Source organism: Cynocephalus volans, chromosome 1 (genome assembly GCF_027409185.1).
Source record: "Cynocephalus volans isolate mCynVol1 chromosome 1, mCynVol1.pri, whole genome shotgun sequence".
Taxonomy (NCBI): domain Eukaryota; kingdom Metazoa; phylum Chordata; class Mammalia; order Dermoptera; family Cynocephalidae; genus Cynocephalus; species Cynocephalus volans.
The window spans coordinates 78,979,463-80,132,895 of NC_084460.1; the positions used below are offsets into that span (position 1 = coordinate 78,979,463).

A 1,153,433-nucleotide genomic window follows, 5' to 3' on the forward strand; every position below is an offset into this window, starting at 1 on the left:
TTACGACAACAGGTTCATTCTCTCTTCTGGCAAGCCACCTCCTGACATATATTCCATTCTTCATGTTCCCATGTGAATGCAACCATCTCCAATTTGGAAATATTTTCTCTTGCTATTGGGAAGGCAGCATAGTGTAGTTGAAGAGAACCACTGACTTGGACCCATGTCAATACCCCTCTGTTGCAATTGGTTTGAATTTTGTAGTCTATCTCTATTCCAGAGGAATATTTCAATATTTATTTCATTTATTTAATGTGGAGTAGTTCAGAAGTTATGAAAAAAATGTATGTGTATATACAATTGATATTTTTTCCTGCTATTCTAGGGATAAGGTAAGGAAAGAATTCTTGAAATAATAATGTTTAATGTATCAAATTTTAATTTTATAAAACGAAAAGTAATTCGTAGTATGCACTTATTAAGCATTTAAGATTTGTTGTGAAAGTAGCAAATAGGTAAGACTTTTTAGGCAGAGTGATTTTCTGTTGTTTGCAACCAGAAACTGTTACCTGGGTTTCTGCTCAAGGTCCTGTTCAAAAACTACCTAGCTTTGTATTGCACAGAGAATCCAGCCCACAGTAACCAGTTTGACTTTCAGAACCACCATATATGCCTGAAAAAAATACATAGAATTTAAGATGGCACTGTAAGATCTGACAAGGAAAATCTAAAACCTGCTGCCAGTAATTAGCATTTTCAAGCTTCTCTTATAGAACTTTTCTTATAATTCTCAAAGCTAATTGACAGCAAACCTTGGTGACCTGGGGAGGGGGGAGATAAAAAATAATAATAGAATAAAGAAACAGAAAAGAAGTGTGATCCAAATAGGTATACAAGGCTATCATTTTAGAATTTTTGATATGCCTAAGATTCAAAATGTGCAATCTCTTAGAAAGTTGATTTTCAAACTATTAGGTTGAAGAGTGGAGTTTTGGCTTTGTGTTGGGTTTAAGCTCATTATGCCAGCCACCTATCCCACCCCAGTGTGGTCACCAAGTTGTATTGCACTCCAGTGAAGCAACATTAGAGACTTTCTTTAGAAAACTAATTATTATATAGTACCTATTAATACTTTTGCTTCATAGATTTGCTTCATAGTTTTGCTTCATAGATTAAAGAAAATAACCTTAATGTAATAGCCCTGCCTCATCACTTTTCTCTACCCAACCAATTCACAAAACATAATTCTAGGAAGTAAGCAGGTATTGGGTATGTATAGGGTAAGACAGGAGTGATGAGTGTGCAACCTAGATTATTAGATTGACTTTTATTATTTACTTTGGTATTGATTTTGTATTCTCCTTAGGTAAAAATCCTATATTGAAATGTTCTAGTATGGGGAGAATATAATCATATATCCTCCTGTTTGTACTTATGAATAAGGTAAATTTTATCATTTAACTGGTGATGATTGAAATATCTGTCTCTGAGTGGTTAACCTAGCTGCAATGCAATGATCCCCAGCTCGTCTTAACCACAGAACTCTTTATTTACATGGAATTTTATGCTAAAGACTTGTATATAAAATATATAAAAGTGGAACTCCTTGTGTCCAACTAGGATATCAAGGACCTTCTGTTTGCTCTTTCTCAACCTGATATTTTCTGTACCCCCATTCCCCCTCTTACACAGTTACCCCCCATGAAACTCATGGGGTCTAAGAGCTGAGGGTTTCAGATGTCTGACTTTGACGTAGATGTCATAGCATTTGAATATATATATTTTTAATTCAGTAATTTTTTTATTATGCAACACAACATAAGCTTGTAAGCAGTGCACTATAATGTAAAACATGTTTTATTTATTTGTTTAATTATTACACAATGTAAACATTTTTTGTGGCCCTATACCAATTTCTCCCTAACCCCCCATCCCATCCCCCTTTCCCACCTCTGGTGGTATCATTTCCATTCCCTCCTTTTGAAAGTTCAAGGAATTATTGTGATTGCTGTATCTTTTTTTCTGACTTTCTTTTTCATTTATTTTTTTCAGCTCCCACTTATGAGTGAGGACATGCATATTTTTCTTTCTGTACTTGGCTCATTTCACTTAACATATTTTCTCTAAGTTCATCCATATTGCTGCAAATGGCAGAATTTCATTCCTTTTCATGGGTGAGTAGTATTCCATTGTGTATATATATCACATTTTCCTTATCCAGTCATCTGTTGATAGACACTTAGGTTGGTTCCATATCTTGGCTATTGTAAATAGAGCTGCAATAAACACGGTAGTGCAGGTATCCCTTCGACATGATGATTTCCATTCCTTTGGGTATACACCCAGCAGTGGGATTGCTGGACAATATGACAGTTCTATCTGCAGTTGTCTGAAAATCTCCATACTGTAAAACATGTTTCAATATAGACTGCTGTCAATGAAAAAAATCCATATATTTTCCATTATTTGTTCTACATATTTTTATCAAGTTTGTCTGGTCTTTTTGTTTAAAGCATCTAGAATGCCAGTTCATAACTGAAAGCCACTGAGAAGTTAGCGAAAAGAGAGAGAGAAATCACAGGACACTGCAGAGGGAGTCTCACATCCGGGGCTGCCTTACTGGCCATGTAACCTTTGGATGCATTTCCTCCTCTCTGAAGAAATGAATCTGGGCTCAAAGTTTCCATGTTTCCCAATGTTTCCTAATGATAAGGGTCATCTGTGGTACTTGTGCTTGCTAAAAGTACAAATTCCCAGACTCATTCCAAACCCAGTAAATCAGAATTTTCAGGAGAGGACCTGGGAAGCTGTGAGTTTGACAGGACCTCCAGGTGATTTGCATCATTGGAATGTTTGGAAACCAATGAACTCAACACCTCTAACACCCACTCTAATTTGGAAAGTCTCTGATTCTCTTCATCTTTGGACTATGGAGTTTGAAATAGAGATGGAGGCAGAAGGAAAAAATTATTCCTTTAAAGGGAAGATAATGTTAAATTTAGTATTTTCCATGAGAAATTAAAATCATTTTATAATATTGAATAGTTAGAAGTTAGATTTTATCTGATCTTCTCTATGTCTCTTCTTTTTTCCTTTTCTTTTTTATGTTGTGTGTTGCTTTATATTGTGTGTTTCTTTTTGCATTTTTTGTTACAATAGTTTTTTATTGCATCTTTGCTTTTAAAATCTGATCATTATCCTTATAAATCTGTAAAAAGGATGCTACAATTTCTTTCAAGAACCATGTTACAGATTTTCTGCAATCTTTTGCCAGAAAATTTCCCCTAAGTAACATTGAAGTTGAATTAATCTTTCAAAGCAACGCAGCATGTCTGCGTGCTTCACTCACTTATGTGCACGTGTCAAAGTGGAAAAAACTTAATCTCAGTCAATTTGGGGATCCCCTCTATTTTCTCTAGGTTCTTATTCTGTTTGGAGTGTTGTGGGGACTAAGGAATAGGTGGATATCTGGCTCTGAAAGGCATCTATTCAAATTAACATCTTCAGATACAGCTATTTACTTATTTAGAAGGTAGCCATCAGTCCTCAGATGTTACCAATAAGATGCCATTCATTCTTGGTGTCATGGCTCCCTCAAAGATGGCTGCTGCTTTCCTTGTTTCTCCTCTGCAACTACTGGGAGTGTAGAGATTGTTCTACAGCTCCTGGGGACCAGGAATTCTCTGTGAACTTGCCTAGGGTCCCATGTAACTAGACATAACTTATTTCCTTTTTGGAGACTTGTCCCCTTCTTGGATATCCACCCTAAAAGCAATGCATAGATTCCTTTATTCTTGAACCCCACGAAATCACCCAGGATTTTTTCTAAAAGCTATCTTAAAATGCTGTTTTGCATTTAATTCATTTTTTAAAATGACCGAGCTGAAATATAGATGCAATGTGTTATGCTAACCCTTATTTGTAATATGCGATGGACATAAGTACATGCTTTTTTCTACCTAAATCTTAATTGCAACAAATACTTTTTAAGTAACTCTTTTTAAAAAAGGATAACTAAATATTTTTCCCCTGTTAACTTGAATTGCCAATTTGTTTAATAGGCTCTCTAAAGCTTCATTTTAAATACCTCAAGGATTTCATCACAACTTAAATATAGCAAAATGTTATAATATATGTTTATGGTATAGTAATCTAAGGATTAATCAGCTGGTTTATCTCAAAGTTTTCTGAAATGACTTCAGGATAGAGAAATTAATTTCACACATAAATTTAATATGCAAGTGTCCATTTAGAAGCATGTACATATTATCATTGACTACCTATAAAAATGTCAGTAGCACTCTGAAAAGTTCAAAGTATTGCATAATTTGTTCCATGGCTTATTTTTTACTTTCTAAATTTATGACTTATTTGTCTTCCATGACTTTGGAAGCAATTACTTTAATTCATTTTATTTCTTAGAGAAATTCCTGATGTTTTTCTTGAAATGTTAACTTTTATTTTATATTTTACATCGTGTTTGTGATACTAGAGACATCATATTTTTAACTGAACTAAACAACATAGTGAGAGCCACAGAAGACCACATAGCGTAAATCAATAGTTTTCCTTTTCTACTTTTCTTCAGTTTTTCCCCACATGCTTAAATAAACGTACTTCTAACAACAGTATGTATTCTATTTTTTAACATAATATTATAAGCACTTTTCATATTACTACCTGGTCTTTACTTATTATTATAATAGCTATATAATATACCAACAGTCACTTTGCCATAATTTAAGCAGTTCCAAAATTGTGACACTTTGGAAATATCCAGTTTTTTGATATTATAAAGAACAGTGTAATAAAAACTTTCACATATATACATTTTATGAGAAATGGAAGGAGATGATATTACTGGTCTAAAGAATGCTAAGGGTTTTACAGCTCAAGCCATCTGTAAATGACTTTACAATTAAACCATCAATTTTTAAGTATAGCAATTTTAACATATACTAACCAGGATATGTTTTACAAATTTCACATATGTAAAATGATGCTTCATTATTTTAATTTTCATTTATCTCATAACTATGTATAAAAAGTAACTAATAGTATCTCCTACTGTGTAAATGAATATTGGTTTCCTTGTATACCTAGCATAGATGTTGCTATAAAAATTCTAATATAAAAAGACAAAATACTAAAGAGAATTAAATGCATGTTAAAACAACCATTTTTATATGAATAAATATTATTATTTCACATGTGTAATGAATAAACATTAAATTACATACATGAATTTTCTTTGCTTTGAACTCATCCTTACATTTAAAAATTTTCCTATAGAATTTTCTAGTCAAACTTATAAAGGTATTTTTGGCATAACTTCCTTTTATTTAAAAATCATCCATGGAGGGCCGAGCCCGTGGCGCACTCGGTAGAGTGCTGCGCTGGGAGCGCGGCGACGCTCCTGCCGCGGGTTCGGATCCTATATAGGAATGACCGGTGCACTCACTGGCTGAGTGCCAGTCACGAAAAAACGACAAAAAAAAAAAAAAAAAAAAAATCATCCATGGAGTTTTCTAATATAATACTCTTTTCTAAGTGTTGAAAGAATATAAGGTGATAAAGTTGGCATAATTAGTGTGATAATTATAATGCTATTGGGATTAGAAACCACAGTATTACTGTCCATCACCTTACAAGTTAAAACCTTAGTTTTGTCTTTATGTTTATTTTTAATAAATGCTTTACCTCACAAATTGCCTTGCAATATCAGAGAATTAAGCTGTCAAATGTCAGAATTAGATTGGCTTGACTGCCTAATTAAATACAGATTCATCTGGAAAAGTGTTCTCCTGCTCTCACATTTCAATCTAATATCCACTCAAATTCAGAATGACCCCTACATGACCTAAACTTTAGAACAAGGACAGACAAAATTACCAACCCTCTCCTGTGTTGCTGTTTAGTCAATTCTTGACCTGAGAAAAATAGTGGTAACTTAATATAAGTGGAAAGACAAATGTGGAGGGAGAGAGGGCACCCCCAAAATGGGAGAGTCTTATGCCAGCATGACTCAACAATAGGGAGTCAGAATGTACCATGTCTTGCTCTCTCAACAGTCCCCATTTTTTCCAGGACTGTTACAATATGCTGGGAAGGAGGAGAAAATGGTGACTGCCAGTCTTGAAGATTCTTGCCTGGGGATATTACGCAGAACATGGGAGCAGCTGGAATGGAGAGGAAAGGACTCTGAGTCAGAAAACGTAAACTCTAGCTCCACGTCTGCTCTTTAGTCACTGCATGGGGTCAGAGAAGCCACTCTACTTCTCTGGAATTAAGTTTCTTTCCCTGAGAAATGAGAGTTGGTCTACATGAGCTATTAGATGCCTAATGGTTCCAAATTTCCCAGATTCTCTGATCACCCACAGATTAAAATTTAATTTCTTGAATGCTTTGGCTAGCTTTATGATATTGTAAAAAATAGCAGCAAGGCTGAGCCATATATATGAGCTAAATAAGCTTAGCAGTTTCTTTCTCAGGCTAGCTGAAAGTGGAAGATTCAGTGCCACAGCAATCAGCCTGAAGAAAAATCTATCATCTCTACAATGTATGTAAAGAGAAAAATATTAGGAACAAGCTGGGAGATGAGAAATGGTTTTTGGAGTGGCAAAAATAAAAGTCACCCTGTAAAAAGATATCGATTTGTATGGCACCACTAGTGAGACACATCTGATTGTTCCTGAGAAGGCCAAGCTGAGACAATGTGCTGTCTACACTTTGACATGGCCAATGACTGTTCTCTTTCTGTTAACCTAATAATAGTGGAGAGGGCACCACACAGTGAGAAGAAAGTTCTACTGTGTGTCTTCTCTGCTGGGCACCAGGCTAGCCACTTTGCTTCTCAAAGTCAAGTCAACTATTGTATTTTAAATTTTTCATAATAATCAAGTGCTTTACACGCAGGTAAGAAAGTTAGCAAAAACTCAGTATCTAGCTTAAAACATCTAGTTTCAACATTTTATTGAAAAGGACAAAGTAGAACCCACCCATATTATCCTCTCTTTTAAATAAGTTGGAGTGAGGCGGGAGAGACAATAATCAATGTGTCTGATTTATAAGTAATGACTAATCAGGAACTACGTAATTGCTAGGCTTGTATGGTTCTTGAGCAAAACAAGGTACTTTTACATTGACAGATCTATTCAATTTCCTCTAAATACAGTGAGTAAAGATTAGGCATTTTTATATTTTAAAACAAGTAGAGAATAAATGTTTATAACATATAAAATTATAAATCACATGCAGATTAGCAAATGGTAGGCGAATCTTGTGATTATATTTATTCCATCCTAGTTTAATAATTGACCTCTACTGGGCTTTTCTTTTTCTTTTTTTTTTTCCTTTAGAATCTATTCCAGTGAACAGTAGGCTTTAAAAGAATTTTTCAAAATTGATACAGCATAAAATGCAAAGAAAAATATCCACTGAAGGCCTATAACCTATTGAGGGCCTGATAATACTTAAGACGCCAAAGAATTAAAGGACAACATCATCATCATAATAATGGTAAAAAGTTAAATTAATTCAGGAAACATACATTGTTTTACATATCATATAGAACAAACAGTTGGCAACTTCGATTTATTAAACTACATATTAGACACTACTGCTTATGATCTGTGTGGATGTGGACAACTTATTTAGTCTTTCTCTGCCTTGATTTCCACTTTGTACAACAAGTTTCATAAGATGTACTATATAGGGTTTTTGTTCGGATTAGATGAAATCAACATGGAAAGTCTTACAACTGACACATATAAAGAATTCAGTGATCAGTGCCTTTAAAATACCATGAAGAAAAGTACACATCAGCGGGAGATCTCTAAAATCTCGGCTTGGCCCTGTACCAACATTATATAACCTTGGGCAAATTACTTTACCTCTCTGGATGTGGTTTCCTTATCTGTAGAATGAGTTAAAAATATCCAGCATGCAGTGTTGTTTCAAACATAAATGATAGTACATATAAAGCACTAGCTCAGTATTCAGTAAATGCACCTTGTAAGTGACAACAAATTATACATGTATAAATCAAAAATGTTATACACATATAAATTCATGAAAATGAAAATGTGCAATTATACGAATTATAAAAAATGTGTTGAGATTTTTACACTCTGGAATTCAAAAATATTTTAAATATTAGTGCATCATTTTAATAAGTGTAATTATTTGCATATTCTTTGCTAATGAGGTAAAAATGTAATAAGCTTATTAAAAAGAATAATTTAGTAGTGATACCATTTCTGCAGTTGGAAAGAAAATAGATGAGGGTTTAGCTTAATGATTTTTCCCCCAAGTTTTTTTTTTATATACTTATCAATTAGTCTGCAAAAACAAATGGATAAAAACAAAGTGAAGAAAAGTCCAATTACTCATTTTTCTTCACACTTGCACCTTAGCATATTGCTTCCAAATGAGAAGGTTGGGGCTTTTGGTGTTTGGTGTTGGTTTGGCAAATGGCTGAGACTCCAACCAGGGAGAAAATGTGTAACCTCACACATGCTGTTTTATAAACACCTGGCTTGGTGTTTGAGGGTATCCTCTTTGAAATACTCTTGATGTTGTTTCAAACTTCCAGGAAAACCCATTGGGTTATGAGGAATTTGGCTTTTCTCATCTCAGCAAGAGATAACTCAGACCTGGTATTTTCCTTGAAATAGGATGCTGATAAGAAACAGGATGCTCATACACGCCATTGTAATGGAGAGAGCAGAACCAACCTAATTTATGAATTTTCTGTTTTGCTGATTTGGTCAAACAAATCATATTTATAATTGATGCTGAATTATTTTCTGTAATGGTGGCTCTCAAACATTTTCACAACAGGGACAACTTCAACAAGGACAAATGACATTTTCAGACTAGCATCAGGCAAATGTACCTTCACTTCCCTTTTAAAATAAATACAACAATTACTCTTGATACTCTGCTAGGTATGTTACATTTGGTATCTCATTAAACTCTAACCTCAAGTCCAAATTCTCTCTCTGCTAATTGCTCCAACCCATCCCTAACCAATGATTCTTCCTGAAACCTCACTAGGGTGGTGATCTTGTTTTACTTATTCCCATCTTATATGCATCTATTGTTTTGGTTTACACAATCTCTTCAGCCAGCAATTCTACTCCTATATATGTTCTTATCCAAATGCCACATTGTTATTTGGGCTTTGACTTCCAATAGGGAGCTTTTCTAATTGCTCCAGCTGCAAGTGATCTTCCTGAGTAAATTCCTGGAATTCTTTTCTTTGGAAGAATCTATATTACATGTTCTTCTGCCTGTTATTCCATTTATTTGTGTATCTATCTTCCCCATTGTAAGCCACTAAGAAATTAGAACGTCTTATATGTTTTTTTTTCTAGCACAACCCCAGCATATACATGGCAATCAATAAATAAATGCTAAATTAGTGAATTCTTCAAACCAACACATTTCCTTAAGAATCACTTTTCTCTTGATAGATTTTGATTCTTTTGAAAGGATTTATTGGAATATCCCCTGAGTAGAAAAACATTTTCAAATGCTCTTTGCCTATGCCTTAGATTCTAATCTAATCACCTTCCATAAAAACGGCTTCCCCCATCCCACTGCCATCTGTGAATTTTGTGGAGACAACAGTCAAATGACTATCCACAGTGGGTTTAGAAGAATGATTCGGGATCAAGCCAGAGTTTTTCACATAACCATTAAATGTGTTTAGAAATAATTTCTCTCTCTTTAAAACAATATAATGTATTTCCAACTTGGGAGTACATAACACAAATGTGAGTATTTGAAACTGCACTTACTGCCCTGGATCTTGAAAATGGGTTAAATAGTAGTATTTAGATAGTAGTGCTGTTTGAATATGCTCATTCGGCTGACACCATCTATTCTTCTCTAGTTAAATTAGAGAGGAAATAAATGCAAGTATTTTGTCTCAGAACAGTTTTGCTTTTAATTCGGGAAAGATCTCATTATATTTTTGTATTGCAGGTTCAAGAATTAATCTCTGTCAGAAAAATAACAACGAATACATTACCAACTTTCTGTCACACTTAAATTTGCTTTTCTGCTGTCACTTTTTATGATACAATGAAAGAAGAAACAATTAGACTCCAAATTCATCAGTATTCTTTGCAAGACCAGTGATAAGCTTTTCTGACCACCTTCTAGGTGATCTAATTATATGGACATGGAGCTCCAATGAAGAATTCTGAATTCTACTGTCAACTTTTTACCCCAGTCAATCAGTTCTTCTCTTATATTTTTGAGACCTTGGACAAAATATTTTACCTATGTGGTTTAGTTTTCACCAATTGATAGCATAGAAACTATAATGTCTTTTAATAATTTTACTAAAAAATTTTAGGCAAAAGTTATGAGTAATATTTATATACATTTATGCATATGTATTCCAACATTTAAATGGCCCTACAGGTTTTCAGAAATATATAACTGCTCAGCGATTGCTTCCTTTGATATTTTTAAATACTAAGATGAAAATATGAATTTTTCTGAAAAAATTATTCCTCAAATATTTTCTAATCTTCTTGCTTAAACTAAATGGACCACTCTTTATTTATTATAATATTTAAAGTAAATTAAATATAGTTAGAAATGTATTTTCTAATGCTAGAAACAAGCATATAAGCCACCATTGACCTAACAAAGTTTGAACAAACAATGGTATTATTACCAGAAACGGGAAATCAGGAGAGTTTTTCTTTTGGGGGAGGAAAGATAACGAGTTCTGTAGTTACACGAATTGGATGCTTATATTTTAATAAGAAATGCAATTGTTAATTATTTGTAGGTCATGCTGAGAAACTGTGCAATTTACTTACTTGCTGTGGCTTTAGAGTTTTAGAACAGTACTATGGAATGATGGATATTATCATTCTGATAGTTTTCCTCTGTATTAGCTCTTGCAATGATAGCGAAACAATGGAATGATTGACTAGACCATTAGCCTTGTTCTTCTTTTGGATTTTGATGAAAACACTCGATAACTACATCTATCTTCTTTTTTTTAGGCCATTGCTTCTTTTCTGTTTCTTTCCTCCTCAGTTCATCATTCCCAGTTACCATTTACTTATTTGAGACTGAATGTGTTTGCCCAGGTTATCTTGCTTGACTTTACATGCTATGTTAGATTCATTTAAGGTCTAATTTATTAGTTTATCATTTAAAAAAACAATTCAATTAGATTCCATGAGTATTTATGAAATTGCTGGAAAGGTTGCCAATAGGCAAACATCACAAGAAAGGTTTTATTTCTGGTGAAATTTCTTTGTGCTTATACGACTTGACATTGTGGGGACCCAGTCAGATCCCCAGATTTGACATGAAGATTATTTTAAACCGAAGTCATTTGAGATTTAACAGATGCAGAAAGAAGCCTTCTTGAGCTTCTCTTATCTCATTAAAAGCAAAAAGTTCTGAAAGTGAGGCTAGGGAGAGTTTTATGGCCATGAAGAAAAAATTGGAGAACACTCACATCTGCCTAAATGAACATTATCACAAATTTTCTTGTCTCTTTTTATTTACCTAGAAACCCACTTGTTCTTCCCCTAGAAGACTTTTCTCCCATCCCTCACCCCTATTATGTATATAAGCCCCTAACTATAGTGATTTAGTGAATTGTGTATTAATGTATCATATGAATAAACTGTTTTTTTTCCCTTGTTGGTGGGTCTATTGTCAGTTAAATTCACAGGCCCCCATTCACTAAATCTCAGAGGGTAGAAGAAAAGTATTCCTCCTAGATGTCATTCTATATATACAATGGATTTCAGTACACCAGTTACTTCCAGGAGAAGTAACGTTAAGAAAGTGATTTATGAAATTTATCACCAAAGACATATATAATTAATATTTATTTATTTTTTATTGAAGCATAATTCCTTATACATATTTGTGTGGTACAAAGTTGACTATCAACACTTGTGTACAATATGTGATGGTTAAATCAGGATAGTTAATTTGTTCATCATTACAACACATAATTATTCTTTGTATCCATTAACCAATTTCTCATTAATTTCTCATTAACCCTCTCCCCTCCCCATTTCCACTTCTAGTAACCACAGTTCTGTCCTCTCCTGAAAGTTCAGTGTATATTCGGTGGTTGTTTCTTTCTCTCTTTCTTGTTTGTTTGTTTGTTTGTTTTTGGCTCCCACTTGTGAGTGAGGACATGTGGTATTTCTCTTTCTGTGCTTGGCTCATTTCTCGTAACATAATTTTCTCCAAGCTCATCCATGTTGCTGTGAATGGCAGAATTTCATTCTTTTTTATGGCTGAGTAGTATTCTAATCATGTATGTATACCACATTTTTCTTACTCAGTCACCTGTTGATGGCTATTTAGGTTGGTTCCATATCTCGGCTATTGTAAATAGAGCTGTGATGAACATGGGAGTGCAGGTCTCCCTTCAGTGTGATGATTTCCCTTCCTTTGCGTATAAATACAGTAGTGGGATTGCTGGATTGTATGATAGTTGTATCTGTAGTTATTTAAAGAACCTCCATACTGTTTTCCATAATGGCTGTGCTATGCATCTGACAAGGGATTAATATCCAGAATATACAAGGAACTCAGACAACTTAACAGTAAAAAAAAAACAAAACTCCAATTAAAAAATGGGCAAAGGAGCTGAATAGGCATCTCTCAAAGGAGGACATAAAAATGGCCAACAGGTATATGAAAAAATGCTAAACATCACTCAACATCAGGGAAATGCAAATCAAAGTCACTTTGAGACATCATCTCACCCCGGTTAGACTAGCTATTATCAAAAATAGAAAAACACAAATGCTGTCAAGGATGTGGAGAAAGGAGAACCCTTCTGCAAAATCAATATTATGCCTCATATTTTGTAAATATTGTCTCCTATATTTTTAGAGTTATGGTTACTTCAAGCTTTGTGAACTTTGTTAAAATGTGTTTTGGTTCAAAAATATAGAGAGGAGAAAAGAAAGGGAAAATTATAAAATTATTGCTAATCATTGATTAGTTTTAAAAATATCAAGCTAAAAATTATACTAACTCTATGCCTTATTCAATATGCTGTAGGCACATGTTCACATGGATTAAAGCAGAAGAGTAGCTTCATAAAATGGAAGATCATGGGTTTAGAATTTTGGTATAGCACCATCAGAAATGTTAAGTGATTATAAGAATTTCCACTTACTGAATAGATAATAGAGCCTGAATCTGTTCTCCACATCTGTGTGGAGTAAAGTGAGTTACAATAATTTCCTTAGAGTTATTCATAAGTGATAGGTCGTGCATACATTTGAAGGGTATAGTTGAGTACCCGGTGCTTAATTGATTAAGAACCAGTGGATAGGTGTATTTTTGAACATCCACTTCCCTGTTAATTTCTCCAGTTTCCCTTCTTATATGCACATGTTCAATAATGAAGATTACCTATGACATGGTATGTATGGATTCCTTTGAAAATTTTGTTAATAAGAAGTCAACACAGTAATTTTGATAGCAAAAAAATGTTTTTAATGCTTGATCTTTAGTACAGTCTGATGATTAGGATAGTATCAAGCACATTTATGATATGTAAATGTTGATTAATGATTATAATATAACATTAAAAGTCTTATAGCAGAAATACTATTGACTTTTTCTTATCATGTAGCTTTGGGCAACTTGCTTTCCATAGCACACACAGATTTATGTTGTATTTTTGCTTTGAAGGATTTATATTTCTACTTTCACCACTTGTTTTATTCTTCAGTGGACCACTTTTGAGCCACTGACATTTTTTGTAAATGGAATATGCCTTGGGTTGTATGTCCCCCCAAAACTTAATTCCCAGTATTACTGTTAAGGGTGGGAAATCCTATTGTGAAAATTGAAAGATGGGACCTTGAAAAGGTGATTAGACTGTAGGGCCATGCCCTAGTGAATGGATTAATAATGGTGGTCAGGGGCATGGTCCCTAGAGTTTTTAAAGAAGAGCACATGAGAAGTTTGATCTCTCTGCTCAACCATTTTCTATATGTGAGACCCCTGCATTGCTGTAAAGCCACCATCAAAGAAGGCCCTCACCATAAGTGTTCCCTAGACTTTGGGCTTCTCCAAAACTGTAAGCAATAAATTTCATTTTCTTAATAAAGTACCCAGTTCCATGTATACAAAATATATGTCAACAATAAAATGAATATCTAACAAATATTAAAAATATAAATATAAAAAATATTTTAAAATATTAAACAACAATAGGCAAGAGACATGAAATAGTTGAGCTAGTGAAACCCTTTGTACTCTTGCCCATTAACCATGTATTAGAAGAGAAGAATGAAGCAATGCAATCCATGCGGTGTTGAGATGGGGCCAAACCTGGCCCACAAATGTGTGTTCTTTGGCTTGCATAGGACTGGCCCACATGTGTTCTGAATTTGGTTTACTTGCCAACATATATATTAAAAGAGTTTGCCTAGACATCCAGACTTATGGCTACTTTCTAAAAATATATTTTTGTATATACATATATACTATACATATAATAAAGCATAGTTAAATATTAAGTAATATAGAGATGTATTATAAATACATATTTTCTATATTAAAATATATGATATTATATAACAATATGATATAATATATCTTGAATTCCTACATGGCAACAACTAGCTGAGCTGCTTAGCATCTTTCCTCTTTAGGGAGAATGTGCGCTCCAAGTCTTCACAGTTCCCTCCCTTCCTGTTTCTCCTCAACACTGAAAAACAAGTTATAGACAACATGCTTTATTCATACACATGATCTGCCTGGTCTTTGCAGGAGCTTTTATTTTAATTCCCTGTAATACAAGCATACTTTTTAAAAAAAAATGTAATAGTCATAACAGCAATGATTTTTTGTAAAAATTATTTTACATTCCGAATTTCTGAAATATGTGTGAATGAAATCGTTTATTACTTCACTTTCTAAAACAACTCAACTACTCTGGACCACTTGGTCACTCTATGGAGACCACTGGTGTTCTGTGGATCCCACTTTGAAAAACACTGGTTTATGGAATAAAGTACTACTTCCTTAGCATTGCATAAAAGGTCAAATATCATTTGATGTCTCCTTCCCTTTGCAACCCTGATTCATACAAAATCTAACTCTCACCGAAACCTTATTCCCAAACCATAAGGTAAGACGTGCAATCATCAGAATTTGCATGCTTGATGACAAGTCCATTTGCTTATGCACTCCTTTTTCCAGCAGTTTTACTCACTCCCTTGTCAATCTGGCAAGATAGTTTTGGCTTATACGTCAGTTTCCTAACTTATTTGTCAACTTAAAGAACAAGGAACATTCTTATTTGCCTTTTTATGTCCAGCATTTTCTTAGTTCCTGGAACAAATTAGATATCAGTTAATTTAAAATATGCTTATTGAATGAACGAAAGAATGAATATGTTGCAGTGACCAGTTTCAATCAAAAACGAAAACAACAGTTTAAATCAAAACCTAATCAACAGATGTGGTGATTTGTAGAAAGACAATTCATATTGAGTGTTTTTTCTCAGAAGGTAACCTAAGAAAGAACAAAATGGGTGGGGGACCATTTGTTTCAAGATAACACTCACATGGGAGGATTTTCTTTTCCTGTCTCATTATGCAGAGAACTATATTGCCAAATTAATGCAAAAAATTCTGCAGAAACCTAATATTTTCTCCTGTTAGTTGCTTTGGAATTAATGAAGTCAATTGGAGTTTTAGGCTCTGCAAATACTTAAGCAGTTAAGACCTCTACAGAACATTAGTTTGTAGCCATTTAAGCCTGTGTTTAATTTTGTTACAACTTTACTAACAGAACCAAAACTGAAATGCTTTGTTTTGCACTCCCAGTTCTAAAAGATGTTTCATAAAAAGTTATGGAGCTGTTAGAAGAGCTTAAACAATCAAAACAGAAATTATCTGTATTAAAAACCTTCATGAATATTGTGGCTTTGAGCAGAGACTTCACAAAGAGATTCTAGGGGGTGTTTTGTTGTTGTTGTTTTAATTACCTGGGCTTTTCCACTTTAAGAACTGACTCATTGACCATCAACACCACCCTTGCAAAGGTGTGAATGGTTTTCAGTGATTGTTAACACTGATTAGAGGACATCTTCCACACACTTTTGGCTCTTTACGTCCTGAAATTAGTTGAATAAATATTGCCTTTTAATGCAACTGATTTTGAAGTGAAAGGCAAAGGAAAACATCTATTATCTTTATTGCTTATCTGTTAAGCTCATTTTTCTCTCCTTTCTTTTTCCAATAAAGAGTTGGAGCTATTGGTAAAATGTGCAGCAATCAACAATAACAACAGAAGTATGTTTTCCACCTGTCTAATATTTTCTGGGAATATGGAGCAGTTGAACAGTGAAGAAACCTAAGGCTTTCTCTTCCATCTTCCCCTTTGCTTTTCCCTGACTGCTCAACAGCAGTGGAAGCAGGTGGAATCTCTGTGTCCTCTGGAGATTCTCATCTTCAACACCTGGGCTTTCCTCTTTGAAGGTGGGGGAAAGGCTCTCTTGAGGGCCAGGGAAGGTCTTTTAATGCCAGGGCAGCTTTTAAGTTGGAAGAAAATTCTTCAGCCCTCCAAATGTCATCAGAATACCTGCTATGTGATGGCAACTTACTGTGAACAGTTATACTCTGCTTTCTTTCTTTCATTTTCCTTAAATAAATTTATTTATTATAATGATTATTATTTTACATTCTAAGATGTTGCAGAGCAGTTGGTGAGGAGGGGGAGGGGGGATTAGGGTGAGAGGAGGAGAGGTGTGGTTGAGGCCCGTGGCACCCCCTCATTCAGGCAGGGGAGCCCAGGGGACTTCCAGCAGTGGCTTGGTCATAGCTGTGCTGGATGCAGATGTGGGGGGGGGGTGTGGCTGAGGCCCTCAGCCCCCCAACTCCAGTTTGGGAGCTCAGGATGCTGCCAGCGGCAGCCTGGTGGTCATCACTGGGCTGGATGAGGACATAGGGAGGTGTGGCTGAGGCCTTCAGCCCCCCACTGCCCCAGCTTGGAAGCCCAGGATGCTTCTGGTGGTGTCCTGCTGGTCATCACTGGGCTGGATGCAGATGTTGTTGGGGCATGGCTGAGGCCCTCAGCCCTCCCTCTATCCCACCATGGAAGCCTGGGGGCTTTCAGTCCTTTTAGGTTTTATAGGTATGCTTTGGTGGTATTAGACCTTAGTTAGTTAATATCAGAACTTTGTATCTGATCAGTAGGTTTTTTGTGTTTTCTTTCAGCTCTGCGTTGGGTTATTTGCTGTTCCTACCACTTAAACTCTGCACTGGAACTCATTTGTTGTCCTTTGCTTACTTCTAAAATGACGAAACTTCCTGTGGGGACCAGACCCTGTGGTTGAACTAAATTGTTGCTTTGCTGCAGATTCCCAGGGGAAGGCTTTTTGTGCAGCTCAGGTTTTAATGGTTGACCTCATAAGCACTTCCAGGTCTTGTGAGGTCCGGTGCACCTGGGTTATATGGAAACTCTGGTCTGGACTTCAGTCTTTTCAGCAAACTGTACCCCCTACAGTTCCATATTCCTGACCAGTGTCCACTCAGTGGGCCTATGCTAATTGCAGAGCAGATCAGCTGTCCATGCTGTGCCCCAGTATTCCCCCAGTGGCCTGTCTTCCCCCACACTCCAAACACTTCCCATGGGACGGGTGTGTGCTGGTCCCTTGCAATGACTCACCAGCCTCTGAGCGGCTCCTTTTTTCTGTTGTCCATGGGAATCCCGTTAGTGGTCTTGCTAGCCTGGGGTCCACCAAGGCCCTCTTCTTCCCTGCAGCCTGCAAGCAACTTCACATGAGGTGCACAGCAGTGGCTTTTGTCAGCTCCTGCTCTCTGTGCTCACCAGGGTGAGCTTTGAAGTGGTTGGGGCTCGAAACAATCAGAGCAGTCCTTTCTCTTGTCGAGGCTTCTCCCTCCTTCATGTACACCGTAGGTCTCTGCTCCTCTTCCCCTGAGCTCTAGAGGCCCAAGCGTGGCTGTCATTGCTTTTTAATAGTTGTAAATCGGTTGACTGTGGGAGAGGGTGGTGCTGGGGACTGTCTATCCCACCATCTTGATCGAAGTCTGTACTCTGCTTTCAATAACTGAAACAACATTTATCTGAAAGATAGTTAATTTGAGCTTTAGTTTTGGTGATGGCAAAATTAACCTTTCAGGGAGATATACTATATAGAAATTGAAGATCAAATGCAGATTTGGTGCAAAAATCTCTTTTAGTGAAAACAGCTGGAGTTATACATGGGCAAAGTCTTTAGAAATTACTTATTACAATGTATCACAGAAGTAGATGAATTAAGCAAATAAGGGAGTACTTCAAAAACACAATATTTAAATGAAGGCTAGGAAAAATAAACATTTTCATTTGTCACATTTACTAACTATAGTGAAGAATACATCTACTTGCATCAATTTGAAATGGCTGCATCACCCAATCTCATTAAGAATGAATGTGCTATAATCAGTGCTCTGAGAAACAATTCTTCATTTAGGGCACCAGTTGGTCTGGGGAAGCACCAATAAAAACTAGTCTGACATGGTGATATTCTATCATCCAGCCATGGGATACATTTTACCAGAGGGAGCAAATAAATATCAGTGAATCAAAATTGTTTAAGCTGGCATTGAAATATATATTTATCTCATTTATTTCTTCAAATTATGCCAAGATCAAATAAATGGAGTGAAATATTATTGAATATGAACTGAATTATAGTATAACAAGTAAGATCATATTTCCCCAAACATGTAATCCATCACTGAACTATTTGATACAGTATAGTCCACTTAGAAGAAATCCATTCTTCAAAATCTATATATTTAAAAGAACTCTCTTTAATCATAACTGACACATACCAATGTGGGTGGCAGTAAAGGAAAAAAAAAAAAACCCAAAAGTTTTCCAGTGTTTGGTCACATAGTTAAAACATGTTTAAAAATAGAAACTTGATCAAGCAGTCACATTATTCTCTTATCTTTTTGGTGTGGATTCCATCTGTACTTGGGAACAGATGCATCACCATAGTGTAAATTTAAATACGTTGTTTAGAGTTGGAAAAAGGGGAAACACTAGATTCAGTGATATTTTCAGTAGGAAATATGAAAGAAATGATAATTGTCACTAAATATCTAGAGGTAACCCTTTTTGGTCAGGGTATCCAAGAACCTCAGCACATTTTCGTGCAATCCTAGAGTTGTGTGGAAAAAAATTTATACAACCGACAAACCCAGTTCCATAAAAGTTTCTTTTTTACACTTTTTTTCTTTTTTTCTCTAAGAAAAAACTTCCTTGAAAAGAAACACAATGGAAAGATAACAAATAGCTCTTGATGATTAACCTTTAAGATATAAAAGGAACTTTTAAAAGAAAAGGAACACTATTTAGGGTAGAGACATTCTGTCTTATCTTGACAGGAAGGAAGTGGCTGCTCAGTCTGTCTTCCCTGGAGAGCTGCAGAGGAGATAATGGCCTGTCAAAAGCTGTAGAAAGGTTACTTGTGTAAGAGTCAGGAAATCCAGAGGACGTCGTATTCACCTTTTCTGGGGCTCTAGTCCCCATGAATTTCTTTTAATAGTTTTCTCCTTCTTTCCCCTGCCTAGTCCCTGAATAAATTAAAGAACCTTACGAAGCTGCCCCACACTAAGGAACTACCATTTCTTAACATGCTGACCTGTGGAGGAGCCACGAATTCAACATGATACAGCAACATGGACGCCTGTCTGATTCTGCTCTGGTCTTTCTCATGGGCTCTCTATCCAATTTATATATAGTCTAATACAGTTATCATAGAACAACTTGACTTCTTCATTTATTCAGCAAAACCTTTCTTCAGGAACTCCTATGTGTGAGACATGCTGCTGGGGCAGGAAGGTCAGTAATGAACTGAACAAAAACAACCTGCTACCTTGGTGTTTATATTCCATTGCTCAGGTATGTACTCTTATATCTCCTAGAAAAGGTAAGTTCTCTTTTGAATAAAAGTACGCAGTTTCTTAGGTGACCTCCCCTTCTCTGTTTCTTTCCCTGAGATGATTTCCTGGTATGTAAGTAGAGGGTATGTGCTTATATGGACTCATAACAGAAGTGAAGATTCAGTGTTTTTATATATGACTCCTGGTCTCTGGTGTGATGTCCCTTGTCTATTAGTGAGAAAGACAGACAAATCAGCAGGGAATTAGACTACAGTGTGGTTAGCATTGTGGTAAATTTACAGTTATTGACTAAGACCATGAAGTGCGAATAATTTCCCAGGGAGAAGATGGCTGTTTATGTCTTTTGGATAAAAACATTGCAATTATTTGATAAAAAGTTACCGATAAAATGCAAATATACAAAACATATTTTGTATACAGGGTGTTATAGGCTTCTGGAAGAGGGAGAAATTGGTGGTAGTTTCTACCCACCCACATTTAGTACATGCATATGTAACTGTAAGCAACATATTGCATTGAATTGTGAGTTTTGCACATTTTATAAATGGTATCATGCTGTCCATAATTATTACTCTGTGATTTGTCTTTTTCTCACTGATTTAACCACTTTGACACCTATTAATCTAATTCATTTATTTAACTGCTTTATGGTATACCATGTGAAATACCAATTTATCTAGCTTCTTTTTATCTGTGTTATTTTTAATATATTATTTGTGTTAAGAAGCTATAACAAGCATGCCTGTACATGGTTCCCTGTGTACCTGTGCAAGAGTTTATCCAAACTGTACTTAGAAGTTGCTAAGTCAAAGCATTTGAGCATGTTTAACTTATTACACATTTCCAAATTACCCTCCTAAGTTATTCGACCAACTTATTCTCCAATGAACATTATGTCAGATTTACTTCACATTCTCTCTAACACTTGGCAGTATCAAACCTTTAAATTTTTGCCAATTAAATGAATGTGAAATGCTGTCATTATTGTTTTAATTTGGATGTTCTTGTTCATTTATGAGTGTATTTTTTCTTCTGTTTATTGGTCACTTGGATACCTTAGTCTCTGGATTTTATATGTTTTGTCAATTTATTGATTTGGTGATTTGTATTTTCTCTATTGATTGATATAAACTCTCTATATATTATAATAATCTTCCATTCCTTATAGATCAAGCAAACATTTTTCCATTTTGTGCTTATCTCTTACCTTTATTTATGATAGCTTTGATAAAGTAAATCAGTTCTTTCTTTTATGTTACTGTTTTACTTAGTCTTATCTATGAAATCTTTTCTATCCCACAAGATTAATAAATATATTCTTCTAAGTTTTCCTCTACATATTTCTAAATTTCTGCTTTTAAGTTTGAGTGTTTAGGCCATCTGAAATTTCTTTGTTTGGGGTGAAGATTAAAGTTTTTTTTCATAATAAGAACAAAATTTTAAATACCATTTTTAATAATCCAGCCATGAGTTATACATAATGCCATTTCTGTCATATTGCGAACTTCCATATATGCAGGACTCTCCATAATGTTTCATTGTGGTATTTATTTATCCCTCTGTCAATACTACACTTTTAATTATTGTAGCTTTATAATAAGCTTTGATATTAGATAAAGAGCTCATGATATAAATTCTTCCTTCTCTTCCAAAATATATTGGTTATTCTTGCCCTTTTCTTCTTTCATGTCATTCTGAGATTACCTATGAAATTTCTATGGGGAGAGGGGGGATATATACTAATATATCTAATGTATACTAATATGCATAATTTATAGACAAATGTGGGTATAACTTCTTTTGAAGAAATAAACAATTGAAAAAGAAGAACTGCTTTATCTTACTAGATTGTAGTATCATTGGTCAGGGGGACAGGGCAAATTCCTATTTCCCTTTCTACCAATGGCCAGCAGATGCTAAATAAATGTTCTTTGATTAACTAACAGAAAGACAGAATGAATAAAAAGTGAATATAAGTTTCTTTATGATCTTGCTGGTAGTGAAGCTAAATTATATATATAATAAATGACTTACAGAGAATAAGGATGGCTTATTTCCTTGATTCCTTAATCCATTATGGTAGACCTCATTATTCCTGCTGACAGTAGCAAGATATTCTTTGAAAACTAAATTTATAAAGGTTTTGGTATTTCCTTCTAAAGAAGCCTTTGATATGCAGGGTGTGAGTCTTAGAAACAACTTGCATATCTATCCATGCCACCTCTTTTATTGAATACCTCCTAAGTTGCAAGTATTCTTTAGGTACTTGTGATACAGCAGTGAGCAAAGGAAACAAAAGTCTCTGCTTTTGTGGGGCTTGCATTCCAGAGGAGGTGGAGACTAAAAGCATAATAAGTAACCCAATTACATTGTGCATCAGAGTCACTGTAAGAGGGAAAAAGTAAAGTAGGGAGGAAAAGGGTGAGATGATGATGAGGGGATTGCAATTTTATGTAGGATAAAGGCAGACCTCAAAAAGTAGGTGACAATGACTTGAAGGAGGGAACAGACATGAAAACATCTGGAGAAAGAGTGTTTTGGGTAGAGGGAGAAAGCAATGCAAAATTCAGAAGCAGGACTTCACCTAGTGTGTCTGAAGAATAACAAAGAGCCCAGTGTAACTAATGTGAAACAATCAGGGGAAGAACTGTAGGACAGGGAGGACTGGGTACATAGCATAGATCATTGTGAGGATTTTGGATTTCAGCTTGTTGGGCTGCACGAAATGCTTTCCAGTGAGAACTGTCTTTGCAAAGTTATTATTCTTCTAAAGGAGGTTTCATAGTTTTTGCCCATTAGATAAATGTTGTTTTAAAACAATTCTTAAAAGAATTTTGAAAAACTGTATCATTGTACTTGTTTTTAAGTTAATTTCCAAACTTCTTTATAATTATTTTTAAAAGTTGCAAAGAACATAACTTCTGGCATATTGTAAATATTTAAAATCAACTGTTATATTATTCTTTCTAATGCAGTAGACTCCTAATGCCTTAGCAATTTGTGACTGTCATCATACCTTTAAATGATACATGAATAAGCTCTCTAACAGTTGAAAACTTTACATGACTTCATCTCCTTGAATTGCGATTTCATTCTACATCTCCTGCAGAATTTTCTCTTTATGTAGCATAAAATTATGCTTTGTTATTTCACTGATCATCTTAGATTATTTTGCTACATCAAAATATCCATATATACATATATAAATTTAGGGTATTATTATTATTATTATTCCTGTGACCATAATGCCCTAAGTGTTACGATGTGTTTTCAGGATGAAGTTACATTTACAATGGTAAAAATGTATATTTAATCAAAACAAAATAGATTGGAAGTAAGTTTTGATAGAGTAACATTTAACATAGAGTATAATTTTATTGCAAATGATTTTGAGATCAGTGGGTTGCTTCTTAAAATGAGACAGGTTCAGCATCAGTTTCATTGCTATTTTTCCTTTTCAATTTTTTTAGGGGAGAAGTCAAATTAGGAGAAATTGATTACAAATTTAGGGAATAAAATTTTGTTAGGACAGTGTTCCTCATCCACTTGAATTTCTTCAGAACTATATGCCAAAATCATGTACTGACATATCATAAGCAATTTCATGATCTGTCAATAGGCAATTTATTTGGATTCTCCTTCCAGTTTGTTGAAAGCAAATAATTGGTAAAAACTCACATTACAAACAAATTTTTAAAACCCCGTTTTTAGAGTAATTCACATTCTCAAAACCAACACCAATATATGAAAATATTCCTTTGTTTGCAGTCAGAGCTCTTTTTTTCTTGGTACAATGCATCACATTAAGCTTCGAGGTGGATGTGAAGGACAGTGATAAAGAAGGTATCAAGTGGAAGAAGGACAGATGCAAAAGGAGAAAGGGAAAAGAATGACACTCCTACTCCAGGAACGCTCACAGACAGACCAGACTGAGGATGAAGGTTCACATGGCAGTTAAAGATTTGGAATTTGATTTCCTTAAACTATCTGTGAGCTTGTTTAGCACCTGTGGAAACTTTCTGTACCTCTAGAGGTTATGCATATGTCAGATGAAGACCACTGCATTGAATTATTTCTTTTCCCAGCCACTGAGGTAAGAACGCAATGCCAATTGTGTCACTTTGATTATTTCAAAAGTGGAGAAAAGTTTTGTCATCAAGTGATATGGAACACTGTGGGAACGTAGTACAGGAGTAAAGGAAATGATTGATATCATTTATTTTTATTGTAAATATTGGCACATCATTCAATAAATACAAATCTAAAAGATTTGTATTTCCTGCTGATCAGACTTTCTAGAAAATCACACTGGATGTTATGCTACCAGTGTCAACTTATTTTCAATCTTGAAATCAAATGAACACTGTTTCAGAAATCTGTTAATAGAAAAGACTGCATACTTTTCCTCAAATAGTCAACTTATTTCCACATATGACCTTTTAATGCAATTATGAAGGTGAAAAATACTCTCTTAGGACAAGTGTATTCACCAGGTTTCAAGCAATCAAATACAGAAGAAAATGGGATGCTTTTCCAGGAAAACAAAATATTGGAAATATTTCCTAATTTGCTGAAACAGAAACTGAATGTCGCTCAAATATAGACAGTCCTTTGTGTGTTTGCATACATATGTTGTGGGGGTGTTATAGAGTCTAATATATGAATATTCTGAGTAGTTAACAAGTTCCTGTTTATTACAGATATCCCTGAGAGGAACTATAAGGATCTTTCAAAACCTAAAGCCCGTTGTTTTGAGAGCTCTCCATAGGGCTAAGCTGAGCTTCTTTTCTGTGAGTCTCTGCTGTGATATGTGCGACAGGATACAGAAGGAAAAGGAAGCAGAGGATGATGGGGAAGCTCACATTTCACAGAACCCTACAGCTTTATCAGTCTTCTCTTGCTTCCACCTCGTTCACCAACTACCCTCTTCTTCTGGGAGAACCACCATAATGCATTCCCCAGGAATTCCAAAGTTTTCCTGAATTTTCCTTACAAATGCTAACAAATACTGAGGTTTACATAGTAATTTTATTTTTAATGTCATTAAAAATAAAACATATTTAGATCAACCAGCTCTAGTTTGCAACTACTTAAAACATGATAACTTCTGAAGCATATTTTTAAATTTTGAATTAACCATTTACTTACACTGAGCAGAATATTGTTATAACATATATCATAGTGACTTCATAATAAATAGTCTTGTAATAAAATTTAAAACTCCCAACTTGACTTTTTTTTTTTTTTTTGTCTTTTTCGTGACCAGCACTCAGCCAGTGAGTGCACCAGCCATTCCTATATAGGATCCGAACCCGCGGCAGGAGCGTCACTGTGCTCCCAGCGCCGCACTCTCCCGAGTGCACCACGGGCTCGGCCCCCAACTTGACTTTTTAAACCTAAGGCCCTTTAGCGTTGAATTCTAAATACCTTTTCAATGTTCAATGCCATTTTCCCTAACCCTCACAACTTTCTAGATTCACTTACCTCTTTTTAATTCTTCATCCTTGCCAAGATGTTTTCCATCTCAGGACACTCTTACTCCCATATCCAGAAATGATGGTTCACTGGTTCTTCACTTAAACAAGCCCTCTGTTAAGTTCTAGCTCAGATGCTGGTGCTAAAACTTTGGAGACCTTTCTTGACCATCCCTTCTAAAGGAGTCCCCCCAACTACTATCTAGGTACTCTAATTATTTCCATTATAGAAATGCACAATCTGAAGTAGTTCATTAATTTGTTCCTATGTTTATTATCTTTTTCTAAGTGGAGAAAGACCTCATCTGTTGTGTTTTTTCCTGTATGCTCAGTGTGTAGAATAATGCCTGACCCAAAGAAGGTAGTCAAAACTACTGGTGCATGAGTGAAGGAAAAATAAAATGATTAGACCAAAGCTGGTGCAAGCAATACAGATTTATGCAAATGAGATAGTGGGTTTTCAAACACTGAAAAATGTGGGGTTTTTAAAATTTAAATCTGTTTTCTCATATTGTAACATCCATCTCCTAACCTGCAGAGTTCATACATCTCTGCAGTTGAGATAGCAGCTGTGTGCTGGGCGGTATACTGAACATGGCCTATACGAGTGGGCAAGTATTTCCATAGGAAAAGATGAACCCCCTCCTACTCCCATCTCAGATGGCTCTGGCATCTATTTTTCCACCTCAGTGATAAAAACATTTAATCACAGATGGCCTTATAGGGAGAGTACTGACATCTTCAGGAAGAACTTTGGCTTGGCATATAATTAATGCCCCCAAGTTTGGGTCAGGAAAATGAATACCTAATTTTGTAGCTATTGCTGAGTTGCTTTTAAAAACATAATATGCTAAAATCAACCAAATAAGATTCTTGATTCACCCTCCTTTATACTACGAAGTAGACAAAATTCAAGACAAAATGCAGACTGATGGTCCAACCTGCCCATTGTTGTTAATAACTAAGTAGAAAGGCTCTATTATGAAAGATGGATGATTTTGCTGGCCTGTTTTCCTTCTCTTCTGGATAATATAAATCCCTCTCACTCTAGCTGGTGAAGAGAGTTAATCTCTTTGTCTAAGTCTCAGCATTTTCGCCTACAAGTGGCTCTACAAAAACTCTTCAAATAATTACATACCTTAGGAATAATAAATTATTAAAGCCAAAAATTATGCTTCTAAAGTATTACTTATGTAGGTTTCATTAAATTTTCAGCAGGGACTAATAACTTAATTTGAGCTTCTCCTTCTTTACATAGTTTATGAACATTGTATTCTTTATGGGAAAATGCCAGAAAGTTACTTCCATTTTTATTTTTAAATTAAAGGTATTAGTTATTTTAGAAAGTCACATTTTTATTCATTAAAGGCTTAGGGCACCTTATGAAGTAATAGAAGAAACATTATTTTGGGTCTATAATGGATAGATCTCTGAATGCCATATTACCTCATTGTTAAGTCTCAGGTTCCAAAATTCAAGCGACTTTAGTATATTTTAGGGTTGTTAACCAAAATTGCTCTCCTCACAATCTTTTCAGTAAAGGCCAAAACAAAACAAAACAAAGATCCCTGAGAAATTAATCACACAGATTTTTTTTTCATTAGTCTCTTAACATTTTGTGCTGTGTATGTTTGTTTCAGAGAAAGAAAGATTTTTTTCCAGTACTTATTTGATAATTGAAATTATTTTGATTGCCAGTATTCGGAGTTTTACTTTTTCTTTTCTATTTATAGCATCAAAGTCAGAAGAGTAAGGGAAAAATATAAGTAGGAATTTATATTTTAAAGTTAACTTTTTGAACACCATACATTTTAACTTTAAATATATGACTAGTAATACATGCCAAACCAACGTAAACAGATATAAGCTATCACTAATATGACAACAAAGCCAAGGCTTTATATCTTTTGTGAACTGCTTTCTGTGTCAGTGTTTTCACATAACTTCCTCATGCCCATAGATAAACTTAAAACCAATAGGTATATGCAGATATATGAATCATAGAGATGTAGTAGTGTTACCAGTCTTAGCATCTGGCCTAGGTTGCTGAATTCATTTGCCACACCAATCATTAAGATAGCCTTTATTATCTAGCTTCTCACTTTATACTTAAAGTCTTGAATCTTGTCCAAAATTTGGAGGTTTTCAGTCACTGGAAGTTATTACCTAATGTTTTTTTAAAGTAAATTGTTTAAAATATATTCAACTATTTAAAATAATGGCTGAATTTAAACATATTTATATTACATTAGATGACACTAAACAGCTTTTAATGGGTGTGTTGTACTCTGTTCTACCTGAAACTGTACATACCTGATTGAAAGCTCCTTCAGGAAGCACACAGAGTAACTAGTCACCAAGTTGTTAATTGACATACAGTTCCTTCAAAGCACCTGACTAAAATGGCACATTAAAATATTTCCAAGTAAGAGAATACAATGATAAAATTACCCCAGTTTTGGGGCACTGCAAACCTGGCTTTACATATTTAATCATGACAGTAACCCTAGATAATAACTATTATCTTCCATTCTGTGGATAAAGAAACTGAGGACCAGAGAGGTATAGAAGTTTTGTCAGAGTCTCACAATTGATACTAGCCAAAGTCGAGATCTAAACCCAAATCTTTTGATTCTGACCCAAAATATAACTCTGCCTCCCTCATAATTTATTTAATTCCTTTTCTCAAGGAGACCAGTCAAATACCATGGAAGCATAAGGGTAGACAGTTTTAATTCTGAGCCAAAACACCTGTCCCTTCTTCCTCCAGAAAGTCTGAAAACTATACTGTACTTTGAGACTGAGGGGGAGGGCAATTAGTCCAATCACACTAAAAAGAAGGTACACTGAGCAGCCAATTTAAGAGGAGTGTCCCCACACTTGTGAAGGTTCAAAAGCACAGAAGTTGGGCAATGTAACTTATTTTACAAAATATCTGTTATTTAATATCAGGTTGTAATTGAAGCTAATTTAGTCTCTCATGCATATTTTGGAATAGAAAACATGTTCATTATCAACTGTGATTGTTTAAATGTGTTCCCCAAAGCTCATGCATTGGAAACTTAATACCCAATGCAACAATGTTTGGGGATGTGGCCTAATAACAGGTGATGGATTAATGTTGCAATTACGGGAATCAATTAGTAATAGCCAGGGGGGTTGCTGTGAAAGCAAGCTTGGCCCCCTCTTGCTCTCTTGCACAATTGCTCTCTTGCTGTTCTGCCTTCCACCGTGGATGAATCAGCAAGAAGTCCCTCCTCAGGTGCTGAGCAGTGGTGCCATGCCCTTGGACTTTCCAGCCTCCAGAACTGTGAGCCAAATAAATTTCTTTTTCTTTTCTTTCTTTTCTTTTTTTAAATAATTTAACCAGTCTGCAGTATTTTGTTATAGCAACATGAAATAGACTAAGACATTGACTGACCTCTTTTACAGTTATTTTACTGTACACGACTAAAAATCTTGTTTGATTCATTTTCTTCAGAGGTGAACAAAGCACAGTTCTATCTTCAAGCCACAAAAAGATACTAATACTATAATTTGAAGAGACTTCTAATGTCTAAACTGTCCTTAGAATAGATAACTTTATGCCATGCAAAGGTCAAGCCACAACTGGGTCTTCATCTTCCCATTATGTGCTTATATTTTCTATGTAACACTTGATAATGTGTTACATAGAAAAGTACAAAGAGGACTCTCTACTTTTGCCACTGAAGAACAAAGAGGACCTTTGTTTTGAAAATATAATTACAAAAGACGAACAAACTAAAACAAAAACAGCTTCTTTGACAACTCAGTAGGAGATATTTGCTACTTCTCTTCCCAACATTTGCTGAGTTTTATCTCTCCTCCTCCCTGTTTTTATACTTGAATGGTGTGTGGTAGGCTAAATAATGACCCCCATAGATACCCAGGTCCCAATCCCTGGCATCTGTGAAAGCTATTTTATGTGGCAAAAGTGATTTTTCAATTGGAATTAAGTTAAGGATCTTGATATGAAGAGATTATCCTGCATTATCTGGGTGGGTCTTAAATGTCATTACAAATGTTCTTATATGAGGAGATTTACTCATATAAGAGATATATAGAGATTTACTATAGAACAAGGCAATGTCATCACTAAAGAAAGATATTGATGCTGCTGGCTTTGAAGATGGAGAAGGGGGCCAGGGGCCAAGAGCCAAGGAATGCAGCTCTGGGAGCTAGAAAGGCAAACAAGTGATTCTCCCCTAGAGCCTCTGGAGAGAGCACGGACTTGCCAACACCTTGATTTTTGCCCAGTAAAACTGATTTTGGACTTGTGTCTTCAAGAACGACAAGAAAATAAATGTGTGTTTTATTAAGCCATCAAGTTCGCAGTTATTTTTAGAGCAGCCATAGGAAACTAATACAGATGGGGTTCAGGGGTGGAACATGGGTCTGGATTAATCAATATATACCATCCTCCTATCCACAATTGTAGATTGCTTGGTAGTAGTTTCTATCACCCAGACAGAAGTAAAAGTAAGCATTCACCAGGAATTCCGGGAAGAGACATGAGAATTCTCCCACTAGGCTGAATCTTAGAGGGTGTGAGATCAGGAAAGCCGAAGCCGTCCCTGTTCACAGGAGGAAAACCTGCGTAGTAAGTATGAAGTCACGTGGAGACCTGGAGGAGATGCGAAAGTGGCGGGAGAAAAGAGAGAAGCCAGGAGAAGCGAGGAGAGAAGAGAGGAGAGCAAAGGCGGGAGGGGGCGGCTGCTGGGTGCGGGTGATATTTGATATCTCAAGGACCTCAAGATGCATCTCAAGCTGCCCTCCCCTGTAGTGCTTGGGTAGGTGAATCAGCTCCCTCTTTTCTTAAACTAGATTGCGCTGCATTTTCTGCCATTTGTGAGTGAAAGTGCTCTCTTCGAACACAATTTTAGATGTACGTTTTTAGGTTTTTTTTTTTTTTTTGAAGTAAAAATCAGCAGCACAATTGTGTGACTGGTAACGTGTACTTCATTAAGTAAACATAATTAGAGACCACATCAACAGCCACACCTTATATATTTAAGGGATAAGGGATAAGGCAATAAATATGAGATCTGGCTGAATAATCATTAGGGAGAGAACTGGGAAGACAAATTCTGAGAGGGGACTAATTTACTTGGGTAGGATTCCAGCGGTGTTTAGTTAGGGATCCTCTTGCCAAATTCTGTTACGGAATTCTCATACCTAAAGTATCCAGACACAGTATCCAGTCCTAAACTGTTTTTTCTTATGAATAAAATGTTTCCTTAAGTGGTCTTGTCTTTTTTTTCTGATATTAAACAGCAGTCTAGGAATTCCTTTTGGTACTGCTTGGTTATCACTATCTTTCAGTTCTAGAGTAAATAGAGATTTTCTCCTCCCCACCTGCCACTTAAAACCAGCATAGACCATTTGTCTTCTGTGAAAAGAACTAAAAGTCTACAGTCTGATATAGGCTTTGGTATCGTAAAGTTACTATGGTGAAGTAAATTACTTGATGTGAAAGTGTTGGATATGTTCCGTATTAGGTAAAAAAACAGGGACGAATTCACAGATTGTACCTGCAATTTTTGTAGGACACAGTCATATCAGGGATTGTTTCTATATTATCTCCAAGAGGCAATTGTTCTAAGTAAAAATAATGAGAATAAAGTGATAGGAATGGCCAAGATATAAATATGATTGTCTTAAAACTTTGCTTGAAAATATAAGTATTATATAAGCCAGTCACTCATAGATGGCTCTTAATTTTCCCAGATGATTTGACTTTCTGATGTAGTAGCTGCTTTGCGAAATGTATATGACAGCGACTATTAGTAAATGATAACAGCTATTCCACCCCCAAAATTACAATTAAGTTTTCCATTCTAAATCTTCGATTTGAGGCTGTTTCTATTGATAAAAATTTAATAATGTGGCAATCAATTTTTTCTATGAAAATATAACTGTAACTGACCTGATGTAATGTCTAGATAGACAATTCATGACTGGTGACTAGTTGGAGCCTTCACCTGAAGAAGGGGCGGAGGCTGGTGAGCACGGGTCCATGGCCAGTCAGGGTTCGCTCAAGGGTGGTTGCATAATTGTGTTGGTTCCACTTTCTTTGTACAGGAAGAAGAGTATATTTTTACTGAAGTACAATCACTCTGGCAGAAAAGATGGAACCCAGAGTAGTTAGGAATTTCCTGTTAACGCAGAACTATTTTATATCCTTAAAATATTAAACCTATCTTGTTTTTGCCTCCATATGCTTAAGTGAATTGCTCTCTCTCCCTCTCATTAGCTGATAGATCTTAATGCTTTCATTAAACACAGAGAAATAATTAATTGTTTTTCATATCTACTTAAAGGTGACCCCCAGACTAGCTAATACCAGAGATATGATTTACCAGCTTCATTACCAGGAGGCTTTGTGACATGCTAACTTGCCAGTTCTTGGAAACCTCTTCTAAGTTTTGTGATTTTTTTTTCATTTGAGACTTAGTAAGTGCAGTTTTATTATTCCTTTTTCTGACTAAAGTTTGTACTATAAATAAAAACTTCAAATGATAAATGATGAGCATCTCTAAATCACCAAAGAAATATTCGTAAATACATAGTCTGTAAAAATTAATTCCTTCTTGACCCAAATACAGCATGCAAAGCTCTTCATGTATTAAATAGAAGAGTAAAAAAACATAGAATGTGATTAAAACAGCAGTCAACCGCATATCAATGGCATATATTTTGCAGTTGTAAACAATCTTAAAAATGCTTTATGCATAACTGATGAAGAATCAGTAGCAGTATAATGATTCATTATAACAAAATTGACTCCATCCTCAAGAAACATCAAAATGAGTCTCTTTTAATTTAGATTTTCTATACCTAAATTCATTCAAAATCTTATTTCACTAATTTACTTTTCTGCAACCTGAGAAAATTTTTTAAAAAATCACTTATCAAAAGAAAAAATGTTAGGATTTTTCCACTTATGCCCTAGATTAGATACATATCCATTACAGTCTCTTCCAGTTTCTATTTATATAACCAAAGTTGACATTTGTAAGACTGAACCTGAATCACTGTTGAGTATTGAATCATCAGAAATAAAATTACTTTCTCTGCACAGTATGCTAATGCTGCTTTAAAAAAATCAGTAAGGACTTCAATTTAAAAAATGCAATCTGTACTTTTGCCTTTGATGATATTTAATTTTTATTAATTTTCTTTTTTTTTTTTTTTTACCATAGCCACTCACACAAGCAGGTAAAACAAACACATAGTGCAAAAAGACCTGTAGACAAAATAGTAATCCCTTGATCAAGTTTATCAAATGTTAAATTCTTCTTGTCAGGGGAAAAGAAAAACAACTTTCAAGTTTTAAAGTTTTTTCTTAAGGTATTTTTTCAACATTTAATAACATTCATAGGGCTGATTTCTTTATTGTAGGCCTTATCTATTGGCTTCTTTTAGGTATTGAGTATTTACTTCTTTTAGTACTACCCCCATCCCATGCTCTTTTTCTTACCCTTACAAACTAGGCATACCATATTTTAAAATTAAATTACTAGTCCATCTTTACTTTATTACATGTATGCAGTTTTGTTCACTGTGTTTCCAATCCTATCATTTATAAATTTTCATTTTGGAATTAATAATAGACTTTTTAAAACAATTTGCTTAACTTTCTATGTATTTATGGTAAATTGTTTTTCCTAAGTTTTCTAACACATCACTAAATATTTAGTAGCAATTTTTCTAAACATTCACTCATCAGATAATATGTTAGTTCTATAAGCTTTTCATCTGGACCATTTTCTTCATTTATCCATCCTTCCTGCTCCAAATTACACTGATTTCTTTCTGGATCTGGTACATTTTGGTAGCTTCTAAGAAAAAAATTCATGGAAGATTTATTTTTCAGACATTGTATCTCTGAAAATGTCTTTATTCTCTCCTCACACTTGAATGACAGTTTAGCTGGGCATAGAATTTCAAGTTCAAAAACCATTTTCCCTCAGAACTTTAGGGCATTGCTTCCCTTTCTTCTGATCAGAGCTGCTAATAATGACAATGACATTTGACATTTGATTTTATTGCTCTACATGTATTCTTTTCCCACCTCTGGAAACTCATAGGAGCTCCACTTTGTACCTTGTTTTCTGAACTTTTACAAGGATGTAACTTGATTGTTTTTTCATGTCTGGTGCTGATAATTTGTGTCTTTTATTCTGGGGATTCATAGTCTTCAATTTCCTCCCCTCCACTTTCTTCATTGTCTCTTTCTTGAACACTTATCATTTCAATGTTGGACCTGCTGGATTAAGTTGAGCCACTATTCTTCTCTTTTCTCTCCTACTTCATACCTCTGTATCTTTTTCTCCCTACCTAGATGATATTTCTTTGAATTAATCTTCCCAAACTCCTATTAAAATATTTTAAACATATACTATTATACACAATAGATCCAATAAATCTTTATTATTCTATTATTCTTTTCATGGGATTAAATTTATTTTTACAAGCATAATACTTCTCTTTACTCACTGAATATATTATAGTTTTACTTTTCTTTTATGTTTTTCTTTTGATTCTTTTACTGTCTTTGTCCCTTGTTTGGTTTTTTATGTTCATTTGTTTAAGTTCATTTGGTTTCATCCATTCTTTTGGACTGAAGACCTTCCTTAAGTGATTGGCGACTCTTGGCTATATATTCAGATTTGAAATTGAGAAATGGCAGTATCTGGAAATGTTTTATTTGAGAAAGGAATAGGGTTGAAGGGAGGACCTTTTGGATCTCTAGAGACGAATCAATGAATCATCTGCTTAGAGTGGGAGCTGAGGTGTGAGGGAAGGGATGAGGGGAATACATGCAGCCTGCTAGAGTGCTTACAAAGTGGCCAAAGGTCCATGAGTTTACATTATAGTTTCTGAACTAGTCTTCATGCTACCAGACCTGATGTCACCACAGGTTTCCATTTAACCTGGGTTTCCAGGTTCAGAGTTTCAGAGTTGGGTGTCACCAGGGAGAGGCAAAATGTTTGGGAGAGGTGGCTTCCTCACTGTGTAGAGCGACGATGGAGATGTGGAACTCCAAACTTAGGTCTTCTCTCCTCCACCATGCAGACTTTTAACAAATACCCCTGTTCTCACTCACTCTTTTAGTACCTGGTGTTTCCAAATGATCACCCTGTTAGTAATAAATTTATTTGCTTCCTGTGGAAGTTCTAAACTTCAATACAGCTTTCTTTCCTTTGCTAAATAATTAACACCATTTCCAGAAATTTGTTTAAAGCTCTCATCCCTTAATGTCTCATCTTTCATTCTTTTTACCCTTTGTGGGCTAATATTATTTTTATTCTTTAGTACTATTTTAACAGCATATTGAAAATAAAAGGAGGCATCCACAATATTTAAAGAGAATGCTCTATAATACTTTAACCATTAACTGTGGTTAAATTTTTAAAAGTAGACTTTAAGTTTTAGAGTAGTTTTAGGTGCACAGCCATACTTAGCATAAAGTACAGAGAATTCCCATATACCTGCTGGGCCCCCATACATACAACCTCTTTCACCATCGACATCCCACACCAAAATAGTACATTTGTTACACCTGATGAACCTGTATTAACACATCATTATCACCCTAAGTCTATAGTGTACACCACAGTTCACTCTTGATGCAATACATTATAAGCATTTGGACAAATTTATGATAACATATATCTACCATTATAGTATCACACTGAATAGATTCACTGCCCTAAAGCTCCTCTGTGCTCTGCCTATTCATCCCTCTTTCCCCACTAACCTCTGGTAAGCACTGATCTTTCACTGTCTTCATAGTTCTTCCTTTTTCAAAATGTCATATAGTTGAAATTGTATGGCAGATAGCCTTTTCAGATTGGCTTCTTTCACTTATTAATACACATTTAAAGATTCTCCATGTCTTTTCATGGCTTGAAAGCTCATTTGTTTTTAGTGTTGAATAATATTCCATTCTCTAGCTGTACCACAGTTTATTTATCCATTCACATACTGAAGGACATCTTGGTTGCTTCCAAGTTTTGGAAGTCATGATAAAGCTGCTGTAAACAATCTTGTTCGGTATTTTGTGTGAACATAAGTTTTCAACCAAGGAGTGCAACAGCTGGATCAAATGGTAAGAGTTTATATTCTGTTTTGTAGGTAACTGACAAAATATTGTCCAAAGTGGCTGTACCATTTTGCATTCCCACCAGCAAAGAATGAGAGCTCCTGTTGCTCCACATCCTCACTGACACTGACGTTGCTGGTGTTTTGGATTTTGGCCACTGTAATAGGTGTATAGTGGCAGCTCACTGTTTCAATTTGCAATTCCCTAATGACATATGATGTCGAACATCTTTTCATATGCTTATTTGCTATCTGAATATCTTTTTTGGTGAGATGTCTGTTCAGATATTCACCTATTTTTTAAAAATTGATTGGTTTCTTTAAGAGTTTAAAGTTCTTTGTCTGTTTTGGGTAACAGTCCTTTATCAGATGTCTTTTTCAAATATTTTCTCCCAGACTTGTCTTGTCTTCTTATTCTTTTGACAGTGTCTTTCACAGAGCTAAAGTTTTTAATTTTAACAAAGTCCATCCAATCAATTATTTCCTTCATGGATTATGCCCTTGACATTGTATTTAGAAAGTTATCACTATATCCAAAATTGTCTAGATTTTCTTCTATGTTATTGTCTAAAAAATTACAGTTTTGGATTTTACATTTAGGTCTATGATCCATTTAGAGTTAATCTTTGTAAAGTGTGTAAGAGAGAATTTGTAAGAGTTCTCATTTAGCATACAGAGTAATACAAACTAGTAGATGTTAAATCTATCATTTTCCACCTCTTCTTCCTCACTCCAGAGTTTCCCCAGTGCTGACCGTAAAACAGGATGCTTCCCATCAGACAAGGTAGGAGGAGAGAGAGTTTGAGCACTTGAAAAACAATGTCGTGAAAGTAAATCTTTGAATATTATAGGGAGGTTAAAAATGTATACAAATAAACATTATATCATTATCCTTGAATATAAAACACATATAAGCATGCACACACACACACAGCATCAGTTCTTCAGTTTAAAGGATGAATAAAATTGAAACGTCAGGACAGTGAAGGAAGTAAATGTCATGAAGAAAGATTGAGAAGCCAGAATAACTAAGAATACATGGGAAATAAAAGTATGACTTGATAAAAGGATAGAGTTTAGAAAGGGAGCCTTGCAGCTGTTATAAACAGCCTTGAAAAATCTTAATAAAATGGGAAGAAAATGTAAGCCATTTGAGCACAGAAAACATGATGAAGGTTCCATTTTAGGAAAAACAAAGAGAATGAAAAGTATTTTTGTTGCATACTGATTTATGCTATCTACTTCGTTATTGTTGTGTTTCAAAAGAAGTAGCCTATAATAGAATAATAATCCAAATTCCATGTTATTAAGTACCTATACAGTAAATAGTAAAAATTAGTAATCAGGGAACACTTTCCTCATAGATGTTTCATAAAGAGTACATTATTGACTGGGTATAGAATCTCAAATACCTAAATAATTTTTCTTGGAAAGCACAACATTTTAAAACAACACTCACTTAAATTTACATAGCAATGGTTTTTCCAAATAGCTCAAAGTGCAAGTCTGTCATCTAATTCTCAAAATATCCCAAGAGATGGTTAGATATAGAAATTAATACTCCCGATTTACAGACAAAGAAACTGTGCATAAAGAGGGTAAGTGCTTGTTGTCAGGAGGTAGGAAAGTTAAGGCTAGAATCCAGTATTGATTCTAGATATTTGTGTACCAAGGTTTTGGAGTTCTAGACAATTCTATCATTCCTGAAAAGCAATCTAAGTTTATATTTAAAATATCTCATCTTGGGGGACGGCCCGTGGCTCACTCGGGAGAGTGTGGTGCTGATAACACCAAGGCCACGGGTTCGGATCCCATATAGGGATGGCCGGTTGCTCACTGGCTGAGCGTGGTGCTGACAACACCAAGTCAAGGGTTAAGATCCCCTTACCGGTCATCTTTAAAAAAAAAAATAATAATAAAAAAAAATAAAATAAAATAAAATATCTCATCTTGTTAACTGTCTCTATATAAAAAAATAATTCACAGGAGAAGAGACATAAGAGTTGTGAACTATATTATGAGTTCAAATTGCTGAGTTTGGAGAAGCAAAATTTATGGATTACCGAGTAAGAATGGAGAATTATTAGATCATTATTGGCAGACTCTTTTTACTGAGGATAAAAGGGAAACTTCAATCATTTTCAAAGAGCTTTACACTATGAAGTCTTGATGTCTTTAACTGCTATAAATCACAAAAATATATAATATTGAGATTCCATTATTGAGAAAAAGCAAGCATCACATTGAGAGACTGAGTTGCTTACACTAGAATAGGAGACAGTCATTCCGCCATAGCTGCCTTTGTGCCCCACAGGAAATAGGCCAGAGAGAACCAATTTGTGTGTCCCCTTCTAGTTTTCTTAATTTGATACCATTACAGGCAAGCCACGGGATTACCCCTCATATCTTCAATACATTGAACCTAATGAATTCCATTTACTCATAATCCACAATTTGGCAAATGAAATAGTGTTTGTGTACTAATGTCTATTTTTCATATGAAATATTTTATCTTTATATATTTCCTGTCATAAATGGCATTTAAGAGTACCACACTTATGTATGCATTTATTACTCTACCCCAACCAATAATCTGCATGGCTTTGAAAATCAATATCTTACATTTTCTTTTCTCTTTAACTCTTCCTTCCTCCTCTTCTCTGTAATGTGGTTTACCCATCCTTTTCTATAATGTGGTTTTTCCCACTTGGCACGTCCTCCTGTCTCCTTCACTCATTTACAGGCTTTTGCATTTCTGCTCTCCTAGAAGGACTTTATCCCCATGATTAGGACTTTTGGATCCGTTCTCTTCTTTTTAATGAGAACCATTGGATTTTTATTTAAACCTCCATCTTGCCTGCTCCTCCCAGCTCCCTTGCTGTGACTCCTTCGGTTAATAAACTCAGCCATCTTGCTCCAAATCTTTTCCAATGATGCCTTCCATTATTAGGAGGTACTTCATCCTTACATGCTTCTTTTGGAGAACTGCCATATCTCCTGTATTGATTTTAATTAGGAGTTTTGGGGTTTTTACAAAACTTTTTGTGCGGTATCTCTGCTTTGACCTAGTTTTATTTCCTGCAGCTTCTAGATGAGTTTTTTCATACATTCATCATCAAATTCAGCAGCTTCTTATTTGGGGGTATGTATTTACTTTGACTTTTCCTTGTATTTAACTTCCCTATATTCCTTTCTAAGTTTATGATCTTTGCCTTGATCTCAGTGCGTTTATTTTCCCTAATCTATTTTTTTTTCACGTTTTCCATTTCCATAAAACCCTACTCTTCTGCAGTGACTACCTTTTCATTACTCCTAAAGATTTAGTGAGGAATAATGTAAAGCACTGTGGAATTGACACAGTAAATGCTCATTAAATATCTGCTATTATTTTTATACCTATCTTGGTGATGGCTGTGAATAGACACTACACCCTAAACCACTGAGCTTAGCTTGCCCTATTTGCAAAAACAACTATTTATAACTTCTCATTATGTTCACTTTCCTATTTCCAATTTCCAGTTTATCTTTGGATCTTCATCATATTTTTCATATAAATATTTTCTGCTCTTCTTTTTGGTTTAATGGCTCTTATTACAACTTCTCATGTTGGTTATTGATGTATTTTTAAATATTTGTTCCTTGTGTTTTTACTGTCTTTATTATTTCACCTTTGTCCTTTTAATGGATTCAAATTAAATATCCCTTTCATTTTGTATTTTACATGCTAATTATTTTATGTTTAATTTTTTAAAAATTTCATGTAGAACCATATCAAAATACCTCATACTCATGTATCTGTCATGCTGATTCCTTTTGATCCGATAACTTCTATGCAGGGAATGTTAGAATATAAAGTTTTTGCAGTAGCATACTGAAGGCATAAGAGCTTTCTTTCTGTCTGTTATTGTAAGAAAATCATGGTTTACCTGATTCAAGTTCTTCATCTAAACTTAGCCGATAAACCATCTGGCTCTTTTCATCCTTTTACATTGCTTCTCTGTATTTTGTGTATCAAGGCCCCTGCTGTTGCAATGCCAGTGGACTCTAGTTTTCTTTCTTTTGCACTTTCAACGATATTATTGGTATCCTGTTACCCTTAAGAAAATGGTAAGATATGCATATATATTGATAGGAAGGCAGAACGCAATCATATATGACCCCATTTATGATATATGAGGGTACTTCAAAAAGCTCACAAAAAATGGAATTGAAAGACAATGTGAATCTTTTCCTGAACTTTTTGAGGACCCCTTGAACATATAAATATATTCACATGAATATAGTTGGAGACAAAAAACTCTGGATGAATAGATGTTAACAATGGTTGCTTCAGTGTATGGAATCTTATATGTTTTTCTGTATTTGTGTGTGTGTGTGTGTGTGGGTGGGTGGGTGGGTGGGTCTTACCTGCAATAGCTATTTTCTTCCCACAATAACTCCTATTCTTTGGTAATTAGCTGAGTCATTTCTATTAGAAATGAAATATATTTTTTAAATGATAAAATGATTCGTGAGTCTCTTTATTTCTTCATCTTGTCATTCTAGTACTCTCCCATAAGCCATAATAGGAAACAAAGTCAGTTCAGGCAATCTACAAAAGGGATTTAGCTGACGTCTTGAACTAGAAACATTTTTATCTCTAAAAATGACATCACATCATTCACCTGATATTAACTCTAAGCCTACACTGAAGCCTAAACCTAAGCCTACCCTAACTGAAGTCCGATATGATGATGGATGGTGAACTCTGACAATAATTAAATCCTTTGTTTCTTCGATGGTGTCACCTAGCAGTAAGCCACGGCTTTCCTAATCACATTTTACATTTTCCACACCATAATCAATAGTCCTTTTCCTTCTCTTATTGAAGAGCCACATCAAGTCCCTCTTCCTTTTCAGTCCTACTGCTTTTTATAACACGCTCACACACACACAAAGTATAAGTTTACACACACGTATGCTTTTCATCTCAGGGTGCTCTAGTCAGCGTTCTGAGGCCTTACATTATTCTTATTACATATTACATCTTTAAGTTCTGCTTTATACAGGCTTCTTTGATGGCCAACTTTCCTTTAACCACTGACTTTCTTTCCCTCTCCTCATTGCCCAAAGATTTATATCTCATTTTCTCATCCACCTCCTCATATTTCACCAGATACCACATTTCTCATATATCAGTTTCCTCGTATTAACGTTTCACATTTAGTTTACTTATTTACGCTTCAGTGGAGCATCTCACAGATACATTTATTCATGCCGCGAAGTACACGGCACCTACCCAGGCGTGCGGCGATGTCCCACGTGCCCCTATGACACACGTGCTTGTACGTGCCGAGGACGCTCCCCGCGTGCGCACTCCAAGCTCAGCTGCTTGACGGTGACCGTCACAGGCGCGGGACTCCAGCCGTCCAAAGCTTTACTACTTTTATCAGCACTACTGATTTTATACATGATGAAGCCCGTTAACCCCGTTCCAACCCAAATCTTCTGGTAAACTTGGGTACAGTAGGGCCTCTAGGGATCCAAACGTTTTTAATGACACTTTGAAGCACCTCTGCACAAGTCCACGGCCAACTAGGTGCGTCCAGAGTGCGCAGGCGCCGCGCAGGCCTGCCCGGAAGTGTGCGTGCTCTACCTAATGCTGCATATTTACGTCTAAAAGGATGGTTAAGGATATTTTATTCATTTTCTAGGGTCTTTCTCTCCATGAAGAACTGGGGGGAGGGGGGGAGCGGAGAAAGAATGAAAGAAAGAAAAAAAGAAAGAAATGGGTTTCTTTTCCTTCCTTATACGTTAACTCTAAGTACTTCTAACCAAAATAGTCTTTGGTGAGGCGAGGAGAGCTCATTTTCTTTCCTCGTCCCCAGAGGACTCCCGGACCTACCTCTTGCCCGTCCTGCCTTCTGTGTCGGTTTCCCTTTGCTTTTCCCCCCACGACAACCTGAGCTGCGACTTCTGCTTTATTTCTCCATCCGCTCTTGAGATGCCTGTCCCATGTCCTTCCTCTCTCTCAGAGCCTCACATTCTGTTCCTGCGTTGATTTTGAGCAGATGTTACCGGCAGCAGACGTGAGCAGCTCTTTCGTTTTCCCTCTCGTTGATCATAACATGCTCTTGGGTGAATACTATAAACGTGACCTTCCTCCCCAGAGCACTGTATATAATTTTTCCTTTCCTTTTTAACTAAGACCACCAACCGTATCCTCCATTCCTAAACCACTTTTCCTTACTTACTGCACACTAATTTTATGTCTTTCTAATGTCTATTTTTGGCACATCTCTCCTCCCCATTTGCCTGTCTCTAAATGAAAATAATTTGGTCAGTAGTTAAGCTCAGCTTCCCCTTGCCACAGCTGTCCTTAACACATACATTTTCAAATCGAAACCCCCGTCAGTCTGTCAGGTTTATTGGTGATGCTAATCTCGAGTAAACTGTAATGTCTCCTTCAGCCAAGGTTTCATGCCTGTGGAGAATAAATAGAAGTTTTACCTGTGACTGGTTAATGTGACCACCGCAAAGATTTTCCAGCCTTGCTTTCCACTTTCTCCTGAGGTGCGCTCATTCTCTAAATCAAATTCAATTTCCTTGCTGCTCTGAAGCTCATGTCAAACTTCTTATCTTCATGGAATCAAATTGCTGTAAATATGTCCCTTGGGTTCCTCCCAACTGAATTAATAATTAAGGTCCCAGTAGCAATTAAATGCCCTGGGGCTGGTTTTTGTGATGGAAGCAGAACCTCATAACTTACTTGTTTGAAGGAAGCTTTCCATTTTCCTAGCAGTAATGCCAAGATTCTTTTTTTCCTTTCTTTCACACTTTCCTCCTCACGCCCTTGACAAAGACAAAATAGATGAGACAACAGCATTTTTCTGCCTTCTCCCTCCTTAGTTCATTCATTCTTCTCAGTTCTGTTATTTTCTTTGTAGATCTCTTCTTTGGTGTACTTATTGGTATTAATTCTCACCAACCTTTTCACCAAAGACAGGCAGAAGAATGCAGTAGGCTCCCAGGGCCTGCACTCATCTCTCTGGGAGCTCTGTTTTCCCTACCAGGCTCTGGATGGCCACAGGCAAAATTCTCCATCCTGGGGAACTTATGGTTGGTCTGTCACAACTGCATTTCTAGAAATCCTTCTTTTCCTCTTTTTCCCTCCGCTCCCCACCAATCATATCCATGGTCACATTGCCTTCTACATCAGAGAAGTTAAAGATTTCATTAGTTAATCACATCCTCCCTGCCCCAGTATCCCGTTTTAAGAGAAGTATCTGACCATTCTCTTCTCTTTTCTTGGAGTCTGTCTCTCAGCCCTGATAGTTTGGCCCACCCCCTTCTCCTCCAGGCCAAAGTGAACTAGACAATGTCATTCAGATTCTTTCCTCGGGAATTTATCATTGGAAGTAATGCTAGGCTTTGAGTAGCCAAGTTGAGTCATGCCCACACAGGAAGAGAGAAAACTGATCAGCAGAGAGAGGGAAAGGAAAGGAAGGTATGGAAGGAGGGAAAGAAAGTAAAGTAAGTAGTTGAACAGAGAAAGGTAGAGAACAGAAATCTTTGTCTTTGGAGAAGTAGAAAGAGTAGTCAAAATCCTTGATTTTCAGGTTCCTATGCCCACTTCCTTTTGAAACTCATACTCCTTTACCCTTCCAATAAAGTCACTTGATTTGCTCAAACTGGTTTTGATTTCTTACATCCAAATGCCCTTTTATCAAGATACATCCATTAAGGTAAAAACAATGAGTGGATTATAAATAATGATAATCATAATAATAAATGCTACCATTTATTTTGCATGTGTTATGTTCTAAGCACAATCCTAAACATTTTACATATATGAGCACATTCTCACAGCTATCTTGTGATATAGGAGTTATTTGATAGAAACATTGACACAGGACAGGTTTGGCATCACTGGTAAGTAGCCCTAACTGATCTTTGAACCCAGTTCTGCCTTCTTCTCCAAGTCCATGTGCTTAACTATGTACCATGAGCTAATACTAATACATGAAAAGCATTTTGAACAGTGCAAACCTTTAAGGTGTGTTAGTCTTGACTGGGAGCAGCTACAGCATTTTTAAATTGGCATAGCAAGGCAATGTCAGGCAAGATCATATACAACCTTGCTACTCAGAGGGCAGTGGTCAGATGAGGAGCCTGAACATCAAAGGAAACTTGTTAGAAATGCAAAGTCTTGGGTCCCACTCTATTCCTACAACTGCATTTTAGGAAGATCCCCTAGGTGATCCGTATGCACATTTAAGTTTGACAGACTATGATGAGACTCAAAGTAGGCATTGCCAGTGAAGAAGATGGTATTTTACTTACCTAGTTATCATCACTATGATGCAATCTCTAATATAAATAGTTAGCTGCAGTATTAGGTTTCTAGAATTAAGTCTGAAAGATGAAGAAAAGCCAAAAAAATTTGAGGCTTTATCATTGAAAATGTAAGAATATATCAAGAAGCAACTGATTAATTTTTTGGCTGAAGCATTACCTATCTCTATTTCATTTCATTTTCAACTACAAATAACTGTTTCTATATTGATTTGCATTTCATTTTATTTCTATACACAATGGATAAGGAGTATTTCTCCTTAGTTGGGTGACTCACTGAGTGCTGTGTTTGGCTACCCAGATATCTTTCCAGAACAGTATCTAAAGTTTGACTTGTAGGAAAACTGTCTGGGATTGGCCTATCCTGCTGGCCTGCCACCTTTCTACAAAAATCTGAACTAAGGGGAACAACAGAAACATCTACAAAAATTGATACAATGCTCATCTATTTAAAGTTCGTTCACATTTTGGATGTTACTGGTGAAAATTTGTTACCAACTCTTCAGAGAGCCAAATTCCAAAATCTGAAACATGACATCAACTGCTACTAACTCCAATCTTGAAACATGTGAAATGTTCAGGACATAATTGAGATCAATATCCCAGGAGTGAGCTGATGGAAAATGTAAGTTACATGAGAAAAATGGGCATTTCTTTATTTTTACACAAATTTTAATCTGCCTATTTGGAATTTAACTTACATATTTAAAATATAGATGCACCAAAAGTCAATAATTTATTTTGATGGCTATAATAACGATGACAAATAGCTGTCAAATAATGTTATATTCTTATCCTTTGTGGTACCATGGAAACCCTTCATGGGTTCAGGATTATGGCACAAGACCTCAGATTTGGGTAACTAGCTCGGAAGATATTTGTCCACCCACAGGCTTTATGAATATTTATTTCGCCGTCTTCTTAAAAAGCTAAGTGTACAGAGAGATTGTAAAAACACTGTCATGTCTAATAGGATTTCTAATCTGTTATCAGTAAATGTTCCAAGACGTGCCTTTGTGAAAACAGAGGCGTCAGAAACAAAGCAAGCAAAGGGAGTGTTTTTCACACAAGTTTGGTTAGAGAAAGACCGAGGCCACAACCAGGACTAGAGTTTTTTTATTCTGGATTTAACAAAAATGCTTTCGAAAGAATTGTAAAGCACCCAAGACTAGGGACTAGAGCTTCATGCGGATGGGGATAAGGCAAGTAAATATTTAAAAAGGGAATATATGAAAGCATTACCCTTGACTGCTCTCTCAATTTCTGGGAGCAAGAAACTTTCTAAAGATGGAAGAAGGATTAAATGGATTGGGATTTTTACAGGTTCTTGCAAACGATAGGGCACCGATGGAAAACCTAGATCAATGTTATATGCCCAGGGGCAAGTACTCAGTAGGGACATTACTCTGACCACAGGACCATGTGGCCTGCATCATAACACAACTCCCAGACCCTGCACCCCTCCACACACACCCAGATTTAAACCTAAATAATGGAAAAGCTATGCTCAGTGAGATTTCTAAAGGTGTCTTCCCGCTTCTGTGCAAGTACCTTGCTTTCCCTTCTCCAGTCCTCCTGCACCTGCACTGTATCCCCTCCTGCACTGCCCTCTTCTATTTCCCTCTCCCTTTCCGTCTTCTTCATTTCCTTCTCCTCTCTCTTCCCTCTGGCCTCTCTTATGCTCCTCACACTTTTCTTCACTCCAACCTTGGATCAACCCCACTGTCCGTATTCCGTCCTATACCCCTGCTGTGATTCTTAATGAAATAAATTTCAGGCAGCCTGCTGATTGGATCCATGACAAGTGTATAATTTATAGGAGCAGCTGGGCCCTCCTTGGCACAGGACAATCCTTTAATTCTTTCTAGTATGCTCGTGCATTAGTCAGTTTTCTGTGGCTCCTAACAGAATACATGAAACTGAGTAATTTATGAAAAAATTAAATTTGTTTCTTACAGTTTTGGAGGCTGGAATATCCAAGTTCCAGGGGGCACACATCTGATGAGGGCTTTCTTCTTGGTGGGAACTCTTCATACAGTCCTGTGGCAGTGCAGGATATCACAAACACTCAACCCACATCAGCTGCCTTTCCAATTCCGCTCCACCTTAGCCCTCTCTTCTTCTCCTACGTCATTGGAGGACACCAGCTGGGAACTCCTTAGTCTTCTTTTTTCTCTGATTTTTTTTGGGAGGGAAGGGAAGGGTCTCCTCAAATTCCTAAGATGCATCTGAGAAGTTATCACACCTTAGTTATTACACTTAGAAGGATCTGCCAAAGGATCCCCTTATCTCCTAAATCAAGGTCCCATGGTCTCTTACCTGCAAATCTTAACATCTATCCTGCCCATTGGCTTTCCCTTCTTTTACACTGCCACCAGAATTAGGTTTGGCATTTGTGGTATGATATTAATTTAGTGAAACCTCATCTTTCTTGGTCTCTACTTCAAAGTTAGGAGATATTATATTTTATGTTTCTCAGATGTTTTGGTTTTCTTTTTTCTGCTCGTGGTCTTCAATTAAAATTTTTTCAGTGATCTTCCTGTCCTCAATGATTGTTGAATATTCTCTGACTTTAAAGAAGGAAAAAAGAAAGATTTTCTAAAGATGGAGTTGAGTATTTTCGTAAGCACAAGAAGGGCAGCCTCTCTATTTATGTTTTTATGAGTCTAAGACTGAACAGATCTGACTTCCCAATAATTGTCTGTCTTTCTCAGATTGTATATAAATTGTTGGCTGTTTTTTAAAAACCTAGGTAGAGAGAGAAGTAGAACATTTGGGAAGCTTCTGAGATACTCAGACTAAAAATACCTTCAACATCTGGCTCAGAATTTTCTCCCCCGATAGACGGTTTATGGGAATAACCCTTTCTACATTCAATCTATACTAGCCACTAAAAGTTAACTTTTCTATCAGTGCCCTGTACTTGTTTGTATTTCACCATAGGATAGTGGTTAAGTACACGGGCTTTAGGAATAGATGGCCTAAGTTTAAATCCTAGTTTCTACTCTGTGACTATGGGTGAGCTACTTAACCTTTCTGTGCCTTAGTTTCATCTCCTACAGGATGAGGATACAATTATCAACTATCACCATGGCATATTTTTAAGAATTAAAGGAGATAATCCTTTTTAGGTGTGCACAGTGCTGAGTATATAGGAAAGGCCTATTATTATTGCTGTCGTTATATGTTATTATTATGGTTAGCTTTGTAAATTCTTTGCTTTTCCAACTAAATTGTAGACCTCTTCAAGTCATGTGCTTACATTCTTACTCAAATACAATACAAATTAACACAGAATGTTTGAGGCAAGTCATTCAAAGACATGTGGCATATTCTCTACATACCTTTAAGACATTTATAATTGGTACTCAAACATGAATAAATACTGACACATTATTGGGTCTTAGATAATATTTTATTTTTTCCTTCATTAAATCTAGTTCAATGCTTTACAAGTAGAAAGTTATCAATAAATGATTACTGAATACATGTAACATTCCAACAAGGCACAATTTTGAATTAAAATATAACCTGAATACCTTATAAATATGTAGTGAAATATGATGAATATAAAAGACATGTTTACAAAATTTAGTTTTTTAAATATCATTAAAAAAAGTTTGTGATGCAGGTAGGACAGCTATCTCCTCCAAATTCCTAGTAAAGTGTCAGTTTTCCGAAAGTACTTAATGGTATTTGGGCTAAGGTTATACATATCAAAACATTCACATTATGAGTTAATGCATTTGTGATGGACTTCTGAATGACATTACATATTGCTTAGAGGGCAAATGAAAAATGCAAAGGAATGAGGAGTTAAGACCTATTGAGTACCCATGGAACGCTTAATGGTCTTGCTTCCTTTAACCTCTTGAAAGTCTACCACCCCAGCTAATACCATCCTAATCAAACAACATAAAAAATGTTTCAGGTTAAGGCTCAGAATTATAGAACCATATAATTTGGGGACTGGAAGGAAACATAAAAGATTATCAAGTCCAACTCCTTCATTTTATAGATGAGAAAACTGAGGCCTATAGCATTTTCAATTAGGAGTGTTTTCAAGACAGCAACATTCATGCCTTTTACTTGACTTATTTTCTCTAGTTTTATGATTTATCTTCATACTGTTCAACTCACCACAATTCGAAATACCAGTGTATTCATGATGCCATGTGCTTGTATATGGCCCTTTCTGTATGTGTTCTTCTAAAGGACAGTCTTGGTCCTGGAGGATATTTTCCCTTGTGTTATCAATGCCAGGAACTTGTGGTTTTCCTTTGAGTATTTTTTAAGGGAATACTATCATGCAACATTTGGGGCCAGAAAGAAATCTTTATGGTATATATTTTAGATACTTTCTTCTTGGATCATTTTTCCTCTAAGAGAAACACCTTCATTAATGTTTCACATAAAATATATTGTTAATTAGTAAATTGTCAAGAAGTGCTAGGTTCTCCCGACAGCTGAAAATTCATTTATTTTCCCATTAAGCTTATTCAAACACATTTTTTAAATTTGCTTAAAAATGTGATATATTCAGAACAAGAAAATGAGTTTTTCAATAACTGCAGTAATTAAGGAAGTCCACAATCTATATTTTTAAGATACTTACTAGAGGTAATAGACACTAATCACTTTGACTTAAAGAAATGGGGTTGGTAATAAAACCCCCAAACCATACTTTAATCACTTTGGAGTTTTTTTAATTATAAATTGCCTTTTACATCTATCTATATAAAGCTGTATTTAATACTCAAGCTTAAAAAAATGATTTTGAATTATTTTTTCATTACAGTCTCTGTCTTTAGTGAAATGTAAAGTACAGGAGGATTTAGGGCGCTTGCCCTGTCTGGTATGATAGGTACTAATAAATTTCAGTCAAATTGTGCTGAGGCAATGCGCAGTATCCACTAAGACTTTTACAAAGACTTTACAGTACCGGGAAAAAAAGAAAAAAGAGAGTACGAGACGGGCAGAAAGAGACTCCCCCTCCCCCCAACCCCCCTCCGCGGGAGGATCGCGCCCTCTTGGAGTAGCAGGTTCCTGCATGTGCCAGGAATCTGGTTCCGACGAAGCGAGGCGCTCTGCAACGCCAGGGCGCTCCAAGCTGGGGACTGCTGGCTGCTTGGAACCTGCAAACACCTGGCGTGGTTCTTGGGGGCCCTGGAGACTGCTGCTCGAATTGGTCGGCTCTGGGGCTAAAGGCTCTGAGCGGTCGGAAGGGTTTCCTGTGTGTCAGCAACTTCACTTTGCCTCGATAGCTGGCGGAAAAGCGAAAGGGCACTCACGGGCCAATCGCTCGCCCGCAGCCACCTCTGATCACACGCACCGCTAGCCCTCGTCGAGCGCACCCAACCCCGGCGCAGACCCGCTCCCCAGAAGACGCCGCCGGCTCCCCGCGGCGCCCCGGAGAGCGCGGGCGGCCTGCCGGGCGGGCTCGGCCGAGGCACGCCCCTGGCCTCCCCGCGGCGTGCGACTCGCCCGGGAGCCCAAACTCCGCCCACCCTCGCGGGGAGCCCTGCTCTCCTGCCTGCCCTTGCACTTGGGACTCGGCCGGGCCTCAGGAAGGGCCCCGAGTTGCGGCCACGCGCGCTCCGATGGCCCCCAGAGGCTGAGCGCAGGGTGGGCGGAGGGAGCCGCGCGGCATCCCGAGGACGGTCTGCTTACTTCCAAGGCAGGAAGGAGGAAGATGCGCAAACGAAGTTGATCTTCGGGGGAAGGAGACCGGGGAGCACCCTCCCGTCGCCGGAACGCCGCGGAGCGAATTTGACTCGACCTCGCTGCGCCTCGAGCGCGCTCTGCAGCGCGGACCCGCGGCCCCTCGGGAAAGCGCAATCGGAAAGTTGCCGGCGGCGGTGCCCTGCGCGCCCTGTTGTGTAACCTCGGCGCTGCCAGCCGGACGGGGAAGTTGCCGGCCCCGGGCGGATTTCATGGCCCGCGGCGCACGCGGGGCCAGAGCCGGCGTGGGTGAGTCCCCGCGCGTCCGCTCCCGCAGGGACCCCCCGAGCCCGCTCCCTTCCGCTCGCCGGCTTTTCCGATGCTCGCTGCTCCCCGTGTCGCCGCCGCCCTCTCGCCGCCGCTTGCCCCTCGGAGGCGCAGCTTAAGTCGGGGAGGAGAGAATGACCGAGGTGCTGTGGTTGGCAGTCCCCAACGGGACGGACTCTGCCTTCCTGGCCGGCCCGGGCTCGCCATGGGGGAACAGCACGGTCGCCTCCACCGCCGCCGTCGCCGCCTCGTTTAAATGCGCCCTGACCAAGACGGGCTTCCAGTTCTACTACCTGCCGGCTGTGTATATCCTGGTGTTCATCATCGGCTTCCTGGGCAACAGCGTGGCCATCTGGATGTTCGTCTTCCATATGAAACCGTGGAGCGGCATCTCCGTGTACATGTTCAACTTGGCTCTGGCCGACTTCTTGTACGTGCTGACTCTGCCAGCCCTCATCTTTTACTACTTCAATAAGACGGACTGGATCTTTGGGGATGCCATGTGCAAACTGCAGAGATTCATCTTCCACGTGAACCTCTACGGCAGCATCTTATTCCTGACGTGCATCAGCGCGCACCGGTACAGCGGCGTGGTGTACCCGCTCAAGTCTCTGGGCCGGCTCAAGAAGAAGAACGCGGTGTATATCAGCGTGCTGGTGTGGCTCATCGTGGTGGTGGCGATCTCCCCTATTCTCTTCTATTCGGGCACCGGGGTCCGGAAAAACAGGACCGTCACCTGCTATGACACCACCTCAGACGAGTACCTGCGAAGTTATTTCATCTACAGTATGTGCACGACTGTGGCCATGTTCTGTGTCCCCTTGGTGCTGATTCTGGGCTGTTATGGATTAATTGTGAGAGCTTTGATTTACAACGACCTGGACAACTCGCCTCTAAGGAGGAAATCGATTTACCTGGTGATTATTGTACTGACCGTTTTTGCTGTGTCTTACATCCCTTTCCATGTGATGAAAACAATGAACTTGAGGGCCCGGCTGGATTTTCAGACCCCAGCAATGTGTGCGTTCAATGACAGAGTTTATGCCACTTATCAGGTGACAAGAGGTCTAGCAAGTCTCAACAGTTGTGTGGATCCCATTCTCTATTTCTTGGCGGGAGATACTTTCAGAAGGAGACTCTCCCGGGCGACCAGGAAAGCGTCCAGAAGAAGTGAGGCAAATTTGCAATCCAAGAGTGAAGACATGACCCTCAATATTTTATCCGAGTTCAAGCAGAATGGAGATACAAGCTTGTGAGGGCACAGGAATCCCCAAATATCATGGTAGGATGCTTAAAAGAGCCACGTGCTTTTTTTCTGCTTTAAGTAAACTAACTAGAAGCAAGTTTAGAGAAAATTCAAACGAAGAAAGTAGTTGAGCTAAAAAGAAACAAGTAGAAATGACCACATCCACACTTACCTTGTTTAGGTTTGCTTTGAAACTCTCCTTTTATTGTCTGACTAGAAGTATATATAATAAAATAATGCTATCTAGTTCAACGTTTACTTTCTCTTCTGCCTTTAAAATTTACAAGCTTTTCTGTGTAAAGTGTGTGTGCACATTAGTACTGGAGTTATTTTGATATTAATAATTTCTCCAAGAAAACTAGGCACCTGAAACTTGAGTTTGTGATTTGTCTAATCTTTACTGTTTTTAATAATCTGTGGTAAGAACAAATGGAAAATCCACATTCTCAAAAATGTTTAGTATAGTATAACAACATACTAAACCCAGTTCATTCAACACCAGATGAACAGATTTCCAAGCTCGATGTCTTTTCTGGTGTCTTATAAGCATAGATAGTAGCTGAGTTTCTTTGGGGAATTGAATAGAAAAGTAAAGTTAATGAATTTAAAAGCCAACAGTGATTATTTTCCAGTTATTTCTGGAAAACTGCTCATTATACGTTGGTTGCTAAATGTTGGGGGAAGCCTGCATGTGTTATCTTACTGGTAAAATACCTTCAAAGTAATCAAAGTGCATGTATTTTCTTTGTAAACACCATGAACTCTCTTAGACTTCCTGTGATAAAGAGCATTTACTTGCCCCACTGCTGTGCAATGCCTTAGGACTTTGTGTTCCAGGACAAGTACTTACTCACATCTGTAAAAACAATTTTTAAAAAATCACAGATATATTAGAAACCAAAGTTTGAATAAGGTTGGATAACTGTTAGCAAGTTGAGGGATATTGGGCAGGAGGATAGTATTTTCAGAAGGGGATGTTTGACAATCATTCACAACGTGTAGCCTACAAGTATACTCTTAGATGTATGAGGCAACTGGGAATTGGGAGAAGACATTTTAGAATAAGGACTTTGGTTTAAATTAAAATCATGCTGGAAAACACTCTTTTTGTTTCTTCAAAATGCTTGAAAACATTAAACGCAATATGGAAAGAAGGAGAAGTAGGCAGAATTTGAACAGGTTGTGTTGATAGAATGGGGAAGCTGTAATCTTTTAGTGAATCTTACATTCTAATATTTAAAGAAAAAAACATATACGGAAAGAGAAATATGGAAAATTAAATTTAAGTACTTAAGATACCACAGCACTGAAAAGTAAGCTGTAGAAAGTACTAATCAAACTACTAATAGTTAAAGAGAAGACTTCTGGTTAGTGTTTTCTATTTATTCTCTGCCAGGCATTAATGAAAATTTTGTGTGATATTTCAACAACTGTAATAATAATCTTCAATGATATTGAATTGCTGCATTTCTAGCCCTTGAAATCGTCAAATTCTATATAATGAGAATAATGAGGTAAGGTTAACACAATTAATAACCCCAAACAAACCCCCAAAAAATCCAGTGTCAAAGGAATTTTTAGGGGTGAAAGCTAGCCCCGATAAAGCTGTCATCATAGTTTGCAAGTGATGGTAAACTAACTTGTCTGAAAACATCTTATAAGTAAAGAAATGTGAGCTGTATGTAAGATAAGAAAGAACCTTAGTGCCCTTTGGGACATAATGACAGGAAATTCAGGGCTTGATTTAAGTTCTTACAATGCCCAGGTAGATGGAGGATTTGTGAGATCTTCAGAGTTGCTTTAATTTACCCAATCTCTGACCACCAAGATCAATGAAGAAAATCTGTGTTTGGCTTTCCTAAACCGTGGGGTTTTTTACATGTTGAGTCTTAGTGCATAAGATTATAGAAACCAAATCAAGGAGAAACCTATGACACCTCCTTTTGAGGAAAGAGGGTTAGCAAAGTTTTCACTTGATCAGGCTCACACAACATAGTCTGTTTTAGAATCCTAATAGACAAAATCTAAAATATATCAATACTGTATTGACTCTGTCAAATGTATGTTCAGTGAGACAATATCAGTATCATTAAACTGACCAAAATGGAAATTCCAGAGCCTGTACCATCCATACTTGAACTCACAGCCTGATGGTATACATTTCTGTATTTCCTCACCATTTACTTTAGTTTTCTCCTTTTAGGTCTCAGGATGCACAGCCTGGTTTAGAGTATGTGTTAAATACATTGTTTCAGCTTCCAGAGAACTTTCTTTGGGTGTGTGGATCCAGTAAGGCAGTGGACAATGACTACAAATGCCCTTTTACTACTTGGCATGTTCCTTCCAAAGTGTTTCTTTATCTTCATTCACCACATAGTGGACAACAATGACATGTGAATGCATGCTAAATAGTAACAAGAATGATCTTGCCAACTCCTTCCAGGCCAAAAGTAGTCTCTGGAAGATCTGTGCAAACATACAGAGGGTCAGGAGGAAGCCGTGATCTATTGGCTGAAAAGTTGGTTCATGCCATAGGATGATATGAGTTAGTATTTTAATAGTAAAGGCAGAAATCTGTTGGCATTGGGATGAAATAGCTAAAACTGTAGAACTTATTGACTAAATTTTACAATACAAAATATTTTAATGCCAAGGTCAAGGTATTTTATGGCTTACAAATTGACATCTTTGATTTTTGGAACATCAATTTGTGCTTACATTGAAAAAATAGAAAGACAAACTAAGAAGAAATAGAGCATGTGAGTCGGGATTCAGAGTTAAAACCATGACGTTGCCACTCTGCTAGCGGTTGGATTCTTGACCCTTTCAAGACCATTCTTCATGGATTGAGAAGGTGGGGCATCCATTTGTTGGGGCCTTAGGGGATGTGGTAAAGCAAGAAAACTAGACAGCCAGGAATGCATGAAATCTGCCACTGTATTTTCCAGGACTTTTCAATCTAGTTTGGCTAAAAAATCTTACAAGATTGGCTCATCAATTGTGATGTGGACCTGTGACCTATAAGCCTTCTCCATCTACTCAGACAAGATGCTAAACTGTCTCTGGATACTACAGATGTCAGTGCATAAAGCAGCTGGAATTTGGTTAGTGACAGTACTTAAATGTGTGATACTAGTTAGGATCTATTGAGGCTTTAACTTTGCTGGTCAAATTATAACTATCATAATAGTATTTATTGATGAAACTCACAGTACTTCAGTTGTACAGATTGAAAAACTTTCTTGAAAGATCCAATATACTGATGTAAATTATATTTATTACAATGTACAATATTAATGTCACACTGGTGTATTTTACATAATATATGATACATATATAAAATGAGAGTTATGTGTTATGTTGCTTTTCAAATGCCAAAATCTTGAAATGTTTAAATCTTCAGAGTTCTTTTGGTCTAATATATGAAAATTTGTTTCATGATACAAGTGATTAATTTTCTCCAGAAATGCTTTTGCATGTTTACCTTTTTATTTAGGATTTTTCTCACTATTTGGTGTCAGACTATCATAAGATGAATAGTGAATATAAAACATATTAGCCAGACTGGGTCTTGTATTGCCTACATTTTATATACATCATAGGAAAGTTCATATTGTCTTAAGGTTTGGAATTTTGCACCCAAATATGGTCAGAGCTTCCATTTCCAAATGCCAAAGGCTGGTCTTACATTCAAAGTTGATGTCTTTTGTTTTAGAAGTTTAGTGGGATGGGCATTATAGGTACAGGATTAGAATTTAAGAACTTTAGGGAGATGGGGAGAGGCAGCAGGTGCAGTTACTGCTCTCACTTCAACTTACATTTTTGCATTGTGTTTCTTCTTAAGGTAAAATAGTGCACTCTTAATTTCTTTAACATGGAGTTTTAAGTAACATTAAGTAACACTACCAGCAATTCAACACTCTTATTGATTTTAATCTGTTTTCTTTATTCAGTTGGTAACTTTAATTCCAAGTTTTGTAGTGATAATTGTGTATTATTTGGCTGCTGAATTCTGTTACAGTTTTTTATTCTGTTGTATGTTGTATTACACACACCATCACAAATTAATATGAAGGGGAATACATGTTACTTGTCAAAATTTGTGAAATTGAATTGTAGTATGTTTTAGTGCTTTTCCAAAAAATGTTTATTTTTATATTGCAGTGATTTTAATATAGATAATTGAACTAGATTTCTTTGTGATTAATATTGCCATTGATTGAGCGATATGGAAACAGTGTTACTTGACATTTTGAGTTTTCTCAGGTTTATCTAAATCAGTGGTAGCTTAATGAAATCCAGAGTAATTGTGTAATTGTGTTTTTAGTAAAAAGAAAGTGCATTTCTTATAATACTGTAGTATTGTTTGCATGCAGGAATATGCCTAATATTGTGTGTGTGTGTGTGTGTGTGTGTGTGTGTGTGTGTGTGTCTAAGCACGGCAGCCAACTTTGTATCTGCTATTAATAGTAACAGCAGAACTTCCTAATTGTGGTCACTAGAATTGTACTTACCATAGACAATTAAAACTGAAAAAGACTCAATAAAATTATGAAACATAGTTTGATGTCTTTGATGTTATTACAGTGTTAATACTCAAAGGTTTCCCCAAATTTTAACACATAATGTTATACAGACTGGCAAGTACTGTAGAACACATTGAACTAACTTACATATTTTTAAAGGTACAGACTGGACTGTAAATACTATAGTGTTAAGGAAAGGATTGTGGTGCAAGATAATTGATAAGATTATCACTATTTGATATTTAATTACCAATGGGGATGTGATCTAATTCTTTAAAGCAAACTACTGAATGCTTTACATTACATACACCTTATTTCTCATACTAGTGTTCTGTGTTTAGTGTTGGCTGTAATCTTTTCTTATGTAATTTTTAATCCATGGAGGTAATCATACTAATAATCTTTTGTGGTTTCTATTTATTAGCCTACATTGCCTGGTTCCTCCAGGTTTGTTTAAAAAAAAATGTATCTGGTGCTGCAGTGAAAAACAGTGTATAATGGAATGGAAGCATACTTAAAGAATTACCTTATTTTTCTCTGTGGAGAAGGTAAGTGCACAATAGTCCTGTGTTGGGTTTTCAGGTTGTCTGCTGAGATAGATGCCCTGTAACAGAAACCTGTGGGTAGAAAATGCAAATTTCTTGCAGCCCTTAAGATAGGTATCAGTCAGTATTAACTCTTTAATTAGATGTACTCTCCAGACTTCACCCTTTGGAAATTCTTACTTATTAACATCAACTTTGGTAGAGTTTTGTGGATGTGTATTTGTGTGTGTGTGTCTTTATTTAGTGCATTTATAGAATTTATACAGATAATCATCTTTCTGATTTAAGAAGAATTTACCCTAAAGCTTTGAGCACCTTTTGATTTTCTAAATCACTTGCAGATTAGACTCCAAGAATCTTTTCTCTCCACAAGTTAATATGCATTTTAATTTCCTCTCACTATAATGAACTAGAAAATTTATACTGTATTTTTAAGAGGTTTAGAATTTTTCCCCCAAATGTGGTCAGAGCTTCCATTTCCAAATGTCCTAAATTCAAAGTAATCTATTATGGTTTAGAAATCTGAGGGCATTATAGTCACCAGAAATTCATGTCAATATTAACCCTGTGCTTACTTGCTTAACCCTGCAAGATTATACTGCTTTGCATTGGGTTCTGCTGTCTGACATCCCCAGCCAGCCTGGCTGATGGGACCCACAGCCCACACAGCAGCGGTGGATGGAGTCAAGACTCCTGGACTGAGCAACTGGCAGCACTGCAGCCCCTTAGGAATGGAAGTGGGTGGGGGCTAGGGGCATGGGAGCAAAGTGGGGTACTGCAAAGAGGGAAGAAATGAACTGCCTTTCCTGATTACCTGGTGGAGAGAAATTGCCTGTGTGAAGGTGGAACGTCCTTGATGATAGACTAAAACAGGTAGAGACCCTGGGATAATCCAATTCCATCATCTTGGTTTGCAAGTGAGAGCAAAATTTTCACATTTAAAGGTGGAGCTAGTGAGAAGGCAGTATTCTCACTCCTACCAAAACATTCCTCCCACCTCCCAAGGCTCTTCAAACTATTGGTCTTGACCCAATAATAGGTGATGAAATCACAAAATGAAATTTAATAGAACAGAGCAGAATCCATAACTCAGTGAGTAAGGCTTTGTGACTTTAATTTTAGACACATACATACACAATACAATACATATGAGTATATAGGTATTTACAGGTACTTGCTTCCTGAGTCAAATCGGACATTTTCATATTGTGGACATGGTCAAAAAAGTTTGAAAATTCTCCACTACTCTACTTAGTGAACAGTGGCATGTAGTTAAAAGAATTTTGAATGACGGAGTGTTTTTCAAAACTATTTTTAAATAAAGGCAAAGATTCTTAGTTGCTAATTTTGTTACATGTAGTTATTCTCTTTTTCTTTTAATGTTATTTTTTTCTGAAGATTTGATTTGGAATTCCAAAAGAAATTATTAAAGCGTCATCTAGACTACATCTAAGGATGGCTATTTGTAGTTAAAGACAGTGTAATTGAAACTCACATATATGTAAACTTTGATAACTTACTTTCTTATACTATTTCCTCTGGTTTGAACAGTTAACAGCAGAATAGCAAACTTCCACTGTGTTTAAGAGTATTCAGTCTGCAGTCAAAAAGCCTTAGGTTTAAACCCACCTCTGTTACTTACTACCTATATACCCTGGGCACGTTATTTAAACCCTTGCAGCTGCTTGTGCCTCAACTATAACATGGGCATCATAATATGTGGTTCATAGGATGCTGGAAGAATAAAATGAAATAAAATATGCAAAGCATGCCACATAATACATACTCAATAAATGGTGGGTGTGCCTTTCTTGAAGCCACTAAAGATTTTGTCAGTCCATCTGCTGTTTTGTTGTTATTGTTCTAAATTTCAATTGTCCTAGAAATCCATGTTGGATTGAGAGATTGTTTGGGTACTTTAAATTGTTCTTTTTGACACTCCATTGGTTGTCTAAGGTCAGATAATAAGCACGTATTCAACTTTTCAATACTTTGTTATATGTTGTTATTGTTCTAAATTTCAATTGTCCTAGAAATCCATGTTGGATTGAGAGATTGTTTGGGTACTTTAAATTGTTCTTTTTGACACTCCATTGGTTGTCTAAGGTCAGATAATAAGCACGTATTCAACTTTTCGATACTTTGTTATATGCACTATGTGGGACAAAGACTCATAAGACAAAGTCTGTACAGCTAAAAATATATTAATGAGAAGGTCTGTTGGCCTCTTTTTCTGGACCTCACCCTGAGGTTCACAGTTTATTTTCAGTCACACAGTCTAGAGTCTGGTCTTCAGTTTTTCAGGTCCAGAGACTTGATCTCAAAAGTTCACCTACAGTTCACCAACTCTGGAGGACTGATTCACACCAAGGAAACTGACAAGAAAATCATTTACTAACAGATTGCCATTTTATGAGTATGCAATGGCTATATGCCAGTCACAATAACAGATATCTGCCTTTTTGTTCAAAGGGATCTTATTATGAATCAGAAGGTTGCCCACAGATCTTAAAGTAAGAATAAAGAGAAGTGGTATTCTTGAAAAGCATTTTCAGTAAGATAGAGCAGCTGAAAGAATTACCTGTCTCTGGAGATGTTAGTCTTGATCATCAGCATCTACCCAGTACTCTGCCTGCCTGGGACAGCTTAGCAGCACATGGACTGAACATTTCACGTTTGCTTATTTTCTTTTAAAATTGGTCACCACCATCATTACTTCTTTGCATGCAAATTATGTTTCAGTAATATCTCCCACCTGGTGAGTGTGGGACAGGGTGGTGGCAGAGAGGGATGCAGGGCCTGCTGGACTGGAGATACTTGAAAGCCATCCAGTTGGAAAGGTGCAATATGGCATTGCAAATGCCGTTTCAGAGTTCAGGGCAAAGTTGCAGCAAGAGATCGAGGTTTGGGAATGTCCGTGTGAATCACAGCTGTAACCAAGGAAACAGGTGCAGTCATCCAGGGAGTATTTGGAGACACAGAAGGAAAAAGGGGCAACAAAGGAGGAGGGGACAGTGAGCTATGAGCAACACTACCAGCAAGGGTGGGATGGACAGAGAACACTGAAAAGTAAGAATTGGAGTCATGGAAAATCCAGGACAGCCCCCTGAAGAAATCAGTCTCAGGAGAGAATTTTAGGGAAGAGGTAATTCTGTATCACTTTTTACCAAAAGACCACAAACTGTCTGATTTGTTGATTATATAGCATTGGTGCTATTGAGGACACACATAACTATTAAAAATAGTAATTATTACTGATTACTGAAGAAGTATTTTGGTGAAGAGAAGAAGGATTATAGATTAGTAGCTTGAGGCAGAGAGAGAGATTAGAAATAGAAAAAGGGATAAAGAGGGGGATTGCTTGAAGATGCTAGAGCAAACAAGCTCCCTGTGGAAACTGCAGTAGATGGACGAGGTCAACAGGACAAAGCAGAAGGGGTAGTCTAGGAAAAGGGTCTCTGTGGTTACTGAAGTTGAATGGCAGTAAAGGCCATCAAGAGCAGAGGAGAGCCCTAAATACAAGGTGAGGACATTGGATGGATCACTGAGTGACAGGAAGAGTGTAGGAGCTGAGTAGAGGACACTGATTCGAAGCTTGGTGGATGAGAGCATGAGTTAGGAGGCAGCCAACAAGGATTAGTTGCCATTCTCAAGAGACATTTATGTGGAGTGGAAGAAGCATAAGAGTCACGCAGTGGTGGAAGAATGCCTGTCCCTTTTCTGGTGTGCAGAGGTAGCAAGAGAGCAGAAATGGTGTCTATTGGGAAAAGGAAAGAGGGAAATATTTTCCTGGGGAGTTGTCAGGAGGTTTTGGTAAGAGAAAGTTGAGGATACAGAAGTTTCCTTTGGAAAGAATTGTGTCTCCAGAATACATACAAAGAGAGGGTAAGAAGTGGGGTCAGCAGAGGTGGGAAATGGGGAGGAGAGATTAGCAAGAAATTCATGAAGGGCCACAAAGGATGATTACATTGTATATTGTTGAATATACTAATTATCCTCATTTGAGCATCACATATTGCACACAGGTATTGATAGTCAATGCTGTACCCTGCAGACACATACCATCAATCATATTTCAATAAAAAAAGGAAGAAGAAGATGTGGGGTCAGGAAAGGGAGACAAGCCTGGAACGGTGATGAGAGGGGAATGAACTGGATGGAGATAACGAGATTATAGTTTTGTTATAAGCAAACTTGTGCCAAGGATGTCATACTAGATCATGGGGATAAAAGACAAATTTTAGAAAGATCTCAGTATGAGAATAACTGACACCTCAATAGGAACTTGGCAATAAGTGTTCCCGTAATCCAGGCAGATTGTCTATCCTCGGATGAATGGAGTCAGGGACAGGGAAACAGATTGGCTTCAGGCACTGACTGAAAGCTTCTGTAATAGTTCTAAAACATGGCTCTAAATTCATTGGCATTCTCTCCATCAAGAGTTGGGATTGATGGTTCTTCCTCTTGAATCTGAGGCAGTTTGTGACTGCTTTGACCAACACAATATAGCAGAAGTGATGTGTTGTGACTTCTGAGTCTAGGTCATAAAAAGCCATATAGCTGTGTTGGTTGTTACATCCTCTCTTGGCTCTGAGCTGCCATATAAGAAACTGGCTACCCTAAGACCGCATGCTAGAAAAGCCACACAGAGAGATGAATTATTTGGTAAGGCCCTGAAAAAAAGGTGTGTGTGTGTATGAGAGAGAGAGAACCAAAAAGCCTCTAGCCACTCAAATCATACCTGCCCAGGCACCAGATATGTGCATGAAGAGACTGACTCAAACACCTAGGCATTCTAGTCTCCCCAGCGACATGAGTCCTCTCAGCTCAGGCCTTAGAAATCTTGTAACAAAGACAAGACATCCTTATTGAGATTTTTGTGAATTTCTGACCCACAAAATCTATGAGGAAAACAAGATTATTGCTATTTTATGCCCTGAATTTTGGGGTAGCTTGTTGCATAGCAATAGACAACTGGAATAGCCTAAGACAGACTATAGCTGGGGCTGAAGATGTGCTGACATCTCCCAGTGTTATTGCTTTCTTTGTCCTCATGTAAGGATGAACAGGGTAAGGGTGGATGTTGGGGGTAGGGTTGATTTAGTAATATATGGTATATCCCTGTATTAGTCCATTTTGTGTTGCTGTAACAGAATGCCTGAGACTGGGTAATTTATAAAGAACAGAATTTTATTTGGCTTACCATTCTGGGACAGCTGAATCTGGCGTGGGCCTCAGGCTGCTTCTACTCATGGCAGAAAGTGGCAGGCAGTCAGCAGGTGCAAGCAGATCACAAGGCGAGAGGAAGAGAGAGAGAGAGGAGGTGCTGGGGTCTTTTAAACAACCAGCTCTCGTGGAAAGTAATAGAGAAGAACTCACTCACTACCCCTACCCTCCAGGGTGAGCATTAATCCATTCATGAGGGATCCACCCTCCTGACTCAAACAGCTTCCAACACTGCCACATTGGGGATCAAATTTCCACATGAGTTCTGGGAGGTCAATACATTCAAGCCCCATCGATCCCGAACTGGGGCTGATGTTCAACAGGTACAGAGTACTGTATTATTGGTCAGATGTCCATTCAGATTGGTTAAAGTTAGTCACTAACTGTGGCTAAGTATTTCTATTATAATCCCTGCCTCAAAAACAGTGTCAGGGATCTAGCAGGCACTTAAATTGTCACAAGACAATTCACAAATGGGGAATAGTTAAGAAATAAATTGTACCAAGGAGCTATGAGTGTAAAAGGATTTCACAGAGAAGAGAGCTTTGGTTGAACTAGAGTAGACGGAGAAAGTATATTCATAGAGGAAATTGTTATTAAGTTGGGTTTAAAGGTAGGATAGAATTTAATATTTAGGGGTAAGAAAGGCAGGTATTCCAGGCTTACTTTTTATTGGAGGTTGGGGTTGGGGGCTCAAATTCAGTGGAAAGAGGATGGACTTGGGTAGAAGAAAGGGAGAAAATATATTCACTGTGGCTTCATGGATAAGAGAAGTTAAGTTTAATTAGGCAGAATAAAACTACACTATAAAGGAACAGCAGAGAGGTTTGCATTCCTTGCAGTAGACAATAAAAAGCCATGAAAAGTTTTAAATCAGGAGAGTGACACAGAAGATCTGGCAGAGGGAGCAAGGAGACCTGCTAAGACATTTGTTCTACGGAGGACATTCAAAGAATAATGGTAGCGGTAAAGCATAAAATATTTTTTAAGAGGAAATAGCCAGCTGTGGTGTTAATACAGTGGAGAAAAGGAAAAGTCAAAGATAACTGAAGTTCCATCTGGTAAATCAAGAATAATTGTAGTGATTCTTAGAGAAATAGGGTATTGGGAAGAAGAGCAGGAGAGTATAAGAAAAACATGAAAAAGGTGTGTGAGTTTCTCAGGCCCTGTGCAAGAACAATCACTCTTATTTTTCTATAACTCAACTCAATTATTTTGAGTCTCTATTCTGCTGAACTGGCAGAAATTTAATTTCATTCAGTTCATTTCCCCCACCCTTCCTGTATTTGTGACTGAAGACCATAAAAGAGTCAAGTTGTTGAGATGAGGGAAGCTGGTTCACATTGCCATCTCTCAGTACTGACAACGTATGAGGTAGCCTATACCTATGCAATGTGCTTCTTGGTCACTCCCTGTTGCCATTCACAAAAGCCCTTCATTTCTGGCTGAGTGGACTCCATTACCTTCTTGGGCTAACAGCTTGTTATTGCTGGGCAGAGAGCAGCATGGGACACCCTGAGAGCTCTCCCAGGATGTGCCCTTGTATACCACGTAGTCATTTCTATTCAGGGGGTTTTCTGCCTCCATGGGTCACACCTAAGAGAAAAGGTTCAGATCTCTTCTGCTTTCAGAGTCCCCCAAGCCAACATATTGTTTCTGCCATCTTCTCCCCATAACCCAGGATGTGGCCCAAGTAAGGGTCAGGTCATAGGCCTATTTGTATCTCCATAAATGGCTAAGTTTGAAGGGATGATGGGACTATTTACAATGAGGAAAAGTCCTGTAGGAAAGCCAAAAGAGAAATTTCTACCTCTGGGAAGATGGAGATGGAGCAGACATACCTTCCCCTATATCTGCTACCAGGTACAAGTAAAAACCCTAGATGATATATATGAAACAAACACAAGAAGACTATGCAAGGCAGAGAGAATAAGGCAAACCAACTAGGGGTCTCAAGAGCTAAGGAATGACATAGTGGTAAGTTCCCTGACTTTGCCTCATAAACATCAGTCTTGTGATTAAAGAAACCATTAACCTGGACATGCCAATGGCATAGACAAAAAAGCCCCAACAAAACCTTGCTCTCTAACTAAAGGGATGGGGTAGGAGCAACATAGCAAATGGAAAACTTTTGAACAGTAACTGCTCCACTCCAGCCAAACAACCCAGGAAAAAAAAAAAAAGTGGCTCCACATCCATCCATGCCAGCAGAGGTCAAGTGGAGATCCTTAACTTCCACCCTTTCCAGGCTACAAAGAAGCATACAAACACCTTTGTCAAGATGATACCAGAGGAGGTCATATAGGACCTTGGAGGGCTGTGAAAGCCTAAACCCTCATTCTTCCCCTCAGCAACAGCGAAGGGCTAGAGGAGAGTCATGACTTTCACTAATACCCAGTGGCAAAGAGGCTACTCCTTCTATGGAAGTAACCCACAGAAATCCAAGAAAAGAAAACAGAAAATGAAAAATAGAGTGATAGACTTAAGCCCTAACATATCAATAATTACATTAAATTTAAATGGTGTAAATAGACCAAATAAAAGACACAGATTGCAGACAGGATTAAAAACAAGGGACAAATTTTATGCAGTCTTTAAGAAACTCCAAATATAACAATATTAAGGGACAAAATAAAATAAGCAAAGAAAATTAGCAGAGACAGAAAGAAACATTGTATAATTATAAATGCATCAATTCCAACAGAAAGGACATTTTTGGGTGGGAGGGAGGAGAGCGAGGAGGGAGGGAGGTTTCGGTAATGGACCACAATAATCAACCACATTGTATATCGACAAAATAAAATTTAAAAAATAAATAAATAAAATAAATAAATAAATAAATGCATCAATTCACCTAAAAATCATAACAATAATAAGTATGTAAGTATCAAACACCACAGTTGCAAAATATGTGAAGCAAGAACTTATGGAACTCAAAGAAGAAATGAACAAATTCAAAATTATAGTTGGAGAATTCAATACCCCTCTTGCAATGATTGATAAGACTACCAGACAGAAAATCAGCAAGGATGTAAAAGAACTCAAGTACACAATCACCAAGAAGATCTGATTGACATTCTTAAAATACTCTACCCTGCAACAGCAGAATACATATTTTTTTCAAGTGCTCATAGCCTGAGCCATATCCTGGTCTATAAAGCAAACCTCAACAAATTCAAAAGAATTGAAGTTATACAGAATATAGATTCAAACTAGAAATTAATAAGAGAAAGATAACAGGAGGATCTCCAAGCCCTTGAAAACTAGCAATGAACTTCAGTAATCCATTGATCCAAATGGAAGTCTCAAGGGAAATAAAAGTCAAAAAGTAGATTGAACTGAATAAAAATGAAAATGCAACATAGAGGACCCAAAGAGCATCTAATTAAAAAACAAAGAAATCACAGCTTACATTATACTTAATGGTGAAAAACTGAATGCTTTACCCCTAAGATTAGAAAAGGCAAAAGCAGTGTTAAAGCAACTCTGAGAGGGGCATTTATACCATTAAATTTTCAGTTAGAAAAGAGAAAAGGCCTCAAATCAATAATTTAAGTTCCCACTCAAGAATCTAGAAAAAGAGCAAAATAAACTCAAAACAATCAGAAGGAAAGAAATAAGAAAGATATGAACAAAAGTCAACGAAATTGAAAACAGAAAATTAACAGAAAAATCAGTAATAAGTGTTTAGGTGGTAGATATGCTAACTATTCTGATTAGATCATTATACAATATATGCATGTATTAAAACAAAAAATTGTACCCCCCAAAACACATACAATGAAAAAAAAATTAAAATTAAAAAATAATGAAAAAAGAGAGCTCTTTTAAATATCACTAAAATTGACAAATGTTCTAGCAAAACTGACAAAGAAAAAATAGACAACAATGAGCAATATGAAGAGTGAAACAAAGAATAAAATACAGATTCTTCTGACATAAAATAGAAAATACTACAAACAATTTCACACAAAGATTTGATAAGTTATGTACATATAGGGTGAAATTCCTTATGAAATAAAATTTCAGAAATGAATTTTCTCTGACAAAACAATCTTAATATAACTCACCCAATGTGAAATAAAGAATTTGAATAGCCCTGCAACTGTTAAGGAAAGTGAATTTGTAACTTAAAAAACCCTAAAATAGAAATCTCTTGGCCTAGTAGATTTCACTGGAGAAGCCAACTAGATGTTTAAAGAAAAATTCACACCTATTCTACACAACTTTTCCCAGAAAATAGAAGAGGGGAGAACAAATCCCAATTCATTATATAAAACTAGTATTACCCTGATACCAAATCCAGGTAAAGACTACAAAATAAATAAAACTACAGAAAATATCTGTAATTAATGTGGACACAAAAACGCTTTAACAAAATATTAGCAAATAGAATTCAGCAAAATATAAAAAGAGTTATTGTAACCAAGTGGGATTTATTCCTGGGATTCAAGGCTGACTCAATATGCAGAAGTCCATAAATGTAATTATGATATTAAAAGGTTAAAGAAGAAAAAATCAAATGATTATATTAGTGTATCAGAAAGGCATTTAACAAGATAAAACATACATTCATAATAAAAACTCTGAAAAATAGGAACAGAGGGTAGCTTCTTCAACTTGATAAAGAGCATCTGTTAGAAACCCACAGCTGTGCTTCCCCCCTAAGATTAAGAACAAGACAAAATTGTCCACTCTTACCAGTCTTTCTCAACACAGTGCTGAAAATTCCAGCCAGTGTAAAGGTGAGAAAAGCAAATAAAAGACATACATATTGAAAAGAAAGTAACTAAACTCTTTCCCTATTTGTAGGTGTCATGATTGCCCATGTAAAAAATCCCAAGCAATCTCCAAAATAATAATCCTGGTACTATTGAGTTCAGCACAGTCACAAGATACAAGATAAACATACAAATATCAATTGCATATCTATATACTAACAATGAATATGCAGATGCTGAAATTAAAAATACAGTACTATGGGCTGGCCCCGCGGCTCACTCGGGAGAGTGCAGCGCTGGTAGCACTGAGGCCGTGGGTTCAGATCCTATGTAGGGATGGCTGGTGCGCTCACTGGCTGAGTGCGGCACAGACCACACCATGCCGAGGGTTGTGATCCCCTTACCAGTCCAAAAAAAAAAAAAAAATACAGTACCATTTACATTAGCTCAAAAAATGAAATAGGTGTAAATCTATGAAAACATGTACAAGACTTGTATGTTTAAAATACACAATGCTGATGAAAGAAATCAAAGTGCTAAATAAATGAAGAGACATGCCATGTTAATGGATGAGAAGACTCTTCAAGTGAAGATATCAATATTTCCTAAACTGATATGCAGGTTTAATACAATCTATCAAAATCCCATTAAGACTTTTACAGAGATAAACAAAATGATTCTAAATGATTCTAAAATTTACATAGAAAAGCAAAAGAACTAGAATAACTAAACAATTTTCAGAAAGAAGAATAAAGTGAGAGCAATCAAGACTATCCAACTATAGGTATAGTAATCAAGACTGTGTGGTATTGACAGAAGGATAAACACATAAATAAATGGAGCAGGTTAGAGAACCCTAAAAATACCCAACTGATTCCTGACAAAGGTGCAAAAGCAATTAAATGGAAGGAAGATAGACTTTTCAACCAATGATGCTGAAGCAAATGGACATTCATAGCCAAAATCACAAAACTAAACAGAACAAAACCTAAACCCATCAATCTAAACTTCAGATTTTAGGAAAAAATTAACTGAAAATGGAGCATGAGCTTAAATTTAAAACGTACATCTATGAAACGTTAGAAAAATCACAGAAGATCTTCAAAATGTAGGACTAAGGAAAAGTTCTAGGTGTTACCAAAAGCATGATCCAAAGAAGGAATAACTATAAATTGGGTTTCACCAACTTAAAAATAAAATGTTCTATCCGTGAAAGACCCTGTTAAGAGGATGAAAAGACATACTACACCTTGGGAGAAAATATTTGCTAACCTTATTATCTGACAAAAGGCTGGTATCTGTAATAGATTAAAACTTCTCAAAATTCAATAGCGAAAACAAATAACCCAAGCAGAAAGTAAGCAAAAGATGTAAGAATTTAAAGATGGCAAATAAGCCAAGAAAAGATGTTCATCATTATTAGCCATTATGGAAATGCAAATTAAAACTACAATGAGATATCACTACACACTTATCAAATGGCTGAAACAAAAAATAGTGACAACACCAAATACTAGTGAGGATGTGGTGAAACTGAATTACTTGTGCATTGGTGGTGGAAACGTAAAATGGTACAGCTAATCTGGTAAATACTTTGACAGGTTTAAAAAGAAGTACTCAGCATGCAACTACCACATGATCCTTAAATTGCCCTCTGAACATTTATTCCTGAGTAATGAAAACCTATAGTCACATAAAAACCTCTACAAAAATGTTTACACAAAGTTTGTTCATAGTAGCCAAAAATTGGGAGTAACACAAATATCTTTCTGTGGATGACAGTTAAAGAAACTTTGACTCAACTATATCACAGAATACTATGCAGCAATAAAAGGAACATACTATAGATACAGCCAATGACTTGGACGAATCTCCAGAGAATTATACTGAGTGGAAAAAAAAAATCCCCAAAGGATATATACTGTATTATTCTGTTTAAATAATGTTCTTGAGATTAGAAAATTATAAAACCGGAGAACAGATTAATGGTTGTTAGGTATTAAGGAGGGAGTGGGAGAGGGCGGAGAGTGTAACTATACAACGACAACATGAGGGATTCTTGCAGTGACGGAAATGTATCTAGAATGTATCAATGTCAGTATCCTGTTTGTGATATTGCATTATAGTTTCACAAGATGTTACTTATTAGAAGAAACTAGGTAAAGGTACATAGGATCTCTCTGTATTATCTCTTACAATTGCATGTGAATCTACAATTATCTCAAAATAAAAAATTTTTAGTAAAAAAACTTTTTAAAAGTTTAAGTATTTAATAAAACATTTAAGTTTAAATAAAATTAAAAAGGTGAATGAGAATAGTCAAACCCGAAAATAACTCAAAAATCCATCAACAGATGAATGAAAAAACAAATTGTATAGATCTTTACAATGGAATACTATTTAGCAAAAAGAAGGAACAATCGACTGATATACACAGTTTGGATCAATCTATGGTATGCTGAGAAAAAGCACCCAGACACAAAAGAATTCGTTCTAGATTATTATATTATGATATATTCTGGAACAGGAAAAACTAACTTGTAGTGACAGAGAGCAGATCACTAATTGCCAAGGACCTAAATTGTGCGAGGATGAGGGATTGACTGCGAAATTGTGTAAGGAAATTTCTGGAGTTATGAATCTGTTTTATATTATGATTACAGTGATTGTTATGGGTCTCTGTCTACATTTGTCAGCACTCATCAAACTGTACTCTTAATGTGAGTGTATTTTATTGTATATACAGTCGTTTCTTGGTATCCATGAGAGATTGGTTCCAGGACTCCCCGTTGATATCAGAATCTGCTGATGCTCAAGTCCCTGGTATAAAAAGGTGTAGTATTTGCATATGACCTGTGCATGTCCTCCTGTATGCTTTAAGTCATCTCTAGGTTTCTTAAAATACCTAATAATATGTAAATAGTTGTTATACTGTATTGTTTAGGGAATAATGACAAGAATAAAATCTGTTCATGTTCATTGCAGAAGCAATTTTTCCTGAAGATTGTTGATCTCTGGTTGCTTGAATCCATAGATGCAGAACCCATGGATATGGACGGGAGACTGTTCATTATTTCTCAACAAAGTTGATTTTAAAGAAAGGGAGAGAATGAGTGCAACTGAGAAATTAGAGCTGATATTGTAATTTATTTTATTTTACTTCTTTTTGGTCAGAGCTGCAGTGAGAGAGAAATGAATCCCTTTTGAGTAGAGTGGCAAGACTCAGAGCAGGATAGGGCTGGATATATTTGAAAGTGATTAGAAAGTCATGAAAATGGATGAGTTCTGTTTTAGTCAGTTTCATGTTGCTATAACAGAATTACCTGAGACTGGGTAATTTATAAGGAAAAGAGGTTTATTTGGCTTATGATTCTAGGACAGCTGCATCTGGTGCGGGCCTCAGGCTGCTTCTAGTCATGGCAGAAAATAGCAGGCTGCGGGTGGGTATGAGCAGATCACATGGTGACAGGAAGCAAGAGAGAGGAAGCAAGAGAGAGAGAGAAGGTGACAGGGTCTTTTTAAGCGACGAGCTCTCACCAGAACTAATCCAGCGAGAACTCACTCATTAATCCCCCCTCCCCCAGGGAGAGCATTAATCCATTCATGAGGGATCCGCCCCCATGACTCAATCAGTTTCCAACACTGCCATATTGGGGATCAAATTTCCACATGAGTTTTAGAGGGGACAACACATCCAAACTCCATCAAGTCCCTAAGGAGATTTATGCAAAAGATAAGAGTGAAAGGTAAGATCTTGGCAAATACACAAGTTTCAAGGGGTAGTGAAGAAAGCCTGTAGTCTTCTAGGATCAGCTTGGCCTGTTAACCTCAGAGTGAAAAATACACTGAGACGCTGAGGGTTAAAGCAGTTGTCCATTCATAAGGAAGACATGGGGAAGGTAGGGCAAGCAGAAGGCCCAGTGAGATTGATGTTCACAAGTACAAGCAAATCATCTGGGAGGAGGCTAGGTTTTAACTCTTGGCACCTATGAGGACAACCAGCCAGGGATGGAACAGCAAAGGCAAAATCAGGTTTGCAGCTGACCCAGAACCATAGGTTGAAAGGAAACCCGAGAGGAAGCTATCCAATAGCACAAGTATGACCACAGCCAAGACAGCACACTAGAGAAGAGATCTGGCTCATGAGAGCCAATCGGACCAGGTCAGGAGAAAGCTAGCACAGGCCAGAAAGGAGGGCATTGTAACGAAGTCTGTGGCATCATATCTGTCACAAAGCTCAGTGGTGACACTCATGCTGAGACTGAATGGTTCCTTTTGCAAGTCCAGCCTCAACTTCTCCCCAGCTTGAGGAGTTAGTCCTACAGCAAGGACTTTACTGGGTTAGTTTGTGAGCCACTACCTGTCAGCTTATGATGGCCTCCAGATCCTGGACTTTTGTTGTAGGACAGGACTCTGCACACCAAATGTCTGGAAGGTGCAAAGAAAAGCTAGATACTGCATATTCTTCTCCTGCCTGACTTTCCCTGGTCTCCTTTGGCCAGGCCAACAGGAAGGAGAGTAATTGGGTTACAACGCAGAAACTCAGGCATTGAGGAACCCAGTTACAGAGGGGCAATACAGAATGGAAACTGTCTATGAATGAAGCAGAAACACTCATACCATAAGGTCAGAGGAAGTCTTGTCATATGAGTGCTTAACAAATTAGGGGCCAATATTCTGTAGTCTTTCAGACTTAGACCCAATTGGATTCAAATCCCAACACAGACACTAACTATGAGAAACTGGGAAGGATACTTCACCTTTCTGAGCCCCAGTTTTCTCATGCAAAAAAGTGTGGTTGATAATAACCGATCTCATTAGATTCTCGTGAGGTGTAAAGGAGATCATTTGTGTGAAGCTCTTTGTATAACTGCCTGGCACTTTCTAAGTGCTCAGCGAATGGTGTTTATCAATGGTGAATTAATAATGTGAAGCTGGGAACCTAAGAAATGGAGTCGGGCAGAGTCTTCCTGAAAAGGTTAGTGGAATCAGCTATTGGGAAAGGGAAACTTGAGTGGCTTGGAGTCACACTAAAAAGACTCAGCTGAAGAAACCAAGACGGAATGCCAAGAGAAGCAAAGAAGAGAAGGGGAAACAGGGTGTCTAAGAAACCCAGAAGGAAATAGTGGTCAGCAGGGTTAACTGAGGAAAGAGAACGAGCATGAAGGGAGACCAGCGTGGTGGACCTGGCAATGAGATGGTTAGTGTGGAGGGGCATGAAGTTAGAGGGCAGAGGGTCGAGAAGGAAACCTTAAGGAACATTGTGTTCTCAGGGACAGATTAAGAGAACCAGTTGCTTTGAAAAGCGAAGTAGCAAAATGTGTTTATTCTAAAGTATGATGTTGTTGAGTGTGTGTCTTTGTTTATACTGTTGTTGTTGTTCAAGTCTCAAACTCTAAAAGAACAAGCAGCCTGTGGTTGCCAGGATGTATTATTACTCCTGCTGCTTCCAAATCCAATTCTGGCAAGCACAGCCACTCCCCATGGTATTCCTGTTAGCATTCGTGCAGTACTCATTAGGACCTGAAATCTTTTCAGCCTTGTCAAATTCCATTATATGGCAAAACAAATCTTAACTTGTAGATTGTAGTATTTCTTTTAACTTCAACTCAGTTTTAAAATCAACTGCTGAAAGTCATATTAATCTCTTTGTGCTTTTATACTGAAATTTTTCTCTATAATAAGAAAATGATCACTATTGGATGTTTAGCAATTTTTAAAAATCCTCCTTGTACATTTCAAAAACAATTAAAATAACAATAGTGGGGTTTTCAACTCATCTGCATGTAAATTTATAAGTATTTTGACTATCCCATTGTTTTCTATATATTTACTTCACATCAGAAATATCCAATCATCTCTTTTGGATCTGTCAGACGAGCAAGTAAATAAAAATAACCATAATTTTTCTTACCACAAGTATCTAGAAGTCTTAAAATTGCTTTCTTTGCATGAAAACAAATAATTTTGGGTACAACTAGAGTTGATCATAATTATATGTAAGATATAAAACTGCCTCATTACACCATTTGAACAATGTGAATTTCTCACAAGGCATTGAACTCCACGTTACTACTGTTATACCTTTCAGTATGACTTAAAACGTAGTCTGCCTTTGTTATGAAAAGTACCCTCAAGTCATTTTCTCTTTTCAATTGTTTTTTAAGGAATATTTGACAATCATTCTTAAAATACTACATTGCAACAACAGCAGCAGAACATTTTCTTCAGTACAAATTGTATTATTAAATTGAAACCACTTCGCAGTTGTCAAATCTATAACAAAATAAAAGTTTAAATTGTGTTTAATTTTTTTTGCAGCTATGTTTGATACCATTTAGAAAATCTATCAAATTCTCTGAATGTTAATGTATCTCAGTGATCCCTTTGACCTTTTGTGGGAATAAAATGTATTCTTTTTAAAAAACTGAAAATTATGCTTGACATCTGTTTGTCTAAAGATCTGTACATTTTTAACAATGATATCTAGAATTTTTTCTATGATTTCTTAGCATGATTCTTTCTTTAAAATATTGCTAAAACATGAGAAATTTAAACTACATTTTAAAGTAAGACAAATTTTGTTTTTAGAGCCAAAATAGTATTCTGAATTCAACAAAATATATTGCGTACATATTCGCTGAGGCATGATGGGATTGAAACTTAAGTGGGCACCATTGTGCATGTCAAGAGAAGATATTTAGGAGGCACAATCCACAGGATTCATTCATTGTGGAGGAGATGAGGGACAGGGAGCTGTCTAGGCCTCAGACAACTTCCAAATTTCTTGCTTGAGCAATGAATGGGGTGAATGGTAGAGCCATTCACCAGGTCTATGACAAAGAATGTGGAATTGATGACTTTCTCTTTTGATTAATTGGGCCCAAAACTGGAACTCTAATAAATATTCTTTTATATTTTCCATCCTAACCATTTGCTTTTATTTAAAAGTGTCTGGATATAAGTAGAGCAACATTTAAATATGGAGAAAAAATATTGTTTAGAGGGTAGTTGAAATTGTCATGTGGTTGCTAAATATGATTGCTGGAGTCATCTGGCTCAGAACTGAGCTACATGTCCCATTTTGTCAAGCAATGAAATATTTTATGCATTCAACAGATAGATTATGAGTGGCCACTGTGTATCTGGCACCATTCGTTTAAGAGCTGTGGATATAGTAGGAGGTCAAGACACAATTCCTGCTCTCAGTGTTTGCAGTCTACTGGGGGAATATAAATGATGAGTAGAACATACATGATGAAGATGCATTAATCTCAGATAGTGACAGTGCTATGACAAAAATGAAACATAGTAAGGAAAAGACGACGATGGGGGGGGGGGAAGAATATGACTTCCAGCCTCTCTAAAGGGTTAGCATCTGACCTGAGCCTTGCATGACAAGGAGCCAGCTGAGTGGAAATCTGGGAGATCTATGCTTTTAGGCAGTGGACTCCAGACTTTCTATACCAGGGCAGCAATCTAGTGGGAAGAGGTTTGAGAGGACTTTTTGTGAAATAACTTTTGTTTAGAAAACACACTCTTGACTTACAGTGAATATTTATTTGAGATGGGAGGAGCTAACACAAAACAGCAGGTGGCTGAGTGCACCCCTTCATATCCACCAAGCCATACATTGGACAAGCAGTACTTCCAAGCAGAGAGAAGAGCAAATGTAAAGGCACGAAGTCAGTAACCAGCTTGGCCCTGCCAGGGACAGGTATGAGGCCAGCAGGGCTGGAACATGGTGAAGAAATAGAGGAGAAAGTAGAAAGAGATGAGCCCAGGGAGAGAGAGGGGACCACGTCCTGTTTGGCCTGGTGGACAACCGTAGGAGACTGGAGGGTCTTAAACAGAAAACTGGTGGGGTGGGGGTGAGGCTTCTATTTTATATATTAAATCCTCAAGTCATCGTCTGGTGCAATGACTATTATTAGCAGTCGCTGATAGAGAACAATATATTTAGAAAGAAAAAAAGGCAAAATATTTGTTGTTATACTTTAAATGTTTTATGTAAAATACTTAACTTTTTCAGGCTATATCTAAGTCAGAGATGCCATATTACTCTATGTTATTAACAAACACCTTCAAAAGGCATGTATAAAAAGCTATTCTTCAGAAGGAGAAATACAGCATTGTCTCAACATGGCATTGGATAACACTGAATGCTGTATTTTAACCTGTGTTCTGGAGAGATCTTCTGCTCATCACCTACATAATAATAATACCCTTAAGATTTGTTGGCCTCCTAATTAAAGATAACTAGTATAACTAAACCCAGATAGAAAAACAGACAAATTGTGTGATTGGTGAAGCTATATATTTGCCTCAAGACATCAGTAATGCTTTTCCGTTAATGGTACCAATTTTCTGATGATGTTGAAGCATTTTCTTCAGGGCAGGGTAGAAATATTAGATTTTAAAATCGTTCCTTGATTTTTACAAATAAGGGGAAATCTCATCTGCTCTAGCAATTTCTGATCAGTGTGTACAAATAAGAATGTCATGATGGTTTTCTTACATTAAATTGCGAATATAAGAGAAATTTTCTTTTTTTTAAGTTACAGAATCCATAACAAGTGAAAATGTGACCAAGAGTTTAAAAGCAAGAGTTTTTTTTCTCTCTTGAAAAACCTAAACCCAGGGGATTTTAGGGTTGAAAAAAAAAAGTTTTTGAAGTGTGGTTAATGCTTGGTACATGAGCTAATTAATTGATTGGTTCATTGGTTGATTCAATCATTTGTTCGTTTATTCATTCATTCATTTTACAAACAATTACACACCTACTGCTGTTTTGGATGATGTCCAGAAGAAAACAACAAAAGAGTCATTAAATGGATAATCAAATTGTTTACAGTCTAGTTAATGAAGCAAAGCAGAAACATAAATGTTTTCAAGCATGAGAATATAATATAGCAGTAGAAGAAATATCACGAGGCAGCTGAGGTATTTGAATGCAGATCATTCAGGACAGTAGGAGCCTTGAGAAGGCTGAGTTCACTCGATTGGGCTCTCTCCTGTTAGGACATTTTTGAAAAGTTAGCAGACAGGTTTCTTCAACAGCATATACCTCACTGAGGCCAGATTCGGGTTGAAGTTTACATTTGAAGAGTAGAAAATACAGCAGTCCCATGTTAGTTTTACCATAACAGTTCTATAACCTTAAAAGGAAATGTTTTTCCCCTATAATCACAAAGAACTTTGATTTATTCCATGCTCTATTATTTTATCTTTGGTGAACAGACATTTTAAATTGCATACTTGTAAAGCTTCTGAAAGAATCCTTTCAGAAATCCATCATTAGTTTTCTTTCCTTAGCATAACTAGATCCTCCCTCAATGTTCTTTGCTACAGACTCAGGAGGCACTCATAGACAAGCATTAAGAAGATTTATTTAGAAGAATTTTAAAAGCAATTTCTGACCCGTATGTCAAATAGAGGTATGAATTGTGTAAGGATGACTTGATGGCTTCCTTATATAAATAAAATTGAGAAAATATAGGAGAAAATTGATTTTTTAAGTTGAATAATTTTAAAGCTATAAATTTATTGTAACATTGTAATAATTTTGGCTTTTTTCCCCTCTTCTTTCTACATTTCTCCCTTCCCTTCACTTCTCTTTCCTTCCTTACTCCTCTCCCTTCCCCTTCCTAAATAATTTAGTCCTAAAGCCATTAGGTGAGCAGATCAAGGTAGCCTCCATGCCAACCTGGGGAAGATGCGGTGGCAGAGTCTGGTGGGTCGAAAGAGCATCTCCTTCAGGGAGCAGCCTGGCATGGGGCGTCATAGCCTAAGGAGGATGGGGAGGAGGTCCCCAGGGGTGGTTGTCCTTGCATTGCCCAATCAGAAAGAACATAGACATCAAAATAAATAATAAAGATAGTGAAGAACTGTAACCCATTGAACGATACAGGAAAGCACAAGTCCATTCAGGCACAAGTAAATGAATGAATGATTTGAAGGTTTGTGGAGGAACGGAATGGTAACATAGTTTCAAAGTCCTGGCCCACAAAAATACTGATTACAAAAGGAAAAACTAATTTTAAGGTGGAGAAGTTTTGCAGACTCTGTCTTAACTTAGTGTCCAAAGTGAACTTCTTTAGTAATGGAACTAACCAGAATTGCATGCTACCTGAATGCAGCAACACAGCATAGCTTCTGTGATATTCCTGCCAAAGGTGCACAGCCTGAATCTAATCACGGGGAAACATCAGATGAAAGAAAATTGAGAACAAGTCACAAAATAGCTGGCCTTTAAATTTAAAAAGTGCCAAGGTCATGATAGTCAAAGAAAGACTGAGGAGATTGTTGCAGTCAAAGGAAACTGAAGAGACCTGATAAGTAACTACATCATGTGATTCTAAGCTGGATCCTTTTGTTAGAAAGGTCTTTATTAGAACAACTGGTGAAATTTAAATGTCTGAAGATTAAATTTAGTGATCTATTTGTTATAATTTCTTGATTTCAATGATTGCATTGTGGTTGAATAGGAAAATGTTCTTTTTTGTAAGAAATACACACCATACTATTCTGGGATAATGGGGCATCAGGTTGGCAACTTGCTCTCAAATGGTTCAGGAAAATTATATGCTGATTTCCACATTTTTGTTTGCGATTGTTTTAAAAATTGTAATTTAAAATCTGCTTTTAAAATCAATGACAAACCTGCAGTATTGAACGTGCATGTTGTTGCTGTAAATATCATTTTGATATTTGTGTAATCAAATTAGATAATCCAAATGACATTGTAAAGCATTTGTCTGATCACCTGACAAGTGGTGACAGTACATATTGTCATTGGGGTTTCATTAGTATTCATATGGTCATGTCGCACATTCTCTCTCCATTTTGAAAAAGGGAGAAATGTCTTGGTGATCAAGGGCTTTGTTAAATAGAAGACAGGATAATTTATTTTAGTATTATAAATGTATTTTCAGTATTAAAATCCAAATCATGAAAATTTTTTTCAGATAGCAACAGAACAATAGATGCATTCTTGTGGTTCAAAAATAGTTGTTTTTACTCACTGAAGAAATCAGAGGCAGATAAGACATATGTATTGCAACCTTGACTAATTTACTGTCCAATCCAATTTGATAAGTTAATTTTACAATTTCTTTTGTAACTTCAAACTTATTCTTGGTTTTTGCTCTTTTAAAAAGCTTTGAAATTTGACTAAATTGGACCTTTGATGAAAATACCTACCCAAATATATTTAAACAGAAATTTTAACCCCCAAATGAGAGGTAATAGTAATAACTAACATTTATTAAGTGATCACATGTGAGAGAGACATACATACATGCATGTGTGCATATATACATATTTATAATAGTGTAATGCTCACAACATAATGCATTAGATATTATTATTATTATACCCATCTTACAATTGAAGTAAACTGAAACTAACAGGTTGCATAAAGTCATACAAGGTATTAAGTGAAAGGCACACATTGTTATGTGAAACTGTGCTTGGACTGTCCATGCTCCTAAATCTCTTTTCTAACCAGCCTACTGAGGTAGGTAAGGCTGTCTTTAGAATCCGATGGGGCCCACAGCAATTATGCTGCAACAACAACTGTACCTCACCCCTCCCAAACATTAATGTTTCTAAAAAATCTGAGTAAAAACCATATCTAAAGAAATTCAGAGTTGAAAGAAGTAACAGAAGTATAGCACCAAGGATTTTAATACGTGGGGATATGAAATGCCTCATTGGAGGGGTGGTGGAAATTATGGGTTAATTAAATTCATTTGAGTCTTAAATCTTTTTAACAACACCAATGCAGAAATTTTTCCCAGTCAATCACCTCCCTGATTCACTGCCCTAGGCAACAGCAGGGGCCGAAAAGCAAGAGAGCCGAGGTAATCTTCACCTACCCTTGCCCACCCCGATTACCATAGCTGTCTGCATTCACATCAATTGCAGGAGTAAAGAGAAACATTGATTATCCATACAACATCATTTGCAATCTGTCTTAGAAACTATATGATATCAATTTAACTTGAATTAAGCTAAGAATGCTAAAGATATTATGGCCCATATTTAAGAATTTACGTATTTATTGGTTTCCTTTTTAAAATAAACTTTCATGGGTTATTATTTCTATTTAGATCTTAAATTGTTCTGATAAAGTTATTCTTGGATAGACTAAAATTTAGGATAGTTTTATTTTAATCTAATCAGGGGAAAAAGTACTTTCCCAAATTGACCTTCCACTAAAAAAATAAATTCTATGAGATTATATTTAATTCTTAGTTTTACTCTCAAAATCTACTGAAATAACGACTTCTCTTACAAAATCTCAATATTCTTTATGCTATCGCATAAAAAGAAACTTAAGGTTTTTTTCCCCTTGAAAGAGTTGTCACAAATTTCTATTAGAATCATATCTGATGCAAAATATCTTCATAGTACCTCAGTTAAATTAAGAATCTGTGCAGTATTTCAGAAGGATGGTTTTAAAGCTTACAAAATATGAGTTACATCTGATCTGGTAAATGAATCAGCAAGAAGCTAATGAGGTTAGAGAGGGGATGTGACTGGCCCAGTCAGAACTGAAGGCAGAATTGGCTATATTCCAACACAGAATGTCTTGGATTATTATTCTCAGATGTTGTGCAGAATTTGTAAGTGGGTCATCTCTTTCAGACCAAGTTAGTTAGCCAGTTGGGTAATTATTACTCAAGCATGATAAAAATAACGCTAAAAATTCACAGGACTCCAAAATTAAGCAATTGACAACATCTGTGTGCTAACGGCATAGACAGTGCAGGGATAGTAGTTAAGGACAAATGCTTGGAGACAGATGCCTGAGTTAGAAGCCCAGGTTTGCCGCTTCTGCTTATTAAACTGAGGTAACCTTTACACCTTTCAGTCCCCTTACCCGCAAAATGGAGAGGATACTAATATCTACTACTAAGTATAAGTAAATGAATAAATCCACATAAAGCCCTGAGAAAAGGCCCTTGCATGTAATAGTCAATAAATGTCAGCTATGAAAACAGTACAAACTACTCCTCATGTGAGTGCCTATATATTTGTAATGTGCATGGAACAACTTTGTTTCACAAATGATTTCATAACTGACTTTTGTAAGTTTATGTAAATGCAGAAAATTATGACTTTTATATCTCTGGTTAAAGAGCTCATTCCTGCACTTTGCCTCAATAGGTGGGAAAATAGCATGATCTTTGAAAAAGGAATGGTAGGGTACAATGCTGGACTGGCTGGTCTCCATTTACTCCTCCAGATCCATTCTCCCCTCTTCTGTGTCTTTTTATGCTCCAGGAGGTGACCTCTACTCTGTCCAACCCCCAGTCTCTGCCCTCTGGTTTCCAGTGCCTTTGGCCAATGGGAGGCACTGCTAGGAGATTGGAGGGTGGGAAGAGAAAACGATCGTGTTCTTTTTCTCCTCATTCCTTCCCTCCCATATCAAGGTTTTGGCTGTGAACGTGTTTCTCCATCTAAGGGGCAGGCCCCTCAAATGGCCAAGGCTCTTACCTCAGTTTGTAAACCTTCTCCTTTCTCCTCCTGATTTGGGGTTGCTAACATCATCCCACTGTTTGTAGTCTCTGAGTAAGGGTGCTTCACGGTCCTTTGTTACATCCCTATATTTTTATGAAACATGATTCATTGGAGTTTTCTGTTATGAGTTCTGACTGATCCAGATGCCTTCTATCTACTTATAAGTCTTTCTCATTTGTTAGTAGTACTCATAAGAATCACCTTAAATTGTCCTGTTTCTAAGTTACATATTTTAAATCATAACATACCTATTTACAATCATAAAGTTAATTAACTGGAAATTATCATAATGTCCAGATTGTTTAACCTCTTCTCTATTATAGGAATTCTTTAAAGAAAGGATTAACAAAAAATTATAGTTATATCATTTATTACTACCACTCAAGAATGGGGCTGGATGCTAACTAAAAGTCAATTCTAAATCAGAATGCCAGAAACATAGGCAAAGCCTTAAAATGGGAGTATAGCAAACTTTTGCTCTGTCATGAAGTTTAGTTTTGTTTGTTTTTAAAGGACTGGTTCACTCATAATTGTTGGCACCCTCATCATTGGCATTTAATCCATATATCTGTAATCTTATTTCCTCATAAGTAAACTATCACAGTAGACTCTTGAGTATTCTGCCACTTGAAGTTATAGTGTGGAAAATATCAACAGATAAGCATTTTTGGTTTTAAAGGATAGTAGTATAAGGGTATTTTCCTTATATTATGAAGCCAAGAATCTGAATTATTACTATGCAGTAAAAGTGAGGCAAGCACACTGAATTGAGGAAATAGTATGAAACGCAGGTATAACCCCCATGAGAATGGGACTCAGCAAACTAAATGGGCTGACTTCTTGTGTAGGATATTTAACAATATCTCAGAAGAGAGCAGAGCCATAGTATTACTAGAAAGACTGCACATCCCCTCAGCTAAGTTCTTAACCCCAACCCTTGCCACTCTATCCGTCTACTTAAAATAGGTAGAAAAGAAAATATTTCTCAAACAGTAACCAGAAGGGAAAAAAACTTTGTTCAGCTACACTAGGAAGAATCACAAGTGTACAGACTTTATCTCAGCAAAAAAAGAGAATGTCTGAATAGAACTGCTCAGTTACAAGCAATGTGAATGGAAATGCCATGGCAAGTACGCAAACATATTATAGCAAAATAAAACTTACATGCAGGAAAAAAGAAGCAGAAAACTAGAAAGAAGGGAATGTGACTCTTAAAAGATAAAGATCTCAAAACAGAAAATAGCATAAACATACTCCAAATCACAAAAAACATTCATCACATTGCCTTAGAGAATAACTTAACAAGAACATGAATTCAAGAGTTCAAATACAACATGATGCACAATAAAAGGAGGGGGAAATAGGCTGGTTGTAGAATTAAGAAAACAAAAAAGGCTATAAACATAATCACAAAGATAAGTAAAATTTAAAAGACAAAGCATAAAATGGATCACTAAAAATTCACACACACACACACACACACACACACACACACACACACACACACACACACACACACACACACACCCATGGGGAATGATGTTCACCTAAAACAAACAATGACTGCTACCAAATGGTTAAATTCGGAATGGTCAATATTTAAATTTTTAAATATTTATTCTGTTTTCACTTTTATAACTTATTTAAATTGTTATAGTAAACATGTTTCAGTTTTACAGGAAAAAGACTGATTTACCTGAAAAGATTAGGTGGTATATTGAAGCAGACATTGTCAGTGCCCTACCCTCTTCTCTCCAGCCTTTCTGTGGCTCCAGCTGACTCCTGACCACCAGTGTTCCCTTTTTGTGTGCTCACAGCTCCCCTGCCCCAATCCAGGAAGACCCCTGTGTCCCCCTACATACTGACGGGGGTCCAGCAGTGCTGGGAGATTAACACCCACTCCCAGCAACTTTAAATACAGCTGCCTTGAACGTCAGGTGGGATTAGTCCGAGATCTGTGTTCTGTACCATCTCTTCGAGTTCTCTGTGAGGTTGACTCCAGTTACCCACTACAGAAGTGGGCTAAATACTATACTCTTTCTTAGCTGTCTTCCCTTCCCAGTCATTGCCCCACCACCCTGCAGGCATACCTTGCTCATCCTAAATACAGTCCTGTGCTGCATACTGATGTTTTAGTCAAGGACAAATAGCTTATACCATGGTGGTCTGATAAGGTTATAGTGGAGCTGAAAAATGCCTATCACCTACTGACATTGTAGTACAATTATTTTATTATTTTTTATAACTTTAGTGTAGCCTCAGTGTACAGTGTTTATAAAGTCTGCTGTTGTGCACAGTAATGTCCTAGGCCTTCACACCCACTCACCACCCGCTCACTGACTCACCCAGAGCAACTTCTAGTCCTGTGAGCTCCATTCATGCTAAATGCCCTACACAGGGGTACCATTTTTTATATTTTATTCCATATTTTACTGTACATTTTCTATGTTTAGATACACAAATACTTTCCATTGTGTTACAGTTGCCTACAGTGTTCACTACAGTAACATGCTGTACAGGTGTATAGCCCAGCAGCAATAGGCGACACCACACAGTTAGGTGTGTAGCAGGCTACACCATCTAGGTTTGTGTAAGCACACTCTATGATGTTCACACAATGACAAAATCACACAACTACAAAACTGGCTAATGACACATTTCTCAGAAAGTATCCCCATCATTAAGAGATGCATAACTGTAAACTATTTGCGTTCAAATCCTTGTCTTAGAATCAGCTTTTGGAAAAACCCAAACTAATATACACATCATATACAAAAATACAAATATAATAATGAAAATAATAAAGGCTGATAGTTCTAAAGGGTGCCAAAACAATTCTGGGTGGTGAATATAATTATTTTATATGTTTCCTTCACTGTATGTTTTTAAAATTCACAATTATAAGGAGAAAAATTATAGATAAAAACGGAAGCAAAAGATGGAAACCAAAGTAAAACATTGAAGCAGACATTGTCAGTGTACAATAATAACCAATAACTATAACTAAGCAACACTATAAGTTGCCAGAACATTCTGCCTCTTAAAATCATTTCATTTGCACAATACAAATTTTGCATGACAATCCTGGAGGTCAACAGACCACCCACTGTTATCCTCAGAGGGGTTTCTATCTTCCTCCCTATTTTTCTCTCTTTCTCTATAATTGTTTTCATCCAGTTAATCTCTTTGAATTATAATATCACATCTACTTCTGTGCTTAGAAAGTATGTTCTGTATATTGTCAAAGTCTATTTTCCAGGGATACATAAGCAACCTATATAAAATCATAAAGTATGAGAATAGTAAAAAGTTGTGAATATTATTTATTCCAATTTAATAATTTTACAAATTATATCCAGAAACATAATTGGATTCTTTTAAGGTCAAAGCTAGTTAAAAGTAGCCAGGACTAGAACCAAACCAGGTCTCCTGAAGTCCAGCCTAACTATTTTCAAAATAACCCCTCATTCCAAATCTTCTTCCAACCTACTTTCCTATCCAGATGCCTAGTAGACTGTGATGTGAGGTTAACAGCAAACAGGCTGGGGACAGGTGATCAAAGACAAAAGAGATAGAGCTTAAAAAGGTAAAGATCACTGTGGCTTACTCAGGATTGGCTATGATTCACTGATTCCTACTAAAAGCAAATGGGTGGGTCTGATGGGCAGAATGGAAATGTTTGTGCAATAAGTAGCAAGTCTGAACAGGACTGAAGCAAGTGCGTCCATCCACATCTGGCCAGTTTCTCTTCTAGGTTAAGGTTTGGTCGCAGTGCTTGCCACAACTCTCTTCCTCTTTTGTCCCGGAAGTTCAAGGCTCTACAGTTAAGACAACAAATACATCACTAAAACTTTCAGATGCTTTGAAATAAAATATTTCTTCCACAATTTTAATGTCGTCCCAAGGCTGGACTGTTGAGAAATAATTGCGTGCAAATTTAGGATAAGAAAATAAAGTCACAGTTCTCAGTATTTCTGAAGGACCAAGAAAAGCTAAAAGTTAAGATATCTCCAATTCATAAGCTATTTTGTGTTTTGGATACTGTACTTTCATCTTTTTTAGTAGAAGGGAAATAGAAAGAAAATGAAGTTATTATTTATTATATGATTTAAGGTCCAGTGAGGTCACGAGAGTTCACATAAGGAAGGGCACACAGGTGTGATAATATAGCTGCTTATATTTTGCTGCCTGTCATAATCTTCTCAAGCTAAACTTTGAAATCAAAGTTCTCAAGCCAGGAATTCTTTCCACAAATTGTTGAATTATGTACTGTGTACGTAATACAGTGATGGTCGGTATGGACAATTTAGAGATGAATAAAATGCTATTCCTGCAGACAAGGAGTTTACACTTTACTTAGAGAAGGATATAGTTAGCATTAAAAAAATCAAGATAAATAAATGCTGTTTGACGTTGCCAGGTGTTGTGGGGAGGGAGAGATGAATGGGCCAAGCACAGAGGGATTTTAGGGCAGTGACTCTATTTAGTGTGATCTGTAATGACGGATACATGTCACAATACATTTGTTCAGACCCATAGACTGTACACCACCAAAAGTGAACCCTAATGTCAACTGTGGGCTTTGGGTGATTATGATGTGTTGATGTGGGTTTATCAGTTGTAACAAATGTATGGATCTGGTGGGGGATGCTGATGTAATCGGGGACGTTATATATGTGTGGGGGCAGTGGGTATATGGGACACGTCAGTACCTTCCCAATTTTGCAGTGAATCTAAAACTGCTCTAAAAAATAAAGTCTAATAAAAGGGGGATTCACTTAGTATGAATAATATGTATGTGGAAGTATGCTGTATATCTCTTTTACTTTTTGAAATTTATACTATATAAATTTCTTAAAAATAAAATAAAATAATTAAATGCTATTTTAAAAGATGAGCTTTATTAATAAACTCAAAACTTCATGCTGGAGTGAGCCACGTCATCTGATCGCGTGCAATGCACTGTGTCCATTTCCTTCCTGTTTTTCTAGAGTTTGTCTGAATGCACTGTTTTCAAATTTCAGTCTTCACTTGAATGCATTGCCAGAATTAAGGGAAGAACTGAAAAATCCAAACTCAGACCACAATGTTGAAGGGAGAGGATCCCTTTGAGGTCCCCATACTGTTGGCTGTAACATGTAGGAGACGCTCTCACTAGGAAGGTGAATGACTGAAGACCAGATCTCAGAACTATCAAATCTATATTTCAGCAAAATTTTCTTTTCTTTACTCATCTGGTAAAACATGAATTTGCTTTTAATGAAGCAACTACAGATATTTTCATTTTTAGAAAAATGCCTCATGTGCGTACAGAGGAAGAAGTGATTACTTCTAATTGGAGAGTAAAGTGAGGAAGGTTTATCAAAGATTTCAACATTTGGGCTCAGGCTTGAGGAAGAACTTCCACACTGAGAACATGGAAGAGAGAGTCCAGGCTGAGAAAGCAGCACCAGCTAAGGCACAGGGGTGTGAAAAAGACCAACCAGGGAATACCTCAAATGTCCTCAAGGCTGACTGATAATTTTAGTCTGGATAAACTGTGGAGTAATGTGCTGTTAATCAGAATCAGAACCAAGATGATGAATTTTTGTTTGAGGCCTTACAAATTGGGGAAAGTTCAGTGGTGCATTGGAGTCATGCATATCTCCTCCCAGCTGTGCCTTTAGTGATATTAAATTAAGTTAGTAGCTTGAAATAGGCTATAATGAGAGTATTTCCATATAGAAACTGTCAAATGCTACAAATTACTTTTTTTTGAGACCCAGTTTACTAGCACATCACTGGTTGGGGTGGTTGTGGGACACCTCTGTGAAGTTTATCAGTCAGATCAGGGACTCAGGAGACAAGTCAGGGTCAGAAAAAAGGCCTTGTAGCCATTAATCAGAAGAAATATCTAAAGATGTAAAAAAAATTAGATTGGGGCTGGCCCCGTGGCTCACTCGGGAGAGTGCGGCGCTGGTAGCGCCAAGGCCGTGGGTTCGGATCCTATATAGGGATGGCTGGTGCGCTCACTGGCTGAGCGTGGTGCAGACCACACCACACCATGACAAGTGTTAAGATCCCCTTACCGGTCAAAAAAAAAAAAAAATTTAGATTGGGAGAGATTGCATTGTGAGAAACGGAATAGAAACCAGATAGATCCTTGAGGAATTTTTACTTAAAGGGGATAAAAGGATCCCATAAGGGAGAGAGAATTATAGAAGTATAAGAAACATTGAAATACCGAGGTCGAGGGTTCAGATCCCTGTGCCAGCCACCTTTCCACGCCCCCCCAAGAAAAAAAATTATAAAAAAGAAACATTGGAATAGGCTAACCTACCAGTGATAAAAAACAAAAGTATTGGTGGAGCAGGACCAATAGCCATCATCATCACCATTGTCATCACCACCACCATAGCAGCCCACATTCGTTCAACAACTATTATATGCCAAGGAATGTACTACATGTTTTTATGAATTATATAAATTAAATCTCAGAAATCATAAGCAGTAAATACTATTATCTTTACTTGACACAGGAGAAAGCTGAAGTTTAAAGTGCTTAAGTAACCGGTGCAAAAGGAAATAGCTGATTTCCTTTTGAAACTCAGGCTGAGGTTTGTACCTGCCCAAAATTCATCATCTCAGAAACCAACCTGGAATTATTTCAGAGATCATTCAACTGTAACTGACCATTGAAACCTCACTAGCCTTATTTGCTGGTTTTGGCCGTTTCTATGTTCACTAACAAGGGAGATGATAGAAAAATTCAGAGCAGTAGCTATATCATTGTTTTTAGTTTGCAGTTCCAGCCAAAAATAAAGAATGTGGAAACAGAGAGACTTAATAAAACAAGGTTTTAGAGTTTTCCTTCAATATTAATTATACAGGGTACATTTTCTCAACTGTCACAGCTAATTAAAAGTTTGGCTATTATCCACCTATTTATTTATAACAGTCTTCTATATTCTTCATCTGAATGGCTTTGTAATATCATAGAACCTCTCAAGTAGTCTTTGTGAATTTTTAATAAGAAGATTTTAAAACATAACAAGTCTTTTAGTGAATAAGCAATTAAGGAAATGAGCTGATATCTTAAAAGGTTAAATAATAAGCTATGGTGCTCCTATTAAGAGAGAAGAGCTTTCTCGAAATATTAATATCTTTAAAAATTGTATCTTGTAAGATTTTTATTTTATTACTCTTAAACTTTAACCTCTTATAATCTTTCTCCTGCACTTGTTGTGCACATATTGGCCTCTAGTCACATGGGACATAAAACAGACCTGTAATAAATTAAGACTTTCATAGCTCTTTCCATATGCAGGCACTATTCTAAGGACTTTGCATATTTTAAATAATTTGCTACAACCTCCCCATGAGTCAAGTACTCTTTTATTTTCCTCATTATGTAGATGGAAAAACGGAGGCATAATTAAGTAATCAGACCAAGATTTCACTGCTAGTGAGTAGAATAGCAGGATTTAAACCCAGGCAGTCTTCTCAGTAATGCTCTCGTAATAACTACGTATAAAACTTTTTTATAAATTTAAAGCTGTTATTATAACAGCTTACACATAATAGTTAAATATTATTGTGTAATATACAAACTATCCATATTCCTAATGAATTTTAACTTGTAAACATAGCTGAAGTCATAAATTGGAGGAATTCAAAGGTGATTTATCTGATTACCTTTAAATGAACTGGAAGAAATACTCTATGAGCATTTCAAGGGTATCAATTGGTGAATAATTCACTTACTTATTTAAAACTGGTAAAACATATTATAAAAATCTAAAAACTGTTTCTAAAATTTTTTTAGAAAATATTTAGAATATATTCCTTATAATGTGCAACATAAGCATTATTATACCAAGAACTCTCATCCCTGAACTAAACCCACCTTAGTATTTATTATAATTGTTTGTCTTTACTTTTATGACATATTCACAGTTATCTATGACTGACATAATGCTAAGTTTCCAGTCAATAACACAACCCTTCAATTACAGCATTATGCCAACGGCAAAACACAGTTCACTTTACAGTAATTCTGTAAATTCTAGTTTCAAGTCTTCGCTCAACTGTTTTGCCAGAATTAAAGGAAGAAGTAAAAAATCCATCCTCAGAACAAAATATTAAAGGAGAGAAATTCTAGTTTCTCTGTCATCTAAATAAAAAAACAAAAGATCCTTTTGGGCACTTGCATATTTGATATTGTGTTGATGACATATTGTGATAGGATTATATGTTCACTTTTTCTTTGGATATTAGGGATTGGATAGATGCTGTCAACATTTGCTGAAGACTTGTGGTAGAAAGTGTGTTTGAAACACAGCTTCCAAGAAAATGATTCACTTCCACTTTATCTTAGCTGATCTGTGGCTTTCCTGTCACACAACCACAATCACTAGACAGAATCTCTTTTTATTGAGTAATAGTTGCTTGTGCAAAATATCTTACCCTTCTGTGAGTACTGGCAAATGTGGTTAACTGCTAAAGCTAATGACTACCTTCTCAACCCCATCAAGTATCTTCTTTAGATTAATTCTGCATTTGCTGTCAAGTCAACCCTACCTTTTCTGGGCAATGTAAACTGCCACTGAGATTTGGAAGGTGTAAATTTCAATCCTGCTTCTACTATAGATTGTTCAGCTGGGCTGTGTTATGATTTTTGCACCTGCTTTATTTCCTTTGAATTCAAGATATCTCATAGGAGGATTATGAATTGATTCATTATAAGTTCTCTAACTGAATGAATTTCAAGGGCTTTTTTGTAATTATAGGCGTAGTGAGTATATAAGTCACAAACATTTAACCTTTAAAACAACTAAATCACTGAGCAAAAACAGCATTTATAAGTTCAGTAGTACAGGATAAGGCCTGGTAGAAAAATTTTCTTACATTCAGGAATCCAACGTGTGAAACTTCAAAATTCGAGCATCAATCTTTTAATTTTACATTATTTGGTTCTCTGTAATCCTGGTTGTCAAAAGAACCTTGTCTTATATCTCCTGAAAGATAGATTCTTTGCCTTTTTCTTTCTTCACTCATGAAGCTGGGAAAATATGTAGAACTCTATCTTCCCATCCAGGTTCCATTTTATTCTTTATGCTACATCCTCTGCCAATTACACTGAAGGAAGCTAAAAGGTGAACAGAAAAATTCCTGTGAAAGAGAATCACCGTAGGGATCTTGGAATTTACTTGAATACCAAAGTGAGCATTGCCCCATGATTCTCTGTGATATTTGAAGCGATGAGACTGACAGTTTATAGCCCATATATCAATAGTTTGTATAACGTATGAAAGTCCAGAGTGGAACTTAAGAGAAATCTACATGACTCTCTGATAACTCTTCATACACACTGCCAAGGTTATTGCCCTACTATCATAAACATCAAAGACATTGTAAAACAATCTGAAATTGGATGCTTTCCTAGTAGTAGCATACTTGGGAAATGACGTTACATCCACAAGGCTATATTTTAAAAAGGGCACAATATACCAAAGGTGTAACAAGTAACACTGCTTCAGTCTTGGCCCCAACTCTTGGCTTGTCACTTCAATTCTTATACCTGCCTCTGTAACTTCCGGATTTTCTACTCCTGCCATTTTCTACTAGGTTGGTCCCTCTCCCAGCCGCCCCATGATGATTCCCTTAATCTCACTGTCTCTCCTATACTCACAGGCCAGCAGTTGACTTTTTTGTGAAAATAAGAGAGGATTTGGAAATTTCCCCTCATGCTTCATAGACATCTGCCGATAAATATTTCACAAGAAACTTTGATTCAACGTTTTTCAAAACTGAACTTTCTTTCTTTCCAAACAAGCGACATCCTTCTCTTGACTTCTATCTTTCTGACCACGCCACTGCCACTCTTCCTCTTATGCAAACTTCTTTTCCCCTTACTCCTCACAATGGGAAGTCATACATGTTCTACCTAAAAATTCTCACATCCTTTTAGTCTTTCTAATCTAAGCTAATAGCCTCATAACCAGTTTTGCAACCACCAACTTTTACTACTTCAGTCCATTCTGTGAACCACTTCTCAAATAATTCTTTTAAAGAACAGGTCCAATAGCATCGCTTCTTTGATAAGAAATCTTCAGTGTTTCTCATTGCCTACAAAATTAATGTGAATTCCCTCTCTGGCATTCAAATATGTGTGGCACTTACTCATCATGTTCTACCGCTGATGTCAGCCTTAAACTCTCACCAAGCTCAATGCCCCAGTCTTCTCTGAGTCATCCTGAACTTTTCTCCCTTGCTGCCTTTGCCATTTTCTCAGTACGAATGATCATAGTCCCTTCTGTCCAGAATAGCACTCTCCAGTAAACCTTTCTGTGACAAGAGGAATGTTCTAGATTTCTGCACTAACCAATATGGTAGCCAGAAGTCACAAGTAGTTGGCGAAATGTTGACATGGCTAGTGTGACTGAGGAACCAACTTCTCAACTTTATTTGATTTTAATTGATTTAAATTTCTCCATGTGGTTGGTGGCTCCCGGACAATGCAGGTCTGGATCCTCTTCCCATCCCTCAGAATTCTCTCCATCCTACAGTACCCAGGTCCGCCATCTATATTTTTATGCCTCCGCTGATTTCCCTGGTTGGAATCATTCTTTCTTGACCCTTACAACAATTTAAATATATAATTTCACAGCTTTTATTTCTCAACAAGATAATATTTAAAAAACAGTGATTAGAAGTCTGGATTCTGAATGCACGTTCTATATGCTAGCTGTGTAACTCTGGGCAATTTTCCTAATTCCCCTAAGCCTCAGTCTCTTCCTTTGATAGCTGTTAACTCAGAGTAGTAAGGATTAAATTTTTAAAAAAAATTAATTCTTAGATTTATTTTATTATAAGTATTTGTATGGAAATCACTGATTTATTCCTTAGAATTATGAACTCAGCATCTATTCAACAGTCACTCATCACTGAAGGTGCTGAAATAAATAAGATACAGTCCCTGCCATTCTTGAACTTACAGACTAGCATGGAGTTGTTTCCTATCTTATGTGTCCTTCTGGATTTTGAGTCCTGAAGAACAGAAATTGTGTTTTCTTTGTATTTATGGTCTGCTAAGAGCCTTGCAAAACATCGGGTACATAAGAGACTATTAATAAACATTTGTCAAGAACATTAATATCTCCTCTCTCTCTCTCCCTCCTATTATTCTTCACAGTCAGCTTAACATAAGAACATCTGCTACTCCCTCACCCTACCTCCTCCTTTCCCCTCAAGGCCGGTACGTTCCGATAGGGACGTTGGTACAACTTCCCCTGTCCCCCTGTCTCCTACCTTTCTTTCAGGTTGGTATGTTCCAATAAAAACATCTTGTATGAAGCAAAAAATCCTTAGCCTTTACGGATTGCTGAGTGCTCAGAACAGCTGCCCAAACCCCTCCCAGACAAACCCTGTAAAGCCTCTGCTAGTCTGTACATGGGCAGAACACTTATCTTTCAGTTTCCCCTCCAGGTTTGCTAGAGCAAACTCCTTTGCTTGATAAACGTTTGGCTCAGAATCTTTCATCATGTTTGTCTCGCCGACCTAACACCTCCTTTTCTCTCCCCTTTTTGTAAGGGTAGATGGAATTGAGATTGTTAGTTCTCAATGGCATCTATTTCACTCAATCTTGCTTTATGGTTACTGTGTGCACATTTTATTCATCCTCCTAACCCCCAAACAGTAACTAATCAATATACATTTGAAGACAGCATCTATCTTATTGCTTTTGAAGTTTGCATTATACATTCATTGCTTTCTCAGGAACTCAGTAGATGCCTTTCCTCCTTTTCCTTTCTTAATAAATATTTTAATAAAATTTAAAACTTGACAGATGTATGAAGTAGAAAAAGGAATTTCTATTATTCTCTGCACATGTATCCTGTGGGGATTTTAAGCAGGACATTGACTTCACTTATTTCTCTCCCAGACTAACTATGGGATATTTCTCTATGAAATAGAATATCCCCTGGATGGTTCAGAGTAAAACAAATAAATATTTCATTTTTTAAAAAATAATATTTTGAACATTGCTAACATATTGCATGTCATTTTAGACTCCTGTGGATAGCAATGCTCCTACACTATAGCTACAAGTTTGTGTCCCTAAGAATTGAGAATAGAGTATATTTCATATGCTCTTTATACTTTTTTCTGTACAATAATTAATAGCTGTCTAATGTATACCCATTATAAAACTTACTTGTTGAAAGATATTTGGTGAAATGCAGTAATTTGCCTAGTTCTATTTTTTAATCTTATTTTACAGTCATAATTTCTATTATCTGAACCTACAGATAACATTTTTACTATCCATCAATGACATCATCATTATTACTCTTTATAATACCAAGTGCTTCTAAATTATGAAATTCTGTTAAAGCAAAGATTTTTTTCCTAATTTATGATTTAAAGTTATCCTGGATTTTCTGTCTCAGAACTTTAAGAAAGTTGTGAACAACCACTCCCAAATACCTTGTAGCTGATTTTTTTAAAATCTTTAAATTTAAAGGGGAAATGTGATTAAAAGTTTTAAAAAATAAAAATTAAGCTTATAAAAATAAAAATTGAAAGTCATGGTTCTTATGCTTAAAGCCGGAAAAATAGAAGTTTTGAAAGACTATAAGTGTGATTAAGTTATGGATAAAGCATAATTGAAAAGTTCGATTTGTTTTCTATTCATTAGAAGCATATGAAAAAATACATTTAAGCACCAAATAAAAATTTTAGCTTGAGGTTTGGGTAATATTTAAAATTTTTAAATTATTTACAATTACTAAGTAAGTTTTAAACTAGGTAGAATTTAATAAACTTTGGTATAAGCCACTGGTGTTTTTGCAAAATTTAACTAGTGGCACATGGACCTGTCTGACTGAGGCTTTGCACATTTCATACATATTCTTCAGAAAAGATAATTGCACACAGGGAAAGCCCTGTAATCAAGCAAGTGGACTTTTTGAAAACAAATTACTATTAAAATGCAAGGCACTTTTGTCATATTTGCTGGAATACATGTGATTTATGTTGTGCTATACGTTCTCAAGCTCATATTTACAGTACTCTTCAACAGATTGGATAGTTTCTGTATTATAGATTAGGTGACCTTCCAGAATCTATTAGAATTTCTATAACTCCTAAACCTTAAGCTGTGTAATAGCACAAAATTAACAAAAACGTGTCACTTGTGATCATTTGGATAACAACTGACAGAGCTTTTTGTTTCTCAACTGCTTTTATCATTTTTGTTTTGAAATAAAAATGTTTTAAGGGCACATTTTCACTTAGGGAATGTTGAAAGATATATTGCTTCTTTAATATGGGAAACTAGAAGCATATAAAAGATATTGTATTAGTCTGTTTCCGTTGCTTATAACAAAATACACAGGACTGGGTAATTTGTAAGAAAATAAAATTTATTGCTTACAGTTTCAGAGACTGGGAAGTCCAAAGTCCAGAGAATACATCTGGTGAGGGTTATCTTTGGGGGTGGCTTTACAGCAAATGCAGGGGTCTCACATGGCAGAAAATAGCAGAGCAGAGAGAGAGACACCCTCATGTGCTCTCCTTTAAAAACCCTCAGAACGTACCCCTGACCACCATTATTAATCCATTCACTATGACATGGTCCTACTATCCAAACATCTCTTCAAGGCCCAACTTTCAATGACAATAGTAGGATTTTCCACCCTCAACAGTTACAGTGGGAATTAAACTTCTAATATATGAACTTGGGGGAAACAATTCAATCAATCCAAAGCAGATATCTTAAAATACTACATTGGCATTTAGCAGAGAAGTGAGTTAAAAAGGAAATGGGTGGAATTTGATCAAATATACCTAACTCAAAAAACAATCTGCTCAAATTGGCTTTCATATTCCTAGTTACAATATTGTTCATTGAATTGGTTTGTTGTTGAATAATATTTTTAAATGTTCTTTTTTAGTAACTTGAATATGAAGCGACTATAAGAGATTAGAGTTACCAAAGGTAGAGAAAATTTGATTCCCTTGAAATCTCTGATGCTTTTGACTTGGGGTCTCCAATTATCATTTATTTCTGCCTACTTTTCTCAACTCATTTTTCCTAAACCAATTAAAATTACCTAAAACATTTATAGGACTTCAATGCCGAAAGAGCTTATTTGTTCCTGTCCCCTCCATTTACAGAGGATGAAACAGAGGCCCATACAGGTGGAGTGAGCTGATCAAAATATAGGCCTTACATGTGTTACCTCCCACTTCCTTTCTGCTTTTGTAGAACTTTGTCACAAGCTTTTTAATCATTCAACTGCTAATGAGATCTTCTTAATAATTTCTTTGTTTAATTATCTTTATTTTTATTTCTCATTAACTTACTTTCTGAACACACTTGGCTATCTACTCTCAATTTTTTTTCCCTGAATAATATTAGACTCTTCTATTTCCTCTATTGACTTTGACAAATATTAATATTTCACAGTATTTTAAAAATTCACTGCTTTGACTCCAAGCTTACAGCCAAACCTGTATCAGTTGGGTTTGAATTCTGCTGTGTGCTACAAAACAACCCTTCCTAAAACTCAGTGGCTTACAGCAATACGCATTTATTTCTTGCTCACACATCTCACATCTGCAATTTGATGGAACTTGGTTGGCTGTTCTTTGTGCCAAACTGTAGTTCCAGGTCTACTATGGGAACCTCTCATTCCGCTGGGGCTATCTAAGCATGCTATTTTCATGGCCAAAGACAAAAGACTGCATCTCATTTCACAAGCACTTTTCAAGTCTCCACTAGTTTCATGTCACCAACATCCCATTGGCTGAAACAAGTCACATAGCCAAAGCCATCATCAATAGGGCAGGGAAGATATTCCTCCTAAAAAGGCAGGGGCATTGGACAGTAAATGAACATTTGCTAAATGATAATTTGATCTTGCACACAAGTTGGAGAACTACTCCAAACTGTACTGATGCAACATGCTGATCACATATATTCAAATAATTTTCAATAAATACTTACTGAATGCCATCTGTGTGCTAGCACTATTAAAACCCTTGCTTCTGGAACTCTCCCTTCACACTTAAAATTGCCTTTGTTACTGTCCATTTTAGCTAATCCTTTTCTTCTCAAGGTCTATAATTGTTTTCCTTGGCATAGCAGTCAAATCCCTTAGAGTCCATCAACCAAACTTTTCTCTAAGTATTCTTTAGTTAATTTCCTTTCTTCCTCTTCTATTTTAAGCTTTATTCTGTCCAATACCATTTTCTCATTAAAAGTATTCAAACTGGTTATGTCCTTTGCATATTTCTTTTGTCACTCAAAGTGGAGCCGAAAGGTATTTTATCATAGGGCCAACCTAGGCCATTTCATTTTCAACTTAAGCTTAAATATTGCTCGGCAACACCTTATAGTCACCCTAATTTGGTTTGGATGGTGCTATAAATAGGGGTCAAACTGTGTACTCTGGACCCAGACTGCCTGGGTTCAAGTCCTGGCTGTGTCACTTACTCTTAAGCAAGTTACTTAACCAATCTGTGCCTCAGTTTTCTCATTTTAAAATAGCAGTTATAATAGTACCTAACCTTAATATTGTCATGAAGGTTAATAAGCTGATTTACATAAATCTCTTAATATATGTTCTTTGTAGACAATTATAACAAACAGTAATTTTGTATTATTATTAGTAGTAGTAGTATTCCTATTTTTAGACTTAGATGTTGGCAAGTTGCTTAAACTTTCAAGATTCTCAGTTCCTGAGGAACTGAGAATTTCCTAAACTTTATCGTTAACTGGGAACTAATCGTTATTGAGAAAATAAGCAAAGGATTTCATTTAGGTACACACCTCAGATAATTTATTATTTAATCCTCACAACAACCCTGTAAGATAGGTCTTATAACTTCTAACTTACAGAGAAATCTGATTTAGCACATGTAACTTAATTTTCTCAGGATCAAACAGCTATTAGTTACTATTTATATTTATTTCCTTACTTTCTGGCATCTCTATAATTTGTACCATGGTTTGTTTGCATATGATGAAAGAGTCCATCTATTCAATTGATTGTATGTCTTGTCTGTTAGGATCAGAGCTCCTGCCTAGATTTTAAGTTGTAATAATCACATTTATTATGTATGCTTTGTACATAGCGTGCAACTCAATTTGGCCAGGGCTAGAACTCAGCCTTTGAAATGGACCCAAAAGACTAGAACACTTCTTTCAGAATTATCTTAAGTTCAAGCAAGCCATCGAAATTAATCAGCTTATAACACATACAAGTTAACTTTACCTACATAAATAATCACTGTATTCTCCTAGGTGAAGATGAACTTTAGTTAATGTAATGATCTCATGTGTCAATGTCAAAGAACAAACTACAACTAGCAAAGGAGGAAAATATCTTTTTTTTTTTAATTGGACCTGTCTTGAAGTGTGAAACTAAATGAGAAAAAACAAAGATGTACACTTGAGAATTTAGTAACAATCTCTTTGGATTTCCTTCTAGAGGGATTATATGTACAGAATTGAGTGGAAAATAATCAACAATGGAACCAATTTAAACTTAACATTGGGGAGAATTTTACAAGCAGTGTTTGAATTAACCATTAGAGAAAAACAGGAATGATTGTTGGCCTCTTCTCCCCAGAGTAGAGATGTTAAGTCTGTAAGGGCAGGATGGCCTTGCCCGGAGCAGCTGGCCAGTGCCAGCTTCTGCAGCAGTTTTGCAAGCCTAGGAGTACTATACGTCACTGTCCTTTTTGATTGGACGTCGGCATATCTCCCAGCATGCCCTGTCTTACACTTATTTTACAAATATTTCAAATGCATGTAGGTCCCCGAGCAGAATTCTGTGCTTTGCTCACATTGATTTTAGCCTCTCTGATAGTAGGAGGTAAAGTGGAGCCCAGGAGCCCCAAACACTCCTGAGAAGGTCACCTGTTCCCCGACCTCCACATAACATATGATAGGAGTGGAAGGAGGTCTCGGAACTTGGCATGCCCCTGGCAGGATCTCATTCCTTCCCTTCCAGCAAAAATAATTTTGTGTTTTTGTCTCCGTTTATGTCGATAAAGGCAAAAATCCCTGGATTCCTAGATAACTCTTTATCTCTAGATTCTAAAATCAGTGAGATTTAGTGTACAGTGAGCCAACATCCTTTACCCTGCATTTACTCTCCCCTCCCTTTATTTCTTTTTTCCATAGTATTTACTGCCATCTGATGTACCTATTTATTTATTTATTTATTTGGCCATAGTACAGGATTATTATCTAAATGTCAGGTTTATGGCATAAAATGTTTACTAAATGGATGAAGGAACAGATGTCTCCTCTCCTTCTTCCTTCTCCTTCCTATTACCTCCTATTTATTCTTTAGCACTCACCTCTGGTGTCATCTCCTTCAGAAGGCTTTTTCTGATATTTCTGGGCTGGGGTTTTATAAATTAGCTTCTTTTGTGCTTTAGTTAACGAATCACTTTCATGGGAACTAGACAGCATTATATTCAAAGACTATTGGGCAGAACTATCTGTGCTTGGTACAGAGATGAATCTATCTACCTACTTATCTATCTATCCTGTATCTATAACTACATATCTATATCCAGACCAAATTATCCATCTCTTTTCCCATTTTCTGTATGCTATATATTAAATACTCTGTCCACTGAGAAGACCCTTCCTTTGAATTATTGGCATCACTGTTTAAATGTGGTTTAATGTGTCAGTGTAGCAGACTTCATACAAAGTCATAGCCATGTCTCAGATTAAAACTTTGGTGTTCCAGAGCTCAACCACAGAGCTCAACTTCTGCTTCCTATAGGAAGTTCCCCCGATTTTGGAGCTACCCAAAACCACAGACCAGAGACAATCTCAGATATTAACCAGTAAAAGTCTAACACCACCAAACAACATCTATAAAACCTAGAAGAGGTAGCAGTCTCCTCAAATGCCCAATCATCAACATAAAGACACAAAGATCCAGAAAGAACAGAGAAATATAACACCAAAAAAGGAAACAAAGCACCAGCAGTGAACACAGAGGAACAATGGATTTGTGAAATGTCTGACAGAAAATTCAGAATAACCCTCTAAAGAATGTTCATGAATAGATAGAAAGTTAAATGATATCTGGAAAACAATCCAGGAGCAGAACAAGAAACTTGACAAAGCAATTGAATAAATTTAAAAAAAAAAAAGAAAAAGAAATTCTAGAAGTAAAGAATACATTATCTGAACTGAAAAACTCAATAGACAGCTCCAACAGCAGACTTAATCAAACAGAGGAAAGAATCAGTGAACTTGAAGATAGAACATATTAAATTATCAAATCAGAGGAGCAAAAAGAAAAAAGAATAAGAAAAAATGAAACATAAATACAGCAAATACAAAACTCCCTCAAGCAAAATAACCTCCACATAATTGGCATACTTAAAGGAGGGAAAAAATAAGAGATGTAGAAAGCATATTCAAGAAAATAATGGCTGAAAACTTCTCAAGTATGGAGAGAATGACAGCATCCAGGAACAGTAAGCTCAGAAGTTGCAAATCAAATTTAACCCACAGAGGAACACCCCATGGCACAGCATAATCAAATTATCAAAAACCAAAGACAAAGAAAGAATACAGAAAACAGCAAGAGAAAAGAAACATATAACATTCAACAGAGCCCCAGTACATCTCTCAACACACTTCTCAGTGGAAAGCCTACAGGCCAGAGGAGAATGGAAAGGTATATTCAGGGGGCTGAGGAAAAACACTGTCAGCCAAGAATTCTCTACCCAGCAAAACTAACCCTAACTTCAAATATGAAGGAGAAATAAAGTTTATCCAAGACAATCCAAAAGCTGAGGAAATTCATCAATACTAGACCTGCATTATGAGAAATGCTAAAGGAGTCTGAAAAGAAGATATACTAAAGAGCAGAAAGAAAACATTTGAAAGCATATAACTCATTAGTAAAGTAAGTTCACAGACAACCTCAGAATACACCAATGTCATAAGGGTGGTGAAAAAAACCCTTATATCCTTAGTATGAAGACTAATGGACAAACCTAACAAGGCATTAACATATACAACAACCATATAAGAGATAGACAATATTAAAAGAGATAGCTTGAAACAACAAATTGCCAAAAAGTGAGGGGGAACAATGCAAAGGATAGAGTTAGGTTTGGTTTTTTCTTAGATATCAAAGTTAATCTGTTATTAGTCTAAAATAACCTGTTATAACTACAAGATGTTTTTTGTAAACTTTGTGGTAACCATAACACAAAAGCATATGAGACATACAAAAAATAAATAGCAAGAAACCATAATACACTGCTAGAGAAAGCCACTTAATCGCAAAGGAAAACAGTAAGATTGAAAAAAAGGATAAAAGGATCAACAGAACACCAGAAAAAAAGGAACAAAATGTCAGTAACAAGTCCTTATATATCAATAACAACTCTAAATGTAAATGGATTAAATGCCCCAATTAAAAGACACAGAGTGGCTCAATGGATTAGAAAACAAGGACCAACAATTCGCTGCCTACAAAAAACTGACTTCACCTATAAAGAAACACACTGTCTGTAAGTGAAGGGAAGAAAAAGTATATTTCATGCCAATAGAAACCAAAAAAGAGCAGGAGTAGCTATACTTATGTATAACAAAATAAACTTCAAGCCAAAGAAAATAAAAAAAGATGAGGATGTCATTATATAATGATAAAAGGATCAATTCAAAAAGAGTATATAACAATTCTAAATAAATAAATACACACACACACACACACACGCAACTCTGGAGCACCCAGTTATTTATATAAAGCAGTTACTATTAGACCTCATGGGAGAAATAGACTCCAATATAATAATAGTTGGGGACTTTAATACCCCACTAGCAGCAAAGGACGATAGACAAAAACATTAACCAGGACATATCAGAATTAATCTCTACTCTAGGCCTATTGGACCAAGTGGACATATATAGAACATTTCATGCAAAAGCTGCAGTATACACATTCTTCTCAGCAACACATGGAACATTCTCTAGAATAAACCATATATTAGGTCACATAACAAATATCAACAAATTAAAAAAATTTGAAATCATGTCTGGCAATGGAATAAAACTAGAAATCAACAACAAAAAGGATACTAGAAACTGTACAAATATGTGGAAATTAAACAACATTCTCTTAAACAATGAAAGGGTCATCTTAGAAATCGAAAAGGAAATTAAAAAATTCCTGGAGACAAGTGAAAATGAAAACACAACATACCAGAACCTATGGGATACAGCAAAAGCAGTTCTAAGAGGAAAGTTATAGCAATAAATGCCTACATCAAAAAGTAGAAAGACTTCAAATAAACCCTCTAATGTTACACTTCAAGGAATTAGAAAAATAAGACCAAACCAAATCCAAAATTACATTGTGAAAATGTCCATATCACCCAAAACAATCTTTAGATTCAATGCAACCCCCATCAAAATACCAATGACTTTCTTCACAGACATATGAAAAACAATTATATCATTCATATGGAACAACAAAAGACTGCAAATAGCCATATCAACCCTGAGCAAAAAAAATTAATAAAATAAGGCCAGGGGTATTACACTACCTGACTTCAGTTATACCACAAAGCTATAGTAACCATAACAGCATGGTAATGGCATAAAAATAGATGCTCAGACCAGTGGAACAGAGTAGAGAACCCAGAAATCAACCCACAGACTTACAGCTAATTGATATTTGACAAAGGCAACGAAAACATACATTGGGGAAAAGATAGCCTTTTCAGTAAGTCATGCTGGGAAAATTGGATATCCATATGCAGAATGAAAATTAGACCTGCACCTCTTACCATATACCAAAATCAACTCAGAAAGAATTAAAGACTGAAGTATAAGACCTGAAACTGTAAAACTACTAAGGGAAAAGATATGGGAAATACTTCAGGAACTAGGACTGGGCACAGAATTTATGAACAAGAGCCCCAAAGCGTAAGCAACAAAAGAAAGAATAAATATGTGTGATTATATCAAACTAAAAAGCTTCTTCAAGCAAAGGAAACAATCAACAGAGTGAAATTACAACCTACAGAATGGGAGAAAATATTTTCAAATTATACAGCCAACAAGGGATTAATATCCAGAATATACAAGGAACTCAAGCAATTACACAGTAAAAAAAAAAAACAAATAACCCCATTAAAAAATGGGCAAAGGAGCTGAATAGACAGTTTGCTAAGGAAGACATATAAATGGTGAACAGGCAGTTAATAAAATGCTCAAAATCACTAATCATCAAGGAAATGTAAATTAAAACCACATTGATATATCACCTCACCATAGTTAGACTGGCTATAATCAAAAAGATGGGGAATAACAAGTGCTGGCAAGGATGTGGAGAGAAGGGAACACTCCTACACTGTTGGTGGGAATGTAAATTAGTACAACTACTGTGGAAAACAGTATGGAGGTTTCTCAAACAACTACAGAAGGATCTACCATACAATCCAGCAATCCCACTTCTAGGTATATACCCAAAGGAATGGAAATAACCATGTCCAAGGGATATCTGCACTACCATGTTCATCATGCTCTATTTACAATAGCCAAGGTATGGAACCAACCTAAATGTCTATCAACAGATGACTGGATAAGAAAAATGTGGTGTATATATATACCATGGAATACTACTCTGCCATGAAAAAGCATGAAATTCTGCCATTTACAGCACCATGGATGAGCTTGGAGAAAATTATGTTAAGTGAAATAAACCAGGCACACAAGGAAAAATACCACATGTCCTCATTCATAAGTGGGAGCTAAGAGAGAGAAGGAGGGACCTGCAGAGGAAGAGAACATATTTAGGGTTGCGGGGTGGGACTTGTAGAGGGAGAGAACGTACTTAGGGTTACAAGGTGGGATGAAAAAGAGGGGAGGAGGAGGGAGGTCCAAGGATAAATTGGGTGGGGGATGGGGGAATAATTGCAATTTGTGGTAATGTTCATGCTGGTAGTATTGCTCTGGCCATCACATCTTGGGCACAGGTAGTGATGGTCAGCTTTGTACCACACAAATACTCATAATCAATAAAAAATAATTAAAAATATAAAATAAAATAATTAGTAGATGGAGAAAAATAAATATCTGAGTGAAAATAAACAAATTAGAGATTTTAAAAACAATTCAAAAGATTGATGAAGCAAAGAATTGGTTTCTCAAAAAGATGAACAAAGTTTATGAATACCTTTGTCTAAACTAAAAATGAAGGAAAACTCAATGGAATCAGAAATAAAAAAGGAGACATTACAACTCATACCACAGAAACACAAAGGATCATAAGAGACTACTATGAACAACTATATGTGAACAAACTGGAAAACCTAGTAGAAATGGATAAATTCCTGGATACATACAACTTACCAAGGTTGAATCAGGAAGAACTAGAAAACCTAAACAGATCAATAACAAGTATGAGCTTGAAGCAGTAATAAAAAGTCTCACAACAAAGAATACCCCAGGACCAAATGGCTTCACTGCCAAATTCTACCAAACATTTAAAGATGAACTAATACCAATTCTTCTCAAACTCTTCCAAAAAATTAAATAGGAAGGAATACTTCCAAACTCCTACAAGGCCAACATTAACCTTATACCAAAACCAGAAGAAGACACAGCAAAAAATGAAAGCTACAGACCAGTATCCCCAAGGAACACAGATGTATAGATTCTCAATAAAATACTAGCAAACAGAATCCAACAACACATTAAAAGGATCATTCACAATAATCAAGTGGGATTTATTCCAGAGAAACAAGGATGGTTCAACATATGCCAATCAATAAATGTAATACATCACATCAACAGAAGGAAGGAAAAAATATATGAGCATTTCTATAGATGCAGAAAAAGCATTTGATAAAATACAACATCGCTTCATGATAAAAACACTCAACAAATTAGGTATAGAAGGAATGTACCTCACCACAATAGAGGCCATATATGACAAACCCACAGCTAATATCATACCAAATGGGCAAAATTGGAGGCTTTCCCTCTAAGATCTGGAGCAAGACAAGGATGTCCGCTTTCCCCACTCTTATTCAGCATAGTACTAGAAGTTCTGGCCAGAACAATAAGGCAGGAGAAAGCAATAAAGGATATCCAGATCGGAAAGGAGGATGTCAAACTCTCTTTATTTGTAGATGACATGATCATATAAATAGAAAACCCTACCGACTCCACCAAAAAAATTACTAGAATAAATGAATTCAGTAAAGTAGCAGGATACAAAATCAACACACAAAAATCAATAGCCTTCCTATAAGCCAAAAATGAAATAGATGAAGAAGAGATCAAGGAAAGTAATCCCATTCACGATAACTACCCAAAAATATGAAATGCCTAGGAGTAAACTTAACCAAGGAGGTGAAAGACCTCTACAACAAAAACTGTAAAACACTGGTGAGAGAAATTGAAGAGGACAGAAATAAATGATATCCCATGTTCTTGGATTGGAAGAATTAACATCAACAAAATGTCCATATTACCCAAAGCAATGTATACATTCAGTGCAACCCTTATAAAAATACAAATGACAGTCTTCACAGAAACAGAAAAAACAATCTTAAAATTTGTATGGAACCACAAAAGGCCCTATATACATAAAGCAATCTTGAATAAAAAGAACAAAGTTGGAAGCATCTCACTTCCTGACTTCAAAATATACTGTAAAGCTATAGTAACTGAAACAGCATGGTACTGTCATAAAAATAGACAAATAGATGATTGGAACAGAAGAGAGAGTCCAGAAATAAATCCACACACTTATGGCCAACTGATATTTGACAAAGGTGATATGAATACACCATGGGGAAAGAACAGCCTCTTCAATAAATGGTGCTGGGAAAAATTGATATCCACATGCAGAAGATTGAAACTAGACCCCTATCTCTCACCATATGCAAAAATCAACTCAAAATGTATTAAAGACCTCCATTTAAGACCTTGAACTATGTAAATATTAAAAGAAAACACAGGGGAAACATTACACAAAATAAGAGTGGGGACACTTTTTTGAGTGAGACTGCAAAGACATGGGCAACTAAAGCAAAAATACATAAATGGGACTACATCAAACTGAAAAGCTTCTGCCCAGCAAAGGACACCATCAACAAAGTGAAGAGACAACCTACAGAATAGGGGAAAGTGTTTGCAAACTACATGTCAGACAAGGGGCTGAGATCCCAATATATAAGGAAGTGAATTCAGCAGCAAAAAAACCTAAATAACCCAGTTTAAAAATGGGCAAAGGACCTTGTAGTGAGTTGAATTATGTTCCCCCCAAACTCCCTTAAGCTTGATTTGTGTTCCCCAAGTTTTATGTATTAGAAACTAGGCCCCCACTGTGACTGTTAAGAGGGTGGGAAATCCTATTATCGTAATTGAAAGGTTTGGCCTTGAAGAGGTGATTGGATTGTAGGACCATGCAGTAGTGAATCGATTAAAAATGGTGGTCAGGGGCATGGTTCTGAGGGCTTTATAAAAAGAAGAGAGTCTGTCTGTCTCTCTCTGTTCTCTCTGTTCTGCCATCTTGCAATGTGAGACCCCTGGGTCACTGTCGTCAACACCAGATGGACTTTGGACTTCCCAGGCTCAGAAAATGTAAGCAGTAAATTTTGTTTTTCTTTTCAAATCAGCTAGTTTCAGGTATTTTGTATAAGCAACAGAAATGGACTAATACAGAAAAGTGGTACCAGAGAGTTGGGGTGTTGCTTACCACAGATACTTGAAAATGTGGAAGCAGCTTTGGAACTGGGTGTTAGGCAAAAGTTGGAGGAGTTTGGAGGACTCAGAAGAAGACAAAGAGATGAGGGAAAGTTTGGATTGTCTTAGAAACTGGTTATATGGTGGTGAGCAGAATGCTAATGGAAATATGGACTGTATGGATCATTCTAAAGCAGTCTCAGATGTAAATGAGAAGGGACTTATTGGAAACTGGGGCAAAGATCAAACTTGTTATGAACTGGAAAGGAGCTTGGCTGCTTTATGTCCATACCCTAGCACTTTGCGGAAGTTGAAACTTAGGAGTTGTGAACCAGAGTATTTGGCAGAAGAAATTTCTAAGCAGCAAAGCATTAAGGAAGCTGCATGGCTACTTCCAATAGCCTACGCTGAGTTATGGTGGCAAAGGCATGACATAAAGCCAGAATTTAGAGGGAAACAGAGTGTAAAGATTTGGGGAATTTGCAGCCTGGTCATGTGGTAGAGAAGCAGAGAGCATTTTCAGGAAAAAAAAAAAAATTCAGTAGTGCTAAGAAGATAAGGACAAAAGAATGGGATTATCAAGAGAAGGAGGAAAAGATCCTGAAGGCATTGCTGAAGGTTCTGGGGCCAACTCTTCCATTTCAGGCCCAAAGGCCTAGAGAGGCAGAACAGTCTTGGGAAACAGGCATGAGGTACTCTCCACAGGCTCACTGTCCAGTACCACCTGGGGGCATGGCTAAATTGGCCCCAGGTGTGGCTGGACCTGCACCTTTGGACAATGCAAGCTGGAAGCCTTGGCAGAATCCATGTGGTGTTAAATCTTCAGGCTGGCAGAATGCTAGAGCTGTAGAGGCTTGGGAACCTCCACCCAGATTTCAGAGGATGTATGGAAATATCTGGGGGCCCAGGAAGAGATCTGTCACAGGATGGAGTCATCGCAGACAGCCTTGCTAGAGCAATGCCGAGTGGAAACGTGGGGTCAGAGTTGCAGCAGAGAAACCCCAACAGAGCCATGCCTAGCGGAGCTGTGAGAGCAGGACTGCCATGCAGACCCCAGAAATGTGGAGCTACCAGAGTGGAACACCAGCCTGGGAGAGTGGAAGTGTGGCCTGAGATCAGGAAAGCCATAGAAGTGGAGCTGCCTGAGGACTTGGGAACACAATACCCACACCAGCATGTAGAGATTTAATACCTGCCCTGCTGGGTTTCAGACTTGTTTGGGGCCTATTACATCTTTCTTGGCCTATTTCTCCCTTTTGGAATGGGAATATGTACCCTACGGTTGTCCCATCATTGTGTATTGGAAGTAGATAACTTGCTTTGATTTCACAGATGGGACTTCGTACTTTGGACTTTTGAGTTGAAACATTTTAAGACATTGGGGATGAAATGAATGTATTTGCATGAGAAAAGGACGTGAGTTTTGGGGGTCCAGGGGTGGAATATAGTGGATTGAATTATGTTTCACGAAAACTCCCTGAAGCTTGAATTGTGTTCCCCAATTTTTATGTATTAGAAACTTGGCCCCCACTGTGACTGTTAAGAGGGTGGGAAATCCTATTGTGGTAATTGAAAGGTGGAGTCTTGAAGAGGTGATTGGCTTGTAGGACCGTGCAGTAGTGAATGGACTACAAATGGTGGTCAGGGGTGTGGTTCTGAGGGCTTTAAAAGGAGAGGAGAGTCTGTCTCTCTATGTGTCTTTCTCTGCTCCGCCATCTTGCAATGTGAGACCCCTGGGTGACTGTTGCCACCATCAGATGGACTTTGGACTTCCCAGGCTCAGAAAATGTAAGCAATAAATTTTGTTTTCTTTACAAATTACCCAGTTCTGTGTATTTTATTATAAGTAACAGAAGTGGACTAATACAGACCTGAACAGACATTTCTGAAAAGAAGACATAGAAATGGCCAACAAGCAAATGGGAAAATACTCAAAATCACTAATTATCAGGACGATGCAAATTAAAACCACAATGAGATATCATCTCACCCCAGTTAGAATGTCTCTTATCAACAAGACAGAAAAGAACAAATGCTGGTGAGGATGCAGAGAAAAGAGAACCTCCTACATTGTTGGTGAGAATGTAAATTGGTACAGACATTGTGGAAAGCAGTATGGAGTTTCCTCAGAGAACTAAAAATAGATCTACTGTATGCTTTAGCTATCCCACTACTGGGTATATACCCAAAGGAAATGAAATCAATTTATCAAAAAGACACCTGCAACCCCATGTTCATCACAATGCTATTCACAACAGCCAAGAGATGGAATTGACCTAAATGCTGAACAACAGATGAATGGATAGAAAAAACTGTGGTATATATACACAATGGAATACTATTCAGCTATAAAAAGAAATGATATCCTATCATTTGCAGAAACATTGATGGAACTGGAAACCATCATGTTAAGTGAAGTAGTCAGGCACAGAAAGACAAATACCACATGATCTCACTCATATGGAACCTTAAAAAAAACAAACAAACAGTGGTTATCATACAAAAGTAGAGAATAGAATAATGGTTCGGGGTGGGGGGAGAATTGGTGAACTAAAGGGTACGAAAACTATGCTATCTACCCTAACTTAATCATTGTGCAATATATGTATATGTTGAAACAACACACTGTACCCCACAAATATGTACAAGTAAATGTTGAAATAAAATTTTTAAAATTACAAAAAAACAAAAACAAAAACAAAAACAAAAAACAAAGGTGTGGATATGGCATAGAAAAGCCATAGAAGTTAGTGTAATATCCCAGGGTTGATAACATGTTTTCTTCCATAGCCTTACAAGGGTGATGAAAGGCAACAATTAATATGAAACCCAGAAGGAGACAGTCATGTGGAGACAGCCACTTTGACAAGAGCTGTGGCCTTTGCTAGAGGGAAGCAGTCAGTCCAAGGAAACCCCTCAAGAATGAAGTCCAGGGAATAAATGCCCTACATCATCTTTCTTCCCACACACTTGCTATTAAGATCCTCATTCACCAATCCACCTGGAAACCAGAAAAATAGCCCATTGTTGGAATCCACATAGGTCAGCCTCTCTAGGGCACAGCATGGGGTGGAGAAGGCTGGAGAGCAATTCTGATGAGACGCGTCCAAGGTATATGACATACGAAGTAAGAGTACAATGTGCATGCCAGGGGCTTCTTTCTAGTTATAGGTGGAATTATATGGACATTGGGTCACCTCAGTGAATCTCAACTATATATCTGAATTAGTCAATATTTGTCATATTGAGAGTACAAATGTATGACATGAAGGAATAGAAATAAATATAGTATTTTTGTGGATTTAGAAATCGAAATTCAGATTTGTAAGAAATCTCTGAGGGCCTCGAAGACATTTTTCAAGTCATTTAGGAATATCCACTCTATCTTCCCTAGCAGATGACTTTTAGCCTCTGTTTGAATACCTACCTGACACTTATTTTTCTAGTTCTAGTATCAAATATAGTCCTACTTTCTCATCCAATGGCTGAATTATTGGCATGAGAGAATAATTCAAATATAATAATCCTAATGAGAAATTTGGGTTTTCTTATAATAGTCATTTTGACACAAGTTAATGCCTAAAAGTTAGATGGAGTTTATACATCATTTAAAGGTAAAATAAAGTTAGAGGGCCGAGCCCGTGGCGCACTTGGTAGAGTGCTGCGCTGGGAGCGCGGCAGACGCTCCCACCGCGGGTTCGGATCCTATATAGGACTGACCGGTGCACTCACTGGCTGAGTACTGGTCACGAAAAAAAAAAAAAAATAAAAAATAAATAAAAAAATAAAATAAAGTTAGAAGTCACTGGTGCCTTATAAAGATAATCTCCTAGAACAATAAAAATTTTTTTATTAAAAAATTGAACATTGAAGGCACTGATGAAGTACCTTCCATAAAAAAATGTTCCGTTTTGTTAAAATACTCATGGAATAAACCACATATGTTTACACATTTTAGCAAGTAAGTAACATAAAATCTAATTCAATATTAAGGAATGTAATGTTTTCCTCTTCATAAAACTATATGTGTTCATTGTTTGAAATGTGAATAATACAAGTAAATTATAAAGAGGAAAATAACAATTATCTATGACCCCGATGGAATTTTATTAATATGCACACTATGAAAGATATGTGCAAGAGACTTGCATTTATCTGTTTAATGAACAAAATGAGAAGCATACATATTCTTTGTTGTTTTCTCAACATTCATTGTATCTCACAAATTCTTACTTTTCATTAAAAAAATTTAAAACATTTTTAATAGTGGCATAAGATCACATCATGTAATTGGTGCCTATTCTATAATTATTGGATATTTAGACTTAGATTTTCACTATTATTAAATAAAGATATAATCAACATTCTTGTGTATGAGGGCATTTCAAAAAGTTTGTGGAAAAATAGAATTAAAAGATAATATAAATCTTTCCATGAACTTTTTGAAGACCCCTTGTATGTATTGTTTATATCTCAGATTGTTTTTTACACTAGCCTAGAAAAAAATTATTAAATGGCAGCATATAAATTCTTATAAGGCTTATGACGCATTGCAAGGGGGTTTGTTATGCATGTTTATTTGCTTTGTTTTGTTGCAGTACAGAAACAGAATATAACCTGTATAAATTACATTTGCCTTTGTGGCCTAGTATATTTGTTGACCTGCTTTTGTATCTTACTAATATTGATGCTTATTACCAATCTTTTGTATTCTAACTTTCCCATTCTTAAATTCTTAAATTTTAGCTCTCTTTCAATCAGCTACACATATCTTCAAGTAGTTTTTTTTTTAAGTAGTGCAAGTGAGTGAATTGTTTCTGGAAGCTTGGCGTATTTGAACATATCTTCAAGCATCCTACATAAATAACAGCTTCGTTAGGTGTAACCAGCTTCCTTCAGGATGATGTAGATGTGCTCCATTTCCTGCTGGCATTAATTTTTAAATAGAGAATGCTGAAGCCAGGCTAGTTTTTTTTTTTCCTCACAGGTAGCTTGCTTTTTCTATCTGGATGCTTTTAAGACTGTTTTTTTCCTCTTGTTATTCAAAAATTTTTCTGATGTTTTTATTAATCATTCTAGATATGAGCAATTCTCGTGTTACATTGTAAAAAGTAGAATTTAGTCATACTTTTGATTGCTGCTACTGCTTCCGTTGTTTTGATGTCTTCCTAATGAATAGCTAAACCAGTTTACAGCTCTTCCCAACTCACACCCATTCACAGTCAAGACTGTGACTGTTTATGAAGGGCATGTAGCTGCAGCCTGGGGGCCCTTACCTCTTCTCCACTCTGAGACCTCTTACTCTTGTCCCCCTTCTTACCCTATGTACCCTGGTTCTGCTTCTCTGATTGGGTTCTGGTAACCCATGTTTCAGTGAGGCAGACTGGCCCACATTCTGTTGGAGGTCACCCTGCTTACCATCTTACTCTTGGTTCCAATGCCCAAGGCCAAGTCTACCATATCAGATCTTTCTTACCTAGAACAACAATTTAGAGACTCCAAAGAAACATATTACCTGCATATATATTTTTTTATTTGTGAAGTAAATTAAATCAGTAGTTTCTAGTTGTCCTATGTACATGGTATCCTTCCACAAAAATATCCAAACTGTTTTGAAAAATTAATTAAGAAAGACAATTGGTTGTTATAAAAACATTAGATGAATTCACACAACCAATTTTATCCACTTATTAATCAGTTTCTAACCTATTATTTCAAATGACTCATCTAAATTAATGTTTAATTTTCTCTTTTCTGAGATAATCATATGGTTTTTGTCCTTCATTCTGTTGATGTGGTGTATCACATTTTTAGATTTGTGTATGTGGATCCATCCTTGCATCCCTGGGGTAAATCCCATTTGATTTTGGTGAATGATCCTTTTAATGTGCTGTTGAATTTGATTTGTTAGTATTTTGTTTAGAAATTTTGCATCTGTGTTTATCAGGGATATTGGGTTGTAATGTTCTTTTCTTATAGTGTCCTTGTCTGGCTTTGGTGTCAGGGTAATGCTGGTCTTGTAAAATGAATTTGGAAGGGCTCCCTATGCTTCAATTTTTTGGAAAAGTTTGAGGAGAATGGGTATTAAGTGTTCTTTAAATGTTTGGTAGAATTCAGCAGTGAAGTCATCCAAGTCAGCATCCAGGTGCTGGGGTTTTCTTTCATGGGAGACAGTCTTACTTATTCAATCTTCTTACTCATTATTGATCTGTTAGATTTTCTGTTTCCTCATGATTCAGTCTTGGTAGGTTGTATGTGTCTAGGAATTTACCCATTTCTTCTGGGTTACACTATTTGTTGGCATATAATTGTTCATAGTAGTCTTTTATGATTCTTTGTATTTCTGTGGTATCAGTTCTAATGTATCCTTTTTTATTTTTGATTTTATTTGAGTCATCTCTTTTTTTCTTCTAGCTAAAGTTTTATCGATTTTATTTATCAGTATTTAATTTTCAAATGTAGAGTCATAGGCAAAAGGACTCTAGAAACTAGTTTGAGTCAACGGTACATATTCTCACTAATTATTCAATGTTTCTTTAGTACCATTAACCCAGAATTATTTAAAGCTAGTTTGTTTCAGTTCTTCATAACTTGGACTTATAACCTCAGAACCTTATAATTAAGGGTGTTATTTTAGTCAGTCAAGGATGATTTATACAAAATTAATATTTTAGTTTTATCCAATTTTAATGTGGTTATAATACACAGTTGGTGCGTATGTACGTGCATTCATGAGGACCTTTGTTTGTGTGTTTATATGAGTTCCATCTACACTGATAATTTAAAATTCTAAATTTCTTGCCTAAATTCTGCAGTCATACCACAGATCAGCATTTTTAACAATTTTCTAAAAACAAAAATGAAAGTTGCTTGATTTATTCTATTTATCATTAATTTTTAAATTTCAGTATTTAGAATTCCAATATTCGTTGAGGTGATTGCTTTCCATTTATGCCTTATTAGTTATTAATATGTCTTATTGCATTAAAAATATGACACTTTTTTAGCAAATATTAAGCATCTGTGGTTTACTGTGCTCTTCCCACATGCTGAGTAAACAGTAATAAAATAGATAAAGTTGTTTTATTCATGGGGTTTTCATTCTTGTTTATGAAGAAAGATTTAAATACAAAATCAAAGCTAAAAAATTATTCATTTTTTTCAATAGTGAAAAGACTATAAAGAAAATAAAGTAGACACTTCTTTTTTTTTTTTTTTTTCAATTTGCAGCACATCAAGACACTTCTCATTAGGAAGAAAACTTTTAATTCACCAAATACTCATGGCAGAAAAAGAATAAAGAAGTTGTGTTTAATTTTTAATCTGCTTTGCTTGTCAACAATTTCTAGCTCAGTCATTTTATGAGCACTTAGCTGTCCAGCTTTTCATTTAAGAATAACTACTACATAGCTACCCAACTTAGTATTTTGTTACAGGTGTTATAGTTTTTTGCAATTATTTCTGAATAGCAAAGGTAACTGATTGAAAATAAAATTTATTTGGAAATGTAAGTAAAATGAAAGTTTGTTAACTGTAAAAAAAAAAAGACAAGTGGAAAATAAGGGACAGTAAACAACAACGTACTGGGTCCTCTATGTGCCAGTCATTGGGTTTGGTATAGTAGGAGCATATAGTATGATGGCATAGATTCCCTGCCTTCATATTCCTCAGTCTGGTGGGGAAAAAGACAAGCAAACTAACCAAATTATTAAATAGTATGATACCAATATGGTAGGATAATTTATTGAGATATTGGTTTCTGTTTTGTTTCTCATTCCTGGAAAATTGAAAAGTAATTTTTTCCTCCCTGTTCCAAGAGTAGAACAAAGCAAGCCTTTATGTTCTCTTCACCTTCACCAGCTTTGTGTACCAGGACCCCAAACTGTAAGTTTATGGGCAGGTAGAAAACATCATCACCCCAGGTTTTGTTTGCAAATCAAGGAGGAAAATGGACAGTTACTACCCACAACACCAAGAGACACTGGTGGGTTCTCAGTGAGGCCATGAGAGTGAGCATGAAAAGCCCTGGCCTTGGAGGTCATACAAGCATGTGCGAGTGAAACCACTCACCCTCCAGTGGCACATCAGGCTTGGGTTGGAACATTGAACATCTCACGGGCAAACATGATGGACTGAGGTCTATAAGCTCTTCTTCAAATTCTTTCTCTTGGTATAGGCCCTCTGAGACACTTACCCAAATCTGGAGTAGGGGAAGCGAGATTGGTCCCCTAATAATGACTGATAATGGGTTTCTCATTCCTAGATATAAAGTCAAAATTAGATTTAGCATGAATTTTTAAAACAATAAAACAAGGGAATTTTTCTTGTACCCAGCAAGGTAAGGCAAATTCACAACATGCCACACCTATGAAGAGGATATTCAGATGCTGCTCAGAGCAGGACCTCCAAACTCATGCTAGGAGTTTGAGAATCCTGGCGGAAAGCTCCTATATAGCAGTGTTTCTCAATTCTACTGTGGTTGCACAGAGGAATTTGCCTGAGAGCTTTTATACTCTTAATGCCCAACCATATCTCAGACTAATTAAATCAGAATCTTTGGGAATAGGACCCAAGCATCGTTGTAGTTTTGTTTTGAAAACTCTCCAGCCACTGTGCAGCCAAGACAAGAACCACTGTCTTAGAAAAATATACTGAGCTATATGGCAGTTAACAATTGAGCTGTGGGGCAGAGGGAGACAGTGATAGTGTAGACACTCCAAGCAGATGAAACTGTGTGTGCAAAGGATGAGGTCTGAGATTTTAAATGATGTGTTCAAGGAACTACAAATTCACTCGGTGGGTTCTGGAGAGGTGGAGAAAGTGCGGAGCGATGCAGCTGGACTGGCCCAGTAGAGTGTTTGGTATGTCCTTGTTGCCATGCTAAGGAGCTTCGCTTTTATCCCTGAGTGTCCACTGAAAAATTGTAATGTGGTTGCTGGGGAGTTACCAAATTGGATTTGCGTGTGAAAAGGAGCATTTTGGCAGCAGCTTGGAGAGTGAGCTGGAAAGGAAGGCAGTTAAGACTGAGGGCCGAGAGAACAGTAAGCATTCCAGACAGAAGACCATGAGGTTGTACCTAGGGAAACGGATCAGAAAGAAGTCTAATATTATTAGGGAGGTTAAATTGACAGGGTTTGGAAAATGGCAACCATGAAATGCTTTTCTCAGATATCTGCAGTTGGGAATATAATTGATCGATAGCCCCCACTTCTACCGCACTAGTTCTGCCACTTCATTAATGACCATGCTTCCAATGGGCTGCTCCCAGCCAGTGAATGAGCATGGCTGGGAGAACTAGTGCAGACCATTCTTGTAGGGTGCGAGACTCCCATGGGATACAGGACTCCTATAACTAGGGACTCTGGCTCGAGGACCTCCTATTGTTCTGTTTGAAACTTTCTTGTCTTCCTACCCAATCTGTCTTCCTACCTGCCATAGACTGAACATTTGTGTCCCCCCGAATTCCTATGTTGAAATCCTGATCCCCAAAGTGATGGTATCTGGGGATGGGGCCTTTGGGAGTTGATTAGGTCATGAGGGTGGAGCCTGCACAATGGGATTACTGCCTTATAAAAGAGACCACAGAGACATTCCTCATCCCTTCTGCCATGTGTGACACAGTGAGAAGACAGCCATTCCTCTATGAACCAGGAAGATCCAATCTGCCCGTGTCTTGATCTTGGACTTTCCAGCCTCCAAATCTGTGAGAAATAAAAGCATTTGTTGTTTATAAGTCACCAATCCATGGTGTTCTAGTGAAGCAGCCCAAACAGTCTGAGACAGTCCCCTTCCCTCCACAGGCGTCAGAGCAGCATCGCATCTAGAGGCTCTTCCTATCCACTCTCGCTCCCACCTCTGTTCTGCACAGCTGTTTCCCCAATAACCTCCTGTTCATCCCATCCCATCTTGCTGTCAGTGTCTGCTTCTTAAAGATTGCAAACTAACACCGTACTAATTAGGTGTGGGTAAGAGGGACGGAGAAGATGCTAAGAGGATTCTCAGGTTGTTGTGGGGAAATTAAATAAATTCTCATGACAATTACAAGGAGTACGATGAGATGCTGGGAAAGACAAAATCAGCTTTGTATATATCGTTCTTTCAGGATTTTAGGACATTTCCATAGGGAACTGCACATTATGAATAAAGAATTCAGAAGAAAGGTCAGAAATACAGATGTAGATTTAAAAGTCATTATACAAAAGTGGTAGTTTGTCCTGTGACCATGAGCGAGGACATCTAGGATATTGGTTACTGTGCACAGTGATTCAAGTATAAGACTGGAGAAATTATGGAGGATACAATAAAGGAGGCTGAGAAAAGTCTATAAATATGGGGGAAAACACATATACAAACACTAAAATTTTCTTCATAGAAATACCCCTGAGTGTATATACACTTGAGTATATATACCCTCAAGTATGTATACCCCTGAGTGTATATACCCCTGAGTATGTATACCCTAGAGTATGGATACCACTGAGTGTATATATACCTGAGTATATATAACACCGCTGAGTGTATATACCCCTGAATATGTATACCCCTGAGTGTATATACCCCCAAGTATATATACCCCTGAGTGTATACCCATGAGTATATATATGCCTGAATATGTATACTGCAGAGTAAATATACCCCTGACTATGTAAACCCCTTTGTGTATATACCATTGAGTACCACTGAGTATGTATACCCCTGAGTGTATATACCCCTGAGTATGTATATCCCTGAGTATATATAGCCCTGAGTGTTTATACCCCTGAGTGTTTATATCCCTGAGTATTTATAGCCCTGAGTGTTTATACCCCTGAGTATGTATATACCCCTGACTGTGTATACCCCTGAGTATGTATACCCCTGAGTATGTATACCCTTGAGTTTATATACCCCTGAGTGTACATACCACCGAGTGTGCTAGGAAATAAAATGCTTCTTTGGACATCAAGGATGTTAGATTGTAAGAGCTGCTTAGGAAGAGTGATTGTGGAAAATACCAAAATGAAAGACGTTTAAGAGGAAATGGGAAGTGAGGAAGCTACACATTGAGTGCAGATTGTTTTAAAGTGCTGTGGTGTGAAGGAGTGAGAAGAGATAAAATGCTAGTTTGAGATTCTAGAGAGTGTTTCTGTTCCTTTTCGAGATGGAAGAGACTTGAGTGCATTCACAGACAAGCGGCAAGGAGCCAGCACTTAGGATGAGAAATGAAGATAATAGTTTGGAATTGTCCTGAAGAGTTAGGAGGGGATTAGATTAAAAACATAAGTTTTTACATTTAACATTGAGCAAGTGAGCCCGTGGCACTTTCTCTGGGCCAGGTGGTAATGGAGACAGACCCCTAAGTTTCGAGGTGCAGAAGAGGGAAGGTAAGGGTATTTCCACACGTAGCTTCAATTTCTTCTGTGAAGGATAATGCTTAGAGAGGGGTGGTGCTGAAACAGAAAAGGGTGAAGTGCCTTTAGAAAAGGAAGAGATTTTAAAAGGAGGTTGTTGTCTGAGAATGGAATAGAACAGTTTAGGATTTCAGAGTTTCCTAATGATGAGAATGAAAGGCATACTGTCAAACAGGAGATGAAGAAAGCAGGAGGTTGTAATGGATGGCTTGGTCACACGGACATGATTCCCACCGCAATCGGAGGGGAGAGAACACCTAGGCAGCTCCAAAGTCCTCAGTGATGGTGCGATTGTGATAAGGCTGAGAAAAAAGAATAAGACAGGGTTCAGGCTGACGGTGTAAGTCTCAAAACAGGATGAGTGTCTGCAGGAGGAGACACAAATAATGGTCCACCAACAGCAGTGGTAGCTGGGAGAATGCAATCCTCCCACATAGCTCGGAGAACTAAGGCGTTAGGGAGGAGTGGGAGGGTTGCAAAGAAAACCGTGTCCTCCGGGCAGAGCTGGGTTTTAGTTTTAGTTAATAATGATTAGAATGATGATAATATTTATTGACACATTACATTCTAGGCACTGCTCCAAATATTTTTTTATTGATTAACTTCTTTATGGCAAGCATGCAGAGGGGGTGATATGTGAAGAAGTCGAACATATAAAGGTGTTGTTTTTGATGAAATAAGTGAATTCCAGAAGGTACAATGGAAAGAATCCCCAGGTCGGTAGTGGAAGGGCAGAGAAACACTCAGAGCATTGTGATAGTTAAGAGCATTAGTTGGGTTGAGAGTTTGACCTTCAGCGGAGTTTCTGAATCCTGTTTTCTCACAGACAACACTGGTGGATTCCCGAAGAGGGTATATATAAGAACAAGGACCAAGAAAATGGCTGAAATGACACAGTTTGTAACTAACTTAGGTTTCATCCCTAAAGCTTCTGTGTGACTGTAACTATTTGTGAGATAAGATGGATAAATGAGCCATAATGGTTCATTCTTTATTCTGGCTTAGGACTCACCCTAAGCAGAAAGCAAGTCCATCCACTTAACCCTTTTCCTTAGGCCTACGCTACACTCCTATCTCTTAGAAAATGGTGACAAACTTGGAGGCCTGTGATCCAAATCTAGGCTATGTTTTGATCCACAAACTATTTTTAAATTTGAATTAATCCCCAACATTTAAAAAATCAGGGGCTTTTGCACAGGAAAGAAAGGAAGGATGGAAAGAAAGAAAGAAGTTTAAAAATAGCAACAGTTTTTTCCCAGTAAATTGCTAGCATTAGCACTGATAATCCCACCTTACAGAAACCCCCTCAGTTATAGGCAAACTGGGATAGGTGGACAGCCTAGGAGCAGACGCTTTTTTTAGATTGACACATTGTGCTTTGGGATTCACCAGAGTTGCTACCAGACCAGCATTAATTATCTGGCTAGCTCCTGAAGGTCTCTCAGTTTTCTAGATTTTGTCCTATCAAAGGGAAGAGTTATTAGCAGCGGCAGGTTTAATCCTCCCACTCCAAGGCAGTACCTCCCAACAGGGAAGTGACTGACTGACTTAAAGAATCTTAGAAGAGCACGGAAAGAGAAGTAATCCATGTAGGTAAGTGCTTTGAAAGGATGAATACCTGCAGGCCAACCACAGTGTTCGTCAGCTTTTATCCCATTCATTCATTATGCTCTAAGACCTGAGATCAATAATGGCTTACTTTGATTTTTTAGCTTCTTGTGGGTGGACCTACATAGAGAGTTAGCCTTGGGTTCTGTAGGGTGGTTGGACTGCCTGCTTGGGTTTGGTGGCAGTGAGAAAGAAAGGAATCAGAGGTACAAATGCAGTCAATGGGCCAAGTTTCCCTTTGGAACACTGAGTCTAAAGAATCAGCTTGGGGACAGAGGACACTACCTATCAGGGGCTATGTCCAGGTGCTGAGACTGCTTTAGTCCAAAGCTCAGTGTGTGGTTGCTGTTGGTGAAGTCTGATTGCACAGTTCTCCCAGACCTGCCAAGAAAGATACCAACCTTGGCTCATGGACAAAAGAAAACAAAGAGAAATAGTATGTTAGTGTTCCACAAACATCCAGCTCTGGGTAGCCCGGGATTCGTGGAACCTACAAGCTCTGTGTCCTGACTGATCAGTGACTTTCCCCCTTTCAATTCCAGTTTTTGAGATACAAATACTGTACAATGGCCTCTTATATAGTAAATATAGTGTACCTTGAATCATTTACTCGTAAATATCTGTGCTACTATTAGTTACATTAAATTTGACAGTATTTCAACTGAACAGAGGCCCCCCATGTGAAGAAATGTGTGTTATTTTAAAGCTACTCTCAGCACTTTCTCTGAACACAAGTGTGAATGCTGCTTCTCAAAAATAAAACCTTATCAGTTTTATAAATAATAATGCAGATTAAACAGTTACCTCCTGTAAAGTTCAAGAAATCAAGGGGTGTGGTAATAAAGTAACAGTGTGCAAATGCTGGCGTGGCTGAGTAAGTGCTGCAATACACCCTCCTGTCTCCCTAATTCAAGGATCTTGAAGGGGCAGGGTTGACTGTGTTTATCACCCACACCCCTTCCAGCTGTCAGTGAGGCTCCTCAGGCACTTCCGGGACATCTGCCACTTTGGCACCAATGCTGTAGCCCTAGACATTGATTTTCTGTTAGGAAAGAAACTGAGATGCCATAGTTTATATGGGATCTACCAAAGCTAAATGTGCTGTTTACTCTGTCAAGGAAACAAATGAGGGGGTGATTCAGGAAAATAGAATGGATAGTGGGACTCATTCCATAAAAATGAAAACCTATCTTTCTTAAAGCAAATTAGCACCTAGCAAACAGCTGGTAATCTATCAGTATTTGTTGAATTAAATATGTACTGAATAAATTATTTGGCCTTTGGTCAAGTTTTAAGTTTCTGGAACCAATAATTGTTTTAATAATTAAACCCGTTTGAAGGATGAACAAGCTAGAGCTGGTAGACCTGTCTTATTGGAACAATTATTTTTCTGCTTTTTAGCCTAACAACAAATCTAGACACTTAAGATTATTATTACAAGAAATTTTAAGCAAATGCTCTTCTCTTTAATATTAATCTGCCAGTTTAATATCTAGCAGTTGCTGTGCTCTTTTTAATTTTTTCTCATTTCTTATAATGCCAATATTTTAATGTGAGATGAAAATTAGGTAAAGTAGCATCAAAATCACACTAACTAGCAGAATCAATAAAAAATGGAACAAATTTTTTTCAACAAAAATCATCTTACTAAATAGAATCTCACCTTAATAAATAGAAGATCAAGCCAGGAAGAATATCACTGAGAATAAAAGTCTAGGATTCATCAACTTAGAAAAAATAGCTCAATTAAAATATGTGTGTCCAAATCCACATCCTGCACCCACTGGCAGCAACAGGCCCTTTTGCTGGCATTGGTGGTACCAGCAGGCCCAGAGTCCCCCAGCCCTCTATCCAGAGGCAGAAGGCAACCCAGGGCCATATCTTCAGATTTACTATCCAGTATGGAGAGCCATTCAGACCCAGTGACTCCCAGACCTCTACCCAACAGCAGAAGACAACCCAGAGCCCACAGTTCCGGGCAGTCATGGCCCTGTACCCAGTGGTAGAAGCATCTCAGGCAGGTGCTTCTCTCTCCCAGTGACATTGCAGAGGTAGAGTAGAAAGCCCACTAGTGTTTGGCGGCTGTGGGGTGGGCCAAGGAAGCTGATACCAAAAGAAATCAGATGTTGAAGGTACATGAAAAATATTTTCAAGAAGCCATAATATTGCTTAAATGAAAAATTAAAAACTTCCTAGAAACAAATAAAAAATAGAAAACCTCTGCAGAGAAATAGACTTTATTTTTAAAAATGGAAATTATAGAACTGAAAAATACAATAACTCACTGGGACAGCACACCTGGGTTCCTAAGGCAGGAGCTGAGGGCCAGCCACGTCCACCCGGATGATGCAGAGACTGGAAAAAGAAGAGGACGTTTCTCTCGTCAAAGCCCACTGCAGCGTAATAGAAGAAGCAACTGCTCTACCGTGCCAGTGCTGTATTTTTGATCTGAGTAATTTCTGTCTTCTCTCTATTTTTCTTGGTCAGTCTAGATAAAAGTTTGCAAAGTTTTTTGATTTTTTTAAAGAATAATAATTTAAAAAGACTATTAAGCAGTCTGCAAAGGACCATTGATATAAATATTTTAATCAAACATTAACTTTACATAATTCTTTTTGGGTATAATAATCTTTATGTATATTGTATAACTTGTTAAATTTGTAGCTATCATTCATTTTCTTTGACAGACTTTATTATGGGAGATTGAAATCAAGCTCAAAACTCACTTCTCATTATAATATAGGTTTTGTTTTTCTTTATGTCTTTTCTGCATCTCTTCTCTTATGAGAGTTTTGAATTTTCTAAATCAGATAGTTAAGAACATTTTTTATTTTCAAGAGTTCATCATATTACATTTTTATATTATTAAATTTAAAAAGTAAAATAAAATAAAATAAAAAGCCTCACTGAATAGGCTCAATAGTAGAATGAAAATGACAGCAGAAAGAATCAGTGAACTTCAGGACAAATTAATAGAACTTACTGATCTGAACAACAGAAAGCATGTCTATATATATGTTACACACACACACACACACACACACACACACACACACACACACACACACACACACACACACACACACACACACACACACACTAGAAAAGCCTCAGAGAGATGTGGGACAAATAATGAAAGATCTAACATTTTTATCATCAGAGTGTCAGAGAAAGTGCAGAAAGAAAGTGGAAAAGTAATTGAAGAAATAATAGCTGAAAACTTTCCAAATTTGACAAAAGACATGAACATAAAGATTCAAGAAGATGAGCAACCTTAAATAAGATAAACCAAAGAGAATCATGCAAAGATACATCATGATTAAACTTCTGAAAACTGTGACAAAGAAAAAAGTCTTAAAAGGAACCATAGGCAATGTGTGTAGTGGAGCATCAATTCAAATGACAGTGAATTTCTCATCAGAAGCCAGGGCACAGAAGAAAATGGCACAACATTCTTGTGCTGAAAGAAAAAAAATACTGGCAACCTGAATTCAATATCTGGTGAAACTATTTTTCAGAAATAAAGATATTTCAGAAACAAAGGAGAAAAACATTTTTTTTTTCTCTAACAGACCTACGTTTAAATAATAGCTAAAGAAAGCTCACCAACCAGAAAGGAAATGATAATAGAAGCGGGATTAGAACCTCAGAAAGTAAAGAACATGGACTGAGTAAAATTAGGGGTAAATATAATAGACCATCCTTGCTTTCCTCATGAATTTCTTAAGACATTTTTGTTGCTTGAAGCAAAATTATAATACCACCTGCTGTGTGCTCAATGTATCTGGAAATGTTTGAAACAATTATATTTTAAAAATGGAGAGGGTAAAGGATTTAAATGAAAGCTTCTAGTGAAACTTTTAGTACTTCACTACAAATGTAAAATTTAGACAGCAATATGTTGTGATAAGTTGTATATGTATATTGTAATACCTACATTAACCACCAAGAAAACTATACAAAGTGATACTGTCAAAAACATTATAAATAAAACAAGAAAAAAATATAAAAATTGTTCAAATAATTCATGGAAAGACAAGAAGAGAGAAAGAGAAATGCAAACAAGAGGAGACAAAATAAATAATAAAGTGGCAGATTTAAGCTATTTTATTCTATCAATAATTGCTTTAGGGCCGAGCCTGTGGCGCACTCGGGAGAGTGCGGCACTTGGGAGCGCGGCAACGCTCCCGCCGCGGGTTCGGATCCTATATAGTAATGGCCGGTGCACTCACTGGCTGAGTGCCGGTCACGAAAAAGACAAAAAATAAATAAATAAATAATAGTAATAGTAATAATAATTGCTTTAAATGTAAATTGACTAAATAAACTAATTGAAAGACAGATGACAGACTGTTTTCAAAAGTATGACCCAACAATACAATGTCTACAAGAACTCACTTCAGACATAATAAGGTAGGTAGGTTGAAACTAAAAGAATGGAAAAGATATGCTAACACTAATAAAAAATGGAAAGATCATATAAAGAACAGACAAAGTCAGCCTCAGCGCAAAGCAAATTACTATGGAAAGAGAGGAACATTACATAATGATAAAAGAATCAGCCCACCAAGAAAACAGCACTAAACAACTGAGCTTGCTCACAGAGCATTCATCAACATAGACTGTATCCTGGGTCATAAACCGAACTTCAAGCAATTTAAAATAAGTGAAATAATAAAGGGGATATTCTCTGACAATAATGTAATCCAATTAGAAGTCAATATAACAGAAAGACAACAGAAAAATCTTCAAACACTGAATGAAAATGAGTATGCGATATATCAAAATTTGTGGGATGTAGCTATATGAGCACTGAGAGGGAAATTTATAGCATTACATTCTTACATTAGATAAGAAGACAATTACCCGGACAACAAATGTCGTGAGGTGCAGTTCCCAATAAGGTGGACACCACACAAAAATACTTGGGGGTTGAGGAAGGTTTATTTCTCCTGCTGGCCTGCAGCTATCTCCCCAGGCAGTCTGGATAGAGTGCAGCCCCCAGCCTCATTAGGGAAAGGTTCTTATAGGCATAAACCGCATCTTGTTTGGCATACAGGATGTTCTGCAAGAGCAAGCAAGCTGGTTTACAGAAGCCAGAATAAGCAGCTTAAGCCATTTTTATTGGCTCCTCCACCGGTCTCTGGGCAGAGTTTCCTAAATTGGGAGTCTTCTAATAGATGGTTAACTAAGTTACTGTGGTTGTGAGTTAAAACTAGGTAAAAAGGCTTTTTGGGTAAGGGTCTATCACACCTGGGTGCAAGGGCAAGAAATGTGGTTATTTGAGGAGGGGTCTGCTTTAGAGAGCAACTCTGTCTCTCATCTATACAAGAAAGAGCTGGCAGTCTGTGGTTTTCTTGCTAACACAGGAACAGGCTTGTGACCACAGAGCTATAGAGTGTAGAAATGCATTTAGCTGTTTTCACAACTGGGACAAAGATGGAGTTAGCCATGTTACCTTGCAACGTAAGTGCCTAGTCTATTTTCTACAGGAAAGTGTGTTTGAGATTTAAAGCGACTCCAAGGCTATTACCAAAGAGTGAGTAACAACATGCTAAGATGGTAAATTTTTCATCCAGCTGAGAAAGTTTCAAAGAACAGTGGAAGACAAAAAAAAAAAAAAATGTGTTTAGATTAAAATCCAGATGTCATACTTATGCAGCTGGGTAAGTACATAATAACTTTATTTTAAAATGTGTTGTAGGTACTTTATAGATAATTTTAAAATTGTATATTGGTATTAAAAAATCGCTGTTAGTACTAACCTCTAAATATAATTACATTTGCAAATTTGTTCTTATACGATTTTTTCTATGTGTGTATGTATTTTTATCTATCTATTGATGGAAATACATATATCCTTGGAAGATTCTATGTGATCTCTGCTATTTTATGAGCTAAAATGGTATGAACAGTTTTCCATGTCATTAGGCATTTTTTTTTCCATAATGTTTATGACACTGTAATATTTTACTTAATGGGGAGACTCTATAAGTCAGATTCCTATTATGGACATTTCAGTTTTTTCCAGATTTTTCTTTTTTTTCTTTTTTACAGCCATTACACTATCCTGAACATCATTATCTCTATAGCTTGAATCAGAGACAAGATGATTTTTTTCTGGATAAATTCCTAGATATGGAAAGTCATTTCTTTCCTATTTCAACAAATGCTCTGAAATTCCGCAGTCAAAAATCTTATTTTTACCACATCTATTATTATTGAGTTTAATGTTAACTCTTATAATGGCAGTAATAAATTTTTATTTCATCTTAGAGTACAGGTACCAAATAACTGAATGTTTTTTGAGTACAACTTGAGGTTCAGATAAAAATAAAGAATGTGACCATTTTCAAGGTATAAAACCAACCAATTTTCACAACATATGATCAACCTGTTACCTAAAATGGCCTCCAGAGATTAGTGATGAAAGAGATATTCTAAATAAATAAACAATAACAACTCGAGACTTACACCCCTTAGGGATAGTTTAAGAAAACAGGACAGTGAGAACATGCGATTTGATTGTTCTAACATGTGCAAAATCTCCCCAACAGCAATGTGTTTTTTCTTTATTTCAATAATTAAAGTGGATATTCAAAAGTATTAGATGAAGGAACATTAAAATTTACAGTTTTTGTGAAATTTAAGAAAAAAGTGGGATTTCTCCATAAATAATTCAGAAAATTGCCTTGTCTCCTTACTGTGAAAATTTTCTTATAATGTCGTATTATCTTCCTCTTTTAAAAATGCATTTTCCATACATAAGTTAATAGAAGATTTAATAGAAGAAAGGGTTCCATTGTTGAAAATAATACTGTCTTCTGAAATTTGTTTTTTTAAAAAGTAGCCATGTCTTCCAACTCAGAATTACAGGATTGAGAAAAATTGACTATTTGTTAGTGAAACTAAAAAAGGTTTAAAGATTGTAACACATATTTAAAAGGATCACTCATTAATAACAGCATCAACTAAGATGAAGCCTAATGTTGTAGACCTAAGTAGGTGTGATTAAAAATCCATGATAACAAATATAAATTTGTAAAATTCTGCAGTCCAGATCCTTTAAGACCCAGCTGGAAAGCATCATTTTAAGAAGCCCTCAACAATACAGTATTTTAACATAAGTAAATAAATTGGACAAACCCTTATAGCCTGTACTTTATGTGTTTTTATCATTTCTTTCTCACAACAACCCTACAGTGTGGGGGACTATTATTATTCTTTTATTACAGTCGAAGAAAGTGCTCCTCAGAGAGTTCGAATAACATGCTCAGAATCACATTGTTACAAAAGTGTTCAATTGAATCCAGGTGGGTTCTTTACAGAGTTTAAGCTGGTTTTTGTTTTGGAGGAGCTAATTCTTGATCTGTAAAAGATTCTACAATTTTATTGAATCTTCATCAGCCCTTTACTATGTTACAATGTATAGTTCTTTTTTTTTTTTTTTTAATTTTATTTTGTCGATATACATTGTGGCTGATTATTGCTCCCCATCACCAAAACCTCCCTCCCTTCTCCCTCCCCCCTCCCCCCCAACAGTGTCCTTTCTGTTTGCTTGTCGTATCAACTTCAAATAATTGTGGTTGTTATATCTTCTTCCTCCCCCCCGGTTTTGTGTGTGTGTGTGTGTGTGTGTGTGTGTGTGTGTGTGTGAATTTATATATTAATTTTTAGCTCCCACCAATAAGTGAGAACATGTGGTATTTCTCTTTCTGTGCCTGACTTGTTTCACTTAATATAATTCTCTCAAGGTCCATCCATGTTGTTGCAAATGGCAGTATTTCATTCGTTTTTATAGCTGAGTAGTATTCCATTGTGTAGATATACCACATTTTCCGTATCCACTCATCTGATGATGGACATTTGGGCTGGTTCCAACTCTTGGCTATTGTAAAGAGTGCTGCGATGAACACTGGGGAACAGGTATACCTTCGACTTGATGATTCCCATTCCTCTGGGTATATTCCCAACAGTGGGATAGCTGGGTCGTATGGTAGATCTATCTGCAATTGTTTGAGGAACCTCCATACCATTTTCCATAGAGGCTGCACCATTTTGCAGTCCCACCAACAATGTATGAGAGTTCCTTTTTCTCCGCAACCTTGCCAGCATTTATCGTTCAGAGTCTTTTGGATTATAGCCATCCTAACTGGGGTGAGATGGTACCTCATTGTGGTTTTGATTTGCATTTCCCGGATGCTGAGTGATGTTGAGCATTTTTTCATATGTCTGTTGGCCATTTGTATATCTTCCTTAGAGAAATGCCTACTTAGCTCTTTTGCCCATTTTTTAATTGGGTTGCTTGTTTTCTTCTTGTAAAGTTGTTTGAGTTCCTTATATATTCTGGATATTAATCCTTTGTCAGATGTATATTTTGCAAATATTTTCTCCCACTCTGTTGGTTGTCTTTTAACTCTTTTAATTGTTTCTTTTGCTGTGCAGAAGCAATGTATAGTTCTAATGAGTAATAATTAAGGGGTTGTACAAGGCTTTTTAAAGGACTGATTGAAGTGACTGATTTCGAATTACGAGAAAAGAAAGATGGTGCTAAGTAATAGCACTAAGAAAGCAATAAAATGTCATCAACAAAATGTTGCTTCGATTCCTTGTAAGAACTAGAGAAAGTAGCCTTCATCTGCAGGCTGTGGTTTATTTTTAAATGTAAGAGAAGGCAAATCTTAATTATCAAAACTTTCCTCACACTAATCTTGGGAAGAAGACACAAGACAGCAGGAGACCTCAATGAGCCAGTGAGCTGGGTCCCAGTTCTCACCCATCCAGGTTTACTCATATTTATCATGCTAAAATTAAGAGTAACACTACATAATTTCTCAGGGTTCCTACTTTATGCCCGACTTGTATAATCTGTGATTTTTACAAACATACAGAGTCTCTGCCAGCTTTAATAAGGGGGATGGAAATAATAATCACACACACACACACACACACGCATGCACGCACAGACACACACACACAGCAGTTTAGAGTATGGTGTCAGGCTGCTCTTCTATTCCTGTTATCTGGAAATAGCAGAGGGACCTTGGGTGCCCCTGACAATTCTCAAAATGGCATGCCCAGTAGAGTTAAACTTGGCTGACACTCACGGTGATTCAGCAATTTACCAGCAGAGACTGTCTCGGGGAGAAGGAGGGTTTTTCATGTTTGGTTTGGGTAAGGCACATTTTTCGTTGTGCACAAATAAAGAGAGATCTAGAGTTGTTAATTTTATTTTTTATTCTAAAGCTCTACTAAAGTGTGTAACTGGCTGGTTTTAGACGAAAAACGTTATTTGCTTAATTGAGCATTTAGGATGTGGAATCTGATTTTATAAGCTCATAACAGAAGTAAAATAAAATAAAATAAAATGGTGATTACAGAAATGTATCTATATTACATGGCTAAAGACGTGGAAGGATTTTTTTTGAGTTATGAGATGTGTTCTATTTAAATCTAAGAGACATCCGGGAATGACAGATTCATAATTTTGAAGATATGATTTTACAGAAGAAGAAGAGGTGGCAGCAGAATATGGAAGGGCTGATCCTCAGGCTGTGTAGCAGGGTGCAAAGTCAGCATGGCAGTGCTCCCTGAAATCGGACTCGGCCTGTCCTGGTTCATTTGTGTTGCTGTAACAAAATACCACAGATTGGGTAATTTATAAACAATAGAAATGTATTTCTCACAGTTCTAGAGGCTGGAAAGTCCAAGATCAAGGCACTAGTAGGTTCAGGGTCTGGCGAAGGCTGCTCTCTGCTTCCAAAATGACACCTTGTCACTGTGTCCTCCAGAGGGGATGAACACTGTATTCTCACACAGCAGCAGGCAGAAGGTGGAAGGGCAGAAAGGGGCCAAATCCACTCCCACAAACCCTTTAAGAAGGGCACTAATAGTATCCACGAGGGCTCGTCTAATCACCTCCTAAAAGCCCCACCTCTAAATATTGTTGCACTGGGAATTAAGTTTCAACGTGAATTTTGGCTTGAATTCAGACATTCAAGCCATAGCCACGTCTCTCCAAGCAATACCTGTTTTATTAAAATGTAATTTCAACTCCACAGACTGGCAGGTTAAAGACACTAACCTTAACGTGAACCATACCAATCTTTCTACCAAAGGATTCAATGTGGGTGTGGATGGCTCCGTAAAGAAATAACAACAAACGGCCTTCCAAAAGCAACATTTTTAAAGAAAACTTCTGCCTACTAGAATACAACTGTTTTTGACTGCCTGCATATGTGACTTTTTTAAAAGAAAGTGAAGAAAAAAAAAGTGCAACTCTCCAAGAGGAAACTTGAAATCACTAGTAAAGAGAAAAAGAAAGACTTTCAAAGCCTAATTCTAATTTCTTTCTAATTCCTTTCTGAGATTTGCGTGAGCACTTTAGCTCTAGCACAATGTTTCCAGAAACACAATCTATCAATAATGACATTTATAGGTCAATTACTATTACCTGGGGAATTTGGCCTACTCTTATTTTACAGCGTATCTGCCAAAAGAAAATCATATATGGCATGTTTTGACTGGGTTCTAAGCTTTCCCAAAGCTTTTCTTTCTTTTTCAGCTGCAACTCTGAAACTTACCTGCTACCCTATTGGCCCAAAGCCAGTTTATCACTAAATCTACAGTGTGCTGTGTTTCTCTCTGTATTTCAGCCTGCGTCCTATTTCAAGCTTTGGCACAAATAACAAGAGTTCTGATAGTGAAGCCACAAAATGTTAAGATGAGATCATTTGGGAGGAGGCAGGGGAGGAAAAGTGTGGAACTTCTCAGAGCCTGGATCAGGCCAGTCATGCAGAGAAGACTTGGTTGCTGAAGGGAAAGTTCCTTTTAGCCACCACAATGACAAGCCATTGTCTTCACAGTTGCTAAGACAACTTCTTGACCGATAGATTGGGAAGGCCCACTTTCTGGCTTCTGGAAGGTAGGCCAGTGGGGAATCTGCTTCATTATTTATTCATTAATTCCTTTATTCATCCATTTCCTCAGTAACTTATTCAATCAGCCATTTAAGAACAATTTTATTTTTAAAAGTATACAGCAGTGCTTCTAAAAATTTAATGAACATTCAAACTGCCTGGAAATCGTGTTAAAATGCAGTTTCAAATTCACATTCTGCATTTCCACTAAGCTCTCAGGTAATGCTGATGCTGCTCGTCCAAGGGCATGAGAGACATGCCTTATTTCATTTTCCGTTTTCCTAGGTTAGTGGTTTCTAAATGTTAAAAAATGCAAATTCTTGGGCCCAACGTAGACCTACTGAATCTTGGGGTGAGATCCAGTAATCCATGTATTGCCAGCCCCTCCATGTGATTGTGACGTATACTCAAGTTCCAGAACCACTAAGCCTCTAGACCCACAGTTTCCAAAACCTGGCTGCATATTAGAATCACTTGGAAAGCTTGTGGGTTGAATTGTGTCTCATAAAAAAAAGTTTGTCTTAACCCCCATACCTGAGAATGTGACCTTATTTGGAAATAAAGATTTTGCGTATGTTATCAAGTTATGATGAAGTCATACTACATTAGGGTGGGCCCTATATCCAATGACTTGTGTTCTTATAAAGAGAATGAGGTTTGAAGAGGCACAGACACAGGGAAGAAGATCACGCCACAAAGGAGGCAGAAATTGGAGTAACAGCTATAAACCAGAGAATGCCAAGGATCACAGGCAACCACCAGATGCTAAGAAAGAAGCACAGAACAGATTCTTCTCTAGAGTCTTCAGAGGGAGCACGGACTGTGCCAAAACCTTCATTTTAGACGTGTAACCTCCAGAACTGTGAAAGAAAAAAATTTCTGTTTTTCTAAGCCACCAGGTTTGTGGTACTTTATTATGGCAGCTCAGAGCTCTAATACAGAACTCTGCACAAAAACAAAAACAAAACCACACAATGTCTGTTATCCAAGCAATTAAGTCAGAATCTCTGGGGATGGGGCCCTTGCATGGGAATTTAAAATCTCCATCAAGGGATTTCAACAAGTGGTCAGAGTTAAAATCCACAGCTCTTGACATTTTTAGAGAAGAATAGACTGTTTATATTCTATTTTGCAATAAGTCAAAAACATTACGAACAGTTGAATATCCCCATAATGTTACCTGTAAGTTTTGTGCATATCAAAATCAGTTAATAGATAAGACAAACACTATGACAGTTTTTCTAAGAGTTTGGTTAGGAATACACTGGTATTAGAATCATCTGCAGTCTACTAATAAAGTGGGTTACTGTGCTCAATCTCAGACCTAATGACCAGAATCAACCGGGATGGTGCCTGGGTAGTGCAAGTTATCAAACTCCCTTGAGGTGACTCATGCATATCAAAGTTCCAAAGCCATCTGTATAAGAGTGATCCAGCAGGTTTGAACCACAAGGGAGGGAATTGGATGAATGTACAAAGAGAGCATGAGTGAATAATGACATCAGTGGGAATTACTGAAAAACTCAGCTACTGGAGCAAAGGAGGGTCCTTTCTGGAAGCCAGTGGACATCAGGAGGGCTAGTAAGAGAGCGTGGAGAGCTCTGAAAGCCAGTGTGACAAAATAGATTGAAGAAACAGCATCAGCATCATCTAGGGATTTAGCAGAAATGTGAATCTTGGGTGCACTGCAGCCCTTCTGAGTCAGAGACTGCATTTTAACAAGGTAATTTGAGTGTACATTAAAATTTGAGAAGCACTGTCCTGGTGGCAGTAGAGACATGTGGGAAGTTTGGGAACAAGAAAGTGATATAATAAAATTATGCATGAGCAGGACCAGCTTAGTGGGGGTATTTAGAGCAATTTGGGAGGCTTGCAGAGCTCTCCAACAAAAATTGCTGCAATTACGGACATGCTCTACATCTATGCTGTTCAATACAGTAGCTACCAGCCACACGTGGTTATTGAGCACTTGAAATGTTGCTAGTGTAATGGAGAAACTGAATCTTGCATTTTATTTTACTTTAATCAGTTTAAATTGTCATTTAAATAGAAATGTAGCAAGTGGTTACTGTATTAGAGCACACAGGCTGAGAGGCAGGGGACATGAAGACTAGTTAGGAGGCATCTGTCGTGGTTAGAGGATGCTCTGCTTGCACCTGTGGACATGACATTGCCATATGGTATCAAGTGTTAGTCCTCACAACATTTTTTACATGTGCCCAGAAAATCAGAGGCCATCCAATTTTCTGTCGAATAGATAAATGAAGAAATGAATTAGTTATCAACTGCTTACACTTGCTTGCGATCAACTTTCAGTCATAAAAGATTTGATTATCCTATACAGTGCTTATGTCCATTGCTAGTTTCTCTTTTATTTTCATTTTTGCTATTCTTATTGCTTGAATTGTCAGTATTACTTGCCAGAGGGTCAATAGAGACAATAAAACACAAATCGCAAGGGATTTAACTGGTGAAGAAAAGAGACACTATTATTTGCCTGAAATTTTTGTTTGGGGTTTTGTTAGTCAATTTCAGATGTCTGTTGCTCCCCAAACTCATTGTCTTTTTCCTTCATGAATAATCTATTTAATGACGGAATGACAGAAGAGATGTAAGTGACATGCCATTAATTATTTTTAGTGGGGTTTACGAATCATCCCATTATAAGATTGAGAATGGAAGAACACATAGCTCTGAGCCCCGGCAGATTATACATTTTGCTCTGGCCTTTTTAACACATCTTACACATCCCCCTTCTTAATCCATGACTTTTCCTCACCTACTCCATGCTCTGGAAATTGAAACCCATCTCTGAGTCTCTCTGAAGCTTCCTATGTACTTCTTATTCAGTTTCTAGCTTTCTTCAGCTCTGGAACACCTTATTCTCTGTGTGCTGCTTTCTCTTTTTGCCCTCTGCTCCTTATATTCTCCTTCTTCATTGTTAGTCACCAGTTACTGGCTCCTCTCTTCTTGAGCCCTCTCCCCAATGTTTACTTATGTGAAAAGAAATCCTCACTTTCTAGGCATGCCCTGATTCATTTAGAAGATTCCAAGAGTAAGGTCAAGTGGAAATGTCACTGAAGCATCAGTGTAATGGTCCTTCGAGTTGCTATTTTTAAAGATATTTGATTGAAAACAGAGAACTAACTATAAAGATTTTAATAGATTTATTCATTCAAAAAGAGTTTTATTGAACAACTAGACACAGTCCCTCCTTGCATGCAGCTCAAAATCAGTTAGGAAGAGACAGAATACAAAGAAATAACTTTAGTACTCTGTTTGTTCTTACAAAATAGAAAGGATGATTTCGGACACAAAATCATTCAGAAAGGACAGTGAGGATGTCACTGAAAGGGTAACTTTTGACCAAGGTCTTAAAAGATAAGTAAACATTATCTAGGCAGTTGACAGTGAGTTCTGAGAAAGGCAGGCATGGAGACATGGAAAAGTGTGGTGTTGACAGGGAGATTCGAGTAGTTCCACATGCCTTGGACAAAGGGTATGAGAATTATCCTCAATATGTAGGGCCTTAAGCATGGTGCTGAGAAATTGTGACTTTATCTCATTGGTGATGAGGAGCCAAAGAAGGGTTTCAGTAGGGGTTAATAAGCAGATCTTTGCATTTAAAATATTAATATATTTAATGTATTGGAGAGGACAAAACTAGGCTCAGGAAGATGAGTTAATATGTTATTACAACAATCTGGATAAGAAATGAGGAGACCTAAAATTGAGAATAAACTCTTTTTATAGTGTTTTGCTTAAAGTTTGTTTTATCTGATATAAGTATAGCAACTCTTGCTCATTTCACCACTCCTATTTGACATAATACTGGAAGTTCTAGCCAGAGGAATTAGGCAAGAGAAAGAAAGAAACAGCATCCAAATAAGAAAAGACAAATTTAAATAGTCTCTGTTTGCAGATGACATGATCTTATTCACTGAAAAACCTAGACTCCACCAAAAACCTCTTAGAGCTGATGAACAAATTCAATAAAATTGCAGGATACAAAGTTAATATACAAAAGTCAGTAGTGTTTCTATACACCAACAGTGAACTAGCAGAAAAAGAAATCAAGAAAGCAAGACTATTAGCAAGAGCTTTCAAAAAATAAAATACCTAGGAATAAATTCAACCAAGGAAGTGAAAGATTTCAACAATGAAAACTACAAAACACTGGTGAAATAAATTAAAGAGGACATAAAAAAATGGAAAGACATTCCATGTTCACAGTTTGGAAGAATTAATGTGAAAATGTCTATATTACACAAAGCCATGTGCAGATTCAATGTAATCCCCATTAAAATACCAATGGCATTCTCAACAGAGATAGAAAAACAAAATCTTAACATTCACATGGAACAACGAAAGACCCTGAATAGCCAAAACAATTCTGAGCAAAAAAATAAAGCCAGAGGCATAATACTACCCAACTTCAAAATATACTACAAAGTTATAGCAACCAAAACAGCATGATACTGGCATAAAAACAGACACATGGACCAATGGAACAGAATTGAACCCAGAAATTAATCCACGTATTTACAGCCAACTGATCTTCAGCAAAGGTGCCCAGAACATATATTGGGGAGAGGACAGCATCTTCAATAAATGGTGCTGGAAAAACTGTATATCCTGGTGAAGAAGAATGAAACTAGACCCCTATCTCTTGCCATATACAAAAATCAACTCAAATTGGGTTAAATACTTAAATATTTAGACCTGAAACTATAAAACTCCTAGAAGAAAACACAGCGGAAACCCTTCAAGATGTAGGACTGGGGAAAGACTTTATGAATAAAACCTCAAATGCACAGTCAACAAAAGAAAAAATAAACAAATGGGACTATACAAAACTAAAAACCTTCTGTACAGCAAAGGAAACAATTAACAGAGTGAAAAGACAGCCTGTAGAATAGGAGAAAATATTTGCAGACTATGTAACTGACAAGAAATTAATATCCAGAATATACAAGGAACTCAAACAACTTAATAAAAAGGCAAATAATCTGATTAAAAATGGACAAAAGAGTTGAATAGACATTTCTGAGAAGAAGACATACAAATAGCCAAACAGATATATGAAAAAATTCTCAACATCACTTATCATCAGAGAAATGCAAATCAAAACTACATTAAGATGTCATCTCACCCCTGTTAGACTGGCTATTATCAAAAAAGACAGAAAATAACAAATGTTGGCAAGCATGTGGAGAAAGGGGAACTCTTATATAATGTTGGTGGGATTGTAAACAGTACAACCATAATGAAAAACAGTATGGAGGTTTCTCAAACAATACAAATAGAACTACCATACGATCCAGCAGTCCCACTACTGGGTGGAATGGAAAGCATCATGTTGGAGGGATACCTGACGTCCTGTATTTATCACAGCTCTATACACAATAGACGAGGTATGGAATCAACCAAAATGTTCATTGACAGACGACTGAAGAAAATGTTGTATGTATACACAATGGAATATTACATAGCCATAAAAAAGAATGAAATTCTGCAATTTGCAGCAACATGGATGAGCTTGGAGAAAATTATGTTAAGTGAAATAAGCCAGGCACAGAAAGATAAATACCACATGTTCTCACTCATATGTGGCAGTGAAAGAAAGAATGAAAGAAAGAAAGGAAGGAAGGAAGGAAGGAAGGCAAAGAAAGAGGGAAGGAAGGAAAGAAACAATAAAAAGTTGAACTATCAGAAGGAGAGAGCAGAGCTGTGGTTAATAGAGGTGGAGGAGGAGAGGGGATAATGAGAGGTAGTTAATGAACATGTAACAGCTAGAAAGGAAAAATAAGTTTTATGGACGTACAGTCAAGCTAGGAATCTATAATTAACAATAATGTACTGCATGTTATCAAATAGCTAGAAGAGAGAAGATCCAATGTCCTCATCACAAAGAAATGATTGAGTTTTATATTGATGAATAAGATAATTACTCTGATTTGGTCATCACAAATTGTATACATGTATTGATATTCAACTCTGTACCTCACAAATCTGTATGATCAGTACATATGAATAAAAACAAAAACAAAAACAGCAGGGCAAGCATTAAATCTTAAAGCTGGAGAATGATCTCTCTTGACTCTGTATCTGGCATCCTCTGCACACTGGTGTGGGGACTGCCAAGTCCTCAGGCAGCCCTGTTCCTATGGTTTTCCTGGGCTCAGCACATGTTTCAACTCTCCCAGGCTGGTGTTGCATGCTGGTAGCTCCACAATTCTGGGGTCTCAGTGGCAGTCACACTCTCATGACTCTACTAGGCATGGCCCCGATGGGAGTTTTCTGCTGCAACTCCAACCCCACATTTCTGCTCAGTATTGCTCTAGTTGAGGCTCTCTACAGTGACTCTGCTCTGTGACAAATCTCTTCCTTGGCCTCCAGCCTTTTCCATATATCTTTTGAGATCTGGGTGGAGGCTGTCATGTCTCCACAGCTCTTACATTCTGCACGCTGGCAGACTTAACACTACCTGGATACCCCCAACGTTTCCAGCTTATATCTTCCAAAGCAGCAGATCCAAAAGAAGGTGGGGCCAATTTAGCTCCAGCTGAGCAGCTGGCACAGCCATGGTACAGGGAGCAGAATCCTAGGGTAGCCCTGGACAGCGAGCTTGTGGAGGGTGCCCCATGCCTCCCTGAAATTATCCTGTCTTCTTAGGCCTCTGGGCCTGTAACAGGAAGCGAAGTCTTGAAAATCTCTGAAATGCTGTTATGGACTTTCTTCCATTCTACTGATGATTTCTTATTTCTGTACTAATCTCCTCACAGATGGTCACTGGGCTACACCTTTTATTTCTTCTCTTGAACACTTGTTCACTCTTTACATGGCCAGGCTGAGAGTTTTCCAATTTTTTACCCTCTGTTTCCCTTTTAATTATAAATTCCACCTTTACATCATGCCTTTGCTGCCATAACTCAGTTTAGGCTCTTACAGTTAGCCACACAGCTACCTGAACACTTTGCTGCTTAGAAATTTCTTCCACCAAATACCGTGGTTTAGAATTCTTAAGTTCTGCATTCCATAAAGTTCTGTGGCATGGGCACATTCACTGCTGTAGATTGACGGAATTTGTCCCCCAAGGTTCATGTACTGGAAGCTTAATTCCCAGTATAAATGTTGAGAGTGTGAAATCCTATTATGGTAACTGAAAAGTGGGGCCTTGAAGGAGTGATTAGATTGAGGACTATGCAATAGTGAATGGATTAATGATGGGGGTCGGGGTGTGGTTCTGAGGGCTTTAAAAGCACAGCATATGAGGAGGTTAGTCTTTCTCTGCTCTTCCATTCTCACCTGTGACACCCTGCACTGCTGTAGAGTCACCTCACCAGATGAATTCCCCGGACTTTGGACTTCCCAGCCTCTGAAACTGTGAGCAATAAATTTTGTTTTCTTTACAAATTACCCAGTTCTGTGTATTTTGTTATAAGCAACTGAAATGGACAAGTACATTCACCCAAGTTCTTTGCCAGTTCTTAACAGGGTGACTTTTCCTCCAGTTTCCAATATGTTCCTTCCCTTCTACATGTGAGACCTCCTTAGAATCGTCTTTACAGTCCGTATTTCTATTTGCATACTCGTCACCATCATTTACCCAGTCTCCGAGAAGTCCCAAACTTTCCCTGCTCTTCTTGTCTTCTAATCCCTCACCAGAATCTAGGCTTTTTCTAACCTCCTCCCAAATCTTCCAGTCTCTGCCCATCACTCAGTTCCATAGCCACTTCCACATTTTCAGTTTTTTGTTATAAGCAACATCCCACTTCTCAGTACCAATTATCTGTATTAGTCCATTTTCTGTTGCTTATAACAAAATACCTGAAACTGGGTAATTTATAAAGAAATGAAATATATCTCTTACAGTTTTTGGAGGCTGGGAGGTCCACAATCCAGGAGGTGCATCTGGTGGGGGCCTTCTTCTAGGCGGGAACCCTCTACAGTGTCCCATGTTGACACAGGGTATCTCATGGTGAGAATGGCTGGAGCTTATTCACATACTCTCCTTATAAAGCCATAATTCCACACCCGTGATAATTGATTACTACAAAAATGGTATAGTCCTCATGATCCAATCACCTCTTAAAGTCTTCAGCTTTCAAATAATAAAATCAGATTTCCCACTCTCTTAACACTGTTGTAATGGGGATCAAGTTTCCAACACAAGAAATTTTTGGAGACACATTCAACCCATAGCATTCTGCTCCTGGCCCCCAAAGTTCACGTCCTTCTCACATGTAAATACATTAATTTCATTCAGAAAATTTTAACTTGTTTCAACTCAAAAGTCCAAAGTCTCATCTCTAAAACCAAACAAGTGGAAAACACATTAGACCCAGAGCACCTTTCCCCCTGGAAGAAAGGGACAGGGACATACAAATATGAATGCGAGAGGATATAGAAGAATCAAACGGTATTAAGTTTCAACTGGAGATGTACTCAGGATTTTTAAAATATACTTTCTAGTAACAATGAATACACTTAGCTCCAAGATCCTGGCTTCAAAAGCTCACTCCCTAACTAAAAAGAAATAGGGTTCCTTATATAAATAGCTCGTTTTATATCTGTAGAAAGTGAGCCTCATATATTTTGTTGTTCTAAAAGCATATGCGGTTGAAAGATTAATGGGGACATGTCAAAAGAGTACAGCTTGATAGGGTTCCTACACACCAAATTTGGGGAAATTCGATCATCAAACAGAATAATGATGCTAATATGACTATTAAAAAGATCCATCAGTCTACAGTGGTCACAAGAGGGCAGGGAGTGGGAAAAGGAAAGCTGGGGTTTTTTTACAGAAAAATACCAGCCAAGAAAATATCAAACAAATATAGAAAGGATGATTGAATTGGAAATGCATCAGTTTTGAGCCCCAGCGTAATAATTGACTCAGGCAAGAATCCTCATTGATGCTGAAATCATTTAGGGAAATTTTGTTAAGAAACAGGATATTCATATGGCCATAGAGCATTACTCCATAGATTACTTATTAAATACAAAGGGAAACTGATATCTTCCAGTGGAGGTCTGTTCATTGCCACTTTTAAAAAGTAGCCACATTTAGTATCAGCGATAGTGGGACAGCCTGAAATGTGACTCCTGATGTAGTGAGAAGTATACATTATGTATGTGTGTGTGTATGTGTGTGCCAAAACTGTTTAACTTGAATTGAATTATGAGGAAACAATCAGAAAAATGCTAAACAAAAAACATTATGCCAGACAACATGCCGGATCTCTTCATAAAAGTTTTATGTCATGAAAAACAAAGAAAAGCAGGGGGTAGATTAAGTTAGAGTAGATTAAAATAGACTAAATGCAATGTGTGAATATTAATTCAAATTTAAAAAGCAAAAAAACTGTTACAAGACATTTTTGGAATATTAGAGAAATTTAAATATAAACTGCATATTTATAATATTAAATTAATGTTTATTTTTAAAGATGTGATCACAGTATTGGGATTATGTAGAAAAATGTCATTCTTGGGAAGCTAATGTCTGGAGTTTACAATCAAATGGAAAGAAAAAATACATACACACGTATATATGTATATGTATAGAGAAAAAAAGAGAAGGAAAAAATGTTGCAAAATGTTAACAATTAGTGAACATAGATAAAAGATATATGGTTGTTCATTGCACTTTTCTGTAAGTTAGAAATTTTCAAAATAGAAAGTTTGCAAAAAAGAAAGAGAACAGAGCAATGGGAATGGAGAAAGATTTAAGATAATTTAGGAGGTAAGAAAATTAATTATCTAAATTTCAAATAAGATGAGTTTTTCTCGGTAATTTTTTAAAAAGTCATTTTCTAACAAATCTCTGCACTGACAACACAGAGCTGGTGATTGGATGAGGTGGAATGATCTGGACTTTGAAATCAGAGAAGCCTGGACCTGAGACCCAAATTCAACGCCTCCAATCTGGGTGACTTGCAGTCAGATACTTAGCCTATCTCAGTCTCAGTGAACTGAAGGTAATTCCTGCCTTGCAAGATTGTGGGGATGTTTAAACAGAGTATGAAGAATGCCTGGCACATGTGGGTAGCCGATTAATATTAACTCCCTTGCCACTTGCTTTTCCAGTTCTAAAATTCATGACAGTGAATTCTTTAACATAGAAAAAAACAACTTCTCTTTTTGAATTGGCAGACTGAGAGCCTAAAATATATTTTTTAACATAAGCAATCAATTTCTTTCCTTGTAGGATTAGGCCCAGTGCACCACTCTGTAATGAAATCTCCAAGTGACAGTTATGTTAAATGCAACAAAACTGTAGTATGCCTAAAACTGACATATTCTGATCAATATGCTTCTTGTACAAGACATCAGATTCAATAAAGGATTTCAATGCCACTTCCATTGCCAATTGCATTTCTGATAGTAACTGAAAATCCCCAAAGTGGAAACAGTTATTTCGAGCCAAGTGCTGTGCAGAAAGCTGTTCTCTCTTCTCAGAAGCTTTCAGAGATAAGTTTGAATCAAATCTGTCTCTCTGTGTAAGATAAGCAGTGATTAAATATACCAATAGGAAAAGGCTGTAAAAAAAGGGAAATTTAGCATCAATGACTGCTGTAATCATCTTAAAATCATTTTGATGAAAAATTACACCAGGCCAACCTGTCGAGAAACTATTTAAATTAAAGGCTAGTAAGAAGGTTTTGTTTTAATAATGTTTGTCTACGTTTTCTACTATGAAATATAAATAGACGTATCTCTTGGAAGTTAAAACATAATTATACACCTAAGTTGCAAAAGAAAACAAAGACTAAAACAACAACAAAAAGTTTTTCAGAATCTTGTTTGATAATAGTACATACAAAGATGCATTTACAAAATAATAAATATGAGAAAGTTAGGCCTTCAAATATCTGGCACAAATATTGAGCCAGAAATTGCCAAACTATATCCAAAATTTTACCAAAAACTATGACCTGTAGAAACTTTTTGAGATATGAATCTAACACTTTTTTAACCACTCTGTACCTGGTACTATGATGACTACCTTAAATGCATTATCTATTATAATACAGAAATCCATAGTGCTAGGACAGTGCTTCAGAGGGAACATTGAGCCTCAGAGAGTTTAAATAACTTTCCTAAACTCACACAGCTAAAAAATAAGTTTATATGACATTCTTTTAGCTAGAAAGGAGTTTATGTGATTTGCTCAAACTTGCACAGTATTTGAACCCATGGCTATCTAGCTTGAAATTTCTGTTGTTTTCCTTATTTGGGTAGAGTCTTTTAAAGCTTCAGTGTATCACCTGGAAAATGAGAAGGTTGCCTATTTCTATCTCTGGGTGTATGAGTCAGATTCCAACAGGAAATAGGTGTACACGCAAGCTAGGTCATTGAAGATTCTAATAAGCGGACTATTTACCAGAGTGTGAGCAGGTATATGGGAAAAGGGACAGTGCCTTTTGCTGGCAATAGAGGAGAGCTTTTATTATCCTTTGGCCTTAAAGGAAAAGGAAAGAGAGAGATTACTGGAAAAAGAAAGGGAATTGTAGAAAGGGCTTCTGGTCAGCAGATGAGACATTCCATAGGGAAACAGCTGATATCAATGTGACAAAGTAGGGAGGATACTAGGAAGGTTGATATTACCATCACTCTCCTCTCACCTGTGATCTCCTGCGATTGCCTCTCAACTGGGACCATCCTTACACAGTCCATATGGGTCAGCCATTTAGGCCAAGAGCAGGGTAGAGAATGGACCTCGAGGGAAAAACAGAGACTAGCACACTAGGATAAAGTGAGAAAATGTTCTGAGAACATTAAATACACTAGAGATGATATAATAATAATATTAGCTTGAATATTGAGAGCCTATTATGTGCCAGAAATCAGTCTAAGCCCTTTTCTATGTCATATCTATTTATTTTCACTATTCTATGAGATAAGAACTATTATCTTTATTTCCAAAGTGAAGAAACTGCGACTTAAAGAGGTTATATAATCTGGCCAAAGTAATAAATACCAGTGCTGGGATAAGAGTCAAGACCATCAATCTCTAGACCTCACCTTTTTTAGTCACTGCTGCACATGGGTGCATCTAAGGCTTAGGGAATCCTGGCAGGTTATATTAGCAGTATAAAAGGAATCCCTTACATTTGCTTATTCTTGTTAGTTCTCTCTACTATTAACTCTGTGAAGGACTGTTATTTCCATTTTACAGATAAGGAACAGAATTCTTCAGTTGTTCAATTGGCTGAAAATGATACAGGCCATGTAATATTCTAGAACCTTCCCAGACTTCTTACCTTGCTACCTTTTGAACCATGCTGCCTCCCAAAGAGCAATACCTGAACAGTCTGAAGCCATCTGTTTTGCAACCATTCATGAAACATTTACTGAGCACCTGCTATATGAGCTATGCATTTGTCGATCTCTGAAAATATAAAGAAATCAGGGTACCTACTCTCAAGAAGTAGCCATTCCATTCATGGGTCCAAAACCCATCATCATCCCTTCACCTAAAATATTTTAATAACCTCCCAGCTGCTCTCACTGTTTTTGCACTTCCCCTTAGAATCCACTAAACAGCTAGAAAAAAATCTTTGAATTCATAAGTAAGATCATGCCACTCCCGGCATCCCATCTTATTCAGAATAATAGGTCAAACCCCTAATGTGGCCTAGAATGCCCAACATCAGCTGCACATTGGAATCACCATGGGAGCTCTTTAAAAACACCAGTGTCTTCCCTCTTCAAGAGGTGAACTTGAAGTCCACCTGCCACCCCCACTTGAGTACTGCTGTGCTTTGTGAATTACTTTCAGTGAGTAGAGTATAGAAAGGGTGTGGGGAAGAAACTTTACAGTTGAGAGCCTGGGAAACTCTATCTTGGCCCAGTTAGCAAGGTTATCATCATCAGTGACAGGTTATGTTGATAGCACGTACCCTTGATATGCATCATGAGAAGGTTACTTCTGATTACATCATATCAAGTATTCTTCCCCCCAAACACATAACTCTAGTATAAACATGAGAAAAATATTAAACTCAACTGAGAGACATTCTACAAAGCACCTAAATAGTACTCCTCAAAATTGACATGGTCATGAAAAACAGGGAAAGTCTAAGAAACTATCACAGACCAGAGGAGACTATGGAAACATGACTAAGTGTACTGTGGGGCCCTGGTTATGGTACCAGAATTAAATGGCACATCAGCTGAAAAACTGTAAAGTCCTAATAAAGCATGGAGTTTAGCTAATATTAATGTACCAAATGTAACATGGAAATGCAGCATGTTAATAATAGGGGAAATTGAGAGAGGGTATGCAGGAACTCTCTGTTCTATCTTTGCAACTTTTCTGTAAATCTAAAACTCTTCTAGAGTTAGAAGTTTATTAAACTCTGAAATAAAGCTAATAGGAAAACAACATAAACACCTGTTTGTAGGATCCACTCTAAGTCACTTAAATTAAAATCTTTTGGGATGAGACTGTCCTATATTTTTGAATGCACACCAGATGTTTTTAATGCACAGCCTAGTTGAGAACCAGCATCCTACTTGAACATTCTCTTGACAAATTCTCTAATATCAACTCCTGCTACTCTCTCCCTCACATGATGTACAATGGCCACTCTGTCCTTTCTAAACCCCAAGTGTGCCAGGAATATTTGAGTTTCACAACCTTTGCACTTATTGTTTTCTCTTCCTAGAACACAACTTCACTTAAGTATCAGTATTTCTTGCTTTCTTGCTTCAGATCTACGTAAAACCCCCCAAAAAACTGTCATCTCATTATAGGATCTCCCAGGACCATTCTTTTAAAAATATCAACCACTTCCCCACTAGAACTAACTTCTTTCCTGTTTGCCTTACCCTGTTTTCTTTTTTTTTCATAGCACTTAAGATGACCTGGCATTTTATCATATGTTTATGTGTTATTGGTTTTTGTGCCCCCACTGAAAACTAAGCTCCGTGATAACTGGGACTTCATTTTGTTCATTGTTGTATCCTTGGTGACTAGAACAGTGATTGTCATGTAGTGGACGTTCAATAAATATTTGTGGAATGTTTGAATGAATTAATGGATGAATGAATGAATGAGAAATATTGACAAGTAGATCATTGTGATACAGCCTCAAACATGCATAATAAATGGAAGCACAAGGTGCTTGGGCCTTGATGGGCAACTAACTAGTGTAGACTGGGGAAGTTCTTTCAAAGACATATCAGAGAACATGTTTCTGAGGCAAGGTGTAAAGGTCAAGATTGCTGCTCAAGAAAACAGTACTGAGGTTAGAATTTCAAGAATTTTTTTTTTTTTTCTTTTTTGCAACTGGCTGGTATGGGGATCTGAGCCCTGACCTTGGTGTTGTAAGGCTGCGCTCTAAGCAACTGAGCTAACCTAGAATTTCAGACAGAGAATGCATCATAACAAGGGCTCCCGAAGGTCTGGGAGCAGCATAGTTCAAAAGACTGGAGTGTAGAGAAGTGTGCACTGGGGCATAGAACACAAGGTCAGGTTCAAATGGGAGGCTGTGTAGGGGCTTCATGTCAAGGAGTGTGGGCTTTATCCTGAAGGCAATGGGGAACCATTGGACTGTTTTTCACATCAAATGAGAAGTTACCTTGATAGGAAAAATTTATCACATATTCTCTATCATGAAACGGGAAGTAATTATTCATTAGCTTGTTTCAACAATGTTTTTCTGCTAGAATTTTTTTGACAATTGATTTTCAGGATAAGTTTATACCATTACTAGATCTCATTAAGTTTTATGGATTGAAATAGGAAAATATTTTAGGTATTCTCTGTGTTAGGCAACATTTAAGATGAATCCCACAAGAGAAGATTTTTGATAATGTCAATGTCCTTCAAGTAAATATTTTAAAAGATAAAATCAACATTGGGAAAAGGAGACATTGCCTTGAAGACTGCCTTGAAGGCAAACATGAAACTATATTCCTCATTCTTAGTCTTCTCTCCAGGTATCCTGACATGCTTTACACATTATTTAATTATATAGCTAACCCTTTGCATGCATAAGAGATATTTCTGGAGACAAGACTTTGTGAAATCCCCAAATTCACAGGCTCAGAAAAATTTTGGACAAAATTCAGAATAAGATCCAATCTCATTTTCATCAACCATAACCATACATTAAACTAGATTTCAAATTTTACCATCTCCTTTCTTACTCTATGGCCAAGTTTCATAACTAATCAAAAAGTTTCTTTTTTATAAGATAATTTTATGCCAGTTATAACAAATATGACCATGAAGGAAGACAACACAAATGCCTTGAGATGTGGATGCTGGGTAGTCAGCTGGACTCAGGTCCTTACTCGCTTCCAAACCCTCTGGCCTTGCAGCATGTTCAATTCAAATTTATGCCTAAGTAAAATTACAAAATATTACCGGGCAGGGTCTAATAAGCTCGTGCAAGATTACATAGAGCCGGGACTGTTAAATCCAAGAATGTCAAGTCTCTAATGTGTTGCTACTCAGCCCTTATTTACTCTGCAAGGATTAAACTGGACCTGCCCCTAATCTTCATCTCTACACAAATGAAGAGTTACTTTGATTCACATCTCATAGTTAAGACTCAAGCTGTGGGGTGTGATTGAGACAGCCTTAGAAGATCCTAGTTATCCTAATGATTTTATTTCTGATTCAGAACAGTTGGAGTATTGTCCTTGGAGAGATGAACATATACAATATTGCATTCTGGATGTATGTGGGTGAACCCCAAGTCAACTTTCTGTCTAATTCTACTACCTTAAGAGAAAATTGGATTTAGAAAATGTCTCTTTAGTATGTTTATGATTAGAAGAAGTTCTTCCCCTGGAAGATCTAGAGCCTATATGCACATAAGGACGATTTCATATGCTCAAGTTTTATATACTGTAAGGAAAAATAGAGCTCCTTCAAGATTTTTCCTCTGAGGGCTTAGCACACAAAGCATCCTATATCTTTCCTATGTTTTTCTCTTCCTACATCTGGAGACTAAGAAGATTTATCTGAAACACTTTCCCTCAAACAATATTGTCACACAAAATATTGTCCTAAAGTTTGGAGTCCCTTCACTCTTTGCTTGAACTCTTTACTTGATAGTGAGTCTAGGACTGTGAATGTCATTTAGACTGGAGCCAGGATTTGCACTTTTAGTTCAAGCCAATCAACTCAAGAATAAATACTAATTGTCCCAAGAATAAATGGGGGGAACTCCAGTCACTCACCACCACTGCTCTAAAAACAATGAAAAGAACATATTTTCCAGAAGCGGCTATGTTAATTAGTACTTCATTCTATGTGAAGTTCAAAAATTGGGAGCAAAATGAAATGTTTACAGAAGATTGCCATTAAAGATTTCTACAGGTAATTGTTTTCTTAATTGAATAATTTTTTGGTAATGCTACCAATTGTCCACCAAATTGACTGTTTTCAAAGTGCAGTTTTTCTTGGGAAAGCACATGCAGTCATTTCCATAAATCAAGGGTCCCTACCTTTTATTTATTTACTTTTTAAAAGTGGGGAAATTATTTTTATTTTCCTAAAGCTTTGACAGTAAAGTGAAAAAGTGAGGCTGCTGTCAATACAATCAATGAGAGGGCAGAGGTGATGTGTTTGAGTATGGTCATAGCTGCCACTCAGCATTTGACCAGAAAATTGTCACTGTCCAGTTGGGGGGCATTTGTTTTTGGTGTGAAATTATATATCATATTTTTAAAAATTAATCTTATAACTGCTAAAGTTTTCTCACTTCCCACTTACCAAAATTTGGCCCCCTACATCTATCTCCTATTCCATAGGGAACTAATAGAATGACAGAACTAAAATGCCCGATTTATCTCTTGCTTCAAACCCCATCTTCAGCTTCCCTGCCAATAAATTTTTAAAATATTTATTTGGAGGACATTTAGTCCTTCCTTCCAGTGATGGAAAACTTATTACTTCTACAGCATACCATCTATCTGGGCAACTTGGTCTTTCGAAATCTCATCCTTGTGTTAGATCAGCCTCCTTCCTGCTTTGTCCTATTTGTCCTGACCCTGCCATAAACAGAGGATCGTTGTCATCATTATTTTTCTCATCCTCTCCGATACTATATCCTTGGCACTTACCATGTGAAAGATATTGTCCTAAGCGTCTTATTTAATCTTTCTCCAAACATTAGAAGGCAGGTGTTGTTATATCAACTTTACAGATGAGGAACTCTGAGGTTAAATAATTCGAGAGGTGAAGTAATTTGACCAATGTCATATATCAAAGGTGACAAAACTGGTATTTGAACATAAGGCTCTGACATGGATTGAGTTGATTTGACATACTCGGTTCCCAGAAAAATTTTCTGTTTTGTGACCTTTAAATCCATCTACTAGACTACTCTTGTACACATATTTAATTAGACAATCCAATGGCTCTTTTCCTTGATTGTACAACTTGACATTTCCATGTCATCTGACACTGTTGATGACTCCCCAGCCATCAACCATCATTTATATGTCATTCACTACCAAAATGCTACTTATAAGCAAGGACTCTGCTCCTCACTATAGGCATAATTTCAACATATTTTAATTTAGTAACACATAGGTGTCCCAAATTGAAAACATCCAGAAATAATTCCTGTTCATTCTTCCTCCAGTAAACACACCTAGAAACTACCATGTCCTTTGTTCTCTCCCTCCCTGCTAAACTCAATCTCATATCTAATTGGTCATAAAGGGTTGGCCTAGATTACCTTGACTAATGGCAAATGCTCAATAAATGCCCGTTAGATGAATACAGCTGATTATTATAAAAAATAATATGTGGTCCATTTCTCATACTGAAAGTGTTCATTCATACCAGTCTCTAAACATAGATCTTTTCTCTCTCTCTCTCTCTAGAGATCTTTTACATTGACATAATTGATGATATAAAAATATTTTTGGTTAAAAAAGGTTTTTATAAATAATTTCAATGAACTTTTTAAGACTTCTGCTTCTTCTGTTTTTCATTGTTCTTATAGTTATCCTCTCTGCATTTGCAGCGGTTCAAATAAATAGGTATTTAAATTTTGTTTTCAATTTAAGTTTTAGTACACGTTGAGTATCCATTATCCAAAGTGTTTGGGACCAGAAGTGTTTCAGATTTTGAATTTTTTCAGATTTTGGAATATTTGCACATACATAATTAGATATCTTGAGGTTAAGACCCAAGCCTAGACACAAAATTTATTTATGTGTCATATACATCTAATACCCATGGCATGAAATTAATTTTATACAATATTTTTAATAATTCTGTGTGCCTGTCACATGATGTCAGGTGTGCAATTTTCCACTTGTGGTGTCATGTTGGCACTCAAAAAGTTTTGGATTTTGGAGGATTTGGGGTTTCAGATTTTCAGATTAGGGATGCTCAACGTGTACAGAGAAGGAGGAAAAAATTATGCCATTAAGAATAGAGATAAGTCTAATATAATTTCTATGCCACTCTACTTAGAGGTTATATTTGATATTTTGGGGGTTAAAGAATAAAAAATAAAAATAAAAATAACCCCAAAATGAAATAGATTGAAGCAACTCTGAAATATACTTGGTATGTATTTAATTAATAAAAATTAAAAATTAAAATATTCCTAATATGAAATAGTTTTAAACAAACCTGGTTTCTAATTATTTCCTCATCTATTAGACAAGTGAGATAGCTTCTATTCTCAGCAGTTCCAGGCACCAAATTTATTCATTGTCAGTAATTTAGTCATTAATCCTCCAGACAGTTCTTGAGCACCCTGGCCTTGGACGAAGTACAATGCCTATGACAATGAGAGAAACTAACATACTCCCTGTCGTTTTTCAGCTTACAAGTAAGAAGAGCACCCAAATATAAAATTTCACGGTGAAAACTGTTACAAAGGAGAGTTTCATGGCCCTGGGAGAGCATACAAGAGGGAGATGTGAACCAGTAAGGCAGGGTTCCCAGGGGAATTACAGACTGAGATGTGATCTAAAGGAGGAGTGGGAGAGGGGGATGCCCAGGAGAGCCGAGTGTCACAGAAGACAGGGGAGACAGTGGGTCATGGGGAGGAGGTGGCCAGCAGGGTCAAATGACGCTAAGAGGACAAGAAAGGCGAGGACTGGAAACGCTTAATGGATTTAGTAACACGGTGACCTTAACAAGAGAGAGCCTGGTAGAGTCCTGAAACAGAAGCCAGATCAGATAGTCTGAGGAGTGAGCGGAGGAAAGGAACTGCAGACAGGGTGTACGTCCAGTTCTTTTAAGAAGTTTGACGCTAAAAGGGAGGAAAAGTAGAGTAAGCTGGAGAAACATGAGCCGGGAGTGGTTGTTTTGTTTGTTGTTGTTAGTGAAAGAAGCTTGAACCTGTTTAAAAGCATAAAAATATGAAAACAGAGTGCCTGAATTTATAATAGAGAGAAGCGTTGAGTATATGGGATTCAGGAAAAATCGGGAGAGGATGGCCCTGTTTATATTACAAACGGAGGGAGGAAAACAGGCTGGAGCAGCAGACAATACAGTCATATGTTTAGTATCAGGAGTATGAGAAATTCCTATGTGATGGTTTCAATTTTCCATGTAAAGCATGAGATAGGGTCACCTGCTAAGGGAGCAGATGTTGGGATTAGTGGTGAGGGTCAGGGGTTTGAACATAGTGGAGAAGATTTGGAATAATGGCTGGGATGGTGAAAGTGAGTTTCTGAAAGAAATGCAGTAGGATTTTCTACAATTTAGGGCTTATTTGAAGCTGATACCATGTATTTTTAATGAGCCACATCTTTATGTTATGAAATAAAATGTTAATTTTGCTCTCCCACCACTAAAAATATATGAGTTATATTGTGCAGTACCTGGCTCTAAGTATCTCTTAAGTCTCAACATTGAATCTCAAGATTCTCCTCTTTTCACTTTTGACTACACTTCTAGGAATTTTAATCAAAGGTATAATTTGCTTACCATCTACAACGGAGGGGTCCATTGACTTGATGTGGCCAGTCAACTAATCTTTTTTGCTCAAGAAGTGTTTTTTAAATATCTTAAACTGGTTAAAGATTAAGAGAGCTCATATTAAAATCTAGATTTCTGGTTTCTCTTAAAAAATAAAAAATCTGGCAGTGCTGGGCCCCCAGTCCACATCAACAATCTGTTGGAGCTGAGTCCCCACTTGTCCCCTTAGACCAGCATGCTCTCTTCTGCTCCTGACAGTCCCCACCATTCTCAGTTATCCACTTCACCCATTTACTTTGTCTATCCAACAACTGTATCCTGCAGACATTTGCTTTTATAATTCTCAGTCTACAAATCCATGACTCCCAAACATTTCATTTCAGCTCTGATATCTCTCTTGTACTCCATGATACCAATAACCATCTGTTGATTGGACGGTCTTTAGGTAATTGAAACTCAGTGTCTGCAGAGGTCAATGATCTTCCAAACTTGCTGTACCTCCTACAATTTATATCCTGGCTTTGTACCACCATCCATCCTGTTTACCAAACAAAAAACCTGTAAGTCTGCTTTTCGAGTACTTCTCTTTTCTGTTCACTTCCTTCCAGACATTCATCGTTATCTCACCAGCACTATTACCCTCAACTCATAACCTCCACTTTCTCCTCTCTTCTAGTACTTCCACTATACAGCCACATGACTGATCTTTCCAAGTGCAATGTCTTTTCCGGCACATTAACTTGAATTATAGCAAACCTCATAATTTTTTCAATGTGCTGGCACGCTTCACGTGTGCCTCTTGCCAATACCTGCTTTCTTGACCTGGAATGCCTTCTGCCTCTGTCTTTTTGGTGAATCCCTATTTATCCTCTAAGGAGCAGCTCAGGTACCTCCTGCTCCACCAACCCTCACTGCTACAGAGATAACTTAGAGCCAAACAGCACAGCTTTTGCACTTTGGAGGTCCTGGCTTGCATACAAGGGCACCCCCCCACCCAAATAGACCGTGAGCTTGAGGGTAGAGACTGGAGCTTTGTTATCAGCTATCTTCAGTACTTAGTTCTTGGCTATAATTGTCACTCAATAATAATTTTAATAAATGAGTGCCTAAATTCACAGAAACAATGATATCATATCAAGGAAAGGTTTTTTAACTTTAAAAGAAAGAAGATCCTCAGCCCTGCCCTACCCACAGCCTGGCAAGCAACAGAGACAGCCGCCCAAGATCCTGAGACTGGAGTCCAGGGCCAGTCCCGCCCCCTGCCCCCTGCAACATCTTAGAATGTACTCATTAGCCACATGTTTCTTTGGTGTATGTGACCTATCTGCTCATGTCCTTCACCAAATTTCTGCTTAGATTTTTCTAATTCATTTTTAAGAGTTCTTTTTGCATTAAGGAGGCTCAAAAGAATGGTCAACCAGATAGCCTCTGGAAATGATTTAGGAATGATTTTCTAAAGGATTTAAAAATTTGATTAGTAAAAATTATGAAATTCAATAAATAAATAAAGATTACTGATCTATCACAGCTTCTTAACCTCCTGATTCACTCTACAAGAATTGATCCTAAGACTCCAACCAAGAGGATGAAATATGCTATAAAAACATCTGTGGTGTGTGCGTGCATATGTGTGCATGCATGTGTGTGCGTACATGTAGGGGGATGTGTCCTCCACATATGAGAATGATGGTTTTTCAAATTAGGAAGAAAAGAATGGACTTGATATGCTGGCCTGTTTGACTATTTTTTAAAAATCAACTTGGAGCCCTGTATCACATTATGTACTAAAAGAAATTTCAGATGAAATTAAAAGCTAAATTTAAAAATATAAAGCCATAATGGACAGAGAAGGATGCATTAGGAGAGCAGTTATATAAAATCGGTGAGGCGTTTGCCATTCTCAGCAACATACCCAAAGCAGAAAATATAAAATGTTAAAACAATGGCTTTCACAAGATAAAAATATGTATCATTTCTGTAATTTAAAAAAAAGAAAAACTTCTGAACAATTAAATAACAAAGAGGAGAAAATATTTGAAACTTATATAATAGAAAAGTTTTTATTTATGTTCTTACTACATAAAATAGTCAATTGCACCAATAGGAAAAATAAAAATACTAATATAAACCTGAGTTCTCTTAATTAAAATACATTAGCTTAAATAAAACAGATTCCTCAGGAACCTTTTTGATGTAGTACATGTTTTTCTACTGTCTTGTCTGCAACTATTTTTTTTGCCAGATATCTTCTTTTACAGATAGGTAAAGTGGTATAGTAGGTACTGATTTATCTTTGCTTTTGGTTTTTATGTCTGTTTTAAGCAGCTTCATCTGAGACAAAGTGACTATTGGATACATTTGGAAAGCATATAAAATTAAAGAGGTAATTATTTCCTCCTCTGGACACCTGTGTACACAGATGACAGGAGATGACACTCTTTTTGCTTTTGTTCCCACCTATTATTTAACTCACAAAAATTTGGGAAAGATTAATGATAAAGTTATAAGAACCTTTCTGGACATTTTTTCTCTGAAAGAAAACTTTTTAGAGCTTCTGCTCTTCTTGGAGAAAGAATTGCATATGAGGAAGAAGTGTGTGTTTAGAATATTTGATGATATAATAAAGTGGAAAGCAGTGTAAGAATGAAAAGGATAAACAGGATAATGAACAAATAGGATAAGAGAAGGGTGGAATCACCAGAGAGGGTCAACTCAAAATACAAAGGTACTGGGTTTCCTACTGTGGCCTAATTCTGCATGCTAACTCCAGGGTATTGCTGATAGCTCAGGGCTTGGGTTAAATTTGTTTTGCTCCCCACAGTCTGCATTTCTCCTAACAGAGGCTTTAATCTATGGAGGCAGTTTGGAAGCCTCAAGCATTAGGACTCTTAGGTCTGTTGCTCTTCTCTCCATATTCTTTAAAAGAACAAGTCGCAGACTGCAGTTACATGAGTAAGAGAAAAACAAGAACCAAAAACTACTTTAAAAATTAAAAAATAAATTATAAAACTTAAGTTATGGTTTTTAATTAAATTTATTTTTCAGATTAATCTGTTTAGAATCCTTTTTAACATCTTAGAATTCAATCAAGTGCATATGTGTAATTTACTGTGGATATTAAGCTTCTGTGATTATAATATGATTATATAATATCTTCAGAGTAATCGACAAAGCTTTACAGGAAAAAATGTATATGGGAAAGGGGGGCAAAGTAGGTACCTGCTGTCATTTCATACTGTACACAGTAGCCTGAAAATATAGGATAATTATTATTTGTTGGCAGAATAACCCATTATTTCTCATGAATTATTACATTTTTATTCTTAGACTAGAATTTCTACATGTTGAACTTCTAATAATAATAGAGTTTATTTTATTTTTCAAACTACTCCCTGTAAAAGACTAATGTATTGTATTCCCTTGTGACTAACTTAGATGTGAGATTTTACACACCTTCAACCATTTAAAACCCAATGACACACCTGGAATTAAACAAAAAATACCTTTGAGTGGTGATGCCATTGTTAAGCAAACAGTTTTCATAAAGCCACAGCACTTTACTCTAAAGAAGAGATAAAGCTTTCAACATGGAAAATGCCAGATGTAAGAAGTCAATGAATTAGAAACACCATCATAGAAGAAGAGAAACAAATGCCCATGGAATAAGACCCAAAAATTCTAAAAGTCTGATAGAACTACAGAAGCAAAATATGTTGGGTCCATTTAGTCTGGGTAAATCTTTTAGAGCTTTATATCTCAGTCAGTACAGTCCCAGGTTATTACCAAGGACAATGCCTTATGATGATCTTGAGTCATCCTCTAAGGGAAGAAGAGGTGATTATGTTCAGCAAACTCTGCTAGCAAAGCAGTGTAGTATGTCATCTATTTCTGAAAATAGTTCTGATGCAAAAAGGGTATGTTTTAGTTATTTGGAAAATTCATCCATGTGAACCAGTTTCTTGGCAGTGCAGGATAAATGGAACATCATTCCCTATAATTGTTGAAGAGCTAAAGATCTGGCGAAACCCATTGAGTTATCCATTAAAATAAATAGCTCATAAGCAAGTATCCAATCTCACATTTTCTCTGAGTTTTATGATTGCTACTATTTTAATTTTAGGCTTGGAAGATTCGGTTCCTGAATAAAACGTTAATGGAATCTCCCTCGAGACAGTTTTCAGGTTTAAAGAATAGCCCTTGGGATTGACTTTGCTCCAAAATGGAAGACGTATCAGAATATATTATTTTCTCATCAAATGCAGCCGTAATCCAACTTTTGAAAAGCATTACCTGGTAAACATTAACAATCTCCAGCAGCTCAGAGTGGATGTATTTGACTCATAATGTCTTTTCAAATAGATATTATAGCTTACATACAGCTTAATTACCCTTTGATCTCCACATTGACTCTTGCAGAGGCTAAGGAGGCATGCTTTTTGCATTCTGGTGAGAAATTGCTGCTTTCCTTCTCTGTTTCTCCACCACACAGGGAAGTGGCAGGAAGTAAGAGATGTGATGGGTCACGGAGAAGCTGGATTCAGATTCACATCTCTAAGAATTTTGGTTGCTTTGTTCTTTGATTGCCCTTTCTTGTTTGTTTGTTTCCAGAGGCTAATCTGCTTCTGCGGGGAAGAATGAACTAACGTGTCCATTCCTAAATCCAGTGTCTGACATTCCATCTCTTGCTCCCATCCTCTTAACTCTGTCCTTGGAGCCTGTACAGACACATTGTTATTCCATTCTCCTTGGCCCTGGAAAGCTGTTTCCTGCATTTTAATAAAACACAGGCCATCAGGTATATTGTCTAGCATATGCACTATGCTCATAAAACTTTTCAATGATTCAGTTGATATTTTAACTAGAGAATTATGCCGGAATTCATTAGCCTCTAATTTCTACTCGAACTCATTTCTTAAGTAACAAGGGATTATCTGAGGTGACATTTTTTTTTTTAACTCATAATCACTTTTTTAGTGCTGGCAGCCATGTAACTTTTAGTGGCATTCCATATAGCACTTTTCAAATTATTCACCAAAAATGAATCTTTATCCCCTCCCGTCGGTGTCTCTTTTATTGAGACACATCCCACTAATTTTTAACTCTAACTTATTTTTTCCGGCTTTAGCTTGGTTCACTTTGCCAGTAACCTTCTAAATTACAAATTTATTTCAACTAACATGTAATTTTTTAAATCAATTTACATTTACTTAACCAAGTAACTTGATTGGGTCATCTGAAAGCTCTTTGTTGTCCTATTTAATAACTGCTCCCAGGTTCCCTCTAAACATATAGTTTCCTTTTCTAGCTAGCTCCACTCTTATATATCTTCTATTCCTTGGGTTGAATTTAGAATCAATGTCCTTTTTGAACAACACTTATTTTCTGGCTCTTGTACCCACTTTCAAATACCACAGACTAGTTCCTTGCAAAAATTTTCCAAACTCTTCCATTTATTTACTTATTCATTTTGCGTTAATATGTATCAAATGTCTGAGAGTCTACCGTGCTCCAGGAACTGTGCTGGGCACTGGACATACATTAGTGAAAATGACAGACACGATCTATCCTATCATGGACCTTATATTCCAGTGAAGGGGGCAGACCAAAAGCAAACACACAGACATATAAAATAAATAGAAAGTATGATAAATTTTATAAAAGAAACTAGCAAGTAGCTAAGGAAAATGTTGTAGAAGGGGGTTCAGTAACCCTATAGGGTGGTCAGAGATGCCTGTCTCATGTGGAGGAAGACTCTAGCTATGTAAGAGCTAGCTATGTATTATAGGCAGAGGGAATCACAAGTGTAAAGGGCCTGGGGCAAGAGAGCACTTGGTATATGAAAAGAATTCATTTAAGCCTGTGAACGTGGTAAGAAATTGAACAGATGAGAAGCTAGAGCTATGAGATATACCCCAAAATAGATTAGGGGTCTGATCATTGTCTTATCTAATATATCTATAGGTCCCAGTGCTGAAACTAGTGCTAATGAACTCCTGAAGCAAGGAGGTGCCCAAGCCCAGAAGATAAAGGGCTTGGCCAACTTCTGGGAAAACTTTATATCTCAACAGTGAGAACAAGAAATAAATATCTTAATAAATTAGCCTGTGTCATATGATCCCTGTAGTAAAGCAAGTATCCTGTGTAAAACACTAAAATTATATGTTTTCAGAACTGGAAGGGATTTTGAAGATTGTCTACCACAACATCCTTATTTTCCAACATGAAATAGCCTTTTAAAATAATTTAACTTTTGAACTAGGCTATATTCCCTTATAAGATATAGTCATGTTTGAATTTGTGTATTTGAATACCATGTCTATCTAAGAGATACGCCAGTACATCGTTTACCGCAACTTCTAAGAAGTTTCCAGCCACATATTATCCTCCCTGTTGGATATCTCTTCCCAGGCAAGTGGGAGCAAACAATACTGGACCTGTGCTGAGGTCAAGCCTGGGGGGGAAAGATAAGAACTAGAAGCTGGACATTCTCTGTAGAATGAGAGCATGTGCAGTATGAGACTTCAGGACAGAAACCATGGAGCCAAGACAAAGATAAGGAGACAAGGCTCCTGCAGGATTACTAGTCCAAGCTCCTGGAGCAACTTGTCCATGGCTAGGGATGGAACTGTTATGGACATTGACCCAGATCAGGAATCCAGATTTGAGAGCTCAGAAAATGTTTGGCCTCTGGATAAATCTTGTTGTCTATCAGAGCCATGCATGTGCTTTTCCACTGTGATTTCTTAGAGTTCACAGATAAGTTGTGGGACCAGATCAAAATGGATGTGCACACAACTCACACTTCTACTCTATATGTACGTGCCACTCACTTTTTATATGTGTATTACAGCATTTGGATTTTATTTTTTCTTTATTTTTATTATAATTTATCTATAATTACACATACATATCTACAAAACAGAGAGATAAATTGATTTGCCAAAACTGATCCAGCCAATTAATGGCTGAGCTGAAATTTCCACTTAGTCTAGTGTTCTTTCCAAAAGCACTAATTAACATTTTTACCACTGAATTATGGCTGAGTGGGAACTAAGGATTAAAAAGGAGGTTTCGGTAATGGGCCACAATAATCAACCACATTGTATATCGACAAAATAAAATTTTTTTAAAAATAATAATAAATAAATAAATAAATAAATAAGGAGGTTTTGTTGAACTATAAGTGGGCACAATCACAGAAGGCTACTGGGACGCTAGGTGTGTCAAGTGGGAAGGAGAGGATTGACCATGTAATCCAGGAGGTACTCACCACCAAAGCAAATCTCCAACTGTTGACAATTTTTCTTGAGGCTGGCCTGATTATTACAAATAATTATTTCCAATAATGCATTTTACTGTCTAACCATTTCTGCTTGTTTTTTTTTTTCGTGTGTCATTATTTTTCATGTATCATGTAACATTATTCTAAGAACTATCTTGTTTGTGTGCATATTTATATACGTACATATATACCTATAAATATGAAAACTGGGTCTTTTTGAATCTATCACCTTTTAAAAAAATATTATGGGTAATCTAGATGATGGTATCAGTGATGGACATAGCAGTGGTGAGGATAGTTTCTGATGCTTCCATAATTCCTATAAGAAAACAAAAAAAGTTGATAGCAAAATGAAAAACCCAAAGACCATGTTTAGAATAACTAGGAGATGAGGTATCTCCGTGAAGCCAAAAATACACAGGGGTAAGGACAATTCACCAACAGGCACAATACCTGCATGCTAGCAGTAGCTGTGCAGGAGAAAGCAGTGAGAAGCAACCCGGCATCTAAGAAGAGAAGGAATATAAAATAGCCAGCAGGTATTCGCCCTGAAACACAGTGGGCCAGTGTGGAATAGCAGCTGAAACTGTGAAGGATTTTACCCACTCCAGTGGCAGGTGAATGCAAGAGCTTACAGTAGGTTGAAAGGGACTGAAGTTGTCTAGTTTCTGTGAACTCTGAAAACTGGCCCACTATAATTCTCTTCCAAAATGGAGCTCTACACTATGAAGAACTGTTGAGAATGGAATCAAAATGGAATAGGATTAAGGACAATACAGACTATAGAAAGAAGGCCCCAATAAAAGTGGAACAGGAGAAGAGGATCCAGAGAGAAGTAAATATCTTACACATGTGCTATAGGTCAAATGTGTCCCCCAAAAGTTCATGTATTGGAAACTTGACTCCCATTGTAACAGCATTAAGAGGGTGGGAAATACAATTATGGTATTTGAAAGATGGGACCTTTAAGAAGCAATTAGATTACCAGGATTATGCCCTTCTGAACAGACTGATCCATTCATGGAATGATGGGCGTGGTTCTGATGGCTTTATAAGGAGAGTGAGTGGGGCAGTTAGCTCTCTCTTGCTCAGCCCATTCTTGTCATGTGCTACCTTGAGTTGCTGTAGAGAGTCACCCTACTAGAAAGAAGACCTCACCAGATGTGAGGCCTTGGGCTTCCCAGCCTCCAAACTGTAAGAAATAAATTTGATTTCTTTATAAATTACCCAGTTTCAGGTATTCTTTTACAAGCAACAGAGACAGACTAACACATGTGTAAGTGATTAAGTCATTTCCAGAGAGGAATCACTTTTGCTTCTGCATTATTCCTGATGTTACCAACAACAATTACACGACTATGCCAATTGTAAGGTTAGGCAATTCATAACAAAAGCCAAAACCTTTCGTTATTTTAGTTATACTAATTTTCCATTTGTATTGTCAAGGCTAGGGCGCAGACCCTTCAAACCCATTGTACAGACTGGGTCACCAGACTCCTCACCTGCCAGGGTGGGTCACCAGACCCCTCATAAGCAGGTCCATGACAGCTAATTGGGAAAGTTCCCAGGAGCAGTTGGAGGACTACACTAGCTCAGTCCTCAGCAGTAGCAGCAGAAGCAGCAGTGGCGGTGGCCTCTCAGGGCATCCTGGGGACACTGGCAACAGCCTTCAGCAGAAGTAGTGGCTTCCCCATGGATGCCCGGGGACATCCTGAGGGCAGGGTGCCCCATGGATCAGAGCCACTCATCCTTTATACTTCAGTCATAACCCAGGACATCTGTGTGCACATGTGCAAATACATTAGACAATAACCAAGGAACACCTGGCTGTACATACCTATTTACATCAAATGCTTGGCAAGATTCTGAATATCTGAGGGGCCCTGACCATTTTCCTTCATTTTCCCTACAATCCACCCTTTCAGAGTCACTTGCTGTACAGTCTATGTGTTCAGAATCTTCCATGATGTTCCCTTAGCAAGGATAATTGACTTTTGCATTCACATATTACATATTCCATCCCAACAGTCCCAAAAGTCTTTAGCTTGTTGCAGCACCAACTCAAAAGTCAAAAGTCTCATCTGACACTAAAGGCAAAACTCCTTTCAGCTATGAACCTGTAAAGAATCAAAAACAAATTTATCTACTTCCAAGATACAGTGCGACAGACATTGGGTACACATTCCCGTTCCAAAAGAGAGGAATAGACAAGAAAGGAAAAACAGGCCCCAAACAAACCCGAAACCCAAACAGGGCAAACATTAAGCACACTGGGGCATCTGGGCCCCCAAAGCATTGGGCAGCCTCACTCCTACAGCTCTGCCAGGTGCAGCCCATTGAGCTGCCCTGGTGCCCGCAGCTTTTTCAGGCCGGCACTGCATATTGCCAGCATTCCTACAGTTCTGGCCTCTTGGCAGCAGTCCCGCCGTCCTGGCTCCACTAGACATTTCCCCAGTGAGGGCTCTCTCTGGGGGCTCTGATCCCACTCCTATGCTCCACATTGCTCCATAGATGATCTCCTCAGTGGCTCCACACCTGCAGCAGGTCTCTGCCCGAGTCCCCCAGCTTTTTCATACATCTTCTGAAATTTGGATGGAGGCTGCCATGCCTCCACTGCTCTCACATACTGCTGGCCTGCTAATTTAACACAACGTGGCCACCACCAAGGTTTCTGGCTTGTGCTTTCCACAGCTGCTGCATGAACCACACTTGGGGCCATCCGAGACAGGGCTGCTCCAGCCAGAGCTGCTGGGATGCAGGGAGCAGTTTCCCAGGGGCAGTGGTGCCTCAGGTCTATCCTCCCAAACTCAGTTCTCTTAGGCTTCTGGGCCTATGATGGGCACTCTCCCAAACTTCTGAAATGCCTTCAGGGCCTTTTCCCATTGTCTTGGCTATTAGCATCTAGCTGCCCCATCCCTTGCTCTTGAATCACTTGAATCAGCTGAGCTTACACTGGCTATTCACTCACAGTCTCAGGCGGTTCTGCAGCGTTCACCCACACAGTGTGAACAGCTGCATTCACTCATTCCATCAAGGAGTGGCTTCCCTGCGCTGTGCATATCTGTGGCTATCATGTAACTGCTGCCACAGGGACAGGCATGTAGTTAGTGATGGAGGCTAATTTTTCCACCATTTCGCCTGGTGAAAACATACTTGAAATTGTGCAGGGGCACCTGTCCTTGGGTCATCCACCCATCTGCATGTGGCACTCTTTTCTTGGGTTTATACAGCCATCTGCCTTCTTGGGTTTATATGGCACCCAGTGAGCCATAAGGTTTAAGTGGCACTCTCTGAGCCATCTTCCTCTGGACAAATGTGACATGAGTTTACTACATCATCTCCAGAGCATGTTATACCATCCACCCCCAGGTCCCATAGCTGCAGCATCCAGGGGCTCTCCCCATTTCTGCCACTTTACTGTTTCCCTGAGCCAACCAATTTGACATGGGTGTACGGGGCAAAGGTAGTGAACTGTGGGTTGCCTTCTGTTCCACCTGGTCCCATAGACTGCTGGTGCTTCACTTTGAGATGCACAGTCTCTCCCAACTCACCATTGTGTTCATCATACGTCTTCGGTGTCAGAAGCAGGAGTGACCTGTTGCTGTACTTCAGCCTCCAAAGCATGTATTCGCATTTCCAACCTGTCTGCTTTCTTTTGCAAGTCTCAAAACTGTGATGCTTCATGGAATTTCTGGTCCATGTTGGCTCACATTGCAGTGAGCAACAGCCAGACCCCAGGAAAGTGGCCACTGAGCACCACATACTCAAGGGTAGCCATATTTCCTCCCTCTCCCAAGGAGCTTTCTGCTTCTTTATCTGCTTGGCATCCTGCCCATGATGCCAACTGCTGGACACTTTTACTTGCCCAGAATCCTGCCACGACTACACCAATTGTAAAGCTACATGACTACAGCAATTGTAGAGTTAGGCAATTCATAACTAAAGCCAAAACATTTCATTATTTTAGTTATACTGAGTTTCCATTTGTATTGTCAGGGCTAGGGCTCAGATCCTTCAAACCCACTGTGCAGACTGGGTCACCAGACCCCTCACATGCCAGACAGGGTCACCAGACCCCTCACATGCAGGTCCATGCCAGGTAATTGGGAAAGATCCCAAGAGCAGTTGGCAAATGACATTAGCTCTGTCCTCAGCTGCAATAGCAGCAGCTCACGGCAGCAGTAGCAGCAGAAGCAGCAGTGGCAGAGGCTTCTTGGGGTATCCTGGGGGCACTGGCAGCAACAGTTTGCAGCCACAGCCTCCAACAGCAGTATTGACCTCCCTATGGCCCCCCTGGGGGTATCCTGGGAGTGAGGTGCCCCATGGATCAGAGCCACTCATCCTTTACACTTAAGTCATAACCCAGGACACCTGGGCACACATGTGCAATTACATTAGACAGTAACCAAGGGACACCTGGGCTCACGTGCATATTTACATCAAATGCTTGGCAAGATTCTGAACATCTGAGGGGCCCTGACCATTTTCCTTCATTTTGCCTACACCAGGACTACGTCAGAAACTTACTTTTCAGACTGAGGGCTTTTGTGGACACACAGTTAGTGTTAATCCTGTTCCCTGACCCACAAATGTTCATGCCTACAGCCAGTCCCAAGTCATAATGACTGCCTCCTTGGTGATAGTGGTGCGTTTATTTTCCCTAATACATTCTCTATGAAAGTCATGATTTGGAATTTTCTGCTTTACTAAGGTATTTCTGATCTGCCCACCATGCTTCGAGGGCATGAAGCTTTGTTTCCAGATCCAAACACGTGTGGACAGTTAACATCAAGGCTCTGAGCCATCAGGATACCCTCAGATAAGACAAACCCTAAATCTGGCTTACCATTGTGTAGTCACTCTTCATACTTTTTCTGGCCTCTGATTGCTTCTATTAATAGAGCTCAGACAAATTTATTTAAAGTTTATTATATACATATTTTCCTAGCATTTTGGGTCTTCTATACCAGGAGTGCCTTCTCTGGATATTTAGTGTGGCAAATTGCTTAAAATACAAAATGTGTATCTATTTGCCACTGTGCATCCAGACTCATAGCTTTAAATAGACGTCTCCTAAATTGAGATCTCAGTAAAAATCTCTCTGAACTCCAGACTCATCTAATTACTCCCAAACTCACTCCACATATAGTCCTAACATCTCAGGAAATGGCAACTCCAACCTACCGTTGTTCAGGCCAAAAACTTGTAATAATTCTTGTCTTCTTTCTTTCTTGCCTGTCCTTCATCTCATGCATCAGAATCCCTGTTGACTCTGCCTCCTAAACATATTTAGAATTATTACATCACTTGTTACAACCTCAACTGTTACCATCATGATCTAAATCAGCATCAGCTTTCACCTGGATTATTGCAATAACTGATATCCTGCTTCTGACTTTTCCTTCTTACAGTCTCATCTCAATACAACCAGAGTGATGCTGTTGAAACATTGTTAGGTCATATCCCTCGTCTGCTCAACCCCCCCGGTGGCTTATTTGATGCACACTGAAAACCGAAATCCTTACGAGGACCTGTAAGACTGCATCGACACCTCTCTGACCCACCACCTACTACTGTACCCCTTGTTTACTCTGACCCAGACACATAGACCTTCTTCCTACTCTTCACACACACTGGGCACATTTCCACTTCATAATCTGCACTGGCTGCTTCCTCTATCTGTAAAGTTCTTCCTCCTGCTATCCATGTGGCTCTTTTCCTTACCTCTTGAGGTCTTTGCTGAAATGTCACCTTCTCTGTGAAGCCTACACTGTCTACTCTATTTAAATGAATCCCTTACCCCAGCAGCTCCACTCTACCACATTTTATTTTCTGTAGTACGAAACATCTTCTGTCTATACTATATACTATGTAGTGTAGTTATTTCTTATGTTTATTTTCTGTATCTTCATACTAGAATGTAAACTTCATGAGGTCAGGGATATTGCCCTTATTATTTTGTTCTCTGGTGTGCCCACAGAACCTAGAAGAATGCCTGGCCACATTCAAGGCATTCCACAGATATTTGTCGAATGAATGAATGAATGAATGAATGGTATGCTGATGAAAATATGGTGACAGATGAATACACTCTGGCTGTGCAAATTTAAATAGCATGATAAAAAATCTTCTTAAGAGAATATGACATCGATAGAAAAAAGAGAATGATTCATAATGTGGGTCTGTTCAGAAGCTTCAAATCTAGTTAATTTTAAATTTTGGTTAATCATTTTCTGAATAAACTGATTTCTCTATGCTACATTAGATTTCTTGAATTAGAGTGTATATCAAGACACACTTGTAATATGTGTATTGCAGTTCTCAGGAATGGTAGTTAAAGAGGAGAGCTCTGGAGTCAGACTCCCTGGGCTAGAATCCTGACTCCTCTATCTCTTAGCTGAGACTCAGGCAAGCTCTTTTAACCTCTAATTCTCATTTTTCTCTGTTTTGAACATCAAAATTGAGGGGACTAATCTGGACTCTCCAGTAAGGGAGTGGTTTTTTTTCTGAAATGACCCGCATCGTTAGGCAATACTGCAGTTCACTGCCATCTAGCATTTCTTTATCTGCTAGGAATTCCCGGAGATAACCTGCATTCTTTTGGTTAATGTTGTCTCTATATTCAATGGCCTGTTTGCAGAATTACGGAATGTTAGTATTTTTTGATTTATTGATGTTTGAAATTAGGAATACCTAAACGATATCCTTTGTACCAACCTGTCTAGTAAAGCTGTGCACCAGTTTTTACGGGCAGATCTTAAATGTCCTAAGATGCCAATAGGTCATAGCAAGAAGGTAGGAGAAGACATTCAAGTGCAAATATTTCCCAGTTAGAAAAAAAGTTTACAGTTGACCAGCCGACACCTTATCCCCTTAATCCCTTTGGTGGCATGAGGCATTGGATCGTGAAAAGATGGTGAAATACTGCAATGAAAAGGGTATTTGGAGTGATTTACATAAGCCGTTGTATTAGTCTGTTTTCTGACCCTTCTAACAGAATTCCTGAAACTGTGGTAATTCATAAAGAAGTGGAATTTATTTTGTACAGTTTTGGAGGCTAGGACATTTAAGGCCCAGGGGGCACATCTGGTGAGGACTCTCTACAGAGTCCTGTGGCAAAGCAAGTATCACATGACAGGAGACTGAGCAAGAGCGCTCAGCGTGCCCACTTGCTCTCCTTATAAAGCCACTAGTAACCCTCCCATGATAACTCACTCACCCATTAACCCACCGCTCCATTGATTTGTGAATGTATAATCCATTCAGGAGGACACAGCCCTCACTATCCAATCACCGCCCAACGGCCCTACCTCTCAACACTGCCACGTTGGGGATTGACCTTACACATGAGCTTTCAGACCATAGAAGTCATTGTCAAAGTACATACAAGGGTACTTCAAAATTTTGTAGGAAAATAGGATTAAAACATAATATGAATATTTCCACTAACTTTTGTTTTGTAGGTTCATGGGTGACTTTTATTATTATACTTTATAACACACATGTACACTATAGATTTCATATGTATCTACTATTACATAGCTAAGCTTTTTTAAATTTTAACATTTGCTGTACGTATCTGTGGGGTATAATGTGTTGTCTCAATACATGCATACACTACACAATGACTCACCTAGGGTTCATATTTTGGAAACTTTATTCATCCTCTGTCAGTGTATACATCCTTTGCTCTAGTAAAACTGCAGTGTAGCTCTCATGTGGCTGTGGGAAATATGAATTCAACTACTTGAAGATGCCATAAATCACATTTGTCTTTATCTTCTATGCATCAACTTAGGCCAAGTCTGTTGACCAGTTATCAGAATCATACTATGGATTGGCTATTATGTGACTAAATTCATCTTAAAAGATTGCCATTGGACGAAATATTTCTTTTTCTGCTTTTTGGTATATGGGCCAGGTACATTAAACCTCATATGTCATTTTCTAAAGTCATTATGCCTGGAGCCCTGTAGATTTCTTGGCTACTAACCAGTCCAGAAAGTTATTTATATGAGACTTACAGTCAAATTTTCTTTGCATTTTTTTTTTGAGTGGGATTTATTTTATTTTATTTTATTTTATTTTGTCAATATACATTGTGGTTGATTATTGTGGCCCATTACAGAAACCTCCCTCCCTCCACCCTCTCCCCCCTCCCTCCCAACAGTCCCCTTTCTGTTTGCTTGTCATATCAACTTCAAGGAATTGTAATTGTTGTGTCTTCTTCCCTTCTACCCCCCCACCCCCAGTTATTTGTGTATTTATTTATTTATTTTTAGCTCCCACAAATAAGTGAGAACATGTGATATTTCTCTTTCTGTGCCTGACTCGTTTCACTTAATATAATTCTCTCTAGGTCCATCCATGTTTCTGCAAATGGCAGTATTTCATTCTTTTTTATAGCAGAGTAGTATTCCACTGTGTAGATATACCACAGTTTCCATATCCACTCATCTGATGATGGACATTTGAGCTGGTTGCAACTCTTAGCTATTGTAAAGAGTGCTGTGATGAACATTGGGCAACAGGTATACCTTCGACTTGATGATTTCCGTTCCTCTGGGTATATTCTCAGCAGTGGGATAGCTGGGTCATATGGTAGATCTATCTGCAATTGTTCAAGGGACCTCCATCCCATTTTCCATAAAGGCTGCACCATTTTGCAGTCCCACCAACAATGTATGAGAGTTCCTTTTCCTCCACAAACTCGCCAGCATTTATCGTTCTCAGTTTTTTGGATATTAGCCATCCTAATAGGGATGAAAGGGTATCTCAGTGTGATTTTGATTTGCATTTCTGGAATGCCGAGTGATGCTGAGCATTTTTTCATGTGTCTGTGGGCCATTTATATATCTTCCTTTGAGAAATGCCTATTTAGCTCTTTTGCCCATTTTTTCATTGGGTTATTTGTTTTTTTGTTGTAAAGTTGTTTCAGTTCCTTATATATTCTGGATATTAATCCTTTGTCAGATGCATATTTTCAAATATTTTCTCCCACTCTGTTGGTTGTCTTTTAACTCTGTTAATTGTTTCTTTTGCTGTGCAGAAGCTTTTTAGTTTGATATAATCCCATTTGTTTATTTTTCCTTTGGGTGCCCATGCTTTTGGGGTCGTATTCATGAAGTCTGAGTCCAGTCCTACTTCCTGAAGTGTTTCTCCTATGTTTTCTTTAAGAAGTTTTATTGTTTCAGGATGTATATTTAATTCTTTAATCCATTTTGAGTTGATTTGAGTATATGGTGAGAGGTATGGGTCTAGTTTCATTCTCCTGCATATTGATATCCTGTTATCCCAGCACCATTTGCTGAAGAGGCAGTCTCTTCCCCAGTGTATAGGCTTGGTGCCTTTGTCAAAGATCAGATGGCTATAGGTGTGTGGGTTGATTTCTGGATTCTCTATTCTATTCCATTGATCAGTGTATCTGTTTTTATGCTAGTACCATGCTGTTTTGGTTATTATAGCTTTGTAGTATATTTTAAAGTCAGGTAGTGTTATGCCTCCAGCTTTTTTTTTTTCTCTCTCAGAATTGCTTTGGCTATGCATGGTCATTTGTTATTCCATATAAATGTCTGGATAGTTCTTTCCATTTCTGAGAAAAATGTCATTGGAATTTTAATGAGGATTGCATTAAATTTGCATATCATTTTGGGTAGTATGGACATTTTCACAACGTTGATTCTTCCAGTCCAAGAGCATAGGATATCTTTCCATCTTCTTCTGTCCTCTTTAATTTCTCTCAGAAGTGGCTTGTAGTTCCCATTATAGAGATTTTTCACATCCTTGGTTAACTCTATTCCTAAGTATTTTATTTTTTGTATGGCTATTGAAAATAGGCAAGTTTTCTTGATTTCTCTTTCTGCATGTTCACTATTGAAGAATAGAGATGCTACTGATTTTTGTCTGTTGATTTTGTATCCTGCTACTTTGCTGAAATCATTTATCAACTACAAGAGTTTTTTTTTGTAGAGGCTTTAGTCTGTTTGATATATAGTAACATGTCATCTGCAAACAGGGACAGTTTGACTTCATCTTTACCAATCTGGATGCTCTGGCTAGTACTTCCAACACTATGTTGAATAGGAGTGGTGAGAGTGGGCATCCTTGTCTAGTTCCTGTTCTTAAAGGAAAAGCTTTCAGCTTTTCCCCATTTGGGATGATATTGGCAGTGGGTTTATCATATATGGCTTTAATTATGTTGAGATACTTTCCATCTATACCTAACTTGTAGAGAGTCTTTATCATGAGTGAGTGTTGAATTTTATCAAATGCTTTTTCAGCATCCATAGAGATGATCATATGGTCCTTGTGTTTGATTTTATTGATATGGTGTATCACATTTATTGATTTGCATATGTTGAACCAACCTTTCATCCCAGGGATGAATCCCACTTGATCAGGTGTATAATTTTGCATATGTGTTGCTATATTCTGTTAGCTAGTATTTAATTGAGGATTTTTGCATCTATATTCATCAAGGATATTTGCCTGTAGTTTTCTTTTTTAGTTATATCTTTACCTGTTTTTGGTATCAGGGTGATGCTTGCTTCATAGAATGAGTTTGGGAGAATTGTCTCTGTTTCAATCTTTTGGAATAGTTGTAGAGAATTGGTGTCAATTCCTCTTTGAATGTTTGGTAGAATTCTGCTGTGAATCCATTTGGGCTTTTCTTTGTTGAGAGCCTTGTGCTAACAGCTTCAATCTCTTTTATTGTTATTGGTCTGTTCAGATTTTCTACATCATATTGGCTCAGTTTTGGTAGATTGAGTGTGTCCAGAAATTTATCCATTTACTCCAGATTTTCCAATTTTTTGGCATATAGTTGTTTAGTTGTTTATAGTAGTCTCAAATGATTCCTTGTATTTCAGATGTATCAGTTGTACTATTATCTTTTTCATTTCTAATTTTTGTTATTTGAATCTTCTCTCTTCTTTTTTTAGTTAGCCATGCTAATGGTTTGTCAATTTTATTTATCTTTTCAAAACACCAACTTTTTGATTCATTGATCTTTCTTTTGTTTTTTGGGTTTCAATATCATTAAGTTCTGCTCTGATCTTAATGATTTCTTTCCATCTGCTAACTTTGGATTTGGATTGTTCTTCTTTTTCTAGATCTTTAAGGTGAAGTGTTAGGTTGTTCACTTGCCATCTTTCCATTCTTCTGAAGTAAGCACTTTATGTGATAAATTTCCCCCTTAGTACTGCTTTTGCAGTATTCCACAGGTTTTGGTATGATGTATCATTGTTTTTATTAGTTTCAATAAATTTTTTGATTTCCTGCTTGATTTCTTCTTGAACCCATATGTCATTAAGTAGAATGCAGTTTAATTTCTATGTGTTTGTATATTTTCCAGAATTTCATTTGTTATTGATTTCTAATTTTAATCCATTGTGGTCTGAAAAAATGCATGGGATAATTCCAATTTTTTTGAATTTGTTGAGACTTGAATTGTGACCTAACATGTGATCTATCCTGGAGGATGATCCATGTGCTGATGAGAAGAATGAATATTCTGAGGTTGTTGGATGGAATGCTCTGTAGATATCTGCCAAGTCCAATTGGTCTAGAGTGTTGTTTAGATCTTGTGTTTCTCTGAATCTTTGCCTAGATGATCTGTCCAGTATTGATAGCGGGGTGTTCAGGTCCCCTGCTATTATGGTATTAGTCTGTATTTCCTTCTTTAGGTCTAATAGAGTTTGCTTTATAAATCTGGCTGCACCAACATTGGGTGCGTATATATTTAAGATTGTAATTTCTTCTTGATGGATCAATCCTTTTATCATTATGTAGTGGCCCTCATTATCTCTTTTTATAGTTTTTAGTTTAAAGTCTATTTTATTGGATATAAGAATAGCTACTCCAGCTTGTTTTTCATTTCTGTTTGCATGGTAAATCTTTTTTCATCCTTTCACTCTTAGTCTATGTAAGTCTTGATAGGTGAGGTTGGTCTCTTGAAGGCAGCATATAGTTGGGTCTTTCTTTTTAATCCATTCAGTCAGTCTGTGTCTTTTGATTGGGGAATTTAATCCTTTTACAATAAGAGTTGTTATTGAAAAGTGTTAATTTACTCCTAGCATTTTATTGATTTGTGTTTGGATGTCTTAGGTGTCTTTTATTCCTTTCTTTCTGATTTACTGTTTGTCTTCTGTATTTGTTGGTTTCTTGGGTTGTAGATAAACTTTTTTTTTCTCTTCATTTTTGGCATTTTTATTTTACTAGTGGGTTTTGATTTTTCTTGAGTTTTTATGGCAGTGGTAGTTATTTTTCAGGTACCACACCCAGTACCTCCTTGAGAATTTCTTGGAAGGGTGGTCGTGTGATAGTGAAAAACTATAGTTTTTGTTTGTCTGAGAAATATACTATTTGCCCTTCATTTCAGAAGGCTAGCCTTGTAGGGTAGAGTATTCTTGGCTGGCAATCTCTGTCTTTTAGTATTTTGAATATATCATCTCATTCCTTTCTGGCTTTTAGGGATTGTGATGAAAAGTCTGATGTTAGCCTGATTGGGGCTCCCTTATAGGTGATTTGATGCTTCTCTCTTGCAGCTTTTAGGATTCTCTCTTTGTCTTTGAGTTTTGCCAATTTGACTATAACATGTCTTGGAGAAGACCTTTTTGGGTTGAATATATTTGGGGTTCTTTGAGCTTCCTGAATCTGAAAATCTGTGTCTTTTCCTATACCTGGGAAATTTTCTACCACTATTTTGTTGAATATGTTTTCAATGCAATCTCCTTTTTCCTCCCTTTCTGGAATACCCATGACTCAGATATTTGAGCACTTAAGGTTGTCTGATACCTCTCTTAGATTTTCTTCAATGTTTTTAATTATTTTCTTTTTCTCTCTCTTTTTTTTTTTTTTTTTTGTTCTGCCTGTGTTATTTCAAACAGCCCATCTTCAAGGTTAGAAGTTCTCTCTTCTGTTTCTGCAAGCCTGCTGATTACACTCTGTTGTGTTCCTTATTTCATTGAATGAATTCTTCAGCTCAGCAATTTCTGCTACATTCTTTTTCAGGGCATTGATTTCCTTGTACATTTTTTCTTTCAGGTCCTGTATACTTTTCCTCTTTTCATTGTGTTGTGTTGTCTAGTTGAGTTTTCTTGTATCTCATTTAGTTTCCTTAGAATTATCACTTGAAATTCCTTGTCAGACATTTCAAGGGCTTCTTGTTCTACAGGATCTAGAGCTTGAGAGTTATTACCCTTTGGTGGTGTACTTTCTTGATATTTCATATTTTTGTTATCTTTCCTTTGATGTTTAGTCATTGTGGCAAGGGATTTCACAGTCCTGGTTTGACACTACTGTCTGGCTAGGATCCTGCCAGGGCTGTCAATTTGGCATGGCTGCCTCAGTGTCTGCTTGTTTGCCCGCTGGTGCCTCAGGTGTCTGGTTGCTGCGGGTCTTGAGCCCTCCGGAGAGGCATCTCTCTGGTTGGCATGCACTTGGCTGGGCTGGAGATGGGGTCTGGTGGTGGTGAGGCCTACCTGCTCGGTCACATGCTGGTGCCATGGTTAACGTGGTCTTGTGCTTCTCGAGGGAGGTGCCCCTCTGGTCAGCATGCACTCAGCCAGGCTGGGGATGGGGTCTGGTGGCAGTGAGGCCTTGAACAAAATATTTCAAATGATTGCATTTAGATTATGTTGAGTGAGCCTTAAATTTATTTTTGTTTCTGATTAAGTAATATTTAACTTTCAGAAACTCAAGATTATCTTTAAAATAAATGTGTGGATATTTATTACTATTTGCGTCTTATATTCTTTTACTACACCCCAGTTCTGTTTCTAACAAATTCATATTATTGTAATTAATTGCTAATACTTTTCCAGAGATACCAGAATACTCTTAGATGACTTCTGAAATTTTGTGTCACAAAATATGACAAAGGGAAGAATACAAAAATACATCATTATCTATTTGTCATTATTCTGTTTATTATTGCTTTTTTCTATCTAGGTTTAATTGCTACATTTTAATACCAGACTTATTAGAACATTTTTGGGCAAATACTAAATGTAGAATACCTTTGAACAACTCATACAACACTTGAACTCTCAATACTGTTTAATAGGTGCTGAGAGGATCTTCAAAACAAACTTCATATTCATGCAATAAAATATTGTATAACTGATGCCACTTCTCCTAGCCTTTGCTACTTGGACTTAAAGAGGTGTCACATTTCCTTTAGCAGATTTTTCATAATGTCATTGAATGTTACACAATAAAGAGCTGACCCCATCTCTTTTATCTTATATTATGAGCCATTTTAAGCCTGTCAACTTCCAAACTCCAATCCAATGCACAAGACTTCTGCCTGCCTACAGGCTGCAATTTTTCATCATCCAAGTTTATTTGAAATTATTTAGACACAATAAGACAACTTCAGCTGTAGGGTGTGGAAAGAAGCAAAATGCTTGAGCAGTTGAAATGAGAAACTATGATTTTGATTCCCTCTGTATACCTGTTTATGGCCACTAGAGGGGTCTCTATTTATCAGCACAGCCCTCCTCTCCTAACACCTGCTTAATCCTTAAAATGCTAGATCCAGATCTTTCTGTGGCTTATTTTCCCCATTTAAGCCACCAAGTATACCTTCATGCTTAATGGATTGCTGGAAGCAAAAAGTAGCAACACCAACCTTCTGTTGCTTAAATAATAAGATGTTCATTAATTCATTAAAAAGAAACTTCTTTCAATATGTGGTACACACACACACACACATATACATATATATAAAATCATACACAGCAGCAGATATGAGATCCCAGTCTTTGATGTCATGCAAGGCTGTCAGGATGTGGTATCCCCTGTACTTGCCATCAACCTTCTAATGGAGTTGCAACCAAGGAGGTAAAAGTCTGAGCTGATGCTTTGATGATGAGGTGATATGCCATAGTAGACAGGTAACCCAACTAATCTTGCATAAACATAGAAACTTTTGAATCCTATAATAAGAAGTCCAAGAGTAAGACTGGCTAGAGATGGGCCTTAATTCAGGGCCTCCAAGGCCCGATTATCTACATCTCTGAACTTGGCTCTTCTCTATGCATTTTCTTTATTCTCAGGTAGGCTTTCCACTCTTGGTTTCTAGATGGCCATTGAAGCTCCAGAATTTATACTTTTTCAGCTCCTAGTCTACACAATGGAATTCTTCTCTGCTAATGCATACACAAAAGTACCAGGCCTTACTCATTGCCCAAATGTAGTTGCAAGTAAATCCCCAAATCATTCACTCTGGTCAAAGGGATGTTATGTGCTAACTAACTTAGACCACCAAAGGCCCACCCTGAAGGTGAGGGTAAGGAAAATGCCTAAAGCACAAAGCCTAAAATGGAGAATAAAGTGTTTCCACAAAGAAATATGGGGTAACAGAAGATGAATGAGTCTTTATCAGGGCCCTGCATCTGGTAACCGCTCCAGTTTCTTTTCTTGTTTCAGGTTTATAACTTCTGTTGAGTTGACAAGTTCTCCTCAGTATATCAATGAACCATTTATCCAGTGGTCAGTCCAAAACATCATCTATTACAAGCAAAGATGGGGCAATAAGGTGAGCAATGAGAACTGGGATTGGCTACTGTCCTAGCAGTATTGATTACTGTCACAAGTGAGGGAAGTTTACCAAAGAGTTGAGGTTAAAAAAAAAAATGTTTTTGAATTCTTTATAGTTAGCTGAGCCATCTCTGCACTTCCCCTTTTGATAGAGAACCAAGGCCATTTCCACAGTTTCAGAGACTCACTTTTATAAGAGCAAGGCAAGGGTAATGAACCATCCTAGGATTAAATTATGGCCCATGCCAAGCTGTTGTTTTTGTGCATGTGTATATATAACATGTGTGAAATATACCTTTTTAATTACTATATTTTTACAATGCATTTTCTATATGACTATTCAGTGCTTTCCTACAATCTATTTTTTTGTATTGAAATTTCTGTCACACTACCAAATAAATTATAAGGAAATTACATCTAAGTTATGAATTTTAAAACACTAAGGTAACAGTGAATTTTACACATTCAGAAACCTAATTTTGCCTACTGCAATAAGTTGGTGGCTGAGTTTTGTGTCTGAACCTGTCTGGGGAGAATCTATTATCTGGAAGCGGTATGTTTGTCTAAAAGCCAAAGGCACTCCCATTTTAATGTGCCATAAAAATTACTTCTGGAAGGACTAATTTTCCCTACCTTTGTGTGTATGTATTTGTGTGTATGCTTCTGTGTGTGTGCATGTGTGTGTGTATGTGTGTGCCTGTAGAATAGGAGGCAGGCAGGTAGGAAATAATAGAGGGTCTGTATCTGTTTTTATTGTTTTAAGAACTGAATGAAGGACAATGGGAACTACATACAGATAATAGATTTATGGATTACAAATATCCTTTTTTTTTTTTTTTGCTGTTTGTACTATTTATAGTTTTGATACTCTTAAGAGTTTGTGGTGAAGGGGACTTTGGTGAGTAAATATGATTAAACTGTTTCAGTAGAAACCTATCATTACAGAAAGCCTTAACTAGAGCTACTGGAAGAAGTGGTATCCCACATTTTCTCAGGTTACCTAAGTGACATCAGAATGAGGGAACGGAGCGTTCTGTAGAGACTTAGGTGCTTTTCCTACACATAACTGCCAGGGCTAAGACTGACCCCCAGTCTTTCCAGTACTGAACTTGGAAGTCTTTGCTGAGTTGGAAGTGCTCTTTCTCCTTGTCATAAGCAAGCCTAGTTAGCCACTTGTGCAGCTACGACTTTGTGTCTAAACCTGTTGGGCAGAATTTTATTTCTTGGAAATTGCTCTGCTTGCCCATAAACCACTCCCTCCTTATTGTACACGTGGCTCAGCTTCTCACAATTGCCAGAAAGCTCCCTGCAGTGTCCTTACACTGGGAGATATGAAACACTGCGATATGCATTTTAATAAATATTTTATGAGAGCGAAGGTAAAATGATCCCAGAAAATTATCTCTTTGTCAACTTTTGACACCTAGAAAAACCCAGAAAATGACACTGTACTGTTTTGTTTTTTGTTTTTTGAGAGGTGGAGTGTGTGTGTTCACAACTATTTCATCTCTCCCCACGGTGGGCCATGTTGTGAAACCAAATCACAGAAGTATTACCATGAAATCTCCTTGCCTTTATGTGGCAGAGTTGTCTGCCTTTCCAGCCTCATCTGAACCAAGCCCTCTTGTAGCACCACCCTCTGCTGCACAGAGCTACTGATAACCACAGTGCGAACTTGTTCCTGCTGTCCATGCGTCCCAGCTGGCTGAAATGCCCACTCTCCACAGCTCCGATTCAGCCTTCCCATGGTTAACTCCTGTTCCTGAAATAACGAATGACTGGAAGAGTCCCTTTCCAGTCCAAGCAAACACTCCAATAGACCTAGGCACTACTGCTTCCATAAAAAGTTGACACCTCTCCTTTGTAAGAAAGAACAGAGTGCCTCCCCCAAGGATGGTGTCAAAATGCTAACCACTTTTATGCTTTTAAATATCTTCCATAGTTAATTATTTCCAGGATCCCATTGGGGATGTCTATACATATTTGTTGGATGGAGTTTTCCTCTTTCTGATTCTAATTCCCTCATATAATCATCTGGCCAAGAGGGCTTTCTATCAACAATCTTATCTTCCTTATCTTTTCTAAGTATTCCCCAGCCAGCTCCACTTCCAATCATTCTAATTATAAAGACAAAAATTATATTACTTTTCTAATGTTAAATTATGTCACTTCACAACTCCTAAGAATCTATGACCTACCAATAAAATGCAGACTTTCAAGCCACTTTAAAGTTAATTTACATGCTCCCTTGGACCCTTAGGCACTTGCACCATTTATCTCCAGTAATTCCCTACAGCTGTATGTCTGAACCTAAATACAAAAAACACGTTATAGTCAACAATCTGTGTATGTGTTTAAATGTCTATTCCTTTAAAGGGGAGTTTAAAAATAAAACAAACACAACAAACAATTAGCTTGGGAAATAGAAGGAGATAAATTTATCATTTTGCCAAGTTCAATAAACTCAGTTTTGATGTGCTTAAGGCACCTTAATGATTCATCAGTAAATAAACAAATACTCAGAGAACAAGTATCTGCAAAGGTGACACAGTCCTCCGTCCTTTTTTTTAAACTATAGATTGGCAGAAACAATTTCACTTGCACATGAAGGCTTTAGACTTTTGTGCATATGAGTGGTATGGATTTTAATAAATGTGTTGAGAATGTTCAATTATACATGCTTTTACTTAATGGCTACTATATTCTAGGCCCTCAATTATGAGGGGGCAAACAAAGAACTTGTTGGCTAGTAGAGGAGATGTACACAGCAAGAAAGTGAAATACAAATGGCACTTGCAATACCATCTATATTTTGTGTAACACAACGTGTCAAGTGCCATCTATAGGCAAGTGTAAGGATTACAGGAATACAGAAGAGGAAGGAACTTAATTCTACTTGGGGATAGGGAGAAGAGATTTACAGAAAGCTACTGGTTTCAGAATCGACATTCAAGTTGGATGTGAGAGTTGAGTCACAGTTCACCAGAAGCGGAGGAAGGATATTCCAGGCAGAGGAAGCAGCCAAGCAAAGGCTCGGACAGGAAGTGTTGGGAATGGAATGCAATGGTTGGTGGGAATGGAATGCAATGTATGGAGAGGCACTATTGGTGGCAGGGATGAGTGTGTAAGGGTTAGATAGGGCATGATTGTGAAGTGCCTAGGTATTTGACCTGGAGGTCACCATAGAACTGTCAGGAGAGGAATCACGTCTTCTATCTCAGAGATTCCTGGTGGCAGACCTCTGCTAGTGGGAAAGACAGCACTGCTCATTCTAGCATTCACATCTTGGCTTTTCAGCATCTAGTTTGTATTTTGAGCCCCTCAAAAATTTGTAGATTTGGTATCGTTTTCCCCATTTATCCACCTGGCTTGCATAAGAGGACCTGGGGAAGCTCATGTCTTTGGCTCAAGTCAGACATAGTCTATGTCCCCTGTTGGGAAAATGAAGGAAAATGGTCAGGGCCCCTCAAGATGTCCAGAATCTTGCCAGCATTTGATGTAAATATGCACGTGAGCCCAGGTGTTCCTTGGTTATTGTCTAATGTAAGTTCACATGTGTGCCCAGGTGTCCCGGGTTATGGACTTAAGTATAAAGGACGGGTGGCTCTGATCCATGGCCCCACCCCCACCCCAGGATGCCCCCATTACTGCTGCTGGAGGCTGTTGCTGCCAGGGCCCCCAGGACCCTCTGAGAGGCTGCCGCCACCACCAGACCTATAAGCTGCTGTTGCTGCTGAGGACTGAGATTGTGTCATCTGCCAACAGCTCCCGGGATCTTTCCCAATTACCTATCATGGAATTGTGTGTGAGGGGTCTGGTGACACAGTCTGTACAATGGGTTTGAAAGGGCTGAGCCCTAGCCCTGACAATACAAATAGAAACTTAGTATAACTAAAATAATGAAACATTTTGGCTTTAGTTATGAATTTTGCTTTAACAATACTATTGCCTAGCCATACAATTAGCATAATTTCGGTCTTAACCAGACATCTGGCATAGTTGTGTTGCTTTACAGTCCCCTATTATGGTGTGACTGCATTACCCAAAGAAAACATTTCTTTAAACAATGCTTTACAATCATTTGTGTTCAGGAAGGAATAGTTTCTTAGGTCTATTCTTGAAAGCAATCTTGTGTGAAAGGGAGAGGAGAGAGCACCTAGAATGCAGGGCGCTCTTTAGGTAAAGGAAGAGCAGCTCTGTGTGTCTGCACTTTGAGTAAGTCCCCTCTTTTGAGGGCCTTCCAGGCTCATTGTGCTATTTGATTCTTCCTACAAAAGGTGGGCAATTAGCAGGGAAAAGAAGGCCCAGTTGTCCAGTCATCTCCTCCTCCTTTGTAAATAAGATGAGAAGAATTGGGATTTTTCACATACTCCTCTTACTCATAAAGTCAGAAAATAATAAAATGCCATGTCTGTATTGGTCACAGGCATTACATCTATGCCTTGTCAACAGCTGTTTCAAAATCAATCTGTCATTTTGTCTTTGTTGGAATTAAAACACTTAATTTCTTAATTCTATTTCAGCTGTGGGTTTCATGTCACTGTCACTAATGGATGAATGATTCAGACACTGCAGTTGTTTTCATCTTATCACATTAGGAGTGAGAATGACAATACATGGTAATTGTAACACAATGAGCATTTAAATGTGTGGGAAATTACAGGGTGACTGAGTACTTTATAAAGAGAAGAGTTCATTTCCACCACATATGATAAAAATTCAGAACATTTCTTTTAACTAAATATAATTAATTACAGATTCATCAATAAAAATATTTTTATGAAATTTGGTCAGTGTGCAGGGTACCCGTTGATTTATTCCGGTTATTTTAGGAAATTCAGACTACTATTATAATGACTTTTTTGAGACAGGCACTATTGCTTATAGGGTGTCTTAATAAGACATTTCTATATTTAGTAGTTATTGAAGGCATAATATGATCAACCATGTATTAAAAACAATGTATTTTAACAGGGTTTCCCATAAATTCCTTCCTAGAATGAAGGTAATGTGGCCACAGAGCATCAGACCTACCAGAAAGAAAAGTACAGAATCAACATCTGTTAAAGTCAACCAATGTCTAACCTTGTGCTGGATGCTTTAAATATTGTATTTCACTTTTGGCAACACTGCAAGACCAGTAGTATCCCCATTTGCTGTTTAAGAAAGTGAATCTCAGAAAGATTAAGTAATCTACTTATAGGTACACATTTGGGCAGTGTATCTGCCACTATACTTTATCTTTGCAAAAAAATTTATCAGAAAAAGAAGTAACCTAGAATGAGAATGTGTTAAAAACATAGTAAGTAACAAGGCCTGCCCTGTTCTCAGGCAGGAAGATGGGTGGTAAGAAAATAGATAAAGTGTCTTGAAAGGTGGGATTGCTAAATACATAATTTAGGATATTAAGGGGGCCTCAGAAATTCTTGAATCAGAAGACCAACACCAACAGAGTCTGAAAGAGGTTAAGTGATTTGCCAAAAATCAAAAAACTGAGAAGCTGAAAGACATGAAACGATGTCCAGAAGGTACCTAGGGTTTACAAGCTTTGATTAAGGGTTTACTGCATGTACAGTGCTGTGCTAGGGTGTAGAGATAGACAAAAATATAGACTGTACCCCAAGGAGACTTAAGCCTTCCCCTAGGCTGGGGAGGCCTTCCCCTGGGCTGTTCATTAGACACTACTGCCAATGCAGATAGAGCTACATGTTTGATGAAGACATTTGTGGCCCTCCCTTCTCAACACAGCCGACCTGTCACAGAGGAGCTAGTGCCAGTGCATTCGCCATTCACGTACCACTGTGTTGAGATGTTAGCTAGATCAGAACTATCAATTGCCCTCTAATGCTTGTAGTCTATTCAGAGTATTGACCCTGAATTTATTTTATTCTCGTTTTCTTTGAATAGCATCTTTCTGCAAGGTAGGTTTTTATTTCAGCAAGTCACACTATGACTTTTTTGAGTGTGTTTGTGCACATTTACTACTGTCCTCTAGTGGATAGACTCACAGACTGGCTAATGAGCTACTAGTTACCTTCTCATAATAAAACCCAGAACGAACATAGAATAATCTACTTTCAAAGCTCAGGTGAGCCTTAGAAAGCATGATATCAGTACTACCTTCATTATCTCCTTAAGGGGCTTTACAGTGTACTTGGTTAGCATTTTGATTTGTAAGTTCCTTCCTTTTAGACTTTGATGGAGGTGGGAAGGTAGAAATCAGGGAGGAACGAGGCCACCGAGGTTCAGCTGTTCATTTTAAAGCAGAAATTTGGTTAAGACAAAATGTAGGTTGTAGTCTCTCACCAATCCCCACCCCCCACCACGATGCCTCTCTTTCCTAGTCATACTATGACGTCCCTGCACATGAGCTTCTCTCTGTTAACATTTGTGAACCTTTAAAAGTTAAGCTATATTATGAATCATAAATCAATGCAAAACTGACTTTCATGCCTTGATGTGGTGTTTAAAGCTGTTTAGTTCTTCATAGGGGCTTTTCAATGGATATTCAGTTTGGAACCTAATTATCATTGCATGGAATATTGTTATTCACAAGCTATCCTAAAACTTCTTACTTCTACTGTTAAAATAACAAAATTATTTTAAACTTGTAACTGCCTTTTGATCTTTATAGAGATCTTTATAGAAGCATATGGACCCATACGATATTTAACTGATAATCTAATGCTTTCTTGAAGCTCATGTATATCTGGGTTTAAAATAGTTTTAGTCCTTAGAAATAATTCTTAAATCTTTAATTCTCAGGATTTTCCTATGTAAAGCTGCCTTTTGGGTTTTTTTTTAAAGTTTAACAAAAATAAGGGTTTTTTTTGTGTACCTGGCCCCCTTCATAGTACAGCATAAAAGATGCATAAGCAATAGTTTCCCTCTACTCATTAATCCCAGCACCACCAAAACATCATTCTAAAATTCAAAACAATTTTTAATAAACACAGTTGCCAAAATGTTCAAGATACTTGGTAAAAGCAAATCATGAAACACACTTATATGTTCCTACCTACACGTAACTACGGAAGCTGCTGAGAAGCTTGTGATCTCCGTTCTCTTCAAAGATCAAAAGAACTGTACCTAAATTTAAGTGTATGATTTTATGCATTGTTGGATTTTCCTTTCTTTTGTCACTTCTTTAAAACGGTGTCAATTAACAAACAGAAGGCGTGATTTTCTTTAAGTGTTTCTTTAAGCATTTACTATATTCATTTGTTTATGAAAGTACTTTCCCCTTTCCAGACATTTTTTTTCTTTTAATAATTTCAGAAGTTGGTGCAAATCTTAACTGTCCAAGTGACTTTATGAATTTCTGTTTAGTCACATCAATCCTTGTGAAACTTCATGTCATCTGTAATATGGTAACTCTAGGACATCAGATATAAACCTTTGTAAATGATTATCAAAAGTTTTGAAATCATTTCCCAAACTTTCCATTTTAGTACCGAAGAAATCAATCAGAAGATAAAATATGTTGGAAGATCAGAACATAATGTACTACACGCTGCCTTTCAGTTTCAAACAGAACTTTAACAACTTCAGAAAAGCCTACCTGAAAGAAAACATTTTTTAAACAGATGAATTATTTTCACCTGAACTTTGTAATCTAGTGAGCGAGTGAATTATTGGCAAAAGAGCTCTCTGTACTAAAAATAGAACTTCCACATGACCCAGCAATCTCATTGCTGAGTATTCATCCAGAAGAAAGAAAGAAAATCAGAACACCCCATGTTTATTACAGCACTAGTTATGATAGCCAAGATATGGAATAAGCCTAAGTGTCCATCAACAGATGAATGGATAAGGTCAATGTGGTATATATGCACAATGGAATATTACTCAGCCATTAAAAAGAATAAAATCATGTCATTTATGGCAACATGGATGCGTCTGGACATTACATTAAGTGAAATAAGTCAGGCATAGAAAGAGAAACGCCACGTGTTCTCACTCCTATGTGGGAGCTAAAAACAAGTGAGCTCATAGAAGTGAAGAGTAGAATTGAGGTTACTGGAGGCTGGGAAGGGGAGGAGGAGGAGGGGATAAGGAGAGGTTGGTTAATGGATACAGAATTACAGCTAGATGGGAAGAATATGTTTCTAGTATTCTATAGTAGTTCTAGATGTCTATAATTAACAATAATTAATTGCATATTTTCAAATGTGTAGAAGAGAGTTCAAATGTTCTCATCACTAAGAATGACAAATGTTTGCAGTGATGTATATGACAATTAACCTGATATGATCATTACACAGTGTATTCATGTATTGAAATATTACTCTATATCCCATATGTGTCAATTTAAACAATAAAAAAATTAAAAATAAACCCAGCCACCTCTGCATGCCACTGTGTGATTCAGCTCATTCATACATGCTGTCCCCAAAATGTTTACTCTTACAAATAAGGAAATGAAATAATGCTAAAGGTTAACTCTTTATTCATAATATGCTGCCTTAGATCTTAATCTAGGTGAATGTGTGTATTTGAGAGAGGGTGATCATATGTCCAGATTTGTACCTGTTGTCCTAGACTAATTGTTATTAGTTGGCTTTTCATTCTCAAAATTGTCCGTGTTTGATGATAAACTAGAAGGTCACCCTAATTTTTATTAATGAGCCTAATTGCAATTAGCATGTATATTAATTTCAATATAATAGTGGCAGGAAATGAGTGTATGTCATATTCACAACCAAAATGAGGTTGTTGAATGGATTTCTATTTTATTTTTATTCGCAACTCAATAACATTTAGAAATCAGTGGTATTGAACACTTCTTTTTATATAAACCACTTATTCTGTAGTGTCCTTGATACATTTTCAGTGTAAAACATTTAATAAAAGTAAAGCAAGGGGAAAATAAAAATCACCTTTAATTCTAGTCCCTAGAGAGGGTTGTTGACCATTGTTCTCTGTAACTATGTGAATATATATATATATATATATATATATATATATATATATATTTTTTTTTTTTTTTTGCTGGCCTACGATACAGGGATCAAACCCCAAGCCTTGGTGTTATCAGCACCACACTCTAACCAACTGAACAAACCAGCCAGCTTCTAGATAGATATATTTTTGGCAAAATTGCGACTGTACTGTATATACAGTTTTTGTATCCTGCTGTCATGAATATTTTACTGATTAATTATTCTCCAAATTATAATTTGCAATGCCTACACATACAAGGGGACTTTAAAAGGTTTGTAGAAAAATGAAATTAAAAGATAAAAATGAAAAATATAAACTTTATTTCTCAACATAAGCTCCATTTTTTTGTATGTGATGATACCAGCCATTTAGTCTGTCCCTAAAGAACTGAAGGTCCTGGGATGTTAACTATGTGAAAGCATTCTTTTTTTACATTATAAATTGAAAAAGAATGGGTGCTCTATAAAGATTTTTTAAGATCAAGAAACAAAAATAAGTCAGAAGAAGCAAAATCAGGACTGTATGGTGGATGCCTAATAATTTCCCATCAAAACTCTCACCAAATTGCCATTGTTTGATGAGAGAAATGAGCAGGAGCATTATTGCAGTGGAGAAGGACTGTCCGATGAAGCATTCCTGGGCATTTTTCTCAAAATAATAATATCACTTTCATAATAAGCAGATGTTATTGCTCTTTGGTCCTCCAGAAAGTCAAAAAGCAAAATGCCCTGGGCATCCCACAAAGCTGTTGCCATAACCTTTGCTCTTGACTGGTCTGCTTCTGCTTTGACTGCAACACTTCCACCTCCTGGTAGCCATGGTTTTGATTGTGCTTTGTCTTCAGGACTTTTGTGGTAAAGCCATGTTTCATCTCCTGTTACAATTCTTCAAAGAAATGCTTCAGGATCTTGATCCCATTTGCTTAAAATTTTCATCAAAAGTTCTGCTCTTGTCTGCAGCTAATTTGGGTGCAACGGTTTTAGCACCCACCCAGCAGGAGATTTACTCAACTTTAGTTTTTCAACAGAACTGTGTAAGCTGAGCCAATTGAGATGTCTGTGGTGTTGGCTATTGTTTCTGCTGTGGATCATTATTCCTCTTCAATTAGGGCACAAACAAGATGAATTTTTCCTTCACGGATTAATGTGGATGGTCTGCCACTGCAGGCTTCAATCTTCAACAATGTCTTGACCCTTCTTAAAACAAGTTACCCATTTGTAAACTGCTGATTTCTCTGGGATATTGTCCCCATAAGCTTTTGGAAAAGTGTCAACGATTTCACCATTTTTCCACCCAAGCTTCACCATACATTTGATTCGTGTTGCCCTGACAGGGGCTCTTTTCAAATTGATGCCTTATCCTTCTTAGTGCCTCAAACTAGATCCTGTTCAGATATGTTATAACAAGTTAAGATGAGTTTATTTTGGTGCAAAAAAAATTCTGCAATCCATGCATAGTGTCTTCATAACACACTTTTTCCATGAACTTTTTAAAGACGCTTCGTAATGTTCCAAAGTAGGTACATGGTGCTGGTTACATAACCATTGCCCTAATATTGCATATTTAGGTTTCTGCCAATGCTTTCCTATTATATAACTAACTTTCTCTGTACTTGCTTGTATGGAACGTTAATTAGATTAAATCTTTATTTCCTTGATTGCAAAGTAAGACAAAGTACACAATATACCTTTAAAACCATTCAAATAAAATTATACTCTTGGTTTTTTCTTTTGATGGTTAAAGTTTAAAAACTATTTACATATTTTCCCCCACACTTTCATTTGTTTTATTTGTTAATATACAGAGAATGACCTAGCAGACCTTTCTATCTGGATGTCCCGTAGGTGTTCCAGTCTCAAATGCCCAAAATTGACCTAGCATTCATCCAAATCATTTCCTCCCCCCTGTGCCTTGGGAAATTGCACCTTCATCTATTTGTCTTCCCAGGATGGACCCCTGGGCTCAGCCCACCCTCGTTCTCCTAGCAGTTGCCTGCCTCTTTATGCCCTTGGTCAGGCCCTTGTCGTTTCTTGCCAGGACCATTGCAACAGCTTACCAAACTCTCGACCTCTAGCTGAAGTGTTTCTTATTAATTGCCGTCAGACCCGACAAAATGACTTTCCAAAACATAATTCTTATCATCAAATTACCATGTTTAGAATTATCAGTGACTATTAATTGCCTACTAGTAAAATCTAAAGTGCTTTAAAAGGTGTATGAGACCCTTCGTGATACAATTCCTTCCTCCTTATCCACCTCCACCTCCTGCCCTTCTGTTGTGTAAGTAACAACACTGCACATGTGGTTCCACAAATGTTCCAAGTCCTCTCCTGCCATATTTTTCTCTTAAGAATTTCCTCCTCCTCTTTCTATACCTTTCTATACCTTTCTATTTCCTACTTACCCTACAAGTGTGAATCAAATGACTTCTCAGGAAGATCTTGGTGCTTCTTCTCTGACATTTCTTACACTACAGTGTATATATAAATATTACACTCTTTTTTTTTTTTTTGCTGCTGGCTGGCACCTGATACAGGGATCCAAACCCATGACCTTGGTGTTATAAGGCTGCACTATAATATTTTTTATCTTAAATTAAATTTGTACTTCTATTTTGATGTCAGGGACCAATGCTTAGCAAAGTAGATGATCAATAAATGCATGCTAAAAGAATCAATAAATAAATGAATGCATGAAACCTATGACTAAAGAAGGACCTGAGAATTTACTGAGCTTCCCAGGAAATAGCTTGAATATATCCAGCAATGTTAATCTTACTGCCTTTGAAAGCCACTCTTCCTTTTTGAGTTATCATAGATAAGAGCTATCTAATAAAAATATAATGAAAGCCATGTAAGTTATGTCAAATTTTCTAGTGACCATGCTTAAAAAGGTAAAAAGAGACAGGGTAAATTAATTTTAATAATATATTTTATTTGACTCAACATACCCAAAATAGTATAATTTCAAAATGTAAATCAATATCAAAATGTATTAAGATATTTTACATCCTTTTCTTTTGTAGTAAACCTTCACATTTCAGTGTGTGTTTTTAACTCCCAGCCCATTTCAGTTTGGACAGCTAAATTAAAAAAAAAAATTTGATCTGTATTTCAATTTTATAAAATTTACAGTTGAAAAAGTAAACAATTCCCACACCTATGTTGCTCCAAAACAGCTTAAAAGTTTTTAGATACTTAATTGACTATCTATTTAAATTTAAATTTAAATATAAATAATATAAATTCAATAATATTAAAAATTCAGTTCCTCACTCTAAATAGCCATCCATATTCAACTGTTTGATAAAGACATGTGGTTATTGGCTACCATATTAGACAATGTAGTTCTAGAAGTTTTTTCTCAAAAACAGAATCCTCCTCTCCCTCTATTTTGCTCATTATTTCTACTATTTTACGCTGGACAAAACTGCATCTCCAACTTACTTGTATCCTCAGGCAATTTGTAGAGAACAAAGGATAAATATTTTTCAATAAGCTTACTATATATCTGATTAGAATACCATTTGGAAACCTTAGACCTACTTGCCAAATGTCATCAGTTCTTGAGATATGTGGAATACTGTTCAAGAACCTCAGATAATTTACATGATATTTATCAGAAGTTAATCCCAGGAAATAAAAATTTCTTTACAAATCATTCTTTCTAAGATACTTGTTAAAAAGCAATTAATTTAGTAAATTACCAAGCATATCTCTACTGATAGAGTAGCCTCAAATAAGCTACAAAACTACAAGCTTGAAGAAAAAAAATGCTTAATGTGGATGCAAATCCTGTAGACTTGTAGTTGAAATGCCTGTAGGTATCCTGGAAAAGATTGTGGATTCATTTATTGTTACAACAGCTTTTAGCCAGTCCTCCGAGACTCATTCAAGCTGTCCTTGTGTGATCCTTCGTTGATTTGAACCCCAAAACCAGACAGATTAAAAAAGAGGTCTGTGTGGAAGTAAGTGGGCTTTAGAAGACACAGTTGAAACAATAATGAAGCAGCCCTGCCGTCCTCCCTGCTTATTTATCTTCTCTTCTCTTCAAGCCTTTGGAAAAATTGCTTTGAGAATTCTATCTTTCTAGGTTTGGTGAATTCCAAGGTGGGATCAATTAGGTAATAAAAATTAAGTAGAGTTTCATTTAAAAACCCTCTAGCCACACCAGAAGCAACTAATTTGCATAATAGATTAATGACTAACCATCCATGGATTTAGCCATTATAACAGTTATTAAAAGAAATGGTTCAGTTTGAGACAGAGATACAGGTTTTTGGCAAGTGAGATACTACCAAGAAAATGAGAAGGAACCTTAAACAAGAGAATGATATCTGTACTATGTTATATGTAAACAAAGGAAAACAAAACAAATTTCATAAATGTAATAAAACAAAAAAAGAAAAGATAGTCACACTAAACAAACATAGGTTTTAAACTCTGTGATTATTTCTTTAACCCAGTAAGTTTAAAAATATAAAAGATAGCGAACTTTCTTTTGTCTAGAAAAGGGGTTGACGAATTTCTTCTGTTAAGGGTCAGATAGTAAATATATGAGACTTTGCAGGCCACAGAAAATCTCTGTCACCTAGTCTTTGTTATTTCGTTTTGTATTATAATCTTTTAAAAATAAATCAGGGCCGGCCCCGTGGCTCACTCGGGAGAATGCAGTGCTGGTAGCGCCAAGGCCGCAGGTTCAGATCCTATATAGGAATGACCGGTGCACTCACTGGCTGAGCGTGGTGCTGACCACACCATGCTGAGGGTTGCAAAGATCCCCTTACCAGTCAAAAAAAAAAAAAAAAAAAAAATCTATATATAGATATAGATATAGATATAAAATCATAGTTATCTCCAAATCCATACAAAAGGAGGGGCAGCAAGCCACATGTGCTTGCAAGCTGTTGTTTGCCAACACCTAGTCTAGAAAAATTTCTGTCCAGATATCAATAGAACATAAAAATTTTGAGCTGCAGTATTGCTCCATTTTCTGCCCTCACCCAACAGCTACATTTAAAATCATAGCAGTTCTCTAAAAAACATTGTCAGTATGACAAACACCAGTTGGCTTTTCAATTTAATGTTTCATTAGGGCCTCTTTCACCATAATATTACAGAACATTTTTATGAGAAAGTTAAATTGTATACTAAGTAAGAATAAAAATACCTAATAGATGTTGAGTGTTTTGTGTATGCCAGACAATTTACTTAATTATATTATTTATTCCTTACAATAGCTATCTTACAAGATAAGTAGTACTATTATCTTCATTTTAGAGATGAAACAGACACAGAATAGTTACATAATTTGTTCAATGTCATACATCTAGTAAGAGGGTACTTCAAAAAGTTCACAGAAAGATTTGTATTATCTTTCAATTCTATTTTTCCATGAACTTTTTGAAGTACCCTTGAAAATGAAAGAGCCAGCATTAAAATCCATGTCACTTTAGAAGCTATGCACTAGGCCAGGGGTTGACAAATTTTCTCTATAGAAGACCAGATACATTTTTATTCTTGATGGCCATATACCCTCTGTCATGACTCCCCAATTCTGACATTGTAGTGCAAAAGCAGGCATACACAATATGTAAATGAATAGGCATGGCTGTGTTCTAATAAAACTTTATTCACAAAAACAGGCAGTGGGTCAGATTTGGTCTGCAGATCATAGAATCCTGTTCTCTGAACTAGACTGGTACTTCTCAAACTTGAATGTCATGAAAATCACCTGGGGATCTCGTAAAAGTACAGAATCTAATTCATTGCATCTGAGGAAGAACCTGAGATTCTGAATTTAATGCTCCCAGGTGTGCCACTGCTGCTGCTCTATGGACCTTATTTTGAGTAGCAAGTTTCTAGGACACTGTGCTACACTGCCAGGTAAACAAAGGTTTGTAAGAAAACTTGATTTCTTAAGGCATATTATCATCAACTATCTTTTCAAAGCTAACATTTAGTGAGCAGTTGACATGTGTCAGATGTCGTGTCAAGCATTTTGTATCCACTTCAAATGGAACCACCAACCCACCTGTTACTGAAGCCAGAAACCTTGGCGCCGTTCTTTAGACCTGACTCAAGATCACACATCAAGTCTTATGCACTAGCCACCATTTTATTCTACTTTGAACATATCTCAAACCCATCCTTTTTTTTTGTTCCCAGAATTTATCACCACCAACAGCATGTAAGTCATGACTATTTTACATATACTTCTGTAACAGTCTCTTAGTCTCTGTATCACCACATACGATTGGTCTCCTTCAATTCATCCTACATACAGCAGCCTGAGTGGTCTTTTAAAAAGGTAAATTGTATCAAATTGTTCCCTTCCCCGAAACTTCTAAATGGCTTCTACATGGCTTTGATGACCCTTAGACTCAAAGCCAAACTTCTAGAAAGGATGAACAAGATCTGATCTCTGCCTACCTCTCCAAACATTTCCTCCTCTCTCACTTACTTGCCGGCTCACTCACTGTATCTCAGACACACTGACCTTCTTTTAGCTCCTGAAATGCTCCATCCTCTTTCTCATTTAAGGATTTATTAACACACCCTTCCTTCTGTTGGAAATCCCTTCCTTCCACTTTTTCATGTCTCTTTCATGTTTTTTGGTGGCTGGCTGGTAAGGGGATCTGAACCCTTGACCTTGGTGTTACCAGCACCGTGCTCTACCAAGTGAGCTAACTGGCCAGCTCACTTTTTCATGTCGTAATCCTTCTGATTTTTTTTTTTTAATGAATTGGTCTAAATGTTACCTTATTAGAAAAGCTGTTCCTTACCACTCAAACTAAAAGAGGTCCCTTGTTTTTCTCCCATAACACCCTGATCGCTTCTTTCTTAGCTCTTATCCCCATAAGCATTTGGGTTTCTTTGTGTGCTGTGTGCCCTCCCAAGTAAGCACCACAAAAGCAGAGAGAGTTCTTGAAACATCCTACACATTTAATGAATGTTTATTGAATAAATGGTTAAATTAATGAATCTCCCACTGAAATGTTCTCTCTATGCGGGCAGGCTCTTTGCTTCTTTGGTATTGTTGTTTACATAGCTCTCAGCAGTGTCTCCATACAGTAGACACTCAGTAAATATTAGTTGTAGTAAATATCTTGTTTAACATACATAAAACTCTAGAACATTGATACTATTATTATGCCTGTTTTAAAACAAAGAAAAAGGCTGATAAAACTTAAGTAACTTAATCAAGGTCAAAGGGCTATTGGTAGGTAGGCCCACACTTTGAATTCAGGTTTTATTTCCAAAACATGTACCTTTAACTTCCATGTTATATCATATATACTATATATATACAAATGTCATAGTCTCCTTTGGTATCCCAGAAAACCCCATCAGTTTTTTTCTTTCATGCCAGATGGTGAGAGAGATAACATTAGATTATTAACACATCTTTATTTACAAGTTATTTGCAAGTATTCATAGTAACTTCTATTTCCATGTAAAATATCAATTGTGGGACATCTCTTCTTTATTTACTTGGCGCCGTTTGTCATTCCTTTAATTATTCTCCAGTAATTCAGAGCATACATTTTATATACTCGATAAAAGTATAAATGCCTTGAGGATATGATGAGTCTTTGGGGTAACCCACACTAGGCTCAGAGTAAGACACTGGATACAATGTGTTGTTGAATTTCCTTGTATTTTGCTTGTTATTATCATTGTGATTTTCCTGAGTGCTAGTGTGCTTTCTTAATGCTTTTTTCAATCTTCCTCATTGTTCAGGAAAAGCTGTGCCTTAATATGCTCTGCTTTAGTGATTAGAAAAGGTAGAAGATCTTTGAATGAGGGAGTGGAGGGTTTGAAATGCAGACTTTATCTGTGTCCCAGAGCATGTGTACATTTACTCAACCTAATGACATTGGAGCTTTTACTTCAGCAGTGAGAATCCTAGCTCTTCAGCACCTGTGTATTTTGGCAACTTTGTTTCTGAAGCATCATTTGGAGCACTAAATGAACAATTGGTGCTTATAGAAACATTAAAGAAATGTAGATGTTATTCAGTTTTGTGGGGTATTTTTGTTTTATTTTGTTTTTGTGTTTTATTTTGTTTTGTCCCTGTTCAGAAGAAAGTGGAACATTTGAATTGCGTCAGGCTAAAAATGCTAACGACAAAGTCACACTACTAAGTCAATGCATTCAGGGATGTCCCATATGAGAGTGTGGCAGGTGTAATGTTAACATCATTACGACCCTTTGTCCTACTCCAGCTCGATGGCAGAAAAAAAGGGGAGGAGCCAAAGATTTTGAAGTTTTCCAATTCAAAAATACTTACTCTCACTGTTGTATGTGAAATAGTAAAGGAAGCAAGGACGGCTGACCTATAGCATGTGTGTGGCCATGTCTTCCTCCCAGGCCTAAAGCAGACATCATCTATCCGTTATGTCGCTCATTCCTACAAAGCCCAGAGGGAGCCTCAGAATTCTTTTCAATGTGGCCTTAAAGCTACTCACTCCCAAAATTAGAATTGGAACCAAAGGTCAACTCAGAGCTATAGAATTTTTAGTTGCAAATGGAAGCTGGGGGAGGACTTTTAAGCATATCCATATCCAAGCACTGAGCAAAGTGAAGCAATTACATTAACTAATTTCATTTTGCTGATGAAGTAACTGAGTATCTTCTCCAAATATAACCAGTGGGTCATGAGACATTTCAGGTCTTCAGCATCTCTTACTATTTTTTCACTATTCCACATTTCCCTTCATGTCATTTGTCTACACACATTTCTGTGCACATTACATACATTTTTATTTATCTGATATACACTTTAATCAATTGTCAGAAGTGCCTTCTAACAATTCCAAAGATCCTTCCTAATTGTCTATAATTGGGACTAAACATACATTGGCTGCCATAATAATTTTTACTCTACCCAGATTGGAAGCATTTTTCCACTGTTTTAAAATACCACTGATTTATTATTTAAAATCAAGAGAGGCATGCATGAGTGTAATAATGTGCTTCAACTCAATTAAACATAATTACATTCCCCAACTGGAAATGACACAGTAGACAGGAAGTCTGTACTATCATTTACTTTCCTTACTACATGTTTAGCTGTAGGCACTGGAGCATAAAATGGCTAAGTACATTCATTACTGTTTTAGGTTCTGTAGGCTTCTGTTCACAATTTCCACCAGAATGAATATTTAATGGAATAAAGATAAAAGGTACTAAATATCATCATATATTCCCAACACAAGTAGTTCGTAAAGCACAAGTCAGAGATAGAAGTGTGTGTTGTGTGTAATCACATAGAATACAGGTTTTCTTTTGTATACAAACTCTCACTATCTAAATGTTCTTATTTATTATAATGACACTACAGAAAACTTGCAAAATATTCACGATGAAAACCAAACCTTGCTATAATGAATCCACTAATGCAAGTCAGTGAAAACATTTACATTGCGCTAGAGTTCAGTGAGAGAAGTTAGTTGTACCTCAGACATTCTCCTGATGGGATCCTACACATTGCCTCCATCAGCTTCCGCATCCTTTCCCTGATGGATTAGCCTTTCCTAGGGACTAGCTTCTGTCAGCCAGTATATTTTGTGTGTGTGGAAATTAACACAGTCATTGTAAAATTCGTATGGAGACAAAAAAATTAAAAATAACCAAGGCAATCTTGAAGTATAAAACTGTGGACTTTATTAAACTATCAGAGATCAAGACCTAATGTTAAACAATATTCATACAATGTAATATCATTGTAGTGGATTGAATTATGTGCCCCCAAAACTCCCTAAAGCTTGAATTGTGTCCCCAAGTTTTATATACTAGAAACTCAGCCCCCACTGTGACTGTTAAGAGGGTGGGAAATCCTATTATGGTAATTGAAAGGTGGAACCTTCAAGAGATGATTGGACTGTAGGACCATGCACTAGTGAATGGATGAAAAATGGTGGTCAGGGGAGTGGTTCTGAGGGCTTTAAAAAGAGAGTGAATGAAGAGGTTACTCTCTCTCTGCTCCACTATTTTCACAGTGTGATACCCTGCCATCACTGTCGCCACCACCAAGAACTTTACCAGCTGTGTTCCCCGTACTTTAGACTCCCAGCCTCTGAAACTGTAAACAATAAATTTCATTTTCTTGCAAATTACCCAGTTTCAGGTATTTATGTTATAAGCAACAGGAACAGACTAATACAATCACACAACAAAAAAGTGACAATGTGTCACCAAGATGTGCCACCAAGATCCAGCTTCCAAAAAATATTTCTTTTATAAAGAAGGACTTAAAGAGAAACTTTCACTTATCTCAGGGTAGTTAAATATTAATTCAGCTTTTAAATAATTTATATTTATCATATTTCTTTTCTTTTTCTTTTTTAATCCCAACTAGGGATGACTGACCAGTCACTCACCTGTCTACCTCTTCTATGGTCCGCCTCTGCTGCAAGTTGCCCTGCCTATGGTCTGCCCTTGCTAGCACAGCCCACATCTAGGACTGAGCAAGGCAGGAGTATAAATTCTTAGCCATTTCTACTCTGCATAGGACACTGTGATGGGAGATACTCAATGGAGGTTCTGTCAGGCCTGTGTCACAGTTCAACTTCTTTCTCTGCCCAGCATCTGTTTTTAGAGAATCCAACCTCTGATGAATAAATGGTAGGTGAATTGCTCATACATATGTTTGAGCAAAAGAAGCCAGACACAAAAAGTTATATATGAGGGTACTTCAAAATTTCATGGAAGAATAAAATCGAAAGATAATACAAATCTTTCCATGAACTTTTTAAAGTATCCTCCTATTACATGATTCACGCAAATTAATTTCAAAAACAGACAAAAATAAGTCAGGATGATAGAGATCAGAACAATGATTTACTACTTTGAATGACTATCGACTGTGATGGGACATGTGGAAACCTTCCTGTATGCTAGTAATAGTCTATATGTTCATCTTTGTGGTAGTTGCATACATACTTATCTGAAATTATACACATATGTTCAGTATGTGTACTTGGTATGTATTCAGTATATATATATATTTGGGGTATGTGTGTGTGTGTATATATACACACACACACAAGGATACTTCCACAAGTTCATGGAAAGATTTGTATAATCTTTTAATTCTGTTTTCCCACAAACTTTGGAAGTGCTCTTGTGTGTGTGTATGTATATATTCAGATTAAAAAGGACACAAGGAATACCAAAGATATTAGATACGGGAATATTAGATATAATAACCTTTCAGAATAGCAAAGAAAAGGAAACAATTCTAGAAGCTTCCAGAGAGAAAGAACAGTACGCCTACAAATGAATAAGAATCATATTGACAACAAATCTTCCAACAGCAACCCTCGACTCATGAGGACAGTGGAGTTTACAATGAATGATGGATTGTGATTTTTCCAATTCCAAACTGTTAAACTCCTGGAAAAAAATAGAAGGAAATATTACAAACCACTTTACTTTCTTGATCCTCAACCCACTGTAATATCACTATAATATATTTAAGCTTTCAAAATAAAGATGGAGCATAAGCCTCTCCCAAGAACTTTTTTAGTCTCACTGAGGTTATATAATATTTAGAATACTTTTGATGCTGAAATGCCTCATTCAAAATTATTATTCCTTGGAGGTGCATTTGTGCATATATGTACATGCATATATAAGCAGTCTTCAAAAAGTTCATGGAAGGGTTCATATTATCTTTTAATTACATTTTCCCACAAACTTTTAAGTACCCTTATATATATGTGTGTGTATATGTGTAGTTTTCAAATGCCTAAAATAGAATGCACAGGATTACAAAGAAAACCAGTTATATTAACATAGGTCATCAAAATATTTTTTAATGTGCCATATAACGATATAGGTATTTCTTTATTAATGCATAAATAATAAGACCTAGTAACTACAATTATTTTGAAGTAGTCAAGGGCATATACAAGATTTCAATATATGTGTGAAAACTGTAATTTGATATGGAAAATATCCACGAATTCCATTGGTAATTTGTTACCAATATGCGTAACTGAAGGAAATGCTAAATTTCAGTGGGAACTAAATTAAAACAAAGACACTGAAGTTAAAACCAGATGTGAGTTCAAATGCCAGACCTGTTGCTTACTTGTACAAATAAATTAGATTATTATTTAATCTCTTTAAGCCACAGTCTCCTTATATTTAAACAGAGATAATACTTTCTCTTTCGTAGGACTGCTGGGAGGATTATTAGATGATGAAAGGAGAGGATTCTAGCAGTGTCTGAGAGGAGAATCTGCCTACAGTCTGCAGCCCTTTAGATTTCACCCACTCTTTGTGAATAAGCCAAATTGGGGCCTCTCCCTAATCTTTCTTAATCTTAATTCAATTTCAAGTCTTTTCAACCACAAGGTTTCCAAATAAACAAACATATTATGTTCTATAATTTATTTGAAATAGTTTCTGACCTCCACATTGGATTAGAGTATATCCCTGTATATTCTACTTCTAGGAAGAAAAAAGTTTGACAAAGAAACGTGCTGTTGTTTTTGTAAATAGGGATGCTGCCATATTGTTTGAAATAAGTTATTTTACACAAACCTCAGCCTTGATGTAATTATATGTTATGCAAACAAACCTATACACATATAAGAGGCTAGATAACTTAGAATTCTGAACTGACTCTCACACACATATGTTTCTAGCTGAAATCTAGTCATCTGGACCATGAAATTATCATATCTACTACCACCTGGTGGTAGTTTACCCAAATTCCAGGTTACACTTTCTTGTGTATTTTAATACTTTGATCAATACAACTCTCAATCCACAGACCAAAAATATGTTGCCAAACTGAAAACACTTTGGGGAGTACATTTCTAGGTTTTTAGTCCAGATAGCTTCATTTACTTTCCTTAACACAATAAATCATTAACAAATGGAAGTTTCTTTAATGCTTTCACTACAGTACTATTCCAGCCTTATTTCCCATTATGCCCATTCTCACAGTGTGTGCTACTGCAAACTTAGCTGCTTACTGTTTCTCACACATAGCTTTGCTTCTCTGCCCAGCCTGGATGTCCTCTCTCATGCCCATGACTACACATACAAATCAAATATTCTAATGCCACCTCCTCCACAAAATCTTTCTACTTCGCCCACACGTACATACTCTTTTTTTCCTCCTCCTAGCTATTCACTGCCGCATCTGTTCTCGTAGTATGCAGCACTTAGTGCTACAGTGATTTAGTGCTACTAAATAGTGCTACTTCTTCACCCAGTTTCTAAGCAATCACAAAACATGGTTGGTGCACATGACTGTTATATAAATTTATTTTTTTGGTTCAAAAGAACACATCATTTTAGTAAATGTATACTAAGAGTTAGTTTAGGATCAGTGGTTAGGATATGGGATCCACATTCATATCCTAAATCTACCAGTAAATGGCTCTGTGACTTTTAAAATGCCACAGAAATGACTGAAATTTGAACTGCAGGGAGGGTAAGGAATTTGTGCTTGCATATTTTAACATTGTAGTTTCTCAACATGAATAGCCCAAACTTTGCTCCTAATAAATATTTAATACATATTTTTGAATTAATTAATTAAAATTGCATTCCTCTATGCCTAACAACACAAAGGCATAATGAATAATCACTGAATGCATATATGTGTTTGTGTGTATACACACAATATATATATATTATATATATTGTGTGTATACACACATACACATCTCTTTCTCTCTCTCTCTCTCTCTCTCACACACACACACACACACACACACACACACTCACTCACTCACACAGGTGCACACACACACAAGCTATTTATAACCTGAACTCAATTCTTACTTTAATGTAACTCTGTCAATAAATAAATTAATGAGTCAAGGGAACCAAATTAGAAATTAGATGTATTTGAATAAATAAGTAAATAAATGGGTGAAAAGAAATAGCTCTTTCTTACTGAATTATTCTAATTAACAGATGTAGAGGGAATGATGGATACAAAATCAGCATTAGGCAAACTTCACAGTAATAATTGTTTCAGGCAAGATCAATGAAGATATTAAAATCAGTGGGTGAAATTTCAGGAGAAACAGTATGTCAACATAGTTTCAGAGAAACTTTTTGAAGGATTTTTCAATTACAAAAGGGTGAAATAGTGACTGTACAGTGGTGAAACTTGGAAGACACCACTTTAAGCAAGTGATCAAGATTAGCATCTCTCGTAATTAAAACATATCACCATCATGTACCAAGAAAGGGGGGGCAAGATGGCAGACTGGAGGTGCCCAAAGCATGATTGTCCCACAGAAAGGGATGAGAGCAAGGACAGGACAGCTAAATACTGGAGAGAGCACCAATGGGAGAGAAGGAGGGAAGCAAGTCCTGGTGAGGACCCCTTGGAGCACAAAAACCAAGCAGGGTGGTGTAGAGAAAGATGCATGTGGCTTCAGTTGCCACCATGTCTCCCAAACCAGGATCAGCCAGGAGGAATTCTCCCTTATAGCAGAAAGAATCTGCTCAACTGGGAGCACTTCCCAGTACTAACCCTCCTCCTGCTCCTGACCCAGCCTGCCCCCACCACTGCCATGGTTGCCTGTGCCATTGTCTAGTCTGAGAGCTGTGGACCCACTCCTTGCACAGGAGTTCACCATGCGTAGAGCATACAACCATGTGGCCCATGCTGCCTGTGCGGCTCATGCCTTCCAGCCGCCTACATGGCCCCAAATCTCCTGACTGCCAGTGTGGCCTCACCCATCCGCCTGGGCCCAGCTGCCCAGCTGCCCAGCCACCCACACAGCCCCACTTGCCTGCATGGGCCCAGCCATCTAGCAGCCCTTGCAGCCCCAACCACCCAGAAGCCCAAGCAGCTCCACCCACGCACATGACCCCAACTGCCCAACCATCCACGCAGTCCCACCTGCCTGCTTGGGCCCTACCATCTGACTGTCTGCATGATCCCATGCACCCACGTGGGCCCAGCCTCCTGGCCAACTAGATGGTCCCAGACATCCAGCCACCCATGTGATCCCAGTTGCCACAGCCACCCGCATGGTCCCACCTGTACACATAGGCCCAGGCATCCAGCACTTTCATGGCCCCAGCCACCCCAGCTGCCCACGTGGCCCCTGCCCACCTGCACAGGCCATGTATGCAGCCTCAGCCACAAATGTAGCTGTCAGCATTCTCCAGAAATACAAAGTCTACCCAGAACTACCGAGTCTACCTGGAAAAACTGAGTCTACCCAAAACTACTGAAACGACTGAGACTACCCCGGAACCAAAACAAAATATCCCACCCAGTGGGCAATATATAAAAAATCTAAAAAATACATAAAAAGCTCTCTCCTCAAAAGCCACTCCAGAGTAATAGAAGAAGAATAGTAAGCAGATGACTAGGCATCAATGTAGGGATACTAGATATATGAAAAAAAAAAAAAAGAAAATATGACACCACCAAAGAAATACTATAATTCTCAAATACCAGATTTTATAGAACAGAAAACCTTTGAAATGTCTGAAAGAGAATTCTGAGTAACAATCTTAAAGAAACTCAGTGAGATACAAGAAGATTCAGTTAGACAACACAATGAAATGAGAAAAACAATCCAGGACATGAAGAAGGAAATTTACAAAGAGATAAATGTCATAAAAAAGACGGTAGCAGAACTACTGGAACTGAGAGACTCATTCAACAAATGAAAACTACACCTAAAAGCATATGCAGCAGTGTACAACAAGCAGAAGAAAGAATTTCTGATCTCAAAGACAGTCTTTTCAAAATAACCCATGCAGACCAAAACAAAACAAAAAAGAAAAGAATTTTAAAAGATGAAGAAAACCTAAGAAAGAGCTAGAAGACCACCATAAGCACACAAACATCTGAATCATGGGTGTTCTGGAAAGGGAAGAGAAAGGAAAAGGCATTGAAAACATATTCAATGAAATAATAACAGAAAACATCCCAGATATTGGTAGAGATATGGACTTCCAGATCCGAGAGGCTCAAAAGTTCCCAAACAGATTCAGCCTGAAAGGTCCTCACCAAGACATATTGTAGTCAAAATGTCAAAAGTCAAACACAAAAAGAGAATCCTAACTAAAAACAGCAAGAGAAAAGTGTCAAGTCACCTATAAGTGAGTCCCCATCAGACAAACAGCAGAGTTCTGAGCAGAAACCCAACACACCAGAAGAGAATGGGATGACATATCCAAAGCACTAGAAGGAAAAAAACTGCTAGCCAAGAATACTATATCTGGCAAGGTGAACCTTCAGAAACAAAGGCGAAATGCTATATCTCCCAGACAAACAAAAGCTGTGGGAATTCACCACCACATGACCAGCTATACAAAAAATCCTTAAGGGAATCCTCACCTGGAACCCCCAAAATGATAATCATCACCTTGAATAGAATTAAGAACAAATATCACTGGTAGAACCAATATGTAAATGAGAAAGAGAAAGAAACTATGCAACACCACCTCAAAAATCAACAAACACAGAAGACAAACAATAAAAGCAAAAGGAAGGAATGCAAGATATTTAAATCAACCATAAGAAAAGCCATTAAATGTCAAGAGTAAGGCAATACCTTTCAATTACAACCCTATACATAAATAGATTAAATTCCCCACTCAAAAGACACATGACTGATTGGATTAAAAAGCTAGACCTAACTGTATGTTGTCTAGAAGAGACTCACCTGACTTGTGAATACACACACAGACTAAAAGTGAAGGGATGGAAAAAGATATACCATGCAAATGGGAACAAAAAATGAGCAGGAGTAGCTATTCTTAATATTGGATAAAATAGACTTCAAACCAAAAACCAATAAAAGACACAAAGAAGGCCATTATATAATGATAAAGGGATCTATCCAGCAAGAATACATAACAATCATAAATATATATGCACCAAAATCAGAGCACTCCAATATATAAGGCAAACAATATTAGACCTAAAGAAAGAGATAGACCCAGATATGATAATAGTTGGGGACCTGAACACACCTCTGTCAATACTGGACAGATGACCTAGGCAAAAAATCAACAGAGAAACACAGGATTCAAACTACACTTTAGACTAATTGGACTTGGCAGATATCTACAGAACTTTTCATCCAATAACCACAGAATATCCATTCTTCTCCTCAGCATATGGAGTATTCTCTATGATAGACTACAGGGAAGGTCATAAATCAAGTCTCAACAAATTTTAAAAAATTGATATCCTTTCAAGTATCTTTTCAGACCACAACTGATTAAAACTAGAAATCAATAACAAGTGAAATCTGAAAACTACACAAACCCATGGAAATTAAATAACATACTCCTGAATGACCCACGGGGTCCAAGAAGAAATTAAACAAGAAATCAAAAAATTTCTAGAAACTAATGAAAATGAAGACACATCATATCTAAACATGTGGGATAAAGCAAAAGTAGTACTAAGAGAGAAGTTTATTATAATAAACACTTACATTGAAAGAATAGAAAGATTTCAAATAAACAACCTAATGCTACACCTCAAAGAACTAGAAAAATAAGAACAATCCAATCCCCAAATTAGTAGACTGAATGAAATAATTAAGATGAGAGCAGAACTAAATGAAACAGAGACCCCTAAAATGATACAAAAGATCAATGAAACAAAAGGTTGGTTTTCTGAGAAGGTAAACAAAATAGATAAACCATTAGCTACCCTAACCAAAAGAAGAAGAGAGAAGACTGAGATAACAAAAATGAGAAGTGAAAGAAGAGACATTGCAACTGATACTACCGAAATACAAAGAATCATTAGAGACTATAACTACATGCCAACAAATTTGATAACCTGGAGGAAGTGGATAAATTTTTGGATATATACAAATTAACAGGACTGAATCAAGAAAACATAAAGAACCTGAGCTGACCAATAACAAGCAACAAGTCTGAAGCAGTAATCTGCAGCATCCCAACAAAGAAAAGCCCAGGACAGGATGACTTTACTGCTGAATTCCACCAAACCTTTAAAGAGGAATTAATACCAATTCTCTCCACAAAATTGAAACAGATGCCACTCTCCCAAACTCATTCTGTGAGGCCAGCATCAACCTGGTACCAAAACCAGACAAAGATACAACAAAAAAAGAAAACTACAGGCCAATATCTTTGATGAACATAGGTGGAAAAATCCTTAACAAAATATTAGCAAACAGAATACAGCAACACATCAAAAAAATTATACACCATGATCGAGTGGGATTCATCCCAGGGATGCAAGGATGGTTCGACATATGCAAGTCAATAAATGTGATGTGCCATATCAACAAAATCAAGGACAAAAACCATGTAATTACCTCAATAGATGCACAAAAAGCATTTGACAAAATTCAACATCACTTCATTAAAAAGACTGTCAGCAAACTAGGTATAGAAGAAAAATATCTCAACACAATAAAAGCTATATATGAAAATCAAACCCCCAATATCATCCTGAATGGGGAAAGGTTGAAAGCCTTCCCCTTAAGAACAGGAACAAGAAAAAGATGCCTACTCTCACCACTCCTATTTAATATAGTATTGGAAGTACTAGCCAGAGCAATCAAGCAAGACAAAGAAATAAAGGGCATCCAGATTTGAAAAGATGAATTCAAACCATCCCTGTTTGCAGATGACATGATCCTATATAGAGAAAAACCTGAAGACTCTACCAAAAAATTCTCAGCACTGATAAATCATTTCAGTAAAGTTGCAGGATGTAAAATCAACATGAAAAAATCAGTAGCATTCTTGTACTCCAACAACAAAGTAGCAGAAAAAGAAATCAAGAAAGCAGGTACGTTTATAATAGTCACCAAAAAATAAAATACCTAGAAATAAATTTACCCAAGGAGGTGAAAAATTTCTATAATAAGAACTACAAATCACTGCTGAAAAAAAATTAAAGAGGACAAAAAAAGATTTAAAGACATTCCATGCTCTTGGATTGGAAGAATCAATATTGTGAAAATATACATACTACCCAAAGTGATATACTGATTCAATGCAATCACCATGAAAATACTAATGACATTCTTCACAGAAACAGAAAAAACAATTGTAACATTCATATGGAATAACAAAAAATCCTAAATAGCTAAGCTATCTTGAGCAAAAAAATAAAGCTGGAGGCATAACACTACCTGACTTCAAATTATACTACAAAGCTATAGTAACTGAAAAAGCATGGTATTGTCATAAAAACAGACACTTGGACCAAGAGAAAAGAGCAGAGAAACCAGAAACCAAGCCACATACTTACAGCCATCTGATCTTCAACAAAGACACCAAGAACATACACTGGGGAAAAGACTTCCTTTTCAATAAATGGTGCTGGGGAAACTGGACATCCATATGTAGAAGAATGAAACTGGACCTGCACTTCTTCCATATGTCAAAATGAACTTAAAATGGATTAAAGACTTAAGTATAAGACCTGAAACTATAAAACTCCTCAAAGAAAACAGGGGAAACACTTCACGAAGTAGGACTGGACAAAGACTTTATAAATAAGACCTCAAAAGCACAGGCAACAGAAGAAAAAATAAACAAATGGGATTATATCAAACTAAAAAGCTTCTGAACAGGAAAAGAAACAGTTAACAGAGTGAAAAGACAGTGGAGAAAATATTTGCAAACTTTGCATCTGACAAGGGATTAATATCCAGAATATACAAGGAACTCAAACAATTTAACAGTCTAAAATCAAGTAACCTGATTTAAAAATGGGCAAAAGAGTTGAATTGGCTTTTCTCAAAGGGAGATACACAAATGGTCAGCAGACATATGAAAAAATGTTCAACATCACTAAGCATCAGAGAGATGCAAATCAAAACCACATTGAGATATCATCTCAACCCAGTTATACTGGCCATTATTAAAAAGACTGAGAATAAGAAATGCTGGCAAGGATGTGGGGAAAAAGGAACTCTTCTACACCATTGCTGGGACTGTAAGTTAGTACAAACAATATGGAAAATAGTATGGAGGTTTCTCAACTACACATAGAACTACTATACAATCCAGCAATCCCACTATTGGGTGTATACCCAAAGGAATGGAAATCATCATGTCAAAGGGACACTCGCACTTTCATGTTCATCACACCTCTCTTTACAATAGCCAAACTATGGAAAATCAACCTAAGTGTCCATTCATAGATGACTGGATAAGGAAAATGTGGTATACATACTCAGTGGAATACCACTCTGCCATAAAAAAAGAATGAGATTCTGCCATTCACAGCAACATGGATGAACTCAGAGAAAATTATGTTCAGTTAAATAAACCGGGCACAGAAAGAGAAATACCACATCTCCTCACTCATAAGTTGGCACTAAAAAAAATAAACAAATTTTAAAAAAAGAAAAAAAGAAAGATACAGCAATCACAATATGTTGAACTTTTAAAAGGAGAGAACAGAACTGAAGTTACCAAAGATGGGAAAAGGGAAGGGGAAATGGGTTCGGGAGAAATTGGTAAAGGGCCACAAAAAACAATTACATTGTGCAATGTTGAATATAGTCATTATCCTTATTTGAGCACCACATATTGCACACAGGTATTGATATTCAATGCTGTACCCCATAGATATGTATAATCTATTATGTTTCATTAAGAATAAAAAAAATTGGTTACCAAGCATTTAAAAAAAAAAAATCAGGCACCAGCTGATATGATGCACTGAGAAGGATACAGTACAGCTTCCAAGGTATTCTTTCCAAAAATAACTTAAATCTAATCATGAGAAAACATCAGACAAAAGAAAAAAAAGAAAGGAAATTCTATAAAATAACTGACCAGTACTGATCAAGTGTCAAGACAGTGAAAGACAAAGACAGACTGAGAAACTATCACTGTTTGGAGTATACTAAGGAGGTGTACAAGTAAACACAATGTAGGATCCTGGATTGGATCCTAAAATAGTATGCAATTTGTTTTCTATTGGTTTTGAATTGTGAATAAAATGATTCAATCTGTCCTTGAAGGAAATTCTCTTGTCCAGATGGCTGAGTTCCTAAAGAGAAGGGACCGTATTTAGTTCATCTGTGAGTGTCTGTCATAGTGCATATGCTTCCTAATATTTCTTGTGATTTATTGAATGAATGGTGAGAAAGGGAAATAGTAGAGCAAGGGACTGGAAATGAGAAGACCAGAGAGGAGGTGTGAGAGGAAAAAAACAAACATTCAACACAGAATACTTCTGTGACCAGACGTATGTGGGTTTTCTCTACACACCAAACGATTGTCCAGTTGACACCACCTGGGTGTCCTATAACTCAGTTCAATTCTGATACTATCTACCTGGAGATAGTGTCCCCACTTCAGACACCAATAGCAAGTCCTAGGTTGTGACCTGTACTTCTGACTGACTGACTATAAATTGGGGTTCCCACAACCCTCCTCCTTGCTTTTGAAACATTTGCTAGAGTGGCTCACAGAACTCGGGGAAACATTTACTTACCTTTACTGGTTTATTATTAAAGGATATTATAAAGGATACAGATGAACAGCCAGATGAGGAGGTACATAGGGTGAGGTATGAGGGTATGGGGGACTCAGATCAGATCTGCCATGCTTTCTCTGGGCACAGCACCATCCCAGCACCTCCATGTGTTCAACAACCAAGAAGCTCATCAAATCTTACTTTCGAGTTGTTATTGAGCTTGATCTCCAACCCCTTTTCCTCTTTCTTGGAAATTGGTAGGTGGGGCTAAAAGTTCTGATCCTCTAACCCTCTAATCACTTGGTCTTTCTGGTGACCAGTCCCATCCTTAAGCTATGTAGGGGTCCCACCTTAACTAACCTCATTAGCATAAACTCAGGAATTATCAAAGGGGCTCATTACGAATACGAAAAGATACTCCTATCACTAAGGAAACCTCAGGGCTTTGGGAGCTCTATGACAGAAACTAGGGAAAAAACCAAATGTACAGTATTTCATATACCATTGGAGTCTGTTGAACTGGACGCAGTGAGATGTGAAGATGACCGAATTTGAACTAAGTTGAAAGCCATTGAGTAGATGGGATGGATATGAAAGATAACGCAAAGGTAGAATCTATAAAACATAATGAGTGACTAACTGGAGAATAGAAAAGAGGAATAAGTCAAGACTGTTTCACATGTTTGAGCCTAGGTGTTTGGGACAGTAGAGGAGAATGCAGTGCCTTTAACCGAAAATAATCTTAGAAAAGTCCCTTTCCTCCCCTTCCAAAACACACACACACACACACACACACACACACACACACACACACACACAAATTTTTGATGCCCTGGTTTGGACCTACTAATTTTTATAGACCAATTCATGATTGGACAAAAATTTACATCTGAGCTATGTAACTCAATGGTATATTGTTGCTAAAAGACTAACTCTGATAGAGACAGCCCCAGAGAACCATTAGCAAATTTGTGAATTGTGGTTTCTTGGAGCTACTATTTTTAAGGATAAGTGCTCTTTCTAAGTGTTCTGCATTTTTATTAGTGGTACCATTATAACTGAAATTAAAATTGATACCTGCAGATAAGGTGTTGCCATAACAAAATCCTAAAATGTGTGTCATTGGCTTTAGAACTAGTAGCTAGCATAAAGAAGAAAGACCTCAAAGAGATTGTAAATGGAGGCTGGACAGACAGTGAGGATATTGTTATTGAAGACCAAAGAAAAGATTATCCATATTATGTAGTAGCAAAAATTTGGAGACATTCTTACCTTTAGTAGTGTGAAAGATGGAAAATACACTTAATGAAATTATAGACAGGGCTAAGAACATATCAAGGCAGTATCTTTTGAAAGTGCCACATGTTTTATTCTGATTGTGTGTGGTAAAGTAAAAGTGAACTGAAGAAAGAACTGTTCAGTTTTCAAGTAAAATATAGAGGAAACATTTTTAATACCAGAATTACTGGTTTGGAAAATAAAACTTTTTGTCATTCTCAAGCTCCCTGTTCACAAAATATACTCAAAGTAAATTAAAACCTAGAGGCAATGTCAGGGCACTGCCACTAAAACATAGCCTCAGTCAAGATCAGTTTAGGGTTGTGACTGTAAAACCCTTTTTTGGGATCTCAGAAAAATGTAATAGAGTGCTTTGTAGACTCTATCAGCTAGACAATAGAACTTCTAAGAATATTAAGGGTCAAGTCTCATAGACCCTCTTAGTTAGAAAAAATTAGACCTCCAAGAATCATAAAGGCATGGTTCTTATATCCTTTTCATCACACATGAAAGGGGGCTTCTAAGAATCTTCAAGATGTTGTCCCATAGCCCAAGGTAGAGAGGGGACTGCCTGAAAGAAATTTGTATGTGCTGTTGTTGTCTCACAGAGTAGGTTGTAATTTGATACATAGAAAACCCACAATATTTTTAAAAGAATTATGCAAATTTGAATCAAATGATACAAAGACAGTTTAAAATTAAAAGAGTCCTCTGGGTTCCCAAACTCCTATGGGTGGAAAGCAGACTGAGAAAGCAGCTCAACTCTAAACGCAGGCCATTTCTGATGGAAAAGGAAAGACGATTCAGAGGGCAAACTGAAGAGTCCATGGATCATGGGGGATCCAAGATCACAGAATTCACTCCCAGGGAGCAGAACTGCCCTAATCAAGGAATGTGTCCCACCCCTGGAGTCAAAGTAAATGGCAACATATGGCCAGCTGGCTTTGAACTGGTGACTTCCGTGGGCCTTCAATTTTCTCTGTTTTTGAACTATTGCTGTTGTACTCTCCCGTATCAACATTGTAAGGTAGGAGCATGGATGACAGATAATTTATCTTTTAGTTTACAAGTCTCTGCTCCCAAAGAACTGCAATAGCCACACCACACCTGGACTTGATTTAGACCACAGCATCCTGGACTTTGAGCTCTGTCATGACGGGATAAGGCTTTTGGGGGTTTTGGGAAGAGTAAGGGTATTTTGCGTATAGTAAGGTTATAAACTGTTGGGGCCAGAGGAAACTGTGGTAGCTGATCTCCAAAAATGGTCTTTAGCAATTTCTCCCCTTCTTAGATGCATATGCCATTTCCTATATTAACAAGTGAAGCTTATTTTCTGTCCCCTTGAATCTGCACTAAAGTTGTGTCTGGTTTTGACCAATAGAATGCAGCAGACATGACATTCTTAAGCTTCCCAACCCAGATCTTAAGAGCTAAACTAATGATAGTTTCCACTTTCAGCCTCTTAAAACTTGGCTGCCTTGCTGTAGGAATCCCAAAACACACGCAGAGGGCATGTAGAGGAACAAAGACACGCTAAGGCCTCAGCTGAGCTCCCAGCAAGAACCAGCACCCCAGCCATGCGAATGAGCTGACCTGTAACTCCAGCATAGTCACTATCGTTATGTGACTGCAGTCCTGGCCGACATCACGTGCAACAGAAGAACCACACAGCTGAATACCAGCACCCAGCTGAACCCAGTTAACCAACAGAATCACACAATAATAAAATTGTTGTCGTTTTAGGCCTTAAAGTCTTTGAGTGATTTATTGCGTTGCAATGGGTGAATAAAAAGAAATTTGTATTCTGATATTGGATTTTCAGTACAGAATAAATTTGTAAAATTCAAGCATACTTATTAAAGTATATTTTTTATTAAAACTCTATAAAAAATAAATCCTTAATTAGAAAAATTAGTGTAAAAAGGAAAATATAACAAAAAAATTTGTGAACTGCATATCCCTAACTTATTTTCTTGTCAAAATATATAAACACTTTCTCTAAAGTAGCCTACAAAATATTTACTAGATTTTAGTTATCTGGTGTTTACATTGTGATAGTGTGTTTACACTTTATTCTCCTAAGGAAATTTTATTTTTAAGGAAGTGCTAAATTGCTTCATACACTTAAAAGTGTTTTTTAGCCATTATTTACATATTTTTATCATTCTGGGAATGGGGAAGTATTGTAATATCTGACTTAAGAACTAGGAGACTGGGTTGAGTGTTGAGATAACTATGTCATAAGAAATGATGTGCAAGCATGACTTGAATTCCAAGTTTTTGACAGCTTTTTCCCCCACCTTTTTTTTTTTTTTATATATATCTTGAAAAAATAACCAGAGGGCCACCTACCCTGCTACTCATGAAGCATAATGACCCAGGTTCTTTATATTCTTTGACAGCCTGCATACTCAGTAAAGCACAATGGAAATGCTCTGGGAGAATGAGATTCAATTCTTTTCGGCCTCTTCTCTGCTACCACCCACTAGACATATGAGAGAGGTTTTGGCCTAATTCTATCAGAGAGATTGGCTACTTTAGAATTTGAAGAGGCAGGGAAAATTGACATATGAGCTGGCAACAGGCCAGAATTTACAAGTGTCTATTTCCGGGATGTCTCAGACCTGGCTCAGAAAGCAGGACTGCCTGCTGAAAAATACACTGAACAAAAGCCAAAGTTTCAAAAAGAAACTTTGAATCTAATCTGAAAAATTAAATTCACAGTACTACATCCAATGGTAAGGGCCCATCTTACTTAAACTATCAACTGCGTTTCCAAAAGCTCCTTCTTCCTGAAGTACTTTCTTCACTTGGTCTCTAGGACACCAAACTCTTTAGGTTTTTTTCCTCCCTCACTGGCCACTACTTGTCCTAGCTCAGGTAAGTCCCAATTTCTGTTCTTGCCCCAACTCTTAACATCAGGGTGTATTAAGGCTCAGGACTGGGTCCTTGTGACTTCTCAACCACTCACTCTGTGATCTCACCCAGTGTGTTGTTTAAAATATTTTATAATAACCGAACAATCCCCAGATGTCTCCCAAATCTCCAGCATAGATCTCTCCCCAGAACTTCAGACTTCTATAACTCCCTTCTACTTGACATCTATTCTAAGATGTTCTACAGGCATCTCAACTTGACATGTCCAAACCAAGCTCTTGATCTTTCCCTCAACTTGTCCTTCCCACATGGGTGAATGGCAACTATATCCTTCCAGTTCCTCAGGTCAAAAACCCTGGGCTCATCCTGGATTGCTGCCTTGACTTCGGACATCATACATCAATACTTGAGCAAATCGTGTTGCCTCTCTGTTTAGAATATATCCAGAATTTGACCACTTCTCACTATTTTCAAACCAGCAGCATTGCTCCCCTGGAATATTGCAACAACTCTATAATTGGCCTCCTTGCTTCCACCTTGCCCTCGTACAGTCTACTCCCAACACAGCAGCCAGAGTGAAGTGGTTAAACTGTAAGTGAAAGCATATCAGTTCTCTTTTCAAAACCCTATAATCACTCTGCATTTCATTCAGCATAAAAATCTTGCAGTGGCATTCACAACCCTATGTGGTCTGGGCCACCCATCACCTCTTTGTCTTCCTCCTACCATTTGCCCCCTGGATCATCCCACGTTGGCTATACAGACTGCCTTGCTGTTCCTGAAACTTGCCAGGCATTCCTTCGCTGCATGTCTTTGTACTTGCTGTTTCTTCTCTTTGGAAACCTTTTACCCTTAATACCCATGTAAATTGTTCTTTTACCTCTTTTAAGTCTTTGCCAAACATCCCTTTCTCAGGGTGGCTTTCCCTGATAATCCTGTTCACAACTGCAACTCACACCACACCCTGACACTCCCTATCCCCTTTCATGTTTTATTTTTCTCCATAGCATTCACCACCTTCTAGCATTCTGTATAATTCACTTACTTTTTTTTGGAGGTGGGGGTGTGGTTGGCTGGTATGGGGATCTGAAACCTTGACCTCTGGTGTTACAGCACTGTGCTCTAACCGTCCAACTCCACTTAGTTATTTTTTAACTCTATGTCTCCCCCAGCTAGAAAAAAAGATCCACAAGCGTGGAGATATCTGGGGTTTTTTGTTTTTTGTTTTGCTGATGTGCACATACCTCTCTCAATGCTTTATGAACCACAGATGCTCAATAAATGTTTGCTAAATTAATCTTGATTCCATGTTACTGAAGTCCTCCATCTCATCCTTTTGCTCATTAACCAAATTTACCAGTATACTAGTTGCTCAAGAAAATATGTGAAAAAATATATAAACATATTAAAAAAATAAAAAGTCTGTTCTCAAATTGTTCTTAGTATCAGATAAAGTGTCAAGTTTATTCCTGGAAACATGGTGAGCTGAGTTAAAAACTGGTTTCAAAAGTTATGAAAATAAAAACTTATAACTGAAATTAAAACACGACCTCTGTTTAATCAAGCAGTCTTCAAAATACTTTACATACATTACAGCTATTTATTTAATAGTCAGAGCACGGCTTACTGAATAGCTTATTCATGGACTTGCACTTTGTCTCAAGAGGGAGAATTTCCTAAAAATAATGTCACAAAAAATCAAAAGGGATTGACATTAACTCAGATTGCTCTTAGCAAAACCGAATCTGGGTTTTTCATGAACTGTTACAATCTTAATTGAAAGACGTTTTGATACCAACCCATAAAATGAAAGTACAATGACCATGCAGTCAGAAGACACTGGGTTTTAGTCCTTCATCTGGCTTTTCTAAACAAGCACCAGGTTGCCTGAGATGACTGGGTCTGAAGCCTTCACCTGTCTACTTTTGGACTCCAGTCTTTTTTCCAGGTGTGCATGATCATGAACTACAACACTTTCCACTGATGTCCAGGTCAGTGAACACAACCCTCCAGCACGGAGTCCTTGGTGGGACACTTGAAGTCCTTAGGGATGAGAGGAGGGCAAGCCTGGGTTTTCCCAGTCCATGCTTTGCTCCACACAGGAACGTGTTTACCTTTAATGTCAGATCTACACGTGTCTTGAGGAGTGGGGGGACGGTTGTGATGTAGGTTTAAAATATTCTTTTTTATTACCTATTGCATGACTTTGGTGGAAGTGTCCGATCATCTAGAAAATAATAATAATAATTTAAGTTTAAAAATATGTCTATCACCTAAAAATTAGAACTTTGAGAAAACTTCTTACTGCCCAAAGAGAAAATGCCACTTTTCAAAGCAAATTCCCTGTCTTGATAAAAATATATGTAAGTAACTTCTAATCAAAAACAAGTAAGTGTTGCTCTCTGGCCTCAGCCATTCCCAGACCCAGTCTCTAATCCAATTCCTGCAACTCCAGGTGGTATTCCCCAAAGCTTGTGTGCTTTCTAGAACTATGTGCAAGCTTTTCAGGGCATCCTGTAGTGGTACCTGACTGGTCCAGATGTGTCCAGCAGCAACAGTGCTCTGTTCATGGACCTTCTAATTTCTAGCATCAAAATTTACCGTTTTGCATTTCATCCCATTAAATTTATGACTTTTCTTTCCAAGAGGTAATGCTTCTTTTTGGCTTAATGTATTACCTTTCTCAAGGAAACAAACTTCAGTGAGGATTTTCTGGATGCACCACTGTTCTAACCTAAAGAAAGAACCCAATTTCAGGGGATTTAGGCATCAAAAATGACTTCGTTACAGTGAAACGGAACCTTAGATTATGAGTAAGAAGACTTAGGCTTGAGTTCCAGTTCCGTTATTTATTACCTATATGGTCTTGAGCAAGTCACTTAAATTCTTCAAGCACCCTACTCAATGTAATGGAGAGAAGACTAACAGAATCATATATTCCAATAATATTACACAATTCTGTACAAACCTAACTTGCTATTGAATATATGGATGGATTTTGGGGACACAGCCCTTTTGGTGACCTTCAGATCACACTGTCTATGTGCTGCCTACGCCATCCACATTTAGAGCTGTGCCTATGTATGTGTATCAAAAAATAGATTTTGAATAACATGAGTGATTGCCATGATCACAGAGGAACTATTATTAAAAATATTACTTTGATTAAAAATGTCAGTTTTGAGAAGCTTTTAATATCTTCCACCAGTGCTAAACTGACATCAATGACATTTCAATATTAGTTTCTAAAAGTTGGTTTTCATTTGTATCCTTACTTAACTGAGCTTTGCATCTTGTGATTTGTAAAAGACGGTGGATTTCAGTAATCCTTTATTTCTTGAAGAAATTTTTTAAAAATGTTATCATCAACCTTATATATTCTGAACAGAAGTAAACATTTTCTCAGTGGTTGAATGCTCAGAAAGTTTTTCATATAGATCATAGTAACACCATAAATTACTTATAAGGGTAAAGCACATTATTAAATATTAACATTTTTCTCTTCATAGATTAGAATGTGCATTTACTTTTCACTATTCCCAAAGAAGTTCACAGCTCAAAATTAGGCCTTTCATGCTGAAATTGAGATTTTGATCTCCACCTCAGAAAATCAGAGGCTTTGCTATGAAACCAAGAATGAATGATATGTACTCACTCAGCCAATACCTATAAAGCATCTTTTATTTACAGGATTCTTTGCTTGAACAGCAGTGAACAAGATAATCAGTTTCTCACTGAGCTTTTCTCCACTGTGAAAAATATAATTCTAGATGAAGATGTAACCAAATGAGCTCTCTGGAAGCTTGGATGAGTGAGTGTTTGTATACACGTGTGTGCATATATATGTATGCATGTATATGTATATAAATATATGTATATGTACATATGGGTATATATATATATACAGTGTATATATTTATCATTCACTTTTTGAAGCTGAGATAAAGAATATTTTAAGATAAAGTTGGAGAGGAGAAATGGGCTGTAATTTCCTCACATGCAGAAATTATTCCCTTAGAGGTTTATGGTGCTAACCAAAAACTTATTGAGTCATTATTTTTTCCCCTCAACATTCCATCCCCCCAAATCTCTCAAACCTTAAAGCTGACACTTGTCGCAGTACCACAGCCACTCAGTTTTATGGGAAGGCTTTGCTAGATGCAGTACCACACATTTCATTTACGATGCTACATCACTTCCAGGCTCTTTACTAACCATGAAATTTCCATTTAAGTTTCCAAATTTATGTCGACTTCACCCTCCCGCTTTTCTCTACCTGCCATCTGATCTCCCCCTCTCTGTTTCTCTGCAACATGGAGCTCATTTTTGATCTGGTTCATCGACGCTTTTCCTAGGCTCTCTACTCCGGATTTCTGTAAAATCACTTCTCATCTTTCCCATCTCTTCATCTGCCTTAATCTCCAATTTCTTCATCCCTTTATCAAACGCATAAATGTTAAAGATGAAAATAGCAGTTCATTCTCTTGGAGCCATGGGTTACCTGAATGTTGGTAGTGGCGAACCATGACTTTAAAATTGTCACTGACCAGACCATAAGCAGAAGTACCGTCCCCAAATGTCTTTTCTTGGTTAGCTTCAGGACTCAGATAATAAATGGTTCAATAAATGCCATTTCTTCTGTAAATAACTCTTGTAAATCTTACTGACAGTGAGAAAATAACATGGTCAAGAGGAACGCTGGAATCTTTGGGAGTAAATAATTTTAAGAATATGTTCCTCTTATTCAGCCACATTGCTTTACAATTATCTTTCTCAGGCTCTGTTTTTCTTAACAGTAGTAATTACATAATAATTTAAACATAATAACATAGGATTTTATAGTATTTAAAATGTTTTCTTGTACATTTTCTCATAAGAAATAGGGATAGTGATGATGATGGTCAGTCACTACATCTGTTTTCACAGCAGCAACTTGTGTGGCTTGTCTTTGGCCAACTATCTAAGCGGAGGGTACATGAAATCCAAGCCTGAAATGAGAACATGAGGTTACTTTTACTACATTAGCACATGGTGGTGCACAAATTGTTTACAAAACTTTTGGAATATATTATCCCAAATACAAAATGGCTCATTAAAATTCATCCCTTTTGTGCAGGAAATGGAACGTGCCTTTATTGATGTGTGTTTTGTCTGGTCAAGGCAATGGTGATCAAGACTACAAGTGATGGAGTCAGGCTGCCTGGGTTGGACCTCTCCACTCAGCTACTTACGATCTGTGTCACCTTGACAATTGAGACAATTTACTTAACTTTTCTGGGACTCAGTTATCTCAACTATAAAATGGGAATGACAATAGCACCAGTCTAAAAGGTTGCTTTAGGGATTAAATGATGTAATCCGTATTAAACGCTCATTGAACACTAGCTGTTATTGTTGTTGTTGTTTATGATTATTACAATAGCTCATAGCATCTCTTCTATAAACTTTCTTTAACATTTAGCACTCAAATTTATGCTTCTCTTGGTGAATCCAGGTCCAGCAGAATGTGAAGCACTTAGAGTATATTGATATTTTAGTTGGTCTGTATTAGTCTATAATATATAATTCAATACAATAATATACAAATCTATTAAAAATTTTTAGTTAATCCTTTTAAAAATTATTTCTCCCGCAAAAAAAAACTTTGACAATTTGATATTTTTGAAAACAAATGAATAGTGGCAGCCCAGTAAGAATAGTGCCCAGTTTTTCAAATCTCTTTTTCTATAATTTTCAGTCTAACTATAGTTATCTCCAAACACCAAAACTATTTTGACTGTGGCATCACATTTTATCATGACTTTGTGTCATGCACAGTTACGAACCCAGGCAATCATTTAGGTCAGAAATGAGAATTTAATGCTGACAACGCTGCGTTTGCTCTCTCCTGGAGTTATTATTACATATCTCTATAATTAATCAAAATACTTTATCTCTTGTAGTGCAAAGTAAAGTTATCACTATTTTATGAAATTATTATGATCGTAAAGATTCAGTTTCTAGTCTAAGCTCCAGAATTCTTTAGTTATATGAGTAAGGGCAAGTCGTATTTTTTGAGTTGAGGATCTTCACCTGCAAAATGGAGATATTAACCTTCCTGAATCCCTTGAGGGTTACCTCATATTTCATATTTTATTGTGGATGTAAAACAGTGTTAAAGCTTTAAAACTATACATAAATATATGACTTTCGCTGATCTGAACATGTACAACAGTCAGAGTTCTTTCTAACACGCAGGGCAAGTGGCAAAGCAGAACTTTTTTATTTCTAACTTCCAGTGAAAGTTACAAAAGCACACTTCTTTTCCCCTCTTAATCAAATGCCTTCTGGTGCATTTCTTTTAAGAAAAAAAAGCTAAGGTGCCTATGGCTGCCGGAAAAAAGATGCTGCTGTTCTTTTACTGGTTTTCTTTATCTTTTCCACCCAGAAGGCTAACGAGAAAAGCGGGTGCCCATGCTTCATCATGCTTCCATTTCTGTACACTTGTGAATGACTTGCTATCACTTCTCAAAGCCCAAAGGCTACCCTGAAGATCTGACAAAGAAAACTAGAAATAGTCTGAGCTTGTGAATAGACTCCCTCAAATGTTTTTGTTTCTTGGTCATCAGATTGGAAATGATTGGACCAATTCAATGTTTTATCCTCTTTGTCACTTAACTTTATAAGCCAAGGTTCTAGGGAGTTTCCATGAATAGCGCTTGCACATTGCATCGAATTTACCTTGCTTGACCCAGCAATTAGTTGCATTTGTCCCCATCCCTCAGGCCAAATTTCCATTCTTCAACTGTGACAAGATGGACAGCAAGAAATAATTTGCCACTTTAGGATTCAGTAAAATAGAGCTAAACTGAGAAATAATTGGATACTTAGCAGAGTTCGTCTTTCACCTATTTTCGAATCAGTATAGGGTTCATGGAGCAAATTGGCCTTCCTTCTATGATGCCTGAGACTTGGATAGAAATTCTTGATATATAACCATTTGAGATGGATATACACTTATCCTTTGAATGTCTTATTTAAGTTTTTATACTTCTCCAATTACAACAGATAACAACCAGAGTTCTTGTTTGTACATGAGCAGATATTGACCCAGGCTTTCTGTAACAAAAAAGGGATTTATAAGAAATAGAGCAAAAGCTCATAAAGTCAATGGCAGGCTAGAAACAAGATCTGAAAACTGAATAAGAGTTAGGACAGTATCACAGAGTCAAGAAGAGCAGGTAAATCCATTAGCTCCATTTGCTCCATATTCAACGTCCCAGGTAGAAGCATACAGTTGACGGAGGCTCTGTCATGTTCCCATACCAATGTAGCTGGCCAGCAAGTGCTTAAAACAGTTGATTCTCAATAGATGTCGGATGAATGAATGAATGGCTGAGGTTATGGGGTTTATAGCCATAAAAATACTTTTTGCTTGAGCCACGTGTACATGTCAAGACCCTATTCTGAATTTCATTTGATTTTCTTATACCTTCATAGAGCTAATGTGATTCATAGATCATTTTTGCTGTCCTCAGTTGAGTAGGTTATTACAAATATCTTCATTTTACTTCAGCCCCTATATATCCTCCTCCAGAAGGGGAAGTTAGATGATATCAAGAGGAGATAGTATGTAAGTTGCTAAGTTACTAGGTCTGATTTCATTTTTCTCAAAGTTCTCATGAAATTCCACGAGTGATGGGCACAAGCAGCAGCAGGAGAGCATGAAGAAGAGAGTTCTGAGTGCACTGGGGGGGTGTGCAATAAGAATATATATGAAGAGGAAAAGAGAAATATCCTAAGTTGTTTGATGTTTGAAATGGGTGTTTTGCCATGCACAAGACCCTCTCCTTCTACCTAGATCAGATTGAATTTACACACTAGGCTAAAAAGCACCATTTATTTTGAAAATACATTAAGGCCTATGCTGAGTTTTATCCACGGTGACCATTCCAGATGACTACCACCTGGCGAGACAAGACATCCTGTGTTCTTTATTATGCCTCTCTCTGGGTGAGTTCATCCAATCCCCAGGCTATATATACTATCTCTAAACCAGAAACTTCCAACTTCATATTACCAGACTTGTTGCACTCCATAAATACAAGCTCATACTTCTAGTTGCCTGCTTGAGATCTCCAAAATAACACAGTGAAAGCAGTACTCTTGCTTTTCCCCCAAATCTGCTCCTTCCTGAGCCTTCCCAATCTCACCTAGTTGTTCAACACAAAAATTATTGATCCCTTCCTCTTCCTCACTGCAACAACAATCTGGAAGTGAGAACCGTGCCCTCTACCTTGAAAACATACTTTTTAAAATAATAAGTACATTCTAAGATGTTGGGGGAGGTGAGGCAGTGCTGATCCATGGCTGGCTCCATCACTGGCCTGGTTGCAGTGAGCGGTGGGCAAGACTGAGGCCCTTGGTCCCCTGCATCAGGACCAGGGGTTTCTGGCCAAAAACATACTTTTGGTCTAACCAGTTCTTTCCATCTCCAAAGCAACTAGCCAGCCCAAGGTGATACATCTCTTGCCTGAACAACCACGGTAGCCTCTTAACTGGCCTCCTTTCATCCATGCTGTCCCCTAAATTCATCCTCTACCGAGCAGCCAGTGTTATCATTTTCAACTGTGTATTCAATCATATCCCTTCTATAATTCACACCCTTCAGTGACCATCCATTGTACCTAAAATAAAATCAAACTCTCCCTGGCTTTTAAGCTCTGTATCATCTGCACTCAGCTTAGGAATCCAACCCTATTTCATATCATTTTTCACCAAACCCAATTCATACCTGCCTCCTTTTCCCTCTTTAAACCATAGAAACCTTCCTCTTCCTGTTCCCTGTGCCAGCACGCTCTCCTCTCTGAGATCATAGAGCTGGCTCCTTCGTATCACTTCGATCTCAGTTTAAATACCTTCTCCTTGGAGAAATATTCTCTGGACATCCATTCTAAGGTAACCCCTCCATCACTCTCTATCCTATCACATTTAATTTCATCTTATACTACCTGCTCAGTTTGCTAGGGCTGCCATAACAAAGTGCCACAGACGGGTTGGCTTATACAGCAGAAATTTGTTTTTTCAAGATTGTGTGGGCCGAAAGTCCAAGATCAGGGTGTCGGCAGGACTGGTTTCTTCTGAGGCCTCTCTCCTTGGCCTGTAAATGGCTGTCTTCTGCCTGTGTCTTCACATGGTCTTCCCTGTGCACTTGTCTGTCCTAATCTCCTCTTCTGACAAGGACACTTGTCATATTGGATTAGGATCCACCCTAATTACCTCATGTTAACTTAATTACCTCCTTAATGACCCTATTACCAAATGCAATCGGATTTTGAGATACTAGGGGTTAAGATTTCAACATATAAATTTTGGGGAACACAATTCTGCCAAAACATTTATTTGCTTGTAATAAATAGCTCCACACATGTGTACTTCAAATGGAAAATAAATTCCATAAAAACAGAAATAGCGCCTGTCTTGTAAACCATATTTCCTGTACCAAAGTGTGGCTAGTACGTAGTAGGTAAAGTCTAGCACTAAATTGCTAATTATTAATTTATTTATTAGTATAAATATTCCTTTGAAACAGTCTCGACTATTGATAAAGCTGACAATTGTTGATTCATTTACTCCCCACACTGCTTCATAAACTAGGAAAATTAGTCTTTTGATCTAGAGTATGAGGTGCAAATATTTTTGCCAGGGTTTTTTTTTTTTTAGTTTTATTTTATTTTGTCAATATACAATGTGGTTGATTATTGTGACCCATTACCGAAACCTCCCTCCCTCCTCCCTCTCCCCCCTCCCTCCCAACAATCTCCTTTCTGTTCGCTTGTCGTATCAACTTCAAGGAATTGTAATTGTTGAGTCTTCTTCCCCCCCCCCCCCCGGTTATTTGTGTATTTATTTATTTATTTTTAGCTCCCACAAATAAGTGAGAACATGTGATATTTCTCTTTCTGTGCCTGACTCGTTTCACTTAATATAATTCTCTCCGGGTCCATCCATGTCATTGCAAATGGCAGTATTTCATTCTTTTTTACAGCAGAGTAGTATTCCTTTGTGTAGATATACCACAGTTTCCATGTCCACTCAGCTGGTGATGGACATTTGGGCTGGTTCCAACTCTTGGCTATTGTAAACAGCACTGCACTGAACATTGGGGAACAGGTATACCTTCGACTTGATGATTTCCATTCCTCTGGGTATATTCCCAGCAGTGAGATAGCTGGGTCATATGGTAGATCTATCTGCAATTGTTTGAGGAACCTCCATACCATTTTCCATAGAGGCTGCACCATTTTGCAGTCCCACCAACAACGTATGAGAGTTTCTTTTTCTCCACAACCTCGCCAGCATTTATCATTCACAGTCTTTTGGATATTAGCCATCCTAACTGGGGTGAGATGGTATCTCAGTGTGGTTTTGATTTGCATTTCCCAAATGCTGAGTGATGTTGAGCATTTTTTCATGTGTCGGTTTCACCAGGATTTTAATGTGCATTTTGCTTTTGCTATTTTTTTTATTATTGTAACATTTTTTGTTACAATGTGAAAGTTAGTGTGTGTGTGCATGTGTGTGTGTGTTTGTGTGTCCAGATGCACACACATGTAGCCAAATTCATCAATCTTCTATTTTGTGACTTCTGGATTTTAAGCTATAATTAGGACTTCCTCCTCCATGGTTTTAAGGGAATTCTCTCAAGTTTCTTTCTCGGAAGCCACCATGAATAAAAATTATATTCAGAGCATGGAAATAGTGACTACAATGGCAGCTGAGTGAAAGTAGCTCCTTTTAATTCAGCATGTACTGAACACCTACATGGTGTCAAGCAGGTGTATACACAATGAATGACAAGACTCTGGTCCTGTCTTTGAAGTGCATAAAGCCTACTGGGATGTGGTAAGTGATGACAAAAGGGCTTGTGCAGGGTGCTCAGAGTTTAGATATGGTGCACTCTCCCCAACCTGGTGGTCTATGAAGTCTTCCTGGAAGAGAGGAGGATGATTTTTAACTCTAGGGAGAGACAATGTAAGAGATTACTTGTGAAAAGAATGGAGGAAAAAACTAAATCAGCACCGTTGATAAACTACATACAGGCTTCTTAGTGGATGATTTTATTTATATATTAATTCGACACTTGTATCACATGATATGTGTAAATATAACTAGGAATAGGATATATGATCATTTAATGTGTATTATGGGTAAAAGTTTATTCTAAAGCCCTTTTTCTGTTAATAACCTGGATAATCTTCTTTTGACATCTTAGTTCTGTCTCTGATTTGGATTTTCTTGAGTTCCTTCTATAACAGTGACCAGAAAGTCTATCCTGCTTTTTCATGAGGGAAAGTTAATGCTCAGTGACCAAATTTACCCCTTAGCCAGCCATCAAGAAAGCGCAGCTTAGCTGCTATCATTTTCTTGATCAATCCTTTTCTGCTCACTGTAAGTGAATTATAGAATCACTGATAGAAAATGAGATAGTTAGTAAAGAAAATGGGTTTATGAAAAATAAAGAGAAAACAATGCATTTACATATAGAGATGTGGGCTCTGTGAATATGGAACACACAGGTGTCCTATTTCAGATCTGCATCGACCCTCCCACATGCTCCCTCATTGCTCTCTTTAGGGCTGGGGCCCTACCCTCCTCCAGGACATTGTTCTGTCACCTCTAGAGAAGCATTCTCCAACCAATCCCCATCCAAGTCCTCCCTCCCTTTTCATCACCCTATTTGTTGACTACCCATATTGATTTATTTGTATCCATAATTATCTCACTATCCACAATGACCAAGTTTGTTGATTTGGTTGTCTTCTCTCTGCTTTCTTCCACTGGAAGGTAAGCATTCCTGAGAGTTGAGACAAGATCTGGTTTGTTCCCTGCTCTATCCCCAGGGCTTGTCACTGTGCCTGGCACATAGCAGTTTGCTGAGTGAACAAGTACATACACTGCAGTCAAGTGCTTCCCTGTGACATGGCACACACTTTAACTAGGAATAAGGCCACTGCTCCCGTAGGAGGTGCTCTAATATCTGACAAGATTATGACACATCGCATCAAGTTTCAGTTGTGATAAAAATGTCATTCTGATAATGCTTTCTTATTTTTTTCATTACCTATGAGAAATCCTGAAATATAAACCTATGGGTTAGATTACAGTAAAAGCTATTTGTGACAAAATGCAAATTCAGGTTTTCCTTCAATTTCTTTCTTATCTCTTTGGGAAAAAAAAGTTCAATAGGGGACAGGTTTTTTTGCTGTGAATAACAAGCAGCATTTAATTACAGCAGACAGAATGGGAGCAAAGTTATTTACAGTGCAGACACCTGAATTCTCCAATGGTACCTGCCACTTTGCTGTCAGCTCAACAATGCATACTTGGGAGAATGATGAAGCTCTGGGTTCATGCCATTTCTGGTTTTTATGTATATGTATGAAAAATTTGCTCAAATTTTTAAGGGCCCAATCATATGTAAAACAGCAGTGCTCATTTTTTAAAAATAAATTTGACAATTTAAGATAATGAATATAAAGGCCTAATTTATATTTTAAAATATTCTCACACTTACTGCAAAACAATCAGAAAAGTTCATTCTTTTGACATTTACATTAGAAAAGAGACAAAATTGAATTCCAGTTCCAGAGAGGACAGTTAATCATACAGATTACAAAGTATGCAGCTATAAAATAAAATAATCTTTTTCAAATTGATTCTAAATGTTTTTCATGTTTATTTTATTAGAGAATGCCAAAGGAGTAATATAAAATGATTCATGAATTTCTCCACAGTTAAAACTTAATTTGGCAGGTGGTTTGCTAAGTAGCAAGTAGAAATAAGAAATAAATTGGAAAGGATTTTATAGATGAGATGTGGTTAGTGAATCAGAAAATTTCCCTGTTAAAATCATACTTTTATTTACTGTTTGGGCTTTCTGCAGTATGTAAGTTCTTTAAAAAGAAAACAAGATTTTTAAAAAAGAATATAGCATACAAATTACATAACTTACTTAAATTAATATGCTTTTTAATTAAGTAATGTTACCAACATCTAAAAATATAAATGCCAAAGAATAAAAATACAGAAGGGAAAGCTTTTTGACATTGGCCTCGGCAATGATTTCTTGGATATTACACCAAAAGTTCAAGCTAGAAAGGCAACAATAAATAAATGGGACTACATCAAACTAAAAAGCTTCTGTACAGCAAACAACCAGCAAAATGAAAAGGTAACCTATAGATTGGGAGAAAATATTTGTAACCATATATCAGATAAGGAGTTAATATCCAAGATTTATAAAGAACTCATACAACTCAATAGCAAGAAAATATATAACCTGATTAAAAATGGACAAATGACTAGAATAGACATTTCTCCAAAGATGACATGAAAATGGCCAACAGGAACATGAACAGATACAGTGCTCAACATCACTTATCATCAGGGAAATGCAAATCAAAACCACTATGAGATACCACTTCACAATCATTAGGTCAGCAAATATCAAAAAGACAAAAGATAAGAAGTGTTAGTGAGGGTGTGGAGAAAAGAGAACCTTTGTACACTGTTGTTGGAAATGTATGATTGCTGCAGCCATTACGGGAAACAGTATGGATCTCCCTAAAGAAATTAAAATAGAACTACCATATGACCCAGCAATTCCTCTTCTGAATATACCCAAAGGAAATTAAATCTCCACCTAGTAAAGACACCTGCACTCCCATGTTTGGTGCAGCATTATTGACAATAGCCAACATATGGGAACAACATAGGTGTCCATCAATAGATAAATAAATAAACTGTGGTGTGTGTATATGTATATACGTATATGTATATGTATATGCATATGTGTGTGTATATACACAATGGAATATTATTCAGCCTTTAAAAAAGAGGAAATTCTGCCTTTTGCCACATTGATGGACGTGGAGGACGTTATGCTAAGTAAAATAAGCCAGGCACACACACAAAAATACTGCACGATCTCACTTAAATGTGGAATCAAAAAAAGAAAACAAAATATGTAGAGATAGAATATAAAACAGTGGTTACCAGGGGTGGAGTTGTGGGAGAAAAAGAGGAGATACAGGCCAAAGGATACAAAGTAGCAAATATGTAGAATGAACAAGTTGAAAGATCTAATGTAGACCATGAAAACTATAGTTAATAATAGCATATTGTATTCAGAATTTTTGACAAATGAGTATATTATAGCTGCTTTTGCCACAGGGAAGAAAAAAATGGGTAACTATGTGAGATGATGGATACGTTAATTTGTTCCGCTGTAATGATCATCTTACTACACACACGTATGTATCTCATAACATCATGTCGTATACCTTAAATATACACAATAAAATTTATTTTTAAAAAATGAAAATAATTCAGCATGGAATCACATATTCAACTTTTTCTTCCATGTACAGTAAGTACTTAGAGAGCTGAAAACTGGAATGTTTGCCCTTCATTTTGTAAAATGTTGTATACAATGTGTCATTACAAATTATATACTTTGATGGTTTAATCTGCTTCCCATTAATTAGGCCAGTATTTTAATTTCCTTGGTTTTTATAAATCCCGGAAAGCTGCAAACATAGAAGAAAATAAAGTAAGAAAATATGCAAAAGTTAAATAGTGAGTACTTTATCTGATTCAATACTTGATATTCTAATGTCTAAGACTCATATTATGTAGTAAAGCCCCAAATCTTTCTGATAATGTGCAATCTTCACTAAATTCATGATTTTAGGTGTACTAGTTGGGAGCTAACATAGCAGACACCTCTGCATGCATACAAGTCAAACATACTTTTCAGAGATGGGATGTGGAGAAGAAAGGCAGGGAAAGAAAGGTGATGGAACTTGAAGAAAAACAGAAGGCTTACTAAAGTGTCAGTCTGTCTAACAGAGCAATCTAGGCAATAAGGCCAAGGGGTGTTTGGGGAGAGCTGACAAAAGCCTGAAAAGTTCTTTTTGAGAAGAAAGGAGGAAGATGGTTGAATGAAGGCTAAAAATCTAGACTTTAAAAAGTTCCTTAGATTCCCGTTGGACTGCCCAATGCTCCAGGAAAGCATTTTAGATTATTTTACTATCATATTGTCAGAAGTATGATAAAATACTTCCATTAATGAAATATGAACTTTAATCATCTAAACAGAAATTTGCAGCATCTCCCAGCTTGTATCCTGAGAAACACAGAGCAAAGCTTTTCTCGCTCAGAGAAAGCCAATATCCATAAGTGGGAAATATATCTAGATAGATTTCTGTAGCCACCAGGAATCTGGGGTAGTGCTCAACAAACCACCCCAATTTATGGATTAATGCTCTAACTGCTCATGTTGCTCGAGAGCCTGCAGTTTGGACAGAGCTCATGTGTGGCCTGCTGTGGTGTCTAGAAGGGGCGTGAAACCATCCAGTCTCATTCACTCACAGGTCTGGGTGTTGATGCTGGCTGTTGGTGGGGGCCTCAGCTGGGGCTGCTGGCTAGCACTTGTACACATGGCCTCTCCCCTGTGATGCCTCCCTTCCTTACTGCATGGTAGCTGGGTGTGAAGAGCCATTATCCCCAAAGCTACTAGACACTCCCAGGTGGCAGGAGCTGCCAGTTTCTTACGGTGTGCCAGAAACTGGCACAGTGTCACTTATGTGTCTTCTATTAGTCAAGCAGTCACAGAGCCCAGGATCAGAGGCCCCTGCCTCTCAAGGGGAGGACTGTCAAAGAATTTCAAGCCCATTTTTGAAAACATCACCACAGATAGCAATCCTGTTTTCATTCCCTCAAGGATTATGTTGACGTTTTTCTAGAAGGATAAAACATTATCTCCTAAGGTTATTCAATAAATTTTTCAGATGTGTGCTGATGAAATAATATGCATATTATTTTAATCGTTTGATTTCAAGACCAGAGTTGGAAGTCATTGGAAACACTACACCTTACTGGGGCCTCTTACAGTTCAGTTTGTTGAGGTTCTAGGCAAAATACTTCACTGTATTATTAATAATTAAGTAAAGCTGTGCTTCAAGTAGCATATTCTGATTGTTATGATATCTGAGTGCTTAGAACAGTTTCCAAAACGTCAGATTATAAAGTGTTTGGACATCTTCTACCCTTAGGATGGGAATTCGTATCAGAGACATCTTTCATAAGAGACTATATTCTAAAATAATACCTGATGAGACCTACTTTCTCAGAATTTGGAAAATTGCTAGGAATGCATGCTGCCTAGCAAAAAAGGGAAGAGAGCTGAGAGGTGGCCAGTGAACTGCTGAGATATCACAGCTGACTACAAGCTGTGGAAGAACTGTGAAGTATTTGCCTGCAGCTCTGTCCTTTGCATGCTTTCAGAGAAGGCAGAGAATAATTTGGATTTATTCGCCATGATCACTGGAATTGTTGGCAGGGTATTTCTTTGATGACTCCTTTACATAGGGCTGTCAGCCAGAAACAAGAACTACATGTGTGAGAAGCTCAGACATTCATGTATCTGTAATAGTAAGATTTAGGTATTGATGCATTAATCTGAAATCTTAAGCTAATTAATTAATTCTACTTGTACTATATCAGGGTAGGAGAGATGAAAATAATTGATTTGACTCAGAAAATTCTCCTCATGATTATAAAAATGACTATTTTCTGATGTCACAGCATGCCCTTGTACCCTAATTGACTTAAAGCTAATCATCTTTTTTTCTTAAATCTCAGATTTGAAGAATTGTGTTGATCATCAGCCTAGACGACTGATATATCACTCATTAAACAAATTTTTATTGATTACCTACTTTTTATACCTGGAACACTTGTAGACACTTGGGAAACGTCAGTGAACAAAAGATGGCCTCTTGGAACTTTTATTCTAGCAGATAATAAATAATAAATGTATAATATAAACATATTTTATGAATTTATTTATTTATTTATGGCATTAAATATATTTATATATGATGTGTGCTGATTATTCTGTTTGCCCCCACGTGTTCTCCAGAGAACAGAGCCAATAAGTACACATAGACATCTAAGAAGAGATTTATTACGGAAATTGTCTCATGAGATTATGAAGGATGAGACGAATCTTCTTCACCTGCAAACTGAAGAACCAGGAAAACTGGTGGTGGAATTCAGTCTGAATCCAAAGGCCAGAAAGTCCTGACAACCAGGGAGCCACTGGACTAATCTTCAGTCCAAGGTCAAAGGCCTGAGAACCCGGAGGTGGGGATGGGGCGCTGGGGTACATCTCAGAGTCTTAGGGCCTGAAAACCTGGAGCTCTGGTGTTCATGGACAGGAGAAGATGGATGTCCCAGCTCCAGAACAGAGTGAATTCGCTACACTCTCTGCCTTTTTGTCATATCTGGACCCTCACGAGTTGGATGACGCCTGCCCACATTGGGGAAATCTTCTGTACCCGGTCTACTGATTCAAATGTTAATCTTTTCCACAAACACCCTCACAGACACACCCAGAAATAATGTTTTACCAACTATCTGGGTATCCCGTATCCCCCTCAAGCTGACACATAAAATTGACACATAAAATCAACTATCATATCCCCCTCCCCAAATCCAATCCTTTTTGAGCCCTAGGAGCAGTGCTCTGGCTCCCTGGCCATTTGGCTTCTCAGGAGTGGGGCCAGTGTGAGGTGGAAGCTGAGTTACTTCTCTCCCATGTCCTCCCTGCTCTGGGCTGCATTGCTGGCAGAGGCCGTGCGCTTCCCGTCTACAGCTCTCCTTGGGTGCCTTCCTCTTCCAAGGCTCCAGCTCTCTCTAGGCTCCAGTAACACCATCTCCTCACTTTGCTACTTCTTCAGGTCTCCAGGTGTCTCAAGATTCCCTGCCAGTTCCCATGAACTTGACCACAACTCTACAACTAGGCTTTTCATGAAATCCTCTTGAGTTATATTCTGTTTCTGTCATCTGAGGTATTTTGTTTTCTGCCAAGATCCTAACAGGTCATTGTATTACATCTATGGGAAAAGAATAATGAACATAAAACAAGGGGATCTGGAGTTAGAGTGGTCAGAGTAAGCCTCACTGAGAAAAGGAACATTTGAGCAAAGACTTGAAGGAGTACATACATGGTCCCTGTCTAATTTATTTTATCAGTTTCTCTTTAGCCCTGCATGGATAATCCAATTTCTATCCTTTCTTCCCACAGGTAAACACTCTTACGTATTTATGTGTGTTCATCTACATATGAGGACACACACATACATATGTATACACATTTTATAAATATACATATACGCACACATACACACATACATACATATATATCTATGAACAGTGTGATATTTTTAATATGTTTATATGGTATTGGGGTACACCTCATTTTACTTAATTTATAACTCAAACATGTTTTTGAGATTTGTTCTTGATATGTAGATTTAGCTAATTATGTAAACTGTTGTATTCTATCGTTTGCATACAACATTTTATTTCTCTCTTTGTCAACTGATGTATATTTAAATTATTTTTTATTCTTTGTTATTGTACACAATTTTGGTAAACATCCTTGAACATGCCTCTTTGTATATGAGTAATATTTCAATTCTCAAAAAACGTGAAACACTTAACTGAAATAGAATCATTACTAAAAAGACTATTCCAAAAAATAATTTAAAATTAAACAAGAAAACTAATCAATCCCCATTTGGTATATTCCAGGTAAACCAGAGTAGCATTCTTTATTCATTTTTTTACTTTAAAATGCAACCTGCTGCTTCACAGAAAAAGTTCCTCAAATATCAAGTTATCCAGCCAAAACAACTTGAAGCACAAGATGTAAACACAACAAAAAGATTTTCAAATTTTTAACTACCACATAATCAAGAGAAAAGGTGTTTGAGATCAAATGCATTTGAGGAGCTCCAGTTCTCTTTAAGGTGTGTAACATGGGCCAATAATTTAAATTCATCACCACCCGAGACCTTCAAGTTGAATAAAAACCAGTAAATCCTGGAGGAACCCTAGGAAAAAATTTACTTTAAATTTCATACTATGTGTTTCCATCTACAACAGTTTTAAAACAGTGCTTATTGTGATCAGTAATAACCATCTACCCAATTCAAGTGTTTTAAAGTATCTTTAGCATTATTAGCATCTGAAAGGAAAATAAGTCATTGAGTTGTCAACCCAGCGGTTCTTAAATAATTATAACTTAGGCAAACATAAATCAGGCTTCTTATTGAACAATCTGATCGGCAAAAAACAAATATGAAACCAAATATTTCATCATATTAACTTACGGTTTTTCTTCCTATATTCCTTCCACCCTGATCTTAAGCAGTTTGGCAACTGTCTTCTTTGCACCAGGCACACAGCCAAAACCCATTGAAAAGATTATGCTATTTGCCCCCTAGAACTTTTAAGAGAATTAGCAGTTATTGAAAATGCAGAGTTGGGTGGACAAGTGCTATGGGTTGAATGCATCCTTCAAACGGTCATATGTTGGAAACTTGACCCCCATTTTAACAGTGTTAAGAGGATAGGAAGTCTAGTTAAGGTATTTGAAAGATAGAGCCTTTAGCAGGTGATTGGGTCATGAGAGCCCCTGCCCTCATGAATGAATTGATCTATTAATGGGTTAATGTTTTAATGCATTATCAGGGAATGGTTCTGATGGCTGTGTATGGAGAGCAAATGAGAAGTTTAGCTTTCTCACTCTGGCTATTCTTGCCATGTGATACCCTGGTCGCCACAGGACTCTGTAGAGTTCCCACCAAGAAGAAAGCCCTCACTAGATGTGCTCCCTGAGCCTTGGACTTCCCAGCCTCCAAAATTGTAAGAAATAAATTTCATTTCTTTATAAATTATCCAGTTTCACATATTCTGGTATAAGCAACAGAAAATGAACTAGTACAGCAAGAAAGAGGGGTAACACAAGAGTTTGACGGCTCTTCAGGCCAAACGTGTCCAGTGCCATTTGGTGCAGAAAGTAACATGTCTCAAGAGAGGAATGGCTGTGAATGTGCCAGGTAGGGCAGGGAGGACCATAGGCAGCCTTGGCGAAGATGCCCATCCTCAAGAGTGGCACAGAAACAGGACCAGAAGGTGTACGTGAGCTGGTTAACCAATGATGAGGTGGGGCAACCAAGGATGGGTGGGTAACAAGGATGGAGCCAATTAATCAAGGACCATAGATCACCAAGGGCCAGATGGACTCCTTGAGCCCATCCACTTAAGCATTGCAAACAACACAAATGTGAGAATAAGTAAGAGTGGGGCCCCTTGCAACACTGAGGTTATTGTTTGGTGCTTGGGTTCATTATTCCCCCATGCCAGCCAGACAAAAGGGGCAATTTGAATTAGAAATTAAGTGGAGCTATAGAAAAGAAAAAGAATATTGTATTTCTTATACACTTGAGTTTACAGACTAAGAGTTATTCATTCATACTGGGTGATAGTAACCATTGTGTTGATGTTACTCAAGAGTCTCAGTTAGACGCTTCACTGAACTGCCCACCAGACAATCTCCAAAGAGGTGTCAAAGCAAGCAGTTGCCACATCCACAGGCAAGAACACTAAACTAGAGGAATCTAGGCTAACCGCAACAGGCGTTACTTACGTGAATGACACAGAAAACCAGAAACTCCCCTCAGCTCTTAAATGCTTAAACGCTGGGGCCAGAGCTTCATTTTATGTGATGTGCTCAGTACTATGATGTTTGTTCTCTCAGCTCTCTGGACTCCTTGGCCGGTAATTCTCCTTCTAAATGTTCTGAGCCTTCCACTTGCTTTTCCCAGCTCTAAGTCTGAGGTTTGCTGCTGCTTCTACCCTGAGGTCAGCAGCTACAAGTAATCTTTGTGGACCAACGAAATGTGGTTGTCACTTAATTCTTTTCTGAGTTCTTCTCATTTTATTCTGAATCTTCTCGATCTTCCCAGAAGGCATTAACAAATTTCCCTCTCTGGAACTCTGTCACAAAATTTGGCTCATATGTCCCCTGTGACAGTTGGCACATCATCTCTTTCTAAGACTGATGATGTAAAGGCATAATGACATACTTATAATAACCATGGATTACATAAGTGTTCTATTGTACAGTTCCTCCAAATAAAGTATCTGTGCATGATAAATACATAACAGTGAAATTGCTTTTACTCTTGAATCAGTCGGTTTTTTTTCCCACCCACGGATGTCATATATGTCAAATTGCTATTCCTGGATTTCTGTTTACTTGTGAACACTTCTCATCTGTTGGCTTTTTATGCTTCTTCTCTACAGCACTGGATGCTGGCAAACTTCTCAGATATTACTCAAATAGTTCACTTTCTCTTTCTCTTTCACCAATCACTAAGTCACACAACCTCTTCACTTAAAGCACTCTGCATGTAGAAATGAACAGTTAGCAACATTGGCCATCTGATAATAAAACAGCAAGTATAGTTTTATTTCTCCTTAAGAAAAGAAAACATTGCCTATGGAAATATAGTGACAATGACACAGAATCGAGAAGGGCTGACGGCTGTTATGAGGTTGTATGGGAGGATGGGGGAGGAACGCTGTAAGGAGAGAACTGGAGCTTGGCCCTCTGCCCCTCCTCTTCTGCAGGCACAGGCTCCCGCTGGACACGATCGGTCATGTGTGACTTTATTCTAGAAGATTTCATTGGTAGAAACAAACATCCAGAAACTGTCCAGATCATCAGTCCTCTGTATAAAATTACCTGCTAGGTGACTTTCTCTGAGTTTTCCCCAAGCAAACTTGCCAGAATATTTTCACTGTGAGTTAATTTTGTTCAGTAGCTTCTTTCTCTGTCCATTTTCTGAGGTTTAATATGATTGGTTACTTTGTAAATAATTTACTTAGTAGATAATATTGATATTTCTGAGAAGCATTTGATCTTTTCCAATATTTATAGGCTTTAGGATAGTAGCAGCAAGTGCAGGGTTTTATTAATAAACAAGGGAATTTAAAATACCAAAACCAGTTGTGTCATTAAAACTTCAGAGTTCCTATTTCCTTGACTGTGATTTGATTCCATGCCATTTTCAGCCTGTGGGCTGTAGAAAGATTATAGGTCTGCCCTGATGAGCGAGCACCGGAACACAGTTGGGGGCAGAATGTGATAGCACCAGAAATGACAGAGGTTTAGTGATGATCTCCTCAGGGAAGGGAAAGAGCAAAGAAACTGACAGGTGTCTACAATTAATTCCAAAGACTTTGTACAAGATAGAATTGAATTTTAAATCTCTTGATCAGAAGCATCAACAACAGCATGATATTCATCAATAATTCATCATTTCTAAAAATCCTTAGAGCATGTCTAAAGATTCCATCTGGGAGAACCAGTTTGGAAATGAAGTAGTATGGATTTCTATCCTACCTCTAGCATTTACTTAATGTGACTTTTTAATTTTCTGTGCTTCAGTTTTCTAATATTTAAAGAAGAGTTTCTTATATTTCAATGAGACTATGCTTATACTCTGAGTTAATTATAGGGTAATTGATTGCTTTAATGTTTTTATAAGTAATTTGCATTTCTTCTCTGAATCCATTATTTCTTACAAAAATAAAAAAGATTGCTGGGCATTATTCAACAAGTGTATTATTTTTCTTATTTTTCATATGGGTCTCACATCTTTCCACCTAGTCAGGTTGTGAAAATTCACAGATAACAAATATTCAAAATTACAATATAGTCAGTAAAGGTGTTTTATTCGCAAAGGCACAGCTATACTATACAAGTTGTAGAAGACATACTATGTGATTGTTAAATAGCAATTTTATTCATTAGTAGCAGTTATTGAATTAGTACCACCCTGCCAAGTATGGATGTAAATGAAGGAACAAGATGCAAATGGAATAGAAAATATATTTTCTTTCAAAATAATGTAATCCACACTTTTTGACAGATTTCTTAATTCTTTCAATAATAAGGTTGGTTTGTGCTAATGAAACATACCCTGATGATGTTTATTTTTGCTTTACAGACATCGGATCTCTGAATGGCTAATCGGTTCTTCCCAAGAAAAGACACAACATTGGAACTCCTCGTTAATACAAGGTTCTAGAAAAGTTTTTTTTAAATCTGAGATACACTGCATACATATAATGTGTGTGTGTATATATATATACACATATATACATATACATAAACACACATACACGAGGTTCTTCAAAAAGTTCATGGAAACATTCATATTATCTTTCAATTCTATTTTTCCACAAACTTTTTGAGTTCCCTCACATTATAATTATTTAGTGGTATGCATGATATGTCTGAGGAAAATTTCAAAGTGCAGATTTAAATATGTTTTCATGATCCTTTCTACAGAATATGCTCCCTTTTAAAAATAAATTTTAATAAATTTTTAATAAATTGACATTTTTCTTTTACTATGAATGAAGTTAAATTGTTGATAGCTGTAATAATAACTAAACAAGATATAAGTTAATTTTCATCTCACATAAATTAAGCCTAGAGGGAGGTGGTACAGGTTTTATGGAAACTTTTCAAAATCTCAGAACCCAAGCTCCTTGCAGTTCTCTGAACTCCCTCCTCTATGGCTTGACCATCTTCCTCATGCTCCCATGTGACTGCTAGAGCTCCAGCCATCTGTCTCCTCATTCTAGGTAGCAAGATGGAGGAAAGAAAGAAGAATGAAGTCATTTTCTTATAAGACATTACCCAGAAATCCCCACACACCATTTTTGCAACCTTCTTATTGGTTAGAATTTCATCACAAAGCCATATCTAGCTGCAAGTGAGGCAGGGAACTGTAGTCTTTTCCTAGCTATCAATATGTCAAAGTAAAAATAAGGGTTCTGTTACCAAAGAGAAAGGGAGAGGATAGATATTGGGCAGCCACTAGTAATTACTGATACACTGCTATTGAGCATGTTCCCCAATGAAGCTACATTAAAAAAAGAAATCTGGAAAGAAGTAGACTCTCCTAGAGATAATCAGTAGCCATGAATCACACATTGTATTTGCACACATATTCACTGACATTTCCACTTAAATATTCACTTCATACTTCATAAAGTGGATTCATAAATTTTTTCTCAGTTAAAAATAATGTCTTGATAAGAAAGATCTTCTTCATAATAAACATTCTTAAAGATTCTCTTAGTACAGAATATAGACAACCACATGTAAGTCATTAAATTTGGCATGTCTAAAAAACTGAGTCAATAAAATGAGTATAAGGAAAATGGTACAGATTAACCTAAATTTTAAAAAATGAGCAAATTCCCTACTGTATAATATATTATGGATATTACTGTTTTGTGGTCCAACAAAGAATTAAACCTGTGAATGTTTATGAATGTTTATTTATTGTTCTGACCTCAGGATCAGAGTCCTCTAATATTTTTTTGAGAGTCTACACACTAGAAACTGAGCAAGATCCTTTTAACTATAATTTCTCATTTAAAAGTCACAAAATTCTGGAAGGTGATTGTATCAGTCCGTTTCTGTTACCTGGAATTGGGTAGTTTGTAAGAAAACGAAATTCATTGCTTAGTTTTGGAGGCTGGGAAGTCCAAAGTCCAGTAACACTTACGGTGAGGGCTTTCTTTGGTGGTGTCTTTACAGAAACACAGGGTCTTACATGGTAGAAAATGGCAGAGCAGAGAGAGAGAGACTTTCACATGCTCTCCTTTTAAAGCCCTCAGAACCATGCCCATGACCATTATTAACCCGTTCACTATGTCATGATTCTCAGAATCTGATTACCTCTTCAAGGCCCCACCTTTCAATTACCATAATGGGATTTCCCACCCTCAACAGTTACAGTGGGGATTAAACTTCAATGACTTTGCGAGGGCAGTCAATCCTCTGCAGTGACATTACACTTATAGCTAGTGTGAAACCATAGAGAAGTTGACTTACGTTGGCTGAGGTCACACATTTGATGAGTGGTGAAGTTCAAATTCAAATCAGATCCTCTGACATTGTGCACTTTTTTTTAACCCTCAGCCAAACTGCCACTCCACTAATTGACTGATTCAAATGTTGAGCATTGTTCTGGTCTATTTTGTGCTGCCATAACAAAATACCCGAGACTGGGTATTTTTTTAAAACAGAAGTATATTTCCTCCCAGTGCTGGAAGCTGGGAAGTCCCACGTCAAGGTGCCAGCATCTGGTGAAAGCCTTCTTGCTGTGTTATCCCATGGTGGAAGATAAGAGGGTGATAGAAAGAAAGAAAAGGGGACCAAACTTGCCCTTTTACAAAAACACTCCAGTGGAGATCTCATGGACTAATCACTGTCATGAAGCCCCACCTCCCAACACTGGTGCACTGGGGATTAAGTTTCCAGCACATGCTTTTGAGGGGACAAATTCAAACCACAGCAAGCATCTAAAAAACAAGTAGACATACAAATCTAATAGCTCTAAACTATTGGATACAACACGATGGTTGTCCTAAGTCTTAAAACATTTGAAGTGCAATGAGCTGCTTTTATAATGTAACAAACATACCATCCTTGAAGCATGAGGGACTATAACCCTGATTTCAAATAATTGACAGGTTGGTTGGAGGAGAGGAAAGTATTTTATAGTAGAGATTTGCAATAATAAAAAATAAAAATATATTATTTAGTATTTCTCAGTCAAGGATCTTGAAAAATTATATAAGCCTAGGCAGTAAGAGTCAGCAAACTTTGTTTACGAGGGGCCAGATAGTAAACATTTTAGAGTTTGGAGGCTGTACAGTCTTGGTTGCATATTCTTTGTTTTGTTTGTTTGTTTGTTTGCAATCTTTTATAAATGTAAAACAGGCCCAGAACAGATATGACCCTTTGTCGTTTGTCGGTTCCTGCTTAGGGATGTGATTTTCTTGTATTCAAAGAAATTTTAAAAACCAGACTTCTTGGCCTAAGTGAAGAGGTTGAGAAGAAAGTTAACGCTCCCGCCCTAACCACCAAGTGGTGAAGCTAAACTATGAACCATGAGATTGACATCAAAGGTGTCAGTCCTTGCCTCTGCATTGATAGGGGCCGGATACTGGAACCTTTAACTTATGTTCTAGTAAAGACACAGCAACCTTCTTCTGAACTGTCCGCTAGACCCTGGGTTTACTCCTATACATAAGCAGCTTTATTCTCCTGTTATGCATAAAGATAGATTCAGACTTGAAAAATTAAACTACATATTCAAGCTGACATAGACTTTACACAAACGGAAGGCATCGACAGAGAACTAGAGAGAGATAATCCTACGGTGCTCATCTTTCTACCCAGGACCCACCTTCTTAGAGTAGTGTATGATTTTCTTAGTATATATGTATACTTGTGGAAGGTGTGTTTATTTTTTCCAAAGCCTTTAAAAATGACATTTCTCAGACTCTCTCAACTTATTATTATGCACATTTCTATAATTTTTTTTAATGATTGATCTGCTACAGAAAGCAGCTACTATGGAAAAACCTGATTTATGTACTGAATGCCTTAAGCTGTCTGGATGAAGATAACGCAGTCGCAACATCTATTTTCTTTTATTCAATTTACTTGAAAATCAATCACTTAGTGGAGTTCTTATTTTTAGGCTTATCAAACTTCAAAATTCAAAAGGATTTCATTTATTTCAGGTTAGGTGTTAACTAAACCACACGCTCTCTGAAATCTCAAAATTTTGATCTCTCAATGAGAGTAAATTTATAGGTTTCAAAGCACTTAAAAAGCTTTTACTTACAGCATGACAAAATATAGTGGATTATGGGCTTTCGTCAGTTCTCAAAGGTAATTGATTATAATGCAAAGTTATTTTAATTATCGCTAAATTCACTGTGGCTGGAATCAACACAGAGCTACAACCAATAGAAAATTACATGCAATTAATTGAAAAGCTCATAACTATGGACATTATTTTTATCACTTTTGAACTGTAACCATTGTGGTACACAGTAATTAGCAGTGAAGACAAAACCCAATTATGGAGTAATTATACTTCTCATAATAGCTCTATTGTCTCAACTCTGCATCCTACTTTCTAGCTGTTATACTTGAAGCTGACCATATCAAGCAAGACTTAATCAGTAATTGAATCAGGAATATAATGCTATTGTCTTTATTCTAGTTTGTCTTTAATTCAATTTGTCTTTATTCTAATTTATCTTTAATTCAAACGAGAAAATCCAAAAAGCTAATTAACTAGTCTGGGAGGTAAATGCCAAGATCTTCAAAGTCGATGGTTTGGGGGCTTTTTTTCCCCTTTGGAGGCCAACTGCTTAACTTCAGAAGACAGGTAACAGGCATGCAAGGCATAAATCTGGCCATTTATAAAGGACAAAGCAGCAGGAAGCTTACTGATATTCTTCTCTTTCTATTTTCTTCAAGCTGTGGGCTTGACAGCCAGTTTTGCTGAGAATTGATTGCTTAGACAAAAGATGAACTTGAAACATATTCAGCTCTTGATGGGGAGGAAAAAGTGATAAAATATCAAAGGCTGTGCTTATGTGCTGATATTGAATGAAGTCCACAGCAAAGAGTTTCAATCTGAATTGATTTTATGCCTGCATAAAGTACTCATGCACTTTAGGTTGCTATTTCCTTTCCAAGGAGCGACCTTGGGAGAAGTAACCTTTTGCACAAGTGTCTGAAGAGTGGAGGTAATATATGTGACATGGCCAGGTGACTCAAGAGGACAAAGCTGGACCTTCACATTAGGTACGCAGGTCTCGATTCTATTATTCATATCAGTGACCCCACAGAGCAAAAGTATACACAAATGCTTCTATTTTCCTGCGTGTCTACATATTTCCTTAAACTGAAAGGGTGGATAAGCATCGTAGCTAAAATGCTAGCAACCCAGGCCATTTTGAGACCTCAAAATGGAACTGAAGTGTCTTTTCATATGATAACCCATATCTCAACTGGCTAAACTCTCTGCTTCTACCTGCTCTCTCCTCCAATATATTCAAATTGTAGATCTAATCTTTCCAGATCCTTTCCATATCCCTTCCCTGGCATTCAAAGTCATCTTCATTTTGGCCACTGTCTTCTGAAAGGAGTGTGTGAACTGGGAAAAGCACTGAACCAAGAGGCTGGAGTGCAGGGTTTGAGTCCCAGCACAATCTCCAATAACTCTGAGATATTAGGCAATCAATTTACTTCTCTTACTTTCAGTTTCTTCATTTGCAAAATGATCTTAATGAGCATTATAAAAGTTCAAAACTTCTGAGTCCGCTTATGTCTCCCGTGCTGCAGACCTCCACTTCAGTTCCTCTCTGGCCGCTCTGTGTGCTCACCAGACCCACCCACAGACCCAAACTCAAGGGTCATTTAAGAGAGCTTTCCCTTTAAGTCTGCTTTGCAAAACCTGCCCTTCCCAACCCATATTTCCCCAATTAAAGTCTTCTCTGAGTTTCTAATCAGGATTAATTCTCATACCCACACTTTATCCAAGTTATTTTTAGATTTATCAATCATTCCTAGTAAGTCACAAGCTCAGGAAAAGAAGGGACACTATATTTTATATTTAGTCCTAAGCCACCGAGTACAATGTTTTACAATTAATACAATTTCAGGTAAAATTAGTTGACTAAAATTTGACTTATATAATGGATTGGTCAAAAAATATTTACTAAATCTAAAAAACTATTGTTTCAAATAAGTCGTTTTTTGGGGTGGTGGGGGTTGGCTTCTTTATGAAATCTAATGAGAAAAGAATTGAATTGGAATCATTAGTGCTGTGATAATAGCATTAAACATATCATAATTAAGGGCAGTGGCACTTTTAAATCTGATCACTCAGATAGTCTGTTCCATAAAAATCAAATACAGTCATTTTATCACTACTTAGGTCAGAAATTTTAAAAGGACATCAATTCTCTATTTATTCACTTCCAGGCACATGTGCTTATTTGCTTGTGAGCATATGTGTTACTTCAAATACTTCAAAGCTCAGTGTGCCCATTGTGTTGTAACTGCAGGGCCAAGGCAAGACAACACCTTCTACCCCCTGAAGGTTCTCCATTTAAAGTCACCTGATAAACACAGGTTAATACGAAGAAAACGCATAACAAATTTTATTTGATCATAGTTTTGCGTGACACAGGAGCCTTCAGAATGAAGAGCCAAAGACACAGGAAAACCTGTCCGTACTTATGCTTATGTTCTGTGAAGCTGGACGACCAAGCAGAAATGTGATTGGACAAGAAAGTATGATCTAATGCTGACAGACTGAGGGGGAAACCCAGCAAGGCCTGTGTGTTCAGATTCTTCTCGGCCTCTCTGTGTAGCATTTATCCTTCCAGGGTACGGAGCAGGACCCTTTCTGGAACAGGGATCTGTGATGTGCAATCAGACAAGGTGGATGAGAAAATTTGTTTATGGCCAGCTACAAGACAGAAGGGCAGGGAAAGATTGGAATATAACTTTAGTCTTTATGACTGGCTTTGGGAAAGGGGTTCTGGTGTCTATGATCTACCTTAGGGAAGAGGGATTCTAGTTTCTGTGGCTTGCCTCAGGGAGAATGAGGCTGAGAGACAGGAGGGCAGGAGAAGGTCAGAGGAAAACTTTGCTTTTGAGGCTGTTTCTGAGTCCTTCACTCTGGGATGTCACTTTCTGAGCCCAGCATCACCACTGAGATACAAACCACTGGTGGGGGTGAGGGGGGAGATAAGTATCTGTCCGCTATTGCCTTTGCCTCCAAGGTCTTTTCAGCTGCAACCAATCGTCTGTCTGCTTCTTTGTAATTGGTAAATAGGGATTAATCTACCAAATATTGGCACAGTTCCATTGCATTTTCTGTCCCGCTACTAGATGCTGAAGTGAATGTACGCACATGTACATACATGCACACACACTTGTATGTGAGTGAGGCATACAGAGATCCAAATAACATAATTAATAAGGTATATGTAAATATTATATTTGAGCGCTGCTAAAAATTGAGAACAAATCTTTCTTTGCAGTGCTTAGGAAACTTTTAGGAAAATTGACTACATACTGGCTTCAAAATAAGTCCATAAATTTCAGAAAGTAAAAATTATTTTGGAAAGAAATAAAAAAAAGTTAAAAAAAAGTTAAAAACTAACTGAAAAAGCACAAGACTTAGTTTTACCAAAATTTTAAAGAATGAATAAATCCATGCTGTTGCATAGAAAAAGAAGGAAAACTTTACAATTATTTTTGAGAAAGCAAAATTGAAGTCAAAACTAGAAAAAGATTTAAAAGGAAAGAAGGAAGGAAGAAAAGAAAGAAAGAAAGGAGGGAGGAAGGAAGGAACTACAAATTTATCCCAGTAATAAATAGTAATGTAAAACTCCAAAATAAAATATTACAAAGTCGAATCCTGTCGGTCCGCTGCCGGCCGACCCGAACAGCCCTAGCCTCGTTCCTTTCGGTGGGCGAGCGAATGGCCCAGATTCGTCTTTCCCTCCGGTTCCCAGTCCCGGTTGGAAGGAGACGGGGGGAAGAGAGCCGTGAAGAGAGGTGAGCACAGCCGCCAGCCCCAACCAGCCCCGTTTAAAGGACACTCAGACGAGGCGGGGGTTCTGTCCAGCAGTTCCGTTTATTATCACACAAGCACTTGCTTTTAAAGGCAAATGGGTAAGGGAGGTTTTTACATCCTCCAATTAGCTTAAAGGTTAGGAGAGCATGCATCCTGTCTCAATGCCTAGCTATTGCAATCACGCAGTGTTCACAAGTGCAGAAGCGCGGATTTGGCCAATAAGGGCTAAGGCAAGGTTCCCGCAGACACTCCCACCCTACTTCCTCACGGTGCCCTCTTAGGCCGCCACATTAATACACCCTTGTGGGCCTATAATGGCGCCGCTTGTAATGTCACTTAAGGTGGCCTTAGTTTTTAAGGCCAGACAGAATCCAGTAGCTCAGCAAAGAAAATTAAACTGCGTCAAAGAAGTTCATTGTAGAAATGCAAGAATATTTTAATATTACAAAATGCATTAATATTACTGCATATTTTTAGATCTAAGGACAAAAATCTGGCCAGCCAGTTGCTCAGCTGGTTAGCGAACAGAGTTGTAACACCAAGGTCAAGGGTTTGGATCTCCATACAGGCCACCTGCCAAAAAAAAAAAAAAAATTCTATAATATCTTTGTAGTCATTAAAAATACATTTTTAAAAATTTCACATCTGCTCGATGAAAACAGATAATGGAATATGAATAGTATAATATGAATAATATAAACAGATGTGAATAAAATCTGAAAAGGTAAAATGATAGGTTTTATCACCACTCTTAAAGGGGAATCACCCCAAGTGTTCCCACTGAAATCGTTTTGTTCTCAGTCACCACTTTTGCTTAACATTGTCTGGAAGGACGACATATCAGTTAGAAGAGAGAAGTTAGAGGTATAAATGTTGGAGAAGAGAGGAAAATACCACTACTTATTGATTAATAAATTTATTTACTGAATTCTTAGGAATCCCAAGAGAATAGATTAAAAATTCCTATAGGGCCGGTCCATGGCTCACTTGGGAGAGTGTGGTGCTGATAACAACAAGGCCACAGGTTCGGATCCCTGTGTAGGGATGGCCGGTTAGCTGACTTGGGAGAGCGTGGTGCTGACAACACCAAGTCAAGGGTTAAGATCCCTTACCGGTCATCTTTTAAAAGAAGAAAAAAAAAAAAGAAAAAGAAAATTCTTATAAACAATAGTAGAATTCAATAACAAAACTGAGTACATAAATAAAATATAAAAATCAGTAGATTTTTATATATATAAGCAAATACAACATAGCAGATATAATGGAAGAAACTTTACTTAAATAGCAACAAAAATAATAAAATACTTCGAAATAAACTGGAAAAGAAATGAGTAAGTCTCATAAGAAGGAAACTTTAAGACACTTATGAAGAACATACACGAAAATAACTCAAGCAAATGGAAAGGCATACCCTGTTCTTGAATAAGAAAGGCCAGCATTATAAATGTTAATTCTCCCTAAATTAATTTATAAACTTACAGAAACCCCGACAAAACATCAACATTTTTTAACTATTCAAGACGATTCTAAAGTTCATATGGAAAAATAAAACTTATTTTATTTATTATTTATTTATTTAAACTTAGAAATACTTGAATCTGCAAAATCACATACATGCAGTATTGTTTGTGAAAATCAAAACAGAAAAAAAAAAAAGACAAAATAAAAACAAAAAAGAAAGGAAGAAAAAAAAATCCAGAAGAGTATAAACAAGTGTTCATCCGTAAAGTCGTTTAGCTCAGAGAAGAATACTTCTGTCTCACACACTCACGCATGGTCGAGGTTAGGGTGCTCTGCGGTGGATGCCACATTAGATGATCATAACTTGTCCTTACTCCCCCTTTTATGCATGGTAGCTATCCCACCCCGGCCTTCTTTCCCCAAGTCTTTTCTGGTATATGGTGGACAGACTTACTTCTCATTGACTTTCCTGCTTTATTACAGGTTTAGGTTTCACTTTCTACGGTCTTCTAGATCAGCAACCATACATGTGTTGCGTTTTTAGTTTTGAAAATGTGTGCCCCTCTCACCTGCTGTTATAAGTACTCAGGTTTATACATTTAAAAATCCTTTATCATGATTTTTGAATTTTTAGAAAGAAGTGGAAATAAACATCTATCTCTTGGCTGCCATTATAACTTGAAAGGCCTGCTTCCTTTACTATGTCCTAGTAAATGATGCTTTTGATAAGCTACTTTGGAGCTTGCCCACAATCAGCAGCAACCTCTTCAGTCTTTGGTATAAATATTTATTTATTTATTTTTGGAACTGCCTTTTTTTTTTTTTCTACAAGTGGTCTTCAAAAAGCTCATGGAAAGATTTGTCCTATTTTTAATTCTATTTTTCCATGAACTTTTTGGAGTACCTTGCACATTTGCCAGTCCCTCGCCTGCAGGAGTAGTTCCCATTGTCATAGATCACTGTCATGGCTTTAGCAGACTGAATCAGTCACAGCTTCTCCTGCTTCCCAACATTTAATCTGTCTAGACAAGAGGATATAAACTCATGAAAGTGGCTGGGAGTTCTCCCATAATGTCTTCACCCATCTTCAAAATCTGTTCCGTATTACCATCAGTGGACCTACCCTTTCAGGCCAAAAGTCACTCTGCTTGACAGAAAAAAATAAAAAGCAATATAGGAATAAAAGTGTTCTACGTTCTCTTTGTCATTCCCTAACCCTGAATTATTAGTCCCAAGAAATAGGTTATAACTTCCTTATTCTCTTGATTTTTCAAAATATAACTGAAATAGTGCATGTTGCTGTCCTAGCCCATTTGGTAAGCCTCAGGTCATCTAATCATCTAAGGATGATAGCTGGTGTGGTGTGGTCCCTAAGACTAGAGGTTTTAGAGAGAGACTGCCTCAGTTTAAATCCTGGGTCCATCACTTACTAATTGTGTGACTCTGAGCACGTTCGCTAATCTTTGTATCTTCTGCTTCAAAAAAAAGTTTATGGCACCTCTCCTGCAAAAAGAAGTTGATGGCACCTAGGGCTTTTGTGAAATTCTAGTGTATAAACACATAAACCATTTAATTCAGGACCTAGTCAGTAACACAAAAAATAGTTGAGAAAAGATTCAGTAAGAGTGGTTAAGACCTCAGATATCCGCATATTTCAACACAAAGAACATGGCAAATATACAAAGTGCACTTGAAACAGGAGCTTCTAAAAGTTGGTAAGTAACACTTCACAGGCCTCTTTAAGTATTAATGGGATTAGATTTTTTTTTTTTTTTTTTAAAAACCACTACACTATGGAAACTGGGACTAGATTTATAATGGAAATGTGGTGATTGTAGAGTAGTTTGCTAAACCCAAGCAGGCTTCCTTCTGGTGAAGGTACTTTCTTCAATTCAGCCTCCGTGCTTGGCAGTAGCTGGTCCCACACCCATCCCTGGAGGTGGGCCTTGATTAGTTCTAGCATGTACCACCTACCGGCTAAAACGTATTGCCTAAAGACAGCGTGTCACCCAGTTGGACATTGAGACACAAGAAAATGTGTGTTAGGGCCTTTGGGAAAAGAACTTCTTTTCTTTTACTAGAAATCCACAGAGGAATTCTGTCTTACTAGGTGTGAATATGGCCACTAGATATGGTCGAAAGACATTCATAAACCTTTAGGATAAAGCAGCAGCCAAATCACAGGTTACCTTGCTGAGCTGTTAGATCAAGCCTTATCTAGGGCTCAGACTAATTCCTGATTTTATTTTATATGAACCAATAATTTTTTTTTCTTTTTGCTTAATCTAGTTTGAGTTAGAGTTTTTGTTAGTTGATACCAAAAGTATGCTGATACAATGATTAAATAGTATTACCTCCCCAAAAGAACAGAGACAAGTAAGAATCATTTACCACCAGGGATATATCTGTGTGTGTAGAAGTCCACAGATACAAGACTGTATGCATGAAGAAGCATGCACATAAAAAAGCTCATGCTGGTAAGAACAAACAGAGGTGGAACAGAAGTGATATGTTGTAAGTCAGCTGTAAGCTACCCAGTCAGAGGAAGGAAACGGATGCTTCCTTTCTGAAACATATCACTACTTCATTCAGCCTACTGCTAAATATTTCTGTAGATGGAGAATACCAGCAGAGCTTAAAATGACTTCCAGACTGCTGGCTATGTGGGACGGATGACTTCCTGGAGTATACAGTTTATTTGAACTGAATGGAGAAGGGCTTTAAGGAGGAGTTCTAAAACAATAGAAGAGGGCTTTTGTAATATCATTCAAGGATAGGAAAGGAGACAGATTTTTTTTCTTTCTTTTTTTTTTTATCAATGAAATATAGGAGATACATGTGGGAGTTACACTTTGAAAAGTTACTGTCTGGTATTGTTGAGCTGTTTTTGACAATGTTTTGCTTTATCTAATTATATCATTACATCATCTAATTATATCATTAGATCAGAGGTAATGAATGTCCTACTATAGTAGCGAACCTAGCTCAATGTGCTATGGGACAGATGGACATAGCCCAAGGCGCTCTCTAAGGGGAGAAGGATGTGGGGTGGCCTTCATGGCTGCCACTGAGTCAGCACGCAACCAGCATCAGGACTGGGCTACCTGTGGGGCCAGTTTGGACATGAGTGTCCTATAGAAATGCCAAGGAAAACAACCAATAGAGAGTGGCATGTCAGCATACATGCTTTGATTCAGAATTTTTTTAAAAGTTGGATTGCATTTCAAGTGACTAATGGGTGAGAGTATGGATTTGAGGTTTCTCTCATAAATCTCTCTTTAGTGTTAGGCTTAAGAGGATTGAGTTAATGTATGTGAAGAACTTAGAACAGGGTCGAATGCATGATACAAACTATAAGCATCAGCAACTAATATTCTTATTGTAGGCTGAATGCCAGTGGTTGAAAATCCTCTGGGCCATAGTCCTGGACCAGCAGGGCCTTGTCTGTTTTTAGGATCAACCCTACATGATTCCTCAAGATTCCTCTCTCAAAGATGGCCACTCCTTGTCACCAGGCGACCTCCTCTGCGGATGTTAATTTCACAGGCAGAGATGTGAGTACAGATAGATGGAAAGCGTGCCAGGAGGTGGTGGAGGGCCACTTCTTTTCAAGACCATAAAAAGTATCTGGCCATGTACCCCCATAGGGCCTAAGAGCTTAGGCCAGTTGGTCCTGAGTTCTGGGAGCACTCTGCAGGCACAATGCATTGTGTTAAGTCTGGGATTTCTGGAGGAGACTATGGGGTGCAGAGGTCATGAGCACTGCTGGGGGGGAGGGGGTCAGTTCAGACTGCAATTGTCTAACTAGAGCAGTGATAATTAATATCAGTATCATCTTGGTCTCTTGTAAGCATTTAACTGCTCCTTCTCGGGCTCCTGGGACAGGTCCTATGGTGAGGAGTCTCCATCTGGGAGAACGTGGGATGGAAACAAGATGGTGGGTGACTCACCCCAACTGAATTGTGTGAAGGGTGGAAGGAAAGATGAAATCAAATGCTGCAAGCTAAGAGAAAGTGTTTACTCTTCCTTCCAAAAGAGAGGACAAGGGCTAGTCAAAGAAAAATAGCACTGGACGGGGTTTCAGGAATGCCGACCTTTATGGGAGCATCTTAGAAGATGGATCTTTCAGAGAACTTAATGATTCAAGAGACCATAATAAGAAATTGTTTGTCATTGGCAATATATTTGTGTTTCACATGACTTATCATGGTAGTAGAAAAGAAACCTAAAATAGGAGGTGTGTAAATTATTACACACCAACTAAACAGTGTGATTCAAAGTCAGGATGCCTTAGGCTGCTAAGGAGAAGCCGGTAAGTTTAGGGTCAGATTTAAGGAGTGGAAACTGCCCCAGTCCCCATGGCGACATGCCCCAGTCCCCAACCTTTCTATGGCGATGGGCTGGCAGAAATTTTTAGAAACCACTAAACCTCTAGAATCACAATAGAACCAGATAGCCTTGATCTGAACATCCTGTCCATGGTGAGGGCTCCCTTTGGATCCTACTTCACAGTTTGTCCGTGTAGACCGGAAAGCCCCGGGCTCCCAGCTTGAACTCATTTCCGTCAAGTTAGGAATCTTGGGACCTCGATTTTCTTTAGTGCTTTTCAGTTAGGAAACAAAATATCCCATCGTGTCCAGGGGAACCTCTTTCCAAAGAGATTTAGTAGAACTTGCTAAAAACTCTATGGTCAGAGCTGAAAAGACAATAGAGTTAAGAAATTACATTGATTTCCTAGACATCACGCTCAGTTACCTCCTCCCCACTCCCATTTCTTGGCATTTGGGCAGGAGCCTCAGCCGCTCTTTTTCTGTTTGGGTTTTACCTCCTTTTATGTGAAACTAACTCAAAAAAACAAACAAGCAAACAAACAAAAAAATACAACTCAGAATGGGTTTGCCTTCTGGTTATTGTATGCCTTTGGCCTAATACCTTAGGGATCTTACTTGACTTGGCAATAAGTTTTTATCAAATGCTGGAGGTCCACAGATGCAGGAACCAGCATGGAAACCCACAGAGCTTGGATTCTAACGAGGGGCACAGGAGAGAACACCCACAATGAGGTGTGCTGCGTGCTATGACAGGCAGAAGGCAGGGTGTGTGCAAGGAAGCCACAGGGGCACGCAGACTGGGAGTGGTGGCCAGGGAAGCTTCTCGGGAAACTGACATCTAAGTTGATTCTTGGAAAAGGGATAAGAATTACCCAAGGGAAGAACAGAGAGTATCCCAGCTAAAGGTAAAAATTCACTAAGGCCCAGGGTGTGTGTGTGAGAGAGAGAAACTGAGGCTCAGAGTAACCCCCATAATAACCAGATTTATATCTATCTGGAGGTTTTTTTCTCTCCCATTCTTTTTTTATAATTATTCTAAAGCCATATTAAACAGATTTGTCAGTCTAGAAGAAAACAAATTTGTCCTAGACCCTGTCAGATGCACTCTTAAGCCTGAAACCCAACAATATGTCATAATATCTCCCTCTCTTTCTCCCCCACCTCCTGTGAGTGTGTACATGTATGTGCATGTGCATGTGTTATCATGAATTAGTGAATGAATGAATGAATGAATGAATGTGTACATTAAAGCATCGTGATATAGTTGACGTAATGGGACATAGCATAGTATAAATAAGAGCATGGACTTTAAGATTAAATATTCCTAGTTTCAAATTCCAGCTTTGTCAGTTGCAGGTAAGTAACTCTGGGCAGGTTATATTTGCTTTCTAAATCTCCTCATTTATATAATAGGTGTAATATTTATCTCATAAGAATGTTATTATGATTAGATAATAAATATGTAGTACTTAACATGATGCCTGGTAAGAGTTTTCAATATAGCAAGGATTTTTAAAGGGGTAGCAGTTACTAGGCTTCTAGATTGAGATCTTGCATTCAAATCCCAGCCCCACCCATGAACGAAATCTGTGTGGCCTTGGACAATAAACTGAATTAGTCTACCTCAGTTTCTCCCAGAGTCCCCCTCATCCAATAAACAAATTCACATAAGACTCACTGTCCAGTGCCTGGTACACAGGAAGCACTAATAAATTATTATTATGATCATCATCATTATTATTATTATTAATTACAAATATATTTTGTTTGGCACTTGTGCCACATAAATATGTTGTTGATGCTGGAAAGTTTAGCTTTTGGAAAGAAATAAGATTATTCCACAGCTGTAAAACACCTTTTATTTATTCTAAAATATAGTTAGACCATTGCTTTAAAACTTACACCCAATTACAGGTGACTACCACAAGGTGGCGCCAGATCATTTCCATTATTTACCAAGTAGTACATCTTTCAGGAACAGACTTTCAAGCACTACCTTGAGAACTGTGTTTTCATTTGTTTTACAAAGATATATGGCACTATAAAACAAATTCTTCTTCATCGTTTTCTATTTTTCGTCCCGGGTCCTTGATAAAGGTAGGTACAATTTTAATTGAAAAATATATATTTAGACATAGCCCTAAAGATAATTTAACCATGGTTGATATCACACAATCATCATTTTGCTGTATTGATACTGCTGTCTGAAATTGCACCTTGTTTAAATTTGCATCTCTAGTATTTTTACAAATAATTCCAAAAATTTAGTTATTGAGAAATATCAGAATGAGGACTGATTTTTTGTTGTTGTTTTCGTTTAGAAGATTGATTTAAAGACACTTCAGTTTTTCAGTTTTACTTTGTAAGACAAATGAAATTTATGGGGCTCTCAACAATGATGTTTATGATGTTTGCTTTCAAGGTGCAAGTTTCAAAGTGGTTCAGATAAATTTACTTAAGAATGAGTGTGGAAAGGTCCAGGTATAGCAGAACCATCAATTTATTTGGTCTTAAGACTACCTCAGTGTTGCCTTTGTTTACTATGGAATTTCTCAGTTTGAAATGCTACAATCATTAATTTTGTGAAAAAATATTTTCTCATTGATGTCTCCTGAAAGCACAAGTGAGACTCTGACACTGCTGTGAAATCCTCCTCCCAGGCTTACAGCTGGCAGTTTATTTCTGGCATTTTGTTTCTCCTAGAAATCATAGTTCTGCCATATCTCTCTCCCTGGGAAAACTGCAGACTTAAACGTAGCTTACCTCCAGCATGGACTTTTAGATCAACTGCAAAAATGTTTCCCAAATGTTTATTTTTACTTGGCTCTATTAAGAGATTTATGTTATGCATGAATATTTTGTAATATATAATACTTTTACATAACCAAGCCTCCTTCCGAGTAGGACAGTCGGAACACAACACAGACACACACATACATATGTACACACACGTGGGCACGCACCATTTAAATGGCATTTTTACTTTATATCTATGAATTATGCCATCTCATTTATATTTGGATTTGAATTCGAGGTTCATGCAGGACCTCTGGAGAGGATCTGTGCTCCCAGTTTACCACAGGTCTATCTTCTGTCAATTTTCAGCTTCACCCACTTATACATTCTGACTGGACTTATGCATTTGAACATGTGGTCCCTCCTCGGACATTCTGAGTCAGGGCAGGAAGGGCAAGTGCACCACGGGAACGGGAGGTGGGGAAGAGCTTATCTTATGAATGGGTAATTAATTTATAGGGTGGGACTAACTTGGCTCTAAGGACATCAAACAGGACTTTAGAATGCCATGGTCAGAAGCATAAATGAGAGGAAGGATTCTCTCATCTTCTATTTCTGTAACTCTCTCACCCATTTGGCATAGAGCTTAGGCCGGGGAAAGACATGTGTAGTATGGAGAGTCTACACGACAAGGAACATGAAACGGCTGGATACTAGAACCCAACTAAGGGCAGGTAGCGAGGGCTTTCCATAGTACAAGGCGGAAAGCAAGAGGGAGTGCTGTTATTTCTATGCAGTGGAGGAGTCGCTTGGGTTAAAAATCTAGAAGTTTTTCTGCCAAAATCCAGAACAGTATGGGACGTTCTCAGTAAGGGATCCATCAGAGACCTGAAATACTGCACAGACACAGACACTTCATTTCAGGAGAATAAATAGCCAGGGCAAGCATTAAAAAATAAAAAAATACTAATAGGAGAAAGAATTTCATTAACCTTTTTGTAATTCTGAGCACAGGTGGACCTGGACATACACTACTGAGAGCCTAACTCTGAGTAATGGCAGGTGAAGAGAAAGAATTCTCTTTAGCCAGTGATTAAATCAGTGACATAAAAAGTAGCTTAGTTAGGATCAGTTGAGGATATAAATCCAAAGAACAAACAAGAGGGTAGAATATACTGTTTTATCAAGTTAGGCATTTCTCTTTTGTTCATGGGCGTGAGCTTGTATGCACATAAAATATATTGTAAAGCACGCATAGGTTAATTAGCCTAGAAGAGCCCTGATATTCAGAACTCTTATCTCTGTTCGATGCTAAGCTTATTACTAAAAATCACCCAGATGCATCGAATGGAAAAAATAAATAAATAAATACTAGCTATCTCAATTGGATTTCCTTGTCACCTGATTTATGCGTATTCGTAGGTGGCTTATAATATAGAGACACTAAGAATCACAGAACAAAGTTTGTAGGGATTAGGGTGAGGGAAGTAAGGCATAAAATTTAAGGTGACGCTTATTCTCAAGATTGTGCCAGTGCAGGGTCAGCACTTTATATCGAACACCACCTTAAATTTTGCATCCTGAGTAGCTCTCTTGCCTCATCTCAGACCCGATCCAAGCTTAATAGGTTCTCTCGTCACATTCACCATTTTCATGAGTGGGACATAGCTGGTGGTGTTGCCACTATTTGCAGGAGAAAATCTTCCTCACCTGCACCATGGCCAACATGTCTCCTTCCACCACCACCGGCTGTTCAGTGAGACAGAAAGGCGACTTCAGCTGTTTTATTCTGCCCCCACCGCAGCAGCTGCTTGGATCCGCTCCAGGCAGTACACAACAGGTGTGTGTGTGTGTGTGTGTGTATGTGTGTGTACTAGAGAAACGCCTTCAAGATTTGTCATGACCTATCTTTAGACATTTTTCCATAAAATTTCATTATAATGCATCCTTCTTGATATACTTAGATGATGTAACTCTTCTACTTTTCAAAAGTAATTAAAAACACCTATCAGTTGCTCGGTGTTAATGCAGTCTGACATTCCAACCTTGAAAACATGTTTTTCAAAAACCTGAAAAAAATATTTTACTGAATTATGTACTTTGGGAGCTAAAAGAAAATTTAACAAACTTCTATTTCACTTTTTAAATTTTATATATTTTTAAAAGATGCATTTGATTGCAAAATAAAAATTTACCAGAAATACTCTTAGAAATTTTCAAATGTAAATATGTAAAAGTCTACAAGGAACCAGGACAAATGAAACTAGATTTAAGGAAGACACATATATCCTTTCAGAGTTATGGCATTTAGAAAAGAAAAAAAAGACAATTCTAAGACCTAAGTGATATGACTGTAAGGGAGAAATTCAAAAGTTGATGAACCAGTTAAGTCAGAAAAATTGCCCAAACAAAAAATACTCTGACCCCGTAAAGAACAAATATCACTATGAGTGTCTCTATTATCTGAAACCAGATAATGTAAATGTAGGGAAGTAAGCAAAGATTTTTATCTGGGATGATTATGAATCTATTACCTAACAGTATTTTCAGTTGAATTTTTACAGGTACTAAAAGGCAAAAAAGTTAGGATGATAATATATGTTTTCTACATTAAATGAGTTCCTGGAAAGATTGAGTATCTCTTTCCAGGACTCGGGAATCATCTCATAACATTAGTAATTCAACATACTGAAATCAACCTGATAACATAAAAGGTGCCATGAAATAGTAACTAGTGGTAAATGGCTTGGGCCAGCTGCCAAAAAAAAAAAAGAAAAAAGAATGTGCTTTCTTAGGAAGTTTGCAGATGGACAAACCATCTTCCTCTCAGAGAACTATTAGGCCATTTAAAATCAGCATTTTTAAGTTATACTCAATATATTCTCGGATTATTACATATTGAGATAAACAAAATCAACAAAGCAACATATGCATTAGAATGTATTTATAAGAACTTTTGGATTTAAGGTTTAAAAATATTCCTTTGATCACTTCAAATGATAAAAAAAAAAAGGTCTAAAATACTAAGTGAATGTTAATGGCTCAAATTTAAAATAAGGTGAGGTTTTTTCTAGATTATGTAAGTGATACATGCTCATTTTAGAAAATACAGAAATTTAGAAAGGATGGGAGGGGGAGGGAAGGAGAGGGAGGAAGAGAGGGGAGAGAGAGAGGAAGAAAGAAAGGATGGAAGGAAGGAAGGATGGACGGACGGAAAGAAGGAAGGAAGGAAATAAGGAAGGAAGGAAGGAAGGAAGGAAGGAAGGAAGGAAGGAAGGAAGGAAGGAAGGAAGGAAGGAAGGAAGGAAGGAGCACACGTATCCCCACTAGGCAGGTTTGAAGTAGCCTATACATTCTAAACATGGCTAAAACTCATGCACGTATGGATAATTATGCCTTTCAGCCTGTCTGTAAGTCAGAGGGTTTTCTGTTTTTGTTTGTTTACTTTGGGTTTTCTACCGTTTTCTTCTTCCTACTTCTTCCAGATTTGTAGTGTCTCTCTCTATATCACATTTTTATGCAGATTCAAAAATTGTTTAAACAAAAAAGTGAATGCTATAAAGGTAAATTACTGAATTTAGATTCAGGATATGGCAATTCTAAACTTGGGTTGGTCTGTAAATGAGGCCTCCTTTCACAGACCCTTCAGTCTGATACTCAGATTCTTTGGAAACTCGCTAGATCCCTTATAAACTTCATCTGATTTCTTGAAATTATTTTTAGTGTTCTATAGATCATTCATCACTACCTGATATTTTCTTACTTATTTGCTTATTGTTGATATGACCGAACTAGAATATAAACTCCAGGAGATTAGGACCGTCATGCGTCTTGTTCACTGTGACTTATCCAGCATCACTGCTTGATGTGCAGCAAGAGATTAACAAAATCCTCTTAGTACATAAACCTAATATAACCTAAATGTAAGGTGAATTCCCCCCCCCCCCAAATTCCTAGAACAGGAAAAAGCTACATATACTTGAGTCCTTACGAAGTTTCTCATGTTATAGATCACCTTCATAAGCCATAAAATACTGCTTAGGATAACATTAGCCACAGACTACCCTACAATATTTTTTCTACAATTAATGCTAGGTTGGTGCTTTCAAAATTCATCTCTTAAAGTTAGTATAAAAGACAGGCTGGCAAGTTAGCTCACTCAAAAGAGCATGGTGCTAATAACACCAAGGTCAAGGGTTCGGATCCCCGTGCAGGCCAGCTGCCAAATAAATGAATAAAGTTAGTATAAAAGGAGACAAAGAAGGTTAACAATTTCAGTATTTATTCCTGGGTTTTGACATCAAATTTGCAATTGGGAGAGGCCATTATAAACAGGGCTTTCAAAGATTACCTTAAAAAGAATAATGGTTATTGCATTATGAGGGTGAGGAATATAAACCTAGAGAAAGAATAAAAATGAAAATACAACTGTGTGTACACATGTGAATGGGAGCCTCCAGTGTAAACATCACACCTACAAGTGACGCTGCTCTGATGATTTAAAACTAATGAGGAAAAGACTGATGTCGACGATGCATTTGAAGATGTTAAATAGTTTTTTTAAGCATGGCTGGGGAAAAAAAGCAATATTTTTAAATTATTATATTTAGATGACATGTGCATGACTAACAGAATAAATTAAATTCTGTAGGTAGACAATTCACTGTTTCATCCACATCCTTTGAAGTTTAAAGTTTTGCAATAGATAAAAGGCTTATTGGGGGGAATCTTCTCACTGGAATAAACAATAAGTTTATTTTAAAATATATTCTGTTATGTATTATATGGCATTTCAATATGCAATTGTATTCTTTTCAGTTCTGTCTAATTCTAAACCATTAGATCTTCAACTGTTACTTCTCAGCTATTTCTTCTATTCCCTTTTCCAAAAACTCCTAGTAAAGAAGTTTTGGAGCCCCTCTATAGCATGTTTATGTCTCTTAACTGCTATTTCATACGGATTTTCCAATCTCTTATCTTCCTGTGCTGGATTCTGTGTATATTTTTTAGTACCTGTGTCCTAATATTTTTAAAATTTCTCTCCAACTGCATTTAGTCATGAGTTAATTTTGCTCATTAAATCATTTTTTCTATAATATTATTTTTTATTTCCAAAATTTTTACTTGATTCTTTTTTATAAGTGACGGCTTTTGTTTTCACAATTTTTATATTCTTAGGATTGTTATTCTTTATATTGCTGCAAAATCTTGTTAAAATCTTAAACACATATCTTTCCATTTTTCAGATAGCTCTATTATTATCATTTCATCCAGAGTGATTATATTTCCCCATGTTTAATTTTCTTGGTCATCTTTTCAGTTATAATATTTCTGATGTACTTTGGAATTTTGATTTTCAAGCTCATTTTGATGAGAGGGTTTTTTTTCCCCTCCATGTTCTTTGCTTGGTTTTTTTAATGCTTTTTCCTTATACTTTGCTCTTCCAGTGATGCACCACCTAGACCACTAGGGTCTAGACTTTAGTCCAGAACCAGGTCACATATAGGTGACTCGGAGCTTAACCAGGAATGATACTAGGGGCAAATGCAGGGCAGTCACGGCATCAATAGCAAGTTGATTCAAGTGGGTGCAAGGCAGTTTTTACTTTCCTCCTTCTCCTACTTAAGCAACTCTATGTGAGCTGTAACCCCAATTGTTGCTCAAAGACTTTTCTTCCTTTCACAGGATGGGGAGCCCCCCTCTCCCAGAACTTTATTTCAAGCAATGGGCTGGTCTCTGGTCCCCTGTTCTTCTTATACTGCAGGAGCTAAATTATAACCACCTCTCCCAGATTCTGGACCCAGAACCCAGCAGACCCACTTCCATCCCACTATCTTTCCATCAAAGTTATTGATGCTGAATTTGAGCAATGCCCTATCTTTTTAATTTTTCTCTTTATATTATAACTGCTATTTTGAGTTAAGAGTATGAGGGGCAAAAGGGTTTCAGTGATAAACAAGACCAACAAAAGAGATTTGGTGGTATTTGTTTTTAATCAAAAAATAGATGATTTATACTTAAAGTAAATCAACTTTTTCCCAATCTAATTAAAATCCAGGGACTTGTCTTATTCCCTGCTGTATCTTCACTCCAGCTTATAGAATGTACTAAGCGTACAGTAGACCTTAATAAACATTCATTAACTGAGTGATTTGCTGTTCCTCCCTGAGTTAGTGGGGCAAGGAATAGTGAAGGAGAGAGAGATAAAATTAGCACAAGACGGTGTGATGCTGCTCTGTGTGTGTTCATAGTCTAGTCAAAGTGACAACGCCAATACACACAACACCACACAGTCTAAGACAGTATGTAATAAATGTCTCAGCTGGCTCATGCCAACTACAAGTGGTATGGTATTTGATACATTTACAAAGGATATCCAGCTATAAGTCTGATGAAGGAAAGGGCATGGAGAGATGGAAATAATAAATTGCTGCAGATCTTAAAATTGAGAGAATGTTGTGTAAGGAAGGGGAGAATTACTAGCTATTCCATTTAATGTATTTAGTTCTCTCTGGCCAGAGGATGTGGTCACAGCTTGGAGGGAAATAGTGTGTATCTTGGAAAACAGCACAAGGACACTGGAGTGGACCAGAAATGTCAGACGTTAATTTTGGAATGCTACGTCTTTACTAAATGTGGAAGTTCAGAATATAGAAAACTTACTTACAGGCCTGGGTGAATTCATCATGTGATAATTCTTTTCAGAAGACTTTTTTAAAAAATAAGCAGTGTCTCCATGGTAACCACAAAGGCAAATGTCACTTTGTCTGTATTGTATCAACATTAACAGCTGGGACAGGTTGAACAAAAATGGATGGAGGAATTTGAAGACAGACTAAAGAAAATGACAGCACAAACCAGAAGCTGTGTAACTTATGCCTTGATTCATTAGTACCGCATTTGAAGACATCAGAGTTTCAAACCTATATTTTTTTCAGAGATACTTCCTCTCCATCATGTTCAAATCTGAAACTATTATGCCTTTTGTAAAAAAGAAAAGTAAATGACTTGAATTAGGTGTATTTTAAAAATCAGTGGGCTTTGACAAATAAGGACATACTTTAAAAATCAACGTCTTTGACAGGAGCCACACAAAGAAAATGAGAACCAGACATTTATGCACAGATATAGGCTCAGATAATGAATTAATGCAAGAGGGGTGCAGTATCATTGAGGGATTTCTTTTCACACTTCAAAAAAACACTGTATAATGCATGTCCATACAGCACAAAGACATGGTGTTACGGAATCACTCATTAATATATGCACTACGAGCAACATAAGCAATGCACCAATGAACGGTAGATTGTTTTATTTGATGAATGAAACTGTATTTTTGTATTTTATTCTGTGGCTAAAAGTATGTACAGAAATTTTAGTTCATTTTTCCTAGATAGGTGGAAAAATAAGTCTAATTATGATTAATCAGGATAACAGGGTTATCTACAATCATTTTTAATTAAACTTTTCACTTTGAGATAATTGTAGATTCACATGCAGATGTGAGAAATAATATAGAGAGATCCTATGTACCCTTTATGTAATTTCCCCCCAATGAAAACATCTTGCAAAAATATACTACAATATCACAAGCAGGAAACTGACACTGATGCAGTCCATGGATCTTATCCACATTTCTCCACTTTTGCTTATAGTTTGGGGTGTGTGTGTGTGTGTGTGTGTGTGTTTAGTTCCATGTAATTTATCACATATGTAAGTTTGTGCACCTGGTGTTGCTTTCTTTTTTTTTTTTGCTGCTGGCTGGTAAGGAGATCTGAACCCTTGACCTTGGTGTTATAACTGAGCTCTAACCAACTGAGCTAACCAGCCAGCCCCTGGTACTGCCTTTTATAGCCACATCTACTGCCTTCCTGCTCAATTACCTCACCCCTAACCACTGACAACCACTTATCTGTTCTCCATTTCTATAATTTTTGTCATTTCAGAAATGTTATACCACTGAAAGCAGTACCTAACCTTTTGTGAATGGCTTCTTCCACTCAGCGTCACTCCTGTGAGATTTACCCAAGTTGCTGTGTGCGTGGACAGTTCATTCCTTTTTATTGCTGAGTACTTTTCCATGATATGAATGTACCACAGTTTATTTAAGCATTCACCTGCTGAAGAACGTCTGGGTTGTTTCCAGTTTGGGGCTACTGTAAAGAAAGCCACCGTGAACATTTGTGTACAGGTTTTACATGAACACAAGTTTCATTTCTCTGAGCTAGATGCTACAAAAGGTAATTGCCTGGCCATATGGTAATTGCATGTTTAATTTTGTAAGAAATTGCCAAGATGTTTGCAACAATGGCTGTCGAATTTTACATTCAAACCAGCGACATATGAGTGGTTCTTCCTGACATTTTTAACGAGATAATTAAAATAACTATTGTCTCACCAGAGCAAAGAAATTGAGATTGTTTGCTTATTTGCTTGAGTTTTTTTATGCTCAGTCAATCAGGGTTCAAATCCTAATCTGCCATTTGATAGCTGTGTAACCTCTGATACATTATTCTTCTACTCCACCTCAATTTCTCTATCTGTAGAATGGGAATAATAATATACTTGTCTCACAGGTGTGTTGCACAGGTATAACAATTATTATTGTTTGATTTATTATATTTATGAAATACTTGTAAAAAGGTAAAAAGAGCTTTACACAAAGTTAGTGAAAAACACCACTACTTTATTATCATACTCTGACAATGTCTATGTAAGAAAAAGGCTGGCTGGTTAGCTCAGTCAGTGGTAACATCAAGGTCAAGGACTCAGATCCCCATACCCACCAGCTGCCAAAAAAAAAAAAAAAATGATTCTGGGAATGTCTCTTAGCTGTGAGATGAAGATGGTTTTTACACATAAATCCTCTCAGATGACATTTATTATATTTTTGATCACAGTGAAAGTGTCAAAAATAACTATAGTTTTGAAATGGTAGAAAAGTAGCAGAGCTACCTCTCCAAAGTTATATGCCAAATTATAAGGCATACTTTCATAAGCCCGGGGAATAGAGAAGTTCAATTTTATTGAAAGTTGATTAGATGGGAAATAAGATGCCTCTAATGATGAAATGACAGTGATAAAAGATGGCAGGATGACTGATGGTGCTGTCAGAGGATAGATTCCCTCCTGTTCTTAGTTCCTACTTCTAACAAAAGGTGAAGAGCAGAATAAAGTGTTTACTTTTTAAATCTTCAATCAAAAAAAAAAATCATTTCAGAGGAACTGTTAGTGATCAGAATCTTATCTTAAAGGAGCTGTCATTTCTGTTTGTTTTGGTTGTGTGTGTGTGTGTGTGTGTGTGTGCGCGCGCACGCACATGCACTGAGGAAAAATACAATGCAGAAAGCTGTAATTTCCAAGTCTTGCTACATAAATTTAATCCAAATAACTAAAATCAGCACCCCAACTAATTCTGAAAATGTTTCCATCATTTTCATCATTTGGAATTTTTAAAAATAAATCATTTTTATTTTTAATTTCCACTTCAATTTGAAGTTTTATTTATCTATTATTTTTATTGAAACATAGCTGTACATATTGTGGGGTACAGCATTGAATATCAATACTTATGTGCCATATGTGATTCTTAAAACAGGATAATCGATATATTCAAAATCACACAATGTAATCATTTTTTGTGACCCTTTACCAATTTCTCACTAATCCCCCACCCTTCCCCTTTCCCATGTCTGGTAAGCTCAGTTCTGTTCTCTCCTTTTGAAAATTCAAGCAATTATTGTGATTGTTGCAGCACTTTTTTCATTTCTTTTTTTTATTTATTTGTGGGTTTTTTACTCCCATGTATGAGTGAAGACATGCAGTATCTCTCTTTCTGTGCCTGGCTTATTTCACTGAACATAATTTTCTCTAAGTTCATCCATGTTGCTGTGAATGGCAGAATTTCATTCTCTTTATGGCAGAGTAGTGTTCCATTGAGTATACATAGCACATTTTCTTTATCCAGTTGTCTGTCAATGGATACTTAAGTTGGTTCTAACTCTTGGCTATTGTAAATAAGGCTGCAAAAACATGGGAGTGCAGGTAGCCCTTTGACTTGATGATTTCCATTCCTTTGCATATATACCCAGCAGAGGGATTGCTGGATTGTATAGCAATTTTATCTGTAGTTGTTTGAGGAACCTCCATACTGTTTTCCATAACGGCTGCACTAATTTACAGTCGCACCAGCAGTGTAGAAGAGTTCCCCTTTCTCCACGTCCTTGCCAGTATGTGTTATTCTCTGTTTTTTTGATAACGGCCTGTCTAACTGGGATGTGATGATATTTCAATGTGGTTTTGATTTGCATTCCCCTGATGTTTAGTGCTGTTGAGCATTTTTTCATGTGTCTGTTGGCCATTTGTATATTTCCCTTTGAGAAATGCCTATTCAGCTCTTTTGCCCATTTTTTTAGTCGGGTTACTTGTCTTTTGACTGTTAAGTTGTTTGAGTTTCTTGCGTATTCTGTCAGATGAGTAGTATGCAAATATTTTCTCCCATTCTGTAGGTTGTCTTTTTGCCCTGTTAATTATTTCTTTCGCTGTGCAGAAGCTTTTTAGTTTGATTTACTGCCATTTGTTTATTTTTTATTTTGTTGCCTGTGCTTTTGAAGTCTTACTCATAAAGTCTTCCTCCAGTCCTACTTTCTGAAGTGTTTTCCCTATGTTTTCTTTAAGGAGTTTCATACTTTTAGGTCTTATATTTAAGTCTTTAATCCATTTAAGTTCATTTTGGTATATGGTGAGAGGTGTGGGTCCAGTTTCATTCTTCTACACATGGATGTCCAGTTTTCCCAGCACTATTTATTGAAGAGGAAGTCTTTTCTCAAATATATGTTCTTATTGCCTTTGTCAAAGATCAGTTGGCTGTAAGAATGTGGGTTGACTTCTGGGGTCTCTATTCTGTTCCATTGGTCTGTGTGTCTGTTTTTATGCCAGTACCATGCTGGCATGGTTACTACAGATTTGTAGTATAATTGGAAGTCAGGTAGTGTAATGACTGCAACTTTATTTTTTTTGCTCAGGATTGCTTTGGCTGTTTGGGGTCTTTTGTTCTTCCATATGAATGTTAGGATTGTTTTTTCTATTTCTGTGAAGAAGGTCATTAGTATTTTGATGGGGACTACATTGAATGTATAGATTGCTTTGGGTAGTTATGTCCATTTTCACAATGTTAATTCTTCCAACCCAAGAGCATGGAATGTCTTTCTGCTTTTCGTGTCCTCTTTAATTTCTTTCAGCAGTGATTTGTAGTTCTCATTGTAGAAATCTTTCAACTCCTTGGTTAAATTGATTCCTAGGTATTTTATTTTTTTGGTGACTATTGTAAATGGGCTTGCTTTCTTGATTTCTTTTTCTGCTAGTTCCTTCTTGGAGTTTAAAAACACTACTGATTTTGCATGTTGATTTTGTATCCTGCAGCTCTACTGAAATTGTTTATCACCTCTTAGAGTTGGTTTTTTTTGTTTGTTTGTTTGTTTGTTTTTGTAGAGTTTTTAGTTTTTTCTGTATTTGGAATCATGTCATCTGCAAACAGGGACAGTTTGACATCATGTTTTCCAATCTGGACGCATTTGTTTCTTTCTCTTGCCTGATTGCTCCACTTATTACTTCTAGTACTCTGTTAAGTAGGAGTGGTGACAATGGGCATCCTTGTCCTGTTTCTGTTCTTAAAGCTTTTCCCCAGTCAGGATGGTTTTGGTAGTGTCATATAAGGCTTTTATTGTGTTGAGGTACTTGAGGTACTTTCCTTCTATACCTAATTTGCTGAGAGTCTTTACATTGAAGGGATGTTGAAATTTGTCAAAAAAAAAAAAGAAGGAAAGAAAAAGAAAAAAAAAGTTAAAAAATGAAGTTTTGTTTATACTTATTCTGATTTGGTTTACAGAATGTTAAGATAGAGACCTAAAAGATCTATTTATTTATTTTATGGGGAAAACACATTTTGTAATTGAAATTTGCAACTCAGTATGGAAAATTCACATTTGGCAGGAACTAACTATTCTACCTTGAGGCAGGAGAAACAATGTAAATTTGGATTAACTTATATGAATTATAAAAACATGATAGCACCATTCTCAGTAATCAGTAAGCTTAGTGTAACATAGATCCCATATGCTGAAGTTTGGCTTAACAGTTTTTCCATTTGCATGAAAGAGCATTTGAGAAAGTTATTATAGCTTAGTTTTTAAGAATCTATTAAATTATGGCACCTGCAAGTGGTAAGCAGAGTTTCAGTTTTCTTGTCTTTTTTATTGTTCTTTCTATGGAATTTAGTTCCTCCTTGTCTCAATTTAGTGTTTATACGGTTTTGTTAGACTTTTTGTCAATATGCCATTTTTCGACTTTATAAAATGCATGATTACCTCTCTTATTTCTTAAAAACGGATGTTTTTACATTAATTCTCTTTTGCAATAGTGTTTAAACAAATATTTATGATTATAGTATTTATTTGTTATATTTCACTTCCATGTTTTAGTTAACATATTTTCAGTTGCAAGTAACAGAAAAATTATCTCCAAATGACTTATTTTTTTATTATTATTTTTTCCTCAGGATTATTTCTAATCTTCTCCCTTTCCATGTTTTTATTTTATTTTATTTTATTTTATTTAGTTAGTTAGTTAGTTTTATTGTTTATGAATATTCATGGAATACAAGGCAAACGGTCACCACTCGTGCCTAAGATGTGAGGGCCAGATCCATACTGGCAGCATGCCCATTACCACAAATTGTGATTATACCCTGTGTCTCCCACCCAATTATCCCCAACCTCAGTCCCCATCCCCCTTTCCCCACTCCACTTCACATCCGTAGGTATGTTCTCTCCCTCTGCAAGTTCAACACACCGCTGTGATCTTTCTTTCCTTCCTTCTTTTTCTCTTAGCTCCCAGTTATGAGTGCATACATACAGTATTTATCCGTCTGTGCTTGGCTTATTTCACTCAACATAAGTTTTTCCGAGCTCATCCACGTTGTTGCAAATGGGAGAATTTCTTTCTCTTTTATGGCAGAGTAGTATTCCATGGTGTATATATACCACATTTTTCTTATCCAATTGTCCACTGATGGATGGTTAGGTTGGTTCTTTATCTTGGCTATTGTAAACAGAGCTGTGATGAACATGCGAGTGCAGGTATCTCTTTGACATGATGATTTCCTTTCCTCTGGGTATATACCCAGCAGTGGGATTGCTGCATCATATGGAAGATCTATCTGTAGTCATTTGAGAAACCTCCATACTGTTTTCCATAGTGGTTGTACTAATTTACAGTCCCACCAACAGTGCAGAAGTGTTCACTTCTCTCCACATCCTCTCCAGCATCTGTTATTCTCTGTCTTTTTTTTTTTTTTTTAAAGATGACTGGTAAGGGGATCTTAACCCTTGATTTGGTGTCGTCAGCACTACACTCTCCCAAATGAGCTAACCCGCCATCGCTATATAGGGATCCAAACCTGTGGCCTTGGTGTTATCAGCACCACACTCTCCCAAGTGAGCCACAGGCCGGCCCTATTCTCTGTCTTTTTGATCATAGCCAGTCTAACTGGGGTGAAGTGATACGTTGATGTGGTTTTAATTTGCATTTCCCTGATGACTAGAGAAGTTGAGCATTTTTTCATGTACTTGTTGGCCATTTGTACATCTTCCTTTGAAAAACTTCGATTCAGTTCCTTTGTTCTTTTTAAAATTGGGTTATTTGTGTTTTTTACTGTGTAATTGCTTGAGTTCCTTGTATATTCTGGATATTGATCCATTGTCGGATGCATAGTTAGCAAAAATTTTCTCCCACTCTGTAGGTTGTTGTTTCACTCTGTTGATTGTTGCCATTTTTGTGCAGAAACTTTTTAGTTTGATATAGTGCCATTTGTTTATTTTTTCTTTTGTTGCTTGTGCTTTTGGGCTCATGTTCATAAAGTCTGTGCCCAGACCTAGTTCCAGAAGTGTTTCACCTATATTTTCCCTTAGTAATTTTCGAGTTTCAGGTCTTATACTTAAGTCTTTAATCCATTTTGAGTTGATTTTGGTTTATGGTAAGAGGTGCATGTCTAGTTTCATTCTTCTGCATATGGATATCCAATTTTCGCAGCACCACTTATTGAAGAGGCAGTCTTTTCCTCAATGTATGTTTTTGTTCCCTTTATCAAATATCAGATGGCTGTAAGCCTGAGAGGTGATTTCTCTTTTCTGATCCACTGATCCAAGTGTGTATTTTTATGCTGGTACTGTTCTATTTTGGTTACTATAGCTTTGTAGTATAATTTGAAGTCAGGTCGTGTTATGCCTCTGGCTTTATTTTTTTTGCTGAGGATTGCTTTGGCTATTCAAGGTCTTCTGTTTTTCCACATGAATGTTGAGATTGTTTTTTCCATTTCTGTGAAAAATGTCATTGGTATTTTGATGGGGATTACATTGAATCTGTAGTTGGCTTTGGGTAGTATTGACATTTTCACAATGTTAATTCTTCCAGTCCAAGAGCATGGAGTGTCTTTCCATCTTTTTTGTGTATTCTTTAATTTCTTTCAGTAGTGGTTTGTAGTTCTCACTGTAGAGATCTTTCACCTCCTTGGTTAAATTGGTTCCTAGGTATTTTAATTTTTTGTGACTTTTGTAAGTGGGCTTACTTGATTTACCTTTCTTTTAGCTCATTATTAGAAAATATAAATGCAACTGATTTGGGGGCATTTATTTTTTATCCTGCAACGTTACTGAAATTATTAACCAGCTCTAGGAGTTTTTTGTACAGTCTTTAGGTTTTTCTATATATATTATCATGTCATCTGCAAATAGGGACAGTTTGACTTCATCTTTTCCAATCTGGAAGCCCTTTAGTTCTTTCTCTTGACTGATTGCTCCAGCTAGTACCTCCGGTACTGTGTTAAATAGAAGTGGTAAGAGTGGGCATCCTTGTCTTGTTCCTGTTCTTAAGGGAAAGGCCCTCAATTTTTCCCCATTCAGAATGATACTGGTGGTGGGCTTGTCATAGATGGTTTTTATTGTGTTGAGATGCTTTCCTTCTATACCTAATTTTTTGAAAGTCTTTATCATGAAAGGATGTTTAATTTTGTCAAATGCTTTTTCAGCATCTATTGAGATAATCATATGGTTTTTGTCCTTGATTTTATTGATGTGATGCATTACATTTACTGACTTTTGTATGTTGAACCATCTTTTTATCCCTGGGATGAATCCCACTTGACCGTGGTGTATAATTTTTTTTGAGGTGTTGCTGTATCCTGATTGCTAATATTTCACTGAGGATCTTTGCATCTGTGTTCATCAAGAATATTGGCCTGTAGTTTTCTCTTTTTGTTGTGTCTTTGTCTGGTTTTGGTATCAGAGATATGGTGGCCTCATAGAATGAGTTTGGGAGAATGGTTTCTGTTTCAATTTTTTGGAATAGTTTAAGGAGAACTGCTATTAATTCCTCTTTAAGGGTTTGATAGAATTCAGCTGTAAATCCATCTGGACCTAGACTTTTCTTTGTTGGAAGATTGCTGATTACTGCTTCAATCTCATTGCTTATTATTGGTCTGTTCAGGTTTTCTGTCTCTTCTTGGGTCAGTCTGGGTAGTTTGTATGTGTCCAGAAATTAATCCATATCTCCCAGGTTTTCATATTTGTTGTCATACAGTTGTTTATAATAGTCTCTAATGATTCTTTGTATTTCTGTGGTATAGGTTGTAATGTCTCCCTTTTCATTTCTGATTTTTGTTATTTAGGTATTTTCCTTTTTTTTTTTTTTTTTTTTTTTGTTAACCTAGCTAATGGTTTGTCTATTTTATTCATCTTCTCAAAAAACCAACCTTTTGTTTCATTGATCTTTTCTATCATTTTTGGGGTCTCTATTTCATTTAGTTCTTCTCTGATCTTAATTATTTCTTTCTGTCTTCTACCTTTAGGATTGGATTGTTGTTGTTTTTCAAGTTCTTTGAGGCATAGTGTTAGGTTGTTTATTTGAAGTCTTTCCATTCTTTTGATGTAAGCATTTATTGTGATAAATTTGCCTCTTAGTACTGCTTTTGCAGTATCCCACAGGTTTTGGTATAATGTATCTTTATTTTCATTAGTTTCAGGAAATTTTTTGATTTTCTGTTTAATTTCTTCTTGGACTCAAAGGTCATTCAGGGGCCTATTGTTTAGTTTCCATGTGTTTGTATAGTTTCCAGGGTTTTGCTTGTTATTGATTTCCAGTTTTAGTCCATTGTGGTCTGAAAAGATACTTGGAATGATTTCAATTTTTAAAAATTTGCTGGGGCTTTTCAAGATGGCGGCGGCTGCGGTGGCTGGCGCGGAGTAGCTGAGGTGGAAAAGGTGGCCACTGGGCCTCAGGCAGCCGGGAAACTTGTGGACCTTCCTCTCACCATCTCTTAAGGGAGGACTGCTGCTGCTGACCGGTCGTGGGGGGTGACCGCCACTTTGCCCCCCGGCAGGAGAGGCTGCCTCATGTACAGGCAACAGCTTTGAAGTGCGGAGCAGGAAAAGAACTGTTTCTTAGCTGCAAAAGCGAGTCTCGAAACAGGGAACACGGTGCCAGGGCTGCTGTGGATGCAGCCAGGATCCCGGAGGCCGGGGCCGCGCTGAAGGCGGCCAGCTGCCCTATTCAGGATTCGAGGTTTCAGGCCGGCATTAAAGAAGATTCCTGGGAGCGCCTGAGCCGCGCCGCGACTGAACAGCCGGAGGTGGCAGCGGCCGAGAACTGGGAAAGGCGGCAAACCAGAGACAGAGAGCGAGCACCCAACCTGGCACAGCACTGTGAGTGATCCCTGGCACAGCTCTGTTCGGGGAGTGGATGCCCACGTGGCTCCCGCCTGCACCGCCAGGCCACTCACCGCCCGGTGCTGCCTCCATTTTCCCAGGTGTGGGCAGCTCCGCCCTGCTCGGCCATCACTGAGCCCTCCCACTTGCTTGGCCTGGCACCGGGCTTTCCGGAGCCTGCGGACCGACCTCCGCTCCAACTCCCTCCGCGGTTCTCTGGCGGGGCTGGTGGTGGGGGGTGTCCCGGGCCAGTGGCGGAAGGGCAAGGAAGTACGGGCGGGCCGACTGTCACTCCACCATACCCTGGACTCCGGCCCCAGGTAAACTCCCTGCTACTGGGAAGCAGATACCATCTCTGCGGCCACCAGTTTGGAAAAAAGCCTAGCGAATTTCTGGTTGGGAATAGTGTGGTAGGAGAGTTCCCAGGTCCGCTTGAACCGGCCGGAGACCAGGCTGCAGGTGGGCACTAGACTCGGTTTATACTGGGGGGATACAAAGGTGAACAAGACCCGAGAAAGATCTACATAGTGCTACAAAGGCACCCAGAGAGACCAGTCGTCTGTGCCCAGCAGAAACCTGGTAGACTTCCTGGGCGAGGCAGTGCCGAGCAGGGTCTTGAAGGCCCAGCTAATAGACGAGGGGTGCAGAAGACACGCCCCAGCCCAGCACAGTGCGCACAGAGTGAGGAGATGTGTGGCCAGGGAGGCGGAGACTCGACAGAAACCACACACCCGGTGGGGTCCCCACTGCACGATCTAACAGCCTGGGCCAGAGCACACGGAACAGGGAGAAGTCCTGCACGGGAAGTGAAAGCTCAACAGAGATCACACACCCTGTGGTACGTGATCCACCAGCCCAGCAGAGTCCAAGCTGACCAGAAAGGTGGCTCCCCGGAGAAGCCCAAGACCCGAGGCAACCACACACACAAGGCACTAGAGGCCAACTGAGCAGTCACGGAGGGAGCCATATGAAATTGGCAACCACAGCAACATCCTAGTTAGTCATTAGTCTCAAACCGGTGAACTGTGAAACCCCCTGCCACAATGAATAAACACCAAAAAAAAGATACCAGAAATACAAAAAATCAAGAAAGTACACCACCAAAAGTTAATAAATCTCAAACTCTAGATCCTATAGAACAAGAAGCCCTTGAAATGACTGACAAGGAATTTCGAGTGATAATTCTAATGAAACTGAATGAGATACAAGAAAACTCAGCTAGACATCATGATGAAATGAGGAAAAGTATACAGGATCTGAAAGGGGAAATGTACAAGGAAATCAATGTCCTGAAAAAAAATGTAGCAGAACTTGCTGAACTGTAGAAGTTATTCAGCGAAATAAAAAACACAACGGAGAGTTTAACCAGCAGGCTTGTTGAAGTTGAAGAGAGAACCTCTGAACTTGAAGATGGGCTGTTTGAAATAACACAAGCAGACAAAAAGAAAGAAAAAAGAATCAAGGACATTGAAGAAAATCTGAGAGAGATATCAGACAACCATAAGCGATCAAATATCCGAGTCATGGGTATTCCAGAAGGGGAGGAAAATGGAGATTCCATTGAAAACATATTCAACAAAATAGTGGCAGAAAACTTCCCAGGTATAGGAAAAATCACAGATCTTCAGATCCAGGAAGCTCAACGATCTCCAAATGTATTCAACCCAAAAAGACCTTCTCCAAGACATGTCATAGTCAAATTGGCAAAACTCAGAGATAAAGAGAGAATCTTAAAAGCTGCAAGAGAGAAGCATCAAATCACCTATAAGGGAGTCCCAATCAGGTTAACATCAGACTTTTCATCACAAACCCTAAAAGCTAGAAAGGAATGGGATGATATTTTCAAAATACTAAAAGACACAGATTGCCAGCCAAGAATACTCTACCCTGCAAGGCTATCCTTCCGAAATGAGGGGCAAATAGTATATTTCTCAGACAAACAAAAACTGCGGGAGTTCACTACCAGAAGACCACCCTTACAAGAAACCCTCAAGGGAGTACTGGGTTTGGTTCCTGAAAAATAACTACCACTGCCATAAAAACCCAAGAAAAATCAATACCCACTAGTATAATAAAAATGGCATTCATGAAGAGAAAACAAGCTAACAAAAACTCTATCTACAACCTAAGGAACCAACAAACACAGAAAACAAACAGTAAATCAGAAATCAAGGAACAAAAGACACCTAAGACAACCAAACAACCAATAAAATGCTAGGAATAAATCAACACCTTTCAATAACAACTCTTAATGTTAAAGGCTTAAATTCCCCAATTAAAAGACACAGACTGGCTGACTGGATCAAAAAGCAGGACCCAACTATATGCTGCCTACAAGAGACCCACCTCACCCATAAAGATTCACACAGACTAAGAGTGAAAGGATGGAAAAAGATTTACCATGCAAACAGAAAAGAAAAACGAGCTGGAGTGGCTATTCTTATATCTGACAAAATAGACTTTAAACTAAAAACCATAAAAAGAGACAATGAGGGACACTACTTAATGATAAAATGACTGATCCATCAAGAAGACATAACAATCATAAACATGTATGCCCCCAATGTTGGAGCAGCCAGATTTATAAAACAAACTCTATTAGGCCTAAAGAAGGAAATAGACACTAATACCATAATAGCAGGGGACCTGAACACCCCACTGTCAATATTAGACAGATCATCTAGGCAAAGAATCAATAGAGAAACACAAGATCTAAACAAGACTCTAGACCAATTGGAATTGGCAGATATCTACAGAACATTCCACCCAACAACCTCAGAATATTCATTCTTCTCAGCAGCACATGGATCATTCTCCAGGATAGATCACATTTTAGGTCACAAATCAAGTCTCAATAAATTCAAAAAAATTGGAATTATCCCATGTATCTTCTCAGACCACAATGGATTAAAACTAGAAATTAATAACAAACAAAACTCTGGAAAATATACAAACACATGGAAATTAAACAGCATTCTACTTAATGACATATGGGTCCAAGAGGAAATCAAGCAGGAAATCAAAAAATTTATTGAAACTAAATGAAAACAATGATACATCATACCAAAACCTGTGGGATACTGCATAAGCAGTATTGAGGGGAAAATTTATTGCATTAAACGCTCACTTCAGAAGAATAGAAAGATGGCAAGTGAACAACCTAACACTTCACTTTAAAGAACTAGAAAAACAAGAACAATCCAAACCTAAAGTTAGCAGACGGAAAGAAATCATTAAGATCAGAGCAGAACTGAATGAAATTGAAAACCAAAAAACAATTGAAAGATCAACGAATCAAAAAGTTGGTTTTTTGAAAAGATAAATAAAATTGACAAACCATTAGCACGGCTAACAAAAAAAAGAAGAGAGAAGACTCAAATAACAAAAATTAGAAATGAAAAAGGTGATATTACAACTGATTCATCTGAAATACAAGGAATCATTCGAGACTACTATAAACAACTATACGCCAACAAATTTGAAAATCTGGAGGAAATGGATAAATTTCTGGACATACACAAGCTCCCAGAACTGAACCGTGAAGATGTAGAAAATTTGAACAGACCAATAACAATAAAGGAGATTGAAGCTGTTATCAGAAGGCTCCCAACAAAGAAAAGCCCAGGACCAGATGGATTCACAGCAGAATTTTACCAAACATTCAAAGAGGAATTGACACCGATTCTTTACAAACTATTCCAAAAGTTTGAAACGGATGCAAATCTCCCAAACTCATTCTATGAAGCAAACATCATCCTGATACCAAAACCAGGTAAAGATATAACCAAAAAAGAAAACTACAGGCCAATATCCTTGATGAATATAGATGCAAAAATCCTCACTAAATTACTAGCAAACAGAATACAGCAACCCATACGTGAAATTATTCATCACGATCAAGTGGGATTCATCCCAGGGATGCAAGGATGGTTCAACATACGCAAATCAATAAATGTTATACACCATATTAATAAACTCAAACACAAGGACCATATGATCATCTCTATAGATGCTGAAAAAGCATTTGATAAAGTTCAGCACTCATTCATGACAAAGACCCTCTATAAGTTAGGTATAGAGGGAAAGTATCTCAACATAATTAAAGCCATATATGCCAAACCCACAGCCAATATCATCCTGAATGGGGAAAAGCTGAAAGCTTTTCCTTTAAGAACAGGAACTAGACAAGGATGCCCACTCTCACCACTCTTATTCAACATAGTGTTGGAAGTACTAGCCAGAGCAATCAGAGAAGAGAAGGAAATAAAGGGCATCCAGATTGGAAAAGATGAAGTCAAACTGTCCCTGTTTGCAGATGACATGATCCTATATATCGAACAGCCTAAAACCTCTACAAAAAAACTGTTGGAATTGATAAATGATTTCAGCACAGTAGCAGGATACAAAATCAACACACAAAAATCAGTAGCATTTCTTTTCTCCAATAGTGAACATGCAGAAAGAGAAGTCAAGAAAGCCTGCCCATTTACAATAGCCACCAAAAACATAAAATACTTAGGAATTGAGTTAACCAAGGAGGTGATAAATGTCTATAATGAGAACTACAAACCACTGCTGAGAGAAATTAGAGAGGATACAAGAAGATGGAAAGATATCCCATGCTCTTGGATTGGAAGAATCAACATAGTGAAAATGTCCATACTACCCAAAGTGATATACAAATTCAATGCAATCCCCATCAAAATTCCAAAGACATTTTTCTCAGAAATGGAAAAAACTATCCAGACATTTATATGGAACAATAAAAGACCACGCATAGCCAAAGCAATGCTGAGCAAAAAAAATAAAGCTGGAGGCATAACACTACCTGACTTTAAGCTATACTACAAAGCTATAATAACCAAAACAGTATGGTACTGGCATAAAAACAGACATACTGACCAATGGAATAGAATAGAGAATCCAGAAATCAACCCACACACTTACTGCCATCTGATCTTTGACAAAGGCACCAAGCCTATTCAGTGGCGAAGGGACTGCCTCTTCAGCAAATGGTGCTGGGACAACTGGATATCCATATGCAGGAGAATGAAACTAGATCCATACCTCTCGCCGTATACTAAAATCAACTCAAAATGGATTAAGGATTTAAATATACACCCTGAAACAATAAAACTTCTTAAAGAAAACATAGGAGAAACACTTCAGGAAATAGGACTGGGCACAGACTTCATGAATACGACCCCAAAAGCACGGGCAACCAAAGGAAAAATAAACAAATGGGATTATATCAAACTAAAAAGCTTCTGCACAGCAAAAGAAACAATTAAAAGAGTTAAAAGACAACCAACAAAGTGGGAGAAAATATTTGCAAAATATATATCTGACAAAGGATTAATATCCAGAATATATAAGGAACTCAAACAACTGTACAAGAAGAAAACAAGCAACCCGATTAAAAAATGGGCAAAAGAGCTAAGTAGGCATTTCTCTAAGGAAGATATACAAATGGCCAAGAGACTTATGAAAAAATGCTGAGCATCCGGGAAATGCAAATCAAAACCACATTGAGATACCATCTAACCCCAGATAGGATGGCTAAAATCCAAAAGACTATGAATGATAAATGCTGGCAAGGCTGCGGAGAAAAAGGAACTCTCATACATTGTTGGTGGGACTGCAAAATGGTGCGGCCTCTATGGAAAATGGTATGGAGGTTCCTCAAACAATTGCAGATAGATCTACCATATGACCCAGCTATCCCACTGGTGGGTATATACCCAGAGGAATGGAAATCATCAAGTCGAAGGTATACCTGTTTCCCAATGTTTATCGCAGCACTCTTTACAATAGCCAAGAGTTGGAACCAGCCCAAATGCCCATCATCGGATGAGTGGATATGGGAAATGTGGTACATCTACACAATGGAGTACTACTCAGCTATAAAAACGAATGAAATACTGCCATTTGCAACAACATGGGTGGACCTTGAGAGAATTATATTAAGTGAAACAAGTCAGGCACAGAAAGAAAAATACCACATGTTCTCACTTATTGGTGGGAGCTAAAAATTAATATATAAATTCACACACACACACACACACACACACACACACACACACAAACCGGGGGGGGGGGGAAGAAGATATAACAACCACAATTATTTGAAGTTGATATGACAAGCAAACAGAAAGGACATTGTTGGGGGGGAGGGGGGGAGGGAGAAGGGAGGGAGGTTTTGGTGATGGGGAGCAATAATCAGCCACAATGTATATCGACAAAATAAAATTTAAAAAAAAAAAAATGAAATAAAAGGAAAAAAGAAACATTAGGAAGTTCATAGTGAGATGGTAGATTTAAGCCCAGAGCTATCACTAATTACATTAATTATATTATTTATATTAATTATATTACATGTAAATAGACCAAATGTACCAGCTAAAAGATAAAGATTATCAGTTTGGATAATAGGACAAAATTCAGTAATATTCTATTAACAAGTGACACACAGAAAACAGGGTAGAGATAGTTTAAATGTACATGGGTAGGAAAAGATGTACTCAACAAACACTAACCAAAATAATTAATAACAACATTAATATCTAGCCAAAAATATTACCAAAAATAGTCACTTCATAATGACAAAACTATGTTCAGTATTAAAGATTTAATCAATTTTAATTTCTATACACCTAACATAAGATCTTTAGAATATGTAAAGGAATATTTACAGAAGTATATGAATAAATAGACAATAATCATAATACTGGGACATTTTACAAATCTCAGTAATTGATAGAACAGACAACAAATCAGTATGGATAGAGAAGATGTGAACAACACGATTAGCAAATTTGACATATGGACACACATAGAATAGTACTGCCAGCAATAGTACTTCAATATGGGTATATCTTAGTCAAACACACGTTGAAGCTCTACTAAGAGTTATCATATACTGAGCCATAAATAAAGACAATGACATTCTTCAAAAAAATAAAATAAAATAAAATAAAATAAAAATTTGCTGAGACTAGATTTGTGACCTAATATATGGTCTATCCTGGAGAATGTTCCATGTGCTAATGAGAAGAAAGTGTATTCTTCAGTTTTTTGGTGAAATGTTCTGTATATATCTTCCAGGTCCAGTTGGTCTAAGGTGTAGTTTAAATCCTGTGTCTCTATGTTGATTTGTTGCCTGGAAGATCTGTCCCATGCTGAGAGAGGGGTGTTCAGGTCACCCACTATTAATGTATTAGGGCCTATTTCTTTGTTTATGTCTAAGAGTGTTTGCTTTATATATATGGGTGCTCCAGTATTGGATGCAAACAGATTTTTTATTTTTATGTCTTCTAAAGACAGAAGACATAAAAGACAGTAGATCATTTTATCATTATACAATGTTCTTCTTTGTCTCTTTTTATGTTTTTTTGGTTTAAAGTCTATTTTATCTGATATAAGAATAGCTACTTCTGCTCATTTTTGGTTTCTATTTGCATGGCACGTCTTTTTCCATCCCTTCACTTTTAGTCTGTGTGTGTCTCTACAGGTGAGATGGGTCTCTTGAAGACAGTGTATACTTGGGTCTAGTTTTTTGATCCAATCAGACCATCTGTGCCTTGAGTGGGGAGTTTAATCCATTCACATTTAGGGTAGTTATTGACAGGTACTATTTAATTCCTGTCATTTAATTGCTTTTTGTTTAGATGTTTTTAATATCTTTTGATCATTACTTCCCCTTTTATTTCTCTTCTTCAATGTTAGTTGGAAATTTGAGGTGGCATGATTTAGCTTCTTGCTCTTTCTCACCGGCATTTTTGTTTTAACAGCAGGTTTTGCTCTTTCTTGTGTATCTGTGATAGAGGTTATCATTATTCAGATTCCAGATGAAGGACTCCCTTGAGAATTTCTTGCAGGGCTGGTCATGTGGTGGTGAACTCTCACAATTTTCGTTTGTCTGGGAAATACACTATTTCTCCCTCATTTCTGAAGGAGAGCCTTGCTGGGTAAAGAATTCTTGGTTGGCAGTTTTTTTCTTTTAGTATTTTGAATATATCATTCCACTTTCTTCTAGCCTATAGAGTTTCTGTTGAGAAGTCTGCTGTTAGTCTGATGGGGGATCCCTTATAGGCAACCTGATGCTTTTCTCTTGCTGCCTTTAGAATTCCCTCTTTGTCTTTGAGCTTTGCAAATTTGACCATAATGTCTCTTGGAGAGGATCTTTTTGGATTGAATCTGTTTGGGGAACTTTGAGCTTTCTGGATCTGAAAGTCAGCATCTCTCCCTACATCTGGGAAGTTTTCTGTTATTATTTCCTTGAATAAATTTTCAATACCTTTTCCTTTCTCCCCCACTTCTGGAATATCCACAATTCGGATGTTAGAGTGCTTGAGATTGTCTGCTATCTCTCTTAGATTTTCTTCATTATTTTTTCTAAATGATATTTTAAATGAGAGACTTTATTATGTGATAAGAAGTCCAAAGTAGGGCAGTTCCTGGTTGGTTAATCCAATGTCTTGACAATGTCGTAAATGCCCATCTTACAATGTATTCACTTTGTCATCCTTTGTGTGTGAGTTCATTTACCTCATGGACTCAAGAAGACTACAGCAGTTCTAGCCAGGACATTTTCAGAAACCGATGTCGAGAGTCAGAAAAGGGAGCATTTCTTTTTATGTTTCTTTTCATCCAGTATGAGAAAGTTCCAGAAGACCTCTTCTCTATCTTGTTGACCATCAATGGGTCCTATGTCTATCCCTACCAATTCCTTGGTCTAGGCAATGGTACCAAAATGACAAGCTTAGGCAAAACAGGCTTATGAAAGAGGAAAGGCCAGCAAGCATTAGTTTGTAGAAAAGCCACAAATAAACAAATAAAAACTATTTGTTTCTGCCAGATTATTATGGGATTTAAAGCCAGAAAACGTGGATGGGCTTCATTAATGTGTAAACTAAACCTCTGAGCCTCAGTTTTTTTTTAGCCCATCCAATTGTCTTCTTTGTGAAGATATAAAAATTAATATTTAAATAAAACATTTAGTTCATCAGAGAGACACAATACATGTTAGTCTCCTCCCTTTTCCCCAACAAATGTGCAAAATAAATAAAATAAATAAATAAGCAGGTAAATCTTGGTAATATACATTTTAGAGCTTGAATATACTAAATTTTCTTATATTCCATTTTAAACTCTGCAGAGAACTCCTAACATGATTCTGAGGAATCCCTACAGCAATGACAATGTTTTAGTGTATAGAATTCTAAGCAATAAATTTTTTCCTATGAATTACCCAGTTCCAGGTATTTTGTTATAAGAAACAGAAATGGCCTAATACAAGCTGTTAATCTAAATAACAAACAGAGAAAGACTCTCTAAAAGAATAAGTTTAATTGGGACTAAAGCATTGCAAGGGGAATAGACATACCGTAGTAAACTATGTGTGCATTCAGGGAGGTACAGGAAGACAAAGAATTTTAAAGGAAAAATCACAGAGGATTACATAATTGTTTTGGGATAATTATCCTTGGCTACAAGGATCAGTAACAAGGGTGACACCAGTCTGAAGTTGGACAGACAGTTGCTGGACAGATGTCATGGCAGAAGTATCTTTTGGGATAAGGCTGTGGGATAAGGCCTTTGTGCAAGACAGTGGGTTTGTAGAGTCCTTTGTGATTGTTTTTATCAGGCATTCGTGCATGAGAACCATCACTTTGTGGCCTTCCCTGGCTCTATTTGTCAAGGGGTTTTGTTTGTTTACTTTTTTTTTTTTAACACAAACAACTCCATTTCGATTCTGACAGCTTTCACAATACTAATGAATATGAATTTCCTTAATAAGTTCCAAACTAATGCCTTTTCCCTGAAACTCAACCGTTGCATTATTCTAATTTTTCCTATGTAGGTAATACCAAAACCCTAAAAATGTTCCCTCTTTTAGTTGCCTTTCTCCACTTATTCACTAGATGGCACCCAAAGAATCTAATTCTCTCCAACTGACTGGAGAAAAAATACAGGTAAAACAGCAACTGTTCATACTGTAAAAGGGCCACAGTGTCTGCTCTGCATTTATTTTCTATTTCACTTATCTGTTATTTAAGCAAATATATATAGATATTTTTCATTATCACTTAACACTCACAGAATATTTTTAAAATAGTCTTTTCAAGTCCCCTACAATTTTGTAAAGGCCTTTCCTTCACAATAAGTCAGTTTTCTACTCCTTTATCTTATACAACAGTTATTTACCTTACCCTTTTCTTATCCTGATACATACACTGGTCTGCTTCTTCAGAAACACTCGACGCATTCCCTTCTCTTGAGAATAAGTTACAGTCACCATTCCTGCTCTCCTGCTCAGCATCCTGCCAAGACTTGCTGTCAGCGTATCCTGAAAACCCCCATTGCACATCTGCCCGCCAGCTACTGTGGAGTTTCACAACATTTACATCTCCTTCAGGTGTTTGCACCGTGATAAAAGCTAAAGAACCAAAATGTGTTTGCTCTCGGTAAAAAAGGATTCGTCATTTCCCTACCTCTGTTTTGGGAAGAAGGGAAAAATAAAAAAACCCCAAATTATGTTGGCTATGAGTCAAATTCCAACTAAAGAATTACAAAATCTGTGTTTTCCCCTCCATATTTTGTACTAAAACTTGGGAAACTCATCTGTCCATATAATTAGTCAAGGAGACTGATGATTTATTGAAATTATTTTTGTAGGTATATTCTTGAAATACGTGTGCATTTATTCACATTCATGTGAGAGAGAGTACATGTGTATTTACATGAGTATACACACACATGTATGTTACCTTTCTCTGTGTCACCTCCACCCTATGTCACAGCCACTCAACTTTAGAAACAGAGTTCTTCATGGTTTCTGGCTTTATAGAACTTGAATCAAAGTCTTTGATCCTAACCACTTTTTTTTTTCCCTAAGGATTATGCCCTGATCTGAAAGTTCACCCTTTCACTGCTGTATATGGACAGTAATTGTCTGTTGTGCATGAACTGATATTTCTTACAGACAAAATCTTCCTTAGACCCAGAAGTTGCTCCTCCTGCTCTTTCTAAATAGCACAGCCTTGCATGCCTAAGGTGGAGGTAGAGATTCCATACCCATTTATTTGACAAAGTCAGCATACCCGACATTTTTGCTTATTTTTATTTATTTTTGTTATCCATTATATCTCCTGGAGGCTGGGGAATTGGCTTGCACTCAGCTTTTAAACTTATTCACTTAGTTTCTTCATTTCCTTCTTCTGTATATTAGAGAAGATATTAGGTAACCAAAGAAGCAACTGCAATGCTTAAGACTCACCCTTTAGGAAGGGTACAGAGCAAATACAATAGATTCCGCTGACCTTATTTCTCTTTCTCTAATCAATAAGAGAGAAGAGGTCCCCAAGACTACAAACTAGAAAACTTAGAATCAATCATGGGCTGCTTTTATTCAGAAAATCTCTAGAATTGTAGAAACTCCTAGTTGGAAGACATATAGAGTCATAAACTGGTTATCAGCCCTACCTATGCAATAGGATTTCTAGGGAGTTAGAAATTTCTAGGCTCTACCCCAGATTACTGAGTCATAATTTCCAAAGGTGGGCCCAGGAATTTGTACTTTTCAAAGCAATCTTTTAACTGCAGTCAATCTGACCCTCATGCATGGACTGGCATCTGAGAAAGGTAATACTGGACTCTTGAATTACTATCCACAGCAAGTCTGAATCTCTGTGTAATTGTTACTGTATCTTGGCCGAGTGAGTGGTCTCTTGCTGCATGGGGAAGAAATGAGCAAATGCACATTCAGTGTCAAGGACTGTACTGAGAAAGCTGTGGGCATGGCCCTGGGAGCCAAACTTCCTGTGCTTGTGATTCCTGCTCTGCACTTTACTAACTGTGTGACCTTGGGCCCATGATTTAATTTTGTTTGCCTCACTGTCCTGTAAAATGCAGATAACAATAATATCTACGTGCTAGTGTTATCATAAAGATTACATAAATTAATGCATGTAAAGCAGTTAGAATAGTGCTGGCATACTTGTTTAGATTGTTATGATATTCACTGCCCAGGAAGAAACAAACTTATTTTGGTTTGTTTTGAAAGATATTATTATACTAATTTAAGATTAAAAAAAACTGAAGCTCATACAAATCAAATATCTTATTCAAGGTAGTGGAGCTGATAAATTCAAATCTAGACCAGATGACTTCACACCTATACTCCATACACCTTAAGAAGCTACCTGAATACCTCAAGTGATAGCTGAAATACTATTTGTAAAGCCAGGAATTTTATCATTGAATACTTCTGACAAATAATAATAACAGTATGATGATGATTTATGAAACAACTATTTAGCCACTATTTGTCGAATCCTTATCAACACCAGTCATGACACTTAGCACTTTGCACATGCTGACTCCTCTGATCTTTATAATAAGCTTGTGAGTTAGTTATTATTTTGCAGACAGGGAAATTGAGGCTCAGAGTAGTTCAACATCTTGCTAAGCTTATACAGTTAGTACATGGTGGACCAGGTATTTAACCCACGACTTTCTGACTCTATAATTTGTATACTTGACCACTCCCTTGAGCTGCTGCTCCTTGTTTAAAAAGTCTTCCTAACAGTGACCCAAAACACATCCACTGCTTCTGGTTTTCTTTAGGATGCCACAAAATAGAAAACTTAGCTCTCTAGGTCAAGTTAACCTTCTGGGATACTTGGAAAAAGTAACGAAGTCTTATCATTTCTGGGTTAAACTTCCAAGTTCCGTCAACAAATCCAGACAGTTGGTTGTGTTTCCCATCGGCACAGCACTTCCTTACAGGACCTCCCTTTGAAGTCTTTTGCCACTAAAGTCACTCTTCTCTGAATGTGACATCGACATCTTCATCACTCAAACTGTGATCTCCTGAGCTGTACCAGACTGCCCAAGATGAGTGAGCAGCAGGAGGCTGAGTGTGACTCCAGCCCATAGGCAAAGAGTGTTTCTAAATAGGTCAACAAAGAGGATTCAGCACATTAGTGTAGTTGTGTTCTGCTTTCTGTTTTAAAAGGTGTCAAGCTAGGGCTGGGTCTGGAGCTCACAGACCCCTCAAACCTGTTGTCCAGATTGGGTCACAAACCCTTCCCATGCAGGTCTATGAGCTAGGTAACTGGCAAAAAGGTCCTTGGAAGCCATAGGTTTGAGAGCATGGCCACACGGGGTGGACGTCCGAGGCAGTCAACGCCAGCCATGTAGCAGTGCTGCACATGTGCACTAACTCCGCACATACACAACTTATTTACAGAGAATGTGCTGCACCACCCGCAACTGGATGGGCAGGTGAGGGGGCCTGATTAAATTATTCTATTTTCCCAACAATCCACCCCTTCATGGTCCCTCGCCGTACAATCTACGCATTCAGAATCTTCTGCGATGTTCCCTTAGCAAGGATAGATGACCCTTACATTCACATATTACACATTCCATCCCAGTCCCAAGAGTCTTTAGCTTGTTGCAGCACCAACTCAAAAGTCCAAAGTCTCATCTGAGACTAAAGGCAAAACTCCTTTCAGCTGTGAACCTGTAAAGAGTCAAAAACAAGTTTATCTACTTCCAGGATACAGTGGGACACACATTGGGTACACATTCACATTCCAGAAAGGAGGAAAAGAAAGGAAAAAATGGTCCCCAAACAGGGCAAACATTAAGCACACTGGGGCACCTGGACCCCTAAAGCATTGGACAACCTCACTCCTACAGCTCTGCCAGGTGCAGTGCATTGAGCTGCCTGGTGCCTGGTGCCTGGTGCCTGCAGGCTGGCACTGCACATTGCCAGCAGCCCCATGGTTCTGGGCTCCTTGTGGCAGTCCTGCCATCCTGGCTCCACTAGACGTTTCCTCAGTGGGGGTTCTTTGTGGGGACTCTGACCCCACTTTTCTGCTCCACATTGCTCCATAGATGACCTCTGCAGTGGCTCCACTCCTGCAGCAGGTCTCCAGCTGAGTCCCCCAGCTTTTTCATACATCTTCTGAAATCTAGGTGGAGGCTGCCATGCCTGCACTGCTCTCACATACTGCTGGCCTGCAAACTTAACACAATGTGAACGCCACCAAGGTTTTTGGCTTTTGCTCTTCGGACGTTCTGAGGCAGGATTGCTCCAGCCAGAGTGGCTGGGATGCAGGGAGCAATTTGCCAAGGGCAACAGTGTCCCAGGTCTGTCCTCTGGAGAAACTCAGTTCTCCTAGGCCTCTGTGATGGGAAGGGCACTCTCAGGGCCTTTTCATTGTCTTGGCTATTAACATCTAGCTGCCCCATCCCCAACTCCTGAATTACTTGAATCAGCTCGGCTTACACCCGGCTATTCACTCACAGTCTCGGGCAGTTCTGCAGCGTTTGCCCACAGTTGAAACAACTGCATTCACTCAGTCACTCTTTTCTTGGGTTTATAGGGTACCCATCAAGCCATCTGCTTTCTAGGGTTTATACGGCACCCAGCCAGCCATCAGATTTAAGTGGCACCCTCCAAACCTTCTTGGGTTTAGGTGGTACCCGGTGAGCCATCTGCCTTTGGACAAATGCAACATGCATTTACTACATCATCTTCAGAGCCTGTTACACCATCCACCACTAGGTCCTACAGCTGCAGCATCCAGGGGCCCTCCCTGTTTCTGCTGCTTTTCTGTCTCCCGAAGTCAACCAGTTCAGCCTGGGTATATGGGACACAGGTGGTAAACTGGGTCATCTGTGGATCGCCCACTGGTTGTCCATCTGGTCCCATAGGCTGCTTGTGTTTCATTTTCTGATGCACAACAGGTTGTGCCTGGAGATGCCTGGTTTCCCCCAACTCACCACTGGGTTGGTCGTCTTCCCTGGTGTGAGAGGCTGGAGTGGCCAGTTGTCGCATGTCATCCTCCAGGATAATCATCCTTGCTTCCAACAACTCTGCTTTCTGCCACAAATCTCAATCAGTTTGTAGAATAGTGAGCAGCAGCCAGGCTCCAGTCAGCAGAAAAGTTGCCATCAGGCACCACCTGCTGAAGAACAGCCACATTTCCTCCCCCTCCCAAGGGGTTTTCTGCCATAGTGCCTGGTCTATGCTGCCTTGCAGTACCGTGTGCAGCAACCAGATCCCGGTCAACAGGAAGGTGGCCTTAGGGCAGAGCATATTCACAAGCAGCCACATTTCCTCCTTCTTCCAAGGGCTTTTTGCTCCTGTACCTGCTCAGAATCCTGTCACAGACTATACCAGTTGTCGAGCCCTTTTTCCTGCCCATAATCCTGCTGACCAGGCCAATTGTTGAGCTAGGGCTGGGTCTGAAGCCCACAGACCCCTCCATCCTGTTGTCCAGACTGGGTCACAAACCCTTCTCATGCAGGTCTATGAGCTAGGTAACTGGCAAAAAGGTCCTTGGAAGCCATAGGTTTGAGAGCATGGCCACACGGGGTGGACGCCCGAGGCAGTCAACGCCAGCCAAGTGGCAGCACCAGGCATGTGCACTAACTCCACACAAAACTTATTTACAAAGAATGAGCCACATCACCCCCAACTGGACCTAAGGTGAGGGGGCCTGATTAAATTATTATATTTACCAACAAAAGGTAATGTTAAATAAAAATTATAGGGTCCATTGTTTCGGACTAACTTTCTGCACTAAGCCCCCACAGACCTGACTAAAAATGAAAATGGAGTCACCCTTGCTAAAAGTTTGTCACCAAACCCAAACTAAGTTGTGGTCTGTCCTTCAACAGGCAATAGATAAGAGACAATTTCCCAAACAGACTAGCTAAATCTTTAATAGGGACGATAATGAAGTTTCCTCTACTTTAATCCTGACACAAAAGAAGTAACCTGAAGTAATCTAATGTTAACCTCTCAGTTATTTTTCTATTGTTCCATTTCCCTGTTCACACCTTACAAGGAAAGCAACCTTGGAATGACCAATCTGCATTTTGTTCTTTGATTCTGCTTTCTTCAGCCTTTTCTGTCTAAGCCAACCTCTTCCGCTCAGCCCACTGGAATACTTACTCTATTTTATGGAATGAAGAGTTGTCCAATTCTAGAATCGCAATAAAGCCAACTGAGATCTTTAAAGTAAATTTGTTATAATTTTGTCCTTTGACAGTAACATTCTAAAGGAATTGCTTTGTTTTGTTCTTAATTATTTATTTTGTTCTTAATGATTTTGTGGTCTAAATATAGCCTGGGGTAAATCAAAAACCAATATTTGAAATTTTTGTGCTTTCTTCACAAGCAATATTTTGTTCACCCTTAGGTTTTTGAAATAGCAAAACAAGTAATTTTAAAAAGGGGAATACATTTTCCATCCAGATGGGCTATTGAAAAACAAAACTATTTTGATATATTGATAGTTATGTGATAGTTCAGAAACCTGTTTTTACTATTATCTGATGTCCATCTGTACAGAGAAATGCCAGAATATCCAACTGATAAAAATCTTACCATTTTATATTAAATTTTATTGAGTTCCCTTTACTTCTGGAAGACAAATATGTTTAAAGTCCATGTTCCACAGTTTTTGTTCCTACTGGATAAGTGGTAAATTGCTGCTCAGGCTATATCCCTCAGCCCATGAGAATTCTCTTAACTAAGATGTTTGTATTTTATATTACAGAAAGAAAAATCTCTTTATTGGGCATAATAATGTAGTAGTCTTCTTTTTAAAATTTTAGCCTCATTTTAAAATTATATGGAATCGACTCAAACTGCTTTAAAATTGTCATATTAATTATAAAGAAATATTTCATAGCTAAACACAAATGGAGTTATCTTTGGAAATGGGTGAGATGTTGGGGGTAAAAACGACACTGTGATGGATCTGGTGATCTTTTGGATTCTTTCTTAGTATCCCATTCCAGGAGGGCTGTATGTAGGGAAGCAATTTGCCCTGGTTACCTTTTCATGAGAACTTTCATCGATCAATGAGGAAAATGCGTCCAGTAATATGAACGGAGAAAAATAAAAAAACGTATTGAGATTGTTGTTTAGTCTCCATGCCTAATCTAGACCAACTTCAAAACATCACTGAATAATAAACTCTAAAGTACTAAATGAACATCTCCAGAGTTTCTAGAAATTGATTGGGAATTAATGATTAGTAGCTCAAATTCTGTCAATAATCTTTCTGTTTATTTGATGTTTGAATTTAAGATTTGTTTTCAATTTATTTTAAAAAGTATTTTTACTCAGCTGGTTAGAGCGTGGTGTTTTGGGGGGGTATTTTTGGTTTTTGTTTTTGGCAGCTGGCCAGTACCAGAGTGTGGAGCTGATAACACCAAGGTCCAGGGTTCAATCCCTGTACCAGCCAGCAAAAAAAAAAAAAAAAAAAAAAAAAAAAAAAAAGTGTTTTTGTGTGAGAAACTCCAAGACTCTGGTCATTTCCTAACCTACACTTTTGAGTTACACCTCAACATATAGTCCTCCAATTTTTTATGCTAACAGTACCCAGAGGAATTCAATCTGCTTCTCATTTCCAGCAGTACCTGGAATAAGCCCTGATTGATCAACATTTCCCAGCACTAACTCTTCCCTCTCAACAGAGTGATTAGTTCAGGAACAAACACGTGTCTCAAAAAGAGCCAGTGAGACAGAGTGAATCCTAGGGCTTGTGTAGGAATCACAGTCCACTAAAAGCAGTGATGTCTGAGCTTCTGGGAGACACCATGTGGTCTAAAGACAAAGCCAACACTTTAGGAAACACAAAAGAGAAACTGGGACAATGGCGATGCCTCCACTTCTCGACTTATCGGTGATGTGACCAAATAGACCCATTTTATCATTTAGGTCCCCTTGATTCAGCTTTTCTGTAACTTGTAAATAACTCAAGCTTTCTGAGCCTCATTTTCTCATCAGTAAAGGGATGTGACTACTGCACACCTGTGAGGTGTTTGTGGTGACTGAATCAGATAGCATTTGTAAAGCACGTGGTGTATGCTGAGCATTCAGCAACCATCTAATTCTTTTTCCCTTTCTTTTCCTCATGTCCTCTTACAAACTTCTGGGTAGCGATGAGTCAGACCAATGCTCAGTCTATTCAGGGAGTTTTCAGTGTAGGAAGTGGTATAGATAAGGATTGAGGTCATGATTTAAAAGCCACAATTCCCAGTGGCTCCCCTGAGACCTGACTCCACCTACTGCCTCCTCCAGGGGCTGTAGCCGTCAGCCACGCAGGTGCATGTCTGCTAGAGAAACACCACGTTCTTCAAGGCAAGCAGTAAAACAAGGCTAGACAAACTAGATTTGTCTAAGAAGCACATCGCAGAGGGGCAACATTTAACCACCAATAGATATTCTGTTTTCCTAGGATGTGAAACTTACGCAAGACAATAAATCTTGAGTGCAGATATTGAAAGATGATTCTTGTTTTGTTTTGTTTGGGTGGCTGGCTGGTAGATTCTTGTTTTTGATGAGAAAAAATGTAGAGAATTACAGATCAAGAAGACATCCAGTCTAAACTATGATAAACAGTTCTTCACTGTGAGGTAATTTTTTCATTTGGTTGTACAATTTTGGAACAGGAGCTCATTCAAACCCTTGTTTGATAGATGAGTGAACTGAGGCCCAGAGGGTGAGGTGATTTGTTCAAACCCCACAGCCAGCTAGGGCAGAGCCGGGGCTCACAGCCATCGTTCATACAGACTGCACCCTATCCCGGCCACTGCTTGCCAGGCTCCATGTCACTTTCCATTTCAAACCCAGCATCTGACGGGCACGTAAACACCCATCAAGTCTAACAAGCATAGCCGGTTTTCCCAAAGGTAGCACAATTGTCATCTGTGACTCAGCATCAGGCCTCATGGACACATTTCCCTACTGCTGCACAGAGACTGAGCGAGTCATGGGACAGGGCACAGCCAGCGTCTGGGACGGTGTTCCACAATCTCAGCACTCTACATGTTGGTGGAATAATTCCTTGCTTAGCAGCAGAGGGCGAAGTGGAGGGAAGAGGGAGTGTGTTGTAGGATTTAGCAGCATCCCTGCCTGCCACCCGCTAGATACCAGCAGTACGTCTTCAGTATGAACAACTAAAAATGTCTCCAGATATTGTCAAATGTCCCCACGTGTGAGGGTGGGGGTCAAATCAACCCCTTGAGAACAACTGCTTTACAGAAAAGCCTTTCTGGAATGAATAGTCCTAAACCACTTTCTCGTAAATGTAGGAAGGGAAAGATAGGATAAGAAGTAAAGTGTAGGGCTGGTTGGTTAGCTTAGTTGGTTAGAGCATGGTGCTCGTAGCACCAAGGTCATGGGTTCAGGTCTCTCTACTGGCCAGCTGCCAAAAAAAAAAAAGTGATGTGTGCTTGGGATTTAGAGTGTATCTTTCAGGCAAATTAAAATATTGTCAGGCTTCTACAACATACTTTTACTTGACTCTGATATTTTCAGTTTCCATCAATAAGTACTTCCTATGCTCAAGAAGCTTATTTCCACTGTTTATTTAAACTCCTAAGTATGTTAAGAAAAGCAGAGACTTTATTACTTTACTTGATCGTATTTAAGCTGGATAGCAAAGACTGCACCTAAGAGGGACTGATACTTTGTTTATTACCATGCCAATAAGAAATAATACATTAAAAAGAAAAAAATGGGAAAACAACCCCAATAATGCAAATGAAAGACCACAGGGATTCTATGGAAAGTAAGGAATGGAAACTGCTCAAACTACACATCCATCAAATTCCTGGTCATTCTTTTTACTTGGACGTCCTTACCAAAGCAGCACACAAGGTTTTCACTCCCTAGAGTCCCTGCCAAGCTCGTGCACAGTTCAGAGGCAGAAGCTGGGAGAAATAACCAAAGAGAAGGACAACAACAGGGTGTAGAAATGTGGAAAGAGAAACATGAGAGGAAACTGGAGAAAACGATACAAATGAGAAGGAGGCAGGCATAAAGCAAAACTGGCTAGACGATTCTAGCACCAATCCTGGAAAAAACATTTTTTAAAAAAATAGATTTTCTTATTATGGATTATTTTTGTGGACTTAAAAGGGTGGACTTTCACTCTGGAAAACTTAAAATATTTAAAATATTATTTGAAATACTTCTCTTTTTGAAAGTTTGCATCAAAATATCAATTGTGTGTCTGTTGTTCAGAATTCTTAACTATGTCAAATTTACATTATTAAATCTGATAGAATAAGAAATTATATCAAATACTGTTTCAGTCCTACATAATCAGTCTTTGTGAATATCATAATGTTCATGCTTCTATTGGAAGCTGTCCTTGGAAATAGCCGCAGCCCAGCAACATACAAAAGATTTCCTTTCTTCCCTCATAATTCTCTAGGACAACACATTCTTATATTTCATTTTTAATCATCTAAAGCTTTTCAGATACTCCAGAGTATGCCTTCAGTAGTACAATAAATGAGATCCAAGATTTCTAAGAGCCTTATGTTTCTTTCTTCATGTGGTTGATAACACGCTGTTTCTGCCTCATATTGGATACCAGATGTGGAGCAGATAACATAAGCAGAGGAAAATAAGAAGGCTATTCACAAGATGGCCAGATTCATATGAGAGTGAAAATAATTTCCTCAAACCAGGAAGCCTCTTTCTTAAAAAAGTGTATCTATTCAAGGGCTGCGATAAGGCAATTTAGAATGATTTTCACCTTGGCCCAGAAATCTTAAGTGGAAACAGCATTATTAGAAAAGGATTGAATGGCAATTCTCAGTAGGAGGAGAGGGGATCAGAAAGGCAGTAAAAAAAAAAAAAAAAAAAAAAAAAACTCCCAACTCAAAAAATTCTCCAGAATTACAGATTGGATTATGAACATGCTCCCACATTTGGAGAGCTGTCAAATTAATAATGTTACTTTATTTTAAAAGAAATCTCCAGGTTCTGTTTTTCTGTATAAGTAATGAAGATTTGGAATAATAAAAGCAAGATAATAGGGACTTTAGGTAATTACTTTTACTCTAAGTATCTGTAAGTAAAGGAGTAGCCCAGTTGTTCCCTGTTGGGAAAATAGAATAATTTAATCAGGCCCCCTTATCTTAGGTACGGTTGGGAGTGGTGCGGTGCATTCTTTGTAAGCAAATTGTGTGTGGGGTGGAGTTAGTGTGCATGTGCAGTGCTGAGACTTGGCAGGCATTGAGCGCCTCAGGTGGCCACCACATGCAGCCATGCTCTCCAACCTATGGCTTCCAAGTACCTATCTGCCAGTTACCTAGCTCATAGACCTGTGTGTGAGAGGTCTGGTGACCCAGCCCGGCATGTGAAGGGTTTGTGACCAAGTCTGAACAATGGGCTTGAGCGGTCTGTGAGCTCCAGAGCCTGCCCTAGCCCAACAATTGGCCCAGTCAGCAGGATTATGGGCACATAAAATAGCTCTATATTCCCAAATCTGACTGCAATTAAAATGACCTTGGCCTTCTCCCACAGATCCTAATTCAGTAATTCTAGGATGAGGTTTGGAATTATGTCCTTTTTGAATCTTCTTAGATGAATTCTAATGGTTTGTCAGGATTAGAAACCACTGGAGAATTCAAGTTAAGGGATAATTTAAAAAAAAAAAAAAACTCACACATTGTAATAGAGCTATATTTGAAATGACCAAATTTCTCAATATACCTATTTCATCCACAACAAGACTTTATGTGCTCTTGACTTACATACTGTTGACTTTGTGGGGGTCATACAGCTCTTGGCTGATATGAGAAAAACTGCGGACTTTCACTCTGGAAAAATACAAAATGCATGCATAGTTAAAAATTTTGTGTACAATTTTAAGGTGTTCATAGGTTGCTGAGATCCATTTAGGGAGAAAAACCCCTGTTTGAATGATTGCCCTTGTGGTTTGTGAGAATTCATAGTTCAGCAATTTCCCCTCAAGACTTAGCACCTAAAGATAGCCTATGTGTTTCCTGAAAGGAAGTTACTAGAATTAAGAGACCAGGTATAAGAAAGAATCAGGAGAGCCATAGGCTGTAATCCAGGTTACTGCATTTTCTCTTAAGTGGTCTCTCCAGTCCAGAGTGAATCTAGACTTCATCTCACCCATGCATAAAACCCTGTAAAGTCACCTATTACTCAAAGCAGTTCGGGCCAAGACCTCTGTTTGGTCCAGCTTCAATTGTTACTGTAGCCCTGCACTTTGGCATTACCTAGGAAGCTTTGACCAATTACATTAGACTCTTTGGGGGTAAGCAGAAGAATGTCAAAGGGGTTCTGGTTTTTGTTGTTGCTGTTGTTTTATCTTCTCTGGAGGTTTATTTGCACAGAGTCTGGATTCTCTTCTCAAGCCAGTACTGAACTACTTGCTGTTCCAGAACCCACCTTGCTATATCTGACCTCTGGGTTTTTGTACGTATTTCTCCCTTTGCCAACAGCACTTTTTCCTTTCCACCCCTTTACTAGACTAACTGCACTGAAATCAAAATCCCCTATGTCTCCCAGAGCCGGATTTGTCTTCCATAGTATATGTATCCTCTGCTCATCTCTATGATGATCCGAATAGATTCTAAGCAATTTAAAAGCAGTAGGAAGGTTCTGTAGTTTTCGTTTTTTCAGTTCTAGAACTGAGTCTGGCACTAAATGCGCACAATAAGTAGCCACTTAGCAAGAATTGGTTGACTACGAGAGGATTCAGGTTCCACATGTTAGTATTTCCAGATTACACCAGAGTTGGAAGGATTCACATGTGATACATTGACATGGAAACCTGCCAGGTATAGATGAGAAGTTTTCTGTTTGCTCAGACTATCTAGGAATGCAGTGGCCAGTAGCCGGAGGAGGAAAGTTAACTGAGCCTTGTTTGGTGTTCAAACCCTTTTATACTCGTATTATCCTTCTATGACTTGGTTTTGGAAGGTACTATCACTTCTCAGCATCTAAAGAAAGTTAGAAATACTGTAGTTTGTTGCACAGGAACAGTTATTTAAGTGACAGAATGAGTAAATAGATTTTACCTCAATCAATGAAAGTTGGACCTACAAGCATACAGTTGTGATAAAGTAGTGTGCATAGAAAGCATACACTCCCAGTTAACATTCAGTCTGACTTTTCTCTAAAAAGACAACTTGATACTTGTTAGAGTAGGTAACTTTGTACCCATCATGTCACTTTGGCCATTTTCATCTTAGAATAAGTAATAATAGAGAACTTTTATTGAGCACCGTTTATGTGCTATGTACTGTTCCAAAGACTTGTGATGTATTAATTCATTCATTCCTCACAACACTAAAAAGAAGATTCTATTATTATCCCCATTTTACAGATGAGGAAACATAGGCACAAAGAGGTGGTGTAACTTCCCCAAAGGGACATTGCTACCTTAAATAGAAAAGCCAAAGGTCAAACTGGTAGCCCAGCTTCAGAGCCCACGTTTTTAACCACTCTACAGACGGCCTTTCAAAAATAGCAGTGAGAAAAAAAAAGTGAGTTTACAACACTGTTTGTTTTATGTAATGTGTGTTTAATCATCCTGTAATTGAATTTCAAATGTGTGAAGAAGAAACCAAACATTTTCCCTTTGTGGCTTGGCTAAATACAAGGTTGGGTTATTATGGTTTTTTTCTAGAGATACTTTGTCAAAATGTATCTTTTCATAGGCTCTAAAATCTGTAAATAAACCCTCATGATTCTGTGGCCTTATTATTAAATTTCTAGATCGGGGAACACTTTTCATTTTCCCTTCATGACAAAACATCTCACCTTCTTCCTAACTAGAGAGAGACAGTGAAAGAAAGAAGTTAAAAAAAAATAAATAAATAAGGAAGAGTAGAATCTATAAAACTTTTGGAGAACAGAGATCGAAATAGAATCCCTCACTAATGTTTCTTTTAATTATGATTTTAATATCATAATATTTCTGAGGCCCTACAAACCAGTTTAAGTGCTAGGGATCCATTTGTGAACAAAGCTGACAAGGACAATTGCTAATTAACAAGTAATAACAGAGATCACTTCAGCTAGTGATAAGTACTATTAACATGGTGTTTTGGTAAAGAGTAACTAGATGGTGGGGTTATTTTAGATTTGTTACCACTGAATGACTGCGGAAAAAAAGATATAATGTGAATCATTTGGAGTTAAGATTAGTTAAGGGTTTTGATGAGAAGGCATATGTCACTTTCAGTATTGTCTTTAAGTTTTACATGAAACTAACTTTTTCATCAAACTTTAAAATTCTCTTTGCTTTCATAGTCTATACTTTTAAATAAGTATGGCAATCAGATCAATTTGTTTCCTTTCAAATGAAGTGAATTTTATCTGAGAATTTTTCTATCAGTCTGTGAATTTTTCATGGAAATGTTTCAAATAGTAGTATTCCCAATTTTATCAATCTAGCTAGAGACCTGAAGATAACTAAGTGGAAGCAAAACAAGAGAATGGGTATCTTTGCATAGATATTCCTTCAATTTATTTACAGGTCTGAACTAATCCTTTAACATCACTGTAAGACTAACGGAAAACAGAAGATAAAACAAATGATATTTCCTTTTTAAAGTAACTCACAAACTTACAGCTGATATGATTAAAATACAGAAGAATGATATGCCCTTTTTCATAGCTCAATTAAAATTTTCAAGGTATGGATTCGAGTTTAAACTTGAAAAATTGAAAAGGAAACCCCCATGAGTTTTTTTATATTCAGTTGTTTTGTATCGGTGTTTCCTCAACCCATGTTTATGAATCAAAACTGCACCTTTGTTAAACATTTGACACTCGAGCCACTCTCTACCTGAAATTGAATTTCTGTTTTAAATTTCCCATTATTCCTTCCTAAGGCAAATTTTGGCTACACACAAACATGCAGCTTTCATGCTGGTCCCTCTTAGAAGATGAAGTATCATATGTACTCCATGTCTTTAAAATGGTAATAGCAACAAAATAAACATCACCCTCTTCTGGACCACCCGCCCATCCCCATATCATATCAAGAAGGAATTGTTCTCTCTATTTAGGTGATTACAGAGTGTGTTTTGTGAGGTAGCCCTTGAAAATGACTCATAATACTTCCATTTTTTTCCTTGGACTGCAATATATTGCTGGTCATAAAACTGATGAGTTCTACCGAAAACAAAATTGCAAATTGAGCCTGTACAGGGAATGCCATCCAATCTGTCACTGTTTAGAGTTACCACCACTAGTTTTAGTCTATAACTGAGGCTGAGACTCTCTATTAGGCTTCTGACAGGCTGAATACATATTTGCTTGGTAATTACACTGTAGGATGCACAAGTCAGGTGGTATTTTTATTCAATGTATACTGTTTGAAAGTAAGAGCTAACTGAAATTATATAACATCTGACAAATCAAAGGTCTATATGGCAGCACTTTTTCAAGGTTCTTCTCTAGGAAATTAACTAGCATTACTTACTAGGAATTTCAGGTTGTGAAACATAACAACAAAAATAAACACTTATGCAGTACTTTCTAATTTAGAATGTTTTCCTATCCATCTCATTATTTGGGTCTCACATTAATGCTTTGAGACAGGCAGTTTAGTGCCCATTCAGGAAAAGAGAAAGCCAAGACTCATGAACATGTGCTCCAAGTGCCAAATTAGACTATGCCTAGTCCAAGTCGTTCATCCCTACTCGTCAAAGCTCAGAAGTGTACAAATGCCTTATGACCTTTCTAGAATCAAAGATCAACAAAGTTAAGCCTGGAGGCCAACTTGTAATATGCTGGCAGGTTTTAAAGTTTTATTTATCATCTCTTTAAAAAGGAAAGAAGGCAGGAAGGAGGGAAGAGGGAAGGAAGGAAGGAAAGAAAAGTTCTTCACTGCCTGTAAAATGTGAAATTGTTCTAAGCAGTAGGCACTTTGCATTCTAAAAGGCATGGTCTTATTTTCAAGACTTCTAGTGAGATACTGAGTTCTCAGAATGGTTTCTTCCACTGACCCGCCTCCCAGACTTGGAGCCTGTTTTCTCATCTATAAAACTACGCATGTGCATGTGCGTACACACACACACACACACACACACACACACACACACACACACACACACGTAATACATCTCAATACTACTATAAGGAATAACTGAGACAATCTATTTTTTTAAATAGCCTCTTTCCTTCCTTTTGTTTTCTTTTTTGATGTGTACATTTTAAGACTATCCAAACTGAAATGTATCTGTGCATTGTTTCAGTAACAAAGACCTTATTATATAATTACACTTAACTAGTTAAAAAATGATTTTGGTAGTATTCTGCCATGGGACAATCGTCCCCTGCTGCATGTCTCTGAGACCAAAAAATAGTTCTTTGTGGCTGGCTGATTAGCTCAGTTGGCTACAGCACAGCCTTATAAGACCAAGGTAATGGGTTTGGATCCCCATACTACCTGGCCACCAAAAAAAAAAAAAGAAAAGAAAGAAAAGTTCTTTATATGAGGAGTTAGCTGGATAAACATCTATATACCCTGTGGGGTAAGCCTTTGTTTTAAATATGATCTATATGTGTCCATAAATTTAAAAATATTGTGAACTTGTTTAGAGAATGGTGCAATTTAATTCTGAAATTAATTAATTTAATTCTGAAATTAAAACGGTTGTCAATGAAGAGATATTTGTGATTCTAACAACTGAAGCAAACAAGTAAAAGACTGGAGCAGTGACAGAGTGAATGTTCTCTGGAGTAAAAAATTCATCTTTCTCTCCCAGTAGAAAACATTCAGTTGATCACAAGAATTACAGAATTAGTGCTATCATCCAATTTTTAAAAATAATTTAGATCTGTAAAATTGTTTCATTTTTCTCAGAAAATAAGTTATTTTCTGTTCATTTTTTGTTTATAAAAATGTCCTTGTACAAAAGTTTAAAAAATGAACAGTCTTATCCTAAAACCTTTTTAATGTATAAGTTCTTCTTAAGGGTATATAGCTTCACGAGATTCACAAAATTTTCAAGTAGCATCTAACCTCATATTTTTTCATAATCTGCCTTTGTAATGATACCTTTGGACCAGAATCTCTCAAAACTTCAAAACTATTCCTATATCACTACATCTTTATCCTCAAAATACCTCTGGGAGAATGCAGACAGGGTGTTATTACACCCGTTCTACAGATAGGACAACTAAGGTCTAGACTGCTTTGTATCACCTATTGAACTAAGGAATTGAGTCAGCCATTATGTACTAGGTTTAGAATTTTTGCATCCTACCTTCATTTTGAATGTCATGTCATGTACTTTCAGAAAGAAAAGTGTTCTATTTTTGAATCCAGGCTTTGTGAAATGCCAGGTTATTTAATCCTTACTGGTGTCAGTCAGCTTGTTCTCTAGGTCCTCACTATTAGCATATTCTAATTAACTCTGCTCTTTATTTTAGCAAATTTACATATATTTTTATTTTCATAATGATATTATAGTGACTTTTTCTTAATATATTTATATATATATATATTTATTTATGGTAACAATTTAAAAAAATATTCAAAATGAAAATCACCTATTATTCCATCACCTAGAGATATCTACCAATGCTACTTTGTAAACATCTACCCATTTCTTTTTTTACAAAATGCTTTAAGACAGAAAATGGATTGTACCATTTTATATTTTTTTACTTTGGTAATATATACTGAACAACTTTCTATACTATTATTATGCCTTACAACCTTTCTTTTGGTAAATATTATTGAAGTATAGCAGACCTGCAGAAAAGAAAGCCATTGATGAATATTCACAAAAATAAACATCTCCATGCATCTGCCTGAAACCAAGAAACAGAACATGCACAGAATGCCAGAAGCCCTCTTTGCCTGTCTCTAGTCAGGGATCCTCCCAAAGTTAACAACTAGTCGTTTTTGCCTGGTTTTGAACTCTACATAAATTCTATATCTAGTTATATACTCTTTTACGTCTGGCTTTGTTCAGCTTTGTGTTTATTAGGTTCATTCATGCACAAAGTCTTACTAATGGCTGCATGGTATACTACTGGTTACTATAATCAAACTCAAAAGCAAAAAGTACTCTTATGCGAGACATTTAAACTGCTTGTAATTTCTCAGTGTCATAAACAATGCCACTATGAATATTTCTATTGTTTTGTTCACATTCTTGTATAATCTGAAGGATAAGTTCCTAGAAATGGAAATGTTGGTTGCAAAGACACCCACAGTGTAAAGGCTTTTGATGAGTATTACCAGATTGCTTTTAAGAGTAGTGAAAATATTTCCTCCAGTAGCATGTGAATGCCTGTTTCCCGGTATCCTCATCACTACATATTACAATTTTCCTTACTCCTTATGGTTTCTGATGGTTTCTGGTCAGAGCATATTACAGCTATTTAAGGCAATAAATCTCAATTCAAATCTTGAATTATTTCAGAGAGACAAGGACCAATTTTTATTTTTTAAAGCCAAGTATATTTTTATATAATATGATAGTTGTATGAACTACTAAATAAATTTTGCTTAGTTCATTATTTCTCAGTTAATAACTCTTCTTAAAAGATAACAGACATCATGATGTAGGATTCCTTCAATATATGCAACCTGACCTAGCCAAATATTTTACTTCTCAAATATTTACTGTTCCAGAGTGTGAAAAAATTTAAATACTGTGTTCTTTATGCCTATATTTCAATCACTTTCTTTTCTGCTAAGTCTAGAGACTTACTAGTCTAGATAACAATTATTACCGCATGTTTTCATGTAACTTGAATTTTTTCTTCCAATAAGTATTTTTTTAAAAACCTTTTCCTATTGTAAAAGTGACACACAATTGTTTGAAAATACAGATAAATAAGAAGAAAATCAAATCATCTGTGTTCCCACCACATAAAAATCACTCTGTGGGTTTTTTTTTTTTTGCTGTCTTGTTGTAGCCGTTATGATGTACATTTATATAGTTATGTTTCACCAAAAGAAAAGTGAAGTGCACTGCACATTGTGTTTTATAACCTGCTTTTTTCTCTTACCATGTCACAGAAAGTTTTATGTTCAATCGTCCCTTGATCCAAACAACATCATTCAATTAGTGTGTTTATCCATTTACATACTTTCTCTCCAGAATGGTTTTATAAACACCAAACTGTAAAGAAGGTGAGAGTTCCTCCTGATGGAATCATCTCACAGCTATGGTGTTGATTTTGAGAGCGCCCTGGCACCCAGGGGCTCAGGGAGCCCAGGTGACAATGTGTTTACTGATAACATTCTCTTGGCTCTAGCCCATCCCTCCCCTCGTGTTGCTCCTAGCGCCACTGTCCTACCAAAAGGAAAGCATCAACTCCTCCTTCCCGACTTTCATGTGCTCTTCAGTTTCCAGCCAGGAATCTTGAATGCAGGGGTCTGCAATTTCCTTTCATCCTTTCTAAACAAGCTACTTCTGGCCGTCGTATGGCTACATTTGCTTCCCCTTGTGTCACTGCTATTTGAATTTCACTTACAGGCATGCACGCTGTGCTGCTTATCAATTAGAAGTGCTGTTTCCACTCATAAAATGTATGAGCTCATGGTCAATGGTTAGGTAACTAAAAAAATATGTCATCATGGATAGAACATAAAGTTTTAAAATGTTAGGATTTGGAATAGGTCCAGTATTTTTCAAATAAAATATTGTGCGTGGGGGGGCGGGGTAGCTTTTTACTGTAGTTCCACAGGATTGTAATTTTCTAGTTAACCTACCAGAAACTAGTGTATATTTTTTTCTTTTCTTTTCTTCTTCTTCTTTGTTTTTGGGGGTTTTTTTTGGCGCCTGGCCGGTACACGGATCAAACCCTGGACCTTGGCGTCAGCACCATGCTCTAACCTACTGAGCTTACTGGCCAGCTCTAGTGTATATTTTTAATGTGTTGTTATTGTTTGCATTTTGTACACTTCAGCAGGCAGTCCAAGGAGAGATATTAGTATCCTCACTGATTTAAAACTTTCTGCCCAAGATAAGAGAAGTAACTTTATAAAAACTTGGTTAAACCGCTCTTAGCTTCAGTCAGGGAAAAAAAAAAAACTGTGTGTGTGTGTGTGTGTGTGTGTGTGTGTGTGTGTGTGTGTGTGTGTGTGTCACTCTGAGGATCAATTGTGACTTTTTATCACACCCAGTCATTGTTTGAGTGTCTTAAAGAGTATTAAGGGTGACAAAAAGTGTGTGAAAATTTGTCATCTTCATCCTTTGATGGAACTAAATCCACAAATCATTAGGCCTAAAACTAAACTTGAGATGAAAGGTCGTTGCTTTTAATCACCAAGCCACCTAACCTCTCGTTTAAGCACAAATATAAAACCATCTGCTTACCAGGAGGCAGATGAGCACAAAATCCATTAACGCCATATGTATCAACAGAAGTGTGACTTTGGAGCCTCAAACGTTTTCAGGGTTTTTTTCTTCATTATTATCTGCCAGAAACTTAGTTGGGATGGTTTCTCTTTCCTTAAAATGCATTGAATTTCAGTTTAATTATGCAAGTCTCCCTTCCTCCATTAAGTAATATTACACACATTTTCTCATCTGTGTGTCTGTATTTCATAAGTAACTGCTTCATTTCGGTGGAAAAAAATAGAAAACTAACCCCAAAAGGAGGTAAGAAGATTTTATTTGCAGTTTCCTTTCTTTCTCCATAGAAGACCCCTGCATCACAAGATAAAGATGCTGACTCAGTCTCTTAAATCATCCCTGGAGTCTACAGCACAGCCCTTAACGAGAAAGAGTTTGCTGCACAAAGAAAGTTGCTTATATCAAATGAGTGAAAAATAACTTTTCCTCCCTCAAAATTATTCTCAGTGAAATTATTTAAATCTGAGACCAAACCTTCCCATAGCTTATCCCAAAACATAGAGGAGGAAAAACAACAGAAATTCAAAAAGAAAAAATTGTTACTCAGTTGGAAATTGTATTTTGAAAATCTCACCAAAAATAGGAGGTTAACTGTGGTCAACATATTGGATTAAAATGCTTGCCAACTGAATTTTAAAAAAAGGATAAATTGATAAGCCCTTCAGAGGGCAGGAAAGAAAAGGAAGTAAGTGGGGAAGTTTTGAATACAGTTTATGATGAATGTGCCTTATTTATGGGGAGGTAGCTTTGTCTAAATGATAATCCTTTGCATTTGCGGCTTACAGAACCTAAGCATTTTTATATCAGTTACCTCATTTGATGCTCACCACCACCCTGAGAATAAGGCAGGGAATAAATTACCTCCCAAAATTACAGATATGGAATCTGAGGTTCAGAAGTGTTAAATGACTTGTCCAAGATCTTAGTGGCTGGTCAGTGGTGAGTCTCCTGACTGAATGAGCCCTGCCCTACTATTGCCTTTTTTAAAGTAACTGATAGAAAATTATTTACATAGAAGTTCTGAGAATGCTATAGTGACTCAACTCTATGGTCAGAACAAAGGGAAGTTAGGAATTGTTTAAACAGATGCTCTACATAAAATATTAAAAATCCAGGTGGTTAATTTCAGCCTACTCCATCCAGCTCTTTCAAACATGCTTACATTCACGTATAAACCACAAATATTTAAGTTCCTCCTTTTTTTACAACAATGTTGGTTGACTGAAGTTTCACTGATTTTTCTCTTTCCCACTGGCAGAAAAAGCCAGTGGTAGAATAACAGGATAGAAACAGACGAAAATAAAAAAGATCTCTATACTGTATTGTAAAAATTCAAAAATAGAGCTTTGTTATCATTGATTGACCATTAAACAGCATCAGCAGGAGGACTAGTTATTGATCTATTTGCTAACTACAAAATAGCCTCCTACCTTGTATCCCTGCATTTTCTCTCTCCTCCTTCCCTTCATCTTATATTTTGCTGGAAGATTATTCCAATGTGGTTACCTGATGCAAAACCTTCTGTAAGCTGGCTAGAAAAATATAAACTCCTTACCCTAGGATTCAAGACCACTGCAAAATAATAATTCCTACCATTTATTAAAAAAAATTATAGACCATTTGTCTCAAAACAATCCCAGGAAATGTATGATTAGGTCAGTTTTAGAAATGAGAAAACTGAGGTTGAAAGAGGCTAAGTAATTTTTCCTAGGTTGGATATTTAGCAAGTGCTGGAACCAGTGTCCCAACCTGGGCCTGCCTAACTCCAAAGTCCTGCGTGTCTTTCTAGATTTGTTTCTGACCACCAGGACATACACAGGCAACATTACCTTTAGCCTGCAGTGCTAGTCTCGCAAACATTCCTGGCCCCATCACAATTCTGTGCCATTGTAGAGACAGTTTTTCCACCTGGAATGTTCTCCCTAACCCTACTGTCTATGGAAGTATTATTAATTCTCTAGGACTAATCTCAAGCATCACCTCTTTCTTGAAGTCTTTGCTGAATCTTACCTCCAGCAACCTCCCAAACATGAAAAAAATCTCACCCTTCTTTCTTCGAATGCTTTTAGATTTTTGCATAATTCTTATTCTTACTTTACTCTTCTTTTATTGTGGTTATTTTCGTGTCCTCATTAAAACTTTGCAAGCTTCTTGGAGATAGGAATTAGGATTTATTCATTAATAATATATCCTTATAGCCCCTAGCAGGGATTAAATGTTCAGTAAGGATTTGTAATGTTGAATAATAAATACCACCCAGAATAAAGCATATTTCAAACAGAACTTCTTTTCTCCCTGAAATTTCCTCCTCCTTCCCTCTTCTCTAGCTCAGTGAAGGGCCCCCCCAGCCACCCATGAGCCAGCAACTCTAGGTGCCTTTCTTGACTCCTTCCTTTACTTCATCTCATGTCCAAATACAAATTCTGAAAGTGTGCCTTTTAGATGTTTCTCCAATTCATTCATTTTGTTTCTTCACCCATACCACCTAGGCACTCTTGAGAAACACAGGATTGAGTGAAGACACTTGGAGAAAGTCTGCAATATGCTCAATGTACTGGAATTCTTTAACTTCTCATCACCTTTTAAACAAAGTCAATCTCCTCCAAATTTATAAAACAAACTAAAAACAACAAGTCACTAATTTTGTTTTTTTGTGGGTATTTTTTTGGCAGTTGGCTGCTATCGGAATCCGAACGCTTGACCTTGGTTTTACCAACACCGACCTCTAACCAACTGCACTAACCAGCCAGCTCCAAAGTCCCTTAATTTTAATTCCTGTTATAGTTGGCTCGCTATGTTCCTTCTCCTTTGGCACAGTATTCCCCTTCCTTATCTCTCACTCACTTCTGCACCCACTTTATCTGGCTCCCTCCTCCACCATTCAATTTACTCTTCTAACTCCTGAATTGCAAATGACTTCAAGGATATTGGTGTGAGCCACTGGAAAGATGGAGTTGCCATTTTCTTTGGTGCCTGGGGCAAGTTTGATTTTGGAGATGTTAAGCTGGAGATACCTGTTGTACATTGTTGACTAGGCATATATGTATCTGAGTCTGGAACTCAGACATTAGGTTAAAGTTGGACCTGTGAAGGTGGTATTTTTCAATATATGGAGGATTCGTAAGCCCTGGTCCTGGATAAGTTCACTTAAAGCAGTGGTTCACAGCCTTGGTTGCGTATTAAAATCACCTAGTGTGATTAAAACTCCCAAAGCCAGGCCCTACCCTAGGCCAATTTAACCAGATTTTTGAAGGTGGTAACCTAGGTATCAATATTGTTTAAAAATTTTTCTGGGTTATACTTATCTGGACATTGAAGTAGCCAAAAAAAAAAAAAAAAAAAAATAGGGAATGAATAAATTGCTTCTAAACAGTTAGTATTCAGCACAGCCGGAACTTGACTTAAAGGTAGTTTATCAAAATTAGCAGAAAGAATTTTTCACTGTATGACAAAAACTCTCCTGATAACTAAATAGAGTTGGACTTGAGGTTCCAGAATCTTTCCATTCCATTCTCCCAAATTCCTCGCTGCTTAAAAAATTGCAACTGTGGGTTGTTCTGTGAAAGGATAGAACAGAGCAAAGAACATTTATCATTATTCATTCAATATATTTAAGTGCTGAGACACTGTGTTAGTTTCAGGAGACTGAAAACTAAGGCACAGTTTCCACCCCCAGGAGCATACAGTTTAGCCAAGGAAGATAGACTTGTAAACGAATAGGTACAATAATCAAGTGGGCTTTATGGGGGTGTAAAAGTAAAATGTTTAATTTTACGGTGCAGTAGGTGGTAGTCAGCATAGGCTTTACACAGGAGGTGAAGCTCCATGAATCTTGAAAGATAAACTGGTTGATATTTGCAGGCAGTAGAGATCATGGAAGATAACCCCAGGAAGAGAGAGGTATGAGTAAGAAAGCCTGGGGGGATTGAGAAACAGAATAATTAGAGTGGAGAGCATGTTCCACCGTGTAAGGGGTGTGAGGCGGGGGAGGGGAGGGCATAGGGTTGATTAGAGAAATACATCAAGAGGGAGAGGGAAGGACTTTATCCATTGCGTTAAAGCCTTTAAACTTTCTCCAGATGGCTCTCTCCCATAGACAATGTCTTGCAATGGCAGTAACAGGAAGCCACTGAACGCAAGTTGTTTAACCAGAATTGTGTTCTCCATCAAACCCTAGACAGACATCTGATAAATTACCTCTGTAATCTTTGGAAACCACAGTGTAGTCAAATGGAGTGTAGTCATTGCATTTCTATCTAGATATGCAATTTCTAAAGTGCGAAAATGGGATTCCCCACACAGTTGTCTGTCCCTTTTGGCATACTCCTTCCCTCCCTATCCTCCTCTATTCTCCTTCTCTGGTTGAGCAACCACTTGCCCCAGGTGGCTGATTAGCGCAAGATTCCTGGAGATAGTGTCCTAGTAACCACACCTGACTCACTGAGCACACAGGGCCCTTAACTGGCTTGTAGAGAGGGTCCTTATGTTGGGAAATGGAGCCCCTCTCCATCCTCAACCCCTCCAGTGCTGCCTAGGGGGAATTGGCTCTTCCTGTATATTTGTGATGAGCTCTTTTGCACCATACAGCAGCACCACTACCCTAAAAGGAAAGGAGGTTGCTGAGAGGTTCGATTGTGTTAGCATTCAATCCTCAAGAACAGGGGAGAGCAACAAGAGGGTGTCCTGTTTCTCCACCTGTTGCCTGGCCACTACAGCTTTGCATACAACACCTGCAGAGCCACTAGGAGCTGCTGTGGTCAGCAGGATTCAAGAGGTAAATCACAGGCCATTTTCCCACTGGTAGTCTTCTTGTTTAATTCAGAATGCTTCCTCGTACGCTCTTGAACGCAGACAAAGCCTACAAGCTTTAGCCACCTTGTGGAAAGAGCATGGGACCCTTGCTCAGGTAAGATTGTCTTTACCCTCCTTCTGTTTGGAAACACCTGATGCATATATAGGTCTCACCCCACTCTGCAACCATCTGGAAGGGAGGAAACCTATAGCTTTATCTTCAGATCCACTGCTTGACTAGTGAATTTGGCAAGCTGCTCAGCCTCTAGATGCCATAATAGTTCTTTTCACCAGGTATAATGCATATCTCTTACTAACTCCTTGAAATGCTGTGTGAACCCAATTGGAGTTTTTTGGAGGTCATAGTTAAAATACATAGTCTGTTGTTGTAATCAACTAATTTGTCTCAAAATTTTTTAAAAACTTCCTTTTGAAATGGAAAAAAGTTATGTTTTTATGAGAGTCTTCTATGATACCTGTTGAGAATCAATATACCACAACTGTATAAGTTATTAAATATTTATTGGTTCTAAATTAAATACTTGATTAAAAATGGCAACTTTTCAAAATGATGAACATTTACTGCTCTGAGAGCTTCCCAAAAGATATGACAAAATAGAATTCTGGGAAGACTTCTGAGATCCCGACCAAAAGATTTAAACGATATCTCTATGTATTTCCAATGACAAATGAAGCCACAAAATGTAATATTCTACTAACTCTGTGCAGTCAGGTGACCATTACTTTACAGCTCAAAGATGCTCCTAAGTCTATTTCTTCCTAATAAAGACAATTCATTTTTTAAATTTCCTTCTTTTCCTCTCAGAACATGGAAGTTGTGTTCCTAGAAGTGCACTATTAATCTGCTTTTTGCTCAGACCAAACTGAAGCTGTTCTTAAAGACAAGAAAAAGGGCGGAGAGGAGATAGTCAAATAGAATTATGCAGAGGATAGAAAGGTAAGTGGATTTAAAATTGCAGCCTGCCATTGTCTCCTACAAGTCATATAGTAAGAACTGAAAAATAAAATAGCATTTTATCAAAAAAAGCATCAAACCTAACCAGGAGAAAGGACTCTGATTAAAAAAAAAGTGTTATGTTAATTGCCATGGTTACATGGTAGCTTCGATGGCTCAATATGAAGGTATTATATAACACCAGAATTATGGGGGGGGGGGCGGTGTCCCCTAACAGCTGCACTCACTTTCAGGTATTAGAGGTCAAGAATAGCACACCACTGGGGGTGTCTCATGTTCTCAATTTCATGACTGATGCCATTTATTTGTCTCACATTCTTTTGAAAGCACATTATCAAACATTAGCTGATGTATCTTTAAATAACTTTATGGATTTCGAGCTTTTCTCCTATTCATGGCTTAAAAAAAAGAAAAAGGGCAATTGGTCCTCAATGTCCCCAAACAACCCTTTCTGCTCTTTTGACCTCTTACCTTGCCTGACCCACTCATACCACTGTAAAGCAGAGAAAAATCCTAAGATCTTCAATAGGACTATGCTGGGGTTGTACCTATAATAAATAGCTGGAACTCCAGATTGCTGGCTGCATATTTTGACCCAACTTTTTAAGTTTGGCATTAAAAAGCTCACTCACGTACTCATTACCATAAGTCCTATAAATATATCCTATAGACTAAGCTATTTAAATATGCAAGTGACAATAAAGGTCCTGATAATAACTTAAAATCTGACTTTCTCAAGTGGTTAAGTGCTGAAGCAGGGGCCAAAACTTAAGTCCACAGAAGTTAGAATAGGAGGAGAGAAGGGAAGAGAAATACGTACCCTGCATCCCAGACACATTAGTGCAGAAATTCAGTTCTCATGGTTTCATGGGGAGAGCTAATAAAATTAATCTGAAAACTTAAAATTAGAAGAAATCGAGCAGATCTACAAATCATAGTAAAGCAACATACATAATAAGTGGGATACTGTGGACTTTAATGCCATCTATTTTGTATTGAAATGTTTAGGATAGGATAAAATTTCAACAAAAATTGAATTCAGGGGATAGATGGCTCAGGGAATTCTGCAGGGTACATGCAGACTTTTATTTTTAGATTGCTTGTTTGCATAGAATTTTAATCTTTATTTGTCGCTAGTGATTAGTCCACAAGCAGCCAGCCATAGAATGATAGAAAATAGTGGTTTCATTTGAGAGGGGGATGGTGGGGTTGGTCACAAAAGGCTTTATTTTCTGTTAGCAGGGGGAAACAGAGATATGGGTAATTAGGGAGTCAAAAAACTGGATGCAAAAGTTAGGTGATTGCTAAAACACAGCTTTTACAGCTCTTCCTTTCCAACCAAAGATTCAAGTTAAGGAAAACATTAACAGAGAAAAGGAAGACTGGCCCTTTAAAATGATGGGGGTTGAGGATACCACACTGAGGAAGCACTGAATTCCAAAGTTAAAAGGCATCTGATCATTTTAGTCCCTTTAACTATCAATTTCCAAGGATAAGTGCTCTCAGACTACTTGAGGCTGTGTTGATGGTAGATGTTTCTTGCATCAAGTACTTTTCAACTAGTAGCTTGGTGTATATTACCATATTCAACTATGGTTTGGGGTATATTATCACACTAACCTCTCCAAACAGTTTGCTTTAATTTATGAGATTTAGAGTGTTTCCTTAATAACTAACCATGCATGTTCATTCATTCACTCACTCATTCAATTGTTATTCCATTCTTCCCTTCCATAAATCTCTACATACAAGCAGGCACTTTACATACCTGGTGCCAGTAAAAAGAATGACAGACTTCCTGTCCTCCAAAAGCTCATGATCACAGATAGAAATATTCATACATAATTAAAACACCATGTGATGCATTACAATTTTGTACAAATGCAATGGGCCTCTCTCTTTTCTCTCTCAGACTCTGTCTCTTTCTAGATAGATAGACAGATGTATGTGTGCGTGTGCGTGTGTGTATTTAGATTCACATACAGATTTCTATTGCTGAAAATGCATCCTAGAGTTGACATAAGTAAGCTAGTATTGAGGTCATGACTACATCACTCTCAGATTTCCTCATAACAGCTAATACTTTTTCTTTTTTTTTTTTTTACAGAGGACTGGTAAGGGGATCTTAACCCTTGACTTGGTGTTGTCAGCACCACGCTCTCCCAAGTGAGCCATGGGCTGGCCCTAACAGCTAATACTTTTTGATAGTTTAGTATGAGAGAGGTACTGCTGTGTGTTTTATGTATATTAACTTATACAGCCTGTAGTGGATTGAATTACGTCCCCCCAAAATTCACTGAAATTTGAATTGTGTGCCCCAAGTTTTATGTATTAGAAACTTGGCCCCCACTGTGACTGTTAAGAGGGTGAGAAATCCTATTACAGTAATCGAAAGGTGGAGCCTTGAAGAGGTGATTGGATTGTAGGATGATGCGGTAGTGAATGGATTAATACTTGTGGTCAGGGGTGTGGTTCTGAGGACTTTAAAGAACAGAGAGGAGAGTCTGTCTCCCTTTCGCTCTCTCTCTTGCTTCCTCTCGCCATGGGATCTGCTTGTACCCGCCGGCTGCCTGCCACTTTCCACCATGAGTAGAAGCAGCCTGAGGCCTGTGCCAGATGCAGCTGTCCCAGAATCATGAGCCAAATAAGCCTCTGTTCTTTATAAATTACCCAGTCTCAGGTGTTCTGTTCTAGCAACACAAAACAGACTAATACACAGTGCTTACAACCAACCTGTGAAGAGTTTACTGATATTATCCTTATTTAACATATGACACAGATAGGTGAAATAATTCACCAAAGGACATACAGCTTGCCAAGCTTCGAGTACTGGACATGGCCTCTGTGCTTATAATCAGTGCTCTATACAGCCTTTTCAAATAGAATGCTAACAGTGAGTTTATGTATGTATGTATTTATTTAATTATTTATTAATTATTTAGCAACTGGCCGGCAGGGGGATCCGAACCCTTGACCTTGGTGTTACTGGCATCATGCTCTAACCAACTGAGTTAACTGGCCAGCACCTCTGTGAGTTTAAAATTAGGTAATATGTGGAAAAGGATTTTGTAAAATTGAAGCATACAAAAGTGAAAGTATAATTATTAAAGGCTTTTAGATCCAAAACTGCATTGCAGGAAATCACCTAACGTCTGTAGTGTCCTGCTGTGTTTGTTTAGCACCTGTTCCCTTTTTTCTGGGATAAGAATGCCTTGATTTCCTTCCCCCTACTCTCAGTCTCTGTGGGTTGGGTGGGAATGGCCCCACTCCTGCCTCCAAGGATGAAAATAATGAAAACTTGTACACCTGGAAAGTCAAGTCCCTGCAAACTCTAAATTTCTAGGAATGCCTAACCATGGAGAACACTACATTATAAGCAATAAATCAGAAACCTTTGCTTTTCCTCCTGAAGTCTGTCATGAAACAGCTGCTTGGTCTCAGTTTTCCCATCTGTAGTAGCCCTCCAAGTTTCTTTTTTATTGACGGCTGGGAATTAACATAATTATAGATTTAAGGTTCAATACCTATAGGTTGGGTCTAAAAACAAGGGACACATGGGCACGTTCACTTTCAGGAAAGCATATTTTCCTTCTTACTGCTTTTCACCATCCTTGGGCATGTCAAGGAGGAGCAGGGGATTCCTAGCTAGAGATACCCCACAATCTCATATTCCAACCTCATATTCCTCTGAATGGAAGAACAATAGCACTTCCACAGTTGGTCCTGTGAATGAATGAAGCCATTCTGCCAATAGTCATAGAATTACAAAGACGAGATCCCTGATACTACCTCAAGCAAAAACCGAAAGCCACTCTCTTTGGAAGCTCGATACATGTATTCATGACCCTCAGTATGGTCTGGAAAGTACAAGACATTTTTCTGCCATTCGATTTAGTTAAAGTTGACATCCACACTTATACATCACAATGGAATAGATGACCGTTTCAGGTCCACAGATTTCTGCTAATATATCTATCTAAAGAGAGCGTTATTCAAAGAATGCTTTGAGCCAAGACAAACCAGACTGAAGAGGGATTTTCTTCCAGCTGTTGGTTCCCTCTAGCTTTATATTTCTGATTCACTAACCACTATCCTCCCCCATTTGCTCTCACTGTCCACTTTCTTTCCCCCACCCCCGCTTCCTTTCAGTACAGTTCAACTTGAACCGTAGATTTTTCATTCTCTGTGAAAAGGGCAAGATTTAAGGACAACAGCAATGTAATCATATACCACCAAACAGAAGGATACTGTCAACCCTGGAAACTGACATTGCACCAAGTGTACTTGTTCCTCACAGTGATTACATCACTAGCTGGAGCATAAAGAGTCCATTGGCAGCCTTATAGGCTGGAATGCAGTGAAGCTGGAAATATTGCATACAGATCTATTCTTGTTTAACCTGTGAGAGTCCTAAGGTAGATATTCTAGCCCGCCGACTAAAGCAACACTTTCCTTATTGCATTTACTAGAATTTCAACAAGTATGACCTCAAAGATCTCAGAGAGGTCTTCCCATATTTTATAGATACTATTAAATTAAATGGTATGAAAATTTTTCCATTATTATCCATTATTGAGGTGAATTGTTGCTAAATAATTCCTTAACCAAGATTCTCTCTTGGTTCAGGCAAGGCTGCCCCCTGTCCCAGCCCACACAGAACATCTGTACAGAACCTGAGTGTTCCTGGTGCTGACAGCCCTGCTTCTCCCCAAACTGGCACCATCTGGCCATCAGCTGTGCACTTCTGAGAACCCACGCACGCAAATGCCAATCTTTTCTCCCTGGAAGGCTCTGAGCTCAGCATTTCTCCAGGATTCTAGCCCAGAGACTCAAGTGAGTCTAAAGTTGTTTTTTTCCCCAGTACTCCCATTTTTCTAGCCTTTAAAATAATAGCTTACATCCATCAATAAAAAAATATAAAATTTCCTTTTAATTAAAGAAAGTATTTTTAATTTGTCTTACCACCAGATTGAAGGTGAGATATATATTTTTCCTTTAATTTGCTATGTCATATCATGGAAATATAAATAAATTTGCTAAGAATTATGACATTTTTATTTCTGAAGCAGTTAATTTCAACTGGCACATTAAAAATAAAAACCGGATAATATTGCTTTAATCAGAATACTTTATTTTCCTCAATTCTTTCAAAAAAATTTGCCTGCTGAAAAACACAATTCCTTTGGCAGCTTTATACCTTACTTTTTAAACTGTACGTGTAAATTAAAATGTTAGTTCCATCATCTCTTTATTAATTCAGTGACTAATTATTACTAGGTAACAAGCAATTGGCTTAATTAATTAGTTAATTTGAGAAACATTTATCAGGATTTATATTGGGTCAGCATCAAAAATAAAGAGATGCCCAAGATATGGAAACTGCTTTGGAGCTTCAGGCTAAGACAAAGAAAAACAAATACTTTTACTTCGGCTTAAAAAGTAAGACCACAGGGCCAAGCCCGTGGTGCACTCGGGAGAGTGCAGCACTGGGAGCGCAGCGACGCTCCCGCCGCGGGTTCGGATCCTATGTAGGAATGGCCAGTGCACTCACTGGCTGAGTGCCTGTCACGAAAAAAGACAAAAAAAAAAAAAAGTAAGACCACAGAGACACAAAAGCCCTTCAGAGAACAGTGCTTGATTGCTCAACCATTTTGATTTTTTTTAAGACAGGCTGGGTGATTTCAAATTCATATTTGGTTTATCAAGACAACAAAGGCTTTTTGTTCATAAATAAATAATTTAAAAACTCTTACCTTCCTAATACATTTTTTTTTCAAAATTTATTTTTTCTTTGCAGTTGAATTTCATCTATGCAATGGTTCTTAACCTTTTGAATAAATGAATGTGAATGTAGGTCAGAATTAGAATCACATGGGGAGGTTTTTCAACCTCCATGTGATCTTTCCATTCCAGTGTTCACAAACTTTGGTGTGGAGGGTTTATAAAAACACACATCACTGAGCTCAGCTCCAGTTTCTGATGTAAGTCTGGGGTGGAACCTGAGAATCTTCATTTCTACCTAGTACCCAGGTGATACTGATGCTGTTGGTCTGGAAACCCAGCTTTTTGAAAAGCACTGCTCTATCTCATCAGACTATTAAGGAAAGGGTTGCAGTTATGTAAAATCTCCCAGATTGTTGTAATATACCTGTTTCTTAACCACAGGTAAATAAAAATTATAGGAGGCCATTGTTTTGGACTAAGTTCTTGCACTAAACCTCAACAGACGAGACTAAAAATTTAAAATGGAGTCACCCATGCTAAGGTCCCAGGTCACCAAACCCAAACTAAGTTGTTTGACTTTCTGAGAAATCAGCAGAGATAACAGCCAATTTCTCAAACAGGCCAGTTTAAATCTTCAATAGGAATGATAATGAAGTTACCCTTTCTTTAATCCTTATAACAAGGAAGTAACCTGAAATAATCTGTTAAATAATCAGTTATTTTCCTATTGTTCTGTCTCCCTCTCCCCCACCTTACAAGGAAAGTACTTGTTTCTGCTTTCTTCAGTCCTTTTTTTCCTGTCTGTAAAGTCAACCTCTTTTGCTCAGCTCATTGGAACACTTGTCTATTTTATGAAATGAAATGTTGCCTGATTCTAGAATTGCAATAAAGCCAATTGAGATCTTTAAATGTGTTGTAATTTTGTCCTTTCACATAACTAATCAATTCTGAACTTTGTCTACTGACCTCACCAGATCCTTTATTACATTTGGCTCTCATGCTCTTTGTACATTTAGAGAAATTTGTAGTTATGTCTTTATATATATATATATATTTATATATATTTATATATATGTATATATACACACACACACATGCACGCACATCAGATTCTACTGATGCAAAGCTACATATTAGCTTTTTTTCCCCATACTATTGGTGATTTCTGCTTTTCTAATTATAAAATAGAATCAATCAATTTATAGGAGAAATGTCCCATGATTTAATCCAAGTTGAATACAAACTTTAGGACTCTAAGGTGATAAAAGAAAAACTTTAGACAAATTAAATTTAACAAAGTTTAGGGCTGGCTGGTTAGCTCAGTTGGTTAGTGCTCAGTGTTATAACACCTAGGTTAAGGGCTCAGATCCTGGCACCATCCAGTCTGCAAAAATAAATAAATAAATAAAATAAAACAGAAAAAGAAATTTAACAAGGTTTAATTAAGAAAAAAAAAAAAAAAAATCCCCAAATTGGGCAGCCCCTAGAATCAGAACAAATTCAGAGGGTGCTGTGTTAAGATTTATAGAGAGGAAAAAGGAAAGAGAGGTACAGAAACAGCTGGATTGGTTACAGGTGGGTAATTTGCCTTGTTTGAACATGGTTTGAACAGTTGTCTACTTGTGAGTGGTTGAAGTACGGCTGCTGTGATTGGCTGAGACTCAGCTATTGTTATGAAAGCACAATTCTAAGTTAGGTTTTCAGTTCGTTTACCTACTAAGTTAGGTTGCAGTTCGTAGATAAGAACTCACGTATGTGAGTACACAGGCTTTCTCAGGACGAATTTTAGTTTGGTTTAACACCGTGTAAGTTAAAATGTTCGAAGACTGGTAACACGAAGATGACTCCAAATTCTAATACTAAAACTCATCGCATCTCGCCTGCCTCCACCTTGGCAGTACAATGCATAGGGTCTTCTTGTAACTGAGGCAATCTGCCAACAAGTCTTAGCAACTTTTTTTTTTTTGGCAGCTGCCCAGTACCAGGATCTGAACCCTTAAGCTAGGTGTTGACACTGCGCTCTAACCAACTGAGCTAACTGGCCAGCCTCTTTGCAACATGTTAACAAACAAAATTCCCTTACTTGGGTTGAACCATATTGTGCTATTCTGAAGTGCGTATCTGAAGTTTCAACTTAATTTAATCTCCAGACTAAACGATTTTATTAGAATTAACAAGATATAATATATTTTTAAAAGATAGTCTTGTAAAACCCATGTTTCCTGAGGAAGAAACAGTTTTGTTTTGTTTTTTTAATATTTAGCATTCCTATTTAATCAAATTATAATGTCTTAGAGTTTGAAGACAAGGCATGAATTGGATTAATACAATTATAAACAGTTGCAGCTACAAATACTATTTTAAAGTGCCCCCCCAAAACCAAAGGAATCCATCCAGACTGTAGATCAGCTTTGGCCAATAATTGGTCATATGACCTCGAGGGAATAACAACCTCTCAGGCTCTCAATTTCCACATCAGAAGAAAAGAGTGTGCAACCAAATGTATGGAATTTTAGAGACAGAATTACTCTAATGAAAATCTAGTGGTTTCCAACCTGAAGTTCCTGGGCCAGCCAAGTTAATGATGCTTTTTCAATGGAGGACAATGAGCTATTTTCCTCATGGGAGTTTCTCCATTGACCCCTTGCAAAAGGTACCAGGATGCAATATTGCAGAGGCAAGAAAGCAAATGTAACATAAAAGGAAAAAAAAAAAAATCACTTGTAAACTGACCACTTAGAAAAAAAAAAAAAATAGCCCTACGTTATTAGCACTAGATCCAGCCCTGCCTTTGGCTTCAACATCTTTGTTGTCCTTGACAACCACTTGATGCTGGTAACTTTTCAACTACCTAATGCAAATGCAGCACAGAAATCAACTGCAAACTGAAGTCAAAGATCCCGGGCAAGGATGATGGGCTACATGAGAGAAGGATTCGAATAGCAAAGAATTAAGGAGGTCTTGGGACGGCTTAGTGCCTCTATCTCCCTCCCAAAGTGACCCTCTTGCGAAATTGCAGAGAAAGTTAAATGTGAACTGAAGGTTTGTAGAAAAAATGACACCAAAATAAAACTAACAACATTGTCACTCTCTTGATTGTTCTATGGTAACTTGAGTACAGATAGAGCTTTAGCTACATGCATAGGCAAGAAAAAATAAACTTATTTTTATAATTGAAATTGTAACTTTCAACGTAGTGACCCCTGTTTTACATGGGCTCACTTTAAATGGCCAGTTTCTGGAACCAATTAGCCTCATAGAATCAACACTGCCTATATTTTAAAATGCCTGACGGAAATCATAAATTTAACTGCAGTCAACCTGCACAGGTTAACTAAAATATCAAACTTCTTTGGCTTTGGGCAACAGTGTATCCACTCAGTGTGATAATCCTGGATATCTTACACTGATCAGGAGCAGTGATTAATATTTTTTTGTTAATAAAAATCTGAGAATTTATTAGCCATCAGATGTAGTTTGTTTAGCAAGATAGAGAGCCCCTGGTGAGTGAGTGAATAATGAAAGTGCTCCTGATATGGATAGATTGGAACTGGCCAACATACACCAACCTTTAAATTTTACAGAAGCTGCAGCTGAGGCCAAACAAGGTTGCAACTTGCCAAAATCCCTTTCCGACTCTGAATTTTATTTGTCTCGTCAATCTATGCTACGTTCTTTAACCTTAAATATATGACAAGGTTTCATAAATTGCACTAGTGATAAATATATTCAACTTCAATTTCTCCTGGTTCAACTGAAATCCATTTCCTCTGCACGTAAATTCCATTCCATCATACCTTAGGAAAGTGGCTGATTAATTAGAACCATCTCATGGCTTGTATTATAATGGGCCAACATTCCGGCTTGGATACCTTAGCTCAGTAATCTCTACTAGTAAAATATATTTTTAAAAATATTTGCAACATGTGCACTAAATTCCCTTCATAGAACATGAGGCTTTAAATAATTAGAGAAAAAGAGTTTGGCAAAAGCATTTTGTGTTCTGCTGAACCCAGTATGCTGGGCAAATGGTTAATGAAATCTAACTAAGTGCTAGAGCCTACGTTCCTACTTTTCTCTTTCAATTTTTTGTCTTCCTTGAGTACAAAGCTTTTCTTAATTTATAATATTTAGATTCTCAAGGGTGCTTTTATCATTTTCCCCATTTTCTAAGAAGATGGAAAAGAATGTTAATTGAAAACTAAAAAATAAGAAAAATATTCATTTAAAAACACATTTATTATTGTGAGGGGTCTATTTGGAGTTTCCTGATAAATAAGATTAATGCATTTTATTCTTTCTGTGATTCATCTTAACATTCTCACAGAATATTAAAGATTAAAATAAAGAAAAAGAATCCCCTGAAATGCTGCTGTGACTGACCTAAGCCACTTTGATTAGAAAGAACTCTTGAATTGTATCTGACCCTGAAGGACCTTGAATGGGAAAGGGCTGGCTCCTCCCCAACTAATTGGCTACCGCTTTATAATGAAAGCAAACCTCAGACCCAATTTTGCCATATAAACAGACTTTTATTTAACAAACTCTTACTAACAAGCAGGTTCAAAAACAGTTCTTACAACCTGTTCTGTAAACTTGAAGAAGTGCCAGCTCTCTGTTCTTTAGGTATTCTGCATGAAAGTTTACTTGAGATAGATAAAAATAATCCCCAAGCAGGATTCTGTGCTTCATAGACTGCCTTTGACAGCCAATAAATCTCAGAACCAATGAATGTACACGAAATCATCTAGGAGTCCAGCTTCTGGTCCCCACCCTTCCACACAGGTTTTAGGCTTCATTGGATTCATATAAGGGTAGAAAGTGTTTCTAAACTATCTTAGCAATCCATGAATACCTTTAAATTTACCAATGATGGCTCATTTCTAACATTCATCATGCCTATAAATAAACCGTAAATTTTCCTCGATGAAAACCACTTCTGACAGCCAGTATGTTAATTAGCTGAATCTCAGGTGTCAAGACGCAGTAGCTGAAGTACTTGTACTAGTTACCACCAGAAAGTGGCATTTTCTAGTAAATTACTTGCTGACTATCTCTGCAATCTCCATTAACCAGTTAAATAACAAAAGGAAATTTTGTTTAGAATTCTCTTTAATCACATTTCTAAAGCTGTTGGATGTTTTCTTACTTTTGGGAGCTAATTTTTACTTCATCATGTATATGAGGGTATTTCAAAAAGTACATGGAAAAAGTAAATTAAAAGGTAATACAAATCCCTCCATGAACTTTTTGAAGACCCTAGTATTTCTTTTTACCAGCAACCTTTCTCAGTATGAATTGGTGAATACTATTCATGGTAGAGGTCTCCAATAGTTCATTTGCTCTTGTGTTAAATTTGGAGTTCATTATAGTTTCTCTTAATTCCTGCTAATTTAAAGCACTCCCAGATAGAGATGGTTTTATAAACACAATGGTCTTCAAAGGAAAAGGAATGTTACTGTGCTTTTCTTTCCCTTTTTAATGCTAGTTGCTAAGCATTAGAATTGTGAAAACTATTTTTACATTTAAAAGCACTTTAATTATCTTGCTCTTATGAATTCATATATACACAGAGTCTTCTACTGAAACAGTGAACAGTGGTTGACACTGAGAAGAGAGAAATAAGCAATATGGCCAGTCTTCTAAGAAGTGCTTTCCAAAATGGCATTCCAGAAAAACTAGGAGAGCCCGAAAGAGGTTATTTGAATGCTATTATCCTCTAAGATCATAGTGGTAGGGGAACGAAGTTGACATTTGTTGACTCATTGTGTGTGAGACACTGTGCCAAGTACTTTACAGGCACCGTGTTATTAAATGCATTTACAATAATCCTATTAGGTATGGCAGCAGTATGTAGTTGTTCAAAGAACAGGCCTTGGAGTCATGAAGACCTCGGTTCCAATCTTAGCCCCACCATGGTATCTCTGGGATCATTGCCAAATTATCTTCTCTCAGCCTCAGTTTCCTCATCTGTAAATAATAACATTTACCTTATGAGGCTGCTGTGTGTGTGTACGTGCATGCACATGTGTGTACGGGTGTATTGTAATGGCTGGCTAAAAGAAAAAGCTGTTTTTCTATACCCTCAATACTTCTGACACCAACTGTGTTGCTTTCCACATCAAGCAATTCTCTCATTCTCTGTGGACACCAACTGAGTATCCTACAATTTAACCTGGAGTTCCACATGACTGTCACTTCAGATGCCATTTTCAAGTAGTGAATCCTCAGGTTACACACACACCTATCTGACTTGTCTACAAATCAGAGTTTCCATGAACCTCTCCTCAAGTTCAATAATTTGTTATAAAGACACAGTACTCAGAGAAACACTTTACTTACTATTACTGGTCTATTATAAAGGATACAATTCAGGAAGAGCCAAGTGGAAGCTATGCAGAGGACGAGGTGAGGGGAAGAGGGACTTCCACACCCTCTCTGTGTGTCCAGCCCTCCCAGCACCTCCAGGTGTTCACCAGCCTGGAAGCTCTCTGAACAGTTATTTAGTGTTGTTATGGACGGTCCATAACACAGGCATGGTCGAGAAATCATTGGCATTGGTGATTAACTCCATCCCCAGTCTCCTCCGTGCGGTCTAGGGGTGGAGCTGAAAGTTCCAACACTCTAATAACAAGGTTGGTTCCTCTGGCAACCAGCCCTCATCCCCCAAGTGTCACCTTATTAGCATAAACTCAGGTATTGTTGAAAGGGACTTACTATGAATAACAAAAGATGCTCTTTTCATCCTAATCACTGAGGAAATTCCAAGGGTTTTAGAAACTCTTGTGCCAGGAACTGGGAGCAGAGACCCAATATATATTTCTAATTTTGTCACACTGGCATATAGTCATCACTAAAAAGTAGTGTCTATTTTCTTTTTTGTTTGTTTGTTTGTTTTGAAGTTGTTGAAACATAATTGATTGTACGTATCTGTGATGTACGGTGTTGAATATCAATACCTGTGTGCAATATGTGATGCTCAAATCTGGATAATCAGTACATTCAACATTATACAATGTAATCATTTCTGTGGCCCTTTACCGATTTCTTGCTAATCTCCCCTCTGCCTCCCCCTTTCCCTCCTCTGGTAACCTCAGTTCTGTTCTCTCCTTTTGAAAGTTCAACAAATTATTGTGATTTATGTATAATTCTTTCTTTGTTTATTGTTTATTTTTGAGCTCCCACTTATGAGTGCAGACATGCAGTATTTCTCTTTCTGTGCCTGGCTTATTTCCTTTAACGTAATTTTCTCCAAGTTCATCCATGTTTCTGCAAATGGCAGAATTTCATTCTTTTTTATGGCAGAGTAGTATTCCATTATATATACATACCACATCTTCCTTACCCAGTGGTCTGTGGATGGACATTTAGCTTAGTTCCAACTCTTGACTATTGTAAATAGAGCTGTGATAAACACAGCAGTGCAGGTACCACTTTGACATGACGATTTCCACTCCTTTGTGTATATACCCAGTAGTGAGATTGCTGAATCATATAGCAATTCTATCTGTAGCTGTTTGAGGAAACTCTATACTGCATACTCCGTAATGGCTGCACTAATTTAAGTTCCACCAACAGTGTAGGAGAGTTCCCCTTTCTCCACATCCTCACCAGCATTTGTTATTCTCTGTCTTTTTGGTAATAGCCAGTCCAACTGGGGTGAGATGGTATCTCAGTGTGGTTTTGATTTGCATTTCCCTGATGCTTAGTGATGTTGAGCATTTTTTCATGTGTCTGTTGGCCATTTGTATGTCTTCCTTTGAGAAATGCCTATTTAGCTTCTCTTCTCATTTTTTAATTGGGTTACCAGTTTTTTGACTGTTAAGTTGTTTGAGTTCCTTGTATATTCTGGCTATTAATCCATTGTCAGATACACAGTTTGCAAACATTTTCTCCCATTCTGTAGGTTGTATTCTCACTCTGTTGTTTCTTTAGCTGTGCAGAGCTTTTTAGTTTAATATAATCCCATTTGTTTATTTTTTCTTTTGTTGCCTGCCTTGGGTTGAATGTCCCCCCAAAACTTAATCATCATTGTAACTGTTGAGGGTGGGAAATCCTATTATGGTAATTGAAAAGTGGGGCCTTGGGGAGGTGATTGGATTATAGAACCATGCCATAGTGAATGGGTTAATAATGGTGATCACTGGGCATGGTTCTGAGGGCTTTAAAAAGAGAGTGAATGAGGAGGTTAGTTCCTTTTGCTCTCTCTGCTCCACCATTTCACAATGTGATACCTTGCTGTCACTGAAGTCAATACCAAAGAAAGCCTTCACCAGATGTGTTCCTCAAACTTCGAACTTCCCAGCCTCAGCAATTAAGCAATAAATTTTGTTTTCTTACAAATCATCCAGTTTCAGGTATTTTGTTATAAGCAACAGGAAAGGGCTAATACATTGCCTGAGCTTTTGGAATTTTATTTGTAAAGTCTTTGCCCAGTCCTACTTCCTGAAGTGTTTCCCTTATGTTTTCTTTTAAGGGTTTTATAGTTTCTGGTCTTATATTTAAGTCTCTATTTTGTTATTGTTATTAAACTAGCATTTTAAACAAAGAAATATGTTACAAGCTGAATCATGTTCCCCCAATATCATGTTGAAGCCCTAACCCCCAGGACCTCAGAATGTGACTGTATTTGGACACAGGGCCTTTTAGGAGATGATGAACTTAAAACCAGTGGGCCCTAATCCAATTTGACTCATATCCTTATAAGAAGAGGAAATTTGGACACACAGAGACCCCAGAGCATGTACACAGAGGATAGACCACATGAGGACACAGCAAGAAGGCGGCCATCTGCAAGCCATGGAGAGAGGCCTCAGGAGAAAAACCAAACCTCCTGACACACTGACCTTGGACTTCCAACCTCCAGAACTGTGAGAAAATAAATTTCTGTTGTGTAGGTCATCCAGTCTGTGGTATTTGTTATGGCAGCCCTTGCAAATTTGTGAACATGATTATCCATGTTATTGCTACTAACATCGATTTAATTAAATACTTTTAAAATTAAATGTTCCATTATCAAACAAACCCAATGCAAAAGTTAACATAAATTATCATGAAAAAAAGAATTTTTTTTCCATGTGGCAGAATAAGCAAATGGCATACATTTTAAGGAGCCCTTATAAAGTAAGTATAAAAATGGCAAATGAAATTAAGCCTGGGTAGCATTTATTCATTTACTGTGCATGTATTCATCATGAATCTACTGTTCCCTCTGTGCTGAGCCCAGGTGATAGATAAATTTAACACTCCTCTTGCCCTTAAAGAGCTCAGAGGTAAACAGTAAATTATGCAGTTTTATAAAAACGTTCCCAACTGCTCAAAGAGGTAGTGAGTTATGGGTATTGTCATTCCCAGAGGTATAAGGAGAAGGAATATTAGGAGTCTACATCGACTGTTCTATGAAGAGATTGATCCTAGGAACTAGTTAATTTAGTTCACAAAGGTCAACAGAATTCTAATAATATTAATTGTGGCGCTCAAAATAAAACAAAAATATAACCTTGTAAAAAGCTATGGCATCTTTGCATTCTCAGGTGCCTTTATTGCTTCTATCTCTAAATTATATTTTTTAAAAATATATCCACTTGGCTCCAAGTGTATGACTACCCCACTGTCCAAGCCCCTAGTATATCTCTCCTAGACTGCAGTAGTTGTTGGCGTCCAATCTTGCTCCTCTACAATCTATCCTTCATAGAGCAGTCAGGTGATCATCTTAAGTCCTAAATCTGGTCTTGTCATTTCTGTGTTTAAAACATGTCAAAGATTTCCTTTTACAATTAGGAAGGAATTCAAGTTCTTATACCTTTGCCTGTAAGGCCCTATGTAATCTAGCTCTTGTGTATCCCTCTGACCTCATTTCCAATCACTGTCGTTATGCCCACTCCTTTCTATTTTGGAAGCACACCCAGCTTTTCCCATTTAAGGTTTTTGCACTAGATGTTCTACCTCTGCCTGGAGTGCCCTTGCCCTAGGTGCTTATATGCCTGTCACCTTCTTTGCATTTCAGTTTAAACATAATCTCCTTAGAGAAACCTCTTCTGAGTACACAATCTAAGGTTACCCACCAGGTACCACATATCAGACTATTTCACTTTTATCACAGCACTTCTCACTAACTGGCATTTCCTTATTTGTTTCTTTTCTGTTCAGTCCCAGCCCCCTCTAGAATATAAGCTCTCTGAGAGCTGTGACCTTGCCTTCCTTGTTCACTGCTATATCCCAGCATACAAAGTGCCTACCCTACAGTAGGCACTCATTAACCATGTTTTCACTAGCATATTAGGTAAAGATACAAAGGTACAGCAATGATTGAAAACTAATCAATTTACCTGGAAAAGTAAAAGCTGAAGTAAGTATATAAAGAACTCATATATTTAAAGTGTTCTTATAAGTGAACAAATATGATGTTGATGGGTGGGGGGTGGGGGAGAGGCAGAGAGAGAAGGGAGAAAAGGAGGAATTGATAAAGGGGCACGAAAATCAACTACATTGTATATTGATAAATTAAAATAAAAAATAAATAAAAAATAAAGTGTTCTTAGTGTGAGCGTGGACTCTGAACTCTGTTCACACAATTGCTGTGTATTAGGCATAAGAGAAGCACTTCTTAAAAGTGGTGGTTTTATGACAAAAATAATGACTAATAAAAAAATAAAAACTACTTTTACTCAGAAAGCAATCTGAGCACATAGATTCGAAGTGGTTACTTTCTGAGAGATGTAGTCTTTGTGATGACCTGAACTGCCACTTAAAGAAAACATTGGAATAATGTAAGTGCTGGATTCTTTTCTGCAAATGAATGTTTAGTATGTACAGACAAATGAAAGGTAAATTTTAATCCTGAATTCAATTTTCAGAAAAGTTAACCTGAAAAGTCCCTTTTGTCCTTAGGTACTATTTACAGTTGAAGTATATTAAGTTTCACACCATTCATAAAATCTACGAGCTTGATAGTTTTCTGAATTGATCTAAATTGGATTAAAACTAATGCTGGGCTGTCCAGTTAGCTCACTTGGTTAGAGCATGGTGCAGATAACATCAAGGTCAAGGGTTCACATCCCCTTATAGGTCAGCTGCCAAAATAAAAACATCACCACCACCAAAAAACTAAATGTTTATGAAACTTTTCATATTTCAGGCATTTAATTCATTTTCCATGGGAGAATAATTCTCTAGAACTCTTAAAAAGACTTATGTTAGGATACAGAACTCTCAGGTAACTTTTTCATACCTAATTCTATCATTACATCTTGAAGGATATGACATAGAACCAAATATTCAAATATATATATTTTGATATATAAAATATTTGATATATACATCTTTTATATATATTACATATATATATATATATATATATATATATATATATTTTTTTTTTTTTTTTTGCAGCTGGCCAGTATGTGGATCTGAACCTTGACTTTGGTGTTGTAACATCGAGTTCTAACCAACAAAGGTAATTGGCCTGCTCAGTGAGTTAATCAGTGAGTTGGTTTTAATTCACTCATATTTTTAGAGGCTAAAAATGTGACAGTGAACATGGATGTCTGTACTCCACAAACACGTGATTGTCTGCACTAGGTTTGCAAAGAAAACTAATTCATTTTAGCAGTCTTTTACAACTTTACTTCTTTTGCTGATAAAGACTGTTTCATTATATCTGAAAAAAATATGTGGTTATTAAAGGTCATTTTAAGATTTTTCTATCCTCAGTTATGTAAAATATGCCATTTTCATTTAGCATATATGTGCTAGTAACCCTGAATCATCCTGTTCTATTAACTAAATAATTCTTTTGATTTTGTATTTCCTTGTACAGTTTTGTTGATTTGAGAAATATTTTTCTTAGAACCTGCTATGGGTCAAATATGTCCCCCAAAAGTTTGTGTTAATACTTGACCCCCATTGTAACAATGTTAAGAGGGTGGGAGATCTGATTATGGTATTTGAAAGGTGGGGCCTTTAAGAAGTGATTAGATCACAAGGACTGTGCCCTTGTGAATGGATTGATCCATTCAAGGAATAACGGGTTGGTGATTTAATGGGTTGTAATGGGCTGGTTCTGATGACTTTTTAAGGAGAGTGAGAAGGTTAGCTCTTGAGCTCTTGCCATTCTAGCCATGTGATACTCTGTGTTTCTACAGGACCCTGTAGAGAGTTCCCACCCAGAAGAAGGCCCTCACCAGATGTGCCTCCTGGATCATGAACTTCCCAGCCTCCAAAATTGTAAGAAATAAATTTTGTCTCTTTATAAATTACCCAGTTTCAGGTATTTGTTATAAGTAACAGAAATGGACTAATATAGAACCTAATGTAAACATGGAATTTTACTGAGTATTGATTTACTCATTCATTAATTCAGTCACAACCTCATGAGACTTTTCTTTGTTCCAGACACACTTCTGGGTACTAGAAATAGATGAATAAAATATGACTGTCTTTAAACCAAAAGCAATCTTGTAAGAAATCTTTTTTCCTCTTTTGTTGGCTGCTTTTTAATGTCTTAATTCAATGGAAAATTAAACTAGTTTTTTTTTTTTAGCATGATTTATGGTATTTGAACTTATGATGTTGAGGGTTATTTTGTTTTTGTTTAGATATTTGATTTTTTCTCACTGTCATAGACATTTGATTATGGAAATTCTAATATTATTAACTTTGCTATTTATACTTTGGTTCACCCAAATTCAGTTTTGTTTTCTGGGCTAAGAATAGTCCTTTTCTATGGATGACTAAAGGCAATCCAAATTTATAAAGAAATTGGTACAAATAGCTTATTTGTAAGTTAGCTGACTAATCAGAGGGCTGTGAATGCTGTATCACATGCTTTGGTTTGACGCTTAAGCTGGTCTCAAACATACTCAATCCATAGCAGAATTAAATTACTGGTAGTAACAGCACAGGTTTAAATCCAGGCTCCTAGAAGCAGGATGCTGTTTGGAGAAGAAGGAGGAGCAGAAACATTTCCCTACTTTCCTAGTCATAAGGCCTCTATTAGGTGTTATTTGGAAATAAAAAATAATTTTTTAGGGTTGGCCCTGTGGCTCACTTGTCACTCGGGAGAGTGCGGCGCTGGTAGCGCCGAGGCCGCGGGTTCGGATCCTATATAGGGATGGCCGGTGCGCTCACTGGCTGAGCGTGGTGCAGACCACACTGTGCTGAAGGTTGTGATCCCCTTACCGGTCAAAATAATAATAATAATAATAATAATAATTTTTTAGAGCAGGGTTTCTCAGACCTTAAAGAGCATAAAAATCACCTGTGGATTTTGTTAAAATGCAGATTGTGCTTCTTGAGATCCAGGGTGGACCGACCCTGAAATTCTGCATTTCTAATAAGCTCCCAGGTGATACCGTGAGGCTTGGCTGGTTCTCAGACCACATTTTTATTATTTTTTTATTTTTTATTTTATCAATACACAATATAGTTGATTTTTGTGTCTCTTTACCAATTCCTCCATTTCCTCCCTTCCTCTCCCACCTCCTCCCCATCAACATCATACCTGTTTCCTTGTCTTAACAAAATCAAGGAATTGTTGTGATTGTTGTATCAGATCACACTTTTAGTGTTAAGATCTTAAGTACCATAACTAGGCATAAGACTCCCACACTTACAGTGCCTCTGCCCAGGCCCCTCTTTGTTGATTGTTTTCTAAATTTACTGTGACAGCCTGCCTTCTCTCCCCTTAAAATGTTTCCTACTCCCAAATTAACCACAAAATCCCCCATGTCTACAAATAAAGTCAATTTCAGCCAGTGGTTAGGAGAAAAACTACCTAATTTAAATTACTTCCTGTTGGTGTGACTAAGGTCACATTAATCTTAAAAATGTAGTTTGATTGTTTTTTAAAGGGGATGTTTTAGCTAAATGGAGTCTCCGGCTGCAGAAATTTGGAATGTTGAGTTAAAAAAAGAGAAAAGAAAAAGTCACACAGGGTGCTGAGGAAGAGATATTTTTGAGCCAAGCTTGTGGTGGAGCCTGCCGCTTGGAGGTGTGCCTCAGGACTCAATGTCCCAGAGTGATTCCTGCATCTTGCAGGGACTTCCCGTTCTCTATTCTGACTGACAAGGCCTTTGGGCCAACAAATTGACTGTGTATTCATTATTAAGTTCTATTTGAAACAATTGATGTTTTTTTAAGCACCTGCTTTGTAGAAGGCACTGTGATAAATTATTAGATGTACATAAATATGCTCTCAGGAAGTTTATGGCATAAGAGGGCTGCGCTTTTAACTAATTCTTTCCTTAGAGGACACTAAATTCTGCGTATACCCTAGTTTACTCTGCTATTGCCTAACATACTTACACAAAGCTAGCTGTGAAGTTGGGAAAGTCACTGTCTTTGAGATCTTTTATTTTCAAATCCATCGAACCTTCCAGCTTGAGCGCTAGTGTTTTAATAATATCACTTCTGTGTGATCTCTCTTCACCTACTCTGGTCTTCATGGACCTGATCTACAGTGCTGCTCCTGCTCTTTTATTAGATTTATTACTTCTTAAAGTATGCCCTTATATTATCCTGTATCAGTCCTGTGTCAATACCTCTTAGATCAAGCTCCTTTAAAATTTCAAGTTCAAATTTATTAAATCAGGTCAAAAATTGATGGCCTAAAGTGATCTATAGATGTCCTTTTTTATATTTTTATTAACTTATCAAGAATAAGAATGTGAATGAAGAGGGAGGGGGTCAGGAAGAGCAGGAGGAGGATGAGAAGGAGATTGTGAAGAAGAAATTAGACTAGATTTAGGCATTGTCAAGTTTACCACACACCACAGGTTCCACTATTCTCCTAAGTGTAGACCCTCTACCTGTTACCTACTGGCTACATGAAGGCATCTGAATCTCCCATCCCATGCACCTACTATACTTTGTGATATATGGGGATAGATCATAAGTTTAATTGTTCGCCCACTGCCCTGGTACTTTCTATTTAATTTTTGGCAGCTGGCCAGTACAGGGATCGAACCCTGGACCTTGCTGTTATCAGCATTACACTCTCCTGGTACTTTTTAAAGAATTTCTGATGCTGTCTCACTCTGATGTCACTATATAATGTCATGTCTGTCATCTTCTAGTATATCGTTTTTGAGTTTTATCCAGGGTTTTCCAGAGAAACAGAACCAATAGGATTATATATAGATCATAAATAGATACATACATACAAACAAACATACATATATACATACATACATAGAAAAAGAAAAAGAAAGATATTTATTTTAAGAAATTGGCTCACATGAAAATCTCCCCAAATCTCCAAAACCTCCAAAATCTGCCGGGTGGATCAGCATGTTACAGTACAGGTAAGAGCCAATGTTGTGATACAATTTTGAAGGCTGTCTGCAGGCAGAATTGCCTCTTGCTTGGAGAGATCCATTTTTTATTTTATTCAGGCCTTCCACTGATTGAATGAGGCCCACTCACATTATGGAGGGCAGTCTGTTTTACTTTTAATATTCAAATTCATCAATTTAAATGTTCTTCTCTCCAAAAACAGCCTCACAGAAACATCCACAATAATGTTTGATCACATATCTGGATACTGTGACCCAGCCAAGTTGACACATAAAATTAACCATCATAACAGGAGCAGATGTCAAAAACAATTGTGTTCTTTATTCAAAATAGCTGTGGAATGGTGCTCTTATGCATAAGAATTATCCAGATGTTTCCCAGGCTTGAACATTTTGTCCAATGCAACTTTTCTGCCTAGATCCCATTATTTGTGCCCATATAGCCAGGAATTATCAAGCTTATCAAGCTTTATGAGTGCATGTGGGATAGGAATGGGGTAGGAATGGAGGGTGAGGTACAATGTAGTCCTTTTAGGAGAAATTAATGGTTCCCCCCCCCATTATAAAAGATTTTATTCCCATGCTTTTGTTAGAAGTCTTTAAGAGCACTAGAACTATTTTAAAATTTCTTATCTTAAGCTCACATTTCATGTGATAAAACTATAAAACATAATCGTTTAACAGAAGCACTTGTTTTTACTTTGCATGTGTATTTCTGTATTGAATGCTTTGTAACAATCTCCAACTCCTCTTATGTGCAGAAGCTCCTGAGCCATTCGTGCTGACTCTGGGTGGTCCCTTTGTTGCTGCATATTCATTTCATTTGTGATTGTGCCAATTAAAAATTACTTAATCTTTAAGCTTTCATGAAGTGAAAGAAATGACCAGGTTGACATCAAAATGCCTATCAAAATTACACACTACTCTATGTTTGTCTAAACAAAGAATGGGAATTGAAATGATGCACAGAATAAAACGATCACAGATTGTTCCTTTAGCATTCTCTGTTGGGATTTTCAGAATAACATAATTTGGCCTTAAAAGGTCATTGCTTGGTTCATGTATCAGTTTATGTGAAATAGCTTATCACAAAGCTAACATTCAGTTTTTAAGTGTGGAAGAAGTTATCAGACTGTGGACAATGAAAGTCTGTTTCTCATATGTTTCAGTTGGATAAAACTTTGACCCATTAAGATCTGTGCCTCATATGTCAGCTCAAGGAGAGACCATCACCTTATTAACAATGTCCCCTCTTTCGTGGTGCTGTTTTAATACACTGTTCCTGAGTTCCAACAATTTTCCTTTGCAGCATTATTAGTACAGTTTTGCTCAAGTAAATTAATGTTTCTATTTTGACTGATTTGTAGAAACATCAAGTTCACATCCTTTAGAAGGACGAGGCACAGGATAGTGGAAGTAGGGGAGATGAAATTAGCACAGCACACGGCTATGTGAGCACCAGTATTTCAAGTTTTACCAAAAAATTCACTACCTGAGAATAACCTTGCCTTTCTGTCCGCTCACCCCCACCCTATGATCCTCTTATTTAATTTTTGTGTTCAACCTTGACTATTTGCCTGAATTGCATGTGTATTATAGAAATCACTGCTGATATGCATAGAAATGTGTATATTCTACAGAGGTTTTATGATAACAAATGGTACCATGAAAAACTTTCATATATTCAATGCCAGGTAAGAAAATGTGGCTTCTTGTAACTCTTCTCTATGAGTCAGATGCGGAACAGTAAGGGCTGATTCACATGTCTGACTCTCTAACTCCTGGAGGCAGGGCCCAGATCTTACTCAACTTTGTTGAAGCAGGAACTACCATTAGTATAGTGCCTGGCTCACAAAGTAGGTCTTACTGAGAGTAGCTGAATAGAACCTCAAATAAGACTCTAGCATAAGCAATTACTGCAAAATAGCTGTTTTGACCTTTAAGGCAAACTACTTACTATGCTTAATATTCTACCCTCAACACCATTTCACCTTCCAATTCTATTTATTCTCATTGGGATAAAATTTGAAAACTTCAAGTAACAATTTGGAAAAAAGTAACTGGCAATTTCAAGCCATTATACCTACCACATATCAGACAGAACAGTGAGCACAATAATTAATTAAACCTGATAAGTAGGGAAGTAGAAATTATACCCATTTAAGAAATAATTATCTTCTATCTTCAAAGCTTCTTTTCTTCCCTGTATCTTATAATTCCAATTTATATGAAGTCGTTATGTAAAATTATTCTTCCCATATTAAAGATGGGTAGGAAAATTTTTTTATGTTCTAATAAGCCAAATGTGTTCTGACTTCTCTGTAAACACAAAAATGAAAATATTGATATACTAATGCATCTACAATGGTATGTTTAACAGTAAAATTTTGACACATTTCTTACAAGATTTTGATTACATATTAAAGGTCTCTTTTCTCAATGTAGCTATCATATTTTAAGCTCCACACTACTTTATAGATTTTTGTAGAGTGAATGCTTCAATCTTGCCTGCTCAACCTCCTCTCTAGTTTAAAGAAAAAAAAGAGTAATAAACCCTTTATCTATATATTATGAGGGATTAAAAATACAATTAATAATAATCATAGTTATTTTCATAGACTTTTTTTACTTAGAATTTCCCATGTCAAAAAGTACTTTTCTGCAACAATAATCCTTCCTTTCTATAACATTAGATATTTTTCCATAATCAATTTTAATTTACATTTTGTAAATAAAGTCCATGTTGATGGTAAAATTATGTTCTATACATATATTTGGGATTAGATCATGTTAAATGTAAAGTATTTTAATGTTTCCCTATCTATAATACAGATTTTATCATCTGTAATTCTAACATTAGTAACATTTGAAAAATAATCTGATTCTTAAAAGACGTAGAATGAGAAAGTTAAATAAGTGTGTGTGTGTATGTGTACAGGCAGAATAGAAATGGGTTAAAAAATTTACACTCATATAACATGTGTATATAGGTAGGATAGATATATGTTGACAAAATTTATGCTCATACACATATGTATATAGTAAGGATATGTTATATCTCTTTACCTGTCTTTGTTTAGAAGTTATGCAAGGATTTGGCTTTTGTTATTACTCTTTGAATCATTTTGTATTAATTATGTTGTTTTCAATTTACAAATTGTACTGCTCTAGATCTTTTAAAATCTAAATTTAAAAATGCATGTTAAAAATATGACCGCACATTTATACTCAACCTAACACTACATAATTTCAAAGCTTGGCATTTCTATTCTCCAGCCAGTGGATTATTTTTAAAAAGAGGGATAAGAGGAAGCCAGAATAGATAGGCCTTTTTTGACTGAATGTTCAAACTTACAAGCTTCAATATACTCTGTTTTACAGAGATGATGGGTTTTCAGGTCTTCCTTCAATTTAATTAGTTGAAAATGGAAAAGTTAATTACATATAATTATAATGTAATTATAACTCCACTTGAGTATAGGACTTCCATAAAACTGACAGGTGAAAAAAAGTGATTTTTTTTCACTAATATGTATGCTGATTTAGTTGTTGACATCCCAGGAGGGGTTTTATGGTAATGTTTTAGAAAATGTTAACCTAGCTCTATAAACTTGTCAACAAAAGCATACAAAGACTAATAAAATATTTTTAACTCAAAATAAACAAATAATTTTTCTTTCTAATTCAGATCTTACTCCATGAATGTCTCCTAATAAACCAAAACCCCTTGCATATCATGGCTTCTATCTATTACAAACAGCAATAGAAACTTTCAAGGAACAACGGGATTGTGGGTAGAATTTCTCACTATGTGCATATACTCAAGAACACAAAAGAATCAACAAAATGGGGTTAGTGTTGGTCACATAGAGAGCTTGCACCAGAAATATACAGGATATTTCCAAAAGCTGTTGTCCAAAATTTTATTAGTTAAGACAGGTATTTGATGTACAAAAAACATTCTCCACATCATAACAATGCAACACATCAACAAAACTAATGACTTTCTCTTGATCCTCACACTTCCTAACTTGTGTTATGTTTGACTCTCTTATTCACCTACGTTTGATTGTAATTCTCATATAACAGATATTCAAAGACACTGCACTTTGAGATTCTCTTATTTATTGCTTCCTCCTTTCCTTTACTAACTTTCTCTTCCAGGTCCCTTAATTGTGAGCCAATTCCCAGGGCAGATCCCCTTCTTCTCTCTGTTTTTTGTTTTTTTTTTTTTTGATCGTCATCCACATTCTGCCTTAGTGTTATCTGCATGTTAATAATTCACAAATTTCCCTTTTTTTGGATGAGACCCTTATCACATTATTCAGTCCCTCCCCACCTCTCTAGTCAAGTTATTACCTAAAATTTTAACCAGCCTAAAGTGACATATGAGTCCACATCTGAGCAAATCTGGAGGGAGACTTCAAGAAGGGAAACAAACTTGGTGTTTGGAAGAATGGCAAACCGTTCAGTTTGTCTGAAGTATGGTGAGAGAGGAAAATGGAAGGACATAAGACTGGACTAGAAAGTACTATGGGGCCACATTATTTAGGTTCTGGTAGGCCATATATTTTATTAGACCTTTGGATCTTATTCTAAGTATAGTATCTTTGCAGGGTTGGGAAGATGGGAGTGACACATTCTGGTTATATTTTTAAATAATCACTTTGACTTCTGGGTGAAAAATAGGCAGCAGGAAAGGCAAAGGTGGAAGTAGGGAGAACAGCTAGGTTGGAGGTTACTGTGTAGTTCCAGGCAAAAGATTAGGAATGAATGAATGTAAGAGTCGAGGCTAGCCCACACAAGCCTATTTAAACCATCATATGAGTGAAATTGTTTAACTTACAATGGAAAGAAGTATTATTTCTATAATAGTAATTAAATAAAATAGAAAAGCAATACATTTAATATGACTTCTTATTGATCCTCAGTCTTGATGCTGGTATTTGAAGGACAACTGGTTTTATGAAAAGAATACTTAGAGTTACGTGGACATTTGTAAAATGCCTGATGGGAACTTCTGGATACTTTCAAGAACTTTAGAAATCAAATGAAACAGTCCTATATTATATTTAATCTTTAAAACTCACAACTTTCCTTTTCACTGTAAAAGTATAACACGTCACCAATGATTAACATTATCTCTATCTTTTAGATTACAGAGGGAAAGAAGAGAACACAAACATGAGAGAGAGAAAAAAAAAAAAAAAAACAAGAGGTTTTTCCTGAGGTAAAAGAGGAAGAGTTAAAATAAAGCTGAGGGAGGAATGTCATTAAAGAGGGTATTGTGTACATAATAAACACCAGCCACACTGGAATGAACCGAGCTGTGAAAAGTGAATGATAGGAAAAATGGAAGACCACACTTGTGCCTGAAACACCTGCAAGAAGGAAAAAACAGTGTGAAAAAGAAAAAAAAAATGTTTAATGATTGGACGGTGAATGCTTTGCAGCTTTGGAGATGACAGCTGGAGAACCATGCAATAGAATATATAAGTAGCCATTTTATTTTAGTTTTTTAATTAATTTTTCTGGTGGCTGGATGGTACACAGACCCAAACCCTTGACCATGGTATTACAACACCACACTCTAGCCAACTGAGTTAACTGGCCAGCCCAGGTATGTGTTCTAATAGAAGCAATTTCCTTTATTATTTAATATATTCCAAAGTTTATACCTGCCTCTGTGTGTGTGTGCAAAAGGCATATGTCATGTTCTTTCTGGACAGTGATGTTATAATTCGAGCAAGCCCCTGTTTGTGATCTCACTATGATTGCATATAAGTACTCTATATGTAAAACTGGTCGTGAAAATTGAGCTCAAACACATTCATATAAGGTTATACTCTATTAAAATATCATATATACTTTAGATGTTATTACTTCGCATGTTTTTCAATCTAATTCATTATAAAACAGACAAAAAGTTAAATACATGCTAATTGCTCCTGCATATGTAACAGTATAATTTTTCAAAATAATAAACATAAAAAAAACCTTCTGTATTTTTTGGCCAGAGAAATTGTGTTAACAGCATGTTAGCAAGAATCATACCTAATTTTTGCAAACAAGATTTTTATGGCAGTGTAAGCAGGGCCTTAAATACGTTTCTCACTACTGCCTCTATTTTTAATTTGTAATCAACATGGAATTCTCAATTCACTGTCTTTAAGTTGCAGGCTGCTTACAAAGGCTTAGGTGAAACACTAAGCTTTTACAGAGTATTTTATTTCTAACTGTTCTCTTCTCCATGAATAAAATAAAATGGGTCTTTTCCAAAAATGTGGAAAGAATATATCTGGTGAATTTTTTTCTGCAGTATTCAAAATAGATTTCCTGCATCATCAATGACAATGCTCTCTCAACCAAGCAAGTATCAATAAGGGACATTCTGGACATAAATGCACAGGGTTTATCATCCTTAATGTATGAAGGTTAAACAAAGTGAAATCATTTCAAAACAACAGCAAAATTTCTTAATAGAATTAGTTTAGTTGGGTTTTTTTGTTGTTGTTTTGTTTTGTTTCAAGAATGCCTTGATCTCTCTCTCTCTCTCTGGTAAGTTTTCATGCCTGGATTTTGAATTTGTTATTGTTAAAAAGAAATGCATAGCCAGTTGGTATTGTGCAGGGTAGCTCTATTTTTATTTTTATTCAGCATGATTTTGAACATGATGAATAAAACTTACTCACAAGGTTTAAATATCACCCACAGGACACAGTCAACTTTCTATTAAAGTACACAAGACATACATTTAAAGAAGATGTGCATTTTCATTTTTCCCTGTAGACAGGTATGGACTTTTAATAGACTCCATGGCTCTCCTTATATCCTCAGCATGACAAGGAAGCAGCATCCTACAAGGAGAGAATTTTTTAGCAAATGTTTTCCCACAGCTTTATGATGTAATCACTTTCAATTCATATAAACCATGAAGCGCCAAATAAAAGTTATTATTTATGAGATTCTGAGACTTCATTTAAAAAGTGGCCATGAAAAACTAATCTTTGGTGACAGAAGTAGGAATATACCTATTATTTTGGAGTGAAGGTGTCTAGTTACTGGGAAGGAACCTAAGGGGGCTTTTTATTATCTTGTTTTGTGTGGTAATTTCATGGGTGAAATTATACATACATTTCATCTAGCTGTACACCTAAAGTTAGTGCCCTTTAGCCTACATATGTTATATACTTCACAAAAAAATGTACATATGTGTATGCATATGTGTGTATGTACTTGTATATGTATGTGAATGATTGTTCGTATGTATATGTGTGCATATATGTGTGTATCTAAGTATATTTAAGTATACATATATATACACATACATTATTATGCATGATGGTCAAAATTTAACCAAAAAATAGAATTACCATGTGATCCAGCAATCCCAGTTCTGCATATATATTCAGAGGAATTGAAATTCGTATGTTGAAGGAATATCTGCACCCTCATGTTCATTTCAGCATAATTCACAGTAGCCAAGATATGGAAGCAACCTAAGTGTCCATCACCAGATGAATGAATAAAGGAAATACGGCATATATACACAATGGAATACTCTACAGCTTTAAAAAAGAAAGAAATTCTGTCATTAGTGACAACATGGATGGAACTGAAGGACATGACATGATGCTGAGAAAAATAAGCCAAACACAAAAAGGCAAATGCTATATGACCTCATTTATATGTAAAATCTAAACATATCGATCTCCTTAAAACAGAGTATGAAGGTACTTCAAAAAGTTTATCGAAAGAGTCATATTACCTTTTTCTTTTTAAATGTATTTCATTTTAATTAATTAATTATTTTTTAGGGGGGCATCTGGCCTGTACAGGGATCAAAACCGGGACCTTGGTGCTATAACACCACTCTGTAACCAACTTAGCTAACTGGCCAGCCCCAGTAACTTATTGTTAATAGAGATGCCTAACTCAACTGTACACCACTCGAACTTATTTTTCCTATCTAGCTGTTTTGTGTCCATTAACTGACCTCTCATTATCTCCCCTCTCCCTCCCCCTTTCCTGCTTCTAGTAACCACAGTTCTGCTTTCCTTCTGAGAGTTCAACTTGTTATTATTTCTTTCTTCCCACAAACTTTTTGAAGTACCCTCACGGAAAGGTTACCGAAGGCTGGGGGGAGAGGGAGGAATGAGGAAAGGGAGATGCTGGTCAAAGTGTACAAAGTTTCCATTAGACTGGATAAATAAGTTTTAGTGATCTATTGCACTGCATAATGACCACAGTTAATAATAATGTATTATATGCTTCAAAATTACTGAAAGATTTTTAATGTCCTCAACATAGAAAAGAATGATAAGTTGGTGAGGTAATGAATATGTTAATTAGCCTGAATGAATCTGTTTACATAGATCAAATATCACATAGTACCCTCATATATAAACATAATTATTATTTGTCAATTAAAAATAATAAAAAAATTAACCAAAAAGCTTCAGGCTTTTTGTTAAGAATCAGACCCAGTTAGATCATAGACATATATCATTCTGGTTCAACAGTAAATTTTTATTTAACACCAATAACAGTATTTGACTGAAAGTCTATGTTAAGTTTGAATAGACATGTATTAACCTCCTGTCTTGCTTCATTGACCTTAGTCTTTTTTTTTTCTGCATAGTCACTAAAATGTGTTGAGCATATTTTATAAATTTAATTGTTCTCTTACCCCAAAACAAAATGAATCTTGCCATAGCAGTGTCAGTAACCTTTCCTGAAGGAGTTTAGTCTTGACCTCAAAGGCAATAAAGAGTTTTTAAAAGAAAACAAACAAAAAACATCGATTTAAAAAATTGAGTGATAGTGCTCCAAATTTTTACAGGATAGGTGGATGGGGGAAGAAGCAAGAACTGAGAAAAGGCCCATGCTGGTCTGCAACCACTGGCTATACCTGATCACATTTAATTTGCCTCTAAAAATTCTGAGGGGAAGGATAGGATTTCTTCATTCATCACTTCCCTAAAGAACCATAAAATAAAAAGGTGTAAAATTTGCTCAGAAACCCTTGAGCGAATTTGGGCACAGCAGTTACCTTCAATCTTTTCTTCACAGCTATGCGTCTATTTCTTACAAGGCCCAAAGCAGTTAAATAACTGGCTTTCTTCATGGCCACCTCAGGGAGAAATTGGTAGGAAAAATATGAAGGTAAGTTTAAGATCTTCTAAATACATAACTATTTGTAATAGCTCAGGGACACACATGCACGCACACACATGCACACACACACACACACTCTCCATTTGAAATGAGTAAGTACTCTAACCTGCCATTTTAGCTTCCTCAATCCTAAATTTATTTATTTATTTATTTATTTATTTATTTATTTATTTATTTATTCATTTATTTATTTATTTATTTATTCATTCATTCATTCATTCATTCATTCATCCATTCGTTTATTTGGGGTGGCTGGCTGGTAAGGGAATCCAAACACTTGACCTTGGAATCCTAAAATTATGATTGAAAAAAAATGGAGCTGACCAGTTAGCTCAGTGGGTCAGAGTGTAGTGTTATAATACCAAGATCAAGAATCTGGATCCCTGTACCAGCCAGCCACAAAAAAAAAAAAAAAAAAAAAAAAAAAAAATTATGATTGAAAAAATCTCTAAAGTCAGTTAAAAGGTTGAGACAAGCATTTTCCAATGTTTTCCAATGTTCTCCTGTATCTATTTCTCTGTAACAAATTACTCCCCACACTTAGCAGCTTAAAACAACAATAAAAATGAATTATCTCATATAGGATCAGGAAACTCAGAAATGGCTTAGGTGCATGGTCTGCCTCAGATTCTCTAATAAGATGTGGGCCCCGGCTTAAGCAGCTGAAGATCTGACTGGGCCTGGAGTATCTTTTTCAAAGATGGTTCACTTACATGGCTGGCAAATTAGTGTTGGTTGTTGGTGGGAAGCCGTAGTTGCTCCCTACGTGGACCTCACATAGGGTTGCTTGAGTGTCCTTGTGACATGGCTGCTGGTTTCCCCCAGAGCAAGTGACTCAATAGAAAGCAAAGTGGAAACTGCAATGACTTTCTTGATCTAATGTTGAAAGTTATGGTTTGCCATTTGCACAATGTTGTGTTGATTTTAAAGGTCAGTGTTATTCAATGTAGAAGTGGACTATATACAAGGGCATGAATAATAGGAAGTGAAAATCATCAGGGGAATCAACTCAGAGTTTGGCTTCCATAATCCTCCTGGTCTCCGATGATTCATGTACCTCCTTCAGGCAAAAATACATTCACTCCTTCCCAGGGCCCCCAAAAGTCTTATCCCAGTAAAGCGTTAGTTCAAAGTCCAAAATCTTGTCATCTAAGTCAGGTCTCGGTGTTGATGAGGCTGCCACAGGTATAGTTCTTTAATTATAGCTGCTTGAGTACAGTTCCCCCTGCTGAAAGTAAAACTTTAGACACATTACATTTAAAAGAGTTCAACTGAGCAAAGAATGATTTGAGAATTGGGCAGATCCCAGAACCAGAACAGGTTCAGAAGGACTCCAGGGCGGCCACATGGTCATATAACATTTATGGACAGGAAAAGGAAAGTTTTGTAAAGAAAACAGAAATGAAGTATGGAAATAGCTAGATTGGTTACAACTGGGCATTTGCCTTATTTGAACCTGATTTGAACGTTTGGCTTCCTGTGATTGGCTGAGGCCCAGCTACTTGTTACAAGAGTAGGTTACAATCTTTTTACACATCAGGTTAGGTTATAGTTCACTATGTCTGAAGAAACCTTTAGGGCAAACTTAATTTAACACTCCTATGATCCGAAGGCCTAGAGACAAGCTATCTGCCCTGCCCACCACACAATGGTGGAGCAGGCATAGGAAAACTGCTAGAGATACACCCCTTTGTTTTTGTTTTTTGGTAGCTGGCTGGTACAGGGATCTGAACTCATGACCTTGGTGTTATAAGGCTGCACTCTAACCAACTAAACTAACCTGCCAACCTAGACACTCCCTTTTGAAATGGGGGAAACTGGAGGCACGAAAAGAGTCACTGGTCCGTAGCAGTTCTGAAAATCATCCAGGCAAATACTGGAGCTGGAAATTCTTGTATACACTGAATTTGAAATAAAGCTACACTCCATTATTTCTGCAATGTTTTATTGGTTACAGAAGCTAGATCACATTGGTGTGTTGTGCTGGCTACTTCATCTGCAAATGGCAAAGCATGGAAATCTCTTATGTTATAAAAGCTTCTCATTTTTAATTAATTATGTTTTATGTTAAAGGACTTACATATTGCAAATAAGTAAACCAATATTGCTTGTGTACAATAGTATCTGGTAAAGATACCTAGCTAGTAGTTTTAGAATACTAAAAGGAAGGGTATCCAAGCTGTGCAGTTAATTTCTAAGAAATAGCATATATCCTTTGTCCTATAGGTGTAGTTTATTATAAATAACTTGTTCTACTAGCTTTCTATCTGTTGGTAGAATGGCTTCTTCCAGATCATGGTCAAAGAGAGAAGAAAGAAGTTTATTTTTAATGCTTCTTAGTCACCCTGATAAAATGATTCACAGCTATTAGACAGTATACAAAGTGGTTAAGAGCACGGACTTTGGCACCAGAAATTCTTCACTTGGAATCACTGCCCTACCAGTTCCTAGTTATGTGACCTTAAGCAGGTCAGTTTCCTGAGCCTCACACCTGCCTAATAAAGACATTGAGAAGATTAAACGAGATAACGTAGGTAAAGCTTTTAGCACACTGTCTGGCCCAGAGTAAGGCCTCTAATTATTATCATTATTTAAAATTATGGGAATTATCTGTGCATCTCACTACTCTCTGGGTTGAAGTTTTCCCATCTGCAAAATTAGGGGTTGGACTTGATCTCTCAGGTTCCTTGCAGCTCCATCAACCTACAGGCTTTCCGGCTGAGTTGCCCGCAGCAGTCTCCTTTTCATAATAATCACTACATTTGCACGGCACTTTTAACTTCAAAATCCTTTCACATCTACTATCTCTTATCATACTGTCTCAAAGTGATGCATCTCATCCTCACTTTGTGAGGCCAATGTTCGAGGCAGGCAATATTATCCTCATTTGACTGATAGAGAAAATTAAATACTGAGCCGTGGCCTGAGGTAGTTGGTTGCAATGTCAAAACCAGAAGAAACTGGCTCTTATGGGCATCACCCCAGGTTCCTTCCTCCAGGCAACACGGCCTGGCTGAGTGTTTAATCTGCTTTACCTCAACTCAGAAAACATGACAAGTAGAAAGAAGTGCCCAGGAAAGACTGATGAAATTGATTATAAATAACATGGGCAGTTTTGATCAAAACTGGTGGGAGACAGGATGTATGTTTTATCTCCTTTGTCCACACCAATCTGAAAAGGCCAATTTACCATGAACCTTGAATCCCCCTTGTGACACACTCTGATGTTCTAATGCGAGTTTATATTGATACTGTGATGTCATTTCCATGAGCTATGCGTGACTTTTTAACAACAGGATGTGAGTAATCACTTACTTCACTAGTTTTCTTCCTTTGCTGTTGATTGTTTCCAGTGTCAGCCAAGGTTTTCACATTAGAGTGATTACCCTCTTTACTATTTTAATCAGTAGCCCTGTTTGGAAATCAATGACTAGAAAACACATCCAGAGGAAATAAAGGGCGTGTAGTTGGTGAGCCCAGATTGATAACTGAGAAGTGGAAGAGGGTGGGGCTTGCAGTAGATAAAGGAGCTAAAGGAAATGTTTTCAGCAGCCCCTCTCCGATGTGGTCCTCCCCTGAAGTGGGACTCCTGCTCTGTCAGGGGCACTGAGCCAAAACATTGGTCAGATATTGACTTTTCAGTAGCAAGAATATCTGGCCACACCCTGGTTGAGAGTAACAAAGATTTGCTGAAACTACTGGCACAGACCAATTAAGCTTCATTTAGTCAAGGCATTTATTATTTTTTTAGTTCCCAAACAAGATCATCACACCTGTTTTCACAGTATTTATTTGTCATGGTCTTTGAATGATGAACTCCCATGGGTGATGAGACAGCTTTATTTCTGATCTTAGAAATGGTAAAGAACATTCCCAGCTGAAATAATCCTAATTTCAAATAACAATTAATTTCAAATAACAATCTAAAAAAGCTTTAACCATGGTTTACCAAGTCGCTTCAACCTTCGGCATTTTCAGCTTAGTCTTAGGAAATCATCCTTCTTTGTGGAACTCTGGTGGCACAAGTTTTTAAAAATTATAGATACGAGATATATGAGTATATATATTTTAAAACAATAAGAATTACCAGCAACATAGCATTCTTTTCAAGGATCCTGTGCCAAGAAATAATATGTCAAGGGATGGGAAAATTTTAAAGTTGTTATTGAAAAGTCTTGTTTAAAAATTTTAGGTAGCGTCTTTTTAAAACATTTTTAAAAATGTTAACATACATTTTAGGTAGTAAGTGTCTTTTTAAAACATTTGTGTAGAGTTAAAATTCTATGTGTACAAAGCTGTGTTTTATTATTATCCCACTGGGAGGTTTGGGGGGAAACAACTCTAAAACATTTGTCATCCTTAAAGTCTTAAAACCAGCATTTTCTTAGGCCCTATGGAAACACAGTAAATTCATTTTGAAGATCTCTAGATTTCTTTTTTCTGAAGAAGAGTTTTTACTGTTTAGTCACATGTAAAAATGTTGTTGAAAAAGCATTGTAAATGGCAAGATTTGCTCTCACCTTGAATATTACTTTACGATTTATAACCTACATAGGTCTCTATTAGTAACTTCAATGGGCATACCGCATAAATAAAAGCTACATTATATTCTGCCGCTTTGATAAGGAACAGCCAAGTGCCTCGAAATGAGTACTTCTCAAATACCTTGGAGACTTCCACTGAATCTGAATTACCAAGAACTTAAGAGGAGCAAGTTTTCAATTTCTCACCTGGGTTCTCTGCCTCATTTGTAAGTTTATTGAGGTTATGGCACACACAGTTTTTACTTTTTTTAAAGTAGTTCCTATTGCATAGTTTTGGGGGCCACAAAATTGCAGTGCAAAATGCTTGTGAAATTAAGTCAGTTCATTAAACTGATGAGATGGAGCTTAGAGAGAACCCTGTGCACAAATCAGACTCCAGAAAGAAAGCGTCAGCTCAGGACTAACGTCTATTTGCCCTGTGACATCACTGATGAATTTTAGGAAACATAAAGCTGTAACATACTCAGAATGATCAGACCCTTTTATTTTAGTTTTATTTGAGCTCTGGCTTGCCTGTGATTGAGGGCAGCACTGAAGAGTTTTCTTCATTGTTTTCTGTCTCATATATAATTCCCTGCTAGTGCATTATATCAAAGATGTCTGCCTTATTACAACTTAGGAAATGTATTGAAATGTGCTAGAAAAAATATTTTATAATGATTTTTGTTTCCATTTTACATTTGAGGTGCAAGTTATAAAATGTAAATTTTTTCCTTTTCTATTAACGTTATATATTTTTCAGAATGACTTTATCAAAAGAGAATAGCAAAGAAAATTGATTAAATGACAAGTATCTGGTTTTGCAGTTGTGGCATACAGACTTCTTTAGAAGCTATGACATTTGGGAAGATTATCCTCTCAAATAAATGACTGTCTACGCTACGTATGGATGAGTGTTTCTCATTTCCTGGGTATGTCGCAATATCACTCAGAAATGATTTCTCTTTCAGCCAGTCAGCAAATATGTATGGGATGTCTATATGCATACCATTTCCTACTAAGTAAATGACTAGAACATTTTTCACTTGATATTTTCTAAAAAATTTTAGAGGTTTGTTCTGGCCAACAAAATGAATTCAATTGGTGCAATCTTATGAAGTACAGACAAAAGAGATCCAAAATATTGTCATTGCTAATAAAAAAGCATGCATCTGCAGGTATGACAGTAAACAAAATATGTCAGCAGGAGAGAACACAATTTTGCTTTGATTTTACCACGTTCAACACTATCATACAGTGGTATTTAAACAAAAATATTTGAGTACTTTCAGTTTCCTTTTTGTTTAGTTCTAATTCTACAGGGACTTGGAGTAAATTTAAATCCACACTTTAAATTATTTCCTGAGACCTCCTATTAATGGCTTCTTATCTTATTTTGCTTTTTGTTTTGCTCTAGGAGGTCTTGTATTATTTTTAGAGTTAAAAGCATTAGATATATGCTTAAAATGTATTTCTTTCTTAATTCCATAGTTGAAATAGCTACAGAAAATTGGTCAAAGGAAATTCTAGAAAAAAAAATATTGAATGAACTCATAGTCCTTTAAAAGATACTGTTTTCAAAAATCCCTTAAAAGTGACATGTGGTAACCATTGCATTTTAAACATATTGAAATGAAGTCCATCTTCACATATTTCCAGATGCTTTTCTTTATATTCCTTTAAATGGGCAACACCAACCTACCAAATGTTGTAAGTAAGTGTTTTGAAACATATTTAGTGTCTGTAGCAATATTATTCACAAAGGCAAAAATGTGAATTTAGAGAGTTGCATTTAAAATTATTTATTTATTTATATATTTTTAAATGCTTCCACATGTTTTCTTTAGATTTTGACAATAATTAAACCTAATTAAAGCTAAGAGTAAAGAGGGGGAATCAATAACTATACAATTTTATACAAAGGATTAAAATACTAAGTGGGGGTGTGGTAGAGGAAGCAAAGAACATCAACAGGCAACATCGCAACAATTTACCATTGCAGAAACGATTTTTAAAACGAACACTGGGCAACCAGGTGTGGGTGCTAATTTAACAGGGGTGTCTTCCAGGTTGCTGATGCAAGGTAATCAGAGTAACTTTTTGAGTTCCCTGCTTTAATACTGTATCTCCTGGATTAATAACGTTCACCTGTTTGATAGTGTGTAGCACGTGCCTTAACAAAGTTCACTAGTTGGCCAGTAGTTCATTGTCTATACTAAAGGTGTATCTTGAAATGGGAATAAAAATATATTTAATCACAGAGAGGTGTCCAGTATAGTGATATTTATACACTAATGTTTTAAAATGTCTAAAAATAGAGCTGGCCGGTTAGCTCGGTTGGTTAGGGTGTGGTGTTGTAACACCAAGGTCAAGGGTTCAGCCAACTGCCAAAATAATAATAATAATTTAAAAAATTAAAATGTCTAAAAGTATGGCAATGATTAAATAAATGATAGTGGAATATTATGCAGCTAATAAAAATGTTTATAGAGTTTTGAACAGCATGAGAAAATACTTTATATAATGTTTAAAAAAATTGTATAAGTAGGATGCAAACTATATACAAAGACTACAAATAAAACAGAAGTGTTTACTGAGTACTGGGATTACTAAGGATTTTGAGGGGCTTTCAATAGTGTTTTCTAAATTTTCAACAATGAATATATTACTTTTTTTGTGTGGTAAAATATGCAACATAAAACCATCTTAACCATTTTTGAGTGTACAGCTCAGGGGCATTAAGTACTCTCACACTGTTGTGTAACCATCCTACTGTCTATCTCTAGAATTTTGTGGGATTTTTTTACCAAGACCGTACTTATTAAAACCCTTTATAAATTTCAAATATGCACCTATGCTGGGTTATGATTCCTCACTTAAAAACATAAAGAAAACCCACAAAATCAAAGGCATGTATTCTTATAGTTAGACTTACTTTCTGCTTTGAAAATAACACGCATCAATCCAGGTAGCTTAAAACTAAGTTTAAAACCTTTGGGGCTGGCTGGTTAGTTCAGTGGGTTAGAGCATGGTGCTGACAACACCAGGTCCAGGGTTCTATCCCTACACCAGCCAGTCCCCAAAAAAGCATTTAAAACCTTTGGAAGAATTTGGAGATCTTTATTTGTTTCTTGTTGTTACTAATATCCTAGTCAGTGAATCACTTGGCCACTACTCCCAATTTTTTTTTTTTTTTTTTTTTTAGTTTTTATTGAATCATAATTGATTATACACATTTTGGGGGTTCAATGTTGATGCATGTTGGTCAAATCAATATTACTCGTATGTATATTGTTACAATTTGTACTTATTCCTTATGCCCCTTGTCGAATCTCTCCCTGTCCCCCTCACCCTCTGATAACCCTAGATTTCTTCTCTCCTTCTGAAAGCGTAATGGTTACTCTCTTGATTTGTTGCCTAGATGATCTGTCCAATGCTGAGAAGTGCGTTCAGGTCCCCCAAGATTATTGTAGAGCAGATGCTTCTTCTGTCACTCTGGAATGGGCCTTGTGGAGAGAGACATCCTCTTCTTTTCTTTGTTCTCTGCTGGTGACTCAACTTGTGTCAATGCACTCCAGTGGCTGGTGGACCATCTGCATAGTGATTGTGACATCTAGCTACTTTTGTGGCAGCTGTGGTTACTGTGGTGGCTGTGGTGGGCCATCCACATGGAGGTGATGTTTGGCGTGGTTTGTGGCTCTGGTGGTGTGTCTGGCTGTGGGGGGTGTCTGGTCCCCAGATCTATGCCTCAGGACCCTGGGCAGGCCCCGAGGGGCTGGCGGTGTGCCTGGGCCAGAACAAATTTTTTGTCCTTTGCTTACTTCTAAAATGGCGGAACTTCCTGTAGGAACCAGTACTTGAGCTGTGTGGTTGAGCTAAATTGCTGCTTGGCTGTGTTTCCCTAGGGAAGGCTTTTTGTGCTGCTCAGGGTTTAATGGTTGACCTTATAGGTACTTCTGGCTCTCCAGAGACCAGGTGCACCTGGGTTGTGTAGAAACTCTGATCTGGGCCCGAGTCTTTTCATCAAACTGCACCCCATGCAATTCTGCATTCCTGACCAGTCTCCTCTGAGTGATCCTGCGTTGATTGGGGGGCAGATCAGCTCTCCTTGCTGTGTCTTAGTGTTCCCCTAGTTGTCCTGTCTCCCCCACTGCCCATTCTCCAAACACTTCCCATGCGACAGGCCCTGAGGCGGGCCCTGCGCCAGTCCCTTGCAATGACTCACCGGCCTCTGAGTGGCTCCTTTTTTCAGTTGTTGTGGCTCCTCGCTCCTGTGTGGGTCCACGGGAACCCTGGGGGCCACCAAGGCCCCCTTCTCCCCTGCCGCCTCCAAACAACTTCATCTGAAGGGCACACCTGCAGCTTCTGCTAGCTCCTGCTCCATGAGCTCAGCAGCTCCAGCTTTAAAGCAGCCAGAGCCTGAAATGCTCTGAGTAGTTTTTTTCTTTCTCTCATCGTGGCTTCTCCTGCCTTCATGAACTCTGTAGGTCTCTCCTCCTCTTCCCCTGAGCTCTAGTGGCCCCAGTTTGGCTGTTGTTGCTTTTTTATAGTTGTATATGGGTTGATTTGTGGGAGAGAGTGATTCTGAGGACCATCTATTCTACCATCTTCACCAGAAGCCTCTCGAAGAGTTGCATTTTTAACATCAATTTAGTTTTGTCTTTTTTTTCCCCTTGCAAGATGAAAAGACATGACATTGCATATAACCCTTCCACCCTATTTTTCACAGATCTTCAGCCAGGTGATTTCTACCCTTAGCATTTATATTAGGAAGGCTGATAGGACCCTGGAAGCTGTAGGTAGATGGGGCCATCATGAATCCAGGAAGTACAACTAGCCCAGTTACTCCAGATCTTTGAGGACTGCCTCAGAAAATGAGAAGCAGACTCAGAAAACTGGATCATGAAGCTGTTCAGACTCAAAAGAGTCATATCTACCAGAAAATAATTGATTAAATAATGAAATTTTCTTTCATAATTGAGATTTTATTGGTTGTGTTGAGGATCAGTACACAGACTTTCAATTTGTACAAATTTTTTTTTCTTTTTTTCTAAGAGGGGAATTTATTTAATGTAAATTCATATGTGAATAAAAAAGAAAGATCTCAAATCAACTATCACATTTGCACCTTAGGAAACTAGAGAATGAAGAGAAAACTAAGCCCAGACCTCGCAAAGGAAGTAAATAATAAAAATTAGAACATAAATAAAAGAAATAGAGAATATTAAAAAAAGATAAATCAATGAAACCAAAAGTTGGTGCTTTGACGAGATCCACAAAATTGCAAATCTTTACCTAGATGTACTAAGAAAAAAGAGGGAAGACTGAAATAACTAAAATTAGAAATGAAAGAGGACTCATTACAACCAAATTTATAGAAATCAAAAGGGTTCTAAGAAAATACAATGCATAATTGCTCATCAACAAATTAGATCATCTGGATGAAATGAATAAATTCCTAGAAACACACCAGCTATGAAGACTGAATTATGAAAAAACAGAAAGTTTGAACAGAACTATACCTAGTAAGATGAGTGATTATCAGTTTTTGGTTTCCTGATAACTCCCTTGGGGATTTCTTGTGGGGCTGGTCATGTGGTGGTGAACTCCTGCAGTTTTTGTCTGTCTGGAAAATACACTATTTCTCTCTCATTTCTGAAGGATAGCCTTGCTGGGTATAGTATTCTTGGCTGGCAGGATTTTTTTTCTTTTAGTATTTCAAATATATTATCCCATTTTCTTCTGGCCTGTAGAGTTTCTGTTAAGAAGTCTGCTGTTAGTGTGATAGGGGCTCCCTTATAGGTGACTTGATGCTTTTTTCTTGCTTCTTTTAAGATTCTCTCTTTGTCTTTGAGCTTTGCCAGTTTGACTATAATGCGACTTGAAGAGGATCTTTTTGGGTTGAATCTGTTAGGAGATTTTTGAGCTTCCTGGATCTGAATGTTTGTGTTTCTCCCTACACCTGGGAAATTTCCATTTTTATTTTGTTGAATAGATTTTCCACATCTTTTCCTTTCTCCTCCCCTTCTGGAACACCCATCATTCAAATGTTTGTATGTTTAAGGTTGTCTGCTAGCTCTCTTAGAGTTTCTTCATTTTTTAAAAATTTCTTTTTCTTTTTTTTTTTTTGTCCACCTGGGTTATTTAGAGAAGACTACCTTCAAGATCAGAAATTGTTTCTTTTGCTTTTTCTAGTCTGTTGCTTAGGCTCTTGGTTGTGTTTTTTATTTCATTGAGTGAATCTTTCAGTTCCATGAGTTCTGCTACATTCATTTTTAGGGTATTAATCTTTCTGTAAATATCCTCCTTTGTATCCTGGATTTTTGTTTGTTTGTTTCATTATGTTGTCCAACTGAGTCTTCTTGTATCTCAGTTCATTTCCTTGAGATTGTTGAGCAGAATTCCTTTTCAGTCATTTCAAGGGTTTCCTGCTCTATAGGTTCTGGTATTTGAGAATTACTATATTCTTTTGGTGGTGTCATGTTTTCTTGGATTTTAATATTTCTAGTGTCTCTGTGTTGACATCTGGCTATCTGGTAGAACAATTGCTTCTTCTATTACTCTGGAGTTGGCTTTGAGGAGAGAGACATCCTCTTCTTTTTCTGGTCTCTGCTGGTGACTTTCCTTGTGTCAATGCAGTTGAGAATCTGGTAGTCCACCTGCACAGTGGCTGTGGCTACTGCTATGGTGTCAAACTGCTTTTGCAACAGCCATGGCTGTAGCAGTGGCTGTGGTGGGCCACTTGCACAGAAGTGGTGTTTTCAGCATGCTCCTTTCCTGTTTCTGGTTGGGGGATAGTGCTCCCAGCTCTTGCCTAGGATCCTGGGTGTGCTCTCTAACTTATTAATTTAGAATGAGGGGTTTAGAATGTTGAATGTTCAGTTTACAAAAGTCAGATCCCTGGACAGCCCTTTCTTTTCTATTTCTAGATACCAGGGCACCTTAGAGACCATCACTCCAACTTAGAAATTGCTAGGAAATACTTCCAAACTATTGGTATCAGGTTCTGTTTGTTCTAGATTCTAGGGTGTATACTTCTCCACTGTTGCTGGTGTCATGACTACATACCAACCATTGCTCTTTCAGAGGACTGTTATAATCAGCTGGGATTTTTGGTTTCATGGCTTATTTTACATTAATTGCATTCTTATTTTTTATTGTGATATAGCCTCTTAAATGTAAAGCTTGGTAGATTTTACATATGCATATACCCATGTATCCATCACCTGTATCAAAATTTAGAACATGTCCAGTACCCAGAAGGTTTCCTCGTGCCTGTCCCAGGCAATGCCATTACCCAAAGTAAGCGTCTTTACTCTGAATTCTGTTTCCTGGACTAGATGACCATATTTTAACTGGCTTAAACTGATCTCATCTAGGAAAGAGCTAGATTTGGGTCCCAATTCCATTGTAGAATAAATTAATTCTGGGAAATTTTCCTGTAAATGATACCCTTGACTGTACTATGTGGATTCTACCTAAACTAGAAAAATGATATGCATTAAAATTGCCTTTCTAATTTTTTTTTGCTCTCTCCCTGATTTTAATTTCCATTTACCTGCCCCCTGCCCCCTTATCTTATAGCTATCTTCTATCTCCCCTGGTGCTGTAATAAAATCTTGGAGTAGAAGAATTGTGCTTTGTGGCAGAGAGGAAAAATCTAGAGAAAGATGGAAACCAAGAACACTTAAGAGGAATGCAGGGGAGAAGCATGCTTAGAAAAGTAACAGCTGATAACATGGATAACAAAGACAAGGAGTTGAAGATCTATCGAAGGGATAAATTAGTAAAAAAAAGGAAAGTATTGTGAACAAAATTTAATAATTCAAGTCTATAGAGCTCACCAGTCCCAAGTGAGCCAATTCATTCATTGGGCAACATATATTTAATGAATAATTGCTGTCGAGTAGATTGCAGGACCAGCACTAATGCTAAGTGCTGTAGTATGTTTTGGTGTGAGGAACCATTAGCATCTTCTCTCTTATTCATCTTTTTTTATTTGTTTTTTATTAGGGAGTCAACCAAGCTTCTTCTTTTTCATTCTTTCTTTCTTTCTTTCTTTTTTTTTTTTTTTGGCTACTTGCTGTTATGGGGATCTGAACTCTTGACCTTGGTGTTAAAACTCTGCTCTCATAATCAGCTGAGTAAACAGCCAGCCCCAAGCTTCTTAATGCATCTTTTAACACAGAATTTTGTCTTCTCTAAACTGTCTATCCATATCTGCTGCCTAAGCAGGCTTTGCCTTCCAATTTAGAGCACACTATTTGGAAATACTACTAAAAATTATCTTCTAGCTAATCTGTTAGCTGTAGCAGGATCCGTTGATGCTAGAAACTATTTAGAAGTTCTGTAGACAGAGGTCTCCTGATTAGAAAAATTTGGGATCCCTTTCTTTAAAAAAAAAAAAAAGAATAAATATGATCACAAGTATTCAAAGTTCTGGTTTAAATGATTTTCATTTTGAAAACCTGTGAGTTAGAGTATTCCAACAGACTATTAACATCTTTGTGTAAGTTGTTAAGAAGGAAAAATTTTGTAAATAAATGTACAAAGTATAGTTTTTGCTTTATTTTACTTTTGTGCTGCTGCTTCTTTACAGTATTAGTATTTCTCCTAAATTCTACTTTTTAAGTAGAGAACTTAGCCATAAATTAAAACAAAATTAAAGCTGACACAATGTTTTTCTCACTGATTTACACAGAACTTCCTAACTCCAGAGTTTATTTTTGTAATGTTCTAGAAAAACTGCAGGTGAAATTGGTACTATAGAGTAGATGTCATAATATCTACAACTAGATTTTTTAGTAAGTCAAGGGTATCCCCATGCAAATTTGAGAAATTAACAGTTTGTGGGTAAATCAACCTGGTAATTTCCTCATTCAAAATTAAAACTTGGCTCAATGAAACCCTTGGTTAAGCAACTAGGTTGAATGTGGTTGAACTAAGTTAAATGAAAATCTTCAAGAACAATCTTGAAGGGGAGAAAATATCATAAAGGCTTAACATGACCATCTGGAGTCTGTGTATGTGTATGGGAGGAAGATATTCTATTTTTGACTTAGTGATAAGTATTTACAAGCTCTATTAAACTACTTCTCTCCCAATGGCCTCCTCTGTAATTACTTCCCAGCCTCCAAATATTTGATGCATGTGAAAAGAGCTTCCCCCCGTTTGCCATGGGATGAATCTGACTGTAATAGTTTCCTTTACCAATATTGTAAAAGGGTTTAATTGTATGATTGAGAAACTAACAGAAGAGTGGTGACATCTAATATGGTATAACAAATGCTCGCTTTCTATTCCAGGTGGCAGGGAAGTAGAGGTAAAAGATATGCAAAAGAGAATGTGCAGAAGTTTCAGGAAAGAGAGGGAACATAGATAATGCTAAGGAGCTCTTCTTAAAAGGAAAGTGTTCTAGGGACAAAGACTAATGCAAACAGAAAGAGATTAGAGAAAGTGGGGACTAATTATCTGTGGAAAGAACTTAAGAGGCCTTGAAATTTAACTCCAAATGCCAGCAGGTGTGGGATGTGAGTGGACCAGGTAATAACCAATAAGAGTAATTGTTAGAGACATTCCCTTCTGAAGCATGGCCCCTTTCCTGGGCTAGTACAGACTTACTGGGTGCCCCTAGAGCTCTCATGAGAACCCTTATGTTGATAGCTTTCCCTTTGTAAGCACTACACTCCATGTGAGCCAAAATGTACACCTCTTGTGGTAATGGAAATAAAGTACATCGAGTTGCAAATGAATGAAGGTGTGAACACAATTTGGGATAACATTTTGACACTATGTCCTAATTTACGAGAATGTGGCCTGAGGACAGACACAGTGTATGAAACTCATTTTTTAAAAAAAACTGTTGCAAAGAACTCCAGTGAAACTGCCCTGCCTATCCCCTATGACACAAAGCACGGTGTGTTATAGAAACCGATGCTTAGGGAAAGCATGACTCTGCATTACCAAGGCAGAAACTGGACAGGGAGGAAAATCCCCAACGTGTTCTATCAGATCAGCAGTCAGTTTGGCTATAAACAAGTAAGATTGCAATGTTGTGAGGTAATCCTAGTCTGACTCAGTCCTTTATCAGAGCCTCACAGGTCCTTTTCATGAGTCTTTCCGTGAGCAAATAAGTTTCACAATGATGCCATATTTAAATGTTATGTCTCTGCTTATCCAATCCTCTACTTATCCTTTCTTTTATTTACTTTTTTTGAAGTGGATACAGTCATAACATCAAGCAACAGAAAAAAAACAAAAACAAAGGAGGAAGTGGTGTACTCTCCCTCTCTTCAAGTCCTATTTATTCCTCTATCCTTTAAATTTTTTATTTATTTATTTTTTTGGTGGCTGGCTGGTACGGGTATCTGAACCTTTGACCTTGGTGTTAAAAGGTGGTGCTCTAACTAATATCCCTCTATCTGAGGTCACTTTTGCTATAGGAGCAGATAATTGAGGAAGTCGAATGAGAGAGAACAGATAAAGCATTTTAAAGCAGAAGTGATCTTCAAAATCACTTCATTCAATTCCCTAAATTTATAGATGAAAAAAATGAAGACCCAGAGAGGAAGAGTGACTTGCTTTAGGGACATGGCAATTTAGCAGAAGAACCTGAATTAGGACTTCAGTCTTTTGATTCTAACCTTCCTGTCTAAAAGTTTATAAAGCTGAAAGAGGCCTTAGACATTATGGGGCACAAAAAAGTTTTGCACTCTACTGACATTTTGTTCTAAGGAAGTCTTTTTTTAGGGTGCAAACCAGCTACAGGGGTATCTCATTGCTTTTGAATTGGAGCACTGCTCCCAAACAACGTGAAAACCACCAATGTTTCCCAGTGCTTTCATTTTACTGATGAAAATTCTGAGGCCAAGTGAGGCCAAGTGATCTCCCCACTGTCCAGGATACTCAAGAGAAAAATTAGAACAAAGATAGGCTCCTTTCGTGTTTTAAGCAACTTAGAAATTTGAAATAAAGTGGACTTTTGAATTTAGCTCCTGGAAGCTGAAAAGAAAAGCAGGGGTGGGAAACATGACTCACACTGTGCACGTGGAGAAAACACAGCAGCCCCTCAAGGAGAAGTTACAGTGTGCAATGTTGCCTACCTTTCTCCTTCCCTAAAATCAAACACAGAGTTCCCAGTACTGAACATCTCACGAGTCATACACTCAGCTAAAGTGTGAACATGTGAAGCGAGGTTATAGAAATCACCCTATCCCAGAGTGCACATACATGTCTTTTATGTGGGTTTTAGGTTATAAAACTCTAAGGTCATGTAATACATATAAATAAAGACTCTCTCAGTTACTCATCATTCAAAAATGACTGCTCAGATTTCTTTTACGAAACTTGGAGAATATAAACTTGAGATGGTCTGGTTTCTATTACATGCATACCTGAAATTTATTTTAGGGGTCCTAAGGGTCATTCAAATTTATAGCCAGTCACCTTCTTGGAGAGGCCATTGGCTAACCTTCCCTTCCCCACTGAATGCTGAAGACAGACATGCCCTTTGTATTAAGATGCTGCTATGCCCAGTGAGAACACACATGGGACAGCAGCACAGCTCAATAGGAGCTGCAGGGATTCTTCTATTAAACCATGGTCAATAAGTCATCTGACAGCACCAGGTAGACTAGCCAATTTTCCTATGTTTTGATGAATTTAAATAAATGACTTAGGTTTATTATACTCTAGCCTTCCTTTAGTATGACCTGCTCCCTAACACAACTCCAGACCAGAGTACAACCCATTAGCCAGATTTCACCAGAGCAGGGTAAATTCCATATTCATCTCATTATTTGAGTGAGAATATAGCTTTTCTCTTCATGGAATTGCCCCACAAAATAGTGACTCACAGTTATGATGCTGAGACATTGTGCTGTGATTCCCAAATAGCAATTTCCTTTGACATCAAAGTCTCACTCTTCTCTCTGGAACTCTGGAGCTTAATACAAGAGGATTCAGTGTGTACACCAAGTGTGGGGCATGGAGGGGCACCTGAGCACACTCTGGTTAACACGTGTGACAGCTCATCCCCATTTGAATCAGAGAGAAAAGGGACTCTGGAGACTTGGATCTATGTAGCAAATCTCCTAAATCTTAATCAGGGTTAAAAGACACATATATGTACTACTTTTTTTTATTTTTTATTTTTTAGCAGATGGCTGGTACAGGGATCCAAACCCTTGACCTTGGTGTTCCAACACTGCACTCTAACCAATTGAGCTAACCGGCCAGCCCTGCATATATGTGCTACTAACTATAGCTAATTCCTAGGACTTAATTGCTAATGAAAAAGGACTCAAGAACTCTAACATTTCTAGGAGACAGAGTAACTCCAAATAATAGAGAAAGTGTGGGAGCCCGGCCTCCACGTTAGCACAAGGGTGTGATCAATGAAAATCTTTACTAGAGGGCAACATACTGTACCGGGCATGGAAGCTGAAGGGGTCCACCCTTCAGTGGGAGCTGGCATCTGATTCAGAAGTGAAACCGCAGTGGAATCACCAAACTTCTGTATGGGCCTGGCATCATCATATTCTGGAAGCTAGATAGAGCCATCCACAAATTAGAGAGTTCAAGGTAAAAATAAATGTCTGTAAATAGTGCTGTTCCTGTGCGGTGAAAATGCCTTTCTGTGTGTGGCTTATAAACTTGTAAATTGAAGCTCTCAATTATAATAAAAAAATGGGTTTCCACCATCCTGCCTCATCTATAAAGAGGGATATAGATATAAGGTAATGGGCTTCATCCCAGAGTCTGTAGTCCAATTTATTTATTTTATAATCATTTAACAAATATTTATTAAGCTCCTCTTAGTACATCCAGGTAGTTACTGATCTGGGCACTGGGAAGATAGACAATGTCCCTGTTGGCATGTAAGTGAATAGGCAAATTAGTAAATAAAAAAACATAATTACAGATTTGATAAATACAGTAAAACAAGGTAGATGCCATGACATAGACTACATCAGGGAGTGACAAACTTTTCCTTGAAGGGCCACGTAGACCGTATTCCATCTGTGGGCTATTCCATCTGTGTCCAACCCCTCCAACAGGCATGGTTGTGTTCTAATAAGTTTATTTATAGACACTAAATTGGAATTTCTTATACTTCTTGCATCATTAAATATTATTTATTTATTTTATTTTAACCATTAAAAAAAAAAGGTTAAACCCATTCTTAACTTGTGGGCTGTAGAAAAACAGATGGAAAGTCAGATTTGGCCTGCAGACATGCCCTTTACATTAACTCCTGGCTACATGGTTCAGGGAGAAGGGAGTATTTAACTTAGAGGTTGATATGGCTCCTCTGAAGAGGTGGCGGCTTAGTGGATGAGAAGACACCAGCAGTGAGAAGAGCTGGAAGAAGAGCAGGCTGAGGAAAAGACCCTGAAGCAGTTAGAGACCCCAGGAACCCCAGGGTGTACATAAAATTTATTAAGAAATGAACTAGTTAAGCGGAAAACCTTTAAAAATATATGTCTTACTGTATTTGTAGGTATTGATCTCTGGTCATTAGGTGTAAGTGCTGTAAAAAGTCATGGCATAAATGGGGCATAAATAATCCTTTAATGAAATTTCGTATTCTCTTACTTTCATTGTCTCTGGCAAAGAATGTTAGATTGATTTTCTTTTCTTCGTTTATGATTACTTGGCAGAGTAAGAGAATCATTTAAATTCTTTGTGTTGAATAAAATAAATTACCCTGTAGAAATGGCAGACATTTTTCATTGAATGATTTTACTATCTGTCTACGTCAGTGAATATATAACCATATGTTTGCCAGCCAAATGTCTTAATTCATTTGGGTAGGATTTGTACAGTGAAATTGTGTGTAAAGATGAATAAAATATTCTTATTTGTATATAAATTTAGAAGTCTGTTCATCAGCGTTTTACTTTTATATAAAAGGCTTTTATGCTACCCCAGACTTGTCCACTGGCCATCTGGGCAGTATGATTGGAGAACATCCATAAAAATGAATGATGAAAACAAATGTCTAAACACTAGGTTACATAGTGGTTTTTCTGAACCCATACTTCATTTGTGATTTCAAAGCTTGGCAAAGAAAAAAAAAAAAACAGAAAAAGATTACTTGCAGAGTCACCTTATGTGGGAGAGAGATGATTACTTCTGTCTATATTTTAAATCTGTGACAGAACTCCAAATCTTACCCAGATGCTGGTAGAGGGGAACATTTTCTTCATTTTAGAAATAATACCCAGAGAACTCACCCATCTGTCTGCTGTAAGAAAATGTCCAAATCACATGTTTATCAAAAGAATCCGAAGTGTTAGTGGGAGCTAAAATATGCCTCCCCACCACCAAAAAAATCAAATAGTGGTTTAAAATGTGTTTCTGGTAAAATGTTATCTACGGTGTCTGTTACATAAAAAGAACTGCCCAGCATCTTACATTTATGATATTAAAACAGTCTCAGGAAAGATGGTTGTGAGATTCATCTCAGATGTAAAACACAAAAATGTTGAATAATATCATGAAACACTTGGTGTCTACTTCAAATTTTCACCAGGTAAACACACATATCTTAGTTTGTGTGGAAACTTTTACCTTTGTTTCCTCGCATCATTTCATAGTTTAAAGACCTGCAATGTGTAGGAATTTTGAGTATTTTAAGTATTATAATAGTTTATGATTGGCCATAACTTCAATTAAATTTAACAATCACTTATCTAATGCCATACAGGGTTGTAAACATGAAATAAATAGGACTGAAATATTTCCCCAAGATTTCATGTTCATCAGAAAAAATAATCTCAAAGAACTCTGATTTGAAGCTGAGAAGTTAAAAGCTATAGTGGAGGAGATAGTGCTTCAGGAGCAGAAGGAAGAAATGGTTAATTTTACTAGGAGAAGTTTAGGATTTTTCATCGATGAGCTGGCATTTGAACTGGGTCTGCAACAAATAAAGACGCAGGGTAAAGCAGTTAATCCTTGGGAAACTATTTTATGGTTTTGGGCAGGAAGTGTTCTGATCAGTTCTGATTTGCTTTTATTTTTCACATTAAAAAAAAAAATTTTAAAAACCCCCCAAAACAAAAAACTTAGTGCTGGCTGCTTAGCTCAGCTGGTTAGAGCATGATTAGAACGTCCAGGGTTCGATCCCTGTGCTGGCCAGCTGCCAAAAAAATAAAAATAAATAAAAATAAAAATAAAATAAAGTTACAGAAAAGTGCATACATCATAAACGTTTGACTTTAGGATTTTTCTGAAACAAATGCCTGTATGACTCCCTTCCTCCCCCATAAAACACAGAAAGCATTGGCAGAAGCCCAGAACTCCTCCCATCAGGGCCTGGTTCATGGGTGTGCAATGTGAGCAGCTACACAGAGATTAGCACTGATAAGCTCTTTTGGTTCAAGGCTCTACTGTTGTCATTTTGAAATTCATAATAATTTTTGAATAAGGGATGCTACATTCTCATTTGGCACTGAGATCCAAAAATTACACAGCCTTTCTTGCCCCTAACCCTCATTCTGCAACACATCTGTATTAGTCCGTTTCTGTTGCTTATAACATAAATATCTGAAACTGGGTGATTTATAAGGAAAACACAATTTATTGCTTACAGTTTTGGAGGGTGGGAAGTCCATGGTGCAGAGAACACATCTGGTGAGGGTCTTGGTGGTGGCAACAGTGACCCAGGAGTCTCACATGGCAGAAAATGGCAGAGCAGAGAGACACTAACCTCTCATGTGTTTTTCTATTAAAGCCCTCAGAACCATGCCCCTGACCACCATTATTAATCCATTCACTACTGCATGGCCCTACAACCTAATCACATCTTCAAGGCCCCACCTTTCTTTTTAAAAAAAAGAAAAAAAGATAACCAGTAACGGGATCTTAACCCTTGACTTGGTGTCAGCACCACGCTCACCCAGTGAGCTAACTGGCCATCCCTATATAGGATCCAAACCCGTGGCCTTGTTGTTATCAGCACTGCACTCTCCCAAGTGAGCCACAGGCTGGCCCTAAGGCCCCACCTTTCAATTACTATAATAGGATGTCCCACCCTCAACAGTTACAGTGGGGATTAAGCCTCAGTGAGGTTGGGGAGGACATCAATCCGCAGCAACATCCAAATGCGCAGATCTCCCCACCAGTGCTAACCATGATTCTGTGATTGTCTTTATAGTTTACTCTCTAATTGCACATGCCTGAACAAAATAGTCTAATATTGGCTTTTATGAACGTTACTTAAATAGAATCATACAGTATGGATTCTGTTGTGTCTGGCTTTTTTCATTCGACATTATGTCTTTAAGAGTCATCCATATTGTGATTCATTCATTTTCTCAGTTATGTTTTTAAAGAGCTCTATCCAGTAGCATTACATAGGATTGGTTGGAACATGGATGAGAGCAACACTAGAGGCAAAGAGTCCAGTTAGGAGGCTGGGCTAACTGACCATTACAGTGTGAGAGCCTGGGACCCACAAATAATACCACAGGAAAATCTCTGCTCTCTAGAGACCAGTGTTTCAGAACCCTCAGACTTTTAGAACTACTGTAGATGGAGAACAAACCTAAAAATCCAAAACAACGGCAACAACAACAAAAAAGCCTGCTTTGGGGCAAAGAAGCAGGCCCTGAGTATCCAGCAACAAATGTAAGTGAAGACAGTTCAATAAACCAAAAATTATTCCCAACATGTTATACTAACAAGAGAAAAAGGAGTGCTGTAAGTGGATAGAACACACACACATAAATGTGTGTGTGTGTACACATATACAGATATGTGTATATAAGTGTATGTATGCATTTATACACTATTTTTTGGCATGAAAACATTGAGTATAGAAGTAGCCTAAGACAAGAAATAAGGAATAAGAAAGTAATTTTCAAAAAGTAAAAAGAAAAATAGAGATAATTGGAGGCTGTGTAGCAAAGCTGGCAAAAGCTGTGGTCATGGAGTCTGTGATTGGAATGGATAGGGCAGTGGAAAGGGGCAAAGAGCTCAAGACAAAGCGAAATTAGACGGGACAACTCTGCAGAGTATGCAGCAGTCATCTTCACCACCTACTCCCTGAATCACTGATTCAGTGGGGGTGCGTGCCCCTGGTGAGGCATATTTAAAATCACCTGCAGCCTTCTAATGGAAGACAGGACCTAATCACATCAACAGTGCAATAATTTATTTAGTTGGTAGCCCACTGAAGACACTTCAGACACTACCATTCAGCATTCTGGGAAAGACATTCATTACTAAACATAAGTGACCTTAAGGCGCAAAACCATCCCCATTGCAGTAGAGCACCAAGGTGATGCCACAGAGCCAGCTGTGGATGATGACCTGGATTCTACACTAGCACCAGTGAAAAGCAAAGGGCAGTGACATTTTTTAAAAATGTGCTGATCTTAAACAAAACAGGAGTTCTGAAAAGGGTAAATGTGAAAATGATCATGAACAAATAATATTCGTCAAATTAACATTTTCTGTGCTCTTATTATGTTGCAGGAACTGCACTGGGCAGCTTCTCATATATTATCTTATTATCCTCACCAAAATCATTTATTTATAACCCCAGTTTATATGTAGGACATTGAAGTTTAAAGGAGTTGTATTAGCTACCTACTGCTGAATAACAGGTTACTCGAAAACTTAGCAGCTTAAAACAAGAAACATTTATCTAACCGTTTCTGAGGGTCAGGACTCTGGGTGCAGATTAACTGGGCGGATCTGGCTCAGGGTCCCACATGAGGTTGTAGTCAAGCTATGGGCTGGGACAGTGGTCATCAGAATGCAGCAGGATTTGCTTCCAGGGCATTTTCTTGATTGTTGGCAGACCTCAGTTACTCTCGACAGTTGGAACAAGGGCCTCAGTTCCTTTCCACATGGCCTTTTCGACAGGGTTGCCTGGATGTTCAGAAGACACGGCAGCTGGCTTTCCCCAGAGTGAAAAATTTAGGAGAGATAGAGCTCAAGACAGAAGCTGCAGTCTTTTATAACTTAACCTCAGAAGTGACATACCATCACTTCTGTCATGTCTTATCAATCCTACAGGCCAACCCTGATACACAGTAGGCAAGGACACTCCAAAGGTGTGAACACTGGGAGATGGGATGGTTGGGAGCCATCTCAGAGACTGACTGCATAGAAATTAAGTCATCAGCCAGAAAGTCAAATTTTAAAAATAAGTTTGTAAGACACAAAAATCCAATGCTCTCTCTATCTTGTATAAGTTATTGGACAACAGGAGTCAAAAGATGTAAAAAAGTTAATTTTTTCCAGATTTTTGTGTAAAGCAAAGTTGGGTTAACTAAAACTTTTATAGAATGTACACACCAAACTTGAAAACAAGTAAGTCCTTTTAAATGTAATTTTCAATGAAAAGATAAGAGTTCATACCTATCTCTCACCCAGTATTTTATTGAACAGTCATGAAAGGATTATGCTCAAGTTCAGTTGATAGAAAAATACTGAGTTTCTAAAGAGTAGTGTGGTGTTTGGGGTGTACACTGCAGGCTGGCTTACCCAACACCATTCTCCATTTATTTCCCCTTTGTCTTCCTCTACTACAGAAGATGGAAATGTTAGATACTAATTTTCCCAGCCTCCTTTGCAGCTAAAAGGATATTCAGTGCAATACTGGCCAAAATATTAAGTGCAGCCTAAGCATTTCTAATTTTTTCAGTGTGAGATAAATTTAGAAGACATTAAAAATTAAGTCAGCAAATTCTGCAGGGATGAAGGAGGGTGTTAGAAAATTTTTGTGGCTTGTTGAGAGAAATTATTTCTAAACAATTTCCCATGTAACCTAATTTCCTACATTTTGCTGGCTGAAGGGTAAGACAAACACAATCACTTATCTTATTATTATTATTTTGCCTTAGCCTCTAACAACAGTGTAGGAAGTCCAGACCTCCTTAATTCCTTGCAGACAGGGTTCTCCCTGGCCCTTTCCCTGACCAGCCTCCCTGGCTGCTCTGTGGATTGGACCATTGCCTTTGCTCCTGCGTCAGCTCATTATATTTGGGCATTTCCTGCAGCTGCCAATGCCCAAAGTGACTGTTATACTCCTGGTATAAGTGATTGCTTGCTGCTGTGGAGGTTGACCCCAAACCCTCTGTAGCTGCTATAGCCACCAAAGCAGTACACCCTTCGAATGTTGGGCATGAAATGTTAAAGAAGCTATGGGCTCCAGTGCTGCTGGTACCTTGAGATCTCAATAGACAAGAAAACTTGCTGTTCTGTTGCAGTCTCTTTCCCCTAGGTGGACTCATTGGGACCATCCCAATGGATAATCTAAAATGTAAACCCTACATTGGACAAACATCTCCCTTTTACTTTTTATTTGTTTTATTTTTTAAATTTTAATTTATTTATTGAATCAAAATTGATTATACATATATCCCCTTTTACTTTAATAATTTATTCTCTCCTTGAATCACATTTATGAGCCTTAATCATCTCTTACCTCCCGGTGGTAACTTGGACCCTTACAGAATAGTGCATTTCCTGGCTTGATCTGCTGCTCTTCAACCTTCCTTCCCTGGCTTGCCTGCATCTTAGAATGTAACAAGCTTGGCTCAAGCTGCAATTCTTGATACATAAAAGTCATAGAAAGTTGGTCTAATTTAACTTGTAGTTTTCTACATTACAATAAAATTTTATGTGAATTAAATAAAATAAGAATACACTGGCAGTTTAATATTTGGGAAATTGGTCCTAGAGCATCCTAGAGTGTGACCTACTGCTTACAGCAGAAATAATGCTTAGGAAGTCAAAGATAGTCTGTCTCTCTTGTCATACCCCACCTCCTCCCACTATTTTTATTTACATTTAATTAAGAATCTTTTCAAAACCACAGGCTTATCTGAGGATAACAAAACGATCCTGATTTTACACAATTATTCAGCCCACCCAAAGGAAATAGTGGTGGAGTGCTATATGTGAACATTATTTCTATCTCCCAACCACTGAATATTAACTCCTTGGATTGCACTATAGATAAAATGTTATTCAAGATAGGAAATTTTGGGCCGGCCCGTGGCTCACTCAGGAGAGTGTGGTACTGATAACACTGAGGCCATGGGTTCGGATCCCATATAGGGATGGCCGGTTCACTCACTTCGGAGAGTGTGGTGCTGACAACACCAAGTCAGGGGTTAAGATCCCCTTACCGGTCATCTTTTAAAAAAAAAAAAAAAAAAAAAAAAAGATAGGAAATTTTATTGCATAAAAGACTTAATGAAAAAGTAGATTTATCAAGCATGTAATATTCAGGAATTCCCATTCCATTATCACAATAAATATACAATTTTACAATTGCTTTTATGCTCGTTATTCTATTCAAATCAAACACTTAAGAACAGTTTGGAGAAAATTTTAGCCTAAAACCATGTGTCTGGCTAGGCTAAGGCCTGGAATCCTCATAGCACCAATTGTCTAGCTCTTAATCCTGTTCATGACGCCAATTGTCTAACTCCATGACCGTGTTAGTTGTTGGGCTCTTTTACCTGCCAGTCATCCTGCTGACTGGGCCGATTGTCAAGCTAAGGCTGGGTCTGGAGCCCACAGACCCCTCAAGCCCATTTACAGACTGTGTCACAAACCATTCACATGCCAGGCTAGGTCCCCAGATCCCTCACAGGCTAGGGCACCAGACCCCTTCATGCAGGTCTATGAGCTAGGTAACCAGCCAAAACGTCCTTGGAAGCCATAGGTTTAGAAAAGCACGGGTGGCTAATGGCAGCCGCCCCAGGCAGTAAACACCAGCCAAAGTGGCAGCACCATTCAGGCACACTAACTCCCCCACCCCCCACACACAATGTTTACTGAACCACCCCCAACCAGCCCTGAAGGAAGGGGAGCCTGATTAAATTATTCTATTTTCCCAACACAATGTCAGCAAAAGTATTATTATTTTCTTTTTTCTGATAAAGAATTCGCAGACTTGAGAATAAGTCATTTCTCAAACACACTAGGACATACTTTGGAAAGAGTAAGGGGCTGATTTGTTTTAAGTCTCAAGACAAATTTAGGGCAAAAGAGATAGAAGTCTGGGTGCAAACTGACAAAGAAAGCAGAAATGTGTTGGTGATGCAAAAGTCACTGCCTGCAATTTGAATGATGCTGACACATCAAAGGGCACTGTCTGCAACAAAGAGGAAGATCATTTCTGGTAAGTGACAAAAGCATTGGGGAGAATGCAGCTGAAGCCATTGATTCACTAGTTAATTGAGCAGACAGGCAGCCGGGTTCTGCTGCCCCAGAGGTCATGAACCTGTACATGCCTTATCATCCTCCCTACAGGACAAATAGGCAAACACCCCCAAATCAGGCTGGCATCAGGGACCTTGTCAAGAAGACAACTTCCTGGGCAACTTTTGACCTCAGTAGCATTGCAACAACTTTAGCACAAGAGATACAAATATTCCCATCAAAAACCATTAAATAAGAGAGGAAAATTCTTTGACAAAAGATAATTAAGATATCTCATATTTAACTTCTTAAATACTAAGCAGTAATTTATAGAATACCTGAGGCCTAAATTGAGCTGTAAGTTAAAATAGTCACAAGAAAACTAGATCTAATGGAATATATAAAATAATTCTATGATAAAAAGACAGGAAGGCTGTTAAACAAAATGTTAATTTTTTTTGGTTTTGGTCTTATTTTATTCTTTCTGTTTTATTATACATTCCAAATTTATTACAGTATGCACATACTATTTATATAGTGAAAAGAATATAATTTTTCTTATTGTGAGAAAGCACTTCAGACAACAGCAACACTTTCTAGACAAATATTAAGCTACTGAAAATGACTCATTCTCTGCAAGTGCAGATAGTCAAAGTTTTATTGTAATTTAGCATGCAACAGAAAGAGAAACTCAAGAAACTACATGAGACCGTTTTACCGAGTTCATTTAATTTTCCATTGTAATGGAATTTTTAATTACATAAGTCACAGGTTGATGTGCATATTTTCTCTAAGAGTAGGGATATATGGGAGATACATATTTCATTTTGTATGAACTGAGAAAAAGCTTTCAGAAATTTTAATGGAATCTGATCTGACAGACTTAAGGGGGAATTATCACTATCCTTCTTAATAAAAAGAAAACCTGAGTTGGCATCTTCACAAATTCACACCACCCAAGTTTAGCAGCCTGGCAACTTCATGCTTCATGCTGCACAGTCACTGTAGAAACACTTTCATTTCTACTCAGGTTCCCAAACTCACACTTGCAGCTATGGCTTGCCATTTTTATTTATGGAGAGCAGGTTATTTGCAGCGTGAACTCTCAACTTTTCACTTTCTCAGCTCCAGTTTTCAGGTCTCTTGGCCTGTTTGAGAGGGAGGATGCTTCCTCAGCATCAGAGTCCAGAGTCTCAGAGTCCTCCAGAGTCCTCAGACTCCTCTTCTGCCCTTTCCTCAGAAGCTTCTATTCAGAGGACATCCTAAGATGGATATCAATTTCTCCATCTTTACTGATGCTCTCCTTTCAGTTCAAAAGCAAGCAAAATGTAACCATAAAAAAATGAAACCTAAGAATGCTAGAAGAATACACTAGTTGTATAAAATATCTTGCAGTGTGAGATGTCTTCCTATTTGTGGAATGAAATCCACAAAGGAAATTAATAAAGGAAATAAATTTAAAATAAGAATATGACCCCAGTGATCCATGCTATAAAAATAAAAACAGAAATATTTTAAAAATCTCAGTAATAAAAGCATAAACAAATCAAAAATTAATAACAAACTGATAAAATTATTTGCAAGGCATGTAATTGACATAGGACTAGTATACCCTTATATATTATACAACATAATTATAATTCATAATCTACAATTACAAATCAATGAGAAAGAGATAAATCCAATAAAAAGTGGCCAATCCCTTAACTATTGAGAAGAAATTTTACATTATTTGTATAAAAATAGGAACATGAACATTTCATAAATTATATAGAATTAGTCATATCTGTTGATATATATTCACAATCTGAGTGGCATTTTACTATAAGTTTGTGGCCAAGAATCAATAACTACATCTAATGACAAACTAGTAGTTCATTTTGATTAAGAGAGCCTCAAGCAACAAATGAAGAATTTTTTTTTCAGTACATGGTTTAGAAATTTGCAAACTATGGGCCCAAATGCACCTGTTTCCATAAAGAAAGTATTATTGGAACACGGCCATGTCCATTTATTTACATATTGTCATGGCTGCTCTCATGCCACAAGGACAGAATTGAGTAGATGCAAGAGAAGGTATGACCTGCAAAACCTGGAATGTGTGCTGTCTGGCCCTTTACAGAGAAAAGTTTGAACCATTTATTAAGAATATTTAGCTTACAAGAAACACAGAAATATTTGATCAGTTTTTCAGGATCACGAACTATATTCTACAAGGCAATAAGGTTTTTTTAAAGACATAAATTCCTTAACAGAAAGGATTTAGTTTTTATATTTTGGGGTAATATGTCCATATTACAATAACTAAATAATAAAACAGTAATTTCTCTTTTGTACGTTAAGTTTTCAAACAGATTTTTAAAAACTTTTAAAGGAGTTACAAACATCCATGACAGAATTGAATATAACAATCACAAAATTATGTAAATACACTGAATTCTGTAGTTTTGTGTGTTCTCCTTCTAAGTCACCACACGCAGATCCTTTCCTCTGTCTCCTGATTGCTAGATTATATAACTGCCAGTCAAACAAAACCCTCATTAGCACATTCTTTAAACCAAAACCTATTGCTGGTGATAATTTACAAAGGAAACTTCCTTTCCCCCTATATAGACTCTGTCTCCATCAAAACCACAAAGTCTGAAAGACTTATTGGAGCCCCTTCTGCAGAAGGGGTGATAGACTTTGATTGTGCATCAGGGCAGACAGTGGTTTGTTGTCCCTGCAGGAGAAAAGGGGACTTCTTTAATCTAGTGATTCATGAGGGGAAAAAAAAAAAAAGTGAGAGAATTATTTTTAATGGAGCTCAGCAATTTCTCCCATTCTTGCTATATTTGGTTCTCTGGAACAGAAGGTTCTGAGGAGACAAATCTTAAACAGAGTGGGATTTGAAATAGAGCTTTCAACTAAGAAAAACAAGATCAATGAAATCTCTCTAAACTTTCCCTTGAGTGAGAGGACATTCATCATAGAAAAGTCATGCTATAAGCAAATTGTGTTCGTTTCTCTACAGAACAAGGTCTCAGGCAAATCTGAGACCAGACAGAAAAGATCATATCATTTAGCTTAGGAGACTTTCTATTTTTCTTTCCTCTTTTTTGTTTCTAAAATCACGTAAAAGGATGAAAATATGCCAAATCCCTAATAAGACTTTATGTTAGAACTCAAACCTACTGAGTAGTTGTGTGGTATTACCCTAGGGCAGTGTTACACTTTAGCCAAGGGTAAGTTCTTTATGAAAACACGAGTGGATTTCATTATCGAAAATAATACAGTATACTAATGTATACGTTGAGAAAAATATTCAATAAGGAAAATCAAACAACAGCCTTCAGAAAATGGCTACTTTTATTCTTCTATTTTTTTGTTTTGGCCTATCACAAAGTCTGTAGAAAGCTTGAATAATTTTCAGAGGTTATTTAATTTAAAATGTAAGACTCTCTGTATTAGTCCGTTTATGTTGCTTATAACAAAGAACACGGAACTGGGTGATCTATAAAGAAAATGAAATTTATTGCTTAGAGTTTCTGAGGCTGGAAGTCCAAAGTCCATCTGGTGGTGATAACATGACGCACGGGTCTCACATTCCAAGAAGGTGGAAGCAGAGAGAACAGAGAGCAAGACAGACTCTCCTCTCCTTTTAAAGCCCTCAGAACCACGCCCCTGACTACCATTTTTAATCCATTCACTACTACATGGTCCTACAATCCAATCACTCCTTCAAGGCCCCACCTTACAATTACCATAATAGCATTTCCCACCCTCTTAACAGTCACAGTGGGGGCTAAGTTTCTAATACATAAATCTTGGGGGATACAATTCAAGCTTCATTGAGTTTTTGGGGTACATAATTCAATCCACTGCACCCTCCTACACACTTTCCTTTGAAAAATAATTAAAATAGGAAAAAGGAACCAGAATACCAGTGATGTAGGCAGATGCTAAAATTATAAAACTAGGAAGTTCTTTGTCTCTCTTTAGTTATCATGCTAGAGTTTTAGGACATTTTTAAGACATGAAGATCAAAAATCTCATTACAAGTAGGACAAGTCACTAATTCCTACAAGATGGCTATCCAAAGTGTAATATGAACAGAATGTAGTAGTGTGTAATAACACGTAACATGTTGGCTGTTCAAAATGTAATCTGAATAGCGTGAAACAATGATAATGATTTGTTTGACTCACAGAATATTTTTAGAGGAATTACTGGAGATTATTTAAAAAGGATCACTGATAAAATAAAATATCCTAAGTCTGCTAGTGGATATGTGGTTATATTTGTCAAAAGACAAAATTACAGTAAACTTAAAGATCTCAATTGGCTTTATTTTGATTCTAGAATTGGGCAATACTTCATTCAGTAAAACAGAATAAGTGTTCCAACGAGCTGAGTAGAGGTGATTGGTTTTGTAGACAGAAAAGGCTGAAGAAAGCAGAAACAAAGAACAAAAAGTGAACTGGTCATTTGAAAGTTGCTTTCCTTGTAAGGTGGGAACAGGGAGATGGAACAATGGAAAAATACTGATTATTTAAGAACAGGCTATTCTTTCTGTGTAAGGATTAAAGCAGAGAGAACTTCATTATAATGCTTATTGATAGGGTTTATCCACTGAATGCTTTGGTATCTTTCCCCAAGATAACTCTGATTTAGTATTTCCAACCAAATAAATGTAGACTTTGTTCACTCCAGCATCTTTATGACTCAGGGAGACTGAAACATTCGTAAATATTTTTTTTTTTTCCAGCAGCTGGCCAGTACAGTTATCCCAACCCTTGACCTTGGGGTTATCAACACCACGTTCTAACCATCTGAGATAACCAGCCAGCCATTGGTATATACTTTTCTATTGGTCCAGGAATTGTTATGTCTCACCAATGACTGATACAATCTCTTACCACAAAGAGTTTGGAAAAGGAATACAATACTATCCAAACATTCATCAATAAATATTTATTGAGGGCCTCTTAGTGTACTACATGCTATGAGGGAACAAGGTGGCTAAACCAGACATGGATCTGTCCTCAAGTAATTCACATGCAGCTTAGGGTGACCAGATTTAGATATGTAAATAATTATAGTACAGGATAGATAATGATTCATGCTGTAAGCAGGGGTACAAAAAGACTCATAACAGATTTCATTGCAGGAAGTGACCAACCTTAAAAATTTGTACATCAGTAATTTTCATTGTTTCATTTTGAATCCCCAAGTCCCAATGTACATATTTCTGTGGGAGACCATCTGAGCGTAGTAATAAAAATTGCTACTGAAGAATCCCTAATAGAAAGTATTCAAACTGTAGCATCTTTCTGGTACTTAAGAGCCCAACAAGCTTCAATAATACCCATCACTTGGAGTCCTGGTCTCTTCCAGATGTGGCATCAGGCTACCTGGATCTGGGTAGTGAGGTAGTAATTTGATGCATGTAAGAGGTGCTACAGCTTTCAAAGCATGTTTACATCCATTATCTGTTAATTATTATCCCTGCGGACAGCCTGGCACCATACAAAGGGCAGCCAGAACAGCAGGGTTCTAATTCTGCACAGTTTTCTCTGCTGTAAAATGAGGGGTTTGGTGACTAGATTCTCTCCAAGGTTCCTCTTGTGGCTAGTTAGATAGGGAAAATTTTATCATCACCATTTTACAGATAGGGAAACTAAGGTCAGGAGAGCTTAAGGGACTTGCCCAAGGCCCCAGGTAATAACTAAAATACAATACTTGAGATTAGATACCAGACCTCATAAGCAGAAAGTATATTCTTCTATATCATACCGAGAACCACACCTTTTGGGGCAAGAGTATAAATAAGGGTCCACATAACATTAATGTAAGTATTTAAGTTATAAACCAAGATAACACTGTTAAACAAAATATGATCTATTCTTCCACCTTGACAAATACCTGTTCACAAGGACCTGGGCAGTCAGGTGTAAATTACGAATTCTTGGACTCTTCCAAGGGCCAGGCTGGAAAGTGTCAGGGAAGAGAAAGCTGGCCCCAATTAATGTCTCTTTCTGCACCAGGAGGTGCCCAAAGCACCTGGGAGTGCACACCTCAGCGTACAGGTCCAATCACAGTCCACACCCCCAAAAAGAGCCATTTCTTGAACACAGGAGTGAGTACAGAGTCTCAGGTGGATCCTGGAAGTGGGTTTGACAGGATTTGGGCAGGAATTCCAGGGCTGTGACTACCTGGAACACGGTCTAGGAAAGGGTTTAGACTCCTGATGGGCCATCATCTTGACCCTGTGGGAAGAGACACTGCCAGAAAAGAGCCAGAAGGTGGCCACGGGCAGAGGTCCCTCTTGCTTGGGTTTAAGAGCTAGTCTGTTCACACTGCCTCTAGGTTCAACCTAAGAAAGAGTAAAATTCGGGAATTTTCCTGTGAGAAGGCACTAGGCTTAGTGGTTGAGACCCAGCTCTGCAGCCAAACACCTGGGCTAGAATTTAGCTTGGCCACTCTCCAGCTGTGAAATCTCAGGCAAGTTACTGAACATCTCAGGGCCTCAGTTTCCTCATCTTCAAAATGGGTATAACAATAACTATTACAAGGAGTTACTGAGATAGTACGCATAAAACGCTTTGCAGACATTCAACTGGGTAAATGTTGGCGGGGAATCTGCCTCAGAGAGAGGTTTCTTGGAGAATTACAGACACACAATTATTCCCAAGCACCCTGACAGTCAAGGTGAAAGCCCTCTCTTCACCAAATGGCTGGCCGGGCTCGGGGTTGGGCACCACCCACCCCACCCAAGGCGTTGGCTGCTGCCCACGTCCCTCCTGGTCCCGTGCCCAAGGGACGCTGCGGAAGAGCACGTTAGGAGATACAACCAGAGGGCTGGAGAAAGTCACCTCGCAGACGTGGCTGTGAGTCACGGTGGGACTAGGAACTGAAACCAAGTGTTAGCACACTGCCCGGGTTCATCCCTCCCCTACGGACGGTCAAAAAGCGGTGGCAGGGGGGTCGGACAATAAAGGCAGGACAGGGCGCCGGGGCTGACGCCCCCTCCCCAGCCTCCGCCCCCGGGCTCGCGCGCCGGCGCTCAGTCTGCAGACAGGTCCTGACGTCTCTCCTCAGCGAGGAGCGACGAGACTGGGAACAAGTCGGGGCATCTCCCTGGCACCTCCTGAGCGCGAGCCCAGCCGAATCTGGCAACTGCACGCCCCACAGCAAAGACGCTTCCTAAGAGGCAAGCCCGGACATCCCCCACCCCTGTGGCTGAAACCAATTCCAAGTGGCCCATTCCTCATCCTATCCCGTCCCCTCCCTGCAAGAAACTTGGCAACTTTGCTGTTTCTTGAGGAACAAGAACTGTAATCAGCCCTTTCTGCTCCCTTTAAGGGACAGTCGTGACTGGGCACCGAGAAGTCAGACTCTCTCGAAAACACCAACAAAAGACTATATTTAGTTCTGAGCTCTCCGCCTAAATTCCTCTTCTTTTTTCGCTCCTCGCTTCCAAACGACTGGGGTGGGGACGTGGGAGGGAGGGGGCGGGGAGCGGCAGAGAAAGAACAGCTGTGCCTCCGCCTCTCAACTCAGGCTCTATAAATAACCAATCGCGAGCGGAGGCTACTTTTCAGCCAATGAAGCAGCCCAAACTGATAAAACCTTGGCGGCAGCCAATGGGAGCACACTTGGGGGTGTGAGACTCGCGCCCCGGGACCAATGAGTGCGGAGTCTGGGAGAGGTAATTTGAGCAGAAGTGTGGGTGTGCGGTGCGCAAGCTTCCTACTTCCAAACCCGAAACCTGCTCTACGGACTGAGCATGCCCAGAGTAACTGCGGGGGCCGCCGCTGAGGCTTCCGGATTGGGATTACGTCCGACCTCCGGGTTTTGGTCACAGCCGAGTGGGGAGGAGGGCGGGCCCCGTCAGGACCCTGCGAAGAGAATACAGGGTGCCAGAGACTACCGCTGCCCTATTGGGACAGCGTTTCAGGCCCAGGGTTCCTCCTGTTTTCTTTGTCCGGGGGATGCAGGGCGGAAGAGCCGGCCGGAGAGGGCGGCGTAGCGTTTCTGTGGCGAACGGTTTAGAGAGAGCTGTGCGTGGGGGCGGGCATGCACCCTACCCGCTCTCGCCAGCCGCCGCGCCAAAACGCCCTGCGGTTCTCCGCCCCGACCACACCCGCCCGGGGCTCGGGGCATGGCGTCCGCAGGCCTTGGACAACCGGAGTTGGCAAGAACACAGCCCACCCTATCCCTGAGGCGGCTCGCCGCGCCCTCATGATGGTCGGAGAGTTGCCGCCCTGGTGCACGGACCCCACCCCACCCCACCCCCGAGCCGTGTAGAAGGCGGCCTCCGTTTCCCTTCGGAGTGTTCCCAGCCCCACACACTTCTCATCCCGATCCCAGACTCGTGCCGTTCGGAATCCGCTTCTCTGGACCCAAATCGCGAGCCCCGCCCCTCTGGCCCCGCCCCCTCCAGCGCCACGGAAAACCAGGAGCGGAAATTCGGGCGGGGCCGGCCCGCTGCTCACTGGGCATGCTCGCCGGGGCGGGGTGGGCTGGGCTGCGCGCGGCGAGTAGGAAGCCCTTGCCCAGAGGAGGCTGCGGGAGAGAGTGCGATGGGCCGCGGCGGTGGGCACACGTTCTGCGGGGACTCATGCCACGCGCCTCCCGGTCCGACGCGCAATTAGCAGCCGCCTCCGCAGCCCGCCGCCACCGCTTCCCGCCCTTCCGGGCTGCCGCGGCGAGGAGCTCCAGCCGTCGCCTCGCACGGGCTGCCGGCATTGTCCTCCCGGTGTGCAGCCAGGGCTACGGCCGCCGCCACAGCCGAGGACTGCTGCGGGGGCCCCGGGTCCGCGCCCCAGAAACGCACCGCCGCCCGCTGTCGGCCGGCGCGGCGCCCGGCCCCCGCTCGGTGATTCTGGCCCCCGTGCTCCCCGGCCACCCTCTGCTGGGTTTTTCCTGCGGAGCTGAGGAAGAGGAAGAGAGGTCTAGCCGACAAGCTCTGCTTTCCCCGGCTCGCAGCCCCGACGGGGCCCTGGAGGCGCGGCGAGAGCGCTGACGGAGCCATGAGAGAGTACAAAGTGGTGGTGCTAGGCTCGGGCGGCGTGGGCAAGTCCGCGCTCACCGTGCAGTTCGTGACCGGCTCCTTCATCGAGAAGTACGACCCCACCATCGAGGACTTCTACCGCAAGGAGATCGAGGTGGACTCGTCGCCGTCGGTGCTGGAGATCCTGGACACGGCGGGCACGGAGCAGTTTGCGTCCATGCGGGACCTGTACATCAAGAACGGCCAGGGCTTCATCCTCGTCTACAGCCTCGTCAACCAGCAGAGTTTCCAGGACATCAAGCCCATGCGGGACCAGATCATCCGCGTGAAGCGGTACGAGCGGGTGCCCATGATCCTGGTGGGCAACAAGGTGGACCTGGAGGGCGAGCGCGAGGTCTCCTACGGCGAGGGCAAGGCCCTGGCCGAGGAGTGGAGCTGCCCCTTCATGGAGACGTCGGCCAAAAACAAAGCCTCGGTGGACGAGCTGTTCGCCGAGATCGTGCGGCAGATGAACTACGCGGCGCAGCCCAACGGCGACGAGGGCTGCTGCTCGGCCTGCGTGATCCTCTGAGGCGCCGGCCGGCTGCGCGCCGCGCACAAAAGCCAAACGCACCCGACTCTAAATGTGATTTGTCTTCTTGCTTTGAGGTTGGAGACGACTTTGCATCGGCCGGGGTGTCCCGGGAACCCCGCTGGCCTCCGAGGCCGGCATCTCCTGCCTCCGCCCTGTGTCCGAGGGGGTGTCCCGTCTTGACCATCCGAGACCCTGATGGGAATGTGGCTCTTTGCAGCTTGTACGTTTCTCATTCAGTTTTGGTTGACAAGTTATTTCCCCGTTTAAAGTAACCGTTAGGGTACTGCATTAGCAGCTTGATACCCGGCAAGCAAAAGTTTCAGCCTGGGGGGTGGGGGTGGGGGTGGAGAAGATGGAGAAAAAGGAAGAGAAGGTGGAAAGATGTTTTTTTTTATTTTTTATGTTTTGGTCAACAACCGTTTTCTAGTTCTAAGTTTTACATACATGGAAGGAAGTCCGGGAGAACCATATATGAAGGAGCAGGAGCAGAGGAAGAAACTTTTGGTTTTTTCCTTGTTTTCCAGGAGTAGTTGGAAATTAAGATCGGGTTCCTTTTCTGCCAGCTTGGAAGGGCAACCCCATGACTGATTGCGATTCTGAGGATGTCTATGCAAAGTTGGATTCTTGTTACAGTGTATCCAATCTGAAGTATTGCACATCTGAACTGGGACTGTTAACACTGATGCCAATACAGTGTGGGGTGCCAGAAAGTGTCTGCTGATATTTGTGGGGGAAAAAAATCTATTTTGTTTACCTACTGTATTAAAGGGGAGTCTGGGGGATAATGGTAGTATTTTCTTTTTTATCAGCTGTGAAAAAAATGTTACAGACCTGCACATTTTGTGTGTACTATTGTGTGTGTGTATTTTTTTAAGTTTAGCTTTTTGGGTGTTTTTTTTTTTTTTTTTTTTTTTTTTTTTGTGGTTGGCAGTAACAGATTTTAATGACTAGCTTTTTAAAATACAGTACAAAGACTTTGTAAATGTGATTCAGGGCTCCCAGCACCCCTGTGTCTGCAGAGTGCCTTCAAAACTCAGCTGTTCCAGCCGGTGCCAACCTGTGAACTTCCCTCTGTATCCCAGAATCTGCTGTTCCCCAAATCTCTGCCCAATTTCCTTTCAGTAATCTTCCTGAAGGAGCCAGGACAATAGGGCCTGTTGTTCAGTGAATTTCTTTATTATTTTCAGCCTTTAAAATGTAATTTCTGCCTTGCATTGAGCTTTCCCAATTTTTTTGGCTTTATTTTGTTCAAATTTTCAGGTATTCAGCTCCCCTTTTATATTTTAATTTCTTTTGACTGTCTGTTATAGGGTGTTCCTCCAGAAGCAAAGAGCAAAATTTTACTGTTGTGATGTACTAAGAGAATTCTAATTGTAATTTTTAATTCCTTGCGTTTAATCATTGTCTCTTCATTTTATGACTTTTAATACAAATGTCATTTTTAAAGAAACCCAAAACAATTGTTTGTGTTTCTGTGTTTCATATTTAGTGATTCCATACAGTGTCATGGCTGAGGTGGACAAGGGCAGGTGCATGATGCCTTCAGGAGTTGTTTGTCAAATTTACAGAAGTCGCTCCGTGATAAGTTGGGTGACATTACTCCTAGCTTCAATAGTGGAGAAAATAGTTAGGGTCCAGGAAGCCTGGGTATGGCTGTACCATTTAACTACAAGATAAGCAGGTATACTAAGTCTGTTCTGTCATGGAACTAGTTTACCTCACTGTAGGCAGGAAAGGATGAAACCAACTGCTATTACTGCCTTAGAGCTGGGGAAGTACCTATCCATCTAGCAAACTGAGGTGGCACTTTTTATTTCTCCCTCTCTCTTTTATTTTTTTGGTTTACATCATATATTAAGTCAAAAGCATGTTTGGTTGAGGAAGATGATTTCCAATTCTGAAGTCATACCTAGTAGCGTTTTTTGCAGTACATTTGTATGGATTGTAGACAATATCTCAATCCTTTTGAGGTTTTTTGATTTGGATGTAGATAGATTAAAAAATAAAAGAAGCAGGCTATGATGGTTCCCTTGCTCTCAATTACACCACAGTTTGTGGATTGTATTTGACCTTGTAAGTTGTTCCTTCTGACAGTAGGAGGCAGTGTGAGCTTTTTATGTTTTATATTGTTTTTCTTAAGGTAGTCAGAATATAACCTCTACAGAATAAAAGAAAATGTATGTCTATGGAGATCTATGAAGTGTAGCTGAAGTCTGAAGAATCTTTTGACAAAGGGATTTATTCACTTGACAAAGCCAAAGGAAATTATAGTCCATAGATTTCTTTAAAGCTATGCTAACATATCTTGCCTTAAAATGGAGGGGAGGGGGAGTTGTTGTTTTTTGTTTTGGTCCAGGAAATATCTCAGTATTCCAGTGTAGAGGAATAGAGAATTTTGCCTGTGATGATCCTAGTGCCATTTTTTTCCACTCTGATCTCATTTGTTTAATATCAAACACAATTGGAAGGCAACATTATAAGTATTCTAAAAGGAGAAGTGGAGAGAAACCGCTCAAAGTGATGCCTTTGTGAAGATTCATTCTTGAATTAGTAAATTTAGGTGCATTAGTAGTTCTAAAGTTTTGAAAATTCTAGAGATGTGTCAGGTACTGTCTGAAGGATTTTTTAAAAGGTATTTGGTGACTGTTCTCTTATTTTTTATTTTTTGGAGTCCTTTTTACATAAAATGCAGTCAAATATCTAACTAGTTTAAGAAATGTATGCACTCCTGACAGGAAATATTTGAAAGTGGAAAATTGGAAATGAAATAGGTTGCTGGGTGCATTAATCACCTTCACACAGGATTTAGTCACTTGCATGACTAAATTCTTTATAGGCCTAGGATGGCAGAGCAGAAGATTTTAATATGCTTTTACTGAGTACTGTAAAATAAATGCTTTTTAGATTCTCAGCGAAAGCAGTGTTTTGTGTGCCCACAGCAGGAAAATAGTAGTTCTCAGTTTGGGGTGATCTCCATTATTTTCTTGAGGAAATTGAGAGAAATTAGAGACATTCCTTTGTTTTTAATGTTTTTAAGAATATGCCAGTTTACTTGACTAATAAGAACCCCTTCTGGTATTATGGCGTGAAGAGATAAGAGTATTTGTTTTAATGAAAAAGTTGGGTTGACTTAAGAGTGTTAAAGGAAGTGAGTCAGAGAAGGAGAAGCTTGTAAGGCTGTCACCTGCCAAAACAGAAATTGGTTGGGAAAGGAGTCTTTATCTTGGGGAGCAAAAGCTGACTTTTAAACTTGACCCCTGCCGTTTTTTTAACAGCTTTTCCTTTTGGTCCCTGACAGTCATTCAGGTTTTATGTCATTTCAAAGGATTATTTTTGTCCTGTTGTAATAGCCTCAGGAAAGTTTAAGTTATCTTAAGTCTAACACTTTGTCTTCAGGAGTTATGATTCTTAGATAAAACAATTTCCATGTTAGCTGATGAAATAGACTTTAGTGAATCACATTTGGGGACGAGATCTATTTCGGGTTAGAATTCTTTAAATGTATGGGAATGCTTCTTGATTTGTCAATATTTCCTGTAATTGGGAATCCTAAAATGCCTCATCTGTTTGTACTCTTCAGGTAGTTTTATTATTGTATCTCCTTTTAAGTTATATTCCAGTATTTCTCTCGGGAGATGGGAGAGGGAAGGAAAGCTATATGTAGCTGCTGGTCTTGAGAAATAGATGCAAAAGTGCTTACACCTTAACAGCCATATAAGCATAGATTTGTTTTTCACAACAGCTGGAATAAGTTCCTGCATGATAAATATGAAGGGAACCAAGATTTTATTTGGATATCACCACTGTTAGTTAAAATGATATCAAACGTGCCACAGTTAGTCTAGAACTAGCACCATGTTTCATTAAATGCATTAAATCTTTTACCAGACCCTGCATAACTGAGAAAAGCTTGCTAATATAAATTTTGTCTTTGCAAAAATGTAGCAAATTTTTAAGTACTACCAATAAAATGTGGTATTCTTGATTATGATATTTTATTCAGACTACTAGAAAAGATTTAATGCATTTAATGAAATATGGTGCTAGTTCTAGACTAAGTATCTAGAGATATTTGGTCTAGTTACTATAGGATTTTGATGGTTTGAGAAGGCTATAGGAATCATCTAGTCCAGAGGTTCTCAAACTTAACCACGTACCAGAACTACCTGGAGGTTAAAACACATAATGCTGGGCCCCTCCTCCGGTTTCTTATTCAGTGGGTCTGGGGTAGAGTCTCACAATTTTCATTTCTAACAAGTTTCTAAGTGATCATGATGTTGCTTTTCCACGGACCACACTTTGAGAATCAATTATCTAGTCCAAACTCCAACTGAGTAGCATATTGAGAGCCACTTAGATATTTAGACACACAGACTTAAGACTCATGTCACACATTTTAGCATGCTGTCTACCACAGTCATAGAATAATCCAATCTCAATTGAAATCTCCAGTTGAAGAGGACATATACCATTTACACTGAGACTGTTAAACTGTTATGTGTGGAAGGGAATAGACACATTGCAGATAGAGTTTTTGATTATTTTCACATTACTGTTTGAATAGTGGTTTTAAATGTTAATTCAGAAGTTGACTTTTAATGAGAAAGTAATTAGAATAGGGGCGTAACTTAAAAAATCAGAATCGACATCTCTCCCACCCTCCAAAAAACAATTTTGAAAAGAATATCATTGATAAAAGAGAACGCTTTAATTTGTCTTCTCTTTACTTCAAAATTAAAAGGCAAGGATTTTAACTTTTCATGCTTCCTAGCAAAGATTCTAAAAAACTATTGTGTTAGAGAATTTAGATCTTCAGGTTATGGTACACACACATAGACAGACATGTACTCAGTTTGTTAGCCAGACTTGCAGGTGTTAGTTAATTCAGTTTCATGTAGCTGTCCTGTTATCCATTCTGGAAAAATGCATACCACAAAAATGTTCCATGCATTTTGTTTTGTTATGCATCTTAATTCCCACAGAAATTCCCAGAACTGTGTGTTAAAGACCTGGGTTTTAAAGGTAGCTTGAGGGGCTTCTAAAGAGTAGAGATCTAATTACAAATAGTGGAGTTGCTCATTTCAGATTTCTCTTTTACAATTCACATAATTGAGTACTAGTTTACAGGCCAAGGGAATGATAGCTATTATTTAGGTGTTAAGAATAATGTGATCATGTTTGGGTAGGGGAGAAAGGACCTTACTCAAATCTCCTTTTTCATTTTTAATATTTTATGCACTTGGGTTATTTGCTTGCTTTTGCCCCAATATTAATAATAAATATTTTTGGTGAATTTTTTTTTGTTGTTCCAGTCTGTTGTTGCTTTTGTTGTTATTTTCATAGCATAACAGTCTATGGCTCACTGCAGTAGATTAGTAACTATTTGCTAAATAAGTGGAATATGGAATGTTAAATAAGTCTGAAACTATTCTAACAGAAGCCGAACAATGTTGATTGAAGAATGGTAAGTTTTTGTCTTCCTTACCCATGACAGATTTATTAAAATAGTCTTTGGAACTATGTCGTCTGTTTCAACTACACATAAAATGGAAGTTTGTTTAGTTTTCTCATACAGTAAATAAACATTCCTATGTGTTCTGAATCTAAGGTTCACTTTAAAAAGTTACAAACATTTATGGCTGATAGTTTGAGAAGTATGACAGTTTTAAAGGGCTACATAATTGAAAGGCTGTTGCTTGTGATAGTGTAATGAAACCCTTACTTTGGTATAGTATTTTTATCTTGGCTTTCATCTTATGGTCATTCCACTACTGTTAATTTGGATTACTGCTACATGACTTTGTTAAGCTGTTCGAACTTTAGAGTTATGTTTATTTTGGAATAATATATTTTAAAAATGTCCTATGTTATGCAGTTATTTACCATGTCTAAGACAATCAGAACTATTTATAGTTTATTCTAATACTGATTAATATTCTTTAGAACTGAACTAGTTTACATTAAGAGAGTGAAAGAAAAATGGGGTGGCAATTTATTAAGCCTTAATTTGTGAAATTGTTTGTCTTGAGAAGCAGAAATAGCTAAGACAGAGAAGGAAAGCAAAATGGACTCATGGCTTTTGGAATTGTGAGTGTTGATCTGTTTTGTAAATTGGAGGAAACAGCTACTTGTATTTTTTTCCTTGTCCAGTTGACTAAACTTATTCTTATTTATGAATTATCTTGCAAAATTATGTGAGGCTAAGTTTGTCAGAGGTTTGAGAATGTGTGGTCGGTTTATTTGTGGTAATTGTGAACAATTGGAAAAGCAGCAAAATAATTTTTTAAAAAAATAGAAGAGAGAAAGATTATTAATGCATTGGAAATACAGGTACCCCCAAACGGCCTAAGATTGTTCCTTGATTGTTAAAAATATGGTTGCAGCTCAAGTTGGTAAACATAGCTGAAATCAATTCATTCATGATTCAATAAACATTTATTAAGCATGCACTGTTAGCTGTGGTATAAGGACTAATACTTAAATGGGAGGAAGTCAGGCAAAAGAGCAACAACTTTATGCTTTTTTTCACCATAAACTCTGAGAATAGCATATGACGGTATACTGAAAAGTACATCTACATGGGTCATCAATTATAGCACCATGGATCTACTGTAGAGTAGATAAATTTGTTGAAAATTGAGCCTTTTCTTTGAAAGATATGTGGATATTGTAAATAAAAATGAGCTCATGAAGTTTAGATAACCAATAATCATTTTGTTGCATGTGAAACTGTGTAATAAGACTTGCAGTTTCATTTATTTAAGTTTGTGCATTATTTTTAACTTCCTTTTTGAGATTAGCTAAAATTGGACACTTGAAAATCATTTTGCTTTTATATTTTCATGTTGAAAAGGGGTAATGGAGAAAAAAGATTTATGAAATGTATTCAGTCTTTCTTTTTTTTAATGAGGACACAAAAAAGGAAAGAACAATTTAGCTTTTATTCTCAAGGACAAACAATTGCTGGCATACTGTCTTTTGGGGTTCCTTATGTAAAGAAGATTCAGGGCAGGGTATTTCTTTTGAAAAAGATAATCTTGTAAAAATGAGTGCACCAAAGAATTACGCTGATGTTTTGGTTTTGCTAAGCTAATAGTTATTTTATTAAAAAAACCCTCTTGTTCTCATGCCTTTACTGCCTGTTGGAAGGAGGCGACCAGCTCAGAGAAAGAAATATTGGGTAACAAGCTGTAAGAGCTAAAATAATAGCAATTATTGTAAAACCATGTTGAATTGAAGGGTGGAGTTGTGATTATTAACCTCCTACAGTTTTCCAAATGATTTCCAGTGACCATTTTGTGTAGAATTAACAACCTGCTTTTTAAATGTGGAAAGTTACATGATTACAGGGGTAGTGAATAGTTCATGTGATGGTAGTTCATAATCTATTTTTTCTAAAAAAATTGATTACTATAGAAACTTATGAAATGCAAATTTATTACTTACAGTTTTATAGCTTGAGTAAGGATTTTAATATTTTATATTATCTGACCATTTATAAAAAGTTCTTAAAACCTAGTTTTAGTCATGAACTCAGAATATTTTAATGTTATTTAATATTATACATGTTAATGACTATGATATTTTAAATATTCTCTTTAGAGGCTAACATTATATTGAATTATATTTCATTCAAGAAAGAGCCTCCATAGAGATCTGTACTAGTATAATTTTATAAGAATATATATTCAGTACAATAGTTTTGACATTTTAAGTACGTAATAGAATTATGAGTATATTTTTAAGTTTGATTTCAACATTATTCATCACCTAGTAGAAAAAGTCTTGAGGTTGGAGTTCTTTGAGTTTGTTTAGCTTTACTAAAGTAACTACCTGTTATTTTTTCTTTTGCATATCATTTTATTCACCCTTATCTGGTTTATGCAAATAGTTTTCTCTGTCACTAATGTAATCCACATTTTGATAAAAAAAAAAATTAAGAACTGCTTAACCGATGGCTATATAAATGTGTTTTATATGTAGTAGTGTAAAGAGGGAAGTATTTTCCCGCTATATTTGAGGTCCAGACTGAAACAAATCCAACTAGAGAAGGTTGTCCACTAAATAGACATTATCTTTAGGTTTGGGCATAACCTCTGTGTTGTTATAAATACAAAACCCTGATAAATGAAGTTTATAAAAAATGAGTTAGATTGTAGGAGTATTCATTTTAATATATTTAGAATTGCTAAAAAATATTTCCAGAACATCTCTTCTTCTTCACTAATCTTGTGCTGAGGTCAAAAAATGTGACTGCATTCTTTAAGAGAATACTGTATCATGAAAAGCAGAGCCAACAAAAACCAAGAACCTAATCTACAAAGCAAAACTGTTTTCCTGCATTTTTGTACAAACCAGCTTTTATTTTGTTATTGAGGAAGCATAAATAGTGGTAAGGGTCATGACGTGTTTTTCTTAATCATTTTGGTAGCATTCAGCAGGCAGTCTTGCTATTCTTTTCTTCTTACTAGGCATGAGACTGTGTTGGAGCTGGGAGGGGAATGAACTGCAGGCTGAGGTGGAAGTGTTCCTCAGCCTACACACCCTGTGTTCCTCCAATACCAGAGGATTTCCTTGTGTTCCAAGTTGTGATTCATTGTGAGTCAGGATTTATTAAGACTTAGGGCTCTTCCTGGTCATAGAAGAAGCCTATGCGATGGTGTGATAATGCTACTGCAATAAATTGGACTCTTAATCAGGGTTTCTCAACCTCAGCCCTATTAATATTTGGGGCTGGATAATTCGTTGTGGGGGCTTTCCTGTGCATTTTAGGATGTTCAGCAGCAATCCTCGCTTCTACCCACTAGATGCCACCCATCTTCCCCACACCAGTTGTGACAATCAAAAATGTCTGCAGACATTGCCCCTGGGGGTAAAATGGCCCCTAGTTGAGAACCACAACTCTAGACTTGGGATGGAGGAGGCATGAACTAGAGCAGAAGAAGGTGGAACCTAGAGCAAACTAGGAGCAGTTAAGACTTAGCTTATTCCAGAGCATTGCAAAAGCTTCTCTTTTAAATCGTCAATGCTCTCCATTGTGCTTTGGATGATCACTTTGATCGATTCATTAAATCCACACTTAAGAGAAATACACAGCATTCAAGGATTGATAGTTTGAGGGGATTTTGGTTATCTGGAGGGAGTAGGAATATTCAAAGGGAGGGTACATCTGGTTGGAGTGATGAACTTAAATGGCTGGTGATGAACTTGATTGGCAGCCTGATGACCAGGAAGAGGGACCTAGAAGTCCAGAAAGAATCCTGAAAGAACCATGTTGCAGTTTTGTTTTCGGCCCCTTTAAGTGCGCATTGGGAGGCAGCTGGATGGTTTCAGTCTTTACTTGTCTTCCTGTTGTAGTTCACATCACAGCAGAATCCAGGCCCCTGTTCAACACCTGCCCTCCCTACTTTGGGATAGAAAGGATGAATCTTATGCATCTTGTTCTCCTTTATTTTCATTTTTACAATTTCCTTCCTCCCTCCCTCCCTCCCTCCCTCCCTCCTTCCCTTGCTTCCTTCTTTCCTTCCTTCCTTCCAGCAATTGACTGAGCGTGTCCAGGGTGACTCATTTTGTTTAACTGCACACACCTACCTGTACCCTATCCCCTTATTGAGGCTGTCAGGAATGGGGCGGCAGAGGCAAGGATGACTGCACTGTAATGAAGTGCCGCTGGAATCTGGCCGCCTCTAGTTGGCACATATGCTGTGGCTGCCAGTCCCTGGAATACAGCGTTAAGTATCCCGTCATCAAGTTCATTAATATGGAATTAACTCAGTGACCACGGATCTTTAATTTACCCTAAACCATACATGATCGTTTTTGTCCTTAAGTTTTAAATGGAATAGATATTTTAAAACCTATGCAATATACCCCTAAAAACTTTAAGCAACTGGACTATTGGCATCCTACCTTTCAGAACAATTATTAGTCTACGTTTCACAAGGAGCACATTTGGAAATTAAACATTCCTAATATGTAGGGGTTGTCACAGTTTTATAAATGAGCAAGAACAACCTCCAAGCCCACCCAAAGGTTCTAACCAGCTAGTAGAATTTCTATAAGCAAACTAGGCAGTAAATGAAATAATCCTTTACAGTAAACAAAAAACCAGTTTGGTGAAAGTAAGTGATTTGGGTGGGTAGCTGAAACTTGTTTTTCAAATTTAATCTTGTATTAGAATGGATGGTGTTGGTGGAAATGTTTCATTTGTACTATCTTTGTTTAAATTGAAAATTGAGACATCAGATTTAATTTGTAATGTTAAGGTAGAGAAAACTGATTTGATATGTCTAAATTTCCTGTTTTCTGTATACTCTGTTTTCATCTTCTATAATCATCTATGCTGTTTTGCAACATTTTTCTTTTCTTATCTCTAGGTTTTATTGGCTTTGGAAAGTGTTATGTTTTCTTTCTAATTAAAAAGTCTATACCAAGGGAAAATATTCAGTTATGAATCATTGTATCCAGTAGCCAAGAAAGTTTATGTATTCATAAACTTAAATAAATTAATTGTGCAGGATATTTTGCAATGTCATTATTTGCATAGCTTAGAAATGATTTTCAATGTAACATTTTCAGTGGAAAAGAAATTCACCCTTTGATTAATTACCATTTGATTATTTTTTAAATGTAATTTTTTAAAAGTATTATCATGAACTCTCTGGTTTACATTTTGTAGCAAAATTACTAAGAACTTTCTGTTTAAACTTTTTTTGCTCAGAAGAGTAGCACTATGTGAATAAAAACAAAGCATGTATGTGAGTTACCTAAAAGTCACAGAGGAGTTGTTTGGATTTATCATGGTGGTGGTGATTTTAGCAAAATATTTACGCTCTTAATTACAAGTAGTAGAATTGATGCAATAGGGAAGCATCACAAATTCTTGCAGGGTGGAATTGTAGTACCATTTTGGTGTTAACAATTTTGGATAATAAATGGGGTAGATAACATAGAAGAAATAAATAAAAAACTGGCCTCCTAGAAAATATTTTTGTTTATTCATTTTAACATGTAGCTTTTAAAAATCATATGACGAAAATGATCAGTTATGGTAACATCATGCCATACAATAAGAATTTCCAATTTGCATATATTAAAAAGTTTCTCATCACCTAAATGATCTCCTTTTTTTATTTCTCAAGGCTGGCCTACTTTGTTGAAAACACAGTCCTTTTATTGCCAGAGAATATGAACAGATTTTGTTGTCTGCAATAAATTCCAAATGGAGTTTAAAGTATTACATATCAGAGCTTAAATACATTACAAAAACCTGGTTTTTACATTTTTAGTATAAGAATACAAACTTTGTATAGAGTCTAGTTTCATTAAGCAGTAGAGCATTTTCCCAAATTAATCAAATAAAGGATTTAATGGAGAAAATGAGTGAATTTTATGATCACTGTTGATATCAATGCCACTGAAATTTCATTTCCTTATTAAGTTTTTGAAACAAGTGTTTTCTTGGATACTTTTTCATGTGCATTTTATTTTTTTTTCTTTTCGATTTTCTTAATGTGCGTTGTAAAGCAAATACAAAATCTGTATGAAATTTGTCTTTTAAAAATTGATATTGTATAGTGTTTTTCTCTTGGTATTATTCTTTAACATGTAGTTCATCTGAATAGAGTTAAAGCTTTTGTTCAAAATACTAAATTATTGTTCCTATGGCAACTATAATTTACTCTTTCACATAACTCCCTGCTTTATGCCATGGTGAATATATGCAAAATAACTCTAATTAATTTTTATATTTCCTTAGATTAAGTGAGTGGTTTCCAGAAATAGAAGGTAGAGGAAGGTGGGGGGCAATGGGGTGTTCATAGAATCTGCAGATTGAGAACGGGAGGATTGCTAAGTAATAGAGATACCTACTTAGGATTTCAGTCTTAATATTTTACTATGTTTTGAATCAGGAGAAATTATGTTAAATACACGTTTAAATTAATGATATATAGTATGCATGAATGAGGTTTCTTAACTCATTAGATATTATAGATACTGAATGATTTTATTATTGAATTCCCTCACTAGAACATAAGCTTAAAGGGCAAAGGCTTGAACTCACCCTTTTATCCCTGGTGCCTAGAATAGAGCCTGGTGTAAGTCAGTACTCAGTACTGGTTGAATGAATGAATTACTGGTCAGGGGAAAGGAAGTAATTCTGTCTGTATCTCTAAAAATAGGTCACCATTACCAGAAAAATTGTAATATTTCAAAGTTCTGCATAAAGTTCAGGCAAATATTATATAGAATGAAAAGTCATGGGCTGTTCTTTTGTTCATCAATTCTAAAAACTTATAGCTTGGAATGGCAATGCTATTATTGTGTTACTGGGACTTCACATTTTCTGTAAAGTTGTCAAAAGCAAAGTTGAAATAGTTTCAGAACTTTGGGGAAATTAGTATATTGTATCACAAACCTGTGCCCTTCTCTGTATTGGTTTTCCAAATGAAGGTATGCCTTGGTTTATACAGGAGGTATGATTCTGAAAAAGCTATGTATAAAAATTAAATCATATTTAAGATAGAATTAAGACACTTGCAATTTAATGGACCTACCCTTGAGTCATTTGAAAGCAGATGCATTATTTCATAATGCAAATAACCATTAGATAACCATTCGAATTTGTGTTATATCACCGGAATTTTTTTATGTGCCCAATAGGGTATGCTCTGTGGCAGTGGTGCTCAAGGTGGGGTCTTGGGACCAGCAGCATCAGCAGCACCTTGTTAAATATGCAGATTCTCAGGTCCCACCTCAGACATATTCAATCAGAAACACTGGGGGTGGGACCCAATAATCTGAGACTTTCATGTGATTTTTGGTTGTTGCCTATTTTGTAGAAGAGATAAAGACATATGCACTAATGACAGTAATAGCAGAGCAACAATAATAAAAGATTGACATTTGCCATAAAATAGTCATAGATAAAGTGTAATTGGGATTTCAGGGGAGAAGAGATTACTGTACTATGGAGATGATACCCTCAATCATTCATTCATTCATTAAGGCATTCTAGATGCTAGGGCTAAGAAACAGTCCTTGACTTAACAAGCTCCTAAACAGGTGGTTCTACTTGCTAATTATCTCATAACTAGAAGATCACACAATCCAGTGGTCTCCAAAAGTGAGAATGCATCAGAATCAGCCAGTTAGCTTATCAAACCAGGTATTGCTGGACCCCATCTCCAGGCAGGGCCTGGGAAGCAGCATTTCTAACAAATTCTCAGGTGATACAAGTGCTTCTTGGCCAGGGTTCACGATTTAAGAATCACTGACATAGTCAATAACTGCAAGTTAAAGATAATAGTAATTATGCCCAGAAATATGACTTGCCTAACAAAGTCAGATGGGTAAGCCAGAAAGAAAAGCAGATTACCAATTCAATATAACTTCCATTGTAATCTTCCTTTGTGACACCCTGAAAAGAGGACACCTGCTTAATCTCACAGTGATTCTAACATCTACAGTAGTAAAGAATTGATACTTTGATGATACTTTATCTGGCTTTTGCTTATATTGTATTTTAATATCTTATTCCCCAATCAGCCCTGTTCCTGGCATCTACAATTTGATTGTTAACCAAGCATTCCATTTTGTGTATGGATATCTGATCTGTATATAAAAGTAACATTTGAATCACAATATCACCTTTAAAAGGCAATTGTAAAACTTCCTAATATTATCTTCCTGTTAATAGGGGGTCATGAGGACAAAGATCCTCTATTAAAAAACACTTACTTCTCTGTAGTACCTTTTTGTTAGGTGACTGATTGTAAAACTAACAAAAAATTTAAAATGTTTGTTGAGAGTAAGAAATTAAAATTTATACTGGGAGACAATTAATGGAGATAATATGCTGTGAGTTCTTTGCTGGTAATTCACTTCTACTTCAGCAGTGTATATGCTTTATCCAAAAATCCACAATTAAGTTCTCTAATTCTGTAAATTAGAGAAAATATATTAGTCTCTTTTTGAATGGTGATAAAGATAGATTTATCCCAAATTAAATTAATCTACTTTGCATTCTTGAATGATTACATGGAAAACTCAGACCCCTCAGCACAAATCATGTAATTGCATTTTAAATGATAATGTGGAAAAATTGGGCATGGATAAAAATAATATATTCTGAATTGTATTATGACTTCCTTTGACAATTTCAAAATGTATTTTTAATTGCCATCATTTAAAAATCAAGTCTTGCAAGAAAACGATTTTGATTACCTGAAGGTTAGTGCTGAGGAAGGACTAGAAAGGGGGAGGAAGAGTAGAAGCCAGATGGTATCTTAACCTCAGTGGAGAATTCTTATGGATACTGGTGGGCTGATTTGCTTAATCCCATAGTGATTAATGGCCTATCAAAGTATGAGAGAATGTTTTAGATAGTTATTTCATATATATATATATATATATATATATATATATATATATATATGCTAATTTTCTGCCACTAAATATTATCACATAAAGGATAGAGGCAATACCTGTCTCCAGTTCTCTCTTTTCCCTTGTTAATCCCTCCTTTCTCCCATTTTGTCAAATAGAACATAAAAGATATTCAGACTCCAACGCAGTTAAATCTTAGGCACTTTCACTTGTCACAGTCATCATCCAGTCTCCCAAATTAAAGAGCAGCTGTTCAGATTCTCTTGGGTAGGACATGATGAGCCTTATTTCCTACTTCCTGTGGAGCTCAGTTTGAACTATTTCTGATTTTCTAGAACATCAAGTAATCATCCGTTTTTTAAAAGAAGACAAAAACTCAATATTACTTTCTTGAGTAATTTAGATGACCATTTATTGCTTTCATCCTGAGAACACTACTGGTTTACTTTGTCCTCAAATATAGCATTCTTAGAATTGCATTAAAAAGATTATTTCACGTACCTATATTGTGTTGCTAGAAATAGCAAAAGTTTTTGCCCCCCTTTGAAATGAAGCCAAATAATCGCATGATCTCTTTTTAAAAACAGAATTTTTATGCCTTCAACAAACCCACTTTGGTAGAAAACTGTTTTCTAATGCAATTTAGCTTGGTTTCCTGAAATTGGCTTCTCGGCCTCTAAAGAGAAAAGTGATGGTTGAGTGAGAAGGAAGAGGTATTTTAAACTAAGGATGAAATAGATCTCTAATAGATTTTTTCCTCCTGTCTACTTCTCCTGCAGGTGGAGGTTTACAGAAAATTATGGTTTGAAGTGCCTTTCAGCCCAGATTTCCTAGTTTTTAAGTATATGGAGTAATTTCATCACTGAATCAACTTAATTTCATTATTAAGATATAAGAATGAGACATTTCTAATATTATTGTATCAGATTGTTTTACTTTTGCCACAGCTCTAACTTTAATATGCATGTAAATCATCCAGGGATCTCACTAAAATACAGGTTCTGGTTGAGTAGGTTTGAAATTCTGCAATTCTAAAATGCGTCATGATGATGCAGATGGACCTCACTGGCCATGGACCTCACTTTGAATAATATCTGGAATGTGTACAATATAAAGCATGAGTGAGTTTACAACTAGATATCTTCTTCTCTTTACTATCTTTTTTGGTTCACATGGAGACAACTTCTCAGGGTTAAATAATTTTTCTGTAATTCAAGGGTTTATTGTAGAAAAAAAGTGAATATGGAAAAAAACTTAAAAATAATTGTTTTTTAAGGTGGAGAATTTGGGCTTAGAAGGATTTTTTTTTTTTTTTTTTAATAATCAGAAGAAGATACTAATGTTGAAAACGTGGCTTCTCTTTTAAATTAAGAAGTTTGAAAATGTGTCTAATTCCTAATGATTCATTTTGACTATCCAGAATTCTTCAGGTCTCATTTCGAAATGAATGTCAGTGCTTAGAAATGTAGTGTCACTCAAAATCAGATTCCATTTTGTGAATATCAGTGAGTAATTTTAGACTAAAGTTAATTTTAAAATATTATGTTTTAAGAGTCTGGATATCAACTAATATTCCATGGTTGAATGCCAGTTGAATTGTTCAATATGTTTTTATTTTTTCTCAATAAAATATACATTTGGGAAAATATTATTAGGAGCCCAGGAAATTTGGAATGCCAGTGAAAGGATGGCATATTTTACATTCAGTTTATAATTAAATTGTAGACCAAAAATCCTCACAGATAAGATTAAGTCATTTAAATTATTCATATCCATATGGTGATTTATATAAAGATAATAAGTACCAATAAAATTCTACAGATTTTTTAAAGCTGAGGATAATATTTCGATCACTAATGTAAAATAATTTAAGCAAGTACAGCTATGGTGGTTTTCATTTATAACTTATATAAACTCTAAAATGTACACCATAAATTTTAAATGTTTTCATATTAAGAAAGTTATATTTAAAAATAACTATTTTCCATAGTAGCTTAACCATATATGGCTTGAGCAATACACTGTTCATTATATTCTTTTGAAAAAATATTTGCTTTTGATAGAGTACTAAAAAAAGCCTCATTAGTGTGTAACATTAATCAAATTGCATTCAATTTGAAGGTAAATTTATAAAGATTTTGATTGTTCCAATATTTAGAGTTTAGTTACTTGAATGTTTATAATCGAATTAAATCCCTTTAACAGTGTAAGTCTATTCTTTTAAAAACGAGCTGTGTAAATTCTGTATCCTTCCTGTCATATAATCCTCAGTGTTTATTGGTGTAAAAGATTTTTGTTTGTCATTTAAATCTTGACAGCTTCCTGTTCTGCCCTTTCTAACATGCAAGCAGTCTTCTGTTATATTTCTGAGATGATTCACAGACACCTCTAGCTATCAACTGTAACGATCAATTGCAGTGGTTTATTTGGCACCTACTATGTGCTGGTACTCTCTCTATATAAAATCTCATATACTGTAATCCTCAGCATAATCCTACATGTAGATAACATTCCTTCTTTTACAAGCTGAGAAAATTTTAGCTGTCCAGATAAAAAGACATTGAGCTGGTTTTCTCATGTGTCTACTCTCTGTCTTTGAAGATCATGTTCTTACTCTCACATGCCTCCTATATTGCTGCTTCTGAAATACCAACTAATTATAAGTATTTGCATACAATGAATATGACTGATTCATATTGTTACTATTGCAGAAAATAGGCTATATTGCATTCTAATACCAAATAGTTTGGTATGAGTATTGTGGTTTTGATGTTCCCATTCTGTTGTTTTACTTTGTTAATTAAGGGTATTTAAACTTTTTTTTTCATTAGATGACCATTATGGTAATTGTTTTAAAGATGCTAATCCAAGTTTGTAGCTCATGAGAGGCAACCATGACAACTGTCTCTGAGTCTCTGTCCTGGATATAGTTACTGGCATTTCTTCATTATTTTATCGTATAGTTTTTTATTATGAGAGTAGTAAATGCTCAGTTTATAAGTAATTCAAGTATTGATTTATAAGTAAATAGATTCTTTTAAAGTCTAATTTCTCAAATGAAACTATTGTGTTAAAACTAATCTTTTCATAGTGGTTTGTTTCTACGGTCTCCTCTTCAATCCTTCTTAAGGATAAAATGCTTTGTCTAGTTCATTTACAAAACCAAGTATGAGCACACAGTGGCAGGAAGAAAAAGTAATACATGTTATTTTTGGTGAAGCTACTTATATTTTTCTGTTGATTCCTATATTCTGTTCATATCCATTTAAAATCTAACGCTAACTTGTCACACACTGTCTCAATGAACAAAGCTTTTTGTAAACCCCTACCACTATTTCTTGTAATAGCAGAAAAATGGTGAGTTGATTAATTTTCTTATAAATTACTTTATATGTAAATTATATAGTTTTAACTCTTTTTTAAAGGAGACAAATCACTTGTCCAGGAGGGCATTTCTCTAATTTTTTTCCAGGAAACTTTTCCACACACTCATAAAACTTTTATTCAAATCATTCTAGGCGTGCCTAGAATAATTCCCTAGAAGTTTTGTCTGCTTTGCAAACATTAGATGATCACCTATCCTCATGCAGCTGTGAAAGAGGGAAAGTGGAACGCAATATCATAAACATTGTTCAGCAAATTACATTTGCTGACTCACCATCAGACACGTTGATCTAGTGTGATTTTATTCTTTATTCCCCCACTTGTTTGTTAGACTGTCAATTGGTTTTATCATCCTCACTGAAGGAAGATGATATTTGTCACATGTTCACTTAGGCAAGATGCCCATATTCTGGCTCTACATTTAAAGTTTCTTCACTACAGAGGGACTTCCTTTGCATTTATTAGCAAGGTTTTTAAAAAAAAATTTTTAATAAGTTTTTCCACCATATGCTTAATGGAGTTACTGGTAGTTTGCAACAGTCATTTCAGTGCAATAGAGGTGTTCATTGGTAATGCAACAAATGCAAACTTTTTCTAAAAATGAAATTTGGGGTGTTTACCCATCATTAGGGAATGTGTTTCCTCAGCCAGAATCAAAAGATGGAAGTCTTATTTTTTATTATATACTTTGGGTAGATGTTTATAAATGTGACTGAGACTTTTATTGAAGGGTACTTTTCATTTATTCTTCTGTTGAATCAAACTGATGTGCAGTGTTGTAATGAGAGCATAGAATTAGTCAGTTATGCTTTAAGTTGAGAAGAGTAGCAGGAAGTAGGTTATCAAATATTAATCTTCAGAACTCAGTCCATTCAAGCATTTCAGATTTTCACATAATTGGTGTCAAAGTCAGATAATTTTAAAAGATTGCTGTGAAAATGGTAGACATAATCTGAAATAAGACAATGAGATGAATGTTGCAGGTTCCATTTCTGGGAAGTACAGCTGAATGTATTTTCTTAGTTTTTGCATGAGCGAATTGTTTTAATAACTAAAATACAAGTCTCAAAATATAGGTATATTTAATAACATGTTCTAGTTTTTGAAATTGAATATACACAGGAAAATCTTATCTAAAAAAAATCTAAAATATGAGTTTCTTCTGAAGGTTGCAATATGTCAATGTGTCATTAGTAATTATTTACCAATTATATTGTGAAAATTTGAGGATTGGTTACTTTATTTTCTTTACAAAGCAGGGTATAATCAAGGTTGGCCATTTATGGTGGCATTCTTATTCTCACTTACTTGCATTCTGCTGGACTCTTGAAAGGAAAACAAAGGAGCAGAGTTAGAATGAACATTCTAGGCGTTGTGCTTGTGAGTGTGTCTGCAGTGCGAGATCATCACTCGTGAGGGTATCCGCAGAAAAAAGTTGATTGCTGCTCTTATAGGACATATGGACACAGTGAAAGTGCTTTTTAACTTGAAATGTCCTGTTTTATAGAAAACAATGAGAAGCAGGATAGGTTTTATTTTGAGAAAATAAATGCTTACCTTTTACTTTTGATTTATTTTAGTTACCAAAAACAGACTTGAACCTCCCCATTTGGCTTCAGATGAATAAGAAATGAACCACGAGCAGAAGAAAGGCCTTAAATTGACAAATATTTCTTAGGTGAAAATCAGTAAGATTCCAGAAGGGTAAAGTTTATTTTTAAATGTGCTTTAAGCATGCTACTGAAAGGTAAAAGGAAATGTTATCCTTAGTTTTGAATTCTTTCCTTTCAAATATGTTTTAGAATTTGGGGTGAATTGTATTACAGAGAAAGAAAGAAAATATCTGGAGCAAAAGGAAAAGAAATGGGCATTTTTATTGTGTTCTTACGATGGTACATATCCGTATACCCAAAAGTATTTTTGCAATGTACAGAATCTGACTTAAATTGCTGGAAAATGAAATCTTGTGGGAGTGGGTAATAACAGTACAGTGACATTACCTGTTGCTTTGTGAGAAATGAAATGTAATTCTAGGCTAATTTAGGGAGTTGAGAGGATTATCTTGAGCTGTTTTACTGCTCAAGTCTTTATTAACCTCCCTTTCTCCCGTTGTTTCTCAAATACTTGGATAGATTCAGTAAGTACCCAAGGGTACAGCATACCACTTTGACTCCATCGGGAGTTCCCCAGTAGATATATATCAAATCTGGAAAACACAAACCAACCCTAACAACTGATACCAGGTTTTTCAGAAAAGCTTTGCACGTTATCTAATTACAGATATGATTTATTCATAAGCATTAAGAATATGAAAGAAATTCAATTTATGAAGATTGGTGTCTTACTCTGTGCTGTTACATGCAATAAGATATACGGTTAAGTGGCTTATCCTTAGTGACTTGACCTTTCTCTTTATTTTCATTATCTTTGCAATTTGATTTCATTAAAGAAGCATTAAACAAGGCATTTTACGGTGGATAACTCAGGCCTGGCACTTCAGAATTCATCTCGTTGGCTATTAGTTGCAAATATATTAAACTATACATCAGTAACTCCTACAGCACTTAAAATTTTCATTCAAAAATTCTTAAGGCCTTGCTTCATATCAAATTCACTGTTAGAAATTATGGAGTTTTATCTATGATTTTTTTTTTTTTTGTAGTGGCAGAGGGTAAAGGGTTTTGGAAAATCTGATTTATTTTCTTTACCTTGTATTAATCACTAAAAGCAGGAAAATGCATAACAGATGATCTTTGTCCTTAGGACAAAGATATGTTAGGAGAGCAGGTGGTACTACAATCTGCTTTTGTTTTAAAATGATTTTCTACCCAGTGACTTATTCAAGCCTAGCTCCTAAACAAATTTATTTAACCCCAGATAAACCCCATTCTAAAGTTTATAATATCTACTTTGATTCATTATTTTTCTCCGAATATTTCCATTTTTTGTTGTTGTAAATATTAAAAGAGTGGGTTTGGTTGGAATCTAGGACTAAAATCTGTAACCCTCAACATTCTATAGATAACTTGTGTTCTACTGTTTCATAGGTCTGCACTGATATAGACATAGATTCAGGGACCAATCTGTCTGCAAACTGGCTGATGATAATAGCAAGACAAAAAAGTTGGTTTAGGGTTCATAAGGTAATAATGTTAATTTTTTAAAACACTAAAGTATTTCTGAAATCAACATAAATTTTTACATTGAATTAATGTCCTTAGTCATCAAGTTTATTTATTGCATTTTCAAGTTTTATAGTTTTTAAGTCACTGCTTTTCAAATTAGCTTTTAAAAAAATCATTTTTTAAAGCCTTTTTGGCAGTTGGCCATATTTTCACTGACAGATTGCAAATGAACTCTCTTTTTTTTTAAAAAAAATATTATTTTCTCTCTATGGAATAGAGACATAATTATAGAGGATTCATTCATCTATACTATTTTTCATCATTATAATTAAACTGTGACTTGGGATTGGGTTATTTTAATTTGATGAAGACCTTTTTCCACATGGATTTGGGTATCAATAATTATGTCTTTTCAAATTTTTTAATTCATTGAACCATGACTTATAATAATGACAGAGTTCATATACTGTATTTAGGTGTCAATTGTTTATTCCAGCCTTACAGAAAAGTGGTTAGAAATGACTGATGGGGCATTTTTATGGGATGAATTGTGTTTCCTCAAAATTCTTATGGTGAAATTCTGATTCCCAGTACTTCAGAATGTGACCGTTTTTGAGGATGGGCTTTTTATAGAGGTAATTAAGTTAAAATGAGGTCATTAGGGAGGGCCCTAGTTCAATCTGACTGATAGCTTTATAAGAAGGAGAAATTAGGACACAGACACACACAGAGGTAAGACCATGTGAAGACACAAAGAGAAGACAGCCATCTACAAGCCAAGGAGAGAGGCCTTAGAAGAAATGAACCCTGCTGACAGCTTGATCTCAGATTTCTATCCTCCAGAATTGTAAGAAAATAAATTTCTGTTGGTTGAGCCACTCAGTTTGTGACAATTTGTTATGGCAGCACTAACAAACTAATACAGGCATGTTCAGGACCAGAACTGGAATTTCAAAATTTAAATAACATAGTTTCCTTGTTTGTTGCTTTTATTACATAATGATACAATATGAGAGTAAAAGAAGAATTCCAAACTCAGATTTATGTGAGAAGTACTGAGGAGGAATTCGAACTTACTGAAAACTTATCATGTAACTCAGTCAAAACACAGACATCATTTGGAAGCTGAGGCAGATGTAATAATGTAAAATAATCGCTAACATTTATATAATGTTTGTTATGTGCCAGGCCCTGTTCTGAATATTTCGCATTTATCAAGTTAGTTAACCATTATGACAACTCTCAATTCTAGGTACTGTGATTATCTCTGTTTTACAGATGAGGAAACTGAAACGAAAGAGGTTAAATGACTTGCCCAAAGCCATACAGATAGAAAGGGACAGACCCAGATTTGAACTGAAATAATCTAGTTCTAGGGTCTATGCTCTTAACCAATATGAAGTATTACAACAATCATGAACAACCTTAAGTCTCTACTGGCCTTCTCTTCTATAACACTCTGGGAGCTACAGTAGGTGCCATGACAGAAGACAATGGAACGAGGAAAGAGGATAACTAATCTGCGTGTGTATGAGCACCTCTGCTGAAGAAGGTTTAAGCAAGTCTGTGTCTCCAAGGAACGGTGTGGGGTGAGGGATGCGATGAGTGATCGTGTCTCGTGGTACTGGGGACTTGGTAAAACTTTCAGTTACGGATGACATAGTCATCTCGGTGTGGAGGATAGATTCAAGGAGGTCACGCTGGAGGCAGGGAGATGAGTTAGGAAGTTGTTAAAGTGGCCTGGGCTAGTGACTGAGTCACTAAAATCAGAAGCAATGGCAGTGAGGTTAATAAAGACGGCTTCCAACCTGGCCAGAGAAGACCACCAGAGAAGATTCAGTCCTTCCTGGTCTCCCCACAGCTGATTGAACTACTTGCCTTAACTGCTTCTTTTTCTTTTTTTTTTTTTTTTCAGATTTGTTTTTTAACTTTTTTATTGAAACATAGTAGATTGTACATGTCTGTGGGGTATCTTTTACTTTTTAAAACAGGCCCAAGTATTTAGATCTTCTCTGATATCAAGGCAATAACCTGAGTGGAGGGGAGAAAAAAGAGCAACTCTTTACATCTTTCAGTGAATATACTTGCTGAGATTAATTTTGGTGTAAGTCATTTTTTGTTGCTATATTATAAATAAATAAAATGTATAAGTCCCAAGTGAGTGAATCTTCCAGTTTCCCAAGCCAATGCTGCAACAGAAAAAGAACCACTTGATTATTCCAACTATGTGACATTCTGGAAAAGGAAAAACTATGGATACAGTAAAAGGATCAGTGGTTGCCTGGAATTAAGGGGGAGAGAATGACTAGGCAGAGCACAGAGAATTTTTAGGGCAATGAAACTATTTCCCATGATGCCATAATGGTGGATACATGTAGATACATTTGTCAAAACCCATAGAATGTACACCAAGAGTGAACCCTAATGTAAACAATGTGCTTTGGATGACAATGATGAGTCAGTGCAAGTTACTGGACTGTAGCAAATGCACTGCTCTGGTGTGGGATGTTGATAGTTGGGGAGGCTGTGTCAGGGAAGGGGTTGCATGGGAAATCTCTGCACTTTCTCATTTTGTGGTGAAACTAAAACTGCTCTAAAAAAAAAGTCTGTGTACCAGAAACCCCCCAAAACACTAGACTCATTGTTTCCTCATTGGTTCATTCATTCAGTAACTCTACAGACATTTATTGACTGCCTACTGTGTAGCAGGGATCGTTTTAAAGCTTGGCGATAGAGCAGTGAACAAAACCGCAAACCCCTGCATTCATGCAGGTCCTGGGGAAGACAGATGATACGTAGACACGTAAATAACATCAAGTAGTGGTAAGTAATATGGAGAAAAGTTAAGCATCTTAAAAGGATGGAGCAACATGGGTGATGAGGGGAGGTGCTCTTTCAGAATAGGTTTTGGGAAAGGCCTCTCTGAGGAGATCAGCTTTAACAGACACTGGAGAGGAATAGGAGGGGCTGAGCCAGGCCTGAGCTCTGGGGTTAGAACAATTGAGGCAGAAGGATCAGCAAGAGAAAAGGCCCTGAGGCAAGCTAAGATGTGCTTGGTACCTTTGAGGATAATCCGGGAGGCCTGTGAGCCTGGGGCTTGGTGGCGATGGCAGAGCGTGAAGAGAGGAAGTCAGAGAGTTAGCCAGACACCAGATCACACACAGCCTGTCTGCAGGGGTGAAGACACGGGCTTGATTTTTGATTGTGGTAGAAAGACATTGGAGAGTTATGAGCTGGGTTAAGAAACAATCCGACCTAACTTAGGCAGTAAGGACAGAGTGAAAACAGGATAGACAGGGTGGCTACTAAAAGCTGTGTATAGGAATCCACTTGAGATTCTGGTATCTTGGAATAAATTAGTGCATTGAAATTGATGGGAAGTGAGTTGAGCCCAAGATATATTTTTAAGGTGTAGCCAAAGAGATTTGCTGGCAAAAAACCCATGAGTTAAGGACAAGAATCAAGGATGTTACTGGGGCTTGGTTCCGATATTTAGGTGAATGGTGCTATCATTTACTGAGATGGGGAACACTGGGGGAGGATCAAGTCTGAGTGTAAAAATTAAGAGTTTGGTTTAAATTAAAGTCAAGATGCTTGTTAGTATTCAAGAGGAGATGTAGAGGAGGCAGTTGGATATTTGGAGTTCAGGAAAGAGGTCAAGCCTGGAGATGGATGTTTTAATTGTGCTCTATTCTGTTCCAGGTTATCACTATGCTACCATCTTATTTCAGCCACCAGAGAAACTATCAAAATCTGAACTATTTTGAGGTTTAACCATGGATGAGAGAATGCCAGCACATGAAGAACTTGTGAATGTGTTAAATGCCAAGTAAGTGACTATTCAAATATGCTAAAATCCGAGTTGTGAATCAGCAGATATGTAAAGGTGAAGTAATGGTTAATTTATTGTGAGGGGCTTAATTTTTCATAGTTCTAAAGTTTTTGTTAATACTTGCAAATCAGTTCCACCCGGGGAGCTTTAGAAAAATACCAATGCCTGTTTCTACCCCAGACTAACTAGAATTTCTGAAGTATCAACATTTTTCACATTTTTTTATTTCAAAAACTTTAACTTTATTCGGTGAATATTCCCCCACTTCCAATGTATTTTCTGAATTTAAACCAGTCTTGTACTTGCAAGGATTAATAACTGATAGAGAATGACGTGATCTGAAAAGTCTGATGTGGTTATAAAGAGAAGACTCATTGTGTCTTGTTTGTTGACAAAAGGAAAATGAATAAAATCATCTTCAACAGTGGCATAAATATGATTAGAACGACTTGTATCTGACTACAGATGCAAGGAATGAGAACTGATTCCTTTAGGATGGGGAATGTATGTGATTTATATGTTTTCACCAACAGCCTCAGGTTGCACCTATTTTTGTCTTTTTGTCAGGATGTCTATATATCAAATACATATATGCAAATATATATATTTTAAGTTATTGGTATGGAAAATAGAAAAAAATGCCACAAAATTCATAAAACTGTTATTGTTAATCAATCAGAGAATAAGAACATTTGGGTCTAAAAATCAAATGGCAATCTTTGAAGAAACATTCCATGACTAACATTTCCTGCAGGACTACCCTGAGCCTTTCTGAGGAAAATAAAACATCAACTGCTTTCTATTCAAGTCATGTTTTAATACTTGAAATACTGAAAAGTATTTTCAAATCAGTAAGTCTGTACTATTTTAAGGAAAAATCAAAACACTCAAGAAAAACTTCGTATTAGAGATGGAAAGTTGAGGAACTCAGGTGGGATTCTGCCCAGACAAACCTGTGATCCTGTTGCCTTCCCTGCCATTTTTCCCTCCTATGAGAATAAACATAATAGAATTCAACATATTTATTGATTCCATTAGACAGTAGGGCAAATGTTCCTGAAGTTATTCAAGTGACATGTGTTTCTAGAGCTCTGTAAACTAGAGTCACCCCTACAGTGTTACAGATTTTTGGTTACGTAATCATTCTGAAAAACCATGAATTAAGAAGGGCTGGAGAGAAAGGCTGACAGAGTTCAGCCATTGCCACTTTCACCTGTCAGAGAAATGAATCAAGTACATGTCAGGGCAGCTCTGAAACATGTGTTTGTGAAATTCTGAAGCCTTGGCAGACAATGAATGTGGGACACCTTTGCAAAATATATTTTTGGTGTACGGCATGCTCTTCTAAGAACCTCGCCTCTCACAGCCAGTGGGGGTTTCCTAGAGTCTCTATGTATGTATATGTATGTATGTATTATTACTTATTTTTCACAACACTCCCTAGGAGGTTATAATATGCAACCAGGGTTGAGAACCCCTTTTCTCCATGTATATATCACTTTGTGTAGCTGTAATTATTATAAGAAATGCAATATTGTCTTGATCCTTTTCTCCATGTATATATCACTTTGTGTAGCTGTAATTATTATAAGAAATGCAATATTGTCTTGATCCTTTTCATATGTTATATCACAAATATTTCTTTTTTGCAAAATTTTATAATTTGAGACTAGCGTAGTATAATACTGATCTACTATCACATACTTAGCCATTGTTCTATAGTTAAGACTTAGGTTGCATTTTTGAGGGCACTGCAATTAACAATTTTTTACTTGTCATATTGTAGCCTTAAGCAAAATATTAGGACATGATATGCAGTTCATTATATTCAAATTGCTTTCTAAACCTTTAAAATGATTCACAAGTCTCTAGAGTATTTGGGAAATCAGATTCATCACAATCTCACCCAAGTTGAGGTTAAGAATTTTTTTCTTTAAATTGCTAGAGTAATGGATTATATTAATGAGGGCACTTTTTCTTGCAAGCAGTAGAAACCAACTTGAAGCCCCTTAAAACAAAAAAGGGAATTATTTTCTTGTGTGACTAAAAAGTTCAGAGGTTATCTGAATTTTTGGAAGTGATTGATCCAGGGCATCAAATAATGGTGCAGGATTTAATTTCTTTCTCCATTTCAGCATTGCATTTTTCTTTTTTCTTTCTTTCTTTCTTTCTTTCTTTCTTTCTTTCTTTCTTTCTTTCTTTCTTTCTTTCTTTCTTTCTTTCTTTCTTTCTTTCTTTCTTTCTTTCTTTCTTTCTTTCTTTCTATCTGTAGGTCATTATTTGGCTCAAATACTCATTTATGAAATTAAAAATGTAGAATGTCCTGTTGCACATATGGTGTTCTATGTGATAGTTATTCTGAGCATATAATGTGCTCCCACAAGTCATGTCTCTGTTAAGTTGTAGGAGCGGGGGAATATTCAGCAGCTCCCAGGAGTGTTCCTTTTTATTCTGTTGGTGGTTTATTACAAAGAGAAACCATAACTTTAACAAGTTCGTCACCATAATTTTAAAGTTTGCAAAACAAATCAGGAGTCACATATAACTGAATTAGCATTAGTGGTGAAGAATTATTGATCATTTATTAAAGGTGATGGAGCATAACACTTTTGCCTAAAATATTCTTCTTCTGAGAGGAGGATGAGAAAGCAATATAACAATCTCTCCCAAGAACCAGCTTATCATTTATATGGTACAAGGTACAGAGTAAAGGAAAGTGCTTTGTTTATTTCAGAAAGCAGCACTAATACATTAAAATCCAAGATGTGATAAGGACTAGATTAGATCAAATTTTCTCTACAATGGTACTGAAACATTTGGTTACATGAGAAATATATTGTATGCTAAGTTTTATATTTGTTTCTTTCTTTTATTTTCATCTATTAAAATTAATGTGATCTCTAATAGCAGCATGTCATATTCCTATGATACATAAGGTACATCTTAATGTGTTGTAGTAGCAAGAATACTGCCTGGGAAAAGGATTTTTAAAAAAATTGAGGTCAAATGACAAGACAAACAGTGAAAACACAGCAAGGTAGAGAAAGTTTATAATTGTGTCAATGTATAATAATTTGAGACTGTAAATCTTTACTATATTCTTAATATAGGCTGAAAATAACTGATAAAATATATTTGCTACAAATAAATATACAAAAAAAAACTCGTATGAATTCATATTCTTAAAAATCGAGTCTCATAGTAATTTGGCTTTAAACTTTTCTTTAACTCATGAAGTTTACTTGTAATTTATTAGATGTAAAAGTAGTCCAGAGACTAAAATATTTATAAATAAGATTGGCATCAATCTACATAAGAATGAAGACATTCCTCACACTTAGAATTTTTTAAAATGTTTTTTCAAATATTGATTAGACACAGACAAACATCATTATACATGAATTTCTGGATCTTCAGTTCTGTCAAATCATTAGGCCCTACCACACGTTCCATCTTTGTAAATGTCCCTATAATGAACACCATATTTATAGATCTCTACATTTCTATAAATCTAATCTGGGTGCATTTGTGCAAGTTAAGTTTTCCTTAATCTATTCTTAAAATAAGAACTAACACTTACTGGGTATTTCTATATGCCAGTTATTCTTCTAAACCAACCCTTTATCTGGATGTGGGTATCATTTTACAAATGGGGATACTGAGTCAAGGGAAGTTAAGTGTCTTGCCTATAAACACAAGGCTAGTAAATGAAGGCTTTTGGCTCTGACATTCAACACTGTGACATCTCATGAAGCCTTACCACCTGGAGAGTGGAACTTATGTCCTTTGAAAGAGGTAAAGTGTCCATCTATAGTGATACCACAGAGAGGTTAAAGATCTAAAAAGATAGTTGAAGCTTTCTTTCTGTGACAACAATCAATGAACTATGGAGGACATAGGAACTTAAAAACAGGAACCCGTTTTTAAGTTTTGGTTAAATTTTCTCATAAAACATGAAGTCAGGAATTCCTCAAAGATTATTTCTTTTAAGAAGCCAATATTGAAATTAATTGACTCTGTAGAACCTACCTATATAGTAGAATCTTATGAAAGCCTTCAAATGTTTCTTCTAGCATTGTTCTTACTGTGTTGCAAAATTGCCTTGGTGCTATCATACTGATGATTGAAATTCTTTCTCTTTCACTCTCAGTTTTGAAAAATCCTCATAACTATAAAAGTCAAAGTGTCCTTGGAACTTTTTTTATTATAACAAAGCTGACTTTCAGAATTAAGACTAAAAAGCCCATATTAATCAATTTTTGTTGCTTATAACAGAATGCCTGAAACTGGGTAATTTATGAAGAAATAAAATTTATTTCTTATAGTTTTGGAGGCTGGGAAGACCAAAATCCAGGAAAGACATCTAGTGAGGACCTTACTGGTGGCTGTCCTACAGCAACACAGTGGCGAAATGGCTGAGCAAGAGAGAGCTAACCTCACTTGCTCTCCTTTTAAAGTTACCAGAACCATGACCATTATTCCATGAAAGGATCAATCCATTCATGAGGGCACAGTCCTCACAATCTATTCACCTCTTCATGGTCCCTCATTTCAATTACCATAGTAGAATTTCCACCCTCTTAACACTGTCACAGTGGGGGTTAAGTTTCTAATACATGGACCTATGGGGGACATATTCAACATATTATCAAAGCCCATGTAACTAGAATGCTAGTGTCCCAAAACAGTAATAATTAGGAAAATATGAAATTGGAAAAAAGTTATAGCATTAACTGTCTAACATGGCAGTTCTCAAGTATTTTATTCTCAGAACACCTTTTTGCTCTTAAAAATTGAAAATCACAAAACCTTTTGGTTTGCAGATTTTATCTATTAGTATATACCACACTAGAAAACAGGAAAAATTTAAAAAGATATTTAATTAATTTAAAAACAACAAATCACTTAATATTAACATTTATAATGTGCTTTAATGAAGAAATAATATATTTTCTAAAACAATGAGTATAGCTTGTTATATATTTTTGCAAATCTTCTTAGTTCCTGGATTAATAAAAGACATTTGAATTCTTATATCTGTTTCTGGATTCAGTCTGTTGTGATAATGTTGTTTTGATTGAAGTATAAGAAGAAAATCTGGTCTCATCCAGATATGTAGTTAGAAATAGCATTTTAAAAATTTAATTATGCTTATTCTTCTTTGATATTACATCCAGACTTTTCAAATGGTAGTTTCTTAAAGTTTGGTTGCAATGTGAATCTGAAACCTCATCCATGAACTTCTTATCTCTGTTATATTAAAATCCGTTGGCTATCACGGATTTTAAATGGATCGTTACCCATGCATGATTCTGGTCATTTGGAAAATATTGGTTCATAGATTTTGCAGACCTTCCAAATGTTGACACATTTCATCATACAACATCCAAAAATCACATTTGTCAGTATTAACACTAATCTCGTCAGAAAAGTGTTTAACTGTTGGGAAACTGACAAGCTCATAGTGGAGGATACAAGTTTTCAAAACTCTAGATTTTGCTTAAACACTTGAGTTTTATCATCAGTGACACATATTGACAGTTATTTTTCTTGAAGTGACAGTAAAGTGACAAACTTGCCCAGCTGTGCCCAATACCTCCAAGGGTTTGTAGATCTCACTAGGAGAACCCCTGATCTAATAGAATATTGTTTATACAGTACACATCACAAATGTTTGATTTTAATTAAACATTACAACAGTGCTTACTCTTCTGCCTTTTCACTCATAGTCATGGGAGGTGAAGGTCTCCATTCAAAACTATGCTCACCTCTGGAAAAAGTACTTCAAATAACTTAGTGTCTGATTATGAATCACAAGTCCTCTCTTAATATGAGGAAGGGCCAATTGAAAAACAATACTCACTAACTGGGTGATTTGGAGCAAGTTGTTCATCATTCTGTGGCTCAGGTTCCTAGATGGTAAATGAAGCAGTTGGCTTAAATCAGTCATTCACAGTCAGGGAAACACTGCCTCTCTAGGGTTGTAGAAATATGTATGGTGGTGTTTTGTTTTATTTGAATTTGTTGTTTCAGTTGGGAAAGGAGGTTACTGGCATTCAGTACTCCACCATCAGATATGCCAAATTACGTCCCAACCAATAAGTCCTACCCCAATAAAAATAACACCACCTTTGAGAAACACTGTGTATGTTCTCTGACATTCTGTACTCAGATGACAAATGCCTTGATCCTCCAGGAGGAATATGTATCTAGGAACAGTAAGTGCTGTGTCAAAGGAGAAGGAGAAATGACAAGATACTCTGGAAGGTAAATGTGTGAAAGAATGGCACTGAGTTATCTGGCCTTATTGGTAGAATTGTAAAGGATGGAAAGAGGAGAGTTTGATGGCATTGCATGAGAATACCAGGTCTTCCTTGTCACTTACCTTCACTAATTCACATTCCCAGCTCTGGTTAGGATGTCATTACAACAGAGTAAATTGTTAAATTGTTACTTATAATGTGAGACACACACACACACACACACACACACACACACACACACACACACACACACACACACACAAGGGTACTTCAAAAAGTTCATGAAAAAATTCATATTATCTTTTAATTCTATTTTTCCATGAAATGGTTGAACTACCCTGATGTATTGCACATTTCAAAAGATATTTCACCTATATTTCTTTATCATGCAATAAGAGGTAGTAGGAACAAAATTCTAAAACAAAAATAAAATTCTTATTTTTTTAATGCAATCTATCTAAGATAAAACCAAATGACTCACTGTTTTCATAATTTTTACCTAATTAGTTACCATTGTTTAAAAACATACTTCAGAGAGGGAATAGCTTTAGTCAAAATCACTCAGTAGCCAATGAAAGTGATTCCCAGCAAACAAAAATAACTGTAGTTAAAAGGTTATGGCTGGACCAAGTATTTGGAATTTATTTGCATATTAAAGATCTAATTACAATCTAAAACTTTTTAATTATTGCAAACTTGTAATAATGTATGAAGCTCAAGTTTTTTTTTTCAGTTTGTCTTATAAAGCTCATCTTTTTCATTGCAGTGACTATCAGAAGGAATTATTAATTAAAAGAAAGGGTTTTAATATTTCTTTATGCAATTTTGCCATAGAACACTCTCACTTCTCATGGACTTATTTTTTAATTTGTGAATTAACTTTGTCTCCTGCATCTTTCTGCTGTAATATTTAGTCTGTTTCAGGACTCCTAAGACATTATCTACCAATGGGCAGAGAAAGAGCAATATCAATCACTCATTTATTTTCTATTTATTTGGTTGTCTGGTAAAATAAGTGAGGAAAAAAGAGTTTGAAGAATAAACTTTTATCTAATGAATCATCAGTGTACTGTTAAAAGAATAAATTGAGGTAAATTGAATTTAACAAAGTTTAATTTGAGCAAGAAAAGAAAAAAAAAATGGATTCACGAATTAGGCAGTCCATACACTCAGCACAGATTAAGAGGGATTACCACTGAAAATGCATAGGTAGTTAGATTTGTAGACAGGAAAAAGGAAGTGAGGTACAGAACGGGTGGCTGCCTGCAATTGGCTGAGATTCAGCTTTCATCACAGAAGCACACTTCTAAGTCAGGGTTTCAATTGGCCCATGCATTCACATGCTAAGTTAGGTTTTGCTTCATACTTAGGAGCTCAAGAGTGAGTACTAGCCACTGGGTAACTTGGGCAAGTTTCTTAAACTTTCTGGGACTCAAGTTTCTTCATTTGAAAAATAGGGAGTAATACATATTACATAGTTATTGTGAGACAAATTATATTTGGCTTGTAAATTACAATGTTTAAAATAGTAATCATTTGTAAAAATGATCCCCTTTTCTTTAGTTCTCTTTTAAAAAAATAAAGCTAATAAACAAGTCAAACTGTTATGAATATGTACTTAGTTTAAATTACGTTTAACTTTGCTTTGCCCTGGTTTTGATTCAAGGTTCAGTTTCTTTTGAGGTCTTATTTTAAATTTTGGTATTGGCTTGAGTGGATTTGAAGCTTGAGTCTAGGTAATAATTATCCATATTGTTCCTCTTCTGGTGGGGAAAATCTGGATAAAAAGTGCTTTAGAAAGAGGAGACGGGCTCAAGAGGTTCAGGAGGCTCTGTAACTATTCAGTACCACAGCATGTGGCACATGGTGGGGCTCTTGGTAAATACTAGCTGAATAATGAATCCCATTTCTACCTCTCACAGCATGGGCATCTCTGGGTGGAGAGGTAAAGAGAAGCCTTTTTTTAGGGTTTGGTTCAACATTGGACATTTTCTTTATAACTTATTTTATTTGATTATACAAATTATATACAGTGTAGAACCATTAGAAAACACATGTGAGAACAAACAAGAATTTAAAAATAACCCGCAGGACCAACTTTTTCAAGATGGCGGCGGCTGCGGCGGCTGGCGCGGAGTAGCTGAGGTGGAAAAGGTGGCCACTGGGACTCAGGCAGCCGGAAAACTTGTGGTCCTTCCTCTCGCCATCTCTTAAGGGAGGACTGCTGCTGCTGACCGGTCGTGGGGGGTGACCGCCACTTTGCCCCCGGCAGGAGAGGCTGCCTCATTTACAGACAACAGCTTTAAAGTGTGGAGCAGGAAAAGAACTGTTTCTTAGCTGCAAAAGTGAGTCTCGAAACAGGGAACACGGTGCCAGGGCTGCTGTGGATGCAGCCAGGATCCCGGAGGCCGGGGCCGCGCTGAAGGCGGCCAGCTGCCCTATCCAGGATTCGAGGTTTCAGGCCGGCATTAAAGAAGATTCCCGGGAGCGCCCGAGCCGCGCCGCGACTGAACAGCCCGAGGCGGCAGCGGCCGAGAACTGGGAAAGGCGGCAAACCAGAGACAGAGCGAGCACCTGACCTGGCACAGCACTGTGAGTGATCCCTGGCACAGCTCTGTTCGGGGGGTGGATGCCCACGCGGCTCCCGCCTGCACCACCAGCCCACTTACCTCTGGTGCTGCCTCCATTTTCCCAGGTGCGGGCAGCTCCGCCCTGCTCGGCCATCACTGAGCCCTCCCACTTGCTGGCCTGGCGCCAGGCTTTCCGGAGCCTGCGGACCGGCCTTGGCTCCCACTCCCTCCGTGGTTCTCTGGCGGGGCTGGTGGCGGAGGGCGTCCCGGGCCAGTTTCGGGAGGGCAAGGAAGTACGGGCGGGCTGACTGTCACTCCACCATACCCTGGACTCCGGCCCCAGGTAAACTCCCTGTTACTGGGAGGCAGATACCATCTGTGCGGCCACCAGTTTGGAAAAAAGCCTAACGAATTTCTGGTTGGGAATAGTGTGGTAGGAGAGTTCCCAGGTCCGCTTGAACCTGCCGGAGACCAGGCTGCAGGTGGGCGCTAGACTCGGTTTATACTGGGGGGATACAAAGGTGAACAAGACCCGAGAAAGAGCTACATAGTGCCACAAAGGCACCCAGAGAGACCGGTCGTCTGTGCCCAGCAGAAACCTGGTAGACTTCCTGGGCGAGGCGGTGCCGAGCAGGGTCTTGAAGGCCCAGCTGTTAGACGAGGGGTGCAGAAGACACGCCCCAGCCCAGCACAGTGCGCACAGAGTGGGGAGACGTGCGGCCAGGGAGGCGGAGACTCGACAAAAACCACACACCCTGTGGGGTCGCTACTGCACGATCTAACAGCCTGGGTCAGAGCACACGGAACAGGGAGAAGTCCTGCACAGGAAGTGAAAGCTCAACAGAGATCACACACCCTGTGGTGCGTGACCCACCAGCCCAGCAGAGTCCAAGCTGACCAGAAAGGTGGCTCCCCGGAGAAGCCCAAGACCTGAGGCAACCACACACACAAGGCACTAGAGGCCAACTGAGCAGTCACGGAGGGAGCCATACGAAATTGGCAACCACAGCAACATCCTAGTTAGTCATTAGTATCAAATCGGTGGACTGTGAAACCCCCTGCCACAATGAATAAACACCAAAAAAAAGACACCAGAAATACAAAAAATCAAGAAAGTACACCACCAAAAGTTAATAAATCTCATACTCTAGATCCTATAGAACAAGAAGCCCTTGAAATAACTGACAAGGAATTTCGTGTGATAATTCTAAAGAAACTGAATGAGATACAAGAAAACTCAGCTAGACATCATGATGAAATGAGGAAAAGTATACAGGATCTGAAAGAGGAAATATACAAGGAAATCAATGTCCTGAAAAAAAATGTAGCAGAACTTGCTGAACTGAAGAAGTTATTCAGCGAAATAAAAAACACAACGGGGAGTTTAACCAGCAGGCTTGTCGAAGTTGAAGAGAGAACCTCTGAACTTGAAGATGGGCTGTTTGAAATAACACAAGCAGACAAAAAGAAAGAAAAAAGAATCAAGGACATGGAAGAAAATCTGAGAGAGATATCAGACAACCTCAAGCGTTCAAATATCCGAGTCATGGGTATTCCAGAAGGGGAGGAAAATGGAGATTCCATTGAAAACATATTCAACAAAATAGTGGCAGAAAACTTCCCAGGTATAGGAAAAATCACAGATCTTCAGATCCAGGAAGCTCAATGATCTCCAAACGTATTCAACCCAAAAAGGCCTTCTCCAAGACATGTCATAGTCAAATTGGCAAAACTCAGAGACAAAGAGAGAATCTTAAAAGCGGCAAGAGAGAAGCGTCAAATCACCTATAAGGGAGCCCCAATCAGGTTAACATCAGACTTTTCATCACAAACCCTAAAAGCTAGAAAGGAATGGGATGATATTTTCAAAATACTAAAAGACAAAGATTGCCAGCCAAGAATACTCTACCCTGCAAGGCTATCCTTCCGAAATGAGGGGCAAATAGTATATTTCTCAGACAAACAAAAACTGCGGGAGTTCACTACCACAAGACCACCCTTACAAGAAATCCTCAAGGGAGTACTGGGTTTGGTTCCTGAAAAATAACTACCACTGCCATAAAAACCCAAGAAAAATCTAAACCCGCTAGTATAATAAAAATGGCATACATGAAGAGAAAACAGGCTAACAAAAACACTATCTACAACCTAAGGAACCAACAAACACAGAAAACAAACAGTAAATCAGAAAGCAAGGAACAAAAGACACTTAAGACAACCAAACAACCAATAAAATGCTAGGAATAAATCAACACCTTTCAATAACAACTCTTAATGTAAAAGGCTTAAATTCCCCAATTAAAAGACACAGACTGGCTGACTGGATCAAAAAGCAGGACCCAACTATATGCTGTCTACAAGAGACCCACCTCACCCATAAAGATTCAAACAGACTAAGAGTGAAAGGATGGAAAAAGATTTACCATGCAAACAGAAAAGAAAAACGAGCTGGAGTAGCTATTCTTATATCTGACAAAATAGACTTTAAACTAAAAACCATAAAAAGAGACAATGAGGGACACTACTTAATGATAAAAGGACTGATCCATCAAGAAGACATAACAATCATAAATATGTATGCACCCAATGTTGGAGCAGCTAGATTTATAAAACAAACTCTATTAGACCTAAAGAAGGAAATAGACACTAATACCATAATAGCAGGGGACCTGAACACCCCACTGTCAATATTAGACAGATCATCTAGGCAAAGAATCAGTAGAGAAACACAAGATCTAAACAAGACTCTAGACCAATTGGAATTGGCAGATATCTACAGAACATTCCACCCAACAACCTCAGAATATTCATTCTTCTCATCAGCACATGGATCATTCTCCAGGATAGATCACATATTAGGTCACAAATCAAGTCTCAATAAATTCAAAAAAATTGGAATTATCCCATGTATCTTCTCAGACCACAATGGATTAAAACTAGAAATTAATAACAAACAAAACTCTGGAAACTATACAAACACATGGAAATTAAACAGCATTCTACTTAATGACATATGGGTCCAAGAAGAAATCAAACAGGAAATCAAAAAATTTATTGAAACTAATGAAAACAATGATACATCATACCAAAACCTGTGGGATACTGCAAAAGCAGTATTGAGGGGAAAATTTATTGCATTAAACGCTCACTTCAGAAGAATAGAAAGATGGCAAGTGAACAACCTAACACTTCACCTTAAAGAACTAGAAAAACAAGAACAATCCAAACCTAAAGTTAGCAGACGGAAAGAAATCATTAAGATCAGAGCAGAACTGAATGAAATTGAAAACCAAAAAACAATTCAAAAGATCAACGAATCAAAAAGTTGGTATTTTGAAAAGATAAATAAAATTGACAAACCATTAGCATGGCTAACAAAAAAAAGAAGAGAGAAGACTCAAATAACAAAAATTAGAAATGAAAAAGGCGATATTACAACTGATTCATCTGAAATACAAGGAATCATTCGAGACTACTATAAACAACTATACGCCAACAAATTTGAAAATCTGGAGGAAATGGATAAATTTCTGGACACACACAAGCTCCCAAAACTGAACCGTGAAGACGTAGAAGATTTGAACAGACCAATAACAATAAAGGAGATTGAAGCTGTTATCAGAAGGCTCCCAACAAAGAAAAGCCCAGGACCAGATGGATTCACAGCAGAATTTTACCAAACATTCAAACAGGAATTGACACCGATTCTTTACAAACTATTCCAAAAGATTGAAACGGACGCAAATCTCCCAAACTCATTCTATGAAGCAAACATCATCCTGATACCAAAACCAGGTAAAGATATAACCAAAAAAGAAAACTACAGGCCAATATCCCTGATGAATATAGATGCAAAAATCCTCACTAAATTACTAGCAAACAGAATACAGCAACACGTACGAAAAATTATTCATCACGATCAAGTGGGATTCATCCCAGGGATGCAAGGTTGGTTCAACATACGCAAATCAATAAATGTGATACACCATATTAATAAACTCAAACACAAGGACCATATGATCATCTCTATAGATGCTGAAAAAGCATTTGATAAAGTTCAGCACTCATTCATGACAAAGACCCTCTATAAGTTAGGTATAGAGGGAAAGTATCTCAACATAATTAAAGCCATATATGCCAAACCCACAGCCAATATCATCCTGAATGGGGAAAAGCTGAAAGCTTTTCCTTTAAGAACAGGAACTAGACAAGGATGCCCACTCTCACCACTCCTATTCAACATAGTGTTGGAAGTACTAGCCAGAGCAATCAGAGAAGAGAAGGAAATAAAGGGCATCCAGATTGGAAAAGATGAAGTCAAACTGTCCCTGTTTGCAGATGACATGATCCTATATATCGAACAGCCTAAAACCTCTACAAAAAAACTGTTGGAATTGATAAATGATTTCAGCACAGTAGCAGGATACAAAATCAACACTCAAAAATCAGTAGCATTTCTTTTCTCCAATAGTGAACATGCAGAAAGAGAAATCAAGAAAGCCTGCCCATTTACAATAGCCACCAAAAAAATAAAATAGGTAGGAATTGAGTTAACCAAGGAGGTGAAAAATCTCTATAATGAGAACTACAAAACACTGCTCAGAGAAATTAGAGAGGATACAAGAAGATGGAAAGATATCCCATGCTCTTGGATTGGAAGAATCAACATAGTGAAAATGTCCATACTACCCAAAGTGATATACAAATTCAATGCAATCCCCATCAAAATTCCAAAGACATTTTTCTCAGAAATGGAAAAAACTATCCAGACATTTATATGGAACAATAAAAGACCACGCATAGCCAAAGCAATGCTGAGCAAAAAAAATAAAGCTGGAGGCATAACACTACCTGACTTTAAGCTATACTACAAAGCTATAATAACCAAAACAGTATGGTACTGGCATAAAAACAGACACACTGACCAATGGAATAGAATAGAGAATCCAGAAATCAACCCACACACTTACTGTCAGCTGATCTTTGACAAAGGCATCAAGCCTATTCAGTGGCGAAGGGACTGCCTCTTCAGCAAATGGTGCTGGGACAACTGGATATCCATATGCAGGAGAATGAAACTTGATCCATACCTCTCGCCGTATACTAAAATCAACTCAAAATGGATTAAGGATTTAAATATACACCCTGAAACAATAAAACTTGTTAAAGAAAACATAGGAGAAACACTTCAGGAAATAGGACTGGGCACAGACTTCATGAATACGACCCCAAAAGCACAGACAACCAAAGGAAAATTAAACAAATGCGATTATATCAAACTAAAAAGCTTCTGCACAGCAAAAGAAACAATTAAAAGAGTTAAAAGACAACCAACAGAGTGGGAGAAAATATTTGCAAAATATACATCTGACAAAGGATTAATATCCAGAATATATAAGGAACTCAAACAACTGTACAAGAAGAAAACAAGCAACCCAATTAAAAAATGGGCAATAGAGTTAAGTAGGCATTTCTCTAAGGAAGATATACAAATGGCCAACAGACATATGAAAAAATGCTCAACATCACTCAGCATCCGGGAAATGCAAATCAAAACCACATTGAGGTACCATCTAACCCCAGTTAGGATGGCTAAAATCCAAAAGACTATGAACGATAAATGCTGGTGAGGCTGCGGAGAAAAAGGAACTCTCATACATTGTTGGTGAGACTGCAAAATGGTGCAGCCTCTATGGAAAATGGTATGGAGGTTCCTCAAACAATTGCAGATAGATCTACCATACGACCCAGCTATCCCACTGTTGGGAATATACCCAGAAGAATGGAAATCATCAAGTCGAAGGTATACCTGTTTCCCAATGTTCATCGCAGCCCTCTTTACAATAGCCAAGAGTTGGAACCAGCCCAAATGCCCATCATCGGATGAGTGGATACGGAAAATGTGGTACATCTACACAATGGAATACTACTCAGCTATAAAAACGAATGAAATACTGCCATTTGCAACAACATGGATGGACCTTGAGAGAATTATATTAAGTGAAACAAGTCAGGCACAGAAAGAGAAATACCACATGTTCTCACTTATTGGTGGGAGCTAAAAATTAATATATAAATTCACACACACACACACACAGACACACACACACACACACACGCACAAACCGGGGGGGGGGGGAAGAAGATATAACAACCACAATTATTTGAAGTTGATATGACAAGCAAACAGAAAGGACATTGTTGGGGGGGAGGGGGGGAGGGAGAAGGGAGGGAGGTTTTGGTGATGGGGAGCAATAATCAGCCACAATGTATATCGACAAAATAAAATTTAAAAAAAAATAAAAAATAAAAAATAAAAATAAAGCTTCACCAAGAGTAAAAAAAAAAATAAAAAATAAAAAAAAGTAAAAATAAAAATAACCCGCAGTCACAATTCTCAGTAATTTTTTATTATAACCACTTGAACACAGATATATCTTTTAAACAACAAAAAAAGGCCCTGGCATTAAATGTTTAATTTCTACTCAGCTGCTTTTAGGACAAATATTTGAGAACTGGTTACATTAAATGTATACTTTGAAAATCAGAGTTAGTGAGGCAAAATGAAGTTTAATAAAAAGTTCAGAAGGAAATTTGGGGCAGTTTTAAGGCATATGCAGTTCCTAAGAATCCTTTTTAAATTCTTAAAAGATTAACTATTTATTTATAAAAAGCAACATCTAAGAATATCTTATTTATAATTTTTCCAAATCCACACTACTACTATTTACTGAACTATTATTTTTATGAATTATTAAAAGTTGTCTAATACTTTGAGCCTATTCATCTTGAGGACTGAATTCGGTTTTCAATCATTTCTAAGCTTCTACTGAAGTCTAGATTTCCTCCTCCACAGAAAGGAAACAGAAGGTAATGCAGGTCTGAGATAACAAACCTTCACTTGTTTGGCCCCAAGCTTTTAGCGCAAAATTGCTGTCGCCACCAGTGGTGTCAACCCTCATTACACTTGCTTGCGAAAACAGGCAGGGCAGTGGTCAATCAGTCTCGTTACTGACTTCAGGCATCTCACTTCAAAGGTGATTGAGATTTCACCAACTGGTCCACTGTGTGTGAAAACTTTGCTTTGAGGAATTCGGTGACCAACAGTAGGTTGAATGAGAACATTAGCTTTGAAAGTTTACGAAGACTTCCCAGGGCGATGAAAGTGTAAGTTGTGAATCTAGACCCCTCAACTGGCATATGTAACTATTCTTTTAAATTCTAGTGTCAAATTTTAAATATTACATTACAGTTTTTCTAACAATAGTAAATTATGGGAAGGAAAATCTTATCTTTGACTTTTAAACAACAATGAAATAATTTGCATCTAAAATTCTAAATTTGCTTTCCACCTTGGTATGGTCTGCTTGGTTGAATTAGCTAAATACATACACTTCTATACATGCTGACATCCAGAACAGCCCTAGTGATTTTTGGTATTGAGTACCTGTAGCTACATGAGATTCAGAGAAGAGGTAAAAGCTGAATTAGCCATTATTGCCTGATTTTGTGATTATAAATTTGCTTGGAGATTCTTAAAAATTTTAATATGTTTGGTAGCCCAGCCAATTTAAAGAAACAAGAGGACTGTAATGGTGCACTGTTTAATATTAAATTTTCATTGCTTTTTGATGTTAATACTTATCAATTATCTTCATAATTAAATCCAGTTTTCATTTATCATCCAGTCAATCAGCAGCTTTCCCCTTCTCTTCCCTTCCCTTCCCTTTCAAAGAGTATTTTGTCAATCTTCCATTTACTTATCTGTTTTCAAATACCCTGATTCACTCCACAACCTGCCAGATCTCATGAGGATGTGTACAAAATTAAATAATGCCAGAAAGAATTGAGCTTTATAATGACAGAGTATGGACCCTGGGAATGGAGTTTTTTAAATGAATATTCTTTTGTTTTCTTTTACAACTAAAGAATTAAAAAAAAAAAAAAAAGAGAGAGAGAGAGAATTCTGGCTCTGCTTTTCATCTCGTCTACACACAGCCCTTAAGAAGAGCCACTCTGCACCCATCCTGACTGTAAAAACAGCTTCCCAGAGGAGCCTGAGTTTTATTGTTCTCTCCTGTTCCTGCCAGTAATTGATTCAGGAAGCTTCCTTGAAGAATGGAGTTTTCTACTTTATTGTCACTACTGCTGGACACATTACACATGGATTGTCAAAAATTTGAATGTAATAAAACGAATAGCAATAATCTATAATGAATATAATTTAGTCCTTTAGGATGTAGAATTTGCAGTGGTGCAGACATACATTTTGAACATCAATGATAATTACCTCATAGCTATTAAAAAATATAGGAAGTGCACTGAAACGACCTCTGTCCTACAATACTCTGCAAGTCATTTCATGAAAGGAATCTTTTCTGTCACCTGCTAATTTGTCTTTCGTACATAAGGGAAGCTGGAGATGAGGGTTTGGTGAGTGGGAGATAAAGAGAGGAGGGTGTGTGGGTTGCAGTTCAGTATTTGATGAATGTATTACAGTATGTAAGAAACAGAGGTGTTAGCCAGCTTCAACAAGAATGCGCCATGAATATAATCAGAGGCAGGGACAGGCAGCAGGACACCAAGATGAGTTATATGATTGCAGTGATGGGACAATTCCACCGTATTCTCTTTTTTGTTAGGGAGCTTGTCAATCAATGAGTGGGAGGAGACTCGAGCTTAGTCACCCCAGCCATGACCTGAAGGTCAGTTTGCTCTCTCTCTTCCCTTCCTTCCACCCCACAGGGAGTCCTCTGTGGCCCTAGGAACTCAATGCAACCGGAATTGTGCAAAGATAGACACGTCACAGGTCTACAGTGGGGGGCTTGTTGTCATCCTGAGTCGCCTCCTAGGCATGCTGCAGGCGGTGAACCAGTGTGGCAGTTTTTCTCCTCCACATGACTGGGTTTGGAGAGAGCCAACCGCACAGCTTCTGGTCCCTCTTTCTCCTGGCTTGATTCCTTCTCACTCTCCTTCAAAATGTGATTAGAGTTTATCAACTATGTTCCCAGCATTACCACTTTTTTGAGCAGGTAAATCAGGTAAATCTCACAAGCTACAGCTTCCTGCTGAGCTGAGCTCTTTCTCCTGTCAAGTGACTGATGAACGGTGCTGTTCTCAGTAAGTTTGGTTCATATGTGGTTCCTCCAGCTGAGACCATTTGTCTGAGGAATATTTCCATTAGTTACAATTAGATCCTGAAATATTTTCCCTGTAGTATGCTGCAATCTCCTTGAACACTAGAAGGCTTTTCTTTTTCTTCATTTTTTTTTTCCTTAAAAAAGCTTTGTAGTTGCACCAATAGTAGGAAGCCTCCCTCTAAATGAGCAAGACTCAGCAGGTCTGGCACAGCTAACCTTGATCCTTCCTAGCTGGTGTCTTATTGCCGCTTCTTGCCCAGCCTCCCTTCTGTTTTTCAACCTGGCCTCTTCTTTTATGTTCACTTATTTCATTACTTGAAAGGAAACAGCAGGACCTGGAAACTCTAGTCCAGTCATGCTCCTGGACTCCTGTCTTGCCCTGCGGTCTCTTTTGATCTAAATTTCTTTCTCACTGTTACAAATGTGGCAGCTGAGAAACCTGGGGAATCTGGAATAAACCAAGGGTTTGTAGGAGGCCATGTACTAAGTGCGGGAAGAAGGTATGTCTTCTATATATCACTGCCTGATCTCAAGTCGGCTACAATTGCAGATGTTACAGCCTCCCTCCCCACACAGAGGTTTTATGGCCACACAGAAGTGTGAGTTCCTACATTTAATTACAACATATGGTGAGTTACACATGCTCTGGTGCTGGCTTTAACACTTGCGAAGTAATTGGAGGATTGTCCATTCTTAGATATTTAATTGCCTCACGGCTGCAGAAGCAGTATTGCCACAAGCTGGTTTCACGATGAAAGGCCACCTCCGGGGTGCTATGGTTTAGGCTGGCCTGCTTTTCTGGGGCAAAGGCAACATGAACTCCAGCCTGCCTCTGTAATATTCTGCTTTTTCATCTGTATGTTTTGCTTTCTCAGCTGGCTCTTAAGGTAAAAAAGTCAAATTTTAAAAGAAATGGTATTTTAATTGGAAATTGGCCACACACTATTCAGTTAGGGAGGACATATGTGGCATTCTATTAATGGCAATCATATACATATTTTTATTTGAATTCTTATGAGTGGCTGTCTCTTTCTTAAATCTCCTTAATTCATTTAATGAAAATGTTAGCACTTATGATATGCCAGACACCAAGAGTTTTAAATTTCATATCTCATATTGTCTTTTCATGTTGTATATTTAAAATAATATTTTCAGTTTATTTTTATATATTGTTTTCAAGCTGAGCCATTTTGACTTTCCTGAAGACTCCAAGATACAACATATATCTTCATTTTCTGTGAAGAGGAACTATAATAATTTTCATCTCACTTAAAATACTAGGTTTTTAGTTGAGTTGACTTATTTTGTAGACTAATTTTATGTGATCATTAAAATGATTCTTTTATAGATATTTGAGTACATTTTGTTGCTATGGATTCATTTCTCACATCTACTTCTTAATCCTGGAAAAACAATTAAAAAAAAAAATAAGCACATTATATTTCCATCCTGGATGAGACTTAAGGCCTTTCCAGATCCAAATTTTGTTTTCTACTGAAACCAGAAGTTGTGTTTTAGAAGAACATAATTAACCTCCATGATGTCAATTTCAAAAACCAATCAGCTTAAATAAAAAAACTAGAGTTTCTTGGAGAATGGCTGGTTCCAGAGCTGTGGCAGGGAAGGTACAGGATGAGCCTGGGTTGTTTTTGTGCCAGAAAATAAGAAAGTGCTCAAACAAAGATGAGAACGTGTCAAAAGGACACAGAAGCCAGCTAGCTAAAACTGGAATAATTTTAGCAAGACAGAGAGAGCAAGAGAGAGAAATTAATGAATTATAATTAAATAAAATAAGAATTCATAGGTTCGAACTGATAATAAATAAAGAAGGAAGAAAGGAAAGCTGCTGCTTACAGTGAAATGCTGGCTGGTAGAAAGAGAAGGCTAATAGACAAAATGGTGTTAGAAAATTACCATTTTGTGACCATCACACTAATATTGATTCTGGGTAAAATGATCGATAGATGCTAAATCTAGCAGAGGGAATTTTAATGAAGAACAAGATGTGTACATAATCTCAAAATACCTCTCCACAAATTACTTAATAATTACAAAAGGGAAAATAGTATTTAGTGTAGAAGTGGGATAAATCTTACTTAACCAAGTGGGTCAACATTAATGTCACTGACAATAGGCATTGAGCGCTTCCCAGTGTGATACCACGAGAAAGACAAATCACTCATGTAGTAATCCAACCAAAAACGAATCGTCTCTACCTGATCATGAGGAAACATCAGAGAAACACACATCTTAATAGACATATTCTGTAAAATAATTGACCTGTATTCATCAGAAATGTCAATGGCATGAAAGATAAGGGAAGATTGAGGTTCTGCTCCAAATTAAATGAGACTGAAGAGACATGACAACTTAATGCAATATGTGATCCTAGATAGTATCCTAGACTGGACAAAATTCTATAAAAGGTATTTTGGGGACAATTGAAGAAATTGAAATGGACTTTACAGGTTATATCAATGTTAAATGTGCTGGATTTAATTATGATATATTTAGTAATTATTATAAATTTGGTAAGTATACTGTGGTTATGTAAAAGGAAAAAATTTTGTTCTTAGGAAATATCGAGGGGTAAAGAAGTATGATGTGTGTGACCTGCATTTATATGATTCAGCAAAATAGTATATTTTTAAAATGTATAATATATATTAATAGATGCATATAGATAGATGAGAGAGATAAAGCAAATGTTAAAACTTGGTAAATCTGGGTAAAGTGTAATTAGATGTTCTTTGTTGTGTCCTTGCAACTTTTCTGTAAGTTTGAAATTCCCCCAACAAAAATTTAAAACTAAAAACAGGAGATAATCAACCAAATTATCATTTTTTGACTGTTTAATATAGCCCCATTACTCTGTAAAACAAAAAGGAACATAAAACTACCCATTAGAACTTTAAAATCTAGTTGAGAAGACTACATTAGCATGTACAACGATTAAATGAATACATCTTATGTAGTAAATCAGTTAGAACTGCACACGAGTTATGGAATAAACCCATACAAGTTAGAAATGTATTTATTTATCCAAAGACACTTCCCCTGATCCTATGAAATTACAGGGTTCTACCTTTTTTTCTGAAGTCATGTAGACTCCATCTGTTATCTGGACCTTTTTTCTGAAGTTAAGTAGACTCGATTTATTATCTGGACTTTTTTTTTTTTTTTTTTTTTCCTATTTGTCTGTGTGTCAGAAAAGCGTAGCCCTAGGATTCAGGACATTTATTTCCTAGCCCATCTCTGTCATTTAAGAGCTGCTTGACTTTATCAAGTCACTTAACTTTGTGTGGCTTCAGTTTCATCTCCTGTGAGAGGAGGAAGGTGAACTCAATGATCCTTGAGCTCTTTCAGCTTTAAAGGCCTCCGATTCTCCATGGGGTGGAAACCGTAAGAACTGTGGGAAGGAGACAGCTGATGAAAATAGCTGTCTATATTACATCTCCTTTGATGATTTGCAGTTCAGATGCATAAGCAAATGGTCAAAGTTTTATGGAAGCTACACGCATAATAAAAGCATTTTTGATTCTCTTTCTTTTTTTCCTTTTTTTTGGCAGCTGGCCTGTATGGAGATCAGAACCCTTAACCTTGGTATTATAAAAACACTTTCTATTCTAGTGTACCTTTTCTCCCTCAAATGCTCCCATACCTTTAATATTATGTGACATTTCTAGCAAAGCTGCTGCTAGATAAGTAGGACATATGTCATCAACCCAGTTTTTCAAGAAATAAAACTGAGGCACTGAGAGTTTTTTATATCTTCAAATGAATTAATATTTTTTTGATCCTTCTTGATCTATTAACTTCAGAAATTTGGATTCACAATCACATAAAATGAGAAAAATTTTTGTTGTTGTTACTAAAACAACATATAATATGTATTGTTACATATTGATACGTGTAATATGTATCAATATGTATTGATTATACATATTTGTGGGGTACAGAGTTGAATATCAATACCAGTGAACAATATGTGATGATCAAATCAGGATAATTACTATATTCATCATTACAAAAAGTAATCATTCTTCACGATCGTTAACCAATTTCTGGCTAGCCCCCTCCCCCTCCTTCTTTCCCACCTCTAGTAATCAGTTTTGTTTTCTAAAATGAGAAAATTAATGTATCTTATGTTTTCCTCTATGCCTGTTCTACCTATATTTCCCAACTTTTTACATTATCAATGTTTCTATCACTTGGTCTCTGTTATCAATGATTGATTATTCCGTACTTTGCCAATAGGTTGATTAAAAATTTTTAAAAATCAAAACATTTTGTACTATTATAATACTGTGAATGTTATTACATAAGGCACATAGTAGCACGATAGACCTATAAAGAAGGAGATATTATAACTCTGTATTCGTAAACCCTTACTAATTGAAGAAGAATATTTCAAGTGTCAAGATCAAATTAGTTCTTTTCTTCAATTTATTTAAATACCACACAATATTATAGTTTGTTTTATATTTATATTTTTGTTTTATATTTTTTTGTTTATATTTTATTGTTTTATTTTATTGTTTTATTTTTTTGTTTTATATTTTATATCCTTTCAGGTATTTGAAATTTCTAATTAACTTTCTTTTTCTTGTGGACAGAATTATAATATGCTTTCTTCTTGTCATAGATCATCCTGTTTCTTAGTAGGACTATAAGACTATTTCTTCTTGAGGACTTACACTTTAAAGTCCTCTGATTTGCCGTTACTATTTGAACTGTTGATTTTCTAAGCTTGCTGAAACTCTTACCCAATAATTTTCATAGATTTTTTTGATAGATATTCATAGATATTTTTCATAGATTTCTAGGTCAAGTTCATGTTTTTCTTGGCTGCTATGATCTTCTTTTCCCTTGATTACTTTTTATTTTTGCTTTAGTACATTCCCAAATACCTTTTTCCCAGAAAGTATGCATGGGAGGTAAAAAATCTCTAAGCACTTGCAGGTCTAAAAGTGTTTTTTGGATTTGAAAAATAATTTAGATAGGTACATAATTCTAGTTTCATTTTCCATTATCTGCTGGCAACCGGTTTTGCTGGGGAGGAGATTGACACCAGTTTGGTTCTCATTTCTTTGCAGATAACTTATTTCTTCTCTCAGAAAGTTTTGGGCTCTTATCTATTGACATACTGGAGTTTCAGAAAAGGTTCCTAGGTGTGGTTCCTTTCTTCATGTATCATTTGGTGATCATCTTAAGTGAAATCATTCATGTAGTCAACAGAAATATGGAGGCCACCTGTTACATACCAGATACCCACAACAGGGGTCTTAGCCCTTTCACAGGTAGGTTGTTCAGCTTCTTCAGAGAGTATTTCTTTGGTTTTAGTTTAATGAAGGTACTCATCACCCCTGCATGTAGACATGGGAGTAGAGAATAGAGTAAAGTTGGTATAGCTACAGACATTAAACCAATACCCTTGATTTCTGGCTCACTCTCCCCTGGTCTTCTTGCTGGTTCCCAGCTTTGAACTTCCAGCTTTCTTCTGTGGAATTTCTTGGTTGAAGATTCTTTGGCTTTAGTTTATGACAATGAAATCTAACTTTTATTGAGTAGCATTCCAGGAACTGTCCTAAGTGCTTCACATGTATTAATCTGTCTAATCCACACAACAACCCTATGAGGTAGGTACTATAATTACTCACGTTTTATAATGAGGAAACAGAGTTGCTCTAAGTCATGCAGCTCATGATTGGCCAAGTTGACATTTGAATCCCGGTAGTCTATGATCCCATACTCTACCTATCTTGGAGAAATATATAGAAATGTTTGATTTCCTCATCCTGGGATTTATTATGAACTTATTCCCTTTCATATATATTTTTTTAAACAGCAATTTCATTTGAATGTGAGGTAGGTGGAGAGGCTGAGAAGGAAACGCATGTGTTCTGTTTGCAACGTTGAACTGAAATCTACCCATACCTTCTGAATGCTAAAAGCACAGAGGCTGCTGGCCAAGTCCAGGTACAGCCAGCTGCTTATGCTGTGAGTTTATTCAGCACCACAGTGGCAGACAATGAGTAACCAGAGGCTTACTTTTAGAGGTCTAAGACTGCTGTGGTCACGCTTTCCCACTGCTTTAACTACCTTCTGCTGCTGCAGTTCTACTGGAACAACCTCTTGCTGATAGAGCCTGAAGATGCAGCTTAACTCTCCCACTCCTCACCCTGCTCATTCCTCTGTTTGGGCTGGTCTAGGGCTGGTAGAAGGAAGGAGGTAGACCACCAAAGGATAGCAGCACTAGGGCTGAAGGAAGGAGGGAATGAGGGATGGAACTGGTATTGGAAGCTGGGCCTGACTCTTGCTCCTTGTTAATTACTGAATGTCTTCAGTGAGTCATGTGTTGTTCTAGGTGTTCTTTGTATATCATTCTACTTAATTTTTATAATGACCCTGTAGGGAAGACAGTATGCCCATTTTATAGATAAGAACACTAAAGCTCAGAGAAGTTAAGAAATTTGCCCAAGGTTACAAAGGCAGTATGTCCATTTGGCCTTAAAGCCCATGCCAACTCTATTCTGCCATGCTGCCTCTTTACTCTCCAGGGTGGCATGTGGAAGGGAGCTGGCATTTTGTGTGCGTTCATCCCTCCCTCTCTCTCACTACTCATAGACACACACGTGCACACACACACACACACACACACACACACATATTAACTAACTCAACCAATATTTATTGAGTAGTTATGTGCCAGATATTTGGTATAGTCAAGTGATTTGATAACACTCTTCCATGTGTCAAATCACGTCTCTCAAGCACACTGTGGCGACTTTCTGGGGGGGGGGGGGGAGAGGGTGTAGAATCTGTGTTCAGGTGGGCAGCTGCCTATAGGCCAGGACAGGAAGGGCTGTAGAAGAGTCCTTTGCAGAGTGGCTTCTTGTCTGCTACCAGGCTTGGACTTCTGACTCTGGAGCTCAGTTCCCTTGAGGTGAGATATTTTGCCCTATTAAGAAGCAAATCACCTATGAAGAAGCAAATTAGTAGTCCTTTATCACTTCAGTGTGAATTAAATTTATAAGATCTCTTCAAAACGATTTTGTAATAGATTGCAAAGTGGTCACAAGTTACTTATATCCTTGAGTGATTGTCCCTTTGCAGTGGGATTTTTGCCACACCTCCCATCAAAGGCTTGAGCTTATTTTTCTATCCTTTAATCCCGGGGTTGGCCAGGTAACTTGCTTTGGCCAAGTGGACATTAGAAAATGTGCAGGGCTTGAAAAGTGCTTAGGGTTTACCTTCTGCTGCTGGAACCTTTCTGCCACCAGGTGAACTAGCCTCCTCCAGGCAAGAGAACGTGTGAGTGAAGGAAGGCCTTCACCATCCCAGCTGTCCTGGTGGTTTCCCAGACATGAGAGGGAGGCCGTTTTAGATCATGTGTCCCCTGATGAGCTGGCCTAATCCAGAAGCACTAGCCAGATCACCCACAGAAAAATGAGGAATTATACATGATGGCTGTTTGGAGTCACTGTGTTTGTGGCGCTTTGTGGTGAGGCAGAAGCTAGCTGAGGTGGGATGGGGAAGGGAGCCGAACAGAAAAGGAGAGGAGCTGAGTAGAGAGGGCCTTGATGGTCATTTGTGCAACCTAAGGGCCCCGAATGTTTGGGTAGAGGCAGGGAAGCCTCTAAGGAGAGAGCAGTACAGCAAAGGAGGAAGGGAATACAATAAAATGAAAGTTCACTCTTCCTTATGAGTGACCTTTTTACAGCTCCAAGAAGAATCATTGAAAATGTGAGCCTTTTATCCCAGTGTCAGGATTATGCTGTAATTTGAACAATCCAAAAGTCATCTGACACTCCTGTTTATTTTTTGTATGTAATGGTCCGGCAGAGGTAAGTAATTTCTCAATAGATTCATTTGAGTTTCATCTTGACCCAGAACTCTGATCTAAATTCAGCCGTTATCGGAAACTGTGAACCATCAGAAGCAGAGGCCGTCTGTTTGTTCTCTGTCAAATCTCGCTTGAACACTTTATTGCACTGAAGATCATCAGACCCTCATGTTCTAATTCGGCATCACACCCTTGGTTGGATAATATGCATTCTCCCTCCTCTGCCCTCAGTACAATGCTGTCTCTCTCTCTTCTGTGACATAAGAATTCACTGAGCAATCTGGTTGTTTGAATGGATGTCTGTGGTCTTCAAAGACTTTAAGCTATTTGGGGCCAGGAGCCTAGTTTTAGTCATTCATTCTTTGATTAATTTATTCATGCATGAAATGTTTGTTCTGTAATGATGGTTCATTCCTGTCTTTGAAGATCTTATTATCTAAGTAGAAGAGAAAAAACCTTAATTGTTTTTTTCTTTAAAAAATATGTTAATGTTAATGTTAAGTATTTACAAACCGTGGAAGAACAAATAGAAAGAATTGCCTTGACTCATGCACCTACGTCCTAACTCATCTTCCTGCTTCTGCACTTCACCCCTAAAATCCAGTGTGCACTCAAAACAGCCAGAGGGATTCATTAAAATATATTAGAGTATATCAATCCTCTGCTTTAAAACTTTTCAATTTAAACTTCTTACTGGTCTTACAAAGCCCCTGACTGCACCTTAATCATGATGGCTCCTTTTAGTTCTATGGGAACCTGAACTTGCTCTCTTGGCTCAGCACCTTTCAGCCCATAGTGACTGCTGCCTGACGCTATTCATCCTCTCTCTGCACAATTTGCTCCTTCTTATCATTCAGAGCTCAGCTCAGGTGCCTGGATCCCTGACACCTGATATAAGTAACCAGCCGGTCACTGGATGTCATATGACCTTGCATAACACCAGCCAAGATTTGTTAGTGTCTTTCTTTCTCTAGCTTTCCTTCCTTCCTTCCTTCTTTCCATCTTTCCTTCCCTCCCTCCCTCCCTCTTCCCTTCCTTCCCTCTTTCCTTTTTTCCTTCCCTCCTCCATTCTTTCTCAAGGTCGATCAGAACAGTGACCTTATTCTCCCCTAATGTCATGTCTGAATTTTTTTTAGACAGAGAAAATGGCACCATATTCAAAGGCATGAGACAACCAACAAGCACATTAGAAGTATTTGGCATGCCTGGAACACAGGGCATAAGTTAATTTGGGGAGGGAGGGAAATAAAGGAGGTGATACTTGAAAGATGGTCACTTTCCCTTTCTCTCTCTGTCTCTCTCTCTACACACACACACACACACAATGGTTTTCAACCTGAGACCTAGTTTCTTCTATGACACACAGAAATGTAGACTTCTGCTACTTTCTGACATTGTTTCCCTGCAGGAAAGGAATGAAACCAATTTGACAAAAGATACTGACATATCTTGTCTGTTGTAGCAAGCTATTTCAGAGTTTTGACTTTGACTTTTAGTAGGATAATTTTTTTACCATTTTATGAATGGATTGGAAAAATGTTGCTGAACCTGGACAAATGTGGGCAATATGTAGATTATCATTTTGTATCATTTATTAATTCAACTCTTAAAACAAATCACTGCCAGCAGCAGCTTCATTTATGATTTTTTTGTTTGGACTTTATTTGTTTATTATTTGTGAGGTTTAAAAACAATTTTGGGAGACCTGAGGACACTTTCATTAGTTCTGATAGCCTTCTCATCTGTAAAATGGGAGGGATAGTAATATGTATCTCAAAGGCTTAAGTGACTTTAGATGCATTAAGGGCCTAGAGCAATCCTTGGGTTAATAATTGTTAGCCATCATCATCATTGTTTGCTGCGCACATGAAGAGAAACATGAGGTATCTTGACTGAAGGAATTTTACACTCAGTTCAACATTCTGCTGTAAATGCAATTACATTTTGCTGGAGAGACACATTCTGCCATTTGCCATTGTGGAGGCATTGCTCAATAGTGATGATGGATGTCATTTCTTGCATGCTTTTTAAACATGGTGCAGAAGAGGACCACTCAATTAATTACATCAAGTCCATTGTTTTCATGTTTAAAAACAATACAAAGGCCAGACTATGCCAAGGAGGTACTGAGTAAAGATGGAAAGAGAAATCTCAACAGAAGAAGAATTCTCTAACATGAAGAGAGCCTGCTTTCCCTGAGGAGGGCCCTGGCATTTCAATTTATTTCCAGAGCGATTGCAGTTGCCCTGTCTCTGACTCTTGGCTCCAGCCCTTGTCACCAAGACTCTAGGCTAGTTGCGGCCTGTGGTTCTATAACTCAGCTCTTCAGGAGGGCAGGAAGGAAGGGTGGACCCTCTTGAGATTTCCTGTGTCACTGTGAGTCACTGATGCAGGGCACTTCTCTCGCACTCACGGCCTGCTGTCTGGAGAGCAGGACGCAGCTGCGGAAGTTGGCCTCTGCGTCGCTGTCGCCTGGATGACTGCTGTCACCGCCCACATGAGTGCTCTCTGCACCTCTGCAGGGGGCTCCTCTCCCTTCAGAGCCAGAGGCCCAAATAAAGGGCTTTCCATCTCCTGCTGTAAGAAGGCGATGATGAGCTTATGAAAAAGCTCACCCCTGAGTGTCACGTAGGTGCAATGGAGAAAAGACTCATTTTTGAGACAGGAGGTGAGATCTCCAGTTCTGACCCTGCTGGGAAAGACTGGAAGCCTGTCTCCCGTCTGCTTCCCTTGTATTCCTGGCCTGCCTGGGTGCAGACAAACTGAAGTGGGATAGGAGGGTCAGAGATTCCTGTAAGTAAAAGCCTTTTAAATAAAAATTTCAAAGTAATTCTTGCTTGTGGAGTATTATGTGAAAGGGATTAATCTTTGTAGAGACATTGTGTCCAGAGGGAATGATGATAACCCTACTACTTAACTTCTAAGCCTGCAGGAAGATCAATAATAATAATAATAACAACAACAGCAACAACAATAATAATAATGATAATAATAGTAGCTAGTGAGCACTGGTTTTACACTAGATATGATAGTTTATATATATTATTGCTAATCCTCACAACAAGCCCCACGAACTCTCCATTCTACCCACTGCCTTGAACCGAGATGATGTGCCTGACAATGTTTTTGAAGTCTTGAGAACTATATAGCAAACACATTGGTACCATCCTGGTGTGTGCTGAAGCATTAGTTTTCTGTTCAGGCTAACTTTTTATAGACTTGAGCACCACATTATTGTGTTAGGCCTAGAGACTTAGTAAATAAGTGGCAATTTTTTTCCCACAATTTTGGGAGCTTAATATCTTGGGTTTCTAATTACATTTGTACGACTAAAAGTAAAGTATACTTTGCAAAGAAAAGAAACAAAGATTAGAATAAACATTCTTAAATAATAATAAGCTTTTTACTACAAGGTCTTCATTTTCTTACATAGTATCTCCTAACAAAATTCTTACTCTACCTGTAGCTACAATTTCTACTGCTGGAATGGCTCCAGTTATGGGTGGTAGATAAAAATTTGTCTGACAAATTGAAAGCATGATCCTGATAATTATCTTGACTATTACAGTTTCAGGGGCTGATAGAGTAGCATTTCCCTGTGGTAGTTGATATTTATTAAGTAAGTATTTGATAAAGAGTATAAAAGGCATTATCCAGAAATATGAGTCCATGTCTTTAGAAAAGATAGAGAGGGATAAAAGGAAATGAGTGAAATTTAGTGTATCCATCTTTTCTTTTAGGAGCAGTTTAAAAGATCTTTGTATGAACCAAGTTTAACTAATGGGCACAGTGTTTGTTGTAGCTTTTATTATTCATGGATGTCCTGAGGCTATAACTTAAAAGTAATTTAATGCTACTTATATTGCTAAGCTTAACATGAGTTTTTCAATCATGAAAGAGAATTTTTTACTTGTTTAGTTCCTTAAGATAGAATTATTCTTGGACTAAAATGTAAGCTGTGCTTTTTTTTTCCTCTTCATATTTTGGTTATTTGATATCCCTGATCCACAATGTAAGAGGACCCATATCTAAGGAACAGAAATTTGGTGGTGAGTTACATGGAAAATAAGCTTGCGTGTTTTTCAGGGCAAAGGAATTTAACAGTGATGATATAAAATAGGCAAATGCAACCTTGCCTCCCTCCAAGAAATATGTTTTTCTCCCTCCTCCTTAATCTTCCACATATTATGTAAACTAAATTTAGAGAGGTTTGTCATTTTCAAAACAATTATATAAAACACAAGAAGCAACAAAGGGCAATTTTGAAAAGTAAAAAAATTTTTTCTACTTGTTTTCATTAGAAATTCTTCCTTAGGTCCACAGATATCAGTTGAAACTTTTATTGGAGGAGTTAAGAAGGCAGGAAGACCTGGGCCATAAGAGACCTGGTAGAGATTATAGTTCCCACTCAGATCCAGAACTCCAAATTTCCCTTTCAGTTTTAGCTGCTTTGACCCAAAAGTCTGTCTCCCCAGTTGGAGTGAATCATCACTTCACTCCAGCTAAGGTCTTGGCTTTCAGACTCCGAAGTATACTGTCTCAATCCAAACAGGCCTCTCATGCTTTCTAAGACAGAACAACATCGGGGTGCAGTGGTTCTCAAACTTCACTGTGCATTAGAACTGCCTGGCGGCCTTGTTAAAACAGCGTATTTTATTCCAGTCTCATTGAAAGCATTAGAGGAGATGGTGGTAAGAAAAATGCTCTCAGTTGTTTCTGAGTAAGAAATAAAATCCTTTACAAACAAATTCTTAGATCAGAGCTTCCCACATGATGCACAAGAATGGGTTACAGGCATGCGGAGATAGGGGTTCCCTTGGACCTGGGGCATCCACAGCCCTCAGGCGGTCCCTCCTCAGAAGTGTTCCTTTACTCTAGCGTGTCATAAATATACTGCGATTTTCTGCATAGCATGGTATGACAGAGTTTGGGGAACACTCTTAGGTTAAGTAGAACAACTTTTTTCCCTTCGTCCATTCTCTAGTTCTGATATTTTTCATATCAAGTTTATGAAGGAATGAAGGCAGGTATCTGAAAAAGTCTGATTGTGGTATGCTAATTTAGTTTTTAAGATGTCAGCTGAAAGACTGGCAACATTCTTGGTGCAGGAATTTAATAGGGTATGGAAGAGATGATTTGATATCCTTGAAGCCACCTGAGAGAGAGCTCTGCAGTCCAGCACTGTGTCTTTTTTTTTGTTGTATCCCTCAGCCAAACACTGGGCTTTCTCTGGCATGGAACAAGGAATCCAAGGCTGGTGGTTGATGGGGTTCCTGCATGCGTGTGACACGTGTGGTGGCTGGAGTGTGGGGATGGAGACTAGAGAAGAATGGTGCTGAGGTTTTTGCGTGGGACTTTCAAGTTTCCTGAAAGCATAGCTACCACCAGTCTCTGCCTCTTCACTGGAAATTCTGGTTAGGGGCAGAGTATTTCCTGATGTGTCCTCAAGGATTAGAATGGTGCTTGGAACAAGACGGGTGCTCAGAAGATGGCTTTGAATAGCTTGGTAAAGTCTTGACAAGGATAATTAGGTCCCAATCTTCTGTCTGGGAACCTGTATTACATACACAGCATATAGGAGATGCCATAAAGTGGGAAATGGTATGGAACAAAAAGAAACATTTTATTCTACAAACTAAGCGGACTTGTTATTCTACCAAGTTCTCCTGTCTCATCAACTCATAACAACTTGCCTTCTAGGTGATATAATTCCTGATCATTTTTAGAAAAATAGTATTCTGTTATCTTGACTACTAATTGGCCTTCAAATGTTTGTCATCCCAGTCTTTGCATAGTGAATTTATAGAGGATTTTTACTTGCTGAAGCATCGTCTAATTTATTGCTTATGAAATAGTTTAAGCTGACCCATGAGCTCCTAAGAGAGCTGTTCTCCACCAGCAATTGCCTTGTCTGCCTTGAAAAACTTATGTCAAAGCTCTGTAGCATTTAAATTGAAGATAAAATTGTTTTCAAGCAAATATAAATAAGACTAATTTATAAAAACGTACATTTTTGTGATAGCACCTGAAAAAAATAGGGGTAGTGCAATGCATAAAATATTAAACTGATTTTTACCTTCAATTAGCCAATTACTTCTAACAGGAGGAAAACGGGTGATAGCATTGTGGTTAGTCCTTGCAAAAAATAGACAAAGTGCAGAGTGGATATAAGGCCACCCTAGCTACTACATTGGAAAAAAAAAAATGCTTCCCTGGAGCTCAATTCCACTTGATACTTCTTCTAACTTCATTTCTTGGTTTATTACTCATTCCTGATAATTCTATGTTTGACTCTGTTTCGGCTAGATTTTGAAACATGTAACGATGTATTATTTTTATTTGAAGTTGCTTCAGGCTTAAAAGAGTCTGAGGATCACTGTTCTTTGACAGAAGAATCTTCCAGATGTGCATTCCAAAAGGTTTGGAATTCTTTTTCTTTACTGTCTATGTGATTTGTGTGAGCCAGCCTTCCTATCATTGAGATAGACAACCGTCAATTAATATTTTGTGCATGTCTACTCTGCAGAATACTTGCCTGGTTTTCTTGAGAATATTCCTTGTGTTATACTCTTGAATAGGAAAAGCAAGTGTATTGTTATATAATATCTCCTTGCTGAGGCTCACTGCCACCGTCACCATCGTCATCCCCAGAGCTTCACTGTCATCTTACAGCATTTCATTTAGGTCTTGTCTATTTTACCTTTCAACAGGATTTCCAGCTCCTAAAGTTCAGGGATCATGTTATTCATCTTCTGCATCTTTCCCAGGGTTGAATAGAGTACTGAGCATCACATGGGTATTCAGTAAACGTGGTTGAGTCATTTTAAATTGAGTTAAAAATTTCCACACTCCTGGTGCTAATCAAGGAAGTAATGGAAACTATGCCTGCTCTGTACATCGTAAGACTATCATCAAAAGTAACGATTATTAGACAAATTAAAATTTCAGGGAAGGAAAAACCAAAGACCTATGCAAAATAGTATGAAGAAGGGTTAGAAGAGAAATAATTCCCCTTTAACCCAGTCCTGTCTATGCTGCAGAAAGGAGATGTTGGTAAATGTTTGGTAAATGTTACAACACACATGGTGTCTTGTGATTGTCACATGTACCAGCAATATAGAGCAAAATAGCTTTTGAAAAAGAATTTCAGCCTAAAGTTCTAATAAAAAGTTCTGTGTTTATTTCATACCACTATTTAAAAAAATTTTTTTTAGTAAGCTTGTGTATAAATAATACAAGTTACTTCTCCAAGTCCATGACTAATTTCTAAATACTAATTTACTGTTCAGACACTAGTTTTTGCCACACATTCCCCTCTATTGTAAATCTTGTGAGTGTCATGTGCAGGAAGTGAGACTTGGAGAACAGTGTCTTCTGTTTGCTTCTGTTCGCTTTGGTAGCATCACAAGGACTTTCCAGAGGCGGGTGTGCTTGGGCCCCTATTTTACAAGCATGCCCTCATCTTCCTCTAGATGATGCCTTTACTAGCTTCTGACTTTTAAAATCAACTTTTTATCTCTTGCTTGTATAGTTATATTATAAAATCTTTCACTTTGTACATTTTCTGGTGTCCTTCCCAGTACCTAGTGGAGTCATAAGCATCTCGTTTTTATTCAATAAACAATTGTGGGATCATGTTGAATTGAATTTAAAATTTAGAAGGAATTTAAAAATGCTATTCTTTGCTTCCAGGATGAAAGTTTTGCATAGGGTCTATATATTATAAAAATAGTTAAGCTAAATAGTTTATCAGAATTGAGCATTGTGTATAAACACAGTCAAGCCTTGGATATGTCTTGTAACATACTTATTTTATAGCTTTTATATAAAGATGATCTTGGAAAAACATCAACCACATTAAAGAGGAAAAAAATAGTGGAATTTTTTGTTGTGTAATATTGCTTGAGTAGTATTGTATGGGATCCTTTTCTTCTGTTACCTTGGCTTTTGAAAAAGAAAGCTCAATTCTTCGACTGCTTATGGAAGTTACATGGTATGTGATATATATTTGTTCTAGAGATAACCTTACCTGCAGAATTGGTCTTATAATATATTAATTCCTCAACAATATTCTACTGCATTTTGAGGGATACATTGTAATAATGAATTCAACCCTATGACTCAGATCTTCTTACGCAAATGGTGGTATTTTGAACGAACACAAGTGTATAAAGAAGACCAACGGAATAAAATTATACCCATATGAAAGATGCTTTTATCTAAAATATAAAAATTGAATTAGAAAATAACGATGGTGGTTTCAGTTTTCTAAGGCTAAATATTCCCTTTTGTAATCTCATTGGCCCTTATTGAGCAAAATAAAAATTTGAAAATAGTCTTGTTTTATGTAAATATATCAGAACTCAATTAATAGGTCACCATTGTCATTGGTAAAGCTAGAATATTTTATAAAATGTTATTGCACTAGAAGTTTGGCACTGTTTAACAAAATAGCAAAGAGCAGGCAGGTTTTACTGTGCTCACAGAACTCATTAATTGCTATTTTTTATGTATAGCAGGACTAAAAGCAGTGTTTCCCAAGGCATGGTCTGAGAATCACCTGGGAAGCTTGTAAATTATGAAGATTCCCAGGCATATATAGCCGTACCAAATCAGAGCCTCTAGAACCAGGGCATGGCAATCTTCATTAAACAAGTGTCCCAAGGGATTACTAAGCTCAGTAGAGCTGAAAGCCACTGACATTAGACTCATATTTGTTAATTACAAAATATACAACTCATCTTTGGTTAAAAAATTATATATTTTAATGTACCTCTCCACTCAGCATATTTCTGTGTTATTTCCTATTTTCTCTTCCTCTTTTTGCTCTTCTTGCTAAGTTGCATAGGATCTTAGAACTATACATCATTAAAATCCTTTGGTTATAAGCACAGAATCTAATTCTGGATGAGTTAAGCTAAAGCAAAGTGTATTACAATTTTTGTGGTAGATCATAAATAAAAAATAAATCTGAAGGGCCGGCCCGTGGCTCACTCGGTAGAGTGCGGTGCTGATAACACCAAGGCCACGGGTTCGGATCCTATATAGGGATGGCCGGTTAGCTCACTGGCTGAGCGTGGTGCTGACAACACCAAGCCAAGGGTTGAGATCCCCTTACCGGTCATCTTTTTAAAATAAATAAATAAATAAAATAAAATAAATAAATAAATCTGAAGATCCAGTGTTAGGAAAAGACAAGAACTAGAGTAGTTCCAGATATGTAAAGAGTAGGAAGTACCAACCTGTCACTTTATTCAAATGTGAAATTACTTAAAGTGTCAGTTTTGCCCAGCTGGTCATGCATTCATGTCTTGGCCAGGGAAGGAGTGAAGTTGAGGGGAACTCTACAGAAGTATATCCGGGTAGATCTGGAAAACAATGCAGCAGCACTCTACAAGAAGAATGGAGGATTCCTGTGCTGTCAAAACAAGTTCACTGCAATGCAGAAAATTTTAGAACCACTGCAAAAAAGTGTACTCATTTAGTTCATAAGTCAACTATTCCTAAGGATTAGTCAACAGTGTCTGTTACACTCCTAGTACTCTGAGTCAGGTGCTATGTTAGGTGTTAGAGAAATAACAATGGAGTTACCAGAAGGTAAGGCAACAAATTAAGGCAAATAGTAGGTGGGCTAATTTAGATAGCGTATGTTTATAATAGAACCTCTCTAATCAGGACTAAGTAGGAAAGAGCTTGTTTAAATAAATAGAAAAGTCAGAATCAGGACGGCTTTTTATTTACATGGACTGTCCATTAACTAAGGGCAGTGTGTAACCCTTGCTTTTGCCTGCTGAGTGTTCTTATGGGTTCTGCCTTAAAGAGCAGATATGGGAACTTGCAATTTGGGTAATAGTTGGGTTAAATAGTTATTGAGTGAATAAAACTACCTGATTACAAGTTTTTCTCCTTTTTAAGTAGGTGAGTAGTCTGTCTTCAGAGACTACAATATTTTGTCACATTACTTTATTTTACATTATTTACTGAACAGACCCCATCATATTGACCAACTTTTATTGAGCACTTAATATGTACTAGCTACTGGGGATAAAGAAGTTTCTAGCACTTGAGTAGCTCACATTCATTCTCAGGAAGTACTTTTCTTCAGAGATAATGGAAAGACAAATTTCACCCTGGTTTTATATTAATTTAGCACAGGTTTCATGATCTTCCCCTTTATACTTTGTCTTCACACAGGATGTCCTACTGTCAGGAAATCCTCTGCCCCCACCTACCCCCCAATTATCCACATAATAAATATGAACTCATCCTTCACATTTAAGATCAAACAACTCTCTGGTTACAGTCTTCTCTAGCCTCTCTTGGAAACTGAAGAACTTCTCTGTGACATTTTGTGCCAAAACTCAATCTTGCAATTGCTTGCATGCCTTTTTCCTCACTAGTCTCTCAAAAACTTTTCTTCTTAATCTTCCAGGAGCCTAAACCTTTTTCATACATAGCTTCAAGCACCATTTATATAGTGAGAGTGCTCCAAGCTATGTCCCTAGATCAGAAATGTTTGGTGGTTTTTGGAGTTATACAGTAGGCTGCACAGTCAGAATTTCCAAATCTTGTCTTATTGATCTTTCCCTAGAAATTTGTTTCCTCCTCTTGAATTCTCAATATGGATAAAAGGGACTGCCTCCTACCTGGCTTTCCAAGACAGAAAACTGAAATCTCCTGTGACTTCTCCCTTCCCTCCTTCTATGGAATGCAAAGCTGTAGCTCAGACAAGCATGAGTTTTTGCTAGGAGAACTGGAGCAGCTTCTAAATTAGAGCTACTTACCCCTAGGCTAGCCGTGCCTCGTCCATGTTCCAGAAAGACAGCAGGAGCAGACTGTAAAACCACACCATTTTCTCTTACCCCTTTAAAAAGACATTTCAAAAGCTCCCTGTAATACTCAGGGTAAAGTTAAAGTTCTTTGACTTAACATAAAAAGCTCTTCATTAACTATCCCTTCCTTCCAGAGCCTAGCTTCTAGGTGTGCCCAACGTAGCAAGTACTGTTGATGTTATCAATGTCCCACACCCTCCCATCACCGTCCTAGGGCCCTATCATTGTAGTGACTCTGATTCCAACTGCCTGAAGTCTTTCTCCCCCAGCAGCCCTCAAGCAACTAGTGACAAAAGTTGATGCATAAATAAATTCTCCAACTCCCTTACCCTCGGGTTAGATAACTCTGAGGACTGTGTTCTGCATCAACTGCCAGAGGTCCCCAGTGTTGTTAATTTTCATTTACCCATAGTATGAAGAAGCTTGATAAAATATCCTTGTTGGCTGCCTTGCCTTTCCTAGCTTACCTTTCCAAGCCCCTCCCAGTGCTTCCTGGGATCACTTCACCAATAAATAGTTTGCACTTGAATCCTTCTTCACTGCAACTGATTTTGAAGAGGCTAAATAAGATGCCCAACATTGTATCCTTCGTTTCAGTCAAAAAAAGAATTGCATGTATTTTTTTTTTTAAATGTCTTGTTTTTTTCATAGTTCCTCTTCCTTGAATGATTCTGGATCCCACCTCCTTTACCTTGTCAAATTTTACTAATTTCTCAAAATTATGCCCAAGCATTGCCTCTTTGAGGGAAGCTCTTCTTAACACTGAATAGTGGACTGGAAGCTCCATCTCACTGTACCTGAGCATACCCGTATCATGGCAGACCAATTAACCCTTGATTTGTTGGTCTGGCTCCACACATAGACTGTGATCTCCTTGAGTGGGGAACAAGATATATTTGAATTTTCAGTCCAGCCTTAAAAATAATAGGGGAAGATAGCATTGATTAAGCTACTAAATGTTCACTTGAATGAACAGTTTTTATTGAACATATTTATGAATGAATAAGTAAACAAAAAATGAAACCAACAAGGACAGATTTTATTTATGCAACTAATTCCAAAGTTTAAAAGAAATAGTTTTGATTTATTATTGGCACTATCGTTCTTCGCAGTAAATGTGAATAGCAATAACAATAAAACATACACAGTAGTCTCAGATGCTCATACAATCGTAGTCTCAGATGCTGTGTGAGCATCTTAAAGATATTACATATGTAATCCTCCCATTGTATCTAGTGTTACTGTGTTATATTGCACATATTATTATATTATGTAGAATTTATTATTATTACCATTGTTATTGTTAATTCCATTTTACTATGTAAAAGAAATGTTGAGTAAAGAAATGTTCATGCTGATATTTTAAAGCAATTTCTTTTCACAAGGCCAAGAGTCTCAGAAAGTCCCTTTACACTTATCAAGGCAGTGAAGAATAGTAAATTCAAAAGATGAATTGGGGTTGGGAACTCCCTCCTTGTATTAGTCCATTTATGTTGCTGATAACAAAATACACTGAACTAGGTGATTTATAAAGAAAATGAAATTTATTGCTTACATTTTCTGAGGCTGGGAGTTCCAAAGTCCATCTGCTGGTGGTGACAGTGACCCAAGGGTCTCACATTGGGAGATGGTGGAAGCAAAGAGAAGAAAGAAAGAGACAGACTCTCCTCTTCTTTTAAAGCCCTCAGAACCACACCCCTGACCACCATTTTTAATCCATTCACTACTGCACAGTCCTACAATCTAATCACCTCTTCAAGGCTCCACCTTTCAATTACCAAAATAGGCTTTCCTACCCTCTTAACAGTCACAGTGGGGGCTAAGTTTCTAATACATGAAAGTTGGGGGACACAATTCAAGCTTCAGGGAGTTTGGGAGGGACGTAATTTAATCCACTACACTCCTCTTGTCCTCCTAAATACAGAGGGCTAATAATTGCCAGAAACAAGTTCTTGTCTCACACTGTTTTGTGACTTGATGTAGCCAAATAATATCCTTTTGACTATGGACTGGAATTTCCTAAAACCCGTTTCAGAGTTGTATTTTCCAAACACATTTAAAATTTGGGCTTACTGAAAAGTAGTGACTTTTGTTTATTGAATAAATGCTTATTGAATCCTTTTGGTATAGATTGCATGGTGTTAGCTTCTGGAGATACAGACTTTAAGTCAAGATTCTGACCATTGGCATGTAGTAGCTTATCATGAATAATGATTACCTTTGCAACTTTAGGATCAGTGACCAAAATGTACCATCTAAGTCTTTTCTACTGTGTCTGGAATTAAAACTGGAGATTGGCTTGGTCTTTGATAATTTTGTATTTGTTTAGAGCCTTTCTGCAAGGAAGCTCCAGATGCTTTACAGATGCTAATATATTTATCTTGAAATGACTGCTCCTTTTGTGTCATAACTGGGAACCACAATACTTTAATTTTATCTATGAATTCTTTATTGCCTTTTTATTTTTATTTTTTGGCTTACTCAAATGATTTTCTCTTTATAAGAGTACATTATTCAAGGAAAAGTACCATGTTTTATCTATTTTTGTATCCCAGGACCTGACATGGAGTTAGGCACCTTGTAAGCACTGGATAAGTTTTTCTGCAATGAACCCTTTAATATAATGTGTTTTAGTCTGCTTGTGTTGCTATAACAGAAATACCTGAAACTGTGTAATTTATAAAGAACAGAGGTTTATTTGGCTTACAATTCTGGGACAGCTGCATCTGGCACAGGCCTCAGTCTGCTTCTATTCATGGCAGAAAGCAGCAGGCAGCCAGCGGGTACAAGCAGATCACATGGCGAGAGGAAGCAAGAGAGAGAGAGGAGGTGCCAACATCTTTTAAACAACCAGCTCTTGCTGGAACCAACAGAGTTAGATCTCACTCATTAATCCTCCCTCCCCCAAGGAGAGCATTAATCTGTTCATGAGGGATCCACCCCCATAACTCAATCAGTTTCCAACACTGCCACATTGGGGATCAGATTTCTGAATGAGTTTTGGCCAGACAACCTGTCCAAACTCTATCATAATGCTTTAAGCATGAAAAACTAGAAATGTTTTTGCAGAGTGAATTTTATCAATAAATGCATTTTAGTTTAAATTCTATGAACTAATCTGCATCCTTTTGAATCCCCACCCCAATATCTTTTCTTCCAGACATAATTGGAAGTCAGTGATAAATTCCAGTTCATAAATCTAATCTCTACTGTTACATCCTGTCTGCCTCATTCACCAGCTTTCCAACAATAATCTGTAGTAGTCAGTGTGGAGTAATCAGGAAACCTTCCCTGGCGTGCTTCCAAGCCCTAGTCATCTTTTATGAGCCTTTCCACTATTAAGTCACATCAACTTAGGCTCAAACACATGAATGAAAATTCCACCGTATTAAGCCACTATATGCAGGTCCACAATTTACCAAGAGGCTGTTTTTAGGAATCCGTTTTCACGTCTGTATGAGCATTTTCACAAAGTTTCCAAATTAGCCTACCAAATTCTTTTAAAAAACTCATTCAAAAAATAACTGCATCACAATGCTAACAGTTAGAGTCAAAGTTCTGGATGCTGGGTCCCAGACCTCTGGTGCAGGGGACCGGGGAGCAGCAATGAAGTTGTCAGAGGGGGGCGTACATGCTAAATGCCTGCAGAGAGGAGTGTCGCAAAGCCTCCAGTCTCTGCAAATCTGATGCAGTTCCAGATAGGGCACAGACATTTTCCTTGCCTCTAGGTTGCATGTACCTTTTCTGACCCAATGGCAGGAGGAAGGAAGAGGGGTGACTTTCCTATTTCTAGACTCAAGGTTTCCTTTAAATATCCCTGCAAACTTTTTATACAAGAGGACCGGATAGTAAGTGTTTTAGGCTTTTCAAGCCATTTCTGTGACAAATATTCAACTCGCAGCAGTAGGTGATACTTAAACAAATGAACATGGCTGTGTTCGAATAAAACTTTATCAATGGACATTGAAATTTGAATTGTATGTAATTCTCATGTGTTATGAGTATTATTCGCTGGATTTTTTTTTTTCCCAAGCACGTAAAAATGTAGAAAAATTCTTAGCTCACCTGCTGTACAAAAACTATGTTGGGCCATAGTTTGCCAACCTTGCTTTAAAACAAACTACATTTAACCTCAAATTTGCTAATGTCTCCTCTGCCTCTTAGTCCACCTCTCTCATGTGCCCTGTAGTACAATTTTTCTCTAAATCCCGTTTAAAGCATCCCTTGCAGGACTACTGTACTCCAAAGCATCTCCTGCTCTGATGTTTCTAACCTCTCCTTCCCTCCTTTCTCACTTCCTGGGTTTAGATTTCCAGCTAGTTCTTAAGAAAAAGCAAATTTGATTCACTAAGAAGTGCTGCTACTAGAACTGACTTTTGAAAATCCTGTCCCCACATTTCCAGCATTTTCACGCCCTTCCTTTGACTGGAAGTTACAGTTTAATCTCTTAAACAGAGCTCATCAGGTCCTTTGCAATCTTGCCATCATCTTGTTTCTTATCAGCTCTGTAATTTCCATGCCCACTATACACCCTGTGGTCAGACCAAATATTTCCTCCTTGCCAAACAGGGTCTCATACAGACCACTCTTTCCGCAAAGAACACTTTGACCCCTCTACTCTGTGGAACTTCAGTTGACCCTCCAAGGTCTGGCTCTAAAGTCACATTCACAGTGAAGCCTTTGCTAATACTCCTAAGAAATCCCTTTTTAAAAAGATTATAACATATTTTTTATTATGCCATTTAACACATTTTCATGTAACTATTTGTTTACACAACTTTCCTTCCTACCAGATTCTGGCTTCAGGTGAACAGGGATTGTGTTGTCTTCCTTTTGTACTTGCAGGTCCTAGCAGAGTTAGCAAAATTATATATTCCTATGAAAGCTGTTACATTCAACCCTCCCAGAAATATTTTCACTTTTAAAGCATATGTCTGCTAACTCAGTAGCTACCTAATTGGCAGAGTTTCAGGCTATAGTAAAAGGAAGAGAAGGTATTTAGGCAGAAAGAAATAAACAGATATTGGGCTTGCTGGTTAGCTCAGTTGGTTAGAGCATGTTGCTGTCATCAGCAAGGTCCAGTGTTCCATGCCTGTACCAACCAGTTGCCAAAAAGAGAGAGAAATAACTGGATGCTGTTTTAGGGCAGAGGAGCCCACCCCTGGAGCAGGGCAGTTGCCCTCATCTCCCACCCACTTCTGTCCTCACGGTCAGCTTCCCCAAGGGTCCCATATTTTATAGCTCTTATTTCTTTCTGGCCTCTCGGGCTCACCTCTGGCAGAAGAATAAGTAAATTGCAAATTGTCTGAACGCTGGTGACTGAGGAGTACCTGGTTCTACCATGTTTCCTTATCTACCACATCTGAGTAGCAGAGAAGTGTTAAATAAGAGTGACACAGACTCTGAAATATATCGCTTAGGTTTGAACAATTTCATCAAATGCAAAGGCATTAAGGAGAATAAACAAACAGCTTTTATTCCCAAATAAATGCCAGTGGTTCAATGTAGGCCCTGTCAGGACAATAAAATTTTTAAAAGTTCTTTGATTTCTCCTTGGAAACTTCGCAGCCTATTAGACTCACTCGGTCTGATTTTCAAGGAAAAAATGAAAGCACTGTAAAACTATGAGCAACAGAAGGGAATCTAGGATATTTTAAAATGGTTGTTCACTTTCAAATAATAATTCATTAATTATTTTTTTTTTCTGTTTAGCAAAGTAGATTTACTTCAATTGCTATTTTGATTTTGACAGAAACTCTTAAAATTGAGAAGTAGGGATTTGATTATCTATGGATTATAGCAACTTTCCAAATCTGTTTTTATTTCAACGTACTGAACAGGACATCGTGGACTCATTTCATCTTCCCATTGCAGGAATTACAAATTAATTTTAAAATGGGGCTAAAAGAGTAATTCATAACCTGGAAACTGAGGCAACCCTAGCAAGCCAAAAAGAACACAAGATATGCTCTTTGCCTTCTAGGGACGTCCCATTTACTTCCCTGTATTTTATACACTCTGGTCTATTTGTATGTTGCTTATGTATTATTCAGCCTTCCGTTTGCATTGTGTCTGGTTTTCAAAAAATGTTGGCTGAATATTAATAGAGGAAGGAAACCAAGAGTTTGAAGATGCTGGGGGAAAAAAATACTAAATAATGGTGGTCACCAGCAAACTAAACATGAAGGACTCATTTACTATCAATATAGAGAGGTTCTTATTTGAGGAAACAAGTGTATTCAATAGCACAAGGGAGAAGATCAGGTTTAGAAAGAGCCCAGATGAATCCATATTTCTTGGGGCCCCTTCAGATATTTGCATGACTTTACAAGATTAATCTGATGTCTCAAGCAAAGGGAACTTAAACATGGTGAATGGGAAAGAGAAGGGAGAGCAGGACAATTGTCTAGGGGGATAAATAGCATGAAAGAACAAAACTTGGAGAAGAAAAATTACTGAAAATAATTGTCTACTCAATAAGGTTGCCTAACCAAGGGTAAATACCGCAGAGTTTGGGATTTTGGGGTCTTTGGGACACAGAAATGAAACCTCTGTTCTCTCTATCTCTTTTTAATGGAAATAAATGCTGTTAGCTATCAAGCTAATAATTTTTTTGAGAACATTTCTTTCTTTTTTTTTTGTCTGCTGGCTGTTACAGGGATCTTAAACCTTGACCTTGGTGTTATCAACACTATGCTCTAACTGACAGAGCTAACCAGCCAGCCTCATTTCTTGTAATATGAAGTGGATTTTAAAAACTTTAAGGGAACACATTTTGATTCATTTAAGACTGTCAGTTTAACTTTAGATTCTGCCTTGGGTCTCCTTTGAATTGACTTCTCAAAAGCAAAATCTACTTTGTGTCATGTTGGCTTAGAAACTGTTAACACAAACTATTTTGAAAGAATACAGAGCCTGAATGAAATTAGAACTGTAAAGGAATCTAGGACATGATCAGTAACATTTGAATAGCTTTTCTTCAGCAGACCTGCTACATAGTTTAAATAAATTCCTGAAGTAGGTATTGCAGGATCTTTCTGGTTCAGTGCACTAAAATTTGGTTAAATATTTGGTGTTGATATATACGTTTTAAAACACGTAACAGCAGAGAGGAGAGGCCAGATTCCAGCAGTAGCTGCCATGGCCCACTTTTTGAATTTCTGGCAACTGAAGATTATGTGATAAGTATCTTCCACCCAAGATACAAATTCAAAGGTTTTCTTCAATGAAGGTAGAAAACAGACACAAGGGTTTATCTTCTATCAGATGGCACAACTGCTATCTTCAGGGCTGGTGGAGTCAGTGGAGATTAAAAGAAAGGCAGGTATTTAGATAAAGGAGAGTTTATCAGAACAGGAGTCTCACCATTGGACAGTCAATCTAGCTTTTAAAAGTCCAGAAATAATCAATTAAATCACTTTCCCAGTATTACTATGTGGTCTGTATAGAGGGCTGCATATAGTAATGATATATTGCAATGTTCTGTAGATCAAGATCATGAGGAAGACTTTGAAATGAACTCATTAAGACAATGAAATTTCTTTCAATCAATGTCTCCTTTTTTTCCTCTTTAAACAATTCTTATTATTGGTCTTTATGTATATGGTGGCTTCCTTTGTAATATGTTTTGAAAAGTGACAAACATTTTCAATCACAATTGTTTTTAAGTGAATATGTAAGAAGTAATACAAAAAACTATAGATCTCCTATGTAAAAATGTAGATGAATTAATTTATTTTCTGGCTCTTTCTCCTTAACAATGCACCTATATCTTATTTACATGATAATAAATTGTATCAGCTTTATTTTTATTAATATAAAATTACCTCATATATCTAGAGTCTTCATATTTTGGTTTTTAAAGTTACATTATTACTTAACATTATTTCAGAGAAATAATAAGGTTTTTTAGAATGTTTCTGATTTCAGATTCTGTTTTTACAAAAATTGATAAGTAAGTAGAACTAACAGTAAGAGTGATTCTGTATACGTTATATTATTAAGGAGACTGTATAACCTGGCACTATCACAGAAAAAAAACTTGTTCTCTGTAAAGAAGTAACTCAGAAGCACAAGGCGTAATTATGCTATTGTTTTGATTAGTTCTCTTGACTTCTGTACTAATTAACTCATATTGTGAGTTTTACGAATATACAGTGAAAACACAGGAAAGTATAACTCATGGCAGATCTTTAATTTGTTAACAATTGTTCATAGGTCACTGGAGACAAATTTTAATGAGCCTTCACCTCATCTTTTTCAAGAAATTACATTTGGCAGGCTGCTCTGACTCTATACCCATAGCCAACTTTTTTTTCTTAATTACCAACTACGTGTTGTTCCACAGTGCTTTCTTTCTAAGTTGGTGCTGGTATCTTCTCACTAACACTATGAGGGTCATGCATATTTATTAGGTTGAAAGGATCGTTCATATAAAAATAATTATTTACATTTGCTGTATGGAGAGGAGGGGTATAGAGACATTCCATGGCAACTAACAGTGCGATTTCTGAGGTCCTCATTTTTAAATTTTCTCTGACTCTCCAGTAGTAATGATTCCTCTAGGGATCTGGGTGTGCCACCTCCTCATTCCTGTACATATATAATAACAGACAGTTAACTAGCAAGTTCTACCAGAAGGAGCTATTCTAGCTTTTTTTTTTTTTTTAAGAAAATGTAATTACATTAAAATCATTTTTTTACATTCTAGGATGTTGTTGTGGAGCAGTTGGGAGGGAAGGGAGAGAGGAAAGGGGAAAGAAATGGTGTGGAAGAAGGAGGAAGGAGGAGGGGCAGGATTGAGACCCGTGGCAACCTCCTTCATTTCCACAGGGGAGACTGGGGGGCTTCCAGCAGTGGCTTGGTCATTGCCGGGCTGGGTGCAGATGTCAGGGGGGTGTGGCAAAAGCCCTCGCTTCCCACCACCCAAGCTCCAGAACCCGGGGCCCTTCTTGCTGCAGCTTAGTAGTTGTCACTTGGCTGGTTGCACATGTCATGTCAGGGGGGCATGGCTGAGGCCCTCAAACCCCATTGCCCTGGCTCAGGAGAGCCCAGGGCACTTCCTATGGCAGCTTGGTGGTGGCTGCTAGGCTGGCTGTGGGTGTCAGGTTGTGTGACTGAGACCCTTGGTCCCCCACTGCCTGGCTCAAGAGAACCCTGGGCTCTTCCTGTGGTGTCTCAGTGGTCACCACAGGGCTGGCTGCAGGTGTCGGGGGTGTGGCTGATGCCCCCAGCCCTCCCCCATTTCTGTCTTGGTATCCCAGGGGACTTCTGGTCCTTCTAGGTGTTATAGGTGTTCTTTGGTGAAATGACACCTTTACTAGTTAATTACAAATTTTGTCTCTGGTTGCAGGTACTTTGTTTTTTCTTTCAGTTCTGTGTTGGATTATTTGCTGTTCCCACCACTTAAGCTCTGAGCTAGAACTAATTTGTTATCTTTTGCTTACTTCTAAAATGGGGGAACTTCCTGTGGGTACCACCAGTACTTGAGCTCTGTGGTTGAACTAAATTGCTGCTTTGCTGCTGATTCCCTACAGAAGGCTTTTTGTGCAGCTCAGGTTTTAATGGTTGACTTTATAGGTACTTCTGGATCTAGTGAAATCTGGTGCACTTCAGTTGTGTAGAAGGTCTGAGCCTTAGTCTTTTCATCAAATTGCACCCCATGCAATTCTATATTCCTGACCAGTCTCCATTGAGTGGTCCTGTGCTGACTGGGGGCAGATCAGCTGTCCTTGCTGTGCCCCAGTGTTCCCTCAGTGGGCCTGCCCCCCCCACCCCCTCGCCCACACTCCAAACACTTCTCATGGGACGGGCCATGCGCTGGTCCCTTGTGATGACTCACCAGCCTCTGAGTGGTCTCCTCTGCTGCCTCCAAGCAACTTAATCTGAAGGGCACACCTATAACACCTAGAAGGACTGGAAGTCCCCTGGGCTACCAAGCCAGAAAGGGGGGAGGGTCGGGGGCCTCAGCAGTGCCCCTCCCAACACCTGCAATCAATCCCAAGCACAGGGGATGAGGGCCTCAGCCATGAACCCCAACACGCACAGCCAGCTCAGCGACAACCATTGAGTCACTGCAGGAAGTACCCCGTGCTCTCCCAAGCTGGGGTGGTGGGGCCCTCAGGCCTTGGGCTCTGGCCATGTCCCCCTGACATGTGCAACCAGCCCAGCAATGACCACCAAGCCACAGCAAGAAGGGCCCCAGATTCCCAAGCTGGGATGGTGGGGGATGAGGGCTTTTGCCACACCCCACTGACATCTGTATCCATCCCGGTAATGACCAAGCACCCCCTGGAAGACCCCTGGTCTCCCCTGTGGGAATGAGAGGGGTGCCACAGGCCTCAATCCTAACCCTCTTTCTTCCTCCTTCTTCCATCACATTTCCTTCCCCTTTCCCTTCTCCCCTTCCCTCCGAACTGCTCTGCAACAACATCCTAGAATGTAAAAAATAATATTAATAAAATTACATTTTCTTTAAAAAAAAGAAAAGAAGGGGGATTGTTAGTCTTAGGTCAGTTAAAAAGCAATCATCTGTCAAATCTTTGACTATCAGGGAATATAGGTCAATTACCTACAGCAGAGCAGGGCAGGTAAAGAGAGATAGAGATCAAAAGCTAGAGGCCCCCGTGGGCTGATACAGGCTGGAAGAAAGTTCTCTCCGATGAGTGGATTCCAGGAATGCAGGAGCATGGAAGCCTGTCAAGTGTTAAAAACATTAGATTCAGAGCCAGGAGTTCTGGATCTAAGTGTTGGTACTACAAATGCTAACTACATTAGCTTGCGTGAGTTATTTAACCTCCTGGATTTCTTTTTTCTTCTTTTTTAAGAATTTCTTTTTGTCATTCTGGTTTTTGGTGGCTAGCCAGTACGGGGATCTGAACCCTTGACCTTGGTGTTATTAGCACCATGCTTTCCCAAGTGAGTTAACCGGTTAGTCCAATCTCTTGAATTTCCAGCTTTCTTTAAGGCCGGTAGGATTAACTAAGAAGATAGATGTAAATATGCTTTGTCGACTATAAATTGTTAAATACATTTGAACAAAATTAAAAAAATGGACAGTGGGCACAAAATTAGCCAAGCAGGTTGATCTGAGTTCCTGATGTAACACAACAGTAGTGTCCTAGTAGTGGTCAAATGCCATGATGAGTAATCCAGATAAGAGCAAGAGCTGGACTCTTAGACCTCAAGGGCATCTGTGAGCAGTTTTCAGAACTCTAGCTACTGGGCTGGGGTTCAGGTAGAGAGCTCCAGTTGTAAATGTATTAAGATGATGGCAAAACTTTCATTATTTGAAAAGGGGGAGGAGGGAATCTCAGTGCCCAGATACTGGGTCAGAATGTCAGATGGAAAAATAGCAAGAGTTTCATATTCTGTGCCCCATAACTTGGGCTAAAGTGCCTTCAATCCTTTTGGCTAATTTATAGAGCTGAGTCTGCAGATGGTGTTCTAGCCATGGGATAAAAGGGACTCTGCTAAGTCCAGCAACCTGATGCGTGTCTCCCAAACTAATGGGCCACCTATGATTCTTGGATTACAAAAATGAAGACACTTTCAAGTCAGTGGAAAATGAGGACTCAAAGATGACTTTGTGGTTTTCAGCCAGAGTGGCTAGGGCCAAAAATATCTCATTTACAAAGGTATCAGTGTGGGGGTCGAAGTTGAGAAAGAAGAAAAATGGGAGAAGAGTAATGTGCTGGAAAGGCAAGTTGACAATTGGGCAGTCATGAGATGCTGCTGGAACTGTAGGCTGAGAATCTGGAAGGAAAATTAGAACTGGAGGCATGAGTTTTAGAAACTGTCTGTAGAATAGATGCCTCCATCTATTGGAGAGTGTATTGTTTCCTAGGGCTGCTGTAACAAAGTACCACCAACTGGATGACTTAAATTACAGAAATTTATCGTCTCATAGTTCTGGAGCTAGAAGTCCAAAAATCAAGGTGCCAGCAGGACTAATTCCTTCTGAGAACTGTGAGAAAAACTGTTCCATGTCTCTCTCTTAGCTCCCGGTAGCCTCAGGCATTCCTTGGTCTGCAGATGATATTCTTTTTGTGTCCTCACATCATCTTCCCTCTATGCATGTCTGTGTCTGTGTCCAAATTTCTCCCTTTATAAGGGCCCAGTCATATTGGATTAGGATCCACTTTAATGACTTCATCTTAACTTGATCATTGGCAAAGAACCTATTTCCAAATAAGGTCATATTCACAGGTACTGTGGATTAAGACTTCAACATCTTTTTGTGGAACAGAATTCAATCCATGACAGAGAGGATGAGATGGTTCCTGAAGAGTTTAGAATATGCAAAGAGGGAGACTAAAGGAAGACCTTTGAGTGGGAATGAGGAAGGCACAGAAGACCAGAGAAGGAGATACAACTATCTTCATGGAAGTAGAAGGAGAACCATTAAAAGTACAGTCGCCAAAGGAAGGAGAATTTTGTACACAAAGGGGTCATAATTTTAAATGATAGAGAAAAAGTCAGAGAGTAGGATGAAGAATGAGAAAATGTAATTGGACTTGGTAATCAGGAAGCCACTGAAGTCCATTCTAAGAGGTGCCTATGACATAGTGCTTCTGGGGACGAATTCTATGGGCTGAAACCTAAGCTCAGCCATGACCATGGATGTTGGTACATTACTTAAACCCTCTATGTCTCAGTTTCCTCATGTAAAATGGGAATGCTTATAATAGCACCTACCTCATAGAGTTGTTATGAGGATTAAATAAATTGTGCTTAATAATGACTTTGAGTTGTTCTTCATATAAATTTAGTGCATCAAAGGACAAAGAGTAAAAAGACAACTCATAAAATGGGAGAAAATATTGCAAATCTGATAAGGAATTAATATCCAGAATATGTAAAGAACTCCTGCGACTCAACAACATCAAAGAAGCAATCTGATTTAAAAATGGTCAAAGGACTTGAAGAGCCATTTCTCCAAAGAAGATTTACAAATGGCTCATAAACACATGAAAAGATGCTTAACAGCACTAAATCAAACCACAATACGTTACCACTTTATACCCATTAGGATGGCTATTATAAAAAAACCCGAGAAAACAACAAGGATTGGTGAGAATGTGGGAAAATTGAAACACTGGGGGCCGGCCCGTGGCTCACTCGGGAGTGTGCGGTGCTGATAACACCAAGGCCCCAGGTTCGGATCCCATATAGGGATGGCTGGTTCACTCACTGGCTGAACATGGTGCTGACAACACCAAGTCAAGGGTTAAGATCCCCTTACCGGTCATCTTTTTTTTTTTTAAAAAAAAAGAAAATTGAAACACTGGGACATTGCTGGTGGGATGGTAAAATGTTGCAGCTGCTATGGAAAATAGTATGACAGTTCCTTAAGAAACTAAAAATGAATAAATAAAATGTGGTATTACAATTGTGCACTGTATAACGATGTTTTGGTCAACGACGGACAGCATATATGACTGTGGCCCCATAAGATTATAATGGCTAAACCATATAGCCTAGGTGTGTGGTAGGTTATACCATCTAGGTTTGTGTAAGTGCACTCTGTGACATTTGCACAATGATGAAATTGCCTAACATTGTATGTCTTAGAATGTATCCCTGTCGTTAAGCAACACGTTGTTAAGCAACACGTGACGTGACTGTAGGTACGATGAAATTTTATTCAGCTTTAAAAGGGAAGAAAATTATGGCACATGTTACAACATGAATAAACCTTGAAAACATTAAACTAAGTAAAATAAGCCAAACACAAAAAACACAAATATTGCATGATTTCATTTATATGAGGTACCTAAAGCTGTCAAATTCATAGAGACAGAAAGGAAAATAGAGACTTCCAGGAGCCAGGGGTAAGGAGGAATGGGGATTGTTGTTTAATGGGTGCAGAGCTTCAGCTGGGCAAAACAAAAAGTTCTGGCAATGTGTGGTGATTGACAACAATGTGAACTGTGCTTAATGCCACAGATCTGAACACTTAAAAATGATTAAAATGAAACATTTTGTGTTACGTACATTTTGCCACCCTGAACTAAAACAAAACTAGTGTCATGTAAGTGTTACTATTATCTCATGTAAGGCGGATTACAAGGGGTTTAAGGAGTAAATGGGAGACAAGGAAATGGAAGTAGTAAGTGAAATCTACCAGGAAAGTGTAATGGGAAGGAATATAGGACAGTAGCATGAAAAGGCAGGGCAGGATGAGGGACTTCTTTTAAGTACAGAGAGGATAGAGCTTATAGATGGATGAGAGGGAGCAGCTGAGAAGGAGAAATAAAGGCCACAAAAGAGAGTGACAAACAGATGAAATTAGATTTCAGAGACAGCAGTAAGAGAGTCCCAGAGAGGAGACACTTGGAGACAGGGAGGAGTTTGGATAGAGAATTAGGTTTTTATAGTGTATTACCACATAACAGATCTGAAACATTGTTTTGGAAACTTCTAGTTCTTATCTCTTTATTTCCTGGAGAGCAAGTATTAAATACACTTTTTTTTTTTTTTAAGTACATCATTTAACCCATTTGTCTTTTTCTGAAAGAGAGAAGAAAAATGAGTTTCACAGTGAGATTATTTTGTGACAAGGGCATGTTTCTTTGTTTTTGTTTTTTTCTGTGGGGTGGCATAAGGCACTCAGTTTTAGGTGTAAAAAGTTGGTTCATGACTTGCCTAAGATAGGAGAAAATTCTACTGATTTGCTTAAAGTCCAGCACGTAGCTTCCTTAATATCGGCTTCAGAAATAATTGGAGTGGGTTTGACTGATTAGTTGCATCTAAGTAAGTAGTGTCTTAGGCTCTTAAACTCCAAAGTCAAGTATATTCCAAGTAATATGGAAATTAATGTTGATACTTACAAACATTCCTGGCCAAAAACAAAACTGTAAAAACAGTTATCATATGTAACTACCCCCAAGTCTAAGCTTTTGACAGGGTTATTCTGAAGTTGAACCTAAAGAATTAAACTCACCAAATTTGAAAAAGAAATGAAAGCTCTAGGGCTTTAATTATTTGTGAACTCTCATAATTTTGCTAAAATATCTTTTAATTAGAGAGTTAATTAAGATATTTTCAGCTTCTTACTCAACTCAAGTAAAGTGAGTACAGTTCTGCCTTTTTAGTAATTTCACAGGCTTACGTTTGCTGAACTGTGCTGTGAAGGTTAAATCCTCAAATTAGTTTCCAGAGCACTTCATAGTTGTTGAAATATGCTAAAACAATGCTAAGTTTTCTATTTTTAAATATAAGAGGCCATGATGTATTCAAATTTTGTTGGTTAATTTACAACTTAAAGAAAACCATTTATATTGACATGTTTCTGAAAAGTTAGGTTTCCCGAAGGTTACCATTTTGTACTTTCATTTAGTAGAAATAATGACAGGTTCTTTCATCCTATTCTGCCTTTCTAGGAGTAAGATCCTGGATGATCCCACCAGATCTGAAGTCCTACCGAGGTGTAAATGGAATTTAATAGTTTCAGGTGAGATTAGTAATTAGATTTACATTTTCTTTATATTTTTACAATTTCTTTCTTCTTCTTCTTATTACTATTTTTTACATTCTAAGATGTTGTTGTGGAGCAGTTGGGGAAGGGGCTGGGGACAGGGTGGGAGGAAGGGGGGCATGGTCGAGGCCTACATTTAAAAATTTTTTTTATATGATATTGTACGTAGGTTGAATAATGGCTCCCAAAGATATCAGGTCCTAACCTTTAGAACCTTTCCTTTACAGCTATGAGATGGGCAGTGTTTTAGTCAGTGTTCTCCAGAGAGACAGAACCAATACGATATATATTGAGAGATATGAGGCTCTCAAAAAGTTTATGGAAAAATAGAATTGAAAGATAAGACAAATATTTCCAGGAACTTTTTGAAGTACCTTCTTATACGAGAAGAGATTTATTATGGGATTTGGCTCACTTGATTGTAGAGGCTGTTCACAATATATCGTCTGTGAACTGGAGAACCAGGAAAACCAGTAGCATGGCTCAGTCCAAGTCCAAAGCCTGAAGATCAGGAAAGCCAATGGCGTAAATCTCAGTCTGACACCAAAGGCCCAAGTGCCCAGAGGGCTGCTTGTGCAAGTTCTGGAGTCTGAAGGTCAGAGAACCTGGAGTTCTGATGTCCCGGGGCAGGAGAGGAAGGATGCTAAGAATTCATTCACCCTCCTTCTGCCTTTTTGTTCTGCCTGGTGCCCCAGCTGATTGGATGGTGCCCACCCACATTGAGAGCAGATCTTCTCCACTTAGTCCAATGATTTACACTCTATTCACCTCTGGAAACACTCTCAAGGATACATGCAGGGCAGTCTAATCCTTCTAATCAAATGCCAAACTTCTTGTGCTTTCCATTCAACAGAAGAGTCATGGGCTTTGTGCCTTCTGAAGCACTGAGAATAATTTCTGCAAAGATCAAGAATAAATAAATCTTTACCAGCTGTCTGTGTATCCCTTAAATCAGTTGACACCCGAAATCAACCACTGAATGGAGATTTTTCTGGATTGTTTGTGTGGGCCCTAAATACCATCACATGTATCTTTATAAGAGGAAGGCAGAGGGAGCTTTACAACACACAGAGAAGGCCATGTGAAAGCAGAGGCAGTTTAAAGCAAAGGGGCCACAAGCCAAAGAATGTTTGCAGCCACCAGAAGCTGCAAGGAAAGGGCAAGGAATGGATTTTCCCTAGAGCTTCTGGAGAGAGTGCAGCCCTGCTGACACCTTGAATTTGGGCCAGTGATTCTGACTTTGGACTCCTGGCTTCTGGAACTGACAGAGAATAAATTTATGTTGTTTTAAGCCACCCAGAGTGGTAATTTGATACAGCAGGCACAGGAATCCAAAACAAATATAACCCTTTACAGTGAAAATTTTTCACAAAATCATTTTAATGTTGCAGGTAATTCTGATGCTTTGACAAAAACCCCACAGAGGAATAGTTCTTTGAATAGAACTTCACAGATTCCACATTAAGGGATGTTTAAAGAGTAGAAAAAGAATGTTGTTGACATGAGGAATCAGTATAAATCATATTTGTTGCATAAAATATATCATTATAATGGCCTATACAGTGTTTTTGTAAGGCTAAGAAAATGGTTCATAGATGTCAGAGAAATAAATCCAGATTCACTACTTTAATCTTTCTTTCTACTCATTACTTTAAAAATTATTTTCAAAATCATAAAAATAGCATTCTCACATTAAATAACCTCTGCAAAATAGAGAGCAGCAAACTCACATGAAATCCCCAATACAACTACTACCCCATCACTTTGGTATAATCACTTACATTCACTTTCTTTTTATAATGGCAGTAATTAATTATCCAATGCCTACTCTTCTGTATATTGTTTCTTTCTTTTAATAAATATGAAACATTTGCTATTGTTACTTTGTCTTCATAACTATTTTTTTTTAAAGACAGTTTAAGTTGCTATCAAGTGGGTACACAATAACTTGAATATTCTCTTGTCAGGAATATTCATACTGCTTTCTATTTTTGTAATGAACCATAAGTGTCATCTCCTAACAACTCCCTTGTTTAAGATTAAATAAATTGAGACTCGTAGACTAGAGTTTCTCAATGTCAGCATTACTTACATTTTGGGCTGGAAAATTCTTTGTTGGTGGGGGGCGTCCTGTGCGTTGTAGAATGTTTAGCAGCATCTCTGGTTTCTACCCACTTGATGCCAGTAGCTCTCCTCCCACCCAGTTGTGACAAAACAAAAAGTCTTCAGGCATTGCCAAATGTCACCTGGCAAGCAAATTCATCCCTTGTTGCTAATCACTGCCATAGAAGCCATGTTCAAATTCAAATATTGGAGGAAGATCCAAAACTAAAAAGCTTCCTGAATCTAAGTCCAGTGCTTTTTATTTTGCTTTCAATGGTCTTGTGCCACCACTTTTATGGGAACGTTTGAATTCCTGGTGGTAAGATGGCTTCTGTACCTCCAGGCATCATGTACATTCCTGGCAGGAAGGTGGGAGACTGACAAGTTAAAAGTCTAGAATACTCTTTTTTTTTTTTTTTTTTTAAAGATAACCGGTAAGGGGAACTTAACCCTTGACTTGGTATTGTCAGCTCCTCGCTCTCCCAAGTGAGCTAACCAGCCATCCCTATATAGGGATCTGAACCCACGGCCTTGGTACTATCAGCACCTCACTCTCCTAAGTGAGCCATGGGCCAGCCCTTAGAATACTCTTAAAGAGGCTGTTTTTCTATTGAGGAGGGATGCCCTCTCTAGTGACTCTGCCTACATATTATTGGCCAGAATTGTTCACATAGCTCTCCCCTGGTTGTGAAAGAGTCTAGGAGTTCAGATTTTTAGCTTTTCAAACCTCTATAATGGAGTCAGGCAAGGGCTTTAAAGGGTTTTTAAATAGCCCATCGACAACATTTCCTTTATTTCCCATCCTACCTCAGTCACTTTTCTGTGGCAGATAGAAGGGCAGGAATTTGAAAGCTGCTAAAAATATTTAGTCATATATATGTGAAATCCCAGTGTGCTGTGATTTGTTATCTCTGAAGTGCTCCATGAAATCCTTTTCAGCTGATTGATTTGGTGGTTTCTTTATTCTGTTTTTTCTGAATAAGGAAAGTGTATTCATATACAAGTAGTGTCATTGAAGAAACCCAATTAGTTTCATCTAGAAAGGTCACTACTTCAAACCAGCAGTGCTTTTACCAGTTATAATAAATATGCCTATCAATTCATATCATCTACAGGCTGACATTTAGAAGATTCAAATTGGTTTCATGTCATTTCCTATCCAGAAATATTCAGCAGTGACCCCACGTGATAAATGCTGAATCTGAAGATGTAAGTGACGTAGACATAACAGATATACAACAAAGACACAGCAAAAGCAGCAGCAGAATTCACTAGCTAAAAGTAGAACTATTTGTTTCCTTATCTCCCAAGTCACTGAGAAATTTTTTTAATTATGCAGTTTTCTAATTTCCATTCAAAGAAACATGCCTCTACCCAAGTGTTGAGGCTTGAATCATGTCTCCCGAAAAAGATTCTAAGCCCTGGTACCTGTGCATAGGATCTTATTTGGAAATAGGGTCTTTGTACATATAATCAAGCTACGATAATGTCATTAGAGTGAGCTCAAATCTGTTATGACTGTTGCCCTTGTAAGAAGAAAAGAGATAAGGAGACACTCTAGGAGATCACCATGTGACCACAGAGGCAGAAATTGAACTAATGTGTGATAAGCCAAGAAGCACCAAGGATTGCCTGCAACACCAGAGGCTAAGAGAAATGAATGAATGGATTCTCCCCTACAGCCTTCAGAGAGAGCATGGCCCTGCTGACAACTTGATTTCAGACTTTTAGCTTCCAGAACTGTGAGAGGATAAATATCTATTGTTTAAAGCTGCCTAGTTTGTGGTACTTTGTTGCGCAGCTCTAAAAATATGATACACGGTATGGAAAAATAGTAACCACTTGCTATTTGAAAAATCAGTATCTGTTAGGCTCACTTGTTGATTGAAAAATCAGTAGTACTTCCTGTTAGGCTCTTTAAGATAAAATTTTATACAATTCTCTCCTATTCTGCATGTACATCTCCTATCCTTTTATTTGAATGGTCAATTTCTCACTGTTAATTTCTTTTCTTTTTCATTTATTGAATAACAAAATCCTTTCCAAATAGAACCTCATTTAGGAGAAAGGGCAGGTTTGGACCTGGCATTCAATACCAAGGGAATGGTGGCAATGGGAGATGGAGAATCTTTTCCTCTTTACTGGGATGCTTGTGACAGATAGACTTTACTGCAACCAAATGGAACCTCAGAATGGATTGTGTCGGAGTTCGGTACCTGTGTTAGTTGGGGTCCACTGAAAAGCAGACACAAAGCTAGTATTAGTTGTGCAAGAAATACATCAGGGGAAATGCCCTAGAAAAATAAAGGGGAGGAAGCTGGAGAAGTCAGGGAGAGCATTCAAACTACAGTGCTGATCTGACACCTGAGAAGGAGATGGTGAAGGAAGAAAGTTTGGATAGGGAGAGACTCAGGCTACAGCACAGTTCCCAGAAATGTTTGAGCAATCTTGCAGCAAAGGTGCCCACAGGAAGAGTCCCGTGTCCCAGTACTGGGCGTGCACTAGCACCCTCACCAGGCTCACTCCTCAGCTAGGAGCACTCACGGGAAGCACAGCTTGAAGGCAAATGTGGTGGTGGATCCAGAGGGACAGCACCTGGGCCATCAGTCAGCTATGCTCCCAGCAGCAGGACATCTGAGTAGCATATTTTCATAGCTACCACTGTATTCAAAACAAGAATAAATTTTGGTTGTTGCCAGGAGATCACAAGAGGGATAGCATCTCGAGTAATAAGGCAATTTTAGCCTAATTCATTTACTGGTCCTCACAATGACAGTTCCTTTTTGGCAATGGCTGGTCAGAGGCAGTTTTCTTGTGAGCTCACGGAGTGGCTCTGGGTTCCTACCAGTGGCTCCCAGCTGTGATTCTTAGCAGCAGCTCTTGCCAAGGCATCTCCCACTGAGAAGGACTCTTTGTGCAGGCAGGACCTTGGTGAGCCCCACGCTGGGCTGCAGAATGCCTGACAGCGGCAGTGGCTGACTGTAGGGCTCTGCTTGTTTCTTCTGCAGCAGGAGAGGTTTGCTTTGGCAGCCGTTCCTAGTGCCCATCACTCCACCTTTTTTCTTCTGGTTCCCTTGCCCAGGTCACTCCTTTCTTCCTTCTCTGCCCAAACTTCAAAGCTCAGCTCAATGCCACTGACTGCTTATTTCCAGAATTCAAAGACGCATCGTCTGTATAACCCACTCACTATTCATGCAAGGCATTTCCTTGTTCATTAACTTTTCTTGTGGGGGGATGGGGTACCAACTTTCTCTAAGAGTGAATATGATAAATTCTTAAATGGATGGGCCAGGACATATACTTCTCTATGGGGCTGAAAATAATTAGGAAAACACTGACATTGTTGATAATATTCAATAACTATTAGTCCAGTGAACACCTGCAATGACGATGGGCCCTGTCACCCATAATTGTTCCTGGATCCCTAGCTGCAGTTCACGTTTCATGTTTCCAGACTCATGATTCATTGTGAGTTAATATTGCAGTATTCTGGATACTAAAAAGCATTCCAAAATATTTTCTAGTCAAATTAATTATGCAAACATTGGATTAAATAATTAAAAATTATAAAAAATTTTTTTCCTGCAATATATTTGAGAGCCTTTATTTAATATATTCTTTGCTGTTGTGAATCTTAAAAAGTTATAAAGTATGTGGCATTTACCAAATTTCTTTGACCACTGAATTTTTTTTTTTTTTTTTTTTTCCTGAAGCATCTTGAAGGACTAGAAGTATATCCTTTTTGGAAATGCTAGATTAAATATCTAACCTTCCCAGAGGTCATTTTCATTTTTATGAGAAACTCTAGAAGACTAAAAGGACAGGGCTGGCTGGTTAGCTCAGATGGTTAGAGTGCAGTGTTGATAACACCAAGATCGAGGGTTCAGATCCCCATACTGGCCAATCCACTCCTCCCCACACCTCCCAAGACTTCATGATCTAGAAGAGTGATTCTACGATGGTGGAATTTCAAGTACTGATAAGTCAGGAAGGTCATGAAGAGGAGAGACTATTTTGGCATAGGGCTTATGTTTGATAATGTTGACCTTTCCAGTGACCTCATGGAAGCTCACATTAAGAGCTTCAATTATGCAGCCTGCTGTCCCAATTTGGATTCAAACTGAATCATTATATTATTCCCAGACTTCCTGTTATCACTTTTCCCTCCTCTCCCCCGCTTCAGAGCTGAGCTCTTTCCCAGTGAAACGTCTCGTCAAGCCTAGAAAAGCAGTCTGAAAAACTGCGGGACTCCTTCGTTCTCAGAAAAGATATTCTTCATTTTTAGCCAAAAGTCAAGATCCTATCTCAAGAGATTGACATTGCCTGTGTGGTTGGGGACACTACAAGGTTATCAAATCAACAAAAAGCCATTTGTTGAGTGACCAAAATATGCAAAGTCCCATGCTTTATATTTGCCTAAGGTGGTAGTTTTCTCTGTTCTAGGAGGCAGTCTAGATTAATGAAATGAATCTAAACTCGGTAGTCTGATTATTTAATATTTAATTAATGTCATGGTTCTGTTGTTGTTGTTGGTTTCTTTTTAAGCTCTCTTCAAGCTGTGGGAGTCTCTTGTGGAACATAAACCCTTAACTGTTAGACTATGATCACTGGTTCCTTATGGAGTCCCCACAGATAGTAAATGCTAATAAATGTGGCTGATATATTCATTTTAAATAGTCAATATTAAAGAAATTTCATGGATGCTTTTCTGGACTATGTTATTTCCCATTTAAACTTCTTTTGGAGACAACATTATTATTACTATTAATGTAAATTCCTTTTCCCAGAGATCAATAATGTTTGTAGAAATGATTTCACTAACATTGCTTTGTTATATGTATTTTCAGACTCAGGTCAGATGCAATTATCAATTGCACAGAGAAGAGCAATATTCAAACTTTATTTATACACATTCATAATAGCCAAACTTATTAATTGGCCTTGGCAAAGGAAAAATTATCTTTGCTGCCCACCACACCCCCTTCCCCTTACCATTGGGAGGTACACTGATGACTGAGCTGAGACTGGGCTTGCTGCTTGATGGTGTCTTATTTTTGGATTTATTTTGGACATCTGGGCCTGGGTGTGTCTTGGGAGAGGGAGGGCCGGTATGGTGAAGGCTGATGTGTGTGCTGCTGGGGTGAAGCAGGTATACAATGGAGAAGATGCCTAGTCTCCAGCCCAGCCCTGCTGACTAAGTCTGAGGCCTGGAAAGAAAAGGAGGAAACTGAAGAAGCAGTTTTAACCTAAGGGCTGGTGAGGAGCCAGGAGGCAGGCCCCTGCCTGAGGCCCAGGGTGAATAAAGGAATCATACTCGTATACAGGTTGACTATATGTCTCGGTTTGCCTGGGTCTGTGTCCCGGTTTGCCTGGGACAGTGCCAGTTTATCCTCTTGTCTTGGGGTAACAATTAAATCAGAGCCTCCTTTTGATATTGGTCTAGGAACTCCTAACCGGCTTCAACATACCCCATCTCTAGCAGGTTCTTGACTCCACCACAGGAAAGAATTCAAGCACAGAGTGACAGCACAAAGTGAAAACAGGTTTAATGGAACATTGAAGAGGTACAAGTCTCACTGAGAAACCACGGCCTAGCTAAAGAGACTGAGCAGGGTTTGTACCAAGTTTAATATGAAAGTAAAAAATGTATGTTTAGTACAAAGTGCAGTCTGGCTCAAGAGAGTGAGTGACAGTCCCTTAGAAATAAGCTTAACACAAAAGTAAAGTTGCCACACCTCCCCCTGCAAGGTGTGGCTGGCCAGAGAGAGTGAGCCAACGCAGCAGCCCCACCTTCTACAGGATTCAACTTTCATAGTTTCACCATCTAATACATATTCATGCCATCTAGTGAATATTTAACTAAGGGGGTGGTTCCCAGTTATGTAACATAGCATTGCACATGCTCATTTGGTCTCTTTTTAGCACCCACTCATTGGTGGAATTCCAACATACCCATTGGAAAACACCTGGAATGTTCAGCACTCTAGAGCATGTCTAGAGGAAGATCATTCAAAGGATAAACTCCCCTCTACTGAGCATGCCCAGCCACTGGATTTGCATAAGTCAACCCCCTCCAGGTTCCAATTTCCCCATGTAGGTGCCCCAAATAAGCCCAACTTGCAACAATAACTCTTCTCTAGGGGAGGATCTAGAGGAGGGACCTGAGACCTTGGGGAGTGGTTTGAAACCCAGAGGTGTGTCCTGAAATCCGAACCCATGGAAACTGAGCATTGCCTATCTCACTTTCACTCCCAGAGCTGATTGAGTTGAGAAAATATGTATTCACCCTCAGCACAGAGTGAGGAAGAAGAGAGAGACTCCCTCCACCATGCACACAGAAGGCCCCGTGTGCCTCCAGGATCAGAGGGCTGAAGGGAAGGCAGAGACATTTTGGCAACTCTTGGGTTTGTAGCTTTAGCAGCACTGGGATGACCCCTCCCTGATTGTTCTCATGGGGGGCCCGGGTAGTGGTGAGTGTCCCCTGAATGGCTTCATGATTGGTGGGCACCACTAAGAGGGTGCATGGAAGGACTTGAGCTGATTTGTTTGGGAACATGTGGAGAAACCCCTTGAGGACTGTTCAACATTCTGGGGAAAGTCTTCTGTTAGGAGGGAAGTTTTTGTTATGGGACCTCACTTGGTTTCCAAGGCTGGTGAGGCCCAGGGAAATTAATACATGGGTTCTGGCAGTAACTGTAGGTGGAAAATGAGGGCCCATTTTGATTCTGAGAATTTATTTGTTTAATGGACTCAGAAACATTGCAATGGGCAAGACTCAATCACAGGTTCCCCAAGTTAAATAGATCCAAATAATGCAGAACACTTTATCAGGTAGTAGAGTGTAGCAATTTATCAGTCTGAATCTTGGTCTTTTGAAATCCTGTGGCTCCTGTCTTAAGCAGTCACTCAAAAATTCTCATAGTGATGACAAGATGAGACTGATGACTAAGTTTGCTTCCAGGTGTGGAGCCAGTTTTAAAATAACTATAGTGCATTTTTGACTGATTATCTCATGCACTCACTTTAATATGATCATGTCTGTCTGATTTATTTTTATTATGTTATATAACCCAAATCTTTCCTAACACAGAAGTAAAGATAGAACTGCCATAAGTAGGTATGCAGTATTTGTTTTAAGAATGTTTTCATATTTTGTTAGTTCTCAAAAAATTACCTTAAATTTACTTGTGCTTAATCATAATAAATACTGAAGATAAATTACTATACACATTTTTGTTTTTGGTGATTTAACCTTTGCACTAAAATGGAGTGCAAAGGTTAAATCACCCTGAGTTAGTGCCCTGAGTAAATTATTTTTTAAAAGACTCAACTGACCTGAAAGAACTGATGTTTCTTCCCTGGGTGAATAGTCAGTTCTGCTTTTAACTTTTTAAAAAGGAATAGCTTTTTTATTGCTATGTACAGGCTGCTTACTTATAATAACTAATGGAAAGTATTTTTATGCTTTTCTACATTTTTTTCTGTGTGCATAGGACACACTCTCCTAAAGAAAGGCACTTTATTTCCCACAGCACAGTAACTAACAAATATTGATATCTATGGATACATTTTCTATTAAAGTACTTTAATTTTGTATTTTTGTATTTTTGTTTCTTGGGGTGTTGGTGCTAGGTATTCTGATTTATTCTATTTTTGGATAATCTCCTTATTGTATTTCCCTAATGTTTTGGTATGTTTTCTTTTTCCATATTTGTGTATGTTATGTTTCTTTTACCGTTTTCATTGTGTGAGGTTCTAAGCAGAAGAAATAGTATTTATTATTTAAATTTTTTATTGTGACTCCATCCCCAGCCCGGCCTAGTGCGTGCCAATCAGAGAGGCACCCAGCTGGAGAAGTCTAAGATCTGTGGAGAACACGCTCCCTGCGGTGCCAGTGCGTGACCCAGCAGGTAGGCCTCACCGCCACTGCCTGACTCCATCCCCAGCCCCACCAAGTGTGTGCCAATCAGAGAGGCACTCAGCTGGAGAAGCCTAAGATCTGTGGAGACCACGATCCCTGCGGTGCCAGCGCGTGACCCAGAAGGTAGGCCTCAGTGCCGCCACCTGACTCCATCCCCAGCCGAGCTGAATGCATGTTGACCAGAGAGGCGCCTCCCCAAAGAAGCCCAAGACCCAAGGCAACCATGCACCAAGGCACTAGTGGGCAACTGAACAGACACTGAGGCAGCCATACCAAATTGGCAGCCCCAGCAGCATCCTAGCCAGACAATAGTGTTGAAACAGTGGACCGTGAAATCCCCTGCCACAATGACTAACCATCAAAGGAAAGATACCAGAAATATGAAAAATCAAGAAAGTACACCATCAAAAGATAATAACTCTCAAGCTCTAATCCTATAGAGCAAGAAGCTCTTGAAATGTCTGACACGGAATTTTGAGTGATAATTCTAAAGAAACTAAATGAGATACAAGAAAACTCAGCTAGGCAACATGATGAAATGAGGAAAAGTATACAGGACCTGAAAGAAGAAATGTACAAGGAAATCGATGCCCTGAAAAAGAATGTAGCAGAGCTTGCCAAGCTGAAAAATTCATTCAATGAAATAAAAAACACAACAGAGAGTTTAACCAGCAGGCTTGCAGAAGCAGAAGAGAACTTCTGACCTTGAAGATGCGCTGTTTGAAATAACACAGGCAGACAAAAAAAAAAAAAAAAAAGAAAAAGAAAAGGAAAAAAGAATTAAAAACATTGAAGAAAATCTAAGAGAGATATCAGATAACCTTGAGGGCTCAAATATCTGAGGGTTATTCCAGAAGGGGAGGAAAAGGGAGATTGCATTGAAAACATATTCAACAAAATAGTGGCAGAAAACTTCCCAGGTATAGGAAAAGGCACAAATCTTCAGATTCAGGAAGCTCAAAGATCCCTAAATGTATTCAACCCAAAAAGGTCTTCTCCAAGACATGTTATAGTCAAATTGGCAAAACTCAAAGACAAAGAGAGAATCTTAAAAGCTGCAAGAGAGAAGTTTCAAATCACCTATAAGGGAGTCCAATCAGACTAACATCAGACTTTTCAACACAAACCCTAAAAGCCAGAAAGGAATGGGATGATATATTCAAAATACTAAAAGACAGAGATTGCCAGCCAAGAATACTCTACGCTGCAAGGCTATCCTTCTGAAATGAAGGGCAAATAATATATTTCTCAGACAAACAAAAACTGTGGCAGTTCACTACCACATGACCACCCTTACATGAAATTCTCAAGGGAGTACTGCGTTTGGTACCTGAAAAATAACTACTACTGCCATAAAAACTCAAGAAAAACGAAAACCCAATATTTAAATAAAAATGCCAGTAATGAAGAGGAAAAAAAAAAAGTTTCTCTACAACTCAAGGAACCAACAAATACAGAAAACAAACAGTAAATCAGTAAGAAAGGAACAAAAGACACTTAAGACATCCAAACAAAAATCAATAAAATGCTAGGAGTAAATCAACACTTTTCAATAACAACTCTTATTGGAAAAGGATTAAATCCCCAACCAAAAGACACAGACTGGCTGACTGGATTAAAAAGGAGGACCCAACTATATGCTGCCTTCAAGAGACCCACCTCACCTATAAAGACACACATAGACTAAGAGTGAAAGGATGGAAAAAGATTTACCATGCAAATAGAAATGAAAAATGAGCTGGAGTAGCTAGTCTTATATCTGATAAAATAGACTTTAAACTAAAAACCATAAGAAGAGATAATGAGGGCCACTACATAATGATAAAAGGATTGATCCATCAAGAAGAAATAACAATCATAAATATATATGCACCCAATGTTGGAGCAGCCAGATTTTTAAAGCAAAATCTATTAGACCTAAAGAAGGAAATAGACACTAATACCATAATACCATGGGACCTGAACACCCCACTATTAATACTGGACAGATCATCTAGGCAAAGAATCAGAGAAACACAATATCTAAACAACACTCTAAACCAATTACTTGGCAAATATCTACAGAACATTCCATCCAACAAACTCAGAATATTCATTCTTCTCATCAGCACATGGATCATTCTCCAGGAGAGATCACATGTTTGGTCACAAATCAAGTCTCAACAAATTCAAAAAATTGGAATTATCCCATGCATTTTTTCAGACCACAATGGATTAAAATTAGAAATAAATAACAAACAAAGTTCTGGAAACTATACAAACACATAGAAATTAAACAGAATTCTACTTAATGACATATGGGTCCAAGAAGAAATCAAACAGGAAATCAAAAAATTTATTGAAACTAATGAAAACAATGATATATCATACTAAAATTTGTGGGATACTGCAAAAGCAGTACTAAGGGGGAAATTTATCCCATTAAATGCTTACTTCAGAAGAATGGAAAGATGGCAAGTGAACAACCTAATACTTCACCTTAAAGAACTAGAAAAGCAAGAACAATCCAAACCTAAAGTTAGAAGATGGAAAGAAATCATTAAGATCAGAGCAGAACTTACTGAAATTGAAACCCAAAAAATGATACAAAAAAATCAATGAATCAAAAAGTTGGTTTTTTGAAAAGATAAATAAAATTGACAAATCATTAGCATGGCTAACTAAAAAAAGAAGAGAGAAGATTCAAATAACAAAAATTAGAAATGAAAAAGGTGATATTACAACTGATACATCTGAAAAACAAGGAATCATTCAAGACTACTATAAGAAATTATATGACAACAAATTTGAAAATCTGGAGGAAATAGGTAAATCTCTGGACACACACAAACTACCAAAACTGAGACAAGAAGATGTAGAAAATCTGAACAGACCAAGAACCATAAAAGAGATCGAAGCTGTTAGCAGAAGGCGCCCAACAAAGAAAAGCGCAAGACCAGATGCTTTCATAGCAGAATTCTACCAAACATTCAAATAGAAATTGATACCAATTCTCTACAAACTATTCCAAAAGATTGAAACAGAGACAATTCTCCCAAACTCATTCTATGAAGCAAACATCACCCTGATACCAAAACCAGGTAAAGATACAATTGAAAAAGAAAACTACAGGCCAATATCCTTGATGAATGTAGACACAAAAATCTTCAATAAAATACTAGCTAACAGACTACAGCAACACATATGCAAAATTATACACCATGATCAAGTGGGATTCATCCCAGGTATGCAAGGTTTGTTCAACATACGCAAATCAATAAATGTGATACACCATATCAATAAAATCAAACACAAGGACCATACGATTATCTCTATGGATGCTGAAAAAGCATTTGATAAAATTCAACACTCATTCATGATAAAGGCTCTCTATAAGTTAGGTACAGATAGAAAGTATCTCAACATAATTAAAGCCATATATGATAAACCCACTTCCAATATCATTTTGAATGGGGAAAAGCTGGAAGCTTTTCCTTTAAGAACAGGAACTAGACAAGGGTGCCGACTCTCACCACTCCTGTTCAGCATAGTGTTGGAAGTACTAGCCAGAGCAATCTGAGAAGAGAAGGAAATAAATGACATCCAGATTGGAAAAGATGAAGTCAAACTGTCACTGTTTGCAGATGACATGATCCTATATATTGAACAGCCTAAAGCCTCTACGAAAAAACTCTTGGAATTGATAAATGATTTCAGAAAAGTAGCAGGATACAAAATCAACACACAAAAATCAGTAGCATTTCTATATTCTAACAATGAACTGGCAGAAAAAGAAATTGAGAAAGCTTGCCCATTTACAATAGCCACTCAAAAATAAAATACTTAGGAACAGAGTTAACCAAGGATGTGAAAAATCTCTATAATGAGAACTACAAACCACTGCTGAGAGAAATTAAAGAGGACACAAGAAGATGGAAAGATATCCCATGTTCTTCGATCGGAAGAATCAACATTGTGAAAATGTCCATACTACCCAAAGTGATATACAAATTCAATGCAATCCCCATCAAAATTCCAATGACATTTTTCTCAAAAATGGAAAAAACTATCCAGACATTTATATGGAATAACAAAAGACCATGCATAGCTAAAGCAATTCTGAGCAACAAAACAAAACTAAACAAAACAAAAAAACAAAAAAAAACTGGAGGCATAAGCACTACCTGACTTTAAAATATACTACAAAGCTATAATAACCAAAACAGCATAGTACTAGCATAAAAACAGACACACTGATCTATGGAATAGAATAGAGAATCCAGAATTAAGCCATATACCTAAAGCCATCTGATCTTTGACAAAGGCACCAAGTCTATACAGTGGGGAAGAGACTGCCTCTTCAGCAAATGGTGCTGGGATAACTGGATATCCATATGCAGGAGAATGAAACTAGACCCATACCTCTCACCATATAATAAAATCAACTCAAAATGAACTAAAGAATTAATTATACACCCTGAAACAATAAAACTTCTTAAAGAAAACATAGGAGAAACACTTCAGGAAGTAGAACTGGACACAGACTTCATGAATATGACCCCCAAAGCACAGGCAACCAAAGGAAAAATAAACAAATGGGATTATGTCAAACTCAAAATCTTCTGCACAGCAAAAGAAACAATTAACAGAGTTAAAGGACAACCAACAGAGTGGGAGAAAATATTTGCAAAATATGCATCTGACAAAGGATTAATATCCAGCATGTACAAGGAACAAAACAACTTTACAACCAAAAAACAAGTAACCCAATGAAAGAAAAAGTGCTAAACAGGCATTTCTCAAAGGAAGATATACGAATGGCGAAAAGACACATGAAAAAAATACTCAACATCACTCAGCATCCGGGAAATGCAAAGCAAAACCACACTGAGATACCATCTCACCCCAGTTAGGATGGCTAATATCCAAAAGACTGTGAATGATAAATGCTGGCTAGGTTGCAGAGAAAAAGGAACCCTCATACATTTTTGGTGGGACTGCAAATGTTGCAGCCTCTATGGAAAATGGTATGGAGGTTCCTCAAACTATTGCAGATAGATCTACCATATGACCCAGCTATTTCACTGCTGAGAATATATCCAGAGGAATGGAAATCATCAAGTCGAAGGTATACCTATTCCCCAATGTTCATTGCAACACTCTTTGCAATAGCTAAGAGTTGGAACCAGCCCAATTTTTCATCATCAGATGAGTGGATACAGAAAATGTGGTATATCTACACAATGGAATACTACTCTGCTATAAAAAAGAATGAAATACTGCCATTTGCAATGACATGGATGGACCTAGAGAGAATTATATTAAGTGAGACAAGTCAGACACAGAAAGAGAAATACCACATGTTCTCACTTATTGGTGGGAGCTAAAAATTAATATATAAATTCACACACACACACACACACACACACACACACACACACACACACACACACAAACCGGGGGGGGGGGAAGAAGATATAACAACCACAATTATTTGAAGTTGATATGACAAGCAAACAGAAAGGACATTGTTGGGGGGGAGGGGGGGAGGGAGAAGGGAGGGAGGTTTTGGTGATGGGGAGCAATAATCAGCCACAATGTATATCGACAAAATAAAATTTAAAAAAATAAAATAAAATAAAATAAAAAATAAATATATTTAAAGCCAAAAAAAAAAAATATGGAAAGAAATAAGAAATATCTGTGTTAGCAGAGAGTGCAGGTGGCAGTTCTGCTGGACTGACCTAGAAACACTTGACTACTTTTTCTCCCATATACAGTGTGTACTGTGTGTAAAGCCATCCCAGACAGAGGTGTTAGTTACCCTAGTAAAGGTATAACTAGAATTAGTCTTTCTAGAGGCCAAAGTAAATGTGTTTTATAGAGTTACAAAATGCTGGGGAAACTAAGGCCTGGGCTGAGACTAGACCCACCCTAGCAAAACGTTGTAGTCAAGATAAGAAACAGTCACAAGTGAGGTCACCCCAGAATATTCAATGTCATGAAGGCTACCTGTTTAATGATTTTTCTCTCTTCTCTCTCTCTGTCTGCCCCCCTCATCTATATCTATATCCATTAACATCTTTTTTTGTTAACTTATTATAATGGTAAGACTATTGCCAGATATTTCAGCCTATGTAAAATTATCTGTGATGTCAATTACCTGGGAAAATGCCTATAAAATTTTACTTAAATCATTCACATACACAAAATAATAAATACACATATAAATTTTGTCATTTCAAATTTGAGGAAATGTGATATTGATTAAAATTTTTATATATAGAAATTTGCAAAATATATTGGCCAAAAGTGAACCCATGTTTCAACAATTGCCAACTCACAGCCAATCTTGTTTCATTTATACCTTCACCCATTCACCTCCTATATTTTTATGAAAAATCTAGACTTGGTATAATTTATCATAAATATTTTTTTTTTTTTTGCTTTCATAGAGGATAAATATTTCTTTATGTATTTTGAAAAATAAAATAATTTAAAAGCATGACTCCAATAATTCTATTACTATTTTTAAAATTTACTTTTATGATTTACATTTATATTTAGTAACTATAATTAACCAATAAAAAGTTAATTTTTCATTTAGAATGGTAGATCCTGATTTGATTTGTACTCATAAAAAGGACTACTTATTTGAAATTGGTAATTTGTTTCATCTTTCAAAAACATGATAAATTTCTTCTTTAAATTGATTAAATAAGACTACTAGGGTCTCATTAATAGTGTGAATTTGTTTAGGACACCCTTATAACTTATTAATGGGAAAAAATGGTACCCCTGGATTTCCTTTTTGTTGTTTTGTATTAAATTTATTTATTTATTATTATTACTTTTTTACATTCTAAGATGTTGCACAGCAGTTGGGGGAGAGGGGAGGGGAAGGGTAATGGCAGTGGGGAAGGGGGGCTTGGGCTGGTTCACGGCTGGCTCCTTCTCCGGCCTGGTTATGGAGGGTGGGGGGGCATGGGACCCCACCCAACTCTGGTTTAGGAAACTTGGGGTTTTCTGGTGGTGGCACAGTTGTTGCTGGGCTGGATGCAAAAAATAGTCGTTTAGTGTTGATGAAATGAAGTTGGGTATGAAAATTATCTGACTGTTGTATGTTTTTGAAAAATCTATTATCTAGTTATAAAGAAATACATACCTGGCTTTTGGCTTTTCTTATTTATGTAAAGTAACCTGTTCAGCTGTGCTCTTTAACACATCTCCTGCACCTTCCCCAGGACCTTCCTCCACAAAATAGCTCCTTTTCCTGAAAAAGTCAACTCTCTGTTTACTGGCTATTCACTAGCACCATGAACCTTTCTTTATTCATAAAAACAAACAAACAAAAAACGAAAAATCACCACTCTTCCCTTAGCCCTATGACTTCCTTTGCTTTTGCTTTACTACCAAATATCTTGAAAATATTACCCCTGCCTACTTTGCTCGAATAACCTCTCTCTTACCCTGTGACTTTATCTTAGTCTGTGTGTGCTGTTATAACAAAATACCACAGACTGGGTAATTTATTAACAACGGAAATTTATTTCTCACAGTTCTGGAGGCTGCAAAGTCTAAGATCAAGGCTCCAGCATGGTGTCTGGTGAGGGCTGCTCTCTGCTTCCATGACGGTGCCTTGTTGCTGGCCCTCACAGGGAGGAGGGTAGAAGGACGCAGGAGAGAGCCCTTCAACTTCAAGCCCTTCATGTTCAAACCGTAGCAGACTTGCTCAGGTTCCAACAGCCAATTCTCTGATGCACTGCGACAGCCTTGCAATCTCTCTGAACATGTGATGGTATTAACTATATCCTCCCTTTCTTGAAACTGTTTTTCCTCGACATTTGTGGCATGGTCCTGTTCATGATTGCTAGGCCACTTTGAGTTATCACCACTGCCACCAACTTAATATGATATATTCATCCAAACTCTAACTCATCATTTAGGAAAAATAATACTTTAGTTATGTAAACACAACACTAGTGTCTACTAAAAATGGCATAGGACTTTCTTTTTTTTTTTGAATACTTTCACCATCAAAGTTCCTGAAAGTTAAGTTGAAGTTAGTGAGGCTTCTGACTTTGACACCAGGTACCCTGTGGCCTCAGGTCCCTAATTATTGCAGACTAGAACTTTAGTGATTCAGTGGTAGAATTAGCACAAAACTGTAAGAATGCCACACAGTTTTAATCATCCCCCGAGCATTATTATCAGTTATTAAAAGAGATGCTAAGACTTAAATGAAGCCTCTCCATGACTGATGTCAGCTACGTGGGCAGTGTACCCTCTTAAAAATATTTTCAAAGTGATTTAAAGGTTAAAAGCTGCTTATTCTTAATACTTCTGATCCTCTCCACATTGTCCAGTGCTGGCAACCCCTGCACTCATACCCTCTGATGTGCTTCAGGACTTACAACAGCACGATCTCTTTCTCTCCCTAGATTAACATTGTTTCACATCATATTTATTCAATCGACAATTATCGAACACCTACACTATGGGTGAGGCTCTGTACTAGTCACTAACTATGTAAAGGTTAATAAGACATGACTCTTATTCTACCTTGTAGCCCATTAGGGGAGACACACATAATAATAAGATATTCACAAAATACTCAAAGTGATACTTTTGTCTGCACAGTAAATGTGTCTTTGAGAAACAACTCCTCCATTACTCCACATTCACTTTATGGAACTCGGAGATTGATCCAAGTGAGAACATGAGCCAAGAAATTCTAATCAGAGCCCTTTCATAAAATTTAATGCAAAATTACTGGGAGACACAAGATCTGTCTTCCTTTTGGATTACAAATTTGGGACAACCAGCAGCTTCTCATATAGAGAGAGTAGCCTGAGGATGCGAACATATGAGACCTTCCATTCATTGTATCCCACACATCTGGCTCAGTTCCTGACATGCTGTGGGTACTCAACACATTTGCCGTAGAGAATGGTCTTAAGAGTGGGAACACTGCATGTGACCCGCAGTGAGGAATCTTTCTGTACTGAGGTAGATTGTAGAAAGAGATGATAAAAATATGGAAAGAAATAAGAAATATCTGTGGTAGCAGAGAGTGCAGGTGGCAGTTCTGCTGGACTGACCTAGACCTAGAAACACTTGACTACTTTTTCTCCCATATACAGTGTGTACTGTGTGTAAAGCCATCCCAGACAGAGGCGTTAGTTACCCTAGTAAAGGTATAACTAGAATTAGTCTTTCTAGAGGTCAAAGTAAATGTGTTTTATAGAGTTACAAAATGCTGGGGAAACTAAGGCCTGGGCTGAGACTAGACCCACCCTAGCAAAACGTTGTAGTAAAGATAAGAAACAGTTACAAGTGAGGTCACCCCAGAATATTCAGTGTCATGAAGACTACCTGTTTAATGATTTTTCTCTCTTCTCTCTCTCTGTCTGCCCCCCTCATCTATATCTATATCCATTAACATCTTTTTTTGTTAACTTATTATAATACAATGGTAAGACTATTGCCAGATAGTTCAGCCTATGTAAAATTATCTGTGATGTCAATTACCTGGGAAAATGCCTATAAAATTTTACTTAAATCATTCACATACACAAAATAATAAATACACATATAAATTTTGTCATTTCAAATTTGAGGAAATGTGATATTGATTAAAATTTTTATATATAGAAATTTGCAAAAATATACTGGCCAAGAGTGAACCCATGTTTCAACAATTGCCAACTCACAGCCAATCTTGTTTCATTTATACCTTCACCCATTCACCTCCTATATTTTTATGAAAAATCTAGACTTGGTATAATTTATCATAAATATTTCTTTATGTATTTTGAAAAATAAAAAAATTTAAAAGCATGACTCCAATAATTCTATTATTATTTTTAAAATTTACTTTTATGATTTACATTTATATTTAGTAACTATAATTAACCAATAAAAAGTTAATTTTTCATTTAGAATGGTAGATCCTGATTTGATTTGTACTCATAAAAAGGACTGCTTATTTGAAATTGGTAATTTGTTTCATCTTTCAAAAACATGATAAATTTCTTCTTTAAATTGATTAAATAAGACTACTAGGGTCTCATTAATAGTGTGAATTTGTTTAGGACACCCTTATAACTTATTAATGGGAAAAAATGGTACCCCTGGATTTCCTTTTTGTTGTTGTGTATTAAATTTATTTATTTATTATTATTACTTTTTTACATTCTAAGATGTTGCACAGCAGTTGGGGGAGAGGGGAGGGGAAGGGTAATGGCAGTGGGGATGGGGGGGCTGGGCTGGTTCACGGCTGGCTCCTTCTCTGGCCTGGTTATGGAGGGTGGGGGGCATGGGACCCCACCCAACTCTGGCTTAGGAACCTTGGGGTTTTCTGGTGGTGGCACAGTTGTTGCTGGGCTGGATGCAAATGTCAGGCAGCATGACTGAGGCCCTTGGCCCCCTCAACCCCAGCTTGGGGCCAGAGGGCTTCCAGCTCTTCTTGGTTTTATAGGTGTTCTTTGGTGGTTTTAGACCATTACTGGTTAATATCAGAACTTTGTCTCTGATCCGTGGGTTTTTTGTGTTTTCTTTCAGTTCTGTGTTGGATTATTTGCTGTTCCCACCACTTAAACGCTGCCCTGGAACTAATTTGTTGTCCTTTGCTCACTTTGAAAATGGGGGAAATTCCTATGGGGACCAGCACTTGAGCCCTGTGGTTGCGCTAAATTGATACTTTGCTACTGATTCCCTGGGGAAGGCTTTTTGTGCAGCTCAGGTTTTAATTGTTGACCTTGTAAGCACTGCCGGGTCTTGTGAGATCTGGTACACCTGGGTTGTGTAGAAACTCTGGTCTGCACCTCAGACTTCTCAGCAAACTGCACCTCCTGCAGTTCTATATTCCTTACCAGTCTGCACCGAGTGGTCCTGTGCTTACTGGAGAGCAGATCAGCTGTCCATGCTGTGTCCCAATGTTCCCCCAGTGAGCCTGTCTCCCCACGACCCACACTCCAAACACTTCCCATGGGGCAAGCTATGCAATGACTCACTGTCTTCTGAATGCGCTTTTTTTCAGTTGTCTGTGGCCCCTTGCTCCTATATGGGTCCATGGGAACCCTGGCAGTAGTTTTGCTGGCCAGGGGGCTACCAAGGCCCTCTTCTGCCCTGCAGTCTCCAACCAACTTCACAGAAAGGGCACAACAGTGTCTTTTGCCAGCTCTTGCTCCGTGTGCTCAACAGCTCCAGATTTGAAGTGTCCAGGGCTTGAAAAAATCAGAGAGGTCCCTTCTTTCTGTCATCCTGGCTTCTCCCACCTTCATGCCCTCCGTAGGTCTCTCCTCCTCTTCCCCTGAGCTCTAGTGGCCCCAGCTTAGCAGTCTTTGCTTTTTAATAGTTGTAATTGTTTTTTTTTTTTTTTTTTTTTTTTTTTATCTTTTTCGTGACCGGCACTCAGCCAGTGAGTGCACCGGCCAGTCCTATATAGGATCCGAACCCGCGGCGGGAGCGTTGCCGCACTCCCAGCGCCGCACTCTCCCGAGTGCGCCAATAGTTGTAATTGGTTGTTTGTGGGAGAGAGTGACACTGGGGACCATCTATTCTGCCATCTTGCTTCTCTGCCAAGATTTCTTAAGTCTGATGACTTAAAATTCACATCTATAGAGTCATCTAATAATATTCATTCACTCCATGACTTTTGGAGTGTCTTGTACTTTGCATTCTAAAATGTGTTTAAAATATACATTTTACACTTCAGTCCTGCAAATCAGTTATACTAGGTTCATCTCCATTTTAAAAAAGACAGACTGTAGCTCAGAGATGTGAAATGACCAGTGGAAGACCCGAACCAATCTCGAAAACAGGAATTCTGTCTCAAACCTTGAGTACTTTTCACCTAATCACACTATTCCTGTGAAACCTTCTTTTGTCACTCTCCTGCAAACATAGCCATATCTTATATGATCAAACTTTCAAAGCCCTTGGTAAAGGGGAAGGGTAAATATGAGAATGTATCCCACCTTCATAATCTGATTAGGCTGCTGCTCAACACGACATTTCTTTTTCTACACTTCTCTCTCTTCTCTCTCTCTCACACACACACACCCTTAGGACATAGCTTGCAGTGCTGGGCTAGTAATATTGGGATCAGAAGGTGGAATCAGATAAACATCTCTTCCTCTCTAAAGAAAAATGATCTCTTGTCTAACAGGGATTCTTTTTCCAGCAGAAAATTCTTTTCCTTCAGACTTGGCCAAAGTCTTAAGGATCTATAGGTTATATGATTTGCTAAAACAAATAAAGTAACATGATTTTTAAAAAATGTCTAATCTTTCCTGCTGCTCTCTATTTCTTTCTTCCTACCATATTGATAAACCTCATTCCTGACAAATTTATTTTCATCATTTCTGTTTTCAATGACCATTTTATATTTTATTACTGTTGATAGCTATAAGAAGATTTGATTCATATTACAAATCCAGAATCAATTAGTGGAACACTCAGAAATAAGACAAATTGAAATTATGACACTATTCAAAGGCACTATTGCTCCTAATCAAATAAACACTGGAACATGGTGGTTTCATGGAGATGAAAAAATAATTTCTGAATATTGGAGAAGGAACAATTAAATTGACCACTTGAGAACATTTGGGAATTAATATGCTAAATAATTATTGTAATTTATGGTCATTATCAATAGTTTTGTCTGTACCTTCTTTTGGGAATATCATTACTATTCCCTCCCTCCTGTTACATAACTGCAATGAGAACCTCATCATAAGCCTTGATCCTGACTGCTTGGCTAGAGTGATTGGTGGGGCAGGTCCCAGTCTCAGCCTAATCATAGTACCCCACACTCCCAGACACAGTGCTTGGTCTAGGGGTAGACCTGTGACACAATCTATCCGGGAAAAATCCTTCTATGAAGTTTCTGTAGCTGGGGCTATGGAAAAGTGTTTGTTTTCTTTTTGGTCACAGGTGAGTAAGGTGTAAATCAGGAGATTCTGGAAGCCAGATCTGCTACTTCTCAGAAAAGCCTGTCAGAGGATGTAGCCCACCTGCAGAAGGAGGTGGAGAAGAAACCTAGAGAGGGAGAGTCCTGAGAATGTGAGAGCACCTCCTGACCACTCAGCCAGCCCTTCCCCTTCCTAGCCCACATTTTGAATATGTAGCCAGAAATCACTTCCCACCCACTTCATTTTTTTTCTTTTTCTTTTGTCTAAGCTGGTTTAAGTTTTGTCACTTGCAAATAAAAATATCTTGTCTCTAGTACTATACACAATGTTTTATTTCTAACATAGAAGTAGACATAGATTAGAATTATTTGTTAACTGGATATCCTTGGGCAAGTCACTTAAACTCTCCAGTTTGTCATCTGTCATAAGAATAAGATCTGTTCACAATGATTTACTTATGGAGTGGTTGTTTGGGTTAAATGGGATGCTGCAAGGAAAATGCATAACTCTCAGTCTCTAAGTTGTGCTGCTCTTCTGATTTGGTTTATGCACTGAGTTAGAAAATGTGGTTGATTGAATTATTGAGCCTAGTTCTTCACCCCTTGCCGTATTTGTCTCCTTTGTCTGTAGCTTTGCAGTTTTTCCCTCTGAAGAAAGATATACTTCCCCATCCCATTGATTTTGAACTTGGCCACCTGACATATTTTGGCCCATGGGTTGTTAGAAGACTTAACACAAGCACAGACTTGAATGATGCTTGTGTTACAGGGTTTGCTCTCTTGCACTCTGCCCTGAGAACACATCTCAGCGAGTCCTAGGAGGATGTGAGACATGTAGAGCAGAGCTGCCTCAGGGGACTCATAGGCCCTTGAGTAAAATGAATGCTTCCTGTTTTAAGCCTTTGAGATTTTGTGGTTATTAGTCAGCAATGACTGAGTGATACAGAAGTCAATTACCACATTCCGGTAGCTAGATGTTAATCAAACTGATCCTTATGATAGAAAAACATTTAACACTAGTGCATATATTCTACCAATAAAATAAAAACTAATTATTAAAAATACTAGAAAAGAAAGGCTTCATGTCCAAAGATGTAGCAGAGAATGATCAAAGATACTGGTTCTTAACTCAATGCAGTCACGAGTATGATCAGAGCCTTGAACCCTCATGAATCCATCACAAATACAGTATCTTGTATATAGTTACATGGAGCTTGTGGATGCTTTAATGCCCACTGAGTCTATAATCCTCAGATTCAGAGTCTCTGGTCTAGGAACACCGAGAAAGCTATGGAGCATTGAAAGTCTGCAGCTTTGAAAAAATGTCTGAATCTGGGGAATGATATAGAAGTATAGTTTACAAGTGCTGTGAGTTAAACATATATTTTAACTTGACCTTATCTGATATCCTCAAGATTGTTCAGTCTGAAAAATATGTACGTAGTAATTATTTGATTCAATATGTATAGTCTGTTGGTGTTTAGCATGTCATCTTATATTGTATTTAAAAATTTTAGTGTGTGTATATGCTATATGTGTCTCCACATCAATGCTACAAGAGTTCGGCAGAAAGAAGAATGACAAGGTGTTGGGTGTGGTTGAGAAGGCACTAATGATATATAAGTATGACTCAAGTTAGTAGAAAATATGGGAAACACCATTTCATATGAATGTGAATTTGAGCAAATGTGTAGAGAGAAAAGTAGACATGCAATGTGCTATGATGGTGAATTTTATGTATCAACTTGACTGGGCCATGGGGTGTCCAGATATTTGGTTAAACATTATTCTGGGTATGTGTGTGAGGGTGTTTCTGGATGAGATTCACATATGAATGGGCAGACTGAGTGAAGCACATTGCCCTCCCCGGTGTGCCTGGGCCTCACCCAATCTGTGAATGGCCTGAAGAAAGCACAAAGGCCGAGTAACGGGGAACCTGCTCTCTCTGCTTGTCTTTGAGATGGGACATTGGTCTTCTGCCTTCATATTTAAACTTGGACTGGAACTTACACCATGGACTTTCTTGGTTCTTAGACTTTTGAACTTGCATCAGAATGATACCATTGTCTCTCCTGGGTCTCCAGCTTGCCAACTGCAGATTTTGGGACTTAGCATTCACACTTGCCTCATGAGCCAGTTCCTTATAATAGATTAATCTCTTCTCTCCCTCTCTCTGTATATATAAATATACATATAGACATAGATATATGACTATATCTATATCTATATTTATTTCTATATCTATATCTACCTATATCTATATATTTATGTCTATGTCTATATCTATAGCTAACCTATTGGTTCTGTCTCTCTGGAGAACACAGATTAATGCATGTGTCAACTGGGAATTTTTTTTATCAAAATTTGAATCTATTGCATAAGTTGAGGTGAAAAACATCGAGTTTAGCTAGCAGAAATAAAGAAAAGTTAGGCTAATAAATTTAGAAAAAACTGCCTAGAGGTCAGCTAGACTTTGTGGAAGGGAGAGATAAAGCAGTAGAGTAAGCATGTAGACCTCTGGTCTGGCTTGCTTTCTCTTAACCACAGAGTGAGTGTAGCCTAGAGACAGTGGGATTTTGACCAGGTCTAGTTAAATCTTTGTCAAAACCGCTTTGCACATTCTCCTCTTTACCCCACCAATAAGACCTCTTCCTTATGATAATCACATTAAATGTTCAGAAAGTAAACAAAACTTAGGTCAAACTTTGTAGTTTATAAAGATTCCCTTGGAAATGGTTTTTGCCAAAGGCAGAGAAGAGAGAATTTCCAGGCACTGTTGATTTGCTGTTTCTTTTGCTGACTTTGGCTGTGTAATTTTGGGGTAAAGAACCTTGGAGTATTTTACACACATTGTCTTGTCTAGTATCCACTGACTTTAATGTTTATAAAGAAATCCTAAAATTCTGAAACCCAGGACTTGGGAAAAGTGAAAAACCACTCTCTTTGTGCCTACAAATGGGGATTGCTGATTTCTGTAGAGATGTAGAAAGAAATATGGTCAGAGAAATCAGCAAGGGATTGATTGTGCAGGGCCTTGAATAAAAGGTTAACAATCATCAAAAATTTTGTGTGTATATGTTGCTTTGTATTAGAGGAGTTATGTGAAAATCATGACTTAATGATAATCACATGAGAACACGGATTGATGGACTGAAGATCAAAAAATCACATAAAATGGCAGGTGAACCCCACATCATCATTCAGCATTAGTTTATTATGTGCAGAAGACCGTGTCAGAAGATTCAGAAGATGTAAAGATAACAGCAGTTTTTTGCCAGCATGGCATTGGCACACAGAACAGTACCTTTATTATGAGAGAACCTGTATATTCAATACTGTGTTAAAGTGCCTGTTATATACTCAGAAGAAAGTGACAAAGATAGAGAAACCAACGAGTAAGCAACTTCATTGTCTTGAAAAGTTGAGTCACTACAGGGACTAAAAAAAAATGTCATGTGATGATGACTACACATTAGAAGGGTGACCAGAAGTTGGAAGTACAGTGAATTCATCTTTTTGAATAGAGTTGGTGGTGGGAGAAGAGTTAGGAGCAGTTTGCTGTAATGTTTTAATATGCCTGTAGATCAGCAAAGAGGGAGAGTGATAGAAGAAGTGTGAGAAATACAGTTTGAATTGTAGAGATAAAAGCATCGTTTCTTTTGCAATGGGGTAAAATAACAGAGTTTGAGGCACTTAACTGTAAAAGATTTATTCAGATATAGACATAATAAGAAATGTTTCCTATACTGATGGGAAATACAATTAATGGAAAGGGAAAGTAACAAAATGTTGTTTTCTTCTCTTTTTGATTATTTAAAAATTGAATGGAAAGGATTAAGTATGCTATAAATTTCAGGTTCTAAATAAGACTTTTCTATAATAATTTTTAAAAGAAACCATTATTTCCACAATGTTTAAAAGATTTTGAAAATTTATTGATAATATTGACAATGTATTGAATGTTTTTAAAGTGTATAATATTTTATTGCTCCAAATGTAAAGTCTTAGCTCTTAATGTGATGTCATGTGATGGTGTTTTAAATTAATAAGTAATTTACAAAATTAATATGCAAACAAAGAACCAAATTATGCATAACCAAGTTATTTTTTAATGTGCAAAAACACTGAGTTTATGGAATCTTCATTGTTAAGTTAGAAGTTTTTTTCCCCTTAGTATGTTCTTTTAAATCAGGTTAATTTGTGAGGAAGATAGGGAGTTTCACAAAATTTAAAAACTTCATCAACTTCACTTCTTAAAGATTATGACATCTAGAAAAGCATAAAGAAACTTTCTATCACATGAAACACTTTTTGCTGAAGAAAACCTTCATGCAGGAGGCAACTCCCCCTGCTGTGATGTCTGGGAACAGAGAAATAGAAGCCTTCAGTTGTGAGATGTGACTGTGGAGGTTTTGAGATAAGTAATGCTGCTGAGATTAGTCTCTTTTTATGTCCAGGATCAGATGAATAAACACTTTTATTGTCAACATCCTGTTGCCAAAAAGAAAACAGAAGCTATCTTCAACATTTGCATATGAAGCTTTTTCTGTTCCCTTCAAGAGTTCTCTAAGTAGAATGTTGCTTTTGGTTTTATTCTTCCACATAGTGCATATTTCTTCTGCTGCGGCCTCAGTCACATTTAATTCTATTAAAAATTTCCTACTTTGCTGGCAGAGCTTTAGGACAAACCACATTTTCAAAAGAACAGCTGCTTTTGAGTACTGATTGAATTGTTTCAAAATTTCATCTTTTATTTCAGAAAGCAAGTATACATAGTTTAATGATTTTAAAGGTATTGTTAATGGGCCATATAAACAGTCAATAAAGTACCTCTAATATATTCAGAATAAAATGACAGAGGTAGAGAAACAATAGCACATGCAATACAGAATGGGCTCAGTATCTATGGTTATTCAATTTATGAAAATGTCCAGTTTTTCTAAACAATACTTAATACATGCATCTGTGTTCTTCAAAGGCTTTAAACATGCTTATCTTGTGTAACATTACACTTGGATGGCATTGAGAAAAAAAGTATCTTCTTTTGATTTTTCTTTGCAATTATATGGGGCTGATGAATTCGGTTTCTTGTTGGCCCTCTGATTAAGTCAGCAGAGGGAGCCAGAGTTACCTAACCAGTGGTCCTGACCTAGGATGCTTCAATCATGCAAGAAAAAGGGAAGTAGCCAGCAAGCCGCCTTTAATGTTCTAAACAACTGGAACAGGTGAAATGAGGGTAGCAGTTTTCTGAATCAGACATGGCAAGACTTTTGTTAAATGTTTTGATGGTTTATAAAGAAAGGACAACATTTACAAATGAGGCCTTTATGATTTTCCATTATAAAGAGCAAAATCTGTGATGTATGAAAATTACACATTGCATAATCTACTTATAAACAGTCTCATTGAAAATATATCGTAAGTTTGTGGAATTTGTAATTGTTATCTTAGGCACTGATGTGTAAGTTAGTGAACAGAAGTAGTAAATTGCTAGGTTTTGTCTTAGTTCTCATTAAGTTTCCTGTCCAAGCAACTGTTTTCACTTCGCTGGCTGCCTGCAATAGCCTCCTGATGGGTCTCTCTACTTTTGCTCTTATTCTCCTATACTCTGTTTTCAGCATATGAGCCAGAGTGATCTTTTACAAATAGGTCACTCAGTTCAGAAACCTTCCAATGGCTTTCTACTCAAAGAAAATGCAAAGTCATTACAATGGCCTCCAAGATCTTCTGCTATTTGGTGCCTCGTGACTCTCTGACCTCATCACCTTCTGCTTACTCTGCTCCAGCCACCTGCCCCTATAGATCCTTAAACACTCAAGCCCATTTCTTTTCTTTTTTTTTTTTTTTTCTTTTTTTGTGACTGGTAAGGGGATCACAAACCTTGGCTTGGTGTCTTCTGCACCGCGCTCAGCCAGCGAGTGCACCGGCCATCCCTATATAGGATCTGAACTCGCGGCAGGAGCGTCACTGCACTCCCAGCGCTGCACTCTCCCAAGTGAGCCACCGGGTCGGCCCCCCATTTCTGTCTTAGAGGCTTTGCAGTTGCTGTTCCTGCTGTTGAATGTTTTTCCCAGGCAGACACCAACCTCCTGGTCTTTGCTCAAATATCACCTTCTTAATAGACGTTGACTACTCCTGGTCTCTTCACCTGCCATATTTTTTTTCTAAAATAATCACTTTCTAACCTATTAAGTAATTTACTTATTTTCTATGTTTGTTATTGTTTGTCTATTTCCAGCCACTAGAATATAAGCTCCAACAGTGAGGAATTAAACAAAAAAAGAGAGAACACTTTCACTTTTAGATGTTTGTTGATTCACATGCAGCTATAAGAAATAGTACAAAGAGATTCTATATAATAGTCAGCCAGTTGTCTCCCAGTGGAAACGTCTTACAAAGCTATAATACAATGTCACAACCAGAAAATTGGCATTGATAGAATCCATCCACCTTATTCAAATTTCACTAGTTTTACATGTACTCATTTGTGTGTGTATTTACTTTGATGGGATATTATCACATGTGTAGATTTGTGTGACCAATACCACCATTAAGATATAGAACAATCCCCTCAATGATCAAACTTAAGAATTTTTGTTTGTTTGTTTATTCATTGATGTATTCAAAAGCCCTGACACACAGTGAGTGTTCGATAAATATTTGTTTAATAAATAAATCAAGTCATTTTATGCAATATAGTATTTATATAAAAATATAAGCATTGTGTTCTCGAATAATTTAAGAACATACTCAAGGGTTTTTTTACTTGTTCATTTAAAATATATTTATAAGTATTATTCTTTAGAACACAATATTGGTCTATTGTTTCTAAAGTGCTGATTACTATGCTGTGATTGGTGGAAACTGATTTAAAATAAATCCTAAAAGCATTGTTGCTCAAAAGCACAAAGAATTATTAAATATCTTTGATATTCTAACTTTCAATATAAATGCAGGGGTTTTTTTGGAAATAAAAGACAAGTGCTTTACTGATAAACTAATCAAATTTTTAATACATACCAGAAAAATGATATAAGAGAAAGTATGACAGAACTGGCAAGCATCTTTTTAGCTTGATGGACTTTCTCTTTTTTTTTTAAACAAATTTTTACTTTAATACTAAGGCCAGCATTTTACTCAATGGTTTAAAATAATTCAATAGAAGACATAATGGAAGAGATACTCCCGTTTACAATAGCAGCTAAAGGAAGGAGGGAGGGCAAATAAATATGCAAGACTTATATAAAGAAAACTTTAGAAAGCACCTGACCAAAAGCATGATCCAATAGAAAATATCATAGAGTGGGCTTTGTCAAAATTAAGGACTTCTGCTTTTCAAAAGACACTGGTAAGAAAATGAAAATACAAGCTACAGACTAGGAGAAAATATTTGTAAATCATATAGCTGAAAGCAGTATTCCCCAGATTGATCTATAGATTTAATACAACACTTACTAAGCTACATTTTTTTGCAGAAATTGACAAGTTGATCCTAAAATTCATATAGAACTACAAGGGACCCAGAATAGCCAAGCAATCCTAAAAGGGGAGAACAAAGATGGAGGACTCACGTTTCCTCATTTCAAAACTTACTACAAAACAGTACTCAAGACATTGCGGTCCTGGCACAAGAATAGACATATAAAGTGGTGGATTAGGACTGAGACTCCAGAAATGAACCCATCAATTTATGGCCAATTGATTTGCAATAAGGACACCAAGACATCAATGGAATTTTCCACATACAAAAGAGTTAAGTTTAGCTCTACTTCCACACCAGGTACAAAAAATTAACTCCAACTGAATCATAGACCTAAATGTAAGGGCTACAACTATAGAACTCTTAAGGAAATTATAGGGGTAAATCTCTGTGACCTTGGATTAGGTAATGGTTTCTTTGACAATGGCACCAAAAGCACAAACAACAAAAGAAAAAATAGAAAAACAACTTAATCAAAATTAAAGTCTTTGTGTTTCCAAGCACACTATCAAGAAAGTGAAAAGACAGCCCATACAAAGGGAGAAAATAGGCAGATCTATAGAGACAGAGAGTAGGTTAGTGGTTTCCAGACCAGGCTGAAGGGGAAATGAGGAGTGGCTGCTAATAGATATGGGGTTTCTTTTTGGAGAAGTGATGAAACGTTTTAAAATTAGATAGTGTGATGTTTGCACAACTCTGCATATATACTAAAAACCACTGAATTTTGTACATAAAAGAGTAAATTATATGGTATGTGAGTTACATCTCAATAAAGCTTTTTTAAAAAAACCTCACATATCTGATTCAACTGTGTTGGGAAAACTGGACTTCCACATGCAGAAGAATGAAGTTGGATGCCTACCCTACACCATACACAATAATCAACTCAAAATGTATCCAGGGCCTAAATGTAGGAACTAAAACCATAAAACTCATAGAAGAAAACATAGGGGGAAAACTTTATGACATTTGATTTGGATGACCCCCAAAAGCATATGCTATAAAGGAAAAAAACCAAACAAACTGGACTACACGAAAGTTAAAAACTTTTGTGCATCAAAGGACACTAGCAATAGAGCAAAAAGGCAGCCCACAGAATGGGAGAAAACATTTGCAAATCAAACATCTTATAAGGAGATAATATCTAAAACATATTTTTTAAAACTCCTACAACTCAACACCAAAAATCCAACCCAGCTCAAAAATGGGGAAAGGACCTAAACGGACGTTTCTCCAAAGAAAATATACAAATAGCTAACGAGCACATGAAAAAATTTCCTATTATCAAAAAAATAGGAAATAACAGGTGTTGGTGAGGATAGGGAGAAATTGGAACTCTCATGCATTGCTGATAGGAATGCAAAATGGTGCAGTGCCCATGGAAAGCAGTGTGGTGGTTCCTCAAAAATTAAAAATAGTATTATCATATGGTCCAGCCATTTCATTTCTAGTTATAAACTCAAAATAGCTGAATACAGGGACTTGAGCACATATTTGTCTACCCACACTTAGTAGCATTATTCACAATAGTCGAAAGGTGGAAGCTACTCAAGTGTTCATTGATGGAAGGGTAAATAAACAAAATGTGGTGTGTGTGTGTGTGTGTGTGTGTGTATGTGTGTGTGTGTGTACGAAATGGAATATTCAGCCTAAAAAAAGGAAGGAAATTCTGAACATGCTATAACATGGGTGCATTTAGAAGACATTATGCTAAGTGAAATAAGCCAGTCACCAAAGGACTAATACTGTGTGATTCTACTTATATGTGAACCTAAAGCAGTCAATTTGATAGAGACAAAAAGTATAATGGTAGTTGCTAGGAGCTGGGGGAAGGAGGAAAGGGGAATTAATTTTTTTAATGGGTACAGAGTTTCAGGGGAAAATGATAAAGTTCTGGAGGTGCATGGTGGTGATGGTTGCACAATAATGTGAATGTACTTAACACCATAGAACTGTACATTTAAAAATGGTTATAATACTAATGTTTGTTATATATATTTTACCACAATAAAAATTTACCAGACATTCAAACAAGCAACAGAAAAACCAATCAATCATAATTAGAGGTCAGAAATGACACAGATGATAAAACTGGTAGATGAGGACATTAAAGCAGTTATTCAACTATACTTCGTATGTTCAAGAAGGTAGGGGAAATCGAGAGCCTCATGAATAGAGAAATGAAAGATTTAAAAAACCCAAATTAAACTCTAGAGGTGGAAAATACAATATAATATCTCAAGTGAAAAATAAACTCGATGGAACCAATAGCATATCACTTCTGGGATTGCTGCAGAAGGAAAGATTAGTGAACTTAAAGACAGCAATGTGAATTGTCCAAATGAAACACAGAGAAAAAGGGCTGAAAAAGAAATGAACAAAGCATCAGTGATTCATGAGATGACTTCAAGCGGCCTAACTTATCTATGACTGGAGTCCTGAAGGAGAAGTACGGAGCACAGAGAGAAATTATTGGAAAAATAATGGTTGAAATTTTGCCAAGTACAATGAAGACTGTAACTTTACAGATCAAAGTTCAATGAACCCCAAGCAGAAATCTGAAGTAAACCAAGCCAAGTCGTGTCATTATCAAATTGGTGAAAACCCTGTTAAAGAAAAAAATCTTAAGAGCAGCCAGAGAAGACCAAGCACATCACGTGCAGAAGAACAAAGAGTGACAGCAACTTGTTATCAGAAACGGTGCAAGTCAGAATACAACGAAGCAACATGAAGTTCTGAAAGGGGAGAAAATTGTTAAGCTAGAATTCTATACCGAGCAAAAATGTTTCTCAAAAGTAGAAATGAAATAAAGATGTTTGCAGACATACAAAAGCTTAGAGAATTAATTACCAGCTTATCAGTACTACAAGAAGTGGTGAAGAAAGTCCTTCAAGGAGAAGGAAAATGATACCAGATGTAAAAATAGATCTCTGCAAAGGAATGAAGAACATAAGTAGGTAAATATAATAATTTAAAAATAGCTAGGAAACCCTGAAAAAGAAGAGCAATGTGTAGAAACTAGTCATAGTAGCTATTCTTTTATTAATTTAATTTATCAATATATAATATAGTTGATTTTCATGTCCCTTTACCAGTTCCTCCTTTTCCTTCCTCCCTCTTCCCACAAGGAATGTTGTGATTATTGTGTCTTCTTCCCTGTCCCCCCCCCATTAATTTGTATATTTACTTATTTATTTTTAGCTCCCACAAATAAGTGAGAACATGCAATATTACTCTTTCTGTGCCTGGCTTATTTCACTTAATATAATTTTCTTTAAGTCCATCCATGTTGCTGCAAATGGTAGTAGTTCATCTTTTTTTATAGCAGAGTAGAGTTCCATTGTATAGATATACCACATTTTCCTTATCCACTCATCTAATGAGGAGCATTTAGGCTGGTTCCAGCTCCAACTCTTGGCTATTGTAAATAGTGCCTCAATAAACATGGGAGCATAGACATCCCTTTGATGTGATGACTTCCATTCCTCTGGGTATATACCCAGTGGTGGAATAGCTGGGTCATCTGGTAGATCTATCTGTAATTATTTGAGGAGCTTCCATACCATTTTCCATAAAGGCTGCACCATTCCTCAGTCTCACCAGCAGTATAGGCGGGTTCCTTTTTCTCTGCATCCTTGTCAGCATTTGTCATTCTCAGTCTTTTGGATATTAGCCATCCTAACCGGAGTGAGGTGGTATCTCAAAGTGGCTTTGATTTGCATTTCCTGAGTGCTGAGTGATGCTGAACATTTTTCATGTGTTCACTGGTCATTTGTATATCTTCCTTTGAGAAATGCCTATTCAGCTCCTTTGGCCATTTTTTAATTGGGTTACTTGTTTTTACACTGTTAAGTTGTTTGAGTTCCTTGTATATTCTGGTTATTACTCATTTGACAGATGTATATTTTGCAAATATTTTCTCCCACTCTGTTGGTTGTCCTTTTGCTCCATTAATTGTTTCTTTTGCTGTGCAGAAGCTTTTTAGTTTGATATAATCCCATGTGTTATTTTTCCCTTTGTTACCAGTGCTTTTGAGGTCATATTCATAAAGTCTGTACCGAATCCTACTTCCTGGAGTGTTTCCCCTATGTTTTCTTCAAGGAGTTTTACTGTTTCTGGATGTATATTTAAATCTTTAATCCATTTTGAGTTGATTTTGGCACATGGTGAGAGGAATGAGTCCACTTTCCTTTTCCTACATATGAATGTCCAATTTTCCCAGCACCATTTACTGAAGAGGCAGTCTCTTCCCAAGTGTGTAGACTGGGTGCCTTTGTCAAAGATCAGATGGCTGTAGGTGCATGGATTGATTTCTGGATTCTCTATTCTGTTCCATTGGTTCATGTGTCTGTTTTTATGTCAGTACCATGCTGTTTTGGTTACTATAGCTTTATAGTATAGTTTAAAATCAGGTAGTGTTATGCTTCCAACTTTATTTTTTTGGCTCAGAATTGCTTTGGCTATTCATGGTCCCTTCTTGTTCCATATGAATGTTAGGATTGTTTTTCCCAATTCTGAGAAAAATGCCATTGGAATTTTGATAGGGATTGCATTGAATCTGTATATCACTTTGGGTAGTATGGACATTTTCACAATGTTAATACTTCCAATCCAAGATCATGGCATATCTTTCCATCTTCTTGTGTCCTCTTTAATTTCTCTCAACAATGGTTTGTAATTCTTGTTGTAGAGATTTTTCACATCCTTGATTAACTTTATTCCTAAGTATTTTGTTTTTTTGGTGGCTATTGTAAAGGGGCTGGCTTTCTTGTTTTCTTTTCTGCCAGTTCATTGATAGAACATAGAAATGCTACTGATTTTTGTGTGTGATTTTGTATCCTGCAGTTTTGCTGAAATCATTTATTAACTCTAAGAGGTTTTTTTTGTAGAGTCTTTAGGATATTCTATATATGGGATCATGCCATCTGCACACAGGGACAGTTTGACCTCATCTTTTCCAATCTGGATGCCCTTTATTTCCTTCTCTTCCCTGATTGCTCTGGCTACTACTTCCAACACTATGTCGAATAGGAGTGGCGAGAGTGGGCATCCTTGTCTTGTTCCTGTTCTAAGGGAAAAGTTTTCAATTTTTCTCCATCCAGGATGATATTGGCAGTGGGTTTGTCATATATGGCTTGAATTGTGTTGAAATACTTTCCTCTGTACCCAATGTATAGAGAGTCTTTATCTTGAATGGATGTTGAATTACGTCAAATGCTTTTTCAGCATCTATAGAGATAATCATATGGTTTTTGTTTGTTTGATTTTATTGATGTGTTGTATCACATTTATTGATTTGCATATGTTAAACCAAACATGGATCCCTGGGTGTGTTGCTGTATTCTATTAGCTAGTATTTTGAGGAGCTTTGCATCTATATTCATCAAAGATATTGGCCTGTAGTTTTCTTTTTTGTTGTGCTGTTGTCTGGTTTTGGTATCAGGGTGATGTTTACCTCATAGAATGAGTTTGGGAGAGTGGCCTCTGTTTCAAGTTTTTGTAATAGTTTGTAGAGAATTGGTATTAATTCTTCTTTAAAGGTTTGGTAGAATTCTGCAGTGAAGCATCTGGTCCTGGGGTTTTCTTTGTTGGGAGACTGCTGATAATAGCTTCAATCTCTTTGATTGTTATTGGTCTGTTCAGATTTTCTACATCATATTGGCTTAGTCCTGATAGTCTGTGTGTGTCCAAAAATTTATCCATTTCCTCCAGATTTTCAAATTTGTTGGCATATAGTTATTTATAGTAGTCTGTGATGATTCCTTGTATTTCTGAAGTATCGGTTGTAATATCACCATTTTCATTCCTAAGTTTTGTTATTTTTGTCTTCTCTCTTCTTTTTTTAGTTAGATTTCCTAATGTTTGTCAATTTTATTTATCTTTTCAAAAAAACAACTTTTTGTTTCATTGATCTGTTGTATCATTTTGGGGGTTTCTATTTCATTTAGTTCTGCTCTGATCTTAATTATTTCTTTCTGTCTACTAACTTTGGGTTTGAACTTCTTATTTTTCTAATTCTTTAAGGTGAAGTGTTAGGTTGTTTACTTGACATCTTTCCATTCTTCTGAAGTAAACTTCTAGTGCAATAAATTTCCCCCATAATACTGCTTTTGCGGTCTTCCACAGGTTTTGGTATGATGTGTCATTATTTTCATTAGTTTCAATAAATTTTTTTATTTCCTCTTTAATTTCTTCTTGGACCCATATGTCATAAAGTAGAATGTTATTTAATTTCCATGTATTTGTATAGTTTCCAGAGTTTCATTTGTTAATTGATTTCTAGTTTTAATCCATTGTGCTCTGAGAAAATACATAATAATGTATTTATGAATATTTCCAATTTTTAAAAATTTGTTAAGACTTGATTTGTGACCTAACATGTGGTCTATCCTGGAGAATGTTCCATGTGCTGAAGAGAAGAATGAATATTCTGACATTGTTGGATAAAATGTTCTGTATATATCTGCCAAGTCCAATTGGTCTAAAGTGTTGTTTAGGTCTTTTTTCTCTGTTGATTTTTTGCCTAGATAATCTGTCCAGTGTTGAGAGTGGGGTGTTCAGATCCCCAACTATTATGGTATTAGTGTCTTCCTCCTTCTTTAGGTCTAATGGTGTTTGACTTATAAATCTGTCTGCTCCAATGTTGGGTGCATAGGTATTTATGATGTTATGTATTCTTGTTAGATAGATCCTTTTATCATTATACGGTGACCTTCTTTATCTTTTTTTATGGTCTTTGGTTTAAAGTCTGTTTTATTTGATATAAGAATAACTACTCCAGCTCTTTTTTCATTTCTAATTGTACAGTATATCTTTTTCCATCCTTTCATTCTTAGTCTATGTGTGTCTTTACAGGTGAAATGGGTCTCTTGAAGGCAGCATATTGTTGGATCTTTTTAATCCAACCAGTCAGTCTATGTCTTTTGATTGGGGAAATCAAACCTTTTACATTAAGAGTTATTATTGAAAGGTATTGATTTACTCCTGGAATTATATTGATTTTTGTTTGGATGTTTTAAATATCTTTTGCTGCTTTCTTTCTGATTTACTGATTGTCTTCTGTGTTTGTTGGTTTCTTGGAATTACAGATAAACTTTTTTTCTCTTCATTGTTAACATTTTATTTTACTGGTGGGTTTGTTCTATTTTGAGTATTCATCGTAGTGGTGGTTGTTTTTCAGGTACTAGACCCAGTACTCCCTTGAGAATTTCTTGTAAGGCTGATCATGTGGCAGTGAACTCCCATGCTTTTTTCTTGTCGGGGAAATATACCATTTGTCCTTTGTTTTTGAAGGTGTTTAGTCATTGTGTGTAAGGCTATCACAGTCTACTTGTTCCCCCTGGTGTCTGGAGCAATATCAGGGAGTTTTGCTGATGCTCAGGTGCCTATTGCTGCCTCATGTTCTGGGGGTCAGTGGCAGCTGGTACCTCTCTCAGGGGTGGGGACTCACCTGGCGTTGCCTGGGGTCCCATGCACAGGGTGCCGGGACTCAGAGGCTCTGCTGCTTTTGGTCCTGGGGGGTCACTGATGGACTTTCTTTAGGGATTCATCAATATAGCAAAATTGGAATCAGACCAAGTCTTTTCCTACAAGGACTTTATTCTAACCATTATCATCTACCTCAGTTTTTGTTGTTGTTTTTATGCTGATTCACTCTGTAACAGCACTGATGGTGGCTCCACTTCATTTTTTAGTTTATGAAATGGCTGACTTGGTTGCTTAGTCTGGAAATGAGGATAACTTTCCTTTATTGTACTGTTTCTTGGCATATGCAGGCATTGAACTCAAATTTTTAGCTGTGTTCATACCACAACACCATAATGGTGGGTGGCTAGAGCAGGTAGCCATGCAAGGCCTTCTAAGTCCAACAATTCCCATCAAGATGATTTTCCAACCAGTGTAACCAATGGAATATAGGAACTCTAAGACCTGTCAGATTTTTCACAAAAACAGTAAGCCCCTTCTCTCTCATCCCCTACATGCAAGAGTTAAAGATCAAAAATCTAAAAGTGACTTAATTCTCCTCATTTTTCTTAGGATTTTATATCACTTGTAGACTTGGAGGACATTGTTTAGTTAATCAGAAAAGCAAACAAAAACTGAGAGCCAGAGTAACCTTGAAATGCAGCTCTGTATACCTAGCTACTTCTTAAGCATTTTTTGTTTTGAGCCAGACACATAAAATTTTAATTAAGCATGAATTAATTTTGATAACTTCAGTTTTTCATCTCTATCCTAAGTCTCATTAGCATAAGTAGAATATTAGAGAAAAATATAGCTAGATCACGTAGGATTAAAAAATAATTTAAGACCTATATAGTTTAAAGATTAAATAAGAAAATATTAATTCTCTAGCTGGGAAACAATTTCATAGATTAAAAAGTATTAAAAGACATGATAAATAAAAGGATCAATAGATGTGATTTCAATGTAACATTTTGTACTTAAGACAAGATCATATATAAATGTGTGTGTGTATATAGTGATTTGTAAATATATATCAAAGCCTTAAAAATGTTAATTTTTCACCAAGTAATTTCATCTGTAATGTTCTACTTTAAGTAAATAATTACAAGTGCAGAAAAACATTTGTTTTAAAAAGGTATTCATACATCAGAAAAATAGTTAGACACGACAGCATATTTACAGAATGGGCTTTTTATACAGCTATTAAAATTATATTTAAGAAGGATTTTGAATAAAGTGGAAAAATTTATACGACGTAATGTAAAATGTGGTATAGTTTGATCATAACTATGGGAAAAAAGCATAGATAGATTTTGAAAAGAAAAATACCAAATGGTTAAAAATAGTTGCCTCTAGGTGATTTTGGGGGTCCATACTTAGAAAACTATATAATTTAGATAATTATATAAACTATAATTATATAATTTTCTTAAATTATACAATTTCTGCATTAGTTTCATAACAAAAATCCATGAAAAATATTTTGGTAGCCTAATAACTTAGTACAAAGCCTTCCATTCAAGTTTGCATGGATATGAACTCTCTTTTCAGAACTCTTTTCAAGTTTTTCCTAAATTCTTGTAATAAAAGCAGCAGCAGCAGCAACAACGACAAACCCATAATTTTGGTACTTTTATTACCCTCATTTTATAGATGAATAGATGGCAGAACCAAGGCGCAGAGAGGTTAAGTAACTATTCCCAGATTACACAACAAGTAAAGGACAGAACTGGGGTTCTCGCCAAAGCCCATACTTTGGTGAGAATCTGTGTACTGCCATTTACTGCCAGTATTGGTTTGAAAGATATTAGGCCCAGAAAGGAAACAGGACTTGGTATTCACAAGACTTCATATACCAGCTCATGTACCACTAATTAACTGCTTGACTCTGGTTAATTTACTTATATAAAGATCAATGACCCAATTTGTACAATAGGCATAATGATACCAATCTCAGAGGAACTCAGTGAACATTTATGTCAGTCTCTAGCCATTATGGAAGTCTGATAAATATAGTCTGGATATAAATCAAGTACAAATATTGTTCTGTATCTAATTTGGGCATTATACTAAAGAAGACATAAAAGTGTTTTTTTAACTTAAATATTTGACATTTATATTTGAACTGGTAATAAATGCATACAGTATTATTTTATTATCTTTATATGATATTTATAGAAGAAGCGATCAGTATACTTTTACCCTATCTCCCTTTCTTTTTTTTACTTCCAGCTATTGTTATTTAAAAGAATAATTTCTATGTTCTTTTTTAGTAACCATATCTTCACTTTTTGTGTGTGTTTTAGTTCCCACTGTTAAAAGAATAGACGCTCATTTCCAGTTTGCCATGTTGTTTCCAGACATCTCTAGGTTGGCTGAACTTTGTCCTCTAACAGTTTATGAAGAAGAGATGATGGGAAATGTATTCTCTGGATTCTTGCATATTCAGAAAAGTTTTTCAATGGCCTTTGTTCTTGCACAGTGGCTTGGCTGGGAATGCAGTGCTTAAGCCACATATTCTTTGTGTCTTACTGCTCCAGTGTAACTAAGAGTAGAGTGCTTCTTGTAGACGCATTAGGCCAGCCTGCTCATTTTCTCATTATGATGATATGGTTGTCATACCTACAGGTCCAGGGGAGTCTTTATTTGAGCATTCCAAAATTTTACTAGGACATATCTCAAAGTTTACCATTCTGTGCCTTTTATATTTTTGGTCTGCGATGCAGTATTCCCTTTCAATCAGAAAGAGAATTTTCTTTCTGAAAAGTTTTCCTGAAGTAAACCATAATCTGCTGTCTTTTATTATTTTATTTCTCTTTATTGTGAACATCAATTATGCATACATTGTACATCTTTTGCTCATCCTCCATATTTATTATTTTTCCTTAAAAATACTTGTGAATATTTTGTTCATTTATATTTCATGTTATTTGCTTTCCTCAGTCCTGTTCTTTGCATGGCTTTCTGTATTTTCACCTGCTTTCCTATATGTTTCTTAGCCCTCATTTCTGTAATACTTTAATCTTTTTTTTCTTGAGTTCTGCCACTCATGTTTTATTTCCTTTTGTTGTTTTACCACTCTAAGCTCTCATATATCAGTTTGGTGCTCTTTTAAATTTTTTTTAAAGTTTGCACTTATAAGTTCGGTTACATTTTTAATCTGTTTTCCAGAAACATTTTTTCTAGCTTTCTTATGTTCTATTTATTTTTGCTGTTTCTGTCTTTTTAAAAATTTTCTTATATTATTCTGTACAATGTCTGTGCTCCTTCCCCTTTGATTTTTTATTCATCTTTAAATTTAGTGATTTCTTACTATATCAGCTATTTGCTAGAAGTTCATGGAAGGGAGTGGCCAGGCCATTATTTTATAACAGCACAAATTTTCTGGGTGTCTCAAGATTAGAGCATGTGAATTCTTTTAGTATTTTTTCCCTCAAAGACCAACCAGAATCACCACCACTGGGCTGATAATAAGGCAGGGGGACCTTGCCTCACTGATGGTGTCCTTCCTGCAAATGTGCTGAGTGTTTTATCATTCAGAGCCACATGGGGGTTAGAGAAGTTTCTACCCCCTGTTCTCTTACCCTTTTCCTGATGTCAAGGGATTAATTGTTTTGAAATTGCTCTTTTTTTTTTTTTTTTTTTTGAGGAGTGTGCTCTACCACCTTTTCCTGAGAATGTGGAGCTGTAGGAATCTTCTTTTCACATCTTCCTACATGCCTGGATGGCCATACTGTTTCTGATAGCTCTTCCACTCAAATCCTGACTTCAGGTTTTACTTATTTTTTATATTCATCAAACGTGGAGTTTGTATTTTGTTTCTTATTCTCCATTTGAATTTGGGGTGATTTCTGAAAAGGAAATGAAAAAAAAAACAACTTTATTAAAACTAGAAGTCTGGATGTAATCATAAGTGCTTGCATTCAGAAAATAGTGATGGTAAATGATAATAAATTCTTAAGATGTTTTGAAGTTTTGATTTATTCTTGATCTGTTCCAAAAAGAATTGGCTATACTTAACATCTATCCATTTTTTTACTTTTTTTGTTGTTCCATGGTAAGTTTAGATAGAGTGCCAACTTCATGACAGTGAGTTCAAAGGGAACAATTTAGCATGAGGATAGATGGGTTGGGGAAAGCTGTTGAAAAACTGAGGCACAAAGGAATTAGGTGGCTTTGACTTTTGCCACCACCAAACAAAGATGGAAGAAAAGCTTGTGTGACAAACAAATCTGAATAGTTGTCAATGGGAGCCTTGAAGATGTGTGCTTGGGTAAACTGTGAGCGAATGTTCACAGACCAACTCCAATTTTGCAAGCATAGAAACAGGGAAGTCTTGACATTTGAATTTACTTTTACTAAGACGGAGGACATAGGACATCAGACTTTGAAGTATCTCACACGCACTTGCTGTTTAGATACTTTTGGATGGATACTACATAATGTAATCTTATCCAAATAATTTGTCTTAATCAAAACCCAGAAATTGAAGAAAATGATCACTTTCTATATACGTATTTTTAATATAAAATAAAAATTATATTAATTTTTATCCAAAATAATTACCTGCATTCCTTTATTCATTTTGTGGTTAACTTGTGGGCTACCCTGGGAAGGAGGTGAGTTCAGGTGAGGTGGTTCTATGCAGCTGGGGCAGACATGAAGGGGCTCATGGAGTCTGTTGCTGACCTCACACAGTCGAGCAGAATGTCCTTCAAAGGAGCGGACTCTGGGCAGCACATCTCTGTGTCGACCACAGTAAGAAATCTGAACTTGCCCCTGTCTTCTAGCATGAACTCTGGCAAAGTGACATGCTCTTAGCCGGCATTTTAAACTGTTTGATTTCTTTATTGGGGGGTATAGCCTGACCCATAATCATGCTCAGTCCACCTTTTCTCCTGCTTTACTCATTCAGAGCTTACATCAACAGTACAATAAGATGTTTGTATTTTCTAATAATTTCTATGTTCTATTGTCGGCAAGGAATCACATTCTCCTTACACTGACTTAGCTGCTCTGGCTATTACTGACGGCTCCTGATATTTGCAGCACTATTACTTTTATCTCATGTTGTTATTGCTTATTTAATTCTCTCTCTTCCTCGGGTTAGGGATGGGACCTTCTTGTTCACTAAAATCTCTAACACCTAAGAGAGTGAAATAGAATAACTATTTATAGCATGAATAAATTATAACGCATGGCTAATAAAAACTCTCTAGGAGTTTTATTTAGGAGTACAAACCCTGGAGCCAGCTATGATCCTGGACAAATTTCTCACCTCTCTGTAACTCAGTTTCCTAATGTGTAAAAAGAGGATGTTGACAGTATCCACATCATAAGTTCGATGTGATGATGAAATAAATTAAGAATTAGAATAATTAGAATAGTACTTGTCATAGTGTATGTTGTTGTTGCTGTTGTTATTATTAATAGTATTGTTAACTGTTATTCGTTTATCAGAAGAAAACTGCAAGTTTGATGAGTCTTCTCATGTAAATAAAATAAAAATCAATCTACTACTGGGTCCTAGGAAATCAAAGACAGATGTCCATAGTACAAGGCATCCAGTAACATCAAAGAATTAGTTGGGTCATAAATAAGTGAAAAAGGTTTATAAGTAAATGGAAATAACTTTTAAATGAAAGTAGCTTTTGCAGATAGCTTATTTGATGAACTCTCTCCCAGTCATTTATTAATTAACAGAACAAGTCACATGACAAACAGTTTCAAGCACAACGGAGCCAGTTTTCAAGGACTTAAGCCTATAGTTTACCGTCTCTTTTCCTTAAATCCATCTCATGATCTCTCTCTTTTTTAACTCCAAGGTTATTTTAATTATGAAATATTTCATGTATAGAAAAATAAAGAAAATAATATGACATCTCCCTCCCCCCCTTTTTTTCCCTATCACTCGCATGTTAGTATTTTACTATATTGTCTTTAGGTCTTTCTTTGTCTCTGTCATATTCTCTCTCTCTCTTTCATAAATTCTGCCACCTAAAGAACATCTGTCTCATTTCAATGAGGCTGAATTTCTTAAGACTTGTATAGATCTCATTGACACTCCACTTCACTAAGATTTTATGACATTGCTTTATTTATTTTTTATTAATATTATTATTTTTTCACATTCTAGGATATTGCTGTGGAGCAGTGGGGAGGGAGGGGGAGAGGGGAAAGGGGAAGGAAATAGGGTGGAAGAAGGAGGGAAAAGGAGGAGTGGGATTGAGGCCCCTGGCCCTCCCCCTTTGTGGCTTGGTATCCCAGGTGACTTCCAGTCCTTCTAGGTATTATAGGCGTTCTTTGGTGAAATGAGACTTTTACTAGTTATTATCAAACTTTGTCTCTGGTTGTGGGTACTTTGTATTTTCTTTCAGTTCTGTGTTGGATTATTTGCTGTTTCCACCACTTAAACTCTGCACTGAAACTAATTTGTTGTCCTTTGCTTACTTCTAAAATGGGGGAACTTCCTGTGGGGACCAGTACTTGAGCTCTTGGTTGAGCTAAATTGCTGTTTTGCTGCTGATTTCCTGGGGAATGCATTTTGTGCAGTTCAGATTTTAATGGCTAACTTTATAGGAACTTCCAGGTCTAGAGAGATCCAGTACACTGGGGTTGTGTAGAAACTCTGGTCTGGGTCTGAGTTTTTTCATCAAACTGCACCCCATGCAATTCTATATTCCTGACCAGTCTCCTCTGAGTGGTCCTGCACTGATTGGGGGGCAGATCAGCTCTCCATGCTGTGCCCCAGTATTCCCCCAGTGGGCCTGTCTTCCCCTACAGCCTGTGCTCCAAACACTATCCATGGGGCGGGCCATGCTCCAGTCCCTTGCAATAACTCACCAGCCTCTGAGGGGCTCCCTTTTTTCAATTGTTGTGGCTTCTCACCCCTATGTGGGTCCATGGGAATCCTATTAGTGATATCGCTGGACTGGGGGCCACCAAGGCTCTCTTCTCCCCTGCCACCTCCAAGCAATTTCATCTGAACGGCACAGCTATAGCTTTTGCCAGCTCCAGCTCTGTGTGCTCAGCAGCTCCAGCTTGGAAGTGGCAGGGCTTTGAAACAGTTGGAGCGGTTCTTTCTTTCTTTCATCGTGGCTTCTCCTGCCTTCACGCACTCTGTAGGTCTCTCCTCATCTTCCCCTGAGCTCTAGCAGCCCCAGCTTGACTGTCATTGCTTTTTTATAGTTGTACATTGGTTGATTTGTGGGAGAGAGTGACACTGGGGACTGGTCTATTCTGCCATCTTGACCAGAAGTCCAATGGCATCATTTTAATGATTAAGATTGCATATCGTACTTGTTTTTCTTCCCAATCTATTTGAAAGTCTTAATTGGCAAGTAGTACTTCAAGTCTTGTGTACAACCCCTTTATTTCTGAATAGTTAGAGCTATAAACTGTTTTCTTTGGGGGAAGGGAGAAGTCTCCCATGGTGATCCAGAATAATTTTATTGATGTCTGCTTTAAATACCTTCACCTCACTTGAAAACTAGTATGTTTTTCACCTCTGTGATCACTGTGATACCATAACATACAGGAAAAAAATAACCACTTTTGGTCACTTAAAAGTTAAAAGGAGAATTTCATGTTGCTATGGATACTGGAATCTTGCTGGCTTTTGCTCATCATTAAAATACCAATATTGTAGCACTAGTCTAAATTTCCCTGTTCCAATAATGAATTAGTTAAAGATATGATTATTTCAAAGCTTTAATGCCATGGTTCCTGCGGATCATCACATATTTTATATAAAAGCTTCATAGTCAAAGTGAAAATATTAACTTTGGATTCAATAATTTGCAAATATGCTTAGAGCTGCCTTGAAAATAAACACATTAACTAATATATCCTTTTCAAATTTAGTCAGGCCTTTTAAAGAGTCTATGGACTCTGTACAGTGGAAGAAAGGGATACATATTCATAGGTTGAGTCAGTGGAATTCTGTGTGAATTATGAGTACATATGCCTCATTTATTCATTCAATAAACATTTAACAACACTTACTGTATGCCAGACACTGTTCTGGGTGCTAGGGATATATTAGTAAACCAAACAGAAAAAATATTCCTGCCTGCATGGAGCTTCCATACCAGTAAGGGGAGATTGATAATTCATATATTAGATAACTGTCCATTTTCATCCAGCTATCTTCATCTACATCAAAGCAGTTATGGGTCAGGCAGAGAGTTGGATTTAACCAGAGCTGGCGTTTTTCCAAGTGAATACAAAGAAGAGAAGTCAGGGTAAGGGTGTTTAAGGTGTATGCAAAGGAATATCATAGTCTTGATCATGGAACTGAATCTTCTCAGGTGAACAGTAAGTAAATAAGTGTGTGGGGGAAGGAGAGAGTGAAAGAAGAAAGCCAGAGAAAAAGTATTCTGGTCAGGGCCGAGCCTGTGGCGCACTCGGGAGAGTGCGGCACTGGGAGCCTGGCAACGCTCTCGCCGCGGGTTCGGATCCTATATAGGAATGGCCTGGCCGGTGCACTCACTGGCTGAATGCCGGTCACGAAATAGACAAAAAAAAAAAAAAAAAAGTATTCTGGTCAATGAATTGTAAGGCCCCAGTGTGCTTGAAGGGCTAAGGGAGTAAGATGCTTGAATGGGTGCTTGGAATTAAGATTTTAGAAAGATTGCTTTATTTGTAGTAACAAAGTCTAGGATTTGACCATGGGAGCAAGTGGCTGAGGTAGTATAAAAGACATGGCAATCGGAGCACAGGAATTCAGAAAATGAAGTGACAGGTTGGTGGAAGGGTAAACCAAACAGACTAAACCACTAAGGAGTAGTGTTGGAGAGAGTGCTGAGAAGGTAGAAACTACGATCTTCCAAGAAGAAAGGGAAATAATATAAAGTCTATGAAAAACTGCAACAAGGAAGTGTAGGATTATCTAGTGTTTTATACATGAGGGAACTGAGGTGTGAAATTGTGAACTGACTTACCCAAGTTTATATAACTGTGTTATTTATTAACCTTGCTGTGCAACTTACACTCAGGTAATGAGTGTCCAAGCTAAGTGTTTTTCCTACTACATCACACTATCAGCCACGAGCATTTCTGTGAATTCAACACTGCAGGAGGATAAAAATACCGGGAAGCAGAAAGTTTGTGTAACACTCGGTTGAGATGATGAATTACTTTTTTTGCAATTCAAATTTGAGGTACCTGTCAACAGTATAGTGAAGAAGGCTGATAATTAATTGGAAGTTACAGATCCAAGTGGAGAAGTTCTGTAGGCATTTGGAGGCCACAGAGATCTCAGATACAGGTTTTTAAGCTGTCATTCTCTAATGATATTTGAAGCGGTACATATGGATGAGATAAAACAGGGTGGAACTGTAGGTAGAGAAAAGGCTAGCAAAAAATTGAGGAACAACAAATAAAGAATAAACAGAGAAAAAGGGACTGCAAAGGAAACTGAGAGAAGCGAGCCAAAGGGGCAGAAGAATCAAGAGTTTAAGAATTTCAGGTAATATTGAGTGATCAGTAGAATTAAATGCATCAAAGAGATGAAATGGGATAAGGAATGAAAAAAAAAAGAGTCCTTTGGATCTGTCACTAAGGAGGTCATGGGACTATAGAGCTGAATTACCGTTTAATAACAAAAAAATTAAACAATAAATAATGAAAATTAACCATTGGAATTTCAGAAATCAAACAGAAGGTTGGAGAGACTAGTTTTGCACACTGTGGTTTTGGGAAAGCTCTATCAGTTTTGCTATCAGAGATGTGTCAAAGTGTCAAAGGTTTGCAGATAATGAAATACAGAAGCATTTTCCAGAATGCTTGTCCAAAAGATATTTCTTAAAATAATGATTCAGTGGTCAGATAATTTTGGAAACTGGTATTCATTTCTTCTTGGAAATTTATAATTCATGTTAGCATAATCAGGGCTCCTGTAGCAAAGAAACTAAAATTTTATTAGTCCAGTCTTTCCCAAGTTTATTGACCAAAGAACCTTATTATTATTATTACTCTAATTAGCAAAGTACCTTTTAACATTCTAAGATTAGTGTTCTGCAGAACATACTTGGGGAAATGCTGATTTATATTATTGGGCTAGTATGCACTGGTAAAAAGAAAATACTTCTAGTCATTAGGGTATACTTGGTCATCAACTTATTAGGGAGTGAAAAATATGACTTAGGGAGGAGATACTAAAGCAACCTCTAAATGTAGTACTTTTGCTTTCTATTCACACCCAAAAAGTAAACCTACTACTACTTTCATTTATTGTCTTTATTATTACCACAATTTAAATTCTTAATAAACCAGAGTTTTGGGTCAATAAGGTTATATATATTTTAGTTGCTAAGTCACCCCAAACCATTTTCTGTGTGTTAGGTTTACAATAATGATTGTGTTGGAAGCTTCACTAAAAGTGCTTTGATTTAGGTTCATAGTAACAGACTGATCAGTCCAGGTAAAGGAAAAATAAGCCTCAACCTGCCTAGAATTTTGATCAGCTTTTTTTTTTTTTTTTTGCCATCAGGAAGAAAGTGCACTATTTATCTGGGGCTGTCTGAGACTTTCTCTAGGATTTATAGATGATCACTGGTGAGTATATTAAAGAAAAATGTCACCAGAATTATTTGTGACTGATATTCATCAATTTTTAGATTGGCATACTACTAATAGTGTAGTTAGTTAAGAGCATTTTGGGTGATGACAAATGACATAACATTGAATTTAAACTGCCAAAGAGAGAAATGACCTTAAACCTCTTACACGATCTGATTTTTAAACACTTACCTTTAAATGAATGATTTTGAGATGAAGACTTATTTGAACAATGAAAATTAACCTATTACATGAGAAATTTTGTGATTTACTTTTCGGGTAAAATGTACAATTATACATTACTTTTTTACACACTATGGATTAAAGAGGTTTTTCCAAATGCTATCATTCTTTTCTTTTTGAAATGCTAACAAATATTATCAAGGTAATTTTTTTCTCCGTAAGAAATATGAGATAAATAAGAAAGGCATAGTAAACACTAGTGAATGGGCTTTAGAAAGTGGATCCCACCTGTGAAAGAGTGAGTACTTCTCATTGCTTTATTCAATCAACAAATGCTTGCCCTGTAACAACACTGCTTGTGAGGAGTATATAGCAGTAAAAAAAGCGAGTCCCACGTGTTCATGAAACTTCCATCCCAGTGAGGAAAGCAAACAAGGGAAACGCTCCTGTCCCCCCGCAAAAAACCAATAGATAATATTTATACTAATAGGTGTTATGCAAAAAGTTAAGCAGGGTAAGAGAGGAGGGATAGAGAAGGTGTGCAAGAACTCGGAGGAGGTGTATTTGTGCAGAGACTTGCATGCAGAGGAATGCCAATGAGAAGGGGTAGGGAGAGGGCCTTCCTGGCAGGGGAAGAGCAGGAGTAAGGGCCTGAGGCCCGGGCTCTGAGCCTGTGAGGTGCAGCCAGACGTCCACAGGGCTGAGCTCTGCGAGCAAGTGAGGGTGTGGTGAGAGGGGAGGTTGGAGAAGGAGGTGCGGCCAGGTCACGATGACCATGGTCAAGAATTTCAGGTTTGTTCTAAGCCTGGCAGGAAGCCAGCAGAGGAAAGTCATGAAGTGATTACCATTTCTGAAGACCCTTTGAGCGCTGAGAGAAGAATGTGCAGTGCATTCGAGCATGGCAGCCCAGGAGAGGGGATGCCCGTGCGGACCAGGAGGGTGAAAGCCACGGTGGCGGGAAGCACTCACGCTGGGGACCTGTTCTGGAGGCAGAGGTGACAGGCCTTACTGCTGGATTTGATGTGGGGCCTGAGAGAAGCAGAGCAAGCAAGGATCTTGCCTCTATTTGAGCCTGAGTAACTCGGTCATGGATGCAGAGATGGAGAAAACTAAGATAAAAGCAGGTTTAAGCTAAATGCTAAAAGAAAAAGATCTCATTAACAAGTCTCAGGAGTCCCTAAACATTTTTTAAGGCTGTTTTTTGTAAAATTAACTTACTTTGATTAAAAAAAAGAAAAACCCGCTAGAATTTAAAACTGTAGTTACGCAAATGCCTTCACTAGAGTAATGGACGGGTAGCAAAAATGTGTATTTGGGTTAGAAGCTGCTATTTGCAAAGATTTTTTTTTGTTTTTATTACTTTTGGAGCATAAGTGAAAAGGACCAAAATAGCTTATAATAAGATATGGATTTATATCTCTTTGTGTATGTCCTTCTCAACAAGCTGTCCTCAGCTAAATTGGATGTGTTTTCAGTAAATACAAAAGAGTTTACTTATACTTTTTCTTTTTTTAAAAGAAGTATTTTTCCCCATGGAAGCACAATGGAAAAAAACAAATCAGCAGCTATGGGGTCTTGCTTGCCTTTAAAAATAAAAGTAGCTACATTCATGCTGAGTTATATACAAGGAAGAATAACCTGCTAACCTCTCCTTTCACTGGAAACATAACAAGAACAAATTATACTAGCAGTGACTGGAGTTAGACACAGGAAAAGAGTTTTTGGCAGTAAATCAGTCTTATAAACAAGTAGATGCTAGCAAGAACCACCTAGACTTTAGATTATAATGAAACATTTTCCTATGGCAGGCTGATAAAGAAACCATAAACTTTATTTTATCTCCACACGAATCTGTTCTTGCAATTGCTATTGTATAATAGAGGAACGGGGAATAATTATATTTATCTAAAAATACAACCTAACTTTCTTCAGTAATGCTGAGGAGCTTCATGACAATGTTTGAGGGCTGCTATGTTTGTTGAAATAATCTCTCAGGTACTATGTGGGGATCATTTCTGTGTAGGCAAATTTCAGCAACACTTTTTCATGATATGCTTTGAATGCCCTATCCGGGATTAAGCCAATAAATAGAAGTATGTGTTTTGAGATAACAGAAGGACTGGACAATCTTTTGTGAGGTTTCCTGGGTCAATATCCATGTTTAATTTTTTTCTGTTTCATGACTTTCTGATATATGGTTACCTCTCAGGCCAGGACACAATAAAAGGTTATTTAATTGTTCATGGGTTTACAGATTTTAAAACAAGCAAATGAAATGAACCCTGTATGATTATAGCTTTTTGATGAATCCATTGTATTTTTGTTGTTTTCAAGTTCTCTTCATGAGTGCAACTGAGTTATGAAGTGTTCAATTTTTAAAAAATAAAAAGTTTTAGAAAAGCAGAATTGTGAGGTTTTTCAGAATGATCACCCGAGGGACTGAAGAGATAAGGTCTGGATGCTTTTTTCTAAATTTACTGCAGGCAGGAAACATTGATCAGGTCAGCTTTGCTTAGTTTGGGTCAAAAGTAGTGCACACGTGTTTCGAAGGGAGAAAAATGTAAGAAACAGAGAAATTAGTTTTTCACTGTGAAAAGCTCCCAGCAATAGGGAATACTGAAACAAACCATGATTTCAATTTTCCTTTATGCTCATTGGCTAGGTCACTATGGAAACTTAAATTTATTTGATATGTGAATTCACAACTGCCACTAGACTTGTAGAGGTAATCTCGGCTCCATTACAATAGTGCATGATCCCAAGAATTGCCTTTCTAAATGGAGTTAATATCAAGAAAAACATTCCCATTCATCATATTATATGTGTGATTTATTACTTTTTTTTACAATTTTGTGTTTATTGCCTCACTTTTATATGCAATTATAAAGGTATAATCATAAGCTATTGCCTTAATTCAGCACAAATTGCTGAATAAAAATCGAATCCAATTTGTTTATATAGGAGAGTTAAATCAGTTCAAGATTATGTTTCTTTACATTCAACCATCTTTAGTGTGGTGTTAAATGCTTAATTAATTCATACATTTCATACAATGAATTGAGGTAAAAAACCTCTAGTCGTGCCTCTGCAACAACTGTCTGTTCAGTTGTTGTTATGTTACACGTGTTCAATAACCAGAACCAGATTTTCAGAGGAGACCTGTCAGATTCTAATGACAATAATTTGTTCTCTCCCAGTTTTTTTCAGTGAGATTAACTTTGTTCAGGTCTGAAGAGCAGGTAATTCCATCTGGGCAGCCCTCCTCAGCAAGGCTCGATGACATCATTTAGACTGACCTTGGTTGGCAGGCAGCACCGTCGGTTGTGTGGCAGCACTACCTGGATGAAAAAGTAACCAGAGGTGATTGTCTCCTCTCAAAATATAAACAGAACGACCTATCTCTGTGTGCTTTGCAAATATCATATGCAGTGGAATATTTTCTTGCAACATGAACATTTCGATTCTCATTTGGGACTTGAAATAGAAAACTTGGCGACCTGGCAATTGCTGCCAACCAAGGAACTCTGTCAAGCTTTAGAAGATACCAAAGGCCAGGCCAGCCAAAAGACATTTCAAAGAGTAAATACTCAAGGTAAAGTTGACAGATAGTGGACAGAGGCTGAGAATGAGTTGTGCAATAATCTGGCTCTGCTTTCTGAAGTTAGAGAAAGGGAACTGGGAAGAAGAGAGCCCTGAGGAAATGCACAGGAAATAGCCCTGTGGGGATCTATAAACATAATTTTGGTAAGCCAATTCCTGATTATAGTTCTGAGGAATATCTGACTGCTCATAAAAGGTTTAACTTAACTAAACTAATTGAGGGATGTGATGGAATTAGACTGGGAAGCTGTGAGCTATCCTATCTTTGAGAGTTGCCAAGGCAACTCAGAAGAACTGAATTGGGTATCTGTGGGATAGGTTTTTAAAATGAAACCTGGAGGAGGTAGAGAAGGGGAGGATCAGAAGGAACAACCAGCTGGAATGAAACAGCAGCTAAAGGCAAAAGGACTGATCGGGCCCTGCTGCTCATGCTGAGCCTTTGGAATTTACACATAAGAGAAATTTAGCAAGTCACTGGTTGGTCTGGCATATATTCTGGAACAAATAATACGCAAAATCCAGTTGCATATTAATGTGATAAGACAATTGGACTCTATTTTATTGTTGTTATTGTTAATCCTACAAGTCCCCATTTGTTTTCAACCATTTTTCATGTGTGTTCATAAGAATACTGAATTGGATGTAGATGAAAAAAGAATTCTAGAAACTGGTCCATTTAAAAATATATATATATTTTTTATTTTCACAGTTGATTGTCAGTGGGCATGGTCCCTAGTTAAAGAAAGCAAGGTAATGAAAGATAATTTAACAAAAATGTTGTGTCTTATCTAGCCCCAAAAGTTAAAACCAAAATGTTTCACCGTGACAGAATAAATCTCTTACCTACAACAATTTCCTTTTTTCAGATTTGCTCTGCCAGATACAAATATGCTTTACCAAAACTCTCTCTCTTCGTCTCTCCTGATTTCCTAAGGGCCACAGTGCTTTTTGTATTGGAGTGTGTATGTTGGATATTTTTTCCTAAAGTTTGAACCTAAGTCAATTAAAAATAAAGTTCACTTCTTTGAACATAGAATTTGTGATTGTTTTAAAAATTCAGTTTATTTTCCTCAGGCTTATTTTCAAATCAGCTTTTTGCAGGTATGTATGAAATTTTAATTAACTACGGTCAAAGGATACCTATTCATAGTGTTTGTAAAATAATTAGATTTTAAACAGCTGGTCCTAAAAAGCACGCAGCCAAACACAGAAAAGTTGATGCTGTGCTTGAAATGTTTTGACCTGGGTGAACTTTACTCCACAACTCAGCAGTGTGGTGCTAAGGTTGAATAACTAACTCTGAAAAATATGTGTGTGTATGCATATGTGTGTAGATATAGGTTTATCATACATTTTACTGGTATAAATGATGTAAAGTATACAATTTGCAAATAATAATAAAATACACAATATTTAATATTGTAAATTCCACACAGCCCATTACTCCCATAGTATACCTCACTGATTTTGGCTAAACTCTTGCATCTGTAGCCAACATATTGTTGCAATTCATGAATGAGTAGGTCCTACACAAATATTAATTAATGTTTTTGCTTATGTTAACAAGTAAGATGAAAGGAAAACATTGGAGACGAGTTGGAATTTTATTTACTGTAAAGACATAAGCTACTGCTGAATCAGATGAGTTTTCCAATACTGGAAGAATAGCTCCTCAGTTTTTTGTGCTCTTTATAGTTTAATGGCTATAAACATTTAAGTTTAATCTGCATTATTACCATTTTCATCCCTTTCTTAAGACAGTCAATAAAACAATAAATCAAGACCTGGTTTGAAGGATGTTATTGACAGAGATATGGATAAGAGAAACACTTAGTAGTCACCTTTGAAGAACAGTCTTCCTGATTAAAAGGCTAAGGGACTTAGCCACAGACTACTTATCCTTGAATCCAATGTTTGCAGCCTCAAGATTATTACATAAGCTAAGCAACACATACATAATATCATTGTATATGTTAAAGTATTTTAATGCACATTATAGCTATTGTAACACTGCCATTTGATATCACTGAGTTGTACAGGTTATGTGTCAACATGGTTGTGATTAGTTACACTTACAAATAATGAGGTACAGGGTCCCAAGATATAAAAAGTGAAGCCCTGAAAACTATATAAAGTAATGCAAAAACAGTATATGATTTTATTAAAAAAATCAAATAAAAACATAGAAGCATATAAAGTAAAAGACGTGAAAGTTACTACCCCCTTGCCCACGGCTTTAATAGTATTCCTCAGAGCTAACCCCTCGTAATAGCTGACATGTATCCTTTACATGTTGTCTGCACACATAAATATTTTAATGATATATTATAATAAATTTTACTTATTTTTCATAAGCTATATTTTTTATCTTTAAAATAATATGTTTATACATCTTGTTTTGCAGCATGTTTTTTGTTTGTTTGTTTTCTGTACTTACTATATTCCCCTTGGTCAGTACATATAGTTCTATTTCATGTTCCGTAAGAGCTGAAAAGTATTGTATATCAAGAATTTACCACTAATTGTAATCATTCTTCTACTAAAAGAAGTTTAGGTTTCTTTCAAGTTTTTCAATTGCTTTCTGATAATACAGAAGTAAATATCTTTGCACATATTGTTTTGCTTTTAAATAATATAGCAGTAAATATCTTTGCACATATATTTTTTGTGCAGTATGTAAATTTCTATAGAAGACAGAATTTTAGAAACAAAATTTGCAGGCTTCTTTTATCATTGATCATGTTTTTTTTTGCAATTATTAAAGTCATCCTGGCTTTAATCCTAGCTCTGTACACAAACATTTGCCAGCCCATCATTTCCAGGTATTTACCAGATAAACTCCCATCTTCTGAGGTCATAAATCTCTGCATTATTTTGTTTTTGAATATTCTGTGGTTTAAAAGTTTTGTTTCTGGAACTTACATTTGGTGCAAATGCTTTCATTAATAAATTGTGACTATTAATTTTAAGAAACAAGTGAAATGATTTTATAGACCATATTTACTGTTGACATATCAGAGTAAACTGAATTCTTGTATTTCAGTTTCATTAACACATCTTCAGAATGAGATTGCCAATGTCTCACCTACTTGGGAAAAAGAGTGTGTGTCCTTAAGATATACTTGTTATTAAAGTAGAGACAAATATTTAGAAATATTGAAGTAGCAGAAATTGCTGTTAATGGGCTAGGATCTGTTAAAGTGATTTGCCAAGGCATGAATGGGCGTAGATATCTAATTCTGGTGGCAACTTTTAGAGCTGTAGCACAATAAGAAAGTACTAAGCCATTCAAAATTAAAGCTATTGCTGGAGACTGTGACGGGCGGATTCTCAAGTCTTAGTGAATTTTCTAAAGTCTACATGCATGGAGGTCTGGTCAATTTGCTCTTATAAAACATTTACATCACAAGTATATGACATTTCTTTTTATTAGATATATTAGTGTTCTTATCTACAATTAAACTAAGTGATTTGCAACATAAACTTGCTTCACATTTATTCATTGGTGTTATTCAATGAGTTTAATTATGTTCTGTTATGATGTATTTGAGGTATTCATTTCAGCCACCTTGAAATACTCAGATTATTTAAACCCTACTAAATAGAAATGCAGCCTGTACTGAGGGAGCAAGGAATGGCGTGTGTGTGTGTGTGTGTGTGTGTGTGTGTGTGTGTGTGTGTGTGTGTGTGTGAAGTAACTGTGTATCTATTCAAACTGGTGACTTAAAAATCTGTAAATTTTCTGATCTCTAAAAAGAAAATAAAATCCATTAAGAACACTCTCTTGAGAAATGAGGAATGATAAATGGACCAGTATATGGACATCCAGTGCTGTAGGACATATTCACTGAGGGAACAGTTTAATAAGGGTAACAGAAAGAACTTCAAGAATTCTAGAAATAAAATTTGCAGGTGCCTTCAATCACTGATCATGTGTTTATTTTGAAAGCACTAAAGTCATCCTGGTTTCAATTCTTGTCAAAAATTTCTCAAGTTTTTCAGTGGAGGAAAAAGAGTGGTCATGGAATCTGAATGGTGCCTCACTGACTTCAGATTTTTCTGTCAGGTTTGAGTTTGAGAGGAAGAGTCAAAGAGCTAAATTCACAAGCAGGTTCTCTTTCCACAGCTGGATGAGCTCACACTTCTGATCTCTAGGCGTTACACGATGTTGCTGGTACAGAAATGAAAGTAAATCACTCAGCTCTCACTGAGCTAGGAAGGATAGGATCCTGGGCAAGAGGATAGAACACAATCATAACCTAGGAATAACAGGGTAATTCTTCATCTTTACTGTAAGGCCATCAGCATTTGATTTACAAGAGCAGCAGTTAAGAAAGAACAGTTAGTAAGGTGAAAGCTCCTGAAATATGCTTTCTTGCTGTCTGAAACGCTTTATTCTTTGTGATTAAAATCATTTAGGTGTTTAATGTTGAGGACACTAGACTAAAGGTTTTATAAAATCATGAGAATATCTGTCTTGCTCCTGAGATTTCCAGAGACTGGCACAAGGTAGGTGCTCAATGTATGCCACTGGATGAATGAACAATGAAAGAAATAACTGCATCTTTCCAAGAGTAGAGTGTTGATTAATTGCTTGTTGTTATGGCAGGCAGTTTCTAGACCAGCTCTAATGATCTCTGCCTTCTGGTATTCGTGCCCTTTGGTAATCTCTCTTTGAATGTGAGTTGGACCTAAGCAACTGGCTTCTTGTGAATAGAGTACCACAAATGTGATGGATCATTATTTCTGAGATTAGGGTACAAAAAGACTGTGACTTGGGTCTTATTTTCCCACCCTTACCCCTCAGAGCCCTCATGCTAGAGGAAGCAGGTTGCCATGTCATGAGCAGCCCTATGACTTGGCCCATGCAGCAAAGAGCTGATGTCTCTGGCCAACCACTACATGGTTAGACTCTAAAGGAGAGCCTTCCCCAGTTGAGCCTTGAGATGACTGAAGACCTGAACAACACCTTGACTGCAGCCACATAAAAGACCTTGAGTCAAAGACACCAGCTAAGCTGCATCTGGATTCCTGATGAAAAAAATTGTGAGATAATAAATATTTGTGGTTTTAAGCCACTACATTTGGGATAATTTGTTACACAGCAATAGACAGCCAATATAGTTGAATTATTTGTGGAATTGAATTTATTAGTCATAAAAGCTCCGTTTACCCTCATAACCCCTGAAAGACATTGATAATTGGTTGAGAAATATAATCTTTCCATTTCAAACTTACTTTGAATGATTGTGTACTCTAAAACCAAGTTACTTTATTCAAAGGCACAAATTACTTAAAATAGTTAACATAAGGGTAGTTATTTAGAATTACTTAGCCAAGATTAAGTAGAATCATGTTGGTGGTCTTTTCACTGTTATGAGTGTGAACATTATTTTGAGATCAAGGTGGGTGATATACTCATTTAGTCACATATCATCTTCATAAAACTGTGCCCATCCATTCAGACGTAGTCCGCACACCGGGCACTGTGGGGAAGCTTGTAGTCAGTGGTGTCAGGCAGCCTGGACTTGATGCCAGCTGTGCTGCTAATTAACTTGATAAACTTGGGTAAGTCACTTCTCTGTGCATTAGTTTTGTCATTTATAAGGAAAGGGAATAGGGTATAAAAATGAATATGTAAAGAGTAGTCTGTATGAGTGATGAGATCCATCTTCTGATAATAAATGAATAATCTACAATTTCACTTTTTTACAGTGTTTTCTCAAGGAAGTTCCATTTTCTCTGGTCTTTAAAATAATTTGGTCTCTGTTTAGATGGCATTAATGCATTTCTGCATTCACAAAAAGTACACAAACTGTCAACATCGGTGCTTCTTTACAATTAAAAAAAATTATCACAGTTATACACACACATAGTTTAGAGTTGCATTGTTAAATAAGGTAGCCCTTGCCTTGCATGGCTACTGAGTGCTTGAAATGTGGCTAGCTCTAACTGGATGCACTGCAAGTATAAAATAGACCCTGGATTTCAGACTTAGTATGAAAAGAATGTAAAATATCTCTGTAATATATTTTTGCAATGATTACATGTGGATATGATGTTTTGGATATATTGGGTTAAATAAAATACATAACTATTAAAATTAATTCCACTTGTTTCTTTTTCCTTTCCTTAAATGTGGCTATGAGAACATTTACACTTACATATGTGGCTCCCATTTTGTTTTTACTTTTTTTTTTTTTACTTTTTCATCTTTGTACCATACTTTCATTAGAGACTTTTCATTTTTTTAAATTGAAACATATTGATTTATATATTTATCGGTACAGAGTTATATTTCAATACATGTATATGACATGTGATGATCAAACCAGGGTAATTAGCATGTCATCATTGCAAAACTTAATCGTTTCTTTGTGATGTGAATGTTTGATCTCCTCTCTTTTAGCCATTTCATGACATGCAGTAAATCATTGTTTATTATAGATTCTTAGCTTCACTGTACACCAATACAGACTTATTTAATCTGTTGGAAAGCACACTCATAACTCTCTGAGTTTTGTTAAGAAAAATAGCAGTACATATCCTCTTCTCCATCACTTCCACACCAACATCCCTCATGTGCATTTTCACCTCTTTTAGGTGATTGATTTGGTAGGTAGTTGTAACTTTATCTCTAAATAACATGACTTTGTTATGACTTTTTGATTTCTCAGGTGCAGGCATTATCTCTTTACTGCACATTTAGTGTCCCCTCTGTGGTCCCTCAGTCCCCAAGGATTATTTCCCATCCATCCGATTGCAGCATTTCCATCATTATAACCTATGGGAGCCCCGTTCACAATCGAGGTAGGTGGGAACCATAACTGTCTACCTTTTCTGTACACTCACTATTTTCCCTGGGACTAATATGCACCTTCCTTCTTTTCATGTGCTGTGTTTTCTGTGCACTTATAAATAATACAGTCCCAAACATTTTGCCAGTTTTCTAGATCTCTCCTTAAGATGCTGGATGTGTCTGGTATTCTTGCAGTTTCATCTTGTAGCAAAAGTCCCTCCCAGAGCCATCAAGCCTGCTCCAAGCCACACTGTGTGCTGTTTTTATCTAACTGGTGTGTAGTCGCCATCTGGGACTCTTTCTTCTGCACTGTCCCTGGGATTCCCCTCATCATGCTCCTCTGTTGGAACAACTCTACTCCATACCAGAACTTCCTCTTTCTTGGTTTACTTCTTTATTTTGGTGGACTACGTTTTTCAAAGATTTTCATAAAAAGGGAGAAAGGGACGTAAATTTTTTGAGACTTGCATGTCTGAAAATGTTTACACACCAGTTGTATAGTTTGGCTGTATAGAACTCTGTAGAGTTTTTTTGGGTTTTTTGGTTTTGTTTTTTAATTTTGAAAGCCTTGCTTAGAATTTTTTTAGCATCCAGTGCTGCTACTGAGAAGTCTGAGGTCATTATGATTCCATGTGTCTTCTCTGTGACAATATTTTTTTCTCTCTCTGTAAGCTTATATGATCTTTGTTTTGTTTCCAGTGTTTAGTAACTTCACTATGATGTAGGTTGGTTTGGTTTTACTTTCAGCTAACTTCTGTCTGGAACACTGTTACCCCAGCCATTTATTTGGCTAACTCCCTCACATCTTTCCCTGTGACCCCTATCGTGACTTCTGTCTTGAAATTGCACCCCAGCTCCTGCCCTCCACCTGCCTGCCTGCTCTCCCTTAGCCTGGTCTGGTTATTTCATAGCATGTATCACATTTTGTCATCAGGTCTTTAATTCTCTTTGCAGTTGGACCTAATCTGCTGTGTAACCCACCTATTTTATTTCAATTATTATATATTATTTCTAAAAGTTTTATTTTTAAAAACTGTACTTGGAAAAAGTCATATTTTTGATAGTGTCTTTCTGCTAATTCATCTTTTTTCCCCCCTGTTTTATATCTTTCAATATAGTAAATATTCACCTACATTTTATCCGGTATCTAATGATTTCAGTGTCTGAAGGTTTTGTCTGCTTTTGTTGTTTGTTGTGACTGCTGACTCCTATTTCTTTGTGTGTACGTGTGTGTACTTGTGCTATAAAATCTTAATTTTTAAAAATCCTATGTAGGAATTCTGTGAGGATAGATTGAGAGAGAATCAGCATTTACTTCTGCTAGGGTGCTGGGGACACTACATCACCCACTCCTCCATTTTTTTTTTTTTTTTTTAAGTGAAATGTATTTAATTGAATTCAATATAAATTACAAAACACATCCCATCCAGTCCTCTTTAAAAAGATTCTTCTTGGGGCATTTTGAGGTGACCTGGACATGTGAGCCCCAGCTTGTGTGGGCTGGTTTTTCCTTGCTAAATCTCAAGTTTTTTTTTTTTTTTTTTTCTGTTAGCTAAAACAGAGATCAGACAGCTTTATTTTTAGTCTATCATTGCTAAAAGGGTTTTCTTGTAGGTCATCCTGTTTTTATATGTATAGTACTAGCAAAGTCTCAGCTTTCTGTGGGGTGGGTACAGATCTGTCATCCTGCCCTGCACAGGCTCCTCAGGCTGAGCTGCACTCTCTGCTTCCTTGTATCTTCTGGGGCTTCCAAAAGCTCCTCTCACTCCTGGCCATAGAGGACGCCCTGAACTTTTTAAGCTACTAGGCCATCAACTTAAAATATACTGCATGGCATTTTTGACTGTCTATAGACAACAAATTTTAGGATTGTTAGTGTACTGTAATGCTGGAAACAGAAATATAAGGCATTTTTTAAAACTATGAATTATTTTATCACATGTAATGTATATAATGTAAAGCCTAATGTACATAACATCCATGCCCCCACAATCAGCTTAAGAAATAAAATGTTATCAACGCATTGGATGCTCCCTGGTTGCCTTCCATGATGACATGCCCTCCCTCCCCAAAGAAGACGTCAGTTATCCTGAATTTTGTGACATCATTTTCTTGGTGTTCTTAATGATTTTACCAAATATGTGAGTATCCTTAGAAATAATGCTTACTTTTGTATGTCTTCAAACTTTATATAAAAATCTTACTGCTTCAATTTATCTTCAACTTGCTTTTTTCTATTTGTTGGAGATTTTTTGTGAGATCCTATAAAAGATTTTTAGTAAAGTAGCAATTACTTACAAAATTGTCATGCCAATGAATAAGCACCTCAAAACAAATAATTACTAGAGGGATTGGGAATTTCTGTGTCTTCCTTTTATTGGAAATAAAAATTCTCTAGAAAACTTAATATTGACTGATTATCATTCAAATTAGAAAGAAGAATATCATGATTACGTGGAAAAAAATGCAAATTCTTCTGCTGTGGCAGCGGTTTTACACTGTTTGTTTTTCTTCTTCCTATAAACCCAGTGCTAACCACGATTCCAGATGAGTTAAATAATGTTTAACTTAGCTTAGTTTTAAAACATTACAAAACTAAGCAGGAATTGAGATAATAACACCATCAAGTTGCCCACTTATTTCTATACACAAACACACAAAATTTTAACTTAAGAAATTTGAATTGAATGAAATGTGTTGACTTTCTATTGATCTAGTCAGCTTCAAACCAACTCATCAATTTAACATTTTCTTCTTTCTTTGTTTACTTCTATTTTAAGGTAAAAGCTGAAAATATTTTTTAAAGATTAGGCATCTTACAAAATCCCCTCTTCTTTTCCCCCATCTGTTTTCAAATATTTGAGTTAATATCTGGGTTGGTAAGAACCAAATGCAGAGAACACAATACACACTCAGACAAAAATGGTAGGAAGGAGAAAGGGAGTGCTAACTACTTTTCTTTTCACATGGGGGACTGCCATGCTTTTCTCAAGTATATAAATGACTAAGGTCTTCCTGCCACTCATCAGACTAAAAGAAAGGGGTTTTCAAAAACAACAGAGGCCAGACGTCATAAACTATAATAAAATATAATTTGCCTGAAACGAAGTAGGTACTCAATAGATGGTTTTTTGCTTCAAATACATTTCAAGTTTCCATGCAGATTTTCACCTGTTTTTGCCTCTTAAAATAAACATACCCACCATAATACAAATTCTGTGATGTAAACATTGAAACATACTTTATACCTCTCCCTAAATGCCATTTAATAGAGGTTCTATCATCATAGAACTTCTTTTAGCATCAAATTTAGCAATAAGTATTTCTGGTGTAGTGATCATATTTTCAATATTTGGAAGCTATACTACTTTTCTGTGAAAGTTACCATCTTGACAGCCCTTCTGAAACACTTAGTGTGTATATTATTCAGTGCTACTACATGTTGCCTTTTATTATTTTTTCTTCATTTGTGCCTGCTTTCTCTTCAGAACCGCATACTCAGTTTCCTCTGCTTTCTATTTTTTATGTTTTCCACTTTTCACTAAAATATCACTGGGCACCCTGTCATCCAACAGACATTTCTTGAGCACCTACTATTTGTCAGTCATTGTTTTGAGGGCTCAGGATACAGAATAAAAAGACAAATACTCTGCTCTTGGATAACTTATGATATAGTGAAGAGATAGGCAATAAAGAAGAAATAAAACAAGAAAAATGAGATGATGATTTTATATAGTAGTGAGTGTAATAAAAATAAATAAGTGAAAGAATGTGATATGAAGGCAAGTGGCCAGGAGGTTAGAACATTCTTTACCTTTTCTTAAGAAAAATCACACAAATTTTACTGCATATCTTTTTAATGCCATACTGGACCACTGTCTATCAGAGCCACTGAAGTGTTATCTAATTCCCTAGGGATGTATCTTTGTGTGACTTAGTATTTACTAGTGACTAGGGTCCAGACTCTGCAAAGTTACATGTGAACATGAAGATTATTGTTCGGTACAACAATGGGTCGTATCTGGCAGAGAAGATGACCCCAAATTTCGTAGTTGTATTGTCCTTTAAGATGTAACCAACTATGTCTTTAATATACCAAATTTATTTCAGTATACCTTTCCTAAATGATATACGAATATCTCTGTTCCTTAGATTCTCCTTGGAAAAAGGGAACCCATCTTTCTGGTTCTGTTATTAATGAGTATGAGAGTTGTGATTTTAACTTTTTGAAAATTTTAATTCGACCAGAGGATGAAAGGAAAACTTTTCTGAAAAGAAAACATTTGGGCTCAAATCAACATGACAAGAAGGAAACAACCATGGGAACAGCTGGGGACAGACTCCTCTAGGCAGAGTAGGATCTTTAAAAACCCAAAAGCAGGACTGAGCTTGGAGTATTGAAAGATCAAAGAACTATATGGAGCAGAAGAGTAGGAGGGGATGAGTTTGAAGAACTAGTCAGGGGGCAGATTAGGTAAGGCTTTGAAGAGTATGAATGATGACCTCGATAAATATTTTAAAACATTATATCTCGATAAGGAAATCTCAACTTGTATCGCTTGCTTCCACACCTAAGATAAGTCCTTCAATTCCTTTTTTTTAAAAAAAAAGTTGGGGTGAGGAAAAACATAAGGATTAGTATAAGCAAAAGAAAGAAAAAGCTAAAACATGTATTTCCAATTAAGAAAATATATTGAACCACACCCTCTGAGACTGTGGCTTCCTTTAAATTAAAGACTCCAGGTGGTTACAAATATTCCTACGGGTCCTCTTTCCTTCCTTATTTTTCTCAGCAAAGAAGAGAAACTCCAGACAAATTATCAGAGATTTGGAATGAAGAAAATAAAAGCAGGGCTCTGTGACCAATTCTGCCTCTGATTTTTAATAGTGTTTTAGTTTTTTATTTCTACAGTGAGCATGAAATTGCCTAGAGATCTGTGTGGGTCCTTCATGGAAAGGTTTTAAGACAGATGCGATTAGTGCTAAGTCATGCTGACTTTTTAAAAGAAAGATTTCAGACCCTGGGCTTGGGGTTTGTCTTTTTCGGTCATGCTTTGTCCCTGTGGTCCCACCCATGGAAGGAGAAATAACAAAGACAAAAATGGACAAGTCAGCTCCTTATGCGTCCTTCCTTGTGACCAGAGTGCTCCGTGCTGCTACAGTTTCACTTCTTAACTTATGAAAGGTCATAATATTGTGTTTGTGCTATGTGGTCTTATTTTAGTAATTTGTCCTATTTTGTTAATGAAAAAAAATGCAGAGAACTAACATAAAATTATGGGGAATTTTATCTTTCTTAAATTTTTAACTTGCCTTCTTGTCCTAGTTTCTTTATCATTATGTCCTGACCTTTTTGCAAAGTTCATTTGCAGTTTCTATTTTGTTTTTCCAGTGTTGGGGAAAGGTCTCAACTGTCACCCAGATGGCAAAATTTTCCGGCAAATCCAAACTGGGAAAATCCCAGAGTTAAAAAAGGAAACTGAAAAAAAGAAAAAAAGAAAGAAAGAAAACCTTACTCATAGAAATATGCTCAGGAATACTCTCGTTTACTAGTACTAGGTGTCTGTAGAAAACTCTGAGGTAAGGTACTAAAAATAAGAAAATGCAGGCACAATTAATTACCAAAATATCAATGATGTTTCAAATTCCAGCTTCTGGATGAAATATGTATTTGCAAATCATTCTACGCCTTTATGCTACTTTAATTTTGTTTTAAAAAATTTCCACAACAATGATCTGGTATCTACACCACATGAGGATACATTTTATGCCAATCAGGTTATAAATTCTGCAGATCAAAGGAAGGTGGGCTGCAGCTGAGAGAAGATGCTTCTAATACATCCTGCAGGGGTGAGTTCAGAACTGCATACTCTTTTGAATATTGTCTGACTATTGACAAGAAAATGCTAATAGACTCTGCACACAATGGAGCCTTGGGAATTATATACATCTTGAAAAGTAATTTGAGTGGCATATATTTAAGACAATCCGTTCATATTTGAGCAAACCCAAACAATTGCTATCTCCTGGATGTCAGCTTGAACAGGAGGTTAGAAGAATGGTGATGCTTCACTCTCATTTCGGATAAACAATCATGGCTAATCATGTGGTTTCACATTAATTTATGTCACAAAATCTGTCAGGTGAGAGAATAGAACCTTTACCCCATACACTGCTGTTGAGGGCACAAATTTTTACAAACTGTGATAAGGGACAATTTGGAAATGTATACCCCAAAGCTTAGAAATATTCATGATCTTTGACTCATCAATTTTTCAGTGAAATAAAAAGATAAGTGTTCACTATTATATAACTTATTTATTATATTATCATTGTGTTTATAATAATGAAAGCCTGGAAAGAGCCTACGGAGGAAGAAATAGAGCAATTTTAAATACAGTTTATTAACATAATAGAATACTTTGAAGCATCTACAAATGATACAGATTTAAAATTATTGACATGGGAATATGTTTTTAATTATAAAATAAGATTACAAAATAGTATTTGTAGGGGGCTGACTGATGGCTCACCTGGGAGAGCATGGTGCTGATAACATCAAGGTCAAGGGTTTGGATTCCCAAACTAGCCAGCCACCAAAAAAAAAAAAAAAAAAGTATTTGTAGCATGATCTCATTTGGTAATATATTCTGATTCTTTGCTGGTATATATGAATAAAAACTCTTTCAAAGCATTGAATGACATTGTAAGCATTGTCACTGGCTTAAACTTATATATTTTCTATTCTTTCCTACTGCAACATTATTGGACTATAATGTCATATAAGACTCTACTATAGATTGAGACTAATAAATTGTAAAGTGCATTTTCAACTATCTAATCCTGCATAAAAAATGGAGCAGCTAAAAAATAAGTTTACAATTTTTCAGGATTTTGTGAAATTCTGCTTTATATAGTGCTGTTGATAGGGTGCCAGGGTGACTGGAGAATATAAAATGTCCATGTCACGTGAACAACAGCTGGTGCTGGCCTGGGTGCTGAGCTGGGCACTGAACTGCATTTGTTTGCCATTGGCTTTTGTTCTACTACACATGGAACTTTCCATGTGGATGCTTGGGCTTCCTTTCAACAGGGCAATTAGGTTCCAAAAAGAAGTATTTCAGGAGTTTAGAAGTAGAGGCTACCAGGATTCTTAAGACATGAACTCTGAGGCCTCAGAAAGTCACTTCTGTCATTTATTGGTCAAACCCACTCACAGGGCCAGTCCTGGTTCGAGGGGAGAAGAGTAAAGTAGTATGCATAGCAGCGAAGAGGAACTGTTGGGGACAATCTTTCGGATCTAAATACTATGATATGGAGTATGAGAATAGAAGCACCTTGGAAGTAAATGTCCATGAATATGTGTAAAATTGAGCTGAATTTTAAGCTAAAAAACCTCAGAGGTTTCATATTAAATTATCCCTCACCTGACTATCAAAAGGAAAGAGACTTCTATAATCCTTGACTTGATATTGGCTAGGCAGAGGGGAGGAGGGAGGAAGTGAAAGAATTTCCCATAAAAGACATTATTCAGACAACTGTAATTAAAGAATGGTATTTCATTAATATTAAAGTTAACAGGTGCTATAAAGGTATTTTGCTAAATAGGAAAATATCCTTGTTCTTAGGAGATATGTGCCTAAGTATTAAGGAGTTAAGTGTTATGTCTTTTATTTCTAATTTGTCTACTGTTTCATACTTTAGCAAAATAAAATAAAATAAAGTATATATGTTAAAAATTTGTGAGTCTAGGTAAAGTAAGTCCAGCTACATGCAGTTTGACTTTTTAATCATGACTCCATCTTAGAAAAGAGGAAGATTGGGTTGAAGTTTACCTCAATTATAAAGAAAAAAAAAAATACTTTATGTTTTACATATTTAAATTTAGTTTGAATTTTGATTTTTATTACCACCCCTCAAGAGAATGGGAAAAGACTATTCAGAGTTTATAATTTACTATTACATTTTTCTCTTAAGAAACACATTTCTTACATGTTAATTGGATAAAAATAGTGAACTTATGGGGTTTACAGACCACCACCTCTCCTTTTGTCTGCTTAGTTTTTTTCCTTCCTCATCTTCTGAAGAAAGGACAAAACTTCATGACTGGATCCCAAGAAGAAAGGCATTCAGAACTGAAAGAACTTCTTTCCCTAATTCTGAGCACCAGGGAGTCAGGAATGCCCAGAGTGTATTGTGAGAAACCGCACTTTGTGGGTAGAGGTTGGGAAGGACCAACATATAAGAATAGGCAACATGGGTGAGAAAATTCTGCTTCAGAGATGAGGAGACTCTTGAGAATTTGGGGTGCCGTGTGTTAATTACAGTTGCTCTGTAGAGAGAGACATGCATGAAGATTATACTCCTTTTTGGATCCCGAGTCTGTAGGTGGGCACTGCTCCTGGATTATATTCAGGAGTTATGGCTTTATAAGCATTATATGAGCAGCAAGAGAATTCTGTCCACGGGCTCTCATCAGACCAGATCCAGCTTTTTGTCTTTGTTCACTTCTTTAAACCCTATTCTATGTCAAAAGAGGAACAATATGTCTAATTAATCCCCCAAAAGAGACAGACATAAGGCTCCAAAATCAATTGTGGAGCAGGTTTTTTCTTCTTAGGATCATACCAAAGATTTTTTTATGCCTTCACTAAAATGAATACTAAGAAGTAAAATGGTGGCGCTTAAAAATAAAGTCTCCAGAAGTTCTCCACACGTGAAATTTAGGAAAACTGAGGATGGACTCAAACAGATTTAAAAAACAACATATTGCCTTTCTTGCTAATGTAGATTCTTAGGTATCCTATAGACTGTATGTGTAGTCTCAAGAAATATTAAAGGCCATTTTTATGTAGATAAATCATCATATGTCTTTTGTAAATATAAAGCCCAGATATCACAATGCTTTCTTCCAGTTGAATTTTAATATGCATGAAAATTAAACTCTGCTCCAGCACATGAAGATTTCATAAAATATTTATGACCAGATCAGTCTTTGTTGAGAATAACAGCACATGGGAAGTGTGCAAATTAGCTGTCATATGATTAAAAGCTGTGCGTGTACGCCTTTAAATTTACTGGAGGAGTAGGGCTACAAAAGCATGTAGGTTTCCAACAAATTTGATCCATTGTAGGCTCCAATATTTTTAGTCTGCTTCTCGGGTCACTGCGTTCAAGGTATGGTTCATATGTTTAACAAATTATAAGATATAATTATTGGCTGTGGCATTGTTTCAAACTATATTTAGTTTGGGGTAGAACGGGGCTGTATTTTACAGCTAAACAAACTCAAGAAATTCCCTTACTTCTTTACTTACAAGCCAGGTACTTTGAACTGTCTTCCTGAAGAATAAAATGATGTTACCATACCTCTATTTTAGGGTTATTATTGGGATTGCATAATACAATATAGGCAATGTGTCTAATACAGAATTTGACACTTAGTAGACACTCAGAAAATGCTAGATTTCATTTTTGTGTTATTTTTTATCATCAACTTTAGTTACTCTAAAAAATATAATCACCTAAAACACGCACAGGAAAGTAAAACTCATTTGGATGAGCTTGAAGTTTCAAGCTTCAAATGTAGCAATAAATCAAAGCTTGAGGTGATTATTCAGGGATGCCAGCAATTTCATGGATCTCTGGAGGCAGCAGATTCCAGAACATCCATACTGAGTGTGTACTCTTCCTCCAGAGTCCCCTGCACTGTGAGGTAAGATTTGTGTACATATAAGATTAACTCTTCTTTTGTGCGTGCTGTCCTCACAATTTTTCTGTAAATCTAAATCTATTATTAAAAAAATACACTCTGAGAAAACAACCCAAAATGAAAATACATACACATACAAGTACCCATAATTTTAAAAGTGGAAAACCTCAACAGTGAAAATTTGAAAATAAACCAGATCTGAAAAACTGATTATATAAACTGAGTGGTCCAGAAGTAATAGTGGATACTACCAGCACATTGTCATTAACGGTTCGCAAAATATAGAATATTCTAACATAGGGAAAATGATTTATAAATGAGATATGAAAAAACAAAACACATAGCTTGTTTACTCAGGTTACAAAAATTTCAAAACATAAGAATATTTACATTAAAAATGATTTGTAAAAGATGTAATGACAAAGTGGTTGGCACTTCTTTTTAAGTTTGTGCATATTTTCTGTGGATATATAAAATGAAATATTTACCAGAATTATTCCCTGATTCAGGTGGAAAAAGTCTTCTCCTTACTTAGACTAATTATTATGAACATTTTTCTGGTTTTTTCAACTCAATTGTTAGATTCTTAAGAACCCTCTCTATTTCTTAACATAGTGTCACCTACAGTGCTTTCTAGCTTTAGGCTTGCTATAAATAAAAATCCAAGAAAATTTGTGAAATGAAAATTTAAATGTAATATATTTGCTAAACCTTAAAACCTTTTCTAGACTTCACTGTTCAATATCCTAAAATTTTTTAAATTTTTATAATTTAAAAATTTTTAACTGTGTTGATACATTATATGCACATAAAATTACACAAAGGTGGTCAGCTTGGTAAATGTGGTAGATTTAATAATTATTTAGCATATATTCACTCACTCTCCTCCTTCCCCCAAAAACCTTCATGGGAGAAAGATGCTCCTCAGTCCATTGATGCTGGGCTTAGCCACATGACTGGCTTTGTCAATGGGATATCCATGGATGTGATGTGGGAAGAAACTTGAAATGGGCTTTCCCAGTTGGCTTTGACTTTAGCATTGCTCCCATTACATGAGAATATGTAACTTTGGTGGCCACTGGTCTCTAGCAATAAAACAAATCTGAAACAACTCTCCTCTTGGAGCCAACTTGGGTCTATTGAGCCTCACCCAGATCAAACACTAACCCACAAAATCTGTGACAGAGAAATAAATGATTATTGTCATGCAACACTGAGTTTTGGGATGGCTTATTATACAGCTTTATTATAGCAATTATAGACTAATAAAATTTGGATTGCATTAAATCTATAAATTGATTTGAGAATTGACATTTTCATTAATACTATCTCCCAATTCTTAACTACGATTCATCTTTTTGTTTATTTAGGTCTTTAATTATTCTCAATAATACTTAGTGGTTTTCTGTGTGAATGCTTAAAAATCACTGATTCTATTTATTCTTAGGTAATTTATTTTTATGCTACTGTAAATGGCATATTTTTAAAAATTCAAATTAATTTTTTGGCTGTAGTCTAAAAAAAAAAAAAAGTATCCAGCAATCTTGCTGAATTTTTTAATTTATTCCAACACTTTATTTGTAGACTATTTGCAATGTTCTATGTGCAATGATGTTGTCTGTAAACAATGACAGCTTTATTTTTTTCTTTGCAACCTTCGTATCATTCACTCTTTTTCTTGTCTTTTGCATTAAATAGGACCTTCAGCAGAACGTTTAATAGAAGTGCAGATAGTGAGTATTATTTGTTTATTCGTGGTCTGTCACAGGTTGGGTGCCCTGGGAAGCAGACTATTAGATAGAGATTAGCATGCAGGAAGTTTGTTAGCAGTACTCTTGGGATCCACCCACGTGGATGGAAAAGAGTGAAGGAAGATTGGACTGGAAGAGAAGTTAGGCTGTGATGCAGTCTCAATGAGTGGATAATCCTTTCAAGATGCTCCAAGTCAGGGGAAGGGGAGCAGGCCTGTATCTCTTTGTATCAACCAGGAGTTTGTTGCAGACTGCCCGGGTGAAGTGACATGACTCTGGATGAGGTGACTGTTTTCAACTAATTCAATTTCTAAACAGTGTGGACAACTAAGGGCAGTTTGCTGGAAGTACTCCCTAATGGGGAAATTTGTTCCTTAGTTCTGAAGAATCAGCATCTGCTATACAAATTTTCAGGGGGAAAGATTTGAATTTCACAATGACATTTGTGTCTTAGTGTTTCTAAACAATAATCATAACAGTGGTTGTAATAAAATAACAATGATGATGTTAATAATAAGGTTATTTGGTGCTTTTCCCATCTCTCGGGATTTCATTTGAAGTCCCTCAGTTGAGCCTGGTGGACAATAGAATCCTGGTCACTTTTTTAAGGAGTGACATTTCTATGCAGAGCATACTGAAAGATATGAGGCTTTGAGCCCATTACTTCAAATAACTTATATAAGAGAACATGGGACATCTGAAGAGAAAGTTTTCTATGTTATGCTGCCAGTGCCACCCCAGGGCCCAACTGGGGTCCTGAGGTCTGGAGCCAGGCAAAGCTGAACCCAGCTACAACCAGGTAAAGAGCACACTAAACACACCATTTCCACGCGGGTAGCCCACCATAGCCACTGCAATTGCCATGTCTGCTGCAAAAGCAGCTGGTCTCTATAGCAGTAGTCATAGCCACTGTGCAGATGGCATGCCAGACTCTTAACTGCCCTGGCACAAGGAGAGGCACCAGAGGAGACCAAACAAAAAAAGAAGAGGTCCTCTGTCTCCACAAAGCACACTCCAGAGTAATAGAAGAAGCATCTGATTTACAATAATAGGGGAGGACTTGATCACACCTGTTTCAGCACTGGACAGATCATCTAGGCAACAAACCAACAGAGGAGCAGTTAATCTATCAGATGGAGAGAACAAGTCCATGGTTATTAGAGGGGGGAAAGGGGCGAGGGGAAAGATTTGATAAGAGACATAAAGAATAAGTATGATTTGTAATAATGATATGGTAATAAAAAATAAATTTAAAAAATAATTTCTAAAAAAAAAAGTTTTCTATGTCATATTCTCTCCTCCCTTATGACAAAATGAGGGGCTTTCTAAGGAGATATTTTTGTTGTTGATGATGTCACTTCTTTTTTCTTTAGTTTAATTTTTTTTCAAAAGAAGAAGCTGAAATTTTATTCTTCATTTGGTTACTTATTAAGCTGCAGAAATGCACAGTCCTGCCTTATATCCTTGCTGACCTTTAGAGCATTTGGGAATGTATATTAACATAGAGACTGGTGCCTGCATCTGGGGAATTTTGAAGTTTGAGGCAGGCTAGAGTGTCCCCATTATAGCAGGAGGAGCAAAGAAGGTGATTTTGGTATCAGTACCATGGATGCAAACATCCATGGGTCAAGTAAATCCAGTGAAAAATAGCCACTTGAGCCAACTTGACAAGACCCTGACAAAAGAGGTTGTTTATGGAGTGTGAAGAAAGTGTGTGAGGTCACTGATGGAATGAAGGTGGAGGATGCAGAGCTGAGAGGGGTCCTGAGAAGTCAGCAGGAAAGTTCGTCACCTGTGTCAGGGAATGGTGCCATGTGGAGTTCCTATAGAGAAAACCCTCCATTAATTCTCCAAGAAAGGACCTGCATTCAGTACCTGCCAGAGGTGAGGACATTAACAGGTTGTAGTAGCACCAGACAAGCAAGACTTAACCTTTTCCTTTAACTGCCTCTTCAACACCTACCCTCCTCCTCCAACTCTCTCCACCCTCATGACCCTGGGGGTGCCAGTACCAGAAAAATAGGGAGAAGGGATACAAGATCAACAAACCTTCTCAAACAACAGATCTGCCTGAGCCAGTGGGAGTGGGGGCATAAGGGAGGAAGGGTAGTGTTGTGGGGGTAGATACTGAATGAGATGTGACATTAACATTTTTATTTAGACTGGATTTTTAGGAGTGTGACTAGTCTTATAACTGTAACTTTCTAAACAGCTATGGTATTTACTTATCATATTTCCAAGAGATAGAAAAGGGTGATCCAACACACTGCTTAACGGCAATATTGAGAGAAAAATAAGGCCCCAATAGTCCACTAATTTCAGACAATAACAATACTAGTAATAACCAGTAAAAGTAACCATTAAACTATGTTCAGAATTTTATCATTTATGAAGCACTTTCACATAGTCTAACTTTTTAAAAAATGTGCTAAGGCAGGTTTTATTCAAGGGGGCACAGTGGTAGGTATAGGGACCACTGCAGTGGAGTCTTGCAGTGGGGGAGAGAGGTTGGACTCCACTCCACACATGATCTAACACATACATTGGATTTTTGGTCTTCCTTAGTACAAAAAAATATCAATACTGTTTTTCTTTCCACTTCAGGAAACTTCAGGAGCAAACTGTAGAATCTTTCTGGAATGCTCTTTCTCTTGTTTCAGCCTACTTAGTTCTTGCTGCTATTTTGGAGCCCGTATCAATGCCTTTGACTCAAGGAAGCCATCTCTGACCCTCTAGCCAGATTTATTGTCATTCTCTGTTTTCATAGAACCCACTATTTCCATTCCAGAATACTTTGCCCAATTTTACTTAAATAGTTACATGTAGAATTAGTTAATCTCAAACTCCCTGCTAGAATGTAAGCTTCATGATGGCAGGACCCTAGTGGATCCTGCTTAGTATTGGTTTTCTGGCATCTACCACAAAGCCTTACACACAGTAGGTGCTCAATAGACATTAGATGAAAAAATGAATAAATAGTGAAAGAACTGATGTGCACTGAGATTTCTTGTTTTGACTAAGGAGAGTTTCTTTGGATTCCATGTCCTGTAAAGCTGCAGGACTAAATGCGCTCCTGATAGTGGCCATTTATGACTGTATTTAACATTTTTACTATGGCATGTTAAGAGATGCTGAACAGGGTGGGAGGGCCATCACTTGCCATGATGTGGGTACGGGACGCAGGGTATGTGTAGGTAGCTGAGGGGGGTTGGTCACAGGTGAACTCATTATTTTTTTCAGCTAGTCACTCTATTCATTATCAAGAATGGAAGTCTTTTCCACCTTTACAGAGATAATGGGAGATGGACAATTTTCTTTTTAAAGCAAGTTCTTTGGTCCCTTTGAAGGAAAGGGCTATACAAATCCATTTTGACTAATCAAAGGGAAAAATGTCAGGCTAACATCAAAGACAATGCTTTTGATGATTTTTAAAAAGGTTATGAATGCTATCTTTTATTCTGTAGTCAATTAAACTCTTTCATTTTAAAGCATAAAACTAAGCAACTGATATATTTTTTAAATGGCATTTTCTTACCACAAAAAAATTGAGCATATTTTTCCAATGCATTATTGGAAAAGATCAACCATCCATCTATAAAAACTTATAAAACCACTATATCCCCTCTTTGGCATTTTAAAACATTTTAATTAGTGTGGTAATGTCTTTGAATTCTACTCAGTTTTGAGTATTTTCAAAAATACATAAATAAAGGTTTACCCTGAGGCTTTCTAATTAAGCAAAAGCAAATTTTATTTCACTGAAATGTTATTTCCTCTTTGACTTTTGAATGGGATGATTGTTTAAAGTTCTTTCCAAAGTCAGAATATCATCCGCTTATTTCCTTTCTAAACAAGTTGGCTTTTTAATCTTCATTCGTTGGTGGCTATCTTTGGACTGATCAACTAAGAGGCACCACAGAAAACAAGAAGAAAAGAAGTTATATAAATTTCAGAAATCTCTTCCCAGATGGATCATCTGTTTAAAATATATTGGGTGTGTTTGCTCAGTGCCATGTATGTAAACCAAAAGCAGCACCTTAATGCAATAATTTAATTAAATTATTTAGCTTTATTGATAATAAGATCTCTATAGCGACCAATAATTACATGACTGATAATTGTAACAGTATGATATGATTTTCCTTTATTTAATCATAAATAAATTTATGAGCCAAAGCTTATGAATAAAGAAAAAATTTTCCCTCCATTATTCTGGTTTAATTATAACTATGGGCCATACCTTCCTTGAGAAGATCATCAAAGCACATGTAACAATAAAAATTTTGTCCCAACCACGAATTTTCGTGATGAGCCAAATAGGGATCAAAATCATATTCATCTAAATATGAAAAGTGCTGTGACTTTATTTTGTACCTCCCAAGCTGGTGAAGCTTGACAGATTGGCTAAAGGTATTATTTAATTTAGAAAAAAAATCGATCTTGTAAATAACATTTAGTTTCTCACTGAGGCATATGGTATTGCTCATTATTTATTCAAGTCACTTATTTATATCTCTAGTGTGTCCAGATTGAGCCTGAGCCAGGTACACCTCTGGAATTTTGACAGCTCTGGTAGTGTCTGAGAAGTTGATGGGGCAATCTCCTGAGGCTTAATTGCATGAGAGAATGAGGCATCTACTGGAAGAGAATTGATTCTCAGGGAAAAGGATGTCAGGCAACAAGTCAAATCTATTGCAAATTCTTGGTCATGAGTGGGGGGCAGGCAAGACCGAGGTCTGAGTGGAGCAAAATATTTACCCCGTGTTGCAGCCACATCACCTGGCTCCATTCTTTATTCACTTCTGTGTGTCCTAGAGGAGAATCTTTGTGATTAAAAAGAGAAGATGTCATGTTTCTATAAACTGCTTAAGACACCAGGTCACAAAGGTATTTCCTTGGTATTTCTCTAACAGAATATAATCTCAAATGAGAAAGGGGTCCTCTCCAGTCTCCACCATGCAACGCAGGGCAGCACTGCCCACAGAAGGCTCAGTGGGTAGCAAGACTTGACCCAATGGACACAGAAAGTGGCTGACCAAGCCAGTGGAGGTGGCAGCTGTGCCCAGTGGGGGAGAGGGGGAGGAAGAAGGACATTTCTATAGGATGTGGTGTACCTGCCAAAGGTAGCCAGCATGCCTAGAAGTAATGTGAGTTCAACAGAAATGAATAACGAGGAGCACCTAGTGCGATGGAAGCAGCCATGCAGATGCTCAGCTACCCAAGCTGCTCCTAGAGGGACGCAGCTCCACTGCAGCTACCAGGGAGAGTGACACCACCCCGGAGGGTGGGCAGGGCAGGGCAGTACAGAGGGGCACTTTGCAGGAGTGAGAAATTCTGAAAGAGCAGGTGAGACAAGTGCCTGTGAATACAGATTATTGATTTTGGTGAAATACAATTTTAATTTTGGGGTTTGAGTCCTGGGGTGGGGAGACAAGACCACAGTACTCTGAGCAAGTTTCTTCATAAAAGCCCTAAATACATGGGTGAGTTGGTTTCATTTTTGATAGCTATAGTATGTTTAAATTTTTTACCTGGTTTGTATTTTTATTTTAATTAATTTATATTCCATCTATTTCTCAAAAATCAATAAAATTTTTTAAAAATTATTGAAGCAAGTTACAATAAAAGAATAAATGTAAAAAGTGATAAAAATTATTGTAAAGGTAACAGCTGAGGAGGAAATGAAAAGAAATAAATTATATTTAAAATTAAAAAAACAAACTAAGGTTTGGGTATAGCTTAACTACTACAGCTGGATATAAAAGTAAATTTTAAATATTCTAGTAGTCAAAGCAAAGAAAAAAATATGAAAGGTTGTACAATTATATTTTTAGGTAATATTGTCCCATTTTTTAGTGTTGTTTAACTCTGAAAATATTTTCCTTTATAAGCAAAACACAAATGCATCTCATTAAAATAATTCTAACAGTACAATATATGTACAATAAAATAATCTACTCTTCCCTGCCAGAAGTAGTACTTTTAACATGTGGTACGTGTTCTTGCATTCGTTTTCTATGTGTTTTTGTCTGTCTATTCATACATAAGTGTGGGGCCCTAGAGAGACCCATAAGAGAAGGCTTCTGTGGAGGAGTTCTGACCTAAGTCAGCCTTATCTTCCAGGGTCGTAGTTTCTGTGTATTAAAAAAAATTGGATGACAATAACTAAAATGCTAATATTTTTCTTGAGTAGAAAAATAAAGGTGGTTTAGATTTTTTTTTTTTTTTTTTTTTTTTTTTTTTACAGATTCCTGTATTTTCCAAATTTTCTACATTGGCTATTTGTTATATTTTAAATTAAAAGAAAAACAAAACTAAGCACCAATTTAAATGAATAATTCCAGCCCCTTTCTAAGGGCACAGATGCAAAAAGAAGACTTTCAGGCTGAGGCTTATATTTTAGGCCATTAATTAATGTGTGGATGGTTAAAAATCTATTACAGGTTTACATAAAATTGTTCACCAGTACCAATTAATATATTGCATACAGCTTGTTTTTTCTCAGTTCTATGAATAACTTTTGATTTCTCAATAGTCAGTAGACAACCTCAGCTTAAGAGTTATTTTTTTTCTCCATACTCAGATTTAGTTCCTGCCCACACAGGTTATTCAAGTGTCAAAGGCTCACAAGCCAACTTAGAATTGGGGATATTACTCTATTAATTTTGTATAGATCATATAATGCCAGCTATATCCATTTGCTGAAGTTACATTCTTCACAAGTGTTTACTAAGAATCTATATGCCAGACATTTTGATAGATACCAACAACACAAAGATAAATAATATATAGATCTTGCTTCCAAGCTTGGTAATAAAAATCAGTTACTCAAATGACTGAAGGTTGATACTTCGTATGGCTCTGGTATAGAAAGAAGTACAAAACCAGAGAAAGGGGGATAACGTGAGTCCTAGAAAGGTAAAATTGAACTGTAGGCTGACTTATTTTCTTTCTCAATAACTAAATAATAGAATCTTCATTATAGGACTGGTAAAAATATTTGGAAGTTAACAATGTTTCCTTTATAATTTTCCTTTGTGTTTGGAGTCCTAAATGTTAAGCATTATAGTTAGGCTTCTGATATAGAATTTTCTTGTTAGTAACAATTTTCTAGACTTTGAATCAAAATTTGCTCTAAGATTTTGTTTCCTTTTTTCACAAATCAGCCCAAATTTGAAGCATAATTCACCAGTGTGGGTTCCACCAAAGCCTTCTAGGCTCCATTCCACACTGCAGTATAAGTTAAGGTCTTTCTTATAGCAACATATTGCGGACTGATATTTGTGTAGCTTAATTTTCCTGTGTAGGTTCACAACCAAGCTGTGATCTGCATGAGATTCAACTAGGGAGCTAGTTCATTTGAAAAGAATTAAGATCCAGTTGAGAATTAACTGATAAACTCAAAAGATTTGCTTAACGAAGTGAAGTACTTACAGGGCTGCGATTACGTGTGAGATTTTTATCCTTTATATTTAATATTTATGAGTGCTGATCAATGCAAATTCTCTTCAGAGACTCTGAAAAATATTAATTAAATGAGAGTGGGGGTATTGTATCTGCTGTAGCTATTTTTTTCTGACAGATTACATTGTAAAGAAGTTTGCCCAGAATGAATGTTCTAACGCCTACTCAGCGTACTAGCAAGAGCAATTCTGTTCTAGAAATTCAAGCTCTGATGAATGCATTTTCCAAGCTTACAAAGCACAGCACCTTGAATAAATCCAATAAGGCCCCCCCCCCCCCGTTTTGGGAAATTCTTGCTGGGTTTCACTGCACAAGAACCATAAGACTTATTTGAAGGATAACAAGGCTTGAACATCTAAAGACGTCCTTAGAGTAGATGCTGACTCCTGTTCTATTCATAGATCTAAGAAACGAGGTTTTTGATTTTTTTATTTCATTAGTTTTGTTAATTTTGCAATGTAAATGTTCTGAATCACTTCTGCCTTGGCAAGGCTTGATGAATTATTTTTATTAACATCATTTAGAGTAGGGAACTTGCTTATCAACTGTGTATTTTAAGCTTTAAATTCAAATAACTTTCAGCTTTCTTTTAAAAGTTAGGGTGAGAGTGAAAATCAATATCTCATGCCTCTTTTTTAATCTGAGATTCAGTCACCAGGAAGGATCAGAATTTGCTTTTTACAATACAGTGATTGACTATTCTCAATCACCATCAAAACTAAATGTGATTTAATAAGAAATATATATTTGGCTTCTGACTCTAGCTCTTGACATAGAGCACCCAAAACCCTTGTAATTTTCTGAGTGACAGGGGTGCTGGGGCATGTTTTTTTTTATAGAATTTAGTCTTAGTCACTGGTTCCTGACACAAGAGCTTCTAAGATTGCCAGAATCTCAAGTGGGAGTGATAGGAATGTCTTTTTGTATACTAGTGAGATGATTGGTGGCTGGCTGGTGGCCTCTGGATAGCTTCAGACTGGAGGCTGGTCACCAGAAAGACCAAGGCATGATTAGGGAGGGGGTTGGAACTTTCAGCTTTATCCCCGACCTCCAGTGAGTGGAGAAGGGCTGATGACGGAAATCATCACCAAAAGGCATGATAAATAGAACCTCCACAAAAGCCCTAAATGATGAAGTTCAGAGAGCTTTTCGGGTTGGTGGGTGCATCCACACGCTTAGCAGGGTGGCGTGCCCCAACTCCACGGGGACAGAAGCCCTATCCTCAGGACACTTCTGAACCTCGCTCTATGTACCTCTTCATCTGGCCATTCATTTGAATGCTTTATCATACCCTTTATAGCAAACTGGTAAATGTAAGTAAAAGGTTTCCCTGAGTTCTGTGAGCCATTATAGCAAATTATCAAACATGAACCCTCAATGTTTAGCCAAGTTAGTCAGAAGTGTGCATAACTTGGGGACCCACTGCTTGTAATTGGTGCCTGAAGTGGGGGGACAGCCATGTGGGACCGAGACCTTAACCTGTAGAGTTTGTGCTAATTCTGGGTACTAGTGTTAGAACTGAATTAAATTATAGGACACCCAGTTCGTGTCCAGATATTTGGAAAATTGGTTGTTGGTGTAGAAAAACCCACACATTTGGTGTCAGAAGTGTTGTGAAAAGAGAAACTTTTTTTGTTGTTGTTAGTAGGACATGTAGAAACAGACGGAGAAAATAAACTCCTAAATGAGAACAAATGGAAATTGTGGAGACTAGTAGGATCCAGAATGTTTAACTGAGGTAGTCTGGTGTCGAAAATATTTTTTTTTCCAAGAAGTCAAAAGTGAGTTTTGAATTTATGGATAAACACCAATATGAGTTTAAATATTACAAAGAAAGACAATGTGGAGACTTCCTAGACAAAGGTGATAGCATTTTGTAGTATGTTGAATGTGGATCTGGGAGTGTGATAAATTTCTTTTAGGAATATAGGATTGTTGGCCCAGAGCAAGATTTTTTAAAAAAAATTTATTAATCTATTTATTATTATTGTTTTACATCCTAAGATGTTGTTACGGAGCAGTTGGGTTGGAAGGGGAGAGGGGAAAGGGGAGGAGGGACTGGGTGTGGTCGAGGCCTGTGGCCACTCTCATTCTGGTAGAGAAGCCCAAGGGGTTTCGTTGACTGTTCAGTGGTCCTTGCTGGGCTGGATGCTGGTGTCCGGGGTTGTGACTAAGGCCCTCGGCTCCCAGAGCAAGATTTGAGCTAGCAATTTCAGAAGGCATGTTGTAAAAAGAAAGGAGGCTCTTCAGAATTAAAATTTAGGCTCAAGGATGCAAGTTAATGGCCAGTCTGAGGATGTCGTAAAGATAATGGCAGCTTAGTCTAAAAACTTGCTAAGAATCTTACCAAGTTTCATATTAACAGGCTTTGGAAACTCTGCCCAAACTCTTATGTTGAAAGGAATCAGCCTGAAACCAAAGATGGATGTAAATTACAATTACATGAAATGACTGATTTAAATATGTGTTGGCTGATACCTGTAATTACTACTTCAGTTATTTTCTGCTGGTTACTGATTGGCATGATAATGAAATTCCATATATGACATGATGTGGAGAGGACCTATGTTACCAGAAGTTTCATCTATTATTGTGGATTTTCCCTACTGCTTTTATGTGACCTAAATTCAGTGGCATATTGGCAACAGTCCATCTCTGCTCTCACAGAGCATATGCTTGTGGCATTTGTTAGATAATGTGATTTAAGTTCTTGAAATCTTTACTTTCCTCATGAATTTATGCTTGTCAGCCACCCACACAAGCCCCTATTTTAGTCATTGTCAAACTAGGCACTGTTTGGCCATGAACACTGACCTTTGTTGGCTTTTAGTCATAGTTTTAGTTGACTTCAGGCATCTTTGATAACTCATTTTCCCAGAGTTTCAACCTGAAACCAGAGGCTCTGACATGGCAAGACTGTGCTTCCTAGGGACCAGGGCTCTGGAAGAGAGTGCCAAGTCTGGCCTGAGGGAACACAAGAAAACAGTTTCAGGGCAAGAGGAGGGGACAAGAATGGGGGACAAATAACAGGAGGGCTGCCCCCCAGAGATCAGGCCTAACACGTGTAATCAAATGCAACCTCCATCATTTACACAATGTATGCATATGTACTAATTTCTAGTATTTTTCCTCCTTAATCCTTTTTTGTTATCCTTTTTAATGTGTGTGCACTGTTTCATTGCTCTGTGCTTAACTAAACAAATAACACGACTTGCCCGTTGGTATACAGTTCATAATCTTCATTCCATCGCTCCGTAGAACAGTTGTGTGATTGAACCAAGTGTTCTCCCCTCCTTTGGTGTCCACTCAGGACCCAAGTGCCTGCATCATGCAAGGCAGACTGATAGCACTGGAGGAGAGCCAATCCCCTTTCTAGATGTCTTAGTTTGTTTCTGTTGCTTATAACGGAAATGCCTGAAAATGAGTAATTTATAAAGAAACAATATTTATAGTTTACAGTTTTGGAGGCTGGGAAGTCCAAAGTCCAGGGAACATATCTGGTGAGAGCCTTGTTGATGGGTGGTGGCTCTTCACAGCAAAGCAGAGAGTCACATGGCAGACGGCAGAAGGAGAGAGAGAGAAAGACCCTCCTGTGCTCTCCTTCCCCCCCCCCCCCCACTGGTAAGGGGATCTTAACCCTTGACTTGATGTTGACAGCACCACGCTCTCCCAAGTTAGCTAACCAGCCATCCCTATACAGGGATCCGAACCCATGGCCTTGGTGTTATCAGGACCTCACTCTCCTAAGTGAGCCATGGACCAGCCCTATGTGCTCTACTTTTAAATAGGTAGTACCCGTGACCCCCATTAAACCATCAACTCGTTAGTCCATTCACTACTGCATGGTCCTAAGATCCAATCATCTCTTCAAGGCCCCACCTTTCAATTACCATGATAGGATTTCCCACTTCCTTCACACTGTCACTGTGGGGATTAAGTTTCTAATACGTGGACATCGGGGGATGCAATTCAACCCACAGCACCAGTCTATTTTAAAATAACAATACTTTCTCCACTCAGGATTCTTCTTTCATTTTCCAGCATTCTCTTTCTTGTCATTCCCCACCATCATGCAATACTAAAACAGAAAGAAGAATGATGCCGTCAGGGACACGAAAGGGGAGGTTTTACTTTCTTTTTTATTGAAACATATTGAAATACCTATCTGTGGGAGGGAGTTATATTTCAATACATGTATACAATGTGTGATGATCAAATCAGGGTAATTAGCATATTCTTCACTGCAAAACTTTGTCATTTCTTTGTGATGAGGTCATTTGATCTCCTCTCTTCTAGCCATTTGATGAAATGCAGTAAATTACTGTTGACTATAGATGCCTTGCTCGACTGTACAACAGTAGAACTTATTTTTCCTGTATTGCTGTTTTATGTCCATTAACCCACCTCTCACTATTACCCCTCCCCCCTGAGTGGGGAGTTTCTAAAGTAAAAAATAAAAAGCAAACCATGCTTCTCCCTACACGTAACCTACTTGCTGTCCTTCAGACCACTCTAATACATTAGTTCATTTCATTTCTTCTCTAAGCGTGTCTTTTTAGAAAGCTAATGTTTAAGATTTCCCAGAAAGGACTGTTTAAACCGCTAGACATCTCAAATGCTTTAACAGTTGCATCAAGTACTTCAAAAAGTTCCTGCGTGAAAACATGGACTTGGTCTTTGTAGGCTCCTCGTGGGGACAAGCAGCACCTCCTCAATTGCTCCAGAATCCCTTAATCCTCATTAATAGGAAGAGAAATATCTACTTGCAAATGCCTTTTGAGACTCGAACAGTGATGTTTTAAATTCAATTAAAATACGTGAATCCCCAGACAATGAAGTACCTGGGTATGGTATTATCAAGTTATAAATTACCAATTTCTCATCGCCACCTTGAAAAAAAAGTTTAAAAAGTGAACTTACTTGCAAATGAACCTATAAAATACCACCAAGCATGGGATTGGGCTAAAGCATTTCATCACAATGTCCATAGGTCATTCCTTTTAGGTGTATCTTGTAGGTTATCACACAGTGAACATTTTCTTGGTCACACTGTAGAAAAATGTTTTTTTTGTGACAAGTCAGTGTGATCAATAAAAACAAATGTAAATAAGTAGATTTAAAATACAGAATTCAATTTTAAATGGGGAATAAAAAGTAAAAAGGTAAATTCTTTCATTTCCAAAACGTGGGTGCTCTGTTGGTCTGCTTTACTTTTTATAACTTTGTTACCCAACTGTCATTTTGGTTTCCATTTCCCAGGAATCATCTATGTTGTTGCCAAAGTTGTGTTGCTGACACTGGTTTTCAAGGTCAACAGTGGCATTGTCAAATTTCTTTTTCCTAAAGATGATTGATGTTGTGTGTCCCCTCCTCCCAATTTGCTGTAAATAGAATTTTACTCCTGTATAGGAAAGGTAAGTAGCTAGAGAGGGTATTTATATATCCTCAGAACACCTACCAGACATTAATCATAAGAATTGTACCTTACATATTTCAAAATGTAAACAAGGTCTATTCCCTTACGCATAGCAAACTTTGGGGTTGCAAATGGGTCAGGGAGCCCCATATCAGGACTGGCTTGGGTAGCTGCCACTTCGGACGCTTGGTGTCCTAGCCAGCTTTCCAATCCCAAATTCTAAGAGTCACTAAATGTAGACAATCAGATTATCTGAATACAGCACTTTGTTTTCAGACAATGGAGTTACAGGTGGGTTTACCCTCCCAGGGCAGCTGCCCCCAGTTTCTCTAGAGGTGCTGAGTTAACTTACTATTGGCTCTGAGCTCTATTCCCCAACCTTCCCTTGCTCTGCTTTGGGTGGCACCAACTACCTTTCACAGGCTCTGTGCTCTCTGGTAGGTTCACCCAATAGGAGGCAAGATTAGTGTTAGAGGATGGGAAGATGGCAGAGGTGTTTTTCATTACTATTTTTATTTTTCTGATTTTCATGGCGCTTCTAGCTGTATCCCTTCCATAGTTCTGGTTTCTGCAAGGCAGCCCCTTTGCACCTGATCCCAGCTCCCTCTGATTAATGCCTGTCTTGTCTAGATCCTACAGGATGGCCTGGCTTGTGGGCTCTGGTAATACCACATCTTCTGGTTGTCTCTCCAGGCCTAGGAACTATAGCTACTTCCTGCTATTGCCAAACTCTGGGTGGTCTCATCATCTCCTCTGGGGCTTTTCTGTTCTTCCATCAGCAGTTGCAGGAAATTCTCTAGTTCCTTCTAGATCTTCTTATTGGATTGGTGTATTTATTGCCCCACTGCTATGAGCTTTAACTGCTAAGGTCTCAAAACTGGCCCCCTTCTCCAAGATTTGCCTGACAGGAGCCAACAGAACAGCCATAGCCAATGATGATGGTGCAGATTATAAAATGCTGACTCCTTTGTATCAAAGAGGGAACAATTTGTGATGTGTTTTATGTTCTAGATTCACCCACCTGTCAATCAGGCCAAGGACTGAGCTTGGCCTGAATCACATCCTTGCTTTTTGCTCTTTTTTCTCATGAACTTTTTCTAAAACGCACAGAGAAAATCACATGCACCCAAATCCTTGTCTCAAGCTGTTCTTTCCAAACAACCTGAACTGAGGAAGTTGTATAACCAAATCAATCTTTTTGAAAGTCTTAGAGTTATTTGTGTTTTCCTGGTTGTATCTTGAATGATACAGAAATATAAAGTGACTTTCAGCACTTCACTTCCTAGAAAAAACCCACAGTGATAATATCTGGCAGGGTATCCTAGCACAAAAACAATTTCATATCCATTATGCATTTTCTTGTCTTAACCACTCTCTGAGGGGCAGCTGCTCATTGTCTTTCTCCAACCTCAGTGGTTTTCTATTTTAGTTTGTTTAGCTCAGGGTATTTCTTTCTACCTCAGATTAGTTTACAAATGCTCTTCTTCCTGGAATGACAGTTAAATATGTTAAGTAACTCATCTACATGACAACTAATCCAGGATATAGAATCGGGTCAATAAAGATTTTCTGAGACCCAGAACAGTGAGTTTTGTTACACCACATCCTGCAAATTAGGAAGCAGCTAGTCAGAAGATTCTTTTTAAGGAGGAAATTAACACAAGAAAATAAACAGACCTTCAAAGTTGCACTGCTAGCTCCCTGTCCTTGTATTAAGAGGTAAATTATCTCGCCTTGATATCTGTGTAGAGACCTTAGATTTTTCCAAAAGCAACAGCATAGATCAAGATAAAACCAGGCCTCTTAGAGGCAAGTCTCTTTGCCATGTTTACATTCTCCAACCAACACAATTTGAGGGAGTCCTGACCGGTGGTCATCCATCCACTGAGAACATCAGCTGCCCACTGTCTTCCTCTCCACATCATGCTCCCGACTTTCAACTGCAAATGAGTGATCTTAATGCTCTCGCCCCTTATAGTTTTTTCATTTATGTAACTCCGTTGACTTTCACATTCCATTACCTTTGTCATGACTTAGAAAGCTCCTCCTTTGAAGTATCAAACATCAGTAACTCACCCTCAGACTCCAACCTCATATCATTCCAGCTTTTACTCCTTCATCCAACCATACTTATTGGACTCACAGAAATTATATTTCAATAATTGATTTACTTTCTTCCAATTCCTCAAATATTTGTCTCCTTCACTTTCTTCCTTACCTTGCTTAGACTCCATGATCTATGGTGTTCAGATATAGAGAACCCCATAATCTATGGAGTTGAACCACACTCTTTCTTGTAATCTTAACTCCCACATTCCTTTCTTTCTTTTTACCCTCACGGCACTATTCTAACCTACATTCTGCAATTTCTCTCCTCAGCTCCTACACCCAGGTGACTAAGTATTGCTTGAGGAAGTCAGTACTCACTCTCTCACTATGAGCAGTGAAGGAATCTCTTATTTCACTTGGACAAATTCCAACCATTGAATGCAAACTTACCTAAAACATACACATCCTCATCCCTCCTTGTGTTCAAAGACAAACCAAGCCAGATAAAACGTCCCCTCCCATGAATTCACTGAGATCATGTATCATGCTTTATTCTTATTTTACGAATGTTCCTGGGACATGGTATATAGTCAATAAGTATTCCATTGAATGATTCACTCTCTTTTGTATATTATTCTGTAGCTTGTATCATATTTATTTATGTCTATCTACCCTACTAAATTGTGAGTTTTGTGATGACAGGAATTGTTTTTTAGTCATCTTTTTATCCCTGTACCTGACAATGCTGGAAACATAGTAGGGACAAGTGGAAAAGGTGAGAGGAAAATCAATACTTTGGTGACATGGCTCATTTTTATGCATTTAAATATTATTAGCTGTGCTAATAAATGGATGTCTAAGTGAGGAAACCAGTAACATGACATGTGCAACCACACATATGGCAAGTCAATGTGTTCTGAGTTATTTTACTACCAAACAAATTTAGATAATTACTTTCAGCTCAAATTTCATTCAATTCATTAAAAAACTAAGATGATTTCTAGCCTACAGGATAAATGATCTGAGAGCCCCACATTTCCCCCGCTCCAGGTTCCCTTTAATGCAACTTTATAGAATTGAATATAATTGACTGTACACAGACACAAGTGCTGAAATATATATTTTTATATGTATATATACATATAAGTATATATATATATATATATATATATATATATATTGGTCATTTAGTTTGGTTGCTTATGCAATTTCCTTTAGAATACAATTTTTGATGTGTGTTTTTTTCTAGTTATTATTACACAAATTATCAAAAAGTCACAACTCCTACCTTCTTAATCCATTACTTCAGTCTACTGATTGCTGGCCATTGCCCCATCATGATAATACATACACACACATGAACACACACACATGTTAAAGAATGGTATGAAGAATATAAGATTCTGGAACACTTATAACTGCCTTCAATACAAACTTTCCAGGCACTTTCTAGATTTAAGTAAGCCACATTGAAACCTCCAGACACTACCTTTGCCTACCAGAGGTCTCCAGACCACTTAATAAGTATTCTTCAGAAATCTGACTTTTATTCTTGCAAAAGAATGTCACTGTAAACTTCTACATTACCACAAGCCTCTAAAGAACGTCAGATAAGAACAAAAACCCTCCTCTCCTCTTGTTATAAAAATCCAAGCTTCTGGCAACTCGTGAATTAAGAAAATATGCTCTTAGCACAAGGGCACTTGAAAATTCCCCAACACAGTCGATCCTTGATTGTTCGGGTGTGTAAGTTATATACTTTTGAGTTTTCTATGGTTTGTAATTCTAGATTGAATTTTCTCTTTTGCCTTGAATAGTTCTAGATCATCTTCCCTTATGTTGTTTCAGTATGTTAAAGGTTTACTATCTTTAGAAACATTAACCTAGTAAAACATAATTAGGGAGTTAAATATGTTGCCCCCAAATCATATAAGATAGTCAAAACCAAAAGTAAAGCATTTGCTGCATGGCCCAGATCCTCCTTCAGGATAAGGCATTCATTCCCTAACTCCAAGGATTGTGGCCTGCTGAGAACACACAGTAGGTCTTTCCCCAGGAATTGCCCTTGAGTGAAAGAAGCTGCTTTGCTCAATGTTACAAGCTCTTCCTCACAGCAGCCCACACCCTATGTCTCAAATGTGGGAAGTTACAAAACCCAGCATTTCCTCCTTCCTATTTCGGTAAGCCACTCCAGCTTCAGAACTCCCTTAGTGATCAGTTGAGATTTCCTTTGCAATTATTTTCAGTTTAATTTCCAACCCCGTTTCCTTTACACTCTTACAGGTCTTGTTCTTATCTCCAATAAACTACTGGACACAATTCTCCAGCTTATATTTCTCGAGGAATCCAACCTAAAATCCCTTGATGCCTGGAGTGGTCCTGGGAGGGAGACTCTGATGATAATTTTGGAGTTACACCTACCAGCTGGCTGGGAATAAGGATCTTGTCATGGGTGGTAGGTAGAATATGGATTGCCCCTGGCCTGCAATTGTTAAAACTCTCATAGGTAATAAACTGGTATGAGAATAGGCAGGTGAAATATCTCAGACCTTGGAAAGGTGGAGAAAAAATGGCTATTACAAGAAAAGGGGTGCTTTTCATCAATGTTTTGGAGAAGGATAATGAAAAGTTGAGGCAGACTAATCATCAATTTAAGGCAAAACATGAAAGTTAGATTTGGTGGAAGAAAAAAACTTTGCCTTCTATTGTGAAAGGCCATAAAAATTTGAAGAGTTAATTATAAGGGTAATGGATCTCTTGAAAAGTTGACTTCTCTACCCTTGCAAGTCAAGTTTGTAATGCTAAGGTCAGGGCCTGGTTAGGAAGGAATGAGACCCTGGGACGTATGATGCAGACATCTGAACTGACACACTGAAAAAACCTTGAAACCTTGGGTTTTTCTATACTTTCTGGTACTGGACAAGTGGTCCAATTAAAAATTGGCATTCCATCTTTGCTTGAAAACAATTCAGAAGCCTTTATCTTACAAAACAATGTGCATTCCTCCTCTCAAGATCTATCTCTCTACCTTCTCTGCTGACCACCAGACAACAGAAAGTTGGGTCCAGAGAACATAACCTGGTCTGAGAAGTGCTGGGCTAGCTAAGGGAGCAAAGGGACTATTGCAGGACCTAAAAACCATGTGTTGTCAGGGCCTTGGAGAGGATGGGAACTGGATCCTGAAAATGCTGAATCAGGGAGAAAATACAAAGTTGGATAAGGGAGAATTTACTGATATAAGAGCACTCTCCAGTGCTATAGGATATAACATGCTGGCAAGAATCTGGGGATAATACAATGGTCATTGACTTTTATTTTTATTTTTTGATTGATTGATATTAATTAATTAATTAATTATTTTTCTTAATTTTATTTATATATATTTTGTGGGGTACAGTTTGCTGTTTCAATGCATGCATATATTGTGCAGTGATTCACTTAGCGTAGATAGCATAGTTTTTAGATATTAGGTATTAATTAATTATTTTTAATTGACATTTATTGATTGCACATATTTATGGGGCACAGATTTATATTTCAATACATGTATACAATGTCTGATGATCAAATCAGGGTAATTAGTATACTTGTCATCACAAACATTTATCATTTCTTTGTGATGAGAGCATTTGAGCTTCTCTCTCCTAGCCAATTAAGAACACACATTATTGTTAATTATCAATGCCTAACACTAGTGTAGACCACTAGAACTTATTTTTCCTGTCTAGCTGTGATTTTTTTTATTTGTTAACCAACCCCTCTGTATCCCAACTCCCTGTCTTCTTCTCATCCTCTATAATCACAATTCTACTCTCCACTTCTATAATCTCAACTTTTTTTTTTTTGCTCCCATGCATTAATGGGAACATGTGGTATGTATTTTTCTGTGCCTGACTTATTTCACTTAACAAAATAGTCATTGACAGTAAGTGAGTTAGAAATTCTAGAACTTCCATGCAAATAGAGGAAAGAGAGATCAAAAGGCTCACAGAGTGGGCATGCTAGAGTGAACACATTATGTAAGATCGGAATAACTACCAACTGACTGTGTTCTGTGGGAAGGCACATTTATTAATACAATAAGAAATAGGCTGGTGAGAGGGACCCTACCATCACTGAAAAACTCGGTTGTGTCTTTTGGCAGAAGACCAGTTCTAAAGGAAGCCTCCCTCATAGGAGTGGGGATGACTGGATCTCAACATTAAAAAAGAAGCAAGTGGTGACATTTAATGGTCAGAACCAATGTGGGTGTAATCATTATAATGGAGTGACCAGGGGCCCGACCAGTAAAGAGCTATGGAGATGGTGAATGCATTCTCAGGGGCGAGATAGATGGGTAGCTAACAAGGCATCACTCAGTATGTACAATCTAAAGAAATTCAGGTTGAATGATTAGGCTTGAGGAAGCTGTCCCAATGAAAGGTCATGTTCCTTTGCCCTGTGTTCAAACTGGAGCCAGTTTTCTGACTCAGAAGTCATTGACTGAAAGAGAGAATGGGTCCCCATGAAGAAGGGCTGAAATATCACTGCAAGTAGACATGGAAATGACCATATCCCTCAGTTCTTCCTCAAAGGAGCCCAGGAAAATTTACCTGGGTAAACTTTTACTAGAGAAAGGGAAAACTCAGACATTTTAATGACACTTGAACATAGGATTTGAGTTAACATTAATACCCAGCAACCTAAAATGTCATCATGGCTTTTGTGTTGACTCTGCAACAATGACTTCTTCAAGTCTAGAATTTCTGTTCCCAGAGATGAATGCTTTTACTAGAGTAGCGATATAGAGGAGCCCTGTAATAAATAATGTCCTATTACAGATCTGGTTCACACAGTAGAACCATACACCTACCTATTGATAATTTCTTCAGTCCCCAAATGTACAACTGGAGTGAACACATAAGGTAATTGTAAGAACCCTAATATTGAGTCCTTGGCTTATAGGGTAAGAGCTATTTAAATGGGAAGGCCAAGTAAGTAGAAGCTGCAGAAACTGCCAACATTCACCCATATCATATGTAAAAAATATTGCAGCCCAGGAAGAAAGGCAAAGATAAGGGCCACCCTAAAGACATAAAGGTATCTGCGGTGGGAAAAGATGCTATGTGGAGTTTTTGGCAATCCCTACTGGAAAAATCACAATGAAGTCCCTTAGGGTTCTACAATGAGGTCACACTATTTATGACAGAGAATCATACATCTTTTCAAAACACCTCCTGGCTTGCTACAGTGTTGACAGAGATGGAACATCTCACCACAGGATGTCAAGTAACCATGTGGCCAGAGATGTCCATCATAAACTGAGTTTTGTTGAACTCACAAAGTCAGAACACTAGGTGGTCCCAGCAGCATTCCATCATAAAAAGGAAAGGTACATCAGGATTGGACATGAGTAGGGCTGGATGGCACAAAGAGGCTGCATAAGCAGGTGGCCCAGACCCATTTGTCATCCATCACAGTTGTGCTTGTGCCTCTCCCTCTGCTCCCATCTACAACCTTTGACCAGCTCAGAAAGAAGGAAAAAGGCTAAGTTTGGTTGATGGGTGGTTAATCTCCATACCTAAGAGCAAGCTGAAAGTTGATTGCTGCTTAATTACAATCCCATTCAGTGTGTCCCCAAGAGACAGAAAAGAGTGAAAATCCTCTCGTGGACACTGTTTCAGGCACTGAGCCAAGATATTCTCTTAAAATGGAAAGAAAAATGGCCCAAGATAAGAATATACATGGACTTGTGAGCAGTGGTGATTGGCTTGGCTGCTTGGTCAGAAATGAGAAGGGAGAAAGACTGAAACTTTGGGGACAAGAAGTTCAGAGGAGGAAGCATGTGATGGACTGATGGGAGTGAGCACAAATTATGAAGTTTTCTATGTAACTTGTTAATGCCTGTCAGAAGGCATTTACCATGAGTCAGTGAACCCAAGTAGGTAGAATGACTCTGCTGCTGGCTGACACATGAGCGCCAGCCTCTGTCATCAGCTACCACAGAGTTGGCACAATGAGTGCATAAACAAAGTATCTATCCATGGTGTCAGTAATGGAACATGCATGTGTCCTACCAACATCGTGGGTTCATAGTCACTATGGCTGTTGTAATAGTACTGCTGTCAGATGTCCAACTAGCCAGCATCAGAGAACAATACCAAGACCTGATAGGGCACCATCGCCCAAAGAGACCAACTAGTCATTTGGTGTCAAGTTGATTACATCCTGGAAGAGGCCACAATTCATCTTTACTGAAATCAGCACATATTGTAGCTATGGGTTTGTATTTTCCACTTGTAAGGCCTCAGTCATCTTCAATATGTAAAGGTTTACAGAAGTTTGATCCACAGACATGGTATCTCACCTGACATTGCATCAGACAAAACACCTGATTAAAGCAAAAGAGCTAGGCAGTGAACATATGACAATGAAATACACGGTTTCTCTAACAGACCACACTACCAAAAAGCTGCCAGACTTATACAGTGATGGAACTACCTTTTGAAGACATAGCTGAGGCACAAGCTTAGAGATAATACCCTGCAAAGATGGGGTGCCATCCTCCAGGATGCAGAACATATCCTAAATCAGTGATCATTGTGTAGTGCTATGTCCCCACTGGATCGAAGATGCAAAAGTGGCTCCTTTTACTATCACTCCTAGAGGCCCACTTGAAGAATTTGTGCTTTTGACTCTGCAACAATGACTTCTTCAAGTCTAGAATTTCTGTTCCCAGAGATGAATGCTTTTACTAGGAAGACTAAGCTCTGTTCAGCCCCTTTCTCTTTTGCTGTTGGAATCTATAATGTTTCTCAGAAATTCTGATACTCATTCTAAGGATTAAAATAAATGGAGAATTTTGCCATCCCATTTGTTGTTGAGTCCTCATGCTAAGAATGACTGGAGCCTCTGCAGGAAAGTTCATGCTGTTTTGATATGCAGGTTGCCAAGGTGATTTTGTAGGATGAAAACACCCTGGCAACTCTCCATTAATTTGTTTACAGAAGAATATGAGTGAGTTTCACCTCCTACAGTCAGGAGCACTTCAGCTTCTGCTTAACTCTTTGAATCCAACTGCAGGAGGCAAGGTCATTCTCTAGGAAACCATGAACCAACTAGCAAATTAAGTAAAAATTCCTTCAGTTATTGTTAAGATACAATTACTCTCAGCAGCAACATATACAATCTGTTAAATAGTCTCAATTAACTAACTATTTAGAGCACAAAGTGAAAAACAAAATATATGTGAAACTAAGTGGCAAAAAGGTCATTCAATTCCAAAATGAAATTTATCTTGCTTTTCAGAGCAAGCATCTTAACTCTCCATAAGTCAAAATGGTTTAGAAAAACAGTTGGCTTATTGCTTTTTACGTGTGTATGAATGTGTAGAGTAATACATTTTTATTTAATCAAGTAATCAGTTATTTATTTAATACAGCTGTGTCCTTTTGGACATGGGAGTAGGAAACGGAGTAGAAAGGGTGGTGGCTGACTTGGTTTGTATGAATAATACCAGGGAAGCGGAGTAAAGGGATATGGTACCAAGCCACTGTTTTCATGCTAAGGCACACCATATCGCTTTGTGCAGCTCCTTCCAAATCCTAGGCATGACTTTGTTTGCTATTGCATCAGAAGCAAGACTGATCATCTGGCAAAAAGAATTGTACTACAGAGTAAAAAATAAAATTCTCACCAAAATGCAGGAAAATATTATTATAACATATTTAGTGAAGTGGTTATGAACACAGACTCTGGTGCTCGTTGGGTCTACCACTTTGTACTTCGTGACATAGGGGCAAACTGCTTAACTCCTACATCCTGTTTCATCCTCTGCAAAAGAGTAAGAGTAAAAGTAGCTACATCATAATTAACACATTTAATCCGTAAATGTACACTCAGTGGAGAATAAACATTTTGTGAGTGTTATTATCTTTAATAGAGTTATAATAGTTTTATTTCTTCAATTAGTATATATAGAAAACCACCATATGCTTTAAATTCCAGGGCTAGAAAACCCTATTTTCTTAACATGAGAAAATGCATTTTGTATGGGTTTGACACAAATTTCTACCAAGACCTTTTGTTTTCCAACTCTTTCAATTAACTAAAAGAACCCCATGTTTTGATTATGGGTTTATGGCTTAACTCTTCAAATTATTTGACTTGCCAGAAGCTTAACAGTGTGGCCCACAGTAGATTAAGAAAACTAGGACTGTTCTAATATAACGTGGCCACTTTTCCTGTTCTTGCATCTAAGATATTTTAATTAAGAAAAGGAATGTGGATTTATAGGATCTTAGAGTTGAAAGAAACCTTAAAAGGCAAAACTCCACTCTGTACAGGTGTCCTCATTCACTCATTTATTCATTTTGCTGATTATGGAGAACTCCTTAAGGGCAGGGGCTGTGTCTTATTTTAATTCTGCATATCTTGCTGTTAATATAGTGCCTGCACTGAGGCAATGCTTATTTGGAATGGAATATATTTATTCCTCCTTTGAGCATATATCTAATAAATGCAAATACTTGGAAAAGCTACAGAGTTATAAAGATAAATAGAACAGAGTTTCTGTTCCTAAAAATCTCACCATATCAGAGTGTTGTACAAACTAACTGAATATTACACATTATGTGCTAGATGACATTGACTGACAGAGTGTGGCAGGTTGTACATGAACTGCACTGCTCTCTTTAAACTTCTAGAAGGAGAATGATGCCGTTGGTTTCACACTTGCTCTTCAACAGTCTGGCTTGTACCCTAGCGATGGCCAGCTCTAAAGGATAGCAGTGGGTAATGCCTAAGTATGGCTTGGCATGTAATAAAAGGACTACTAGGCCTTTTGACAATACCCTGTCTTTTGGAGTTTTGAAATATTCCATCTCACAGTGATAACAAGGGAGAGCTGGGCCAGGAAGGCAAGGCTTCCCATGAATGAGTTGGATTTATTGAAACTTTGATTCACTGAAAGACTGAGAATATTGGCCTCAGAGAACATTCCCTCACCCCACATAAGTGGTCTTTCAGGGTACGCCTTAACACCAGGAAGTGTACTCTTGGGTAAGGCAGCCTTTTCTGTAGTCAAAAGATTCTTATGTTAAACCATATCTACTTTCTTGTAATTACTAATTCTGCCAGCTGGAACAAGATATATAATTAAGCATTCTAGCATATAACATATATTATTAGAATCCCCTAAATTGATATGATATCACTTCTTCCTTTCTCTTGGTTAAATATTCCCAGTTCCTTCAAATTTTCTTCATAATATAATTTCCAGACTTCGTCATTTACTTATCTCTCTTTGAAACACTCTAATTCATCAGTGATCCCCTTAAAATAGAGAGCGTGGGACTGGGTGCTCTGTAGGGCTCTATACAGTATTGAAATAGTTTTATAGGAGGCTTAGGTTACATCTCACAGAACAGACATGGAAGCACTTTGCAAACAGTAAAGCCCTTCTACAAATGCATGGTAAAACCAATGCTTTCTAGATTTTCTTTGTTGTTCTGTAAATCATGTACATCAAAGGGGTTAAATGACTTTGTTCAGAGCCAGTAGCTCAGCAGTACCTATAATAAGAAAAGGCAACCTTAGTTGTTTCTTAATTAAGACTCCTGTAGCATAAGGAGTGTTGGGAAATTAATTTGGCAGCCTAAATTAACATGCATTACTTTAACACTTATCTCCAATTTATTTAGAAGAGGCTAAGCAAGTATTGATTCATTTCTCCAACCTCCTATGAGTAATCACATTCGAAGTAAACTACATAAATTATTAAGACCTGCTTTTGCATGGTAACTACATGCTGAAAGAGCAAATGTCAAAATGCATTAGAAGAGATGGTTTGAACTGATTTTTTGATAACTTTAAGAAAATCTCACCAAAAACTAACATATGAAGTGTATATGTCTTAGTTTTTTCTACATTACTTTATAGAGAATCACCACATTTTAGTGCTAGAAGGAAACTGAAGGATCATTCAACCCAATCCAAACACAAATAGATGGAGATAGGGAAGTTTTTATAATTGTGAAAGCTAGATGTTTAACAACCTAATTGATTTTTTTTGCATCAATCAGCATATTTTTAAAAAGTGGAGCAATTATCTCTTAATAATTAAATAACACACAATATAATTGTGACTAAGTTGCGGTTAAGGACAAACCTAGCAGACCCTAACTGAGAAGAAGAGGTTGAGGAGACACAGTAAATGGTAATAGTCCATTTCGTGTATAGGTACTGTCCGGATATTTGCGGTGTCAGTTTCATTGGCCACTGAAAACAAAAAGATTTGTTGATGTAAAACTGCTGGCCGTGTTTGGTGATAAGTGTGAAGTTTTAAATTCCCTTCTCAAGTAGATATTGATCGTACTAGTTCTTCTGGGGAAGGCTCAGAGGAATGAATGGAGGAAAGGGATTTCAGGTTACGTGATGATTCACATTATTTATGGAAAACAAGGGTCTCTGAGAACTCCCCTTTCACTGGCCAGCTTCTACTCCAGTGAGAATCAGAGCATTAGTCTTCCCATGTGGCTTCTTGTGACAAAGGCTCTCTCCTTAACCAAACTTTAGTCAGACTCCTCTGAGTCCTCTTCTTGACTAGGCCTTGACATTGGCCCTGTCCTGTCTTTGGTCTGCCCAGCCCCGTTGTAGAAAGAATCCTGCTAAGTCAGTTCAGTAAGAATCCTTCCACCCATGGTCTCTGATCACCCTTGATAACTGATCAAATTCCTCATCCTCCCCCATCCCCCAGGTGATAATTGATCATCCTATCCTGGCCTGCTTCCTTCGTGTCTCCTCAGTAACTCTCCATCCACCACCCACCTAAGCCCCACTAGGCTATAAATCCCCAGCTGTCTTTACTGTATTCAGTTTATTCTTCCTATTGTGATAGTCTTGACACCTATTGCAATAGTCCTGAATAAAGTCATCCTAACTGCTTTAAATAAATAAATAAATAAAATATATATAAATTAATTTCTTTTTGTTTGTACTATTCCATATAATCTATTTTTTAGAATTAAACATATAATATTTGTAATTAAAAAATTATATACATCAATATTTTAGAGAAATATATTTTCTCTGATTCTCTGACAGAAATAGAAAACTAGGTTATGAATGATATCCTGTTAAAAGTCTAAGAAGATTATAGTTCACCTAATAATGCTTTTTACTTTACCCCTTGTTCCACCCACTCACCTGGTGGGAGCTGGGCTAAGGGTACTCATGTGCCAGTGCCTGTATTGCAGCCATAACCTTTGTTTTGACTTTTCCCCCCCACATCCAAGTTCATCATCTTCGGGTACATAATGCGGTGGGGAGTGCAGCAGACTACACACAGGGTTGGTGGCAGTTGTGTAGATTTCTTTTCCACAGTGAGAAGATAGTAGCTACACTTGTGGAATTTTGCCTGATTTTATAATTGTTCCTTTTTCTCATCTATATATTCTAAATTTTCCATATGGTAATATTATTTAATTAAAAAGTCAGTAAAAATTCTGTAAAATATGCTTGTAAGTAGTATTACTTTGTATTACTTATAAGTGGTTTTCAAAATAACTCAGTTTTTATTATCTGTAATGTAGAAGGGATGCAGAAACTTTAGAAGTGGTTAGGATTAGTACTTGCCTGTGATTACATAGCAAGGAAATAGAGAAACTCTAAAATAATTCTTATTAAATAAATACCTTGTCTTCAAGTTGTTCATTTTTAAAAGTTTTCATATTCAGTTTTAAAAAGCTGAAGTCATTCAATCAGAAATGGAAAAAGAAAGTCTGGAACCATTTAACATTTAAAAATAAAATGCATTATACAATGGATTTTCATTTTTTTCTCAAAAACCATTTCCTTGTTTTTCTTTAGTTTAATAAACAACCAATGCTAAGTTGCTTCAGGAGATCTAAATTTGGAACAGCAACATTTGAGGGTTAAAAACTTGTTTTGCAATTATGTAGTATAAACAGTTATAAAGCTGGTATTGCTAATTGCCCAAGGTAGAAAAATGCAGATGAATGACAATGACTTCTGGAAGAAATTAAAGTAATTGTCTTGCAGAACATTCCATTTTAATTCGTAAGTCAATTTATTTAAAAAAAAAGGTGAGTTGAGCCTATTTACATTTATCAATTTGATGAATACATTTAGCCATTTTTTTTTTTACACAGAACTATATTTACTGTGTATCTTTCATTCAGTAGTCTATTTTCTTTGCTTTTTAATCAAATTTTTTCTTTTATTTTGTAGTACATTTTATATTTAGGAAGATGTGTATGTAATTTAAAAATTTATTACTCTATTTTAATACCTTCATTTAATGTTCTTAGTCCTTAGATTTCAACTGTTTTGTTAACTATAAATGATTTCTTTTTACTTCTACCTACCAACTTTGCAGCAGTCAATGAGCATATCTTATTTTCTCTCAGTATTATTTCTCATTTTTGTGTGTGTTACTTTGACTTTGAAAGGGCATATAATATTCACATACTATTTTTTTCTTTTATTCCCACCTATATCATAGTTATAGATCTATAATTAAGTAATCCTCATTACCAGTTTTTTTGTTGGTTTATTTAATCATCTTTTTGTTAAATGAAATTCATCCTTTAGTAGATTCTGCAGGAAAGACTCCTGGGTAGACAATATCTGAAGAACAGATTGACTAAATACTAACCTCCTACTCTTTCTTAAGTTTATGGGGAGTATTGTTGCACTGCATTCTTGCTTTGACTGTTGCTCACAAGAAGTCTGGTGCCAGTCTGATTTTCTCTCCTTTGTAAATGACTTTTTGATTCTGTCTGGAAACCCAGAGGGATATTTCCTTTAGTTTTAAAGTTCAGTAAGTTTACTAGAATATGTCTCACAGTTGACTGTTCTAGACTGATTTTTTTGAGATAAAAGATGGATCCATTCAATATAAAGATCCAGTCTTCCTCTATTTTAGAGAACTTTTTTTGAATTATAGTTTTAAATATTAGTTTTCACCTGCTGGGAACAGAGCTACTAGAGGACAGGGGTAGATGAAACTTTCATTTTACTCTTTGTATTTTGTGCTATATGTTATTTATTCAAAAAATAAGTAAAAGTTAAAAAACTGAATCCTATTTAATATCTTGAATATCCCCCAAGCACCAGAGGGGCTTGCAGGCCCCACCAAGCCACCACGTGGACCACCCAGGTGAGCATGTGCGGGACCCAAGCCTCAAGTCTCAAACCTTGACACCTTCATATCTATTTTGATGAACCCAGAAAAAACTGCTAATCAAAGCATTTAAGAAACATTGTGGTTATCAGTAAGAGTTAGTGTATTTCTCAAGAAAAGTTCAAGCAATATGACTCAATTTCTTTTCTGCTTCAGTTAATTCCATGAATAATTGTTTAGCATCTACTATAAGGAAGGAACTATTTAAGGAACTGGACACACATAGACTAATAACACATGAACCATCTCTTTAAGTCTTAAATTTAGTAGTAGAAACATATTATACACATAAGTGTAGCAAAATAGAAGGAGTGCTATAATTTAGGTTTATACACTGTACTAAGATAATAAAGAGAAAGGATTTGCCATTTTTGCCTGTGATAGCTGGTTTGGGATGGTATTTCACTGAATAAATAACATTTGATCTGCATCTTGAAAAATATGTAGATGTTAAAGCAACAGGAACAGTAAAAATGGTAAAATAACATTTTGAAAGACTCAAAGCCATGAGAAAATATGAGATTTATTTAGTGAGTGGAAGGAATCTTGGAATGATGGGTAAATGAGAGATGTGGCAGTAATAAGGCTGGTAAAGATATGATGAAGCCAGTTTGGGAGACTTTTGTGAATACAGAATGGGAGAGGGGCAAGACTGAAAGCTCAGTGTCCATAACTGACATTGCACAAGACCCAAAGAGCTTAATAAATGCCTGACCTGAGGTAATGGAAAAGGAGATGAGGAGCAGAGAAACAAGTTGGATGGATGATGGTGCTATTACGTAAAGGCAAGATTCTCTGGATGGGAATATGGGTAATAGACAAGATAAGGAGTTTAATGTGAGGTATTTTCAATTTGAGATACATTTGAGTCACTGAGGAGGAGTTACTGAGAAAGCAGTTTATCTGAAGTTCAGAGTAGGAATTGGAGATGTATTTGTTAGGTGTTGGCATGTGGATGTGTTAAATACGGTCCTCCAAGAAATAGTTGCCAAGATGGAATTAAGTGTGCAGGAGATTTATTAGGGGAAATACCCGTGGGAAAAAAAGAGAAGGCAGAAGTAGGCAGGGAGACCATTCAGACCAGAAGGTACGTCTGAAACCTGTGAAAGGTGACAGGGAGGAAGGAGGATTGGGTGGGAAGAGTTTCAGTCTGTAGCACAGTTCTAAGAATGTTTTCTCCAGGATAAAGGGTGTCCTGAGCCAAAGTCAGTCTTTAGAGGAGTTCTGTGTCTTGCGAAGATGAGCCTACACTGGTATCCCCACCCCATTCACTCATTGGCTGGAGCAGCCCGGGGGAAGTGTGGCTTTGGTGCAGATGTATGGTTGACCCACACAGGCTGGGGTTGTCAGCCAGCTATGCTCCTCACTGCTGGAGACTTGAGCAGCACATTTTCATGTCTGCCACAGTAAGTGAAGCTGAATTTATGGGTTAATGGTATGCTCAAAGAGAGGAATTAGCGTGAGAAGACAAGGATGTGGGAAGGACTCTTGAAGTACCATGTGTAAGTGATTGCAAAGGAAGATAAATCAGTTAAGAAGATCTAGAAGTGATCAGGGGAATTAGGACAGGATCAGAGTTTAGAGATTCAAGAAAGAGACAATAGTCAACAGCATTAAATGCTAGAGGGATGATAAGTGGGATAAAGATTATTGAGTTTAAAACTTGGTAGGGCACTGATGACCATGGAAAGAACAGGCTCAGTGGAGGGATATGATTACAGAAGGTTATAAAACTTTCTAAAGACATCTATAGTGAAAGAAGAACAGAGACAGGAATAGCTTAAGAGGGACCAGGGACAGAAGAAAGTCATCTTTAGGATGGGAGGAGGCTTAAGCATGTTTGTTGAGAAAGAGAAAGCAATCAATGGAGAGGGAGAGATTGATAATGGAGCAGGATCTGGAAGAAATGTTCAGAGATAAAAACAAGAGGGGTTGAATGTGGTGGGTGAAGATGAGAGTTAACATACAAAATACTGGAGTCAGAAGAGGAAATTTGAATAAATTAATTAGTTAGAGTATTCATTTTGATTTCTGGAAAGCAGTAAGTATAAGTACTTTTTTCTTTTGAATATAAAAGTGAAAGCTTGAGCAGGAGTCTAAGAACATAAAATGGTGACCTTGGTGAATGGAAAAGAGATGAATAGAGATGAAAGGATTGCCAAGCAGCACTGAGGACCACATTGAGGTTGGAAATTGTGAATATGTAGTAAGTCCAAAAGGTACAGTTATGCAATTTTTCTGCAGCAGTGCTTGGCAGCTTAAGAGTTTCTGTTGAGCAAGCAGATGGTTGGATTAATCATAGGTTAGGGACTGGTAACTCAGGTGGGCTGGAAGGACAAGGAGTTGAGGAGCTGGAGGAGCAAGGTAGTCCAGGCGGAATAGGGTAGGAAGAAATGGGGCTACTAATTTGGGGATCAAAGTAATTCCAGAAATAAAGCATGCAGCTTAATAAATTTTGTACTTGTGGACAAGACATGTAAATGTATTTTTGGTGATGAGCAGTGGAGTAAGATGAATTAACTATCTTCTGAGTGTAATGTCAATGCCTGCATGTTAGGCTGAGTGGAACCATGGATTCTGTAATTAGCTCTCCTTAGCTCAAGATTTATGCCTTTGTTTTAGATAAAGATGTGCTTGTTGTGCATTTGCAGAAACATGGATGAGCTTGGAGAAAATTATGTTAAGCCAGACGCAGAAAGAGAAATATCACATGTCCTCACTCATAAGTGGGTGCTAAGGAAGGAAGGGAGGGAGGGAGGGAGGGAGGGAGGGAGGGAGGGAGGGAGGAAGGAAGGAAGGAAGGAAGGAACTACAATAATACATTGAACTTTCAGAAGTAGTGAACAAATCTGTGGTTACTAGAGGTGGGGCACAGGGAACCGAGAGGGGATTTGGGGAGAGATTGGGTAAGGGGCATAAAGAATAATTATAATTTGTAATAATGAATATGCTACTAATATTGATTTGATCATCACTTGTACACATGTGAAGATAGTCAACACTGCACCCCCAAAATATGTATAATCAATTATGTTTCATTAAAAAAAAGAAAATTCTTATCGCAATGACAAACATGATAGAATAAATATTTTAAAATCACATTGTATGCTGGAACCATGCAAAAGTAACCTGCTCTCTCTTAGTATTCATCCTCATTATAAATTGCACTATCTTTCCTAGATGCTCAATCTGAAAATATAGACACCATCTCTGAGTCTTCTTTTTCTCACACTACACATTTAACCACGGGCAGATTTGATCAGTTCTACCTTGAAGATACAGTACACAGTTTCTATATCTTACCATTTTACATTATGACCTTAGTCCAAGCTCTGTCACCTGTCATCTAGGACACTGTGACAGTGTCCTAACCACTTTCTACCTTCACATTTGCTGCCCCACAAACGATTCTCCATCGAGCAGCCACAGCTATTGTACAACATGAGCCAAATCATGCCATTCCTCTGTTCAAGTCCTATCACACTGTGCCAAGAAAATCTCACTCCATCCCTGTGGCCTACAGTGTCCTGTATGACCTGGTTCTTTGTTATATTTTTACTTCAACCCTTACTACCTTCCACCTCACTGATGGTGTTACAGCCACACTGGTCTTGCTGTTTCTTGTAACATTTTTATATTGTTTATGCACTGAAATAATAAAATTTTAGATATAATGGGCTATGCAAAAATGTATTATTAAAATCGATTTTACCTCTTTCTTTTTACCTTTTTAATGTGGCTACCAAAAAATTTAAAATTACATATCTATGGAACATCATGGGTCATTGCCTCTATGGTGTTACTCCCTTAAGTGTGTCTTCCCCCAAGGGTCTGGTGGTGGGCTGGGGGCTCCTCTCGGACAGTGAGATCGGCACTCAGAAAGGCGATCTGGATATGGAGCAGGGCAGAGTGAAGATGAGCGGAAACCCTCCAAGCACCTCGGCATCAGGGTATTTGCCTGTGAAGACCTTCATAGAGGGATGAGTTCTACTTCCTTATCCCTCCTGAATCTTCTGTGAGTTCCTCATTTGGTAGCTCTAACTCAGTCCATACTGGAAAGGGGATTATGGGAGACATAGTTCTCAGTTTAACCAACTAGGAGATAGAACAATTCAACCTGGCTTCTAAAGGAGGACTCCCTGTACTGTTAGGGGTTTGGAAATCATGTCATGCAAAGGATTGTCTTGCAGAACTGAAGATAATCATTCTGGAGAGGAGAAGGTTAAAAAGAGGTATGTGATCAAATACTGTATTAGAAACACTTTTGTGTGTAGGAGGAAATTGACTTCACAAGTATAAATCCTCCAAATTTTCTCTCCTAACCTCTATGGAAATGTATCAATATTTTTACTGATTAAAAATTCCCTCCCATCTGTTCAAAACTCTTCAAGTCGTGATTAGGATAGATGAGTAGGAGTTACAGGAACTCCCATTTTAATCCCAATTAAAAGAGAACTTTTAAACACCTAGAATTGTGAAGCGATAGAGTAGACTTTCTCTAAAGGTGGTGAGTTCTATGTCAACTGAAGGTATTCAAACAGAAACTGATGACCATTTATTAAGAGTACTGATGAAGGGTTTCTTGAACCTCTCCCAAGACTGGATTGGATGACTTCTGAACTCTCAACTAAATCTAAAATTTTGTAGACTGTAAATTTTATTCACTTGTACTCAAAAATTTGCAACTACTGCTTAATTAAACCTTGTCTTTTTATTCTAGACAGCGAAACATCTTTATGTTCTTTCATCTAGAAATATGCCTAGGACTTAAAAGCTCCATCATTTGATTCATTTATAGCCTGGGCCTCCTGGCAAAATGTTTGTAGTTTTTGCATTGAAAGTGCTTCTTGATCTTTTCCCAGCTTTCTTCATTAAGACTTCTAATAAATATGGCTTCTTTTATTGGTGCTTCATTATTGTAAATTGATGTAAAATAAACTTTCTTCTTTTAAGAGTAATGTGTGCTCATTAAATATAACAAGTATAAAAAAGAAAATAAGTTGCTCCAAAGCCCACAATCTAGAAATAAACACCCCTAAAATATTAGTGTAATTCCTTTCAGTTTCTTGAGTCAGATAAGTAGATTTTTATGTAATTGAAATCATCCCATATGAACAGTTGTATAGCCTGTTTCACTTAACATTAGCTTGTGAGCTTTTCATTGTATAAATAAACTATCTTTAAAGAGGGAGGTGGGAGGGAGGTTTCGGTAATGGCCCACAATAATTAACCACATTGTATATTGACAAAACGAAATTAAATTTAAAAAAATAATAAAGACCCAATTATTAATGGTTATATAATATTCTCTTATATGTTGACATTCCAAAGTTTATTCAAATATTTCACTATTGTTTGATATTTTAAATTTTTACTATTTAAATGCATAATTAAGTAGCTACATCCTTACTTCATTCTCTGGTAGTCACCACTGACTTCTGCTTAGTTCCTCTAAATTACTACTACTTGTCCTCTTAATTCTTTATTTATAATGTATATTCCTTTCTAATTTCTCTGCAACATAGCATAATATGATTTAAAATTTTTTATCTGAAACTAATCTAGATTTCTTTCCTGCTCTTTATTATTATTTGTTTTAGATAAGTGTCATTAGGATTCCTTAGATGTATTGTTTAGAGAAGCGATACAATGCCTAGCTATTATGTCTCGAGACTCTAGCATACCTCTGTTAGAGTGATGTGTTCTAAAGTGTGCCACAGAAAAATGTGATTTAGGTCAATGGTCTTAGGAGGAATTAATATCTAATATATGAATTTCTTAGATAATCTTGAAAAAAGAAGAAAAGTACTACTTTGGCTAAAAAGTCAAAAGAGTTAAGAATTGCTCTAGCTGGGGCTTTTCGCGTTTCTTAATACGGCTCCAGTGTAGAACTTTCTCTTTCTCGTTCTTAAAAAGAAGAGCACATATTGGGAAATAAGAAGTTGACAGGGCAGAATTGTGGTAGCAGAAGTTCTGGGTAGTTCCATGGGTAACCAGACTCTGCACTTCTGAGTTAAGTTACATAAACTTCTTCTTCTCAATTCCTGACAAAATGAGCAAAATCTATTGACCAATTAATCAATCCTAACAGTAAAACAAAGAAAGGAGCCTAATCTGACAGTGTAAGCTTTAATACTAACAACCAAGGAGTGAAACAGAAGCTTCTAGAGGGGAGTGGAAGGTTCTGGAAATGAAAGCAGCACAAGTGGGATTCAAACTGCCCCCAAATCCAAAGGTCAATCTGGTGCATCAACCAAATTTGGATATTCTCATGATATCCCCAGATATGGAGAAAAGCAAACTATCACTGACCTCATCTTTTCATTTTGAGAGGACCATGGTAAAAATTGCTACTGGAAATTACAGCTAAATGGAGAAAATGACAGATGAGGTTCATGCTCTCAGAAATAAAATCAACACAACTACATTCTAAATTTGGAAAATGGTCCAAATGGTACTCTCTTTCCCCCATGCCTCACCCACCGTGGGAGTGAGTACAACCCCAACCAAAATTAGAAAACCTTGGTCTAGGACACTGAACCAAATCTCAAGAGAGAGACATCAAAACCCAGATATCCTCCCACCTTAGCCGTTCTTCCTTCAGTTCCCTTCCCTGGAGGAGTCTACTGAATGCAGAAATGAACACACTGAGATGGGAAGGGGAGGGCAGGGAAGGAAAGAACGAGAACAGTGACCAGTAAATGAAATCATTGCAGCACAGTATCAGACAAACAGAATGTCCGGACATAGCCCTCAAAGCATGAGGAAAAGAAAAATAATGACACAGCAGCTCCATCATCTCACTACAAATTATAAAGCAGTTAATAGATAATCAATCATTCAATTAAAGTCCAAGGAAAGAAGGATGATAGTACGTATAAGATATTTACAGTGGCAATTTCTTGGTGGTGGAATTCAGATTTTTAAAATCCTTTTTTTTGTGTGTATTTGCCACACTGGTATTTAATTCTGCATAATGATTTAACTTCTATGCGCTTTTCTCTTGGTTTTCTCTACTAGATTGTGATCTCCCCAGGGCAACTAATCATTGGTTCTTAAGATTTCTTTACGTTCCCTACAAGTGGAGGAGCCATTCTGTGCTGGGGCAAATCCCAGCAGAGAGACTAATCCATTTTCCGTATCTTAGATACCTGGAGCTGCAGGTGTCAGGTGCAGGCTCAGAAAAGAGGAGTAGTTTCATTGGCTGGTACTAAAAAATTCTGGGGCTCAAATGCATGCATCTAATTGGCCCATAAATCTCAACATCTTCAAGATGAAGCTTTTGTCTCTTTATAGATAGAAACTCTTTCTCTCTCAAAGGTGCATGTATCCTTTTGTGATTTCTTTGGTCTAATTTCCCTGTATAAACCTGTAAAGTGATATTTAGAAGCACTGACTTTGGAGTACGTCCCTGGGCTTAAATTCACTGGTAGCACTTCCCATTGTGTAAGGTTACAAAAGTTATTTACTATCTCTTTTAGTTTCTTCCTTTGTAAAATAAGGAAAATAATACCCATGTAACAACTGCTCTACTGGAGGTACATACAGCAAACTACATGCAAAATAAACATTACTAACTCAACAGGAGTTAAAGAAGACCTAAAGAAGTCTTCAGGGAAAACTTGATGTTCAAATTATTATTATTATTATTATTATTGATTATTGAGTTAATATTAGGTTTGAAGTACTTGGCACATTGCAAATGCAATGTGTTCAATATTATTATTACTATTGATATTAGTATCTACCCTGATGGTAGGAAGGATGAGGAAAAGGAGTAGAGAGAGATCCTTCATGGCTGATTTGTCTGAGATTTGCACTGCCTTATGGCTGGGACTAGACTCCAGAGCCCCATGTGACACTTTGTGTCCACAGTGCTGACACAGTACTATGCAGAAAGTAGAAAGAAAATGTGCTTACTGTATAAATTTATTATTGCTCAAGGCAAAACAAAAAAGCAGATTGCATAGATTTGGAACACTAAGAGCCCTCCTACATACACACACACACACACACACACACACACACACACACACACACACACTACACTTTGGACTTCCTGAAAATCTGAAGATACATGCTTTCCCATAGAGCTTAAGTCAATTAATTAGGCTTCCTTAGACATCTTGCCATGATAAGTAAATAAAAACTGTATCAACAGACTTGCCTTATCAAAACTGAAGGATTTCTGCAAACACCTATTTTCGGTTAATGAAAGCATTTCAACGAATATATTGACTTTTTGACTTACAGCACATGAAACAGTTTGTTAAATTTCCAGTTGTGAAAAACATATAATTCTTGTAGTTTACTGAGAATTTTTCCTTTACGTTTTACTATACTATTTGCTTAAAAGGTAGCTCTAAATAGGTGTAACTCTTATAAGTCATGAAGGCAGACCTAGACTTTCTTCCAAAGTCTAGCTCTGTTCGAGGCACATAGCTGAAAGTCTAAAAATGTTTGTTTTTGTAAAAACACTATTACACATACATACCCTGGATGCTATTTGGAAACCACTGAATTATAGAACATTAAGGTTAAGAGGGATTTATGTGGTCAACTGATCTGGGTCCCTCATTTTATATATTAAAAACTGGCAGCTCTGAGTTATACAGTGAGGACCTGACAAAACTTGTTCTCAAACTTGAGTCTCATGATCTGAATTTTGGAGTTCTCTCCTTAAAGTGATCTGTGTTTTGTGTGGAGAAATCAACATACCAGAAAATGCTTGTGATGCAACATGGTGTCTGTTGTGCCCGATGAGTGTCATACTGGACAGTTATCACAGTGCAGAAAAAAGTACAAATACAGTAGATTCTGTTTTCCTCACAGAAGAGCTGATTAGGAGGAGTCTGATGGGTGGATTTTGTGGAATGGTGAGGTGAGTTGGAAGGACATTCTAGTCAAAAGAATAGAATGTGCTGAGATTTGAAAGCATGAAAGAGCAAGACATAATAGAGAACAGTAGACCTGAGAGCATTTTATAAGTGGAAGGAACTTTCTGGAGATAAATTTCAAAAGATGGCATCACCATGACCAGCCCATAATGGACCCAGTACTACATTTTAAAGAGTTTGATCTTTGTCTTGTAGAGCAAAGTGAACTATTTTAAGAAAAAACCCAAATCGATTAGTTTGTGCTGTAGAAAAATTATTCTGGCTGCAGTGAAAGGAGGGACAGGTTTGACAGGGGCCTTGGGACATCACACCCACAGGACTTCAGCATCTGTTAGAGGTCAGTAGTGAGGTAGAGGCCACAGGCCCCCATCATGTAGAGGGCCTTGTCTTAGAGTAGGAATAGATTGTGAGGGAAGTTGCTAAGTTTGAAAGTAAAACATATTTGTTTCAAGATGCATATTCAGACAGAACTCTTAAGTAAACAGTTGGGTACTTTCATCAGAAACTTTGGAGAAAAGTCTGGGTAGGAAATAGTGACTTGGAACTTTGGGCAGGGGACTTTTGAGGTTAAGAGATTGTGGTTAAAGTCATTAGAGTGTAAAAGCAAGAATAGTATCCATGAAGACCTATGGAAAATACCAAAAGGTAATGATGTGGCAGAGGAAGAAGACACAGAAATAGGGTATGCTGTATTATCAAAATTAATCGTTATCAAAAAACAACTTTATGATACCACAGGCTAATAGTGCACATATTTATTTATTTATTTATTTATTTTTAAATTTTATTTTGTCGATATACAATGTGGTTGGTTATTGTGGCCCATCACCGAAACCTCCCTCCCTCCTCCCTCTCCCCCCTCCCACCCAACAATGTCCTTTCTGTTTGCTTGTCGTATCAACTTCAAGGAATTGTAGTTGCTATGTCTTCTTCTGCCCGTTTTTGTGTGTGTGTGTGTGTGTGAATTTGTTTATTTATTTTTAGCTCCCACCTATAAGTGAGAACATGTGGTATTTCTCTTTCTGTGCCTGACTTGTTTCACTTAATATAATTCTCTCAAGGTCCATCCATGTTGTTGCAAATGGCAGTATTTCATTCGACCCCAAAAGCACGGGCAACCAAAGGAAAAATAAACAAATGGGATTATATCAAACTAAAGAGCTTCTGCACAGCAAAAGAAACAATTAACAGAGTTAAAAGACAACCAACAGAGTGGGAGAAAATATTTGCCAAATATACATCTGATAAAGGATTAATATCCAGAATATACAAGGAACTCAAACAACTTTACAAAAAAAAAACAAGCAACCCAATTAAAAAATGGGCAAAAGAGCTAAGTAGGCATTTCTCTAAGGAAGATATCCAAATGGCCAACAGACATATGAAAAAATGGTCAACATCACTCAGCATCTGGGAAACGCAAATCAAAACTACACTGAGATACCATCTCACCCCAGTTAGGATGGCTAAAATCCAAAAGACTCTGAACGATAAATGCTGGCGAGGTTGCGGAGAAAAAGGAACTCTCATACGTTGTTGGTGGGACTGCAAAATGGTGCAGCCTCTGTGGAAAATGGTATGGAGGTTCCTCAAACAATTGCAGATAGATCTACCATATGACCCAGCTATCCCACTGCTGGGAATATACCCAGAGGAATGGAAATCATCAAGTCAAAGGTATACCTGTTCCCCAATGTTCATCACAGCACTCTTTACGTTAGCCAAGAGTTGGAACCAGCCCAAATGTCCATCATCGGATGAGTAGATACAGAAAATGTGGTATATCTACACAATGGAATACTACTCAGCTATAGTGTACATAATTTGATGCTGAATTATAAATAAAGTGTTGCAATAATCTGCGTACAGTCTTAATCACATACAAAACACATATCATGAAATACCAATTATTTAAAGTAGCTTCTGAAAGGAGGCCCTTTTCTAGCAGTGCACAATACCACAATAAATTACATTTCAAACAATCATCTTCTAAAAACAGTGTCCCTGGTAATCATTAAAATGTCTTTTTGATTATGCCAAGGCCAAAACCAATGTTAAAGCTAAATATAGTTTGTACTTTATGTTTCTTCACATATTCTTTAACTTACGTTTTTGACAGCCATTTATCTCACATTATAATCATGTAATGTGCCACTAAATTGTTGCACTCAATGAAAAGGCGGTTGCATCTGTGGACTTTAAAACATAAATCATAAAAGTTTATAATCTGGGCAGTTTTGGGTTAAGTGATATTTTGATTAACTCTTTTTTTTCAATATGACTGTGATTTACACTTTGTTGCTATTCAGAGCTCATGTTAATTAGCAAAAATAGAACATGTTTTAGAGTTAGCTCTTCAATCAGTATACAATCAAATGATTTTTCAGATTATTTGCTTAAAAACAGTGCTATGGGCCATGCTCACAATTTATAATTGCTTAGGCACATGTCACTAAAACAATGCTACATTAAAACATATTGTCTAGAATGAATTCACTCATTAAAATGTCATAGAACCTCATCACACTCCTCATAAAACTACAGTATAGGGCTTAAAATTTAACCTGGCAGTCCCGTGATCTGAAATCATGCATCTTTTTTGACATGTTTCTCAAAAAGATAAAAAGAAAACTTGCAGAAAATTTGATATGGGCAGGATGTCAAGAAATAAGATTCAGTCAAACACAGTTAAAATTTTTTCAAGTCAAGATAAAATTGAAGATAAAATAGCTCTCAAAACTATTTTAAGTAAAAGATAAACTCATTAAAGTTTACTTACAAAAACTTTATAGATTTTTTAAGCTCTAACAAAATTCCAAGGCATTACTAGAACAGTCCAGATGATTGAAAAGGGTATTTAGACAGAACTATCTCATAACTTACAACATAACACCCATGATATATATTATTTTTATTCTTTTAGAAAGTCAAGACATGAAATGATTGGCAGGAGTTCTTTATCAGAACATCATCTCTTAGAACTAGAAATGAATGCCTTTCTCCACACACAAACTCTTCCGCTGCATAAAAGTATCCATGGAAACCCTTACCTATTAGAAGTTCTAATATGCATATACAAGGTTATTTTCTTTTACATTTTATTCCAATAAAAACGTGAATAGAATGGAAAGCATTGAACTACTAGAAACCTTTGAGTCCTCACATAACAGTTTTAACAAAAAGCCCATTATATTTTTATAGATTTTATTTGGCACAAGACCAAATGACTTCACAGAATACATTCATCAATAGGTATAACAAGGATTATTAGACATCCTATTATACTTATGAAATCAAATTTACAATATTACTCAGCTTAGAAGCTGCAGTTGATGCACATCCAGTTTAAATAATATTTAATCATTTTCAATCAAATAAAGCATATGTAGTGAAAAAAGTTCCTCCTAAGCCTCCTAAATGGTAGCTTCCATCTGGAAAAGAACTGAAGGCAGAAGATAGAGAGAGTTGACGACTCTAGAAAAGCCAAGGCCACAGAATTTATTCAAAGAATTTCTGTAATTGGCAAGTTCGTGGAATGAAAGAACTGCAGAAATAAAGGAAGCTTACCCCAGTGAGGACAAGCAGAGGGTACTTATTCAGAGCCTGCACAGCAAGGAAGTCAGCCACTGTCACTTGTATTTGGCAGAGACACAAAGGCAGGCAGAGGAGCAGGAAAGCTTTGTGGTGGGAAAAAGGGGAGGATTCAGGAATGCCCTGATCAGAGGCTGTTGGCAGGTAAAGCTGGACGCAGCTACTGGAAGTGGTGCGTTCTATGAGGGTGGTTAGAGGAACGGAACGTATGCGGCTTTCTCCAGCTGGTCCGAAGTTGGAAGTGCAGCAAAAATTAGGGAAGCCGTCTGTTATTAATCAGGTCCTGACTGTTTGGGGCTAATTGCCACAGAGGTTGTGGTTTGGCTTCCTGAACGAGTTACTGCAGATTTTGTGTCAGAGATCTAGTTTCTATGTGGTCTGACTGTTGTCCATTTGTATACTGAGTCCCTCAGAACAAAAGGCTTGTTAGTGGGTTCACAAATTAGCCAAACAAGCTGAGCCCTAAGGCAAACATACAAAGAAAAGAAGGTGGACTACGCATAGGAAATGAGTAACAAGATAATTATTTCCAAATAATAGGAAATGAATAATAGTAAGAGAGAACGGTAATAATAATAAGAGAATTGCAAGAAAAAGGGAAAATTAAAGAAACGGAAATAAACGTGTGAACTGCAGTTTGAGAATAAGAGTGGAGGTGGGGCAGAAAAATAGAAGCAAACAGGTTAAATCTTTTTTGTGTTTCTCTTCTGAACAGGGGTAATCCCATATGTAACACTGGGTTTGTCACTGCAGGTCCATAACATTTTTCACTGAATTAAGAAATATTCAATTAAATATAAATATCAAATACATAGCATAGGTAAGTTAAGGAAACATGAAAGCCCTTTGATATTTCAAGTGATGTCGTTTACCATTGTAAACTGGTGTTTGTGTAGCAAGGCTCTACTTTCAAAACTAGATTAAATTGTATATTTTTCAGATTAGCCTTGGCAATGAAAATGTCTTTATTCAAGGGCATGAGGGCCAGGGAACAAGCACATCTATCATGGAGTGTTCAATAGTTCTTTACTGTCTCAGGAATCAGATCTTCTGCCCAAACTTCCCATGATTGCCCTGGTCCTGCGGATCTGGATCATTTTCTGTTTCCAAGCCCATCTGTGTTTTCTGGCAGCTGAGAATTTGCATACTGTAATCTCTCTATGATGTATGTTTTTAAGAAAATCCCAAACATAAAGAGTAACACAGGTCTATTCATTTTACTCTTGCATATGAAAAGTTGCAGTGTTACAAGTGATGCTGGAATGGTGGGAAGTTAAACATGCACATGGGGGTCCTCAAATCAACAGCCAAGATGTGGTCCCTGTCTCCTGGCTCCAGTGTGACTCCAACAACCTCCAGTAGAAATAAAGGCAGCACCTCACTCTACCTATTCACTACTACTCTCCACTGAGAGGAGGAGAAGAGATTCTTTTCATTGTATTTTATTTTTTCATTTTGAAATCATTCTTTCATTTTTCTGGGCACTTTTATTTTTTTATTTTTTTTATTTTTATTTATTTATTTATTTTAATTTTTAAATTTGTATTTATTTATTTATTTTTAAAATTTTATTATGTCGATATACATTGTGGCTGATTATTGTTGCCCATCACCAAAACCTCCCTCCCTCCTCCCTCCCCCCTCCCCCCCAACAATGTCCTTTCTGTTTGGTTGTCGTATCAACTTCAAGTAATTGTGGTTGTTATATCTTCTTCCCCCCCCCCCGGTTTTTTCTTGTGTGTGTGTGTGTGTGTGTGTGTGTGTGTCTGTGTGTGAATTTATATATTAATTTTTAGCTCCCACCAATAAGTAAGAACATGTGGTATTTCTCTTTCTGTGCCTGACTTGTTTCACTTAATATAATTCTCTCAAGGTCCATCCATGTTGTTGCAAATGGCAGTATTTCATTCGTTTTTATAGCTGAGTAGTATTCCATTGTGTAGATATACCACATTTTCCGTATCCACTCATCTGATGATGGACATTTGGGCTGGTTCCAACTCTTGGCTAATGTAAAGAGTGCTGCGATGAACATTGGGGAACAGGTATACCTTCGACTTGATGATTCCATTCCTCTGGGTATATTCCCAACAGTGGGATAGCTGGGTCGTATGGTAGATCTATCTGCAATTGTTTGAGGAACCTCCATACCATTTTCCATAGAGGCTGCACCATTTTGCAGTCCCACCAACAACGTATGAGAGTTCCTTTTTCTCCGCAACCTCGCCAGCATTTATCGTTCAGAGTCTTTTGGATTTTAGCCATCCTAACTGGGGTTAGATGGTATCTCAATGTGGTTTTGATTTGCATTTCCCGGATGCTGAGTGATGTTGAGCATTTTTTCATATGTCTGTTGGCCATTTGTATATCTTCCTTAGAGAAATGCCTACTTAGCTCTTTTGCCCATTTTTTAATTGGGTTGCTTGTTTTTTTCTTGTAAAGTTGTTTGAGTTCCTTGTATATTCTGGATATTAATCCTGTGTCAGATGTATATTTTGCAAATATTTTCTCCCACGCTGTTGGTTGTCTTTTAACTCTGTTAATTGTTTCTTTTGCTGTGCAGAAGCTTTTAAAGCAAACCTGGGTCTGCTTTATGAGTGTAATGAATCATATGGGCAGCAAAACAATGCAGAGGGGGAATTAGCAATGAGATATTCCATTTGGTTAATTGTTCTCAATGTGATGTTTTTTCCCCTTAATTTACTCAATATTAGTAATTAGTAATGTTGTTTTTAACATACCTCATAAAATATGGGTCTTGGGTTTCAGGACAATCCATGGTGCAAGGGAGTATTTTTCATTTGTGTCCTTTCTGTCAATGGGTACCAGAGACTCTGAACACACAGCTCAGTCCTGCTGTGCATTTTCTACACAAATCCTTTCCAAGCCTGTGAATGTGGGTGAATATTTATTCTGACCAATAGGTACAGTTTGGAATCAGCCCGGCACACAGAGTGCCCAAAGTAGTTGTCTGTTATGTACAGTCACCTACTGTCTTTATGCCAAACCATACCTTGTAACCAGATTTCTATTATGATTTTTCAGTTGTCATTTTACTAAACCCTGACAATTTTAACTAGGGGCCCTGCTCCCTTTGTCATGTACTTTATTGTGGGATATTGAGGGGGACTTTGTTTTTTAGACCTCTAGCCACCGGGTCACATCATGTTCAGACAGAACTCACTGAAGCCATAATCCAGGCCCTCCCTGAGAGATGGCTACTAATCTACCTCTCCCAGCAACTTGGATTTCATGGCTAGTAAAGTCAGGCTCAATTGAATGTGCAAGTGGTTTCATACCCATCATGAATGTGACATAACAGCTTTCCACGCACGTGGGAGCAGGCGTGGTCCCCCAGGTTGGATTGCCTGTTCATCCTCGTCTCACTCATTCTCGCTCATTACCAACTTCCAATCAGCCTATGGTAGAGAATTATAATAGTATCTGCACCCATGGGGATACGAGGACATGACAAAAGGAATGAGTGGAATGGCTATGCACACCATAGATGTCATAGAGGCAAGATACATAGAGATAAAAATTCAAATCTTGATCCCAACAGTGACCAGCTATGTAATCTTAAACAAGTGAAATCATGGACACTTTTCTTCAGTTGTAAAATAGGAATGATAATTCCTATATCTTAATAATTTTTTGTAAGGATCTACTGACATCATAAATGTAATGTAAGGTAAATATATGTAATATATATAAGATATCTGGCACAGAATAAGTGATGAACACTGTTAGTCCTTTCTCTTTTTTGTAGGAAAGAATACCTCTTTAAATATGTTTTTATTACCATACACATTCTTTTTAAGATTCTGTAATTATATTACACATGTATAGATGATTCTTGTTATTTATGGTAGTTGTGGTCTATAAAACCACCATGAATGTTGAATTAGCAAATCATAAACCATTGCTCCTGGGGGACACACAGGGTCAAACTCCTGTAAGCTTCCAGTCACAGCATTTTCATCATCTAATCAATACATAGCCTTGTTTCATGTGTGTTTCTGTTTAAAGACGTCTTATTTAATATACTTTGTTGATTCATTAGCATTGAACTTAAAGCCAGCAGCGCTATAACTCATGCCTGAGCAGAGCTTATCTAACACAAATATTTTTCCTGTAAGGCACATCATAGCCTTCTTGTACTTAGGAACACTAGACAGTACTTCAGCAGTATGCTTAGGGGCCATTTTAAACAATGAAAAGACAGACAAAAAGGAAAAAAATGTAAAAAATGTGGCACTAAATAGACCGCAAAAAGAACACTTGTTTGCAGTGTGAGAGCTGGAGCAAGGCAGAGAGTGGCTTTGTTCAGCCTCAGCTGGGACGTGCACCTTGGGCCACTCAAGCTTTTTACCACTCTGCACATTTCCACAATGACCACAAAAGCACCACCTGTACCTATTGATTTGGGGGCTACAAATGAATTTTAGTAAGTAGGCAAATTCACAAATATGAAACCTACAAATAATTAGGATTTGCTGTATGTATAAAAAATATGGATACGTATTATAAGACAGGCAAATCTCCCTTTTACTACGGAATGTATGTGAATATTATCATCAACCAAGGGTTTTTATAACCAGTGTCCAAACTTCCATCATGGCATGTTTTTTTATGCCATTTCCCAGGCTGGACTCTGTTTTTCAATAGAACTATAACCAGCGCCAGCTTCAAGAATGTGTAATCAGTGAAGTTGAACAGGGACCCATGCTCAGAATGGCCCCACACTTGGTTTAATGCTCAGCTGTTGCTACCTTGAAATTCTGAATATTTTTGAACAAGGGACTCCACATTTTCATTTTGCAGTGGGTCCTGCAAATTATGTAGCCCTTGAAGGTTGTTTTTACTTTTTGATTTCCAGTAGAGCTCCAGCAGAGCTATGACAGCCCGTGAAGTCCACAGCATCAGAAAAGAGGGCTCGGAGATCTGGAGAGAGTGATGGAATTCACAGATAAGAGGGAGCTGGAGAAAGGAATCCTTTAAATCTGATTTGAATTGTTGAGCTCACTCCTGAGCTGCATATATATACAAGTGACTAGCTTTAACACAGCAATGCTTTTAGAACTAATTTATAATACAGACCACTGTCCAGGTTCCCAGTGCCCCTGGGTGACATGCATGACAAGCCAACCAGAATAGCACTGCAAAGACTTTGAAAACTAAGTTGATATTGGAACCACAGCCCACAGAAGTCAGGTAGAGTCTTGCAGCTTGAAACTAACCAGGTTAATCACTTGCTGAGACAAAACAATTCAATATTCCCCAGAAGATTTCTAAGAGGACCCAGTGTCTCATAACACAATATTCAAAATATTGAGGACACAATAGAAAATTTCTAAACATACTTTAAAGAAATTAAACAGCTTTCAAGGAAAGCACAGGGTACTGCTATGTGAGTGACTTTATGTGACTCAGAACACACATAATGGAATCGTATAGGAACTGACATCACAAAGCTTAAATCATTCAATAACAAATATTTATTGACTGCCTAGTCTGCCAAGAACTGCCTACATTTTATCTGGATTTATCATCATTTTCCTAGGTTAAATTTTCACTATTTGAAGTTGTTTCTTTCTTTGAAGGTTGGTACGACTTTCTTAAGCTTCTGCCTTTGCCTACTTGAGAAAAACTACACTTAGAACGGAGGTTTTAAGCCTGTTAAGCTTGTCAGTGTTCAGAATACAGAAGTCTATTTTTAAATTCTTAGCAGTGTACTGTACAAAAGGGGGAGCCTCAGTCTCCACACTGATCAAGTGTGCTGGTTGCTTCTAGTTTTTGGAGGAACCTTTCTTGAATTACGTTTTGTGTTGTTGAAGTTAATATCATTTAACTTACTACTTCACAATTGTGTTCTTTCCTGATCCCCTTTCCTGCTCCTCAAACCCCATCCAAGTAAGTACATACAGATTTTTAATGGATGTTGGGCTCCCCTTGTCTCTGCAGTCTATTGGAAGCTTCTTGTACCAAATGCAGACTGGTTCTCTCTTCTGTGCCTTGGTCACTGGTGTTCTTTTCCAGAGTGGGAGGGCATAAATGTTTAACATTTTCTAGAATCTTCTGGCATTCCAGGCCATCAACAGAAAATCTCTGCAAAAATCATTATTCATTTTTAGTGAAATTCTTTAAATTTTTACTTAATTGAATCAAACCATATGAAAGCTGAGTGCCACATTGCACAGCAAAAAATAAAAGACTATTAGTGATCGATACAAAATGTGACTCAAACAGGCTGCATGTTTGATCAATCAGAAAATAGGTCAGTAGTATACTAATAAAGAGCAACTACATTTTGTTTTCAATAATTACTATAGTGAACCCAGGTAACAGAAGGGTTTTACTGAATCAGCAGGGTATACATTTGGCTCAGATTGATTTCTGGTTCACAGGATTTCTAGAAATTCAATTTAATTTTAATGTAGCCTTAGAATTCTCACATACCCACTACAGTCCAAGGACAGGCCTGGAGCATTCATGACTAACCTGTTTGCTTCAAATTCCTTAAGAACCTTAGCCTTCAGTTTCACTGGAAAAGTCAGAGAGCCCAGGAATGAGGCTGTGGTCGAGCCACGACTCATCACCTGAAAGTGCTTTTATGCGTAAATACTATAAACTGGAGTGTTCTCGCCATTCTTTTGTTTACAGTGTTCACAAAATTTCAGAGACATTCTCCTCATAATGAGATGAGAAATAGCAGGAGAATGCTAGTTGAGGGTGAGTATCTAACGGAAGCCTTTCTGAAAAGACGAGTCATAAAAAGCGAGCCCAGGAGGTCTGATTAGACTAAAACAGCTAAAATTAAATAGTTGAACAGGATGGTGATGGTTAGCAAGGATTAAAATGAACTGAAAATGAATGTGTAGGCAAAAGCTTGCCTTTCAAAAGTGCTTTAGACTGGACCAGTAGCCAAGTGCTCTCTTAGGGAAGTGTATGCTCAGAAAAATATAAAAAGGCCCAAATAAATGGAGAGAGATACTGTGTGTATAGGTCATTTTTTAAGATGTCAATTCTCCACAAATTAATTTATAGATTGAATGCAATTCCAATCAAAATATTAGCAAGTCTTTCTTTTTTCTGGTAGAAATTGACAAGCTAATATTAAAATTCATATGGAAATGAAAAGGACCTGGAATATCCAAAATAACTTTGAAAAGAAAAAATTAGAGGGCTTAGTAATGTAAGTTCATACTACATTTAAGACTCATCGTATGGCTTCATTTAAGACAATGTAACATTGGTGTCAAGACAGACAAATAGACTGAAGATTTTTGAAAAAGGCGCAAAGACAATTCAAGGTAGAAAGGATATTCTTTGCAACAAATAGTGGTAGAACAATTGGATATCTATATGCAATAACAACAAGAAACAAAACTAAGAACTTTGAACAAACATTGTAATATATACAAAAATTAACTGAAAATTGCTCATAGTCCTAGATGTAAAACCTAAAGTTGTAAAATTTCTAGAATAGAGTATAGTAAAAAAGATCTATGTACTTGGGTTAGGCAAAGAGTTCTTAGATGCAGCACCAAAAGCATGATTCATTAAAGAACAAATGGATAAACAGGACCACATTAAAATTGAAAACATCTGCTCTTTGAAAGGCACTGTTAAAATAATTTTTAAAAATCTAGATTGGGAGAAAATAATTGCAAGTCATATATTTGATAAAATACTTGTATCCAGAATGCATAAAGAACTCTCTAAACTCAATAATAAGAAAACAAACAATCCAGTAAAAATTTGGACGAACACTTTGAACACACACTTCCAAAAATAAGATATAAGAGTAGTAAATAAACATGATAATATGTTCAAAATAATTTTTAATTAAAGAAATATATAATTAAAGCCACAATGAAATACCACTACACATCAAAGGAAAGCTTAAAGTGAAAAAGATTGACCATGATAAGTGTTGGCAAGGATGTGGAGGGACTGAAATTCTCTTACAATACTAACGGGAATGTAGAATGATACAACCACTTTCAATCATAGTTTGTCAGTGTCTTAAAAAGCTAAACACATACCTATCATATAATGATATATAATCATATAATGTGTAATCATATAACACCTAGCCACTCCACTCCTGGATGGTTACCTAAGAGAAATAAAAGTATATGTCTTTTCAAAAAAGTGTACATGAACATTCATATTGACTTTTATTTGGAAACAACTCCAATTTCCATCAACAAGCAGATAGATAAACAAATTGTGGTATATCCATGTAATACTTAATATTCAGCAATAATACCCATACAATATAGATAAATCTCAAAGATAACTATGCAGTATGAAAGAAACTAGACCCCCCCCAAAAAAAGAAGACATATAGTTTGATTCCATTCATATAAAGCTCTAGAAAATGCGAACTAACCTGTAGTGACTAAAAGCACATCAGTGTTGCGAGCTGATGCAGGGAGGTGTAGAGAGAGATTACAAAAGGACATGAGGCAATTTTGGATATAATGATATGTTCATTTTCTAGATTTTGGTCATAGTTTTCTGGGTATATATGTAGGTCCAAACTTATCAATTTGTACACTTTAAATGTGTATGGTTTATTTTATGTCAATTGTACCTCAATATAGTTGTAAAGAAAAAAACAACAACATCGTGGTCTTTGAATTCCTCATCTTTAAAATAAGGAAGTTGGTCTATAATTATCTCCAAGAACTAAAATCCTGTGATTATGTAAATTAAAAGGCTAGATAAGGCCCAATATGTGGGAGATTTTGCAGTGCTGTTGTTGCCTTGTTGAAGCCCCAGCATAAGACCATATCTTACTGTGTAATGAGAGTATTTTTCCCTGAAAAAATGGATATTAATCCTGAGTTCTTATCTTTTGTTCTTTGGCCTAGGAGTGGAGAAAATCTTCTTCCTTCCAGTTCTAATGGTGGTGGTTGGTTATTCCTGGCTACGTGGAGTTAGGCTGGAAGGCAACAGCAAAACAGAGCTGCAACTTCTTGGTGACAATGACATTGGCAGTCGTAGCAGCAGCAGTGTGGAGAAATGACATGATCCTGGGACACATGTTAATCAGGGCAGTGTTTGCAGAATCCCCCAGGTTAAAAGGAGCATGTCTGAATTTTCCATCCTCTACCAAGCAAGCAGAGCTTCTAGGGAAATACTTTATCACAGTGAGGTAGAAAATGGATCTCTTGGGTCTTAATCACCAAAGACAGCAGCATGGCAGTAATTCAAGAAGGCCAGAGTGGACCTGGAAGACTAGGTCCGCAGCACATATGAAGGAGTAATCCTTGAATCAGTGGGTAGGCAGCATTTGAAAATATACCTACATTGGCAGCATTTATTTATTTAACTCAGATAAAAGATTACTGAGTTAAGGCCAATAAACCAACAGTTAGTAGAGTGGGCATGGATTCCCAGTGTCTTCCTAACCTTCATTAGGACACATGCATTACAAAATAAGGTAAGATTTTAAAAACCATGTTATGCTCATGACCCACGTACTACTAAAGCCACAGTTGCACTGTTTCTGCTCACTTCTGCTCACTGGTTCATATCTCATAGCTCATAGTGCAAGACAGCTTTCAGTGGAAGATTTTTAGAACTGTGATTAAATACCATCTTGATATTTAGCAAATTAACATCAGATTATTGTCTTGAAATCTCATCTCAGCATCATTTTCTATCTTGTATAGTTTAAACCGTATGAAACTGCTGATTTAATGGTCAAAACTGGTTTGAAATTAGAAATTTCATATGGTTCAAAATCAAAAGAAGGGAAGGAAGGAAGAAGGAAAAGAAGAAAAGACAGAATGACAGACAAACAGAAGGAAAGAGCCATAGATGCTATTTCAGGCCATAAATATGCATTAAAGAGAGTCAGATATTTCCCAAATGAAGACTACTAATATGAACTGCAAGTACAATAACTTCAGATACATGATTTATAACTGACTAAACTTGTTTCAAGTTATTTTATATTGGTTGCCACTGTTGTTGGACTTACTTCCATAGATTACATATCTTGACAGAGACATCAATTTCTTTTATATTATTTCTTACGGAGAGGAGGAATTATACAGACATTTTCCATGAAACCATAAATTGGATTATACTACAGCTATTTCAAGAGAACTTTTTACATGATTTTTGAAGAGAGAAGGACTGAGTGATTAATGTTAAGAAGGCCCTGATATAGGCCTTAGGAATGCAGTGTCCTTGAGCTCTGGGTGATGGCTAACTTTTCTAAAGCTGCTAACACACTGGGGGTGATCAGTGACTCAATACATAAATTTATAAAATGTACTCACAGGTGCACACACACACACAAACACATACACACACACACACACACACACACACACACACACACACACGACCTTCCAGTAGTTGTCCACATGTTGGAAATTAACAATACTTTTTGAAGTTTGTAGGTTTCTATGAAAATCTACTGTTAATGCTCATCCCATTAACACATTCATTTCTAAAAAAATAGCTAAGTTCCAGTTCCCTTATCAAACAATGTAGTTTTAAGATAAAAGAACTTATTTAAATTAGTTGCAGCAGGCCTGGAAATCTTACTTATCAGGTATCATAGAAATGAATTTTCATGGAATTAGTATGCATCATGGATTCCTGAGCACCTGATGTCTAACTGCCCAAGCATTCCTTCATGGACTGAATGGGATGTGAACTAATCCATGGTGTGAATTTATCATCCATATACATCATCTTCAAACCTTACAAGTGTCAAGGCATTTTGCCCTGTCAATAATGAGTCAGCCTGTGTCTATCAGAGTTTATTTTTATTTATTTTTTGCTGATAAACTTATTACTTTTCCAACATTTCTTCATGTTGCCAAATGTTTAGAGCATTATACATGAATTAATTTTATTTAGGCTTTCCATATTACTGGCATTTACAGAATTTGACTGCAGTGTGAATTTTCACATGACTTTTAAATTATTTGTTAAAACTTAAAACCTTCTTACATTTTTTAAGCTAACAGGGTTTTAATCCAGTGTACATTCATACATGTCTTTGTCCATATATGATCCAACTGAAGGCTTTTCACATTTATTACATTTAGCATTTTTATCCAGTATGAGTTTTTTCACACCTTTGAAAGTAACTGGAACTGCTGAAGACTTTACCACTTTTTTTACACTCATAAGGTTTCTATCCTGCATGAGTTCTTTCATGTCTTTGAAAGGAACTGAACCAACTAAGGCTTTACCACATTGTTTACATTCATAGGGTTTTTCTCCAGTGTGAGCCCTTTCATGCATTGAAATGAACTGGAGCAGCCAAAGTCTTTCCTGCATAACTTACATGTATAAGGTCCACCTCTAGTATGCACTATCGTGCATCTTTGAATACTTAGAGGAATAAAGGCTTTCCCACATTCCTTGCAGTCGTAGAGTTTCTGTCCAGTGTGAGTTCTTTCATAAATTCAAAAGGAGTGGAGATAAAGGCTTTCTCACATTGCTTATGTTTATATGGCTTCTCTTCATATTCCTGATTCTCATATGGTTTGGGTCCATCATGAGATGGGACATGCCTATTAAGGGGTGAATGACGCATGAAGACTGTTTCACACAAACTACATTCACATGGTTTTACTCCAGGGTAATTTTTCTCATTCAAATTAAGATTTGGAATCTGGATAAAGGTTTGCTCACAGTCACGACTATCTTTAATTTCGCCATCTTTCTCTACAGTATGATTGCATAAATTTATGCTGTGAGTTTTGTACTGATGTTCAATGTTCTGGTCTTCCCATTTTTTCCCTATAGAAGCCAAATTTGTAAAGATTTCCCTCATGACATCTCTGTAGAGTTTTTTGGGGGGAATAATCCAGCATAGCCCAATCCTCCAGGGTGAAATTGACAGCCACCTCATCAAAGGCCCCTGAGTTTATTTCCTGGCTTCCAGGAAGTCCTGGCATCCTTTCTAGGCTCCTGCAGTCAGTGCAGTTCACAGTGCAACAGAGGCTGCGGCAGAGCCACCTGAGGTCCTCATAGGCAGGTGTATCAGAGTGTATTAGCCATGTGGACAATAGTGGCATGATCACCACAAACTGGGTGAGAAATAATAATATTAGTTTAGAACTAAGCATAACCACAAATATTACATAGATAGGAAGTGTTGAAACATAAGAGCAATCTAACTAAAATACAGGAGTTAAAATCTTGATTTTACTATTCTGTCTATATACATCTACTCATCCATTGCCTTCTATGTATGTGCAATATAAAGAATTTAACTTCTTTGAAACTCACTTCTCCCTTCCGTAAACTGGAAATCATAATAGGAAAACAAAAGATAAGCAAAAAAATAAAATCCCTCAGGGAATGAAGAATTCTTTATGGCTGCTTTATTCCACAAAATTTAATAAGAACATAAATTCAAAAAATAATAGTGCAAAGAAAAGATTAAATGTACCAGAATGAGATGGAAATGGAGAGATTGAAGAGTAAAGGATAAAAAGTCAAGAATGAAAAATTATTATTATAGAAATAAGAAATAAATTAGAAATAAGAACAAAAAGATGTGACTAACAATCAAATTACAGAGAAGAGTAGTTTGAGATAATCAAAAGGATAGAATTAAAAAAAGACAAATGAATTAAAAAATTAGAAAGAAGAATCTAAATCTGAAAGCAGGCTTAAGTGGAGAACTGGGCAAATAGAAAAGAAAAAGCACTCAAAGACATAATATAAAAAATGTACTTAAAATTAAGGAAGATTAAACAGAAATGCAGTATTAGAGGAAAAATTGACACAGAACAAGATACAAACATAAGCTGTTTAAGATTTGTAAGTCATTTCCAAAAGAGAACAAATTTCCCCTCAGATTTATCTGCAGCATAATTCAAAGCTAGAAGAAAGGAGCAAAGATCTGAAGGCAACAGAATGTTTACCAGCCCAGGATATTATTAAAATATAAAGGCTCCAGAAGCTTTTTAAAAAACATTAAACAAGTCAGAGAATACAGTACTCAAACCCTTATGAAACAAAAAACAAACCCCAAAATAAAACTATCACTTAATGTCAAAATCTAGTTGATAAAGAGATAATCAAAATAAATATTGCAGACTCTCTCTGAGGAGGAGTACCTAGGGAAGTTCAGAGCCAAGAGAAAAATTTTAAAAAAGCAAGGACACTAGAGGAATTTAAGACCTCTGGCAACTAGAGCTACAGCAAACATTAAACAGAGCCCAGATCCTAATCATAGTAACATATTTACTATTTACTTCAGTTTCTTTTACCTGATACAACATGTCCAGCTTTCAAAAAATAATTACAAGTCATACTAAAAAGCAAACAAAAATACAGTCTGAAGAGATAAAGCATTTACCAGAATCATACTCAGGTAAGACACAGATGTTGAAATTTTCATACAGGAATTTAAAATAACTATGGCTAGTATATTACAGAATTTCACGGAAAAGGTAGAGGACATGCAATAATATATGGGTAATATAAGCTGAAATATGGGAACTCTAAGAAAGAATAAAAAAGAAATGATAGAAATGCAAAAAACTATAACAGAAATAAGGAATGGCTTTGATAGGCTCATGAGTAGACCTGACGTTGTCAAGGTATGCTTAAGTGAGCAGTAAGCTTGATGATAGGTCTGCAGAAACTTACCTGCAAACCAAAATGCGAAGAGAAAAAAGAATGGAAAAACAACCAAACAAACAAAAAACAAAGCAGAACATCCAAGAACTGTGGGACAATATCAAAAGGTGTAAGACACTGCCAAAATGTCTTTTAAAATACCTCTAAGATTTTGCGTTTCAACAGGTACTAATTAAGAATTCTTGTTTCGTATCCAAGCCAGCAATCAGTATTGTCAGTTTTCTAGGCATTTTAGCTGTTTTAATAGGAATAGAATGGAATATCTCACTGTAATTTATTTGCAATTCCCTAATAGTATATGATATATATTGAGCATCTTTTCTTATACTTGTTTGCCATTTGTATATCTTATTTAGTAAGATGTCTGTTTATATCTTTGCCTATTTTTTATTGTTTTCTTTTTTTTTTTTTTTTTAGTTATTGAGGTTTTCAAAGTTCTTGGTGTATTTTGGCAAAAGTCCTCTATTAGATATGTGTTTTACTATTTTTGCTCTCTGGCTTGTCTTTTCATTTTGTCAATAGTCTTATAGAGCAGAAATTTTTAATTTTAATACAGTTCAGCTTTTCAATTTTTTCTTTTCTACATTATGCTTTCGGTGTATCTAAAACTTATCACTAATCCCAAGTTCACATAGATTTTCTCATATGCTTTCTTTTAGAAGTTTTATAGTTTTGTGTTTTGCATTTAGATTTATGATCCATTTTGAGTTATTTCTTTTGTGTGTAAAGTGTAAGGTCTGTGTTTAAATTTATTTGTTTGCATATGGACAATCAGTTGTTCCAGTACCACTGTTGAAAATACTATTCTTTCACAATTAAATTTCCTTTGCTCTTTTGTCAAAGATTAGTTGACTATATTTGTGTAGGTTTATTTTTGGACTCTATTGTGTTCCAATTATCTATGTGTCTGTTCTTTCACCAGTACTGCACTGGTCTGGTTACTATTGCTTTATGACAGTCTTAAAATATGGGAATGTGAGTCCTTCAATTTTGTTGTTCTTCAGTATCATGTTTACTATTCCTAGACTTTTGCCTTCCCGTATAAACTTGAGAATCAGTTAGTTGACATATACAAAATAGTTTGTCAAGATTCTGTTTGGGATTGCATTGACTCTATGTATCAAGTTGGGAAAAATTTATACCTTAATAATAAATTCTTCCAATCCATGAACATGGGATATCTTTTTATTGATTCAGATCTTTGAGTTCTTTCACAGAGTTTTGTTGTTTTCCATGTACAGATCTTATATGTATTTTCTTAGTTTTATACCTAAGCATTTTATTTTTTGGTACTATTACAAATGGTATTACTTTTAAAATTTTCTAATTACAATTATTTATTGCTAGCATGTAGAAAAGAGATAGACTTTTGTGTAAATTAATTCTGTATCCTGCCACCTTCCTATATTCACTGATTTGTTCCAGGAGGTTGTCTTTTTTGTCAATTTATGGAGTTTTCTAAGTAGATAATCATGTCATCTGTGAATAAAGATGGTTTTACTTTCTACTTTCCAAACTGTATTCCATTTGCTTATTTTAATTGAATTTTTTCTGGTCTTGTCCTAGCTAAGACGTCTATTATGATGTTGAACAGAAGTGATGAGAGGATATCTTTGCCTTATTTTCAGATGGGGGGGAATATCCAGTTTCTTACCATTAGGTTATTTTTAGGTTTATACATGGATGTTCCTTATGAAGTTGAGGAAGTTACACTGTATTCCTAGGTTGCTGACTGTTTTTAACATGAATGGGTGTCGAATTTTGTCAAATGTTTTTTTCTGTGTCAATTAATATTATCATATGATTTTTAAAATTTAGTTTGTTGATGTGATAGATGGCATCAATTGATTTTCAAATGTTTAACCAGCCTTACATACCTGGAATAAATTTCACTTGGTCATGATGTTTAATTCTTATTATACATTGTTGACTTGACAGTATTGTTGACCTGAGGATTTTTGCACCTATGCTCATGAGAGATATTGGCATATTGTTTTCCTCTCTTGTAGAGTCTTTATTTAATTTTAGTATCAGGGTAGTGCTGGCCTCCTATCATGAGTTAAGAAGTATTCACTCTGCTTTTAGTTTTGGAAGAGTTTGTGGAGCACTGGTATTATTCCTTTCTTAAATGTTTGGTAGAATTTACCAGTGCAACCACCTAGGTGTTATGAGGTATATGGGAACAGAGGTGTAACTGTACTATCCTTGCAACTTTTCTGTAAATCTAAAATATTTTATAAATAAAAAACCTATACTATTTTAAAAATCTATAATATCCTGTAAATCTAAAATATTTAAAAAATAAAATCTATTAGAATATAATTTCATAAAATTATGTCTCTATATACCTTGCTAGTTGTATGTATGTATGTAGTGATGTTTAGAATAATGTTCACATAGTAAAGACAATATTCCATGGTTGAGTATTTGTGTGATTTTTAAACTTTATTTTTCGATTTCTTTATAATGAGCATCTGTAATTTTTGTCTAAATAGTAACATCTTGTGCTAAAATAGTGAGGAGTAGCTGCTAAAACTAATTGGAATCATGTGATGAAGTGTATTAAGTGCTTAGTTTATTACTCATCATGTAATGGACACTCAAAATGATTATTACTATTATTTTGTTGCAAGCAGTTTATGTTCTAACCCCTGTTAACCTTGTCTAGTGTATTTTCTCATCATTTCCCACCCCACAATTAACCTTTAGTATACCACACCAAAGATGCAGTATGTGATGAATAAGAGATTGAGCTATCTGGTCTAACATACTTCGGTCGATAGTTTAGCTCTGCTACTATAAGAAGAACTTATAGGCAAGTTCTTTTACCTCTCTAGGCCTCAGTCCCCTCATTGGCAGAATGGAAATTATTAGCATTATCTGCTGTACAATATTATTATAAAGACTGAATGAGACTCAACATCTAAAAGAATCCCAGCAATGAATAAAGAATAGCTTTATTGACTACTTCTATCACTACCATTAATCCGTCACCACCACCAGCACCACCTCTGCTACCACTATAACCACCAATACTACTGCGACGACTCCACCTTATTCATTATTATTTCTGAAAGCCTCTTTGTTTGGAATATTCATGCTTTTATTTTCTCAGCCCACTATTCACTTTTCCAGTGGAATGATGGTAAATGTTTAACAACTGATCTCAGAAAAAGAAAACAACAGCAAGAAAACCCCTGTGATTTGTCACCAATTTCCATGGTATAAACATGTTTACTGTGGCTGATTTTAAGTTACTCACATGACATCATTGAATGCAAAATTCGAAAGAAAAGCAGTAGCACCATTATAAAGTATTTCCATCATTTTTATTCATTAGATGCAAATAGCCTCAAGAGCATAGAAAATAGAAACAAAATTAGTATAAAAATAATTAGTAAGTGATGAGTTCTGAGTATTTATTACCTTTGTTTAAATGTAATTTAGGTAATTATTAGTTTATATAATTTAATTTTTAATAAAGGCTGTATTTAACAACTGTCCTACAAAATTTCTGAAAATTTCACAATGAACTCTCATGAGCCAGTACTATTCAACTCCAAAACACTTTTGCTTTTGATTTATTGATTGATTCTCACCTTACAATCTTAACTCAGACATTACCTTCTCTAGATAGACTTTATTGACTGTCAAAATGGGTCACTAAAAGAAAGAATTGTTAATACAAAATATCTAAAATACCTAAGACTTGTAATATTATTTTCCAGAATACAAAATTAGAATCAGTACTATTTTCAGCCTTTGCCTACATTCTTCGCCCCTACTCTTATTCTTCTAAATTTTATATGAATTTTTAAATAAAACATATATAAAATTTTTTAAAATTAAAAATTACATGTACAGATTTGAGTAAATAATACTCCTTAGAAAGGGCTAACTAATTTTAGAATGGACTATACATTTAATATGTTTTACATTTTCCAGACAGCTCTCAGTCCTTATCTAAAGTTTGACACTTTGTCTTCCTATTCTACGGTATTTTAGTGTCTGAGGAGTGGTGACAGAAACTTTATTGAAAGACACAGCTACATACAGCTATTCTCTCCACATTTCTGTAACCCTCCCTCTATTGCCTGTTCAGGCCGAGGGGAGGAAATGGCTTCCAGCTGTGGCTAGCTCAAAGGTACTGCACGATCCCCTGTTGATTTTCCTAAATTCTGCCCACATTTTTGGAAATTCTCAAATCACCTAAATTTGTTTTACAATCTTTTTCCTGCAGGCACCTTGCCAGGCTTTAAAAAATGTGAATGTATGTTGTCATTGTCAAATTAGTGAGGGAAATAGTGTTTAGTCTGAGAAGCAAGATTGGAACCTGAATACTTGTTTTTTTTCCACTTTATGTTCTTTTTATCATTTTTTTAACTCACAAAAAAGCAAAGATAAATACTAAATACATCTAAAGCTTTCTATAGCTTTCTTTCTTACTCAAAAAAGCTTTCGCCTATTACCATTTATTTTAATATTTGCTAAATTTTTGGCCAAAAGAATGATATTCAGTTGTTTTAATTTATATTTTTTTGATAACTAGTGAGATTCATTAGTTTGTACCATTAAGTGTTCTTTTATTTCAAGAAACAGATTCTATCTACCCTAAACAACTTGCAAGGGGGTTATTGGAAGGATACTGGATAGCTCATGGAATGTGAGACGGGGAAGCAGCACTCACTTGTGGGTGTTCTCTTCTCCAGTGGTGCTGCCTTCAGATGATTCAGTGTCAATTACTTTCCATCCTTGTGTCTCCACTCACAATAACAATTCTGGAAGAGTCTGACTGGAGTGGCATAGGTCACATGATACGCACTGTGATCAAGAGTGTGTGGTTCCACTGTTTGCAGCTCCAACAGAATCACATAAAGTGGGGATATAGTTTCCTCAAAGAAAAGATGCCAGTCATGCAAAAATAGCAGGCATCACCTCGGTTGTTTCTAATGCTTTTGATCATTTGTATTACTTCCTTCAGAAGTTTCCTACAATGTTTTTGGACCATTTTTCTACTGGAAAAACAGACATGATTTAGAATGGTTTATGTGAGCTTTCTGTATTTTAAGACTATCAATAATGTGGTATGTTTGTTGCAAATATTTTTTCCTATTGTGTCAATTTCTTTTAATTTAGTTTTTCATGTTTTTATATTTTTCCATTTATTTATTTATTATTTATTGAATCATAATTGATTATACCTATTTTGGGGGTTCACTGTTGACGTATGTTGATCAAATCAATATCACTAGCATATATATTGTTGTAAATTGTACTTATTCCTTATGCCCCTTGTCCAATCTCTCCCTATCCCCATCTCTCTCCCCCCTCCCACCACTGATAACTCTAGATTTCTTCTCTCCCTCCGAAAGAGTAATGGTGACTCTGTTGATTTGTTGCCTAGATGATCTGTCCAATGCTGAGAGGTGTGTTCAGGTCCCCCAATATTATCATAAAGCAGATGCTTCTGTCATTCTGGAATGGGCTTTGTAGAGAGAGACATCCTCTTCTTTTGTTTGGTCTCTGCTGGTGACTCTCCTTGTGTCAATGCACTCCAATGGTTGGCGGACTATCTGCATGGTGGTTGTGACATCTGGCCACTTTTATGGCAGCTGTGGTTACTGTGGTGGGCCACCCACAAGGAGGTGATGTTTTTGGCATGCTCCTTGGCACTGGTGGTGTGCTTAATTGTGGGAGGGATCTGGTCCCTGGCTCTATACCTCAGTACTCCTGGCAGGGCCCCAAGGCACTGGCAGTGTGTCTGGTTGAGGGTGGGGGGGTGTCTGGTATCCAGATCCGTGCCCTGGGCCCCTGGGTGGGGCCCTGAGGCATTGGCAGTATGAGTGATTGTGGGTGATCGTCCAGTCCCTGGCTCCATACTTCAGGTCCTCTGGCAGGCTCCAAGGTGCTGGTGGTGTGAGTGGTTGTGGGTAGGGGTCCAGTCCCTAGCTCCATCCCTCAGGTCCCCTGGTGGACCCTGAGGTGCTGGTGGTGTGCTTTGGCTGGAACTAATTTTTGTCCTTTTCTTACTTCAAAAATGGGGAAACTTCCTGTGGGGATCAGTGTTTGAGCTGTGTGGTTGAGCTAAATTGCTGCTTTGCTGCTGTTTCCCTAGGGAAGGCTTTTTGTGAGCTCAGGGTTTAATGGTTGACCTTATATGTAATTCCAGCTCTTCAGAGACCCAGTGCATCTGGGTTGTGTAGAAACTTTGATCTGGGCCTGAGTGTTTTCATCAAACCGCACCCCATACAACTCTGCATTCCCGACCAGTCTCCTCTGAGTAGTCCTGCTCTGATTGGGGGACGGATCAGCTGTCCTTGCTGTGTCCAGTGTTCTCCTGGTGGGCCTGTCTCTCTTACCTCCCATGCTCCAAATACTTCCCATGGGATGGGTCCTGCACCAGTCCCTTGCGATGACTCACCAGCCTCTGAATGGCCCCTCTTTTTCAGCAGTTCTAGCTTCTCACTCCTGCATGGTCTTGCTATCATGGGGGCCACCAAGTCCCTCTTCACCCCTGCCACCTCCAAGCAACTTCATCTGAAGGGCACAGCTGTGACTTTTGCCGACTCCTGCTCCATTCACTCAGCAGCAACACCCTTAAAGCAGCCGCAGACTGAAACACTCCAGGCAGTTTTTTCTTTCTCTCATTGTGGCTTCTTCCACCTTTATGAACTCTGTAGGTCTCTCCTCCTCTTCCCCTGAGCTACAGTGGCCCCAGCTTGGCTGATGTTACATTTTTATAGTTGTAAATTGGTTGATTTGTGGGAGAGAGTGATGCTGGGGACTGTCTATTCTGCCATCTTGTCCAGAACTCCTAGTTTTTCATGTTTTTAACATACAATATGTTTAATTTTTATGTTGTTATATTATACTTTGTTTTTAATTTTTAAATCTTTGTTCTAACTGGAATTAATTTTGATGTGCAATATAAGATAGGAATTTAATTTTTCCTAAATGATAAGCCAATTATCTCAGTACCATTTATTGAATCATTTCCCACTGATGCAAACTGCTGCTTTTTATATTCTCAATTATTATGTTGACTTGGATCTATTTCTGGAATTTCTGTTCTGTTTCAGTATGGCTTTTCAATTATGCCTTTTTTTTAGTCATGAGTTTCACATTATTAAATTATTATAACTTTATAATAAATTTTATATATATAGTAAGACAACTCTCATCTTTTAATTCATTCTCCTTTTACAAAATTTTCATTGCTGTTGTGTTCTTCCAGATGAACTTTAGCATCATTTGCTCATTTCCCAAAATCATACTTCAATTAATTTTGTTGCATTAAATATTGTTATCAATCAAAAACAATTAAATACATTGGGTCTTTCCATGCAGAAACATTGTATGTTTTTCTATTTGTTTAAAGCCTTTTTGTGTTCCACAGAAAATGTTTATATTTTTCTTTATATAGATTCTTCATTCTTTATGTTAACTAGTTTTTTAATATTTTTATTGATATTACGAATGTGAGTTTTTCATTGTATTTCTAAAAGGGTTACTACTGGTATGTAGGAGGGTTTTTTTTTTTTTTTTCAACTCAATTATACCCTTCTATTAGTTAATATAGTTTTTAGTCAATTCTCTTGTTTCTTTCCAAATATACTCTTTCTTCAATCGATTTTAGTTAGAGAAACATCTATTTGATTGATGTATTCCAATCTATTTTCACAGAATATTATGTAGTAGTGTTATGATCTCCATTCTCTTCCCTATCTCAACATATACCTATTTCCTCTCCTTTTCCTTCTCATAATTTTTCCATTTTTTTGCTGTCTCTATCTTTATATGTATGTATCTGTTTCATCTCTTTCTATTTTTTTTTCAATCATCCTGATGAGATTTCTTTATTTTGCTGGTATTTTATAAAACCAGTTCCGAGGTTCCCTTCTTTCTTTGCTTTCAATTTGTCAATTCCGTTTTTTATCTTTAGTTTCATTTTTCTGCTGTGTTGTTTTGTTTACTTTCACCTTTCAATAATTCTTTTTTAGCTGAAAGCTTTCTAATTCACTTATTTAAATCCTTTTTAATTTTTTTATAAAATATTTAAATCTACAAATTTTCACTTAAGTGTTTCCCATGTGTTTTGCCATATTTTTAATGCTATAATTTCAGGCCAGAATGATACTTCTGTCCTAATATTTTACTCTATGTATTTTTGTGGTGGTGGTTGTTTTCTTTATTACAGAATCTCAATACCAGATGTTTCTAGGCATTGCTCCCTTTTTATTCACTCTGCCTTAAATTGAATGAGCTGCTTAATTTCAATTTTTATTCCAATGCAATCACTTTTGTCTTCTTTTTCTCATATTATATTTTTTATTTCTTGATTATAATGACGAGTTGTATTTGAATAATCTCAGAAATTTGCTATTAAACACAAATACAGAGCTAGAAATCAAAATGTGGTCTTTAAGTACAAATTTCAAATTAAAGGAATCTTTTTTACCCTTTTCTCACTAAGATAAAAAGAAAGGTTTATAGATGTTTGACTTATGGTATTTACTTTTCTCCTCACACAACATGATATTCAGACCTGAATATTTAGCAGACTTTATTGGAATTTATAGTTAATCCCTAAGTATACTTACTCAAATTTTTTTCTTGAGATAATATTGAAAATATTACACAAATTTATACTTAACTGATAAAAATTAAGATATCTTAGTCATTTATTGCAAAATACTCTGATTTAGCTTTCTGAATTTATATGGGTAAATAAAAAACAAATATTTTATTTAAAAAACATAGAGCACCATAACTACTTCTACGTTAGAATCACAGTAATTTAAAGTTGTTTTTTTTTTAATCAGATTTAATGAATTGGAAAAAGTGAATTTGCTTCTAGTTCTTTGTCTTGTGCCTTTATCAAACCTGTTGATTTCTAGTAGTATATTTTTACTCCATGCTATTGAACATTCCTTTAAATGTTGTTTCCAACTTTCTCATTCTCATAAAATTGAGCATAGAAAAATCCTGGGATTTAATTGCATAATTTCACTCTTTTTCTTAACTATATATTAGAGTAAATACATATGAATGCAATAATTCATAATTTTTTTATGGTTCAGGTTAATACCTTCTAAATGAGAAAAGATATATAAATTTATGACATATGTGTGCATCAAAATCTCAATGATTCTGAGTAAAGTAACTAATGAGAATAAAGAATTTAAATGGTTAAAAAGATTGAGGAAATCGTGAGGAATGCTAGATCTGCTCTGGCTATACTTTATTAGCCCACAGGTGGTAACTACTGCTGAAAATTCATGAGGTTGGTTTTGTCTGATTTTTTTTCTTATAGTTTGGTAAGAGTTCCTGTTCTTGCTTTTAATAATTAATGTAGAGAGGGTCTTTTATTTGTGAGCAAGAGTGAGTTTTGTTCACTGCCTGAGGGCTAAGGAATGAAACACTAGGTATTTTAAAGACTGGGTTAAGAAAACTACGAAATAAATATTTTCACTACATATATCCTTCATGCATAATATTTTGGTTTATTAATTTATATGATCAGAACATCGCATGATTATGTAAGCTGTTCATTGATTTCCCTTGAATTCTAGAAACATTGAGTAAATAGCAGCAAAGAGCAGTTTTAATGTTAAATTTGTATTTTTATCCTTTTGACATAAACAAAATGCTTAATAATTGATAGGTTGTCCTTACAATACAGTGGAATGTTATAGCTTGTGTGAACAAATGCCATGAGTAATTTAACTTGCTTATTATTATCAAAAATGATAATGGATTAAGTACATTGGCTTCTTTACTTTATATCATATCCCTGCTTCTAATCTGAAAAAGAGATACACACAATTTAATCCAATTTTATTTACTCATTAGAAATTAATTAATCAGAAATGCATCAGCTTTGATAACAATCACAATAAGCCCAAAGTTTATAGTTATGTTTATAGTTATGTTTATCCTGTTTTAAGGGTTCCCATCCAAGATGAAGCTTTTGGACTTTTCTACATGTTTTTTTTTTTTTTTTTGGCCACTGGCCAGTACAGGGATCCAAACCCTTGACCTTAGTGTTATCAGGCCACACGCAAATAGGCCAGCCCTGAAGCTTATGAAAATTCATCATCACTTTCTTATCAAGCTCTCATTTCATTTTTTGAACTGAAATGTGTCAGCAGATGTCTAAGTTTGTAGTATTTCCACACCAGTGTATTCTTAACCACAGTTTGTCATATTTACTTTCTATAAATTTTTAAGATTTTTCTTCCTTAATTCGACTACAGCAGTGAGTCTTATTATTCATGGAATTCATTCAGAAGGATCTTGATGAATTTGAACTTTTCACTAAAATTTTTCTTTTTACTGAAAATACTTAGTTATATTTTGTAAGGAGTCCTTGCTTCATGAACCAACTAGTTTCTCACCTTTATATACCAGGTACCTTCATAGTACTTAGCACAGTTTGTAGTCATATACTTATTTTGTAATTATTTAATTCACTCATGCATATTCCAGCAGACCAAGAGCTCCATGAGAGAAAGGACTTTAGTTTTTAATGTTCATGATTGTATCTCCAGCGTCTAGTGCAGTGCCTGGCATCTAGTAGTCATTTGATAAATATTTGCTGAATTACTAAATGAACACTTTGTATTAAGTTTCTTTTCCAAAACAGTATTTACATAGTTAACTTATGTTATCCTTGGAAATTATGACATGCTCTTCCCTCCTGTTCTGGTGCCAGTCTTTAGTCACTCTCTCTTTTTCCTGAAATACTGTTTTTATTTAGTTGTTATTATGCAAATTAAATTTGTCTGAATTTCCCACCTTGCAATGCACCAGACAGTGCTTTGCTTTTCAGTCAGGATTTTATGCATCTCATAGAAAAGACATAAACACATGCTTTGACCTACATTTAATTTAAGTGAAATTTTAGATACAGATTTCTTAATTATATACTTTCGAAATTGTCTGCATTTCATTTCTTTCTTTGGGAAATTTTCCAGCAATAAACAGAAAAGGTTTTTTTTGGCTTTCTGTTATATATAATTAAGAGTTAATAATTAGTGTACTGTTTTGTTAAATAGATTATAATTAAAAGGGACTACATATTTTTTGTGGAGTATGAATGCATGTTTCACAGTGGGGTAAGAAAATCAGACATTTCTTTTTTTCATAATAATGCTAATGTAAACACTGCAGAATTATTTATATTTAAAATTTGTAAATTTTATTTTGGTTCTCCTGATTTTAACGTCATGTGGTTAAAATTACCTTAGACAAAATTAGAATTTTAGTTTGTAGAAATAGTCTCTTAGATAATGGGCTTTAAATTTAATATTTCTATATGTTTTTATAAAATTTGAAAATATTTGACCTTCTAGTTTGGCAGACTATGTGAAAGCACTTTAGTTCCATACCAGGTAGAAATCTATACAGGAGTCATTATCACCAGAATGGAAAGAGTTTTCCAGCTATGTTCTATCATGTCTTCTGACAGAGATCCTTTGAGCCTTACAAATATATTCTGGTTTTAGAGAAATGCTAAACTCAGTTATGACATACAAGGACATAGAGATGAGTCCTTACTACCTTGAGGAATTCATAATCCCTGTAAAGAGTGACAAATTGGGTCTCTACATTGATTTTATCCTGAAAAACATATGGCAAAATGTAATTATAATGTTGCTTTTCAAGTGTAAAGGAATGACTGCCCTATTTTTCTTTATGAAAATTGTATCTGTAATTGTTACTATTGTTTTATATATCATTTTTCTTGAAAAATTGTTTGGCTACGTTTCAAAAATAAGGAGCCCCAGAATGGGCCATTAAAGTGGTTCTGTGAAGATGAACCACCTATATCTGAGAACTTCTGGGAAGGGCCAGATTGGGGACAACATGTAAGATGCATATTACATGTCAACTTTAATTGAATGTTGGTGGGTAGCTTCCTGGCTCACAGCACTGAAGATTTTGAGGCCGTGTCTGATTAGTTTTATCTGCCATTGGTAAACATAAGGGTGAGGACACTCCAAACCACACAAAAATAGAGACAGAAAGAAACAGATGTCTTCAGAAACTGCTGAAGGAAATCCCAGGTCCTCTTCCCCCTTAAGGATATCTAATATAAAAGCAACTATCAGATTTCTACTTCACCAATATCTTGAGAATGGGGTCCTAGAATCTCCTCTGAGTAGTGCTGTACACACTAAGTTTGGGAATTCACTCCTCTGTTTAAATATGGCCATATATTTGCTGAGAAGACTCAAACTTGACTCCTTATTATAATCACCTAGGGAGCTTTTAAAAACTACTGATGCCTGGTTTTCATTCCAAACTAAATAAATCATCACCTTTGTGAATGAGGCTCAGGCCTTGGTATTTTCAAAAAACTCTCCAAGGTGCAGCCAGAATTGAGAATCACTGGCTTAGAACACTAAGTGAAGAATGGAAATTTCATGTAATGGCAAAACCAGATGACAGCTAAGTATATCTATTTCTCTGTATTCTCTCTCAAGTTCCCATTGGAATATAGAAAAGCATATAATAATAATACTAATAAAATATATCAGTTCTGGAAGTGACATCCTTCAAAGCTCCAAACATTTAAAAATATTTTATAAGACAAAAGAAAATGAAATTAAATGGTTGAGATTATAAATGCAGTGCAAGATACCAGAGAGCTATAAGCTCATATTTAATCAATAAAAGATTAAAAAAAAAACAAAAAACACCTTCTTAACAAGTGGAATGAATGGATCCTTCCCAGTTCCGGTTTATTACATAAATAAAGGAACTGTGAACAAAGACTTGGAGGAAAAAGCAGAATTGGAGCTATTTTGAGAACTTTACTAAATACACAGAAGAGGAAGGAGGGAAGGGAGGAGGTGGAGGAGGGTAGAGGAAAGCAATTCTCTATAGAGGTGAAACTGACTAAAACTTTTCACCTCCTTACTTTGCCAAATATAGGGCACCCTACTTCCCTCTCTGACCCTCTACAGGAAAGCCTCCTCTCCACACACCCTGTTCATTTACACAAACTGCAGGAGTCCCTCCCATAAGGGAAAGGAGTTGGAAGAAGGGGACCCATACAATTTCCAGAGCTGTGCTTAAAAAAGTAGCCCTTTATTTATTCCATGAAGGCCAATGAAGGATAATTAGATTTCTGAGAAATAGTCATCACCAACAATTGAAGTTTTAAAGAATAGAAGGCTCTATTGGAAGGGCTTTAGCTAGCTCACAGAATCAATGGGAAGTCTGGAGAACCAAGCTCAAAGAATGGCCAAGACAAGAAAGAAAAGAAAAGAAAATGATAAAGAAAAAAATCAAAGAACAATTCCCTGTGTGCAAGAAGCATGTAATCTTTGGATTGAAAGAGCTCACCAAGGGTGTTGTAAGATTGATTACAAAACTACTTATACCTCATCAACTTCTGATAAAATCAGAATATCAGGGAAGAAGAGAAATTCTAGGAATATCCAGAAAAAGTGAACAGCTTACCCGTAAAAGAAGAGAGCCTGAATGATATCAGGCTTCCCATAAGCAACACTGGAAAATATGAAAGACATTGAAGAAAAGTCTTCAAAAATTTGAAACCAGACTTTTATCAATTAAGTGTAGAGGTAAACCAAAAACAGTATCAAACATAAAATTTTTTAACTACTTAAACAGCATATATGAAAAATAATTACTTTAGAGAGGACTCTAACAAAGTCAAAAAGAAATCCAAGGATGGCATAATGTGCAAGAAACATTAACAGCTGGGGAATGACCCAGAGAAAGTACAGGAAACTGAAATGTAACGAAGAAAATCCATTACTCCTTAACACTCTTAACTAACTCTTCAAGTGGCAAACTTAAAAAAAGAAAAGTTTTGTCACAATCTACCTTCCATCTTGGGTAGTCGCTAGTGACTTTTCTTCAAGGTCACTGACTCTTTCCTTAGCTGTGTTGACTTGACTGATGTGCCCGTTTAAGGTGTCCTTTATTTCTGTTTTTAATTTTTATCATTTCCATATGATTCTTTTTATAGTTTCTATCTTTCTGCTTAAATTTCCCATTTGATTTTTCATGTTGTCTATTTTTTTCATTGGAGCCATTAACATAATACTAATTACAGTTATTTTAAATTTCTGTCTTCTATAGTCTGAATGTGTTCCTCCAAGATTCATATGTTGAAACTTAGTTGCCAGTGTGTTAGTAGTAAGAGGTGGGGCTTAAGAGGAGTATTAGTATTAAGAGGAGGTGCTTAGGTCACAAGGGCTCCCCTCTTGTGAATTGGATTAATGCTCTTGTAAAAGAGGCTTCATGCAGCGTTCATCCCTTCTTGTCCTGCTGTTCCTTCCAGCATGTGAGGACACAGTGTCCTCCCCTCCAAAGGAAGTTGCGTTCAAGGTGCTATTTTGGAACCAGAACCTGCCAACACCTCGATCTTGGACTTTCCAGCTTCTGTAACTGTGAGCAGTAAATTTATGCTATCACCCAGTGTTAGGTATTTTGTTTGAGTAGCAGGAATGGACCAAGACACTGTCTGAAAGTTCCAACATCCGTGTCCTATCTGAGTCTGGCTCTGATGCCAACTTTTTCTCTTCAAAGTGTTTCTTTCCTCCTTTTCAAATATCTCGTGGCTTTTATGTCTTTGTTTATTTTGTTTGTTGGTCTTTGTTTTTGTTTTTAATCTGAGCGTCTTGTGTAGGACAATAGATATTTAGGTAAATAGATGGCCATTTGTTCCCAACCTGGGATGATTTTCCCTCTCAGGAGATATTTGACAAGTTCTAGAGAAATTTTTTTCAAGAGAAATTTTTGATTGTCACAACTGGGGAGAGGGTTTTACCAATATGGAGTGGGTAGAGACCAGGGATGCTGCTAAACATTCTGCAATGGATAGGACAACCCTCACAACAAAGAATTATCCAGCTCAAAATGTTATAGAGCTGAGGTTGAGAAAACCTCATTTGGACTGAAAATTGTCATTGTACAGACACTGAAAATTGATTTGGAGGACCACATTCAGAACAGTGAAGAGATCTGGGAATTCTGTCAGCCTGCATATGAATCAACCACGAATCCACGTAGTGTGATCAAGGATTCAATCTAGACAGGATTTAGTATGACCTATTTTCTGAATAAAAAGCAATTTGAAATAACCACCAATGCATCAGCTAGAGAAGGAAGATGGAGCAAGCCTATGGATATAGGTCAGATACCACGAACATTTTAATAGACACACATGATCATGAACGCTAAAGATTTTCTTTAAATGTGTGACTTCTTGTGAAGTTTATATTTGCAATCTTCTGACTGTTTCTTTTGGACCCGGATTAACTCCTTTAAAGAATGTCCACAACTGTGCCAGACACACCCGCCCCTCAAGAAAAAAAAGACTTTCACACAGCCATCTTCTGAAAATTAAGATTCTGAACTGCCAGACCTTACTGTCTGTAAAGCAGCCCCACAATGCATTCTTCTTGGCCTCCTGACAAGAGACTTGAATGCTTGGCTTCCATTTACATTTCCTCTTCATCTCTTTAGTTCCATCCCTACCCAGGGTGTCTATGTGACTTGAACCTTGTCCCTTCTCCTGCCAAGGAGTCAGCTTTTTCATGAACATCAGTCAGAAAAAATTTGCCGTAGTTTGGACTATTGCTATATTCTCTTTGATCCTTAAGCAATTCTAGGGAGCATCACCTCCCATCGTGAGGTATCTGGCCTCATTTGTGGACCCAGACAATTTCCCAAATGGTGGCTATGTGCAAAGGGAAGGAAGGAAACTAGCATTTAATGAGCATCTGCTCTGTATCTGGCTCTGTGCTAGGCATCACATTTCACTATACTGTGTCATAGGATATTTCACTCAGTCCTGACCATAATTCTAAAATGTAGGAGAGGATACTACCATTTCATATATGGGACTGAGATCCTAAGGGATTTAATGCCTTGACCAAACATACTGAGCAACAAGCAAACGATCTGGGATTTAAACTGACAGTATATGCCCTTTAAAGGAGGTTTCTGTCATTGTTCTTGTTGGGAATAAGATGAGAAAAATCTCTATTCTACTTTTAAATTTGGAAGGAGGAGACCTTTGAGGAAGAAAGACAAGGAAGCTCAGAGAGCTAGTGAGCAGGGCTTTATAAAACAGAGGGGTTTGTTTGTTTGTTTGCCCAGAATCGAGCAAAAGGACAATGTTTAGGTTACAGTCCTCTGCTTATGGCCCAGAGTGACACTTAATCGGGTCAGAAGTTTTATTAGTTGCAATGGACTTAGCAGGGCATGTTCTATCAAGGTATTTTGGTTGGATTGGTCAGTAGCAATCATCTAGCTCAGCCCTTCTCACTTTGGAGAGGAGGATACTGAAATCCAGAAACAGAGAAGGGAAGAGTTGTTGAACATTTGATATGTGTGAGACACAGTTAGCCACCTCATAGGCACAGGCACTTAGAGACAAATGTAAGATTAAAATTCAAGTATGTATCTAGATTCTTAAACAATTTTTCTCCCGAATACATTGCTTCTCAAAAAATATATGTTAATTGTAATACTACATTATACTTGCATAAAACTCTTCATTTTCAGATTTCTTTAACATATTTTATCTCATTTAAACTTCACAATCACTATCAATATTAGACAGATCAAATATTTTTATGCCTGTCTATTGATGGAAAATACTGAACATCACTGTTGTTAAGTGGCTTGCTAAAGATCTTACAACTAATAAGTAGCTGAGCAGAAATAAAGCTGGGTGTTTGGGATCCTAATTCAGTAAATTCCAAAGACAAAGCCTCAGCTTTGTTCTCACTGGGGACAGCAGTGCAGGAAGTGAAAGAAGTGCTGGCTGGAGACCCAGGCACCCAACTTCCAGGCCCAGCTGTGACATTATTATCTCTGTAACAAATACCCTCTTTTCTTCTATGTTTTCATATCTGCAAAGTGAGGGAATTGAATTAGGTGATATCTAAACTCTACTCTAGTTTGAATATTAGTCTTACCAACATTATGTCTTATGACTTTAGGAGTAAAGTAAACTAAACATCAGAATTAAATGAAATGAAATGAGGAATTGTTTAATAGGTATAGAGTTTTAGTTTTGCAATATTAAAAAGTCTGGAAATTGGTTGCACAGCAATGTAAGTAACATAACACCACTAAACTGTATACTCAGAAATGATTAAGATGCTAAATTTTACGTTATGTGTTTTTTTAAAAAGTTGGTTATGCAATCTTCTTCAAATATGTGTGTATTAAAAACATTAACATAAATATATTAATACATAATGTATATATAAAATAGTATGTAAATGTATAAAATGTTTAAAAATCCACAGTCAGCTTTCTGTGATCATAGAAACTTGGTTCTATTTAATGGCAAGGAAATGCGGCGTTGCCTCCTCTCTGCATTCTGAGTTTGAGCACAATATTGAAATATTTCTATCAATCAAATTATTCACTATAATTTAACTGATGCCTTTCTGTACTCTTACTTTTTAAAAATCTGTTTATTAGCTTTTGTTTTTATGTTTATCTGAAACTTTGATATTTTATCAATATTAAAAAGTGAATTGTAGGTGATTAATGTACAAAATATTGACATGGTAGGAAATAACAAGGCTTTGAAATCAGATAGACTGGATTAAATCTTATTTCTGGAACTCTAGCTTTGCAAATTTAGGTGAGGCATTTAACCTTTCTAAGACTCCGTTCACTCAGGTGTAAAATGGAGGTGATATCACTATGTGATGGGGTTGTTGTGAGGCTTGCCTAAGATGGGATCCACAAAGTGCTTTTTAGCACAGTACGTACTTGCTAGGTGATTCCTCTTATTAATATTTGACATGTCAAGGTACTTATGCTTAAAAAATGATTTTATATTTTCTTCATGACTTAAGATCTGGATAAAAATCTTCACCATCTTAATATATTAATGATCTCCTCTAGACAAACTTGTAGCCCTGAAGGAATGAAAGGGATAGAATAATCTAGATGAGTAATTCTGAGAACCTCTGTCCCAAGGGAAATAATGATATCTAGTGGCTAGATCCATTGAGCAGGCACTTAATAAATGAAGTACTTTAATCTTGGACTCTACTAATAGCAGACAAGAGCCATAATATCAAATGTAGCAGTTTGGCCACAAATATAACAGTTTGGCTCTTCAACTCCATACCACAAACTTTCAGCCTTCAAATTCTGATGGGACCCCTTTGTGATGTTCACTTTATTGGAGTCTTTGACCTTTAACATTTATTGACTTGCGAACCTTGTACTAGGTGCTAGGGTTATAAAAATAAACAAAACAATAAAATTCATGAAATGTATTGAAAGCTATGGGATTGAAGTCAAATATTATCTAGGTTCCTAATTTAAAAGAGATATAGAAACTTTAGATACAGAATCAGAAGACATGTAATCCTAAAAATTGGAAAATAGGAATTTTGAGGCATGAAGGCTACTTGAAAGCCCTATTTACATGATAAGGGAAAATAGAATCATCATTGCAACAAAAGCCTCATTCCACAAGAAATAAGCTCCTTCAGTGAAATATATATATACCAAGGTGAGTTGTGACATCTTCTTTTATAAAATTAGTTATTTATCTGTTTTGATTTATATAAGGTAAGCCTTTCCAAAAATGACAAGATGAATGACCTCTTATAGTTGTTTTCTTATTCTATGTTTCTGTAACTCTAAAGAAAGGCATTGCTGACACTCAGCCAATAGTAACTCTAAATTCATGAATCTTTTAAATATAGGTAAGTTTTTAGGCAATAATACAGACATGGTTGAAAGCCTTAGGCTGTATGTACTCAAGAGAAAATTGTGTCCCATGAATATTTAATAAACTAAGCAGTGCTATTTCCATGAAGAAATAAAGTATGCTAAATAAGAGTGACAGGAATTCCAAGGGGAAGGACTGAAAAAAGACAGTTTGGCACTTTCATCTTTCAGTGAGGCTGGAGGAAAGACTACAGGAGTTTATAGTAAGAGCAGCAGATTTAATTAATGGCCAACTTTCTGATTTGTGTGTTTTGCATACATTTACATCATAATTTGGAAGCCCTGTCTGCAAACATTTAAAAGAGGTTTAATTAATTGATATAAATTCTTGCTGTTGCATCTCATTTCAGTATTCAGGGTCTGGCACACAAAATAAAGACTCTATTTCAAAAACCAATTTTGTCACATATCAGATATGCTAGATTGTCAAGGTCAAAAGCAGAGATGAGAAGATTTCAAATGGAGAAGTGGACATAGAATCAGGGACTTCTACAAAGACAGAAACATAAGGAAGGAGATAAAAGTTATTTTCCTTTTCTCTAGTTTCCTCTTTCCTAGTATCTCTCTCTACCTACCTTTTCCTCCTCCTCCTCCAAACCTCCCGCTCCTTTTGGTGTAATTCCTACCCACATTATCTTATTCTTTCAAATCCAGCCTCAGAGCAGATACTTATATTATCTTAAGTAATAAAAAGCAAAATTTAAAGTATGTTCTGTTCTCTCAATTTAAATGTGTTTTAAAATATTTTAGAGAGAGAGCAAGAGAAAAAAAAGAAAGGCAAAACTCCCTGGTAAAACCAAAGGTCTACCAGAGACCTGAAGCAGCTTGGAGAGGGGGGAGCAGAAGAGGACTGAACACCTGCAGAGAGGGGTCCATTACATATAATTCATGAGTGCCTTAAATTCTGGAATCCTGAGGAAGAAGAAGTGGTTGTGGCTAGAGCCACCTCACCTTAATTGAGATGAAATTAACAAATCAAATTTTGGCATCGATTTGCTTTCTTTTTTAAAAAAGCAAGTTTGGGTCTGAGAGGGGTTTCTGTAGGAAATGAGACCACCTGGAACAGTATCTCTGGCAGCTTCTCACAGGGTAAAACTTTGCAAGGAAGGCACATTTTATCGGAAAAGCTAAGGAATAATTGGGGTTTCTTCCATGGAGAGCTATTAAGTGGAAGTTAAAGATAGAACTTGAGGTACCTAGGTCCTTTTTGAAGGGGAGGATGTGTCCCCTCAAATTAAAATATTTCTGGAGCCAAAGGAAGTATAGCCACCCATTCTCAGGAAAAGTTCATAATGAGTAGTACTCTTCAAGACTCAACCTAAGGTAAAATTAGGTCATGATTTGTTACATTCCAAGTTTCCTAAAAGAAGGTACATAGATTTTACCTAAATGTTGTCATTATATAGGAGTTGTTCTTTGTTTTACCAGAGAGATGGAAATATAAACTATTAATATTTTGTTATTATTTTGATAAAAAATTGCTTTTACCTGGGGGAAATATGGCCAGCTTAGAGTGACCAACCATTCTGATTTGACCAGGACTGATGGGTTTCTCAGAATGCACAACTTTCACTTCTAAAACTAGGATAGTATTGGGCAAATCAGGACCATTGGTCACTCTAACACCTAATCTAAGGGAAAAAATATATTTGATCTGCTATTTATTCATTTGACATTTATTGATCACCTATAAACTTAAATGTCTCATGGAATACATGAATGTGTAAATTGGCTCTCACAAATGAAGTGGAAAGATGGGGAACACTGAAGTATCTATACAGATCATATTCCCCACCCAAAGACTTTCAAATTTAGATTTTAAAAAATGGGCAGGAGCCAAAGAAAACTTTTGCACACTGTGAACCTACACTATGTGACTCTGACTTCTTATGTGTCAGGCACTGTTCTAGATGCTAAAGATTCAGTGATAAAGTGGATTCTGACAGTCACTACCCTCAAGGCTTTTATAGTGTGATGGGAATAACGAGACACCAGAATGTAAGGGACCACATTTACTAGGTAAAAGGCACCTGAATTTCAGGCAAGAATTGACCTGTAGAAGTCAGGAGACATATACTCCAGTCTGAGTCTGTCTATTAAAGAATAGAGTTGCCATTGTGAATTTATCATAATGATAACCAGTATATATTCTCAAGTCATCCAAAAGCAAAAGATATCCTTGAGGAAAAAAATGTTTATTGTAACATAGTTGGTTGTACATATCTGTGGGGTACAGAGTTGAATATCATTACCTGTGTGCAATATGTGATGCTCAAATCAGGATAATTAGTACATTCAATATTATACAATGTAATGGTTTTTTGTGACCCTTTACCAATTCCTCCCTTATCCCTCTCTCTTTGCCACTCCTACTAACCTCATGTCTGTTTTGAGAAATTTTTAAATCCTAGGACTATAAAGAGAAGTGAGAACTCATCCCTAGAAATAAGAAGTACTTGGATTTCAGTGGTGTGCTGGAGCTAGCCAATTCTGTGCATCCCAGCTCCATGTTCAATACTCCATGCTCTCCACTGTTAAAGAATGTTGTTCTGTCTTAATCACTTTAAAATACATATGACTATGAATTATAACATTGTATTGTGGAATTTGCAACAAACATAGCATAATACTTAGTTAAAAGTGTGATAGAGAGGGGTGGCATCAAGTTATATAGTTGTAAGATTTCTACATTTTTATGTGAAGCTGAACAATAATAACTCCATATAGACTGAAAAGTTAAGAATTTGTGCTGTAATACACTAAGCAACCACTAAAAAACCATGCAAAAAGGAATGGCTAAAAAGTCAATAGATAAATCAAAATGGAGTTGTAAAAAATATTCAATTAATTGAAAAGAAGCCACAAAAGAAAGAACAAGAAAACAAACAAACAAACAAACAAAAACAGAGTTGACAAAGTGGAAAAAAAAAAGAAATTGTAGATTTAACTATAACAATAAAAAAAATTACATTAAATGTTAACGATCTAAATACTCCTGTTCAAAGGCAGAGGTAATCAGAATGGACTAAAAGAAAAAAGCAAAACCAAACTATATTATAATCTATAATAAATGAACTTTAAGCATAAAACACAGAAAAGCTGAAAGCAAATGTATGGAAAAACTATGTATTATACAAACATTAAGCATAAGAAAACTGGAGTGGATATATTTATATTAGATGAAGCACAACTCAAGAAAAAGAGTATTACCAGATATAAGTGGGAAAATTTCTTAATGACAGAGTCAGTCAGGAAGGCACAACATTCTCAAATGTATATGTGCTAAGAACAGAGTTTACAAATATATAAAACAAAAGTTGACAATTATTTTTGCTTTTGTTGACTGTTCTTTTGGTGCCATATTCATGAAATGGATGTCATATCCATTTGAAGTCATGTTTAAGACCAATGTCATGAAGATTTCCCCTATATTTTCTTCTAGTCTCATATTTAAGTCTTTAATCCATTTCTAGTTGATTTTAAATCTTTAATTCATTTCTAATTGACACTCTAGATGAGTGTCCAGTATCCTTTTTTTGCATGTGGATATTCAATTTCCCAACACCATTTCTTAAAGAGACTATTCTTCCTCCATTGTGGATTCTTGGCACCCTTGTGAAAGATCAGTTGATTATATATTCATGGATTTATATCTGGGATCTCTTTTCTGTTTCACTGGTGTATATGTCTGTCTTTATGCTAGTACAAAACTGTTTAAATTACTGCAGCTTTGTAATATATATTGAAATCAGGAAGAGTGATGTCTTCAGCTTTGTTCTTTCAATACTGTTTTGGCTATTCAGGGTCTTCTTTAATTCCATATAAATTTTAGAATTTTCTTGTATTTCTGTTGGGATTTTCATTGGAATCGTATTGTGTCTGGGGATTGCTTTGGGTAGTGTAGACATTTTAACGTTATTAAGTCTTCTAGTCCATGAACATGGAATGTCTTTCCATTATTTGTGTCTCCTTTCATCAAAGCAAAAATAGACAAGTGTAACTACATCAAACTAAAAAGCTTCTATGCAGCAAAATAAGCAATCAATAGAGTGAAAAGGCAAACTTGGAATGGGAGAAAATAGTTGCAAACAGTATATCTGGTAAGAGGTTAATTTGCAAAACACATAGGGACTTCTACAACTCAATAACAAAAACAACTAATAACCTGATTAAAAAATGGTCTAAAGTCTTGAATAGATGCTTCTCCAAAGAAAACATTCAAAAGGGAAGGAAGTTTATGAAAAGATGTTCAATATCACTAATTACCAGGGAAATGCAATTCAAAACCTTAATGAGATATCACCTCACACTTGTTAGGATAGCTGCTGTCTTCATTTGAGCTCCTATAACAAAATACCTTAAAACAAGTAGCTTATTAACAACAGAAGTTTATTCCTCACAGTTCTGGAGGCTGTAAATTCCCACATCAAGGTGCTAGCAGATTTGTTGTCTGGTGAGGACTCTTTGTTTCAATGGCGGCACTTTCTTTCTGTGCCCTTACATGGTGAAAGGGACGGGCTAGCTCTCTGTCTCTTTTATATGGACATTAATTCCATTCATGAGGGTGCTTATGATCCAATCACCTCCCAAAAGTTTAATCTTCTAATACCATTTCCTTGGGAATTAATATTTTAACATATGAATTTTGGAGGGATAAAAACATTCATACTGTAGCAAAAAAAAAAAAAAAGACAACAAGTGTTGGTGAGATTGTGGAGAAATTGGAATCTTCACACACAGTAAGTAGGAATGAAAAATGGTACAGCTGGTATGGAAAAAAACATGGAGGTATCTCAAAAAATTAAAAATTGGACTACCATATGATCCAGCAATCCCACTTCTAGGTATTTACCCAAAATAACTGAAATCAGATTCTCAAAGAGATACACTGCTATGTTCATTACAACACTATTTACAATAGCCAGCATTTGGAAACAACCAAAATGTCCATCAATAGATAAATGGATTAAAAAAAAGCAGTATATATACTCAAGGGAATACTATTCAGCCTTAAAAAAGAAGTAAATCCTGAAATATGCAACATGGATGAACCTTGAGGACATTATGCTAAGTGAAACAAGACAGTCACAGAGGACAAATACTGCATGATTTCACTCATATGAGGCATCTAAAATAGTCAAAGTCATGGAAGCAAGGAATAGAACTGTGGTTGCCAGGAACTGGGGGTGGAGGAAATAAGGAGTTGCTGATCAACAGGCATACAATTTCAGCTATGCAAAATTAATGAATTCTAGAGATCTGCTGAACAACATTGCACCTATCGATAACAATATTGTATCATACACTTAATAATCTGTTGAGGGAAGAGCTCATGGTAAGTGCTTTCACCAAGATAAAACTGAAAAAAACTGACTGAATTCAAGGGAGAAATACACAGTTTCTCAATCACTTGGAGATCTTAATCCTTCTCTCTCAGCAATTAAGAGACTAACTAGACAAAAAAATTAGTAAAGTCATAGAGGATCTGTACAACATTATCACCCATCTTGGTTGATATTTATAAAAACGAGAAGGATAAATCTGTGCTTTCTGAATTTGGCTAATAATATTATAAAAAATAATTACAGGGTTTTAAAATATTTTTCTTTCTGTAGACATTGCTCAGTAAATGTCTAACTTTTTATCTATAAAATATATTTTGGTTCCCTTTTTATTCGTCATTTCACATTAAGAGGAAGACAGAATTTCTCAAGTTGGGGTTTCTTATTTTTAGTGCTTCCTCCTTCTGTCTCCCACTTACCCCAACAAAGGATTTTAAAATATTTTGTCCTGTACTAAAAATTTTCCATACATACACACAAACACACACATTCGTTATTTATTTGGTTAGAAGGAATATCAAGAAATAGAATTTATTTCTTTTAGTCATTTCCTGTGTTTATTATCTATCAATTATCTATTTATAGCTATCTAGAATCTATCTCTCATCTATGCTATTTTAGTGTGCTCATAATTTACACAGGGCTGTGGTGTTGCCCTCTTACTGACAATGACTTGGCTCACTTCAGAGTACACCCACTGATTGTTCTAAGATATTCCTAATTAGTAGATCACATGGTCCAGTAGAAAGAGCAGCAGATTTTATCCATTGTGCCTACCCCCACTATTGGGTAACAGGTTATAATTCAGCTCATTGTGTAACTACACAATTTTGATTTGATCCTACCAAAGCTATGACATTAAACTGAGGTATTGTGAAAGATTTTTGCCAAAAAAACCAAAAAAAAAAAAAACCCAAAGAACAACAACAACACAAAACAGGATTGAAAGCACCATATATACTTGAAGCATATTTGAATCATATTAAGACATATACCATTTAACGTGTATATGCCTTATATTACTATTAATTAAAATTACAATAAAATAAAAGTAAATAAAGTGGCTCCCTTGCAAAACTAAAGCAAAAATGATAACAAAAACTAACTTTAGAGCTGCAGAGTTTTGAAATCAGGTACATCATTTTATTTATTAATAATTTTGTCACACACTATAAACAAACCCCATAACCTGCGCTTTGCTGAAATTATCAAAGCAGTTGCACAGGATTCTTAAAAGGGTAGTAAACATCTAATCTATATTTTCTAAGAAGTTATCTCTATTTCAGAACCCTTTAACTCTACCCCTTTTTCTGGCTGTTTGCTACCTGAGTGTAACAGCATGGTCGGTAGCTCTCTGATTGACGCTGGTCTGTTCAGATTTCTCCAGATCTCATGAGCTCCATGGACTTCCACTACTCTCTTATTTTCTACACTGCTCAGTATGGAGCCTTATTTTCAATAACATATCAATAAACATGTATTGACTCTTGGATTAATTCTTTTAAATGGTGTTTTCACTCTAGTGTTCTGTTAGTAATAATGTGTTTAACCTTTCTAGTTCTTAAGACTCGTCTTGAAAATGATGGTTTGAGGGGCAAATCTGGGTGGGAAAATATATGTGACTTGTTGTATGGGTTATGTAAACCTTTTACCCAGTAAACAAGCCAAGCCCTATGGGTTTTTTTTTGTGTATGTATAAATTTCAGCATATTTTGAACGGATGTCAGTGAGCAGCATTTGTTTCTTTCAGAGTAGTTTTGACCTTTGTGTACTTGTTGTCCTAAAAATCCGCAGTTCCAGTAGTGGGATATTAACCCTGTTGAGACTGGGATCTTGGGGTGAAAGTTTAAACTGTTTAGGACAATGGCTGCAGACAGTCACCAGGCAAAATTTGCTTCAATGGTGTTCAAAAATATGGAAATTTCACATAATCATCAGGATTTCTGGGTTTTCTTTAAAAACTCTAAGATCTGGAGGAATTGAGCCTAAATTCCCAAGTGACAACAGTATGTGCCCTCCCCAGTCTCTCTATTGTTTTATACCTGATTCACTTTCATTATCTTACTGGTCCCCTATTGGCATTTGAGTGTGTGGACTCTTATTTAGTACATCAACTCACCTCTTTTCAGTGTATGATATTTACTTAGCACTATTTCTTTACACTGCATGTTGTGATTACAGATTTAATACTGACTGGAATTTGTGATTGCATGAGAAGAACTGGGTTTTTGGCTCAAAGTCTCAAAAAAGGTCATCTTTTCTGGCAAATTAAAGTCAATATGGTTTGGGGATCCAAGATTTAAAATAATAGATTAAAAAATGAATAAAACGTGGTGCAAAAAAGCTAAGTCACCATATACTTATTTAAATTAAAACGTGCTTCATAGATTGTACCCCATCACATCTAGTTTAAAAGTTGTCTTTTTGTTCCCTTTTCATTAATGTGAAATTGGTGGTGTGGAATAGGATCCTAAGGAGTACTTATTTTAGAAAGACATAGGACTTTTAAATTATCTGAAAAGTTTACATAATTTTTCTTCAAGCTAAAAACAAAAGGTCAGAAAATAGTTGCTTGATTATTCTAAAAGAACTTTATATTCATAAAAGCTACAATAATAACTTACCTTTATCTTACACTTCCAAAAGTGATTTACAGACAACATTTAACATTTTTTTTGTTGTTGTTGCTTAAACACCTCCCTTGAGGTAGACAGATATATAACTGCATTTACATATTGTAAATGTAGGAATTGAAGCTCAAAAAGGTTAAGGGACTTTCCTGAGGCTACACAGTGGGTCACTTTGCAAGGTGGGACTGCACACCGGATCTTGAGTTCCAGCTTTTAGAAAATTATAAAAACATTCCAGTGTAATATTTGTTTTAAAATGTTTTGAAGCTCACTTCTAATTAATGTACCCTAGAGTGATATTCATTTTAAGCAAATTTCTAACTCTGAAAATACCTGAGAATTATCTAGTCTTTGAGAATCCCTGTAATATGACATATGGGACTCCCCTATTAGGGGAGTAGGAAAGCCACACTCTTAAGCATCATAGTATAATGTTCTGTCTACCTCTCATCGATAACTACAGATTAAATGAATCATGTATCACTGTAATATAGGGTTTCCCAACTTGGAACCATTGACATTTTGGACCAGATAATTCTTTGTTATGGGGAATTGCTGCATGTATTGTAGGATGTTTAGCAGTGTCCTTGGTCTCTACCTATTAGGTGCCAGTAGCATTTCCCTAGTTGTGACAAGCAAAACAATACCTACAAATGTTGTCAAATCCCCTGGGAGGCAAAATCACTCCCCATTGAGAATTACTGTTGTAATTTGACTGACTGCACAAGTAAGTAAAACTGTGGCAAACTGGAGGTTCATTATCATTGCTCTAGTAGGATACCCCCCTAACCTCAAGTTCAAGCTTAATGCCCACTATTGTATTTGAAAGGTGGGGCCTTTATGAAGTGATTGGATCAAAAGGACTATGCCTTCATGAATGGATTAATCCGTTCATGGATTCATGTGTTAATGGGTTAGCAGGGAGTGGACTGTGGGCTTTATAAGGAGAGGAAGAAAACATGTGGATGCACTCTAGCTCTTGCTCAGCCCTCGCCATGTGATACCCTGCATTGCTGTGGGACTCTGTAGAGAGTCCCCACCAAGAAGAAGCCCCTCACCAGATGTGCTCCCTGGAACTTGGACTTCTCATCCTTCAAAACTGTAAGATACGAATTGTTTCCTTATAAATTACCCAGTTTCAGGTGTTCTGTGTTGCTTTGCCTCACACAGATTTGTCACCTCTCTCCCACTGGGTGACAGAGCCGCAGTAAAGGATTACTCAAAGCCCATTTCTTCCAAGCAGTGAGAGACTCCAAAGAGGTTAATTTCCCAGAACCCTCAAGAGAGAGGCATTCCTTCCTTTTGGAAATTAACCATGAACTGGGATTCTCGCCCTGCATTTATTCTCTAGACCAGGAAGTTATAGGAAAAGAACACAGGAGGGGCTTAACAATAGAGGCAGGTAACATCAGTGAGACAAGCAAAGTGACACTCCATAATGCAATTTGCAAAAGGTTAAGTTGATCCACCAGCAAAAGCTTGATCTTAGCAGACACTGTTTTTCCCCACAGCAATTTCCCCAATGTTTTACATATCAATCAAGTAATTTGTCTGTCCTTGAGCCAGCAACTTTGCTGTGTTACAACGACTTTAGCCTGAGGAAAGTTTCCTGTCTTTTGCAAGATTAACATTTCTATATGTAATTCCAAAATGTTAGGCTAAAACTGAGACTACAGGGCTTTGGAAAACTAGGCCCTGTGAAATACACTTGCTCCACAAATGCTGGTACACTGCACAATTCTGTTATAAGCAACAGAAAAATGACCAGTATAATCATCTTCTGAATAACCTGAGGATTGATTCTAGAATCTGGAGGGCTAAGGTTGGAATAAGGTTTCCATCACCTTATTTGAACATAGAGTTAGTGACAATAGCTCCTTTCCCCAATTTGCAGGGCAAAAACTCATCTTGACAAGAGAAATAGAAATTCCTTGTAGAAGACATAAAAAATCTTCTCAGTGCCTTAGGAATGGCTAACACATAGGAGATAATAGAGCTGTAATCAAATGGGAGATTTTAGAAGAAAAATCTTATTTTTGCAGCTTTGGGCAAAAAACAAAACTTGGCTGAAATAACTAATCCATAGAAATTCTCATGACTTCCTGTAGAGTAGCAATTCTGGGAGTAAAACTAATAGGTGGTGCTCTGATACTGATTAAGCCTCCTTATTAGAAACTGATAAAATCTTTACCAGATAGGATTTCTTCTGTTTTTTCATAATTCTACTGCTTCTGTTGTTCAGGCTCTAATGAACTTTTGATGCTCCACTTTGGTTCTGCCTATAATGTTTTTTATTAGAATAAAACTTTCTTTATATATCCTGACAAAAAAAAAAAGAAAGAATAAACTTTCATCACTAATAAGACACAATTCCTAGCCTCTGCCCACAAGTGTTTAGCAATTATAATACTGAGATGAAGCTTACTTCAGTATGCTCTGCCAAATGCCTGCTCTAAGTCACTCCTATAGAAATTCTTATGTTCTGCAGTTTTCTCCCGCTGTGGCTTTGGGAGGGTCTTATAAGCGTGCTCCTTTGACAGAGGGACTAACTGCTAGATTTAGGATTAATCTATAAATAAGGTCTTGATAACACTTTCTTGAAGGTATACATTAATATTCCCATTTTACAGATGAGGAAGTTGAAACATCTGATGTTAAGTAATTTACTCATGCTATATAGATTAGGGGCATAGCTGGGATTCAAACCCAGAGCTGTCTGATCCCACAGCTTGTATTCCATTTCACTACAATGCTTTTCTGTCTTGCTATTTTCCTACCCACCAAAGGAGGTAGCAGTACTCTTTTACTGACTCCTGTGCAATAATACAGATGTGTGTGTGTGTGTGTGTGTGTGTGTGTGTGTGTGTGTGTGTGTGTGTGTGTGTGTGTGTGATTCCCAGCTATAGTATAATTTTGGGGATGGGTGGGCTGTAGAATAATGTTGAATGTTGATGCAAGAGAGGAAAATCAGAAAAGAAAAGGACGCTAAGTATGTAGCAATGTTTGAAAAGGAAGCCTCATCATTATTTTATTGGTTCATGGATTCATATATTTATTCAATCACTTGTACATTCAACACAGATACATTGAGCCTATTCAGTGCTAGCCAATGTGCCTGGGTCTTGTTGCTCTTATGGTTGGAACTATATAGTGTGGGCTTATGAGAAAACCCAGGTGGGCCTCAGAAAGGTCAGGGATCAGAGAGAGATGTTACCATCTGTGGGGTAAAGTGAAAGATGCCAAAACCCTGAATGGGGTAACACTCAGGGAGGAAAGGGAGAGAAACCTTGGATGTACCTTACAGATGTGTCTGGGGATGATGTTGTCTGCATGACCTTAATTATTGCTCCTAGAACAGCCTTCACATGTACCACTAGTTACAAGAGTGATATATTTGTGTTGCTATAATGTCTAATGTCTTCTGATATAGCAGGTATTTGTGGTGTCAAAACAAAAATGAGAGACAAAGATTCAATCAGAGACACTAGTTTACCTTAATGGGTCCTCAGTTGACATTATTGGTTTCTGTACTGAGGCCAATCCATGCACCTTTACAGAAAAATCTGTTTAAAATTTAGCCTTTTAGTTATAAGAAACATATCAATGGAATTTATTTTCATCTGGAAATGTTATTTTAGGAACTCCTAGGCCAAGTGGGAAGGATTTATAGCACAGTAAAACAAACAGTCACTGATTGTTTTGATGTTTTATTAAAATGGGCTGCATGATACAGCATACATAAGGGACCTGTATTATTGCATATAAAATAGTTTGTGTTACTAATCTGATTTTTTTGTAAATCTCCTTAACAATTTTTTGGGAGTTTATAAATACTGTTAGTACAAAGTGATTACAACTATTTGGGCTACTATATCCTGGAAATTCACGACAGATAAAGTACAATTAGTAAGTCAAGTTATTTCCTCTTGAATGAATGATGACATTCACTAAATTAGCAGTAAATATTATGGTGAAGTGGGGAATTTGAAAAGTTTCAGAACAATTATACAGTAAAAACCCAAATAACCCAATTAAAAAAATGGGCAACAGAGCTGAACAGACATTTTTCAAAGGAAGACATACAAATGGCCAACAGGTACATGAAAAAATGCTCAACATCACTAGTCATCAGGGAAATGCAAATTAAAACCACATTGAGATACCACCTCACTCCAGTTAGACTGGCTATAATAAAAAAGATGGTGAATAACAAATGCTGGTGAGGGTGTGGAGAGAAGGGAATGCTCCTACACTGTTGGTGGGACTGTAAATTAGTACAACCACTAATGGTTTGGAGGTTTCTCAAACAACTACAAATAGATCTTCCATATGATCCAGCAATCCCTCTTCTGGGTATATACCCGGAGAAATGGAAATCACATGTTGAAGGGATACCTGCACTGCCATGTTCATCTCACCTCTATTTATAATAGCCAAGACATGGAACCAACCTAAATGTACCCTGATGGATGAGTGAGGCACTGATTTTGTCTGTGCTTGAACTGTTCAGCTCTCATTTGCCCTGTAGGACAAGTGAATAACTCTGGATGGCAGGTTGTCGGGTGCAGAGGAAGAAATGGAAGACTGCAAAAGATGACACATGGTTTCCACTGATGACAGGTAGGCTTTTTTCAAGCGGAAGCTGGTGAAAGAGTTAAAGAAGTTTATTTTTAGATCAGGTCTGTTTGAACCATTCTGTAACTGGAATGTCTGCAGGCTTTACTGGTCTATGGTTACAAATAAGGCCAGGTTATTAATAACATTTCATACTTAATGTCTCACTGCCCCTGATTGCAACACTCAGGCCCCTGCAAAATCTCCCCATCCCAAGACTTTCCAGTAGTTCCCTGGGTATGTCCCATATGTGATCTCCTGCAGGCGACTAATGCCTTCCCACTGAGCCTCTACCAAGCACTTCTGAGCATGCTGACCACCACCAGGTGTCTGTTCACACAAGCTGTATCAGTTTGCTATTGCTACCATAACAAATTACCATAATCTTAATGGCTTAAAATAATGCACATTATTATCTTACAATTCTGAAGATCAAAAGTGCAAAATGGTCATATAGGGCTAAAATCAAGATGCTGGCAGAGCTGTTTTTCTTCTGAGGGCTTGAGGGTTGAATCTGGTTTTTTGCCTTTTACAGCTTCTCGAGGCTGCCTGCATTCCTTGGCTCCTGGCCACTTCCTCTGTCTTCGAAATGCATCACTCCAACCTCTGCTTCCATTATCCCATACTCAGATCTTTTTCTGACTCTCAACTAAATCACCCCTGCAAAGTCCCTATATATTCATATGTTCTGGGAATCTGAAGATTAAGACATGGACATCTTTGGGGGCCATTATTCAGCCTACCACACAAGCTACTTTCCCAGACACTGATGCTGCCCTTTCACGTACCATCACTAATGCCCCAGAACTCTCATGTAGGAGTGGCTTTGGGTACCACACAAGAGGAGATGGGGCAACAGGACTCAGCCCACTTGATGGACTTTGGATGTGTTGTCCCCTCCAAAACTCATGCAGAAATCTGATCCCCAATGTGACAGCATTGGAAGCTGTTTGAGTCATGGGGGCGGGTCCCTCATGAATGGATTAATGCTCTCTCTGGGTGGTGGCAGTAATGAGTGAGTTCTCATTCTATTAGTTCCCCTGAGAGCTGGTTGTTTAATAGACCCTGGCACCTCCTCTCTTTTTCTCTTGCTTCCTCTTGCCCTGTGATCTGCTTGTACCTACCGGCTGCCTGCTGCTTTCCACCATGAGTAGAAGCAGCCTAAGGCCCATGCCAGATGCAGCTGTCCTGAGTCATAAGCCAAATAAACCTCTGTTCTTTATAAATTACCCAGTCTCAGGTATTTCTGTTATAGCAACACAAATGGACTAATACACCACTCTGTGTCACACCTCATGTCACACGTGGTTCAAAGTCCCCATGAGAACAATCCTTCTGCTTTTACTTTTGCTTCACTTAGCCAAGAGCTCTCATGTGGTTCATAAGCCTGGGCTGGGGCCATTCCTCATATTCTTGTCTCCACCCACTGTACTTCTTCCCTGCAAGTGGACAGTCCCACATAAAATTTCCTCCTGGTAGGTTCTCTTTCTGCTGTGAGAATCAACTCACATGCATAGGTGCCTGGGTACAGTCAACCTCTTGGTATCAATATGCCTACATCTTAGCTCATGCCAATGCCCTCCTGATATAATTCACTAACTTGAGAATTCAGCAATTTACCTTAATTGATTCCCCCCCAAAATCGTCCACTAAATGAAAGCCATTATATTAACGGATATTCTCATCATGTTTAATGGAAAAAATTATAATGCATTCCATCCCAACAGCCCCTCCTGAGTGAGATACTGAGCACACAATGCTCATATTCTCTTTCATGACATTCATAGTAATGAATCCACACCCCGTTCATTCATAATATGGGATGAGGTAGACCTGCAGTAGGGCTAGAATTTGGACAAACAAAGGAAGCTCTTGAAAAGGGTGAATAACATTGTAAGGACAATGTTTAGAACTACTGAAAAGAGAATTCTTAGCTCCAGTTTAGCAACAACTTTTTTTTCATATAATTAATTGATATAATAATTACATACATCAATGGTATGATCATTTTGGTTTCCTGCCACCTCTGATAGGATCATTTAATTAGCACTATTCTAACCAAAATGTGGTGTGTAATCAAATTTGAGCCATATGGTCAAATATCACTTCTTACACTTATATTTACATACTGGGGTTTTTGGTAAAAACTTGCCATATCTAGATAAAGAGTAATTGTTGGAATAGTAGAAGCTTTCAAAAACCAACATATACTGTTGCTGCGTGAGGAAAGTCTATATTCATTAAACACTTATGCTTACTTATGCCAAGGTGCTACATGAAGAAAATCTACATTTATTAAATACTTATTTATGCCAAGCTCAGGGATATCAAGACAAAGGAATGAAAATTCTTGCAATGAGTAGGTCCACTATGAAGTGGGAAGTATCAAAACTGTACAGAAACAAATCAAAACATCAGTATGGTTATCACGTGATATTGCTGAGCAATTTATATTTTTTATTCAATATATTGATCTGTTAATATCATACGGTGAACCTGCATAACATCTATATGTAGAAACATTTGTAATTTTTCCTTATGTTATCATATTGGTGCAAGTTAACAAGCTATAACTAAGCTGCTGGACACATCCAACACTCATCTCAAATTAAACGCTGTCTCTTAGACCTCAGAATTGGCATTGCATACTTATAAGTCACATTTCTAACTTAAAGCTGCTATGTCATATCTTCTCCAGTAAAGGTCTAACCTTCCAAATCTTTCGGCTGTCCTGAAGGGCAGATGATTCTAGTTGGCACATGGGTTCTGATAAACTTCTTAGCAGTCAGTCCTAAGGGAATTACAAAATTTTTGAGTTTTAAAGGGCCTTAGAGCTTAAAAGTAAATTACTTATATTACAACTGGAAAAATGGAGGCCTGGATCAGTGAAGTGAGATTGGATGTAATGTGAATTATTGGCACCATGTTCTGGGCAGAAACTGCTTGTTTATTTCTCTTAAATAAGGAGCCAAGTGAAAGAGATTCAGACATGTTTAGTGCCACCCAACCTGGAATCTGAATTAATGTGACAATCAAAATGACTTCTTCTTATACTTACCTGTAGAACTTCTTATACTTAATTACATCTGTCTCAAACTCTGCTGCCAAGGTCAGACCCACCAGGTTAAGGAATATAACCTAAACCATCAGTCTCCTCTCAAATTTGGCCCTTCTTCTGGGTTTCTGGACAGGGCAACTACTTTTGGGAGTGACCACATCATTTTGATGTCCCATGAAACAGCATTCTTATACTTGGTTGCTTTATATATAGTTTATATTTTCTCTGCACAGATCACTTTGATTTGTGGCTAAGAATGTGGGCCCTGGCCTATCATTTTGCATCTCCCTCCAGCCTGGACTTGCTTTTAGTCCTGCTCTCTCCTGGCTAAACAATGATATTGATGAAACAGACACAAGCATAGCTCTGGAGCTGCCTTTACGCCTCTGCCTGCTTCTGCACTTCTAACAAGTGGTTGAATTCCATTTCTGTTGCTTACAACAAAGTACATGGATCTAGGTAATTTATAAGAAAACAAAATTTGTTGCTTATGGTTTCTGAGGTTGGGAAGTCCAAAGTCCAGGGAACATATCTGGTGAGAGCCTTGGTGGTGGCAACAGTGATGGCAGCGTATCACACTGCAAAAATGCTGGAGCAGAGGGAGTGAATAACCTCTTCATTCAATTTCCTTCCAAAGCCCCCTGAACCACACCCCTGACTGCTATTATAAATTCATTCACTGTGGCATGGTCCTACAGTCTAATCACCTCTTCAAAGCCCTGCCTTTCAATTACCATAATAGTGTTTTCCACCCTCAACTGTTACAGCGGGAACTAAGTTTTGGGGGAACATTCAACCCAAGGCCATCCCTCTCTGCCCTGTGTGCCATTTGACACTGGGGTATTCTTTCTGCCATTGGATACAACACTTCCAACTTTCTCATTCCAAGTTAAAGATGGTCAGTAGGACACTCCAGAACTTTCTTCTTGGAAGATTGCATAGTTAGTCACTAGGGGGTAAAAATTTTTTTTCTGAATAGATACTTTATTAAAGAAGAATTACAGTGAAAAATAAAGCATGAAAAGTACCTCATTATCATTTCTCATTAGGGAAATGCAAGTTACGACCATACGGAGATACAACTACTTGCCTACTAGAATGGCTAAAATTAAAACGATTGATCATACCAAATGTTGGTGAAGATATAGAGCCACTGAAAATCTCATACACTATTGGCAGCATTTAAAATGGTTCATTCATTTGTAAAAGAGTACAACAGTTCCTTAAAAATTAAGTAAACTTCTACCATTTGTCCCAGCCAATCTATTCTTAGTTATTTACTCAAGAAAAAGGAAAGCCTATGCACATGAATATTTACAGAAGCTTTAATTATAACAGTAAAAAAATGTAAACAACCCTAATGAACATAACAGATGAATGGAGAAATAAATTTGCTACTGAGCAATAAAAAAGAATGAATTATTGATACATGCCACAACATGGATGAATCTAAAAAATATGCTGAGTTAGAGAAACCATATGAAAAAAGAATATATACTACCCACTTCAATTTATATAAAATTCTAGAAAATGCAAACAAATGGATAATGACAGAAAGAAGATCAATGGTTGACTGAATGGGAGGTGAGAAGGATCAGGAGAGAGGATTTACAAAGGGGCATGGGGAAATATTTTAGGGTGATGGGTGTTCATTATTTTGATTGTGGTGATGCATACATATGTCACACTTATCAACTTGTACACTTTAAATATGTGCAGTTTATTGTCTCTCAAATATACTTCAATAGAGTTTTTAAAAATTTTTTTTATTAATATTATCTTTTTACATTCTAGGATGTTATTGCAGAGCAGTTGGGAGGGAGGGGGAGAGGGAAAGGAAATGGGATGGAACAAAGAGGAAGGAGGAGGGGCAGGATTGAGGCCTGTGGCATTCTCCACATGCCCTCAGGGGAAACCGGGGGGCTTCCAACAGTGGCTGGTCATTGCCAGGCTGGGTGCAGATATTAGGGGTGTGTGGCAAAATCCCTCACTTCCCACCTCCCCAGCTCAGGAACCCAGGGCCTATCTTGCTATAGCTTGGTGTTAGTTGCTGGGCTGGCTGCAGGTGTGCGGGGGTGTGGCAGAGCCCCAAGGTTCCCCACCACCCTGGCTCAGGGGAGCCCAGGATGCTTCTTGTGGTGGCTCAGTGGTCAGTAGGGAGAGCCTGGCATGCTTCCTGCAGCAGCTTGGTGGTTGCTGCTGGGCTGATTGCTTGTGTTGGGTGGACATGACCAAGGCCCAAGGCCCCCCACCACACTGGCTCAGGAGAGCCTGGGGCACTTCCTTCAGTGGTTCAGTGGCCATCGCTGGGCTGCTTGCTTGTGTTGGGGGGGACATGACTGATGCCCTCGGCCCCTTAAAGTCAAAGAAACCTGTGCTAAAAATGCCAGCTTACCCAATTGCTAGTTAGGTAGCTTTGTGACCTTGGGCAAAAACTTTAGTTTCACCATCCATAAAATGAAGATGATGATAGCACCAACTTATGGAGTGGAGTCATTGCAATGATTCAGGTAAAGCCCTAGGAAGAGTACCTGGCATGTAGTAAGGCTCAACCAGCAGTAGCCCTGAGTATCCTTTTCTTCACTAACTCCCCAAATGCTGCACTGGACTCTCATGTAGGAGGCTTGTGAGCAGACACTCAAAAAGCACATTCGGTTTGATACAGATTATGTTGTAACTTATAATTCGATTTTGACATGCATAGTATCACATTGGTACCACTGTATAGTTTTAATATTAGTGGAATTTATTTTGCTATTTTTGGTGATTTTTTTCTTAATTTTGCTGGATTTCAAAGAAGGCAGTTTATTTATCATTTGGTAATAATTATTTAGTTATTTTTTATTTTATTTTTCATTTTATCATTACCCAATATAAACATTTTTTGTGGCCTTTTACCATTTTCTCACTAACCCGCCCTCCCCCTTTCCCACCTCTGGTGGCCTCAGTTCCATTCTCTCTCCTTTTGAAATTTCCAGTAACTATTGTGATTGTTGTTATCTTTCATTCTTTCTTTCTTATTTATCTATTTTTTTTCAGCTCCCACTTACGAGTAAGGACTTCTGGTATTTCTCTTTCTGTGCCTGGCTTATTTCACTTAGCATAATTTTCTGTAAGTTCATCCATGTTTCTGCGAATGGCAGAACTGCATTCCTTTTTACGGCAGAGTGATATTCCATTGTATATATACCACATTTTCCTTACCCGGTCATCTGTCAATGACCTTTAGGTTGGTTCCAATCCTTAGCTGTTATAAACAGGGCTGCAATACACATGAGAGTGCAGGTATCCCTTCAGCATGATGATTTCCATCCCTTTGGGTGTACACCCAGCAGCAGGAGTGCTGGATCATATGGCAATTCTACTTGTTGCTGTTTAAGGAACCTCCATGCTGTTTTCCATAACAGCTGAGGGCAGTTTTGTAAATAGTCATTCCCTTCATCATATTTTCTAGGAGTCCTCCCAAATCATTTTTCTATCCCTAATAAACTATTTTTAACCTTTTTTCTGAACATATGTGACAACTTTGCTTCTAATAAAACATGATTCTAAAAACAAGTTTTTTGTTGTTTGTTTTTTAATCTTGAAAACCTCACAGGCACCAAACCCCATAATTCAATTAAGTATTTTTTCTTTGCTTCCTGGCTGTAATGCAATGATTTGATTTGTTTAGCTTGTTTTTCTTTTACTAATTCTTGCATTCTTCTTGTATGACGAAATAAAACTCTGATGTGATTTTTAAAATTTTTCCTTTTCCCTGAATTGGGAATAACCAATTGGACTGATTTCTGGTGGTTTTTGCCTTTATCAGCATGTCCGAGTGAAAGACAACCCACTGCAAACATCAGAATGTCAGAGGAAGATGAATGGCTTTGAATATTTTGAACAATGTAAATTGAACAGAATATAGAATATCTGACATTTCAAACCAAACTATTTTCTGGGAAACGAAAATGTGGCTAAAAGGTTTCATAGTGCAAATCAGCCTTTATTCTTTAAAAATCACTAAAAGAATTATATGTACTGATGAGAACAAATTCTTTTCTTTTTATTGATGGTGTGTAGGAGTAATTCAGAGCCTTATTTCGAGAGTATTGGTCAATCTATGCTTTTTATTGGCATTAACCTCACTGTAAAATAAGATCATTTAAGTTATTCTTTCAGTTTTCTGGCTGACATTAAAAGCACCCATTCTGAGATTTAATCAAGTATTATCAGCTCAAAGTCTTCTCTGTGTCTCGTTACCTGGTCTGGTAAAATCTGTTTGAAACAGGGCTCTTACCATTGATAATTGTGCTCACAGCTGCCTTAACTCCTTGCTTCCTGAAATCATTATTTGCCTCACTTTTCTTTGTTGCTGTTTTTCTCCATCACCTTGTGCCAGGAAGGTGAGAGCTAACTCTATCGAATGCTTTTGTTGCCATGGTGAAGAAAATAGTACAATTCCACTGTTAATAAAGAGTATCAGGGTGAGAAAGATATTTCTTCCAAGCTCGTGTGATTTTCATTTCATTACCGTGGAACTAGGGAGCATTGACAGGCTTGTCGAAGCAAAATCCTATGTTAGATTGCAGTTCATAATGTCATGCTATTCACTCAGAATATAGTAGTTTCCTTTGAGAAATTATTTTAAATGCTTGAGCTGGAGGAATGTTTTCAAAGGGGCTTCATATGGTCATTTTTTTTCCAATTAAAGAGGAACTGACATTCTACAGTTTTCCATTTTGAAAACTGAACAGTCACAGAGAAGTATTGTTGCAAAGATCCTTATTAATTAATGTTTAAAAAATGATATTTTAAAGGAAAATGTCTTTATATAGCCGTCCCATTCAAACTTGGGTGTGGAAAGCATAAAAGACACTTCATTTCACAACAAGTACAAAGCATTTTTTAGTAATTTATGTGGTTCTGAATAGAAAATCCCTCCTGTTATCCCTTCTCTCCCATCTCTTCCCTTTATTCTACCTACTCCTCCTACTCACCCGAACCTCCCTTAACACGCACATATAGATTCAGAAGAGCCAAGTGTGTCAGGAGTTCTTACTGAGAGAAGGGGTAGCAGCTGAGGTCCAAGAATTAAGCTGAAAGTCTTTGCCCCATAAAATTTTTAGTTGTTAGAAGGTGATGAACTGAAATTGGGCAGTATAATTCAAAACACCATGGCTGAACATTCTGTGAGAGCTCATATCAACTTCACAATCTTTCATTAAAATAAAAGCAAATGGAAAGCTTTCTTAATGGCATTTTTTTTTCTATTTATCCAAGTCTAATTTACTATCATGAAATGCCCTTTGGTGAGCATTCAATTGTTTCAATAAAGAAAGGCTAGAAAAATAATTTTAAAAAAATCTAGATTGAAGATATCTGAAAATAGCAAATTTTCAACTTTTAAGCCCATTGTTAGGGTGCCAGATCTTTTGTGAACACTGAGATTGTTAGAACTACAAATGAAGGAGAATAAAAGGTTGAAGTGACTTATGTTGAAGTCTGCCGATAGAAAACAAAGGTATCTTATGTAAGGATTTTTCTGTCTAAATATAGTTCAAATAATGGTGAAAAAGGGAAGTTGAATGCATGTAAGGATTTCTTTAAAGGAAAGGAAGTTACCTTTAAAAATAAATAGACATTTTGACAAGAAATTTTTTAAAATAGGCACTATTGAGATGGATGTGTGGGAAAGTGAAAGAAATAATAATTGTAGAGCATTCATGTTGTCATACAATTTATCTTGTGTAACACTTGTTTATTATCAATCTAAGGAGGTGGGTAGCAAGGTGCACATTTTTACAAATGAAGAGAGAAGAAAAATCTTTTTCTCAAGCTCCTAGAATAAAACACTTGAAGTTAGTTCTGTAGGATCCCATACCTTATCATTGGCCTACTGCTGGTAAGGAATACAAATGTTTCTAGTAGTTTGGAAAAGGGGACATTGGAAGAGAAATTGCAGAAAGCAAATTTACACATTTTGCCTGGTTAGTTTAATTTTATTATTATTTCCTACAAAACAAAATAGATATTTAGATAGTCACGTGACCAGGGAATTTTATTTTTTCAGCCTGATGTTGCAGATATTTGTACAATCACCCTCCAAATCTCACATCTCTTCCACTTAACTACAATCTATTGACTGCATTGTGTCATTTTACAGACAATCCAACATCTATTTGCATCCATTAAACAATAAAAACCTGAGCATTTTTAAAGATCATATTAACTCAATGAGAAAAAGATGGTACATTGAAATAGAAAATAGGAACATAGCCTCTTAAGAACATAAAATCTAAATGTTGAGTCAGGTCAAAGTAATAAATATAAATGCATTTGAGACTTGTGCAGTGAAGCACACGCAAGTGTGGATTGATATGGATTGCTTTGAGGATAAGGCCCAAAGATCCAGACTGAAAATAAGCCTGAAGCTAGTTGAGGAAAATAACCACCGGATTCTGCAACAGCAAACTGCATGCACAGCTGAAGATCTTTACTAAATTTACAGGACTTACAGTTTTTAGTGAAATTTTTTCATAGGCAGTGTGTTATATATTTAGAGATTTATTTTCTTTTTGAAGCTGTCAGTTTCTGGGTGAAATCCCACTCCAGAATAAATAGAAGCAATGGCTTACCACAGATTTCACCTCCTGGAGCACTTTCATAACAATGAATACCTCTTTTCACTTATTCTTTTATTGGAAAATATTTATTGTATGTATACTGTTTACTAGACATTGGGTAGGTAACAAAGCATGCAGTTTTTACGTTTGATATTGAACATTATAGATCATAAGAGTCAAGATACTTAACATTATTAATAATCATAGAAATGCAAATTTATTTAAAATGAAGTATTGTTATACAGCTATAAGACTGTAAACCTGGGAAATGCCAAGTGTTGACAAGAATGAGAGACTGGAAACCTCAAACATTGCTGAGGGGAGTGGTAGGCTGGGTGGCCCTTCTGCACAGCAACATGACACTGGTAGTGCACACTCAGCACACATGGCCCAGCAATCCTAATTCTGCCTGTATACCCCTCCTCACACACACTTGATTGATAGATAGATAGATAGATAGATAGATAGATAGATAGATAGATAGACAGATAGATAGATAGATAGATAGATGGATGGATGTGTGTGAGAGAGAGACAGAGAATCCACAGGGGACTGTATGAGGATTTTCATTGCCCTCACATTTGTGGAGAAGGAAAGTAACTTGGGGACGTAGATTGATAAAATGTGGTAGACCCATGTTCTCAGGGATAAACAAAAAGTTACAAATTAAATAGAATAAAATGGTTGCCATGGTTGTTGGGGTAAAGGGATCTGGGAGTGAGCAAAGGGGAGTGCATTAAGACAAAAACCAAACCTTCCATTTTTGTTAAACTTTGCCTCTCTATTCTTCCCTCTCCCTTTCTGTCTCTGTCTATCTATTATCATCCTCTATCTATGATAGATAAATCTCCCTCTCCTCTCCCTTCTCTCCTCCACCCCATCTGTCTCTCAGCCTTGTGTCACTTATTTCTGCAATTATCTTTATCATTTTGTCCATTTTGTTTATTTGAGCTTATTCTCTTAATTTTTCTAATTTATCGAGATGAACATTCAGCTTATATATTTTCAATGTTTGTTTCCTCATACAGGGTTTTCAAAGACCACTTCTCTTCTTACTCTCTATAATTGCTTATATAAGACTATCTGGTTTGTAATTCTAGATTACTATCAGCTATTTTAAATATTGTGCATCAAAAATAGGCACAATTGTAAGCTTTGCTATATCATTATGCAAAAGAATTACTGAATAGTAGGAAATATACAAATGAAGAATAAATATTAAGCTGGAAATATCAAAAACAGAACTTCTCCCAGAATGCATTGATAATGAATAAAGAGATGAATGATATAAGATAATATGTAATGCATAAGAACTCAGAAGATCCATTCTTTCTGAGAGGATCTGAGAAAAATAACATGTATGAGTCCTGAACCCTCATGCACAACTGATTGGAATATAAAATCATGGCAGCCAATCTGGGATTAATCTGGAAATAATTTTTGAAACTGTGTTTGGGCATAATCAGTGACCTGGTGTGCTTGTCAGCCTCCACAATGACACCCAGTACTCCCTCCTCCTGGTGTTTACACTCTGTATAAACCCTTCCCACACTATCTCTGGTAAGTTGACCAACTTCCCAGGTGTGCTTGAGACTTACCCAATTTTAAGACCTAAAAGTCACATTTTAAAACCTTATAAAACTCTCAATCCCATGCAAACCAAGGCAGTTGGTTACCCCAGTATCATAGCTAGTTTGTACGACCAATACAATGCAGCATAAGTGATGATGTGTCACTTCTGAGATTTGGTTATAAAAGACAATGGCTTCCACCTTGGACATTCTCTCTCAGCTTACTCTCAAATCACTATTCACTTTGGGGAAGCCCAGCTGCCACCGTGAGCAGCTTTATGGAGAGGCCCGAGTGGCAAGGAACTGAAGCTTTTGGACGACAATAGTATATAAGTAATATACCCAGGAAATCAGCTCTTAGGCATATATCTCAAGGACATTCTTGAACAGGTGCCTAAGGATGTTCCCTGAAGCACGATTTATGGTACAGATGGACGAAGGCACCTTAGATTTTCATCAATGTCAGAACAAAATAAGTGAAATTTGGTAAATTCAAATAATGTAATACCATGAAATGCTAGAAGGAATGAACTAGATGGGCTAGACAGATCTTCAAAACACAGCAAGTTGTGCAAAATAAAAGTTATAGAAATAATAATCCTTATTCATAACATTATAATACTTAGAAGTATTATAAAACAGAAAACTACCATTTTTTAATTTTTAAAAACAATAAGTTTATTATTGGCTTTATAAATAATCACAGATGTACAAATAAAAGTGTGTTTCCCTATTATGGGAGAGAAGAAGGAGAGAAAAAGAAAAGTATATAAAACTGAAATTGAGAAATGAAGTATGGACTGTGGAAAGACCTTTGACATTACCCTTCTATGAACTGAGGAGTATATTAACTCTATTCCATGTAACTGAGGTCCAAAAATATTTCAACATAGTAAAGAAAAATGTAAATAAATGTTACAACCTCACTTATAAACACAAATGCAAAAAATTTTAAACAAAAAATGAGAAAATTCATTCTAGCTAGGCATTCAAGTACAGTTCCACATTGCTTGATCATGGAGATATGTTCTGAGAAATGCATCGTTAGGTGATTTCATCGTTATGCAAACATCACAGAGTGAACTTACACAAACCTAGATGGTATAGCCTCCTACATACCTAGGCTACATGGTATAGCCATTATGGACCATCACCTTATGGAACACCGTAAAATATGTGGTCCGTCTTTGATCGAAATATCATTATGCATCACGTGACTATAATAACACATCATAGTAAAGCATGGTTTATTCCAAGAATTGATGCAATTTAATACTAGGAAATATAATTCATTACATTAACAAATGAAATAAAAATAAAGGGTATTTACATTCAAAGTATTTGACCAAAATAAACCTTTAATATTTATCTACTTGTCTTTCAGTCTATCTAATAAAGTTTCATACATATGAAACTTCCTCAATCTGGTAAAGAGAATTTTAGAAATCTACAGGAAACAACATGCTTGATTTTGATACAATAGACATTTGTCTATTAGAATTTGTACTTTGAAATTTCACTTCCAATAATTTGATAGCTTAGAACTATACCATTAAAGTCAGGAATGTGATTAGGACTTTTGGTATCACTGATAAACTTCAGCGATATAGTAGAGGTTCTAGTTAATGCAATAAAACTAAAGCAAAGCAATACTGCATATAAACTTTTGTGAGAAAGAGACAAAACTATCATCATTTTCATACGATAATTTATCTAGAAAATTCAAGAAAATTAAGTAAGAATTTGAGTACTAACGATAAACATTTTTTTCAAAAATAGCTCTTCCAAATACCAGCAACAGTCAGTTTGAAACTATAATGTGGAAAATGAGGACCTCACTATAGTAAGAAAAAAATAATAATAGTAAAAAAATCACAGATGCTAAGCAATAAAACTAACAAGAAATGTGAAAAACCTACATGAACAAAATTTATAAAATTTTACTGAAGGATATAACACATTCAAAAGAAGAAATTTTATACCACGTTCTGGTCAGGAAGTCTTAATATAATGATTCTGTACAAATTAATCAGTGTAATTAGGGCATTCCTCTGAAAATCAGAATGGGATGATGTTTCACAATGGAATTTCATAGGCTGCATTGAAAGAAAAAAGAAAATGCACGAGGAAGAAAAAAATGCACAAAAATAGCCAAAAAAGTTTTAAAGAAATAGTTATTGTAACGGAGACTTCCCTTAGGAGGTATGTAGCACACTATCAACTACCGTAATAAAAACAGTAGAGTTCTAGTGCAGAAAGAGGCAAATAAACCAAAGATGTAAATGGTAGAGAAGTTGACTCATTTGTAGATGAATTTTTAGTTTACAATAAAGTCAATTTCAAATTGGTAAAAAAAAGCCTACTCAATGAATTGCTTTGAACAATTAGCTATCCTCTTGGAAAAAATAATATAATTTCCACACCTTACATCATTCACCAAAATGAATTTTAGATATAGTAATTTAAATAGCTAAGCATAAAAAACCTCAAATTTCAAAAAAAGCATTTATGAAAAATGTTTGTAATTTTTGTGTAGTGAAAGTCTTCTTATAAGATATACAAAACCCAGAAGCTACAAAGAAAAAAGAATTGATTTATTTTTATACACAGTTTTAACATTTTCTAATAGACGTCATAGGATAACTTAGTGGTTAAAGTACAGAGTTTGAAGCCAGAGATCCTGGGTCCAAATTCTGTTCATGCCACTTGGTTGTATGACCTTGGGTAAGTTATATAGTTGCTGCATACATTGGATTTTTATCTGTAAAATGGAGATAATAACAGTACCTTCCTCACAGGACCAGTGTGAGCAGTAAATGAGTTAAAAGAATACCTAGGATAGTGCCTGGCTCATAGTAAATATTATATATGTGTTTGCTACTATTAAAGAAACAAGTTGAGAAAAAATATATTTATGAAATATTGAACACATATAGGATCTACATATACATATATACATATATATATATATATATAAACTCTAATAGTTGTTAAGAAAATAATTACAATAGAAATATGGGGTAAATGATATGAACACACAGTTCACAGAAGAAAGAAATATATGACCAAACATACCTACCCTAGAAACAAGAGAAATGCAATTTAAAAGCTTTCAAAATTTTAATAAAAAAGATTTATATGTTCAAATGTTGCCAAAGATATGGAGAAATGTTAGTAGGATGTTAAATTGATGAAACATTTTTAAAGGCACTTGACAGTATCTGTAAAATGTAAATGGCTTTCCATTATTTACAACAATTTCACTTGTGGGAATATATTTCATAGAAATATACCCACATGTGTACAAAGATGTATACACCAAAGTGTTTTCTGCAACAGTGTTTATTACAAAGGAAAAATTATAAAAGTCCTAAGTATCCATTCCCATGGAAAGGATATAATAAAGTATGTTTCATTCATTCAATGAAAACGATGCAACTCTTACAAAAGAAAGAGGCAGTCCTATTTACTTGTATAGTCATATAGGAAAAAAACTCTTCCAGTTCTATTATTAAGTAAAATAAACATGTTATGAGTTAGTACATTCCTATTTAAAAATATATTTTATGTTAATATTTACATGGACCTTATATAAATGCATGGAAAGTTGACTGTATGTCTGTCCCCCCAAACTTGACACTGAAAATTGCTGGAAATTTGAGGGAGAGTGTGGGGAAAAGGGCTGTTAATGTGGGCACGGGGGTGGGGGATTAAAGTAAATTGGGAAAAAAAATAATTAAAGAAGGAAGCATAGAGAAAGTACAAATAATAAAAAACAGTTTCTTCTCTCAATGAGATTGTAATATAGAATGGGTGATAAAACAAATCATCAAAAGGTGTTTATCCAAAAATCTATCCACATTTAGAGCAATATCTATTAATTCAGGATTACCATGAGGATCAAATGAGATAATACATATAAGGGCTTACAGTGTGCCTGGCACATGGTGAACTCTCTATAAATACAGTATTTGCATACATATATATATTATTTTTATTGTGAAGGATAAAAAATACAATAAATACTATTAACTAAGAGCTGACATTGTTTCTTCTGTGCATCAGTTCAATTCCATAGCCGTTAACATCTAATGTCTTCCTTGCTCATGTGCTTACGTCTATACAATCTGTTTCTCCTCTCTGCAAAGAAGCTCAGCAATTGCTGGGAGTTGTTCTGTCCCACACTGATCCCTCACTGCTTCCAACAGGACTTGGCACAAATACTCAGTATTTGTTGAAGCGTAATTCCTTTCTGCCAAAGCTTCTCTCTTGTCCGATTAATGTATTCCTCACCATGACAAATGCTTGAGTGGTAATGCCTAACTATTTCCACAGCAAATGTTTCAAAATGAGAGTTTGAGTTCCATGCTTTCACTAATATCTTGAATTGCTAAAAAAAACTTGATTAAATACAACAGTTATTAAAAGCAAGCTTCGTTAGCTGTTGTGCTGCAACAACAAAGAAATGAATGTTTTGAGCAGAGGTAGACTTGTTCTTTCTGTGAAACGTCTGTTCAAATGGCAATGAGTAAAATGAAATGTGTTGGTCCCTGGAATCCCAGAGCAGCATGTTCAAGGAAAAGATGTTTGCCTTCAACTTTCCAAAATGAACTATTGAGGGTGACCAGAGGAAATATGAAAATAAAAATTGGAAATGTTTGCTTAAATTAATGCCAGAGGTTTTATTTTTATCTTCTCTTGAAAAAAATTCTGTTGTCAAAGTAGGCTTTGTGTAGGGAAGAGCAAATTTGTGTTAAGCAAGAGGCCTCTACGGTTTAATTTCTTCTTGAAGAATGTATGAAAATCTGTGTGTAGAATTCTAGACAATATCATTGGTGGTTTGCGTGTCATCCAGTCTTTCGTATCAATGATTGCAAAATCTTGGAATTTAAAATTACGAAGATAGGAAAGTTGAAGACACCTTGATGTGTACATGTGCCATTTGTCCCTTTTTCTTTGGGAACATTCATCTTTACTTACTGATTGGCAAGAACCCTTTGTATATTGGTTTATTAATTCTTTATGACTTATGTTGTAAATACTTTTAACAAATTTGTTTTCTGTTTTAAGATTTATGCATGGTATGTTGTTTATTTTCCATACAGAATGATTTAATTGTCACGTCATCAAAACACGAAATTTTTGATGTTGCTGCTGTGGTTTCTGGTTTGAGTTTTAATTTGACAAAGGCCATCCGAAACTCAAAATAATTAAAGTAATAAACTGCTTTCCCTTCTATTGATTTCATGGTTTTATTATTATAATTAAATATTTGATAAATCTAGAATTTAGTGTAAGATGAGAGGTAGAGATCAACTTTTTTAAAAAATATTTTTACATTTTTCTACATTGTTTATTAAATGATATACTATTTAAAAACAAAATTTAAAATCTATGATTTTGACATGCATACTTGAGTCTTTTTATGAATGGGTTAGTCCATTTACTTGATCTCTTTGTCAAGCATACTATTTTAATATCTATTAGGAAAAATCTTTTCACCCCATTTCTTTTTATTTTAAGTATTCTCCTGGCTGCTTTTGCATGTTTATTCTTCCAGATGAGTATTTTAAAATCACTTTAAAAAATAATTATATGACTACTTCACATTGTAAACATTTAAAACAGAATATAGGATGAAATATGATAACTTCCTTTTACTACATTCCTTATTTCTACTCTTCAGAAGTAATGATAGCTAACACTTTTGAGGTATGTTTCTAGAACATTTTCTATTAATTACTTACACGTAAGTACTTATGTACAATTTTAACATAAATTTTTTTAACTTTCTATTTCTGAGAGATCTGTGTCAACGTATAGTGATTTTCCTCATCATTTTAAGATATATATATATATATATATCATCAAGATACTCACACATATATTTATAAACCCTCAAGTCCTGTGCATTTATATTGTTTCTATATTTTTTTTTAAATTTTATTTTGTCAATATACATTGTAGCTGATTATTGCTCCCCATCACCAAAACCTCCCTCCCTTCTCCCTCCCCCCCTCCCCCCCAACAATGTCCTTTCTGTTTGCTTGTTGTATCAACTTCAAATAATTGTGGTTGTTATATCTTCTCCCCCCCCCCGGTTTGTGTATGTGTGTGTGTGAATTTATATATTAATTTTTAGCTCCCTCCAATAAGTGAGAACATGTGGTATTTCTCTTTCTGTGCCTGACTTGTTTCACTTAATATAATTCTCTCAAGGTCCATCCATGTTGTTGCAAATGGCAGTATTTCATTCGTTTTTATAGCTGAGTAGTATTCCATTGTGTAGATGTACCACATTTTCCGTATCCACTCATCTGATGATGGGCATTTGGGCTGGTTCCAACTCTTGGCTATTGTAAAGAGTGCTGCGATGATCATTGGGGAACAGGTATACCTTCGACTTGATGATTTCCATTCCTCTGGGTATATTCCCAACAGTGGGATGGCTGGGTCGTATGGTAGATCTATTTGCAATTGTTTAAGGAACCTCCATACCATTTTCCATAGAGGCTGCAACATTTTGCAGTCCCACCAACAATGTATGAGAGTTCCTTTTTCTCCGCAGCCTCGCCAGCATTTATCGTTCATAGTCTTTTGGATTTTAGCCATCCTAACTGGGGTTAGATGGTATCTCAATGTGGTTTTGATTTGCATTTCCCGGATGCTGAGTGATGTTGAGCATTTTTTCATATGTCTGTTGGCCATTTGTATATCTTCCTTAGAGAAATGCCTACTTAGCTCTTTTGCCCATTTTTTAATTGGGTTGCTTGTTTTCTTCTTGTAAAGTTGTTTGAGTTCCTTGTATATTCTGGATATTAATCCTTTGTCAGATGTATATTTTGCAAATATTTTCTCCCACTCTGTTGGTTGTCTTTTAACTCTTTTAATTGTTTCTTTTGCTGTGCAGAAGCTTTTTAGTTTGATATAATCCCATTTGTTTATTTTTCCTTTGGTTGCCCGTGCTTTTGGGGTTGTATTCATGAAGTCTGTGCCCAGTCCTATTTCCTGAAGTGTTTCTCCTATGTTTTCTTTAAGAAGTTTTATTGTCTCAGGGTGTATATTTAAGTCCTTAATCCATTTTGAGTTGATTTTAGTATACGGTGAGAGGTATGGATCTAGTTTCATTCTCCTGCATATCGATATCCAGTTATCCCAGCACCACTTGCTGAAGAGGCAGTCCCTTCCCCAGTGAATAGGCTTGGTGCCTTTGTCAAAGATCAGATGGCAGTAAGTGTGTGGGTTGATTTCTGGATTCTCTATTCTATTCCATTGGTCAGTGTGTCTGTTTTTATGCCAGTACCATACTGTTTTGGTTATTATAGCTTTGTAGTATAGCTTAAAGTCAGGTAGTGTTATGCCTCCAGCTTTATTTTTTTTGCTCAGCATTGCTTTGGCTATTCGTGGTCTTTTATTGTTCCATATAAATGTCTGGATAGTTTTTTCCATTTCTGAGAAAAATGTCTTTGGAATTTTGATGGGGATTGCATTGAATTTGTATATCACTTTGGGTAGTATGGACATTTTCACTATGTTGATTCTTCCAATCCAAGAGCATGGAATATCTTTCCATCTTCTTGTATCCTCTCTAATTTCTCTCAGCAGTGGTTTGTAGTTCTCATTATAGAGATTTTTCACCTCCTTGGTTAACTCAATTCCTAAGTATTTTATTTTTTTGGTGGCTATTGTAAATGGGCAGGCTTTCTTGATTTCTCCTTCTGCATGTTCACTATTGGAGAAAAGAAATGCTACTGATTTTTGTGTGTTGATTTTGTATCCTGCTACTGTGCTGAAATCATTTATCAATTCCAACAGTTCTTTTGTAGAGGTTTTAGGCTGTTCGATATATAGGATCATGTCATCTGCAAACAGGGACAGTTTGACTTCATCTTTTCCAATCTGGATGCCCTTTATTTCCTTCTCTTCTCTGATTGCTCTGGCTAGTACTTCCAACACTATGTTGAATAGGAGTGGTGAGAGTGGGCATCCTTGTCTAGTGCCTGTTCTTAAAGGAAAAGCTTTCAGCTTTTCCCCATTCAGGATGATATTGGCAGTGGATTTGTCATATATGGCTTTAATTATGTTGAGATAATTTCCCTCTATACCTAACTTATAGAGGGTCTTTGTCATGAATGAGTGCTGAACTTTATCAAATGCTTTTTCAGCATCTATAGAGATGATCATATGGTCCTTGTGTTTGAGTTTATTAATATGGTGTATCACATTTATTGATTTGCGTATGTTGAACCAACCTTGCATCCCTGGGATGAATCCCACTTGATCGTGATGAATAATTTTTCGTATGTGTTGCTGTATTCTGTTTGCTAGTATTTTAGTGAGGATTTTTGCATCTATATTCATTGAGGATATCGGCCTGTAGTTTTCTTTTTTGGTTATATCTTTACCTGGTTTTGGTATCAGGATGATGTTTGCTTCATAGAATGAGTTTGGGAGATTTGCGCCCGTTTCAATCTTTTGGAATAGTTTGTAAAGAATCGGTGTCAATTCCTCTTTGAATGTTTGGTAAAATTCTGCTGTGAATCCATCTGGTCCTGGGCTTTTCTTTGTTGGGAGCCTTCTGATAACAGCTTCAATCTCCTTTATTGTTATTGGTCTGTTCAAATTTTCTACGTCTTCACGGTTCAGTTTTGGGAGCTTGTGTGTGTCCAGAAATTTATCCATTTCCTCCAGATTTTCAAATTTGTTGGCGTATAGTTGTTTATAGTAGTCTCGAATGATTCCTTGTATTTCAGATGAATCAGTTGTAATATCGCCTTTTTCATTTCTAATTTTTGTTATTTGAGTCTTCTCTCTTCTTTTTTTTGTTAGCCATGCTAATGGTTTGTCAATTTTATTGTTTCTATATTTTTTTGCCATGACGCACGAGGCTCTTCAGAATGAAATCACCATTGTACAAATGTTTTTTTTTTTTCCCTGCATTTCTTTTAAATCCTTCGAAGTGTAATTGTTGAACCATGGATATAGAACACTTGATAAACTGCCAAACTGCCTTCCAAAGAGGCTCTGAACATTATACTCCCATGAAAAGTTGATGGGAGTGTCTGTTTCTCCCTTTGTGCACCAGATTTTTAAAATCATCTGCTAATATGTGGCTTCTATTTTGAATTTCTATAGAGGAGAATCAATAGATTAGTTTTTGCTTCAGAAGCCAGTAAATCAAGAAATTAGATTGAAATATGTCATTATGATGTGCAAGCAACTAGTAGTAAAATCAAGAATACAATTAATATTCTTGAAATTACTAGAGGTCAGGTATACCTTAGCAAACACAAATCATATAACAAAAATCAAGCAAAAAGGAAATATTTCAGTACCATAAAAGAAAGAGCAAAACACCAATAAGCTAAAAGACCAAATATTTTCCTCATCTTAGTAAATGTGAATGGGACACTCACAAATTTTTTTTAAAAAGTAGATTAAAACAAATAAAAAACAATAAACAAGTTTAATAATTCAGAAAGGTTAAAGGAATTGGAAAGCTATACCTGATGAACAAAAATAAAATTGAATTCGAGGTGAAAAGTATTAAATGACATTCTAAGTTCTCCTTAAAAAAAAATTATTAAAAACATATCGATCGTACATATTTATGGGGTACAAAGTTATAGTTCAATACATGTATATGATGTGTGATGATCTATTTAAGGTAATTAGCAGATTCATTATCGCAGAAATTAATCTTTTTTGTGATGTTCATATTTAATCTCCTCTCTTCTAATCATTGGGTAATGTAGTAAATCAATGTTCATTGTAAATTCCTGGGTCAGCTGCACACCAACAGGATTTATTTTTCCTATCTCGCTGTAATTTTGTGTCCATTAACCAGCCTCTCGCTATCCCCCTCTGTCCTCCCCTTTTCTGCCTCTAGTAACCACTGTTCTTCTCTCTCTTTTAATAGTTTAGCTTATTATAATGATGATTTATTTGTTTTTGTTAGTTTTATTTTGTTTTGTTCTCTTTTTTAGCTCCCATAAATGAGTGAAAACGTGGTATTTCTGTTTCTGTGCCTGGCTTATTTCACTTAAGACAATTTTCTCTATGCTCATCCTTGTTGCTGTGAATGGCAGCATTTCATTCCTTTTTATGGCTGAGCAGTATTCCATTGTGTATATATACTACATTTTCTTTATCCAATCATCTGTCAGTGGACATTTAGGTTGGTTCTATATCTTGGCTATTGTAAATAGAGCTGCAGTAAACATGGGGGCACAGGTATGATTGATTTGACATGATGATTTCCCTTCCTTTGGATATATACCTAACAGTGGGATTGCTGGATCATATGTGATGGAGTTTGGATGTGTTGTCCCCTCCAAAACTCATGTGGAAATTTGATCTCTAATGTGGCAGTGTTGGAAACTGATTGAGTCATGGGGGTGGATCCCTCATGAATGGATTAATGCTCTCCCTGGGGGAGAAGGGGTAGTGAGTGTGTTCTCCCTCTATTAGTTCCCATGAGAGCTTGTTGTATATAGGACCCTGGCACCTTCTCTCTCTCTTGCTTCCTCTCGCCATGTGATCTGCTTGTACCCACCGCCTGCCTGCCACTTTCCGCCATGAGTAGAAGCAATCTGAGGCCCGTGCCTGATGCAGCTGTCCCAGAATCGTAAGCAAAATAAACCTCTTTTCCTTATAAATTACCCAGTCTCGGGTATTTCTGTTGTAGCAACACAAAACAGACTAAACCAGTATGGTAGTTCTATCTGTAACTTTTTGAGGAACCTCCATTTTGTTGTCCTTAATGGCTGTGCTAATTTACAGTCCCACCAACAATGTATAAGGGTTCATCTTTCACCATGTCCTCTTCAGCATTTGTTATTTTCTGTCTTTTTGATAATAGCCAGTCTAATTGAGGTGAGATGGTATCTCAATGTGGTTTTGATTTGCATGTCGCTGATGATTAGTGATGTTGAGCATTTTTTTTTATGTACCTTTTGACCATTTGTATGTCTTATTTTGAGAAATGTTTATTCAGCTCCCTTGCCCATTTTTAATAGGGTTAATTTTTTTACTATTGAGTTGTTTGAGTTCCTTGTATATTAGCCCCTTGTAGGATGATGTTCGCAAATATTTTCTTCCATTCTGTAGGTCCTCTCTTTACTCTGTTGATTGTTCCCTTTGCTGCGCAGAAGCTTTTTAGTTGGATAAAATCCCATTTATTTTTGTTTTTGTTGCCTGTGCTTTTAAGGTCTCAGTCATAAAATCTTTGCCTAGTCCCACATCCTGGAGCATATTCTCTGTGTTTTATTCTAGAAATTTTATAGCATCAGGTCTATACTTCAGTCTGTAATCCATTTTGAGTTGATTTTTATATGTGGTGAGAGATGGGGGTCTACTTTTATTCTTCTACACATGAATATAGACATATCCAGTTTTCCCAGCACCATTTATTGAAGAGGCTGTCATTTCCCCAATGTATGTTTTTAGCATATTTTTCAAAGACCAGTTGGCTGGAAGTATGTGGATTTATCTCTGCATTTTCTATTCTGTTTCATTGGTACAAGTGGCTGTTTTTATGCCAGTATCATGGTGTTTTAGTTACTATAGCTTTGCAGTATAATTTGAAGTCAGGTAGTGTAATGTTTTACTCTTTTTGTTCAGGATTGCTTTGGCTATTCAAGGTCTTCTGTTGTTACATATGAATGTTAGGATTGCTTTTGCTATTCTGTGAGGAATGTCATTGGTAATTTGTCAGGAATTGTGTTGAATCTGTAAATCGCTTTGGGAAATATGGACATTTTCACAACATTAATTCTCCAATCCATGAGCATGGAATGTCTTTCCATTTTTTTGTGTCCTCTTTAGTTTCTTTCATCAGTGTTTTGTAGTTTCATTGTAGAGATCTTTCACCTCCTTGGTTAGACTTATTCCTAGGTATTTTATTTTTTGGTTTCTATTGTAAATAGGCTTGCTTTCTTGTTTTCTTTTTCTGCTAGTTTGCTGTTGGTGTATAGAAATGCTACTGACTTTTGTATACTGATTTTATAACCTGCAACTTTACTGAATTTATCAGCGCTAAGAGTTTTTTTTGGTGGAGTCATTAGTTTTTCTATATATAAGATCATGTCATCTGTAAACAGGGACAATCTGACTTCTTGTTTTCGAGTTTGGATGTCAGTAGATGCTATCATTAACAGATTATTTTTAGAGCTGGAAGGAACCTCAGCAGCTATGTAGAAGTCATTCATGAGAAGACTGAGGCATCAAAGAGTTAATTTGGTTGCCCAGAGTACATAGATGGGTGGGGTGTGTGAATGAGAGAAAATAAACATGTCAGGCACTGTTAGATGCTTTATACACATTGCATCATTGATTATATTCTAATAATCCTTTGAGAGAATGTGGATAAAAATGATCAGTTGCCTGCTCAGCACTCACTACCTGTCTTTTCTCCTTCTTAACAGCTTCTAGATTTTCATTTGAGGAAACATCCTTCCCCCGATCCAATCCTTAGTTCCAACATTCATAATCAATCTTCTTCCATTTGCCAAAGTAATAGTTTGGGGATGAGCAGGAAACCAGGTATAAGCCAAGCAGCACAGCCTTCTGCTAGCTCTACTAATTGTTTCAGATTGATATCATCAGAGCAAAGCTCAAGCCTTTTGTTAAGTGGCTGTGGGAAGCAATATTTTCTCTCTCTTACTCTCCTACTACACATAAATGGGGAGCAAATAACCCCTGTTTTATTCAGCAGTCAGACTGCGACCATCGGGGAAACCAGCATAAGGACAAAGCACAAACATAAACATAATGGAGAAGCAAGAGAACTGAAAAGAGAGGGCAGAGAGAGAGAGAGAGAGAGAGAGAGCCCTGTCTGAATTATGCCTGGCATTTTCTACTTTTAGACTTTTCAATTAAAATGAGCCAATACACTCCCTTTATTGTTTGAGTTGGAGTTTTCTCTCCCTTGCAGCTGAAAGCATCGTAATCTTATAAGAGGAAATTGCCTGAGGCTGCACTGCATTGTGCAGTATGGTAGCCACTAGCCACATATTGCTATTTGAATTAAAATTAATTAGAACAGCTACAATTAGAAATTCAGTTCCTTAGTTGCACTAGGCAGATGTCAAGTGCTCAATAGTCACATGAGGCTAGTGGCTACCTTATTGTACAGCACAGATGAAGAATAGATCCATCATCACAGAAAGTTCTCTTGGTTAGGGATCTTCAGTAGTTTGCCCATACTTTCGCAGCTAAGTGGCAGAAGTATTATGTGAACCCAGGTTTTTGATGCCTAGAGGAGTGTTTTTTCTATCATATTCCATTAAGTCTCCATGAACGAGTGTGTTGACAATAGGTATTATCTAATGAAATGGGGCCACTTGTTTCATGTTTGCATTCTGGCTCTGTAAATATAACATAAATTAATGTGCATCAAATACATCCACTCCTGGCCTCATTCATACTATGTAAATACTTATCCATGCTGGCTTTAACCTGAGCTTCTATTATTTTTATTACTAATATTTGTGGATTTTTTGTTTTTTCCCAAATTTATATCAATGATTAAACCTTTTTCTAATACTTTCCTTGTTATGGCTTTAATTTTTCTCAGTATTCTTCAGGCGTTTCCTTTCCCTTGTGAATCTGCAAAATATCTTTTTGTTTTCAAATACTTGCACATCAGAGAGCTTTCCCCAAAGGAAAGAGCTCTGCTCTTGACAGAAACTGTGACATGAACAGAAAAATAGTATGAACTCCTCCATGCATGTCTGAAAATGAATTTGACAAAGCTTATTAATACCAGTAGCCTTCTGGCCATTTTAAAATCCAAGCATTCTTTTCATCAGCAGTGAAGCTTATTTCTTCTTGATTTGCTTTTTAATAAATAACCTATTGAGCATTTGAAGTGCTTGCTGGTTATCAAATTTAGAATTAATTGCACTGCATTTCTCCAGGCAGATTAATAAAGCCTCCTATTTTGGTAGAATTCTATTCTAATGGACATTTTGTGGTACTGTAGTAAATAATGCTGAACATAAATGAAATAAAGATTTAGTTTCAAGCATAAGTTCAGAGTCATGTTGACTAATAGATAATATGAGATTTTAATCTTTGAATCTTTCAAATATACTTTTTATTATAAAAGGTATATTCTAGTTCCTTTAAATAAATATGAGGACACATATGTTGTGTCAAAAATGCTTTCCTAAATCATTTTATTATGCAAATTTTGTACTTATTCTACCAATTTTTGCTGCATGTAATTTTTTAACTTTGATATAAGATATAAGAGTTTGTATTACAGTAAAGTGCATTAGGCACTGGCATTCAAGTACAGGAAGTAATGTTGATCCTGGGTTTTATATGCTCTGCCATTTCGGTATCATTGCTAAGTTGCTTCATTGGAAATGGTGCTTCTATAACACAGAGCTCAGTTAAGGTTAATTAGCAGAAAGGACTTGACATCCATGATTAATAATCCAAGTGCTACACTAATGCACCGAGGTTCTTGAACCATGTATCTAGCACCAGGTGTGATCTTGTAGGAGTAACTGAAGTAATAAAGTGTTTATTCCTATATGCTCACTCAGCAGAAATAATCCCTAAGTTAGCCTTAGTTACATTTAAGATGATGTTGTCATATATTTTTGAATAATAATGTTTACCTCCCATTATATTATCACAGTGAAATGATTACAAGGACTCACTCAGATGTATCTGTTGCGAAAGATAGTTATGTGTGTGTGCACACACACGTAGTTGTCTCTTGGTATCTGTTGTATCTTGGTATCTCGGTTTCAGGACCCCCGCGAATACCAAAATCCTTGGATCCTAAGGTCCCTTATGTAAAATGGTGTAGATTTGCATGTAACCTACGCACATCCTCCCTAATACTTTATTAATTTATTTTTTAATTTTAATTTTTTTCATTGTACATGTTTATGGGTTACAGTTTGTTGTTTCAATACATGCATACATTGTTATACATGCATAATCAGGACAGTTAGCATTTCTATTACCTAAACATTTATCATTTCTTTGTGGTGTAACATTCAAGGTCCTCTTTTCGGGCTATCTTGAAATATACAATATATTATCAACTATTGTCACCCTAGGGCACCAGAATTTATTCTTCCTATCTAACTGCAACTTTGTAACTTTGTACCAGTCTACCCACCTCTCCCGGGCCCTCCCTACACCCACTCTTTCCCTGCCTCTGGTAACTGCTATTCTACTATTTTCTCTCTTTTTAATTTATTTTTCTTAATTGACCTATGATAATTGTATATAATTATGGGGTACACTATGATATTTGGGTATATTCATACTGTGTGCAATGGTCATATCAGGGTGCTTAGTATATCCATCACCTCAAACATTTGTCACTTCTTTGTGTTAGGAACATTCACCGTCATCCTGACTGGCTATTCAAAGGCACGCAGTACTTTGTTGTTAACTGTAGTCTCCCTATATTACTGTAGAACTCTAGATCTCATTCTTCCTCTCTCTAATATTTTGTGTCCACTGACCACCCTCTTCTCCTCCTCCTCTTCTCCTATCCCTGACCAGTCCCTAGGAACCACTATTCTACTCTCTACTTCTATGATATCAACTTTTTTAGCTTCCACATATGAGTGAGGATATGTATTTCTCTCTCTGGCCTGGCTTGTTCTACCTGAATGCTTTAATTTATCTCCAGATTATGTATAATACCTAACAAAATGCTATGTAAAAATAGTTGTTATACTGTATTGCTTTTTCTTATTATTATTCAAAATATTTTAACATTTACTCATACATACTTGTGAGGCACGGTATGTTGTTTCAATACATGCACATACTGCACAAGGATTCACTTAGCGTAGATAGCATAGTTCTGTACCTGTTAGTACACCAGCTTTCCTCCTCCCCTTCCACTCCCACCTCCGCCTGCTAGCCTTTACTGACAATTCTACTCTCTGCTTCTGTAAGAATCACTTTTTTTTTTAGGTTCCGGATATGAGTGAGATCGTGTGGTATTTTTCTTTTTGTGCCTGACTTACTTCATTTAACAAGATGGTTTCCAGTTCCATCCATGTTGCTGCAACTGATAGGATATTGTTTTTTTAAAAAAATAGATGACTAGTATTTCGTTGTGTATACATACCACAGTTTTTTTTAATCCATTCATCCATTGATGGACATTTAGATTGATTCCATCTCTTAGCTATTGTGAATAGTGCTGTGATGAAAGTGGGGGTGCAGGTGTCTTTTTGATATATTGATTTCATTTCCTTTGGATATATACCCAGTATTGGGAATGCTGGGACCTTAGGTAGATCTATTTTTAATTTTCTAAGGAAACTGAATACTGCTTTTCACAGCGGCTATATCAATTTACATTCCCACTGGCAATGTAGGAGAGTTTCTTTTTCCCCACATCCTCACCAGCATTTGTTATTTTTTGTTTTGTTGATGATAGCCATTCCAACTGGAGTGAGATGATATTGTGATTTTAACTTGCATTTCCCTGATGATTAGTGATGTTGAGCATTTTTCATGTGCTTGTTGGCCATTTGTACATCTTCTCTGGAGAAATGTCTGTTCAGATCCAGTGCACATTTTTAAATTGTGTTATTTGTTTGTTTTGCTGCTGAGCTGTTTAAGTTCCTTATATATTTGGGGTATTAGCCCCTAGTCTGATGTGTAGTTTGCAAACACTTTCTCTCATTCGGTAGGTTGTCTCTCTTCATTTTCTTGACCGTGTCTCTTGCTATGCAGAAGCTTTTTAGTTTCATGTAGTCCCATTTAGGTATTTTTGCATTGGTTGCCCGTGCCTTTGTAGTCCCACTCAAAAAAGTGCTGCACAATCCTATTTCGTGTTATGCTTCCCCTATATTTTCTTCTAGTTCTTTCATAGTTTTTGGTCCTAAATTTAAGTCTTTGATCCATTTTGAGTTGATTTTTGCATATGATGGGAGATAGGGGTCTAGTTTCAATCTTCTGGATGTGTATAACCAGTTTCCCCAGCACCATTTATTGAAGAGGCTGTCCTTTCCCCACTGTGTATTCTTGGCACTTTTCTCAAAACTGAATTGGCTGTAAATGTATCGGTTTATTTATGGGGTCTCCATTCCATTCCATTGGTAAATTTGTCTGTTTTTATGCTAGTACCATGCTGTTTTGGTTACTATAGATTTATAATATATTTTGAAGTCAGAGAGTGTTCGTTTTGCTCAAGATTGCTTTAGCTATATGGGGTCTTTGTGGTTCCATACAAATTTTAAGATTGTTTTTTCTATTTCTGTGAAAAATGTCATTGGTATTTTGATACAGATCGTGTTCAATGAGTAGATTGGTTTGGGTAATATGGGCATTTTGATGATGTTAATTCTTCCGACCCATGAACATGGGATATCTTTCAATTTATTTGTGTCCTCATCAATTTTTTTTTCACCCATGTTTTGTAGTTTTCATTATAGAGGTCTTTCATCTTCTTGATTAAATTTATTCCTATGTATTTTATTTTTTGATAGTTATATGAATGAGATTACTTTCTTGATTTCTTCTTTGGCTATTTCATTATTGGTGTATAGGAAGGCTATTGATTTTTGTGTGTTTATTTTTTATCAGGCCACTATAATGAATTCATTTATTAGTTCTAATAATTTCTTGGTGGAGTCTTTAGGGTTTTGTATGTATAGGATCATGTCATCTGCAAATAGGGATAGTCCGACTTCCTCCTTTACAATTTGAATGCCCTTTGTTGGTTTCCTTGCCTTATTGCAGTGGCTAGAACTTCTAGTACTATGCTGAATATGGGTATCCTTGCCTTCTTCCAGATCTTAGAGAAAAGCTTGTAATTTTTGCCTAATCAATAGGATATTAGCAGTTGGTTTGTTGTATATGGCCTTTATTATGTTGAGGTACATTCCTGCTAAACCTAGTTTGCTGAGTGTTTTTATCATGAAGGGGTGTTGGATTGTATCAAATGCTTTTTCTGTGTTTATTGAAATGATCATTTTTCCCTTCATTCTGTTGATGTGATGTATCACATTTATAAATTTGTGTATGTTGAGTTGTCCTTGCATCCCACTTGATCATTCTATTAGTCCATCTCTATTGCTTATAACAAAATACCTGGGACTTGGTAATTTGTAAAGAAATACAATATTTACTGCCTACAGTTTCAGAAGCTGGGAAGTCCAAAGTCTAGGGAACACATCTGTGAGGTGACACTACAGCACAATGCAGGGTGTCACATGGCAAGAACAGCAGAGCAGAGATAGAGACCATCATCTTATTAATCCATTTACTAGGGCATGATCTTTAATCACCTCTTCAAAGCCCAACCTTTCAATTACCATAACAGCATTTCCCACTCTCCATAGTTATAGCAGGGATTAAGCTTCAGTGAGTTTGGGGGGGCAATTAATCCACTGCAATCATGGTGTATGATATTTTTAATATGTCTTTTGATTTTGTTTGCTAGTATTTTGTTGAGGATCTTCCTGTCTGTGTTCATTAGGGATACTGGTGTGTAGTTTTCTTTTTTTGCTGTGTCTTTTTCTGGTTTAATGCTGGCCTGGTAGAATGAGTTTGGAGGTATTCCGTTCTCTTCAATTTTTTGAAGAATTTGAGAAGAGTTGGAGTTAGTTCTCCTTTGAATGTTTGGTAGATTTCAGCAGTGAAGCCATCTGGTACTAGGGTTTTCTTTGTTGGAAGACTTTATTACTGCTTCAATCTCATTACTTGTTATTGGTCTGTTTAGATTTTCTAGTTCTTCATAATTGAACTTTGGCAAGTTTCTAAGTGTCTGAGAATATATACATTTCTTCTAGGTTTTCCAGTTTGTTTGCATGTAGTTGCTTATAGCAGTGTCTTATGATACTTTGTATTTCTGTGGAATCAGTTGTAATGTCCCCTTTTTCATTTCTGATTTTGAGTCTTCTCTCTTTTCTTCTTCATTATTCTAGCTAAAGATTTATTGATTTTGTATAGCTTTTCAAAAAACAAACTCTGTTTCATCGATCTTTTGGAGTGTTTTTTAATAAAAATTTATTTCTACTCTGATCTTTGTTCTCTCCTACTGATTTTGGGTTTGATTTTTCCAGCTCCTTAAGGTGTAACTTTAGGTTGTTTATTTGGAATCTTTCTTCTTTTTGATGTAGGCCCTTATTGCTGTAAACTTTCCTCTTAGAACTGCTTTTGCTTTATCACTTAGGTTCTGGTATATTGTGTTTTCATTTTCATTTGTCTCCAGGAATATTTTAATTTCCTTCTTGATTTCTTCTTTGACTCATTTGTTGTTTAGGAGCATATTGTTTAACTTCCAAGTATCCATACTGTTCCTAGTGTCCCTTTTGTTGTCGATTTCTAGATTCAGTTCATTGTGTTCAGACAAGGTAGTTGGTATGATATCAACTTTTTAAAATTTGTTGAGACTTGTTTTGTGTCCTAATATATGGTCTATTCTAGAAAATGTTCCATGAGTTGGTGAGAAGAATTTGTATTCTGCAGTTAATGGATGAAATGTTTTACAAATATCCGTAAAGTCAAGTTGGCCTGGAGTAGAGACTAATTTTGATGTTTCTTGGTTAATTTTCTGTCCAGAAGATCTGTCCTTTGGTGAAAGTGGGTATTAAAATCCCCAACTATTATTGTGGTGGAATCTATTTTTCCCATTAGGTCCAATAATACTTGCTTTATATAACTGGCTCCTCTGGAGTTGGATGCATATATATTTAGAATTTTTATAGCCTCTTGTTGAATTGATCCCTTTATCATTACATAATAACCTTTCTTCTGGGTTTTTTTTTTTTTTTTTTTTTTACTTTCCTTGGCTTGAAGTCTATTTTATCTGATATAAGGATAGCTATTCCTTCTCTTTTTTTGTTCCATTTGCATGAAATATCTTTTTCCATCCCTTCACTTTCATGTCTTAATTGGTTAAGTGAGTTTCTTGTAGACAGCATATTATAGATTCTTGTTTTATAATCCATTCAGCCACTCTGTGTCTTAATTAAGGGATTCAATCCATTTACATTTAGGGTTATTATTGATCTATAGGGACTCATTACTGCCATTTTGTTTCTGTTTGCTTTGTAGATCTTTTTTTCTCTTTTTGTGGGTCTTACTGTCTTCCTTGATGGTTGGATGGTTTTCTCCATCTTTACTTTTTGCTTTCTCACTATTTATTTTTATTATGTCTTTTCTATGTTTTTGCATTATGGTTGCCATGAGGCTTACAAAATCATGTTATAGTTATAACAATTTATTTTAGACTAACAACAACTTAACTTTGATATCTAAGAAAAAAGAGAACCACAGCCAACTCTATGCTTTGTTATCATTCTTCTCACTTTTTAATATTTTGTTGTCTAAAGTTATGTTTTTCAATACTGCTTATCTCTTATACAGATGTTGTTAATGTTATTGTCTTTTGGGTTCATCCTTTAGTATTTATACTAAAGATATAAGTGGTTTATTCTCCACCTTTATAACATTGGAGTATTCTGAGGTTGTTTGTGTATTTACTAATGAATTATGTATATTCAGATGTTTCCTTGTGACTTTTTAACATCTTTTTCCTTCAGAATGAAGAGCTCTCTTTAGCATTTCTTTTCAGACAGGTCTAGTGTTGGTGAATTCCCTTACCTTTTGTTTGTCTGGGAAAGACTTTATTTCTTCTTTATAGTTGAAGGTTAGTTTTGCCAGATACAGAATTCTTGGCTGACAGTCTTTTCCCTTCAGCACTCTGATTATATCATTCCATTTTCTTCTGGCCTATAAGATTCCTACTGAGAACTCTGCTGAGAGACATAGTGGGTCTCCATTGAATGCTATGTGTTCCTTTTCTCTTGCTGCTTTCAGTATTCTCTCTGTGTGTGGTTTTTAATAACTTGATTATGATGTGTCTTGGAATATTCCTCCTTGAATTGAATTTGATTGGTGACCTCTGAGCTTCCTGTACCTGGATACTGTCATCTTTCTCCATACTTGAGAAATTTTCAGTCATTATTTCCTTGCATATGTTTTCTAGGTCCTTTCTTTTTCTTCTCCTTCAGGTATGCCAATTATATGGAGGTTATTTTGCTTGAGTGAGTCCCATATATACTGATTTGCTATATTTCTGTTTCATTTTTTCTTATTCTTTTTTTGCTTTTCTTATTGGATGCTTTTGTGTGTTTTATCTTCAGGCTCACTGATCCTTTCCTCTGTTTTGTTGAGTCTGCTATTGGAGCTTTCTATTGAGTTTTTCAATTCAGATAATGTATTCCTTATTTCTAGAAATTCTACTTGTTTTTTTTTTAATAGATTCTATTACTTTGTCAAGTTTCTCATTTTGCTCCTGAATTTTTTTCCAGATATCATTTAATTTTGTCTGTATTTTCTTGTGACTCCCTGAACATCCTTAAAGTGGTTATGCTAAATTCTCTGCCAAACATTTCATAGACCTGCTGTTCTTTGGCATCCATTGCTTTGCTTTGTTTATTTCCTTTGATGGTGTCATATTTCTTTATTCTTTCTTGATCTTTGTGTCTTTACATCGAAGCCTGGGTACTTGAGGAGACTGCTACCTCTTCTAGGTTTTTTAGGTGGTTATCAGAGCTTTGTTTCTGGCCTGTGTTTTTGTTGTTGTTGTTGTTCCATGGTGGATTAATAGCTACTACCACCACTTAGATTCTGCACGGGATCTAATGTCTGTCCTGTTAGTTAGTTCCTAAGTTGGGGAAACTTGGTGTGGGTACCAGACCTTGAACTCTATTTTTGAGATAAACTGCTGCTTTGTTATTGATTCTTTGGGGAAGACTTTTTGTGTGGATCATTAATTACTCCCAGGTCTGGGCTATGTAGAAATTTCAGCCTGGGACTGAGTCTTTCCTGTAGATTGCACCTCCTGCAATTTTATCACCTTGATGGATTTACACTGAGAGCAAATGCATTCACTGTGCCCAATGCTCCCCTGGTGGGCCAACCTTTCTCCTGCATTCCAACTGCTTCCTATAGGGCAGGCTGTGTATGCATCCACTGCAATAACTCATCAGCTTCTGGGCAGCTCCTTTCTCCAGTTGGCTGCAGTCACTTGCTCCTATGAGGGCCCAGGGGAATCTTTACAGTGGTCTTTATGGCCTGTGGGCTGTATGGTATGCTCCAAAGCCCTCCTCTCCCTTGCAGACTTTAAGCTGCTTTATGTGAAGGATATCGCTGTGGCTTTTTACAGCTTCAGTCTGTGCACAGTAGCCACTCCTCACCTCCTACCAGGGTGACTTAGAAGCAGCCAGGTCTCAAAATGATAGGTGCTCACCCTATACTCTATTGCTGTGGCCTCTTGCACCTTCAAGAACTACATGGTTCTCTCCTCTTTCCACAGCTCCAGTGGTCCCAGGTTGGCAGTCTTTGCTTTTTAATAGTCTTAAATTGGTCACTTGTGGAGAGGAGCAATACTGGAAATCATCTATTCTGCCATCTCAATGATATCAATCTCCTACTTTTTTTATTGGTTATGAATATTCATGAGATACAAAACTGATAGTCACTCCTTGTGCTCAAGATGTGAAGTCCAGATCCATACTGGCAGCATGCCCATTACCACAAATTGTGATTGTACCTCACGACCCCACCCAATTATCCCCAACCTCCCTCCCCATCCCCCTTTCCCCCACTCCACTTTGTATCCCTAGGTATGCTCTCTCCCTCTGCAAGTCTAACACACCCCTATGGTCTTTCTTTCTTTCCTTCTTTCTCTCTTAGTTCCCACTTAAGAGTGAGTACGTGCGGTATTTATCCCTCTGTGCTTTGCTTTTTCACTTAACATAAGTTTCTCAAGGCTCAACCATGTTTATGGCAGAGTAGTAGTCTATGGTGTATATATACCACAGTTTCCTTATCCAATTGTCCATCAATGGACATTTAGGTTGGTTCCATATTTTGGCTATTGTAAACAGAGCTACAATGAACATGGGAGTGTAGGTATACCTTCAACACAATTATTTCCATTCCTCTGGGTATATACCCAGAATTTGTACTAATTTTTATTGTTGGGTTATTATTATTTATTTATATTGAAATATTTTTGATCTTTGGTTTGTTGAATCTGATGTGGAACCCATGGATATGAAGGGCTGACTGTATACATATGACAGTTCCCTTCATTTCTTACATTTTTATGTGGCTTCATTCACAGTCCCCTTTATTCTTGCAGTACACCTTTCTGTAACATAGTGTTCCCAAATTAAAGAGAGGTATAATATAATAGGAATCTGACACAGAACCAAATGCATCTGAGTATGTAGTTCTTTGGTCACACAACCATAGGAGCAAAATAAGATACATTTCAGCAGTTGGAATTGCCCTGAGCATTTATTGCTGTTATAAATATTTTGATGATTTTACTTATATTTAACACATGTTTCAGAGATCTCACTTTACTCTAGGAACCTTTTTTTCCCATCTTCCCTCGACCAAAGTGGATTCCTGAGCTGCCATTAAAAGTATTCAGCCAAATACATCTGTGGGTATAGAGTCAGGGTAGCGGAAAGAACACAGCCTGGAAATCAGAGATCTGGATCCTAGATCTGTGAACTATGAGCAAGTCTTTGTGAAATATACAAGGCAATCGCCTTGTCTATCTTGTTTATTACTTTGTGCTTGTAACTTAGAACAGTGCCTAGCAGGCACATTATAGGTGCTCAAAAAACAGCGAATGAATGAATTTAATGAATGACATGAGAGGTATGGACTGTGCTGTCTTCTAGATGTAATTGTAAACATTTCTGTTGCAGTCCTTCTGTGTGCTAAGACTGTGTCAATCATACTTTATAGATGGGGAAATAGTTTCTCTTTTTGAAACTTCTTTATCATAAAATGAAGAATAATAAAACCTATATTATGGAGTTTTTAAAAGAATAAGTACTTGAAGTGCATGTGAAAATGCTTATAAATTTAAAAGCACAATACCACTATTAGTTGTTGTTAGGCTCCATCTTGCCTCATCCGTCTACATTTCCTATCATTTTGGGACATTGGTGAAGGATGTTTTGCTGAAGAAAGATTACAACGATGGATGCTAGTGTGGAGAAAGCAGATGCTTAGGGAAATAAAAATGCAAATGCAATGGTGGTAGATTTATTTTGTTGTGCTCAAATGAAAGTAGTCATTCACTAAGTAAATCTGTGCAAAAGTTTTCACTTCTAACATTGAAATGTATACACCACAACTAAATGTTAGGCTTATATCAGAGTATATCAAAACACTATAAAAGTTTAAGCAATTTTACTACTAATTTTCTAAACAAGTATTCTCAACTAACAAAAACTAAGAAACAAGCAAATAAAAAACCCAGACTCCTTATTGCTTACAGAGGGTCTCCCAGGAGTTAAACTCTCTCCTTAAGACCCCATTCTATTTCCATCTAGATCCTGCATTTGAATCCTGGGCTTGAAGTCCACGTGTTCAGTAGAGTCTTTCATCAGTCCCTCACGCCAGAGGCTGTTGGCCTTGCCAAATAACTACAGACCTTGGTGACACAGCCCAGTGTTTTTTAGAGGGGGCAAAGCTGTTTGTCTTAAATAATTAGTGTGGTTTCCCTGTGTTGCTTGCAGAACTTGCCTCTTTATCTTATTGCTCTTTTATTTCTTTAGCTGAATTGTGCACTTCACAGGCAGCAGCCATTACTGATACGTTTATGTTGTCCCTCTCAAGTCATAACAGTGTTTTTACACCGTAGGTACCTAATAAACATGTGTTCTTTTTATTTGAGAACTCAAACTCAAAAACACAGAATGTTAGGGCTGAAAGGGATGCTACAGTTAGCTCTGTGTTTTAGCATTATGAATTTAATGTCTGTGGAAAAGATATGTAGCCTCCAGTTTGCCAGAGTTCCCACCACTTTGGTCTTACCCCGGCCACTTCTGCATTTACTTGGTCTCGGAGGCATTTGTGCTGTCATCCTGACTGATACTCATAAGGGACTGTGCTCCATATTCCTTCAGTGAGGTGCGTGAAATGACAGTGAATAATCTTAATGACACTGCCAGGCATAACCTGCAGACCTTATTTTTATTTTATTTATTTTTCAGAGTTCTTTTCTTCTCAATGTGTTGCTTGCTTAAGTAGCTTTTAACCTAACAATTGTTTTTATGTGCCAACCTGCTTTCTGCACCCAAAGTCAGTTGTAATAAAGGTCAAAGTCAACTGATTCAAGACTAGAGAGATCTAGAGATGATTGAGAATGCACAGTATACACTGTAACTTCTAATATAAATATTGTTTATAGTAGGTATAATAGATATATTTTAGTATGTTAACTTTCCAAAGACATTTTCATGGTAACACACAAGAATGAATCTGAAATTGTGAATTATTTAGGTATCAGTAATAAGCTAACAGAAACAAACATTTTATCAGACCCTTAAAAACATAACCAAATGGAGATCTTTAACTCCACTCTGGGAAAAGCATTCCTAGATCATGCTTTAAAAATAGTATCGAAGGCTCTGTAACTCCTAAGAAAAGGCTCCCATGTCATCACTTTGTCCCTTCGTCTTTTCCAGACCCTTAAAAATCAAAATAACTTATACTTGCAGGATAGAGACACTATAATCAAAAACATTTAACGAGAGAGTAAGAATGAGACAGTAAGAGAGCAAGATATATATACACACACACACACACACACACACACACACACACACACACACACACACATACATATATATTTATATATATAGAGAGAAATATATATGTATATATGTATACATATATATAGAGAGAAATAAATTGATTATATGCTCATTTATTAAAAAATTGGAAAAGGTACATGAATTTTGGTGTCTATTCCACATCTAATACCAATCTTACCAACAATCTATTTTATACTTTAAGCAATGCTATTCTTTATACAGTTTGCTTTTGTACCTATACTATTGTCCCCCAATTACACAGGCACCCTTTCTCTACATCATTTCTTAATTGGTACAATATAATATTTGTTTCAAGAGAAACACTGAAAAATCAAAATTAAAGTATTTCTTTGTCCATGGTAAATAGAGTATTTTTTGGATTTATCATTAAAAAATAATTTAGTTAATACATGAAAAACAAATCTGTCCTCTAGTCCTTAGTTGAGGAAGCAGATGCAATCTTTATTTGCTTATTACTATGTTGTTATGTAAAGAAAGAAAAGGTAAGTAAAGTTGTATGTCATATGTTTATAAAAAAAAGAAAATATGGGAGTAAATGCTCTTAAGTGGAAAATATGTATATAAACTGGAAAAGAATTTTGAAAAAAACAAACAAACCATGTTTGTGGGCCAAAAAGAATTAAAGTGAAACCATTTTAGAGCTCTCTATTTTTAGCAGCAGATCAGTCACAGGCGAAAATGTTGCAAGTAACACAATCCTGCAGAACCATTAACATCTTGAGGAAGTCAAAAGGAAACCAGACGAACCACAAAGTAAAAAATACATAGCAAGGGAAGAAAGGAGCTACAGTAGTAGGCAGGTGAAACTTGCTCTGCATAAAACCTTTGAAACATAATGAGCATTATGAAAATGGGACACCTATTTTTTTCTACACAAGCATAATGATTGAGGCATGCTTTGCTGTTACACATGTTATATCTTCCTTCATTTATTTAAAATAGCAGCCCCTACTACTCTTTACCCAATGGCCCTGCTTTATCATTCTTAATAGTTATTGCCACCCGACATGTATTTATTTGTTGTCTAAATTTCTCCACTAGACTAGTCTCCATAAAGTCACGGTTTGCTGTTGTATCCCTCGAGCCTGAACTGTGCCTGACATATGGAAATACTTAATAAGCATTTGTTTTAAAAAATCTGCACTTAAGTATGGATAAACTCTTCACTTGTTTGGTTTTATTTTTAATAATTCTACTGTGTAATAATTGATTTGTTATTGAATTACAAGGAGAATATTATAAAATATATAATTAAATATGGTACTTAGCTTTGTAATGCAGAAATGCACACCCACACATGGTCTTGATCTAAAAGAAATTACTCTCAGCTTTGGGCTTACCTGAATCCCTGCTTGGATCAACTCTACATCTGTTGACCTGCAACTAGACTGATGATTGTAGACAAGAAGACCTCAACTATCCTGAAGGGATAATTGGGCATTTGTTATATAGCTGAATTGTATGTAAATGGTATTTAGATCTCTGAACTACAAAATAAATTTTTTAAAATATTTTTTAAACTAGTAGAAATATTAGGATAGTGTGTTAGATATGTGAGACAAATCAGCAAACAAAATCACTAGCTTAGCACTGAGTGATGAGGATTCTCAGAATGCATACATGCTTCATACGTGTGTGTGCTTGTACGTGTATGAGAAGAGAGAAAGAGAGTTGGGTACACAGATGCACACACAAACGGGGACTGTGATTTCCTGAAACTCTCTTAAGAAGAAGTATCTTTTACAGATATATTTAACACGTTTCAAACATACCTCAGTCTTTGCAACAATCTGGAAGGGACTTAAATTAACATCTAATCTAGTACTTTTCTTTTCTTTTCCTTTTTACTTTTTGCCATGGAAATTTTAGCTTAAAAAAATTCTCGCAAAGACCAAAATCTAAACAAAGCAGAAGTGGATTGTGAGTCCCAATCATCTATCTAATCAGCACCTACTATCCTGTCTCGCTTCCAAAGGTATATCCAGGGATATAATCTATATCCTTATTTGGTCTGATACTTCAGTACCATCCTCTCCACCATTCTGAATTCAGTCTTTGCTTGACCTCTTTTAGGGGGTCAATTAAGACACATCAAATCATTCAAAAATTCTGCCTTATGTTGAATTGGAATCCATGCTTTTGTGTTCATTATTGAGCCCTCGTTCTGTTCAATACTAGAGAAAACTGAAAAAATCCAATTCCACGTTTATTTTATCACCGTCATCCATTTCCACTTAAGTATCCCCATTGCCTTCAGGCACTCACAGATTGAAACAGTTTGAATTTCACTTACCACCCTGGCCATTTTCATTTGCATCTACTGAGGTTTGATACCTGCTTCCTGGGATCTGGTGCCTGGCTCTGAGTATAATAGATGAGGTTTTAAAACATTGATGTACAATGTTGTATAACAAGACAATCACCTCCTTGTACTTCTGCTAATGCAGAAGTAGCATTAGCTTGTATGAAACTGCATAGTGCAACTATTCTTCCCCCTGTGTACATTGTGCTAGTAAGTGACATATCCATTCTGTTATTCAGATCACTGTTGGATTCAAACTGAACTCTTTGTACGTATCCTGTAAGTTTCAACTTATTAAATCTCGCCTGTTGTCTCAGACTGTTGAGAATTGCTGGCCTCACATTCTCTCAATGAGTGATGAGATATTCATTTCCATGTTCTGTGATTTTCCAATCAGATAATTATTATTCTGTAAAAAGCCAAAGCCAGAGTCCAGCGGGCCATTTCTAGAGACTTCCTTCCAAACTGGCATTGATAAATCAGTAACGTTTTAAAATTTTCATTGTTCAATCAGTTATATATATATGTCTACCTAACTCTGCTATTGCCAACTACATCCCTCTGTCACCCTCAGATGAATGGGTGACAAATGTTTCCAAGTTGAAATCAAGATACCCTTCAGATATCATTCTTCTCATTACAACTATAATAATATTAGCAACAAAAACAAAAAGATGCCACTCATCTCTCTGAGTTCCCTGCTGTCTCCTACTGAGCACATTTTCCTTAATAATGAGTAAAAATAGCATATTTTGAAAAATGTACTGTATAATATTGCTCAGAATTAATGTCAACTACACTGCCCTATTTTTCACGGAATTTTTGTGTATGTTATGATTGCCGCTTCTTTACAACAAAGCTTGGAATTAATTCTTATGTCTTTTTATTCCCCTGAAGAATTCAAAACTCTAATGTATTATTTCACCTGTTCCCATTTTCCTTGAGGGTGATATTTTTATATTCATGAAATACAAGGTAGTGGTTATGGCAAATTTCATTATAGTCTAGAGTTATAAAAGTTCCCTAAATTATCTTAAATTCCCAGGACAAATGTAATGAGCAATTTTCAGAACAAAATAAAAAACAATGAGCAATATCAGCAATATCAGATCAGCAGATCAGTATTAGCAACAATATCAGATAATGATTGCTTTTGATGGGAATGTGTTTCGTTGGATCTCAAGATAGATTTATATAAATATATAATATATAATTATATATAATATATAATATATACATATAAAACCTTTTATACATAGAACCTTAAATAGAAAACCTTTTAATAAAACTTCTTGTTTGTCTCGTGTTCTCATGTGAGGCTAGCTTGGCTAGAAGAACTCAACGGTCAAAGGAAATTATATCATTCTGGAAATATACAGGCTGATTTTTTTTATCTTTTCACAATAAAAATGTTACTGCCTGCTTCATTGCTTTGACATTCAGGAAATCTCACTTTGACTTTTTGACCACATAAGCCCAGGGTTTCTCCCTCTATTGGGCTTGTGTTTTCTCAAGGGACCATTTGTGAGGTTTCATTTGTAATAACCTGACTTTTGAAGTCTATTGTCTCTGACAACCATTTTAATAATAACATTAATACAAGTTTTTTCTCACTTAGTATAATTAAACTTGCATTCATACATTTTCTAAAACCAAACAGCTAGCAATGAGTTCTTACGCTTTGATTGTATTGTTATCGAGAAAGAGAGTCTTATTTATTATTCATTTTTAATTTATTTTTTTGAATTCAAACATAATTTATTATACATATTTTGAGGTACAGAGTTGACTATCAGTATTTGTGTACAGTATGTGATGATCAAATCAATATTATTAACATGTTCATCATTACAAATTATAATTTTAATTATTCTTTGTGTCTCTTACCCAATTACTCCCTAACCCCCACCACCTACCCCTTTCCCAGCTCTACTAACTATAGGTCTCTTCTCTCCTTCTGAAAAGTTCGAAGTTTTTTTGTGGTCTTTCTTTCTCTCTTCCTTAGCTCCCACTTACGAGTGAGGACATGTGGTACTTCTTTTTCTGTGCCTGGATTATTTCACTTGACATAATTTTCTCCAAGCTCATCTATATTTCTGTAAATGGCAGAATTTCATTCTTTTTTTTACAGCTGAGTAGTATTCCATTGTGTATATATACCACATTTTCCTTATCCAGTTGTCTGCTAATGGACATTTAGGTTGGTTCCATATCTTGGCTATTGTAAATAGAGCTGTGATAAACATGGGAGTGCAGGTATCATTTTGACATGACGATTTCCATTCCTTTGTGTATATATACACAAGGATTGTATGGTAGTTCTATCTGTTGTTGTTTGAGAAACCTCCATACTTTTCTACATAATGGCTGTATTATTTTACAGTCCCACCAACAGTGTAGAAGAGTTCTCTTTTCTCCACATGCTTGCCACCATTTGTTAGTCTCAGCCTTTTTGATAATAGCCAGTCTAGCTGGGGTGAGATGATATCTCAATGTGGTTTTGATTTACATTTCCCTCATGATTAGTGATGTTGAGCATTTTTTCATGTACCTGTTGGCCGTTTGTTTGTTACCCACTTTTTAATAGGGTTAGTTGGGGGGTTTTTTACTGTGAAGTTGTCTGAGTTTCTTGTATATTCTGGATATTAATCCCTTGTCAGATGCATAGCTTGCAAATATTTTCTTCCATTCTGTAGGTTGTCTTTTCACTCTGTTGATAGTTTGCTTTGCTGTGCAGAAGCTTTTTTTGATGGGATCTCACTTGTCTATTTTTCTTTTGTTGCACTTTTGGGGTCTTATTCATAAAGTTTTCCCAGTCCTACTTCCTGAAGTGTTTCCCCTATGTTTTATAGTTCCAGGTCTTCTACTTAAGTCTTTAACCCATTTTGAGTTAATTTTCGTATTTGGTAAGAAGTATGGGTCTAGTTTGATTCTTCTATACATGGATATTCAGTTTTCCCAGTACCATTTACTGAAGAGGCTGTCCTTTCCCTAACGTATGTTCTTGGTGACTTTTTCAAAGATCAGTTGTCTATAAGTACCCGGGATTAGTTTCTGGGTTCTCCATTCTGTTCTTTTGTTCCATGTGACTGTTTTTATGCTAATTCCAGTGCTGTTTGGGGTTACTATAGCTTTGTAGTACAGATTGAAGGAGGGTAGTGTCATGCCTCCAGCTTTATATTTTATTCTATTTATTTATTTATTTATATTCATTCATTCATTCATTCATTCATTTATTTTGCTCGGGATTGCTTTGGCTCTTTGGTGCCTTTTGTTTTTCCATATGAACTTTAGGATTGCTTTTTCTATTTCTGTTAGGAATGTCATTGGTATTTTGATGGCGATTGCATTAAATCTTTAGATCACTTTGGGTAGTATGGACATTTTCACAATGTTAATTCTTCCAATCCATGAACATGGAATGTCTTTCCATATTTTGGTGTCCTCTTTAATTTCTTTCAGCAGTGTTTTATAGTTCTCATTGTAGAGATCCTTCACTTCTTTAGTTAAATTTATCCCTAGGTATTTTATTCTTTCAGTAGCTATTGTAAATGGGCTTCCTTTCTTGATTTCATTTTCTGCTTGTTCATTGTTGGTGTATAAGAATGCTACTGATTTTTCTGTATTGAGTTCATATCCTACAACTTTACTGATTTTGTTTATGAGCTCTAGTAAGTTTTAGGTAGAGGTTATGGGTTTTTTATATATATTAGATCATGTAGTCTATAAACAGTGACAATTTGACTTCATCTTTTCCAATTTGTATGCCCTTCATTTCTTTCTCTTACCTGATTGCTCTGGCTAATACTTCTTACACTGTGTTAAACAGGAGTTGTGAAAGTGGGCATCTTTGTCTAGTTCCTGTTCTTAAAGGAAAAACTTTCAGTTTTTCCCCATTCAGGATGATGTTGGAAGTGGGTTTGTAATGTATGGCTCTTACCATGTTGAGATATTTTCTTTCTATATCTAATTTCTTGTGGGTCTTTATCATGAAGGGATGCTGAATTTTGTCAAATGCTTTTTCTGTGTCTATTGAGATAATTATATATTTTTTTGTCTTTGATTCTGTTGTTGTGATGTGTCACATTTAATGATTTGCATATGTTGAACCATCCTTGCATCCCTGGGATGAATCCCACTTGATCATGGCGTATAATCTTTTTGATGTGCTGTTGTATTCTATTTGCTAATATCTTGTTGAGGATTTTTGTGTTTATGTTCATCAAGGATATTGGCCTATCAGTTTCTTTTTTTTGTTGTGTGTCTTTGTCTGATTTTGGTGTTGGGATGATGATGCTGACCTCATAGAACGAATTTGGAAGAATTGCCTCTGCTTCAATTTTTTGAATAGTTTGAAAAGGATTGGTGTTAATTCTTCTTTGAAGGTTTCGTAGAATTCAGCAGTGAAGCCATCTGGTCCTGGGCTTGTCTTTGTTGGGAGACTGCTAATTACTGCATCAATCTCATTGCTTGTTATTGGTCTATTCAGGCTTTGTACTTCTTCTTGATTCAGTCTTGGTAGTTTGTATGTGTCCAGAAATTTACCCATTTCCTCCAGGTTTTCAAATTTGTTGGTGTATAGTTGTTCCTAATAGTCTCTAATGATTCTTTGTGTTTCTGCAGTATTGGTAATAATGTCTCCCTTCTCATTTCTGATTTTTGTTATTTGGGTTTTCTCTCCTTTTTTCAGCTAGTCTGGCCAATGGCTTGTCTATTTTGTTTATCCTTTCCAAAAACCAAACTTTTGTTTTGTTGATTTTTTTGTACCGTTCTTTTGGTCTCTATTTCATTTAGCTCTGCTCTGACCTTAATTAATTCTTATCATCTCCTAGTTTGAGAATTAGATTGTTCTTATTTGTCTAGTTCTTTGAGATTTGATGTTAAGTTGTTTATCTGAAGTCTTTCTATACTTTTAATTTAAGCACTTATTAGAATAAAATTTCCTCTTAGTACACCTTTTGCATTATCCCATAGGTTTTGGTAAGTTGTGCTTGTATTTTCATTTGTTTCAAGGAATGTTTTTTTATTTCTTGCTTTATTTCTTCTTTGACCCACTGGTCATTCAGGAGCATGTTGTTTAATTTCATTGAATTTGTATAGTTTCTATGGTTTTGTCTTTCGTTAATTTCTAATGTTATTCCATTATAGCCTGAAAATATACTTGATATGATTTCAGTCTTTAAAATTTATTGAAACTTAATTTGTGACCCAACATGTGCCTTAGGGAGGGGGTGATATGTGGGTTCAGATGCTGGGCAGTCCTTCTGGCTATCCTAGGCTCCAGGCAGCCTTCTCCTTGGTCCCTCCTGTGCCTGAGTGAACACAGCAGAATGCAGGCAGGGTCTCCAGACAAAGGGACTCAGGCTCACTGGGTCCAGAACAGGGATCTAGGCTCAAATAACTGGTATTGTGACCTTGCCAAAGCCCATAAGAGGGTGTGGAGGGTCACAGGAGGAGGCAGGGCTTCTGTTGGGCTAGCTATGTGCCATGCAGGTACCCATGGCCTCAGCCCCCATGGGTTGTGCAAAGTGAGCCTCGAATGTAGGGAACCGCTGTGCACTAGTGGACTTTCCACTCAGCCAGTCTGCCTGCTATCCTGGTGGGGAGGGATGCTGAGTGAGTTGAGATGCTGGAGTCTCGGTCTTTCTGTCTGTTTAGACTCCAAGCAGCTTGTGACTTGTTCCCACCAGTGCCCCAGTGAGTTCTGCAGAATGCAACCCATGCCTCCAGACAAAGGGGCTCAGGTTGGCTGAGTCTGGCACTGGGGTCTAGGCTCATGTGGCTGAGATTGTGGCACTGCCTATTCCCATGTGAGTGTGTGGAAGGTTCTGGTGGGAGATGAGGCTGCTGTCAGGTTAGCTGTGGACCTTACAGACACTTGTGGGTTCACCTCCAACAAACCATGCAAGGTGGGCCATGAATATGGGAAACTGCTACACTTCAGTGGATTTCCTGCTGAGCAGGTCTACCTGCCCACCTGGGAGGGAGCAGGTGCTGAATGAGTTCAGATGTGGTCCCAGAATAACCAGGGGAACACCCCTGAGGCAGGGATAGCTGGTATTTTTGGTGGTGGTGGAAATATCTGGGTTTTTTTCCAGCTTACCTTCTCTCTGCCTGGTTCCGGGCCAATCCTTCTGGTGGGGCTGAGGCTGTATGTCCTGCTCTGCTCTCTGTGGTGCCGTTCCCTTCTTCCACACTTCACAAGAATCTCCTTGTTCTCCTGGTGCTCTGCACTGTGTTTCCTCAGATTCCAATCAAAATATATTTGTTTGTCTGTTGCTTTGGTCTCTTTTTATAGGGAGGGAACCAGTGCCAGATCTTTCTAGTCAGCCATATTGTAAAAAGCATTGAGAAAAAAAGTTTAAAATTAGAAAGGAAGATTTGACACTACAAAATGGCAAATAGAAATGACTACTTTATCCAACAGATACCTCCTTCAATATGAAGGTATTTCAAAATATTTGTGGAAAAATGAAATTAAAAGATAATACAAATTCTTCCATAAACTTTTGGAAGACCATTTTTATATGGATCACATATTTCAAATATATTAAGGAAAGAATAACTATCAGAATTCCAGGATGCTTATTAAAAATGCAGATTTGGGTGTTTTCCAAGGCCCAACTCTGAGGACTAGCTATTCTTATTCACACATCATTGCATAAAACGTATTTACTTATAAATGAATCATCTGGAAAATATACTTGGAAAATAATTATTTTTACACACACCTACAAATTATCTAGTATTTTCAAGTTTGGAATTTGATATGTTGGGGTTTCTAAAAATAGAATATTTACAGACTGGTGAAATAGGCCACAGCCTGGAATTTTTTGACGCACAGAGGGAAATTGGTGGCAAAATGAGGACAGCCTGAAAGCACCCCAGTGGTGAGTTACACTCACAGCCTCCAGGACAGGGCTTTTTCTATGGAAAAGGCCAAAAGTATAAGTGGCGTGATGGTTAGAAGTGTAAAGCAGCCTCCTAGTAAACAGCCATGATGTTACCATTTGTTGGGACAACTTCCAACAAGGGCCATCTGTGTGTCAGATGCAACTGATTGAACATTTCTTTCCCCTATAATTAATTGTTAGGTGCCGTGGGGAGGAAAAGTTGTGCTAGGCCTTGAGTGTTACAAAATGGGAAAGCCTACAGTCCCCTTTCTCAAGGATTCACAGACTGGAAGGGTGAAATAGAGCATTTGGTTCTATGTGGACAATGTTTAAACAGAAGGATATTAACTTTCTGGTTTGAGTTTATCTCACTTTTTTCCAGGGCCAGCATCCAGAAGCCTTTCACTTCCAGGGAAATCCTGAAATACCATGCCCTGAGTTTTCTGCGTCTTCTAAGCTTCGAATATCTTATTGTAAACAGAGCTGCAATAAACATGGGAGTGCAGGTATCTCTTCGACATGATGATTTCCATTCCTCTGGATATATACCCAGAAGAGGGATTGCTGGATCCTATGGAAGATCTATTTGTAGTTGTTTGAGAAACCTCCAAATTGTTTTCCAAAGTGGTTGTACTAATTTACAGTCCCACCAACAGTGCAGTACTGTTCCCTTCTCTCCACACCCTCGCCAGCATTTCTTATTCACCGTCATTTTTATTATAGCCAGTCTAACTGTAGTTAGGTGATATCTCAATGTGGTTTTAATTTGCTTTTCCCTGATGACTAGTGATATTGAGCATTTTTTCATGTATCCGTTGGCCATTTGTATGTCTTCCTTTGAAAAATGTCTATTCAGCTCCTTTGCCCATTTTTTAATTGGGTCATTTATTTTTTTTACTGTGCAATTGCTTGAGTTCTATGTATAGTCTGGATATTAGTCCCTTGTCGGATGCATAGTTGGCAAAAATTTTCTCCCACTCTGTAGGTTGTCTTTTCATTCTGTTGACTGTTTCTTTTGCTGTGCAGAAACTTTTTAGTTTGATATAGTCCCATTTGTTTATTTTTTCTTCTGCTGCTTGTGCTTTCGGGCTCATGTTCATAAAGTCTGTGCCCAGACCTAACTGCTGAAGTGTTTCACCTATTTTTTCCCTTAGTAATTTTACAGTTTCAGGTCTTATACCTAGGTCTTTAATTCATTTTGAGTTGATTTTAGTGTATGGTGAGAGATGCATATCTAGTTTCATTCTTCTGCATATGGATATCCAGTTTTCCCAGCACCACTTGTTGAAGAGGCAATCTTTTCCCCAATGTAGATTTTTGTTGCCTTTGTCTAATATCAGATGGCTATAAGCCTGAGAGTGATTTCTGTGTTCTCAATTCTACTCCACTGGTCTGAATGTCTATTTTTATACCAGTACCATGCTGTTTTGGTTACCACAGCTTTGTAGTATAATTTGAAGTCAGGCAGAGTTATGCCTCTGGCTTTGTTTTTTTTTTTTTTTTTTTTTTTTTTTTTTTTCCAGGATTGCTTTGATTATTCAGGGTCTTTTGTTTTTCCATTTGAAAGGTAAGATTGTTTTTTCCATTTCTTACCAATGAATAATGTCATTGGTATTTTGATGGGGATTGCATTGAATCTGTAGATCACTTTGGGTAGTATAGACATTTTCACAATGTTGATTCTTCTAATCTGAGAGCATGGAATATCTTTCCATCCTTTTGTGTCTTTGTGTCTTCTTCAGTTTCTTTCAGAAGTGGTTTGTAATTCTCATTGTAGAGGTCTTTCAACTCCTTGGTCAAATTGATCCCTAGGTATCATATTTTTTTGGTGACACTTGTAAATAGGCTTACTTTCTTTATTTCTCTTTCTGTTATTTCATTATTTGAGTATATAAATGCTACTGATTTGGGGGCATTTATTTTGTATCCTGCAACATTACTGAAGTTATTAACCAGCTCTAGGAGTTTTTTGATAGATTCTTTAGGTTTTTCTGTATATAGTACCATGTCATCTGCAAATAGGGAAAGTTTGACTTCATCTTTTCCAATCTGGATTCCCTTTATTTCTTTCTCTTGCCTGATTTCTCTAGCTAGTACCTCCAATACTATGTTGAATAGCAGTGGTGAGAGTGGACATCCTTGTCTTGTTCCTGTCCTTAAGGGGAAGGCCTTCAATTTTTCCCCATTCCCCACTTGATCATAGTGTATAATTTTTTAAATATGCTGTTGTATTCTAATTGCTAATATTTCATTGAGGATTTTAGCATCTAGGTTCATCAAGGATATTGGCCTGTAATTTTCTTTTTTTGCTGTATCTTTATCTGGCTTTGGTATCAGAGTTATGTTGGCTTCATAGAATGAGTTTGGGAGAGCAGCGTCTGTTTCAACTGTTTGGAACAGTTCCATGAGAATTGGTATTAACTCCTCTTTAACAGTTTGGTAGAATTCAGCCATAAAGCCATCCGGACCTGGGCTTTTTTTTGTTGGAAGATTGCTAATTACCACTTCAATCTCCTTGCTTGTTATTGGTCTGTTCAGGTTTTCTATCTCATCTTGGTTCAGTCTTGGTAATTTATATGTGTCTAAAAACTTATCCATATCTTCCAGATTTTCAAATTTGTTGTCATACATTTGTTTATAACAGTCTCTAACGATTCTTTGTATTTCTGTGGTGTCAGTTGTAATGTGTCCCTTTTCATTTCTGATTTTTGTTATTTGGGTCTTCTCCTTTTTGTTTTTTGTTAATCTAGCTAATGGTGTGTCTATTTTGTTTATCTTCTCGAAAAACCAACTTTTAGTTTTGTTGATCTTTTCTATTGCTTTATGGGTCTCTATTTCATTTAGTTCTGCTCTGATCTTAATTACTTCTTTCCATCTACTGCTTTTAGGTTTGGATTGTTGTTGTTTTTCAAGTTCTTTGAGGCATAGTGGTAGGTTGTTTATTTGGAGTCTTTCCATTTTTTTGATATAAACATTTACTGCAATAAATTTGTCTCTTAGTACTGCTTTTACAGTATCCCACAAGTTTTGGTATGATGTATCTTTATTTTCATTAGTTTCTAGAAATTTTTTGATTTCCTGTTTAATTTTTTCTTGGACTGATAGGTCATTCGGGAGCCTATTATTTATTTTCCATGTCTTTGTATAGCATCCAGCGATTTGCTTATTGTTTATCTCCAGTTCTAGTCCATCATGGCCTGAAAAGATTGTTGGAATGATTTCAATTTTTTAAAATTTGCTGAGACTAGATTTTTGTGACCTAATATGTGGTCTATGCTGGAGAATGTACTGTGAGCTGATGAGAAGAAAGTGCATTCTTTAGCTGTTGGGTGAAATGCTCTGTATATATCTGCCAAGTCCAGTTGGTCTAGGGTGTAGATTAAATCCTGTGTCTCTTTGTTGACTTGTTGCCTGGAAGATCTGTCCCATACTGAGAGAGGGGGTGTTCAGATCATCCACTATTAATGTATTAGGTCATATCTCCTTCTTTAGGTCTAAGAGTGTTTGCATAATATATCTGGGTGCTCTAGTATTGGGTGCATACATGTTTATGATATGTCTTCTAGCTGGATAGTTCCCTTTATCATTATATAATGGCCTTCTTTGTCTTTTTCAATGTTTTTTGGTTTAAAGTCTATTTTGTCCGATATAAGAATAGTTACTCCTGCTCATTTTTGGTTTCCATTTGCATGGTATCTTTTTCCATCCCTTCACTTTTAGTCTATGAGTGTCTTTACAGGTGAGGTGGGTCTCTTGAAGACAGAATATACTTGGGTCCAGCTTTTTAATCCAGTCAGTCAGTCTGTGTCTTTTGAATGGGGAGTTTAGTCCATTCACATTTACAGTAGTTACTGACAAGTGTTGTTTAATTCCTGTCATTTGATTGCTATTTAGGTGGTTTAAATATCTTTTGATCATTATTTCCCCTTTTATTTCTCTTCTTCAATGTGAGTTGGGAATTTAAGGTGAAATGATTTAACTTATTTTTCTTTCTTGCTGGCATTTTTGTTTTAATTGTGGGGTTTGCTCTTGCTTGTGTATTCGTGATGGTGGTCACTATTATTCAGATTCCAGATGAATGACTCCCTTGAGAATTTCTTGCAGGGCTGGTTGTGTGGTGGTGAACTTTGTTTATCTGGGAAATACACTATTTCTCCCTCATTTCTGAAGGAGAGCCTTGCTGAGTAAAGAATTCTTGGCTGGCAGTTTTTTTCTTTTAGTATTTTGAATATATCATTCCACTTTCTTCTGGCCTGTAGGGTTTCGGTTGAGAAGTCTGCTGTTAGTTTGATGGGGGTTCCCCTATAAGTGACCTGACGCTTTTCTCTTGCTGCTTGTAGAATTCTCTCTTTGTCTTTGAGCTTTGTGAATTTAATTTTAATATGTTTTGGGGAAGATCTTTTTGGGTTGAATCTGTTTGGGGACCTTTGAGCTTCCTGGATCTGAAGGTCAGTATCTCACCCTACACCTGGGAAGTTTTCTGTTACTATTTCCTTGAGTAGGTTTTTGATACTTTTCCTTTCTCCTGCCCTTCAGGAATACCCACAATTCAGAAGTTATAGCACTTGAGTTTGTTTGCTATCTCTCGTGGGTTTTCCTCATTATTTTTAATTCTTTTTTCCTTTTTTTGTCTGCCTGACTTATTTCAAAAAGACCATCTCCAAGCTCTGAAATTCTTTCTTCTGCTTGCTCTACCCTGCTGCTCAAGCTCTCAGTAGTGTTTTTTATTTCGTTGAGTGTGTCATTTCTAGAAGTTCTGCTACACTCTTTTTTGTGGTATTAATCTCTTTGTAGATTTCCTCCTTCATAATCTGGGTGTTTTTTCTTATTTCATTATGCTCTCTGATTGAGTCTTCCTTTATTTCTTCAAGTTTTCTTAAGATCATTGCTTGAAATTCTTTTTCAGACATTTCAAGGATTCCCTGTTCCATGGAGTCTGACTTTGGGGCATTACTGTATCCTTTTGGTGGTGTCATTTCTTCTTGATTGTTTGTGCTTCCAATGTTTTTTCGCTGATGCTTGGTCATTTTGTAGGGGGTTTACTTTTACTATTACACTGAGGTTGGCTGTGGAGTGGCCTTGGTTGCTACTGTGGGGGGTGAATTGTCTTTGCTTGACAGTAGGTGTTGTAGTGTTGTTATTTTAAACCACTTTGAATTCCCATTCTCGACTCCTTGGTCATAGAATGAGCCCCTAGCATGTGGAGTTCTGCAGGGCCAAACTTGGTGGGTCAGAACCATAGGCTCGTGCTCCCCCCTGGGTCTGAGGCGAGATGAAGGGCTACATGGAGCCACGTGGTTCCACTGGCTGGCGTTACTGCTAGCCACCCCTGGTGGGCTCACCTGTGTGGAGCCGGTTAAGGGCACAGGAGCGGGGCCTGGAGCTACCCCCCTGCCTTGGTTCAAGGCAGTGGGGCGAGGGAGCCATGTGGAGCCGCAGTTCCCTACTGGTAAGATTTTGAGTGATATTGTGGAATGGCAATTTTTATGCTTAGTTTACAAGTAACAAAAAAAGCATCAGAGATGTTAGTCCTTATCCAGCATCACACAATACAAGGTAGTTAAAGTGGGAATTGACCTCAGGTCTACATGGCTTTAAGTATGTGATTTTTCTGCTGTATTACACTGCATCTTGCTGGACTCCAGTCCAAGTATGTAAGCTTTAAAATGTTTATTTTTGTTTATGAGAGAACTTTGAGTTGGTAAATCTGCATAATAGACCCATACTATTGGTTTTCATGAATTGAAAACTAATAAAAATTTATTATGATTTTGAAAACTTACTGAGTCTCATGTACCAAAATGAGTGTTAGTTTCAAAGCTTTCTTTTTTGCAAGGTTGTCCTATGTCCTCCTTCCATTGTCCAGAGTATTTTGAAATTGCCAATTCACTAGTGATCCAATTGGTTTCATTACATTAGTCACATCTCTTCCTTTTTTGTTGTTTTTTTTTTAGAAAATATAATTTTAACCAGTTTGTTCATTTAACATATTAACTTGTTTCCAAAGAATAAAATTATCCCCGAAAGGGTCAATGCTCAGCAACTTTAAACATATTAAAAAGAATATACATAGGCTTAAAATGAATGTAAGGATGAATAGACCTTAATATTATTTTGAGTATTGGCAGTCTTTGGATAAATGTATAAAGTTCTCTTCACCCCTCTTTTCTCTCTGCTCCTGTTTATTTTGAAAAGAACATACCACTGAGTTTAAGCACTCTGACCTAGCATATTTGTTGAAAAATCTGATATATTTCAACAGATATTTATTTGTCTTTGGATACATCAGTAAACAAAACAAATCCCAACCCTGTGGAATTTGCTTTCTGGTAGGAGGGTGAGGAAGACAAAAAATCAATATAACAAATATATGAATTGTATATCGTGTTAGAAGGTGGTAAGTTCTATGGTAAAGAGAAAAAATAGAGCAGGTTAACATTGGGGTCAGATTGCAACTTTAAGTAGAGTAGACAGGACAGGACTCATTAAGAAAGTAATTTTTTAAAAAAAACTTTGGAGGCGGTAGGGAATTAGTCATGTGAATATTTGGAGGAAGAGGGTCTTAGGAAAGAAAGCTAACACAAAGGACGTGTGCTTGAGCACACCTGGTAGGATTGAGACATAGCAAGAAGGCTAATGTAGCTCAATCAGAGTAAGTGAAGTACAGAGAAGCAGGAGAAAAGTCCAGAGAGGAAAGGGCTGGCTGATCATGCTGCACTTGCAAGCCAGTTTAAGAAATCAAGCTTTCACTCTGAATGAAAGGAGAGCCATTGCGGTGTTTTGAGCAGAGGTGTGACATGATCAAACTAGTCTTTTGAAAGGATTCCTTTGGTTGCTGCATTGAGAATAGAGTGTAGGAACAAAGGGAAATGCAGGGCGGCCAGTTTGGATGCAGCATGTGATGGAACAGGGTGGTAGCAGTGGTAGCAGTGAGAATTGGTCAGCTCCACATCACCTTACACCTTTCATACAGTTTCTAAATCCAACCAGACTTTCTGGAGAGTCTGCAGACCACGTCTGTCTTGACTATAGTCATATCCCTTAGTTGCTAGTGCAAGCACAGATACACAGTAAGCATTTAATAAATATCATAGTTTAGATATAAAATGAGTTTTTAAGAAACAAAACTAGTTATTACATACCTAGTATATGATCTCACTATTTTATAGACATGTAAAACTCCACACATCGCTATGAACTAAAGACGCACACATCCCTGAGGTTAGTGCTATCATTATCTCCATTGCACTAATGAGAAAGTGGGGTGTGGGGTGATTACATAACTTACCCAAGCCTAGTCAGTGGCAGAGTTGAGATGGGACTCGGGGAAGTCTGGCTTCAAGGTATCTGCTCTTAACACCATGCAACACTGCATTAAAAAACTGTAAATCATAATTCACTATAATTCATGGATTCAAAAATATGAGTTTTTATGCTTGGCATCTGTGCATTTTTATAACTGCAGAAATGTGATAGGTAAGGTACACACAGGCGCTAAGATAAAATAGACCGTTTGTGAAATTAAATCACCCACATTAAGAAAACCTAAAATGTGCCATAAAAAGAAGCAAATTGTTAGTGATAGCAGTTGAAATTGTACCTTTTATTTTTATTCAGTTCTGGAATATGTTGGAGTAGAAAATGTACCATGAGCAATTTGATGTCTGAAACACTAAAGTGCCTTTCTGGCAAACTAAGATAATACATCTTCTCAGTGTAATGTTTTATTTGAATGCATAGAATTGTTGCATTTAAAGTTAGTATCACTACATTTTTCCAACCCAGTTGGTGGTGCGTATTTTGAGATATGTAACTGAAGAATCCAATTATACACTTCAGTGAAAGGGCACAATGAACAGTCAAAAAAGGGCTTTATTTAGGAATACAGCACACCTTACTTTTTTAACTCTAAAAGGAAAGATATAAAGCCACACAGTGGAGGATTAATGAACCATATGCAAAATTTAGTGAATAATTTATCTGGCAAAAGGGAGAGAGCACATGAAAAAGGTATGTGAAAAATTAGCATTGTCACTTCTGGAGTGTTTAATATTGCAGTAAAATTGAAATACAAAAGAGGATGTGGAGTTGCTTAATATAGACAATTTTATCAGTGGAGAGTAATGATTCAAACATGCTGATGTGGTTTTGATAGCACAGGGCTGTCATGAGTTTCTCCAGGTCTATAGAATATTAACAGATTCCTAGAAGAAGGCTTTTTTCAAGCTAACAATATACATATGGCTCAAAAGAGGAATGTAGAGGTCCTGGTGATGTTTGAGAATTTCAATTTTTTGATTTTTAAAATACACATCATTTTGTAAGCATTCTGTATAGCTAGGAATATAAATATGCCTTGCATTACTAACGAAGTAAGATCTTGAAAATGTGTCTCAAGAGAACACATTTTTCCCCATTGTTCTATTATAGCTCAAATTTGCATCTAAAATGTAAGAAACAATTCACTCAGAATACTTCTATGCATAGTTCATATATCTTCCCAAATGACTATGCAAAAAAGTAATCAAAATAGTTAAATATCACATTTTTTGTGCATATATCAAAACAAAGTGAACCGTATACTCAAGGAGCCCATCAATAACAGAAACATCAAATATTCAGAATTTCTGGGCACTTAAGAAGATGGAAATCAGAAATCTTTGCTGTCCAGAAATCATGGAAATTTGCTTTCATAAACTTCCTGATTAAAGACTTTAATCAAAATAAGACAGCTTCAGAATTTGTTATGAGTGAGTTCCAGACTTGTTTCAACATATTCCCAAATATCCCTTGATTATCTGATTTGTACCAAGAAATATCCAAGCCTGTGGGTGGAGGAATTTAGAGATGAATAAACTTCTTGGTCTCAAAGAGTTTATTCAGTCAACCAATATGTATTGTCCCCAGGCACTGTTCCAGGATTGGGATAAGGTAGGGAACAAGGTAAAGAACCTAGCCTTATAAAGCTGACAATAAACCAGCAATTGAGTGCATAAACATAGAATGATAACATGTAATTTTAGGTGGTGAAAAATGCAATGATGAAAAGTTGAGTAACTTTAGAGGAGAGTGACAGGGTCAGAGGGGTCTCTATTGCAGATGTGGCCAACAGGCAGGACCTTGCTGAGGATGTGACATTTTCACTATGATGTGAATGACTTTCATGAGTGAGCCATGGGAAAGCTGAAAAGAAAGGAGAGTTCCAATGGAATTTGCTTGGGACACTTGATCCCAGGAAGAAGGTTTGTGTGATGGAAAGTCTGTGAGGCTGGAGAAGTCACCAGGAGCCAGACTGCACAGCATCATGGTAAGTATTTTAGATTTTGCTGTAAGTGTGGCAAAAAGTCATTGGCCAATTGAGTGCAAGGACTGACATGATCTGATGTATGTTTTATAAGATCACTCAGGTTGGAATATGTTTTTAAGAGAGAGTCAACAGTGCTTGCTGATGGAGTGAATTGAAGTCTGGAAGAAAAAGAGGAATCAAGGGTAATGTCTATGATGTTTTTCTGAGCAACTTGTTGACTCTGGGTACCATGCACTGAGGTGGGGAACTCTTCCAGAGTTGCTGTTTTGGTGGAGAATATCTGGAGTTCAGTTTCACATGCTAAGTTTGATATGCCTTTTGCACATTAAAATGGAGATGTCGAGGAGGCCACTGGGAATATATGAGCCTGGATTTCCTGGGAAAGTTGTGGGTATAAATTAGGGAATCCTAAGTGTGAGAATGGTATTTAAAGCCTTAGTACAGAAGGTAATTGCCCCAGGAAATGAGTGCAAATAGACAAGGTTTGGAAATCTGAGCCCTCAATTCTTAGATATCAGGAAAGGAATGTGAGACCATCACAGCTAACGAAGTAAGAGAGGAACTAAGAAAATGCCCATGGATGTTGAAGGCTGTTCTGATTTATCTACTACTGCATAACAAATAATCCAAAAATTTAGTGGCATAAAACAACAACTATTTTATATATTTGTAATCCTCTAGGTCAGCAGTTTAGGTGGGACAAAGTAGGAATGGTTTGTCATGTCTGGGAGCTCAGCTGGGGTGGCTCATTTAATGGAGACAACTGGGTCCCATCTCCAGAGCCTTGATTCTTCTCTCCCAAGCCTCTCTCTGTGTTAGTTTGATCTCTGTCACAGCATGGTGCTCTTAGGGTGGTCAAACACCTTATAGGGTGGTTTAGGACTCCAGGAGACCAAAGCAGGAGTTGTCATTCCCTTCAATGTTGAGCCCAAACTGGAATAGAGTCTCTTCTGCCGTAATGTACTGTTCAAATCAGTGCTCATATTCAGCCCCTATTTGATTAAAGAGGAATAGACCCCAGCTGAGCATCTTTAATTTTCCATGTCCATTTCTCCCACACTGGTTAACTATTGAAAATTAGCCAGTTTACAACATGATCGGTACTAAAATAGAAGTATATACAAAATGGCCAAGAGGACAAGAGCTGTCTGGAGGATTAAGAGAAGGCTTGACAGAAGGATTTACTTTTGATCTTAAAGACTAGATGGAGTTTGCTAGATGGAGAAGCAGGAGTAGCATGTGCAAAGGCAAAGTTTGATGGGAGAGTGTGTTGTGCTGAGAGATGTGAATGTGCCTGGAGTACAGCTGTGCTAGAAAGAGGAACCCTACCCAATAGACATTGGATGTCCCTGGAGATTTTTTTTAAAATTTGATAAAAAACTCCTTTGATCAGTGTGGGAAACAAATGAGTGTAGAGAGAATAGAGGTTGAGAAATTGTATAGGACTAAATTGCAATCATTTTGTCAGAAATAAGCAATGTTTGTGGGCATCAATAGGAAAGAAAAGACTTGAGAGGACTTAGCAGAAATAAGATGTTGGCTATCGGGTCTGAAAAAGAGTAAGGAATGACTTTTAGTGGTCCAACTTCATAGGTGGTAAGGCCTCTGATCCGTGGTTGCACTGAGCAATAAGCAATCTGCAAGATTGGAGGATGGAATAATAAGGTAGATTAGAGGCCTATTTATTTACTTACTCAGTCATTTGTTAAGTACATACTAGATGCTTGGAGTTGAACTAAGCTTTTTAAAAATTAATTAATTTATGATAATTATTATTATTTTCTTACATCCTAAGATGATGTTATGAGGCATTTGGGGAGGAGAGGGAGAGGGGATGGGGCAGGGGGTCGGGTGGGAAGAGGAAGGAGGGAGGGGGGCATGGTCAAGGCCCGTGGTGCCCCCCTCATTCAAGTAAGGGAGCCAGGGGCCTTCCAATGGCTGCTGGGCTGGATGCGGACATAGAGGTCATGGCCGGGGCACTCGGTGTCTCCCCCTTACCACCCCCCATGTCACCTGGTCATCGCTGGGCTGGATGTGGACATGGGGGGTGGGGAGGGAATCTCACAGTCTTGTGAGTTTGATTTTGCCTTGTTGAGTTTAGAGAGGCCTCTGGAATGTCTCAGAACCTCTCAGCAGGAGCAGAGAAGTCACTGGGGAGTGCAACGTACAGCTGCACTTCTGTGATCTGCAGAAGCTAGTCAGGATCCAAGCTGCATTCAGTACATTTCCTTCCATGTTCAGTCACCTCTCCTGTGTAGTCCTGAGCTTTCATCCAGGAGAAATCAGCGTTTGTTTCGCAGGTAAAGCATGGACTCAGCCTCCAGCCTGGATGCTCTCTGATAAGTGAGCCCCACAGGCAACTTCACATTCACTCTTTCATCTGGCCTCTTTCAGCTGCATTTCTTTAAAAATAACTTTCTTATTAAACATTGTTCTTCTCAGCTATCCCTAACTTTTGATATTTCTAGCCAAACTGTTTTTAAAATACCTGCTATTTTTCACAGACTTTTAAAATTGTTAATCCTTATGAAATTTTATTGAACTAATCTTATCTTTAGACTTATTTGGTTTAGCAAGTATCAGGGACAGTTTTAAATTGATGTTGCACTGGTGGCCTTGTTATAGATAGAATATTTGTGATTGGGAATAGAGCTAAACTTCTTGAAGTTGCTTGTTTTAGGGTTTCTAGAATCAAGCAGGCAGGGATTTGATTCTTAGCTCTTAGTAGTTGCATGACCTTGAGCAAATTCATTAATGTCTCAGAGTCTGAGTTTCCTCTTCCTTAAAATGGGGTTACTAGAGGGGATGGTGTTTAGCTATCATGTGGATAATACCAGGGATACAACGGGGTACAAAACCAAACACAGTCCGAGGCTCACTTAGTTTACAGTCTGCTGCCCTAATCCCCAACGTGACTGTATTTGTAGACAAGGCCTTTTTAAGCTTCAGTTGGGACAAATTCTCCTATCCTTTCTTCTCGCCCCAAATAAAAAGGCTAGATCTTTCCAAAAGTGTATGTGTTTGCAGGGGAGGAACTATGACATGTAATCATCTGATATATTGAATTACGGCTTTTTTTTTTTAAATTCTCATTTCCTTGGATTTGCATGCTCAAATAATTCTACCCTTTGTGCCTTTGCTTGAAGTATTTTGAAAACTAGTTTGAAGAGTCCCATGGAAAAGTTTTTTGAGTTAGAACCCATTCTAGAGCCTTCCTGGGTGCTATAGTGATTCTGAACACATGTATCACAGGGAGAAATGAGAAGAGCTACCATGTATTTGCTATGAGCCAGGCATTTCACATGCTAAGCATTTCGCATGCATTATATAATTTTGTGTAAACTCTAGGTCACCACTCCATTTTACAGATGAGAAAACTCGGTTGAGAGAGATTACCTTGTCCAAGGTCACATACATATGTGGAAGAGGTGGGGATTTAAACATAGTTTTATGTAACTTTAGAGCTTAGCCAGCTCACTAAGACATTTTTTCTGATTTCCAAGGTAAATTGTAAAGTTCTCTCTCTGTCTCTCTCTCATTTCTTTCTAAAACAATTTTTTTATAAATATTTCATGTATACAGAAAAGTCACAAAGTAATGTAACATAAAGAATACCCATCACCTATATATGTGTTAATGTTTTGATAATATTTTTTGTATTTTTTTCTCTCGTTTGAAGAGATAAATGATATACATCAAGCAAACAATGTGCTTGCAACTTAATAATGTTGCCACCTGTCAATCTATTTCTGGTTTTCTTTGGCGGCTGGCCAGTACGGGGATCTGAACCCTTAAATTTGGTGTTATCTATATTGCTCATTTTAACCATTGCCAAGGAATGGTTAATAAGGAATATGCAACCATTTATTTATCTGTTCTTCCAAGAATAGATATTAATGTGTTTCTGTTTTTTTGATCTTACCAAAAATTTTGCAAGAAACATCATTTCACATATTTTTTTGTGTTCATACATTGTATATGTGTGTGTACATATATATATATATATATATATACGTATGTATATAGCTTGATAAAGTTTCGTCTTAGTTGTAAAAGTGTGCATTAGAGTGCCTTTGCAGTTCTCTATGTAGATAATCTTGATATTTAGAAGTAATAGCACATTTATTTTCTTTTCTTTGGTAGAGATTTCTGGTTATCTAACCCAAATGCCAAATTGTAGCTGGGCACATTGCTACTCTTCTAAAACATTTCCCGGGTAATTTTGCAACTAGGTGTGCCCATGTGAGCTCATTCTGGTCAAGGAGGTTTAAGCAAAGGATTGTGTGGGACTTCAGGAAAGCCAAAGGTTCCTTAAATGGGAATAGGTGAGCTCTTCTTCCTCACTTCTTCTTTCCTGTTTCCTGGAATGAAAATGCCATGGCTGGGACTTTACCTTACATGTAAGGCCATATGCAAAACTGGTGGAGCAACGGTGTGGTTCCTGTTGCTGTTGATTCCTGATCACCAGGAAGCCGCCACACCAGTCCTGACTACCTGCCGCTGACTTTGCAATTGGTATTTCTTTGGCTTGACTGGCATTCCTACAGACAAAAGAAACACACTTTTTTCCTCTTATAAACAAAATATATTTTTTGTTGTTGTTTGTCAAATTTTAATTACAGATTTCTGTACTTTGCTTTAAAAAGAAGGCTGGATAAATGAACACAAATAAAAAAATAAATTCCAAATCACATGGTACTTATGAAGAAGGTGCTGCCATTATTTTAAAGGAAAAAAAAATCATTAAAGACTATTCAGAAGAAATGAAGAATAAGGGGGATCAGAATATCAAATTATCAAAAGATGGATCAATAGAACAATATTTTCTTTGATCTTTCCAAAATGTTGGCTTGTTATATTCACTGCCGAGTAGTATCTTTGATTCCTTTTTAGAAGCCAAATAGCTGTTAAGTGCTATGTATATATTCTAACATTTACTTTTCATGTTGTATGAAAATACTTTCCAATCCCCCTCTTTTAAAACCCAATAGAGTGCCTGCCCACACACGTCTTCTCTGTAGTATTTTAGTATTTTAAACACACATCTGAAGTTGCTGGTCATATGTGCTAGAACTTCAATTGCCACATTCATGTGATGACACAGACAAGATTTGGATTAGATACCCAATTTAGATTTTGAAATTTATATGACCTACACTCTGAATAGAATCTTACATCTCAGTGTTTTATTATACAAAGGATTTGCAGTAATGACTCCATCAAAATATTCAGGTTTATAGAAATACAACCAGTACACAAATGTACTTTTTCCCTTGAATATAACATTGCAATGCATATTATTTCAAGTAAGCTAGATCTATGTTGGGTTCATGTTTTCATCTCTTGATTCAATTACTTAGAATACAGCCTCAAGGAAGCAGATGGCGAGTGGGTGAATAAAGACCCAAATTGTGATTCCATAATTATTTAGCTATCTAAGTCCCAGTGATCAGTTGGTAGAGTGGGCTTTTTTCCCTTAGATGTAGCATATGTGAAACCTCTCCAAAGGTGCTGATACTAATGACTGCCTTCACCATTCAACTCTGTTTAATCAAAGCACATATTTCAGAAATAATTGCCAGGATATTTCTGTTGTTATTTAACAGTGAAAATAAATAAGATCATTCTCTTTCACTATTACAAAGATTTTGGAAGTTACAGGGAAAGTCAGACAGAAGTTTGAGATTTTATTCCAAGAATTACATCAAGTCAATCCACATTCCCAGGTGACCTGTGGCACCCGTTTATGTCATCCAAGGTAGAGTAGATGGATTCATTACAGGTGAGACTGAACTTGGGAAACAGAAAAATGCCACCAGACTGATGCATTGAGAGATGTGAAATTGAATCATAGGAAACTGCTAATACTTGACTGGTTTGACTTTCAAAATGTCAATTTCATGTTCTTCAACCCAACTTTAATAGCTAATACTTATTAAGCATTAATGTTTTATATGTATTCAATCACTTAATCCTCACAGCTATGCAGTGTGGTGGTGTTACAGTAATCCTCTTTATTTTAAAGATAAAAAAAAAAATGAGCCACAGAGGGGTTCAGGAATGTTCTTCAGGTCATGCAGCTAGTGAGTTTTGGAGCTGGGTTTGGAACCCAGGTGTTCTGGCTCTGATGTCCAGGATCTTAATCCCTTGGCTACATTTATTCAATAATTAGCCCAAAGAATATAAATTAGTTAAAATTCACATTCCAGCTTTGAATTGCAAAATGCCCCAAATTTCTTTCCATTGGCCAAAAGGTATAGCTATGAGGTTCGGGAGGACTACTTAGGATGGCGCCACCCAAAGACACTTAAAATGGCAGTTGCCACCCTACGGGACTTCCCCATAAAATAAAAAGACCAGGGAACTCATAACCCCAACAGAACTCCATGCTGTTGGTCCCCTCTGAAACCCTGCTTTACATACCAAGTGAACCAATAATCGTAAACCTAAAAATCACTGAATTAACATAAGGCCTCAACAACTCCCATTGGATATTTCATTTAACTCATTAACATAAGCTATGGCCAATCAGAACAACACAACTCACCACAAGAAAAATTATAAGCCCAACCCCTGTTGGGGAGGGCAGGCTAGGTCTTGTACCTACACTTCCCCGTGCTGCCTGCATGGGGCCCCATGCTGCTGCCTGAGCAAATAAAGCCCTCCAAGCCTGATTTCTCATCTGGATACCAGTCTTTGCTAATCACTGACCTTTCAACATCTAAATTTGAAACCCATATATATGACTTCCTCCTGGACAGCTCCACCTGTATATACTTCAAATTTCTTCTACTCAACAACGCCAAAAGAAACCTTATCATCTCCTTCCACACTGCCTGGTAATCCATGCCAGAATATTAAGTCTTTTCTTAGACTCTTCCTTCATTTCAAAATTGGTTACCCGGTTCAGTCATTGTTATGAGGGTACTTCAAAAAGTTCATGGAAAAACAAAATTAAAAGATAATACAAATCTTTCCATGAACTTAATGAAATATTTCCTCATCTCTCTCATATCTACCTCATTCCCTCCATCCACTACCAAAGTTTCTCACCTGGACAATTATAATAGACTCCCATTTTTCTGCCTGTTTCAACCATTGGTCTGCCCCAGAACAACAGTGCAGCAATCACAGGTTGAGTTACTGAACATGCAAATCTGAATGTGTTACACCTCCTCTTTCTCTGCTTGAGCACTTGTATATAACAATTACATTATTTTGCAAGTCTTCATTGATTTTTCCCTGTGCCTACTAGTCTCAAGTTCCACACAAGGAATATCAGTTTATCATTTTTTGTAGCCACATTAATATACCATAGTGCAATATGTATGTGTAAATTTAAATTTAGTAATATTTTCTTTATGTAATTGAGGTTCTCACCACTTACACAAAAGTATTCATCTCAATTTTTCAAATTATTTGGTTGTTCATTTCTCCGCTTTAAGATTATTCCAGGTCATTTGCAGGAACATTACTTGGCATAAACTACACCGAGCATCAAATGGCCCCATGGGACTTATAATTAACCAAAGGCTCCACTTTGTGGTTGAGTAAGTCAACCTTGTATGACTTATAGCTCTTATCTCTAAGTTACTGTAAATTGATCTTTTTAAGGCTATTGACATAGCATCTTTACATCAGCCCCAGTTCTTGTGAACTAATTTAAAGGGATCAGAATTTATTTCTTCAGAAAGGATGGATTAAAGTGAAATCAGTTTCTTCACAATATCCTATGCATGCATTTTATCAGCATATTGAGTATCTTGCACATATTTGCAATTGTAATGTCATCCACCTACTCCTCTCTTGGTATAAATAACCTACTTGACTGGGGTGTGCCAGTATGTTGAGATTTGTCATGTAAAATCTAATTTTTAATTTCATGTAATTTTGTTTTTTCAGTGTGTTGGTTTTAATATTTTCTATAGCAAAAAATAAGGTATGTAAACTCTCTATGCTTTTTGATGAATATTTCTCTGAAACCCTCTGGATCCTAGGAATGTTCCATAATCTCGAGGTCTTTTCAGTTAAGTCTCACTAGAATTTGAGGTTCTGGGACGTTATGGGGGGAGTGGTGTTGGTGAAAGGGGATTAATAAGTGCCACACTTGTTTGCACAGTGACTTCCAAGGCTGTCTCAGGCTTTCTGATGGGAAACTCCACAGCCTTTTCTCTCTTGATTCTCCTGTTTTGCTCACGGCGATGCGGTGAGGCTACCCTCACCCTGGGATGCACTTGGGAAATGAGACAAAGGCCCAATCTGTCTGAGGCTTCTACACCTCCATGTCACCAGTCCTGCAGGCTGCAAAAAATGGTGAGACAAGGAACAGGATGCTTTCTGACTAACATCTAACTCTTGTTTTTCCTCTGACTCTCTTATTTATTTAGCAAGCTTTGTTTAGTCTCAGGGACAGTAAGCACAGGCTTGAACTAATCATCTCTTATGCCTGGTCCTTGGCTTTTAGTTTCAAAAATCAAGAATTTGCCTCTCCTCTTCTGCTGAGTCATCTCTTCCCAGAGAATAGTGAGTACTGAAAATTCTTACTGCTTATTACTGCTGGACGGAGGAAAGGTAATTAAAAGTACAGTGGAAAAAACAGTGATTATTATATCAAAATATTTTTGTACTACACGCAGTATCATTTTGGTTGTTTTAATTATAGTTTTTAACCTTACTTAATCATCAATGTAGTAAAAAATTAATTCTGGTTAATTAAGGCTGGTTAACTAATTATTTTTAACTAATAATTCTGGTTAACTAATATTTTTAGTACTAAAAGAACAAATTTTAAAACATCCAGCCTTTCCCCCAATTCCATTGTCAGAATCGCACTTTACCTAGAATAGGCTTCCTTTATGTGATTCAGTTACTTTATTTTATCTCACATTTTTGGCTTCACAAGTAAAATTATTTGTAATTAACATGCCATTAAACCCAGCTGTGCAGCTGCATAACATTATGTATACATTTAAATTACATTTTATTACTAATTTGCTTCAATAAGTTAAATCTAGTCCTGCCATTACTTTTGAAATATGTGCCTTTTAAACTAATGAAAACTTATTTTCCTATGATTTAGAATAAAATGTGAAATAAAGAGAAGCCACAAGTATTTATTTTATTAGTTTGCCATAAGTTTATTTTGAAGCTTTAGGTTTCTCAAAAATTGTATCTGGAAGTTTAAAAAGCTGAAATAAAAAGAAAAGCTAAGTAGAAAAAAAGTTTAAGAAGTGATAAATCCTTTCAGTGGGTTTCTGAAATGAGTTACCCAAGATATTTTGTGTTATTTTATTCCTGTCAGTTCCAGCAGAGATTATAGAAAACCAAATTATTTGTACATGCTGATAATAGTACTTATTTCAGAGGATTATTGTAAAGATTCATTGAGAAAACACAGAGCCTGGCATGTGATAAATTTTTAATAAATGCATAATAAATGTGTTTCTGGTAGCATCCTGGGAAGAAACTGTATCAGAAAAAGGTAAAACTGTCCCTGACAGTGTACAGAAAGTGAGACCTTCTTGACTGGTGATGTCCTCGGAGGGCTGGATGGCAGGGGTCACAGACTGCATGCATGGCTTTCATGGGAAGGGAAGGTGGTTCAGGGAGAGCAGGGACAGGTGCTAAGGATCTAACAGGATGGTGAATGCAGAGGGTTGTGATGCAGGCAGGAGGCCTTCTGCCTGCCCGGGAGCAGCCAAGGCAGGCAAAGCATGGTGCAGCTTCCAAAAAGCAGAGATGCACAGGTCAGACAAATCACCAGAGAAAGTGAAAGGATAAAGGGAAAGTAAGCTTAGAGGATATAGCAGGGAGAGCAGGAAGGCCCTGGTAATGAGACAGCACGGCGCTGAATAAATGATGACTTTTCAGCTGAGCTCCTCCTTCTGTGCAACCAGACGCAGATCAAGAGACAGACCCAGACACTCTCAAGTAAACATTTAGCTGTTAGCATCCACTTAGGATTACTTATCAAAATTAAATGAGATATGGCACTTTTTTAAAAAAGCATTAATGCATATTATATAATTATAATATATGATTATTCTCAAGTATGCATTTTTATCTTTTGTATTAAAAGTTTCTGTTAAGAATTCTGAGAAATGATTATGTTTTTATAAACCATCTGGTAACCAGCAAACTAGGGAAAAAAGTATATCTGATGAGGTTCATTTTTTTTTTTTTTTTTTTTGTGACCGGTAAGGAGATCGCAACCCTTGGCTTGGCATCGCCCGCACTGCGCTCAGCCAGTGAGCGCACCGGCCATCCCTATATAAGATCCGAACCCGCGGCAGGAGCGCTGCTGTGCTCCCAGCACCGCACTCTCCCGAGTGAGCCACAGGGTCGGCCCAGGTTCATCTTTTTAATTTCCCAATTAATTCTGAATAAAGTTGAGGAGGGGGAGGCATGTTTAGAATTGAAATCATAAATAGGAACAGCAGTTACATGAATGTACTTTAATGTTTGCATGTAACATTTTTGATAATTTAAAAATTACTTGAGAATCATTTATCTTTATCACGATTATGTTAAACCTTCTGAGTCATCTTATAAATGACCAAATGTGATGTTATTATTTGGGGGTCATTAGTTGGTGCATTTGAGACCACAATCATTTTGGAGGCTAACAGTGGGGGGGGGCTTCACAAACTCAGGTCCTTGAACTGCATTTCCATGAAGCATGTGGAGGATAATGAGTTGACGACCATCCCCCCTCCCATGATGATGTACTGTCTTCCCTCATCCTCTGTCTCCTTGTTTTTGCAAGTTTCCTGTCTCATTTTCTTTTCACACTGTATGATTCTCACCTTTTCTTCCTCAATATAATTACTCTATATTTACTGCTTTCCTTTCCAACAAAAGTACACAAAAAAGAAAAAATGCCAAATGTAATAGAAAAATCAGCCTGTTTTGTTTAATTATATTCTCAAATTTTATTTATTTATTTATTTGTGTAAAGTACTGCTGTAAACAGCATTTTTAAAAATTTTTAAATTTTTTAATTTGATGATTTCTTTATTTTTTATTTTTTTTAATTAATATTATTTTATTTACATTCTAGGATGTTGTTGCAGAGCAGTTGGGAGGGAGGAGGAGAGGGGAAAGGGAAAGGAAATGGGATGGAAGAAGGAGCAAGGAGGAGGGGCAGGAGGCCTGTGGCACCCCCTCATTCCCACAGAGGAGATCAGGGGCTTCCAGTAGTGACTTGGTCATTGCCGGGCTGAGTGCAGATGTCAGGGGGGTGTGACAAAAGCCCTCACCCCCCCATCATCCCCGCTCGGGAACCCAGGGCCCTTCTTGCTGCTGCTCAGTGGTCATTGCTGGACTGGTTGGGGGGGGGCATGGCTGAGGCCCCTACCCCTCCTCCCTTTTTGGCTTGGTAGCCCAGGGGACTTCCAGTCTTTCTAGGTGTTATAGGTGGTTTTTGGTGAAATGAGGCCTTTACTACTTAATATCAAACTTTGTCTCTGGTTGTGGGTATTTTGTTTTTTCTTTTAGTTCTGTGTGGGATTATTTGCTGTTCCCACTACTCAAACTCTGTGCTGGAACTAATTTGTTGTCCTTTGCTTATTTCTAAAATGGGGGAACTTCCTATGGGGACCAGCACTTGAGCTCTGTGGTTAAGCTAAATTGCTGCTTTGCTGCTGATTCCCTGAGGAAGGCTTTTGTGCAGCTCAGATTTTAATGGTTCACTTTATAGGTACTTCTGGGTCTATTGAGATCCAGTGCACCTGGGTTGTGTAGAAACTCTGGTCTGGGCCTGAGTCTTTTCATCAAACTGCACCCCTTGCAATTCTATATTCCTGACCAGTATCCTCTGAGTGGTCCTGTGCTGCCTGGGGGACAGATCAGCTGTCCTTGCTGTGTCCCACTGTTTCCCCAGTGGGCCCATCTCCCCGACTGCCCATGCTGCAAACACTTCCCATGGGACAGGCCATGCTGCAGTCCCTTTTGATGACTCACCAGCCTCTGAGTGGCTCCTTTTCTCAGTTGTTGTGGCTCATTGCTCCTATGTGGGTCCACAGGAACCCATTAGTGGTCTTACTGGCCTAGGAACAACCAAGGCCCTCTTCTCCCCTGCTGCCTCCAAGCAACTTCATCCCAAGGGCACAGCTGCGGCTTCTGCCAGTTCCTACTCCGTGTGCTCAGCAGCTCCAGCCTGGAAGCAGCTGGGATTTGAATCAGTCAGAGTGGTTCTTTCTTTCTCTCATCGTGGCTTCTCCCACGTTCATGTACTTTGTAGGTCTCTCTTCCTCTTCCCCTGAGCTCTAGTGGCTCCAGCTTGGTTGTTGTTGCTTTTTTATAGCTGTAAATTGGTTGATTTGTGGGAGAAAGTGACGCTGGGGACTGTCTATTCCACCATCTTGACTAGAAGTCTGTATTCTCAAAATTTAAAGGAAGAGTTTAGTTTAGGTTCAACTTAAATTGTTTACTTTTCTTGTATTCTTATGAGCACTTCTTACAAATATAATTGACTATTAGATAAATTTTTATCTGATTTCTGGCTTCTTTAGCAGAGTGAGCCCCATGAAGGTGAATCTACCTTCTTTATTTTTATATCCCTGGCACCCATCATGGTACCTAAAACATAGCAGATATTACAAATTTATGTAGATAGAGAGTTTTATTAATTTTGTATTAATCACTCATTTATCCATTTAACCTTAGAATGAAAGGCATTGGTCTAGTGCTGGTCTAGCAGTGCACAGAGCAAAGTCCTTGACCTTACAGAGCTTACCTTGTAGAAGGGGATACAGACAAGAACCAATTAAATTGAAGAACATAAGATATAATTTCAGGTACCGATGAATATTATAAGAGTAAAAACATAGAGCAGGAATTGAGAGAACAGTGGGGCAGGGACCTGTTTTAGACAGAGCTGGTGTGTGACAGCAAGCAAGAGGGAGATGAATGTAGAGTTCAAAAGGACGTCACTCATGGAGGGCCCTAGAAGTCTTGGTGAGGATTTCATTCTGAGTTTGTGGGAAGCTGTGGGAGAGTTAATATAAGAGGAATGATGTAATGTGATTTACATTTGAAAAGAAATCACTTTGGCTACTCTAGTAGAGTAAGAGGAACATCAAGGAGCTGGGTCAAGGCTTTGAAGCAGTTAGAAGAGGACAGGATGGGTGGGAATTGGTCAGATTTAAGCTATGTTTAAAAGTAGAGGGGCTGAGCCCGTGGCGCACTTGGGAGCGTGTGGCGCTGGGAGCGCGGCGACGCTCCCGCCGCGGGTTCGGATCCTATATAGGAATGGCCCGTGCACTCACTGGCTGAGTGCCGGTAACGAAAAAGACAAAAAAAAAAAAAAAAAAGAAGAAAAAAAAGTAGAGATAATAGTATTTGATGGTGGTATTTAGATGCTAGATGATCAGTTTAGCACTTAAAATTGTGAGCTCTTAACATGAGTTCTTGTGAAATAGAGGGCATAGCTCTCATCCTCCCATATAAAAGTGGTCTGCTTGGTTCATTTCCTACACGGCATCACATTAAAAGAAATATAATGTTCTAAAAAATGCATTGTAAGAAATTCAAACTTTTATTGAATTCTCTAGAAAAGCAACACAGGGAATTATTCATTTTACACAACCAGTTCTCATAAAATCCCCTTGCACCACCTTCTTTTCCTCTGATTCTTATGTGGCTCAACAGCTGCCCCATGCTCTCTCCTTAGCTCTCCCTACCTCAACCAGCATCAGCCATCTCTCTCTCTTCCTCTCCTCTCTCCCTGCCTCTCTACCTCCATCTCTCTGTCTTGAGACACTCTTGGATTCAAAGGTGGATTGAGGTGTGACTGTGGGTATCTTTGATTTCTCCCCTCTGTGCACAACCTGCCCAGCAGCTGCACAGCAGCAAGGCCACCTTAGCCTTATGGGTCAGGGAGTGAGGGGAAGACTTTGAGACTCCTGTGCTAATAGCTGCTTCCTGTCCTACATTTCTTATCAGCCAAGAGACAGAGAGCACAGGCCTAAAAGATCTAGAAATCAGTTTAACTTATATTTAAACCAGAAATGTCAATAGGTCATTTTCAGGAGCATTATCTTAAAGTAATTATCTTGCACTAAATACTTACTTATATTCATAAGTAATTGTCTTGAAAATCAAAAGAACATTTGCATGGCATGAAATTACCATACATTATTTAGGTATGAAAATGTTTTAATCTTTCAACTGATTTAGGAATCATTATTTTGAAAACTCTAATTTTGGGGGCCATTGGCTCTTCCTTACCTTGATTATTGTATTTACAGATTTTTATTGTCTTTCTAAGTTGTGGGGTTTTCTGTTAATTTTTATAAATTTATTTTTCATGCTCTCAACTATTGTAAAATAAGATTATTATACAAGTGTATTGATTTTTTTAAAGTAAAAATGTAATTCTTTGCTTATAAAATTATGGACAACTATACTTGAGTAAAACATATATGTTTAATACCAAATAGAGCAAAAGAAATGTTAGATGGATTATATCTTTGTGAATGTTTTAATGATTCATGTAATTACAATTTTATTCCCTATAATATACTAAATTGCTTACAGAACATTAAATATGGTATGATAATTGCGGCTTTAAACCTTTTATTTTGAAAAAAAAAAGAAGTTATCCAAATCAGATCTTTTTGTTTATTTTTCTTTTTTCCCCAATGACGTAACCACTTATTATGAGCTTGCTAAGTACTGCTCTATATAAATACATATATGAGAAAGGTCAGTTCAAGTCACAAATAAAACATAAACCAAACATTAAAAAAACTTACTTTTTTTCTGTTAATAATATTTTATTATAACTTAAATGGAAAATATAAAAAAGCATATAAAAATAAGCATTGCCCAAAATACCACCATATGAATAAAACTGCATTTTGATATATTTTCATTCAGTCTTCTCAGTTTCTGTAAGTACATAAATTGATTAGCATTAATTGGAATATTTTAGGTATCATTTTGTATCTTGCTTTTCATACTTAGTGTTGTGTCATTAACATTGTCATACATCAGTAAAATTTATTTTAAAACAAACTAATTCTGTATATTGATAAGAACTCTGAAGAAAGCAAAACAGGATAATGTGCTTCCAAGTGGCTCAATGGAGGGTAATGGACTACATCACACTACAGGGGCAGGGACGTCTTCCCAGGGGGAGCATTTGAACTGAGAAGTGGTGATAGTTAATTTTGTGTCAATTTAACTAAGCCATGGGGTGCTCAAAGATTTGGTCAAACATTACGCTGGGAATGTCTGTGAGAACGTTTCTATATGAGCTTAGCATTTGAATCAGCAGACTGAGTAAAGCAAATTGCCCTCCCTGATGCGGGTGGGCCTTATTCATCAATTGAAGACCTACACAGAATACAGAGGCTGAGTAAGAGGGAGCTCGGCTTGCCTGACTGGTTGAGCTGAGATATCAGTCTTTCTCTGCCTTCAGACTCAAACTGAACGTTGACTATTCTGTGGTCTCAAGCCTGCTGGTTTTTATACTGGAACCTATACCATTGGCTCTCCCAGTTCTCAGGTCTTCGGACTCAAACTAGAACTATTCCATTGGTTCTCCTGGATCTGCAGCTTGCCTACTGAAGATCTTGGGGCTTTCCAGCCTCCATAATTGTATAAGCCAATTCCTTAGAACAAACATTTTTACACACACACACACACACACACACACACACACACACACACACACACACACACACACAATCTTCAAAAAGTTCATGGAAAGACTTGTACTATCAATTTTTCCATGAAATTTTTGAAGTAACCTTGTGTGTGTGTGTGTGTGTGTGTGTGTGTGTATACATCCTGTTGGTTCTGTTTCTCTGGCAAACCCTGATACAAAAGTGATAGTAAAAATGAAATAAATTAAAATTAAAATTAAAAAAGGCCAGGTAGCAAAGGTCCAGAAAGGAAAACAAGGTTCATCTGTTTTAAGGATAGAATGAAAGGAGGCCAGGGTGGCTAGAGAACAGAGGTCAGTGGTAGGAGACAGATTGGGAGGGAGGCAGAGACAAACTGCTCTCCTGAAAGTCGTGCCTGTACCTGTTTATTCTTCTCACCTCCAGTGTACAATACTGCTCTTGCCTGTGTTAAAGGGAATAGGTATGTTTAAGTGAAAGTAAATGGAAAATTTTGAAGGTTGTATGTAGAAGATGGAGTGTGCTGGGTTGATGTGCTTTTGTGATTCCTCACATACACACAAAGAAACAAATTCATAGTATCAAGAATAGGACATGCGGGCTGTAACATACACATAGATCGTAAATCACTGCACATCATAAATCACTGCACTAAGGAATCAAGCGGGAAGCGGGGCTTCCGTTCAGGATCATGGAGTTTTTATAGGGCTACATCCCACAGTTTGAGGTTTAAGAGCTGGTTTAGTCAGAGTTCTCCAGAGAAACAGAACCAACAGGAGAAAGATAGATAAATTTATTATAAGAAATTGGCTCACAAGATTACGAAGGCTGAGAAGTCCCATCCTCTGCTGTCTGCCAGCTGGAGACCCAGGAAAGCTGGTGGTGTAATTCAGTCTGAATCTGAAAGCCTGAGAACAGGGGAACTGATGGTATTAATCCCAGTCCAAGAGTAGGAAAAGACCCGTGCCTCAACTCAAGAAGTCAGACAGGCAACATTCCATCTTAGTCAGCCTTTCTGCTCCATTCAAGTCTTCAGTGACTAGATGAGTTCACCCACATTAGGTAGGGCAATCCACTTTACTGAGTCTACCAGTTCAAACGCTAATCTCATCAGAAACAACATCACAGATGCACCCAGAAATAATGTTTAGCCAATATCTGGCTAGCCCATGGCCCAGTCAAGTTGATACATAAAATTAACGATCACAACAGTTAACATAGAATCAATTTAAAATTAAGCAGATCTCTATAAACTTTTGTACCAGGCTGAAGTGTTTTATGCATTTGGAGCATGCTAGGAGAAGAAATTTGAGGAATTTCGATTGCTGTATCATAATGTATTCCTGATTGATTAAATCCTCATCAATATCTCTTGTTTTCTGACTTCAGAGTAAAAGCCCCTTTGGATGTCAGCAAGTAGGCTAAAACATCAAAATAAAGCAGCATTGAGAACTCTGGATAGACTACAGTCATGCACTGCATAACAACATTTTGGTCAATGATGGACCGTATAAACAACAGTCCCATAAGATTATAACAAAGCCAGAGGTGTGCTATAGGCTATACCATTTATACTTGTTGACGCATACTCTATGATATTCATAGAATATACGTCTAAATCACCTACCAATGCATTTCTCAGAAAATATCCCCATTGTTAAACAACATGTCCGGATTAAAATTTAAAGAGGTTGTGCATAAAACCATAAGAAACAACTAAATGAGGAATATCAGACACCAAAACTTCAAAAAATCACAAGAAATTAGGAATGTTGAGAGTTATATAGTTATTACGGCACCTGTAGTCAATGTCTTGCATCTTGTCTTGCGTACAAGATTTGTTTCACCAGGTGACCTCATACTTAATGTCTATATAATAAGTGATCCATGGGTGTTCATAGTGTGAACCCACAAATGGGTGAGAAATGTAATTGAAGTTCTTAGAAAAAAGCTTTGGCCTATATCTATACAGAATTGTGTTTAAAAGACACATTTATATACTTGAGCTAACTTAATTCTCATATTATTTGGCATAATTTTTCACAGAGGCTAAAAGAATTTACCCAAGAACCAAAATATAGGTAATAAATGATGAAGCAAGAACATAAACTTAATTTTTTTTAAAGCTGTAAATTCATTTTGTCACACCATAGCCTAATGATGTAAAGGCTACTTAGCTTCAGGGTGTGAAATCAGCTCTTCTCATTCTTTGCCCTAACTGATAAAAGGTAAAAGTTGAAGACACCAAAAAAGATATCTTGCAGGAAATTGATGATTGAGACAGCAAAGTAGCTGAAACTAAAATCCAGATCCTTTCAATTCCAGACCCTCTAAAAATAGTTTAAATTGTTTTTTTAACTTGTCTATATTTGATATTTAATTATTAGTGAGTGATAATATTTTCAGAATTTTGTAATAATAAGTTCCTGAGATTAAAAAAAAAAAAATCAATGGAAACTTTTGTGCAAAACAAGCCTCAAGCTTTATAGGCATTTCTGAAATTTTCCTGGGTTCATTCAAGTAGATTCTGAAGGAAACTTGTGCTTATTTCGGTGTAAATTTCATATACATTCCATTCAACTCCTGTAGTACTTATGGAGAACCTAATACAGGGAAATTTCCCTGCTAGATAGGGCATGTGAAAGCATCCTATGATTCTCCACTCATTTCCGGGGCTTTTTTCTACAGAGAATTCTTTCTGATGTGTGAAATGGCAATGCACATAAAGATCATGGAAATTCCTGCAAGAGGAAATGAAAGAATAATAAAGTTCACTTTAAAGACTAATGAAAGAGATCAAAAATTAAATAACTGTTTTAATTCTGAACAATTTGGAAACAATTATCAGCATAGTCCAAAAACTTGAATGATTTTGAAGAAATAGCTATTGCTTTCCACCACCAAGGTATAGAACTGAAGATACAGGCTAGATCTGTTCATTTTTTCTTATGCTGTAAAAAACAATTAAAACCTAAGTGATTTATAAGCATTGGCAGGTAACTTATTTGCTAGTTTAATAAGTGAAATTAAAACCTTGATAACTTACACTTTGCTACAGTGATAGAGGAATTCGCACCATATTCTCTGCATCCTAATCATAGGTTATGTTAGTCTGCTAAAAACTAACAAAGATGCAGACCAACAAATGACTTAACTGCCTCCGACACCACACTTATGCAATATGATGTGCTGCGCAGAATCTTTCTCACTTGTTTATAACTGTTCACATGTATTAAACCACAAAAATAAACAGGAACTAAGGTTACTTCTGTTCATGCTTGAAGTTCACAATACTGTCAAGTTAATATTCTTTTATGTTTCAGTTGCTCTTGCTAAAGACCTATCTTTTTTCTTTTCCTTTCTCTTTCATTTCTTATTGTAAATTACAGCATATATTTCTAGGAATATAATGTATAGATACAGTGTAAAAGGATAGCAATGGAATAAATACCCTTGAACTTACAGAGCTTAAGAAATAGAACATTTCCAGATCATATAAGCCCCCTTTTTCTCTCTCTGGGAACCACTATCCTGAAATTTGTGTTAATCATTCTCTTGCTTTTCTTTGTCTTGTTACCACATGTATGCATTTCTAAGCAATAGATTGTTTACGTTAATCTGGTTTTGCTCTGTACCTATATTATGATTTTTAAAATGTATCATCTTCTGTGAACTTTTTTCTTCAAAATTTATGTATAAGCTGTGCTTCATTGTTACTGATGTAGAGAATCAAATTATATGAATATATCATAATTTACTTAACTGTTCTATGGATGATGACTATTTGGATTGTTTTCACATGGTTTCTTATTGCTGTTGTTGTTGTTGTTGGCTATCATGAACAAGCTGCTATGAATATTTTTGTACCTGTTTAGAAGTTCTCTTTTAAAATGCAAAGTTTTCAGGAAAACGGACACAAAATGATGCAAATTCTTTGGAATGTAATCAGATCTGTGACATTAAAAAATAGTGCAGCTGTATTTTACTTTTACAAACAACTTTACATAATAGTGGTATTCCTGGAAACTTACATGAATGAAATCTTATTTAAAAATGTCTGTGTGTGTTTCTTTAAACATAAACTAGAAAATCTTCCTATAAAAGGAAATACTTAGATTAACATTTCTAGAAAGAAAGAACTCTTTATAAAATGAATAATTCAAATTGAGTCGATAAACTATATTTGAAGCTGTATCAAAGCTCCTAAGAGAAGAAAAGTTGGTATTTTCTTGTCAAATGACAGGAATGTACTTTCATTCCTACACCTCACCTGGATTTATTGAGGCAATGTCACTATACCCCTGAGCCATGCATATTTGGCATTTCTTTTGGATCCTGAGCTCTCTAACATCTGTGTGCAGCCACATGCAGCTTGAAAATGCTTTATCAAGGGCACACCTGCCAGAGTTCATCCTTCTGAGCCTGCCTCTTACTCAGACACAAAAGGTCAGGAGCACCCATGCCTCATTTAATCTGAACACCCAGAGTAAGGATCCAATGTCAACAAGCCATTTTCAACTGCATTTGAAAGGGGATCCTTCTTCATGTGTTATATTTTTCCAACTATATATTTCATATTCAATACGTATATTCTCCATAGGCAGCATCAAAACAGAGTTATGACTCATTCCTCTCTTATTTTTGTGTCCTCATTTGTATGGAGTGTGCGGGGCAAAGCTATTGCTTCAAGCTAATTTGCAATAAAAAACACAATAATTTGTTAAACATAAAAACTGTTTTTAAAAACTGGACATGATAATTTTGAAAAGGTAGATTTCATTTGTCCTATATTCTATTTAAAACATAAGGAATGACTTTCACCAACAGATACTATCAAGGTACTGATTGATCTGTAGGACTGGGTAAGTGCAGGAGACAGGTACTTACTTGAAGAGATGCTCATGAATTGTTTTTGTACATGTTTTATAAGAAAAAAATAGCTTGAAGGCATTGAGTACTTAATATTTAACACACATTTAGTAAAATATATATACAGTAGGAATCTGACATAATAAGTTTGCTTTATGTTTTTACTATAATTCATCTATTGAACAAATATTTGTTAAACATAAACTACATGCTGAGCCCTGTTCTTTCTGCTGGAGATACAAAGAACAAGACAGCCAATATTCCTGCCTTCAAGAAGAGGACACTCTAATACAGGACAGATAATCAACAAATGAGCAATGCCAAAAAATCAGTAGATAGCAAATTTTATATATATATATATATGTAAAATTATTGTCATTAGTGTCCTGAATAAAACAAATAGGGTGCTGTGATAGAGAATAATGAAAGAAACATGACTAGAAAAGGCTTCTCTGAGGAAGCAATGCTTGTAACCATGATGTCCCTTTCTAATAGCACAATGTCTGTAGTTCTCACCTTTTTACTTGTGTTCATATTTCATAAGCCTATTACTGATCTGGGGAGTGATTTAGTAACACTTTACATATGCATTCTATTTGAATATCTGTTTGTCAAAGTCACAGATAGATTTCATAATCCAAGCCCTTTTTGTTCTGAATTTCACATCATACAACTTTCACAACTTACTGATCAAGCCAATTTACCCCTGCATGTATGTCTTAATGTAATTTATTTTAATTTCAATCAATTATTGGCATGAATTTGTGATTTGCTTTGTCTTCCCTGCTAGATTGTCAGATCTATGAGGCAGAAGGTGGATATAGCTTTGGTGCCTAACACAGGGCATCATACATAGAAAGGAATAAAATATTTTTTGAAAGAATTACCCAAAAGAAGTTTCTAAAACTAGTGTTTACAAAGTGATTTCATCATTATTACACTTATTTTTTTTCAATAGGTCCTAACTTCACAGAAGTTAAGTTCTTTCTACTCTTGACTTACAACTTTCAATCCCTGCACACAACTGTGAAGGTGGGAGACCTTAAAAAGAAAATCAGAAAAATTGCTTTGACCTTCCCATGCTAAAGAGTTTGGTGATAGGGAAAGCTATTTCTGAGCATTAAAGAGTATGCATCATTGGTGCTCAGCTTTCTCTGTTCCCTTTAATATTTTATTAAACAGGAAAGTACTGAAACAGAAGGAACTGAAATAGAGGCTTCCTTGCAAATCAGTATCAAACAGATAGATCCCAGTCACTTGAAACATCTGCACTGCTCTTGGAATGGCAGCATCATGAGAGGCCTGGGCAGCCCAGGGCAGAGATGTGTAAATGGTAGCAGGTAAAATTGTCAGTGACTGATAAGGACACTGCTGAATTTTGAAAAAGTCCTTTAATCTCTCCACATTTTAAGTAATTACACTCATCATGAGAGTTCTGTGTGTACACCCTATTAGTTGTTTGGTCAAAAATAAAAGCAGAAGCCATTTCAAATATTTATCCAACTTCCTTGCTTCACACAGAGAATTGCCTTCTACAGTGAATTACTTTTTATGTTGGAAAGAAAGAGTTATAGAAAGATGCATGCACCTGGGGATGAGTTGGTGACATGGACCCTCATATACACTACTAGCAGAAGTGTTAATTCATTAATTCACCCAACAAACATTATGTGCCAGGCATGGTTCTGGGCACTTGGGATGTGGAGGTGAAATGAAGTCCCTACAGTCATGGAGATTACATTTTAATTGGGGAGATGAAAGTACATATATAGTAAATCAGATGATATTTTACGCTATGGAGAAGATTAAAGCAGATTAAGAGAGAGGGGGAGTGTCAGAGATTGGGGACGGAGTTTCTCATGTTAATGTGTTAGGGAAAACCTGACATTTGAGCAGAGTTCTGAAGGAAGTGGAGGAACTAGCCATGCAGATATTTGGCGAAAGATCATTCAAGACAGGAGAAGCAGACTTGAAGTCCTGGCAGGAGGATACAGCTGAGTGGAGTGAATGAAGGAGAGAGACAGAAGACTTGGTCCAGGTCTGACTGAGATGGGAAGTCCCTGCTTTTTGTTTTAAAGGGGTTTTTAAGTAGGAATAATATGACTTGTTTTAAAAGACCCCCTCTGGCTTCTGTATACCATATTTGGGCAAAACTCATAATAGAGAGATAGTTTAGGAGGTCATTGCATTTAGTCAAGCAAAAGACAATAGTGAGTGGGACTAGTAGGGGAACAATGCGGTCAAATTCTAGATGCATTTGGAAGTATTGTTTTGGGGTATAAAGGAAAGGCTTGGCCAAAAATGATTTTAACATTTTTAGCTTGAAGAACTAGATAGAGTTGCCATTTCATCAAATAAGGAACCTGCAGAAAAACAGGATTTAAAGGAAGATACCAGGAGTTTGGTTTTATATATGATCACCTTGAAATGAAATGCATATTAGAAATCCAATTGAAATTGTCAGCACAGGAGTCTGGAGCTCAAGGGGAGGGATCCAGGGTGAAGAAGTGATCTTGGGATTGTCAAAGTATAGATGGAATTTAAATCCTTAAGAGTAGATCAGATTGCTTAAAGTCATAGTGCATGGAGAACGGAAAGGGAAAGGGAATGAAAGCAGAACTATTGGGTTCAGTTTCCCATGATGGATATAATAGAGCTTAGTAATTAAAAACATGAACTCTGTGGTCAAAATGTCTGAGTTCAAACCATTGTTTTGGCATGGATTGATTCTTTAACCCTGGAGCATACGTAAAAATGGGAGTTTTGTAGTTTCTTATAGAATTATTGTGAAGATTAAAAGAGAACCTGCTCACAAGGTACTTAGGATATAAGTACTCAATACTTATTATCATCATTATGCACATTATCACTCTCATCATTGATGGGTGACAACTTCTGCAGAAAGATGGATGGTAATACAAAAGCTAATGATCTTCAGAGGGTAAAAGAAGCTGGTAGACAGGAGCTCAGTTTTTATACCCATTCCAGTAGCAAGTTTCCATCTGTCTCTTTATGTTTACTTTTATGTGGACCTCAGTTACTTACAGATACCAGCCACATGATTTCTCCCTACGTGAAATTCTTCATCTTTTACTTTAAAGTTGCTGTGTTTATTGTCGTATCATAAAAAGATCTGGGTTCTTAAGTGGTTTGTGCTACTTTTATAAATCCAAGGTTATGCACAAGCCCTAGCCACTCACTGGTCAAGGGATCTGTGAGCTGATTAAAAGGAACAAATCAGGAGAATTGATCCTTAGATTAAGTTTAATAAGAACCAGAGGCCAGGGAGCCAGAGGTATGCATTCGAGTGAATGGGAAACCAGAAAGGCATGTAAAAAACAGAAAAGAGTTCAGTGGGACTTCCTCTTAGACAAGGGGGCTGGGAGGAGCCAGAGGGTAAGTGATATGTTCTCCAGAAAATGAAAAGCAAGAAGAGAGTATGCGAGTACTGATGATGTTGAAGTCTGACTCAAGAAGAGCTGTTTGTTTCCATTATAGGAATAAGTACCATAGCGGCATTAATTAGAAACATGGAATCTATGAAATCATAAAAGATCCATGGATGAGCTTTAGCAGATCTACACCCTCCCTAAAATTATATGAACATTTGTGTACTTGTGTCCTTGTAGGTTTTTCTAGGGATAACATCTAGAGACACCATAGGAGTCTCAAATGATCCTTAATCTCCCAAAAGTTTTAGCCTACTTTACATAAAACAATTTATCAACTGTTTAAAATAAATAAAACTATTTAAAATAAAATAAAAGAAACTACTTACAACAAAATTTAATTTAAAATAAAATAAAATCCAACAGAACACTGATGGATTACAACTTAGAAATTTTCAAAATCTATCAGTAAGATATTACTTCTGCCCAGACCCTTCTAGCCTTCTGTATTCATTTTTCTCAAAAATTATTTGTCCTAGTTAGTCCCTGAAATACTTTAGCTTCTATACTCAGACAATGAGATCCTTAATTTAGGTTGCTTTTTCTAACCACTTGCTCCCTCTGGCACAGACATCTGGCCTACCTCTGGGACAAAACCAACATGTATGGGCTTCCTCTAGTCTCATCCCAAGGGCTTTGACTCATTAGGCTGGAGGAAGGAACAGAGAAGACTTTAGAGGTATAATAACTCATCTTTATTGGTGAGGAAACCCTGCTCTGCTTGATTTTGGTGTATGTGGAAGAATGTTGTGGGGGACAGAGGAGAAGGTAGTTGAAGGAGAGAGAGAAAGAAGCAAAGACGGGATAAAAGGGGGAAATTAGAAGGAAACTTTGATAGATACTCACAGAAGCACATCTGCTTCCCAGGGACCTGGCAAGTTTGCAGACGCTGTGTTACTAATCTGTTCAACATATGAGGATTTCCAGTTTAGTGAACATGTTTCACATCATCAATTAACAATTATTTGTTGCATACACACGAGATGCTTGGTGCAGTTCTAGTCATGGACAAAGACAGAAGAGAAAGAGAAATCACACTTTCATCTCTTCAAAGTTTTATAATGTGATGTGGAAGTTAAACTAATAAATGTGAGTCAAATAGAGAAAATTATAAAATGATACACATAAAAAATCAACTAAAATATTTATTAATGGTTTTAGACTTCTCTCATTCATCTAAAATGTTTAAATTATGAAATATTTTATACGCACAGATTATTGTAAAACATAATGTACCAGTGAGATATCCATCAAGAAGGTTAAATAGGTATTAACTTTTTGACATTTCTTTGGATTTCCCTTAAAAACTGAAATAAAATATTACAATTCCGGCTAATACCCATCCCTTCCCCTTCTTTCCTCCCCAGAGGGAACACTATCGCAAAACTGGTGTGTATTCCCATGTATGGCTATGCAGTTTTCCTTCATATGTTTTGCATTCCTGAAAAATAACATTTTGGGAGTTTCAAATCTTTGCATAAATAGTATCGTGCAGTACGTATAATTTTCGTCTTCCTTTTTTTTTAAGTTTTTCATTGTTTTGGTATTTATATGATACACTTGAACATATTTCATTTGTTTTAAATGCTATTGAACATTAGTTAACTCATTTCTATGATTAAAGAACAATTAGGTTTCTTTAAAAATCTTATGGATTTTTCCCACTCTAAGGCATATCTTCTCACTTTCTTCACAGTGTCTTTCATTGAACAGAGGTTGTCAGTTATAACAACCATTATAACAGTCTTTTTGATTATGGATCATACTTCTCGTGTCTTACTTAAGAAATACTCTGTGTAATAGTTGGGAAAGAGGAGGGTATTCTAGACAAGGAAGTGGACAAGCAGAAATCAGCATGGAGGAAGACAGCAAGCAGACTGGCCTGACTGCAAGGAAAGGGACCTCAAGTGGTCATCTTGTCCACCTTTTTTCATATCAGACATAGAAAATGGTAAGTTTTCAGGTATCTTGAGATAAATGGCAAGGTCTACTCAAGAATAAAGAAGATGCCTTCTGAGTCTGAGTATTCCAGGCCTATCCAGCCCCTCCTAGACAGAAGGGATCAAGATCTTGGCACATCTGTGGCCATTTGAGGCACTGTGGGTGCGCCAAGGCACACACGTTGGGAAACTCTGACATTTTGCCACTAGGGGGAAGGAGCACTAAACTTTCCTTGACAGACTTTAGCTGAATTTAAATAATCTTAGGGGCACATTTTTTATGACCTCACCATTGCAAGGTCCAGCAAACTTCTTTCCAAAAAAAATGTTTTAACTATCTTTACTTTCCATATCTTATGCCTACCCTATTTCTGAAGTCATCACTTTATCCGATGTAAAGGCAAGAACAATTTTTCCACCTAGATCACTGCTCTCAGGCTAACAACCCTGCTAATTTATAGGCTTTTTCAATTGCTTCTTCCAGAAATACTTCTAATCATCAGGATACTAAAGTAACTTTACGCTGAAGTGTGAGAGCATAGATTAAATTTACACAGCAGTGCAAGAATTATTTATTTTGCAACTTCATTATTTTGCAATCTTTTCTCCTTATTATTCTTATTCAGTTTTTTCCTTGATGTTGTATCTGATCTGGAGCAAACAATAGACAGCACATTTTCATAAAGCTAATCATAAAAAGGAAAAAAATGACATTTGAAACTGATATAATTTTTAAACTGTCTTAGTAAATATTTTGGAAACTCTGTCTATATATCTACTCTGTCATACTTTACCCTTAGAAGAATAAGAGAGGAAAAAATAGCATTATCAGATTATTTCTGCACACATCCAAAAGACACATCACACCAACAGGCAAGTATATAGAAAAGATTTGAAAGAATGAGGCCAGTTAGGAAGTAGTTCACTGACACAGCAATCAGAGTTTATCAATTCCAAATCAACATCCATCATTCTCACAGGTTCTTATAGGTACCAAGTCAATCAAAATGGAATGGAAGGAAAACATTTCTCAAGATGCATCAGAGTTTAACAACAACGACAGGTGCACACTTCTCAAATAAACATACACATGCTAATGGCAAAACAAACCAGCCACTGGATTTGTGAAAACCATTACTAAGTCTTAAAAAGTAAATACTGACTTCCCGGAATAGACAATTTTAGATTTTGATTGGCATCTAATTCCATAATTTTATGAAGATAATTCTAATATTTTACACAGGTATATTTGCCAATTAATACCATCTCTTTCACACACAAAAATTTTGCCAAAATAGTATTCTGTGGGGGATCTATATGCCCTCCAGATGATTCTAATGCAGGCTAAAGTTTGAGAACAGTTGCTTTACTCTGGACTAAATCTATCTCTGAAAGATTCGATAGCTTAAATATTTACATATATTCCGAATGTATATGAAGGACATAACTATAGACTGTATTATTGAAACATTACTAGATAGCAAAAAAAATTGAAATTCAGTAGCATCTATTGTACTGTCTTTGAGTCATTAATCTTCCTTTGAAGTATAACCCACGGTGATAAATTGTTTTAACTTGATTGCAGAAATATAAAGGTAAGTCTAAAAGGATTCTGCATAGGCTGGCAAAGAAAACATGAAACCTATTCCATACCACACTTTATAAAAGTAATTTTCACAAAGTATTAACCTAAGGTATCATAACGTTCTCTCTGTCATAGCCAAATACATGCAGACTGGAAGAACTATTGCCTAATTCCTCTATCTTATTATATACATCTGCTTAATTAGATATCTGTTGAACCTAAGCTAAAATTTAATTTAATACATATAATAACAGTAATAACAAATATTATTACCAAGTTTAAAGAAAAATGTTATGTTTCAGAAATACCAATTGAGAAAGCAGCCATGCTTTGTGGCCAAAATCCAATATTAGGTCTGAGGATATAAATCAAACCAAAGAACATCAGACATACCTGATTATCACTAAAGTGACTATGTTTATTAAAAATAAATATCTATATTGCTAACAATCAAACATTTCAAAAACAAAAATGAACAAAAATTGTTTAACCTCATAATTCTCAAGATATAAAAAGGAAAACTAAAATATTATTAAGCTGCCACATTTTTAAAAGTATAATTATTTTTCTTTATCTAAGAAAACAATGAAAATTAAAAATCTCAAGCGTGTTATTTATTTTAAATATTTATTCTATTAATATATAGTAGAAAAATTAATATATAAGAAATACCCAAATTGCTTTTAAACTTTTTATAGTACAAAAGTTTAATTAAAAAAATTTTTCAGTTTAGTAGATCACTTAAAGGTATACCTATGTTGCTTGGAATGCTACAAAATTGGAGTATTTTTGCATCTTTATTGTGATTATTATGAATGCAGGTTAGGAAGGAATTGCCACTTTGTCTTAATGTAGTAAAATTATGTTTGATTGCTTATTACTTTTTCATAGAGTACTTATTTTATTTTTTTATTCACTGAGTTGTAGCTTTATTGTCTTGATCATTAATCACAGCGAACAACTCTGTGCTCATTGTTTAAGTTTATGCCTTTGAGTTCGGTTTCTATTGAGTTTAAAAGATGACATAAAAAGAAATGCTAATGTGAAATTAGGCTTCATCAATTCAAACATTTATGCAATTTATTTAATTTCAGCTTTTCATAAAGTCAGTTGAATCATTGAACTTTGTTTTCATTTTCCAAGGTTCTAGTCACTACTTAACATGTTGAGATAATTTGGATGAAAATGGTGTAGGTGGAAGTAGAGTGGGGAGAAGACTGACTTACACTTCCAAAATGGAGAGGGGACAACCTTCACTTACACCCCCCTCACACTCTATGATCATCATGAACGAGTGGAGGCTGAGAGAAATGCGTGCTGCGAGTAGTTGGAGTTAAGAGAGAGGAATTGTAAGTCTCCACACTGATTGTGGCTGAGATCCCAAGGCAATATCACCATCCGGCAGTGACCAACTGCAGGAGACAAGGACATAATCAACAACTTGGAATTGGGGCTACTGCCCCGCTTGACTTCAGGCTGCCAAGGCAGATAGGAAGGGGGGATGGGTTCTCTCTGTTGGAAAACAACTAATATTTCCATATTTCTGTACAGTCAGGGCTTTCTGAGCAAACATTACTGGCAACCTGGGTTAAAGGATGAGTGAATAGAAAATAAGCTTTGGAGATAAAAGATAGTGAAATATCCAGAAGAGATTTATCTCTCCTACAGCCATTTGTCTACGTTGCATAGGGTTGTAACAACTTAGGGACCTTCCCCTTTCCTTCCCAGAAAGGGTCTCTTTACATTGGAGAACAAGGGTTCCTCCCCCTCCTCAGCAGGGGAAGAGAGAGACATCTTTGCAGCAGCTGCCATACAAGCTCCAAGATTCATAATGTTCAGGTCCTCTCCTCGAATAAAGAGCCACTCCTTATAGGGTGATACATGCCCTCACTATATTGCCAAAAGGTAAATGAGACATGGGCAATCAGCACTAAGATTGCCATTGAGAACTAGAACTCTCGGCATCTAATGATTCAGTCCAAACCTCTGCGCTAAGAAATGACCTAACTAACTCTAGCATGGCTTCTAGCAGCATAGGGCTGTTGCTAGGATGTTCACAGCCCCCATTAGAATGCCTGCCTCAGAAAGCTCAACGTTGTCGGGAGAATTTACTGTTTGTCCTAATCAGCAGCTGACCATTGGCCTCTGACCTTCATTTCTTAAAAGAGGGCTTACAATTGTAAGTACATTATCTCTTACAACTCAAAAGTTTCTTTCTCGAGAACAGGAGGGACATTTCCTTGCAATGTAATCACCAGGAAAGATAGGGCCTCTGTGTCCCAGCCTCAGTGGGAGGGTAGAATCCTAACTCTGATAACTGCCACCTAGTGGACATAGCTGACCTAATTGCAACCGTTATATTAATATTTTATATTAAGGACTTCTTACATATTTGGTCTTTTATGTATTTGTGATGTTTAAAAAATCTAATCTATCAGAAAAGCAAGTCAGCATTATGTTTCTAATGCAACTGTGTTATTGAGTAATTGATTCAGACATGATTTCAATTTGAAATGAGTAGTGATATATAACATTAAATCATGTAAAAGAATTAAGAATCATCATATTTGTAAGATTGATAAAAATTACTTAAGTACTCAGCCTTTTTTATTGTTAAATTAAACAGTGAAAGGACTTAAAAGTAAACAGATTACATAAAATACATATATGTACTTGGAACGTTTATTTTATTTATTTATTTATTTATTTTTTAAATTTTATTTTGTCGATATACATTGTGGCTGATTATTGCTCCCCATCACCAAAACCTCCCTCCCTTCTCCCTCCCCCCTCCCCCCCAACAATGTCCTTTCTGTTTGCTTGTCATATCAACTTTAAGTAATTGTGGTTGTTATATCTTCTTCCCCACCCCCCCGGTTGTGTGTGTGTGTGTGTGTGTGTGTGTGTGTGTGTGTGTGTGTGTATGTGTGTGTGTGTGTGTGTGTGTGTGTGAATTTATATATTAATTTTTAGCTCCCACCAATAAGTGAGAACATGTGGTATTTCTCTTTCTGTGCCTGACTTGTTTCACTTAATATAATTCTCTCGAGGTCCATCCATGTTGTTGCAAATGGCAGTATTTCATTCGTTTTTATAGCTGAGTAGTATTCCATTGTGTAGATGTACCACATTTTCCATATCCACTTATCTGATGATGGACATTTGGGCTGGTTCCAACTCTTGGCTATTGTAAAGAGTGCTGCGATGAACATTGGGGAACAGGTATACCTTCGACTTGATGATTTCCATTCCTCTGGGTATATTCCCAACAGTGAGATAGCTGGGTCGTATGGTAGATCTATCTGCAGTTGTTTGAGGAACCTCCATATCATTTTCCATAGAGGCTGCACCATTTTGCAGTCCCACCAACAATGTATGAGAGTTCCTTTTTCTCCGCAGCCTCGCCAGCATTTATCGTTCAGAGTCTTTTGGATTTTAGCCATCCTAACTGGGGTTAGGTGGTATCTCACTGTGGTTTTGATTTGCATTTCCCGGATGCTGAGTGATATTGAGCATTTTTTCATATGTCTGTTGGCCATTTGTATATCTTCCTTAGAGAAATGCCTGCTTAGCTCTTTTGCCCATTTTTTAATTGGGTTGCTTGTTTTCTTCTTGTAAAGTTGTTTGAGTTCCTTGTATATTCTGGATATTAATCCTTTGCCAGATGTATATTTTGCAAATATTTTCTCCCACTCTGTTGGTTGTCTTTTAACTCTGTTAATTGTTTCTTTTGCTGTGCAGAAGCTTTTTAGTTTGATATAATCCCATTTGTTTATTTTTCCTTTGGTTGCCCATGCTTTTGGGGTCGTGTTCATGAAGTCTGTGTCCAGTCCTATTTCCTGAAGTGTTTCTCCTATGTTTTCTTTAAGAAGTTTTATTGTTTCAGGGTGTATATTTAAATCCTTAATCCATTTTGAGTTGATTTTAGTATACGGTGAGAGGTATGGATCTAGTTTCATTCTCCTGCATATGGATATCCAGTTATCCCAGCACCATTTGCTGAAGAGGCAGTCCCTTCCCCAGTGAATAGGCTTGGTGCCTTTGTCAAAGATCAGATGGCAGTAAGTGTGTGGGTTGATTTCTGGATTCTCTATTCTATTCCATTGGTCAGTGTGTCTGTTTTTATGCCAGTACCATACTGTTTTGGTTATTATAGCTTTGTAGTATAGCTTAAAGTCAGGTAGTGTTATGCCTCCAGCTTTATTTTTTTTTACTCAGCATTGCTTTGGCTATGCGTGGTCTTTTATTGTTCCATATAAATGACTGGATAGTTTTTTCCATTTCTGAGAAAAATGTCTTTGGAATTTTGATGGGGATTGCATTGAATTTGTATATCACTTTGGGTAGTATGGACATTTTGACTATGTTGATTCTTCCAATCCAAGAGCATGGAATATCTTTCCATCTTCTTGTATCCTCTCTAATTTCTCTCAGCAGTGGTTTGTAGTTCTCATTATAGAGATTTTTCACCTCCTTGGTTAACTCAATTCCTAAGTATTTTACTTTTTTGGTGGCTATTGTAAATGGTCAGGCTTTCTTGATTTCTCGTTCTGCATGTTCACTATTACTTGGAACGTTTATATAAATTTGGTTAAGTTTATGGAAGATACCACGCATTAATCAAAAGCTTTAGACAAACCCTTACTGAGTATATAAACACAACCATATTCATAAGATATAGCTACATAGGTTAGGTAAAGGGTACACACACACAAATCATGATTTGTAATAATGAATATGCTAATAACAAATAATAAAAATTTTAAAAAGTCTGGGGGTGAGGGTGAGATATAGCTACAGAATAAAGAAATAACTGAGTTTTTAAAATCAGTTGAAAATCACTGTAAAAATATAATCTTGTTCAAGCCCAAAAGCTATTTTTGAGGTCACAAAAATTTACCTGACAATGGACAGAAACAGAGATAATATTCATCCAGTATCATCCACAGCCTTGCTATGGTGATGCTAATTCCTCACAGGCAGAGTTGATCCCGGTTGTTCTGGCATCAGTAGGTGGGTTGATGTCTATTCCCTGACGCTTTTGAATATAACCTCAATAGCAAGACATTTCATACTAATGAGAAGTCAATTCTCCACCAAAAGATCCATGGAGGCAATTCCAATAAAAATTCTAACATTCTTTACTAATAGCCTGACAAACTAATTTAAAAAATGTATATGAAAGAATAAAAATTAAGAATATTCAGGATACTCTTACAAAAGAAAGAGGTGAGAAATTTGCACTACCAGATACTAAAATCTAAAATTGTAAAAGTTAAGACAATGTGATATTGGCACAGGGATAAAAAAAGAAACCAATGTAATAGAATAGAGAGTCAAGAAATAGTCTTATGCATATAGAAAGCTTGGTATATGAGAGAAGATTGGTTGGAAAATATAAGACCATTCAATAAATTGTATTAAACCAGTTAAGTATCAAAATGGAAAAATAAAGAAAATGCAAAAAATTAATTCCAGGTAGATTAAAGAACTAAATGTACAAGGCAAATCTTTATAACTTAAAAAAAAATAAAAGAGGATAGGGAAGGAATTCTTACCAAAAAAAAGCATTAACCACTCACCATAAAATAAAATATTGCTTAATTTGAAGTAATTAAAATTAATAAGTTTGTTAATCAAAAGACCTGAGAATGAAAGTGAAAAGGTGAGCTAAAAACTGAGAAGATATTTTAAACACATAATTGTGTTTAAAGGATTAGTACACATATTATATAAAGAAATCATATAAATCATAAAGAAAAGCATACAAACAACCTAGCAGAAAAATGGGCTTAAGACAGAAAAGGGAAAAAAAATGAAAAGATGCTCAATTTTATTATTATTATTGGAAATAAACATAAAGGCCAAAATGAGAAAGCATTTTATATACTCTAGTATGCAAAAAATACTATTTCAGCAATAACAAGTGTTAGCAAGTTGGTGGAGTAATGCCAATTCATATACAGCTGGTGGGAGCATAAATTGGTACAACCACTCTGAAACACAATGGATTATTTCCAGTAAAGCTGGAAGTAGGCATTCACTTGACCCAGCAATTATACTCTTGCACACGTGCCCCAGGCTACTGTACAAGAATGTCTATACCAGCATTGTTGAAATAGCGAAAACAAAACAAAACAGAATAAAACTGGATAAAAACATCTGTCAATAGAAGATTGGATAAATTACAGAGCAGGGAAGTAGCGTTACATGTATCAACATGGATGAATGTCACAAATATAGCATTAAGTAAACAAGCAAATAGCAGAAGAATACATAGAACATTGTCTTATTTGTGTAAAAAAATTTGCAAAATTATATATGGTTCGGGGATTCACATATATGCATATATATGCTTAAAAACAACAAAATATTAAATTCAAAATTCAGGATAATGGTTAATTCTAGGTGAGAAAAGAAGATACAATCAAGGGAGGATATAAAAGATAATACAATATTGACAATATTTTATTTCTTAAACTGGGTAGTATATTTTATACATATGCACACCCACACATATATATACACATATACATAAGCATATGCAATTTTGCATGTGTGAAATAGTAGATACTAAAATAAAATCTAAAAAGCACTGTTCTTAGCACCTGATATAAGTTAATTTAACCATCAAAACAGCTTCCTAAGATATATATATATTACTATTATTATCACCTTATCTTTGAGCTAATACAATCATAGAAATATTTCCATGAGGTAAATATTATTATTATCTCATTTTAAATATGTGAAAAATAAGATACAGGAGATTAAAATCATCTCCAAGTTCACACCACTCGTAAGTGGAGGAGTTTATCCATTAAACTAAACTGCCTCTATGTGTAAAGGATGTTTTTAATCACCAAATGCTAATTACAGTAGTTTATCCTAAGGATGTAATTATATAGATGAACAAATAGATATAAAATAATATTTTTATGCTATTGTTAACAAAAGAGAAAAAGTGGAAATGGCTTAAATAGCAACTTTAACTGGCTAAGCAAATGGTGGTATCTACTAATCACAGAATTCTGTACAGCTATTTAAAACACTGTTGCAGCTATGTAATTATCAAGATGGAAAGATGTTCTGATATATTGTTAAGTTTAAAAGTCTGTCTGAAATGATATATATTGTACAACATTACCTTGAAAAACAAAAAGCACAGTGTATCTTCAGCTATACAGGCAACTGAAGCAATTAGAAGAGAACTTTACTTCCTGCCACATCTACCCACACACAGGGCTCTGCCCCCATACCTCTTTTTTTCTTGCCTGTTATCTTATTATTATTTTTTTTCTTTTGTGCCTGTTATCTCAGATGAAGCATCAGTGCTTCTGCCTAAAGCCAATGCTTATACATGTGCACTGGGGTCAGGGGAGATTGGCTAGTCAGAAATTTACCTCTGTGAAAGTTCAGGAATTTTGAGGGTGAAAAATATGACTTCTAAATTTTGTGTCCCCAGGAATTTGTAGTGTCTAATCAAAAGAGACACTCAACAAATACTTGTTAAATGAATAAATAAATTATTGAAGATGGTAATGCCAAAAGCATTATTAGATTATCGAAACTGTGTTCAAGATTATTGCTACACCCGGAGGAAGGGGGGAAAATCTCTTCCCTCCTCTAACCCAGCGGCTCAGGACTCAGGCTCGTGGCTTGAGCAGAACAAAAAATTAAAGTATTGCCATGTTTTTGGTGATATAGAATCTCCTCAACTCAAATTTATTTGATAAAGTCTATGAAAGATAATGCTAAAAGAGCAGATAAAGGTAGTAATAACACATCAGAGGGCATAGAAATGGGGGGGTGAAGATTTCTATTTCTAAAAACAAAAGAGAGAGATTTAGCTCAATAAAAGCCAGCTCAAATCAAATAACTCTGAAAGATTCCCCCAGCATTCCATGACCCAGTCATTAATTTCTACAGGGTAATTGAATCTTTCATGGTCCTCAGTCTTTAAACAAGTGGTCTCAGTTCTGCCACGATGGCAATTCTGCCTCCCCACCCCCAGATTGTTTTTAATAAGTTGCTATCTTCATAAGTAATATTGCTACTTCCATAAAGTGTGAAAATAAATAACAATAATAAAGTGAATAACTAATAGAATATTTGAGGGGGTGGTTAAGTACATGTAGTAATAAATTTGAAATCATGTAGCTTTAAGAAAGCTTTATTTGTTCTTTTAAAAGTGTTACATACACTCAGGGGTATATGATTTACTGAATTTCAAAGTCGGCTTTATTAGATTTACGAGGACAGCTTCTATGCTCAGAAAGATAGGTATACAGATTTACAAATCTGCCCTGTTAGTTTAAATGGCTTGAGAAAATCAGATAAATCTTGAACCATAGTTTAAAATGTCTAAAAAATTAAATTAGTTTTGTTTGTAAATGCTGTTAAATATCTAGGGGGATTTAATTTGTCAAATTAGGCATTAATCAAAGTAAAAGTGAATTTTTTAATTTAAGTATAAAATTACTAGATTCATACACAAAATAATAGGCTTACTGATTTGAGCTTAAAACTCAAGAAAAATTAGGTCCCTCTCATTCGTTTGTTTAGTGAGTTAGTTAGTTATTTTTTGGTTGCTGGCCAGTATGGGAATTTGAACCCTTAACCTTGATGTTATAACACTGCGCTCTAACCAGCTGAGGTAACCAGCCAGACCCGTAGGTACCTTTTTTCAGTATACAACTTTAATAAGCTGAATTCTAATCGAAACACAAGTAATCATAAGTATTCATTTGCATATACTAAGGTACTTCTTTGATATTAAAAAAATCATAACCCATTTGTAATTTGAAGAACACCATGCAACATAATGTAGTGTGCATATATGTATGTAATTTTGCAAGATACAGAGATCTGGAATGGAATCTCAGGTCTGCCATTTAATAGCTGTGTAACTAGAACAAAACTCTAAGCTTAAGTTCTCAGTATTAATATAGGTATGGTAATAGTACCTACAACATTTTGATGACTGTGGTAAATGACTTGTTTTAAGTCCTGGTAAATAGTAATAATCCTAATGGTCATTATCTATTGTTAAAACAGGCAAAGTTAGCTAATAGCAGTTAGTAGAAAATATTAAGTGTCCAAAGAGAGCTGATTTAGTAAGGAAAGTCTTTATGGAAGTAGGTGAGCAGGATTCACATGGTATATTAGTCCGTTTTGTGTTACTATAACAGAACACCTGAGACTGGCTAATTTATAAAGAACGGAGCTTTATTTGGCTTACGATTCTGGGACAGCTGCATCTGACACGGGCCTCAGGCTGCTTCTACTCATGGTGGAAAGTGGCAGGCAGCCGGTGGGTACAAGCAGATCACATGGTGAGAGGAAGCGAGAGAGAGAGAGGAAGCAAGAGAGTGAGAGACGGGATGTCTTTTTAAACAACCAGCTCTCACGGGAACTAATAGAACAGAGAACTCACTCATTAATTCCCCCTCCCCCAGGGACAACATTAATCCATTCATGAGGGATGCACCCCCATGACTCAATCAGTTTCCAACACTGCCACATGGGGATCAAATTTCCACATGAGTTTTGGAGGGGACAACACATCCAAACTCCATCACATGGCAAGAGAAGAGAGAGCAAGAAGTTCCAGCTTTGAGCTCAGAGGCAAGAAAACACCAGGCAAACTTGGAGGTCTCCATACTAAAAGTTTCACAAAGGGTTTATGTTGCGGAAATAATTAAGAACAAATGAATTAGGTTCAAACTGTACAGAACCTGAAATAACAAAGGCGTTTTACTTTAAACTAGATGTTAGCCAATAACAGGTTAACAGTGTTAACAGCTGTGAGGCATAAAAAAATTAATAACTTTGAACACTAGAGCAAGGTATAGATAGAATGATTGTCAAATGATGTTTATTAATGGTCTAAAATATATGGAATGCAAAAGTGCTTCTTAATAGCATTTTCTAAGAATAAAGTTTTATTTCACAGAAATGCATTTAAAATCATGTAACGTAACTTTCATGAGTTTGATTTTTAAAGATGACAAATTTATTTTTTTCATGTATTTCAGAGATTTAAATGATTTACCACGGAACTATTAAGGTAATACAAAAACTTCATCTTAAATGGTGGGTGCGATGCAATCTTCAAGGAAAGTGTCATTAGTCTTAGTTATCAACTGAGAAAACAGTTTTGAAATGTATGGATTATTTTGGAGAGTTTTTTCAAGAAATTTAATCTCTTTTTATGATGATATCCTATATTGCCTCAACATGAGATGTTTAAAACTAATTTTGCTCCATACAAAGCAGAGAGAATTAATCGGGCATCCTCATTATGTCAGAAATAAAAGGAAGCTTTTAAAGAATGAAACAAATTGACCACTGAGAATAAATAATATGTATATTTTACTTTAAGAGATTAATTCTTTAAATAAAAATGATGGGGGGGGGGAATAATGCTTGGTTTTAGAATGAACAATGTTTGTGTACACTTTGTTTTTAATTCTTTTATAGGAAATTGCAAAAATTGGTAAATCTAAGGGAAAACAGTGTTTACTAATATGTTTTTGGGCCACCGAAAAAAAATTAGCCCAGTGGTTCTCAAAACATAGTTCCCACAACCAACAGCAGCAGCGGTGGCACCTGGGAAGCTTAGAAATGCAAATTCTCAGGCTCCACTCCAGACCTATGAATCGGAAACTCTGGATATGGGTTCCAGCATCCAGTGTTTCGGTAAGCCCTCCAGATAACAACAATGCATACTGAAGCTTAAGAGCCACTGATTTAGACTACTGCCTCTAGATTAGAGATTTTTTTTTCATGTGTAGTTAATAAGAGGAATGTAAATTTCCCATTTCAAATATTATTTTTCCAGTCGGCATTTTATATTTCCTTGACATTTTGATTCTTGGTATTTATGTATGTGTCAGGGAATTTGAATAGATAGTTGCTATTTTAAAAATAGTTTCTAAGTAATTCCTTATCAGGCCAATGCAGGTAACCCACACTTAATGATAACACATTAGGGGGAGGAGACATAGTACTATTCTACCCGCAGATCTTGTCCTATGGGATCAACCCATTGATTCCATCTTAGAAGATTTGACAAACATTTGTAAATGGTGGTGTAAAGACTTGCTTTCTTATAAATACGATACAGAGGTAAAAGCTACTTTCTATTATTGATGGAGGTACAACCATTTATTCACATAATATATTTCTAGTCATGCTTTAACACACACACAGTTGACCATACATGCATGTACACACAACTTGCTTGACAAAGCAATTTGAACCCAGGACAGTGAGACTGATGTCCTTAGCTAGAATTAGTAAGTATTATTATTATTTTGCTCCTGTAGAAACAATTTGTCAGTCGTTCTATGGTGGTGACATGAAGTGCTATACTTCAGGTGTGATATGAACTAAGCAGGCTTTGCCAACTGTCTTAGGATCCCTACAAACTAATACTACACTACTTCTCATAGAAAGAAAATGACTTAATAGCTAATGTTGCCAACATATAATTTTTTATTCAAGGACCATTATGTTCTAATCCAGCTTTGCCCAATAGAAATATAAGGTAAGCACATATGAAATTTCAAATTTTCAGTAGCTACATTAAAAAGATAAAAGAAATTGATAAAATAAATTATAGTAATATGCTATTTAATCCAATATATCCAAAATATTACCAAGTCTATGTGGAATCAATATAAAATTAATGAGATATTTTATATTATTATTATTATTTTGGTATTAAGTCTTGGAAATCTGATATGAGTTTACACTTAGAGCACCTCTCAATTCAGACTAGTACAGTACTGTAGTTAGCATCTACTGTATTAGACATCACAGTTCTGGCCTCAGAAGCAGGTTCTTCTTGAGACATGAAAATAAAGTTAAAAATCAAATTAATATATCATTCACCAAATTAAACTCAGTCCTATAAAAGTCTATACATTTCTGTCTACTTTCCATTTATACCAAAGTAAAGAACTTGAGATTATATATATGTGTGTGTTTTGGGTTGTTTTGGTTTCATATTTAAGCATTAAACTTGTTAAAATAAGTACTCTTTTGTTCTGTGATTCTTTAATTCTAAGGTAGATGTTCATGTAACAAAATTTGTTTTAGGGTTTTCCTTACTGAGTATAGAGCCTAAATATCACTTTTAGTATTTCCATAGCTCCAGAACTACTTTAAGCAAAATAATATTTATGTAAATATTTCTAAATTACACTAATAAAGACATAGAAATGCTCTTAACTTAAGCTATTAAGATTATTGTGGCTGTTTACAGTTGGACTCACTTTAAAAGAGGAATGATCAAATGAAATTTTGCTGAGTTGTACTGGAAATGCAGCTTAAGGAGCTAATGTCTATAGCCATGAATATTTCAAGCATATCTTGGCCGAATTCTTCTCATTTTTGTCTTCCTGAGTAATCCTTCTGCAGGTCTCTAACATACTGAATGTCTTTATCACTAGCACGAGAAATATTTTAAATACTGTTAATAAGCTTGAATTGTATCTCCTCTTATTTTGGTCTCTTAAAAAATGAGATTTTCACACTTTCACTAAACCTCCTTCATTCTTTTCTGCACTGGAAAGTTTAATAGACCCCATTACAAATGTAGTATAGTTAGATCATTTTGTTTGTTTGTTTATTTTACTGTGAAAGGTAGTTTAAAATCTTGTGGAGCTAAATATTACAAAAATATTTCTTCTTTTTAAGGTGTGACAGTACATTTTGATTTTTGTAAATTGTATATAAATTTTTTTGCCGTCATGTTTTTCTGATTATTGATAGATATGCCCAGCATCGTGAAGTGGCCAATAACAACAACAACAAAAATCCATTTTTAAGGGATTAAATAGATTTTACTCAGTGTTATTTAAATGCACTTAAGCCACAGTCTTGACAAGACAGACTCAAAAAATAAACCCTTGTTCAACAAATTATAATTTTATTTCTTAACTATTTAATGTTTTTCTGTATTTGTGTTGTGATGAGTCATTTTCAGTCACAAATTTTTCCTTCACTATCCTTTAACGTTTTCGAGTGAGACAGAGCTATTTGTTTGGTTGGATAACAGTCACCAAACTCATTAAAAATGAGTAACTATAGCAACCTCTATGTCACATCCCACTCACTTCTGCAAAAGAAATAATGACAAAATATATTGAGTTAATGCAAAAGAAAAGAAGAAAAACGAGGCATGATATTCAGCTGTTATGATCTTGAGCTAGTATGTGAAACTGGATGACCAACTACATATTGTCTTAAACTCATCGTCCCATTATCTTTTCAATCAGGTTTTCAGGTTTGTCGTGGTTTCTTTTTGTTTGCTTGGTTTTTTTTTTTTTTTCCTTCGTTTCTATATAGTTTTAGAGATCTTCCAGATATTTTTGGTTGTATATGTTTCTGGAACATTGACTCCCTAAGCATATACACTCTTATTATTTTCATCTTAGGCTAATATGTTTTTCTTTTATTAACCAACCTGAAATATCTCTCTTTCCTTTATCTAAGAGAAAGAAAAAAAAAAAACCCTCTAATGTTCTGAAGAGGCACAATTATGAAACTTAAGTCTCTAACCTAACTCTACTTTCCATCATTTCAAACAACAAAGGATTTAGACAACAGATGGCTTTTCTGTCCTTTTGAAGATTCAACCGATATTTTTCCATCTTGTTCAAGGACTTAGAATTTAATCTTGTCAAAGACCTCAATGGTTTATAACAAAAGGCTTGTACTTCAATAATGCTCCATATATTCTTGAGCAAATCTTACAACATAACCAAGCCTCTTTTACACATGTGCTCATTAAAACCAACCAGATGTGTTATTTCTGCAGAACTATAAGTCCTTCTTATCTTGAAACATTAGAAAAGGTACATTTTCCTATACATGTGTGTGTTTCCACTGTGCCAATGATTCCAGATTTCCAGATTTCCTGTAGGTAGGTGGACACCATTCCTGAAGACAGCGCTAGGCACTTGGAGCATTACCTTCCGTATTCAAGCTCCCAGGACAATCATCTCTCCTTTAAGATAGAAGAGTGAAAGTATTAAGTCCTCCACCCACACACTGCATCATGTTCAAGCCCATCTGTGCCCAAGCCCATGCTTGTGTGGAGCAGTGTTTTTTCATTTTAATAGGGTATCACAGATAATGTGTAAAATGTTAGTTATAAAAACCACTAGTGAGGGGCTGGCCTGTTAGTGCAGTTGGTTAGAGCATGGTGCTGACACCAAGGTCTAGGGTTCAATCTCTGTACTAGCAATCCACCAGAAAAAAAAAAAAAAGCTACTAGTGAGGTTAGATTGAAGATCAGAATAGCCATCTCCTAAATCATGTAGGTTATCATGTTTCCCTTTGCTTCTTGGTAGGGACTTTGATGCAGGGGTGCTATTATCTAGGACACCATTTGCCTATAGGCTGAAATCAGAAGCTCTCTGGAAATACTCTTTTTCCCCTTAATTCTGTTTTACCTTACAGTGCATTGCCCTCTTATACCTGATATACTATCATTAGGTAGTCATTATGTAGGTTAAGGCTTTCATCTTCAGCAGTTCTCCATCAAAATGCAAATTGCCCTCAGAGGGCTATGAAACCCACATGCTACAAAGCTATTTATTAAGCAGAATCCTGGGGAAGCTGGAACTCTCAGTTCAGGATTACATTACCTTCTAAGAGTATGTTGATGCTGATTTGAAACTGCTTCTTCTGGCTTGGAGGCAAGAAAAAATGACAAGAGTGTTCTCTAGGGCCAGAGCAGAGAGGAAAGAAACAGGACCTGGAGCAAAACTGAGAGGCAGTTCTAAAGGCTTGGTAATTGTGCTCTGAATTAAATAGCATTGATGAGTCATCTGTCATCTGAAAATGCTCTTCTCCATGGTTGGAGAGAAGCGCAGTTTGGTGGAAAAATAGAGCGCTTGCATTCAAAAGACCTGAACTTAGGGCACTCAACTTAAAGGGCAAGGCATTGTAACGTGGAGCTAAAGTCTCCAGGATCTAATACCAGAATCATAGTCACCAGCTGTGTGACTGTGAGCAAAACTACATCTCCTTAGTCCCTCCACCACAAGGTAGAGGTGACAGTCATACAGGGTTATTTGGGGGATTGAATCAGATGTGTTTAGTGCTGGGAAAAAATGTTGGTTCCTACCATGATTGCTATTACTTCTACTATTGGTGCTGCCTAACATGTATGGAGTTCTTACTACATGCTAGGCACATTTCTAAGCTATTTATTTGAATTTATTCATTTAATCATTTAATCCCCCCCCTGATGTAGGTTCTTTTAAAACCTCTACTTTATTGTTGAGAAACTGAGTCACAGAGATTTGAAGAAACTTCCCCAAGATTTTACATTTGGTGAGTGGTAGAGTCAGGATTTGAACTCAGGCAGTCTGACCCCAGAGGCAGCATTCTTAACCATTTATATGTTATACTGCTGCTAAAATTTTTTCCTTAATTATTGTTATGTAATTACTAATACTATTGCCTAAGGTTATACTCTTGAGGAATTTATTTTAAAGATCATTTTGAATAATATCTCAAAGCCTCTGTTTTCTCATAACCAAAGGTAATAGCAATAATCTGCCTCATGGGTTTGCTGCAAGCCTTTAATAAAATACTGAGGCTATGCTGAGACAGTACTTCTCAAAGTTTAATGTGCACATGAATCCCCTGGGGTATTGTTAAATGCAGTATATAATTCAGTAGGTCTGGGGTGCGACATTTCTAACAGGTTCCCAGGTGAGGCTGATGCTGTTGTTCCAGGAACAACACTTTGAATGTGCTGGAAACTCCTGGAAAACTTTACACTTTCATTTTGGGTCCTTATTGGCTATTTCTATGTGAGAGGTTCTCCTGTATCTTGCCAAGTATGGCTTGATAAATATCATTAGTTTACTAGGGTGAGTTCTACACAGTCTGGGCCATACCATTATCCAAAGATATTTTGTACATTACAAAAAAAGAAAAGAAAAAGAATGGACATTTGAAATGTTCTGTAAACATTTTATCTTCCTATTTGTTTTGAGAAATTAAGTATGCCACTCCTTTAAACTTTTCCCGTTAAGGAATAAAGGAAGCCATCTTTAGTGCCTCCCAAATGAGAAAAAATATAATTGAATATAACCCTTATCAGTTGTCTAGGATATAAAGGATGAAGTTTTGCCACCTGGCCCCTTGGAAATGGTGACCAGTTTTTGTAAGACTGGCCCAAAAGCGTGAATCTTACTTGTTGGGAAGGCTCATCTAGCAAAGACCAGGAGACAGGGATCGCTGCAATCAAGCAAGAGGATTTTTATTCCAGCATGCTGGGGTCACTCCATCTTCAGGACAGAAGCGGCCCCGAGCTCTTAACACGAGCACTTTTTGTACAGTTTGGTAGGCAGACTTTGGCAACAGGATGAGTTGTATACAGCTTATTGGTCACTTGAGGTGACTTTTAAATTCATTGGTGGCTTTCAGTGGGGTGGTATACAGACAAGGAACTGGGGAATTGCCCAACAGCCCACCCCTTGTGTGGTTAGGCCCTTCCCAGAACTGGGTGAACTTTGGGCAGTTTGGGAAAGTCCCACTCGCAGGGGCTTGTAAAACCTTGTGCAAGCTAATTACAGAAGCAGAAAAGCTAGTCAGTTAATATTTAAGGGTGGGGGAAAGGGTTCAGGTCCACATTTTCATTGAAAGAGATTAAATCTACGGCTGGAATCCTCTTGTTCTGTCCTTTCCCAATAAGAGAGAGAGGGAAAGGAGGAGCTTTTTACTGTCTACATTTTTGAAGCAAAAGTAACAACACCCCTGCAGAAGGCTGAGGATAATGCTTGATTATTAATCAATATTATCTTGGGAGAAAATTTTAAAATTCCTTGGTTTAAAAAAAAACACATTTCAAACTGCTGTATGCTCCTTGGAATTGTGACTCCTTCATTTCCTATCTTATTTGAAATAAACATAGAAACAAAGCACAACAAAAAGTTGATTAATTCAGGGTCTCACACAGAGAGCATAGTTTTTCTTGAGCTTTGGCTAATAATTCCCACAAAATGATTTGTAGAAGCTCTTAAAAACTATAAAATACCAAACAAATGGTAGTTAGGACAATCATCATTGCTGTCATGAGATTTCTTTACATAGCAATAAAGAAAAAAAAATTAAATCTAAACAGAGCCTACAGTGTTTGGAGAATTGTTATCTCCTACCAGTTTTTGGAAGGTGACAGAGGATATTAGAATGATGAGTATTTGGTCCTTTCTTGTGCTCTACCATGGACAGTTGTTAAAAGGAATAAATACTACTGTGTATTGTCAATCACTGAACTTATAGTCTCTATAGCAACTGATGGACTTTGGATTTATTGTCCTCCCACAACTCACGTGGAAATCTGCTCCCTAATGTGGCAGTGTTGGGAGCTGTTTGAGACAGGGGTGCGGATCCCTCATAAATGGATTAATGCTCTCCCTGGGGGCAGAGGGTTGGGGGGATGAGGTAGTGAGTGAGTTCTCACACTATTAGTTCCTGTGAGAGCTGGTTGTTTAAAAGACCCTGGCACCTCCCCTCTCTCTCTCTCTTGCTTCCTCTCCCCATGTGATCTGCTTGTACCTGCCGGCTGCCTGCTGCTCTCCATGAGTAGAAGCAGCCTGAGGCCTGTGCCAGATGCAGTTGTCCCAGAATTGTAAGCCAAATAAAGCTCTGTTTTTTTATAAATTACCCAGCCTCAGGTATTCTGTTATAGCAACACAAATGGACTAATACAGTGATGATCTGATTGCTTAAATATTCATTAGCTCATTCTTCCCACAAATGTTCAAGAAGGTGTCAAGAAGGAGAAACAAAGTTGTGAGAGTGTGGGAGGGTGTCACTAGGTACTAGTTTTACTCACTTCATGATTTTGCCCTCTCATACAAATGAATAAAGATAGAAATAACTTGAGAATTCCCTAAGTTTTACTTATTTTCTAAAAGAGAAGCTTGGGGTGATAAGGGTAAATGTCATATTGTCAAAAAAAAAATTTTAAGTATGTAAAAGCATTATTTAGAAGAGAAAATATTTTCATTTGATTTACAATTAGTTTTTTTGAAAAATTAATGCAATATTTTCTTTTCTGTTTCTTTTTAAAATTAATGCAATATTAAAACAGCAACCTCATGATAATAAATAGTATTGAAAAGTGCATAGCTAGATGGATATTCATGCTCACAGAGGTGATTTTGTAGATAAAAGCACATAATGTTAATTATCAGCTCTGACATTTTGCAGAAGAACTTCCAAATGGTGTGAGAGGCATGTCTTATCTTTAGATTAATGTGTGATATGGAAGGAAGGGCAAAAACGCCTCTCGAGCGTGAAAAACAGAATCCTTTGCTGGTACGTAGCGTTCTGCCATACTGTGAGAATAAAATACTTTTCTGCAATATATAAAATATTGTACAATTAAAAAAAATTAGACACTGGAAATAGACAAAAAGATTCAAATGGTTTTAAGGGCATGGAATAACTTTTATATAAATATTAATTTATGTTTTAAAGACAAATAGGTTAGAAACAGGTGGAGGGCTTAAGTTTCCTCAGAATATAAATAAATTTTATAATCAAAGGAATATTTTACTTGGAAAAATATTTGGGGGCTTTCCATATGTGAGGAAAATGCAGTCAGTATAGTCACCCCTCACCTCATATCCAGCTGGGTATGATTCAGCACATCCATTGTAAACAAGTTATGTAAGAGTAGTGTAACTGCATATGCACACCCATGTACCCCTTGGCTCACTGCCTTGTGTACTTTTGGTATAAAAGACAATGGCTCTAGACCGCTGGCTGGCAGAGCTTATGTCAGAATAAAGTATATCTCCCTTGCCATCAGCTACCAGAATCTTTTTCAACTACCTGACTTGCGACCTGCACAGGAAGGGGCAGAGGGGTCTGTGATCCAGCCCAACACCATATAAACAGTTAAGAATTCCTTTGTAATGCTTGATGACTTCAGAACACAGCTGTTTAAATCCTTATTATGTGTATTTTTAATGTGTTGGTTTATTTACCATTACTTATTTATGCCTAGTCATCCATATCAAACTACTGCATTAAAATAGTAACCCAGACAACCCACAATAGAGTCCAAATTTTTGAATGTGTTCTATTAGCCTAGAAAACACATATCTGTGGCTGAAAATGAGATGGGTTGCTAAACTCTCTACTGGAGATGCAGAGTATGATTCTGCCCCTCCCAAACTTAGGGATTGCTTTGAAATATTGCTTACAGTGCTGAGTACTGATTTAATAACGAATCCACACTCTTCCACCACTTGGACAAGTTACATGTATATTTGAGAAGTAGGGCTGTCAGATTTAGCAAAAAAATACAAGATAACCAATTAATTTTGAATTTCAGATAAATACATTTTTTTAGTATAAGTATTTCCCATACAAACATGCAATATAGTATAAGTATATCCCATATAATGTTTATGCTAAAAGTTATTGTTTATCTGAATTTGCATTTATTGCATGTCTTGCATTTTATCTGGTAATCCTTTCAAGTAGGCTATTTCAGATTGGAGCTCTTATTTAGAGCGGTAGTAGTAACAGCAGCGTCACCAGCTTTGATAGTAATAGGAAAAAAGTAACAACTGTTTATCAAATGCTTCCTCTGTGCTCTGTATTCATTATATTATTTAATCTTCTCAACCGTCCTCTGAGGTAAGTACTCTATAGATGAATAATTTAGCATAGTGCCTGGCCCATAATAACCACAAGTATCTGTTCATCATTTCTATTGTTTCTGTTTTTACCATCATCATACTTCCTCCTGCAGAGGATGAACCTGAGGCTCTGAGACCCCAAGTCCACTTGGTTAAAAGTGGGCACCCTGGGATTTGAATCATGACCCATCTGTTTGCACAGCCCATAACCTTAGTCACTTTAATCCACTGTCCAGGCTGTAATTTTAGCCTTTGAACATTGGAAGCACTCCAGGTTACTGAAGCCTTGAAGTGGCCTTCACTTACACTCTGAACTCATGTCAACACAACCATGATTGGCTGGCACAAATCGCAGCTCAGAAGCCAGAATGCTGAACAGCTCTATGGAGCACGGGTGTTTGGCATGAGCGCTTTAGGCCATTGGAATGGCAGGCATTCATAAACAGCAAGACTTTTTTGGTGGCAACTGTGAAAAAACTTGATAAGGGTTAGAGAGGCAGTAAGTGACTGCAAAATAATGAAAATTCAGGTCCTCTGACTCCCAGTAGTGGTTAAATGTGATGTTATCATCCTTATTTCAGTATTTCCCTATGAGTTGAATAAACTGATCAATAGAACATCCACTTAATAATGCCCATTGATTTTCCTTCAGAAGGCACACAAATGAAGAATTCAGTGCTAACATCATTGATTACACACTTCTTCAATTAAACTCATCTAAATCACTAAGCCTGTGATTAATTTATTGGCGAGTTCTTTAAAAATCTTTATTAATTATGAATTTATCTGCATTTCCATTCTGGATAGTCCAATTTCAACAATATTACTTTTTGAGAAACATTTATTATTAATTTAATGTCTGAATAATAATAAGACTTCATAAATAATAACTCAGACATCAGCTTTTAATAATTAATGTCTTATACCTTGAACTTGCCACAGCCATCAGATTCATAGAGTAGCAGAGGTGAGAAAGTGAAAAATAGATTGGAAATTATTCTGATAACTCCGAATCTTCTCCCAGTGTCACCGTTTAGCCAGTGAAATAGAAGAAAAAATAGCATGACAGTTTAATTAGCTATCTGTTAAAACATCAAGGGCAAAGTAGTCAAACTTATTTTTGAGACTGTCACAATTAAGACAGAACTAAAAATGATCTAAAATCTATTTATAAATCTTAGTTATTTATCATAATGAATGTAACAAAAATTTTTTTGAGGAGTACATGCTTCAAACATTGCTGCAGATCTTTCCCATAGTATCTCACTGCTGCCAACAGCAGGAGATTTTGGACATCAATAAAGTTCGAAGGGAAACTCCCTCCACCCACCGCCCACTTTCTGCAACAGTGCCAACATGCCCACATGAATCCTAGTTGAACAAATAATGTGCATTTCTTGTCTACTGAAAAAACAGAGTGATGGCTATGGACTTTATGGACTTTATTTTTCCAAATAATTCTATAGAGTGCAAGAAACTAAAAATGAAAAACAAAGAACTGTGCAGATGCACAGGCCAGGACATTTTTCTTAAGAACTAGAAGTGTATTCTTAGCAACAGAGGTGATTCTGTTGAGAATACATTCTCAACTTGAAATATACTTTTATTGAACAAGTCTTTTTAAAGTATAGCTGCAGATTCAAAGGCCACTTACCTTAGGATGCTGGGAAACGAACTACACTGATTTTGATTTTGTTTATCTAGATATGATGTGTGAGAGGGTTGCAATTTGTACCAATAATGTTTAATATTTTTTAAACTGCCTTTTCCAGGTGACAGCTTCTTCATTCCTTTCATTTGGCAACTGTTCACATACTAATAGTGGCATAACTTTACTACAAAAAAGGTGATAATTTTATATTTTTCCATTAATAAATAATTATCATTAGAGAATATCTGCTTGTAGAAAAAGAGTCATCACTGTTAAACATATAGCAGTTTTTCCTAAATCTGAAAGGGTGTCAACACTATACTCTCTAAAATTTGGGGGGAAGATCAGAAAAGAAAATAGAGATAGGAACCTCTGAGCTTTCAGAGGTTGTTTATAGGTAATAATCATAAACTGACAATGACATAAATGGTATTTTTTTCTGTGCCTTTTTCATGAATTTCTCACCTCAAACTCCCCTGTTGCCAAGTTGAGGGGCAGACCGAAGTTTTCAAGTTGGGACTACACTTAAAAATGTCAGAGTTGACCTGGCGGTTTTGCATATGTATGTTAGGAGATTGATATCAAACAGAGGGCAGGTGAAGGCAAACCTGAGACATTCCGAAATTTTAAATGATAATGACAGTGTGCCATTCCATCATAACTTAAGGGAAAAAATAAAGACTTTGGGTCCCAAGGCCCAAACTTAAGGTTAAAATCATGGATGTGATTGATTTCAAAAGGTTTCAATATTGTTTCTGTTTTATAAATGACTTATTATTACAAAAGGCAATCATAAATGACACAAAACTAAACCTTTTATGAAATATAGTCTATATCTAGAGATTCCTCTTGAGGCAGAAATAAAGGAGAACTAACATGACCAGTCAGCCTAAGTAGAAAGGATTTTCTGATGTGGTACCACCCTGCGGCTCTCCCATGGAAGAACATTCCTGGAGTTTTGCTGTTTCATTCTGAATGCCTTATGTGCATTTATGTGGACCCAGTGGAAACTAAAGAGTAATGACAATGACTATTTACTGTCTCACTTTACTTCCTAGTAACCCATGTATATAACATCCTAACTCAGAATACCTCTTCCTTCCTCTTTACTCCATTGCTGCTTTCCTCATTTTCCTTCTTCACCTGGAAATATTTAATAACACTATTTCAGAAAGAATCTCCATTCTCTAATTAATTGTAAGATAATAAGCACCTCTCCACTTTTCATGAATTCCCTGCAAAAGAGTGTCCTGGGTGCTATTTATACCTATGCCAGGAAGTAACCCACACAAATTGGAATCCTTAATATATAGACAATTCTCTTTTAGTCTAATTAGTAGTAGGAAATAGAGATTTATACCAAGGTTGAACATACCCATTTTGTGTGCTAGTTGCATTTGTAAAATGAACAGTAGAAAAGAGCATACCTCACTATATAGTAACACTCTGTTAAAAACTTTAAATTAACAATGTTAATGGACTAATAGGTGTTAATTTTAGAATATTATTTTAATAGATTGTACCCTTTTGATTGTTAACTATCAAATGATCTCAATCTTAAAACAAAGTAAAAATTCAACTTATCTTTTTTTATAGGATGAAGTTTTAATACCTTACCCAAAACACTAATTTTGAAGTTCTATCTACTTTTAATTTGACATACGTATACAGTTGTAATGTGATTTTTAGAGATTGGCCCCTTTTAAGTGATGGTGACCCACTGAGTAAAGGAAAAGAGCTTTCACCATGATATCGCCTCAGACTTTGATTCCAACTAACTTGTAGGACATAGCCTAGACTTTCAAATTGGCATTAAATTTTTTCTGTTTCTAAATCATATCTGGAAAACTGTGAAAGCACAGTAAGAGTCATGGATATCCATTTCCAAACTTAGATATACTCACTCTTAAGAGGAAATCATCAAGAGGATATGTCACAGAGGAAGTTCCTATCTGTCAGAATTTTTCAATTTTCAGTTGCAAACAAATTGGAAAATATAGGTGCCTTCAGGAAGAAACTTTTAATTCAGAAAACATTGCCTTGTCCACTGCTGCTACCCTCCTGAGGAGTGGCATTGCTTTTCTCATACATACTACTTAAAAGAGCAAGCATAGTAGTTATCTATTGCTGCATAACCACATCACCATAAACTTAGCAGTTCAAAGCAACATGCATTTATTCTCTCACAGTTCCTGTGATCAGGAGTCCAAGCAAGCCTTGCCCAAGTCCTGAGCTTCAGGGTTTCGCAGGGTGCAATTAAGGTGTTGGCCAGGGCTGCACTCACATCTGAAGCTCCCCTGGGGAGGGATCTGCTCCCAAGCTCACATGGCTGTTGGCAGCATTCAGTTCCTTACAGGCTGTTGAACTAAGGCCGCTTTTACTTCTTACCATGCGGCCCTCTCCATCAGGGAGCTCACACCAAAGCCAGCAAGGGAGAGACTCTTCTTGCAAGAGTGAGGTTATAATCCTCTGTAAAGTAATCCTGGATGACATTCTATCACCCTTGCTGCATTCCGCTGGTTAAAATCAAGTCACAGGGTCTACCCACATTCTAAGGGAGAGAATCACACAAGGGTCTCCATACCAGGAAATGGTAATAATCATAGGGACCACCCTAGAGTCTGTTTGCCACAGCTGGCGGCAATACACCTATTAACACAATTACGGAGGAATGTTTTCTTAATAATAGTCATGCATCGCTTAGCACTGGGGATATGTTCTGAGAAATGCGTCATTAAGAGATTTCATCATTTTGCAAACATCATAGAGTTTACTTACACAAACCTAGACCGTGTAGCCTACCACACACCTAGGCTACGTGGTATAGCCTGTTGCTCTTAGACCTCAAACTTGTGCAGCATGTTATTGTACTGAATACTATATGCAATTGTAACACAGTGGTAAGTATCTGTGTATCTAAACATATCTAAACATAGAAAAGGTACAACAAAAATAGGGTCACATATACAGTTTGTTCTGAACCAAAACATTATTTTATAGTCTTTAATATTGTTTCATTTTCAAAATCCCTTAACTCACTCTGAAAAAACTCTCAGATAAAAGAACAGTAGCAAAAATTTTAGAGTGATGATCTAAAATTAGTTTAAATCTCCTCTCACATCCAATTGCAGTGAAAGGGAACCCTCAGTTGAAAATGTTGAGAGCTTACAACAATTTTCAAAGCATTTTGGAGAATAATAAGCTTTCATCAACTATCAACCAATGAGCTCGATGCCAGAGAAGATTTTAAAGTGTTTACAGGTTATCAACAAGAACGTTGCAACATACTGTTGGTAGCTGCTTGCTGAAGTTCAGGTACGTTTTCTGTGTAGCCTTCCCTTCATAACAGTGTGATGACATGCTTAGACCACAAAGGACTCACTGCAATGTGCTGTAACAGAATGCAAGAGGTTGAAATAGGGTCTAAACAACATGGATCCTGCTGTCGATGCTGGGAATTGCAAAAGTAGTTTTCTCTAATAACTTGTAAAGGAATTTGAAATCTTGTTTTTCAAATAATTTAATTTTACTATAAAAGCTGAAAGGGATAGCTATCAGGTTGGATGACATAAGACATAGCAGAAGGAATGTGGTGACTTTTGATCCCAGATCTACCATTTACTATGTGTATTACCTTAGGTGTTCTGAGCTCCTCTTCTTTCATCTGTAAAGTTAAGGAGATATTACCTATCACACATGGTAGTGAAATGGCATTATGAAAATCAATTAACAGAGTGCCTGGAACATAAATTTAATCAGTAATAATAATAATGTCTATGGATTGTGTCCTTTCCATGAGCCAATCACTGATCCATGTCCTTTAGATCCTATGTGGAAAATATTATTATTCCGTTTATTTCAAGAAACTGAAAATCAAAGTGGTTTGCATTAAACAAGATTGAATGTAACAAAATGACATTTAACAGAAATTAACCTAAAGTTTTCAGTTGTATCCCCGAAGAGAACTCAAAAGGTCAGAAAGTATGACTTAGCAGCACATGTGAAAAGTACTTACCTTTAAATGTCTATGGTCTAAATGTGAGTCACAAGTGTAATGTGGTTACCACAAAAGAGCTAACCTCCTTAGGTTGCTTTAATAGAAGTAGAATGTTAAGAGCAAAGAAGATGATCACCCATTTGTACTCAACCCTAATCCAACCTTGCTGAGAAGCTGGTTTTCTGTTCCGGAGGCCAAAAATACACAGACTACTTAGCCAAAAGACAAGTAACAGGTTGATGCAACCCTCAAAACTGTACCATTTGTGGAATGATTGGGAAAAAAAAATTTGGTGGGAATGTGATTATTGTTTTAAATATCTGACAGATCATTACATGAAGAAAAGCATAGACTTGATCTATGGTGTCCCACACAGTGTTAATAAAATTACCAGAGAATGGACAGTGTTGGAAATTAGAAATTATCCAAGCATTGGCTGTACAATTGAATGACATGAACGTCTTAGGGGTAATCTAACAGGAAATACCCCTTCCCCAGTTTCGTATTTTCACTATACTGTTCTGGTATAGATTTTTAAAAATATTGCTTGAGGCTTATTGGTCTTTTTGAATCTTTTGATTAGTGTCTTTTGTCAGTTCCGGAATATCTTCAGATACCATGTTTTCAAATATCTCCTTTGCCTCACAGTTTCTCTTTCCTCCTTCTTAACCTGTACTTAGATGTATATTAGATTTTCTTGCTCTTATCTCCATGTTTTATGACATTGTTTCTATCTCTTCCCTCTGGGTTGTATTAAGGGTACTTTATTCAGATCTATTTTCCAGTTCAATAATAGGCTGTTAAAACTTTTCCACTAAAGCTCATTTTAAGTGAATTTTGGCTCCTCACAATCACTTAGGGCTTAATTATATTAGATATATAGTTGATTTTTATAGATTAATTTAGAATATGTGTTTGCATGATCCCATAATCTTCTGCCTTGGAAATTACCTGTGGGCTATTATATATTAATATTTGATTTTACTTGGAAGATCATGTACATAAGTACATGTACATATGCAAACTTCTCTTCCTACCTTTCATCCTTAATCTTTAAAAAAAGTTCTTCAAATAACATTTTCTGATACATTCAGTTAGTATTTCCCTAAAATAGAAATTTAAAGTGTACTTTGTTTTTCATGTAATGTCATTTTTTAAAACATAAGATGTTCTCCAGCAAATAAACTTAAAAAATATTATCTCTTTTATGTATGAGTCTTTGTTCATTCATAAAACAAAGTAAGAAATACGCTATGTTGCAATGCTGATTTCAGTATACTTTTGTTCTTTTAGTCTCTAAAATGATAAATAAATAAAGTAAAATCTTTATCAAATTCATGCCTGCAGTCAGAATTTTTATTTGAATGTAATGAAGCTGGCTTAAAACTATTATTAAGCATTTTGGAACACCCAGAAGGAATTGGTTTTCTTTTCTTTTCTTTAGTGATGTGCTGGATATTGGGGTCTATCAAGGTATATTTTAAAATGCAATGTTAATTTTAGTAGATATTTCTCCATGAACTTACTGTGAACTTATTTTGGTAAAAATCTCTTTATTTGTACAGGAAGATTTGAGTATTGTCACTACCCAAATCAATGGCTGTAGGATTCTGGGTAATAAACATGTAACGTTTTATAGATTCATTTAAATATAGGTAAAATCAGAAATAAGCTGGAAAAAATGTTCTAGGGAAGAAGAAATGCTACTCCCCAGTAATTAGAAATGGACAGAGTCAAAATTTGATACAACAAATAATTTATCTAAAGAAATCCTGTGTTGGACTATTTCTAGCTTTTCTAAATCTTTCTGTTTCCTTTGGGGAAGTTCTTTTGCGGAAGTTAAAATACTTATGATATTAATCCTTTGTCAGATGTATATGGCTAAAATCCAAAAGACTCTGAATGATAAATGCTGGCGAGGTTGCGGAGAAAAAGGAACTCTCATACATTGTTGGTGGGACTGCAAAATGGTGCAGCCTCTATGGAAAATGGTATGGAGGTTCCTCAAACAATTGCAGATAGATCTACCATACGACCCAGCTATCCCACTGCTGGGAATATACCCAGAGGAATGGAAATCATCAAGTCGAAGGTGTACCTGTTCCCCAATGTTCATCGCAGCACTCTTTACAATAGCCAAGAGTTGGAACCAGCCCAAATGTCCATCATCAGATGAGTGGATACGGAAAATGTGGTACATCTACACAATGGAATACTACTCAGCTATAAAAACGAATGAAATACTGCCATTTGCAACAACATGGATGGACCTTGAGAGAATTATATTAAGTGAAACAGAAAGAGAAATACCACATGTTCTCACTTATTGGTGGGAGCTAAAAATTAATAAATAAATTCACACACACACACACACACACACACACACACACAATACCGGGGGGTGGGGGGAGAAGATATAACAACTGCAATTAAAAAAATAAAATAAATTTAAAAAAATAAAATATTTATGATAAATACTTAGAGATATGATAATGATATATGAAATAGAATGGCTTACACAGCATATGCTTATGCTTTTTTCACTTTTTATGGATGTTTATTGAACAAGACTGACTTGCAGTTTCCAAGTCTCTGATTTGAAAGGGCTAAAGCACATTGGGAAGCATAGAGACAGCCTCGGTTTCAGGCAGTGTACAAACATTGTCATAAGGATTTGGTCTCTCCCTGGTCATCTTCCAGTCCTGTCTCCTCTGTACCAAGACCAGGATCCCTGGCTCTTTGTCAACCAGTCACTGTGGTCAGTGGGATGGAACACACTGATTGGCTAGAACTGGGTTACAGACTCATGAGTCCTGTGAGGGGTGGGGTACCAGAGAAGATCAGTCCACACAAACACGTGGACTGAGAGATGAAAAGGGAGATTTTCCCCGAAGCAGATTATGTTGTTACCAGAAGAAGATCAAATGGCCAGTAGGTAGGCAAAAAACTGAAGAGATCCACATAACATATCATGTAAAGCCTTTGGAAACAGACCTCCCTGAATGCTCCAAATAGACTAGAATAGATGTCCTGATATTTTGCCAAAATAAAGATTTTTATTCTTATGGCTCATCAGACTTGATCAAACCTGTTACTTTCATGATTACAGAATGTGAAGATGACTAGAACGAATGGACAGTTACTCAAAACATGACTTTTCGTGGAATATAAAGAATATTTTTTGAAAACTACATAAAATAAGGACCTTCCTAATATAATAATGTTGCCTAGAAATTTAATTTATCTTTTAAAAAATGTATTAATTTCTGCTAAAGAAAGTCACTTCGTAAAGCAAAATTCAGTGGTTTATGAAAATCTTAAACAAACATTAAATAGGATTCCAAGCATAGAAAACTTTTCCAATTTTAATTCCCAACAGTTTGAAGTATAAAGTCGTTATGAGCGATAAGAAAGTAAAATTCCAGCTCTCATGCTTCTTTGCTCTATTATCACTGGCAATCTCTATTCATCTAGAAAGAGGCTGAGGATAACAATAATATCTATGTCATAGCAACTCTATATGAAGATCAATTGAGAAAATTTATATAAAAGTTCCTGACATGTGGAACAGGTTCTAAAATATATAACAGCTAAACACAATAGAAAATTATTTCTCATTAATCTAACAGTCCCAGACTGTGTAGCTGGTTAGCAGAGATGATTGTCCCCCAGTCAATTATCCAGGGAACCAAATATTTTCCATTTTGTGGCTCTGCAACCCCCAGGGCCTTATTAGTATCAATACAACCAGCTGCTAGAGGAAGAAAGGGAGGGAAAGGCATAATAACTTTTTCACGGCACACAAATGGAACACATCACTTCTGTTCACCATTCATTGAGTACCATGGCCTCACCCAACTCAGAAGATGATGACTATGTGGCCTCGCTGTTTGCCCAAGACGTAAAGAAAAATGGTCTCTGAGAGACTCTCTTACTAATGACCACAGACATGATGGAACCATGAGCTTTGCTCTAGACACGATCTACGTAGTTATACCTATATTCCTCTTATTGATAGAAAGATCAACCCATACACAGAAAGAAACCGATCCCTTTCAAACAAAACATGGCCTTTGCAAATTTGGCCACTATGACAACATGTTTCAGCATAGGAAATTGTTGAAGTAAAAAAAAAAAATTGTCAAAAACAAAATAGTGAATAATACAACTTAACACATTTAGCAAATGAGGAATTTTATAAAAATGAAATTTTTTTTAAAAGTTCTAAAATTCCAAAAGGTTTCTAGGAATAATATTCTTTTTATTATTATTATTATTATGAATCAGAAATTATTAAAAATGAGAGACTTCTGCTAATCTGCAAATGATTTGGCTGTTTTCAATAGGGTCAAGTTATACATCTGAGGCTCAAAGTAGGTTTTGGCATTGAAAGGGAATTAAAAGTCTCACAAATCTCGGTAATTACAGAGGTCATTGATGTGTTCACATGACTATCCACTACCCATCTCACACCCCCAATCCTCCACCTCAACATGCTGGCACAAATTATGATACTAGTAGGGAATCTCATAGAGTCATTAGACCACAAAGCAGAATCAAAATCATCTGGATTGAAGCCACAGTAATTCTCAAGTTGTGTTGAATGGGGTAAAATGATTATCACACAATTTGCAAAGAGCTGTCTTTTAAAGAAACCATATGAGATGTTCACTTCCTAACAGCCCTGCACACTTGTGTAGCATTTTCAATCTAACAATAAGAAAAAAAAAAAAAAGGAAAGTAGATAATGTTGAAAATGGAATAAAGTCAATGTTCACAAACTCAAATCAATGGAATAATTTTTATGCATAAAGGAGATTCTGGTATTCTCCTGTAAAAGACAGGGCAAACAGCCATGGCTTTTATTGCAATGCTATTTGGACCCACCCAGAGCAAGTCACCAGACAAGAATGTGACCCTTGGTCAGAAGAGCACAACTGAGCTCACTGTTAATTTGAACAGACACGGTAGCATAAAACAAAGACTCTGAGACCAAAACCTTGTCAGTTAGAATGTAAATGAATCCTGCTGACAGAAAACTCTTTTCTGCATCCAGAAGCCAGAGTCATCACTGTGGCTGTGACACTGTGGTGGCACTGTGAATGGCTGCCTGTCATAGCTCACAGACAGCTGGGGCTTCCAACGTAGTTTATGTGCATTGAGAAGAGAAGGAGGAGGAAGAGGAGACGAATGCCACATCTTCCTAGAGAGTGTGCCCTGGAGGCTATGCAGTTTAGAAGACTCTAAAAGACTAGCAAGGTGTTTTGTTTTTTGTTTTCTTTCCCTATACTGTTAAGTATTTGAACTCACAGGAGGCTTCAAAATGAGAGGCAAGTTGGGGTAAGCAATAAAAATTGATGGCTTTCCTAAGTTAACAGAATGATGGCTCAGTAAGTTATTACTGGCTTCCAGCATCGCAGTGAGGAAGCATTTTCCAGCACTGCCACCCCGTAAAACTGCCCTGGAGCTCTGATTCTTACTGACATCAAGATTAGGCCTTGTAAGGTTCTGGAGCTTACCAAACACTTTGCAATAACAGAAAACAGTTCCCGTGATGGGGCCCCAACCAACTGGGTGAGGAAAGGCTGGTGAGGGAAGATGTTGAGATGGCTGACTTTGGTACTGGAGAGACCAGGCAGCAGGCTGAGGTGCAGCTTGTCTGCTGTGGGGGTCCTTTCCCACCTCTCTGCTGCTTCCTTGGAGACAAAAGTTACCTGGAACATGAGAGAAGTGTTTTTCTCTATTGTAGGTAAAAAAAACAAACAAAAAACCCTAAATATTGCTATTACAAAATGTATGTTTAAACTGAGTAGCTGTTTAAAATGTGCTTTTTTTCCCCCTTTGGATTTGAGAACAATGAAATCACCAATCCACACTTCACAGATTTCCACATTTATTTTTCTCACTTCTCCTCCCTCACACGCAGTCAGTAAAACCACATCAGTAGTTTCTGCCTCATCTCTTCTTTGTAACACAGAATTTCCCCATGAATTATCCCACCACTCTTCCAAACATGCCTTTCTTTCCTTTTTTTTAAAGTTTATTTATTAAAATTTTTTTTTAACATTCTATGATGTTGTTGCAAAGCAGTTGGGTGGGAGGGGGAGAGGGGAGGGGAAGGAAATAAGGTAAGAAAAGGAGGAAGGAGGGGGGCATGGTTGAGGTCCACGGCACCCCCCTCATTCCTGTAGGGGAGATCAAGGGGCTTCCAGCAGTGGCCCGGTCATTGCTGAGCTGGGTGCAGATGTCAAAGGGTGTGGCTGAAGCCCTCAGACCCCCACCACCCCAGCTTGGGAGCCTGGGGTGCTTCCTACAGCAGCTCAGTGGTTATTGCTGGTCTGGCTGCACTTCCTACAGTGTCTCGGTGGTTGTCACTGGGCTGGTTGTGGGTGTTAGGAGGCATGGCTGAGGCCCTCAGCCCCCCACTACCCCAGCTTGGGAGAGCCCAGGGCACTTCCTGGGTGGCTCAGTAGTCATCACTGGTCAAACATGCCCTTCTTTCTAACCACACCAGACTCTCTCAGGTGGTATGCCTGATACACCATTCCTCGCTTCTCTTGATTTTTCTCCCTTCTTACAGATACTTAGAAGAAACACGTTGGGTTCTGTTTGTTATTCACACCAAAGAGTAAATTGTGTTTTTTCAAAGATAAATTGCTTTCTTACTGAGCAGGCCAGATCAGTTCCAGACCAGGTTAGAGCAGATAGTAATTCTGAAGCACAGGCCACTGTGGGCAGAGAGGACACTTGACTGGCTTTGAGGTCAGGACTTTACACAGAGAACTGTGGTAGGGTGGAAACCCAGGGTATGGGAAGGGTCTGAACAAGAGAAGTGGAGGCATCATCACGAGATGAGCAGAATTCCTGGGAAAGAACTAAGAGCCCCCTAAATTCTAATTTTATTTTCTCTACAATTTTGCAGAGAATGGAGGTCATCTCAGTCATCTCATCTTTATCTCATTCACAGGTGGGATCATGAGATACAGTTATGAAAGTTAGGAATTTGAACCTACATATTTTATATTTTATGTGTTATATTTAAAAACATGAGAATGGAAAATATTTGGAACATACAGTATCACAAGATAAGCCTATCAAACTTTTGTCTCTGGGTTAGTATATCAAGTGTCCAAGCTAATGTTTTCACTGAATCATTGCTATGCTTGAGGCTCTTCAGCCCAACTGCTCAAGATGTTTCTTGGCCAGAGTTTCACCCACACAAGCAATGTGATGATTTCTGCTCCTGAGCATAAATGTTGTGGCACAATTTTTTCTGACATTCTTTCAAAGGCTCTTTAAGAAAGGTCTCTGCCTTTTACCTCTTTATGATCAGTAGCTGACCAGAACTGATGGCAGCTTGTTAGTTTTTTCATAATTGACACAGCCTCATTATGCTGTGGTTCTCAAAGAAGACTTGGGCCTTTGATGTAGAACATACTTTGAGTCAAATTCCAGCTTGATCACTAATTAGCTCCATGACTTCTCACAAGTTAGCTTCTCTGAGACTTAATTTTCTTATCGGTAAAATGGTGATGAACAATACCTACCTCTCAGGATTCTCTTAAGGTACTGAATACTCACAACAAACAAAATAAGAGATACAACTTCTATTATTACCAGCCATTTGTTTTGATAGTTAGTGCTGGCATTTTTCCATTGCTGTGCAGTGTGGGTAAGGCCTAAAACCATTACGTGCTGTCTTGACATCTGAAACCAACAGGACCTCAAATGGACCTACTGCGAGTTTCTCTCATCAATCTACTTCTGAGAAAATATCAAGGTCATTACAGAAAATAAGCAGAAGAATGGGAAACTGACATCTACTAAACACCCAACAAATGGCATGTATTAGCCCAGTGAGCTCGATTTCACTGATGAATAAAAATCAAAGAAAGGTGGAGTGTGCAGGAATGTAGTTGTATATTAATGGCAGAATGAAGATTCACATCCAGATTGTCTGGTGGGGTGTTTGTTTCAGTCAGTTCAGGCCACTATAGCAATATACTATGGACTAGATGGCTTAAACAAAAATATTTATTTCTCATGCTTCCAGAGGCTAGGAAGTCCAAGAAGAAGGTGTCATGGGATCCTGTGTCTGGTGAGGGCCCCTCTTCTGATTGGCAGATGGCTGTCTTCTCATTGTATCCTCACTTAACTGGATGGGAGTGGGGGAAAAGTGGGAGAGAGCAAGCTCTCTTGTCTCTCTGCTTGTAAGGACACTTAATGCCATTCGTGAAGACCCCACTCTCATGATGTAATTACCTTCCAAAGGCCCCACCTCCAAATACCATCACATCAGGGGCTAGCATTTCAACACATGAATTTTGGAGGGACACAAACACTCAGTCTATAACAGCATTCTATGCTCTTTCCACTACAACAAATATCTTTGCAGCAACAATAGAAACAGAAATAATATAAAGAGCAATTAAATTTTCAGCAGGGGTCCAGATCCTTTCAAATTCTTTCCCATGATTTATTTGAGATAGATGTGTATCTACTAATTTTTCTAAACGCTTTAATCATAGGGATAAGGGCAGAGAGGCAAGAGAAAAGGTGAAATGTAAAATCTATGAGGGCAGAATTCAAAATTGTATGAGAATACTTCGAAAAGTTCATGGAACAATTTGTATTATCTTTTACTTCTATTTTTCCAAGAATTTTATGAAGTATTCTTTTACGGCTAGGTAGTCACATCTCATAAGCTTCAGTCAGTATTTGTGTATCCAAAAAAGAAGGGAAAACATGTTTTTCATTCAGGTCATTAACTTAAGCCTTGAGGCTACTGAAAGGAAGATGTCATAGACCCAGACTGGGGCCCCACTCATAGCTTTCATTCATTCATTTTATAAATCCTTGTGGTACTGGACACAGTCGGGATTAAACAGCAAATGAGATGTGGTGTCTACCCTCCCAGAATAAACTTTTAAAAGAAAATACAGAAAACTGATAAGGAGTTTTGAGCACCTACTATATACAAAGTCCATTACGGAAGATACAGTGCAGATGAAAATAAGAACAATATGTCATTCAAGTTAGTTGCCGAAAGTGTGTTAAGTATTAGAGAGCAGCACTATGGACTTGGGGTCAAAAAGTCACAGAATTTCCAAGCTGGAAGAGACTTCAGAGAGGATCACTGTTGTTACTGCTGTGCTGCCTGTGAATCAAAGATAAAATTCAACCCCTTGCAAAGCACAATGGGCTCCTTAAAATCTTCCTCCTGCTCACTCTCCAGCTGAATCTTTACCACTTCTCCCCTCCCAGTTTCTGATCTGCACTTGCCCAGGAATGTCCCATTCTCATTCCTCTCTGAGACTTTGCCCCTCCTCACTCTCTGCTTCAATCATCACCTTCCACTGGCAGCCTCTGATCATCCAGATTTACCTCCACTCTCCTTGTCTTTGGGGTTAATTCCCCCTCTTTGAGGGCACATAGCCCCAGGGCATTCCTCTGTTAAGTGTCAGTCTCTCCCACTGGACCATAAGACCCTGAGAACAGGAACTGGGGTCGCCGTCTTTGGAACCCCAGAGATTGGCCTGGGGCATGGAACTGACTCTTCAGAGATCATCTCAGTTGCCCAGAGGTAGATCTCATAAACAAGATGTGAGGGACATAAGCCAGGGCATAAACAAAGAGTTAGAGTCGAGTGAGGATGATAGGGTTGGGAATTCAGGTGGAGTCTAAAACATCAGGAAAGCCGAAGGCACGCTCAGGCCCTGCTGGGTAGACCAGTTTGGCTAGAGCAGAGAGTTAAATGGAGAATAGGTTTAAAAGGCAGAAGGAGCCTAGTTTATGAAGGCTTTATTGCCATACAGGAATACAGCTATCTTCCTTTAAAAGAATTTGATCCCATCGCCCTTCTATACTCATTGACATTTTCTGTGTTCAGAGATAATCTAGGAGTTATTGGAGGACTTGCAGTGAAAACACAATTCTGCTAATCACGTATAAGTTGACTTACAGCAAATAACTTAAGAGGGAGAGCCCAGGTAACAGAGCACAGGGGTGACTATAAGCTTCATATTTAATGGGGTAATGAGTACAGCAGGGAAAGCTCCAGGGTAAGGTCTCCAGGGCAACAGAGTTCGATTATATGCCAAGTAGGAGTTCAATAAAAAGAAAGAAAGAAATTGTGCAAAGGCATCTTAGACATCCTCTGAGACAGATGTTTACAAACTATTAGTCCATTCAATTATATCAAGACAAGCAAACATTGACAATATTTTAATTCTAACATCTTTTACAGAGATAAGAAACTCAATGACAACATTTTTGCCAGAATACTTATTGACTACATATCTTACAGCACTTACTACTCTTCTTGCTCAATAATATGGCTTTAATAGTTCTTAAGTGCTAGTTTGGTGATTTTTCTGAAGAAATTTGGAGACAGTCATTCTGGTGAGTGTGTGTGGGTGTGCTGATCATGCCACCTGTACGTGCCAATGCATGAAATAGGTAAATAATTACCTCAGTTACACTGTATGTATATTGCTGTTTTGCACACTGCTTCTCCATGATGCATGCAGTAGCTCTTTGAATTCTTGCTTTATTTAACACAGGCTCCAATCAAAGACACAGAATTGCTAATTACAAACCCTCCTGTGAAATGCAGAGTAGCCGAGGTGAGAAGAGGTAAACGTTTAATTCAAAATTTTAAAGTTTGGGTTTTTTTTTAAAGGTGGTAAGTGTTCAATGAAAATGTATCTAATAATATGTGAAACCATTTTATGAAGTTTTGCCTGTTTTTTAGAAAACATGTACATTTTAAAGTGAACAATGAGCCCTTTATGAGAACAATGCTTTAGCTGAATTTATCAAATCTAATGCATATTCTAAAAGCCAGCTAAGACTCTATGTAGACAGCTTTTGTTTGTTTTAATTTTGTTGCTTGGCAGCAGGAATCTATTCCACAGCATGCCTAACTCACCTCTGCACACAGAAGGCAGATGATTTTTTTATAGCATATTAATAAAAGGCTAAAGGATGGAGAGCTTTCTAATGAGTAGGATCTGAAGTAAGAAGGCACAAGATATGATTATTATGAGTTTCTTAATGGCTTTTTTTCCAGCTGGAGTCCTTCTTATTGTGTCTCTTACTGGCGAGGGGCTCACACTGCCCCTTTCACTGTCAGCTGATCATTCCAGGTAGTTCCAACTCTCAAATGGCGAGTTACAAAAATTGCTTTTAATTAAAGGGGTGGGAAGTGGCTTTATTCAGATAGAATATCCACAAACTTCTTTACCAATTTGGAGAAGAAAGCAGTATCTTAATGGATATTTATTGCCTAAAAAAAAAATTACTAAATCTAGAATCACAAAGAAAGGCAAAGAAGACAAAACTGGAAGAAATATGGGATTGGAGCTATGACCTCGTCTTTCTGCCGTTAAGTCCTGTGTGGCCCAGAGGTTGCAATAAAATGTCACTAAAGTTCAAGTTGGGATTGGAAATGAGTGAAGCAGGTCTGGTGGGGAAGCCTGTGAAAAATCCAGTGTTCTAAGATAACTTGATTTTTCAAAAAAAGCCAAAAATATAGATTTATGCAAAAGCTCCTGATTTTTGAATGTTGAAGACTGAATTTAACTAAAAGACATTGAAGTCAAAACAAAATATATCTGCAGCTGCATTCTGCCCCTAGGCCTCTGGGTTGGGGCCCTGACAGCATTTCCAGGCCTCGTTTTCTTCAAGGAGCGACAGAAGTAGATGACCGCAAGGTCCTTCAGATCTAAGAGTCCCTCCTGGGCAGTGGAGTGCATGCTCCCCAGAAGCTCAAACTCTGTCCTCTTCTAGCTCCTAACCAACACCCCTTCTTGCTTTCTTCTGTTTAGAATTTTTTAAAACTTACTGTATGGCCTTCCTACTTGCACTTGGAGTATGGAAAACCACTGTAATGAGAACAGCAACAACAATAAAGATCAAATCAGAAAACGACACCAATTTTTAGCTTAGAAGTCCATAAACAGTTATGTCATGCATAATATATGCATTCATAAAATGTGCACATGACTTCAAAAGATTTCCACAGTTAAAAATTTAAATGGCTGTTTCCACCAAAGCATATTTTTATAGTGCTTAGAACTCTTTTGGAGAAAGACTTAATATAAAGGCCTTGTTTGAAATAATTGTGATATTCTTATTTTAAATGACAAAGTTCCACTGTAGCATGGAGAATGTAATATAATTACTATACGGTGAAAATATAATATATGAAGGTCACTGTCTTTTTCTGGGAAAGGAAACTTTATGTCCTAACTGATTTATGCTACTTTGCGGCAAGTTGAATCATGAGGGAAACCATTGATTACAACCATAACAACTCTGTCTATTAAAAGCTGTCAGTTTCTTTCTGCAAGTTGAATGGATGATAGAGGGAATTCTATTCAATGCTAGCCTCCCAGCTGGTCCCTTGTTTATTCCTCATACAACAGCCTGTGAGATCTTTGGAAGACAAACCTGCTCTTATCACTTCCCTACTCAAAATCCTCCCATCATTTCTCATGACTCTTGCAATGCAATTCTAAGCCTTTGCCATAGCCTGTGAGGTGGTTTTTAAATGGCCACAAACACCTTGGTGCTCATGCCATCAAGTCATATCGTCTCTTTCCCCATCCTGAATCTGAGCTGGCACGTGACTTCCTTCAATTAGTAAAATGTGTGAGAAGGGATCTTGAGCAAGTTTTGAACCTAGATCTCAAGAGGCCTGAAGCTCTACTCCCACTCTCCAGAAAGTCTTCTGCCACTATGTGAAGATAGAAAACCATCTCAGCTGAGGCCCCAGACAAGTGAGTGAGGACATTCTAGACCACACACTCCAGCAGAGCTAGCAGTCGACTACAGTGCATGAGGGAACCCACGCACAACCAGCCGAAGAATCACCCAATCAACCCACAGAACTGTGAGAAATAAATCATTGATGTTTTAAGCCACTAGGTTTTGGTGAGAGTTGTTATGCAGAGGTAGATAACTAATATAGCCTACAAGGCAATGGATGACCAGACCACTGGGTATCTCCCCGCCTTAACTCCACCTCTCTGTTTCAACCATTCTGGCCTCCTGCAATTCCTCAACATACCAAGCGTGCCCTGCTCTCCACTCTGCCTGGAACCCTCTTCCTCCCCAAAAGCATGTGACTCCTCCATTCATTGTCTCCCTTACCATTCTATCAAAAATAGCAACCACCTCCCTTCTGATCACTCTGTTTCCCCTTCCCCTGCTTTATAATTCTTCCTAGCACTTATGTACTATAATCTTAGGGATATGTTTTATTGGATAGTGATATACATATTTACTTTCTCTCCTCCTTAACCTGAATGCAAATTCCATAAAGGCAGAGATTCTGTTTATTTTGTTTACTAGTCTATCCCTAACACCAAGAACAGTGCCTGGAAAATAATAGGTGCTCAATTAAAAGTGTGTTGAGTGAATTATCTTCAGTTCTTACAGATTATTCCAGAGGGGTTCAAAGTGGAAAACCTACTACTCATGTATATGTTTCAGCCTATATGTAATACATACTAGGGACTAGGAGAAAACCTTAAAAAAAGAAAAAAGAAAAAAACCGTAAAAATCCTGGAATGGAGCAGTCAGTGCGTATGTGCTCTTGAGTTTACACAGGAATTAAGAGTTGCCTCCATGGAATTAGAGTTGCAGATTTTGTATTCATACTGAGATTTTAAAACTTTTGATGTCATTTAGTTTCTCTCTAGGATTCTTTTCCTGAACTATTTCTATTCTGTGTTTTCTGAGCCTTAAACAATTTTTGTGGCTCTGAATGGGTCTCAGCCATTACAGTTCCCTGACATGTGTCACAACCTATTTCCACCTCACACCACCTACTACCATTTCATCCCTTTACTTAGGTTTAAGACACTAGATTTGTGGGCTTTTGTGAATATCCACATGGCATCAGTTTCTAATCAATCTCTCTCTGTCTCTGTCTCTCTCTTTCTCTCTCTCTCTCTCTCTCTCTCTGTGTGTGTGCGTGTGCGTGTGTGTGTGTGTTATTAGACTTTATTTTTTGGAGCATTTTTAGGTTCAGAGCGAAATTGAGTGGAAGATACAGAGATTTCTCATGTGCTCCCAGCCCCCACACATTCACAGCCTCTCCCATTATCAACAACCCAACAGAGTGGTACATTTGTTGCAATTGATGAACCTACATCAACACATCTCTATCACTCAAAGTCCATAGTTTATATTATTCTTGATGTTGTACATTCTATGGGTTTAGAAAATGTCTAATGACATGTATCCACCATTAGAGTACCATGCAGAGTTGTTTCAGCGCCCTAGAAGTTCTCTGTGGCACCTATTCATCCCTCCCTTTCCCCGCAATCGTCGTCTCTTGATTGAAACAATTTGGACATCAGTGAGAGCCCTAGGAAAGAGATTAAGTAAGAAAACACTGCTTGGTATCCCTGGTGCTCATTTCACAAAATCCACATTACACACAAAATGCACATTACACATAAAATGCACATTGCATGTTGCTGAGTATTTTCAAGTCAGTTCACGTGGGCCAGAACCTGTTCTTGCTCAGACCAGAAACTTAGGTGTCGTGCTAGACTCCTTACATTTTGGGGGTCCTCTTCCCTATTTATTCACCAAATCAAGGTAATTTAGCTTTCTAAATAGCCATCTGATCCATCCTCTCACTTTCCTTGAACTCAGCCGCCACACAGCCATAGACAAAGTGCTTGTTATATCCTGTCTGGACTATCATAACAGCTTCCCATCTAATGTCCTTGCCTTTGACCTTGCCCCACTTCCAACCCATTCACAACAGCACTGCAGCAAGCCTGTGCATTCTGTTAGCAGATGGAAAGACCACGGAGAAAAGGATTTAGCAATTCTTCCCAGCATAATTTTTCTAGAACCTGAATATGTTCAACTTTTCATTCACTTTGCTTATCTATTTTCCTATGAGGGCAGATAATAATCTCTTGAGAAATTTGCAGTAAACTACTCCTGTTTCTTGTATATTTTCCACTTTAGCTTGTTTCTTTGATCCTTTTGAGATAACACAATGCTTTTGTATGAGTCAACCCTGGAACATTTATTTGCACCTTCCCTTCTGATTTTACTTTCATTGTAAGCAAGCAGTAGGTCTGAATCCCATTTTATGAAGTTCCAAAAGGCAATGTTGCTGCTTTTTAATTATTTGAAAAAATAGTGTTTTCATATTAGTCTTTCTGGCGGCCTTACTTCTATTCATTGTTAGGTTTTTCCCATGTTTTACTTTATATCTTTTGTTTCCTTTGGTTGCCATATACATATACATATTGTTTAACTTGGTAGTCCATCCTGTCAAAGAGTTACATGTAACAGAAACAGTCTTCAGATTTTCAGAGTTTTCCCTGTGTTTACTTTTAACTTTTTTTTTTTTTTTTTTTTTTTTTGTCTTTTTCGTGACCGGCACTCAGCTAGTGAGTGCACTGGCCATTCCTATATAGGATCCGAACCCGCGGCGGGAGCGTCGCCGCGCTCCCAGCGCCACACTCGCCCCAGTGCGCCACGGGCTCGGCCTTACTTTTAACTTTTTGAAAGTCTAGTTCTTTCTCTTTCTGTCTTCATGGAAAGGCTGGAAAATACAAAAATACCCACAAGTAAAACTTTGCTTGGGGCTCTGGGCTCACACTGAACTTGGCGAATGTGAATCTCTTTTGTTGATGCCTCACAGGATCTCAGACAAGAGAAAACTGTGGAGGGAGATCTTTTAAAGATTCTTTTTAGCGCTACCTTTTATGCAAGAACTATGCAGAGTTTTCTGCTGTCAAGTGCATGTAAGATTTCTGATTTTGCTTTTACCATGGTTCATCCATAAAATATACACAATTCTTAATGGCTGGGGGAAAAAAATCACATTTAATAACTAGAAAAATCAAATTTGTTACTCTGAAAACAATAGCCTTTGGTATTTAAGAGTTTGAGTTCAAATAAATATTTTCTCATATTTTCATTTTATTTATACTTTGTACTTTTAGAAAGCCTTAAAAATAAGTATAGAACTTTATTTTATTAAATCATTTGTCATTAAGTGATATATATATATATATATATATATATACACTACTTGTTCTAAATTGCCGTGACAACTGAAAATTCAATATGACTGAGTTAGTTTTTGATTACTTCTTGCTAAAGCTCATGATTATCTACCTTTTAAAACTATATAATAAGCTATAACTATTCTACTTGTATTCGCCATGCTGAAGATTAGTTTGAAGTGATAAATAGTAGAAGCTTTTGTGGAGTTTTTTCCTCAGAAAACGTTATGAATAGTCTTATAAACTAGTCAAAGAAAACATTTACAGAATGTTAGGATTTGTAGAAATTCCACCACTATTGCCAGTGTTATGCAATCTATACATAATGTTCGATCTCTACCTCCACATCAGCCATCCTTTGGGAAACTGAACAATTCAACTGAGTTACTTTCAAGAAATATCTTAAATTGACATATCACTGGTGCCTCAAAAATCCATTTTTATAACCTCCACCAAACTCCCATCAAAGACTTCCTTTCCAATAAGCCATTGGAGAATACAGGAAAGTGAGGAATGTTGAGCAAGTCTCTGGAAGAAACAGAGGGCGTTTGATCTCCTGCTCTAGGCATATTATATAATAACAGGATTTTTTTAAAGCTGGTTTGGGAATATAACTACTATTTTTAATATTCTTGCTATAAGAAAATTTATTGTAATGGTCTTGATCAAAATACAAGTCTTTTAAAATTCTTTTGTAAATTGAGAATAGTTCGTCTGGCATGTTTTAAGAAGATCATTGTAAATATTTTAAATTTGATGTTCTAGGTAATTTTTATTTTCTTATTTCACATGCATTTAGTCAGCCTCTACTATGTGCTAAGCATTAGCTAGAACTCATGGGAGATCAAGAACTCTAAAATAGCATATGTCTCCAAAGAGTTCACAACCTCTTCAGAAAGATAAAACAAGTGTATAATGACCGTATCGCAAATGGAATGAGAAAAAGATGGAGAGAAAGAAGTGCTATGGCATGGGGAAGACGGGTTGGAAGAGCAGATCCAACTTATTGCCTGGGAAGGAAGAGGAGGAAAGACTTCGAAAGTCTTCATGAGCTAGTATCAACTAATATTAAATTCTTCTAATTTGTAATCTGTTATAATTCATGAAGCAGTTAGTGAGTATTATAAAAAATTTCACTCAAAGAAACAAAAGATAAAACTGACATTTAAGAAGATATTGCCTAATTGATGTACCACTGAAATCCTTGCTTCTGGTGATTTAAAGTGATTACATTTAGTGATCAGAGCAGTACCAACCATGGGGGAAGCAAAGGACAGAAACGAAAGTGCAGCAGCTTTGAGGATTTACATTTCTATCGTTTAGGGACAAGGGTTTCATAGTACATATGCATTGAAACAACACACTGTACCTCACAAACATGTACAAGTAAATGTTAAAATTAAGTAAACAAATAAATAAAAATTAAAATAAAAAATAAAGAGCTTCATAGTAGTTTTGTATGTCTGATGCTATTGAGGCTGGAGTTGAAAATGAGGAATGCCAGAAGGAATGACAGAAGGACAAGAATACAGAATTTCCCTAAGTCACTTCATCGTTATTGAATTCCCCTTAGTACCACAAAAAGATAGAAAAGGAAGAAGATAGCCATTAAGAATGGAGGTTAGTAAACACTATGAAGAGAAAAAGAATGAGACCTGGAATTCCTATAATAAGACAATCTAATGATGCAGATTTTAATATACATCATTTAAAAATGACTGTACAGATCAATTATCATCTATCGAAATTCTGCTAAGTGCCAGAAGTTCTGTTTACATTATTTGTTCAATCATTGTAACAACTTTGCATGGTAATATTACTTTCCCAACTTTACAAATGAGCCAGAACACTCAGAATGATTAAATGATTTGCCTAAAGCAGTGGTCTGCAAACTTACAGAACAGGCAAATAATATAAGAAGAACTTAACCTGGATCTACTTGATTCCAAAATTCATGCTCTTTCCACCATACTGCATGCGTGTGGTTGCTTTCCTAAATTACTCCTGCTGTCAGTTTTCTTCCCAAGGGGCTTTTGGAAGAGGACTTGATAAAGGAAAAGAGGATGCAGACTTTAGGTGAATTTTCTGGTGAATACGGAGGTGGGAATATTTACCATCAGTGGAGATTATAGGATAGCACATTCCTAGCTAACTTTGAGTCCATGCTAAGGAGAGCGTAAGTGCAGGATAAAGCAGGGTCTTCCTTTTTAGTGAAGAGTTTGAATAGAAACCTATGAAAGGAGGACTAGAAGTGTTCTACCCATTTGCTGCACAGACCATCCTGCACTCATCAACATCCTAAGGAAGTGTGGCAAGTACACGTTCTCTTATTAGACAACTGACTTTTTTTTTCAGCGGCAGGCTGGTATGGGGATTTGAACCCCTTAACCTTGGTGTTATAACACTACACTCTAACCAACTGAGCTAACCAGCCAGCCCAACAATTGGCCATTTCTCTCAGCTAATCTTGAGCTGTGGCTCTGACATTGTTCTCACCAGCTACACTACTCCTAAAGATCTAAGGGAAGTTACTGTATGATAGTAACTCTCAGCAGATAGATTACATCCAAAAGAAATCTGGCCAGTGACAAGTCTATTTTTTTATTTGGTAGTATGGTCAAGGAAAGCCCAATATCTCTTCATACCTACAATCTGGTCCCTGTGACTATACTCAGAAAATTTAACACCTTTTATTGAAATCTTTGGTCCGAAGTAGAACCAGAGATATCTCCAAGAACAGGTCTTGGCAGGCCTGGTGGGGAGGAACAAGAGAGAACCAGAAGTTGGAAATTATCTAAAGAGTGGAGTAACAGGAGTGAGGGGGTAAGAAGGGGAATGAACATTTACTGAGACTCCAGTGTCCAAATCCCTGTGCTCAACTCTTTCTCATTCCTTTTCTCATATAATCCCCCAAACAAATCTATAAATAGCTGCCACAATCTTCATTTTACAGACAAAGAAATCAAGTATCAGAGAAGCCAAATAACTTGTGATTATTGATAAGTAGCAGAAAAACCTCAAACAATAACCAATCTCCACTTTATTCGGTCTTATTAGAAAAAAATAAAAAGATAATAAAAGTATAGCTAAGTGTCAGAAAAACAGTTCCCCATGCATTAACCACCCCAGCCTCACCATATCTGTTCAGAAAGTAAATGATATGCATGTTCTCTATAAACTGTAATTTCTTTTACTGGTTACCATCACCCAAACTGTATAAACCCAAAGTCTGCATAGAGATCATCTCTGTGAATAAAGGTTACCCGGATCGTTAACAACACCTGCTGCAGAATGGTGGATTGAAACACACTTTACTCAACAAAAATCAAACCTATTTTAAATATACAAGAGATTATTCTACAATACTTTCTACTGACATTTCTGATAGTATTTTTGTTCTTCAAATTGTTTGTTTATGTAAATAAGCATCTGTTTTTCTAAGTTATAAACATGCAATCATCTCCAACTTAAAAAAAGAATACTTTTGAAATATTACAAGATCAGATTTATTGTTATTTGAGTTGGCAAAAAATTAAGTGTATTGTTTTCAATGAATCACACTGGATATGTGTATAGAGTGCATCTGAACATATTTGCATAAGTAATTCAGAATTATGCTGTTTTTCCTTAAATAACTTACAGCCTTCAGTATTAATCACTTTAAATCCCATCTTCATTGCACTAGAAGAAATAATTTTGTTTTTAAAACTAAACACATTTGTTGTGTAAATGAGAATGCTCTTGCATTTGCCAAAATATGTGGAAATATAAGACTTCATCTAGCATAATGTACTCTATGTTTTGTGAAATGACAATTACATTTCTCACATACAGAGATGTGTCATTAAGGAGCACAATGAGGGTACAGGCTGTCATTTTCTGGAGTGAATGAAGCATGGCATTGATCAAAATTGATACTCCTGTTGATGATGCATTAAGTACCTGTTTTGTTTTGGGGTTTTCTGTTTTTTGTGGGTTTTGCAATAACAATGTAGCTTACAAATATATCTAATAGAAAATGAAGTTAGTCTGCACATTTTCTAAGCTTAATTTTCTCATCCAAATAAACCTCAAAGCAAACAAAATGTAAATAAGCTTTATTTTTCTTTATTTAATATGATTATAGATACCTAGATCTATTTGTTCTGTGTCTTAAAATCAAGAGATTCGTTAAGTCTCTTGTTGGTTCTATATCACATAGGAGAACTCAATTTTGATACTGAAAGACATTCTTAGCAAAAATAACATATATTTCCATCCTCCTGTCGGGCTGGATCATAGACCCCTTTGCCCTGTCCTATGCAGGTCCTGGGTCAGGTAAGTGAAAGAGAAACTGAGCAGCCATCGGCAAAGTGGACATGCTTTATTCTTCAGATGTGAGTTCTGCCCACCAGCGGTTCAGAGCCGCTGCCTTCCTTACCACAGTGCACAATAGCGACAAAGAGCCAAGGGGTGCTTGGGCGCACATGCACACTAACTCTGCTCCTACTTAACTTGTTTACAAAGGATGTGCTGAATCATACCCAGCTGGATATGAGGCAAGAGGGCCTGACTAAACCAACTCCACTGTCCTCACACCTCCCCTTCCCTTACTTAGAAACTACTTTTTGATCTGCCTTTTCTCAAGAAGATATCATGTAAGTGGAAATTTTATCATCTTACTATCTAGGACCTCAGGTAAGTCATTGGAATGATTACTACCTCATGTAATCTTAGTTATTTATTTATCTATTTACATTTACTTGTAATATTTGTGGGGTACAGTGTGTTCTTTCAATACATGCGAGCTAATCCTGTTAAAAATCACAAAGCATCCCTCTTCCCTGGTACTTCCATTCTCTGGAAATTCCATGAGAATTGTACCTTGTTTTTTTAAAAAAGTTTTTTTTTAAATGCTTTGATCTCTGTGAGAAGAGGTGTGTGATTTTTAAGCCCCCTTTGTAACTAACAAATTCTTCATTGTATGTCTGGTGAGCACAAAATATGATGAAGGTTCCACAGGGAATAAAATGAAACGTAAGATGTGATCCTTGCTCTCAACGACCTCATGATTTTTTTTGATGAGACATGTAGAAACACCTAGAAATTATCATATGTTACTCTGTACTTGAAAACCACTTAACTTTCTTTCAGCAAACTAAGAACTATAAATTCCCTCCCATCCATTACTGCTCAAGCAGTTTGGACAAGAATCAAACTTCTGATAGAAACTTTGGTGCTTTCAAAAGCAATCTCATATATTTAATTTTATATGATTTATTTTACTTGTCATTACAAGATAAAAAATTATTGCTTTGTCAAAAGGATCCCATGGGATTTTATGCTAAAGGAATAAAGGCAGCACATTTTACACAACCAAAAACAACCACATAAACTATAATTATGTAATTAAAAAGCCAAGCCTAAGTGTATGCATAAACTGAATATTAAAAAATTAATTCTTGAGTCAATACCTGAGAGAATCAAAGTTCAAATGTAGTGTACTTCATCTTCTGTCTTCACAAAACAGATTTTTCTGTTTGCTTCCAAATGTTCAACTTTTGATCTTTATTGGTAGCAATTAAAATTAGCAGAAATAAGGAGATAAAGTCATTTCCTGCCTATGGGACAGCAAAAACACTCTGATGCAGTCAGAAGTAACAGAAACATCTTTCACACTTATACAATAACATCTTAGAATGTTTCTGAAAATTTGTCAAATAAAAACTAAAATTCCTAGTGGCAAACAATAATTAAGTTAAAAAGAACATTATACTTTAGCATTCATTTAATTTCAGTCACAAACTCACAAATGATAAAATACTTCTGTAATCTTTTTTCTTTTCCAAAACAAAATCGTTCTTATAAATAACAATGGAAAGTTTACTAGCCCATATAAAGTTGTTAATAGCTCCTCTTCCCTATGGAAGATTAAAAGTGATAAAATGAATAAAATGCTCACACTTTACAACCCAAATCATATCAGTTGTTATGTGTTCTCCACAAATAATTCTGCTGCTGTTACAGGTCAAAGCCCAGCATGGGATAAGTGTATTATTCACTTTATCTTTATAAGGCAGGTAGGAAAAAAATATCATTTTTTTAACGTGATAGATGAAAAATTAGAACCAGAACATCTATTTGCTCAAGGTTATACATTGGCAGGATGGGGAAATAGTTGAGATAAGAAGACATGTATTAGATGCAAAATTACATCACAGTGAGATGATCAGGAGATTTTTAAAACACATGTAATGAAAAGTGTTGCTGTTTGAACACATTTGTTTACAGATAAAATGTCATGATTATTTTTATTGATTTTATTTAGGTTTTATTGCTTTTTTTTTTCTCTTTGCAAGATGAAACAAATTTGATTAGTTGAAATAAGAGCTCTCACCTTATTACTTATCAGGAAAAAAGTATTTCAGAATCTTCTAGCCCCATGTTTTGCAAACTTTCCCACTGAGGTAGTTCAATGGATGGTGACAATATAAACATATCTTATGGAATATGGGTTTTAGCCTGGTTCAGTCACTGCATACCTGCCATTTCCTTGAAATCTAAGATATTATATTAAAAATAAGTCTAAATTCACTATTCAGCTTTGTACAATAGCAGTTTATTGGCATCCCAGTTTGAAAAACATGGTTCAGCTCTTATGATTGAAGATACCCTAAAAGTTACCTAGAGTGGTAGTTCAAAGTGTTTTGGCAGTGTATTAGTCTGTTTTGTGTTGCTATAACAGAAATACCCGAGACTGGGTAATTTATAAGGAAAAGAGTTTTATTTGGCTTACGATTCTGGGACAGCTGCACCTGGCACGGGCCTCAGGCTGCTTCTATTCATGGCGGAAAGTGGCAGGCAGCCAGCGGGTACAAGAAAATCACATGGCAAGAGGAAGCAAGAGAGAGAGAGAGAAAGAAAGAGGAGGTGCACGGTTCTATAAACAACAAGCTCTTGCAGGAACTAATAGAGCCTCCCCCAGGGAGAGCATTAATCCATTCATGAGGGATCCGCCCCCATAACTCAATCAGTTTCTAACACTTCCACATTGGAGATGAAATTTCCACGAGTTTTGGAGGGGACAACACATCCAAACTCCATCAGGCAGGCTCACTGTGCTTGTCTGTTCCTGCCTTCATTTGTTACTATAAGATTTTTCCTTTTGTGGAGAAAGATCACTCCATCACTGTGTGGCAATAAGTAAACAATTCAGCCTCTCTGGGGCTTTTTTCTTAGATATAATTTGGGGAATTAGGTAGATTATTGGACCCCATCTAGAGCCAGAATTTTAGCCGCAGCTTTATTTCTCACTCACTGCCAAGATTTTTTAATCTTTTGAAAGAGACACAAAAAAGCTTTATTAAAAGTAGAATATTAATTTATGTGAGAAGTGAGGTAATGAGATGACTACAGTGCAGAGCCCTGCATATGCCAGGTTCTCAGGGCCATTGGTAGAATCAAGTTATGAACTCAAAGAGAATGTGTACGGAGTATTTAGACAGATCTCAGCACCAGCAGTGATGCTCTTCACTGATATAACCTCTGTGCTCCTACCTAAACCAGCTTATATAAAATAAAGACCAGGACAAATGGAATATTGTATATTGTGCATGTCAAGAGATAAAGACTCGATTAGTTTCATCATAATCTGCTTTAAATTTTGTTATCATCACTGATAAAGAAAATGTATTATATTTCATTTAATTCACAATTGCTTTAATTTAAGCTCCTTATTCATGTGTCCTCCTTAAAGAAAAGACCAAAAAAAAAAAAAAAAGACTGTCTTTGTTGACCAAAGACCCTCTCCTTCTTTGACATTATTCTTCGTGGTGTTAAAGTCCCATCTTCTTTTCTTCCCCTTCAGAATAAACCCACTACAATTTAAGTTCTAGGTTTCTTTTAATTATGAACATTTTTATTACATTTGAGTTTCTCTCTCTCTTTTGATGTGTGTGTACATATACATACATAAATATGTACACACACACATGCACCTATGCACAAATTTTCTTTATGAATAAGTAACTTCAATATAACAGAGATGACCAAGTTCACAGAAGTATGTAAAGCCTTTCAAAACCATTAGGCTTATTGGTTCTGACTTCAAATGAGCAAAATAAATAAACCCCATGCCAAAGTAAGAATTAGCTCCTTCTGAATTTTTGTGAAAATAAAAAACAATGTTATTCTGAGTTCTTATATGATAGCTGATGGTAGATTTAGAAAAAGGGACAGATGTGGTAGGACAGCAAGTTTAGGGAAAGAGAACTGTGCCACCCAAAGAAAAGTCCTGGGATGTGGAACGAAAGCAAGTGATCTGGAGTGGGCACCCAAAGGTTTGGGAGTCAGAGCAGTCAGTGGATGAGGGTTTATGAGGGATTAAACACACCAGAGTGCTGCACATGATGGGGGCAGGACATCCCAAAATGTTTCACATGTTGTTGCTTCTCACAGTGACAGGGTGCTACTGGTATTTAGTGGCATGAGACTGGGTATGCTATAAGCCAAACACTGAGTGAGACAGTCCCACCCGCTGAAGAGTTTTCTGAACCAATGTAACCATAGGGCGCCCACTGAGAAATACTAGCAGGGTACATCAAATTTCACAGGTTATCATAGGTAACAGCATTCAAGTTCAGAAAGGCGATCTAGGCAGGCAGATTCAGAAATCCTTGCCTGGAGACTGAGCAGTGAGAACAAGGCCTCAGAAGCAAGGCGTTGGCCAGAATCACTGGAGTCAAATGAATCATGACCATCACCACCAACAAGCCAGAGCCTACTCTCTAGCACTCAGGGGAAAGACAGAGAATACGGACCTTCCCCTCTGGTCCACTGTGGATGTGATTCCTTTGTCAAACGGAGCTCCCAGCCAGATCGGGGTGATGAGCACTGCCTTCAGGAAAACACAAATATGATTCATGACACACACTGCCATTCTTACACATCCCTAATCTGATGGAGGAAGCACAGTTCACCCATCATCTCACCTCCAATTTATGACCCTCACACCTTACTGCTCTGCCCATAGCCATATTTCTTTGGGTCTAAGACATAAATTGTGGTCAGCAAGCCCCTTGGCCATCAGTAAAGATCCTTGGCCGCTCCATGGTTTCTATTCCCCATGAGTGAATCATTTCCTTGGCTTCTGCCACTTCTCAGTCCTCCAAGTTCATGGAGGAAAACGCTGCATTAGGCCCATGTGCGCTGGCCTGGCTCCCAGACCAAAACTATACACAGCAGTGCCTGTAGGCTATGCTGGGGCCTCCAACCTACCCCCACCTGGTGCCTTTTTATATTAAATAACCTAGTTTTTATTTCTGAACTCCAAGAATCAAGAACATTGAAGTCTGCAGTATTTTAGTGGCAATAGTTGGTTTTTAACCTTAGAGTTAATAAAAGAACTAAATCATATAACCAACAGTTTTGATTTTGTTTTGTTTCACTTTACTCTTTAAATCTGATCCCTAGAAAGCTACAGCATCTGTGATACTCATAGCAAGATTTGCCACAGGTTATAGAAGAGTGAGATTCAGCAGAAGTTGACAACTCAGAGAATCACCTTGAACACTTATCCTTAGGGATGCATTTGGTTATTTGCGGTAAAAAGCTCTGCTTGTTTCCAGAAATAATTTAATTTATCATTTGCCAATCACTGGGCTCTTATCTCTCTGAACGGCCTGGCATCAGCCCTCTGTTAGGAATCTTGGAGAAACCAAGGGCTTCATGCCTTGTCTGCCCACAGGACCAGCACTTCTTCAGCCCAGGCTGCAAAGAGTAGGGGACTCTTCTGCTAAGCTTGCTCAGTAGTGGGAGCTTTCTCCATAGAAGAGACTTGTGGCTTTTCTACTAGGTGGGAGGGCTTAGTGTGACTGGCCTCTCTCTGCTCCACTTGGTTAGGAACTGTGGTACCTTGGGGTCCATTTTCTAGGCATAAGTAAATGGCAAGAAGGAGAATTCCTTTCCTTTGGGACTTCACAGATAAGGGGATACTTTTCTAGGTAGAGGTAAAAATAATATTGCCATTTCCCTTGCTTTTAAGGCAAATGTGAATGTAACACTGTTACTGATAGCAATATCTGTAGTACTTTTGTCGTTTCATGCCCACAGAGCCAGGCATGTTTGTGTTTGGATGGCTTTCTTGAATGTAGGCTTGTGCTCTCTTCAGAAATATATTTGACTCCCCTGAGCTCTGGAAAAGAATTGCATGAATTACATATCAGATAACTTTCTAAGTCTTGCCATACTTCCTACACTCACAATTCAGAAACTAACCAAACATAATTGAAAATTATAGGCATCTAAAGCAGATAATTATCTTTCCAGAATTTAGTTCCTTTTGAGAAACTATATTGACTTAAATGGTTCACTGGAATGGATTTCTTCTGAAGGAAATGTGATAGCATCTTATTCATTATTAACTCGTTTCCTTTACCTTTCACCCTGATTTTGAGCAGCAACAGCACCAAAGATTGAACACATGTTACACTCATGTCAGAAATACTTATAGCACGAAGGGCCTGCTTTAAATTATGAGCATGCATGCATATCTTTGTTTAAGGTCCTAACCAGAAATCAAAGAAATCTTCCAACTGGAGAGAATGTAGTCAAGTACACTGACTGCAATATCTATCAAACTTTCCTAAAGATGTAAGAAGTCACCACGTGTCACACAACTTCCGCTTCCAGCCAAGATAGAACAAAAAGGATTGGGTTTACCCTTTCACCTCAAACAACAAAAATCACAACCAGATAAAATGTATATTTTAAAAGGTTTTTTAAGACACCGGCCATGAGGAGATGAAGGACAGCAGGTGTACACACAGGAAGCAAACCAGGCAAGTTCAACGACTTCTCCAGCACCTCTGCAAGCCAGCGTCCAGGCCGCGCAGCAGGGAAGGGGGCCAGGCACAGCCTGGCTCATTCCCTACAGGGGGGACAGAGCTGACGGGCCCCCAAGACTAAGGCAGCCAAAGCTTGTAGAACAGGATACGAAGGAGAAGAGGGCAGGTCAGACAGAGGACCCTGGAGATGGGCAGAGGGCCCCTCGAGCACTCAGCAGAGATCTGTCAGCACACGTGTGTGAGGGCACCACTTGAAGCTGGAGAAAGAACCACTTGAAAGGATCAGAGGGAAGAAACAGTGACTGATATCCACACAGGGCTGGACACAGTGCCTGTTCCCACAGGCAGATTGCAAAAATCTCATCATCTGCAGGCAACAGTCAAGTCCTCAGAATGGTTTTGCTTCAGTAATGGGGAATAATTAGGTCTAAACTAAGCATTGCTCGGTTCCACGTAATGAATCTTAAATATAGGGCCTTAGAGGATCAAACTATTTCCAAGTACCTTAACCACATTTCAGAACCAAGCTCAATAGTTTTTATAGAAATACAAAATATCCAATACCCAACAAATGTTACATATTCTTTAAGCAGCAAATCATAACCTACAATCCACAGTCCTACAAATATTCTTTTGTGTGATAACAATTCATACAACAAAGGCTTATCACACCAAGAAATATATATCATGATTATCCCAGTTCTCAAGAAGTTTTACTATCTAGAAGGGGCACGAAGGGTGTCAGGGAAGTTGGTACCACAGTGGGAGTGCACAGGTCAAAAGGTAGCATTCCATGTGGAAGATGCTTTGACAAGCACTCTTTTTGTTTCAAAGAATAGTGAGGTCCTCAACTCACCTGAAGCAGAGTAAGGTTTATTGAAAACACAGTCATGGACTAGAAATGGAAGCAACCAGAAAGTCACAAGGAAGCTGGGCAGCCACTCTGGGCCACATGGTCTCTCACTCATAGAGTCTTTGTTCCTGCCTGTACATTTGCTCTGCTCTCCATGGACTGTCATCTCCAGGACCGCAGCTTGCATGGCACAAGACAGACCTGCCGTCCCATGTAACCCACATCCTGGCTACTCCTACAGCTATAGGCCCAGTCTCTCTGTTTTCTACATTTCCCAAAGAGAAGTTCACCAGTCACCACTCAGCTTTATGATGAGCTGGATCACACCATGCATGTCATTGTTAGGTGTCCCACCTCATTGCCCAGTCAGCTGTGACTACAGACAGAACATAAGCATCCTCCTCTTCAAGCACTTTGTTCAGGGCACAGGCACTTAGCAGAAGGTGCAGGCAATCAAGAATTCTTCACACGGGAGGAGCTAGAAAGACGAGCACATGTTTGCTGAGTAGATAGAAGAGATGGAGATCGGTGCATGCAGAGAAAACCACAGAAATGTGAGTACTTGATGTCTAGTTTCTAGAAGATAAATTTATTTGTATTGGCTTCTTCTGCTAGTAAAAAAAAAATAGATTTATATAGAAGTCAGTTCCACAACCCTGTCTGTGTGGTTTCTACTTTGGCATGCTCTTCTTACAGAAATGGTCTAACCAGGACCTTCTGGCTTAAAGTCAAATGCTTTAAAAGAAAGAAAGAATTCAGAACAACTTCTGGTCAGACCAAATCTGCAGAATTGTGTCGCATCCGGGAAGTACCCTTTGTGGGTGTCAGCAAAGTGGGATGAACTGAGAGGAGGTCATGAGCAGCAATATGGGTAAGAAAACCACACCATAAAGAATGATTGGAGAAACTGGGGTATATCCCTCAAGAACAAGAAAATAATTAGTGGGAGGCTGAAGCTGATGCAGAATATCTAAATGAGTTGTCATGTAGAAAAGGGCCACCCTGGGTCCAGTGATGAAACTGGAGGCAAAACTACACCAATGGAAGAGAAATCACAGACAGACAAATTTCAAGTCAGTGTAAGGAAAAATACCCTAACAATTACACATGTATAGCTATTGAAAGGAAATGAAACTGTTTGTGATCTAGGAAATGCCTCTCAGCTAGGATTGAAGGCTGGAGGTAGTGTGGCTACTGCAGGGGGAGAAAAAAGACAACCCTATAATTGCTTCAGCTTTTGTCACAAGAGTTTTGTGGACTGAGAGATATTTAGTAGTGAATTTAGAGAACCAATGTTAGTTCTCGTTAAGGAAGGATAAAATTTGCACATAATTTTAAGAAACAATCAAAGCTTTGATTGTATTTTTTTTCCCCAAAAAAGCAGTCGAAGCTTTGATTGTAAAGAAAACTTAGTGGTGTAAAGAGGTCAAGAGAGTCAGGCGATTAAATACGTTCTGTTTTGCAACATGGCCCATGAGATACAGAGGAACCACTCATAGTTTGAAAGGATCCCTGATCTGAAACCAGTGTCCTTTTTCTATGACAAGGCTGTCCCAGCATGCTGATAATGATGTAGTGAGCATCATTTACATTCTATCCAGACAATTCCCTGAATCAGTTTAAACAAAGAAGAGGAAGGGGAGGCACAGGATGGGAGGATGGAAATGTTTTCAGAGCACTGCGTCTTTACACTTTACTATGAAACTCCCCTGCTGAAACTTACCTCGCCCCTTTGGAACCCATGTGATTCCTACCATATGAACCCTGTATTATTTTCCTTACTTCTGACAATGGGAGGCTCACGCTAGAGAGCTGCATTCTAGTTCTATCACCTACTGTGAGACTCGTTTGCTTAGACTGCTCTGTGTCTCAGTTTCCTCAACTGTAAAATAGAGATAGTAATGGTAACTTCTTCATTGTGTAATTATAAGAATTAAAGTTTATGTATATAACCACTTGGCATGATTTTTCCCCTTTTTCCATACCACACATATCCTCCTCCTTCACCCCAGGCCCCTACGCACTTACCCACATCACTTAAAACCCCCTTAATACTAGAGGTGAGAAAGCAGAAGCTAGTCTACACTCTAGTTTCTTTTTAAATGAACAGTGAATAAGGATCCTTTTCAGAATCACACCTAGGTAGTGAAAAATTTGAACTTATTTCTCCCAGTGTCTGTATTTTTTAAAGTTTCTTCAAGTGCAGAAATAAGATTAGCCTGTTAATTTGGATACCTTTAAAGGTGAGTTTTTTGGGAGTGGACTTAAAAAAATTATTTTCAAGTCATCACATTCTTTAACTCTAAAAGCAACTGTTTTTTACCAGATCTGAGTCCCTTTGTGACATTTTTCAGCATCTCATGGAAATGAAAGCACAATTTCAGTCTTTATTACTGAAATTCTCTGTAAGAGTCAAAACCTTATTCTATTTGGCTATCTGTTTTTTAAGCCAGGTTTGGCAGGCTCAATTACAAGTGTCAGACAGACATGTGGTTTTCTATCGATAAGGAAAAAAGTTTCCTGAGACAAGTGAGTTCAGTATTTATGTTAAAATTTTGAAAAATGCATTGTTCATTCCCCTCATGCCCAGCACACTTGTGGCTATGCACAACACGTGACCTGGTATCATCAGCCCCCAAACAAACATCTGTAACTAAATCTCTTTACCTGCCTCTGGCAAGGCTCAGGCTCACACTGTGAACTGGTGAGGCAGGAACTTGTTAGTAAGATGGTCTTCAGTTCTGTTAATATTCAGCTGGCAGATCCTTACTAGCACTTGCTACTAGAGACTATGAACCTGTTTTTTATCCAGTAATAAGGTGAACTGAATTACCTTTCCAGGGGCATTTGCACATGCATGAACTGTCTGAGGTATTCAAAACCATCACACACACACACACACACACACACACACACACACACACACACACACACACACACAAAGAGAACTGTCACTGGAGGAAAACATTGAGAAAATCTATTTATGAACATAAAAGTGACCTACTCTAACAGTTTTTTTATGGAATAAAGTGATGTATTTTCTGACCTGTGTGGCAATAGAAAAAGTGTCATTCTAGCTCATTAGGTAAAAAAAAACTTAAATGTGTGATAGTAGAGGGGAAAATTATATTTTTCAAATAGAAGATCTAATATTCCTCTATGGCCCTAAATTACAGGAAGGAATATAAGGACCACAGAGCCTTTGGACTCATGTCACTTCAAACCAAAGACATTCTCTGCTAAAATAATCTATTAAATATTATTGGGGAAAAAAGCAATAAATAAATAAATAAATAAATATTATTGGAAACAGTTTCTAAGAAAATTTACATTTTATTGCAGGATCATTGATATGCTGTATTAATTACTTATGTAAGTAAAGAAAGAAATGTTTGATAGTTTTGAGGATAACACTAAATTACTTTTTTCTTAAATTTTACTACTACTCATATTTAAAATTTATTTACATTTTTCAGAGAACATAGGTGGAACACTTTATGAAATAAGCTAAAAGTCTTCTGGCAATATGACAGACTAGGATGGTGGGACAAACCCACCCTCTGGCTCTAAACACAAAAATTATGAACAAAGAGGCCCCACCCATACCCAAGCACTGGAGGGGCATGCAGGCCACCCACTGACCTCCCAGCTGCCCTGATGAGTGCACCAGACCCATGCTGCACCCTGTGACTGATGCAGCTGTAGGCCTGCCCAGAACAAGCACCAGAAGGGTCTGCTCACTGACCAATCAGGAGCCAAGGCAGCCTACTGCATGCTCAACTGAAGTGACACAAGAAGAGTCACCAGCAGAACCTACAGAGGAGGAAGTCTTCCTCCTCATAGTCTATTCCAGAGTGATAGAAGAAACAAGTATTCTACCAGATGACCAAACATCAGCATTAAAATATTAGAACTACAAATAAACAAGAAGATATGACACCACCAAAGGAATATGGTAGTTCTCAAGTACCAAACCCCATAAAGCAAGAAATCCTTGATGTCTGAAAAGGAATTCTGAGCACTGAACTTACGAAAACTCCAAGAAATAAGAGAAGAATCAACTAAAGAATACAATGAAACAAGAAAAAATATCCAGGGTGCGAAGGAGGAAATTTACAAAGAAATTAATAACTTCAAAAAGAATGTAACAGGGCCGAGCCCATGGCACAATCGGGAGAGTGCGGCGCTGGGAGCGCAGCGATGCTCCCGCCGCAGGTTCGGATCCTATATAGGAATGGCCAGTGCACTCACTGGCTGAGTACCGGTCACAAAAAAAAGACAAAAAAAAGAATGTAACAGAACTCCTAGAAATGAAGGATTCTCTCAATGAAATAAAAAACAGAACAGAAAGCTTGAGCAGAAGGCTAGAGCAAGCAGAACAAAGAATTTCAGAACTCAAAGATGGTCACTTTGAAATAACCCAAGCAGACAAGGAAAAGGAAAAATGAATTTTTAAAAATGAAGATAATTTAAGAGAGATAGCAGACAACCTCAAGTGCACAAACATCCTAATCATGGGTATTCCAGAAGGGGAGGAACAAGGAAAAGTCATTGAACTTATTCAAGGAAGTAACAACAGAAAAATTCTCAGGTATAGGGAGGGATGCAGACCTTTAGATCTAGGAAACCTATAGCTCCCCAAACAGATTCAATCCAAAAATATCCTCTCCAAGACACATGATATTCAAACTGACAAAACTCAAAGACAAAGAGAGAATCCTAAAAGCAACAAGAGAAAAGTGTCAAGTCACCTATAAGAAAGCCCCCTTGAGACTGACAGCAGACTTCTCAACTGAAATCTTATAGGCCAAAAGAAAATGAGATGATATATTCAAAATACTCAAAGAAAAAAATTTCCAGCCAAGAATCTTATACCCAGCATGGTTATCCTTCAGATATGAGAGAGAAATTATGTATTTCCCTGACAAACAAAAATTATGGGAGTTCACTACCACATGACCAGCCATGCAAGAAATACTCAAAGGAGTCCTGCATCTGGAATCTGAAAAATAGTAATCAATATCACAGATTTACAAGAAAAAGCAAAACCCACCATTAAAACCAAGACGCAAATGAGAAAGAGAAAGAAGTTAAATCATGTCACCTCAAAAATACAACTAATGTTGAAGATGAAAAATAAAAGGGGGAGAAAGGGACAAATGATATTTAAAACATCTAAACAAAGAGCAATATAATGACAGGAGTGAAGCAATACTTATCAATAACAACCCTAAATGTAAATGGATTAAACACCCAATTAAAAAAACACTGACTATACAAAAAACACTAGACCCAGCCTTTTGCTGTCTTCAAGAGACCCACCTCACCTATAAAGACAAACACAGACCAAAAATGAAGGGATAGCAAAAGATATACCATCCAAATAGAAACCAAAAATGAGCAGGGGTAGCTATTCTTATATCAGATAAAATAGACTTCAAACCAAAAACCATAAAAAGAGACAAAAAAAGGCCACTGTATAATGATAAAGGGATCTATCCAGCTATACGTGTGCACCCAACACTGGAGCACCTAGATATGTAAAAGCAAATACACTTAGACCTAGAAAAACAGATAGACCCAAATATGATAATAGTGGGTGATCTGAACCACCCCCCAGTGTTAGACAGATCTTTCAGGCAACAAATCAACAAAGAAACACAGGATTTAAACTACACCTTAAACCAATTGGACCTGGAAGACTCAACAGAACATTTTATCCAACAACTAGAGAACATCAGCATGTGGAACATTCTCCAGGATAGACCACACAGTAGGTCACAAATCAACTCTTATCAAATTTTAGAAAGTTAAAATCATCCATCTTTTCACACCACAATGAATTAAAACTGGAAATCAGTAACAAGCAAAATTCTGGAAACTACTCAGGTGCATGGAAACAGAACAACATAATTGTGAATGACCTAAGGGTGCAAGAAGAAATTAAACAGGAAATCAAAAAATTTCTTGAAACTAATGAAAATAGAGAAACATCATATCAAAACCAATGGGATGCTGCAAAAGCAGTACTGAGAGAAATTTATCGCGATAAATGCTTACATTGAAAGAATGGAAAGACTTCAAATAAATGTCCTAACACTAAGCCTCAAAGAACTAGAAAGACAACAACAATCCAACCCCAAAAGTAGTAGATGGAAAGAAATAATCAAGATCAAGGCAGAACTAAATGAAATAGAGACTCAAAAAACAATATGAAAGATCAATGAAACAAAAAACTTGTTTTTTTGAGAAGATAAACAAAACAGAGAAACCATTAACTAGGTTAAAAAAAAAAAAGATAGAAAACCCAAATAACAAAAATCAGAAATGAAAAGGGAGACATTACAACTAATATCACAGAAATACAAGGAATCATTAGAGATTATTATAAACAACTATACACCAACAAATATGAAAACCTGGAGGAAATGGATAAATTTCTGGACACATACAAACTACCAAGACTGAACCAAGAAGAAATAGAGAACATGAACAGACCAATAGCAAGCAATGAGATTGAAGCAGTAATCAGCAATCCTCCAACAAAAAAAAGCCCAGGACTGAATGGCTTTACAGATGAATTCTATCAAATCTTTAAAGAAGAATTAACACCACTTTTCTTCAAACTTTTCTAAAAAGTTGAAACAGAAACCATTCTCCGAAACTCAGTCTATGAGGCCAGCATCACCAGGATACCAAAACCAGATAAAGATATAGCAAAAAAAGAAAATGACAGGCCTATATTCTTGATGAACATAGATGCAAAAATCCTCAACAAAATACTAGCAATCAGATTGTAGCAACACATCAAAAAAATTATACACCATGACATAATGGGATTCATCACAGGGATGCACGGTAGGTTCAACATATGCAAGTCAATAAATGTGATACACCACATCAACAAAGTTGAGTATAAAAACCGTATGATTATCACAATTGATGCAGAAAAGGCATTTGACAAAATTCAACATTCCTTCATGATTAAGACTCTCAGCAAATTAGGTATAGAAGGAAATTATCTCAACACAATAAAAGCTATATATGACAAACGAACCACCAATATCATCCTGTTTAACATAATATTAGAAGTACTAGCTAGAGCAATCAGGCAAGAGAAAGAAATAAAAGACATCCATATTGGAGAGGACAAAGTCAAACTGTCCTTATTTGCAGATGACATGATCTTATATAAAGAAAAACTCTATTAAAAAACTCTTAGAGCTGATTAACAATTTCAGTAAATTTGCAGGATGCAAAATCAATACCCAAAAATCAATAGCACACTACAGTAACAAACTAGCAGAAAATGAAATCAGTAACAAACTAGCAGAAAATGAAATCAAGAAAGCAATCCCATTTACAATAGTCACCAAAAAAATACCTAGGTATCAGTTTAACCAAGAAGATGAAAAATCTCCACAATGAAAACTACAAAACACTACTGAAAGAATTTAAAGAGGATACAAAAAAATGGAGAGACATACTATGTTCTTGGATGGGAACAGCTGACATTGTGAAAATGTCCATTCTATCCAAAGCAATCTATAGATTCAATGCAATTCCCATCAAATTACCAACAATATTCTTCACAGAAATAGAAAAAGCAATCTTAGCATTCATATAGAGCAAAAAGACCCCGAATAGCTAAAGCAATCCTGAGAAAAAAAATAAAGCCAGAAGCATAACACTGCCCAATTTCAAATTATATTACAAAGCAATTATAACCAAAACAGCATGCCACTGGCATAAAAACAAACACATGGATTAATGGAACAGAATAGAAAACCCAGGTATCAACCCACATACTTATAGCCAACTGATCTTTGACAAAGGCAGCAAGAACATACATTGGGGAAAAGACTGCCTCTTCAATAAATGGTGCTGGGAAAATTGGACATCCATATGCAGAAAAATGAAATGACCTGTACCTCTCACCAAATACCAAAATCAACTCAAAATGGATTAAAGACTTAAATATGAGTCCTGAAACCATAAAATTACTAAAGGAATATGTAGGGGAAACACTCCAGGTAATAGGACTGGATAAAGACTTTATGAACATGACCCCAAAAGCACAAGCAACAAAAGAAAAAATAAACAAGTGGGATTACATCAAACTAAAAATCTTCTGCACAGCAAAGGAAACAATCAACAGAGCAGAAAGACAACCTACAGAATAGGAGAAAATATTTTCAAACTACGCATTTGACAAGGGATTCATATCTAGAATATACAGAACTCAAACAATTATACAGTGAAAAAACAAATAATCCAATTAAAAAATGGGCAAAGGAGAAGAATAGACATTTTTCAAAACAATACAAATGGCCAATGGGTAAATGAAAAAAATGCTCAGCATCACTAGTCATCAGATAAACGCAAATCAAAACCACATTGAGATATCATCTCATCCCAGTTAGACTGGCCATTATTAAAAAGACCAAGAATTACAAATGCTGGCAAGGATGCAGGGAAAGGGAACTCTTCTGCACTGTTTGTGGGACTGTAAATTAGTGCAGCCATTATGGAAAACAGTGCAGAGGTTTCTCAAACAACTACACATAGAATTACCATATGATCCAGCAATCCTGCTACTGGGTGTATATCCAAAGGAATGGAAGTCATCATGCCAAAGGGATACCAGTACCCCCATGTTTATTGCAACTGTATTTACAGTAGCTGAAATATGGAACCAACCTAAGTGTCCATCAATGGATGACTGGATAAGGAAAATGTGGTATATATACACAATAAAATACTACTCAGCCGTAAAAAAAGAATGTAATTCTGTCATTTGCAGCAACATGGAGGAGTCCAGAGAAAATTATGTTAAGTGAAATAAGCCAGACACGGAAACAGAAATACCACATGTTCTCACTCATAACTGGCTGCTAGCAAGGAAGTAAGAAAGAGAGGGTGGGAAGGAGGAAGGAGGGAAGGAGGGAAAGATGAAGGAAGGAATGAAGGAAAGAAAGACCACAACAGTACGTTGAACTTTCAGAAGGAGAGAACAATCCTAAGGATACTAGAGAGGGTGGGGAGGGAAGGAGGGGGTTGGGGAAGTGATAGGTTGGGTAAAGGGCATAAAGAAATATCACAATTTGTAAGAATATGCTAGTAATAAATTTAAAGATTTAAATAAAAAAATTTTTTCATCTAAAAAGAAAAAAAAGAATGAATAAAATCTGCCTTTTTTGAAAGAGATAGCCAGTCTCAAAATAAAGAAAAACACTCAGATGCCAGAAATAAAGATAGAAATTAAAGCCAGAACTTCAGTCTGAGGCCATGGTGAACACAGGGATTTTGGTTCTGAATTTAGTCTTGGAGGGCCAGGGCTGGGCTTTGTGTGCCCACACAAGGACATCAGACTTCATGTCAGACCCATGGAAGGTTGAACAGCTGGAACAGAAAGCCCCACAGTCCTGTAAGAGGGAATTGGGAAACTTTCCCACTGTCCCTTTCTTTAGGGCCCTGGGAGAGGGACAAGGGCATGAGAAGCCAAAGTATGAACCTGAAACATGAGCCTGGAAAATTAAGTAAGAACTGGGACCACTGGACCCCTAGAGCCCAGGACAAAATAGAAATTCCTCTGTTCATCACTATTTGGTGAACAATTGATTTCATGAATTTGAAAGAGAGAGCTTAAAATACCCCAGGTCGCAAACTATAGAAGGAAGCCAAACACTGTGAAAGAGAATCAGCAGACATGATGAACAAAAAATTAGCACAACTAATTACTGCAAATAAAAATTGAGATAAAAGGACTAAAAAATAAATTTGTGGAAAATTATGAACAATAAAGAAAGAATGAAAACATAAAAACATATAAAGTCAATCTAAGAAGTCACTAGGTAGCTTAAAAAAATAACCAAACACACTTATAGAAATAATTACGATAGAATTAAAAATCCAATGGGAATTCTGGTTTGCATTGTGGCTTAGGTTTGTTTGTTTGTTTTTAACTTTGTATTTTGAAATGATTTTAGACTAAGAGAAAACTTGCAAAAATAGTACAGAGAATTTCCATATACCCCCACCTAGCTTCCTCTAATGTTAACAGATTGCATAGCCATAGCACAATCACAGAAACTAAAAAATTCACATTAGTATAACACCCTTTATCAATATACAGATTTTACTCAAATTTTGGCAGTTTTCCTACTAATGACCTTTTTCTGTTCCAAGATCCAGTCCTCAGAATCACCTTGTGCTTGTTTTTCATCTCTCCTGAGTCTCTTCCAATCTGTGATAGTTCTGCAGTCCTTCTTTGTTTTTTGTAATTTTGACACTTGAAGAGTACTGGACAATTTGGATTTGTTTGGTGTTGTCTCATAGTTAGATGATTTTAATCATTTCTGGTAGGAATACCATGATAGTAATAAACTTTTCTCATATCAAAGGGTGCATGATGTTAATATGCCTTATTACCAGTAATGCTAACTTTAGTCGGTTCGTTGAGTTGCTGTCTGTTTATCCATTTATTCATTCCAAAACTACGATTTTTCCCTCCCTAATTAATAAATATCTTGGGGGAGATCCTTTGAGACTACATCATTATCCTTCTTCTCTCCAAACTTTCACACATTTTAGCATCAATTGGTGTATGTTTCCAGCCATAATTATTACTTTGCTGTTCTGATGGTCGTTTTCTATTCCCCTCATTCCTACAGAACATTTACTAATTGGAATTCTTCTGTAAGGAACATCTGCCCTTCCCCTTCCCCATTTATCTATGTATTCAGTTATTTATTTTTATGAGGATGAACAGATGGATATCTATATTATGATATTATTCTATGGGTTATAATCCAATACTATTACTATTTCCCGTTTCTCAAATTTTTCTATATTTGACCATTGATCACATTCAGGTGGCTGCTGTTCCTTTTTAACCTCCTTCCATCTTTTTTTGAGCACTTTTGTAATATGAGGTAGGCTTGGCATGTCCACTTCCCTAAGTGCTCTTTGTTGCTTTTATTGAAAAATGGTATCCAGAAACTAAGATATGGATCTAGATATCCTCATTACTGCTGTGGTGTTGTTGACTCTAGCCTCTCAGCCTAGACAGAGCTTGGAAAACTAAGCATGCATATAACCCATGACACATAAAAAAAGAAACTAAGACAGTGAAATAAAAAAAAACTTACAGTATAAATATATATTTAATGCTGAAAATACATAATTACTAGCTCTGGGGGAAAAAAAATCTAGAAACAATGAATAAACCAATAGCAATGAATATACTTAGCACCCAGTTTGTGATCTCTATGTAAAGGAAACAGTTCCTTGAGGAATTAGCTGATTTCAAAACTGGGACAAGAAATTAAAAGATAAGCCTGAAACATCTTGTCATACCAGAAAGTCAGAAGCTATGAAAGACAATTGTAGTAATGCAGGGGAGGGGGAAGGAAAGAGAAGCGAGAAAGAGAACCTGCTCAAGAACTAATCTGACCAGCACCCTGCTGGACAATGATGGAATGATCTGGCCATCACTAAGAATAATCTCTCAAAAAATGACACTAAAGAGAGAAACAAAGATCTGTGGAGTAGATTTGCCCCTCCAATAATGAAATTGTCATTTGATAGTATGTAAATCTAATTGCAATTTACAGGCAATACAGGGGAAAGATAAACATGCTAAATGACACCATGAAGATGCAATCATCAAAGCAAGTATTTAAGAGTCTCTACAGGAACAAAGAATTACATAACATTATCAATGAATAACTGCTAGGAAATAAAAATACGAGAGAGAGAGAGAGAGAGAGAGAGAGAGAAGCTATAGATTAAGTGAGACTTATGAGACATTAATCAATTGCATTTATAGAATTTATTTGTGTCCTAATTTGAAAAAGAAAATAAAACTTTTAAATATGGGAAAAATGTAAACACTAACAAGAATACCTGATGATACCAAGGATTAACTTTCTATAAGTCATGTTTATGAAGAGTTCTGATTTTATAGAAATATATACTAAAATATTTATATATAAATCTGTAAGTCTATAAATTTCTGTAATTTTTTAGGTAGTAAAATTATATCTGACATTCTTTTAAAAAGCAGATGGAGTAAACAGTTAATTACATTGTTGAAAAGACCTAAACTGGAAGAGTAATTGCATGAAATAATTCAGAATGTCCCATGGAGACAGTTGGAAAATAAAAGTTGCTAAGAGTTTAGAACAGAATGAGAAAGTCTAACATGTATCTAATAGGAATTCCAAAAGAAAATAGTAGATGAAAAGAGGCAGAAACTACATATGAATAAATAATGATGAAGAACATACAAATATTAAGAAAAATGTGAGCCTCAAATTAATGAAGCCCAAAAAAGTCCAGAGCAAAACAAAACACATATACATAAATAAATCCAACCCTAGTTACACTGTAGGAAAACAATATATTATAAAAAGCTAATAGAAAACTAATAAAAGCAACCAACCCAAAAGAAAAAGGAGATTACCTTCAAAAAACAAACTTGACTGATAACAAACTTCTTATTAGCAAAAGGAAATTCTAGAGCACAATGGAATAATTCCTTTAAAATGATTAGACAAAACATATGTCAACATAGAATTTTGTTTGTATACAGATAAATTGTCATTTAAAAGTAATAATCAAGAATTATTTATAGAAATATATAGTATAATATTCAGAGACTCTGACTAAAAGAATTAATAGAGGATGTGCTTCAGAAAGAATGAAAAATAGTCCGGAGTTTCAAGATGGCGGCGGCTGCGGCGGCTGGCGCGGAGTAGCTGAGGTGGAAAAGGTGGCCACTGGGCCTCAGGCAGCCGGGAAACTTGTGGACCTTCCTCTGGCCATCTCTTAAGGGAGGACTGCTGCTGCTGGCCGGTCGTGGGGGCTCAACGCCACTTTGCCCCCGGCAGGAGAGGCTGCCTCATTTACAGGCAACAGCTTTGAAGTGTGGAGCAGGAAAAGAACTGATTCTTAGCTGCAAAAGCGAGTCTTGAAACAGGGAACACGGCTCCAGGGCTGCTGTGGATGCAGCCAGGATCCCGGAGGCTGGGGCCACACTGAAGGCGGCCAGCTGCCCTATTCAGGATTCGAGGTTTCAGGACGGTATTAAAGAAGATTCCTGGGAGCGCCCGAGCGGCGCCGCGACTGAACAGCCCGAGGCGGCAGCGCCGAGAACACGGAAGGCAACAAACCAGAGACAGAGCGAGCGCCCGACCTGGCACAGCACTGTGAGTGATCCCTGGCACAGCTCTGTTCGGGGGGTGGATGCCCACGCGGCTCCCGCCTGCACCACCAGGCCACTCACTGCCCCGGTGCTGCCTCCATTTTCCCAGGTGCAGGCAGCTCTGCCCTGCTCGGCCATCACTGAGCCCATTTGCTTGGCCTGGCGCGGGGCTTTCCGGACCCTGCGGGCCGGCCTCCTCTCCCACTCCCTCCGCGGTTCTCTGGCGGGGCTGGGGGTGTGGGGCGTCCCGACCAGTGTTGGGAGGGCTAGGAAGTACTGGCGGGCCGACTGTCACTCCACCACACCCTGGACTCCGGCCCCGGTAAACCTCCTGTTACTGGGAGGCAGATACCATCTCTGCGACCACCAGTTTGGAAAAAAGCCTAACGAATTTCTGGTTGGGAATAGTGTGGTAGGAGAGTTCCCAGGTCCGCTTGAACCTGCCGGAGAGCAGGCTGCAGGCGGGCACTAGACTCGGTTTATACCGGGGGGATACAAAGGTGAACAAGACCCGAGAAAGATCTACACAGTGCTACAAAGGCACCCAGAGAGACCGGTCATCTGTGCCTAGCAGAAACCTGGTAGACTTCCTGGGCGAGGCGGTGCTGAGCAGGGTCTTGAAGGCCCAGCTGATAGCGGAGGGGTGCAGCAGACACGCCCCAGCCCAGCACAGTGCGCACAGAGGGGGGAGACGTGCGGCCAGGAAGGCGGAGACTCGACAGAAACCACACACCCGGTGGGGTCGCCACTGCACGATCTAACAGCCTGGGCCAGAGCACACGGAACGGGGAGAAGTCCTGTACAGAAAGTGAAAGCTCAACAGAGATCACACACCCTGTGGTACGTGATCCACCAGCCCAGCAGAGTACAAGCTGACCAGAAAGGTGGATCCCCGGAGAAGCCCAAGACCCGAGGCAACCACACACACAAGACACTAGAGGCCAACTGAGCAGTCACGGCGGGAGCCATACCAAATTGGCAACCACAGCAACATCCTAGTTAGTCATTAGTCTCAAACCGGTGGACTGTGAAACCCCCTGCCACAATGAAAAACACCAAAAAAAAGACACCAGAAATACAAAAAATCAAGAAAGTACACCACCAAAAGTTAATAAATCTCATACTCTAGATCCTATAGAACAAGAAGCCCTTGAAATAACTGACAAGGAATTTCGAGTGATAATTCTAAGGAAACTGAATGAGATACAAGAAAACTCAGCTAGACATCATGATGAAATGAGGAAAAGTATACAGGATCTGAAAGAGGAAATATACAAGGAAATCAATGTCCTGAAAAAAAATGTAGCAGAACTTGCTGAACTGAAGAAGTTATTCAGCGAAATAAAAAACACAACGGAGAGTTTAACCAGCAGGCTTGTCGAAGTTGAAGAGAGAACCTCTGAACTTGAAGATGGGCTGTTTGAAATAACACAAGCAGACAAAAAGAAAGAAAAAAGAATCAAGGACATGGAAGAAAATCTGAGAGAGATATCAGACAACCTCAAGCGCTCAAATATCCGAGTCATGGGTATTCCAGAAGGGGAGGAAAATGGAGATTCCATTGAAAACATATTCAACAAAATAGTGGCAGAAAACTTCCCAGGTATAGGAAAAATCACAGATCTTCAGATCCAGGAAGCTCAACGATCTCCAAACGTATTCAACCTCAACCCAAAAAGGCCTTCTCCAAGACATGTCATAGTCAAATTGGCAAAACTCAGAGACAAAGAGAGAATCTTAAAAGCTGCAAGAGAGAAGCGTCAAATCACCTATAAGGGAGCCCCAATCAGGTTAACATCAGACTTTTCATCACAAACCCTAAAAGCTAGAAAGGAATGGGATGATATTTTCAAAATACTAAAAGACAAAGATTGCCAGTCAAGAATACTCTACCCTGCAAGGCTATCCTTCCGAAATGAGGGGCAAATAGTATATTTCTCAGACACACAAAAACTCCGGGAGTTCACTACCACAAGACCACCCTTACAAGAAATCCTCAAGGGAGTACTGGGTTTGGTTCCTGAAAAATAACTACCACTGCCATAAAAACCTAAGAAAAATCTAAACCCGCTAGTACAATAAAAATGGCATTCATGAAGAGAAAACAAGCTAACAAAAACACTATCTACAACCTAAGGAACCAACAAACAAAGAAACCAAACAGTAAATCAGAAAGCAAGGAACAAAAGACACCTAAGACAACCAAACAACCAATAAAATGCTAGGAATAAATCAACACCTTTCAATAACAACTCTTAATGTTAAAGGCTTAAATTCCCCAATTAAAAGACACAGACTGGCTGACTGGATCAAAAAGCAGGACCCAACTATATGCTGCCTACAAGAGACCCACCTCACCCATAAAGATTCACACAGACTAAGAGTGAAAGGATGGAAAAAGATTTACCATGCAAACAGAAAAGAAAAACGAGCTGGAGTGGCTATTCTTATATCTGACAACATAGACTTTAAAATAAAAACCATAAAAAGAGACAATGAGGGACACTACTTAATGATAAAAGGACTGATCCATCAAGAAGACATAACAATCATAAATATGTATGCACCCAATGTTGGAGCAGCCAGATTTATAAAGCAAACTCTATTAGACCTAAAGAAGGAAATAGACACTAATACCATAATAGCAGGGGACCCGAACACTCCACTGTCAATATTAGACAGATCATCTAGGCAAAGAATCAGTAGAGAAACACAAGATCTAAACAAGACTCTAGACCAATTGGAATTGGCAGATATCTACAGAACATTCCACCCAACAACCTCAGAATATTCATTCTTCTCATCAGCACATGGATCATTCTCCAGGATAGATCACATATTAGGTCACAAATCAAGTCTCAATAAATTCAAAAAAATTGGAATTATCCCATGTATCTTCTCAGACCACAATGGATTAAAACTAGAAATTAATAACAAACAAAACTCTGGAAACTATACAAACACATGGAAATTAAACAGCATTCTACTTAATGACATATGGGTCCAAGAAGAAATCAAGCAGGAAATCAAAAAGTTTATTGAAACTAATGAAAACAATGATACATCATACCAAAACCTGTGGGATACTGCAAAAGCAGTATTGAGGGGAAAATTTATTGCATTAAATGCTCACTTCAGAAGAATGGAAAGATGGCAAGTGAACAACCTAACACTTCACCTTAAAGAACTAGAAAAACAAGAACAATCCAATCCTAAAGTTAGCAGACGGAAAGAAATCATTAAGATCAGAGCAGAACTGAATGAAATTGAAAACCAAAAAACAATTCAAAAGATCAACGAATCAAAAAGTTGGTTTTTTGAAAAGATAAATAAAATAGACAAACCATTAGCATGGCTAACAAAAAAAAGAAGAGAGAAGACTCAAATAACAAAAATTAGAAATGAAAAAGGCGATATTACAACTGATTCATCTGAAATACAAGGAATCATTCGAGACTACTATAAACAACTATACGCCAACAAATTTGAAAATCTGGAGGAAATGGATAAATTTCTGGACACACACAAGCTCCCAAAACTGAACCGTGAAGACGTAGAAAATTTGAACAGACCAATAACAATAAAGGAGATTGAAGCTGTTATCAGAAGGCTCCCAACAAAGAAAAGCCCAGGACCAGATGGATTCACAGCAGAATTTTACCAAACATTCAAAGAGGAATTGACACCGATTCTTTACAAACTATTCCAAAAGATTGAAACGGACGCAAATCTCCCAAACTCATTCTATGAAGCAAACATCATCCTGATACCAAAACCAGGTAAAGATATAACCAAAAAAGAAAACTACAGGCCGATATCCTTGATGAATATAGATGCAAAAATCCTCACTAAAATACTAGCAAACAGAATACAGCAACACATACGAAAAATTATTCATCACGATCAAGTGGGATTCATCCCAGGGATGCAAGGTTGGTTCAACATATGCAAATCAATAAATGTGATACACCATATTAATAAACTCAAACACAAGGACCATATGATCATCTCTATAGATGCTGAAAAAGCATTTGATAAAGTTCAGCACTCATTCATGACAAAGACCCTCTATAAGTTAGGTATAGAGGGAAAGTATCTCAACATAATTAAAGCCATATATGCCAAACCCACTGCCAATATCATCCTGAACGGGGAAAAGCTGAAAGCTTTTCCTTTAAGAACAGGCACTAGACAAGGAAGCCCACTCTCACCACTCCTATTCAACATAGTGTTGGAAGTACTAGCCAGAGCAATCAGAGAAGAGAAGGAAATAAAGGGCATCCAGATTGGAAAAGATGAAGTCAAACTGTCCCTGTTTGCAGATGACATGATCCTATATATCGAACAGCCTAAAACCTCTACAAAAAAACTGTTGGAATTGATAAATGATTTCAGCACAGTAGCAGGATACAAAATCAACACACAAAAATCAGTAGCATTTCTTTTCTCCAATAGTGAACATGCAGAAGGAGAAATCAAGAAAGCCTGCCCATTTACAATAGCCACCAAAAAAATAAAATACTTAGGAATTGAGTTAACCAAGGAGGTGAAAAATCTCTATAATGAGAACTACAAACCACTGCTGAGAGAAATTAGAGAGGATACAAGAAGATGGAAAGATATTCCATGCTCTTGGATTGGAAGAATCAACATAGTGAAAATGTCCATACTACCCAAAGTGATATACAAATTCAATGCAATCCCCATCAAAATTCCAAAGACATTTTTCTCAGAAATGGAAAAAACTATTCAGACATTTATATGGAACAATAAAAGACCACGAGTAGCCAAAGCAATGCTCAGCAAAAAAAATAAAGCTGGAGGCATAACACTACCTGACTTTAAGCTATACTACAAAGCTATAATAACCAAAACAGTATGGTACTGGCATAAAAACAGACACACTGACCAATGGAATAGAATAGAGAATCCAGAAATCAACCCACACACTTACTGCCATCTGATCTTTGACAAACGCACCAAGCCTATTCACTGGGGAAGGGACTGCCTCTTCAGCAAGTGGTGCTGGGATAACTGGATATCGATATGCAGGAGAATGAAACTAGATCCATACCTCTCACCGTATACTAAAATCAACTCAAAATGGATTAAGGATTTAAATATACACCCTGAGACAATAAAACTTCTTAAAGAAAACATAGGGGAAACACTTCAGGAAATAGGACTGGGCACAGACTACATGAATACGACCCCAAAAGCACGGGCAACCAAAGGAAAAATAAACAAATGGGATTATATCAAACTAAAAAGCTTCTGCACAGCAAAAGAAACAATTAAAAGAGTTAAAAGACAACCAACAGAGTGGGAGAAAATATTTGCAAAATATACATCTGACAAAGGATTAATATCTAGAATATATAAGGAACTCAAACAACTTTACAAGAAGAAAACAAGCAACCCAATTAAAAAATGGGCAAAAGAGCTAAGTAGGCATTTCTCTAAGGAAGATATACAAATGGCCAACAGACATATGAAAAAATGCTCAACATCACTCAGCATCCGGGAAATGCAAATCAAAACCACATTGAGATCCCATCTAACCCCAGTTAGGATGGCTAAAATCCAAAAGACTATGAACGATAAATGCTGGCGAGGCTGCGGAGAAAAAGGAACTCTCATACATTGTTGGTGGGACTGCAAAATGGTGCAGCCTCTATGGAAAATGGTATGGAGGTTCCTTAAACAATTGCAAATAGATCTACCATACGACCCAGCCATCCCACTGTTGGGAATATACCCAGAGGAATGGAAATCATCAAGTCGAAGGTATACCTGTTCCCCAATGTTCATCGCAGCACTCTTTACAATAGCCAAGAGTTGGAACCAGCCCAAATGCCCATCATCAGATGAGTGGATACGGAAAATGTGGTACATCTACACAATGGAATACTACTCAGCTATAAAAACGAATGAAATACTGCCATTTGCAACAACATGGATGGACCTTGAGAGAATTATATTAAGTGAAACAAGTCAGGCACAGAAAGAGAAATACCACATGTTCTCACTTATTGGAGGGAGCTAAAAATTAATATATAAATTCACACACACACATACACACACACACACACAAACCGGGGGGGGGGGGGAAGAAGATATAACAACCACAATTATTTGAAGTTGATACAACAAACAAACAGAAAGGACATTGTTGGGGGGGAGGGGGGGAGGGAGAAGGGAGGGAGGTTTTGGTGATGGGGAGCATTAATCAGCTACAATGTATATCGACAAAATAAAAGTAAAAAAAAAAAAAAAAGAAAGAATGAAAAATACAAGTGGCAATGAACAGAGAAATGAAAGACTCATTGGTAGGTCTAAGTTTATTTGTTTATTAAATATTTTTTAGAGATTAATGCTTTAGTTGGGGTTCAGAGATGAGGTAGAACTGGAATAGCAGTGTAATTACAAAAATAGTTGCTACTCTTTACCTTTCCCTGGAATCTCTTTCTCTACCCCTTGAACATGGACTTGCTCGACCAATGGATCTGGTGGGTGTGGTATCATCCCAGCTCCAAATCGAGGACCCGAAGATGAGAGCTGCTTTCACTTGTTCTCATGGCACTCTGCTGCTGCTGCCATGTGAACAAGTACAGTCTGGCCTGATGAATTATGAGAGACACAGGGAACAGTCATTCTGCACCCCAGCCAAATGGAGCCAACTGCCAGAATGTGACTGAGGCTGACCAAAACCAGCCAGCCCCCAAACCAAACTACTTGACTAACCTATGGCCAAATGCAGGTACGTGAGGGAGTCTAGTCATTATCAGCTAACCCAGCCCAGAGGAGCAGAACTACCCTATTGGCCCACATACCCGTAAATAATAAAGAATTGTTGTTTTAAGCCACTGTATTTTGGGGTGGTTTGGTATGTAGCAATAGCTGTTACTGGTCAACAATAACATAGATAATTCGAAGCTATGGACATGAATAAAAACTCTCTAGTTTTTAAATGTACTTCAAGAGGAAAGTAGAGATATTAACTTACTTAAAAGTGCATATTACAAATTAAGTAACTACTAACAACACAGAATACAGTTAAAATTTTCAAACCAGAGGCACCAATTAAATAATAAATAAAACCCAAACCAATCTAATAGAAGATATAAAAGAAAAAGAAGCTTTAAAAAGGTAAATACAAAATGCAAAATAGTAGAACCAAATCTAAATATAAGAACACATAAACAGATTAAAATAATGTCTTTAAATACATTTACATATTAGACTTTTTTTAAAAAATGTACTGCTATGTGGTATTTTAAAAATACATTTCTATAATTAAGGAAAAGAAATTAAACATGAAAGGATGGAACTTCTACATTTAAAATATAGAGAACTATATATGCTACAGTTTCCTCTCAAAACAACAATATTAAATTCTGAATAATACAACAGATGGACAATTTTTAACATCTTGTTGATTTTAAAGAGCATTAGTGATAAGCAGAAAGTACCTCTTCGGACCTTTCCAAGGAAGGAAAAAAACAGAAATAAAAAAAAAAAACCTCTGAACTGACACCAAATCCTGATTGTAAACAAATGTGAAGACTGGCGTTGCCCAGGAAGAAGTGCTGTTGCCAGCTCTGAGGTTCAGAATAAATTTCAGGCTGCAGCAATTTGAGAAAACTGGAACTGGACCTACCATTTTTAGGTAGGGTAATCAAAGGGGGCTAAGTGGTACCAGATCAGTAGCGCCCCCTGGCTCCAAACAAAGGCAGACAGAAAACCTCACTAGATGAAAGCAGTCAACAGCTGTCGTGAGTAAAAGTCCATAGAACAAAAACTGGCGTATTTGCACTTCAGTTATTGAATTATAAGTCATTGGGAAACTGAATATAAATAACTATGATATTTTAAAGGAGAGAGAATAAAATAATGATAAAAGACCAAGAGAGTTTCAAAATTCTTCAAGCTGATTTGGAAAACAATAAAACAGAACTTTTAGAAATTATAATCTTTGAAAAGGAAAAATTAATGTGGGACAAATAGCAGATTAGACACAGTTGAAGGGAGAATTGTTGAATGGCAAGACCGACCTAGTGATTTAGGAGAGTGCTTAAGAGGCAATCAAGTAATAAGGTCTAACATATGTCAAATGTGAATTGCAAAAAGAGAATAAAGAGAATAAAGGGTAAAGGAAAGACAATTAAATTGACAGAAGCCATTCCAACTGCAATAATGGAAGCAAGAATGAAGTGTCTTCTTCAAAATAATTAGACAAAGTAATCATCATTCTAGAATTGTACACCCTAAAATCCTTGAAACCTTTCAAGAATGAGAGCAAAATAAATCCAGTTTTATATAAACAAAAAGTGAGTGGGGTTTCCACCAACATACTCTTATAAAGAAAGTATACATCAGGAAGGATAATGATCCCAGCCTAATAGAAGAGAAACAGATTAGATAGGCAGACATACAAAATGTGAGTATGTGCTGTTTATGAAATATAGGATTTAACAGTTGAAAGAAAAAGATTAAAAAAGGACGTCAGGCAACTTTTGGGGGAAATGAATATGTTTATCATCTTGATAGTGCAGATGTTTTCATGGTATATACATATGTCAAACCTATTAAATTGTGCACTTGAAATAGGTACAGTTTCTTGTTAAATCTCAGTAAAGATATTTTTAAAAAATAAAAGGAACTGGAAAAGATACATCAAGCAAATATTAATAGCAGCAACAATGAAAAGATCACTTTTGGCTATGTTTCATCAGACAAAATAGACTCTAGGACAAAAATCATCATTAGGGATAAAGGTAACTGTGTAACCATAAAAGTTCAATTTTAATTAGACAGTGTATGTCTAGCAATATAAACTTACACATGTATATTGTTAGATATAAAAACATAAAATTGAATACACAAATAGTCTTAGAATATTTTTCGGGATCAAAATTCAAGGAGATATTGACAAATTCCCTGTTCAGTGGGATCTTTCAATATACTGCTTTTAATTATTGGCATGTTAAGTAGACACAAAATTAGAGAAGAATAATGCTATTAATAAGATTGATTTAATGAAGACTTCCGCAGAAAAAAGTTTTTTAAAAAACTCATTCTTCTTAAACAAATATAACACATTTACCAAAACTGACTGTTTTCTGCTCCGAAAGCAAATCTCCACAATTTCAATGATTGATGACATGCAGAACAAATTTTCTGACCACAATTAAGTTAGAAGTCAATACCAAAAAGATAACTAAAATAAAAATGTGTTTTGAAGTCTTAAAAACAAAGTTTTAAATAACCAACAAATCAAAGAAGAAAAAATAATGAAAATAAGATATAAAACGGCAATAATTAAAATTATACACAATAAAATATTTAGAATGCAGTGAAAACAGTATTTTGCAGGAAGTGTGTATCCTAAATGGTTATACAAACAAAAGAAATGCTAAAATTTAAAGAGTTAATCAACTTAGTTAAGAAGTTTTAGAAAAAATAACAGTAAAAAGATATAAAGGAAAAAAAGTAGAACCTAATAGAATAGAAAACAAAATAAAATAATATTAATAAAGCTATATGTTGTTACTTTGAAACAACTAATAAAATAGTTTCACAGCAAGGATTGTCAAAGGAAATATAAAGAAGGCGTAAAATATGTTAGGGGGAAAAAAAGACCATGTCTAATCACTACAATGGTAGAAATTTTGAAAATTCATAAAAGTGAAAGAAAAAAATACTTTGTCAATAAATTTGAAAAAGACATATTAAATACCAGTCTTTGAATCAATCTTTGTAAAGCATAACTTTCAAAAATAGATTGATAAATAAATAGTAATAGAGTAATTTGTCCTCTATCTGTAATTTTTTAAAAAGCAAAAGGAAACTACCACTCAAAAAAAGAAAAAAAAAGTTGAATGGTTTTATAGGTGAGCACTAACAAATATGCAAGGAATAGATATTAAAAACTTTTATGCAAACTATTTCAGAGCACAGAAAATTGGGACTACTACTTGATTTCCTTCAGGAGACTCATATAATCTTTTTTTTTTTTCTTTTATTTATTTATTTATTTATTTATTTATTTATTTATTTATTTATTTTTAATTTTATTTTGTCGATATACATTGTAGCTGATTATTGCTCCCCATCACCAAAACCTCCCTCCCTTCTCCCTCCCCCCTCCCCCCCAACAATGTCCTTTCTGTTTGCTTGTTGTATCAACTTCAAATAATTGTGGTTGTTATATCTTCTTCCCCCCCCCCCCGGTTTGTGTGTGTGTGTGTGTGTGTGTGTGTGTGAATTTATATATTAATTTTTAGCTCCCTCCAATAAGTGAGAACATGTGATATTTCTCTTTCTGTGCCTGACTTGTTTCACTTAATATAATTCTTTCAAGGTCCATCCATGTTGTTGCAAATGGCAGTATTTCATTCGTTTTTATAGCTGAGTAGTATTCCATTGTGTAGATGTACCGCATTTTCTGTATCCACTCATCTGATGATGGGCATTTGGGCTGGTTCCAACTCTTGGCTATTGTAAAGAGTGCTGCGATGAACATTGGGGAACAGGTATACCTTCGACTCGATGATTTCCATTCCTCTGGGTATATTCCCAACAGTGGGATGGCTGGGTCGTATGGTAGATCTATTTGCAATTGTTTAAGGAACCTCCATACCATTTTCCATAGAGGCTGCACCATTTTGCAGTCCCACCAACAATGTATGAGAGTTCCTTTTTCTCCGCAGCCTCGCCAGCATTTATCGTTCATAGTCTTTTGGATTTTAGCCATCCTAACTGGGGTTAGATGGGATCTCAATGTGGTTTTGATTTGCATTTCCCGGATGCTGAGTGATGTTGAGCATTTTTTCATATGTCTGTTGGCCATTTGTATATCTTCCTTAGAGAAATGCCTACTTAGCTCTTTTGCCCATTTTTTAATTGGGTTGCTTGTTTTCTTCTTGTAAAGTTCTTTGAGTTCCTTATATATTCTGGATATTAATCCTTTGTCAGATGTATATTTTGCAAATATTTTCTCCCACTCTGTTGGTTGTCTTTTAACTCTTTTAATTGTTTCTTTTGCTGTGCAGAAGCTTTTTAGTTTGATATAATCCCATTTGTTTATTTTTCCTTTGGTTGCCCGTGCTTTTGGGGTCGTATTCATGAAGTCTGTGCCCAGTCCTATTTCCTGAAGTGTTTCTCCTATGTTTTCTTATAATCTTGATACCAACACCAATCAATATAATAATATGAAAAGGAAAATTCTAAGCCATTCTTATTGTACACCTAGATGTAAAATCTTAACCAAATACCAGGAAACTAAAATAATATTTGAAAAAAATAAAGGTAAAGTTTAGATTATTTAAGAATTAGAAGTATTTTTATATTAGATTTACTAATTTAATCAACCTTCTTAAAAAATCAAAGATTACAATACATAATATTTCAATCAATGTTGAATTTAATGAATGTTTTGTGTTTTATAATAAAAATTTCAACAAACCTCACAAAAGAAGGGAATTTCCTTAACCCAATAAAAGGTATCTGACAAAATGCTATGGCAAATTGCATTCTTAATGGTGAAATAAAATAGTCTCTTCAAAAAAAACAAATTAGGAGGGAGTCAAGAATTCCTGCCAGCTTCTCTTAAAAATTAACAGAATATCTTAGGAAATAAAACACTAATTCAGATGATAGGCTTGTTTACAGAAAATACCTAATAAAATTTACAGACAAATTATTAGAAAATTTAGTAATGTTGATTATAAGATAAAATAGAAAAATCAATTGCATTTCTATATTCTAACAGTCATTAAATGGCAGTTTAAAATGTATCTTTAGGGGGCAGGCCAGTTAGCTCAGTTTGTTAGAGTATGGTGTTGATAATATCAAGGTTCTGGGGTCAATCCCTGTACTACTCAGCCACCAAAAAGATAAAACCTTTTTTATTTAAGGAGGAAATATGTATGTGTATACACACATTTATACAAACATGTGCCATATCTGTACATAGTCCCTAACAAAAAGTCTAACATCATGATGTACAACAAAATCTCTGTAAAGACTTCCCCTACCAGACATGTAATTTTTTCAGTGTGATATTGATATAATGGAGATATATATAGACAAATGGAATAGAATGAAGAATCCAGAAACAAACCCACTCAGAGTGGAAGCCTGGGAGGTGAGAGAAGTGATATTGCAGGTCAGTTGAGAAATGCACTGGTTAGTGAATGGTGCTGGCTTATGTGCTGTCCAAACATGGAAAAGCCAGATACCTACCTCACACCTACACAAAGTCAACTCTGAGTATATTAAAGACTTAAATATAAAAAGCAAAACTTAATGTATAGAAGACAATTGAATTTTTTTTAAGACCTTGAGGCAGGGAAATGTTTAAGTCAAAAAAATACAAACTACTGAAGAACAAAAACACTAGGCTATATCATTAACGGAGTTTACATGCAGAATACATAAAGTCTGCAAAATAGTAACAAAAAAAGCAAAAAATTTAATAGAAAAATGGGAAATAAATATAAATAGGCAATTCAGAGAAGGAATTGCAAATAGCCTATAAACACATGTAAAAATACTCAACTTCCCCATAAAAAGGCAAATGCAAATTAAATCACCAATAAGATACTTCACAGTCATCAGAGCAGCAAAAATTTTAAAGTCTGACAATATCAAGTGTTGTCAAAGACAGGGAATAACTGAAATTTTTACTCTCCTGGAAGGAATGTAAATTGGTGTAATTATATGACCCAACAATTTCCTTCCTGGGTATTAATCCTTGAGAAATAGTCTCACATGTACACAAAGAGACAGAGAAAAAAGATGTTTGTAGCAGAATTAGTTAGAATTTTTTAAAAATGGAAACAATCTGTACACCAAAAAATAAATTATGATAAATTCATACAATAAAATACCATCCAGATTAAAATGAATTAAACTAGAAGGCACACACTCAACATTACAAATATTACAAATATAACTTTAGAAGTAAAGCAAAAATGATTTAGAGTTCAAAAGTATAGTATTAAATAGTTTTAAAAAAGAAAAACAATAGTATATATAATGTATATAATGCAACAGATAAATATTTTATATATATAAATATATTTAACTATTTAGTGTAAGCACAAGGAAATGTAAGGGAAATATGAACACCAAATTTAGGATGAAGTGATTCAAGGAGGAGAGGAGAGATGCAATCAGCAAAGGAGACGCAGGAGGATGTCAGCTCTATTGGCAACATTCTATTTTTTAAGTTCAGTGTGGATATATGAATCTTTATATATTTTGGTATGTCTTGATATTTTACAAGCTTTTAAATAAAGTTTAAACAAATGGAAAAGATATACTAGGTAGATGTTAACCAAAAGAATTCTCATATTACATTATTAATACCACAAAAAATGTGTTTTGGTAAATCCATTAATATTAGTCAGTTTTAGTATAAAATAAAAAGTCACTGTGATTACTTAGAAATTCTGAACACGTATATACTGAACAGTATATCTACAAAATCTTGAAAATTCATAAAGCAAAAACTGAGAAACTTGCTTAGAAAAATCAGTAACTCCTCTGGGTATACAGAAACAATTTTACACACCTCTCTCAAATAGATCAAAAAGACAAAGCTATTAAAGGTGTTTGAACAATAAAATAACCAATCTTTTCTAATGGCATGAATGTGTGTGTGTGGGTAGCATATGCTGTGACAACATAATTATGGGGAAAATATGATTTACTGTAGGAACAGTATAGCATACTGAAACCAAAATCCATATAGATTAAATTTTGCTTTCCTCATTTGTAAGTAAATATAAGAGAATACTTTTATGGCTTCTTAGTAATGACACATTTATTAAACAAGACTCAAAAACCGCAAACCATAAAGGGAAAGATTAATACACATAAGAATAGTAAAGTATTTTTGAAATCTAATTTTGAACTCCTTCATATACAAAGTTAAGGATAAGCCACAGATTGAGATAAGTTATCTGCAATGCATATAACAAAAATGTATTCATATCAATATAAATAGAATGACTACAAAAATATAGAAAAAGGAAAAAAGCTACTACACAAAAAAGATATGAACAGGCAATTGATTAACAAGAAAACCCAAGTGACTAACAAAAATATGAACGATTGGTCGTGTTGGGGGAAATTCTAAAATATTGTTAGGGAACCATTTTGCAACTTATCAAATTGATAATAAATGAAGAGTCTGACAATAATCCTAAGTGCGAATAAATAAATGTATGAAAATGAAAACTTTTCAAATTTACTGAGGGAAATGTAAATTCTTACTGCTACTTTAAAAAGTAATTTATCATTATTAATAAATTAGATCTTCATTCAATAGATTTCAATTTATAGATACCCCTAGAGAAACTTCCATACAGGTAGTCATCCACAAGGATCTTGATTACAGTCCTTTTGGAATAGAAAAACACTAGAAACATTCTAAATATCCACTAAGATGAGAATAGCTTTGTGGAATAATCATGCAGTTGAATTCCATATAGCAGATAAAGGGAAAGAAGTAAGCCTACACATCAATTTGGCATAACTCTAAGAAATAAGGTTGGGTGAGAAAAATTATAGTAAAATAGCATTTATGTAAAACTTAAAGACTCACATAAAGACTATATATTGTCTATAGACATATATTATGGAGTAAAGTGTAAAGATTGACAAAAATATGTGCAAAATCAGAGCCGTTATTTCCTGTGAGCATGCAGGCGTAGGCAATGGAATAAGGGAGATGTGCAAGGGCTGGCTTCAACCAAACCTGCAATTTTTCATAAATTGTAAAAATCAGACCAGAATAATCAATGATAGCACTTATTAATCCTGGGTGAATATATGGGTATCTGTTGTATTATTCTCTGAAATACTATATTAAAATCTGACCAGGATCTGACCACTTCTCACCACCTTGACTGCTAGTGTACTTTGTTAACAGCATTGTCATCTCTCCTTTGAACTGTCACAGCAGTCTGGTCAAATAATGTCATTGTTCTGTGCAAAACCCTTCAGCTGGTTCCTTCCCTCTGTCAGAAAAAGCCCAAGGGTTTTCAGTGATCTCTAAGGTCATACATGACACATGATCCCTGCCTTGTTGCTCATTGAGTCACCTGCCTCACGGCCTTTGTATGTGCTCCTTCCTCTGCCAGGAATGCCCTTCCTACCAGCTCAGGGCCTCGCCTCCTGGAGACTTAATAGAGAGGGCTTCTCTGATCATCCATAAAATGGTGAATACTTCCTACCCATTTTCCCTGCCTTTCCTCCCCTGAACTTATCCCCTTCCAAGGTACGTATGCATTGCTTAGTAACTGTCTGTCTCTCCCACCTAATCTCCAGGCCTAGAAAACTGCCTGTAGGTAGAAGGCACTTAATAAATATTTGTTAAATAAATGAATGAAATGCTATGAATACTTAATGATACCCATGTCATTAATGTTGCTTTTAATCAGATATGTTTGTTTTACTTTTTAACTTTTCATGTAATGATCTACAGTGATATTCTATACCCTCAAATGATATATTTGTTATACTTTTTAATTCCTGCACAGATAATAGTAGATATAAAGGGCTCCGTACCCTAGTCAAACATTATTTTGAGAGAAAAATAAAGAGGCATCCTGAAAAGACATGACAAGGAGTGTTTTGTTAACATGGTATAAAAATTTCTAGTAAATGCATACTTTACATACGTATGTGTATTTTACATACTTAAACATAAATGTGTATCTAGGGCTATATCTCTATACGTACAAGGGTTTGATATTCACATAACATAATTCCTTTTTTCTGACTGCCCCCCAGTACTTGTTAAAATCTAACCATTAAGGGAAATCCCCAGACTGCCAATGTGTCAGGAAGAATACCTAGAAAGGAATAAGCCCTAAGATAATATTCTGTAAGTGGTGCTCTATATCTGATCTGCCCATTTCTATATGAAATTCTCAAAGTAATAATCTGGTATGGTCAGAGTCTAAATATACATCTATAATAAATAAAGGAATTTTGGGCACAGGACCTTCTTGAAGACATCTTTGGCATATGTCAAGAAGAACTGATTCAAACTAGGAAATAATGTTCAGTTCAACAAAACCTTATGTTAATGGTAAATAATATAAACAAAATTCTACCAAGTTCTTCGGTGTGAGATTACTGCTACTTCCCAGTCCACTTCAGTTTTGTATGCATTTATAACACCATGAGCCAGATGGGAAAAGTCTCTCAATGGCTTCAAGAGTCTACTTGATTTCCTTTTCAACTTTCTTTCAGAAATCCATTATCAGTTCAGGTTGAAATAGTCATCCCCTTGCTCAGAGTTGATACACAATGAAAAGAAAAGTGAGACTTTGTAACTTGCATAGGTTTCTTCATCTATTAGTTTTAGATAGTTCTATTTCTATTTACAACAGCGCAGATCTGTTCAAATGCTGGAATTGCAATTATCATCCAATGTCATAAAGCATAGCCTTTAGCTGGCTACTACTTGGAGATAGTCTTTGATCTTTGTGCTTCAATAAAATTGTGTTTCATGAACAACTCTTCTAATCCTTAGGAAGAGACTAACTTTCAGAATGAGTGTTAAAGAAAGGATGCCCCACCATTTTCTCTGGACACTCCGTGAATCGTTCTAGTAATTACCCACCCTGGCTATGGCAACAGTAGCTAGAATACTGTCCCCTGTTTATTTCTTAAAGCTTTTGATTTTTTCCTCTTGAGCTGTCATTTTGTTGTTTGTCTCTTTACTGTTCACAATATCTGAGTTAACGTAGTAGCTAGCACCACATTAAGTATATAATAAATACCTAACTAAACTTTAATAAGATGCATATAATTCACATAAAATTATGAATAAATATTGTACATTATAGAAAGCCTGTCTTTCTGTAATGTGCATATACCCGAGGCCTCTGGGATATGTGAAAGCATTGTTAATAGCACTGTTGCTGTCCTTATAATACTGAGGTTGAGACGCTTCTTTGCCAATGTGCAGCAGGAGTGACAGACATCCTCAGGTGGGGGGAGGGGGCTCTAGGGGGAGGAGAAAGAGTTTGGCTGCAGGATGATAACTTGCAGCAGCTCGTACAACAGACACAGAAGAAGCTTTAGCATTATTGTTTCTACCCTCCCTATGTTCCAGAATGTGTTTCATTAATCTCCCAGCACACCATCTGAGCTCTGAAATTCCTTTGCCTTCATTTTGACAAGAATGTGAGGTTGAACATAAGGCAAGGAGAGGAACAGCATGACAGAAGCAAGGTTAGCAAAGAGTCTCCAATGCTCTTTTGGTAACTCCAGATTTTTTAAATTGCAATAATAATTTTCTTTTTTTGCAACTACAAACAAACTTCATTAATTATGGCAACCCAGTCAATGCATTACTTTTTTTCATCCTTGTGACAATGTGGTTCTTATTTTCCTCAATGTGGCTTTATGCATTCTTTTCTTATTGGTCACTTGTAGGACTTTAATCAATGAGGCTGTAATTTTGACTTTCTTTCTTCAAGTATTTAACAGACAGTCAAAATGCCAGATTCCTCTCTCATGTCTAACGGGGGCTCCATCAAAAAGCTAAGAATTCAGTCTCTCTGCTCATCTGTTCTTTTTGAGGAAATGGAGTCTTGGTGTACTAACCCAATCAAATTTCTGGCTTTTTGCTTGTAATCCCCTTCTCATAACATTTATAATTTTTATCCTTGATTTGGTACTTTACAGGAGACACAATTTTTGTTAGCCTTGAGGTGATTTGATTTTGATGTATTGGAATGAAAGCATCAAACTATTTCATCTGACCCTACACAGTTATTGATACCTCCTTCGTTCCCCCCTTCTATACCTTGCTCTGTCGTCAGCCTCTAGACCGGTCTGTTCCGGGTGAGTCATGTAAGACCAGTCTGGATGTCATGGTAGATTCTTATCAGGACACAGTGGTAATAGCGTTAAGAAGGCGTATCAGGCCTCGATTATAAGGATAGCAAATCCCAGGCTTTTCTCTGATTCACTGGACTTCATGGTGTGGACAATGAAAAAAGACAGTGAAGGGTCACAAGGCCCAAGACTTATCCAAATGACTGATTTAGACGTTTTATAGAACACAAGTGCAAGGTCACACAGGTGATACACTGCACATCTCCCTTTGTCAGTAATATTGCAATCCATGGCACGTGACTGAGGTATATAATGTGGTTGCCCTAGTCAGCTATCTGTGGGAAATGTGAACTTAACGTGCACTTAATTATAAAGATATTCAATTTTTCAGTAATCTAAGCAAAACATTATTTGACGCAATCAGGTTTTTTCTTTCTTTTTTTTTTATTTGAGTGAAAGTATGGAACAGGAAGCTGAACTAGGAGACTATTGCAATCATCTATAAACAAGATGGTAAGGGCTGGGTTGGGGCTAGCAGTGGGAATACAAAGGAAAGAGTAGATGACAAAGCTATTTTGAAGCAAGAAACAACAGAACCAATGACTCATAATACACAGAAATAAAGAGGAAAACATCTGAGTGGTGTCTAATATGAGTATATAAGATTGCCTAACAGGAAGAGACTTGAGCTGATTAATAAGGGCAAAAGAAAGAAGGTAGATTTTGTATTTGATATATTGTATTTTGGTCAGAGGTGGAACTAGAGAATAATTCTTCTGACTCCCATTCAAATACTTTTCTCCATTATTCCTTCATAATTTTCCATGAGCAAACTTCTCGCTTTTATTTTACTTTAAACTCCTAAAAGACAGATTATGTGCTTAGCATTTTGGCAAATTCATCAGAAATCAACAAAATCATTAGATGAACTTCTTTTTCATTTCTTTCCCTGCATTAATTTTCATCTGTAAATTTTAAGGTCAATACCAGGTGTATCAAAGGGGGTAATATAAATAATATTTAAAATGAGCTTTTCCTTGACAGGCAGTGTGCTAGAAACTTCACATTTTATTTAGCCATAGCCTTATGGAGTTATGTATTTTCTCCATTTTACCAATGAGAAAACTGGCTGAGAGAAGTGAATCAAATTCCCAAATCACCATCATTAGAAAGTTATGGGATTGAGATTCAAGTCCAGGTCTAATAATAAAGGCTTTCCTTGTCTGCTTTCAGTAGAAAATGTCTCAAAATGATTAGTTCTAAATGTGTTGATGCCCCTGGAGGAAATAAAAAGAAAAAGCAATACTCATTTCATTTTTCCTCTTGACTACCTTGTGAGTATACTATCATTATTGTCAGTATTGTTCGATACATTCTATTAACACTGAGCACTAGTAACTGAAGCACTTGAGGTGATGAAATTATATCTCATTAGGTTTTATATAGAGGGAAGTTCTCCTGTGATCTCCAACTTTCAGCACTGAAGGGATCACTAGTATTACTGCCACTGATTGGATGCCATCTGATCTAATGAATCATGGTCAAATCACCTCAAGACTAATAAAAATTGTTTCCTGTAAAGAAAAACTGATCATGCACCCATGACACAACCAAGAAGAACAGAATAAACCACCTCCAGAGGCACAGAATGATGATGCTGGCCTGCACCCCTAATACCTTTCCCTATAAATGACCCTGAACAGCTCCCGTTGGGAGGCTAACTGTCCTGTAGCTACCCCCTTATGCATAAGTCTATCTTATCTTTTAATAAAGCATTGTGTGCTTTACTGCTGGGTGCATTGTTCATTTCTATGACCTCTTAGAGCCTAATTTGGTACAAGCTGGGAGGTAAGGGGACTCTGGGTGCTGGGGATGGCCCTGGGATTTTCCCCATGTGTCACATGTGCTGCTCTTATATCTGCACCAGCGAAAATCGGAAAACCTTGGGCACCAGAGAAGACCCTAGCTGCAAGAGGCAAGTGGCTACTGGGATTATTTTGCTCCCATGTCTCTGCTGCTAGTAAGTCTCTCCTGGAGTCCCTGGCCTAAATTCTGACAAGACAATGCTTTAGTCTCTTTTATTCTCCCTTTTTCTTTCCCTTTTCTCCCTCTTTAAAGTGACTGCTAGACAACTACAGTTTAAACTCCTCTCAACCTGTGAGAAGCATGCTCCCTCTGGCTGGTAATGGCTTGCCCTGATGGGTAACAAGCAGAGGTGGGAAGGCCGGTTCTGCACCATGAACTTGCTTGAGCAGGTTCCCCCTAACAGGGGATTCATGAGAGTGGTGGGGATTCATTTCCACACTGCACAGTGACTGGAAGTCCAGAAGCCACTAAAATTCTCTTTACCTTTCTCTGATTTTCTGAACCCTCCCTGCTGTTTTGTTGGAGATTGCAATGACTGCTAATAGGTACACACTGGTGGGTTCCCAGCTATGCCTTGTTTCTCTGATGTAAATCTAGTTGGTACTTTTCTTCTTTGTGCTGACAAAAGTGGCGAGAACAGTTTTTATCAAGTACTGTGTCAGGGTCAAGATGGGAAACACCACTGGAGTCCCCAAAGAATCCCCCAGATGATACCAGTTATCTGAATAAACCTTTCAATCCTTGCACCAACTTTTGGACCTTCAGGTCATTTGTTTAGTACAAGAGGGCAAGCCAAGCCTGGTCTGCTGGTAACAAATGTACTTTAACAAAAGTCAGCTATTGTTATTTGCTTTTGTGATCTATGGGTTCTTGCAACACTTGTTTTGTTGGGAAAATTCAAAATGAATTTTTCAGTAAGCCCGTTTTGCCTTAAAATAGTACTTGCTTATTGCATCAGCCTAGCAGTTAATCAACCACTTGCATTCCTTGCTTCTGTAACCATGCCTGCTTATCTGCTTAGACCACATGAATTCTGAGAAGCCAAAATTTACAGCTGCCTTAGCCCATATGTCTGTTGAGAAACTGAAACCTAAAACCCAGAAGAGTCCACCTATAAAAAGCCCTGTAAAATTTGAGCTGGGGGGGTCCATATTTTACAGCATTAGCTTGTCTGGGCCCACTGGCATAATGAAAATACCTGACTCTCCAACCCTCTGTGTGTTAATCACTTCCCTGAGTCCATTCCATAACAGTTTTGTAAAACATATTCGCTTTTAGAGCCATTTATTCTAGGAAGGAAGGGAGAGAAAAGGAGAAGGAGGAAGAATGTATGAAAGCAGAGAGGGATTGAAAGGGTTGGACAAGAAATGTTTAAAATTTTAATTTAATAAAATGCTGGCTTCTCTTCATTGTGGAAAACTCCCTTTCGAGCCAGTTCCAGAGCCCCTTCTGAGATCAGAACTGCTTTCTGTGTTCTTCCCGTGTTGCACACTTTACATTTTGGAGACCCTCCAATTTTGGGACAGCCACTGCATTTTCTCTATCTGAATCAAGGATGATTTTGGATTATTTTCTTGCAGGGTCATTGGTACCCTAGACTGTACTTGCAGCATCAGTGATTTGGATCTCTGAGGACTTCAGTGAGTTTTCAGAGCACAACATGACCCAAAGCAAGTTCTGTGGTGTCTTCAGACTGCAACAACTTTTACATGGCTTCCCCTCCTCATCTGTTCACAGATTTGTCTTTAAAAAACCAAACACCACCCAGAAATAATAGTTTTAGCTTTTATTTTTCCCTTTTATGGTCACAACAGATAATCTCGAGGGAAAAAATATGGCACTATTTCAAATCTACAAGATACATACCTGCTTTCCTGGAACATTTATTGATATGTGACTGAATCATATTTTTTTGTCATGCATTCATTCACATTCATCAAGTTTATAGCTTTACATGTTATTTGCTGACAAAGAGGGCTAGACTGTTTTCTTTGTGGTTCCTCTAGTTGACTGGAAGTTCTTATGAACTTGTTCTGTTCCTCTTTGCGTCCTTAGGCCCTGGGACAGAGCCTGGCACCCAATAAGTGCTCTACAAATACAAGTACTTTTTAAATTGAAATGTGGATGCCTTTAAACAAACTTTATACAAAATCAAGTAGATTATTTCCCATTTTCACTCTTTAAAGCAGTTTCAGACTGGTTTCTTTACAGTGTCTTAGGAAAAGATTGGTCTCTCCATCTTTGGCTGCAATCTCATCAAAACATTAATGAATTTGCTAGTATCAGGCTTTAATTACCATCACTCTTTAAACACACCACACCTCTGCTACAACATAGTTCTTTCAGTCCTCCAACGTGGAGTAGCAGAGTTGCGTATGCCTAGAGTCTGGATGACCTGCTAATTAGAAAGCCTCACTGTTTGCTTCTTTAGGTAAGCAAGATATTTTGTGTTGGTCCTTGCACCTGCTCAGTAGGCCCAAGATGGTGGTGGTGTTCATCACTGTCACCCCAGGAGGGTCATTGTAGCAGTCACCTTGAAGCTTTGTGTGCATGTGGGAATTCCAAACAGGATCTTAAGGCTTATCTGTAACTTAATTTTTACAATTACAGTAAACAAGCCTTGGGGAGGGGGTTTGTAGCTCAGTGCAGATCTGCTCCCTACTTATCTCAGTTTATTTTAAAAGGGAGGGTCCTGGGGTAATCATGCCCTGGGGGGATCTCATGACTAAGGAGTGGAAAAGTAATAAAGTGTCCTCTGCAGAGAAAATGGAGTCAGTTTGGTTCACAGGCTAGCTCTATTCTGTCTCATATATATATATATATATATATATATATATATATATATATGTTCCTATTTCTTGAAAAATGTTTCTACTGTAGCTTGACAAAAATTTAAGTAACAACATTAAAAGCTGAATAGTAAATGATTCAATTATGTTCTTCTTTTAATGAAGTTTCTAACTATGGAAAAAGCATCATTCACTGAATAGTGGGCAAGTGTTCTAAGAATCCACTAGATACACTTAGCAAACATGAGCCACACCCCTCCCCTGGAGGCTCAACTCAAATTTCCATTACGTGGTCTTGAGTGGGAGACAGACCCCTTTAGTTCTGGCATATACTCAAGCTGATTACATTTTGGGCTAGCACCATTACTTACAGCAGGCTCTTGCCTACCTGCATCACAAACCCACGATCCACATGCTCTATTTTATGAACACTTTTACCTTTCACCTTATGGCCCAACACCAGTGCTCATAATTTTCTGATTAAATATAAATGTTCAAATGAATATGTAGCCCAGAAGGAATAAATACATAATTCGGTGCCTCTGATGGTGATTTTGTAGAAAATGCTAAAAAATAATAATAATAATAATTAAAACTATAATATCCTCTGTCTTTATAAAACATTTATATTTCAGTTTTCACATCTGCTTGGAAAAGGTCAAGAAGGAAGAAGCATTCCTACACAAGGAAAATGGAATCTCTTAAAAAATTACTAAAATTGGAGTGTCATGGGACAGAAATGCTCTGTTATCTACTGCTGTTTATGCCAAGAACTTCTTTGGAGAAGCACAGACAATGATGATGTGAAAGGAAAAAAAATAAGAATGCTTCAAAGTGGTTTTACAACTACATGAAATGCCATTTAACCTACTGCATAAGCTCCTATTCCTCCAGGCAAATTCTGTGTAGGAAATTTCAACAAGCAGAACAGTCAATAGATAACACCTCAATGCAATTTCTGCAGTCAGTGTAGATGTGACTTGAATGCACTATTGGATACCTTACATTTCAAGAGAAAGGAGGCGGGAATTCAACAGTTGTGAGTACCCGTAGGGCTCTCTATCTATTATATTCCCTTCCAAGGCTGTGATCACCCTACCCCTGGCTTTGTTCTCCCAAGACAGAATTATATCTCAAAGCCTCATAAACCAAACCCCTCACTCTACTCACTGACTCCAGGCATTTAAAAGTACCCATAAAAGTTCATTTGCCCCCCCAAAACCACCACAAGTTGGCTTGACTTTTTGGACTATTTCTAGAATCGTGACATTGTACCCTTTGAACATAACTTAGTTATTATAGCACACAATTTTGGAGGGAGGAATCCTTTATTATGTCTGTATTTACAATATCCTTCAACATAAAATATATATTTACTGTACTCTCTGAGTGCCGATAGAGAATGCCTGCTGTTATTAGTTATGGTGTTGCTAATAATATTTTAATTGCATATGCTGTATAAATACTTCTGTTCAGATTAGCCTAATTTAGTATTACTGAAATTTATTTTAAGCTTTTGCTGTATAAGTCTTCTGTGAATTTAAATTGTTTCATCAAAGAAAAATTGTCAGGGATTTCTTCTCTCCCCACCTCCCCTGCCACTACTGGAAGAGTTCCCACTGTAATAGAAAAAATAACAAAGAAGCATTAGCAAAATAATGAATCATACTTGAACTGCTCTGGCCTAATTGCAATATGTAATTACAGGCTGCTGTACAATTAGAGCCATTTTATTTTAATAATGCCTCCACGTGTCTGAGTACCTAATGCCTCTCGTGGGGCTAGATAAAAAGTACAGTATTTCTTTTTTCCTTTCATGAACTACCACTATTAGGAAATGTGGAGGCAAACCTTTACAATAATAGCAGTGACAGCTATATCTCAATTTTTAGTGAATCATCAAGCATTCTGATGAGACTCACTCATTTTCCCTGCACTATGCTTCACAAACACCAACATCTACTTTTGATGTGGTGTCATGCAGAATCAGGTAGGTCCCCTCCGTTTAAGTCCAAGAGAAAAGATGAACTAATGTTACAAGTCAGAGCACCTGCTCAGAGAAGCTACTAATTGTCAGCAGGGCAAGCTGCTCTTCCAGGAACTGACAGCATGGCAGTTGGCTGGCGGGCATGCCCGTCACCTGGGTCTTCTGGGACTATTCCTATTTTAAGAAAGACTTATCAAAACTAAGAAGGTCTAAAGGAGCACTATGCATTTCTATAATTACATTCGCAGCTATTTAGGGCTTGAGATGACATAATACATTTCATTTCCCCTCTATAAACACCACTATTACTAGTGCAGGACTGCAGTGAATCTTTCTGAATATTTTTCCTACTTTTATTTTGTCCAGATCAGCATATTTATGATTTTTTAAAATCTGAATTCTTGAGGGAAAGCAAATATGCATAATTTCTGTTTAAAAACAAAACTAATTTGGATGAAGTTCATTTCTTTTTCTTAGGGTCAGATGATTCAAAAAGGAGAATTGTTAAGTCTTTCAGTACATAATTTAACAGGGTATATGCCATTGTAACTTGAAAATGAAAGTCTAAAATGTCACCATTTGTGATATTCAGTTATCAGGTGTTGTGACTTCTTTTGAATAAACAATTACTTTCACCTAAGAGGGTAGGAGAGGGGATGTAGTATATACAATGATAATTTCAACAACAATCAAAAGAACCCACAAATTTGAACATTTAAACAGGTAAGTATTGAGATAAGTCCAAATTAAACCATGGTAAGGAAACTAGTCATTTGCAAGTAAACAAACTTGGAGAAATATTTTGCCTCCATAGTTAAAAACGTAAGGTTAAGTCCTTAATTCCCTAAAATTAATTCTAATTGATTACTTAGAGATAAGTTGCAGCTCTTAGATTTTATGTAAGTCCATTTTCAAATTCAGTGGAATCTGATATCACATTCAGAGTTGTACTCTTTTTTGCCTCAACTGTGCCTTTCTTGCATTTGTGAGAAAGTCATGATTCTCTCTACAATATTCTGATGTCTTCCAACAAATTGATTTAAGCCCCCTCCACGGTGAAAATAAGGTACATATAGAAACTCGGTACGTGCCTTGTGGGGTTACCTTTAATCTCTAGCAAATAGATGTGATCAGCAGGCACATAGCAGAAGGGTCTAAAAAGCATGAGGCCATGATGTACTATTCAAACCTATCAGCTACTTGCATTCTGATTAGACATATTAATTAAGATCACAGCCCCATGACTGCTGTTCAAAATCCAAAAGTCACAGGTCCCCTCGGTTAGAGACAGCTGAATGACTACTGTGTGGGTGCATGAGAGAGAGAATGGTGGGGGTGGGGGGAGCATTTGCTTCAAATATCTTATTAAGCTTCTGAGAAGGCTTTGGTGACAACTCAAGAACAAAAGGTAGCCAAACTTGTATGAGAGGAGCACAGAGATGAGTATCTTTGTGCTGAAAACTTCACAAACCTAGTAAATAGTTATATTCATCCTGGACTCTCTAAAAGGATAGATTTGCACAAAGCTTGGAGATACAAACAGTTTGATGGATGAAAGTACTAAAGTCCAGAATATCTTGACAACCTCGATTGATGGCCACAACCGCAAAGATCAAGTTTAAGAGAACTACATGTAAATTCTGAGCTTCCAGTTAAACACGGCAGTTTAAACACCTGCATTTATCACCATGCTCTCCATAAACTCCACTATAATGACAGTTAAGGAATTTAAAAAATACTTAAATCTACAAGGTCAAACAGAATGGGAGACAAAAATCACAGCAGGTGAGAAATGGGAACAAAATTTTGTAAGTGGAATAATAGATGCAGGAGTAGTAGCTGATTTTGTGTCACTGGGATGAACAGAAGCAAGTTGATTCCTATCAGAGAAATCCCCAAAAGCACAGGAATTGCAGTCACCAGTTCTTTCTGAATGACGTGGTGGGAGCTGGGGCTGAAACCGCAGGAATTGGTAAACAAACACTCCTCTCCTCTTCTTTTCCACACAAACAGAAGAGTACATGTTTATTTTCTGGAGATATAGATGAAGGTTCAGTTGAGACATTGCACAGAAAATAACCTATCAAGAGAAAGTTTACACAGAGTGAATATGAGTTTTCTTCCCTTTTTCCGCTCCCAGAAATCGGTCAATCATGTTTTCACCCAGAAGAAAGGATTTTAAAAGACTCTGGGGAAACTGACCTCACCTAAGAGTAGATCCAGTCAGATACTGATATTTGAGAATTTACCCAAAATCAAACAGTTAGGTCTCATCTGATCATTCAGCTGGGAAACCCACCATCAACTATCCTGCCTTTGTACACAGATCTTCCAATCAGGATTTTAGTGCCTCTTTTTCAAATATAGGCCTATAGGAAAGGATTGCCATGCATCTAAAGAAACCTTTTAAATAAACACAAGAGAAAAGAAAAAAGTCAGAGGAATGAGACAAGGCAGGAGACAGAAGAAATCTTCAAACTATAACTAATGTGCTCATGAAAGAAAAGAAAATGTTTTTACCCAAGAAACAGGAAGAATTATAAAATAAGCTATATATAAAAAAAGTATCAATTAGAGAATTTTTTAAAAGCTCTTGATAATAAAAAATATGAGAGAGAGCTGAAAAAATATTTCAAGAGAAAAGGAGGGAGATAAAGAAAATCTCCCAGAAAGTAGGCAAAAAAGGCAAGAAGGATCAACCCAAGAAGCCTGACCTACAAATAATATTTTTTCAGAAAAAGAAAAAAGAGAACATAGAAGATTTTATCCAATAAATACTACAAGAAAAATATTGCAGATTTTATCCAAGAATAATATAAGAAAAATGTTGCAAAAAATATTCAGAATATGTGAATTTCAGTTTAAAGGGAGATAAACAATTTTGAGTCACTTTACTGTGAAACTTCTGAGTATCAATGATAATGGGAAGAGCTGAGGAACTTCCCCAGAAGGGCTAAAAAAAAAAAAAATCATGTCAACTGATAATATATTAAGTCTAAGAATGGCATCATATTTCTTAATGGCAAATCTGGACGTCAGAAGAAAATGGAGCAACGCTATCAAAATTCTGAAGGAAATTTATTTTCAATATGGAAGGCTATATCTATCTAGGCAAAAGATCAAATTAAGAGTAGAATCAAGGCCCTTCCAGACATACTGTGTCTCAAAAAAAATTATTGTCTTTTTTCAGAAGGCTGCTAGAGGATATCATCTACCAAATACAGGAGTAAAATAAGAGAAAAACATGAGATTTGGGAAACAGGAGATCCAATACAGGAGGGCGATGCAGGGAATTCCCAGGATGATGGCACAGAGAGCTCTCCAGTCGAGTGGTACAGCAGGCCTAGAGAGCCGTCAGTCCACACTGGAGCAGGGAAGAGCAGACAGTTCTAGAATAAATATTGCCAAGAAGAGAGAGAGGGAGAAAGAGAAAGAGAGAAAAAAACAAGGAGAAAACAAGAGATTACTTGATGCCTGAATCTTTCAAAATTATATTTTCAGTACAAGAAAATTAAGATTTGAGTGACAGGTAAGTAGAAAGCTAAACAAACAACCCAAATCAGAGGCAATTACTAATTCTAGGGGAAAAAAATTTTAAAAGTGGACATGAAAAGAAAGATTAACATAGATACATGGTTCAGCTGTGGATAATATTTATAAAGCCATAATGATATAAAATAAATATTGGTTTTTTAAAATAATTGATAAAAATTGTCTTCAGTGGGATGAACCTGAAAACAATTCTTTTTCCACCACAGTGACTGCATTTCAGTAATTAGTGGGCTTGTTTCATAACAGTAACAGTCAGAGCCCCAGCAAGCATGACTGAAGGGGAGGGACAGCCAGACTGAGGCAGCCCAGAATCCTTAGGTAAGCCCAGATGACTTCCTGTTCCCATAAAGGGACAAAAGAAACACAGACCCCTCAACTGGTAGAGTCTTCCCATCTCTCCGGGACAATGATAAATCAAGAGTTGGATCCAAACAGAGACGTTGGTCAAGTCCAAACCCAAAACTATTTGATTCGATTCATTTAGGGGAGGGTTCTGTGTAGGAGAAATCAGACAATTGGGCTGATTTGGAGAGGCTGACTGATGTTATCCATATAGACAGTTCTTTTGATTTATAGCTGTACGCTCAACATGTTTCTAAATCACTTAAAATTCTGAAATTGTTCAATGAATTTAATGGGCCACTACTAGCCTCTCTTATTTATTTATTTATTTTTTAGGCCTCATTGTCCTTGACTTTAATGTACAAATGCAAGTAGATGTTTTTCACAGGAAACGATGTTGGGTTTCTGTAAGACTTAGAAACTGAAGAACTACTGAAAACATGAGTAAAGGTTAAAAACAGGAAATAGTCAAACAGTCTGAAGCACACTGTTCCGCAGCTTTTATCATCAGAAGGCCATGACTGGCATTTCTGGCGATCAGCCTCACAAAGTAGAAAACAGACCCACAGGTATCTCCCCTCACAGGGCAGTCAGAGCCGCCACTGAAACAACAATTGCTGACAAGTGAGAGTCAAAAGGATGTCATAAAGTCCTACGTTTTTCAGTTGGGCTTATGTCAGCACCAATTGTTACCAGCTAAATACGTAGATGATAAAAGTAAAATTGGACTTTTGGTACCGCCGCAATGGGGGAATTTTATCTTCAGACAGAGGTTTACAGTAGATCTGAAACATCACCTCATTGTTTAATCTCCATGACTGTGTGTTGAGGGGCCACTCTGGGTGAGTCTTTATAAATGTAGTTTGAGTTTCTTACTTTAAAAAAAAAAGCAGTGTGGCACCACTTCTTGTGGTGAAGAAGGTCATGTTGATTCGAGTACAGTGTTACTGTTTTATGCCTTAAGAATATGAGTGATGTGACTGCTGATTAGAGTTTCTATAAAATTTAGCCATTGGTTAAAATAAAAGATAACCTGACATTGTTAGCATTAGAAACACAAAGGTGAGAGCTCTTAGTGAAATCATTATTTTAAATGTTTCTTTCTAATACTAAATTTATATAGATACAAAATTGTTTAACTAATTCAGAAAACTGGTCCTTGTTATTTTGCACAGACCTTATCGTTTGCATCTATCTTTTCACAAATGATAAAAAAATGTCTTTGAAAAGCCTGTGGAGATTTTTTGCCTCTGTAGGTGGCAGGACAGATTCCCATACTGCCTAGAAAGAATTTTTAAGAATTTCAGACATTTTTTTTATTAAGAGCTTTATTAAGAGATGTAATTCATAGACCCTACAACCCACCCATTTAAAGTGTCAGTTCAGTGATTTTGGTACATGAACAGAGTTGTGCAACCATCACCACAATCTAACTTTAGAACATTTTCTTCATTCTCAAAAGAAACCCTTACTTATTAGCAGCCAAGAATGACAGACTTCAACAGTTTCCTCTCTTCCCTTTAAAAAAAGAAAGGGGTGGTGGTGGGAGTAAAGATTGTTTAGTTCTTGGGACATAGCAGCTGAATGCATTTTTGGGGGGGTAGACTGAGATTGCCCTCTGGTGCCCAAGGCAGTTTCTTGTACAGAATGTTTGTCCATAAGGGTTTGTGAAGGATCAGTGCTAATGATGAATACTGACATTTACTATGTGCCTGGCACTGTAAGTGATTCATGTACATAACTCATTTAATTCACATGACAATCCCATGAGGTAACTACTATCGCTAGCCTCATTTAGAGGTGGAGAAACCGAGCCTTGCGGTTAAGTGCCTAAGAAGTGTTGCTACATTTTTATTACTTTACCAGCCCAGTTATTTGGTATTCTCTATAACTGTTGGACTGCTTCAGTTCCATCTCAGAAAAATCAATCAGAATTCAAGAACTTCTTCCACAAATACTTTTTGGGATATTTGAATATGAAACCCAGTGCTCATTTGCATTCCTTTGACTACGAAAATCTTGTAAAATAAAGTTGGGTGTCTAACTTGTACCTGCACTTAATTTATACATATACATATATGAGACATAGTTTGCTAAATCTGGATATAGGCTATTGCAAATATAGGCTTGTTCCAAAGCTTTGTGTGGAGGTCACTTGTTTGGAACTTGAATCACATTTGCCCACACGTAATGTTCTCAGTAGTTCTAAAGTTATCTGGCTAGTCTACAAATACCAAAAATGTACTTGAAAGTACAGCCTTGTAACCACTGGGTTGTAGATGCATTATGGTTTAAGGGTATTAACCACCCTGTAGAGCGTGGTTCACCTTTAGGAAGATTCTGAATTCCAACAGAAGCCCCTCTGCCAGTCTCTGCCACCTTCTGTCCCTTCCAAAGGGGAAGGAAGTTGCACATGGTGTGTTTCTGCACATAAAAAATTCAAAGGGAAACCAAGCTAATCTCTTGGCTCTTAATCTGTAGAGTTAGAGCAGAAAAAGAAATCAAAGGGGGAGTGTGTGGGATACTGCCTGTGATTCTAGCATTGGGGCTGCGCTATGCAGACACAGTAGGGCATGTGCATGCCTGTGCACACAGACGTGCCCAAGCACGTTTGAAGGGGACCATGGGAAAGGCAGAAGCTGTACACAGACTTGATTATCTCTCCTTGAAGACAGTTTCTATCAATGAAAGAATATAACTAGCGAAAATATGAGGTGAATTTCTCTAAAGAACAAAAAGTTTCTGTCTTTTAGATAAAGCACTTCAGGATTTTATTGAAAGGACCAAAGGATTTCTAGAATGATGGAACTGAAATTTGTGAAAGAGAACTATCTAAAATTTAAGCAGTAAAATTAAAGACAAATATACAGGAGGCAGCCTAAGGTAGTGGTTGAGAGCATAGACTCAGAGCCAGACTGCCTAGGTTCAAATCCTAGCTCTGTGTGTGTGTGTGTGTGTGTGTGTGTGTATGTGTGTGTGTGTACGTCTACTAATATATGTGTGTTTTCTTGTCCTCACAATATATGAAAGGCCTTCAAAAAGGTCATAGAAAGATTTGTGTTATCTTTTAATTCAGTTTTTCATAAACTTTTTGAAGTATGCTCTGTTTCATGTACGCACACACCCGTACATCCACACAATGAATAATGAAAATTCCAGAGGGATATATGAACTGTTTACATGGTTAACCTTGAAGAGATGAAATGGAAATAAAATAACTTCCACCTTTTATGTTATAAGCTTCTGTATTATTTAAATCATTTTACCATAAGCATGTGTTACTTTTTGTTGTAATAAAAGATGTTATAAGTTTTTTTTTTTTTTTTAATTTCCTTTTGAGCCAAAAACATTTGTGATCTAAACAGATAAATGAATCCCCTAGTGGCCAAAAGCATGGATGTCATGAATCTGTACAGTGCCATTAAATTCCTGTTTCAACACTCCATGCCCACCAAGAGTAGACCCTATATGCATGTGTCTATTAAACATCAACTCATTCAATTCAATTAAGTAGAGTACAGATGTTAAATATAGGTCTGCATTGTATTATGGTTATGTTGTACATGACTTATTTTGAAGGGCAGGTTGTTTTCTTACTTTCCCAACACCCACAGGACATAGGGCAGTGCCTTACAAAGTACAGCCTCTCCGTAAGTATTTTCTGAATTAAATGTTCTAAGTAAAATAACAGATGATCATATGACCCAAAGGGGAGATAGATAGAGATGATGTGTACATCTTCAAGCAGGAGTTTGTTTTTGAGCAGCTCAGTCCCAGAAAGATGGGAAGGACTTTGCAAGGTGGAGAACTGAGAAAGCACATTCCAGGGAAAGGAGATAGTGTAGGCAAATACACATACACCAGAAAACAGAGCCTGTCAGGGGAAGGTTGGGAGTTTTCTTAGCAGGACATAAACTGAAAGTGGGAGAATAGGTGTAGGACAAATGTAGAACAGCTACATGTGCTTGAAAACTGAAGGTTAAGTTTTGTTGTTGTTTTTTTTAAAATGTAAAAATAATGTGGCTGGTAAGAAAGTGATATATGAACTTTGTGTGAGATTCAAAAGCATGAATTCACGGGCATATTTAAATGGACGTTGTACACTCTCTGCGTTCATGGAAAAGCACCCTGCCTCACAGCTATTGAGTAAAGGATTGTGCTTTTTCTAATTACATGCAACTTGAGGTCAATAACAAGGGCTTAGGAGTCACTGCCTGACAAAAGGAAATAAAGGGTAACTCGTTCTTTCAACATGAAAGTTAAGCTGCTTTACAATGTCATTTATGAGTACATAGAACTGGTCAACATGAACCCCTAAAAAATATTCAAATGTAGGCTCTTTAAAAATATACATTCCTTTAAACAGAGAAGAAAAATATTTTCTCCTAAGTGGGGTGACACTTAATAGAGCCCTGCAATTCATTGGTAATAAGGGAAACAAGATGGATGAAATATAGGGCAAAAGGATTTTCTTTATCTCCTGAGAGACTTCCCTGACTAATTTATATACACGTGCATATGTATGTAAAATCTAAAAAAATTCCACATATATTTGATAAGTCTCCGGATTATTCTTGAAGCCCTGCCTTAAGGTCTTAGAAAGGCTGACAGCCTTATCACTGGAAAAACATGGTTAATTTCTCTGCTGCTTACTGATTTTTCTCCTTGTTAGTGATTTCAACTTTATCATAGTCAAAACTTTTTCTGTATTAAAATTCTGGTTTGGATGTATGAAAGGCCATTTCTATTAAAATGGCCTCCAGGGTACAATAATTTGAAGAAAAGAATATAGCATTTGTGCTTAATATACACAAACACATATGTTTTTATTTAAATATTCTTTATGAAGGAGAGGAGTAGGGTAAAATATTTGATAGATATTTCTAAAGATAATTTTACACCTCTATAACTTTGTGAAATATACTTTTTGTTAGCGAATTACAATTCTGTATTCAGTTAAGCAGTTTTACTTTGCAATTTTATGTATTTTTCAATGTTAGGATAAGAACCTCAAGCTTCCTGTCTGAAGTCATCATAGTCAAACCCGCATTTCAGGAAGTCAGTCTATTATTGGCCTATCCAGATGTTTCTTCAACTTGTCTCAGGCTGCCTGCAACTAATTTGCTTCCTTTAAAGACACAGGGCCCTTTCACTCCCTTTATGACAATTCTCAAGTTTAGAGCACAGCACTGGCTCCTACATCTTTCATTTTTCTAAAATGATTAGTGAATGTGTGTGTGTGTGTGTGTGTGTGTGTGTGTGTGTGTGTGTGTGTGTGTGTTATTCTCTCATCTCCGGAAAAGTGTGTCACTGCAGCTTCCTTGGTCAGAAATGTCCTTCTCACAAAAAGGAAGTGTATAGTTCCTTTCAAAATATTGAAAATTCTGAAAACCCCCAAGCCAACCTGGAAGTATCTTGCAATAACCTTTTCTAACAATGTCACTGTGTAAGAGAATTTATTAGGGGTTTTTATGACCTCTCATCCAGGGTCCCACCTGGTTTTTCTTGCACTTCCTATTGCCAAATAAGATCACTCCAGATGTTCAGAGGGAAATGCTGTATGTGATTTTTTATGTGATTTGTTTGCTGAATTTGCTGAATACTGAATGCTTTTGTCATTATAGAGAATGAATAAAAACCAGGTCAGGAGACCTGGGAATGCAGCCATTTCTGCCAGCTTTGTTGCTAAAATTAGGACTCTGAATGGTTACATGTTAAAGCACTTATAAAATAGTTTACATCTTTGTCAATTGCAATATTTTTCATTTTCAGCCAGGATGTCTTACTTGGGATAAGTTTTCACTTAGGTGATAGAAAGCAATCTCAGTAAATCATAGACTTAGTTTACTTCCACACATGGGGCTCTGCTAATATGTCCCATGTAGTCTCTACGAATCTCATTCTCCCCAAAAAACTTTTCTCCAATCTCCTTTTCCTGGCTTTTATGCTCAATTATTTTATTTAAGTATAAAATTAATTTCCACCAATCTTTAATAGCTTTTGCCAGATGCAAGGTGGGGTAATATTTCCTGCATATTAAATGGTGAGATTATACTTCATATTTGATCAATTTACACAAAGAGATATCACATATAAGAGAAAAGAACACACTTTAGGAGTTAGGCTCACAAAAAAATCCTTTTAACCTGAGTTTTTATTCTGCAAAATGTCAGCATCTTAGCCACCTCAGAGGACTGCAGTAAAAATGACAGTATATTTCAAGTGTCCACAAGAATGCCAGGAGTCCTACAAGCATTGATTACTTAATACTACGTGCCAGGTGCTGTACTAGCTTCTAACATCACAAAGAGGAATAAGGTATTGTCTCTGTTCTCAATGTGACCTTGGTCTATGAAGTAAAGACACTGAATGAAATTTAATGAAAAGTAGCTATCATTATTACTTTAACTATTCTACTCTGTTGCTGAACCACGTTGTCACAATATTAAAAATGGAAACTATCATCACTGTAGTCCTAAAAGAAGTCTAAGCAAACTGCTGGGGAAGCAAGGCTGGAAGTAAAACATCTTCTTTGTGGAGGAGGATAATAGAGGATACTCCAGAAAAGCTACAATTGGGAAGTTATTTTTTTGCTGAACTTCATAGAGAAGCAGTGAGAGGGCACTCCAGGAGGCAGAAACACCATGCAAAGGCACAAGGATGTGAGACTGCATGGCATGCACAGACAACAACCAGAAGTCTTCCAAGACAAAAGTACTATATATATAGGAGGAGGGGAGGCTAGAACAGCAAGAGACTCAATTTTCAAGGGCTTTGGTGACATATCAAAGAGTTTGGACTGAGACTCTAAGCACTGACCACTTGGGAAGAGAAGAGCAATGTCATGAGATGTGTGCTGTAGAATGGCAGCTCTATTTGCAGTGTAGAGTGGACTGGATGGTGGCTAGGCTGGAGGAAAGGAGACGTGAGAAGAATGTTGGAAGACAATGGAGAGAGATTGTGATGACGGAAACTAGAGCAGTGCTAATGAGAATGGAAGGGAAGGGACCCATCCAGGAGACATTTGGGGATATGCTTCCTTAGAATATCTGGTCAAATGACCTGAAAAATAATATTTATCCCTTCACTGTCACCTAGTAATATATCGCCAAAGAGCAGCACTCTGAAGTAAGGGCTTTTTGGAGACACCCTCCCTCTGCATGTCTTTGGGCAAAGGGGGAAGGATTGGGGTGAGGTGGAGGCAGGCAGAGAAATCTGCTCAACCGTTCGTCCCACCCAGACCCCCCACCTTCTCACCTCTGTTTGAAGCTTTCAGTATGTCATAGTGCTGACTTTCAGGAAACACCCAAAGAAGAGAAAAGGAGGATTGGGGTAGGGAGTGTAGTCAGGAGAAGCAGGGGGAGGGAAATATCAGAGCTTTGGAGACAACAGAATTGTGCTCTGGGGACAGAAGATCGGGGCCAAGAGTCCTCTCCACCTTTTACAAGCTGTGTGACCTTAAACAAGCCACTTAATTTTGCAAAGCTTCAGCAGCAGCATCTGTGGCAGGAAGATAAGGACAAAACACACCTTCCCTGCCTGCTTACCAGAGACGTGAAAGAAAACGTAAGGAGCTCACGAGTCTGGAAATTCTCTGCAAAACAGCTATATGAATGTAAAGAAATATAATTGAAGAACCACAAATATTGGTATAAATGGGCATTTCACTCTTATGGACAGTGAGAGAGACAGTGTCTGCTCACCAGAGTATGTTTACTTCATAAAGACAAATTCATACCCACAAAGGCACGCACAATTCACTGAAGGTGTGAACAGCGGAGCTAAATCCAACCACTTAAGGCTGCTATATGAGCTTTCTACATGCTGTTGTGGAAGAACACAAAATCTGATCCATTATATAGTGAGTTCACCATCTAATGATGTAATTAGACTGGGAAACTCCTTAAGGGCTTATACAACATTATAAGACCTAAGTTTTAACATTTCTCATCAGTGAGATGAAGAAAATAATACCTACCTCACAAAACTGTGTGAACTAACATAGATAGTAATGTTTAGCACAATGCTTGCCATAAAAAGTGGGATTCTACAAATATTAGTTTCCATTCCCCATATTTATTCAGTTATTCATTTATTTAGCAAATAAGTAATATATGTCTAGTGTGCCAGGCATCGCTCTCAGATTTGATACAATAGAAATTTAAAATGACAAGGTTTTTGAAATCATGGAGCCAATAGTATAGCTGGGGAAAGAAAATAAACAAGTAAACAAGAAAATAACAGACCGTGACTAGTTCTATGAAGGAAGTAAAAGGATACTGTAATAGAATAATCAGCCATGTCAGGTGGGTGACTACTTTAAAAAGAAGAATCAGGGAAGGTCTTTCTGGGGATATGACATTAAGTTGAGATTTGAAGGGTGGGAAGGAGCCACCCATAAAATACAAAGCAAAAAAAACAGACAGGAAACTAGTACTCAGGGCAGAAGAAACAGCAAGTGGTAAAATGACCTAACGTAGCAAAAACTTGACATATTTGAGGTACTACAAGGAGGTCAGGGTGGCTGGAAAGCAGTGTGTAGGAGAGAGAACGGTACAGATGAAGATGGAGAGAAATGGAGGCCAGATCCCACGGCGCCTGGGGTACCATTGTGAGGGTTTGGATTTCATTCTAAGTACAATGGTAAAACACAGAAGGATTGTGAATAAGTGACATAATCTAATTACAGCACCTAACACTGTGCCTTATGTATAATAAGCATTGGAGAAAGAAGTATCAGTTTTGTATATTTTACATTCAAGATATTCTTAAAGATTTGGTGAATTGATGGAAAGCGATGCATCAGATAAATAATGCCCACCATCTTTAAATAAGTTACAATCTTGTGAAATGTACTTTAGTAATTATGAGACCCACCCAAGAACTAGTCATGCCTGGGTCTGATGCACCGAACTATTTTCATCGATCAAGTATATATCTCCTGAAGTAATTTCTATAGAATTTAGTAAGCTAGCATAAAAACAGAATGTAAAGAAATAGCTGTTTGCTGCCACAGGCATTTTTCTTCTTCTTCATTCCCTGGTATCTGTTTTCCTTCCTAAAAATATAAAAAATAAGATGAAGAGTGGGGAGTTATTTTTTCCAGCGACCTGCTATTACTATACTGACCTATACAAAGAAGCAATTTTCTTTGCCAGCCCAATGTAGTTCTCAAGCCTTTAGGAAGGGAAAAGAATATATGTCCTACTTTTTGCCCTCTCACATTGATTCATTTCTTCTTGATGTGTGGTGCTTGTCTTTAGGTATAGCTCCATGATTCCTGGTCCTGTGACAGGTTTTTGTTTGACTGATGGAAACTGCTTTCTGTATTTCTGTATAGCAACCTACTGCTTGGCTAGATTTCTCCTCCTATTTATTCCTATTCTCTCATTTGTTTCTATTTCCTTTCTTTTTCTCCCCTAGAGAGTCACAGAATATAAAATTTCAGATGAAATTGTATGAGGACAAGGTTTTCACATTGTGCGATAGTTCTTCCCATGGTTTTAACTAACTTAGTGTTTCTGACTGTATTCTCAGCTGTTGGTCATAATTTTTTACTTTAAAAGCCAGTAGGAAAAGTGTTCACGGTTTGGATGGAAAGTTCTCCAGCAGTGGGCTCATGGAGCAGTGGTAATCATTCAACAAACAGAAGCCTCAGGTGGCCTGGGTCTTGTGTCATCTACTTCCCCAGCTGGTCCCAGAGAGAGACCACATAATTAGGGTAAAGGGGAGCAGTGACAGATGTGAACAGTGACTAGAACAAAGGCAGTAGGTCAGGGATCCCTCCTTTTGAATGGAGGCAGTGGATACCAATTAACAGGTAGAATTTCATATGAAGAATATTTGCAAAAAGTAGTAACAGTTACAGCTATCGAAAGTCAAATCACCTAACAGCTTCCACAGGACCTCATAAGTGCTTGGTAAATGCTGGCTAAACCAGTACTGTCTCACAATTTATAAAATATTTGTCATGCGCATCATCATGTTTGATTTTCACAATTCACACTTAGAGAAAGTTAGAATCTTGTCATGGTTAAACCAATGGAGAAAGTTGACATAGTGGACCAGTATGGCTCCGACACGTGACACTGCCATTTATTAGCTGTGTAACCTTGGGCAAGTTACTTCAGCTGTGAAAGCCTGAGTGTTCTGGGGTATCAAATGGGGAAGAAGAAGGAGAAGGAGAAGACCTAGTTCAGAAGTTTTGAGGGACAATTGAGATAATGCATGTAAAGAATTCACTACACTTTCTAGTACATAGTGACCATTATAATCATAAAATAAAATAGATTGAAACTCAAAACCTGACTTCACATCCCATAATCTAAACCTTTGGAAGTTTGAAAGATTTTATAAATTGTCTCTTTTTTTTTTATGTATAGTAGATGCTAAATTACTTGCATTTGATTGAACATTTTTTCCCCATTTTGGGATTAGTTGTCACTAATAAGGCTGTGGCAGCCACAGTTTTCTTCTTTTAATGTAAGCATTCATTGCTATAAACTTCCCTCTTAGAACTGCTTTTGCTGTATCTCATAGGTTCTGGTATGTTGTATGTTCATTTTCATTTGTCTCCAGGAATTTTTAGTCTCCTTTCTGATTTCTTCTTTGACCCATACCTTTGTTTAGGAGCATGTTGTTTAACTTCCATGTATTCATATACTATTTCTAGTGTCCCTTTTGTTGTTGATTTCTAGTTTTATTCCATTGTGGTTGGACTAGGTAGTTGATATGATTTCAGTTTTTAAAAATTTGTTTTGTGGCCTAACGTATGTTCTATTCTAGAGAATGTTCCATGTGCTGCTGAGAAGAATGTGCATTCTGCAGCTGTTAGATGAAATGTTCTATATATGTCTATTAGGTATAATCGGGCTAGAATAGAGATTAATTCTGATGTTTCCTGGAAAATTTTCTGTCTGATGATCTGTCCTTTGTTGAAAGCAGGGTGTTAAAATTATTAGCTGTTATTGTGTTGGAATCTATTTCTCCCATTGAGTCTAATGGTAATTGCTTTATATAACTGAGTGCTCTAGAGCTGGGTGCATATATATTCAGAATTGTTATATCCTCTTGTAAAATTAATTTCTTTATCATTATATAATGACCTCCCTTATCTTTTTTACTTTCCTTGGCCTGTAGTCTATTTTATCTGATGTAAGTATAGATACTCCTGCCCTTTTTTGGTTTCTATTTGCATGAAATATCTTCCATACCTTCACTTTAAGTTGGTGTGTGTCTTTATTCGTTAAGTGAATTTCCTGTAGGCAGCATGTTGTTGGTTCTTGTTTTATAAGTCATTCAGCCCCACTCTGTGTCTTTTAATTGGGCATTTAATTCATTTACATTTAGAGTTGTTAATGATATATAGGGACTTGTTACTGCCATTTTGTTCTTTTTTTTTTTTTTTTTTGGTTTTTTGTTGACCCCTTTATCCTTTCTTTCTAATCTTACTATCTTCTTTCATGATTGAGTGGTTTTCTCTAGCAGAGTATTTTGATTTTGATTTCTTACTATTTATTTTTAGGATGTCTTTCATAAGTTTTTGTGTTGTAGTTACCATGAGGCTTACAGAAAGCATGCTATAGTTATAAGAGCTTATTTTAAACTAATAACAACTTAACTTTGATATCTAAGATAAAGGAACAAAACAAAGCCAACTCCATATTTTGGTGCTATCCCCCACCCACCCTGCCTGCCACCCCACCTTTTGACATTTTGTTTTTCAAGTTACATCTTTTACTATTGCCTTTCTCTTATATGGTGGTTGTTTATGTTATCATCTTGTTAGGTTTGTCCTTTAGTCTTCATACTAAGAATGCAAGCAGTTTATTCACCACACTTATGACATTGGGGTATTCTGACGGTGTCTGTGAATTTACTTTACTAATGAGTTACATATCTTCAATCGTTTTCTTGCTGCTATTTAGCGTCATTTTCTTTCAGATGGAAGAACTCCCTTTAGCATTTCCTGTAAGGCAGGTTTAGTGTTGATGAATCCTCTTAGCATATGTTTGTTTGGGAAAGACTTTATTTCTCCTTCATATTTGAAGGTTAGTTTTGCTGGATAGAGAATTCTTGGCTGATGGTCTTTTTCATTCAGCACTCTGCATATGTTATCCCATTCTCTTCTGGCCTTTAGGGTTTCTACTGAGAAATCTGCTGAGAGACATACTAGGGCTCTGTTGAATCTAATGTGTCTCTTTTCCCTTGCTGCTTTTTTTAATTTTTTTTTTTTTTTTTTACCGGTAAGGGGATCAAAACCCTAGGCATGGTGTGGTCTGCACCACGCTCAGCCAGTGAGCGCACCAGCCATCCCTATATAGGATCCAAACCTGTGGCTTCGGCGCTACCAGCGCCGCACTCTCCCGAGTGAGCCACGGGGCCGATTCTTCTCTTGCTGCTTTGAATAGTTTTTCTGTGTGTTTGGCTTTTGTTAACTTGGTTATGATGTGCCTTGGGATGTTCCTTCCTGGGCTGAATTTGATTGGCGACCTCTGAGCTTCCTGTACCCTGAAGCTGTCATCATTCTCCATTCTTAGGATATTTTCAGCCTTTATTTCCTTGAATATGCTTTCTATATCTCTTCCTTTTCCTCTCCTTCAGGTATGCCAATTTGTGGAGGTTATTTTGCTTGAAGGAGTCCTGTATTTGTCGTATTTCTGTTTAATTTTTTCTTATTTTCTTTTCTTTTTGCTTTCCTGATTTGATAATTTCATGTTTTATCTTCAAGCTCACTGAGTCTTTCCTCAGTTTGATTAAGTCTACTGTTAAAGCTTTCTGCTGAGTTTTTTAGTTCAGACAATGTATTCTTTATTTCTAGATTTCTCCTTTTTTTTTTTTTTAATTAATCAATTCAATTCCTTTGTCAAGTTTCCCATTCTGCTCCTGGATTGTTTTCCAGATATTATTTAATTTTCTACCTGTATATTTTCTTGTGACTCCCTGAACATCCTTCAGAGGGTTTTACTGAATTTTCTGTCAGACATTTCATAAATCTCTGTTTCCCTGGATTAATTGCTGGTGTTTGGTTTATTTCCTTTAACGCTGTCATATTTCTGTTTTTTCTCAATCTTTGTGTCTTAACATTGATGCCTGGGCATTTGAGGAGACTGCTCGCTCTTCTAGGTTGTATAAAGGTGTTATTTGGTAGTGTTAGACCACTACTGGTTTACATCAGAGCTTTGTCTCTGGTCTGTGTTTTTTTGTTTTGTTTTGTTTCAGTTCTGTGTTAGATTTTTAGCTACCACCACCACTTAAGCTCTACACTGAAACTAATTTGTTGTCCTTTGGTTAATTCCAAAATTGGGGAACTTCCTGTGGAGGCCATTACTTGAAACTTGTGGTTGAGCTAAATTGCTACTTTGCTGCTGATTTTCTGGGGTCTTCTGGGGTCAGATATACCTAACTTGTGGGGAAATCCTGGCCCAGAATTGAGTCTTTTAAGAAAATGGCACCCCTGGCAGTTCTATAGCCCTGACCAGTCTCCACTGAGTGGCCTGTGCTGATCGGAAGGCAGATCAGCTGCCTGCTCTGTGCCCCAGTGTTCCCCCAGCCTTCTCCTTCCCCTGTACTCCAAATACTTCCCATAGGTGGGCCATACATGGGTCCCTGATGATGACTCACTAGCCTCTGGGTGGCTCCTTTCTTTGGTTGGCTACAGCCCTCACTCTTATATGGGTGCACAGGGTCCTTGTTTGTTGTCTCATTGGCCTGGGGGCTGGTATGGTGCATTCCAAGGCCCTCTCTTCCCCTGAAGACTCCAAGAATCTTCATGCAAAGGGCTCAGTTGTGGCTCTTGCAAGCTCCTACCTCATGTGCTGTGACTTCTTCCTGCACCTCACTGGCCAGGGCTTGAAATGGTTGGAGTGGTCCCTCCTTCCTCTTGCTACTCTTCTCCACCTTCACAAACTCTATAGGTTTCTCCTTCTCTTCCCCAGAACATAAGCAGTCCTAGGTTGCAGTCTTTGCTTTTTAATGGTTGTATATTGATCATTGGTGGGGGAGAGTGATGCTGGGACTGTCTATTTCATTATCTTCATGACATCACGTTTTTTTTTTTACTTCATACTAAAATGTATATTCATGTCTTTCTAGTAAACCCAGTCTCGTTGCCCTCATCCCCAATCATATCCTTAGCTCTGCATGGACTGAGGAGTAGCCTCTACTGAAATCTTTTTTTAGAATTGCTGAATTTACATAGAGTAAGAGGGTCTAATTCAGAGTACTCCCTACACCACCCTCCTGAATCTACCCACCAGAGGTGGGATTTTACTCCCATTTCTGTCTATCCCTTACCCCATTCCCTAGGCAAATGCTATCTTTCCCCTTCAATTTTCCCAGCCAGCCTCTTCTGCATAAGTAACAGCATGTGTTCCATATCTCTAGAGAGACAGACTCAAAAAATCTTCATCCAGAGACCACAAATCAATGGCCACAGGTTTAATGCTGCATTAGGGTTCTCCATAGAGACATAACCAATAGGATATGTTACATATATGAGAAGGGCTTTAATAGGGGAGTTAGATCACACGATTGTGAAGAAAAATCCCACTGCATGCCAGTAGTGTGTTCAAGTCCGAAGGCCTTGGGAACCAGGGAAGCCAATGGTGTCATTGGTGTAAGTTCTGGAAGCCAAAAGCTGAAGAGTCTCGAGTGCTGATGTTCATGGACAGGAGAGAAGAGTGTATCTCAGCTCCAGTGGGTGGAGAAAGCAATTCACTTTTTTTCTCTGTTTTTTGTTCTCTCGGGACCTCCAGCAGATTGGATGGTACCCGCCTACACTGAAGATGGGTCTTTCCCACCCAGTCCACTCAGGCTCTTATACTAATCTCTGCTGGAAACACCCTCATGAACACACCTAAAAAGATAGTTTTACCAGGTTTCTTGGCATTCCCTAATCTAATCAAGTTGACACCTAGAATTAACCTTCACAAATGCTTCACAGAAATGTTTTGTTTTGGTCTATACATTGTACAAAATTAAGTCAACATTTAGAAAATCCTATTTTAGTAACAGTCGGATTTTCTGACTCCTCCTGAATAATCAGAATATCTGAGCATGTGGAGCTCACGTTTCCATACGCAATATGAGTTTGAGTTGATCAGAGGCTGCCTTGTTTGAGGACCAAGAGCTCTACAGTTTGGAACAGTCTCCACCACTCTTCTTTGTATTATACCTTGCCCACTTCACTCATTTGCATGATCTGTCTGAATCCTATAGGCATTTGGATTTGCAAATCATTGTGTTTTATACTCCAGAATTTGGTGATTATACCTTTCTCTGTTAGCTAATCTCTCATTATGTTGTATTCTCTTTTTAAGCTTCTGAAGAGCAAGAGTCCTCACTAGTGAATAAGTTTTAATGTCTCACACATTGCCGTATTTTCCATGGAGTCACAGTTCTAGGGTCACAATGAGGACATCCATTCAGTATGAATTGCCTGGGCACTCTGATCACTCCACCCTTCCTATTCCTCCACCTGCCCTGCCTTGCAAGGGAGCAGAGCCTTACTAAGCTCTGTATTACTCACTCAATTATCCAGTTTTGATCACTAACCTCTAAAATGAGTGTGGAAACACAGCACATTCTCAGATTTCAACAACAATTTCTGAACCACAGACCCAGATTCTTGTCATTTGAAGTTGATAAGTTACTATATCATCTTAACCCTGTTCTCTGCCTCCTGTTCACACCCCCACTACTGCCACCAGTATTCATCTACTAGGTGATACCTCTTAGCCCAGTGCTTTGTAAAATCCTCAGCTCCTCATAAAAGCTTCATGTCAAATAAATATCATTTATCTCCAGTCTTCTCATCACCATCAATAAACCTTTTTTTCATTTATGTGCTATCATCTACTTCTTAAAACTAAGATGTGGTGACTTATAAGGAAAATCAAGTAAAATAAAACCTAAAGACCAAAATGACAAAGGAAACAAGTATAAGATCTGAAAAATAAAGATCAAATGTAATCATATTCCAAATCTGGATAAATAGCAGTTACTATAAGTCAGCACAAAACTTAGCTCTGAGTTTCCTGGCAAGCAAGGAGATCAGGAAGCATGCTCGTCACTCCATACCTGCATTAGTTCAATCATTTCCTAGCTGATCTTCCTGCTTGCTCTAGTCTAAACATACTACATACTGTCCAATTATCATTTAAAAAATCAATATTTTAACAATTTTAGTCCCTTGTTTACCCCTAGCTTTTAAATGGTTCTATCCATACAAGAACATGCTGAAATGGATAAAATGACATCTGGCAAAGGCAATAGGCTCATAACTGCAGAATCCACACAGATTGTCTCTCCCCTAGCACATCTCAACTCCCAATACCTGTCTTGCATTCTGTGACCCTATCCCCATCTGGGCTACAAAACTCCCTCATAGCCTGGCATCCCTTGTTCAGACATGAGCATGGAATCATTGAGGTCCTGGCTTAAGCTCAAGTCATGTCCTCAAGCAGGACTTTAGAGATGCCTGTGACTATTTGGCCAGCCCACCAGAAGTCTACATACATAAGGAATCCCTGAGCAAAGAAAGGGTCAGGCACAACACATGTAATGGAGTAACACAGCCTTAGTGGTGAGGAGAAGGAAAATCTGAACAGACGTCATGTTTATGACTAAGATTTATCTTCAGATACAGCTCCTTCCCCTGATCCAGTTACTCCTGGCTAGACTCACAATTGAGCCCTGGGAAGTAAGACGTGTGAATAGGGTGTGGAGCTATAATTAAAAATTGAAATGACTTTTAAAAAAAATCTATAACACACCAAGATGCACAAATCTGTGGAACAGGGAGCATGACTATAACAGTTTTAATAGCAAAGATGGCAGAGGCTCTCTCCCTGGATTCCCAACAGGACACTGGGAAGCTTGAGTACCTTGAACTCCACTCATCAGAGGCAGCAGAGACAGCCCACCCAGCACAAACCTCCCCGATGCTCGGTGGGAGGCGTGGTGCACAGCAGACTTGGCAGGGACCAGCAGGAACAAATGGAGGCCCTATTCTAGGGAGGGAATGGGTGAAATGGGAAAAGAAATATAGAGCGATTCAAACACTGATGCCACATGGTAACTGATTAGACCCATTTCTGAATTCATGTGGAATATCCCTTATGATTCCCTGACATACTCTGCAGGACATTCAGGGACTTATGATTCTGTATTAATAAGACAGTTCACAGAGAGGTTAGAGTGATGTGAACCCTCCAGAATATGTACTTTGTCTGAGGATAAAGAACTCTTGGTGTCACACTATATAAATACTCTCTCTGAGATCCATACAACAGAACAGTTAGGCCAATACCAAACTGGCATCTCTTTCACAGATCAGAGCTTACATCTTCTTAGTCAGGCTCACCTCTGCCACCCAATCACCTATCCCACACTGCTTTCTAGAACAAAGCTCCATTCCAGTTAGGCTGGGGCCTTTGACCTACCTAATGCCCAGCCCCATCTGTGCATTTTCTTCTGCTCTTCCCACACTCAAGTCTTCATTTCCCTGCTGATGTCATGTCTATGCTTCTAAATATTATCTTAAATTTCATTAATCGCCCCCCAGTATTTCTATTTCTCAGCATCATTGTCAGGCATGTCTCTCGGTGTTGCTTTAGAGTTGTTACTTGTACCTGTATATTCAGCTCAGTGGCTTTACCTTGGACATTTGGAAACATAGAAGACAATGCCATCTTTACTTAATCAGTAAGCATTGATCTAACTTCATGTACTCAACAATGTTTTGGATGTGTATACAGAAGAAAAGACACAGTTTGCCATCCCAAAGTGTTTGGAAGGACAGCAAGAAAACAATATAGGACAATAAGTAATTGAATGGGAGAGATCACCTAGGTCAGGATAGTCAGAGACGGTTTTAAGAAAACAATGGAATTTGATCTGGGTCTTGAAAAATGGACAAGATTATAACAGGCCGAAAGGAAAATGGAAGACAGTTCCCTCCCTCACTACAGTGCCCATCCTACTGGCACATTTGCCATCCCCAAACACTACATCCACTCCCACACTCTGTTCACATTCTTCCCTCTGCTGCCTTTCTTTCCTATGTGATGAAACTCTATCAGCCTTCAAAATCTAGTTCAAAGATTTCTTGGTATCCTTTTGCTTCTCATGTCAAATGTAATCTTCTCTCTTAATTCATAGAAATATATCTGTTCTTCAACTACAGCACTCATTATTTATTCCTCAACTACAGCACTTACATTATTACTAGTAATTAACATCATCGTATTTTCTACTTAATTGTGGGTTCCTTAAACCATATTTTAGCATCCTTAATCCCAGCATCTAGCACAGCCTGGTATTTGGTAAGGGCTTAGTGAATATTGAGTCACAAAATAACCACCTTACTAAATACCTGGACACCAAGGTATGAGAAAATATGGTCAGTATGGGATGTTCTAGGTAATCCAGCTGGATGGAACATATATATTAATCTATTAAAAATTACCCCCAAACTCAGTAGCTTAAAACAACAAACACTTATTTGCCCTTCTTGTGAGTTAGGAATTTGGGCATGGCTCAACTGGGTTCTTGGCTAAGGGTCTCTCATAAAGCTGCAATCAAATGTTAGGTGAGGGCTGCAGTCATCTCCACGCTTTGCTGCAGAAGGTCTGCTTCCAGGCTTACTCACACGGCTGTTGGCAGAGGCCGCCTACCACAGAGGACGTGACTTATGGTCAGAAACAGCTGGAGATGCTTCCTGAGAGAGGATGGGAGCCAGATCATGAAGGACTACACTTGTATGCCTTGCTAAAGAATCTGGACTAAGGTCTGGCAGGTTAGCTCACTTGGGAGAGCATGGTACTGATAACACCAAGGACAAGGGTTTGGATCCCTGTACCAGCCAGCTGACAAAAAAAAAGAAAAAAGAATCGGGGACTTTATGCAAATGATCATGCATGGAAACTTCAACACAATTATCACATGATAAGCTCACACATTAAAAAGATTATTCTGCATGTTTAAGAATATTTGAGATAGCCAGCCACCAAAAAAAAAAAAAAAGAAAAGAAAAAAAAAAGAATGTTTGAGATAAATCCATTGGATTGGATTAAGATAATGATAATACTTGGAAGCAGTGGGGGGGTACTACTTGGTGGCTTTTTCATTTTTTTATTCAATAAATATTTATTTTGTTTCTATCTTTCAAGATTGTTTTGAGTATCAAAAAATCTAGTGGAAATTATTTTTAAGTGTTATAAATATTCCAGTCATTGGCGATATCTCACATGTATGAAGAGGTGCATTTGGAAAGAGACTTAACAGAAGACAGATGTGTCAAGGTCATCAAAGATAAAGGAAGACTGAGAAACTGTCATAGATTGGAGACTAAGGAGACATAAATAAATGCAACATGGCATCCTAGATCTGGTCCTGGAACAGATTAAAAGACATTAGTGGAAAAACTGGGAAAGCCAAACAAAATGTAGAATTTACTCAATAGTATTATACCAGTGTCAATTTGTTAATTTTAGTAAATGTATGATGGTAACATAAAATAGTAATATTATGAGAAACTGCATAATGCTGTCTACTATTATGCAACTCTTCTGTAAATCTAAATTTATCTCACAATAAAATGATTTTTTTAAAAAAGAAAAAAAGCACAGCAGGAAAATAACATATAACACTTGGATACATAGCTGACAATTCCAAAAGAAGCTCGGATGTGACTGCTGTTAGAAATCACTGGCCTTGTTGTATTGAGGAGAACAGCTTAAAATCAAGCTCTGTGGGAGGTAGATGGTGGAAACGCGGCTAGCCTCCAGGCTGTGGCAACTCCACCACAAGGAAACAGAGCTCACCATATTCTCAGAGGTTTTCATGCTGATAAAAATAAATCAGGCAAAGTCCTTTTTGGGAAACTCTGCATTAATTTGGTAGAACTTTTATGATTTTTGTCCAGGCATAAATAGTTCATATTTAAAGGGAAAATAGAGCTTCATTACATGATCAACAAAGTGTACACATTGGAAGACAGAAAGCGTTTTTGTTTTTCTACTGAAATGTAGAAGCAGGTAGAAAGAGAAATTTATGTCCCTTTGAGTATAGAGAAAGGTCTCTTTGCAGACTTTCGTTTTTTTTTTCTTTTCATATGGTATGGTTTAGTCTGTATGTCCGAAAATAACTCCCCCCACTTATCTGTCCCCTAATCTAATGTGATTTTAACTGGATTTTCTGAAAGAGTAATTCCAGCTTGTTACCAAAGTAGTGGGGTTAGTCTGGCACCTAGGACTTGCTCAGTAAATGGTTCTTTAATTGGCTTGTTTTAGCTGTTAAATACTTTACCAGGAATAAGGTTAGATCCTGAGTGAATAAGGCTTAGGAAAAAGGAATTATTTTAGATTAAAAGTCAGCAACCTTCAATGTGTCTACTTTTAATTTCAGATCTGCAAGCAAATCTTAAAGTAGCTATGCTTCAATCCCTGGCCTTTGAACAAAGCTGCTTTCAGAGGTGCTACTGTTTCTAGCTGCTTTTCCACCTCCAAACACTAACTTAAATACCACAAATCACAAGCAAATGCTTAACCAATACAGCAGAAACTTTAAGAAGCAGTGTGTCCAAATTTATAGAAAGGCATTTTTTCCAATGTTTTAAAAATCTATGGCCATCCATTTATACATAGGTTATACAAATTTAACTTACTGCCTACTCTGTGCTTAGCAATGCAAAAGCTCAGTGGGGGTAAACATAAGTATGTATCTCCTCAGAATGACTACTATGAATTGAATTGTAGCCCCCCAAAATTCATACATTGAAGCCTTTTCCCCAGTGTGATGGTATTTAGACATGGGGCCTTTGGGAAGTAACCAGGGTTAGATGAGATCATGAAGGTGGGGCCTTCATAATGGGAATAATCCCTCATAAGAAGGGACACATGAGAGCTTGCTTCTGAGTCCTCTCTCTCTCTTTCTCTCCACCAAATGAGGACACAGCAAGAAGGCAGTTCTCTGTAAGCCAATAAGAGAGTCCACACCTGGGAACCAAATTGACCAACATCTTGATCTTGGACTTCCCAGCCTCCAGAACTGTAAGGAATAAATTTCTGTTATTTAAGCCATCCAGTCTGTGGTATTTAGTTATGGCAGCCTGAACTAATACAGATATTAAGCTTTTTAATGGCTGAAGCTGACTAATACAATGACAGTCTGAGAAAATACAGCAGAATACTAGGTCTGTCCTAAATTATGAGGTATACCATGCTTTGATCAATAGAGAGTAAAAATAATAAAAGTGGGGGTGGCCAAGGAATGGGTTTTGGATGATTTGGGACTGGATCTGATCCTTGCAGGGCTTTCCCAGTCCCTCTCAATTGGACTCACTAATATCTTCAGCCTGAGGTGCAGTCTCTCCTGGTCCCATATCCCTCCTGACCATGCCTAGGCCTTACCAGCCAGGAGAGCCCACGTGAGATTTGCTGCTTTATAACTAGTTGTCTGCCAGAGAGGAGGCCTAGTCCTTGATGTCTACTGGATTGCCATATTCCTTTACCCAGTTGGCCAGTCCTATTGCTTGGGCCTTTGCTTTAATTACCCATCTTAGACTTGGTTTCCTCATTGAGATGGGAACTTACACACTGAGCCCTCACCAGAGATGGGGAGAAATTAGATGAGAGATGGGGGTAGGAGTATAAAGGGTTTTCTGGAAGTATAGACAGGAAGGGAGACATGTAGTTGGAAATAAGTATGGCATTGTTATGAAATAATATAAACCAAATCCCCACCCCTCACCAGTGACACTATGTAAACTAGGCTAGAGAATAATGAGACATAAAACCAAGGGGACCAAATTATGTAGAGCTTGGGTGAAACTATGGTTTAGGTTTACATTGGCAAGCAGAGGAGAGGTAACAAAAGGAAAGGCACAAATCTTGTTTTCACTTCTAGTAATACTTCACTAGCATGACTGCTAGCAAGAACTAGTTGCTTCCAGGTTGGTAATTCGCCACTGAAATAAATTACCATCCAAGTAATTGAGAATTATCTGTGTGCTGCAAAGCATCACAGCACAGACAAAAAATGGTTACAGGAAAGAGAGAAGTGCCTTTTAAGTATTTTATTTTCCAGTGTTTGAATGATTAATAAACTTGTCAGGAATAAAGCAGTGGAGGAAATGGCAGATACCATCGACCTCTCTGCAGTGTTAGGCAGTAGTCCTCAAACTTGGGCATGCATCAGAATCATCGGATGTGGAGTTTCTGAGGTGGGAGAGGATGAAGGATGGAGGAATGGGCAGACTGAGCATTTACATTTCCAATGTGTTCCCAGGTGATGTTGATGCTACCAGTCCAAGGATGACATTTTGAGGACTGCTAGTCTAAGGAAAGAATACTTGATCACCTTTGCCTATGAAAAATCTGTACTAAGAATTATGTCTACTTACCTCTTTAACTTAAAAAAGAGGTTGACAGAGCACCACCTGCCACCCTCACCATTAGCTGTCCTCTCCCTAAAAAATGAAAATATTCCTTATCATTAAAATGTGATGTTGCTCAACAAAGATAAGTCAGGGAGTGAAGAACATGAAACATTCTTTCCATTTGATTTTTTTAACACACTATGCACATCATGAGATAAAATACACTATGCACATCAAAGAAGAAAAGAAAAAATGTGAAAATTCATTTCATTCAATTGCCTTAACTCATATAACCCTGACTTGAATTAGAATTAAGAATGGATTTCACATCCAATTTAGAATATAAAAGTGGTCACATCTTGTTTATTTTATAAATGGTAACTTAATAATATTTTTATATATTGGTTAATTCAATGAACAGTTTAATAATGCCATTAATGTAAAACTATTACGTTCATTTAAAATAAAAAAGCATGAGCAACTTCAAGAGACACTATATAATCAGCCTGCATATGCACTTTCTTCAGAAGCGTAAAGATCGTGAAGTGAAATACTTGTTCTGTCCTTTGAAGTTTCTTCTTAAACTTTAGGACATAAAATACTGTTGAAAATAAAAAGATAAAAATGCCTCTCTACTTAGAAACGATTAATTATTCCTAGGCTATACCAATAAGTAACCACCAGAATCAGTTACAAACAGTCCTTAACCTATCAGTGCAACTCACTTCAGTGTCCATACATCTAAAACAATTTTTAATTAAAAATTAATTAAAAAATAAATAAATATGTCAATCAACAGTCCAGGAAAATAACAATACTTTCATCATTAAAGGTCAATGATCCTTCAACATTTTCTGCCTCCGAAATCTACCAATTCTAGGACTCCATGCTTTCCCAAAGTTCAGTGCTCTTCTTTTCTCAGAGAGACTGTGCCTTACAAGTATAGCTCGCCCTTAATAAGCAATAAATTCAATTCAATGAGCAAAAAGTTCAGCTTTTTGTTTGTTTCCAATACTTCCTTCGGTACTACACATGAGCTGACTATCTGTCTTCCTAATACTCAGTCTGGGAAAGTATGATCATCTCAGTGGTCAGTAGGTTCTACATCAGCGGTTCTCAATGAGGGGGGAGGGGCAGTTTTGCCTCCAGGGGACATTTGACAAAGTCTGGAGACATTTTTGATTGTTATAACTAAGGGGAAAGGAGAGTCACTGGCATCTACAATGCACAGGACAAGCCACTCCACAATAAGGAATTATTTGGCCCAAAATGTCAATAGTACTGCTAATGAGAAATTCTGGCCTAAAACAATAGAACGTGATGAATACTAAGAAATTAGGCTTTTAAAAAGAGAGAGAGTTAGGGAAGATTTAAATCTCTTTTTTGCCTCTTCACTAAACAATCTACATTTTCAATAAATTTCAAAAATGTTTGTTCCTCCAAAGATTTTCATCAAAATACCCTGAACAGCAGGGGGAGGGACATCATTAAACTCTCCAGAGGATAATACTTCTCTTTCATCCCACCCCACCAGAGACCCCTCTGGCTCAAAGGACAACATGTAGACAAAGTGATTGGCAGTTTGTAGAGCCTGTCTTCTGTAACTCTCCTCATCCACCTTCCACATCATCAGCCTACATCATCCAGTGCCCCTCCCATCTTTCAGCCTTCGAACTTTCTGGAACTGATAGCTTGAAAGAGTTGTCTTCATTCACCAATTCTTTTCCTCTTCCTCACTCTATTCCATTGCAAATAGGCTTCTACTGCCTTTTACTTTCTCAAATGTGCCTCCTAATGTCACCCAGGGCACCCTAATTTCCAAATCCAATAGCAACTTAGCACTCTCACTTCAGACTCTTTGCTGTATGTCATAATAGAGTTGGTCCTTCCTTTTACCTGTATAATTTACCCTACGGTCCACTTTAACATTGAATTTTCTCTGCTCTAACTCTCTGCATTTCTTTTTCTGTCTTCCCTGCACTTCTTCCATTTTCCACCTATATTTAGGCATTTCCTAAAGGTCTATTTTTAGGCTTTTTTCTTTCCTTGCTCCCATTTATAGGAGTATCTATGTTTCAAATCTACATTTCCAGCACCTAATACTGTCTCCATTACTCATATTTACTTTGGCAAAACATATAGGGTTGACTCTGTCTTCCACACACAAGTTTTCTTCTGACTTCATTACTGAAACACACATACAGTGTTGTAAGTGCCACTTAGAACAACTCCTTTAGAAAAATTTTGTCAGTATCTAAAAAATCTGAACATGGACCTGTCTTTTGGCTTGGGAGTCTACTTCTAGGATACACCCAACTGAACTGCATATCTATGTGCATCAAATGACATATATAAGACTATTCACAGCAGCATTAGTTATTATAGACTGGAAACAACCCAGATGTCTATAAATAGGAGAAGGGATAAATAAATCTGTGGTCTGTTCCTCCAGTAGAATACTTTATAGTATTGGAAAAGAACAAACTACCACATGCATCAACACAAGCAAAACAAGTAATCACAAGGAACTACAGGCATCATGATTTTATTTATGTAAAGCCTTAAGACAGGCAAATCAAATCTCTGGTGATCGAAATCAGAATAGCAATTATCTTTGGGGAAAATAAATTACACTTCTGGGATGCTGGTAATGTTCCATGTGGTAATCTGGGCAGTGGTTACACAGGTGTGCCCACTCCATAAAATTTCATCAAGCTATATGCACTTGTGATTTGTTCACCCTTTGTGTATGTGTTATATTTTAATTAAAACATTTGCTTAGAAATGTTCTGGGACATATCCTTAGATATAGTTCAAACATTCAAATGTGTTCCCATTCTCTCTTGTAAACAATAGAACCACAGCTTTCTTTTTTTTGTCGTTTTTTCGTGACCGGCACTCAGCCAGCGAGTGCACCGGTCAGTCCTATATAGGATCCGAACCCGCGGCGGGAGCGTCGCCGTGCTGCCAGCGCAGCACTCTACCAAGTGCGCCACGGGCTCGGCCTAGAACCACAGCTTTCTAACAACGCTTTGAAGCCCTCTTAACCATTACTCAGACTGAAGGATTTGTTTGTCCCTCTAGAAGAATGAATCTGTAAACACATAATTGTTACATAATTGCCAGCTTCTTTAAAGAACGTTATAAGAGAAAAGTTATAATTATTCATACTCAAGATGAATTTAGGAATAGAGACAAAAAGAGATCTGCAAATATCAAGGCTATCGCCCATTTCATTTTCAACACACACCACTTATATTTATTTATACGCTTCATGAGAAATTTTGCAAATCATGTTCTATAAGACTTAGAAATACTTTTATAATGTTTCTGAAAACTTCTCTCTTGAACCTTTTCTTTTTTCAACAGGGCTAAATTTTAATGTGACTTTTCAATTTTTTAATAAAAACCCACTTACTATTAGAAACTGTAAGGCTAAATTGACTTTTTAACTCGTTTACTATGTATAATATGAATGTGATAATTACCCTAAAATATATTGGCTTTTATAATTAAGTATTATGGTGAGAATCTTCTTTTTTGTCAAGTAAGTGTTTTTCTCCCATATATGGGGACAATATGGAAACAAGGGTCAGTTATAGAGAAAGCCCATCAAATAACAGTTTCAACCTACTCTTGAAACTTCAATTGTTATGATCTTATATAATGTAATTGTTTAAGATTTTTAAAAATGCAATGCCTTTATAAAAAATGAATTTAAACCTTTCTATGGCTTTTCAAATAAATATGATTAACTGGCAAAGCTGCCTCTTATTCCAGCATTAGTCATCTGGACCAAATTTGTAATATTATTCTGACTTTTCACTCTTTTCCTTTCAAAATTAGTCTTTTTTCTTTTACGTGATAATTTATCATATTCAGACTGTAATCTCATCTGGACCAAATTTGTAATATTATTCTGACTTTTCACTCTTTTCCTTTCAAAATTAGTCTTTTTTCTTTTACGTGATAATTTATCATATTCAGACTGTAATCTCATTACTATGTCATAATATCAAAAGTTGGAAATTCATGGTTAATAAATCTCTGAAGAAAGAAGTTAGCAAAAATAGAAACATTACTTTGAATCGAGTGCTGGGTTACTTAATAGCTTAACAGGCATCCTGTGCTCCAGACTGAGGCACCAATAATGTTTTCTTGTGTTTTTTCCCCCAAGTATTTGTTAATTGTTTACTCATCGAGAGAAGCTATTCCTTAGCCCACATATTTACGTTTCATAGTTCAGAAACACAGGTTAGTGGGAACCTTCTATGAAATTCAGTCCAAAGAAATTCTTGCATTCCAAAATCCCTTCACTCTGAAAGATTCCAGCCTTCCTCATCTCCTCAAAGTCTTTCATGGAATCATCATGTCTGTAGAAATCTGCACATGACGTCTTTCTTGGTTCAGCCACAGCCAATTTACAGAGAGCGGCAACCCCCGGGGTTACAACACAAACACCAACAATAAGAAATCACAGACGCCTAGTGGGAAGACCACGTACTGAGGTTTCACCAAAGCACTGGACACCAGCATCCTTCCTGGCTGATGGAGAAATGAACTGCCTATTTTTGAAAGAGTTTTATATTTATTTTAAAAGGGGAGAGGTCAATATATTATGGAAAAAAAATCAGATCTTCTTTGGACATACATCTTCACACTTAAAGTTTACGATTTGCTTTTTTTTTTTTTTTTTTTTTAATTTAAACAGATTTGGGGCACAAACATTTTTTCCACCACTACTTTGGGCCAAGATCGAACTTAATCAAGGCTTGCTTTAATACACTTCCTGATAACAGGTGTGTCGGTGTCTTTGCAACACAACTAGAAAAGAAAGTTACAAATATAAACTTTACAACAGGGAAAATGAAAATCTGGACGTGACTTTTCCAGTCTCTCTACCCAGCAGTCTCTCTAAATGAAAGAATATCATAGAGATGGAGAAATATCCAGGACATACTGTCAGAGAAATTCTGCCCTCACCTCACTTGGAATTTATTTCTGTGGTCAGCTAGTAAATTGGGCTCACGAATGGTTCTCTAAAATTTCTAGTCATTCCCCAGTGTTTTAACATGAATACATTTACTACAACTTTGAGATGCGCTTGCAATAAAAAATACATTTTTTAAAACACTCAAAACAACAAAAATCAAATTTAAACTATTTAAAGTTCTATGTTCATCTCCAGTCACTAAGAAAATATCAGCACTTCAGAAAATCAGCCCTTGTTCTGCCTTAATTATATACTATGGTAAGGAAAATGGAGTAGTTTACTCAGGCCCCCTCACCTCAGGTCCAGCTGGGTGTGGTGCAGCACATCCTTTACAAACAAGTTGTGTGGGAGTAGAGTTAGTGCTGCATGCATGTCCCTGTATCATTTGGCTTGTTGCTATTTTTGTCTGCTCTTCACTGTGTGAGGCAGCAGCTCTGAACTGCTGGTCAGCAGAGCTCGCCTCTAAAAATAAAGCCTATTATTTCTTAACCCATGGCTCCAAGGACCTTTTCCTGTTACCTAGCTCATAGAGCTATATGTGAAGGGTTTGTGACCCAGTCTGGATAACTGGGCTCAAGGGGTCTGTGAGACCTAGCCCTAGCTCTACAACTATCTTCAATCAGGTGGGAGGATTCCAAAGACCCAAACTCTATTCAGTGGCTTCCAATCCTGGGTGTACATTGGAATCACCTGGAGAACTTAAAAAAAAAAAAAGATAGCCAGTGATCCACTCTAGAATATGAGTTAATTGATCTAGGGTGGGACCCCTGGTAATGGAATGCTCTCAATCTCCACACATGTTCCTAATAAGCAATAAGGGCTGAGAACCACAGCTCTGAATCTAAAATGTAGTCAAACTAAAATAAGGCATCTTGGGCTCTTAATTTCTCTAACACCAACTGTTCATTTTTACACAGGAAACAAGCTTTTAAAGGTTCAGCTATTGAAACCACTGCAGCAACAATAAAATGGTGTTCTTAATTTATAACGTTTTTGCCAGCTGACATGTAAAGTGAATCAGAATACATTTACCTACACTCTTACCCTGTAATGACAAGAATCAGAAAACAGACTAAACTAGCTAAAAGGGAATTGCAGCTGCTCAGAAATCCCTCCGTTGGATTTACAAGTGCACGAGTACTTCCTTATTTGTCCTACATCAACACCCCTCTTTACTAAAAGCCTTGAGTGACTCCTCACCCTCACTTCTGTTAGCACTCAACAAAATAAGATGGAGAAACAGTGGTGTGTTGGGAAATGTTTAACTAGTTCTCTTGGGGTGAGACAGGGTGTATGAGAGAAGCCCTGATTTGTAGCATTTGCTGATTTCTATAGTACATACACTCACACCATGGTCCACTTCAAGCTATGCAAGATTTAACAACTAGCTTGCAAACTTTTAGAAGATTTAACAACTATCTTGCAAACTTTTAGAAAATTTAACAATTTCCTGAGCTAGTATAAACCATTTCCAGAACTGTGAAATTAACATGTTCGTGTATCAGAGTCCTGGCTTGTAAGAACTGAGATTTAGTTATGTCTAGAGATTTATTTGACATATCTCTGTACAAATATCAGTTTGAAAATTTTTATTTACAATGAACTTGAAGAGCTTTCTCTGGGTGGGGATATCCTAGAACTATGTTTTATGCACAATTGGGGTTATAAATATATAGATATGTCTATAGAACTCAGAGGGAAAAGAGTAAGAGAAATAAGATTTGAATGACTTTAAGAGAAAGAGAAACCATCAAAAGGAAGGGTTTCTATGATGAGCTGGATTCAGCAATAAACCCTGAGAGTCAGAGAGAAGTTATTTTTGTCAGTCAAGTTCAGAATGACAGCAGATATGCAAAGTTAGCTAGAGCCAGCTCATTTGTGCAATGGGAAGGAAAAGGATAGTATCAATAAGCTAATTGGTTTGCATCACAAAACTCGGTGTCAAATATGCTGCAGACTCCACTAACTATGTAAGTCAAAGGAGCATCCTTTCTTACTTTTGAGAGATAGTGACTATGAAAAGAGCTGGTAATCAGAGAGGTATTTGATAGGGACTAGAGTTTCAGAGTACATAATTGGAGACTAGAGCTATCAGGATCCAGCTTAACTCTTAATAGGTTAATATTAGAGACCTGGGGACATACAAGGTAATTTACATTTCATCTTTCCTCTCTTACAATTGCATATCTAGGCAGACTAGCATACTGCTTACAAATACACTCAGAATTGGACTAAAATCCCAGCTCTACCACTTTATATCTAAGTGACCTAGGAACATTTCTCCATGTTTCAGTTTTCTCCTCTGTAAAATGAAGATGATGATAGTACTTACCTCATAGGGTTATTATAAGGTTTAAATGAGATAATACATGCAAAACATTCAGCGTAATGCCAGCATGAAGCATTCTATTGCTTGGCTGGGGAAATCCAGAAAATAAGGGCAAAAGACAGTGCAGCTGAGGTATATAGTATTATTCACACTCGAGGGAAAAATATGTTAGAGAAATAAAATACCTTGCCTAAGATCATTCAGTCAGCAAGTTGTGATACAAAATTTGAAACTGAATCAACCTGAGCCTGAAGATTCTTTTCTTTCCATATAAGTTTTTTCCTCCCAATGGGAGAGGGCACAACAACGCAAATGAACACAAATCTCCAAGATGCTTACGTATACTTAGGAGATGGTTCAGATGATAGAATTCCCAGTGCTAACTTTTTTGTTTTTAATTTTGTTTTGTTTTTAATCAAAACGGGTCAAAGATGGGACAGTTATATGAGCAGTAAAGTACCCCTCCTAAACCCTGATTAGAGACAAGTTGCTGTAGCAGACTTTCATTTCTTTGTTCCCATATTTCTCTTCTATAGGCATTGTATTTCTCCATCCAGGGCATAAGCAAGAGGCAAGATATGTAGTTTAAACAGCTAGCTATTTCTGATTCTACCTGGATGGGGCTCCCTTTTCCATCATTCTTATTCACACCCCTACAGGCTGTGATCCTTGCCACAGCATGTAACAGTCATCTATCAGCAGCCGGCTTTTTTCCTCTACTTCCGTTCTGGAGATCCTTCTCTTTGTTATTGCTTCCTAGAAATGATAATGTATACCTTGTTCTGAAATGTGTGTGGAACACAAGATCCTAGACATATTAATGTGTGTGGTGAAAAGAAAGCATTATATGGCTAGATAAATTTGGCAAGTTCTAGGCCAAACAAAGTTTAGCATCAGAGCCTTTCATATTCTAATGCATATTAGGTATATTCAAGAGGGAAATGTAATGTGCAACACTTGGAAATACGGCTTTAGAAACTTGGAGTGCCCCTTGCCCACCACACTATTTCCAGGAACCTTCACTGTCTTCTGACAGTGGTAGCTTCCATCCTTTTGCCCTTCTCCTCATGCGCTGGCCCTGCAAACCAGTTGAACTAGCAAAAATATTCCATTAATAGCTAAAACCATAGCTCTTGTGCAATAAATTATAAATTACAACTGCATGAATTGAGTACAAAACATTTATAACAGGTCACTATCTGGAGCTAAATTTGTGAACCACCTTTTGCTTCGACAAAAAACTCCTATGAAGCAAGAAGCAGAACTTTCAAAGCATATCTGAAATATGTGGATAGCTGGTTAATTGGATAATAAACTCTTGGGATAGTTGCAATAATGAACAGCACTTCTTATTTGGATTAAAACATAAACCAATATATTGAAAATGATATAAACTGATTGTGCAGAATGAAGAAATGATAACATGTGATAAAGGCTAACTAGAGAATGCCGACCTAGCTTAACATTAATCTGTTTGGAAACACAATTTGAGTCCCAACTGCATACTTATTTTTCACTGGGCAATTTTCTATCCATGTTTCCTCTCTCTTATCATCATTTGCTCTTTACAGACAGGCTAGATGCAATACCTCTAGGTTAATTTTATTGAGTTTTGAATGGCCTGATTTTTATTCTTATACCACTGTATTATGGATAATCTGAGGCTGTTTCGTACGCTGTTAAAACTTCTCATTTCACCTTTTGCACCACAGGTTGTCCATGCTTAATTGGAATGGAAGATGCATCTCTCAACCTTGAAAGTTTTATTTCCTTTTGTTTAGAAAAGGCAAAGCGTAATAAAAATATTCAGTGAATCTTTCCTCTTAATTATAGTCTTAACAAACAGTACCTTACCTAACTGCACTGATGAACAACAATGAATACTAGTGAAGTATAATATTATGTTAACTTACTTTACTTGGGGGGAAGTCAAGTTGCTAAAAATATAGGGGGATGGAAGATGATAAGATGCTGTATTATGTACTGTTGAAATAAAATGGCCCTGAGTGGTGAGCTGTATCTCCTGTAAAATGATTAAAAGTGATGCACAGTGATAAATTTTTGCCTCATTAACTTAACTAATATGAAGGTAATAAGGTGTATGATTATTTGTTCAATTGTATTGAACTTCTGCTACATGCTCAGGGCTAAAGTTTTTTTAAAAAGGGAGGAATACCGGTATATTATAGTCCCTCCCCTCAAGATCGTCATGAGTTCCATGCAGAGTTTATCAAATAGGAACCCACCTCTGTGGTGGTTTTTCTTGATGGATGCTCAATGGTACAATTAATGCAATTCAAGAGATGTTTGAGGTCCTAAAGTTTTTTAGATAAGTATTTCTTTTCTGAAAAGATGTGGTCGATGATTGAATTTTCTCATTTTAGAAGTGACAGCATTTTGCTATTCTTTGGGAAAAAATAAGCCCTGAAAAAAATGTTCTCTATAATCTTATAAAAAGTATTGTCATTATTACTCATTTATGGAACTGCTAATGGTAATGTTTGATTAAAATACTATGAATGCCTGAGAGAAGATGTAGCACATACTTACTAAAGATGAGGTATTATTATAATAAAATGAACATGCTTTTGATTGACTCTACTAGTTGCATTCATTAAAGCTATAAAATAAAGCAGACAGGGATTATAGTAGTTATAATGGGTAGTTTGCATAGGAAGCTGCTACTAACATAATGTATTTTTAAAACTTGCTAAATTTGAAAAAAGAAGGAGTAGTGGCAAGAGTGAGACTGAGAATGAAGGCAGACACAGTATCCTCACTTTCTTAGACAAGGGAGGCTAAAAATCAAAATTGTGCGTTCCTGATTCAAAAAGTTCAAAGTTCATTTAAATAACAATTGTACTGTTAAAACGTCTGGAATAAGCAATGGATTAAAACCTATCTTAATAAGAAAAAGAGTGAGAGCACACTATACATTGAATATACATTTACAGGTAGATCATGTCAATGCCTTTTAATATTAAAATATAAGGTTTTGTTTTTGTTTTTATGTCATTTAGAGTGATAGTTTTATTGTTCACTAAAGACTGCAAAGAACTGGGCTGTCTGGTTAGCTTAGTTGGGTAGAGTGCACCCTTGTAACACCAAGGTCATGGGTTTGGATCCCCATACCAGCCAGCCACCAAAAATAAAGCCTGCAAAGAACTATATTTCCATTTAGTTAACTTTCAATCCCAGTAAATAAACACTGGAACAGGACATTACAAATAGTAAGTTAAAACTAAGATGTGCTAAATGCAGAATGATTATATCAAATGTCTCTGAAGATGCGCTTTAAAAAGGCTTCACTATGCATCATCTACTTCTCACCTCCAGTGGCCTCCTTATCTTGCCTTTGCCTAGCAACCATATCGCGTTAAATTCCTTTGCTGCTTTGGAACAAATATTTCCTTAATATTTGTGTTCTATCTTTACGATCTGCAATTTGGTTGTTAAAATGATTTGGCAAATGGTTTTGCTTTACTACAGATGGAAGGGAGCAGTCATTAATCATGCAATGTGAGTGCACTCCAGAACCATCACGGTCAGTAGGGATGGCCACAGTCACTGAACCAGTGTGGACAAAATACAGTGTGTGAATGAGTCACTGGCTGGGTGGCACAAAATGTCAACTTCCTCAGTAAGGTTCAGCAGAAAATGAAAATAATTTGAAGTAAAAAAATATATATATTGTGTTGAAAAGCCTTACAAAAGGCAGCCTCCTTTATGAGCTGAATAGTAACACATGAAGCATTGCAGGATCGCTGACAAGGAACATAGTTCCCCACGTGTGTTTCTGTGTTGACCGGCATCCAAACCAAACTGCATGGGCTATAATCTAACGCTTTCGAAGATCATCATTCTGCTGGGCCTCATACAGACCTATGGAAAATACATCATTAACTGTTTATTCATCCCTCTGCTCACTTCACCCTCCTTCACAAAACTCCAGAAGATCCACTCTAATATTTTAAAAGGAACTCATCACTTAAAACTAAACCTATTTATTGCCAAAGGAGTTTATTAGATAACTCACTTTTGCTATACATTGCTTATTACATAGCTTGTGGTTTTGTGGGGGTGTAGTTGTTATCTTAATAGAAAAGCTCTTACTGTAAGAAAAGTGAGAACAATGTTTCTCTGCACACCTCTTCAGTAATAGATATAATAAAGGATGACTGATTTCAGTTCCACATGTATTTCTTTTTTTCATTTTTAGAAGAAAAAATATTCTTTTCATTTCTTAGGTAAAAGAAAACTGAGACCTTATATCTTTAATTTATCAAAAAATCTCATTTATGATTTCCATAGTGCATTCTTATTTCTTAAATGGATACGTTTTAACAACATGAAAAAAAAAAAAACCTCACTTAAAAGACCCCTCAAAGAAACAATGTTCTCTGTCCATTCTGATATATTCTGGACTCCTCAGTGCTAAAGTAATGTGGATTTTAATTTGCTGATCTTCACTGGAAGTTGTCTTCAGTATGGTGAGGCAGTAAAATCACCTTCAGAGACATTTTTAAACTGATCTTTTAGTACAAAATAACCCATATCTCTCTTCCACTTTTGTAATTTATATTCCACTTTTGTAATTTATATTTTATACTTGGTGTTCACTATATAAACACACACATACACACACATAAAAATAATTTGAAGAGATGGAAGTAGGAAATTCACTTTATTGCTCTGAAGTCCCATTACCTTTCACATTCCCCAAATTCCCTGGCCACTGCGTTTCTCAGAGTTGAGTGGTCTAAAAATATATTCCCAGAAAACATGTCAGAGGTAAGGAAGGAGTGAAGGTGTGAAGAAAGGGAGAGGTAGGGAAAAGCAGGATGAAAATTATGCTGTTCTAAAACAGAGACTAAGGATAATTGTGTATTGTAATGATGAGTAAGCTAATTACCCTGATCTAACCCTCTCACACTGTACACAATTATTGAAAATCAACGTTGTATCCCACATGTAAGTATAATAAATTATCTTAAAAACTAAAAAAAAAGAAAGAAAAGAAAAGAAAATACAGACTAAAGCCATTTGTTCATCCCAAATAAAATTTGGTTAAACCATTTGTCTTTCATGTACAACGAACAACAGGGAACTTTAAAAGCAAACTAGTTTCTATATATTTTATATCCATCCTGCAGGCGATAGCTTACTTTCCATCTCAATTGCCCATGGTCACTCAGTTAATAAGGGAATCAAAACTGAATGGAAACAGAATTATGATCACTGTTAAGGCTGTGTGATGGTTACATGGGGAATTATTACACTCTTTGCTACTTTGCTGTATGCTTGAAAATTTCCATAATAAGTTCCCATTAAAAATAAGTTTAAATCCCACATCCGTACATTTTTCTTTATTTTATACGTTAGTTCTCCACACTTTCTCCCTTAAATGGAGTTTGGATGGATGATAGGACAGGGAAAATACTTAAATTGCTATCATTAAAAATAGAATAAGGGTGTCCAGCCAGCTCAGTTTGTAGAGCATGGTGCTGATAACACCAAGGTCAAGGATTTGGATCCCTGTACTGACCAACCACCAACCATGTAAATTAAAGTAAAAAAAACAAAAAAAATAGAGAAAAAGAAAAGTAGAAAATAACATGGGATTTCAGAGAAAGAAGAGATCAGGCTGAAATGGAAGAATCAGAAAATTTTGAATGAGAGTGGCATTTGGGATGGAATTTGAAAAATTGTCAAAGGTAGTTTGGAGGGTATTTGAAGGAAGAGAAAAAAAATGAGCAAAGCCAGAGAAGTGGAAAAATTCCGTGGGAGTTCAAGGACAAGAGGTCGCCTGGTGTGGCTGGAGCATAAGAGACAAAGAGAGAAATACTGAGCCGTAGCGGCCACACTGTGGGAAGCATTGAAGGCCAAGAGTGGTGAACAGGAAGAATAAGGGCATGACCAAAGTAGTAGTTTTTTAAAAACCTTGTTGTAAAAATGAAATAACTGCAAAAACTGCATAAATCATATGGGAACAACTCAATGAATTATGGCAATGGAACAATGTAGCCACCACCAGATTAAGGAATATATATAGCATTACCAGCCACCCCACAAACATTTCTCCTACTTCCTCCTAATCCTCGCCGGCCTACTTCTCAAACACCATTGATTGCCTCTGCCTGTTTTGTTTAACTTTTTATCAAAGGAATTATACATTATGTATTCATTTATATAAATCTCCTTTTACTAAGCTGTGTTTGTGATATTCATCTGTGTTGTTTCCTGAAGCTATAATTACATCACTTTCACTGATGTTTATTATTCCATTGTATGAAAATACGCAATTTATATAAGTGACTATTGATGCACATTTGGGTTTGGAGCAAATATTCACATCAGTATTATTTTTTACATAAATTTTTGTACATTTGTGCATACATTTCTCTTGGATATGTACCTAGTAGTAAAATGTCTGTCATAGGGTACACATATATTCAACGTTACTGGGTAATGGCAAAGAGTTTTTCAAAGTGTTTATAAAAATTTATACCCCAATTAGTAGTGTATGAGAGATTTTTCATTCTATATCTTTACCAATATTTAACGTAGTCATTATTTTTAATTTTTGTCATGCTGGTGGGTTTTTGAAGTTTCTCCGTGTGGTTTCAGTTATTAATGACATCAGATATGTTTTAATATTTTCATTTGTCATTGGATATCCTATTACATGGAGGGATGGTTTCAGACCTGTGTTTGTTTCTACTGGGTTTTCTTTTTCTTATTGATTGGTAAGAATTCTTATATTATCTTGACATAAGCCCTTTATTAAGTATGTATATGACAGATATTTTCTACTCTATTATGTATCTCTTTATTTCTTTAATAACATCTTTTAATAATTAGAAAGCAATCTTTCTAAAAAGATTTAACTACAATCTTATCCCATTATAATTAGGGCTTGTTTTGTCCTATTGAAGAAATGACTCCTTATCTCAATGTCATAAAGGTATTTTCTTAAATTACTTCTAGAAATTTTATTGTATTTGCCTTTCACCTTTAGATCTACAATCTACTTGAAAATGATTTTTACATATTCAAATTCTTCCTCAAAAAGAAAAAGATTAAATAAATATTGAAATTTAGGAAAGATATGTGTGCTATAGCATTTAAGAGAAAATGCATTGGTGTTGTCCACAATTTACTCTAAAATGCATTGAAAGGATGTAAGGTAGAGGGACAAGTAGTGACATACATGTTTGATAAAGCAAATATAGTGAAACACTAATGGTAGAATATAAATAGTGAGTATACCAATGTTCACTGTAAAATTATTTCAACTTTGCTAAATGTTTGAAAATTTCCCTCATAATATGTTGTAAAATATTAATTGATGTATTTTACTATGTTAAAAAATAAAGGAAAATTAATATGAATATCTCAGTAGATTCAGATTTGACAAAGCACTTGACAAAACTCAAAATCCATTCATAATGCAAACTCATGGCAAATTAGAGATAGAAGGAAACTTCCTCAACCTAATAAAAGGCACGAGTTGTGGGTTGAACTCCATCTCCCCAAAAGATATGCTGAAGTCCTTATACTTGGTACCTGTGAATGTGACCTTATTTGGAAGTAGGGCACTTGCATAAGTAATAAGTTAAAATGTGGTCATAATGAATTAGATGGGCCCTAAATCCAGGGACTGGTGTCTTTGTAAGAAAATCATATGAAAACACTCACACAGAGAAGATGGCCACGTGAAGACAGAGCTAGAAATTGGAGCAATGCAACTACAAGTCAAGGAATGCCAAAGATTGACAAAAATCACCAGAAGCTGGAAAGAATCAAAGAAAGACTCTTCCCTAGAACTTTCACAGAGAACATGACCCTGATGATACCTTGAATTCAGACTTTTGGCCTCCAGACTTTAAGACTATAATTTTCTGTTGTTTTAAACCATCCAGTTTGTGGTAATTTGTTTCAGCAGCCCTAGGACACTAACACAGCACCTATGCAAAAACCCACAGCTAACATAACACTTAATGGTTAAAATACAAACACGTTTCCTCTAAGATCAGGAAATAAGCAAGGATGTCTACTTTAATCACTTCTATTTAACATTGTATGGAGGTCCTATCCAGTGCAATAAGACAACAAAAAGAAATGAAGGCATACAGATTGGAAAATGTTCAGTTAAACAATTTTTAATTGCAGGCAATATGATCTTGTATGTAGAAAATCTCAAGGAACTGAAGACACCAGAGGTGGGGGAGAGGGGTTAGGGAGAAATCGGTAAAGGGCCACAAAAAAATGTTTACATTATGTAGTAACAAAATTTTTAAAAATTAGAAAAGAAAGTCTCAAGGAATCTGAAAAAAAAAGTTGCTAGAACTAATAAGAGGGAATGACAAGTTACATGATATAAGCATCAAAAACATACACAGTAGCCAACTAGAGTTGTCTGGCACTTGTCTCTCCCCACCATACACACACACACAAAGAAACTGAAACAACAAATAACTATATTTTGACTAGAGTGATCAAAGAAGTATACTGTAGAGTATCAGGAGAATCACAAAATCCTTGTATAGTATGGAAGATGGGAATAACACCAAAGAGAACAGAGCATGCATCCAGCCTCTGCCTCACTGCAGGGACAGGCTCAGAGTCAGTTGGAGAAAAAGTAAGCCGGAAAAAACCCAGCTGTTTCCACTGCCACCACAAACACCAGCAACTCCTGTCAAAAGAATATCTCCCAGTCCTTTCAGACCCCAAATCCAGATGGAGAGTAGCTAAGAGTTTGTGTAGCTTCATGGCCTCTTAGTAGAAGTCCAGGGAGAGCAAAACCACCTCCTGCCTAAGCAGCTACAGCTAAAGTGCACCCTGCCCTGGGGACCAATGGAAACTGACTCCCTCCATCCTCAGGCACCACTTTCATTTTACCACATTAAATGGGTGCCTGAAGGGCCACAACCCTGGCTTCCTAGAGCCTATGCCAGACAGAGAGACTCAGACCCCAATGTCTGAACCTCACATGGCACCCCCTCTTCTAGCAGACAAGCATGCAGACCTGCTCAGCAAAGATGCCACCAATAAGTGGCAGTCCACCACATTCATGTGTACCCACTCAATACAATCCGTGGGCCACTGAGCCCACAGGTGCCCACACAGGCCAACAGCCTGCCCAGCAATAGCTCTGCCTTCCCCCAAAGCCCACTACAGAGCCACTAGGGACTGCTGTTTCCTTATAGCCTTGCTCCAGGCTCAGTAGCTGATCCAGTGGCTCTCTACAGAGCTGCCAGACCCTGCTGCACCAATGTATACCTGCTCCAGGACCAACAGTGCAGTGGCTTTGGCCTTCCAGGGAAGGGCCGTTCAGAGCTGCCAGGCCTGGCTGCACCCTTGCAGGCTTGCTCCAAGCTCAATAGCTGATATGGCAGCCCTCCACAGAGTTGCTGAGCCCTGCTGCTTCAGTGTAGGCCTAGTGAAGAGGCCAGTGGTCTTGTCACCCACTGGTGGGCCACTGTGGAGATGCTGGGCCTTCCTACTCCTTTTCAGGCTTGCAGCAAGCTCAACATGATCCAGGCAAATTTATAATTCAAACTCAGAATACCCAAATGAAGTAATGGTGCTATGGAAATCCTTCAGTTCTCTAGTATAAAGGTTTAAAGTAAAAATGGTCAAAACAACAACAGCTATAACTAGTGGCTAAGGAATATAAAATAGATACAAGTGTAAATTAAGGCAACAAAAATAAAAATTCTGTGTGTGTGTTGTGGGGGGTGGGGAGGGTAGAGCATTTTCATGTGACCAAAGTTAAGTTGCAATCAGTTTACGATAGCTTATTATAACTACAAGACTCTTTATGTTAGCCCCAAAGTAACCACAAAAAAAAGAAATTAAGCAGATACATATAAGAGAAAGAGAATAAAGCTCAGTACCACAGAAAACCACCAATCCACGTTGGTAAACAAGAGAAAAAAGGAAGAAGCTAGTAAAAGAAGGAAAGTATGTAAACTAGTACAGCCATTATGTAAACTAGTAACAGTACGGAAGTACTGTACTCAAAAAATTAAACAGTACTCAAAAAATTAAACGCAGAACTACCATTTGATCCAGCAATCCCAGTACTGGGTATATACCCAAAGGAAATTAAGTCAGTATGTTGAAGAGATATCTGCACTGTTTACTGCAGCACAATTTGCAATAGCCAATATATGGAATTAACCTGTGTCCAACATCAGATGAATGTTTAAAAAAAAAAAAACGTGGCATATATACACAATGGAATACTATTCATCCACAAAAAAGAATGAAATCCTGGCATTTGTTGCAACATGGACTGACTTGATTGTGTTAAGTGAAGTAAGCAAGGCACAGAAAGAAAAATGCCACATGACCTTACTCATATATGTAATATAAAGGGGAAAAAAGTTTATGTTTAGAGGCAGAGAGTAGAACAGTGGTTACCAGAGACTGGGGATGGGAAGTGGGGGAAAGAAAACAGGGAGAGGCTGATCAGTGGGTACGAAATTACAATTAGACAGGAGGAATAAGTTCTGATGTTCTATCACACATTGGAGTGATTATGGTTAACAGTTAAGTTTATTACATAACAGCTAGAGGAGAGGCTTTTGAATGTTTTTGCCTCAAAGAAATGATAAATGAATGAGGTAACTGTTATGTTAACTACCCTTACCCAATTATTACACAACCTATATATGTATTGAAACATCAGATTGTACCCAAAAGTATATACAATTGCAACTGGTAAGTTAAATTTTTTTTAAACTCCATAAAATGCCTAAGAATTTCTAACAAAATATGGGCAAAACTTGTACATTGTAAACTACTAAACATTGCTGAAAGAAATCAAAGCAGACCTAAATAAATGAATAAATCATGAATTGGAAGACTTAGTCTCGTTAAGATGTCAATTTTCCCAAAATTAGTGTATAGATTTGATGCAATCTCAAATAAAATCCCAACAGGTTTTTTCTTATAGAAATTTTATAAGGTAGATGTATTAGTCCATTTCTGTTGCTTATAACAAAATACTTGGAACTGGGTAATTTGTAAGAAAATAAAATTTATTGCCTACAGTTTAGGAGGCTGGGAAGTCCAAAGTCCGGGAACACACCTGGTGAGGGTCTTCTTTGGTGGTGTCTTTACAGCAACACAGGGATCGCACATGGCAGAAAATGGCAGGGCAGAGAGAGAGAGAGAGCTCCTCCTGTGCTCTCCTTTTAAATCCCTCCAAACCAATCACACAACCACTATTAAACCGTCAACTTAATCACCTCTTCAAGGCCCCACCTTTCAATTATCATAATAGGATTTCCCACCCTCTTAACAGTCACAGTGGGGAATCAAGCCTCTAGTGCATAAAACTTGGGGGACACAATTCAATCCACGGGAGCAGATATAAAACTTACATAAACATGCAAAGAACTTAGAATAGTTAAAATAGTTTCAGAAAAGGGCAAAGTTGGAGAACTGATACTACCTGATTTGAAGGTTTACTATAAAACTGTAATAATCAAGATAGTATTGTACAGATGTAGGATACACATATAGATCAATGGAAAGTAATGAATGGCCCAGAGCAGACTCATGCATACATCATCAATTGATTTTCAACAGAGGTACCAAGTTAAATCAATGGGAAAGGGCAGCCTTTTCAACAACTAGGTATCCATCAAGAAAATAATTAACTCAACCCTTAATTCTCACCACCCAGAAAAGATAACTGAAAATGAATTGTAGATCTCAAGCAAAAAAACTTCAGGAGAAAACACAGAGAAAATCTTTGCTACCTTAATTAGGCAAATATTCTTTAGAACACAAACAGCATTAATTAGAAAAAAGAAAATTTGAAAAACTGGACATCGCCCAAATTAAAAATGTCTGCTCCTAAAAAGACATAATCAATGTCACTTACATTAAAAGGTAAGCAGCACACTAGGAGAAAAATATTCTCCATGTATATATCTGATAAGGGACTGATATCCAGAAAGAATTGTTACAACTCAATGATAATTAGACCAGTAACTCCAGTTTTTAAAATGAGCAAATGATTTTAAGAAATTCTTCACAGAACAAGATGAAGAGATAGCTAATAAGCACTAAAAACATGCTAAGCATCACTGGTCATTAAGAAAATAAAAAAATGAAACCACAATGGTATACTACTGCATGCTCACTAGAATGACTAAAATTTTAAATATTGATAGGATCAAGTGTTGACAAAGATGTGTAACGACCAGAATTATTAAACAAGGGTACTTTGAAAGGTTCATTACAAAATGGAATTTTAAAAATAATACTAATCTTTTCATGAACTTTTTGAAGACCCACCCCTCATATATTCCTGATGGGAGTGTAAAACAATACAAACACTATAGAAAACAGTTTTACAGTTCTTCATAAAATTAAACACATATTTACCATATGATATAGCAATCCAGCCCTAGGTATTACCCCAGAGAAATAAAAATAGATGCATACAAGAAAACTTGAACATGAATGCCTATAGCAATTTTATTCATAATAGCACCAAACTGGAAACAATCCCAATGTCCATGAAAAGGTGAGTAAATAAATTTTGACATATTCGTTCAATGGAATATTACACAGCAATAAAAGGGAACCAGCTATTAATAAATACAAAACATTGATAAGTCCCCAAAACATTATGATGAGCAAAAGAAGCCAGATGCAAAAGTGTGTATATTGTATGATTTCATTTACATGAAATTTTAGAAGACACAAAACTAATGTATAGTGGCAGAAAGAAGATCAGGAATTTTCTAAGGCTTAGAATAAATAATATTTTACTGTCAGGGCCCAGAAGAACTTTTGGGGCGCTGGAAATACACTACATCTTAATTGCAGTGGTGGTTACGTGGGTAAATTCACTTGTGAAATATAACTGACCTACATAGCAAAAATGTGTAGATTTTTTGTATGTAAATTACACCTTAGTAAATGGATTTAAAATTTTAAAAAGCATTTGAAAAACAGGAAATAAAGGAAAGAAGGAAAAGGGAGGGAAGAAAGAAAGGAAAAGAGAGAGAGATAGATGGAGGTGAGAAATAGGGAAGGGTTGAAATGAGGTATTATAAATGTAATAACTAATGAAAGGAGTTTCACCACAAGGACTGGGGGAAAAAGGGAAGAGTTCAAAATTATTAAAACTTAAACTTTACAGGATCAGAATAGGAGGATCTTACACATAGAAATGATCACCAGTTCCCTAAGGGAGTGCGTATGAGTTGAGAATGAAGGGCACAGTGAGTCTAAGGGTGATAGTTCTTCCCATTAAAATTAGTTATATCTGCTTCCAGCCTCATCATTGCCTTGTAAATATCAGGAGAGGTATTTTTCTGCTTTTTTCCCATTGGGCAAGTGGGAATTATCAACCTGGGCCTCTGCAGATCCCAAATTTTGGCGTGCATTTTTCAAATTTTCCAAGCCCTCCTCTAATACTTGGAATTGACCGGGGACAGCAGTGCATCAGCAATCCCAGGTCTGGACCAAGTTCCACACTATTCCCAGTCAACAGAAGTACCTTCTTCAAAATTATCTAAGTCCACTTGAATCCCTGGGACTGGGGATGGCAGTGCCACCTGAGAGGATGTGCACCTTGGGTTCTATATCTTCCTTCAGGACCCTCTCTGATGCTCTGCTACTTTCATAAGGTCTACTGAATGCCCCTAAGAGCTTTGGGATTCACGTCTATGGTGTTGTCCTGGGCCTTGTAGTTAGTCCCCATTCCAGGAGGATGGACTAGTGAGCAGATTGCCATTGCTGGCTGGTACAGTATTTTTCTTTTATGGAACTGTGTGAGAATGGACTGGCACTCGTATGGTGATTTTTGGTACCACTCACATCAGACACAGGACAAGTTCAGAGCTCTGAGATACTCATGGAGATGGTCCACCATTGACACTTGACCTTGAGCCACAGACCCATTCATGTCCTGCTCAAAGTTCCATGTGTAATCTTCAGCAATCAGCAACCAAGGTCAATGGGCATGGCAGCGGAGATCTTTATCCTACGTGCCTTCCACTGCTGGCACTCAAAGCAGCCACTTCACCCTCTCCACAGGCTCTGTGCCTGTGGAGTAAATTCACTTGTGAAATATAACTGATCTACATAGCAAAAAACCTGATCCACACAGCAGTCCTTAAGAGAAGGCTACACGTACCTCCTCTAAAGGCTTTCATGACCATTGCTCCTAATACCAATGAACACTTCCAATCAACACTTCTCTTGCCTCTCATTGATGTGGTGACTTTATGCTCCCCTTGGTTGGTCTTAAGTTGTACTGGGAGAGAAATAGTCCCAGCATGAAATGGACTGCTCTACTTGCTTTACTCTAGTTATTAATTTATTCTCCCCTAATTGTGGTGATGTGTGGAAGGTAGGGTGTGGTCAACATAGAAAGAGATCACATTCTTGGAATGCATTGATTATAGCCTTCAAAGTTCAAAGCAAGATATGCTTGGGAGATGTCTTATTCTGTATTTATATTAAAAGATTTCAAATAGTAAATTTAACATGACCAGATATCTTAGTTCATTTGTGCTGCTGTAACACAATACCTGAGACTAGGTAATTGATAAAGAACAGAAATTTATTTTCTCACAGTTTCAGAGGCTGGGAAGTCTAAGATCAATGCACTGACAGACTGAGTTGTCACATGAGGGCTGCTATTCACTTCCTAGATGGTACCTTGTCCCTGCATTCTTCAGAAGGACAGAACACTGTGTCCTCACATGGTAGGCAGTGGAGAGGCCAGCTAGCTGAGAGCTATGTGAAGTCTCTTTTATAAAAGCCTTAATCTCATTCACCAGGGAGGAGTTCTCATGATCTAATCACTGCTTAAAGGCCCCATGTCTCATTCAACACCTGAATTTTCAAGGGGACACATTCAAACCATTGCATCAGAAAATTAATTATGGTAAGACTTGGATTAGTAGTCATCAAGAACAAAGCACACTACAACCTGCAAGAGAGTTATTAGAAGCTAATATTTATGGGTGTCACGACAGATGGTATAGCATCCTGAGTAATGATGTAACCATTATTAAGTAAATAATATCAGGGATCTTCAGAAGCAAGAAGATATCTATTGTTTTAATATGGACATTGTGAGTAATAACAGTACTACTACCTTTTACTAATGGTGAGAGATATGGAATTAAGTAGAAAAGCTCATCTGACAATAAATATACATATATATATATAAAGCCACAGTTCCTGAACCTGAACAGAAAGAGATAGTGAACACTGGGTGCTGGGTGCTAGACACTGTGAAGAATCTCTCATGCACTATTTGGACAAGAAACAAATATACAAATGCCTCTTCTATACCAGTTCTAAATCTTTGAAAATAATCACTGTGCCTCACATGAATCCATTAATTTTGTAATACTTTTTTTTTTTTTTTTGGCAGCTGGCTGGTAAGGTGATCTGAACCCTTGACCTTGGTGTTATCAACGCCTTGCTCTGACCAACTGAGCCAACAAACCGATCAATACTTTTTTTTGATCATATTATTTCTACAAATAATGGATCCTACAAAAAAACCCATTTTTTCTGGGCCCTGCATACCCTATATACAGGCCTGAGTGGAGATAACTCATATTTGCCCACCTTAATTTTATCTATAAAGTGAAAGTTGAGGTTGTCAACTACAAATGAGAAAGGTGAAGTTTTTGTAGAAGCTTGAAAAGAGTGGTGAAGATTCAAATAATCACTAATGGGAATGAGAGATAGTTCTGTTTGCAACCATGTAAAATTAATAATGACAAGTTTTAAGGACCTGATCAAGTATAAAGACCATAAATTTGTATTGAATAGTCTACATACTTGGGAAATTTAATCTAGCAATTCTCAACAGCTCATATATGAGGAGCCTTCAAAAAGTTTGTGGAAGGATTCATATTATCTTTTAATTCAGGTTTTCCACAAACTTTTTGAAGTACCCTTCTAAAAGAGCAGAACAAGCAGTGAGATTAATTCTAGGTTGAAGACCTACCACATATTTGTAGCAGAAGGACAAGGATCCAAGGGAATTAAGAGAGGTTGAGGTGCTCAACCAAGGGTTCCAGTATGAGTGGTGAAGTAAGGTAAGAGAGAAGTAAAGTAGCTCTTTGAGACAAAATCCAGAGTGAAGCAAAAGGTGAAGGACTTTGGCATGATGGAGGAGCAAGAGAAGAGATGAGTCAGGTGTCAGAGTCTTCTATGACTGTGACAGGAAATTGAGAGTTTAAGGATGTGTAAATGATGTCGTAAACCACATAGGGGAGAGTCATAGCCACAAAGACTAAAGAGTGATGGTGTATTACTTTCCTATTGACGCTGTAATGAATCACAGACACTCAGAGGCTTAACACAGGAATATTGTCTTACAGTTCTTGTGGTCAGAAGCTAAATATCGGTTTCACCGGGCTAGAATTAAGGTGTCAAAAGGACTGCAATCCTTCTGGAGGCTCTAGAGGAAAATCTGCTCCCCTGTCTTTTCCATTTCATAGAGACCACCTGCATTTCTTGGCCCATGGCCCTTTCCTCTGTCTTAGAAGTAGCATCTTTTCTCCTCTCTGACCTCTACTTTTTCCCTTACAACTTCTTTCTCTCTGAATCTCATTTTCCTGCCTGCTTCTTATAAGATTCTTGTGATTACATTGGATGCACCCAGATAACCTAAGAAAATCTCCCCAGCTCAAGACCCATAACTTAATACATCTGCAGAGTCTCTTTTACACCATTAGGTAACGTATTCACAAGTCTTAGGGATTAAGATGAGGACATCTTAGGTGTGGCATCGTTCAGCCTACACAAATGGTGTATTAAGAGGATGAATTCTTCTGCCTGGAATGCTCTGGTGGCATCTGTAGTCACAAGGAAGGGCAGGATTTACCTAGGGCAAGAAAAAAAAAAGTATGTTCTTTGCAAAAGGGTTAGCAATTAGGGGACTTTGTTTTGTGTGGATTGGGAATTCCAGAAGCTAGAGTTAAAAGGTTTGGTAGGGAAGGGAGTTATTAGTGACAAAGTATTTAAGTCAGAGCATCATAAGGTTGATAGTATAGGAGAGAAAAGAAGACAGAAGAAAAGTGTGAGTCAGATAATATCTTAGTTCAGTTGACCATAGCAAAATAGCACAGACTGTGTGACTCAAACAGAAATTCTTATGCAGGTTGGGAAATTCAAGATTAAGGTGCTGGCTGATTTGGTTCCCTGGTGAAGTCTCTCTTCCTGGCTTGCAGATGGTTGTCTTCTGGCTGTGTCTTAACATGACAGGAAGAGAGAGAAACAGAGACAGAGACAGAGAAGCAAGCTCTCTAGAGTCTCTTTTTATGAGAGCATTCATCTCATTAACGAGGGCCCCATCCTCACAACCTCACTGAAACCTAATTACTTCTCAAAGTTCCCATCTCAGATATCATCACATTGCAGGTTAGGATTCAACATATTAATTTGGGGGGAACACAATTCAGTCCATAGCAGTGGGTGACCATGAGTGGCAGAAATGTGGCATGATCTGGGCTCCAAGCTGAATCAGATCTCCCTTATCAAGACTAAGCCCCATCACAGTACAGAGAGTGCCAGGAGATTCGACAACAGGAGTCTGTAATAGAAGCTTCCAAAGAAAATGACTGGGTTCTACTCTATTCATTTAAGTCAGATAAATGAATTTCCAGTACCTCAGAAGGAATTAGTTGTGCTTTTTTGTTCATGTTTGCTTTGTTTTCTCATTTATAAGAAAAGACATTCCATTTTATGACAAGCTTCATAAAATTGAAATGTTGAAAGAGCTCCTGTTTTTTTGAAAATACACAAATTTAGATTCTGAAACTCAAGAATCCCATTCCATTGCAGTGGGAGAAAAATTGTCTTTTGTTTCATATAATGTATAATGTTGTTATTCCTTAGACTCAAGGTGAGTAGAATGAGAAAGTCAGTATCAACTATGTCAACCTTTAAATGGTCCTTTTGAAAGAAAGTCCAAGAAACCCGTGTATAAATATCCTAGAAAAATTCAGGGTATTCTTTTTTTTTTATTGTCCATAGTTGACAGACAATCTCAATGACGTTTAAACATCGTTATTATTTTTATTTCCACACACTCACAATTTAATTTCTTCAGATAAATTGGTCTGAGATATAATCACTGAAGAGCTGATGTTGGTTATTGCTGGGTACTTGAACAGTTAAAAACTCCATGTGGCATCATTTCTGCCCCTTCTCACTGCTGGCCAATAGTAAATTTTTTCAATCTTTTCCTTTAATTTTCATCAAAAATTGTACAGGGGCCATTTTGCATGAAACCCTGCCTAATATAACCTGGGTTTTAAGCTTTTCATCTCTTTAGCAATTAAAACTTTTTAAATCTCTTTTTTGCTTGAAAAGATAAAACAAAAAGGAGAAAAATGAGAGAGAACCCTCTGCCTTAAATTCTGGGAGTACTTGAGTGAGCTATGAGGTGGGAAGTTGTACAATAACTTCTCGCTCTTTTTTTCAACTCCAGGACCACCTGTGAGAAGCACTTCCTGTCCCAGGGTCAATTTCACCTTCTCTAATGGCAAAAATTCCACAAAACAGCCTGTAACTGAGTCTGTCTGGTAATAGCTCCTATAGTACTGTCAAATCACCAGCAATTTCTCTTTCAAAAGCACACAGGACATGGATTGATATTTTGTTTTTTATCACAACTAAGAACACCGATATAGTAAGGTGTTTATCTTTTTATTCATGGCTTTACCTATGCAGACTTCATTTTCTCCTTATATGCCTTGTAGCTGAATATTAGAAACTTTTCATACGAGGCTTACAAAGCAATACACAAACTATAAATGTTGGGTAAATATATTTTTTCCAACTCTAAGAAGATACATCAGGGGCTTTACCCACAACCTATAGAAAGACAGATCAAACCCCGGGTCTGGAGAGAAAGTGTTGAGTTAGTAGGCTGGTTTTATTATTTCAGACAGCAGAACAGAAGTGAAAAGGAGAGCTTTCTTCATTCGGGTTGAGTTCTATTATCTTAGTGTAGCAACACTTTTTATCTTATGTTCTGATTATCAATAACATAAATTTTAGTTAATAAAAAACTGCAAACAAATTAGAACTTAAATGTATATTTTTCTTATGTAGACATCTTTTAGAAGAGCATTTTTCAAAGTACAGATCATTAAATTAATTTAGTGTTCCAACTAGTATTTAATTCATTTTTTTATTTTAGAGATTATTTTTTTAAAACAGTTTTAAGTTTACAGTAAGATTGAGAGGAAGGTACAGAAACTTCCCTTATACCCCCTACCCCCGACACATGCACAGCCTCCCCCCATTATCAACATCCTGCACCAGAGTAGTACATCTGTTACTTGATCAGCCTACACTGATATATCTTTTTCACCCTGATTCCATACCTTACATTCGGGTTCACTCTTGGTTTCATATACTCTGTGGGTTTGGACAAATATTTAATTACATGTTTTCACCATCATAGTATAGTAGAGAGTAGTTTCACTGCCCTAAAAATCCTCTGTTTTCCACCTATTCATCCCTCCTTTCCCTCTAACCACTGGCAACCACTGATCTTTTTATTGTCTATATAGTTTTGCCTTTTCTGGAATGTCATATAGTTGGAATTATACAGTAAGTAGCCTTTTTAGATTGGCTTCTTTCACTTAGCAATATGCTTTTAAGTTTCCTCTACATCTTTTCATGGTTTGGTAGCTTATTTCTTTTTAATGCTGTATAATATTCCATTGTCTGGATGTACTACAGTTTATCCATTCACCTACTGAAGAACATCTTGGTTGCCTTGAACTATGAATAAAATTATGAATAAAACTACTATAAATAAAGCTACTATAAAGCTACAGGATTCAAGACAGTGTGGCAAAAGAATAAACAGATGAATGGAACTGAGTAGAGAGCCCAATTATAGACCCACATGAATATAGTCAAGTGATCTTTGGCAAAGGACCAAACGCAATAAAATGGAGAAAAGATTAGTCCTTTTAACAAACGGTGCTAAAAAAACCTGAATATCCACATGCATAAAAATGAATCCAGATGCAGACCTTATATCTTTCACAAAAATTAATTCAAAATGGATCACAGACATAAATGAAAAATGCAAAACTGTAAAACCCTTAGAAGGTAACATAGGATAAAATCTAGTTGACTTTGAGTTTGGTGATGACTTTTAGATATAAGACCAAAGGTATGATCCATGAAAAATAAAATTGATACACTGGATGTATTAGTCCATTTTCTGTCACTCATAACAAAATACCTGAAACTGGGTAATTAATAAAGAAATAAAATGTATTTCTTACAGTTTTGGAAGCTAGAAAGTCCAGGGAACACATCTGGTAAGGACCTTCTTCTTGATTGTAATCTCTAGAGTCCCATGGTGACACAGGGTATCACATAAAAAGGGCTAGATAAGAGCATGTCAATGTCCTCACTTGCTCTTTTCATAAAGTCCCTAGTGCCACTGCCATGATAACCATTCATGAACTAACCCATTAGTCCATAAATGGATTAATCAATTCATGCGCACAAGCCATCATGGTCCAATCACCTCTTAAAGGCCCCACCATTCAAATGCAATATTGGAACTTAAGCTCCAACATGAGATTGGGGGGACATTCACACCATAGCACTGGACTTCATCAAAATTAAAAATCTGTGCTCTGTGAAGAAAATTGTCATGAGAATGAAAAGACAAGCCATAGACCGAGAGAAAATATTTGCAAAAGACATACCTGATAAAAGACTCATGCAAAATATATAAGGAAATTTTACAACTCAGCAATAACAAAATGAACAAACTGATTGAAAAGTGGACCAAAGACTTTAAAAGATACTTCACCAAAGAAGATATAGAGATGGCAAATAATTATATAAAAATATGCTCTATATCATATGTCATTGGGGAAATACAAATTAAAACAACAGTGAAATGTCCAACATACCTGTTAGAATGGCCAAAATCCAGAATATGAACAGCATTGAATGCTGGTGAATATTCGAAGCAATGGGAACTCTGATTCATTTCATTCATTGCTAGTGGGAATGCAAAATGGTACAGCAACTTTGGAAGACAGTTTGGCAGTTTCTTACAAAAGTGAACACACTTTTACCATATAATCCAATAACTATGCTCCTTGGTACTTACCCAAAGGAATTGAAAGCTCATATCTACACAAGAACCTGTACATGAACATTACACCAACAAGCATTTTTAAATAAAACAAAATAGAAATATCTAGAAAATTTTAAAATATTAAAAGTATATATTGTTTCCTGACATTGTGTTTCAGTTGCATAAGTGAGTATACATATTGGTGTGTGAACTCTTGTGATATAAAAGGCATTTCTTACTATACATTGCGGTTTGTTTAAAATATATTTTAAACATATGACTGCTTTATCACATCAGGGTCTCTTGGGAAAATATTACAATGGCATCCTCTTTGTATAGATAAACTCTGAGTAGGCTGCACGAGAATGAGTGAGGATCATGAACTGACACTGAATAAACAGGTTCAATCTTGGTAAAATTTCTGTCTAGGTAGGTAATGAAAACTGCAGGCAGTACCCCAGAGACAACACCAGAATACACCTGTGATCCACATGCATCGTTAAAGCAGCCTCACACATTTCTGTGTTCTATTCCAAGTCTGTTTTCTCAAGGAACTCTTTTCTCAATGTCAAGATTAACCCACTGTATAAGATTCCAGTAAGTCCCTTCTTGTTTACATCTGAGATCTTCTCAGAATGGCCTTTACTGTTCATATTTCTATCAGCATTCCAGCTACCACCATCTAACCAGTCTCTAAAACATTCCAAACCTTTCCTGGTTTTCTTGTCTTCTAAACTTTCACCAGCATGTAGAATTTTTCTAGCCTGTTTCTCCAAATTCCTCCAGCTTTTGCCCATTACCCAATTCCAAAGCTGCTTCCACATTTTCAAATATCTGTTATAAGCAACACCCCACTTCTCTGGTACTAATTTCCTGTATTAGTCCATTTCTGTTGCTTATAACAAAATACATGGAGCTGGATATTTTAAAAGGAAAACAAAATTTATTGCTTACATTTTGAGCCTAGGAAGTCCAAAGTCCAGGGAACACACCTGGTGAAGGCTTTCTTTTGTGGTGACTTCAGTGACAGCAGGTTATCACATTGAGAAAATTGCAGAGAAGAGAACAAGAGACAAAATCTCCTCTCTCTTCTTTTTAAAGTCCTCAGAACCACGCCCCTGACCACCATTTTTAATCCATTCACTACTGCATAGTCCTACAATCCTATTACCTCTTCAAGGCTCCACCTTTCAATTACCATAATAGCATTTCCTACCCTCTTAACAGTCACAGTAGGGCTAAGTTTCTAATACATAAAACTTGGGGAACACAATTCAAGCTTCAGTGAGCTTTGAAGGGACATAATTCAATCCACTACAACCACAATGCAAATATTATCTTAAAGAAGAACAATACATTTAGTCATCATTTAATAAAAATGACATACTTCAATGACTAATAAACTCTCCTTTGGTGGCTAGTAAATGTAGGTCAAAGAATTCATTCAAAATATATTATTTATTTAAAAGTCATTTCTTTCTTCCTTCAAATCTAAGAATAGTTTTTAAAAGAGAATTAAGGATGTTGTCTTTTCATTGCTAGGTTCCAGGCCCCTTGGAATATATGTCAAGATTCAAACATAAAGCGCAAATTAAGTTTTTGTCCTGGGAGAAGAATCAAAAAGACCCTTCCCTCTAACTGGCAGTGGGAGAGATAAGAATACCTCAGCACAATCCAAACAGCCAAAATAGCAGGGGAGAAAGTGAGAGGTTGACCCTGACACACAATTTGGGCAATTTGCTACTGCAAAATTAGCAGTAATTTTAAAAATATAACTTTTTTAGAAAATCATTATTTTGCAAATCTCTTTGCAATGTGTGCGACATTTGTATATATCCAGTAAGAACCACAACAGGAAAGGTTAACATTGGAAAATTAAATAGATTCTTAAGGAACTGCAGATTTTTTAAAAATGTATTTAAAAATTGTTTAGCTATAATAATCTGAGTCATTAATAGTAATAAAAGTAACAATGTGCTAAAAGTCTCACCTTGACTAATTAGTATATTCAGAATAATGTTATATTAAGAAGTCTGATTCAAATTGTTAATGAATATTTTAACAGTCACAGTATATGATAATGCCCAGGAAAACTACCAGTTGAGCTGAGAGCTGAAAGAAAGTGAGAGCTGTAAAATCCTTTTTTCTTTCATGGGGACCAATAGTTTCAAAACACTATAGGAAGGAACTCACTAGAAATTTCTCAAAGGATGACATAAAAATGGCCAACAGACACATTAAAAATGCTCAACATCATTAAGCATCAGGGAAATGCAAATCAAAACCACATTAAGATACCATGTCACCACAGTTAGACTGGACATTATCAAACAGAAAGAGAATAACAAATGCTGGCAAGGATTCAGAGAAAGGAGAAATTTCCTACATTGCAAATTAGCAAGGCCATTATGGAAAGCAGTATGGAGGTTCCTCAAACAACTACAAATAGAACTACCATATGATCCAGCAACCCCACTGCTGGGTACATACACAAAGGAAGGGAAATATCATATCAATGGGATACCTGCACTTCTATGTTTATCACGGCTCTATTTACAATAACTAAGAGTTGGAACCAACCTAAATGTCCATCGACAGACAACTAAATAAGGAAAATGTGGTATATATACACAATGGAATACTGCTCTGCCATAAAAAGGAATGAAATTCTGCCATTTGCAGCAACATGGATGAATTTAGAGAAAATTATGTTAAGTGAAATAAGCTAGGTACAGAAAGAGAAATACCACATGCCCTCACTCGTAAGTGGGAGCAAAAGAGAGAAAGAGAGACAAAGAGAGATAGAGAGAGAGAAAGAGAGAAAGAAGGAAAGAAGGAAAGAACAATAACAGTAATTCATTGAACTTTCAAAAGGACTGAACAGAACAGAGGCCACCAGAGGTGACAGGGGTTGGGGGAGTAGCGAGGAATTGGTAGAGGGTCACAAAAAATGATAACATTTTATAATGTTGGATATACTAATTATCCTGATTTGAGCATCACATATTGCACACAGGTATTAATATTCAGCACTGTACCCCACAGATATGTACAATCAATTATGTTTCAATAAATAAAAATATGATAAAATAAAATAAAAGGTAAAAAAAAAAACTATAGGAAATGGGTAGTGTCAAGGCTAGTATCTCCTGGAGAACAAAAGGGCAGGAGATATCCTGAGAAAGATACCGTTAAAAACAAAGAAATTTTTTATTTCTAAGAGTAAAATGTAAAATTACATTTTCAAGTTAACTTTATCTAAAATGTTTAAATTTAGGCAGAGAAAAAAATGAGCATTTTTTCATTACACTTAAATTGTGCATACACAGTCTGTCAACAAAATAACATAAGCCTAGAATTTGTTTGCTAATCTTTATGTTCACATTTCCCAAAGACTTCTGTGTGGATCTATCCCTGGAAACGTTTCCAGTAAACTTATCTCTCTGGAAATAAGGGGAGGAAAAGATCACTATGACTATACATCTTTCTTTGGAAACTGAGCCAAAAGGTAAAGCATAGTGGAAATTACCATAACAATGTATGCACTTTCTCCATTGCCTGATACATCAGACCTGGAAATGCAGGATAGTAGCAGCAGCATGTGGGCAGGACCACCCAGAGGCAGCCTTCACACTCCAGTGTGTATCTTGCTGGCCAAGTGTAGCCCTATTTGCCTGTCCTGTGTATACTGAGCCTTTCCCCCATCATATCTTCTCTTCACTTTCTGATGTGGGTTACATGTATCAGCAGTCCACAGTCAGATATTCAGCACCTGTCAATCAATCCACAACCTTATCAATATCAAATATGTGAAAGACTCAGTGCTGGAATGTAGAAGACGATCAACAGAGCTAATGATAATGAAGATTTATTGAGCTGTTACTATACACTGTATGGTAGGAGTTTTAGATGCATGTATTTACTTAACACTGCCAGCAGCTCAATACCATTGAACCAATCTTATACTAATATAATGCCGAGAAACTGAGGCTCAGATAGGTAAATTTTACCTTGCAGAGCATACTAGGTAAAGCCCAAATTTGAACTTAGTATGATAACAGATCCTATGGTCTTAACCACTATTCTATACTATCTCAATATAAAGAAGAGAAAGGAAAACAGAATAGCTAATGGTGTGTACTTTTGAAATTATTTGGCACATAGATGTCAACAGAGAATACCCAACTGTCCAAAATAAAACCTTGGACACACACCACGAAAGCCTGGCCGAAGAGCTGAGAAGTTGCAGAGAATCAGCGTCATGTCTTGTTTCCTCCACTTTGTGCTGAAACAAGCCTGTGTCCCTTTGTGGAGCTAAACAAAGCATACTAAGGAAAAAAGAAACTTGAGAATGAGTTTGTGGAAATGAAGAATCAGATCTACAAATACTTCAGTATTGAAATCAACCAAAATTACAAGTATATTTAGTATATTTAAAAAGATAAAAGAAATCATTCTAAGTATGAATTAGGAACAAGATACTATCAAATATGACTAGACAGATCTAAAAAAGAGTCGAATAGAACTTACATAAATAAAAATACATTAGGATGGAGCTTGATAAGTGGATTTTAAAATGCATAGAGAAGAACAAAGGTCCAAAACTCACTGAGCTATTCCTCATATAGAATATTTGAGGGACTTGGAAATACTCAAGACATATTAAAAAGCTCTGGTATTTAGAATGTGTGGAATTGTTGTAGAGCTAGACAAATAGACAATTTAATAGGAGAGATACAGATCTATTCATGTGTAATCTTAATATGACAGTAATGAATTGCACATGGGGAGGGGTAAGAATCCTATTCAGTAAATGGCCACGGGACAATTGATTACTTTATACCATGCACAAAAACCCATTCTTAATGGATTCATGATTTCAACAGGAAGGTCAAAATTTTTTAAATTAGGTAAAAATTGAAGAAGGAATTTATCACCTTGTAGAAGGGAATGATTTCTTATTTAAGAAACAAACATTGCAATCATTTTTTAAAAATTTGATCAATTTTACTAAATAAAATTGAAATTTCTGTCCATCAAAAATCATCATAAAGTAAATGAAAAGACAAGTCAAACACTGAGAGAAGGTATTTGCAATACATATAAACAACAATGGATGCATATTCGGAACATATAAAGAGCTCAAAAGCAGCAAGAAAAAGACAAATAATCTAATAGAAAAATAAGCAAAAGATATAAACAGGTGTTTCACAAAAGGGCAAAATTCAAATAGTTCATATCTGTTTTAAAAGACAATGCCATTAGTACTTGGGAAAATGAATACTAACATAACAAGATACCATTTCACACCCATATATTATCCAAAACAAGTTTTATAATACCAAGTATTGGGGAAGACATATAACAATAGGGACATATATAAACAGCTGCTGGGCCTGTAAATTAGTACAATCACTTTGAAAATCCATTTGGTATTACCTACTTAAGTAAGATGTGCATAATCCATAAACCATGCATTCTACTTTTAGATACATACCCTAGAAATCTCTCATGTATAAGCATTAGGAGACATGTAAAAGAAAATAACAATACTTTCACAATGTCAGGAGAAAAGCAAAAATCTGAAAATAACCCAAACATCCAATGATTGAAGAATAGATACACATGTTGCTTTCATTCAACAGAAAACTGTCATTCAAAATGGATTGGCTTGAACAAAATGCATCAGCAAGGATAACTCTCACAATGTGTGACGTAAAGCAAAATTTGTGAAAATAAAATGTAGTATGTTGTCACATATATACAAACTTCATAAATATGTGGAACCAATTATATTCTTAGAAACGCATGCATGCATATTAAAACTAAATGAAAGCAAAAGAAATTACAAACAGAAAATCCAGGAAAGCTGTTGGCAGGGATGCAGGCATCTGTGATTGGAAAAGGAACACGGGATTTCAGAGATCTTAAAACATAGACGGTAACACACTTTAGACAGTTAATTTTATGTGTCAACTTGCATGGCCCATGGGATTCTCAGACAGCTGGTTAAACACTATTTTGGGGAGTGCCTGTGAGGATTTTCTGGAAGAGATTAGCATTTGAATTGGTGGCCTGAGTAAAGCAGACAGCCCTCCCACACTGGGGATGCATAGCCCTTCCCAAAGAGGACAGGCATCCTCCAACCTGCTGAGGGCCTGAAGAGAATAAAAAGGCAGAAGAAAATTGAATTTGCTCTCAGCCTGATCTCTTGAGCTGGGAAACCCAACTTCTTCTGCTCGTGGAGCTCCTGGTTCTCAGGCCTTCAGACCCTCGAGAATTTACTCCATGGGCTCAGGCCTTCAAACTACACCACTGGCTTTCCTGGATCTCCAGTTTGCAGCTGGCAAATTGTGGCACTTAGCCTCCATAATCACGTGAGCCAATACGTTGTGATAAATCCATCTCTATCTCTCTTTCTCAGTTCTCTTTCTTGGGATAACCCTAATACAACCCTTTTCTGGGTCATTTCAGAAGTTTATGATTAGGAGTAGCTATTGACATTAGTAGTCTTGAAAAATGTCTTGCTGAATTAAAGCTTTACAAATACTAATTGGTAGTATTTTAATACATAATAATACTGAGATATTTTTATAAGAAACTACTCTAAAACTTCAGCAATGTAGAAGGTCTCCCTGAGAGGGAAGATTAAATGGGATAAAGATAATGCCTTGAAACTATTCAATGTTTTACTGTGCACATTCGGCCCACTCAATATATTCTAGCATTGCCAACCACATTCATAATCTAAAAGGGTTTCAGTTTATGGTGCACTTACAGAAGCATCCTGTGCTATAACAAAGGAGATAATTTTGACACTACAGCCTCAAATACAACTCGAAAGATCACTTGAGAGACCCTGATCCTTCCTCATTTCCTCCACTTTAGCAGACTGCAATTTGCCTTGACCTGTTATCCCCTCTTGTTCTTTCCGCATTTCCTTCACCTGGTACTAGTAAGTCTGGTCTGTGATTACTTGTCCTAACTCTAGGCTTTATATATTTATTTAATTTGAGTATTCATCCTTAACTCTGTTTTCATATGGAATGACTTTGATCTTATGTATCTTATATCAAAACAAATTTATTGTAAGTATTTAAGAAAAAATATAACTGCTTCATGAAGTCTCTAGCATGCATGTGGCTCAAACATTTACATATTGAAGCACATTTTATCTTACTATATTTTGCTTTCTTTTTATTTCTCCCTTTATATTCCAGTTTGTTAATTACATTGATTTTTTTTTTAAATTTTGTGTAGTTACATTTGTTATGAATTTTATTGCCAGATAATGAAATATTTATTATTAAAAACTGTGGTGTGTAGATAGGTGGTCATTTCACTATGACTGATTACAATTTGTATATAAGCCATCATATCTGGGTGAAATCTTTCATATTCAAAAAAAAAAAAGAAAACTTTCTTTAAATAGTACTAGAACAGTATAAGTAACATCTAGATATTTGCTTGACCTTGGGTGATAAAGTCAGTAGAAGAGTGTGGGAGGGGTGGGGAAATAGGGGGTGGGGAGTCAATGGATACGTGTGTGGAGACATATCAACAGACTAGGACTAAAAGCACACTCCTAAGTAGGGTTGAAGGGACCCTGCACGTCCTCCTGCATTCAGATCGAGGTACCTGCTACAGGTGGTGATGGGGGGAGGGAGAGGTGCAGTTTCTTAAAAACCTGGAAGTCCTGTCTTTTCTTAATCCTTCACAGAAATAGTAAAAAGGGAGTAATGTATCACTTGCTTTCCACCACAAATTCCTCCTTTAACTTTATTTCTATTTTTAATTGATGAGTAATAATTGCATATATTTATGGGATGCAATGTTATAGAGGATTCATAAAGCAAATGTACTTCACAGGGCCTTGTTTTCCAAAGCCTTGCAGTTTCAAATATTAACCTTGCAAAGGACAAGAAATTTTCCTCAAGCTATAAAATCTCTTGTGTAAGATAAAGATTTGTAACACAACAAGGTTGCTGGCTCAAAGACAGACTGGTTACTGACTGATATGTAAAGATACTGGAAAGCTCCTGTAGGGAGAAGGAATGTTTGCTAAATCAAGCTTTTGTTGGTGGATCACTTAATTGTCTAAGGGAATGTCATCTGACTTGTTTTTACTGAATGTTAGCAGCTTCTATTGTTAAACTTATTAAATGGTACTTAGCAAAAACCCCACCTATGTCTCTTCCTGTAACTTTCTGGGCTGTAAAATAAATGCAGGAAGAGAACCCAAATTTGGGGTGAACTTCCCAAGGAAGGAATGCCTCTCGCTTGAGGGTTCTGGGGGAGATTAACCACTTCAGGGCTTCTCACTGCTCAGAAGAGATGGGCTTTGAGTAATGCTTTGAGACTCCATCACCCAGGGGAAGTGGGGTGACAAATCTGTGGGGGGCAAAGCAACACAATATGATGTTTCAGTACATGTACACATTGTGAAATGAAAAAATCAGACTAATTAATATATTTGTCATCTCACATACTTATCACTTATTTGTGCCACCACACATTTTATTGTTGAAAATAGTAGTTCACAGAATTGAAATCTCACCCTGCTAAAATTTGTAGTGCAATTTATCACAGCATTACTTGGAAGGGTTGACATGTGGAGAAATATGGAGGCGTGGTCTGCAGGCAACACAACGCATGCTCAGACTCTTCCTGACAGGAGATTCTGGAATTAGGTATAAGAGCAGGTAAATGCCAGGGAGGCAGCCAGGACATCCTCAGGGAATGTGGAAGATGGTAGAAGACTCAGATTTGGGAAGTGAGGCTCAGAGCAAAAACATCTGTTATTATTGGAAATAGTTTGGCCTCCAGTCCCTAAGTGACCAAAATAAAGATCACAGGGCAGAGAAGAAGCAAGAAGTCACATTTCCTGGAGATAAGTCTAAAGTAAGGGTTCAACTGCCAAAACCAAGAGATTCCTAGCTGCAGGATAGAGACAGTGAATAAGGCAGAGACATGATAATGTTTACTAGACTTCAAAAGCATGATTTGCCATTGACAAACCCAACATGGATAATCTAAAAGACATAACTGGCTTTACATTTATCTGATTGCCTGACATTTTAAGTTATATATCTTTCTTCCAGATTAGCTTGATTAGAGTGGTAAATGGAAGTGAAAAGGCAGTGAAAAAGAAAAATATTTTATTACAAAAGTATCCTCAAGGCAGAATCTTTTATTTTGCTGTATGTAGTATTTCTGTTTTTGAGATAGTCACAATGCATCATCAGTTTTAAATAAAATCTTCCACTGCCATGATTGAATTCATTTATGTAGCTTGCTTTATCACTCATGAATATCTGATTTTTTGTTTAATATTGGGAAATATTTTAATTGAGCAAGAGAGGATATTTTATATTTTATATTTTAAAATATTTAATTTATATTTTATATTATAAAATATAAAATATTTTATATTTTAAAATATTTTCAAATATTTTAAAATATAGGCCAAGGGCTACTTGTGTATTTTTTTTACAATCTATTATAAAAGTAACACATTCCATGTTATAAACATAGAGTCAGTTCCACTTTCAAGTCAGAAGATTGTCTCCTATCAGAAACATTTCAAAAAACAAAAAAAAGAAAGAAAAGAAAGAAAGAAACATTTCTCAAATGTTCAGAATTCTGTTTTAGCTTTGAGTATCGAAAGAATAGAATTGCAAGCAGCATTGAGATTTGAGGACTAAATTAGGGACTTCTGTCCAGATTAGTGTCTCATAAAATTTGCCAAATGTTTGATATAAACTCTCTGCAAGATGCATTCACTCTTGAGAAACAACTTTTGAATATTCAAGCAGTTTTGGGGGGAAGGCAAGAAGGATATGGAATCAGTTGTTTGAACAGACACTTTTTCTGTACTCAGCTAATTGCACACAAAATTTTACTTGAAGCAAATTAGGAATCTTCTGTTATCAGTTTCACCCATACTGCATTATATAAACCATTGTTGCTGAGATACTCTAGTACTATATGTTTTGTCAAGTTCATCTGAGAGTATGCAAGATCAAAAAGCTACCTGAATAATTAAACAAGATCGATTAAGAGCACACAGTGTTTACCATCTACATTCTTCAGTATTCCTAAGATCTGCATGGAAGGCAGAGTACACCAAGTGTCGGGGAGACTGATGGTATCTCATTTACTGCCTAGTCAACATATTTGAGAGCTTAACATTCAGTCCCAACAAATTAAATCTTTCAAATGATATACAGTTCTATTAATAAAATACAGTTACAGGGTAAATATGTTTTATTTCTTTCTGCAAGATTCAAAATAGTTAAAATCCCAGATTTACCACTCATCAGCTGCTGGTCTTTGGATATGGTCATGGTCTGTGTCTCAATTTCATTATGTGAAAAATAGTGTCTGAATAGATGACCTTTGGGATCTGTATTGTTTTGCAAGACCTTTGTTTCCTATTTACAGAGGGAGTAAAGAACTCTATTAGAGAATTATGGTGTATTGGAAGGAAGAGGAGTTTGAGGTTGGCCAAAGAGGGTGTGTGATTAGACAAGATGCCACAGACAAGAGAATAGACATAAATTACAACTCTTCTTTATAAATTAACATAACCTTGTGATCTTTCTCTATAATGTGGAATTTTTATATTAAAGGGGTTTTATTCTGATCTATGTCATGGAGACTAGAGGAAACAAAACAAAAAGCCATTTTCATGAGAATGGGCATAGGGGTATTTTGCACTAAATAAAAGAGAAATCAAGAATTTCCCTTCAAATAAAAATTACAATACAATTACAACATATATAGCCTCCAAACATCCCCAGATTTGAAACAAAATGCCACTACATTATTTTAGCTAATATATTTTTAAAGTAGATAGTTTCTATTAAAAAAATTTATCTTTTTTCACATCCTAGCATCCTAAACAATCTTGAAAATATAGCTTTAGGAATGAAAGTACTGAGACAAGCTTTTGTTTTAGATTTTAGAATTGGGCCACATTTTATAAAATAGAATGAGTGCTCTGCTACATGACATAATGATTGGTTTTTGTAAGATAGGAAGAAGGAAACAGAACAATTTTTAAAAAGTGACTTGGTTGGGCCGACCCCGTGGTGCACTTGGGAGAGTTAGGCACTGGGAGCGCAGCAGTGCTCCCGCCGCAGGTTCAGATCCTATATAGGGATGGCCGGTGCGATCACTGGCTGAGCACGGTGCGGCCAGTCACAAAAACAAGAAAAGACAAAAAAAAAAGAAAGTGGCTTGGTTAACATCAGGTTATTACAGGTCCCTTTTCTTGTAAGGGTTAAAACAGGGGACTTACTGCACTGACTCTGGCAGACTGGGTTCTTTCTGATTGGTTGTTGTGAATCTCTTGATTTCAGAAAAAAACTGGTCTGTGTGAGAATTTACCTGCTTCACCTGGCATGAGTGACTCCATTTAGGGTCTGGTCTTGTCTGCTGGGGTCTAGTGCAGGAGGCTAATCCAAAACAATGGCCTCCCATAAATTGTTTAACAGGAGAAATTTAGTTTGCATTTTTGCTATTATGCTATAATAACAGCAATGTAGCAAATAAGGAATTGGACTTTTGAGGATTCTTTTTGTGGGGATCCTGAGTCTATAATGTAATATACTTAAATAAAGGAAGAGTTATGCAAAAACATTTGTGGTGACAATTTTTAAAGCGTCTTGGCAGATACATTGTTGTTTTCTAATTAGGAGTCTGTCTTAATCCTCAGAAAAGTGAAAGCGATCCTTTTTGGTTCAGAAGCTCTGGGTCAGGTATAAAGATATAAGAAGAGGCGTGGTAAAAACCTGGTGGATCCCAAAGTAGTGCTATTTGTTAAATAAATGTCCACGTGTACGGTCATAGCAGCATCAGTTGAGGGTTACCTGATGGCCATAATGACATCAGTTTTGATATTCTGTGCCAAAATATGAGAAGTAAACTCATTACCTCTTTTAATTGAATAACTGATAAATGAATAAAGGATGAAATACTACATTTTTTATTGGCCTGTAATGGGTCAATCACTTTGTGAATGGCTTACCTACACTGCCATTGAATTCTTATGTTACTTTTTTGAAATATGATTATTCTCATTTACACAGAAGTAATCTTGTCCAAAGCCATACTGAAAGTAAGTAGTTAGTGCAGATATTTGAGATCAGGTTTCTCAGGTGCAAAAGTCAGTATTCTTATCCTCTGTGCTATAAATATCTCTAGTCACAACTGTAAGACCACAGTAGGTCTAATTTCTAGAAAGAAATAGCCTGTTATCCTATTATTCAATTAGTTATCTTCAGGTGAACCAGTTATTACTCCCTGCATTTTCTGGGACTGAAAAATAGTGACAAATAATTCTTTCCTACTTCATAGGCATGTTCTGTTAATGTTTCTAGACTATTTTGAAGCCTTCTTTAAGTATTAATGGAAATATTATTTTATATAATAAGATAGATATTTTGAGGGTCTTTTTTACTCCCATGAAAAGGATTTTAACTGCTTACAATTTTAGTTCAAGTCCACTTACAGCTTAATATGCTGTTCTTGGATATATCTCCCATTGAGCTCAGATTCACTTGGATCCAGAATTTCATCTGAAGATGAGTAGTGAATTGGGTACCTCACAAAATGCTATGCAGGCTCAAAATATAATTATTATCAGTTTTAGCAATCAACCTGTGTTGTTGATGTTAGTGTGTGTGTTTCAGTGCTGTACTCCTAGGCTTTCTTGATTCTTCATTTCACTGACCTTGAGCATGTTAATGTTATGTGAAAGCTGCATCCAGGGTGATCCTTAATAATTATTTTATAATTTTTTAAATCTAGAAATCCCAGGGCATTTAATTCTAATTCATAACAAAATCTAGTAATTAAATTTAACAACTCATAAGGGGAAATGTATTTGAAAAGGTGGCCACTCTAAGCCAGGGTGTTGCCCATGATAGGCTACTTTATGCCATGTGATAAATTAAGCATTACATCCCAATGGATTAACAAAACGAAGGTTCATTTTGTGTTCATGCTACATGTTCATCCACGTTTGATGGGGTACTCTACTCCACACTGTCAGCCAGAAACCCAGGCTGATGGAATCTCTACCATCTTGTAGCTGCATGATCTGAAGCTAAGTAACCTTGATTACTTTAGCAGGGCAAAGAGGAACTGCAGAATTGCTTACAGACTTTTCACTGCTCCCACCTTGAAGTCACACAAGTCATCGCCACTAATATTTCATTGGCCAGAACTAATCATAAGGCTATGTCTTTGTTTAAGGATGCCAGGAAATAAAAGGAAGTCAACAGAATGTTTGGTGAGGTTTATTGTTGCTATCACAAAAGAAACCATTTAACTTTCAACCATATCTAAACGATGCTAGAGGAAGGGTCTAGGAGGCCCAACAGCAGGCCTCAACCCACCCTGTCTTCTTACCACGTTCTTGACTGCCACCGGAAAGAATTCAAGAGTACACAGCAGAAAGTGAGAACGGTTTTAATATAACAGATAAGAAATACAGGTTCCACAGACAGAGTGTGGCCTAGCTCCAGTGTGGGCAAGGCCCACAACCAGTTTAATACAAAAGTAAGAAATACACACTTAAGGTTTAGTACAGAGTGCAGGCTGGCTCAAGAGAGTGAGCAGCCACTTGCTGAAAGTAAGTTTAACACACAAGTAAAACATACACACCTCAGCCGGTGAAGTGCAGGCTGTCTCCAGGGAAGTGAACAACAATCCCACCTTCAGCTGGGATTCTGCTTTTAGAGTTGCACTATCCAGTGAATATTCAATTAAGGGGGTGGTTCCCAGTTATGTAACATTAGTCTTGCACATGCTTGTTTTGTCTCTTTCGGAAGCATGTTCATTGGTCGAATCCTATCACATGCACCAGACATATTCAAGAATATTGTGTGCTCTCTAGCACCTCTAATGGAAGGTCATTCCCATACCAGGGTTATTCGACCCTTCTCTACTGAGCATGCCCAGCCACTGGATTTGCATAAACTAGCCCCCTGAGGTCTCAATTTACCCATGTTGGTGCCAAAAATAGTTCTAACTAGCAACAGTAACTCTCCTCTAGGGAAGGCTTAGGGCCAGAGACCTTGGGGGAGTGTCTTGAAGCCCAGATGCATGTCCTGAAACCAGAACCCAGGGAAACTGGGGGGCACCTCTTACCCCGTAACCAGGCAGCTTTTAAGAGCTCAGTAAAACAACATTTATCCCTGAGAGTCCCTGCTAGAAGCACAGCTCATTCTCAAACATGTTTACTAAATTCACTTGTGAATGGCACGTCTGTGCTTCTTCTCCATTTAAAATGCTTTACACTGCCATACCTGCATGCTTTTTCTGTAAAATAGATCATAATAATCACTTTATAATGTAGAAAACCAAAACTTTTAGATTTCAAATAAATATCCTAAACTAACAAAGCCAGGACCCTAAGAGCTATATGTTTGATGTCTAACCTGTTAAAACTTCACTTACCCAAAGATCAACTACCTAATAATCTCAAACATCCAGTACCCAGAAAAAGCAGAAAGGCCACACACCAGCTACAGCAGATACCACAAAATATATTTGTTTACTTAAGAAAGATCCCATTCAGACTCACACAAAGCCTGTTCATTCCTGTTTTAGATGTTATTTTACCACAGTCAGAAATGTGATTACCAACTCAATACAATGAAGGCAGGGAATTTTGTAAGAAGAGAGGGAGTTTACAGAGGCAGGTAGCCACCACTTTTGTATTTCTTTTAGTTGCTACACAAGTAATTGCAGTCAGAGTAAGAGTCAAAGGCTAAAGGTTAAGACTTGGATCTGATATAAGAGAACAAGTATTGCCGGGGTGTTCTTATCACAGCAAGTGTACTTTGGTTACAGTGTAGTGGTAAAGAAGTGGGTGGAGGTTCATAGACCTGGATCAGGCACAGGGGTAAATACCGGGGCTTACGGAATGTGTTAGGCTAAATAAAGTGAATGGTAACAGGAGGGCTGAAATAGAAATTGTAGAGTAGACCAGTGATGTCAAATCACCAAAATCACAGTATTTTTTCTAGAACATATGCGTACATGTGTCTGTGTGACAGAGAACAAAACTTTGAAGAGACCAATGATTTACAGCTAAAATCACAAACACAAAAAGCCTTTTATGCCCCTATCAAGATTTTCAAAATCAAGATAACAAGCACCCAAGACCCGGAAATTAAGCTGAAAAAGGTGCATTCAGACATTGCACTTGTCTTGCTCTTTCTTCATTTCTACACAAATACTATTAGTAGTGGGGCCTGTCCCTTAAGATAAGACAGTAATCAGACTTCTTTTTTTCCTTAAGAAAAACACTTTTTTATGGACACAGAAATGATAGAGAACTGATGTAAGAAAAAACAATGTGACCTTAAGCTTCTGTGTAAGCTAAAAACAAGACTTGGACATGAAAAGAAAATTATGGTTTTACTAATGATGTCCGGAGTGTTCTGAACATTGAAAAATATGTTATATATATTATATATATTTATTATATACGTATATAATAAAAAGTGCTGCATTTCTTGTATTGTTGGAATAAGATCAATTCTTCCGCTGATAACAACTAGAAAAGCTGGCCCTGGATATATATGCTAAGATGTTTGAAGTTATCAGTGAGCTGTCAGGAGAGCAAAAAATTAGACATTCTTTGATAGTAAAAAATAGTTGAGATATTTAAATAAATAAATGAACATTTAAATAAATAAATAGTAAGGTATAAACAAGACATTCCTTAAAGAGAAAAAACTTGGTGAAAAGTATTGCTATATTAAATATCAAGATATATTATAAAGCTACACTAACTATGATTTCAAAGAAAGAATTGATAAATAAACCAGTGGAATAGAATGGAAACCCAGAAATACATCTATACTTATGAGTTCTTGGTTTTTGACAAAGATATCACTGCAGATAGGAAAAGAGTAGTAAAGAAATACAATAAATAATAACTTAGCTGATTGCATATCCACATAGAAAAAAATTAAATTTGTCTAGTACTTCTCATGGCATACATACTGTAAGTACTCTATTTACAAATCCAGAGAAACTGAAGACTGAAGTGTGAAGGGTAAAACAGTAAAGCTTCTGGAAGACAACATAAGAGAATACCTTCAATGGATCTGGGTTGGAAAAGACTTTTGGGGACACAAAAAGAATTAGTTAGAGAGAAAATGATTGATAAATTGGACTACATTACTATTTAAAACTTCTATTCATATAAGATACTATTAAGAAAGAGAAATGCTGTTCATCAAATGGAAAAAGACAATAAATATATGAAAAGATGGTCAACTTCATTAATCATCAGAAAAATACAAATTCAAATCACAGTGGGGTGCAAATCCCCATCCACCAGGATGGATAAAAATAAAAGGACTGGTAAAATAAAAGGACAGAGTGTTTGAGAGAATATGGAACATTGGGAACTCACACTGCTGATGAGTGTGTAAATTGGTACAACCATTGTAGAAAACAGTACGGCATTATTTACCAAAATAGAAGATACATAAACCCTACGACCCCGCAATTCCACACCTGAGTATCTACTTAACCAAAACATAAATGCATGTTTCAGGAGATAAGTGCATGTACTATTCTTAAAAAGCAAAAACTTAAATATCCTTCAGTAATAGACAGGAGATAATAATTGTGGTATACAATGGAGTGCTAAAAAGCTGTGATAATGAACAATCTTCAGAAACAGTATAGAGGAATCCCCAAAACATAAAGTGAGCTAGAGAAACCATACATAAAAGAATACATATGTATCATTGCATTTATTTAAAGTCTAAAAAGCAAGTCAAAACTAAATTATAGTGTTTAGTGATTCATACTGGGTGGTACAACTACTGTGTAAAGAAATACAAAAAAAGTGATTGCTATCAAAGTCAGGAAAGTGGGCACTTCTGGGGAGGGGTGAGGAGGAAGGAATATGATTGGGAAATGACACAGTAGGTGCTTCTTGTTGCTGCCAAAGTTTTATTTCTTGTCTGTGTGATAATAAAACATTTGGGTCTACATTTTTATTTTGTATGATTTTTTCATTATTATTTGATAATAAAAATATTAAAACTGTTCAAACTTGAGGATTCATAAACAGTACATGGGTGACTATTGACCAAGAGTACAGACTATTTTATTATATTATATTATATTATATTATATTATATTATATTATATTATATTATATTATATTATATTATATTATATTATATATATTATATTTATTATCAACTGATAACTTTATAGCCATGAAGGTTTTTATAGCACTAAAGAACGAGGACCTGAGGAACTGGGGCACTATATTCCATTCCTCCCTCCGTAGGGGCTTTGCTTCTTTTTTTCCTACATCATCATTTTTCTCTCTACAGTGGGCCATTCCCTTCAGCAATCTAGATATGTAATATTTCCCCTTTTATTTAAAAAAACAAGACAAAACTTCCTGGTTCTTTGTCCTGCCAGCACCTTCTGATAACTTTCTGTTATGGTCTGAATGTTGGTATCCCCCTCAAATTTGTATGTTGGATCTTAATACCCAACGTGATAGTATTAAAAGGTGAGATCTTTTGGGAAGTAACTAAGTCATGAGGGCTCCACTCTCACAAATGGGAATACTACCCTTACAAAAGAGGTTGAAGCGAGCTGCCTCATCTTTTCCTGCCATGTGAGGACACATAGTAGGCACCATCTGTGAGGAACAGATTTCGCCAGACGCCAAATCTTCTGGTGCCTTGATCTTGGACTACCCAGCCTCTAGAACTGTAAGAAATAATTTTTTTTTTCTTTTTTTTTGCTTATAAGTCATCCAGTCTAAGTATTTTGTGATAGCAGTCCCCGAATACTAAGACACTTTCATTTTCTCTGCTTCATTTTAAAGCAAAACTCCAAAAGATTCGTGTAAACTTGTGGTCTCCACTTCTCTTTCCACTTTCTCCTGAACCCATTCGAATAAGGCTTGTATCACTACTCCACTAACCTTCATGTTGTTAAGTAGTACTTCTAAATTTTCAGTCCTTTCTTATTCAACCTATTAACTGCATTAGATAAACCTGGTTAATCACACATTCTTTCTTGAAACATTCCTTCACTTAGCCTCTCTGATGCCACTTAACTTTGGTTCCCTCCTGTTTATTTTACTGTTTGTTTAGTTTTCAGTTACAATAAGCCTAGTGGCCATTATGCTTCAACATTGGGCCAAGAAATGGTCTTATCTTGTTTATTTAATCCTCAACTGCCTTGTCCAGTTAGAAATTAAAACTTTTATTTTAATCTCACTCTACATCATATTCTCATAATAAATTAAGGTTAAAATTCAAAGAACTGCTTCAATAATAAATTTAAATTGTTATGATCTACCCCATTTTCACCCATTTCCCCCATGTTTTTCACTGCCTTTAAAGTTTGTTATTACTTGTACCTAGATTCCCTCAAGTCCAAGGAACATGTATTATCCTCAATCGGGCTCAGTCATATTTCTTGGCATGTTAAACTGTACACCCACTGGAGACCTTAAGGTAAAGCTAACCAGGGAAGTTTCTCCTCAGACAGCATCCTAGACTTGGACAACTTCCCCAAAGTCATGGAGCATGACTTCTCTGCCATCATGAAACTCTTATTCTCTTAATTTTTTTTTACTTATGTCTACCTCTATCACTTGACAGAATAATGCTATAATAAGATTGCACCAAAAGCCCAAAAGGAGTTTCTTGCCAACTAATCTATATGCCAGGGTACTAAAGTTCTCTTACAACCTGTAATAACTTTGCTTCCATCCCTTGGCTAGAAACTGCTAATTTCACCATTCCAACGAATGTATTTATGAATAATAGAACTAAAAAAAAGGAGGGGGGAGGAGGCTGTGTGCACCCATGGGTATACTTTTATTTGTGGAGGATTTTGCAACCAACCTTTTATAATGGGCAACCTTGACAGATGAAAAATGAATGGCCAATGTGAGCTAGAAATATTAGTAGTATATTTGTTGCTCCACAATCAGTCAAAAACAGAACATTAGTTCACTCCTCTTAACCTGCGTCATAGTTAAAGGGAACACTGCAAGAAGGCATTAACCCTTATGGATGGGCATCATTTGTTAGGTTTTTGTTTTGTTTTGCTTCTCATGGGTTCAAGTAAATATAAATGAGGCAATGATTTAAAAATTATCCCTCACAATAGATCTATAGCAGATTCTACTGCAAAGTCTATGGCTACACAGCAGACTTCTCTAAGCTCTCTTGCTAAAGTTGTGCTAGACAGTAGAATAGCTCTAGATTGCCCACTGGATGAACACATGTGCAGCTGCTGACATTTCTTGTTGCATGTGGATGGAAGTATTGGGTTTTGCAAAGACTCAGCTGCAGGGGATTAACAAACAGCCTGCTTGGTTCAAATGGGTAGACTCTTCATCTGTCTTATTCTTTAATCTATTTGATTTTGGTTTGTTTATTTCATGGGGATATTGGCTAAGGAGCATACTCTGAACTCTTGGTATTACCCTCCTGATAGTCAAAATAGTAGTCAGCCTCATGGACTGTATTCTCTTAAGTGTTTTAAATGTTTGCATGCAGCCATCTGTGGAACATCAAGTGGACTGTCTTTGGATGGATTGACAAAAAGTCAAAGAAATGTGTGAACATGAGGACATTGTAACCTATAAATGACATGTTGAGATGGAAAACCTAAAGTGATGGTAACTGAAAGTGGTGCTAATGCCCTAAATTTTGGTCACACTCTCACCTAGGTGAGAACCTCACCAAAAGGGGGGAACTGTTAAACAAAAATTATGGGAGGCCATTGTTTTAGACTGCACTCCTACACTAGTCCCCAACAGCTCAGAACAAACCAAAATGGAGTCACTCATGATAAGTGCCACATAATTGAATTAAAACTTTAAGAAAGCTGATAGATCCCCAAACAGACCTTTTTTTCTCCTGAAAACAGGAGATTCCAGCACAAGAAAGTCCCCTCTGCTCTAACTTTTATGAAAAATTAACTTGATTCTAATCAGTTCTAGTTTCCTATTGTTTTGTTTCCCTGATCCCAACTTATAAAACCCACTGTTCTGCTATTTCTCAGTGGAATTTGAGACCAAAATTGAGAGTTGACCGTAAGGGGGAAACTGTTAAATTTGACCTAAAGATTTCCTCAGACATAGTGAACTGTAACCTAACATGAAGTATTAAACAGATGAAGCTACTCTTGTGATGTAACATGAGGTGCAAGGAGACTGTAACCTACTCTTGCAACAAGTAGCCAAGTCTCAGCCAATTACAGGCAGCCAACTGTTCTGTATCTCACTTTCGTTTTCTGTATATCACTTCCTTTTTTCTGTCTATAAATCTTAACTGACCATGGGGCAGCAGCAGAGGCACTCTGGATCTGTTCTGATTCTAGGGGCTGCTCGATTCATTCTTTGCTCAATTAAACTCTGTTCAATTTAATCTGTCTGAAGATTTTCTTCTAACAGCGGGAGCCTAAAAAGAGGAAGAAAAATGAGGAAGAGATTATCCATTTTGAGAACTTAACATTCTACTTTCCCCATGCAAAATTATACCCATCAATTTACCAAGCATTTATTGAGCACCTGCATGTCCCAGATACTTGCTAAGCTTAAAGAAACAAGGAGTAAAAAATAATTCCTACGTTCAAGTATCTCACAGCCTAGTAGTGGAACTTCAGTTTTTAAAGTTGACTCAGAGGAGCATTAATTCATTATTGATTTAACAATCTGTCTGTCAGACAATATTATTTATAACTTGGAATAGACAAAAGAGAATATTAGGTGTTCTTTCATTGAAGGGTTGGGCTTGATTCTATTAACTGGGCTATTTTACAACTCTATAAGGGCAGTTAACTAATAGATGTTGTCCAGCACAGAGGCAAATAATTCCTGTGTAGTGGGAAAATAAGGGTTTATTTCTCCTTGAGACATTAGTTTCATATATTTATGTTATATATATTTCATATACTTATTAACAGTGGTATGCTGGGGCCTACTCAGACTGGCTCATGAGAAGCAATTGTTCAGTTTTCAGGAATTTGAAAACTGATTGACTTCATGTTGGTAGCTTAAAATCAGACATGGTGGGGTACTTGTAGCACAGATATCAGCAGAAACTACTAATCAGGACTTTTGTTTGTTTGCTGAAGAACCAGTTGAACCAATTTTAGTGTTTGATTGGTTCCCGCATGAATTGATGAGTTAAATAAAATTGATGATTTAAATAAAATTTTTGAAGTATGTTCATTTTATATCTTTATAAGCAGCCATAGTTTTAAACCTTTCGACAGTTAATACTTTAATTTTGTTGATGTTGATGCCAGTTGCCGTTTACAAGAATTGTTTAGCTATCTTTCGAGTATGTGAAGAACTTGATTTTCAGTCTGTGGAACAAATACAGACTGCTCTCAGAGGACAATCTAAAATGTTGCAACAGTGACAATTCGTCTCAATCAAAGGGAAAGAATAGGCAAAATAATATACAGTTCCCACACTGATAAATACTTAAATGTCCTAAATTCACCAATTTGACTCTACAAATTAAGCTCTCATTCCCTTTTAATGTATGGGCTGATTGCCAGGAAGTTACTATTTTCAGTGTGCTCCTGGCTATTTCTTGGGATTCATTTACTAGTTCAATTGAGTCTCTAAAGATGTAAATTCAAATCTTCAGTTCTCAGAAAAGAGATAACTGCTCAAATTTTAAAGAGCTTTGTTGGTCTCTTCAACAAACGTTCTAGTTCAACAAACTCTTCTAGTCCATACTTAGTCACAGTATTTTATTATGATTCATTTTTCATTTATACAGCATAGTTCTAAAAATATCACTTTGGAGGACCTCAACAATACTGTGAGATAATCAGATATCAGGATTATTATCCTTATTTTGCAATAAGAAAACAAAGGCCCAAGGCCTTATCTTGAGAACCTTCACATACTATACTGAGTAATTCTGACCTGACTTGACTGTGGAACTCCTTACAAAATGCAGAAAACAGTGTAGAGACTACTTTAAATTGATAGAAAATAGTTTTATATCACTTTTAAGTTAGAAACTATGCAACTAATTTACACACAAACATAATCACAAGACCATGTTTAAACTAAAGTTTCTAAATTGTTTTATTTTCTGTGCATATTTTGCTAACAACTCATAATTGCCAAATCTGACAAACAGAGAAAGTGTTGGGTGATTCAAGGTGCTTAGTTTATGTGTTTGTATTTTTTATTTGTAGATTTGCCATGAAGCAAATTCTTGGCTCCTGGCAGAAGTATCAACATTCTTCAGGCATAGACTAAATAAGGCACCTATATTTCTTTACTGTTTGGCCATTTGGCAGCAATTCTTTTCTTTTATTATGAGGTTTTCCTGATGTTTTCACATCACTAGCTGAATTTCACTTTAAGTCACTATTGTGTTTTTCACAGTTGGATGTTAATTGTGGTTTTTGAAATAATAGACTAATGAAGCTGAGTCATTTCAAAGTTTATCATTGAGTACAAATGCTTTTGGTAGCTAAGGTAATTCCAGGGAAGCTCTTTGATGAAGACTTCACTGTTTAAGATTATGCAATGGAGACACAAAAAAGCTCAGAGAAGCTAAGTTTGGCTAATAACCTCCTTTTTGTTTCCCTTCACATGTGGGAAAGACAGCTGTATTAAGGCCAGCTTCCAGGATAGCCTGAATATTATATATTCAGAATTTACATGAATCTGAATATCAAATCAAAATACAGAGTGTAATATATCATAAGAACTATTATTCTTATTTTCTCATTGCAAATGCAAATATTACTTTAATTTGCAACATGATTGTTTAGATTTTGTCATCATCTTGACTGACTTCAGGGAAAATGTGAATGAAACAGGAATATAGCTTAGATCTAATCAAGAGTAATAGCCACAAGGCAAAGCTCTACTTTACTTGAGGTAGAAAAATCTAAAAGATACCACTTGGTTAGCCTGAACTACATGTCCCAGAATTCCCTTTCTTATGTGTTTCCAATTAGGGTGGTCCAGGAGAGAGAGTCTGCAGAAACTTAGAGGACAGAAGGGGAAGTGGCAGCCATTTTATAGCTCAAATGTTTTGCATATTTGCTGACTTACCTTGTTGGTGTGAAGCAGCAGCAGCCAGCTTGCAACTTCTCAACTTTCCCCTACATTCTCCTTCAGTTTCTCTGACTCCTGGGCCATATCTGTGTGTTTAGATATGGGAGGAAGGGCTTGGCTTCTGCAAGATACCCATGCCACCAACACCAGAGGCAACAAGAATTGGCGTGGGTTTTTGTCCTTTCATGTGAAGTTACAGCTCATGTTGGTTCTGGTTTGTTCTTGATCTCCCCCAATTTACATTAATCTTCCATTTTCAGGTGATTGCTCTGAACACTCTAAGCTCCAGCATCACATGTGAAGAAACCAGTCTTGCAGACAGTGCTTAACCAGCTGTGTAAGGCCAAATATATATACATATGTAAATCTCATAGTGCTTATGCTTCACTGGTTGAACCTTGAGTGGTATAGTGCCCCTTCAGAAATAGGAGGGGCAGCTAAATGGTGCAATAAATGGCAATGGAAAACTTTCAACACATGTATCAAAAACATCAGAGACCTGGTCCACCAACAGCAGCTGCCCACATCCTCAGCTGAATCCCACGCCTCCATTCTCTCAAGTCCTGGAAGAGCACAAAACACCAAGTGTTCTGAAGGGAATACCAGTTGTTCCCAGATAAGAAAAAGGGAGTTTAGAACAAGTGATCCATTCCATATCTGCTCAAATAGAAGGTTTGAATAGAGGAGACCTTGTTAAATATGGTGAAATAAAAGATACCATGGTAGCTATGTAAAAATTCAGGTGAAAAAAAAGGAGGAAATCAGCTCACTTATATAAGACAAATTAGCAATCCAATGTGAAGACAAGAAGACAATATTCCATAACATTTGTTTTGTTTATAGAAAAAAATAGAAAGAAAAGAAAATCAATAAAACAAAATGAGATGTTATACCAATGGAATGTGATGAATAATGCAAATCTAATTCAGTCAATTAAGGACAAAACACTACTGTACTACAAAACTAGTATGTAAATTAGAAGAGGCAAGAAGCAGCACAATCATGGCTGAAACCTAATTGGAAAGATGAAGAAAAGGGTTCAAGATAGTAAGTCAGGACAGAAGAAAATAACAGTGATAAAATTACATTTGAGAAAGATAATAGCTATGGTGAATGGGTAACATTAATAGAGCTTAAGAGTATTTAATGAGTGTAAAGTTGAGAAGATTATTAACAGTATTGAAAATGTATATGCGGTGATTGAATGTCCTCCCAAACTCAATGAGCCTGGTCCTCACTATGTCAGTGTCAAGAGGGTGGGAAATCCTACTGTGATGAAAGGTGGAGCCTTAAAGGGGTGATTAGATTGTGAGGACCATACCCTAGTAAGTGGATTAATAAGTTGATAGAGGCATGGGTCTGAGGTGTTTAAAAGGAGAAGGAGTGAGGAGTTAGCTCTCTCTGCTCCACTGTATTCTCCATGTGATACCCTGAGTCACTGTAGTAACCACCAGGACAAGGTCCTCAACCAGATATGTCCCCTGGACTTTGGACTTCCCAGCCTCCAGACTGTAAGGAATAAATTCTGTTTCTTCATAAATTACCCAGTTCCAGGTTTTTTGTTATAAGCTACAGAAATGAAATAATAGTACAGTATACAATGTAATCAAGTAATTTTTCTGAAATAACAAAGACCTGGATCTGAAGATTAAAAGGGCATTTTCAAAAAATACTGATCTAAATTATCAACACTAGGGCATGTCTTGGGGAAGTTAGTAAAGTTTTAGAATAAACAATTATTCAGGTACATAGAAATATTATAATATCAACAGTATGAAAGGGAATCAGGATGACAGACGATTCCTTCACAGCAACACTCATGCCAGAAAACACTGGAATAATGTTTACAAAGTTCTAAGGAGAAGGAAGAGTGAATCAATATTTTGTTGAAGTCTTGAGTATGACGAACAGATGGCAAAAGAAAACATATGAAATATACAATGGGTTTAATTGAAAAATATTAATAAAAAACTATTTACAGAGGTGTGAGGATGGTTAAAGTAGTCAACAAGGAATAACTCTTGGAGGGACTAGCAACCCTGGGAAGACACTGCTATCTTTAAATTTAATATGGCAATAAAAAGAAAGAGTGTAACTTAACCTGATGAGAAGGATCACCTGATAGGTGCTATAGCCATAGAAGAACACAAATACTTACAAAGCCATATTCTATCAGGGTGTGGGAAAGAACAGGGAACAAACACTTCAACTCCTCTCTGACCTCTTATTGGACAAATCCAATCAGAAGCCACTAAGCAAGGGACTGAAGTTTTAGTCCTAGCAAGAGGTCTGCCACCAGGGAACACATTAGGGTAGAGGAAGGTAGAGAATAGATATTGAGAGATACATGGCAAACAGAGAATAATAAGGCAGCCAAGAGTTTTATACCCAGCCAGTATGTCTTTCAAGTATAAAGGTAATGGACAGTTTCAAAGGTGCTGGAGCTAAGAGATTATAGTACCAATGAGCCTGTCTGTTACTGTCAAAATAACTAATAATAGCAACTACTTGAAGATAAAATCCAGCCAAACAAGACATGAATCAAAATAAAGAATTTAAGAAATGACAAACTATAGTAAACACTTCTGGTGATCATGAAATTCACAGCAATTCTGAGCACTCTTCAATCTCTCCTGTAAGTCCCCACTTTTTTACCTCAATTCCTGAAATCTATGTTTTCCCTTCACTTCTACAGTTTTCCAGAACTGGTTTTGAGTAAGCAAACCAGCAACCTAGGCTAATTCTTCATCTTCATAAGACCTGGAATTTCAAAAATTGTTGCCTGAATATTTTCAATAAGCATGAGTCAATTTTTTAAAAGTAAACGTAAATCACAAAAGAATTAAGAAAATAGTGTGATAAATAGCACATTACCTGCTAGAAATTAGTGCTGCTAAATTTCTAGACTTTAATGTAATTACCCTCTTTTTATGTAGAAAAACATCAGATCCTGAAATGACTTCTCTCGAACTAATATCAATGACACTCTTAAGCTAAAGAATCACTGGGTAATCTGGTACCTCTAGCATCAGTATTTAGGTCACTTGAAAACCTGAGGCTTAGGTAGCTTCTATGATTAGGAAATCTACTGGAGATTCAAGCACACAGTTTCCATAATTTATTCACTTTCTGGAATTGATTTGGGCATTTATGGGTAGGCATTTGTGGCTCAGAATACTAGATATGAACACTAGATTCTTTTCTACATAGAATTTTAGATCCATGAGATAGTTAATAAAGTGCCAAAGTACATTTGAATTGACTTATCACTAGGAGAATTTCAATTATACTCTTAGAATTTAATAAATCTTAAAAATGGATTTTTAAAAAACTCACATATCCAGTATTTTTAACTGACTTTGCTGTGAAGGTCTGCAGATACTTAGCCAGCCAAAGCACCAGAACCAGAAGGATCAAACTCTTTATTTTTTCAGCCAAGAGGTCCCAGATGAACATGAAAACTGTTCAAGCTCACTGACCAAATTAATGTAATTTTAAGCAAAAATAAGATACTAATTTTTATCTACTAAACTAGGGTATGTTCAAAATAATATTTTCTTGAAGTGAGTTAGAAATTCCCAAATATTCTTGAGATTTTAGTTTGGCATAATATTTCTACAAATCAATTTGAAAATTGAATTTTCTAAGAACTTTCTAAAATTAGGGATGACTTTCCTATCTATTCTCTGCTTTACTTTCACAACAGAAAGTTTAAGGCAATTGGAAGCTGGCATTGAGTGAGCTGTGAAATAACCCAAAGTGCAGATTTTCAAAGGAATATCTAGAAACTGGTTGTACAGCTCTAAAAATTTTTTTACAATCAATAAGACATAAAAAGGGTTAGGAGTTAGTTAGCTGTGAGGCTCTGCAAAGAGATTTCTTTGGAGAGAACTGATGCTATATGTGAGTGTCCCACTCACCCACATAAGCAAAATCACACACACACACAGGGGATGGGTAGAGCTCTCTTGCACTCAGGCCTGGAGATGCAGGTGGTAACAGGACTCCTATTCAAGTTTGATAACTCTTCTAGAATTTGGGAAGGATAGTGGATGGGTGTCTGACTTTTGCCAGGTAGGAGAGTGAAAGATGGACCACCAAGCAAAGTGCAGAGTGAAGAGGAGGTGCTATTTTGGGTTTGCCTGTGATTCCAAGATGGATTTGCACTAATGGTGATTGTGGACCATATGTGGGCCAAGTCAGGAAGATAGCAAGCCTGGAGCTGTTTTGACTTCTTTCCCCTCCCCAAAACACAGAAGTGTGCTGAAGGTCTAACAGAGAAAGTCTGTGCAGAGTTGATAACTTTAGGTGAAGCAAAGGCCAAAGAAATAGAATATATCCAGATCAATTGAGCTGCAGTTGGAGAATACTAGCAGGAGACTTTTTAAAACCCCATGATAGGCACATGTGAGATAATGCTCAGTTTATCTGACATTTCCACAAGGCCAAAAGTAATATTCCAGCAATATCAGTCAGATCAGAACTTTGTGCCCTTATGCTCTTTCTCTCTGTGCTTCAACCCAAATGGTCCTTAAGAATTACTGGAAAGTTGGGAAAAGGGAAGTAATAAAAGAAAGAAACTAAACACTCTAGTGCCTGAAATCAGGTAGTGATTCTCTACCATCTACACTTGGTGGCTGAGATGAAAGAAGCTTACATTTGAATGAAGATAGATGTTATTAATACATCACAATTTCTGAATCAAAGCTGTAATTTCTGTAGAATCATCTATTACCCAAGAGAGAGGAGAAAATCACAGGCCTACCAGTTTTTATCCAACAAAAGAGGAAAACATTTTCCCCAGAGAAAAAATAATTTGCATGATAGTGAGAAATTTTAAGTTATATGCACTTTTGAACTTTTACTAAAGTATAATAAACACAATAGTACACAAATAATAAAGCACAGTTTGATAAATTTTCAGAAAGCCTACTCTCCTTGTAACCAGGGTACATATCAAGATACATTGCCAGCATCTCCAAAGCCCCCTTCCTGCCACCTTTGATTCATTTCTGTCAAATGTAACCATTAACCTAACTTCTAACACCACTGATTAGTTTTGCCTATGTTTGAACTTCATATAAATGAAATCATACAGTTTTGCATTCTTCTGTGTCCATGTTCATTCACTCAACATTACGTTCAGAGATTCTTCCATAGCGTTGCACGTGGTTGTAGTTTCTTCATTCTCATTTCTATATAGTATTCTTTCATGTCAAGAATTGGCAAACTATGGTTTATGAAGCTAAATCAAGCTCAGCACCTGTGTTTGTATGGCCTACAAGATAAAATAATTTTTACATTTTTAGGTGATTTTTAAAAAGCGAAAGAAGAATACTATTTCAGGACACTTGGAAAGTACATGAAATTCAAACTTCAGTGCTCATAAATAATGTTTTTATGGGAACTTACCCATGCTCATTTATTTTTGTATTGTCTATGGCTGTTTTTGTGCTACAATGGTAAAGTTGAGGAGTTATGACAGAGACTGTATTGCCTATAAAACCCAAAATATTTACTATCTGGACCTTTGTAGATAAAGTTTGTCGACCCCTGCTCTTTGTGAATGCATCACAATTTATTTATTTGACTATTGAAAAGCATCTGGGTAGTTTCCAGTTTGAGGACATTACGAATAGTGCTGCTATGAACATTCTCATGCATTCCCTTTGTGAACATATGTGTGAGTTTCCATTGCAAATATTATACTTAGGCGTGGAATTACTGCACTTTAGGAAAATACTGTCAAACAGTATTCTAAAAGAATTGTACAACTGTACACTCCATCTGGCAGTTTTGGGTAGTTCTGGTTGTTCCACACCCTTTCCAACACTTGGTTTTATGTCTTATTAATTTTAGCCATTTTGATGAGTGTTTGGTAGCACATTTAACTTTTGTTTTCCCCAAGGAGGTTCCCAGGTATTTGATTTTTTCTGTGCTCCTGTCAGTGGCATCATTTTAAAATCTGTATATACTGTTTATTTGTTGCTGGTATATAGAAATGAAATATATTTTGCATATTGACTTTGCATCCAGCAAACTTGCTGAATTCATTTGTTAATTCTGATAGTTTATATCTTTTGTTGGATTATTCTGCCAACACTACCACATCTGCAAAAACATGACAGACCCATGGAGAACTGTCTCCCAACACTAATATTTCATTCAGGACTTTTGCTTATGACAGGGGTTGTTCTGTATATTTTTTATAACATTTATTGTCAGATTTAGGCATCAAGGTTTTTACATTTAAAATGAGTTGGAAAATATTCTCTCTGTTTGTATTTTCTGAAAGAACTTGGGGAGTTTTATGTTACTTCTTTTTTAAATGTTTGAATGGATTTACCAATGAAGTCATGTAGAGCCTGATGTGTTCTATGTGGGTTGGTTTTTAATAGCTTCAATTTCTTTAGTAAGTAATGACTATTTAAATTTTAAATTATTTTTATCAGCTTTAATAAGTTTTGTTTTTCAAGATATTTGTTCATTTCATCTGAATTGTCTAATTTATTTTTGTAAATGTAATTGTATCATCTTGCTTTTCTTTAATATCTGTAGTTTTGGTTCTTTTATTCATGTTATTGCCAATTTTTGTTTTCTTTTCTTTTTCTTAATCAGTCTTTCTAAGAGTTTATCAAGAACCAGCTTTTGACTTTGTTGATTTTATTATAGTGCATTTGCTTTCTGTTGTATTAATTTTTATACTTGTTTATTTTCATCAACTTTTTTTAGGTTTGATTCTCTCTTCTTCTTGTGGCATCTGAAGCAAGCTTAGAACATTAATATTTAGTCATTCCTGTTCTCAAATACATTCATTGCAGGTTTTGAAATTTCCTTTCAGCATCACTTTAGCTATATCCCACACTTATTGATTTCATATCTTTAGTATAATTTAGTTCCAAATATTTTCTAATATTCATTATAACTTCTTGACCCATGGAATACTTAATAGTATGTTGCTTGGTTTGCATGCAATTGAAAATTTCAAGTGATCTCTTAGTTATTGATTTCTAACTTAATTCTACTTTGCTCAGAGAACAAACTGAATGATTCCAGTATGGGACCACACCCTTTTTCTAAGCAAAAACAACAGATGGCCTAAACGGATAAAAGGTGGCACCCAAGGGAAGTTAAGGGGGAGGGCTAAGCATAGAGAGGCAAGGCACGTGCACATTTGACCTTTTCAAGGATTGGCCTAAGCTTGGAAATCCCCGCCTGCTAAGCATATAAATATGATCTTTTGTGTTACAATAAACAGAACTGCCTGACAGAACCCCTGCTGCGTGTGTATGTGTTTGTTCCCTATCCAGGAGAGCAGTGGCGTGCTCACCCATCTCTTGGAATCTCTTTTCACCCCGCATCCTGGGGGGGAGAAAAGGGCAATCCCTTTGGCCCCAACCCTCTAGGGAAAGGAAAAACCTGTTGGGGTCCCGTGCAGCTGCCAGAGACGCCCAACACTCCAGTCCTTTGTAATATTGAGGCTTTCTTTATGGCCCAGCGTAGGTTCAACTTTGGTAATCAGGAGGCTACCACTGAAACTATTGGCTTCAAAACACATTTTTGTGACTGCAAGATAATCATCAAGAAGCTATTGCTGCCACAAAGTCCTTTCAGCAAACAAGAAGTCATTGACTGCATACTGGCATGCTGCTGAAAAATTACTCAACATTGCCACAGCCATGCGGGCCAAGCATCAAGAGCACAGCAACAGGAACATGGACGACACCTGTCTCATTTCCATCCTCCACAACTCCTCTCAAGAGCATTTAATTGTTGGAATATAGTTTGCATCTCAAACCCTTATATGCAAGAAACTCTCGGAAATACTGCAAAATTGTTAGCTTACTAGCCTCTGTAGTGCAGAAAAGCTCACTATAGAAAGGTTGAAGTGGACAGTGTGTACCAGTTTACTGTATTCTCCAAACACTACAATCTCCAAAGTTGACTTTTTCCCTTAATGAAAAGCATCTTCTGAAAAAAAAGGTAAATAGATGTTGATATAACTTAAGAATGGTAGGTTTAATTGTGCCTATTCCGCTTCCTGAAAAAATATGTTTAAAAATCTTTCCACAGGTGTTGTGACACCAATGTCAAAGGTTAGTATGCCCAAACTGGCCAGCTGCCAAAAAAAAAAAAAAAAAAAAATCTTTCCATAAAAGGTATCAATGGATTTTTGATACAATAAAAAGAATTTGACTAAAGCAAAAAGTAATACATATTGAGAACCTTAAAACAGCCATATACTTTGACCCATTAATTTCACTACAAAAAGTCTGGAATAAAAAATAATCGTAAGGAGCTATTTTTGTAGAAAAGTATTTCTAATTACACTATTTATAACAGTGAAAAAGATTATCTTTTTTTAAATTTTAATTTATCAGTATACAATGGAGTTGATTTTCATGTCCCTTGGTAGAGGAATTGATAAATGAAAATAATTTAAACATACAATTATCTTAAGCTAGAAAAACGGCTAAGTAACTTGGAAGAAAAGCATATGATAGTATTATACAAATATTATAATGATGTTTATTATATAATTCTGAACAAAAAAAAAAGCTACAAAATTTGACACACAGCATGATTTTTAACTATGTAAAAGATGCATAAAAGAAGATAGGAAGGAAATAAGCCAAAATTTTAGACAGTACATTATGAGTAGTTTCTAAAAATTTTTATGCTTCTTTATATTTTCACTACTTCCTAAATTTAGTACAAAAAGCATGTATTTATTTAGTAATCAAAAGTAAAACAAAAAGAAATAAAAAGAAATTTTACTCTTTTTAACGTGAGAGTCTGGTATTTGGAAGAAATTTATTTTTGAATTGTTGAGATTATGTGAATTAAAAACAATTAGAAAGAATAGGACTTATTTCTACTCCCTATGCACAACACTAAAGATATGTTGTTATAGATAATTTAACACTCAGTTTTAGAGGAAGCAGAAAAACTACAGAAGGTACAGCTGATTCTTCTGCTTGATTTTCTAGGAATCTTGCTTAATATTTTTACTTTTGAAATATGTAAACAATAGGAACTGACTAATTGCTCTTATTGATACAAGGGAAACATACCAAAAGTCTGTCAATTTTCTTGCCTTTTGTTTGTTTTTAATTATACTTTTTATTTTGAGGAAATTGTAGATTTCCATGCAATGGAAGAAATGGTACAGAGAGATCCTATGTACCTTTTACTTGGTTTCCCCAATGATAACATCTTACAAAATATAATCAAAGATCATAAAGGGAGACTGACATTGGTACAGCCAAGAGGGAACAGTGTTTCCTCCCTTCTGTTTTTATCACAAGTATCCTTCAGGTTGCACTTTTATAGCCGTGCCCAATTCTCTACCACTGTTACTCTCTTTATCACTTGGCAACCACTCCTCTGTTCTCCATTTTTAAATTTTGTCATTTCAAGAATCTTATGTAACTGGAATCATACAGCATGTAGCCTTTTGGGGTGGCTTTCTTTACTCTGCATAATTTTCTGCAAATTCATCCAAGTTGTTCCATGTATCCATAGTATTTCCTTTTTTATTGCTGAGTAGTGTTCCATATTATGGAAATACCAGTTTGTTTAACCATTCATTCATTGAAGGATACATTGGTTGTATCCAGTTTTTCCTTATTGTAAATAAAGCTGTTATAGACATTTGTTTATAGGTTTTTGTGTAAAGACACATCTTAATTTCTTTGGAATAAATGCCCAGAAATGAAGTTGCTGAGTATTTGCCTGTTTCGTTTTTTTAAGAAACTGCCAAAGAGTTTCTCAGAGTGGCGAAATCATTTTACGTTCCCACCAGCAATATGTGAGTATTGCAGTTACTCCACATCATCACTAGCATTTGGTGTTGTTACTATTTTTTTTTTTTAATTTTAGCCATTCTGATAGATGTGTAGTGGTATTTCATTGTGGTTTTAATTTTCATTGCCCTAATTGCTAATGATGTTGAGCATCTTTTCATGTGGTTATTTGCCATCTTCCTATTTTCTTTGGTGAAATATCTCTTTATGTGTTTTGCCCATGTTCTAATTGAATTGTTTGCTTTTTTAACTGTTGAATTTTGAGAACTCTTTATATATTTCAGATACTAATCCTTTGTCAAATATGTGGTTTGTAAATATTTTCTCCCAGTTGGTATCTTGCCTTTTCATCCTCTTGACAGGGTCATTCATAGAGTAATTTAAAAAAATTTTTGATGAATTCGATTTATCAATTTTTTATTTTATGGATTATGTTTTTGTATGTCAAGTTGTTGTCAACTGTTTGCCTATATTTCGATCCTGAAAAGTTGCTCTTCTGTCTTTTTCGAAAAGTTTTACAGTTTTAATTTCATGACCTATTTTGAGTTATTTTTTGTTGCAGGTGTGAAACTTTGATCAAGGCCCTTTGTTGAAAAGACTATATTAGCTGTCTTTTCATCTTTGTGAAAAATCACTTGGCATATTTGTGTGACTCTATTTCTGGGTTCTCTGTCCTGTTCTGTTGATCTGTGTGTCTATCCCATCACCATTACACATAGACTTATTATTGTAGATATATAGTAAGCCTCGAAATCAAGTAAACTGATTCCTTCTTATTCTTTTTTATTTCAAAATTGTTTTAGCTATTCTACTTACTTTGTTTTTCCACACAAATTTTGCAATAATTTTAGCTATATCTAACCAAAATCTTTCTGTATTTTTATGGAAATTGTGTTAAATCTACATGCCAATTTGAGGAAAATTGACACCATTACTATGAATCCATGAACATGGTATGCCTTTCCATTTATTTAATTATCTTTGGTTTCTTTCATCAGCATTATGTAGTTTTCATCAAATACATGTTTTGTTAGATTTATACTTAAGCATTACAATTTTTTGAGCATTTGTAAATGGTACTGTATTTTTAATTTCATTTTACACATGCTCATCCTAAGTGTATAAAAATGCAATTGATTTTTGTTTATGTGTATACAACAACATTGCAGACCTTGCTTATTAGTTCTAGGAGGTTTTATTGTAGATACCCTATGATTTACTAAACAGACAATCATATTATCTTCAAATAAGAACAGATTTTACTTCTTTTATTATCTACATGCCTTTTTTTTTTTTTTTTTTTCTATTACTGAATTGTTCTGGCTAAAACTTCTGGTACTGTTGAATAATAGTGATGAGTGGAATTATTTTGTTCCTTATCTTAAAAGGAAAATGATCATTTTTTTTACTATTAAATATAAAATTAACTGTAGATTTTTCATAGGTGCCCTTTATCAAGTTGAATAATTTCCCCTCTATTCCTATTTTTCTGAGTTTTTATCAAGAAAATGTTTTAAATTTTGGCAAACGATTTTTATGCATTAATTGATATAATCACATGATTTTTCTTCTTTAGCACTTTAACATGGTGGATCACATTGATTAATTTTCAGGTATTGACACAGACTTGCATCCCTGGAATTAGCCTCACCTGATCATGGTGTATAATTCTTTTTATATATTGCTGAATTCTATTTAACATTTTGTTACATATTTTTGCATCTATGAAAATATTTGGTCTGTAGTTTCCTTTTTTTGCACTGTCTTTATCTGGTTTTTGTACTAGTGTAATATTAGCTTCATAAAATAATTTAGAAATTGTTACCTCTTTTTCTATTTTTTGAAAAAGATTGTGTAGAATTTGTGTTAATTATTCATTAAACATTTGGTTAAATTCTCCCCTGTAATCTTCTGGGCTTGGAGACTTCTTTAAGGAGAGTTTTTAAACTATGAATTCAATTTCCCTATTCATTATATTACTATCCAAATTACCCAAATTATCTATTTTATATTGGTTGAGTATTGGTAGTTTGTGTTTTTTGAGGACTTGGTCCATTTTCACCTGAATTGTCAATTTATGTACATAGAGTTTTTCATAATATTCCCTTATTATCCTAATATTCTGTTTCATTCTTGAATTGGTGAACTGTGTCTTTTCTCTTTCTCTTCTTTTTTCTTCATCTCTCTTACTGTTTCTACTATTTGTGCACACCTCTGAAAGGATATTAGAGGAAATTTAATAATCAGTTTCAGAGGAAAGCAGAACAACTATAGAATGTACGCTGTCTCACTGAACTAATTTGCTAGACATTCCAGGAGTCTTGATTAACATTCTTACTTTTAAAATATTTAACCAGTAAGAAACGGGCAGTTGCTCTTGTTAAAAACAAGGATAAACTTAACAAAATGCCCTAAGTATTTTATTTTAACTACCTAATTCAATTTTCTTCATTCTCACTTGGGCTTTTGGGGGATCCTAGTGAAAAGGGCACAGAGTGCATGATAGAATTTTTTCTGTGACCTAACTTCTGTTCTGTCCTGTCATTTAGACCCTAATTGAAGTGGGAAAAAATTTGTATGGATACAGTGTCTCAACTTCACCCTAAATCATTTGAGAGGCCTATCTAACCTTTCTTAGGAACTGCTTTAAAAACTTTATAAGGCAACTGAGTTATCCCAGCCCTGTGAACAATTCCTTTACTCTCTTCCCTATGAGCTGATATCAGCAGACTAGGACTATTCCCCAATATATAATTCTATATTTTAACTCTAAGGGATTTTCTGGAAGCTTAATACTATTTTCCATGGGAATACATCATGGGAAGGAAATTCCTCACTTAAAATACAAATTTTTAAGGATGACAGATATCTAACTTTGGATAGAAAAAAATTAATAGATTGGGAAACAAGAGACCTAATTATAGATGGTAATCTATCATTTGCATTTTAAGAAAATCCTTAATATGTCCCACTTTCCTGTTTGCTAGGTGCATATATGTATCCCCAGGCCTCAACCTTGGGGACGGGAATTACCAGAAGAACACTTACCAAACATTGAGTCATATGGAAGTAAATTGGAGAGATATATGCTGTTATTTAGCCTAGTTATTCCTACTAATTAGTTGCTGTGGGATTTTTCGACACTCGTACATGGCTAAGAACAGTCAGCAATATGTTTTGCTGCATAAAAATATAGCATTTTAGATATTTTGCCAAATCCTCTCATTTGAAAGATAAGAAAACTGGAGATGGAGTCATTTGATCAACTCAGTGACAGTCAGGACAAGAAAACATGTCTCCTATAACTTTTCCAGTTCTCTTTCTATTTTGGCAGCATTTTTTTTTTAAATTTAGTAATCTGCAAATGATAGCTTTTGTATTACAGACAGCAATAACTGTGTCCTATGCCCATGCATGACACAAGACATATTTCTATGAGAATGTCAACATATGAGAATACAAAATTCTCTCTTTCTATTGCAGCAAAAATTATTGGAAAATTTTAAGGCAAGAATATCAAAATGGTAGAATCTTGTAAATGAATATGAGCCAATCAAATAGGATAGATTAAGTCTCAATCACTTCTGAGAAGAGAGTTTGCGATAAAATAATATCATGCCCTTTGTATATAGCCAGCTACATGGGCTCCAAGTGAAACTAATGAGATTTGTCCTTCTTCACCACTTGAAAGAAAAAAAACGTAATCTGGCCTTTTCTATTTTGATTAGTTTGACCATCAGAGTACGTGCCTTTGGGGACATAAATAAATGAGGAGTAGAGACATGTCCAATCTGAGAGTTAAGAAAGAGTTTAGAAATTGCTTAGTCTAACTTGATTACTTATAGAAATAATCCTTATTTACCCAACTTCGTTGAGGATTGATATTTCTGACATATACAGAAAAACAAGCTGATTGTTTAGAGTCTTTGTAGAAGAGCCAGAAGAAGTTGGATATAAGTGAAGTCAGCCTGGCAACAAATCAAAGCAGGTGGCAGATTTGAGATGATCTCAGCCTAAGGCAGTGCTAGAATCAGGTGTAGATTAAATCAAGAAGGGACAAAAGAGAAAGATCAGATATAGCAAGTGTAGGTTCTGTTTCACCAGGTAAGAGAGACTTAGAGTTGTATCAATGTCCTTCAGTCAAAGACCACCAGGAACAGACCTGCAATTGAACAAGTTGAGTGCATTACTTGTTACAGCAAGGGAGAATGCATGCCACAGGGAACAGTGGGACATCTCAGTAAGAGAGTGTTAGAAAAAGTGTATTATAGATTTGGGATTTATTGGGGTAATTTTATGGTCTGGGGTAGTGGAGATTCACTCTTCATTTGGTTTTGTCAGCAAGAGGGAACAATTTTACAACCGGATATCTCAATATCAAATAATGATAGAACATTGTCTCTAACTAGGTCTCTTGTTTCCCAATCTATTTATTTTTTCCATCCAAATGTAGATACTCTGCCATCCTTAAAATCTGTGTTGTAACTGAGGAGCTCCTTCCTATGACTGCTCTGTTGGATGTTTTCTCTGTATGCTCCTAGTTTTTAGTTCTCTATTCTGGGTTCAGACAGATACATCTTTGTCACTACTGCTTGTGTGGCTGCTTCTGACTGCTTTATTCTTTCCTTTCTCAACTCTTTAATCAAATAGAGTTTCCCAAACTTGGTTAAATTTAAAAATCAGCCAAACCCTTGGTAACGATACAGATTTCCAAGCTGCTCCCTGAAACTTATGATTCGCTAGCTTTGATGTTGAACCTGGTAGTCCATGTTTTTAATAAATAGCCCAAGTAACAGAAAATACTGCACAATAAGGTAAGATATCATATACGCAAGATTCTTAAATTTACTAATATTAAAAGTAAATAGAATCTGAGTGAAGACTTGTTGGAGTTGTTTTTGAGAAAATGCTTTAACTTTTTAAATTATCCTTTGAGAAAATGTTGCATTTTCTTTTGGAAATTAATTGTAGTATAGAAAAACACAAAGAATAATATAGAAGACATCTGAGTATTCACCACTTAACATTTTAAAAAGTTAAAATTTGTCACGTTTCAGAATTTTTAAAATAAAATAAATACTTCTAGTGAATATTATTTTTATTTATTTACTCGCATTTAGTCCTTCTTAATCTTGCTCCCGTGTTTTATTCCCAGACAATTTGATTTTTTAATTCAATATTATTTTGGCGATCTCTCTATTTAATCTAGCTAAATCCAGTTCATTCACTGTACACTGCCATACTGTACACAAATGTGTAAATAATTTCACACTTAACTTCCTATCCTGCTACTTTTGCACATCTGCTTGTTTCCCACATTTTGTTCCTATATTCAATACTGCCATGTACATCCTAGGACCTGCCTCCTTGTGAATATGCTCAAGAGTGTCCAGGATTTTTCCTAAGAGTGGTCTAGTTTGTACATTTTCAACTTTATTAGGAATTGCCCAGATGCTCACTATAATTAAAACTTATATTTACTTTCACCAGCAACTTTCCCCCATGAACTTACTCCAATAAAATACCATAGACTTTAAATTTGAGGGGTATAAAATGCTTTCTTGGTATTTTAACTTGTATTTGATTATTGGTGAGGATGAGCATCTCAAATGTTCTGTGGTTATTTGGATTCTTGTTCAGTAAACTGGCTTTATTCTTTGCCCATTTTCTATTGATTTTGTTGCCTTTTCTGTTGATCACTTGTTGATTAGGATTTCTTTAAAAATTCTGAATACTACCCCTATTATACACATTGCAGCTGATGTGCTTTGCTATTATAATTTTTACTATTTATTCTTAGTTTTCAGGTGTATTCCTAATGACTGAGATTGTCTGAAAAGTTACTGAAGGTAAGTGTTCCTACAATTAGTTCTTTTCCCCGTTATAAGCAAAACATATATCATTAAACTTGAGATGATTTAAAGCCTAAGGCAGAATTTTTATTCTTTAATTATTGTAGCGTGGGAGCTCCAAATCTGAAAGGGCATTCACATAGTGTTTGCCTAGTCCAAAGAACTCACCCGCTGTTACAATAGGTAGAGACATTGGTTTGTTAGACTTAAGGGGAGGTGCTGATGGCAGCCGGTCCGCTCGTAATCTGCACCACCACAGGGTATATGCAGCAGTTATATGGTGAACAGATCAAAGGAGAGGCATAAATCATTTGCACACTAATGTGCCCCTCACCCAGCTCACAACACACGGGAGTGGGGGGGATATGGCTGAGTAGATAAGTTAACTTACTTGCTACCCTCCTGGCGCCAGAATAGTCAACACTAGTGTGCTAACTACATTTAAATGCCATGCCAATTCATTTACTCAAGGCTCCTGCTTCTTACTGTCTTTCATTCATCTTAAAGGAGATGTGCCTTTCCTTGGGTAACTACCTTGGCCAGGGGTTGTTTCCCAGGAGGGAGGGGGAAATCTGATGTACACAAGGAGGAGGAATAAGTCTATGTCCAGCATTTACTTTACAGTTATGTGCATAATGAAACAAACGCAAGTTAAAAAAAAAATTAAAGCAATAAACTTGCACTTGATCAGCTTTAATTTGCTTTTTGCTAAAGTAATAGCCTTGGAAATTGATGTAATAGCACTGTTCATATCTCTTCCTAAATTAGCCAATTTGAGAAAATTATTTTAGAGAGATTTCAAGTTATACTAAGCCTCTTTCTACAACAAATGTATTCCTCTGTCAGTAAAAATTGGAAAGAATTAAAGGGCACATTAACATACAAATTGTAATAATAATAGTAATAAAAAAAAAAAACTGTGCTGAAAAGTCAGACCTTACTCTTGCTAATGCATATAGCAAATGCAACTCTATGGATTTAGCACACTGTGTATGTTTTGCTAGCAGACTAAAAGTTCAACAAATTCAAATTGTTAGACTGAAACTTGTCCCCCGAGCTACTTTCAACTTAATTTCTCTGGTGAATCAAAAGAAAACAAAAATGCTTGGTTGCTCTTTCTTTCAGCGTACAGGTAGCCTTGTGATTTTGTGGCTGTTTATTTCTAAATATTTCTTTTTGTACTTTTTTTTCTTTGCTCACCTTAAGTATCTCAAAAATACCAAATCCTGTTTATTTAACAAGTTCTCCATTATTTGAAATGGGAAGACATTTTGAATTTTTTTTTAAATGGGGTTTTTCTTTTTTTACAAATTTGTATTCCTAAAATTCTAGACCGTGTTTTTAAATTTTCAAATGGAAATGCTTGTTTTTAGAACTATGTGTTCTTTTTTTTTTTCTGAGCACATTTCTATCATATTCTTTTTCTTATAACATTGGCACAAAATACTGCTTCCATTTTATCAGTACAAATTGTCCATTGACGTAACTAATTAGAGATGCTGTTTTCTGAATTTTTGCTTGTTTGTCCCATATGCCCCATGTAAAATTTCAGTCTTCATACCAAGAAAACAGAGTATAGATAGCCTCCAAAACCAAAATGTGTTTTAGAATTTAGTTTGAGAACGGGTCAGCCTGAAACAATATCATAGAGGAAGAAAAATTTGTTTCCAGCAACATAATCTCTCTTATCCTTACTCTTTGTTCTTTTAGTCATTCCTCCCAACACCACCCCCATTCCCCATCTATGCACTCCTCCTCTACACACACACACACACACACACACACACACACACACACACACACACACACACACACTCTCTCAATGTCCTTGTGATCGCACCAGTCACCTTACCTCTCACCTGTGTTGTATTAACTGCTAATGGAGAACAAGATCATTCCAAGTAAAATGATGTTAGGTAATAATATGATATCTCTTCCTAAAATATTTGTGTTATAATAGAGATGCTAAGAAAACCATTTCCTTGCTCGTTTCCTTGCTCTAGCATTTATCTAGTTCTACATTGGGACTCAACTTTGATCTGATCCATAGACACAGAAAGTAAAATCTTCCTAGATCAGGAAACATCAAACTTTTTCTGTAAAGGCCAGGTAGATAGTATTTTAGGCTTTGAAAGCCATACAGTCTCAGTTGCAACTACTCAACTCTGCCATTGTAGCACAAAAGCAGCCACAGGTAATATGTAAATGAATAAAAATAGATGTACTTCAATAAAACTTTATTTACAAAAGCAGACTCGGGGCCAGATATGACCTGCAAGCTTCAGTTTGCCAACCCCTTTCCTGGACCCCTGATGATACAGCATCCAATTAGCTGTGCTCATTCATTTAGTTATTTATTCACTCATTCATTCAGTAAATGCATATTGAGAACCAGCTGTGTGTTGAATATTTAATTCTTATTGATACTGAGATACAATCTCTTCCCTCTGGGAGCTCAGAGTTCCAAGAGGAAGATAGGGTTGTAAAAAAAATAATAATAATTTAATAAGGTAAATGTGTGTCATTTAGAATTTGTTGTTGTTGCAAGTGACAATAAGCTTTTCCCAAATTGGCTTAAGCAAAAGATAGCATATTTGCTCATGTAAGTAAAAGAATTCAGGAGACACTTGGATCAGGGACCCGACCAGGATCCTTTTCTTACCTCTGCTTTCTTGAGCGGATTTCATCTTCAAACTCCATGTGGGAATCTCAAAAAGATTCGAGGTCATATCAGCACTATACTTAAGACCAGAAGAGATAATCTGCCTCCTTGATAGCACAAAGTTCTGGGTTCAAGTCCTCGTGGCCCTCAAGAGCTGACTGGGTAATATGCCCATCCTTAGCCCATCACTGTGGCTGGGGGATGGAATATGCTGACTGATTTAGTTTAGGTCACTTCCTCCAACCCTGGAAACTGAGAAAATCACATGGGCTGAGTGAAGAGGGATGGTTCTCCCAGAGTAAAATTGCTATCATTATCATAATAAATGCATGCTGTGCAACCAATGTCCACCACAAAGTGAGGGTATGAGTGGCCAAAGAGCCATGGCAGCAGTTTTTTATTATTCTTCTGAGCTGGATTATTGTCCTATTCTGGGTAATTAGGATGCTAACTTGTACACAGTCCACCAGTAACATGATCCTGACCCTGTCCTTTATGCTATTACCCATTACCTGGGTTGTCCTTCCAGAATTTCCAGGCATGGGAATGCTGTCCTTGACCCTTGGTCTCCGTGACTGGCCGTTGATGTCTGCTGTGAGACCTCCTTGATGTGAGTTGCTTGCTGCCAAGACATACAGCTGACCAAATCCCCTCACACTGCACTCTGTCCACCTATTGAGATGAGTGACGACTAGGCTAGATGGCCTCAAATATCTGATTCAAGGAGACAATATAATTGGCACAATTTCTGGCCATACAAGGACCTCTATGTCTATATCCCTTCTCCATAGTCCCAATAGGAATGAGTTGCTAATGTACAATTTGAGACAGACATCCATAAAAGTTTAACTGGGCAGGGTAAAAGGTAACCTTAGTAACCAGGAAATTGCATTATAGATGCAACTTCCACGCCATATGTACAGAAGCCCAATCCTAATGAGAGAAATAATATTAACAACAACAATACAATTATAATAATAGTAAATAACATTCATTACTTGCTTACCATTCACCAGGTGCACTTCTAACCATATGTATTAACTCCTTCTATCTTCACTACAATGCTAAATAGGTAGATGTGATTTTACCCCCATTTTATAGATGAGGACCCTGGCATAGAGAGAATTTAAATAAATTTTTCATCTAGAATGATAGACAGTTAGGATTTGAATGCAGGCAGTCTGGATTCCACTTATATGTTGATGTTCACACACTGATATATTTATTGTAGGGCTCTGTTTCCAATCTCCTGTGAAACCATAGCCCTGGATATTTGGCATCACATTCATTTTGAGAGGCTTGGGATTGTTAGCTAAGAAGTCAATCCCCTTTTGCTGTTCAAAGATTAGAGCCATATCTAGTCCTAAATTCTTTTTTCCTTTTTTTTTTTTTTTTTTTTTTTGACTGGTATGGAGATCGCAACCCTCAGCACAGTGTGGTCCGCACCACGCTCAGTCAGTGAGCGCACCGGCCATCCCTATATAGGATCCAAACCCGCGGCCTTGGCACTACCAGTGCCGCACTCTCCTGAGTGATCCACAGGGCCGGCCCAAGTTCTAAATTCTAATACAACATTGTAGTAGACTTTGTTATATCAAGTCAAGATTTTTTTTTAAAGTTTAGTAATTCATTCTTGAGTTTTAACAAAGTAATACAATATAAAGTGCTATTTTACAAACTGTTTTAGAAAATTATTATCCCTTCAAATTTATAGTTGAAAATGATTGTGGCTTGGCATTTAAAAGTGTCTGTACATGCAGGTGTGTATGCACCCATGTGCTCATGCACAAAAATGTGTGATGTCTTCTGCAGTTTAGAAATATGAGGGATTTCTTGTTTTTTCTCAAATTAAAATAACAGCTTAGCAGGACTGAAATATCCTTAATTCCCCTCTTTGGATCATAAAACAAGACTACTGAGTAATAATTCTACCAAGGCACACTTGGAAATTATTGCTAATAAATGAACCCATGTTGTTTTTAGTATTACTTTGCTAAAACATGCATATCTTTTCACTTTAAAATTAAATGCTAGAATTGCTTGATTGTATTTTACAGATCTCTCACTGTTTTCTTCTTCAATAGGGCATCCATATGAATATTAAGTAACCATGGAACAGGAATAAATCTGCCATTCATTCCCAAATGCATAAAATTTCATAAGATTCATGAGAGTTTTCAAGAATTAGTGGTTGTATTGGCAAAGGAGAGTGCAGTTGTTTTAGTTTTAAGAATAAATTGCTTTTTATGTTTACTGTTTTTCTGTGCTTGTAAAGAAAAACTTTTTTGAAAAGGTAAAAAAATACAAAATATAGAAAATTATTTTTTAAAAACATAATTATTTCCAGTAATGATGGAAACATAAGTTAATGTATCTTTTATCCAATTTCTGGTTGTGTATATTTATTAATATCTCTCCTTGCCTCCATAGATGCAGCCCAATTGAGAATTATGCTATCATATGCCTTACATTTGAAAATATACATTAACATAAAATGGCTCCAATTAGCTTTTTATTCATAATATTAGCTACTACTGTTTCTGAAGTTTTTAATATGTATCAGGCACTATTCAAAAGTGACTAACAATGGTTATGTTACTTAATCCTTACAATATTATTAGCAAGTTACTATTATTATTCCTGTTTTATGGATGTGGAATCTAAGACACCAAGAGACTAAGTAACCTATCCAGAGTCACACAGCTACTTGGTGGTGGAGCTGGGCTTAGAACCCAGACAGTCTGATGCCAGAGACTATATACTTTAATACTCACTGTTTCACACCATGCTTCCATTTCCTGAGTTTCAGAAAAAGTTTTGCTGTAAAATTAGTTGAAATACTCCTATTTATGGAGATCGCTATAATTTGGCCACAGGGTTCATGCAGCTACTTTATTGTCCTGCAGTTGATGTCACTCTTATTAATTAGTTATATCTGTTATGCCTCAATCTTTTCCTGGTCCTTTTCTAGTATAGCATTTGTTCCTTTTCTTATAAGTGCCTCTAGGGATTTGTCCCTTCCCAATTCAAGATGACAGTAATACAATACCCAGTCAAAGTTTGTAACTTATATTAATAGAAACACTCTTGGAACTCAATCTATGTTCATTATTGTTGTATTGCAGAGGTTCCTGCCATCTGACTCAACTTCTGAACACACAGATTAGATTAAAGGTGGTCAAATGACAAGTGAAATCATAGGTCATGAGCTATCCTGGCAAAGGAGCTCTGCCTGAAGAGGGAAAATAAATACATGTTTCTTTTCATGCATTTGAATCAAAGACACAAGCAAATTTAGTTAGAAATGTAGGAGGTCTACTGAATTAGTGCCATATAAGAATTCTTCTCCAGTTTTTTCAAAGTTTTTTTAACTCTAGTAACTCTAAAATAATTTTCCAAAACTTTGCATACTGTGGCCCATTTTAAATTGTTACCTATTATTTTTATCATAAATTTACAGTTGCCAAGGATATATTTTCTAACAATAGTAAATATTAAGATTTGAAAATAAATATGGTCTTTTAAATGAAGTAGAATCTTGAGACCTGAGCAAGAAGAACCCTGTACATCATGAAGGCACAACTCATTAAAAAACACCCAGGACCCTCTTACACAGGATCTGGTTCTTAACACTTAGGCAAGGAAGACTCATAACTCTATGGCTGGCCAGTTAGCTCAGTTGGTTAGAGTGTAGTGCTGATAACACCAAGGTCCAGGGTTCAATCCCTGTACTGGCCAGCCACAAAACAAAACAAAACGAAACAAACAAACAAAAAACAATAACAACAAACATTTCTGACTCTAAACATCTGTAGCAATACCAATGCCATTCAAACCCCAGGTAATTGCTTTTGCTTGTACATCTCCTGCCCAAGGTTCTCCACACAAAAAGAAACTGCATCTAAAGACCATAAAAACTTGTAGGATATGCTGTTGCTGAGGTCTGAGTCAGACACTGCTTTGGAGGGCAGGATAGATTTGAGGTGACTAAGAGACAGACCAGTTAATTAACTCAAAATAAATCCCTGTACCAGATGGCATGAATGCAAGGTATTCTTTTAATAACAAACCAATATTTCCTATCAGGTCAAATTTCTCTGATTCCTGATTAAAGTGATTTTTGCCAGAGCTGTGCATAGTAGCTGAGAATTATCAATACAATTCATATTACTCTTATATTTGTATATATGAATTTGGCATTGGCAACTAGATGGAAATTGAACACCGGAATTGCAAATAATTTTCTTTTTGTAAATGTATTTAATAATGTTTAATTCAGTGTTCAAAAATTAAGTGATTTTGATTCAAGTCTAATATTCATTGCTTATAACTTGTATTATGCCTTCTAATTTTAATGAACAATTTTGAATATTTTAGTAAAATAACTTTTTCAGAAACACAAAAATTTCTTATTGTTTTTACATTTATTGAAACCCTTTATAAACATATTTTTAAGTTTTGTGTTCTTTGATTATAATTACAATTTGTTTTTAATCCTTTAGATTATTACTGTCAATAAAGCACAAATTATGTAAAAATTATAATTATGACAACATAATTAATTATTCACTAAAGAGAGGCAAGAATAGAATTTATGGAGAACATATAGCAATTTATATATAGTCAGGAGCCAAAAAATAAGATTCAGATCAACAATGGACTGTGCACGGTGGTAGCCGGAGCAATTGGCTAAACCATGTAGCCTGGGTGTGTGGCAAACTATACCATTTCAGCTTGTGTAAGTACACTCTGATGTTCGTACAACAATGAAGTCACCTAATAAAGCCTTTCTCAGAACCTATCCTCATCATTAAGGATACACGAGTGTCTTTATTTTTTTATGTATCCATACACAGCTTGTTTACCAACAGAACACTGAAATATACATAAATTCAGTATTCATTAATATTTTGCTGATTTTGAGACATATAAAAACCATAGCTACAAATTTGTTTTTCTCTGATTGTGAGAACATTTTTCAAGGTAAAATAGAGCAAATTTTACTTGACAATTTGTTAGCTTGACCTGTAACTCTTAAATATTTAAGCATATAGAAGGTGGGCCTCATTTGTATTCATGGCCCAGGTTTGGGAGCAGCCCAGTTTGAATGTATCTAATAGAATCTAAATACCATTTTTTAAACACTTTATTTACTTATTTATTTTTTTATTTTGTCATAGAATCAAATTCGGCAAGGAAGTGGCAGACACTTGGGGGGTTGGTGAGTCAGAAGTTTATTATGCCAGCAGGCTGTCAGATGAGCTCATGCTCTGAAAATCTGGGACCCTGACCTAAGTCTCACAAGGCTTTTTATAGGCAGGTTGGACAGGCTTTTTAAGTTTCAGTTTCTAAGCATATATCTTAAGCAGGCAGTTGCTGGTTTTGATTTCTCCAAATTCACGTGACGTGAGCAGGTATGTCAGTGAGATTACAGAAGCTGATTATTAACTGGGCTGACTTCTGGGGACCCTGGTAGATAAGCACAGTTAGCCACAGAGGCACTGTATAAGCACAAAATAATTTTTAATACTGATTTTTTTTACCAACAATTTATTTGACAGATAAAAATTGTATATATTTATCATGTATAACATGCTGTTTTGAAATATATATACATTTTGGATGGCTAACTCAAGCACCCTTACCTATTTTAAAAATCAATCATCACTGTTAGGAAAATAGAATAATTTAATCAGGCCACCTCGCCATGCGTCCGGTTGGGGGTAGTGCGGCACATTCTTTGTAAATTGTGGGGGGGGGGGTGAGTGTGTGTGGGTGGAGTTAGTGCACACGCGTGGCACCATGAGCTGGCTGGTGTCTAGTGCCTTGGGTGCCCACCATGTGTGGCCATGCTCTTGAACCTACAGCTTCCAAGGACTTTTTGCCAGTTACCTAGCTCATAGACTTGTGTGAGAGGGGTCTGGGGACCCAGTCTGTTATGCGAAGAGTTTGTGGCCCAGTCTGCACAATGGGCTTGAGGGGGTCGGTGAGCTCCAGGCCCAGCCCTAGCTCGACAATTGGCCCAGTTGGCAGGATGACAGGCAAGTAAATGACCACAACAATCACATTTCTCTTAAAGAGGCAAATCTTTTTTTTAATCTTTTTTTTTTTTTTTTTTTGGTCTTTGCACTCAAATTTCTATTTCACTTCCCCACAGATGTATATCTCAATGTAATATTTCTAATGACTGTATTTACATTTGAAGGCCTATTAATAATCATCCTGTTATTTTCTCCAAAATATATATATATATGAATTGAAATTAAGTGTTTTGTTCCTGTGACTATAATGCTTTTGTAGGGGCCAAAGGAAAACTTCACCCCTAAAGGTTCATTAACAAAAATCACTGACAAATTCAGATCAATAGGAAGGAAAAGCATATCAAATTTTATTATTTAACGTACTGAGAAAGGGGCAAAGCATGAGGGAATCACTCCAATGGGAATAACAAAGTTTGTATACCAGTGTTCAAGAGAGAGAGAAGGTGGGAGGAGGTAGAAGCCCCAGAATAATGACCTGAGACCAGTTTTCTCTAAGTTCCAGGTGTTGTCTGTGTCTGTGTTCCAAGGTGTTGTCACAGGTGAAAGAAGGAAGTCAGAAGTTAAAGTTAAGTAGAGATATCTAGTATACAAATGAAAATACTTCAGGTAGTCTCACAGCTGCATTCAGAAACAATACATAGTAAGTAGCCTAAGAAGGGGAGCCCCAGAGGAAGCCTGGCTGTTTGCATATGTAGATGTAAATTTCTTTTCACAAAGAAACAAGACTTCTAGTCAATCTCGTTTTTCCAGTCTCCCTGAGTTAGCCATCTTGAAATATGTCAAAGAAATGAAATTTGGAGCTTCCCACACTTCACATGTTAAAAATATTTTTTTGTGGACTGAGTTTTATTCAATTATTATTGATATGCAGATGACAAAAATATATTTAAAATTGTGATAAAAATATTAAACACAAAAGTATGTCTCTTAAGGCCATTGCTGGGAATGGTATAATTAGCTCATGTATCCATGGATACATATTACTTGTTGCTGGAATGGGTTTCAGCATCAATTCTATTGTACATGTTCAATTTTTAGAGATTGAGTTCTGCGAAACCTTCTTTATAAAGATAAGTAGAGGGATTAGAAGGAGATTTTAATTCTCTATCAACAGTATCTGTCTTCAATTTTGTTGGAAAGAAAGGATTAGAATTTAGTGACTTTTTCCCACTGCCATCACCCTGATCCAGCCACCATCTCCTCTTGCCTGGATTATTAGTGGCGTCTTAAGTGGTGTCCTGCTTCCAGCCTTGCTTCCCTTCAATCTATACCCTCCTTATGTAGCGGCAGCGGGTCTGTTAAAAGTGAAATCATATCACTCTTCTGTTTACAATCCTCCCTTGGCTCCCCATCTCACTCAGAATAAAAGCCAAAAACAGCACAACCTTCCAAGTTCTGCATGATCTGGCCGCCTTTTCCCTCCCTGACCTCATCTCCTATTCCTGTCCCCATTCATCCCACTGTGCCTCACCAGCCCCATTGCTGTTCCTCCATTAGACTGGCACATCCCTGTCTCTGAGCGCCTGTGCACTGGTTTTCCCTCTGCCTGGAAATGGTCTTTTCTCAACATCCCAGTTACTTTCCTTCTTACAAGACCCTGCCACTTCTCTGTGAGGCTAAATCTTCAATACCTCCCTCTCTCCAGGCCTACCTCTCCCACAAGTCATCTCCCATTTCCCTACTTCATTTTTTTCTCCTTAGCAATGTTGCCAAACAGGGCAAGACCCCCAAAGAGGGAGGGCCTCAAGCCCCTTGCAAAGAGGGCCCATGGCTTTGCATGAGAAAGTATTCAAGAGCAGGCCAAATAGTGAAAGGCAAGAAAAATTTATCAAGAGAATTCTGCTTCACAGACAAAGTAGCGGTCTCTCCTCTGAGATAAGGATAAGATCCCCCTTATTCCTTAAGGGAAAGCTTTTACAGTCTTCCAAGGGTTACTCAACCATACGGAAAAACACTATTTCTGTTCAGCAGTTTATCATTTATGTTGATCAGCTACACAATGAACCCTCATATTCTGGATGCCTATGGATGATTAATGTGCCCCTTTTTTAAAGTTCCTCTTTCTTTGAGGAAAGAGGCTAAGTCTCATACTCATTGGACCAGATTGTTATTTTTAAAGGTAATGGTCACAGAACTGTGGTATTAGAGTTGGGAAAGGGGGAGGCAGAGGGGGGTAGTGAGAAATTAGCTAAGGGTCACAAAAATTGGTTACATGTTGTAAACAAAACGATACTAATTTTCAGTAGTATGTATTGATACTGAAATCTGTACCCTACAAATATATATAATCAATTATGTTTCAATAAAATAAATAAATAAAGTTAATGATCAGACAGGCAGTTTCAAGGCACCATTAAGATGGTTTCACTCCTGTCTCCTAGTCCCAGTCCTTCTACCCTCCTATCTCAGCAACAATTACTTTACAACATGCCAGATATTTTACATTTTAAACTTATTTACATTTATTCTATCCCCAAAAGGTAAGCCATGTGAGGGAAGGGATTTTAGAAAGTGTTGTTCAATGCTATCTCTCAGTGTCTGGAATATAGCATACACTCAACAAATACTTGTTGGACAGTACATTGGCTTTCTATGCTGCATTTCAAGTTATCACACACACAGCAGCTTAGAACAACATGCGTTTATCATCTCAATTTCTGTGGGTCAGGAGTCCCTGCTGGTTTAGCTGGGTCAGAGTTTCACAAGTCTACAGGAATCTCACTAGGTATCAGTCAGCTGTGCTACTTTCTGACCCTCAGGGTCCTCTTCTCAGGTGTCTTTGGTGGAATTCAGTTCCTTGCAGCTTTAGGACTTTGTTGCTGGCTATCAGCCAGGGACTGCTGTCAGGTCCTGGAGGCTTCTACAGTTCTTTGTCCCAAGGCTCTCATACAGATCCCTCTCACGGCATGGCAGCAAATGGCCAAGAGGAAAATCTGTCCCTCCAGTCTTTTAAGACAGAGGCTTACACAATACAATGTAGTCTTGGAAGTGGCTATTCCATCATACAAAGTGTGGACATCAGGGTGTGGGCACCAAGAGGACATCCTAGAGCTAGTCTTACCACAATGACTGAATAAGGAAGGGAAAGATAAGCCTTATCTTAGTGCCTCTTGATTAAAGGACACTTAGAGATGCCATTCTTTTAAGTTCTTCTGTTATTTGGGACCCTGGAGGCTTTACACCCCATAAAAGACTGAGCAGGAATAAAGTAGGAGAACAATTGTCAAAGGAAAAGGATGTTGCAGAGTTCATTTATCTGATTATGAGGGTGGCATGGTAAGAAAGCTCATTGGCCAAGGGCACATCTGCCATGTGCAGAACTAGTTTCTGTTGGCAGAAAACACAAGAGGTCAACCAAATGGGGAATGTGAATATATGTAAATGTGCTCAAATAAATATATAGTCAGTATATTAGAGTGTTTTCATTAGGATATTATGCACACACATACATACACATGAGTGTCTGAGGAGTAATTTGATATAATCAGTGTTATAGCAAGTAAGGCTGCATGGGTGGTAAGATACACATGTGTGTTTAGGGGGAAGTACAGCTCAGTTGGAAGTGGGAAGTGACAGATGAAGACGTGTGACCGGAAACAGGGCAAGTGAAACTGAGTCACACTAATGGAGCCGTCAGGAGAGATCCACAAACCTGAAGCAGAGGGAGTGACAGAATTACCTGATCAATAAAGTCAGAATGAAACCTGAAAGATCTTCCAGCTCCTGAACACAAGTGCCATCTCCAAGAGACCTGCTTGTTTCATGTTGTGGAAGGATTTCCGGCTCCCTTATCGCTACATGACTTCTTAAAATAAATTCAGTTCTAAAGGTAATCTATGTCAATTTCTGTTTCTTCTGACAAGAATACTGCTTTAGAAATTTCTCTTTTTAAAAATAGCTTATACGCCTTGTTTGTACCATAATAGCATAATTTGACTACTCAGTGTGTATTTCAAATTATAAATGTGTTAACCTACTTTGTAGAAATATGATTTCATTTTCTTTTCTTTTTTTAAATTAATTAATTATTATTATTTTTTTTACATTCTAAGATGTTGTTGCAGAGCAGTTGGGGAGAGGGTGAGGGAAAAGGCGAGGGAAATAGGATGGGAGGAGGAGCAAGATGGGAGGCAGAGGTGTGGTTGAGGCCCATGGCACCCCCTCATTCCATCAGGGGAGCCCAGGGGGTTTACGGTGGTGGCTCCATCATGGCTGGGCTGAATACAGTCTTGGGGGTGGTGGTGGCTGAGGCCCTCGGCCCCCTACTGCCCCAGCTTGGGATCCTGAGGCACTTCCAGTGGTGGCCCGGTGGTCATTGCTGGACTAGATGCAGACGCTGGGGTGGTGTGACTGAGGCCTCTGTGCCCCTGCACCCCAGCTCCCGGAGCCCGAGGCACTTCCAGTGACAGCTTGGTGGTGGTTTATGGGCTGGATGCAGATGTTGGGAGGTTTGTAGCTGAGGCCCTCAGCCCTCCCCAACCCTGGCTTGGGAGCCTGGGGGCTTCTAGGTTTTATAGGTGTTCTTTGGTGGTGTTAGACCCTTACTGGTTAATATAAGAATTTTGTCTCTAGTCTGTGGGTACTTTGTTTTTTCTCTCAGTTCTGTGTTGGATTATTCACTGCTCCCACCACTTAAACTCTGTGCTGGAACTAATTTGTTGTCCTTTGCTTACTTCTAAAATGGGGGGACTTCCTGTGGGAACCAGTACTTGAGCTCTGTGGTTGAGCTAAATTGCTGCTTTGCCGCTGATTCTCTGGGGAAGGCTTTTTGTACAGCCCAGGGTTTAGTTGTTGCCTCCATAAGCACTTCCAGGTCTTGTGAGGTCTGGTACACCTGGGTTGTGTGGAAACTCTGGTCTGGGCCTGAGCCTTTTCAGCAAACTGCACCCCCTGCAGTTCTATATTCCTGACCAGTCTACACTGAGTGTTCCTGTGCTGACTGGAGGGCAGATCAGCTGATGGTGCTGTGCCCCATCTCCCCCACTGTCTGCACCCTAAGCATTTCCCATAGGACAAGCCATGTGCCAGTCCCTTGCAATGACTCATCAGACTTTGAGTGGCTCCTTTTCCCCTTGTATGTGGCCCCTCACTCCTGTGTGTCTCCACAGGAACCCTGTTAGTGGTCTTGCTGGTCTGGGAGCCACCAAGGCCCTCCTCTCCCCTGCAGTCTCCAAGCAACTTCATCTGAAGGGCACAGTTGCAGCATTTGCCAGCTCTTGCTCTGTGTGCTCACCAGGGCCAACCTTGAAATGGCTGGGGCTTGAGACCATAGGAGCAGTTCTTTTTTCTCTCATAGTGTCTTCTTCTGCCTTCATGAATTCCTGTTCCCCTGAGCTGTAGTGGCCCCAACTTGGCAGTTGCTGCTTTTTAATTGTTGTAAATTGGTTGATGTGGGAGAGGGTGGTATCATCTTGATCCAGCCTCAATTTCATTTTCTGAAACGTGTGCTTAAGTGTTTGGAAAACTGTGTGAAAAACATGATAAAATATTAAGCATGGTTAACTCTGGGATTATGAGTTTTTAAATTTAGACTCTTCCTCTTTTTTCTCTTCCACATTTTAATTAATTTTTTTTTAAACACTCAGGAAGTAGAGTCAATTTACCTCAAAAACAAAACAAATCACTTGTTTTAAAACGTTATTTTAAAAAGCTACTCAAAAAAATTCTATAAGGACTACATAAAAATATATTTCATAGAGCAACTATGTATTTTAAGCAAAAATTCTGATAAAATAGAATCACCCCATTAGACTATAAGCTCCCAAATGAAAAGACCCCTTCTGTGTCGCTCCTCCTGTATGTTCCCAGTGTCTAGAAAGAGCTGGCACCAAGCAGATGCTCAATAGATACTTTCTGCATGAACAGCTCTCCACGTGTAAAACAGCTAAAGTAAAACAAATCTTCCTATTGTCACTGTCATTGCACATCTCTTACTCATTTCTAAACAATTTGAAAAGAGAAAGACTAAATATGAAAGATTTTTTTATCCTGTACTTTTGTATTTCTTTCTCAAGCACATAATGTAATATAAGAAACAACAAATAAATGAAATATAATCATAAATTAATTAACGACTTTCTTTTGTTCCAATTTTAGAAACAGAGGAGCATATGGTAAGAAATAAGCCAGTAACAAGACCGTGTTTTTCAGGACTGCCCATCAACATTTTTCCAAGAGAGTTTATTACAAACAGCATTGTATAGACCATTGCATTTCGGAATGATTTTAAACACAAACTTAAATGGGAAAAGGCTACCTATTGCTTACCCAGAAAAATCCTGAGCAAGAATGCTATGGACATTCCACACAGGGTAATTAACTTTCTTGGAGTGAGCAGTACTGAAGCCATGTTGGGCCCTTAAACTACATGGGCTACAGGCAAATTTTAAAAAGACACAGACAGTTTTTTTCCTGGCATGCATTTCTCTGAGTTCCCTCTTTTCCCATTGTTATTTGATATGTTGCACTTTTGTTTATGGGGCAAGATGATATTATTTACATGAAAGTAAAGTTGTTTTCCAGCCAGCCTGAAGCTGCAGACTTGTAGCACTACCAAGACTCTGAGATAACAAAGGTGGGAGCAGAACCCAGACAGAGCCTAGGTGAGACCTTGCACCTGAGTCTTGCATGAAGCCCTCCCTGCTCACGTGCCCCTCCTTCCTGCTTTTCATTTTCCCGGGTCCCATTCCCTCGGCCCCCTTTTTAAAACTCCACAGGAAACCTGAGTCCTTGAGATGGCTTTAGCCTGGCCTTTCTCCTTCAGGTTTACCAGGGAGATGGGTTAGCCTAACATCTCTTCTCAGGTCACCGGTATTTCTGAGTAAAAACTGACTTCCATTTTCACCAACTGGAATATTACTGGAATATTAAGTATTTGACTTTTGAGTGGTTTGTTTTTGAAAGGGGCAGGTAGCCACACTCATGTGCCCGGTAACAACTCTGATGTTCTGAGTGCAGAAGGATGAGTGCTGCCTCCTGCGCAGGTCAGGTTTATCACACGCATTTGATTCTGTTCTATTCCATAAAGAAACCCATCATGGAAAAGGCTTGTGTGGCTTTAGTTGGAAATGAATATGAATGCTTACCCACTACATTAGTGGTCCTCAATGCTGGGTGAACATTAGAATCACAAGAGAGCTTAAAAATGCGAGTGCCTGGGCTCCCACCCCAGACCAATGCAGCCAGAATCCATGGGTGTAGGGCTGGGAACTGTGTGGTGGTGTTTTTTAATCTCGGCTGTAATTCAGAAAAATAATTAAAATTAAAAATGTTTCTTCAAAATTCACAAAATCAAATAAGTGTAGAAAAAATGAAAGTAATGAACCCTTTCAAGTTTTCTTACATATAAGTTTATGGCATTTTTTTGGATGAAAATATTAAAATTTAAAACTATACTAAGATGTTTGGAACATGTTGAATAGTAAGGAATCAATAATTATATAGTGAAAGCTGCATCCGAATATTGATATCCACTATCTATTAGAGGACTTGTTTCAGATGTATTCTAACATAACAAGCCTTTGGTTGCATGTAAAAGAAAACAATGGCTTAAAAAAAAATAGAATTTATTTTCACCTAACAAGAAGTCTGGAATTAGGCAGCTGCTCCAGGCTACGGACTCAAATTCATGGCAGGAAGAGCAGGGCTTGGGTACTAGCACTGGCTGCTAGTGACTGATATTTCTATCAGAGAAACATGTGCTTTCCCAAAATCCCCCAGCAGATTTCCACTTAGGTTTCATTAGCTAAAAGTATATCATGCAGCCACCCTCTAGTTGCAAAGGTTACTGGAATTCTAAGTATTTTACCTTTCCGTCTTCTATTTTGTTGGCAGGCGAGAGAAGACAGTTGGACATGTATTAGCTAGCCAAAAGTTTCTGTCATCCCTCATCTTGCTGTGCATTTCTCATCTTCTTTCACCTATTAAGTGTTAAGCCAACTACTTCTAAAGCTGCTAGATCTTTTAATTGCTAGACAATATTCTCTTTTCTTCTAAAAATATAAAAAGTTTCTAGGGAACTAGAAATTTTCATTCAAGTCTCCCTTTCCTAATCGTAAATACTGCAGTCACAAATTTGCTTTCTGAATTCAGGGAGAAAACTTTATTCTCCTCTAATGTTAGAACCAATATGCTAAGAGACATTAATGAAGGATTCAAAATTTTAATCCACATGGAATGGAAAACTATTGAAGAACATTGGGCAGGGTAGACAATATGGCCAGGTTTTGTATTTTCTCAAGGTTGCATAGAAAGTGTATCGATGGGGAACAAAGCAAGTACAAACTTCCTACAAGAAATTTTCAAGTGTTACATACTCTCTTTCCTTTGCAGGAGTAGAGAAATCAGTCTAGATTACTGCAGTTATCTAGGTGAAAGGGGAGAATTTCTGAGACTGGAGTGGTGGCTGTAGACAAGCGCCATTGGAACAGTGCAGAGACATTTTGGAAACAGAATTGACAGGCTTGTTGAAAGACTGGAAACGGCTGTGAGGAAGACCAGGAACAAGGGCTGACCCCCAGGTTTCTGGCTTAAGAAGAAGATCAGAAAAACAGCACTGGGAAGGCAGATCAAGAACTTCATTTTTAAAAGGGAAACTAAAAGAAACTTGACCAGTGCACCCTTTTACAACTTATAACTTGTATATCAAAATTGAAATGATTCAGAGAAGATAGATAACTCCTGAGCTTCGAGGATGCACATATTTGTAAAGTGATCCATAATTTTCATCACACCCCTTATAGGAAAAGTAGAAAGAAAAGAAACCAAACCAAAATAAATAATAGTACTATAAAAGATTTAAAAAATAAAATCAAGTATATTACTTTACACAGTAAATGAAAATTAATTTAATTCTCTTACGGAAAGACAGGATGTCAAGTTGGGTCAAAAAAATGTGCTATTTACAGTAAACATACCTAATTTGATAAATAGTGTTAGAAATACAGAAATGGTCAAAGGACTGCTAAGAGATACAAATAAAAATTAGAAGTGGCAGTAATATCATTCAAGGTGAAATATAAAGATAAGGAACTAAGTAGGATGGAGAGACAATATGTTATAATAAAAGGCATAACTATAGGGCAAATATAACAGTTATAAGTTCATGAATCAAACAATATGGCAATTAAACTCATGCTTAAAAAAACCCAAACTATTCTAATTATCTATCAAGAAAACGCCTTTATGTCTTTATACAAGGAGGCTTTAATGTATCTCTTTTAGAATCTAACATCTGTAGAAGATAAATAAGTGGTGTCAATTATTAATTAATAATACTATCAAAAATCTTCATTTTATATTTGTCAATATTGAAATATTTCCACATGGAGATGCTGGGTAGGCAGCCCAGGGCTTAGACCAGCACGTGATGGTTATTCTACATGTCATGCTTCCATGTCCACACAGGATTTGCAAGGTTAGTTGATAAGTTCATTTTGCACCTTAGGACCTACATAGGAGCTGGCATTTCTCTGGCTAGACCTTACTATGTTTAGTTCCATTACAATGGAAGAGAAGTTGTAAGACATTAAGAAACAGAGGCCATTCAAAAAGGTTTTACCACTCTTTTACTGCCTCGTCATGAAATTCCTAAGTAGTAGCCAGATATTACATGCACTGCTTGGTCCTCTGACAAATGTGATATTTCTTCAAAAGTCTAAGCAGCCTGGACATCTGAACTGATCCAGCTTACTTGGTCCTTGGGCACATACAGAGGGCTTTGCCTACAACTCGTAGACATGCTTAACGGGCATTTCCAAGCAATTATTTCAATGGGGAAGTATGCTCTAACTTAAATTACTACCTTCTCTGGAACAAAAACACAGGACCCCAAATGACATCAAATAGTTCTTAATTCATCTGAGGCAGGTCCAAAGGTGACTTTAACTCACATCTTTAACATCATTTGGACACCACCAGAAATTTTTTTTTTTTTATTATTCTCTAAAAGAAACTTCAAGCAGCAAATATATATAATTGCTAGACAAAGAGGGGTTTCTCATAGAAATTTGCAATATGAGTAATTTGTCTTCTATCCTTGTTACTCTACGTATAGTTTATCTTGTGAGAAATAATTGGGAAAGGGCACAGTGGTCTTTTTGTAGCTTGGTTACTAGTCATAGTTTATTAATATGGGAAATGCCAAAGCATTGTGGTATCAGAGTCCCAGGAGACACTCCCATAACACCAAGATACTAATTCTGTCAAATTTCTGCACATATATATGTAAAGTGTAACTGTGTTGATTGCTTTACTAGCCTATTAGAATATATTAAGGAGAATATATAAATGAAGTAAGACATTCTCTTCAGTGAATGTAAGATCTATAAGCAAAAGAAGTGGTTTAGAATGCCTGGGGAAACGTCTCTTTCAGGGCTGCCTCTACATTATTAATTAGATTTAGATTATTAAATCTATTCATAATATAAGGTGGTTTTGTAAAGTTGTACTCCAAAATCAGATTCTAGTAGAACCCAATCTGTCAACAACTTACTCACTACTTGAATAATGCAATAACCATAGTAATAAGCTCTTTGCCTCATGACAGCAAAGATCAGAAACATTTGCTTTATTTTTTTAAATTATAGTGGAAATATTCATTAATTCAACAAACAGTTTTTGAGCTCTTACCATATGCCAGACACAATTCTTGACACTGAAAATATGGAAATAAATATGACAAGGAAATTCTTGTCCTTAAGGAGCTTTTGTTATTTTGACATATAGACATGAAGAGTTGAAGATAGAAAAGGAAACTGAGCAGGTAGATATTTATGGACAAGAAAGGCAAAAATGAATGGTAGATTGAGGCAAGTTGGGGTGAAATCAGGGGAATAATGTGGAACATAGAAAGCAAGGCTTTCCTGACAGCCAAAGCATGAGGGAGCCTCAGGAAGAGTCGACTGAGCTTAAACAGGAAGATGTCTGGCTTCCCATTGCTTTTAATTCACTACAGAGTTTGAAAGTCAAAATGAGAAGAGAGAAGGATTAAATCTACAATAACGACCGTCTAACAAAATATAGGGGTTATTTAGAATATTAAGGTTAAATTCATAAAAGTTAGATTCCCAACTGGCTTCTCAAATAAATAAATAAGTAAAATGTAACATAGTTCACTGAGTCATTGCCATCTTTGGGCAGAAATAATTTCTTTTTTTTTAATTATATTTTATTTTTTATTTTTAAAAAATTTTTTTTCTTTTATTAAGTTTTATTTTGTCGATATACATTGTGGCTGACTATTGCTCCCCATCCCCAAAACCTCCCTCCCTTCTCCCTCCCCCCCTCCCCCCCAACAATGTCCTTTCTGTTTGCTTGTCGTATCAACTTCAAGTAGTTGTGGTTGTTATATCTTCTTCCCCCCTCCGGTGTGTGTGTGTGTGTGTGTGTGTGTGTGTGTGTGTGTGTGTGTGTGTGTGTGTGTGTGTGTGTGTGTGTGTGTGTGTGTGTGTGAATTTATATATTAATTTTTAGCTCCCACCAATAAGTGAGAACATGTGGTATTTCTCTTTCTGTGCCTCACTTGTTTCACTTAATATAATTCTCTCAAGGTCCATCCATGTTGTTGCAAATGGCAGTATTTCATTCGTTTTTATAGCTGAGTAGTATTCCATTGTGTAGATGTACCACATTTTCCGTATCCACTCATCTGATGATGGACATTTGGGCTGGTTCCAGCTCTTGGCTACTGTAAAGAGTGCTGCGATGAACATTGGGGAACAGGTATACCTTCGACTTGATGATTTCCATTCCTCTGGGTATATTCACAACAGTGGGATAGCTGGGTCGTATGGTAGATCTGTCTGCAATTGTTTGAGGAACCTCCATACCATTTTCCATAGAGGCTGCACCATTTTGCAGTCCCACCAACAATGTATGAGAGTTCCTTTTTCTCCGCAACCTCGCCAGCATTTATCGTTCATAGTCTTTTGGATTTTAGCCATCCTAACTGGGGTTAGATGGTATCTCAATGTGGTTTTGATTTGCATTTCCTGGATGCTGAGTGATGTTGGGCATTTTTTCATATGTCTGTTGGCCATTTGTATATTTTCCTTAGAGAAATGCCTACTTAGCTCTTTTGCCCATTTTTTAATTGGGTTGCTTGTTTTCTTCTTGTAAAGTTGTTTGAGTTCCTTATATATTCTGGATATTAATCCTTTGTTGGATGCATATTTTGCAAATATTTTCTCCCACTCTGTTGGTTGTCTTTTAACTCTGTTAATTGTTTCTTTTGCTGTGCAGAAGCTTTTTAGTTTGATATAATCCCATTTGTTTATTTTTCCTTTGGTTGCCCGTGCTTTTGGGGTCGTATTCATGAAGTCTGTGCCCAGTCCTATTTCCTGAAGTGTTTCTCCTATGTTTTCTTTAAGAAGTTTTATTGTTTCAGGGTGTATATTTAAATCCTTAATCCATTTTGAGTTGATTTCAGTATATGGCGAGAGGTATGGATCTAGTTTCATTCTCCTGCATATGGATATCCAGTTCTCCCAGCACCATTTGCTGAAGAGGCAGTCCCTTCCCCAGTAAATAGGCTTGGTGCCTTTGTCAAAGATCAGATGGCAGTAAGTGTGTGGGTTGATTTCTGGATTCTCTATTCTATTCCATTGGTCAGTGTGTCTGTTTTTATGCCAGTACCATACTGTTTTGGTTATTATAGCTTTGTAGTATAGCTTAAAGTCAGGTAGTGTTATGCCTCCAGCTTTATTTTTTTTACTCAGCATTGCTTTGGCTATTCGTGGTCTTTTATTGTTCCATATAAATGTCTGGATAGTTTTTTCCATTTCTGAGAAAAATGTCTTTGGAATTTTGATGGGGATTGCATTGAATTTGTATATCACTTTGGGTAGTATGGACATTTTCACTATGTTGATTCTTCCAATCCAAGAGCATGGAATATCTTTCCATCTTCTTGTATCCTCTCTAATTTCTCTCAGCAGTGGTTTGTAGTTCTCATTATAGAGATTTTTCACCTCCTTGGTTAACTCAATTCCTAAGTATTTTATTTTTTTGGTGGCTATTGTAAATGGGCAGGCTTTCTTGATTTCTCTTTCTGCATGTTCACTATTGGAGAAAAGAAATGCTACTGATTTTTGTGTGTTAGAAATAATTTCTTCCATCCATTCCTGCTTTCCTTTCCTTCTCTCTTCTTCCACCCATCCATAAACCTTTCTCTTCTGAAAAACCAGAACAGGTAATTCAATCATTTCTTTTGTGCTCATTCTCTGACTTACTCTTGCACATATGCTCAAACTTCCTGAAGAGTATGCTTCTCGGAAGGTGAAGGAAACGGTCTAGAAGCTGGAATGTACTGACTACATACAAAAAACACAGAGGTGTTTGGAAATGATCATTCTCTATCACCATTTATATCAAGTAATTTAGAGCCTGAGTTTAGTTACTTTAGAGTAAGATGTAGAAACTGAATTCTCTTGTTTATTTCTTATGTGCTCTAAACTTTAAAATTCTTGAATGTAGACAAAGAATACAAAAGTTGATGAAATCCTTCCCTTCCCCAATTTTTATTTTAGGGAAATAAACTATAGATTTCTAATTTTACTTGTTAGTATATTGTTTTTTTTTTTTTATTATTTATTTATTTATTTATTTTTAAAGATGACCAGTAAGGGGATCTCTACCCTTGACTTGGTGTTGTCAGCACCCTGCTCTCCAAAGTGAGCTAACCGACCATCCCTATATAGGGATCCAAACCCATGGCCTTGGTGTTATCAGCACTGCACTCTCCCGAGTGAGCCACGGGCTGACCCTTCAGTATATTGTTTTATAAGAAAACCTACTTGAGCGTTTTCTTAAGAAAATAAACAGTTTTAAAGATATATAGGTTTAGAACAAGAACTCTGCCTCAGAGGAAAGGTTTCATATTTTTTTTCCCACCCCACACACCTTAAACAATTTTGATCCAAAGCATACTATTGATAAGATATATTGTTTCATTGGAGTCCTTAGGTCAGTGTGGTAATATGATGCTGCCTCAGTGGGCATGAAATATTGTACTCATGATTATCGCTGGTATCTCTAAGGAGACAAAGTGGGAAATAAACCATTGCTTGTCAGATGATATGGGAGATTTAAAAACTTACCCTTAGGATTTTGGATTTTTCTCTGCCTTAGATGAATCAAAATGTACCAGGCATTTGAGGGTCGATTGTTATTCTTTAAACATTGACCAGGCACAAAAAATATTCTGGTGCAATATATTGTTTAGAGTAATGTCCCTTGAGTGGCTTCCCTTGCCAGGCTTGGTGAATTACAGCTACAATGTCATCTGTATTGTGAGAGCTGGTTTATGCCTATGCCCCTGTTGGTAGCAGTTATTTATGAGTGTTATTCACAGGCTTCTTATGATCACATTCTATACTCTCCATGCCCTGCTTTTATCCTGTCTTATAATACAAGTGTAGGCCACATAAAAAAAATGCTCAAAAAATAGCAAGTAGATAAAGTTGGCCTCAGCAGCTGGCACTGAGAGGGGATTCCAGCATTTACCAAAAGATAGGAGAAGAAAGGAGGAAAGAGAGCACCCACAGTCAGCAAATTGCAAGGTTTGACAACACGATCCTCAAGACTTTCCTCACTTTTGATAACAACTCTAAGTTCAGGGAGTTCCCCAAACCATGCTCAGTTTTGATAATTTGCTAAATGGAAACACAGAGCTCACTGCAAGCTATTATACTCACAGTTACAGCTTATGATAGGGAATTGATACAGGTCAAAATCAGCCAAAGGAAGAGACACATAAAATAGAGTCTGGGAGAGTTTTAAAACATGAAGTTTCTGTTATCCTCTTCTGTGGAGCCGGAACAAGATTGATATGTGACAATACACAAGGAATATTGCCAGAATATTGCCAACCAGGGAAGTTCACACAAGCTTCAGTGTCCAGAGTTTTTATTGGGGCTTTATTGTGTAGTCATCATTGGTTGATTGGTTGATTGATTACCCTTGTGGTTGATTAACCCACTTTGCCCTTGGGTTGATTGACCAGCCTCCGGATCAACTGACACTACCTAACACAAAGCCCGCACCCTAAATTGTATGGTGGTTCTTTCTGGTGTGGCCAGCCCCCACCCAAAATGAAGACACTCCTATCAGGTATGACATGGATTTCCTCCCAGAAGCCAATGGCAAAGGCCGTACCTCTCTTTGGGAAAGGCCAAATTCTTCACTACAGAGGGAGAGGCGAGTAGTCACTACTCATAGAAGAGCTAAAGAGAGTTCATTGAAATGGTCCTCAGTGTTATGGAGGAAAATGTAGTGACCCAGGAATTTGAAACTTGTATCATTTTAATTCTTCTTGGCTAAGACTATGATTTTGTGAATGATAAATATTAAACATTTAAGAAAAATAAAGCACACTTCTAAGATTATTCCAGAAAGAACACTATGACCCTCAGAAGAAGTAGCAATGGTGGCTGTGTTGGGGGAGAGATGTCCATAAGACCACTCCCAGATTTAATGATTCACTAGGACTCACTATATAGTGATACTCATGGTGAAATTTTATTGCTGCAAAAGGATAGAAAGCAAGATCAACAAAGGGAAAAGGCAAATGGGGAAAAGTTCAGGGTAAACCAGGTATAAGCTTCTAAGGGCCTCTCCCAGTGGAGTCACATGGGGCACAGTTAATTCCCCCAGTTATGAGTTATGAAAACACGTGAAATGTTGCCAACCAGGGAATCTTGTTAGACACTTAGCACTCAGGATTTTTATTGGAGGCTAGTCATATTGGTGTTAACTGAAATTAAATTTAGCCTAACCTACCTTCTTACCCTGAGTCCCTACATAGTGAATGCAACATAACTTAGTACAGTAGTCCTCCCCTTAACTCAAGAAACATGCCTGAAACTTTGAGTGGTACCAAACCCTACATACACTATGTTTTTCTCTATACAGTAATGGGTGGGGAGCATACACAGCATAGATATGCTACACAAAGGTATAATTCACATCCTAGGCTTTTTTTTTTTCTTTTTTTTTTTTTATTGCTCACAGCAGTGGATCTCAACATAATGTTGCTTTGCAGCCAATTATGCACTTTGCACTAATAATAAAGAACAAGCTTTTTTAAAGTATTTACTTTTTAAAAAATTGAGATGACCCAAGGTTGACTTACAGCAATGTCATTTTCACTTACTTGCATTTTAATATGCTGTCTTGAGTGGGGAAAGGAAGGTTGATATCTTTTATCAGTTTTTTCTTCCCTATGTAAAGTATATGCCATTTGTTTCTGCTGAATGTACTCCGTATTTTAACTAACTTTCTATTTTCAATTTAGTCCTGAAGTTGTGATATTAATATTAATATGAATTCTACATTACTAACTCCCAAATTTGATGTCACTGACAAATTTAATCTTAGTCAGTCGACTATGACCTAATTCCATAAGAAACAAAGTCATTGGAAAGACCTTTTTTTGGTGAATACAGAAATATTATGGGATGATTTTTTCCAAAATAAAGTATGTTTTTGGTGTTTGTTTTTGTTTGTTTGTTGCTGTTGTTGTTGTTGTTGTTTGCAACTGGCCAATATGGCAATAAAATATTTTAGAGCTGTAAATACCTGTTTAGTAAGAGAATATACAATCTTAGTTTTAAAGACATCTTTAAGTATCATAACAATTTTGCTGTTCTTGGAAGAACTCTATCAATATTTCATCATGATATTCTTCTCTGCAAGAGAACCTAAGAAAGATATTCTATTAATCATGGAAATATTAAAACTATCTGTCACTTGTAGCATGCATATGTAATAAGGTAATCAGATAAGATTGATATTAGAGACAAATGGCCCACATTAAAAATGTCTGCTCAAAGTTCTAAAATTGCTCCTTTCTATGATGATCTCAATAACTAAATCTCTCAATTTGCAAATGAAGATGAATGCTAAAATAATTTTTAAACTCAGAATGGTAAAACCGAGCAGAGACCTAAAGTGTCAAACAGTGTAACATTTGAAAGAAATGCTTATGAACTTTTCAAGACAAATAAAGATTTTTACCTACTTGCTATTTTCTTGGCCATTCACTTCCAATCCTCCATAATTTTATTAAAAGTGAAAAAAAAATGGAAGCATGTGGTCTTAAGCAAGTCTATTTATGTGTTTAAGTTTCAGGGTTTTTAAAATGTATATCTGAAGAGTTAGACTATGATCAGCTTGTCCCACATGTCCTGTTAGATAATCCATTGAAAAGAGAGGAAGGAGGAGGCCAATGAAAACATAGGTTAGAGAACGCTGCATGGCAAATACCGGTGTTTGCCTCTCAGTGTTCGTTCCCCCCAGTGGAACCCTAATTTGGTTCAGAATTCATGTTCCTGGTTTAAAATCTCACGTCCGTGGAGTTCAGACTTTCTGAGAGCATGTGACCTAGTTCCAACCAGGAAATTTAAGAAAAAACCTGAGTGAAACACCTACGAAAGCAGTGGTAACATAACGACAGTAGATGTTAATCTTGCTGAGAACTTTAGGTTAGAAATCACCTAATAATATTAGCTGAGTGGAAGAACTGAAGGAGCTCAGGACTCGATGACTTAATGAAGCCACTGAACCAGGCCTGGGCTGCCGTCCCCTGGACTTCTTTTCATGTAGAGGAAAAAGATCTCTCTTTAGTTAAGCCAATGTGATTGGGTTTTTGTTACATGCAGCTGAAACAATCCCTGATTCATGAAGTCCCTCTCTTGGTCACTCATATCTTCATTAATATAATAAACACTCCAAAAAACCATATAATAAAGACACCCATTTAACTCTGTTTAACACTAATTTCTCAAATTTATTCAATCATAGGATACCTGATATTTTCCTATGAATGAGCATCCTAATGACCACACTTCAATAAACATTTAACTAGAGATCTCAAAAGGCATTGAAAATTACCATTCTGTAATTACATAATCATAAGTCTAAAAGGCTATGTTCATAGCCATAATTGTCTCTCAATCCCATTTTAAAAATTTTTTTTATTTTTTACTTTTTTATTTTAACTTCTCAATATACATTGTAGTTGAATTTCATGCCCCTTTACCAGTTCCTCTTTCCCCCCTCTTCTCCCCCCCCAACTACATCAGATCTATTCACTTGTCTTAACAAGTTCAAGGAATTGTTGAGATTGTTGTGTCTTCTTCCTCCCCTACCATTTACTTGTTTGTATATTTATTTATTTATTTATTTTTAGCTCCCACCAATAAGTGAGAACATGTGGTATTTCTCTTTCTGTGCCTGACTTGTTTCACTTAATATAATTTTCTCAAGGTCCATCCATGTTGTTGTGAATGGTAGTGTTTCATTCTTTTCTGTAGCAGAGTAGTATTTCATTTTGTAGATATACGACATTTTCTGTATCCACTCATCTGATGCTGTACATTTGGGCTGGTTCCAACTCTTGGATATTGTAAATAGTACTGCAATGAACATGGGAGTACAGGTATCCCTTTCGGCATGATGATCTCCATTCCTCTGGGTATATTCCCAGCAGTGGAATAGCTGGGTCATATGGTAGATCTACCTGTAATTATTTGAGGAACCTCCATACCATTTTCCACAAAGGCTGCACAATTTTGCAGTCCCACCAACAGTGTGTGAGAGTTCCTTTTTCTCTGCAACCTCGTCAGCATTTATCATTCTCAGTTTTTTGGATAGTAGCCATCCTAACTGGAGTGAGATGGTATCTCAAAGTGGTTTTGATTCTCTTGATCCCATATTTCTTAGGAGGCATTGCTACCAGTGACAATTATTGACACAAGCCATTACTCAAAAAGTTAGCATATTCTGTCTCCATAAACCTTGGAAGTGCCAGGAAATGTAGAGGGCTTAAGCAAAAATCCTCTGAAAATTATCTTTCTACTTTACTCTGATTTGTCCAAGTGTGACTGTTGAAACCTAACACAGATGGTATCTACCTAATACTTAAAGAAAGGTAGGCAAGACAGAATTACATACCCTTTCTTTGGAGTTTGGTATGTCCCCCACCTTCTACTATTATAAGCACTTGGTCAGCATTCTCTCTTATTGGAGTTTGAGGACTTTCTTCTTTCCTTCTACTTTACAATCAGCAGAGAAGTTACTTAACTCTCTTTCAATATACATGAAGACATTTATGTCAATTTGTCAGCCACAATTGTGTCAACCTAATCAACAAAGTTACTGAACATGTGAAAATGTTTTGTCCATACTATGTCTTTCAAATAAGTATTAGCATCCAAAAATGAAGGTCATCTTCGCCATATATAACAGATCCTCTATTTTCAAAGTTTTTACTCATTTATTTATTTAATTTAAATTGACACATTGTAATTGTACATGCTTGTAAGGTACAATTTGGTGTTTTGATACATATATGTTGTATAATGATCAGGTCAGAGTAGTTACTGTACCATTATCTCATGCACTTATCATTTCTTTGTGGCAAAAACATTCAAAAGCCTCTCCTCTAGCTATTATGCATCATAAAAAAACTTAGCTGTTAAAAATACCCTACTGTGCAATAGAACACTAGAACTTATTCCTCCTATCTAACTGTAATTTCATACGTATTGGCCAGCCTCTCCCTATTTTCCCTTTGCCCCTCCCCAGTCTGTGGTGACCACTGGTCTATTCTCTGTCCCTATAATTTTCAGAGTTTTATATTAAGCACAGAAGACCCTCAAAGATGGTAAATGCTTTGACTCTTATTTTACATTCTAAATGAAGGGAAAGTGCACATAGAAAAATGATTGAGAAAAATGGGCCATCATCATTTGTGTTTAGAATTGAATGGTAAATTTCTGATTTTTAGAACTTCATGTTATCTCAATAGCAGTTTATCTTTTAAAAGTGAATGATGTTTAAAACATAAATCTTTCAGTATAGTTACATTTTAATACAGAATTAGACTGGAAATAAGGCAACGGTCCAGGTGATTCTCAGCATAGCATGGTGCTTATTACTCAGTTTGTCCTCTAATTCAGACTGTAAAGGCAGGTTCCCAAGACAAAGAGATCACAAGAGTAAGTAAAACCTGAAAGAGTAAAAACCAAGCTGTAAGCACTAGTCGTTCTCTGGAACGTTTTTTGTTTCTGCAGCAATGGAAGATAGGCCAAACACTGAGGCAATAGTAGTAAATAGCTTCATCGGGGATGTGAGAGGGCCTTTGGCATCAGCATCGGGATCTGTGAGGTGGAGTTTCAGTACAGACCTGGAACAACAGCAGAATCTTTAGCATCATGGTCAGCAAAGTTGTTGCTTTAGAGTTAGCAATAAGAGGAACTATCACCACCACTAAAAGAGGAAAAAGAAGAAAAGGAGAAAAAGAGCACATGGGTCATTCTAGACAGCCCACTGAGGGTATGTGAGAAATTTGAAGGGGCTAGAGTTCTCAGACGAATATGGATTTGTGAACTTAATTTTTACTCTAAGACCACTATGGTGTAAAAACAAAATGTGGGGAATGCCAGAAAAAGAAGCTACTGCATATGCAAAAATAATTTTTAAACAAAATAGATTTTGGTGGCCTTGGGACCTTGTAGAGGATTATATGACACTGTGGTGAAGCCAGATTTTCTAAAGGAGTTGGGTAGACAATAGAAAAATAATTATAAATGGAGAGGGATAAAGATGAGGCGTCCATCCTACATATAATAAAGCTGGTGGGGGGTGGGGGGGCAAAATAAAATATATCAGAAACACAAACTAAGCAATCCAGAAATCCACTAAGGATTTGTTGTCACTGGGAAAGCTATGATCAAGCAATCAAAAGCACGTATATGTTTATGAAGCACTTTCTTTGAACTAGCACTACTCTAAGTACTACAGGAATATAAATAAATGACAGGTACTATTCCTTCTTGTGCTGTGGGTGACGGCTGTGGCTGCTTATAGGGCCCTGAGAAGCATACAGACAAGAATGCATCTTAAAGTAGGGCAGATTACAAAGAAAAAGTAAAAATAGAAAATAAAATCTTATCTCCGTAAGGTCAGGAAAAATGAACTTCAAAAGATAGAAAAGATAAAGAGTTCTTGAAATACATAGGCCTTACATATAAATAGTTGGGTTTTTGTTGTTATCATTAAATACAGGCACTCTTTTAGCCCATTTTAATCTCTATCCAATTAAAAACACTACTGAGCAAATGTACATCTTAAAAAATATATTTTTAGCATGAAGAGATATTAAGTGGCAAAAATTTATATTACTACCCTTTCTAAAACGTAAATGTATTAAATCTGAAAAATACAGACTGGTGGTATTAACTCACACAGTGTAAAAATCTTGAGGGCCAAAACTAAAATAGCAAAGCAATTTTTAACATCCATGAAAAGAATGCTGAGTAAAGATTTATTATTTTGACTTTTTTTTTTTGTATGGGGAACCGAACTCTTGACCTTGGTGTTATAAGGCTGTGCTTGTTTACTATCAAAGTAAACAAGATTTACTTTGATAGTCCTAACAGTCTAAGTGAGTTTCTTTCTATAGAAGACTTTTTTCCCCCCAAACTTAATCACCTATTTTAACTTCAGCAAGTATGTTGTTTAGTCCCTTTAAAACTAGGTGGGTAACCACCAGACTGGTATGGAAAAATTGTTGCTCCTGTCCATAGGATGGTGGGACTAAACAACAACTTCAGGCATAATTATGGTACATTTTAATGTTATAGCACATAATATATTTCAGATGCATGACCTCCTTTGAAAATTGCAATAAGCATTTAAGTAGGCAGCTCCATACTTCCTACTAGGAAGAGCAGGAATTTGAACCAACCAGAACTCTGAACCACAGGAGCCTGGCAGGCATAGTCTCCAACCCTTATGTTGGCTCATCCTCGCAGAGTGTTTCCATTTACTAGTAATTCTCACACAACTTCCTCTAAAAACATAGGCTTATCTCTAAAAACCTCTCCTCTTCTCTCTTTGCAAATGTCTCCTTTAAATAGTCTTTTAATAAGAATTTATTCATGGTCATGTCCCTGACAGTGTTGAAAAAAAATTCCAGTATTTCCCCCTCTGCAAAAATCGACTATTTGTCATCAGCCCATCATGAAAGATTTGTGAGGAATCTTCACACATCGGCCCTTTTTAACCAAGAACCTTTATAAACACTGTGGAAGTCTGAGTCCAGCATGGTTAATTACTGAGAAGAATTTCCCATCATTAGCCACATGAGGCAAAATTCCATTAGATTCTTAATTTGTTTCAATTTCATAATATCTTTAAAGCTTCCTAGATAAAACTCTCTTTTGTTAAATGAACAAATAGATTTGGGTTATATGTGGGAGCTTATGTTTTATAAGTATACATTGTGACATTTCCTATCACAGAGGCTTATGTGTTTAAGAACAGAAATAATGTTATTTACACTGAAAAATTAATTCAAATGTATAGGGGTTTTCTAATGTTTTTGGATAATGCCTTTAAAATTGTTTCCTTTTAATCACATCTTTATACACCTGGTTTTAAAAAATCATGAAGATAGTAAAGATGGTACTATCCTAGAAAATAAAATGAACAATGATAATAAAGGAAAATTTACTTTTAATAAACCTAGGAGATGCATCTGTGAGTCAGAAAAACAACAATATGAGTAAGGACTTCCAAATTCAGACAAGGTAAAATAATGCAAAATAAACAGGGGAAGATGTCTGTGGTTGCAGATCTCAGACTAATCCGGCAGAATTACCAATGTACATAACACCACGTAACATCTCTTGATTGAAACATGAGTAGTGTGGGCTAACTGTGAGAGTGTCCATGAACCAATAATGCAACAAGAAATCAGAGCAGGTAAAACTGAACAAAGAATCCCATTGCCATACTGGATTTTCAAGAAGCATTTAGTCAGTGAGGCAAAGCAAAATGTAGTGACATAAATGTAGGCAGCACTGCGGCTGCTCATTTATGTTGTATGGAGAAAAGAGCAACACAACAATACTATCAACTGTCCAGCCCTGTAATGAAACTACTATAAATAAATGATTCAAGACTAGCAAAAAATATTTGCTGATTTTAGACACTCACTCAAAGGTAACGCACAGTCAAAAACTAATCAGCACTGGTTCTTTACCAATACAGCATGACATGAAGAAGTAAAGAAACAGAAAAAGGAAATAGCAAAGAACATTCACCAAAATGATCTTGCCACAGAACAGATGGCCAAAAATATCATCAAAAATAAAAACACTCAATGAAGTGATTGTCTATATAGAGTAATCACTCAAAGAAATGGTACAAAAGGTCAAGAAGCATGAGACTTCATAACAAAAAGAATGAAATAAGACCTAAGAGAGCTTAGGAAAGGAGTGGAATAGAAAGAAAAATTGTCACAGAAATGAAGATACATAGGTAGAATCACACAGGACAAATACTGCAAGAAGCATGGAGGATAATATTGAGAAAAGCAAGCAAAATGAAATGGAAATAAAGAGCTAAAGGGACTAGAGAAAAAATGATTACTGTAGAAGGCAAACAAACATACACATAAATGGTTTTCCTAAAAGTGAAAATCAAAATAATGAAACACAACAAATATTTAAAAATATAATGCAACTTTGCTGAAATCACTTATCAACTCCAAGAGGTTTTTGTAGAGGCTTTAGGCTGTTCAATATATAGGATCATGCCATCTGCAAAGAGGGACAGAGGAATGGAAATCATCAAGTCAAAGGTATACCTGTTCCCCAATGTTCATTTCAGCACTCTTTACAATAGCTTAGAGTTGGAACCAGCCCAAATGTCCATCACAAGATGAGTGGATACGGAAAATGTGATATATCTACACAATGGAATACTACTGTGCTATAAAAAAGAATGAAATACTGCCATTTGCAATGACATGGATGGACTTAGAGAGAATTATATTAAGTGAAACGAGTCAGGCACAGAAAGAGAAATATCACATGTTCTCACTTATTTGTGGGAGCTAAAAATAAATAAATACACAAAAAAACTGGGGGTGGGAGGGAAGAAGACACAACAATCACAATTCCTTGAAGTTGATATGACAAGCAAACAGATATGAGGTTGTTGGGAGGGTGGGGGAGAGGGAGGAGGGAGGGAGGTTTCGGTAATGGGCCATAATAATCAACCACATTGTATATTGACAAAATAAAATTAAATTTGGAAGAAAAAAAAAAGAATTCTTCTGACCTAGAAATAATAAAAAATATATATATAATGCAAGAAAACTTTTCAGAAATTGAAAAAAGAAAAAAAACATGATAATGGCAAATCTAAGAAAGAACATGGCAAGTCCCAGGGGAAAAAATGGACATAGAATGATCGTTACTAAGAATAATTGAAGCACTGGACTTCAAAGACAATGAAAGAGTCCTTTAAAAGTACAAGCATAAAGATCAAGATACTTTTGGATGGTAAAATGTCAGGCTGTCTTCCAAAAGTTCCATGGGGGCATTAGAAGACAGTGGAGCAGTGCCTACAAAGTTTGCAATGAAGGAGAGTATGATACTAGTTTTATACCCACCCAAATTCTCCTGTAAGAGTAAAGGCAACAAACATTTTTAAGCATGCAAGAACTCAAGTATATAGTGCTTTGAATTTTTTTTGAAGAAATTACTCAAGGGTAAACTTCAGCCACCTAGGAAATAAAAGGAGACAGAGTCACAAAAAAAAAAAAAAAAAAAAAAAAAACTGATGATGGATGTTAATTCTTGTTAATTCCAGGACTAAAACTAAATGGTAATAGAGATTACAGTTACAGAATAAAATGTGAAACTTACAAATCCTGATGGGAAACTTTCACTTGCTTGGTCTCTTTGTCATATTTAGTAGAAGTATGTTTTTCATCGGTAGAAAAATCCTTGAGTGTACAGATACACATCAAAGACAAAGAAGCAGCGAGAGAACTTAAGCTAGATTTATAAACAGGTCATGCTCTGTTTAGACTACCAGGAAAGGAAAGAAGGACTGTGGGGCACAGGTAAGAGGCACCTACCAAAATAAAGCCTGTATATTTGTCGATGTGTCTCATGTATTCTCTCAGAAACTGAGCCTGGTGGCTGGTCCGTATGAGGGTAAGACACCCCCATATAAATGCATTTTCTAGAGCACAGGTTGGCTAATCAACACACTCTCCTACTGATTGTCTCCAGGGCTTAAGAGAAAAGAATTTACTACGGTTCTCAAATTGAGTGGATTGCTAGTTGTCTAAAATGTACTTAGCATAGTTAAATGCAACTGAATCTTTCATTAAACCCACATGATTTCAAACACCAATTATTGTTGATCTTTAAAATCATGTTTATGTAGAAGTCACCAGGATAAATATTTGCTGATTTTAGACAAAATGGAAATTTTCTTGGTTTTTTAAAACAAATTCACTCTCAGTACTTTTTATGTATCAAGTTCCTGTTTATTTAACCATTGCAGTTTGAATTCTATTTACATATATACTCATTACAATAATAACTTACATTTAGCAAGCATTTGCTATATGCTATGCATTACTCTAAATGATTTACACTTATTATCTCAATTAATTATCTTCCTTCTTTGTGAGGTAGGTAATATCATTAAACACATTTCAGAGGTGAGGAAAATGAAGTACATTGCACAGAGAGGAGTGGAATAAAGTAATAATTATTAGTCACTGAAATAAAAACCTAGATTCCCATTCCACCTCTGTCATTTAGTTATTTTAAAGAAGATATTTAAACTGAGGTTTCAGTAGTTTTAATCACAAAGCAGTAATAGTAGTGGTAGTAATAATAATGATAAAAATAATAATCATAGCATATCTCCTTCACAGTGTTGTTTTGAGGATCAGCTCACATAATGTACATAAAATGCTTTCATGTAGAGCATTTCATCAACTTATCAATAATACTGTTATTATTATTAGGTGGCAAAATTATCGATTTGGTCATCTCATTTAAAACAAGTAATATTACAAAAGGCCTTTATATCCTTAAACTCAGTAGGGTTATGCTATTTTTCAGTAGAACTAAAAATCATTACTTTTACAAGTCATTTTTTTTACAAAGTGAATCTGAAATTCTGGTCTCTGAATGTTCCGTGGGAGGAGAATCCATCTCAGCCTTTCAAGGGATCTTTATCGAAAACATTTAAAGGAGCACAAATAGTGGGATGAATTGCCTAACATGTTGTTTGAGATAGTTTTTAAATCATAGGAGCTATGGATTTGAAGAACATATGCTAGCAAATTTGGATTTATGTTATCTCCAATATCTCTAGGCCTCTTGAACTTTCCCTCTTTACTAAAACAACTGCGTCAACCTAAGAACCATGCCAAGCGTAAATAATTCAGACCAATTAATTAGAAACACTTTTTTATGGTTACAATTTGAGTACCAAGTATTCTAGCTGTCGAGATAAAGCTTTTCAAATATTCTGCACCTTTGCAATTTATAGTTCTCCTTTAGTTTTAATAGTAATTTGTTTTTTCTCTTGTTTTTTAGGACATCCTTCTTTAGGAGTGTTTTTCATAAAATGAAGTCATACTTCAGATAAATTTTGAAAATCTCACCTTTCAATCCTCTTTCTGTTTTATCCTTATTCTTTCTCAAGCTGGCATTAAGAAGAAAATCATGCTTTTCTAGGGGAAAGCAACTTCAGCACATGAGGTTCCCAAAAATATTACTAACGCAGAGTGGATTTAATAACTGACAGGGATAATTCCAGCATCACCTGTCCAGCCTGCAAACTCTTAGAAATAACAAGCAGTCGAAAGGTAAGACTCAAGCTTCCTTGTTCTGAGAAACTAAGCCTAGCTCTCTAATTTGATACTAGCTTCACTTATCTATATTACATCTCTGCAGTTTCATGATTTAGATTATACAGCTTTGATCTACACTGTCCTTCCTCTCCTACTCCTATATATCTTAGGTGGGCGTAAAATCCCCTCACAAACACCCTTTACCTGGCTGACTGCCAGGACTACTTTCCAAACCTTTGAATTCTTTCCCCAGTCTCATGCTTTGAATGGGGAAGTGAAGTCCATTTGTTTTAGCTTGTTCATTTGTTTCCTCTAGCCTGGTGTAACAAGTGCAATTAAGTGTTTCTGTGGCATCTGAACATAAGGGAAGGAGGGAAGTACAAGCTATATCACAGGCCAAGAGGGGACAGCAACGTCACAGAATTTCAGAAGCCATCACACGTGTCATGTTCAATATTTTCCTCTCCACTTTTTATCATTTGCTTTAAATTCTTTTAGTATATAGTCAATTCCACCTTTTTAAATTGAATCTTATTTATAATTAAAATAAAAATCTAATATTAAAATATCTGTCAAAGCAGAACTGTTATTTTCACTTAATATAGGGACATTTCAAGGCCTTTCTTGTTTTTATTATAGGTGGTGATTATCTGAGTTCTATCCCATAAAAACCCCTAATCCTATTAAGGTAAGTCTTACTGATAAATCTAAATATAAAAGTTAACAGTAGATTGATTAACATCTTGAGTTCTTCTTCTCTCCCTTCACCCACACTCCGCCATAAGACTTTACACTTTATATAGGTGGAATATATTTCCATACTTCTTGATTTTGAACTCAGCTATGTGACCTGCTTTCATTAGTGAGATGTTAGCAGTGATGACACAGGCAGGGCTAGATGGCACATGCAGCACTTAAGGGTCTGCCCCAGCTCTTGCACTATGAACATGGCCAAGCAAGTCTGCTGGCGGTTGAAAAGCACATAGAACAGGACCACGTGAACTCAGTCTTCCAGCCAAGGCCATCCTACATCAGCCAACACCAGTCCACCATAAACATGTGAGTGAGTCCTTCTAAGATCAGCAGAGCCGCCTAGTCACCCCAGCTACCTGCAGATGCATGAAGAAACCCAGCCAAGATCACCTGTGCACATTACTGTGACATAGTTTGTTTTAAGCCTTTTAGTTGTTGTAGTTGCTTATTATGCAATATTATTGTGGCAATAGAAAACTGATATCTATGTTTATAGACACAATATATACACACATGAATACATAAACATATGCATATTTTATAGTAAAATACTTAGAAATGTGTTGGAGGGTAAAAATGTGTTTCTGAATAGTTATATGCAACATTTACATATATGTGAATAAATTTTATGGTAGATTCAGAAACAATGTTACAGTCACAGAAATAGACCATTTTTCCCAAAGGTACTTTAAATAAAACCCTTTTGCCTAAAAGGGGTTTTCCAAATATTCAATCTCCTTTTCAGTATGTTTGTATATATTTGAATGATCTATTCTTTACTATTTACATTTTTGAGGAAATTTGGTATTTTAATTATTTAGTTCTCAGGATAATTTTATCTTAATTTTGTATATCTAATAAAAAATGAAATTTGCAACACTTAGAGAAATATGAAACTATTTTATATATTTATTGATTTTATTTAATTTTTATTCATTTTTGAATATGTTAACACCTAGTTAAGAAAAAGTCTTTCTTCAATTAAAAAAGTTCAATGGTCACTTTCAGCCAATAATACTAAGTCATTAATACAGTCAATTACGAGATGTACAATCTTGATACAGTTTAATTATGTATTGTCCTATAAATCATGTTATATTTCTTAACCCAGTGTTTCTCCATGGAACAAATATAGTGAAAACACTTTAATTTCGTTTGACATATACAATGGGGTAAGAAATAAACAATGATAATCCCATTTTCATAAAATGTTGTAAATTTGATAACTGTGTGCTATAAATATTTTCAAACATGTTAATGTGTTGGAGTGAACTGAAACTTATTTCTATTTATCTTGTCTTGCTGCCATCCATGTGGTCAAGGGAACAACTTGGGGATTAAAGAGAAGCAATTATGAGCATGGTACCATTTATGTTCAGTTAATGCCAGAAAATACTAAAGCGCAGTGCAAAACATAAAGGGGACAAAATGATCCTTAACTCAAAGCTGACATGGTTATTTTGCACACACTCTTGTTCATACACACACAAAAACACAGAAACAGAGCACATATGAGTTTCCTCTATCAATTAGACAGGAAATGCATAAATTAATTCTTGTCTGTCAAAGTATATTTTATTTTAAATACTAGGTAGAAGAAAGCTGACCAGTGCCCATATTCAGTGCCCTCCAATCTTTCTTCCCGTATTGCTTTCACAGGGCCAATTGGTTCCACAATGGAAAAGCTCTTTATAAACTGTAAAAGCCTGTACAAGTGTAACCTTTTCAATTTGTTTTGTGATTATAGATTTTGAAATTTAGCCTAAAGGTATTCTGAGTTTTTCTTATTCAGAAGAAATGGTGCCATGCCAAAAACAACAGCAGAAATGTCAATAGTGTTGGAAAAACAATCATATATTCTATGGCAGCTGAAACACTTTCATCATCTATTTAAAATACTCATGAAGATATATTAAAGGGAAAAATGTTCAGGATTTCAAAAAATAAAGTTTACAAATGTTGAGAGGGAGAGATGGGAGTTCTACTAGTTGCAGTATCAGTAGGGTTAGACTAAAAAACACAATTGAGTCACGAGCCTTTGGAAGCTACCTGAAACCACACCAACAAATAATGCTAAAGTACCATTGTAATAAAGCAGACACTGTTGCCAGTTTACTGGCTTTCCGGACAGAATCCTTATATAATTGCTGAAACGTGATTTGATTATACTCCCACTGAGGTAGACAGTGCCCCCCAGTGGACACTGGCTTCAAAACTCTCCTCATCGGCACCATTGCAATTAGCTTCGCACACGTGGCAACTGCTGGCGGGCCCATCCTCAACTCAGAGACTAGCCGGCTGAGAGCCAGCCAATGTTGAGCAGTCACTGTCAGCAGAAATTCTGAACTAAAATCATGCACACACAGCACAATGACCAGGAGTGAGTGGCAGGTTTTATCATCTAAGTTTTAAACATTTCATGTGCCTTCCAGAAAGGCATCTGGTTCAGGGACTTTCAAAAGAAAACATAGAGAACAATGACTACAGAGAGAAGTACGGAACATTTTTGTTCAACATGAAAGCAAGCAAAATGGACATTTAAATGTATTTTGAACAAGACCGTAATTATATCCAAGTTACCTATATCCTTAGTGACTGAGAGTGACTAACACTCTATAAGCTCTGAGTAACAGAAAAATCATAAAATAAAAGATAACTCCAAACAAAATAAAATACTCTGTCACGTTCAGTACATGAAATAAATTACATAGTTTGAACATAAATAAATTGGAAAGTAGTTCATTAACTTAGAAGTTAGTCTCATTCCTGTCCCCACAGGAATGAGACTTATTTTAATACTTTAAATAAGTATTAAAAACATATTTAAAGAATATCTATTTGAAATGGTGATAAATCATTAGCCTGTGCAATGGAGTCCCATGTTTCAGGCAGATTCTGTATAATCATTGACTAAATATGTCCAAACCTCTGAACTAGCACAGCAGCTATGGCTGGAAATGAAATATACATATTTAAAATCAATAAAACACTAAGACCCTGTCTTGCATTCAGTGTCTGCCTCTAGTCCAGTAATTTTGTCGTTGCTCTAGTCAAAAATCCAATAAAATACCTTCTTTTTGCATGGGAAGTATTTTTTAAACTTGTTACTCAAATTTACAGGCATGGAAGCACCTGGGTACATAAATGATAAAGGTGTTTGCAAATTTTATCCTGGGATATGGAATCACTTTAAAATAAGTGGATATGCAAAGGCAGAAATAAAAAGAAGTCTACGAGTTTCCTTGGTAAGGGGGGTATAAAATGGAGCAATTATAAAACTGAAAAACAAGCGGACTGGCAGTTTAGCTCAGTTGATTATAGTGTGGCGTTACCATACCAAGGTCAAGGATTCACAAGGACAGCAAGACAAAACAAGGTAAATATAATGTGGGAACCAGATTTAAAACAAAGCTCTGCTATGTACAACAACCCCTCCCAGATGCAAATCTCTGAAAGGGATTCTACCAGTATACAAGGGGACAGGAGAGGGGCAGGATACCACAGGTGTCATATAAGGTTACTTCAAAAACTTTGTGGCAAACTAGAACTAAAAGATAATATGAATCTTTCCACGAACTTTTTTTTTTTTTGGTGAATATGAGATTTATTTTTTTACATTTTTAATTTTTTAAAAATTTATCAATATACAATGGAATTAATTTTCATGTCTCTTTACCGATTACTCCTTTTCTTCCCACTCCCTCCCCTTTCCATGAACTTTTTGACGCACCCTTGCATATATTAGCTAAAATAAAATAAGTCTAGGTGATGTCTCATTGTTCACCTATTAAAAGTAGGTTTTCTACAGCCCAGGGGAAAATACACATTAGCTACAAGATAAAAAACAAAGACATACTTCTGAAGAGGATTTATCAACTTAAGTTAAAAATTGTTAAACTTTTCAGGAAATCAGCATGATCGCTGCTTTGTACAGTAATTGCTTAGATTTAATCATATAGTTAGCATTTTGTTTCTCTTCATTCCTGTTGGCAAAATAGAGTAGCTTGGTCAGGGCCCTTGCCTCAGGTCCTGTTGGGTGTGGTTTAGCACATCCATTATAAGCAAATTGTGTATGCATGTGTGGAGTTAGTGTGCATGCGCACCAATGTATCTTTTTAGTTTTGTTGCTATTCTTGTGTTCTCCAGAGAGAGAGAGAGACAGAGAGGTAGTTTTTAGTGAAGCAGGCGGGCCAGCGCAGCTATGCTTTCCAACCTATGGCTCCAAGGACCTTTTGTCCGGTTACCTAGCTCAAAGACCTGCATGAAGGGATCTGGTGTCCCAGCCTGGCATGTGAAGGGTTTGTGACCCAGTCTGTGAACAGGCTTGAGGGGTCTGTGAGCTCCAGACCCAGCCTTAGTTTGACAATCGGCCCAGTCAGTGTAGGATTACCAGCAGGTAAAAGAGTACCACGACAGGCATGGTCACCTAGCTTTGCAATTGGCATCAAAAACAGGATTAAGAGCTAGACAACTGGTGCCGTGGGCAGGGTTTCAGACATTAGCAGTAGTGCCACAATTCCCTTCCACATTTCCATGTTTCTGTCTGAAATCATTTCCATTCTTCTTGAAGAATTCACTGTAGTATTTCTTGCCTCCCGGTGAAGAATTCTCAGAATCTTTGCCTACAAATATTTTTATTTCCCCTCTGCTTTTGAAGAAGCTTTTCATTAAGAATTCTGGGTTGGCAGTTACTTTCCTTCAATACTTTAAAGGCGTCATTCCATTGTGTGACTTCCACTGATTCTCTTGAGAAGTCAGTCATTACTTTCATTGTTGATATTGTGAAGGTTAATATATATTTGCCTCAAGCTGCTCTGTTCTTTATGTTTTATTCCCCTTTCCTTGGTTTGAAACAGTTTACTGTGATGTACTTGGGTGATTTTTTGTTTGTTCATGTTTTTAATTTATCCCTGCTTGGGTTTACAGCTCTTCATAGATCTTTAGTTTGATTGCTATCATCAGTTTTGAAACGTTCTCAACCATTTTGACTTCAGATATTCCTCTGTTCCATTCAATTTCTCCTTCTGTCACTGCAATTACATATATAAGATATTTTCATTGTGTTCATGTGTCTTTTATAATATTTTATTTTTGTATTTCTCATTCTTTTACTTCCTGTGCTTCATTTTTCCTAGACATATATCCTTTTTTCAGCTGTGTCAATCTACTGTAAAACACATCTATTGAGTTTTTAAGTTATATTTTTTATTCTACAATTTTTGTTTATAGATTTCAGGTCTCTGGTCAAATTGCCTATCTCACCCTCTATTACCATGAACATAGTAATTACCATAAATTTAAAGTCTTGGTTTGTCTCCTGCAGTAGTCTTCATCAGCCATGAGGCTAATTCTATCATCTTTTTCTCTTGGACATGTTTCTTGGTATGCCTGGTAATTTTTTAGGAATTCTAGTCACTGTCCATGAAAAATTTGAGAGGCTCTGGATGGTGACATCTCCCTCCAGAGACCATCCCCCACATTTTCTGGCAGACAGCCAGAATGCTGGCAGACTGTCTCAATACAGCTGACTTGAGTCTGTGTTTTAGATATTTTAACGCTTGGAATCTGTCTCCTAGCATTTAGAAATGCCACCCCTCTCCCCAGATATTCCTTACTGGCAACCGGGATATTTACCAGAGTCTCTCCTTTTGAGATATTTTTTGCTCCAATTTTTGTATCATCAGCAAAGAAGTAAGGCTGTGGAAATCTCTGCTTGATTTTCACTTTTTGCTTAGCTTTAGGTCTCCTGCTCTGTATGGTTTACAAATCAACAAATACCTGGAGGGAAAATAGTCCACTTCTCTTTTATCACTGCCAAGACACTTCCCTGTACCTCATTTACCTCCAGGATCTTGAACCTCAAGTCCTGGCTGCCCTCATAGGTCTATACTTCTATTTTTACTTCCTAAGCCCCAAGGGATTGCTGAAAGTTTTGCTGGCTTTGTCAGCCCTTGGCATTTGGCTGCAGCCTCTCACTCCATCAAGCTTAAGACCTGGCACATGCTCCAAGAGTAATGCAACATGCAAAATGGTGGGCTCTCCTCAATGAGATTTTAATCTCTGAAAAGCTTGGGTCGACTCTTGGCTTCTGAACAGCTCAACAAACATGCAGACAGGTTGAGTTTGCATGTATGTGTGTGCATTGTATCCATTTTCTAATTGTTCTCAGTGGGAGAGTTTGTCTGCTATAAGTTGCTCTGTGGTAGCCAAAAGCTGAAGTCCCAAATCACTTGTGGGATTTGTTTGTAACATAAATCAGAAAAAAAGAGACAAAACTGATGGCTTCACAGAAGGGGTATAAAGGAAAGAGGTGAATGGGAGCAGTTTCTAGCCAAGCCTCCTATCCACTGGTAAAGGCTGTCGTCTTCAACACTGCCACATGGTGCCACATTAGCTACTTGATTGATGAGTTGATCCCACCAAGGAGTAGGATACTTCTGATTTAGATATTCATCTGCCTAAATACATGACTGGAACATGAAAATCTTCTGAATTTTCTCCCAACTTCTAATTGATGATTCTTCAATGACTTTAGTAGTTTGTTCACATGTCATATGCTAACAGTTTAAAATCCTTGTCGATTAAACCATGTAGTAATAAAGAAAAGTGAAGGGGAAATCCCACCTGCCCTCTTGACTTTTAACATTTCATTCACGCAAGAACAAGTTGTCTCTCAGCTCTAAGTGACATGCCATGGTGGTGTTTATTTATTTATTGTTTTCATGAAAGCAGCTTCTATTTTCAGATAAGTGGGTATAGCAGAGCCACATTTTAAAGAAAGACAGGATTGCTTCCACTTCTATTTTGTAATTTTGCAATGGAATTGTAAAGCTTTTCCTTGAACATAGGACACGTAATCTAGATTCAGGACTGTCTCACGCATTTAACGCTTTGGAAACAAATCTCCCTCACTAATCTGTTTCTCTTTGGTAATTTAAGACATAAAATCACCTAGTCAATGGAATAATTAACAGAGCTGTAAGCATAAGCATGAAATTGCGTTCATGAAAATGTGAAATTCCTTATGAGTTTTATCACTGCTCAGGGACCTGTAATCTACTGAACTATCAGGAGTGCTTGCTTTTCCTTAGGCTAGACTGTGCTGGCAGTGGTGTTTCACTGGGATATATTTATATTTTCTCAACATTGTAACTTGGAAAATTTTCCTATAATTTTTATTTAATGTTTACAGAAGTACACAGAGCCTATCTAAGTAGGTCTTAATAGGAGATATAGATCATCTCTTGGTCTTTTAAACTTGGTTAAAATGTCTTCCCTTTGCCCTCTTCAGTGACAATCAAAGCTGTGTATTTGCCTTGTCTCGTAATAGACTAATACTCTCTAGTCAACTGCTTACCTCCTGTTTTAGCTTCCTTTTCCAACAAAGACAAACTGTGTCCTCTACCACTTTTCCTCATACCCTCTGGATATGTTCACAACATTTCTAAATTTGTTAAATCTCTACCTTAATTTCTGACCAAGCATGAAAAAATAAGTCAAAAAGTTCATGGATCTAGCCTTCTAACTGTTACACTGCTAAGTTTTCATCTTTCTATTCTTGCTTTGTACCATTTTTAATATTTTTAACACATTAATTTTCATTTTCATTTTCAGCAATGGGATAGATTAGATCATTATTTTTTAAAACACCTCTTCTACAAAACACCTAGAAATGTGAGAGAAGAAATATAGAATAATATCTTTATACTTATATGGCTGAGACCATAGGAATGTAATGAAAAATCCCCAGAAGCCTAAAATGAAGAGCTAACTGCAAACCAGAGTAATAAGCAGTGAGCTGAATTTGCAGGTATCTTTGCAAGTTTGATTAGTCATAACAATGAGTTTGCATTTCTTTCTAAGTCCATGCCAGAGCAAGAAACAAGGCAAAGGGTCCAATCAAGATGGAGTTAGAAAACAGATTTAAAATAAAGCCGAGGTCCCTCCCCTCCCTGCCCCCTGTTATTGGCTGAATTGCATCCCCACAAATTGAAGCCCCGAGCCCCAGTAAATCAAAGTGTGGCTGTATTTGGAGATGGGGCCATAAATAGGTGATTAAATTAAAACGAGCCCATTACCATGGGCCCTAATCCAATCTGACTGGTGTCTTTATAAGAAGAGAAAATTTGGACACAGAGAAACACCAGGGAAACGTGCACACAAAAGACAGACCATGTGAGGACACAGTGAGAAGATGGCATCTGCAGGCCAAAGAGAGAGGCCTCGGAAGAAACCAAACTTGCCAACACCTTGATATTGGACTTCCAGCCTCCAGAACTGTGAGACAATAAATTTGTATTTATTAAGCTACCCAGTCTGTGATACTTTTTTATGGCAGCCATAGCAAACCAATACACCTCCCTAAAAGATTACATCCTCAGTAAATGGAAGGATGAGAGAAAACCCAACCTCCATTAATAGGAGATAATAAGGAATTTTGCCTGTCTCAGCAGGAGTGGAGGAGAAAGTTTACCCTAACACCTGTAACCATAGTGCTGTTCCTTATGCGGTTTTGGGATTCAAATTTAAACTACCTGCCAGACCAGGAAATTGACATAAAAACTTGCTACAATTTCAAATAGGGTGTTCATCAAAGTCTCAACAAATGACATTGGAACAAAGATGTGAAAGAGGTGAGGAATAAAGTCATGCTGCTACCTGGGGAAGAATGTTACAGGAAGAGAGAACCAATCCCCTGAATGAGCCCAGAACCTGAAGTGACTCTCTCAGACTGGGCTGTTCTCAGACCCCTAAATGTGTGCTTCCTCCCACTTCATGGTGTGTTGCTCTACTTTGGGCCCTTGAATGTGTAGCAAGTCACTGGTCCATAAAAGAGCAACCCTGGGGAATCAAATAAACACTTGGTGACACCAAGCCACATCAAAGTCAACCTGAGAAATCAAGGCTTTGGGTTTGGGCTGAGTACTGCCAACATGAGACTGCTCAGCAGGGCAGAGTCTTCTCAAACAGCAAGACCTGTGTAGTGGGTTGAATTACATCCCCCCAAAACTCACTGAGGCTTGAATCCCATCCCCAAAGTTTTATGTATTAGAAACTTGGCCCCCACTTTGACTACTAAGAGGGTGGGAAAACCTATTACAGAATTGAAAGGTGGAGCCTTAAAGGGGTGATTAGATTGTAGGACTGTGCAGTAGTGAATGGATTAGAAATGGTGGTCAGGGGTGTGGTTCTGAGGGCTTTAAAAGAAGAGGAGAGTCTGTCTCTCTCTCTCTGCTCTCTCTGCTTCCACCATCTTGCAATGTGAGAACTCTGGGTCACTGTCACTACCACCAGATGGACTTGGACTTCCCAGCCTCAGAAGCTGTAAGCAATAAATTTTGTTTTCTTTATAAATCACCGAGTTTCAAGTATTTTGTTATAAACAGCAGGAATGGACTAATACAACCTGTTTGAGCATTGATTTGATTACTTTTGCCAGGCAAGATATTATAATCAAAGACATGAGGCATAGAATAAAGTGTTCTAACATATGTCTCTTAGAAGTTGTAGAAGGAAAGTTTAAAGAAAATGGGAAAAGATAGCATTTAAAGGCTGAGAATTTCCCAAAATTGATTAAAACATAAAGCCATAGATTCAAGAAGATCAACATGTCCTGAACAGAACATTAATAATAAATTCAAACCCAGATGCATAGTTAAAACAGCAGAACACCAAAGACAGATAAAGATCTTACAATAATTTCAAATTATTTAAAAGGTCTTTCACCTTTCTTTAAAATTGCTGAATGATTCCTATTGCTTAACAGGTAAAAACCAAACACTCATCCTTTTCTCAAACTGGACCAATCCTGTCTATCTAAACTTATTTTTCTACCATGTCTAATAAGTACATCTGTTCAGTTGATAGATCTTTTCATGCCATGCATATTCTAAACTTAGTCTTCTCAAAAGTACCCTGCTTTCTTTTATCATCCCTTAAAATTTAACCCACGGTCTCACCTCCCCCTTGAGTCCCCTCCTGATCATGCCAGCCCACATCTGTGTTACTCACTCTGTGATACAACTGCATAGCATTTGGCATCATTCTTATTTATGGACATGCGTCTCTTTGCTCAACTGAACTATGGTGTCTTAAAGGGTGTGTGCAATGACAATGGTTTAAAGCTGTGCTTCTGACTCTTGGATCTAACAGATTTGTAAGTGGTGAGAAAGCATTTCTAGCTCTGCTTTTTTTCTAGCTTTGCTTTTGAGAATACAGTAAGAAATTCAACAACCATCTACTATCTCAGTCATTTTATAAAAGAAAGGTGATTTTAACAATAGAAATCTGATAAAAACATAAGCTTATGTAAATTTAATGATTTTACCTTAATATGAAGCTCACTTTATTATTCTAATTTTTCTCCCTTTACTAATCATAACTAATAAAATCTTGATCAAATGACATCCACAACTGCTTCCAGGCCAGCATGTAGAAATCAATGCTCTACTATTACTTTGACTTGCCTCCTTCCAACACCTAGACATACAGCAGAGAAAAAGTCAAAATAAATACTTGTATGATCATTAAGTAATCAAATCAGAATTATCTTTCTTTTCTCACATTATCCTATTTTGATCACCTCAGTCAGACCATTGAGAGTTTTTTGAATATATAGGTTACCAGTGCAAAAAACATTTTGTTTTTTTAGAATTTTTAACTGAAAGCTTGTTGAAGAAGCAATTTTTATTTGCAGCTCTACTACATGTATTTAAAGGTGTATTTCAGAGTCTACTTCTAGTTTTCCTTTATTGTCTCTTACGTTGACCTTTCATTTCTTACTTTTTCTTTTATACTAAAACTTAGAATTTATTTATTGTCTTTTAGCACTCTGTTTTCCCTCAGTTGGCCTGATTTTTGCTTCTATACTTTTCTCATCTATGCTTTGATGCCTATTTAATTTTAATCACTTATATCTACCCACAGATCTTATTTACAAAAATATTTTTCCTTGTGTAGTTAGAATTACTTTTTAAAAACTAATTTTTCTATTATTAAAGCAATACGAATTATAGGGTTTTTTTTTAACATTTTTTAAAATAAAATAAAATTAGTGACAACTCTTGCTCCCAAAAATAATCCCAAAGGTTTTGATGTATTCCCTTAGAGCCTTTTCCTGGCTGTGAACATCCCTCCCCCATAGATAAAGGATATCTATCTATCTATCTATCTATCTATCTATCTATCTATCTATCAATCATCTAATAACAAAAGAATTGCTATTAACAAAAGAATATTCAGAGGTCCGAGATGGAAGATAATATAAAGGGAAAATGTATTTGTCGATAATGTCTACCATTATTGGTCTGTTACCACTGTGAGAAAATAAGACAATAAGTCAAATAATGTTATATGAATTTTGAAGATGAACTGATGACCTAAGTATTTTAGCAATCAAAATGACTATTACCTTGATCCGTACAATTCTACTTTTGAGTATGGAGAAAAGAAAATTCTTTTGATTTAACAAGTCTCCTAGCAGTGTCCTTACTATGAAAATAGTTTAGCTGATGTTATTAAATGCTGTATGAAGATATCACCAACTGCTGATTTCCAGAGTTTCCAATATACTTGACAGACAATTGCTTGCCTTCTTGGAAAATCCCTTGCAGCCCAGAGCCCTGCTGTGGGGACCATGTAACTCATTCATCCACTGTCCATCAATCTCCCCTCCCTCCATGGATATCTCACCAGACACTGCTGATGACAACTGGTCAGCACCAGAACTCAAAGCTGGCCAATATATAAAGGGGCTTTCCTTGTTTATGATTTTCAATTTTTCCTGGAAATTGGCCTTAGAAAATGAGTCACATCACGGTGCAGGCCAAGTAGTCATGTAGACTCAAGGGTGGAGGCCTGTACTTAGGGTTGCAGTATTGGACCACTTGCAGAAAGAAGCAAAGGCAAAAGACCATGTAGCTTTAGAAAGAGAAGGATCTTCATTTTTCTAGAAGTCTGATGACTTACTGACATCCAGGCTCGGTCTGCATAAAGTTCACTTCTTCTTTCTGTCTTGGATTTCTGTGCTTTGAGCAATTCTTACCTCCTTTTCTGTTGAGCTATTTTCAGTGTGTTTTCATTTCTTGCAAATAATGAATGACTAAATGTAGTACAAGGCAGGAAAAGAGATAAGAGATTCTATCTGAATTGTAGAAAGATGAATGAAGATTCAAGAAAACATCTCAAGGAATTTGAGAGAAAAATGAAAAAGAAAAAAAAGCAGAATTTAAAAAAGGAAACCCTCCCGACACAGACAAGCTTTTCCCCGCAATGCAAAGTTTAATAAGGAAATATTGTGTCCTTTAATTTTAATTTATTTTATTATTTAATTATTTATTTTATTTTATTTTTAAAACCAAGTAGTTTTCAAAATAGTTTGGCTGACCACAAACTGCAAAACTCAGTCTTCCTACTGTGGGTAGCACCTCAAATCTCAATTTAGTTCTTTTAGCTTTGCTGGGCTGCTGAAGATTTGGCAGAATTTATACAAAGAATATGGGGCTCCTCTTACCTAACTTTCTTTTTTCTGTTTTTTTTACCCCTTAATTTCTACTGTTGCAATTGCCTGCTGAACCCTGTCTTCTAGCTCTGCAAGCAAGTAAAGCTGCAGGTTTTCCATCACAGTTTCAACTATCCCTGGAGGTGCAAATCTGGGGCTTGTCCCCAGGCCAGAAGTTTTAAAAGCAAAAATCTCAACCAGGTTGCTTTCCTTTCTTCCAAGTGTCTCCACCCTTCTAATTTCTGCCTGCTTTTGTTCATTCTCCTATGCCATAAGGAAGTTGTTTTATTCTTGTTTTTTCAAGGGTTGATACTTTTTATCAACGCCAGGAGGGCTAGCTGGATAAGAGCTACTTGGCCCTGTAAGCAGCCTGCTTCTGCAATTCTTTTCATAGTCTAACTTTTCAATATTAAGTCCTTCTCTTTGTTCTAACCTCTCAGTCAGATGAAGTAACTCTTCAAGAAATCATTTTCATTATGCATATATGAGGGGTCTTCAAAAAAGTTCATGGAAAGATTCACATAATCTTCTAATTTCATTTTTCCAAAAACTTGTTGAAGTACCCCAGTATATGAATAGAATATTTTCTGAATCCATGTATGCTCCCAAATACCATTTTATCTTCTTCCGACACAAAATGCAGCTTGGCTAGCTAAATATGTATATCACAATTGGCATTGAATATTGCAGAGAAGAGTATTAGAGTGCCAAGCAACGGGTTAGGAGAAATTCCCATTTGAATCTAACAAAGCCATACAATATGAATGCAATACATTCAAGCTAAAAATCTGAAAAACAGAACTGACTGGCCTGTTTTAATAGACTATGGCCAAGGACACTTTACATACCCTTCGGTTGCTCTAGATACAACACTTCCCTATAAAAATTGAGGATAAACACAGCAAAAAATAAAATCCAAAGTGAAAGTTTTATTAATCAAAGACTCAGCAATAATAATAAAAATAATAAATGAACTGTACACAAGAAAATAATTTAATAAAGGTATTATTTTACCAAGGTGTGAGCAGGATGTAGAGAAACGAAGGAAGGATTGTGCAGGTGTCCAGAGTTAGCAACCACAGAGAACAATTTCTGCCCCCTAAGTCTGCCAGGGCAAGGTCAGGGAACAGTTTTTAAAATCTGAACAGGGTAGCTATACAGAGAGGACTGCTTAAAGAAACTGTGCCAAGTCTCAACAAGCAGGAAAGAACAGAGGCAGAGAAATAAATAGTCTGATCTCATTTTCTTCCTGCCCTCTAATCTGCTGGTGCCCCCTTTGACAGAACCCAGCTGGAAGCCAGAAGATTCCCCAGCCTGTTGGTGTAGTCCATGCATATCAGCCTCACAGAGCACACTGTGACGGAACCCAGTGAGGAAGATGAAGAGGGGCTCTAGAGCATCAAACAGAAAAAGATCCCAGTGCAAAACCTATGAAAAATTTATTGCAAATGTAGGGGGAAAGAACTTCATCCTAAAGCAAAAAATAAGTGCGGACTTCTGAAAAGTATTTACTATATGAATTACAAGAGCATTTTAAAATATGTTTGGGATTCTCAGTAAGATATGAAAAGAATCAATTTGTCTGCAACAGAATCAGAAAACTTATAAGGAAAGAACAAGATTGAGAGGTCTGTAGAGCTAGATGTTTTGTTTTGTTTTGTTTTAATCAAAGATAAGGAAGCAAAAGCAGTAACCAAAAAAAAAAAAAAAGGACACATTAGAAAATTAAATGAGTATTAGTCAGTATGGCAAACTAGCTGATGTGGACAACCTTTCCTCCCACTTCAAACATAGAAATTATATATTAATAATATATTTATAAACTATAACCAATAAAATTTAAATTCAAGGCCAAGTTTAAAAGTAGGAATGATACATCTCTGGTGTCAGAAAGTAAGAGAAAACTTAAAGAAATACTGAGTGAGAATGAAAACAAATGTTCTACAGAGCATCTGGATTTTACAGATGTCAAAGTGGCGGTATTTTTGACTTCACAGGGATGCTTGTGGTGTCCATGGGCCTAGTGTATGGGAGATGGAACCAAGCTTCCCAAATAAAGAAAAAAATCCACAAGCATTATCTTGTCCATTCCAAAAGATCAGAGAGATTGCCTACTGGCCTTGGGATATGGGTCAGAGCATGTCTGATCTCCATGGCTCACTGGAGGAATAATTATGACCTGGGAGAAACAGAGAGCACAAGCTTGTGAATGTCATGTCTGAATTTGCACATTTAATTTATGTAGGAAGCACAGAGCTGAGACATTTACATAAAAACTGGAAGGACATCCTCACACTCAGATCACTCAGTCCTCCAGTAGAAAAATAACTTTCCCTGACAATGAGCTCATGGTACAAATTTCAGCATACACAAAGGAAATAGATTGCCTAAGCTGGAGTTGGCAGCTATAAAAATGGGAAAATTAATGTTTCATTAATCCTTTTAAACAGATCTGAAAGAGATATTAAAAACCAGGATTAAAATATTCAGAAATAAAAGTAATATAACCACAATTCAAGAACAAACACAATAGGGAGAAAAGAGAAGTCAGATAAGAAAAAAAAATTTAAGATTTTAGAATTAAATAAGTCCATTAACATTAAGAACTCAAAAGTTTAAGTAGTTATGTTGAACTAGCTAAATAAAAAATTGATAAAATGATAGATAAAAAATAAAGAAATCACTGAGAATATAGCATAGCCAGATAAAATGGATAGAAAATGTAAAAGATGAAGTACAAAGAATGAGATATTCCAACTTATTTCTAATATTGTTCAAGGCGAGGTTCTAGAAAATAAGGGAAAAGCAATACTTGAAGAGATAATGTTAGAGAATTTTCCAGTATTGAAGGAAGCATGAATACTCAGATTAAAAACACTTGTCAAATCCTGAGGAGGATAATTTCAAAACAAAATCACATATAAAGTAGACAAATTCTAATGAAACTACAGAGCATCAAAGATGATGAGAAAATAATGAATACTTAAGAGAATAAAGATCACTTCCAAGCTGTGATCACCAGACTGTCAGCAGACTTCTCGTGAGCAACAGTACATGCCAAACCAAATGGAGTAATATCTTCTAATTGTTGAGGGAAAAGTAACATCATCATTTTAACCCAAATTCCATTTAATTTTTAAAGTAAAGATAAAATCAACATATTTTCAGATATATGTACCCAGTAAGCGACTTTAAGCTTATAGAAAGCATCATTTCAGAAGAAGTATTTCAACAGATAAGGAGTTAAATCTGTAAGAAAAGAGTTTAGACATGGTGTTTTAAGGTCGTCATCTTCTCTGGGTAGAAAATATGATATATCTATGTAAGCTTTGTTAAGATATATGTGAATGTAACAATTTACAGGTAATCTTTAAAACAGTGGTTCTCAACTGGGGGTGATTCCCCACCTCTCCCAACCAGTTTTTGGCAATGTCTGTAGATATGTCTGGTTGTCACAACTGGAGGGAAAGGGTAGGCTACTGTCTCTGATTGATAGAGATCAGGGATGCTATGCTGCAAAGCATTCTATGATATACAGGACAGCCCCCAACATCCAAGAATTATGTAGCCCCAAATGTCATTTGTGCCTCTATTTTGAAACTCTGATTCAAATAAACAGTGCAGAAAGCATAACATTGAAACCAGTTATGCTGGTTTCAGGAGGAAAGGGGTACGATAGTCTGTTCATGCTGCTATAACAAAATACCTGAGACTGGTTCAGACTTTAAAAAAAAAAAAATTATTTCTCACAGTTTTGGAGGCTAGAAAGTCGAAGAACAAGGTGCCAGCACATTCAGTATCTGGTAAGGGCCTGGTCTTCACTTCCAAGATGATGCTTTCTCTAGAGAGGCTGAACATTTTGACTTCACATGACAGAAGGTATGGATGGGGCTAGTTCCCTCCAGAGGATACTAATTCCATCCATCATTGTGGAGCCCTCATGGTCAAATCACCTCCCAAGGGCTCCACTTCTTAATACCATCACCTTGGTGATTAAATTTTAACATATGAATTTTGGAGGCACACGTATATTCAAACCATAGCAAGGGGAAATAAGGATGTTATTCAAAGAAGACATGAGTCCAAAGAAGTAAAGAACTTACATGATAAAGAAATAAGACAATATAAATGTAATCATCAGAAATATAAGCAAATAAACTTGTTAAGAGGCAGACATTCTCAAATTGAACAAAAAACCTGAAATCCAGCTTTTTACAGAGACACATTTAAAACTTAATGGCATAGGAAGTTTGAAAACAGAGGAATATAAAATGATAGTAACTAAAAGAAGGACAATATCAGTATTACCACTAAATCAAATAGAATGCAGAGTTAAAAGCATTATTATGTATAAACACGGACATTACTTGATGATACAGTACTTGTGAACTTATATGGACGTAACAATATTACCCAATGTCTAAAAGAAAAAGCTGTCCAATTTCCAAATAGAAATAGACAAATCCACAGTCACTGCCAGTTTTTACAAAAACTAATAAATTCAGCAGGTGAAACTGGAGATAATGTGTAGAATATACTTAACAACATGATCATATATAATGGGAAAGCAATAAAAATCAGACTGTATTCTATCTCCATTAACATGACAACAATATTAAGTATTTTACAAATATATATGACTCTGGGATATGTAGGAAAGATATGTACTTTTCTGTTTTATAATAATGTTTTTTCATTTTTGACTGAGCATAAGAACGCTGCGTAGAGACAAAACTTAAGATTTAAACTGAGATTAAACTAAGATTTTTTTAAACCCTGAAACCAGTAGTTTTTCCACTTTACTATATGATGGATGTATGAAAGATGCACAAACTAATCACAATTTTAAAACTCTTTGTAGGAGCCCTATGCTTCTGTGGAACAACTAATGGAAAATCTCAGCCTAATTTTCTGGGACTTGAATATAACTTGAACACAAAAATAAATATAAAATAAATGCTGCACTCTGTGTAATTACACCCACCCCTTTCTCTTTCTAACTCTCCCCTAAAACTGTAATCCTTCCTGCTTAAACATAAATTTGTTAAAAAAATTTTGAGGAAAAGGGAATCACCACTTATGGACATTGTACAAAGTTTTTTGTCAGGAAATTTCACTCTGAAATCCTCAGTAGCTCACTAACTTAATTATTTCCTGAAGAATTAATTCCCAACTTTGTATGTTCCCTGATAGTAAGAATAAAAAAGTCATACCAAAGTTCTGTCAAGGTTAAGTAGAAATTTTACATAATTTATATTTGGGTGTAAGACTGTATGTTGATATGACCAGAAACATTTTATAGCATATGTCAGCATTCATCCAAGCACCACAGTAAGCTATTAAAAAGTCATACAAAGCAAAGTTGTTGAACCATAAATTTCCCTGTGAGATGATCAAGGTAGAATAAATTTTAATTAAGAATTTTGCAAAACTTTAATGCAAAAACAATTCTGAAAAAACTATTTTCCAAATGATATATTTATAATAGCCAAATTCAATAAAATTGAAATCCGTAGACGTTTGAAAAGGAATATGATACTAAGTGCACCAAAAAGGTAAAAGAAAATATGATATACCATATTATTTATTTAATATTTGCATGACTTGATATGTCTTGACTTGAAGAATAGAAAAGTATACTGAGTATTTTTGCTAGTGTTATTTATTGATACATCAATACTCCTTCCTCCAGCTGCAGTCACAGCATTAAAATGCTGTTCATTATGAATTGGGAGGGGAAACAGAAGGCTTCTGATAGCAAAGACATGATTAAAATTGCAATAGTTGTATAGAACTTAAAAAGAAATTCTTTGATCTGTACTCAAAACTATAGCCCCCTAAATTAAAACAAAAAGAAAAAAAAAGAAAACTATGTGAAGAGGGAAGAAAAAGGACGAAAATACTAAGAAACTCTACATAAATAATATCTCAAATAATACTTTCTCAAGTGATGTGGTATTTTAAAAATACTAACACTAAGTTCATGTTATTTCAATGTCATTGGCTTGCCTCAGTTATGTTAAAAAAAATCCTTATGAATTTACTTGTTCTTACCTTACTAGAACTCCTCATATAATATATTATGTGTTCTGCTACTAAGATTATTTTACATTCTATTATATTTCTTCAATAAAATACATATTTTATATTTATTTCTGTACCTTGATGAATCCCTCAAATTTTAAGAACATAAATAGTATTTTACAAACTCCTAACTTGCTTTTGGAAAATAAGCTCCTGATTTGCTTCTTTGCCAACACTCTTTCTTTCTTCTGTATATCCTAACACTAAAAATTAACTATATTTTTATAGGCATCTTTCTCTTACTTAATGACAATTTTTCAGAAAGAAGGAAAGTTTATATTACAAACTGTATTGGCTCAGTGACTATCCAAACAACTTGCTAACACACACCGGAATTGCAATGTATAAATACAACCCGTGAATTGGCGAAACTAAATTCCTATATACCCTGTATTTCTTAAGCATGGATGTTGAATCTTCAAATATCAAAAGTCTACTGTGTAAGTTTGAGTGTGTGTAGACTATAGGGCAACAAAATTTTTTAATGAGTGTCCACATAGTAAATATTTAGGCTTATTCATATAAAAACAAATATATGTACACATGAATATGTATGTACAAATACATATAACCTACATCTACATATATGAGTATATATATACTTATTTATTTATTTATTCATTTCCAAGCACGTCAAAATTTGCTATTTTCTCATATTTTAATCAAAGTATTTTTAAATTAAACTGTATTTTGAGATAATTGTAGATTCCTATGTAATTATAAGAAATAATACAGAGAAATCTCCTATAACCTTTACCCAGTTTTCCACAATGGTAACATCCTGTGAAACTATAATATAGTATTACAACCAAAATGCTAGATTGATACACTAAAGATACGGGACATTGCCATGGCCAAAAAGACCCCTCCTGTTGCACTTTGATAGCCTTGCCTTCTTTCCCAACCAACAACCCTCCTTAACCACTGGCAACCATTAATTTGTTCTTCATTTCTTTAATGTTACTTCAAGAATATTATATAAGTGAAGTTATATATGATTTGAAATTTTTGGATTGGCTTTTCCCACACAGCATAATTTTCTGTAGATTCATCTAGGTTATTTCAGGTATCAATAGTTTATTCCTTTTTATTTCTGAGAAATATTCCCTGATATGGATGCTTGACAGTTTGTTTAACCATTAACCTGTAGAAGAATATCTGGGTTGTTTCCAGTTTGGGACTATAAATATTTGGTTGTAAGTCTTAATTTCTCTGTGATAAGTGCCTATGAATGCAAATGCTGGATTGTATGATAGTTCAAGTTTAAGTTTATAAGAAACTATTAAAATGTTTCCAGAGTGGCTACATCATTTTACATTCCCACCAGTAATGTGCGAGTGATTCAGTTTCTCCACATCCTCAACAGCACTTAGTGATGTTATTTTTTTTTCTTGCCATTCTGATAGATTCTTAGAGGCATCTCATTGGGTAATGATGTTGAACATCATTTCATGTGCTGATTTGCCTGTATGTCCTCTTCACTGAAATATTTTTTCATGCTTTTGTCCATTTTCTAGTTGGATTGTTTCCATTTTTACTGTTGAGTTTTGAGAATTCCTTATATAGTGTAGATAAAAGTCCTTTGTTAGATATATGGTTTGCAGATATTTTCTCACAGACACTGCCTTCTCTTATTCTCTTACCATTGTCTTTTACAGAGCAAAAACATTTTTTTAATTTTGATAAAATCAAATTTATCAGTTTTTTCTTTTATGGAGTATTCTATTGGTTTAAAGTCTAAGAACACTTACCTGAGCCTTAAATCTGGAAGATTTTAGCTTTTTTTTAATTTGAAGTTCTATAGTTCCACATTTTACAATTAAGTCTGATCTAGTTTAACTTAATTTTTATATAAGATGTGTGCTAATCTGTTTTTTGTCAGTTATAACAAAAAACTTCAAACTGGGTAATTTATCAAGAAAAGAAATTTATTTATTATAGTTTCAGAGGCCATGAAGTCCAAGGTCACATCTGGTGAGGGTCTTTTTCCTGGTGGGGACTCTCTGCAAAGTGTCATGGCAGTGCAGGACATAACATGGCAAGAGGGCAAGAGCATGCACACATGCTAGTTCAGGTCTCTCTTCCTCTTCTTATAAAGCCACCAGTTCCACTTCCATGATAACCCATTAATCCATTAACCAATTAATCCATGAGTAGATTAATTCATTCAAGAGAGCAGAGCCTTCACAATCCAATCATCTCCCAAAGGCCCCACCTGTCAACACGGCCTCATTGGGGATTAAGCTTCAACATTAGTTTTGGAAGTGACATTCAAACCGTAGCAAGGTGTGAGAACTAGGCTCAGTCATGATTAGTCTGACATGATTTGATCACAGAGAACCTCTGCTGACTCCTAGAGATCTTTGCCTCCTTTCTAAGAGCTTGCAAACTGCCATTTAATAACTCATTGCAATGTCTTTCCTAAAATTGTGGTGAAGCTTCTGTTTATACTTCATAGAATCCATCTTCTGCATGATTTCAAATTTTGGGTCTCTTGTCACTATTGTTCATGATTTTTTGGAATGGTTTTGTAATTTCCCCCACCATAGCTTACCATGAAAAAATTGATCTGTGCCTGATATCTGAAGTTCCTCAGTGCGGTTATTTGCTCAACTTGTAGCTCCTTATACATCTTGAACCTCAATCCCTTCTTAACTACGTTTTTTCTATGATTTATAGTTTTTAAATTATTCCAATTAATAAAGAAAATGAAAGCAGAACAAATGAGCTTTACTTTCTTTGAGAAGCTCTTCTTTCTCTCAGGAATTTGTTAACATTTGTATCCTGGCATTCTGTGGAGTTTAATGTATGTAATGTAATTGGGGGATGTGGGGCAAAGAACAGGTGGAGTAGATGATGTATGAAGTTGGCATTTTGGATGGGATAGAAGATGAAACTTCATTTAATCAGGTGGTTGGCAGACAGTTTCATTTCTTATCATGTGTAAAGCAGCAGAAAGTAGAATACCTGGTGACTGAGAGCTCATCATGAAACCATCTAAGTTGCATGGACTATTCTAGTTGGCCTTGGCTCATCTAAAGAAACCAGATGAATTCAGAATGTACACATTCTGTGTACTCCCAGGACACAAGTTTGTACAGAATATCTAACTCAATTTTTATATCATTCCTTGCCATAGTCCTAGGAGAAGTAATGAGATGAATCAATGGACCTGTTATCACCCAAACTCACAACTTGGTTTGTTAAGTTTCTGGTTGGTAGGGCCAATTCTGTGTCTCTGCCAATATATGGAAGAGACTATGCATTATACAGATGTCAACTGATGGATGACAGCCAAACTGTATTTATCCATGAGTCTTAAAATTTCCTGCCTTTAAGTCTACTATTGCTGATATTATTGAGTAGAAAACTGATTAGCTTTTGCTCTCTCTCTTCTTATGCTAATTAAGCCTTAAAAGGAGAACTAATATCTATAGTGTGCCAAAAATATGCTAAATGCTATAGATACACATGTATATATGTATGAATGTATGTATATATGTATATATATATAAGCTATATAACTGTTTAATTCCTATAAGAATATGATAATATATGTATTTTTTTTCCCTTTCCAAGGTAGAAAAACTAAAATTCTTGGGATGGATAAGCTGGTCAAGCCCACAAAACTAACAAGTGGCAAAGCTTGATTTCAAACCAAGTCTACTGGATTCCAACATGTTCTTTTCACTATGAAGATGCATTTCTTAAGAGATACAATAACAAGAAAAACAAGTGGCAAAATGGAAACAAATAACAAGTCACTGATGGAGCAAGAATATTAATTTAACCCCCCCACCACCAAAACAATTCTGGGCAATCTACAAAATCATGATCTTTAGCAATCAAGAAATTCAGAAATAGTACACGTGGAGTATTTTATATGATTTTAAAGTAAGGTTCATGTGTGGTTTTTAAGGCTTGTAGGAAAAAATACTTTAGTTTACTGTGGAACTGAACAGATACATAGATAGAAAGCAGTTTGAGTGTGTCTATGGAGAATTAGGAAATCAAAAGAACACAAAAACGACAGTTAAAAAAATCTGTCACCTCTACAGTTCTTGGCAAAAAAAAATTGTACAACCCTATTTAACACTCAATAGTATATCATTGTTTGTTTTTAATTGTTTCTTGCATTATAGTCTTGCTTTCTCAACCATACCTTAAGTTCTTTGAGTACCAAATTTTGAATTGCTTTTTTGGATGCCAGACTTTATCTTATCAGAGATAATTATGCTTGATTTCTTCAGGACACACAGTGTCAGGAATACTAAAAAAGTTGTCATGATTTGATGACACTGGAAACACCCTGGATTCCCAAGCCAGGGCAGTGGGGGACTAAGGGCTTCAGCTACACCTTCCTGACATCTGCATCTAACCCAGCAACAACCAAACTGCTGCTGGAAGTCCCCTGCTCTCCCCTGCCAGAATGAGGGAGATGCCATGGGCCTTGACCACACTCCTCCTCCTTCCTCCTCTTCCCACCCTATTTTCCTCCTCCTTTTACTATCCCCCTCCCCCCAACTGCTCCATGACATCTTAGAATGTAAAAAATAATAATATTAATAAAAATCAATAAAATGCCAAGAGTAAGGCAATACTTTTCAAAAATAACCTTGAATGTAAGTGTCTTTAATTCCCCACTTAAAAGATATACACTAGCTGAATGGATTAAAAAGCTAGACACAACTACATGTTGCCTGCAAGAAATTCACTTTGCCACTAAAGATACATATAGACAAATAGCGAAGGGATGGGAAAAAATGTTTCATGTAAATGGAAACCAAAAATGAGCAGGAGTCGCTATTCTTATATCAGATGAAATAGACTTTAAACCAAAAACAACAAAAAGAGACATAGAGGACATTATATAGTGATAAAATGAACAATTAAACAAGAGGATATAACAATCATAAACATATATGCACCAAACATTGAAGCACCTAGATATATAAAGCAAATATTATTGCATGTAAAGAGAGAGATAAACCCCAATAGTATAATAGTTGGGGACTTCAACACCACTCTCTTGGCCTTGGATAGATCACCTAGACCAAAAATTAGCAGAGAAACACTGTATTTAAACCACACTTTAGACCAAATGAACTTGACAGACATTTACAGAATATTTCATCCAACAGCAGCAGAATAAACATTTTTATCACCAGAACATGGATCATTCTTCAGGATAGACCACATATTAGGCCACAAATCATATCTCAACAAATTTTAAAAGGTTAAAATCATATCAAGTATCTTTTCAGATCATAATGGAATAAAAGTATAAATCAATAACAAGTCAAACTTTGGAAATTATACAAATACAAAGAAATCAAACAATATGCTCCTGAACTACCAATGGGTCAAAAAAGAAATAAAGCAGAAAATTTTAAAATTTCTTGAAACAAATGAAAATAGAAGCACATCATATTAAAACCTATGGAATACTGCAAAAGCAACACTAAGAGGAAAGTTCATTGCAATAAGTGATTACATCAAAAAAGTTGAAGGATCTCAAATAAACAATCTAATGTTACACCTCAAGGAACTAGAAAAGCAAAACAATCCAACCCCAAAATTAGTATATGGAAAGAAATAATAAAGATCAGAGCAGAACTAAATGAAATAGAGACAAAAATAAGATACAAAAGATTGACAAAACAAAAAGTTAGTTTTTTGAGAAAATAAAAAAACTTGACAAATAACTAGCTAGATTAACCAAGAAAAAAAGAGAGAAGATCCAAATAACAATAATCAGAAATGAAAATGAGACATAACAACTGATTCCACAGACATACAAAGAATCATTAGAAAATATGATGAACAGGTATAGTCCAACAAATTTGAAAAACTAGAAGAAATGGATAAATTTCTGGTCACATACAACCTACCAAGATTGAACTGAGGAGATATAGAAAACCTGAACAGACCAGTGATGAGCAATAAGAATGAGCCAGTAATCAACAGTCTCCCAACAAAGACAAGTCCAGGACTAGATGGCTTCACTGCTGAATTCTACCAAACTTTTAAAGAAGATTTAATACCAATTCTTCTTGTACTGTATGAAAAAATAGAAGCAGAGGCCATTCTCCAATCTCGTTCTGTGAGGCCAGCATCACCCTGACACCAAAATTAGACAAAAACACAACCAAAAAAGAAAACTACAGGCCAATGTCCTTCATGAACTTCATTGCAAAAATTCTCAACAAAGGAGTAGCAAACAGATCCAACAGCACATCAATAAGATTATATACCATGATCAAGTGTGGGACTCATCCCAGGGGTGCAGAGATTGTTTGACATACACAAATCAGTAAATGTAATATACCACATCAACAATATGTAGGACAAAAACCATATGATCATCTCAACTTTCTGTTTTTCTCACAGAAAAAACTTTGGGTAAAATTCAATATCCTTTCATGATTAAAAACTCTCAATAAATTATGTATAGAAATGAAAGTATCTCAACACAATAAAAGCCATATATGACAAACCCACAACTAACATCATCCTGATGTTAATAAAAAGTTAAAAGCTTTTCATCTGAAAACAGGCACAAGAGAGGAATGCCCACTCTCACCACTTCTATTTAACATAGCCAGAGCAATTAGGCAAGAGAAAGGAATAAAGAGCATCCTATTTGAAAAAGAGGAAATCAGACTGTCCCTGTTTACAGATGACATGATCTTATATAGAGAAAAATCTAAAGACTCTAAAAAACCATTAGAACTGATTAAAAAAATTCAGTAAAGTTTCAGGATACAAAATCAATATACAAAAATCAGTAGTGTTTCTATACACCAATGATGAACTAGCACAAAAAGAAATCAAGAAGCAATGCCTTTTATAATAGCTGCCAAAAAAATAAATACCAAGGAATAAATTTAACCAAGAAGGTGAAAGGTCTCTGCAGTGAAAACTATGAAACACTGATGAAAGAAATTAAAGAGGATACAAAATAATGGAAAGACATTCCATGCTCATGGATTAGTAGAATTAATGTTTTGAAAATGACCGTACTTCCCAAAGTGATCTGAATACCAATGATATTTTTCACAGAAATAGCAAAACAATCCTAACATTCATATGAAACAACAAAAGACCTCTAATACTAATATCCAAAGCAATCCTGAGCAAAAAGAATAAAGTGGGAGGCATACACTACCTGACTTCAAAACAGCATGGTAATGGCATAAAAACAGACACATGGACCAATGGAACAGAATAGAGAACCCAGAAATAAATCCATGAACTTACAGCCAGCTAATCTTTGACAAAGTTGCCAAAAACATACATAGGAGAAAAGAACAGCCTCTGCAATAAATGGTACTGGGAAAACTGAATATTCATGCATAGAAGAATGAAACTAGACCTCTATCTCTCACCATAAACAAAAATCAATTCAAAATGGATTAAACACTTAAATGTAAGACCTGAAACAATAAAACTTATAGAAGACGACGCAGGGAAAATGTTCCAGGATGCAGCATTGAACAAAGATTTTATGAATAAAATTTCAAAAGCACAGGCAACAAAAGCAAAAATAAATAAATGAGATTTTGTCAAACTAAAAAGCTTCTGCACAGCAAGGGAAACAATCAGCTGAGTGAAGACAACCTATAGAATGGGAGAGAATATTTGCAAACTACGCATCTGACAAATAAATAATATCCAGAATATACAAGGAACTAAAATAACTTAATAGTAAAAAAACAAATAACCCAATTAAAAAGTGGGCAAGGGAGCTGAATAAACATTTCTTAACAGAATACAACAGCCAACAGGTATATGAAAAAATGCTCAATATCACTAATCATCAGGGAAATGCAAATCAAAACCACATTGATGTATTATCTCAACTCAGTTAGACTAGCTGCTATCAAAACAACTGAAAATAACAAATGCTGGTAAGGATGCAGAAAAAGAGAAACCCTTATACATTGTTGGTGGGATTGTAAATTAGTACAGTCATTATGAAAAACAGTATGGAGGTTTCTGAAACAACTGCAGATAGATCTACCATATGACCCAGCAATTCCACTACTGGGTGTATATACAAAGGAATGGAAATCAACAAGTTGAAGGGGTACTTGCATCCCTGTTTATTGCAGCTCTATTGACAATAGGCAAGATATAGAACCAACCTAAATGTCCATTGATTGTATAAAGAAAATGTGGTGCATACATATACATACTTGAATACTCCTCAGCTGTAAAAAGAAATAAAATTCTTCTATTCACAGCAACATGGATGAGCTTAGAGAAAATTGTATTAAGTGAAATAAGCCAGGCACAGAACGAGAAATACCACGTGTTCTCACTAATATGTGGGAGGTAAAAAAGTAAAAAAAGTAAAGGAAAGAACAACAACAACAAAATAATAATGATGATGATAAGTTGAATTGTTAAAGGGAGAGAGAACTATGGTTTCTGGGGGGCAGTGAAGAGAAGGGCTAGTGAGAGACTGGTTAAAGGACACAAAATCACAGCTAGATAGGGAAAATAAACTCCACTGATGTACAGTTGACCCAGGAAATTATAATTAACAGTGACTTACTGGATGTTATCAAAAGACTAGAAGAGAGGAGTTCAAATGTTCACATCACAAAGAAATGATTAAATTTTGCAATGGCAAATTATGCTAATTATCCTGATTAGATCATCACACATTGTATACATGCACTGATATATAACTCTGCACCCATAAATATGTGTAGTCAATATGTTTCAATAAAATTTTTTTTTAAAAAATCCAGAGCCAGTCAAAGAAAAGACTGATTAAAAAAATAATAAGAGAGCAAGAATAAATATATGTCATTAATTATAATTCTTTATCTATACTGAGTCCTTATCACATAGGAAGCATGGTGCTAGACACCTGATGGGCATGTCTCTTGACTATCACAATAACCTACAAGGTGTGCATTACTAATGCTATATCACAGATAAAGAAACTTGCTCAGATTCTGCAGGTGTCAGGGATGAAATTTGTACCCCAGTGTTTCTAACTGCAGAGCTCTGATTTTGAATAAAATTATGCAGCCCCTCAAATTACATGATATCTTAGACTAGCAAACATAAAGTGTTTTTTGTCATATTATAATAGCCTAGGTCATAAAGTATCACAAATTGCAATATACAAATGCATTATTGTATTACTCGACTCAGGCTGCTATAACAAAAGAAATACTGTAGTGTGGGTGGCTTAAACAACAGACTTTCATTTCTCACAGTTTGGGAGTCTGGGAAGTCCAAGATCTAGGTGCCAGCCAATTTGGTTCCTGGTTAGGGCTCTTTTCTTGGCTTGCAGACAGCTGCCTTCTTGCTGTGTCCTCATATGTTGGAGAGAGAGAGAAAGGGCTCTGGTCTCTCTTCTTTTCTTAAAGACACTAATCCCACATGGGGTCCCTACCCTCATGACCCCTTCTAAACTAATTATTTCTCAAAGGCCCAACCTCCAAACACCGTCACATTGGGGGTTAGAGCTTCAACATATGAATTTGAGGTGAATGAAAACATTCAGTTCATGATAGTTATGGAGAAATTAGACATTGGTCTATCATTTTTATACTAGCCCACTATTTTATATGAAGCCATTTTAAAATGTTAGGGCTAAAGGGGACAACTAAAGGTCATCTAGATCATCTTCCAGCCTTTAGGTTCAGTTATCAAATAATTCAATAAAGACTTGGGAATTAAGAGTTGTTTTCCAAATAAGAACTGTTGTCAGTAATTCTAAGGTAAGTTGTCTAATTTCTCAGATAGCAGTTGTAAATTCCAGTAGTCCTATTTCTATTTGTATTACATTCGTGCAAAATATCTTGTGTCAAGTTCAGCATTTATATGGTATATCATCATCAAACTCACTTTTTATATCTGTAAAATCTTTCCATTGATTATCTTTTAATATTCAAACTAATATTCTAATTACAGAAAATGACATTTTTAACTCAGTATTATTTTAAAAGAGTGAAGAATTAGTTTGCTAGGCAAGCTAGAAACAGGAGAAAAGATTAAATGAAGAAAAAAATTTATACTAAGTCTCAGATTAATTCTCTAAAATTTATTTCTGTGAATATGAAATGAGTTAGTGATAAGTGATACTAGCCAACTCTACACGCGTATGTGTGTGTATACATACACTTGGGCAGAGTTTTAATTGGCAGTATACTGTAGATACGTGCAACTCTGCCAATTTCTTTCTTAGATCTACTTCATAACAGCTATGTGAGTTTGAGCAGATTTTTAAAATCTCTTTAGAACCTCAGTTTTTTTATCCATAAAATGTGTAAAACAAAACTATCTTGCATATTGTTGTGAGTACAAGTGATAATAAATATGTACACATGAAAAGCCTCAAAAAATGTGTCTTCTCTGCTCCCTTTCTCAGGAATCTGGTGGAGAATGTGCCCCACCTGACCAAGAAAAGGAAGACATGGGATTCAAGAAACAAGAATTCCAACAAAGAAGAGAGGGAATCACATGTTTGCCTCCCAGTCATGGTGAGTGGAGACCCAGGATCACTACTGGGTTAGAACAGGAGGATGTAAGGCAAGAGGAAAGATGTGGCTAAAAAAACAAATTTGTAGATTATCTGTTGTGTTTGATGGTATGGAAGGCATGAATTAGAGACTGATAAACAGGAAAGTAAACAAAAATAATAGCTATCAGTTGATACTCAAGGATCTTCACACACTGTACAACAAAAGGACATGAAATAAAAATATGCCACGTGGCTCAGCTGTGAATAATATTTACAATCAGCTTACTGTCTATCTGCAGTACTGAGCGAACCAAAATATTGGGGTGATGGAAGGATGGCTGTAAGAGATAAACCCTCACCTCCAGGTAACAGAAAGCCATGAGATAATATATAAAAATTGAAAAAGAAATGGAAGTATAAGCATATTTTTGGATAATGATTATAAATACCATAAGAAATACCTAAAAGTCAAATTATTTTGCAAGGTGTATAAGAGTCCCCTGCCCCATCCATTCCCATTCCAATCTTTCCTTCCCAGAGGAAACCACTTCCACTCTTTTAGCTAATTCATCTGGTATTTACCACCACACTTCTAAAAGTTAAGAGACAAACTGTATATATATCTACCTATCATAAGGTCTAGTCCATGTTAAGAAACTGCTCCTAGTTGTGTGCTGTTGTCATTGTCATTATTATATGAAGAAAGCTATCTGTATCATGTTAAGAGCATTGGAATACATCAGGAGATACACCATTAGAATAGTTAAAGGTCCCAAATTGCTTCCCAGGGACCCTTTTGCACTGAGTCAGCAGGATGGACTCTTTTGTTCTATACCTCCCTAGGTGGGCACAGAGAGATCATCCAAAGAGAGGGAAATAGAGAGTTGAAGAGTCTGAACATTCTTTCAACTTCGAAAAATCAATAAACTAGAATTGTCCTTTTACAAGAAGAGAAAGGGACCCTGCAGTATTTCAAGTATGTCAGAAAATAATAGCTAATATTTACATAGTGATTACTATTGGTCAAGCACACTATTAGAGAAAACAGGCTTATATTAATTCAAACAATACTGACAACAACACTCTATGGTAAATATACTATTTTTATTACCATTTTACAGATGAGAAAATGGAGACACAGAATGATTAAGTAATTTGGCCAAGATTGCACAATAAGTATATAAAGAGCCTGGTCTGGTACCCACACAGCCTAGCTCTGAGATCTCCATCCTTTACCACTTAATTCACGAAATGAATTTCACAGAGAACCATGCTTGGGTCTATGTCTCTTGATGATGTTAGACACCGATAGGTTAGGCAGGGGGAGATATGAGTGGAACTCTGTGTGTCAGGATATGTTTGTCTGCATTGGTGGTGCTACCTGCTTGAGGGAGGAGTTAAGTAAAAATGAGCTGGTTGATATCAGATGTTCACTTGAAATTACTACAGTCTAACAGCCTCTTCTGGGCCCAAAGTTATATACAAATGGTATATGCTATATACCTTACAATATAGCTCCTCCTACAAGCCTAAATGCAGCCTCCCAGAATGGAGACCCTCTGTGGGATGAAGAAGAGAAGAAATGACATCAAAGTCAGGCCTGGGAAGTGCATGTATTTTCTTCTCAAGAATAGGAAAGGAACTGCAAAAGAGAAGAGTGTTCTAGAACCAGCTGAGAATGGCCATGCTAAATGCATCCCTGCTCGTAGAAAAGTGAGAGGAAAAGAAGGACAAGTCACAGAACCCTAGACCAAAAGTGCTCTGAGAAAAAGGCATTTCTCAGCTTTAGTGACATTTAATGATGTTTTAGAAAGAATTTATTTACAAGAAATGAAAAGACCTATTGCCAAGAACCTGATTATTAGGGACCACAGCAGGGCAGGTCTTTTGCAAATCTGTTCAGACTTTATACATTATCAGTAAAGCTGTTCCAAAGTTTGAATGCATCCCTAATCCCCACCTGAGGAGGCTAGAAGATGTTCCAACAGTCCCTGGAGAGTGACTTGAAAGTGCAAAATAGACACCCTTTGCAATATAAGCAAGACTGGTTAGTGAAGTATATCACCGCAGAGCAGCTTCAGCTCCTGCTGTCTCCCAGCTGTGCTCAGGCCCTTGGCTGCCAGCAGAGAGAAAAGAGGTAGGTGTGCTTTGCTGCAGGGAGTTCGGCATCCAACGAAGAGATAACTTTTAACCCTTGACTTAGTGACTGGACTCGCCCAGTTCTTGCAAAACAAATTATAAATCACACAAGAATTTGCTTGTTCTAGTTGCTAAATCTGATGCCTTTTAAGAATGGTGATTCCATTAAACGCATATATGGGTCCTACTTCAGGGACTCTATAGGCCAGCCACAGTCACTTTTCTATTACAAAGTGTGGTCCGGCTGGGGTTGGCCTTGAAAATGCATGTTGCACAATGTTATAGTCAGGGAGGCTCTGCTTCTGGTAAGCATGTCCCTCCACCCACACATACTTCCAAAGAGGAAAATTCTTTCACTTTTTGAAATGGCCTCTTGTTATTGACATCTTTAGGAGGTACTGCTAGTTAGAAATTCTTCATATTAAAAGGAGAGTAGGAAATTTAAAGAGGACTGTGTCTTCCAGAATACATATCAATAACAAAGGGGTAAGAGATTAAAACATCTTGCTGGCCTCTGTAAGCACAGAGGTCTGAGGAACTTGCTCTTAGGATGTAGATGGGATCAAAGGAGCAACAAACTGTTAATAGCATCTTAATGTGAATGTTTTAAGCTGTGAGACATTTAAAAAATTCCATCACTAAATTATGCAACGCAGTTTTTGGCTGCTTTGAGCAATTAAGAGAGTGTTTTTCCTGGAAGTCCCTATGTGTCTATAGTACAAACATCTGTCCAACATCTGCCATGAGTACAAATGCACACACTGAGGAAAATTGCTTTTGTTCATGAACAACAAACCTTCTGTGACAGTCGGTTAAAAAAAATTAAGCTTTTATTTTGTTGAAATTATGTTTTTGATTTCTGGCATTACAAAAGGAGTATTTAAAATGTAAATTGATTCACAGTGGTCCTGTTAACTGAGGCCAGCTGTGTAGTTGAGGACTAGACATCACTTGTTCTCTTCTTACTCTTCTTTCCCTTCCCGGTTCTCTCTGGAGGCACCTTCCCAGTACACATGCAAACACACTCCACTCTCTGCTCAACGTCATTAGGGTGCAAACAAATGAATCAGGTTTACAATTTACAAATCCCTGGGGAAAAATGCTTCCAACGTTTCAGAGAATAGAGATCAAATACTTAACCCATTAAAATGAAAAACATACACATCCTATGATTTAGCAAATTTGTTTCTTGATAGCTAACTATCAGTCAGCATTTCATTGTAAAACCATTATATTACATATATATATATACATAGGGATTTGACCTTATGCAATTGTGGGAGTTGGCTGCACAGTCTACGTGAGGCTGTTGTGTCTGTGCCTGGTGCTAGAGCCTGAACTCCACAAGTCAGTCAGGAAGGGAAGACAGAGTGATGGAGGGGAAGGAAGAATGAACTGGAACCTGAAGGCTGCAGCAAGGATGGAAACCATCATTAGTCTCTCATCACCACCAAACCTATCGCTTAGATGATTGGGGTGTCCTACAGGAGAAGCTGGCCCATGTCATCATGGAGTTAAAGTTGCACCTTGCCTGGGAGTAGGAGAAGCTAAAGCCAGACATTCACCTGGGGCTGGCCTAGCTGTGGCCCAACTCCTGCCCAGTGCTGGTTGAATGAGCCAACAGATAAGTATGTGCATGAGCTACAACAGTGCCTGGCACCTAGCACTGCTCTTCCAAGCATAAAGAAAAGACAGCTCTTGCCAACTTCCACCTTCCAAATCTCACAAATGACGTCGTTTAAAGCCCACACTATGTAGAAACTATGTAGGAAAGGGAATTCTGGGAAGCATAGTTCCAGTTTAGCAAAGGTGAAAGAGAAATATACTATCCGAGAGAAATACACTCTCATATGCCCAAGGAGGTGGGCTATACTATATTTATAAAAATTTAGAAATGATTTAAAGGTCTCAATACGTGAGCTATATCCATATAAGATATACTGCAATTCCAAATAACACAGTTGAGAAATGTATCAACACAGAAGGATTTATATATACAGTATGGTAGCATGTTTTTAAAACACATATAACACAAAATTGTACTAAATAGTCTATGGGTACATTTTTTCACTTATTCAACACATATTTATCACCTGCTATGTGTCAAGTACTCTTTTAAACACAAGGGATACAGCCATAAAGCAAACAAAAAATTCTCTGCCCTTGGGAAGTTTATACACTAGCTGAGGAGGCAGATAATAAAAAGTAAATAAGTAAAATATATCATCCTTCAGGTGGTAATAAATGCTACAGTGAACATAGTGGGTGATGCAATTTTAAACGAGGAGCCCAGGGACAGCCTCACTAAGAAGATGACATTTAAGTAAAGCTTTGAAGGAGAAGAGAGAACTACCTGTGTGGATATCTGGGGAAAGATGTATTTAGGCAGAGAAACTAGCAAGTGCAAAAGCCCTGGGGGCAGGATTGTGCCTGGTGTGTCAGAGGAATAACGAGATTAGCGTGCAGAGGAGTAAACAAGGAGCAGAGTAAGCTCCATGTTGGTCAAGTAGGACCTTGTAGGTCATAATAATAGTTTGGATCCTAAGAGAGAGAGAGGGAAGCCTTTGGAAGCTTTCAAATAGAGAATCTATGTATTAAAATATATAATCCCAGTGTTCTGTTGAGACCTGACTGTAGAGACCAGATTAGGCAGCCACGGCAATACCCCACCTGAGCAATGAGGTGGCTTGACTGGGGTGGCGGTGCTGGAGAAGATGAGTAGCTGGATTCTGAATATATTTAAAGGTAGAACCAACAGGCTTATCTGACATACAGAAAGTGGGCTGTAAGAGAAAGAGAGGAGTCAAGAATGACTCTAGGCAGAGGTTTTCAGCCTGAGGAATTGAGGTAGGGGAAACCGTAGGAGTAATAGATTTAGAGGAGTTGAGTGCTGGACTGGTTAAGTCTGAGGACACCTTTTGGACATCCTTATTGAGATGGCAGCTGGCCTATCGTCTTTTTGCAGCTAGAACCTTCTTCCACCCGTATTAAAGATAGGCCTGGCTCCTTGTGGTGCTAACTTCTGATGGACACTGCTGCAGAGTAAACCAGCTTACATGTAATCTCCAGAAGTTCAAAAAGTATTTCTAAGGCACCAAATATGTGCTTACGAATATGAGAATATGACTGACCTTCATTTCTCAGTCATCTTGCTGTCATACCCATACCGGAGGGCAGATCCTATTTACTGCCTATTTAACCACAAATACAAACATTTGGGCAAAATGAGATGGAATTCAGCTAATAAGCTACTGAATTAAATCTTTTTCATTGCTTGTTAAAGATAACCAGTTGTTTAGCTGAGTTTCTGCAAATGTTTAAATGTGTAGATTCAGTTTATTTTGCTGTTGTTGTTGTTTTGTTTTATTAGCCTTATATGGGAAAAAGTGATCTATAAGCCCTGTGCTGTCATCATCCCTTTATTTCCCAGCAATCTGCCAGGTTTATGAGCATTAGTTTCCTGAGATACACTCGCTGAAATTTACTGTGGAGAATGAATGAATTCTAAGTCTTTGGTACTCTGGTCGGGTGAATCTAATTTCATGAAAACAGTGCAAGGCTCTCAAATATCTTACCTTGCAGCTCTTAAAATATGGATGCTTCCAATATGGATAAATGGTATGAAGAGCAAAAACATTTTAAAAAATCACATATTTATGTTATTTTTTAATTTTTTACTATCAATTGTGTAAAATCAATTCATAGACAATTGCTCCCATTAATATGGAAGAATCATCTTGTCTTTTTCATCAGTTTCTAGATATGAGAGACTATGAGACTAAATAAATCATTATATATTCTACATGCAATTCTCCTGCAACAGCCTTTCAAAAAAGAATTAGGGAGTTTGAATATTAAATGCCAACAATCCATGACTAGGGTAAGGTCAGTTTCAAGGATAAAGGCATTTTTGAATTGACTATTTGTTACACTTGCATAAAAACAATTTTGACAATACGCCTTTGTTATTGTGTGTCTAATTTATGAAGAAAGCCATTGCCCTCCAGTAAGTTCACTTATAAAGAGAGAAGGTATACATATCTCCCCTCTCTGTCTCTGTCTCTGTCCCTCTCTCTCTCACACACACACACACACAAACACACACTAATCATTGAATTGAGTGTCAATGGCTTTTAATTCAGATAAAACATAAGTTTTTACACAGAATACAAGCAAAGCTGGTCTGTTCACATTTTGAAGCCTTCCCTTGTGCAAACAATATCTATTTTTGCATTAGTATTGATTTTCCAAGTTTAAACTGTCATCATCAAGCATGAGTCTTTATGTGAATATAATTAACTCAAACTAAAGTCTACATTTGGAATGAGAAGCCAACCTAAATGGACAACACTTTTTTTGTACTGTTAAAATTACACATACATTTCGAAGTGATAAATTAACTATTTCTTTATACACTAATTTCTATGCATTAATTTAAAAAGTCCTTAAAATATGAATAGCTCTAGATGCACACAGAACTATCATCATCATTGGAGACATGTGAATATTTACTGGGTGTTGTTTGGTATGATAATGCATCTGAATTATGTAGCAACGCACCACATTTTTATGGATGTAGACTGGGGTGTGCATGGTGTCTGGGTGCTTTAAAATGTGCAGAAAGGAATCAATAAAGCAATTGTGCAAAAGGAATCTATAAAGCAACTGTGCAAAAAGGAATCAATAAAGCAAGTGTGCAAAATCTTGATAATTAATAATTACGACTGATGAGTATATGGGAGTTGATTATACTATACTGTATTGTTTTAAATTTTCCATAACAAAACATGAAATCAATCCACTTGCTTCTCTCAATCAACTACCTTTTTTTATGAACAGTAAAGTGAAATTTCAAATACAGAAATATGATTCTTTAACCCTGCTTCCTATACTGCTAAAGCCTGAAAATATGCTAAAAGATCTAGGCTGACTATGACCAAAGAAAGGGTAGGAGAGCTGAAACTGAGGCACTTTAGTCATGATGGCATTTATTCTGCACCACAACCCTCTGTAATTTCTATATTGCAGATGGAAAAACTGAGACCTAAAAAGAGGTTAAGTAACTTGCCAAATTCACACAAATAGTAAGCACTGGATTTGGATGTCACTTTAGATCTGAGTCCTTCTAATATTGTTTTGTCTTAACAAGACTTCTGGGTCTTTAGGGTAAATTTCTAAAGAAATTTCAACCTTCATAATTAATGTTAATAATAGTTAAAAAAAACTAAAACGCAATTCTGATACTATGTTTTTGCTGTTAAAAGACCCTTAAATAATTTAGCAACTAAGACATGGAGAACAAAAACCCTCATGGCCTCCCCTCCAGCCTCAGTTTTCGCCAGCCCCTCCACCCACCTACCTTCTGGCCATTGTGATCTGCTGTTCCTCTTAAACATGCCACTCCCCCTGCTTCGATGCCCTGCTCCTTTGCTAAAGAACAAAACAAACCCTCATCTTTCAAGTTCGGTTCAAATGCTATATTCTCAGCAAAGTTTTCTGAACCTCCCCATAAGGTTAAATGTTCCTGCCACCACACTGCCACTGCCCCTCTGTTACAGTGGGCAGAGCGCTTGTCACATAGTACTGTAAGGACAACTGTTGTTCTTTTCTACTTGCCACAATTCTTATGTTTTGTTTTCGTTAATCTCAGGGTCTGTACTTTAAACAGCAAGGAGGTAGAGGCCCAGGCCAGAGGCACTGGAGGCCTGAAATATGACAGGCAGAAGCAATGACTAGCAGGGACACCTGTGAGGAAGGGTGGGAAGTGACGAGCAGCAGGTTGTGGCCTCTGCCTTTGGAGGGTGAGGGATCTCGTTCTCCCCGTCACTCCCTCTCGACTCTCCATGTTCACGTTCTCTCCCTTCTCTACTGCTTCCAGGTGTTCAGTGCTCTCGAGCATCACCCACTTACGACAGCAAACCCCAAATCCAGCAAACTCCTTGAACCCCACAGCCATACAGGAGCTCACTTTTAATCTCACCTGAACATTCTAAAACACTAGTCTTTTCTCTTTCTATTAATCTTCAGCCCACTGCCATCTGGATCCTGTCCGCACCGCTCCACTGACACATCTACAAGTGACCCACTAATTGCCAAATCTAAACAGTAATTTTAAGGCTTTATCTTCCTAGATCTCTCTGTTGCATTTGACACTATAAACCCAGCCTCCTTGAAAATATCCTTTCTCTTGATTTGTGGTACGCTGCAGTCCTGACCTTCCTCCTCTATCATCATTGTGGGTTCCTTCTACTTCAACTATTTGAGGGTTTCCCCAAAATTTGAGGGCTCTTTCCTTGGGACCACTGTCCTCTCCTTACACAGTCTCTGTACATATCTACCATCTTGGTTTCAGTCACCACTCAAGGATGCCCACATCTGTTTCTCTAGCTTCAGACTCATATATTCAGCTGCCTGATATTTGAATCCCTGCAAAGAGCACAGTCTTGCCATGTCCAAATCCAGATCAATAGAGCCCCCAACACAAAGGCGATTCTTATTCTACATTATTTATCCCTGGTGGTGACCACAGCATCGATACAAGATAGAAATATGCAAATCCTCCTTGACGACTCCCTCAGTGCTATCTCCATGCAAAACCTGTGAGGACCTGCTAATATCAATCACTTCCTTGATTCCTCCTTCCTCTTCATGTCCATAACCAGTTGATTTCAAGAGTTTTTCTGACTTAAATTCCTATACACTTCTCAAGTCTACTCTACTCTCTTCAAACCCAGTAAAGCCCTGTTCAAAGAAAGTCACTGTTTATTCCTGTTTCAACCTAGACTTCTAACCCCTTTCCCTATTTCTGTCATTCCCCCTTCAAATAGATCCTCTGCCACACAGCCACCAGCACGATGAGTCTAAAACACAGATCTGACCATGCCTAAAACTCTTCAGTGATACCTCAGACTATAAGGGAAAATCCTAGTATTTTTAGGATACTGTATGATGGTCTCCATTATCTAGTCCAGTGACTTTTATACTTTTTAAAATAAGGACCCACAGTAACAGAAACATTTATATCTCAGTATGCATATACCTTCAAATAAAACAATGCTTACTTTTACTATGTGCGATGCTGATCTTTCCTATACGGTTTTATTTTTTTAATTGTCAGCCAATTTTGATTTGAAAAGCTCTGGGCTAGCATCGGCCTGCCTGTAGAGACTCAACTTGCTACTTTCTAACATGTGCATGACACTCTGGCAACGCCGCAGTTGAGTGAGCAATTGAACAAGTTAATGACACTGCAGACATAGAACAGTTAAAGATGCTGAAACTGTATTGTTTGAAAAATATGAGGAGTTCGAAAGTGAAAGAAATGATTAAGACTTGCCAGATGACTAAATAAATATAGAACTCACAATCAAGCTGTGCGTCAGTTATCTTTAGCTATGTAACAAATCACCCCAAAGCGTAGTGTTGAGAACAATGTGGTTTATCATTTCTCGTGAGTCAGGGAGTTAGGTGGATGGTTCCTCTGCTGGTTCCACCTGGGCTCACTCACAGGGTCTCAGCATTCAGCTGAAACCAAAGGTCCAGGATGGCTTTTCCCAGATGCCTGGCAGTTGGTGCTGGCTGTGGGCTGCAGTGTCTCAGCTCCTCTCCATCTTCCAATAAGCTAAATTAGCTTCTCACATGGAAATTTCAGGGCAGCATCCAAGAAGGCCAAGGTGGAAGCTGCAAGGTCTTTTGAGGCCTGGGCTCTGAAATACACACAATTCACTTTAGCCAAAACAATTCACAAGATCAGCCCAGACTTAAGGAGTGGAAAATACGATCTATCCCACATTTCTCAGTAATCAACCCACTTGTCCTCCCAGTCTTACTGATTATTCTCTACTATAATCAACTATTCTTTTTTTCACCTTGTCCTTTCTTCTGTGGCATCCTTATCTAAGAATGAAGGACAGGGAAGTTCTTGAATATGAAGAGACACAGAGAAATAGAAAATAAAGGAGGCTTTTTATTTTATTTATTTTATGTTTTTAACAACCATCAGCTGTTTTAGCTAGGAGTTTTTGATGTTGGATTTTGACACCCTTCGTTGGGGGAGTACATAACCGAGTTCAGATACTACAGACCTTTCCAAACTGTGCTTGGTCTATGCTCATTTACTCACCTAGAGAAAAGTAAGGCCTGTGCACTGGGGCAAAAACTCTGTCTTTGGAAGCATTTACTCCTGATTTTTCTTTTCTCATGGGATCTCCCTCACTCACACTGACCCACCTGATATTGTTATATGTTCACAAGGATCAGTAACTGATCTCACTTCTTACTTTATATCTTGTCTTAGGTTGACCTTCAATAAATACTGTACTCATAAGTACAGCCAAGGAAAGTGTGCACAGCCTGAGGAAGGCAGCCTCTTAGCATCTGCTAATTTTGCCTACAGCTGTGATAAAAGAAAAGATTTAGCATAAATCTCTGAAAACCAAACATTTATGCTTGTCAAGTACCTTCCCAGTGATCTTCAGGATAGTTAATACTCCCTATTTTAATCAGTCTTTTTCATTTTCTGAAAATGCTAGATTCTCTGTTGTGTAACTGTATCAGAGATGTCCAGTTGTGAATGCCTGGTCCAGTATTGATTTTTCCTTTAACTTAGTTCAACTGCCAACTCAACCAGTTGGAATGACAAGCTCTCAATAAAATATGCATTTCCCTTTTACTTAGGCAATGCATAAAGAAGAAATTTAAGAAATGAATACAAGTTTGAATCAGATAGCCTTTAGTAATTTAGCTTTCATTTGTTCAAAAATATTTGTCTACTATGCATTTACAAAAAGTATCTAGTAAGCACCTACTCTGTGCCAGACTCTGTTCCAAGTGATAAAGAAGCAATAGTGTGCAAAACAACATTCCTGCCCTTTGGGAGCAGACATCCTATGCAAAATGTGGAACATATAAAAATCAGGGCTGGATGGTTAGCTCAGTTGGCTAGAGCATGGTGCTGATAACACCAAGGTCCAGGGCTTGATCCCTGTAACCTCCAGCTGCACCCACTACACACACAAAAATCAGTCACTTAAATTCTAGTCTCCAAGTGCTTTCAGAGACTAGCTAGATAATGACAAGTACCACAAGAGGAAAAATAATATGCTATGAGACTTTAGAAAAAGCTGCTGCAATTGCTTCCAAGAGGCAGAACCAGAAAAGTTTCAAGCCTTTGAACTGGACTTAAAGAATGAGTAAAACTCACCCTTAAAAATGAGGTGGGAAGAAGTTTCCAGGACAAGAGAAGAGCATGAGCAAAGATGCACAATTGAAGAGGTCAACTTAAATAATAAACAAAAATTTTAAAAATTATATTTATTCAGGAATAGGGCATTGCAGTAGAAAGACATGTACCATAGTAAATCAAATGCGTATTCAGAGGTAAAGGAAGACAATAGGTTTTAAAGGAAAAGTGATGGAGGATTGCATAATTGTTTGCGAATAAGTATCCTTGGTTACAAGGATCAGTAACAAGGGTGACATCAGTCCAAGGTTGAACAGGCAGTCATTGGGCAGATGTGCTCGCAGAAATATTCTTTGTGTAAGGTCGTGAGGCCTTTGTGCAAGGTCGTGGTTTGACAGAGATCTTTGTGGTAGTTCTAGTTGTCAAGCATACATTCATGAGAACTCCCCCTTTCATGGCATTTCCCAGGCTCTATTTGTCAGGGCTTTTTTTTTTTTTTTAAACACAAGTGACTCCATTTTGATTCTGACAACTTTCACAATTCCATGTGGCTAGAGGGCAAGGTTACAAGAAGGGGAGTAGTGGGGAAGAATGAGAAAACATAAGTTATGGCCCAGAGCCAGTTGAAACCATTGGAGGCCTTAAACACTCAAAAGGAAATGATTTCCTACTCACCATGAAATAGATTATTATAAATAATACGAAGACCAAAGCTTTTGCCCACGAAATTTTGATTTTTCCTATGATGGCTTCTGTAATAAAGAGTCTGACTCTATTTTTGAAGGATAATTAGACATCTTTTAAGGTTCACGTGACCCTCGTCCCCTGCTGCCCCCCAATCTGGGTGAGGAGATCAGAAAGCCCAGGTATGCCTTCCTTTGGCACCAGGAGAAAGTTGAAACCATGAGGAAATCCTCACCTCAGCCCACCACTTAACTGCCATAAAAACTCCGAGCAAGTCTTTTCCTGCTCTCATAGGTCATTTTGGACCTGCTTGGGAGGTTAGTGGCAAATCTTTCATACATTTTGTAGGTGTGTTTGGTGTCATCGTTCTTGACATCTGAACCAAATTTAGGGTGAGGGCGCATCCTGTATTTACAGGGTGGCTGTAATAACTGCTTTGATGTTCTTTTTATTTTTTTATTTTTTTGTCTTTTTCGTGACCGGCACTCAGCCAGTGAGTGCACCGGCCAGTCCTATATAGGATCCGAACCCGCGGCAGGAGCACCACCGCGCCCCCAGCGCCGCACTCTCCCAAGTGCGCCATGGGCTCAGCCCTTGATGTTCTTTTTAGAAAGGTAATATTCTTTCAAAACGAGTTAGGGCCTCTGCTCTGCTCTCACCATTAGGAGATGTAGCAACCTGAGGCCAGGTCACAGAGGGTCCTGGTGCTACGATCACTGGAATTTTAAAGTTGTTTTCTCTGGGGCCGACCCTGTGGTTCACTCGGGAGAGTGCGGTGCTGGGAGAGCCAAGGCCGCTTGGAGCGGGTGACACCAAGCCAAGGGTTACAATCCCCTTGCTGGTCACAAAATAAATAAATAAATAAATAAAGTTGTTTTCTCTGTAGCTAACGGGTTAAGTGAAATACTTGAAGATAATGCCTACTCTAAATACACAATAGACACTTTATGGAAGAGTATTTTAGCAAAAGTTGTTGCAGTACCAGAGACATTTGATAGCATAGAGGTAAATCTAAAAAAATACATACATAGTAGAGATATGTACTTCACTTAAAATAAGCAATAGTGAGAATTTGAGAACATTTTGTTTATTTAATAACTGTTTACCAAGCATTTACCATGTGCAGTGTGCACTCTGCTTATCCCCGTAGGATGTAGAAACAAGTTATTTTTTTCCTTTAGTTACTTTACATGCAGACCTAACACATGCATTCAAACAGGTGCACCTCAGGTGGCTAATTTGCCTGACCAAAGTTGAAATGAATCGATGAATGATGAAAATGAATTAATTGTCACTTAGCCTGTAATGAGTCACTTACATTCAAGCCATTTATGGCATATTAGGCTCTATTCTGAAATGCATTCCGAGTACAAGTCATTCCCCGGGGAAAACAACTGCACTGAAATTTTTAAAAGCTGGTAATTCTGGATGATGAATAACATTTTTCTAAACTACCAAATAAAGTCTATTATGATGCTAGAAACATGGTTCTCATTATTGAATATATTTGACAGTTATTCTCGGAGTGTTTTATCATTGGAGGTATGTTACATCTTACTGAGAATTTCCTGGTTCTATAGAATGAACCAATACTGCTTTTTTAAATATGAAAATTTTTTGTTCTTTTCTAATAATGCAATGTGGAAAATAAAGTGCTATAACTTGTAAACATATTGTCAATGGAAGATTCTCAATTGCTATCAGAAGGAAGGGACACAAACAAGCTGGACAAAGGAACAGGAAGAAAGCAGGAATTAGTCAAGATCATATGCTCCTGAAGTAATTTGAGTAGATTTTTCCACTACAAACCCAAAGTTGTTAAATCACTATCAAGAACGAGAATTAGAAAAGATTATGCTTGTCTCAATTCTAAAACAAAATATAAGCATTTAAAAGAGAAACCTAAATAATACCACCAGAATGTGTAGTGACATAAGAATATTAATCACAGAATTGAAAGTGGAGTTGATAAACTTAATCAACAATGTTGACAGAAATGAATATTGTCAAATTAGGTGTCAGATTTCCATCAGCTGGGGCAAAAGTTGTCAAAACTGACTCAAGCCATTTGGTACTGGACTGCACAGGGAGACACGTGAACAAATGCCATTCTCTCTTCCAGAGGCCATGCTAATTCTAAACACAGAATAATTGCCACCTGTTTCACAGCAAATCTTTCTCTAATGTGGATACATTTCTTAGAAAGTAATGATAATCCTTTGGTGAAAGCTTCCTACATGTGGAAATGTCCTTGGCAACAATGCCTTAAAGGAGAGGAGAAATTGTTTGAAGAAGGCAGGACTTACAGAAAATGGACTGGCTTTCTAAGGGAAATAGGGTGAAATGTGTGAAATTTTTCCTAACGGATGTAGATCGTCATACAGAAAAGTTTGTATTTCTTCACGTCATGTCAAATTCCTAAACCCAGTCATCCCTTTGAGCCTGCTAAGAACTATCTTCGATTCGTGTAAAGGGACTCACGATCAAATATAAACAAAAGGGAACTCTGCCCCTGTGCTTTGGCCCTAAGGCGACTGTCAACTTGCAACCTCAAATTCACATAACATTCTTTCAACAAATATGCTGTTCACTATGCACCAGGCCCCGACCCAAATATTTGAAACACACCTGGAGAACAAAACGACAAGGATCCCTGAGCCACTCTGCTGTCTCACTTGGATTTCTACAGTGCCCTTTCCATCCTCTGCAATGACTGTCACAATCTCTCAAACTACCAAGCCCTTCTGTCTTTTTCTCTCTCCTCTGAAGCCTTCCTGTGAGTACTTATGATTGCTCCAAACTAAAATTCCCTATTTGAAACACACACACACACACACTCAGGATCCCACGTCACCTTCAGATACTGCCCTTTCATCTCCCATTCAAAGCCAGGCTTGTTCTTTTAAGAAGGGACAAACTTCCTACTTTTCAGCTTTCTTATTTCTCCAGTCCACTCATTTCAGTACACTCTTTGCCCTCCCCACATCACTAAAATTATTTTTGATAAGGTTATCAATGACTTTTATGCTGCTAAGTCTAATGAACATTTTTCATTTGTTATATTACTAGGAACTCTTTGACATGTCTACTTGAAATCCTCTCTTCCCTTGGCTTCTGTCACATCATACTCTTCTAATTATCTCCTCCTACCTGTCACCCTTCCAATCTTGCTTCCCCTTCTTTCTCTGGTCTTTAAATATGGGAGATCCTTGGAGCCAAGACAAAAACCCTTATCCTCTTAACACTCTTCTCTCTCCATCTGATCAAACTCATCCACTCCCACAGTTCCAAATGCTATCACTATTATAATGACCTCAGAAATTATATTGTATCCTGACACACTCTGAACTGCAGAACTGTATTTCCCATGGCCACCTTGGATAACACATAGGCCCTCAAACTCAATGTATCCAAACCAAAGCCATGATCTTCCCTCCAAAACCTGCTCTTCATCCAATACTTCCTTATTTCAGTGAGTGACCCTGCCATACACCCAGTTGGTCATGACAGTTCACTAGGTGTTGGCCCTATCTGCTCAATCCTACCCCCTTCTCATCGTAAATATGTACATATTTGTTTATTCCCATTGTCACAAAATTAGCTCAGGTCTTAAAGTTTCTTGTTGGCCTTCCGGGAGACTCTTATCTTCCTCTAATCTTTTCTCCCCATTGCAACTAAGAAATTCCTTTTAAAATACAAATTTCTTTAAGTCATTGTCCCATATAAATGCATCAAGAGCTTTGCATTACTTTTAGGATAGAGACAGATGTCTTGACCTGGCCTGCAAGGCCCCTCAGGATCTGGCCCCTGACTGCCTGTTCCACCTTTCTTGCACCATTTCTCTCCTTCTCCCCTCACTGCAGCCTCAGAAACCATCCTGCCCCAGAGCCTGCACACATGCTGCTGCTTCCACAGGGAGCTTTCTTTCCCACTTCCTTTCTTACCTCCCTATGTGCTCATCAGGTGTCAGCAGAAATCTTAAATCTTGTACAATATTCGGCAACTGACCGAACCTCTCATTGCTCCAGTTTCCTTTTCTGTGGAGTGGGATAGGTATAAAGATAAGGACAGTTAGTATGAGCAAAGGTTACAGTGGTGGTTGGCATATAATAAATACTCAGGAGGACATCTCTTTTTTAATTGTTACTATCATTGCCATCATTATCTTGCTTTTCAGTAAATCCTTCTTTGATTCCCCATACTATATCAAATCCTCTCAGTGTATGCTCTTGTAACATTTGAAACTCTTCCTTCACCAGACTTAACACACTATGATTAATTGAATATTTGTAAAATCCCCTACAGAACTCCAAGCTCCATGAGGGCAGGTACCATCTCGTCTTGTTCATCACTGCACAGGCAAGTTCAGAATATGTTGGGGGCATATGAAGTCCATAAGATATAATGCTAAATGAATAAATGAATGAATGAATTATACTCCACTCTCCATTAAATTATTTTTGTGTCAAACTTTCTGGAGTACTCAGAGCTTATTGCTTTAATTGACCTAACCCTCTTGCATAGGGCCTGAAGAAGTAATTTGTCTCCTTGGGTCTTTCAAATGGTTGAATTATGTTCCCCCAAAAGATATGTTGAAGTCCTAACCCCTGGTACCTGTGAATGTGACCTCATTTGGAAATAGAGTCTTTGCAGACGTAATCAAGTTAAGATGAGATCATTAGGGTGGGCCCTAATCCAATATGATTAGTGTCTTTATAATAGAAAAATTTGGACATATGCACTCAGAGAAGAATACCATATGAAGACACAGACACAGAGGAAAGGTGGCCATGTGCAGAGAGAAGCAGAAATTGGAGTTATGTTGCTACAAGCCAAGGAATACGTGCGATAACTGGAAGCTGAAAAAGGCAAGGCAGGATCCTCCCCTAGAGGTATTAGAGGGAGCATGGCCCTGCTAACACCTTGACTTTTAACCTCCAGAACTGTGAAGGAATAAATTTCTGTTGTTTTAAACCACCCAATTTGTAGCATCTTGTTATAGCAACCCTAAGAAAATAATACAGGTCATTTCAGAAAAAAAGTAATTCAGAGGCAAATAAACTGAGAGCCTGGGCAAATGGATAGCCTGCAGAATCAACTTTGTCTGGCTCTCAATGACCTTTCTTGCCTTTTTGTCCCCTTATACATGAGACTCACTTCACTAGCCGCCCAGGCACTCCGATAAACGAGCCAGGTGTAGACCTGCACCTGCTCACCAAGCCATCAGGGCTTTCCAGATATGGCAACAGCCTGGAAGCTCCTTGGATGATGTTCGACTAATGGGTAAGGCTGGATTGACTCTAACAAAGGCCATTTTTGATAGAAGATTCTGGCCACTGTTTGCTCCTTGGCTGAAAAAGAAGTGTGTCCTTATAATGGATTCAACACAGCCGATTATGGAATAACTAATTCCACATTAAATAGCATTCTTTCTTTCTGCAAGTGAACAAGCCATGATGAGTCTGAAAACACTTAAAAGGCCAGCTCAGAGAATGGTGTGTGTTCACCTGTGTTTTTTTAAAGCATGCAGCAATAATATACATTTAGTCAACTGGTAGAAAAAAAGCATTTGTTCTGTCAGTTTTTGTATGCTCAGTGACTTCAGAACTGCCAGCATTGTTACTCTTGCCAGTTCAAATGACTGCTTGACAACCTCTTATCCATTTGCATTTTTCAGTGATTTTCCAATGGTGTAATTGGGAAGCTCTAAAAAAGTGAAAGGCTAGAGAAATTTATGAATGCTGTCTATATTGTTTTGAGTTATTAAAGCTGCAGTCTTATTACCACTGATCGGCCTGAATTCAGATATAATCAGAGCCCTTTGTTAAATATGAATAACAACGCTGCTATATGTATTTTGATAGGTTTGGCATAACAGCATAAAAAAGTAATCTTGTATTTCTACAAAAAAAAAAAACCCACTCACACACACAAAAAGAGCATTAGAAATATTCTCAAGCATACTTCTTAAAATATGTTTTCCAAAATTTTCATGATATTTTCATCATTAAAAGAATAAAACATTAGTTGTTTAGAGTTAAATACTCAAAGACAATTCTTTCAGTTGAACCTTACATGAACAAAATATCTAATAGTAATTGCTGACAGAACTTCATAATTCTAAAGCTCTAGGAGGGTTCTGACAAAAAGCCATTTCTGTCGTAAGAAAACTACTATGTGAGCTACTTTTATCAGTATTTTCCTCATGAGTCAAAATATATTGATATTCTCCTCAAAAGAATAGTGCTCTGAAAAATAGAAGTGCACTTATTCTATATGAAAACATAATGCTACCTTTCAACAATGGAGTCAGTTCCACCTAATTTACATACAATTTACTGTTGGTTGAAATTTCATTATCAAGTCCACAAAAGTGCTTGGACGTTTGGATTAGAGAACTGCTTGTGTGAAAGTAAGAGTGACTTCAGAGGGTTTTATCAATTTATTAGTTTACCCATCTCTGTAGGTGTTGAGTAATCCCTCTCATCCAATTTTCTACTGCAAAATCATCATCGTGGTGGTTCCAAACTATGGATCTTTGACCATTTGGGAGGCCATTAATTTATTCAAACATGTCTAAAGATCTACATGCAGCCAAATGTTGTCTGTAGTCAGAATAAATAATTTGACATACAAATAACTTTTCAAATGTAGAGAGAACCTGCTGTGATTAAAATAATTTTTAAAAAATTACAGAATTCATGGTAGTTTTTCAATCTATTTTGTCAATCATTGTAAGACTTGTGCACCATGCACAAATCCCACATGTCGGGATGGCTCACCTCACAAAGACCACGAGACAGAGACTGCTGCAATCAAGCAAGAGGAGTTTATTCCAGCATGCTGGGGTCACTCAGTCTCCTGGACAGGAGCGACCCCGAGCTCTTAACACAAGCACTTTTTATATAGTTTTTTAGACAGAATTTGGCAACAGGATGAGTTGCTTACTGTTTACAGGTTATCAGAGGTGACCTTTGGATTTATTGGTGGGCTTTAGCGGGCTGGCACACTGATAAGGAATAGTGTATTTCCCAATCGTTTATCTTCCTTGTGGCCAGGTGGCCTCTAGATAAGGAACTGGTCAGTTCCTGGAACTGGGTGGTGATTACTCTTTTCCTGGAATTTAGCGTGCCTGGGCCTGCCTTGACTTACCTGGCCTCTGCATATCCCATTAGAAGCTGCCTTACTTAAAATGGCTTTAGTTATGTTTTCTCGTTTTTATTAGTACAGAAGCAAATTGCGCATGTTAAAGTTATATTTTTCTTTACATCATCAGATTTAAAAAGCAGTCAATCTCATGTAACTGCACTAGAATATCTTAAATCTTCATATAGTCAATAATGGCTACTGATTATTGAATGCTTATTATGTTTCAGGAATTGTATTAGGCACTTAATCATTCTCTCATTTAATTTTTACAGCAACCCTTTGTAGTATTAATAAATCACAGATTACTGGATACAGCAGAATGGTTATTCTCCCAAAGTCATACTTCACAAGAAGTGGGGGCAGAATTCTAAAAAGTAGGACAAACCCAACTCTGTTGTCTGAAGTAGAACCAGGGCAACCTCTCCTGCGCTGCAAAATGTAGTATAGACACGTAGGCATGCCCATTCCAACTGTTAAATATCCAGCAATTGTTCAAGCTGTTTATTAAAACTGGGTAATTTGAACTTGGACATAGAATATTTTCACCGTGGAAATCAGCAAGCAGAATAAATAAAGGCTTCCTCCCCCACCCACCCCATCCCTGAAAACCTGGGAGAACTGGTTAACCAGCACACCACTGAGTATAGCCAAGGATTCCAAGAATTATTGCACTTTCACTCTGGTTTAAATGAATCAGAATAATTATTCTCAGAAGTCTGTTAAAAAGGGTCATAGGCACATTTGAAGAGTAAAGAAAGTTTGCCTGTGGTACTAGATCTAACATCCCACCTCTGTTTTCTGGTATGCAGAGCGCTCTGGAAGCACAGAGCTGCCTTTTCATAATGTCCACCACTCAGCCTTCAAAGGCACTAAAGTAAGAAGAACGCCTTTCCCTCCTCAGGCTTCTAATCTCCAAGTAACCTCAGACCATAAAACTCACCTTCATACATTATATTTTCAAAACTTGTACTACTCTAGGGGCTGGCTGGTTAGCTAAGTTGGTTAGAGCACATTGTTTTATAACACCAAGGTCAAGGGTTTGGATGCCCCTACTGATCAACTGCCAAAACAAACAAAGAAACAAAAAATTTTACTACTCTACATTTTTCCCTAGAGTCAGAAGACATAACAACTACAATTCCTTGAAGTTGATACAACAAGCAAACAGAAAGGACATTGTTGGGTGGGAGGGGGTAGAGGGAGGAGGGAGGGAGGTTTCAGTAACGGGCCACAATAATCAACCACATTGTATGTCAACAAAATAAAATTTAAAAAAAAACCAAAACACGTGGAGTTTCCTGGAGGGTGGTGTACCCAGGAAGGGCATGGAATCTCTGCACGCCATCCCCATGCCTCTCCCTATGCACCTCTTCATCTGTATCCTTTGTAATATCCTTTATAATAAACCAGTAAATGTAAAACAAACAAACAAACAAAAAAACAAAAAAAGGTTTTGATTTTGTTTTGGGGGTTTTTTTTGCCTCAATTATAAAATACTCTATAAGTGTCAGAGTCTAGAGTAAATACTACAGACTGTTCATTTTCTCTGCCACATATTTGGTTTTATGGTTGCCTTTTGCTAAGTTCTTCATGATAGGCAGAAAAGTTGAAATGACCTGCTGACTGGGAGCCAATGTCTTTGTAGCATCAGCATTTAAAAACCTTCCCCCAAGTTCCTCCCTTAGTCAACCCAGCCCTTTCTTACAGATACGCTTATTGTCAAAAGGACATTATTAAACTACAGCTTCATGCTACTATAAATTTTTGAGAGCTGTTTTGGTTTTTAAATGAGACACACCATGTGCTCGTTCATCCAGATGAAGAGAGATGCTCATCACAGCTCAGTGGGCCTGATGAGCATAGCAAGATACATGCCATCCATCAACATCCCCCAATCTACTCTCTCTGGTAGTTTTTGATGCACAAGCTATTTTTTTATGATTAATGAGAAGTAGCTTTAGCACAAATAAATACTACAGAAAGCCATTTACTCATCAATGAGTAATATTCTTCAGCAGCTTTATTGTCAAAGAATAGCTCACTTAAAAGAGCAAAAATCAGATATTGTGGAAGTTGAAATGTTTATGTAAGGAGAATACAGGACAATAACTACTGTAAAAATACCAGTAACAAGAATGAAGAAATGATAATATATCCTTAAAACAAGCTTTAATAAATAAGGCCTTGATTCACTCACTCACCACAAATTTCTACTTAGTACATAAATTTATAACATTAGCAACTGTTTTTTATGACTCAATCTAATTTGAACCAGGTTTCCAATTTCATTCATTCGATTAGATTTAATTGATCCTGGATTATCTCTCCTGCCATAACAACTAGAAAACTGACCAAAGTACATAAAACACGTTTCTTCAGATACTACATAAGGATCACGCGATTTTGGTGAAGTCCTGTCAGAGATAGAAAACGAATCAGAAGAGCCCCACCATCGACCCAGATTGCTTCCGGAGGGCATTTTTTAAACTGAAGAGTATGAGGCAGATGTGAAGCAGAGCATGGTGGTCCCATTAAGATGAAGAGACAGAGATCAGAGAGGAGAGAAGTGGAGGCACATGGAGTTTCAGGGGCAAAGAGAGAGACACACAGAGAAAGAGCTACAGAAATCAACCTAACACTTCCATTAAATCTGTGGTGGATCACGAAGTTGCACATATGTAGAGTGAGACTACATTAAAAATAGGCACAGCTACTGGGAAGAGAGCGACTGCCTGGAGCCATAACCGGGATACCCACCAGAACTGGCACAGGATGGAGAGACAATGCAGTTTTGACCAGCTTCGGTGGAGAGTCTTTTGTTGAACACCCAGGACACTCAAAAGAGACCTCAGAAAGACAAAGGCTGAGGTATACAGCTGGTTCAGCAAAATCTACTTCAAGTTTGTCTTAAGAAAGCTTGAAAAATCCTCAGTGGGATCAAACTGATCTTCAAATATGTTAAGAACCTGACATAATGAAACTCAATGCATTTCAAGGAAGGGAACAAAACTCAGCCTTCACAGAAACACAGCATTCCCAATACCTAGGATCCAATCAAACCTTTCTAGACATGCAAAGAGGCAGAACAACATAACCCCCACTCAGGAGAAAAATCAGTAAATAAAAATAGAACTAGAAATTATATAGGTGATTCAATTAACAAAGGCCCCCAAAAACAGCATTATAAGTATTCATGTTCAAGGGTTTAAAGTAAAGCATGAATATAATGAAGAAACAGACAGAAACTTTCAACAAATAAATGGAAAACATACACAGGAACTAATGGAAATTCTTCAGCTATAAATACAATTAAATAAAAAATGTACTTTATGAGTTTAATAAAAGATCTCAGGCTACTAAGAAAAGATCAGTGAATTTTAAGACCATCGAAATAATGCAGAGAAAGTAAAAGAAAAAAAAGGAGCCTTAAAAAATTAAGAGCCTCAGTTATCTCTTTCTAAGAGATATGTAATCGAGTCCCAGAAAAAGAGAAGAAGAATCAGGGTGGGCACAGAAATATTTGAAAAACCAATGTCCTGGATTTTCTAAATTTGATATGAAATATATGCACACAGAACTAAGAAGCTCACAAACCAAATGCAGCAAATAAACAACAAAAATCACACCAAGGCACATCATAATCAAATTGCTGACAATGGAAAATAAAGAGAAAATCCTTAAAGCAGCCAAGGGGGAAAACACAAACACATAATAGGAGAAAATGATAGAATGACCTTTGACTTTTCTTCAGAAACAAAGCCAGAAAACAACAACTACAATAAAATGATGTCTTTAAAGTGCTGGGGGAAAGTGTCAACTTAGAATTCCATATCCAGATAAAAATCGCATAGAAAACACAAGTAAAAACACATTTTTCAGTCCAATAAGCTGAGATCACTTGTTATCAGTAAACTCCACTACAAGTAATGTTAGAGGAAGTTCTTCAGATCGAAAGGGAATGATACCAAGTGTAATTCAGTTCTTTACATAGAAATAAAGAATATCAAAAATAGTAAATATATGGATAAGTATAATTTATTTTTTCCTTGTTTTTAAAATCTCTTTAAAAGGTAATTGACTCTTTAAAGCATAACTAATAATGAAGTACTGTGGAGTGCATAAGATATATGGAAGTAAAATATGACAGCAGAAGAACAAAGCTTAGGAGAGAGTAAATGAAAATGCTATGCGGTTTTAAAATTATATGTGAAGGTATATAATATTATTTGAAGGCAGACTGTAATAAGCTGCAGGTATTTAATGTAAATCCTAGAATAAACACTTAAAAAACACATAAAGAGTTGTAGCTAAAATCCAATTGAGAAAATAAATGAAATATTAGAAAATAATAAATAAATCCAAAGCAAAGTTTAAAAAATGGAAAAAATGAAACAAAGAATATATGGGACAAGTAAAAAACTAATAATAAGATGGTAGACCTAAACCCAAATATATTAATAATTACAGTACATAGAAATGGATTAACCAACACAAATTAAAATGCAGATATTGTTAGGCTTGATTAAAAACAAGGCAATCCCACTTACTTGAAATATAAAAACACACGTAGGATAAAAGTAAAAGATTATATTATGTAAAAACTAATCATAAGAAAGCTGGAATGACAATATCAATATCAGAGAAAGTAGACTTTAGGATAGGGTTTTATTAAAAATAAAATAAAGAGGAATATTTCATAACAGGGTCAATCCATCAAAAAAATGTAGCAATTCTAACTGGGATTGCAGATAATTACAGAGCTTTAAGTGAAGCACAAACTAAAAGAACTAAATGGAGAAACTGACACATCTACAATTTTAGTCAGAGACTTCAAAGCTCCTCTCTCAGTAACTGATATAAGAAATAGACAGAAACTCGGTACAGATGTAGAAGACTTGAGCATTCCTTTCAACCAGCATCACCGAATTGACGTTTATGGATCACTACACCCAACAACATTCTTTACAGGGGTACATGAAATATTCACCAAAATAAAACATATTTTACACCGTAAAAACTTGATACATTTATATGATTGAAACTATTCAAAGTATGTTCTATGATAATAACGGTATTTAATTAGAAATCAATAATAATAAATCTGAAAAATCAAAATAGTTGAAAATTAAGCAAAAATGCTTTTATAACCCATGTGCCAAAGAAGAAATCACAGGGATAATGAAACAATATTTCAAATTGAATGATATTGAAAAGACAGCATATCAGAATTTGTGGAATTAACTAAGCAGAAAAAACTTTTTGGTCTTAAAACTTATTTCAGAAATGAAGAACGGTTTAAATCAATAATCTAAGCATCCACTATAAGAAGTCATGTAGAGCAAAGTAAACCCACAGTAAGTTGATGTAAGAAAATAATAAAAATAAAAGCAGAAATCAATAAAATAAAAAAAGAAAAAAATAGCACAAAATAAATGAAACTAAATGTTTGTTCTTTAGAAAGATTACTATAATTGAAAAACCTCTAGTATCAGAAATAAAAAAGAGGGCATAACTAGAGAGTTTGCAGAATTTAAAATGATAAATATGAAATGACGGAAAGATATTATGCCAATAAATTCAACAACTTAGATGAAATAGAAATAATCGTTAGAAACACAAATGAAAAATAAATAAGAAGTCTGGATAGCCCCATATGTATGTTAAAAATTTATTTTGTAATTTGATACACAACAACAGAGAACTCTAGACTTAAACAGCTTCACTGGTGAATTCTATTAAAAGTTTAAGGAACAAATAATATTAATCTTATGAAAACTCTTTTGTAAAATGCAGAATAGAATAATTTCCAACTCATTTTATGAGTTCAGCATAACCATGATACTAAAATCAGACCAAGATATTACAGAGACAAAAATACAACTAGACATACAATATAGACACAAAAACCCTTAACAAAATAACAAATTTAATCCAGCAAAATATAACAAATATATCCTGATGAAAGTATACCAGGAATAAAAGATTGATTTAATATTCAAAAGTCAATTAATGTAATTTACCACATTAACAGAATAAAGGCCAAAAATTATATAATAATCTCAATAAATGCAAGAAAAGCATTTCTCAAATCCAAATCCCATTCATGATAAAAACTCTGGGTGAACAAAGAATAAATAGAAACTTCCTCAATCTAATAAAGGGAATCTATGAAAATCCTACAGTACATATCATACTTAATGGTAAACGACACAACGCTTTCCTCATAAGATAAGGAACAGTGACTGCTTCCACTACTTTGGTTCAATATGATAATGGAGGCACTAGATATTTCAAAGTGGCAGGAAAAGGGGAAATAGGCATATAGCTCAGAAAGAAGAAAGTAAAGCTATGGTTGTAGATGACAAGATAGCATATTGATGATTTTAAAGAACCTATAAGAATATACTAGAAATATTTAGTGAGCTTAGCAGTCATATGATACAAGATCAATATAAAAATATGTAAGTAAATTATGCACCACATTTATACATATAATTAGCAACCAGAAACTGGAAAATAAAATTTTAAATTATACCATTTACAATAGAATCAAAAAACATAAACACTTAAAAACAAATGTAACTATATGTGTGCAAGATCTCAACACTGAAAACTACAAAACATTTCTGAGAAAAATGTACAACCTAAACAAATAGAAAACTATACCATGTTCATGTGTTTGAATACTCAATATTGTTTTAAGAGGTCAATTCTCTCCAAATTGACCTTTAGATTTAATGAAATCACAATAAAAATCCCAGGAGGATCTTTTGTAGAAACTGATAAGCTGAACCTAAAATTTTTATGGAAATGAAAAGAGCCTAAAGTAGAAACTTGAAAAATAACAAAATCACTACCTAATTTACTGATAAAGCTACAATAATCAAAGCAGCATAATATCGGCATAAAATTAGACAAACATTAATGAAACAGAATGGTAAGTCCATATACTGGACACACCCTTATAAAATCAATTGATTTTTTACCAAGGAGCCGAAGTTATTCAATGAGTAAAGGAAAGTCTTTTCTTTCGGTGCTACTGGGGAAACTGGACATTCATATGGGAAAAAAAAATCTTTGAATACTTCAATCCATACACAAAAAGTAATTTAAGGTAGATCATAGACCTAAACATAAAGGCTAAAGCTATAAACCAAAAAGTAAAAGTAAGAAAGTATTGTGAATTTGAGGTTAAAAGAAAGATTTCTTACAAAGGATCCAAAAAGCAATAATCACAAAAGGAAAATTACATGAATTGGACTTCAAAATAAAAATTTTGTTTATTAGAAGATAAAACTAAAAAGAAAAAGAATGCTACAGCTTGGGAGAAAATATCTGCAATACATGTATTAACCAAGGACCTGTGTCTGGAATATATAAAGAACAATTACACTTAAATGATGGAAAGATAACCCAATAAACAATGGACAAAATACTTTAACAGCCCTTACAAAACAAAATTTACAAATGCCCAATAACCTGTTGAAAACATATTCAACATCATTATTTACAAGGAAATGCAAATTAAAGCCTCAATAAAATACTCCAAAATGCCCACTAGAATGGATAGAATTAAAAAGACTGAGCATATGAAATGCTGGCAAAGATACAGAGCTTACAGAATTCTCACATTGGTGGTAGGAGTATAAAATGAACGACAATTTGAAAATTGGTCTGCCAGTTTCTCATAAAACTAAACATGCCTGCTCAATAATATAGCTTCCTCTTCACATTTATCCCAAAGAAATAAAAACATATGTACATAAGAAATCTTATATTAGAATGCTCATAGCTATATTCATAATAGCCCCAAACTGGAAATAACCAAAATGTTTATCAACAAGAGGATGGATAAGCAAATTGCTGAATATTCATAAAATAAAATGCTGCTCAGTAATGATAACGTGCAAACTACTGACTTACACAAAATATCGATAAACTTCAAAAACATTAAGGTGATCAAAAGAAGTACATATACTGTATGATTCTATTTATATGAAGTTCTAAAAGAGACAAAACTTATTTATGATGACAGAAACCATAATAGTGTTGCATAGTAGATGGAGCATGAATTGGCTGGAAAGGGGCATAAAGAGACTTTTGGGGGTAACAAAATGTTTTATATCCTAATGGGGTAGGTGTATGCATTTGTCTTTACTCATGGTATGTTTAAGATCTATGTAACTCTATTATGTAAATTACACTTCAATTATCTAATCCCAGTAAGATTATTGAACACATCTATGTGCAAAGATCACATGGAGAGTATACGGACAAATAATCTGAATGCCATATATACTTTGGCCTCAAGTTTATGGTCATATGAGGAACAAATGTTTAAACAACTCACACTAATGCAACTCAAATTAGTGCTGTACAGATTAAAGACAAGAGTATATCTGGAGAGCATTCTAAGAAATTTACTCATTCAACTCAGAGGATAAGACAAGAGTCATCTTTACTTCAAAGAAGCAAACATTTATTGATGACCTATAACAGGTTTTGTGCTAGGAATACAAAAATAATTAAAATGTATTTTAATAGTAATAGGTAACATGTATCGAGCATCTAAAATGTGCAGACACTGTGCTAATATCACTGTAACATCATCTCACTGTAGCACGGTAGTTAAAAGCCAAACAGATCTGGATTCAAGTTTAGACTTTGTTACCTGCTAGCTATACATAACCTTGGGAAAATTATTAAACCAAATTCTTCAAATTATCAATTGTAAAGTGATAATAATAGTAACCATGCCTATTTTGTTGTATGTTTGTAAGGATTAAATGGAATAGACAAAAATCAAGACACGATCCAAGTCCTAAAGAATCCACCAGGATGACTGATAACAAATAACTTAATTATAGTGTGTTTACTAGTATGTCATGGTGCTATGAGAATACAGAGAAGAGGAAGAGGAGATAAGATAATTTCCTTAGAAAGATGACTCAGTGGGATCTTAAAGAATCATCTGTTCAGGAGAATTGCGGAATACATAAGCTCCAGGCAATGAAAACATCATAAACAATCTCAAAGGCAAAAAGTAAAAAGTCGTAATTGCTGGAATGCAAAACACAAGACAGATAAGGCAGGACAGAGTCAGTGAGACCAGGTTTTACAGAAGGTTTAACATTACATGTTAAGGAGTTTGAGCTTTATTCTGTAGGTTCTTAGGAACCATTGAAGTGTTGTAAGAGACAGCAACTTTGCATTTTAGAAATACGAGTATTTCTTTGGAAGTTTTGTTTGAAAAAGGCAGAGGTGGTATCATACAGAGCAGTTAGGAGGCTGTCACAAAACTTCAGGCTACAAACAATTAGGTATGAACTAGGACAACTGTGGAGGCACGAAGATGATGGGAAAGTTCTGGGAAATTCTAAGGAAGTGAAATTGGCAAGACAAGGTGAGTCACTGGCCATGATTGGTGAGGGAGGTACCCAGATTTGTTCCCTGGGTGCTGATAGTGTCCTAAAGATTAGAAGAGGAGGAGCATGTTGACTCTGAGATACTTGTCAGGTTCCCAAGGGGACATGCATAGCCCAGGTGAATCTGCAACTCGAAATCAGAGGAGACTTAAGGGAGAGTGATCTGGGTTGGGGAGCCATCAAGTATGAGGGAGCAGAGCTATTAAAATAGCTGAGGTTCTGGGAAAAGAAAACAGAAAGTACAAACTGTGGGGAGCCAAGGACATAACCCCAGGGTCACTAATTAAAGCAACTGGTAAGTGAGGAGGCTAGAAGGAAGGCAGAAAAGAATGGAAAGAGGAATAGGAAGTAAACAGAGAGTACCATCACAGAAAAAAAAAAAAGACACCAGAAAATTGGCCTTTGAACAAGAAAGGGGAGAAAGGTTATTAGACAGAACAAAAGCTTGAAAGTTCCATGCTGTGTCGAAAAATGATCCATGCATTAAAAATGTAGTTTGAAGAGAATTTAGAGGTTGGGACCAGCTAAGAGGATCTTGAAGTCAGTGGTAATAAGTTCAGGTTTTATTCTTTTACATTGGTAAACAATTGTAAGTCATTTAGGAGAGAAGTTACAGATTTGGTTATTTATTTCAGAAATAAAATTCTAACCTTTGTTTGCGAGAAGGAGTGGAAACAGAAGAAATGCTGGGAGATTGCATCTGGCAGTTGTAAAGTATAAATTGAAGGTGAGAACCTGAATTAGAGGATAGGAAAGCAGAAATGACAAGTTCTTTCCTCTGGTGTGTGTCACCAGTGACTAAGGCAGGAAACATCTCAGAAGGACCTGGCTTAGGGAACTGAGAACCAGACCGTCTGTGTCCACATGACTTAGATAAGACTGTACACCACCACCTGTGTCAACATGACTTAGTTCTTTGTTCTAAGAAAACTTTTCCAGGGAAAAATAAGACTGTCAACCAAAAAATAATTCTACCAATTGTTTCAGGAAATCCCTACAGTAAAACTTATTAAAGAATCTGTTCACCTGATTGAATAGCCCACTTAGAAAACAAAAATTTGCATATCAAGGCCTTCTTCAGGAGATTTTGTATAGTCTCAATTAGATCCCATCTTGACCGACCACTTGACCCTAGATGCCAAAATTCTGGAAATATTCCACTTCTGCTGTCTAATTCTGAGACACTGTTAGGACCTGTCAAGCTGATGTTCTCCCTTACTGCAACAAGTCCAAGTTAAATTTTAATTTATTAGCAGATATTCTAGTGATAATTTGGGGAGTTCAACAAAGGAAATGTAATGAGTGCAGTATGGGACATATTTGATTTGAAACATCTGGGGACATCAGCAGGCACTTAAAATTTGCATCTGCGGTTAAAGAGAAGATGGAAGTAAGGACTTACATTGGTAAGGCTTTCAATAAATCACGATCATATCATTCAAATGAGCAAAACATGAGTTAGGTCAAAATGTTGTCAACTAATAATAACTACATTTTTCTGTAAACTAACTTCACTCACAGCTGCCTTTTCCCACTGTCCACTGTCCATCTCCTGCTTACGAAAGTCTGTCGTGCCAAGCTCATTCTCACTCATGATTCTGCTCATGTGTTTTCCCTGCCTGGAATAGTTTTCTCCTCCTTTTCACAGTTCAAATTTCTCAGGCTTACCAGCCTCCTTCCAGCCCTTAAAACCTTCTCAGAGGCTTCTATAATTCCCAGCATTTGTCCCTTTTCTCTTCTCTAGTGCATTAACTGCCTCCAGTCCATTCTCAGTGTTTGTTTTGTAGCCCTGAGCACACTGGAATCACAGTAAAGAGAGGAATCAATACTTGTTCCCAGTCCCTAATTTATTTCTGGACTTGTAAGCCTTCAATATATATATTTAAATGTATTAATTTGAAGTCAGGAAGGTTAAAGGAAATTTGAAATGTGTCTTTTTTTGCAAAAAAGGGATGTTTAACTAACAATTAGCTGGTTAATAAGCATTAACTTAATTGTGCACTTGTTTTATGCTACTTCACATAATGAGATATCAGGAAAGAATAAGGAAATTAGAAAATCTATTTGAGCTAAAGACCTAAAAGATGCAACTTTTGAGTTAGTTTCTGAAATGTGGATATTGAATATTTTGCATCAGAAACATGTATATGTCTGGAAACATATATACCCTTACGTATATGTTTGGGAGGACACAGACTCAAATGTTAACAGTGGTTAACTTAGATATAATAAAGACAGGAGAAGGGATTGTAGGCAATCAATTTTTTCTCTTAATTTTTATCTTATTTATTTACTTTATTCTAGAGCAAACTGGTATTTGTTGGGTAATAAAAGAGAAAGAATGAAAGTGACACCTTTCCTTCTATGCCATCTTTGTCCCGCCATCTAGAGTGTAGCTGAAATGAAAATGGGTTAAGCAAAACAATCAAGGCTGCTTGGTGTATGACAAAAGATGGGTCTGGTGGAGACCACCAAAAAATCCAAAGATTCCAAGCCCTAGAAAGCTTTTCTTTCCTAAGATATCCTCAGCCTGTAAGCCGATGTCTTCCTGTCAGAAACTAAGGTCATAAAAGACTCTTCACATCTTGTCTTGAAGCTCTGGTCATACGAAAGCAGATACTACGTACAGTTTAGACAATAACCTTTTCCAGGGAATGAGCACTTGCTGCAGATATTGTGCATAAAGCACAGAAGGAGAGGACAATTATTGTTAAGTTCTGCACACACACACAAAAGAACACAGAGATCTGGCACTATATAAAAATTTTGCACAAATTCTACATAGTTTGAAATGAGAGTGATTGTCCATGAAAACACAAATTTATCTCAATTGGTGATAAACCCATGTACATGGAAGTCACCATTCCAATAAAGAAGACATAGCACAGGGACATTGTGGAATGAACTAAACGGATTAGAATGGAAGCCAGGAAAGTGACCCTGTGATATTTTTTTACCAATCCCTAAAGAAAGAGACAGGAAGTTAAGAAAAAAATAGAATCTGCATAGGCATCCTAATTTGAACTACTTATTACCTATGTTTAATTTAACTGATGAGTTACCTGATGAAGTTAATTTCCATAGTATGGGTTCTCCATTATCCTGTAAAAGAAAAAAAAAAAAAAAACCTTCTTATACAGTTACACACATATTTTTGGACCAGATGGACTCTAACTAACAATCACACTAAAAATTCTAGTGCCTTACTTGCTATAGTTGCTATATGACGTAGACATAGATGTGCACTTACTGTTTTGATTAAGACTGGATAGTCAGTTGCTTGTTTTGTCTATAAACCAGAGTTTTCATTGCTGAAGTTTTAAACTCAGATGCTAATTATAAGGATGAATTGAACCTACTGACTATCCTCAAATGCCTTATTACATTGATACAAACCAAAAAATCATTTTTATTGGATGTCTTGGTGATCAAATGAGACCAGGATTTGAGTTAGACTTCGTAACTTCAGATTTACAATGTAATGTTCTTATTCATTATTATGCATCCTGCATTATTTAGTACCCAAAGTAGGTCAGGGAAACAAAATTGGTTTTGGACCTAAGACTAATGTGCACAGGCTTCCCATCCCATGTTTGTCTTACCTTCCCTTCTGATTAGCACATTTGTTCAAATCTGCGTGGGTCAGAAACCAACCTAAAAAGCAATTATCAAATATGAACGTAATAAATATTGGACACACAATTAAAATTGGGGTTTCTGCTCCCAAATATAAATATCTCCCTCCTCCTTCCCACCCAATCACCTTTTCATACAGAGCCCCTTTTCAAACTAAAAATTTATTTTCTAACTACTGAGAAATATCTTGGACTAGCCTGACTCATTCCAAAGCAGTATTTAAAATCCTGTAATTGCTTTAAGGAGCAAACCAACACAGGCATTTGCTTAAAAAAAAAAAAAAAACCACAGAGAGACCCTCTGGTGATAAAATATATTAGGCTAGTGTTGTAAAGAAATATATAACTTTAATATACGCAGTTTTGTAACAAATGCTTGCTAAACACATTTTAAGTAAAGCAGCTTCTAAGAGGCCATATAGAGGTCAGGCGGGCCTGAGCACACTAAACATTCCAGGAAGGGAATGACCCCCACCCGGTTCCAGGAACTGACTAGTTCCTTATCTAAAGGCCACCTGGCCAGACCCCAGGGAAGATAAACGATTGAGAAATGCGCTGTTCCTTATCGGGGTGCCAGCCAGCCTGCTAAAGCCTACTTGTAAATCTAGAGGCGCCACAGATCTATCGGGGTACCAGCCTGCTAAAGCCTACCCATAAATCTAAAGGCACTACAGATAACCAGCAACTCATCCTGTCATAAAAGTCTATCCAGAAAAACTGTATAAAAGGTGCTTGTGTTGTAAGCTCGTGGTTGCTTCTGTCCAGGACACTAAGTGACCCCAGCATGCTGGAATAAAATTCCTCTTGCCTGATTGCAACGGTCTCTGTCTCATGGTCTTTGTAAGGTGAGCCATCCTGGTGTGTGTGGGATTTGTGCATGGTGCACGGGTCTTACAGTGTCCTGCAGATGGAAAAGCTCTACCATCTGCACACCCTAATCATGTTCCAAAACAGCCACATCACGTGGCACATTGGTTCATCAATTTTTTGACTGACTTGACCATTAACAGGAGTAGAAATAATGTGCATATATAGAAGTTGTCATATTGGATAATGCTGTATTTCTTATAATCTATTTCTTTGTCTTAATGAATGTTTCTGAATTTTTTATTCTGGGAACATAACTCTATGTACTTGTAAAAGTGTGTGCCTAAAACCATAAATAAAATAGAAAAGCAATTAGCAGAAAATCAGGAATAGATATTTATACTGCATCATAAATTTTCACTTTCTGTTTTATGTCAGTCTAGTTTGCCTCATGGCAAAATTGTCCATAATTAAACTTTACTGCAATACAAACGTTAGCAAGATGGACTGTCTTAGTCAATCAGTGTTTAGAAAAAATAATCAGATCCGATTTCTTTCTCTAATGAACTTCTTCATGCATTGCTAGCTCAGGCGTCCAGCTTTGACTGAGTGAGGCTGAACAAGTAATTTGGAGAAGCCATGGATGGGTAGAGCAGTCTTCTCACTTTGTTCTGGAAAGACTTGGAGTTCAAGAGCATGTGAAATATTAGCTGAGGGAGAATTCCACAATTTGATAACTTTAGGTAAAGTTTATATACTAAGTACCTGGTTTTAAGTGCATTATCATGTAAGATATTTCTATGTCAGTGAAAAATTAGCAGACCGAAAAATACATTTCAAGGTATTTTGGAAGATTCATGTAAACTGGTGAAAAACAGGCTTGGTCAGCCTAGGCCCTTCAAGTATCCATATGGGAAAGTTTTTTGCTTTGTTTTGTTTTGGTGGCCAGTATGGGGATCTGAAGCCTTTGACCTTGATGTTATAATACCAAGCTCTAACCAGCTGAGCCAACTAGCCAGCCGTCATATGGGAAAGTGTTAAGAAATAAGCGTTAGGTTCTAAGCCTCATTCTGCTGCTTACTAAATGTGTGATCTTAGACAAATATTTAATATCTCTGTGCCTTAGTTTCCTTATTTCTAAAATGGGAGTAACGAAACATATAATATAGGTTTTTATGAGAAATCAAATAAGTATTAACACACAGACAGACATAATTGCGCACATACCCATTCACACACACATGCTGTTTTTATAATAGATAAAATTCATAGTCACATGTTTGATGATTGTTGGCACTCAAGAATCATCACTGAATTCTAAGTTGTTGTCAGGGCCCTTAGGCCTTTCCTCTGTTCATCTTCCAGGACCAATTGGCCAAATTCTCCTTCCTCCCCTTTGCAGATTCCAGGTATTTATCTTGTTTTATTGTCCTTTTCTGAAAGCCTTTTTTCTTTGAAGCTGTGCATCACTTTGACTCTCCCTACTACCAAGGCTGTGAGTAAAGTGGCAAAAATAATCTCGTTTAGTCCCCCCAAGGGCCTTAGGTTTTTTCTTTTTCTTCACTGCTTATCAGTTTGGAGGAAATGAACTGAGAATAACAAAAGGAGATGAAGTGGGAGAGATTGCAAAATATAAGACACTCTTGAAGTCCACTTAGATGACCACCTGTTGAAAGAGAGAAGTTTACATTTCTAAAACAATTTACCTAGAATCATTCATCATTCTTTGGTCAACATCATCCACACTGAAGATTCAATCTCTAAGCCTGGGGTTCTTAGACTGGATCATTCTGGGAGCGTCTTTTGACTTGGATGGGAATAATATTGCATCTTTTTTGTTTATTTTTTCATAAACCTCTAATTGAAATTTAACATTTCCTTTATTTATTAGCACAGTGGTAATAGTATTTGTACCTTTATCACTTTACAATTATTGCAAACATTGTTTAATGCTCATTGCTACATAGAAATTAAGATAGCTACTAGACCCACAGTAGATCTTATTACATAATGCTTTAATAGAAACTATGTGCATATTACCAATTTTTTTTATATCTGTACTCCCATTAATTGGCTTATTTTGTAATTCTATGCATTTTACTTTCTTTTTTTATGCATTTTACTTCCTGCATATAAAACATTATTAGTGATTTAGTTGTTCTTTCATTTAAATCCTACGTTATTTTAAACACTTCGGTTTCCTTCAGTTTGGATATGATATGCTGATGATATGACAGTGACAGTGCCCCCTACATGTCACCATGGTACTGGAGCTCCTCTTTAACACTGAGATTTGAAGCTAGAAATAAAATGAACAATAAAAACATATAACTTCTTAAAGTCTCATCACTTAATCTCAGGAAACTATTTTTCTAGAGAAAAAGAGAGGCATATGCAAATCTGTAAAATATTGACCTATGCTACAATTAGCTTCCAAAGTATGAGGCAAAGCACATAATATATGCCCTGAACACAAAGGCACAACTCACAGAGTTTGCTAATGGAACTTTACTCCTGGGGACATCCTGCTATATTACTGACAAGAGACACCATGAATTTTGTCATGCAGCCAACTGCGCAGGACTTGCCCAGTCGTGTGCTTAGGTGTCGCTTCCAATGTCTACACAAATAGAGTGATTTCCCTTTGTTTTGAGCACATAATAACAGCTGCATGCTGTCACCATGATTTTTAGAAACAAGTCTCTAAGCTTTTTCAAAAAGCAGAGCATCCCAAAATGATGATTTCCTATTATGTTACAAAATTGCCTGAAAGTATTATTAATATTCTTTATGTCCAAATTGCTGCTGCTAAGTAAGCTTAGAAGGAATTCACTCACACAGTGACTGCAGCAAGATGAAATTAACTGTTTCTCTCAAAGAGCTTGCTCATGCAAGATCAACCTTATATACCATCTTGGCAGACTCCAAGAATGGTTACTCGTAGATCTTTTACATGGGGAACTCAAGGTACTCATCTAAATATTAATCCAGCCAACTCTAAATTTGGCCTAAATCTAGGGTGTTCTGAAAAGACAGAGCCAACCATCATAGTTATCTCATTGAGAATTGCCTAGAACATCCACAACTCAAAACCTCAGCCAAGTGAAAAGCTCAAAGGAAAAATAATGTCAATTTCTAGGATAGCAATTACCTTCCATAGTGAATAGTATCTTTCAAACTCATGAGAATTAAGAATCAGCTTAGAAATGTTTAGAAAAATCTAAGAAATAGTATGTTGGGATTGTGTAGTGAAGAGTTAACCTCCAGCTATTGGGAGGTGATCTCTAGGCCTCTGGTATGTCCTGCCTTATAGGAGTGTCTTTGTTTGCCTTGGGCCTTTGGTAAACAAAGTCTAATGATGTGATTTTTGATGGGGGGCTTTAAGCTATGCTGGAGACTAAAGATTAGCCACATGGGCAGTAAGTGATTGAGCTTCAATGAAAACTCTGGACATCAAAGGTTTGGATGAGCTTCCCTGTGGTTGGCCATTGTCACACATCATGGCCAGAAGGAAGTAATTCTGTGCATTACTCCATAAGGAAGGGAGAGGCAAGGAAAGGAAAGGAGAGGAAGAGAGGGGAGGGGAAACGTGAGGAGGAGAGGGGAGAGGAAGAGAGGGGAGGGGAGGGGAGAAGAAGGGAGGGGAGAGGAAAGGAGACTATAGAATGATAAAATAGCAATAACAGATTTAAATTACATTTATCAAGGACTTATTCAGCACTAGGAATGCTCTCATTTATTCTCAGCAACAGTGGGGGGATGGCGTTATTTTTAATTTAAAGGGGCAGAAACTGGGAGGAGGGCAGTAAAATAAAACAAACAAACAAAAGGCATGAAAAGTGGTATGTCAAGATTTGTACCCAGGTCTTCTAATTCCATGCTCAAAACTTGTTATACAACACTTGGCCTACTTTGACACTGACAATTGATTCTTCACTAAGCTTATTTGAGAATTTTTTATTAACTGGAATACATTTAGCAACACTCATCAATGAGTCAAACTTTAATATTTTAGCTCTAAAATAAGAAAAAACACAGCAGCAGGCAAAAACTGCAGTGCCAGCTCAGATTCCATCAATCTTCTCTTTATCTATCATGCTTTCTACATGCTGGCACAATGTCATAAGTCAACAATTACAAAAAGTTAAATAATTGATGTTGATTAAATCAGAGCCTCCCTTTAAGATAATGTCTGTAGCCAAAATAGGAATTACGTGGTATACTTCAAGTGGGTTCCAGGAAGAGCTTTCTGGGCCAAATGGAAGTTTTCCCTTAGTATGAAATCATGAAGTGCACACTGAACACAAAGCATTTTAAAGTATGAAGGGTATACACCTGTGACTTTGGTTAAAGATGCGTGACCTGACTAAATGTATATACCTCTCTTCCCTTTCAAAATCCAATTGAAATAAGGATAAATATTAGAAAACAGTAGAGACTACTCTGAATGGGCAACGTTTTTGTGAAATTTCTGGAGAAAAGTTGAAAACAATAAGAAAGGAGTCAATGTTTAAAACACACTCACTCGTACACATACACACACAAAACATACATACACAACCCAAAACAGGCAGAGAGGATTACCACAAAGATAGAAGCCACACTCCAAGGTTGGAGTCCACAGGAAGTCACACAAGAGCAGGTGCTATCCAAAAGTAAATAATCAAGACAGTAAATAATCAAGACTGCAGAAATGCTGGGACAGTTGTGCCCTGCCACTCCACCTCACTCCCCATAACATCCCATGCCTTGGTCATTTGCCTTAGGCCAAAAACGGGAGCCTCATTTCTGAAGGAGCATTGGCTCTGTGGTGAGAGGGGGGATCTGCTCCTTCCATGGGTGCTGGAGCCAGAGAGACAGAAGCAGAGTAGAGCTGGCAGTGATTATAGATACCTGCAAATAGTGAGGGAAAAAAAGCAATATAATCTCCTTCTAAAAGTGAAATAAATACAAATGTAAAATAAACCTACTTACAGAACAAAATTTAATAATGGGACACACTAGACTCCATCTTCCCAGGCTCCACTTCGATCAACCTGAGAGCAGCCCTCAGCCTTTGTAACACTCCCAAAATGCAAGCCCTCCATAAAGTATTTGTGGGAAATGTCAGCTTTTACCAATTATTTCATGGGGAGACCAGGAAAACATACATTATGCATCACATAGGAATAATTGAATGACAATCACACATTAGATTTAACTGTTCTCCCAGAAAGAACCCCCTCCATTTTCTTTTCTCTCTTTTCTGGCTAGAAGAATATCCGTTTTTCTCTTCCTCTTTATAATGTCTGTGTCGCCAGGGTTCTTGCTGATTCCAACATGTTTTTCTTACTTTTTGTTTAAATAATCATATTTATTCAATATATTTTATTTTAAACAACCAAGCACCCAAAGTATTCTCAAGTTTATATAATCCCATAATTAACTATATTTCTTTACCTAAAAACCCTCTTATAATACTTTTTAAAGTTTATTTATTAATATATATTTTTTACATTAAATTTATTAATTTTCTTATATTTATTTTTTTATGTTTTTTTAAGTTTATTTATTTATTAACATTTTTACATTAAATTTATTACTTTTTTTTACATGTTGTTGTGGAGCAGTTGTGGGTGTGGGAGAGGAGAAAAGGGAAGGAAATACAATGGGAGAAGGAGGAAGGAGGAGGGGCAGGGTTGAGATCTATGGCACCCCCCTCATTCCTGCAGGGGAGACCAGGGGGCTTCCAGCAGTGGCTTGGTCATTGCTGGGCTGGGTGCAGATGTCAGGGGGTGTGGCTGAAGTTCTCATCCCCCACCCACCACACCAGCTCAGGAGAACTCAGGGCGCTTCTTGCAGTAGCTCCATGGTCACCACTGCGCGGGTTGAGGGTGTCAGGGATACATGGCCAAGGCCCTTGGCCAACCCACCCTCGGCACTGGTTGCAAGTGTCAGGGGGCTTGGCTGAGGCCCCCAGCCCTCCCTGCTCACTGGCTTGGTAGCCTAGGGGTCTTCTGATCCTCCTAGGTTTTACAGGTGTTCTTTGGTGATGAGAGACCTTTAGTAGTTAATATCAAACTTTGTCTCTGGTCTGTGGGTATTTTGTTTTTTCTTCCAGTTCTGTGTTGGATTATTTTCTGTTCCTAACACTTACACTCTGCACTGGAACTAATTTGTTTTCCTTTGCATACTTCTAAGATGGAGGAACTTCCTGTGGAGACCAGGACTTGAGCTCTGTGGTTGAGCTAAATTGCTGTTTTACTGTTGATTTACTGGGGAAGGCTTTTTGTGCAGCTCAGCTTTTAATGGCTGACTTTGTAGGAAATTCCAGGTCTCGTGAGATCCAGTGCACCTGGGTTGTTCAGAAACTCTGGCTTGGACCTGAGTCTTTTCAGCAAACTGCACCCCATGCAGATCTGTATTCCTGACCAGTCTTCACTGAGTGGTCCTGTGCTGACTGGGGGACAGATCAGCTGTCCTTGCTGTGCCCCAGTGTTCCCCCAGTGGGCGTGTTTCCCCTACCACCTGTGCTCCAAACACTTCCCATGGGACATGCCTTGTGCTGGTCCCTTGCGATGACTCACCGGCCTCTGAGTGGTTCTTTTTTTTTCAGTTGTTGTGGCTCCTTGGTCCTATGTGGGTCCACAGGAACCCTGTTAGTGGTCTTACTGACCTGGGGGCTACCAAGGCCTTCTTTTCCCCTGCAGCCTCCAAGCAACTTCATCCGAAGGGCAAAGCTGCGGCTTTTGCCAGCTCCTGCTCCGTGAGCTCACCTCCTCTTACAGTACTTCTTATCCTATGCATTATTTAACTATTTCCCTTCACATCACTATACTCTTATTCTGTTCCATAAGTCTTCCCATTATTTATTTATTTCCGTATAAAATGAGTCTACATTTGCTTTCCAAACAATTATCTCTCCTCTTCAATACATCCCATTACCACATAGGCTAACTTTTTTTCAAATATTTTTAACCATACATTCTATATATTATAAGACTCTTGAACAAAAGAAAATATAATACAAATTGGGTCCTGTATGACAAGAACAAAGAAGTCTTTTAGGTTTGTATGATCAGTCCCTGTAAATTTTCTCTCCCTGTAGTCCAGTTGACATGCATTCAGTCCTAAAATGCCTTTCATCTCATTTTTCATGCAGTTGTATATTAAGAAATATGACATTTGAAGAGTTTTCCAGAATTCCAAGAAAGTAGCCTACATGGCATCCATTGTAATAAATAAATCAACAATACTGATATGGCTTAATCTAATTAGAACTTTTCAGAATAGCAGTTGGAAAAGTTAATTTCCTTGAGAGGTCAAATGGCATCTTCAATGGCTTGAAATTTCCAGACCAGCCTCTGTAATTCCACTAGCGTGATAAAAGTGTGAAACCTAATTTATTTGCCTTGGCTAATTAAATTCTACCTGTGACAGCAAGTGCCACCACTGCTTGCCTATGAATTAGAAATATTAATTATATGAGAATATTCGGTGTTACCATGTTGATTACTACAGCCATGATTTTGAAGGCTTGGGCCAAAGGCACTCTGAATTGACAAGTTCTAACTATTCTGCTGGAATATCAATGAATCCTGAATGTCCAAACCCAGAAGTTACCTAATCACCTTCTATCCCCTAGGTGAGCCCCCGATAAAATATTAGCTTTCATATTTTCATGTATTACATCATTTTGGAAAATATGTGAGATATAGAACATCAGAAATGCAGGCCAAAAATGGTACAGAAAAAATTATGAGCAGGAAAAAAATAAATTTAAATTGATACCAACCCTTAGAGAAAAAAACAGAGCAAATATGGAAAGGCCATAAGGAAGCACGCATGACTTACAAAGTTAATTCTAAGCTTTCTATTGTAGAATGAAAAGGAGACCCTGTAAAGTATTTCTAATGCTTTGTTGGTTCTTGCTCAAGATCTATTTCTCTTTCTTTTTCATTAACAAAATAAACCTGTCTTAGGCAGGAAACTATGTAGTCAGGGATAAATTCTGATTAATCTAAGCCAATCAGGTGCCATGGAATGAATGTCCTTCCAAATTCATATGTCAAAGCCTAATCCCCAATGTGATGGTGTTTGGAGGTGGGGCGTTCAGGAGATAATTAAGTCATGTGGGGAGTCCTCATGAATGGTATTAATGCCCATATAAGAAGAGACAGGAAAGAGGAGAGTCTGCCCTCGCTCTCTGCTCTCTGCCCTCTGCCATGTGAGGATACCAGAAGGAGAAGGCCATCTATAAACCAGGAAGCATGCCCTCACCAGACACCAGATCTGCCAGCACCTTGACTTTAGACTTCCCAGAATCCGGAACTGTGAAAAATAAATTTCTGTTGTTTAAGCCACCCAGTCTGTGATATTCATGATAGCCACCTGAAATGGCCGAGACACCTGGTGATCTCAATCCCTCCTCTAGTAGTTGTTATGCTAGTAGTTGTTCTAGGTGGGTACCTGACCTGTCCTAGCCAACGAGATGGTAGGAAGTGCCTGGAGGGGTGAGGGGAGAGGTATCCCTGGAAGATGTTTTTATGAAATTAACAAGAATGCACTGAAAGAGACTGGCAGGTTTTATTTTTCTAGATGTCATCGGATGAGAACTTGACTTCCAGTGCAACTGCAGCCATTATGCAACCTGAGTGAGGCTAGCCTGAGAAGCTTGACACCAAAGGTGGCAGAGCTAAACAAATGGGAAGTCATGAATGTCACTGAGCTGTTCAATTAAGCCAAAATGTCTCCTGACATCTTAAAAGTAAGATTATACATTTACTGTTGCTTTAATAATTAGAGATGGTACTGCAGATAACACATTGTCTATGAGAGAGAAATATCAGTTCTTTGGAAGAAATAAAGTTTCTCTAGTAAATTAACAGAAAATTTTCTTACAAACATTTTCATGTGGAACTTCATTGAAAATACAATAAGAAGTTGGGATGGACAATTTCCTCAAACAACATTCCTATAGCAAATCTGGAAGTAGATTTTATAACAATTGTATGAGGACATAGCACTAAAAAGCAAGTCATTGAGAGCCAACCATCAAGGGTTTGGAATCTAAACAAATGTGTATAGTTTTCTGCTAGTCTGAATTTACTTCAAAATAAATTCTAACCTGTCTAGAGGAATTTTTCCCAAACAATGCATCAGAAGTTAAAATGTTGAGATAATAACAGATGTTCTGCCAAAAAAAGAGGAGGAAGAGTGGGAGGGAGAGGGAGGAAGAAGGAAGAAGGAAAAAGAGAATGCAGAATGATCAAATAGTTTGGGAACTTCCAGGACAGCAATGTTAAACAATTTCTCAAAGGTTCTTGGTATGCTAATGTGAATTAACAGTGTCCAAGAGAAGCACATAGCACGCAGCATTTCCTACTAACCTTTTATATTCAGCATTTAAATATTTTCTATATTCTTACCATATAGAACATAAAGGGAATAATATTCTGTACATTTTTCTATAAAGATAACACAGTAGGAAACTCAAAGCAATTAATGAACTGAATATCTTCCAAATCACAACAGGTGTCATTGCTTTACACCCAGCCTTGACAAATACACAGCAAGCAGAGTCAGAGTCTGGTTTCCCAGATCCCCTGTCAAGTTCTGTCTGAGGCAAGCCTCCTGTAATGTAGATGATATTTAGGTGGAGAATACAGTTGATGCTCATTTTATGGAGGAGGAGCCTGATGGAAACCCTGATGGACAGACGAATATCCCACCTACACACTGCCGTGGACCTGGAGTTCCAACAGTAAAAGAAATTAATCAACATTTATTACTACCAACCTTGCCCAATATCAACTCCAGCGATAAATGTCTGCTGAGATTTTATCAAGGCCGCTTGGGGTTCTCTAATTTTGCTCCTGCAGTGAGAAGTAATGATACTTCTTCACCTGCTTGATTAGCATCTAGTGGGAACTCTAAAGAATGAATATTATGAGCTGGAAAATACATACTGAAACAAACTCCCAACAAACTGTTATCAAATCATTAAATGGGGGGGGGGAACCTGTCACATGCTAGAAAGGAGGGAAAAAAAGAATTATAAACTTATTTTTCAACATCCCAGACATATCTGAATATGGGATAAAAGTCTTAAATAATCAAGCATGTGATTCAATCTAGAATGTTAACAGGTTTCTCTTTGGATCCCACTGAGCCTCACACTCCCTTGATGTGAGTTGATTAAAAAGCAATATATTATTGAGACTAGTTAGATAGAGATTAGTTAGTTACTATGAAAATATTACAAATATTATGCTTCATAGAGAGCTGCAATCCCTTATCAATTTTCTTAGGCGTCTCTTCTCTTTTGAATTCACCCCCCCCAAAAAATCATTTTCTTTACACAGTTCCCCACTAAATGTTAATCTTGCTCATAGGTCAGGATTGTTCCAGTCACTAAAGCATCGGTAGAGCATGTACTTAATACAGGATGCCATGCCGGATGCTGGACATGCAAAGCTGAAGGAGACACGGTCCCTGACTTACAAAGCTCAGAGTCATGTAAATGTTACCATGTGTCTGCTAGAGATCAATGGTACTTAACCGTTTTCAATCGTAATGAGAACAGAGAGAGGGAAATACATATCAGTAATTATTAATAACAATTGCAGCAAAGAGGGCTTGGTTCTCATAATTTGTGTGAAACATTTGCTTTGAGTAATGAGGCTAATACTCAGATTGCATCTGCAGAACCCTACACACTGGCCAATTTGATCATTTGCATCAAGAAACTTCAAATTCAATGATTCACATGTATTCACATTTGTCAATTGATATTATGTATGTGTATTCAATTGATATTATGTATGTGTATTCAATTGATATTATGTATGTGTATTCAAGTATTCACATTTGTCAATTGATATTATATTCAATTTGACAAATAAATAGTGATTGCATACTACATTTAGACCACGTGGTCTGGCAGTAGGGGTGGGAGTATAGTGAGAGAAGGTAAAGGAAGAATGAACCCAAAAGTGAAAGAGAGGTGTCTGAGCCCTCCAGAAACTCACAGAACAGTGGGAGGGATTAACATGCAAACAATTACAATAGACGACTGAAGTGGTATGGAAACAGAATGGGAATCAAGACGGGGAGGGGCGGCTGGGAAGGTTTTCCAGGGTAAGTAGCATTTTGACTAGGCATTGAAAAAAAGAGAATATAATTGTATTACAGGTTAAATAGAAGAAACCTGTCCACCGGCCAGCTTTAAGCTTCAATGGCATTCTCCTCTAAAACCCAGCTTTGCCATCATTCTCGGCAGACATCATCCTGTTCCACTGACCGGGTCTTGAATTTATGGCATTCAGATACTTTGAAGGTTATCAGGAAATAAGTTGCTTTTAATACCAACTTTTCCAGGTTATAATGGGATTTGGGGAAAAACCACCTGTCACGGGGTTATTTGACTCCAAATTTATGTCAGTTCATAGACACTTTGATCACAAACTCATTCTACATAGCTCAAAAAATGGAACCCATATATCAAATGTTATAGCTAAAAGGTACACGAGCCATCATATAACCCAAATATCTCTAATTTAGAAATGAGAAAAGCCTAAAGATGTTAAGGAAACTGCCAAAGGTCACAGTGGGATTTTCGTAGCAGAAACAGCACTAGAAATTGGGACTACAGTTGAGAAAGCTGTTTTCTCTCCATCACACCCACCTTTCTGGATTTACTTGGATTTGCCACTGGTTAAAGAATCCCCAATCACCGAACCACCTGGCTCCTCTGAAAGAGTTTTGTTTGGATGCCTTTACTGACACTCTATATCTAGGAATAATTGTTAATGTGATAAAGCCAGAGCTCATCTTTCACTGGAAACTTTCCACGTCAATCCAAAAATGGTTTTCGACCATACCCTTGTTGTCTTTTTCAACCACAACTTATGTATATTTTCCCGTCAAAGGGAATATGCTTTATGCACAAATTAGCATCTGTCTTGTTCATGCTGAATCTGTGTAATCAGTGTACTAACGAGAGAAATGACTCATAATTTTTGCCTTATGTTTTTTTCAATTTGATAAATTAAAAAGCAATGCCAAATTGCAGTTCTGAAGATGCAGCTGAGGAGTGTGTTTAACTGCTATAGGCTTGTATAGTGTTTATGGAAGAAAAGCCACATCTGCTGCTTCTGTAAGCTTGTTTGGGAATGATTATACCCATGAGAGAAACACCAATCACGTCAGTCGTGATTTCATGAACCAAACCAAACCAAACAAAAAAACCAATCAGCATGTCCTTGAAAAGAAATGATTTTTAGTTTCTCCAGTCTGTGTTGTATTTTTGAAGAGTGGGCCAGATGATCCTAATTTCAATCTATTTAGTCCATTTTCTGCTTAATTAATATGCTTAAATATTAACAGTATCTCAAGGGTTTTCTACAGAGAAGTTGCAATATTGTATCATCTGATTCTTGTGTTGAAGGTTTATAATTCTCATTTAATTTTAGCTTGAAATGAAAACATTTATGTCCTGTCATGTTAACATACAGTGCTGATGTGGGGAAAATTCACTGGTAGGTGACTCTGTAGCTATGGATAATATTACAATCATTGCCATAAATATGTGATCATTATGTGATCATTTATTATTTGACCATTTTTATTACTATTTGATTTATTTTTATTACAATTATGTGATCATTTTTATTACTAGGCATGTATCTGCAGTCCAGTTACAAAATATAGATCAACCTCAGGTAGGAAGTATAACACAGGCCAGGAGGATACCTTAAGTTCACAGACAGCTTTGAAAACATAAAAATCTAATGATTCAGGATGCTAAAGAAATAGCAAGCTTCCCTATGAATTAATCCTTACACTTCAATGCTCTAATACACCATGCCTGATTTAAAATTCTACATGTTCAAATGGACTACAATTTGTTCTTTTAATGGGCAGATTGTGTGACCTGACTGTGAAAAATACTTTACTGCCATTGCAAGCTGCATTACTAAGAGTATACTATCCAGATCAAAGGAGGCTGCAGTTCTACTGTACTCAAAGCACATGAGGAAAGGCAAAGCTCTGTATAGAAGAATGCCAGCTAATAAAAGTTAAAGGAATAAAATTAGAAATATTGCAACTACCAGTGTAAAAGCTGATGAAGGCAAAGATCATCAACGGATGCTAAAACTATCGGTGTAAATTGTTGAAGAACAAGATACTTATACAATCTGAAAGTATTTCCCCACATATTGTGTATTAGAGGTGAAGACTGACTTCTATAATGGAGAGATCTGGGGACAGCACCTTAAACAAGTGACCAAACTGTTTGCCACCAATAATGGGACAAACCGATACTATGTACCTCCTGATGTGCTACTGTGATGACACAATATTACTTATGTAGTATTCTTGTCAAAATGTTTAACCTGAATCTAATAATGAAAAATCAATCAGATCAAATCAAGTTGTGGTACATTCTATAAGACAACAGTCCTGGATTCTTCAAAACTGTCAATGTGATCAAAGAAAACAAAAGCAAGGGGACATTAAGAAGATCAAAGAGACATAATCACCAAATGTGAAGCATAACCGCATGCTCATGAGAGCTGGCCCTGCTCCTCCACTCTCAGCCTCATGAAAATTGCTGCTTATTCACCCTAAAGTGTTCAGCTCAGAATGGTACATTGGCCAGGCCCTGAACGTAGCTATGCAGAATGTGGAGCTATGATAACTTATGCCTCTGAGACTTTGCTTTGTTATTTATCAACTAGGATAACTTCATAATTCAAATCACTTACAAAATAAAGTGACTTATTTTCATCAGACATAAAAGAAATCAAAGTTAGTTCCAGTAAGTGGTTCCAGGGTTGGTTAATTTATGCCCAATCTCATTCTCAGAGGCATGGCTTTTTTTCTCAAATTTGTCTCCTGTGGTAGCAAATGTCTGTCTTGGTTTCAAATTTCATATCCTGACATAGCACCATACAAAAGCCAAAAGAGACCATCACACCCTCTCAGAGGATGTCCCAGAGTCCCCACAACAAATTTTTCCTCATATCTATCTAAGGGGCAGGAATTGAATTATGTGACCTTTTCTACACCTCCCATGACAAGAGCAGTGGAACTATTACTATCAAGTTAGCCTAGTCAAGATGTTAACTCTGGGACCGGGAAGCACCAGGCCTCAAGTGATGCATGAGGCCACCAGAAATTCAAAAAAAGTCTGGAGTCTGATAGCCAGGCAAAAATGAAGAGAAAATGGTGACTGAGGAGACAAGCAACCATGTCGGGGACATGTTCATTCTGATTGAAATCCCTTATCTTCCTTGACTTCCTATAGAAATCTTACTCATCTTTCAGGAGTTCTCTTTTGAGAAGCTTCCCTAAACCACAGGCTAAGTTAGTCACTCTCCCCTGTGCTCACGCAGCCCCCCCAGACATTCACTCCTCCTTACGGAACTGACCATAATGAATCACATTGTCCAAAACATGTTTCCTCCGTTAGGCCTCGAGCTCTGATGACAAGAATCAGTTTACTTTACTCTACAAGACAGCACATATCAGGACCACAGATACTGGATATACTTAGCAAATACTTACAGAAAGGAAGGAGAGAACAAACAGAAAGCAGGAAGAAGAAACAAAAGAGGAAGAAAGGAAACATTGAAGATTAAAATTGCAATTTTTAATAGATGATTTCATAGATAGGGTTATCAATATTTAGCATAAACACTGAGGATTAGCTAGACAATTTTTATTATATTATTTTATTATTAAAAATTTTATAACATGTTCAACAACTTACAAATAGATATTTCATTTGTAAGTTATTACAAATTAGTACAGATGTCTTTATGTACTCTGCTCTAATAATTCCACTAGTAATTTTCCTGTACAGATGTGCAGCTAAGGCGAGGGAGAGCAGTCACCTCTGATGAATGTATTTTCAAAAGTCATGGCTATGGAAAAATGTTTAAAGTACTACGTTAAAACCATAATTGCTAAAACTATGATGAAAAGATCTTAGAAAAAGCAATATGAAAGCAATAACATGGGATATTTGGAGAGGGCAAACAAAGCACGATTTCTCTTTTATGGTCACTCTCCAAGCAACCAGTAGTGTAGCTTGCCCAGCCATTTCACTCCCCAAAACTCCCCACATAATTCTGAAACCTTGCTGTGCCTTAAGGTCACTGATAGCAACTCATTTGGTAAATATCTATGTACCCATGCCCAGCACTGTCTTAGGCAGTTGGGATGCACCAGAGAACAAAAGAGAGAAAGATCCCTGCCCTTGTGGCATTTATGTGCTAGCAGGGAGCAATTAAGTAGGGGAAGTAATAAGAGGGTTGCATTATACATAAACCTCAGTTATATCTTTGGAAACAGATGGCCAAAAACTTGTTAATTTTCAAGAAGAATACCTGTTCTCATTATCAGGACTCAGGTAAGAAACATTCAAGGGACCCATGAACACAGGACCAGTGAAGGAGTCTGCCACCCGAGACTGTGGGGGAACCCTTTCATATAAGGGTGACTTTCAAACTTTCAAAATAAGGCTTCCCTAGATATGTAAAACATATACAGAGGTCATCAGCTCTGACCCACTGCCCAGCATACAGCTGAGAAAGAAAGAGAGGGAAAAAGCAAAGGAAACATAAAGGAGTATTAAAAAGAAAAAGAAAAGAAAAAAGCAAACAGAGTGATTGAGCAGGCCCACCTGACCCTGTAGAAAATGGAATTTAGACAAAATAAGTGTGAGATTTAACCTTCTGTAAATATTTATCTGAAGAGTCTTAATCTGGTAGACTTTATTGCCTTAAATTCTAGCAAAAATATTAGGGGAATATGAAATGTCATATCTTTTACCCATGGCAAAAAATAACCATGGAGAGTCCAGATAAAATTTATGATCATAAAAATAATTACGAAGAGTCCAGATATATATATCTTGGAGAGTCTTTAACTGATGACTCTATGAAGACCATAAAAGAAATTCATCAAAATGGACTGAACTTTCCCTACACATTAAGAACTATATATACAGTATATGCACATAACTTTAGCATAACTATATATAAAGAAAATATAAATATTGTAAACTACACTTTGAAATCAAGTGTAGCTAAGTGATTGGGTTTGCTCTGGCCAGAACAGATTTTTCTTCTTGCCTAGTTCGGGTTCTGCTCCTCAGCTTCCTATTGTTTTATGCTTGCAAGCTACCTTGGGCTGGACGCTTGCTCTCACTATCGAAAACTGAACTTCCTTCAAGATCACTTTACATATGGTATTCCCCAACTCAGTGGTAATAAAAGCTCTGCCAAGAGCCCACTGCTAGTTATTAACTACTAGGGAATGGCTTCTCTTTTGATACGTGTGATCCTGAAGCTCTCTATTTCTCCAACATGTTCATGACAAGATGCTTTGTGTGTAGCATCATGCGAGGTTTCTGGAAGGAACAGCTAGTCCTTTGACTGGAAGGGTAACACACCAGCTCTGAACTAAAGATTTATCCCTTCCTTAAGATTCCGTCACACTCCACATATACCGCTATCAAATATCTTCTCTGGCTGCCTCTTTCCTCCTTAATATGACTGTCATTATGTAGACAACCCCAGGACAACCCAGATAGCCATAGTGGATTCCTGTACTGGGCAGATTCTGAGTCTGGGTGACGAGAAGAAGCAAATAAGAGGTGAATATTGAAAACACAACAACTTGGAATCCGAGTCTAAGAGATGCAAAAGGGCAGAGGCAAGGAAATAAGACAGGAACAATCCATGCTTGAAAATAATGAATCTGCAAAATAATGAGAATTTTCAGTTCTGTGATGCTGGAAAGCCATTTCAACTGAAATTTTCACTTTCACTTAATTGGTTTAGTATTTTGTTCAATTAAGGTGCTACTGAATAAAATATTTTAACAAATAGTATATCAATGGAATAAAAACTCAATTGCTCTTTTGCCATGGGTAAAAGATATAATGTTCATATTCCCCTAATATTTTAGCTAAAATTTAAGGCAATAAAGTCTAATATATTAAAAGGACAAAAAGTAAAAGTAGCTGCTTTCCATTGAGGGCTTACAGTGTGCCACGCACTGCACTAAAATTTTAGTACTTTACCCTACTCTTCTCGTACAATCGTATCATATGGTAACAATAATTACCCTCATTTTACGGATGTGGAAACTGAGGCTAAAAAGATCAAGTAAAACACGCATCATGTCAAATGTCTTAAGGGACAGAGCGGGGCTTTACAGCTGGGCTGTGTGATTCCAAAGGCCATGCTACTAATCATAAGTTATACCAAAGATGGAAACTGGGAGTTCAGAAACCCAGCTTCCATCTGAAGCAAATCTACACATTCAGATTGTAGTTCATTCACAGTTCTAGGCACTTTGATATCCTTAGGTGAACTTGAGGTATTCTCTATTTGCCAGACATTTCCCTTTGCAGTCAACTTGTCTGTCAGGGGAAACTCTCCAACGTGAATATTGTCTTTCCATTCAATCTTACATCTTGCCAAGCACACTGTGGGATGCAGATGAAGCTGGAAGTGACTGAATCATGCACAAACTCCTCAGTCTGTGGACTTTTAGATAAGGTGCGTTTGCCAGGAGAGCTCCATGTTCTGTTGCTGGATTCAGGGTGCAAAATAGCAGATGACACTGTGCTGGTCACTGTGGAAACCAAGCTTCTGAGAGCAAAGAACCTACTCTTGACAATGCTACATGAACACACTTCCAACAGTTCATTATCTTTCCTTTGTAGAGGTCTGCCTTCTCAAAATTTCTTAAAGAACCCCAATTTTAAAACATCAGTTTTCCAGCATATGCTTGATCTGCAGTTTTAAAGCATGTTTTAACTGCTTGTGCAAGCAGAATAATGGACCCCTAAAGATGTCTGTGTCCTAATTCCTGGAACCCATGAATATGCCACCTTACATGGCAAAGGGGAATTAAGTTTGCAGATGGAATTAAGGTTGCTAATCAGCTGACCTTAAAGTCAGAAAAATGACTTACTCAAAGCCAAATGGCTAGGTGGTGACTTTGACAAATTGCTAATAGTAAGAAAAACTGGTTTTGATGGTCTTAGACACACATGTGGTACTGTTCTCAATGTTTTACATCCTTATAATCACGTATGAAGTAGGTGGTTCTTATTCTCATTTTTCAGGTGAGGAAGCAGAAGCACAGGGTGGTTAAGTGTTCTTCCCAAAGCCACACACTTAGTAGGTGACAGGGCTTTGACTTAAACCCAAGTTTCCTGGCTCAAGAGTCCATTGATTAACCACTCTCCACACAAACTCTTCATGCAATTGTTTTCTAAATAAACATTGAGGGTTCTGTTATAAACCTGCTTTAAAATGGAGCCTAAATACACTGACTGATAGGGAACCATAAAACTTGTCATTTTTATAGATGTGAATTAATATTATTATATTTTCATGGGGGTGGTGTGCGCAAACAGCAAAAAATCTCTAGTGAAATAGTAAAGAGTTATTTCTGTATTTGTGACAAGCACCTGAGGCTGGGTGCATCTCCTGCTGTGATTTCAGTGGAAAGATCTCAAGGCTTAAGCCATTTATTCTGAAATTCTTGAAGGTTTAGAAAACTCTCTCATTAATTTTCTGTGTTATATGAATATTGCATGAAACTGTGGCTGCTTGCTCTAATCATAACTTATTAAAACAAAGCACTTTTACATGTGTTTATTCAGGTTTTACATTCTTTTGAATTGCCCTCCAAACACATCTCCAGATTCTGAAAATTGTACAGTTGACTAAACAACAAAATATGTGAAGAGAAATCTGAAGTGAGAAATTCTCCAGGTGTCTACTTCTTCCCTTCAGACTGGTATTATTTTCTTCTGTTTGCATTTTCCAGCCTTGTTAGGTGTTACAGTGTTTTGGCAAAGTGATAATAGAATTTTTCTGGAAGAACTAAAAGAAAAGAACACATCTTTCTTCACATAGCAATTTGTGTTTAACTGTTCTTTGGTAAAGAAAAAGAATAACAGTGAAGTAGCCCTACCTTTCTATAAGCCTGGGCTCACATTAGGGATTTGGTGTGAGATTATTTCCTAATTATCTCCTTTCTCAGAATGGGTAGAAATCCAAACCTTATATTCTCAACTTAACCTAAATTTTGTACTGGAACCTATGAGTTTTACTCCCAACTTCTGATTTTCTATGAAATAATGAGATGGTAAGCACTACAACTGGGCACGCACAATGACAGTATCACAGTGAGGAACCCCTATGGGCCAGGCTCATGGTACCCATGTTCTTATTTAATCCTAAAATAATCTCATTCTGTAGGTGAAGAAGCTTAAACTCACAGAGACTGAGAAATCTGCTCAAGTTCACATTGGCGGTGACAAAGTTCTGTATGTACCAGGCATTGTTAAATAATATTCAGTTAAAATAGAGCAAAAGTGGAATTGGGTGTAATACTTTAAACTACTGGGTTTACATCAGAATCGAAATGTAGATTCTACTCATTCCTTGTTGTCTGACATTGGGCTTAACTCTCTCAGCCTTAGTTTCCTTACTTGTAAGAGGGAATGATATTACCTACTTGGCAGTTTTTGTGAGAATATTAGAAATAATATATCTGAAATGCCCAACATAGTGCCTGTTATACAGTAGTCACCAACAGGTGATAGCTAGTATTTTGAATTTATAACTGCTTTTTATTATGTCCCAAATCTACATAAAATATCTGATAAGAAAAAATGTCTGCCTTCTTTATAAGTATACCTGTGAAAGAATTGTTAGTGAACTAAATACGTCAGGTTGCAGAGATATACTTATCAATTATCTTTGTAGTAGCATGTGCAAAGTCATTTAAGGATACTACAAAGAAGTAATTGTGTAAGCCATGCCAGTGAACATGGAACATAGAACAGTAGGTAACAAGACTAACTTTCACTGGTAGAGATGGTTTGTCTGGGTTCATCTTGATTCAGACATGTGGGTAGAAGTAAACCTGGAGTTGGACAGTTTCCAGAATCTACAACATATTAGGGGTGGTGGGGGGAAGCAAGACTGAATCACAGGCATGCAGCAGGCCCTGCCAAAGAAGCCCAGCACTCTCTTCCTAGATGTCCCCTGAAGAAAGGGCTGTACTGATTTATATTCTAACTAATAGTCACAGGACTGCCTATTTTGCTAAAGTCTAACAAACCTTAAAAAAAAAAATAGTGTTTTTTGGGCTGGCTGGTTAGTTCAGTTGGTTAGCGCATGGTGCGGCTAACTCCAAGGTCCAGGTTCCGATCCCCGAACCAACCAGCAGCCAAACAAAAAAACAAATATTTTTTCTCAAAGCATTAATTTTCTGGAATTCTTATCAAGTTAATACCAAAATTAAAGAGTAGGAATGATATCTTCTTCTGATGAATTATAAAGTTAACTGGTCTGGGATCTCAAAGACGTGAGCAAGTAGTGGGTCAGAAAATATAAATAAACAAACAAAAATCTTGATAACAAGCCTATCCCTACAGACCACAGGAATGCTTCTGGGACTATCGTTTGTGCATTAAAAGTCTTCTGATAATAAGAAAGGGGGAAAAAATGGGATTTATTATCACATTTCTACTTAGCCTTGGAAGTAACCTTGGGTGTAGTAGATGCACCCTCTTAAAAACAGAGATTTCAAGACCCAACCCCAAAGATTTTAACAGGCCTAGTGTAGAAGCCAGGAATCTACATCTGCAACAAGATCCCAGGTGATTCTGAATCAGGTAGTTTTTAGAGCACACTTTGAAAAATATTGACCCTTGGCCTTAACTCTGGCTACACGTTGAATCAACTGGGGAGCTTTTAAAATCTCAGATGGCTGAGAGCCTCTGATATAAAGGCTTACAAAGCAATGAGAAGGCTGTGGTTATTAAGTACATTTTAAAACCTTAAGAAATGCTTTAGAAGCATTCGAGACCCTGCAGTGGATTCCACAGTACTTACGTTTTAATTGTCAGGAAGATGTGGTAAACATAAAATTCTGGATAACCAGATTTTATGACATTCTCTACTTTGTATTTTACTAAAACAAGAGAAAGAACAGAGTAAATTCCACAGACTATTCTTGAAGACGATAATAAATGTCAGGTTTTGTGAAAAGTTCTTTACTATAATATTAAATAAATACATTTTCATTGCTTTCCTGGCAGAGTTTCTTTACACAATTAGGATGAAATGTTTTTGTTCTTGTCTTTGACTCTTGTGTCCCTGAATTTGAACCCATGAAAAAGTTCTGAATTCTGATAGCAAGTACTTACGCCTCTTTTCTAGTATGAGGATTAGTGATTTGTTCACTTAATTACTTCAGCAGCTTACCTTCAGAAGGCTTAACTCTTCAAGGTTCAAACCTACTTCCTGAAGAGTTATCTCTGAGATAAATGATTCATAAAACACTGACAAGTAATTTTTATAGATGATAAATTTTGCTTCTACTGCTATCAGTTGTTCCAAAGGTTAACAACAGGCTTGTCATCTCTCTCAGAGTTTCATTAGGCAGATATTGTCAGAAAGGTATTTACCATCAGTGACATGTTTACAGAATCAATAGTGCTAATGAGGAGCTGCTTTCTTTTGGAAGTGGAAGTGAAATACGGCTGTCGTTTTGTTTGTCACATGCCTTGAGTCAATGATCTAGGTCTTCCTGAACTAGCCAGCTATGTTACTGGCCACCCACAGACAGGCAGAGGATTTGATAAATGACAGGTAAACCACATAGACTAAGGAGATGAACGAGTGGGTACGATTTTCAGCATGTTTCTGGAAAATAATAAAGTCAATGACAACAATAAAAAAAGGGTTAGTTAAAGTAGGACATCTTAAGTGGTAAAAGTAAAGTTTTGGCATCCTCTGTTTTTAAGTTTATTTTATTTTCAAAAATAAATTTAAAAACAGAGCATTTAATTATGTAGGACAGTGATTCACTAAGAGGATTTGGGATTGAAACTGGTTATTCCTATATTTAATTGCTCCATAAGGCCCCAAATGTTTCTGACTTGGCTTTGATTTGCACTAGTTTAGGTCCCTCTAGTTCTGTTTACTGACTTTAAGAACATGACTCATTAAACAAAACCTTGGTAACTTAAAGGAATGATAAATCTCAGCTGAGTAAGCATTTTACTTACATGTTTATGAGCTCAAAATAGATAAGGGTACATTTCCATATTAGGTAACATTAAATCAGTTTCTCATTTAAAAGCAAAACCACAACAAAAAGCATTGCCTTTAGAGGAAATTGTTTTGGTTAGTTTGGAGCATATAGTATCTGAGTTTCCCTAGAATACAAGACAGGAACTTTATTTTATTTACAGCTTTTTGCTGTTGTTCTAGGATTTACTACCTCATAGTAGGCACTCAATAAATATTTGCTGAATGGATGAATGTTTATGCATAGATAAACAAACTTTAACGGCAACAGTTCACCACATTTTAACAATATGATATCTTTTATGTTAAAAAAGGGGAAAATAATGAAATATATTTGTAAAACAAGTAGAAAGTAGGAAGTCAAGTGTTGCAAGCTGAGAGAAAAGTATATGTAGAAAGGTTCTGATAGAAAAAATTTAAAGGTCTGCCAGGAAACAGCATGTTGGGTAAAAAAGGAAAAGTCATTATAGTTTATAATGCAGTTTAGTTGTTGATACTCATAACAGTATAAACACTACACATTGATCTAACCAAAATTACAGTATAACAATTAGAAGACTGGGTTAATGAGAAGGATATCTGTTCATACATCATTTTTTATCTTCCATGACAGAAAGGCAATCAATAAAGCCTAAAACTGAAAGCTCAAGAAGTAGTAGTAATACAAGTATGAAATTTAAAACATGGAAATAAATCCCAAAATAATCAGCTAAAAGAAACAAAAGTGGCTGACTGTGAGGAAGAAAGAACAGCTGGACTGCTGGTTTTGTGCTTGTGTATTTGTTTCATAATAAAAATTGCAGGAGTTTTTCAGGAGCTAGAATTACAAGGTATGTCACATCGAGGCTAGTGGACTGGCTACACCCCAGGACCTTGTTTATTATGTGATACACTTATGACCTGTGGATGCACTAAGCAGTCTTAATATCAAGCTTAGAGCAGGTCCATGCCCTATTACATGCAGTTCACTTAGTAACAAAATGTCAAATAGGTGTTAAAAATAAAGAAACCATGGATTACAAAAACATATCAGATAATTCCAAAATAGTAGATTTATTCTGTGCGTGACAGCTGGCCTTACAGATCATCTGCTTGAACTCTCTCACTTTGCCATTGAGGAAACTAAGGCACCAAGGAGAGAAGTGATGTTTTCCAAGACTGGGATTAGAAAACGGGTCTTACTTTTGCATGAGTCCTTTCATCCAAATTGTTTTACTTGCTTCTGGGTGGATTCTCTTCTGAATGCACTTGTTCAAGATCCAGTGTCATGGACTGAGTTGTATCCCCAACCCCCAAAATCCATATTTTGAAGCCCTAGATCCAAATGTGATTGTACGTGGAGATGGGGTCTTTAAGAAATATTTAGATTTAGATAAGGTCATGAGAGTGGGGATTTCATGATGAGATTAGTGCCCTTATAAAGAGAGACACCAAAGAGCACTCTCCCTCTGTCTCTTTCCCTCTTTTCTTTTCTCTCCCTCCCCCTCTCAGACAGTCTTTCTGCCATGTGAGGACACAGCAAGAAGGTAACCATCTGTAAAACAAGAAAAGGGCCCTCACCAGAACCTGACCTTGCTGGAACCCTGACCTCAGACTTCCAGCCTCCAGAATTGTGAGAAAATAAATTTCTGTTGTGTAAGCCACCCAGTCCAGTATGGCAGCCCAAGCTCACTAAGACATTCATTTTCTATAACACTATAAATTTTATAGGACTCAACCACAGTATTTATCTTTACTGTAGATAATATCTTTACTATATCCATCACAAATCCTTAGATCCTAAAATAAACTTGTTTCGAAACAAGGAGCAGGATGTGTGGCCTTATTGCAGATTTCCTCGTACCTGTCCAGAGGTGGCATCTTGCCCTGGTACATGAACTAACAGCAACTATCTTTCAAAAGTTACTCTGCTCATAAACATACCTCATTTTTCAGTTTATGGAGAGAAAGTAACTTGTTTATCAAAAACCATAAAAGTTAATTTCAAACTCTTTTTCCAAAATCAATAAGAATTCTTTTTCACATTTTATACACAGAAACAATATAATTTGGTAATATACGAAAATTTTAATTACTGTATTTTCAAACAATTTTATTTCTCAAAAATGGTAAATGATTCTGTTTTTTAAGTAGGCATGGGAAGATTTCAGATTAATATATGTATTTAGCTTCAAGCATTATGTCAGTAGGAATGTGTCATAACTTGAGCCTCAGATTTGATGGAAACATATTTATCTTAGTATTATCAGTTAAACTAGTGAGGAAGCTGATCTAAGTTGATTTTTATGAGCAAAAAAGGGCTAAAAGGAGAGGAAAACATTTCCAAAGCAAAATGGGGAAGAGGGATTCCTCCCCTGGCTTGGCTCAGGGAATGTTGCTAGGGATAGAAGCAGATCGCAGAGGCAACCCTCAACCTCTAAGGGATGAGAGCTGATAGTAAACTTTCCAGCCTCCTCACAGCTCAGGTGGGACAATTCGAGGTGTGCTCTATGGGGTCTCAGTGTCCCCCATCAAGACTGAACCCCAGTTGCCTGCAGTGGCAACCTCCTCCTTAGTGCACCTTCTATTGGCTTCTTTCCTTTCTCTGTCTCACTTCGTCTGCTCCCCTTCCCAATCAATGGGGATTAAGTACACCAGGATCCCCGCCCAATAAACTACTTGCTAAGTCCCAGTCTATCAGACTATCAGTCTATCAGTCGCCACCTGTAATTTATGCTACAGTCAGACCCTCCAGAGAGATCCTTTTGAAACAAAAATCTGATCATGTCAGTCCCTTATTCAAAAGCCTTCCCATGTCTTTGCATTGCACACATGATCTGTCCTGAACTTATCTTCCTGCCTCCTCTGACATCGCCGACAGTCATTACACTCCAGACACATCGATTTCCTACTTCTCAAACAGCATCATGTTTTCTTTGATGTGCATTATTAAAAATATTCCTGAAAAGCTCATTACTGTGTCTCTGCAAGGGTGTTATGGAGTGTTACAATTTTGGGGGCCAATTGCTATGATTTAAATGTAACAATGTTGGGAGGTGGGACCTAATGGTGATTAGGTCATGACAGTTCTGCCCTCATGAATGGATTAATGCCCCTGTCACAGGAGCAATTTCCCTTTAAAGGGCAATTTCAGTCCCCTGTTTTCTCTTTCTTGCCCACTCTTTTCCTTCTGCCTTCCACCATGGGAGGATACAGCAAGAAGGCTCTCATCAGATGCAAGCCTCTCGATCTTAGATTTCCCATCCTTGAGAATCATGAGCCAATAAATGTCTGTTCATTATAAATTACCCAATCTGTGGTGTTCTGTTGTAGCAGCACAAAATGAATTAAGACACCAATAAAAAACATTTCTCATCAAACCCAGGACCTGACCAATTGTAAGAGAGGCAGAGGTGTCTGATGGATGGACATCAATATTTCAATTTTCACTGATAGAACTGATGAGAGGAGGAACTTGATTTTGTGGCAAAATAGGCTCCCTGAGACTTTGCCCATGATTGAAAGAGATTTACCAGCTGAGTCACAGGCACAGGCGGACAACAGCAGCTTACTCCTCAGTTCTAGAGGCTGAGCTGGACCCTGAAATTTTCTCTGGAGCTGAATTCAGACACCCAGCAGGCAAAGGAACTGTAATAGAGAAAAGCACTGAGCTATACACACTTCTTCTCTCAAATTCTTCAGCGAGGTGACTCACTCCCCCCCTCCCCTTAAGAGCAGTGAGACGGGTGGGAGAGAAGCTTCTAGTGTGGCTCTTCTGCTCCCTCCTGGATAGGAAAGTGCACAATCCTTTTTCTCCATGGAAACAGGAGAGAAGAGAGAGAGTCCCTTCCCCTAAAATGTAGAACCTGTTCACGACGTTCACACGAGGGTGTCTTTGCAGAGACTCACTAGAAAAACATCTCTCCAATTTTATGCTAAAAATAGCTATTTAACAGCTAGTTTGTTCTTATGGCTTTTTTAAGAGAATGTAGGTGCTATGATATGAATGTGTCCCCCAAAATTTCTATGTTGAAACTTAATTTCCAGTGCCAACATGATAGCATCAAGATGTGAGAACTTCAGCCGGTGATTAAGTCATGAAGGCAGAGCCCTAGGAACAAGATTAATGACCTCATAAGTGAAGTTGAAGGGAGTGCCCTAGTCCCTTTTCTTCTGCTGCTCTCCTGTCCCTTCTGCCATGTGAGGACACAGCATTCATCCCCTCCAAAAGACACAGTAACAAGGCACCACCTTGGAAGCAGAAAGCAGCCCTCACCAGACACTGAATCTGCTGCATCTTGAACTTCTCAGCCTGCAGAACTGTAAGAAATTAATGTCTGTTATTTATAAATTACCCAGTCTAAGGTATTTTGTTACCACAACAAGGATGGACTAAGATAGAAGATTTGTTGTTTTTCCCTATCTTTATTAAGGTATAATTGGAAAATAATAATTGCAAATATTCAAAGTGTACGATACAATGCTTTGATATATGTATACACTGTGAGATTACCATAATCAAGTAAACGCAGTTACCTTTGTGTGTGTGTGTGTGTGTGTGTGTGTGTGTGTGTGTGTGTGTGTGTGTGTGTGTGTGTGTGGTATACAATACAGCATTATTGACTATAGTCACCGTGCTGTACATTAGATCCACAGAACTTACTCTTCCTGCATAACTGAAACTTTGTATTTTTTAACATCTCCCCATCCCTATTCCCCCCCTTTCCCAGCCGCTGGCAACCACCATTTTACTCTCAGCTTCTATGAGATTTTTAGTAGTTTTTTGTTGTTCTGTTTTGTTTTTTCCAAATTGGCTGCTAGAAATGCTGAACTAAATGTGGCCCACTTCTAATAAAGCAGACAGACATTAGGGTAGGTATGTTGGGTACTAACTGTAGCCTAGGATCTCATTTTTTTCTAGTTTAATTTTCACTTACCTTGATACTTGCATACATTTTTAATTTATTTTATCCTCACAGTAGTGTACGTATGTTTGCATGCACCTCAGATTCTTTCCTGAAAAGCCTGGTTATAAAAAGTATTTTTTAAATTATCATTATAATTATTATTTTAATGGGTACATAATATTTATTTATTTTACTAGATTCCTAAACGATTTCTATATTATTTATGTCTTAGGCTGTTTCCAGTATTTCACCGTTATATATAAAACTGCAATCGTCTTTATGCAAATAGCTTTTTTGCTCATTAGCATTGTTTCCCTAAGAGGAATTCCAATGTGTTGGATAACTAAAGTCAGTTAACATAAGCAGCCTTTTGGCTTTCATATATTTTTCTACATTGCTATTATAAAAAATTGTAACAAATTATTACTAACAGCAATAAATTATTTTACCTTTTTACCAGTTTAATAACTGTAAAATAATATTTCTTTGTTGGTCAATTACTCCAAAATTTTACTGATTAATTGTATTTCCAGTTATACAAAATAAATGTTCACATCATTGACTTCATCATCTATTGTAACCTATGAATTCTTTACCTAACATAATGTACTTAGTCAGGGTTCTGTAGAGAAACAGAACCAATAGGAGATAGATATGGATATAGATATAGATTCAGATACAGATATAGATACAGATACAGATACACTCACGTGATCATGGAGGCTGACAAGTTCCAAGACCATCAGTTCTGCAGTGGGCTAGCTAGAGACCCAGGAAAGTTGATGGTGTAATTCCAGTCTGAAGGTGAGAAGGCTTGAGATCAGGAAGAGCTGATATTTGAGGTCAAGTCCAAAGGCAGGATAAAACCAGTGCCCTAGCTTGAAGGTAGTCAGGCTGGAGGAAGCCCTCTTACTTATGGAAGGGTTAGTCTTGTTGGTCTACTCAGGCCTTCAAAAGATTGAATAAAGCCAGTCACATTAGGGAGGGCAGTCTGCTTTAACTCAGTCTGCTGATTCACATAATCTCACCCAGAAACACCCTCACAGACACAGCCAGAATAATGTTTGACCAAACATCTGAGCACCCAGTGGTCCAGTCAAGTTGACACATAAAATTAACCATCACATATAGATATTAATATCTTGCCTTTTATATTTGCTAAAAAGAATTTGAGTTTTTAATAAAATTTATTTATTTTTCTAATCTAATATTCCAAAATTTATTAAAATTTCATTCCTTAGAAGAATTGAGATTTAATCAATTATACTTTGGCAGATTTCTAATTACACACACATATATATGCATATGGCTATATATATATATATATATATATATATATATATATATATACACATACACATACTTTTAACTCAATCTACCTCAAATTTACTTTGATGTGTGCTATAAAGTTTAGTGAGATTGCCTTATATATTTTCTATTATAGCCTCGGATGTCAAATATTTACTAACGGCATTAGGCAGACATTTCAAATTATATGCGAAGTGTGAAAAGAATGGTAAATCGTCAAAGAAAACATGACTAAAGATGTGTACCACTATCTGCAAGAGATCAGTTGAAAATATTTCACTGAATATTGTACTTCTCTTTTCCACGGTTTAGTAGCATGAGCTGTATTCCATCAGCTTTACATCTATTCATTTGGAGTAATGACAATTGTCTCTTGTGTCAGGGCATTAGTTTTGTGGAATATTCAGTGGAATCTGTGAATCATGTGTTATAATGTCTGTGCTTCCACCATTGAACAGAAAAAGGAAACTTTCATATTTAGCTGCTTTGTACTTTTCTAGAGTAGAGCAAAACCAGATAAGATGACTTCAAAGACATACAAGGCATTTTCCCCAAACATATTTTAACTGTTTTCAGATCCAATGGAAAAAAATAATAGTCTTTGATATTAACTATAACAAAGACATGACTTCTTATTCTAGGAATCCTGTTGGTGGTGGAACCAAAAATCATAGAATGAGGTGATTTCAGGGTTCTAATTGGAGAACTGAGAAAGGACATCAACTAAAAGGGTGGGAATGTCCTGAAAGGCTTTTGGAAAAAAAAGCCAGCTCAACAGTTTCCACATCAAACCACTAGTTTTTAAGACAGGGAATTTATCCACTTACTCAATAGAGTGTATGTTCACACAAGTGAAAGGATACCTTTCCTAATGACCTGTCAGCACTTTTTAATTTCATGAGTAGACTTTTGATTAATGTTTTTGAATAATAATTTGTAACCAAGAGTAGCTAATGTGACTAAGTCACCAAGCCTCATTCACCATTTTTTTATTGTGGTAATCATTTCACAACACACATATATCAAATCATCACATTGTACCCCTTGAATACATGAAATTTTTGTTTGTCAATGACACCTCAATAGAGCTGGAAAACATGTTTTTTCCTAGATGATCCAGGAAATACTAACTTAATTTACTTTTAGATACATTTCTAAATAGAGCTAGCATCTAAAAATAAAGCATGTCCACTTTGCCAGGGGCTACTTGGTTTTTCTTTAGACTGCCTAACTAGGGACCTGCACAGGACGGGGCAGAGCAGTCTGTGATCCAGCCCGACAGTCTAACAAACTCTTATTTGCATAAAGAACCCCTAGACTTTTTTTGTTAAATGGTGAAGAGCTTGGAACCAGAAGTTAGGCCCCAGGTACATCAGGATTAACATTCTGAAATAAATGTCTCAGGCTCTGATGAGGGAATGGGATGCTACACACACTAAATAGGCAGGAAATACTCTTGTGGTAGGAGAGAATCAAGATCAAGGTCAAGCTTAAAACATCAAGAGATAATGTTTAGTGCTTTTCCCTATGATACTATCCCTGGGACATGTTCCAAGTGCTTTAGGAGAGTTGGCTATAGAAAGAAAAACAAAAATGTCAGTACTCCAAGCGAGGATACCAAATAAAGACCTCCACTCAAAGGCATCTGGATCATTTTAAGTATGGCTCGACTGCTGCGCTGCATCAAAAAGACTCAATAATAATTCAGTGACTCTAAGACAGATTTATTCCCCTTTCATTTAACAGTCCAAGGTGAGAATCCCAGACAATGAACAGCTCTACTCCATGTGATCACTCAGGAGGCTGGCTTCCTTCCGTCTATTTCTCTGACAGCACCTAGGACAACAGTTTTCAAAGCGTGGTCCACAGACCCATTAGGGATCACAGGACCTTTGCAGGGAGTTTCTGTGGCCAAAGCTATTTTCATAATAATATTATTAACATTAATACTAATTCATACTAACACTAACAACTCATACTAATATTAGTAATACTACTCATGATAATATTACTACTACTAAGGCATTCTTTGCCTTTTCCCCAGTAGTCACACTGTGTAGTAAAAGGCAGTGGTGAAAAGCTGCACTAGGAGTCACTGTATTCTGCACCACCACACACTGACAGTTTTTAAAAAGCCACATTTACATAAAGGTTTTCTTAATAAAGCAGTAAATATTATGGATTTTATTAAATCTTGACCACTGAAGACCTGTCTTTTTAATATTCTGGGTGAAAAAATAGGAAGTACACATAAGCATTTTTGTTGTAAACTGAAATATGATGATTATCTTATAAATGCACTCCTGGGACTATCTGAGTTGCAAGATGAACTAGCCACTTTTTTCATGGAATGACATTTTAATGGAAAGAATGATTGACAAACTATGATTATGAGTACTTGGTACTGTCAACCTTTTCTGGAAAATTAGCAAAGTGAATCTGTCATTTTAAGGAAAACAACTGACAACATTTGATGCCAGTAATAAAATTCAAGCTTTGAAACAAAAATTAGAATTTCATAAAACTTGTATTCACCACTGTGATCTTAACAGCTTCCCAAAACTTTTCTGAGATCATTGGTGATATTAATGACTATGGTGATTTTTTGATATTGTGTAATAAAGAATGTCAACACTAAGAGATTTGTCTAACTTGAGGAAGCAATATTTTCTAAATGATTATCTTACAAAACCCATTTTGTAACATCATGGGAGAAAAAAGTCCATTCAAAGTGCAAAATAAATTAACAGATTTTAATATGAGAGTATTAAAAGTTGATTGACATGGTTTCAGATTCTACAACTTAACTTTTAATAAAATACTATTTGTTGAGCTTTGGTAGATAATTAAAAATTAGATATTCACAATTATCTGAAAAGACTATGTAGTGGATTGAATTATGCTCCCCTAAACTCACTGAAGCTTGAATTGTCCCCCAAGTTATATGTATTAAAAACTTAACCTCCACTGTGACTGTTAAGACGGTGGGAAATCCTATTATGGTAGTAGAAAGGTGGAGCCTTGAAGAGGTGATTGGATTGTAGGACCATGCAGTAGTGAATGGATTAAAAATGGTGGCCATGCTTTAACTGGGGCTTTAAAAAGAAGAGGAGAGTCTGTCTTTCTCTGCTCTCTCTGCTTCCACTATCTTGCAATGTGAGATCCCTGGTTCACTGTCACCACCACCAGATGGACTTTGGAATTCCCAGCCTCAGAAACTGAAAGCAATAAATTTCGTTTTCTTTATAATTCCCCCAGTTTCAAGTATTTTGTTATAAGCAAGAGAAACAGACTAATACAGACTATAAAACACTCCTCCCTTTTCTAAATACTAATTTGTGTGAGCCTGCATTTTCTTTACATATATACCTTAATCAAAACAACATGTCACAACAAATAGACAATAGAGAATACAGATTCCTTCTATCAAGCCAGACATAAAAGAGATTAGCAAAAATATAAAATAATGTCAGTCTTCTTAATATTTTTTAAAAATATAGTTACTTTCATAAAATTTATTATTTTTAACAATTCATGTATATGTTTTGAAAAATATTTTTTCATAAAAAATATATTTTATAAAAATGTAAATGAAACAGGTTTATCACAGTTATTTTTAAATGAACTATAATTTTTAAAAATTTTTTTGCTTTAATTTCTAATATGATAAATATCAATGGATATAACCTACATAAACAAAACTTTTGGGGTCCTCAGTAATTTGCAAAATGAAAAGGGGTTGTGAGACACAAATGTTTGAGCTGCTATAGTTGTGCATATTTTCATCTGCTTAGTTGAAGCCAGGCTCCTATTTCAGCTAATGGGAAGGGAAAAGAGCATAGAAAAGAGCCCGGGTAAGGCTGGTAATGGAATTGGCACACTTCCCCTGGATTCACATTCTAAGAGTGAAAATTTAGCCTCCCAAGGACAACTGATTCCAAGGAGAGCTGAAAATTGTATTCCTCAGCTGGGCAGATACGAACTAGCTATAATTCTAATACTGTGGAAGGACTGGGTAACAGATTTTGTTGGACCACTAGCAGCCTCATTGACTTCACCTAAGAAAGCTAGTCTTCATTTAAAATAGACCATGGGACGGATTTGGCCCAAGGGCTGTAATTTACTGACCACTGCTGAAGACAAGCTGTGATAAGTTAAAGATGTACAGCATAAACCCTAAAGCAACCCCTGAAATGACAAAACAGTTATAGCTAATAAGCCAATAAAGATAAATGAAATCATGAAAAATATTCGATTAATTCTAATTAAGACAGAAGAGCAAAGGAAGACCAAAGAAAACATGGAAAAAAGGAGAAATCACATAGCAAGATGATTTATTTAAACCTAGCCATATTAATAATCACATGAATATAAATGGTCTAAACACCCAAAAGGCAGAGCTTATTGAATTGAATAAGAAGGTGAGAGCCCACTATATGCTATTTATAATAAATGCACTTTGTATGTAAAGACTCAAATAGGTTAAAAGTAAAAGAATGAAAAAGATATACCATGATAACACTAATAAAAAGAAACAAAGTGTATATAAATATCAGAAAAGGAGATTTCAGGGCCGGCCCGTGGCTCACTCGGTAGAGTGCGGTGCTGATAACACCAAGGCCCCGGGTTCGGTTCCCATATACGGATGGCTGGTTCGCTCACTGGCTGAGTGTGGTGCTGACAACACCAAGTCAAGGGTTAAGATCCCCTTACCAGTCATCTTTAAAAAAAAAAAAAAAAAAAAAAAAAAAAAGAAAAGGAGATTTCAGACAAAGACTATAACCACTGATAAAGGTCATTTCATAATAATACCAGAGTCAATTTATCAAAAGGAAATAGCAATCTTAAGACACTATGCACATCAAAATAGAGCCATCAAACAAGTCTCAATAAATTTAAAAGGATTCACATCCTACAAAGTATGTTCCCCGATCACAACACAATTGTTAAATTACAGAAAATTCCCAAGCACTTGAAAACTTAATAAATACTACTAAATAACAAATGTATTAAAGAAGAAATCAAAGGGATATTAAAAACTATTTTCAACTAAATGAAAATGAAAATGCAACATGTCAAAATTTGTGGAGTGACACTAGATCATATTTAAAAGAAAATTTATAGTACTACATGCATATATTAGAAAAGAAAAAAGGACTCGGAAAAATGAACTTAGCTACCACCTTAAGAAACTAGGAAAAGAACAGCAAATTAACCTAAGTAGAAAGAAGAAGCAATAAAACTCAGAGCTGAAATAAATGGAAAAAAAAATTAGAGAAAATTAATAAAGCAAAAGCTGGTTCTTTGAAAAGATCATTAAAAATTATAAAACTCTGGCCAGACTGATCAGGGAAAAAAGAGAGAAAATACAAACTATGTCAGAAATGAGAAATATGACATCCCTATAGATCCTCCAGATATTAAAAAAGCAATATTATGAACAACTTTATGCCAATAAATATAACAACTGAAACGAAATAGTACAAATTCCTCTACAGACACAATCACAAAAACTTAAGAAAAAATAGTTAACTGGTTAGCCCTATATCCATTAAAGAAAATCAATTTGTTATTTGAATACTTCCTTACAAAGAAAAGTCCAGGCCCATTTGTCTTCACTGGTGAATTCTATCCAAGAGTTAAGGGAGAAATAATACCAATTCTACACAAAATCTTCCAGGAAATTGTAGAGAAGAGAACATTTGCCAGTTCAATTACGAAGCCAGAATTTCCCTGATACCAATGCCAGACAAAAACGTTACAAGAAGAGAAAACTACAGACTAGTATTCCTATTCCTCATGAACATAGATATGAAAATTCTAAATAAAATTTTAGCAAATCTCATGTAATATTATATTAAAAGGATAATACATTACATCCAAGTAAGATTTATCCTAGGAACATAAGGTTGGTTTACTATTCAAAAATCAAACAATGCAGGTGATATCAGTAAGATAGCAGAATAGGAGATCTCTGGTTTACATTTCCCCACAGCAACAACAATTTGGCAGCCATCCACAGACAAAGTGCCTTTGTGAAAGTTTTTGGATTCAGGTAGGAGACTGTGAAAACGCCATAGAGCCCAAGACCAAGGAAAGCTGTTTTGAGAAGGCAGGCCTATACTCAGGTAGCAGGCTCTGCAACCATGGTCCCAGCTGCAGACCTGGACACAGCCTTGTCCCCTTGTGGACTTGGCTACAGTGCCATTTGGCCTTGGTCCTGTCACCATACAATCTGCCAAGACACCTAAGAGGAGTCACACCCAGCCTAATTTCAGGTAATAGGTTCACTGACCTTGGTCCTAGCTGTAGACCATCTTGCAGCCCATAACCCAGTTCAAGCCCCTCTCAGCTGTGGCCTGGGAGCAATCCTGCCTGCCCGGGGACCTGCTGAAAGACACATCCATCCATGTCCCCACAGGCAGACCTGCAACCTCAGTCTCACTGCAAATCCTGAAGAGGCCCTATTAGTGAGGCCTTTGCATCACTAATCATCAAGGAAATGTGAATCAAAACCACAATAAGATATCACTTCACACTTGTTAAAGTGGCTATTATGAAAAAGACAAGAGATACTAAGTGTTGGTAAGGGTGTGGAGAAAAGAGAACCCTTATACACTGTTTCTAAGAATGTATATTGGTACAGCCATTATGGAAAAGAGTATGGAGTTTCCTAAAAAAATTTAAAACAGAACTATCACATGATTCAGCAATCCCAATTCTGGGTATATATTCAAAGGAAATAAAACCATTATCCTATGTTTATTGCAGCATTATTCACAATAGCCAAGATATAGAAATAACCTAAGTGTCCATTGATGGATTAATAGATAAGAATAATGTGAAATACACACACACACACACACACACACACACACATAATGAAATATTATTTAACCATAAAAAAAGGAAATCCTGCTATTTGCAATGAAATGGGTAAATGTAAAAGACATTATGCTAAATGAAATGTCAGACACAGAAAGACAAATACTGTGTGGTCTCACTTATATGTGGAATCTAAAAAAGTTGAACTCACAGAAGCAGAGAGTAGAATAATGGTGGTTACCAGAAGCTGGGAATTGGAGGAAATGGAGAGATGTTGGTCAAAGGGTACAAAATTTCAGTTTTAAGATAAATAAGTTCTAGGGATCTAATGTACACCATGGTGACTATAGTTAATAATACTGTATTGCATGCTTGAAATTTGCTAAGAGTCAAACATGTGTTCTCACCACAAAAAAAAAAAAATAGTAACTGTGAAGTGAAGGATGTGTTAAAATTAGCTTGATTGTGGCAATCATTTCACAATGTATAAGTATATCAAAACATCATATTGTACAACTTAAATATATACAATTTTTATTTGTCAATTATACCTTATTAAAGCTGGAAAAAAATAAATGACCAATAAGATCTCTTTTTAAAAAAATCAAACAATGCAATTCACCATATTATCAAGCTAAAAAACAAACCATATCAATAGATGAAGAAAAAAGATTTTGACAAAATCCAACATCATTTATGCTAAAACTCTAAGAAAATGAAAAATAGAAATTAATTTCCTCAACCAAAAAAAGAAAAAGTATGAAAACATACAGCTAACCTCATACTTAATGGTGAAACACCAAATGCTTTCCCTCTAAGGTCAGGAACAAGACAAGAATGTCCACTCTCAACACTTCTCTTGAACATTGTACTGGAGGTTCTGGCCATTGCAATAAGGCAAAAATAAAAATAAATAAAAGGCATCCACATTAGAAAGAAAGAAGGAAAAATATCATTATTTATTGAAAATCCAATGGACTAGGAAAAAAACACTGTAACAAATATATGAGTTTAATAAGGTTACATGATACAAAATCAATAGATGAAAATCAACTGTATTTCTATTAATTAACAAAGATCAACTGGAAATTAAAATTTTATAAAATACCATTTATAATAGCAACAAAAAATATAAAACACTCAGAATATTTACTAAAAGATGTGTAAGTCTTGTACACTGAAAACTACAAAACACTGCCAAGAAAAATTAAAGAAAGACTTGAATAAATAGCTTGGAAGACACAATATTGTTAAGAAGTCAATTCTGCCTAAATTAACCTATAAATTAAATGCAATCTTGGTCAAAATCCCAGAACATTTTTTTTGTAGCAATAGAAAAAGTTATTGCAAAATTTACATGTAAAGAAATGTAAAGAATCTAGAATAGGCAAAAACAACTTTGAAAAAGAGAAAAGTTGGAGGGTTAACACCATCTGATTTCAAATCTTATTGTAAAGCTGCAGTAATAAAGACAGTATAACGTTGGGATTAAGAAAGAAAAATAGTCAATGGAACAGAATATAAATTACAGAAATAGTCCCGCACATGTTAGACAACTGTTTTTTAACTTAGGACAAAGACAATTAAGTTGAGAAAGTGTTGCACTCTCTTTGTCACCTCTTTCCCCCTGGGTGATGGTGACACAAAGGATTACTCAAAGCCCATTTCTTCTGAGCAGTGAGAAGCCCGGAAGGGGTTAATTTTCCAGGAACCCTCAAGAGAGAGGCATTCCTCCTTGGAAAAATAACACTGGACTGGGGTCTTCTCCCAGTATTTACTCTCCAGGACAGAAAGTTACAGAAAGGGAACATAGGTGGAGTTATGGCTAAGTATAGTTTAACAACAGAAGCTGGTAACATCAGTGAAATAATAAAGTGACATTCCATAATGCAATTTGCAAAAGGTTAAGTCAATTCACCAACAGAAGCTTGTTCTTAGCAAATATTGGCTTTTCCTACAGCAATTTCCTCCATGTGTTTACATAACAATCAAGTAATTTTAGGTTAACCTGCTCCAAGGGCATCTGTCCTTGAGCCAACAATTTTGCTGTGTTACAATTCTTTACATACAACAGAGACTTTAGCCTGGGGAAAGTTTCCTGTCTTTTGCAAGCTTAACATTTCTATATGTAATTTTAAAAGTTAGGCTAGACCTGAAACTACAGGGCTTTGGAGGCTAGGCCCTGTGAAATACATTTGCTTTATTAATGTTAGTGCTCTCTACAAGAAAGGATAGTCTTTACAATAAATGTTACTACAACAATTATACAAAGGTACTTCAAGAAGTTCGAAAGATTTGTATTATCTTTAGTTCTATTTTTCCATAAGCTTTTTGAAGTACCCTTGTTTATCCACATGCAAAAAAGTAAACTTCACTTCATCCCACCTGCCATATAAAAAATTAACTGGAAATGGTTCATAGGCTATAATGTGAAAACTAAAAGTATAAAACTTCTAGGAGAAATCTTTGCCTATCTTGAGTTAGCCAAAGATTTTGTAGAAATGACACTAAAACCATGATCAATAATAGTAAAATTAGTAAACTGGACCTCATCAAAATTAAAAATTTCTATGTTTCCAAAAACACTGTTAGGAGAATGAAAAGACAAGCCACAGACTGGAGAAAATATTTGCAAACATATGCCTGATATATCTGGGCTTCTATTTTTTGTTGCGATTATAAATGGTATTTTATAAAATTTTAATTTTCAGTTAGTCTTTGTTAGTTCATAGAAATACAATTGATTTTCACATATTGAATATATCAAGAATTCTCAAAAATCAATCATAAGAAAACAAACTCAATATAGAACATGTGGAAAAGATTTGAACAGACCCTTGACAAAAGAAGACATATTGATGGCAAACTCATGAAAAGACATTTGGCATCATTAGTTGTTAGGGAAAAGCATATTAAAATCACAATGAGATGTCACTACAAATCTATAAGAATGCTTAAATTTTGAAACAAATGTTAGTACACATGTGAAGACACTGTAACTCTCATACACTGCTGGTAGGAATGTCGAATGGTACAACTACCTTGGAAAACTGTTTGGCTGCTTATTAAAAAGTTAAACATGTGCCCTACCATATGATCCTGCCATTCCACTTGAAATATTTAAGAAAAGAAGGTAATGTCCTTACAAAGACTTGTATAACGATGTTCATAGCAGCTCTACTGGTAATGGTCAAAAACTGTAGAACAGTCCAAATGGCCATAAACAGGCAAATGAATACACAAAATGTGCTATATCCATACAATGGAATAAAAAGGAACAAAGTATTAATACAGGCTACAACACAGATGAATCTCAAAATAATAATGCTGTGTAAAAGAGGCCTGATTAAAATAGAAAAAAAAATACTGGATGATTCTATTTGAATAAAAGTCTAAAACTAATCTAGAGTAACAAAAACCATATCAGTGCTTACCTGGAGACAAGAATGGAGATAGTATACAAAACAACTAAACAAAAAAATCATAAGTAGGTGAGGTGACAGATGTGTTAACTAACTTGATAGTGATGCTTATTTCACAATAGGTAGGTATATTAAATCATCACGATGTACAACGTAAACTTCTAAAATTTTATTTGTCAATTATACCTCAATAGAGCTGGGAAAAAAAGAATGGACGTGGTGTCGGGAGGGGAAAGAGAGAGTTTACAACTGGGCACAAGGAAAGCTTGGTTGATGAATATTTTCATTGTTTTGATTGTGATTGTTTCATGGTTGTATACATACGTTAAAAAATTACTAAACTGTACACTTTAAATATGTGCAATATGTTACATATCAATTACATCTCAGTAAAACTTTTTCTTAATTCATAGGGAAAGCTCACAGCAGCTTCCACCACTATCAGTTTGTCCCAGCAGTGTGTTTGCAGTTTGGCTTTGATTTTTTTTCCACTTCCACCGCTGATTTGTCTCAAAAGATGTCTAAAGTCCAAATTCATAAAAAAACGTTTTATCGTCTACTCATACTCAGAGAATATGTACTTAGGAAAATAAATATTGAAGTTTGCTTTACTGTCTGCTTCTTCGCCTTGATCAGCTCGTGTATGTGTGCTCCAAGGTCGGATCATATGCATATGGAAGGTATTGTCAGTCTTATAGCTTTCTTTATTAAAATGTCTCATCAAATTTAACTCTCATCACTCAGCATATGAAACTCTTGGTTTGACCAATAAAAGAGAAACCAACCAAATTGAATAATTATGCCTAATTTTTCTAAGGCCACATCTATATAATTAAAATCACAGTAAGTGGTATTTTATGAGGAAAAATGGAATCATTTTTTACATTAACTTTGTGAAGACAAGGATTTTCTAACCTATAGAAACTCCCTCTGGCAACCAATACATTATTAAGCACTGGAGAATAAGGATGACAGTAACTGAAGTAATACTAATGATGGTATACGTTTCATAGTCTACAATTTACAACATACTTTCATCAGTTTTATCACATTGGAGAAGAAGTGACCACTCTCTAAAGTGCTTTGAGCTATGCAACAGAGGGCAGTATAATTGGAAACAATCGAATTCTGATACTCATATAAACTACTGCCGTCATACAAGTCTTCTATTGCCTAGTTATTCCAAAAGTCTTTGTAAACAAGACCTAATGAAATAGAAAATGCCAACCAAGACAAGCAGCAGACTTTTTGGAAACTTTACAACAAAATAATCAAATTCAAAGGAAAATTCATTTTTTAATAAATCCTTTATTTTATCAGCACTGCACTCTCCTGAGTGAGCCACGGGCCGGCCCATTAAATCCTGTATTTTAGAATAGTTTTAGATTTACAGAAAAGTTACAAAAATAAGAAAGTTCCCAGAGATACTCCACATCCAGTTTCCCCTCTTGTTTGTATCTTATATTAGTGATGCACATTTGTCACAACTAATAAACCAGTACTGATGCATTATTATGAACTGAACTCCATACTTAATTCAGATTTTACTCATTTCCCCCCACATAGTTCTTTTATGTTATAGGTTCCACGTGGGGTACATATTATACTCAGTTGTCACGGCTCCTTAGGCTCCTCTGGTCTGTGAAAGTTTTTCCGACTTTTTATGTTTTTCAAGACCTTGACGGTTTCAAGGAGTTACGGTGTGTCTCATATTTTCTCTCAGGCTGAAATGATGAGTTCTGGGGAGAAAGACCACAAGGTGAAGTGCCACTCTTCCTACACCACCTCAAGGGTGCATGCTGTCCACTATCAACAAGAATGGTGATCACCTGATGAGAGAGTGTTTGCCAGCCAGGCTTTTTCACTACAAAGTTATGGGTTTTGGGGGTGTAGAGCTAGGGCTAGGGTCTGGAACTAACAGACCTCTCAAGCCCATTCACGAACCCTTCAAAGGCAGGTCTATGAGCTAGGTAACTGGCAAAAAGGTCCCTGGAGCCTTGGTTGAAGAAGGAATAGTCTTTATTTAGCACACACAGATCTAGAAGCTAAACAGTCCAAAGGAGAAACTCAACTGCTACCAGCAAAGCCCAAAGTAAAAACTGAGCAGCTGCCAGCAGAGTAAACATGCTCTATTTTTAGACTCAAGCTCTGGCCAGCTTCTGCTTCACAAACTGAAGAACACACAATAGCAACAAAACTAAAAAGATACATTGGTGCACATGTGCACTAACTTCACCCACACAACTTGATTACAAGAAATGTGCTGCTTGACCCCCAACCAGACCTGAGCCAAGGGAGCCTGACTAAATTATCCTATTTTCCTCATGGGGTGGGGGTTGTTTGTTTTTTGTTCTTTTATTATTGGAACACAATTGATTATACATATTTGTGGGATACAGAGATGATTACCAATATCTGTGTATGATACCTGATGATCAAATCAGCATAATGTTTGCCGGGTTTCTTCGCTATAAAGTTACATTTTCTTTTTTTACTCTTTCCATATCCTACTCTCCTGAGGAAAGTTGATAAGCACAGCAGACACGTAAGGAGTAAGAGTTAAGATTCATTTCCCTGAAGGAAAACAGCTACATAAATTACTTAGAATTTGTCTGTACAGGAGATTTGACTCTGCCTCATTTCTTTATTTAGTCAATGATTTATTTATAGAAGTATTATTCATGGACTTTTGCTTTATACATTGGATTATAAATCTAACACTGTTATTATTCACTTTGTTGCCCAAATTGTTCAGCTTTGTCCACTGGAAGGTCAGTCAGTTTGGTTCCTGTGTCCCTTTGACAAACCCCTTGGTTTTGTTTTTTGAGCACATTTTGTTTTCTTGGGACTACAAGATGCTGTAGTCTTCTTACACTTGCTCCAACTGTAAAATCAGCCATTTCTCCAAAAAGCTCTGGTTCTTTTTGTTGGGGAATGGTATTAGAGAATAAAATTCTTATTTTTATGATCCAAAATCTTTGTCACATATTGTCAGTGGTATTTCCAAGTGTCCATTGGAATAAATGGAACAGATGTCTTACCATGCTCTAAAGAGGTCTTGATAAAAACTAAAATGAGTGAGTTATGACTTTCTGAAATTCAATGATGAATTTTTATCTAATTTCCTTTGAAGTTTTTGAGTAGTTTACAATCAAATCAAAATTGAATGACAAAAAAACTTTTCAGTAAATCAATTAAGTTAGCTCTAACTTTAAGTTGAGGCTTCTATGTTAAATTTTTCAGTCTGCTCTATTACTAAAAGTTCTGTTATCTGGGGATATATCCCCTCATTTTTATTACTTGTCCCCCTGATGCTTTGATATCTGAGACTGGTTTTAATCATGAAGTTTAAATATAAAAATATAGAGAGATTTTTTTAAAAAATCAAATGTAATTTCAATTAACACAGTTTCACTTTAAGTGCTTTTAAAAATATATTGTTACTCACATCAAAAAGTACAAAAAATTCTTCACAGATGCAGATAGTCTCAAGGGCCTCCTATTTCATACATTTAAGTGTGAGTTGCAGGAAAACTCCAATGGATAGTGTTTCCATCAATAGAAGGTAGAAATTTCTGAACATTTATCCTGAGAACAATGTTCTGAAATATCTAGGTATACTTTGAAGTTATAAATCTTTAACAAAAAAAAAATTTTAACCGAAACTACATAGTGATGCCTTCTTAAAATCAGCAAAAGCTAAATCTGGAACTACTTTGAAATCAGATGATCACAGCTTCCAAAGCCTCCTGGAAATCAACCAAAACTCCAGATAGTTTTTGTAAAAATGAGAAAATGAGATGAGTTCCTTTGTTTTGAGTTGTTTGCTTTATTGTGAACAGGCTTTAGAACCATAATCTGCTGGAGCTGAAAGGACCTTTGAATCATGTAGGCCCATTTTACAGAAGAGGAATTCACTCACTCATCACTAAAAATGCAAACTATGCTATTTTTAACTGTGTATAGAAGAAGATTTGTGGAATAACTATGAAATTGGTACCAAAAAATTTTGATGAGTGGAGTGTTTAGAGCAACCAACTATTCAGTTAACAAATAAAATCATTTTTAAGGAGCATTCAATATTTTCTCAAAATAGGTATTGTATTTGTTAGAAATCTATTATTTTTAATCATGAGTCCTGGATCTACTTACTTGTTGCACATTAAAATAATTTCTCAATAAACCATAATAATTAATTTTTGAGATATTATTTTTGGTTCTATCAACATATAACATAGATGTGTAAAAAGCACTAGAATAGAAGCCCGTGGGCCTAAATTATAGACTCATTCTATCAATACTGCCATGTGCTCTTTGGCAAGTCACTTAACACAGCTCAGCCTCAGTTTCTTTTCTATAAAACAAATGAGTAAGTCTAAAGAACTCTTTAATCCCTTCCAGCTTTAACATTATACGATTCCATTATTTTTATGTCATATTGTATGTGCCTGTCTCAATGCATACATATGAATAGCTTACCTTCCCACTTTATGTTTTTCTTTCTGGAATTCTGCTATCTATAAAAAGAATAGATATCATTTAAAGAAGGAAACAGTCCAAACTAAAGAATAGGATAGATTCTAGGATATGTGATTCTGTTATCATGCTCTTTGCCTGTTTTCATATTCACATTGCACAGCTGAAATGCAGCCAGTAACAATTCCAGGACTAGAACAGGAATTTAAAGGAATTAAGGAAATATGTAATAGATGGCATGTCTTAAGCTATCAAATATGATAAATCTTGAGATAACTGTTATTTTTTGGAATTTCCTGTTGCCTTGTTGCCATATGGTCGGTATCTGCCATTTAGTGATAGCAGATAGCCCATTTCTTATCGTCATTACTGTGAACAGCAGGATGTAAATGGCATGACCTAAACCAACTGGGCACGAAGGTGTTAACTTCCTCAGTACTTAACTAGAATGTAAGCCATATGCATGTGTGTAATTAGCCTTATGTTTTTTACATTCCAGCCTTCAGTCTTTTTTCTTCTTAAAAGATGATATAATTTAGTTTTGTATATTTGTAATAATATCATTTTTTTCCAGTTGGGAAACGTTAGTTACTTGTTTTTCAATAATCACTCTCTTATTTGAGTTCATTACTAGGAGAGAAAAATTGCTTCACATTATCTTGAGTAACCCTGGAATGAGCTATCAGTCATTAACTGAAATTAACCTGAACATGTCTCCAATGAGATGAAGAACATATAAATATGCCAGCTGGAAGGAATTTATAGTTTTATTTTTCCAGCTTCCACGGAAAATCTTTCCAGTGCACATCTGTGAAGGTTTCATAATGATTAGAGTGATGTGAGCTTTGTGTACAGAGCCATTTAAAGCACTCTGAAGTGTCAGAAACACACCCAAAAATTAAGACCAAGAAGCATTTCAATTCACGCATTGCAGTTCTACCCTCTGGTTTATGATTGACTTAAGGGCTACTGCCAATTTTCTAAAAGGCAGCTCAGAGCATGCAAAAACTCTTTAGCACAGTGTTTGCTCTCTAGGATTCCCTTAGGATGATAATTCTTAACCTTAAACTTGGAAGGACTCTGTAGATCACTTGGTCTAACCTACAATTTTATAACTGAGCTCTAGAGAGACCAGGCTTTAGAAAGATTGAAGGGGTTACCCAACTTACATACCTACATTTTGGCAACACGAGGACAAAGCCCCTTCTCTAAGTACAATGGTGTTTCTATGAATCAGGTGATTTCCTTGTTCTTTTGATATCATAAATATGTAAATTATGTCAATATATTGTATTCATATGTCAAAACTTTCATGAATCATGACTGTGCAAAACAGTGAAAATATGCTTTTAATAACAAGAAAATTATCTTGGTCACTGTGAAAACTGCATTATCCTGCAGGAGATAGACATTATAGCACACATACTAGCTACATTATTGTAAGCACTGATCCATAATTTTTAATATTTTGTAAAAGAAATAAGAAAAGCATTTAATAGCTTTAAGTATGTCAATATTCCAAATCAGATCTTTTCTTTAAAAATAGCTTCTGTTTATGAATTAGCATCATCTGGTAAAACCAGATTCTAAAGGTTGCAGAGAGCCTCAGAGATTTGTGTTGCTCTTTCTCTGCTTCTAGAAACTCCTATATTTAAACTTTTCCAGATGCATAAGAATCTAATGTATTTTTAAAGAGCTTTCCTTAAATAGTTGTTCGGAATCTTTGAAATTTAAGGAATCTCTACAACATGTAGAGTCAGATCTGGACTCAAACACCACCTCTGTCATTTACTGTTCATTTGATCTGCAGAAAATCTGCCTAAGCTTCCATTTCTCCAAAAATAACAAGAAAATATAAATAGTTTATAGGGTTATGATGATGATTAACTGATAACCCCCTACCTGAGAACCTAGCACATTAGATAGGCCAAAAATGGTAATCCCCTGTTCACTGCCCAAGAATTTTTTTTTAAAACCAATCATACTTTTATAGTATCAGAATATGTACCTTGGAAAGCAAAAGAAATAGTACATGTAGTGCTGTCCTCAGAGTTATGAAGACAAAGTATGAACAAAGCAATAAATATTAGGCAGTATAATTAAGACCAAACTGGTAGACCAGGTACTAGGTGGATAAGAGTTATATCTAACCAGAAGTTGGATTAGTCAGAAAAGGCTTTGATGATATCTAAGTTGAGCCTTGTAATAAATAGAATCAAATAATAATTACAGAAGTAAAGAGAAGAGGATTGGGCTGGAGCAAGGAGAGAGGACAGGCCTAGGGAACTAATCCATGGAATTTGAACAGTTGCTGTTATCAACCTGACTGGAGAAGAAGTTCATATACAGCACATACAGTCAGGCATCAGTATCATGAAAAGCTCTAAAGATGATGTGGAGTATTAATAAACGTACGTATTATGTATTATTAATAGACCATCCTGATTTCAAGTAATTTCACATTTCTACTCATAAATTAGAGGGGTTTTTTTTTAATTGCCCCTGGTTTTCTTTTTCCCCCAAATTTGTTTACCCTTAACATCTACACTGCCCAGAATCTATTTTGGTTTTTGTTTTTTTTTTAGATTGGGATATTTCCTAATGGTTTTCTTGGATGCTAGTACTGAAATAAGCCTTAAATGTATGTATACCCATGAGTTTGCTAAAACAAAAAGAAATATATTTTTTGAGAAAAGCCAAGCATAGAAAAGTTGGGGGTGAGGTGGCACCTGCAAGTTTAGGTTATCTGTCACATCCAGGAAAAACAAAGAACAAGGGAACATGTGCCCACCACCAGCTGTTTTCCTTACCCCAATAAAAATCATTCCTTACCTTCATAATTTAATTATAGTGTGGACAGTTCACAAATGAATGTATAATTTCAGCCACAAAGATAGAATTCTATATTAGTGTTGACAAGTGGAATTATAAGGACAGGCATTTAATGTGGCAAATGGAACTAAAGGCATAAATCATGATTATAAAGATACAAGTTCCAATAATATAATATGGTAGTGTTTATATTGTTTTTTCTTTCTTTTATTATTGTTGCACTTTTGACTGTCTAAATAGCAACTTTGCTTCTATTTTGTGTGTGTAGCACATTGAATAGGCTACCCAGTGCCACTGACATTTATTCACACATTGGCAGAGTTCCTATAGATTTGTCTTTTCCTTAGATATTTTCCCATTTTATATTGGGAATATTTCAGCATTAGTTCTGGCCCCACATTATATTTCCCATTTGGGAGAGCTAAAAAGGTCTACTCACTATATTAATCAGTATGGAAAATGTGAGTAATTAACACTTATGCTTAGTACAAGCTGGTACTAGCATGAGCACTTTTCAAGCATGATCTCATTTAATGCTCTCAGCCCTATGAGATACATTTGATTATTAGCACCATTTTACAGATAAGGAAACTAAAGTATACAACAATTAAGTAACCTGTTTAAGGTCACACAGTAATTATCAGAGCCAGAATTTCAAACCAAGTTTAGTCTGACTGCAAAGTCAGCAACACGAAACACCTTCAATACGTATAGTCCATTCCAAAAACTTTGATGAAATTCTTTCCTGCACATTTTCTCCTAAAATAGGGAAAGGTAAGCATTTCTTTTCCAATATTATTATCAATAATGAAATGTTTGAAAGTCTGACAACTGCATGTTTGGCCTTCTTAATATCAAGATGATAAAGACTCTGAGGCATGAAGTAACAGACACCAATTAAAAATTGGCCAAAAATGAAAAAAAAATATGAAAATGTGTGTATCAGTAACTGTGAGTAGGCAAAGGAAAGAAAAATTAAAGAGACCTATCAAGGTGCAGTTTAATAAGACATGTAGGAAGTGTTGAAATAATGAAATAGGAGGTTATATTAGACTGAAGTGCCTTCAATACCCTGGGTTCCTATGTAAGCAAATTAACAGGTAATTCAAATGTATTTCTAGTCGGTGACTAACTTAGAGGGAAACAAAACTTATGCTTAACTCATCAGAAACTGCCAACTTACCTCTAATTACATAATCAGGGACTTTCCACCTGGAGAGTCCAATTAAGTCAACTATGTAACTGTAACCCGTCAGTTGTTCTCTTTGCTTTGCTTCCTTGTTCACCTTATGAAAGACTCTTTCCAGCCCTTCCAGTGGAGCCACAAACCACAAACCATGGTTTGGAGCCATCCAATTCATGAATTACTGTTTGTGCAAATAAATTATTTAAAATTTTTAATCTGCCTCAATTCAACTTTTAACAGAAGGTTCTCACATAAGTGGTTTTTGTTTGGAAACAACTACTTTTCTGAGTGCCTTGGAAAAAATGCATTGTCAAGGATAGGGGTAGGGTAGGGCCCACCAACTCTGAACAATCATAATTCATTAGCTATTTCAGAAGGAAAATAGGAGAAGCATTAGTTTATCCCCACTTGAAATCTGCTAGTGATGGTATGGAGGGGATTTGTCCAGGCTGCATTAAGGTGGGGGTGTCCTAAAAGGTAGCACAAAAGTGCCTACTAGAATAATAGGCCTGGAGAGCCATTTGCTTTAGCAACCACCAGCAAGACCAGCTCTTGAGGTCACTAAAATGAAAACACTTGTGTATATACTAATATGATCACAAAGGGCCTGAAAAATCAATAGGCTTTTATTCATTCCAATGGTTTATCATTTCTAAAAATTGCTAACTCAAGAAATGAACATTGAGTGTCTACACAGTAGAGTGAAAAATGAAGTGGACCTGCAACCATGGGTGGAATTTTTGCCACTTACTATGAGACTTCGGTCACTTACTATGAGGCCTTCAACTCTCCGAGCCTCAATTTCATCAATGAAGTGAAGATCATTCAACTAGTCTTGAGCAATTACGAAGCACTCAGTGGTTCTGTAGTTAGCATCATAGGATAGACACTAAAAGTGAGTCAAAGCCCACACCCCTCCAAGGATTTAGGATAATCTTTGTTCTTAATTCAGGAAATAAAGAAATTGGCTACAGATAAAGTCAGTACTTCACTATTCTTAATTGAGATGTCCGACCTCATCTGTTTAACTTTGTGAAGAAGGTAAAACTCGGTTCAGGCAAGGTTCTGGAGGTGCAGGATTACAGTCTTGTGGAACAGCCTAAGTGTCATTGCCATCTTTCCATTCTTAATGGTTATTAAGAACAGCCCATGGAATCAGACTACTTGGGTTCATATCCCAGTTCTGCCACTTACCAACTGTGTGACCTTGGACAAGTATGCCTTGATTTTCTCACCTGTAAAATGAAAATCATGAAAGTATCCACCTCACATTGTTGTGAAAATTAAGTAATACATGTAAAGCACTTAAGAAGCATAACTGACATATGTGTTAGCTATTACAGATCACTTAAAAGGCAGAGTCCAGCAGGCACCAAAATAGCTGCACACAGCTCTTTTGCAACAAGTATCTAAATACAGATTAGATTAAATATACAAGTTACAATTTATCATTAAGGCTAAGCCATAGAAATATATTTATCATTGATGTTAAACCATGAGACAGAACATAGAACAGAGGGCATTATAACAGATTTAATACAAATATATTTTTTGTGTGTGTATGTGTGTACGTGTACGTCATTAAACAAAAGCAAATGGAACACATATTTAAGTCAAATAGTAATTTAAGCCAAATATTAATTAACAACAAATGTAACAGTCCTTTCTTTCAATAGTTAGTAGTAATAACTTTTAAAGCACTTAATTAAAAGCAATAACATTTATGTAAAATACATATATTTTTAAGAGTAGAGGGAGATCCAAAAGGAAAAAGAAGTTTATCATTTAGCCTGTTTTATAAAGTTTCTATTTGAGGCATTGACTATCTAAACTTTATTTTTCTCCCTGTCGAATTTTTCCAGAAAGCAAGAAGGAGTTCTGTTATTACATTTTATTGGCTCTAAACCTTGACATGGTACTCTTGTTTAATGCATTAGCATTCAGAAATTTAACCCTTTACTTCTAAAGGAGAAACTTTCCCCCTAATTAATGTCCTGAAGATTTGCCAACTTGCTATATATTATTTTCAAAGAACTATCTCCAAGGAGTAATGACTTGAATATATAAAAGATATTATTAATTTTATGCCTATTATAAATCATTCAGATTTTTATTTCTGTGTACAGCTCCCATGTTGACATGGCAATTATAAGTCATAACAGAATTTCACAATGGGTCCAGCAAGATTTTCCACCAAAGTGATCACATGCACAGATAAGATCAAAATTTGCTGTATACCATGTTAAACACCTGGGGCTTTTCAATGAAAACTATAAAACAATGGTGAAAAAATTTGAAGAGAACAGAAATAAATGGAAAGATATCCCATGTTAATGGGTTGGAAAAATTAGCATCATCAAAATGTCCATATTACCCAAAGCAATCTACATATTCAATGCAATCCCTATCAAAATACCAATGACATTCTTCACAGAAATAGAAATAAACTATTCCAAAATTGGTATGGACCTAGAGATATAAAGTGGAGTGGGGGGAAGGAGATGAGGAGGGAGGTTGCGGGTAATTGGGTGGGGGGCATGGGGTATAATTGCAATTTGTGGTAATGGGCATGCTGCCAGTATGGATCCAGCTATCACATCTTGGGCATGAGTGGTGACAATCAGCTTTGTATCCTGTGAATATTCATAACCAATAAAAAAAGAATTTGTATGTAGCTAAAGCAATCTGAACAAAAAGAACAAAATTGGAGGCATCACACTTCCTGACTTCAAAATATACTATAAAGCTATAGTAAACAAAACAGCATGGTACCGGCATAAAAACAGACAAATTGACCAGTGGAATAGAATAGAGATCCCTGAAATAAACCCACATGCTTACAACCAACTGATTTTCAACAAAGGTGCCAAGGGCCTCTTCAACAAATGATGCTGGGGAAACTGGATATCCAATGCAGGAGACTGAAACTAGATCCCTATATCCCACCATGTAGAGGTATTAGAAGATGGGATCTTTAAGATATGTTTGGGTTATAGGAGCACTGCCTTCACAGATGGTTTAAATGCAGGAGTGGGTTCCAATTCTCAGGAGTGGGTTCCTTATAAATGAATGAAATCAGCCCCTTTTCTCTTTCTCTCTTGCTCTCCACCTTCTGTCAGGGGACAAACAACAAGAAGACCCTTGCAAAATACTGGCACCTTGATCTTGGACTCCCCAACCTCCAGAACTATGAGCAATAAACTTCTGTTCATCAAAAATTACCCAGTCTCAGGTATTCTGTTGTAGCAACATTAAAAACAACCATCAATTTGTGAGAGGGTGTCCAGTTATTAAAATACCTATTCTGGGACCCAAGCTGGAGAATAGATATTGCTTCCTTCCTTGTTACAATAAATATGCTTCTGCTTTGAGAATATGAGGGTACAACTGCTTGGTTTATAGGTTTCTTGGAGTTGGGTAGAAAGAGCTAGAAGTTTCTACACACCTGGACATAGACTAAGACTTAATCTGAGTAAAATACCCTGAAGAAACCAAAGCCACAGTGTCTGGAACCCTGGTGTAAACAAGTGACCACGATGGATCTTAGTGACACCCTAGACACTAAAATTAATGCCTAAGACTAGGCACTTGAATAGAATACTGTTCTTGGCAAATTTCTTTACTTCTTGTGCCTCAGTTCCCTCATCTGTAAAATGAATATAATAATGGCACTTACCTCATAAGTTGTCACAAAGATTTACAACAGTACTTTTCATAGTAGGCCTTCAATAAATTAACGAATGTCATTTGTTTTCACAATAACATGTCCCTCTGTCTTATTCTCTGTTCAACCTGGAACTTTTTCCAGAGCAGAAGACAAATTGTCCAAAGCCAAAACTACTTTCTTAAGGTGACTAAGTCGTTGGTAGTACTGGCCTCACTGAACTGTTTCTTATTCTCATGGCCTGAGGTCTTTGGTGGCTTCAGAAGAACCTTCACAGACGGTGATTTAGGTTTCCAAACATTTTTAAAACCTCAGAGATTTATAATTCAGTGTCCTGACTAAATGGTGACTGGGTCACTCCACCAAGCAGGAAAAAATCCATAGCCAAGAAAACTTCCCAACTTAGTTGTCAAGTTAGAATCAGGAATAGAATTGCCGGGTTAAAGATTTCAGATGTGAATTGCTCTAAACTAGGTAATTGAGATACACAGGTCTCAACAGGCCATGTGCAAACCAAAGGTGGCTGTCTTTGGATTCACAATGATACCCCAGTCCTCCCCACCAGACTGAGGTTATCTTGGCCTCACTGGGTATCAGGGAGAGAGAAGCTGCTTTTTTATGCTGCTGCTTAATGCAGACTCTTTAGGAAGGGCCTTACCAAGTATCTATTCTCACTTAATATTTAGCTGGCACCATTTTGGGTTAAAGTAATAGTATGTACTGTGACCTTAATTCCTTTCATATTTCTGAAAAGCCTTTCAATTAAACATTTCCTGACAGCATTTAAAAACTAATTAGGAGTAGCTGAATGAGTTAATAGAGATCCCACTACTCTTTTTTCTCTTCCATATTCTCATTATTCTGTAGTCATAGTTCCAAAATTGAGACTTCAGAATTGGAGCAGCTCTTTGATGCTAAAGGTCAAGTCCTGGCCCATGCTATTTCCAGCACTCCATTCTTCATTTGGATTGGCAGTTCTCCTAATTAACACCTTGTCTCTATTTACTGCAAAAGTTCAGAGTTGAGAGCTAGTGCCAAGAACATATGTAGTGTCTTTAACATGTATTTGCCACATTCAAAATGGAAATAATTTTATCTAAGACACCAGCCCAATAACATCTCAAAAACGCCCTGGGAAGTTAAGCTTTCTCATTATTAATTATTGATCACCCACATTATACTAGGAAAAATGAGTTTATCATTTCTCATTGCTAATGATTTATATAGGGAAAAAGACAAGTAAATTAATATACATTCTTCATGTTAAAACGAGAGACTACAAAGGTAAGGAAGATAAACATAATTGCAAGCTACCTAAATGAATATCCATGGAAGTATAAAGAGACTGCACATTTAATATGGTCTTCCAGTTTAAAAGATACAATTACATAATTGTAACATTTATGTGTAATGCTTCCCCCAGCCACTAATATGCTACCGTCTGAAGAGTGTGTTATCAGAAAGGTGTAAATAGCAGCCTATGAGGTAACAACTGGAGAAGCATTTCTCTTTGTCTGCTGGTTTCTGCCCTCGGGACATTAACAAGTAACTACAGTCCCTTTAACTCCACAGTATTCATAACATGCCACTTGTCTCTCAGGCATAAAGATATTAATGGCTGTCTGATCCTCCTAATGAGCTTGACTGATTGGTGGAGGTCAGAGCAACATCAGGAGTCTGGCAAGGTTACTTGCAGACTGACGTTTTATTGTTTTGTTTATCACTTATTAATTACTGTTAACCACCATGTCAGAGTGTCATATTTCAAGAAAGTGGGATTACTATTATTATACATAGCCCATATACACAATTTTTGTTTTCTTTTGAGTTATTTTTTTATTTGCCTATATCTAACACAACAGATTTTCAGATCCAGGGACAAGAGAGTAGCATTTGGGAACATTTTTACATTGCAGAGTAAATATATTTGTGGTTTGCAAAAAATACATTGTAACATCAAGCCAAAGCAAAATGATGAGAGTGCTATATAGAATGGCTTTTGCTTGGTTCCATTCAATAGAAGAGAAGTTTTCTTGTAAGAAATTCAAAGCACACTGTTTACAAACCTTGAAACAAATGAGAGTGTCATCTTCATCCTTTCTCAGCAGCAAGGAAAAGTCTTTTGTAATAAGATTATTATATTGATTTATGATTTTACTAAATCAAAAATTGATTTGTACTCTATAATTCCTTGAGATAGTTGTCAAGAATCTTCCTTAACTGGAAAAAGGAGCAAATCAACCATGTTTTACTTCACTCATAAGAATAATAAAAATACCTGGAACAATATGATGATTGGAAAATTACCTGAATTTCAACTTAGTTCTTGTGAATTGCTTGTCATTTTTCATAGGATGACAGACATTTCTGATTCTTCGTGAGAGATTAAATATATAGACAGACAACAGTTAGACCACTTGTTAAAATAAAACTCTGACCCACACCTGCAGCAACCAATCCAGGGACCCAAAGCACAACCCCTATAGCAATTGGCCCCAAAATGGCCAGGACTTGACTAATAACTGACAGATTTCCTAATTTTTGCCCCTACTTCCAACTTACAACCAATGGGAGAAAGCCAAATATGCTCTAACCAATCTCATAAGACACCTCTCTTCTAGTTGGCCACCTCCAGCCTCCAATCTGGGTATACCTGAGCCTTCTCTTTTTTCCCCACCATAAAGCTTTTCTACTCCTCTGCATGCTTGTGTTTCTGCCAAATGCAAATGATGATGGCTGACTTCCTTGCTATAGTGAGCTTTGTATGAATAGCGTTTGCCTGTTCTCATTTGAATTGTCTTTGTTTATTTCTACACTTGGGAGTGGCCTATGTTTTTCTAAGCCATAGTCTTAAAATGTGACTCTTTTTATCAATATATTTTTTATGACACCTTCTTAAAAAGTGAAATCCAATTTTATCTATAATTTACCCAATATGAAGAGTGATTTTTTCACCCAAAATTAATTAAAACTATTATTTTTAAAAAGAAGATTTCTAGTTTACTGAGTATGCTGCATTCAGTAATATTTTAAAATAGAGCCAAGGAATTATATCACTTACATCTAAATGGAAGTGTAGGATAAAAAACAGTCTTTCCAGAGAAGTTTTTCAAAGATACAATCAAAAAATGGAAGACATATTTTGAAAAATGAGGCTTTTGTGAGCTTTATAGTTTTCTTGACCATGAAGAGGGTAGGGCAGGGAGATGGATGTTATGCCTAGTTTCACACCATATAAAGACCCATAAGTTAAAAGTAGGTCAGGCAAAATCCCTAATGGAAGATGGGTCTAACATATGCACAACAGCTTTGGGATTAGTTTTAATAATTACTATTCTGCTGAGCAATTACCAAAGTAAAGACACAATTACATGACACATCACATATTGCCCTGAAAATTAAAAGACGTAAAAATAACATTAAGGAAAAAGAAACCTACCAAGGCTACAAAAGTCAAAGTTTAAGCTATCTGTCAGCCTCAGAAGCTCTGTGTTTCTACTTGGCTCCTTATCAAAAGCCACCAAGTTTATTAGTATAGTATAGTCAAGCTCAGGTGTATACTTCCCGTCTAAGCCATTCATGCCACGAACATGTCTCTTAACAGACCTCTGTGAACACCAGTGCTCTCCTTTTAAAAACACATTACAAACCAGGCTTCATTGGCAACAAAAATACCATACATTTTTCCCTGTTGATTTTCTAATCAGATTGCCACAAAATTATTTTTTAATTTTATGTATTTTAGTTTAATATATTTTAAGCATCTAATTTTCTTTTTTGTAAAAAAATCAAATGATCTAAAATATATTAAATACTATAATCAATTACTGTATGTGCTATAAACAAATTTCAACTTTATAAAATTCCCTCTTTTTAAAAAAAGATCCCCAAATGCTCAGCCAATCCCATCTGCTTGGAGAAACATTTGTCTGAAGCATCAACATTAATTCTCTGAAATTTCCTAGCACATGTATACTATGAACCATTCAGACCACCATTATAATGGGAATCACAGAGAAGGTCACTCTGGAGCTAGCAGAGGCTTAATTAAGGAAAGAACAAATCCCTGTTAATTTAATATCATTCCAATTTTTATACATTACCATCCCATGTTCCTTGCCAGCAGGCCTCCTCCACCTCCTGGATGGTTTTACTTAAAGAAGAAAACTATATAGTCTGTAGAATGTTGTAATCACAAGTCCCAGACATCTGTTTGACTCTTTTTGTTTTCTGATCTTATTAAAAATAAGCAAAATAAAATAAAGTTTTATATAAAATGCATTTACCTTTTATTAGTGTTTTTTAGCCAAATTCTATGAATCCAGTGAAAACTATGGCAAAAAACCAGGCAAACAAAAACATATCATGTCATAGTGATTTCTCGGAAAAAGCACATGTTAAGAAAGAATTAGCATCATCTCATATCCTCCCTTTCTCTAAAAGGTCTGGAAAAGGTTTTCCACCAAAAAGAGAGTGTGAGCCAAGAAAGAGAAAGATGTGGGATACGGGAAACAGGAGATCCAACAAAAGGAAAAGAGGCAAAGGAAATCCCCAGGATCTTGGTGAAGGAGACCCAGGGGTCTCAATGACAAACGTTTCTAGAAAAAAAAAGTTGATAGAATTTCTGAAGCAACTGAACAAGCTGAGGGATGATTTAGACCAGGGGCTACAAACTACAGCCTAAGAGCCAAATCTACAACAGCAGAGTTGAGTAGCTGTGACAGAGACCACACAATCTAAATGATTAAAAGCCTAAAAGACTTACAGTCCTTTGCCAAGAAAAGGTTTGCCAAGAAAGTTTGAGGTTGAATTAGCAATAAGTGTATTAGGAAACTAAGCAAAAGAAGATAAAGGATGATAATTTACTCAGTGAAACAGATAGTTGTGTAGAAAAGGAAAAATAATAGTTTACCACATGGCACAGCTGTGAATTGCATTCTATAGTTATAACAATGTACATGTTGAATATTCATCTAAGCAAAATTACAATATTTGGGGAGGACTGTGAGAGCTGGGGGAGAAAGGAGAGTTCAATCCTTGTCATACATAATGGAAATTCAGTGGGTAATGGTGAAACAGAGTAAGGCTAGGCCTGTGAACCAAACTGACTCCATTTTTCCCTGCAGAGGACACTTTGTTACTTTTCCACTCCTCAGTCATGAGACCCCTCAGGGCAATGATTACCCCATGGGCTGCCCCGACTGAGATAAGAGAGGAAACAGATATTTACTGAGCCTCGCCAAGGCTTGTTTACTATAATTGTAAAAGTTACAGATTAACCTTAAGACCCCTTTAGGAATTCCCACCTGCGCAAAAAGGCTTCCAGGTGACTGCTACAATGACCCTCCTGGGGTGACAATGATGAACACCACTGCCTACTGAGCATGCACCCATGATGCAACCAGAAAGAATAGAACAGACCACCTCCAGTGACGCTGGCCTGTACCCCTTAACTCATTTCCCTATAAAAGACCCTGAACAGCTCCCCTCGGGGGGCTAGCTTTACTGTCCCTACCCCCCTTATGCATAAGTCTATCTCCTGTTTTAATAAAGCATTGCTTACTTTACTATTGGGTACACTATTCATTTCTATGACTTTAGAATCTGAGAGCCTAATTTAATCACTGGCAAAAATTGGAAAGCTTTGGGCACCAGAGAGGACTCCAGCGGCAAGAGGCAAGTGGCCACTGGGACTATTTTGCTCCCATGTCTCTGCTGCTGGTAGATCTCTCCTGGAGTCCCTGGCCTAAATTCTGACAAGGCAATGCTTTATTCTCTTTACCTTTCTCTGATTTTCTGAGCCCTCTTCTGTTTGGTTGTATTGTATCCACTTCTGTACAGGTGCACCCAGGAGGGCTCCTGGCTATGCTTTGTTTTTCTGATTTAAATCTAGTCGATAATTTTCTTCTTTATGCTGAAAACAGTGGGGAGAACTGCTTTTATCAATTACTGTTAATGGAATAGGTTGGACCCACCGATTAGGACTAGGCTAAACTGGACCCCACTGCTCCTCTTTTCTCTTTGTTTGCTTGTTTAGACATTTAGTTGAGTACCGGTAATCTGAATAAACCTTGCAGTCCATGCATCAGCTTTTGGACTTTCAGGTCATTTGTTTAAGGCGAGAGGGCAAGCCTAGCCTGATCTGTCAGCAATAATAGATCTGCAACATAACCAGTGCCACTTTAGACAAGCCCAAGTACAAAATGGTGCCGCCCACCTCCTCCCCTCCCCTCCTCCCTTCCCTTTAGGAGATGCCTCCTGACTTCAACAGAAGCCCCTTTTGCTTCTGCAAGGATGCAGTTCTCCACCCCAATCCACATTAGCATAATGACCCTCCTTGATGGTATCAGCCAGCCCTTGGCCGCTATATAAGCTCTGCCACCCACACATCTGGTTCTGTCCCCGCTTTTCAGGGCAGCCCTGGGCTGTCCTCCATTTTGAGTACAGCCCGGCAGATTTCTTTCTTTAATAAAGCTTGAATGGTACCCAGCATCTCAGCTCACTTTCTTTCAGGTAACAATGGCTAAAAATGGAAAATCAGGGAGTAACAATTAAAAACATGTTTAGACACATGACACCACAAGAGTCAGCTAAAGGAAGGAAAAGTGACTGTCTCTGGGGAGGAAGAAAGAAAACGAGTTGACACTGCTGTTTTGGTAACAATTCTTGTACAACCCTTTGACTCAAATTATGTGCATACGTAATTTTGCAAAAAACAAAATAACTTTTGCCTGGTGTAACATAAAAGCCACTTCTACAACACCAGCAGTCATTGCAGAAAGTTTTCGGTTCTGGACAGTGTGCTGCTGCCCATGTGCATTTAATTCTCTCACTAATCCATGGTTAGAGCAATTATCCAAAATGACTAATTCACATGATCTTCGCACCCTAATGAAAAACATCTATTGTTATATAATAATAATTAAGTCCTACTGATTACATGGGACTTTCTATATAATAGATATTCCAGGAATTATTTCTCCAAGAAGTCTCAGATAATTCTGGAGGTTATTTATTTGTGTTGCCACTATAGGCTAATGACTCTGTTTCAGATCCTCTGCCTATAAAATGAAAAAGAAAAAGAAGAAAGAGAAAAAATGAAACATCTATATCCAAGACTATTAACAAAAGATAAAAATTATTTATAACGGGAAATTTTGAAATACTGTATAAAAACCATATGTGCCTTATAGACCAAGAAAAGTATTTGCTGAAGCTATGCTCATTCTCTTCTGACATTTAAGAGATTAATACAACATTCTACCCAACTATCCTGAAAGCCAAGCTATAACCAAAGCTTTCCTGCTTTCTGAAGAAAACTTTGCAAATTAGAATACTTTTTTCCAATAATCAGTGCAGATATTTGGCTTATATTTAATACTTTTCATTTTTACTTTGATAAGTAAATAATATGTACGCTATTAAGACTGGCTTCAAAGAAAAAGAAAGACATTTTTATGTTTAATTATGAATATTGCACAATATTGAGCTTCTCGTTTGTGCATGTATAATTCAAAATTCAAAATACCATGGAATTTCATATCCCTGATTCTCCTAGCAATCATCTGCCCTGTTCATATTACATCTAAGACTTGATTCATCAACTATGAGATCATTACTATTTGGGTGCTGGCATTCTAGAGTGTAAGAGTGATGGAATACAATGAGTCTTGTGTTGAGAAACTTTTACAAGCACCAAGGAATGCGTATAATATAAAAGAGATGAGCTCATGCATAAAATGTATTAGTGTGAACTGAGGTATTGAAAATTGGTATGCCTTGATGTCAAATAAAGATCTTTATCTTCCTTGACTCTTTGAATGTAAAGACGGCAAGATTAAATGATGTGCTTACAGTTATCTGAAGTCTAAATTTGCTAACTTTTAATACCTTTTGTTCAAGGTGACTACTGTAATCAAAAGAAAATAGAAGAATCAATCAGTGCTTTTTAAAGATATATCTCATACTATTTTCAGTAGATTTTTAAACTGCATCTATGTAATATCAGAACATCAGGATAAAAATTGAATTCAGTCAACCAAAAAGTTTTGACTACATTACACCAAAAATAACAAAATGTAAATCCTCAAGCTGCAGAGAAAACTTCTTTTACGTTTTATTTCTTGTGGTTCCTATCCCTTCTGGCTCCCCAGGCTCCCATCCAATACCACTCCACTGAATCTTTTTACTTTGTACCATCTTTCTTTGGGATTTAATAGTTTCTGAGTGAGAGATTACATTCCCACTTATCCTTGAGAAGTTTGACAAAATTCTTTCTCTGCCTTTGTTTCCTCTTCGGTCTATCACGCTACTTCCCAAGATTGGTTTCATGGCTGAAACATCTCTATCTTCCCAGGTGTTTTTCCACTCAAAGTAAACACCATTTTCCTCCTCTGACTTTAGATTAGGAAAGGAAAACCACCTAAAACAACTAATAATTCAAATCAACCAGTGCCCTTCCTTCAAGAAGCAAGGTTTTCATAACACATGAGTCACCTAACTTTCCCTGATTTGGGAATTCCTACAATTTCACCCATTTCAAATGAATCATCTAATGTTAAGCTTTAGTCTCAAGGTCTCCTTTTCTTGGAGGATTGTTTCTGTTCTTGACTCTTGGGTCCTCTGTCTGGCTTTTAACCCACTGCCTTATTTTATTTATTTATTTTTACCCCTAGCTCCTGTGTGGTTCTTGGTTCTTCACTGATCACCAAAATTTTTCATTCATTAAATTATTTATTCAACAAATACTGTATTTATTGATTACCTTTTCTGAGCAAGGCACTATGCTGACTCATTTATATTTCAGGTACAGTAAGGAATTTTTAAAAACCAAACATAGGTATCTCCAAGGACCTCACAGCATAATAAACATAAAGCATGGGCACATATGACTAAAAAAAAAAAAAAGGAAAAATATATGAACCTACCATAAGAGAGGTGAAAAAATCTGAGGTCTGATGAGGGATTACGAGGATGAGATGAAGCTTGAGAGGCAGAATAAGAAAAAATTTCATGGAAGAAGTGAAGACAGATAGAATATGATAATCCAAGATACGTGCACAGGTGGGGGGTGCACAGAGGGGTTCAAAAAGGGAGCATTCCAGACATAGGAAACAGCAGTCATACCAGGCACAGAAACCTGATACAAAATGTTTATGTTTAAGTAGAGCTCAGTGTGAAAGAAAGGAAGAGCAGTAAAAACAACAGTAGCCATCTCCGGTTCATTTTACCCCCAGTTCTCTTGATTTTAAAGAGTTAAAGAGATGTTTACCCATATAAGAATCAGGGACTTTTGTCATGTGAAAGTAAATATTAGTAAGAACTGGTATTTGGCTAGCACTTTAGTGTATGTTGTAATCTGCATGATATTAATCAGGAAGTGATTAAACAACCATGCCGTCTTCTACAGTTGCCTGAGGATGCTCCGTGGTGTGACTCAGGAGGACCAGAGGGCGCTTCACAAGTGACGGATCCATTTTCAGTTAACTCCAAATAGGAAGAGATTCTTCATGCTTAAAGGCCTTCTATCAATTTGCTCAATGAGAACATTTCCATGAAGTAGTGATGCTGGTGTTGAAAAGTAAAATATGACTAAGGAGGGTGTACACGGGTGTCCCCTAGGTAACGAGCATTCTAGGGAGAGGGGACAGCATGCACAAAGGCTTAGTGGTGGGAGGAAGCACCGCACTTTCAAGGAACTAAAAGTCAATAGTTGACAGAGGAGGAGCGAGGGGCAGGTATAGCAAGAGGAAACAGGAGATCACAACAGGGCCTTGGCCAGGTTAAGGCTTTTGTTCAATACCCAAAGAGCCATGAAAAGGCATAGAAGAGTTTCAAGGAACAGAGTGACATAATGAGAATTGAGCTTTTTGAAGACCACTCTGGCTACTATAGAGCAAAGTGACTGGAGTGAAGCAAGAATGGACACAAGAGATCAGGTGGACAGTAACTATGACAGTAATCTAGCAGATTACCATAAGAGTAATCCAGCTGAGAGACGGGGGTACTTAGACAAGCATATACATAGTGGTAGAGATGAAAAAAAAGTAGATGGATTCAAGAAATACTTAAATGAAAAAACTGACAGGACTCAGTTGATAAAATAAGGCTAATGAAAAAGAGGATTTATCCAGATTAATTCCCATGTTTCTAAATCACACCTTTTCAACTGAAATAGGAAGGAACAAAGAAAAGATGAGTATAGATTCACAAAAATGAGTAGGGTCAGTGGCAGGAAATCAAGGTGATTTCTGTTTTCTCTGTGTGGAAGGTAGCAAGGTCATCTACTAAGAGTTGCGGGACAGTTGTAGTGTACAGTGGTTGTGGAGATATTATCACTTAGTGTAATTCCTGCAATAATAATAATGCCTTAAATTATAGTCTGACCATAATTGGTAAACAGTACACAATTCCTGTTATGGGGTATGAATTTAATTATTCTCAGCAAATCTTTCTTTTTAAAAAGTCTAGAATTAAAGAACTCCTTTAATTAATATTGATTATAAAATCCTTAATCAGGTGAATACTATTTGATTAAATATTAGATTTATTTAAGATTTTCATGCATCGAATGACAAAAGCAGGCTTCCTTTGGAATTTTATCAAGGCTTGTTATTGTCAGGTGCCCTGCACGTTTTCTTTCTCATATTTCATCTCAATGACTCTGAGAAATGTGTGTGTTTATGTGTGTGTGCGTGTCATTTTTGTTGCCCTGTATATCTTTCTTTTAATAATTAATGGTAAGAGACTTAAAATAAAAGACAGCCTCTGCATTTTACAGTGCAATAAAAAAGGAAACAGAAAAGAAGAAAAGAGATGGAAAATCTATTACTCTGACAAGCATATTTGGAGGAAAAAGAAGCCCCAGGGCAGATTTAAGAAAGAATGAAACTGAAGATTAATCCCCGAGTTCTGCAGGCAAGAGCAAAGAGATGCCACAAAGCTAATGAAGAAGTGACCTGGGGGCTCAGCAGGCAGCAGCCAAAGCATGGAGCTTTGTGAAGGCTGGGACAGCGTATCACCTACATAAGCACCTGTTCCAGGTCACCAGCTCTAAGTTTTACTGAAGTTGTGACTCTCTCTTTAGAGTTTATGGGCTCTAAAATAATCATATGACATATATGGCTTGTCAGACCAAGTAAAAATAAAATGAAAACTTGCTAATCTATTATGTCATCTATAATCACTTTTAAAAAGAATTCAGTGTTTAAAAGTTATGTTTGACACATTTGGGTGAAAAATAATTGCTACTTAAGTGTACCATTTCTAGCAATTTTAGGGAGAGAGAGCAGCAATTCTTGGGAAAGGAAAATCTTTATGTAGTTCTTACCTGTGATACTTTTCAATGCATTCTATAACCTCGTAAGCTAAGATTCTATTTTTTCATGAAATAATGCCTTAGCATTAGTTTCATAATAATAATTCAGAGTAGAATTTAACCAACCCTGGAGAAAAAATAAGTTTTGTCAACATAGGACTGAATATCTCTAAGGTCCCCTCTTCCAACTACAAGTGTAGGACATATCTGAGTGCTAAAAATATTTTGTCACAGAAGACAATTCTTTTAGGAAAAGGAGAGACCATGCTTTAATGATTATAGTTGTTATTTTTACAGTTTGTTAAATAATTAATCTGATTCACAAATAAGACACATTCTGAAAAGCCAGCTTGCCATCCCCGTGGTATTATTGCTACCTTTTTACATTGCTCACAATACCAAGTTTACAAACATTTGCTCGTGTAACGATGCAGCAAAAGCCGGACATATATGTGGCAGAAAGAAACGTCAGATACATGAGTGAAATCAAGTGATGAGAGACAACTAAAAAAAAATAATAATCCTAAGAGGTCAATGGTACAAATTTATCTAAACAACTGGTGGGTCAGGTCAGGAGTATTTCTGAACATTTTATCCTATGAAACCTTCCATTCACTTCTTTTTTATTTTTAATTGACACTTAATAATTGCACATATTTAAAAGGTACAGAGTGATATTTTGATACACATATACAAAGTGTAGTGGTCAATTCAAAGTAACTTACATTCACTTTTTATGCAGCTCCTCGTCGGTATAATTGCATTCACTCATTCGGTAAGGATTTACAAATTCCCTTCTTTGTGCCAGTCAATGTGTGCTGGGCTCAGCAGCTGCAGCACACAAATGGGAGAAATGGTCAGATAAAGAGATGACTACAGCACAATATAAAAACGCAGTGTTCCATTTCAGTACGATTCAGCTCAGGTCAACGAGAGCGGCATGAAGCCAAAGAACGGCCTTGAGGTGTTCAGTAATCTCATCTGGAAATGAGGATAAAAACACATACTTGCCTACCTCATTCAGCCCAAATGCATGACTTCTAAGTCTTCATTCATAATAGCAGTAGGCAGTGTACGGCATGATGCCTAATGTTACCAGTAATGAAGCCAAAAAAAAAAAAAAAGTATGGAGAAGGGCAGAATTAATCTGACCTCATGCACCAATGCAAACCAGAAAAGTCAAGTAGCCATGGGCAGAGAGAGGGCTGGTCAGAAGTATGGGGCAAAGCTAGAGACACCGAAACAGACATGGCTTTTTGGTAGGACATTTCGAACTAACTGCTTTGCCGCACTGGCACCCTCCCCCCCTCCTTCCCTCTCTCCTGTTCTCTTTTCCTCCCCACTCTATGAACTCCCCTGATCTTGTTAAGGAGTAGGTAGAATAAACTGGCATCAATCTTTGTTCTAGATTGTTTCCAGCTAAATATGATGTAGGTCCTCAGGAAAAGAAGTCCAGGTTGCATAACATGAGGAGAGAATCATTTGGCCGCTAAGGCTTGACCTCATGGGATCCAAGATGTACCACTGATGAGCTAACTTTCGTCAATCAATTGGTTCACCCAGCACCCAGAGCCTGTTGATACTCTGTAAGTCAGAACAGCGCCTTCTTCTCCTACCTCGCCCCTTTTGCGTCTGCGAAAGCAGGTGGAAGCTCCCACGACCTTCTTGCACAGCCTGTGCAGCTTTGTCCATTCCTACTGCTTCCCTTTTCATCTGGACGACCAAGGGCATCCCTGACTCCTCACATTTGTGTAGAAGTGAAGCATGACTCAGCAAACCTTCCAGATCCTTCCATGCCAAGCTGACGCCCACCCCTGATGATCCCTGCAGCTACTACTCTCTTCCACGGCTTACTGGGTAGGGAGAACAGGCTCTGTCTGCTTTCATATCCTGACTTGGACTCTGGCTATGTGACCTTGAGAAAGATGCCAACCTTCTTGTCTCCATTTCCTCATTTGTAAAACAGAGATATTTTCACTTATCTTATAAGATCATTGTGAGTATTAAATGAGATAAATCAACTAAGCAGTAGGAGCAGTGCCCGGCACATACAAAGTACACGATAATTGTTCTCTTTTATGAGTAAAAATAACAATGACAACAGTTATAATTAATTAAACACTTACTGTCTTCCAGATGCCACGCCCTGCATAACCTTGCAGGGCAGATATTATGACTATATAACTTATAAGGAAAATAAAACCCTGAGTGGTTTGGAAATTTACCAAATGCCATACACAGACTTAGAGACAGTGCTAGGGTACTTCAGCCTAAGAAGCAGCGTTTTGTTTGTTACTTTCTTTCTTATTTTTTGTTTTAAAAATTTCAACACATTCCCCTTAGTTGTTATAGTAAAAGAGGAGAGAAATGACATTATTAGAATGCTTTCCTTTATGCAGGCCCTAGTCTGATCCCATTTTTTCCCCATTAATTGGGAACATATATATAACACAGATAGTAACTTAGGTCACTCTGACCTTTGAGAAAAAAATAAAATTTTCCCAGAACTCTTCATCCCACATCTTGCAGGAAGGCCAGAGTAGTCCCAAGATGGTATTTTCTCCTGGACAATTCTAACTTGGAGCTCCAGTGCTGTGTCTGGGCTTCAACTTCTGGCTCTTGCTGAAACTTTCAGTTTTATCCTTGTCTCTCCTTCCTCACCTATGGTTTCTGTTTAGCATCCACCTGCACATGGGACTCCTTTGTTTTACCCCTAAAACATGCACATAAGAAGGCTGAACTTCAGATCCATGAAGATGGAGAGTGTTTAAATCACAGAAACACAGCTTAACATTGAATGCTCCAATTCCTTGGTCTCAAATCACCTTTAGGCTTCCTGCCACCAGGAATCATTCATCTTCCCATTTTTTATCCAAGCTCTGTCATCCTGCCAGTTGCTTGATTCCCTTTTTTTCCCTTAAAACTCTCCTAACAGCTCCTTTTCTCCAGGAGAGTCTTTAAAATTTCTGTCCTTTTATTCCTAAGAGATTTAGAGACACAGATTTATTGTCTAACTGACATAAATTTTGCCATAATTTACTGCTACTCCGAAAGGGAGAAATTTCTGTAGAAATCTATTTGGATTTCATATATCAATGTTTTCCCAGTCGGAGGGTACCTCAAAAAGTTCATGGGAAAGTAGAATTAACTGATAATACAAATATTTCCATGAACTTTTTGAAGTACCCTCATATTACACAGACATTTAAGTGTACTGCCTATTCACACATTTTATCTACAAATTTCACATATGCCCACTTTAATTTTAACTTTTTAAGAGAAAGAACCTTGTCATACTTCTCTTTCTTTCTCCTACAGTATACAGAGTAAAGTTTTGCAGATGACAGTTGACAATAAAAATGTGGTGTTGGTCAATCTATTAGATAATACCAAAATATGTTGTAGAACACCAGAAAAAGTTATCCCTTGTACTAGTCAGGGTTCTCCAGAGAAACAGCACCAATAGGAGATATACAAGGATACTTCAAAAAGTTTATAGAAAGATTCATATTATCTTTTAATTCTATTTTTCCACCAACTTTTTGGAGTATCCTCGTGTGTGTGTGTGTGTGTGTGTGTGTGTGTGTGTGTGTGTGTGCGCGTGCGCACGCGCGCGCACGTGCGCGCACGTGTGTAGAGAAGGACAATTATTATAGATTTATTATAAGGTGTTGGCTCATGCAGTTATGGAGGTTAAGAAGTCCCACGATCTGCCATCTGCAAGCTGGTGTAGTTTGAAGCCCTGACAGCCAGAGAGCCACTGGTGTGTATTCTAGTTTGGATTTGAAGGCCTGAGAACCAGGAGTGGAGGGCAGGAGAAAACTGATGTCCCAGCTCAAGCAGTCAGGCAGAGGTCATTCACCCTTCTTCCACCTTTTTGTTCTATTCAGGCACTCAATTAATCAAATGGTGCCCACCCATATTGGGGAGGAAAATATTCTTAACTCAATCCACTCATTCAAACTAATCTCTTCCAGAAATGCCCTCATAGGCACACCTAGAAATAATAATTAATCGGATATCTGGGCATCCCATGGTCCAGTCAAGTTGCACAAAATTAACCATCATATCCCTTTCTCTGAAATTCTTTTCATGAATCAGAAACTTCATAAAACCTGGATGTCACCAGGGGTGTACTATCAAGCCCCGACTAAAGAAAGAGAAAAGTAAAATGAGAAGGAGGAAATGATGTAGGTGGTACAGAAAAGAAGGAGGGTGAGGAGGAGCAGGAGAGAAAAGGGGTGAGATGAAGCTGGCAAATCAAATCTGTTGGTTTCCTGTTCAACATCTATCACACTCTTCTTCCTTTTTAACAAAATTTAAGTTTGTACAGGGATGCACCCCAAAGGAATCTGGGCTTAAATTCTGATTATTCTAAACCAGTTATTGTAATCAATGATTACAGCCCTTGATGATTAACTGTTTAGGTAGCCACATTTTACGCTGTTCTGGCCAGTAAAATATGAGAAGAATCATGCTGTCAGTAAATCTTGCAAATGTTTTACCACAGTTAAAAAAAAGACAAACACAAAAAAATGCTTGGTTTCCCTGCTGATGTTGTCATATCTAGACAACATGACAGAACTGAGAGAGCCATCTATTTTGTGACGAATACAGTATCCAGCTTGAAGAGAGCAGAGTAAAAGATGAAAAGAAAATAGGGTCATGAATCCATCCCTCAACAGCCAAAATAATAAGCCTTGGAACTATTCTACCTCCTAACTTATAATTACTTGAGATAAATATCATTATTTAAGGTAATGGTGTCAAGGTTTCTGTTGCTTACCGTTGTTAAGTATCTTAACTGAAACATAAAAATTTTAAGCAAGGTGAAATTACACTTATATCTGTGCTTTAATCCAGTTAAACGGGCTGAATATTTAAAATTCATCTGGTGGGAGAGGCCAAGAAAATCAGTCAAGAAACATATCCATTTATTGACATAAAATCAACGATGGCGAACACAGAAGTTCAGTTCACGACTGCAGTGATATTGGAAAAATAAAACCCACAGGACACTGGCAACTGATTAAACATAGGAAAGCAAGAAAGAGAGATGGGATGAGGATAACTTAGAATTTCAAAGAATGAAATACTCAAATAAGGAAGTCGAAAGGAAAAATTTATTTTCAGGATCAAAAGAAAATTTGTTTCAGACATAGGACAGAGATACTGGTGTGACATTTGAGTAGAGAAATCTACCAGGTGGCTGGAAACACCAAAATGGATCTCACAAGAGCAACCAGGACAAATGTAAAAGCTCACATGGTGGTAATAGTTGAAGACAGGAGAGTGGAGTGTGGCTAAACACACAAAGAACAAGTGGGGGTGGGGATGGGGGAGTGAATTTAAGAGAGGACGTATAGGATTTGGAGAAACAAATATTTAGAAGAAATGACAAGGGGAAATATCTGTTATAGATGCAGAAAAACAGGAAAATTAGGATACTGAAATGTAACAAAAGATGAACAAAGAGAGATGTTTACACAGAAGAAGGACAAGAGTGACAAACACTTCTAGAAAGTAAAGGAGTTGAACGCTGTAACGATGGCAGTGGATGTCAAGACGGGGGGACCACTGCTGCCACTAGGCAAGGTCATCATCTAAGTGAAGGGGTAAGAGGTGAGAAGTGAGTTCCAAAGAGTCCAAGCAAGAGCTGTAGAAATAGAAAACAAGCCCCTATCCTTAGATGTTTAAATTTTAAAAGGACAAAATTGCAAGAATGGAGGTAGGCAAAAAGTTCATTTAAGTATGGAGTATTTTTGAGTGCAAAAGAAAAGTAATGAGTAGAGAGGGAAAGATAAAGATAATTCCAGTCTATGCTATTCAATAAGCACAAGGTTATAATGCTACTTGTCACTGAAATAATTTACTTAAAAATTATACACATGTATGTGTGTGTATGTTTACATAAAACAACACACACGCATACACACGCATACACACGCAATTGGTTACAGAATAGTGGTAAAAACAGATCTTTCCACACTCTGAGAGCTATTGTATACTTTCAGCCAATGAGTTTTAATGCTTCAAAACATAAGTAGTCTCAGCTACCACACCATTCTGAGTTGTGGTTTTTGTTTACTGTGACCTTTCTCTCTGACATTTATTTTATATTCCACAGGACACCAAATGGCTGGCCCACAGTTTGGACTAATAATAGCAGACAAAAGTGTGCTGGAGCTAGAGTCACCACAAAGAAAAAAAAGCATGCTGGATGTGAACATAAAAAGTTTGCAACAGTTTGAGATGCTCTCAAGGAAAGAGTCAAGTTAACAGAGAGTAATGAGCAGCAGACAAGTCAGTGTTGAGGGCAGGCCACTGACAATAAAGAAGGGCTTCATAAACTTCACTGCAGCCAGAGAGGATTGACAACGAATTACACGAGTTTTAGCTGGAAGAAACTGTGGCTGAAGGCCAGTTACGACTTCAAGGAACTTGAAGAAAACAAGAACTCTAACAATGGACAATTCTGGGAACAACCTCCAAAGAGACTGTACGACAAGGACTCCATTCAGCACTGATTCAGTTGTGCCTGAATTTCAAGAATACATATCTCAGGCAGAAAGAGATGTGTGTGTGATGAAACAAGAGCCCCGAGGAAGATGTGGGTGCAAACAAAGAATTATCCCTGAAAATGGCAGATTTGTCTTCCTGATTTCTCACACCAGTAAAATAAATAACAATACAAAGTTTTGAGATGGAGAGGAGGTAAACTGAAATATAGTAGTTGAGGCCACCTGTTAGACTTGGAGTAGGGGAAGTACTAGGTAGAAACTTGGAAAGAATAGACAAATTTTGGAGCAGCATTCAAGAAATACAATTAGTAAACTTCTGCTTTAAAAATTGTGAATGGTACACAGAACATTTCCATCCTGAATCCCCACTAAATTATATAAGGGAATGAAAAAAAGCAATAACCTACAAGAACCAAGTTAAGTAGAGAGGAGGATAAAGAGATGATCAAATATTTTTAACAAATACTTGGAAGCTAGCAAGACAGATGATTGGTGCCTTGGAATGAATGTCCCACCAAAAATTAATTCCCACTGTAACTGTTAAGGGTGGGAAATCCTATCATGGTAATTAAAAGATGGGGCCAAGAAAAGGAGATTAAGTTTGTGGTTTAATGGTGGTCATGGGCATGGTTCTGAGGGCTTTAAAAGGAAAGTGAATGAGGAGGTTACTCTCTCTCTCTGCTCCACCATTTTCTGCCATTTGAGATCACTGCATTGCCGTAAAACCACCACCAAAGAAGACACTCACCAGATGTGTTCCCTGGAATTTGGATTTCCCAGCCTCCAAGACTATAAGCAATAAATTTCATTTTCTTACAAATTACCCAGTCCAGGTATTTTGTATAAGCAACAGAAATAGACTAATACAATTGGTAACTGACTTAGAAATCTTGAGAAAACTGAATCATACTCATGATGGTGGAAATAACAAGAACCATAAGGTTTCATTACAGCAAGTCTCAGAAGTTTAAAATACCATATACTTTTTCAGTATGAGATGTGAAGTGAGCCTAAAAACAGAAAGATTTGCTGAAAGTCTTTTTACAAAGGAGTTGGCCTCTCAGACACTCTGCTATACGGGGCAGCAAGGTGATTCTTCTCCTCAACCCAGCAGTGGGTTTCCATGGCTGGTGGCAATGGTGGAAGGTTCCTTTCACAACAGAGGCAGCATGGTTCTAAGTCAACTGGAGCATAATGGCCTTACCAGGCCAGCTCTGCAGTGTGGCTCTGGAAGATGTTCCTAAAATTCAGCTATAGCGAGTGTCCACTGAATCTGTGAAGTATCTGATATCTCTCAATAAATTCCTTCCTAGTTCAACTAGCTAAGGTGGGACTATCTACTAAGCTTAAAATATGCCTATTCTAAGATCCAGCAATTTCACTCTTAAGTACATAGACAATAAAAATAAGCACATATATGGGCTTCCGGTCAAGACGGTAGAATAGACGGTCCCCATCGTCACTCTCTCCCACTAATCAACCAATTTGCAACTATAAAAAAGTAACCATAGCCAAGCTGGGTCCACTTGAGCTCAGGGAAGAGGAGGAGAGATCTACAGAGTGCATGAAGGCGGGAGAAGCCACGATGAGAGAAAGAAAAAACTGCTCCATTTCATGCTGTGGCCACTTTAAGGCTGGAGCTGCTGAGCACATAGAGCAGGAGTCAGCAAAAAGTTGCAGCTGTGCCCATCAGATGAAGTTGCTTGGTGACTGCAGGGGAGAAGAGGGCCTTGGTGGCCCCCAGGACAGCAAGACCACTAATAGGGTTCCTGTGGACCCATATAGGAGCGAGGAGCCAGAACTGAAAAAAGGAGCCACTCAGAGGCTGGTGAGTCATCACAAGGGACTGGAGCATGGCCCATCCCATGGGAAGTGTTTGGAGCATGGGTGGTAGAAGAGATGGGCCCACTGGGGGAACACTGGGGCACAGCAAGGACAGTTGACCAGCACCCCAAACAGCAAAGGACCACTCAGAGGGGACTGGTCAGGAATATAGAATTGCATGGGGTGCAGTTTGATGAAAAGACTCAGGCCCAGATCAGAGTTTCTACACAACCCAGGTGCACCTGTCTCTAGAGAGTTGGAAGTACCTATAAAGTCAACCACTAAAACCTGAGCTGCACAAAAAGCCTTCCCTAGGGAATCAGCAGCAAAGCAGCAATTTAGCTCAACCACACAGCTCAAGTACTGGTGCCCACAAAAAGTTCTCCCATTTTAGAAGTAAGCAAAGGATAAAAACTTAGTTCCAGCCCAGGCACACTGCCAGTGCCTTGGAGCCCACGCGGAGACCTGAGATCTGAAGCCGGGAACCAGACCCTCCCTCCCACAACCAGGCACACCATGCCAAAACATCACCTCCATGTGGATGGCCCACCACAGCCACCTCAATAACCACAGCTGCCACGTAAGTGGCTGATGTCACAACCACCAGGTCTGCCAGCCACTGGAGCGCATTGACACAAGGAGAGTCACCAGCAGAGACCAAAGAAAAGAAGGAGACAATTTGAAAACTAAAATTATTTTAAATGACCAGAGGCCATAATTAGTAGGAAGATCAGATGCAGTATGAAAGGGGAGAAGAAGTCAGGACTAAGCTTGTCGTCTTGGAGATGGAAGACTCAGGAGTAATGAGAATGTTCAAGAGGTGGGTAACAGTTGAATACATGCATACTTAAAATATATTTTACAAGCTTTTAAAGCCAGATGATAGAAATGCAGCACAGGCCTACGTTTAGTCACAGTCTTTTGGTAATAAATCAAGAGGAATATGCCAGAAATTACAGAGTATCTCAGAGCTTCATGGCAATAGGGAACAGGACTGGCTTGGTGAACCAAAGTGTCATGTGTAAGATAATAATGTGAAATGTTAAGGACAACTTGCTAATGGTGTGAATAAGTAGGCCAGTCTTTCAAATTTAATTTCCCTTACATTTTAATTTGTAAAACCATGTATCTACTTCATTCCTGGCATTTTGTTGTTTTGTTTTTAGTTCTTGGATAACTGGCTCTTCCTATAAATACAGTGTTTGGGAAGTGCCTGGTAATTGTCCTGGTTTGGCAAATACTGCCCATTTCACTCTTGTTAGTTTTATAACTACAAATGGACATGAAGCCGAAGTTCTACAAGCTGAGAAAAAATTATTCTGAATTTTTTTCTCTCTATTCTTTCCTTATCCTTCTCTCTCTTCCTTCTATTTCCTTTTTGTATACATATAAAATGAGGAGAAAAGTAAAAGGGAAGATGGGAAATTCTTCTGGAATGAACATATCAGAAAAGGAACTTGTTGACTACTTACTACTGTTAGCAAGTCAAGTTTAAATCCTTCCTAAATCAGAATCAATAAATTACATGTTCATAATTGCTTTCATGTTAGGTTTGTGTATCAATGTGATAGTCAAAGAGCCAATAAACAGAGCTCTCACATACGTCTATGGTGAAGTGGATTGGAACTTCCTGGCCTCTTATAATTAATTCTCCCTAGAAGATATGATGATTTCAAGCCTGTGGGTCATGAAGAGGTCACTACTCTGAGCCTGTATACCTGTTGGGAAAATAGAATAGTTTGGTCATGGCCCTCACCTGGGGTCCATTTGGGTGTGGTTCGGCATGCTTTGTAAGCAAATTGTGTGTGTGTGTGTGTGTGTGTGTGTGTGTGTGTGTGTGTGTGGAGTTAGTGCACGTGCGTGCCACTGTGTCTTTTTAGTTTTGTTGCTATTCTTGTGTTCTACAGAGGGAGAGAGAAAGACAGCGAGACAGAGACAGAGAGAGTTAGTTCTATGAAGCAGGCGGGCAGGCGTCTACCTCAGGCATCTGCCCAGCACAGCCATGCTCTCCAACCTACGGCTCCAAGGACCTTCCTTTTGGCCAGTTACCTAGTTCATAGACCTGCATGAAGGGGTCTGGTGACCCAGCCTGGCATGTAAAGGGTTGGTGACCCAGCCTGGCATGTAAAGGGTTGGTGACCCAGTCTATGAATGGGTTTGAGGGGTCTGTGGGCACCAGACCCAGCCTTAGCTCAATGATCAGCCGAGTCGGCAGGATTACCAGCAGGTAAGAGTCTGACAACTAGCGTGGCCAAGTAGCTTTACAACTGGCATCACGAACAGGATCAAGAGCGCTACAACTGGTGATGTCAACAGGATTCCAGACATTAGTCTTAGCCGAAGTGCCACAATACCCCATCAGGAAATCAAGTCATCTGGTGAGAATCCATCAAAATTCCTAGAGTAACATTATTGTCTCATCCTGTAGTATCTGAAATAAAATTTTCTTCTTATATGTACCAGAGGTTTTACTCCATACCTCATCCATCTAGTTATTCATATAGTTATTAATTTTCAGATTTGTTTCCTTAGTTATTACAGTAAGATTTTGATTTTGATTCTTTGGGGTCTGCCTTCCAGAAAGAAACAGAAAAGATAATAATTAAAGAATCAAAAAAAGTGTGTTTTGTTTTTGCTCTTATGTTTTAAGCAAAGCATAAGAAAACATCCATGTAAGTGGAGCACCCATACTTAATTAACTGGGCCCTCCATAACTTTATAAGTGGTGATCTTGGAGAATGATGATTCATGTTTCCAAGCAGAAACTCTTGCTACAAGTCCAATGTTTTGAAGGCATCTCCATCAATTAGAAGCATCCAGAGTTATAGAATTACTAGAGTGCCACGTTGTGGTGAACTCAAGAACAAATGTTATAAACCTCTGCCTCTTAGTATAAACAAGCAAATAAAAAAGGAGTCCCCTTCTATCAGATCAGCTGGATCTCTGACAGTTAACATTTCTTTGTAGATGTAAATCAAAGTGAATTAGATACTTTAGTCCTTTTGCAAATGCTCAAGTGTTATTTTTTAAAAACTATGTAAGAATTACATCATCAAATAGACACCTAGAAACCCATACAGGATTCAGTGATGGCAGGAAATGGATATGAGACAGAACTTTTAGACAACTGTTTGACTTTTTGATGCGACTGACTAGCAAATTTCTCCAGTTAGTCATTTCAGTAATATAAAATTATGTATCAAATTTCCCCCACCTTTGAAAACTGATCAAAATATTTGAGTATCCACCTTTCCTTACCCAAATCATAGCAGGTGAAGGCAGGAAAATCCAGGGGACTAACAGAATTGTCAACCCTTGGGTTGGTATTTATACAAATAGCCTGAGACCACATGGGGTCATTCCTAGTGCTGGGGTTAATTCAGAGCCTGGACTCAGGGTTTACTTCCAGGGGCTGTAAAAAGAGAGCCTGGAGTAGTGCTGGAAGTCCCCGAGGGCAACAATACAGAGAGCAATACTGGTTTGTCCCAGTCCAAGCTAGCTTGACTGTGGAGGCTATGGAGGCTCTGTGATAGGAAGATACCCTTTAACTGCCTAATCCACTGTTTATCGGGCCCCCTCTGCACTCAGCCCATGGGAAGTCTCCTGGGTGTCACTGAAGAAGCCAAGTAGGAAAGGTCAAATTGGTCAAATCCATGTTAAAACTTTAGATCTCTCAGAAAGCAATCTTTAACTTAGCTAAAAGAAATTTCTGATATATTTTAATACTAGCACTTACTCAGATTCCTTGAGGACAGAAACTTTGTCTCAGTCATTCTGCATCCTCAGTTCCCAGCACAGGGTCTGGCACAAACTAGGCACTCCATCACTGTTTTTTGATAAAGCGGTTGTTAATGACATCTTACCAAATCCCTAAAAATGATGTTCTGCCCAGAACCACTGTCTCATTTTTATTACAGAGTAAGAAAATGATGTATAAAGAGTTCAGCAATAAATAAAATATGGTTCTGATAGATTCAAATACTTCACAGAAATGCTTCCATTTGACCATTTTCACCTGTAAAAATGATCAAAAAATGTGACTCAACTTTATAACTTTAGTTTTACAGCACTTACATTTTTTCAGGCATATTTATGTGTAGTGCCTAGTTATGCTATGAAGTAGGTTAACACCAGGAGCACATCCATTTTACAAATCAAGCCCACAGAGATTAAGTGTCTTTCTAAGGTTTCCCAACATTGCTAACAGGGCCAAGGTTAAAACCAGGCTCTCTTGTCTCAATTAATTAATTGTGTCATCCTTGCCAACAGTCCTAGAAGTAATAGGAAATAAAGTTTTGCCCTCCTTTTCGTAAGTGATACTTCTCTAACAGTCATCAGATACTGTGTGTTCATCAAGTTGAAAAGGATACTTACCACTTAACAGCTGATGAACCAAGATGCAGTTTGAACACTGAAAAGGTTATTTTAATACATAGCAATAGAGAATTAAGCATTAAAACCAAATCATTATTCAAACCATTTTGAGTCAAAACCCCCAAATCGCTGTAAACCTTACAACCCCCCTCTACTAAAATTTGGAATCATTTATAAAGAGGGTACCAAGACAATTCTTTTGTTATTATCTGTCCACACACTTGCTAGGTTTCAAAAGTTACATTACATAAAATTTTCCATACCTATCTTTTGGGAACTTTTCAACGGTCCAATTTTATTTCTTGCCCATAAGCAACAGGAGTTAATTTACATAAAATATTCCTCCAAGCCATAAACCATTTGAGCATTTTTTCCAGAAGTAATCTTGCTATTACTATTTTCTATACAAAATAATTATATATTCATACAGAACAATTAATCTCAATGACATCTGTTTATTTTTTTTTCAGGAATAAAATTAGTTCTTGAACAAGAATAAAAATTATCTTCATCTAAAAATCTGATTAAACCTTACTGATGTCTGACATGGTGAAAAGAAAAACCTAAATAAAATATTTTAAGATCAAAAAATCAGGTAGATCTAGAATTAATAAACATTTCTTCACATTTTATTTAAATTGTGAGCTATTTTCATTCCCCAATGACTTAAATTAGTAATTCCTTGAACTAATTTCCCCAAAACCTTGAGTTAGGATTTTAAGTTATATCTAAAAATGAGTGTTGTCAAGTTCTAACCTGACTAAAGTTTTCAAAATTGACTTCTATGAACAGTAGAAATCAAATGTTTGTATTGTAGTTTTAGGAGCAAACTTCAAATAGATATTGTATTTCATAGAAGTACCATAAAACTCATTACATGTAGTTTTCTTCTGCAAGGTCTAAAAGTACAACATGTCTTCTGCGTGCTGTGGATTGATTGAATTGTGTTCCCCGAAGTCTATATACTAGAAGCTTAGTTCCCACCATAACTGCTGAGGGTGAGAAATCCTATTATGATAACTGACAGGTGGGGCCTTGAAGAGGTGATTAAGTTGATGGTTTAATGGTGGTTGTGAGCGTGGTTCTGAGGACTTTAAAAGGAGCACATGAGGAGCTCTCTCTCACTCTTCTCCACTATTTCTGCAATGTGAGAACTCTGGGTCACTTCTGCCGTCACCAAGACCCTTACCAGATGTATTCCCTGGATTTTGGACTTCCCAGCCTCCGAAACAGTAAACGGCAAATTTCGTCTTTTTACAGATCACCCAGTTCCAGGTATTTTATTATAAGCAACAGAAACGCTCTGATGACTACATCTGCCAGGTAATACCATCTCTAGAGAACAATTGTTCTATGATTATAGATAACTCTTCCTGAATACAAGATGATATCCTGGGGCTGTGGGGAAGAGGAAGCAGAGGGAGAAACAAGAAACTCTGAGGCACCCGAAGGCTTTATTCAATGGACATGCTTAATAAGAGATTTGGTTCAGAACATGCACTTGAAAGGGATTTTAGCTCTGAACGAAGAGGAGCATAAAGGTGCCACTGCTTCCTCCTTTCCAGGGGTGGGGGAGAGGGGACCGGGGAGGGTGGGAAAATGAGACTTCAGAGAGGTTGCCATGTGGGCAGGTGGGCAGCCAAACAGCCACTTCTGTGTGCACATGCCACTTCTCTAGGGTTCTGCCACCATCGTGGGATCTGCATTATTGCTGCAAAGGTGATTATTTTCCTTGTGTTTTTTTGTTTTGTTAAAAAAGCAAGGTTGGCTGGTTAGCTCTGTTGGTTAGAGCACAGCCTCATGACACCATGGTCATGGGTTCAGATCCCCATACCAGTTAGCTGCCAAAAAAATAAAAATAAAAGGCAGCATTCCAGTTAACGTGTGCTTCACAGTTCATTCAGCCTGTTCACACTGAAATCCTGCTGCTTATGCACCAGGAGTGGGCCTATTTGCATACAATCCACATGCAATCACCAAATGTTCAGAATTACCCCAGATGGTGCAACACACTAGTAACTATGTACAGATGAAAAAGAGCTCTTGGCTCTCAGTTTCCCTCTACCTCTTTGTAATATGTGGCATCCTGTGGAGTTAAGGTGACATCCTAACTGGGGCGGGGGGAGGGGCCGGGGAGTGCTAAAATGCCTCATTTATAGCATCCCTGTTTTCTTTAGGGTCTTCCTGCCCGCAGACAAGCTAATCCATTCTCTATGTACTTTAAGTAGACATATACTGCCTCCTGAGTATTGGATACTTCATAGTAACTAATCATTTATGAGTGTGTGCTTGTGTGTATTTCATTTAACAACAAATATTTACTGAATATCTATTATAAATATGCTAGACAAATTCTAGGCAAAGGAGATACAAATACAGAAAAGAATATGTCCCTGCTCCCACAGAGCCTATATTCCAGTAAAAGGAGACAGATAGTAAGCAAGGGGGAAAATAAGCAAGATAATTTCAGAGACTGTAATTAACTGATTTAATTTACAATGAGCTATGATTTCTCAGCTATCATTTTGCATTCTAAGAAAAAAAAAAACTAACCTACAAATTGTTTCCATATGTAATGAACTTCTTATGAATACTAAATTTAAAAATGAATGAGACTGACATGTAATAGTGTGTAGACACAAACATTTATTCTTTTCCATTTTTTGGTTAACTTTCCATATTTCAGAGCCATTCGTCGCATTTTCTAGTCACAAAAATTTTTGTAGGTTCTTAAAAAGAACCCCTCTTTGGCTCTGTGTTCATAGATCCCAATGAATAAGCAGACTCTTCTTGAGGCTATGTAAAAGTCTATATTTCACGCTTAGGGTGATGGGAAGTTTTGCTACATACCAGGGAACCTCAGCTTTCTTCTGCCCCAATACTCAAGAATGAACATTCCCATTAGTTACAGAAGCTCAACCAGGGGATAATTGTAACTCAGGGGCTTATCAGAAGTTGCAGGGTGGTTGGTGCTTAATAAAACAAAGAGAAGCATATGTACAGAAATCCCCTAGTGGGATTTATTCCCACTTTGAAAATTATTGCAATATATATGCATATAGTGACTTTTGTTAAAAATGCTTTTTTGTTACATGTTAATAGGTGTTGAAAGGTTACGCAGAGGCACCCTGAGCTGTTGCTTCAGCAAGGGAGAACAGTTCATCATGTTCCACAGGAAATGTCATGGCTGTGATGGGACTGCCAATGGGAGGATTTATTTTCCTAATCTGGGAGTTATACCTCCCACCAAAAGTACTTTCAACTCATTCCATATCACACAACAGCACTCATAAAGTAAAGAGGGCAAATCCCTACGAAGAAAAGCAGAAAGCTTAAAGGACCACAAGTTTATTTCAGAAAGACAGCTCAGTTTTTGGTTCTAGAATCAGACTTGTGAGATACATAGTAGCTGGGAAACCCTGGACAAGTTACTTGACATCTCTAAGCCTCAGTTTGCATATCTGTAGAATGGGAATAATTATCATACTTAATTCATGGAGCTGTGATCATTCAATAAAGTAACACATGTAAGTACTCTGCCCAGTGTCTGGCCCAGTGGTTCAATAAATGTTAGCTGTTAGCAGACAAAGCAGCACCACTGGGCAGAAAATAAAGTGTTTGAGGGACTGAAAAATGAAGGAAATAGCTGGCATTTTGAAGTATATTTAGAAATTCTCACACAAAACTTGGATCTAGTTTCTTTTACATCAGTTCCTTATAGAGGAGAAACTGAAAATGGTTATCCAAACCATCAAGATGTCTAAACCTCCTGTGTATTTATTAATTAACAGAATCCTAACATGCATGTAGTTGTCATTCATTCTTAACTAATCCTTATAATGTATTCTTAACATTTTGATTGCAAGATGCCTTCTGGTGATTGTAATTGATAGACACTTGGATTGACTAGAAGCTTCTTGGTGCCCAGTTGGCTCTGGCGCCAACCAGGCAAGTTTCTAGCTGTTCGTTCCGCAATCTCATTACACTTCTACACCTGTCATCCTATTTCTTCTGTTCATTTTACAGATGAGGAAAGAGACATCTAGTAAAACATCAGCATAAAGCATCAGCATAGTAGCAGAGCCCTAATAGAATACTGGACTCATGAGAGATTTGGGGGACTCTGCCCACCTTCCCCGATTACCTATAGGATAAAGAAGCAATCCTGAACAAGTCAGGGATGGATTTCCTAAGGACATGCCTGACTCCATGAACGTCAGTCAGGCTTGAACACAACTTTAAGCCACATGGGGAAATCATGATTTTTGAAAAACAGACTACAGAGTATCACAAATGGAACCTACCTAAAGACTGGGTGTGTGCTTCCAGACAGGTCCAGGAAGCCACCCAGACATTAATGTACACGTTTTTATGTCAGCTGCTGCATGAGTATTTTGAGAAGCACTTCGGGAATTCACAGCAGGAACCTGGCTTTTGTGTTTTAAAAATGCCAGCTTTACTGCCGCTCAAACAGAAATAAAAGGGAAACAGCGTCATTACCCAGCAGGTTTTTCAGTATGGTTCCAGCAGGGGTTCTTGCTTTTCTAGCTCCAATGCACTTGCCTCCCCAGCCTTCTGAAAAAGGATACTTATATCTTGGCAGAACCTGAACCAAACATGAAACATGGTTGCAACATTTTTATGCCATTTTTTTCTGGGAAGTGCTTTGATCAGAACATTTTGGTTTGCTGAAAACGTGTATCTCTTCTTCTGAGAGACAGAACGTTCTTTTACTTGATGACCTCAAGAGCCTTTTTACCCTCAACTGGAGGCAGGGAGGAGGGAAACGTAACTCTGATGCAAAGGTAATTGTACCTCTCAGTCACATACTTTCTTGCTGAGCTACATAATGGTTCATGAGCTCTTAACTGAGACTCATAAAAGTGTTCCCAATTGTTAGTTCAAAGTCTATAGCCAGCTTAGAGTTGTTGAAATGTACAAAATAAATGAGAAAAAAAACAGCAGGGAAAGAAATTCTAGGTCATGCTTTCAAGAGCTGCTTGACCAAAAAAAAAAAGTTTTTTTCAGAGGATAGGAACAATTTTAATGCTCGATTTTCTCTACCAATGATGATGTTAGGCACAATATGTGCACCTCTGGTACAGATGATTCAATGATTAAAGAGAATTTAATTCTAGGTTCTACGATAAGCAGATATCTTGAATGGTATAGAATCCTGCCAAATACCACTAATCCTAGATTGTATAGTCCAGTTACATCTCCACGTTGCATTCTCCTTTGCAACAAGTGGTTAGAAAAAAAAAGAATTTTGAGTTGAGATAAGAGACAGGAAGCAAACTGATGGCACAAAAGGAGTATATTAAATTATCAAGAAAGTTCTAAAATATCTGAAAGAAACTTGAGGGAAAATACTGCAGTGTCTGTAGAAAATGCTATGCATGAGTGAGTTGACAGTGCCAGGCCAGGTTGTTTTTCTGTGCTGGAGCATGGAGTCATTATGAGCATTGTGTAGTATGCACCATGGTTTTCCTGTTAAGCAATGCAGGGTCTGAGGTTTGCTCAAACTGAAACATTCCTGTCATTCTACATCTCTTCCCTCTGAGATAGGAGATGCTCAGTCCCCCTGGGATCGGGTTTTGGGCCACTCCCCTGAGTCTCAAACCACTCCACGAGGACTCAAGCTGTGCTGCTGAGTCCTGAAGCACCCATTTTCAGCACCAGCACATGAAGACTGAGACCACAGGGGACAGCTCACTGACAGAGCATACTCAGTAAAAAGGAATTTATTTGAATGACCTCCCACTGGAGGCACTAAAGGGTATTGAATATATTTGAATGTATTTGAATATATTTGGTACATATGATGGAATTTAACTAATGAGCATGTGCTAAGAGAGACCAAATGAGCATGTGCAAGACTAGATTACATAACTGGGAACCACCCCTCAGTTTAATATTCATTAGATATCATGAATATGTATTAGATAGCAAAGGTATAAAAGTTGAATCCCTGCAGAAGGAGGGGTTGTTCCCCACTTTTCCTGGGGCCAACCTGCACTTCACTGGCGAGGTGTGTATGCTTTACTTTTGTGTTGAAGTTACTTCTACTGGGCAGCTGCTCACTCTCTTGAGCCAGCCTACACTTTGTACTAAACTCTAAGTGTGTATTTCTTACTTTTGTATTAAACTTAGTCCAGGCCCTTCTCAGTCTCTGGAGCTAGGCTGCACTTTTCTCTGTGAAGTCTGTGTTCCTTACTTTGCTACATTAAACCTGCTTTCACTTTCTACTGTGACTCTGCTCTTGAATTCTTTCCTGTGGCAGAGTCTAAGAACCTGCTAGAGGACAGAGTAGGTTAAGGCTGGTTATGGGCCTCCTCAGACCTTCTCCTCTGGTATTACCTCCAGCACTTCTAGTTGCCCATCTTTGTCTGATTAACTTCTGGTTAACTCTCAGAACTCAGCTCAAACACCACTTCCTCAGAGAAGCCTTCCCTGACTTGGTCTTGATGGAGTTGAGTCTCCCTGTAATAGACTGTCTCTCTAGCCCCATAGAGCCATGTCACAGTTGATTTTATATCGTATGGGATTAAAGTATGGGATTGATGGCTGTCTCCCATCATCTCCTCAGACCTCACACAGTGCCCAGCAGTGGTAGCAGATCTTAAACAGATGCTGGTTAATGAATGAATAAATGTAGCAATGAATAAACAAACAAGTTGGAGGAAGGCTAGAATGGAGGCCCTGGAGTGGATGTATCTCCTAACAGGAGGAAGAAGAAGGAAAAGCAATAATCCTGACTTTGCGTTTAGACACAAAACAAATGATCCTATCTTAACTTTCACAATTTGTGCATAAAATCCTGTAAAATTATTTTTTCTTTTCACTTTTTATAGAACTTCTGAGGTATGTTGCCACTTTTCTGCCCATCTTAAAATTTAGCACAGTGCCCACCATTAAAACACACCCATACTATGTCAAGAAATTTAAGCCATACCTGACATGTGGGATACTTATTCTGTAACTGGGATTAATGGATTCCTGAGAGGGATACTTCAGAGAATGGATGGCTGAGGCCAGGCCTTCCCCTGGGATGTCTCCACCATGGACAGCAATCACACAGGTCCTTGGGCACTGAACACCCTCGTGACACAACTAGGCCCTATTCCTGGACCTGCATTAGCCCGGTTTTTTAAATGACCTCATCATTGAAGACTAATGTCTGCATTTCTATGGTAATGGATTAATGCAGAAAATAGTCATCTCCAAATTCTTAAAGTTAGATACTAAAGGCAGACTGTTAAACTTCTCTCTTTCTATTCCCTTCACTTTCCATCTCTCTCCATCCTTCTTCACACTCTATTACCTTTCCTAAATATCAAAAATTAAAAATTAAAAAATTAAAAACCACTTTTTTTCTCCAAGCTATGATTCTGTGCTTCGTTGGCTTTGCCCATTGAGAGAAAGATGAAGATTATATTCTTGGCTATTCCAGAACCACTCCTTAATTCTTTCTGCCCTCACCTCTCCCCTCTCCTTAGCAGCATAGGAGTTACTTATCCACCACATTAGCTGCCTAGAGGAGACTGCAATCGAAAGGAAATTGCAGTGGCAGTCGTGGGGGCAGTCAGAGATCATGGAATCCCAGAAGTACTAATGAAAACAAGTATGAGCCAAAAGTCAGCAGCGATAAGTCTCTATGATGAACTAGCTCTTGAAATGGGAAATACTGACATATCACACCATGGAGAGAGGTCTGATTCAATGCTCACTTAAATGAAATGCCCAGTCCCTATTTCTTTTGGGTTCCTTTTCTAAATCTTTTATAAAATAAAAGACATAATATCACAACTACTTCAGACGTACAGTAGCCTTACTTTATGCATAACTAGACAATATCAGTATTTCATTTAAATTATTATGTACTAGTTTCCCTCCTGCTCCCATTTTCTCTACAGATACTGTGTCGTATGTGTTGAAAAGCCTTATCTAAGCCATTCATCGTTAGAACAATCTAAAACATTTTTATAATCTAAGAAAACTTCATTCATTCTCTGCATTCTAGAATCACAATTATACATAGAATTATGTTGAATATTATCTGGAAATTTTACTTACAATACTCACTTGCTCATTTATTCATTTATCTAACAACAGTTTCAGTGGAAAATTATTCACTCCTAGTCATTAGCTCCAAGTTTGAGTTCTGCTCTGCTTGACTGTATGCCCTTTGAAATAGTACTCAATATCTCAGTAACTAAGTTTTATACTCGGTAGAAATATAAGCTTAGATCAATGCATCTTATAGGTCTCTCCCAGTTTTAATATTTAAGATTTAATAATTATGATAATCATTTAAATTAACAAGTGCCAGTCATTCTGCTTGGCACCTAACTTAATCTTCAATCTTAATCTTTAATACTTAATACTTTACCTCACTTAATCTTCCTAGCAGCTCTGTGAAATAAGTACTATTATTATTGACATTTTACAAATAAGAAAACCAAGGGAAAGAGAGTTTACATAACTTTCTTGAAGTCATTCAACAGAAAGCAGTGAAGCTGGGATGAAAACTTCTCTGAACATCTAAATCAGAGTTTAGGGTAATAGAGATATAACAAACTACCCCAAATGTTAAAATTCAGCCACTTCAGAAAATCTCAGAATTCTCAGTGTAAATTTTAGTTATGAATTATTCAGTCACAAAGAAACAGAGGAAGAATATTTTGGCCCTAAGCTATATTCTATCTGCACATCTCCCCACAGACCCTTTCTCACTACGTACACCACCTCCACGTAAATTACACAGGCTCATGTGTGCGTATGTGTGCACACACACACACAAACACAAAATGCTGGATGAAGGATAGCTATCTACTATAAGTCTATCTTAAACCACATAATTATATTTTGCATAGCAGTCCATATAAGATTAGTGTGTTTGAAACTGGATTTTTATAGATATAATGGAGCTTTTCATTTCATTTCCACATGAATATCTACAGAGACAATCACACAGACATACAAAGTCATTGACCTCAAACTATTTACCTCACTTTCTTATTACCAAAAAAAGATGTTTCTCTTCTAATTATTTTAGCTGAAGATAGCAATGGAGGAGAATCAAAAGGACATTCAGTCTTATAAAATAAATTAAACAGGATATTGAGCTAAGATTTGGATGGTCCTTATTTTCATTCCAGGCTCATCAATTGTGAAAGCAGTCTCCATAGTCTGAAGGAGTATTACAAATACAACACATTCTAATATTCTTCAGCATGTTAATCCTTCATAAAACTGAAAAAAATGTGGGCAAAAATAATGCACAAGTTCTCAATAACTAACATAAGTATAAATCTAGCCATTAGTTAGCATATTTTTATTATTTTCTGATAATTCCTAAGTTAACCTAAAATATATTTCTATTTTATTTAATTAGTTTCATATTTAATAGAAGAAAAATTAAGAATATTTGGATTTTAATGGAATGATAAATTTAGTTGTCCCTTTGGCAAATACATGAGTAATCAATAAAGAATTACATACCCAAATATTGATAGAAATAGATTAAAGAAATATATACATACATATATAGAAATAGATATAAGTATATAAATGAGACAAAACACATAAAATTAAAACTTTTAAAATCAAATATTTGTCAAGCTTCTACAAGAAAAGCCTTTCTAAGTTTAAAAGTCATGAGAAAAATTTCAGGAAATAAAAGTTGGAGAGTTCTATTTTCAAAAATGGTGTGTTAGGTAAGCAGGCCAGCTCTCCACCTGACAGCAACTATAAAAACAATATTAAATACAAAACCATATACTTGAAAGCATGGAGAAGCTAAAAAACAGTGAAGCATTACCTGCTCAAGATCCAGGAAAAAAGTGAAATTCTGAGAGTTGAGACTGTCATTTGAGGTCACCTTTGTCCTTGGTGATGTAGGCAGCTGAAAGACTGAGTGGCACCTTTGAAAGTCTCATAAGGTTAGGAAGCAAAATTTGAAGCAGAATAGTGAAAGATGTAGATCTTTATAAAACACCACCCTTTACGTAGGAATCCTGAAGGGCTGTACCCTAATAGTAATGATGAACCAGAGATAAACAAGAGTGCGCATGGACTACAGAAGAGCTTTGCATCATTCAGATAGTTTCGAAAATCTTAAATAGGACTGGTGAGAATGGACCTTGTCTTGTTCCTGTTCGTAAGAGAAAAGCTTTCAGCTTTTCCCATTCAGGATGATATTGGTGGTGGATTTATTGTATATGGCTTTTATTGTGTTGAGATACTTTCCTTCTATACCTAAAGGGATGTTGAATTTTGTCAAATACTTGTTCTGTGTCTATTAAGATAATCATATGGTTTTTGTCCTTGATTTTGCTGATGTGGTGTATCACGTTTATTGACTTGAATATGAAGTACTAGTCAGAGAAATCAGTCAAGAGGAAGAAATAAAGGGTATCCAGATTGAAAAAGGTGAAGTCAAATTGTCCCTGTTTTCCTATATATAAAAAAGCTTAAAGTCTATACAAAAAAAACCTCTTAGAATTGATAAATGATTTCAGTTAAGTTGCAAGATACAAAACTGACATGCAAAAATCAGTAGCATTTCTATACTCCAACAGTGAACTAGCAGAAAAGAAATCAAGAAAGCTAGCCCATTTTCAATAGTCACTAAAACAATAAAATACCTAGGAATAAATATAACCCAGGAGGCAAAAGAACTCTACAATGAGAACTACAAATCACTGTTGAAAGAATTTAAAGAGGACACAAAAAGATATAAAGACATTCCATGATCTTAGACTGTAAGAATTAACATTGTGAAAATGTCCATACTATCCAAATAGATCTATAAATTCAATGCAGTCCCTATCAAAATACTAACAACATTTTTCACAGAAAAAGAAAAAAACAATCCTAACTTTCACATGGAACAACAAAAGACCCCAAATAGCCAAAGCAATCCTGTGCATAAATAAATAAATAAATAAATAAATAAATAAATAAATAAATAAATAAATAAATAATAAATAAATAAATAAATAAATAAAGCTGGAGGAATAACACTACTTTACCTCAGATTATACTACAAAGCTACAGTAACCAAAACAGCATGGTGCTGGCTTAAAAACATACAAACAGAACAATGGAACAGAACGGAGAATCCAGAAATCAACTCACAAACTTACAGCCAAGTGATCCTCAACAAAGGCAACAAGAACAGACATTGGAGAAAAGAATGTCTCTTCAGTGAATACTGCTGGGAAAACTGGGCATCATATGTAGAAGAATAAAACTAGGCTTACACCTCTCACCATATACCAAAATCAACTCAAAATTGATTAAAGAGTTAAATACAAGACCTAAAACTATAAAACTCTTAAAGAAAACATAGGGGAAACACTTCAGGAAGTATGACTGGGCAAAGACTTTATGAATATGACTACAAAAGCATGGGCAACCAAAGGAAAAATAAACAAATAAACAAATTGGATTATATAAACTAAAAAGCTTCTGCACAGCAAAAGAAACAATTAAAAGAGCAAAAAGACAGCCTACAGGGTAGGAGAAAATATCTGTAAACTATGCATCTGACAAGGGATTAATATCCAGAATATACAAAGAACTCAAACAACTTACACAGTAAAAAAAAAAACAAATAACATACTTTACAAATGGGCAAAGGTGCTGAATAGGCATTTCTCAGAAGAAAATATACAAATGGCTAACAGACACATGAAAAAATGCTCAACATCACTAAGCAACAAGGAAGTGCCAATCAGAACCACACTGAGGTATCATCTTACTCCACTTAGACTGGCTATGATCAAAAAGACAGAGAATAACAAATGCTGGTGAGGATGCAGAGAAAGGGGAACTCTCCTACACTGTCAGTTGGACTATAAATTGGTGCAGCCATTATGGAAAACAGTATGGAGGTTCCTCAAAAAACTACAGATAGAACTGCCATATGATCCAGCAATTCCAATGCCAGCTATATACCTAAATGAATGGAAATCATCATGCCAAAGGGATACCTGCACCCCCATGTTTATTGCAGCTCTATTTAAAATAGCCAAGAGTTGGAACCAACCTAAATGTCCATTATTGGATGAATAGATAAGGAAAATGTGGTATATATACACAATAGAATACTATGGCATAAAAAAGAACAAAATACTGCCATTCACAGCAACATGAATGAACTTAGAGAAAATCATGTGGAGTGCAATAACCCTGGCACAGAAAGAAAAATATGTATGTCCTCACTCATAAGTGAGAGCTAAAAAAATAAAAGAAAGAAATATACAATAAACACAATAATACACTGCATTTTCAAAAGGAGAGAACATAACTGAGGTTACCAGAGGTGGGAAAAGGGGAGGGGGTGTAAGGATAGAATTGGCAAAGGGCCATGAAAAATGATTATTTTGTATAATATTGAATATGCTAATTGTCCTGATCGAGCCTCACAAATTGCACACTGGTAATGATATTCAACTCAGCACCCCACATAAATGTACAATCAAGTATGTTATAACTGAGAAAAAAAAAAGAAGATCTTATTTCTTGAAACTAAATTTTAAAAATCTGGGTTTGCTATGGGCCTGAGACTAAAAAAATCAAGTGAAACAATTCTCTCTATATGCAGATAATATTATCCCAGCGCTCAAATTATCTCTACAAACAAGTTTTCAAATACCATGTTAGGAGTACTACCATAAATAATCAGATATGTGAGGAGAGAAGGCAACATGAATGAGAAATAGTAAAAACAACAGACAGTAAAAATATAACTACAGGGGTTCCAAATTATCTGTCACAGACTTTAAAATAACTGCACTTACTATGTTTAAGGACAGAAAACAAATTACTGTAAGAATTGCATATAAAAATTATGTAGTCAATGTGAAAATAACCAAATGGAAGCTCTACAGTCAAAAATTATAATAACAGAAAAAAATTCAGTGCTTGGTTTCAACAGTAGATTAGACTTTGGCTGAAGAGAGAATTAGTAAACTGGAAGATAGCTCAGAAGAAAATATTTAGAATGAAGTAAAGAATGGAAAATATAGAAAAGTGCTTGATGCAAATAGAGGATATAGAGAAAACATGTTACATACAGTAATTGAAGTATCAGAAGAAAAGCAAAAAGTGAATGGGTCAGAAACTATATTTGGAGATAATGCCTAAGAATTTTTCAAAACTAATGAAACTGATTTGCAGATTAAAGACCAATAAACTTCAAATTAGATAAATAGAAATTCACACCTAGATACGTGATAATAATGTCAATGATAAAAGACAAGGAAGAAATCCTAAAAATAGCTGTGGTAGGCAGAATTCTGAGATGACTTCCAAGATTTCTACCCCTTTTATACATACCCTGTGTGAGACCTGTGAATATAATGGGATATTAGATTACATTACATGGCAACGGTTATGGGAAAGTTACTCCTGTGATAACATTAAATTATGTGACTCACTAGTAGCAGGCTGGAGAGAGATTCTCCAGCAGGCTTGAGAGGACATGGTTGCCTATAGGGGCTGGGCTGAAAACAATCTACAATCAATAGCCAGCAAGAAAACAGGAACTTCAGTCCTACAACTGCAAGGAACTGAATTCTACAAACAACCTAAATGACACTGGAAGAGGATACTGAGTCTCAGATGAGCTTATAGCCCTAGCTAATGCATTGATTTTTGATCCTGACTCATAAAAACTGTAAGATTATAAATGTGTGCTGTTTTGAGGTAATAAATTTGTGTAATTTGTTACATAGCAATTGCAACTAATACAGTAGCCAAAGAAAAAGAAAAATATTACACTAAAAAAAAAATTAAATTTGATAGCCATCTTTTCAGAAACAATGAAAGCCAGAAGATAGTGAAAAGTTATCGTAATGTGCAAAAAGAAAGTAACTGAAAAATTAGAATTCTATGCTCAAGAAAAACATCCTACAGGAATTAAATTGAAATAACAATATTTTCAGACAATCAAAAACTGAGAAAACTTGTTACCAGAAGAACCACATTAAAGAAAATACTAAGAGATACACAGAAGGCAAATGGTTCCAGATGAAAACTGGAATGGAATGAAGACCAAAAGAAAGAGTAAACATGCAGGTAAACATAAATGATAAATCAAGGATGCATATTGAACTTTCTAGATTCCAACTACTTATGTTTGTGAATTTTTCCATATTATAGTTCACAATTTAAAGGATTTAAAATGCAAAAATAACAAAAATAAAAAAGATAAAGTTTGCTGAGTTTGACTACATATATTGTTATATCAGTTTGTTTTCTATTCCTTATAACAAGATGCCTGAAACTGCATAATTTATAAAATGATGAAATTTATTTCTTACAGTTTTGAGGTTGGGAGGTCCAAAGACCAGGTACACGTCAGATTAGGGCCTTCTTCTTGGTGAGGTGTCTCTACAGAGTCCTTGGTGATCCAGGATATCACACGGAGAGGAGGCAAAAAAGCATTTTTTACATGCTCACTTGCTCTCCTTATAAAGCTACGAGTCACTCTCTGATAACCCATTAACCCACTAATTCATTAATCCATGAATAAATTAGTCCATTCAAGAGGACAGAGTCCTCTTGAGCCAATCATCTCTCCCAAAGGTTCTACCTTTCAAATACTCTAGTCAGATTTTCCAGTCTCTTAACATGGTTACAATGGGGATTAAGTTTCCAATACATGAACTTTGGGGGGACACATTCAAACAATAGCAATTCTTTAATGTCCTATAGGTTAAAAAAATCCAATATATATGCTTTAAATATAAAAAATTAAAACCTTCATTTTTCAGTGAGCCCACAAAAATTGAGGAGAGAACCATTAATTCCTAACAAATAAAAGGAACAAAGACCATGAACAAAGAATTCTCAGAAAAGATACATGTCTAGTGAGTGAGTATACATTCAGTGACACTAGTCAAACCAAACAAAAAAATTAAAAACAGTAATAATGTAATGCATTTAGGCCTTCAAATAAGTTAAATAAATAAATAAATAATCTTATTGCTTGCTATTAAAAATATACATGCTTTCTGATGTTTATTTTGAAGGTGATCTGATGCACAGGAAAAAATTAGAGTTGAAAAATATGCAAAAATCATAATGATAGTTAAATTATAGTGGTAGGATTGTAAGTAACTTTATTCAGTTTTATTATTTTCTACATTTTTCTCAATATTTTATATTCATTTTAATATTTTAATTATGTTTACTTTATATTTTCTGAAGATATTATAACAGAGCTTCTCTGAGCCAGGTTGGTATAAATTTGAAGTTTTTCCAAATGGGATTATATCAAACTAAAAAGCTTATGCACAGCAAAAGAAACAATTAACAGAGTTAAAAGACAACCAACAGAGTGGGAGAAAATATTTGCAAAATATACATCTGACAAAGGATTAATATACAGAATATACAAGGAACTCAAACAACCTTACAGCAAAAAAAAGTAACCCAATTAAAAAATGGGCAAAGGAGCTGAATAGGCATTTCTCAAAGGAAGATATACAAATGGCCAACAGACACATGAGAAAATGCTCAACATCATTCAGCATCCAGGAAATGCAAGTCAAAACCACACTGAGATACCATCTCACTCCAGTTAGGATGGCTAACATCTGAAAGACAGAGAATGATAAATGCTGATGAGGTTGTGGAGAAAAAGGAACCCTCCTACACTGTTGGTAGGACTGCAAACTGGTGTAGCCTTTATGGAAAATGGTTTGGAGATTCCTCAATTACAAATAGATCTACCTTATGACCCAGCTATTATACTGCTGGGAATATACCCAGAGGAATGGAAATCATCATGTCGAAGGGATACCTGTACTCCAATATTTATTGCAGCACTGTTTCCAATAGCCAAGAGTTGGAACAAGCCCAAATGTCCATCATCAGATGAGTGGATATGGAAAATGTGGTATGTCTACACAATGGAATACTACTCTGCTATAAAAAAGAGTGAAATACTACCATTCGCAGCACGATGGATGGACTTAGAAAAAATCATAGTAAGTGAAGTAAGTCAGACACAGAAAGAGAAATACCACATGTTCTCACTTATTTGTGGGAGCTAAAAATAAATAATAAATAAATAAACAAATAAATATACAAACCAAAGGGGTGGGGGGCGGGAAAGAAGACACAACAATCACAACAATTCCTTGAACTTGTTAAGACAAGTGAACAGATATGATGTTGATGGGTGGGAGGGGGAGAGGGAGGGAAGAAAGAGGAATAGGAAAGAGACACCAAAATCAACTACATTGTATATTGATAAATTAAAATTAAAAAATAATTTAAAATTTTTTGAAATTTTCCTTAAAACATAATTGCACACAAATTTTGAAAATACTTGTACCACAGGAAATGATTAATTTCCTGAGTAAGTGAAATGCTCTTAGAAAATCAAAATTAAAGTTTCATATAATTAAATTTTTATTACATTTTTCTTTTATGGCTTCTGAATTTTGCACACTTCTTAGAAAGTTTTACTGCTCAAATATTGTTTTAAAAAATTTTTTTAATGTATTTATATGGTTTCAATGTATTTTTACATTTAAGTTTTGATACACATGGAATTCAATTTTTAAAAATAGCAAAGATACACCTTTATTTTTAGCAATTGTCTTAACACAATTTGTTAAATAATCCCACATTTTTCCTTACTTAAAATGTATGTACTTCATTATATACTAAAGCTTCACGTATGTCCATGTTTATTTCTGGACTCTTATGTTTCAGCTATCTCTGTTTACTCTTGTGCCCATAACGAACTATTTTACTTATAACAGCATTGTGTATTGGCACACATTCTAGAGCCAGATTACCTAGGTTTGAAGCCTGGTTTCCCCATTTACTAGCTGTGAGATCCTGGGTAAATTACTTGACCTATCTGTCTTTCTCTCCAAGAACAAGGTATATATCATTCCATTTGGCCAAATTGTCTTGGACTCTCAGAAGCAATTTAAAATTGTTTTTTCACAGATTTTACAAAGTTTTGTAAAGTTTATTCATAGATATTTTGTATTTTTGGTTGTTAGTGTAAACCTAACCTTTCTATTATTGTTTTGTGTTTTTTGTATGTTGTACAACTATTGATTTTTGCATATTAATATTGTAGTCAGCTACTTGAAGGAATTCTTACTTATTGCTTCTATTCTTTTATCAGTTTATTATTTGGGGTTTCTATATATGTAGCCAAATCATCTGCAAATCATTGTCATTTGTCTCTTTCCTTCCAGTTTTTATATTTCAATTTTTTCTTATTTAATTGCACTAACTAGTACTTCCAGAAAAATATTAAGTAGTGAATTCCCTGGAATTCCCAGAAAACATATCTGTCCAGAGCTGGGTTTAAACACAGGCTAGTTAAGAAAAATTCAACGTAAAAGCTAAAATTTAAAAAAAAAGCCATAACGGACTGTCTTCTATATTTATATTCATAATAACATTTTAATAACATTTTTGCTTGTTTGGTGGGGTTTGGGGGGGGGAGGGGCTGAAAATAACAGAAACACTGATTAAGACTGGGTTGGGTGGCCCCTGTGGCTCACTTGGGAGAGTGTGGTGCTGGTAGCGCCAAGGCCGCGGGTTCGGATCCTATATAGGGATGGCCGGTGTGCTCACTGGCTGAGTGGTGCGGACCACATGGTGCCCAGGGTTGCGATCCCCTTACCGGTCAAAAAAAAAAAAAAAAAAAAAAAAAGACTGTGTTAAACAATTAGAAAAAATGTATATTACATAAAGGGAAGTCTAGAGGCTGATTCAGCAGCCTGGTGATATTAACAATGATAACTGCTAATAATTATTGAATACTACATGTGAAAGGCACAGAACATACTAAGCATTCGATAATTATTAGCAATTATTATTAATATTAGTTACATTATACAGAGACTGAAGATTAAGCTTTAAGCATCATGTTTAATGGAGAAATATTAGAGCTATGCTATCATCATGACTTGCCTGGTTTCCTTACATGTTCACGTCCCTTGACTTTCCAGTCCTAACATCTGATTTACACCTTGCACTGGCTGCTCACAGTAAAATTGGTCCCATCAGTAAGCATGAACTCTTTTGTGTGACAGGTTTTTTTCCTGTTCTATTTTATTTTGATGACTCAGTGATTTTAAGATAAGGATTGGTTACCTGTGATAAAGAATGAATACTAAAGACATTGGAGGCAAATTTAGATAATGCAGTAGGAAATAAAGCAATAGGTGAGCCCATTTGCTGTAGATTAAGTAATACCAACAGTGTACAATACAATAAGAATCACTGGAGGGAAGAAAACAATAATAGAGTATGCCTGGGGATCTGAGAAAGGGTTTCTCTTCCAGACAATTTATTCTTACAATAGTTTTAAAGTATATGTGTGTGTCTGGTCCACCTTGTGATCATGGCTAGTGGCCAGCAGGAACTGGGGCGACGGGTGTCTTTAATCACATACAGCAGGAAGCAAAGAAAATACCTCCCCCAATTGCAGAATATAATATGCTCATTCTGTTGAACTGGGTGAACCTGAGACACATGCACCAACAAAAGTGGTTAGGTAAATTCTATGTGCTGATCTTCATTTGTACTAATCAAGATCCAGCCCTAGGATTTTGGATTGGAAGGACACATGAAAAAAGAGGAGTTTCCTTAACAAAGGCAAAAGGGAAACTTTGATGCTAAATAGTAAACAGACTGGGTTCTCTACATCCCATCAGAAAATGCAAGGGAACTTAATAATGAGTTCAGAGTTTGCTGTGATTTGCCAATCCAGTAGCATCTATCAGTTCATAGCTATGTAAGGTATTTTAATTTTATATTAAAATGTCATAGTGTTTTTGAATGTTTGTATGAAAATACTATCTTTCTATTAAAAGAGTTGAGCTTGATTCCATTACATTTTAAAGCCATTTTTGGCCCTTAAAAAAGTATTTTTAATTTTCTAATAAGGCTCAAGGTGAAATCCAGCAAGTATCCAGAAATTAGATAATATGATATACACCTACACTTCCATATTATTGAAGGAAGAAAAAAGGAAATCTTTAGAATATTCACTACTGTCCAAGCTAATAAATGCATGCTTGGTTAATTAAACAGTTCTTGTTAATAGCACTTATGTCCTTTAACAGTGGTTTTCAAAATTATGTTAGCACTGGAACATTTTTTGCAAATGAAATTGTGCGTGAAATGCTAATATATCAAACAAATGAAAAGTGAGATTGCTCTGCATGAAGCAGGAGTTCCACCTACTTTGCCTATTCCTCCTTTTGTCACCGCCCTCCCCACCATGGGAAAAGTGTAATTTGGGTTTTTTTTAACAATTTGAAAACAATTGTTCCTTGTTATTGCTGAATATCATAGAAGTAGCAAAAAGTATGCAGTTCTTGGAATTAAAATGATATTGCTTATAATGCTAACCTTTCTATGAATACTCAGACTCACATCCTTCCTCACATTAATTTACATCTTATTATTAAAGATGTAGAAATGCTAACCAACAGAGAATTTTATTTAATAGAACATTATATGACTATCAAGAGGATGATGCATTGTGAACCACATGTAACATAGTAAACAATATTCTTGTTAGAGTATATGATAAAGAAATATGAATAAACTTAGTGTGAAAAATAATGATTCTTTTGCAAATGCATCATTGTACATTCTTTTGAATGTAAGTTTTTCTTATTTTTCTTGTCAATTATATACTGCAGATCAATTTTCTTCCAATTTCATTATGATGTTTCTTACAAACTATTAGCAATCAATACACCAAAGTATAATGCATTATAAGTAAACATGCCTGTGTATAGTTAGTGCTTTAGGAAATTCCAAATAAGCTTTTTGTTGGAATCGCCAAAACTCTTTATTGACATGATAAAGAGTTTTACTGTCATGTTTAAATATTATTTGCGGAAGAGGTAGGATGGCCTTTCAATTGGTCATGATTTGAGGAAAGGACAGGACTTTGCTGCCCCATCCCCATGCCAGTGACCACTCATTGGATCTGGCTGTCCCCAGGGTGGGGGTGGCACACAACCTTGGGTAAGACAGCTGCCTTCTGCTGAGGACATTCCCATGGAGAGCTGGCTCTCAGCAGCAGCTTCCAACCTCCCTCACAGCCCTGGGAATGAATGTTTCAGTCCTGAAGGGAAGTCAGTGATGAACCATAGCATCAACTTCTGACTCCAACTACTTCCTCTGAAAATTCATCATTAAAGAGAAATAATTCAGCATTTATTTTTCTTTTTGAAGTGAGCTGGCAGAGTAACCACACAGCATTAATTAATGAGGGGAAGTTCTGTAAAGAAGAATCCCAGCTAACAAATGCAAAATAAATGAGAGCTGGAAAATGAACATTTTTGGGGGTTTTTTGTTTGTTTGTTTTTTGGTGCTGGCTGGTATGGGGAACCAAACCTTGACCTTGGTGTTATAAGGCTGTGCTCCAACCAGCCAAGCTAACCGGCCAGCCCAGAAAATGAACATTTTGCAATCCCTAAGTAAAAATCTGATTCTGACAATGATAATCAGCAGATGACAAAATTATTAGGGAAAATGCTAAAGGAAAACTTTATAGTGAAGGGAACAGTTTTGTCTCCCAAACTCATGAATTAATTTTAGCATCATAAAAGTGGGACATTATCTGTCTCCTGAGTTGAGCAATAAGAAATATATAGTGCCACTTATAAATTTCTTTGGTCTAAAAGAAAATGGAACCTGACTTTAGGCCTAACTTTATGTCTACATGATAAGAAAAATGAGTTAAAATGCACCACAAAGAAGCACAGTCAAATTTAGGAAGAGCAACCTTACACAGGTCAATGGACCTGATTTCTTCGGTATGCCAAAGGCTTGAGAAAACAAGGTGGGCTGGGGAGGGGAGCAGGGAGGCGGTGGTGGTAGAGAGGAGGGAGGTGGACTTGAGAGAAATAACAGCCATAAACAATGTGGACACTACTTTATTTACACCTCGATTTAAACAAACTGTAAAAAGACATTTTTAAGAAAACAACAAAAGTTGAATGTGGAGTGGGTATTAAATAATACCAGGGAATTATTTATTAATTTTATTAAGTATGATATAGCCATTGTGGCTGTATTAGAATATGCTCTTACCGTTTTGGAAATGCATGCTAAAGTTTTTGGAAATTACTCCAGGCAAAAATAGGAAAAGGTGGGGTGAAGTGGCAGGAGTGGGAAAAAGACATGAAACAAAAATAGCTGATTGTTGACAATCAGGGAAGCTGAGCAGCAGGTACAGGGGTGCACAACACTATGCACTCTACTGTTTTGTATGTTTGCAAATTTTTATAATAAAATTTTAAAGAAAAATTATTTATTTTCCAAGTTTTATGATGGGAACATTAGAGACTTTAGTTAATAATGTATTTAAGAACGTGTGTTCAGAATGGCTCATTTATAAATATAACACAGGCCTCTGAACTTATTCATAATTAAATAAGAAGTATGTGGCAATTTAGAACTTTCACTATGTAAAAAGGAAAAAAATGTCCATTATTCCTCCCTCGATGCATATGCCTATTACTCAGTGATGCTAATGTTGTGTAAACACAGAACAAATGATGGAAGATTATATTTCCTTTAATAAAATGCCATTATTCTGTTTGTGAAGAAGGGATTGGATCTCACACTTCCAGCCCCAAGATGATCCTGCCCAGCATCTCTTTAAAATTCTAGTCCAGTCTGCTTTTTAACTGAAACTCCCATTAATACATGCAGGGAAAAATTGTGCTTTCTTAATTCCCTTATTGCATATTGATTCCCAAGAATGAATTCTCTGACTCTATATTTGTATTAGTTTCTGCAAATCTAGAGGCATGATCAAATTGTAGACTGAGATTAATATGAGTTTGAATACTTAGATTGAATTTTTAGATAGGGTGTCATAGTGTTGACTAGAAACATTATTGATATCAAATTTGGGGAGAGAGAATGGAAGATGAAGGACAGTGAGTGTCATTGGAGTCACATGTTTGAACAGCAGGGAGGGTCACCACACTTCACTCAGGGTCCATGAGCTTTTAGATAGAATAGGTTCTGCCACAGCCGCCATCAGAGAGTTCCCCTCAAGACCCTTGTGTTTGGGTCTGTAGTTCCCAATTACAACTCAGGAACACTGGCCAAGTAAGGGACAAGTGTTCACACCCCAGCTGCAAGGGAGGAAGGGAAAGCATCTGTCTGGAATTTTTACCATCTACAGTGGGAGGGAAACAGGAGTCATACTGAAGGGCTGTCAGACACCAGGTAGATAAAGAAAAAGGACAGATATCCAATACAAAATCTCTAATGAATGTTAGATTCTTCCCAGAAACACACACACACACACAAAATTTTTCATTCATCTCTGGGTGAGGTTCTTGGACCTTCAAGACTGATCTTTTGTACTGTCAGAGAGAAAATGGATCTTGATGGTGGGGTAGTTACTGTTGAGAAAACAATTCCTGGTACACAATATAAAGCCTACAAAGAATTAGTTCTAATTTAGTCCTAACTTTCTAAATCAAATATTTAGACAATATTTATATATCAGGTTGAGTTCTAAATGAGAAGTATGGCTACAGGTATGTGTTAAAAAATGAAAAGAATTTGTAAAAGTAACCTCTTTTTCTTATGAGTTTTATGTTCATAAAAACCTTCAATTATCATCATGATAAAGAAAGGACATTTTTATTATTACCCATGTAACTGATATTAATCAGGGCCCATGTATCCTTTCTTCAGCTGTGAGTCATACACACACACACACACACACAATCCAGCTATCAAAACTAATTTTGGATAAATTTCAGTCTTTTAGATGCATCTCTCAAGAAATATTAAGAAGTACCTCATTCACGATCCGTGACAATACTTGCTAAAATCTTCTCTCCTTCTCTTCCTTCAGTCTCTCACATCCCCTAGGTTCTCTGTAGCTGTGTTGTCCAGTAAAGTAGGCCCTAGCTACACGTGGCTATTTAAATTTGAATTAACTATAATAAAATGAAATTTTAAATTCCTCAGTCGCATTAAGCACATTCAAGCCGTATGCAGACAGTGGCTACCTTATTGGACAGTTCAGATACAGAACTATTCCATAATTGCAGAAAATTCCATCAGACAGTTCTGCTCTCGTGCCTCTACCTCGATAAACTGGACTCTTTCTGACGCCCATCCACGTGGCTGCCTGGGGCCCCCACGCCCCCATTCTTGGAGAGGCCACAGTGGGCACTTCTGTTTCAGCTCTTTCTTTTCTTCTTCCACTTCACAGGTCCTCTCCTTCTCTAGCGCGTTTTTCTGATTTCACCTCACAAACAGATCCCGAGACTGAGCTGACAAAGACAGAAAGCTCTCTAAGAGAGATGTAAGCATGGGGTCAGGCAGGAAACATTTACATGTCTAGATATATTGTCATGATCACATTAATGATAATCATTGCTATTAATTATTAAATGCTTTCTGATGCACCCAGTGTTTTTACCTAATATATTACTTCTGAGGCTCATAACAACCCTTTAAGATGAGAGTTTCTTCAATTTCATTTAAAAAACAGAAGTTCTGAGAACTTCTTTTACTCACAGTCCTACAGCTAGTAGGGATTGAGGCCAAGAGCAGACACATTATTTCCTAATGGTAAGGTCCCTGCTCTGTCTCCTTCACCACACCAAGAAGTAGAATCTCTGAAGATATAAAAATGGACATTCCCATAGGAACATAAACAGACAGGGGTAAACTTCCCAAAGGTCTCCTGTAGATACACTAAATGAGAAGCCTCTGCCATAGATAAGTTTTTGAGTAAAGTCTTTGAGAAAAGAAAAACTACTTGACCACATCCCAGCAAAGTCTGGTCACAGGCATTTTAAAGATTCGAAATTCATTATAAAAATGACTAAGAGACACTTTGCATTTTAGATTTCAAAAATACTTTTCAACTCTTCTAGTTTGACCTTAAAAATAAGCATAAAACGTATAATCAAATAAGCAGATGGAAAAACGCCAGTTTTACCCCTCATTACTGGTAGTCTATGCAACACCATCTGATTTTAATCTTCCCATTCGGTTTACCTCATGTTTTAAAAATGCATCCAGCCAGGGAGGAATAAATGCAAAACAAGCAGAGCGTTATGTCCTAAGGCTTGCCAGAAATTCAAATGCAGGCATTACCAGTTTGCTATAAGAAAATGTAAGAAATGTTTTAATTCCAGAAGCAGAAGCACAAATGCACTTATTTCCTCCTCAGAAATCATGTAAAGAAAAAATATTTTCCTTTTCTGTAATGAGCTTGGTTTAGAAAAAGAAAAGAATATATTTAGAAATGAAAAGGGGAAGGCGGATGCTGCTCCTCTCTCCGTGTTCCTTTTCCCAGCTCTTCCTCACATCTCCATTTTGTCAACAGCAAAATTGTTTTCCGGTGTGCAAACTGGATGAAATCTAGCCCCAAGTATTGTTATTTATCTCATACTGACTTAGGAAGTATATGTGTATCTCCAGATAGAATTTAACCCACATTATTTAATCAAGGACTACAACTGTTTGCATGTAAAGTAAATTCATGGAATTATATTCACTAGAGCCTGAGAGCTCTTTACAAGCACCATATATGGTTTCAAATATTAACAAGAACTGGCGAATGGGGATAGCATGATTTCCAAATGCCTTATCTTGTTTCGTGAAGAAAGTATAGACTAGATTTATTGAACCTTAATAGACTAAAGAATACATTTATCTACTATTAAAAGTGGATCTTTATAGAGCCAAGATAAGAAAAAGTGACTTCAAACACGGTGAGAAGAGACTCCCAAAGCTATTTCCAAAGTAAAAATAAACATTATTCTAGCTGTACTTATATCTATAACCCTATCTTTTCACAGTCTCTTAAATTTTTGAACTTAACTAAGAACCTGAAACGTTTTCCAACCCTACTGCCCTGGTTTTTCATTTAGCAAGAATTAAGCCCTCAGGATTTGTGAACTAGCTTTTCTACCACCTATGGAAATGGTTCTAATGGTGTTCCACAATTAGAAATCATTGGAGGTCACCAAACTGAAAGTTCTATCACTCTGTTTATCCTCATCCCCTTCCCAGGTCCCATTCAAATGTCACCTCCTCTCTTGCATGACACCCACATTGAAAAGTGGCCTCTCCTTTCCTTCTATCTGTGCTACCACATACACCAAGTCTGACCAACCCATTCAAAAGAGGAGTTTATTCCAAGAATATCGAGGAGCTAAAGGCATAGAAATTGACCAGAACACTAGAGATTCATAGCTCAGCAAAGATCAGAAACTGGACCAGCCAAAGGGGTGAACAATTTCATCAGGTAAAACTGTAAGGTCGCTGAGGAAGGAGATGCTAGCCAGGTGAAGGAAGAAAAGATTTTATTAGCCAGTGGCAAGTGGACCTGCCAGGATGAGCCAGAAAATAGTGTCAGCACCAAGAGGCAGTTGGGCGTCTTCTTTTATAGGGTTAAGATTGGCATCTGGCCTAGCCTAGGAAGATGATCACAATGTTCCACTCTGGATACAGCCTGTTCATGGGAACAGAGACTTGGGGAGACAGAAACCTTGGGCTAGCCGGGGAAGCAGTTGCAATGTTACACTCTGGGCACAGCCTGCTCAGCCTGCTCCTGGGAACAGAGACTTAGGCAGATAGAAACTTTGAGGGACGAAACTTAGAGAAATGAAAACGAACGGTAGGGGCTTTCTAAAAGTCAGGTTTTCAGATCCAGGGACCTAACAACAACTACATTTTCCAGTTCTTGAGTCACTCTGGAAGGCAGTTCTGCAGGCATGACCTGGTTCACTGATCACTCCTTGGCTACAGAAACACAGAGCACCTTGATTTACAGCCCCCCGAAACTGTCCCCGTTTGGAAAGCTGAGTCCAAAAACTGAATGAGGTCCTGTTACCAAAAGAAGGGGGATGTGTACTGGGCAGACGGCCGCTGCACCATCGGTTTGGCAGTTCATCAGGCTCTGCCTACCAATGTCCTCTGGCTTTTATCCTCAAATGCTATTTAAGCTGCATTTTGTTATTTAACTTTTGATGAATTTACTTTCATTTCAGCTTTCCTACTACACTGTCAGCACCTCAAAGGCAAAAATAACGTTTCTTTTAATATAGTATAGTGTCTTGTACAAAGCAAATGCTCAATAAACTATTATTGATTTACAGCTAGATATAGTCATTTCTTAAAGATTAGTTTTACTTGACAGTCAAATCACTTTCTAGGTTTTCCAGTCATTTATTTTGGAAATCTCTTCAAAAAACTGGTTTTCAATATTTGCAGCTGTTTCTTCTTTCAACAATACTTGGTATTTTGTTGGCAAGAAAAGCTGCTGAGAGTCATTGCTGAGTACAGGAAGAATGTTTTAACAGATGAGTAGCTCAGCAATCACATAAGGTTTATTAATCTTAAATATTTACTTCACACTCTAAAGATAGCAGGTCTTGCCGAGTGACTTAACTGTGCCTCACGAGCTGCAGGATCTGGCCTCCAGGAGTCAGAATTATGTTTGACCATTTTCTATTCTCCTATGAAAATACTGCAAATCAGACCAGGGTTCTAACCCTCTACAGCAATGAATAAAAAGCCCTGTACAAGAGGTTATCCCCAGAACCCTAAAAGCCCATTTCCCACAGCTGTTTCTTAGCAGGCAAATGTGGCCTGCAAGGCAAGCGGTGGAGACGTGCCACCTGCCTTCCCAACTATTTCACGCACAGAATTATTTGCTCCCTTTCATCTTCAGTTTCCTCTCTTATAAGATAAAGGGACTAGATCAGAACTTCTTTATGGTTCCTCTCAACTTTACTATTCTCTGAATCGGTGTTTCTACATATCTCATTTGCACATGAGCAGTAAAGCATCCTTACGCCTAATAATGACAATAATAATGGCTGACATTTACTGAATTCACACTATGAACTAGACTGAAAGTTCTACATAGCCGTTATCATTATTTACCACAATCTTAATGGGTAGCTATTCATAATCATCATTTTATATGTGAAAAAATCGTGCCTGAGGTGTATATATGAAAAAACTGAAGTTGCAACTAAGTAGCAACTTACCTAAAGTCACAAAACTAAAATGTTTTAGGGTCAGGATTCATATCCAATTCCATCTCACTGCAGAGCTTGGACTACTAATTGCTAAAATCTACAGCCTTGCAAATGCCCACTGTCACTGTAAATTCAGCCATGTTAAATCAGTAGATGAGAGAGTATCTACCTAAGTGACTGACTAGAGGAAGTGTTTTGGAGCACTGAGCATAGATCAGTTGAATATCCACAACTGCTTTGATATCAGAACACAGGTCTCTTTTTGCCACCGTATTACGTTCTCATGTCCCTGCAGTACTCCTTCACTCATCACCATTGTGCTCCAACACCTGGACTGTGAAGAACTGTGAGAAGCCATCACGCAGCCCAATAACGCCCATGGAATGTCTATTTCCATGGCTGTGGGTGTCTGGAATGAGGCAGGAGACCTCGATCTCAATTACTTAAAAGTAGTGGTTCGTTTTCACAGGTGATATCTTTGGAAGGGAAGATCAGATCTGTGTCTGATTATTCTATTGGCTGATGCCTTATTCAAACAGAAATGCACAAAAGTAAGTTTATTTTTGTCACCCTCGTTTTCTCAGTGCCACCCACAATTCCCTCCTCAGCAGTTTCTCCCCCTTCTCAGGCTTTACACCCTCAATCTCTCTCCTTTTCAAAGCCTGTTCTTAAAAACCATCACGACACATAAAGGTCTCAAGATGTTCAAGAATGAAAACAATGAAAAGGCATGAGTGCTGAGACTATTGGTGTTGACATGACTTAATTAAGAACACAGACCAGGTATGTCAACATGAATTAGTTATTTGTTCCACGAAACTTTGCCTAGGAAAGATAAAGCTGTAAACCAGTTTTTATTTGTTTTTTTTCTTAAAAAAAAAAAAAAAAAAAAAAAAAGAACGACTGTTTGCTTCAGGAAATTCCCACGGATCAATTATCAGAGACAAGAATCTGCTCACCCAGGCAAACATTTGCTTATCACACCAAGTTTACTTACCAGGGCTTGTTTCAAGACCCTCACTTCACAGGATCCACCAATTCCAAACTATTATATTACAAATTTTTCCCTGACCAAATCAATTTTTCATCCTGAAAGATTTATCTCAAACCACTTGAGCTCACCCCAAAGCCCTAAAATTACACCACTTCTGACTTCTTCCTTCTGAGACACTGCTGTGACTGTCAAGGTTGTGGTCTCCTTAACTACAGTCAGTTCTAATAGATTTAGCTTTGCTTTAAGGTTATCTGGTGATTTGGGGAAGGGTCCAACAGGTACTATGTTTATTTTTTTTCTTTTCTTTTTTAGGTACTGTATTTAAGTGATATAACCTGTATTTCTCTAGGTAACAGCAGCCTGGGAATATACCTATTAAGTAATAATATTTCTCTGACTAGTTACCAGTAGAGACAAGAATCAAATATGCCTACCTAGTAATGACTGAGGAACCTCAAGTTCTCCAAAACTACCAACATATTTCTAGAAGACCTGAGAGTGAGTCTCAGATATACGCGTGACCCAGTCTTCTCAGTATCCACTCACTGCTGAGGCTTCTGCTACATTCAGACTTAAATAAAGGAAACATCACTATAACTGGAACCCAGTGTTGAGCTTCTCCTTTGGCCGTGGAAACTGCTGGCATCCACTAGTCACTGACCCTACTGTGCACCACTTGGGTCATTGCTGTTTCAGCCTTCTGGAGCTGGTCATGTGTTCAAAGCTGGCCAAAAACAAAACCAGTGCTGCTCACTCCACCACTTCCAGGACAGAAGTGGGGTAGGACTTGTAGTGAGGGATGCTTCCAGATGCCATGAGGCTGCACTGTGTGAGCCGTTGCCTGCTCCACATATGCACAGAGCCGGTGGATGACAACATATCACCATTATTGATGAGCGGTTGGACAATCAAAGGGAAATGAGTAAATACAAAGAATCAAAAAAAAGAAAAATCTGTGATTCATTGATTTCTTCTTTCATGCATTCAACAAACATTTGAGTGTCTCCAGGCTGTGGCAAAAAGGAATTCATTAATGTCCCCAAAGTGTTGCTATCTACAGAGTAGTTTTGGCACCCATTCATCATTCACCCCGTGTACACTGAGCACCTTCTGTGTGTCACAGGCTGTGCAACAGGATAAAATGAACAAGACACACAAGCCTAAGGGAGGAACGGGGAGATAGACATCAAAACAACTGGAATGCAGACTGGCAAATTCAGTGTAGGGGAAGTAGAAGGGGGCATAAAAGCAGAAAAAAAGCGACCCAACCCAGATTTAAAAATCAGAGAAGTCTTCCCGGAGTAAGTGATCCATGAATGCTCGGAAGCAAAAGAGAGTATCTCGTATTCAAGGGATAGAAGTTTAGAAGGGCCACAACGCATCGTGTGAAACAGGAGGATAGCTCAAGATTGGGAAATAGATCGTGGAAAGTCATGTTGAGGATTCTGGAATTTATTCTCAAGCAAGAAAAGAAGGCTATTTATGGTTGAATGAGGAGTATAAATCTACCAAATTTTCAGAGTGGTTACCCTGGAGCTATCGTGGGCAATGAATTAGAAGAGAGCAAACAGGAAGCAGGAAGACTGACTAATAAGCTATTAAAATAACTCAAGAAATTTAAGGTTTCCTGAAATAGTGTGGTAGAAGAGAGGACGGGAAGAAAAGACGGGCCAGATCTGAGAGACAGGGAGGACACTGAATTGATAGTTGTGGTGAGTGGCTGAAGGTGGGAAGGAAATGGGAAGTCATCATTCTCAACTAATGAACCAGGTCCTGTCACTCCTCAGCTCAAAACCCTGCAGTGGCTCCCATCTCACTCAAAATGAAAACCAAAGTCTTTACCGTGGGCTACAGGGCCTGATGGAGCCTGTACCACACCCCATCATACCCCTCTACCCCATTCCATTGCCTCATACAGCCCACTGTCCCTCACCCACACCAATGTCCTGGTGTTGCTCGAGCATTCCAGGCACGATCTTGCCTTAAAGCCTTTGCTCTTGCTATTTTTACTCTGCCCAGATAACATCATGGTTCAGACTCTTCCCTTCTTCAAGTTTTTGTTTAAATATCACCTTTTCAATGAGGCCTTCCCTGATCATCCCACTAAAAATTTTAACTTCCATGATAGTACTCCCAAATTTTCTCCTTTATACCTGTCACTTTTTGAATTACAACGTACTGTAATTTGCTTATTTATTTTGGTTAATGTCTATCTTCCACTACCCAGATGTAAGCTGCTTTGAAGGCAGGGATTTTTGTCTTGTTTTGTTCACTGCTATATCCCCAGTTCTTAGAACAGTGGCTGGAATGTAGTAACTATTCAATATTTACTGAATCAATAAATGGGCAAACCCCATGTCTGTAGCCTGACCAATTGGTCATACTGTAGTTCCAATCACTGAGAAAATATAAGAGGTAGGGAAGGTTTGCATAGAGAAGGTTATGAGTTCAGACTGGGGTTTGGAGGATCCCCTTACCCAGTACCAAAACTATAACATTATAAATGTGACCTTTTTATGTATGTCGAACTGTTAGTAAAATTGCAACTTTTCGTAAAACAACAGGAGCCAAACTCAGCTCTAAGGGAGCAACATTCAGAATTAAAGAGGTACTTTTACTGCCAAGCCATCAGCATTGGTTCCCTCCAAGTCAATCAGTGCTCAAGCCACACATCACTGCAGCAGAATAAATACATCAAGAGGATGCCAGCATCCCTGCACTGTCCTGCATGGCACACAACATGTAGTAATGTGAGTATTCAGAATAAAACACATTTGAGGACTCTGTTGGAGGTCTTGTAATCTTGTACATCCAGACACAAGATTGGCAAATAATCATCAGATACTGTTGAGTTAGTTTACTCAACTTTTCATCTAGCAAGGGTAAGCACTTTTTTCCAAAACTGTAAATCAGATAGATATCAAATAAGAGATAGGCTAATGAAAAATAAGATGGGTTATATAGCAGAGAAAATGATAGTAAGGTTCAGTTAAATTCTTGGTACATAAATCTGTTTGTTTGTTTTGTCTCACAAGTTTGAAATCCCAATCAACTCTGAATAATTAGTGTTTTGCAGCCTCAATTAAAAACAAGTTTTCATAAATCTTTACTTCTCACACTCTAGCATGCATCAGAATCATCTGGAAGGAAGGCTTGTTAAAAAACAGATACTAGGTACCAAAACCAGAGTTTCTGATTCAGTAGATCTTGGATGGGCCCCCAGAATTATTTGCATTTCTAACAAATTCCCAGGTAATGTTAATGCTGCTGGCCCAGGGATCATACTTTGAGAACCACTATAGGTCAACAAGACTTTCTTAGGCCAGTTTATGATCAGTTCGACCATCTCAGCTGGGCTCTTTGCTGACCCCCCACTGAAGCTGGTAGAATTAAATATCTGAATACAGAACCACCCAATGGTGTAAAATTAATTCAAATTATTTTTAGACTTCTTTTTATTTAATGTGCTTTAACTATGACATTTTTCACTCACAATATAATCTGTTAGCTACCCATTTTTTATTTTTGCAATTTTTGGTTAAAATGGAAGTGAGCATTTGTTTGTATAAAATAAATGTTGTTGATTGCCAAGCTAAACACTCTACTATGTGTTTTAGGTTTCTCTGACTCATATGTAACTTTTCATCTTCTCCTGAAGTTAACAACGGCTTCATTTTTAATTTGCTTCATTTCTATGACCTATCACTAATATAATAGACTTTTCAACAGCTTATTGATAATATTTTCCAAATGATCAAACACGGGGGTGATTGTCTTTTTTCCTAGAGAAACACTCCATCTCCCTGCCTCGGCAATCTGACAGATGATTTTCTGGGCTTGCTGTACAATAGTCATCCTGGAACTTCCTTTGCCACTTTTCTGTGCTGGATCCACAGTTTCCCAAGGCCGTGTCTTCCTGTTTTCCTGATTTACTCTTACTTTGCTGAAGCACACAGTCTAGTTGTATTAAGAGAAAGGAGACAGGTGATGTAAGCACTCATCTCATGAGTGGCTGCATGCCTAAAAAGTTCTGTATTCTTGATTAGCTGCGTATGGTACTTTAGACTAAAACTTATTTCCACTTCAATTTTTGAAGGCTTTGCTCTGTTGTTTCCTAACTTTCAGTGTTGCTCTTGAGAATTCAGATGCCATTTTGGTTTTTATTTGATATTTTTTACTTTTCTTACTTAAACTGTTAAGTGTGAATCTTTTACTAGGTGTTCTCAACTTTCACATTAATGCATCCTGTTGTAGGTCTTTTCTCATGGGCTGGGCACTGAGGGGGCCATTTCAGTCAAGTCACACTTTTCAACCCTTAGAATTGTTCTTATACCGTTTATTTGATAGTTTCCTCTACATCTCTGTGGAAATCCTATTAAGCAGATCATGGAGGTCTGTACTAATCCTTTCAGTTTCTTACCCAGTCTTGCCTTTTCACCTCTTTGTTTTTTTGTTTGTTTGTTTTTTGTTTTGTTTTGTTTTTCTTTACAGGTGCTTTTTGCAACTTTGTCTCCAAACCCTTCTATTGAATTTTTAACTAATTACATTTTATTTTACCTTATAGAAAATTGTATATAACTAATTTGTTTTAAGTAAAGACTTGTTATGTATTTAATTTGTGGGAGGTCATTCTTATTCTCCTGCCTACCGTTCTCATATATCTTTCAGATCATTAATTCTAGCTCCTTGGGTATTCTCTACTGTTCCATGTATTGTTACCTGTTCATCCAATTTGGGGTTTTTTTAATTTGATTTCTCTCTTTCATTTGGAAGCTACATCAGTCAATCTTAAATATTAACCTGCTTCAGAATCACTTGAAAGGCTTATTAACACACAGATTACAGAGCTCCATCCCAGAGTTTCTGATTCAGTAGCCAGAGAATTTGTATTTCAAATACATTCCGAGGAGATGCTGATGCTATTTGTTTAGAGGCCAGACTTTGAGAACTACTGTTCATGGTGCCGTGGGGTTGTGTACCTTGAAAAGGAAAGGTAGAAAGATTAAAGTATATTCACGTGTATAAAGACTAAGGACCTGCTTCTGGGTTCTCTGCTCAGACCCTTCCTCAGAAGAACCCCTGGGGCCATGGTTCTAACACAAAATTCAGTGCTTTGTGTATTGGGCTCAAGAGGGTAGTAATTTTAAATGTTTCAATATATTCCACATCTTGGTGGAAAATTTTCATGCGAATAAAACATATAAAACACACAATAGTATAAGATTATTTTAATTCCAAAATTTGTGCTTGTAAAATAGACAGTTTTCAAAGAAAAGAGCAGAGAAGAAATTTCCAAGAAGTGAATAGAAAATGCTTAGGATTTAGTATGTCACTCTGACTTTAGCTAGTGCAATATGAAAGAATGAGCGAATTGCATAATACCTTCTGATTATTCTTTATTAGCTATTGAAATCTTCCTGGTAATGAGTGGAAGTTTGACACTGACAACGTGGAAATTATGTACTACCAGCAGTAAAAGGGCACAAAGTATATTCTTTAAGAGTGTTCTTCTCATAAAAGATACTATCATTTATAGGTTTCCCTTTTCATTGGGTCCAATTCTCTTGCAAATCCTGAACTCTACAATGGTTAAAAATAAGACAAACAGCTCTGTCTAGTGGCCAATTTGATCACTGCAACCAAGGTCAAGAAAGAATAGTTTTCACTTCAGGCCCTTTTTAAAAATCTGTCTAAAACTTGGCAGGCAAACTTGACAGGAGGTGGCTGTTTTAATCCATGCTCAGGAGACACAATGGATAAACACTTAAAGCCATCAGTCATGTCATCCCCATTTGGGACTTTTCTCAGCAGATGAGACAGGTGCAAAACCCAGTTCAATAATTTAATTTAAAGGGAAATATCTTTATTTGTAAAACTGTGCTTTTCAAATAGCTTTTTTCTGCAAAACATTGGTACAAATCTTAGCCTGATCTTATCAACACCCTCCTTTCTTTTTTTCCTCTCTTTTCTTGTGCATTGAAGACAAATCTAGAATTAACTATGTCAGAATCTTGTCATTCTTCAAACGGCAGAGACAAGCCACCCCATGGCAGCTGGGGTTCCCTGCTTCTGACATTTGTTTCCACAAAGCTCTCCAGAATGTGAATAGAACATTATGTGGAAAAAAACAAAGAGCAGCAGCTATTTTCTCCTGATTCCACCATGAAGCACTCAGAAAACAGTGGTCTTTTTCTTGCATGTACTAGTCCATTAGGAAAGAAACTTACTCTTTTCCACTCCCTTCCACTTCCATAAAATAATGTGAAGCATCTTACAATAAATTTTTTTAAAAGCAAATTTAAAAAGACAGGAGATGAGGAATCCAACGAAAGGCTAAGTCTGGGGCCCATGGTATTTCTGGATATATGGGAAGAGCAGAATGTTTGCTGAATTAAATTAAAACTGATTGACAGGGAGAACAAGAATTTAGTTGCTTTTTAATACATAATAGTTACAAGATATTAAGCCTGTCATTGTACCTCCAAAGTAAATGATCAAAGAATTAAAATATTACATGTATTTCCCAAAAAACTACAAGTAGAACTGCAGTGTGATTCAGCAATCCCACTACCAGGTACCTATCCAAAGAAAAGGAAGTCAGCATATGGAAGAGATATTTGCATTCTTGTTTATTGCAGCGCTATTCACAATAGCCAAGGTATGGAATCAGCCCAAGTGTCCATCAGCAGATGAATGGATAAAGCAAATGTGGCATACATGAACAATGGAATACTATTCAGCCATAAAAAAGGATGAAACCCTGTCATTCACTGCAACATGGATGAGCTGGGAGAACATTATGTTAAGTGAAGTAAACGAGGAACAGAAAGACTAATACCACATGTCCTAATTCATATGTAGAAGCTAAGAAAATTGATCACGTAGAAGTAAAGAGTAGAATGGCAGTTACCAGAGTCTGGAAATGGGATGGGAATTGGGGGATAGTGAGAGGTTTGTTAACAGATACAAAAGTACAGCTAGATAGGAGGAATAACATCTAGTGTTCTGCAGCCCTGCAGAACATCAATTTATTAATTAACATCAATTTATTAACATAATTAATTAACATAATTTATTAATTAACATCAATTTATTGTATACTTTCGATTAGCTAGAAGAGAGGATTTTAAATGTTCCCAGCACAAAGAATGATAAATCCTTGAAGTAATGAAAAAAAAAAATTAGTGGTTGCCCGGGTTTCAGGGGGTGAGGGAGAAAGGGAAGGAGGGATAAATAGGTGGAGCACAGAGGATTTTTAGGGCAGTAAAACTGTTCTATAAAACACTGTAATGGTGAATACATGACATTATGCCTTAGGCAAAACCCATAGAACTGTACAATACAAAGAGGAAACTCTCATGTAAAATTTACTTAATTATAATATAACAATACTGATTCATAATTATAACAAATGTACCACACAAATGTAACATGTCAATAACAGGAGAAACTGGATCTCTGTAAAACTAAAACGCTATGAAAGTGAAGAAAAGAATTACGTGTGTTTTCTGAAGATAATAGTCAAGAGGGTAATTAATATTGAAGAAGTCAATTAAAAATTAGCATATATTCAAGAAACATTTCAGTGTTAAAAGAATATTTACTTTCTGAAAATAAATTTAACAATATGTTTGTTTAAAATAAAAGAAACTTACAGTACCCCCAAATATAAAAAGATTTTTAAAAAAAGAATAATGCAAGATCTACAGACAAGCATTGCTAATATTTAGAGTACATACTTTAAGATTTTATTCCTATGGAAAAATAAGCTATTTGCATTCTGAAGAGAACAATTATTCTTTTGTATAATTAATTAATTTCACCCATTAATATGCATATGGGTGAAAACTCACAGGGAATATAGAAAAAAGAAACTGATCCAAGAGGAGAAGTAGATAACCTTGTTTTTGTAAGCACAACTTACAACAGATTATTTTTGAAATGTATCAAAAGGATGAATTTGTTAAGACATCCACAGCATGAGATCAGAAAGGTAAACTTAGAGACTCAAAATATGACAATGATACACGTGCTGCCAATTTCGCAGTCATACTGAGGCTGGAAGGAAAAAAAAGATGTGTTCTATCGAAGTTTCCCTCCATGGCAATATTCTCTAAGTTTTTAGGTTATGAAATGATCACAGTGTCATATAAGCAACAAACCAAGAAGTTTAAGAATCCTGGACATGATTTAGTGTTATAATCATATAAAACTCAGCAGAAGGCTAATGTGACACCTATTTAATGATATGCATAATCACTGTAGTATCACACAACTATTTGGCATAAATGGCAAATGATTACTTAAATGACTGAAATTAGCATTACTTTCACATAGCCAAATTAAGCATTTCTGGGGTCAGTTGAGGAGAGGGATAACAAGACAGACTAAAAAGCTGCTCCAAGACCCCGCCAAAGAAAACTAGGCAGCTGGGTTTCCCTCATTCTCTGGTGACAGCACAGTTGAGGAGGGGAGAAAAAGAAAAAGGTGGTAAGAGTCTTACAAAGGCAGCGGGAAAATAGAGTTTGTGGTTCCCAGTTACTTTCTTTTGTCTTTTTCTCATCTGCGGGTTTCTAAAAATGATCAAGACAATCAGACAAATGGTAGGACCCTCCAGCCCCCAGACACTCAGAGTAGGAGACAAAGATGTCTTTGAAGCCACCCAAACAGGTGGCTTGTCTGGTTTCAGCCTCTGCCTAGAGCTCACCTTCCCCCCTACAGTTAGCCCTAAAGACGAACAGATTTGACTGAGTGTGTGATTTAAGGGAAATTTCTGCAGTTACTGCCACTGTCACCTTCACAACCATGTAGAGCACCTGCACACTGCCTGAAATATCACTCATTTCTTCCAATTAAATAAATGGCCCTGGTTAGCAGGTGTACTGTTAGATGTTCATATCTGAACAGAGCGAGAGCACTGTGTGTTTGAGTTTCTGAGAAGAGGGTTACAAGGGGAGAGAATAAAGATAGTGGAGAAATGAGAGTAAGAAAGAAAAGACAAAATTTCACCTTTCTCAAAAATTTGCTTAGAGCTAACCTTACATATTAAGGCATCAGAAAATAATTTTAAAGACATAAAATTTGAAGTAATATTTTTAAAACTTCACATGGTGATTATATAATAGCTGTGTGAGCTTAGATATGTTAATTGACCTCTCTGAGCCTTAGTTTCTTTATCTGAAAATAAATAAATAAAATAAGAGAATTAGACCTACTTAATTCACAGCAATGTAAACTGGTTAACATACATCATGCTTTTCACATGCTTCCACCAAGAACCCAACAGCAGTTGAGAGTGCATCTGTGCCTATGGAGATTCTGGGGGCCAGGCCAGTCATAAGTGACCCAAAATTTATTTGCAGTTTTATACTTTAATATTAATATGCAGTTTATATGCTACTCTTTGTGCATGTGGTTTAAATAAAACTAAATATTTTAAAATATTTACCATCAAGTAAAATTGATGCTATAATGTTAACCTTCTGGTTTAGTGTAGCCCTGGCCCACACTCCAGTTTGAGGAGCCCACATTTATGTAAAAGCACAAATAGAGCACATCTACTACACAACAGATGCTAGTAAGTACACTGTTTCCCTTCCCTTTCCTTCCTGTTTTCTCAGAAGGCAAAAGTAGCTTTCATCCCACCTTCTATGGTTTCTCTCTCCATCTTCATGCCTGAAATGCACAGATGAGAGTAGAAAATGAACTAGCTACCAGGAAGTTCTCAATCAGGGACAATTTTAACCCTCAGAGCACACTTGGCAACATCTGGAGACATTTCTCATCATCACAGCTGGAGAACCAGGGCTCAGGATTATGGCATCTACTAGGCAGAGAGGCCAGAGTTGTGGCTAAATATCCTGCAATGCACAGGACAGCCACCCACAACAAAAATGATTCAGCCTAAAATGCCCATTGTGCTGAGGTTGTGAAGCCCTGAGCTATAAGTAACTGGTCACGCAGTGACACCAGCTAACTGATCTATGCAGAGTGTTTTATTCTTTGCCAAGCTGTGGGCACTCCCATGCTTTGTTGACCTGAATTTAAACCTGAGCTAGTTGAAAACTAGTTCAAATTCTTCATTCAATTCTGACTTTGTTCAGAAATGAAAAGCTCACTTTTCCAAGCAGTTTAAATTAGAACTCTGCCAAATAGAAGCATAACTTTCTTCATCCTATACTTCATATTCTTCTGCAGAGTGTTAAAAACCTGTGAACTAATCCATTTATGTTCTAAGAGCTAATGCAACCAGTATTCTAACCTTAAGCTTTCTGCAAAAAGTGTGAAAGACCAAAACAGTTTTATCATATTTTTTGATTTTGAAAAAACATACACACGTAGACTCCTCAGGAGATTTAAATAATGCTCTTCACACTCAGCCAGGAAGGAGGATGTGTCATTTTACAATACAGTTGCTGAAGAATAGACTTCTGAGTCCATCTGCCTTTCCTCTCTCCTCTTTTCTCAGCCTAGCATTCATGATCAGCTCATTGACATAATTCTCATGCCCCACAGTGTTCAGAAGCCACAGCGTCAATCAGTCCCGAGAAGTGTTTCAGAAATAAGAATATGCTCCGGGGAGAAAGAGATGTAAAAATTAATAGGAGTGAGACAAGTCTTAATGGAAATTAAGCAAATAGGCATTTACCTGACGAAAATGACAAAATGTGCACTAAGTTGTATAAATTATATCTTTATATACTGAGTGCTGCCATCCAGGTTCCATATGTGACAGAGTACAAACAATTCCTTTTCTAAAAGCCTAGTTGACTTAACATTTGGCTTCTTTTCATCTCTGGACACACAAACACTGGATCTGATGGCCAGTGCACAGAAACTGAGAAAGAAAGCCCTCAGAATACAGTGCGAGCCAAAAATGGCCAGGGAGGTTGAGAGTCAACGAATGAAGCGCCTGTGCTTTCCACAGAGGAGCTTTGCTCTGGTAGAAACCATCAGAGCTCAGAAACAACGACTACCCTTAGCCCTGGGCAACGGGGCTCCTCTGCTCATGCCCACGCCAAGAGATGAGGTGCCCCCAGGGCCAGAAGGACTGCCCTCTGGCCCACTGACCATGCTCTGGATGCTCAGGACCTGGAACTTGTTACTCAAACAGCCCTGAGTACACTTGTGAGGACAACATAATGCTTTCCCCAGGTCTGTTCTTTCTTCCCCATGGAGCACCTGGGCCTGAGGAGTGAGCAAGGACAGCTGTTTGCACATAGGGCTTTGAGAGGGGTGTGGGGGGTGGGGCTGGGGCATGCGCGTTAGGGAGGGCACCCACACTTACAAGCCAGGCCCTCACGGTGCAGGGCAGAGCAAGGGATGACAGAGAAGAGTTGGGCTGGGGGAAGAGGGGGAGAGGCCAAGGCCCTAGGGTCTTGCATCAGCTCTCCAAACACGCCACACTCTGGCTAACTCCAAGAAGGCCAAAGGTGCTGGATATGAACATGGCCTTCCATTTTGTCAAGACAGGTGGATAGGAGATTTGCTTTAATAGTTTGGTGGCTTGATTTATCACCCACATGATATGTGGGCTTCCATTCGTCGTCTTGCCCCAACCCCACCAGTAAACCGATGTGAGAGCTGCTCCCACCCCTGCTTTCCACACCTCACTCTCGGCAGGGGCGGTTTGCTCCTGACTCTGCTGTATCTCAACTCTGTTCCCTCGTCCTGAGAGTTTGGATGATAACATGTATTCCAGCGTGTCGGGCATTTCTCATCCACAGTCTGCTCTCTGGAGTTCTGCTAACCAGCTCTGTCTCTAGGTGGCTTCTCCAAATAGCTTTGAACATGTGTTTTTGAGGCTGCTGGGTTTGACCCTTTCCTCGCTCTTGTCACCCTCCTCTGTCCCAGGCAGGCGCCCACGGTCGTGCTTTCTTGCTCCCTTCTCTGCACTGCTTTTATAACGTCTGACTCACGTCAGGCCCTTGTGTGTTCCCCTCTGGCTTCATCTGTCACGACTGCCTGCCAATTTCCTGCAGTCTCTGCTCCTCCACTCAGCATTCTCTGGCTGCTTCTCAATTCTCATTCTTTAGCAATTTCAGTTGCTGATCCCAGCGAGCAATTTCCTCCTCCCTTTGCTTCTTGTATCTTTATGAGAAATAGGAAATTAATCGTTTATTCCCAACTTTGGTATTCTCTCTCCCTCTACCTCCCAGACACTGTCTCCACTCCATCAGAGAGGAAAAAGTTATAATAATAATCATAATAAAACTTTCTTTTACTCCAGCACTGACTCCATTATAACTGGCTTTTGAGGCTGGGATATTGCCATGTTCACCAGTGATTTTCCAATCACTTCCCCATTTTCATTTCCATTCAACTTTATTTTTTTCCTTTAATGAAAGCTGTCAAACAACTTTATCAACTAACTAGAAATATAGCAAAAGTAATATCTTTTGCCTCAGACTAGTTTACATATCTGAGTGACTGAAATGACTGAGGGTCTCCTTTGTGCTTATGCTCGTGTGTTCTTATGCTTAGGTGTTTCATGTCACAGGTAAGGGTGTTATTTAAGTTAATCAAATGACATGAGACTTTTTGAAAATGTATCTTGAAATTTCAAGACACAGTGCTGGAAAGAACCTTAGAGATTATCTAGCCTCAATCCCTTATTTACCAGGAGGGGGGACTTGGAACAGAAAATTTAAATGGTTTGCCAAATAATAAATAATAGCTGTGATTTATAGCTTATGTGCTGAGAACTTCGTCTAATGTTCAAAGAAAATCAGTCCTATAGTAAATATACTATTTTAGAGTAAAACTTTAGAAATATCCCAATTAAAGTCAGGTACAAGGCAATAATGCCCGTTATTACTGTCATTCTTTGACATTGTCCTAGGGGGCCTAGCCCAATAAGACAAGAGAAATTGTGTTTCTTATATGAAAGAAGTACCTTTTTAAAAGGCCATCCAATAACAGATTGACAGATTTGGACCATATGAAAAAATAAAACTTTTATGTTAAAAAAAGTGACAACATAAAGTTAAGAAACAAGTGGGAGGTAGGGGAAATATTTATATCCTATGTGGAGATAAAAGATTAATATCCACAGTATACAAATCAGTTAAAAAGAACCTAATATCCAAGACAAAAATGAGCAAAAAATATATAAATAGCTAACATATAGAAGAGGAAATCCAATGGCCAATCTATGTGAAGACATGCTCACCCTCAGTAGCAATCAGGGATATGTAAAGAAAATAAAATACCGTTTTTTAATATACCATAAAATGTTGTGTCACTTGTAGACTGAAGCATTTAAAACCTGGGTGAACATCTAGCTCCATCTGTCACCCAGTTGTGGTGATTTTGTAGCCTATATGTAGAAGTGGTAGAATTACAAAAGGGATGTAGCCTGGATTGCTAAGCTTACCACATGGAAGACAGCTCCCCTGGAGAGTTGCTGAACTTGCGTGAGATTTGGGGTAAATGAGAAAAAAAGCTTTGTTGCATTAAGCCACCAAGATTGTATTGAGGTAAGTGTTATATTAAATCTCTAGTGGTAACAGCCTTTCTATACCAGACTCATGTTTCATTGGTAGTATAACTCTTTAAATAATTTATTGAATTTTCATCTATCTTCTTTTCAGAACAATATTCCAGAAACTACAACTTCAGTTCTCTTTGAGATGTCATCGATCTTTACTTATTTTCTCTCTCACCCTCATGAGGGTTTTTGTTGTTGTCATTTTGGGTTATTTTTCTTTCTTTCTTTGTTTATTTTTAACTTAGTGGCTGCTAACTTGAAGTTGCTGGGTTATTATAGAAAGACCATATTCTCAATCTAATCTTTTCCCTGATGCTTTTTAGTTACCTGAGAGGTTTTAAAGACATTTATTTCTGAATGATTTGTTAAACCATCTCTTCCATTTAGGATCTCAAAGCAGGTGGTTTTTCCTCTAATGTGAGGCCATGGACTTCTATGCACTGGAATGTTTTATTCAGGTCATCTCTTTTTTTATATCTTGCTGAATGTAACCAATAGCACCCAGCAGTCACAATTAATGTCCTCTTTCCCAACCACTTTCTTACACTTGCTAGCCTTCTATATTAACAAAGATGGTAGTGTTAACATATTTTGATTCTGCATAACATACATCACCATCTTTCCAGCCTACAGTAGAAGTTTCCTTACCACCCACCACCTGACGGTGCATCCAGTAACACATATTTTAGGTTTTGTCATGAATACTTAGAATACTGTTTTCTAAGTCTCTGTAATTTATCTCTCCTCCACTTTCCTGTTACAGACCAATCTTCCCATACCAAATTTTGTATAGTTAGGGTAGCAATAAGTTATGCTATCTTAACAAATTAACCTTGTGAACCTGAAAAAGGTATATTTCTCACTTACACAATGCAATGTCCAGTGTGAGTTCTGCAATCCTCAGAGCAGCTGTCTCAGAGACCTAGTCTCTGGTGCTCCACCATCTGAGTGCAGGGCCTTACTAATTGCTGCAGCAGGTGAAGAGATGGAGCTGAAGGTCACACCCTGACTAATCTGTGTCTTAGCCCAGAAGTAACACAATATTTCTGTTCACAGTTCATGGGTCAACACTGGTTTTATGACCGCAGCTAACTACATGGGGACTGGAAAATATGGAGGAGATGTGGCTATTTTTGAGTACGCAATGGCTTTGCCAAAACCCTCTTGTAACAAACGTTTTATAATACCCTCTCAACTTGCTTGAAAGAGATAATCACAGACAATGTCACCTGGTAACACATATTCATATTATTTTGCTAGAGCTGCTATAACAGAATGCCATAGACTGGGGGGCTTAAACAGCAGAAATTTGTTTTCTCACAGTTCTAAAGGTTGAAAGTCCACAATCAAAGTGTCAGCAGGTTTGGTTTCTCTTGAGGCCTCTCTCCCTGGCTCACAGATGGCAACCTTCTCATTGTCTCCTTGCATGGTCTTTTCTCCGTGTATGCACGTCCCTGCTGTCTCTTCTTGTTCTTAAGAGGACCCCAGTCATATTGGATTAGGGCCCCACTCTTACGATGTATTTTAACCTTAATTGCCTCTTTAAATACCCTCTCTCTCCAAATACAGCCACATGGGAAGTTGCACTGGGGTTAGAACTTCAATATATGAATTTGACAGGGACAGGACACAATTTAGTCCCCAACAATATCAAAATATCAGTATAATGTCATAACTATAATATAAAAGGAATATAAAAGGAAATGAATTTATGATGAAATCGTATATATTTCAATATGCAAGTACTTGGACATCACTACAATAGAAAATATTTTGAAGTAGTCAGGTACTTGCATCTACTTATAATGAAAATATTTACATCCAAGAAAAAAGGTCAGAAGCCAATTATGCAAATTAGTTGGAAGAAAAAAAGAGCAGTGGCATGAGTAGCACTAGAATAAACCCTATTAAGACATAATAACCGACCAGAATTATTTGTATAAGATAAGGGTGAGAAGTAAACAACATTGGATGAGGTAGGGATAAATGCCAAGATTAATTACATACTGTCAGAGTGGAAGATATGAGTAGAAGTAAGATATCCTCACAAATGAGCTAGGCTGTATTTATAAATGTAGTATTAAAATAATCCTTTTGTTATGACATGAGATGAAGTAGCACAAAAATATTATCATCTCTCCTGAAATCTCCCTACATGTTGAAGCATACATTTAGTCTCAGAATTTACAGCTTTTGATAGGTGATGGAGAATAGAGGATGGTTTTTAACAAGGTACTTCAATACAACAAACTAAAGAGAACAGGTGTGCTTGGCCTTTACAGATAGTGTCAGAGGAATGTTCAAAACCAACAGCCAGCCCCAAAGCAATAACTTACTCATTATGCAATTTTCAATATATACATTTGTCATTGTGCCACACACACACACACAAAACATATATAGGATGACTGTAATATGAAACTCTTAAGAAACAGCTTATTAAGAAAATTCAATGTGTTCCTCAAGCTTCATATGATTCCATTAAGTGATATTTGATTCTTAATTTATTCAAAAGAATCTCTTATTTTCGCCATTGCACATGAAAGGCACAGATGACAAAATAATGGATATTTGTGATTTTGGTGATTTACATACCATGAACACTGTTGCTGTGAGTGTATTTTTTTTCTGAAATGGTGAATGATTCTTGGTGAAGTTCCAAACACAACAAAGTATAATAATCACAGAATTAATATGGCAGTTGCATTCCTGGGAAATTCAGTATATAATAAAATCTTGTGAAAAAATACTTATATGTAAAATAGGTTCTTCACTTAGATGATTTTAAATAGGTGTTTCACTCACATGAGTGTCTGTCCGGGACATATGAAAGTCATTCGGGACATACAAGACTGCTCTGCACATTGCAGGCAATTAATCATGACTGACCCCACCTATACTAAATATGAGCAGCTCTATTTCAAAACTGTGACAACCAAGAATACTACCATCAATTTCCACAACACCCCCTGGGGGGCAGTATAGCTCTGTTGAGAATCAATCTTCTACCTCTACCTGAATACTGTTTTTTAAGTCTGTAATTTATCTCTCCTCCACTTTCCTGTTACAGACCAATCTTTCTCTTATTTCCTGGAATCCCTCAGAACGGAACTAATATCTCAAGCCTCAATGGCCTCTATTCCACTACATGCTTATTCCAGACTCATCTTTCTAAAATATAAATCTGGACTGTGGTCAAGATCGTGTGTGATTTCACATGGAAGACCACCTTTCTACCTCTCACCTCACCATCACCCCCAAATAGCACAAGATATAACACAAGAAAATATGCAAACACATATGTATAAATGTATTAAAAATACAAGAATGTAAGCAGTGGCTCTGAGATGCAAAACAGGCAGAGAATTTTCACTGTGATAGCAGGGGTAGAAGTCCCCAGTCATTGTGGGGAAAGAGCAGACAGGCTGTGTCAAGCCTGATTGTCCTGCCATGGGGGCTTGCCCCCCATTAGCCAAAGTCAGTGCATCACCGCTGTGGAGGCCTTGATGGAGCCCTGCCCAGAATGGCCAGAAAAGAGTAACAGCACCTGGACCAGATGTCTTACTAACTGATCTGCAATATTGCCTCAAACAAAAGTCTTGATCCACCAATATAAGACTTTTTTTCAATGGGGGACCCTGCCAAGACGAGTGGAGGCACCAGACACCAGGATGCAAGAAGATGGCCGAGAGGGAAGAAGGTGGAAAAGGACATACAAGAACCTTCTGCATAAGATGAATTTGCAAACTAAAGTTCCGGAGCACATGACGGTAATAAGATAAAAAATAGCCCAAATAATTTAAAACCACTCTCAAATGGGAAGACTCAATTCCAAGTAAATGAAAATAATAGAAAAGTCTTCTAGAAAAATAAAATATATATCCTTAAAATTCTCAAAAGGTTTTAAAAAGGACGACCATCCAAAAAAGTCATTGAAAAACTATATAACAAAACAAAGAACTGTGCATCAAGGACAGGAGAGAGTTTGAAAAAACGGTGGGAAGGAAGAAAAGGACAAGGAAAGGACATGAATGGGAGGAGAAGCAGCACTTAGAAATTCTAGAAATTAAATTTTTAATCATTATTACTAAAAAATGAGTAGATGATATACATCCTGGCCAAAGAGAGTATTAGTCATATAAGTACCGCGCGCTAACCGATTGCGCCACTGGAGCTTCAAAAGAGAGTATTAGTAAACTGGAAGACAGGACAGAAAAAATGAAGCAGAACCAGCAGAAAGATGTAAAGGATGTTTTTTTAATATGAAAAGGATTTAGGAGTCTGAAGAATAGACAGAAATGTTCCAACTTGAGGCTAGTTAATGTTACAGACACGGAGAACAGTGAGAATGGACAAAAAGTGGCAGCTGAAAATACAATGCTGATAATTTTCCTGAATTGCAGAAAAAGGTTATTCTTACACATAATGTACATACTGATTACTGAGAGACATAGTAAAAAAAAAATACACACCAGGACATACCCGGTGTAAAGATAGACAAATAGAGCAGTGAAATATAGAGAGGGTCCCCAAGCAGTCCCATTCCTACATGGGCACTTGATATGTGATGCAGGAGTTGGTACAAATCAACCAGTTATTTTTAGATTTGATAGTTTTGGGACAGTTCTATAAAAAGAGGAACTCCCACTGTGTATTTTAATATATTTGTATTCAGGAATTTTTTTTTTTTTTTTGATGATGATGATTAAAAGAAGTGAAAATAAATTGTACTATTACTTTCCTGCAGCCTCCCTGTAATACTACGTGATTCTCTGAAATGCTTTGTAACAGAGCCATTCTAAAATTTTTTACATCAAAAAACGCTTTGAGTTATTTGAGGAAATTTCTCCCATTTTCCTAAGTAATAATAAAATACAGGGAATGATGCCTGAACACAACTGAGAGACTGAAAGAAGATTTTAACTCTGTGTAAAGAGGATAAAGCCCACACTACGTTTTGTGTAAAGTTAAAATTTTTTTAAAAGAGTAATAAAGAGAAAACGTAAGTCCCAATTAAAATAATGAGATCATCAAACTATTCATGGCTTATTTGTGGCCTGATGAAAGGAATTTCAGCCAAACCCCTTCTTAGGAGACCAGAGACCACAGAGACTTCTATACCTGCAGATAGGTGCTTAGTCTAGGTACTGGAAGACAGGATAGCAGAATTTCCACAGACAGAGAAATTTTATAGGGAAGAGGAGAAATTAGACAAGTTTCTAGAAGACAGTGTGGGCCAGAAAGACAGGTTTGAAGCTGGAAGAGAAGCCATCACAAACAGAAATTTTGCTTGGCTTGAACATTCATCTTCTTTCACTCAATCATATCACAACTGTAGGAGGGTCTAGAACCACAGTCCTGCACAATCTCACAGTGATTGGATTCCTGGAACTTAGTCTGAGTAAATCTAAAGTTTAAAAAAATCAAAAACTATTAAATGCAATCTCATTGTGTTAAAACAGAACAAAGCAATAAACAAAACCATTAGCAAACAAAGAATGCACTGGAATTTTTCTAACCTGATGTATTATTGGCAGTCCAGTCAGAAAAAGAAAGCCCAGGACTAATGGAAGCAGCAAGCCCTGGTGACTTCACTGGCCCCGGAAAGCATTTTCATGGCCCTGTGTGCTTATTACAATAGCCTGTCAGACAAGCAGATTAGCTGACACAGAAACATCACTTCCAAAAAAGTTATTTTGGGAAAGCCCATGGATATTCCGGTGGTTTCAAATTCCACATGTAGTCCCTCTAGACAGTTAATCTGCAATATATTTTATATTATTCCTTTAGGCATCTGTGCTAGAACCTGTAAGCAGCCAACAGACTGCTTTTATAAAAAAGACCTAAGTAATAGTTTGAGGTCATCCTGGGAGAACTCAGAGCCACTGTACTTATGTCATAGCCTCCAGATGATTGAGCTGGCCTGAGGTGCCATTTATGGTCCAACTGTACAACAGACATATGAGAAAATACCACAGACCTAAATACACCCATGCTAGTTATATGCTTTTTTATGACACAGTCACCACACTTGGAAAAGCCAACCATATTGCCAAGAGGAGACTGGCTTGGGTTGACACAAGAACTGGGTGTGCCTTGTGGTGCCAGGCTGCTACCAGATGGGAAGCAGTCCTCGGCTTCAGTAAAAATCTAACAGCAGTCAGCAGACACTCAGTCACAGACTGAAGTTCAAGAGCACAACTCAAAGCCCTAGTGATGAAGGAGACTGAGAAGGAAAAAGCCAGCACACAGGAGAAAAAAAATTGAACACCAGCCAGTTTGTAAGGCAGGACCTGGGACATAGGGACCAAAGCATTCAGGCCTCAGTCCTTTGTGATCCAGATCTTTCTCAGGACTCACTGAGTGCCAAGCTTCACGCTGGGTACTGGGCACAAGCACCTCCTCTTTATTTTCACCCAGGCCTAAGAATTCCTATATTTGTATATGCAGATTAAACTGTTAAAAGTCTACAAGATAATGGTAAGACAAATTTTTGCTAGTGAATAAAAGGTATGAATTAGAGATCAGAGAAAAGAATCAAGTATTTTACCTTTGCAACGTTTGGTACTAGTTGACTTTATTTATTACTAAGACCTTATATTAGTTTAATCATAATTTATAACAACATTATTTCTTAAAAATACAGTAACAAAATGATTGTTCTGTAGTCAGCTTTTCGGATGTGTAAACTGAGGCCTACAGACTTTAAGTGACATATAAATTCATATGTGAATATTACAGTCTCCCATGTTCCCATTAGTGGTTTGTTTTGTTTCACGGTTTTTGTTTGTTTGTTTTATTTATGTTTACATATTTTGATCAAAATATATACTACAAATACAAATATACTCCATTAGATGCGGCCAGGATTACAAGAAACTTTATCTTAAATTTTGAGAATTAAGAGAGGAAACTATTTGATCCGTTTATAAATTGCTATTAAAGCATATTTTCATAAGGCTCAATTTAAGGGCTGAAAACCTGCCCTGAATTTAATAATCACATTTGTATCTGATTTCTATAAGTACACCAAAATGATAGGAACAGCATGAAGCCAATATTGCCAGATCATACTATTTAAGATTTGATAGAACGCTATGATTTTTATAAGAAAATAGAAATAACGACATCAAAGCCTAGTTCACTCAAATTCTTTACTAAATTGCTTCAAAAATTGTCTTTAAAATGTCAGAAACAGGCCTAGCTTATATCAAGTCTTGCTATCTGGCCGGGACGTCACATCATTTTCTCCTGTCACCCTTCCTGGGCCACATCAGCCTTCACACTCCCCCACTGTGCTTCCTCCTCGACTTCCTCTGCCAATTTCAGTCAATAACCACTGCATTCAGGGAACCCTACCCGTTATTAGGCTTTCAGTAAGCTATTGATGTGAGATGCTCATTTCTGCTTTAGCTTTACATCTTCAGCCTTGATTCATCTATTCTTTTATCTTTTCTCTTATTTCTTGATTATCACATTTAGTCAGATGAAGTTGTAATTTTAATAATCTGTACTTAACATTCACAAAAATACCATTACATTTTTCTTCCTATTTTTCTTTGACTTAATATTGGCCAAAATTGAATGGGGATACTAGAAATGACTAGAAGGTACAGACTCCTAGATTCAGGGCAGGCAATCAGGGGAATTCCTAGCAGAGGGCAAGAGATACCATTGAGAGAGCACAGAAGGAGGCAACAAGTGGGAGATTCAGCAAATAGGCAAGGTTCAGTATTAGGATTTCAGAAGCAGGAAATAGAATAAGCACATGCCAAGAAAGGCAGGCTGGCAGAGAGATCCAGGAGCAATTACACCAAAGCTATAGGAACACTAGATGGGAAATAATAACTGTCTATGTTCACTGCCTACTTAGTATCTATTTCTACCTCCCTTTCTTTGCAAAAAGAAGAAAGGGAAGAAGAGAGGGGAGGGGGAGGGGAAGGAAGAATGAGAGGAAGAAAGACGAGAGAAGAAAAGACAAAGAAGTAAGTGTTGTTTTAATGTCAATGTCCCCAGGTAAATGCTTTTGTTTTCCAGCTCCCTTATAGCTAGGAGTGGTTGTGTGGCATCATTCTGTATGTGGCAAATTGCATTCAAGGCCTCAACTCTTCACCTTGCCTATGGCCATGTGATCTGCCTTGTGCATTTGCTTTGCTCTCCCACTCTGACTCTGAGCTCATCTATGTGATTTGCTTTGGCCAACATAACCATCTTTGCCAACTTTCAGACTTGGTCTCAGAAGGCCTTGTACAATTCTGCTTGCTTGCTCTTGCTTTTCTGCTTTGCCTGTGATAGTCCACTAGTTCCAGGAAGAAGAAAGGAATCAACAATGCAGAGCTTCCCCAGCTAAAGTGCCTTAGCCCTGGCTAAGCCCAGCCTAGTTCAGCCTAGAGCAGAGTCTCCAGTTACCATGCAGATGCCTAAGTGAGCTTAGCAGAACTCAGCAGAACCACCTGAGTGAGCCCAGTCCTGATCAGCTGAACCCAACAGCATATGTAAGTGTTTATTGTTGCATGCCACTGAGGTTTTGTTTACTTGTTATGCAGCAAAAGCTAATTTATATGCTAACCCATAAGACATATGTTGATATCTGATGGCAGGGGTAAGAGAGGCATTGAGAAAGACTTTGCTTTCCTGAAATAGCACTACTCCATTTACTCTTTCTCCTCCTCCCTGCTTAAGCTCAGACTTAATAACTGAAGGTATAACAGCCATACTGTGATCCAATGTATACAAGAAATGATGTTAAAGATGTTGGGCAGAAGACAAAAAGTCTGGGTGTCTGATGGCATTGTAAAGCAATGTATGAGCCCTGTATTGTCTAATACTGGATTTATTATTATGTGAGGTGTGTGAGATGTAATATAAACTCCATTCTTTTAGGCCACTGTATTCAGAATTTCTTTCTTTCTTTTTTTTTTTTTTTTTTTTTGTCTTTTTGTGACCGGTAAGGGGATCGCAACCCTTGGCTTGGTGTCGTCCACACCACGCTCAGCCAGTGAGCGCACCGGCCATTCCTATATAGGATCCAAACCCGCAGCAGGAGCGCAGCTGCACTCCCAAGCGCCACACGCTCCTGAGTGCGCCACGGGGCGGGCCCTGTATTCAGAATTTCTGTTACACAAATTATTAAATTATTCTTACAAAATTATTATAAAATTGTTACAAAAATGATTCTTGATACAAAAATCAAAGCATGACTCAATTTCTAGAATCAGAACCATGGTAGCAACAAATGGAAAGAGGCCATCTAGTGGAAACAAAGAACAAGGTCAGGATGGAATGAGGAGCGGAGCTGGCCTGACACCAGACCATTGCTACTGTGCTAGAATTCATTGTTTCCAGTTTGCATAGAAGCAGTTGAGCACAGACAAAGGTGTTGAGTGGAAATGTTTAGAACCCTACACATACAGGAACCTAAACAAATAATTACATTGACATTATGAGGTTTAATTTGACCCACTGCTTCATGTTGTAAGACTCTAGACATTTTAGGACTTTAATCTTTTCCATTTCCTCTTTTAAAAATATTACATTACTCTTTTCTTTCCCTCTTTCTTTGGATATCTGTATCTCTTTAAATTGGCAATGCTTTCACAGCAGCATTTTAAAAAAATCTATAAGTCCCATTAACATCCATCAAATACATCTCTTTGTGCTATAAAATATATGCTTTTACAAATAGAATTTATTTTTTTAAGGTAGCACAGAAATGGCATGGCATGTTTTTTATGATAAATTGCCGCAGCCCTCTTTACAATAGCCAAGAGTTGGAACCAGCCCAAATGCCCATCATCGGATGAGTGGATACGGAAAATGTGGTACATCTACACAATGGAATACTACTCAGCTATAAAAACGAATGAAATACTGCCATTTGCAACAACATGGATGGACCTTGAGAGAATTATATTAAGTGAAACAAGTCAGGCACAGAAAGAGAAATACCACATGTTCTCACTTATTGGTGGGAGCTAAAAATTAATATATAAATTCACACACACACACACACACACAGACACACACACACACACACACACACGCACACAAACCGGGGGGGGGGGGAAGAAGATATAACAACCACAATTATTTGAAGTTGATATGACAAGCAAACAGAAAGGACATTGTTGGGGGGGAGGGGGGGAGGGAGAGGGGAGGGAGGTTTTGGTGATGGGGAGCAATAATCAGCCACAATGTATATCGACAAAATAAAATTTTTAAAAATAAATAAATAAATAAATAAATAAATAAATGGTGAGATCCTTCAAAAAAAAAAAAGAAAAGAAATGGCATGGCATGTTTTTTATGATAAATTGTAAAAAGGACATAATAACTTATAGTAACCAAAAAAAAGACAGATTCTTTCTAAAACCAGATGAAATTTCACAGAAAATTGTTCAGCAATTTATAGCACAGAGGAATAGTTATAGTATCTTAAAGCAATCTTAAGAAAACATCAGTGTGGTATGAATATGTGAAAACACAAATCAAATGTGGGCAAGTATTCGAGAAACGCCACATGCAAAGCCTTGCCTGTTCCTTTGCCAACACACTTTCAGGGAACTAACTTGCCCTGGGCTATTGGACAAGTAGCTCTGACTTCCAAAAGCTGTATCAGTTCTTCAGTCTGACAGACAATGTATTAAAATCCCCTTCAAATATGGTTAATATACAAAAGAACACAGAGTTGATCTCCATATCCTTGTGGTGGCGTTCAAAACTAGTGTTTGAGATTTTATTAACACAAAAAGAAAAATTTATTGAATATTCCCTAAGTGTTAGCATTTGAGCCATTGATCAGTGAAGTCAAAATAGCAGAAGGAAAAAACTTAGCAAAGTCCTGATTTCTTCTTACAGCCTTGAGACATTAGAGCCCTTGGGGATAGTAACATGATAAATATAGGACAACTACAGTGGACGTAGAATTGAATTGAATTTCTACACAGTTAAATGAAAGTATTAATTAGGTTTCTTTGGCTGTAGGCAACAAAAAGTAACTCTTGGTAACTTGAGCAGAGGGGAAAGAAATATACTGGAAGTCTATAAGGATAGAGCAAAAATTGAAGGAAAAGCTATAGAACAAGGCTTCGAGGAGAATGGAGACCTGGGAAGCTCCAGAAATCCTAGTAGCGATAATTAATAGGCTGTTTCTTGGGAGTATCAGGACCAAAAATAAATTAGTCTCGATTGGCTTTTGTCCAGAAGAGAGCACCTGATACCTAGGAGAAGACTAAGGTACTAACAAAGAGATTGAGGGAGCTCTCCAAAGGAAATCTAAGGGCTGTTCTGAAAATAACAGGCCATGAATGTTGGGCAAAGTCTAGAAATGTTCACCATAATGATAAAATTATAAAGTTCCAGGTTCCGTTTCCCTGGGAAGACCAAGGCACCAGTAGGGGAAACTAAATGATACAGAGAGATTGAAGGTCAAAACAGAACTTGCATTCTATTCAACAGATTGACCTACTTTATTTCTCCTACTATAAAGAAAAGGAAGTAAAACATATAAAAGAATTTCCACTTTCTAAATTAGCATAAACAATCTCTAAAGAGCAGAGGGATAAAAGTTAAGTTTCTGCTATTGTTCTTCCTTGAAAGTAAAATACTACTATTAAAATTTTCCTCTTTTGAACACAGAATGATCATATCACTTTTACATTGGAAATGTTAGTGTTATCATTACATCATAAGACCATCCTGAACCTTTATTTTTCATAAGCATAAGCTAAAATGCAAAGGGATTACATTTTATAAAAGCAAAGTTTTTCATTTCCTTAAACTGATGGAGAGAATTAAATGCCGAGATTAGCACAATTAGAATCAATTAATCATTGTTTTAATATTCTTCTGAATCCAAATCAGTATTTCCATATAATAACAGTGGAATGCAGGTACAATCATGTATTAAATGCCAAGTCAATTAAACACATTAAAGGTGCTGATTTAAAATGCCAGAAGGATTAACATGACCTTTCATTTATTAAGAACTGTTGGCATTTTGAAAAAAAAAAAAAAATTTAGAAAACACTGTTCTGAACACACTTCCAGACTCAGAAATTATTTAAACTTGTTTCTTTCAAAGATACTCTTCTCAAATGCAATATTACCGAAAGAGCTAAATGTTTTTATGGAAGAGAATTTAAGCATTCCCCCAAGTGAGAGAATCATATTAACAATCAAAAGCTGTTTTGAATACAGATTTATCTTTTTATATATGAAGTATGTGTCTCAACTGCAGCATAATTTGAAATTCTGATACTTCTAGGCATAGCTCTCAAGGCAGAGGGAAAGATTCACCATAGCCTATGTTTCAGGAGTCTTTTTTTTTTTTTTGCAGCTGGCCTGTATCAGTATCAGCACCATGCTCTCCCAAGTGAACTAACCGGCCAGCCCTCAGAAGACTTTTAAGAGCTAACTCATCCTAAATAAGGCAAAAGTGAAAGAAAAATGAGCAGGACTGTGGTAGGCATAATTCTAAGAGGGCCCATGAAGACAACCTGTCCTAATCTTTGGACCTATGAATATGATGAGTTAGCACATGTGTGGTTATGTTATCTTATGTAGCAAAGGGGTTTTGCAGAAGTTAAAGTTACTAATCAGTTGACTAAGTTAATCAAACATGTGGTTATTTGGGTGGGCTATCTAATCACAGAAACCCTTCAAAGGCAAAGAATTTTGTCTAGCTGGTGGCAGAAGAAGTCAGAGAGATTGAAAGCACGAGAAGGATTTGGCACACTGTTGCTGGCTGTGGAGATGGAAGGGACCATGGTCAAGGACTGGAGAGAGACCACTGGGAGTGAGAGAGACCCCTGGAAGACAGCCACCAGAGGAATGTGAACCTCAGTCCTCCTGTCACAGGAAACTAAATCCTGCCAACAACCTGAATGATCTCAGAAGCAGATTCTTCCTCAGAACGGCCAGTTAAGAGCCCAGCCTGGCTGACACTGTTTTGGCCTTGTGAGACCTGTGCAGAGAACCCAGCAGAGCCTGTCTAGACCTACAGAACAGCAGGATGAGACAGAGGTGTTGTTTTAAGTTGTTAAACATGTGGAAATCTATTACATAGCCATTGAAGCTTGTCCTTGTCTGAGATCAAAGTGTTCTTTATCAAGAAGGAGAGCATGGGACTGCCATCTGAGTCCCTGAAAAGGGAGACTTTACAACCAATACCACAGAAATACAAAGAATCATTAGAGACTATTATAAACAACTGTATGAAAACCTGGAAGATACGGATAAGTTTCTGGGCACATACAAACTACCCAGACTGAACCAAGAAGAGACAGAAAACCTGAACAGACCAATAACAAGCAACAAGATTGAAGTCACTGGCAATCTTCCAACAATGAAAAGCCCAGGTCTAGATGGCTTTACAGTTGAATTCCATCAAACTTTTAAAGAGGAACTAATACCAATTCTCCTCAAACTATTCCAAAAAATTGCAACAGAAGCCATTCTCCCAAACTGATTCTATGAGGCCAACATAACTCTGATATCAAAACCAGATAAAGAAACAACAAAAAAAAGAAAATTACAGGCCAATGTCCTTGATGAACACAGATGCAAAAATCCTCAAAATGTTGGCAATCAGAATACAGCAACACATGAAAAAAATTACACACCATGATGAAGTGGGATTCACCCCAGGGATACAAGGATGGTTCAACATATGAAAGTCAATAAATGTGATACAATAAATGTAACGGGTATGCAGCCAGTATGAATCTGGCCATCACAGCTGGGGCATGAATGGTGACAATCAGCTTTGTATCCCATGAATATTCATAACCAATAAAAATTTTTAAAAAAGAATAAATGGGTACAGGAGATCTTATTGGTGTGGTGAAAATGTTCTAAAACTGATTTGTGATGATGGCCGCACAACTTGATAAACTTACTAGAAATCATTGAATTGAATACCTGAAATGGGTGGATTACATGATATATAAAATATTCCTCAATAAAGTTTTTTTAAACAAAGAGCATTTCACTGACATTCAGCAGATCCCGAAATACAGCACTCTTCTGCCACTAAATAGCTAAACACCCCTGGACAAGTAGTGTACTTACTGTAGACCTTTGTTTCATTACCTATAAAGAGAGAGTTGGGCCAGGTGAAGCCCAGAGTATCTCATGCCTCTTCCCATTGCCATGTTCTATGGCTATTTTGCCAAAGTTAGTCTCAAAGAAAACACTTTCATTCCTTGGCAGATATCTAAGTAAGGATGCTCTTCTGAAAGAAATTAAAATCACAAAATTTCCTTTAAAAAATTGCCAAAAGAAAAGTTGATCTCATAGAAGTAGAGAGCAGAATAGTAGTTACTAGAGGCCGGGAAGGGTAGGGGGAGAAGGGGAAAGGCAGAGGTTACAGATACAGAATTATAGCTATAGCTTCTTATCTAGAAAATAATTTGGTAAGTGTCATTTATGCCTTAGAGAAAAGACAACATGTGGCATTACACTCTGGTGGTTTGTACTCTGTCAGTGCAGCTAAGCTGGGAATTAATTACATTTTCTACAATTCCCTTTCTTCTATTCTTCCAGCTTAGAAATGGCCAAGAAAGAAACTTGCACATTATTTGAAAAGTGGAAATAAGGCAGTGGCCATAACCATCTGCAGATCTTTTCTCAGGCAGATTCAGAGATAGACAGAAGAAGAGGTCCCTGGCAGGTGTCACCCTGTCATCACTCTCTTCTGCTCCACATCTAGCTTTTTTTCCTCACTACTTGCACTGTTGACCAATGGAAGTTGTGGTTATTCAGAGGCAACAGTTTTCATAGGCCTCTGCCCAAATTGCCCCTCCACGGCCCCACTTTGGTAGTTAGGCATACTTGGCCTTTCAGATGGACCAATTGGTAACTCAGACTATGACCCTCCAACTTCTCTTCAAGACCTTTACTTCCCCACTTGTTCATGCAATTCTAAGATAAATCTCTTATAACACTCAATGCTTTTGCTTCATTGATTAAACCTTGACTGATACAAACTCCTATTCAATGAAAGAGAAATGCCAACTACAATAATAATAGAAAAAGATGATTTTTAATTAATTCAAAAACCCAAATATGCTTATGGGTATGAAGGTGGCAGAATGTAGTCCAATCATCCATTAAAATAAGGAAAAGAGAGCAGTCATAGATTCACTAGCAGCAGCCAATTAAATAAAGGATTTAGTTTCGTGCATAAGCTTCCAGGAGTGGTGACCACAAACAGAAACAAAAGATTCAGCCATTTCTATAAGTAGTTGCAGAGTAAGAAGATGAATGAAAACATCTTGAGAATTCTGGCTGTCGACTCCATTTTGGCAAGAAGTGGTCTGAAGTAGTCGTTCTCAAAATGAGGTCTGCAGACCCCATTTTGCAAACAGTTTCAGGGGGTCTGTATGGTCAAAACTATTCTCATAGTACTACTAAGGCTTTATTTGCCATTTTGACTGTGTTGACATTTTCACTGATGGTGTAAGGCAATAATTAGTAAAACCACTAGCACTTTAACATGAATCAAGGTAGTGACACCAAATTCTCTCAGTAGTCATTGTATGTTTCATGACTGCACGGACAGAAAAAATATATTTTAAAATATATTATTACAAAGATTCTTCAGAAAAAATTATCTGAAAATTCTAGTGATATTATTGGATCTCCAAAGAGGAGAATGCTGCTGATGAAGTTCCACATAGAACATCACCCATATACACACTCTTCAGAAATTAACCACTTTCCTTCAGAGGAAATGAGTCCTGTGATTGTGAAAATGGCATATTCAACTAGCCTTCTTATTGCTGGGAAAAGAATAGCACACACGTATATAAAAGTTCTTGTACTAATAACATCTACGTGTTTCTCTGTAACATGGTTGATAGTGCTTTTTCAATTAATGGAATTACTAAAATATTTGCATTTAAAATTTTTCTGGATTTCAGCCTTAATTACATTAGTTATTTGTGCAGTGGATAGAACAATCATATGCACAAATGTATGTTTTTTATTTCACAGGATAAAAACTCATTTTTTGTTGTTATAATTTGAGCTGATATGGGGTGCTTTTTTATATTCTTTATCAGAAATTGTTAGGGTTTCAAAAAAAATTGAGTGTCCTAATGTGGCAGTACGAGGGATCTGTAACAGGGGATCTAGGTTCTTAGAATCCCTAATTCTCTGTATTATAAAGTTAAATGTAGTGATTGAGACTATTTGTTCTTCAAGAATCCAGGTCTACAACCCAGCTTCTTCAATTCTTTAGACCAGTTGTTTTCAAATGCTTGTCTTAGATTGGTTCTGAACTGACCACTTAAGAATCACCAGCAGACCTTGTTAAAATATAGATTTATAGTCCCAATTTTGGGAGATTCTAACTTAGTAGTTTCAGAATTGGAACCAAGAATTTATATTTATAAAGAATTCTCTAATTCTGATATTTAGCCAGATTTGGGAACCACTGGCTTAGAAGATACTAGAAAATGAAGACAGAGCTGTGATGTCACACAGAGTAAATAGTTTCCTGGTTAATTTACTTAACACCCCAGGAAAGGACATTGAGAAAATATTACTAGATGCCCATATCTTCCTACTTCCCAAGTTTTAGGCATAATTATAACTAAAGAAGCCAGTAAGCATTTGTGTTAGCTGGGACACTCAGGAATTATTAAAAATATCAAAACTTCAAAGAGGAGGAAAATTTTTTATGACGCTAATGAAGTTTAAGTTCCAGAGCCACTCACGTGCATGGGCCACTCTGAGTGACTACTGTTGGGAGTGGTAGTGTCCTGAGTTGGGAGGGGAAGCCAGGTTGCAAACAGAAGCTTTCAATGTACGTGTATCTGAGCAATGACCTGAAGAAATCTCAGAGGAAAGGTGCTTGAATTTCCGAGGCACCAATACATTTGTTGTGATTTCTTTTTCTAAATAAATATTCATTTTCATACTAATTTTGTATTCATGATTTGTATATCTTTTCTTAAAGATGTCTCCTCAAAAGATTTAACATTCAGTTCCCACATAACCAGGATCGACCCCTGTCCTAAGGGTCAATATTAAGAAATCAGAGAAGTAACATTGGGCCTATTTAGAGATAATCCATTGGTGAAACATTACACATGAGATCAGTTTATAATATACATTACCCAATAATCTTTGATGAATCCTCTAAGAAGAATTTGGGCAGAGAGTGCAAAGGTCTTGTGGAAAGAAAAGGCATGGCATATTCGAGGAAATAAAATTAATAGTTAGAATTTTAAAATAAAATTAATAATTAATAGTTAATTAGTCAATTAATTAATTAAATTGATTGATTAAATAATAATAAGATTACATTTTTAAATTAATTTTTAGTTTTAGTAAATTTTTAATTTTTTAATTTTTAATAATTTTTTAATTTTTAATTTTAAAAATAAAAATTTCAATATAATTAATTAATTAATTAATTAAATTCTGGATCAAAGAGTTTAAGAAAAGGTTGAGGAGAAATGAAGCCACAAGAACCAATCAAACTAAAAAGCTTCTGCACAGCAAAGGAAACAATTAACAGAGTGAAATGACAACCTTACAGAGTGGGAGAAAACTTTTGCTAACTATGCATATGACAAGGGATTAATATCCAGAGTATACATAGAACTCAAGCAATTATACAGTAAAAAACCAAATAACCCAATTGAAAACTGGGCAAAGGAGCTGAATAGACATTTTTCAAAGGATAACATACAAATGGCCATCAGGTACATGAAAAAGTGCTCAACAGCACTAGTCATCAGGGAAATGCAAATTGAAGCTACATTGAGATACCATCTCACCCCAGTTAGACAGGCTATAATCAAAAAGGCGCTGAATAACAAATTCTGGCGAGGGTGCAGAGAGAAGGGAACACTCCTACACTGTTGGTGGGACTGTAAATTAGTACAACCACTATGGAAAACAGTATGGAGGTTTCTCAAAAAACTACAGATAGATCTTCCATATGGTCCAGCAATCCCACTTCTGGGTATATACCTAGAGGAATGGAAATCACCATGTCGAAGGGATACCTGCACTCCCATGTTCATCTCAGCTTGTTTACAATAGCCAAGACATGGAACCAGCCTAAATGTCCATCGATGGATGATTGGATAAGGAAACTGTGGTATATATACACCATGGAATACTACTCTGCCATAAAAAAGAATGAAATGCTCCCATTTGCAACAACATGGATAAGCCTGGAGAAACTTATGTTGAATGAAATAAGCAAAGCACAGAGGGATAAATACCTCATGATCTCACTCATATGTGGGAGCTAAGAGAGAAAGAAGGAAGGAAAGAAAAACCACAACAGTGCATTTGTACTGCAGAGGGAGAGAACATTCTTTGGGCTACAAAGTGGAGTGGGGAGAAAGAGGGAGGGGGAGGGAAGTTGGGGATAATTGGGTGGGGGACATGGGGTTCAAAAGCAATTTCTGGTAATGGAGATGCTGCCAGTATGAATCTGGCCCTCACATCATGCCATGAGGGATGACAATCAGCTTTGTATCTCATGAACATTCATAATAAAAAATAAAAATATGTATAAAATTTTTTAAAAAAGAAAATTGTAAGAGGTTTTTCTTTTTACCTTTTAGATAATTGGCCTAGAAAACTTACTCCACGTTTTATCAAGACAATTTCTTGTGCTCTCTGCCATTGAAATCCTTTGTCACTTTGGTTTTACTTTTACAGTGATTTGTGATCTTATTTAACTGTTTTAAGCCTTCGTTTTTTGACAAACTTTCCAAAACCAAATTCTGAAAACTCAACCTTTTGACTTGAACTAACTTTGAAAGTCTCCAAGGGTCCTGGAGTTTCTCAAAGGATATATATATATAAGAGATGTATCAATACCAATTGGCTTATTTGATACATTAGACAATATGGGAAGCACTGTAAAAACAAGAAATAATGTTTGACCTTCTTTGGTTGTACTACGATGTTAATATGTGTTCCAAAATTGTGTAAGTTTCTTAGAAATATATGTCTTGATATAAATGCTATCAGTCATAATCTTGGTTCAATTATAATTTTAAAGTGTTATGTCCTAAACTAACAGATACAGGTTCCTGACAACTTTGAGTTCATGCATTGGACTAAATTTCCAAAATTCTAATGAAAAAACTAATAGGTTTATAAAATTATGAACCAAGGTCAAAAGAACAAAAGTTAATTACATAAAACTGAATTAACTAAAAAAATATGAGTTTTTACAATTTCTTTATTTTGAAACATTGATGGTTCTTTTCAACAATTAAAACATTTACTTTTATCTCTACTTGATCCCTCCAGGATTTTCAAACTATTCATGAATATTGTTATGTTATGGCAATATTGTTACTTACATAACTTCAATAAGGATCTGTTCTTCTTGTAACAGGACACAATTGGAAACACTGGTTATTTTACCAAGGCTTTGATTGGAATGTTATGTTTTCAGATATGACCAAACTGCCCTGCCACCGCATGCCCCACCACTGCCCCCACCTTCCCCAATACCTTCTCCTCCTTTAACCTGCTCTCGTGGACTGCCACCTTCCCTTTCACCTAAGACCCCAAAACATCCAAACACCCCCCACTTCCCTTCCCCATTCTTCCCCTTCAGGAGGTGGCAGGAGCTGAGGGCAATGTTAGGGTCCAGGTTCCCTTTTCCTTCAATGATATGGCTCAAATAGAGAAGAGATTAGGATCATATTCTGCAGATCCTCCTCAATATACAAAAAAGAAAATTCTCACTTGGCCTGACATTTATGTGACCCTCTCTTCCACTTTAAACCTGGAAGAGTCTGAGCAAGTCCGGACTGCAGCCCAAGCCCATGCAGACACCATGCACACTCAGGACTTGACTCAGTATCCTCTGGGTCCCATGGCCATCCCACAAACTGACCCAAATTGGGACTATCAACTAGAATCCCCAGACAGAAGAAAGGGAGGTCACATGCTCACATGTCTTATAGAAGGGATGAAAAAGGCTTCTTTAAAAGCAGTCAAATGTAACAAAATCAAGGAAGCTACTCAGAAACCTAACAGAAATGCTGCCCTTTTTATGTCTCACCTCACCAAGGCTGTAATATAATATACCAACCTTAATCCCAAAACAGGGAGGAGGAATCTAAAACCCAAAAACTAAGCCATGACCAAATCAAATACCAGTTACTGGCTACTGCTATCTGGAAAAATCAGGAACCATGAACATCTAAAGGCAAGGCTCAGGGTAAGCCTCCCATTACTCCCCCAAGTAACTGCTTCAAGCACAGTAAACCAGAACACTGGGCAAGTGTCTGCCCAAACCCAAGGCCCCGACCAGGGCCCTGTCCCCTGTGTCATGAGAAGGGGCATTGGAGGGCCGACTGTAGGAAAAGGGTCTCTGGACCTGCTCCAGTCCCTCCAAAAACCTCTACTGAGCCCAGTTTGGAGCTATCTGACCTGCTAGAACAAGACACTGAAGACTGTGACTGATGGGGCCCAGGGTTTATAATCCCTGCTGCCACGCCTATTACCACCTCTGAACCCTGGGTAGCAGTAACGATAGCAGGTGAGCTCATTTCTTTCTTACTAGATTCGAGGGCCACACACGCTCAGTGCTTCCAGAATATTCAGGCCAACTTTTTGATTTCTCCATTTCTGTTGTAGGTGTAGGAGGAATTCCGTTGAAATGAAAGGTCACCTTCCCTCTACCTTGTATTCTTTTTGAAGTACCTTTCATGCCCCAGTTTATGGCCATTCCACATTGCCCGACTCCTATTTTGGAAGGGACATCCTCACCAAGTTCCAGGCATCCATATACTTTACTTCAAACCCACCTGAACCTCTATTACTCTGATGCCACCCAGACTTGCTTCTCCCCTCTAACCTCCTACCCCCTGATATAGTTAACCCCAAGGTCTAGGATACCACTTCCCCTTCTATTGCTAAACACTCCCCCACCACACACACACAGACACACACACACACACACACACACACACACACACACACACACACACTACAAATACATGTTAAAAACCTTTCCACATTCCCTCACTGAGCCCAGTATCCAGTCAGTAAAGAGAGACTCCAGAGACTTAAGCCAGTTATTCAACAACCACTCCAGGCTGGTCTATAAAAGGAACCCATCTTCCCAAAATCTGTCACCCCCTTCTGGTAGCAGAGTTTCTGACACCAGCCCAACTCTTAGTCCCTTTGAGCTCATGTATGGAAGACCTTTTCTGTTGGGTAACTTCCCATATAATCCTCACCCCTTGGGAGACTTCTCACCTGCTCTAAATCACACCTGGCTACTTCTGCACAAATACATTAACACCCACCTACCAAAACCCTATTCCAATCCCCTTCCTCCTAAACCTAGTGGAATAGGTTCTCCTAAAAGACTTAAATCCAAAACTTCTTCAACCTAAGTGGACAGGCCCACATCAGGTACCCCTCACCACCCCAATCACAGCAAAATTATAGAGCATAAGTGCTTGGGTTCATTTTTCCAGGTTTAAGAAGGTACCAGACTTCAATTCAAAACTCTTAGGACATCCTGAGAAATATTGTTCTCAGCTTCTCATGCCCACCTCTATCAGGCTGACAAGGACACCTGAGGAATCCACAGAGGAGTCAGAATCCAGAAGCACAGAGGCCTGACTACTCCAGCCAACATACACCCAACTGTGAGCTGGCCTGGCTGATGTCTATGTCAGCTGCAGGGGATTTCTATGATCTCATTCTATCTCTCCTTAAAAACACACCTGAAGTCCTAGCCTCCAAGGACACACTTCTATATTTTCTTTGGGACTGCTACCTACAAGGAGACCTCAGGGACTTCTCACCCACTCAAAATAACTCAATGGCTGGAAGTGAAAGATTAATCATCCCTACCATGTTCTTTTTCAATCAGGAAAAGGCCAAAACCTAAAAATTCCACCAGCTGGATGATATAAGGGCTCATGGCTATTACCCACGTTGCTCCCCATCCTAATTCCCTTTGTAATAATCTTCCTTCTGCTACCCATAGGACCTATACTTCTATGACACTTCTCCCGGTTCTTCCTCATGACCATGCAGACAATGACTCATGACTCATGAGTGGGTTACTGAAACTCTGATAAGAGACGCCCATTATCATCTCCTCCAGCCTCAAGGACTGTGACAATGACAATCCCCAGATCATCAGCCCCTCGTTGCCCCTTTTGTCAGCACAAAGAAGTTATAGAAGATGGACCTTCATCCATATACCCAGTCTGGGGGTCTCGCTAACAATACCTCACATCTTTTCTTTTTTTTTACCAAATACAAAAGGGAGGAATATTAGGCCTCATGGCCAGCATCAGCACAACCATGTTAATCAACTTTCCACCCCGTACCCCCTTGCTTTTTGAGAAAAACCAGAATTTGTGCAAAATACATTCTTATGCAAATGACAACCCAACACCCTTCCTCTAATTCAAACCTCATCAAACCTTTTTAGTCTGTATGGGGGTGGGAAATGATCTGATTCAGTCTCCCCTCTATGTTGCTGGAATAAAGCTGTTTGGCTGAAATGGCACCTGGCTCGGGTCTCTCTCTCTTCTCCATCTTACTGAACCTAACAGAAATAATCACTTGGCCTGTACATAAATATTTGAGTTTGGCAACTGATCTCTATTGATTATTTCTCTAAATGCTGCAGGGCAAAAATATTGCAAAAATCTCAACAACCATAATTTGCTCTTTTCAAAGAAAACACATGATATTAATTGAGCGATTATTGCAGCCAATATTCCAGTATATAATTCCAGTTAATTACTGCCAGTTATTATGTTTTTGATAATATTTCTCTTTCAGTGATCAAAACTCAGTCTCAGAATAAGACATTATCTTATTCATTATGCCAGAAGTGAATTCCTAAAATAGATGATTAAAATAAACTACTACAAATCCAACTGTTCAAATGGTAGTGTGTCTACATCATAAACTTTACTCAGGATATTTGGAAACTATAATTTGAAAAACAGAAATCAAATATGTCCAAGGGTTATGGTCCATTTCTCAGAACATTTCCACATATATACTTTAATTTGCTCCCTCTACATCATAAAAGATATTTATGTATGTTTGGCAGAAGTTGTTGCTGAGTTAATGCATGTTTTTTCTTCCCCTTCCCCCTTTTCAAGAAGGTAGATGGGCTTTTTTTTTAATATCCTTCCCTCACTGTAGGAGCTACTGCCAAGCCTGCCCACAGAAAGCCTCTAAGGTGTCTTAAATGGGAAACTCAGATAAGGAGATATTGTCCCCATGCTGGCAAAGCAACAATTTCAAAGCGTAGAACCTAGATTTTTGGTCTGATTCACATGGCTTCCTAGAAAAGGCAAAGTGTTGCCTTTTATGGTAACATGTTATTTCTGGGAGCTGATGTGGTGGGAAAACAAAAGTCAGAGAGCCCACCTCCAACCTGGCAGACATTCAGGGGCTGCCAAGACCCCTGAGATTGCATTTGCCTCTGTCAGATACAAGGGAGGCAACAAGGGCTGCACACACACACCTGCATCTTGTCTTTACGTGTTGATGCTCTGCTTTTATGCTGTTTCAGGAGTAAACAGAGGCCAAGTTAGGATTCTTACACATCCCATCCTCAAACCTGAATCAGACTCCATCATCTGACCTGGATCCTCAGGGATATTTGTAGGACCCAAAGCAAAAACTACCCAAAGGTAATCTTGTGTGGGATTGCTGGGTCACATAGCAGTTCTATCTGTAATTGTTTGAGGAACCTTCACACCATTTCCATAATGACTGCACCAATTTACTGCAGTCATTTCCATAATGACTCCACCAACAGTGTAGGAGGGTTCCGCTTTCTCTGCATCCTTGCCAGTATTTGTTATTCTGTCTTTTTGATAATAGCCAGTCTAACTGGAGTGAGATGATATCTCAGTGTGGTTTTGATTTGCATTTCCCTGATGATTAGTGATGTTGAGAATTATAAGCTGGTCGGTTGGCTCAGCTGGTTAGAGCACAGCCTTATAATACTAAGGTCACGCAGTTCAGATCCACGCACTGGCAAGCCACAAAAAAAAAAAAAAAAAAAAAAGACAAGAAAAAAAGTTCGTGAAATATTATCACTTTCTTATAATACACACACACACACACACACACACACACACACAGGCACACATTTTCTGTTTATCTTTTGTGTGTGTGTGTTTCATTTTATATATTTTTCATTTTCCACAGCATCAGATTTAGTACGGTCTTCACAGCCATGATTTAATTCTTCTCTCTACCTTTTTCTCTTTTTTTGGAATAGAATCCTCACAAAGCCTTTGCAGGTGCATTTTATTTATCCTGTCCTTCAACTCCACCTCCTTCACCTACAAACAACCATTGATACTAGCTCTACTGTCTTCGTCTTTGGCTGTGGGATAGTTAAGACTTGCTGTATCTCCCTTTCTGCATGACTTTCTTTTCTCTTGAAAAGACACCTCTTTTTTCCCTGCTTTTAAACTCTAAATATTTAACTGATGGATTGGAAAGACATACACTTCTTTTGTAAAAAGCTTAGTAGTAAAATGAAAGAAATAAAAACGTAGAGTTCATTGTGATAGAAAATAGAGAACAAGATATCGTCAGCACAGGTGAGGCACAAAAATGCTTCTCCTCAGAAGAAAAGGGGTCAGTAAAGCAGGAGGCACTGAATATGTGCGAAAGAAATAGATCATTCAAGAGCCGATGTCCAGGAGGCAAGAGGAAGTGGCATCAAGGGTAGCTTGAAAAGCGGGAACATTTTTAAATTAGAATAAGAAGAGAATTACTACATAATTTGATGGAAAATTGAAGGAAGTTAATGAGGGTCATCACGTTTGTCTCGCTGTTCTCAACAGAGTAGGAGATTCTGTCACTGGCTGAGAATGAGGTCGGAGGTTAGCTAGCAGAAAAGGTTTGAAATAACTGCTCCGGGAAATTCTGAAGAAATAACAAGAAGAATAACAACAATCACAACACTAAAAATAATAATAATGGCATTTAATATAATAATTGTAGTCTTCTCTTTTGTTCCTCCAATTACCCTCAGCTTCGGTCCTATCCTTTTGCTTTCTGCTGGTGGTGCTGGTTCCAGGCCTTTCTTCCGTCTGCTGCAGGCCCATTGGCCCCATTTGTTTTGGTCTTTCCACCCACAGGTTCCTCTGTACTCTTTTCCCTCTTCCTTTCCTCCTCTACTCACAAAGCCAAGTTCCACTGGTTCCTTTCGTCTGCAAGAGCTCCCCCTCTTTATTTTCTTGCTACACCTCATATTCAATTCCACCTTGGTTTTCCCTCACATCCACTCTAAATCTGTAACGAACCAGTTTTAATTTCAGAAGCCGACTCTCCTGTTTTTCCCCTTCCTTTCAAGCCCCAATTCAATCGTTTCAATTTTTACCTTCCATTTTATATTCCTAAAAATAGGCCAGTTCTTGCTATCTCCTCCCCTCTTCCCAGGGTAATCAGGAGCATTTTCATAACTAGTCTTCCTTTTTCAGAGGTTACCACAATTCATCTTTTAAAGAAGACACTGGCAAGCCCTTTTTTCCATCCCCAAAGCTCAATACTTGACAACTAGGTAATTTCTTGAGATACAGTAAAAGAACATTTTAACCTTAGACTTCTTCTGCCCCTAAAATGATATTTATCTTGCTCTTCTGCCCTTGCCACAGATATTTTATTCAAACTGGTCACCCACTTTTCTTGAGACGAGTGATTTCTTTAAACAGGCCCAACAGCTCTTATATTCAGCCTTTCCTTCCCACAGATAAAGAACAATCTTCACACTTGGCTGGCTAAGTGAATCGCCTCATAAATCCTCCAGCATACTGTAATTCCCTCACCCCTGAAACCAGAGGGGGGACATGTAAATCTAGACTCCAACACATTTGTGCTTGCTGCCTGTGCTCTGGCAGACTTCTTTCTCAATCAGGCCTGTGGCAGACTAAAGATGGCCTCAAATTCTCCGAAGCTCCTCTCATCAAGAGGTTGGATCTATGTCCTCGTCCCTTGAATGTGGGTTAAGTTCTGTGCCTGCTTTGACCAACACCATGTGGTAGAAGTGACGCTGTTTCAGTTTCTGTGCCCAGGCCTTAAGAGTCTGACAGCTTCCACTTCCACTGTCTAAGGGACTTACTCTAGGCACCCACAGCCACTCTGTAAAAACATCAGATCACCCTGATAGACAGACTAAGCTGAAAAGCCTGAGGCCACACTGAGAAAAAGGACCCACCTGAACATAGCCATCCAGCCATACCTAGTAAGGCTCCAGGCTTTTTAGTGAACTCTCCAGGCCAGACCAACCCCCAGCTGCATAACACCAAGTAACCCCAGTCAAATCAATGCCATGTGGTGCAGAAGAGTCACCCAGCTGCTTGCCTAAATTTCCAAACCACAGAGGCATCTACATGTAAAATTGTTATTATCTGAAGCCACAGAGTTTTGGGGATAATTTGTCATGGAGTAAAAGGAGCAAAGTTTGTATGTACACCCAAGGGAACACCACTTATGCACAAATTGATGAAGCTCATTTCTTCCTCAATGATCTTAGAATACAGTATTACTCCCATTTTATAGACAGAGTAAATAGTAATAGCACTGTTGGAGTCAGCATAGTACAAAATTATGAGTGTAGGCTTTGTAAATCAGACTATCTGGTAACAAAGCCCATCTTTGTCACTTACCAGTTGTATAACATTCTGAAACTGAACTGAGCTTCAGACGGGGTTCAAACAAGCATGTTACATTAAATTATAAACCATTAAAAGTGAAGGGATCTTGGGCCCATGCAGTCCAGTGGTTTCAAAACATGCTCCTAGGAGCCCTCTGAAGAGGAGTAGGGAAGGTGAGAGGGTAGAACTCAACCTCACTCCTACTCTTGACCAGAACAAGAGTGTTTTATGTTCTAGGCTTCTGGATAAACTCTCCTTAAAACAACTGCTGCTAAACAAAATAAAACAAAACAAAATACTAAAATATGTATGTATATTCTAAACTACTGCACAGCCCCCAATTTAAACAATGAAGAAAATGTCAGAATAAGTGACTTCTGCTTTGAATATTCTTTCTCATTTTTTTTACTAACTCCTGCTCATCCTTCAGTTCTCTGACTAGACCCCACTTCCTTCAGAAAGATGTCTTCTGCTTCAGATGTCCACTTCCGTGACCCTTCCTGTGTTTTCCCCAATTTCTTTATCAAAGCGTTTACTGCTACATTTAATCAATTCCAAGATTCACATTTGTCTCATATTTTAATATGTCTGAAATGATGATGCGTCATATAATTGATAACGTTACCAGCCAGGTAGCAGTCCTGACACAGTTGGGTGAAAACTTTCTTCTGGAAGCTTCTGGTAAGATCAAAAGAGCATCAGAGAATCTGAGATTCATTGAAATGCAGGTTCTTTGTAATATTGCGTGTTTAAATATTGGTTTCTTTTACTGGACTAGAAGCTACAAAAATACAACCATGTCTGTTGGGCCCATTTTTAAGAGCAAACATTATCTGTAAGCCACATGGTGCCTATGGGTGGAGGATGAAGATGGCGCCCACAGGAAGTAGGGGAGGCTGTAACCCAAGATAGCTCCAAAAGGTTTTTATTGGTCCTCCAGTATTTCCGCACTCGTGAACCCTGCATGCTCGCTATGCTCAACATGTTAGTACGAAATGCATGCCCGCGTGATCCTTTAATTGATTGGTTAGTTCATGGAAAGCCCCTACTTGCTTCCTTATATAAATTGCAGTGTAACGGCAATAAAGTGGAACTGCCCTGACAGAACCCCTGCCACGTCTGAGTGTCACTTTCACGGGGCTGGGTTGGAGGGCAGCAGGCTCACTTTTCCCCGAGATCCCTTGGTCCCAACACCGGGGGTCATCCTGTCGGCTCCTTCTCCTTCTGGGTCTGTGGGAGGACCCCAGGCGCGCCCCCGCACATGTCTTTCTCATTCATTGTTATAGCTCCAACCCCAACACATATACATTCTCAGTAAGTATTTGTGGGATTGTCCACGTAGACCTTACTTCCTGTTCTAAGAATGAAGTTGTCTATAACATGTTTAAACACGCAAACAACAACAACAATTCTATCTTTTTATAATTAAGACCTGCATTTTCAGTGCATCAAAATCTTTTTATAGATCAGACATAACTATTTTAAGGTTAGTCTAGTATTTGACGGAGATAAACGCAATAAAGTGCAGAGACATTGGTATCTTCAGACACTGAAAGTGGTTTTGTAAATTGACACCAAATTCTAGAAAGCAGTATTCCAAATTTTATTTATATGGACCATTTGAATTGTGTTGGGAAAATAGAACAGTTTGGTCAGGGCCCTCGCCTCGGGTCCTGTTGGGCGTGGTTCAGTATTCATTGTAAGCAAATGTGTGTGTGTGTGTGTCTGAAGTTAGTGAGCATGCACACCAATGTATCTTTTTAGTTTTGTTGCTATTCTTGTGTTCTTCAGAGAGAGAGGGAGAGAGAGTGAGAGAGCAAGAGAGAGTAGAGAGGAGTTTGGTGAAACACGCAGGTGGGCATTGGCCTCAGGAGTCTGCCTGGCACAGCCATGCTTTCCAACCTACAGCTTCCAAAGTCCTTTTGGCCGATTACCTAGCTCATAGATCTGTGTGTAAGGGGTCTGGTGACCCAGCCTGGCATGTGAAGGGTTTGTGACCCTGTCTGTGAACGGGCTTGAGGGGTCTGTGGGCTCCAGACCCAGCTCTAGCTTTACAATCAGCCCAGTTGGTGTAGGATTACCAGAAGGTAAAAGAGCCCAACAACTGGTATGGTCATGGTGGGGGAGCTTTGCAGATTGCAAGTATTAAAATCTGACTGTGACTAACTTAATCATAAGGAAAAATTAAAAGGATAACTGTTGAAAGGATAATTGAACTACGAAAGGGCTATTCTGTGTAGAATACAAAGACTGAGGATGCATGCCAGAGTCACCTGGAACCAGATTCTGGAACATGATGCTACTTACAAAGAGTGGAAGGGGAGGGAGAGTCCTTCCATGGTATTCAAAAAAAGTGTGGGGAAGGGGTGTGTGTGTGTGTGTGTGTGTGTGTGTGTGTGTGTGTGTGTGTGTGTGTCTTCTTTAGTAAATGCCAGCTAATAGAGAAGGAATGATAGAATTAGAAAATCACCATTTTATAAGCCATAGTTTATAAATTGATTCAGGCAGAGAAAATCAGTTGCTACTAAAACAATTGCCTGTGATGCTGTTGGAGAAGACTATATTCATAACTCAAAGCATCATCCCCGCAAATTATTTAATAACTATAGAAAGAAGAATATATCTCCACAATGGAAAAGTCTGGCATCACCATCTTAAGCAGGTAATCAAACTTAGTTTCTGCAATAATACAATACGACATTATTTGCCTCTTGATATAATAGAATAAGAAATTAAAAAAAATCATCTATGTAGTATTCTTGACAAAAATATCATTTCACTTTTATAGCAGAAAAATTTGAGTAGAAAAACAAGAAAATGCATATTTCTTTTTTTTTTTACTTTAAAGTTCCACTAGTCAGTCACTATAACATGAAGTATTTCAGTTATCTTACATAGTCTCTCCTTGAAAATACATTAACATCCAAAGACTTGCTTTCTCATAGCACTTTTCCTCCAATTGCTTTATTCATCATCATCTGCATATATGCTTTGGAAAAATATTTGGAAAATGACAAATCCAATCATCACTGAACTTGCCATTTTTACTTTAATAAATAACAGATAACTAAATGATTGATATTAAATATTAGTCTCAAAGTACAGTATTTATTTTAGAATGATGGGTATGTCCATTGCAAATTCAATGCCTGAATAGTTTTAAAAATTGTTTTTTAAAAAGTTCCACGTAAAGCAATGACTAGCCAATTATTTTGTACCAACCTGCCTTAGAAAAACTAAATTAAATATAAAATATATATTTCTGAGGCATCAAACAACTAACAAGCTAGTAAGAAGTTGCAGGGCCGAAATCTAGAGTTGAAAGAATGTCCGGAGAAGAGAATATAACATTTGAGACTGATTTGTCCTTACAGAAGAGTGCTGAGTTTTAAAGTGATAGCTAAGAGTCTGAGAAGATGAGCATAGCTTTGAACAAATTCTAGGGGCTATTGGTGTTCAGGACTTCACCAAGGAAGACAAACAATGACAAACACTCACGGCTTTGATTGGGACATGGAAGGGGGCATCCTAGGAGTCAGGATGCACAAAGAATAGAACAGCCCTAATAGAGACTGAAGCCCAGTTTTGAATCATCACTGTACCTGACTGAATAAAGGTTTATCTGGGACTGCTAATGTTGCTACCATAGCTACTTGTTGGAAACAAAAATAAACCTATAGAGGAAGATAACATCATCCACAACTTTGAAATATCTTTTAAAATGTTCACATATATTGTCGGGCACACAATAAAAAATAATTGAGCATATGAGAAGATAAAAATTGATGATAATAAACCAAAAGAAAAAAAATAAAACAGATCCCAGATAGTGGAGTTATTAAATGTAGTTTAAAATAAGTATGATTAGTGTTTTCAAGGAATTAGAAGACAAGATTAGGAACTTTAGTAGAGACTTTTAAACTATAAAATGAACTAATGAATGGATTTAAGAGCAGATTAGACAAAAGCGAAAAGAGAACTAGTAAACTGAAAAGTAGATAAGATGTTTTTAATTTTATATATAGCATATGGAATAGGAAAACAAGGTCTAATTTATGACTTTATAATTCCAGAACGAAGGAAGTGTACAATTCAGAAGAAGCAATATTTGAAGACCTAATGACTAAGAATTATCCAAAACTGAGAAAGCACATAAGGACCACAGATTTAAGAATCCTTATAAATCTCAAGCAGAAAAAATAAGAAAACCATACATACATCCTTACAAAACTTCTAGAAAATACATACAATGTAAAGATTTTAAAAGCTGTGAGAAAAAGTCAGATTACCTTGAAAGGAGCAACAATGGGACTTGTAACTGATTTCTTAATGAAAACAATGGTAGCTTGGGAGCAATGGAATGATATCTTCAAAATTCTTTTTTTTTTTTTAATTGACAACCTAGAATTCTATACCAACAAAATATCTTTCAAAAGTGAAGAGGAAATAATGACTTTTCAGACACACAAAAATTAGAATTAATCTCCAGCAAAACTACCCAAAAAGAAATACTAAAGAAAGCTGCCTTTCTTAAATAAAAGTGATTCCAGATGGAAACTTGAAAATGCAGGGCAAAATAAACACCAATGGAGAGGACAAATATGTAGATATATCTAAATAAATATTAACTGAAAAACGATAAAAAACTATAATAAAAAATGTTTTATGAGGTTTAAAATATACAGGGATTAAAATATATGAAAACAACAGCATATAAATATGACTGGAGTAAATAAAGTTAGAGTATTCTAAGGTCCTTGCATTGTCTGGAAAGTGACTGATAGAGTCTGGATGTTATTTTCCTCCCAAAACTCATGTGGAAATCTGATCCAATGTGGCAGTGTTGGGAGATGTTTGAGTCATGGGGGTGGATCCCTCATGAATGAATTAATGCTCTCCCTAGGGCCTGGGAGTAGTGACTGAGTTCTTGCTCTATTAGTTCCCATGATAGCTGGCTGTTAAAAAGCTCTGATACCTCCTCTCTCTTTCTCTCTCTCTCTCTCTTTCTCTCTCTCTCTCTCTCTCTCTCTCTCTCTCTCTCTCGCTTCTTCTCACCATGTGATCTGCTAGTACCTGTTGGCTGCCTGCCTCTTTCCACCTTGAGTAAAAGCAGCCTGAGGCCCGTGCCAGATGCAGCTGTCCCAGAACTGTGAGCCAAATAAACCTCTTTCCTTTATAAATTAACCAGTCTCAGGTATTTTTGTTATAGCAACACAAAATGGACTAATAGAGTAGCAAAAGTATTAATTTATAATAAACGTTACTATTGAAGGAAGCATGTTGTGATCTCTAAGGTAAACTTAAAAAAATAGTAAAATAATTTATAACTACAAAGATGGCAAAGGGGGAAATGGAATAATAGAACATAGCTGATCAAAGAAAAGGCAAAAAAAAATGATAAAGGAAGATAGAACAGATGGAAAATGAAACAAAAACAAGGCAAACTGAAAGATCAATCCCATATACATCAGTAATTACATAAATCTAAACAAGCTAAATATTACAATTAAAAGGCAAAGATTGTCAGAGTGGATAAAAAGGAAAAAACACTAAGTTACCTACAAGAAACGCTCCTTATATACAAAGATACAGAAAGGTTGGAAGTAAAATGGAAAAATATATAGCATGCAAACATCCACCAAAAGAATAACCCGAGTGTAGGCTTTAAAGCAAGAGGCATTACTACAGGTAAAGAGGGAATTTCATAATGACAAAAGTTTCAATTCACCAAGAAAATGTAACAATCCTAGCTTGTACAGACCTATAAAAAGGCTTCGAAATATAAGATCATTAAACAATAAAGAGGTTCTAGAAAATGTAGCTTATTAAAACTGATTTTAAAAACTAATACTTTCTACATTTTATCACTTTAGTAACAGTAAACCAATGGAAAAAACTTACACAAACTATTAAAAAAAAGAAAATCAACTTCAAGATTTTGCACGTGAAAGTTATAATTATATTCAATCCATTCCCATAACACAGGTGATTTGAAAGAAAATAAAAAATCCACAATTTGGCAAAATTTTCAAAAGCTGCAAAAATTGTATTTGTCTAATTATAATGATACCTTCCAAGGCATAGCTCCCTTCTTTTTTTTTTTCTTTTTTGAGAACAAACGTATATTTGCAGCCTGTGATGTTTAGAATGAGGCCATCCTCATGAATTGAAAGAAAGTATATCTTGAGTCTTCTACTTGATAATTTTTCAAACTGTGGCTGAGCATCTTTAGATAATAGTTTATGCTAATTTGCCTACAAGCTTTATGCTCATAGGGATTATGTACATAAGTGAAGATAGTATAACTATATGTCAACTATTATTAATAATAACAATCAGATTATTGATCTGTTTTAATCTCCCAGTGCACCCTGTAATTTTATCCCAAACTCATTGCCTTTCCATGATGTCATATGGTCTTGCTAGTGCCATACAGGACGTGTCAAGGGTTAGTTTGGCTATGAAGGGCTCAGACTGGGAATTTAGATGAATCAGAGGGGACCTGATAGAGTTTGGGATAGACAAGAAGAATCCAGAGAATTTCAGCTAATGCAGGTCAGTCAGGAAGCAGACACCTGGGGAGGGTCTAGAGTCCAGGCTATAAGGGTGAACAAGAATAAAATTGCTGAGCCAGGATGGCAATGTCTGATCCAAATCCATAGACTATTTGTTTCCACTCTATGTAGGTGGATATAGGCCCACAGTATTTCACCATAATAGGAAACCCTGACAACATAATAATTACTAGGACTATTTTATCTTCCAGTATAAAATACCTGGGAAACTGAATAATTTGGAATTGGAGTCTGTCACATTTTGAATTCTCAATCTGGTTTTAAACTCCATTTCTGCACCCTTATTTGTTAAAACTCCTTTATATGTATCTAATTTTGGGTATCTACATAACCCACATTATATGGGTTCTAAATGTTTAAATAAATTCTTGGTCTTCTGCATACAGGAAGGATGTTTAACAGATTTAGCAATTACTATGGCATTACAGATGTTGCACAATGGGGGATCTTTTTCCATTTAGACTCAAACTGAAAATTACTTTCCCATCACAAAATAAGTGAAATAGAGCCCCTCACATTGTCATATGCATATAGAATACAGAAGAAATAGAAAATATTAAAAAAGAAGCCAAAAGCTGCAGCCTAGCAAATGAAAAAAGAAACTATTTCCAAGGTAAAAAGTAGAGTAAGCAGAAGACATTTAACAGAAAGCACTGGATAGAAGCCACCTCCTTTAAAGACAGTGGACAACGTTTCTGTACTTAAAGTGAACACAGAGCAATGATAAATTTTCAAAAGCGAACCCTTCTATAACTGGTAATTAAAGCACAGACTCAAGGATACAACCTTCCTAGCACAGACAGGCATGAGACAGGAAATATACAGCACAAGACAGGAGATGTGCACAGCAACACAGACAGCTCAAGAAAAGAAAACTGGATCAGAGATAAGTCTTTAACTTCACTTGGTTAAAAGATTCAGCAGTAACTTAGAAAAGATGTGAATATTAATTTCAGGATTTGTTTATTATTTATGCTTTATTATTAACCACACAGTGTACTTTACACAGTTCTCATTTCAAAATATCGGTCTAATCATTTTTGATTCATTTCTTTTTTTGCTGCTAAAACTTTTCAAGTTAAAAACCCTCCAGCTGTTGGTGCTGATAGTTCCTAGGACTAAATGGACTTCCTTAATATTTTAATTAAGACACTCCTGCCCAGAGAGACCAGCAAGTATGTAAGCAGGGACTAAATCACACACATTGGGCCATCATGGTGGGGAAGAGAGAACAGCAACACACCTCGTGTTATTCAGGTGTGTATGCGAGGCTCTCCCACTGCACACCAGATATGCCAGTAGACCTGTGGCAACTAAACAAATCCTAATTAGTCTCCACCAAATGCTGATCCTGAAGCTTTAAAAAGCTTTTTAAAAAAAAACTCTCCTCTAAGTCCATATTCATCTCCAGCTACTTTCCTCTGACTCCCCTTTCTTTTATGCAAAATGTTGGTAGGTTGCCAGGTTGGAGTAATTTGAAGAGCATATGGGAGATGCAGAGGATAGAGAATACAGACGTGTTCACCAGACATACTGTATGAAGGGGAGCATTAAACCCAGTCTGCTGTGCTATATTTTGACAGTGTCTGCATTCTTCTGCTTAAGGCCACACAAAATGTCTCCTATGACTCATCAATATGATTTTTTTTAAAAAATTTCATATCTCTTCAACTACTCACTTTAATTTAGAAACTGTAGACTGTGGAAGAATGAAGCTGCTGTAAACCACAGCATAACAGGGAGGAAATCAGGGAAATATATACTCGATCTCTCTTTTCTCATTGGCGTAGCCCAACATCAAGCCAGAGGCAAGAAGGCCTGGGTGATATAATTCATAGAAATCAGTTTCCCAGGGCACAAATGGCATGGAGAAGAGTGGACAGACAGAGAATTCACTTTCTCTCCGAGTTTCCTCCCTCGTTGTCTGGCAACCCTTCCTGATGATAATTTCATTTTCTTCATTTTGGAATGTCATAGTCTTCAGTCCTAGGCCCTCCTGTCTTGTCACTTCACTCTCTCCCCTCAGGAGAGCTCATTCATACTTCTGGTTGCAATTACCACTGTACACCAGTGATCCACAACTGTGTGATTCCAGCCCAGACCACTCCCCTGAACATATGAGCTAAGTATCTTCTTGCCTACTGGACATCTCCAGTTAAATGTCTCAAACTCAAAATATCCACAACTGCCTACATAATCTCCTCTAAACAGAACCTTCTTCAAGTGTTTCCTCTCTCTGTGAATGACTGCACTAGTCAGAAAGTTCTGCAACCCCAGAATCTTCCTCTTCCCACTCCATATGCAGTACATCACTCTGCACAATGGACCCACCTTGGAAAATCTCCGAAGTCTATCCACTACTGTTTATATCCACCCCCACCAAAGCCCAGAGACCTTCATCCGCACAAGGACTACTATTGCCCACCTTATTCCTACCTCTGCTTTAATCTGTTTTCAACACAGCAGCCATCGTAAAAAATAATCATAAGTCTGATCATTTCACTGCTATGCTTTAAAGCCTTCAATGATCTTTCTCAGACTCTGATCAGAATCCTTATCATGATCTACACGGCTTCTCCGGGTCCCTCCCTCACTGTTCCTTCTCACTCTCTGTGCTCCTGTCATACTGCCCTAACTTAGTTCCTGGGAAATGCTGAGCCCCCTCCTGCCAGAGGAGCTTTGTGCATGGCTCCCTCTGTATGAAATGTCCTCCTGGCTGCCACCTCACTCCTTTGGCAACATAACTTTAATCAGTCAGACAAGCTGGGATTTTTCTGGGAGAAAGCCTTCCTGCTCTTTTCCCCCTAACCCAGCATGGTCTCTCATAGCACTATGTACCTTTCTTTCACAGAACTTACCTCATTTCTCATTTTAAACTTATTGGGGGTGATTATTTGATTAATGTCCCCTATCCTCAGTAAACTGTAAGATCCACGTGAAGAGGACTATGTCTATTTTTGCTTACCACTGTATTCGCAGCACTGTGCCTTGTATATGGTATGAGATCAACAGACGTATTTGCTAAAAGGCGGTGGGGACAGATGACTGGATGAGTGAATAAATCGAGTGAGTGAATGGAAGTAGTCAATGCTAATCCCACAGCTGGGAAGGAAGCACTGTGATTCCAGCTGGGAGGTCTTGGGTGGAGGCTAGTAGTATAAGACTGAGACATGAAATAGAATGTAGAAACTGAATTTTTAATGATTTCAAGATCTGTGTAAATTAGAAAGTCTATTCAAGCAATCTCTTGGGTGGGCCCTGCCTCAAGGCAGGCCGGGACTTCAGCACCCCAGGCCAGAAGAAAAGGGAAAAACCCAGGGCCTGAGAGAATCTCGCCTGGCCTCAGCCTGCAGCACACAGGGCCTGCTGGGAGGCGAGGAGCTCGATAACAGTCCAAGCTGCTTAGGTTAATGCTTGGGTGCTCAGAGGTGACAGAGAGGTTAACACAGAGCTCAGATTCTGTTACAAAGAGCTGTCTGGCAGGGGTTTGCCATACCCGTCGGTCAGCTGTGAAGACTTTCCAATCAGATAACACACATGAGAGACCAGAGAGAAGACGAAAAAGAAACTGGTCAACCTGGCTGTCTGAGCAAACAGGCCATCTTTACATGGCTGGATGCTCTCATTTCAGGGAAGCCACGGTTGTGCACCTTAATGTCCCCACACTGATGCCACAATCGTTTTTCCACTTCCAAGACATTTTGGAGCTGTCATGTAAACACAGTCCATAATTGAAAATAATCAGTAAAATTATTTTTAGAAAGAAAACACACTGTTTGATCTTTTAATCCGAAGTGAATAAAAATAATTAGGAATCTTGTTTTGGAAACAGTACAATGAGTCCTCTGTATCATGCTACTATAGATGAAAGACAAAACCTGTAGCTAACAGCTCTACATTTATAAGGTTGAACTGTTAGCCTGAGGAGCTGCCAAAGATATACAGAATCAGGAATTTTTTAAATGCCATGACAACTGGTAGATAAATTGTGTTTTACCTATCTACAGAAAATATCAAGTCTCAGACTCCCTGGCAAGTTGGGTTTTGTTTCTTTGTTGTTTGTGTAACTTGTAGAACTTTTCTTCACTTTTTAATGTCTATGGTATTCCTACCTTAATGCAACAATTTTCATTTTTTTGCAGAGCCTCAGCATGCATGCAAAGAGTGGAGGAAAAAACGAACTGACCCAGGAAGTGCCTTCCCTCAGAGCATGATAATGCCAAGGCTCAGGCTTGACTTTGCAGTTTTCCAAACTTGTCTCTGTTTCCAATGGCAACTGTGAAATACAACCAGCAGAGTGTTTCACATTTAGATGGCTTTTGCCAGTAGGTTGTATAATTAGATAGAATATGCTTAATCTCTCTTAGAGCTAAAACATGGAAAGATTTCATTTGATGAAGGAAAAAAAAAAAACAATGGAAAGTTTTTGAAACTGAAGCATTGTGGATTTCCAGCATCAATACATAATGTCCTTTCCTGGTTTGGTTTCAGAGGTTGCACACTGGAACTGCTGTATCTAATGATGAGGTTTGTAGAAAAATTTGTTGTGGTTGCTTCCTACAATCAGAGCCAGAATGAAAAAGGATTGCATCATGGTATCTCTCATTATAGAGTTAGGGAAAGAAAACAAAGCCATCTCATTCAACAAACCTTTTTTGAGGACCTGTAATGCCAAGGCATTGCTTTTGGCCCCATGGGGAAGAAATGAACCAGACAAAGCCCTGACTCAATGAGTTTGCAACAGATCAAGGAGAATTTTACTGTTAAAAATAATAAATAATGTAACAGTAACTATTTTGGATGTGTTAAGACTGTCAGACAAATTCCTTAGTGCTGACAGGATTAGGGAAGACTTCTTGGGAGAAAATGTCAGTTGAGCTGAGCCTTAAAAGAAATGAACAAATTGACAGAAGCAAGCAGTACACAAGCCGTACAGTTTCTGCCCTGGTCTAAAATTCCTCTAAAACAATGATCAAAGTATCCGTTTTGAAAATAGCAAGCAGCTTTTCTGAGAGTTTTTAACTCTTTTTATTTACTTATTATTTTCAAGTAAATTTTAAATACCAGAATTGGTTCTAACAGAAAGAACTCTGAAAATCACCAAAACTCATACACAGATTCCCATCCTAGAGAGACTGGCTTTGTTTTGTTTTGTTTTTAATTTCACAGTCACATAGGTATATTTTTTTACTCCAAGTAAGGATTAAATTAGGTTCAAAAACACTAGTTTTAAAAGCTTTGCTTGTCAATGTTTTATCAATCTCCACTATTCGAACACCTCAAGCACCTCTTCTTCCATACACCTCCTGTGTTCTTACCTCCTACCAGATCTCTTTTCTGTTAAGAGGTTAGGAGGCCCTTACTCTCTTCAGAACTGTTCTTCCCAACACATAGTCTTCCCTGTACAGCAGTCCCCTCCTATCCTTTATTCTGCTTTCTGTGGTTCCAGTTACCCGCAGTCAACCATGATCTAAAAATATTTCACTATTTTGAAAGAGAAACCACATTCACATAACTTTTATTATAGTATACGGTCATACTTGTTTTATTCTATTATTAGTTATTGTTGTTAACATCTTACTGTGCCTAATTTATAAGTCAAACTTTATCATAGCTGTATATGTATACAAGAAAACATTGTATATTTAGAGTTCAGTACTGTCAGGTCTGGCCGACCCGAACAGCCCTAGCTAGCCTCGTTCTTTTTGGTGGGCGAGCAAATGGCCCGGGATTCCTCTTTCCCTCCTGTCCCCTTTGGAAGGAGACGGGGGAAGAGAGCCATGAAGAGAGGTGAGCACAACCGCCGGCCCAAACCCAGCCCAGTTAAAGGACACTCAGACACGGCAGGGGTTCTGTCGAGCAGTTCCGTTTATTATCACAAAAGCACTTGCTTTTAAAGGCAAATGGGGAAGGGAGGTTTTTTACATAATCTTATCAGCCTAAAGGTCAAGAGAGCATGCATCCTGTCTCAATGCCTAGCTATTGCAACCTCGAGGGCGGAAGCGCATGTTTGGCCCATAAGGGCTAAGGCAAGTTTCCCGCAGACACCCCCACCCTACTTCCTCCCGGCCCCATCTTAGGCTGCCACATTAATACGCCCTTGTGGGCCCATAATGGCGCAGCTTGTAATGTCACTTAAGGTGGTGTTAGTTTTTAAAGCCCAACACAGTACTATCCATGGTTTCAGGCATCCACTTGGAAAGTATCCACTTGGAATGTATCACCACAGATAAGCTGGGACTACACACACACACACACACACACACACACACACACACACACACACACACACACACACACACACACACACACACACACACACACACACTCTTGAGAGAAGAATAAAACTCTACCCCCAGATATCTCCTCACTGTCATGACATTATCCCCTGAAAGCCCATCTTGATAATGCATTATCAAGAGAAAGTATGTGTTAACTTCACACATTTATGATAAGCTCAGACTTATAAAATCAGCCCCTGGTGACTGACTCCAAAAAAATACATATAGCCACCCAATCTGTTTTTGATACCTCAGAAATAGAGAACTCAACACATTCCAAATAAGCCTTTTTGCAAGGACTAATTTATTCAGTTAGCTGTCATTCAATAAAAACAGTACCCACTGTGATCTCATACTTTTTATTTTAAAATAAGATTCTTTGGAGGTGGGACCCAAGGCATCACGATTTTGACAGCTCTCAGCACAGCTCTCAGGGAGATTCTGATATACAACCAAGGAAATGCCATGGTAGGAACAATCATTTGAAAAGTCGCATAGTATAATTCTGATGACACAATCAACATGCACCCTCCAGTCTCAAAGCTGAGAACCACTAGGTTGGACTACACAATGTAAGAACTGGAAGAACTTTAGAGATCTCTTAGTCATTGGCTTCCAGACTGCTCTGCTGAACTCTGGAGTTCCTTAGTGAGGCCTCAAGGGCAGCTAAGGGGGGAGAGGGGAAGGCCGAGCAAGTGAAGGTCCAGACTGTATCTCACCCCTCCAACAGAGGAGCTCTGCTTTTACTCATTCATTCAGCAGCTATTTGCTGTGTACATACATTTTGCAAGATTTATGATTGCATTAAGGGTACAGAAATTTTTTTTAAAATTCCCTTCTTATAACCTACAAGTGTATGTGTTTTACCTGCTAGGGTTCCACATAATATTTCCTCTGAAAAAGGTTCTTCTTTGGTAGATAGATAAATAGATAGACAAGTAGATAAATACACAAATGCCTACATCCTCATTTTATAGATCGAGAAACTGGGATTAACTGAATTACAGAATTCACTTTTAAAAAATGTCAAAATCAAGACTGAACCCTACGTCTTCCAACTCCAAGCCCAGTGGTCTATCCATGTAATATTCCACATTTTAAAAGTAGTGGTTCCATGAAAGAGCTGAGAACACGCACAAGAACAGGAGATAGGCTAGCCCTTCCAACCACCGCATGGAACTGAGAGGTAAAAATGGAGCTGCCAGTACCTTGGTGTACTTGTCAAGACACAGTTGCAAGTAACTAAAAATCCAACTTAAACTGGATTAAACAATACAGAGAATTTATTGACTAACATAAATGAAAACTCCAGAAGTATTGTTTCAGAACAAGATTGATCTGGTGATTAATACAATTTGACTAGAATGTAGTTGTTGTCTCTTGTCCTCAACAATGTTTCCTTAGTTGTAGCTTTATTCCTAACAGGTATTCCCCTTAAGTCTTCAAGGTCTCCAAGCCATATGTTTCTAGCACAAAAGGTAAGTCTGCATCACACAACTGGAATCCAGAACATAGTCTTATTGGTCCTGACTGGCCTAGCTCATCTGTTTCCATGTAAACTAATGTGCCGATTGGCTTTGGGCAACCAAGGGTCCTAGCAATTCACACATGGCTGGGAAATTTGAAGTATTTTTAGAATAGATGGAGGGAAGCAACCAACAAATGACCACCCTGTATTGGCTATCCTAAGGTATTATGTCTGAATCTAACTAAGCAGACCACTCAGCCAATGACAATTCTAATGAGAGATCTAAACTTTTAGGCTTTATTACCCATTCAAATATGAATGCCAAAACGTTCATGGTGTTAAGAGTTTCAGGGTATGTCTATCTTTGTTATGATATTATATATTGTTTGAATTACTTATAAAGAAATATTTAAATAATTGGTGTAAAAAAACAACAATGCACATTGACTCTTGTACAACCAAAGGTACTTTCTCCTGGTTATGCAGTAGGTAACAAATAAAAATTGTGAATGTATTCACAACCTTGCCTTAAAAGTAAAATACACATATCCATTGGCTCTTGAGTGCTGAATAACCACAAGCAAAATGTGCTATATTTTTGCTCAAAAGTATAATTAATATAAGGCACACTTGATGTGGATGCTTAGCTATTGATCCTAATTATAAATATTCATATTTCACATTTTATTTTTTGGCAAGTTGATTGGACATAACGTAATTGTTTTCATAAGACTAACATCCAGCTTATACTGACCCCACTGACCACGTCACCTCTTCTTTCTTCTGAAATTATAGCGTTTCTGAAATTGTGTGAATTGGTAGAAATTATTTTACATATGTGTGTACAGTAAGAGATTTTTAAATTTTACTTTCTCCATTTTACTGCTTAGACTTAGAAAATTAAAACAAATATTTGAGAAAAAATTTGGCAAATTTTGATGAAGATATTTATTTATTTTATTTTCTTGGTGGCTGGCCAGTGCAGGCATCCAAACCATTGACCTTGGTGTTATCAGCACCATGCTCTAACCCAGTGAGCTAATGCTGAAGATATTTATAATGATGGAAATTAGGAAGAAGATAACACACCCTCATTTTCCTCTCTTTCCTATCCAATCATTTTTTTCTCATGAATTTTTTGGTCTGGCATTGTCACTTAATGACTAAAAAGCACCTATTATGATCTTCATGCCTGATAAATAAGTGAGTGACTAGCTAAGCTGTTAGAGTGCAGGAGTGTCTGGGAGGCCCAGCATAACCCATGGGAGTACGTACCCAGGAATGCTTGTTCACTGTTGGGTTGACACTAGATATAAAGATATAAAACAATAGGTAACACTGCAAACACAATGTGCTTTGTATGTCTTAAAATATTCATTTTTAAAAAAAAAAATTTTTATTGAATCAAAATTGATTATACATATTTTGGGGGTTCAACATGGAGATATGTAGATCAGATCAATATTACTGGCATATATATTGTTACAAATCATAATTATTCTTTATGCCCCTTGTCCAATCTCTCCTCATCCTCCTCCCCCCGCCCCATAATTACCCTAGATATCTTCTCTCCTTCTGAAAGAATAATGGCTACTCTGTTAATTTGTTGCCTAGACGAGGTGAGAGGTGTGATGAGGTCCCTCAATATTATCATAGAGCAGATGCTTCTTCTGTCACTCCGAAATGTGCTTTGTGGAGAGAGATAACCTCTTCTTATTTTTATCTCTCCTGGTAACTCTCCTTGTGTCAATACACTCCAGTCATTGGTGGACCATCTTTGTGGTGATTGTGCCATCTAGCTGCTTTCGCGGTAGCCATGGTTATTGTGGTGGCTTTGGTGGGCCACCCACATGGAGATGATGTTTATGGCATGCTCCTTGGCACTGGCAGTGTGCCTAATTGTGGGGTGTGTCTGGTCTCTGGCTCCATGGCCCCGAGGTGCTGGCGTGGTGTGCCTGGTTGTGGGAAAGGGTTCCAGTCCCCAGGAAGGCCCTGATTGCTGGCATGGTGTGCCTGGTTGGGGGAGGAGGGTCCGGTCCCCTTCTCCATCCCTCGGGTCCCCTGGTGGTCCCTGAGGTGGTGGCGTGGTGCGCCTAGTTGTGTGTGTGGGGGGGGGGTCTGGTCCCCGGCTCCAGACCTTGGGTCACCGGGCAGGCCCTGAGGTGCTGGCACAGTGTGCCTGGTTTTGGGATGGGGGTACAGTTCCCATCTCTATGCCTCAGGTCTGTGGGTGTGCCCTGAGGTGCTGGCATGGTGTGCCTGGTTGTGCGAGGGGTGCCCAGTCTCCTTCTATATGCCTCGGGTTCCCAGGCAGCCCCTGAGGTGCTGGTGGTGTGCCTGGGCTAGAACTAATTTTCCATCCTTTGCTTATTTCTAAAATGGGGAACTTCCTGTAGGAACCAGTACTTGAGCTGTGTGGTTGGGCTAAATTTCTGCTTTGCTGCTGTTTCCCTAGGGAAGGATTTTTGTGCAGCTCAGGGTTCAATGGTTGACCTTATAGGTACTTCTGGCTCTCCAGAGACCCAGTGTATCAGGGTTGTATAGAAACTCTGATCCGGGCCTGAGTTTTTTCATCCAACTGCACCCCATGCAATTCTGCATTCCTGGTCAGTCTCCTCTGAGTGGTCCTGTGCTGATTGGAGGACAGATCGGCTGTCCTTGTTGTGTTCCAGTGTTCTCCCGGTGTGTCTCTCTCCCCCACTGCCTGTGCTCCAAACACTTCCCATGGGACAGGCCCTGGCCTGGTCCCTTGTGATGACTCACTGGCCTCTGAATGGCTTCTTTTTTCAGTTGTTCTGGCTCCTCGCTCCTGCATGGCTCCACAAGAACCCTATTAGTGGTCTTGCTGTCCTGGGGGCCACCAAGGCCCTCTTCTCCCCTGCGGCCTCCAAGCAACTCCATCTGAAAGGCACAGCTGAGGCTTCTGCCTGCTCCTGCTCTGTGCACTCATCAGCTCCAGTCTTAAAGTAGCCATGACCCGAAACACTCAGAGCAGTTTTTTCTTTCTCTCATCGTAGTTTCTCCTGCCTTCATGAACTCCACAGGTCTCTCCTCCTCCTCTTCCCCTGAGCTCCAGCAGCCCCAGCATGGCTGTTGTTACAATTTTATAGTTGTAAATTGGTTGATTTGTGGGAGAGAGTGACGCTGAGAACCGTCTATTCCACCATCTTGACCAGAACCCTTAAAACATTTGAATTATTACAAGTAATTTTCCCACATGACAATTCTACATGCTACTTTCTAGTCTCATCCATCTATTATGATTCTCTCAGATTATAGAAAAATAGTTCTCAACCCTACTCCTCATGAGATACAAAAGATTTTTTTGAATATTGATTTTTCTAAAATATGAAAGACCAATGATAACAACTATTGGTGAAGATGTGGAGCAACTGGCATTCTCATATGAGCAAGGAGGAGTATGAACTGGTCCACCTGCTTTGAGAAAAACAATTTACTATATTAAGTTTATTTGGCATGTTGTAAGTAATCTAATAGATTACCTTCATTGTTTTGATTTTCAGTTATTTGATTTGTGAATAACGTCTGGTTCAGAATGGCTCTTTTAAGCTCTCATATTTATTCCTACAGGCACCTCAGAAAAATGGGGCCATCAAACCTGTTCACACAGTGAACACATCCTTGGTCCTACTTCTTCTCAATCCTCTCTGCTCTCTTCTCATAGATAATTTCCCATTGACCTAAGCTCTTCCAGATCTTCTGTTCAGCGCCACTATGACCTCCCCTTTCCTTCTTAGCTGTTATCCGTGCTCTCCCTCCAGCTGACTGGCTTTAGTTGTTCTGGGTAAACATTTATCCTATGCCCCGACCATGGTATATCCATGGGCAGTGTTTCCCTGGGATCAACCTACTCCATGGTTCCACATCTCCCTTCTCAACTGCTGTAAGACAGCTGAGTCTCACAGTAATTTCTTGGTAGTACTTCTCCAATAACAAGAATCCTAAAGGCGTTATGTGAGTCCTGGATATGCAGCCTTTCATTTGGGGTCTAGCACAATCCCTGGCCAACATAAACTACTCAAAAGTTTGTTTAATTGTATTAAACACCACAGTTTCTCATCAGAATCATTTATAAGTCAAATTTTTATTCTTTCTCAAAAAACTGATTTGCTATTTCCACATGAAAACATGTCCTAGAAGGTATATATAAGTAAACACTATTTGAAGTTGTTTTTTCAATTTGAATAAGTGTCACAAAAGTTTCAAATAGAAAATCAAACAATAAATAAACAGGACTTTATAGGAATAGAGTGAGAGAAGTATAAGAATTTTCTATTTAACAAAAGAAAAGAAAGAAAGAAAAAAGTGTATTAAGTTAAGTAATATTGCTGAGCTATTTACTTTTTAAAGTGTTTTTAGGAATTGAAGGAAAAAGGAGAGGAAAAAAGCATTTATTTTACGATAATGTGAAGTACTACTGAAAAAGGTAATGAATACATAGTAAAACAACTTTTAAAAAAATCTTTAGAAGTACATCCAAAAGCCAAGGACACATTGTTGACACAGAGGTTCTCTTGATGGACTCCTCCTGTCACAATCCCTGTGTGCTTTGATGCTGGAAATAAAATGTGTATAAAACCCACCTTTATATGGCCTACATTCAGGACCTTTTAAAGAGATTTTGCTCTTCTGCAGACCACCCAAGATTTGTGTCATTCTTCTTCTGTTCCTAGATCAGAGATAAGATAATTATTTTCTTCCCAGCTGTTACTTTCCATTAATGTAGATGACGTATGTGTGGTTCATTTTGGGATTCTCAGCCTCCTAGAAAACAATGGTTGCTCTATGTCAAGCAACAGTGTGTCACATTGTGAAATAAATATATTTATTAAAGCAAATCTGTTTTTGGTTGTAAGATAATTCAATTTAGCATACGTAGAGAAAAAGTTGGGTGGGTGGGGTGGAATGTAAAACTGATTTCCTCATGAGACTGAGTAGGACATGGGAATCTTCCTGACAAGTGTAGATCAGTCTCAAGGAATGAGCGCATCTAAGAACTCAGCCTTGTCTTTATGGTTCTCTCCATTCCTTGGTTTTATTTCTCTGTCTATGTACTGGCTTTACTCTCTCATACCACAGATGGCCCCCTCCTTGAAGCAGGGGATGGAGAGGCCTGGCTACAGACAACTCCAAGTTTGTATCATTCTAGTCAGTTGAACTCGGAGAAAAATGAGATGATCTCTTTCTCCCAGTATCCCCATATAAAATTCAAAGGCAGTTTGATGGACTTCAAAAGTTCTTAATCGGCAGACACACCAGAAATGCATGGAGTGGAGGAGTATCACTTCACCAGATGAAGGAGAGATGCCATGACCTGAAGAAGTGGGTAAAAAGTAATGGCCAGACAAAAACAACAGATGCCCTGATAAGCAGCGTGGCAGATGCTTTTCTCCCATATCTTCTTGACCGACCTCTGACTTTGCCTGTCCCTGCTGCTGTCTAGATGATTTCTAGCACACCGCAGATTCTCATCTCAAGTTCCTGGCTTTCTCCTTCTCTCCCTGAGGGCTTTCTCTACACCATGGGACCAGAGAAAGGCACAACACGAAGTGTGGGCAAGTTAACCTCTAGGAATGGAGTCAGTCAATCCTCACACAGGGGAGGATGAGACATGAGAGGTGAAATCCAAGCCTTCCCATTGTCCAGTGGACAGTTCTGAGGCATGTTCAGCGTGGTTTCTCAGAATGTCTTCAGTGGGATTGAACTCCAGCTGCCTGGAATGTTAGCTGGCTTTTTAACACATCTTTTATTGAGTCTTCTCTTTTCTCTGTCTTCCCTACTACCTTACTTCACCATCTGAATTTACATCCCAAATAAACCACCTCCACCCAAGGCCTCCCATCAAGGCTGGCTTTGGAAGGAACTCAAAGCAAGACAGCCAGCTTATCTATTCAATTTCCCAAATAATAATTGTATTAGACACTGGGAATATAACAATAAATAAGATAGATATAGTCTCTCTGAAAGACAGCAGCAAAGTAATTTAACTTCTAATTATAATGGTTGCCGTATTATTCTCATGTGCATTTTTGGTGCCAATTAAAATAAACATAAATGATTACATAGGTTTACCTCACATGTTGGTATAGATATCGGCTGTAAGGGAAATTTTTAAAATATTTAATTAATTAATTTACGTGCATTTACGTTTTCCTTTGTCATATGAAAGTAGAGTTTTGGTCCCACTTAAAAACTTTGTCCCCAATTCTACGAATGAATCAAATTTAGAAGTGCTGGAAATGGACTCAGTCAGGCCCAGTTTGTCTCTTAGTGCATCTTTCTCCCATCCAACTTGTTTCCCATCTGCAGGTTTAACTTCCACTTTAAGTTCTAGCACCAATCCTATTCTTTAGCAAAAAAAATTTAAATAGTTCTTGCCCAGTACTTTGTGATTCAATACGAGGTTGTCTCTAACTTCAAGTCTCCCAAATCATAACAAGAATTTGATCTTATTCCTGAGACGTGGGTGCCCACCATGAATCATTTTCTAACAACTGCGCTTCATTATTCCTGGACAATATCTGACGTGTCGGGTGCTTTCACTCACAAGTGACAGAAAACCCAACCCAGATCACTGCAACAAAAAAAGAATGCATTGGTTCAGACATCTAAAATGTCCAGGGGTAATGCTGTCTTTAGGCATCACATAATCCAAGGTTTACTATATCCTTAGGGCTTTGTCTTCATTTCTCTGACAATTTCCAGTTTGGCCCACTTTCTCATATCAACATTTTCCTCAAAATGGTTCCCCTTGTGGTACCGAAATTTGCTGCAATAGTGCCAAAGAAGGAAGACAGCATCTGCATTTCAGCAGTCTTAATAAAAGTCCAGACATTCACCACGATTGATCCAGCTTAGGTCGTGGACAATATGCTGATTGACGTAAGCCATTCAGGGCTCACCCTACGAGCTGGGTGGGGTCAATTCCATGCTCACTATATGGCTGGCTTCCCAAAAGAGACCTGCAGTAGGAAAAAAAAGGATGGAGGCTGGGCAGCATGCACAAGTATCCACTACGCTTGCATCACAGTTCTGTAACTCTATATCTTCTGGCTTGATTCTTTTCCTTAGTCTTTCACCTTAGCTATCTGTCTTCTTCTCCACACTCTTCAGCACTGGGTCTTGACTTGCTCTTTTCAGCCCCCTTGCTAGGGATCTGGGTCCTGAGGTCTTCTGCCTAACTTCCCTGAAGCCGGCTATCTGGGCTTCTGACCATCAAACATCACTTGTTTCCTCTTACTCTGCCCCACAAATCTCCCAGGATGTTCTCTTGAAGCCCCAGTGCTTCATTTTTCTTTCATCATACCTTTGGCTACCCTAACTTGCTTGTCATATTGATACCAGTCAGTGCCTGTCACCACGTCTGTTCGTGGGCCAAGCGTCAGATCTGGCTCCAGTTCCACACGCTCCTCTATTTCACCTGCCATAGTTTGTCAGGCACTGCTGGGCCAGACACAACATATGTTAAATTTTTTAAATCCTCAAAATCACACATTTAGAAAGAGGGAGAATCTTTTTAAAAAGATAAATAAAGCTATTCAATATAATTTATGAATTTTATTTTGAAAACATTGATTTAGACTATTTTCTGGAAAAAACAGTAAGAATTATAGAGTGTTTTAAGAAAAGCTAATTTTATTATTTACTAGTGACATTTTAAGCTAAGTATTTTCAAGTAAAGATATTTAAGGTGATGAAACTAGAGTACAAGTGAATAACCTTTCAGTTTCCTTCCAAACAGAATATGATTTAGAATAGGTTTAAAAAATTTGTGCATGGCTCATCTGTTCATTTAAGTCCATACTTCTAAAGTGTTTGAGAACAGCTTGTTCTTGTTTTTATCATCTTAAACATCTCATCTGCAGACTCATTTATAACGTTAAGCTGCTTTAAAATCTTTTCATGCCCCTTTAAATGTCCCATCTAATTTATTATAATTATAAATTGGCCAAAGCAAGAATTATTAACATTTTATGGTACCAGAAACTAGCCCTTAGAACCAGAATTATGTGAGTGGCTGAGGTACACTAGGCAGTTTCTCGGTCCCGAAGATTGTGTCTCCCCAATGAGAAAAGTATTCTCTTCCAAAATGTTGCTCTCTTACGTCCTTTATCAAAAGAAAGAAGAAGGGGGGAAAACAGAATTAAGAACAGTGTACTATCGTGACTGGCTCTTTCAAAGTGGTATGATCCTTCCCCACGTTGTTCACATTAGTGATTAAGTGCTAATTAAACTAATTTAGTGTTTGTGATTACATATTTTTTTAGGTTTCTTTTTAATGAGATATATCTGCATCACGAACAAAATATTGCCTTTTTCATAAAAGAGGAAAAGAGAGTAGAATTTCAAATCTCAAAAAGATCCTGAAGATCTTCAAACACAACCATATATTCATCTGAAAGATTTTCAAGGGTATTTTCAAAAGATTTAATTATTTCACTGCTGAAATATGCATATAAAAGTTCTCTATTGTCTCCTGAGCATAAAATCTGTGTCCGTTACTAAAGAAAAGTCCATCTTATCTGATGATAAAGGCCAGCCACATTTTCCAAGACCAAGAAGCAAATAAGAGAATAAATACAATGTTGATACCACTTAATGTTGGGGCATGTGCTCTTGTAATTTTGAAATAATTTTTTATGTCAGATGGCCTGGTTATTTTCTAAAAAAATAAAATATTTCATTGTTTGGCAGACAACCTTTTTCTGCTTCCCCGAACATTTTAACTCCTAAGTGGAAATATTAATGCATTTACTGTTTTTCAAAGCATGAAACTGAATAAGGTGTACACTTACCATGTGTTCCTTTAAATTTTAATATATGTTTTAAACACTCTCAATGATAGTTAAGGCAAATATTTTTTAAAATGTATGTCTGACCTTCTTAGAATTTTTTTAATTACTACTTAGCAACACAATGTCACCTCCTGCAAGAAGTTTTATTGGACATAGTCTCTATTAATTAGGTGCCCTACTGCTGTACTCTCACACACACCTTGGACACAGCTCTGTCATTGTATTTATCACATTGTATTCTGTTCATGCACCTGTCTCCCACCTACGTTGTAAAGGAAGGACCATCTCACTAGTGCTGCCAGTGAGATACTATTAACACATTGCATACAAATGTCAGTAATATATGGTTCTACACCCTGGGATGTCACAGCCTTATGATCTGGATTCTGTGCCTCCCCAATACACACAAAGATTGCAAATTAACAAGTGTGGCTTAGAAGAGGTCTGTACATATGTTGCCTTTGATTCACATAATATTTTAGAAACATTTGAACCAACTAATGCAGGCGATTTTATGCAAATTTCAAGATTTCAGTAGCTCTTCAAAAATCAGAAGATCTAGCAGCACTTAGCCTGATTTCTTCTATGGCATTAAACAACTGTTGCTGAGCCGTAAGTGCCCCTTTACACAGGGCATGTGTTCTCCAGCTTACCTCAGTCCTTACTGCTCCCTCTTGTCTCTCTGACACCAAGACCAAGAATCAGTTGCCATTTATAGTTGCACTGCTTTTCTTTGGATATAAAAATATTTTTCTATATCCATGCTTTTTCTTCAGAAAAGAAAGCCAAAGACAGAGACCTAGAGGGCCACATGATTTTTTCTTTTTCTTTTTTTTTTTTTTTTGTGACCAGTAAGGGGATCGCAACCCTTGGCTTGGTATCGCCCGCACCGCGCTCAGCCAGTGAGCGCACCGGCCATCCCTATATAGGATCCGAACCCGCAGCGGGTGCCCGTGTGCTGCCGCACTCTCCCAAGTGAGCCATGGGGTCGGCCCACATTATTTCCTTTTAAAATAGCCAATCTGCTTTATTTATCTGTTCACCTAAACTATTTAAATAACCTTCTGATTAACTTATTCAACACACTCAAGTGTGTACCCCAGGATTTAACTGTTCTCCCCATCTTTGCTTTCTCTCTCATTCTTATCCACCTCATGAACCCTTATGGTGCCATCACTCTTTTCTAAAACCTTTAATAGTAGTAGTAATAGTCACAGTGGTAACACAGCAACTGTAGTTAATATCTGCTGAATGTTAGTGGTAACTAGCTGTCTCACACTGTCCTATGTACTTTACTTGCATTAACATTTAATTCTTACGTCAACCATGTGTGTGGAGTAGGCCCTAATATCACCAACGCTGAGTGGATTCCAACAGATTCGGTGCAGATCAGCCTCGGTGGCAGCGCCCTGCTCACGCCGCACCCCCGATGGCTGTGCCAGCTTGGACCATCGGGAAATGGGAGTCAGCCCAGAAACTCCTCCCTTCAGAAGTTGAGAGATCCTTCGTACTCAACCGGCAGCCGGCTCAGCAGCACACCCTCAAGCAGCCTTCCCGCCACGCTGTCGCCTCCCCTTGCCCCGAGCTGCTCCCGGGGCTGCGCCCCTGGGGAGGTGGCAGTGCACACGCGCGCCTCAGGCACTTGCTGGGGAACCCAGACCCAAGTGTTCCACCATATTTCTCTCTTCCCTTTTGTTTGCTTACATATTTATATTGCTTTCAAAGACCACTGTTACCGAAACCCCAAAGGTCTGTTTTCTTGTCCCTCAGTAGCCAATAATTGAGAGACAAGTGTTGGTGTAAGGAAAAGTAGCCTTTAAATCAGGAAGCTGGCAGCCTGGGGAAATGGTGGACTCATGTCTCAAAGGCCATCTCCGCTTTTCCCAGACTTGCCAAAGGGTTTTATAGGGACAGGTGGTAGAGGGGCTGATTCATGGTGATCTAAGCAGGGACGTGCAGGCATAATCATAAAACTGCAGGTAAAATTCAAAGAACTTCTTGGATGGGAGCTGAGTCATGGTGACCATTCTCCATGAAGTCAAGTCACAGATTCAGTTCCTGTTAACCTCAGACAAGATCTAGTTAGTAAGCTAGTAAAGAATGGCCACCTGGGTTAATAATTTCTACTATAATTATTCTGTATACAGTGTGAGCAATCATATGAACAAGAATCATTGTATTCTAATGTCCAGCTGCAAGCTATGCATTACAGGTTACAAAAGTAAGAAAAAAAAACTTTTCAATTTAGAAGTTTAACAAAACGGAGTCACTTCTATTCAGCCTGCTACACCACTTCATCGTATCACTTATTTTTTTGGTTGTGAGTGGTAGAAAAACGAACTAAGTTAGTCAAAGGGATTGGAAGGATTCATAAGTATTTCCCATAGCAGAGGGAGGACAGGGCTATAATCAGGCCTTAGGAAAACTGGAAAGGGTGCTCTCTTGCTCACTCATCCTCATCTCTGCTCTTCTTGGCATATCAACTTAATTTTCCTTAGTGTGATCCAGCTCCTTCCACGAGGTGTGGGACACGGTAGGCAAGAGTTCCCAGCGCGCATTTCCTGTGGCTCCCACACTTTGAGAGTGACTACTTCTATTCCTTAAAATTCAGTTTGAGAATTCCCAAGAAAGGACACTACCTGACCTGGTTTAGGATGGATGAGTGATGAAAGGCGGGAAGGAAGGTCACAGAGCACTGATCTGGACTCTGGCGCTCACTCCAAGGGGAATCTTTATAGGACAGGACCTCACCAGAAGGAAGTCTGTGAAGGCCCTGCCCGGTGTCAATTCCTGCCTCAACCTCCTCTGTCCAGAAAGGCACCATGTGGTCATTAAAAGAGCGTGAGCCCTGGCTCAGTACCCTATGTGTGCCCAACACAAAGGGCCAGCTCTGAATTCTTCACAGGCCTACCTTTCTGAGCTTCAGTTTCATCATCTGTGAGGCAGGTAGAATAATGCCCACCATGTGAAAGAAATTATTTTTAAAGTGCCTGGCATGTGATAAGGGTTCAATAATTTCTATCAGTGAGAAGTATCCCCCTTGAACATTTACATAATATAACAAATTTTTGTATCACTTCATGTCTTTGACACCATTTATTTGTGTATATTTTATCTCTCCTATTTGATCAAATATTTCCTAAGGGCTAACTTAGCTCTGATACATTATACAGTACATTGAAGTTGAAGAATAAATATTTATTAAAAAAGTAACATCAACTGTACTCAGTAAAGGGATCAGGTTTTCATTTGTAGACTATTACCATATTTTCAAAATGATTAAAAGATTCAAGCAAGAGTAAGCCTTTTCCTAACTGTTTTATGAGGAAATACTTTTTCTTCTGCTCAAATGTACCAAACACTTTCTGCATAGCAAGCACTGTTGGAAGTACTAATAACTGAAAAATGAATAAAACTCTATTTGCTTTCAAAGAGTTGAATATTAATTTGTGGACATAGTTATTTAATTTTCAGGTGTGTAATTCTATATAGTTAATTCCACATGTTCCTCAGATGCTGGAAAACAAACATCTTTAAAATTGGCTCCTTCCCTATTCTATGTGCCTTCAGGTCCACACCCATGATGCAAATGGAAACTGTTCATGTGCGTTTGATTACATGAAAATGACTTGTGTATTTCCTTCTACTAATTACAGTGACTCTAAAATTTATAAACTATTTCCTTCTCCACCCCGTTTGCCATATTCTCACAATATTAGTTACACATCCTTGATTTAACATAACTGGAACACAGAAAAATTTCAGATGTGCAATGAAGGGGCTTTAACCACATTAATTTTCAGGATTTTATGTGTGAAACTTCTCAAAATTTAAAAAATAAGGTTTGTTTATATGAACAACTTAAAAAACTTATATTTTAAGTAAAGTCTTTAAATCAAACTAAAATAACAAACAAACATGTCACTCTGTTACAGCCTATTTCACTCTTTAAGGCTTAAATCATGTTTTCTTTGATTCTTGCAGTGGCTTCACCACAATGTTGCCAGCCTTATGTAATTGAAGGTGCTATATGAAATAGAGAACCCCACCCACTCTGGACACCTTAAACTAAATGAACCACACTTCACCCACCAAAATGGAGAGTCTACTAGAAGTGAGGAACACCAAACCAGTCTCGCTTTTTTCTCCTTTCTCTGATAAGGACAGCCCTTTATCATCTGTGATGAACAGAACGAATCCAAACACCTGGCTCTGCACATCACTGGGATGCCCTGGACCTCACTTAACTGCAAAGAATCCTACTAGAAACATGTGCCTGTAGAGCTGGGAGAAATCTTGGAGACAAGAAGCCCAGGACCTTCATTTTGCAGATGAGGAATTGAGTGACTTGCCCAAGTATGCATACAAGTTAGTGAAGGGGCTGTGTGAATGACCACAACACCTGTTGTAGGAGAAGGACCTACTGGCCTCTAAGAGCAGAGATGTGGAGCAAATGTATTTCACAGGGCCTCCAAAGCCCTGTAGTTTCAGGTTTAGCCTTACCTTTTGAAATTACATATAGAAATGTTAACCTTGCAAAAGACAGGAAACTTTCCTCAGGCTAAAGTCTTTGTAACACAGCAAGGTTGCTGGCTCAAGGACAGACCAGTCACTTGATTGATATGTAAAACACTGGAGAAATTGATGTAGGGAAAAACAGTGTTTGCTAAGATTAAGCTTTCATTGGTGGATCAACTCAATGTTTTGCAAATTGCATTATGGAATGTCACTTTGCTTGTCTCACTGATGTTACCAGCCTCTACTGTTAAACTATAATTAGCCATAACCACACCTATGTTCTTTTTCTGTAACTTCCTGGTCTGGAGAATAAATGTGGGGCAAGAACCCCAGCTCATGGTTAATTTCCCAAAAGGAAGAAATGCCTCTCCCTTGAGGGTTCCAGGAAATTAACCCCTTGGGGGGTAAATGGGCTTTCAGTAATCCTTTTTGCAGCTCCATCACCCAGGAGAAGAGAGGTGACAAATCCGTGTGAGGCAAAGCAACACTGAGATATTTGGTTTACTATTACTTCCCATCAAGGCAAAATTCTGAAAGGGAAAAAACACATCTTGGGGTCTTGGTTGCACCCCTTCCCGAGTGTTCTCACACAGGCCGAAACCGAAGCAGGCCTGCTTTTCCAGATAGTGCACAGAGATTCATAGTCTTCCTTTTCCACCATCAGAATACATACATTTTCTAGATTTCCCAGACATATTTGTCAAACCAGTCCATCCTTCACTGAACATCATTGATTCAGTCCTTGCATGGGGTTTGCTTATTAAAAGAGGAGTTCTGTTAGCCTCAATGAATGACTGTAATGATAGTACCAGGACAGCATCCAGGTGGGGCTTAGCAGCAACTTTAAAACTTCTGTAAAATAAATTTTTGTCGGTGGCTGCTTCAGAATTTTTACGTGAGAGTGCTCAGATAAGTCATTCTGCTTAGAAGGAGGTACTTTAGGGCTCTTGGTGAAGCTGCATTTGGGTAGAAAACCCATTGTTTTTTACATAGATTTTACAAGAAATTTACTTGGAGGGGCTTTAGGAACAATGATGGCAATCAATCCAAGCTACCCCTTGACACATAGACTAATTACAGTACTTTTCAACTGGTAGTTATGCTGGAGGAAAGGTCTGGGGGGCCCTATAGTTAGCCTCAACCCATCCCATCCTCTTACCAGGTTCTTGACTCTACCACAGGAAAGAATTCAAGAGCAGAGACACAGTAGAAGGTGAGAACAGGTTTAATATAATGCATAAGAGGTAGAAATTTCAGAGTGCAGCATAGCTCCAGAGACTGAGCAGGACCCACACCAAGTCTAATACAAAAATAAGAAATACACATTTAAGGTTTAGTACAGAGTGCAAGCTAGCTCAAGAGAGTGAGCAGCTGCTTGTTGAAAGTAAGTTTGTTACAAAAGAAAGCATACACACCTCAGCCGGTGAAGTGCTGGTTGGCCCCAGGAAAGTGAGTAACAATCTGCTGAAAGTAAGTTCAATACAAAAAGAAAGAAATACACACTCCACAGGCAGAGTGCAGGCTGGCTCCTGGAGAGTGAGCAACAACCCCACCTTCTGCTGGGATTGTGCTTTTATAGTTTCCCTACCTAATGAATATTCAGTTAAGGGGGTGCTTCCCAGTTATGTAACATAGTTTTGCACATACACAGTTGGTCTCCTTTTTGCAGCATGCTCGTTGGTCAAATCCCAGCACATGCACCAAACACGCTCAAGAATATTCTTTGTTCCTTAGCACCTCTAGTGGAAAGTCCTTCAGCCGTCAGGGTTACATAGCCCTTCTCTACTGAGCATGACCAGCCACTGGATTTGCATAAGCCAGCTCCCTTGTTCTCCATTTCCTCCTGTTCGTGCCAGAAATAGGTCTAACTAGCAACAGTAACTTTCCTCTAGGGGAGGGCCTAGAGGAGAGGCCTGAGATCTCAGGCAGTGGCATAAAACCCAGAGGCCTGTCCTGAAACCTGAACCCAGGGAAACTGAGCACCTCCTATCTCAGTAGTATTTGGTTCAAGGAGCTGATCCATAATCTTCTCTCATTTTCTCACTAATGTCTGCTTCTCAATCCCAGTGACAGTTGTCATTCAAAACCATCAGCATAAGCCGTGAGTACTGCCCTAAAAACACTCAGTATACTTTGAAAAGCAGTTTTTACAGAAGTAGAGAATAAGGCCAGTTTATGCAGAGCTGGCTCAACGATTTTACATTTTAAGAACTGATAAGAAAAACAGAAATTTAATATTATGACTGATGTATTTTGCACACTTTGGAAGGAGGGAGTGAAAAGCACAGCTTAATGTATCAGACTAGAGATCTGGTATCAGCCTGAGCTTCTACCTGATTCCATCCTGACATATGGTCTATACCATCAGGTAAGTAGGGTAAGATATTTTGGGGGAGTGGGTCAATCTACACTTTGGAGCAGATAATCATCCACCTCAAAATGGCCAAACTATCTGTCACTGTCACCAGGCCTCATATAGCTGGAGTAAATTATAAATTCTTTGAAGTCTGTGCTAAATCTTACATTATTTTTTCCCTCTACCTCCCCTCCAGATCCCAGCACAAAATAGATGCTTAATAAATGTTTCCTTACTGAAAAAATAAGAGCTCTGAACTTAGTTTATTATCAATTCTTCCAAAAACATCATAACAGGCAAGCCATTTCTCTAGACCCTGTTATCTCAATTGGCCCAGTTATTACAAAATGATGACTATGCTTTCCATTTATATATGTTCTCCCTTTGTCTTTTATTAATTATGTACTTTTAATAATTTTCTATAATTATTTTTCTTCAACACAAAAAAAAGGATTAAAAAAAGAGAAAAAACGAGAAATGAAAATTATGGTAATCGAAGAAGGAAAATGCTTACATATATATTTTTGTAAAAAATGCCACTTATATAGTTTCACATTTAAGCTTTTTCATATGCCATAAGTTTCTGAAGATTTAGGTATATTTTTTTCCATAGTTTGTAAAATGTATTATATATTTTAGATATTCATAGTAAATAAACCAGCAATTAAGATTGTCATGAAGCCCTCCCTGTAGCTCCATTACTCAGAAGCACTCTGGATAAACTTGTAATAACAGCTCGCTCACCATAGTTTGTAAACTTGATTTGATGGATGTACAGCTATCTCACCTGCCTGGCTTTGGGTGCAGATCCTGAGCTCTCACTCGTAGCTTCTTGGCAGAAGACAAGGACTAGCACACGTCTGGTTTTACTACACCACTTTCCCCCCACCCCGAGCTGTCACTCTGGCTTCTGTTCCCCCTAATTTTTTGAGTCCTTTTCAAAGCCTTTCTTAGCCCATCTCAATGCTTTGTTATACTAGGACTGTTGGCATGGGAACCACAACAGTTGAGGATTCTCATGTCTCTACCTAGGCTGGAAAGTATCTTCATACCCTTCATGACAACAATGATGCCCTGACCAGCATCCTCCCATACACCCAGAAAAATAAGCCTTCCTCCAAAATTCGCTGACCTTCCCATTGCAAAGATTAATGGTTAGTAGCATTAGCTCTGGAGTCAGACTGTTAGGGTCAAATTCTGACTCTACCACTTAGCTACCACAAGACCTTGGGCAAATCGTTCCTCACTTATAACACTGGGGTAATGATAAAAAATAATATTGATATTAAAGAGTTGTTATGAAGATTAAATAAAATAATATTTGTAAAGCACTTGGAAGCATAGTGCACAAAAGAAGCTCTTAAGAAACCCATCTTTTACTGTTTCCACCCCTTCCCTGTACGTGAGAGTCACAGATTCATAAGGTTTATAAATGAAAGAAACTTGAAAATCAAACAATTAATTTAGAGCTACAATTATTCAAATGCCTACAGGGCCAAGACAGGCAAAATGATTAATATGATTGAAGCAAACTTGCAGGATGGGGGATGTGGAGGAAGGACTGTGGTGAACTGGCTAGAGGTCAGCCTAGCTGCCACTCAGGGTGAAGCATATTGCTGTCATGTGCAATCAGGAGCCTCGTATTACCAGATCTTCCAGTTTTTCAAGAGAAGCCAGAAATCCAGACTCGTACATAATCCCAATGAATAAATATTGACAGTTAATTCAAACTCTTATAAAATGCCTGATTCGTTTAAAAAAATAAAGCATGACAGCTTTTACTTTAGAGCCTCTAACATAATTGCATCTCATTCAAAAACTGAAAAAACAGAATTAAGAAGAAAAGTGCTATGTCCAAGGGTGCACGCAACTAGATCATGGCAAAACTGATGAAGCTCACATCCCCCAAGTCTTACTCCAGGGAACACTCGCTCCTTCCCTATGGTACTTCTTTTCCCCTTTACACCTGTTTCTAATCTGTCACTAAATATTGTTCTCCATTCTCAGGGCCACTGTGAGAACTGGGCTGCCATTACCTCATAATCTCTGCACTGGAGTCTCTCCCGCTCTGATCCACCTCACCTCTGCTAAGATCAGGCTGACCTTCTTAACCTTTGACCATAAACCTGCTCTAAATCCTTCAAAAATTCTCTATTACCCACTGCATCACAGCCGAGTACATCAGCCTCACACTGATTCTTTTTCCTTTCCTCAGGCTGCTGCAACCAGCCTGCATCTTGTTTGCTCCATGAATGAGCTGTGTCTCTTTAAGTGGGTTAGCCACACAACCTCAGCACTCCCTAAAGTAAGACAGAAATAAAGGGAAAGTAAAATAGCATTCACCTCATAGTGTCATTATAGGGATTCAGTGAATTAGCACAGAGAAACAGAAAGGGCTTCTCAGGTGGCAAACATTCCAAAATGCTATTCATGAATATTCCTGTGTTATCTCTCCTACTAAACTCTATCTTTAGAACAGAATAAATGTCCAATATGCTCTTTCCACCCAAATGCTTAGTGCATATTGTGCATTCATGAAATATTTGTTCCTGGGAAGAGTGAATTAATACATGAGTAAATGAAGAATGTGCATAATCAAATAAACATGTCCATGGACCAGAAATGAGGCCAAAATGAAAAGCAGTGAGTATATTCAAGATCTACTGAGTTCCAGAGACAGAAGCAGGCAGTGGCTGTGGGGAGTTAGTCTCCTGCCAGGTGACGGCAACTTAAAAAGTTTCATATGAGTGATGAGTTGGGGGTGCAGAAACTAGCTACAGGCTCACTGCTAGAATAGGGCTGTGGGTGGGGCTCCCTTACCAGTAAAAGGAGGCTTTTAAAAATTTGCCCTGCTGTCTAAGACTACAGCTTAGTGGGGACCAGGGAGGTGAGAACACAGGAATAGCCTCATGGCTGGGACCTGCACCAAGGAGCTGGCTATTTCTGTGGTTGGACCTCTGGTATCCTCAATGGCACTGAAGAGTAGGAGTTCTAAAGCACCACCATAAAACCTAGTTCTGGACCGCAGGCACAGCGACCATGTGAAGACAACTGCAAAGCCCTAAAGAAGGAAAGAAAATTAGAAAACAAACAAACAGAACAAAATGAAATAAAACTATGTACTCAAATTGAGCCTATGAATCCAAATTCCAAAATATATGAAGAAATCTAATGCTAAGAAACACAGACAACAAAATCAGTAATCAGAACATAAATTCACTAAGATAAACTATACTCATATAGAACAGCCTGAAAGTTTGTTCAGGATTTTCATAGAAATAAGGGAGTAACATCCATTTTAAACGAACAAGAAACTCTGAAGTAAAAACAAGCACACAAGAAGCAAGAGCAGCATGATAAGGAAAAAAAAAATTGACATATCATAAATGAAAATATAGCAACAAAAATAAAAACTTAATAGATTGCTTACTTTTTACACTGGTTACAGCAAAAAAGAGAACTGGTAAATTAAAGCATTCACCCAGAACATAGCACTGGGAGGAAAAACTTGTTTTTTCTAAATGCAAAGAGTAATTGAGAGAAAGAAATATTAAGTTGAGAGGAGCCAGTTTCGTGGAAATTCCAGAGAGAAGGATTAGAGAGATTGATGGAGCAGCAATCCTTGAAGTCACACTATCTATAATATTTCCCAAACTGCAGAAAAACAAGATTCCTCAGATTGAAAATGCTCTCTGAGTATTAAGAGAGCAAAGAAACTTATATCCATGCCAACACATTTTTGTTAAAGTACACCAAAGATAAAGAGAAAAATTTTAAGCAAAACACATAGAGAAAAGACAGATTACCTGTAAAAAAGAAAAAAAGAGTGATCATTAGACTTAACACCAACAACAGAAGCTAAAGAACAATGTGGTTATACCTCAAGTGCTTATAGAAAATCTAGAATTTTTACATAGCCAAACTATTTTACTTCCATTTCCAAGCATAGGAAAAATTACCTTTTAGATGCACCAAAGTTCAGAGTGTGCTACCTACAGATCTTCCCTAAAACAATTTTTAAATTATATTTATACCTATAAGTTTTCTATTACTGCATGACAAATTACCACAAATTTAGTAGGTTAACACAACATATATTTATTATCTCTCAGTTTCTGTGGCTCAGAAGTCCAGGCATGGCTTAACTGGGGTTTCTTCTTCAGGGTTTGTCACAAGGCTGCAATCAAGGTGACAGCCAAGGTGGATATCATTTGAAGCCTCAACAGGGAACTGATTCACTCCTAGCTCATGTGATTGTTGGCAGGAGTTAGTCCCTTCTGGGTTTTTGGACTGACAGTCATAGTTCTTTGTTGGCTGCTGGCCTGAAGCAACCCTCAGTCCTTGTCACATGGACCTCTCCTTAGGGGTAGCTCACAACACGGCAGCTTGCTCCATCAAAGCCAGTAAGAGAGATAGAGTCTGCTAGCTACTCAGAAGCTTCTACTTCTTGTAATCTATTCATAGAAATGTCAGTTTGGCACATTTTATTGGTTAGAAGCAGGCCATTAGGCCAGCCCACACTCAAGGTGAGGGGATTATGCAAGGACATAACGATTGGGGTCATCTTACAGTCAGTCCGCCACACCACAGCAAGAGAAAAACCCAGAGAAAAGATATGGTTACAAAAAAAAAATGGCTTTTATATTACCCCTGGAGGTTTGGTGCCATAGATGGTTATGCTCAGTGACTAATCCACAGGACTATCAGTACCTTCGAAGCTACTTTTTATTTATTTTCATATAAACATGAAAGATCACATTGCTAGTGCACTCCAACTTGGATAAGCAAAGAACAAAGGACTTAGGTGGTATGACTAATGCTCCTTCCACTGTGCCTGCATACTCAGACTGTACTTCAGTTTGTTTAAAAGAGAAACAGGGATTTTATGGCTTCGTATTATAAAAAGATACTGAATTGAAATGAGCTTGGTGCTCTTAAGGAAAAGTGCACATGACATATGCAAGAGAATCAGAGCACTGCCACCTGTCTCCACAGTGGTGGGGGCACGTGAAAAGGCCAGTAAGAGGAAGGATGGAAAATTTGCTTCCTGTTTGGCCTGAAACTGCAGGAAGGAAGGCAGTTTTTCCATTGGTGTTGGACTGGAAGAGGGCAGATATTGCCAAAAAGATTTTCTGTTGTTATGTCATCCTCTTCCTGATCCTTCAGCAATGGGAACAGGCTTTCTTGGAGTGTTTTTGGTCTGTACTTATTGGCAGTTCCAGTTTGGAAGCAACAAACTGTCTGGCACATGTGAGAGGCAATAAGAAAAATCAGGGAACTCACCATCGTGTCATTCCTCAAGTCCCAGTGTCCCTAGACCATCTGCTTTCTTTCCACCTTTCAGGACCTTCCTGTGCTTGTTTGTTGTGTTGTTGCAGGGTTTTCAGTTGTAAGAGGGAGGACCTAGAAAGAATGGGGCTACGCCATCTTTGCTGGAACATGATCAATATTTTTAAATGATTATTGTAACAACCAAATTGCAAAAAGATATTTTTGAGACAATTGAAGAAATTTGAGTATCAACTGAGGTTTAGATGATATTGAGAAGTTATTTTTAATTTGATTTACTTTGGTTTGTTGTGATAATGGTATTGTGGCTATATAAGAAAATACCCTCATTCTTTACTCTTTAAGATGTTTTCTGAAGTATTTTAGGTGAAATTATACAATGTCAGGAATTTCCTATAAACTAGGTCTGCAAAATTTTTTTTTAAAAAAATAGAAAGACAAAAGGAAAGAAGGAAGAAAGAAAAGGAGGAGAGGGTGGGAAAAGGAAAGAAAAAAGGGAAGAAAAGAGGGATAGATTAACAAGTAAGCAAGTAAGCAAGTGTGGCAAGATGCTGGCAATTGTTGAATCTAGTTGATTGGTATATGGAAGTCATTCTACTACGGGAGTCTTTACACTACGGGAGTCATTACACTATTTTTTCAAGACAAATGGATGTTCTCTAGGGGTGCTGACTGAAGCTGGTTTTCCACCAATATCATGAATATTTGCAAGATCCTCATTCAAAGTAAATGACACCTCTGCCCTTCCTTGATTCTATTCTGAGACAGCTGCATCTGGCATGGGCCTCAGGCTGCTTCTACTCATGGTGGAAAGCTGGGTGGCAGGTAGCTGGCGGGTACAGGCAGATCACATGGCAAGAGGAAGCAAGAGCTACACTATTTTTTCTACATCGGGATGTAGCTAAACATTTTTATAATAAAAAGTTGTTTGTTTACTGAAAGAATCACTCTTACAATATGTGGAGAAAAGGTGGGAAGGGTCAATATAAGAATTGGGGGTAGCTGTCAGGGACAACTGTAGTAAACAGGGGAGACCTAATGGTAGTTTTGACTAGGATGGTGGCAGCAGAGATGGAGAGAAGACAAAAACAGTAAGCAAAAGATATGAGAATTCGTGGTGATGGCGTAGAAAAAATATTTGAAGGAATATTAAGTATTAAGTATGACTGCTAGGTTTCTAGCTTAAGCTGCCTGTGACAGGAAAGATGGGAGAAGCTTCGGGTAGAGATAGGTGAGTAAGGAAAATTTGGTTTTGAATATGTGAAATAACCAAATGGAGTTATTTAGGTAGCATGGAATATGAATTCTGAAGCTTGGAAGTGAGGTCTAGGTATAAAATGTTATAGCATTGGCAGTTGTTATATAGACGTTACATGAAACCATGGGAATGGGTAAGAGAATTTAAGGTAAAGAGAAAAAAGGGCCCAGGACAGACCTCTAAGGAACTTAAGCATCTACAAGTCAGATAAAGGTAACTTTTCTTAAAAATGACCAAGCAACGGGAGTACGTAACACCCACATCTTGGTTTCTAAATAACATTCATTCATTGTTTAATCAGTTATATGTAATTAGTTAAATTAATAAGTAGGGTCGACACTTAATTCAATATGACTGATGTCCTCACAAAAAGAGAACAACACAGACATGCAGGGAGAATGCCATGTGCACAACTGGAGCTGTGCAGCTGAAAGTCAAGGAACACCAAAGATTGCTGGCAACCACTAGAAGCTGAGAACGGGGTAGGAAGGATTCTCCCTTGGAGACTTCAGAAAGAGCATGGCCCGGCCAACTCTGATTTTGGACATCTAGCCTCCAGAACTATAAGACAATAAATTTCTGTTGTTCTAAGCCAGCTAGAACAACAGAAATTTATTGTCTTTATGGTAATCTATCATGGAAGCCTTAGGAAACTAATACACTATTTATTCACTGATTTAAACACATTTTTGAAAAAACAAAAACAAAAACAAAAACCTGTTCTCCTTCCTCCTTCGTTTCTTTTCCTGAAATTTCAGTCTTAAAGCTCTAGGGACCATTACTCCTCCCACTAGCAACCACAGGGTATAGGAGTCCACGTGGGGAAAGGAGGGAATTCCTGAACGGGGGAAGCTTTCAGCAGGGTGTCAGAGCCTGATCAAAGTGAGCAGGTCTTGCTCTGGAGGGGGAAGCTTCAAATGGGAAGTCAGGGCCCCTCCTTAGTGAAGTGGAAATCCATCCATGTGAGAAACCCTGTGTGGGGTGTCAGAGCCGCAGTGAGAGGGTGGACATGTCAACGGGTCACCAGATGAGAGTGTCAGAGCCTGAGCGGGGCGAATTGGCAGCATTTAGGCAAATTGATTAAGTAAATATATTAAGAAAAATAAGGGTCAAGTTTCTCACTCTCAGCAAAGAAAATTAAAACAAAGGAAAATAGACAACTAGAATAAAGTCTATGATAGACTGGAAATTGGAGGTCTCAGCATGAACTCATAAATGTGAATAAACATAGAAAAAATATCGATGTGTGTGTGTGTATGCATACATCGATTTTGTTAGCTCAGTTTTCTAAAAGGACAACAGGAGTGCCCTCCTGATAAAAACATGTTAAAAGGGCACAGAAATCAACTTGCAGAGGCTCCCATTGCCCAAATTAGGGAAACTTTGAACATCGAAATGAATAATGATATCAGTGGATTATAGCTCATTGAATGAAATAGAAACCATGAATCCAAAGAAGTACAAGTAAATGAATCAATTCAGAGTGTTATGAAGAACAGGATATTTACACAGTCTTAAAGAACTCCCAACAAAACACTTACAAAATCAGAAAGTGAAAAAGAGTACAGAAGCCTGGAAGACATCACCTTAATCAAGTAATGAAAGTGAAAATTATTAATAATGGGGCAAGTTGAAATTATGTGTCACCTGACAGCATGTAATGAGAAGAACACAGCATCACCTCTGTGATATTCCCACCAGTGATGTATAACCTAAATCTAGCCATGAGGAAACATCAGACAAAGCCAAACTGAAGAAAATTCTACAAAAGAACTGGCTAGTCATCTTCAAAAGTATCAAGGTCATGAAAGTGGGAAAAAGACTAGAAGGCTGTTCCAGAGTGAAGGAGACTCAAGAAAAATAACTAAATGTAACACATGATCCTGACATTGATCCTTTTACTGTGAATTACATTACTGGGACAACTGGCAAAACTTGAATGAGGTCTTGAGGTGTAGGTGATAATAGTAATATATGAATGTTAGGAAACACACATTAAAATATTCAGGGGAGAAAGGGCACTGTATCTGCAACTTTCTCTTAAATAGTCCAGAAGGAAAAAAATAAAAATTTCCTTGTATTTGCAACTTTTCCATAAGTTTGTGATTGTTTAATTTTTTTAAAACTTTCTGTATGTGAGGAACACTTTGAGATACCGTGCAAAATGCCAAGCTCTAGAAGATACAAGATCTATACACAAGAATTTACAACCCAGCAAAGAGCTAAGACATGTACACATACATACCTGGTAAATCAAATCGAGCAGAGTCAAATTTGACTGAAAATTCCTAACAGAGTTCTTGCCGTACCTTTAATAGCCTTTTAAAAATAATTGTTCTAACTTTATCCAACTTATTTGCAATACTGAATCTACGAAGAATTCTTTATGCTTAAATCCAATCCCCTTGTAACTGATTAGAGTGAAACTGAAGATACCAGTTTTACCCATGGCCCAACAAGTACATTTGTAAAGGAATTTATACGTGGAGAAAAATGGAGCTCCAGAGAACAAAAATAAAGAACTCTTTATTTCACACCCACTATACCTGGTTCCAGGGTAGCATTTACCTTCCAGAGAAGCAATCATCCCCTCCACAGAAAGCTAATTTCTAAGACGGAATAGGAAACCAGAGTAAATTTGTTACAATGCCTTTCAACACTCTTAATATAAGCAAGGATGAAATGACCACTAGAGGGCACAGCTGGGTTGTTCTCAGGTATGTCTATACAAGGACATTTTTTTCAATTTTATATATAAAAGGGGTTTGTACCATCACTTCACCTCTGAAACGTAATAGATAAATGAGTTTATTTCCAAGAAGGTGCAGCGCCTTGCTTGATACAAATGATTTAGTGGCAGAGGAAAAATGCTGTCAGCAGAAAAAGATGCTCATTTCTGTATTCCAATGTCATTTACATTTTTTTCTGGTTCTCGGGTCATATGTTACATTGTAGCATTTAAAATAGGACAAAATGTCCACCCACCTTTAAGTGGTATTTCTTTCTTTCTTTCTTTCTTTCTTTTTTTTTTGTGACTGGTAAGGGGATTGTAACCCTTGGCTTGGTGTCGTCCGCACCGTGCTCAGCCAGTGAGCACACTGGCCAGCCCTATGCAGGATCCGAACCCGCGGCGGGAGCGCCACTGCGCTCCCAGCGCCACACTCTCCCGAGTGAGCCACGGGTCGGCCCTAAGTGCTATTTCTTTATTAAGGATCCCCTTTGCTTTTCATAACCTGCTAGCCAGCACAGCAGACACAATTTCCTTGCTGGCATCTTTTCATTTATTTTAACCTTCAGCTTTTTACTTGAAGAACTTTTTCTAAAACCAAATATCCTCAGTAACTCAGAGTGATCACTTCTATGCCACTCTTAACTGCTGAGGAGTGAACTTTTAAAATCTTAGTACCTAATATTCTGGAGAATTTTCTCTTTTCATTTAGATCTACTGTTCTTTTAATCGAGCAGTTATGAACAAGAGTTTTCTCCGTAGCTATTGCCCCTCTCAGCAGCCCACGGTGTATATGTGGAAAGTGGGCAGAAGGCAGGCCTGTTGTCAACACTGTGTACCCCACCTGCACCCACCCAACCCCTCTCCACTCTCCTGCACACACTTTTCTCTGGTCCTTCTCAAAAATAACCAACCAAAAACATTGGTTGAGCATCTGAGCAATGGAAGGAGGGACTGAAAAAGCATAAAACTAGGAAAAGTGTTACTAACGGGCTATTTAATTAACAACAAAATTATGTGTTTAATAGCTTATATTCTAAATTCTCCAGAAGATCATTGATTTAAAATATTCTGACTCATTGTCGCTTCATGGGTTAAAATAGATTTTAGCCTAGTGTTTAGCTGCAATGTCTTTGAGGAATCTGAAGACCTGGATTAGAATATAACAGGTCAATTTAGGTACTCTTAATTTCTCTGAAATTCAGGTTTCTCATCTGTAAAATGGGAAAAGTAGTGCCTTCCTTTTATAGTTAATATGATAATGACATTTACTGGGATAACACACAGCAGATATTTAGTCATAATGGACTACTACATCATCATCATGTGTCAAAGTATATGTTCAAAATTTTTTATTGGAGAATCTCATCACCAAGGCCACACATCATGTATTGTGCTAAGCACTAAATAAGGTTGAATCATACAGGCATTGCCCTCAATGGGCTTACTGTCTAAAGTTAATACTATTACAAATAGGCAATAGCATGTTCATAGCATAAATATATGTAAGCATAAATAAATGAAAATACATATAGAGGAGGCCACCCACAAATTTTTGACTGCTAAGGGAGGCTTGAGCAAAAAAAGTTTTGATACCATCAATAGGTAGAGTAACAACTAATTACCATACTGTGCTAAAAGATTCTGCAGTGCTGGCGTGCATTAAGTGTTATAGGAGCCCAGAGATACATGATAAAACTTGACAGTCTAAGTGTGCTTATGAATTTGCCAGTCAGGAAATGATGGGAACCAAATTCTAGGTAGAGATAACGAGTGTGGGCTTTGGGTAAGACAAAGTTGTGTTGAAATATTGACTCCATCACTTTCTATCTGTGTGACCTCAGTTTTGCCGTATGTGTACATGGAAATATTGCCACCCACCCCAGGGCTGCCTGAGGACCGTTTTTTTTTTTTTTTTAATTAAATGAGCTAATACTCATTAGTTCAGTGCAGTTACCTTGCTTTAGGCCTCTTTCCTCCTCCTTGCTCAGGAGGATGGTCCTTACTAGATCTCTCTGCAGACACCAAACCAGTGCAGCACGTGAGGTTACTGAAGTCTTAAATTCTTTTGTTATTGCTGCTTTTAAGTTTGTTTGTGGTTCATGCCTGGATTTTAGCCCCTTATGACCACTTGCTTTATGTAGGTTTCTGGGCTGATAAGATCTAAATAAATTGAATCCACCACTTCCCCACTATTTTTGAATGGCACTACTTTAACCACCTCTCACAATCTCAATTCTACGACTATTACTACTACTACTAATAATAACAATAACAGTAAGAATAATAGCTGTAATTTACTGAGCATCTACTGAGTACCAAGCACTATTCTATTGTGTTTAATGGTTGTGTTTAGTGGGCTTCAGTTATTGTTTAAAAAAATAAATTAAATGGAGTAGAATAAAACAAAATATAGTAGATTAGAATGGAATGGAATAAAAAAGAAAATATCAGAATGCGTTCAATATCATTAGAATAAATATTGATTTGCAAGTTTTGTTTCTATTTATACTGTGCATCTATGTGTGCATGTAAGGACTAATTTGCATTATGAAGCATATTTTTAATGTGGGCTATGATGAAAAAAGTAACTTGTTCAAAGTTACAAAGATAGTAACATAGCCTGCTCTGAATACAGGCATTATATTGCCAGCTGACTGTCAAAACCATACGCCATTTATAGATAAGGAAACAAAGTTCAGAGAAGTTAAGTAATATGGAAAGAATGATAATACCCACCACATAGAACTGTAAAAATTAAATCAGGTAATACAATTATCTGGTGAAGTAGAGCACAATAAAAGTTAATATTAAACCATTTTGAAAATTGTTTTTTCATGTAACAATATGTTATGAACAGATTTCCATTTCATTAAATACTCTTACAACAGCATTCTAAATGGCTGCAATGTATTCCTTTGTCTGTATTTGTGATTATTTCCTTGCTTACCCAATCTTACACTGGGAGACATTTAGGTTGTTTTCATCTTTTTATTATTTATAACAGCAATTAACAGCTAATAGCAAAATCCTTGTGTAAATATTTCCGCAGGCTAAGTTCTGAGGAGGGGATGTCTAAGTCAAAGGGCTAAGTAAACTTCAGAAAGTTTAAGCCAATTCACACTTTCCCCCAGCAATTGCTCTAAGTCTGCTATCTATAAAAACAGGGCGTTATTTGTCAGGCATTTTGTAATAACTTAAATATCCATTTGTAGGGCAAGTTACCGCTGTCATGAGAAGATCAGCAAACAGCACAGCTGGCTTTGTGCAAACATCATCAAAGCATCCCCATCGCCCTCTTGTTCCTGTCTGCGAATCAGCTTTAGGTCTCTCCTTAGAGCATGATCAGTTTCCTCACATAAATAAGCCTTCCTGCCGTGTCTGGATGACTCTCCCGGGCCTCGACCAAGCCTGTCTCCTGAATGCACAGGAATTGAGCTGGATCCTATTCTACTTCCCCAAAATAATCAACTAGGGTGCAACAGTACTGGTTGCCTGATTGCTTTAGGACTCTGACAGGTATTATTTGTAAATACCCAATACTCTTTCCCATCTCCATTCTTCTTTTAACAGCATCCCCCTCCTTTCCTGCTCCTTTCTTTTAGGAAACACCTCCACAACTCCAGGTGGTCCTGCTGAGGGCCCTCCATCACAGTAACTCATGCTTCCTTCTGATGAGGAAAACAAGATCCAATCCGCATTTACAATAGTAGCGTATCCTTCTGGACAAAGAAATTGGTCCAAAGGGCAGACACAGGACGCAGAAAGGCCAATCAGAGTCTCTGAGAGCCATATAAAAGCAATATACAATCTCCATGTGGTTACTGAAGTCTGATTATGACAGCTGAGTCTGCTGACAGCCATCTTCCCCAGCTGCATATAGGAAGTTGTTCAATCCAGAAGAGAAGATCAGTACACCAAGACAACAGAGATAAGAAGATCGAGAGATCTGATGACATAATTGAGCTCTGCATCCACCAGCACTTGAAGTCAGTGCCACCAACAAACTTCTTAATTTAAAAAAACGGTTTTTGGCTGAAAAAAGTTTGATTGGCTTTCTGCCTCTAGTAATTAAGAGTCTTGATTGACACAGTTGTAAAATGGCAGTATTAACAACACATATTTTGAATTCAGAGGAAAGCAGCATACAATAAAAAAATATTATATGGTAACAGGGCAGGAATCAGGTTGCATGATAAAGGTATATAAATAATAGTAATTGCAAGAGAATGATCAATGCAAAATATCTCTAAGAAAGCTGTCAGGTCTTTAAGTCAACATAATGAATTTAAATAAAGAGATTACAGTGAGGAGACCTGGCTATTGTCTCAATTCTACCTCTTAGACAGCTACACATCATTGACCAAATCTTATCACCTCTTTGGGGCCATATTTCCTCATCTGAAAATAAGTAGACTGGACGGTTTAATTCTAGTGTCTCTTATATCTCTAAAATCTGTAAACCTAGCCCAGTAACGTCAGTGTGGTCTAATCTTTGTGTCTGGAAAATGCTATTTGCTGATTGGCTCAGGCCTGGATTACTGTCTGTTGAAGTGCGCAGGGGGGAGATCATATTGGAGGTGGAGGTGGAGTCAGTCCCATCCAAACCATATGGTTATTGCACAGTAGGGGAGGGGAGTAACAGATACTGAGGACACAATTACAATGACCACACAGGGATTTTAAAAGGCATCAGTGTTTGTCCCAAAATAACTGGACCAAGAAGTCATTGAGCATTTCGTAAAATTAACCTAGGTTATGAGCAACTAAATCGTGACTTACCACCATCTCTTTTGAATGTCTGGCCCCCTCTGGAACAACTCTTATGGCAGAGGTCACAAAATGGTAGGCCACAGATGTGTTTTATTAGGACCACACATTGTTGGTCCACAAAATATTTTTTAAATTTTGAATTAGTTGCCAATGTTTTAAAAATTGGGATATTTTTGCATAAAAACACTGGATTTCTGGCTTCTCTTGAATCAGAAGCTCTCTCTGGCAGAGCTGAGTACACATTCCCACATGGCAACAATAGACTAGAGATGAGTAGCAGCCGCTTCCTTCAGACAAGACATGCATTTTCCAGGTTTCCACAGACTTCTATGGACCACTTTGTACACACAGATTACCTTTTGGCTCCTGCATACTGCTTAGTCTGTGATCTTTGTCTCAGGGCCTGGTTATGAACTTGCCTACCCACTGTGCTCATGCACTTGATATTGTAACAATTGAGCTCACCCAGTACTAACCCTGAACTCCATATGGCAAAAATGCTCTAATTGTGGCAGAGAAGTGACTGCTTAGTCAAGAGCCACTTCCCAGAAGCTCCATCTGCAGACTCAACTGAGTATTCAATCTAGCACATAAAACTACAGAAAATGGAAAATTCCTCTTTCCCCTTTTTATTAGAGACTAAAAGATTTAATAAAACAAGCTTTTTTTTTAATTGGCAAATTCTAATCCTGGACTTGTTAAATATAAGTAGAAAACATCAGTAGTCAAATAAAATGGACCAAAAATCAAAAGGAAAAAGATTATTCTGAAGGATCATAGCAAATATTCCAGGAAGCATATTTACTTCAAGAAACAAACAAAAAACTTCTAGTTCATAGTTTCTGTAAGGGTGAAATGGACGTTGTTTTAATTAAATGGGTACATTCTGAAGTCAGAAATATTTTGACAGATGGAAAAGCAATTGTCAAATTGTCTTTATCTGTTTTTAAAGTCAAGTTTATTGAGGTATAATTTGTATGGAGTAAAACTCAAATTTTTAAGTGTACAGTCTCCATGAATTTTGACAAATGTGTACAGTTATGTAACCACTACCACAATCAAGAAAATTTCCATTACCCTAAGCAGTTTTGTTGTCATCAATCCACTGGAGATAGGAGGCACTCAGTTTCTCTGGTTTTGGGTTGCCACTCCCCTGCATCTCAAACCACTCCCCTAGGACTCAAGCCCTTTTTCATCTATTTTTGGCGCCCACATGTGGGGATTGAGAGGCAGGAGGCAGATTTATGTAATTCCAGTGGCTGAGCATGCTGAGCATGTAGAATGTCCTTGAATGACCTTCCCCTGGGGGCATTAGAGAGCATGGAATACTTTAAGTAATTTTCAGTGCATATGTTTCAATTGAACAATGAGCATGCTCCAAAGAGACCAACTGAGAATGTACAAGGCTGTGTTTTATAACCTTTATATAACTGGGAACCGCTTCCTTAGTTGAATATTCATTAGACAGAATGAATTTGTTTGGAACAGCCAACTATAAAGGTAGAACCCAGGAAGAAGGCAGGGCTGCTGCTCACTCTCTCTGGAGCCAATCTGTACTAGCCTGTGAGGTGTGTATTTCTTTTTGTGTTAAACCTGCCTTCAGCAGGCTTATACTCACTCAAGAGCCAGCCTGCACTGTTTGCAAAGTATGTATTTCCTCCTTCTGTATTAAACTTGCTGCAGCTGCCGTTCACGTTCAAGAGCCAGCCTGCACTTTCCCTGTGCTTTTTTTAATTCTTTACATTAAACCTGTTTTCGCTTTCTACTCCGACCCTGCTCTTGAATTCTTTCCTGTGGTGGAGTCAAGAACCTGGTAGAGGACGGGGTGGGTTGAGCTGTCTGACCTCCCCACACACTCTCCTCCAGTAACACCCTCTTCCCACATCCATTGGTCTTGTTTCTCACTATAGTTTTGCCTTTTCCACAGTATGTATTTGGCATCTTTCACTTAGTATAAGACCTTTGAGACTCATCCACGTTGTTGGATGTATACATAGTCTGTTCTGTTTCATTGTGTGAATCCCTAGCAATTTGTTTATCTGTTTACCAGCTGATAGAAATTTGGATTGTTTCCAGTTTGGGGCTATTATGAATGAAGTTATTATAAATATTCATGTATAGTTCTTTTCAGGAATCTATTTTTTATTTCTCTTGGTTAAATACTTCGAAGTGATGTTGCCGGGTCATATGCAGCATGCAGATGTCAGAAGCCTGCCTCTTGCAGTGCTTCTAGCTTCTTCAGTGCCAGGCTCCTGCAATACTCTCAGCTTCTCCAGTGCCCAGCTCCTGCACTGCACAGTAAACAGCAGCAGCCAGTGGCTAGAAGCTTCCCCCCTTGAATCCTCTTTGAGTGATTCTGTAGCAGAGTGAGACACCTCCCCAGGAACAGATTTCCCTAGCAAATTAGAGGGCAGATTTGGGGGAAGTTTCACTAGGTCAGCACTACAGTGACTTCTCTGCCATCCAGTGAGCCAGGGGCCCTCTCCAAATGGGGAGGTGGAAGACAGAGAAGGGTCACATCTTGCTCTGGTGCTCCGTCTCAATGCCGAGGGTAGTAGCTTCTCCTCATATTTGCTATTCCTGTATTCCTTGGTGTTCTCTTTACTCCTTACTAACCAATCCCTAATTGCTTTAATCCTCTGTTGTGGTTAATACTTCTTTATATCAAACTTTCCCTGTTCTAATTATTATGTGGTTTAGCTCTCCTGACTGAATCCAGACTGATACAAATCATTCAATTCAAAAAATTAGGAGAAGGACAACAACAACAAACAAACAAAAAGAAAAACAAAAGAAAGACATTACTGAAGATAAAAACAGGAATTAATAAATTAGAAAAAAGTCAGTATAATTGATGAATATGTTTGAGAAGCATTTGGAAAACAATTTAAATAGACAAGCTTGTATGGCAATGTTAAATAAATAAAAGTGCACAAATGCAGAAGTATTAAAAATGGGACAAAAAATATAACAGGCCTCAGAAACAGAGGCAATTAAGACAGTTAACAGGACTAAATGAATCTAGGAAAATAAAAAAATCAAAAATAAACTCAAGAAAAGTTATAAAACCCAAATAGATGAATAACCCTGAAATAAACACTAAAGAATGACCCTCAAAAAAAGCCTGGTTTGGGCAGTTTCACTGCGAAGTTTTCCAGCTTTCGAAAAACAAGTGAGCCTTGTGCTATTTAAACTGTTTCAGAGGATGGAAAAAAGAAGAAAAGAATCCGAGTCATTCTAAAACTTCCCTAAGTCTCATACTAATATACAGACAGTAATACCTTGGAGGTGGAGAGATTAAAAGAGTTATCGTAAATAAAGCAACTGGTTCAGTGATTTCCCCTGTAAGAGAAGAGAGAAAGCAATGATATTTGTTGAGGTCCCTATCACTAGTGCCACGACACCTACTGTAAGACATGCCCTCTAGCCATAGGTCTTCCCAGGAGAAAACTTGAGTACTTTTTTTTTTTTATAATCATAGAGTGAGATAGGCCTTTCGAAATATTATATAACAGAAAATACTGAAACATTTGATGTAGATCTGTATAGCAACGAGCCCGTAAAAATAGTCAGAAGACAACAACAAACTGGAAAAATATTTGTAAAACATATAATCAGCAGAGGCCGGTTTTCCTAGATACTCAAGGTTCATATTGAATAAGAAAAGCATCAACCATCCAACATAGAAATGCACAAAGGATATGAACAATCAGTGCATGAAAAAATATATACAAGGTACATACACACATGCACACATCAGAGCTTTGGTCAGGAAAATCTCCTCTCTTTGCTTATCCAAATTCTATTTAACTTGTCCTCATGATAGCTTTCCAGAGAATGGCTTTAGCATCCCTAACTTGACACGCAATATTAATATCCCTCTATTTATATGGAAATACGAAGGGTTTCTTTGAGCAAATAACATCTGCATGTGAAATAGTTAATGTTATCTAAAGTGAAAATAAAACTTTCTCAAAGTGAAGTCTAAGGACCATCTGCATCAAGATCACCTGGATGCTTTATAAAATGCAGATTCATGGGCCCTGCCGCAGACCACAAAATGAAAATCTTCTCAAGCTCAAAGAACTGGGGTGGTCTAGGCAGGAGCTGACCTTGAGTGCTTTGTAAATGCTTCTCAGGCAATACATATGTGACTTTGAGAATTCTGTCCCTGTGAATCAATAATAAAATGTCTGGCTTTGTTTTGTATACAGTTTATAAGGTGGTTTTTTTACAAGCACTTTCTAATTCCTTGCTCTCAATCTGGGTGATTTTCTGGGCTAGTAATGTGAGTTCCACTTTAAAGATAAAGATAGAAAATTCAAGGAGATTTTGGGACTTTCTCAAAGACTCACCTAGAAAATAGTGGAGTTCAGGTTTAATTATCTTTTTGTAACTTCAAACTCCATCTGTACCCAACTCACATAAACCCCTGTAGTGCACTAAATTATGTCCCGCCTAAACTCTGTCTCTCTCTGCTCTGCTTCCACCATTTGCCATGTGAAACCCCTGGGTCACTGTCATCACCATCAAAGCTCTCACCAGATGTGTTCCTTGGACTTTAGACTTTCCAGACTCAGAAACTGTAAGCAATAAATTTCATTTTCTTATAAATTACCCAGTTCCGTGTATTTTGTTATAAGCAACAGAAATGGACTAATACACGTCCTAAAACTCACGTTTCTTTATATTTGTAAAACCAACTTGGTGGTCCAAATGGATAACAACTGGTAGAAACAGCAAAATGAAGGATGCAAGTGCCTTGGGGGCTCACAGCTCTATGAGGTGCTGATTTCACAGATGTGGAAACTCACAGACAGAGAAGTGAATGATTACATAGTTGTTCCTTCAAGAAGGAAGGGTCGGGAACACATGATCTGTCATAGGGGACAGCAAGAAGAGTTAAAGAAACACTATGAGAAGATGAGATGGCCAACCCCCAAAGAAAGGGAGGCACCAGCTAAAATCAACCTGAGTTGAGCACAAGTTTGGGTGTGGTTCAAGAACAACTGGACCAAGGACATTCACCCAGCAACAGAAGCAGCAGCGGTAGTAAGAACAGTGACAAGCAGCTCAGGACAGAGACAAGGAGCCACGCATATACCCTTTTCTGCCCAAAAGCTTGAGAATTCCCACTGAAGCAGAATTTGCTGTCTTGATCCACAGCCAGGCCTGAAAGTCCCAGCGTAAAGATCCCTGGAAAGTTTCTGGCATCCCCAGCTCCAGACTCACTCTCTGCTCCCTATGCCAGGGGCTTCAAGCCAATGTCTGAAGGTTTTCCTGGCTTCACAGGCTACCCTTCATCCACAGACCCCTGAGTGACCTCTATAGGTACCTCTCCCCACTGTGCCCCATGACTCCTCATTCCCCAGGTGGAACTGGCTGTCCAGATGGGAACTGTTCCAGATCTGGGTCATTTCTGACTTGCTAAAAGAGTCTGTCCTCTGAAATGACCTGTTGAACGTCTAGGGAGACCACGATGAAGTCCTAAGACACTATTTGTTGGTGAGATTCATCCACGTTGTTGCCTGAAGACACTCTTTGCTCATTTTCATTGCTGTATGACTATACCATTTTTTAATCCATTCTTCTGTT

General features: G+C 37.1%; 2 protein-coding genes across 2 annotated transcripts; both read left to right on the top strand.

The window, feature by feature from the left end:
- Positions 1-49,944: 49,944 nt before the first annotated feature.
- On the top strand, positions 49,945-51,088 carry P2RY1 (purinergic receptor P2Y1). Its single transcript, XM_063077751.1, has one exon. The coding sequence runs from the start codon at positions 49,945-49,947 to the stop codon at positions 51,064-51,066; it is 1,122 nt and encodes a 373-aa protein (XP_062933821.1). The 3' UTR covers positions 51,067-51,088.
- A 310,956-nt stretch (positions 51,089-362,044) lies between these two features.
- On the top strand, positions 362,045-363,485 carry RAP2B (RAP2B, member of RAS oncogene family). The gene has a single exon (XM_063111035.1). The coding sequence runs from the start codon at positions 362,045-362,047 to the stop codon at positions 362,594-362,596; it is 552 nt and encodes a 183-aa protein (XP_062967105.1). The 3' UTR covers positions 362,597-363,485.
- Positions 363,486-1,153,433: the final 789,948 nt, after the last annotated feature.

Coding starts and splice junctions, on each gene's coding strand:
- P2RY1 (XM_063077751.1), top strand. CDS start 49,945: ATGACCGAGGTGCTGTGGTTGGCAGTCCCCAACGGGACGGACTCTGCC.
- RAP2B (XM_063111035.1), top strand. CDS start 362,045: ATGAGAGAGTACAAAGTGGTGGTGCTAGGCTCGGGCGGCGTGGGCAAG.